Source organism: Leptinotarsa decemlineata, unplaced genomic scaffold (genome assembly GCF_025532065.1).
Source record: "Leptinotarsa decemlineata unplaced genomic scaffold, Ldec_3_MD MMD2_P_RNA_scaffold_2, whole genome shotgun sequence".
In the NCBI taxonomy this organism is placed as follows: Eukaryota; Metazoa; Arthropoda; class Insecta; order Coleoptera; family Chrysomelidae; genus Leptinotarsa; species Leptinotarsa decemlineata.
Window position 1 is genome coordinate 606,896 of NW_027412529.1, and position 1,064,256 is coordinate 1,671,151.

General features: G+C 35.8%; 45 protein-coding genes, 3 long non-coding RNA genes and 1 other non-coding gene across 81 annotated transcripts in view; 21 read left to right on the forward strand and 28 right to left on the reverse strand.

Annotated features, from left to right (window-relative positions):
* LOC111507785 (sodium-dependent serotonin transporter) overlaps positions 1-4,076 on the reverse strand; it is an 83,467-nt gene extending 79,391 nt beyond the window's left edge. The window contains exon 1 of the mRNA XM_023163140.2: positions 3,960-4,076. The gene's annotated coding sequence lies outside the window, so the exon portion shown is untranslated. The remainder of the gene's footprint in view (positions 1-3,959) is intronic.
* A 5,869-nt stretch (positions 4,077-9,945) lies between these two features.
* Positions 9,946-14,316, forward strand: LOC111509042 (uncharacterized). Its single transcript, XM_023164714.2, is given in 7 exon segments — positions 9,946-10,156; positions 10,209-10,334; positions 10,513-10,610; positions 10,667-11,233; positions 11,375-11,639; positions 11,642-11,681; positions 14,021-14,316. Coding segments are annotated over 7 exon segments (1,362 nt in total). The 5' UTR covers positions 9,946-10,092; the 3' UTR covers positions 14,223-14,316.
* Positions 14,317-14,671: 355 nt separating this feature from the next.
* Positions 14,672-38,075, reverse strand: LOC111509043 (arf-GAP with dual PH domain-containing protein 1). Of its 2 annotated transcripts, none has more exons than XM_023164715.2 (6): positions 37,894-38,075; positions 36,192-36,417; positions 32,398-32,655; positions 27,187-27,515; positions 22,540-22,731; positions 14,672-19,391 (listed from the first exon to the last, which is right to left on the reverse strand). In XM_023164715.2, the coding sequence occupies exons 1-6, from the start codon at positions 37,973-37,975 to the stop codon at positions 19,327-19,329; spliced, it is 1,152 nt and encodes a 383-aa protein (XP_023020483.1). In that variant the 5' UTR covers positions 37,976-38,075; the 3' UTR covers positions 14,672-19,326. The 2 variants fall into 2 exon arrangements, with proteins under 2 accessions (XP_023020483.1, XP_074036857.1); XM_074180756.1 differs by having other exon boundaries at positions 38,027-38,069.
* A 1,861-nt stretch (positions 38,076-39,936) lies between these two features.
* Positions 39,937-56,468, forward strand: HIPP1 (HP1 and insulator partner protein 1). Its single transcript, XM_023164711.2, is given in 13 exon segments — positions 39,937-40,399; positions 42,089-42,805; positions 43,322-44,080; positions 49,424-50,324; positions 50,511-50,732; positions 50,735-50,821; positions 50,824-50,896; positions 52,726-52,789; positions 52,792-53,019; positions 53,082-53,257; positions 53,361-53,571; positions 53,633-53,776; positions 55,688-56,468. Coding segments are annotated over 13 exon segments (3,861 nt in total). The 5' UTR covers positions 39,937-40,258; the 3' UTR covers positions 55,826-56,468.
* A 3,627-nt stretch (positions 56,469-60,095) lies between these two features.
* On the reverse strand, positions 60,096-62,690 carry Zw10 (Zeste-white 10 kinetochore protein). The gene has a single exon (XM_023164707.2). It carries the CDS (start codon positions 62,250-62,252, stop codon positions 60,150-60,152), a length of 2,103 nt encoding a protein of 700 aa, XP_023020475.2. The 5' UTR covers positions 62,253-62,690; the 3' UTR covers positions 60,096-60,149.
* A 1,844-nt stretch (positions 62,691-64,534) lies between these two features.
* On the reverse strand, positions 64,535-86,090 carry LOC111509037 (ubiquitin carboxyl-terminal hydrolase 10). Of its 2 annotated transcripts, none has more exons than XM_023164709.2 (9): positions 85,889-86,090; positions 85,608-85,740; positions 84,295-84,734; positions 76,021-76,487; positions 75,682-75,922; positions 72,255-72,341; positions 68,095-68,259; positions 67,757-67,985; positions 64,535-65,146 (listed from the first exon to the last, which is right to left on the reverse strand). In XM_023164709.2, the coding sequence occupies exons 1-9, from the start codon at positions 85,904-85,906 to the stop codon at positions 64,893-64,895; spliced, it is 2,034 nt and encodes a 677-aa protein (XP_023020477.2). In that variant the 5' UTR covers positions 85,907-86,090; the 3' UTR covers positions 64,535-64,892. The 2 variants fall into 2 exon arrangements, with proteins under 2 accessions (XP_023020477.2, XP_023020476.2); XM_023164708.2 differs by having other exon boundaries at positions 76,021-76,490; positions 85,889-86,089.
* On the forward strand, positions 73,959-76,112 carry LOC141484987 (uncharacterized). 2 transcript variants are annotated; one of them, XM_074180798.1, is made up of 3 exons: positions 73,965-74,445; positions 74,503-74,724; positions 74,782-76,112. In XM_074180798.1, the coding sequence occupies exons 1-3, from the start codon at positions 74,275-74,277 to the stop codon at positions 75,079-75,081; spliced, it is 693 nt and encodes a 230-aa protein (XP_074036899.1). In that variant the 5' UTR covers positions 73,965-74,274; the 3' UTR covers positions 75,082-76,112. The 2 variants fall into 2 exon arrangements, with proteins under 2 accessions (XP_074036893.1, XP_074036899.1); XM_074180792.1 differs by having other exon boundaries at positions 73,959-74,724.
* Positions 86,091-88,013: 1,923 nt separating the features above from the next.
* LOC111509041 (uncharacterized) lies at positions 88,014-108,579 on the forward strand. The gene is made up of 10 exons (XM_074180808.1): positions 88,014-88,173; positions 88,268-88,495; positions 88,783-89,198; positions 95,096-95,257; positions 95,735-95,918; positions 97,644-97,747; positions 99,671-99,796; positions 99,854-100,577; positions 102,639-103,044; positions 106,664-108,579. Exons 1-10 carry the CDS (start codon positions 88,170-88,172, stop codon positions 108,576-108,578), a joined length of 4,269 nt encoding a protein of 1,422 aa, XP_074036909.1. The 5' UTR covers positions 88,014-88,169; the 3' UTR covers position 108,579.
* Positions 108,580-113,438: 4,859 nt separating this feature from the next.
* Positions 113,439-150,535, reverse strand: LOC111509035 (putative ATP-dependent RNA helicase TDRD12). 2 transcript variants are annotated; one of them, XM_074180804.1, is made up of 17 exons: positions 150,394-150,535; positions 144,579-144,938; positions 138,714-138,755; positions 138,401-138,490; positions 135,454-135,762; positions 130,382-130,637; positions 130,048-130,275; positions 129,673-129,832; positions 127,386-127,755; positions 125,427-125,615; positions 125,220-125,374; positions 124,521-125,163; positions 124,273-124,468; positions 123,947-124,222; positions 122,227-122,926; positions 121,628-121,827; positions 113,439-118,244 (listed from the first exon to the last, which is right to left on the reverse strand). In XM_074180804.1, exons 2-17 carry the CDS (start codon positions 144,871-144,873, stop codon positions 117,902-117,904), a joined length of 4,452 nt encoding a protein of 1,483 aa, XP_074036905.1. In that variant the 5' UTR covers positions 144,874-144,938; positions 150,394-150,535; the 3' UTR covers positions 113,439-117,901. The 2 variants fall into 2 exon arrangements, with proteins under 2 accessions (XP_074036905.1, XP_074036907.1); XM_074180806.1 differs by lacking the exon at positions 138,714-138,755.
* Positions 150,536-154,977: 4,442 nt separating this feature from the next.
* On the forward strand, positions 154,978-187,048 carry LOC111513518 (ecto-NOX disulfide-thiol exchanger 1). The gene is given in 9 exon segments (XM_074180818.1): positions 154,978-155,111; positions 155,164-155,464; positions 163,744-163,912; positions 167,417-167,513; positions 167,516-167,607; positions 167,669-167,852; positions 172,489-172,595; positions 183,347-183,529; positions 186,419-187,048. Coding segments are annotated over 9 exon segments (1,749 nt in total). The 5' UTR covers positions 154,978-155,035; the 3' UTR covers positions 186,959-187,048.
* A 1,554-nt stretch (positions 187,049-188,602) lies between these two features.
* Dnai2 (dynein, axonemal, intermediate chain 2) lies at positions 188,603-200,970 on the reverse strand. The gene is made up of 8 exons (XM_023169737.2): positions 200,722-200,970; positions 200,359-200,572; positions 200,008-200,263; positions 197,299-197,560; positions 196,098-196,281; positions 192,766-192,971; positions 189,188-189,425; positions 188,603-189,078 (listed from the first exon to the last, which is right to left on the reverse strand). The coding sequence occupies exons 1-8, from the start codon at positions 200,850-200,852 to the stop codon at positions 188,671-188,673; spliced, it is 1,899 nt and encodes a 632-aa protein (XP_023025505.2). The 5' UTR covers positions 200,853-200,970; the 3' UTR covers positions 188,603-188,670.
* Positions 200,971-201,398: 428 nt separating this feature from the next.
* Positions 201,399-203,604, forward strand: Polr3H (RNA polymerase III subunit H). The gene is made up of 3 exons (XM_023169735.2): positions 201,399-201,602; positions 201,652-202,092; positions 203,490-203,604. The coding sequence occupies exons 1-3, from the start codon at positions 201,492-201,494 to the stop codon at positions 203,544-203,546; spliced, it is 609 nt and encodes a 202-aa protein (XP_023025503.1). The 5' UTR covers positions 201,399-201,491; the 3' UTR covers positions 203,547-203,604.
* Positions 203,605-204,956: 1,352 nt separating this feature from the next.
* LOC111513520 (uncharacterized) lies at positions 204,957-217,085 on the reverse strand. Its single transcript, XM_023169738.2, is given in 9 exon segments — positions 204,957-205,805; positions 206,063-206,211; positions 206,272-206,467; positions 206,677-206,968; positions 207,330-207,415; positions 207,418-207,509; positions 211,261-211,373; positions 214,317-214,507; positions 216,548-217,085. Coding segments are annotated over 9 exon segments (1,440 nt in total). The 5' UTR covers positions 216,720-217,085; the 3' UTR covers positions 204,957-205,656.
* Positions 217,086-218,879: 1,794 nt separating this feature from the next.
* Dph1 (Diphthamide biosynthesis 1) lies at positions 218,880-220,641 on the reverse strand. The gene is made up of 2 exons (XM_023159264.2): positions 219,960-220,641; positions 218,880-219,583 (listed from the first exon to the last, which is right to left on the reverse strand). Exons 1-2 carry the CDS (start codon positions 220,520-220,522, stop codon positions 218,935-218,937), a joined length of 1,212 nt encoding a protein of 403 aa, XP_023015032.1. The 5' UTR covers positions 220,523-220,641; the 3' UTR covers positions 218,880-218,934.
* A 557-nt stretch (positions 220,642-221,198) lies between these two features.
* On the forward strand, positions 221,199-228,037 carry LOC141485020 (uncharacterized). The gene is made up of 2 exons (XR_012466960.1): positions 221,199-221,509; positions 226,727-228,037. It is a non-coding gene; the product is annotated as an uncharacterized lncRNA (long non-coding RNA).
* Positions 221,595-229,225, reverse strand: Arpc1 (Actin-related protein 2/3 complex, subunit 1A). Its single transcript, XM_074180845.1, has 5 exons — positions 229,007-229,225; positions 228,876-228,948; positions 227,740-228,344; positions 224,597-224,860; positions 221,595-221,850 (listed from the first exon to the last, which is right to left on the reverse strand). Exons 2-5 carry the CDS (start codon positions 228,946-228,948, stop codon positions 221,665-221,667), a joined length of 1,128 nt encoding a protein of 375 aa, XP_074036946.1. The 5' UTR covers positions 229,007-229,225; the 3' UTR covers positions 221,595-221,664.
* A 3,206-nt stretch (positions 229,226-232,431) lies between these two features.
* On the forward strand, positions 232,432-232,513 carry TRNAS-UGA (transfer RNA serine (anticodon UGA)). The gene has a single exon. It is a non-coding gene; the product is annotated as a tRNA-Ser (tRNA).
* A 2,143-nt stretch (positions 232,514-234,656) lies between these two features.
* lqf (epsin homolog lqf) lies at positions 234,657-274,365 on the forward strand. 6 transcript variants are annotated; one of them, XM_023159260.2, is made up of 12 exons: positions 234,657-235,039; positions 243,188-243,238; positions 254,787-255,156; positions 262,488-262,703; positions 262,854-263,028; positions 263,090-263,201; positions 263,267-263,305; positions 264,576-264,863; positions 266,835-266,979; positions 267,033-267,328; positions 267,657-267,786; positions 272,343-274,365. In XM_023159260.2, exons 3-11 carry the CDS (start codon positions 254,787-254,789, stop codon positions 267,744-267,746), a joined length of 1,731 nt encoding a protein of 576 aa, XP_023015028.2. In that variant the 5' UTR covers positions 234,657-235,039; positions 243,188-243,238; the 3' UTR covers positions 267,747-267,786; positions 272,343-274,365. The 6 variants fall into 6 exon arrangements, with proteins under 6 accessions (XP_023015028.2, XP_023015029.2, XP_023015030.2 ...); XM_023159261.2 differs by having other exon boundaries at positions 243,191-243,238; XM_023159262.2 differs by lacking the exon at positions 243,188-243,238.
* A 3,422-nt stretch (positions 274,366-277,787) lies between these two features.
* LOC111504610 (solute carrier family 2, facilitated glucose transporter member 8) lies at positions 277,788-287,920 on the reverse strand. The gene is given in 4 exon segments (XM_023159254.2): positions 277,788-278,681; positions 278,683-278,891; positions 281,790-281,990; positions 287,615-287,920. Coding segments are annotated over 4 exon segments (1,434 nt in total). The 5' UTR covers positions 287,760-287,920; the 3' UTR covers positions 277,788-277,802.
* A 17,789-nt stretch (positions 287,921-305,709) lies between these two features.
* Gar1 (Gar1 ribonucleoprotein) lies at positions 305,710-309,746 on the forward strand. Its single transcript, XM_023159251.2, is given in 5 exon segments — positions 305,710-305,968; positions 306,073-306,451; positions 309,139-309,322; positions 309,325-309,449; positions 309,452-309,746. Coding segments are annotated over 4 exon segments (720 nt in total). The 5' UTR covers positions 305,710-305,968; positions 306,073-306,082; the 3' UTR covers positions 309,494-309,746.
* Positions 309,747-311,950: 2,204 nt separating this feature from the next.
* Larp7 (La related protein 7) lies at positions 311,951-318,752 on the reverse strand. Its single transcript, XM_023159247.2, is given in 6 exon segments — positions 311,951-312,196; positions 312,199-312,463; positions 314,026-314,281; positions 317,409-317,695; positions 317,957-318,525; positions 318,593-318,752. Coding segments are annotated over 6 exon segments (1,572 nt in total). The 3' UTR covers positions 311,951-312,161.
* A 502-nt stretch (positions 318,753-319,254) lies between these two features.
* Positions 319,255-335,050, reverse strand: LOC111504608 (zinc transporter ZIP1). 2 transcript variants are annotated; one of them, XM_023159250.2, is made up of 2 exons: positions 334,893-335,050; positions 319,255-321,182 (listed from the first exon to the last, which is right to left on the reverse strand). In XM_023159250.2, exon 2 carries the CDS (start codon positions 321,180-321,182, stop codon positions 320,160-320,162), a length of 1,023 nt encoding a protein of 340 aa, XP_023015018.2. In that variant the 5' UTR covers positions 334,893-335,050; the 3' UTR covers positions 319,255-320,159. The 2 variants fall into 2 exon arrangements, with proteins under 2 accessions (XP_023015018.2, XP_023015016.2); XM_023159248.2 differs by lacking the exon at positions 334,893-335,050 and adding an exon at positions 326,161-326,321.
* A 7,515-nt stretch (positions 335,051-342,565) lies between these two features.
* Positions 342,566-399,679, forward strand: LOC111504606 (zinc transporter ZIP1). Of its 2 annotated transcripts, none has more exons than XM_074180955.1 (4): positions 342,566-342,871; positions 363,668-364,601; positions 372,234-372,440; positions 399,251-399,679. In XM_074180955.1, the coding sequence occupies exons 2-4, from the start codon at positions 363,767-363,769 to the stop codon at positions 399,352-399,354; spliced, it is 1,146 nt and encodes a 381-aa protein (XP_074037056.1). In that variant the 5' UTR covers positions 342,566-342,871; positions 363,668-363,766; the 3' UTR covers positions 399,355-399,679. The 2 variants fall into 2 exon arrangements, with proteins under 2 accessions (XP_074037056.1, XP_074037062.1); XM_074180961.1 differs by lacking the exon at positions 342,566-342,871 and adding an exon at positions 346,043-346,137.
* A 746-nt stretch (positions 399,680-400,425) lies between these two features.
* Positions 400,426-404,184, reverse strand: LOC111504122 (uncharacterized). 2 transcript variants are annotated; one of them, XM_023158613.2, is made up of 3 exons: positions 404,045-404,184; positions 401,631-401,750; positions 400,426-400,677 (listed from the first exon to the last, which is right to left on the reverse strand). In XM_023158613.2, the coding sequence occupies exons 1-3, from the start codon at positions 404,182-404,184 to the stop codon at positions 400,449-400,451; spliced, it is 489 nt and encodes a 162-aa protein (XP_023014381.2). In that variant the 3' UTR covers positions 400,426-400,448. The 2 variants fall into 2 exon arrangements, with proteins under 2 accessions (XP_023014381.2, XP_023014384.2); XM_023158616.2 differs by lacking the exon at positions 404,045-404,184 and adding an exon at positions 402,355-402,540.
* Positions 404,185-404,239: 55 nt separating this feature from the next.
* On the reverse strand, positions 404,240-405,035 carry LOC111504123 (uncharacterized). Its single transcript, XM_023158617.2, has 3 exons — positions 404,738-405,035; positions 404,559-404,681; positions 404,240-404,511 (listed from the first exon to the last, which is right to left on the reverse strand). Exons 1-3 carry the CDS (start codon positions 404,893-404,895, stop codon positions 404,331-404,333), a joined length of 462 nt encoding a protein of 153 aa, XP_023014385.1. The 5' UTR covers positions 404,896-405,035; the 3' UTR covers positions 404,240-404,330.
* Positions 405,036-405,682: 647 nt separating this feature from the next.
* Positions 405,683-444,677, forward strand: LOC111504118 (DNA-dependent protein kinase catalytic subunit). Its single transcript, XM_023158610.2, has 27 exons — positions 405,683-405,941; positions 406,508-406,864; positions 407,577-407,876; positions 408,936-409,144; positions 409,969-410,404; positions 410,832-412,082; positions 412,352-412,554; positions 412,608-414,520; positions 414,793-415,919; positions 416,161-416,342; positions 416,455-416,932; positions 420,645-421,090; positions 422,910-423,210; positions 423,463-423,854; positions 427,045-427,406; positions 429,792-430,187; positions 430,934-431,331; positions 431,620-431,865; positions 432,253-432,531; positions 432,590-432,771; positions 436,726-436,937; positions 437,004-437,266; positions 437,319-437,545; positions 437,601-437,801; positions 439,029-439,279; positions 441,585-441,997; positions 444,275-444,677. The coding sequence occupies exons 1-27, from the start codon at positions 405,800-405,802 to the stop codon at positions 444,580-444,582; spliced, it is 11,475 nt and encodes a 3,824-aa protein (XP_023014378.2). The 5' UTR covers positions 405,683-405,799; the 3' UTR covers positions 444,583-444,677.
* Positions 444,678-448,356: 3,679 nt separating this feature from the next.
* LOC111504121 (uncharacterized) lies at positions 448,357-459,772 on the reverse strand. Its single transcript, XM_023158612.2, has 3 exons — positions 459,471-459,772; positions 458,888-459,181; positions 448,357-450,249 (listed from the first exon to the last, which is right to left on the reverse strand). Exons 1-3 carry the CDS (start codon positions 459,618-459,620, stop codon positions 449,392-449,394), a joined length of 1,302 nt encoding a protein of 433 aa, XP_023014380.2. The 5' UTR covers positions 459,621-459,772; the 3' UTR covers positions 448,357-449,391.
* A 4,292-nt stretch (positions 459,773-464,064) lies between these two features.
* LOC111504120 (uncharacterized) lies at positions 464,065-470,041 on the reverse strand. Of its 2 annotated transcripts, XM_023158611.2 has the most exons (3): positions 469,741-470,039; positions 469,158-469,415; positions 464,065-465,307 (listed from the first exon to the last, which is right to left on the reverse strand). In XM_023158611.2, the coding sequence occupies exons 1-3, from the start codon at positions 469,888-469,890 to the stop codon at positions 464,255-464,257; spliced, it is 1,461 nt and encodes a 486-aa protein (XP_023014379.2). In that variant the 5' UTR covers positions 469,891-470,039; the 3' UTR covers positions 464,065-464,254. The 2 variants fall into 2 exon arrangements, with proteins under 2 accessions (XP_023014379.2, XP_074037022.1); XM_074180921.1 differs by lacking the exon at positions 469,158-469,415 and having other exon boundaries at positions 469,741-470,041.
* Positions 470,042-470,697: 656 nt separating this feature from the next.
* On the reverse strand, positions 470,698-489,788 carry LOC111504117 (uncharacterized). 4 transcript variants are annotated; one of them, XM_023158609.2, is made up of 4 exons: positions 489,645-489,787; positions 489,433-489,587; positions 473,564-473,875; positions 473,114-473,507 (listed from the first exon to the last, which is right to left on the reverse strand). In XM_023158609.2, the coding sequence occupies exons 2-4, from the start codon at positions 489,574-489,576 to the stop codon at positions 473,115-473,117; spliced, it is 849 nt and encodes a 282-aa protein (XP_023014377.2). In that variant the 5' UTR covers positions 489,577-489,587; positions 489,645-489,787; the 3' UTR covers position 473,114. The 4 variants fall into 4 exon arrangements, with proteins under 4 accessions (XP_074037045.1, XP_023014377.2, XP_074037041.1 ...); XM_074180944.1 differs by lacking the exon at positions 489,645-489,787 and having other exon boundaries at positions 470,698-473,507; positions 489,433-489,638; XM_074180940.1 differs by lacking the exons at positions 473,114-473,507; positions 473,564-473,875 and adding an exon at positions 484,827-486,903 and having other exon boundaries at positions 489,645-489,788.
* Positions 489,789-492,632: 2,844 nt separating this feature from the next.
* Positions 492,633-496,123, reverse strand: LOC111504116 (uncharacterized). Its single transcript, XM_023158608.2, has 3 exons — positions 495,497-496,123; positions 494,412-494,723; positions 492,633-494,354 (listed from the first exon to the last, which is right to left on the reverse strand). Exons 1-3 carry the CDS (start codon positions 495,641-495,643, stop codon positions 493,053-493,055), a joined length of 1,761 nt encoding a protein of 586 aa, XP_023014376.2. The 5' UTR covers positions 495,644-496,123; the 3' UTR covers positions 492,633-493,052.
* A 1,599-nt stretch (positions 496,124-497,722) lies between these two features.
* LOC111504114 (uncharacterized) lies at positions 497,723-511,739 on the reverse strand. 2 transcript variants are annotated; one of them, XM_023158605.2, is made up of 5 exons: positions 511,457-511,739; positions 509,295-509,564; positions 499,140-502,126; positions 498,090-498,401; positions 497,723-498,032 (listed from the first exon to the last, which is right to left on the reverse strand). In XM_023158605.2, exons 1-3 carry the CDS (start codon positions 511,613-511,615, stop codon positions 501,122-501,124), a joined length of 1,434 nt encoding a protein of 477 aa, XP_023014373.2. In that variant the 5' UTR covers positions 511,616-511,739; the 3' UTR covers positions 497,723-498,032; positions 498,090-498,401; positions 499,140-501,121. The 2 variants fall into 2 exon arrangements, with proteins under 2 accessions (XP_023014373.2, XP_023014374.2); XM_023158606.2 differs by lacking the exon at positions 509,295-509,564.
* Positions 511,740-513,866: 2,127 nt separating this feature from the next.
* Positions 513,867-555,115, forward strand: LOC111504111 (NFX1-type zinc finger-containing protein 1). 2 transcript variants are annotated; one of them, XM_023158601.2, is made up of 20 exons: positions 513,867-514,311; positions 517,807-518,474; positions 520,363-520,592; positions 520,751-521,005; positions 521,821-522,434; positions 524,179-524,669; positions 529,873-530,160; positions 533,347-533,572; positions 536,124-536,348; positions 536,678-536,976; positions 539,316-539,591; positions 539,647-539,894; positions 541,178-541,490; positions 541,710-541,982; positions 545,560-545,791; positions 547,270-547,568; positions 550,542-550,820; positions 551,213-551,399; positions 552,448-552,821; positions 553,762-555,115. In XM_023158601.2, the coding sequence occupies exons 1-20, from the start codon at positions 514,239-514,241 to the stop codon at positions 554,134-554,136; spliced, it is 6,225 nt and encodes a 2,074-aa protein (XP_023014369.2). In that variant the 5' UTR covers positions 513,867-514,238; the 3' UTR covers positions 554,137-555,115. The 2 variants fall into 2 exon arrangements, with proteins under 2 accessions (XP_023014369.2, XP_074036986.1); XM_074180885.1 differs by having other exon boundaries at positions 552,451-552,821.
* A 1,094-nt stretch (positions 555,116-556,209) lies between these two features.
* On the reverse strand, positions 556,210-557,651 carry LOC111504112 (queuine tRNA-ribosyltransferase accessory subunit 2). Its single transcript, XM_023158603.2, has one exon. The coding sequence runs from the start codon at positions 557,552-557,554 to the stop codon at positions 556,295-556,297; it is 1,260 nt and encodes a 419-aa protein (XP_023014371.2). The 5' UTR covers positions 557,555-557,651; the 3' UTR covers positions 556,210-556,294.
* Positions 557,652-558,275: 624 nt separating this feature from the next.
* LOC111504113 (glutathione S-transferase) lies at positions 558,276-561,267 on the reverse strand. The gene is made up of 5 exons (XM_074181025.1): positions 561,110-561,267; positions 560,058-560,195; positions 559,156-559,323; positions 558,728-558,870; positions 558,276-558,588 (listed from the first exon to the last, which is right to left on the reverse strand). The coding sequence occupies exons 2-5, from the start codon at positions 560,191-560,193 to the stop codon at positions 558,421-558,423; spliced, it is 615 nt and encodes a 204-aa protein (XP_074037126.1). The 5' UTR covers positions 560,194-560,195; positions 561,110-561,267; the 3' UTR covers positions 558,276-558,420.
* Positions 561,268-562,290: 1,023 nt separating this feature from the next.
* On the forward strand, positions 562,291-624,642 carry LOC141485058 (NFX1-type zinc finger-containing protein 1-like). Its single transcript, XM_074180999.1, has 14 exons — positions 562,291-562,492; positions 566,925-567,701; positions 573,694-574,871; positions 579,536-579,600; positions 579,655-579,895; positions 585,323-585,508; positions 586,909-587,104; positions 596,338-596,732; positions 601,262-601,507; positions 609,100-609,344; positions 609,649-609,970; positions 612,731-613,003; positions 621,500-621,932; positions 624,434-624,642. The coding sequence occupies exons 1-13, from the start codon at positions 562,438-562,440 to the stop codon at positions 621,893-621,895; spliced, it is 4,575 nt and encodes a 1,524-aa protein (XP_074037100.1). The 5' UTR covers positions 562,291-562,437; the 3' UTR covers positions 621,896-621,932; positions 624,434-624,642.
* Positions 568,582-569,880, reverse strand: LOC141485071 (uncharacterized). Its single transcript, XM_074181030.1, has 3 exons — positions 569,139-569,880; positions 568,895-569,080; positions 568,582-568,825 (listed from the first exon to the last, which is right to left on the reverse strand). Exons 1-3 carry the CDS (start codon positions 569,320-569,322, stop codon positions 568,635-568,637), a joined length of 561 nt encoding a protein of 186 aa, XP_074037131.1. The 5' UTR covers positions 569,323-569,880; the 3' UTR covers positions 568,582-568,634.
* Positions 624,643-628,601: 3,959 nt separating the features above from the next.
* Positions 628,602-702,138, reverse strand: LOC111504110 (NFX1-type zinc finger-containing protein 1). The gene is given in 23 exon segments (XM_074180995.1): positions 628,602-630,126; positions 635,390-635,802; positions 639,389-639,575; positions 640,622-640,900; positions 642,828-643,126; positions 647,693-647,924; positions 653,980-654,252; positions 657,796-658,111; positions 663,982-664,229; positions 668,196-668,471; positions 672,589-672,887; positions 677,357-677,581; positions 678,440-678,665; positions 679,388-679,687; positions 685,763-685,981; positions 686,039-686,301; positions 688,777-688,880; positions 688,882-689,391; positions 692,605-692,711; positions 692,713-692,866; positions 696,887-697,116; positions 697,355-697,749; positions 701,768-702,138. Coding segments are annotated over 23 exon segments (6,009 nt in total). The 5' UTR covers positions 701,847-702,138; the 3' UTR covers positions 628,602-629,751.
* A 2,970-nt stretch (positions 702,139-705,108) lies between these two features.
* On the forward strand, positions 705,109-709,826 carry LOC141479887 (uncharacterized). Its single transcript, XM_074181037.1, has 2 exons — positions 705,109-705,225; positions 707,798-709,826. The coding sequence occupies exon 2, from the start codon at positions 708,182-708,184 to the stop codon at positions 708,920-708,922; it is 741 nt and encodes a 246-aa protein (XP_074037138.1). The 5' UTR covers positions 705,109-705,225; positions 707,798-708,181; the 3' UTR covers positions 708,923-709,826.
* A 3,857-nt stretch (positions 709,827-713,683) lies between these two features.
* LOC111504660 (uncharacterized) lies at positions 713,684-718,765 on the forward strand. Its single transcript, XM_074181043.1, has 3 exons — positions 713,684-713,976; positions 714,671-715,033; positions 716,317-718,765. Exons 1-3 carry the CDS (start codon positions 713,818-713,820, stop codon positions 717,529-717,531), a joined length of 1,737 nt encoding a protein of 578 aa, XP_074037144.1. The 5' UTR covers positions 713,684-713,817; the 3' UTR covers positions 717,532-718,765.
* Positions 718,766-720,482: 1,717 nt separating this feature from the next.
* LOC111504658 (uncharacterized) lies at positions 720,483-742,246 on the forward strand. 2 transcript variants are annotated; one of them, XM_023159322.2, is made up of 3 exons: positions 720,483-720,832; positions 723,017-723,316; positions 732,861-736,224. In XM_023159322.2, the coding sequence occupies exons 1-3, from the start codon at positions 720,674-720,676 to the stop codon at positions 734,337-734,339; spliced, it is 1,938 nt and encodes a 645-aa protein (XP_023015090.2). In that variant the 5' UTR covers positions 720,483-720,673; the 3' UTR covers positions 734,340-736,224. The 2 variants fall into 2 exon arrangements, with proteins under 2 accessions (XP_023015090.2, XP_023015093.2); XM_023159325.2 differs by lacking the exon at positions 732,861-736,224 and adding an exon at positions 741,260-742,246 and having other exon boundaries at positions 720,494-720,832.
* Positions 742,247-742,731: 485 nt separating this feature from the next.
* Positions 742,732-744,761, forward strand: LOC141485076 (uncharacterized). Its single transcript, XR_012467000.1, has 2 exons — positions 742,732-743,573; positions 743,637-744,761. It is a non-coding gene; the product is annotated as an uncharacterized lncRNA (long non-coding RNA).
* A 1,402-nt stretch (positions 744,762-746,163) lies between these two features.
* Positions 746,164-764,668, reverse strand: Agps (alkyldihydroxyacetonephosphate synthase). The gene is made up of 7 exons (XM_023159326.2): positions 764,364-764,668; positions 761,101-761,199; positions 759,093-759,279; positions 756,964-757,387; positions 749,238-749,500; positions 746,951-747,271; positions 746,164-746,701 (listed from the first exon to the last, which is right to left on the reverse strand). Exons 1-7 carry the CDS (start codon positions 764,420-764,422, stop codon positions 746,258-746,260), a joined length of 1,797 nt encoding a protein of 598 aa, XP_023015094.2. The 5' UTR covers positions 764,423-764,668; the 3' UTR covers positions 746,164-746,257.
* A 1,985-nt stretch (positions 764,669-766,653) lies between these two features.
* step (cytohesin steppke) lies at positions 766,654-864,161 on the forward strand. Of its 5 annotated transcripts, none has more exons than XM_074181077.1 (8): positions 766,654-766,847; positions 769,131-769,204; positions 822,992-823,081; positions 845,159-845,291; positions 845,648-845,846; positions 851,699-851,966; positions 856,474-856,801; positions 859,975-864,161. In XM_074181077.1, exons 1-8 carry the CDS (start codon positions 766,805-766,807, stop codon positions 860,136-860,138), a joined length of 1,299 nt encoding a protein of 432 aa, XP_074037178.1. In that variant the 5' UTR covers positions 766,654-766,804; the 3' UTR covers positions 860,139-864,161. The 5 variants fall into 5 exon arrangements, with proteins under 5 accessions (XP_074037178.1, XP_074037189.1, XP_074037186.1 ...); XM_074181085.1 differs by lacking the exon at positions 766,654-766,847 and adding an exon at positions 766,854-766,999; XM_074181088.1 differs by lacking the exon at positions 822,992-823,081 and having other exon boundaries at positions 766,656-766,847.
* A 1,622-nt stretch (positions 864,162-865,783) lies between these two features.
* LOC111504646 (mitochondrial ribosomal protein S28) lies at positions 865,784-872,579 on the forward strand. The gene is made up of 3 exons (XM_023159311.2): positions 865,784-866,092; positions 866,259-866,380; positions 872,380-872,579. The coding sequence occupies exons 1-3, from the start codon at positions 865,850-865,852 to the stop codon at positions 872,531-872,533; spliced, it is 519 nt and encodes a 172-aa protein (XP_023015079.2). The 5' UTR covers positions 865,784-865,849; the 3' UTR covers positions 872,534-872,579.
* Positions 872,524-929,537, reverse strand: LOC111504643 (uncharacterized). Of its 3 annotated transcripts, none has more exons than XM_023159306.2 (11): positions 929,250-929,537; positions 883,051-883,189; positions 882,741-882,943; positions 882,264-882,438; positions 882,086-882,122; positions 879,687-879,820; positions 878,940-879,510; positions 878,534-878,797; positions 874,789-875,224; positions 873,833-874,057; positions 872,524-873,662 (listed from the first exon to the last, which is right to left on the reverse strand). In XM_023159306.2, the coding sequence occupies exons 2-11, from the start codon at positions 883,160-883,162 to the stop codon at positions 873,528-873,530; spliced, it is 2,292 nt and encodes a 763-aa protein (XP_023015074.2). In that variant the 5' UTR covers positions 883,163-883,189; positions 929,250-929,537; the 3' UTR covers positions 872,524-873,527. The 3 variants fall into 3 exon arrangements, with proteins under 3 accessions (XP_023015074.2, XP_023015076.2, XP_023015075.2); XM_023159308.2 differs by lacking the exon at positions 929,250-929,537 and adding an exon at positions 885,797-885,904; XM_023159307.2 differs by lacking the exon at positions 929,250-929,537 and adding an exon at positions 885,711-885,867.
* LOC111504647 (uncharacterized) lies at positions 927,328-942,949 on the forward strand. Its single transcript, XR_012467012.1, has 3 exons — positions 927,328-927,575; positions 928,602-928,662; positions 942,507-942,949. It is a non-coding gene; the product is annotated as an uncharacterized lncRNA (long non-coding RNA).
* Positions 935,595-974,861, reverse strand: Proc-R (Proctolin receptor). Of its 2 annotated transcripts, none has more exons than XM_023159310.2 (8): positions 974,624-974,861; positions 960,414-960,497; positions 949,986-950,120; positions 943,442-943,617; positions 942,578-943,320; positions 940,536-940,689; positions 938,762-939,108; positions 935,595-936,883 (listed from the first exon to the last, which is right to left on the reverse strand). In XM_023159310.2, exons 3-7 carry the CDS (start codon positions 949,997-949,999, stop codon positions 938,792-938,794), a joined length of 1,404 nt encoding a protein of 467 aa, XP_023015078.2. In that variant the 5' UTR covers positions 950,000-950,120; positions 960,414-960,497; positions 974,624-974,861; the 3' UTR covers positions 935,595-936,883; positions 938,762-938,791. The 2 variants fall into 2 exon arrangements, with proteins under 2 accessions (XP_023015078.2, XP_023015077.2); XM_023159309.2 differs by having other exon boundaries at positions 938,858-939,108; positions 974,624-974,859.
* A 7,040-nt stretch (positions 974,862-981,901) lies between these two features.
* On the reverse strand, positions 981,902-995,743 carry LOC111504642 (uncharacterized). Its single transcript, XM_074186562.1, has 6 exons — positions 995,698-995,743; positions 994,193-995,203; positions 991,833-993,078; positions 991,253-991,616; positions 988,712-989,423; positions 981,902-983,436 (listed from the first exon to the last, which is right to left on the reverse strand). The coding sequence occupies exons 1-6, from the start codon at positions 995,741-995,743 to the stop codon at positions 983,135-983,137; spliced, it is 3,681 nt and encodes a 1,226-aa protein (XP_074042663.1). The 3' UTR covers positions 981,902-983,134.
* A 39,540-nt stretch (positions 995,744-1,035,283) lies between these two features.
* Dap160 (Dynamin associated protein 160) overlaps positions 1,035,284-1,064,256 on the reverse strand; it is a 66,157-nt gene continuing 37,184 nt past the window's right edge. For 4 of the 7 annotated variants that reach the window (XM_023159303.2, XM_074181146.1, XM_023159302.2 and 1 more), the window contains 7 exons: positions 1,055,631-1,055,896; positions 1,053,089-1,053,326; positions 1,052,700-1,053,031; positions 1,050,300-1,050,528; positions 1,042,467-1,042,565; positions 1,039,878-1,040,102; positions 1,035,284-1,037,326 (listed from right to left, as the gene is read on the reverse strand). In XM_023159303.2, coding sequence (XP_023015071.2) covers positions 1,037,175-1,037,326; positions 1,039,878-1,040,102; positions 1,042,467-1,042,565; positions 1,050,300-1,050,528; positions 1,052,700-1,053,031; positions 1,053,089-1,053,326; positions 1,055,631-1,055,896 — 1,541 coding nt within the window. In that variant the 3' untranslated portion in view covers positions 1,035,284-1,037,174. Of the gene's footprint in view, positions 1,037,327-1,039,877; positions 1,040,103-1,042,466; positions 1,042,566-1,042,599; positions 1,042,672-1,042,835; positions 1,042,878-1,050,299; positions 1,050,529-1,052,699; positions 1,053,032-1,053,088; positions 1,053,327-1,055,630; positions 1,055,897-1,064,256 lie in introns of those variants that run through there. The other 3 variants (XM_023159301.2, XM_074181158.1, XM_023159304.2) reach the window with 3 other exon arrangements.

Genomic DNA, 1,064,256 nt, shown 5'->3' on the forward strand with positions numbered 1-1,064,256 from the left:
TTTACAAAAGTTCACACATGCAGTTCGTGCTATTGGTAATATTAAATCCCTGTGAAGTTACTGACGATGACGAAGTAGTATTCAGTCCAACTGTAGAAAGTCCTTCATGACTAACCAATAATCCTCCTTAAAATAACGTGAGTTGGCGTATGTAGTTGTAACATATGCCTTGTAATCCAAAGATCGTGTGTTCAAATCCCATGGACCCTATAATTTTTTTTATTATCAGCAGTAACGTTATTCAAAAAAATTTGTATGATACATTTGTTAAAAGTGATTTTATTTTGCTCGTGAGTTTGCTCCACTTGCTGACGCTCGTTTTGCAATAATCCCCACTCACAAAATAAAATGCCACTTTCAACACTTATAGGTAAAACGTGAATAACTATTTTTCCACAAAAATGGCTTTATTAAGAAAACTTGACCATTTAGGTATAGGGATATGAATATCATCTTGAAGCATTTTTCACCATCTTTCAATTTATCGAATAATATACAGGGGGTTTCATTTGAAAAAATGAACTTTCGACTGCTTTCATGCACAATGGAAATAATAGTAATTTTAGCACGCCCTGTATGATATGGAGTCGATTTCTTGGTGTTATTTGAATATTTCGAGTTCGTCCAAACCATCATCAAAATATCAACTTTTCATGAATTGAGAGTACTGATGTACTTAATTTCAATTAAAGCTATGTTTTGGACCATATTTAGCACAATTTATTTTTTATCTCGAAAACAGATAGAGATAGGTATAGGACATTATTAACGGGGTGTTCCATTTGAAAAAAATAGGACTTTTTGATAGGTCAATTTGGTCTAAATCAGGTGGTTCAGTAGGCCACTCGATGAAACGTTTCTACCAATCACAATACCCAGATCGTGACAGATATTTTGTACATCCTGAACAGTTTTTAGTTTTCAGTGTACTAAAGAATATCTAGCAATACCTCCTGCATAATGTTCTGTTGAAAATATAAGAGTCCATGAAGGCATCATTGAAATTATTGACCATCATGAATTTATCATTGGAGCTCACCGTGTTTAACCCCCTGTAACGAATGGAAATCGAAACGTTTGACGATCTAATGAAGGTTTTAATTTTTCCAGCTTGATTAGTTACGCGAACAGGTAGATTAAACGTGTTCCAGCTTTTGCATATCACATCACAAATAAATATTTCCTGCAGAAGGTAATCCGGGGTTTTGAAAACCGAATCCGCGCGGATGATTTTAGGCTATATTTTTTACCGTTGAAAATTAAAGCAAGGGATGAACGTCTATGGAAATATTCAGGGTTATTTCAAATTACGCTCTATCTGCTTTCACAAAGAGCTTTCCATCCATTTGGGTATTGATAATATGGTTGCGATATTTATTTAGAAACCCCATGGTTTCTTTATTGGATTAAAGGCTTCTTGTCGAAGTTATTTCCGTAGAAGCAAGTACCGTGAAAGAGCAGAGGGTGGTTCAGTGAAATTGCGCACAGTGCGCACCGAATGATAAAAAATTACAAGAAAACCAGTAGAGCAAATTACAAACTTATTGATGAATATTTAGTAGAATATTTCAGAATGTAATTGAGGAAACCGTCCTTCATTCGAAATCAAATTTATCCGTATAGCCTTCAGTTACCGCTGCAGATCGCCAACCTCCATGTTTTTTTGATGTTAACTTTGATGTGATGTGAGACTTTCACATCGTAAAAATTATCGCTGTCTTGATCAATATCAGCGATTGATTCGTCAGCGGAATAATAACAGGAATAATAATACAGCGGAATAATAATACAAAGGATTTTCTTATCGAGAGGCCCTATTATAGTTTGCAAGAATTTTATAACGAAACCTTTTAACCATATTTTATACACTTTTGTTTCTATACATTATTTTTGTGTTTGTATGTGTGTGTGTGTGTGTCTATATGTGTATATAATATGTATATAAAGTGGATAATCTTAGCGACTGGAGAAATGTATGGTAAAATGGATCAACATGGTCTCTCAGTCAAAAAATAAAAAATCAAAATCTGCTTTACTTTGCCAAGCTTTCGATTCTAATGGGAAGCTTCTTCAGGGCCTATAATTTAATGATTTTTGAATATTTTCGCCTTTGAATAACATTACAAATCATAATTACAGTAAAAATGACTAAAAAACAATAAATTGAAGATATAAATTGACGTAAAAGTTAACATGTATACGATTTTTTTGTGGGTTTGACAAATGTCATACCTTCACATATAGCATAACCATTGAAAAATGAGATTTATGTCTTTTTTTTTAATCATAAATTCTATTGTTCTTTAAGGTTTTGAAAACACTTTTTTTTATTCTTTTTTTATTTAAAAAAAAATGTTGTTATAAACAAATTTTTTTTTATTTAATTTTTTTCAATACTTTGTTCTATAATAAAAGTAACTATGTGTTTTTTTTAATTTATTTATTTTCTATAAAATTTTTAATTTAATACTTATAAGTACTTTGATACTTATCTTTTTCATTCGCTTTTATAATTATAATAACTTTCAAACCACTGCAGTTATGATAAATATGCTTCAAGTCTTTTTTGTTCATTATGAATTTATTAACAATTTAAGCCTTCTACTAAAGTTGTAGTCCTATTATTTCTTCAATTATTGATCGTTATTTATTAAAAAAAGAAAAAATTTCAAATCTCTTCAAATTAAATTTCGTATCATGTAACAATAAATCATAAGGATTTTATAAAAAATAGAATAAATTAAAAAAAAACACATAGTTACTTTTATTATAGAACAAAGTATTGAAAAAAAAATATTTGTTCATAACAATTTTTTTTAAATAAACAATTAGAAAAAGAATCAAAAAAAGTTTTTTCAAAACCTTAAAGAACAATAGAATTTATGATTAAAAAAAAACGGTTCCTTAATTTTAATATTTAGTTGCAACAAACGACTGTTAATTAACAAACGCATTTTTTAGCAACAAAGAAATTTTTTAAGAAAATATCATGATTTTTTTCAATTAACATAATGCAAAAAAAAAATTTTCGAATTGCTAATAAACAATGTATTTGTTTAACAATAGCTGTAAAAAATTTAAAAAATATATTAATAATTAGTTTTTAGCCATGAGACATTGAAACAATAAAAAAATAGAAAAAAAAATGTTGTAATGTATTTTTTATAAAATTATAATTTTCAATTGTCAATAAAAAAATAGAAAATAAAAAAAATTTTATTTTCGCAACGGTAATCTATTTTTTGCCTATTAAGGATAACTTCACCAAAGGAAAAAAATGCCAGGGTTTCAGTTTAATAATTATAGGGATTTTTATATTAACTTTCAATTCAGAAAAAGTTATTAATTAACAAATTTATAATTAACGTTAAAATTGTGATAAAAATTTTTTGACTGCGGATTATTGTTTATTGATGTATCCCAACATCACATGAATTTTTTCATTCCTCAATATTTACATTTAATATGTTTAAATAATTTTTTTTGTTGATATGTCAGAGTGACGAAAGGCGCGCGGAAGCCAGACTACCCGCTTCTGGCCCTATTTTCAGGGCTCTGCACCAAAAAAGAGCTAAATCGAGTACATGTGAACCAGACTAAAATTGAATAATAAGGGACCGAGGTGTGACCCCTGAGGAACACCAGAGGTTACTTCGAATAACGCGAATAACGTGGAGTAGTGATAATTTGCTTTAATCATTTGAGTCCTATTCGTAAGGTAACTACTAATCCGCGGAATGAATCATTCCTCGCAACACTCTCGGAGAAATATCTAAAAACGAACCCGCCCCCCATTATATCCGAAACAAAGCCCTCTACTTCCCCAAATGGCAACCGATTAAATGCCGGGTGAATCCCCAAAACGGTCCGCTTCCTTCCCGATAACGTCATCGACGGCGGACAGCTTTGGCGATGCCCATCGGCCCGTGAAGATCCCCAATCTGTCTGATGATAAATACCTTTGAGAGTGGCCCCTATTCGGCGTCAGGTGGCATGCTCCTGCGGCCGGAAAATCTTCCTTGTCGGGCTGCTGCTGGATCTCGCTGTTCTCGTGGCAAACTTTTCAGAGGCGCGACAACTACTGCTGGAAGTTCTTCGGGAGTTGAGGACGCTCCGGAGGGCGGCATCTGCGCCAAAGTTGCCGGGCGACGCTATTGGTGGGTTGTTGTTTTTTCGGAGTAGGGGTGGTCACCGAGATGGGGATAATTTCAAGTATATTCTTACGGAAAGGGGAATATAATAACCGAAGGTTATAGTAGTTGTAGTATTTCTTTATTTCTCCAGGTTCATACAAATTAACTTAGAAATGCGTCAGATGTGTCACATAAAAATACGAATTACAAATAACATTGAAATAAATAACAATAAAAGAGAAAAAAAAGCGAATTGTTCACACATACAGATTGAAATACATATCAAAAACTACATTGGATATAATGAAAGTATGCTGTGGATATACAGTGTCACCATTAAAGTGCGCACCATATGGGAAACTTTTTTTTCGAAAAGTTTCAATGAAGTTCAACTTCGGCACTTGTTTGTGCTTTCAATCAAATCAAATCAAATCAAATCAAATCAAATCAAATCAAATCAAATCAAATCAAATCAAATCAAATCAAATCAAATCAAATCAAATCAAATCAAATCAAATCAAATCAAATCAAATCAAATCAAATCAAATCAAATCAAATCAAATCAAATCAAATCAAATCAAATATGCTTTATTGTCCAAAGTATAAATTAATTTTTTGAGCGAAAACCATGCGTCGGACAAAGAAAACCCAGCAATTCAAATGTGCTCAAAAATGTATGGAGATTTTAAAAATAATTTTTAATTCAAGATAAAGCAGTGGCGTAGTATTTTTTTCGTCAAAAATATACATTTCAAAACTCGTACGAACGCCACTGGCAGAGAAAATTAAGAAAATTGTACATCAGAAAATGCGCCTTGAGGCATGGAACATATGTACCAAATATGCCAAAGATGTCTACAAAATTATCTCAGTTATTATGAAAAAACTGATTATTTTTGAGAATGTTGCCACCCTGTATCTCAAAAGTTAAGGCGTTTAGGACATACGTCCATAGGACGTTTTTTCCTTAAAATGGGTCAAGAATTACCTCCTTAAATATTAGCATGTGTTTAAGGAACACCCTGTATACATTGGTTTAATGTATGTGTCATACTGACATATGGTTACGATTTTTAGTGCACAGCTAAAACAATTATAGATGAATAAATGAATATGCATATATAAACGCACATAAATACTACACACATACATTAAATTCAACTAAAAATGATGCGGCCAACTGCGACCCACTGACGTTCAGTGTTTGTCAAATTCAACTGTTTTTTTTTTAATGAAAAAGTGCATTTCTAGATCGAATTTAACAAAAAGTTACTTGAAAAAGTTGTGTCTACGGCAATTTTATATCCATATGCCAAATTTTATGCAACTGGGATAAAGTTAACGTTTTGATTATTTTTGACAGATATCCCCTTCATTTTAAAAAACAAGCTCGGTTAATTGTCATCAATTCATGTATACATAACAAACTCATCGTGGAGTTTAACTTTTCTGATACATTTTCACTCATACGGACATTTTTAGAGAGAAATTAGAAATTTGCTATACAAATTTTAACATGACTGGTGCAAAGTTTCAATCACTTGGCTATTTTCTTAAACAAACCTTTGATTTCGAAAAAGCAGAAGCAACTAAAAAAGATGCAAATAATTTCGATAGAACTATTATTATTATTATAAATTTTAAACAACAATAATATTATAGAAAATACAAATGGGTACAAAAAATTACTTATTGATCTAAATGAGGTTGTCAAACACTTATAGCCTACATTTCAGTATGTCGTCCTCCACGTTCAATACAAATTATGGTCCTTCTACTGACATCTGTAACTGCATTTTTAATAAATCGGGGATTTATATTTGCACAGCACTCGCGAATGGTATTTTCCAGATGTTGTATGTCAGTAAATGGTTTACTTCGGTACACTTTTTGTTTCAGGTAACCCCACAAGAAAAAGTCTAAATTCGTCAAGTCGGGTGATCTAGGTGGCCAATAATGTTCCCAGTTACGTCCAATAACTTTGCCTCTGAACATTTGTTGGAGGGACTGTTTTACAGCAACCGTGTGATGTATTGGTGCGCCATCAAGCTGATACCATAGGTCGTATTTAATATTTAAAGGCATATTATCTAAAACTTCACTAACCTCATTATTTAAAAGGTTGAGATAACCGACGGATGATAAATTTTCCCTAAAGAAAAATGGCCCAATTATTTGGTCGTTAAGTATCCCACACCATACATTAGTTTTAAAGCAATACTGATCACCACAGTCAACTGTGAAATTGTGATTTTCTTGGGCCCACCATCGGCAATTTTGAGAACTTACTATTCCATTTATCTGTCCATAAAATTTTATACGGAAACTTTACATTTTCTTCTCTCTCTCCTTAAAACCAGAATGAAAACCCCAAACGGACATCAAAATCTCGTTCTTTTAATGTGTTAATAAATTTTGGCTTGTAAGGCCAAAATTTATTCTTTAATAAAACAGTAGTATGTTGAACATTTTTTCCTGGATGCCGTTCATTAAAAATGTTAGCTACTTGCCGGTATGGTGTATTCTCACCACATATAAAAACTATTTCTAATAGTTACAACATTATTGCAACAATAACTGTTAAAAATTTGACAAGTAAATCAACAACTTGATACTACATAGCATGCATTTTGTTTGTCAAGACCTACTTAAAAATTTTATTCAACGTGATTAAGCATTCTTACCGCCCTAGTTAGTGTTTATAAATAATCTGTAAATACTGAATATTGAAATCTTAATGTAATTTCAAGTCTAGTGATTTTATTAATACTTATTGCAGTTTTTGAGTTGTGTCTGCTTTTTCAAAATTGAACGTACTGACGTTTGTTTAAGAAAATAGCCAAGTGATTGAAATTTTGCACCAGTCATGTTAAAATTTTTATAGCAAATTTTCAATTTCTCTCTAAAAATGTATCAGAAATGTTGAACTCCATGATGAGTTTGTTCTGTATACATGAATTGATGACAATTAACCGAATTTGTTTTTTTAAAATAAAGGGGTATTTGTCAAAAATAAGCAAAACGTTAACTTTCTCCTAGATGCATAAAATTTGGCATATGGATATAAAATTGCCGTAGACATAACTTTTTCAAGTAACTTTTTGTTAAATCCGATCTAGAAGTGCACTTTTTCAAAAAAAACGTTGAATTTTTTTTAAGCTTATTTTAGAAAAAATATTTTTCACTTTTCAGTTCGATGTTCTTTAAAAGCGTGTTTTTTAGTCTTTTTAAACAATATTTACTTTATCTAAGCTTTGGGATCAATCAGCCGTATATTGTTTAGAAAAATTACCATTGATAATTAACTACTAAGTCCAAGGCAGCAGCCGCGCAAAGAAGGGTTACAAATAAGGCGCGTGTTAATAAAAAAAATATTTTTTTCAAATGAAAAAATACATGTAAAGTGAGTTCGAATTATATCAAGGAGTTACGTACAGTGGCACTGCCCGCTAATAGATCAAGCAATAATGTCGATATATCAAGGCGTTACGTACAGCGCCATCTGCCCGCGACTAGATCGAGCAATAATGTCGATAATTCTGTCAAATCGAGATCTCGATATGAAATGGAAAAGAAAGTTACAAACAAACATACATACATACAGATGAAGCTAATATAAAGAGTGTAAAAAGCACCCTGACTCTCGCCTCAAAATATCAACTTTTTTCAAAACGTCGGTATGCTTTTTGTTCGTTGAATACTCCACTTTTTGAATTTGTAAAAAAAAATACATTACTACAGTAAATGATCTCAGAAAATGCAAAAAATCGAAAAAAGCTCGAATTCGATTTTTTTAATGTACAATTTTGAGCTATTTATTGAAACGTATAGTTTTATTACTCAAAAAACGTAAGACTCCATGTTATACTGATGAACAAAAAAATTGCAAATCCAAATATACAAACAAATAAGTTCATAAAGTTAATATTTAATAAGACATTTTCAAAATTTTGAGAAGGTTGTAGAATCTTTTTTTAATAATATTTGTAGATGCCTATTTATTGCTGTTTTAAAATAATTTATATAACTGAGTGACCTACTGAAAATTTTAGCCATTGTTGTGGGTCAAGATATTGGTCTTTTGGTCCTTTTAAATCAATTAAATTCAAATAATCATTACATTCATTTTCTCAAACCAGGTTCTGGAAATATAAAGAATCTATTTTTCACGTCTAATAATTTCAAACATGAATCCTTCAAAAATATTCTTGCATTTCTGCATTGTTTTTCCGGTTGCCATACAACATCTGGATTTGCCGAAAAAGGAAAGAAAAGTATAATCGTTCATATGTCCGCCATTTTCATCAAGTATCGGTCAGTTTAATCTGTTTAAAATGTGTTTTTCCGTTAACCAGCTGTCGCACCTCTACGAAAGACAACCCTCAAAAGTTGATCTTGTGTGAGCTAAGGATTAACGAGGTATTACCTTTTAACGTGTGATTCCTAACACGGGTTGGGCGACAGCAAGTGAAAATCGATCGTTCAGCCTGGGGCTTGAAGCACCGACCAACACAGCGGTCGATTTGAGTGAGTAAACAAAGCACCCACGTCGATCCGACCGACTACATTTTTGAATAATTTCATTACCATGGATCTCCATCATATTCAAACTAAACACTATTTTACTGTGAACTGAAATTATTTGAATCATATCTAATATCCTGAGAGAGATAAAACCTGCATCAGATGTAACAAATACCCACCTCGCTTCTGTGAAATTCTCAGCGCTAATTAGTTTTTAATCGCACGATCAAGCGTGAAAACAATCAGAGAAATCCAGAAAATCATGAGGATTTCCACAGTTTAAAGGAAAACTATGTTTCCTTCAACAGTAATTAGGAAAGAAAGTTTCACTAATGAAAAGTGAAGTGGTAAACACAGTAGCCGTAGAAATGGAGGTAGTTGTGCGTTGATATACAGAGTGATTCACAATATAATGGAATTGTGACTGATAGCTGCCCATATGCGGAAGATATTTGAGAAAAACTCTTAGGTATTTGGGTTTTTTTCAACGCAATAGAACCCAAAACAAGCTGGCTTTAAACGATACGGCATTCTAGAAGTTTCGAGAGCAGAAACAAGTGAGGTTAAGCGTGACCTTGATTAAGTCGCAGTCGATCGAAGTAAACCAGCATCTACTAACTAACTAACTAACTACTCCAAGTATAAATTTTACCTGATGACTTTATGCGTGGAAAATATAGGTAGTACCGAGGGGACTGACGTAAACTGGTCACAGTTCATTAAGGAAATAAAGGGCACGAACAACTGGAGAGTATTGTATTCCTCTAGGGATTCTAGGCGCGGATCCAAAACGTTTCAGTTTCAATTATTTATTCGAACATTTCTTATTGGTAGAATTCGTTCGAAATACATACATCAACCTATCATTTAACCAAGATACATATATTCACAGAATCGAATAATTTTTATTCACCTGTTCATGCAGGTAAAGTATGTAGGAGACTTTTAGACCATAAAAAAAAAGTTTGGCCAACAAAATTGTACCTAATCTTGAATTGAAGATTATAAACGTTTTTCATCGAAATAAAGTGAAAGTAAAATGATGTTTAAATACCTTTATTTCAAGACAAAGTACTATCAATTTTATATAATCTGATATCATTTCATTCCATACTATTAAGTAAGTATAATATGAGGAACTTTTTGGGAACTTTGATTGACCTTTCATCTATGCTATTGAAATATATTTGTGAAGAAAAGTCATTGACACTAAATCATCCTACTTTATTTTATTCATTCTGCTTTTATTGTTTCATGGCAATCTTCAACTATTGGCAACACTGTAGTAGCCTAAATGTCTTTCCTGTCACCTGTCAGTATATAACACATGTCAAAATGTTCAAACCCAAACAAATTAGGAGAAATTGTATTATTGAAACGTAAAGTTAACTAAACCCTCAGTTCATTTTGAATAATCAAACAATTCACGACCAAAATGGGAAGGCGATCCATCAATACCACGAAAAGTGGAAAATACATGAACCCCACGGATCAAGCACGTAAGTAGGAAATCGCACATCAAAAGGAAAATACAAAGTTTTGTTCTTACAGGAAAAGAGGCAAGAAAACAAGAGCTGAAGAAAAATAAAAAGCAGAGGCAAATGGTGAGGGCTGCTGTGCTGAAAGGAAAAGATCCGCAACAAATTCTGGAAGAAATGGAGAAAATTGATGAAATGGGTTAGTATCAATTTTTAGCGGCTAAAGTTTCGTTGTATCAATGCTACCTACTGTAACTTTTTAGAAAAAATGCCAGGAATTAGTTCAGATTCTTAAAGTTCCCCAAAAAACATTAAGTTTTTATTAACTTCAAAGAAAATGTGCCATAGCTACATACTCTGACATTATTTTTTTGCAGAGTACAATGTTAACCAGCCATCACCTTTAAACGAAAAAGTCCTCAAAGACAAACGAAAAAAGCTTCGGGATACTTTAGAAAGAGTACTCAGTATGTATGTAAGTCTGTAGCCTCCCTTACCTTTAATTTATATCTAATAACAAACAAATTCCAGTATAAAGACGACCCAGAAAAGTGGACAGACCTGAAACGGCGCCAGACCGATTACGAGCATAAACGCAATCAACTCGTCACCTTCTACGAGTCTGTCAAAAGTGCTCAGCAAGTAACAGTCGACGAAATCCCCTTACCGCAGCTTCCTCAGCAGGCCAACGCTCTACCGAATGCCCCCGCACAGATCCCTCTACCGACAACCGAAAGAAAGCAGGAGCACACAATATACTCTATCGCAACAGCTCTCAAACTCCAAGCTCTAGGCCAGCCGGTGAGGGAGCCTCCGGGCCCACCCCCTGGCCCAGCTCCGGACTTGAATGATGATGGTGAGGTAGAGGAGTTTGGAGCAAGGCCATCGGCGGAAGAAAAGGAGATAGAAGCTGACGAAGCAAACAGTGACAATGAGTCTTCGGCTGTGAAACCTACTTCGCTTCAACAGAAGATGGTAGCGCTATCGGGGCAGAACGTTGATGAGTTTATGAAGGAAATGGAGACAGTGCAGAAGAAGTTGGACATGAACCGTGAAGATGATGCCAGGGCCAAGATGTCTGTTCACATAGAGCCTCTGGTAAGTAGATTTCTTGTTCTTGTTTTAGTGTACTTGTACAGTTTTAATTTGTGGAAAATATAATTTCATTGGCACCATTCACGCTACTGTTTCCAGTTTTAGGTACTGAAAACTTTTCAACCAAATTTTTTTGATTTACAGGTACCACCCGGCACAGAACTACCCATTCTACCCACCCAAACTCCCGTTCCGCCTCCCCACCTATTCCCCAGCAGTATACGACTTCCTCCGGGCCCCCCGCCGGGTAGGCCGCTAATGCCGCCTGGCCCGCCTCCCGGATTGCCCCCGCGGTTACCACTCAGGTTGCCTCAGGTCGCACCTAGAATGATCAGGCTAACGGGTCCGCCACAGCTTGTGCAGCCTAATGTGCTCTCCGCTGCACCTCAGTTGATCAACAGATCAGAATCATCAAAACAGGGGCCACGATATCAGCCAAACCGCAGATCAGGTATGTTTGTTTGAGGGAACGAGTTGGTAAGGGTGATGGCTCAGAGATGGCGCCACTGCACGTAGTACATTTCTTTGTTTGTTTCATTTCGCTTTTGAGAGATGGCGCCACATGAATTTATTAATTTTGACATGTTCCAGGAACTACGGTTGAACATTGTACACTTCGGATGTCACACATCCCCTCAAAAACATCTAGAGGCGTCATATTTGTATTTTGTGTATCATTGACAAAATCAAATGAGGAGGAACCCCATCTTAAGCAAACTGGTGGGACAATTTTGGTTCCTTGGAATGATCTGCTAGATCACCGAGCATGATGCCCTTAGATTTTTTGGAAATCCGTGAAATCTAAAGTATATGTTACAAAACCGCAGTTTATTCCAGAGCTCATTGATAATACCTTTTGAATTAATTAATCATTATGAAAGGACGTTTCTATAAAAGAACAAATATAGCAAAAAATATTTGAATGTTAGTTACTAGAATGCCTCATGTCAATTTATAATGTTTTCTTACAGTTCAACCTTCAAATATTGGTGAAACAAATTGAATATCAGAGCCATCTGTTGAAAATATTCAACTATAGTAAAACCAATAATGATTGAGAGTAAAGCGCGTTGTCATATCTAAATTTTACGTTACTAGTTTATAGCAGAATCAAAATATAGTAAGCAGTAGAGTTGTAGGTTGTGGCAAATTATAGATAATACACAATACTAGTACGATTAAAAGGTATTATTTATGACAAAAATCAATAATGAGCTTGTAATGAGTAATACTTATACATTTCCTGATTACTGATCAGTTAAAATTCATTATTTTCTGTATAGTGTTAGATATTTATTACAACTAGTGGCAACGCTGTACGCAACGATATTTCTGTCTTTGTCACTTTACCGTAACTTCCATCTCATCGTTGCAGTCCTCACTAATGTTCTTGCAGCCATGAGCGTATCATTGGTTTGTGAATTATACGGCGTGAATTGTACGTTTTACAGTTAAGTTAGTCAGCAATCGACATGTTGTGATAACAATTGGTGAAAATAATAGTGCTAATAAGTGTTTAAGCGTTACATAATTATATTTCTACACCATTCTCAAACTACTCAAAAAATGGGAGACATGATCGGGCCTTCCACGTCGAAAAAGGTAAAACGGTCGGAGTCTCGGTCAGTAAGAGAAAAACAAATTGTACTGCGAGTATTTCACTGTCTTGAAAGAGATCATCAGCCACCAAAAGATGACTTTGTGCATATGTGCTGTAATTGTACGTGTGTACCTCCGAATAAACAACCGGGCATTTCTACATCATATATATATATATATATATATATATATATATATATATATATATATATATATATATATATAATTCTATTGGGTTCAATTCGCAATGGTATGGTGGTAACCTTAAAACAAAATTGAAATTTCCAAATTGAATATTCTCACATAGCACAGGTATTCTGTTTTATCCGTTATTATGTTTTATATATATATATATATATATATATATATATATATATATATATATATATATATATATATATATATATATATATATATATATATCTATATATATATATATATATATATTATATTTATTATGTCCTTTTTATATTACAGCCCTTGATAAAGCTAATAAACATTAGCGAAAGCTCGGGCAGCTAAAAAGAGTAAATATTTATTCTAATCAGACCGAATCCCCGAAAAACTACTATTCTATACATACATACGGTCGTTACACTATCAATTATATATATATATATATATATATATATATATATATATATATATATATATATATATATATATATTGTTTTTTATTAATATTGTTAATTTATTTGGTACCTACTATAATTACCACGATTATTACTCCGTTTTCATAGGTAAATTACGATATTGCAAAGTTTTAATGAAATAAATAAAAAATGTGTATGAATATTTTAACTAATTGTACTAAGAATTTTTCTTTCTTTCTTAACCCTCTCAAAAATTAATAAGCACGCCCCCGATTTGCTGTCAACTGGGCTTACTTCTACTCTCAATCATTATTGGTTTTAGTATAGTCAATCTGTTTTTCCATTGCAATCATAGATGGCGCCACTTGTTTTTCATTCTTCAGCGTTTTCAAAAAACTAGTGACTTTTTTGTTTAATACTGTTTATTCGCTTTATTAAACCATATAACCCCGTCTCTGGTTGCATTTCTCATAACTGTGCTTGTTTTTGGGAAGTATTTCCAAGATTTCGATATTACTTGAAGCGGAATTTCGAAATTGCTATTCACAAACATAGCACTGGAATCTTCGCTCGGTCCTTACGAGTTTTCTCATTCCAGGAATTTGAGCGCAGATGTAACGAGGTTCGTTCCGTCTGCTCTGAGGGTCAAGAGGGAGGACAAGAAGCCCATGAAGAACCCGAGCGCCTTCGCCAGAGAGATGAAGCAAAAGGAGTTCAACATGCACCAGAACGCCCTGGCAGGGCGTACCAAAGACGATGCTTACAAGCTTTTCATGCAGGAGATGGAGCAGTTGATGTGAGGATTCTGCCGACTATGATGAATTGTGTAACTGTAATTGTAGATTATGTTGAATATGGATTCGATTGTCAAAATACAGATTTTTTTATAGAGTTCTTTGGTAGCTTCAAGCCGATGAACTTGATGAAACTCTGACGGGGTTGATTCGGTCCTGATGTATATCCAGAAGCAGTTGTTATTCAAAACAAATATGTGATATGTGCCTAAAAGCTTCTTTTTAATAAATTCGACTTACAAAATGCCAATATATTAGATTGTTTTGTCCGTTTTTGTGAGTCTACTCAAAATTGTAATATCTCGGTGAATACTAATTCCGTTCAATCGAAATGAGCGGAAAAAATTCGACATCCAAACAAGATATTCTTTCTATATTCACGTAAAAGGGCGAAAAGAAACAATTGTTATCTGCTTTCTCCATTTAGATCAACAAATGACGAAATAAAACACCAATCCGATACAAAGTCTTTATTGCTGAGCAGAATTAATAACTATAAAATACATCAGGAATACCAATCAATGCTGCAAGGAAAAACGTTTGCCATAGGAAAAACATTTCATATACTATCCATATGAAAAAAACAGGCAAGCAAAACTTATAATTAGGAAATTCGCATCTAGTTTGTACCGGTTCGAAGATCCAGACATTTCATCTCATTTCAGTCTATCTGATATGCAAATACATCAAAATTTGAACACAAAAGTCGTCCCTTTGATAGCATTACATCCCTTCCTAGTTTCTTGACATGTGTTGTCAGATGTCAAACGTCATTGGCAAGACTAGAGGTTGCACAAAGATGGCGCTCTACCAAAGGTTCACAAACTTCAGTATACTAGTAAATAGGTATGGATACAGTTTTTTTGCTCGAACGGTTGGTCACAATTTCAGACAAATACAAACGCCACACTGAAGGAGATGTCGATCTCAGTCCTTCGGCATTCTCAGGCTGAAGTTATATAGAATAAGGGAAAATTATAGGAGACTTGTAATTTTGACTGCTTGACCTTCAAGTTCAAACTTCAATTTTTCTCATCGCTCATGAAAATTTGCCAAGATGCGAAGTTTTTTCTCATATCCTTTATTTTCTCTTAAAAGAAGAGGAGATAACCAAAAAAGAGTAGTCGAAAAATATTGAAAAACAACAGAACTATGAATTTTCACAAATTCGACTGTTTTTTTAACTTAAAAAAAAATTTGAGGCGTTCATTTGCAATATTAGGGGCTCAAAATTGGCACGGAGGATTCTTTTTTTATATACTATTATAAAAAAATCGGAGTTATGCATCAACGAAATGAGAAAAAATTTTCTATATTTTCAACTTTGAAAAATTTTTAGGAAACCATGTATATTTATATATTATCAAGTAATGGGGAATGTTCCTCCTGACGAAAATCAAGTAGTTTTCATAGAAGAGCTCTAAAATAACGCAATTTAAACTTATTATTTCAACCTTTTTCTTTAAAAAATTATTAAAATACTTGAAAAAGAGGAATGAAATAATACATTAAACATTTAAAGGGATTCGTTTCTATTTCACCATTTAGCAACATCGGTTATAGCTAATAAAGAACAATGAATCTGTTACCTGTATGAGACAAACAAAGATGACATATTTCAGTGGCGTGCTGTTCTGTTTACTTATGTTCCGAGTTCCGAGACATTCTGTGACATATGACATGTTGTGCACCTAACCTATCTTACTCTATATAAATGAATAACAAAACAACTGTTGTTTATGTGGCTTGTGGAGGTGATATTGAACTATAATTTATATTTTGCCTTAATTTTTGATTTATAAAGATAATTTTTCTTTTTTCAAGTAGAATATCTAGGTACGTATAAATTATTTCAACTTGATATGGGCGCTGTTGCCAAAATGTGAATTAGAAACAAATCCCTTTAAAAATTAAAACCCAACATTTGAAACATCAATTTGAATACTTTTCGAAGTGAATTTGAAAAACTCATTAATTAAACTCAACTTTATTTTGTTCAACTCACATTCGCTGTAATAACCCAAATTGAGGAACATTCCCCATTGAAGGTCAAAGGGTCAAATTCATGAGTCTTTCATAGTCTTCCCGTATTCTACATCATTTCAGCCAGAGAATGCCGTTGGACCGAGCTCGATTTCTTTTTTTGGGTAGAAAGATATTCCTCATTGATTTTTTTCATTTCAATCTCCCTTAGTGCGCCACCTAGCGACATATCGCACAAGCAAACTTTTATGACGGTAGCGAAATGGAAGATGCCAGCTCCCGCACCTAATACTATCATTTGTTTGTACTGAATAAACCATTTTGTTGTGGATATAGCGAAGCGATATCCAGTAAGAAATGAAAACTTTTCGTAGTAGCACTGATTTCTCTTAATAGCTAGCATCACCTCCTACATTATAAACAAGTAGAACAGTGTTACGATGCCAGTACTTACAATAGCGATACACATAAATAATATACAATATACACAAATATATAAATATTATAAAATAGGGTTCAGGGTTCAACAGGGTTCAATTGGCCAACTACCTTTCAGTAACAATTTTGTTTTGGCTAGTGTCGCGACGCGCATTGAAACAAATTTTAAGCAGGATCTGTTTCCTTAAGGTGGCCGTCAAATTAGGCGCCTGTCAAACTACAGGTAACTCCACTCTCAAACCATCTATTTTCTGTTATGAATTCATCTAAAAAATATCATCTAGCTACTGAGCATGTACTGTTACCTGTAAGCCGAAAATTCTTGTGAATATTTTTGGGGCGCAGACTCTGCCTGAATGAATTTATTAGAGGAATTATTATTTCAGGCTAATCAGCGATTGTTGTCTTAATTATTGACCGATATCAAGTGATTCATCTTACGACACAAATATATTATATTAGACCCTTTGCAAAGTAAGGCACAGGTAAGTATTTGTTATGCAGTAGATAGGCGAAAAAGTCCATCTGCTAACACATAGATGGCGCTATTAGTATCAACTCCATAAGATTTTTAGCTAGCCCTGACGTTCAGAAGACACGTGTCACAGCTGTAGGACTGTTAGTTTGTGGGATAGAACATTTTGAGTGGATGAAAAGGAATTTTATGTGTTGATAAAGCATTGCTTTTTGGCGGAAAAAAACTCTTGAAGCCAAGGCTTGGCTAGATAAGTATTATTCATACTCTGTACCAGAAAAAGCAACAGTTGAGAAGTGTGTTTGCAATGTTTAAACGAAGTGAAATGCATGCAGTGGACGCCCAAAAGAGGCTGTTACTGACAAAAACATCAAAAAAGTCCACAAAATACTTTTGGATGACTGTAAAGTGATGTTGATCGAGATAGCTGAAGCTCTGACGGTATCAAAGGAATGTCTTGAACATATTGTGCATGAATATTTCAGTATGCAAAAGCTCTGTTCGAAGTGGGTGTCGCGCAAACTCACAATTGACCGAAAACAACAACAAATTGAATATGAACAGTCTTTGAAACATATAAAAAATCGTATTTATGCGTCGATATGCGACAATGAATAAAACATGGCTCCATCACGATGGTCATCTGAGTGGACTGCACGTGCAAATACGCAACAGTCGGCTGGCAAGGGAAAAACCATCAACAGCGACTATTAAAAGAAAGGGCATCAATGAAATCGACGGCAAAAATACATGAATTGGGCTTCGAATTTATTCCGCGTCCACCATATTCTGCAGATCTGACCCCAGTGATTTTTTCCTGTTCTCAAACCTCAAGAGACTGCTCGCTAGAAATAAATTCAGCGCCAATGATGAGAATGCTAGTGAATAAGCATGACAAACTTCAGAGAGTGATTATGCATGAAAAATTAATAACAGTTTGCTATATGACTTGCTTCGTTTTCTGAGATACAGGGTGTTAAAGTTTGTCTCAAAAACTGACTGCTATGTTTAAAATATCTAGCCAAAATGTCGCTTCGATATATCTTCGAAAATACTTCAACTGTGATAAAAATCATTTCCCTACGAGCATATTTACGAATGGGATTAGACCATAAAAATACAACTACATACTAATGTCTAGAACGCGAAAAAATGCTCCAAGCATGTATGCTTTTATTTTCAATTAACTATTACACATTCAAGGTTCCCAAATCAAAGAAACATGTTCTACTGCTATGAGGAAGACACAAAGAAATGTGGCTGCCACATCCATTCGTACAAGTATATGCCCGTTCTAGTCATTAGAATATAATTTTATTTCTATAGATCAGTGTCGCCATCTTTTGGTGGGAAGCTAAACTAAATCATCGGTAAAAGAGAACAGCTGAACTCTGCTCGTCTTCTGAATTATTCTTCATGGCATTCTTGACGATATAGTAGACGAGCCTGAATGTTTTTCGAAAAAAAAAAAACTATACTGCATTACACGGCCACCTTAAATGTTTTTCCTCAATTTTTTTTGAGAAGCGTAAACACTTGGCACTCATTCTTTAGTAACCAAATACCAAGTTAACAACACACTCAAAGGTTGATTCGTGATCAGATAAGATTCTTGAATCTTTGATACGACTCTGATTATTGTCACATTCTAAATGACAATATCAATAAATAGTACCAGCAAGCAGAATGTCAGAATATTGAGATAGTTGTTAGCTCAGTGATCCAGAATAAGTAAAACTTATGGAGAGGTTATGAAAACGTTCCACAACTGGTGGTTTTTTGGCAGTTTTCTTCGAGTCTAATCCTCGAGAGAACTAAAACAATTGAACACTGTTACACTTTGACCCCGAATACGGTCCTGGCGGATTTGCAGGCAGTTTTTGAGTTGAGGCAATTCAAAATCGCGGACAAATAAACATTAAAGTGAAAGTTCCAAATAGTTCAAAAGTCCCCGTAGTTGCGAACTTTCTCGCTAGCCCTCATACAATTTTTCCATCCCCAGCGAAACGAACTGCAAGTCCTCCGAGGGATTTCACTCCCACTTGTCGTGGGTCCGTCTAGAACGGAAGCGAACCATCTATCGAATATAAAGGAGACACATTGTACCTGTACGTTGAGTATTTTTGAGCCGACTGCGTAATATGTGAATGACGAACGATTATTAAGACGAGACTAGGTCGAGAGACATACACGGAACGCTTTCATGCGACGCCACTACCTCTGGCTGAATATGTTCATCGAGTTGGTGTTCGTCCTTCTTCTCAGCAGCCTGCCGCAAACTGGAACAGAAAAAACGGTGTTTGATTATTCTTTTGCTGGAAATGAGTGATAAGACAGGTGGAGAGTTTACACCAGAGGTTCTCAAACTTATTTTGTCTACCGCCCACTTGGAGAATTAATTATTTTCTAGCGCCCCCCCGCAGTCACTTTGAACGACATAAAAATATCAAAAGAAGTTGATTTTCTTGGAACTATTTTAAATAAGAATCTCACCTGGAGAAGTCACATACAAAAAGTGTGCAGTAAACTCAATTCCGCTTATTATTCGATCAAACAGTTAAAACATTGTTTAGATAGGTTTGGTTTACTAAATGTTTACTTTGCGAATGCATACTCCCACATCAGTTTCAACATAATGGCTTGGGGATGTGCAAAGGAATTTTCTAGAGTTTTCATCTCTCAAAAACGACTGATAAGATTGATATTCAACCTGGGGTACCAAGAAAGTTGTAGACCCGTTTTCAAAAGAGAACGCTTGTTGACTGCACTGCAATGCGAGAAGTTTCGCATCGAAGCGGTAAGCTTCAATGCGAAACTTCTCGTTTCGCATTGAAGCTACCGCCATCTATTGTACAGTTTGACAAGTATCGGACAGGAAATAGTTACTGTCTAGTCCCCTAGATGGCGTTACACAAAGAAACGCACGTTGAGCGTAAAGGAGAGGTAAAGTTTGTGTTAAAAACAAAAAACATTTTTAAATTAGCCAACGCCCCCCTAAACCGCTTCAACGCCCCCCAATCTTCTCTGTGCCCTTTACTTAGCAAAAATATGGCTTGAATACGAGGTCTGTTAAAAAAATGAGGTGAATTTTCATTTTTTTCAATGTTTCAATATTTCAATATTTAAATTGAAGGGGTTATATTTTTAGGAGTGATTAATTTTTTGGGAAAGTTTCTGTCTTTTCTTATTCATTAACCTCTATTTTGTCTCCTTCAAAGTAGAATAACGCATTAGACCAGGGGTCTCCAAACTTTGAAGCCTTCGGGCCATAATGATTTTTTCACTTTGTTCCAAGGGCCAATTTCTGCCCTTAACTATATTTCTAGACTAGGATAGTCGCAAAGTGCGTGACCTAAGCAAACTTACGCTTTTTTGCATTTCAATTATTATTGTGTATTGTGACACTTAACGACATCTAGTGGCGAGTAGTGGTACCGTGTACTATCTTTTTCAGCTACCCGCTAGGTGGCATTAGGCGTAATTGAATATTTGGAATTACCGCGTTGATTCGAGAAAGTTCTAGTTCCAATCACCTCGGGATGGCAGTGATAATTGCATATAAAAAGGCTAGCGGCGCAACTACGAGTTAGTCTACGTAGGAAAGGCGAAGGAAGCGAAACTGTCTATTGTGAAATAAAGTAACACCCGTCAATAAAAGTATTTTGATTTGACTTATTGTTTTTATGTATGATTTGTTAGTATGGAGTAGAAGCGAAAAATCGACAGTGAATGCCGAACGTTTCAAGAAAACTGGAACTTTCAGTATTTTGTGATTGAGTCCAGTAATAAGGCGCTATGTTTAATTTGTAATGAAACCATAGCTGTTCTCAAAGACTATAACATTAAACGACACTATGAATCGAAACATCTTCAAAGTTACTCCAAGTATACAGGAAGTTTGCGGAAGGAAAAATTTGAAGCTTTGAAACGCGGACTAAAATCGCAACAATCTTTGTTTACCAAAGCGAATACTGAACAAGAGTTTGCAACTCGCGCCAGCTTTCGTGTGGCTCTTGAAATCGGAAAACGTGGCAAACCATTCACCGATGAAGAAATGTTAAAAGAATGCTTGATTGCAGTAGCCGAAGAAATATACCCCGAAAAGGTAAATTTATTTAAAAGTGTTAGTTTGTCAGCAAACATCGTGGCTCGGAGGGTGCAAGACATCGCAGAAAATATATCATCTCAACTGTCTGACAAAAATGGACATCATGAGTGGTTTTCTCTAGCATTGGATGAGTCAACAGATGTGTCAGATACTGCTCAGGTGTTGATTTTCATTCGCGGAGTAGATAAAAGCTATGAAGTGTAAGAAGAACTTCTTGATATTGATAGTATTCACGGCACGACAACTGGAGCAGATATTTTTATGGGAGTTGAAAGTGCCATTAATAAAAAGAACCTTAGATGGAGAAATTTGAAATCTATAACAACTGATGGAAGCAAAAATATGTATGGTAAAAATAAAAGAGTGGTTGCACTTGTGTCAAAGGCTGTAGAAAATGATGGTGGTTCAAAACCATTAGTCTTACATTGTATCATTCATCAACAGTCCTTGTGCGGAAAATGATTGGATATGTCTGAAGTTCTAAAACCAGTCATATCAGTTGTTAACTGCATACTCGTTTTTCAGATTTTGATGTCATTGTGAATGAAATTAAGCTTTTTCAAAATCCTTTTGATTCTGACATTGAAACCCTGGCTCCGGAAGTCCAAATGGAAATTATTGATTTACGGTGCAGTGATATGCTTAAGAACAAATATCAAAATTCATCTTTGTTGGAATTTTATAAGAGTTTTCCACTGGAACAATTTGATGATTTACATAAATTTGCTCGTGGGTTGTTTTCTGTTTTTGATACTACTTACTAGTGTAAGAAAACGTTTTCCAAGATGAAGTACACAAAGAATGTTTACAGATCTCAATTAACCGATGAGCATCTTAAATCTCTTTTGATAATTGGTACAAGTAAAATTGATCCACAACTACAAAGTATTGTCGGTGGAAAATCACAATTACATAAATCTCATTAGTGTTTTTGTTTTACTGTGATTCATTTCAATTATTTGTTAGTTATTAATATGCTTAAACTTAGATACTTAAGTTAAGTTTTCTTTGTCATCATTTCTGTCGTTAAGTTTTACCCTGCAAGTAAATAAAACCGAGTAATTATCATTCTGTGTTTTCTTCTTCAACTTATCACAGCAATAGTAACAACAATTAGTTAATCATTGGCGGACCAGATTGATGACAGTATATCATTGACTGTCGCGGGCCGGATTGATGACACTGGCTGGCCGGTTTTGGCCCGCGGGCCGTAGTTTGGAGACCCCTGCATTAGACCATTAAAATTGTTGTTCAGTTATTTGCCCAACTTTTCAATTTCAAGACCCCAACATATTTCTGTTCCAGCAATAAAAACTTACTTGCAGAATCTTGCGGTGTGAGAGGTCTCTCGAGCACCCTCTGTATCACGTCAATCCAGTGATCCCGGTCGTGCTCGCTCTGCGCAGACAGGTTATAAATCCTCTCCGGCGTAGTGAGAGAGAAAGAGAAACCCTGATCTTTCACGCCTACCGTTACTCCTATCCTCACAGAGTAACCGTCCAGCAAATGACCTGAAAAACATTACCATGATTAATAGAATAAAACACTAATTTAGAGATGAACAGGAAAACCCAAATCTGGTTTACAGAAACTTAGTTACTAGATTTTTATATTCCTGTCCATCGTTTTTCATTTTCCGAGGCATCCTTTTCTTACTTAGTACTTTACCTGCTACATAATATTCCCTACATAATATTGTCAACCAACAATCTGTTGCACTCTGCATTAAATTGATTTATGCAATTGGCAACGTGCACAAGTCTACATGCAGTCCATCTAGCCTCTCTCTCCAGATAAATGTGGAGAGGAGGTAGATCTAGAAGGATCAACATTACCGCTGAAGGTGTGGTACTGATGAAGCCACAGATGGCCAGATAAGCCAGTCTCTGTAAGCCAGAGAGCTTCGTTTGGGCCGTTTTCTATAAAGCCTTCGGCCACCAAGCAATTGCACCATAAGTGATCATTGGTCTGACAATCATCACATAAATCCAATTGATTTTTTTGGGACCTAAACCCTAAGTTTATCACAAATCATTCGAAATGTTCATAGAGAAAGTCTGGCTCTGTGTAAAACTTTCTCCAAGTGAGCTTTCCAGGTGAGTTTTCCTGAACGGGCAACTGAGTTCAATAAGTTTCAGCAAATTTCAAACCTGTCAGTTTGTTTGTAACATATTTTTTCACCTTTTAAAGGTACCTGATCCTTTTGAGTGTAATTCTTTTTTTTAATTTATTTATTGAATTAGGATACCCTAATATACAGGTTAGCTAAGTTAAAATATAATATAATCAACAAAATTTATATAAATATTACAGCTTTATGCAGCGTGACTCACGGTCGATGGTAGGTTAGACGTTTCTGGAAAACGCAAAGCATGATTTTTCTGAAAATTTCACCTCTCACATTTCCTTACCTGTTATATCGATCTAAAATATTTTCAGCATTGCGGCGTTGCCACTTCTATCAAAAAGTCCTAGCAACTTTATTTTTTTAAATGGGACACCCCGTATATTAATACATTTTTAGAATCGCTCTAGTATTTTAATACTTTTTTGTTAATAATGTCCTATACCTATCTCTATCTGTTTTCGAGATAAAAAATAAGTTGTGCTAAATATGGTCCAAAACAAAGTCTTATTTGAAATTAAGTACATCAGTACTCTCAATTCATGAAAAGTTTATATTTTGATGATAGTTTGGACATACTCGAAATATTCAAATAACACCAAGAAATCGACTCCATATCATACAGGGCTTGCTAAAATTACTATTATTTCCATTGTGCATAAAAGTAGTCAAAAGTTCATTTTTTCAAATGAAACCCCCTGTATATTACTCGGTAAATTGAAAGATGGTGAAAAATGCTTCAAGTCGCTTCTTCTAGAAACATTATTTTTTTTAGAATTTGGATTTAGGTAGCAGTGGAATTATCAAGCTTATAGCAGTTCGGTTACTTTTATAAGTAATTTACAAAGAGTTATCGACGGTGTTTCGAATCATCTTCCAAAATGAATGCAAATATCGATTATTCAAACGAAGTTCTTATGAAATTATTTATTATACACATGCACAAAGTGATCAAATCATTGTCAGAACGTGTAAAAAATTCAACCAAATGTATCCTGAATTATCACCAATGAACGAGAGGAAGTTTGTAAGGTTACAAAATAATTTCCTTAACTATGGCTCCATGTTAAAAACGCCTTCAACATTACCAAAACCTGTTACTTCAAATGAGGACAATACTGTTAACGTTTTGGCATATTTTTATGCATATCCAGAAGCTTCCATTCGCAGTGCAGAAAAAGATTTGCTTCAGTACAACGAATTTTGAAAAATCACGGAATGTATCCGTATAAATTTACCAAAGTTCAAGCTCTAAAAGCAGAAGACTTCGAACGTAGAAGCATTTTTGTGAATCCCTTTTGATTCATACACAGAAGATCGGGAATTTTTGTCAAAAATAATTTGGAGCGACGAATCAAAATTTACGAGGGATCGTATTTTCAATAGAAGGAATAAACATTTTTGGGCTGATCATAAACCTCATGTTACAAAAGAAATGGGTTTTCAAGAAAAATTTGACCTGAATGTTTCCTGTATTTTGAAGAACAATAAAATTAGCTTTTTTATTTATGAAGACACACTGAATGCAGAGAGATATCTCCAAATATTAAGGAATATAGGAATTCGTGGTTTCAACTGGAAGGAGCGCCAGCTCATTCCACCCAGGAAGTTTCCAGGAAACTTGACGAACTCTTCGACGATCGTTGGTTTAGGCGTTTAGGGCCGTGGGATTGGCCACCGAAATCACCCGATCTCACGCCACTTGACTTTTTTAATGGGGTGTTTTAAAAAAAAGGGTATACAGTACTCCAGTGCCTAAGAATTGCGACGGCGAATAGTGCGGAGTATTGAAGATCTGGATCCTCAGGAAATTGAAAAAGCAACCACAAGTCGTGTACAAAAAAACCTTTTAAAGTGTTTAGAATGTAATGGACAACATTTTCAGCATTTATTGTGAAAATGTGATATTTTGTTTACAATTTTGTTATTTTGAATCATCCTATTCTGCTATTGTCTGTACTTTAACATGTTTTAGCTCAAAAAATCTTACTTTTTACCTAGAAATGACTGATTTTTGGTACAGTTGTTCCCTGGAAACTTTGAGCCATAGTTAAGGAAATTATTTTGTAACCTTACAAACTTCCTCTCGTTCATTGGTGATAATTCAGGATACATTTGGTTGAATTTTTTACACGTTCCGACAATGATTTGATCACTTTCTTCATGTGTATAATAAATAATTTCATAAGAACTTCGTTTGAATAATCGATATTTGCATTCATTTTGGAAGATGATTCGAAACACCGTCGATAACTCTTTGTAAATTACTTATAAAAGTAACCGAACTACTATAAGCTTGATAATTCCACTGCTACCTAAATCCAAATTCTAAAAAAAAATGTTTCTAGAAGAAGCGACTTTATTGAGAAAACTTGACGATTTAGGTATAGGGACATGATATATCATCTTGAAGCATTTTTCACCATCTTTCAATTTACCGAGTAATATACAGGGGGTTTCATTTTAAAAATGAACTTTTGACTACTTTTATGCACAATGGAAATAATAGTAATTTGAGCACGCCCTGTATGATATGGAGTAGATTTCTTGGTGTTATTTGAATATTTCGAGTTTGTCCAAACTATCATCAAAATATCAACTTTTCATGAATTGAGAGTACCGATGTACTTAATTTCCATTAAGGCTATGTTTTGGACCATATTTAGCACAATTTATTTTTTATCTCGAGCACAGATAGAGATAGTTATAGGACATTATAACAAAAAAGTGTTGAAATGCCAGAGCGATTCTAAAAATGTATTAATATACGGGGTGTTCCATTTAAAAATATAAAGTTGCTAGGACTTTTTGATGGAAGTGGCAACGCCGCAATGCTGAAAATATTTTAGATCGATAGAACAGGTGAGGAAATGTGAGAGGTGAAATTTTCAGAAAAATCATGCTTTGCGTTTTCCAGAAACGTCTAACCTACCATCGACCGTGAGTCACGAGGTATACATTCATAATTTGAACTGATCAAAAAGGAATTTCTCAATATCCATCATGAATATATTTTAACAGTTCGCTCTTGAAATTTAATTGATTTAATTGAATCAGGCAAATCATTGAATTGGAGAAAACCTTTAAAAAATAAACTGCTCATACTATTTCTTATATTTGTTTTATTTATATGAATGAGTGTTTTGCCTAGTAGAATGGTGATGAATGTCCTTATTATTTTATTTTATAAATGAAAACCATGGAACAATAGAATAATCTTTTGGATACTGAGAGCCATTGTATAGCAGATAGCATGGTAGAAATTGGTGTATACCTATTACATTTTAAAATTATTCTCATTCCTCGATTTTGTATTTTTTGTATTTGTTGCACTTTGTTCAAATCAAAAGAGAATAAAATAGATGCACAGTAGTCAAAATGTGGTTGGATTATTGATTTATATACCGTAATTTTTGTATCTGTTGATAAGTTATTGGAGATTCTTGAGAAAAAATATAATTTTTTTGCAATCTTTTTTTCAATATATTTAAAGTGGTCGTCGAATGATGAGCAATTATCAAGTTGAAATCCCAAATACTTCACTGATGTTACTATTTCTATACGTTCATCTTCAATTTTTTTATTTATGTTGTTTGTATTTATTTGATTATATTTGAATTTAGTAGTAATTATCATTGCTTTTGTTTTTTTAACGTTTAGTTTTGATTTTATTGGTTTTCACACATTTTTCTACTTTCTCTAGAACTTTATTCATTCTGCCAACAGTTTCTTCTAAATTTACTCCAGTACAGGCCAATAAGGTATTATCTGCAAATGAGTTGATAAACTCACACTCTGTAAATAATTGAATTTCAAAACACAATAAATACATGATCATTACCTAAAAATATCTCGCCCTTGGGGTAGGCGTCCAACGGCTCGTCGTGATACATCAGCTTCCTGTTATCCAGCGTGAACCAGCGCTTCTTGAAGCCGTCGCTGAGCCGCGGACCCGTCTTCCAGAGCCACCCCTCCTTGGCGAAGTCCTCCGTCAGGAAGTTGACGAGGTCGCACTCGCTCGCTGATGGGTACGCCACCTGGAGGCGGTGCAGCTTAGCGCACCGCACCGCCATGTACCAGTTGGTGATGATCTCGCCCTCCTCGTGGTAGACGTAGATGTGGCGGGTGGTACCGTCCTTCAGGAACGTCAGCTGCAGCGAGTTCGGGTACCTGGATTCGTTACCGTAAGACAAATGAATATAGAATTCTGAATAGGTAGATAGATATGTTCATCTACTTCACAGAGTATTTGTAGTCCTATAATAATAATGATAATAATAGCCTTTATTAACCAACAGTTAAAAACCATTTAAAGGGTTAACTAAGTATGTTAAAAAAAGTAATATAGGTGCTTATAATTACAAAGTTACAATTTGAGAAAATGAATAACAAAATTATCTTATCTTCTTAATATATATATATATATATATATATAAATTACGTATCACGTTGTTTGTCCGCGATGGACTCCTAAACTACTCAACCGATTTTAATCAAATTTGCACACCGTATACAGTTTGATCCAACTTGAAAGATAGGATAGCTTACATCTTAATTTATAGTCGCAAACTATTGCAAATTATTTGTCTATTATTTGACATTGACGATTATCTGTTAACTCCAAACGATTTTAACAGATGGCAGTATCTGTTGACTGGATTGAGTAAGTAATCAATAGATGGCGCTGCTATGTTAAACCTACAAACGTGTCATACAAGCTACGATGTTGACGAAATTACCTTCCAGATACAACAGTTGTTACCAGGCGATCTGATGTCTTTTAAATCAATCGATACTGTTATTGATGAAAATGAAAGTGTAAATTTTCCAATTGAATTTTTAAATTCACTAGATGTACCTGGAATGCCACCACATAATCTTCGATTAAATATTGGTTCCCCTATTATTCTCCTACGTAATTTGAATCCACTTCAATCGAGATGACCGGAAATATTCTTGAAGCAACCATTTTAACTGGGAAGTTCAAAGGAAAAGTGGTCCTGTTGCCACGTGTTTCAATGATACCGTCAGATTCTACTATACCCTTCAGAAGGCTACAGTTGCCAATTCGTTTAGCTTTTGCCATGCCTATAAATAAGTCTCAAGGTCAAACAATGTCCATTTGTGGTTTAGATATGGAAAATACATGTTTTTCTCATGGGCAACTATATGTTGCATGTTCACGTGTAGGAAAACCGTCAATTGTGTTCTAAAGACAGGTTAACCAAAAATATTGTGCAACGATTAGTGCTAAATTAAATTGAAATTAAAAGTCTTTATAATTCAAAGTAATAAATATTATTGTTAAAGATTTAAGACTATATGCCCTACCAACCTCGTTCATAAGTTTAAGTGTCACATGTTATTTACTAACAACTTTGTTACATTTGTTACAAAATTGAATAAAAATAATAATAAATTTTAAAATCAATTCTTTTGTATTGATTTTTGCTTAATATCAACTGTACGAAAATTTAAATCAATCATGTTTAAAGTCCTTCCCCTTCATATTCCAATCCAGTGGATTTTTATACCAGCTTTAACGTTTCCGTCTTCGTTCGTAAATAATAATTTCATTGTACTAAGGGATAACGGTAGTAGAAAATCTGTCATGGAGGTCGCCATATTTTTTTTAAAAATGGCATCTAGTAAAAAAGCATGGTGATCCCCGTGACTGATGTTCTCCTACCGTTCCTCTTAAATAGTTTACTACAATGTAATATAACAAAAACCTTAGCCACAGCAACGCGTGGCCGGGTCTGCTAGTAATATAATAAAATAAAATTTAAAAAACTATAGAAGAAAATTAAAAATTCTCCATGAAATACTGGTATACAGTGTAAACAATATATTCTAGGGCAGGGGTCTCCAAACTTTGAAGCCTTCGGGCCATAATGATTTTTTCAGTTTGTTCCAAGGGTCAATTTCCGCCCTTAACTATATTTCTAGACTAGGATAGTCGCAAAGTGCGTGACGTAAGCAAACTTACGCTTTTTTTGCATTTAAATTATTATTGTGTATTGTGATACTTAACGACATCTAGTGGCGAGTAGTGGTACTATGTACTATCTTTTTCAGCTACCCGCTAGGTGGCATTAGGCGTAATTAAATATTTGGAATTACCGCGTTGGTTCGAGAAAGTTCTGGTTCTAGCTAGTGTATTCCGATCACCTCGAGATGGCAGCAATAATTGCATATAAAAAGGCTAGGGGCGCAACTGCGAGTTGGTCTGCGTAGGAAAGGCGAAGGAAGCGAAACTGTCTATTGTGAAATAAAGTAACACCCGTCAATAAAAGTATTTTGAAATGACTTATTGTTTTCATGTGTGATTTGTTAGTATGGAAAAGAAGCGAAAAATCGACAGTGAATGCAGAACGTTCCAAGAAAAATGGAACTTTCAGTATTTTGTGATTGAGTCCAGTAATAAGGCGCTATGTTTAATTTGTAATGAAACCATAGCAATCGAAACTTTGAGTGCTCTGAAGATAAATTTTGATACTCGTTTTTCAGATTTTGATGTCATTGCGAATGAAATTAAGCTTTTTCAAAATCCTTTTGATTCTGACATTGAAACCCTGGCTCCGGAAGTCCAAATGGAAATTATTGATTTACGGTGCAGTGATATGCTTAAGAACAAATATCAAAATTCATCTTTGTTGGAATTTTATACCAGTCTTTCACTGGAACAACTTAATAATTTGCATAAATTTGCTCGTGGGTTGTTTTCTGTTTTGTTACTACTTACTTGTGTGAGAAAACGTTTTCCAAGATGAAGTACACAAAGAATGTTTACAGATCTCAATTAACCGATGAGCATCTTAAATCTCTTTTGATAATTGGTACAAGTAAAATTGATCCACAACTACAAAGTATTGTCGGTGGAAAATCACAATTACATAAATCTCATTAGTGTTTTTGTTTTACTGTGATTCATTTCAATTACTTGTTAGTTATTAATATGCTTAAACTTAGATACTTAAGTTAAGTTTTATTTGTCATCATTTCTGTCGTTAAGTTTCACCTTGCAAGTAAATAAAACCGAGTAATTATCATTCTGTGTTTTCTTCTTCAACTTATCACAGCAATAGTAACAACAATTAGGTAATATTTGGCTGTCGCGGGCCGGATTGATGACACTGACGGGCCGGATTTGGCCCGCGGGCCGGATTTGGCCTGCAATGTATTACAGTTTTCGATAGTTTCGACAGGCAAATATATTTTTAAATGATCTGCAAAAAATACCTTATTACAATCGACATAACTACTGAGGTCATTAATAAATAATAAGAGTCGAAGAGGTCCAAGATTCGACCCCTGAGGTACTCCAGATGAAGGATTGTAATAAAAAGAATCATAGCCGTTATAAGATACAAACTGTTTGCGTTGAAGTAAGTAGCATTTAATGAAAAGTACTGCTAAATTGTGAAAACCAAATTGGTGGAGTTTTTGTAGAAGGATCATGTGATCAAGTCGATCAAATGCTTTAGCAAAATCAGTATAATATATCACATGTACTTAACCACTATTATCTAAGACATCACTAACATTTTGGGTCCTACATAATAATAATAATATAAGTTTATTCATATGACATTTTATAATATATACATAGGAAATAATAAACAAACTTTTGAATAAACTGAACTTTATAACTTTATAAATAAAATCTCAGTTATGTGAGATGTGTATGAACATATGTGAAGAAAAAAAAGAAATGAATACATACATTTAGAATATGTGCTTAATAACAATATATGAATTAAATAAAATTATTCAGAATTGTATTCAATGAAAAAATGTATATCATGAATTTATTGAATTGGAGATGACTTGTTTTTCGTGAAGTCCCTATTCTCCATCCTTTAATTTTATTTTTATATGAAAAAAAATATTGGAAATTTTTATATAATGAGGCAGCCTATCAAAATATATAAGGAATTATATATACGTAATTTTTATATACATGTAATTTTTTGAGATATCGTTTTCTTCACTCTGTTTATTTTAAGAATATGTTGATTTATTTCTAGTATAATTCTTATTATATTGAACGTTTGATATATTTTTATGAATATAAATCAAAAGATTATGATAATATAATTGACATATATCCATTTTTTACTAATTTTGAAGAGATGTTCACTTGAAAAATCATATTTTTTATCATAGAAAGTATCTTTGGATAAGTTAAAGTTTAGTCAAGAACAAAATAAATAAATTCAGATGGTATATACTCAAGATTTTTTTTTATATTTTAATTTTGGCACGGGGATCCTTACTTTTTTTCAGCAAATAATTGTTTTGATACATTTTGTTTTATAAGAGAGAGGATATTGTTAGATCAAGATCTTCAGGCTGATGTGGTGCTGCAGGTTTTTCGGGTTTTCCTGCAGCTGAAAAAGCAAATGCGCCACTGGAATCAATGAAGTCGCCCCGGAGCGCCAATTAATTTTTAATGTTGTTTTTATTTTATTTCGTTTAATATATTATTAATCAATAGATTGATTTGATTATCCCGTCTCAAATATTTGTCAATCATTATGATAAGTACTCAATGCAGTCAGCCTCAAAGATTTCGATACTCTCACTAATTTTGAGTGAACATAGTTTTGGTGAAAAATTTTGGCAACAACTGAAAGTCAAATATTTGGTTTTTTATAAAAATTTTCTTAAATAAAATACTATCAAACTATTTCTTGATAATTTTGAAGTCTGCTTCCACACTTACTTTTAAATTATACCAGCTATTAGCGGTATATGAAATCACCATATCATCTGTAAAAGTTTGAATGAATTTTCACTTCAGTTTGCATATAAAATAAAACATTGATGTAAATATTGAATAATATCGGACCCAAACCAGAACCTTGAGGAGTTCCACGAATGAATATTTTTTGTCACTGTATTCATCATTAATTTTAACTTGTTGATTTCTATTCTGCAAATAACTTTCCATTAAATTGAATGTAGTTCCACGAAATCCAATTGCTTGTAATTTTTCCAAAAGTGGCAGAGCCAAATTAATAAGACTGTTGAAAGGAAATCTACATACCCTATTTTCTCGGGGGCGAAAACGACATTCAGCTCAGATATCCGAAGGATGGCTTTGGGCTCCTTATTCTCTCTGACGAAATACTTAAGTGTATCTTCGGATTCGGAAAGAACAAACTTCCTCGCTTGGTATTTACTATCCTCCTTGCCTCTCTTCATCAGAAAACCTTGCATGTTTCCGCTCGTATAGACCTGCCGTTCCGGATGGCAGAACTCCTCTCTTTGGTATTTGGCGCGAATCCACTGTTCTATTAGAACCCTGCAAAAATCGTTTTTGATAGACGATGTAAGAAGATAATCAGAATAATTCATCATGGTGGAACTTGCCACCCTGGACATAGGCCCCGGATTGCCCTTGTACTGATGGATAAACCGCCATCTATTAACAAGCACATGCAACACCAGCATTCTCATTAACTAAAGCATTTGAACGAAAAAAATCAAAATCAAATCAGTCGATTTAGAGTACACATATTGCTTGCTAATTTTCTTTGTTTTCAATACTCCAAGGAACGATAACTAATTTTAAGTATATTTATGTCTGGATATTTTTAAACTTCATTCAATTGTTGTGAATAAAATCATATGTTCATATACAGGGTGTAACTGAATAAGTGTGAAACATTTAAGGAGGTGATTCCTCATCGAAAAAAATATAGGATCTTTCATATAAAGAAACTTCATTGGAGCATCCCTTGTTAAGATACAGCCCCTTAAAGGGGGTACATAAAATTTGTATAACAATTTTTTTCACAAGCACTGAAAAAGTTACAATATTGAAATTAACCTGACGTTTTATACTACCAAAAAGACACTTAGCCAGTAATTTATTTGGTTTACCCCATGGTTGTAAGGGGTGGAAAACGCAACCCCTAAAATTTATTTCCAATGTAACTTTTTGTCTTATTAGCTGTTTATCATTTAAACATTTATTTCCGATAGCCTGTTTCATTCTAAACAAAAAATGTCTCTTGGGTTTTTTGCCCAAAATAAACAAATTCGCAGCAAAAAATTATTTTACGAACAACTACAAAGATACATCGTCATAAATGCGAACTGGATTTATTGTTATTTTGTAGTTAGTACCTGCATTAAACGATTGAAGGGTAATAAACAAAACTAATTTATTAATAACAAAACACACAACATGTAGAAATTATAGTAAATGTTCAATATGTCTACCTTCAGACATTACGCATGCGTCTAGACGTCGGCGCATTGAGCCACGTATTCGCTCAAATATTCCTGGAGTCTCTCTGGTTACCCTGCACGTATCGATGATGCAGTTTTTCTTAAGTCCTCTACATCGCGAACAGGAGTATGATAAACCAAATGCTGTAAATGGCCCCAAATAGAGAAATCCAGAGGATTGAGATCCGGGGATCGAGCGGGCCAGTTCTGTGGTCCTCCTCGACCTATCCACTGATTTGCATATGTTTCAGTTGAATGCTGACGTGCTACTTGACTAAAATAGGCGGGAGCCCCATCATGCATAAAAAACATATTCCATCTGACGCCCAAAGGAACTTCTTCCAGCAGTACTGGATGCACTTCTCTTAAAAATTGAACGTATGCCTCACCATTTAATCGAGGAGGTAGAAAATGAGGCTCAATTAAATCATCCCCAATAACTCCGAGCCACACGTTAGGAGAAAACTCTTCTTGATGGTTAGTTTTGACAATAGCATGAGGGTTTTCATCAGCCCATATGTGGTAATTATGAAAATTAATAATATTGACCCGAGAAAAACTACATTCGTCTGTGAATTCTATCGTCTTCAGAAAGTCACAATTTCTTCTAATCATTTCCAGCATTCAATTGCAAGACGGTTCGGAAAGTCTCGCGGTAACAGTGCTTGTACTCGTTGCAGATGGTAAAGGTATAAGAGTTGTTCCTTTAAAATTCGAAATACCGTCATATGATCAACATTTAGCTGGAAAGCAATCTTTCTGGTACTGGTAGTAGTTTGTTCTTCAATCAAATTAAGTACTGCTTCCTCAAGCTGTGGTGTTCGTACTTTTTGATGGCGGCCACAATCCTGCGTTCTTTTGTCGAATGAACCGCATATTCTCGTAATCGTTGATGAAGTCGAGCAAATATTCTATGTGAAGGATGCTGCCGTTGAGGATACATTTCCGCATATCTTCTAGAAGCTTCTAACCCATTCCCCTGCGACAGACCGTAAACGTCATGCTTATCAGCCATTTCCTCATTTGTGTATGCCATTTTAATAACAAGTGAATTATTAAAGTAAAAAATTAAGAACAGAACAACAACACACAATTAGTATTATTTCAATTTCGAAAATTCACAAACTGACACACCAATTTAATTGTCACCATCGCTAACTGCGACCTACTAGATAGATTAGTTTCGTATTTTCGCATTTATGACGATGTATCTCTGTAGTTGTTCCTAAAATAATTTTTTGCTGCGAACTGGTTTATTTTGGGCAAAAAACCCAAGAGACATTTTTTGTTTAGAATGAAACAGGCTATCGGAAATAAATTTTTAAATGGTAAACAAATAATAAGACAAAAAGTTACATTGGAAATACATTTTAGGGGTTGCGTTTTCCACCCCTTACAACCATGGGATAAACCAAATAAATTACTGGCTAAGTGTCTGGTAGTACAAAACGTCAGGTTAATTTCAATATTGTAACTCTTTTAGTGCTTGTGAAAAAAATTGCTATACAAATTTTATGTACCCCCTTTAAGGGGCTGTATCTTAACAAGGGATGCTCCAATGAAATTTCTTTATATGAAAGATCCTATTTTTTTTTCGATGAGGAATCACCTCCTCAAATGTTTTACACTTATTTAGTTACACCCTGTATTTTAGACTATGATCAATAACCGTGATGCTCATTCAACTTATTTTCCTTATTTTGTTTCCATTTCCATATTTAGCTTTACTTACTACGTAGTACACTTAGTATTTCACGATTGGTTAATAAATATTATCTTATCTCAACTTATTACACCTAGATTTTTATCCATCTTGGATAGATTTACTAGATGAGCTGAAAAGTTCTTAGACTAACGCACAGATGGCGCTAATAGTATTGAATCCATATCATTTTCAGTTAACCTACAATATTTTGAGTGAAGCAACTTTTGTAGTTTGAAGAAAATGGATACAAGAAATTTAGTGGGTTATTAAAGCATTGTTTTTTGAAAAAAAATATTGTTGAAGCCGAGGGTCGGCTTGATAAACCTTATTCGGACTTTGCACCAGGAAAATCAACTATTGAGAACACCAAAAAAGTCCACAAAATAATTTTGGATGACTGCAGAGTGAAGTTGATTGAGATAGGTGAGGCTCTAAAGATATCAAAGGAACATGTTGAACATATCAACCAAAACCATTAACAGCGACTATTGAATAGTGTTATTCTATAGCATTTGAAGGCCGAAATCGTGGAGAAACTGCCCCATTTGAAGAAACAGAAAGTGCTGTTTTATCAAGACAATGTTGTCACAAATTAGTCAAAACATTGGCAAAATTGCACGAATTGAGTTTCGAATTGCTTCGGCATCCACCATATTCTCCAGATCTGTTCCCACCGACTTTTTCCTGTTTTCAGACCTCAAGAGAATGCTCGCTGGTAAGAAATTTAGCGCCGATGAGGCTGAAGACAAGTCGTACTATAGAAATGGTATCAAAAAATTCTATGACAGCTATAATCGCCCTCAAAGGCAACTACACTGAATATTAAAACGAAATTTCATCAAAAAAAAATTTCTGTTAGCCTACAAACTCTTCAGCTTAACTGTTATGTGCCAACTCACTGCGGATCGTGTTCCCTGGGCCTTCTGTAGCAAGGAGGTACTCTTTCTTCGTACTTCAGTTTGGCTTTGGTGTTTCCCACCTCCTTCATCCTCTTCACTTGAGAATCCTCCCATCTATCAAGTTTCAGGTGCTTGACTTTGCTGATGTGAACCCCCATGCTGCGGTGAACCCCTGAGCAGCGAGTGCATATAAAAATTCCAATGTTGTACGAGGCCCATTCTGGATCTGAGAATAAATATTTATTTTATTTTATTGAACGGTTACTTGGTAGCAATAGAATAATCGATTATTTGCTGTTACATTGTTTATTAGCCTGCATTGTTTATTGGTCTGCATTGGTCTCTAGGAGAAAGGAATCTATTTGTCAGGACTTCGATAAACTCCGATGTGTAAAATGGGGAGTACCTCAAGGAACAACCTTAGATCCCGTCCTTTTTCTTCTCTACATAAATGAACTTTTAGAGGAAATAAGATATCAAGGTCGGATATCCACCATTGGGATAGTGTTCCATGTATGTGAAATGTTTCCTGTTTCCTATACTATGTTGTGCTTTGTTTGGGAGTACAAACTGAATAGGGAAATGTGTTTTTTATATAATTTAATGTTCATAAAAGAGTTGTTGTGAGACACTGTTGACAATCATGCATATGGAACAGGATTCATAAGTTTTTTGAACCTGCTCAGACATAAATCAACAATCAGTAAGAGAAATTCACTAAACTTACAATTGTATAATCATCTTCACTCGTCTCTGAAGGCTTGCAAAATTTAAATCTAATGATGATAAGTGTCTTCTCCAACACTGTTTTTATAACATCGAGGAATATATTGATGGGTCAGGGTCTTTAACTTGTGAAAGACCTCATTAATTCCTCAGTTTATTGATTCTATATTATACTTTTAATTAACCTACACTCTTTACTTTTTTTTTAGTAGATAATTTTATCTTTGTAACTCGAACAAAAATTTCTGTATTCGTAACTTGCCATGAATATACTATGTGAAATGAAGAACTTTACTTAAGAAACTACTAAATCGTTTCACAGCTAAGTTAGAGAAACCAAATAGTATGTAAAATTATCAAATAAAGTACTCTGCTCTACTTAAGACTCTACTGAATCATTTTACAGCTTAGAGAAACCAAACCAGTTTGATCTTTCTTCACTTTCTATCCCACTTTCTGTACTATTAAGAAATAGAAACATTTCAGATGTTTTATATAAGTATCAAGATGGAATCGCATGATAGCGATTCCCAAAAATTAATCTCTCTTAAAAATACCCCCCTTTCAATTTACACATGATAGGGTCTCCAACAAGTAAAATCCAACCATTTTCACAACTCCTCTTATTTTTAAATTGAAAAAATATACCGTTTTTCTCCAACATTTACTAAATCAAGTTAAGGTTTCTAGAAAATATCAAAAACGTTTTCACTTCAGAATGATTTAAAAACCGTCCCCTGAAAATTACCAACGATTTCTAATAGTTTTTAAAACAAGGTAATATTACTAGAGGACATAGATCATTATACACCTAATCATTCATTTCTTTACTTTTATTCATTGATTTTCTAACTACAATTCATACACCAAATTTACAACTAAACTACAGCTTGTAGAGCGTAAGCATTTGTTTACTTCCTTTCCGTGGCATGGGAGTCATGCCTTGAATAGGTCGTAAAATGTAATCATTTCTTACTTTTGGCTCCACAATCAACGCAAACGCTGTTGCCGGGGTACTTCAATATTTCGTTTAAGAATTTTTCATTACGGTCTACCATTTTTTAACACAAAATTATATTTTATCTCATTTCACCACAACAAACACACACCATTCATTTGACGTTTCATGATTTATTATTTCATTAATCATCAAGGATCAACGGCATCAATAAGCGGTGTTGCCGGAATTCTGAATGAAATGTATTTAACTTCAAAGGCGTTTTTTTGTTCAATCGGAATCGGTAGAATAATCAGAACTACATGAACAAAAAACGCCTCAATAACATTCCAATTCTTTAACTATTCTAAAATTCTATAAATAAAGGCGGAATGAAAAGTGACAACGTATTAATTGAGAGTGGAAGACAAAATGGTTATTCCGGTATCGGCATTAAACAAAAAAAACTCTAAAGGTCAGTTTTATAAGTTTCGTTTAAACTGGCATTGGAGTTTCAACTGTTATGACTTTGACAGGCTTGAGGGTTTTATACGTTTCGATCAGGGTATATTTAAAGAACAACCTCTTACAATTGTTCATTGAAGTAAACGTCGTTGAACTAATCAAAGAATCGGATGTGACCAAAGCTTCAGCGATTAGAAAAGTGCTTTGTCCACAATACTAAGTACCTACAAACATTTCTGCCAAACTGGACTATTTGTCTAAGCAAGCGAAACGGAATTTATTGAGCGTTATTGAAAGTGGTAGGGCTTTTGATTCTTTGGGAATTTCCAGTCGTACACGAATCATGGGCAACAAGAAGGCAGATAAACTTACGGCACAGAAGAAATGTCACAGTTACTTGTCTACCTCAAGCGCGTTATGGTGAATTTTATCAGCGTCTCAAGCAGGAGCACTGGAATGGATGGACTGCCAAGAAAGAGACTGTACAAAGACACCAATTACTTTTTGACCTTGTATTAACCACTAAAAAGCCTTGGTGGTGAATGATCACCACATCATTAAGATGGCCATGATACCTATGCTGCTCAGTGAAAATGAAATTTTTATTTTGCATAACACTCTCTTTATCCGGTTTCATTGAATTATATCCTTTTTCATTATGACTACAAAACCTCAATGCCATAGCCTCGTTCCTATCATCCTCTAATCTTAATCCACAGAAGAAATAAATGATTCACTCTTCTGTGCTCAAGTTTTAATTGACAATAGCTCAACTTTAGTGCATGTTTTCTGAAAAATGGTGTAGTAATCCATTACATAGTGACTAGTTCCCTAATTGAAATTTATATAACAGACTGAATTTCTAATTTCTTTCGAGTAGGGTTGGAGTGTTGTCCAGATTCGGTTAACTGTGACCTCACTTGACTCCTGAACAAGCAGTGAACCTTTTGACCGGATAGACCCAGTAGCTCAAGCCACTGCCACTAATGTCATTAATAAAAAAAAAGGGAGAAGAAGATTCTGTTTTTTGAGTATTCTGTGATAGAAGACAAAGTATTGTATTCTGTGTAAAGTCACAGAATACTTTTATAGAAGAGACACTCAGCACGGTACAGGAACAATCAACTTTTTATCAGGTGATGATCGTCAATCTAGAAATTTCGTCAAGTTGTAGCTAGGATTATTTTTATGTCAGAACTGTAATAAGTGAGTTCAATTATCAATAATTTTTTATTGTTCATCCTGATTGAATATTGAAGTTATGTATATAAGTATATTCAATTATATCAAATTAACAATTATTTTTCTCACTTTGATATAATGAGAAAGTAATAATAATATTCTGTATTCCAGCAGCCAGTAGATTAAATCTTGGTCTTTTCTATTACAGTAGTAATGTTGTTGAGTATCACCTTATAAAATTAATGTTGCATTGGGATTTCAACAAATTTTTAAATTCAACAGAACTCGTGTGCTCAATTCGACACCGAGGCACCACTCCAATAGAGAACATTATTTGACATAGGTTGGCAGTAATGCGTTTTGACATTAGTCTGAGAATATAGGGCATATGCGTTGCGGAGACTGGCAATGTGTATTCTTTGCTAGAGATAGTTAACTGGTGACGTATTAGTTACTTCTAAGATGGCCGGCGATAAAAATAACTGCGGTATAAGCGTTGTTTGAGGAGTTTTTAGTGCCGCTATTTTAATTCGATCATTTCGAAAACTTACCAACTTGTGCATACCGAAATAGTGCTCTTGCGGGTATAAATACGGAGTTGCTCGGTTTTTTTCTGTGATAGTGAGAATTGTTTACACGAGATTCCGGTCGAGTTTAGACGCATTTATGCAACTATGCTATCAGCGTCTATTTCTTGATTCGTTTATCGTTTGATTTCAGTGCAATACAGTGTTCATACTTTATTTTTTGTGCGAAGATGGACCAAGGCATAGCCCATGGATACGAAAATGGTAATAGAGTAATTCACGACGTTCCTAAGCACACAGAAAACATGAACGTGGACAAAGAAGGTTTTCAGGACGATGAAAACCTCAACCTTAATCAAAACAAGCAAGGCGTAAGTACACAACCACTGCAAAAGTATTTAACTTGAGGTTTCTCAAGGATCCTTACTGAGACCTATACTTTTTATAGGATTAACGAATGACATTCACATTACATGTACTTCCGACAAATAAAATTCTTCTTTCCTCGGGTTATGCACACATATTAGCATCTTATCTATGGCCAGTTTTATAAGTTACGTTTAAACTGAGATTGGAGTTCAAACCACGGACAGTATTTTTAGAATCTGCTGATCTCGAGACTGAAGGCAAAACTTGACTCTATGATCTATCTTTGGAGATGTGGCCATTTGATAGTTGAAGCTGTTGAAAAAATCATATATTTCAGGAAACCATTTCTTGTAATAAACAGTCAGAACATGATACTTTCACATACTACAGACATTTGAACCTACTTTCAATGTTTCTTACACTTTAAATCAATTGTTGCAGAAATCTTTCTTTATTATGATTATAATGACCACAGAACACAGATTCGTGTTACACTGATTACTTTCGATTGGGAAGCAGCCGCCAATAACAATACAGTGTAATTTAAAGCATCTAATAGCTCGGTTCACTTCAGTACATGTACATCTTTATTTCAGCAAATAAATACAATTAGTTGTGCATACAAAAACGTACTTTCTAGAAAATAGTTACAGCTTTTGTAGTTGTCAATTATATGAGAATCGAAAAGATAGAAATTCTTTTTTTTTTGTAAATCAAAATGTATCTTTGGTAATTTGAAATAATTGTGCACTTCACAGATTTAACATATCAATATCTGCGCATACAAAAAGGTACATCTTTATTCATTCCCGCAGATGGATACATAACTTGTCAATTCAAATTTTAGATTATTGATAGTACATTTTCAGTTACAAAAAAAATTATGTTTCTTACTTGTTCGATACCCACATCAATTTGACAGCAACACATTCATTTTTTTATCATTTTGTAACACTGCCATAAACATGGTCGGATATGGCTGTGTTATTTTCATACATATACTCTTGGATAGTAGTTTTGAGTTGTATGATAGTTTTCATTGTTCTAAATATTGGTTTCTCTAAAAGTCTACCATTTGGTTCTGTAACGTTTTCATTTATTTTGGCGTTCTGTTTCCTGGATCGTATGGCACCTTGAGTTCCACTTCGCTGTACTCATTCCCTTTGAAGGCACATTTTAGGTGATTGAGTTCTTCAGGAAGTATCTCAAGTTCACATATACGTTGTGCTCTTTCAACCAACATTTTAATTACCTCTCTATTTTTTTTGTGGATGGTGGCTTTAACCACCTCATAATTATGATGTAGTTGGTTGGAAGAGAAGCAATTTTGAAGAAATTAGAAGTATTTTGGAAAAAAATGTAGTGGCAAGTGAATTTGAACGTTTTGATTTCAGATTCGTGCTCAACACTCTGTATTAAAATAAAAATTTGTTTTATTACTAATAACACTGTAACTATGCGTAAAAGAGAGATAGAGAAGTAACTTTATTGTCCTTAAAAGGCAAGTTCCTTTTGACAAACGGTTTTGAGCTTTGGTGAAACCACATATATTCGTGATAATTATTAAAGTTTCTCTGATAAAGAGCTTGAGGATACTTTTGAATTCCTTGAATAGTTTGTGGTAACTTATGTTTTGACTTTTCCGATAAGTTTTTTTTGTTCGTATGTATGAAATTCTTACTTGCTTACAGGCTGAAGTTACCGTAGATATGAATTCGTTCAAGACAGTCCAAGGCGAAGCCCCTGCCAAAGCAGAACCCAATCAAGATGAATTGGAGCCAAACCGTCCCAGCGGTAAGAAAAACGAGACCCTCGAAAATGTACCCGGTCAACCCTTTGACCCACAAGAAGAAGAAAAGTCGCAAATAAACCCCGAGGAGAACAACAGCGCTCACGTGTTGGAACAGCAGGCAGAAAACGAACATCATAATGCCGAAGAGGAGCACTCTTTCAGTGTCGTGGATGAGCCAATCAGCTGTCCCCAAGAAAAGGAAACTGTGGAAGAGCAAGTTTGCGAAAGCGCTTCAACGGAACAGTATGCGGAAAGCAACGATGGCAATTTTATTTCTCAGTACGAATCTGAGACTAATCAAGTGTCTGAAGACGCAAACGTGGAAGTGACTGAAGTCACAGAACAGCAGGAGGATACAAAAGTGGAATTGGGGCCTGCTGTCAACGAAGTCGAGACTGTGGTTGAAGAACAGCAGCTTGTAGAAGAAATAGTCACTGAGGTAGTGGACGGTGAGAGTTTGGTCATCGCCGAGGAAATTCCTGAACCGGTGGAGGAAGTTTCCAATGTTTCAGACGATAAGGAAATGGTGGAAAGTATAGTGGGCGTTCCTGACTCGCAGATGGAAGTAGTGGAAGAGACGATAGATGTGACTGGTCCTGACACGGCTGAGACTGAGGTAATTCAACTCTTATTCATATTTTGTAACCATTTATATATTGATAACATTTTCACAAATCTGAAAGATGGCTATATCACACATATTTTGTATAGTTTTTATTACACTCTTTATATTAACTTCACCTGTATTTATGTCTGTAACTCTCAAGCTCGGATCTGTATTTGACAGAATTACCGACATTATTGCTTGATCTTTTCGCGGGCAGATGGCGCTGTATGTAACTTCCTTGATATATCGACATTATTGCTTGATCTATTCGCAGGCAGATAGCGCTGTACGAATATATCAATGGTCATTTTTCTAAACAGTATACGGCTAATTGATCCCAAAGTTTAGATAAAATAAATATAGTTTAAAAATACTAAGAAACACGCTTTTATAGCATACGAAACTAAAAAATGAAAAATAAATATAGTTATCTATCTATCTGTGTAAAATAGTCAAATAAAGTACTCTACTCTACTCATTAATCTTTTCTTGAAGCATTATCTGAAATATATTATGTTGATGTAGGTCACAGAGGTTGAAACAGGAGTCCACGACGACTTCACGGTCATAGAAGCCCCCGAAACGGTTGATATCTCAATCACCGAGTCTGTTGAAGAGACCGCACCTACCGAGGAAGTCCTTGAAATTGAAACTCACTCGGAGGATATGGAAGTCGATGTGACAGAGGAAACAGCGGAAGAAACTCCTCAACAACCGGCTCCCAGAGGCAGAAAGACTCGGAGGAATGAAATCCCCATGCACCTCTTAGGAGTAGACATCTCCAAACCTGTTGATCAGGTTCCGAACGGGAGGCAGATGCCGAAACCCCGTCTGGGAGTCAAAGTGCCGTACCGCAACCTGACGAGTCAGATCATCTCGAAAGAGGAGCTGGAGAAGGAGATTATTGAGAGGTCTAGAGCGAAGGAAGAGGCTACTTCCAAAAGCGATCTCAGATTCGCCAGAAGCCTCACTCAGAGACTGGCCAGCAAAATTGCCCCGGCTCCGGAAAAGGGGAACCGGAAGGAAAAGCGAGCCGAGCCGCCTGCGGTTAAAGAAGTATCCGTGGTGAATGATGAAGTGGAAGCTGGTCTTGTCGAAGCTCAGAATATTAGTATCGAGGAGCAGATCATCGAGGTTGAAAAACAAGTGGAAAATGCGCAGGCCCAGGTTGAGGCTGCTGTGGATGACACGAAAATCCAGAACGATGACGATTTGCTGGCCATATTAGAGGGAGAAGGGGAAGAAATGCCTGTGCTGCCGAAAGAGGTTTCAGAGGTTAATGAGGTAATTTTTTGTATTTATTATTCCGACTGCTTCATAGTTTTTGAACTAGGTAATATTCAGAAGAAGTTAAATCGTAAACAGGCTAATAGTTAATCAGGCATACAGTCGTTAATCTGCATTATATTTTCATTCTTGGCCGATTCACTGAGCTTCGTTATGATTCATCAAGCACTTATCTGCAAAATGTGCTTGATAAAATATTATCTGAGTAGTGACATTTTCGAACACCTGTTGATTGTGAAGCAGACCAAACAAATTACGTCCAATAGTTTTACATTTGTTGATGGAGCGAAAGCTAGACAAACTGGAACTTTACAAGGAACTATAAAATTAGCCAAATTCTGGTTTGGTTTGGTAGATGTTGAAAATCTATTCAAAATGGAAAGAATTAACAAAACGGCAGTCTCTTTGAAAAAAAAATTGACCTAGTAAAAAGATTCTGAATAAAGGATTTCCTACTCAAAGGTATGAGTTTGTTGATCCTTATGTTTTAACTTACCTTTTTTCCTTTTATAAAAATAAAATTCAAAAATGGATACCAAGAATTTTGGCTACAAAAGCCCATCCCGTAATGGGGAATGTTCCTCAATTTGGGTTATTACAGCAAATGCAAGTTTGAACAAAATAAAGTTGTGTTTAATTCATGAGTTTTTCAAATTCACTTCGAAAAGTATTCAAATTGATGTTTCAAATGTTGGGTTTTAGTTTTAAAAGGGCAACAGCGCCTATATCTAGTTGAAATAATTTATACGTACCTAGATATTCTACTTTTAAAAAGGAAAATTATCTTTATAAATCAACAATTAAGGCAAAATATAAATTATAGTTCAATACCACCTCCACAAGCCACATAAACAACAGTTGTTTTGTTATTTATTTATATAGAGGAAGATAGGTTAGGTGCACAAAATGTCATATCTCACAGAATGTCTCGGAACATAAGTAAAAAGAACAGCACGCCTCTGAAGTATGTCATCTTTGTTTGTCTCATACAGGTAACAGATTCATTGTCCTTTATTAACTATAACCGGTGTTGCCAAATGGTGAAATAGAAACGAATCCCTTTAAATTTTGAATGCATCATTTCATTCCTCTTTTTTAAGTATTTAAATAATTTTTTAAAGAAAAAGGTTGAAATGATAAGTTTAAAATGCGTTGTTTTAGAGCTCTTTTATGAAAATGACTTGATTTTCGTCAGGAGGAACATTCCCCATTGGAATACCTAGATATGAAATGGTTCAAAAAATAACTTCTACTGGTTGCTTTTAATTTCAAAACATTTTGAAAAATTCAAAAGAATCAAGGCAAAGAATTGAGGTTTTAGAATTGTCTCATAAAAAGGTTATCTTGTGAAGGTACTCAAGAACAAAAGAGTCATACATTTCTGGATCTTCCACTATGCTATATATTTTCACTATAATAGTTTTCTTCAGAACTGGTGTTTACAAATTTTTGTGTGGATCATGACTGTAGTTTTACATAGGTCAGACTAGAAGAACATTTAAAACACACATTGAAGAACATAGAACCAGTTTCTCATTATGCCTTGTAATCTACAGTAATAACATGATCAATCGGTCAAAATATGCTTTTTTGTCCAATATAGAACCTTATTAACAAAGTTTGTTATATAAGATGAACAATTATTATTACAGTAAAATATAAATTTAATCATGCATAAATGAATATATAGAAGCATAACCGCATACATGTAAAGGTCGTAATGTATCTATGTTCTTTCAGATCAAAATAAGCCTTGTGTAGAAGTAATACTTCTAACGAATTTCTGAAAATTTTGAGATACTTGATTTCTCGCACGGAATTAGGTAATATGATTATATATTTTCTTGCTCCCATAAAATAGAGAATAATTTGCTGTTAGTAAAAAAATTTTCTTTGGCATTTCCTCATTTTTAAAGTACTCGACGAAGTATTGGCAATCAATGTATTTTTCACTCGTTCTTAAGGAAATTTTTCGCAGAAACTCTGATACCAACTATCATTCACACATCTGTATACTATTTGAGTTTTTTTTATAAAATATGATTTGTTTTTCATGTTAGTTAAGTTAGTCTTTGGTGTGGATTCGATAGGGTGATTTTGGGAGAAATAGTTTTTTGCTTTCGTACTTCTCCATCTTTTTAAAGGAAGAAGAAAGCCATCGAGTTCAGAATAATAACAAGTCGTTTGTATTATCTCCCAATATTGAGTTAATTAAAGTTTCATACAATAAAATTTTTACTGAAGGGAAATAAAAGGCGGAGTTCAGTTTGATTTCAACTAAGGGCAATAAAAATAAACTGTTCTTCCACTCAACCTCTGAACATGTTCCTTTCAGCATTCCCATTAGGTTAGAGTTCATTTCTTTTGTTGATGAGTTTATTTCAGTTCGAGTTTTTTCGTGTCCTTTGTTTCAGTTTTTATAAAATAGTAATCAAAGCTGCTTTTTCCATTTCAACAGTTTTTAACTGATATTCCAGTCTCTTCATCTCTGTTTTCAAGGTTCTTATTGTTTATTGGTGTTAGTGAAGGTGAAATTGGGTTCGAGTTTATGTGGTTAGTCTTCTGAAGATTTCCTGGTTGTAGTTTATCAATTGCTCACAAATTTTGAGCTATCACAGTCTGCTTTAGAATTTTCATTATAACATTCAGTACAAATCACTTTATATCCACTTATCATATGTTTATGTGATGGAATTTGCTGGAACTTCAAGAAAATCCATGATAATGTTTGAAATTAACACTTCGTTGTTAGATTTCTACTACAGTTTACAAAACTGCAACAGTGTTTCACAGCACAATAGGTTCTTCAGGCATGTTAATACTAATTAAATTCTGCCCACTCAATGCTTTATATAAATTGATAATTTGATTTATGAGACATTTTCTACCTATTTAATGTCTAGTAATTTCAACTGAGTTCACATATAAAATAATTACCAATAGCTAGTTTTAATGGATATGAGGAAAATTACCTGGGTTCACGTATAAACTAGTTATTTGGTTCAACATTGGAAAAATTAATTCAATAAAGATTCAACAAAGGGGATCTATCAAATTATATTTGGTCGTTCAGTAAAAGATCTGGAATTTTCAAGTCTTCTGATTTCCGAACATTCCAAAAGATTGAATTGCAATCATTTCTCTTCCAAATGTAACATGTCATAGTCGTGACTCACCTCATGCTTCTCTGTCAAAAAAGCTCTGCATTCACATAGCTTTACATTCAAGAAGCTACTTATGTTCTTTTATTCTTAGGGAAAAGGTTCTCCCGTTTGGCCAATATATAAGTTTTGGACAAGGACCGTAAGACAGCTTATATACTCCTGATCTATTTAAAAACAATTAGTGAAGCCTGATAGTCAACCACTGCACTATAATGAGGATATAATTTATTTAGATATTCAGAGTTTTATCGCACACAAAACAGATTTAAAGTAAAATCAAATCAAGTCCCATACTATGATAGTGAATTGAAAATCAAAGCAAAGGAAAGAGATTTAGCTTATAAGAAATTCAAACAAAGTACAAACTTAAGTAAACATATAAATTGGGAAATTATAAGAGAATGAGAAATGACTGAATATGCTGACAGATAGTATTCAATGTCGGTGATCAAATAGAAGGTTGTAGCACAGAAATTTATATTGCAAATGCATTCAATGAATATTTTGTCAATAGTATAGGTGAAATGTAAACATATAAATTCTGAGTCCGACTGGAGTTCAAACAGTTTCGACATAGTAAATTGTAAATTAAATTCTTTTAAACAGATAGACTTGCCGCAGTTGAAAAATATAATATTTTCAATAAATAAAATTAATAGATCTGAGATAATGAACAGTCTATTTCTAAAAGAGACATTCAACACCTTGGGGCAGGACATTTTCACATCCCAAGGACAAATTCACGAATCAGTATGAACTCGTTATTTCTCAAAGAATTGGACAGTTTCAATAAACTACCAAATAACATAAAAAACTCTTCTTCTCTCCGTCTATTCAAGAGGGACTTGGTAACATTCATAACGAAAAACTTGAATTGAAGCTAATTTATATTTAAAATATAATAATAACTAAGACTTTGTTTTGAATGAATATATAAGTAAATATGTAAACGTTTATCCTATATAGAATATGTGCGATATAGTTTTTTTTTCTTTTTTGTGATTTTCTGTTATTTACATAAAGTTCATTAATTATAAGAAAACTAATCAATAGAGTTTATTGTATGATTTTCACTATAAGGGTTTTACAAAAACCGCGACACATGTTTCGCTGTACAATAGCTTCTTCAAGCATAACTAAGAGTTACTTCTAAATTACACCTTTTATACCATGACCCAGTACCTATTCGTCTACCTAAGTAATAAATCTACCTGAAAAAATATACCTGGAAAAGTCAGGTATCAATACATTTTTCGAAAGTCTACCTGTAAATATACCTAACTATTATTACCTGCGTATGAACAGATTCAATAATGGCGAATTATTCAAGTCAGTTTGATCGTTCATAAGATGGTGAGTTTTTAAATTTGTTTATTTCCATACTCTCCAACAGGTTAAGTTTCAAACCTTTCTTCTGGAAATGGAGGGGTTCGTATTCATGGTTGAACTCATGTCCCTCTGAGATTAGATGACTGGCATATGTGGAATTTACTTTTCCGTTCTGAAAACTATATTTGTGTTCGTTTATGCGGGTTTTGAACGTTCTTCCATTTTGACCTATATAAAACATCGGACATGCCCCACATAATAATTTATACACTCCTGATTTTTCTGAAACTGAACTTTTATCTTTAAATTGAAAAATCATGTTTGTTGTTAACTTTTGCTATTGTCAAATCCAGAAAATGTATAGATTCGTCCTATTCCATCTCCACTGTAAATGTGATAGATGGGCGAAGAGAATTTATGAACTTCAAAAAGTTTGTCAACTGTCTGTTCGTTCCCGTGAAACGTACCATTATTCCCAACCAAGAAGCAATGTCCTTATGAAATAACCAATCGGCACAATGTCTGATAGTTTTAACAAAATGTGTAACTCTTGTGATTTATTCAGGGATAGCTTGAAGCAAATAAAGCATGTAATGGGAGACCTGTATTATTTTACTTGTTTTTTTTTCCACTGTACATGTTATCTATTTTTGTATATAGTAAGGTAGCATTCTGGTTTTTCTTCTTCAACTTTAGCTATTTCAGTATTGTTCTGTAAGGGATTTGTACGATCTGTTGGGCAATAAATGCTATTATTATTATCATTGCTCCAATACATTCATTGTCCACCAATTTCTGCAGAAGGTTTGTTATTATCATTAATAAAAGTGATGTTATATTCTTACAGAACGACGGCAGCAATCTAAAGATGCTTGAACGCGAGATCGCCCTGCAACAACTTCAGGAACTACCCCATCAGGTGCCCCGACAGAGGATCTTCAAGTCTCGCCAAGCCAAAATCCCTGCCGCGCCCCTCCCAACGACTCAGCCTCCGCCAAAACTGACGAAGGTGGAAAAACCGCGAGTCTTTTCCCCGCCGAAACAAACAAAAAGCGATAAACCTCCTGTATCACTCTTAAAACCGCACCAGTCCCCAGAGAAAACAAACCCTTCGTCGGTAAAACTCTACTCGTCACCTTCCCCGATGAAGGAAGTCGTCACGAACGAGAGTCCTGTCCCGAGGAGACAGCCCATCGAAGTAGAGCCTCAGGTCAAGGTCAACATGGTGCTGAAGACGTACTCGAGAAAGCGCAAAACGTCCGACGCGCCGGAATTCGATGTTCCCTCTCCAAAACGAACTATTCTTGATGACGCTGAGTTCAAACCGGACAAAACGGATCCCCTGGCCATGCCTGCGGATGTGTACGTCACAAAAAGCTCAAGGGTCATCAAGAAGAAGGTTATCTGGGATCCGGACGACGAGGTGCCTGCTAGGTCGCCCAAACCAACAGTCAGGCCTGCAGAGGTCAAGTCTAAAGCAGCCGATCTCGATGAGAGCACCGGTGAAAAATCCTCTGATAAAAAGTCTGTTACAAGCAGAGTTTCTGACAGGAAGTTGTCTAGCGACAGTAAAACATCTGATAAGAAGTCTTCAGTCGATAAGAATATTGGTAAAAAGACGGCGAGCGAGAAAGTAGCCGTGGGGAAATCCCCAGAACAGAAGGGTGTGAAAAAGGTGGAAAAGGGAAAACCCCAGGCTACCAGGAACGAAAGCCCCAAAACCAAGACGCCGGTCAAATCAAAAAGAGGTTAGTTTTTTATGTCAAGGTCGCGGCGCCCCACGTTGGGCGCCGTAATATTAATTAAAGAGTGAAGGCCCTAGGGCAGATCCCTGAGGTGCCCCACATTAACTTACTGTTTCTAATGTTCACCTTCTGAATATGGTTTGAATTGTATGAAGTTTATTTAGCAATATTTTGTGATTGATCTTCCAGGACTGTCGGAAGTGGACAGACTGCTCATGGATGAAGGAGCCGTCAAGATGCTGTACGAACTGAAATCGACCGAGGATTCGCCGGCTACGAAGAAGAAAAAAGACTTCATATCGATCGAGAAGGCTGAGAAGGAGATCATCAAGAAGGCGAATCAGTTGAAGAACGATCTCGTTCAGAACACCAGCGGCAGCAGTGAATCGCCGAAAACGCTACGGAAAAGGAAGGCCCCGCCACTGTTTCGCCACCCTTGAAACCTGCCGTCGCGATGGAGCGCAAGATGTCCAAGGACTCGACGCGCAGCTCCGTCCACACTCTCCAAGGTCCCCGAGTTTTCAGTTCTCGTCACACTCGCAGAGTTCCATGTTGATCAGGAGAAGGTCAAGCAGGTATGTTGCTGTAATTAAAAAACATTCATAACAAATTAATTGAAATGTGTCTACATTTATACATACATTGGGGTTAAGTTGGTTTTAAGGTGTTAATGTATTTGTATTTCTTTTTTTTTTTCGAGGGGATTACCCATACACATGAATAAATGGATGTAGTAAATGAACTAGACTAGTTCTGGACCAAAATCCTAGTATGATGATTAGGGACAGCAAAAATATCATTGTTCCTAGTTGAACGAACAGGAACTCAAATCTCACTTCATGTAATATTTCCTCGTTCGTTATCAGTTCTATGAGTTCTTCTTCCAACTGGGGTGATCCTGCTGTGTTGACATTTGAAAAAGGATCCAACGCCCAGTCCGGTATTTCCAATTTTGAAATGTTCTGGAATCGTTATGCGAAATGACTGTGAAGGTTCTCCAAATGTTGGCAGTAAACAAGCAAGTCGTCGTTGTTGAAGGATGCCACTGACAAATTAAGGAAATTGCGGAACTCACGTCTGCCGATATTATTCTTGTATAAGAGCAATTTGACTAAAAAAGCAGCAGACTTTTTTGTTTTAATCAAGTTCAAGTCTTCACCTTGAAGTTGGTGATTGACATCATTAAATAATTTATACAGGTCTGTCAATTACGCAGTATCATTCTTTGAAGTGATGAGGTTGTCGTGCAATTCTTTGTCTTTGTTTTCCAACAACTCTATTACGGAGTCAAATAGATTGTAAAATCGAGTGAGACAGTTACCTCTTGATAACCAACGCACTTCTGCGTGAAAAAGCAATCAGTTGGAATCTTCATCATTAGCATCACAAAGCTGATTAAATAATTTGTCATTTAAAGAGCTGTTTCGGATTTCATTGACTTCTTTGACGATATGATATGATGATACGCTATGAAGCCTTTGTGACGTCCTGTCATATCCGTAACAGCTGATATAATATTTTTTGGTGGAATTTCTTTCTCATCACATTTTTCCAGTGTATTATATACGGCTTCTCCTTTTGTATCCTTCTCTAAATTTCTAGCAAATAGTAGTTCATGATATAGTTTCTCATTTTTAATAAACCTCACGTAAGACAATAACAATGCTTCATTGGTTGGTAAAGTGGACTTATTTAACTGAATTGAGAATTTAGAAGTCTTCAGATGATTGCACAATGACTCTTCAATGTTTTCAGCCATCTCATCAATTCGTCTTTGCACGGAACTATTGCTCAAAGGGATTTTTCGCATATCTGCCCCTGGTTTATGGAGCACAGTGGTTATTACTTATTTTATTGTCGGTTACATTAAATCCTCCAATAGTGTGAGGTTTATCTGTTTGAGCAATTAGTAAGGAGATATTGTAGGAGTCCGTCGTCGTCTTGCTTAGAAGCGGACGGGCCTAGTACTTTCGAGAATGGAGACTAGAAACTTCTCGCTTCGTATTGAAGCTTACCGCCATCTATTGTACAGTTTGACAACTATCGGACAAGAAATAGTTACTGTCTAGTCCCCTAGATGGCGTTACACGAGGAAACGCGCGTTAAGCGTAAGGGAGCGATAAAGTTTGTGTTAAAAGAAAAATAAAAACATTTTTAAATTTGCCATCGCTCCCTAAACCGCTTCAACGCCTCCCAATCTTCTCTGTGCCCTTTACGCCCCCCTATAGGCCTCCATTGCCCACAAAGGGGCGTTATGCCCGCTTCGAGAAAGATTATTGTAGATGGAATGAGGTGTTTCCACCTTTCTTTTGAACGTTCAAAGTTCATTTCTTCAGATTTCTTTATTTTTTGTAAATATGTCATTCAATTATCTCACTATAGTCGATCATCTCATTTGTTGCAGCTCCATCTCGAGCGTGGAAGACGCAGATATGGATTTCGTACCAAATTCGGCAAGAAAAAGTCCGACGGTCCCAAATTGAAAAAGGCTAAGAAGGCAACCTCGGACAGTCCTAGACCAGGCAAGGAAGAAGACATTGCTTCTGAAACGGAAACACCCGAAAAAGAATCGCCCAACAAACCTGCTCACAAGATCACCAAGGCTAGCCCGTATAAATCCTTCACTGTGAGGAAATCCGGGAAACAGATTGTTATCGATTTGAACTACATCGACGAAAAGTGTTTCTTTGATGTCAAGGTTGGTTGGTCACAGTTTTGGTAGCGATTTAGCAGAGATTTACTTTCATTTGCATGTTTCAGGTTCTGGAAGAACTAACTGCTGCCCTCAAAAAATGTGGAAAAGATAAAGATTGTACGGTCGTTTTGATAACTTCGACGGGCAAAGCTTTCTGTTTGGGTCTCGATTACGGTTCTCTGGTAGCCAGCAAGGAGAACGAAAGGATAGAGAAATGTTCTGAACTGGCGGAAAGGGTTGGGTGAGTATTTGTTCATTAACGAGTAAATTGGTCCTTCGAGCCGGATATTGAGATATTCCAGAAGAAAACCGCTTGAGCAATTTTTGACTTTTTTTTTTTTCAGGGAATTTCTGTTGTGTCTGTTCAACTTCCCCAAGATTTTGATTGCCGGCGTGCAAGGAGACTGCGTCGGGTTGGGTGTGACAATGCTTCCCCTCTTTGACATGATCATTGCCAGTGACAAGGCTACTTTTAGCACCACCTACGCCAGGCTAGGGTGTCTGCCGGAAGCTGGATTCCTGCTGTCGTATCCGAATTTGTGCACTGCCGGACTGGTATGCAATTTTTTTTTTACTGCAAAAATGAGAGTTTGGTTTTGAACTTTGCTTTTTTTAGGCTACGGAATTGTTGTATGCGGGACAAACCTTGAACGCTGATGAAGCTTTGCGACGCGGCCTGATCTCCAAACTCTGCTGGCCAGAAAAGTACAAAGACACTCTGAATAATATCGTGACTTCTGTGTCTCATGGCTCTAAACAGGTAAGATAATGATAATAATTACACAACACTAACACAAGTGTTCTTACCTATATATCAGAGGTTCTCAAACTTATTTTGTCTACCGCCGACTTCGAGAATTAATTATTTTCTGGCGCCCCTCAAATTTTTTTTACTTTACTACATCTTGATAATTACAATCTCAGTCATTATTTTAATAATTAAATTATGTGTGTCATGTGAAAATAAGACGTTCCGATGAGGGTAATGTAAAACACCACTTTTATTCATGTTATCAAAAACAGCCGTAAGTCACCGCGATCGGTAATCTGCAACCGATTTCTCTTTTTAGTTAGCAACGTTGCCACAGCACTGAATCCACGTTCACACAAAAACGATGATGGTAATGCTATCAAAAATCGTTGAACGATGGACCAAGATCCAGGGTACAATGGGGAATGTTCCTCCTGACAATAATCAAGTAGTTTTCATAAAGGAGCTCTAAAACAACGCATTTTAAACTCATCATTTCAAACTTTTTCTTCAAAAAATTATTTAAATACTCAAAAAAGAGGAAAGAAATTATGCATTCAACATTTAAAGGGATTCATTTCTATTTCACCATTTGGCAACATCGGTTATAGCTAATAAAGGACAATGAAATCTGTTGCCTGTATGAGACAAACAAAGATGACATATTTCAGAGGCGTACTGTTCTGTTTATTTATGTTCCTAGTTCTGTGACATATGACATTTTGTGCACCTAACCTATCTTCCTATATATAAATAAATAACAAAACAACTGTTGTTTATGTGGCTTGTGGAGTTGGTATTGAACTATAATTTATATTTTGCCCTAATTGTTGATTTCTAAAGATAATTTTCCTTTTTTAAAGTAAAATATCTAGGTAACCTGAACTCCGATCTAACATTCTAGGCGCTGTTACCAATATGTGAATTAGAAACAAATCCCTTAAAAAATTAAAACCCAACATTTGAAACATCAATTTGAATACTTTTCGAAGTGAATTTGAAAAACGATGGATCCACTTACTTGATGATTTAAATTGACAAACATTGTTAATATTAAGTATGATATTAAGGTAAATATGACACTGATCAGATAATACTTCAGTTATTTGAGTGCATATAGTTTGATTTTCAAATTTGAACATGAAAGATTTAGTTTTTTTCTTATTCCGATTTTTTAAATGAGAATTGTATCATCAGTGATGTTCAGTATTTTTTTTTTTTTAGGTCTACGAAGACAAGTACCACATAATTACCTTAGTTATTATAATTATTCCGTATAAAATCAACCACTTTTCTAAAACTTTTCTTCAAAACCAACTGATTTGGGTCAAATCCGTATTGGTTTGAAATTTTCCCGATCTCAAGGTTTTTTTTTTTTTTTTTTTTTTTTTTCCGGCATCAACTGCTAGGTTATTAGCCGCGGACTTGTTGTTTGCTTTTCAAATTTCATCTATTATATTTGCGGCTTTCAAAAATGCCATCATGTTGCTCAACGTTCGTCTATCATCACATAGAATTTCTTTCATTTCCCCAGTTATATTAGGTTGTCTCCTGGTTTCTTCATATTTTGGACATTCTACAAGTATTTGTTGTACCGTTAGTACTGTTTGGCATGTAGTACATAGAGGTTGTTGTTCTCCTACGACCAAGTAAAGGTGTGTTATTTTTGTATGGCCGATTCGCAGACGCGTGAGAACAACCTATCGCTAAATATAGTCGAACTAATGCCCGGTTCAATATCCAGCGTGGTATTAGCGGTGAAGTAGTTCTTTCAAAATGATATAAATGATGCAAAGATATGCAAAAAAGAAATATTTCCAACCAAGCTACTTCACGTCATTTCCAATGTTGTCTTTGGGTGAAACATCAGTTTTGGTATTGAATGAATCATTGGAGTTTAATGAATATTTTAATTTTTAGTGTTTGGAGTCGACGAAGAGGCAGCTGAGGAGCCGCATGCTGAAAGACACGGAAGCGGCTATAAAATCTGAAAAGGACATTCTTGTAAGCCACTGGACGAGCGCTGAATGCCAAGAGAATTTTGCGAAAATGAATTGATAGAGAAATTCTCGGTGCGCCGTTTTGAAAGTTCGTGAGACAAGTGGTACAAATGGATTTTATAAATAGTGTTAAGTGCATATTGAGAGTTTCGCGAAACAAATTCACTCCTTATCATGTAATTTGGTAATTGAAAAAATATTTTTTTATATTTTCATAAAGTAGTAACGTCTAAGTGAGTATCGATCCTATTTTTAGGATTTTTAGTTGTTTCTAGGAGTCTAGTAGTACTAATTGATGTTTTAGTATAAACAAATTTGGAATTTCAGAAATTTCACTGACTGTTAGCACGATAGATTAAGAACGGTGTTCTCCCAAAGATCGGTGCAATTTTCAAATCTTATCTGTTTCTCCTGTACATTACGCGGATCCTCGTTCTGAGAAACTTTAGTGTGTTGGATGAGTTTCGTTTGGTTTGTAATGATATCGTTCGTTTGGAGATCTAGTTAAAGACTAGTTACTAATTTTCCTGGGCTATCATCATTTTTTTTATAATTTGACGGAATTTCAAGAAGGGTCAGTAAAAAGAGGTTTATTTATTTATCTCTAAAAATTTATATGAAGAGTGACTATATTCACATTATATGCTTGTTGAGTAATTGAGTTGTTATTTTATTGGTATCAATAAATAAAATTATACTTTTGTCATTGTTTTTTTTTTTGTTGTTTCCATTATTGTGCGGATATAATCAAAAATATGTAAATTTTGAAAATAAACCATATTCTTTCCATCATTGCTTGGATGAATTTGGTTTTTCGAATTATAACATCCGTGTTCCACAAATAGAAGAGAAAAATTATGGATTTTACATTGAAGGGGTGAAGAACAACTTGCATGCTGACATCTGTTATTGAAGGTCTAAACTTTCCACTTCCACGAGGTCAGAAATAAGATATCTATACACTAGTGGAAGCGGGAATACTCTTTTGTTTCAGAAAGCGAGTGGGGTAGTTCTGATGTTGCCGCAAGATGGTGTCAATAGTTGATATTTCTATCGATTACAGAAATGATGTTGCCAATATTATTATCTTTCCTCAAAAACAATAAGTTGATATTAACCAGTGCTGCCGTTAAGGTACTATTGTACCGCATTCGGTACTATTCCATGATTTTGATACGAAGATACTACCCGGAACAATATGTAGACTATTCGGTACTATTTACTATAATCCCAATTTTTTACATTTTCACGTTGACTCCCATCGAGTACAGTAAAAAATAACAACAATATGTGTGGCAACAATGCAATTCCGTGTTTCAAGTTCCAGATCAGCAAATACCGTACTTGTGTCAAAATTGCGAGCTATCATCATAACTCTGCATTATTTAATCCTGTGTTCTGTATTGTGCCTGTGAACTGTGGTTCTGTCATCTGTCAGTCAGTCAGCAGAACAGCAGTTTCAACTTCTAACCTCACACCTCACCTTGAGAAATTGGTTTTATTGTTTTGTCAAAATAAATAGGAATATGGACAGGTAAAAATAAATTCTCGAATCTAGCTACTTGAAAACGTCTTTAGTATTGTTCATTCTATTGTGACAGAAACCTAATTAAAACAAAACACATTTGCAATCGTGAAAGAGCAATTGAATAAGGAAGAAGACACCTTTTTATCAAATGTTCTGATTATGATCTTTCTCTTAAGGAACATTTCTTAGTTTCCAGCAAATTTTTTACTCCATATATTTTCCGAATTTAAATGGATAACATTATTACACGTTTGGCATTACTGGCATTTGGTCTGAAATGACTTATGCGCATGTGCCATGCCTAGTCTTGCGCAGTACATTTTGGGTACTATTTTCTTGTAAATTTCGGTACTTTTTGAATTGACCATGCGACAGCACTGATATTAACGGTATTTAGCTTTCTTTTGAAAAACGGCATAAGTTAATGGAATCGAGCAAGCCACATTCTACATGAATGAGTTGCTACCTCAAGTGGATAGGCATCTCAGTCAAAAGCAAATCGAATGACAAGTACATTCATTGGAATATTTTTAAAATGAAAATTAGTTGGGAACTGGCTTGTTCGACTTTTTTAAAAAAATAAAAAACTGAATCGTACAGTGGCATCTCTTAGTGAAGATACCAACTTATTGGTAAACGTGTTAATTAGACAATGGACGTGTGTTCAACAATCCTCGTCTAAGGATTTTAAATCCTTAGACAACGCAACAATTCAAGTGAAACTTGAATTGTTGAACCGATTTCTTCTTGAAAACTAATTTTTTCAGCTCAGAATCGAACCATATTGGGAAAGTAGAGGCTTTATATTTTTTTTAGTGGAATAAAGTACTCCAGAGCTGTATAAAGAATATTGTAAAAATTTGTAACTACAATATTTAAATCCTTATCCTTCAGTATTTCGGTATCCCAGTTGATACTTGCCAAAAAATCATTCATGTCCATATAATCTCCATTTACAAAGTCATAAAAGTATTTATCATATTTTAGATATTCCTTTGTATCATTTTTTAAATCAAAACATACCGAAGAATGATGTAATGTATTTTGAAAAATTGGGTCCAATGGATTTTGAACAAACATATTTATGAATGATGAAAAAATTAAATCTGAGTAAACTTTTCTTGAATTTGGAATAATATTGATTTGATATGAATTATGGAAACTAAATGAATGTAATAAAGCTAGTGCAGGTGAGTTTTCTGGACAATCAACATTCAGACCAAGCTTTCCATTAGACCAAAATGCGTCGGGTATATTATAGTCACCACAAAGGATAATCTTGCTAGTACAGTATTTTTCTAAAATATAATCAACGGTAGCAGTATGTTCCATATAAGTATTCACTACAGAAGAAGGAAGAATATATACACCACCGATAATGATTGTTGAAGCACCTATTGATAATTCAACATACAGATGTTCCATATTGTCAGGAGATATGTCGATTAACTCAGTTATTGAAGATCCTCTAATGGCTATTAGTATTCCTCCTCTTCTTTTTTTATCGCTATTTGTTTGGTCTCTAGCTAATCTATATATGTTAAAACCTTTTAAACCCAGTTCACTATCGGAAAAGTCTCTATTAAGCCATGTTTCTACTAAAATTATAATATCATAGTTTGAAGACATAACACTGTTGAAATTCTAATATTTTTGTTCTCATACCGCTGACATTTTGAAAATACACAGAAAACTGGGTTTTACTTTTTTGCAGCCGCTTCAGTGATTTGAGGTACTCCATTCTCCCCTCTGCTTTCTATCATCGATTTCTTTCTTCATATTTTGCCAGTTTTTTACTTGTAGTGGAGTTAGATCAGCATTAATGAAATTTTTTTTTCCTTGAGTACATCTCTTTTTTCTTTTGATTTAATTAACTTGTTTGCATCTTCTACACTGGTAAAAATAACTTTTAACGCACGGTTACCACTTTTATTCTTCTGTCCAACTCTGAATATCTGTTTAATATGTAAATACTCATGAGTTACTTCTTTAACTATTTCCTTAACAGTATTCAAGTCTGAGTCGTAAGAATCACCTTCTGCTAGATTGAATATCATAACATTGTTCATTCTTTTTTGGCTCTCGTATATTTCATTTATGACTGTTTCTTCAGAAAAAGATGTACATGTTTCTCTTTGAATTTATTATTTGTTCTTCAACCTCAGAAAGCAACTCATCAATCTTCTTGATTAAATTGGGTACTAATCTTACCCTGTGAGACAATCATCACAATAAAACTTCAACAGCCGTTTTCCTTTTAAAGCCATGACCTTTAATTCAGATGCACTTAGATTCGAACATTCTGCATGCATTTTGCGTTCACAACCACAACTCAAGGGCAAGTCACTTCCGGTAATTCTACATTTTCAACAATCCATGTTTCTAGATATTTACTGAGTCCTGACCTGTCACTTGTAGGGTGCTTTATTTCTATTTTATGGGCTGTTCAGGCACTTGAGATTCACTTCAGGTATTTTGCCTAATTGTAAACAGATGTGAAAGGGATTGTTAAGGATGGCTTAGTTCTAGTTTGACTATATGGATTTTAAATATTATTCAATTTTCATTAAACTCAAAACTTGAATTTGATGTTTCTCTTCATAAAGTTTTTCACGGTATTATCACTGTTGTTTTGATATTGAATTTGAAATTTTCGAAGGTAAAGAAACCACAAAATTTTCAAATGCTCAAACATAAGAGTGATTGCTCTATATATTCCTCATCTACTTTGTGAAGGAATAAAATTGAAAATATTCAATTATGATTATCATTTTTAGTTGGATGAGTGAAAAGTCACAAAAGTTTTTCTTGTATTTAATAGAAAACATGAAGAATTGAACTTAATACAAATATATTATAAAATTTTAGCCAGCACTGCTGATCTTCTGTCAGTATTCTGAAACAGAGCCCTAATAAGAGATTTCAACTCATTTGGCTTGAATTGAATAGCTAGAGGGCCTTTTCCATCAGCCCACCGATCGTTGATGTCCAGTAGACTAGCACTCAACACAAAGTTCAGTTCGTTCAGCTTATACCAGGAGGCGACATACAAACTGACCTCCTTAGGATCCGTGAATAGTTTTGAGCCACGATTCAATATTATTTTGATTATTTCCACCAACTGCTCAGCAGAACTCAGGGAAATGTCCTCGTATTTAATGATTGACGTTATGAAGTTAACACATAAACTGTTCAGTATTTCACCTAAAGTTTTGTTGTACAGAGGATACGGAAGGACGTTCTTCCACACTGTTTTCAACAATTCTTGTTGCCTGATGCATTGCCTCACGCTCTTCTCCGTTACGGGTTGAATTTCCTCGAGAGTACCTCCTTCTAAACCGCTTTCACTCATTATATCATTGATCTGTTTCAGCTGCCCCTTCACGTAATTACTGAAAGTCTCCGAAGCGATGAGCTCCAATTGATGAGCTTCTTCACTGAAACCAATATTGGCGATGTTCAGAGATGGCGCCATCTTTAAACAGTAAGTTTTATTCCAAGCTGTCAAAGTGTGTCCAATGTACAAACAGTTGTTGTGAAATAGTGCTACTTGTTGAGGAATGGTTTGCAAAAGTTTCTTATGGAATTCAGGAACAAATTTACCGTAAGTATAGAAAATGTTTTGCAATGTGCAGAACAAACGGCCAGCACAGACATCCGAAGCGGTCAGAGTCTGTTCCATTATTTTTTTGGCAAAGTCCAGCAATTCTATAACGCTCTTGGATACCGAGCACTGCAGGAATTGTTCGCTGCTACAAAATATGGGATTTTCTGGATCGTACGGCTCTCCAACTTCGGCTAGGTCATGCATATCTTTCTTCATTATTTCCTGGGATGTGGTTAAATATTCCTGACACTTTTTGTTGATGAACAGGATATCGATATTGTTGGCGTATTCAACGATGGATGTAGTATCATGCACAAAAATTTTACATTCTCTCAAGGTTTCCTCCAATTTTTCAGTGTTTTCAATAACGATTTTATACTGTTGTAAACCTTCCACGGTTGAGGGAATTGTGTCTTGCAAGCAGTGTTTTATCAGTAACTCTGACAAATTATCTCTAATATCTATACCGATGTATTCTAAGGTGGTGAGATCGTCATTCAACTTGAAGTTGAAATTATCTCTCAAAAATTCAAATATAGTTTTTAAACTGGCGAAAACATCCAAATAATTAGTACCCTTTTTACCTGTCGTTTGGATATAATGAAATTTATCGTTTTCACCTCTATCAACTTCCAGTTTATTGTCTATTGCAGGTACGAGAAAAAAGTCCCACAGAGATTTGGCAAAAGTATGCAGTGGATATGCTACGGATGTATTGTGAAAAAGAGCCAGAAGAGCTTCTTTCAAGTCTTCAGTGTTTTTCCTTATTTCCAAAGTAGTGGCTGGTTCCTTATTATTCATAATAATGTGTTTCTCGAAAACATTGTTCAGTTCATTCAGTAACATGGTTTTATTTCCCACTATGTTTGATATAAGAGTATGTATCACATCCACACGTTCATCGCTGGGTATTCCATTGATGGTCTCTTCTAATTCATATAGCAATTGTGCACATTTAACATATTCTTTAGCATCGAAAAAGGATTCAAATTCTGTTAATTTTCCATTGATTTCGCAAAGCTTTGAAACAACATGAATAGAGAACTCTGTATATTCTAAAGAATCAATGTGCTCCTCTAATTCCTTATTTGATTTTATTAGATCTTTTTTCGTGGCTGTGTCTGCTTTTTTCTTCAGCAACTTGATTTCTTCTTCTATCGTGTAAGCTTTTTGTAACAATTCTTTGTTTTGCTTTGGCCGAAAACTATATTTTACATACACGTTCTCAATATACTGAACTATTTCCATTTTCAAATCTTCAACAGTCAATTTCAACTCTGGAACTTTCTTATTTATTTCCTCTAATTCAACTTCTTCTGCTGAAGATAACACATTTGCCAGAAAACTCATTTTGTTCAACAAGAAAATTTTCTAATTTGAACTAGATTTTTGATAGGTACCTGAATACCTTCGAGTTGAGATATAATCAATACCTATGGATATTCTTGTTTTACGCAAAACTCCTTTTAAAATAATTATTTGTTTCACATGCCCTTCAGAGGTAGACAACCTTTAGATTTTTGCAGCAATTTCTATGCCTTGTTTTTCTCCATTGGAATGATTGTTTTTTTGTTATTCCCAAGACTTTGACAGAATCATTTGCAAGAAAACAGTCTTATTTACTCGCTATGATGAATTAGATCATTCTTTTGTATCAACGTCATCAAAAATCGAATCGCAAAAATATTTGGTTTTCAAAGTATGCCGTCATTCACACAACACATAAACGACAACATAACCTCTGGCTTTTTAATGCGCTCATCTCATCAAATTCATTCATTCTGGCGTTGAAATGATGACGTATTCATGATGATTCGAAACTTACGTGAGGAATTTGACGTTACATTACGTCAGTTGTCAGCTTCTGGTTCATGTTGATCATTATAGTTTATAAGAGCTAACAACTTTTTATCAAATACGTTGTAAGGATGTTCAAAATATGTATACACAAATTTGATTCCAATTGAGGTTAGAGAAAATTGAAAAGTTTGTTTTTATTATTGAATTTGACATCTGACACAAATTGAATCATTCTATTCTGGCGATTATTAACGACGTCACTACGAGTCATTTTTTAATACACGTTCAAATATGATTAAACGCTAGAAAACACCTCTAATGATAGTACACCCCTTCAACCACTCATTCTTTCGAAACATTTTTGAAATTATTTCGATATTTGACAGATATGACGTCATGAATGAAATAATTTCAATGAGAAAATAGTATGATTTCGAACAAAATAATTTGACGCCAAAATGTAGCTCAAATTTTGGTTATGTGATGTGTCCTGTCAGTTGTCATTATTATATAATTTATTATATAATATAAGCTAGCAGTCGCTGATAACAGTGACAACCAGTCGGCTGGATCATATCGAAGTCGGGACGTACGCCAAAATTAAATTAAAAAGCAGACTGGTTTGTCAGCGACTGCTACCCAATTCGTTGGTAATCACGTTAAATACTGACATCGTATTAGCATCACCTTCTGTTCAGTGATGCCAACTTGGGGTTTTCCCCCCTAAATTTAGGGGATATAATTTGAAAAAGGGGAATTTTTGGAAGGGGAAATTCTTTTAGGGAGGAAATGAATAACTGATATCGACACAAATGAAGAACAGGAAGGTGATGAGTTTTTCGGAATTATTAATGAATTGGGAAATAATATAGTATAAGTATTCATGTTCATATATGTGTCTGCATTTGATGTATTTATTTTTTCATTTATTAGTTGATGTTGTTTACTGACGTACTCACTTGAAGGCAATAAAAAAGTTACCATGTTTTAAAAATATTATGTAACATTTTTCAATAACCTTTTTATTTTCAACTTCGTTATAATAAGAATATGAAGGTAAATTAATCTAATAACTTTTTAATTGTTGAATGTTATAGCAACTTTGAATATTTCATTAGATTTTTTCATTTACTAAACAAATTTGGGGTATCTTGGTTTGAATTTAGGGGGTTTTGAAATAGGTTTAGGGGAAAAGATTTTGAGCAGTTGACATCACTGCTTCTGGTGGTTAGTGTAAGTACTAACAATTTTACAGTACACGAAAATGCCAGGTCTGAGCTTCTATGGGCTTTGTATGCTTTGAAACTATGTCGCCCTTCTTCCACTATTCAAAAAAAAATCTAGAAGCTTTTTATAGTCCGTTTATTAAGAACAGTTGAAATATATTTTGTTCTGATTAGCTCTTTCCAAAATATAAATGAAAACAAGTTGCATACTTCTGTCATCTCTCTGTGAAGATACTAACTGCCCATATAAGTGACAATGTAAGTTATAAGTTTCATAAAACTTCCATACTTCAAAAGAGGTGACTCTTATTTTGGGAATGTCTTAGTATATCTCTGAAAATTGTTTGATTCTCATTCATTCTTCAAAATCACAATAAACCACTAAAAGTAATTTGTTTCAAATTTTTGAAAAATTGCACATTACTGCCATCTCTTATGAAAGATGAGAACTACCCTTGACAGTATTTCACATCTTCGTATACTGTTTAGAAGAGGGCGCTTTCGAAAGTTCGCCAAAAGCCTCAAATTGAAAGATACCTTCGAACTAGTGAAAATGAGAGGCACTCAGGACTGCTTTCTACTGTTCTCAATTGAAACTTCACTATGTTCAATAATAAAAAATTTATTGGTCTCCTCCAGAATCATCATAATAACATGCACTTCGCATAACATTCTATCATAATAAATATTTACAGGTAAAAATGTCAAACTGTATAAAGTTCATTTATTAAAATAAGATACCTAATTAAACTTGTTTGGCAGAGCGACTGAAAACGTGCGACACGCGCTGCTGTTCGATCATCGCTGCAAGAATAAAAATCTACTAAAACCAACAAATCCGGTAAAAACTCGACAGAGGAATTCCGCACGTTCCCAGACGGCCCGTATTCGTGGGAAATGGCCCGGCCGCTTCCACTCCCTGGCCCCCACGTAACCGCAGCAACCTCATCCCCCTTGGGGGGCCTTATTTAAGTCGGATCGTATCGCTGCGCCTGTAGAACAGCAAATAGGGTACTCGCGTTCCCTGCGGCTTCAGCAGGTGCTCCTCCTGTATTGTCTTGACCGAGGAATCGTCGTACCTCAACCAGCAGTTATATCCGACATGGAAGGCGTCAGTTACGTAGTGCCCCTTGTTGGCCTCTTTGCCGTCGTGGTACACGACGGCGAACAGTTTGTACTGTTTCTCCTTTGGAGACTGTGTTTTCGAAGATACCAGTTCTGGAAAAGATGGTAATTGAAATCAGTCGCAACTTAAAAAAAAAAACCCAAATTGTTGATCTCAGAAGAAAGGAAACAAAGAGTGAGCAACACAAAGAGTGAGATCACAAAAACAAGATTGGAAAAGTTTCTTATATTATAAGAAGGAATTTTTTTTAAGTGCCAAATCAAATTGAAGATATTCCACTATACTCTGCAAAAGCAAAATCGTTCCCTGATGAATGAGGAGATCAATTTAACACAGACCTAATTCCCGAAAAAATCCCAGTGACTCATTTCAAAACTGGAAGGATTAAAAGCAGAGGTTGTCTTGCTTTAATATTTCTAAGTACATAGACCTAAAATCTCTCCCTTTCTCCCTACCTCTCACCGTCCCCTCTCTTTCTGCCTCATCCTCTCCTTCTCTCTCCTCCACTTCATTCTCCCTCTACCTCTCCCTATCTCAATTATCACTCTCCTCACTCGTACCATCTCCCTTCTCTCTCCCCCACCTTTCTCCTTCATCTCTGCCCCTCTCTCCCCCACTCAATCCTCCCTGATCCCCCAACCCCATCATTCTTGATGCCCTCCTTATCTCCCCCAATCTCCCTCTTACTCAAAAGCACGATCTTCTCTCCCTCAATAAAAATGTGCGAGAAGAAATTTAAAAGAGACGCCATTGTAATGTGAGGACGAGAAATAATAGCCACAAGACAAGAAAACCATGAGTTGATATGTAAAGAAGAAAAGTAAGTGTTATCTCATAGAAATTTACATCATTTTGTTTAAACAACCAAAATTCATCCTCCTTACCTCCACCATCGTTCTCCTTCGTTCTTTTATCTCCTTTCTCCCCCTCTCTTCCCTACCCCCTCTCAAAACTCTCTAATTCCCTCCCTCTATCTCCCTCACTACATCATCCCTAATGCATCCTCTCCATTCTCTACTTTCTCCTTTTTATCTCCCCCAATCGCCATCTTCTCTCTTTACCCCTCCCAAAATAGAACTCCTACCTCTTTCTCCCTCTCTCTCGTGAAACAGAACAAAGAAAAAACAAAAAATTCAAAAGGAAGACCAACATAATGTGAGAATGCTAAATAAATGTAAAAGTACAGCTTGTCAAATGTAGGAAGAGCTTTCTGAATTCCATTATGGCTCCGCCCACTAGATCTGCGTTCGTTAGAACAGAGTGAGAGAGAGAGAACGACTTCTCAAGTCTCTTCCTATAGTGAAACCAATAATGATTGAGAGTAAAGCGCGTTGTCATATCTAAATTTTACGTTACCAGTTTATAGCAGAATCAAAATATAGTAAGCAGTAGAGTTGTAGGTTGTGGCAAATTATAGATAATACACAATACTAGTACGATTAAAAGGTATTATTTATAACAAAAATCAGTAATGAGCTTGTAATGAGTAATACTTATACATTTCCTGATTACTGATCAGTTAAAATTCATTATTTTCTGTATAGTGTTAGATATTTATTACAACTAGTGGCAACGCTGTACGCAACGATATTTCTTTGTCACTTTACCGTAACTTCCATCTCATCGTTGCAGTCCTCACTAATGTACTTGCAGCCATGAGAGTATCATTCGTTTGTAAATTATACAGCGTGAATTGTACGTTTTACAGTTAAGTTAGTCAGAAAATCGACGTGTTGTGATAACAATTGGTGAAAATAATAGTGCTTATAAGTGTTTAAGCGTTACATAATTATATTTCTACACCGTTCTCAAACTACTCAAAAAATGGGAGACATGGTCGGGCCTTCCACGTCGAAAAAGGTAAAACAGTCGGAGTCTCGGTCAGTAAGAGAAAAACAAATTGTACTGCGGGTTCTGAGGGTTGTCGTTCGTAGGGGTGCGACAGCTGCTTAACGGAAAAACATATTTTAAACAGATTTTGTTTTAAACAGATTTTCCTTTATTTTCTGCCTAAGTTCAGCGCTATACCGATGGGGGAATTTATTATTGTACTTTATTTCTTTTTTTTGCAAGCATTCGTCAGAGATACCATAGAGTCTTTTGTAAAAAACATCAACCAACTCACCAGTAAGTATATGCGAGGAAAGGATAAGCATAGAATAAGGATAAGTGGAACTAAAAACAGATGAAAATTCAATGAAAATAAAAATGAAAATTTTGAGAGGATTGAGATATATGAAGAAATACAGAATTAGCCAAAGTTAAATTGAACATATGCTGTACTGGATACAAATGAGAATGAATCGATATCTATCATCAATTAATTAATAAAGATAGAGGAATAAATGAATAAAAAATGGTGATACAGAGGGAAACATAGAGTTAGAGGAGGGGGATAAAAAGGCTGAGAAGAGGAAGAGAGATTAGAGGAAAAAAATAATATGTATCATCTGATCGTTAGATAGAAAGGTTTTACCTTGTACACAGGGTGTACAAGAGAGAGGAATCAAAAGAAAAAAACGGAAGATAATATGACAGAAACTTGGACAAGGTACGGAAAATGGGAAGTGGGAGGAGTCGACAAGCAGAAATATAATGAAACGTAATTGGGAGAGATTGATGAAAAAATACAGAAAGACAGCAGTCACCTGACAGCTCTGGTAACGGCGGCCATAAATCAAAAAAGAAAAACAATCACTTACTTGAATCAATTTTCAAGTCGATTCCAAACTCCAAGGCCTTGATAATCTTCGTGCATCCGTTGTAGCTGTAATCGAAACACTTCAGATGCAATATGAGGATAACGGGAAGTTCGCATAGCATTACTTGCTCCCACGCTTCGACTTGCTCGTTAGTTTTCGACGAAGTCAGCCCCTCTAATCTGTTCTTGGTGACGAGTGCCTCGAGCGCCTCCCTGACAGTCTTTACATTCTAAGGGAAAAAAACAAGGTTACAATTATTCTTCTGAAACACAATTCATCATTTCAACAATACTTTCATATTTTACATTATCAATCATCATTATTATCGTTATACATACCTCGATGTTGAGAGGCAGCGTGAGGAAAGGCTGAATATTCTCGGTAATGTGGTCTCCGGCACGATGTATGCTTGACTTGAGTTGCCCCCCAAAAATGTCAATTATCGGTGTTCTGGCAAAGTGGGTTCTTCTGGTCACGCATCCTTTATTTTTTGATCCCATCACCTGGAACATGTGTATTATAAAATACTAGTCTCAAATTTTTTGAATATTCAATATTTCAACAGAGTTGACGAAAATTCAACTCGATTTCCAAAAATAATGAGGTTTCTTTTTTCATAAAACTGTTTTTCTAAAACTAATACGACAAATGACTATTTTAGAATTATTCAAAGACATCAAAAACATTCAGGAACATTCCCCACAATAAAAATAAAAACTGTGTTTACTGGAAATGCGGCTATAAACTGTTTACATTATGAAAAGAGAAATGAAAATTTCTCTTTGAATTATTATCTCCTACCACGTAGTAACGGCTACATCCATCAATTTATTGTTTACATTCTTGTCAAAAATTGTGAACTATTAACAAAATATCTATTTTCAAGCAATATTATTTGAAATTACAATTTATATTTTTCATAACTTGAATAACATTATTCAAACGGGTTTCAAATTTGAATAAAATCATTTGAGACAATTACAAAAATGTACTTGCTGAAATCAACTGTGACTGCAGTGCTTAAAACTGTGATCTGAGATTTACCTAAACCAAAACCTGTGACCCAACATTCTTATAAACTTAAAACTGTTATAAGCTTTTATAAGTCTATGAAATAGCATAATTTTTGAATGAAATCTACTGGAAAACCACTACTTCCTCAGTTAACTCCACGCTGGGCATTGGATAATATCCGTCAGCGTGCATGATACCTCATACAATGGTCTTGCACATGCTTCCAGATCATCCAGAAGCAATATCACCCTGAAACCAACACTATATTTTTGTGAAGTATCTTACATACATGTTTGTCAGATATAATTCAATGTCCAGCGTGGTATTAGCCAGGGAAGTAATTTTCCGGCATGCATTCACCCGAACCTACAGTGTAGATATGTTGGGAGAGATGAATTTCGAAATACAGGGTGTAACTGAGTAAGTGTAAAACATTTAAGAAGGTGATTCCTCATCGAAAAAAAGACAGGATCTTTCATATAAAGAACCTTCATTGGAGCATCCCTTGTTAAGATACCAAGCGGTAGCCAAGCGGTTCGGCGTAGGTGATTTGTTCACTCACTCGAATTGACTTGATGGAGCATATGAATATCCTTGTTGTTTTTTTCTTAACAGAAAACTAAAAAACCGCCAGATACACAAACAAAGTTCACAAATTGAACAGCAGAAACTGTCCAAAATCCTATACTGGCCAAGCCGGGCGTTACCTAAAAACACAGTTTCATAACGCATGGGAAAATCTTAAAACTCAATATCAAGAACCCCACAGTCCTCGTTGGTCATGAAAGAGAGCAATACTGCAAACTTCTACTTAATCATTTAATAATCGAAATAATTTCCTTTTTTTATTCTAATTTTTTCTTACAGCAATGAAAACTGGCATCACTCCATAAAAATCACAGACAAAGCTATTCATTTGTGTGTCATTGTGTTAGTCCTGAATATTTTATTTGCCACAGTGTTTTTTATTTCTTATAAGTAGGAGATTTGAGCCGGTTCTAAGCCTCCCCCCACCACTATGACGTATTAATTGCTTTTTTATTGGTTGTTGTTTGGTGAAGTCAAGGTGATGTGACCTTGAAGGGTGTGGTGTATGGATCGTTCAGAAATTTTTTCCCGGTTCTAATCCTCCCCCCACCAATATGACATGTTATTTGCTTTTTTTGTTGTGCAGTGAAGTCAAGGCGTTGTGACCTTGAAGTGTCTGGTGCATGAATCGTTCAGATTTTTTTTTCATATGAGATTTTGTGTGTGTATGTGTGTGTGTGAGAGAGAATGCACGGTACAGGGTTTCATCATGTGCTTGTTTGTCTATGTACAAACATACGTCTGCATACTTCGAAGATCCTCCAAGTAATGAATGCTCCATGGAGCCGTGTTGGGCGGTGGTTCAAGCCCTAGTCTGAACGATCGATCTTCACTTGCTATCGTCCAACCCGTGTTAGGAATCACACGTTAAAAGGTAAGACCTCATTAATCCTTAGCTCGCACAAGTTTCGACTTCTGAGGGTTGTCGTTCGTAGGGGTGCGACAGCTGGTTAACGGAAAAACAGATTTTTCTTTAAGCCTCTAAAAGGGGGTACATGAAATTTGTACAACAAATTTTCTCACAAGCACTGAAAAAGTTACAATATTGAAATTAACCTGACGTTCTCTACTACCAAAAAGACAGCCAGAAATTTATTTGGTTTACCCCATGGTTGTAAGGGGTTAGGTTAGGTGTCTTATTATTTGTTTGCCATTTAAAAATGTATTTCCGATAGCCTGTTTCATTCTAAACAAAAATCGTCTCTTGGGTTTTTTGCCCAAAATGAACCAGTTCTCAGCAAAAAATTATAAATACTAAACTAATCTATCTAGTAGGTCGCTGTAAGCGATAGTGACAATTAAATTGGTATGACGCTGTCAGTTTGTGAATTTTCGAAATTGAATTAATATTAATTGTGTGTTGTTGTTCTGATCTAAATTTGTTACTTTAATAATTCACTTGTTATTAAAATGGCATATACAAATGAGGAAATGGCTGATATGCATTACGTTTACGGTCTGTCGCAGGGGAATGGATTAGAAGCTTCTAGAAGATATGCTGAAATGTATCCTCAACGGCAGCATCCTTCACATAGAATATGTATTTGCTCGACTTCATCAACGATTACGAGAATATGGTTCATTTGGCAAAAGAACTTTCTGAAGACGATAGAATTCACAGACGAATGTAGTTTTTCTCGGGACAAGATTATTAATTTTCATAATTACCACATATAGGCTGATGAAAACCCTCACGCTATTGTTGAAACTAATCATCAAGAACAGTTTTCTCTTAAAGTGCGGCTCGAAGTTATTGGGGATGATTTAATTGGGCCTAATTTTCTACCTTCTCGAATAAATGGTGAGGCATACGTTCAATTCTTGAGAGAAGTGCTTCCAGTACTGCTGGAGGAAGTTCCTTTGGGCGTCAGAAGGGATACGTTTTTTATGCATGATGGGGCTCCCGCCCATTTTAGTCAAGTAGCACGTCAGCATTTAACTGAAACATATGCAAATCAGAGGATAGGTCGAGGAGGACCACAGAACTGGCCCGCTCGATCCCCGGATCTCAATCCTCTCGATTTCTCTATTTGGGGTCATTTACAGCATTTGGTTTATCGTACTTCTGTTCGCGATGTAGAGGACTCAAGAAACCGCATCATCGATGCGTGCAGGGTAATCAGAGAGACTCCAGGAATATTTGAGCGAATACGTGGCTCAATGCGCCGACGTCTAGACGCATGCGTAATGTTTGAAGGTAGACATATTGAACATTTACTATGATTTCTACATGTTGTGTTTTGTTATTAATAAATTAGTTTTGTTTATTACCCGTTAATCGTTTAATGCAGGTACTAACTACAAAATAACAATAAATCCAGTTCGCATTTATGACGATGTATCTCTGTAGGTTTTCCTAAAATAAATTTTTACTGCGAACTGGTTCATTTTGGGCAAAAAACTCAAGAGACATTTTTTGTTTAGAATGAAACAGGCTATCGTAAATAAATTTTTAAATGGTAAACAAATAATAAGACAAAAAGTTACATTGGAAATAAATTTTAGGGGTTGCTTTTTCCACCCCTTACAATCATGGGGTAAACCAAATAAATTACTGGCTAAGTGTTTTTTTAGTAGTACAAAACGTCAGATTAATTTCAATATTGTAACTTTTTCAGTGCTTGTGAGAAAAATTGTTATATAAATTTCATGTACTCCCTTTAAGGGGCTGTATCCTAACAAAGGATGCTTCAATGAAGTTTCTTTATATGAAAGATCCTATCTTTTTTTTGATGAGGAATCACCTCCTTAAATGTTTTACACTTATTCAGTTACACCCTGTATATATTTTTTCATATGCATATCTCCTTAATAGTCTTTAGACTTATTATAAAAAAACACAAAATTTCAAAAAAATATCACAACTTTTGGAAGAAATTAGCAATTTAGAGATTACCTTCCACTCATCACTTGAATCAGTTTCCACAGCAGAGTCAACGGTAGGTTTTTCATGTTCGGTGTAAGATTTAACCAACTCTATTGACTGAAACAAACAAAAAAACACAATTTACCTCAAAAATTTTCCAGTCAAAATAAATATTTTCATTTGTTGTATTATCATCAGTAATTTTTTTGTTTTTTAATGTGTTACACCATCCCCACTGTAAAATGTCATCTTCCTCAAGATAATCTTATTATTATAGCATCAAGCATCTAAAGGTCTCTAAATCTATACCAATTTTCAAAAACAAAGGATCTAGAGAGATAGTAGATAATTACCGAAATGTCTGCTTACAGAGCCAACTAGCCAAAATTTTTGATATGGCATATAATGAACGTCTCAATAAATTTTTGAATCAACATAACTTATTATTTTATTTTCAGAATGGATTTAGAAGGAACAAATCAAAAAATACCGCCATATCTGATCTCAATACTACCGTCTATATCTGCCTTAATAATAAACAAAATCCCCTTGCTTATTTTGACCTAAGTAGAGCGTTTGATACAGTTGATCACCAACTACTCTTGGAAAAATTACACCGAATTGGCATACGAGGAGTTACAAGTGATTGGATTGCTTCATATCTCCATGACAGACAACAAATAGTGGTGATAAACGTAAAAAATCTAAAGAAAATATTGTGAACACTGGTGTCCCTCAGGGGTCTATATTGGGGCCAGTTCTCTTCACAATTTTTATAAATGATATGGTTTATTCATGCTCTGAGCCAAAAAAAATCATTATGTATGCTGATGATACTAATATTCTGATTTCTGAGAATAAATTACAGGATACTGTAATCGAGGCAAATATTTGTGCTAATGATTTTCATGAGTGGTGTGTGTTCAACGGATTGCTAGTGAATTTGTCCAAGACATTTTTTATGGTGTTTACAACAAAAAATATAAATTATGATTTCAGTCCTCTAATAAGAGTTAATCATCAAACAATAGAACAGGTGAATTACATCAAATTTCTAGGTATCAAAGTAGATCAAAAAATGACATGGGATCCTCATATTAATGATCTAACAAATAAATTAAGCACAAGTTGCTTCATCATCAGGCAATTGAAAGGTACAATATCTCTGGAAACCCATAAACTGGCTTATTTTGGAATAGTGCAATCGACAATAAGTTATGGAATAATGTTTTGGGGTAACTCTGTACATATGAATAGAGTTTTTGTTATGCAAAAAAGAATTATCAGATGTATGGCAGGAGTGCACTCCAAAACATCATGTAGAAAATGGTTCAATCAACTAGGAATTCTCACAGTCCCCTCAGTTTATGTGCTGCAGATCATATAATACGTTAAAAAAGATGAAAATTATTTGAGGAAAAAAAAATATATACATAATTACTGTACAAGAAACAGTGAAAGATTATACCAGCCATACTCATGATTAGGAGATGGTCAAGACTCCCATGTATATCAAGGTATTAAATGTTATAACAAACTCATGGCTATTCATCCTGAGTTAAGTTTAATGAGTAGGAATGAACTAAAATGTTGGTTGAATGAATTTTTACTCTCTTCAAGAATTTTTAAATTGTTGATGCTCATTGTATATTTTAATATTTTACTTATCAAAAATGTATATGTATAATCTTGTAAATTTTATAGTTATTTATGTATCAAGGGAATTAGGAGGGCCTTAATTACTGATGGCAAAGTTTGCGTCCCGAGGGCCTCTGGCCCGAGGGACAGCAATTGCCTGAGGTTATTAAGGCTCATTAATTCCCGTGGTACATAGATAATTTTATTTCTGACCGATTTCAATAAAATTTTGTTCATTTTTGAAACGGAAAAATGTACCAATTCATTACTTTCCCGGTATATTTGAATCAGGTACCGTTGATTATAGTAGAGTTTTCTTGTTGCTAGGTTGTTGCTATGTTACTTGTTTATAAACAGAACTTTGTTATCAAGCTGTGTTTGCGGTGAAAACGTGTTTTCTACCCCAAATATAATGGAGGATATTTTGAAAAAAGCTGAACAAGCAAGAGAATCATTAATTCCATCGAAAAGTGAAGCCGTATACCAAAAAGAATACAAGATATATCTGGACTGGCTGACACGGAAAAATGTTATGCCAAAAGATGTCACTGAAACTGTATTTCTGGCATATTTTCAAGAACTGGTAAGGAATTTTCTGTTTTTTGGTAGATTTGGTAGTAATTGTGTTTATTCGTTTCAGTCAGAAACGTATAGTCCGAATTCTTTATGGACTAAATGGTCAATGCTAAAATCGATGGTGACTATACATGAGAAACGAGATATCACCAAGTTCAATGAACTACAGGCTTTTTTGAAACGGAAGAGTAAGAGTTATAAGCCGAAAAAGTCTGCTGTTTTATCTCCTAAAGATGTTATCAGATTCCTAAAGGACGCTCCTAATGATATTCATTTATTGCATAAGGTAATTTTTTTCTTATTTTCCTTTTTGTGTGTATTTATTTCCTTTTTTTTGTTATAGGTTGTTTTGATTATGGGTTATTTTGGAGGATGCAGAAGTCAGGAACTTTTGAATATGAAGATATCGGATATAGAGGACCGGGATTCCGTTATGGTAGTGAACGTACCGGAAAGTAAAACTGGTGTATCGAAGAAATTTACAGTTGTGGATGAAAAAGAGTTCTCCGCTTTGCCTTTATTAAGACTTTATATGTCTTTGCGTCCTAAAGGTATTGAACGATTTTTTTTGAGCTTCCGACAAAATAAATGTACATCTCAGCCAATTGGAAAAAACATGTTTGGGAAATCGCAATGTATTTAGGATTGCCAAACTCATCTTCCTATACGGGACATTGCCTTCGTCCCACTTCTGCTACTGCTCTAGCCAATGCAGGAGCAACTATGACTAACTTAAAAAGACACGGAGGTTGGAAAAGTTCCACGGTGGCGGAGGGGTATTTGGAGGATAGCATCGAATTGAGAAATAAAACGGCGCGTATGTTGTCTACTTTGTCATCAGAAGAGGCAGGTACCTCGACTGTAGTGAACAGAAGCTCCAGCCATACAAAAGAAGAAATTGTTTCCAGTGGCGGAAGTAATTTTCAGGGAACATTTCAAAATTGTACATTTATTATTTGTAATGACGTGAATAAATAAAATATGGTTCAGTTTTCATTTCTATTTATTTTTACTTGTGAAAGGTAGAGGGAATTATAAAATCTATAATGTCCCAAGGGAGTTATGACCCTCTTTATTGATAGCGTAACTATGACGATATAAGCTTATAATATCCCGGTCAGAAATAAATTACTTTTAAGCTCTCTTTGTGACTAGTCCAATAAGTTTCATGTATTTACACTTTTTTTATGTTGTACATGTGAACTTTAGTGATGAATAAACTTCTATTCTATTCTAAACTTACCTCCAGCATTTCATCGTTGAGCCCGTTCAACAGAAAACCTAGAAATTCTTCGGCGTCTTGCTGCCTACCCTCGATCCAGTCGGTTCGCATGCTATGCAGCATTTTATAAATCCACGTCGGACCGAACGGGATGCCCGTATTGACCATAACTGTTTGGTCGTTCTTGGCATTTTTGTCCACTCTCCTGTCTTTCGTCCTAATGTTGGCGGGCAAGAAGTCGAACTGCCTCACGAAACGGCACCTGAAACAAATCAAGGATTGTAGAAGAACGAGACTTCCCAAAGGCTCGGTGTTTGGACTCTCCTATACCACCACGTACAAAGAGAAGATCATACTTACATTCCATCTATAACTGGGGAGGATTTTCTTTTCTCGTTCGACGAGATGTTCTTGCTCAAGCTGTTCAACAAGTTGAAGAGTGGTGGGCAAGCGATCAGGGCTTGCAAAATAGAATTGACATAGCAGTAATTGCTTTCATTGAGCAAACCCCTTGGCATCAAACTCACTGCTCTGTTATCGATCGTATACGTAGTCAAAAACTCGCCCATCCTGTAACTGTCAGGATCCACAAACTGGTCGGCCCTTCTGGGGTGCTTGATGGGACACGTGAGTAGATTGGTTTCGTCTTTGACAGCATGGCCAGAAACGTCTTTGTTGACAGGTGCAGAAGTAACATTAGCGTTGCCGGATTTGAACAGACTTGCCCATGATTTCGCGGCAGGGGTGGGGTTCGTTACTTCAACTCCGTTGGGAATTACTTCTTTTGGGGACACTGCAACTCCGTTGGGAATTACTTCTTCAGGAAACTGCTGCAATATATACATCCTTAATTGAATACGTGTTTATAACCAGTCAGACAAGGATTGATTGGTATTTTTGAAAGGATAAGTCCCTACCAATAATTATAAAATGATATCGAAGAATAAGGTTAGGTCTTCTTTAGATATACTTAGAAATTTTTATCTGTGGAAATGCAATGCTCACATTATTTGATGCATGTGCCGAGTGTTTTAAATCATTATATTTTATTTTTCTTTCCTCTAGTTTTTTCCTAAAATTACTAGAGCTGTAGATAGGTATAAGAAAAAAAAATAAAGGACTCGGGGAATTCCAGATTCTTAGATGACCTTAACTAAAATCGAGATAAATAAGAGCAGATTTACAAAAACAACCCTGTGAAGTATTTCCCTGAATTCATAGTATTGAATTGAAAGATGTTGTTAGCCGTATTCAGTTTGTGTTTAATAATCAAAATGTAATTTTAATTAAGGAAATAGACATTGCTAATAATTTCAATTTATATTTCATATATAGTGTAAATGAAATAACTTCAGTTTTTCAAAATGCACAGCAATGGACCCATGACTACCCTGTTATATCAGCTAATTACACTGAATTCGCGCCTTTAACAATTAATGAACTAAGAAATATTATATTCTCGCTTGACAAAACTAAGAAAGCAGAAATTTTAAATGATAATTTCTTAAAAAAAAGGTTTGATGTAGCTGGGTACGCAATATTAAATTTAATTAACACATCGCACCCTTAGAATGAAAGTGACTTAATTCAAAAAATGCAGTTTGTGGTAAATGAGCAAGAAAGTTTTCAAAAAAGTATAGTATTGAATACATCTCAATATAACTCTTTTGTGTTCCGACGCATTAGATCGATTTTTAGCAGATTTATGGATTAGCCTTTTGAGTACACCGTGGCCAAGTAATTTTGTATTTATAATATTTTTAATATATATTTTGACATTAAATATAAAGTAGTTACAAATTGAGTCACTATTGCAAAATTATTTTTGAACTTTTTGAGATTTTTTATGAGTTAGGTCTGTTTATGACGCATATTGGAGAGCGTTCTGTTGACATAATAAATAATAAGTCATTGTTGTACTGAGAGTTCTGTGAATATAACGTAGTAAATTGAAATGCAAATTTTTTAAAATCAAATGTATCTATTTATTTCAAGTCTTTAACACAGTCTTAATAACTTTTCATTTAAGTCTTATCATTAATGAGGTTGTAGTAACTAATTGCCTCTTTTGACTAGCAAATAACACATTATTTTAGAAACATAGTCTTAGATTACCCGTAATTTACATTACGCTTACAAACTATAAAATCTTATGTTTAATCAGTTTAGCAAACAGTACCTAACTGAAAATCACATAAAAGAGTTACTTTTGCAAATTATATATTAAAATTCACATACTTTGATAACAAAACAAAATATATCTTTAAACTTATTAATGAAAAATAACATTCAAAGTCAAAACTCTTAATAACTGAGAATCACATGAAAGAGTTACTATTTCAAACAGAAAATAAAAATCACATCCTTATATAGCAGAATAAAAAATATCTTTTCAATTAGTCATTAATAACGACGAGTAAGATTTGTAGTAAAAACTTTGTTTTAATACGGTTTTTTTACTCATTGTTAAATAAAGATTGATAAAAAGCAGCGTAAACATTTGGTATCAAGTTTTTTTTAAGTAACTCACGGAGATCCTTTTTTTTGTTAGTACTTAACTCAATCCTTTCCGAATACAGTTTTCTAAGTTCCAATTGTTCTAGTGTCGGCATTTTCTTCCTTTTGTTTCTGACGTTAAGTATTTTAAAATCATCTTTGTAAGAAGTCTTGTAATAGATCAGAAATGGATCTTGTTTCGTAAACTTCAGCAATTTAATATTATTCCAGTTACACGTTTCTCTATCTTCATTTTCTGAGAAGTTGTAGCCCCATTGAACTTGTAGATCTTTTAAATCAAAAAAATAATGAAAATCAAGTTCGTGAACAAGAATTGGGGATCCATTCTTCTTAGCACTTCTCATCAAGGTGACGTATTGTTGAGGAATGTATATGGGACCAGACTTAAGACTCTTTTTCACTTCTTTCTCTATTAAGCTATGCACGCTGTCCCCTTCATTTTCTGTATGGCCTTGTATCAAAAATTTATGAGTTATGGAATGGATGTTTTCAAAATACACAACCGCAAATGAAAAGAAACTCGCTATAAATTTATTTTTATTCTGGCCACCACAGTTGTCAGAATATAAAATGACATCTATTTTTTTTCCTCCGGATCGTGCATCAATAGATTGAAGGTAGTTGAATAAGCAAGATCCTAATTCGTTTGAGCCTCTCTTACCTTGAGTTTCGTCCCAAAAATAGCAATTTACGCTTTTATAACAGCAATACTTAGAATCAGATTTTACTTCCTTCGGTTTATCCAACTCTACTATGGTAAAATTGAAACTGTTGAGCCTCGATTTATAGTAAAAGGCAGAAATATCGCCCGTTGGACATTGCATCACAGCCTGAAGATCAAAAATTGCGCAAACAGTCGTATCACTGACGTTTTCGCGATCTGTTCGCTTTTCCTCTCGGGATAAAATTTTCTCTTTCAAATGGGTGTCATATTTTCCTTGAATATTTAGTCTGTTAGCTTCTGGACATAGTAAGTATTGATTACATAAGTCGCATTGATCTTTTTTTGGCTTGAAAAAGCCAATATTGAACTCAGTAGTAAATATCTCGTAGAACTTGTTGAACTTTCCGTAGGTCTTATCATTTTGCTTTTGATTATCAACATAATCTCTGTATATTTCTGTGATCGTTCTTGAACCATCGATGTACTCTCGTGTTGTCTGTGCTCTTAAATAATGAGACTCTATCCGGGGAATAGAATTTATGTGGTCTCTCATATCTTGAATAATATTTGCGTCAACTTTAATATATCTGTAATGCTTACCTCTTAAGTCTTTCTGCACGAAACCTTCAGTGTCTCTCTTGCTTTTAACGGTGCGAATCATGCGATCAGAAATGTCTAAAGTTTTCAAAAAAAATGTTTTGCACACTCGCCGTTTCTCATTATTTAGAGTGAAATAGAATGCGTGGTTAAATTTTCTTGGATTTTCAGCATTAGAGTAACGATATTTTGGAGATATTTCGGCCATACTTGAATTGATAAAGGAGCGCTGTAGATCAATTTCATTCAAATCCCAGAATTTTTTGAAAAGACTTGATCTCTGCTCTTCGCTGATATTGTCTCGACATTTCAACCTACACCTTTGAGAACACGGTGGTTTTACGGAGCGTGCTTTGATTTGACGTTTTGATTTAGAGATAGAAGTGTATGCTTGCCCACTATTCCTTGCAATTTTAGCGGACGTCTGTTTCCATTTCGTGGTATCCCGTCTCCTTTTTCTGCTGTTGGAAAAATAATTGTTATCTTGATTGGTGTTTTTGTCGCATTGTGCACTACTGCTACTTGATGACGAACTGCTGCTAGATGAAGAACTGCTGCTAGATGAAGAACTGCTACTGGATGAACTTATAGAAGATGAACTACGACGGGAAGATTTTTTTTTTGACAACAAACTACGGGCAGGTGAATTGTTAGGAGGAGACGTCTGACTGTGAGATGAGCGGGAGTCAAAATTAGTTAAACTCTCACGACTTTTGGAACCCTTCTTCTCTGGCACAATTAATGTCGGATCGCTATCGCTTAGGTCCACATCGTTTTCGCCGGAGTGTAATGGTGACATCTTGTATGTATCCATTGGAGTCGATTTTCTTCTGAGGTGAGATCCAGATGAAATCTTCGATGATGATGATGATGACATGTTATTTATTTCAGGATCAATGATGGCTTTCTGTGACAGAGTTTTTTCCACGTTACCCTCGTAGCTGTCATTAATTACTTCACCTACATCACGATCTAGGTGGACGTGTGTATGTAAGTCCTCAATTTGAGACGGAAGTGTTGTGTGTAGTAATGAGCATTCATTATGATATACAGCATCAGAATTAGGTTGGTTTTCTTTATCGCAACTCCAGTCATTCGGAATAGGTGGATTGGTGATTGTTACACGATACTGATTTTCTACCCATTGAGCAACATCGCTATTGAGACACTCAACTAAAGGCTCCCTGTCTTGTTTTTCTTTTTCAACAGTCTGCAATTTTGGAGGTGTTAGTCCCATCAAACTAAACATCTCTTGAACTCGTCTTGATGTTGTCATTTCAACTAGTAAACTTGTGAAGTAAAGTCTGAAACAAAACAAATTTATTAAACTGTAATTCATCGTTTGGATTTAAACTCTCTCTCTATTATAGTCGATCCTTCATTACTAAAGATCGTGATCATCATTCTTATGCCCAAACAATCGGTTTGTTAAAATACTTAGTACTTAAATCGGTACATAACGTACAAAACTTTTATATTAAGGTGACGTATTCAAAAAAATAGCCAACTAATCCTTCTTATTTTTACTACTAAACAGGCTCAATATTCAGAATAACAAAAATAATAAGTATGATTTTAGTCAAAAATAGACCTATTCGTATAAGAGCCGTTTGTCTTTAATTATTATTTTTTACTAAATGGACCTAATCTGTTAATGGTCACTGAACACTATAACATATTTTGTTCTATACAGACCTATTTTATAAATGGTCACTTTATTACAAAAAAATTGTTGTTACCTACCTTCACAGTATTTGCAATAAACAGACACAATTCGAGATCCGCCGATGTTTTACACGTCCACTAGAAAACACTTCTGACTTAATACTAGTTCTGCCTCTTTCACACAACATGCATAAATGAATAGCGGGAACAGTAAAAGAGACCGAAACATGCGCTGTCCCTGTTATACTTAGAGATAGGTGACTTTTTCTTTACAGGGTTATAGAGTTTGCTTTATGAGGTCAGTTTATGGTAAAATCGAGTATTACAGGAATTTTGAGTTAAGTCACTTTCATTCTAAGGGTGCGACATCACTTAGAACCGGGTGGGTTTTCAGATCAATTTAAGATTTCCACTGTTGTTCTTGTACCGAAAATTAACTCAATTGAAGCTGAACATTTTAGACCATTGAATATACTACCAACTCTTGAAAAAGTGTTAGAAATGTCTGTATATAACCAATTAATTTAGTACTTTAATACCAATAAATTGTTTATAGGCAACCAATCAGGTTTTAGAGCTAGACACTCATGTGAAACGTCTCTACAATTTTTAATAACTGAATGGAAAAATACAATTGATAGAAATCAGTACATTGTTGCGACATTTCTCGACCTTAAAAGGGCATTTGAAACAATTGATCGAAATATTCTACTTGAAAAATTAAAGTTACTTATTCAACAGAAGACAAAAAACTAAATTTGGAAAAGAATTGTCAGATGAACTTATAATTGAAAGTGGCATACCCCAGGGTAGTGTGTTAGGTCCGTTGCTTTTTATTATTTACCTTAATGATATTAATCACATATCTGGATCACACTGTATGAATCTTTTTGCAGATGATACATTCGTTTATTGTATACATGAAGATTTGGATCAGGCAATTGTTGAAATGAATAGGTCTTTAAATAGCATTGAAACATATTTATTTAATAATAAACTGAAACTAAATGTCGGTAAAACAAAAAGTATGATTTTGACATCATCTTATAAGTATGATCAAATTGTTTGGGCAAATGCTGTTAAAAAAATTAATAATATTAGCATTGAAATTGTGACTGAAATAAAATATTTGGGTTTTATAATTGATAAAAATTTAAAACTAAATAGTCATGCTGATTTTATTTGTAAAAAAATATCTAAAAAACTTTTTTTTCTCTCTCATATATGTAAAAAAGTGTCTATGTATGCTAGGTTGACTCTTTTTAAAAGCCTAATACAACTCCATTTTGATTATTGTACAACATAACTTTTTCTACTTGGTAAAAATAAAATTGCGCTGCAAAAGCTTCAAAATCGGGGCATGCGATTAATATTGGGATGTAGCCGTTACTCAGCAATTAAATCGATGTTACAGTGTCTAAACTGGTTTTCAGTTGAAGAACGTATATTATATATGACTATGATCTTTATTTAAGCTGCATAAAGGATTGCTACCCAATTACTTTCAAAAATTCTTATTGAGATATAATGAAGTTCATGATTACAATACGAGAAGAAATAACAATTTTTACATTAATAAAACTAACACTAAATTTGTAATGAATAGTATATTTCATGAAGGCTTAAACGAATTTAATAAACTACCACAATTTGTAAAAGAATCTAATTCAATAAATCAATTTAAGTCATCATTAAAGAAGTATATTAGTGACAGCTCATTATGATATTTGTAATTTTTTATTTTTTAATGTGAACTAACCTAACAATCTATAGATATGTATGTATATTTGGTTTTCCTTGAAAGGTACTTTAAAATGTTATTATATTTACATAGTTAATGTCGTGAGATATTTATGAATTTGTAATTTTTCTTTTTTTTTGTATATAAGGCTTGCCTACTTAATAATAATAAATATAAAATAAATAATAATTATGATAATATAACAATAAAAAATTCAAATATAAAGAGTAACAGCAGCAAGCATTTTTCAGTTAGGTACTGTTTTTTCACAAGCTTTTATTCAGTTTCACCTGTCTTGGTGTTTGCCTGTAGTCAAATCTTGCAAGTTAATTATAACACACTTCTAGTCTTTTGATTGATTTGAAATTCAGTAGCCGTACATAATTGCGGTGACAATGCATTACGAAATTTTTGTTAGAGAAAAAAACAAAACGGCGGCTTCGATATGGTGGACAAGTTCTGTATTTATGAACCTATTCAATTTTGACAGCAGATTTATGATTCTGCTGTCAAAATTGAAAATTTCTAAAATTCAAGATGGCGGCTACAATATGGCGGACAAGTTTTGTGATTATGATCCGATTCTATTTAAAATTGGTACCCGAGATTATGATTTTTTTGTTAAAATTGAAAAATCCATGATGGCGGCTCCAATATGGCGGACGAGTTTTGTAATTATGATTCAATTTTATTTACAATTTTCATCTAAGGGTTTACCTGGTTGTAGATTATGATTATTTCGGTGTCTGCCTGAAATCAAATCTTGCAAGTTGAATATGACATACTTCTAGTCGTTTGATTGATATGAAATTCATAAGTGTACATAATTGCAGTGACAATGCATTACCAAATTTTTGTTAGAGATAAAAAAAACAAAACAGCGGCTTCAATATGGTGGATGAGTTTTGTATTTATGACCCGATTCAATTCAAAAATTATTACCTGGGAGTTTTTGGAGCCGAAGATTATGATTTTCTTGTCAAAACGGAAAAATCCAATATGGCGGCTCCAATATGGCGGACGAGTTTGTGTATGTCTGTATGTACATGTACACACATATACAGACACATATATACAGACACACATGTGTTTTCATAAATGTAGTAGTTCAGAAGAAAGCTGAATAGACAAGTTGTATTTGCTTGCAGGAGTAAACAAATATTCAACTTTTGAGTGGTTCTATAGTATGATCAATTTCACATTATTAATATCTCTCAAATCGCTAGGTGAGTGGTTAAAGTAATGATATTTGTACTGTATTGACTCGAATTGTATCAAAAGTTATAACCAAACCACACTAATTGCACCCGACATTCTTTTATGCTGCCAATGAAGTATTTATTGAATAATTCGGCAATGTCAAGCGGATTTTCAATTATTTCGCAATTCCGAACAAGTGATTCAGTCGAAATCAACTATATAGTGAATATTAGAAAATCAATGCACTCACCGACGGTTCAGCCGGAGGACTCACTTCAGCCTCATTTTGAATTACCTCCTCTTCCTCTTGACCATTTTGTTGCGGGTCTTCCGAAAAAACTTGACCATTCTGCTGCGAGTCTTCCACCACACTGCCCATCTTCGGTGCTTCCACCGTCTGCTGATAATCGAATCCACTGTTGTGAGGGTACCCATGAACGGCAGGATTCTGTTGCACAAAGACATGGGGATAGGGGGGCGACATCGGAGAGAGGGCGTTATAATAGATGACGCTCGATTGGGGATGCGGATAGGGCAGCATCGGCTGTACCATCACGGGCGGATGCTGGTGGTACATCGTCGGGGAGATCACAGTGTGCGGGTAGTAGTCGTAAGGCGAAGATACAGCTATGGGTTGTATCTCAGGAATACCTTCCTGGGTTTGGACGTTTTCCCTCTGCTGCTGTCTTCCTGTTCATGAAATGAATTTCTGATATAAACCAATTTGCAATGCGACGTTTCTTTCATTACATTTCATCATCAACTTTATTTTTTCAAATAAGGACTTTTCGGCAAGATCCTACTTGCCATATTCATGTTCTCTACTTAGTTGCTTTCAACTAATTAGATGCTTCAAAGAAATATAATTTATTTTATATAGTATCACAATGATTGGTGCTAACTTTTTCAAATTACGTCGAGCTGGATATTCCACGAAGAAGTTTCATACAGATCGCACTTTACCAATACCTAGTGAGGATAAAGACTTGTCAAAATTCTATTTCTGTTAAAGGATCAAGGTTTCCAATGATTATATTTCAGAAATTAATGATGCTGATTTAAAATATGTTAAAGAAGCATCTGATGAAAGGATGCAATTTCAGTTTTCGACTAAATAAAGGATTTGTTTATAATTTGATGAACAACTTCAATTTACAGACCTAGTTAACCATATTGTGGTAAAGGCGGCAGAATGCCTTGATTCATTATTCAACGTGGCTCTTTTCAAGTCTTAAGGATAGTTTACGTGGCTCTTGTAGTCTCAATATTAGATTATGGCTCGATAATATTGTCCTCATTTTATGATAATAAATAGATTGCCGTTGAGAGAGTACAAAACAAATTCTTGAGATTTTGTGGTTATGAAATGGATATACTTCCAATGTTACAGTGATTTGTATAAAATGGTGACCAAATAATCGAGCCATATTCAAAGCGGGAGACGATCAAGGCAAGATACATCATCCTTAATACTTTCGAAAGATGAATATTCAGTGGTCTTGACAATTTGATACCTGTTTAGTAAGTAATAATTGTATTGTCGAGCTGAACTTCTGTACTAACCTGAGCTCGACTTGGTTTTAGTTTTTTTCACCCAGGGCAGCTGAACACTGGCGTCATATTGCTGCAAAGACGTCCTAATCCTGTTCTGCTCGACGGAGTCAATGCCGCTCAAATCTATGAACTCTATAGAGCGCTGAAAAGTTAATGCAGTTATGTTAATACGTGATGATTATTCATGACACCCCGCCAATTAATTATGTAAGTAGAAAGGCGACCAAAACACGACAACATTTTTTGATTGCAAGAGGTTAGAGACCATTGGGGAGGTCGGCAGTACTTACTATATCACACATGTCCATCTTAGCGGAGTAACTTTTGAAATCGGCACTAGATAATCAAATATTCATAGCTCCTTAATGTAAACAAATTTCTAAACAATATTTTATAACCATAAGTACAATCGGAAGGTTAAGTTCCTCACATTACAATTCATCTCAAACACAAACCAGCTACTGGAATATCGGTCCTCGTTCCTATATTCTTATTTTAAAGAAAAATCCCCTAGATTATGTCAGATGTCATTGTTAAAATGCCTTTGGTGCACACCCAGTGTGTGCACCGAAATGTATAGTTTATTAATCTGTGTATATGTCCTTGGTATCAGCTGTCGTATATAGATGTGTTCGTAATTTCCATTTTTTTAATTCAATTTGCTATTTGAAAGTCGTTTAATTTTTTTTTATTATGGCGTTCACACCAATAAGGATTTTCTCAACACATTTTTTTTCTGAGTTGGCTACCTTGTTTATTTGTCAAATTTAATATATCGAATTTAAGAATCAGCTGGTCGGCAGAATATTCAAGATTACGACAACATAGAGAAGTATTATATCAGTCATCCTCGCTAAAAAAAACCTTGATATCATCAGTGTTACTATAATATAGGATTTTTCTCTGGAGATTTTAAAAATTTTTCTTCACAGCACATATTGGATTATTATATAATGGTACCAACTGTATATATTTTATGAAAATTTATATTTATCTTTACCGACACTCCAATTTGTATACAAAATAAAGGGAAAAATTGTGATTGAGAAGGGTACTTTTTACACTATGTTCTAACAAAGGCAGTATCTTCATTCATCGATAGAACTCTCATCAAGTATCAAATTGTAATAAAAACTTGGAAAGTATCTTTGGGTAAACAGCAGAACGGAAATGTATATTTCGATAAATGTATTATCACCTTCAGGGAAAAGCTACAAAATGTGAAGGTGACTGTGTCAAAAAAGATGTGAAATTTATAAAAATGATACATGTCAGTAAAACCAGTCACTAAGTTGAAATAGCTCACTAAAGCACAATGATTACATGAATATTCTTGATAAAACATCCGAATGTGTTTAAAATATAATTTACCGGTATAAAACCATAAACATGCTCGGTACCGACAAGAAACATGACATTGACATCTGTTATGGAATTTGATATATTTGTTCCTCAGAGTAACAATTATTAATCTGAGGTGTGTCCATGCTGAAACTATGGAACAGTTTCGGGGCACGAGTGATGAGAGACATCTGCTGTTAAACTATGTATACCAATGAGAAAACTCAATGCTAAATTTATCAAAAAACTTTAGAAAATTCGGAATTTAATTGTTAGAACTTCATTCTCACTTCTTTGTTATGTGGAAAGAAACTTGATTCTTTTATTAAGAAAAATATATGAAGTAGTAAATGAATGAATGATAGGAGTGAAAGTTATAATTTATTCCGGCAAAATTTCAGAATTATTACTACTTTGGAATTTGTGTATATTTTTCATCAATGTCTAGCAAAATAGCATATTTCAAAATCTATACCTCACGATTCAATCTCCACAAACTTTGTGGAGATCGAATCATGAGGTGTAGTTTTTAAAATTACTATGGATCTTCATCAAGTAATGGCCGAATCAATCAGAAAAAAAAAGCATATATTTTGCTGAGGTTTTCTTCTTCTTGTCTTATCTGAAAGTTATTTCTTTGTATGATCTACACATTTTTGTAACGAGTTTATTTTGGAATCAATTACTTTGTTCCTTTTTTTGAAAGATTTCCACATTTTTTTGTATAAAGATGGAAAAGTAGGAAGCTAAAACTTGTTTTCCAAAAATTGATCTCCGCCTTTCAATTTAAAACCATCTCAGAGTAACAATTATTATTACTCCGAGAAAATCTAATATTTTTGACCAATGACGTTATAATATGGATTGGCTTTTAAAGAGAGTGCATTGACTTCCAACGACTAAAAGAAAATAAAGAGTTTCACGTTTTAGCATTTAAGTCACTCTTGCCACAGTATTTCTGTATACAAAATACTGTGCTCTTGCACTAAATGTCAGATACAACGTCACGATATTACATATTTATTTGATAATTTTAGGATTTGATTTGTAACGGTGCTGTGACGCAGAGTCAATATTTCGTGTGACCTGCAGGTAGAATATATGTACACGTGACGTCATGGCCAGGTGCATATTATTTCATGTACGTCTTTGTAACACATAACCTATTCGCGTAGTCTAAACAAAACTTGTCCACTTTCTTAATTAAGGAAACAACTTGATAATAAAATCATGGGTGAGTTTTATTTGTGCATAAATACTATTTGAATTGAAGAAAACGTTTTTCTGCGTCTCAACAACTTTTTCCATTCTTCACCATTATTTTATAGAAAATGAACAGAAACTTTGCATTCCTAAAATCCCTTTCGGACACTCTGGTGATCCCAGCGATTTTACCTTATTCGGCAACAATATTGAGGATAGTATACTTGACAAAAATAGTTCAGCAGAAAAAGAATACACGCAAGTCTCTTCAATTTTCAAAGAGAACAGGGAGAGGAATACTGATGGGTTAGGGAAAAGACATTGCAATATTTCCTCATCAGAATATCTACAGGGTGAGTACACAATCTGAGCAAAAAATTTTGACTGAAATCATTCCACATTACCTTCCCATATCATAGGGCGGTTCGCTATATTGAATTTAGGGTGACGTCATGTTATTGTTCTTATTCTTTTCAGCAGAAAAGTTTCATTTGATCCAACCAATTATTGTTATCTGAAACAAAATTGTGAAGAGCGCAGAGACCCAAGACGAATCTTTGTTTTTTTCTGAATTTTTCCTAGTTCAGTTTCATTTTAAAAAATAATTAAAACTTTTATCTTTACATAACTACTTTTTCAGGGGAATCTTTTTCGGGGCTTAATAGATCTAGCCCCGTACCGGTTCCAAATACTGGTCCAAAAGATGGTGTCTCACAGATGAATCAAACTTTTAAAAAAATCTTGGAATTCAAGTCATGCAAGTTGTACCCTCCCAAACCTGGCGATACAAAATATTCCACTCGCACCAAACCGCCTGGATGTAAGACAGTATGTGCGAGAGGGTTACCGCGGTGTGTTTCCAAACACACAATGAGAGAGATATTTAAAGTGTATGGCAAAATCAAGGACCTGAAGATGGAGAAAGATTGCTGTTTCATACAGTTTGTAGAAGAATCGTCTGTGGATCCTGCTATGTCTTTATCGGGCTTTAGAATAGTTATGCAAGACCGTCTAGGTGGATTGATTTCTCGGTTGATATGCATGGATTATGCAAAGGTAAATATAATGAGAGAGAGAGAGAAATATTCTTTATTGTCTAAAGAACAAAAATTCTTATTGAAGCGTATCTTATGTCAGTAGTTGTGTAACGGAACGGTAATAGTAATAGTAGGGACTGTATACCGTTATGCTATTCAACAAAAATGGTAAAGAAATCCCTCAAAGACGACTTACCTTGAGTGGATTGCGGCTGTCTCTTCAGAGTCCTGAGATTGGTACTAGTTCTTGAAATCGAAGCTAATCAGTGTATCGAGAAGCACGGTATTATGCCTTGTGATAACACATTGATATTATCATCAAAATAGCGAATAATTTAACTGAGCAGTCAAAAATGGCAGACAATCCACCACACACCGAGAAGTATGCAACAATGTTCGTCCTTTTTCATTGCTCTAACACACCACAGAGGGCGCAATCATATTGAAGTCGTTTTGAGGGTACAGGGTGAGGCAAAATTAAGTAAATAAAAATAAATATGTTAGCCTTTCCGCAACAAGTTGAAAGAAATAGAGACATAACAAAACACAGGTCAAGATCTTCACATAATGAGGTGCTGCAGGTTTTTCTGGGTTTTCCTGCAGCTGAAAAAGCAAATGCTCCACAGGAATCAATGAAGTCGCCCTGAAGCGCTAATTAATTTTTGTTGTTTTATAAATAATTTAAAAATAAATTTTTATTAGATGAAACTAAATAATTCAAAACAAGAAATATAACAAAATTCAAATGTATTTATTCACAGATATACCAATAACAGTAATAAATTAGTAAAAAAATAATGAATAGATCATTTGACTACATCAGGGGTCTCCAAACTACTGCCCGCCAGTGTCATCAATCCGGCCCGCGACAGCCAATGATTTACTGTCATCAATCTGACCCGCGACAGCCAATAATTACCTAATTGTTGTCACTATTGCTGTGATAAGTTGAAGAAGAAAACACAGAATAATAGTTACTCGGTTTTATTTACTTGCAAGGTAAAACTTAACGACAGAAATGATAACAAAGATAACTTAAGTATCTAAGTTTAAGCATATTAATAACTAACAAATAATTGAAATGAATCACAGTAAAACAAAAACACTAATGAGATTTATGTAATTGTGATTTTCCACCGACAATACTTTGTAGTTGTGGATCAATTTTACTTGTACCAATTATCAAAAGAGATTTAAGATGCTCATCGGTTAATTGAGATCTGTAAACATTCTTTGTGTACTTCATCTTGGAAAATGTTTTTTCACACAAGTAAGTAGTACCAAAAACAGAAAACAACCCACGAGCAAATTTATGCAAATTATCAAATTGTTTCAGTGGAAGACTCTTATAAAATTCCAACAAAGATGAATTTTGATATTTGTTCTTAAGCATATCACTGCACCATAAATCAATAATTTCCATTTGGACTTCATGAGCCAGGGTTTCAATGTCAGAATCAAAAGGATTTTGAAAAATCTTAATTTCATTCGCAATGACATCAAAATCTGAGAAACGAGTATCAAAATTTATCTAGAAAGCACTCAAAGTTTCGATTGCCAAATTGACGGGAAATTCAGTCTCTGTAGTGTGGCTGAATATTTCACATGTTCCAAAATGTGTGAAACATTTTTTACGTAATTGCGATTGAAATAGTATTATTTTCTGCCTGAAGGATTTGATATTGGTGTATAAATCAGGGAGAAGCTGATTTTCTCCTTGCAATCTCAAATTCAGTTCGTTCATATGATTTGTCAAATTGACATAGAAGGCTAACTTCCACATTCATTCACTATTTTCTAAATCGGCAAAAGGGCGCTGCTTTTCATTTAAAAATTTTTCGATCTCTGCTCGAAGTTCAAAAAAGCGCTTAAGGACTTTTCCGCAACTAAGCCAGCGTACGTCAGTATGATATGGTAAATCATTTTCTCCAATCTGTTGAATAAACTCGCGGAATTGTCGGTGATTCAGCCCAGTGGATCTGATGAAGTTAACAAGTGATATGACTGGTTTTAGAACTTCAGACATATCCAAACATTTTCCACACAAGGACTGTTGATGAATGATACAATGTAAGACTAATGGTTTTGAACCACCATCATTTTCTACAGCCTTTGACACAAGTGCAACCACTCCTTTATTTTTACCATACATATTTTGGCCTCCATCAGTTGTTATAGATTTCAAATTTCTCCATCAAAGATTCTTTTTATCAATAGCATTTTCAACTCCCTTAAAAATATCTGCCTCAGTTGTGGTGCCGTGAATACTATCAATATCAAGAAGTTCTTCATACACTTCATAGCTTTTATCTACTCCATCGGTGAATGGTTTACCATGTTTTCCGATTTCAAGAGCCACACGAAAGCTGTCGCGAGTTGCAGACTCTTGTTCAGTATTCGCTTTGGTAAACAAAGATTGTTGCGATTTGAGTCCCCGTTTCAAAGCTTCAAATTTTTCCTTCCGCAAACTTCCTGTATACTTGGAGTAACTTTGAAGATGTTTCGATTCATAGTGTCGTTTAATGTTATAGTCTTTGAGAACAGCTATGGTTTCATTAAAAATTAAACATAGCACCTTATTACTGGACTCAATCACAAAATACTGAAAGTTCCATTTTTCTTGGAACGTTCTGCATTCACTGTCGATTTTTCGCTTTTTTTCCATACTAACAAATCACGCATAAAAACAATAAGTCAAATCAAAATACTTTTGTTGACGGGTGTTACTTCATTTCACAATAGACAGTTTCGCTTCCTTCGCCTTTCCTACGCAGACTAACTCGCAGTTGCGCCGCTAGCCTTTTTATATGCAATTATTACTGCCATCTCGAGGTGATCGGAACTACAACTTTCTCGAATCAACGCGGTAATTCCAAATATTCAATTACGCCTAATGCCACCTAGCGGGTAGCTGAAAAAGATAGTACATGGTACCACTACTCGCCACTGGATGTCGTTAAGTGTCACAATACACAATAATAATTGAAATGCAAAAAAAGCGTAAGTTTGCTTAGGTCACGCACTTTACGACTATCCTAGTCTAGAAATATAGTTAAGGGCAGAAATTGACCCTTGGAACAAACTGAAAACATCATTATGGCCCGAAGGCTTCAATGTTTGGAGACCCCTGGACTACATCATAGACAGCTGTATATTTATAGCATCAATAACAGTATGGTCGAGTATTAATATATAAAAATGGTAATACATTTGAAATATTTTGCATTTTAAAATCACTACATAGTATTAAACAAAGTCTTTGAAACTATGCAAGGCCGCTCATCGCCCTATAGTACTTTATGATTAGCAGCGATTGCATGTGTTTATATGTATATTTAGTATCAGCATTGCACCCGTGCGAGCCGGGGCGGATCGATTGTACTCGATAAAACTCAAACTTAATATCCAAGAGTATATAGACAGGCAATAGAAATTCAAAAACTCGGGGGGGATAATTTCAATGGAAAAAAAGAGTCAATGAACGTTGATAAAATCTGGCTGCCTACCCTGAGAGAAACCAAGCCACGTCCACTAATAATGTTATAAAACAGGGTTCCCAACCTTTTTGCACCTACGTACCACTTGACTTTTTGAGAAATATTGGCGTACCACCATACCTAAATATTTTAATTAACGTATAATATTTACTCTCCTAAAAGGGTTCAAAGGCTTTCTTAATTAAATTCATGAGAAAACTTCATATTTGATGGTTAGATATTTGTTTATTTATAACATGCTTATAATAAAGGAGGAATAAAAATATTGAAAATGGTATTAATTCACAGTTTTATTTATTACCCATAGGTCTATAAACATACAAATAAAAATTCAGCAAGAAATTAATCATCATACAAAATATACAATTATATTCTTTAGTGCGAAACTTGTTGTTAGCCTGTGATTAAAATATCAACATTAGAAGTAATGGAACTTAGTAGATGAACAATGCGGATTCTAGCGCAATATCCCATGTAAATTCTTATGGAGCTGAACTTTTTGCAATTTTTGGTTCAAACAGGAGTGGGGGGGACGTGTGACGTCATCGACGCAGGATGAAATGAGTATCGTGGCGATTCAAGCGTGGAACTCCGCCCCTCGGCCCCCTTAGTATACCGCCTCACCTGCCCTCGGCAGAGTACTAAGGGGGTTAATAGTTATTCGTGAAGACAGTTTTTTTCCTGATATGAGAAGAAGTCGATTATGGAAGATATTACAAGAGCTGATTTTCACTTTTGGAAAGCAAAATAGAAAGAGCATGTTAATAAAAAAATCAGAGATTGTAGAATGGAGAAGAAACTATTTAAGAGAAATAAAGAAAGCCAGAGCACTATGTAAATCTATTTTTTTTTGGATGAAACATGGGTCAATGAGAGTCATACCGTCTCGAAGGTTTGGCAAGATCAGAACATCAAAAGTGGAAGGCAAGCCTTTATGGAAGGTTGGTCCACTGGTTTGAAAATTCCAGTTGGAAAAGGTCGTCGTCTTATCATCACTCACAAAAGCAGCAGTGAAGGATTCGTGAAAGATGGATTGATGGTGTTTGAATCGAAGAAAAATGGGGATTATCATCAAGAAATGGATGCCACAGATTCGAAGAATGGTTTAAAAACATACTTGAAAAACTTCCGCAGGGATCTGTAATAGTAATGGATAATGCAAGTTACCACAGTAGACGAGTCGAGAAGCTGCCGACGTCGTGTTGAAAGAAAGCAGATATTACTGAGTGGTTACAAATGGAAGCTATTCCTTTTGAATCGACCATGTTAAAAGCGGAGTTCCTTAACATGGCTAAACATCATAAGTCAAAACACTTTCTACTAGTAGATACTTTCGGCTCGAAAAAGTTATCGTTTTCCTTGAGTTCCTTGATAATTCTAAAAGTTGTCCATCTTTTGACTCCGGTTATACTCGCGCATTTTTGCACTACTTCCTCCTTACTTTTTATTTCGGGCGGATATTGTATTCTTAAAGAATTATATACATTCATAACAATTGTTTTTTCGTTTATATTTAATGGTGACAATTCCGGACGCTTCACGATTCCCGAACAACTAGCTTCCATGTTGTATAGCTGTTTATTCAACGCGCTCTCGAAGTAAACTGAAGCATATCACGAATAACCCCGCTATAAAGCCAAGTCGGTCTTATTGATGGGTGCGATTTGTCTGTTGACAGTATAATTCAAAGGAATCTCTATTTATACCGCCTTCAAAAAAAACAATGTTTTTGTCAATCCTCTTCAACTAAATACCTATTTGTTGGAGAATGTCTTGGTTACTACTGGACATATTTCAACATTTGTTATAGTAAATTTGTTATTTTGTTTGTTGTGAATGATATTTTTCAAGAATAAATATTGTATGTTCGTCGTATAAATTCATTTATTCAATTCGTTGACAGTAAATAATTTGAATGCAGTACGCCTATGGCACTAAAATATATATTGATATATTGCTGTAGTCTCTCTCATTTCTGAACAGATTATAACAGCATGTTGCTCACATCACGCGTACCACCGGTTGGGAACCCCTGATTTAAAACAAAAGTCAAATACTAACATCGTAGTTACCGTGTTCGGGACGGGAATAATAACACAATGACCATTACCACATCGCCTTTGATAATGTCTCCCGCAGTAGTGGACGAAACGTCAGGCATAAAAACCTTCAGACCACGGCCAAAATCCCGGAAAATAGCTTTCACACAGTTATCTCTTTCTAAAAATCTTGCTGGTCGGATCCCGTTTAAATTTCTTATACGTTCCTGGAACACGGTGGTGGTTTTCTCTTAGACTTCCTGTGTATTTTCAGTACACTTATTTGTTGACCAGCAGGATGACTAGATCTTAAGCCCTTAAATTATTAAATGTCGCCATCAAGATGAGTTAATTATCAATCAAAAGGAGACAATTTGCAGGAAGAAGGTGGGCAAGGCTTATCACAAGTGTCAGATGATCTACAACCTACTGTAGATAAGGTCCAGCATCCTGAAGTACAAGCTGTCATCTGCACAGAAAGTGCCTTAACCAATGCCTTCGCAGTCATCAAACAAAGGGACAAATTTACTGACGCCGTACAGGTAAATGCACGACTCTGAATGAAAAATCGCAAGTAATATACATGCAAAAATTCCAGCTCAAAATCCGATGATTTTTCTTATGGCGCCTCATTCTGGCGATTTTACGAGCTCCGATCGTAACCTTGTGGAGCACCTACCAGTAGATGAACAAGGCTGGTTCTGGTTCACTTCAAGGTCGCGCGTCGTTGATAGGTGTTTCAAAGAGACTTTAGTGAGTGGAAGAGAGACACGTGTGGCGTAGTCGATGCAGAGAAGGATGGAGTGAGTATTGGAGAGATTCAAAGATAAGAGAGTGGATCAGTGAGTCAGAACCAGCCTTGTTCATCTACTGTGGGGTGTTCCGCAAGGTTCCGATCGGAGGTCGTAAAATCGCCAGAATGAAGCGCCACAAGAAAAAGCATGGGCTTTTGAGCTGGAACTCTTGCAGCTATATTACTAAAGCAATCTAAGGAAGTTCTTGACCACATAATTTTTCAGCTCTTGATATCTTGGTTGGAAAAAGGAGATTGCAATACGAAACGGTATCAAAAATTTTTTGAGATGATTGCAATAGCCAAGAATCACGTTGATAGACTGTTGGCTCTTAGAAAAAAATTATTAGATGATACGAATAAATCGACTTTTCAACGCAGAGAGGAAGCTGATGAGATTTCTTCACAAAGTAAGTTAGAGCTTATTTCAACTTTTACGGGCAGGACAACGTGACATCAAATATTTTCAAGGCGATTTTATTTTTTCTAATTATTGAATGATTTAAATAATAATGATAATGAGGTTCCTGACACAAGGTGCAGGGCACAATCATTCCAGCGCCGCTCTAACATTTCAATACCACTTTTGTAGAATGATTTATCTTTAGCCTCAAAATGAGCCTCAGTTTCAGTAAAAACCTTTTCAATCAAGCGAAATTTCTTACCGGTAAGAATTTTTTTGAAGTCTGTGAACAGCCAGTAGTCGCTGGGAGCCAATTCTGGCGAATACGGTGGATGTGGGGGCAATTCGAAGTTCAATTCATGTAGTTTTGCCATTGATTTGATTGACTTATGACTTGATGAAACCAAGTTTTTTCTTTGCCATATGCGGTCGTTTATTTGCAATTTCGGCCTTCAAACGCTCCAATTTACTGTTGATGGTATTTCCCTTCTCAAGATAATAGATGAATAGTACACCACGCACATCTCAAAATACCGAGGCCATAATCTTTCCACTCGATTGTTGTGCTTTCGGGTGCTTTGGACAAAGTTCATCAGTTACTCTCCACTCAGATGATAATCGTTTTGATTCCGGAGTGAAGGGATGAATCCATGTTTCATCCATTGTCACATATCGACGCAAAAATTGCGGTTTGTCATGTTTAAACATGACCAAACACTGCTCAGAATCATCAAGACTTCCTGGTTTTTGGTCAATTGTGAACTCGTGCGGCACCCATTTTGAACAGAGCTTTGTCATTGTCAAATGCTCATGCAATATAAAGCCAACACGCTCTTTTGATATCGTTACAATGTCAGGTAACTCACGAAACTTCACTCTTCGATCATTCAAAACAATTTTGTGGATTTTTTTCATGTTTTTGGTGTTACTGCTTCATTTAGACATCCACCGCTCATTTGGACGTCCACCGCGTTCTGCATCATCAGTGTGTAAACTATAATCGGGTCTACCACATAATAAATCTTCTACTGATTCCTGAAATTTACAGTTATCCTATAAACTTTAAATATGACCAGATAAATGACTAAAAATCTTGAAACCATTATGATATGAGGAGTCTGACTAGATGAGAGGCTGGTATGTATAATCTTAGGTCATTAGCTTGACGAAGGGCATAATTATTGAAGTAGCCGCTAAATATCAGAAATAGGCCAATTTAGCGGCAGACAAATCAAGTTCCTTATAAGTTATTCTCACTGCAAAACACCTTGAAACCACCTTTTTCTTGAGGGTTACAATTAATCGGCGAAAATAAGTATATTATCATTTATTATCCCCAAAAATTCAGAACTAGGTCTGTTTTCAATCATCTCGTCCGCGTCCTTTGTTGTTAAATGTATGACGTCAATAGAGTGGCAGAATGATAATAATATTGTTTTGGAAATATTAAATGACAGCAGATTGAAGTCGCACCGGTTTTTTAATTTAAGGTAAATGTTCCTTCTATATTGATAGATGTTAAATCGTATATGTATAACAAGAAAAGTATCGGTCCCAGTATTGAACCTTGTTGTATACAGTTTGTACACTTCTAAATTAGTGTACGTTTTTGTCAGTCAATTGGTAAAGACATGAACGTTTTTTTTCTTTAAAAAACTCGTTTCTCTTTCTGTTATCATTTACATTCGCAGTCGTATTTAAGCCAATACTGAATTTCCATCTGTTTATGTAGTCAGTCATATCGAGATGCTCTACACTACTATCTGCCAAAAGAAGGTAATGGACCGTTTCTCGGTTGCTCAAAGAAGAATACTACATCAGTGGACAACCAAGTTAGTAAGTACAGTGCTTCTAAGAAATAGTTGGTAATTTAAATATATCATGAGCTGAAAACAATTTTTACATTTAAACCAGTGTTCCTCCTTGTAAAGTTTAAAACATTTTTTCTGTTACCGGTTACCCTTAAAAATGGAAATTTGGTTGTATTAAGGACTGATGAGGTCTCACATATCAACCTGCGATTCCCAATAGTGCACCCATAAAGTAACACGTAAATTAATTATGAGTATATAAATATTATATATATATATATATATATATATATATATATATATATATATATATATATATATATATATATATATATATATATTTTTGATTGATGCAACTAATTTTCTTTTATTTTGAGTATTTCAATATTAAATTCTAAAAAAGGATTTGAAGCTTTATATCTTCTATTAATTATCTGCGAGCGCTTTCGGCGGTTGGTAGTACTGTCATCATCTGGCACTCCTCAAACTGAACTGGTCATCCTGTTGTCTGTCTCTTTATACGGCCAGAGCGTCTTAACTCAGATATTTCAGGTACTTTAGGTAAATTTGCCTGTATTTGTTCTGCATCAGGTACTCTTCTTCGTGTTAGATCTTCTCTAGGAATGTGTATGGTTTTGTTCAATATATTGAATGTGAGATCTTGTTGTGTTTTGATTTGTACTTGTTCTTCGATAAGTGATTTGTGACTGTTGAATTTATGGATGTTCAAGTTTTCCCAAAAGTCCATGCGGTTTCCCTTGTTGATTTGTTTTATTACTTTTATGTTCTCTGGTGGGGGGAAATTATGTTTGTTTTGTATGGCGTGTGTTGCAAGGTTTGATTTTTATACTGTTGGATTGATGTATGCCTTTTTGTGCTCATTGTACCTTTGGATCAGTTTTTTCTTGGTTTGGCCGATATAGAATTTGTTGCAGTCCGAACATCGTATAGTGTATATCCCATTTTGGTCTTTGTCTTCTTCTTTTTCATAGTTGTTTATTTTTTGTGTTATCTTCGTGTTCGGCTTGTATGTGATGTTGATGTTCAGTGGTTTGAAGATGTTTGTTAGTTTTTTGGTTTGGTGCCTCCCTAAATTGAATACACCACGGCTGTGCAGCCCCACGCTGGAAAACGTCGAAGCCATCATTTTCAATGGCAAGTTTCCAGTGTTGTCAACTGGATGAACTATAAAGTCGCTACACAGACTCGAGTACGATGACCGTATACCATTGTCCAAATTTCAAGTGTTTTCGAGCACTCAGTTATATTTTTTGAATAAAACTTGATGCACATTTTTTTATTCATTTTTTTTCGATAGAAAAAGATCGCCGAACACGCAAAACACTTTTAACTTGTATGCCCCTCACCAACAAATTAAACACGATAAATAGCTGAAACTGTGAACATATGTTCGAGACGGGTGTACCAACATTATATATAAAAAATCGCTAATTGAATATGCGTAGCCCGCGAAATTTGAATATTCGCCTTATTTTTTGAGCGGACCTCGTATATTGTACTTAAATAATTTATTATTTCTCATTTGCTTCTGAAAACTGCCAAAAATTATGTATTGTTAACGCTTCAAAGTAGTTATATTCACGTGAAATTCAAACAAAAATTATATTAAAACTGTTTTTTGAAAATCACAAGTCACTTCACTGAAGCTGTAGATGTCCACTGAGTGAAATATTTAATCCAAATAGTCAAAGTATATCACAAAAGGAATTCGAGAAACACTGGTTTACAGGTATAACTGAACGCATGCCTTTTGTACTCTCGGCATCATGACATTGTCATCTAAATTTTGACGAATACCATTTAGATTGCGAAACGCCCCTGATACATGGCAGCGGTTAATAGTATTGATTATCTATACATCATCATGCCTGAAATGTCTTCATATTTTGTGATAATTTTCATTATGTACGTTTGTCGACTTTTCCAGAAAAATCAAGAATTTAACGACAACGTTATGCTGGGCGAGACTAGTAAACTAACTATGGATGACTCGATCGTGAAATCAAAGAAAAATTTAATAGATGAAAGTGCCAATACACGGATTCAAAATGAGGTATGATGTTGAAAACAAAATTGATGATATCTGAACGCAGAGTCGTAACTTTTTTAGGCATCAGCCCTTGAAACCAAATACAGAACGGAGTTAGAATCTAAAAACGAGGAAATTCGAAACTTGAAAGCGGACTCAGCGAATGCAAAGTCGTTTCAGAATGAATCAAGCAAAAAGAACCATAAATACCCTGAAGGAATAGTGCTAGAATATTCTAGGACAGGAGCTGCATTGCCCAACTTGGAAACTCAACTCAAACAATACTGCGATGATCTTCGAGAAGAAAAGAAACATACCAGCATATTGCAGAAAGAGATTACGGAGCTGAAACGGATGATTTCCAATGAAGAATTCCTCAATAAAAAATTGAAAACTTGGATAGGAGATAAGGACAAGCAAATTAATCAGTATGAGGAAGAATTACGAAAACAAACAATTATCGCGAATAAACTAGAAGAAATGAAAACAACGGAACTGGAGAGGCTCACCCAGTTAAGGTTCGAAGACCAGGAAGAAATAAAAGAGCTTTGGAAAAAAGTTCATTGTTTGAAGGCCGAACTGTCAGATAAGAGATTCACCGAAAGAGACGCTAAATTTGTTTCGATAATAACGGCCTTTTTACTGATCCACCCGTTCGGAGTGGATTTTGATTGTATCGTAGAGTACGTCAAACGAATGGATGTCACTGCTGAAGCCGTGGAGGTCCAGTCCGTACTTGAAAGATGTTCCTCCGTCTTCATTAGCGAAGACAAAAAGTGGATGTTGAAGCCGCGTTCTAATCAAGGTGAGTTGGTTTTTGAACGGATAATACTGGTTCACCCACGAAAAAAACAATCTAAAACAGGTTTGACTTCTATTGTATCTCTATTCATTCATAAGATTTCTGTAAATCTTTGGTCATAATTTTTTATTTCTATTGCTTCATTTTAAGTAATATGAAGTCAATAGTTCACTTATTTTAATCACAATTATCATTCTGTGTCAAATAATAAGCTCTCTCTTGAGTCGAATACTTAAAAGTTCATAGACTAACATAGAAATGGAATTCTTCTTAAAATTTGATTTTATGATTCAATATAGTTGCCTTCGAGGTCGACGCAAAGATTATAGCGGTTATACAATTTTTCAATACCATTTTATAGTACGATTTTTCTTTAGCCTCAAAATAGGCTTCAGTTTCGACAATCACCTCTTCATCGGTGCTGAATGTCGTTTTAGTGAGCATTCTCTTGAAATCTGAGAATAGGAATAAGTCGCTGAATAGGAATAAGATCAGGAAATACGGTGGATGCGAAAGCAATTCGAAGCATAATTCATGCATTCTAACGCTATGTGATAGTCGCTGTTGGTTGTTTTTTCCCCTCTCAAGATAGTCGATGAATATTATACAATTCCAAAATACTGATACTTCACTTTGCGGTCGTCGAAAATGATTTCGAGGATTTGTTTGATGTTTTCGTCAATGATAACCTTTTTGGTGCAACCATTGCGTGCATCGTCGTCGGTGCTCATTTCACCTCGTTTAAACTTAGAAAACCACTTCTCAACGGTTGATTTTTCTGCTGCAAAGTCCGAATAATGTTTATCAAGCCAAGCCATGGCTTCAGTAGTATTTTTTTCACCAAAAAGCAATGCTTTATTAACACACTAAAAACTTTTTCATCCATTTTCTTCAAACTAACAAAAGTTGCTTCACTCATAATGTTCTATCTCACAAACTAATAGTCCGACAGCTGTGAAATTTGTACAAGTGTCTTTTGAAGGTTAGGGTTAACTAAAAATCATATGGATTCGTACTAGTAACGCCATCTGTGTTTTAACCTACAAACTTTTTAGCCCACCTAATTAAACATCTTCCTCTTATATTTTCTCGACTCTATAAATAAATCATTGGTCTTTTTGTCATGTTCACGAGTGGAAATTCTAGGAACATAATGTAGGTGAGTATACGAGATAGATCATAAGGGTGATTCGTTAATTGATTTTCCGAGTAACTTCAAATAACATGCTATAAAATCAAAGTTTATCTTATTAAAATTGTCTTGTTGAAGTAACTTTTGCCCGTAAGTCTGTCTAATAAAGATGCTCGTTTTAATTTTCAATAATTTTTTGACACAAAAAATGCCTGAATGTGGTTTATATAAGAGATAGATAAATAGTGTTGTGGATTTTTTTTAATGTACTGAAAACCAATAATTTTGTAGTAGATGGTACTTACATATAATTAACTATTACTCCAGCGGATGCAAATAAAGTAGTTCAATGTTTTTTCTTACGACTCGCTTTAGATAGATAGCCTCTAATCTTCCTCAATTATTTTTACAACTAAGTATTCATGCAAAATCGAATCTATTATCAGTTCCACACTGCATCGATTTTTTGTGGTACAACAACCGATTTTTTACGATTTTCACGGAATTCGTCGGCAGCCGAACTACGACTACGATTGAATTCACTATACCAGCGATATACTGTGGAATTTGATGATACTTTATCACCATGCAAAGAACTGAGTTCATCGACACATTCTTGTTGAGATAATCCTCGTCGAAAGTTGTGAAAACTATTCCAATGAACCCCTTCTCTTGAAATTCTCTTGGCCAAATTGATTTGATTAAAACGACGTTTATGCTAAAAAATGTCAAACTTTATTATGGTGTTGCCACATTTTACCTATTGAGATTAGTGTTGCCATTTCCCGAAATATGAATAGTCACGAGACATCAGAATAAATATTTATTGAGATATGGAGCTTCAAAAACACATGACATTTAAAAAAACAAAACATTTGAAACAACCTAATCTTACACTTGCGCACACATCTCAGAAAGTCAGTTTTTTTCAGACCAGAAAACACACTGGCTCAATTCTAAAACTGCCAATCACTCAGCTGAGCCACCTTCTCAAATGCAGCAAGACAAATCAAGTGTCGCCCCGTTGCACCCACTCACTCAAATACAGTCCCCCACAGATGGAACAAGCTCTATCTCAGGAGTCCCTCCCCCCATTTATCAAGCTCCAGTGTTACTGGGGAAAGAACCTGTCTCGCCTCAAATACAATCTTCGTGTGATCCAAACTCGCCTTGTGGAATATCATCCCCTGGTTACGAAATGGAGTTGAGGGATAACGGACTGTCTTCATTCGCAGAGGAACTTCGACTAGTGAATATCCTCCGCAAGTTTCCGGACAACACTCAGTGGTCGCCGCAGTTGAAGAGAAGGTGTCAGGAAATTGCGGTCTTCAGAAATGAGTAAGTTTAGAAGAAATCTCTCCAAATGTCGTTTTAGCAATAGTTTGCATCTAATTTATGTGAAATTGACCGTAAGTGGTCCAATCTTGATTTTTTGTGAAATTCTACAAATAATCGCAATGAACGAAACTTTTCGACCTTCAGGCACAATAGTGGAGGGAGAATGTTCCCGCTGTTTGTTGTTGGCTAGGTTTGTCAGGAGTAGGAGAGCATGTGGGTTCGCCTTCTCGACCCTCTCAGTGTCCAGGGCTGCTCCTGGCAGCGGATTGCTATACAGTTCAATATTTTTTCGTACATGCATACCACATTGACGAAAAGCATACATTTTGACTTCATTTGGTTTTGAATTGATTCGAACGAGGCCACGGTATATATTTACAAATTTCAATCACTTCGTCCTTTGATAGTCGAGTAATCTGTCTATTTCTGTCTCATTATGATAGGCGTGTCCGTCTGTCATAGAAGTCATAGATCACGATCACGTCGATCACAGAGCACAAAGCACTTACTTTTCAGATCTGTCAAATCTGTCGAAAACCGCTGACGCTAAAAGAAAAATAAATCCACAATGAGAAAAGAGAAATTACGAATTTTAAATAAATATTTATGAATGGTAGCTGGTTGTTCACCTCACCCCTCTTGATTTTTGTTTTAGGAGACTTTGTGTTGTCATTTGATTTGATACATAATATAAGCAAAAGCTAGATTAGTGAATGCAGAATTTTCAATTAACATCAATGCAGATAGTAATCAAATCAATATATTTTCAATAACCACTTCAAAATATTTACATTTCACATACGATGGACTGTCTGCGCATGCGCTAATCGCTTTATTCCATCTTTGCATCATGTGGGAAGCTGTCACTTGTCAATTATTCTGATGACAGTGTTGGCGACCATTGATGTTGTTATACAATTATAGCGAAAAGCATACATTTTCATCTGTCATTTTCGTTCAATTTTTTTTTGCCTTGGAGCAGCACTGTGTCCACCGTGAGGATGTCGGAGCAAGAGGTACATACGTCAATTGCGCAACGTGTTGTAATCAAGTTTCTCGCCGGCCGAAATCTTGAAGAGATTGGCTGCCCAGTTCGGGGAAGAGACACTGTCGCGAGCCCGAGTGTTTGCATGACATAAACAGTTCGTGGAGGGTCGTGATCGTGTTGAAAATGAGAGCCATGACCGCAGACCTCGCATCAGCATTACAGCGAACAATATCAGCAGTGTTCGACGGCTTATTGAAGATGACAGACGTCGTACCACTTCTGAAATTGCAAGTGAGGTCGGGATAAGTTATGGGAGCACTTACTCCATACTCACAGAGGAGCTAGGGTACCGTGAGGTACCCTAGCTCCACAGAGGAGCTAGGGTACCGTGAGGTACCCTAGCTCCTCTGTGAGTATGAGCCCCTAGCTCCTAGTGAGGTCTCACAGCTGACCAGAAATTGCATCGCCTTCAGGTGTGTGGGCGTCTTCTTGCACGATTTCAGAAACAAGAAGACCAATTTCTCACTCACATTATCACCTGTGATGAAAGATGGGTGCACCACTACACCCCAGAGTCTAAACAAGCGAGTATGGAGTGGAGAAAACAAGGAGAACCTGGACCAGTGAAAGTCAAGTCACGTTTGTCGGCTGGCAAGGTTTTGGCTACCGTTTTTTTTTTGACCAGCATGGATTGGTGTATCTCGATTTTTTGCACGAGCGCAGGACATTTAATGCGGCCTACTACTGCGACGTTTTGAGTGAGGTCGACTTGCATATTGCCGCTAAAGACGTGACTTATCGATCAGGGAAGTGGTGCTTCTCCATGACAATGCTCGCCCCCATACAGCAGCCTTGACTAGGGAAAAATTGGAGCAACTGGGAAACATCGAAACACCCTGACACCCTGTGACTTTCATGTGTTTGGCCTCTCAAGGAAACTTTAGGAGGCCAAAGATTCGATAGTGATGCTGAGGTTGAAACCTACGTGCGCAATTGGCTCCAGTGAGGTATATATTTCCTTGCAATATCGAGTAATTGAACTTTAAACAGATAATCGTCAAATGGTATTATTTTTTGAGACAGCTAGTTAATGATATCAGCTTTTCGCCAGGCAGTTGTTGGTGACTGCCCCAATTGTCTTCTGTGGTGGGAGGCATTGTCAATGAAGACGGTTTGGTAAAATTTTTAAAAACCAACTTTCGAACTTTGGCGCGTCCATTTCCTCGTAGTATTCGCTAGTTTTCTTGGACTCAAAGAGTAACAAGCCGTTTTCCAAAAAACCCGAATTGCTGCCTATAAGAGTTATTATGAGCCTCTGTCCAGCCAGCTGGCGCTTTTAATCCTGTTGAGAGGCCTTCAATAAAAGCTTTTCATTTCTAAATCTTGCCATGCCTTTGAGACAGTATCACATTTGGCCTCATTTTCTTTAAAGTTTTCAAGAATTCTGTCCACACTTCTCGTCAACACTTTAATTTAATCACTAAACAGATTAAATACGTTATTATGCAACATATTTTCATTCTTCTTCAGATAAATTCGGACGTCAGCGTTTGCTTTGACTGTTTTCACTTTCCATATTATTCACAGTTCACGGTACAAAATTGAACTGATTTTATAATGATATTTCCCTTGTTTTCTATTTACTGTTTATCCTTTTCCTAGAAATGTAGGTATCTAATATTGTGACGTCGACTACATTATAACTTATTAGGAATGTATTAAATCTATAGAAAGTCTATCATTCCTCTTTTATGTTTATCTAGGGTAGGCATTATACAAAAATATTGTTATATTATTTCCAAATTTAGAGGTTTTTATAACAGAAATTCCTAAAGTGTCATCAGTGTTGAAACAGACCCAAATTTTTATAACTAAATTATAATAACAGATCATAGAAAAAACATTAATATTTACTCTATGTATTATTCAACAGATGTTGAGCTCATACTCATATCTCTCTCTATCTTACGGCAAATTCAATCTGCTGTAGCCTTGAAGGTTTCATCGCTTCATATTTTGCTTCCGACATAATTTTGTCTTCAAAAATGCTGTAGTGAAGAATCGAATATTAAAAACTTGCTAATGACACCACTCACAGTATCCACCACTGCACGTACAGCACTTTACCTAGCTAGTCGCTAACTAAATTCATTTGTTTTCGTAATATCGTCGAATAACATACTGGCTGGATGGTGCGCGCTCTTTTATATGAGGCAGCGGGCGGGACTAGTACTTTCGAGAATGGAGACTAGAAACTTCTCGCTTCGCATTGAAGCTTACTGCCATCTATTCTACAGTTTGACAACTATCGGACAGGAAATAGTTACTGTCTAGTCCCCTAGATGGCGTTACACGGGGAAACGCGCGTTAAGCGTAAATGAGCGGAAAAGTTTGTGTTAAAAGAAAAAAAATAACATTTTCAAATTAGCCATCGACCCCCTAAACCGAATTTTAGTATGATGACATAAAAGGGAAGTCAAAATTCACAGCTTTCTATTATTTATGTGAAAGGAAAGCCTTCGAAACACCCAGAAATGATGACGATTTTCCTGATAAGGGCTGTTCCATCTTTTTCTTGAAATGTTTCCCTTTAATTATATAAAGTTATAATCAATCTTCACAATGTTGCAGGTTCGTCTTCTACCTCAGAGCTAGCCAAAGAAATACCGTGAAAGTTGTGGTTCCAACAGTAGCCCCTGATGAATTTGTTACATTGAGAAATGCGATCACCATCCCAGATAAGTATCCAGAAGAAGTCTACCTGGAAAACCTCATGGCCGACCAATTAGATACTACAAACTCGAGCTCACTCACTACGAACTCTTCTAACAGCCCGCAACGAACTTTGCAACCTGTAAACTCAATAGAAGAAGAATACCGATTCGCTAGAATAGGTCAGCACTTTCCAAACTATTGGAGCTGGTCCGCTCCGCTGAAAAAGCGAATGAGGTATTTCAGTCCGAAAAAATACCTCAATGCAAAAGCTTATCTCAGTCTCAGGTTGCCAAACGGTAATGGGGTTAATTTGTTCCTTCCTAAAATACATCAAAAAAAGATGGCCGCGCTGGAATCAGTTGAGATTCCAGAGAAATATCCGGAAGAGTACATTTTGGAAGAAAGGGAAGGAGAGTTGTTCGGGAGGGGCTGGTTCGAGGACAGAAGGGGTGTTCCAAGCCACCCGTATAGTCCAGTTCCTAACAATGTCCCAGAGACATTCGTGGGTCATTCCGAGAGTTACTCAGTTCCACGAGTTGCTTCCATGGAAACCACCCCTTTACACATGGAGAGTGTACATTCGCCAGGGGATGAAACTACCAAGGAATCGTCCAGGCCAACAACTTTCTCCCCCAGTTTGACAGAAGAAACCCCTGCAGTTCCTTCGATACCTCCAGAGCAAGACAACAAAACTGAGGAAGCGAAGAAGAATGAGGAGGAACAAGTTTTGCAACCGCAAATCCCCTACAGAAAACCACCTGTGCTCCACATAAACGAAGAGGAGTTTGTCCGTTCAGCGAAAAAACGTCGAATCCTCGTATCCCCTCAGGAAACGCCCAACAAGATTAGAAAAACCATCCTGAAAAAACCGAGCTCCCCGCTGAAGGTTTCCAAAGGATTATGGACTTCTTGGAAGTCTTCTGAACATACTCAGAAGCCTCCCAAGAGAAAACGCAATGCAGATCCCGTTACAAATGAGAAAGCAGGAAGTGATACCGTTTTTGGAAACCAAACGACTTCTGAGAGAATTTGGCAGGTTCAAAAATCCTCCAATAAGTTCCAGGAAGTTTCGAAAGTCGACGACAGCATCGTCGTGAGTGAAACCACTGGAAGAAGAAGTTTGGTTGAGACCTCTGCAAAAAAATCCGTGAACGAAACTGCAGAAAAAGCCTCAACAGAGGCGTCTGCAAAGAAAGATTTAGACGGGGCCGTTTCAAAGATAAACTCAGAAGAAACATCTGCAAAAAGGTTGTTGAATGTGACTTCTGCAAAGAAAGATGTACCCGAGACCTTTTCCAAAAGAGCATTAAAAGACAGTATTGCCAAAGGAAATATAGACGGGACTTTTAAAGGTGGCGAAAAAGAGACCTCTTCAAAGAACGACTTAGAAGAGTACTATGCACACAGAGCCTCAGAAGAGAACCCTTCAAAAAAAGACGTTGAGGTCACCTCTTCAAGAAAAATAGCTGTTGTGCAAGCAGCTGCAAACCAGACCTCTGTAGCAAACAAAGTCTTAGAGGAAACCACTACCGCTGCAAAAAAACCTTCAAAAGAGGCCTCTGCAAAAAAAGATGTAGACGGGACCGACTTAGAAGAGAACCCTTCAAAAAAAGACGTTGACGTCACTTCAAGAAAAATCGCTATTGCCCAAGCAGCTGCAAACCAGACCTCTGCAGCAAAAAAAGTCCTAGAGGAAACCACAACCGATGCAAAAAAACCTTCAAAAGAGGCCTCTGCAAAGAAAGGTGTAGGCGGGCCGATTCAAAGACAGGTTCAGAAGAAACATCTGCGAAGAGGTTGTTATACGAGATTTCTTCCAAAAGAGCATTAAAAGACACTTCTGCAAAGAGAAATATAGACGAGACATCTTCTAAAACTGGCGAAAAAGAGGCCTCTTCAAAAAACGACTTAGAAGTCAACTATGCAAAAACAGCCTTAGAAGACTTTGACGCCACCTCTTCAAAACAAACCACTGCTGCGCAAGCAGCTACAAACCAGATCTCTGCAAAAAAAGTCCTAGAAGAAACCACTTCTACTGCAAAAAAAACCTCAAAAGAAGCCTCTACAAAGAAAGATGTAGATGGGACCGTTTCAAAAACAGGCTCAGAAGAAATATCTGGGAAAAGGTTGTTGAAAGTGACTTCTTCCAAAAGAGCATTTAAAGACCCTCCTGTAAGAAGAAATATAGACGAAACTTCTTCTAAAAGTGGCGAAAAAGAGACCTCTTCTAATAACTACTTAGAAGAGAACCCTTTGAAAAAAGACGATGACGCCACATCTTCAAAAATAACCGCTGCTGCACGCCAGAGCTCGGCAAAAAAATTCCTAGGCGAAACCACTTCCAAAATAGGTGAAGAAGATATGTTTTCAAAAAAAGCAGTAGACGAGACTAGTGCAAAAGGAGCCACAGCCCAAATGTCTGCAAAAGTAACTAGAGAGTCAAGAAGATCCATAGAAGAGGTTTTCAGTTGTGGAAAAAGTGTTTCAAAGCCTGGTAGTGTTGATAAGGGCTCCAGAGGGGTGTACGATAAACGTTTAGTAAAGAATCCTCTAAATCTAGCAAAAGAAAAAATGCATTCTGCTAACAGTTCAAGTTCATCAAAAGAATACTCTTCCGATAAAAAGAGGAAGAGTTTCAGTACCGCTACAAAGCAAAACCAATCTCACCAAGATGTAGCAAAGATCGACGGTAAAACCAAAGTTGATAGCTCTCTGAACAACTCCTCAGTTTCCATCAAAACATCTCAGCTTGTGGAAAATCCTGCATCTAGGTCGAAAAAGAAGAAAAAGTCTGATGTAGAAAAAGATGAACGTAAAGATTCGGTTTCTAAGAAACGCGAAGAAAAATGCACAAAGCCTCCGAAAGAAATGAATAACGATACTCTCGTGGTAAATCCTTACAGAAGTAGCTCACAAAAAGAAACTGCAAATAACGCCGAGGATGTTCCGAATATTCATACCGATTCTGCTAAAGTTGAATCATGTGCTACTGAAAGAGCAAAGAAGAATGTTGATAAATCTATTTTGGATGAAGTTGCTATCAACAAACAGAGCACTAAAGACCTTCGATCGATGTCTAGTTTGCTTGCTCATATTAAAGAAAAATCAGAAGGGAAACTTTTCGAAAGGACAACTAGTGATAGGATTGGTACTTGTCATGCCAGTGGAAAGTCTGAGAAAGAGAAGGAAAACTTTGGTGGCAATGATTTGGATGAAAGAAGTCAGAAATCAGAGGCTAACATAGTCAACTCTCTAACAGATCCGGCTAAAAAAACCGATCGCCATCTAGATCAGAATAAGGGTCTCGTAGATCCTCCCAAGTTGACTGAGTCAGAGCCATCAACGGGTATAATGAAAGAAAATGTAGGGGATACTGATGCCAACATCAGAAAGAGGCAAAAGAGAGATAAATCACCGATGGAAGTATCAGAGCTATTCAGAAAGCTTTTTAGCAATTCGGACGAAATTGTCAATTCTGAAAGAGATGACTCCAATCGAGACGTTAACAACCTTGAAGAATCATCTGGGAGGGCTGCTGAGGAAGATACCAAAAAGAAAAATTCTCAAGACGAGAAGAAATCGGAAACAATGGCTGTTAAAAAGGATTTGCAAAGTTCTGCTTCTACTAGCAAAGATGCAAAGCAAAATAAACATAAGAGGGTGGCAGTGAAACAGAATGAAAGCAAGATAATGACTTTCGAAGAGTTTCTTGGCAACTTTGAAAGTGCTAGTGAAAAAAATACTAAGGAATCAAAAAATAAAGAGGCTGACGATGTAGGGCAATCATCCAAGAAGACGCGAACTTGTGAACTTGAGAAAAGTTCTACCTCTAAAACTGTGAATAGTGCTTCGAAAGCTGCCGATTCTATAAAGAGAAAAATGAAGCAGAACCCCTCTGAATCGGCAAAGTCTTCCAAATTGAGGGTCCTCAGCCCAGAAAAAATAAACGCTCTTCAAAAACCAGTCATTTGCCCTAAAGCTAAGAAAAACGCCCCAGTCTGCTTGAAAAAGTCGTCAAAAACACAACTATCTGAGAAGGAGGATACTAGTTGTGCTGAAGATATTTCTTTGAAAGGTGATTTTGAAACGCTAAAGGAAAATGTCTTGATGGAAACATTTGATAATTTGCAGCAAAGCATTGAGGTATATGACCTTACTACAGATGAAAACTGGGAAGAAATGGAGGAATCAGCTAATTCAGTTGGCAATGAAAATAAAAGTAGTGGCCTAGAAAGTTCGATGGAGAACACGAAAAAGAAAAACGAAGTTGTAGAGTCAAAATGTGGGACCCCACAAGACACCAACTGTGATGTCATTAAGACCAACACAGAGGAAGTTGTATCTCAAAAGGAACCTAGCAAAACTCCAGTTGAAGGAGACTTTCAAGAAAGTCTCGGCTTCAGAGCTTTCTCAACAGACGCGCAGCAACTTTGTAACCAGCTTCACGAGTTATTCGCAGATTCTCCAGATGATGATTTTTTCGCGGATAAGCAGGAGCGATCAAAAAAAATTGATGAAAATTCGACCTCGGAGGGTTCCGATGGCGAACAGTACTGTGATACTTACTTGTCATCTGCAGATATTCTGAAGATGGTAGAGCAAGGATGATTTATTTGGTATTAGTTATCTGTGAGTTTATCTAATATAAGGTTATTTAGCTAACGAAAAAAAAAGGGAAACATCAAAGAATGTAAACTTTCTCGGCCAGAGATAACTGTGCGAAAGCTACTTTCCAGATTTTTTGGCCGTGGTCTGAAGGTTTTTATGCCTGACGTTTCGTAAACTACTGCGGCAGACATCAAAGGCAATTTGATAACAGTCACAGTGCCTTTGTTGGAGCACGAGTTGTGAGTTAGTGGGCGAGGCTTCGTTGCTCTTGATTGTTTGTGCACCTGTAAGGACAGGTAGCCAGATTTAACTGATGTTCATTGCCTCTTCTATTTCTATTGAAATTATACCTGTGTTTTTTAATTTCTATCGCCTCTTTATATACTCTTGTATAGTAATTTTTAATTTTATCGAGTGTTACTGTATTGAGAGACGTAACCCATACTTCTCTTCGTGGTTCCAGTATAGACCGACTCATAGCTACAAGGAATTCGATATATCCCCGTGTTTCTAAAGGTTCTCGGGGTCTGGTCAGTTGAATGAGTTTCTCAGGAAGACTCTCAGGTTCACAAATGTATCGCGTGCGCTCCCAACCAACGTTTTAATTACCCCTCTCTTTCGTTGTGGCTGGTGGCCTGAACAAAAACTCTAACCAACAGCCACAACAAAAACTATCGGACAATGTCCGAGGTCTGCTAAGCAGCCCCCGGGATATACCGGATTCCTTGTAGTTGTGGGTCGGTCTATATCGGAACCACAAAAAGCTGTAGCCAAACATGCTCTCGACAAAAAAGGCACTCATATTAGCTGATTGGAAGATACATTAATACTCGATAAAACTCAAAATAACTATCCAAGAAGAATATATATAGAGCCGTTACCACATCGCCTTTGATGTCTACCGCAGTAGTAGACGAAACGTCAGGCATAATAAAAACCTTGAGACCACGACCGAAAAAACAGGAAAATAGATTTCGCACAAAAAACAGTTTTAGTAGTATCCGTTTTGATAATTTATTGTTTATATCTAGTCCCAAAATAAGGTTATTTTCGTTTGTAAGTGTATAAGGAAACAAACATCACCATTTTTTTTACTAACCACAAAAGCAGTTAATACATTTTTTTTACCGAATATCATTCGTTATTATTTATTTCTTATGGAAATCGATCACATGATAACAAAAAAAAATGCAATTTGAACTCGGAAATACTAAAAACGAAAACTATCTTCATAACAATAACCTAATATTTAATATGGTTCAGCCAGCAAGTTGTAGTAAATAAATATATTTTAAAAATTAAAAAACACGCTTTTAAAGAACATCTAACTTTGGGACTATTCACCCGTATATTGTCTTTAAGAAATATCAAGTAGATTACGTACAGCGCCATCTGCCCACAAATAGATCAAGCGATAGTTGCGTACAGCGCTATCTGCCGCAAGCAGGTCAATCAATAATTGATAGTTACCTGTAGCGCCATCTGCCCGCGAATAGATCAAGAAATAATGTCGAGGAGTTCCTTACAGCGCCATCTGCCCGCGAATAGGTCAAGCAATAATGTCGTTAATTCTGTAAAATACAGATCCCGGGCTTGAGAAAAAATAAAAGTTAAAATTCCCTGGTAGTAGTGGCGCCACTTCACAGAACAGATGTTTTTTTTTATGTTTCTCAAAGACCTGATAAGTAGCTCACAGGATTGCATCAGATGCTTTTTCATTGCGTCTGAATATCATTATCCAGACAATGTTATTAGTTGGTTAGTCTGTATACAAAGGTTTCACAGTAGACGCCGTCTAGTGGGCAGAAGCCGAAATTCTGAAATTACTTTTTGTCTGTAGGTTTTTCACCATTTACAATCAGACTTAGTAAAAGGATCTTTGATGGAATTGTGATAATTGTTGCAAAATAGACTCTGTACAATGAAGTTGTGTTTTAAAAATAGTTTACCACTAACAAAAAACAAAACACCAAGCTTTGCATTTTCAAAGAGCCCAGTAGCTCATGTTGGTCGAATGACTGCATTTTCTATTATCGACAGTGCAGGATGTGTCGTATTGTGGTTGAACTGAAGTAGACATACATATACAAAGATAATTTATTTTGATTGTTACAAAGTACTGAATATAAATTTAAAAACAAAGGCTTGTTTTTCTAAAAGGAAAGTATAACAAAAACAAAATATATATCACAAAACGCTAGTGGCGAATCGGAGATTAAAATAAGCTGTTTGTATTGTCAATAAATTTGGTAGCTATACATTAACGAGTATGAAAAAACCCAAAAAGTATTGAATAATGTCTAAGAAGAGTCAGAAAAGTTCTCATCTGGTCTCAACAACATAATAAATGTCTCTGATACAATTCTACAAGAAGATCCAAAACAGCAAAGAACTGGAAAATTAAACTCAGAACAGGTGAATTCATTAGCTGATTTATGTCTTTTTTCTTAGTGAACACTTCATCATAGACGATTTTACTTGTAATTTTATTTGTCAGATGCTCTAGCAAATATCTCATCATTTTTCCCCCGAGTTTTACGTTGACGCAAACGCCATCTTGCGGTAATGATCTACTAGAATAGACCTGTGGAGTGAGGATTATTGAGATCATTAAATTTGACTCAAGATTGAGATATACAGTTGAGATTACGAAAGAATGCACATAAGTCATCAATAAAATATGCGATAAAACATATTTTTATTTATCATCTTTTTTTTGTTACAAGTGGAAATAGACGACAGAATAATTAATGTTTGAGAGAAGAAATCTTTTGAATCAACTTTATAGTGAGATTTTCAATGGAAAGTTTACAAAACCGCAATTCAAGTGTTTCACTATGAATTAGCTTCCTAAGGCGTGTTCATAATCATCGTAATCATTTATTGTAGAATTATAACTTTGTGTTGTGAATATTAGGATTATTCCTATTCAATAAAGACTACTCTCTTACTTATACTGACTGATCTCTACTTAAATAGTGCTTTTTATAATAGAACGTATAATATGCCAAAAAAAGGTTTGCAACTGTGGAAACTATTTCAATGTTCTTTTATTCTTTGGGAAAAGGTTCTTCCCGTTTGACCAATATCAAGTTTTGGACAAGAATCACAAGTTAACTCATATACTCCAGATCTATCGGACACGGAAGTTTGGCTTTATTGTTTTTAAATAATTATTTGTTCTGTAAGCCATGTTCAAGTTTCTCTTTTTCAAATAGTAGTGCTTGTTTTGTCCTTAAATAAAAACAAGTGATGTGGCTTCACCAAAGTATGTCAATAACTTATGACGTTATTGAAAATCTACAATTCCACTAAAAAAATTGAAAGAAAAAAAAAAGAAAAACAATCAATTTATAAATCGTCATCATGTATCTGCCTTTTTCATAAATATCTGGAAAAGCGAGTTTATGAATTTTCATCAGTATCAAGCAATTTCATCGAAAGACTTGAAAAAAAAAGGGAGAGAAACAATTCATTTATGTATCAACCACTTTCACGAACAACCTCAAGAAGAATAGTGGAGAAGCAATCGATTTATTTATTTTTATAAAATATTGGTCAACTTTATAAAAAATCTCGAGAAGTGAATTTATAAATTTTCATCAGTATCACCAATTTAATCAAAAGACTTGAGGAGAAACATGTAAAAAAATAATGATTCATGTATGGGCCACTTTCATAAAAAATCTCAAGGAGAAAAGTAGGAAAGAAGTCGACTTATAATTTTTTATCAAGTATTGGCCAACTTCATAAAAAATTTCGAGAAGTGATTTTATAAATTTTCAACAGTATCACCAATTTCATCAATAGACTTGAGGAGAAAAATGTAGAGAAAAAATGATTCATGTATCGGCCACTTTCATAAACAATCTCAAGGAGAAAAGTGGAAAAGCAGTCAATTTATAATTTTTTTATCAAGTATTGGACTTCATAAAAAATCTCGAGAAGTGAATTAATCAAGTCAAAAGACTTGAGAAGAAAAATGTAGAAAAATAATGATTCATGTATCAGCCACTTTCATAAACAATCTCAAGGAGAAAAATGGAGATGCGGTAGATACATAATTTTTATCAATTATCGGTCAGTTTCATGAAAAATCTCGCGAAGTGAATTTATTAATTTTCATCAAATACCAACCAACTTTATGAAAAAATCCCAAAGTGAAAATTCAATAAGTATAAGTAAAAATTTCAAAGATGAAAGATTGGTTCATAAATTTTCATCAAATACCTCGCCAATTTCAAGAATTTATAGAATTACTGATCCGAGTGAAAATTTTGATTCATGTGCCATGTCCAAAATCTGGTGCAGGTGTTTAGAGATACATAAATGACCAACTTACACCAGTAACTGATGGTAACAGTTACGGGTGTAACTGAAGTAACAGTGTTCAAGAAACATTACGCTTTAAGATTTTCAATAAACAGTTTTACAAAAACGCATTCCATCACAAATGATGTAACAGTTACTGGTGCAACTGATTTAACAGTTACGAGTGTAACTGATGTAAGTGTTCAAGAAACGCTACATTTTAAGATTTTCAGTAAACAGTCTTACAAAAATGCATTCCATTACAAATGATGTAACAGTTACTGGTGCAACTGATTTAACAGTTACAGGTTTAACTGATGTAACAGTGTTCAAGAAACACTATATTGTGAGATTTTCACTTAACAGTTTTATAAAAACGCGTTCCTTCACAAATGATGTAACAATTACTGCTGCAACTGATTTAACAGTTACGGGTGTAACTGAAGTAACAGTGTTCAAGAAACAATATGTTTTAAGATTTTCAATAAACAGTTTTACAAAAACGCATTCCATCACAAATGATGTAACAGTTACTGGTGCAACTGATTTAACAGTTACAGGTTTAACTGATGTAACAGTGTTCATGAAACACTATATTGTATGATTTTCACTTAACAGTTTTATAAAAACGCGTTCCATCACAAATGATGTAACAATTACTGGTGCAACTGATTTAACAGTTACGTGTGTAACTGAAGTAACAGTGTTCAAGAAACAATACGTTTTAAGATTTTCAATAAACAGTTTTACAAAAACGCATTCCATCACAAATGATGTAACAGTTACTGGTGCAACTGATTTAACAGTTACGGGTGTAACTGATGTAAGTGTTCAAGAAACACTACATTTTAAGATTTTCACCAAACAGTTTTACAAAAACGCATTCCATCACAAATGATGTAACAGTTACTGGTGCAACTGATTTAACAGTTACGAGTGTAACTGATGTAAGTGTTCAAGAAACGCTACATTTTAAGATTTTCAGTAAACAGTCTTACAAAAATGCATTCCATTACAAATGATGTAACAGTTACTGGTGCAACTGATTTAACAGTTACAGGTTTAACTGATGTAACAGTGTTCAAGAAACACTATATTGTAAGATTTTCACTTAACAGTTTTATAAAAACGCGTTCCATCACAAATGATGTAACAGTTACTGGTGCAACTGATTTAAAAGTTACGGGTTTAACTGATGTAACCATGTTCAAGAAACACTATATTGTGAGATTTTCACTAAACAGTTTTACAAAAACGCATTCCATCACAAATGATATAACAGTAACTGTTATATCATTTGTTATAACAGTAACTGTTATATCAGTAACTGTTACTGATGTTACTGATGAAGCTACAGTGTAATGCAACATGTTCTAAATTAATTGTATTGTGACAATTATATATTTATTGTCATGGATAGTGAAACTACATTTAAAACTATACCAATATATGTTTACCGATATGTGTTATTAGCAGAAAGTGATAAGTAAAATTTGTTTTGTAGCCTTGTCATTATTGCCAAATCTCAAATGTTATAATCGAAACTTGAGGACGAATATAGAAAATATTAGGTACAATAAACATTCAAGATATTTTTGAAACTGTTTTTGATATTTTTGTATTATTTTTATTAATAATGACTTCAATTCCAAGAAAAATTTATGTTTATAGAGGGAATAAAAAATATTATGAAACAACAACAAAAAAAAAATAATAAACACAATGTACTACAATTATTATTAAGTTTTTCTTGTACTTGAATTGGAATTTCAATATTTTTTGAGTTGCAGTTTGTATTTCACATGACAAATTTATTCAATTGTTTTAAACGGTTAGTAATTTATTTGAAAATTATGAAACATTCAACTTTTATTATTTTATTTATGTTCGAGACAATCACGTTATTGGCTGAAATTTATAATTAGTTTTTGAGATTGCGATTCCTCCACAATTTTTGAAGCTTGTATTGTAGAACTTGTAATTGAATTATCTGAAAGTCTGCATTTACTGAAATTTTGATATTGAGAAATTATTTATTCTATAGTTTTTTCACTAACTCAGATTTTTGTATTGTTTATGCATACTTGGAATTCCCACAATGAACATACATTTTATAAAAATATGTGTATATGAATGACAAAGAGACTTTCGACTAAAACAGGTCTATACCTTCCACATTTCCGAAACTCTACCAAAATTTCAATCTCCGAAACGCGTGCACCCGAACCTCTAAACTCAATCAGAGTCTCTCTCGAGCTCCATATCTAAATCGCTGTCCAAATCCGATGCGAAGTGGTACATCACGTCGATGACATCGTCGTCATCGGATTCTTGTTCGTTCAACTCATCCGGCAACTGGAGAAACCTCTTTTTCTTCTCCTCCTCGACAGCGACCTTCGTCAGATCGTAGTGGATGTTCCTCTGCTTCTGCTTGGCGAGAATCAGCCGGGGCCAGTCGATCGGTTTGGTTTTCGATAGTGTTATTCTGATCTCTGGACCGGGAGAGGTGTGCTGCATGCTGTCGACGGTTTCGTAAAGGACGAGTTTCAGGCAGTAAGTCTTTTCGTTTTTGTCGGTTCTGAAATGTGATTGCATAGAAAATCAATTGAGTTCGATAGAGAATAAATATCGTTTGAAAAACTAAAAAACACGCTTTTAAAGAACATCGAACTAAAAAGTTAAAATATTTTTTAAAATAAACTTAAAACAATAACGAATGAAAAATACTAGTATTATTGTGACAAAAGCGTCGGCGCTTTGCGCCATATTTTTTGTATATCAAGCGCCCGCGAATAGATCCAGCAATAATGCCGATAATTCTATCAAATACAGATCCCGAGCTCGAGAGTTACAAGCAAACAAACATACATACGTACATACATACATACATACAGGTGAAGCTAATGAAAGCGTGTTGAAAAAAAATGGAAACCACAAGGATCTGCTTTCACGGCTGGTGTCAATGTTTTCTGTCGTATTTCACTAGTTCGGACTTCCATTGTCTACTATATAAAATGATTTGAAAGCCCTGAAACAAGTAAAAAAGAATAATTAAAAAAGAATAGTTGAAAATAACAATTATATTAAGCAACAATAAACCAGAAATGAAATGATAGTGAAATAACCTACAAGTAAAAATATAATAATTGAATAAATAAAAATTAAAGGAATGAAAAAAGAAAGTAATAAAAAATAAAAAAGTGTAGAGATTCCAAGTCACGTTAGTTCACGACGTTTCGATTGTTGGTATCTAGAATCGTCTTCGGGTGATGACTGGACTGATTCCTCCGAGAGATGACTATTTTATAGGTCGTTGAAATACTTTCACTTTCTCTTCTTTCCATTTTCCGCTTCACTGATTCCGTGAGAGATGACCGTTTTGGCGGGAGTTGGTCATTTTTCGTTTGGTGATGGGTTTCCATATGTTTCGTATATCTACGCTGGCCTGGCTGAATACGTTGTTGGACAACATGTATGCGGCTTCCTTAAATTTTCTCCTCAACCAATGTTCCTCTCTGTGCAAGATCTCAGCTTGGGACCACTCGATGTTGTGTTGATGGGTACAAACATGCTCTGCTATTCCTGATTTGCTGGTTTCCCCTCGCTGTGTGTGCTTCTTGTGCTCGGCAATGCGAACATTCAATGGCCTCTTAGTTTCACCAATATAGGATTTTCCGCACTCACAGGGTATCCGGTAAATGCAATTCTTGGAATCGCAGTCCGCGTTTGGGGGCCTGGTTTTCGTGAGACTGCTACGGATAGTGTTACCGGATCTGAAACAGGTTCTAATGTTGTACTTGGAGTCAATTCTTCTTATCCTCTCCGATAATCCTCTGATGTAGGGAAGTGCAAGCACTGGTTGTGATGGCTTCTCTTTCTTGCGAGGCTCCTGCTGTCATTTAGCCAAAGTCTTTTCTACCATCGCTTTGGAGTAGCCATTCCGTTGAAGATCATTTTTGATGATGTCTAGTTCCTTCTCGAGACCTTCCTTTGTATTACAGAGCCCAAAAGCACGGTCTAATAGAGTCTTGATGATTCCTCTTTTTGTCGATTGATGGTGGTTGGATTCGTGGTTCAGATACTGTCCCGTATGAGTGGGTTTTCGGTATACAGATGTTTCCCACTTAGTGTCAGTCCTCTTCACCAAAACGTCTAAGATTGGCAATTCGTTGTGGATTTCCTTCTCCATTGTGAAAGTGATGGAAGGTCTCACGCTGTTGATGTATTTCAGGAAGGCGTCTAGTTCAGTATTCCCATGGTTCCATATTATGAAGGTGTCGTCAACATATCTCAACCAGACTCGAGGTTTCTTGTGGGCTTCTTCAATGGCCAGAGTTTCAAACCACTCCATATATATGTTGGCTATGAGTGGTGAAAGTGGCGATCCCATTGGTGGTCCCTCATCTTGTGTAAAGAATTCGTCCTTCAGTTGGAAATAAAAGTTTCGTACACAGCATCCTAGTAATTCCAAAAATGATCTTCAGCGGAATGGATACTCCAAAGCGATGGTAGAAAAGACTTTGGCTAAAAGACAGCAGGAGCCTCGCAAGGAAGAGAAGCCGTCACAACCAGTGCTTGCACTTCCCTACATCAGAGGATTATCGGAGAGGATAAGAAGAATTGGTTCCAAGTACAACATCAGAACCTGTTTCAGATCCGGTAACACTATCCGTAGCAGCCTCACGAAAACCAGGCCCCTAAACGCGGGCTGCGATTCCAAGAATTGCATTTACCGGATACCCTGTGAGTGCGGAAAATCCTATATTGGTGAAACTAAGAGGCCATTGAATGTTCGCATTGCCGAGCACAAGAAGCACACACAGCGAGGGGAAACCAGCAAATCAGGAATAGCAGACCATGTTTGGACCCATCAACACAACATCGAGTGGTCCCAAGCTGAGATCTTGCACAGAGAGGAACATTGGTTCAGGAGAATATTTAAGGAAGCCGTTGTCCAACAACGTATTCAGCCAGGCCAGCGTAGATATACGAAACATATGGAAACCCATCATCAAACGAAAAATGACCAACTCCCGCCAAAACGGTCATCTCTCACGGAATCAGTAAAGCGGAAAATGGAAAGAAGAGAAAGTGAAAGTATTTCAACGACCTATAAAATAGTCATCTCTCGGAGGAATCAGTCCAGTCATCACCCGAAGACGATTGTAGATACCAACAATCGAAACGTCGTGAACTAACGTGACTTGGAATCTCTACACTTTTTTATTATTTTCTTTTTTCATTCCTTTAATTTTTATTTATTCAATTATTATATTTTTACTTGTAGGTTATTTCACTATCATTTCATTTCAGGTTTATTGTTGCTTAATATAATTGTTATTTTCAACTATTCTTTTTTAATTATTCTTTTTTACTTGTTTCAGGTATTTCAAATCATTTTATATAGTAGACAATGGAAATCCGAACTAGTGAAATTCATCACGAAACATTGTCAATCACCTTCAAACAAACGTTTTCTGTCGTGTTCGTCTTTGGTAATAATCTCCAAACATTTCGACTACAACTGCGGCAGTCATCTTGAGTGGCGTGGTCGAAGTGCTAATTAAGTGCTCACTAGATAAATAATAGTAAACCTATTTATTTTGATTGTCTATGTATTAGTTTACGAGTATCTCAAGACTTTATTGCATATTGTTAGTTTTTTTTCTCGGTGGTTTGAATTTCCCGCTGTATGAGCGGTAGCTTCTGATTGGCCTACTGAATGACAGTAAAAGTGGAAAAGTAGAGGTGGTCTTCAGTGGGGTTTTAAGGCTAAGGCTCAGTTTACACATAATGGACGCCCGGCACACACACAAGGCGCTGACCTTTGCCCCTTCCGTGTGAAGTGGGTCTGAGGTCCAAAAAACGCCAAAATTAAGCTTCATAAGAAAATACATGGGATTTTGGGCTGGAATTCCTGTTGCTAAATTACTGCCATTTTTGATTCACTCTTTACCTTACCTGAAATTCAAAATCCTCGATTTGGTCAGCTTCAATTTGTAATCGGAGACGTCGGTCAGTTTGATGATGAGTCTAACGACGTCATCGGTTTGAGACCAGTAAACGTCGGGTGTGAAGTAGTCCGTAGCCGGAGCAGCTTTTATGGGCGGCAACTCGCGTTGGATCGGAGTCTGCGATGGTTCGATTTGTCCTGTCATTATCTGAAAGTAAATCGCGAGCGCCGTCAAGATTCGGAAATGAATTCAACTGTGTGTATTTATCTGAAACTGTGTAAACTGTCAACGGTCGGAAACAATTGTGCGTCAAAACTGTCTTTCGAATTTGTTCCGTGATCTGCAGGGTTTTGGGTCAGACGTTTCGTCTACAACTGCGGAATACATGGATGGCGATGAGTCAACGGGCGTGGTGCTTAAGGTACATAGTTCGGGGTTTGGATCTCCGGTTTCATATGGATGCAATTGTAGACGAAACGCCAAGCATAAAAACCTGTAAACTACGACAAAAAAACCAGCAAAATAGTTCATTCACACTCATCGGTTTATCCAAAAACTTTTCCAACTAGAAGTATGTAATAGAAAAACAATCTGAACACTACTAACCTGTTTGAAAAATTTCTTTTCGGCATATTCATCTTCTTCATCAAAAAACAACTCAAACTCGTCCACATTGAGAACGGCTCGCTTTTTAACCTCATCAACCTCCTCTTTCGACACTACCACCTCCTCTACGTCAGAATCATCAGATTCGCCGTCTTGGGACGCGGGTATCTCGAAGTCTTCGACAAATTCACAACTGGGAACAGCAAAACCGCATTCAATTAACAACTGATTGATCAACTTTTTCTTTTCTCCAAACCCATCCTTGAGCAAAACTGAATACTTCTTCTGGCCGTGTATCGAAGGGGTTCCTTTTTCGAAAACTTTCACGTACAGCGACCTAAAAATATCAGTCTGCGGCTCCATCGCATAATCGTAAAGCATGTCGGTAACTTCGCTATCCCATTCCTTCGAAACTGGTTTGATTCCATGAAGATTGCATTGGATGCTTTGGAAGGGAAGTCTCGTGATATATTGATTCGACAAGAATTTAAGTTCTTTCTCCGGTACAACCGCTTCGTCGCCGAAATCGACGAAAAAGCACAATACTTTGTCTTCTTCCTTATTCAAAATCAAGACACGGCCGTACTCCAACCCTTCGGGATCTTTGGCGAGGTAGACGCCACCTATCTTCGCCAGGTTGAGTTTGGGATAGTGAGGTTTCAAAACTGCATTTTGTATGTCTTTCTGGAGGGTGTATAACCTGGAAGAATTGCACATTTATCGCAAAGATTCAAAGATGAATCCTACACCCCGCAACAGATTCAATATATTATCACACAACTGACACCAACAAATTAAACCCTACGTCTGAAATTATTGAAGTCGACACAAAATGGTGCAATGTTATATGCAATAAAAGTATTGCAGCTACTATTCTCATACAAGTTCAAGTCTTGCTCCATTTCATGATGTTATTAGCGTTGCTAAATATGCTCTTGGTGAGAATTCATTCTTTTTTTCAAGTTTTTCAATTTAATTTTTTCAGGTACTGCTTCGTGTGTTATTCTGTTGAAAATCTGTTGAAAAAATTTCAAAAATATTTTGAACTATAGATGATAGCAAAAGGTTTATAGATGGAAAAACAGAAGAGGGAGAGAGAAAATGCATTTAATGTCGAAACTTGGTTATGAAACGACCCCGTTGAGATCCCTGTAATTTTGGTGTTACAAGACTAAACAGAATAATTATTATACATGTTAAAAACAGACGAGTTCAAAAGTTGCCTCCATAGCACAGCCTAGTATCAGTGACCAGATCTAAACGTCTAATATTGGATCATAATGACACCACTTTCAAACTCATATTAAAAAATATCGTTGAATTCAAACTGCTGCAAAATTTTTGTTCAATACAACTTGTAGCTTTCTAATTCTATACTTCATCAATTATTAGATGAAAATGAATGTTTGTGAAGCTGAGCGAACTTTTTTTTCCATCATATATAATTGTTGAGAAATAATACGTTTGGCATTCCCATTTGACCACTCCCTGTCACAAAAGACAAATATAATTCCACCTTGAACACCAATTTCATGTAAGCCCATATCTGACAACAATATTGAGTAACCCAACACCTGAAAGCTCATAAAACACCACATCGACACCAAATTTAAACCCCACACCTGACACCAAATTCTAACCCCACACCTGACACCAAATTAGAACCCCACACCTGACACCATTACGGCAATGTCCAAATATGGGCACAATTCATACTTACAAATCGCTGTATTTATTCAACCTCACGTATATCTCGTCTGGCGAAACGGCCGCCAAGAAGACAACTTCTTCGGGACATTCGTTGTCGAGATATGCCCATTGGAGAACGATTTTTTCTTCAACGTCGTCGACAACAGCGACGCGTTTCCTTTCATAAGTAGGAAGAGTTATGCCAGCGTCTAAGCACAATTTGTACAGGTGGTGCAACTGGTCATTGCTGTGAACCGCGAGTTTTTTCAATAAAATCTCCCGGTTCAACTGGAAACCGGAAATGACCCTAAAAAGAGTGTAAGTAGAAAGTCTCACAGAAAAATCGTTAATAGTTACCTATCGGATAAGGTAACCTCTTCGTAGACGTTCTTTAACCACAGAGTGTTGGAGAGCTGGAGATGAACTTCCCCGGAAAAGATGACTTCTTTGTAATTGTGTTGTTCCAACAAATTTTTCACGTTATAATAAGACTTGGCAGAATAATTTTCATCCATAAATGGAGGAATACAGTTCGCTAAATACGCATCAATAACTAAAAGAAATATTATAGTAGAAATACTCTTAGAAATTCAACTTGTTCGTACCCGTTCTAGGTTTGTTTTCTTCATCAAACTCTCTCGGCAAGCGGAACAATCTGGCTACCGCCGTACTAATAACGGAACCTTTATCCAACAGTTTGATTTTAGCTTCGTCGTTATCGACGTCCAATAATTCGCATCTGTGATAGGTCCCTTCCCGATCTTCGAAGTCGTAAAAAGCGTACCTATGCCCTACGATCGGATTGTGAATTTTCTTCCTGGTGATCTTCAGAGTCGCCGTCAATTCTTCGGTGACGTCTACGAAGACGTCTTCGACTTTACTTCTGCCGTCTTCATGCTGCAGCAACGTAATTGAGAAGCACGAGACGTCTTGCACTTGGACGATTTTGAACTTGATCTGCCCGTTTTTCGGTAGGAAGTTCGAAACATCCAACGCCTCGTTGACGACGTGCCTCCTCAGACAACGATTTTCCAAGCACTTGCCGAACAACTTGAGATCGTTACACAGCCCGACGGCCTTGGTGACCTTCTCTTCTTCTTCTACGGCCTTCAAATCCGCCGAGTATTTCTGGAGTTTATCGGGCAGCTGGTGCTGTAACTCTGTCGAATTCATGTAGCTGAAAAACTTGTGCATCTCGTTTTCGCACGTTTCGTCACAGAGCACCACGCTGCGAGATACCGTTCTAACCTACACATTCAATTCACAAATAACTAGATAGAGTTGTTGCAACAAATGATACTCACCTCTTTGCCGTCCAGGGGGCTCTTACAGTTTTCAAGCAAGCAACCGAAACGCTTAACGAATTTGGTCCAGGAAGATGGAAGGGAGTAATGGATCAACTGAGACGCGCAAGTCACGGATAGCATGGTGTTGAGGATAAAATCCGAACATACTAAAACTGCGACAGAAAACGCCTTATTAAAATTTTCAGAATAGTCTTTCAAATCTACCTGAATACTGTCCCCCTTTGGCTTGCGTCCAAACTTCCTCCATGTAAAAAATGTCCTCCTTTGTCATGTCCTGCGATATCACCGTGTAATCGATACCTTTCAATATCATTATGGTCTCAACGTGTTGAAGTTCATCTTCTTTGCATACCACGATCGATCTGTATATTTTATGGGTCTCCTTCAGCAACGCTAAAATTTTAAAAAACCTTTCAAGTCGAACATTTTTCTGTAGAAACTTCAAGGTAAATGTTGGTTTACCCAGGGATAATAAAATGATAGAGAAATAAGCAACTATAATAGGGGAGTTCAAGCGGGGATTTCGGGATTTACTAAAGCGCGGCAGATTAATATACAGGGGGATACCTTGTACCCGGTTAAGTACCTCTACCAAATACGAGCCCCATATATAAGGCCGCCCGTGAAGGATAAAGGATCAGATTAGTAAAAAAATGGATCATCAGAAATTCTCGAGCGCGTCAGATTAAGGTAGGGCGAGTTAATTACCTGCTAAAAAGTGTATATTCCAGTAATCTGACAATTTGAGAGTGACGTAAAGAAAGGGGAGGGCAGCAAAGTTGTAAAAAAATGACGCCATTTCGACATTCTAGAGCGTAGCTATTTTTTTTTTATTTTGAAAGAAATACTTCAAGGATAACGAAAAATATATAATCTGACGATTTCCGCAAGCCGAAATAACAAAAATTCGTCGATAAAGTTTAATTTGTGCAGCTGTGTGATACCTATATTTCCCTCTCCGAGTTTCTATTCCTCTATTCTCTATTCACTTTTTGTCTATCTATTACTCTCTCACTCCGTCCCCACTCTGAATTATGTTGCCATGACGCCATCACAGCTGATCACAGAGACTCGTTCGTGATGAAGATGATGATTAAATAATCATTTAATTGATAGATGTAGTTTCATTTCTCTTTTCTTCATTAATAAATCAATTGATTATGAATTTTTTTCAGCATTTTTAAAAAATTATTTTCTTATAAATACAAGTATTTTACTTAAAAAACATACACTTATTTTCATGCCATTTCCTGAGCCTTTCAATTAAGTTCAATGAATTGAAAAAAAAAATAAAAAAAAATATTGTTTTTGTCATATTAAGCGAATCCCTCTAGATAATCGTCAGATTATGAGACAGCACGTCTAAAACATAAAGATGAACTATATATATCTTAATCTGACGCGCTTGAGTATTTCAAAATGACGAATTTTTTTTTTAACATTATAATAATGGCCGCGAGTTTGCGTCAGATCGAAATCGTCAAATTATTGAATGAGAGCTTTTTTTGTTGCACTTAACACCCCCTTAGAAAATCTGACGCGCTCGATTATTTCTTTACACTTTTAACCCTTACATACAACCACCCACATCATGTAAACGATCAGATTAACATACCAACATTTTTAAAAATACGTAGGACATTCATGCTATCAACTCTTATTTGAGTTATTGGATATCTTTGGCTATGTACTAGAATATTATATATATTCTGTAAAATTTCTCAATCAACAAGCAAATATCTCAGATGGAAGAAGTTAAATGGCTCAAGATCATTAAAGTTAAACCAGATAAAATTAATTAGAAGGACTATCTTGAAATTCACCTCGTATAATACTGAATAAAACTTGTATTTATTAGTACGATGAAGATGAGCCGTCTATCATATTTCTATTGGAAAAAATCACAAAAGATGAATGTAATAACAAATATTTGAGATTGCACTGGCTTTTATCCCACAAGATGTTAAAATTATTAAACCTAGATGTCGCTCACTTCGACGTCCTCCCGAACATGGCTGTACAGAATGTTCTTTACAACGAAAATATAAAAAGATAATTTAAAAAAAAGCTTACTCAAGACAGTAGTCAATAAAGCTGAATATATCAAACTACTGGCAAAAACATGAAAGCAAAAGAATGTGGCCTAACCTAATTCAATATTACCTTTCAATTCGGCTTCCTTGCACGCCGAGTTGATGAATTTCATGGAGAACTCCATCTTGCCGTAGAGAGCGGCTTCCAAAAAATTCCCTATGCAAACCATCGGAATCTGCTGCAGACTTTTGAGCAGATCGCAGATCCTGGAGGACCAGTGTTCTGCGCAAACTATCAGCTGGATTGTTTTCGAGTAGACGCGATTTGCCAGAACCGACTGCGTCAGAGCGAAAATCTTGCGCATCGTGACGAAGTGCCTGTTCAATAACCTGTCTCCGTCATCAAGAATCAAGTGGCAGAGGCGCTTGAAGTTAACGGCGTTCGATTTCAGCAGGTCGTCCAAGACCAGAGGGGTCGTCACCAAGAGGTCGATGTGGCTCTGTAGAAAAGTTATTCGTCGACTGAATTAACAGATATACACTATTTGCAACTACTATCATGACTGAAAATGAAGAGATCACCTTCCTCTAAACCAGAGGTTCTCAAACTTATTTTGTCTACCGCCCACTTCGAGAATTAATTATTTTCTAGCACCCCCCCAAATTTTTTTACTTTACTACATCTTAAGAATCACAATAGCAGTCATTATTTTAATAATTAAATTATGTGTGTCATGTGAAAATAAGACTTTCTGATGAGGGTGATGTAAAACACCCAGTCCTGTATTTCCAATTTTAAAATGTTCTGTACGCAATATTCAAGTACGCAATATTATTCTTTGAAGTGATGAGGTTGTCGTGCAATTCTTTGTCTTTGTTTTCCAAGAACTCTATTACAGAGTCAAATAGATTGTAAAATCGAGTCAGACAGTTACCTCTTGATAACCAACGCACTTCTGTGTGAAATAGCAATCAGTTAAAAGCTTCATCATTAGCAACACAAAGCTGATAAAATATTCTGTCATTTAAAGAGCTGTTTCAGATTTTATTGACTGCTTTGATTGCAGTGATTGAGAGAGGCGCTCACTCAAATTTTTCGCAGCCAAATGTTGCCTATGAATGACGCAATGTACAGAGGTCACATCTGTAGCAGCTGATATAATATTTTTCAGTGGAATTTCTTTTTCATCACAAAATTTTTCCAGTGTATTATATATGGTTTCTCCTTTTGTATCCGTCTCAAAATTTCTGGCAAATAGTAATTCTTAATATACTTTCTCATTTTTAATAAACCTCACGTATGACAACAAAAATGCTTCATTCGTTGGTAAAGTTGACTCATCTAACTGGCTCTTCAATGTTTTCAGCCTCATCAATTCTTCTTTGCACGGAACTATTGCTCAAAGGAATTTTTCAGATAATATTTGCCGCTGGTTTATGGGGCACAGTAGTTATTACTTCTTTCATTGCCGATAAAATTAAATCCTCTCCAATAGTGTGAGGTTCACCTGTTTGAGCAATTAACAAGGAGATATTGTAGGAAGCTTGGAGTCCGTCATCGTCTTGCTTAGTAGCCGTTGAAAAAAGTTTTGACACAGTTGGCTGAGCCGAGTGCTTGTTTTCAAGTTCTTGAAAATAAGTCACACTTTTGTCTTTTTTATCCGAATGCATTTTATTCAAATGATCTTCTAGCCTTGAGGGTTTCATCGCTTCATTGGAAAATGTTTTTTGACAAAGAAGGCACATTGGCGAAGATGGATTTGTGGGATTTTCAATAAATTCATATTTTCTATATTCCGCGCTATACTGCCGTTTCTTCTTTTTTGCTTCCGACATAATTTTGTCTTCAAAAATGCCAAAGTAAAGAATCGAGTATTAAAAACTTGTTGATGACACCACTTGCAGTATTCACCACCACACGAGGCAGTGAGCGGGCCTAGCACTTTCGAGAATGGAGACTAGAAACTTCTCGCTTCTCATTGAAGCTTACCGCCATCTATTGTACAGTTTGACAACTATTGGACAGGAAATAGTTACTGTCTAGTCCCCTAGATGGCGTTACACGAGGAAACGCGCGTTAAGCGTAAAGGAGCGGTAAAGTTTGTGTTAAAAGCAAAAAAACATTTTTAAATTAGCCATCGCTCCTCTAAACCGCTTCAACGCCCCCCAATCTTCTCTGTGTCCTTTACTGCCTCCCTATAGGCCTCCAGCATCCACAAGGGGGCATTATCGCCCACTTTGAGAAAGACTACTCTAAACTAAAATGTGGCTAAAAGTTCAAAAATCGGAACAAATTGGCATTAGGCTCGAATGTCTTTATTAGTGTGGACATTTCAAATTCCAGTCTCTGAACCTAGTACAAATTCTTAGTCTGTAACATCCTCAGTACGAATATTCCGAAAATAATGTATACTCACAGCGTTAACGTGCCCCAAAGGATAAGTGATTAAATGGACCTTCACCCTAGCCCTCCCCAGTAGAATTTTGGCGAGATCATAGACTTCTTCGCACTTTTTCGAACTGCTGCAAAGCACGACGACTATAGGACCTCCGGAAATGTTCAACAGCGATTCGTACCTACCAAAAAAAGTTGATCTGCATGGTGATGAAATTCACCAGTCATAATCTATTGAAAACATTTTCCTACGCCAGAATAAGACACTGTTCCCACAACTGAGTTAGAGCGTTTCATTTACTGCGTTAATATACAGTGGGTTAAGATTTGGTGTGGAAATAGTGTTTTCATCAGATTAGTCTGAAGCCAGAGGTTTCAATTCTATGTATCAGCTCACCTGTCGGATTTGTCGAGAATGAAGGAGCACATCACCGGCAAATAGGCCATAGTCTTGCCAGTTTGCGGCCCATGCACCATACAGACGTGCTGGTTGCGGAAAAGCGCAGCCCAAGCAAACGACTGGATTCGTTTCGCTTCCTTATAGTTCAAATGAACGAGACTGCGGTGGATGTCTCTGTGAAAGGACACTTTAGAGATGGCGCGGGCTGGATTCGGAATGCTCTCGCTGAGAAAACAACAATTAAAAGTTGGACGAGTGTAAACGGCGACGAAAAGGGGCCCCAGAATCGAACTCTGAGGCGCAACAAATCGCAGATGGAATTCCCACTTACCTGTGGACTAGTACTTTGGCCATGGATTGTTTGTCGATCTTCGACAGCGAGGAATAGTCGAAGGAAACGATGTTGACTTCGTTCTGCACATCCTCTTTCTCTCTGAAAAGGACCTGTTTGTCGCCTTCGACGATTTTGGCCACTTTTGGTTGGAAAGATGTGCCCTTCCAAAAGTTTTCTTCTTGTGTCCAGTGGTCGCATTGTTTGCAAGAGCAGTGCGGTTTGATCTTCATGGTGTTGACGTTATTTCCATTACCTGAGAAAAGTAATGGATAGAAATAGACAGGAGAGAGAGAGAGAGTGAAAGATGGAAAGAAACGGCAATGGTGAGGTCTAGGAAATTTGGTACACTGGAAAACAAGGCACACAAGATTACCAAGATGATTAGTGAAAGGAGTGCAGTCCTCTGAACTGTTCATAGATGTGTTAAGTTTCAAATCATCAGCAAACACTAATCTACTGCAGGTTAGTGAGTTGAATATATCTTAATAGATAATGAAGACGATAAGGGGTCAAGAATAGATCCTTGCGGGACCCCGCTAGTGGCTAAGTACATATTTGAAGAGAAGCTACGATAGTATACATATTGATTGTGTCCGCCAAGATTCCAATAATGATGGCGAATTTTATTGAAACCCATGCAAGAAAGTTTACCAATGAGTAACTTATGACTGATCCTATCGAATGCTTTAGAGAAGTCTGTGTACACCCCATCGACACAGTAGAATAATACAACCAGTAAGCTCTCTCACCACGTGATCCGTTCGAGTTGACGGGGATCTTCAACCGCTCTTAGGATGGGATTCTCATCCAACGCGTTCAGTGCTGTAGTATCGAAGGATTCGACGGTACCACGGGCATCGGATTAGTTATAATAGAAGGTCGGAAATTGATATTATGTTTACTTCACTCGCTGTTATTATTGTTTCAAGTTTTTGTAGTTGGTTATAAGTAACTTACCACAAAATCTTTTATAATATCCTTAAATTGTAGACATATAATCATTAATCAACAACATGGATTCAGTCGTGGTAGATCTACCAGCACAAATCTGCTCATTTGTCAATACTGTATAATAAATGCCTTCGAAAATAGACACCAGGTGGATTCTATTTACACAGATTTTTCAAAGGCATTTGACCGAGTAAACCACAATTTGTTGTTGCATAAACCAAACGTTTTGGGTATTCAAGAAAACATTCTGAAACGGATTGAAATGGACAATTTGTAAAATATGATAACTCAGTATCTTCCTCAATCACAGTTTCATCGGGTGTACCACAGGGTTCTCATTTAGGGCTATTGCTTTTCAACCTATTTGTAAATGACTTGAAGGATGTTATTCTTTATAGTGAATTTCTTTTGTTTGCTGATGACCTGAAGATGTTTAAAGTTATTCATAACTTAACTGATACAGAATTATTGCAGTATGATTTTTCTAACTTTGTTCGCTGATGTGATATAAATCTACTGCAATTAAATATAGACAACTGTCAAAAATTTACTTTTTTCCGAAAACAAAATCCCATTAACTGGCCATATAAAATCAATCAATCAGAACTGAAAACAACAAACACAATCAGAGATTTGGGAATCATTCTTGACCCAAAAATGTCATTTGAACGCCATATTGCAAATATTACTTCTAAAGCACTGAAAATGCTAGGTTTCATTAACAGATCTGCAAATGAATTATCTCTCACTTCAATAAAAATAATATATTGTTCAATTGTTAGATCAATGATCGAATACAATTCTACAATTTGGTGCCCTTCATATCATGTGGATATTGATATGCTTGAAAGTGTTCAAAATAAGTTTTTAAGGTACTCTGCATACAAACTGGGATATCACATTGGTGAATATGACGATAAAATTATATTGGACATTCTTAACTTGAATACTTTCGCTCGTAGAAGATTAGAAGCAGACTTTACACTAATTCATAAAATAATCAATGGTAGCATCAATTCCCCGGAACTTGTCGGACTTATAACTTTAAATATGAATCCAAGGAGGACAAGTAATTCGGAAATCTTCAAAATACCCTTTTGTCGCACCAACTATGGCCGGAATGAATCTGTAGGTAGAATTTTGAGACTTGCAAAACATACAATGTAGATTTAGAATTTTTAAATTCTTCTTTGGAAACATTTAGATAGACTGTGAAAAGACTGTAATTCATCAACTTATTTTTACGATTTTTTTTTTATTTAATTTTATATATTTTTTCCTCATACCTAGCTTAAATTACTGTTAAATACATATGTATGAACTTGTTAATTGATTTGTAAAAAATAGGAATCGCCGTAAATAAATAAATAAATTTCGTTTTTATACAGTGTGACCCATTTTTAATGGAAACACCCCCCTTCTTAGTCGATAATCGGGATTTTTTATTAGCGATTTTTTTATTGAAAAAATCACTACGCCACTGGATTCAGAGTGCCTCTGAATAGGTGTGACCAAAATTTCATGAAAAAATATTCATTATTAACAAAGTTATGACAACTCAAAAATTCGAAAACTCGCACAGCTAACAGTCACAATAATCATTTTTTTATGATTTCAACAATAAAGTGCCGCCAGATGAAAAAAAAAACAAATAGCGTAAATATTTTTAATGAAAATAACGGAATTACTTTCACACAATTCAACTAACAATGAAGCAAAAAATTTTAATGAACGTAACTAATAACTAATTATTGAAATGTTTCGATTCAGTGCAACAATTAATTCTAACTCATATTCTAGTTGCCTCTACTAATCCACCACGTATTTCGATACATGTGTCGTAGCGCTTACGAATGTTTCTGATTACGTTCCTTAGTTCTTGAGGGCTAATATCTGCACATACCTGTCTCATTCTTGCACAAAGTTCATTTCTATCTCTTGAGCGGTTTTTGTAAACCTTTTGTGTGAGAAGTCCCCAGAGAAAAAAGTCCAAAACTGTGAGGTCTGGATCTGGGTGGCCACTCTATAAACGGACTACCACGGCCTATCCATCGGTTTGGAAAATGTTCGTTAAGCCAATGCCTCACAGCTCTGGCATAATGAACTGAACACACATCTAACTGGACAATTAAATTTGATCGTTCATTGATTGGCAGCTCGTGAATAGCATCCCAAAACTCTATGTTTAAAAATTCTAGAAACCTCTGCGCATTAATGTTTTCCTCAAAAAAGAAAGGACCAATAATTCGTTCGTTCAATATCCCACAACAGACGTTGAATTTTTGGGAATACTGGCTTTTACAGTTTATTACCCAATTAGGATTATCCGCTGCCCAATAGCGACAATTCTGTGATGACACCACTCCATTTGTAGTGAAAGTGGCTTCGTCGGTATATAAAATATTTTTTAGGAAATTTCTATTGTTCAAATATTCCCCTTGGACCCATAAACAATATTCCAGGCGTCTTGTTTCGTCGCCTTCTTGAAGTCTGTGTAAAAATTTTGGCTTGAAAGGTTTAATATTCTTCGCCTTGAGACATCTCCGAATAGTTTCTCGTGGAATATTCAAATCTAAAGTGGCATTCCTTATACTGGCATTAGGATTATTTCCGAAATAATATAAAATGATTTGATCATTCCTGTCATTCCTGTTTCGTCTTTGTACAGGATTACTTTTTAACATCATTTTTGATACTGCACCAGTTTCATTGAATATTTTATTTATTTTATTTACCGTACCGCAGCTAATACGAGGACGATCTGGATGTCTCTCATTAAATACTCTACAAACCTCTCTAGCACTTCTAACGTCATCTCCCGAAAGGCGTACAATTTCAATTTTCTCTCTTACGCTCAATCTTGCAGCCATGACACAAAATAATTCGAAGAACTGTAAGGTGAATATTGTTGACAATAGTACACTTAAATCTTTCACAAGTGTCAAACTGTAATATCATTTCCATGGCAACTAAGAGTTAAATTGAAATATTAGGTCTTAGTTTTAGTTAATTTGCGTGAAAAATTGAATGTAATTCCGTTATTTTCATTAAAAATATTTACGCTATTTGTTTTTTTTTCATCTGGCGGCACTTTATTGTTAAAATCACAAAAAAAAATATTCTCTTTCTATATCTGTTGATATAGGGTGTTTTTTTGTGACTGTTAGCTGTGTGAGTTTTCGAATTTTTGAGTTGTCATAACTTTGTTATTAATGAATATTTTTTTCATGAAATTTAGGTCACACCTGTTTAGAGGCACTCTGAATCCAGTGGCGTAGTGATTTTTTCAATAAAAAAATCGCTAATAAAAAATCCCGATTTTCGACTAAGAAAAAATATCGTAGTATGCCCTGAAACTTTAATAAACATTTCAAATTTTGTCCCAAGGTAGACCTTTAAGTACTTGACATTTCAAAAAAAAAATTATATTAAAATCGGTTTACAACTTCAAATTTTAGGGGGGTGTATGAGCTGTATGAGCGCACGCCTATGGTAAAAGAAGGAAATTGGCTCCGCACTTCGTTTCGAGGTCACCGAGAACTTTGTGAATTTATGAGTGGAAGTAGTGGGAGTGTACTTACTGGTTGATTTTTACTACATCGACTTGCCCTCTACGGTCTAACGATTCGCACAAATATTGATCAAAAACAGCTACATTCGTAATTGTGAGTCTGGAATTCATTAAACCATGTAGATGTTCAGATATAAATGTCGAGAAGACTAATAAATACGGCTATACAAGATTGTTTCTAGAAGTTTGGCAAAGTTTTTGAGGATGGAAAAGATAGGTCTGTGATTACTGATTTCATTTCGATGTTGGGCTTTGTGTATCGGACTAACTTTGGTAGTTTTCCAGACTTCAGGAAAAACAGACGTTCTTAAAAAAAACGTTTAAAAATAATTTGTAGGGGATAAACTAACACTTTCAGACAGTCACTAGAAACGAAAGAATTTTATATGAACCTCAAATTATCTTCTTTTTTTAATTGACTAAACTGTAAAATTAAACTCACTACTATACAGTTCACCTCATAGCGCACTTTATAACAGAGAGGAGAACTTTTTTCCTGAGCTATCTTGCCTATTCATAAACTAAATATGAGACATATGTAACATACCTTCAGCAGCCTTACAATCAGTCGAAACTGATGATTTATTGTCGACTTCTGACACGCCGGAGGAATTTTCAGGAGAGACATCTTCGACAAGATTATCCGGCGCTTCACTAGATGGCCCTTCGGACAAGGCCGCTTCACTGGATGGCACTTCGGACAAGGGTGCTTCACTCAATGATTTTTTGGGATGCATCGTAGCGTTGCAAGTTATTTTTGATTGATGCGGCACAACTGATTTAGGTGATTGTCGCTTCTGGCGAACGTTTCTACAACTCGATGAATCTTCAGAGCTGTACTGGGTGCTAGAATTTTCTGTAAACATTCAAAATTAATATGCAGACGGGTAAAAATACAAATTCGATGAAAAATTAGAAGATGGCGGCCACTGAAGTTAACACTGAAAGTACAATGCAGATATACAGGGTGTAACTGAATAAGTATAAAACATTTAGGGAGGTGATTCTTCATCGAAAAAAAGATGGGATCTTTCATATAAAGAAACTTCATTGGAGTATCCCTTGTTAAGATACAGCCCCTTAAGTGGGGTACATAAAATTTGTATAACAATTTTTTTCACAAGCACTGAAAAAGTTACAATATTGAAAATAACCTGACGTTTTGTACTACCAAAAAGACACTTAGCCAGTAATTTATTTGGTTTACCCCATGGTAACGCAACCCCTAAAATTTATTTCCAATGTAACTTTTTGTCTTATTATTTGTTTTGTGTTGGATTTTCTCTAGGTTCACCGTTTCTAGGAATGTGTATTATATTGTGTAGTATATTGAATGTTAGGTCTTGTGTTTTAATTTGTATTTGTTCCTCGATAAGTGAATTATGACTTTTATTTTTATGGATGTTTTAGTTTTCCCAAAAAACTTAAACACTTCTAACTTTTTTGCCTATCACCAATAAACTAAACATGCTAAACAGCTGAAATTGTCAACATATGTTCGACATGAGTGTACCAACATAAAAAATTAAAAAAATCGCGAAATTTGGAACATTCACCTTATTTTTTTAACAAACCTCGTATGTCTACCTGAGATGTTATCACTCGTATATGTTTATCTATTCATTTTAGTTCAGTTAGTAGTCATTTTTTATCTGTACTAGAAGAATATTATTTATTATTATTATTTATTTATTAAGTAGGCAAGCCTAATATACAAAAAAAAAATACAAATTCATAAATATCTCACGACATTAACTATGTAAATATAATAACATTTTAAAGTACCTTTCAAGGAAAACCAAATATACATACATATCTATAGATTGTTAGGTTAGTTCACATTAAAAAATTACAAATATCATAATGAGCTGTCACTAATATACTTCTTTAATGATGACTTAAATTGGTTTATTGAATTAAATTCTTTCGTTTAAGCCTTTATGAAATATACTATTCATTCCAAATTTAGTGTTAGTTTTATTAATGTAAAAATTATTATTTCTTCTCGTATTGTAATCATGAACTTCATTATTTCTCAATAAGAATTTTTGAAAGTAATTGGGTAGCAATCCTTTATGCAGCTTAAATATAAAAATCATAGTCATATATAATATACGTTCTTCAACTGAAAACCAGTTTAGATACTGTAACATCGATTTAATTGCTGAGTAACGGCTACATCCCAATATTAATCGCATGCCCCGATTTTGAAGCTTTTGCAATTGCGCTACTTTATTTTTACCAAGTAGAAAAAGTAATGTTGTACAATAATCAAAATGAGGTTGTATTAGGCTTTTAAAAAGAGTCAACCTAGCATACATAGACACTTTTTTACATATACGAGAGAGAAAAAAAAGTTTTTTAGATATGACCATTTAGTTTTAAATTTTATCAATTATAAAACCCAAATATTTTATTTCAGTCACAATTTCAATGCTAACATTATTAATTTTTATAACAGCATTTGCCCAAACAATTTGATCATACTTATAAGATGATGTCAAAATCATACTTTTTGTTTTACTGACATTTAGTTTCAGTTTAATATTAAATAAATATGTTTCAATGCTATTTAAAGACCTATTCATTTCAACAATTGCCTGATCCAAATCTTCATGTATACAATAAACCAATGTATCATCTGCAAAAAGATTTATACAGTGTGATCCAGATATGTGATTAATATCATTTAGGTAAATAATAAAAAGCAACGGACCTAACACACTACCCTGGGGTATGCCACTCTCAATTATAAGTTCATCTGACAATTCTTTTCCAAATTTAGTTTTTTGTCTTCTGTTAAATAAGTAACTTTGAATCCAATCGAAAACAATCCCCGATATCCCATAATATTTTGATTTTTCAAGTAGAATATTTTGATCAATTGTTTCAAATGCCCTTTTAAGGTCGAGAAATGTCGCAACAATGTACTGATTTCTATCAATTGTAATTTTCCATTCAGTTATTAAAAATTGTAGAGACGTTTCACATGAGTGTCTAGCTCTAAAACCTGATTGGTTGCCTATAAACAATTTATTGGTATTAAAGTACTGAATTAATTGGTTATATACAGACATTTCTAACACTTTTTCAAGAGTTGGTAGTATATTTAATGGTCTAAAATGTTCAGCTTTAATTGAGTTAATTTTCGGTACAGGAAAAACAGTGGAAATCTTAAATTGATCTGGAAACACACCGGTTCTAAGTGATGTGTTAATTGAATTTAATATTGCGTACCCAGCTACATCAAAGCTTTTTTTTAAGAAATTATCATTTAAAATTTCTGCTTTCTTAGTTTTGTCAAGCGAGAATATAATATTTCTTAGTTCATTAATTGTTAAAGGCACGAATTCAGTGTAATTAGCTGATATAACAGAGTAGTCATGGGTCCATTGCTGTACATGTGTTACAGTATATGTACGCTGGATGGAAAAAACATTTAGTTTTTCATTTCGAAACCTATTATATATTTATATTTTCTTTAAAATGCTCACCATATGAATATCGATTCGTGTTTTTCTTAGCACCCACGTTGAAATATGATCTCTCTGAACCTCCTGGAACAAAATTGAATTTTCTGGCACCTAAAACACGAAAATTATTGATTATCCGACATCGTCATTCAATTAAAAAAAAAAAGGATTCAGATCTAACTGAACTAACTGATCTAACTACAAATGCTTGAAAATACTCCAAAATATTTCAACAGAACAAATGAACAATATAAACCAGAATGTGGAACAAAAAAATTGTGACAGAACAACAAACACTGGAAAAAAAAAAGAGGAAAAAATATGTTTATCTTACCTTCAGTCCCAGTAAAGTTGCTGGAAGTGACCGTAACTGTTGCTGCATTAAAAAAAAACAAAAAAACATGGTTATGCTGAAGATATGTGAAGTTAATCTGCAATTTTTTTTTCTGATTGATTCGGCCGTTACTTGATGAAGATCCATAGTTATTTCATAAACTACACCTCATGAATTGATCTCCACAAATTTGTATATATATATATATATATATATATATATATATGGTAAAATGGATTAACAGGGTCTCTCAGTCAAAAAATCAAAAATCAAACTCTGCTTTACTTTGCCAAGCTTTCGCTTCTAATGGGAAGCTTCTTCAGGGCCTATAATTTAATGATTTTTGAATATTTTCGCCTTTGAATAATATTACAAATCATACTTACAGTAAAAATGAGTGAAAAACAATAAATTGAAGATAGAATTGACATAAAAGTTAACATGTATACGATTTTTTTTTTTTTTTTGTGGGTTTGACAAATGTCATACCTTCACATAAATGTCATTTTTCAATGGGTATGATGATTTGATAATTTTTTACTGTAATGAAAGAGTTATTGATTGATACATCTTTCATTATTATTATGTTTTTGATGTAGTTCTAGTAAATTACTATATATACTGCTGAGATTATCAATGTCAGTTTTCTTATTCATACAATCAGAAAACTTATTAATTTCCACCATTTCAAGAAAAAGGCGTTTGGAAATATTTTTTTCTGTATGTAAAACTTTGATATTAGAGAAATTTGGTTTATGACCTGTTTCTATAGAGTGTTGTGCTAATGCACATGATTTTTTATTGAGCTTTATATCACTTTTATGTGAAGTTATTCTATCATTAAGAATTCTAGATGTTGTTCCAATATAATTCAAGTTACAATTATTACAAGGAATGTTATAAATCACATTCGACTTTTTTGTTGTATCAGTTTTATCTTTCAATTTAGTATTCAAATTCTTTATAGTTTTAATATTTTTTTGGCATACTTTGATATTTTGTTCATTATGAAAAAGTTTTATGATATTTGAAGATAAATTTCCAAGGTTAGGTATAGATTTATAAGAAATATTGATAGGTGAACTATCATTACATACATTTCTGTTAATTACATCAGAATTTGTATTACTGCCAGTATTGAAAATTATTTTATTAAGAAGTTTTCTGGGATAAGAATTATCGATCAGTATGTCTCTAAGAAGTCTGAGATTTTTTTGCTTGAGGGAAGGGTGTACTAATTTTTCTATTCTTTTTTTCAAACAGAGTATTAAATTAATTTTAACTGATTTTTTGTGAAAGGAATAGTAATTGATATATCTTCCTGAATTAGTAGGTTTGACATACCAATCTGTAATCAAGGAATTATCAGTTTTACGAATAACTCTTGTATCAAGAAAAGGAAGGGTCTGATTATTTTCTATTTCGATAGTGAATTGTAACTTCTTATCATATCTATTGACAACATCAAGAATTTCATTAGATTTGTCATAAGGTATTGCACAGATGACATCGTCAACATATTTCTTTAAAAAGGGAATTTCAAAACTCAATTTGGGAAGTATGTTTTCAAAAAGATCGTCCATTACGTATTGAGCTATAATAGGAGAAATAGTAGCTCCCATTGGTGTACCAAGAATTTGTTTATAGTATTTACCTTCGAAAGAGAAATAACTTGAGTTGAAGATGAAACCAATTATTTCAATAAATTTTTTTTGGTTTATTGAACATTTTTTATTTATATCATTCCATCTTTTGATAATACTTTTCTCCACTAGATTCATAGGTATATTGCTAAAAAGTGAAATCACATCAAGGCTGATCAGAATATAACCAGGGGGTAGTGATTTTTCATTTATGAAATTGGAAAAATCGAAAGAATCCTTAATATAGAATTCATTTTCATAATTATAAGCATCAGTGAGAATTTTAGTGATCATTTGAGCAATTTTGCTATTTGGAGCATCAAATAGCAAAATTGCTCAAATGATCACTAAAATTCTCACTGATGCTTATAATTATGAAAATGAATTCTATATTAAGGATTCTTTCGATTTTTCCAATTTCATAAATGAAAAATCACTACCCCCTGGTTATATTCTGATCAGCCTTGATGTGATTTCACTTTTTAGCAATATACCTATGAATCTAGTGGAGAAAAGTATTATCAAAAGATGGAATGATATAAATAAAAAATGTTCAATAAACCAAAAAAAATTTATTGAAATAATTGGTTTCATCTTCAACTCAAGTTATTTCTCTTTCGAAGGTAAATACTATAAACAAATTCTTGGTACACCAATGGGAGCTACTATTTCTCCTATTATAGCTCAATACGTAATGGACGATCTTTTTGAAAACATACTTCCCAAATTGAGTTTTGAAATTCCCTTTTTAAAGAAATATGCTGACGATGTCATCTGTGCAATACCTTATGACAAATCTAATGAAATTCTTGATGTTGTCAATAGATATGATAAGAAGTTACAATTCACTATCGAAATAGAAAATAATCAGACCCTTCCTTTTCTTGATACAAGAGTTATTCGTAAAACTGATAATTCCTTGATTACAGATTGGTATGTCAAACCTACTAATTCAGGAAGATATATCAATTACTATTCCTTTCACAAAAAATCAGTTAAAATTAATTTAATACTCTGTTTGAAAAAAAGAATAGAAAAATTAGTACACCCTTCCCTCAAGCAAAAAAATCTCAGACTTCTTAGAGACATACTGATCGATAATTCTTATCCCAGAAAACTTCTTAATAAAATAATTTTCAATACTGGCAGTAATACAAATTCTGATGTAATTAACAGAAATGTATGTAATGATAGTTCACCTATCAATATTTCTTATAAATCTATACCTAACCTTGGAAATTTATCTTCAAATATCATAAAACTTTTTCATAATGAACAAAATATCAAAGTATGCCAAAAAAATATTAAAACTATAAAGAATTTGAATACTAAATTGAAAGATAAAACTGATACAACAAAAAAGTCGAATGTGATTTATAACATTCCTTGTAATAATTGTAACTTGAATTATATTGGAACAACATCTAGAATTCTTAATGATAGAATAACTTCACATAAAAGTGATATAAAGCTCAATAAAAAATCATGTGCATTAGCACAACACTCTATAGAAACAGGTCATAAACCAAATTTCTCTAATATCAAAGTTTTACATACAGAAAAAAATATTTCCAAACGCCTTTTTCTTGAAATGGTGGAAATTAATAAGTTTTCTGATTGTATGAATAAGAAAACTGACATTGATAATCTCAGCAGTATATATAGTAATTTACTAGAACTACATCAAAAACATAATAATAATGAAAGATGTATCAATCAATAACTCTTTCATTACAGTAAAAAATTATCAAATCATCATACCCATTGAAAAATGACATTTATGTGAAGGTATGACATTTGTCAAACCCACAAAAAAAAAAAAAAAATCGTATACATGTTAACTTTTATGTCAATTCTATCTTCAATTTATTGTTTTTCACTCATTTTTACTGTAAGTATGATTTGTAATATTATTCAAAGGCGAAAATATTCAAAAATCATTAAATTATAGGCCCTGAAGAAGCTTCCCATTAGAAGCGAAAGCTTGGCAAAGTAAAGCAGAGTTTGATTTTTGATTTTTTGACTGAGAGACCCTGTTAATCCATTTTACCATACATTTCTCCAGTCGCTAACATTATCCAATTTATATATATATATATATATATATATATATATATATATATATATATATATATATATATATATATATATATATATATATATGTCGGAAATGGTAAGACATACATGGTCAGTTGATTGGATAAATGTTTCCTATTTTGAGAAACCAGAATAGCCTCTTTTCAGATCGAGGATATCGGTGTCTGTTTTTGAAATATTCGCCAAAAACTAGAGATGTCGAGTTTCGGTTTTTGACTCTATCCCTATTCTCAAAACTTTAACTGTAATATAAAAATGCACTGGGCATCACTAGAATTTCCCCAAAGTAGAATTCCATAAGAAATGTGAGACTGTATGAGTGAGAAAAACACTATATTCAACCTAGTGAAATTTGTGGCTTGACCAATTTAGCCTATTGTCCAGAGTAAAGATCAATAATTTGACACACTGGAATTCAGGTAATGGCGAAGCCATAGGAACAATCATGTTTTGTGATTTTTCCTTATTTATCATCAGTTTGTTGAAAAGATTGAAATCACACCACTATTTCACCTTCCTTATGTCTAGGATAGTGGTGCCGCCAACGAAACATGTGAACTACCACTTATGTTAACATGGACTAAGTCATTGACATAAATGAGAACAACACCGGCCCCAAAACGGAACCTTGTGGGACGTCACAGTCAATGAAACGTTACTCTGATGAAATTCCATTCAATAGAACATTCTGCCACCGATGAGAAAGGTACGTCTCAAATCAAAGTAAAGCAGGTTCTCTAAATCTGTAAACTTCTAGCTAGCGAAGAGTCGCAGGCCTTGGATAGGTCACAAAACATAGCCGCAGCAGATTCCCTTTCATTGAGATTGGTGTACAGGTTTTCCAGGAATGGAAATATAGCGCCTTGTGTACCTTTCGAAGACTGAAACCCAAACGGGAATAAATTTATTATATTGTTTTTCTCGAGGAAGAATATTACTTGGTTTTTTCCCGGTTTTTCTATAACTTTAGACAAGACAGGTAGCAAAGCAATTGGCCTAAAATTAGCTGGGTTGTCAAGACCACCAACTTCATGTAGCGGAATTATTGTGGTGACGTAGTCACCTCCCACGCTGACTACGTCACTTTCAAAGTTTTAATGTTTTATCACTATTATTATTATTCGACCCTCGTTCTTCAGTTCAATTTCATCTAACACAATCAATCGAGCGATATTTGATTCCTCCATTCTGATTGGCTGACCGACACCACTCTGTAACAGAAGTTAGGCTTAGTGTTCCACAAGGTTCCGTTCAGGAGTCTGAAAATTCGCAAAAAGAACCTTCATACGACTAAGCACAGACGTTGGTCACTTCCTGATGATGCGTACTTGGTTAGCGGAATGCGTTAAATGATAGATTACTGTCATATGGAAACACGAAAAACAATGTCTACCACGCGGACGTCCTGGGTTCTATTCTCATAACTATAAACTTTTTTTAATTAGGATCACGTGACTGGAACGTGACAAGGGGGCCGAGGGGTGAGGCGGAATCTCAAGGGGGGCCGATCGGTGATGTGGAGTACTAAGGGGGCCGAGTTCCACGCTTGAATAGCTACGATACTCATTCCATTCTGCGCCGATGACGTCACACGTTTCTCTCTGAAACACTTGACGCACGACCTTGAAGTGGGCTCGTTCCCGCCTTGCCCATCTACTTCTAAATGGAGGCAGTAGAGCCGAAAAACGAAATTCGACATCTCGAGTTTTTTGGCGAGTATTTCAGAAACAGACACCGATATTCCCGATCTGAAAGAGACTGTTCTCGTTCTGTTAAATATGATACTTTTCTCCAATTCAACCTACCGAGATAGAAATAGTTCGATCAGCCAAAAAACTGGACTGTACGTCTCAGAAACGAAATTATCATTAAATAAACGAAATTATCAAGTAAATAGATTTCTATGGATGGTAAAATAAACTATTGCAGACCAACTTTGAGTATCCTCAGTATGAAATCTGGATCAACTATAAAAACACATCAGCTAATAACAAGAACAACTTTTATTGCTTAATGAAAACGTATAATAACATGAATACTCTCATGGCTTATAAAAAACGTAGAAAAATAAATAATACCTCTGTCTAACAACTAAAATCCAAAACGAAAAATCAACAAAACATACCAGCTGACTTTGGCGTTTCCACTTCAGAGTCCTCTTTCTCTCTCTCTCTACCCTTCCTCTTCATCTGCTCCAGTATCTTTTTCCCTTTGGAGCTGATCGGGAGAGAAACTTTGACAGCTGGCGAATTCGCAACTTTTTCTTCGTCCCTCTCTGTAGCGTACGAAGTGCTAGAGGGGGTCACAGACTCGGTCTTCGCATTTCGGTATTGAAGCATTTTTTCCAGTAGGAGCTTTTTCTTTGAGACGACTGATTTCGGGGGCGTTTTAGGAGAGTCGCTCTCCGAAGTATTCGTCATGTCTAACAAGCTGTTTGTTTGCTGTGCCTGGATCTGTTTCGTTTCGAGAATGGGTACGGGGAAAACTGAAAGGTAACGAATCATGAAGGAAAAATCTAAAATCAATACAGATGATTTATTCATCATTGAAGTTTTTTACACAATAGTACGAAACTTATCAGACTAGTCAAAACATATAGTATTAAAACTCATAAAAACATTATAGAGCTCACAATAAAATATTAAAAACTCACAGACAATCTTTATACAGGGTGTTCCTTAAACACATGCTAATATTTAAGGAGGTAATTCTTAGACCCATTTTAAGGAAAAAACGTCCTATGGACGTATGTCCTAAACGCCTTAACTTTTGAGATAAAGGGTGGCAAAGTTTTCAAAAATAATCAGTTTTTTAATAATAACTGAGATAATTTTGTAGACATCTTTGGTATATTTGGTACAAATGTTCCATGCCTCAAGGCACATTTTCTGATGTACACAAATTTGTATTTTTTCAAACAGTGGCATCCCTACGGGTTTCGCATTGAATATTTTTGGGGAAAAAGTACTACGCCAATGCTTTCTTTTCAAAATAAAATCATTTTTAAAATCCTCATTTATTTTTGAGAAAATTTGATCTCCTGGTATTTCTTTGTCCGACGCATGATTTTCACTCAAAAAAATAAAAATCGACAGAAAGCAAATTGAGAAATTAGATCAATTCTAAAACGAATGAGAATCTGAAAATTGCTTCATAACGCATTACCAATTCCCTAATAATATTTGAAAACATAATCTGCAAAAAAATAAATTTTTCACAAAAACGAGTTTTATTTTATTTTGTGACAGTGAGTCTAAACGAATAGCACAAATTTGTTAATTAGTAATAATACCAAAACTGATTATAAAAATTGTTGGAAGTGGCCCCTGCACTTAGTATGCATGCTTTCCCCCTTCTACGCATGGAATTACGCACCCGTTCAAATATTCCCGGCGTATTTCGTATAGTTTCACACGAGGCAACTATTCGCTCTCTTAAATCTTCTAAAGTATTAACGGGAGTTTTATACACAAGAGTTTTAAAGTGACCCCATAAAAAAAATCTAAACTGTTGAGATCAGGGTATCTTGCTGGCCATTGCTGAGGTCCTCCGCGACCTATCTAACGATTAGGATAAACTGTATTTAAATGGTTTCGGACAATTACACTGAAATGAGCAGGGGCGCCATCGTGCATGTACCATAATCGATTCCTTAACGCAAGTGGCACATCTTCCAATAACCCAGGTTAGTCTTCTTCGAGAAAGTGTAAATAAGAACGACCATCAAGGCGTCCTGGTAGAAAAAATGGGCCTATTAGATGATCACCTATAATTCCTGCCCATACATTAACCGAAAATTGGTGTTGGAAATGGGTTTCGGTTATTGCATGGGGATTTTCTTCAGCCCACACATGACTGTTATGGAAATTTTGAATGGCATTCCGAGAAAAATTTGCTTCGTCTGTGAACAAAATTTGTGTCTCAAACTGCGGATTTAGTGCAATACTTTGTAGATACCACTGACTGAAGTTCACACGCTGTGGAAAATCTCTGGGGAGTAATGCCTGCACTCTTGAAATATGGTATGGGTATAACAAAAAATCAACCAAAATACGCCAAACAATTTGATGACAAATATCCAGAGTTCTAGCGATCTTCCTCGTACTCGTCTCAGGATGTTCCTCAATTTCTTGTAGCACCGCTTCCTCAATTTCAGGAGTTCTTACTCCACGAGGTCTACCTTCCGGAGTCCCTTTCTTGAAACTACCAGTTTCCCCAAGTCCACGATGAATATGGAGATTTTAAAAATAATTTTTAATTCAAGATAAAGCAGTGGCGTAGTATTTTTTTGGCAAAAAATATACATTTCAAAACTCGTACGTACGCCACTGGCAGAGAAAATTAAGAAAATTGTACATCAGAAAATGCGCCTTGAGGCATGAAACATATGTACCAAATATGCCAAAGATGTCTAGAAAATTATCTCAGTTATTATTAATTTAGGTTAGTTAGGAATATTTAATTATGGTAGTTTTAAGTTTATATTTGTTAAGTTTATATGATTATTTTTGAAAACTTTGCCACCCTGTATCTCAAAAGTTAAGGCGTTTAGGACATACGTTCATAGGACGTTTTTTTCCTTAAAATGGGTCTAAGAATTACCTCCTTAAATATTAGCATGTGTTTAAGGAACACCCTGTATACATGTATATACAAAGCATCAAACAGTGAGGTACTCCTCTATTGTATAAAAAGTATTTTCATTAAAGTAATTGAATAATGTTGTTTTGAAGGTACTACATTTTTTTATCTCACCAAAGATTCTATTGAAACGGTTATAACATAAAATTCCTTGGTATTTTGCAGAATTCTGTCCCACACTAAGCCTAGAGAATGGTAAGCGAATGTCATTTTTATTCAGTGTTTGGAGTTGGTGAATTTCACTACTTTTCATGTAGGTATCTTGCTCTTTTTTTAATATTCATAATTAGAAGATAAATATAAAGTGATGGTAAAGTTAGAATTGAATATTTATTTATCTTATTCAACGGTTATAAAAATAAGTTTGTAAAATCTTAAACTAAATTAAACATAATAAGTACATAATACAATATAAACGCAATACAATATCAATCAATCAAACATTTATTGAATCAGTTTTCCTTCACAATCACATTAGACAAAAAAAAAACATAACATCATAAAATACTGGCTAATTCAACATGTCAAACAAACATAAAAAAGTCGATATAAAATATAAAACATACATAAAAAAAGTTAATATCCGTGTTAGGAATCACACGTTAAAAGGTAAGACCTCGTTAATCCTTAGCTCGCATAAGTTTTGACTTTTGAGGGTTTTAAACAGATTTTTTTAAAGACATTGATATTTGAGGATTTAATGTCCTCACTAAGCTTATTATATAGCTTAACCCCAAAGCACATGGGGTGATTCTTTGATACTGTCAATCTACTATAAGGTTGGGTTGGTGTAGTTGAGGGTATTTCCGGTGAAATATTCATGGTTTTACTCATTTCTAGGAATAATTGAAATATTGTTTTTTAAATACACACATCGGAAAAGTTTAGGGATATTTTTAAAAATGGCAATATTTTTTTTTTAGATCGCTTTAGGGAAAAAAAGTTGACGGGTGATTATTAAACGAATGTAACTTACAACAAAATTTATTAAATGGTCAAAAATACTGAGTGCGCATTTAAGCAAAACTAAAAAAAAAATATGGCTCTTCTTTGGCACCCCGAAAAAAAATCATAATACGAAAAAAATTGGAATCAATAGAAAGTATGGCCTCCACGCTGGTTTATTACGGCCCTACATCTATCGTGCATCGACAAAATGAGACTGTCAATGTCTTGTTGAGGTACATTTGCCCATTCAGCGATTAAAAGCTCTCTCAATTGAAACATTGTGTGAATGTTCCCATTATGCGGAGTAATTCTTCGTTGGAGCATGTCCCACACATGCTCGATGGGATTCAGGTCCGGTGATTGTGCTGGCCATGGCAATACATCAACTCCTTCGTTGGTGAGCCAGTCAGTCACTAGACGCGCGACATGTGGACGAGCATTATCGTGCATTAGGTGGAAGTTTTCACCAACAGCACCAGCAAACGGACGGACGATAGGTAGAACAATGGTGTCGAGGTACTGTCGAGCTGTGAGGGAGCGATTTGGAAAAACGAGATCGGTTCTGCCGCCGTTCATGATTCCGCCCCATAGCATTACTGTACCACCTCTGTATGTGTGGACTTCCTGTACGTGTCTCAAACGTTCATTATTTCCAGGTCGTCTCCACAGTTTTACTCGACGAGAATCTGGATGAAATCCAAATCTGGATTCGTCTGTAAACAAAACTGTGGCCCAATCATTTGCATCCCAGTTTTTATGTTCTTGACACCACTCTAATCTTCTACCGCGATTGCCTCTCGACAAAGGTGGACATCTAAGTGGCCTTCTGTTGTGGAGATCTGCTTCATGCAGTCGATTTCTGACAGTATCACGACCAATGGTTACCTGGTGCGTCTGCTGCAACACGTTAACCAACTCAGGTGCTGTGATTGTCGGTTGTCTTCTTGCGGTTAAGACCAAAAAACGGTCTTGAACTGCAGTTGTAGCGCGTCCTCGCCCTGGATGTTGTTCGGCTGGACTTCCAGTTTCACGGAAACGCTGCCACAATCGACTGATAACACTTTGGGAGACCCCCAAACGAAGAGCTACATCATTTTGTCGCATGCCACCTTGAAGAAGCCCTACAGCTCTATTCATCTCAGCCAATGGTAAGTGATGGCGTTCCATGTTAAAGCACAATATTTCCAGTTTAATTGCTGAGCAAGAACTGCATAGAATGTACAAACTCGACACTTTCAGATTATTCATTTTAGCCGAAAACCTACAGTTTGTAAAAAACTTGATGAAAGATCAGTTACCGTTTTTGCAGGCTTTGTTCAACCTATAGAAATCTACAGGTGGTAGAGTGTACCAATTTAATCAAAATTAAACGACCTCATGCATTTATTTTTATGATATTTAGTATGTTATAAAAATATCCCTAGACTTTTCCGATGTGTGTATATGAGAGTTTGGTAGGTATACAAACTAGGCGTTGTTAATAAACTATAACGAATGAATAATGGCCTGCAGTGTTTTGTTCATAGCTCTAATTTTTTTTTGGAACGAAAAACCCCTAGTATGTGAGTTGAGGATCCCCAAACTATTATCCCATATTGCATAGCTGACTGTGCCAGTGCGTAATAAAGAATTCTCAGTGCATCAGCTGATACTGCATCCCTCAGATTCCTAATAATGTATGTGATTGTGCTGAGTTTTGAACATAAAGTGGTGATATGGTTTCCTATTGAGCATAGCACCTAAGAACTTCATACTCTCTTTGCTTTCTATCAATTTTCCATTGATTGTTAGGCAGAGATCATTATCAGGATTCATATTTTTGTATTTTTGGTAAGAATCAAATATGATAGGTCTTAGCGGTGTTTAGTGTTAGTCCATTTTTGCTACAATAGTCACTGATTTCCTTTGATGCCTTATTACCATTCTTTACTAGTTTTTCATTATTTGTTCTGGACATTGAAATATTCGTTTCACCTGCATAGAGAATGATTTGATCTGCAGCCACAGTATTCTTTATGTCACTCGTGAATATTATAAAGAAAAGAGGCCCAAAATAGAGCCTTGAGGTACACCTTTATGATAACTTTCTCTTGTCTTGGATGTTATGGAATATAATACTACAGTTTGTTTTTGATTGCCCGAATAAGAAGTTGCCCAGTCTAGAGCAACACCACGAACTCCTATAGCTTCTAGTTTGAGTCTTAATAAGTTATGGTCTATAGTATCAATTATTATTGTTTGATCCACATCAAATGATAAAAGAACCAGATGTTCAATATTGAAGTAGGTGATAAAGATGGCCATTGAAAGTGTACAAGCTGTGGAAAGCATTTAGATAACAAAAAACTCACCTCATCCTCATCAGTGCCCAAACCGTCATGAGAATCAAACTCATCCAAGTATTTCTGAACCAATTTGTTGCATTTCTCATCAAGGTCATCGCCTTCAGTCAGACTCCATAAAATTTCCTTGGTACTTTTGCATACCTTAGCTATTCTCTCGAGATTTCTCTCCTTATAGTCATTTATAGATTCTCTGATTGCTGAAAATGGAAAATGCAGTGTATAGCAAGTCGGTTTTGAAATGGGTTATCAGGAATACCTTTGAAAACTGTTTTGTTCTCCATCAGAATGCCCCTCTGTATTAAATCCTCTCTGAGAGACCTATCTTTATCATCTTTATCTCTATACAATATATCTCCGAAGATAATGCCATCCTCTTTGTTCTCAATTTTGAATTCAAGGGATTTGCTCTGCGATAGAAACTCCATCATAACTTGACGACTGTTCCCATGGGGAGTTCTAGTTGGTTCATTAACCATAATCGGTCCTCCGCTTTCATCATATTCGAGGTGCTGAAAATAATAGTGGTGAGTCTGTTTTATAGCCTATTTTCTTGAGCAGTGGAGTAATGAATCATTTCCAAGTGACTTAGGCTTGTCCTTCAAAGACAGTACAGTCCTTCTTTGCAAGATTGCTTCAACTGAAGAAGTTCTTTGCTAACAAAATTTCATCTTTGAACAATAAATTTACTATCTGTAATATTATTACTAAGGTAGAATTATACTTACTTGCTCAAAATAGGTAACGTTATTGAAGCTTGCTTGGAATGCTTGTGCAGAGGTCTTTCGTATGCTAGACGGCAGCTTGAAAATTACTTCAGTCTCTATGAGGAAACCATAATCAATCAACCAGCACAAGTAGCCGATCTTTTCTTTTTTTTTTGTTCGACAACAGCTCTACATAATCTTTTTTTCACACGGACCGCTACGATCTAGAAAATGGTATATCAAAAAAGAAATCTCTATGTTAGTCTATAAAGTTTCCAACACAAAATAGATAGGTATAACCACAATAAATTTTAAAGTGGGTCTGAAACTTTATTGTGGAAAGATACATATAACAAAATAAGTAATTCAAAATGAAATTTTGAAACATTCATCCCTTTCAATGCACCTACTCAGTGAGTTTTGGTAAAAAACTACTTCCCCGGCTAATACCACGATGTATACTCAATTATATCCGACACACGTTTCTCGTTCATCCAGCAACAGTTGTATTGAAAGTAACATTAACAATGAATTGATACTTCTAGTACTGAATGAAAGATAAATATGTAAACAACAAACCTCTCCGATTTCGAAATTTATTTTGGAGACATTGCTTTTGAATTTGCAGAACTCATTCATATTTTTTTCTAATTCTTCAAGAGTTTTTCTTCGGGCATCACTCGAACTTATTATCCAAAACAAATGGGGATTAATTACAGTACTTATTTCCAAATCTTGTAATGAATCCATTTTTGGTTCGAATATTTATTATTTTGAAATTTTCAACCGTCACCTCATTTTCTACTACTACTACTTAAATTCTGTACTTTTTGCAGGTTAGAATATTTAACTTATACTATTGGAAAACCAATGCATAATCACTATGTCTCTATTCTCTATTTCTTTATACATTAATAAAAGATAGAAACATACTTGTGTGCACCGGTTTTATCAATGAAAAACATGTTTTTTTTTTGAAAACTTTTGTTCATTTCTATCAAAGAGTACACCAGTGTACACTTTGATTTCTATTTTCAAAAACATTCATAGCAATATGCAACATGCGGCAAGTCGGAATGATCTTGAGATCCCAGAGTACTCACCAAGGACTCCAATAATTAAAACAACCATCTTGACAGAGTGGTCTGGATAGAGTGGTGGAGTTCGATATTTTATCCATTTTTCCTCCTCTTTTCGGATGATATTTATCTCACCAGGAGCTGGAAACTCCACTACAAATATCGTCCTGCTCCGATGGACGAGAAGAATTACAACATGCTCATTAGCTTGTATGAGCCTGGGGGTGGATAACGAATAGTTTCAATAAATTCAGCACTTCTCGTTCCCTACAACGGATTCAATATCCTTCGGACCGTAAGGCAGCTCGTTCAATGGCGAAAACTAAACCGAGTTCATTAGCCCCTTTGGCAGCTGCCCTAAAGATAAATGCTCCAAGTCTGGCTCTGCCATGGTCGCGAATCGTGCAGGGAAAGGAATCCGAACTCCTGATGATTTCACAGTCTCCATCCAGTACTATTATGTCATGTATACGCTCCAATCTCAATAGTAATAAAAACAAACTGAACCACAAAACACCGCAAATCCAAAATACACAAAAGGTCAGTGTCTGTCTGCACTGAGTTTCAAATGTGTCCATGATCTATGACGAATGACAATTGACGAGTGTCACAATATTTGACAGTAGTGAGAAGTAAATATTTTATTCCTTATTATTAATAAAAATAAATAGAAATAATGTTTCTACTCAGAATAGAAATTATGGAACTGCCAGACATCCAAGTCCAAAAAGTTTGAGGAAAAAAATCTCCGTTTCCTCGTTTCTCTGATATTCTTCACAAACCGGCTTTTGTTGTGGTAAAGTATATTCGAAGATGTACCGAATTAAGTAATTTTTCAAATGGGAAGACCAATTCAACATTTGCGAATCATCTTGTTAGGGGGGCACGCGTTCAATCCCGATTATGACGTACTGCGTTTGGAAGAGAAATGTTCAAAAATCAACCTTTAGGAATGTTTAGAAATCAATAGATTCAAAAACTCGGGATTATTACTCCATAATCAAATAGATTTGAATTGTTTCTTTTTATTGAATTTAGTTTGCAACGAGGAAATTGGTAAACTCTCAAGTGGAAATCTCCCATTGAAGTGTGTTTTTGAATACGTCATAAATTACCTGTTTTCTTAAAAATAATCTTGTATTGTACACTTGATCTCCTAACCATCCCTGTCTTCTACAGGACTAACACCTGCCATGTTCGGTGGGGCTCTGAACGATGCTCCCTTGGAATTCACCAAGAGGAACACCAAGTCTGCAGATGACAAGGACGACTCCAGCCAGAGTCCTTCAGACAAAAGGTTCAGAAGCACTGGAAAGAGCACAAGGGACAGGAGGGACACAGAAAAATCCTACGATTCCGATTCGAATATGTCCAGTTCTCAGGATGTCATTTCCATAGCTAGCGGGCCCAGTCTGGGGGGCCCTAATATGTGGGAGGGATGATGGGTACGTAGTTTCATTAATTTCTATGTTGAGCTTTGTTTGAGGATCGATCACTAAACACTGTAAGTGAAATTTTTTTCCAAGGTTCAAAAAAGTCTTTTGTTGAATTGTTACATCATTTTTTTGCTACAATAACCTTCATCAATTGAACACTATACAGACAATGGGGCTTATAAGTTTCCCCTGAGTAAAGAAAGGTACGATAATGAGAAAAATGTTTCAGTTAAATCATAATAATGATAAGAACAAACAATGACATATATTTCTTCAGAGAAGATGTTTGAAATGTATACCAGCTTCTCTAGGTGATTGTGTAAATCTTCAATCTCAATTAGAATTTCTTGTTGCCTGGTGCAGCAGTAATAAATTGAAACTCACTACGGAGAAATGTAAAGTAGTGAGTTATAGCCGAAAAAAAAAAAGGTTATACATTTCCGTATGTAATACAGGATTCAGATCTGCTGAGATGTAATTAGATCAAAGACCTACCAAATTAACATTTGGACCTACCAAATTAACATTTGGTAGACATATTTCACAAAAAGTTTCAGAATCTTTGAGAATTTATGCAGAGAAATTGCAGAAACTTTCATAATATTAAAGCTATGAAGCTGTTGTATTTCACATACGTACGTTTAAAGATAGAATATGTAAGTATCGTCTGGAGTCCATTCTATGGGATTCATAACCTAGCCATTGAAAGAGTTCAAAGAAAGTTTTGTAAATTTCTAATTTTCAGAATAGAGTGTTCTTACCCTGAGAGAGGTATCATTAATGATGTCATATGTGAACGTTTGGAACTTTTTAGTTTAGAGCATCGCAGAAAATGTGCGTCGCTCATATTTTTATTCAAATTAGTGAATGAAAGAGTTGACTGTCCTAAAATTCTGGAACAAATTAACTTCAAAGCTTCACGGCCAGCTTCACGATTTCAACCCATTTTTAGACCTCTCAGAGCAAGAACTAACTAACATCATGCTCAATTCTCCAATACTTATATGTTATGTGTATGAATTTCAATAGCATTTGTTCCTATTGTGATATATTCTTCATTAACCTTCATAACATTATTAGAATTGCAAACGTGTACTTGAAGTAGGTAATTAGAATTGTTTTTTCTTTTCTTTCATTTATTTTTCGTTGTTTATGGTTATGTATGTGAATATAATTTTATATTGTCTTGTAAATGAGTAACTGTTTTTTCAATAAAGCTATTATTATTATTATTATAACAACTTCAGGAAGTCTCAATATATTCAGAAATTAACTGAAAAACTCTTGCCCAGTGACACAGTGTTTTATTCATTATCAATTGAACTATTACTATTATTATATTAGGTTGCCTGCATTGTTTTTCAAGCCAAGCTTTCAATTGTTGTTTGACAACTGCCAAACAAATCGAATATGACAGTTACCTCACAACATGTCAGATAGAAGAAAGAAAATTTCCAACAGCTCAATGACTCTGCAAATATTTTACGACCCCATTTGGACAGACAGTAAAACAAAACCCGTTTTCAATGATACTCTAATCCACCAACTCCTTTCCAGGTATGGGCTATCCCATGGTGGGAATGAACATGCTGATGGACCCCAGCATGCTGCCAATGAACAACTACGGCATGATTCCCCCGATGCTAGCTCCTGACCCCAGTATGATCCCTGCCGATCCTGCTCTGATGATGAACCCGGTCAAGGAGATTATCCATTGCAAATCTTGCACGTTATTTCCTCCTAATCCTAATGCCCCCCTGCCAACGACGCGGGAGCGTCCCCCAGGTTGCAGGACCGTTTTCGTGGGGGGGCTGCCTGAGAATATGACGGAGGAGATTATAACTGAGATTTTCGAAAGGTGAGATAGGGTATAGCAATTTCTTGTGGTGTTTTTTTTGGGTTCATAACGTTCCACAATCAAAAAAATAAAGTTAAATCAGTAGAGATCTGCTGTTACTGCGTATTATTAACTACTACCAAGTCAAATTAGTCAGTACATGCTGTATGATTGAAAAATATTAATTAAAAAAATTTAAAATTAGCCGTAAGGAAATGAATATTTTCGTAATAAATTTCGAAATATTATTCTCTCCCAACTACCTATACAGTAGGGTGTGGGTGTGGTAAACGTCTGTCGAAAAACAACTACTTCCCCGGCTAATACCACGTCGGATTATCCAGCCCTACTGTGCTTATGTATGTGTGATTGAAATTGTTGAAAGGCGAGTCCAAGTATAACACGAGTCACTGAATACACTCGTTTTCTTAATATTTATTTTCATTTTACATTACAAAAATTCGAAAACAAGAAACAAAATAACAGATATATTTATAATCTCAGTTTTATTTGGAAAAAAAATATGATACTTTGAAGTAAATAGAGAGGGAAATTTCGAGAACATGTTATATTTCCATGAAACGCCTTTTAAGAGCTTTTCTTTTATAATTTTTCAGAGGACAGTCTCTTTTTAAAGACCAGCAGTAATCGGCCATCATGTCACAATCCCATCGACCCTGATATCTTTCTTCCATTACTTTTAGATCTTGGTGGAACCGCTCTCCCTGCTCCTCACTATAATTTCCTAAATTATCTGGAAATTTATCCAAATGGTTGCGAAGATAGTGTAACTTGATACTCATATTTGCTCCTAGAATCTGAAAGTTTATCAGCATATTTTGTACAATTTCTTCATAATTTAGTGCTTTATGGTTACCTAGGAAATTTTCGACTACCAACACAAAACTTTCCCAAGCTTTACTTCCGGAACAGTCATAACTTTAATAAAATCAGTGTCTTTCATCAATTGCCGTATTTTTGAGGACCATCAAATATTCCACCTTTCAACTTCTCCATACTAAGTTTTGGAAATTTTCTACAAATATATTCAAAACAATCTCCTTCCTTGTCCAAAGCTTTTACGAATTGCTTCATCATTCCTAACTCAATATGCAATGGTGGAAGTATAATTTTGTCTCTGCTCACCAACGGCTCTCTTATTACATTAGCTTTACCGACAGTTAAAGAATTTCTTTCAGGCCAAACATCTCGTTCCCAATGACGTTGCTTTGCTCTACTGTCCCACAATACAAATGAAGCAAGGGTATTTCTGTATCCACTTTATTGACCAAGTAAAAAATTAACCATTTTTAAATCCACACAGATCGACCATTGATGCTCCGAGTAATTGATTTTTTCTAAAACTAATTTGACATTTTCATATTCTTCTTTGAGTTTTGTAGAATGGGCAATTGGAATTGATGCAAATTCATTTCCATTATGCAGTAAGACGCATTTTAAACTTCTTTTACAGCTATCAATAAAAAGATGTCACTCAGTAGGTTTGTATTCTTTCAAACCCATGTCTAGAAGCAGCTTCGCAATATTATTACAGTATACCAATCCTTCATTTTCATCAAAAAATTGTAATAGCTCACTTTCTCGCGTTCTGTACGTTGTAATTGTAACTGTCGGTGCCAAAAACATTTTTTCTTTCAATCTTGAAGCTAACAGTTCTGATCCTTGTTTTGATAAATTTAGATCACGTATTAAATCACTGAGTTCGTTTTGAGAAACAACTTTAGCGCAGATGTTTCACCCTTCCATTCACTTCCACTGGTGGACTGATTCGATTTCTGTGAATTTGGCAACATCATTGTTTCTGAAGGCATGCGAATCACTTTTGAAACATAAATAGGCCGAGGGAGATTTTCACTGTGTAAAACAGGACATTTTGTAGACTGTAAGTCTGGATATCTCCACGTTTGATTTCGATTAAAACCTTTAGCATCTACTACTCAAAAGTAACAATCATCGAAATGTTAGGCTCCATCAGAGCATAGGAATACCAAAGTCTAATCCAGAACGTTCTCCTTTTTTCCACAACCGCAAAGACTCAACGCAAGACTCACAAACTTTATTAGGAACCCATGATTTATCTAATTTGTCCATTTTAAAACCGAAATATTCAGCATAAGTTTCCTTAACAAAGTCTGTGATATTTCATTTTTGTTTTTTTGATATATAAATACCACAAATATAACAGAATAAATCACTACTATATTTGCACTTCCTTCGTGACAAACTCATGTTTAAAAAGACAAGATAAATATATTAGAACGGACACTCAACAATTGAAACAAAATATTAACATATAACAACTTATCCAGATTTCCGTGTTAGTACTTCAATATTATCAAATAACTGAGTTCTCAGCTGTTTTGCAGAGCAAGGAGCCCGAGAAGTGGGGATCACGTGATGTTTGTACGCGCAAAAAAGTTGCGCAGAAGCCTAATCATGACTGAGAAAATAAATTTTGTTTACTAACAAGCCGATTATTATTAAAAATACAAGATACGAAAAAATCATAAAAAATAGAGCACATTCAGTACTTTCATGAATATATTCGTGATTTAGGCACTCGAAAACATAAAAATTTGCAAAAATATCCAGGGCAACACAAAAAAAAAATTTTTTGTAGAGCTGTGTAATAAAAGAAAAAATCCTGGTCTGCCCGAAAATAATATTGTATTTATTTATTAAGTAGGCAAGCCTAAGCAAGAAAAATTACAAATTCAAAAATATCTCACGACCTTTACTATGTAAATATAGTAACATTTTAAAGTACCTTTCAAGGAAAACCAAATATACATACATATCTATAGATTATTAGGTTATTAGGTTAGTTCACATTAAAAAATAAAAAAAAATTACAAATATCATAATGAGCTGTCACTAATATACTTCTTTAATGATGACTTAAATTGGTTTATTGAATTAGATTCTTTTACAAATTGTGGTAGTTTATTAAATTCGTTTAAGCCTTTATGAAATATACTATTCATTCCAAATTTAGTGTTAGTTTTATTAATGTAAAAATTGTTATTTCTTCTCGTATTGTAATCATGAACTTCATTATTTCTCAATAAGAATTTTTGAAAGTAATTGGGTAGCAATCCTTTATGCAGCTTAAATATAAAGATCATAGTCATATATAATATACGTTCTTCAACTGAAAACCAGTTTAGACACTGTAACATCGATTTAATTGCTGAGTAACGGCTACATCCCAATATTAATCGCATGCCCCGATTTTGAAGCTTTTGCAATTGCGCTATTTTATTTTTTACCAAGTAGAAAAAGTAACGTTGTACAATAATCAAAATGAGGTTGTATTAGGCTTTTAAAAGAGTCAACCTAGCATACATAGACACTTTTTTACATATACGAGAGAGAAAAAAAAGTGTCTTAGATATTTTTTTACAAATGAAATCAGCATGACTATTTAGTTTTAAATTTTTATCAATTATGAAACCCAAATATTTTATTTCAGTCACAATTTCAATGCTAACATTATTAATATTTATAACAGCATTTGCCCAAACAATTTGATCATACTTATAAGATGATGTCAAAATCATACTTTTTGTTTTATCGACATTTAGTTTCAGTTTATTAATAAATAAATATGTTTCAATGCTATATAAAGACCTATTCATTTCAACAATTGCCTGATCCAAATTATCATGTATACAATAAACCAATGTATCATCTGCAAAAAGATTTATACAGTGTGATCCAGATATGTGATTAATATCATTTAGGTAAATAATAAAAAGCAATGGACCTAACACACTACCCTGGGGTATGCCACTCTCAATTATAAGTTCATCTGACAATTCTTTTCCAAATTTAGTTTTTTGTCTTCTGTTGAATAAGTAACTTTGAATCCAATCGAAAACAATCCCTGATATCCCATAATATTTTAATTTTTCAAGTAGAATATTTCGATCAATTGTTTCAAATGTCGCAACAATGTACTGATTTCTATCAATTGTATTTTTCCATTCAGTTATTAAAAATTGTAGAGACGTTTCACATGAGTGTCTAGCTCTAAAACCTGATTGGTTGCCTATAAACAATTTATTGGTATTAAAGTACTGAATTAATTGGTTATATACAGACATTTCTAACACTTTTTCAAGAGTTGGTAGTATATTTAATGGTCTAAAATGTTCAGCTTTAATTGAGTTAATTTTCGGTACAGGAACAACAGTGGAAATCTTAAATTGATCTGGAAACACACCGGTTCTAAGTGATGTGTTAATTAAATTTAATATTGCGTACCCAGCCACATCAAAGCTTTTTTTTAAGAAATTATCATTTAAAATTTCTGCTTTGTTAGTTTTGTCAAGCGAGAATATAATATTTCTTAGTTCATTAATTGTTAAAGTGATCAGTATTTTGAAAATGGTAATGATATTGTAAATAATTTTACTATAGAATTTCAATCTATTTATAAACCTAATGAGCTGACTAATATACCAGAAATTAATTATGATAATACCTTCCACATAAGTAACTGCACTATTAGTCTGGGAACGATTCTAACCAAGCTAGGGGAATTAGTCAATAATAAAGGTCCTGGACCGGATGGAATACCAAATATTTTATTGAGAAACTGCCGATTTACACTTGCAAAACCATTATTAGCGCTTTTCTCTTCTTCTCTGAAATTTGGTATATTTCTTCTATACTGGAAATCAAGCTTCATAACTCCTATTCATAAATCTGGTGATGAAGCTAATATACAGAATTATCGCCCAATAAGTATTGTCAGTGCTACACCCAAAGTGCTTGAGTCCACAGTATGTGACGAAATCAAAGATTCAGTTAATCAAGTTCTTATAGATGAACAACATGGCTTTACCAGAGGCAGATCAACAACTTCCAACCTACTGTTATTTTCACAGTATGTGTTGAATGCTTTGGAGGAGAAACATCAAGTAGATGTCATTTATACTGACTTTTCCAAAGCATTTGACACAGTGAACCATTCAATTTTCTGTGAGAAATTGAAAGCATTTGGATTTTGTGGAAAACTCTTGGAATGGCTGATAAGCTATATTAGTAACAGATCTCAATATGTAAAAGTCAAGAAATTCATATCTCACGAAATTAATGTTTTATCAGGTGTACCACAAGGAAGCCATCTAGGGCCGTTTCTTTTCAACATTTTTATTAATGATATCAGAGTTAACTTAAAATATACTGACATCTTACTTTCTGCAGATGATTTAAAATGTTTAAGACAATTCAAACACCTGATGATTGCTTAGTATTACAGACAGATTTAAACAGATTTAGTGAATGGTGTTCACAAAATGATATGAATCTCAACGTGAATAAATATAAATGTATGACGTATTATAGAGTACTTACACCTGTAAACTATGATTACTACATATCAGGAGAACTTTTAACATGTGTCAAATTTGTAACTGATTTATCAGTAGTGATGGATAAAAAACTGGACTTTCACCTACATTATAATTATGAATTTGATACAAAAAAAAGGATGAGGGAATCTTCCAAAGAAAGAAAGGAAGTAATCAATTTGAAAATAAGTAATTCTATACATGGATGTGTAGATCATGCTAAGAAGTAACTTTCAGACACAAACTGAAAGAAAGTCCTCCTGAAACAGCTACTTCCATATAAACATTGAATTACACGAAAGAAAAATTTTTTTCGAAACAAATACTTCTATATGAACACTGAATTATACAGAAGATACTTTTCTCTACTCAGTTTGTATTTCAAACATTCGTTGTGGAATAAAAATCAGATATCATTCACATGAGTTCTACTTTGAATGAATGGTAATAAATTGTACTTACATGGAACACTGTCACCCTCACTGGTATACATCGATGTTTCGCCTTAAGGCACTTGCCCCAAGGCTCTTCAGTACCAAATTGGATAACATTATAGAAAATACACGCAAAGCAACAAAAATGCTAGGCTTCATTTGTCTAACTTCCAAGAACTTCTCTAATATTGAATGTATAAAAATGCTGTATTTCACTCTGGTAAGATAAGTCTCAGATTATTGCAGTTCCATTTGGTCAGCCACCTATGAAAGTTCTGCACTTAACATTGAACGGGTACAAAACAAATTTCTTTAATATTTGGCGTTCAAGTTAAAAATGCCCTTGAAGGACCTTTCATTAGATGATATTCGTAGGGTTGCAGATATAATGAAGCTAAGTAGTCGTAGAGTGGAAACTGACTTGAAACTCTTATTCCAATTATTGAATTCTCTTATTAACTGCCCTGCATTGCTAGCACAAATTGGCTTACATGTTTCTTCTAGAAGTACAAGGAATACAGAAACATTTGCAATAGATTTTCATCGTTGTAACTACGGTAAACATTCTCCCCTGTCTAGAGTTCCTATTGATGGTAATAAAGTCGATCTGGACTTGTTTTCATTGAACGAAACAAAATTTAAGTTTGCATTACGCTCGCTCAGAAATAAATTATAAATGGTAATTTATTTATTTATTTACTTTTACAAACACAATATTGAATTGTAATTAAAAGTAAGAGAGATAAAACTACAATAACAAAATAAGCTTAAGAACTACTAACTAAAATAAAACAAAACCGTAAATATAATAGGAAACAACAAAGAAATTAAATAAATTATCACAATTTTTAAAATGTATACAAGTACCTATAAATTAAGTTACCCAATACCTAGAAATTAATCCGGCTGTGAGAAAAAGTAGGCCCTTATCTCTTTGGCATTTGTTTTAGTAAAAAGATCCACGGTGCTATTTTCAGTTAAAATGTTGCAATGATTTAGCATACGGGTGATTGGCGAGTTATCAGAAAGGCCGATGAAGAATGTTCTCTTGTCCTGTCTACGCAGGTTTACCTTAGGCACCAACAATTTCACATAGTTGACCAGAGATGATCCCTTGTACTTTACATTATTAATTATATAGTATACAAAAAGAACATCCTGTAATGCACGCCTGCTCTGTAAAGTAACAATGTTAAATTCCTTGAGCATGCTTCTGTAAGACACCATAATGGGATAGCAGCCATAAATTTTGACATAAAGATATCTAAGAAATCTTTTTTGAACTTTTTCAATCAAATCTGCGTTGGTCTCTCCCTGTGGTGACCAAATAACAGAAGCATACTCAAGATGAGGTCTAACTAGAGCATTAAATAACTTTACAATACACCCAACATCTCTAAAGTTTTTTGTATTTCTAATAACAAAACCAAGAATCTTATAGGCTTTGTTGACAATATATTCATAGTGAGTGTTGAATTTGAGGTTACTTTGAAAATAAACTCCTAAGTCCTTACACTCAGACTTACGCATAAGTGGAACGTTTTCTACTTTGTAAGAAGCAGAAATATAGTTAATTTTCCTTGTGAATGTTATAACTGAGCACTTATCGATATTTAAGAACATTTTGTTACTTTCAAACCACCTGCAAACCGAATCAAGATCTTCCTGCAATTTCATGCAGTCTTCTAGGCACGTTATTAGCTTAAACAGCTTAAAATCATCTGCGAATATAAGGCAAAATGAGTGTAAAATGCAGTGAGCTAGGTCATTGATGAAAATTATGAAAAGAAGTGGGCCCAAGTTGCTACCCTGTGGCACCCCAGATGTTACAGAAAACCTGTCAGATAATGACTGCCCCACCCTGACTTGCTGATATCTGTCAAGCAAATAAGATTTTAAAAATTGCAGAGCTGCCTCAAAAAATCCAAAATCACCAAGTTTCTTTAATAGTATGTTATGATTAACTTTATCAAATGCCTTTGCACAATCAGTCATAATTGAATCAAGTTGCTCCTTTTTATTAATAGCTTCAGCAGCAGATTGAGTGAATAAAAAAAGGTTCGTAGCTGTAGATCGATCTGGAAGAAAACCGTGTTGTTGTTCTGCAAATTTAAATTTAAAATGAGTGTAGATGTCATCATAGATAATAAACATAAACATCCTCAATTATTGAATTTTCCATATCTTAATCATTCGTTTATTTAATTAATATTTCAATTCAGTAAATTTATTTTCTCACTGTTATTCTTTATTAATAAATTAGTAAGTTAGATGTAATTATTTGTTATATTCATATAATTTATTGTGAAATCTCTTAAACTTAATTGGGTGATACCCGTTAATGAATAAAAAAAAAATTAATTGTGGGGATACCATTCATTTGAAATCACAATTCTGTGATTCAGTAGCAGTCGTAGTTTTTCAGCAACTAGAAATTATTTTTTAAAAACGTTAAATATATGTGTTTGATGCCTGAAATTTTTAAAAGGTGTGGAGAGATTACAACGCTTCGTCTGAGCAAAAAGTATTTCTGCCACATGCGATTCCTCTACGAAGCATCCGTTGATGCGGCCATCTTTTTGTCTGGATACAGGGTCAGGATCGGTTCGAATGCTGATACTGCCAATACTGGCAGGCTTCATGTCGACTATGCCCAGGTAAGTTTTGATCATGGTAAAAATATCACTGCTTGATGTTATTTTGGTTTGGCCGCGTTGATGATAAATATGTGCGTATGTAATAACCTGACATTATTAAAAAAAAAATAGTAAACCTCTCTCCTGAATAGAAAAAAAAACCCTTCATTGTCCAAACAGGCGCTAGACGCAATTACAGAACAAAATATACAATTTTGGGATGAAAGTGTTAAAATATAGAAAATTAATACATATCGTAATGGGCTTGTTTCATGATTTTTGGTTTATAGTTCACTTGATAGAAATTTCAAATTGAGAAACAGTGCACTTTGTTTCAGCTCTGTAAGTACCGTAGTTTTGCCGTAATAAATGTGATAGGACGGTGACGTCACGGCCCTATTCCCGCTTCGTGTTCGATTGACCAATAGAAATAATCAATATTGCCAAAATTCGTAATATTTACGAAGCCTATAATTATCAATTCAATTATAGAAGTGTATATGAACCCGTTAACGTTTCAATTAATGACAAATTTTCCACATGGAATAAAACGTACCCGAAAAATCATGTTTGGAAATAAGTTCTATATCTAAAATCAGTACGCAAAGTCGAAAGATCAAAAAAGATTTACCTAAACTATGATTTTATTCATTATTTAATAATATACAGTTATGAAAATCAAAAAAATACAACAAAACAAACTGGATTAAAGAATCAATTCAAATATTCAATTTAATAATAATAATAATAATCTCTTTATTTACTCAGATTGATTTATATAACCACAGGAGCAGAAGTACAAATGAAAAAGAGGAAAACGTCAATGTACAATATTGAAAAGAAATAAAACTATACGAAATAGATGTCACAAAGTTATAAATTAAAAAATGTGTAAAAAAATAAAATAATTAAAAAATATATATACATACACACACACACACACACAATATATATATATATATATATAATATATATATATATATATATATATATATATATATATATAATATATATATATATATATATATATATTATTTTATTCTCACGTTAGTAAGTTCTCCATATTTATATATTTTTTACAAGATATATAATATTATTATTGTAGTTGTCCTGACGAAGGTGTGAAATATACCGAAAGCTTGACATATAACAAAGAGTTTTCTTTGTAACAGCCCAGCTATTGACTGCAACCTCACGAATTAAATCAATTTATAGTTAATCCAGTCACTAATTATTCTGTTATATATATATATTAATATATATTAATATAATATATATATATATAAATATATATATATATATATATAAATATACACACACATATATGCACACATACATATACATACAAACATATATTCACATATATAACATACATATATACAACATACACAGATGTATACCACATAAATATAATAATAGATAATTGTTTCCTATACACACATATAGTATTGGATTACAAATAAAAGTCATCAATACTGCAGCAGTTCTTTGACAGAAGAAGTTGCTTCAGCCTTGATTTAAAAATGTGTACATTTTCGGAATTTCTGATATTGTCGGGGAGTTTATTAAAAAGTTTGCAGCCTTGAAACTCAAAACTTTTTTGGAAAAGAGCAGTGCGATGTTTACTAGGTAATAATAAGTGGGCATTCCGAGTAGAGTGATTATGATAGGCTCTGTTAGCAGCTAAAGTGTTTCTATTTCGATAGATATATGTGCAAGCTTCCATTATATATACTCCTGCTAGCGTTAATATTTTCAAATTCTGAAAAGTTTCTCTACAAGAATCTCTATAGCCCAACTTAGCAATGATCCTAATAGCATACTTTTGTATACAAAACACACGAGACACGGGAGAGGATGTGCCCCAGTTAAGAATGCCATATCTAAGATGCGAATTGAATACAATCCTCCTCAATATGTATAACCTCAATATATATATTATAACACGGAGCGAAACCCGAGAAAACAGCTCATCATATATATATATATATATATATATATATATATATATATATATATATATATATATATATAATTTCAATATTAAATTTTACAAAAAGGATTTGAAGCTTTATATCTTCTATTAATTATCTGCGAGCGCTTTCGACAGTTAGTAGTACTGTCATCTTCTAGGCACACCTCAAACTGAACTTGCCATCTTGTCGTCTGCCTCTTTATACGGTCAGAGCGTCTTACTCAGGTTTTTCAGATACTTTAGGTAAATTTGCCTTTATTTGTACTGCATCAGGTACTCTTCTTTGTGTTAGATCTTCTCTAGGAATGTGTATGGTTTTGTTTAATATATTGAATGTGAGGTCTTGTTGTGTTTTGATTTGTACTTGTTCCTCGATAAGTGATTTTATGACTGTTAAATTTATGGATGTTCAAGTTTTCCCAAATGTCCATGCGGTTTCCCTTGTTGACTGTTTTTATGAGTTTTATGTTCTCTGGTAGGGGGAAATTATGTTTGTTTTGTATGGCGTGTGTTGCCATATATATATATATATATATATATATATATATATATATATATATATATATATATTACAAATGTAGGTTTTCACGGATGGTAGAATATGATGTGTTGTTCTTCCGGGTGTTCATCCGTTGTGTACTATTCGATAGTCGACGTTTCGCCATCATCTCAGATGGCATTATCAAGACGAGTTACTGCTTCGCTTCGAGAGGTGTAAATGGGTAGGTGGTATATTTAATAGGTCCCTTTTATTTATATGACATTCATTTCAGACTTTGTATTTTATCGAAGGATGGAAAGTTTTGATTTAATTTTTTATTTTAGCTCGACCAAGATAGTAATGGTAAAATTCAATCCAAAAATAACCTGAAAAATATTTTTCGGAATGTAAACTAATGACACGGAATATGCAGCAAAATAGGCACCTGCCAAGACCTACCTTTCACAAGAAAAACGTTCTTTAATTAGATAATTGTAAAAGTTGTTTTCACGCCGAGTTGACAACAATAATAACAAAAATGGCGTCTTTCAAATTGGATCATCAGATCTGTGATTGGAAATTAAAAATCAATACACTTGGCAACTCCGCTCTAGACACGATCAATTTTATTGGGACGACAGACACGCGGCCAATTTAAATTCTTGCTTTTCGAATTGTTCTTTTTTTGGCAAATATAAAGAGATCATGAGATCAGTTAGGCTTGATAAAATATAATATACCCCTAACTCGATCAGTCTATTAGCAAACCAGCATCATTTTCCATAGCATGAAACAAGCCCATTGTAATATATTTATGGAATGTATTACTATTATGTTGCTCAAGTTAGAGTGTTACGGCATTAGAGGTGTACCTTACAAACTATTATCATTCTATTTCTAACTAAGAGACAACTCTATTTCTGATCTTCGAACTACCGAATATGGAGTTCCCCAAGGCCCGGTACTTGGACCGTTATTGTTTATCATATATATAAATGATATCTGTCAGCATACTACCATTAATACTTCTCTTTGCTGACGATACCAATAAATACTTCACTTCATTTAGGCGAGAGATGATCAATACGAGTGGGAATGCAGACAGCGGCAGTTGCAAAGAGAGCAACGCCACCGTGAAAGGATGGAAGAAGAAAGGCTCAGACCCCCTCACCACCCCCAGTCGTCCACTACACGGACCACGAAGCCGCCGCCGTTTCGGAAAAGATAAAACAGGACGATTCGTTTGCCAAAGCGGTTCAGGTACGACACAGGGATCCCTCCCGAGCCCGTTCTCGATATAAACTCGCTCTTGACGTTTCAGACCGTCATTACATGGCTGGAGAGGGGCGACTGCAACAAACGAAACGCAAACAACTTCTACTCGATGATCCAGTCTACGAATTCGCATGTTCGGAGACTCCTCAACGAGAAGAGCCAGTACGAGGAGGAGCTGAGGAAGGCGAAGGATATTATGAGGGCCAGGATGCAGGGAATCCTGTTGCAATGTGAGTAGTTTTGTTGTTTTCTGGTCGGTCAAGCAGGTTGTAGTAGGGACGGCGATTGAACGAGCCATTCGGGTCCTAGGCTGTCGATAAGTATGCCTACAAGTCGCGGATCTGCTTGTGTCTGTCCACTCGATGAGTGTCTTAATGTTTTCGTCACCTTGTTAACAAGGTTCACTATACCTTAACAGGATATTATGACGATTCACCATATTTTTGACAAAAATTTTTTATTTATACTTATTCGCTTTTCTCTCCTTATATTATCAACTTCATTTTATTTACATTTTACCATGTGAAATGTTATATATTTTTTAGGCATAGATCTCCACATATATTTTTATCTTTACCTCTATTGCAACACACAGCCGAGTTACAAAAGTGTTTGTCAACAAGATTTTTCTGATCTCTCAAGACAATGAATGTCAATTAATCAAGGTTTTTTAAACAAAAACTGCATTATGTACACTAAAGATACTTTCATATTGATGTGGCGTTACCCTGCGGGAAGGTATGTGGTGTGTGTGTGATGTGATGTGTGTATGATGTGTGTGTGATGTGTGTGCGATGTGATGTCATGTGGTGTGCGATGTGATGTCATGTGGTGTGCGATGTGATGTCATGTGGTGTGTGATGTGATGTCATGTGGTGTGCGATGTGATGTCGTGTGGTGTGTGATGTGATGTGGTGTGTGATGTGATGTCATGTGTGGTGTGGTGTGTGATGTGATGTCATGTGTGGTGTGGTGTGTGATGTGATGTCATGTGGTGTGTGATGAGATGTCATGTGGTGGGCGATGTGATGTCATGTGGTGTGTGGTGTGATGTCATGTGGTGTGTGGTGTGATGTCATGTGTGTGGTGTGATGTCATGTGGTGGGCGATGTGGTGTATGATGTGATGTCATGTGGTGTGTGATGTGATGTCATGTGGTGTGTGGTGTGATATCATTGGTGTGATGTCATTGGTGTGATGTCATGTGGTGTGTGGTGTGATGTCATGTGTGTGGTGTGATGTCATGTGGTGGGCGATGTGATGCCATGTGGTGTATGATGTGATGTCATGTGGTGTGTGATGTGATGTCATGTGGTGTGTGGTGTGATGTCATGTGTGTGGTGTGATGTCATGTGGTGGGCGATGTGGTGTATGATGTGATGTCATGTGGTGTGTGATGTGATGTCATGTGGTGTGTGGTGTGATATCATTGGTGTGATGTCATTGGTGTGATGTCATGTGGTGTGTGGTGTGATGTCATGTGTGTGGTGTGATGTCATGTGGTGTGTGATGTGATGTCATGTGGTGTGTGATGTGATGTCATGTGGTCTGTGATGTGATATGTGTGTGTGTGTGTGTGATGTGATGTGTCTGTTATGTGATGTGTGACTGAGATGTGATGTGTGTGTGGTATGTATGTGGTGTATATGTGGTATGTATGTGATATGATGTCATGTGATGTGTGTGTATAATGTAATGTCATGTGATGTGTGTGTATAATGTAATGTAATGTATGTGTGGAATTTCTGGTTTGATGTGTTTGTGATGTGAGTGATATGCGTGTGGTGTGATGTGAGTGTGTGTGGTGTGGTGTGATGCGAGTGTGATGTGGTGTATGTATGTCCGCGTGCGTGATGTGGTGTGTGATGTGTGTGTTGTGTGATGTGATGTGTGTAGTGTAATGTGTGAGGTTTGTGATATAAACATGTTAATGATCTCTCATAATAGTAGTACAGCAGATCTGATCAAATTAAATTTTCAGAACTAACAAGTGATGAATTCAAAGTACTGATGACTAAGATAGATATTAGTGCAATGTTTTTAGGTTCACATTAATTTTCAACTGTTATAGCTCATATTGAACGAATATATTGTATTATATTGTTTGTCAAAGAGATACATATTTGTTGTAATTCAATAAATCTACTAATATATCATTCTTTCTATGAACAATAAGTTGTGTTTCGGTTCAACTGGAAATGTTATCCGGCATACGTCTTTTTCATCTTCTCATTATCATTTTGCACAAATTGACGAAGTATTTGAATTGCATGAGAATATCAACCACCCATTCTGTGATCACAGAATGGTAGAAAGGTTTAAGTTATTTTTCTATAGACATTTCTCAAAGTGAAGTGCGTCTCTTTTCAATGGGTGATTCCGAGGAATTACATCTTAGGTCATAGGTTGTGTAAGACACCTAACGCAAGGTGAGTAACTAAATTTTTTCAGGTTATGGGTTCAATAATGTATTTGTAGGCATACTTATCAGCCGGCAAAATATTCCAAAAGGTATTCACGATGAATAGTTTAATTCACTTTGTATATATTTCATTCTCAATAGTCATAGAAGAGCCATTTGGGAATCACAGACACAAAAATGAGTTTGTAACCTTTGTGACGTTTTCTTTGAGTCCCACGTTGGGCGCCGAATTCTGATTATAAATGTACAATTCGACATCAGTTCCGAATAGTTTCAAAGTTTGTAAAACCTAAATAAAAAAGGCTCTTTTATATCATTAATCATATGTAAGAGTGTGAGCTATTACAGAACACTTCGGCTTTCTAGTTTGATAATGGAATATATATTTGTATATTATCATATCTGTAGTATACATTCTTAAGATTGAAGGCTCCTCTCCAATCTACAGGGAGGTTGTGGATACCAAACTTTGGTCTACCATTTCAGGATTGAGTATACAAGGAAATTATGGTGCCAGGAAACGTTTTTTTGAGGGGATTCTTTTTACTCCCTCTGGTTTTTTCTAGAAACTGTTTTTCTGTTCTCTTATTAATGAAATTCACTAATATTTTCTATGAAGAAGCACCTTTGTTTGGTACCGTAATTTCTAATTACCCAGTATTCAGTATGTCTGGTATGAGAACGTATTCCTTCAAGGAGGTACTAAACGGGCTCAGTGGAAGTCGACAGTCCTAAATACACACATAGGAAAAGTATAGGGATATTTTTATAACATACTAAATATCATAAAAATAAATGCATGAGGTCGTTTAATTTCGATTAAATTGGTACACTCGACCACCCTGTAGATTTCTATGGGTTGAACAGAGCCTACAAAAACGGTAACTAATCTTTTATCAAGTTTTTTACAAACTGTAGGTTTTCGGCTAAAATGAATAATCTGAAAGTGTCCAGTTTGTACATTCTATGCAGTTCTTGCTCAGCAATTGAACTGGAAATATTGTGCTTTAACATGGAACGCCATCACTTACCATTGGCTGAGATGAATAGAGCTGTAGGGCTTCTTCAAGGTGGCATGCGACAAAGTGATGTAGCTCTTCGTTTTGGGGTCTCCCAAAGTGTTATCAGTCGATTGTGGCGGCGTTTCCGTGAAACTGGCAGTCCAGCCGAACAACATCCAGGGCGAGGACGCGCTACAACTGCAGTTCAAGACCGATTTTTGGTCTTAACCGCAAGAAGACAACCGACAATCACAGAACCTGAGTTGGTTAACGTGTTGCAGCAGACGCACCAGGTAACCATTGGTCGTGATACTGTCAGAAATCGACTGCATGAAGCAGATCTCCACAACAGAAGGCCACTTAGATGTCCACCTTTGTCGAGAGGCAATCGCGGTAGAAGATTAGAGTGGTGTCAAGAACATCAAAACTGGGATGCAAATGATTGGGCCACAGTTTTGTTTACAGATGAATCCAGATTTGGATTTTATCCAGATTCTCGTCGAGTAAGACTGTGGAGACGACCTGGAAATAATGAACGTTTGAGACACGTCCAGGAAGTCCACACATACAGATGTGGTACAGTAATGCTATGGGGCGGAATCATGATCGGCGGCAGAACCGATCTCGTTTTTCCAAATCGCTCCCTCACAGCTCGACAGTACCTCGACACCATTCTTCTACCTATCGTCCGTCCGTTTGCTGGTGCTGTAGGTGAAAACTTCCACCTAATGCACAATAATGCTCGTCCACATGTCGCGCGTCTGGTGACTGACTGGCTCACCAACGAAGGAGTTGATGTATTGCCATGGCAAGCACAATCACCGGACCTGAATCCCATCGAGCATGTGTGGGACATGCTTCAACGAAGAATTACTCCGCATATGGGGAACATTCACACAACGTTTCAATTGAGAGAGCTTTTAATCGCTGAATGGGCAAATGTACCTCAACAAGACATTGACAATCTCATTTTGTCGATGCACGATAGATGTAGGGTCGTAATAAACCAGCGTGGAGGCCATACTTTGTACTGATTCCAATTTTTTTTGTATTATGATTTTTTTTCGGGGTGCCAAAGAAGAGCCATATTTTTTTGTAGTTTTGCTTATATGCGCACTCAGTATTTTTGACCATTTAATAAATTTTGTTGTAAGTTACATTCGTTTAATAATCACCCGTCAACTTTTTTTCCCTAAAGCGATCTAAAAAAAAATTATAGCCATTTTTAAAAATATCCCTAGACTTTTCCGATGTGTGTAATACAGAGGGTTGTCAAAATGATATCAGAAGTTCGGATAGGACAATTTGGATAATGGAAAGTGTCGCTTGCAAATAAATTCTACTAAAACCTTGAAGGTATACGTCCATGTACCAGTTACTCTGTTTATATTCACGATGGTATATGAAATAGTTACTTAATGAACTCTTTGCGTGTGCTGTTAGTCGGTCAAATTGAGAGATTGTTCGGTGCGGCGTGTCACAAGAAGGTCTGGGATCATTTCACCAAGGCTCAGAGAAAGAACATAGAGACTTGGAAAAAGCAGTCATTGGTAGGTACCACCTTGGACGGTCAAAATTACGTGTAGTCTGTAGAGAATTTTTTCCGCGACGTTAATGTGTGACGTGAGGGATTTTCTAAGTGGTCGTTGCCGATTTGTGAGGGGCTTTCCAAAAACCTACCTTGAATGATTCCATTTTTCTAACGAAGTAAGTTTGAGGCAACAAAATAAACGAAGAATATTACAGCTGAAGTTTTCCGAATTTATAATAATTTAAAATCAATTTGATTGAAAATTAATGTTGAAGTACAAAAATTTGGAAGCCAATTCTGGACAACGCCATCTAGAAAATTTGTTGATACGAACTTGTTACTTTATTGATATTTAAAATTTATAAAACTCAGTGCCTGTAGAAAGAATCGAATATTATTTTTTTCAACGGCTTTATGTGTGTGGTTTCAGTCTCAAGTTACACAATGCGGTTACAGTTTGGTTGAGATCGAACTCAAATGGAAACAAACAATATTTTGGAGAATATACGGTGCATTTTTTTTAATGTCCCCCCCCTGTTGTTTTTTTAACGGGTCAACTCAAAAAATTGAAATTTGGGATAATGAAATTAATGCATGAATACTTTATTTTGAAGGACAATTGACAGATTAAACTTTCAAGATGGCGACTGGACGCCATCTGGGAAAAAAAATGGAAAGAGGGGTCTTGTGACAGATCTTTTTGAAGCTGTTGACAAATGCTTCACAACCCTAGAATATAATGTCAATATCTTCACCTACTGTTACGTTTCAATTTAGCACTAGATCAAACTGCTCTTATGTGACCTTTCAAAACACTACCTTACCTTTTAAGATCTTTATTCAAAGGATATTAACAATGTAATTAAGTTACAAGTAGATTTTATTCATTTAACATCATAGTAATGGGAATCTTCCGTTCCATAGAAAACCATACCTGAAATGTATAAGAATAAATGTATGCTCCCTGACTAACTGCTTTGACCAGTACTTACGCATTCTCCTATTGCCAATCGACGTTGGAGATCCGAAATTCCTCGCTAGGTTGAAATAGTTGTTATTGTTTGTTTCTCAGTTTTCTTCACCTATCATTTTTTTCAGCCGTTGCCTGCCTTATTCTCTATACCTTTCCGAGAATATTTCTTGCATAGATTGTTATTCATCACTTCCAGAAGGATTACTACATATTAGAGCCATATCGCCTGAAAAACAATATTAGTTAGCTCTGGGTTTCTGAATACTGTTTGATATTTTCGGTAAATATTCTGCATAATACGAATGCTCTAATATTTGTACTGAAAGGGAAGGATGTGGCGACTTACCTTGTATGTTTCTATTCCATCGCATGAATAAGGATTGGTAAATAGTTGAAAATAGGTTGGAACAATATATTTTGTGAATATTCGTAAACAAGGTTAAGAGACAGCTGTTGGTTGACATCTGCCGAACTTTCGTAGTATCGTTCCGTCGACTTACACCGAACTAGTTCTACAGTTGTTCACGGGTGGAGGATTTATCGGTTACTCAAGTTGTCAAGGGTTGTTTTAGGGTTGCATTGCTTTGAGAAGGAGTTTTGATGGGTCATGGACTTGTTGATGATGTATCAAGTGGCTGTGGAGGAATTGTTAGATTTATGATGTTGTGCACAGCGCCCCCTTGGTGCTTGTAGTGTAGATTGGATGCACTGTGGCAACAACTGGTTAGCTGTCAGATGTGGCAGTCGCTTAGTATTTGGAAGTTAACCTTCGGTGAGCTTGGTTCGGAGTTCAAAGGGTACCATCAGACTGATTGTAGGATATATTTGGTTGTATTTGCGCCATCCTTCACGGGGATTATTTCTACAAGTCAGGATTGTATAGTGGAAGACTGATTGGTCATTTTGGTGTGGATATTTGCAGTCTGAAACTTAAGCTCTTTTGAGGATTTGTGGTGGTTACCGAACTCGTGCCAGGTGGGAGGATTTCCGAAATTAGATTCATAAGAAACAGAAGGCCCTCAGTCACTCATCAAGTCCCAGTAGGACTTCCGTGCAGAGCACCGCACACGAAGAAACGTATAGAAAACCCCTTGGCCAGGGGTTTTTCTTCCTGCTTTTCTTCCTGCTTTTTTTGTCTTCGTCAAGGGTTCCTGTTTTCCTTTATTTTCTTTCTGGATCTTATTTGGTGATCCATTACTGGTCCAGCTTGTCGTGCCCTACAGGGTGATCTATCTTGGTGGTGCTACAGGGTGATCCATCTCCGCCGTACTACAGGGTGATCCACCGGTGCTACAGGGTGATCTATCTTGGTGGTGCTACAGGGTGATCCATCTCCGGTGCTACAGGGTGATCCATCTCCGCCATACTACAGGGTAGCCTAACACCATATACCGGGTGGCCCAAAAGGAGCACGCAAGTTATAATTGATTTATTTGAAAATTTGTGCTATACTGAGATATTTAAATAATTGTTTGCCCTTCTGTTTATTGATACCTGTTTGATATAGTGTTTGTTTATCGTTTATTGATTAAGAGTTTGTTTATTGATACCTGATTGACATAGATATTTGTGAAACGGAAATTGAGGTATATTCTTCCTTTCACGATTGCTGATTGACACCGATGCGCCTACGCCTGAGCTCACGCGACGCAAACGAGTTTGTCTTACCATCCGATACTAGTATTTACGATTTCACCTACTCAATTTTCGTGGTAGTTTTACTCGACGTATTGTAGTTTTTTTTGAGCGTCGTTACTACCGTAATTTATGGCTGATTGAATTCGTGGTTAGATACACCGCGCTCTTGTATGGACATTTGAACATCGCGTAGTAGTGTGAATATTGCATTGTTGTCTTAGAAGCGTTGTTGGTTAATCCATGTAAGTTAGGATTACTGAATAAATCATATTGGGGATCTTTATCTTTTATTTCCAATATTAATTGGTAAGTTATTGATATTGTGAGTTAGTTAGGGTATCTGGAGGATTAAATTTACCTGGCGCCCATTAAGATCTATTTGAAATTTGCTAAGTTGTTTAACCCACTCCCGTCTCCACTGTTTAGCTTAGCCGCGGATACCCATCTGTCTTATTTGTTACCGACAGATGATTTAGTCTCCTCTTGTGGTTTGTGAGGTGACATTTTTGGCGCCCAACGTGGTTTGTGAGGTGACACTACTACAAAATAATAATAATAATAATGTTTATTCAACAACAAGAAAATAACAAAAAGTAATTGAACATTACATAAATACCATGAAATAAACATAGTACTGGCGGAACATTAAATAATAATTTCCTGAAGACAAACACATTAATATCGATATTTCTAGAAATATTAATTTTTATCTGCCATATGGCAATTCTAACAACCCGATTAGGTTTGTTTAGTTATTTTTTGTTTATAAAAACGACAAAAATTTTCAGTACGACAATGAACTTCATTGTTCAACCATGGTTGGTTGAAAAAACCAGACATCACCAGAAGATGGCAAATGAGACTTTGCCGAAACGTTGTGAAAATGATCCTAATGGGGATAAAATACACATAACACGGAGCGAAACCCGAGAAAACAGCTCATCATACTTCATCCGTGAGAATCTTCGAATTAACAATGGGTATGATGATTTCATAATCTTTGACTTTGAGAAAGAGTTATTGATTGATACAATTTTCATTATTATCATGTTTTTGATGTAGTTCCAGTAAGTTACTGTATATATTGCTGGGATTATCAATGTCAGTTTTCTCATTCATACAAACAGAAATTAATAAGTCTTCTGTTTATATGTTCAATTTATTGTTTTTAACTCATAAGTTAAATGAGATAAACGACCGTGAATGCTCAAGTTCGTTATGTACAAATCAAGGTTCCTGTGCACAAAAATGACACATTTCATTATATAAATTGCGGGTGCAGTCAACAAGTGTTCTCTTTTGAAAACGGATCTACAACTTTCTTGGTACCCCAGGTTGAATATCAATCTTATCAGTCGTTTTTGAGAGATGAAAACTCTAGGAAGTTGCTTTGCACATCCCCAAGCCATTATGTTGAAACTAATGTGAGAGTATGCATTTGCAAAGTAAACATTTAGTAAACCAAACCTATCTAAACAATGTTTCAACGGTTTGATCGCATAATAAGCGGAATTGAGTTTACTGCACACTTTTTGTATGTGACTTCTCCAGGTGAGATTCTCATCTAAAATAGTTCCAAGAAAATCAACTTCTTTTGATATTTTTATGTCATTCAAAGTGACTAAATTACAACAGAAATCCCTCCTAACAAATGTTTTCATCAGCACTGACTTAGATTTATTTAAAATCAGTTTGTTACGTTGACGCCAACTACTGAATTCGTCAATAACTGAATTAATTTTCATCGATAATTCATTCTCATTTTTTCCAGAAACAGTGATTGAAGTAACGTCAGCGTACATATTTATGTGACAAACTCATATAAATTCAGGCAAGTCATTGATAGAAGTCAAGAATAACAATGGACTCAGAACAGACCCTTGTGAAACACCTAGTTTCACATCATAAGGAACTGATGTAATTCCATTACATTTAACCACCAAACTACGGTTTTCCCTGTACGATTCTATCCAACACAACACATTATTGGGAAAGCCCATTGCTAGTAATTTTTTCAATAGAAATTTGAAAGAAACAGTATCGAATGCTTTTGATAGGTCTAAAAAAGTGGAAAAACTAGGTTATTATTATCCACTTGTGCATAAATATAGTTCAATAGTTGATAAGATGCAGATTCAATTGATTTACTCTTTCTAAAACCATGTTGATTATTGCAGAATAGGTCATTTTGTTCAATATACATCAAAATTCTATTACCTATTATTTTCTCAAAGAGTTTTGAAAAGGAGGAAATCAACGAAATCTGCCTATAATTGTCAATTTCTGTTATATGTTATCTTTTCCCGGTCGTTAGATTGGCCGTCGAGGTCCTACAGAATGGCCAACCCGCTTGCCAGATTTGACACCTTTGGACTTTTTTTATGGGGCTATTTGAAGCAAAAAGTGTACGAAACTGGACCCGCTTCAATATTGGATATAACGGCAGAGAATGATAAATATTTGTAGAGATATTGACGTTACTGTGTTCGAAAATGTTCAGCGTGAAATATCGGAGAGGCTGTTCATATGTCAAGAAGTTCAAGGCAACCATTTCGAGCATCTTCTGAACTGACCTCAAGCTTATTACCTCATATTATGTAGTTAAATCTCAATTTATTCAGGCAATTATTAAAAGTTCCGCCATTTTGTAGTAGGTGAAGATATTGACTTCATGTTCTAGGGTTGTGAAGTATTCGTCAGGAGCTTCAAAATAATGTGTCACAAGGCCCCCTTTCCATTTAATTTTTTTCCTCGAATGGCGCCCAGTCGCCATCTTGAAAGTTTTGTCTGTCAATTTCACCTCAAAATAAAGTATTCATGCATTAATTTCATTATCCCAAATTTCAATTTTTTGTGTTGACCCCTTCAAAAAATAAAAGGGGGGGACATTAAAGAAATGCACTGTATGATGTAACGGTTATATTTACTCATCTAGCACTGTGTAGAAGTAAATAAATCTCTTACAAAATCGTACAGAGAAGGAAATGAGTAATACTGATTCCTGTATAAAAATCGACAGTTTTTCTCCCTATTCGAAACCAGAGCGCAAAATGAAAGCATTTGAGATCCAACACCATACAGCACTGTTTCGACCTGCCATAGATCTCATCAGTGGTGCTTGGCAGAACCATGAGGGCACGGTTGGACTCAAATGTCCTTGAAGCAAAAGCCTGAGTTCGTCCTCTGTCTTTACTTACATACAATAAACTGTGTAAGTAAGTTTTATTATGGATTTTCATCAAGTATTGGCCAGTTCTATTAAATTTGTGGACAACTTATGATAACAAAGAAGATGAGTGTTGGTGATTTTATTAATTACTTCCATCTTTTAAATGGAGTTCTGCAAGTTCATTCCAAAACCCGTTTTTACATCTTGTTTTCATGTAATTCGCATCGCTGGGGTCATACAACTTTTTGTATGCCCTCACAGCCTCAATTAACGCTTTCTCAACCAAGACTTTGAATTTAAAAATCAACAACAACAAAAAAAAAAACAATATAAAACCTTAAAACGCAATCATGTGCAAACAAAGTCTTTGGCGACACGCGAAAGAATTGGCACGAAAAACTGTGTCTCAACCACTGTGCCACGCTAGTCGCGCCATCTCTTGTCTGAACGCCAACTTCGCTGTTCTATTGGTTCTCATTATTTCATAGAATGGGGAATGTTCCTCCTGACGAAAATCAAGTAGTTTTCATAAAAGCTCTAAACGCATTTTAAACTCATCATTTAGATAAGGAAACAGTGAACCAAATGTCAAAGTAAAATACTAACCCATGATCTTGAGTTGAGAGCTCAGAATTGTTCACTATTCTGTGGTGAGAGTGACAACTGGCATATGACGTGTTTGGATTTGGAACATTCAAATAGGTACTTGACCAAAAGTTATCTCGATAACTTATATAATGGGGAATGTTTCTCCTGACGAAAATCAAGTAGTTTTCATAAAAGAGCTCTAAAACAACGCATTTTAAACTTATCATTTCAACGTTTTTCTTTAAAAAATTATTTGAATACTTAAAAAAGAGGAATGAAATAATGCATTCAACATTTAAAGGGATTCGTTTCTATTTCACCGTTTGGCAACATTGGTTATAGCTAATGAAGGACAATGAATCTGTTACCTGTATGAGACAAACAAAGATGACATATTTCAGAGGCGTGTTGTTCTGTTTATTTATGTTCCGAGTTCCGAGACATTCTGTGACATATGACATTTTGTGCACCTAACCTATCTTCCTCTATATAAATAAATAACAAAACAACCGTTGTTTATGTGTCTTGTGGAGGTGGTATTGAACTATAATTTATATTTTGCCTTAATTGTTGATTTATAAAGATTATTTTCCTTTTTTAAAGTAGAATATCTAGGTACGTATAAATTATTTCAACTTGATATAAGCGGTGTTGCCAATATGTGAATTAGAAACAAATCCCTTTAAAAATTAAAACCCAACATTTGAAAAATCAGTTTGAATACTTATCGAAGTGAATTTGAAAAACTCAACTTTATTTTGTTCAAACTTGCATTTGCTGTAATAACCCAAATTGAGGAACATTCCCCTTTGTGATTCAACCTTTCCTCTACAAGTCAAAAAATAGTGTGTACGTTTCCATTCGATTCTACCAACTTGCTATAACCGGACTGTATATGTTTTTGTTTAGGACGTTATCACAGCTGATGATTTGACAATTATAAAGAATGTTTTGAAAGTCCAAGGTTTTTTGCATGTTTTAGTTTTAGTTCTATAATAGACATAATGTTGAAATTTTCACACTCCTTAGTCTCACACTATATATAAAATAATACGGTTTTCAAAGGTAAGCCAAGGTAAGTTCAGAAAATCCGGTCAGTCAGCCTGAGACGATACTCGTGGATATCAACTTGATAAAACAAAGTGATCCTCAAAGAGGTTCGGCGTATTTCGAAACTCAACAATACCCAGGATAAAAAATTTTGTCCATCAGCTTCAGAAACCCTGCAAACAAATAGTTCATTCAAACAAACTTTCAGTTGAACATTCGAGTCGTTATCACAATAATAATAATAATGATAATAATAATAATCGCCCCTTGCAAACACATGCGTGTGAATGTACAGAGGGTGCCAAATTGGACACTTTTAAAAAGAAACTGTTTTTAAATTAGATAGATGAAAACTGATGACTGTGTCTGGGGTCAAATTTTATGATAAACTTAGTGGTGAAAACCGCATATCGATATCTATCATCGTTTCTTTCCAAAGATGTAATATACTTGTTGTTTTGAAATCCAGGTTTTTTCTTTGGAGGATGCAGCAATAAAACAGAATACCAATCCTCACTGGTATATCAGCTTTAGCTGTCAAATTTTGATTTAAGCAGTAAAGACGCTCTTCAATTAGTAGTTTTCATTCAATTTTCAAACACATTCGCAATGAAGTTTAACAATTATGAAAAATGGGATATGATACTCTGTTTTATATAAACCGGGGAAAATGCAATTTGTATCACGAGAGGTATCCAGAGAGAGAAGACAACCTTTTAGATAAATTGTCACACCTATTTGGTGGTGGTCAATTTGAAAAGAAAAGGTCAAACTTATATGAATCAAACCGGGAAAAGGAGTTGGAGGAAATAGTCTTTTTAGGAGCTGTTGAAAATAATCCCAAAACGTCAACGCGAAATTTGAAAATATCAACAGGCTGCTATAAGGAAAATAACAAGATTAAGGCATCCCAATAACCCCAAACACAACCCTCCAAACCCTATGTTGTACGAACTCACTGGTATTATCCCTATCGAGAAAAGACTGCCATCACTTATTCAGCAATTTGCTAGAAAAGACGACAATGTAGAAATCATTAGACAGTATGCTGTGACAAGAAACCCCCATGCAAGAGTACGATATCGACACCCAACAGAAACACTGTTAGAATAATTAACGCAACTTTATCAATGAAATTGTTTTGTTTGTTCATTTTTATATCCATATAATTTTTTTTATTTTGTAAAATAAGCTATGTTATTTCAAAGCATTTTGTTACACGGGCGGAAGGACTTCGGTCGATAGCCAGTTGAACCGATCGTGATGAAACTTGACACATATAAGTAATTTTTCATAGAGAAGGTTTTCAAGCTATCAATTTTTCTGTAACTCGCCACTAGATGGCGCTGTAGAATAATTTTTTGAAAGCACTGTTCTATAACGGTGCGCACGCCTAAGTTCGTTGATTCTGATTCTGTCAAAACATTGGAACAGCAGCGATACAGCAACATAGTACTAGTTTTTCATAGAGAAGGTTTTTAGGCTATAAATTTTTCTGTAACTCGCCACTAGATGATGCTGCAGAACAATTTTTTGAAAGCACTGTTCTATAACGGTGCGCACGCCTAAGTTCGTTGATTCTGATTCTGTCAAAACATTGGAACAGCAGCGATACAGCAACATAGTACTAGTTTTTCATAGAGAAGGTTTTTAGGTTATCAATTTTTCTGTAACTCGCCATTAGATGGCGCTGCAGAACAATTTTTTGAAAGCACTATTCTATAACGGTGCGCACGCCTAAGTTCGTTGATTCTGATTCTGTCAAAACATTGGAACAGCAGCGATACAGCAACATAGTACTAGTTTTTCATAGAGAAGGTTTTTAGGCTATCAATTTTTCTGTAACTCGCCACTAGATGGCACTGCAGAACAATTTTTTGAAAGCACTGTTCTATAACGGTGCGCACGCCGAAGTTCGTTGATTCTGATTCTGTCAAAACATTGGAACAGCAGCGATACAGCAATATAGTACTAGTTTTTCATAGAGAAGGTTTTTAGGCTATCAATTTTTCTGTAACTCGCCAGTAGATGGCGCTGCAGAACAATTTTTTTTGAAAGCACTGTTCTATAACGGTGCGCACGCCTAAGTTCGTTGATTCTGATTCTGTCAAAACATTGGAACAGCAGCGATACAGCAACATAGTACTAGTTTTTTATAGAGAAGGTTTTTAGGCTATCAATTTTTCTGTAACTCGCCACTAGATGGCGCTGCAGAACAATTTTTTGAAAGCACTGTTCTATAACGGTGCGCACGCCGAAGTTCGTTGATTCTGATTCTGTCAAAACATTGGAACAGCAGCGATACAGCAATATAGTACTAGTTTTTCATAGAGAAGGTTTTTAGGCTATCAATTTTTCTGTAACTCGCCAGTAGATGGCCCTGCAGAACAATTTTTTTTGAAAGCACTGTTCTATAACGGTGCGCACGCCAAAGTTCGTTGATTCTGATTCTGTCAAAACATTGGAACAGCAGCGATACAGCAACATAGTACTAGTTTTTCATAGAGAAGGTTTTTAGGCTATCAATTTTTCTGTAACTCGCCACTAGATGGCGCTACAGAACAATTTTTTTTGAAAGCACTGTTCTATAACGGTGCGCACGCCTAACTTCGTTGATTCTGATTCTGTCTAAACATTGGAACAGCAGCGATCAGTAACATAGTGCCACTATGTTATAAATTGTTATCAGTTTTATTGAAACTATGCGTTTTAATTACTGCTACTGCTGAAAAGCTTTCTCAACATTTGATAGCTACTATTGAACTTTTTTTTTATGTTTTATCGCCGCGTTGTCCAAAGATCAAAGTGTGCGTTTCAAGTCCACATGAAAAAACCTGAAAGATTTGGATTTCAGAAATGACTAATAAAACATCAATATTTTTGGAAAGGTAATTTTAAGCTCTATGGAAATATGCAGGAATATACAGGGTGTCTTGATCCTAAGACACAGCCATCAGTTTTCATCTATCTAGTTCCAAAACGGGAGTTTCCCTTTGAAAGTTTCCAATTCGGCCCATTCTTCTCAAGAGCAGGGATGATTTTTATTTTTCTTATTCTGACGACCAGGGAAACCAGGATAAACCACCCAAAATTATACCCGAAATTCCTCAGGTATGTATTTCGTTTGGCTCCCAATTTGATAATTGGCGAACTTTTTCGAAATCCTCGAAGGCTTTTTTCGTAAGTGACTCACTGGTGGACCAAATTTACTCGGACAATTTCACACACACCGTGTTGGTAAACGTGTTTTCCTCACACGTGGTTGTGTACTACTGCTACTGCTAGTTTTAAACGTACAGTAGTGTACGATTATAATGCGGGTGATATACTATCGAGGGTTTTGTATCTGCAGGAAATTAAAAACGTCCAGCTGGATGATTCTTCCAACGAGAAAGACGATGACGAAATGGACGTGTCTGATGATGACGAACCGTCGAGGAAGAAACATCGATCTGATTCCGCTAACGAAGAGAGACTGAATCTGAGAGAGGAGAATGACAGTTTGAAATGTCAGATAGAGGCTTATAAAAACGAGGTAGGTGGCATAGAGTACATTTTCAAAATTCAATACGATCTTGTTCATCAATGAATCAGTAAATGCCTACAGTATGATGAGAAATATTTTTGATTCACTGTCACTTTTAGTTGCAACGGAAGTTGACAGTGGGCTTGTTTCATGATTTTTGGTTTATAGAAATTTCAAATCGAAAAACAGTGCACTTTGTTTCAGCTCTCTAAGTACCGTAGTTTTCCCGTAATTAATTATTAAAAATCGAATGTGGTAGGGTGGTGACGTCACGGCCCTATTCCCGCTTCTTGTTCGATTGACCAATAGGAACAATAGAAATAAACCAATAAATTGTGATATTTGTACTCCATTTTCCTGAGAAAATGAACGATCATTTAAAATTTCCCGTAATTATTCATTCATTTTTGTTAGGAATGAAGGCAGCAAACAAATAAATATACAACGATAAGATCGCTCGAATCCACGAATTAAGCATAAAAATGGTCAATAATATATGCCTTGATAACTGATATAGTACAAGTTATATCTAAATATGATTCTAAATAGAATTTAACGAACTGTATTTTCAAATGGTTTTCGAATGTTCATGTACCCTATTAAAATAAATCAATTATGCATTCATGCCACCCACCAAAACTACACATAACTTCGTATTTTTGTTAAAATAATTGCCCCCAACCAGGGATACCATAGCCGACTGGTACGGGAGGCAATAGAAATTCACAAACACACGGAGAATTTCAACATAAAAGAAGAAGCGGTGAACCTCAACCGAATATGGAACCCCATTTTAAGGAATTCGAGAATAACGTGTTACGTTTCAATTTAGCACTAGATCAAAACTGCTCCTATGTGACCTTTCAAAACACTACCTTACCTTTTTAAAATCTTTTTTTAGAGAATGTTAACAATGTAATTCAGTTACAAGTTGATTTTATTCATTTAACATCATAGTAATGGGAATCTTCCGTTCCATAGAAAACCATACCTGAAATGTACAAGAATATATGTATGCCCCCTGACTAACTGCTTTGATCAGTACTTACCATTCACTTCGCATTCGACGTTGGAAATCCGAAATTCCTCGCTAGGGATTGATCGGTTACTCAAATTGTCGAGGGTTGTTTTAGGGTTGCATTGCTTTGAGAAGGAGTTTTGATGGGTCATGGACTTGTTGATGATGTCTCGAGTGGCTGTGGAGGAAATGATAGATTTATGATGTTGTGCACAGCGCCCCCTTGGTGCTTGTAGCGTAGATTTGACACACTGTGGCAACAACTGAATAGCTGTCAGATGTGGCAGTCTCTCGGATTTCGGTGTTGACCTTCGTTGAGCTTGGTTGAGAGTTCAAGTGTACCATCTGAGTGGCTTGTAGGATATATATGGTTGTATTTTTGCCATTCTTCTCGGGGATTATTTATACAAGTCAGGATTGTATAGTGGAAGACTGATTGGTCATTTTGGTGTGGATATTTGAGTATTTGTGGTGGTTACCGAACTCATTGTGCCAGGTGGAAGGATTTCCGAAATCAGATTCATAAGAAACAGAAGGCCCTTAGTCACTCATCAAGTCCCAGTAGGACTTCCGTGCAGAGCACCGCACACGAAGAAACGTATAGAAAACCACTTGGCCAGGGGTCTTTTTTTTCCTGGAGTGTAGAACACTCCTCGGACTTGGAGGTGTTCAGCTACCTTTGGGGTCCTATTTGGTGATTCGTTACTGGTCCATCTTGTGCCCTACAGGGTGATCTATCTTTGCGGTGCTACAGCGTGATCCATCTCCGCCGTACTACAGGGTGATCCACCTCCGTCGAACTACGGGGTAGCCTAACGCCATATACCGGGTGGCCCAAAAGGAGCATGCAAGTTATAATTGGGTTATTTGAATATTTGTGTAATACTGAGTTATTTAAATAATTGTTTGCCCTTTTGTTTATTGTTACCTGTTTAAATAATTGTTTTACCTTTTGTTTATTGTTACCTGTTTGATATAGTGATTGCCTTTCTGGCTGAATTCACCGCTACTTGGAAACGTGTTTGGTTTCATTTGTAAAACGCAAATTGAGGTGTTTTCTTCCTTTTACAATTGCTTGTTGACACCGATGCGCCTACGCCTGAGCTCACGCGACGCAAACGAGATTGTCTTACCTTCCAATACTAGTATTTACGATTTCGCCCTCACCTACTCAATTTTCGTGGTAGTTTTACTTGACGTATTGTAGTTTTCTTTTATGCGTCGTTACTACCATAATTTATAGCTGATTGAATTTGTGGTTATATACACCGCGCTCAATGACCTCTTGTATTGACATTTGAACATCGTGTAGTAGCGTGAATATCGCATTGTTGTCTTAGGAGCGTTGTCGGTTAATCCATGTAAGTTTAGTTTACTGAATAAATCATATTGGGGATCTTTATCTTTTATTTCCAATATTAATTGGTAAGTTATTGATATTGTAAGTTACTTAGGGTATCTGGAGGATTAAATTTACCTGGCGCCCATCAAGATCTATTTGAAATTTGCTAATTTGGTACCCACTCCCGTCTCCACTGTTTAGCTTAACCCATCTGTCTTATTTGTTACCGACAGATGATTTAGTCTCCTCTTGTGGTTTGTGAGGTGACAAACGAACAGAATGACAATAGGCTGCAAGATTGTTAATGAACGAAACGTCAGGAAGAAATTCCAATAATCCACGGCTTTCAAACTGGTAAAGCAGTGACCCTGAAAACCTCAGTCGCGAAAGTCTAAACCATTTTGTCAGTTTTTTTATTATAAGATCAAAATTTATGACCAACTCATGCACTTGCTCCGATTCTACAGTTGCCCCATCTCACCTTTTATTATACTTTTCTCTAACGTTCCTTGAATTAGTATCAGTCGGACTTTTACAGGTTGAGGTGCTCAAAATGGACCAAAAGAAAGACATGGAAGACAAAGACAAGCAATTGAAAATGCTCCAGCAGACTCTGCAGGGCATGCAGCAGCAGCTTCTCGAAGTAAAAAAAAAGCGAAGCGAAGAAGAAACCAAAGTCAAAGATCTGCAAGGGAAGCTCAGGTCGGAAAAGGGGCGGCCGCTCAGCGACAAAGAAGTCGTCGTGATAGACTCCAGTGACAACGAACAGTGCGACTCCGCGACGGAGAGCAGCGGCGAGAATCAACATTCGCCTTCGGTGCAGTTGACTGACAGGGATGCCAAGTTGATAGGAATCGTCTCGGCTTTTCTGAACGTCCACCCTTTCGGGGCGGGGCTGGACTATATTTGGTCATACGTTAGCAAGATAGAGGCGAATCTGAGGCCGGCGGAGATTGAGTCTGTCATGTCCAGGTTTCCGACCGTCTTCAAGCAGGAGTTGTTCGGTATCGGGGCGAATATCGAGAGGAGATGGATGTTCAATGCTTTCAGTTCCGTCGGAGTTGGAGATAAGAATTGAGGTTATGTTTTGTTGTTACTGTTGACGATTTAGAGTGTTAGTTTATTTCGTGTGAATGAATACGGTTAGTTAATAAATTGTTTTGATTTATCCAGTGTTGTTTACTTGCAATGCAAGGCAATAACCTTTTACTGAGGAAACGAAAGCAGTGAGGGTTTGAAAAAATAATGAAGATTTAATTATCCGTAATGTATTTTTGCAGAAAAAAAAAATCAAGTTATTTTGGATAATTAATGGTGGAATAGTTCAAAGATCATACTAACACAAATTCTCATCAGTTCAATAAAGTAATTTATTTATTCTATTTATGAATATACACAGGCAAGCCCAATTCAGATATAAGTAATCTTAGAGCGTGTAAATAATTTTTGAAAAAAGTCAAGTGTCGTTTGCAAAAATTAACTGCAAATTAACACAGTTAACTGAAAAAAAAGGGTTTGGTTTTTTTGCAAATATCTCAAAAATCATTTGACATTTTTCAAATTTGAAATGAGATTTAAAAAAGAAGGAGATTTATCAATAAAAAGTCATACTCCCGGAACTGTAAGACCAATATTTATGACTTCAGACATTTGAAGAAAAAATAATATTTCAACCTATTAAATATCAAAATTAAGAATTGAAAAGTCTCAGAATAGATTCCCGTTGGAAAAATAAAATAATTGTTATTTTTCAATTTGTTATTAATAATATACTTGGGTTAAAAATTAAAAAGCTTTATTATTCATTGAAGATATTTTTAGTTCGTATTGAATTAGGATTCCCTAATATACAGTTTAGTTAACTTAAAATATAGTATAATCGACTAAATTTATACAAATAATACAACTATATATACATACATATATTATTGGAACTGAAGAAAAAGGAATATTTAATTTCCATCCTGAATGTGTTTCAAAAGTTGGCTTTTGAAAATATTCAGTGATGGAGTAGATTCAATTGAATCAGGTAAATCATCGAATCGGATAAAACATTTGAAGAATAAACTGCTTATACTACTTCTTGTGGTGTAGTAAAAATTAAGCAAGTTTTATCAATAAATTGTACTCTCTACAGTTAATAGTCCTGATTTGTATATTTAATACAATGGTGTCAGGTGTGGGGTAACATTTTTTTCAGTTCTACCAATTTCAAGTCTAACCGCAAAATTTTTTGTTTTGAATGAACCTTCAAAAATGAATTGTGAAATGAATTTATTACAGGAACCGTTATCAATTCTCTCACAGCAATCAGACTTGTCCAATATCACAACCTTATTGCCTTCGTCTGCTTTGGATAGAAAACATTTTTCTCTTTCAATCATTTGATAATCTCACTTTGTCCACCCGAAATCATTGATGTATGTCCGAAAGTGGAGATATAAATAAAGGCCAATTTTGAATTGCGCGTTGAAATGAGTGTTACTGTTCTAGTGTTTGGGAACAGTGTTTGTTTTGAACATTCGCTACATTTCAAAAGAGTAATTTAATATATACAAGCACATATAAATTAATTTCAAAAACTACCCCTCACGATTTGATCTCCACAAACACATAAATTATTCCTCATGAAAGTCACTCCCCCTTCCCCGAACTTGAAAAATTACCCCCTTCGAAATTTCGATCTAAATCCGCCCTTGGGCCTCGGCTAAATATTCATGGCTGTAAATAAACATATTTATTCATTTTAAAAAGACAACAAGCATTTCAATAACGATAAAGTAGAACACTTCATTTCTTCTTGGGTTTCTTCGTACTCGTCGCTTTCTCCTTGCCCTTCTCCTCAACTTTTTCCTTTTCTTTCTCCTCTTCAACGGCTACCTTATCCTCAGACATGTCCTGATCCAAAATCATTTCAGAGCGGAAACCCCCTTTCCCTTCAAGTTCTTCGGCTTCTTCAGGTTCCTCTTGCTTGGGCTTGGAAGCCGCGACCTCTGCCTCGATCTTCTGATAGAAATCCGCCTCCGACTGCTTCACGAAGTTGTCAGCAAAAGTCGCCTCTGCTGCTTCCGTCACATCCCCTCTCGATGCGTCTTCATCCACGAATGCGGCAACTGATTGTTTCGTCTTCTGCTTCAAACGCATTTCCCTGTTTCGGGCCTCCAGGATTTTTTCCCGGCGGCTCTCCCTCTCGAACATCTACGCAAATCACGAAATTCGGTTTCAAAGTAGGATAAGGCACACTTTGGACTACCCCCACCACTACATGTTAAGTAGTGGGGATACGGCCAATTAACGAGGTACTTACGGCGGTTAATAGCATTTTGTCGTTCTTATTGGACACTGATAAGTTCTCGCTGAATTCCACCAAATAAATCTTTCCTTGTTGGTTGCCTACTGCCACAAGTCGCCCCATGTCGTGAGTTCTCAGGCATTTCAGTGGTTCGTCGCATACTTTAACGCCCAAACAGGCTTGTTTTTGTTGTTGCAGGACGTCCCAAACGTCCAGAGTGCCGTCGGATCTAGTTGTAAAGAACACTGATAATCTGTAATGGAAATTCAACATCGTTCCAGAGTTCGAACATTCCAAAGGAGTTTCCAGCACACTTATCAATGGTAATACCACAAGACATCAAAATTTCATCGATATATTTCCATTTTTTAACGAAAATTTTGTTGAAAATGAGAAATGAAACTTTTTGTTTTCTACCATTTTTATTTGTAACTAACGTTACTGCAGTTTCGTCCCGATAAGGACATTTTTGAACTTACTTCACCGGCTTGGCTTGAAAATTTTTAATTTTGAATTTTTCAATTAAATATTTTTAAATTTCATTAGTTCGGACTTCCGTTGCCTGATATTATACACACATCGGAGAAGTCTAGGGATATTTTTATAACATACTAAATATCATAAAAATAAATGCACGAGGTCGTTTAATTTCGATTAAATTGGTACACTCGACCACCCTGTAGATTTCTATGGGTTGAACAAAGCCTGCAAAAACGGCACCTAATCTTTTATCAAGTTTTTTACAAACTGTAGGTTTTCGGCTAAAATGAATAATCTGAAAGTGTCGAGTTTGTACATTCTATGCAGTTCTTGCTCAGCAATTAAACTGGAAATATTGTGCTTTAACATGGAACGCCATCACTTACCATTGGCTGAGATGAATAGAGCTGTAGGGCTTCTTCAAGGTGGTTTGCGACAAAATGATGTAGCTCTTCGTTTGGGGGTCTCCCAAAGTGTTATCAGTCGATTGTGGCGGCGTTTCCGTGAAACTGGCAGTCCAGCCGAACAACATCCAGGGCGAGGACGCGCTACAACTGCAGTTCAAGACCGATTTTTGGTCTTAACCGCAAGAAGACAACCGACAATCACAGCACCTGAGTTGGTTAACGTGTTGCAGCAGACGCACCAGGTAACCATTCGTCGTGAAACTGTCAGAAATCGACTGCATGAAGCAGATCTCCACAACAGAAGGCCACTTAGATGTCCACCTTTGTCGAGAGGCAATCGCGGTAGAAGATTAGAGTGGTGTCAAGAACATCGAAACTGGGATGCAAATGATTGGGCCACAGTTTTGTTTACAGACGAATCCAGATTTGGATTTCATCCAGATTCTCGTCGAGTAAGACTGTGGAGACGACCTGGAAATAATGAACGTTTGAGACACGTCCAGGAAGTCCACACATACAGAGGTGGTACAGTAATGCTATGGGGCGGAATCATGATCGGCGGCAGAACCGATCTCGTTTTTCCAAATCGCTCCCTCACAGCTCGACAGTACCTCGACACCATTCTTCTACCTATCGTCCCTCCGTTTGCTGGTGCTGTTGGTGAAAACTTCCACCTAATGCACGATAATGCTCGTCCACATGTCGCGCGTCTAGTGACTGACTGGCTCACCAACGAAGGAGTTGATGTATTGCCATGGCCAGCACACTCACCGGATCTGAATCCCATCGAGCATGTGTGGGACATGCTTCAACGAAGAATTACTCCGCATATGGGGAACATTCACACAACGTTTCAATTGAGAGAGCTTTTAATCGCTGAATGGGCAAATGTACCTCAACAAGACATTGACAATCTCATTTTGTCGATGCACGATATATGTAGGGCCGTAATAAACCAGCGTGGAGGCCATACTTTGTACTGATTCCAATTTTTTTTGTATTATGATTTTTTTTCGGGGTGCCAAAGAAGAGCCATATTTTTTTTTAGTTTTGCTTATATGCGCACTCAGTATTTTTGACCATTTAATAAATTTTGTTGTAAGTTACATTCGTTCAATAATCACCCGTCAACTTTTTTTTCCCTAAAGCGATCTAAAAAAAATTATTGCCATTTTTAAAAATATCCCTAGACTTTTCCGATGTGTGTATAAAATGATTTGAAATCCCTGAAAGAACTAATAAAAAAGAAGAATTAAAAATCTATAGCTGAAAATAACAATTATATTAAGCAAAAAAAACTGAAATGAAATAATAGTGAAATAAAATACAAGTAAAAATAGAACGACTGAACAAAAAATAAAAAGTTGAAAATAGATCAATTGAAATAAAAGTAAAAAGATAGGAGATTCCAAACCAAGTTACTTCACAGCGTTTCGATTGTGGATACTAACAACAAGTAACAAGTTGCGAAGTAATCCGAAAGAAATTCCTCAATACTATAATGAGCTTTATCTAGCAGACGTTTTTATTACCCTTTTTCGAAACTGCTTGTAGCAGGTTAATTTTCTGACTGAAAGGTGAGATGATTGAAATATTTTTTGCTATTATAAGGAATCGAGTTTTTATTTTGTGCTGTAAACGGGATAGGAAGAGGAATATTGAATGTGACACGAGTAACATAACTTTGAGTCGAGTTCGAGATGTTATCTTTGTGCATTAGGCAGACTGTTTCTAAAATAAAGAGGCAGTAGACTGTTAAGAATGATTAGTTAAAAAAAGGGGCATACAGGAATCTTAGACTCTAACTCAGGTAATGAATCTCGCTGCTCTTTTTTGAATTGTGAAAACTTGACTGAATAAGTTTTGACAGCTGCTCCCCCAGAAACAAGTTCCGTAAACCAAGTGGGATTCGAAAAGTGCAAAGTATGCTTTTCTAGCAGAGTGATAGTCCAAAGAGTTAGAGAAAGACCTTATCGCATAACAACTTGAGAATAATTTTTTGCATAGTATACTAATATGCCTTCCAAATTTTAATTTGTTGTCTATGTTGAGGCCTAAAAATTTGTTCTCAAGTTTATGATCAATGAGGTGTTCTTCAAGAATTATATGGTCCAGGTTACATTTAAAGGACATTATATTAGTCTTTGATATATTGAAAGATAATAAATTGGCTTCACACCATTGTTTAGCTTTGCCTATATCATGCCCTACCCTATTTTTAGTGCATCAGTGCTTCTTCCATGCCAAAGTATAGACGTGTCGTCAGCAAAACCTCTGAATTTGCCTTCAATAGATTCACATGTCAAATCATTTAGGTATATACAATAAAAACATCAAAGGGCCGAGGACAGATCCCTGAGGTACTCCGCATTTAATGCTCATTTTATCTGAAGATGACCTTTTAAAATTGGCTACTTGACCGCGATCTGATAGATATGATTCAAACCACAACAAGATGTTTCCTCTAAATCCGTAGATTTCAAGTTTTTGAAGCAATATTTTGTGATCAACACAGTCGAATGCTTTTGTCATATCACAAAATACTGCCACTGCAGCTTCACCAGGGTCTTCAAATCATTTTATATAATATCAAACAATGGATTTCCGAACTAATGAAATTCATCATGAAACATTGTCGATCACCTTCAAACAAACTAATGTTTTACTCCCGATACATGCTTTTCTGAAGAATATTCTGGTGCTCACCTTGTTGGACTCCAAGATCCATCTGTCAGCATTGCCTTGTGGAAACTTGTCCACATTATAGAGCTTTCTCTACAGTCCTCCGACCATATTTTCGCAGTCCAGTCTCCTATAGTCAAGAAATTCTTGACAAAACCCGGATTTCTCTGTAGAGCTAGAACTGGCCCCATGTGAGCGTTGAATCGGGTGGGCATCTTCTCCAAAGCAGTCTATAATATAACCAAGAACTTCTAAGAGGATGAAAGGGCCCAATGAAATTCGTATGCAAACTTACGATTCGAAATATACACAGAAATTAAATAAAGAGACGAGGGGGGGTCTGAAAAGTTACCGACCTAACAAAGACACAAGACATTTTCTTAGATTTTTAAAAAATTCATCAACATAGTCTTCTTTTAACTTTACACAATTCTCCCAGTGATCCTCCCATCTCTGTAACCCCTCCAAATAGTACTCGGCGTTTCTCTCCGTAAAATAATTGTTCACGAAGGTGATTTCCTCTTCATTTGACCAAAATCTCCGCCCTCCGAGCGCAGTTTTTAGATGAGGGAACAAAAAGTCGCTGGGGGCTAAATCTGGTGAGAAATGCGGATGGTCTAGCAATTCAAACCGTAATTCCTGGATTTTCACCATGGCAATCGCTGAGGTGTGAGACAGTGTGTTGTCTTGGTGAAACAGGATTTTCTTTTTCTGCAAATGTTGCTGTTTTTTCGCAAGTTCTGCCTTCAGCTTGTCAAGTAATGATGCGTCTCATGCTCCTCTGATGGTTTTTCCTTTTTGAAGATAATCGACGGAAATAACTCCATAACTATCCCAAAAAACAGTCGCCAACACTTTCCCAGCCGAAAAAATAGTTTTTCCTTTTTTTGGAGACGGTTCTCTCTTGGCAGTCCACTGTTTGGACAGTATTTTTGTTTCGGGCGTATAATGGTTTATCCAAGTTTCATCTACAGTATCTGTAGAGTAGGGAGGGTGAGTGTAAGCCCACATCATTTAGGCCACATGTGATCCATTGTACATCCTCCCGAAGAGTTGTCCTCCTAGGTCATCGTCCATCCTGCCCTTTCCAGGAAGGTGGACAGGTCACTGTGAGACATCTCCTTTATATTGGCAGGTGTAGGCCAAGACTCGCCGAACACACACTCTCTTATTGACGATAACTCCAGGCACTCGCATAGGACATGCCGGACAGTCTCATCTTCCTGTTTACACATCCTGCATAAAGGTGTGTCACTAGCCCCATATTATGGAGGTGTTTCCTTAGTTGACGGTGGCCAGTCAGAAATCCTACTGTTAAGTGTAGATTTTTCCTGGTCATCGCCAGATATTTCATAGGCGCCAGCTTCTCAGGGTTTTGTTATTTATTTATATAGAGGAAGATAGGTTAAGTGCAGAAAATGTCATATGTCACAGAATGTCTCGGAACATAAGTAAACAGAACAGCGTTCCTCTGAAATATGTCATCTTTGTTCGTCTCGTACAGGTAACAGATTCATTGTCCTTTATTAGCTATAACCGATGTTGCCAAATGGTGAAATAGAAACGAATCCCTTTAAATGTTGAATGCATTATTTCATTCCTCTTTTTTAAGTATTTAAATATTTTTTAAAGAAAAAGGTTGAAATGATAAGTTTAAAGTACGTTGTTTTAGATCTCTTTTATGAAAACTACTTGATTTTCGTCAGGAGGAACATTCCCCATTGCATCCCTGGTTGCCTGCAGCAGAGGTTGCGCAGTAAGCGCTTCTCGTTATAGGCTAAGCCTCTATTGATCCATTTCTACTTCGAGGTTTACACCAGCCGTGCGCAATCCATGGCCATTAACGCAGCCTCCTTAACGTACAGGTCCAGAGGGGTCCGACTCGTAATTAATTCCATTGCCGCGGTTGGTGTTGTTCTCATGGCTCCTGTGATGTTTAAACAATCCAATCATCTACAGTAATTAATCGGTGCCAAAACTCGGATCCATTGCGCCTAAACTGGGCCAACAGAGCTTTGGAAATGTTCATTCGAACAGGTTTTTGGTCTAAAGTGAGCAAACGCGGCATCCAAAGCTCGGACAGCTATCTCATGCCTGAATGTTGATTTAATATTACTGATACTGATGCTTTATTCTCAAGACACATTACATGTTTATGATATAGAATTATACATGTCAATTCCAACTGGAATTTTACAAATTATCTGGATTATAATGCTCCCACAAGTCTTCCACGATCTTTGTTGTAGTGACTCTCAAAACCATAGTATATTTCTCTCTCTCTCTCTCTAATTTTGTTGGACGTTGCCTCCCACTCGGGCGCATTTGTCCAGGCTCCTATCAAAGATGACAGAACCTTTGTCGTGGGGGGCGGGGGCAGCGGCCACGCGGAAGCAATGCTGCCGCCCCTTTTTTGTCGAACTTTTTTACGATGAAAGCAATTCAACTTTTTTATTGTTGCCTTCTGCTTGGAAGACCTTTTTATCTTTTCACATAGATTTTTTGAGTCGCCTCCTCTTCGGGAGACCTTCGGGTTTTTAAATTCACATACATGGCCCGATTTACGTGATTATCCGAACTACCCCGACTTGGATACCGGCGTAAATAAAGAGGGCCCTCACTTCACATTTTTGTCTAAACTCTCACATAAACTTTACTATATTGATGACTGCACAATAGACAATCACAACATAAATAGAATTCCCGCGATAGCACGTGGCATCCGCGTACCTTCTTTGTGTCCACTACCACGGTCACCACGAAACTCCTATTATATTTCGAGGTATCCATACATTGAATATGCATGGGTTCTGCTTTTGCACCGAAATTTAAAACGTCAAACTGAAATTCAACACGTCAAATACGTTCTTTTGGTATTTTCACAATATCTGCTTTCTCTCTCACTTTAATTCGGCGTAGACGACGAGTACGATCACCATTTGGTGATTTTTCGTCGGTAGTTATAGCTTTTTGGCGTCCTGAACGTTCAGTCTCTCAAGCTCTTACGGCCACATTTAAATTCAGCTGCCAAAAATTGTACTGTGATAAATGATGGTGCAGAGTCCCCATACACAGGATTCAACTCATATTTGAATCGCGTAGGCGTATTGCCTTTCAGAAACATATATTTACCCAAACGACTGTTACCAAACCACTTTGCGTCCAAAATGGGTGAAACTTTGGTGAGTAACTGTCAACAGATGAACCACGAAATTAACTTGCTTTCATGTGCTAGTGCTGCTATCTTCATGTTGAGGTCGGAAACTTTAAAGACCAACCTCGCCACGGAATAGATTTGAAGCATCAATGTCTCATTAACAATTCAACATTGCTTCTCCTATAATAATGAAACTTACTTTTCCTTTCCGATTACAGGAAATAACCACACCTTGTTCTGTTCCTACCATGAAACGTGTCGGGATAGTACTTTCATATTCTAAACAGGAGGCTCCCATGGCGTTTGCGAGACTTTGGTCTTCATCTTTGTTGTAATCTAATATAAGGGTTTCGGTTGGTTCTGATAACTTTCTGATATCCCACCTTGAAAAATATGACAGTAAATATATTGCTGTGAATTATAACTTGAAAAAAAATAACGCCGGCCGCCGCTAATCTTCGTCGGTCGACTGTGACTTGGTCGAGGTCGCGCTCAACTCGACTTGCGCTTCTCGATTGTTCTAGATGTCGCGTCGCTTCATGAGACTTCCCTATCGGCTTCCAGAGACTTCCATTACGATATATAAACACCACCAACAGGCAGATGGGGCAAATCTAGTGGAAAGTGCGGTACGAAGTGATCTAATGAGACAATAGACACTTGAGTAATAGTCTGAAGTTTCAGTTAAAGCTTTTGTGTTGTATTGTTAATGTAGCAGTGAAATGAAGTTGTGTAGTCAAGACATACCTACATTGTAAGGTTATAGGTATATTAATGACATTGACAAGGTTGATTATTAAACTCAAAAGTGTCAAAGATGTGAAGGTAATGTGGTGAATAACCGCTTGTGTTCTTCTATAGTTTGTAATGTGCAAATTCGCGTGTTTGCTCCTCTCGCTTCTCTAATACTAACTCACCACTACTCGCGTTAAACCAATATTGATAATCCGATTGTCAACCTGCTACTTTTATAGCGGTTCCGTATTTCTGGTATTTTCTGGAAACTTCGAATATCGGAAGCGGACTCATATACAGCGGAAGCAGATTCGAATACTGGGCAGGGCTGCTGTGTTGCCAGATTTCAAACAATTTCCTCAATTTAGGGGAAAAACAAATTTGGAATGTCGTGTTCATTAAATTTTTGTGAAACAAATCATAACTCAAAAATCTCACGTGTTGGGAAGTTTTTTGCATTTAGGGACCACAAATCAACAAAGGACTGCCTTCGACATTACAGTCGTAAATAGACTGTAAACTAGTGTTATTATTCGATTCACATAAACATATCGATGGATAATACTGAAATAGGGTTGCATTTTAAATTTACAGGTGAAGTGAATAAAGTAAAATAATATAAAAATAGTCTGCTCTAACCTAAGTAAAGTAAATTTAATGTTTACCATTTCACTTGTCCGTCGGTGGATGAACTGAAAAACTCCGTACCCGTTTTCGAGTGGATCCAGAGCACGTTGTGGACGGGGTCTCTGAAACTGTTCTCGATGACGCTGAGTTCAACAGGTTCGAAACCTTTTCTCGTATCCCACACGGCGACTTGGCCGTTCAATTGTCCGCTTACTAGAGAGTGCGGATCTTTTTGGTTGTATTCGAGGCAAACGATGGGATGTTCCGGTTTCAATGTTAGAAGCGGGAGATTGGGATTTTCTGTATGGAAAAGTAGAGGTAGAATGTGAAATTCAAGCGTATTTGAGGTTATAAACGGGGTAAACCAAACATCGACGAATTACGCCTTCGCGAAGCCCGGGGCTGAATTAAGCTGAGGATTTTAGGATAGACCGCCAAACATCTTTGTGATAACGAATAAACAACATATCCAATTTGAAGCTGATGATTATTGTGGTTTTTGAAGCTCAAAAATTCCTTTCGGAAAGTCGTTGCGATTAATTTCAGGTAGTTTACATATTAGGTGCGTTGAAAAGTTCCTAGGCTTACACAAAGATGGCGCTGCTACTATTAAATCCATGATTGTTAGTTAACCCTAAACTTCAAAAGAAACGTGTTCAAATTTCCCAGCTGTCGGACTATTAGTTTGTGGGATAGAACATTTGGAGTCAAGCAACTATATTACAAAGTACACAGAAAGTATAGTAAAGCATATGTTTCAAGTTTGAAGACGATACGTTGTTTATTCACCGAACGTTTTCGGCGAATTTGTGAAAATGGAGAGAATTGGTCATCGTTATGTGGAACAATACTTTTACTTGAAAGGCCTCAGCCAATTCAATATAAAAGCTGAACTGGATTCTACTATCTGGATGAGTCGGCTCCTTCGTTCACAACAGAAAAATATTGGGTAGCAAAGTTTAAATGAGGCCGTACGAGCTGCCAAGACGAGCTTCGCAGTGGTCGACCAAATGAGGTGACGACTCCAGAAACGGTGAAGAAAATCTACAAAGCGGTACTGAATTATCGTCGAACGAAAATGCGCGAGCTAGCAGACTTCGTAGCAATTTTAAAAAGTGCGGTACATCGAACTGAAAATTTGGACATGAGAAAGCTGCGTGATTGGTGCCGCGAAATGAAATATGGGTCCATCACTTTACACCCGAGACAAAAGAACAATCAAAACAGTAGATTTGAAGGGAGAACCTGCTCCAAAGAAGGCAAAGACCATTTCATCTGCAAGCAAGGTCATGGTATCGTTTTTTTGGGATGCGGATTGTACATCCTCCCGAGGAGTTGTTCTCCTAAGTCATCGTCCATCCTGTCCTTTCCAGGAAGGTAAACAGGTCACTAGGAGACATCTCCTCAGTATTGGCAGATGTAGGCCAATACTCGCCAAACACATACCCTCTTTGGCAACCTTGAGGTGTCTCACGGTAGCCTCCGCGAAGGTTTTGGAAGGTGCAGCGATATTACTATCGTAGCGCGGCTTCTTTAACCTTATTGGGGTTCCCTCCGTGGAGGTGCACACGTTAGGGAGCATTCCTGCCGGGGCAGCCGGTTCCTTGCCTTTATTCAAGGCGGAGCTCTTGGCGCCCGCCGCAGGAATTGCTCTTGGTGTTGGAGGTGATCTGCTATGTCCAGCCTCATTTCAAGCGGTAGATTGGGTGGGCATTTCTGTTCATCCCCAGCCACCGCCTGTTTCATTCATGTGTGTTCCCACGAGTAGCAAGGGAAGAGTTGGTCACTTCTGGCAGAGCCCCGCATTACCTGAGGTAGGCTGATTCAGTTTTCGCCCAGTTCCCCAAGGGGATCGTTCGTGACCGCATATCACCCTACGGCCATTCAGCTGTCGGCACGATTCCTTACACCTTAGCTTGGGTAGGCTGGTCCACGGTGGCATGTTTTGCAAAGGCTTTTGGGAGGTTTTAGTTCCCCTCACCCTACTCATTTCTGACAATGACCAGGAGTCCGGCGACCCCATCCGTAAGGCCACATTGGCTTCCCGGACAGGGCCTCCAGCCCTCTGGCTGTTCCCCTATCCGCCACCTGGGAACGCGCCCGATATGTAGCCCAACACACAGGACAATTAATGGCTATTTTAAGGGGCAAGACCATTCTTATTATAAAAACGGTATCGAACTTACTGAACGTCACTGGGAAAAGTGTATAGAACTGCAAGAAGATTATGTTGAGAAATAAATAAATTTTTCCCAATATTTTTCTGTTTTCTTTGTTGGGCTGTTTTATAGAAAAATGTTCTTCTTTTAGCCTACAAATTTCTCAGCCCAACTCTTATTTTTCACACACAAGCCTTTGCAGCTTGTCTTCCATGTATTTTATCCAGGTAGTGGTGATATGTTGGTGCGTAATGTGCAAATTATTTCAGCTTATTTATCGAAGATATCGCTGAATAAAGAACCAGCCACTGTCCTATCAACTGTGCTTCATTACTTTAACTGAGACCCTACCACGAAACAGCATCCTAAGATACTGTTCCGTAACATGCCTTTACTGTTGGATGTAACGCTAAAAACTCCCTTAGCTCCCTTTGGCAACGCCGAAATTAAGAAGTAAGTTAGATAAGTAAAAGAGAGGTTGAAATAGTCGTATAATGGAATTATAAATATAATAAGTCTCTTGTTATTAAATTATAGAAGTAAGAAAGTAGAATCAGTAGAATTACTCACAAAACAAAATTTACTTACCAACTTCCCAAATATATGAGAAGGCCGACTGAACCGGAAAGTGAAACACCATATTGCAATGAGAGACGGCCAGTTTTGTCTGGTTGTCCGGGGACCAAGATATGTGGGTTATCGGTCTCGTCGGCGTACATTGATCCTGATAGACGTTGACTGTTCTGGCAGAGCTTCTCTCAACTAGAGGGGTCGGTTCAACGTCGGAGAAGTATTGCTGGTAGATATTGATGGCGTTGTTCTGAAGGATGCAGTTTTCCATATTCTACGTGAAAGAAATATTACTAAAGCTTGAAATACCCATAAACGACAACCTCACAGGTTCACGAAACTAATTGCTACTTGAATTTCAAGTCTTACTTTGAACAATTGCATCATAGTATGGTTGAATCCTTCGTCTTTTTCTATTTTCCGCCTGTATCTTTTAGTTTGTTCTTCATCGGCAGTATTGACGTCTTTGGGCCATCCACCTTCCACGTGGTTCATGGAAGAATTTGTGTATTCCGCTCTCATAGTGTTTAGGAAATGTTCTGCTTGAATTGGGGCGCATTGCGTACTTCTTGATACCGGATCTCTGTAAAGGAAATTTTAAAAACTTCGGCAGTTTCAAAGCGAAGCCATATTTGTATGGAAAATGATAAATTAACGGTGAAATAATTCTTTCGAAGAAATAAATCGTATTGTGCACTTTCAGTCTGTCCTGTATGGAGAGAAATTACATACTTCAAAATATAGTCTTTGTATAATTTCCTGTCTGACGGAAAATTATCAATTAAATCGGGGCCTTTATCGGAAAACATGCACTGCCTTCCAAATTCGCTTCTCTTTTTTTGATATGCATATTGAATCTCCATATTCCAAAGGATATAATTATTATTTTGACAGTTTTTGTCTTGAAATAGAATATTTTATCGTCTCTTCTCCCAATGTTTATGGAAGTTTGATGTTTGTTCGATAATATCGTTGCTATGATTATTACTTGGTTACCAAGGCAATTTATATTTTCCGTATTGAAATTGAAAGAGGTATGTGGCTGTTACTTTTCTATTTTCATACAAAAAATAAAACAAAGAAGTGTAGGTCATGCATAGAAGTTTCTTTCACATTCAAAAATCCCACTCAAAATAACTTCTTTCATATAAAAATTTAATAATACGAAAGACGTACTGTCGAAGAAACTACTTCTATTACTTCTTATTTTCATAAATCACACCTATGTGTTTAGCTAATTGTCATGAACCCCCGAAAACACAGAACAATAAAGCAAAGAAGAATGAATTCAAAGACCAAAAAAACGGACGCAGGGTTGCATAATGCGAGAAGACTTGCGTCCCCGGACGAAGCTTATGTTTCATGAAGACATGGCCATGGCACAGAGTACTTAATCTGTGGCCATGGAAGAATAGAGAGAGAGAGAGAGAGAGAGATAAAGTAGCTTAACCTCAATTTAGTATTAACTTTATTTTCAAAATAAAAGCATAGAAGAATACAAAATGTTTATCTTAGCAGAGATGACAAACGTAACGAGAATTCCTCCTGGACTGTTCAACCTCAAATTAAACGATGCTATCGCTGGAGAATTAAACAAGAAACTGGCTAACAAGGTAAGATAACAAGAAAATCGTCTTTTCAAAAATAACACATTTCCCCCAGGTAGTTCTTGACGTAGGCCTTTGCATAGCCCTGTTCGACATAATCGAACTGCAAGAATCCTATATCCTCCCTGGTGACGGAGCTTCCCATACCAGAGTAAAATTCCGATTCATCGTCTTCAGGCCTTTCATGGAGGAAATTCTGATAGGAAAAATCAGGAGCTGTAGCCAGGTAGGAGTGCACGTTACCATGGGGTTCTTTGAGGATATCCTCATACCCCCTACGGCCTTACAGCATCCTTCCAGGTTTGACGAAAATGAGCAGGCTTGGGTTTGGGAGTACGATATGGGGGATGATAATAAGCACGACTTGTTCATGGACGCCGGGGCTTCGATTAGGTTCAGAGTGACCGCGGAAATGTTCAACGAAACTTGTCCTGCTGGCCCCCAAGTACAGGAATCGCAGGAGTCTTCCGAAAACAAGACCCCATATGCTTTGATGGTGAGTGTATCATCTATATTTTTCAATGTGTTGGGTGATCCAAAAACTCGTTCATTTGGAAACTAGTTTGAGATAGAATTAGTAAAAATTTGTGGAGAAATCTACTAGCTTGATGCTGACGTTTCGGACTTTAAGATGTCTGTCGTCGGGACTCTGTAATAAGCCTACAGCCCTAGTTGAATATGAAAGGGAAAATGTCACAGTTTCGATTTTTAATCCAATATGTCATGTTTAGTACGCTTGAAATTCTGCAAAATAAATGAGTAAACTAATATCTTCTACTGAAATTATAGAGAACTAGGAAAAAAGTATATAAAGCAAAAGGATTTCTTGATCAGTCTAATTCTCACACTAGGTTGTGAACATATACACATAGTCATGGGTGAAAAAATTCTTAGATATTAAAAAAACAAACATATAAAAATATAAATCAATAATAAATATAGCATAAACAATATCGTAAATCTACAACAAGAGTTCTATACCAGGATTATTAACAAACCAATTAACAACCAATTTAACGAGTTGTCTAGTTGGATTCCCAAAAGATTTACAGAACTTCCAGTTCGTATATTATTTTGACTGGAGACGATAATGGTTTGAGTTTTCAGTCTATTTAGTTTGAGCTTATTATAATTGTACCATATCTCAGCTTTGTCTTCAATTTGGTTGATAGTCGTATGGAGACTATCAATATTTTTTTGTGGTGAGAAATAGGCATATGACACCATATCATGAGGGTATATGTAAAAGAAAAGGTCATTAATATATATATGATGAATAAGAGTGGTCCTAAGACAGATCCCTGTGGGACACCATGTGTATTTGGCTTCATAAATAGAACTGCCTGCGATTTCATCAACATCACCGTTCGAAAGGTAAATTTCAATCCCCTTCAAAGTAGTCCCTCTCAGATATAATACATTGATTGCAAAAGCCGTGAATTGTTTTTCCACAAACATATTTCTTCTCGCCTGTGACAAGAACTTCTAATACACTACGCCAAGGTATTTAAAGAAAACAGTGAGCAAAACCTTGATATCTGATCGAACTCAGCATGTTTTTTTTGGTCTTGGTTCTCCTGGGCTCTTCCATTGGTATTATTGGACTTTGGTTTTGATGTCGTAACCATATACCCATGACAAATTTGAACATTCACCTTTTTTTTGACAGGCCTCGAAGCCTATATTTTAATAATCCTTTTCTATTATAGAGCTTTGAGGATGGACTTATCAGAGTTAGAAACGTGGGTAGTGAACGCTTAGATTTTTTCTGATCCTATCCCAAACTAGTTCCCAAATAAAAAAGATCAAATGGTGATAAGTATGAACTACTTGCAGATAGTTCATAAACTCAAATTTTGATCATTAAGTGAACACAAGTCTTTTTTATTTCAGGGGAGTATAAACGAAGATGGCCTAGGATTATTGTCCTGGTGGGATAATCAAACCTAAGATAATAAGACTCTGTTATTGTTGAATAATTTATAAAATTTATTTTTTTACCTTAGAATTTTTTTCATTTGGTATTCCTAAAAAAGCTCAAATATCAGTCTTCCCCGCTAAAAGTTTTGATTCGAAAGCAGCAAAATTTTGGTAATGTTATTTAATTTATCCTAAGTCCTCAAGTAGGATAGGTACAATAAATACTCATTTACTAGGTCTCTATATTGTAATAAGAGAGCCCAAGCGGGAACTTCAGGATTTACTCAAGCGCGGCAGATTAATATACAGGGGGATACCTTGTACCTCCACCAAATATGAGCCCCATATATAAGGTCGCCCGTGAAGGATAAAGGATCAGATTAGTAAAAAAAATTGATCATCAGAAATTCTCGAGCGCGTCAGATTAAGGTAGGGTGAGTTAATTACATGCTAAAAAGTGTATATTCCAGTAATCTGACAATTTGAGAGTGACGTAAAGAAAGAGGAGGGCAGCAAAGTTGTAAAAAAAAACGTCATCTTGGCATTCTCGAGCGAAGCAATTTTTTTTTTATTTTGAAGAAAATAATTCAAGGATATCGAAAAATATATAATCTGACGATTTCCGCAAGCCGAAATTGCAAAAATTCGTCGAGAAAGTTTAATCATGATACCACTCACAGTATTCACCAACGCACGTTCAACATTTTACCTAGCTAGTCGTTAACTAAATTCACTTGTTTTCGTTATATCGTCGAATGACATTACTGGTTGGATAGCGCGCCCGCTTTTATATGAAGCAGCGGATGGGTCTAGTACTCACGAGAATGGAGACTAAAAACTTCTCGCTTCGCATTGAACATACCGCCATCTATTGTAGAGTTTAACAACTATCGGACACGAAATAGTTACTGTCTAGTCCCCTAGATGGCGTTACACGAGGAAACGCGCGTTAAGCGTAAAAGAGCGGCAAAGTATGTTTTTTAAAAGCAAAAAAAAAACATTTTTAAATTAGCCATCGCCCCCCTAAACCGCTTCAACGCCCCCCAATCTTCTCTGTGCCCTTTACTGCCCCCCTATAGGCCTCCAGCGCCCACGCGTTATCTCCCACTTTGAGAAATACTGCTCTAAATTAACCCCTTTTGAGCTGTTCTTAGTTGCAATTTGTATTTCAGAACCTTATTTGATTTTGTTTTCCGGTAAGTATTTACAAGTACCTTCGGTGCAGGTAGTTGGGAAAGATGAATATTTTGGGATTTCATGTCGAAATACTTGTTCCAACTTTTTCTGTTGACCTGTACCGGCTGCTGCTGAGGCAATTTTTGGTACAAAGGATTTTATGAAATTTCATTCATTTATTTTAAGACTTCACATAGTATCGGGCCAAGTCGTTCAAAAATAACACTTTTCCAGTCTGTCTCAAATGAAACTATAACGCCGATTTCTTGCAAAATATCTATTTATATCAATGACATCACATAAACTCGGGATTTCAACATATAATAAAACATTTCAAACACATCACAAAGAAGATATATATCAAATGGTCCACAAAAATCATAAAGTTCGACTAGAAAAATTTCGATGATTGACCTGGATGGCTAAATCACAAAATGACAAGTCTTCCTAAATATCGGGAATTGAGTTTTCAATTAAACTAACCTAAATTTATATCTAACTTCGCTTTTCGGACACACTTCTTATTATGGTGTATTACACACCTATTACTTTGATTTCAATGATATTTTTTAGCGTTATTGCTATTTTATACCTTCATTATTGCCATTTGATATGACATATTCTGATTCTCTTCATGGACCATTCGAATGGAAATTGCATTGTGGATATTGGTTCAGGGACAGGCAATATGTCAACGCGACTATCATATCATAGAAATTGGAAACCCCACACCTGACACATAATTCAATTCGAAATCCCACACCTGACCCCAAAAGAGATCCCATATAACACTCAATATATCACAAAAACACCCGTAAGACCTGTCGAATCGTCTAACATCCACAAGTGCAATTACGAAGGCGAAAGAAATTTCTAGGAAAAGTATATGTAGAATCATAAGAATGAAGGATGTGGTATTATTGCACGGTCTAGTATCAAATGTAACAAGTGGACAATTGGTGGCTTATTCTATGATGAGGCAGCGTGGAAGATGTTCTCTTAGATAGTCAAACAGTTCTCGTGAAGCTCCGGGACAATTGGTTAGTTCTAGTTCTTTTAGGTGACGTAGCTGGATAACAGTCGACAGGCCACTGCATGTCAACAGAGGACATCCTGAAAATGGTTGAAAGTTAGTTCGTTTGTCATTTAAAAGTTCGTTCGTTTGTCATTTAAAAGTGTCTTGGAGAATAGGAATAATTCAAACTAAATTAAAGTGGGTAACAAATCAATAAAAAGTATTTATAAAAAAGACAAGAAATAACCAGTTTTCATAAGATTCGGCACTGATCATAAGATCAGAGCTTCAGATGTAGCTTCAACAAACTGGCCGTTATCAATTGTCAAAATTCGGAAATTAATACAGAAATTACCTGCTAGTGAAAGTATTTGCAGTTTCCGAATGGCTACTATATGTTGCATCGAGCCATCTCCTATTTGGGAGCACCATCGTAGATACAGGGAAGATAGAGACATCATAGTACAAAGAAAACTAATTCCGTTATCTGTTAAATTTATACACCTGGAATGTGACAAGATATAGTGAGACATACATTAACTTCGGAGTGTTTCGAAACTTTACCTATCGAGGATCAGTTCTTCTAATTGATTGAGATCGCACGCGATATTCTCCAAACCGTGGTCGGTGATTCTCGGACACCAAGACAGATCCAGAGACTTCAATCCTTTTAAAAATTCCGCAATTGCTTCTAGCGCTTCATCGTTTATTTTACTACACCCGGACAGACTCAGCACCGTCAAGTTTTTCATCGTGGTAGCTGAAACAATAAAAAATCAGATTCTTGTCTATTTGTGTTCGTTCAATTCGCGCAAACTCGATAGCAATAAGGGAAAATAACCCAATATGTTTCTTCTTGTAAGGCTTTGAAGTCTCAAGTTCAGCATGAAACTAGATTCGAGTCGGGTTACTTGACTGAATCGACTTGTTCTTAACAAAAACTCATGTTACAGTGTGTTGAATCCTTACCTATCGTGATGACTCCCTGCGAAGTGATTTCCCAGCAAGAGTGCAGCCTGAGCACGCCAATCGAGTACTGCTGCTTGGGGGAGAAGTAGGTGAGAGCGGCATCAGTCACGTGATAGGCCTGCAGCGAAAACTCGTAGAGGGCGGGCAGAAGTTGCGCGACTGCGCCCACCGCTTCGTCAGCCACGTTGATGCAGTCGGTGAGAGTGAGAGAGACGATGCGCGGGTTCAGACACGCCCACAGACCCGCCTCCGTGATCTCGTTGCAGCCGGCCAGTTCTAACTCGTACAGCGCCTGAAAAGGAAGATTTACTTTCTTGATTGATCTGGTTGAGTGAAGTACTGTACTTACAACTTTCCAATAATTCTGGTACAGAATATTCTATATTGATCTGGGGAAATGATAAATAATTCCAAATCGAAATTCGTTTATTTTTTGGTAACATGACATTAAAAAATCATGATGTCCGATGACTGTGTCGAGAAAAGACACATACATGCTGAGAAAATGAATATTCACCTTCCAGGTATTTCTGTAAGTTTCCTCAATGAATAAGTACTTGCTGATGCTTTTCATTCATCCAGCAGCGGAGTATTGCTCCCCACCAGTTCAGAACAGATCCAAATAAGAATGTCTACCAGTATTTTCAACTCACCTGAAGATGGTCTAATAGTGTTTCTAGTCCCCTATCCGTGATACTGGAACACCTCAGGCTGAGCGTGTGAATGTGTTCTGACGCGAGGGGAAGGTATTCACCAAGTCTAGGGCGTCTTCATCTGATGCTCCCATCAAACAAAGCGTGTAGAAGCCTTTAACTAGAAGAGATGCATATAACCTAGAAATGGTTAACGAAAGTGATTATTATTTATATCTACTTCATATGTTTGCATTAGTAAACAAGGTGGGGAAAAGTAAAGGACTCGCCCAAAGACGTCAAAAGCATTCAAGAGTCAATAAGGCAAGTGTTTTATTCCGAAACATCGATGAATAGGAAAGAGTGATGTTTGTATAATTTAATGTTAATACAAAAGTAGTTGTTTCGAAAGAACTTTTTCTTTCGTGAAATTCAGTGTTTATGTGAAAGTATAGTGGTTTCGACAGGTGTTTTTTGCGACGGAAGGCTTCAACCTCGGCAAAGGATACATCACCGGAGCGATTTTCTCAGACGTCTCCAAGGCGTTTGACAGAGTTTGGCATGGCGGACTTCCGGCCAAAATGAGAAACTTTGGCTACACGAAACCAATGGTAAGATTAATCGAGTCTTTTCTAGCTGACAGGCGATGCCGCTGCAGAGTAGGACAAGAACTCTCAACCATTGGTTTACAACTTTAACAAGTTGGCGTTCTACGTGGACGACACAGCTCTGCTGGCGAGATCAACAAGCCCAGCGCACGTCACCAGATACTTGGAGCAACAGCCAGATAGATTAGAGGAATGGGTTAAGCTGTGGAAGATCAGTATAAACCCTGACTAGAGTCAGGCAATACTGTTCACCAGGAGGATGGTACACCCGGAAGGAAATGTCATCTTCAACGGACGGGAGATTCCGTGGACCAACGAAGCTAGATACCTAGGGGTCAACCTAGACAAAAGATTAACGTCCATGTCTCACGTACGGCAGAGAATAGGAATGGCGGGATATGCCCGACAAAACCTATTACCAATAATAGGTCGAAGAAGCAACATGGGATTGAAAGTGAAGCTGGTGATAAAAACCGTAATATTACCGATAATCATGTATGCCTGCACTGCCTGGAGTCAGTGCGCAGCGACATACAGAAGACAGATCCATGAGAAAAGACGCAGAAGACACGTTTGACAGAATTCGAGCGCACGACAATCTAGCGGTAAGCGATCTACACAATGCACTGAACAGGGATGACTCCAGATTCCGAGAGAGGGACAAACACAGTAGGCCAACAAAGCAGAACCAGAGACCACCCCCGAGAGTCGCTATCAGGCGGCTCTCAGATTTGGAATTCATCTCATTTTCAGATTCACTGAGAAACAAAAATGTTCGCAACAAAAGACATTCGTCTCCGGTTAGTTTTTGGGGACTCCATGCAAAAATTCAGTTAGGAAAGCCATGATGAAAGCAAACAACAGATTAGAAAGCAAAAGCACCTAAAGGCTGACTTTCGACTAAAAGAGGTCATATATCAATCTTGTTGAAGTGCCCATCAGTAAGTTGAGGACCGCTCCGGAGGAGCGGGGGTGGATGGACGAGATGGGATGTTCTGCACATAGTAACCGTGTGGAGAAGAATTCAACTCAGGGCACTCACCCGGGGGTGGGCACGGGGGGGGCAGATCTATTTCTTCCAGTTTGTGTCCGAAAGTAACGTATGTGCTTGATCTACTCATATTTTTAGTGAATAGGTAATTTGGATAGCGGTCGCTGCAATAAGTATGTCTTTCCAATTTAACTTAATTCTGGCGTACATTCATACTTCTGATATAATCCGAACGACTGGTTGTCAGTGACTGCTACCCAATGAACCTTTTTCCCAGTCTTACCAACTAGTAGAACTATGAAGTCGCTACGCATGAATCAAAATTCCGCTACACTGCTTCATATTCCACTACACTCGTATATCTGACGCAATCAGTTGGCTCATGCGCCCTATCCAAAATTAAATACCACAGAACTTACAGTTTGTAGTTTATGTACCGTTCAGATACCACCAAACTGAACTGTCACCGATGTAAGTAATCAGGATCATGATAATTTTCAACCGCGCAACTCAGTAGATGGTACCTAATTTTCTAAGTTTACAGCAGTTAATTTTTGAAAGCTGTCGTCTCGACCAAATATTTCTTAGCTTGAAAAACTGATTTTGGAAAGTAAAAATGAAAATCAGTTTGTTCACATACGTTTAGTCACACTGGTCTCTTGAACGATAATTCGCGACAGGTCAAATCCATCCTTTCAAGTTGTAATCAGACAAACAATGTTTAGAAAAAGTTTGTTTTCGAGACTTTTTGTATTTTTTTGAACGTGTCCCATTCCCGTAAATTCCAACTGCGATGGCTATTTCACTCGAGTCATAATCAGATGAACTCTCTTCTATTTCTACTGTAATTTGTTTCATATAAGTTATAATACTCGAGACAGTTGAGACTTTTAGTTTCAAGATATTGGAGGTTATATGGTTAATGATATGAATGAAAATATTAAAAAATTATCGTCTTCTCATTCATCATGTAATGGCCTCACTACTAAGACTATAACGTATTATCTGTCAGCTTCGAGTGCTGTCTGCGGATAACCTTAGTTGCTGAGGCCATTGAATCGAAAAGAAGAAGGAGAGTGCTGTCCACTGCCTCTACTTCTTCCATATTTTTTTCAATATTGATAATTCCGCTACGCCGCTACCGTCGAATAAATTCCGCTATAGTAGCGGAATTCCGCTATAGTAACGGAATTCCGCTACGGATGGCAACTCTGATTTTTCCTGAAGTACGAAAAATCACTCACTAGCAGCGCTAGTAGTTCGGTAGGGACAAACACTGCCTAATCCTATATAAACATATAGTAAAGTACAATTAAAAAAGAATGTTTTTAACAGAAGAAAACTTTCCTAGAGAAAAACTAAAATTTGCAGCTGTAAAGAATAACAATTAAAACGTTGGCTTGCATGCCGTAATTTTAAAGTAACTGGAAAAAAAGTGAATTAATAGACAGTTAGTAATAAAAAAAATTTAAAATAATTATGAATTTCAGATTTATTTCCGAGTGAAATATGAATCAAATATAGATGGTAATGAAATAAATTTAATTAAATATAATAAATGAATATAATTTAATAAACGATTGAGGTTATATCTCATTATAATCAATGGTAATTAACTATGAAAAATTTACTATTCATTTCGTGTTTAGAGCATACATATGAATATTTATTTATTTTTTGCACTATTAAATCCACTCTCCTTGAAGCATGTATCCATTTCTTACATCTAACCTTATTAATATGAGGATTGATAAATGGTATAAAAAACACGTTTTCGTCCGAATATCGATTATCCGACGTACAATTCGCAAAACAGCAATGCTTTGTTGGCATAATACTAGCACAAAATAATTTGTTATATCAGATTAATATTTTTAAATAATAAATTAATATTACGTAAATAACACTGTTTTACATGAGAATAGTTTATGTTTGTCCCTACTACTAGTGCTGCCTCTCGTGACAAGTTCGCTGTACTATTCTCAGGAAAAAGGCTCTTTCTGTTGTTGGTAACCGCATTACATACTGACATTGTACTGCCATCACTCTCTGGTGGCTAAGGTAGGTACTATAAATTACAGGATACACTGAAATCGTATTTATGAGCTTCTGTTGGCTTTGTATTCTTTGCTAGTGTACGTCTTAGTTATAATCCGTTCTCCTCCGTCATCGAAAAAGAAGTTCAAGTATTCGGATGAATTTTTTCCGCCAATTAAAAGTTTGTATTGACACCGAGCAGATAACTTTCATATCGTTGGCGTAATTAATCCACCATTGTATTCGCAAGACATCGCCATGGATCATTTGCATACTGGAATAAACAAAACAAGATACCAATCAGTTGAATACATACCTTGCCCTTTCTATTTCCGTTGTTCCGCGCAGCTCACGGCATTGCAGAACTGGCACCAGGCCCGACCAGTATCTCGGGGAGCGATATAAAATGTCTCTCCAACGAGTGCAGACCTGTCAATGCATGGATAATGGATTGTTAAAGAGGCAGCCAAGAAAAATACTCGATATAACTATGGAAATTATCTAGAAAGCCAACAAAAGAGCAAAGCTGATATTTTTATTGCCAGATATTTTGCTGCCAGAAATGAAATTCATCTTTCTTCCAGACTATTTGTTAGAGATTTTTGACATGGTTTTGAATTGGAAATATTCGTGGATAAATTGTGCCGTATCTTTCTTTTCCAACGTGTCTTCAAATCGAATAACTATTTACCAATAATAAACGACAGAAAACATAATTATCAGCAAGTAGATCAAATTTTAGTTATAAATGTTTTGAGCAGAGTTTTGTTGATTCATTCAAGTTGCATGTAACTTATTTAGTATTTAATTTCCTAAAAATTTCAATTTTTACTGTTTGAATCAGTTTCAATACACGTACTTCAATATTTACTTGTTTACACTTCGACAGAAATTATTTTACTCCAAGTACATGATATATTCTGTAAATATGTATGCGTATTTCGAAATGTTTATTTATTGTAGATGACATAATAAGGAAGAAGAAGTTTAGGTTAAGAATGAACGAAATCTCGACTTTCAGAAAGGGCAAAAACCAAGAGTAATTCATATCAGTTCCATACCACCAATATACGAGGGACTTTGGAAAGATTTTCAAGGAACTAGGTATGAAGGTGGTTTTTAAAAGTAGTCATACACTACAGATCCTTTTAGGAAGTCCAAAAGACAAAGTCGAGAATTCGGAAAAGTTTGGAATTAACGAAATTGAATGTAATGACTGCGATGCAAAGGATTATGGACAGACAAAAAGATCTATTAAAGTAAGATATAAGGAACACATAACACACTTAAAATATGGAAGACCTGAAAAATCAGCAGTCGCCCATTATATTTTGCAACAAAACCATTCCATAGACTTCTGTTCATTAAGATTATTTAGACAAGTTAACAACAACACGCAACTAGATGCCTATGAGAGTGTAGAAATAAGTAAACATAATAATATTATGAATAACGATGTCGGACCTATACCAAAGAGCATACTATATAGCTTGTTAAAATAAAATAATATTGTTGGGTTTACTGATTACTACATAAGAACACATTGCAAAAATAAATTTTGATAGGCAATATTGTGAAATTAATTTTTATATAGCTGAAAATTGTTTTATATAAACATATATTGTAAAATAATAGATAAGGCAAATTTGTAAAATCAAATTTGTGTTGTTATACCTGTATGGGTGGTACACCTGGATGGTTTACCTGTATGGGATACCTATATAGCATAAATAGGGTTAGCTTCCCATTAGTTTCCAGTTTTAATCTTCCACTTTGAAGATGATAACTTGATGATCGAAACACGTGTCGAGGTGTTAAAAATAACGATATTCAAATGTTTATTCAGTTCGTCTTTGAAAGTGTATTATGACGATTGATTGTAGACATAAAACTGACCGGCCATTCTTCCTCTCAATTTGTTGGAGGTACCAGACTTTATCCCACTTGGTGATGAGTGGATTTCAACGAAAAACTTTGAAGGTCAACTTTAAAAACTGCTTCGGCTTTCAAATAGAGAATTCTTTTCGTTAATAATCCTTTCACGACAGGATTCCCAAGATACTTTTTTCAAACTAATAAATATAATATTTCCCAGAAATAACAATACAAAATGTCACTTGTGAGGTTGCATTGCCATCTTTCAAGAATGGTCCCTTAGAATTCGATTCTTTATAGGTATACTAATAAATCTGAGTTTTAATCGAATTTGGATGAATAGTTAACTTCTAAATTTATGTAAACGAAATTCAAGAAGGGGCTTAATGTGCCTGAATGGAAGCAAAAGTGAAAAACATAGAGAGAGAGAGAGAAATTCAAGAATAGCTTTGCCTAAAGGTGGCGCGGTAAAACTCTAGGAAAACAAAGAAAACGCCGGCAAGACATTATACATTTGGTTTTATGAATGACATATAACGTTTCTCATTCTAATATGATATTTGGAATATTATACCAGTCCAATAGTGAACTGAAGCTGTTTTCAAAATCCATCATGAGATATTTTTGTGGCTCAGGGAATTTGGAAAACATGTTTCTCTTTGTCGGCAGAGTTCTTCGTTGAAATCCTCTTCTCACGAAATGAGATGAACTCTGGTACTTTCAGTAAACTCTGTACTATCATAGTATACATTTCACTGTGTACTTCCAAAAAAAGATGTGGATAAATAATGTGTCTTACGTCAGTTTGATTGTTGAATCTTAGAATATAACTTTTGTTTTCACACTCCTAAATTTCTCACCTCTCTTGTATCTGAAATATGATACGTTAGATAATTGCTAAAACATGTGCAGTATTATATATTCTTGGAATGGAATTATTTTTGTCGAAGTATTTCCTGCAAATAAACAAAAAAAAATTGCTATTAGTATAAATTCTCAGTATAAATTTCTACCCCTTCGCTAGTTCTGAATGTTCAGAAAACTGATACTTCATTGATATTTATTGGCTCACTGAAAAATATCTTTTGGATTTACTCTTGTCGAAAGCCGACGTTTCTATTTTGATAATATTCAAATGTTCCTAACTTTGGTTCCAATGTTTTCCTTGAGTTTGACGTTCAAATCATTGAATCTTGTTATCGTCCACTCTTTGGGTCTTTCGAATAAAATAAATTTATCAAATAGTATTTGAAGTTAGTCAATATAATTGTCTTTTCTTGAGTTTGACTTTTGAATCATCAAATGTATATATGTCGTTGATTCCGCATTTCATAGAACTGTATTTCTTTGAACGATTCTCTTGGCCTCAGCTACTAAGGGCATTCAGACAATAGTGCTTTAAATAATTCAGAAATACAACAGGAGGTGCCGTAAAGCATTTTGAGTTTTGAAATAATGCTCGAGAGTTACATTTTCAATTGTTATCGTGTCACTCACCTGTGCTAAGGTACACCTGTCGTACGCATTGAAATACAAAAAGAACTTCGTCAGGAACCTCTCGTCCATCATCAGCTGATTCCACTCAAGGTATAGGTGTTGCGGCGGTTGTCGCAGCTTCCTTGACGTCAGGAAGTTCGATTTCAAGAGCCCCCTCGAGGGCAGAAGTCTCGACGGCTTTTCGGGGGCGCCTGTAATGATAGCGTTAATTGAATTACGGACTGCGATTCGGCTTTTAGCTGCACGCTATCGGGCCTCTTAGGACGGCGGTTAAATCTAGTTACCTCACGTTCGATGAGGTGCGAAAGTTCTTTCGAAGGAATTAGTTCGAGAGGGTGTTGTAGGAAGGTTGTTTTCACGACGGAGTTAATTGATTTAGTCGGGCGACAATCGGAAGAGGAAGGTCGTTACGAAAATCAAATTTCAATGTTGATTGTGCCGAGGAGGGGTATGAACGTACTAAGAAAATGAATATGTCCTTAAAAATTCGTTTCTATACAGTAGAAAATTGTTTGAAAAAATTGTGCATGGAATTAATTCAGGTCATATGCAAAATAAGATGATAGAACAACAAGGCTTTTTCACCTGTGGATCCATTGATACTAATTTAATATAGTTTACAGATTATGTGATTACATCAGGTGTACCACAGGGGAGTCACTTGGGACCATTGTTCTTTATAATTTATATCAACAATATTGTTGAAGGATTTGAACAACAACTTTTTACTATATGCGGACCATCAAAGGAATCCAAAACTATGGGAGATTGCAAAATGACCAGTGATTTTCAATACCAAATAGTAAATTATACAATTGAGTCAGTAAATGAAGTACTCGATTTAGGAGTAATAGACAAAACCATTAATATGTGTGATTGTTTATTGGGATTCATTATCAGAAATACAAGACATTTCATAAACGCAAAAACCCTGCTGAATCTGCATTACTCTGTTTGCAATATACGATTTACGAACAGAGAATTTGATAGTGTTCAAAATAAATTCGTCATACAATTAGCGCGTAGAACAGACATACCTATCATCAATGATCTTCTTCCAGTTTTCAAAAATATTCCGTTATCTCTTACAGATAGGAGAAAAATGTCGAATATATGTACATGTTGTACAAAAAATATTTAATAATCGTGTCGACTGTCTAAAATTTTATCGAATACGTCTTGTAGAAACTTGCGAAACCTTGATCTCTTCGCTACCCCATTGAGAAAAATCAATTCAGGTAAAACTATATGCAGAATTGTCAGATCTTGTAATAGTTACTGCAATGATATTGAAAAACTGAAGTTAGCTTCCCTTAGAATCAATAATTATGTGAAAGCTTTTTTCATTTATAACTGATAATACGTGTTATGTAACTATGTTATGTAAAACATACATCCCTGTTATGGCGAAATATCTTCCACATATACAACCTGATTTTTACGTAACATTAATGTCATTATTTTACATAAATTTCATATAATTTCAGTGAGTAAATATAAACAAATATAACACTCGCTCGCAGAAAAACTTGGAATCGTTAATTGGAATCAGCATCCTTCAAAAACCAAAACTTTCTGACCAAACTCTGCCTCCACCGTTTTTTTTGTAAAAAATACTCATCAACAAAAAAACAAATCTCAACGTATCACATGATAAGAATGTCCCAAAAACCTTAGCCTCTCCCACAGAACTTCACACAGACCAACATATAACTTGAAAACTCAGAGAGATTCTCATTTTTCCACAAACTACACCTCATGATTTGATCTCTACAAACAAGATTAATCACACCTAGATGTTAATTTCATGACTGTCAATATTGTCGCTGTTGTCAAGAAACGATTTATCGCTGTGGTAGGTTAGTCTTCAATTTTTTCAAAAATCGAGAGTAGAATAGCAAGACATTAAAATTTGATCAATAAATTTCCATTTTCTATTGCTAGTTGCTCGATTGGAATTGCTCGAAAATAACAAAGTTTGAGTTTAAAAAACGGACAATGAAGTGTATAAGAGTCAACTTAAACCAATTTCATTAATGACTCATAGATGTCAATTTCATGCACGTCAATTTTATCGCTGCGCTGTAAAACTCCGGTCTTAACTTCAACTTTTTCATAATTTTACAGCTTTCGAGGAAGTAAACAAAAAATAATAACCCGATATCGATTTAATTCCCTTAAACCGAACGCAAAAACAAAAACAAACGACTGAAACGTCGATATATACCCACCGAAGCTAGCGTTATTGCTGCCTCCGCCGCAGAAGACGTTGGTCACCCTCTCCATGACACTGCTGCCCTTGGAGACGTGGGGTTTTCCGCTCCTGAGGCCGAGCCCGTTGATGCGCTTCGTCAGCTCGGCCGAGGCCCTCTCGACAACCCCTTGGGCCGATATCGACGACATCTCGGTCACACTAAAAGCTAACCTCGGTCTCAGAGAGGCCACTCGAGTCACGACTTCATCGCGAGTCACGCTATTTTGGCCGGTATACCGGAACGCGGTTCAAACAGCGACGGACGTCGAGTGACGACTGTTTTTCTTCCACAGTCGATACCGACGAGGTTTACCCTCGACATTGCACCGATCAATACTCACCCTTGACGCATTGGCGGGGTCGTGAGGAGGATCGCGGTTTTGCGAGTAGGGGTAGCGACGTCGTCTATGGTACGGTTTCGGCGCCCCGAACAAACCAGTCTTGAGTTGTTAAATTATCCATCCATGTATGGTTCACTGATCTTTTGTGAAACTTGCTTGAGATATGACGTGCCAAGCCAGTACAAGTCGCTAATGCTGAATATTTATGACATTGACACATTTTATTGTCACCTTTAGGAGAATAATCTGAGAACGCCACTGTCTAGGAGATTTAGAGTCGACAAGCGCAATAGAGAGGAAAGATTACCTCGATTTTAAAGTTCGTCAATAGAACTTACTCAAACAAATTACAGGAAATCCCTGATTTATTGGAATACACTGATCAACTGTAGGTATTCAAAAGTAGCCCGGGTGATTTAATTGAAACATGGTAAGATATGTTGTTTCCCGCTTGATTTCCTCGGATAAAAGCGCAGAGTATGGAAATGTATACGTAGTTGGTGGTTGGCCAGTTTTTCTGATATTTCATGTAATAACAGCTTAGGATTAGAGTTCTCGATTGCTCGAAAAATCCATAACTATAATATGCGTTTTTATCGAACTTCTTTGGGTATTTTCATCTTCCACAGTCTGAAAAATGTGAAAATTATGATGGAGAACTTTATAGAAGTGTAGAAAATACAAACTTTCTGGTTTACCCCGATAAAACTTACTGCGTAAATTGATAGATTTTTTCGCAAAGAAAAATGTTCTGTTCATCAGTAACTCGTCGTATTCATCAAATGGAAAGCTAAGAAATTGTACGTTTCGGAGGCTAAAATCTGCATCTGTCTTCAGTCTTGGACAAAATCTAAGTCTATATGTAGCTTTTTTCACTGATTCATATGAAAAATTATGTACCTAATCTGAGATATGAATCAATAGTTTATAACTATGCAACACAAAATAGACATTTATTAACTATCCCAAAACATAAAACATCAACATTCAAGAAATCACTTGCATATAATGGCATAATATTATTCAATACGTTGCTTCAAGATATTAAAGATTTGCATATTATACCATTTAAAAAACAAATAAAGGAGCTATTAACTAATGAGGGATATCATAGCGTAGAAAATTTTTAGAATGGGATACACTGTTATCATTATTATTGCTTTCACTGCATTTCTTTCATCCTATCCTAGTTAAAGATACATTTACGTTTATATATATATATATATATATATATATATATATATATATATATATATATATATATATATATATATATATATTATTGTTTTATATTATTATTGTTTTATATATTTTTTTTATTTTTATTTATGACATGTCTTATATCATGTAAATGATCGAAAAGTCGAATAAAGTTATTATTATTAAACTGAAAAACCTGCCATTAAAGAACATCGAACTAAAAAGTCAATTTTTATTATTATTATCTTTTGTATATCAAGCGCCCGTCGCTATTTTCACAGTAGTACTAGTATTTTTCGTTCGTTATTGTCTTAAACTTAATAAAAAAATATATAGTTTCAACTTTTTAGTTCGATATTCTTTAAAAGCGTGTTTTATTATACCATATTCATTTTTTTTTCTAACAGACATCATACAACTCTAAAAAGTATTTTGAGTTTCCATTGAAAGTTCAAAATAAATACTATATTTTTCACTTTTCAACAGAGTCAATTACATACGGCTCTGGAACAGCTACTTGAAAATGACTCATTACTTTGCTGCTTGAAAAAATGGGCTCTAATGGAATGTAGTTTTTTCTTCTGATTAGTATGATCTACGTTTTTGTTGATAAATTAATTTTTTAAATATTTCTTTCGATGCCTCCCACTTTATATTAATAATGAAAAAAGTAGGAAGTCAAAAAGTTTTTCATATCAAAACCAAATTGAGCGAAATAATTCATTTGTGGCGAAGAAATGTCTCAATCCCCTCTGAAATAAACTACAGTTTAGAACAGTAACGTCAATTTATTATCATAAATAAATATAAAAAATTCAACTAACTATATACACTTCCCACAACATTTATCCATCCCATCCGCATCTGGCTTGTGGTTGGGAGTCCACGGCCCCAAACTGGCATTGGCATAGAAGTCCATTGGATAGTTGGAACTCTTCTCGTGCCATTTGGCATCACCCAACACAATCGCACCTTCGTAAGGAGTTATAAATGGTTTGGAAAAAGCATTTCCCCAATCGATCGACAGTCTCGGACAAGCAATCTGTACAAATGCATCAATTCCCGTGAACAAGTCCAGTTTGCTGGGAAATATCTCCGACAGCAAGATTACGGCAACCTTTCTCCCGCTTTCTTCCAGTCGCTTCCGTAAATGTTCGACAACGTTGGGGTTTCCCTGTCTCCCGAGGGTCCCCATCACGACCCCGAAAGTCCCGGCAGACTTGGCTTGTTCTATCTTCTCCTGCCTGATTCTCTCCATCTCCTCGTGGTCGTAGGACTCTTTCGTGAATTTCTTTGAGTAGGGATCGTACTTGTAGGCTTTCCTTCTAGGGTTCGCGATCATAGCTGCCTCGAGGTGGAACTGTCCGTCGCCCAGGTAGATGAGGACACCGTCGCATTTCAGCACGGGGGCCGTACACCCCAGAATCTCTCCGGGTGAGAGAGGTTTGAATTGCGGGACAGATATGTCGTACCTGTAAAGATACGGTATTAACCTGAGTTTTTCAAACTTGTTAATAATAATAAAGGTGAATTTTCTGTGTGTCATTTTTTCATGCATAGAAATAGACAGTACAGAAAGAGGAATAAATAAAATAACCTGTTGTGAATTCACCAAGCTCATAAAATAATATTATAGCTTGATTTCGAGGCCACTTGAGCATAGTGAAATGTTGACAGCTGTCCTTCATTAAGTGCTTGTCTCTGATGACAAAGCTTATGAGGGAATTCAACTGCTGATATCAAATAGCTAGTGTGTTTTTCAGCTCAAACAGTAATGACTCATTGATTTGAAAAAAATTATTTCCAACTACACTTTTTTTTAGAAATAATAATAAAATATAACAGTACCCCATTTCTCTCAGACTTGCAGCTGCGGCTTGGAGGGTTGTTACGAACTGTATGGTGCTCACCAGCGCTATTTTCTCGGAAGTGTTGAAATTTACCTTGACGGTGTCTATGAAATGCAAGGGATCGATTTTGATGTCGACGAACACGTACAGGACTTTGACACCACCAGTTTGGTCTGCAGGCACTAAGCAGCTGTGCCCGTAATGGACCAACAACTCCACCCCTAGCGCCTTTGCTGTTATATCATCGATGCAGCACGCCCCATATGTAACGTCTCCCATTATGACAGAATCAGCTCCCGAGAATTCTTTGATGATATCCGCTATCGTCGTGGAGAAAAGAAGCAAGCCTTCGGGCATTTGCAGCGCTACGGTCTTCGCCTTGAGTTCCTGGATACGCCATATCGTTTTGGGAATTTCGAAGTTGTAGTTTTTTGGCAAGGCAGAGATCGCTGCTTGAAGTTTGGTGTTGTTCAGCAAAGATTCCGGGATTTTCGTCACCTTCGTAGCTTTGAAGACTTTTCTCTGTGGCTTGGCTTTGATCACGACCGCTGAATCAGTCATTGCGTACACAAAAACGCCCCTACTTGGGGGCTAGTTCTAGATTGAGGTTGGAACTTTTACTTATGAGGTTAGAAAGCTTGCGAGTGTACGTGAGTAGTTCGTTAGTACCATGGCTACTGAGTAGTGCATATGTTCTACATTCCTGAGTAGTTCGTTTGTACCACGATTAAAGTTTGTTCGTTGGGCTATAGGTCTTTCTTTTCAGATCTTCAGTGTTATCATTTTCGTTTCGAGTAAATCTGCTGTATAAACTGTACTATTATGGATTGCAAAAAATATCTGTTTAAAGCTATAACAAAACAAAAAATTGTCAAAGTGACATTTTGTATTGAATTTTTTTCGAAATATGTTGTTTGATTCATCTTCATTCAAAAGGAATACACAGAAAATAAACATTGTAAGCTTGAACAATTAGTGAATACCCTCTGTAACAATTTACTGCACATGACTACAGACTAGACTTTAGTAGATTCAAGTGTATTTATTGTTTGCTATCCACATTTTATGTATTACTGTTATTGGTATATCCGTAAATAAATAATAACCATTTCAAAATATGTTTTAAGGTTAACATTGCAGTAGTAGGGGGTTTATAATAGATTAAATTAATAGTTGATGAAATAATCAAGGCTTAATATATTGAAATATAGGAGTACAGTAAAAAGGAGTAAGTAAATTACTGAAAAATATTTTGAATTCAAATTTTTACCAAATTAATAAAAAAAAACAATGAAGTACACTAAAAAATTCGTCAAAATGTAAGTAGGTACATATTTATAATGCATAGAACATAAAAATCCACTCAAGATTCTTAAACCACACAATTAATCACAATAACCACACAATTATTCAGAAGTTTGATTTTTTCTTTTAAAGATATCAGAAGTGGTGTGTTATTAGTCAACAAACATTGTCAATTCAAAGTCAATCAAAACGGTGGATAATCATGAATATTTCTTGTGAACTCCACATCGCAGATTCCTTGAGGTACTTTTTTTTAGAAAGCAACATTGATTTCTTCTTTGAAATCATCTAAGAGTTATCTCTTGGCTTATACTGAAAAGAAGCGTAGTTCATTTCTTAAGAGCTTTAATCAATTGAAATATATTTTTCATAAACGCAAATGTTACAAGACAAAAAAACTATTCGATTTTCATGTTCTGGATGGACCTCTCTAGAGAATTCAAATCCCATATGACCAGTTGACCGTCTGCTCCAGAAGTTGACAGTTTCAGCGCTTTTTCTTTGGTTCCAGAATAAATACACAAGCAAGTGATGGCGTTCTGATGAATGGAATCCAAACTAGTATCCGACGTTTCTGATCTTGCCTAAAAAAAATTCAAAGCAATACATTAGATTGGACAAATGTCCTCCACGACATTGGAGGGAAAAGATTTGTCAACTGTTAGTGCTCTGAAAGTTCCCGTACAGCTCGATTACTTGATAGATATATAGATAATTTATTGGTGTTTTATATATTCATCAGTGTTTACACAAGTCAAAACATACATATTTATGAAATTAGCCTATGCCGAGCATCATAGATTATTTTTTATCTATATTAAATTTCCCATGATGTAGAGAGAAGGAGAGGTTAGTATTTTCAATGTAAACAGTGAATTTTGACATTCATCTCTGTAGTCGATATTGTCTAAAATTCTAATGGATTTTCGTTGTTGTCGGAATATTCTATCACAGTCTGTGGTAAGTCCCCAGGCGACAATACTATAAAAAATAATGGATTCAAACAAGGAAAAACATGCTGTTTGAAGCGCTGCTTTTGAAACTTGTCTGGAGACGTTTCTTAGTGAAAATAGATTTCTCGTAAGTTATTTTGATATCCCATTTATGTAATGATCCCATTTTAATTCGCTGTCAATATTAACTTTCAGAAATTTCGCACTACTTTGTGAGTTTGAATAATTTTCCATATTTCTTAGGGTGGATACCATGTTTTGGGTTTTGTTTTTATTCAGATTTAATTCGTTGGCATTGAACCACCTTTCAGTTTGTGACTGTGCTTCAGAGGATAATGTAAGTACCTCTTCAAGAGTTTTAGCATTTGTTTGGATTGTAGTATCATCTACATATAAAATATATGATATCAGTTTCTCTCGTTATGGTAGATCATTAATGAAAATGATGAACAATAGAGGCCCCAAAATAGATCCTTGCGATAAACCAGTTGTGTTTTTTTCTCTTGTTGATAGACTATTACCCACTTTTACAGTCTGAAATCGATTTTTTGAGCATGCGTTTATTTATTTATTCACGGGTAACTCCCATTTAATATAAGTTATACAAATATCAGATTGTTAATACAAATCTTATCTAATTTAATTATAAGTAATAACAATTTAAACAGTTATAGTAGAGAATTGAAATGAAGCGAGAATAAAAGTAAATGACAGATACTAGCAATTTAAGAATAAGTATATCTTAACTTATTTCTAAGAATATTCTCGGAAATATGAAAGAGATCGAATTTTGTATTATTCTCGTTTGTGACTATTCTTGATAAAGGAGAATGCATTCCATAGTTACACCTATGGTAATCTATTGCAAAGGTTAGATTATTTCGTGTTTTTCTAGAGGGAACATGAAGATTTACTTGGGCAAGAAGAGTTGACCAATTAATTCTAAAATTAAGCAATTTATGAAGGAATATAATATCTATATGTTTTCTGCGTAAACTAAGTTTCGGTAAACCAGTTACAGACCGAATTTCTGAAAAAGAGTGATCACTGAGAGGTATAGACAACTTAAAGGCAATATATTTTATAAATTTGTTTTGTACTTTTTCTATAGTGTACTTATGAATTTCATAAGTTGGTGACCAAACACAGCTATAATATTCTGTAATCGATCTAACCAAAGCGAAATACAATAACATTCACGTCCATATCATTGTCTACACACCATTCAGTAAAAGATATAATGTCATTCTGAATATGTTCGTAGTCAACTGTGGACACAATGGTTTTGAATATTTTCAAGTCATCAGCAAACATTAATACTTCAGAATGACTAATTTTGGTTTTGATATCATTGACAAAGATATTAAATAGGAATGGCCCTAAATGGCTTCCTTGTGGAACTCCTGAGCTAACCGAGATTTGTTGAGATGTAAATCCTTTAATTTTTACAACTTGTGTTCTGTTACATAGATAATTTGTGAGCCATTTCAATAAATTCCCAAAGAAACCGATTGCCTCCAATTTTGCACCGAGAATCCTGTGATTAACTGTGTCAAATGCTTTGGAAAAATCTGTTTATATCACATCCACTTGCTGTTTTTTCTCCAAAGCATTTAATATATACTGAGAGTAGAGCAACAAATTAGTATTGGTCGATTTGCCCTGGCAAAAACCATGTTGCTCATCAATTATAACCTGATTCAGAGGGGTCTTTATATTATCGCATATGATGCTTTCCATCAATTTAGGTATAGCACTCAATATGCTAATGGGGCGAAAATTTTTTATGTTTGCTCTGTCTCCAGACTTATATATAGGCGTTATGTAACTCGATTTCCATACAAGAGGGACCTCACCTAGACTGAGTGAAGCTGTAAAAAGCAAAAATAGTGGTTTTGTCAGAGTAAATCTACAATTTTTCAATAACATTGTTGTAATACCGTCAGGTCCTGGACCTTTATATGGATCCAATTGATCCAGTTGATCAACTCTATAGAATGTAGAGAAAACCAAAGTACCAGGGGTTTAGGATTTTGTCCCAGCTCTATCTGATGGTGACCTAGGATATGACATCAACCATAACCTTGCAAATGATATGAACGTCAAGATCAGTTTATTGAATTTTAAATTTTTATGAGTAGGTTTGAAAAATAACCTTGACCTTTGAATAATTTGCAAGGTCATGATCATGGTCAAATCCGGGGTAAATCCATTGAACGATCCTCAGAGGCCAACTTATGTATCATTCAAGGTTATGTTCGGTCGTATTCAAATAATTAATATGCAAGTTCAAGGTCGTTTTAGGTTTCCGACCATAGAAGCCCGGTCACTGGTTTTCTTCCCCACATTCTGCAGTAATTGAGAGAACTCTGTATACCTGTTTGTCCAAAGAGTGGAACATCCGCATTGCCGACAATCCACCGGTTTCCTTCTTCTGGGAAGCGTCCAACTTAGCGACAAAAGCTAACTGTCCGTTTTCATTGTACTTGTACAAAATCGGGATGCAGCTGTGACCGGCAGCAACTACGGACTTGTTGCTTATCCAAGAACAGCTGAGGAACGGCAGAAATTCCGTCCTGAGCTTGAAAACTGCATTGCCCCTGGTCGCATCAGCAACATTCACCGACGAGTCGTGAGAAACCTATAATGAAAAACACGGACTGGTTAGCATTGTTTTTTTGAATCCAATAATGAATCAGAAATGCTTTTTTACCAAAACGAATAATTCATGTCTGCAAAGCGTACATAAACCTAGAAAAACAGATTGACGCGGTATCAAACAGTTATAAGGCATTATCACTATGCTTCTTACATTATTAGGGCCGAAAACATGCAGACAAAGTCCCTCAAACGATTGCCTATCAAAGTGGACAATATATTTAGCAGGGAACAGATTACCAGTTGATAGAGAAAATATTCGAATTTGAAAGCTTGGAGCTTTGAAGATGCTTAGCTAAGTCAAGACAGCCAATAAAATCATGACCCCATGAATGGAGTCATGACCTCATGAACGGGGTGATGATTTTATTGGCTGTCTTGACTTACTGAGAATTGCAAGGTACTGCAACTCGCAGGCAGAAACAATTCAACTTTTTATAATTCCGGACCAAGAACTAATGTCCATACAAAATCACCAATGAACACCACGTGTGATAGTTTTAACAAAATTTGTAACTCTTGTGATTTATTCTCGGATAGCTTGAAGCAAATTAAGCATGTAATGCGAAATCTGTAATATTTTACTTACTTTTCTTCCACTGTACTTTATTTTTTTATTTATTTATTCAGTAGGCAAGCCTCATATACAAAAAAATACAAATTCATAAATATTTTACATTATTAAACTATGTAAATATAATGAACATTTGAAAGTACAATGAAAGAAAAACAGAATATACATACATATCTATATATTGTTAGGTTAGATCACATTAAAGAAATACCAAAAAAAAAAACAAATATCATGATAAGCTGTCACTAAAATACTTGTTTGATGATGACCTAAATTGGTTAATTGAATTACATTCTTTTACAAATTGTGGTAGCTTATTAAATTCGTTCAAGTTTTTATGAAATATACTATTCATTCCAAATTTAGTGTTAGTTTTATTAATGCAAAAATTGTTATTTCTTCTCGTATTGTAATCATGAACATCATTATTTCTCAATAAGACTTTTTGAAAGTAATTGGGTAGCAATCCTTTATGCAGCTTAAATATAAAGATCATAGTCCCAAATAATATACGTTCTTCAACTGAAAATCAGTTTAGACACTGTAATATTAATAACACTTTTTTACATATACGAGACAAAAAAAGTTTTTTAGATATTTCTTCAATATTATATCGTCGTTTTTCCCGTCACAGAAAAAAATTATGTATTATACACGGGAAAAATATTAGATTTTAGCTCTCGGTTTTTTGTTAACACAACACAATGTCGAGCTAAAATCTAATACTTTTTTCCCTTGAATAATAAATAACTATTTTTTGACTATTGTCATGACTATTTAGTTTTGAATTTGTATCAATTATAAAACCCAAATGTTTTATTTCAGTCACAATTTTATAACAGCATTTGCCCAAAAAATTTAATCATACTTATAAGATGATGCCAAAATCATACCTTTTGTTTTACTGACATTTAGTTTAAGTTTATTATTAAATAAATATGTTTTAATGCTTTTAAAGACCTATTCATTTCAACAATTGCCTGATCCAAATTTTCATCTATACAATAAACCAATGTACCATCTGCAAAAAGATTTATACAGTGTGACCCAGAAATGTGGTTAATACCATTTAGATAAATAGTAATAAATATAGTTTAAAAAGACTAAAAAACACGATTTTAAAGAACATCGAACTAAAAATTTAACTTTTCAGTTCGATGTTCTTTAAAAGCGTGTTTTTTAGTCTTTTTAAACTATATTTATTTTATCTAAACTTTGGGATCAATCAGCCGTATATTGTTTAGAAAAATTACCATTGATATTTTCCGATTCCAGAGAAGGAGCCGGAAAATCAGCTACCAAGCCCAAGGCAGCGGGCGCGCAAAGGAGGGTTACAAATAAGGCAGCAGAAATGCATGTAAAGTGAGTTCGAGTTATATCAAGGAGATTACGTACAGCGCCATCTGCCCGCGAATAGATCAAGCAATAATGTTGATATATGAAGGAAGTTACATACAGCGCCATCTGCCCGCGAATAGATCAATCAATAATGTCCATCTGACAATTCTTTTCCAAATTTAGTTTTTTTTCTTCTTTGTTGAATAAGTAACTTTGAATCCAATCAAAAACAATCATTGATATCCCATAATATATATGATGGAATGAAAATCCATAACTAACGTATTCAAAAAATACTTTATGGTGAGAGTAAAGACACGCCCGAAAAAGCCATTGTATGGCGAAACACGTGTTGCGTTTTTGTAAAACTGTTTGGTGAAAATCTCAGAATAAACTGTTTTATGAATACGTATCCCAACTTTAATTTTTCAAGTGGAATATTTCGAACAATTGTTTCAAATACCCTTTTAAGGTCAAGAAATGTCGCAACAATGTACTAATTTCTATCATTTTTCCATTCAGTTATTAAAAATTGTAAATACGTTGTACATGAGTGTCTTTGAATATCAAACTCTTGAGGATGATCACTTGGTGATCGAAACACGTGTCGAGGTGTTAAAATAACGGTTTGGTGTTGGGAAAAAACTCCAGTAATATGAGTGTCTCTGCTTTAAAACCTGATTGGTTGCCTAGAAACAATTCATTGGTATTAAAGTACTGAATTAATTGGTTATATACAGACAGTTCTAACACTTTTTCAAGAGTTGGTAATATATTCAATGGTCTAAAATATTCAGCTGTTCAGCAAATTGTAGTAATTTATTTTTGTAGTTGCAATTCTTTTTCATTTCATTCAACTCTTGTTATTCTAATATTACTCAGTAAGAGGATTGTACAATCTGTTGAGCTAAAAATGCTATTATTATTATTATTAGAAGAAAAACTCTCACCCAACATATTTTATTTCCATCAGGAGAAAAACTGACGCTATGAACCCAGCCTCCACCAGAGCTGGAATTGACGAACTCGGCCATCAACTGCCCCAGAGGCATCTTCGTACCCCACGGCGTAGCTTCGGGGGTTTTCTCGATATCTTTAATGTAAGCGGAGAAAATCCTAACCTTGTAATCGGACGACCCGGCCCCAAGAAGAACATTGTTGTGGTGCCAATCGAGATGCGTAACCGTCGAGCGGATGGGCTTCTTGATGTGCTTCGACACCCACCAATCGTTTTCAGATTCAAAGTAACACACCGATATTAGCCTTGCTCCCGATCCGACAGCGAACTTGTTCTCGTTCGGGGACCACTTGACGCAGGTTGCAGCGCGGTTTATTCTCAACAAAACCAGAGTAGGTTTCCACTTGCCGTCTTTATCTTGCGACCAGACGTAGGCGTTACGGTCCGCTGCGCAAGTGACTATTCGGTTGGTGTTGGGGGCCCAGTCTATGCCCATCACTCGCAGGTCGTGCTGGTTGAGTGTGTCCACCAGCTTCCATTCCGATCCACTTCGTTGGTAGATGTGAACTTCGTGATTGTTAGGAGATAGAGCGATTTCTGAAAACCAAAAGGTTATCTTCAGTTTATTTCAACATCAATAACTCAACTGCTACAACATTAACTTTTGTGAGACTTGGCAAGTATTCCTCAGATTGTTTGCATACTCTCTGCTTGTGTTGTTGTATTGTGTCTAGTGTTACTTGCCTGTAAAAATTATATCAGTTCATTTTGTTTTCTTAAATACTTGTTATCCAATTCAAAATTGTATTATTCTTATAATTTACTTTAAATCCAATGTATTGCATCAAGTACTACATAGCACTGTACTACATAGCACTGTACTACTTATATCTGAATTGGGCTTGCCCATGTATATAAATAAATAAAAAGCAAAGGTTCAAGCATTGATCCTTGAGGGACTTCTTGTTCATATTCAACAGCACCCCTTGCACCGTTACTTTCTGTATCCTCTCCTGTCGGACTTCGTGAAATCCAAAGCTACCCCATGAAATAAATAATGTAAGCTGTGTATGATAAATTGAAAGCTCTAAAAAACTCAATGAATAGACCACATAGCTCATGACTTACGAGTCCTGTCCTTGTTCCAAGCGTGGCATGTTATGGGGCTCACGTTGGTCCCGAACCTGTGTTGTTCAGTCATCTAAAAGGTGATTCATGAAATTATTCCTGAGGAAGAATGAGCGATTTTGATGTTTTACCTTTGAAACCAATTCGTGGACTCTGGTCAGTCAACACGAATGAAATGTTAGTGCTCAAGTAATGCTCGAACCACAAGATATAATGCTAAAAGAACTTATACTTGTGCTCCAACTCCTAAAACGAGCTTCAAAAAGTAAAAAACACACCCTTTTTTTAATCTTTTTTCTCTTCTTCTTCTCTTACGTTAGATTTGTCCGCCTAACCTTGTGCCAACTAGTCGGATTTTCCTTCCCGAAACGTTTCTACCACAAAACAGCCACACATAGAAATGTAAGTTAAATGGCAACACTTGGTTATATGTTACGCGGCTGCCAAACCAGGGATGGCGACACTATCGGGGTTTTCTCCAGTTTTCTGTAATGAATCACGTGCCTTCTGCGCGCGCATGATTCAAATTACTGTTTACAGAAGAAGAATGAACTTAAATTAGGTAGGACGTCCGTTAGTTTTGTTGTGATAATAATGTATAAATATGGTTTGGGACTGTTTTCCTTTTCAAATTGTGTTTTTGCTTGTGTACTGTCAGTTTCATATTTTTTTTATCGTAATGAGTACTTCCGAACATAAACTATATCGAAAAAAGTGCTGCGTTCCTTCTTGTGAGGATAGGAAGAGTAGTCAACATCGGTTTCCCAAAGATGACCCCGCTGTTTTCGATGTTTGGCTCAAGAATATAAACAATAAAGAACTCTTCAATGTACCCCATGAGACAATTTATTGTAACTCACGAGTTTGTGAGAGACATTTCGCTGTTGAATATAAAATTACTAGCAGAAGAGGTTTAAAACGACATGCTGTACCTGTTTTATTTCTTCCTGGTAAGTAAGCATAATCCTTACTCCTTTCGATATCTTGCAATTCTAGTTTATATATCTAATTCATCATATTCTCATTATTAAACAACAATTAGATTAACCACTTATCGAGTGCACCATAAGTATTGCTATATGAATTTGCAGAAAAATAGAGATGTTATCATGTGGTTGAATAATAGTGTTCTACATGTTTTCAGAAACTATCGAAGAACCAAGAGGTATGGCAAGAATGAGTAGGTCTTCTGTGGAACTGTAGTTCCAAAATATATGTAGTTTATAGAAAAAAATCCATACAAATGCTGCAATTTCATTTTATAGGCCAAGAACAATATGAGGACATGTGTCGGCCCTCCACTTCCATACCTGAGCAAGAAATTTGTTTTGGTACACCTTCCAGAAATGAAATTATCAGTGTTACCCAAGGTATGAAAAGAAAAATCTTGGAATGTTCATCATACATACCAATTTGTTAATTTTACACAATATATGAAAGAAAGAAAGAGAAATTATATATTCATGTAATTTTTCAGGTCATGGAAGCTGTGATAATAGCTATATAAACCAGCCTTCAACTTCCACTTTTGAGCAAGTCATTTCCGGACACCAACAAGGAATAGAATAAGCGTTACACAAGGTATGTACAGAGACTATATGGCTACCAATTTGAAATGAAATCACTATTCGAAAACTAGGAAAAGTTTACTTTTGGACATCTTCTTTTGAACATTGAGAAATAGTTTTCTGGAAATGAAAAAGTCTATAATAAGAATGAAGCTAATTTTCCATAGGTGATACCTAACAGAAAACATCAACTTTCTCAGCTACGTCATGCTGGACACCTTCCAGAAATGAAATTCTCAGTGTTACCCAAGGTTTGAATAAAAAAATTTTGGAATGTTCATCATTAATACCATTTTTTAACTTTTTCCTTAGTAAGGGGCCCATTCACAATATCTATTGAACTTAATTGTTGAATGATATTAAAATTTATTTTTCAAATGTCTATATAATTTTTTATTATTTATTTCAGGATACAAAACCAAGAACAGTGTACTGAGAGATCTCAAAGTTGGTCGTCAGTCTCTCTTAACCCCCAGAGCCAAACATCTTTACGGTAGAGTGCTCTACATGTTACCACATCATTCAAAGCGCTTCTAGTGAATAACTTTATGTCTTCACATTCACCAGGAAGTAACTGTGAAGAAGATGCCAGTGAGGGAGCTTTAGACAATTTACGTTATTTTGTAACAGGATCATCAGAAAGTGTGGACCCTTCGCAAAGTGTGCAATCTTCGGAAAGTGACAGCCAGTATTAATCTGTATCAAAGAACTAAAATAGGGAGGTGTACCATTACTTACATATCTGGATATATCACCAAAAAAATCATGAAGTCCATTACATGCACGTTTTGTAAAAATAATATGCTGTTTAGGGATCATGATCAGGATCTTGATTTTGTTGAAGGAAGACAGTATCCAAAATCAAAATTGATAAAACCAGGAACAGTTTTAACCTTTTTAGTTTCCCAATCAGTAACTAGATTATTTTACTTGATACCACGTTTGTGTAATTTTAGAAATATTTCACAAATTTTGGTGAAAATTATACTGGAGCAACTATCCTTTAACCTAGTCAACTGTCCAGATCATTCTGACAATGATTCAAAACTGTGTCATCTGATTGTTAGATGCTGTTTGTATTTTTGGTGTAGAAAAGTCAATTTGGTTACTAGGGGAAAAGATAAAAAATTCATTAGGTTTTTGAACACCCAGACAAACAGCGATTTCATTGATCCAATTATATTGTCTGCTCATGAAAAATTTTTGAAGAAAAAGAATCGTTTATTGAAAAAACATTAGTGTAAGTTGAGGTTTACGTATTTCCAATAAATTTTGAACTGAGTTCATATAGTTTCATTACCATATTTACACAAATTTAACTGAAAATAAATATGGTTGATCATAATTTGAGGTAATTCAGTTCACATATTTATTGTTGCTTCACTTGTTGATATTTTTGATTGGTCAAGGTTTTTCCCAGATGATTTCTGTGGAATCAAAACCTGACCGGTAGTGAAGCAACAATAACAATAAATGATGAGATTGGAACCTGTGGTGTAACAGTTGAAACTTTTCCTAGAGATCAATTTCCCTAACACCAAACTGATATTTTTGCACTCGACATCTTCAGAAGAAGAAAATTGATACAGTATCAATTTCCTTCTCCTAAAGATGCTAACCTTGATAGCGAAACGCGCGTCAAGTGCAAAAATATCAGTTTGGTGTTAGGGTAATTGATCTCTAGGACAAGTTTCAACAAAAAAGTAAAATGCGAACAGCCACTATTTGAATTTCGCGCTATATATCTTAGGTTCGGCTGCCAAACACTGGAGGCGCTGAGAAAAGAGGTTCTGTCGTCAACATTGCCGTTACCGTTCTATGTGTGGCTGTTTTGTGGTTTCTACTGTATTTTTTGTTTTCAACCAATCCCACTACTTATTCAAAAAACCAGTTGAATTCTACTATAAATTATAATAAATATTACTTTTGTATGTGGAGTTATGTTTTCATGTCTATTCGAATACGTTAATCGCGACCCGTCTCTCACAGCTGCGGTGTCCGAGTGGTTAAGGAGATGGACTTGAAATCCATTGGGCTCTGCCCGCACAGGTTCGAATCCTGTCCGCAGCGATCTTTTTTTAATTTTTTTTACCAAGTAAAGCAAAATGTTAATTACAATTTTCTACAAAGTCTAGAATTATTTTGTTTTCTAGAATATATAACATATCCTAAACCTAATTTTATGAATAAACATTTTGTGAATGCTTTTTCCATCAAAATCTACCAGGCCAAATATTGTTCTTGACTATGATATCATTGAAAAATCTAAAATTTATTACTGAGCGTCCAATATTTATTCAACAGAATCCTTTATGGCTTTTATAACCCCATTATCAAGTATAAAACTGGACAGTTTTATACTTAATAATGGGGTTAAACCCGAAATCGGATCAGTAATTACACATCAAGTTACTCAAGATTAATAATTACTTCTAACGGTTATTATAATTATAATAGTAATAATAATATGTTTTATTGTCCAAAGAACATCAGGTCTTATTGATAAAGCTGTAAATTTTCTTCAGTTACCATCATCTATACTATATACATATATATACACACATATACATACATATAGAGTACAAATCATATTAAAATAGCTTAAATACAGCGAGAAGATATATCTGCACAAATATAGACATAGGTACATTAAATAATTGTATCCAAATACATACGGATATTGAAGACATATATTATATAATAAAGAAACAATACAGATATAAAAATTGAAGTTAACCGTACTTTGTATGTATATTAAAGGTATATCACATACATTTTTCACTCCTTAGAAAGGCATTCCATACATTGAACGGGAATCAATGAGTGAGAAATAAGCCGATTTAGCAGCAGATAGACTAAGTTCCCTATAAGTTATTCTCACTGCAAATCACCCTGAAGCTAGCTTTTTATTGAGGGTTACAATGTGATCAGCAAACTTAAGTTTATCGTCAATTATATTACTCCCAAAAATTTAGAACTAAGTCTGTTTCCTTTTTTATAAATGGTATGCTAGGAATAAAGCTGCGAAATGAAATTAAGTTTGTTTTGGAAATATTAAATGATAGCAGTCACACCAGTTTTAATTTTTTATATCTGAGCTTAAAATCTCGTGGAGATTACATAAAGTTTTATAACGCCATAATATTGTGGTATGCCTTAATATTGTGATATTGTCAATTGTGGCAAAAACGCCATCTATGGGACCTACAGGGAACTCAGTCCACGAATATCAAAGATAAAGGAGACTTTCCTACTATTTTAGTGCCTGAGGGATGGATGTGTGATTTCGGTTTGTTTTCGGCTTTGTTTTAGGCGTGGTTTTGGAATATACATTAGGTGTGAATGACATACCTCTTAATTTGAGTAGCTTTGATCACAAAAATCTTAATAATAAACACTTCCTTGCCAAATGGCAATAGTTTATTTCATCAATTCGATTTCGAAAGTTTATTTAAAAGTACAAAATTTGTAATAGATGTATTTTTCCTCTGCTGGCTATTTTGTTTATTTTTTATCGTTGAGTTGTCATGCTAATTGTTCACACCGTTACGTTATTTGAGTATTGAAACGACTAATCGAAAATAAATACAATGAAAACAGCAACTGAAACTCAAAAATGGACAATATGAACTTGAACTAGATATGTAACTGACAATAATAACATGTACAATAACAACTTTCGAACATCAAATGAAACTCAATAACACCATCTTTGGAAACTATGGAGAGTTTCCGTAAAAAGCAAAAGACTACCATAACCTCACCAAAGAGAAGAGGATATATGAATTATATGATTCTAGTAAATAAAATAATGATGAGTTGCCATGTTATTCAACATGCCAGAGTATAGAGAAAAAGCATGAACGATCATTGTTTGAAGTCAACATCAGCGTACACATCGATAAAAACTGTTTCCTATAGTTTGTAGCAGTTGTCACACATGTTTCTATAAGACAGAAATCAGGGTTACTATACGCTTATTCGGGTTAGTTATTCGAACGATTCTAAGACGTTTCCAAATAGTTATTCAACTGATTATTGAGAGTAGACAAGCGCAAAACTATTCAATTCTCAAGTGTACACATTTGACAGTTCGAAAACCGTTCAACTAGCGAATCCGAATAAAACCTATCCACAGAACTATAACTTAGAATTATAGTTCTGTGGGCCTATCTAATCTTGATCACAATCTAATTCTTATATTGGCAACACCGATTGTCTTTGACAATTGACATAAGGCAACCCTTCCAAATATTAGATTTTTATTTATTTATATATTTGTGATATTCATCTCAACATTTGTAATTCCAGTCAAACTAGTAAATCGAATGCAATAGTCAATTAACGTAGTTCAATTCAGGCACGTGAACGTCGATGTCACGCTGTGAACGTCATAATTAAAATAACTCCGCCATGTTGATTTCGTGCTCTCAAAATAAGAAGTGTAGTGTCATCACAATCAGCTAAAGCGATTAAATACTGGCAGAAAAGGTATTCCATTCAAAATTTCCGTTTTGCGTTTTGTCATTCCTCGCCCGAAATATATCTGGTGGACTATAGGTTGATGAACGTACGGCCGTTCCCAACTCTAAGTGGGTAAGTTAAATGCTAATTTCTATATCTGTATATATTTTGTCAACACTAGCTTTTGAATTTTGTGTTCGTGTTTTGCTTTGGAATTCCGCAGTCGCTTCAATACATGGACTCAATCAAATAGATCAAAAACAGTGTTTGTCAGGGCTGTCCCCTTTATTTATCTCTAGTTCCAAATATGTTCATTCCTTGTTACTGTGTCATCTTTGAACTCTTGAAGAGGGTGAAATTCCAACTAGGCTATGGCAATAATTGAAAAAATATGTAAATAAATTTTCTGTTCCCAAATTATTTTAGTCATGTGATAAACAAGAAAGGTCACTTGAAAATACAATTATGGGATTGATAGGTATGTTGTTGGAGTTTCTAAAACTAAAGTTTATAGATTAAGTACTAAATGTGGAAAGCCTGTTAATGATCCAAAAACCAATAGGTTGTTCCTGTGTTATTGATGTGCCTTTTAAGTGTTGCCATGACAAAATTCTCTAAAAACATGCATAAAAGCAAGACGTTGGAAATAATTTTGGTGCAATTAGTTATTCAATATTGCTTAGTGGACTTTCCATCTTCCACAATCTGAAAACATTAAAAATTGTAATAGAAAACTTTGTACAGGTGTAGAAAGAAAAAACTTCTAGTTCGCTCTGTTAAGAAACTCTAACTTTTGAAACAATTTGCTTAAATCGAGATAACAAAAATTCTACCAAATTTTTGGGAGTACAAATAGATTCCAACCTGAAATGGATAGACCATATACATAGCATGTGTAGTAAACTTAGCAAGACAGTTTTTGCTATCAGATGAATTAAAAATATAAATCAAAGTGCGGCACTTGCAACATATGATTCACCTTTTCATTCCGTCCTTAGGTATGGTATGATCAATTGGAATAATGCATCAAAGGCACATCTTAATAGAATATTTGTCATTCAAAAATCTGCAGTAAGAAGCATAATCTCTGCCAATTATGATGAAAAGTGTCGACCAATATTTGCAAAAGTAATGACCCTATACTCAGTTATTGTCTATGAAAATCTGCTTCTTGTTCAACAAAACTTGATGAATGAAGTTGCTCACAAGGATATTCACCGACATGATACAAGAAATAAATCAAACCTTGTTCCTACAGCTAATAGGTTGAAAAGAATAGATAATATAGGAATTAAGCTATACAATGCCTTATCTGTCGAATTTCGTAACTTGCCATTCAGAAGATTCAAAAACTTATTGAAGAAAATATTAACCAAACATCCTTTAAATGAAATTGATCAATTTTTCGAAGTTATTCAAGAAGAAAGAGACGCTTTTGTGTGGTCACATCCTGAACTTTTACTCAACTTTGAATAGATATATATGTTAGATATGTGATTTTTAATTTGTAAAGCTCATGGCTTTACATTTTAGTCAATTTTTATACAATTGGAATTTTATCTTGTTAACTTGTATTTTTTTGTAACTCTAATTCATCTACAAGCATTTTTTAGAAACTATATTGACGAATCTTATCCTCTCAAACCTATTTTAGAAAATTTATTGACGTGTTTAAAAACTGTGTGTTTCTTGAGACTAAAAAAATTATAATTATTATGATTATCACTGCATTTTTGATATATTTTTCACGAAGACAAATGTTGAATGAAAGTTATTTTCTGTATAGCAGTTTTTTATTGACCTTCTTTAGGTATTTTCACCTTCTTTTGACATCTGTCTGAGAAGTTGAGAAATAGAAATAATCAGGAGAGGAAGAGCTGCGTATAGACCTAAATTTTTCCATTTCTTTAGACGGAGGCGGATTTTGGCCTTCGAAATTTCAAGATAAGTGTTGTATAATTTCTTAGCCCTTTTTTCAGTAACGGAAATCATTAAATAAGACAAGTTAGGTCGGCAGAGCCGGCTTCCATTTATTCATTTGAAAAATTTACTGTATCTTGCAGTTTTCCATTTCGAAATTGTCTTATCTTCATCATTTGTCAGAGATTTCAAATTTTCATACTTCTCCGGCAGAAGTCGAAGCAGATACCTATGGAAGCGTATTTCGGCCTCTAAAACATTAATACGTCAATGAAAATCTCAACTCTTTTTGTTGTTGAGCAGAATGGTCAAATAACAGAAGTTACTGTTGAACAACGACAACTTACTGATTAAGAGAATCCTTCAGAGGTTTATATTTACATCAAGCGGTAACTTTTTGAGAAGTTTTCTGTTTGGTCTTCATCACTCTTGAGCAGATTCTCTGTTGATCTAGATTCATTTAATTTTCAGATTGTGGAAGGTCAAAAATCCAAAAGCATAGTCGCGATTTTAATATAACCTCAGTGTTTTTTTGATAACTTCTAATCACATTCTTAATGACAATACATATCTTAAATTGTAGACATCTAAATCTATCAATACCATAAGCCAGATGCTTTTGAATTGCACACTTGTGATTTTTAGTTAAAACACTTGAGGAAAATGAACCCGTCTCTCTATTACGAGGTCTGTTCAAAAAATAAGGTGACAATTTATTTTTCTCAAAAAATATTTATTTATTCGTCAATATGTATTTTGTTCCCTTCAAAGTAGTCCCCCTCAAATATAATACAGTTGTGTCAGCGTTTTTTCAATTTTCGATAGGAACAGAAAAAAGTCTGGTGAATACGGTGGCTGAGACATGCTTACGGTGTTGTTTTTGTCCGAAAAATCACAAACAAGCAATTACGTTGAGCAGGTGTATTATCGTGATGCAAAAGCCATGATTTATTTTTCCACAATGCCGGACGTTTTCTTTATATTGCTTCTGGCAAGCGGAACATAGCATCAAGATAATATTGCTTATTGTGGCGTACAACTATGCGGCATAAACTCCTGATGCACTACGCCATGGTAATATAAGAAAACCGTGAGCAAAACTTTGACATTTGATGGCATGGTTTTTTGTCTTGGCTGTACTGGTCTCTTCCATTGGGACGATTGAACTTTGGTTTCGACTTCATAATCATATACTTATGATTCGTCACCAGCTATGACCCTTTCGACTTACTAATGAACAACGCTTGCAAATTATTGAATTTTATTATCAAAATTCTTGCTCGGTGAAGAAAGTGCATCGTGCACTCCTTCCAATTTATGGGCAGTTTCGCCGGCCTACTGAGGTAGCTATTCGGAAGCTTGTGACTAAATTTCGAACCCAGTTTACATTATTGGACATTAAACCACCAACACGCATACTTAGAGTGAGGACCGAAGAGAATATATTGCGGCTGTATCCGCCATTGTTCGTGATGACCGTGAAATGTCGATTCGCCGCCGTTCGCAGCAATTTGGCCTCTGTTACTCCACTACGTGGATAATTTTGCGAAAGGATTTGGGTGTGAAACCTTATAAGATACAGCTGGTGCAAGAATTGAAGCCACACGACCTCCCACAACGTCTAACATTTCTTCAAAGACGACAATGCCCGAAACGTTACTGTGAATGGCGAGCGCTACCGTGTGAAGATTGACGACTTTTTGTTGCCCAAAATGGACATGCCTGACATGTGATTTCAACAAGACGATGCCACACGGCACGCGAAACAATGGCCCAATTAAGAGCAGTTTACCTCACGTTTGGGGCCCGTCAATTGGCCGCCTAGATCGTGTGATTTAACGCCTTTGGATTATTTCTTGTGGGGTCATGTTAAGGCTCATATCTACAGGGATAAACCAGCAACGACTGACGCTCTGGAAGTCAATATTGAAGCATTTATACCTGAAATACCGGTCGATATGTTAGAGAGAGTGTGCCAAAATGGGACCTTGCTAAAGCGGAGCCGCGGACATTTGCATGAAATCATCTTCAAACATTAAATTATATTGATCCTTCTATCGATTCTAGTAAAGATTTCATCAGTTTTTTCAAATTTTTTGTGTCGTTTTGAAAATCAAGTCTTATATCTCTTGAAAAATCACCTGTTACTATTTGTTAAAAAATTCCTGATTCAGAGTACTATCACGGTATACCACTGTCAACATTCCAAGTGTTTTTGAGCACGTCTTTCTGAAACACTTCTAACACAGATAACTACAGGAAAAATGTTTCATTATTCATATACATAACTGGACACCGTATTTTACGATTCCTTTTTAAAATCATAATTGCAGTTCTTTCAAATGGATTGATGAATCTTTGAATTGGGACGAGAACCAATGCGAACAGCGAATCAGTGACCAAATTGAGGCCATCGCTATCAACAGTTCGCAATTATTTCCAATATCCCACGTTGATGTCGAGGCTAACAGCAAGCATACTGCGCCGACGACCTGGGTGCAATTCCGTAACCGATAAATTTTTATTTAAATTTTCATGAAAAGTTCCATTGTTCCATTCAAATTGTTCTCACTGTTGAAGTGAGAACAATTTGAATTTCCCGCTATACGCGCGGTAACTTCTGATTGGTCGACAAGATGACGGCAAAAGTGGAGGAGTGGGGGTGGACTGGAGAGGCGCAACCCCTACTTTCGGTCAAATTTCAGTGATTTCGGAATGAATTTCGTCTCTACACTCTTCATGCTCAAAATTTTGATAAATATTATTCGGTAGCAGAAAATGTATGAACACGCAGAGCACTTGTAACTCAGTGCCTGTCACCAACAAAATGAACATGTTCAACAGCTGAAACTGTGTACAAAGTTCGTAGCCCTCGAAATGTGAACATTCACCAAATTTTTTAACAGACCTCGTATATTACTTATTCAAGTCACGTCAATTCAAAATCACACAATTTTTGTTCCTTAGAAATTGGGGTCATGGGTGAAATGAGGATATTGTGTCAGAGAATTATTGACCCAGACAAATTATCAATGATTGTCACCAGTAATATCTTTTTGACGAAAACATTGCATTTCAGAAAATAATTTGCTTTTTGATATACGACAGAAATTATCAGTTACAAAACACAATGTGAAGAAGTACATAGGAATTTGATAACTGTCGACGAATTGGAATATTTGCTTTGCTAGCTTCGGTAATTATTTGAAGAAATAATATTTAATTACTTATCTGTTATCCAACAATTGGAGGCAACAATCGAACGGTAAAATAAAACAGTTATTGTTTTATATTCCATTGCCTTATCAACTTTGGGTTTTTACAAAAAAGATTGGTATTTTTTTGGGTCTGAAACTGTAACAAACAAAAATTTTGACAGAGATAACTTTATACAAATGGAAGTATAGTTTATCCATTCCCAATTGGAAGGGCAATAAAAATAAGAGTACAGTCATAAACATTTCTTGCTTGTGGCCCCTAGTCGCACAGATAATTAGTAAACGTGCTATCAAATGTAGTTGAGGAATAAAGGCTCGGCTAGCTGGACTGGCTGAATACTAATTTTTTGTCCGTTTCACAATATTTCTTTATCAGTGCGGTGTATTCGTGGGGTTAGGTGAGGTAGTGAGTGGTTTTGCAAACCGATTTTTGAAAACTTTTTCTAGAGATCAATTACCCTAACACCAAACTGATATTTTTGCACTCGACGCGCGTTTCGCTAACAAGGTTAGCATCTTCAGGAGAAGCAAATTGATACTGAATCTAAAGACAGGGTTAGCTGTTTATATACCTAAAGTTTTTTGGTCCGATGTGGACTTTGTTGAATGATGATTATCCCAATTGATTTTTCGGTAATTAACTAGTGGAACCACTATCTGCAAATTAATTTGTCCGCTTTTTAATCTAGTTAATTACCGAAAAATCGATTAGGGTAATCATCATTTAACAAACAAAGTCCACATCGGACCAAACAACTTCAGGTATATAAACAGCTAACCCTTGTCTTTAGATTCAGTATCAATTTGCTACTCCTGAAGATGCTAACCTTGTTAGCGAAACGCGCGTCGAGTGCAAAAATATCAGTTTGGTGTTAGGGTAATTGATCTCTAGAAAAAGTTTTCAACTTTTACACCAAAGGTTCCAATCTCATCGGTTAAACCGATTTTTGTGAAAATCTCAGTGTTTTTGGGTACTTTCATCAATATATATATATATATATATATATATATATATATATATATATATATATATACATGGCTTTCTGGCTTTCTGGAGACCTTTTGAAACAAATGATAACATTATGTGTGAGGAATCTGTGTCAATCGACAGGGATCCGGAATTTGAAAATAAGGACTTACATGTTCAAGTTCAGCAGGTAATTTTAAATATTCATGAATGCTTGAAGAAGGAAAACTGTTACACTTCACAGAATGCTTTTGTGAATAGAATATGCGAGTTAACGAAACTATCTCGTTCGACAGTTCTTCGAGTCATTAAAATAGGGGATGTCATTGACCATGCATTGAAAAGAAAACAAAGGAATAAAAAATTCGCAAACGTTGATGGTGCTACAAAAGATGTGATTCGGCGAACAATTTATGGTATATACCAAAAAAATGAAGTATCAACCTTGGAAATGATTTGTTATAAATTACTCGACTATCCCGATTACAATTACAAATCTTTAGAAACTCTACGAGGTGTCTTATTGTCTTGTGGTTTCAAATATAAAAAATTGAACAATCGGAGGGTCATAATGGAATCGACACGCATTGTTCAACTCCAACAAGAATATTTGAGGCGAATGAAAAGCTACCGAGAATCCAGCAGACATATAATCTACCTCTAGGAAACTTGGTTTGACACCCATGATAATAATAATACAATTTATTACCATTCATTCAAAGTAGAAGTCATGTGAGTGATATCTGATTCTTATTCCTCAACAAATGTTTGATATACAAACTGAATAGAGAAAAGTATCTTCTGTATAATTCAGTGTTCATATAGAAGTATTTGTTTCGAAAGAATTATTTTCTTTCCTGTAATTCAATGTTTATATGAAAGTAGCTGTTTCAGGAGGACTTTCTTTCAGTTTGTGTCTGAAAGTTACTTCTTTGCATGATCTACACATCCATGTATAGCGTTACTTATTTTCAAATTGATTACTTCCTTCCTTTCTTTGGAAGATTCTCTCATCCATTTTTTTGTATCAAGGTGGAGTTGTAGAAAACCAAAAACTTTCCATCCCAAAAATTAATCACTCCTAAAAATATAACCCTTTCAATTCAAAGAACAAATATTATGTGCAAAGTTCCATAAATCTGATCGTTATTCAACCCGATGACGATTCCACCTCATCCGAATATAGAGAAGAAGAATTTTGATTTTTCTAGCAATTTTGTTGGCCTCTACTATTTTGTAAACATATGTTTGACGAGAATTCGGTGTGATTATTTGTGTTTTCATTGTATTTTAGACTTTTCGACTCTGAAATCAACTAGCTTAAATTTCGAAGTTTTTTCATAGTTACCCATGGTGGAAAAATTCAGTTGAGATAACTTTTTCATGGGGTGATCAATTGCTATGATTGTAAGAATAAGTAACTGAAAAACTAGCACTGAAAAATAATATGCCGACGCCTATGTCGAGGCGGGAATTCCTTCTTTGTGCTGTTCCAATTGGTATTGGAAATACTATACAGTAACCCAAAATAATGAATTTATTCCATTTGGCTTTCACACACTGTATAGTAATAAGCTGAAAAGAGGCAGAAAATTAAAATATAAAATTTGGAGAAAAAAATCATCAGCATCAATGTATAGAGCACATTTTCTATCGATTGGTATATACCAAGGCACAGTAAAATAAATATTTATTGAGATATAGAGCTGCAAAAACACATGAAATAAAAACGGACAAAATTTTCGAAACGAACTTATACCTTTTGCATTTCTTCAAAGGTGTAGTGTTGGCATATGGTATAAGTGAGGACAAACATTAAAAAGACTAGCACAGAGTGCTGGTACTCTTTAGATTACAGATGAGATTCTCATCAATGACATTGCCAAAATCACAAAATCCATCAACTTCCATGTAAATGAACAGTAACGAGATAGTTTTAGAAACGAAACAACATATCTACTAAACCCCTTTCGGGAGGTCCCCCCCCACACCTTCTCGTAAGATTTATGTGGTATTGATTTATCATTATCGGGATTATTACCTCGCCTAGGATATTAGAAGCCCTAAAAGCGTGTGCGACCGGCAATTTGCATGTTGTTTTAGTTTTGATAACTTTCCCTGTCTTCGATAATAGGCAGTTGCATGTCTCCTCTAACATTATTAATGTTTTCGCAGCAGCAAACTACTCGGATCTAACAGCATCAGCAGTGGCAAGCAAACCTCAAAGTAAGTTGAATCACTTGTGATTTATTTGGTGCACTTGATGATTGAGTGGCGTATACTGAGTGTTCACTATTCATGGTTTACACACATGTTATCTTTTAATTTTTTTTTTATTTGAACACCGAATGTGGCTGAATGTGGGTGTTGAACGTTTTGGCGTTTCTACTTATAGTTGTTGGCGACAAAACCATCAACTTTCAATTTTTTTTTCAAGTTGAATGTCCTGAATATCATTAAAGTTTTGGGAGCCTCATAATTTTCTGACAGAGCGGAGAAGGTCGACTATATTTCTGAATAATTTTATTTAATTCATATATTGTTATTAAGCACATATTTTAAATGTATATATTAATTTTTTTCCACATAATATGTATTCATTTGTTATTTTCTTTTTTTTTTTCACATATATTTATATACTTTTTATATGAATATATGTAAGATTGTTTTTATATAAATATGTATCTTCTCAGGGTTATTATTAGTTTATTCAGAAGTTTGTTTATTATTTCCGATGTGTATATTATAAAATGTCATGAATAAACTTATATTATTATTATTAGTTCGGACTTCCATTGTCTAATATGATATAAAATGATTTGAAATTCCTGAAAGAACCGATAAAATTGGAAATTAAAATTAATAGCTGAAAATAACAATTATGTTAAGCAAACAATCGTGAGATGAAATATCAGTGAGATAAAATACAAGCAAAAAATTGAAAATTGAACAATTGAACACAAAATTAAATGAATATTAAGAGATTTCCAGCCAAGTTATTTCAAGACGTTTCGATTGTTAGTATCCACAATCACATTTCACTATGACTTTTTTGCTTAATACAATTAATAATAATAATTCTTTATTCTCCATAAGGACAATACAAGTATTGTATAGGAGTAGTCGTTCATCTAAAATTAACAGAACATGATAACATAAAGGATTTACAAATACTTATTATAGTGCCTGATCGACTTTATAATAGCATCTTTCAATTAAAAAATGTTTAAGACTCTTTTTAAAACATGTTAAGGTTCGACTCTTTATTACATAGTATGTTGCAATTGTTGTTAACACACTTTCATTAGCTTCACCTGTATGTATGTATGTTTGTTTGCTTGTTTGTAACTCTCAAGCTTAGGATCTGTATTTGACAGAATTATCGACATTATTGTTTGATCCTTTCGCGGGCAGATATCGCTGTATGTAACCTCCTTAATATAATTCAGACTCACTTTACATGTATTTCTTCATTTGAAAAAACTATTTTTTTTTATTAACATGTGCGCCTGCTGCCTTATTTGTAACCCTTCTTTGCGAGGTTACTGCCTTGGGCTTGGTAGCTGATTTTCAGGCTTCCTCTCCGAAATCGGAAAATATTAACGGTCATTTTTCTGAACAATATACGGCTGATTGATCCCAAAGTTTTGATAAAATAAATATAGTTTAAAATGACTAAAAAAAAACCACCTTTTATAGCATAGCAAAGTAAAAAATGAAAGATAAATATAATTTAAAAAACTAAAAAAAAAACACTCTCTTAAAGAACATCGAACAAAAAAGTTAAAAATATTTTTTTTAAATATACTTATTTTTAACTTTTTAGTTCGATGTTCTTTAAAGGCGTGTATTTTAATTTTTTAAACTATATTTATTTTTCATTTTTTAGTTTCTTAAAAAAACATCTTTCTCCCCCTTTTTTTTAAACTCAATTTGTTATTGCAATCGTATATGTCTAACTTGGTTTCAGTTATGACCCGGTACGTCCTGTATTTTTCATGTTCTCAACGGTTACAAAGCAACCTGAACCTTTCTTTCCTTATCTATATCATTGTTTGTGCGATTTGTTTTTTATTTGTCGATCTGTTGAGTGAGATTACGCGTTGTTACTGTTTTGTTCAGTCTCCTTCGCAAACGTTATTGGGTTTCATACACGATTGCATTAAAAATCCAAAGTGTTTTGCCAGCGGTATGACGTCGAAAACTGATTTGCTGGTAAGCGTGTATTACAAATAAATATAGTTTAAAAACACTAAAAACACGCTTTCAAAGAACATCGAAGTAAAAAGTTATTTTTTTTTTAATAGGCTTAAAACAATAAATAACGAAAAATAATAGTATTATTGTGAAAAAAGCGACATGGCGCTTTGTGCCATATTTTTTGTATATCAAGCGCCTGTCGCTTTTTTTACAATAATACTATTATTTTTTGTTATTTATTGTTTTGAGCCTATTAAAAAAAATTAACTTTTTACTTCGATGTTCTTTGAAAGCGTGTTTTTGGTTGTTTAAACTATTTTCATTTTTTAGTTTTGTAAGCTATAAAAGCATGTGGGATCAATCAGCCTTATACTGTTTAGAAAAATGACCATTGATATTTTCCGATTCCGGAAAGGGAGCCTGAAAATCAGCTACCAAGCCCAAGGCAGCAGGCGCGCGTGTTAATAAAAAAAAATATATACTTTTTTCAAATGAAGAAATTTATGTAAAGTGAGTTCGAATTATATCAAGCAATAATGTCGATATATATATATATATATATATATATATATATATATATATATATATATATATATATATATATATATATATATATATATATTAGGGAAAAAAAGTTGACGGGTGATTATTAAACGAATGTAACTTACAACATATAAGCAAAACTAAAAAAAATATGGCTCTTTGGCACCCCGGAAAAAAATCATAATACAAAAAAAATTGGAATCAGTACAAAGTATGGCCTCCACGCTGATTTATTACGGCCCTACATCTATCGTGCATCGACAAAATGAGATTGTCAATGTCTTGTTGAGGTACATTTGCCCATTCAGCGATTAAAAGCTCTCTCAATTGAAACGTTGTGTGAATGTTCCCCATATGCGGAGTAATTCTTCGTTGAAGCATGTCCCACACATGCTCGATGGGATTCAGGTCCGGCGATTGTGCTGGCCATGGCAATACATCAACTCCTTCGTTGGTGAGCCAGTCAGTCACTAGACGCGCGACATGTAGACGAGCATTATCGTGCTTTAGGTGGAAGTTTTCACCAACAGCACCAGCAAACGGACGGACGATAGGTAGAAGAATGGTGTCGAGGTACTGTCGAGCTGTGAGGGGGCGATTTGGAAAAACGAGATCGGTTCTGCCGCGAATCATGATTCCGCCCCATAGCATTACTGTACCACCTCTGTATATGTGGACTTCCTGGACATGATTCAAACGTTCATTATTTCCAGGTCGTCTCCACAGTCTTACTCGACGAGAATCTGGATGAAATCCAAAGCTGGATTCGTCTGTAAACAAAACTGTGGCCCAATCATTTGCATCCCAGTTTTGATGTTCTTGACACCACTCTAATCTTCTACCGCGATTGCCTCTCGACAAAGGTGGACATCTAAGTGGCCTTCTGTTGTGGAGATCTGCTTCATGCAGTCGATTTCTGACAGTATCACGACCAATGGTTACCTGGTGCGTCTGCTGCAACACGTTAACCAACTCAGGTGCTGTGATTGTCGGTTGTCTTCTTGCGGTTAAGACCAAAATTCGGTCTTGAACTGCAGTTGTAGCGCGTCCTCGCCCTGGATGTTGTTCGGCTGGACTGCCAGTTTCACGGAAACGCCGCCACAATCGACTGATAACACTTTGGGAGACCCCAAACGAAGAGCTACATCATTTTGTCGCATGCCACTTCGAAGAAGCCTTACAGCTCTATTCATCTCAGCCAATGGTAAATGATGGCGTTCCATGTTAAAGCACAATATTTCCAGTTTAATTGCTGAGCAAGAACTGCATAGAATGTACAAACTCGACACTTTCAGATTATTTATTTTAGCCGAAAACCTACAGTTTGTAAAAAACTTGATAAAAGATTAGTTACCGTTTTTGCAGGCTTTGTTCAACCCATAGAAATCTACAGGGTGGTCGAGTGTACCAATTTAATCGAAATTAAACGACCTCATGCATTTATTTTTATGATATTTAGTATGTTATAAAAATATCCCTAGACTTTTCCGATGTGTGTAGTTGTATGGTGCTTTAACTTTTACTTATATCTTTAATGTTTGTATGTTGCTATAAGTTTTATCTGTCTAGACATGTTTGTATGTTGCTATTAGTGATTAGACATAAGTATATTTTTGATTATTCCTATACAATGTCAATTGTGATTGGAAAATAACGAATTGAATTGAGTGTCTATCTGAAAGTGCTAGGATTTTTCCCTATACATTCAAATTCTAATCCCTCATCAACATTTCTCATAATCGAACATCAGAAAAAGGTAATTTTTCTTAATTTTCAATATCATCATTCTCCTGCACCCTCGGGAGGCAGTGTTTTTGTTCTGCTGTGAGAAACGTGTTTTTGATAGATGAAAGATTAGAATATTGGATAGAATTCGTTAACTGCTGAAGTTTTTTCTGTTAAATATGAGGAAATAGATTCAATCATCTCATGGTGTCGCTAACTTGGTTGTTCGACGCATTGAAAAGTAAAAAATGATCAGGAAAAGTTGGAGAGGGTGGGTTATTATTTTTGATAAAATTTGAGAAGTGGTTAAGACCGTACCGTATATTATACACTTTTCTCCGCGATCGTTCTTACACGAATTACCGTAAATCAGTCTTCAGACGAAGCTAATTATTAAAATCTCTCGAACGCGACGTCACATGCTTTTCAAGTCTCTACTGTAAAGGTAATATTTTTCGAGAATGTCTGTCCCGTCTTTGACGTAGATACCGTTTCCTACAACAGGTTTATCGCTTCGAAAACACGGACCGGTATTGTTCGAGCTGATATCACGAAAAAACAATTAGCTTTTGAAATATTAACCAGCCATTAATAAGTATCTGATGGATATCTCTATATGGAAATAGGCAAACCTTCTGTATCTTTCAGAAAGTGTATCGGAATAGGTGATTGATGGAAAAGAAAAGTAGTCGTCGATGAAATAATTATTTCGTTTCATTTATTAGTGATGCATTTTTGCTCGTCCTTGTGAGTAACAGCAGTGATAATTAAGTGCTCGACAGGGATCTATACAGAGCGTTCCAACAAAAACTTGACCCCCCCCCACGTGAGTCAGAAACGGACGTGTAATCGGATATTTCAAAAAACACGTCAATTTTTATTTCTAGGGGGACTGATTCTACTCGACCCCCCATGCTATTGAAAAATATAGGGGTGGCAGTTGCTGACCGCAGGGGGTGAAGTTTCGGGTATGATTTCCATATCAGAATTAATCCTCCTAGAAATAAAAATTGACGTGTTCTTTGAAATTTTCGATTACACGTCCGTATCTGACGAGGGGGGTCAAGCTTTCGTTGGAACGCCCTATATATTGTCCGCAATAGACTCAGGCTTCTATTGTGAAAAGATATATTTTATGAAAATAATGTCAATACTAATAATAATATTTATTTCACTTGTTGAACCGTATGAAAGCATTACAATAAACATTTACATACCGTAACAAGGAAGACGTCCGTGTATAACTGAAAACAAATATAAGTATCACAAATATAAGTATCACATAGTGAATCTATATGGGGACCCCAATTCAGCTTAAGATCTAGAATTATACCTATCATTTTTGTTTCTGGTTTGGATGTCACCTCTAGTTGGCTATCTTCATATATTTTGAGAGTTTCGGTGGTGTTCTGCAGTGTGAATTTGACTAATGCTGTGTTGCTGATATTTAGTGCTAAATGATTTTTTCAGCCCATTCCATAATTTTCTCATATATGGATTCTGTTGATTCTGCAAGTGCCAATGTATCACAATCAGTGAACAGAACATTTGTATCGTCTGCATATGCAACTATATGTACCTTTGAAAGACTATTTAGGTATTGTATCAAGTCGTTCGCATAAATATGAAAAAGCAGTGGTCCGAGTATAGACCCCTGTGGAACTCCTCGCTTGCAGGCCAAGGACTGATTGTGAACACCTTGAATTCTCACTGTTTGTGACCTGTTTTCTAGATATGACCTCATCCAATCTTGGGCAACTCCACGAACTCTAGAAAAATCGATGAACGAACCACAAATTTGCAGTTTGTTATCCAAGGCTGTTACTACGTGTTCTATGAAATCATATAAAGCCGTTTCCGTGCTTTAGTTTGCATGAAACCATGCTGGTTTGTCGAAAGCAATTCATTTTTGAGGAGAAACGATAGCAACTGATTTTTAATATTCATTTCGTGTACCTTGTATATACTAGAGAGAAGACTTACCCCTCTATAGTTCTCATAGCTATTTGAGTCTCATTTTTTAAAGATCGGGGTAACGATTGCAACTTTTAATTTCTCAGGGAACATTCCCCGTTCCATGGAAAGGTTTATCAGATAGGTCAGGGGGTAGACTATTTCTTCCATGCATTTTTTCAGAAGATTGTTTGAGACCTGATCATTTCCCCTAGCATTAGAATTCTTTAATTCATTTATTAAATCAAAGACCTCAATGTTGCGGTTATAATTCGAACCCGCTAATATTACTCGGTATCAAGATAAAAACTTCAATCGAAAGGAAGTGTGCTGAGATAGGTATGTGGACGGTTGACATCAGGAAGGAAGTGTCTGTCGCCTCGGGTTTTTTAATCTCGCAAGCTTATTCTAGATTACCGACCTGGCATTACTCGAATGCCGAGTATATACTTCACTAATTTTCAATTTTAGAGATTTCGGATGGCACATCTAATTGAATAGCTCAAAGTTTTCTCAGAGGACTAATACGTATGTTTCACTGTATGTTTCACAGTATGTTTCACTGGTACAGATAGGCAATTAGGCAAGTTCATTGAATATGCCAATTCCATCCACCCGTCAATAAAATTCACCACAGAGAGGGAGGTAAATAATTCAATAAATTACCTGGACTTAACCATTACGAAAAATAACAATAAACATGAGTTTGCAATTTTCCACAAACCATCGTACACGGACATTATCATACATAATTCCTCCACACACCCGTACCAGCATAAAGTTGCTGCATTCAATAGTATGCTTCACAGATTATTGAATATTCCACTGTCTGATAGGGATTTCCAGAAAGAACTGAATTTGATTAAACAAATCGCGATTAATAACGGTTATAAGGTAGATATTGTAAACTCCATTCTTTCCAAAAAACGACAAAAGCAAGCCATGGATCTGGTCTACCCATATTCAAGATGCGATAACGTTAGTTATAAGACATTGACATATGTGGGGGAACCAAACAGGAATATTGCCCGTTTTTTGAAGAAAGAAGGCGTAAACGTAGCTTATAGAACGAATAATAACCTAAGTAAATTTATCAAAAACAATAAGGACAAAACTTTGGTGTCGGATAGATCAGGAGTATATAAGCTGACTTGTGGCTCTTGTCCAAAACTGTATATTGGCCAAACTGGAAGAACATTTTTCCAACGAATTAAAGAACATAGGAGTAGTTTTGTAAATAGAAAGACCAATTCCACATTTGCAAACCATCTTTTAGCAGAAGGACATGAGTTCAATCATGAGTACGAGGTGTTACATTTAGAAGAAAAGAGTTTGAAACTTAATCTTCTAGAATGTTTAGAAATCAATAGATTCAGGAATTCGGGTAATTTACTGAATGATCAATTAGAACTCAATAACTCTCCGTTACTGAATATATTTTTTCAAATGTGAAAATGGTACATAAGTGCAAGTAATTTAATTCGTTAGAAACTCAGGTAAAATATCAGCTACTTAAAATCCAGGTACTTCGTTTACAGGTACTTTGATTTCAGGTACTCCATAAACTATATATATATTTAGTATGGAATTGTAGAATTAGTTGAAAGACACGCCAGATGAAGCCATTGTATGGCGAAACACGTGTTGCGTTTTTGTAAAACAATTTAGTGAAAATCTCACAATAAAGTTTTTTTGGAATACGTTAAAACGAAAAACAACTACTCCCCCGGCTAATACTAAGATGGATATTGAATTATATCCGATAGGCAGATGTTTCTCGTTTACCCAGCAGCGGGACCATGTTGAAATTATTCCAGTAGATCAAGTAGATTCAATATCCAGCGTGGTATTAGCTGGGGAAGTGGTTGTTTTTCGACAGACGTTTACCACACCCTACTGTGTAGGTAATTGGGAGAGATTGATATTTCGAAATATTTATTTTCTTATACGTATGTATCTCTCCTCGATAGTTTTCACTTTTGATTTTTATTTCTGTAACTTTTTGAGAAAACAAATTATTGTGACTTGAATACAAGTTGTAACGATTATCGTTACCGTGAACTTGGTAATAGTTCTGTTTATTTGGGGGGCACCGAAAAACCTCTCCCACCACTGCGCCAAGTTACTATACCGATCCTAGCAAAAATAATTGAAAAACTAGTGAAAAAAAAGGCTCAATGAATTCCTTATTGCTCATAAAATCATCAAAGAAAATCAATTCGGATTTCAGGCTGAAAAGAACACCCAAGATGCAATTTTTTCCTTCCTGTATGAGGTATATTCAGATATAAATGCCAGAGATGTAGCTGCAGCAGTATTTTGTGACCTTAAAAAGGCTTTTGACTGTGTAGACCACAAAATACTTTTGCGGAAACTACATTGCTACGGCTGTGAGGGAGTTACTTCGGATTGTTTCGAATCCTACCTAACTGGGCGCAGTCAAGTCGTAAAAAGTTATATAACTTCAAAATATATTAATATAGATTACGGAGTACCACAAGGATCGTATTTGGGACCCACTCTTTTTCTTGTATATATCAATGATTTACTGTGTATAAATACTTCTGGAAAAATCACCTTATTTGCTGACGACACCACCATTTTATGGCATAGTAAAACTGTTGAAGATTTGAATAATAAGATAAGCAGAGATATTAATGTAATCAAGTCTTGGTGCGACTCGAATCTTCTCTCTTTTAATATAAAAAAAACAAATATATTAACTTTCAAATGTACTTTAGAAGATATGCCTCTAGAAAATGAGAAGATTGAAAATAAAGACTGCACAAAATTTTTGGGCCTATATATTGACAGTAAATTGAAGTTTGAAGCACACGTCAACTAATTGAAGAATAAAATCTCCTCAGGGTGCTATACAATGAGAATTATTTCAAGGGAACTTGGTACTGCCACGGCTATGAACGCATATTATGCATTAATTGAATCTCAACTGAGATATGCCATTCCTTTCTGGGGGGTATGTAAGTCTACTCTGCTAGATTCAGTACTCAAACTGCAAAAGAGAGCCATTAGATATGTGTTCAAACTAGGACCGCGCAACCCATGTAGGCAGTTATTTGCAGAAAAAAAATTATTGACAGTTGTGGCTCTCTTTGTAATGGAAACTGCGTGTCTTGTACACAAACATAGGTCAAAATTTGAATATATTTCTTCGTGTCATAGCACTCGTCTAAAATCTAAAAATAATTTTAAATTACCATTGTCTTCTTCATCCCTACTAAAGGACTCCATTTCTATAACGGTGTTAAAATGTATAATCACTTACCGTCTCATTTTAGAAATAGCTACGATAGTATTGCCAGCTTCAGAAAATACACAAAAAAACTTCTCGCGAGTAGACCCTATTATAGTTTGCAAGAATTTTACAATGACAACTACCAGTGAAATTGTAATTTATTGCGGGTACTGTATAGCATACTCAATTTGACTGTTAAATTATAAGTCGTAAAATTGACAAAATGTTCAAATAACATTTCATGATTGATATTTTATTTAATAATTGACACTTATTCTATTGAATAAAATGTATAATTGATAAATGTATATGTTTATATATTGCTTGTTTGTATAACAATTTTATTTTTATTTACGCAGTTAGGATTATCTAGTGCCCAATAGCGACAATTCTGTGATGACACTACTCCATTTGTAGTGAAAGTGGCTTCGTCGGTATATAAAATATTTTTTAGGAAATTTCTATTGTTTAAATATTCCCTTTGGGCCCAAAAACAATATTCCAGGCGTCTTGCTTCTTCGCCTTTTTGAAGTGTGTGTAAAAATTTTGACTTGAAAGGTTTAATATTCTTCGCCTTGAGACATCTCCGAATAGTTTCTTGTGGAATATTCAAATCTAAAGTGGCATTCCTTATATTGGCATTAGGATTATTTCCGAAATAATCTAAAATGATTTCATCATTCCTGTTATTCCTGTTTCGTCTTTGTTCATGATTACTTTTTAACATCATTTTTTTTTTGATACTGCACCAGTTTCATTGAATATTTTATTTATTTTATTTACTGTGCCGCAGCTAATACGAGGACGATCTGGATGTCTCTCATTAAATAATCTACAAACCTCTCTAGCACTTCTAATGTCATCTCCCGAAAGGCGTACAATTTCAATTTTCTCTCTTACGCTCAATCTTGCAGCCATGACACAAAATAATTCGAAGAACTGTAAGGTGAATATTGTTGACAATAGTACACTTAAATCTTTCACAAGTGTCAAACTGTAATATCATTTCCATGGCAACTAAGATTTAAATTGAAATATTAGGTCTTAGTTTTAGTTAATTTGCGTAAAAACTTGAATGTAATTCCGTTATTTTCATTAAAAATATTTACGCTATTTGTTTTTTTTCCATCTGGCGGCACTTTATCGTTGAAATCATAAAAAAAAATATTCTCATGGCTATATATGTTGATATAGGGTGTTTTTGTAACTGTTAGCTGTGTGAGTTTTCGAATTTTTGAGTTGTCATAACTTTGTTAATAATGAATATTTTTCCATGAAATTTTGGTCACACCTGTTTAGAGGCACTGTGAATCTAGTGGCGTAGTGATTTTTTTAATAAAAAAATCGATAATAAAAAATCCTGATTTTCGACTAAGAAAAAATATCGTTGTATGCCCTGAAACTTTATTAAACATTTAAAATTTTGTCCCAAGGTAGACCTTTTAGTACTTGACATTTCAAAAAAAAATTATTGAAATCGGTTTACAACTTCAAATTTTAGCGGGGTGTTTCCATTAAAAATGGGTTACACTGTATGAACACTGAATTATACAGAAGATACTTTTATCTACTCAGTTTTTTATTCCATAACTTTCGTTGTGGAATAAAAATCAGATATAATTTTTTTTGTATCAAGATGGAGTAGTAAAAAGCCAGAAACTTTCTTTCCCAAAAATAGTTTTTATATTCTTATACTTACATTTATGTGTAGCATGAGAATATCCATTATTATTATTATTTATTTCAATATGTAGCACATACATTTTTACTTTCTGACTAATTTTTCACCCTAAAATTCTGAAATCACTAAATGTTCAAATATTACTTTTAATTTGTATAACTTATATTCTTTAAAATAATAACACTTTGACAATAATATTTTATCTTCCACAATATCTTTTAAGTTGTGTATCCTACATTTCTTAGAATAGTAACACTTTGTCAATGAGATTTCATCTTCGACAATAAAGTACATTTTGTTTTCATTTGATTTGACTTTTTTGTCTCCAGTTTGTTCGACCGAGTTTTATATTTATCATGCGCAATAAAGTTAATGTTATCATTCAATAGAGCAATATTAAACAGTTTTGCTTACAGATGAGGCGGAACTCTCACGACATGCAAGTCAACGTGGCCGGTCTGCGCCGTAACCTGAAGAACTTCGCGCACAACTACTCGGATGCGCAGAAGAAGGTGCGCGAAGCCACATCGAACGATCCGTGGGGCCCGAGCAGCACGATCATGGCCGAGATCGCCGACCTCACGTATAACGTGGTCGCCTTCAGCGAGATCATGCAGATGGTGTGGAAGAGGCTGAACGACCACGGCAGGAACTGGAGGCACGTCTACAAGGCGCTCGTCCTGCTCGAGTACCTCATCAAGACCGGCTCGGAGAAGGTGGGGCAGCAGTGCAAGGAGAACATCTTCGCGATACAGACGCTCAAGGATTTTCAGTATCTGGAGGAAGGTGAGTGTAGAAAGACCACTTGTCCAGATGAGATTGCAGCTTTCATCCTGTGAGATTGTGCACTTGTGCTTGCTCGTTCTCTATCTATACTAATTAATATCTGCTTAAGATCGGCTACAATACCGAGGATCTGGAAATCATGAAAAGTCTGTCCCATTTTCAAGAAAGGAGATAGACGAGATATTTCAAATTATCCGCCTATCTATATTATTTGCAATAATCCAGTCATTTAAGCTTAAATTAGATAAGAATCTCGGAATTCGAGATACCCAGCTGTAAGTCTGTAAATACTTGTATATTGACACCCTAAAAGTTGTCTCAAAACCTACATATGGTAGGGTGTAAGCAACTATTAAATTTCAAGGTCAAAGGTCACAAAAATCGGTTTTTGCGCTTTTTTTGGAAATATATCATTTCCTATGGGTTTTTTGCTATTTGTATTTGTTATCAATATTGTAGAATACAAAATTCTCTACAAATTTTGTTTAAAAAATTTTTTTATACGTTTTCGAGATAGAGGGCGGAGAGCGCGCGGTCACAGCATCACTTCAGGTCAACCGGTGCCTCCGGTCGAAAACGCGCCATATATAGTTGATGAACTATCGATAAATCAATGATTATAAATATTTGCAAACTTATGAGAATTTCAGAAATGGATTTTTCACAGTGAAACGAACAGAAAAATATAATTCAGGTACATGGACAGATATGGTCATCGAACAAAGTCTCATGAAATCCATGAAAACCGAAGGAGGAGTATCTCGTGGTCGAAGTACGAAAGAAAGTGTTTTGTGTAAATGGGTATATGCTATGTACGCCACAAATACTATTTGTGAGGAAATTGAGAAGTTCTGTAATATCTCCTTGGAGTCGACCGAGCAACACGTAGATTCAGAGACTCAAGAGTGAAAAAAGACAATGCTGACGTAAATATACTATTTGATTGGTTCAAACTCCATGATCCTTTTCCAAATACTACGCAGTTAATATCGATAGCTTCTGGAATTGTTGGAAATGAGCACAGAGCTTACGAAATTGGATTAGAGTCTATGAAGAAGATCACCGACTTATCATTTAATGAAATAAAGTTTGAACGCTCCGAAAAAGTAATGCCGCTTTCCAGTGTTAACAAATCTGTAAAAATAAATGATTGTAAAGTTGCAGTGGATCCATTATTACTCTTGCAAAGAATTACTGTCAGCAAACAATTTGAAAGTAATCTTGAAGAATATCTTCAATATAAATTGAGTCCGTATCCAACAGCTCTATTTGATAATGATGGCATGAGAAAAACAACAAAATCGTCATTGTATGACAACATGAGCCCAATTGATTTTGTTCTCAATGAAAATAATGTGACGTTCATTATTGATGGCGGATTTCTTCTTCATCATGTTGTATGGAGCAGAGAAGATACTTTTTCTATTATTTTTGATAAATACATGAATTACTTACAAAGGCATTACAGTTCCAAAATAATTGTTGTATTTGACGGATATTCAGACTACAGTAAGAACGTAAAAGCTATGGAGCAGCAGAGAAGAACTGCTGCACTTTCAAAAACGTATGAAGTTTGTTTCGATGAAACAATGGTTGTACCAGTTACTCAAGAAAAACTCTTATCAAATCGAAATAACAAAGATAAGTTCATTAATATGTTAATTGAAAAATTACAAGCTGCAAATATTACTACTAAACAAGCCAGAGATGATGCGGATGTTCTTATTGTTGAAACTGCAATTGAAGAATCAAAGTCTAAAAAAACTGCAGTTATAATAGGACAAGATATTGATTTACTTGTCATTTTAATTGGGCGTACACTGTCTTACGAACAAGAAATTTTCTTTAAAAAAGTTGGGAAAGGTAATGTTAAAACGGAGATATACTCGACTAAAAGTTTTTATAATTATCCTCATTCTAAAAAACATATTTTATTTCTGCACGCATTAAGTGGCTGTGACACAACTACTGCGCTTTTTAAAAAGGGAAAAAAATCATTTTTAAAAGTTTTTGAGAAACTGACAAATTTGGATGAACTAGCTGCAGCATTTGAGGAAGAAAATTGTTCGGCCCAGAGATTATTAGAGGGTGGAACTCAAACCTTATTGGCAATCTATAATGCTCCGAAATCTGTGAAAAGTCTCGATCATCTTCATTATATGCATTACGTCAAGCCTACAAAACTTAATAAACCTGTGCAGCTTTCAAATATTCCACCAACAAGTGCAGCTGCTCATCAACATTTCAACCGTGTATATTATCAAGTTCAAACTTGGTTAGGACATGATTTGGAACCCCAGGTATGGGGTTGGGCAATGCGAAACGATTTTCTGGAGCCTATCATGACAATTTTACCACCTGCTCCAGAAGATTTGCTAAATACAATTTTCTGCAACTTCAAGAGTGGTTGTGGTTCGCGATGCGGATGCAAGAAAGCGGGCTTGCAATGCTCTTTAGCTTGTGGCCAATGTAATGGGCAAGCTTGTCTCAATGCTCTACCATATCAGAGCGACATTAACGAACATGGAACCTTTGACCCCGAAATCATGGAAGAACTTGAGACAAATGTCGTTGAAGACGATAATGAAGACCAGTTTGAAATTTACCAGCAGCCAGAAGACGACGATGAAGAGGAAGAAGATGATTAAAATTATAAATTGTAGTTTTTGTACCCTTTATTCCATTTCTTTACTTTCAATAAAAATAAATGTATTCAATGATATTTTTTAATAAAAAGATTAATTCATAATTTATTTGTTTTTTTTTTCATCATGTAAGAAGTTATAAATATTAATTAGGTTAAAATTCAAATATAATTCCTATATTTTCATTAACAATTCTGCAATTACATGGGCAGGTAAGTGTTGTTAAATAAATTAATACTGAATAAAAAGTGGATAAGTTAGGAAAAAATGATAAAATATAATATAATAGTTAATAAAAATTGACAAATATTTATAATAATTGATTTATCGATAGTTCATCAACTATATATGGCGTGTTTTCGACCGGAGGCACCGGTTGACCTGAAGTGATGCTGTGACCGCGTGCTCTCCGCCCTCTATCTCGAAAACGGTTCAACGTATAAAAAATTTTTTTGAACAAAATTTGTAGAGAATTTTGTATTCTACAATATTGATAATAAATACAAATAGCAAAAAACCCGTAGGAAATGAGATATTTCCAAAAAAAGCGCAAAAAACCGATTTTTGTGACCTTTGACCTTGAAATTTAATAGTTGCTTACACCCTACCATATGTAGGTTTTGAGACAACTTTTAGGGTGTCAATATACAAGTATTTACAGACTTACAGCTGGGTATCTCGAATTCCGAGGTGAACTTACTATAATGACTGGACTACAACTTCACAAAGGGTTTTGAGATTCTGCTGGAGCGAGTTATATATCGGCATGTTAGTTGCAATATAAGTATAAGTCAACGCGGTTTTATGAAAAATCGTTCAACGGTCACCAATCTTCTGACTGTAACCCAACATATTGCTGAATCTATTGACAATAGGGCCCAAACTAATGTTATTTACACAGACTTTTCAAGGCCTTCGACAGGCTTGACAATGGCATTCTACTGAACAAACTAGTAGCCTTTGGATTATCTCCATACTTAATCGCACTCTTTTAGTCCTATCTATGGGATCGAAAACAATATGTTCAGCTCAATGGTTTCAAATCTACCGAATATAGTGCTTCTTCCGGTGTTCCACAAGGTTTAAATCTGGGACCGTTACTCTTCAATATCTTCATTAATGATATTGCAGGTGTTATAGATGTGTATTTCCTTTTATATGCCGATGATCTAAAACTATACTGCTTCGTTGAGAACATAGATGATTGTGTGAACCTCTCAGCAAACTTAGGACGGGTTGTAGAATGGTGTTATCGAAATAACTTGTCGCTGAACCCGGATAAATGTAAGGTCATGTCCTACAGTTTGAAAACGAATATCTTGATCTTTGATTATTCAATAGAAAACGTTTCCCTGTTGAGACCAGAAACATTTACCGATCTTGGCGTCACATTTGACACTGCACTATCATTTAATAGGCATATCGACAATGTTGTACCTCCTCCTGTCGTTTGTACGGATTAATTGCTCGTAGCAGTAGGGATTTCAAAGAAACTTCGACCTTAAAAACTTTATTCTATGCTTTCATAAGATCAAAGTTAGAATACGCGTCAGTTGTGTGGAGCCCCTTTCATCAATATCACATTGATAGAATAGAAGCAGTTCAAGGCTGCTAAGCCTAAAAACCGATGGCATTTATCCTCCAATAGGAACAACCCACTCTGAATTGCTACAAAAGCATAACTTTTGCAGTCTCGAAAAAAGGCGTGAATATTATAGTGTTGCACTAACCTATAAAATTATCAAAAGCATAGTTGACTGCTCAACATTACTGAAAAAGTTTAATATTTGCATTCCTATAGTAAAACCAATAATGATTGAGAGTAAAGCGCGTTGTCATATCTAAATTTTACGTTACCAGTTTATAGCAGAATCAAAATATAGTAAGCAGTAGAGTTGTAGGTTATGGCAAATTATAGATAATACACAATACTAGTACGATTAAAAGGTATTATTTATGACAAAAATCAGTAATGAGCTTGTAATGAGTAATACTTATACATTTCCTGATTACTGATCAGTTAAAATTCATTATTTTCTGTATAGTGTTATATATTTATTACAACTAATGGCAACGCTGTACGCAACGATATTTCTGTCTTTGTCACTTTACCGTAACTTCCATCTCATCGTTGCAGTCCTCACTAATGTACTTGCAGCCATGAGGGTATCATTGGTTTGTGAATTATACAGCGTGAATTGTACGTTTTACAGTTAAGTTAGTTAGCAATCGACGTGTTGTGATAACAATTGGTGAAAATAATAGTGCTAATAAGTGTTTAAGCGTTACATAGATATATTTCTACACCGTTCTCAAACTACTCAAAAAATGGGAGACATGGTCGGGCCTTTCACGTCGAAAAAGGTAAAACGGTCGGAGTCTCGGTCAGTAAGAGAAAAACAAATTGTACTGCGAGTATTTCACTGTCTTGAAAGAGATCATCAGCCACCAAAATGACTTTGTGCATATGTGTACCTCCGAATAACCAACCGGGCATTTCTACATCATTAAGTTCCACAATTACAAAAGATAAAGTAGTTGATATATGCTCTGATTATACCGATGTACCAAAATCATCGATTTACAAAATACTAAGAGAAGCAGAAATTCATGGGGACGTACAAACGCCAAAAACTAGTAGCGGACGAAAAAAAATCACAGTTGATGAAGAAGCCAAAACCAGTATACGCAGAACTATTTACAGTTTCTTTTTCAGAAATGAGCTGCCCACACTACAAATAGTTCTGGAGGCACTTAGCGATCATGAATTGGTCCCAAAAATGGGTAAAGAAACTTTTAGGAAACTTGTACACGAAATGAAATTTACGTACGGAAAAGTTGACAGGAAAAGCATTCTCATTGAACGTCAAGAAATAATAGCATGGAGAAGAAACTATCTAAGAAAAATTGACGAATTTCGGAAGCTCAAAAAAAATTGTACTTCATGGGCGAGACATGGGTTAACCAAGGACATACGGTCAAAAAAGTATGGCAGGATGGTAATATAACAAGTGCACGACAAGCCTTCATTGAAGGTTTGTCAGTTGGGTTAAAACAGCCATCCTGGAAAAGGTAGTCATCTGATAGTTACGCATATAGGAAGCGACAGTGGATTTTTACCAAATGGTGAATTAATATTTAAATCTAAGAAAACAGGCGACTATCATGAAGAGATGAATGCGGAGGTGTTTGAAAAATGGTTTGAAGTCATCATTCAATTTGTGGAACCTAGGTCTGTCATCGTCATGGACAATGCCCCATACCATAGTTGACATTTAGAACCATTACCGAAACAATTATGGAAAAAAGCAGCAATTCAAGAATGGTTAATTAATAAGAACATCCAATATAACAAAGATAGTTTAAAGGCAGAACTACTTCAGCTAACAAAATTACACACAGACAAATATAAAAAATTCGCAGTGGATGAAATGGCGTTAAGTCGTGGAATTACAGTTTTAAGGTTACCACCATACCACTGCGAATTAAACCCAATAGAATTAATCTGGGCGCAAGTAAAAGGATATGTGGCACGAGAAAACAGAACATTTAAATTAGTGGACGTGCAACATCACCTACAAGAAGCTATTCGAACTGTTTCTACAGAAGACTGGAAAAAATGCATGCAGCATGTTTTAAAAGAGGAGCAAAAAATGTGGGACGTAGACAACCGAATTGAACACAATATTGAACCAATCATAATTCACTTTGATGATAGCGGTAGCAACAGTGACGAATCTGAGGTTGAAGATTAGACGAAAATTTGTACATTTACATTATATTCTATTATTAAAAATTTGTAATTTGTATTTTCTAGTACCTCTGACGATGAGTTTAAGTTACTCGAAAGCTTGAGAATAGTTATAAAGAGTTCACTTATCAATTGCTGCAACCCAATAGTAAAAAAAAGTTATATATATTGTGTTTTTTATTAATATTGTTAATTTATTTGGTACCTACTATAATTACCACGATTATTACTCCGTTTTCATAAGGCCCACCTAATAACTACAACGATTAGGTAAATTACGATATTGCAAAGTTTTAATGAAATAAATAAAAAATGTGTATGAATATTTTAACTAATTGTACTAAGAATTTTTCTTTCATTCTCAACCCTCTCAAAAATTAATAAGCACGCCCCCGATTTGCTGTCAACTGGGCTTACTTCTACTCTCAATCATTATTGGTTTTAGTATAGAATCTGTTCCAGACACCCGAGTACTTTCTATATAAAAACATCTCGAACAAATGTTCTGGAGAATTTTCCGATCCATACCATGTGTAAAGTGACAAATTCTGTTATAATAAATATAAAATGTGTAGTCTTTATAGTCACTTGTTTGTATTGTTTGTTGTGTTTATATGCTTTACAGTCACTTGTTTGTGATGTATGTTATTTCCTGCTCTGTAATTGGGCTATGTCCTGTAGAGTATTGTATTACAAATAAATAAAAATAGAAGAGGACCTAAAATCAAGCCTTGTGGAACACCGCGATTTATCTCCAATGGACTCGGAATTTTGTTGAATTCCGACTTCAAAGTCGGAATTTCACATTGCCTTGATTAAATTTTAATTATGTTTAGATTTTAAATCAAGAACTTCGCGGTATTTTCAAACCAAATGTCTATTGTTTATCAAAATATAATTTTTCGACTTGCTATACCACCAAGATTTTTTTTTAGGCAAAGATCAAGGACTGAACGTAAGGGAGAAAGCCAAGCAACTGGTCAATTTATTAAAAGATGACGAGAGACTGAAAAACGAGCGAGCGCGAGCCTTGAAGGCGAAAGAACGCTTCGCCCAGAGCGCCAGCGGTTTCGGAAGCGACGGAGGCCTGGACACCCCCAGCAGCCCGAAATTCCCCGCGCTGCGGGGCGACTGGAGCAGCAGAGATACAAGTAAGAACGATAACGATCTTGAAGCGACTGCTTGCTTGATAGGTACCTCGACGGAGATTGAATTACATATGGCAATATCCGTCGAGGTATTAGCCAGGTGATTTCCGAGTACTGTGCACGTTCCTAAGAGATTTTTCTCGTGATTTTCAGTAGATTTGCCGAGAGAAATAGAAATTGCTAGGCCTCAAACGGCGGGCGAGGAAGAACTACAACTTCAGCTCGCGCTAGCAATGTCTCGAGAAGAGGCGGAGCAGGAGGAGCAGAAGAGGAAATCCGACGACGTCCGCCTGCAGTTGGCATTGAGCCAAAGTCAGCAGGATTTCAAGTAGGTTTTTCCTGTTTGGTGTTTCAGAATTTTGTGAGATGATTTTTTTTCAACTGTTTAGGAGTACGCAGCAGGATAAGTCACAGAGCCACATGGTGGATTTGTTGGATGTGAATTTGGTAGATGCGTCGCGGGCTGATCCTTGGGGAATGCCTCAACCTCCGAGGCCCCAGGTGAGTTCTCATTGTGCTTCGATTATTCTTTGAGGTTTTCGATTAAATTTTCTTGTGTTTTCCAGTCTTTGGATCTGAATATATTCGGGTTCTACCCGTCTACGGTATGTTAGAAAAGTGGATAAATTTGTTTAGATTGCTAGAAAGGTGCTGAAGCTTAGCGTTGACTTTTTCATGTATAATATTGTTAGGCTTGGTTTGTTGTTTTTTATATTAATCTTCTGCTACCATAACTACTAAATTTGTTTTCAATATGTATCAGGTCAAAAATATGGAATCAACAGATACAGAACAATCTCTAAGTGCAACTTATAAAATGACAACTTTTGACCGAACTTTTTGTGTGAGAAATGAGTGATTTGTTGTTATACCTAAACTAAAACCGATTTTCATTTTTTTTTAATACTTTAACGAAGCTTCTTATTGTTAGCTAATTCAATTTTTATTAATCAAGTAAAGGCAATTTGCCCTAGATGCTGAGGCAATAAATTCAAGGAATAATGAGAAGAAGATTTCAGTAGCTAATTCCTCACGGTTCTTAACCTCGCCGTGATGTCGGGGATGTCCGAAAATTTGATGATAGCTGCTGTTCAAGGGGTTGTAGACTGAGCATACGTAAAGACAGATATATCTCTCACATTTGGACAAACGGACCACAATAAAATTTATAGCACTGTGCCTGCATTCAACCTTTATGCAAATTGGGAAAGTCGATGATAGTCCCTGATTTCTTCTTTAAGAATTGAATTTTGTTCCAAGATGTAACCAAGAATATGAAAAATAATGCATTAACTGATGATGAAATACAGACAAATTTGAATTTCGACCCTCTTTGTATATCATTTAGATCGAGCTTTGATTCTGTCACTTACTGTGTACCTATGTGTTGATTAGTCTGACTAGTATAAAATTACAAAAAACCCTCAATAGAAAATTTGTTTTTTCTGAAGCACGCGCAATGTTTTTTTTTTCTACGAAAGTGTGCTCGTTCTGGTCGACTTACCAGAGGCTGTCCTTATTGTCCATATTGATATTAATAGTATGAATCAACCAAGCTCATAATAATTTCATTCCTCCAATTTTATTTAAAAATTCAAGGCTGAATAGCCCTAGAAGCTGGGGGTAATATCGAATTGGAAAAATAAGAAGAAGAAGAAAAATAATTATGTATACATTTCTTCGTTTTCCCGGCTATTGGCCTTGTCTATCAGAGACATCCGACCAACTCAATAGCTACGCTATTGAGATTGTTCGGTAGGTGGACTTCTTTTTTTAAATTCATATCGAGCCAAATGGAAATAAGCAATTTGGATTATCTCAATTATTTCAACCCGAATTCAATAGTAAAATATAAATATTCTAATTTTTTGGCAGTCATCTCCTTGGCATCCGTCATCTGTACCCTCTCCCCCCGACGTTCCCACTCTAGCCGACCCGTGGGCCCCTCCTGGTGGTGGAGCCTCTTCGCAGAGGCCGGATCCTTGGGGGCCGCTTCCCGTAGCCGCCGCTTCCCCGGTGCCTCTCTCGGGGGCAACGCATTCGACGCCCGCCAAGCACGACCCCTGGTCTCCGACTAGCCAGAGCTCCACCGATTTGGATGAGTTCGATGTGATCACCAACAGGAACAGAACGGCTTCGCCGAAGACGAATGGGGCCAGTGAGGTGAGTACGAGCTTGGGGAATGGGGGAGTTCTGTATGAATAGCTAAGCTCAATTTATTTGTTCTGGATAGAGCGTGACTTATATATATGTAACAATAGTTTTTTCTACTTGCTGCAGAAGCCATGTGGCGTGTAGGTCAAAAAGTGTAATTTAACAAGCTTGTGATCATCCCCAACGAACTTTTTGACATAAATTTTGTTGAAATAACAAATAGAATATTTAGTGGGAATCTCGCTACAAACTTACTTTTTGTTAGTATATGAGCTATGCTGGTTCTGGATCAAAATCCCATGCTTTTTGTTATGGAGCTTCATTTTGCAAAATTTCAACCATTTCAAGGTCATTTGAACTGGCCGGCGGGGAATAGGGGTTTAATAGAAGTGATGATAATAATAATAATTTTAAAACATAAAATAAATGAACAGTAAGACCTGAAACGACTCCGAACGGAATCTTGTGTACATTCAATCCGATTTGTAATACAGATAAACGTCGGTCAGCCAGTCAGAATGGAAGGAAGAAATATCGGTTGGGTGGTTGTGTTAGATGAAATTGAACTCGAGAATGGGGTTGAATGACGATTATAACAATCAAAACGGCATTTCCTCATGGTGCTTGCTTAATTAACGAAACGGCTGTTATAATTCAATATAGTATTTCCAATACCAATTGGAACAGCACAGATAAGGAATTCCCGCCTCGACATAGGCGTCGGCATATTATTTTTCAGTGTTAGTTTTTCAGTTACTTATTCTTACAATCATAGCAATTGATCTCCCCATGAAAAAGTTATCTCAACTGAATTTTTCCACCATGGGTAATTGTGAAAAACTTCGAAATTTAAGGTAGTTGATTTCCGAGTTGAAAACTCTAAAATACAATGAAAACACAAATAATCACACCGAATTCTCGTCAAACATATATTTACAAAATAATAGAAGCCAACAAAATTGCTAGAAAAATCAAAATTCTTCTTCGCTATATTCGGATGAGGTGGAATCATCATCGGGTTGAATAACTATCGGAATTTGTCAACAATAGATTAAAAAGCGGACAAATTAATTTGCAGGCAGTGGTTCCACTAGTTTATTACCGAAAAATCAATTAGGATAATCATCATTTAACAAACAAAGTCCACATTGGACCAAAAAACTTTAGGTATATAAACAGCTAACCCTTCTCTTTAGATTCAGTATCAGTTTACTTCTCCTGAAGATGCTAACCTTGTTAGCGAAACGCGCGTCGAGTGCAAAAATATCAGTTTGGTGTTAGGGTAATTGATCTCTAGAAAAAGTTTTCAAAAATTGGTTTGCAAAACAACGAACGTTTACTAACTATCTGGGCGACTAGGGGCCACAGGCAAGAAATGTTTATGACTGTACTCTTATTTTTATTGCCGTTCCAATAGGGAATGGATAGACTCTTCCCTCGTATAATATTCTTCTCTGACAATAAATTCTGTATTCCTTTTCCTTAGAGCCTTTTTGACAAGCCAGCTTTCAGTATAAATACCTACTCCAAATCCCAATATACTCAAAGTCCCTCCCACGACAAATAATGATTTAATAGTCGTTTCAAGTCTTACTGTTGATTTTTTTCATGTTTTAGAATTGTTGTTATATTCATTTTTATTCGACCCTCATGTCCAAGTTCAATTTTATCTTATGCGACCGCCCAAACGATATTTATTCACTTCATTTTGATGGCCGAGTACTTTCCTCGCCGACCAATTTGAATGACCTTGAAATGGTTGAAATTTTGCAAAATGAAGCACCCTAAAAGAAAGCATAGGATTTTGAGCCAGAACCAGCATAGCTCATATACTTTTTTTTCATTGATTTTCGCACCGCCAGGCAATGGTCTTCAGTTTTCTGTGAGTTGGAATTTTGTAACAAAATCTGAATGTCACCTATTTCCCCCAAATAGGGGAGTCTGAACTAATTCTGACGTCAGTCTAAACAATCATTACAGGTACGAGTTTCTGATCCTTTCGAGTTGAATCTGTTAGGAGACGTATTGCCTCAGGACGACGGAGCGATGGCTGCCGCTAAGAAGACTCCTCTGAGTTTTCTAGGAGAAAACTCTGCCTTGGTCAATTTAGATAATTTAGTGACAAGTGAGTAAACCGAATAAATTATCCGCATTTTCGCTGAATAATCGCCTTTTCAGGTAAACCGGCAAACCCAACTCTGCTCGCTAACCCCTTCTCCGATCCCGCTGCTGCTGCAAGTCCTTCGAGGCCTGTCTTCAACACTCCGCCTCCGAAACCTTCCATCAACGAAATCAAGCAGCAGACGTTCGCCCCTTTCGTCGCCCCGTCAGCGACTACTGCGGGCTTCGTCCCTCCGCCGATAGGTTTGAATCCGACAGTACCGTCCTCTTTCGGGGGTTTCCCCCAACAACAGGTTGGCCAACCGTTCGGTGGTAGCAACGGCAGTGCCTTCGGAGCCGTAAATGTCACGCAGGTGAGATTCTAAAGTGTGATTTCCATTGCGTTATACTTACTCAGATGTACCCTTTTTTATTACTACATGCTCTGAACAGTGAGTTAATTGGCCTTATGCCTTGGGGACTGAGGTCATGCATGAAAAAGAAGAAGAGAAACGAATTGGCCTTTCCAAGCAACAACCGACTAGACCATATTTTTCAGTCTATCAAAGTTCTTCCTTGCTTTTATTCTGATTCTTCCTAATCTAGAAATAGTGATGAGAAAGTTTTGTTATTCTTTAGTGCAAAGTTAATTAGCATTATGCGAATAAAATAGTAATATATGCTTTCTGTATTCTTTCCCAGGATCCTTGGGCGCCTGTTCCTAGTATGAATGGTACCAATTCACCTTGGATGACGAAGCCTAGCGAACCTGCTAATCCTTTCTTGTCCTAACATAGCGCTGGGTGCAGATTGGTGTTCCAGTCGATAAGTGGTGAGTTGATAAGTGAATTATCACGAATTGTGAAAAAATGTTTTCTTTACTCGGGAAAAAGTTACTTAAATTGTCGCTCATTTATATGAGACTCCATGGGAGTGGTATATTTTAGGTGAAGTACGAAAAATAAAATTTGTAAATTATAATCTAGTTTTTTTTTTAACGTTGATACTGGAACATAACACTTTTTGTTCAAATATCATGTTCTTTCAGACATATTCATTGTGATTGTACAAAAATATTTAAATGGTTCCTGATATAGATGAGAAGAAAAGATTTGGATGGCCTCGACCATTTGGGTCATCAACCAAGTTGTTAATAACTTCAATCTTTGTAGTAGTGGATTTCTGTGATTTAGACAGAACATGATCAGACTTAGAAATATATACAGTGTGACCCATTTAAAATGGAACCACCCCCTGTAGAATGTGCATTTTTCAATCAATCTCAATTTTGTTTTCTATTGAAATATTAAGCATGAAAAACTGTATCTTGACACTAACTTTCACAATTTTAGTTTCATTTCCAAGGCACTCTATGGTATTTTTTGTTTGTCAAAAACGGCAAAAGTTTATTAGGCAATTTTTGTTTTCAAATTTGACTACACCACTGGATTCGTAGTCGTTATGAATCAAAACTGTCAAATTTTCATTAAAAAATATTTGTTAACAACGAAGTTACAACAACTTAAATTTTGGAAACAAAGTATTTGTTTGTAATTTTTATTCAGATTATAGACATATTTGAGATCTGACAACACTGTCATCACCAAGTAGAACACCAGTGAATTTGTACAGTGAAAATCCGAAGTCAACAGCTCAATGCGTTCTACAGTTATAACTCCTGAAAATATGGTAATGTGAGAGATTTGTGGTGCAAGCGTTTTGTAATAAAAATCTGACTACGCCACTGGATTTGTGGATAATATTCCCTTAAAATCATTCATTTGAGTGTAGGGTACGAGAAGTGAAAATTAAAATAAAAATTGAATAATTGAATAACAGAAAATTAAAAGTTCATTTTCAAGTTACGCAGTAGTAGACCAAGTTCAGAATCTCATGTCATGGGATCTCCCAATTGCGCTTTTACCAAATCTTGATAGAATCTTGAAGTATTAATGGTCATACTTGTAAGCTTTTTGGAAGTTTCCCAATAATAAATAATAGTACTTTTGTAACAGCGCACCTGGAAAATCACATTTTATGAGATTCTGAACTTACTCACCTTCTTCTATAGCTGATGAAAACAAAATGTATACAAACAAGTTTCAAAGTATTTATTCAACAATTAATTGCCATTAAGAAAAAACTGATACTAAAATAAACATTGATTTAAAACTAAACATTCAAATTTTTGTGGCTTCTACCAAACCTCCATTAAGTTCAATACATTTATCGTATCTCTTCCGAATATTGTTTACACTATTTCTTATTTGTTGAACTGTAATTTCGGCACAAGCTTGTCGTATCCTTTGCATGAGTTCAGCTCGATTCGTTGGTCTTGTTCTGTATACTTTTTGTGTCAGAATACCCCACAGAAAAAAGTCTAATATTGTTAGATCAGGCGATCTAGGTGGCCATTCAATTAAGTCACTACCTCGTCCTATCCAATGATTTGGAAACTGGTTATTTAGCCACTCTTTAACAATCCTCGAATTGTGCACGGAACAGCCGTCGAGCTGAAAATATAAATTTACTTGTTCCGCAAGAGGCATTTCATCTATTTCGTCCGATAATTAGTTATTTAGAAATTCCAAAAAATTTTGCCCGTTTATGTTTCCATCAAAAAAATATGGACCTATTATTCTATTTTGTACTATACCACACCAAACGTTAACTTTTTCGGAATATTGACTTTTACAATTTATGATCCAGTGCGGATTTTCCGTAGCCCAATACCGAGCATTTTGCGATGAAACTACCCCATTGGTGCTGAAAGAAGCTTCATCACTAAACATTATGCAGTTTAAAAAAATTTCTTGTATTCAGGTACTCGCCTTGTGCCCACAAACAAAATTCCATACGTTTCACTTCATCACCTGCCTTTAAAGAGTGAAGAAATTTAGGTTTAAATGCTCTCATTTTGTTTTGTTTAGGACATCGTCGAATAGTCTCTCTCGGTAAGTTTAAATCCAAACTGGCGACTCGTAAACTTCTGTTTGGGTGGTTTCTAAAATAATCTAAAACAGCACCTTCGTTTAAATTTCTTCTTCGGTGATTATTTTTTAAAATATGTTTGCTGACTGCACCGGTTTCTTTAAATGTTTTGTTAATTTTACTGACGGTGCTTCTGTCAATGGGAAGTCGATTTGGATGTCTGTGATTAAATATCCTAGCTGCTTCTCTTTCACTATGATAATTGTCCCCAGAAATTCTCACAATTTCAATTCTTTCTTCTAATGATAATTGCAAAGCCATTATTAAATGCACGTAACTAACAACTATTATTTTATTTATGATTAACTGTCAAAATCACAGCCTACTGTTGATTTATTATAAAACCTTTGCATAATGAGTTCAGCTTCCTCAAATTATTGATATCTCCTCTAAAAGATTGTTTTAGCTGAGTTATGAAGAATTTACAGGGAACAATTTTGTCCTGCTCTCTGTTTTATTATTGAATAAATGATTTCCATGCTTTAAATCAATTTGATTTTAGCGGCTATGCGAAAGAATGTACTAAGTACTGCATAACTTGAAAATGAATTTTTAATTTTCTGTTATTCTAGAATACACTTCTCGTAACCTACACTCGAATGATTTTAAGCAGTGATGTTTTTCGGGAACGAAAAATTGTGTCAATAGAAAAATGAAAATTGTACTAAATTACGTTTAATTGTACTGCACTATGTAATATCATGGAATATCATAATAATATAAGTGTTCTGTGAATTTATGATCATATTATGAATATATGAATCATAATACAGGGGTGGGTGGAATTTTCATATCAAAACATGTACATAACACTTTTTTCAAATCGTCCTTTTTCTTGCATAATTTATTTTTCACATGATCTGAAAATAAGGCATCCAGAACCAGTGCACAATCAAAAAATAAAATGGAGATATTGCACAAATTATGCCAGGCAAAAGTGAATGAAAGACAAAAACCCTCAACACTGTCAAGTTGACACTTAACACTGTTGACAGTGTCAACAAAACATCATTTTATTATGTTCATGGGTCATGGCCCATGGGGTCTGTTGTCGAGATCGTGCGTTTGACAAAGTATCGACAGAATGAAATACAGCGATATAAAATACGTATGCTGGACTGCGATACATCATCTTCATATTAATTCATAACTCGAGACTATTGTCTATCTGTCAAATGTCGAATAAAAATTTTATTTTTTAGAAAAAGAAAGCAAAATTGTACTAAAATGGCGAAAGAGGTACTGCCGTACTGCATTTAGTTCGATTGTACTAGATTCAGTACAATTGTACTGCACGTAACATCACTGATTTTAAGGGAATATTATCCACAAATCCAGTGGCGTAGTCAGATTTTTATTACAAAACGCTTGCACCACAAATCTCTCACATTGAGCTGTTGACTTCGGATTTTCACTGTACAAATTCACTGGTGTTCTACTTGGTGATGACAGTGTTGTCAGATCTCAAATATGTCTATAATCTGAATAAAAATTACAAACAAATACTTTGTTTCCAAAATTTAAGTTGTTGTAACTTCGTTGTTAACAAATATTTTTTAATGAAAATTTGACAGTTTTGATTTATAACGACTACGAATCCAGTGGTGTAGTCAAATTTGAAAACAAAAATTGCCTAATAAACTTTTGCCGTTTTTGACAAACAAAAAAAACATAGACTGCCTTGGAAATGAAACTAAAATTGTGAAAGTTAGTGTCAAGATACAGTTTTTCATGCTTAATATTTCAATAAAAAAAAATTGAGATTGATTGAAAAATGCACATTCTACAGGGGTGGTTCCATTTTAAATGGGTCACACTGTATGATAGTAAAATGTTCACTGTAAACACCAAATTTGCTAAACGATTGTTTTATTGTGATCTTAGAGAAACTGAAGAACAGTTTTCAAAACTACTAATATTCGTATGTTTATGACTACATTTTCTCATGACCTGATTCAGGTAAGCCCTGAATTTGTCATTTGAATTTTAAAATATAGATGTCGCCCACTGTGTGGTCCTCCTGATGGATTTGGATATCTTCTTCTTCTCTTTTTTTATGGTCTTTGCTTCCGTTCGGCATGGTAGACCATTCGTGTGGTTTTGTCTCTCAGAATTAGTAAACACAAACTAAGCATATTATTATTCTATAGAATAATTCGAAAGAAAGAGGGATTTAAGGCAATAACTCTTGTTTGAAGTTATGTTAAATTGCAATCTAGACTCCGACAAGAAGAAGTGGCATGTACTGTTAGGATTATTAACCATGAAATGAGGAAATTTGAAATAGTTGGAATTGATTCATATCTCTTACAGTCAATTACTTAAACAAATAGTTCATAGTATGGGCTATGAAATGTTTTTGCCAGTCTGTATTTTCAATGAGGTTTTTTTTTTCAGGATCTGGGATTAATTTCACCCTGATAAAAAGGATGAAGACGGCTGGTGCAAAATATAATAGTTGCTTTTTATGTTTGATAACACTTTTTACCGAGGATTTCTCATACAATTTGGATGTTTTTCAAATGCGACATATACATATATATTTTTATAATGGATGGAGTGCTTTGCTTGCGGAAGCGTCTCGTATGTTCGTTTTTTAATTGGATATTTGCTCATTTACCTTGTATTTTTTACGAGAGACTTCCTGCAGATATATATATTATACACATATCTATATTTATATTGAATTCGTTATTGGGAAATACATTTATTTTGATTGTTTGACGCTTGCTATCGGTGTTCAAATCACTGAACAGACTGAGCTTGCGCGGATATATTAAATGTTTGAGCACGCATTAAACGGCATGGGGTCGAAGCGAGATGTGAATCTGTGGGTGATGGCTAAAGCTAGGCTACGGTAGGTGTGGATCGATCTTTCAAATACTCTTTTCTATATAATTTACAAACCACAATTGTTTTTTTGTGATGGGCAGACTCAGGTTTATAATTTGTTTGAGACGTGTTTTATTCGAAAGTAATTTTTTGTCAGAGGGAAGTCTTATCTGCTTTCACATTTCATTCTCGAGGCATCGTTCACTCTCATTGTAGCTCTGAAGCTTAGACATCAACTTCACTCTCGGTCACTGCTCGTGTTTTGAGGAATTGTTATGAATTTTTGCGCTTGAAAAATATATTTTGAATGAAGAACTTTTACTGCGAAGTTGAGTACAGAAGATGTTTTCATGGGGTGTCGAAGGGATGGATGTTGGATTCAAAAAAAAATGAATAGTTGAATAACTTTTTCATTTCAATGGTATTATGGAAGTGTTCGATAATCCTTTGTAGTTTTGTGGAATGTTTTGCCAGCTCACATAATGGGGAATGTTCCTCCTGACGAAAATCAAGTAGTTTTGATGAAAGAACTCTAAAACAACGCATTTCAAACTTATCATTTCAACCTTTTTCTTTGAAAAATTATTTAAATACTTAAAAAAGAGGAATGAAATGATGCATTCAACATTTAAAGGGATTCGTTTCTATTTCACCATTTGGCAACATTGGTTATAGCTAAAAAAGGACAATGAATCTGTTACCTGAATGAGAGAAACAAAGATGACATATTTCAGAGGCGTGCTGTTCTCTTTACTTATGTTCCGAGTTCCGAGACGTTCTGTGACACATGCCATTTTGTGCATCTAACCTATCTTCCTCTATATAAATAAATAACAAAACAACTGTTGTTTATGTGGCTTGTGGCGGTTGTATCGAACTATAATTCATATTTTGCCTTAATTGTTGATTTATAAAGATAATTTTCCTTTTTTAAAGTAGAATATCTAGGTAACCTGAACTCCGATCTAACATTCTAGGCGCTGTTGCCAATATGTGAATTAGAAACAAATCCCTTTAAAAATTAAAGCCCAACATTTGAAATATCAATTTGAATACTTTTCGAAGTGAATTTGAAAAACTCATGAATTAAACTCGACTTTATTTTGTTCAAACTTGCATTTGATGTAATAACCCAAATTGAGGAACATTCCCCATTCATGAGGAGTAAAACGAATATCTATTTTCTCAAGTTTTTTTGGCGTGTTTTATTTTTTAGCATAAGGAACAATCATCTTATATTGTTAAGTTCTGGACAGTATTTAATTGTGAAATAGGTTTTTCTTGTACATTATGAAACATATGATTTAGCAGCTAGGTTATCTTGGAGTAATATATTGTTGTGTATTTTTAATTATCTTATTTTGTACATACCTCCTGGAGCTGATCAGGATTTCACTAATAAATCAATACCAGTTATCGATTTTTAACACTTAAGACAACTTGTATATAGCATGATTAAACAAGTAGATATTGAACTTTTGTATTATAAAAAAGGGATCCTCTTTGACAGGATGTTATTGGATTCATGGTATCGTGATAGCTATTTTCACTTACATTGATAAAACAAAATATAAAATTTTGAACAGTTCGAGTAGTTTTGGCTTTCATTACCTTTCCATTTGTTTGATAGACAAAAGAAATGTGAAATAGTGAAGAGGGTGATACTTCGATACAAATTGGGTGCCACCAAACTCAACTTTTCAATTAGAGCTTTTGTGTTCGATCCCCCCTCAAATCAAGACTTGAGAATGGTCTAACAAACCGAAACTGGTTAGGTTAGGTTAGGTCAAAAGTGAGTGGGTTTATTCGACCCACCACCGCAACCCGCAAAGGTTTATTGTGGCTCACAACTATTCACACTCGGCCAAACAAACCCAGCTTCTTAACGAAGCCGATTAGTTTGTGCTTTGCTGTTTCATCGTTGATGAGGTAGTCGGATAGTCAAGGTGCAAGATTCTCACCCTGATACCCGCGACAACCTTCCCATATGAGGGTTTTTGCACGTCAGCTACACCTGACGATGCCTTAGATTCACCGTTTGTTTGAAGGTGATTGACAATGTTTCATGATGAATTTCACTAGTTCGGACTTCCATTGTCTACTATATAAAATGATTTGAAATCCCTGATACAACTAAAAAAGAATAATTAAAAATGAATAGCTGAAAATAACAATTATATTAAGCAAAAATAAACCTGAATTGAAATAATAGTGAAATAACCTACAAGTAAAAATATAACAATTGAATAAATAAAAATGAAGGAATGAAAAAAGAAAATAAAAATAAAAAGTGGAGAGATTCCAAGTCACGTTAGTTCACGACGTTTCGATTGTTAGTATCTACAATCATCTTCGGGTGATGACTGGACTGATTCCTCCGAGAGATAACTATTTATAGGTCGTTCAAATACTTTCACTTATCCCTGCTTTCCATTTTCCGCTTCACTGGTTCCGTGGGGATGACCGTTTTGGCGGGAGTTGGCCATTTTTCGCTTGATTATGGGTTTTCATATGTTACGTATTTTTACGCTGGCCTGGACAACATGTATGCGGCTTCCTTGAATTTTCTCCTAAATCAATGTTCCTCTCTGTGCAAGATCTCAGCTTGGGACCACTCGATGTTGTGTTGATGGGTCCAAACATGGTCTGCTATTCCTGATTTGCTGGTTTCCCCTCGCTGTGTGTGCTTCTTGTGCTCGGCAATGCGAACATTCAATGGCCTCTTAGTTTCACCAATATAGGATTTTCCGCACTCACAGCGGTAAATGCAATTCTTGGAATCGCAGTCCGCGTTTGGGGGCCTGGTTTTCGTGAGGCTGCTACGGATAGTGTTTCCGGATCTGAAACAGGTTCTGATGTTGTACTTGGAACCAATTCTTCTTATCCTCTCCGATAATCCTCTGATGTAGGGAAGTGCAAGCACTGGTTGTGACGGCTTCTCTTCCTTGCGAGGCTCCTGCTGTCTTTCAGCCAAAGTCTTTTCTACCATCGCTTTGGAGTAGCCATTCCGTTGAAGATCATTTTTGATGATGTCTAGTTCCTTTTCGAGACCTTCCTTTGTATTACAGAGCTCAAAAGCATGGTCTAATAGAATCTTGATGATTCCTCTTTTTGTCGATTGATGGTGGTTGGATTCGTGGTTCAGATACTGTCCCGTATGAGTGGGTTTTCGGTATACAGATGTTTCCCACTTAGTGTCGGTCCTCTTCACCAAAACATCTAAGAATGGCAATTCGTTGTGGATTTCCTTCTCCATTGTGAAAGTGATGGAAGGTCTCACGCTGTTGATGTGTTTCAGGAAGGCGTCTAGTTCAGTATTCCCATGGTTCCATATTATGAAGGTGTCGTCAACATATCTCAACCAGACTCGAGGTTTCTTGTGAGCTTCTTCAATGGTCAGAGTTTCAAACCACTCCATATATATGTTGGCTATGACTGGTGGAAGTGGCGATTCCATTGGCAGTCCCTCATCTTGTGTAAAGAATTCGTCCTTCAGTTGGAAATAACAGCCAACATATATATGGAGTGGTTTGAAACTCTGGCTATTGAAGAAGCCCACAAGAAACCTCGAGTCTGGTTGAGATATGTTGACGACACCTTCATAATATGGAACCATGGGAATACTGAACTGGACGCCTTCCTGAAACACATCAACAGCGTGAGACCTTCCATCACTTTCACAATGGAGAAGGAAATCCACAACGAATTGCCATTCTTAGACGTTTTGGTGAAGAGGACCGACACTAAGTGGGAAACATCTGTATACCGAAAACCCACTCATACGGGACAGTATCTGAACCACGAATCCAACCACCATCAATCGACTAAAAGAGGAATCATCAAGACTCTATTAGACCATGCTTTTGGGCTCTGTAATACAAAAGAAGGTCTCGAGACGGAACTAGACATCATCAAAAATGATATTCAGCGGAATGGCTACTCCAAAGCGATGGTAGAAAAGACTTTGGCTAAAAGACACCAGGAGCCTTGCAAAGAAGAGAAGCCGTCACAACCAGTGCTTGCACTTAGCTACATCAGAGGATTATCGGAGAGGATAAGAAGAATTGGTTCCAAGTACAACATCAGAACCTGTTTCAGATCCGGTAACACTATCCGTAGCAGCCTCACGAAAACCAGGCCCCAAACGCGGACTGCGATTCCAAGAATTGCATTTACCGGATACCCTGTGAGTGCGGAAAATCCTATATTGGTGAAACTAAGAGGCCATTGAATGTTCGCATTGCCGAGCACAAGAAGCACACACAGCGAGGGGAAACCTGCAAATCAGGAATAGCAGACCATGTTTGGACCCATCAACACAACATCGAGTGGTCCCAAGCTGAGATCTTGCACAGAGAGGAACATTGGTTTAGGCGAAAATTCAAGGAAGCCGCATACATGTTGTCCAACAACGTATTCAGCCAAGCCAGCGTAGAAATACGCAACATATGGAAACCCATCATCAAACGAAAATTGGCCAACTCCCGCCAAAACGGTCATCTCCCACGGAACCAGTGAAGCGGAAAATGGAAAGCGGAGATAACCGAAAGTGCTCGAACGACCTATAAATAGTCATCTCTCGGAGGAATCAGCCCAGTCATCACCCGAATACGATTCTAGATACTAAAAATCGAAACGTCGTGAACTAACGTGACTTGGAAACTCTACACTTTTTATTATTTTCTTTTTCATTCATTCATTTTTATTTTTTCAATTATTATATTTTTACTTGTAGGTTATTTCACTATTATTTCATTTCAGGTTTATTTTTGCTTAATAGAATTGTTATTTTCAGCTATTCATTTTTAATTATTCTTTTTTACTTGTTTCAGGGATTTCAAATCATTTTATATAGTAGACAATGGAAGTCCGAACTAGTGAAATTCGCCTTAGATTCAACCGTGCAGGGCTTTTTCGCCTCTGGTTTTAGTGAATCATCACTAGAGCACAAACGTTTGCTGACCTGCTCGTGGGGGGACGTGCTCTTTCATTCAAAAATAAACAAACAGCAACAAAGTAATTATTTTATTTAAATTGGTCCTTACTTGCAACAAATATATTAATACTTTTCGTTTGTTCAGTCTTCTTAGGTAAAAAGAAATAAATAAAAATAAAAGCCACAACGCTCACGCCAAAAAACAGGCAAAAGCCGACTCCTACGTTGTACCGGCTGATCAGCACCTGAAAAACCTTGGTAACGATCAACGCCAGCATGGAATGGAACATGATGAAAAAGTGCGTAACTGCTATACGACACTCTTTCGGGAAGAGATCCCCGATAAGCGTAACGGGCAAACTGCCCAAACCGACAGTATGCGTAACTATATATACAAACATCACAGGAACGGAGCTGTAGCTCCAGTAAGTCTCGTTTAGCCGGAAGAAGATGACGCATACCTTCGCTGCCGTCAGAAAAATAACGCTGAGACTAGAAAGGAGTAATATTTTTCGCTTGTCGAACCTGGGCGCGAAATACAAGCCCAAACAGGTGGCGACGAAGAACGTTGCGGCGTAGGCAATAGCCAGGAACGGAGCGTGCAGGCAGCGCGAGCGATCGAACATGATCTGCGCGTAGGTCAAGGTAGCTGGCGCTCCACTCCACTGCTGACAAAAAACTAAGAACGCGAATATCAGGAACTGTCTACACAACGCTCCGTCGCGGATAATCTCCCACAAACCGAACTCCTTCTTCTTCTGCAGGCCCAAATCCCTGACGATCTTATTAACCCCCTCTGACGTGTTAGTGCTGGGTCTGAGGAAGGAGATTAGCTTTCCCGCCTGCTTGGCTTTCATCAGGTTCGCCGGAGTCGATGGTAGGAACATCAACAGGAAGAACACGACTATAGATGTCATCAGTGCGATGAAGGACGTCTGCCCGAAGTCGAGGAACGGACCGAAGGAGAAAAACGGCTACCACTGCCGCGCAGACGTACAGGTTTATCTGTTTCGTGAGCGTGGTCGCTAGGCCATCGTCGCAGAGCTCGCTGATGTAGATCTTCAGTTGTCCGACACCATAACCGTTTCCGAAGCCTACTAGAAGTCTGCTGCCGAGGAGCCAGTAAATGTCTCTCGCTTGCCACATCAGGAACCAGCCCAAGGTCATGAAGGTTATGCCTGCACAGGAAAAAATACGAGATTATTTTTACTGCTGTCGTTATAGAACCTTGTGATGGACGAATTACTAAGTCTTCTGGGCCATATACAGGGTGTTCCTTAAAAACATGCTAATATTCAAGGAGCTAATTCTCAGACCCATTTTAAGGAAAAAACGTCCTATGGACGTATGTCCTAATCGCCTTAACTTTTGAGATACAGGGTGGCAAAGTTTTCAAAAATAATCAGTTTTTTAATAATAACTGAGATAATTTTGTAGACATCTTTGGCATATTTGGTACATATGTTCCATGCCTCAAGGCGCATTTTCTAATGTACAATTTTCTTAATTTTCTCTGCCAGTGGCGTACGTACGAGTTTTGAAATGTCTATTTTTGGCGAAAAAAATACTACGCCACTGCTTTATCTTGAATTAAAAATTATTTTTAAAATCTCCATACATTTTTGAGCACATTTGATTTGCTGGGTTTTCTTTGTCCGACGCATGGTTTTCGCTCAAAAAATTAAAAATCGCTTTACTTAAGGATAAATTCCTTAAAAATCTGATGCGTTATCGTGCATCGACTGAAAGAAAACTAAGAGATCAGATTTGTTGCAAAATAATTGAGGATCTAAAAGGTATTTGTTTGTTGTCAGATGCACTGTTCTCAATTAAAATTACGTCATAACGCAGCATCGCTTAATAATTTTTGAAAACATAAATTTAGTTATCCTGGAATAAATGACGTGTAGCAGAATTTATTTACTGCACCTCTTGGAAATATGGAGTTTGTCGATATGTGATTTCTTTTAAAGATTAAAAGCAGAAAAAACAGCGTACCCACCATAGCAATAAAAAACGAATTCTCTGTATGTACAAACGTCAGTAGCTAATATTGATGTTGGTTTAAAATAACGTGTTGGTGTTAAAAACTGTCACAGCGCGTTCTGATTGATTTTGAAGTGTTATTGAAGTTATTTTGGTAGTCCGCTGTTTTTTTGAATATCAGTAAATATGGTAAATTATACGAATGCGGAAATGGCGCAAATGCATTACGTATATGGCCTTACCGATGGTAATGCAACAGAAGCCAGGCGCATTTATCAGGAAAGATATCCTAATCGTGCCTTACCAGATAGCCGAACCTTTTCAAATATTCATCGTCGACTTGGGGAAACTGGTAGTTTCAAGAAAGAGACTCCGGAAGGTAGACCTCGTGTAGTAAGAACTCCTGAAATTGAGGAAGCGGTGCTGCAAGAAATTGAGGAACATCCTGAGACGAGTACGAGGAAGATCGCTAGAACTCTGGATATTTGTCATCAAATTGTTTGGCGTATTTTGGTTGATTTTTTGTTATACCCATACCATATTTCAAGAGTGCAGGCATTACTCCCCAGAGATTTTCCACAGCGTGTGAACTTCAGTCAGTGGTATCTACAAAGTATTGCACTAAATCCGCAGTTTGAGACACAAACTTTGTTCACAGACGAAGCAAATTTTTCTCGGAATGCCATTCAAAATTTCCATAACAATCATGTGTGGGCTGAAGAAAATCCCCATGCAATAACCGAAACCCATTTCCAACACCAATTTCGGTTAATGTATGGGCAGGAATTATAGGTGATCATCTAATAGGCCCATTTTTTCTACCAGGACGCCTTGATGGTCGTTCTTATTTACACTTTCTCGAAGAAGACTTACCTGGGTTATTGGAAGATGTGCCACTTGCGTTAAGGAATCGAATATGGTACATGCACGATGGCGCCCCTGCTCATTTCAGTGTAATTTAACCATTTAAAAACAGTTTATCCTAATCGTTGGATAGGTCGCGGAGGACCTCAGCAATGGCCAGCAAGATCCCCCGATCTCAATAGTTTAGATTTTTTTATGGGGTCACCTTAAAACTCTTGTGTATAAAACTCCCGTTAATACTTTAGAAGATTTAAGAGAGCGAATAGTTGCCTCGTGTGAAACTATACGAAATACGCCGGGAATATTTGAACGGGTACGTAATTCCATGCGTAGAAGGGCGGAAGCATGCATACTAAGTGCAGGTGGCCACTTCCAACAATTTTTATAATCAGTTTTGGTATTATTACTAATTAACAAATTTGTGCTATTCGTTTAGACTTACTGTCACGAAATAAAATAAAACTCGTTTTTGTGAAAAATTTATTTTTTTGCAATTATGTTTTCAAATATTATTAGGGAATTGGTAATATGTTATGGAGCAATTTTCAGATTCTCATTAATTTTAGAATTGATCTAATTTCTTAATTTGCTTTCTGTCGATTTTTATTTTTTTGAGTGAAAATCATGCGTCGGACAAAAAAATACCAGGAGATCAAATTTTCTCAAAAATAAATGAGGATTTTAAAAATGATTTTATTTTGAAAAGAAATCATTGGCGTAGAACTTTTTCTCCAAAAATATTCAATGCGAAACCCGTAGGGATGACACTGTTTGAAAAAATACAAATTTGTGTACATCAGAAAATGCGCCTTGAGGCATGGAAAATATGTACCAAATATGCCAAAGATGTCTACAAAATTATCTCAGTTATTATTAAAAAACTGATTATTTTTGAAAATTTTGCCACCCTGTATCTCAAAAGTTAAGGCGTTTAGGACATACGTCTATTGGAAGTTTTTTTCTTAAAATGGGTCTAAGAATGACCTCCTTGAATATTAGCATGTGTTTAAGGAACACCCTGTATATTGCAGAAGAAGAACACCGAAAACGATAAATTATAACGATATAAGAAGAAGAATCAATTTCAAGGAGAACTAATGACAAATGACGTTGATTTTTTGATAACGAATCGTTGCAGTTTTATCCTTGATTTCATTAACGAATTTTCGAAATAAATTAAGGAAGATTGCGTTTTTCATTTCTTCTTTTTTTTTACTGAAACTTACCAAGAAGTAAGCCGTATTTCGATTCGATGAAACATTTCCTTGAAAGTGGGGTTCCCAGAGTGTTTCCTATCATCAGAAAACCTGCTATCATGGCACTTTGATCGATGGAAATCGGGATGACGGAATCTGGTTCCAGCAGGATAGGGTTCGTTGGGGAGGGCCATCCCAACATGAGTCCGAACGGCAGGCAAGACAAAAATGCTGAAAAAAAGGTTTCCATTTTAAGTATCCTCAAGAGGAAAATCCAGGATTGTGGGATCTGGAGATCTTGGGGGCCACTTCTATTTGTCAGGAAGTTCTGTGGTACTAAATATTACATCATGTTTCATATTTTTTTTCTACTTCTGACCAAACACCATTTGGAATATGTTTGCCATGTCAAGGTGGATATATACTTTTCCACAGAACATTAATCCAAGTAACATATTTCGCAGTTTGTTATAGACTCTCCAAAACTAAACTGCTACGATGTTTCTTCTGCTATTGGTATTGCAAAGATATCAAAACCGTCTTTCTGCGACCAGATTATTATTCAGTTGCAATACATTTTCTCCCGGAGAAAAATGACAAGCAGCATTTTACAGTTATATTAGGCTGAGTGAGATACTGTTGAATTTTCTAATGCGTTTGATTTCAAATTGGATGCATTTTTTTCAGAGTATAAATAACTTTAGGGCCATTTTAAATACACATATGTTTGGATTTTTGGGAGATCTCATGAACTTTGAAGAGTTTTTGACATTTTTCAAAATTCTTCTCTTATAATAATAATAATAATAATGTCTTTATTTCCAATGAAAAATAAAATGCATGATATTCATCTTGTTACACAAAAATCCCAAGGGGGAGTTCACCCGAGGGTGCTCTACCACTCAACCCTTGCTATTTTAAATAAGCATATTATAACTTGAAAACTAACCTAACTAATCCTAAAACCTAAGATTTTATTTCACAATTTTTTGGCATTTGACATTTGTCATTTGTTGGGTCACCTGAATAACCAAGTGGAAAAAAAAAGAAAGTTGTATGAGAGATAACGAAAAATGACTACTTGTGAAACACAGATTATAGAAAAAAAAGGGGGTATACGAAACGGAACTGCATCAGAATGTGTTAACTCGCAGGAAACTTTTAAGCTCTTTTTTGAATTTATATAAATTACTATGGTGTTTTAGCGAATCGGGAATAGAATTATAAAGATGAAAAATCGAATACGAAAAACTTCTCTGGAAAATTGCGGTCTTGTGTTGTGGACATGTGATTACATTTTTGTTTCTCAAATTTATGTTGTGTACGTCTGTCCTGAATGTTATTTTACGATATAAATAAGGCGGATTTCTGTATAATATAATTTTATGAAATAAACATAATGAATGAAATTTGAACCTATCTTTCATGTTAAACCAGTTCAGTTCCGCAAGCTTGTGGGACACATGTTCATACTTTCTAATTCCATATATATATATATATATATATATATATATATATATATATATATATATATATATATATATATATATAACGAATACAAGAGTTTTGAACACGTACTCTGGACCAGGTATCGTAGTCAAGACAAGGTCCATAGACCGGAAAACAATAATTGAATTGTGCTAAAACTAGAGACTCGCATAACATTTTCTTTATAGGTACATTGAGGTACATTTTGTGAGGATATAGTAATCGTAGTGCACCATAGGCTCTCTGAATATTTCGATTGATATGTTCTCTAAATCTTAAAGACTCATCTAAAATTAAACCAAGATTTTTTGCATTACTTTCAAATCTAATTACTTCATTATTCAGATACAGTTTCAAGTTATTTTCAACTGATGCCAGACGAGCATTGCTTCCAAATACTAGTGCTACTGATTTTTTTGGATTGAGCACAAGGGAATGCAGTTCGGCAACATTTGATATGGTTTCTAAGTCATTGTTCAACTTTCTAGCAGCGTTGTTCAAGTCATCAACTTCAAGAGGGAGGTATAGTTGTATGTCATCAGCATACATGTGTATTTTACAATGTTCAACATGTTTATGAAATTGGCTAGTATAAAGTGTGAAAAAAAGTGGTCCCAGAACTGAGCCCTGAGGTACTCCCAAGATGACATTTCTAGCTGCAGATAATTGATTTCCCAATTTGACGCTTTGTCTACGATTGTTGAGATATGATTGACAAAGCTGCAGTGATTCCGTACAGACTCCACTTGTTTTCAAGATCTTTAGTTTTAGATAAGCCCGTCAAGATGTTTATAGGCCTAAGGTCAGGTTCAACTTTGATTTCTTCGACTGTAGATTCAATGTTTGGAATACTAACTTTCAGAAAATATTCAGAATTACTTCTTTAAATACAAAAAAGATATAATGAAAAAATCAGGTATATATAGAATAGAGTGTGGCGAATGCTCTGCAGTATAAACAGTCCAAACCGGTAGAAATTTTGACATAAAGCTCCGTGAACACGTCTGTTTGAACAAAAAATCTTCAATGTATGAACATCTGCAAGAATCAAAACATAAGATAAGTAAAGATAATCTCAAAATCCCGCACACATGTAATAAAGGGAAGAAAATGAATTTGTTGGAAGCCATGGAAATTATTGAATCAATTAACAACCCAAAATATATACTCCTAAACGAGAAACTCGATTTATGTAGGTCTCCACTCTTGAATTTATAAGTTTGACAACTCCGGTAATTTCTATAATCTCCAGTGTTGAATTTTACAGTTGGCACTCTTGTTTTTTAACTACCTTCCCTTCCAGCTTGTGGACCTACTTTAAGGTTTGCGACAGAGTGTGTGTTCCATGGCTAGGCTGTTTTAGAACTGGCTTATGGAAGTCAAGATTTTTGAATAAAATAATGTCCTGAAGAATGCGTGTTTATTGTCAAATAAATGAAAATACACAGCACAACTTACCTACAAACTCCCTATAAAACCTCGTTTTCAGAAATCAAATGTATCAGTTAGTTTTATAGTTGATGGTGGGATAAAACCCGAAACCGACCGTAAAAATAAAATAACTAGTGGAAATTAGACAAAAGTGTTTTAATTCATTTCATTAAAGTGATCATAAATTTCCACAAAATAAGTGATCAATTTCACAGATGAAATAACAATAATCGTTTATTATTAGAGATGAACTGTCAAGAATTTTAAAACATTTGTGATTGGTTGAGTAAAAATAAAAGTTTCTGTCCATTTTGCGAGAGTAGTCGTTTTCTTATGGACTGCTTCTTCCAGGAGGGAACTTTTTACATCCGCACTGTATGTTTCCGAACGTGCTCACAGTTATCAATCAAGCTAATTTATGACATATTATTCATGTCGTGAGAGATAAAATACAATATTGACTTGGTATAAATACCAAACTGACACTGAAAAAAATTCTCATAGACATCCTTTGTTATATTTGATAAATAAATTTAAATGGATTTATTGAACCCTTCAAATTATATCAATGATATTCTACTGAACTTTAATCGGAAATGGTATGTCAAGCGAATGGAATTGTTTATACGAGTTGACGAATACAACGAAGTTGACGAACTACAAAATGACTATTTCTGATGCACGGAATAGAACATAATATAGCATACTAGAGAATAATACAATGAATAGCACGCGCTTTTTTGATCTTGGCTCATGCGACGGTTTTTTGGTTAAAATTCAGCAGTTTTTGAATGAACTTCGCTGCCACATGCTGCCTCTACTAGAGGCACATGAAAATTGTCTAACGATTTTTGATATAGTTATTCAACCTCATTTTGATTTCTGTGGAATTGTTTTTCATTTCCTTCATCAAATAAAATGTCATGTTTACAGAAATTTCAGAATCGAAGAATGTGTATAATCTTGAAATGTAGCCGGTAGACAAATATTACTTTATCTTAGACCCATTATAATGGTTATCAGTAGCTGGAAGATCATACTTGACAGGTATGCTTTGCATTTTCAAAGTTTCAATTTGCTGCTAAAATACTCATGGAAATATTGCAAATCCCATAATCATCAAACAAGAAATTCACCACAATAACATCTCCTATTGAAATACAATTCAACGGGATCGAAAGAATACAAATATCTACCTAGCCACAGTTTTTATCGCCCTTTTTTTGGTACTTTAACCTCGCACTCTGATTTCCTAGACAAAAATAACCTTCGTTCAATACCCAGTCAGATGAAAGATACAAACAGGATCAATAAACGCGAAACTATTCTGGATATTCTCAATAAGATCAGCCATTAATACTTCATCCATCATTATTATCTTGGGAAAGAAATGTTTGGCTTTCTACATCTCCATCGTTATACAAAAAAATGTGGGAAACTTCTAAAGTATGGAAGTAAGCAATTAATTTCAAAATAAACTCTTTAAATAGATGTACGGAAAAAACAATGATGAAAAGGTAATTTTCATATGTAAACGCACCCTTTTTATAACCAGGGGGCGCCCCAGTTCAAAAATCCTTTCCTATTGCACATCACCAACATAAAACGAACCTACATACAAAGTTTCAGCCTCCGAAAATATAGCGGTACAGACAAACAGTGATGAAAAGATAATTTTCATATGTAAACGCGCCCCTTTTATCTCCAGGGATGCTCTTCAGTTGGAATATTTGGAAATCATTTCTTATTGCACATCAACAACATAAAAGGAACCTACATACAAAATTTCAGCATCATAAATAGCATAAAATCAAAAGCATATGGCGTAGATGAAATCAATATAACTATTATAAAATAATAAGTCAAAGTTATTTTCCTGATGCATGGAAATGTATCAATCGAAACAAATCAGTAGCTATTGTTTTGGGAAGTGATAGCAACAGTGAAGAAGTAAAAAACTACAGCTTGAAAATGGGAAACTCTGAGATGCAATTTAGACCGTATTCAAAAAATTTGGGGTTGATTTTAGATCATAAACTAATATTTCATGAACATATAACCTACAAACTTAAAATTGCTGTACATTCCTGTACATAAAAAGGAACTAATCAAATGATCTTTTTCCTATAATATCTCCTCCACAATAAATTATCTCCATAAACGGGAAAACAATTGTTTTAACATGTCAGAAACTGTTTTTAAAAGTAGGTTTAAACTAGCATCTGTTCAGCATTCAGAATAACTAGATCCGCGGCGAGAATCCTGAAAAAGGTATTAGCTATTCATATTACCTTCTCTTTTCTTTCCTTTCTTTCTGCTTTTCTTTCCTTCAAGCCGTCATTTATTTATTTTTTTTTCGGCATCGGTGGAAGAGCAGATACGAATGCAAATTCGCGATCTGAACCAAAAGCCATTTGCAATCAAATACAAAGCGTTTTTACTTTTCTCTCTCTTGAATTTTGTTTTTCGTTATTATCTTGTTATTTTGATTGGCAATAAACTTATTATTATTATTATTAACTTATTATCATTGCACATCTACAACATGAAAAGAACCTACAACAAAATTTCAGCCTCCGAAAACAGCGGTACGGAAGAACAATGATGAAAAGGTAATTTTCATATATAAACGCGACCCTTTTATCCACAGAGAAGCACCCCAGTTGGAATTCAAATTTAATAATTTCACGTTAGCCAGAAAAACAACAAAAAACTAACTAGTATTCACAAAACCTGACTTCGAAGCAATAACCTTTATATTCGAATCATTATTTTTCAATTGTTTGATCTTTCATCTAGAATTATTAAAAAAAACAAATGTAAGTTTGTAACAGAAATCATACGAGGCTTGTGAAAAAGAGCATCAATCCGAAATCCAACCGAAAAAAACTAAATCCAACTCTAACTCGCGTAAAAAAAAAAACAAAAAATCTCACCGCACGCCACCGGCAGGACCTGCCAGAGCTTCGTCCTTAACCCTGAAGCCTCGCGGCCGAGCATCCTCTTCTCCTGATCGGAACCAAAAACATAAGTGACTGCCTCGATTTTGGCCCCCATCCCTATTTTATCATCCGCCTCCATCGTAAACTGATCAAATATTTAACTTCGGTGTCGAAATGTAGCCCACAACTGTCATCGAGGAAATTTTTGTTATCGGCAGGCGTTTGTCCTGCAAAAAGAAAATTCTGAAGTACGGGTAAGTTTTTGGTTTGTCTCTTCCCTGCCATCGTCGTTTTGTCGAATTTATTTGATTGTTCAAAACTCGTGATATCAATTAAATTGTTCGTCATGAATAGCGAGTTACAGAGTAGGGATTAGAGGATTTACCGAAATATATCATAAGCGCTCTGAGGCTCGAAGGATACTGTTTAAGACAAGCCCCATTATCTTCCTTCTTCAGAAGGCTATAAAAATGCTCTTTGAAGAAGAGCCAGTTATTACTTATTGAGGTACGCAGATGAAACTTTTCTAGTATAGGATCATGGAAAAACAGAGCTGGCTTCATTTTTGCCTCTCATGTTCATCAGAAACACATCAATCCAACCACCATGCGATTAAAACAAAATGAATTATTCATTCAGTATCTGCAACAGGAAAAACTTCAACGAAGAACTGAATTACATCAAGAAAGATATTCGGCAGATTGAGTACTTCAATAAGCTGCTAGATCAAACAATAATCAGGGATCTACACAGGACCAGAACCAGTGCTATCTCTTTCTTATGTAAAAGAGCTACCAACCTTGAGATGAGAAACATCAACAACTCCCCCAGATTCACCTACACAGTTCAAATGTAAACAGTCTCTCCAAGACTTACGTCCAAGAAGTCCTTGTGAACAGGACTAATTCTACATTGATTGTGGGTCCGGTTTTACAACATTATGAGGACCGAATTAAAAATCATCCATGGTGTCATGCTCATTGCTCTAACCAAAAGCCCGAAGAATAAGCCACACATAAACCCAACAGCAACACTACCAGTACCAGTCAATCTAGACGTATGGAAATCTTCAACATTCGAAAATCATTGTGGGTACTGACCATGTTGAAGTAACTACGTTTCAAACCTGTTGATTTAATTAGACAATGGTAAATTTTATGAAGCAATATCTTCGAGGGCTTGGTGTTTTTTAATGTTCTATATTTCATACTTCAATGGAATGCAATCATCTTCCTTACTTTGTGGAATCTGGAATGAATAATTAACGTTCCCTTTTGTGATTTATGCCGATTTTCGTTATCTTTTCTTTTGTTATGAGGTCTAGAATGGTATTTTTCAAGGAAAGGATATCTTCAGAACCTCAATTATTTCGATCGACTTCACTTCGAGAACATCCAAAATCGTTTTGTCGACTTTTAATGCTTTCGTCGGTAACCGCCACTTTTCAACGGTTGATTGGCTTCATCAGTATTTGTTTTCGCCAAAAAGCAACGCTTTATTAACAACCGACATTCCTTATCCATTTTTTTCAAAATAACAAAAGTTGATTCACACAAAATGTTCTATTTCACAAACTAATAATCCGATAACTGTGAAACTTGTACATGTGTTAGGTTAGGGTTAGGGTTAACTAAAAATCATATGGATTTGATACTAGTGGCGTCATCTGTGTGTTAGTCTACGAACTTTCCAACCCACATAATGTATAGAAACCCGGCATATTTGTTTTTTTATATGTCTTCATGCCAAGGCACTGTTGGGTTACGGACTGGCCCAAATGGTTTTAACTCAAGCCTTCTACAAGACAATGATGAAGAAAACAACGAAAATTTTAAAGCAACAACAGTTCCTACTAAGTAATTTTTCGGTGTGTTTGGATACATATCTAGAAGCATTTGAAATAATAATATATTCAATGAAGACATGCTGAAATTTGAATAACATTAATGTTTTTGCTTTTAGGTCGTTGGTCTGATAATTTTATCGAATCGTGTTTAGTCTAACAATCTCAGAACGACCCAAACCATTTTAATGGTGTCATTTTTCAAAGAAATCAATTCTGGCTTGATTTATGTGAAATCTTGTTGACACGAAATTCGAAAAATGATCATATTTTTGGAGTTATCATTATCGCTTCATTGTCTTTCAGCTTGTGTTTATTTTATTTCACCTCGAAGCTAGTATTTTTTGATGGAATAGAAAAAGAAAAAACACTCTCGACGTTCCGATTGAAGTTACCAGTTCATTGGAAATCGTAGTAAATAACAGAAGAATCGTAGAGTCCTGTCCTGGCGAAACTTTTGATCTTTGTATAATTAAACAGAGTGCAAACATTCAAATTGACTTAATTCGGTGTCAGTTTAAAACGAAATATTGAAGATATATTTGCACATACATTTGTAAAAGTAATAACAGCGACATTTGCACAGAACTGAGCTTCGAGTAGAAATAACACTAAAAAAATTTGTAAAATGATAAGATGAAAGTGAATGGTATGCGAATTGAACGTTTCATACACCATATCCGGTGCTATTTCTCAGAAAAGATTCACTCTGAATATTTTTATCAATTCAACGAAATTGCTTTAACGTCACAAAGATGATAAAACCGCTGGTTCCGCTGTCAAAAAACACTGATTAGTTTTTGTCTTATAGATTGGTGAGTAGTGAACAAGAAATTTAACGTAATAGGTAATTGAAAACTACACTTTTTTAAGACTACTTTTATACGGGGTATTTCTTGAGAAAATACAAACATTTAAAGGAAAATAAACTTTATTTGAGCATACCTCAAAACAGTATTAAACTTAATTTGGTGTGACAATAGAAATGAGTGTTTTTTATTCTTGCCAGTGGCGTCCGAGTGAGATTTGCCCTGAATCATTTTGGGGAGGAAATTGTTGCGCTGATTTGCCTCAAAGTAAAAATGAGCATTTGTGAACTCGATGTGAGATTTGCCCAAAGCTGGCCTTTTGGCCGAGTTTGGATAGGTTAGAGCCATAATAAACCCTTACGGCTTGCAGAGGTCAGTCTAATGACTGACAAATGAGATTTTGTCGAAACGTCGGTGAAATTAGAGATAATATCACATACACGGATCATATACCCGGAAAAACCAGTTCAGCATATTCCTATCCGTGAAAGCTTCAGATTTCATATTCGATACCTTAACGGGGAGATGAGGTCAACTAAGAAGAAGAAGAACTCAGGTAAAACTCAACAACATTTAAATAGTAGGTAGTAGAGGGTTTATGGACTACTCTACCTCTGAACACGTAACGAATACCATTTTACCATTATAGTAAGAAGTGAGTTGAGCAAGGTCAACAAAACTTCTGAACACGTAACAGCACACCTTGATAATGACAAATGAGATTTTGTCGAAACGTCGGTGAAATTAGAGATAATATCACATACACGGATCATATACCCGGAAAAACCAGTTCAGCATATTCCTATCCGTGAAAGCTTCAGATTTCATATTCGATACCTTAACGGGGAGATGAGGTCAACTAAGAAGAAGAAGAACTCAGGTAAAACTCAACAACATTTAAATAGTAGGTAGTAGAGGGTTTATGGACTACTCTACCTCTGAACACGTAACGAATACCATTTTACCATTATAGTAAGAAGTGAGTTGAGCAAGGTCAACAAAACTTCTGAACACGTAACAGCACACCTTGATAATGACAAATGAGATTTTGTCGAAACGTCGGTGAAATTAGAGATAATATCACATACACGGATCATATACCCGGAAAAACCAGTTCAGCATATTCCTATCCGTGAAAGCTTCAGATTTCATATTCGATACCTTAACGGGGAGATGAGGTCAACTAAGAAGAAGAACTCAGGTAAAACTCAACAACATTTAAATAGTAGGTAGTAGAGGGTTTATGGACTACTCTACCTCTGAACACGTAACGAATACCATTTTACCATTATAGTAAGAAGTGAGTTGAGCAAGGTCAACAAAACTTCTGAACACGTAACAGCACACCTTGATAATGACAAATGAGATTTTGTCGAAACGTCGGTGAAATTAGAGATAATATCACATACACGGATCATATACCCGGAAAAACCAGTTCAGCATATATATATATATATATATATATATATATATATATATACCTGTTGGAGATACAGCTTAGGTTAAATTAGGAAAAAGTTGTGTTTTTTAAAGCTTATTTACATGCCGTTTAGAAACTTGAAGAATTTTCATGGCCTGCTGAGATATTTGGGAAAAACGAGAATTTGACAATATCAATTTTATTTTTTTCTGACTTTATTTGAAAAGATATCAAAAAACGAATAACACTTTTTCATTGGCACTTTTAAGGTACTACACGATGGTATTTTTAGTTTTTATATCTGACGTTTCGTTTTCGAAAAACCATCATCAACTTTATTTTTTTAAATAGCCCGAAAAAAAAGTACACCCTGTATCTGATTCCATTTTTTATTACGAATTCAACGATGTAACACATGCCATTGTTTTCTTTTTAGTTTAAGGGAAAATTGCATTTTTTCTATTTTTAAAATGTATTTTTAAGTAGGTTAATAATGATTTTTTTAAAGTAATGAAAACAACAAAGATATTAACGCATTTTTTATTTAATTCAAAGGAGGTGTTCAAACAGGTTTCCGTTATTTTCCAAACATAAGTATGATCTTCTAACTGTAGAACTTAAAACATCACGTAACATCTCTGGTGTAATACTGTTAAATGCGACAGTTACACATTCTCGTAACTGCTGTTCAGTTTCAAAAGAATGTTGGTAAACCCGGTTTTTAACAAAACCCCATATGAAGAAGTCCAGAGGAGTTAAGTCAGGGGATCGCGCTGGCCAAGACACTTCACTAAAGGTTCCAATCCACCTTCCAGGAAATCGCTGCGAAAGATACTCTCGAACTTGTCTAGAATTATGTGCAGGAGCACCGTCTTGTTGAAACCAACAGTTATTGACCTGTGCCAGAGGTAAATTATCTAAACAGTCTTCTACATAGTTTTGCAATAAATGATGGTATCGTTCGGCAGTCAATGAATTATAGTAAAAAAACGGACCTAGTATTTTAGTTCCTAAAATTGCACACCACGTATTAAACCCAAAACGTTCTTGATGTCTTGATATTTTCTTAACACGCGGATTTTGCTGAGCCCAGTAATGCGTATTGCGGCGGTTGAAGATACCATTATTAGTGACCATACTTTCGTCGGACCATATTATTTTTGAAGGGAAATTATAATCTTTTTCACACGCGCGTGTATACCATTCGCAAAAATTTCGGCGCCGTTCGAAATCCCCTGGTTTAAGTCCTTGGCAAATCCTAAATTTATAGGGGTGATATCTATTTTTACGCAAAATAAATTGAGCTGTGGATTTGGCTACTCCTACATTATTTTCGATTTGCCTAGTTGATATTTCAGGGTTCTCAACAACTGCTTGTAAAACATTATTTTGGGCTTCTTCTGAAGATTCCTTTTTTCGAGATAAAACAGGCTTTTTACATGAACCATATTCTTTTAAATTTCGAGCCAGCTCTAAGAAAATGGACTTACATGGCTGCTTTCTTTCTGGATATGTATTAAAATACATTGCTGCTGTATTTACAGTATTTTTGTGGCACAAAATGTAGCACGTTAGCATGTCAAACTTTTCTTCATGGCTATAATGCTCACCCGGCATATTCGACAGTAATAACACAATATTATGTATTCAATAATAAACAATAATAACGACAACAGTAACAATAACTCTAAAAACAAAAACTCGACAAACAGGCTAACAACAACGACAATTACTATTTTATCGTGTAATTAAATAATATTTGACAGGCTCGGTGACAGGTATTTACGTCAAAGCATTTGTTTGCAACGCCTACTTGAAGATTTTTTTAAAATAGAAAAAATGTAATTTTACTTTAAACTAAAAAGAAAACAATGGCATGTGATACATCGTTGAATTCGTAATAAAAAATGGAATCAGACACAGGGTGTACTTTTGTTTCGGGTCATATAAAAAAATAAAGTTGATGATGGTTTCTTGAAAACGAAACGTCGGATATAAAATCTAAAAATACCATCGTGTAGTACCTCAAAAGTGCCAATGAAAAAGTGTTATTCGTTTTTTGATATCTTTTCAAATAAAGTCAGAAAAAAATAAAATTGATATTGTCAAATTCTCGTTTTTCCCAAATATCTCAGCAGGCCATGAAAATTCTTCAAGTTTCTAAACGGCATGTAAATAAGCTTTAAAGAACACAACTTTTTCTTAATTTAACCTGAGCTGTATCTCCAACAGGTACTGAGATTCCCATGCTTAGGATCCTTATCTTGGACACACTGTATATGTACTTTAATTATGAATGTTTTTATTGAATTTGATATACTCTTTAAAATATTCTGGTCATTCCGTTTCCAATTTTGTATACTACAGTCATTGTACCTACCCTGTATATCGACCGTCAAGACTTTCGTAAAACACCCTGTATTGTTGGGAATAAAATCAACTGTTCAGTAGATGAAGTAGAATTTGTATCATCCTGTATAAATGTATTGATTAGTAGCTATTAGCCTATCATTTCAATTTAACGGTTATATATTGAAGGGATTTATAATCGTTAAGCTCGTTTTGCTGCTGCAAATTACCATTCAGAAACGTTCGAGATTGTAAATTACCGATGAAGTAAAACCATTTTTCGTCTACTACTGTTCTAATATTTAAGTTATGGACGATAAATAATACGCAGAAATGGAATTTCTTTTTTGTAATAAATAAGACAGATTTGGGAAAACTCTTCTAGACGCATGCTTTGTCAATCAAATTTCCATCATCGGAGTGTTTATTAGAGCTCACTTTTTCGAGTAAAAAAAGTACACTTCCTCAACAAGGCTAGTGGTGATCGTTTTCGATCACCACTGTTCTGTGGATATACCTACTTGATAAAAATCCAATAAAAAAATCAATTCTCAACAAAATCTACAAGGGGATATTATAAATTATTCGAGGAAACTTCCCGCAGAGTAATTTATGGGAGTTGAGTATTTAGCATAATTGTTATCCATGTCAGTAACACTCGAGCTACGAATAAATATAATATTCTCTGTTCATTATTTACGATTTTTACTAATCCCGAGTTGGTAGCATTATATAAAGCTAATACGCTGAAGCTATTTTCAACACTTTATGAGTGATAAAAATACCGCAAATTGTTTTTGATTCTAATCGCATTGATGTGTTTCAGTCGTAACATGGTAGCTAATTACAAGTTTTGTTTGTCTTTAGGAACTGTCGCTCTGATTTCTGTGTCTATATATCTCTGTAAATTTTATTGCCAGTAGTCAAACACCCCTTCCTAGCGAAACTTCTGAACTAAGTACATGGTAAACATTTATTACTATGAATTTACCATATAATCAGTAGCGTATCAACGGGAGGGGTTTCTGAGATATCAAAAAATCCGAGGGCACGGTAGAGAAAAAAGGGGGATTAGAAATAGGAAGAGATGATGACAGATGAGACTATATACTTTTGATTTTTAGTGTATCCGAGGTTCTTGATTCATATTCTTTTTCTTGGTCTGGATATCGCTATTGCGGTGTTGCAATTTTTATAACACTGAGTTATGAGATTATGAGAAATATCAGGAATTTGTCCCAATTCTACTATGAAAATGATAATCAATGGTAAACATTTTTCACTATCAACTTGCCCTAAAATCAGTAGCGTACGAAGAGCGGGGGACCTTCTTAGACATCAAAAAATTCGAGGGCACGGTAGAAAAAAAGGAGGATAGAAAAAGGAGGAGAAAATGACAGATGACTAATCACTTTGATTTTTATTATATCCGAGGTTTTTTATTGATCTTCTTTTTCTTGGTCTGGATATCGCTATTGCGGTGTTGCCATTTTTATAGCACTGAGTGAAAACGGTGCAGATTATGAGAAATAACAGGATTTTATCTCACTTCTAATATGAAAATGATGATTGATGGTAAACATTTTTCACTATGAACTTGCCCAAAAATCAGTGGTGTACGAAGTGCGGGGGACCTTCTTAGACATCAAAAAATTCGAGGGCACGGTAGAAAAAAAAGGGGAGGGGGTAGAAAAAGGAGGAGAAAATGACAGATGAGACTTATCACTTTCATTTTTAGTATATCCGAGGTTCTTTATCGATCTTCTTTTTCTTGGTCTGGCTATCGCTATTGCGGTGTTGCCATTTTTATAGCACTGAGTTAAAACGGTGCAGATTATGAAAAATAACAAGATTTTATCTCAGTTCTAATATGGAAATGATGATTGATGGTAAACATTTTTAACTATGAACTTGCCCTACAATCAGTAGCGTAGGAAGAGAGGGGAGCCTTCTTAGACATAAAAGAATTCGAGGGCACGGTAGAAAAAAGGGGGGAATAGAAAAAGGAGGGGAAAATGAGACTAAATACTTTGATTTTTAGTATATCCGAGGTTCTGGATTGATCTTCTTTTTCTTGGTCTGTCTATCGCTATTGCGGTGTTGCCATTTTCAGCACTGAGTTGAAACGGTACAGATTATGGAAAATAACAGGACTTTATCTCAGTTCTAATATGAAAATGATGATTGATGGTAAACATTTTTAACTATGAACTTGCCCTACAATCAGTAGCGTAGGAAGAGAGGGGAGCCTTCTTAGACATAAAAGAATTCGAGGCACGGTAGAAAAAAAGGGGGGAATAGAAAAAGGAGGGGAAAATGAGAAATGAGACTAAATACTTTGATTTTTAGTATATCCGACGTTCCTTATTGATCTTCTTTTTCTTGGTCTGTCTATCGCTATTGCGGGGTTGCCATTTTCATAGCACTGAGTTAAAACGGTGCAGATTATTCTAATATGAAATAGATAATCGATGGTAAACATTTTTTACTATGAACTTGCCCTAAAACCACAGTAGCATACCTAGAGAGGGGGGGGCTTCTTAGACTTCAAAAAATCCGAGGGCACTGTAGAAAAAAAAAGGGGGAATAGAAAAAGGAGGAGAAAATGAGAAATGAGACTAAATACTTTGATTTTTAGTATATCCGAGGTTCCTGATTGATCTTTTTTTTCTTGGTCTGTCTATCTATTGCGGTGTTGCCATTTTCATAACACTGAGTTAAAACGGTGCTGATTATGAGAAATATCAGGAATTTGTCTCAATTCTACTATGAAAATGATAATCGATGGTAAACATTTTTCACTATGAACTTGCCCTATAATCAGTAGCGTACCAAGAGAGGGGGGCCTTCTTACACATCAAAAAATCCGAGGGCACGGTAGAAAAAAAGGGAAATAGAATATGGTTTTGTTATCTGTAAGTTGATTAAAATAATAATAAATTTTTCTTTTGCTTTCATTTATATTCCAAAAATAATAAATCCGCACCTGGAGAGCACTTTCTCCAGAAAACTAATTTTAACAAATTCTAAAATTGATCCTCCAGGTAAACGATATTGTGTTTTCCCAGATATACCGAAATAACACTTTGAACCTCAATAATATCACCAGCAGGTAATACATACTGGACATGTATTGAAGTTAATCATTTTACAACTTTCTGGAGTCATGAAAAAAACATAATTATCAAACATCACCTACATATCACTGGCAAATGTTTCAATAATTAACAAAAATTCATCAATGTAGAAGTGGACTAATGTGAATTAAAAACAACCGTAATAAAATACAAAAGGAGAGAGTTGTCTCTATAGCACTCCACTAGTGTCTGAGAATAGGTAGAAATTTTAATCGATACTTACAGTTACAATAATATTTCCAATATCACTCAGAGAAATGTATCTTCTTTGTTGAATGTTCGTCTACTACTTCCAGGTTTCTATAAAAATGATTATACCAAAGACTGTGAAATCAGCACTTATTGACGAAGTCACTGACCCAATTACGACCAATCCGTCTCAATACATTACCAGCGACTCATCAAGAAACGTCTCTTTATTACCTAACTCCCTGGAGACAATGTTCTTCTGCGGAAAGGTCAGGTAAGTGCAACGACTAATGCGAATCAAACCATCCCCCACCCTTTATTCTGTGTGGTGCCACTGTAGACTTGGATTTATATAACTGGTTACCAAATATGTTTGGAACCGTTAGGTAGAGAATTATATTCCAAACACAAAGACAACTCCGATTACCTCGTAGGTATGCTTGAGGACATTTTGTATTACCGAAGAATAATCTGAACATCCTGTTCCAAGAACATGAGTCAGAGTCAGAAATGCTCTATTGTCATAAAAGTTTAGGTTTTCTTGACAAAGCAGGCTTAAGAACTCAAATAATCCAATATTTAACAGTAAAATAAAGGTCAAGAATTAACACAAAATATAGATACAGTGCATTTTTTAATGTCTCTCCCTTTCATGTTTTGAACGGGCCAACTAAAAAAATTGTAATTTGGGATAATGAAATTAATGCATGAAGACTTTATTTTGAAGTGAAATTGACAGATGAATCTTTCAAGATGTCGACTGGGCGCCTGACGAATGTACATTTTTTTAAACGGAAATGTTGCAAAATTGCCGTTATTGGAGTGTCTCCAACGCTCACGTTTTCCTGGAAACACATATACCCAATATCCAGATAAAATTAACGTTTGGGCAGGAATATTGGGAAACCATACTGTAGGACTTCTATTTATTGATCAAAATTCAACGGGGGAACTGTGCTTCAATATGCTGGAAACTCTCATCACTGAAATCGTCGAAGCGAATCCTAATTAATTCGATATGGATATTGTATTCCAACAAGATGGAGCACCACCACATTAATCCAGACAATTAAGAAACTATTTGGATACTACTTTTCCCGGTCGTTGGATTGGCCGTCGAGGTCCTACAGAATGGCCAGCCCGCTCGCCAGATTTGATACCTTTGGACTTTTTTCATGGGGCTATTTGAGGCAAAAGGTGTACGAAACTGAACCTGCTTCAATATTGGATAAACAGCAGAGAATAATAAATCCAGTGTGTCTCACTTCTCATGGAAACACCCCCGTATCTTCCGTAATATTCGAGGTGGAACGATGAAACTCTCAGGATTGCTGGAAATGCTCAAAATGCACCTACCACCTGAATGGGGTTGGCCAAAGTGATATACACTGTCCGCCACTCGCGATGGAACACCCCATTTTTACGGTAAAACATATTAGGGGGCAAAATAGGCTCAAAATTCCTTCATATTCGTGATCATGACTACCAACTTATTACGGTTACACTTTTTTCCTGAAAAAATTTCAGTCCTGAAAAATCCGAATTTGTCTCACTTCTTATGGTCTGTGATAAAAAATTTTATTAGACGCGGAGTCGTCCGAAAGAAATTCCTTGTTTTATCTAGCAGAAGTTTTTTTTTTTATTATTTTTCGAAAACGTGCGTAGCAGGATAGAAAGAGGTTGTGAAGAATCTAGTTTTTAATTTGTGCTATTGACGGAAGATAGGAAGAGGAATATTGAATGTGAGACGAGTAGAATTTGAATTTATTTTAGTTATGTTATGAAATTGTTATATGGGGTCTGTTAAAAAAATTAGGTAAATTTTCATTTTTCCCTAAAAATATTTATTCATGAAGTAGTCCCCGTCAGATATACGATATAATACACTTCTGCCAGCGTTTTTACCAATCCTCGATGCTTTTATTCAATTTTAATCTCCTCATTCGTCACAAAACGCGTCCTTTCATGGGACTCTTCAATCTTGGGAACAGGAAAAAGCCGCAGAGGCAAATTTTTTGAGCACCTAATTCCATTTTTTACACAAAATTTCATTAGGAGAAGATGTTTTCCTTCTGAATTTTTCGATATGTTTATTCCATAACAATTTCTCATCAATGATTGAACTTGTAGTTGTTTACATATTATTTGATAGCATCACTACTAAACATTACCTAATTAATTGATGATTTGATAAGACAGAAAATCATCTTTAATTCATCGACAAGGACACAGTTGAAGGCTTTTCACTGTCAAAATTCTTGTAGGGACTCTACTGAGTAATTTTTTTTCACTTTCTAGCAACAATAAAGCTGAATCATCTTGACCGACTTACCATACAAAAAGTAATTTTTTCAAAGACGATTGTCAAGCCACCTTCGCATATCTTTCAGAGCAGCTTCTTTGGTTTTTACACACACTATCGCAAATACATGAAACATAACAATGTTGAGAATCGTTCAAGCAGTCATTAAAAACATTGGAATGATTATAACCTACGTGTTTTGGAATACGAATCATAACTGACAACCTTGAATTCCACGAAAATTGGACGTCGTTTTTCATATTCGTCAAAATACGTCATTTCGAAGTCCTCCAAAAACTGTATCTCCAACTAAAATCTGAATAATCAGTCAATATGATAAACTTTTATCGAATAATTATTCCATTTTTTTACTGGAAATGGACTTGTATACGATATAAGAGGTCTGTTCAAAAAATAAGGTGAATATTCAAATTTCGAGGGCATTGTTACTGTTTCAAAATCACTACCTCAATTTTTAGTAAACCCCCAGTAGACGTCTATAAAATTTCACATAGTTTATAGTATACCCATGATATAACAAAAACATTTCATTTCGTATTACGATTTATTATGACCCTGTATATGCCAGGAATATCTTCCTATCTTTGCTGAAATCGGCATATTCACAAAGTTTATTTATAAGATATCGTTTTTTTTCAAATAGCTCATCTATCTTTTATGACAGTTCATGTCATTCGACATTTCGTCTCTTCCTTCTTTTTTTCACGCTTTATATTAGCTTCACCTGTATGTATGTATGTATGTTTGTTTGTTTGTAACTCTCATGCTCGAGATCTGCATTTGACAGAATTATCGACATTATCGCTTGATCTATTCGCGGGCAGATGGCGTAACCTCCTCGATATTTCTTGATGTATTCGCGGGCATATGACACTGTACGAAACTTTCTTGATAAGTTGTTCAAAAGAAAATGAAAATAATAAATATAGTTTAAAAAACTAAAAAACACGCTTTTAAAGAACATCGAACTAAAAAATTAAAAAGATTTTTTTTAATAAGCTTAAAACAATAACGAACGAAAAATACTATTATTATTCTGAAAAAAGCGTGACCGCTTTGTGTCATAATTTTTGTATATCTAGCGCACACTCTTTTTTCACAATAATACTAGTTTTTTTAGATAGTTATTGTTTTGAGTTTATTTGAAAAAACATATTTTTTAACTTTTTAGTTCGATATTTTATCGATTACCATGGCGTAGTGCATCAGGAATTATTGTCACATGTTCGTACGGTTGATAAGGAGTATTATCTTGAAGTTATATACCTTTAACGTGAAACAATACGAAGAAAACGTCTGATATTGTGGAAAAATCATTCGTGGCCATCGTATTCATCAGATTTGGCCCCTTGCGACTTTAAACTGTTCCCAAGATTAAAGAGATCAAGAAAGAACGACGTTTTGACAGTTACCCTTTCAATTAATGATCCAATTCAATATGATATTCCACAATATTCTACCCTATATTACCAATTGTTCAATATATCTTTAACAAATACGAATTACTTCATGAATTCCCCTTTGTATCGCTGTCTGAAGAATTATAACTCTATTCCAAATATTATAGACATTGATATTCTTTATAATTTTCGAATAACTTTTGTGTTCAACCTAAAGAAACATGTTTTTTCCCAACTTAATTCGAACGCGTAAATTGTGGCGTACTTTTCCCAATGCTTGCAATATTTATTTTTGTTCTTTGTAATAATTCGTCAATTTCCATTTTCCCCCCTTCAAAGTAGTCCCCCTCAGATATAATACACTTGTGCCAAAGTTTTTTCCAATTCTCGAAGCAGTTCTGATATGCACTTTTTGGTATGTCAATGAGCTCTCTCCGTAATTCGGTTTTTATCTCCTTCGACACAAGCGTATACCACTTAGTGGAAGTGTACTGTTTGCCAGGTTGGCCTATACGTTTGCCACGTTGGCCTAAACGTTTGCCAGGTTGGCCTGTACGTTTGCCAGGTTGGTCCGTACTGTTTGCCAGGTTGGTCTGTATGTTTGCCGGGTTAGCATGTACCGCTTGCCAGGTTGGCCTGTACGTTTGCTAAGTTGGCCTGTGCATTTGACAAGTTGGTCCGTACTATTTGCCGGGTTGTCCTGTACCGCTTGCCAGGTTGGCCTACAAGTTTGCCAGGTTGGCTTATACATTTGCCAGGTTGGCCTACAAGTTTGCCAGGTTGGCCTATACATTTGCTAGGTTGGCCTATACGTTTGCTAGGTTGGCCTGTACGTTTGCCAGGTTGGTCCGTACGATTTGCCAGGTTGGGCGTACGTTTGCCAAGTTGGCCTGTACATTTGACAGGTTGGTCCGTACGATTTGCCGTGTTGGCCTGTACCGCTTGCCAGGTTGGCCTACAAGTTTGCCAGGTTGGCTTAGACATTTGCCAAGTTGGCCTATACGTTTGCTAGGTTGGCCTGTACGTTTGCCAGGTTGGTCCGTACGGTTTGCCAGAGTGGCCTGTACATTTGACAGGTTGGTTCGTGCTATTTGCCGGGTTGTCCTGTACCGCTTGCCAGGTTGGCCTACAAATTTGCCAGCTTGGCCTATACGTTTGCTAGGTTGGCCTGTACATTTGCCAGGTTGGTCCGTACGGTTTGCCAGGTTGGCCTGTACATTTGACAGGTTGGTCCGTACCATTTGCCGTTTTGGCCTGTACCGCTTGTCAGGTTGGCCTACAAGTTTGCCAGGTTGACCTGTACGATTGACAGATTGGTCCGCAATGTTTATCAGGTTGGCCTGTACCGCTTGCCAGGTTGTTTCACCTTCCGGTGTGCGTTTGGAGAATTCCTCGATAATTATTGGAGTTACACAGGGATCCATTCCGGGACCTGTATTTTTTTTAAATTTTTATCAACGAACAAAATATTTGGAAAGCGTCTCAGTGGCATTAAACTCGTATACCAGACGATACGGCAATATTAAATGTGATTCAAGATCGCTCAGATCTATCAATCAAAAGTGAACAAAGAATCTAGTAAATTTCTGGTCGGTTTGCTGTAAGTAATTGAAAAGTAAATAACAATAAAAAATCACTTGGTTTTTATAAATCAGGGCACAGCAGCATCTTGGACTACCACTTTGACATGAAACTCAATTGGAGAAAGCATATCAGTCATGTAGCATATGAATTGAATACAGTTGTATATCAAATTGGAAAACACTACTCAAAATGTGCCAAAAACTTTTTATTACAGTAATTTTTATTCTACTTTATCTCACGGTCCTTTACTCTGGGAAAGAAAATCCAAAATACAAAAGAATTTCTTCCGGATTTAGGGCAAGTGGCAAATCACTGCAAACTACCTTCAAATTCATCTTATCATTCATACAATACAGGAGGAACAAAAAAATCATTGACTATTCTGTATCACAAATTGAACAGAACTCAGTAACCAATCAGTCATCGATTGTAGCATAAAAACAAATTGATTCACGACAATTGATTTCGAAGAGCTTCACTGCAATTTTTTTATTCAGTTCTGTCCCCCGACATCTTGGCGTTGGTTGATGTGACACAAACCAAAAGTTTTTAGCCCTGTCACAGATTAAGTACTTAATCTGTGGCCCTGTATGTGGAAAAAAGAAGAAGAAATTGAAGAGGTACATACCTTCGTTGAAGTGTGAGTTTTTATTACTTAATTATCACTTTGTGGCAAGAAATTCCATAAATTTACTCCAAAAATTGATACTTTTGCAGTTTTCTTTATTTCGTGACGGCTATTAATGGATACAAATATAATAAATATCGAGGACCCAGTGTTCTACCTGGTGTGTGTACGTTTTTCCCGGGTATTCCCTCTGCAACCGGAAATACTTAGAACGTTTCTTAGAGAACGACGGACCAAATTTATTACGTTGTCCTTATCAAGTTTAGAAATGCTCTCAACGTTGATTGATATCAGTAGATGAATTATGCAAGAGAATTAACGTCACAATCTAACTATTTGAAAATGAATGTAATTAGACGCGGCTTAATTTTTTGCTTTTGACGTAGTTCAACATCCAGCTCAATTATGATGGATAACTGGTGTGAATTGTTGAAATGCAGTGAGAGATCATTATAAATGATGATTTTTTAATTGTCAATAGAATATGGTTTCATGGATAAGTTTGACAAAATGTATCGAGGCGTCCCAAACGCTAAGTAAGCAGCTGTTTTCAGCATTAAATATGAACGATATAGAGCACGCTTACCAATTCCCAGCTGTGTTTTATTTCACCTCATTAAAAACTTGAATATTCTCACACGCGAATATTACTAACTGTCCTCAAGTGAGAGAAACCCGTTTTTTAATCACTCTACTTTCATCTCGACTACGTATCACTCTTCGATGTAACTAGACGCATTGTACTTTTTTCTCGAGATAATACAGGGCGGTTTGCCAAAATTATTTGAGTTTTTGTCATCGTAGACAAAGCTTGACTGGGTTAACATTTAAAAGGAATTTCTTTACTGATTTTCCTCCTACAACATAAATAAGTCAGGAGCCAAATTAGTTTCAATTCAATGTCCACCCTAAATTCACAGAAATGGGGTAAATTGAAATGTAAAAAGTAATCTCAAAAGGTCTTCCTGAGAAATATTTTTTGTTAATTGACGGTTTTATTTCATTCTGAAACAATAGAAAAATATAAATACTATTTCTAAATATGTAAAATTATTGAACGTGCACTGCATATGTAAGGATATTCGATCCTTGGTATTTACCGTGACCCCACTCTCCAAAACATGAACTTTTAATTTATGATTTTTAACGTGTCAGTACCATCTCTTATTGAAAATTTGGATTTCATTTCGAATCAACGATTTGTTCCACAGGTTTCGCTAATGTCCAAATCTATTGTTTTAGTTCCACCTTTCACTGCAGTGCGTTAGTAACTTCACTTATTCTATCGTCAACGAGATGGCGCTACCTGGTTTTTATGGTTTGTGTTCGATTTAGGTTTGTTCGGATGTGGTAAGGTTTCAGATTTGACCACTGTGGTTCCTCAGAACACATCCGTGCTTTAAGTTATTTCCTAGGAATGTTTGTTTTTGAATTGCATGCACAAGTAACCGAAATACTATGAGTTTGTTAATTAGATTCAAATAAAAATATAATTCTGGGGCGAAATAGTAGTTTTCAATAAGGATGGGGGGTTCTGACACGGTCTGATATTTTCCACTAATTCAAACAGTCAGAAAACAGTCGTTCAACCGAACACTGAACATAGTATTCCATGAATCTTCTTACTCCATAACTGAGCAAATTATTATTGACTGTTTAAGTACAAGAAGGCATTTAGGAAATTTAGGAACTATTCGAGATTCCACTCAGAACTCTAGAAAGGAGTTTGCCTATTCCACAGCAGTGTACAGTGTACATTAATGATCTTCCCTCTCATATATCACAGGGTAGACTATTCATGTATGCTGATGACTGGAAAGTTTATCCAGATGCGACATCTACTGAACATATTGAAACTAAGCCAGATGGTAAAACAACAACCAAGTTTGTTGTGCTTCTTGAACATCGAAGTAATTTATTTCACCTATTCATTAGTTTCTTACGCCGATAATAAACGCACTAACAGACATTTTTGAAATCAAATAAGTCACAGAAAATGCGAATATTCGGATAAACATTCAGAGAAACATTACACAATTAGAGAGAAAAGCGACGGCTTTTTTCCAGAAAAGGGCCATAAGTGTAGAAGAGAATAAGGAACTCATAGACATTATTTTTATAACCACAATTTACGGAAAATTTAAATTTCAGAGTCCTGTAACAATTTTCCTTTACTTTCTTTTGTGTTTGTTCAATCCTTACTAATTCTCTAAACCCTCAATAGCTAGTTAGACGCTGATGAAAAACTAATAAAAGAAAAAATTGAAAAAGTTCAACAAATTTGGTGAAGAAGAGACTGAAGGGTTGACAATCTACCCATCAAACAAGAAGAGCAAAATACAAACATTTTTGTCGAAGCTGGGTAATGACCTAGAAGCTAAACTCAAAATCCAAGAAGAATAAGAAGTGTTCTGTGGTTATAAAGTTACTTCGATAACCTTAAAATTTTCTGCTAAAGTACCATGTGTCGGTATATTTGAGTATGTTTATAGTATATAAATGAATCAAAGTTGAATATTCATTCTAATGCAGTTCCCTTGAATCGTTCAACGATTCACTAAGAAGAATTTTGGGAAAAAATAACATCTTCCTCATTGTGTTCACAGTCGGAGTTTGGAATATTTTCTCACAATCAGCTATATAAAAAGGAACTTTTGTTGATAAAGGTACGTCTTGCCTAGAAATACAGATAAAATTACTGGTCCTTCTTCTGTGGGTACTAGTTTCGACAACAGATTTATAAACATTCAGGTTAGTGCAATCATAACAGTTCTTCCAGGATGTCTTTCCGAGGTGGAGGAGGTGGTAGAGGCTTCGGAGGAGGTGGCAGAGGCTTCGGAGGAGGCGGCAGAGGTCGTGGAGGTGGAGGTAGGGGAGGCCGAGGAGGCTTCGGTGGCGGAGGTAGAAATTTCGACCAAGGCCCCCCGGAGCGGGTTATTTCGTTGGGATACTACGAAAAGGCGGTGCAAGACGATCTGGTTTGTAAGGTTGAAATCGAGGATGTTCCCTACTTCAACGCCCCTATTTATCTAGAGAATAAGCAGCAGATTGGGAAGATCGATGAAATTTTCGGAAATATCAGGGACTATTCCGTAACGATAAGGTTGTCTGATGATGTTAAAGCTAGCAGTTTTCAGAAAAATCAGAAGGTGGGTCTTGAATACAATGTTTTTTATTTTTTGTCAGTTGGTAGGTCATTAAGATCAATGGAGCCTTTGAAAAATACTAAATTTGTTCTCCCTTTGAAATTTGTTCTGACAATATGAAAATTGCTATTACTGTGAGTTTGGTGTTCATAGATTTCGTAATTGACCATTTGCTTGAAATAGGAAGGAGACAAAATCATTTATTATCTTATTAATATCATTGTGCAGTACCGTAATCTTTGCAACACGGCAAACACTTTAGACAAACAGTTTTGCATGCATTAGCATGTCTCACACTTTATAAAAGTTCTCATGCCTCTATTTTGCAACTTCTGCTGGTGACTAATTTTATTCAAATCCCTTGAGTACATAATTAATGAACGATATTTCCAACAACACGGTTATTCAAAAGGTAAATCCATTTGTACCAACTTTACTCTTTACAAAAAATATTTAACTAAAAATCTTGAGAGGAGACTACAAGTTGACTCAGTCTATACTGACTTTTCCAAAGCCTTCGATAGAGTTAAGTACGGCCTACTATATCTAAAGTTCAAGCGCTTAGTATAGGCAGAAATGCTCTGCAAGTAATCACTAGCTTCTTAACTGGTAGAAATCTGTCTGTAAAATACGGAGATACAACATCTACGCCCATTTTGGTGCCATCTGGGGTTCCGCAGGGATCCCCTGCTGTTCAACTTGTTTGTATCGGACATAGAGTTTGTTTTCAAATATTCATAATTTCTTGTTTACTGATAATCTCAAACTTTATCGAGCAATTACTTGCCAGAAAGATGCTGAATTAGTTCAAAAAGATCTCTAAGCTTTTTCCATGTGGTGAAGAAATAATTTGTTAGAGGTAAACATTGATGAGTGTCAAATCATTACGTTTGCTAAAATTAGAAGTCCAATATTCTTTAAATATACATTGAATAATAAGCTCTTGAAAGAGAAACATTTATTCGCGATCTGGGAGTTGAATTTGATATCGAAATCAATTTCAATCCTCAAGTATTAGAAATTGTGGCAAAAAGTCTCAAAATGCTGGGTTTTGTGTTGAGAATTTCTACTGATTTTTCAATCAAAACAAAAAAGATTTTATATTGTTCTTTCGTAAGATCCATTCTTGAATATTGTTTGATTATATGGGAACCATACTATAATGTAAATATCGATTTGATTGAGAATGTTCAAAAAAAATTCTTAAAGAATTGTGTTTATATAATTTTTTTTTCGTACAAATTATGCTTTGAACAGTCTGATGCCTCATATTTTGAAGCTGGGAAATCAATATCATAATAACTTATATCTGTTTAATGTATCACTTCAGGTCTTTAAAAATCAATTGGAAAGGCTATAGCATTTTCGAAGCTTTTCTTTAACTTACCATTTTCTTTGTAAGTACCGGTTTTGTTACATCTTTTTTCTTGTAAGTACCAGAATTGTTTAATCTTTTAGTGATATAGTCACTAGACATAAGAATTTATTAATTTGAAATGAAGGGGTTATATTTTTAGGAGTGATTAATTTTTGGGAAAGAAAGTTTTTGGTTTTCTACTACTCCATCTTGATACAAAAAAAGGATGAGGGAATCTTCCAAAGAAAGGAAGGAAGTAATCAATTTGTAAATAAGTAACTCTATACATGGATGTGTAGATCATGCAAAGAAGTAACTTTCAGACACAAACTGAAAGAAAGTCCTCCTGAAACAGCTACTTTCAAATAAACATTGAATTACACGAAAGAAAAAAAAAACTTTCGAAACAAATACTTCTATATGAACACTGAATTAAACATAAAATACTTTTCTCTACTCAGTTTGTATTTCAAACATTCGTTGTGGAATAAAAATCAGATATCATTCACATGAGTTCTACTTTAAATGAATGGTAATTAATTGCACTTACATGGAACAATGTCATCCTCACTGGTATACATCGATGTTTCGCCCTAAGACACTTGCCCTAAGGCTCTTCAATACCAAATTGGATAAAATTATAGAAAATACACACACTTCATTCATGAATTACGATTTTTAATGTCACGGAATAAGCTTGATCTGCTTATGTCATCGATGACATCGTAATGACATTCATTCACCTATTTGATTTAATCCCAGCCAAGAGGAATCTTTGCTAAATGTTTTGTAAAATTGTAAATTGTAATTTAGACATCAGACATAAGCATTCAAAAATACTTTTTAGTTCCTCACACTTTGTTAAATATGTTTTTGTAAATCGGCTTTGCGGTTGAATAAATAAATGAACTGTAATTTTAGCAGCAGTTGGTGAATTGCATAGTTTTTTTATGGTAGAACAGCTTCAAACACGTCTCAGAATCATCAATTCGTTGTTTTTGGTCGATTGTGAGGTCCTACGGCGCCCACTTTGAACAAGGCTTTCGCATACGCAAATATTAGTGCAGGATATGTCCAACACGTTCCTTTGATATCTTTAGAGCCTCAGCTGTCTCCATCATCTTCACTTTGCGGTCATCCAAAATTATTTTGTGAAATTTGTTTTTGTTTGGGATGTCCTCATTTCACTTTACTCGATAAACGTAAATAAAGGCACAGCTTAACACCTAACAAAGTAGTTGTTTGAACTTAGTGAATAAATAAATCAAATTGAATAAGCAACATAATGATTGTTTGAATTTCCTATTGTATTTATTTAATTTTTTATTTTCAGTTGTTCATCGACCCGGCAAAACTTCTTCCCCTCCAAAGGTTCCTCCCGCAGCCTCCCGGTTCGATTCAGAAAAGAGGTGGCAGGGGCGGTCGCGGAGGAGGCGGCCGAGGCGGCGGCGGTAGAGGAGGTTTCGGTGGCAGGGGAGGACGAGGTGGAGGAGGCGGCGGCGGACGAGGAGGCTTCGGGGTGGCCGAGGAGGTGGTTTTGGAGGCGGCGGACGCGGAGGTGGTTTCGGTGGCGGCGGACGCGGAGGTGGCGGCGATAGGAGAAGCGGTGGAGGCGGAGGATTTAACAGAAATAGCGGCGGCGGAAGTTGGGGCGGGGTGGTGGAGGTGGGGGTAATAGGAACTGGTAGGGTTACGATTAGGGATAGTTTGAAAATTTCTTACATGCTTTAGCTGTATTGGAGTTTTTTACAAGTTTTAATAGGTACTCTTTGAGTTTGTAATTTGCGATACATTTTTTATTGCCTTTTGTTCAATGATTTGGATTTTTTCAAAATTGTTTTTTGGTATGTTTCATGCAAAATGTATCTGAATGATTTTCCTGTATATATTTCCCAATCGAAACCACTGTAACGATATACAAAATTAAACTATAGTTTTTTACACTGATTTTTCTCATTTAAAATTTCACTTATACAGCATTATAATAATAATAATAACGTCTTTATTATTTCCTTATTATTTGAATAAAAATAATCCTTCAAAATATATTTAAGAAAATAAAGGGCGAAGTTCAACTCGGCAGCGGAGAGTGCTACTCTGTTGTTCTTCAACTTAACCCTGAAAAATACCTATGTACCTGTTGAATGATACAAAAAAACAATGTATTCCCCATATATTCTCCACTTAGGCCTATTGAGTATTGTACAATGAATCGAACAGTCCACATCTCTGCTAATGTTTTGCGGATTAATTTTCTGCTTCGTCAGATATATAATAAATATATATTTTGTTTTATTTGTGTTTTCCTCGCCTACAGAAATGTATATGATGTAGTGTTTTAGTGAATATGAAATGCTTGTTGTCTGATGTTTCAATATTATTGTGGAAAAAAGGTTTTGGCTTTCTACTTATCCATCTTCATATAAAAAAAATGGGAATCTTCCAAAGAAAGGAAGTATGCAATCAATTTCAAAACAACATCTTTCGAAAGATGTGTAGATAATGCAAAGAAGTAACTTTTGAGTAACTTTGCATGATTTGATAGTGGTGAATATAAAGACAGTCTACATGTTTTTCTCCAACTACACATTTCATATATGTGGTGCCTTAAGAAGTTCGCTTCCATCAGTGTTCTCATTTGCCCCATCCGGAAGGTGTTCATTTTACAGGGTAGCTGAGAAACCCCACTGTAAAATGTGGTAGTGTACTGTTTACCAGGTTGGTGTATACATTTACCAGGTTGGCCTATACGTTTGCCAGGTTGGCCTATATGTTAACCAGGTTATCATGTACTGTTGGCCAGGTTGGCCTGTACATTTGACAGGTTGCCCTATACTTTTGACAGGTTGGCCCGTACTGTTTGCCAAGTTGGCCTGTACCGTTTGCCAGGTTGGCCTATACGTTTACCAGGTTAGCATGTACTGTTTGTCAGGTTGGCCTTTACCAGTTTGGCTTTTACAATTTGCCAGATTGGTCCGTAAGTTTGCTGGGTTGTCCTGTACCGTTTGCCAAGTTGGCCTATACGTTTACCAGTTTGGCTTTTACCGTTTGCCAGATCGGCCTGTACGTTTGACCCGAACTGTTTGCCAGATTGGCATGTATGTTTGACAGGTTGACCCGTACTGTTTGCCAGGTTGCTCTGTACCAATTGCCAAGTTGGCCTATACGTTTTTTAGGTTGGCCTATAAGTTTACCAGTTTGGCTTTTACCGTTTGCCAGATAGGCGTGTACGTTTGACAGGTTGACCCGAACTGTTTGCCAGGTTGGCCTGTACTGTTGCCAGGTTGACCTGTGTTTTTCTGATAGAAACATCGTTTTTTTTCATCATAAAAGATAATGTTTACAAATAAACATTCAGTTTTCAGAATAAATAATAATTATCAATTTGTTTCATTTTTCATTCATAGCTGTAGGTGTTGGAATAAAACTGCAGTAATATTCATTACTATACCAAAGGTTCCTAACAGTGCATCACAAGAACAAAAATAAGTTGAATCGGTTCAATTTAGGTAATTTGAGACCTTTCAGAATCGACTTCTTGAAATCATTTTGCTCAAAATCAAGAAATAAAACTTTCCTGGAACAAAGGGTTAAATCAAAATAATCTCTCTGGAATATTGTATTATCTATTTAAAAATCTGTTTTTTCCGTTTATCAGGTGTTAAACTAAAAAAATCTCTCTGGAATATTGTATTATCTATGTAAAAATCTGTTCTGCTCTGTTTCAATCTGTTTTTCCGTTTATTAGCTGTTATCACCTACGAATGACAACCATTAGAAGTAGAAACTTATGTGAGCTAATGTAAATAAATAGATAAAATAAGAGAAATAAAAGAAAACATGACTCGCATTTTATTTACACGTGAATTGACGAACAATCATGCGAAAATATATCTGATTGCACAATGATGCATCTGTGACGGAAGAGTATATGATTCTATTACAAATTTCAGTGTGTTGTTTCATTGAAAAATAGATCAATCTCAATGATATGCTTTCAAGACGTGAGTTTCGTCAACCAAGTTGGTTGCATCATGATCATAGTAATGGATTAGTAATACAGTTGAGGTGTGCAAATATTATTATCATAATTAGAAAACCGAAGAGAATTAAGGGTAGAGGCCATACTTCAGACAAACACAGCATTTGCAACAATTACATATAATGTATAGTTTTTTTCTAAAAAAAATCTTAAAATACCGACTAACTCTAGCCAGTAAACTTATTTGTACTTGCTTCGTAAGTTCATACAATGCAGGACCACGAGTAACTTCCTAGAAAATTACCCTTTTGAACGACCAACAGATTGAAAATAAACAGCTCAACCTCCTGGTGGGTACAAACTCCAAAACCCGTTCATTCCCCCTCTTCAAACTTGATATGCTGGGCCTATTCTTCTCGGCTTTTTTCAACAACTTGTTCCTCCCCCTCAGTTTCTTTGTGCTCTTTGCGAACTTGACGTTCCTGTCGTTCTGGATTTTTTCCCAATACACTTTCTCCTCGTCATTGTGCAATACTACTTTCTCCCCTGGAAAATCTTGGTCTGTAAATTCTCTGGCGCTGTCCGAGTTGGAGAACCTCACAAAAACTTCTTCGCTGCCAGCCGGTAAGGGAACGTCCACGTACTTGACCTCCGATGAGAAGGCTTTGATTTCGTTCTGGAAAAAAGTTCAAAGTGAATTGCTTTACTATATTGAAACTTGTTATAAAAATTGTCAATGGCACGGCGACAATGTTTGTGTGCGTGTTTTCCGTTTTATGTGTTTTACTTACTATCTTTGTGTGTTGTTTTGTCTGTGTTGTGTGGGAGTTTTATTGCTTGTTTCCTTTTTATTATTTTTTTCATTTTTGTGTCTTTTGTGAATTGTGTTTTGTTTTTGAGCTTTTTCGCGTTTTTTAGTTCTTGCCTTTCTGGCGTTTTTTGTGCTGTGTGTTGTTTTCTGTGTCTTGTGTTGACTGTTTTGAGTTTTTGGCTTTTTATGATTTTTTCGTAGTTTTTTTTGGGGGTTTTTTCGGTTTTGGTGATTTTTTAACGTTTTTTTTTGTGTTTTTAAAGTGTTCTCTCTGTGTTGTGGTGATGTAAATTTTGTGTTGTGTTTCGTGTTGTGTGTTATATGTGTTGTAGTGTCTGTTTTGTAAGTTTTTTTCGTTGTTTTCTGGCCATTTTTGCGTTTTTGTAATGTTTAATGTGCTGTGTAGCTTTTCTCAGTTTTTGTGTTGTCAATGTGTTGTTCTTGTGTTGTGTGATGTAAATTTTGTGTTGTGTGTGTTATGTGAAGTATGGTGTTTTGTATGAACTTTTTTTCGTTCTACTGAGTTTTTTGTGTGAGGTTTTTGTGTGTTTTCCGTTTCTTAGTTTTTTGGCATATTTTGCCTTTTTGGAATTTTTACATTTTGTTTATTTTCCCTCTTTTGCATTTTTTGTGTTTCTTATATGGAGTGTGTGTTGTTAGTTTTATGTTTTTGATCGTGTATGTGAGTATGTGTTGTCTTCCGTATCGAGTGTAGTGTGCTGTATGTTGTGTTGTCTGTTTTGTGTTTTTAATACTCTATCTTTTTTTGTTTTTTTTTCCTAGTTTTTTTGTTGTTCTTTTGCTATTTTTGCGTCTTTGTCATTTTTGTGCGATTTTTATGTTTTTTGTTTTAAATGTGTTCTCTGTGTATACTGTGCTGTGTGTGAGCACAGCACAGTATACTTCACTTAATGTGTTATGTGTTCTGTGAAGTATACTGTGCTGTGTGTGAGCTTTTTCCGGTTTGTTTTTTGTTTTATTTTTTGTAAGTTGCCGTTCTGTTTTTGTACCTTTTCGCTTCTCAGTCTCAAGAAATAAACTCAATATTCCTAGTCTTTTTTTGAAATAGAAATGTGCAGTTCTGCCTAGTGATACGTTTTCAATGATACACCCTGTATTTTCTGCTAATAATGACACCTTTCAATGTTTTGATGAGGATGATAGTGGATGCACCGTTTTATATTTCGTTGTTGGCAATAATGATTTGCCATAACCATCAATGTCATTTGTCAAAATAATTCATGACAACAATTGATCTACTAATTTTTGAATTATTTGATGTTCTCTGCACAATAAACGAAAGGTAAACAACCAAAAAGAATAGAAACATATTAGTTTGATTTTAAGTTTGAATTATCGTCACAAATGACAAGAGATTCATAAAAATTTGAATCCGACTGTATTAAAATGTAAAAAAACTCTCTCACCTTTAACTTTTTGGCATCCATGCAAGGTTCTGCCAACTTCAACTTGACTATAACACCGGGAACGTACTCCAACTTGACGGGTTCCTCCTCTTTCTGGGGCATCTCTTCCACCAACTGACCAGCTTCTTCTTTAAGAGCTTTCGTCCGTATGTGTCCTTTCGCAGAAAACTTCTGTCTGTTGAGGTACTGCTTGAACTCTCTCATCTTCTTCCTCTGCAAATCCAGATAGCGATTCCGCATTTTTTTCCATTCGAATCTACAAAGGGATTGAATTTTTCTCATCAGTAGCACATACATCGCGTTGAAACTGTACAGGTTTTTTTTTGTACAATTTTGTATGTCAATGTATAACCATTAACATTTATACTTTTAGATATTTCTAATGTTTCCCTAACCAGATTCAACCTTTTTTTATTTATGGTGTAATTGATTTCCTCTTTTATTTATTACCATATGTGATGGAATTGACTGATACTTGATGAAAATCCATAACGTGTACAAGAAACACTTTATTGTGGGATTTTTACGCCACAGTGAAACTTGTTTCGCTAAACAATAGCTTTCTCAAGCATTTTTAAGAACATATAGTAGATTTCTCAAGCATTTTCAAAAATAAACAATAGCTTTCTCAAGCATTTTCAAGAACATATAGCAAGAACATATAGCATTGTTTTTCAAGGGTTTTGATCGGTTCAACAAATTACCTAATGCAATTAACACATACCTTTTTTTTTATATCTACCATTCTAGTTGATTTGTATATTATTAGGATATCCTATTTAAATAAAGATCTATCTATCTATTTTTAAGAGTATACAATAGCTATATATGAGAAGTTTTTTAAAGGATAAAACACAAGCACTAAAGGAAAATTCTTAAGGTGTTCTCAGAGCGGTGCCTGTGCGAAAGTAGCGTTTCACGTTGGATTTGAATAGGTCGAGATTAAATTTATTTAGAAAACCGTTTTCAGGAAGTTTATTTCACATAAACGCTGTGAAAGAGTTCCCAAACAGTGAAGTGCGAGGTGTACTGAGTTGAACCTCAGAACGATGGACAGCCACATTGCGTCGCGTATTTCTAATATGTACCGCTCTTGGTGGAAACAATGTGCCAAGTCACTTGAACACCTCCCGTGTGATATGCTTCCTGAATATTTTGAAGACAAAATACAATTCTCAAGTAACAGCAATACAAGAAATTCAATAGATATCCATTTAAAGAGATATACTACAAGTTTTGAACAAAATTAATTATTTTATAAAGTTTTGCTGAATTAAAATGAATTAGTTGCCACTAGAAATAAAACATTGCGAAAATTTTGTAAAATTTAGAGAAATGTGTTTAATTTTTGTTCAATAATTTCAAATACGTCATAATAGATGAACAACATGGATTCTACAAAGGAAGGTCTACTGCCACCAATTTGGCTGTCTATCAAAACTTCATCACAAATAAGCTTGAGCAAGGGTTCCAAGTTGATGTTATCTACACGGACCTTGCTAAAGCCTTCGATTCAGTTTGTCATGAACTATTAATTTTAAAACTTAATAATCTTGGAATAACGGGCAGATACTTGAAATTTATTGAATCCTACCTTTCCGGTAGATCGCAGAATGTGAGGATAGCTGACAGTGTGTCAGAAACAATTCATGTAACTTCAGGGGTTCCGCAAGGTTCGCACATTGGTCCTATATTATTTCTACTCTTTATTAATGATGTTAAATCAGTGTTTAAACACTGTAATATCTCTCTGTATGCGGACGACCTTGAATTTTTCAAAACAGTGCAATCTACCAATGATATTGAATGTATACAGAATGACCTAGATAGCTTTTGTACCTACTGTAATACTAATTGTCTAAAAGTTAACATTAAGAAATGTAATGTGTTGAGATTTTATAGAATGAGACATCCTGTCATTGGAAACTACTCCATTAATGATGCAACTCTTCAAACTGTCAAAAGCTTATGCGATTTGGGAATCACTTTCGATAAAAAATTTCAATACATACTTTTCAGAACTTGATCTTTTTCATTTGTCATATTTAAAATTCAAAAAAATGGCAATTAGACGACTTCATCAAGAGATTGTTCATTAAACTTCTGAATAGTCGTTTATTATTTCTTTTAATAATCATAACTTATTCTAGTACTCGTACATGTCTTTTTTTTTAATTTAAACTTAATGCACTATTTGACAAATGAAAATGCATACCTTTATTTAATATGAAGTAATAACTTGACTCTAGGGTTTGTTTGCACATTGATGTAATATTTGTTACAATTCTGTAATGTACTTGACATAGTTACGTTTTAGTTTTATAATTAAATTATTCATTAGTGTTGAATGTCTTTAAGCTTATTTTTGTCTTTTTAATATTTTTTTTTATGTTCCATTTGGTATTTTATTAATAGTTTGTGGTGTATAGGACTGATAAAAAATAAATAGGTTTATTTATTTTTAAGCAATTATAATAGTTATATTATGGATTTTACTTGTTGGGTTCATAACTGAACTCTAATGCTTGACTGGTTTCAACAATTGAAACTTTCTTGACGTACCATTTGGGATTTTATAATAATTCTGTAGTGTACTTGACCGATAAATAAATAACATTGATTTCTGAGGACTTTTTAAAAATTTTTATTCATTATTCATATCGGCTTTATACAGAGTTTACTTGAAAATAATATAATTCAATAATTCATGTTATCAACCAATTATAATGATCATCTGTAGTGTTTTCTTACATTTGTATTTAGTAGCTTCATAGCCAAATAAACTCACTATTATTAATTAGTAAGAGTAATTCACCAAACTTACATTTATATAATCGTCTTCACTCATATGTGAAATCACAAAACATTCAAAAATTTAAATTACATGTTGAAAAGTTTCTTCTCCAACACAGTTTTTATAACGTCAGTATCTACAACTTCACATTGTCAATCACCTTCAAACAAATCTACAACTTGTGAAAGAGCTCATATTCTCTCAATATTCTTCATTAGAAAACCAATTTTATTGATTGCATATAGTTGTAAGAAACCTATACTCTTTTTTATCATTCTGTTAAATCTGTTTCAGTTGAAAATCTTTTTTTCCGTTAACCAGCTGTCGTACCCCTACAAACGACAACTCTAAAAAGTCAAAACTTGTGGGAGTCAAATACCAACAAGCTAAGTACCAACGTGTGATTCCCAACTGTAGTGGATAATTTCGTCTTTGTAACTCTAAGCAAGAATTTCTGTATTTGTGACTCGCCATAAATGTACTACGCTCTGCTCAAAATATTATTATATCAGAAGTGAGAGACCAAAGTTCAAAAAAACCTTAACGAACTAGGTAAAAAACATGTTGAGAGGGAATGAAACTAACTCACTTTGATAAAACCTGCAGCCCAAGCTCTTTGATGTAATTCTTCTTCTTGTCTTTCTTCTGCTTCTTACTCTTTCTTTTACTATCCGTGTCTCCCCCTTCAATTGTTTCATTCCGAGTTTCTGCCTTTGCGTCTTCTTCCTCAGCTTTCCTAATGTCTCCTTTGTTTTCATCGATTTGTCTTTCTTCATCGTCGTTTTGTTCTTTCTTTTCTGAATGCCCATTATTTTCCACTAATAGTTTAATTTTCTTTGATTTGGATCCACTCACCTTAGGAGCTTCTTTGGCAACCTAAAATTGAGCATATTTTTTTCCTTTGACGAGTTCAATAATACAAATGAAGTAATAGAAATTAGGCAAACTCACAATCATCAACGGAAAATTAACACCCTATTACGATCTACTGTGGTCTTTCAGGAGTATTTGAATACGTTAATGTTTATTTGTAAATAAACATTCCATATCAAGTTTACGTTAATTGCTCTGTCACTTTTGATAATTCTTTCTTACTATACGTTTTCATAAACACCAAGTCAACAAAAATCATATTACCTCATCTGCTTCTTCAGACAACTTTCTCTTCCTCGAACCACTATCTTTCTCATATGAGTCACTTTCTTCCGTCACACCAACATCGTCTCCATCCATCTCTTCAAACTTAGTTATTCTATTCACAGCCGGCTCCACACTATCTTGAGCTTCAAAAGTTTTTATACTTCTCAAGTCTTCCGGATTGGTTTCCGAGGGCATTTTACAACCAATGCTATCAAAGAAAGCGAGGGCGCTCTTAGCATCGGATTCTTTCTCAAATTCGATGAAAGCGAACCCTTTGTTACCCTTGTTGTTCATATACTTGGGTATCGAAACGTAATCAATTTTCCCAAAGTCTGAAAACAGCTGAGTGAGCCATTCGTGGTCGGCATCCAGTTTTATGTTTTCTACATAAATGGTGCATTCGTCAACATTTTCTTTAGTGACTAAGGGCGTGATACGGCGGATTTTTTCTTTATCTTCTGAGAGTTCTATTATTTTGGATTTGCTGATTGCCTTACGAATATCGTCTATGGTACAGTTGAGTTTTTTGATTTTGTTGAAATCCATGAAGATTTTTAGGTTAACATCTAGAAATTGAAATCTGTGAGAATTTGGAGAAGTTCTTAAAACGTTTTGAAGGAATTGTTAACTTACAAGGATCTTCCTTTAGGAGTTGAGACATAAATCTATCTTTGGTGAGATTAGAGTTGCTAAAATAAAATTCCATTTGCTGTAATATTCGGTTATAAAGCTGTTTCTTTCGCTGTCTGCCTTTTTTGGAAGTTCCGGCTAATTCATATTCTCCTTCACCCATATTTTGCAGTTAGAAATAGAAAATATTAGTAAATATAAGAATTCAGAAGAACGAAGGAGGTTATTTTCAAATTCACAAAATAACAAAATAAAACACAAAACACAACCACAGTATTTTGATACTGTGACAACTATTTGACACAGAATAGTTCATTCTGTGAGTCACAGAACCACTTATCACAGAGGAAGAAAAAATCCTTATAAACTCTCCCTGTAGATGTCCTTCCACTGAACTTTTATATATACAGTTCAGTGTGCCCTTCACATTTTAGGTAATAGTCGGTTAATGAACTTTGGATATTTTCTTCGATCTCAGATCTTAGTGCCAATCGAATTATTAAGAATACTCTATCTGAGTATCACAAGGCTTTATTCCAAGATCTCAGCTTTAAATAGTTTATGTTAATAATTTTGAAGGAAACTACGAAATTTTTTCGAACGACATTCCTTTACTATTTAATAATGGTAAAAATAATGTCTTTCAAAGAATAAATAGAAACATATTTTTCAACAAATTATTTTATTAATATGAAGCTTGAAATCAGTGTATCAAGTCACGTGTCACACGATAGTTCAGTTCAACGATACAAAATACCTGAATGAAGTAACACTTTTCTTGTCAACATTCTCATTCAAAGTACAAAATTAGTAAAGATGCATATATAATCTTACATATTACCTACACTAAAGTCAATCATATTACAATTGAAGGGAACACATTTTCAAAATATTGATTGTTAACGTGGTTTTCACAAAATATTGTGTTTCGTTTGTTTGTAAAAACAATAAATAGCGAACTTGTGACATTATTATCTATTCAAATATCTAGAGTAAATTTGAGGTTTCAATTGACCTTTCCATCAAAAATTAAGTTTCTTGAAACAAATCAAGATGGGAGTCAAAATCAAGGTGCATATCAAGTTTAATTTTCAACAAACAAACGAAACTAAATCCTAGACGCAAACGAACAAACGTATATGCAATGTCAATCATGAAACACAAAATTAGGAATGCCAATAATAGGTACATTTTTAGTTAGATGATGCCGAAAAAAACATAGGTACAGTTTGTTCTCGCTGATCTTATTCCAGATCGAATCATTCCTGGTAAAAGTTATTAGCTGTTTATGCTCGACATCATTTAAGCGTATAGAGAGCTAAAGTAACATATATGGAATAAGATTATGCGAACAAAATGCACCTATTTTTCAAACTGAAAGTTAACGCATTTGTATAACTTCAAAATAAAAGATTAGCGATGATAATTAATCTATGAGTATATCACTAGTTAAAATTATCAAAAGTATCAGATATCAATACTCTCTCATCAGTCGAGTGGTTACTTTTAGAACCTAGCTTACACAGTCTCAGGAATCATATATACAAAATCTTCAAAATTACGACAAGTTTCAACCTAATAAAGTGATGCCGAACATAACAATGAACCCAATCAAAATAGCAAAGTATTGCTTGAGCCCGCTTTTCTTATCGGCTTGCAGGATTTCAAAAAACACAACGTAAAGCAGCGTTCCTGAAGCGAGTCCCTGCAATATCACGGATACTACGTCAGTGGAACTTCCTTCGACATTACTTAAGACGATCCCGATTCCTATACCCATAGGACTTACCACAGCGAAGGTAAATACGTAAATGATGACAAGGTACGTTTTAATACCGGAAGTAACGAGTTCTACCCCAATACAGAACGCAATAACTAGTTTGTGCGCGCTCACGGCGCCAAACATGTACCAAACTGTTTTCGGAGATGGTTCTAGGCCAACCGCTAATCCTTCAAATAGCTCATGGATGGACAGAGCAAGCACAACTAACAAACCTCGTATAATGGCCACCGTTGACGTGGCTGAATAGTCCAGAACGACGTGCGAGTGGTCTGCATGATGGTTGTGCGCAGGATCGCCGTTCAGATTCTTCTCGAACTTCGACGGTTCTAAATGTGGTACGGCTTCGCCACGCCTGATTGACAGGCTCCTTCGTAGAACAGTCATGTTTTTCGGCTTCTCTTTCATGTGCAAGTAAACATGTACACATTCCTCTACTAAATACATGACGAAAAACCCGATGCACATCAGCAGCTCCGCGTAGGGGACCTCAAAGTCTGGTGTTAGATCGAGCCTTTCGAAATTCTCGCTAACTTCCGGAAGAAGGTGGATGAAGGTCGTGCAGAGTAGTACGCCACCTCCTAGACCCAGGAGAAACTTGACGTAGACGTTGTTTTTTGCGTCCGATTCCCATTTGAACCAGCGGCTGAGTTGGATGGGGAGGTTGCCGATAATGAACGAGGCCAGGAAAAGACCAACCATGGCCGTGGCTTTGGCTGCTGTAGGGTTGCCGTCGTTCCCATCATGGGGGTCGTCATCGTCGTCGGGATGATGGTGAACGTGGCGTGCAACTCTCTCTAGTAAAATCTGCATCTGAAACGAAAACACCGATTGAATGTAAATCAAACCGACTGCGCCAAACATCATAATGGCATTTACAGTTATAACTTTGGATGTATAGTTGCTAATTCTGAGTTATTACTGCTAATTAATTCATCAATTCATATAGTCACTCATATTTAGACAGCAAATAGTACGTATACATAATACTTATTTACAACTGTGACTTCACAGCTACGGCTTTAGTCAGTATGGAAACGCTTGAGGGAACTACTGTGTAGCGAAACACTTGTTCCATCAGATGAGTTGGCTCTTACGAAAGTGATTGCTTTCTGAATAAAAAATATCGCTCAAATGAAGAATATGAGGATCTGAATCCGAGATTGTAGAGAGGCAAGGCTATATTCAATTCAACAGAGTCAAAGATCATGGCAATAAACTCTTTGACATCTAATGTAATGTGCTGATCTTTATTGGGCCTAACGAATAAATGCAATCACGCATGCAAGGAGTCTGTTGTCTATAGATTATGAGTATGAATGTTTGAAAATAAATATGTCGATTTTTAAGGTCTACACTTTTCAGCAAAACATTTTTTTCATTCGATCCGTTCTAGTAATATATCCAAACATAATTTGCAGCTCCTTGACTTCATTTACCAAGTATAAAGAGCAACTAGACAATCCACTTACTTGGAAACATCTGTGGGAAGTTGGAAAACTTTTTTTCTTTTACAGATATTTCAATAAGTGCTATCTATTGCTATTATATTTTTTTGTACCTATACTCTGTAAATTGTTTTACCGAATACAAGTTAGCAAACCTAACAGTGTTTATCTCAAACTGTCATTTGTCACGCAACACATAACAATAGGGAAAACGCGTAAGTTTGAGTTTTAGAATAATCTGGCGATAACATGTACATTGGCTCTAAACAAAGTTGTGAAATTTGCTTGGAATTCAATTTAATTTATTCATAATTCCAAAATGAAAATTCTGACCTTTCGAGAAACGTACCTTTGGTGGTTTCTAATGCATGAGTATATCGTCGGTTATTATAATTGAAGTAGCTGATGCATTTCAGTTATATTTTTCTTACTGTCATTGTTCATCAGAAGACAGAAGTTGGAAGTAACTTTTCGATTATTATTGACCAATCATTACTGATAATCATTTATGAATTTAATAAAGTTCTTCTAAATGTTCATAAGACAACCACCAGTGGCGCTTGAGGAACATTATTACAATTCAAGGTCAACAATAGAGTTTAAACTATTTTCAAATATGAATGGATGAAACAATAAAAACGTTTTACTGTACGATATTTCAGTGGCCAATATCAACTACTCAAAAGAATAAAACATTACGTGTACCTTCCATATTGTCATGAAAGTAGCTAGAAGCATAGTACAATTCTAACTGTAACACCTACAGCATCAAGCATCACATCGTGAAATCAACACGAAACTATGTCTGATTTATAACTCGGTGTGCAGTATGCATATTTATTTATGAAGAAGAAAAACATCAATTACGTTTACGATATCAACAAATATACCAAGAAAGATAATATGACATGCCACTAATTGTTTTATTTTAGAAAAATGCAATGTTGTTGTGTAATGTGTTTACTGATTTCAAGTATTCCCATCAACTATTGCAAACGTGACCTCAATGAAGGACGAATATTTAAAAATTACCGTCATCGCTAATGAATTGGGTTTTCTCTAAATTCATTTACCGGACATAAACTATCCGGGTGTCTCAAAGTATCATATTTCACACTGCATTCATACAGGATAGTCTAAGGAATCTGGAACAGTGTTCTACAAACAAAACTCTTTTTGTATCGGACATTTTCAAACTTTGGAGTGATGGAATTGGCCGATGCTTGACGAAAATCCGCTATGCAATAGCATCTTCGTATTGTGACAACTGGAGATGCTATTGTTTAGCGAAACACATATCGCGGGGGTAACCTTTTCCCGTTTTTTTCGTAGAATTCAAAAATAATACCAACTATGAGAGATGACTGATTGTTAACCTCAGTAAGTACACGTCACTAATATCGTGAAATTTATTGACAGTAAGTAGGTGACAAGTAGAAGCATCAAATTGTTTTGGCGTGCAAACACGTTTGTATTAGTACATACTACATGGGCTGAAGAGGCTCCTGCCTGACACATAGATGGCGCTAGTGTAATTGCAGTCACCGCTTTTTCAGTTATAACTAACCTTCAAAAGAAAGCTTTGAAATTTCATGATATTCTACTCATACGTTTGTGAGTTATTGTGCTAAGAGTGATTTTCAAAACAGTGGATTAAAAAAAATTCGTGTTTCAATTTAACACTGCTTCTTGATGGGAAAAAATACCGTTCAACCGAAGCAATTTCGCACGAATGAAGATGTTATTGCCGAAACTGTGGCCAATTTTGAGGCAAAAGATCAAACGTTCTACAAAAGTGGTACTGAAGTGTTAGAGCGGCGCTGTGTGGCTCTTGACTGAGATAAGGTTGATGATTAAAGTCAGTTTTGTAAAAAAAAACGCGTTTTCCTAATCCCGAGACTTTTCAGCCCATGTTACTATCAAGTTAATATGGATTAGCATATGGAAATGCTGAAGAAGCCCGTCGACTCTATCGAGGTCGATGTCCTGCCAGAGATATTCCAGCAGAATGACACCACAATTAGAGAAAATCACTCGAAAATTAGCTGCACAGTTCAATGCCAATCATCGAAGTGTTTGGAAGGTTTTGCATACAAATTTATTGTATCCATACTACAAGCAACGGGTGCAGGCACTGTTACCGCGAAATTTTTCGAGAAAATTGGATTTTTGTCAGTGGTTTCTTCAAAGAATTGTACAAAATCTCAATTTCCCTTGTGGAGTTGATGATGCAAGTTTTTCAAGGGATGTCATCATGAACTTTCATTACAATAATTCTTGGACCTACCAGAATCCCCATGATAATGCAGAAAGTGGATCTGTATCTGTAGAGAAGGGATGGAGAGTGTAGGCCCACGGCCACATGTGACCCATTGTACATCCTCCCGAGGAGTTGTCCTCGTAGGTCATCGTCCATCCTGTCTTTACCAGGAAAGTGGCCAGGTCACTGGGAGACATCTCCTTTATATCGGCAGGTGTAGGGCAAGACTCGCCGAACACACACACACTCTTATTGACGATAACTCCGGACACTCGCATAGGACATGCCTGACAGTTTCATCTTCCTGTTCACACATCCTGCACAGAGGTGTGCCCACTAGCCCCGTATTATGGAGGCGTTTCCTTAGTTAACAGTGGCCAGTCAGAAATCCTTCTATTAGGCGTACATTTTTCCTGGTCATCGCCAGATATTTCTTCGGCGCCAGCTTCCCAGGATCGCCCAGGGTGATCCTGTCAAAACTGCATCCTTCGATTTCATCCCATCTCTTTAGGGATTGAGCATGGGTGTAAAGTTTGGCTAGTTCCGCAATTGTCGAAGTCATCAGTCCGTAGGTGTCACTAGCTCCTAAAATTCTTAGTCCAGCCGCTTCTGTCGCTGAAGAGTCGGCAAAGCAATTACTTTTACTCCTGTCGCGCCCTTTAACCCACCTCAGGATAATGTTATTATCTACCCAGGCTTTGGCTAAATCTTGGTGGCACTCTAGTACTAGCCCTGAGGTAACACATTGCCTGTTCAAGGCTAATAGGGATTGTCTGCTATCAGTGAAGATTGTTATGTTTTTGCCAGAAATTCCTTTCCTTGTTATTTCTTTTGTGACGATTGAGATACCAGCCAGTTCTGTTTGAACTACACTGGTATTTCCTGCACTGACGCCTGTCGGATATAATCCAACGCCCTTCGTGGTATTAGCCAGGGAGTAGTTGTTTTCTGATAGGTGTCAGTCCATTAAACCTACTGTGTAGGTATATAGAGACTGGCTGGAACGTTTGAAGTTCCATTTACTTTAGATTTGTTTACGGCCAGTCTTCAAGCATAGCCCACTGACTAATAAGACACTGGTATTTTTTCCGATTCCCCACTTAATTCTTAGGCTTAGTGATCTGAAGTACACTCCACATCCTGAACCTTCTTTTCTTTTTGAGCCATCTGTATAAATCCGTATTGCATTTGTAGCATCTGACTCTGTGTTCTGCTTAATTTGTATTTTGTAGGGTTCATCAAACACAAACCTGGGTTCAATTGCATCACTGGTTGCCTGCAGCAGAGGTTGCGCAATGAGTGCTTCTCGCCATAGGCTCAGCCTATGACCCATTCCTACTTCGAGGTTTACACCAGCCATGCGCAATCGTAACATGGCCATTAACTCAACCTTCTTAACGTACAGGTCCATAGGCAGTAGATTTCCGCAGGAATCGAACGTCAGCTACCCAGGCACTTTTCAAAGGCGAAAACCCACCAAAAAAGACCATGGTCCCTGTAAGGTGATCAGCGGCTGGAGTGGTTCACTATAACTTTCTGCAACCGGGCCAAACCATCATAACAGAGTCCTACCGTGAGGAAACCGACGAAATGTACCAAAAATTGCGTCAGCATTAGCTGGCACGTTCCACGAATCACCGTCCGAAAATTATACGTCAATCGACTACCATCTTCTCAAGCACTTCGATAACTTTATCACCGGTAGAACATTCGCCAATAAGGGCCAGACAAAAACGGCCTTCGTCTACTTTATCGAATCCCGAGCACACACTTTTAATGCTGATGGAGTTAATTGAATTGTGTTATGTTGGCAAAAGAACAGTGACTCTAATGACGCTCACTTCGAATAAATCGAATATGTATTCACTGAGATATTACAGTTCGTAGTAGACTCATAAAAACGACAAAACTTTTGAAACAACGAAATTTTGCGCACGAAATTTGAAACGATCAGAAATATTTTCATTCAAAAGTAAGATGCTGCTAGTTGAGAATAATGAACGAATAAATTCATGAATGAATGAAATCTCAATCAAATGTAATGAAGCTTAACTACACATCTAAATGAAAAACATTGTCTTACAACAGGTGCCATCGGAAAAGTCACTGTCAGCAGTCCCAAAACGTGGATTTCTGATGTCTACTCTTCAGTCAGTTCTCTAAATGCAGAACATATCGATTTTTTAGCAGTAGTAAACCATTGTTGCTCGGTTGAACGATTGAAAGATAATTTTGGAAGCGTATTTTATATATATATAATCAATCAAATAATCTTACAAGTAGACGCGTAAGTGCTGGTGGATATTTAAATCGATTTTGAAATTACTGTGAAGATAAAAGGATTATCTTCTAGAGAGATTTGTATATTGTTATTGTTCTCATTATCGGAATTGAAGTTTGCCATGGATTAGTGGGAAGGTTAGACTCGGTAGATTCGTTCATTTATCAGGGGGGAAAATTAAGTGAAAATAGCAGTTTTGCAAACTAAAAAAAGTACCAACGATGCAATTTTTAACTTTCTCTATAAGGTTTATAGTGATATAAAATCTGGTGCCTACACACCAGCCGCGTTAAGCGATTTTTCCAAGGCATTTGACCTTGTTGATCGTTGCGGAAGCTGAAACATTATTGATTTGGGCACATAAGCATTGGATGGTTTGAATAATAATTATTGCAATGAAAGCAATTTGTGAGACTTTCGTCCCGATGAAGTTCCCGTTATCGTAATTAAAAAGTGCGCCAATGAACTCGTACCAGTATTTTGCAGACTTTTCAACCTGTCTAACGTGGAAGGGCAAGAAAAATCATCCAAATTACTACAGACCAGTCGCTTGTTATCTGTGATATTAAAAATCATGGAGTCGTGAACCACCATATCCTTAAATATTTGAAAGGCTTTAACATCTTGAGTGATCAACGATATGGCTTTCGGAAACAAAGATCAACAGGCGACCTTTTATCGTATAACGCAATGAGGAATGTTCCTCCTGACGAAAATCAAGTAGTCTTCATAAAAGAGCTCTAAAACAACGCATTTTAAACTTATCATTTCAACATTTTTCTTTAAAAAAATATTTAAATACCTAAAAAAGAGGGATGAACATTTAAAGGGATTCGTTTCTATTTCACCATTTGGCAGCATCGGTTATAGCTAATAAAGGACAATGAATCTGTTACCTGTATGAGAGGAACAAAGATGACATATTTCAAGAGGCGTGCTGTTCTGTTTACGTATGTTCCGAGTTCCGAGACATTCTGTGACATGACATTTTGTGCACCTAACCTATCTTCCGCTATATAAATACATGACAAAACAACTGTTGTTTATGTGGCTTGTGGAGGAGGTATTGAACTATAATTTATATTTTGCCTTAATTGTTGATTTATAAAGATAATTTTCCTTCTTTGAAGTAGAATATCTAGGTACGTATAAATTATTTCAACTTGATATATTATATGCAAGGAAAAATATTTTTAGGAATGGCAGGTGAAGTTCTGGGGCGCTGTTGCCAATATGTGAATTAGAAATAAATCACTTCAAAAATTATAACCCAACATCAATTTGAATACTTTTCGAAGTATTTGAATACTAGGCCCGTGACGTCACGGGCCTAGTCCCGCTTCTTGTTCGATTGACCAATAGGAACAATACAAATAATCAACATTGCCAAATCGTAAAGTTCACGGACTGTATAAACAGTTTAGGATTCATTCGTGATTCAAAATAAAATCACAGTCACTTTCGACAACTAAATCTGAGAAACAAGTGCAAGAAATGCATTGGAAGAGAAAATTAATTATACATGAAATCAAAATAACACAAAACGCAATAAAAACGTTATTTTAAATATATTTCTGGCATTAGACATTTTCATATTGATATCACAGAAATTTAAGTAAGTGTTTATAAACCCGTTAACTTTCAAATTAATGAAAAAATTCTCTACATGAAATGTAGACCTAACCTACCTTTATAAAAGGAAATATTCTTTAATTAAAAAATTGTAACAAACAAATCCGATTATAACAGTTGAATTCACACCGAGTTGACAACAATAACAACAAAAATGGCGTCTGTCAAACGGGATCACTATAATTTTAGTTTTGTGATTAGGTATTAAAAACTCAGAATAATAATAAGACATAGAGCTGACATGCCTATACGGTGCAATACATGTATTTTGAAGCGCGTATCAGATTATCCTTTTCTGTACAACTTGTGGGCGGGTAACGAGAGGTTATGGGGAATATTATATATTTATAAAATAAATCATTTCAGGTGAAAATGTATTCTGTTCAAATAGTTCCCACAGGAAATCTGATTGATTATTAATGATTATGAAAATGAGGTCAGTTTTTCTACCACCTTCTAGATTTTTATTTATGTATGGCTTTATAATAAAGCGCGTGGTTTACTGGGTTAAAATTAAATTATTTCAAATGAACTGTTTCATAACAATGATAAATGTTAATTTCAAAATTAATAAACTTTGCTTCGTAAAATCAGATGAAGAAATTTGTGATTTATTCTCAGATTTGATTAACAAGCAGTACGGTTTGATATTATTAAGTGATATCATTCAAAATTGGTATCCAGGGATCTTTGTGGACCGACATTATGTTTTTTTCTCAATAATTCATGCTGACGAATTCTATAATTACGAAAAATCATTAATGTAAATGAAAAAACTGTATTCAAACATCGAAAATATGTTTTTCATATATGTGCTATAGGTCATATTCATTCTGTGATCAACAGACTAAAAAGGTTTCTGCTCAATGTTCAGTTTGTATACTAAATAGTTATTCTTGTGCAACCGGTGTTAAATCTGTTATTGCTCACTTAACAACTAACTTACGTCACACAAAGAATATGATTTTCGTTTTGGTTTTCTTTGCAAGAGGCTCTCAAGTTGCATATAGACAATATTCATAAAAAAATGACGGTTGTCATTTTTCTAACATTTTTTTTGGTAGTCAAATAATGAAATAATATAAACTTAGTTTCAAAAACTTTATTTATAAGAATAAGATCAAAAAAATGATCATGAAAAACATCAAAAATATGCCCTTTCATAATGTCGGTCCTCAAAAACCCCTAGAAACCAATTTTGAATGAATTGGCCTTATTCCCATAATCATCATAATCATACAGTGTCACCGATAAAGTCCGTATCAAATGGGAAACTTTTTTATTTATTGTTTTATGTGAAATTTGATTTTGGCAGGAGATTTTGCTTAAGAAATGATGTCAAATGGCGTCTACAAAATAGGTCACGTGATTTCCTTAACCTGTCAAAATTGACATTTAAAAAAAGAAACATCGAAAAATGACATTATTCTTCAAAATATCCAAAAATATCAAAGGATAAAAACATTTTCTTTTGTAATTTTATACCCACACACCAAGTTTCAAACCCATAATAAGTATTTTATATTTTCACTATTTTTCCGCATTCCTGCTTTTTCTACTTATCAAAATTTAAGCACACATTTATTTTAACTAAACTCGTCACCGAATTTTTTTTTTGTAATATAATAATATTTTAAGAGCCTCTTTGATGTTAAAAACAAATTTTAAAAAATAAAAGTTGTCAAACTTGATGCAAAGTTCATCTAGTTTCAACGGGGCTTTCAAAACTATACAGTACTTGAGTTTTTTAATGAGCAAATGGCCTCACAATATGAATTAGAACAAAACGGAACATTAGGAAACATCATTTCGTGATTCTTGAAGCCCATTCAATAAAAGAAAAAAACTCATAATATTTACATTTACCTACTCCGCTAAAAAATATGAAACTACATAATGTGTTTTAGAAAACGTCACTGTCACTGAATAAATTAATGCCCGTTAGTTCAATGTAATGTATGAAAATTAAAATAATATGTTACCTTTACAAGAAAAAATTGAAATTGTGCTAATTTGTGGTGAAAACACATTGCATCGACAAGTGGCTGATATTTTTAACGCAAGACATCCTGGTAGACATGTACAGCAATCCACTGTAAGTAGGATTTTAAAAAAATTTAAACTGACTGGTTCAGTTGAAAATACTTTTAAAAAACGTCATAATCCATCACGCAATAATGATGAGGTTCAGTTGGCTGTCTGCCTGGATGTTATCGAACAGGGAAAATCAAGTATTACCAATATTGTAGATAGAACTGGCGTTAAAAGAGAAAGCGTAAGAGCAATTTTACATAAAAATAAATTCAAACCCTACAAACCCAAATTTATAAATACCTTAAAGGAAAGAGATTTCGATGTTCGACTAGATTTCTCTTTCTGGTACCAAGGAGAAGTAGAATTAAACAGAAAATTTCCTTACAAAATCCTATGGACCGACGAAGCTACCTTCACATCGAACGGCGTAGTCAGTTCCCAGAATTGTAGGTGGTGGGCTCAGGAAAATCCTCATTTTGTGATAGAATGTCGGGACCAATATTCATTTAAAACAAATGTGTGGTGCGGTGTTTTAAATAATCAGGTAATGGGACCATTCTTTTTTAGACACAATTTAATTTCTCAGGATTATTTGCAATTTCTAAATACTGAGATCAGTGATATAATGGACAATATGCCGGTTGAAATAAGACACAGTCTGTGGTATCAATGTGACGGGGCTCCTATTCATAGTTCAAGACAAGTCAAAGAGAAACTATTAGAAATGTTTAGGGGCAAAGTTATTGGGCGAAATATGGAGCAAATATGGCCGCCTAGGTCGCCCGATTTAACCTCACTAGATTTTTTCTTGTGGGGTTACTTAAAACAAATCGTTTATAAACAAAGACCTTTTCGTGACGTGAATCACCTAGAAACTGTTATTAGAAACTCTATTTTAAACATAAACCCTGTGAGTATCAGCAACTCAATAAAAGATGTATCAAGAAGGACAATTATCTGCATAGAACGCGATGGAAGACATACAGAAATGTAGTGTATTTAATGTCGTGAGTCTTTTTTTCGTGTTTTTTTTGCTATTAGGTATAGGTACATGTTTATTTTCAGTTCCTTTTAATTAAGATTAAATTCCACTGTATTTTTTGTTAAAAAAACAATAAACACTCTAAGATATTGTTTCCTAATGTTCCGTTTTGTTCTAATTCATATTGTGAGGGCATTTGCTCATTAAAAAACTCAAGTACTGTATAGTTTGGAAAGCTCCGTTGAAACTAGATGAACTTTGCATCAAGTTTGACAACTTTTATTTTTCAAAATTTGTTTTTAACATCAAAGAGGCTCTCAAAATAATTTTATATTACAAAAAAAGAAATTCGGTGACGAGTTTAGTTAAAATAAATGATTTAGTACAGGTGTGCTTAAATTTTGATAAGTAGAAAAAGCAGGAATACGGAAAAATAGTGAAAATATAAATCAGATTTCCTGTAGGAACTATTTGAACAGAATTCATTTTCACCTGAAACGATTTATTTTATAACTATATACTATCCCTCCGATTATCAACTAAACTAACCGCTACTGTGTTATGGTCCAACTTACTTCCCGTAAATAAACGAAGTTATGCTGCCTTCAATAAAAGGATGGAAAATGCCTCTCGATTGTTTTTTGTTACTCTGAGTTTTAGTTCTGTGACTGGATATTCAAAACCAAAACACTCGGCAACACCGCTGTAGACAGGATGAATTTTATTGGTTGACAGACACGCGGCCAATTTGAACTCTTGCTACTCGAAGTGTTCTTTTTTCTGCAAATGTAAAGAGATCCTGGGACCAATTAAGCTTGATAAGTATAATATACTCCTAAATCGATCAGTCTATAGGCAAACCAGTATCGTTTTCAATAGCATGAAACAAGTCCATTGGCAACTAACCCTACTTTTCATCAGTCCATTGTGTTAATTACGGAAATGTGTGTCTTTAAAACAAAGTGATGAATAAAGGGCCCCCTTTATTCACGCCGGTATCCAGGCCGGGGTGGTTCGGATAACCACGTAAACAGGGCTGTTTATGTGAAAAAAAACCAAAAGGTCTCCCAAGCAGTAGGCGACTACATAAAAACCAAATTGTTTTTATTATTCAAAGAATTGTTTTTATAATGAAAAAAAAGTTAGATTAAAACGAATACTAAATTTCGATAATATCTCACACAGACTTTGTTTTATTCAAATTCAAAGATAGGAAGCCCTCAATGAAAGCCTAAGAAACATTTCATCAGCCGACCTTGTGATTGCAAAACATAATTTTCGATAATAAACTTGACTTGAATTTAATTGGTACAAAATTGTGCAGATACAATCTCAATTCGTTTCTTATCGTTATAATAGACAATCTGAAGTTTTCTAAAAATTATGTCGGACTGTAGTTCAATTATTGAGAGCTCATTAACACAGTCTATTGCATCATTTTCACTATAAAGGGTTTTACAAAAAAAGCGACACGTGTTTCGCTACACAATAACTTTCTCAAGCGAAAATAATAAGTTACTTCTAAACTACAACTATCTTATAGTCAGAAACGACCCCACACATTCATATCAGAAAGAAGTCAAGGAAACTTTGGAAAATATTCATTGTGTCATAGATGCAACAGAAAATTCAGATCGTTAGTCATAACGTAGATAAGTACCCGATTAGACCGGTAGTTTTTTTTGTCACAGCTCCTTCAGTTGAAATATCCGAAAAATTCATCGCAATTATTCAAAACCACACCAATTTCAAATCAAAATTCAGTTTGAAGAATTCATACTATTTGATCTATCAATAACACCCTCACAATATGACTGGCAATCTGCTAGTGCAGTAGTTGATAAGGACAAGATAGGATGAGCCATATCGGTCTTTTCCCCCTTCAAGTCACCAGGACCTGACGGTATAAGACCAGCTCTACTTCAATGGGGATTGGATATTCTTATGCCGCACCTGGTTGGAATATTCAGAGCCTCTCTAGCTCTGAGGTATATTCCTAGTAAGTGGAGAGAGGTATGAGTAGTATTTATACCCAAACCAGGTAGGATGGACTACATTACCAAAAGCATTCCGATCAATTAGTCTCACGTCGTTCTTTTTGAAAACTATGGAGAGCCTAGGTGAGCGGTGTATAAGAGATGAAGTACTAGTTACTAGTTCACAACCCACTTCATCCAAATCAGCATGCATATACTCCACAAAAGAAATAACCAGAAAAGAAATTTCTGGCAAAAACATAGCAATCTGCATTGATAGCAGACAAGCCCTATTAGCTTTGAACAGACAACGTGTTACCTCAGTACTATTACTAAAGTGCCACCAAGATTTAGCCAAAGCCTCGGTAAATAATAACATTATCCTAAGGTGGATTAAAGGGCACGACAGGAGTGAAGGTAATCGCATTGCCAAAGAAGCGGCTGGACTAAGAATTTTAGGACCCCATTTGATCAATGAAATTCTAGATATTACACTCCTAGATAATGCCAAACTGATATCATTCGATGTAAAGAATCTGTTTCCCAGTATTCCTCCGTATAAAACGATTACTCTCGTAGATAATCTATTGGACGAAAAATCTATCAATCCGGTAGTGGAAAAGGAAATTTTAGACTTGCTTGCGGTTTGTTTGTCACAAAATTACTTCCAATTCGATGATATTATTTACTCATCTTGCAAAGGTCTCATCATACTGGGAAACCCACTTAGTCCTATTCTGGCAATAGTAGTAACCCACTGGTAAAAAGTTTCGCGTATTGGTGTAGATATGTAGATGATATCCACCGTTCTATCACATTCACCATGGAGATGGAGAAGGACGACTCTAAAATTTTCTGGACTTGACAATAACGAAAGTTAACAATAAACATGATTTTTCAATTTATCGAAAATCAGTACATACAGATATTATCATTCATAATTCGTCCACCTACCCGTATCAGCACAAAGTAGTAGCTTTCAACAGTTTGATCCACAGACTGATAAATGTGCCCTTGTCAACAAAGAACTGAACATAATAAAACAAATAGCCGCCAACAATGATTACGATAGCAATTCAATACGTTCTCTATTATCAAAAAAGTTATACAGCCAAGCTAAGAGATGAGGATGAAATTTATAGAACCTCAACCTACTTAGGCCAACCCACTATCCACAACAACTTAGACATGCACATCAAGAATAACAAAGATAAAAGTTCAGTTTCAGAAAAATCAAGAGTGCATAAATTATCATGTGGGTCATGTCCGATGTTTCAAACTGAAAGAACGTTCAAAGAACGCATAAGGGAGCATAGAAATAGTTTCCAGAATGGAAATGTAAACTCCACATATGCCACTTATTAAACCACAGAGGGACATGAGTTCAACTATGAAGAGAGCCGGCTCTGCTCCACGACAACACCAAGGAATTAAGTGTCGAAGTTCTGCCCTGCCCAACATACTACCCAGACCTCTAGCCAACTGACTACCATCCTTTCAAGCACTTCGATAACTTTCCCATCGGTAGAACCTTTGCGAATCAGGCAAAAACGGCTTTCGTCGACTCCATCGAATTCCGAGCACATAGTTTTAACGATGACGGAATCAATCGACCGGTGCTACGTTTGGCAAAAGTGTACTGATTCAAATGGCGCTTATTTAGATCAACTTGATTAAGTATCCACTTAGATATTACAACCAATTCAAAACAACCATCATGTATTTCATGCATGTAATCTGTCACGATTTGCTACAAAGTATCTGAATTACGTAACACAGTCCAACAAAGATCTCTATTTATTTATAATCGAAACGAATAGTTTATCTGACGGTCGCCTATTTTAAGTTCCAAAAATGCTTTACCGCGACCTTGTCGTTCGCTGAGCAGTGTATATCGAAAACGATCTTACCTTCGCTGAAGGAAATCCGCCAACTCCTGCGATGTTTCTCACTTCACCACTGCCTAGTCAGAAACAAATCGCGGTGTTAAATGCCGGCTTTTAAATAGGTGTAATTCCCGATGTCGTTATAAAGATACGGCGAACAAGGTGCGCATAGATACAGATACCTGCAAAATACGTTGGCGATCACGCTGAGAATGTTAGCCAATAGAATTGTTTGTTCGTCCAGATTATACAGATATAGAGGTTTAATGTATCTACGTCTGAGTGTTTGCGAAACTGCCAAGGTCACTGTCTATGAGGTAGATAAATAGATTCCAGTAGATAAAATCGCGATGAAACATGTAATATCTGGTGAAGGTTCGTGGTTCAAACCGCCATTGTCCAGAAAATATTCAACAGTGTTAAAGGCGGATTTACACTAAACGGACTCGCTTGCGACTAGTTTCGTTTTCGAAGACAAACTCTGAACTCAAAAACAAGTCTGAGTCGCCTGTTTTGTTGTGAACTGCGTTCTGTCGTTTCCACTAAACGAACAGTTTTCATTAAGACAAAACATCCAAGTTCGAGAAATCAGGAGTATATAAATAAAAGTGTGGAATGCATTCTATGGTATATATTGGTCAAACTGGCAGACCATTTAGGAATCGAATCCAGGAACATCATATGAGCTATAATAAGAAAACAAGTTTGACATATTGAAAACATCTTTTAGAAGAAAATCATATCTTTACCAGAGAGTTCCAAATTTTAAACATAGAAAAGAAAGGTTTGAAACTGAATCATTTGGAAGCAATGGAAATTAATAAACTTAAAAATTCAAACATTCAAATGAATGACCAACTGGATTTGAATAGATCACCATTATTGAATTTGTTTTCTTTAAAAAAAACCAGGAAGTATTTTTATTGATGTAGAAGTGAGGTAATATGAGGTGAGGTAATCATAATTGAAGAGGCACCTCAGGTATACATATAAAAGTTGTAGGAGTTTAGGTACCTAATTTAATGAAGGTCGTCTCAATTGTAAGCAGGGGAGCCCACGATGCAAAATGGGGCTCGAGCTTCATTGAGACATATTAGGTTGCAAAGCTTAGATGATAAGAAGAAAAAATGTTATATAATATATACGTTTCCATCGGCGGGGAAGCGGCTATAGATTTTTAAATATGTAAAAAAATACTGTTGCATGGACATACTCAAGCGCGTCAGATATTGATAGCAACAATGTCCTACATTTTTTTAATAATGTTGGTATGTTAATCTGATCGTTTGCATGATGTGGGTGGTTGTACGTAAGTGTTAAAAGTGAAAAAAAAATTAATCGAGCGCGTCAGATTTTCTAAGGGGGTGTTAAGTGCAACAAAAAAAGCTCTCATTCAATAACCTGGCGATTTCGATCTGACGCAAACTCGCGGCCATTATTATAATGTACAAAAAAAAATTCGACATTTTGAAATACGCAAGCGCGTCAGATTAAGATATATATGGTTCATCTTTATGTTTTAGACGTGCTGTCTCATAATCTGACGATTATCTAGAAGGATTCACTTAATCTGACGAAAAGTGTATGTTTTTAAAGTAGAATACTTGTATTTATAAGAAAATAATTTTGAAAAAATGCTAAAAAAAAATTATTTTTTATAATCAATTGATTGATTAATGAAGAGAAGAGAAATGAAACTTTTTATGCTTTTATTTGTAACTAACGTTACTTCAGTTTCGTCCTATAAGGACATTTTGAAACTCATATATTGTATAAGTTTGAAAATGTCCTTATAGGACGAAACTGCAGTAACGTTACTTATAAATAAAAGTGGTAAAACATAGAAAGTTCAATTTCTCTTTTCTTCATTATGATTTCCTACCACGTAGTAACGGCTACATCCATCAATTGATTGATTAATTATACATCATCGTCATCTTCATCACGAACGAGTCTCTGTGATCAGCTGTGATGGCGTCATGGCAACAGAATTCGGAGTAGGGACGGAGTGAGAGAGAATAGATAGAGAAAAAGTGAATAGAGAATAGAGGAATAGAAACTCGCAGAGGGAAATATAAATATCACACAGCTGCACGCATTAAACTTTATCGACGAATTTTTTTATTTCGGCTTGCGGAAATCGTCAGATTATATATTTTTCGTTATCCTTGAATCATTTCCTTCAAAAAAAAATTTGCTACGCTCGAGAATGCCGAAATGACGTTATTTTTTTACAACTTTGCTGTCCTTCCCGTTCTTTACATCACTCTCAAATTTTCAGATTACTGGAATATACACTTTTTAGCGGGTAGTTAACTCACCCTACCTTAATCTGACGCGCTCGAGAATTTCTGATGATCAATTTTTTTTCACTAATCTGATCCTTTATCCCTCACAGACGGCCTTATATATGGGGCTCATATTTGGTGGAGGTACTTAACCGGGTACAAGGTATCCCCCTGTATATTAATCTGCCGCGCTTTATTAAATCCCGAAATCCCCGCTTGGGCTCCCCTATTATTACCTGTGGTAAATAAATATTAGCGTAAGAAGCAACTTATAGTATTCAAATCACTGTTGACGAAGCTACTGTGTTGACGAAACCTCTCGTGATATATTTCTCAAATAAAGTTTGTGGTAGTAGCTTATGAATTTTTTTCATCTAATTTTGTATCTTGTTGATTGCCATGCCAATTCATAGTATTTATGTCTTTCCTGGCAGTTTTCATTTTTGGTTTTCATGTTTCCTTATAAATTGTTCTTGATTCAAAATAGAGTAAGAAACTCATGAAGAATATATCTGCAAAATATCAGTATCAAAATTGGTTCGACTATTAAACAGTGACCATGAAACAAAGATATATGCGAGACAAACCTCTTAGTAAAACACATATAGGTAGAGTGTCTAATGTACAATGTGAAAAGCCAAAAATCTCAAGGACATCTTAGGGGAAAGCTGTTATTCACAACACTCATCTCATTCTTAACCGACTTAAAGATATTACATTAATTGTAAATACCTAACTTTTGTAAATTACTTTTTCAAACCGCTAATAACCTTGAAGATTGATACGGGTATTTTGTAGATAAAAAAAATCAAAGTCAATTCCACACCAGTTTTACTCATCTATTTACTTAGAAAACTAATTAAAACTTTAAAAATTTTAGGATGAATGATATCCACCAAATCTCATAATTCACAGTTTTGGTAACATATACTTTTTTAATAGGTACTTTGTCCTCGATACACAACAATTTTTCATTGACACCTGTAATTTCATTTCGTGAGTTTTGTTTTTTTCATGCTTTTATCTATAGTAATAATAATAATGGGCTTCGTGAAATATTTCCTTTTGTAGCTATAAACATTGTTTTATTACGCGATTTGAAGAAAAATCTTTATGGGTGGGTTTTTACATCAATTAAAATATGTTTTAACAAAACACGTTGATTGGAAATCAATTGTTCGTGAGTAATAGAGTAAAATTAAACATTTATAAATACCCGTATGGTAAAATTGAGCGGAAGGTAATGCATTACTGCAAAACAGCAGAATAAATTTAGAAGGGGAAGAGGAAACATAGAAGAATTGAGAAATTGGCGAGGATGTAAAAATTTCGATAAGACCATCAAAATATGAAGAAAACAGGGTCTTCCAACAGTGGCGTTCTAACTTTGACAATTGATAACAGCCATCTTGTTGAAGCTATATCAAATTAGTTGTCATTTCTTCAGTCTGGTTTGCCAAATCACCATGGACGGATATAGCATTCAACAACACGTGCAAATAATAAAATTGTTAAATCAAAATGGGTGTTCTGTTCGGGCAACGTACCGCGCGCTTCGCCCATTTTACGGTCGCCATAATCGAGAGGACTATTCGCAATGTGGTCAATAAATTCGTGTTCACTGGTTCAGTAAATGACCGGCCAACACCCGTACGTCAACGAAACGCAAGATCTGCCGAAAACATTGCCGCTGTCTGTGAGATTGTTCAGGAGCACAACTAAATGTAAACGACTATAGACACCGACGTGTGTTCGCTAAATGGGCTCTGGAGCAGTTGGCAACTGTCCATTATTTTCATCGAAAAATCATATTCATCGATGAAGCCCATTTCTGGGCCTCAAATATCTGATATTTGTAGAGTAGAACATGATATTTGTAGAACAGAGTTTTAATATTTACTCAAAATCAAATGTGATGTATTTGATTCCACCGATTTGATTAGGACAGTGACAGTTGTGATAATGATGTATAGATACGCATACCTAACTGCTAATTTCATGGCTGCCAGTTATATCGCTGTTGAGAAAAAGCGTTTCGTCGCCGTACAACCCTGTTTTGTCGGCCTTCAATTTTTCCTTCCTCTTATCGGTTTGAAGAAAATAACCAATAAAAAATGTGTTTCATAAATCGTACGCGTAAACAAATTGAGTCATCTCCCTGTGGGTTACGTAAATGGAGATTCTTGAGGGACAGAAAAATCGCGACGTAGGATGACAACCGCAATTGAGGAGTTTATTCAATTTGAACCGTCGCGTCGAGCAAGCCACGTAATTATCGTGGGAGTAGATATTATATTATTCAGAGAGTTTACAATTGTAGCGAGGCAGTACATCCGCGAATGTTAATTATATTTACGGGGAATTTCAATCACGATTCTGTTGCATTGTTCAACGCGATTTGGTCATTTGGAATGATAAGTAACAGAAGGTGGAGAGGTAATTCCCTAGGAGTATTGGAAACTACTGCTTCATTTATACAGGGTTGTTCACGTATTTGGTATATGAGAACTGCGACCTTTTATTTTTATGCGACCCCATGGTTGCCAACTGCGGTAAAATAATGACATTTGACAATTTCACATTTGCTAATAAATAAAGAGATTTCTAGTCGTCCTATATGGAGTTGGGGCTCCAAAATGAAGAATCAGCTATGAAGAAAAATAGGATTGTCTGTCCCAGTTATGTCTCAAAAATGAAAAGGCAGAAAGAACTCAGAAAGAAGGTTATTTATTCATTAGCAAATGTCAAATGTCATTATTTTACCGCAGTTGGCAACCATGGGGTCGCATCACTCAATAAGGTCAATTGGACCAGTATTTTGTCACAGCCTTGGTAATCTGAGTGGGACCACTACCGTAAGGTGGCGCAACAGACAACGCAAAACTAAGGGAAAAGAAATAAATGTGGTAAAGTCTATTATCTTCAGCAGCAAAAATGTAGTTTTTATTTCAAACATTAAAGGATATTGTATGCTTTGATATGACAACTCTCAAAAAAAATTTATAGTTGTATGTCTACGGCGAGTAATAAAAATATGGAACACTGGCATGAATAGGTAATCAAAAGATTTTTTTTGGTTGAATACCCAAAATATTTTTACTTTTGAATTTCCATTATAATTTAATACTTTCTATAAAGAGCACTTTTTAATGACTCGCATATATACCTGCATAGCTTACCTGATTAAATCGGGCATATCTGAGATACTTTAATTTTCACTGGAAAATAGGATGATGTAATGGTTGGATCCGATCTAATAGTGCTTTGATCAGGCATTTCATTACCTGAAGAAAATGAATTAATGAGAAGGCTCTTATGTCTCAGTTAGTGTTTTAATTAGTAAATTATGCTTAGTGTGTGAATTAAAATGGCTACTTCAGTTTTTCTCCCCAGTAAAACGAATAAGCGAATATGCTTTTTTTGTTAACGCAAAAATTGTTATTCTTAATGTATATCACGCTCTCATACACCAACATTTTTCGTATACTGTTGACACTCTGGTTGAATGATGGGTGTTTCAAAATTATCAATACATAAATTCGAGAATGAGAGAAAACATGAAGCTGTGTAATCGAGAAAACCATCTTCACGAAGAGAAATTGTATATGTTAACGAAAACTTGGATTTAAAACAATGCCTTCGAAATATAATGGTTTAAGTTAGGTTTTGTTGAGTTATGTTATGTTAGGTTAGTTTAGGTTCGGTTAGTTTAGGTTAGATTAGACAGAAAAATGAAATCTTTGAAAGAAGATCAAAGTATGTCTCCAATGAGAGGCAGAAGGAAATTGTGGAAAACTTTGAAGGAATCAAATTTCAGCTGGGAAGAACAAAATAGAAAATCGCTCTCATTTGAAAAATTATGAAATCATTTGCTGGAGAACATTACCAAGGCAAATAAGAGAGTTTCGACTTGCGAACAAAAATATTTATTACCTAGACAAAACTTGACTTAACGAAGGACTTACCGTATGGTACTTATAGCGAAACATGTGGTATTTTTGAAAATGAGGTTTGTGAAGATCAAATCGTTGGGTGTAGTTTATGAAATTATAGACTCCAGATTTTTCTATCTTGCCCACTTTATCTTTGGCATTTAAAAAGGAAATTATATAACCTAGCATATGGCCTGAATGACTTAGTCCACTTTCACATATTTATGAACAGCTTGGAGACCACTATAGTAAATTCCGACCTAAATAAAAAACACACTCATTTTTTATATAGATATATAGACGATATTCTTGCCTGTTTCAGAGGTACTACATGACAGCTGAACCAATTTATGACATTAATAAATAATCTAAATAGAAACATACAGTTCACATTCGAAACAAAGATAGAGAGACAGATTAATTTCTTAGAATTTATTATCACACATACTCACAATAAATTTGAGTTCAATGTGTTCAGAAAACCGAGATATACCTACACTATACACACAATCTCAAGTTTCCATAAATTAGCAGCCTAAAATTCAGTGTTACACAATGTTACCTTTGTCTGCTTACAATCTGGATAGGGAAATCAAAACAATAACGGTTTCGAAGCAAACACATTCCAGAAGTTAGTCAAGAAACAGGTAGGTACAGATTAATATATCCTCAGATCGAATAATCAGAAATCAAGAAATTTGTAACTTTTGGTAAAGAAACAGAGACAACTGCGGGATTTTTCAGAAAAATAAAACAATGTGGAAGTGGCATTCAGGCCGCATGTCAGGTTATCTAATTTCCTTTTAAATGTCAAAGATAAAGTGGACAAGATGTAGGTTATGAGCTTAAGTGTCCGGAGTGTAACAGTGTTTATGTGGGACAATGTGGTCGAAATTTCTGAAAACGGTATGCTGAAAATGAAAGCTCCTTCAATCATGGCAAAAATGATTCGACGTTTTCAAACCACTCCTTGGAATGCAACCATAAGTTCCCGAATCTAAACGATACGGAAATTTTGCACTATGCGGGCAAGAGTTGGAAACTAAATTGTTTGGAATCCTTGGAAATTCACAAACATAAGCATTGCGGATATAACCTACTAAATGACCCAATTGACCTGGTATATACGCCTCTTTTCAGAATAGCGTACCCACATCGAAGTCGAAATACAACACAAATAATAATAATAATCGCCTTTATTTCTGACATAAATTGTACACTTCATATTTTGACCATGAACTAAGGGCGGAGTTAATTTCATTTGGAGACAAGACCTCCACTGAAATGTTCTTCCACTCAACGACTTTCAAAGTACGAATTATCATGTAATTCACCCTTAAGAATGTCACTTTCACTCGTTAGAACGCCGTGATAATCACAAAGTAATTGGCAGCGTTGGCAACTCTGCAATCAAAAACAAAATACAAGCAAGAACCGCGCTGCCCGTAAATCTGCATAATCGCTTCTTCTCGAGTTAAGCCACTAGCATGACAGTAGAGAGTCTGCAGCCTTCAATCCGCTGCATTTCATACGCGTCCTTGACGGTCTACAACGAAAGCGGACATCGAAAATGTCGAAACGATCGCCGACCCTTCTGCTGTTCTTAACTCCGATCCGCTCAGTTCGCGCTGGATAGTGTGCTTCGGACGTACGTGCGTTCGAATATGTAATTATCGCAGTAGCGCTTCTTTTGTTTTGGTTTGTTTCCGCGAAGTGGTCGAGGGGATATTTTGAGGATTCTTGCCGTTCGTTTTGAGGTTATGCTTGCCGGTGTTGCTTAAAGGTAGGTGTCCCTTGGATATAACTGATTTTCGATTGGTCGTTGTGATAAAAATTTAATTAGGAAAGTTAGTGCAACTCTCTGATTTTGCGAAATAAGTTCAACATGGGTTCAATTTTAATTTTATTCGAAATTAATTGAAGTTCATGAGCTTAATATTCTTTATTCGAGTAAATATTTATTTCTCCGGCCCGCTCTAGTTTTTGAAAAATTTGCAAATATAGGGTTCACGAATCTAATGTCAAAACTTGGTGTTCCCGTCTTCTTTTGTAGATATCGTCATTTTCAGGAATTCGCTTGATGAATCAGTACATATTATAACGCAAAGTTCCTCGCCGCATCTGTCTCTCTGAACACGATAAACTCGAAAAGTAAAGAAAGGATTTTCATAAGTATTCCACCAACGGGCAGAAGAGGAGGGTTTTGGTATAATTCATTAACGTTTTGTTTGAAATGTGAGATATTATAAATCGAGTCAGTATAGTCGAAGTAACCTGTATTGTGAATACAGGTTGAGATGCTATCGGCATCTCAAAGGCCAAAAAAACAATTCAGAGAAAAAATGCCGCGGCCAACTAGTCCACGTGGACTTGAGAATTGGCGTTTCGTATTGGATAATTTTTACTAACCGAGTTTTATGATTGGCTGAAGAGTCATAAAATTAAATTAGAAGTCATGTTACGGTGACAAATAGAATGTGGGAATGAGTTAATGTTCAGTTCAGGAACTGATCGCGATTTGGGTGTTGAAATTCGATATTGGTGCAGTTATAATTACCTAAAATTTTTGTTTTCTGTTTAAAATGTGGCGTCCTTGGACGAGTACTAATAGTAATAACGAGTGTGATAACAACGCAGACTTTTTCCTGTGTAGTGATTCCAATAGCGATGGTGAACAATGCGAAAAAGAGATACTAGTGAATAGGATTCTGATGCATTTGAATATTGAAATACAGAGAGTTTGTTTCAATGTATATAAAAATCCACATCTCAAGTTTGGTTTCAAGGGAAACAAACTTACAAGCAACATCAGATTTGACCAAAATTTCTTTCTCAACGGTACGTAAAATAGTCAAAAACAAACCTAATGAACGCAAGACGCGATGTGATGCGGGATTACCAAAACCTTTGGATGTTCATGTAATAAAATCATTGAATAAAACAATATACGACTGTTACAAAAGCAATGAGATTCCTACAACTGAAATCATAAGGAAGAAAGTGATTGCTACCGGCCATAACGTGAGCTGCTGTGACAAAACTTTTCAGAATTGGATAAAGAAACTAGGATTTAGATTTGAAATAATGAACAAACGTCAAGCAGTTATGGAAAGCAGAAGAATAGTGGAATTGCGTAACAAGTACCTAGAACAAATAACTAAATATAGACAAGAACAACGGTAAATTTTCTATTTGGACGAAACTTGGTATGACACTCACGACACAGTCACGAAAGGCTGGGCTGATGGTTCGAGAATGTGTACGCCTAACATGCCTGCAAACAAGGGATCGCGACTAATCATTGTTCATTGAGGAGGAAGTAAAGGATGGGTTCCGAATTCTTTGAAATTATGTGGAAAAAAACTTGAGGAGTGCCTAGAAGATGACAGTACTACCAACTGTCGAAAGCGCTCGCAGATAATTAATACAAGATATAAAGCTTCAAATCCTTTTTGTAAAATTTAATATTGAAATACTGAAAATAAAGGAAAATTAGTTGCATCATTCAATATATATATATATATATATATATATATATATATATATATATATATATATATATATATATATATATATATATATATATATATATATGTATATATATATAATGTAGTTATTGTGATTCTTATATAATTAGAAATGATAATTGAATAAGAAAATTAGTTAGCTCTCTAAATATATTATTAAAGGGGAGCTGTTGGAAAGTAGGTTGCACTATATCGTTTACTTGAACTATACATGTTGTTATCATTATTAATTTTTTTTGTAGCACAAAATCGCCGAATACGCAAAAAACACTTTTATGCCTCTCACCATCAATATAAACAACTTAAACTGCGAAAACAGGTTCAAGACGAGTGAACCAACAAATAAAATTAAAAAATCGCGAATCGAAATAACGAAGCCCGCGAAATTTGAAAAGTCATCTTATTTTTGCAACAGCCCACGTATATAATTCATTTTCAGTAATAGGGATCGAAAAACAAAAAGAAAGAGAATGCCCTCCTTTAAGAACGTTAACACATCTTCTATAAACGAGAAGTACACTGATCGAGTAGTAAATATTGTTGTTTTCGATTCGAATCGAGTAATTTACAGTTTATTTTATTTTTATTGCGAGCTAATTGGTGTTTAATGAATGGCAAATTCAATATATCATGTGATATACAAAGTAGTTTGAAGTAAACATTTCTCACAATTCCAGTTACTTTGAAAGAAAAATCACTGTGGCGTGGGAAAAAATAATGATTAGGTGCGCGATAATGAAAATATCAGTTATCTTGGATGTGTCGCTTGAAGGTTTATGACAAAACACAAGCACTACAGGAACATCCTCGCTACTTTCGCACAGGCACCGCTTTTAGAGCGCTACCCTTCCTGACGTGGACCTTGCCAAGATGACAAGGTAATCTGCATGTATGGAGTTGATGTATCTCGAGTTCCAAGACATTGGTTTCTACCTTCTTGAGACTACACAAATATCGATGATGTTTTTTTCGGAGATAAACGTAGGGAAAAACGTGTATTGTAATACGTAGCTGAATTTGTCAACAATTGATACATAAATCGATGGAAAAAAACTCGAAATCCGTATTTAAAACATTTAAATTTGATGAAGAAATCTGATGAACAAAACGTCGCATTGCAAATTAGTTTATATCAGATTATAACAAATATGAAACAGTGTTGAAAGTATAGAAATTGATGAGTAAATGGATATATTTTGAGATAAATTAAAATTCACCTTATTTTTTGAACGTACCTCGTACATATTTCCAAAATAACTTTGAGCAAGACACGGAGTGGTACTTAGGCAATGCGGAATTCCTAATCGATTTCTTCTTCTAACAATATTCGACGATAATCAAGTACGAGGAACTCGGTTATCTGCTTACAAAATGGTTAGAAATAAAAAAAAAGTACCGATAATTTCATGTTCATAAATTCATCGATACTGACAACTCACTAGAAAAATAACGATATGAAATGTCGTCATGAAATAGTCGTCAGTAGTTGTGAGAAAACAGAGGATGATATTATTATTTTTTTGTAAGTAAATACGGAGATAAACTTATTCAAAATAAAATTTATAAGCATTCTGGTTAGACTCATCAACTGATACATTTTTATTTATAACGTTTTTAAAAAAACCGTGGATGTGAGATTTCCACATGAAATTTTACAAAACCACCACGTACACTTTCAAGTGTAATACTCACATTAAAGTGTGTTTTTTGAATTTGTTTAATATATTTTCATCGACTATCGGTCAGTTTTAATATATATTTATCCATAAATAAATCTTTCCTTTTGGGTCAAGAGAGTAATTAGTAACAATAACTCAATTTTTATCATTTCTCATTAATGGTTACGAGTCTGGAACATATCTAGCTACTTCGGGTGTTCCTCAGGGCTCCAACCTAGGTCCTCTTCTGTTTTTCCTGACTATTGATGATTCATGGGAAATTTCATGAGCTACACCTCACGTTTCGAGACGTTTTTCCTATTGATAAGTTGAATAATTAAAATCAAAATTATAGAGCTTTAACGTATTTTGGAGAAACAAACGAAGAGTGGTTTCATTCTTGAGGAAACGAGATATTAAAATTGCATATAGAACAAGTGATACGTTGGGAAAGTTAGTTAAAAATAATAAAGACAAAATATCCAGATTCGAGAAATCAGGAGTATATAAATTAAAGTGTAGAACGTGTTCTAATTTATACAGCGTGACTCACGGTCGATGGTAGGTTAGACGTTTCTGAAAAACGCAAAGCATGATTTTTCTGAAAATTTCACCTCTTACATTTCCTTACCTGTTCTATCGATCTAAAATATTTTCAGCATTGCGGCAATGCCACTTCAATGAAAAAGTCCTAGCAACTTTATTTTTCAAATGGAACACCCCGTATATTAATACATTTTTGAAATTGCTCTTGTATTTTAATACTTTTTTGTTAATAATGTCCTATACCTATCTCTATCTGTTTTCGAGATAAAAAATAAATTGTGCTAAATATGGTCCAAAACATAGCCTTAATTGAAATTAAGTACATCAGTACTCTCAATTCATGAAAAGTTGATATTTTGATGATAGTTTGGACAAACTCGAAATATCCAAATAACACCAAGAAATCGACTCCATATCATAAAGGGCGTGCTAAAATTACTATTATTTCCATTGTGCATAAAAGTAGTCGAAAGTTCATTTTTTCAAATGAAACCCCCTGTATATTACTCGGTAAATTGAAAGATGGTGAAAAATGCTCATCATGTCTTTATACCTAAATCGTCAAGTTTTCTCAATAATGTCGCTTCTTCTAGAAACATATTTTTTTTTTAGAATTTGGATTTAGGTAACAGTGGAATTATCAAGCTTATAGCAGTTCCGTTACTTTTATAAGTAATTTACAAAGAGTTACCGACGGTATTTCGAATCATCTTCCAAAATGAATACAAATATCGATTATTCAAACGAAGTTCTTATGAAATTATTTATTATACAGATGAAGAAAGTGATCAAATCATTGTCATAACGTGTAAAAAATTCAACCAAATGTATCCTGAATTAACACCAATGAACGAGAGGAAGCTTGTAAGGTTACAAAATAATTTCCTTAACTATGGCTCAAAGTTTCCAGAGAACAACTGTACCAAAAATCAGTCATTCCTAGGTAAAAAGTAAGATTTTGTGGGCTCAAACATGTGAAAGTACAGAATAGGATGATTCAAAATAACAAAATTGTAAACAAAATATCACATTTTCACAATAAATGCTGAAAATGTTGTCCATTACATTCTAAACACTTTAAAATGTTTTTTTGTACGCGACTTGTGGTTGCTTTTTCAATTTCCTGGGGATCCAGATCTTCAATACTCCGCACTATTCGCCGTCACAATTCTTCTTTGGTAGGCACTGGAGTACTGTATACCCTTTCTTTTAAAACACCCCATAAAAAAGTCAAGTGGCGTGATATCAGGTGATCTCGGTGACCAATCCCACGGCCCTAAACGCCTAAACCAACGATCGTCGAAGAATTCGTCAAGTTTCCTGGAAACTTCCTGGGTGGAATGAGCTGGCGCTCCGTCCAGTTGAAACCACGAATTCCTATATTCCTCTAAAGGCAAATTTTCAAGAAAATCGGTTACAGTCGTCCTTAATATTTGGAGATATCTCTCTGCATTCAGTGTGTCTTCATAAATAAAAAAGCTAATTTTATTGTTCTTCAGAATACAGAAAACATTCAGGTCAAATTTTTCTTGAAAACCCATTTCTTTTGTAACATGAGGATTATGATCAGCCCAAAAATGTTTATTCCTTCTATTGAAAATACCATCCCTCGTAAATTTTCGTCGCTCCAAATTATTTTTGACAAAAATTCCCGATCTTCCTGTGTATGAATCAAAAGGGAATCACAAAAATGCATTCTACGTTCGAAGTCTTCTGCTTTTAGAGCTTGAACTTTGGTAAATTTATACGGATGCATTCCGTGATTTTTCAAAATTCGTTGTACTGAAGCATGTGATACACCTGAATCTTTTTCTGCACTGCGAATGGAAGCTTCTGGATATGCATAAAAAATATGCCAAAACGTTAACAGTATTGTCCTCATTTGAAGTAACAGGTTTTGGTAATGTTGAAGGCGTTTTTAACATGGAGCCATAGTTAAGGAAATTATTTGGTAATCTTACAACTTCCTCTCGTTCATTGGTGTTAATTCAGGATACATTTGGTTGAATTCTCTACAAGTTTTGACAATTATTTGATCACACTGTCCGTGTATAATAAATAATTTCATAAGAACTTTGTTTGAGTAATCAATATTTGCATTCATTTTTGGCGATTTTTTGAAACACCGTCAATAACCATTTATCAATTACTTATAAAAGTCACCAAATCAAATTCTTTAAAAATTATTTTTTGTATAACTGTTATTGAAAATCTCTTTGATAGAAACGCTTCAATCAGAACACCTATCAAAAAATCACTTACAAAAGTTCACACATGCAGTTCGTGCTATTAGTAATATTAAATCCCTGTGAAGTTAGTGACGATGACGAAGTAGTATTCAGTCCAACTGTAGAAAGTCCTTCATGACTAACCAATAATCCTCCTTAAAATAACGTGAGTTGGCGTATGTAGTTGTAACATATTTCTGTAATCCAAAGATCGTGTGTTCAAATCCCATGGACCCTATAATTTTTTTTAATATCAGCAGTAACGTTATACAAAAAAAATTGTATGATACATTTGTTAAAAGTGATTTTATTTTGCTCGTGAGTTTGCTCCACTTGCTGACGCTCGTTTTGCAATAATCCCCACTCACAAAATAAAATGCCACTTTCAACACTTGTAGGTAAAACGTGAATAACTATTTTTCCACAAAAACGGCGTTATTAAGAAAACTTGACGATTTAGGTATAGGGACATGTATATCATCTTGAAGCATTTTTCACTATCTTTCAATTTATCGAGTAATATACAGGGGGTTTCATTTGAAAAAATGAACTTTTGACTACTTTTATGCACAATGGAAATAATAATAATTTTAGCACGCCCTGTATGATTTGGAGTCGATTTCTTGGTGTTATTTGAATAATTTGAGTTTGTCCAAACTATCATCAAAATATCAACTTTTCATGAATTGAGAGTACTGATGTACTTAATTTCAATGAAGGCTATGTTTTGGACCATATTTAGCACAATTTATTGTTTATCTCGAAAACAGATATAGATAGGTATAGGACATTACCAACAAAAAAGTAATAAAATACTAGAGCGATTCCAAAAATGTATTAATATACGGGGTGTTTCATTTAAAAAAATATAATTGCTAGGACTTTTTGATAGAAGTGGCAACGCCGCAATGCTGAAAATATTTTAGATCGATAGAACAGGTAAGGAAATGTCATAGGTGAAATTTTCAGAAAAATGATGCTTTGCGTTTTCCAGAAACGTCTAACCTACCATCGACCGTGAGTCACATTGGTCAAACTGGCAGACCATTTAGGAATCGAATCCAGGAACATCATATGAACTTAAAAATTAAAACATTCTAATAAATGACCAACTGGATTTGAATAGATCACCATTATTGAACTTGTTTTCCAAAAAAAAAACCGAGGAATTACCTATTTTTATTGATGTAGAAGTGAGGTAATATGCTACAGGTAATAATTATTGAAGAGGTACCTCAGGCATATAAAAGTTGTAGAGGTTTAGCTAATTTGATGGAGGTAGTCCCAATTGTAGTTACCTGTGGTATATAAATATTTGCGTAAGAAGAACCTACTGTGTTGCCGAAACATGTCGTGATAAATTTTTCAAATAAAGTTTGTGGAGATCAAGTTGTGTAGTGTAGTTTATGAAATTACTACTTCATCAAGAATTAGAAGTACCTATAGAGAATATCAAATATCAGGTGTTCGGGTTTTTACCACCTTTCTAATATCCCTGACGAACGATTTAATTACGATTTCAAGTAGCGAATGTAGACGACTAGACGTTTGGCAATTCTCACCATGTGAATGAAGAATATCAATTATTTCGCTAGAGGTGAATATCCGAATGAGAATGTTTGCAGTTGAAGTGTTTAGATATATTCTGGCATTCAGTAACTATGTGCTAAAGATTCAGTGTGTTTCTGTTCGGCAAAGAGAAAGAAAAACGTGACATTTCAGAAGTTTTTCAATATACAATAAACAATGGTAGATCATGTCATTTCACTATTTTTCACTATTTAACTAGCTGACCTGGCAAACATATGTTTTGCCACATAAATTTTTTCTATCAGAAAAATAACACAAATAATATTAATCCCTTAACGCTAAAGTGTGCACATCTGTACGTATAATAGGGTTTCGTGGTTTTAATATATTTTCACCTCGGAATTTGTCATTCAAAATGCTGACTTTGACAACGTTTTCCATCAAGTTTTTAATGACTAATAGCGTGCTGTTGCACAGCCGTGGTGGAGTCAAATTACGGAGCGATCCAACCTTCAGTTGTAAATTATGCGGTGGCAGGCCTGGCAAATTCAATGAGTTCAAAACTCTTTTGGATAATTTACAGCTTCGGTGACATCGCAAACTGTATCTACGCTCGATGGATAAACAAAAATAGTGGCCGAAAACGGTGTAGGGAGTGAGAGAAAGCTTATTGTGTGAGAGAGACAGTAGACCGGCTTCGTTCTCATACCTTCTCTGATACTAAACTGATCTATGATCGGGGTTGAAAAGGATAAAATGGCTATAAAAAGGCTATAAAAAATAGGGGTTGGTGATAGAAAGTTAAAAATTGAGGATTTTATGTATGTATGTATGTCACATCATAAAAAAATAAAAACGAAAAGTTTTTTCAAAAAAATATTTGGGATGGAACACTCTTATCATTTAGGGCAGTGGTCGCCAACCTGTCGATCGCGAGCTACCGGTAGCTCGCGGAGGCAATTCTGGTAGCTCTCACAACGATTTTAATTTAAAAAATACAAACTGCAAAAATCAGAGAAGCTTCCGAAAATTCCACAAAAAAATCTAATTGTCATAATATTAAACATAAACAGCGGCAACGTTGTGGTGTCCGATCTGCCGTTGACGCCATCAAGCTAGAATCGGCTAGAACCGACCAGCCGGACCAGCGCGTTAGTGTTCGAGAACGATCTGGATTGCTTTGAACGGAATAAATACGCACGGCGCGGCGACATTGCGCTTAGTTTAAAACTGAACGCGTAACCAACGTCCAGCGGTTGGGTTAGTAGAGAACAACAAAAATAATATTATGGCAAGCAGTTGTAAGAAGGTAAAGACATACCACTTTCATTCGGAATGGGAAGAACAATACTTGTTTACAGAAGTTAAAGATAAAAATGTGTGTTTGTTATGTAATACTTCGGTCTCCGTTGCTAAAAAAGGAAATATTGAGAGACATCATAAAACTGTACATTCTAATTTTGAAAAATCATTCCCACTACATTCTGCCGCCAGAAAGGAGAAACTGAAACAGTTAAAAAAGCAGTTAATTGGACAACAATCAATATTTTCAAGAACAGTCGACAAAAATAAGGCTGCAACTGAAGCATCGTACCGTGTGTCCCAGAAATTGCACAAAAAAAGAAACCTTATGAAGACGGGGAAATGATAAAACAGGCGTTTTTAGAAGCTGCTGATTCGTTATTTGCCAACTTTAGAAATAAAGACGAGATAGTGTCAGCTATAAAATCTATGCAACTTTCTGCTAATACAGTGATGAGACGTGTAGAAGTAATGAGCAATGATATTTTTTTACAGTTAAGAAATGACTTAGATAACTGTGTTTATTTTTCACTTCAACTGGATGAATCAACAGATGTCGTTGACACTGCCCAGATGGCCGTGTTCGTCAGGATGGTTTTTAGTGATTTTACGATTAAAGAAGATCTTTTGAAGTTCATTCCACTGAAAGGACACACTACTGGACATGAGTTGTTTTCTCATTTAAAAAATATTATGTCTTCCGAGAAAATTCCAATATCGAAAATGGTAGGCTTGACAACCGATGGCGCTCCAGCTATGGTGGGTTGTGATAAGGGTCTGGTGGCGTTATGTCGTAAAGATGAAACTTTTCCGCAATTTCTCTGTTACCACTGCATTATCCATCAGCAAGCATTATGTGGAAATTTCCTGAAACTAAACAACGTTAGGAAACTGGTGGTAAAAATTGTGAACAAGATTAGAGCTCAAGCGTTACAAAGAAGATTATTCAGAACCTTGGCCGATGAAGTTGACTGTCAATACGGGGACCTACTCCTTCACTCTGAAGTCCGATGGTTAAGTAGAGGACGGGTGCTGAAACGTTTTAATGATGTCCTATCTGGCATAGTTCAATTTTTCAAACAACGCGATGAACCGACTCCGGAACTAAAAAATTCAATCTGGCTTAGAGATTTTGGTTTTCTCGTGGACATTACAGAGAAATTAAACGAACTTAATTTGCAGCTTCAGGGGAGAGACAAAGAACTAGCGGAAATGATTTCTGATATAAAAGCATTTATCAAAAAGCTGGAGTTTTGGGAACAAAACCTAATTAACAGCGATGCCAAGCATTTTCCTATTCTTTCAAAAGAAATATCTCAAAATCCATTAGAACCCTATGACAACAAATATCATGTAGAAATAATTGCAACCCTGAAGAATAACTTCAAAAATCGTTTTGAGGATTTCAATGAAATGGCTTTAGTAGCGCAGTTTGTTGTTTCACCCTTTATGGAAATTGATATCCAACAGTTTGCAACTTGTGTTATGCAGAACTTTGGCGAAGACATCGCTGCAACAGAAATAGAAGTCATTGAGTTTCAAAATGATTTAGCCTTAAAATCGTTAGTCTCAAGTACTGAATGTATCTGGCCTATTGTAAGTAAAGACAAATATTCAGTTACATGCCATGTTGCCTTGAAAGTGAAAGCATTATTCAGTTCAACCTATTTGTGTGAATCTTCTTTTTCCAATATGAAGTGTATTAAGAACAAATAAGTATAATATTTCATTATTAACTCTCTGTCTGATTTATGCACCTCAACATGTCGAATTCGAAGGCACTGTCGAACTTGTGTACAGTTCAATGTCGAATATTTGGACAAAGACAAAATTTGCCTGTCGGAATTGCAGTCATATGTAGAACATTTTTTTAAATTGCATTATATGTTTATTTTCTTCAATATTTCCATATTTCTGGTGGAATTTCATCAGAAAGGACACCTATTTCTTGATTGTGTGTACTGTTGAAGCAGCTATGCCTACATCTTGAAGTAAATGACTCGAATGTACTACTATCTTCCTTAAAGTGTCTGATTTATGGACATTTACCTTATCGCAATCGACTTACAGATGAACATTTGGATAATTGTATTCGAATGGCTGCATCAAATTATACTGCAAACATTAAAAAAATTATCGATGAGTCTGAGTGTCAGCCTTCTCATTGAACGTGCTTTTTTATTTTTCAATGTTCATGTTCATGATAGTGCGTTACTTTTTTGTTGTTATTATTAACTATTTTTAAATCATACGTGACATGCCGTTGTGGCTGGATAAAAGTTTGCGTTTATTTTTCAAACACCTTCGTTTGATAGGTAGGAATGTAGCTATGAACAAGTACGTACTAGTAATATTGGTTATTTTGTTATTAGTTTATTATTAGTAACTATGTATTATGTATTATCAGTTAAATAGTAAAATAAATACATATAATGATAAATTAACTGTGGATTATTTCATTTACGTTGCGTTACGTGGCTTCCGTGTGGGTAGCTCGCTGTTTATTCCAAAATTAACAAAGTAGCTTAACACATTGAAGAGGTTGGCGACCACTGATATAGGGAATGAAGTTTGATTTTCCTGAATTTCATTAGTTCGGACTTTCATTGTATAATATTATATAAAATGATTTGAAAAATAAATTCAAAGCCAAGTTACTTCACGACACGACGTTTCGATTGTTAGTATCCACAATCGTCTGACTGGACTGGACTAATTCCTCTGAGAGATGACTATTCATGGGTCGTTCGAGTACTTTCACTTATCTTCTCTTTCCGCTTCACCGGTTTAGCGGGAGATGACCATTTGGCGAGAGCTGGCCATTTTCCGCTTGATTATGGGTTTCCATATGTTGCGTATCTCTACGCAGGCTTGGCTGAATACATTGTTGGACAACACGTATGCGGCTTCTTTGAATTTCCTCCTAAACCAGTGTTCCTCCCGGTGTATGATCTCAGCTCGGGACCACTCGATGTTATGATAATGGGTCCAAACATGCTCTGCTACTCCTGATTTGCTGGTTTCCCCTCGCTGTTTCACCGCCATAGGATTTTCCTCACTCACAGGGTATCTGGTAAATGCAATTCTTGGAATCGCAGTCTGCGTTTGGTGGCCTGGTTTTCGTGAGTCTGCTACGGATAGTAAAGCAGGTTCTGATTTAGGGAAGTACAAGCACTGGTTGTGACGGCTTCTCTTTCTTGCGAGGCTCTTTAGCCAAAGTCTGTTCCATCATGGCTTTGGAGTAGCCATTCCGTTGGAGATCATTTTTGATGTTGTCTAGTACCTTCTCGAGACCTTCCTTCGTATTACAAAGCCTGAAAGCACAGTCTAATAGAGTCTTGATGTTTCCTCTTTTAGTCGATTGCTGGTGGTTGGATTTCTGGTTCAGATACTGTCCCGTTTGCGTAGGTTTTCGGTATACAGATGTTTCCCACTTAGTGTCGATCCTTTTCAGCAATACGTCTAAGAATGGCAATTCGTTGTGGACTTCTTTCTCCATTGTGAAAGTTATGAAAGGTCTTACGCTGTTGATGTGTTTCAAGGTGTCTAGTTCAGTATTCTCATGGTTCTAGACAAGTTTTGGGTTGTCGAATCTCTGGAGCTGATGATCGGCCTGAGCGGAACATCCTTCTTGTAGATTTTGGGTAGTCCAAACAAGTGAGGGGGCTTACTGTGGTTTAATCTTCCTCTTGAAGATGATCACTTGGTGATCGAAACACGTGTAAGGTACTAAAATAACCATTATAAACGAATTGTGTCAACTATTTCATCAAAAATATTCTTATTTCCGTTGTGGAATTGGCCGCGGTGGTAGTGCGCCCGACTCACGATCGGAAGACCGTGGGTTCGATTCCTGCCTCGACTAGATATTTTTCTTGAGAGAACTCATCTGATTGAAGCTAGGATAATTCTGCAACCGTGTTAGGAATCACACGTTAAAAGGTAAGACCTCGTTAGTCCTTAGCTCGCACAAGTTACTCAACTTCCGAGAGTTGTCGTTCGTATGGGGGCGACAGCTGATTAACGGAAAAACAGAACGGAACAGATATTGAACAACATAATTTTGGGACACTCTGTGTTTCAAACCCCTTTTTTTATGAAGGCCACGGAAACAAACAAAACAGCAAACAATAATAGAACATGCAGATGTGTAGATCATGCAAAGAAGTAACAAACAGACACAAACTGGAAAAAAAAGTCCCTCTCGAAACAAAATTACATCTTGTAATGTTATCAAGATTGATGCTGAAAATACAAGAAGGCAAGTATCTTATTCCGAAACATCGAATGTCCACTATTGAGGATGACAGTGTAAGCGAAATTTTACCTCTTTCATATACTTTATTTTGTAGCAATCCTGTGATTGATATCTGTTTCAATTCCATAACGGATGTTTGGAATACAAACTGAATAGAAGTGTTTTTTGTATATTCTAGTGTTCCTATAAAAGTATTTTTCTTTCGTCTGATTCATTATTTATATGAAAGTAGCTGTTACAAGAGGGATTTTTCTTCTAGTTTGTGTCTGAAAGTTACCTGTTTGCAAGCAATAATTTTAAAATTAGTTATTTTTTTCCTCTCTTTTGAAAATTATTCCCACATTATTTTGAATGAAAATGAGAAGTTAAAAGCCAAAGCATTTCTTTGCCAGAAACAGAAAATTTGAACAATAAACACTTATTTGACATAGGAATTTAGAACACAACAACTGGAATTGAAATAAACATATCCAATAACTTTCTATGTTCCTCAATTAATTTACCAATAAAATGCTGGTAGTTTTCTTCGTTTGCTAAATCATTCACCTTTCTGTCGAATATAGTCGGTTCAACAACCGCTATTTCTGATATGTCCTAAGAGCAACGATAATATTATTGCCAACATGTAGAATAACACAACTTTCCACATTCACGAATACCGTGGCTGTCTGCGATTTCTAAAACTGGAATTAGATGTTAACTATAATATAAGTGGAGTGTCATTTGAAGGTAAAGCGCGATAATATAATCACCGGTATTTATTTATATTGCAGTGAAAATAATGTTGTTCAGAGAACAAAAGGCTACTGTACTGCGTAGATTATAACAAATCTATAAGCTTATTTTGAATTATAGTCATGTGAAAATTAGACCATTCGTCGACGCTTCAATGGATTCATCTTATTCCTAATATTTTTTTAGTGGGCATATCTATTTATTATTATGTAAATATTTTTCATGAAAATGTCATAACAATATTGATTATACAGGCTGACTCACTTTGAAAATTCAATGGAGAGCATATTAGGACATTGCTCCGGAACGTATTTCCGGAGCAAACACATTCGTTAATTCTGAAACTAAAGTGGTTAACATAGGAGTTCCACAAGGGTCTATATTGGGGCCAATTTTATTTTTATTGTATACCAATGATCTTGAGAAATACCTTACAGGGATCCCTGCTACCATGTACGCTGATGATACTTCTGTGATAATATCGGACAAGGATGAAATTGCAGCACAACAGAAATGCGAACAAGTTCTCAGTTCTATAAACGAGTGGTGTAGCCTAAATTCTTTATATCTGAATGCAACGAAAACCCAAATCGTCAAATTTCATAATTGGCAAAAAAATTGTCTTTCATTAAATGTTTGCGTTAGTGACACACTAATATGTAACATAAACGAAGTAAAATTTCTCGGACTAGTTGTCGATGAAAATATGAACTGGAAAAGTCACTGCACTTATTTGAATGAAAGATTGAATTCTTTATGCTATATGTTCAGAAGTCTCAAGCAGGTCCTGGAGGAGCCTCAACTACTATCCTTATATCACTCCCAAGTAGCATCTCGAATCAGGTATGGAATTTGTTTGTATGCCAACTCCACTTCAATAAATGACGTTTTTATCATGCAAAAAAGAGTTGTAAGAATTGTGGCCGGCGTTTCCTCCACGAACTCTGCTAGAGGACTGTTTGTTAAATATAACATATTGACATTATTTTCACTCTACATATATGAACTTTGTAATTATGTTCATGAAAATAAAACTAAATTCAACAGAAATGCAAACCTGCATGACGTTAACACTCGTCAAAAAAATCATTTTCACATTCCATTTTGCAAATATAAAATCACTTATAACTCACCTGATCATATGGGGCTGAGAATCTATAACAGACTACCCCACGATATAAAAAATGTCAATGAATGTAGGAAATTCAACAAGATACTGAAAAAATTTTTAATTGAAAAATGAATTTATTCATTGGATGAATATTTTAATATGTAATTGGTGATAAGCCTGTTACTGTCTAGCTTATCAATCTTTTTACTTTTTACTTTTTTACCTTTTGTTGTCCCGACTATTCCTATACATATTGTACTAAGTCTTTTGGAAATTAAATATTATTATTATTATTAACTGAAATATTTTAGAAAATGCGGTATTGCCACTTCCAGTAGAAAGTAGTAGAAACTTTGATTTTCAAATGAAACATCCTGTATATAATATCGTTTTTCGAATCTACAACAATTACCCGACAACTTTTATTGATGTTTCCCCTATACTATAACAATTTTCAATTGAAGGTGATTCATTAGTAACGTCCCACTTGAAGTGACCAACGGGTAATCCTCTGCAGAGTTGGTCTCTGCAGAGGCGTACCAAAATATAATAAAATTCAATCATATTATTCAGCTATTTGTCAGTTGTTTACTTACCTCAAAAACTATTTTAAAGTTGATGTATTATGAAAAACACTTTAGTGTGAGATTAACACTAGAACAGATTAACAAATCCGCAACACGTGTTTCGCTACACAGTAGCTTTTTCAAGCGTGTTCACTAACAAACTGAATTCTACATACATTGTGATTTATATATACTTTTTGAAATATTACCATCTACCTAGAAACTAATAATATTCTAGGAACTAATCAATGACCTGAGTTTAACGAACATTTATACCTGAGTTTAATGACTAGGTCAACTAATTATCTCACAGTGTGAATGTGATGAAAATCTATGATAATGTATTTTAAAAACAGGTATCGGCCAACTCTATCTTATATTTTAAAGTTAATAAATATAACAGTCTATTTAATAAATATAATAAAATATATTTAATAAATACAAAACAAAGTCACCTTCACAAGAAACAGAACACACTACGCCTATGCAGATAAGGACGCTTGAAAATGAAGAAACCGAATGACTAGTTATGTCATTTTAAGGACGCAAATATAACAGACCTGCGAAGTGTTGATCAGTTTATCGATGTTTCAAAGTATTTATCGAACTGATTTACCTATTCGTTCGCACATCCTAACGATATGCAGAAGCTATCTTGTTACGGGGGCAAATTTTATGGAATCATCTATAATCTGTTTCTTCGGAAATCGTTACTTCTAAAAATGCTGATATGTTTGGATTAAACGTAATCTCCGTTACTCAATACCAGGTGGTAAAAATACAGTTTTTCGTTTGTTCGAAAAATTTACTGAAAGTTGATTATTTCAAATGGAACTCCTTATGTATCATTTTCAAATTCAGAAAGCTGTTAAAATTTGATTTCTTTCTATGTATATCATGTATAGAATAGAATAGAACTTTATTTGTCACTGAATTTATTACAGAAAGGAGTACAGAATTCATAACTTATTGGACTCGTCACTCACATACCTCATGTATCTAACTAATGAGTGATTTTTTGCTGGAATCTTTTTGGCAACACTGTTTTTGACAGATTACGCGTGAATCGTGTTTTGTGTCATTGTCTAACTTGTTCAGTTTGGTCTATAATTTAACCATGAATCGACTTACGAATGAACAACGCTTGCAAATTATTGAATTTTATTATCAAAATTCATGCTCGGTGAAGAAAGTGCATCGTGCACTTCTTCCAATTTATGGGCACTTTTGTCGGCCTAGTGAGGAAGCTATTCGGAATCTTGTGACTAAATTTCAAACCCAGTTTACATTATTGGACATTAAACCACCAACACGCATACGTAGAGTGAGGACCGAAGAAAATATTGCGGCTGTATCCGCCAGTGTTCGTGATGACCGTGAAATGTCGATTCGCCGCCGTTCGCAGCAATGGGGCCTCTGTTACTCCACTACGTGGAAAATTTTGCGAAAGGATTTGGCTGAAAGGCTTTATAAGATACAGCTGGTGCAAGAATTGAAGCCACACGACTTCCCACAACGTCTAACATTTGGTGGATGAGCACTGGCAAAGTTGGAGGAAGATCCACGTTTTTATCGAAAAATTGTGTTTAGCGACGAGGCTCATTTCTTGTTGAATGGATACGTTAACAGGCAAAATTGCCGCATCTGGAGTAAAGACCAGCCACAAGCATTGCAAGAGCTACCGATGCATCCCGAAAAAGTTACTGTTTGATGTGAATTATGGGTCGGTGGTATCATCGGGCCGTACTTCTTCAAAGACGACAATGGCCGGAACGTTACTGTGAATGGCGAGTGCTAATACCGTGTGATGATTGACCACTTTTTGTTGCCCAAAATGGAAGGGTTTGGAAGGTGCAGCGACATTACTGTCGTTGCGCGGCTTCTTCAACCTGAGATTGCCATAGATTGAGGTGAGCACTTCTGTCCAGCCTCGGGATTGGTTTGAACTGGCAAAGCCCCGCATTACCAGAGGATGGCTGATTTATAATGAGGGGATCGTTCCTAACCGCATATCACCCTGCGGCCATTTAGTCCAGTCATTTCAGGAGTTTTGCCTAGGAAAGTGGACATACCCAGCTGTAAATTTATATAATCTTTGTATTTTGACATCATAAAAGTATTCTCAAAATTCACATATGATTCGACGGCCGCAACTTCAAAAATTGGGGGTCAAAAGTCAAAAAAACCGACTTTTTGCACGTTTTTAGCCAATATCTCGTTTCCAATGGATTTTATGCTAATTATATTCATTATCAATACTGTAGAGAATTAAATTCTCTACAACTTTTGTTTCAAACATTTTTTCATACGTTGAATCGTTTTTGAGATAGAGGGCAACGCAAGCGCAGATTAAATATTATTTGAAATCAACTGGTTGTCCCGATCGAAATCAGCTCATTTAAGGTTTATAAATTATTACTTAATAAATAATTATAAATAATTTAAATTTTTTATTAACAAATACATTATATTTAAATATTTTTTTCATTTATTATTTATTTTCAATTAAGTATCAATTTATTTAATAACACTTACCTGCCCGTGTAGTTATAAATTTGTAGAGGGAAAAATATCAATCAAATCAAATTAATCAAAACTTTAATCATTAATTCCATAATTGTCATTTTTACAATTGATGTTACAGATAATATAATAATATAATATATAATATAATATAATCCTGTACAGAAATTACCTAAGCATAAATGCTTGTAGTGCATATTTCTGTACGAGGATTTTTTTTTGTTTTAATGTTTTAATATATATTTCATTATAATTTAAATCTAATCTATAGTAATTATTCTTCAATAAATAAAAATGAATAGAAAAGAAATAAAATTTTAAATATTTTTTTAAAATCTCATTTTATACATTTGTGAATGTCAGAATTAAAAAAAAACAGATGAAATAATTAAAAAAGTAATGAGTTTTAATTTCAATTTTCTTCTTCTTCATCGTCGTCGTCTTCTCGCAGCTGTAAAAATTCAAGGGCGTCATCATCTTCATTGTCATCTTCACCTAGATTCGTTTCCAATTTTTCCATGATTTCTGGATCAAAGGACCTATCTTCGTTAACATCGGTCTCATATGGTACAGCATTGAGACAAACTTGCCCATAACACTGGCCACAAGCTAAAGAGCATTGCAACCCCGCTTTCCTGCATCCACATCTTGAACCACAACCACTTTTGCAGTTACAGAATATCGTATTGAGTAACTCATCTGGAGCAGGTGGTTAAATGGTCATGATAGGTTCTAGCAATCCGTTACGCATTGTCCAACCCCATTCCTGGGGTTCCAAATCATGCCCTTACCAAGTTTGAACTTGGAAATAAACACGATTAAAATGTTGGTGAGCTGTTCCACTTGTTGGTGGGATATTTGATAACTGCACAGATTTATTGAGCTTAGTTAGCTTGACATATTGTGCATAACGAAGATGATCGATAGTATCTTTAGACTTTGGAGCATTATAAATAGCTAATAATAATCTTTAAACCGGGTAGTTTTTTCTTCAAATGCTGCGGCAAGTTCATCCAAATTAGATAGCTTCTCGAATGTTCTGAAAAACGTTTTTTTTTCTTTTTTAAAGAGCGCAGAAGTCGTATCACAGCCGCTTAAAGCGTGAAGGTACAAAATGTGTTTTTTAGACTTGAATATTTGTCGAAACTCTTAGAGGAGTATATTTCCGTTTTCACATTTGCTTTGCCAACTTTTTTAAAGAAAATTTCTTGTTCAAGAGATAGTGTACGCCCAATTAAAATCACAAGTAAATCAATATCTTCACCGATTATAATTGCTGTTCTTTGACGTTTAGATTCTTCAATAGCTGTCTCAATAATGAGAACATCCGCATCATCTGTGGCCTGTTAAGTGTTGATGTCAACAGTTTCTAATTTTTCAATAAGAATAGTAATCAACTTTTCTTTATTTTTGCTACTTGATAGAAATTTTTGTTGGCTAATTGGTACAACCATGCTTTCGTCGAAACAAACTTCGTATGTTCTTGAAATTGCAGCCATTCTTCTGTGCTGCTCCATAGCTTTTATGTTTTACTGTAATCTGAGTATCCATCCAATACAACAATAATCTTTGATTTATAATGTGTTTGTAAATACTTGACGTATTTATCAAAAATAAAAGAAAAAGTATCTTCTTTACTCCATACAACTCGATGTAAAAGAAATCCGCCATCAATAATAAACATTGCATTATTTTCATCGATATTAAAGTTGATGGGTGACATATTGTCATACAGTGGCGATTTCGTGGTTTTCCTCATACCATCATTATCAAATAGCGATGTTGGATACGGACTTAATTCATATTGAAGATATTATAATTATTTATTAAGTGATAATTTATGAACCTTAAATGAGCTGATTTCGATCGGGACAATCAGTTGATTTCAAATAATATTTAATCTGCGCTTGCGCTGCCCTCTATCTCAAAAACGATTCAACGCATGAAAAAATGTTTGAAACAAAAGTTGTAGAGAATTTAATTCTCTACAATATTGATAATGAATACAATTAGCATTAAACCCATTGGAAACGAGATATTGGCTAAAAACGTGCAAAAAGTCGGTTTTTTGACTTTTGACCCCCAATTTTTGAAGTTGCGGCCGTCGAATCATATGTGAATTTTGAGAATACTTTTATGATGCCAAAATAGAACGTTTATGCAAATTTACAGCTGGGTATGTCAACTTTCCGAAATACAGGCCTAAATCGACCTAAAATGACTGGACAACTTCAGCTGTCTGCACAATTCCTTACACCTTAGCTTGGGTAGGCTGGTCCACGGTGGCACAGGAATAATTTCAACAGAAAAGAAGACGCAATGAACCATTAATAAGATCTAGCTATCTGTATTTGAAGGTTCCATTCCTGATATTATCAGTAACATCATTTAAGGAACACACTGTATTTTTGTATTTATTATCATTACATAAAACATTTGGACAACTACTGTAAACGATGCTTTTCTACAATCGTGGGTCAACATGAAACGCTACCAACATTTTTAACAATCGAAAATATGTGTACATTTGATTAGATATAAAGTTAACAACCGCTAAGCGCAGTTCAAATATTTATCTTCCTATTTATTTTTCAGACTTGCCCGCACTCGATGCGACCATGAATCAAGAGATCTCAGAATTGGAGTGAGGAATCGAATTGTTCATCAAAAACTGTGATAAAATAAACAGACATAATGGAAAGTGTAGTGACGAACTCGACGATCCAGGCGCCCCCTACCAACGACTTACTAGTGGCCAAAGTCGTCGCCATGACAGTTCTGGGAGCAACCTCGTTCCTTCTGGGTATGCTGCCCATTAAGCTTACGAAGATGATATCCATAAAATCGGTAGACGGCGATAAGAACCTGCTGATATCTCTTCTTCTTTGTTTCGGAGGAGGAGTGTTGCTGTTCACCACGTTCATCCACCTCCAGCCCGAAGTCAGGGAAGGTTTCGAAGCTCTCAAGCGCCAACACTTAGTGGCCGACATGCCAGGCGGGATCCCCCTCTCGGAGATCGTCTTCTGCCTGGGGTTCTTCTTCGTCTACCTGGTGGAGGAGCTAGCGCACATCTTCCTAGACAGAAAGCTGCACAGCGCTGGCCTCCACCGTTCGCTGTCCACCAGAAGATGCTCCTCCAAGAAGGAGCTGACCATACCAAGGGTGACACTGGCGAAGTTCGATGACGGCAACATCAGCTACATCAGCACGTCCAACAAAGACTTACTCAACTCGCAGACGACGGTGAATTTCGAGAAGCACTCCCATGACCACCACCATGTGGATGCCGCGATAAAGAACTCCTTTGGTGGGTTTCTGGTGGTGCTGGCTTTGAGTTTCCACGCCGTGTTTGAAGGGTTAGCCGTGGGGTTGGAAGCTAGCGTGGAGAAGGTGTGGTACTTGTTCGCAGCTATAGCTACTCATAAACTGGTGATCGCGTTTTGTGTTGGGGTGGAGTTGGTGACTTCCAAGACGAAGACGATGTTGGTAGTTTTGTATATTGGGACGTTTGCGCTCGTTACTCCTTTGGGTAAGAAAAAGTCCTGCTAGGTATATCTGGATGATATGGTGTAAAGTGTATCTATTGAAAATAATTGTCCCACACAAGAACAGAAATATTGTCTCCCGATACGCGTTTCGCTAACGAAATTAACGTCATCAAGAGATGAAATCAATGTATTTCGAAAATATTGAGTTTTAAACTTTCCTCTTCTAAATGTAGCAGGTCATAGTGATAAGAACTCATGTCCTTCTACTATTTTTTTTAAGGACAAACCACAAGCACAACAAAAACATTCCTCATAAACGCAGGTCTCCAAATGAAAGGGATTTTGAACAGTGAAGTTCGAAGTGTGAACTTCAAAACGACGAGCAGTCACAGTTCGTCGCGTATGTTTGACATGTACTGCTCTTGGTGGAATCAAATGTGTCAAGTCACTTGAATACCTCTCGTGAAAGTACCCATAAAAGAAAGACAAATTTCCAACCTTTTATTCGATGTTCCCAACTATCAAGGTTGCAAGTGATGTTGGCGTCTCCAATCAGGCCACTGGCTCTATTCTGGATTGAATCCATCAGCTTCAGGGTATACTTAGGGGCGGAGCTCCCTACATGAGAACAGTACTCCAAAGAAGGTCTGATCTGAGCTTTATGAAGCATCAAAAGTTGCTGAGGTGTTGCTGAACAGTGCTCCAAGCTTTTGCGAAGCAGCCTTTGCTATTCCAGCCACATGATTGTGCCAAGACATCTGTATCGGTAGAGTAGGGACGGCGAGTGTAGGCCCACAGCAGTAAGGCCACATGTGACCCATTGTACATCCTCCCGAGCAGTTGTCCTCCTAGGTCATCGTCCATGCTGTCCTTTCCAGGAAAGTGGACAGGTCACTGGGAGACATCTCCTTTATATCGGTAGGTGTAGGCCAAGACTCGCCGAACACACACTCTCTTTGGCAACCTTGAGGTGTCTCACGGCGGCCTCCGCGAAGGTTTTGGGAGGTGCAGCGACATTACTGTCGTTGCGCGACTTCTTCAACCTTCTTTGGGCTCCCTCCGTGGATGTGCTCAAGTGAGGGCGCTGTCCTGCACGGGCAGCCGGTTCCTTGCCTTTATTCAAGGTGGAGCTCTTGGCGCCCGCCACAGGAAGTGCCCTTGCTGTTGGAGGTGGAGTGGAAAAGGAGGAGAGTGCACTTATAGTTGCCACTCCTGCCTCTATCGCTCTCTTTCTTCCTTTGGCCTCGGCGCCGCAAATGAGCTTACGCTTTGACCTTTGTATTACATCACGAGGTGATCTGCCATGTCCAGCTTCATTCCGAGCGGTAGATTGAGGTGTTCATCCCCAGCCATCGCCATAGATTGAGGTGAGCACTTCTGTCCAGCCTCGGGATTGGTTTCTGTTGTTTGTTTATTTCATGTGTGTTCCCACGAGTAGCAAAGAAAGAGTTGGTCACTTTTGGCCTCGCATCACCAGAGGTAGGCTGATTACAATGAGGTTTTGCCCAGTTCCCCAAGGGAATCGTTCGTGACCGCATATCACCCTGCAGCCATTCAGCTGTCGGCACGATTTCTCACACCCTAGCTTGGGTAGGCTGGTCCACGGTGACATGTTTCGTAAAGGCTTTTGAGGAGTTTTAGTTCCCCTCACCCTACTTATTTCTGCCGCTGACCGGCGACCCCGTCTGTAAGGCCACATTGGTTTCCCGGACAGGACCCCCAGGCCCCTGGCCGTGTCCCTATCCGCCACCTGGGGACGCGCCCGATAGGTAGCCAACCCACAGGTGTGCCAAGACATATTAGTAACCTTCAACAAACTTATCGAAGCAGAAAGCGGAATTGCCTGGCCTGACATTATATGTGTTTTGGAGACATTTATCTATTTGAAAGAAATCAATGCCTGGGTTTTTGTGGCATTGAATTGAACCTAAAGCAAATTCAAATCCAAGATAGAGTGGATGTAAACATTGACATGCCCTGCGCATGTGATATTGAAAATCCCAAGAATTGGCCAGGGTCGTATTCAGAACCAACATCTTGTTGATCGCAAATGCTATATCACACTTAGGAAAACTTTCTTTATAATAACGAGTGAAATGCACAAGTTTTGCAGTTTAACTGGAAAAATGCAGATAATATGTGTAATATAAGAAGATTTTCATTGGATTTTTCACAGCGCACTCCAGCATTATATGAAAAGAGACGTTATTATTTCTTTATTGATATTTTTTATTTTATGTAAAATCAAAAGGAATATTAATCAAAATTATTCAACTGGATGAATTTGTCTCGTCATCAGTAGTGTCATCCTCACCAATCTGAATTATCAGTGGATCGATTTGTGCCTCTATTATGTTATCAAGCTTCCACATCTTTGTCTCGACTTCTTCACATCCGCCCATATTAACTCCTCGATGGGATTGAGCTCGCAGTGGTATGGAGGCAGGCGAAGGACAATTTTGTTTTGGCCTGCTGCCATATATTTTTGGTATTCAAGCTTGCGCTCCCTGACAATTTTTAGTAGCTGTACTCTTAGCATTGAGTCTTCAAAGCTAATATTCTTTGATCGCTGCCAATTTTGGATTTCAACCTTCTTTGAAGACGTTGTCGGAATCTTCTCTAACCGTTGGAAATGATAAGGTGCAATGTCCATTACAATCACAGCATTATCCTCCAGATGGGGTAGAACTTTGGAAAACCACTGTTCGAAAGATTCACCGTTCATTTCTTCGTGATAATCTCCAGTTTTCTTCGACTCGAAACACCACAGCAACAAACCCATTCTCATTGCCGATGTGACAAATTATAAGCCGTTTTCCTTCACCTGAAATTATGAAGAGGTATGTAAGTAAATAAAACAAATACGAGGGTTACTTTTTATATATTGAAATTGAGGCAGGTCTTAATATAAATATAAGTTCACCTGATGGATTTGTTAATCCGGTGGATAGTCCATCTAGAAAGGCCCTCCTAGATGAGGTCACAGTTTCATCGACCCATACTTTAGGGGTAGTATGACCAGCATTAACCCAGGTTTCATCCATATAATAAATTGTTCTCTGTTCTCAATGTCCTCTCTATCCAATAATAAACTATTGCGCCCTCGTTTTTTCCATACAAAATTCAAATGTTTCAATACTTTATGGAATGTTGACCGCCTGAAACTTGGCAATAAAACATCTTCATTTATTTCTGTGAGTACTTTGTCTATTGTGGGTATTTCATTTCTGAAAAAGTACTCATGCACTTTCCTCCTGATTGCATGTTTATCAGCGTCATCTATTGATTTTATAATGGTTTAACGATTCTGATTTGTATTCGATTTGGAAAATGTATGACTTTGATTATAGTCCCGTAATACATTGTAAATCGAAGCGCAACACACTCCAATTTTATCGGAAACTTTCGATACGACTTCGTCGACAGTCGATGTCTCAATTTCTTACATCTCTTTCTTGAACACATTTAAAACCACTTCTTTCATCTCAACACTCAAATGTCTTTTTTGGATCGTTTCCTGGCTGGACTCAGAGGATAGCTCACAGTGTCATCAGCAGTGTCTGTACTGGACATCTTGGAAAACAATTTCAAACAATATACTATAACGCACGCCACACAAACGACTGATTACAACCCTGTGCTGGTACCGAACTCGTACCAAGAAGGCGAATTCACCAATGAACGCTGCCCTTTCCATCTGACACAGGGGGATCACGTGAACATCACGCTTCGGTTTTGTTTTGTTTTACTCTATCTTGGATTTGGATAGACTTTAGTTACTTTCACCCCAATTCAAAATCACTTCTAGATCTTTATTGAGGTATGCAACCTCCTGCTGCTGGTGAAGATGTGCATCCGCAGCCAATGTCCTGGATTCTTGCTTTTTTCCAATGAGTCGTTGATATACAATAAAAAAGAGGGTTGGAGACAATATGGATCCCTGGAAAACACCATCGACGACCATCGAGCTGAAGAGCCATACAAAGAAATGATACGACAAGCAATAGCATCAAAGTTTGGCCAGCAAACACTCATGCCACACAAGGTCAAAGGCCTTAGAAATATCAAACGCAACAGTTCTTGACTCTCCATGCCTCTTTGTTTCCGAAAGCCATATTGATGATCGCTCATGATGTTAAAGCCCTACATACAGAGTGGTCCAACGAAAAGTATGCACCTTGCTTTTCTCCTTTTTTTGTAACTTAACGCAAAAATGCTCGGACAGGTCAATTTTGCTTTTGAGGGGGACACATTTTTTATGTATTTTTTTCTACCTGTGCCTTCAACCACCTAGCGAGGGTGAGTAACAACCCTAAAATTTTAAATGGAAAGTGGGATCGAGTGACATATCATTTGAAAGGGCACAAAATTATCTTTCCAATGATACCTAATTTGTTGTATTTCACTCAAACATGTAGGTATTATGAAGAAAAACAACTACAACACATTACTTTGAAATGTGTAATTGACTTAGTAGAATCCTACTTCAGCAAGTGCTGAAAATGTGATCCATTTGCTTCCATACAATAATACAGATTTTGTTCAAATCTATTCCTAACATTCTGTAGCATATCAGGTGTTATACTTCTGCACTCTGCTGTAATTCGTTGGCGAAGATCTTCTATGGACTGGGGCTGCGTAGCAAAACATTTATTTTTCAAGTGTCCCCAAAAGAAAAAGTCTAAAAGCGATAAATCAGGTGACCTGGCAGGCCATTCGATGGGGCCTCTCCTTCCAATCCACCGTCCAGGAAACCGGTCATCTAAAAACTCTCTTACCGGAGCAACATGTGAGGAGGTGCTGCTAATGAAGCCGATCATAATTATGATTTTGGTGATTTTCAATTATTTCTGTTATGAGAGGATCAATTGTATCTTCAAGCATGTTCAGGTAGACCTCACCAGTAAAATTTCCAGGAATAAAAAGTGGCCCTACGATATGAGTACCTAATATGCCACACCAGACATTGATTTTTTGAGGGTATGGACCTTTCGGAATAAGTGTGGGTTACTGTCATCCCAGTAACGGCAATTATGCCTATTCACAGCTCCATTCAAAAAAAATGTACTCTCATCGGAAAAGCACGTGTTGAATGATAGGTGCGGATCATCAATTAGTAGCTGGCTCAGTTGTTCACAAAATTGCAGCCTTCTATTAGGATCATCTTCATTGAGTTCCTGTACTAATTTAATTTTGTACGGATGAAATTTATAGGCTTTTAATATCCGTGTTATGGACGAACGGGAGACACCTGAGGCTGCAGCAAGCTGACGGGTACTTTGAGTATGATCCAATTCAACATGTCCCAAAACAGCGACTTCCACTGCTTCATTTCTGATCGGTTTCCGTGGCTGGTGTTTCACATTACAGACATATCCGGTATCGACAAACTTTTGGACTAACTTGGCAACGTACGAATCATTCACATTTTTTCCGGGATGACTGTTATTAAAGAGGCGAGCAGTAAGTCTAGCACAACTACACACATCGGAAAAGTCTGGGGATATTTTTAAAAATGGCAATAATTTTTTTTTTAGATCGCTTTAGGGAAAAAAAAGTTGACGGGTGATTATTAAACGAATGTAACTTGCAACAAAATTTATTAAATGGTCAAAAACACTAAGTGCGCATATAAGCAAAACTAAAAAAATATGGCTCTTCTTTGGCACCCCGAAAAAAAATCATAATGCAAAAAAAATTGGAATCAGTACAAAGTATGGCCTCCACGGTGGTTTATTACGGCCCTACATCTATCGTGCATCGACAAAATGAGATTGTCAATGTCTTGTTGAGGTACAATTGCCCATTCAGCGATTAAAAGCTCTCTCAATTGAAACGTTGTGTGAATGTTCCCCATATGCGGAGTAATTCTTCGTTGAAACATGTCCCACACATGCTCGATGGGATTCAGGTCCGGTGATTGTGCTGGCCATGGCAATACATCAACTCCTTCGTTGGTGAGCCAGTCAGTCACTAGACGCGCGACATGTGGACGAGCATTATCGTGCATTAGGTGGAAGTTTTCACCAACAGCACCAGCAAACGGACGGACGATAGGTAGAAGAATGGTGTCGAGGTACTGTCGAGCTGTGAGGGAGCGATTTGGAAAAACGAGATCGGTTCTGCCGCCGATCATGATTCCGCCCCATAGCATTACTGTACCACCTCTGTATGTGTGGACTTCCTGGACGTGTCTCAAACGTTCATTATTTCCAGGTAGTCTCCACAGTCTTACTCGACGAGAATCTGGATGAAATCCAAATCTGGATTCGTCTGTAAACAAAACTGTGGCCCAATCATTTGCATCCCTGTTTTGATGTTCTTGACACCACTCTAATCTTCTACCGCGATTGCCTCTCAACAAAGGTGGACATCTAAGTGGCCTTCTATTGTGGAGATCTGCTTCATGCAGTCGATTTCTGACATTATCACGACCAATGGTTACCTGGCGCGTCTGCTGCAACACGTTAACCAACTCAGGTGCTGTGATTGTCGGTTGTTTTCTTGCGGTTAAGACCAAAAATCGGTCTTGAACTGCAGTTGTAGCGCGTCCTCGCCCTGGATGTTGTTCGGCTGGACTGCCAGTTTCACGGAAATGCCGCCACAATCGACTGATAACACTTTGGGAGACCCCCAAACGAAGAGCTACATCATTTTGTCGCAAACCACCTTGAAGAAGCCCTACAGCTCTATTCATCTCAGCCAATGGTAAGTGATGGCGTTCCATGTTAAAGAACAATATTTTCAGTTTAATTGCTGAGCAACAACTGCATAGAATGTACAAATTCGACACTTTCAGATTATTCATTTTAGCCGAAAACCTACAGTTTGTAAAAAACTTGATAAAAGATTAGTTACCGTTTTTGCAGGCTTTGTTCAACCCATAGAAATCTACAGGGTGGTCGAGTGTACCAATTTAATCGAAATTAAACGACCTCATGCATTCATTTTTATGATATTTAGTATGTTATAAAAATATCTCTAGACTTTTCCGATGTGTGTATTTTGTTGATAATAAACTTTAACAATTCCAACTCGTTCAGGAATGGAATAAACCATTTTTACAGTAAAGTTGAAATAATTTCAAAAGCAACCGAACTGAATCAATGAAAGTTTGCCTAAATTCTTTTTGTACACTTATCAGCTGTTGTAATTTGAACCAAAAAATGCACGAGAGAAATTGAGGAATGTAGTAGTGATAAAAATGCCGTTTTTCCCGCATTTTCATCAACACCAAAAATATCGAGTAAATGTTCTGACCTGTCCGAGCATTTTTGCGTTAAGTTACAAAAAAGGGAGAAAAGCAAGGTGCATACTTTTCGTTGGACCACTCGATATATTCAAGGATATGGTGGTTTACGGCTTTCTCCATGATTTTTGATATCATTGATATCAAAGCGACTGTCTACTTGCATCACTTGCAACCTTGATAGCCTGGAACATCATAGAAAGGTTGGATATTTGTCTCTCTTCTATAGATACTTTCACGGGAAATGTTCAAGTGACTTGGCACATTTTATTCCACCAAGAGCGGTACATATAGAAATACGCAGCGGACTCAGTACACCTCGATCTTCACTATTGTATCTTCAACAAGATGGCCGTAATGTTGGAAGACCGTATATTAGGAAACAGAGTATATGAAGAGGTACTTTATACTTATTTTTCTTTAGGTATCGGCGCCGGTCTGATCCTGAGCGAAAAAAGTACCTCTGAAGACGTCACTTCCATCGTCCTTCAAGGAATGGCAGCTGGTACTCTCCTGTACGTTGTATTCTTCGAAGTCCTAGCCCGTGAAAGGAGTAATCGTCACAACGGATTCTGGCAACTTGTTGCAGTTACCGCAGGATTTATGTGCATGTTCCTGCTGCAAGTTATAAGTAAGTATTCGATGATTCCTGCTTGCCAGGATATTCATAGTTTAGTATTAGGTAATATTACTGGAGTTTTTTCCCAACACCAAATCGTTATTTTTAACACCTCGACACGTGCTTCGATTACCAAGTGATCATCTTCAAAGAGGAAGATTGAAACTAAGAACTAATGCGAGCTAATCCTATTTATGCTATAAAGGTAACCCATACAGGTTAACCATCCAGGCGTACCAACCATACAGGTATACCAACCTAAATTAATTTTACAATTTTGCCTCATCTATTATTTTACAATATATGTTTATATAAAACAATTCTCAGCTATATAAAAATTAATTTCACAATATTGCCTATCCAAATTTATTTTTGCAATGTGTCCTTATGTAGTAATCAGTAAACCCAACAACATTATTTTATTTTATTTTAACAAGCTATATAGTATGCTCTTTGGTATAGGTCCGTCATCGTTATTCATAATATTATTGTTGTTTTCTCATTTCTACACTCATAGGCATCTACTTGCCTGTTGTTGTTAACTTGTCTAACTAATCTTAATGATCAGAAGTCGATGGAATGGTTTTGTTGCAAAATATGATGGGCGACTGCTGATTTTTCAGATCTTCCATATTTTAAGTGTGCTATGTGTTCCTTATATCTTACTTTAATAGATCTTTTTGTCTGTCCATAATATTTTGCATCGCAGTCCTTACATCAATTTCGTGAATTCCAGAATTTTCCGAATTCTCGACTTTGTCTTTTAGACTTTCCAAAAGGCTCTGTAGTGTATGATTTGTTTTAAAATCCACCTTCATACCTAGTTCCTTGAAAATCTTTCCAAAGTTCCTCGTATATTGGTGGTATGGAACTGAGATGTATTTATTTTGGTTTTTGTCCTTTCTGAAAGTCGAGATTTCGTTCATTCTTAACCTAAACTTCTTCTTCCTTATTATGTCATCTACAATACCCCTCGAGAAACCGTTAGTGGCTGCTATTTCCTGTATTGTACGTCTTTCTTTTGTGAACCTGTCATGTGTTAGAGGGAAAGTCAAAAGACGATGCATTAAAAAATTCAACCCAGCACGTTTTTGCTGTCCACAGTGATGTGAACTGTCAGGAATATACCTGTACGTGCTTGTTTCGGTAAATTTTCGTTATGTGGACACCCGGCGATTTTGAAAAATTTTTTGACCGTACTTACGTATTTTGATGCGAAGGTTACGAATCTGAAAGAAAAAGCGGTGCTCTCCCTTATTTAAAAAGTTACGGCCCTTCAAAGTTCAGAAAAGGGCAACTTTTCAGCCTTCTTTTTCACTCAATAAACTATTTAAAAACACAAGCATTTATTCACTAGGTCGCCTTTACGCCTTATTCCTCCTTCTTTAACACTTTTCACTTCAATAATCAACATTTTTCTTATAAAAAACTTAATTTAAAAACGAATGCTTCTCCTGGTGACATTATTCTATTTTTAGGTTAGTTACTAGTGACATTTCAGAAAAAAGCGGTTGGTATTTGCCTACCATTTCAAATTCGTAATACACCACCAAAAACCAATTTACGATTTGAAGAATGAAGGTAAAAAACATTTGAATTACTTCAGGAATATGGACTGCATCAGTCGTACCAACCATATCATTAACCTTAAAAACGTAAAATACAGTGATATGTAACCAAAAAGCAGCTCCGTATATTTTTTAACATTTTTATAAGAAAAATGTTGATTATTGAAGTGAAAAGTGTTAAAGAAGGAGGAATAAGGTGTAAAGGTGACCTAGTGAATAAATGCTTGTGTTTTTAAATAGTTAATTTAATGAAAAAGAAGGCTGAAAAGTTGCCCTTTTCTGAACTTTGAAGGGCCGTAACTTTTTAAATAAGGGAGAGCGCCACTTTTTTCTTTCGGATTCGTAATCTACGCATCAAAATACGTAAGTAACGTCAAAAAGTTTTTCAAAATCGCCGGGTGTCCACATAACGAAAATTTACCAAATTGATGAATAAACAAATATTTTAGAGACAAATGAAAATTCACCTTATTTTTTGAACTGACCTCGTACTCTGAAAAAATATGAAACGTCTTTGTGCAAAAACGAAAGCTGAATCAGCGAAATCTCACCGGCAAATAGACAGCAGCCGGTATTCTCTATACGGACATTCGCACGCTTGATTGTCAGCAATCGATTGTTTCGTCGTAAAGCAATCGATTGTTTCGACGTAAACGTGCCATCTTGATTCATAGTGAAGGTACGCGAAACAATGCTTGCAGCCACATATATAGACTCTTGTTTTCTATCGATTCACCCAGTTCGAATGGGAAAGGAAATATCGGATTTTATGACTAGAAACTGCTTCAGGCGAGGAAAGGTGCCTGGTCAGGGTTCACTGTGCTTGGAGTAGTACACTGAGAAAAATTGTCCAAATGAGTTGTTCCTTCAACATAAACCTATTTATAAATGTTACTGTCATGTATTATACAGTTATTTGACACTTTTTTAGACCATTTAATTTGCCACCAGCTCCTAAAATTTTGTCCTAAATATTTACTCCATCTTCGTATACCGGGTGTCAACTCTATTAGACATGAATAACGCCTTTGCCTTGGATGTCCTAGCCCGTAGGCCTTACATCAGGCATCTTCCCATTATCTATCGCCACCACTGTCAAGGGAACCCCTACTCTTCCGAACTCACCCCCTCCCCGTACCACCGTTGCTAGGCTACGGCCATAAGAAGAGACAAATCAGCGGGGTAGAACACTCTCATTTTTTATTTCCCATAAAACAATTACATATAACATCAATCATAAACTTAAACACTAATCATACTTAAATAGCAAAAACAAAAATAAAATAAACTTAAAACATTATAGCTACTCCAGCATTAATCAGGCATAATAGCGGAAAAAATTCAACATAAATTTGTTTTTCTTTCCCAACCCCCTCTATCAGACATGTGATAACTTCAAACTATTAGGTGTATCAAAATTAAATTTGATTTAGGTAAATGGCATGTGAAAAGAAGTTTTCACATATTTTCCACTTCCCGGTCTTTTCCGGTTTCACCGGAAATGGATCCGGTTCTAAATTTATATATGGAACACCCTGTGTGTCACTTTTGAAATTGCATCTAAGTTTTAGTGACTAGTGTGTTAGGTATGAAGAAGACAAGTTGGCAAAATTACATTTTCGTGTCTATTATTTTTCAAATGGCGACCATTTTTTGACAAGCACTTTTCGAAAAAAGGATCTTTTGATGAATCTAACGTTACTAATTTACTTACGATAGTAAATTTTAAAAATGCATTTCACCTTGTTCAAGACACATTTCAGCTCTTTGAATTGTTTCTTCAACTTGTTTCGTAACATTTGAGGCGTTCTACTTCTAAACGCCTGTAGAATCCTTTCCTGTAAGATTTCGAGAATGGCTGGGGCTGTTGCATAGTAGACCCTTTCTTTAACATATCCCCAAACGAAGAAATCTAGCACAGTCAGATCCGGTGAGCAGGCAGGCCACCGTATTGGACCATTGGTTGCAATAACTTATTTAATAAAATGCTCCATCAAGTAAACAAGAACGTCTCTGGTATCTATATCTGTAGAGTAGGGAGGTGGGTCCAAATATTTCTTCGGCGCCAGCTTCCCAGTCTTGGTGGCCCTCTAGTACTAGCCCTGAGGTAACACGTTGTTTGTTCAAGACTAATAGGGCTTGTCTGCTGTCAGTGCAGAAACGTCTCTGGTATTATGAGGGGGTGCTCCATCTTATTGGAAGTAAATTTACTGTAAAACTACTATAGGTAGATAATTAAGATGATCCTCTATTTCATATTGAAGAAAACCTAAGCACCTAACCCCGGTTAACTGACCTAGGAACAATATTGGCCCAATCATTATTTGTCCAACGGTACCAGTCCAGACATTGAAGCTAAACCTTTCTTGAAAATTGCCGTAGTTTGGCCTAGTACCCAGAGTTTTGCTTATTAAACAAGCCTTTACTTGTAAATCGTGATTCGTCGGGAAATAGAATAACGTTGATAAAATTTGGGGTAGCTCATGATTTTTAAACAACCAATTACAAAACACAACTCGTCGCTACAAATGTTGACGTAACTGATATTTGAATGGTCGGTATCCTTGCTTTTTCACTATTTTTCTTGCTGTTTCGTGACCTTTGCAAAAACGTTAATCTCAGTCTCCTCATTTATGATAAACCTCTGATCTGCCTTTAGATTTTCCTCTCGCCTAAAACAACTCTCAACATACGGAAAATACTAATAGGATGCATGTTGCCGATTTATTTATGATTATTTAAATGATATTTTGTATTTACCAATACCAATTATCCTTTTTATACACCTTAATAGTCTAGAAGTTATGACTTGTCTAATAGATTCGTCGACACCCGGTATATGATAAGTATTTTAATAATATTGCACGTGTGATATTGTTTTAATGATTTCTAGTTCGTTTCAGAAATAAAGTCACGTAAACAATGTTGCATCTCTTATGAACACTCGTTTGTTTGCTTGTTGCTGGCTTGGCTGGCATCGATAATAAGTGATAATCTCTGGGGTACATGAATTATCAGCATTACGTAATTCTTAATGATGGGAGAGAAAGCCAAACACCGCAGTCGGGATTTTTTTACACCGTAATATTCTAAGATCGCGTTAATTAATTCTATATTTTGTCGCAATGACAGATACACGCCTAGTCCCATAGCCTGGAGCTATTTCATGAAAGGAAACTCGCTTCGAAGCTTTATTGAATTGTAAATTATTAACAGAACAGCAAAACAACGGTCCAAAGTGTAGAAGATTTGTGAAGCTTATTTCATGAAATCTAATTTCACGAAACCCTATTTTGATCCATTTTAACTAGTATTGACAACGTTGAACTTTTAATTTATTGGCATTTGTTGAACTATCGAACCTCCCCAGCTCCGCACGGGTGCAATGCTGCTAGTGAATATAAATTCGCCCACCGGGAGTTATAAGGGCATTGAGAAACAGTGATGAAAAGATAATTTTGTTTTATGGACGCGTCTTTTTCTTCCGCGGTGGCGCCTCTGTTGGAATATTCAGAAATCCTTTCTTATTGCACATCTACAACATAAAACTAACGCACATACCAAATTTCAGCCTCCGAAAATATACCCGTATGGAGAAACAGTGATAAAAAGGTAAGTTCATTTTATGAACGCACCTTTTCCCCCGCGGCTGGTGCCCCAGTTGGAATATTAAAAAACCCTTCCTTATTGCATATCTACAACATTAAACGAACCTAAATACAAAATTTCAGCCTCCGATAATATACCTGTATGGAGAAACAGTGATGACAAGGTAAGTTCATTGTATGAACGCACCTTTTCCCCCGCGGCTGGCGCCCTAGTCGGAATATTCAACAATCCTTTCTTATTGCACATCTACAGCCGCCCCAGTCGGAATATTCAACAATCCTTTCTTATTGCACATCTACAACATAAAGCGAACCTACATACAAAATTGCAGCCTTCAAAAATATACTCGTATGGAGAAACACTGATAAAAAGGTAAGTTCATTTTATGAACGCACCTTTTCCCCCGCGGCTGGCGCCCCAGTCGGAATATTCAACAATCCTTTCTTATTGGATATCTGCAACATAAAGCGAACCTACATACAAAATTTCAGCCTTCGAAAATATACCCGTATGGATAAACACTGATAAAAAGGTAAGTTCATTTTATGAACGCACCTTTTTCCCTGCAGCTGGCGCCCCAGTCGGAATATTTAACAATCCTTTCTTATTGGATATCTGCAACATAAAGCGAACCTACATACAAAATTTCAGCCTTCGAAAATATACCCGTAAGGAGAAACAGTGATAAAAAGGTAAGTTCATTTTATGAACGCACCTTTTCTCCCGCGACTGGCGCCCCAGTCGGAATATTCAACAATCCTTTGTTATAACACATCTACAACATGAAACGAACCTACATACAAAATTTCAGCCTTCGAAAATATACCCGTATGGATAAACACTGATAAAAAGGTAAGTTCATTTTATGAACGCACCTTTTTCCCTGCAGCTGGCGCCCCAGTCGGAATATCCAATAATCCTTTCTTATTGCACATCTACAATATGAAACGAACCTACATACAAAATTTCAGCCTTCGAAAATATACTCGTATGGAGAAACACTGATATCAGGTAAGTTCATTTTATGAACGCACCTTTTCCCCCGCGGCTGGCGCCCCAGTCGGAATATTCAACAATCCTTTCTTATTGCACATCTACAGCATAAAGCGAACCTACATACAAAATTGCAGCCTTCAAAAATATACTCGTATGGAGAAACACTGATAAAAAGGTAAGTTCATTTTATGAACGCACCTTTTCCCCCGCGGCTGGCGCCCCAGTCGGAATATTCAACAATCCTTTCTTATTGGATATCTGCAACATAAAGCGAACCTACATACAAAATTTCAGCCTTCGAAAATATACCCGTAAGGAGAAACAGTGATAAAAAGGTAAGTTCATTTTATGAACGCACCTTTTCCCCCGCGGCTGGCGCCCCAGTCGGAATATTCAACAATCCTTTCTTATTGCACATCTACAGCATAAAGCGAACCTACATACAAAATTGCAGCCTTCAAAAATTTACTCGTATGGAGAAACACTGATAAAAAGGTAAGTTCATTTTATGAACGCACCTTTTCCCCCGCGGCTGGCGCCCCAGTCGGAATATTCAACAATCCTTTCTTATTGGATATCTGCAACATAAAGCGAACCTACATACAAAATTTCAGCCTTCGAAAATATACCCGTAAGGAGAAACAGTGATAAAAAGGTAAGTTCATTTTATGAACGCACCTTTTCTCCCGCGACTGGCGCCCCAGTCGGAATATTCAACAATCCTTTGTTATAACACATCTACAACATGAAACGATCCTACATACAAAATTTCAGGCTTCGAAAATATACCCGTATGGAGGAACAGTGATAAACAGGTAAGTTCATTTTATGAACGCCCCCGTTCCCCCGCGTCTGGCGCCCCAGTCGGAATATTTAAAAATTCTTTCTCTCAGTCTCCGAAAATATAGAAGTACGAAAAAGCAGTGATGAAAAGGTAACTTTATTTTAAGTAAAGGTAAACATGGTAAACAGCTAAAACTGAAATATGTTTGAGACGAGTATAGCAGTAATGCAAAGTAAAAAATTGCTATTCAAATGTGTGTATCTCGCAAAATTTGAATATTCACCTTATAGATTTGTATCATACACTCAAAAATAATAAAAAAAAAAATATTTTTGTATCAATGTGAAACACTCTGTATATGAAGAGTAATCACGTTGAAGTAACAAATATTAACTTTTCGTCATTGTGAAATACTAACAAACAATATTATTTCAAAATACGTGATCCCGCACTTCCCTTGTTATTTATTTGAAAAAATCGCTCATTGACAATCGAAACTGTATCAAAACAATTACCAATCGGTATTCATTGTTTGTTGATAGCGAGAATAAGAGATCCCGTCGTCCTTGGAAAATTCTCGCGATCCGTGTACATAAAAGTATCTATAAAAGACCGTAAGGTCAAATAACCATATTGGAACGTTCGATAAAAATGTGAAACTGAAATACTTTCTATTCCTCATGAAAAAATTGTGGTTGGACTTTTGTGAAGCGAACCGTGGCAAGGTCACTGTCACATTTATAAATTCTCTAGGTGGCTTTCGTGACGACAGAACGGGATTTCATTTCAATCTGGAGGAGGAAATGATAAGATACTATTTCATGCTTGATTTTTTACACGCTTTATATTACCTTCACCTGTATGTATGTATGTTTGTTTGTTTGTAACTCTCAAGCTTGGGATTTGTATTGACAGAATTATCGGCATTATTGCTTGATCTATTCGCGGGCAGATGGCGCTGTACGCAACCTCATTGATATTTCTTGATCTTTTCGCGGGCAGATGGCGCTGTACGTAACTTCAATTATTGCTTGATCTGTTTGCGGGCAGATGGCGCTGTACGTAACTATCAATTATTGCTTGAGCTATTCGCGGGCAGATGCCGCTATACATAACATCCTTAATAGGTTGTTCAAAAGAAAATCAAAATAAAAAACATATTTTGAGAATTATAAGTGTTAGCGAAATTTTGTACTACAGATGAAATATTTAAATATTTACAATTACCCGTGATTCAGTACAGAAAAAAGTTTTGAACGAAATGGAACATACATTTTAAAATCTGATTCGATTATTTGAAAGCGAACCAGAATATGGATTTCAACAATGACATTGTACAGGTAAATTGTACGAAAAATTAGAATTATAACAAATAACTAAATGTAGACAAGAACAACAGCAAATTTTCTATTTGGACAAAACTTGGTATGACACTTACGTCACAGTTACGAAAGGGTGGACTGATGGTTCGAGAATGTGTACGCCTAACATGCCTGCAAACAAGGGATCGCGACTAATCATTGTTCATTGAGGAGGAAGTAAAGAATGGGTTCCGAATTCTTTGAAATTATGTGGAAAAAACTTGAGGGCTGCAGTGTTGACTATCATAAGAACACGGAAGCTAATATTTTCGAGGAATGGTTTCAAAACACGTTGATTCCGTGTAATAGTTCTTGACAACACTTTCTATCATTCGCGATAGCTCATCAAAGTACCAAATAAAAATTCGATGAAATACAAAGTTTTTTAATGGATATCAATTTGTATTTTGAAGATTACTATACCAAAAACCAATTACTTGAAGTTTTACAGACAAAAACATTTGAAAAAGTGTATGCCCTTGAGAGTATTGCTGAAAAGTATGGACACCCCATACTGAAACTTTACATCGGGTTGATTTGGGGAAATCATCAGGCGTAAAAACAATTTTCCAATATTTGATAAGGAGGTAATAGAGCTAATTAAAGAAGAAGTATCTAATATTACCGTGTAAATAATAAATATTATTGTGTAAATAAATTCATTATTGATTTAAATGACGACAGTGATGGTGAAACAGATAATATAAAAGAGGAATTATCAGAAGCTTTCGAAGAAATTTAGTGAAGGATTTTTGAAGCGATCGATTGTTTATACAGTGTGACCCATTTTTAATGGAAACACCCCCCTAAAATTTGAAGTTGTAAACCGATTTTAATAATTTTTTTTTGAAATGTTAAGTACTGAAAGGTCTACCTTGTGACATAATTTGAAATGTTTATTAAAGTTTCAGGGCATACTAAGATATTTTTTCTTAGTCGAAAATCGGGATTTTTTATTAGCGATTTTTTTATTAAAAAAATCACTACGCCACTGGATTCAGAGTGCCTCTAAACAGGTGTGACCAAAATTTCATGAAAAAATATTCATTATTAACAAAGTTATGACAACTCAAAAATTAGAAAACTCGCACAACTAACAGTTACAAAAAACACCCTATATCAACAGATATAGCCATGAGAATATTTTTTTATGATTTCAACAATAAAGTGCCGCCAGATGAAAAAAAAAAACAAATAGCGTGAATATTTTTAATGAAAATGACGGAATTACATTCAAGTTTTCACGCAAATTAACTAAAACTAACACCTAATATTTCAATTTAAATCTTAGTTGCCATGGAAATGATATTACCGTTTGACACTTGTGAAAGATTTAAGTGTACTATTGTCAACAATATTCACCTTACAGTTCTTCGAATTATTTTGTGTCATGGCTACAAGATTAAGCATAAGAGAGAAAATTGAAATTGTACGCCTTTCGGGAGATGACGTTAGAAGTGCTAGAGAGGTTTGTAGAGTATTTAATGAGAGACATCCAGATCGTCCTCGTATTAACTGCGGTACGGTTAATAAAATAAATAAAATATTCAATGAAACTGGTGCAGTATCAAAAATGATGTTAAAAAGTAATCCTGTACAAAGACGAAACAGGAATGACAGGAATGATCAAATCATTTTAGATTATTTCGGAAATAATTCTAATGCCAGTATAAGGAATGCCACTTTGGATTTGAATATTCCACGAGAAACTATTCGGAGATGTCTCAAGGCGAAGAATATCAAACCTTTCAAGCCAAAATTTTTACACACACTTCAAGAAGGCGACGAAGCAAGACGCCTGGAATATTGTTTATGGGCCCAAGGGGAATATTTAAACAATTGAAATTTACTAAAAAATATTTTATATACCGACGAAGCCACTTTCACTACAAATGGAGTAGTGTTATCACAGAATTGTCGTTATTGGGCAGCGGATAATCCTAACTGGGTAATAAACTGTAAAAGCCAGTATTCCAAAAAAAAACAACGTCTGGTGTGGGATATTGAACGAACGAATTATTGGTCCTTTCTTTTTTGAGGAAAACATTAATGCGCAGAGGTTTCTAGAATTTTTAAACACAGAGTTTTGGGATGTTATTCACGAGCTGCCAATCAATGAACGATCAAATTTAATTGTCCAGTTAGATGGGTGTTCAATTCATTATGCCATAGCTGTGAGGCAATGGCTCAACGAACATTTTCCAAACCGATGGATAGGCCGTGGTAGTCCATTTATAGAGTGGCCACCCAGATCTCCAGACCTCACAGTTTTGGACTTTTTTCTCTGGGGACTTCTCACACAAAAGGTTTACAAAAACCGCTCAAAAGATAGAAATGAACTTTGTGCAAGAATTCGACAGGTATGTGCAGATATTAGCCCTCAAGAACTAGGGAACGTAATCAGAAACATTCGTAAGCGCTACGACACATGTATCGAAATACGTGGTGGATTAGTAGAGGCTACTAGAATATGAGTTAGAATAAATTGTTGCACTGAATCGAAACATTTCAATAATTAGTTATTAGTTACGTTTATTAAAATTTTTTGCTTCATTGTTAGTTGAATTGTGTGAATGTAATTCCGTTATTTCCATTAAAAATATTTACGCTATTGGTTTTTTTTTCATCTGGCGGCACTTTATTGTTGAAATCATAAAAAAAAATGATTATTGTGACTGTTAGCTGAGTGAGTTTTCGAATTTTTGAGTTGTCATAACTTTGTTAATAATGAATATTTTTTCATGAAATTTTGGTCACACCTGTTTAGAGGCACTCTGAATCCAGTGGCGTAGTGATTTTTTCAATAAAAAAATCGCTAATGAAAAATCCCGATTTTCGACTAAGAAAAAATATCGTAGTATGCCCTGAAACTTCAATAAACATTTCAAATTTTGTCCCAAGGTAGACCTTTTAGTACTTGACATTCAAAAAAAAATTATTAAAATCGAATTACAACTTCAAATTTTAGGGGGGTGTTTCCATTAAAAATGGGTCACACTGTATATGTGAATATGAGTAGTATTCAGAAGTATTTTCAATTATCACCCTTTAATTGAATCCCTACTTTACCACTCACCTATATAAAATAAATATTTATTAAATTTGTTATTCTATATTACATTATATTATATTATATTATATTATATTATATTATATTATATTATATTATATTATATTATATTATATTATATTATATTATATCATATCATATCATATTATATTATATTACATAGTTAGGGGGTACCTAGTCTTCTATAATCATAAATAATTATTGAATAACGAAATTAGTTAGCTCCCTAACTATATAGGGGAGCTACTGGAAGACAGGTGGTATTATATCGTTTACTTGAACTATACCGTGAAATCCTTTGATACTACAGCACTAAAAGCGTTGGATGAGAATTCCATCCTAAGAATGATTGAAAATCTCCGAAAATTCGGGCGGATCACGTGATAAGATGGCCTATTGGTTGTATTCTACTGTGCTCCGGGGTTGGAGTTATAATAATAATTACATTCCGGAAAGGTGCATATGACATGCCCAATTTCAGGTGAAAAACACCTTACCCCTTGCTTCTCATATGAATCTACGACTTTGTAGGTACGTGTTGTTTTTCCATCGAGAGTCTGCCACAGATGCCCACAAAGTCGTAGGTACAGGGTCAACTTCGAAGTAGAGGCTAAGTATAAACTAGATCTAATTTTTTTTAACGGTGTTAATGATACGAAAAAAGTAATTAACTGGACTATTTGGGAAAACTTTTCTTGAGAATGTCTGTTGCGGACATTTGAACAATATTATACTCCACACATAATGGCATCAATAGGTCTTTCAAATGATGATATTTGACACACACTCTGTTTTATTTAAATTTAAAGAAAGGCAGCGCTTAGTGAAAGACCGTATGCAAGACAGGAAATACCGTCGCGAACGAAAATGTATTTTTATTAGTACATCAAAACTCAATTATTATTCGATTTCGATTCTAGGAAACACCTTTCTCATTAAAGAAAACAGGTAGTGCATAGATCCGGGAAGCGTGAATCACCTTGAAACGAAGTAGCGAAGAAAACTTTTACCAACAATCCTAGGAAGATTTCATTCTTGGTATTTTTTCGTGATGAGTTCATTCGACGAGGATGATGACACCGTTTTGAGTCATTGTTGTTGATGTCACTGTAAGTTCTTTTTCTGTTGCTAGATTGGTCTACAAAAACACGGGTATAGTGTTTTGACTCATCGATTTCTGTACTTGAAAAATGACTATAAAGACGGATTTCCACCAAAAGAACTCGCTTGGGACTAGTTTCGTTTTCAAAAACAGAAACAAAAAATTTATTTTAGTTTCTAAAACAGACTCGAAACTCGAATTCCACCAAACAGCCAAAAGTCTGAGCTGGGTGTTTTATTGTTCACTGTTTTCTATCGTTTGTTCTAAATTGCAGCATTCTTCACCTGTCCACTGCTTTTCAAACGGTTTTATTTAGCTTGTCCTGTTTGTTTATTTGTTTGGATTAAATGTAGTAATTGAAGTTTGACCCCCTTCCTGTTGACAGATTGATCTGAAATTTGTTATCTATATCTAGCTATCTTCTTGTAATGTCTATGTATATATATAATAATAATATCGTTTATACATCGTTTATACATAATACATTCATACATAAAAGGAAAGGGGTTAGCCAAAGGCTCCCAAAAATTATACAGTGAGTGTAAGAAAATAATTATAAAAATGCTTATTTACAGTCATAACAATGATAGAGAAGAGAACAAAATAATAGATCATATAGTTGCTGATAACTCTTAATATTCTTAACATTATTTTGGTCAATGTAACAATTTCTTTGCACTACCATACATTTTTTTAAATTAGCACTGAGCAGTAAGCATCTGTGATTTTATTTATTTATTTATTTATTTGACACTTTGGTACATTGAGTACATGTGCTAAGTCATAATTAAAAAACAAAAATAAAACTACAGAAGTTAAACAATACAAAAACAATAAATATGGTTCACGTCCACAAACTTTCACAACATAGAAGTATTATATAAAAAATCGGAGAAGCTCTAGCAAATACTCTCAAAATGTCATGAAATAGTGTCGTGCAAGAATTCCTCAAGACTGTAGTAACACTTCTGTAAGAGAAGTTTCTTCACCTCAATTTTAAAAAGTTTATCTGACTCGATTTTCCTAATAGATGCCGGCAAGTTATTATAACAGTTTGTTGCATTAAATAGTGGGGAGCATCTAAAGTGAGCCGTTTTGTGTGAGGGGGTTCTTAACAGTTTCCCATGATGGGTGTCTCTACCATGTATATCCGCATTTGTGACAAATTCAGTTATATTGTTACGGGCAAAAGTGACACACTTCAAGATAAATAAAGAAGGTGCCGTCAATAGGCCCTCTCTTAAGAAAATTGGTCTACAACTATCTTGAAAATCTATATTAAAAATTAGTCTCAGCAATCTTTTCTGAGCAACAAAAACTCGTGGAAATTCCCTTGCACATCCCCAAGAAATTATATTAAAGCTGATGTCAGAATAAGCCATAGAAAAATAGACATTCATGAATCCAAAATTATCTAGAGTGTTTTTCAATTGTTTGATTGAGTAATATGCGGAATTGAGTTTGTTGCAGACCTTTTGAATATGACCGCTCCAGGTCAAATTTTCGTCTAAAGACGTTCCTAAAAACAAGACTTCGCTGGAAGATCGAATACCATTTATTGTGGAAGAGTCACTGCTGAAATTTTTCCTAATAAATGATTTCATTGAAACAGATTTAGATTTATTCAGAATAAGTTTGTTGCGTTAACACCAAGCACTGAATTTATCTATTATTTTATTTATTTTGTCTGACAACTCAACTTCGTTTTTGTCGGCCACAGTAATTGCAGTGTCATCCGCAAACATGGTTATGTGACACTCAGAAAAGAATTAATTCAGACAGGTCATTTATGAAATTGAGGAACAACAATGGTCCCAGGACAGAACCTTGAGGCACTCCTAGTTTTACATCTTTGGGACTTGATAAAATTCCATTGCAGCTAACTATTAGACTACGGTTTTCCATATATGATTTCACCCAGTTCAATAGATTATTTGGGAAACCTAGGCCTGCAAGTTTAATTATAAGAAATTCGGAAGAAATGGTATCAAATGCTTTTGACAAATCGAAAAAAAGTGTTACAAGTAGTTTATTCGAGTAACCTGTGTATAAATGAAATTTAATAAATGGTATGAAGCTGATTCAATTGATTTGTTCTTCCTGAAGCCATATTGGTTATTACTGAAAAGATTATTTTGATCCATGTAATTCAGAATTCTGTTACTAACAACTTTCTCAAACAGTTTAGAGAGGGAACAAAGTAAAGATATCTGTCTGTAGTTGTCTACCTCAGTTTTGTCGCCTTTTTTATATAGAGGAAATATGAGAGCCGTTTTAAATACATTTGGAAAACAACCTACAAAAAATGACTGATTCATCAAAAACAATAGTGGCTCAATTATAAGGTCTTTCTTAAATTGATGAATATTATGATTTAAAAGGGGTAAAATTTCATTCAGATAAGAAGGGGCTATATAAGAAAAACATCCTTGAATTTTGAAAGTACGGTGCCTAGGTATGTTGAATGAGTTAATTCTCAAATTGACCATATGTATGTCAGAATGCCTGCCTAATAAACTATATAAATAACTAGGTGTTTTAATTTGAAGCAACTTGAACACAACATTTTTTATCGAATATTAGACTTTGTACCTCACATTCGGCTTCTTCATTTTTAAGGAAAATGGTGGGACATGTTCACCATATGGTGTACAGCATATGAATCGCCTTTTGTATACGTTGTAACTTCTGCTTGTTATATTGCGGCAAAAAATTGTAATACACCGAACAACAATACTCGATATGGCGGTAAATAAGAGTTTTAACTAACCTGAGTTTCATTTCTTCTGATAACTGATACTTGAATTTGTATAGCGATTTGAGTTTGAAGGATGATAATTTGAAAATGTTTGTCACATGTTCATGGATAGACATAGAGCTATCTATGGTTACGCCAAGATTTTCAGCACTGTCTACCCAGTGAATGTCTGCGTTATCGAGAGTGAGCCTAAAGTTACACTGAGTTTCTACTATTTGTCTTTGAGACCCTATGCATAAGGCCAAAGTTTTATTTGGATCGATTTTCAGTCCATGATTCTCCGAGTATAGGAATGTTTTGTGCAAATCTGTGTTTATATTGGCCACACAACTTTCTATATCGGTGTTATGAGAAGACAAATATAACTATATATAATCTGCGTATAGATGTACTTGACAATGTGATAAGAAAGTGGGGTAATCAAAAATAAACACTGAAAACATCAAGGGTCCTAAAATACTTCCCTGCGGTACACCTGAGATTGTTTCTTTTAGGGATAAACATGAGTTATCATCCAGCTCAACCCTCTGTTATCGGCCTGTGAGATAGCTGGTCATCCATTTAAGAGAAATGTGATCGAATCCTATTACCTTGAGCTTGCTGATGAGTAAATCGAAATTAACTAAATCGAAAGCTTTACTTTGATGAAGCAGTACTAAAATGGTGACTTATGATTGATCTCTGAATATTGTATATTATATAAACTATAATTCTATAAACTACTTAAGAACTTAAAACACTTTTGCCCATGCACAAGGAAAATCTTCTTTTTTGGCGCTTTGTATTATTTACCACCATTTACTATTAGCAATAGTTGTATTCAAACTATACTTGTATATTTGGTGAATAAATTGTATTTTATTAAATTGTAAATTGTATTGGTACACACATTGAGTTTTGATGACAATACAGTTTAATGAATTCTGTATCATTGTAAATCCAAGATGGCCGTGGCCATCTTGGATGGTGAAGAGGACAGACACTAAGTGGGAAACATCTGTATACCGAAAACCCACTTATACGGGACAGTATCTGAACCACGAATCCAACCACCATCAATCGACTAAAAGAGGAATGAATCATCAAGACTCTATTAGATTGTGCTTTCGGGCTCTGTAATACGAAGGAAGGTCTCGGGAAGGAACTAGACATCATCAAAAATGATCTTCAACGGAATGGCTACTCCAAAGTGATGGTGAAACAGACTTTGGCTAAAAAAACAGCAGGAGTCTCTCAAGGAAGAGAAGTACAACATCCAAGTACAATATGAGAGCCTGCTTCAGATCTGGAAACACTATCCGTAGCAGCCTCACAAAAACCAGACCACCAAACGCGGACTACGATTCCAAGAATTGAATTTACCGGATACCCTGTGAGTGCGGAAAATCCTATATTGGTGAAACTAAGAGGCCATTGAATGTTCGCATTGCCGAGTACAAGAAACACACCAGCAAATCAGGAATAGCAGAACATGTTTGGACCCATCAACATAACATCGAGTGGTCCCAAGCTGAGATCATACACAGGGAGAAACACTGGTTTAGGAGGAAATTCAAAGAAGCCGCATACATGTTGTCCAACAATGTATTCAGCCAAGCTAGCGTAGAGGTACGCAACATATGGAAACCCATAATCAAGCGAAACATGGCCAACTCCCGCAAAACGGTCATCTCCCACTAAACCGGTGAAGCGGGAAAAGGAAATAGGAGATAAGTGAAAGTACTCGAATGATCTATAAATAGTTATCTCTCGAAGGAATTAGTCCAGTTATCACCCGAAGACGATTGTAGATACTAACAATCGAAACGTCGTGAACTAACGTGGCTTGAAATTTCTTAACTTTTTATTTTTATTTTTTGTTCAATTGTTCTATTTTTACTTTGTATTTCATTTCACTATTATTTTATTTCAAGTTTTTTTACTCAATATAATTGTTATTTTCAGCTATTCATTTTTAATTCTAGTTTTTATTAGTTCTTTCAGGGATTTTAAGTCATTCTATATAATATCAGACTATGGAAGTCCGAACTGATGAAATTCAATGATGTGGATATTGTACTAAACGCTAAAAAATAATTTGGAAGATCCTAGGTAGCACTTATCACATCACTCACCTCAGCAATCTACGGTATTACATTGTATTCTACAGGGTTCTGCATCAGTGGCGCGGTGTTCCATATCTCAATTTAGGAAACAGATAGGAATCTAAATTTCTATAATATTATTGTACGAGCCTGACAAAATAAAAATATTGGCGGTCACACAGGGTGTTCAATTTTTTTCTGGGCGGATCCCAACTGTGTTTTTTTGAATGGCAACCTATATTTTTTATCGCTTTTTCGGTTTCTACATAGAAAATAAAAGACACTTTATGTAGATCTTCACTTCGAAAATTCTGTAATTATTGTAATTATTCAAGAACGTACATTTTACGGTGTAATTCATATCCAGCAACAGGTAATTTTAGGCATGGGGCGATATTTTAAGGAAAGGCTTGGACAAATGAAGAAATTGCACGATGTTCTATTCAGAGAATAAATGTGTTATAAACATTACAAATATCTCGATCACAGTCGTCACATATGGATTTCACAGTAAAAAAATCATTGAAATTATGGCCATACAATAGAGAGTTGTCATTAAAAAAAAATAATAAGAAAAACTATAGGACACGCTATCATGTACGAAATTGAAACGAAATATCTTCGTACATTCTTCAGCCGTCAAATGGATTTCGCTTTGAAAAAAGTCGAGTTTATGGCGTAGAAATAGGAAGAACGACCATTTTTCGAAAAAAAAATGCTTTTTTAAGAAAACTGTTGAACCTAGCCATAGGAAATACTCCATGAAATTTGTAGAGGTTTCGTTGGTGCTCCTTATGGATCAATAATATACAGGGTGTTCCATTCAAAATAAGGAAGATTCTGCAAATTTTTATTTACAATATGTGGCAAGCGGTTTTTCATACCCTGTATATCACAGGTAGATTTCAGATATATCGTTTGAGAGAGTTACCAATGTTGAATATTTGACCAAAAAAAAATTCAATTGGACTTGGCACAACTTTATAATTTCAAATATTCTGAGTGACGAATATTGGAAAAAAACCTGTCATGCTAGATATCTCGAAAACCGTCAATATTTTCGAATTAAAGATATACATAAAGTGTGTTTTACTTTCTATGTAGAAACCGAAAAAACGATAAAAAATATAGTTTGCCATTTGAAAAAACATAGTTGGGATCCGCTCACAAAAAATTGAACACCCTGTGTGACCGCCAATATTTTTATTTTGTCGAGCTCGAGTAATATGGTAGTATTATAGAAATTTAGATTCCTATCTGTTTCCTAAATAGAGATATGGAACACCGTGCCACTGTTGTAGGACCCTGTATTTCAATGTCGATAACTTTGTTTTTGTGTGTTATAAACAATGTTTTCATTACATGCTGAGTCTAATGTTTGAATATTGAGTCTGAAGTGTCATAATTTCACATTGTATTTGAAATGGTCTATGAATTTCTCCACTCTACTCATAAAAAATTAAGGTTATTCCCCATATTTGTTATTATTTTGATATTGTATTTCAAGTTCTCACGACGCGTCTTTTATCTTTCACCATGACCTCAAAGATTAATGAATATACCTATCAATATGCCCCGATATCATCGAGACATATCAAAAAGCCTCTTGAGATAAATAAGGTTCAAAAATGTGAAACGAAAACTCGGTCAAATAAAAGTAATTGACGGTTACAGAGGATAGTAAACAAAAATCACCTCGTGCTACCACTCAAAATTTCAGGAGATAAGTCACGAATTTCCCTAGGAAAGTGTGTTAGGCCTACTTCTGCTCATTATATTTTTCTTCCATCTTTTGTAGTCACACCATTATAACAATCTTGCACCCTGTTCTAGTTTGTGCCTTTGTGAATATATGTCATATTCTTCTGGACTTGATTTTAGTTGTCAATAATAATGATAATAACAATAAAAAAGCGCCTGACGTTCGCTTTCCTCAGGTCGAGTGGGCTGAAGTCGGAAACTGGGGGGTTCATCATGGCATGCCAGGATGGTGTCTTCAATACCTTAGTCTACCGCAGTCGCGTGATGGGTATAGAGTTTCCTGACACAAGGTGCAGGGCCTGCCGAGAGGCGTCCGAGACCCTAATGCTGTCAGTATGTCAGCTTATGCGGTTTCGGCCTATATCCATCGACATAACGCGACCTTAAGAGTACTTTATTACCATCTACGGCACTCTTGCGGTATTGACAAGACCGGTGACTTACGTTCCAAGGGATATTGCATCCGTTGTGGGGAACGAGAAGTGCCGAATTTATTGGATCTATTCATTCCCCACAATGTAATAAGCCTGATGTAGTCCTTCTCGACCACCAGAGCAAGACGATATTTGTCGTGGAGTTTTCAGCTCCTGGCGAGACGAATATCATCAGAAAAGAGGAGGAAAAACGGATAAAATATCAAGATTTTCTCTTCGAACTCCGCAGAGTCTATCCAGATCACTCTGTCAAAATGGTTATTCTGATTATTGGAGTCCTTGGTGGAATTATGCCCTTCCTACTCTGGAATCTTAAAATCATACGGGGTTGCCGCACTAAGGCAGAAATCTTAGCCGGACAAATGCAGAAGGCTGTCTTTCTCTGCCCACTGCGCTTGCTAAGGGCACATGATTCTGGAATCCAATGATCACTTTTACCACGGTGTGTGGAGTGGTCATTGGTTGATAATGCTGGCGCGCCCTTTCGAATCTATGGGGATATTAAAAAATAATAATAAATAATAAGAGAGGCCTTGAAGGTTCTAATAACTTTGCTGCTCCAGGCCCAGATGGGCTGAACACTTATCGATGGAAAAACTTGTCAGGGCCGTTCTTTTCTGAAAAAAAAACAGATTTGTCGATTCCTAAGAATTACAGGCCGATAACATGCTTGAATTCGTGTTATGAGTTGTTTATGAGCATCTTATACACACGAATACTCACCGCAGTTGACCGAGCGTTCGAACGGATATATAAGCAGAGAGGGTTTAAGAGAGGAGTCGCTGCTCATCGATAGATGTGTAACGCAGTACTCGATACAGTAAAAACGCAACCTCTCTATGGCCTGGATGTTACATTTTCATGTAACCATAACATCTGGTCAGGCTAGAGTCCAAACAGGGTGTATTTCAAGGCAGTTTTCTTAGTCTCCTTCTTTTTTGCATCACACCGTTGCCATTATCCGTTGCGCCCAGAAATACTCGAGGGTATAACTTGGCAACCTCGGAAACCGGAGGCACAAGGTCACCCATCTGTTTTATGTGGATGATCTTAAACTTCATGCCTCTGGAAAGAAGGATCTCCATCAGTCCTTGAGGGTGGTCGAAGAGTACACGCATTCTATTGGTATGAAATTCGGAATAGACAAATGTGCAATGGTCCATCTTAAAAGAGGACGATGCGGAGACTACGGAGAGGATGTGCAGCTCGTAGATGGAAGCATACTTCACCATCTGGATGCCGGAGAGACGTATACTTACCTCGGGGTGGAACAACGCCACTCACAAGAGGTAACAGCAGCTGTCGGGATAGAACAAAGTTGCTGCAAAGAATATGCTTGCCGTTCCAATCTTACTCTAGTCGTTTGGATTAGGGTAGTAGACTCGGGAGGAGCTGTATCAACTCGACGTAAATACCCGAAAAATGATGCACCTCTATAGGAGTTTGCAACCCAAATCGTCTGTTTCACGGTTGTACTTCCCCCGACAACAGGGAGGCTGCGGACTTTTGAGTTTGGAGTGTCTACATGACAGGATGGTACTGTAAAGTCACCAGGAGTTCGGATCTGCCTGGGGCATTTCTCTTTAGGGCAGCTCCTTGAGCAGCTGATGAACTCGGGTTAGTTTTTTTCGATTTTAGAAACCGCAGAGATCACTTCACTTCACTCCTGCGGCAACTAGTTTGTATGTGAAAGTAACCTCTATACATGAGTTTATTTTGAAATTATTTGCTTTCATCCTTCGTTTGGAGGATTTCCTCCCAAAAAAATTATATCTTCTACAATATACCCCTTTCAATTTACTATGAAATTTCTTTTCCATAAACAGTTAGTCAAGCAAAACCTCAAAACTTTGTTTTTCATGTAGAACGATATCTTCAGTTCAATTATTTTATAAGTACCAAAAAAGAGTAAAAAAAAATTCCAGACATACAAGTTTCTAAACTTTTGGATCCCGATTTCCTGGAGGTATGAGGGGCCCCTTTTTAGTACCCGGCCAAGGTCCCTCAGAGTAGCCAGCTAAGGTTTGTGACTTTTACCGTGAAGTTTATATCAAAAGATTATTCAGATGTTTCATGATCCGTGAAAGTATATATACTAGAAGTGTTTTGATAAAGATTCTTGACGTTTCTGCAGGGTATATCGTCTTATTTTCAATAATAGAGTGTACACAGTGAATATTTCTGAGAAAAGAATCGCAAACACGCAGGTACCATCTGCAAGCTGGACACCAACATGCTCAAGGCTGCTTCGTTGCTGGGATATCTGCGTATGTGCGATACCTTTTCTTATCAAGATAGCCACCCCACCACTTCTTACAGCATCAGGGCGGTCCTGTGATAAAATCTCGTAATTTCAGTTTGTGTTCCTGTCGCAGCTTGGTTTCGGATAGAAACATTATGTCGACGTCATGTGAATGAATGAAGTTCACAACAGGGGTATTTGTTGTAAATTTCATTCACATTCAACATGCATGCCTTTATAGGCATTTAGAATTTATATTTGCTTATATTGCCCGCGAACGTCGCGAAGGCGTTTCACTTTTCCAGTGGGCTAGTAGCTCCTGCCATGAGGTTGCAGAGATCATTCGTTGCACGAATGATCTCTGCAACGAATGATCTCTGCAAGGTTCACCATCTCGCTTAGCCTCTGGATGTTCTGTTGATCCCCTATCGTGGGTCTAAACGCCCGCTCTCTTTGCACCGGTGGTGTGTGAGGAAGAGGTAGAGACCCAGAGGCTTGCTGCATCCCGACTCTCTTCGTCCATGGGTTCACTTTAGGAGGTGGCGCAGGAACCAGTTTGGGGACTGGTGCTTGAACCTGCTTTTGAGATGGTGGTTGCCTATCTCTTTGTCTGGCTTCGACCTCCTCCGCCTTCTCCCGGTAGACTGAACAGTCTCTGGAATTGGTGAGGTGGTCTCCATCGCAGTTGGCACACTTTGCCGGCTCCGTCCTGGGCTTCTCGCGCTCATATGTTTGGTGCCCTTCAACACACTTTAGACACCTCGGGGCCCTGAAGCAGTTATTCATAGCATGTCCTCAAAGCTGGCACCTATGACATTGTACAAGCCTCCTGCTGTTATTTCGTAACTCCCATATGACCTAAGTGTAAAGGACACATGGGACGTTACGTTTCAGAAAATTGAGGGTGACGTCCTTGTCAGTTACAACCATATATAGGAGACGTATATCCGTCCTCAGCCTGTATTCGGTCGAAACGTTGATTTTGCATTCGTTTCGTAGGTCATCCTCAATTTCCTCTAACGATGGAGCGTAGTCCAACCCCCTGAGGACAAACGCATGAGTTTTGTCCTCCGGTAGTGTGTAGGTGTGGAATTCCGCCTGTGCGCCTCGAATCGTGTTAACGATTGAGTAATGATCTTTGCGCGTACGGGCGTATACAAGCGTGGATCTCCCGGTGTATTTTACCGAAATCTCGTCCTCCAGTTGTTTCTTCAAGTTCTGCATTATATTTTTGTTCATAGGTATCAAACCTTGAACAACAATAGGAGGAATAGTCCTCGTTTTCGATTTAGTCGGCCCCCTAGTTCTGGTCTCAGAAGACGCCGGGGGACCCGTCTCTACACCCGTGTCGCTCAAGGACTCATACCTGTTTTGAATTTTGATGTTGTCTTGTTGGATTGTAGTAGACGTTTTCCTTGCGACCCTCCTGGGGATCAAAAATTCATCTTTGTTTGTGGTGGTGTTAGGGGTAGGAATACGAAGGGAGGGAAAGTTTTCCTTCTTCTCGGGCGATTTCATTAAGGCAGCTAGCTCCTCCAGCTTCGAGATTTCCTTCTTGGCTTCTGGTAGGTACCGTTCCCTGTAATAGTTTCTCACTGCCTCCATTTGGCTTTCCCTCATCAATGTTAGTGGAAAATCTTTGAGTACAGGATCATATTCTATTTTCGTATTGCAATAGGTGTTTACCATGCTGTTAATTTTATCGAGAGTGTTCCTTTTAATTGCATTGATTTTCTCCTGAATCTCGTTGTACTTTTTGTAAGGATTTTCTTCTGCATTCATCATTGTTCTAGTGATAGGTGGGGTAGGTGGTGAGTTGGAAGGTCTCCTTGTCCTTCCTCTTTTCCTCTTTCTTGGAGTTTCATTTTCTCCTTCATCGCTTGAAGGTATATTAATTGTTTTTTATGTGGGTGTTCCTCAGAGATCCATGTCATCTTCCAAACTTTTTCTATTGTATTTGTTCGGTCTCAAAATCTTGCTATCGAAATTATTATGTTTTTCAAGTGAATTGTGAATATTAAATTTTTAGTATTTAGCCTAGATTTTCCAGCTCCAAAATTTCCACATGAAAGCAGATTGTTTTATGGCATTATTTTTATTTTAGATGTTTTAAATTTAATCTTGTTTGAGTTGTTTCATTTTCATTATTATCAAGGGTTTCCCAATCAGGGTTTTCCAGTTGGTCTTCTAATGTACGGGTATCTTGGGAATTACCTACTATGTAATGTACGGGTCTTTTCTAATCCACTTATACCCATAAAATTCAATATTCCCGAGTATTTTTTCTCAAGCAACCCGTATATTAAAGTCTTATTTCACGTAAATATTGTAAGCTACAGATAGCTAGATTTTCAATTCCCTAATTGTTTTGTGTATCCCTTATCTTGGGAATTACCTACTATGTAATGTACGGGTCTTTTCTAATCCACTTATACAAATAAAATTCAATATTCCCGAGTATTTTTTCTCAAGCAACCCGTATATTTAAGTGTGTTTCACGTAAATATTGTAAGCTACAGATATCTAGATTTTCAACTCCTTAATTGTTCTTTGTGTACCTTATCTTGGGAATTACCCGCTATTATGACCTTTCCTACCTACGTTAATCGAAACCTCTGTCTATCCCTGCAATGACGAATCTGACCCCCTTCTCTACCGATGTGAAACATTGCATTTTGTAACATCATTCATTACGTTTCAAACCTTGTGAGAGTATAGCTAGAATAAATCTAGCCAGTTATTTTTCACAAGAGTTAATGTAATTTTCATTTTTTCATTCATATACTCTCGATAAAATAATCGTGGGTCAAAACCTTATTTCTTGAAAAAAAAAATCACCTAACCTAACGTGTCTACGTTATAGTGGAATAAGTATATGGTGAATGTCAGCTCGAAAACAAGTATTTCGCTGCCTAATACCAAGACGGACATTGAATTATATCGGACAAATTTGTGCAAGTGAGAAAAACCGCGGTGTTTATTATTATCCATCGACTATTTTTCTATGAGAAACATGTATAATATTCATTTCATTGAAACAAAAGCCATCCTTCTACTCCACCAATGCGCGCCCGTATCAGCGTTAACTCTGCTCAATCAAGCTATCGGAATGCCGTCAGAACATTCACTTTTTGCCCCCGATATTACGAGACTCATTTGTTTTAATGAAACAATTGAAAAAGTACATATTTGATTTATGTAGGTATCCTTGGCAGCACGGCGATCGGTCTGCCAATTGGGAACGTTCACCTTGGGATCGTTTTCAACCTCGTAGCTGCCGATTTTGTATTTTCGAGGCACGTATTTTTCGAAAATGGGTTAACATTATAAATTATAAAGACTTTGGTGATCAAGCAGGTATGAAATTGTTCCCTTGAGTGGAGCTGGAAACATATTTTTCAAAAATCTAGGAGGTTTAGACACGGTTGTCCTGTGGGACATTTCATGAGTTCGTTTATACAGAGCGGACGTATATCAAAGTCAGGCAAGATTTACATGAAAAAGCAACGTTTCCAGTGTTTTTTAATGAAAAACGTTGAATTACATCATAAAAGTAATAGTAGCGTCGAATTCACGTTCACTTTCGATAGTAATTATAACTGAAAGTTAATTTATAGAAAATATGCTTTCCTGATGAGACCGTCATACACGTGATTACCATTCACGTCACTTGAGATCAATGCACCCGGTAAATGAGTTTTAATGACAAGAATGATCTAACAGGTCTAATCCCCTAAGATTAGAATAATAATAGGTATATCATCAACTATTTGTGTAATCTCTAGCAGCAGATTTTAAAATTTTTATATTTATTATTTTCCAATTCTGAACATCATACATTTTTCCTGGCATTTATGGATATACACTTTGCTAAAATAAAAAAAAATCGAACCAAATCAAATGTTAAATGTTGAATTTGAACAGAAATGTCAATGTATTTGTTTATGCGTTTTTTCAACACATTCCTATTATAAATAACATTCAGAAAACATCATAAATCTCAAACTGCGCTCTCATTACCGTTAAGGTGGCGCTGCAAAACTCAAGGAAACAAAAATTGTACAAAATGTAATTTTACAAAATAATACAGTAAAGGTAAAGCAAGAATACTTATAAATTTGGGCATCCGAAATAAGTAGAAAAACTAATGGAAATGAAACAACGTGGCTATTATTCCAAAGCGCAATAACAGACAAAATGTTTAATAATCAAGGTCCATTCGACAACGGCTTACTAGCCAGGATTTTGTTTTGTTTGATAGCGAGTCCAGTTAATACTTGGTCAAAATATAATTGACCTCAATATGAATCTGATACAATACACAGAAAAATTATGACAATAAAAAAAGCGAACCTTTCATTTAAATATCTATTCATTTACCTCTTGACGAAAGAAAAGTTTTGGTCAGTGTCTGATTGAATTGAAAACTCTGCAACAAGTGATGTATTTTTTCTGGTAACAGGTCAATGAATAATAAGTATTATGTAATTAACTAACACGAAAACAAGACTATAAATTGTTTATATAATGACCGATAGCGGGTTCAAACATGGCATAATCTATACTCGTTTTCAGAGTTTTATCTCTAATTGATTTCTAATAGATCTTTTAATTTATTCGAATCATTCGAGCCGAAATTTTGAAGTGACAGTGTAGTAGACTGCAAAAACTTGGTAAAAGGATAAAAAATTGAAAACTGAACATTTTTTGAGGCATTTATGAAAATCTGTTCAAAAAATGGCAAATTTGGCAGATTCGTAATAGCACACTAAACTAAATGTCAAATTTCAATCTAAACATCCCAAATAGTGCTTTAGCTTCAGTTGTCACTGTATTAGTCGGATGTTAATTTCGTTATGGTGCTCCTAATATTTTCAGTTTCAGTTCTGCGTCAGTTGTCAAACTGAAAAATCGCGTTCCGTGTTTTCGGTCTCAGTTAAATTCGAAATGCACACGGTCATACTGCCACTCATCTGCCAGAGTCTACCTAGGTCTTAAATTATCGAAACAAATAATCCTAAGTAATTTACATTTATATATTTTTTTTTTCTAGTTGGCCATGAACATAATCACGGAGGGGACCACGGAGGAGCAGACGAAGATCACCTCAACTCTGAAGAACACCCTAACAATCACCAAGATATGCATTTTATATAGGAAAAATTGGAAACTTGCTGTTTTGCTTGCCGATGGCCTAAAACGATGAGATTTGAAGTCGCCTGATTTTATCCGTTATTTATGAGATTATAGATATGAATCAGTAGTGCTCTGATTACCAAATTTTTCTTTATTGGAGATTGGTAGAATTTAAGCATGAATAAAAAAAACCGTTTTTTTGTATGTATAGTACACAGTTGTCAATCATATCATTTTAGGTAATAGAAATTTATCGCGGGAGGAAATGTGATATACATAGACATACCTTTATTTTCTTCTATGATATTTGGATATTTTTTAAATAAAATGTACAAAATTCGAAAAAGTTTCAATATTTATACTCTGACTGACTTTGAAACCAGAATCGAAGATTACTCTTTGCCAGAAATGTTTACAAAAATACCCATTTGCTTATGGTTTCTATACCTATATTTATGGGGAAAGATGTTACCTCTTTACCACAAAAAATTGAGAAATAGATTATCTTTACCATGAAAGATTGATGAGCAAAGCATGCTAAGGTTTTTGAGACTGAAGAAAAACAATCAAAAACTAGTGAGTCAAAATTGACCTCGACGTGGGCGGCTTCTAGACTTAATAAGCTGAACGTCAAACTAAAGGGAAACATCAATTATTGGAATGAAGAGTTCTATATACTCAAAACATTCATTTTGGTTGTGAATATTCATAATGACTATTTTTTATAGACCGGCTTTGAAACTGCTCGGACATTATTTACCTTCATCAATAATTGGACATACCAAAGATAATACCACTTTCATGTTGAGATGATATCAACGAAGAACTTAGTAGTGAAAGAACAAACACGTTATTCCCTGCCGAACTCTCATCTCAATCATTATCACATAATTCAATCTTGAAATAATTTCTCTTCGTATTCTTCCGCTACCTTTACTGTAATATTTTTCAAAATAGCATTTTATATCATTTGTTTTCCTTGAGTTTGCAGCACCATCTTGCGGCAATGACAGCTTCGTTCATTACATTCTACGCATCTTGTACGATATTTTTAAAGTTCTATACAAGTCACCTTTGAAAGAAAACACGAAAAAAATCCAAAAAGTATAATGTTGTCAGTAAACTGAATACATTCCTTCAAAGGCAACATCTCTGGTCACGTACAAATCGGGAATGTTAGTTCTGGTGTCTATATGGTAAAGAAACGCTAACAGATGGACCATCATAAGTCGGCCGCTCAAAAATCCCATGAAGGTTCGCATAAAAGGTCTGTCGGGAAAAACTGTACATAAGTATTTGAAACACACCATACTTGCATGGTTGAACATCAGCGACCCCAGCATGCTGAAAGTGATTTGAATTTTGAGGTTAACATGATTCAGAAGTGTCTACATCTAATACCATTATCGGGTTAAAAGTAGTTATCAAATCAAAATAATATCCCATCGTCATTCCCACGGTTATTCTTCCTATTCATACTTATATCTGAATTTGTTGATAACTTCCCTCCCGATTTCATTGAAATATCAATTGACCTTATCAAGGGATGCGACCCCATGGTTGCCAACTGCGGTAAAATAATAACATTTGACAATTTGACATTTGCTAATAAATAAATAACCTATCTTTCTGAGTTCCTTCTGCATATTCATTTTTGTTAAATCGCACTAGTATTTCTAAAGGGACACAACTCAAAAATCAATATGAAAAAAATCGATAAATATTTCTTTATCGATCATATAAACTGTATCAAGTTGATACAGTATCATCTGAACTATATCAAGTTTATACAGTTTGGATGTTAATACAACTTGATACAGTTAATACAACTTGATACAGAAATATTTACCAATTTTTTCATAGTCTCAACTCAAATATACCGATTTTTGAGTTGTGGCATTTTAGAAATACTAGTGCGAAATGAGAAACTGATTTTCATAATATGGCCGAAAAGAGATGTCCAGTCGTCCTATATGAAGTTGGGGCTCCATAATGAAGAATCAGCTATGAAGAAATGTAAGATAGTCTGTCCCAATTATGTCCCAAAAATGAAAATGCAGAAGGAACTCAGAAAGATAGGTTATTTATTCATTAGCAAATGTCATTATTTTACCGCAGTTGGCAACCATGGGATCGCATCACTCAATAAGGTCAATTTTCATTCAATCAAAGTTGATTACAAACGTAGGAATTAACCATTTTGTCAAAGGGGTGCAATATAAATATAATAAAAAGTAGGAAATCCGAATCAAAGTATAACGAGAGATGGGCGTAAAAAAGTGTTCATAATACAATACCCAAATGCAATCCTGTTTAACGGGAAGATTACTCTCATGGAAGGTCTCGAGAAGATCATAATAGCAACGCCGTAGAGCATGGTTGCCCAAAGATAGGGAAAGGGATCAATGCCAAGTATTCTAGAAAATAAATGTGAATGTATAATTATGACTATGTTATTGAAATAAAATTCATGAAATAACGGTAACAATTGTGAATTCAAGGTAAAATGCCTTTTTTACAATTGTAGCTGTAAGTTATACTCACTTGAACACTATTATACCTTGTAATACTACTCTGTGACTAATGTATTTTTGTAAGTTGTCAGCTCTGTATATTTATCATAAATGTCAGTTGCCATATATCATATGTATTTGATATTTGTATTGTCCATTTTTTAGTTTTATTTGCTGTTGTATTCATTTTCAATTTAGTTTCAATAAAATTTTGTTGAAGTGACGTCATGTGAACAATTGACACGACAACTGACACTAATAACACAAATTATATTCCACGTATCTGGTGGCCCTTCATGGATGTTGAGAGGTCAAGTTCTGTGACCTGTATCCTGTCTTAGAGGTGTTCAATGTCACTTTCAGCAGTAAATTCAAAGGACTTGAACTAGTCGAATTATACAATTGAAAAAAAATTACGATATCGTCTCAATGTGCAAATGAAGGCCTTTAAACTTCAGTATGTTTAATGAAATAAGACAGTTCTTGAAAAAAAAGAGATCTAACTTACTTCGGCATCCTATTCACAGGGGCACTAAGCGCACATCCATGTTTACATTTGGAAACAATTCATTTTTCATCTATCAACATGTACAAAGTTTGGAGAGAGATTTTGACAAAATGGCTTAATGCGCCTCAATAGAAGCAGAAGCCATTATCATAAAGGGAGAGATTTTGACAAAACAAAATCGAATCGGTTTAAACACCAATGTTTCTATGCATCTTTACTATAACTAAAAACCATAAACGTATTGATAGTTGGCACTGTATCAAGAAACAACATTCAACAGATTTCCTCAAAGTAATATTTGAAGATGTACAAATTACAATCACAGTAGTAGAGCTGTACTGAAGGAGTAGAATTGTAGCATCAACTTTTATCTTCACTTTCGAATATGAACTTACTAACTATTGACCTTCTGTAAAGGTTTTATGCACTAAAACCACAGAACATGCATGTATTGGATGGCAAATTTGTTTTTGTCCTGTGACAAAAGTGCATAATGCATAAATCCACTTGTGGTTATTACATATTTATTTTAAATTTTACGTCAAATATCAGTGTCGCCAATCATGTCACACCTGTAACTGACTGAACATGTATAACCATGTTTACGTGAATATTGTTAGTGGAATATTGTCGATCAAAGGTGACATACTTTGCGATTTCTGAGCGGCTCTTTCCACCGCGGTTTTTTATTTTTACGCCAACTCCTGCATGTAAATGGAACATGACAGAGTTTCCGATTTTTAACAGCGACTATTTCTTACTTACAGTCGACCGAGCGTCGGATTCCAAGCGACATTCGGAGGGCAAGGGCGACCAAGTAGAGGGAGAAACCAGGTAGACGAAAGGGACCCCAGAGTGTTAGCTATTTCCGAGCGGTTTTTCAGTCGCGATTCGAGCACGGAAGTGGAAACTTCAATTCATGGCATGGAAAATCACCCTTGTTTGTGTGACAAAAGCGACCGCGGTTTTGCCAACAAACTGGAAAGAGATAAAGCATAGTGGGTGATAGGGGCACCTTTCTTCCTGTTTCCTCTTTCGGTGCACGTTGTACCTCCTTGGGCGGCGTCTTCCAGCAAGAGAGCCTCCTGCTTCCAAAGAGCAAAGGAATACCACTATTCGATGGTGAAACATGTCAGCAGCAGCAGACTTCATAGTGGTTGCTTTGAAGGCGCTAACGACACTAGATGATGACAAGGAGATACTCCACCTCCAGCCAGAAATCCGGACTGCTAGGAAATCGCGGACACTGTCAGGTACTCACTGTAGCGATTTTTGCTCGGCAATTTCCGCTCGGAAACCGCGCTGGAAAAAACCGCTCGGAAATCGCAGTGTGTCACCGGCCTTAGTCTAAGACAACTGAACAAGAACCTTTCAAAATCTTAGCAAAAACGAGCCAACGGCGATTGAAATTTTTTTGTGATAGTTTCAATATTGCCAACAGAGATCGACAAACTCCAATAATATTTAAATTATTTACTGTTATGAAAGGAAGCCACTTGTACATCTAATGAATTCGATAAATATTGGGATAGCTGTGATAAATACTGTTTTTTAGAAAAATAAACCAATATTTTCATAACCTTCAACACAGTTCAAGTTGCAACATATTTCTGACGAGTAAAGTAAAAATTATGTGAATCAGACAAAAAAAAAACACCAAAACTAGTGTTCAACGACAGTACTTACTTACTGTGTGAGAACGCCTGGGTTGACTGCATGAATAGACATCAAAAAATAAGCAGCTCGACCCTGGAATGTCGCAGCTAAATAAAACATTTCCAAGAAGTGCTCCCATTGTTCCTCTTCAGTTAAATTCGCTTCTGTGGCCATTGCCACAAGTTCACATGAATTTAAAGCTTAAATCTACTCAAATGACACTGACAGATTGACAATTTTAAAAATGACTATTTATTATGAAATTACAGCTAACATAATTTACAGTTATTGTTGGTAGTTAAAAGTTGAAAATCAAATGATTAGATACTCTTTGGCGCAAGCGAGTCTACGTGTTGTACATAGCAGCGAGCGATTTTTATCATTGCTAACCCTGACCCAATGCCACAGGCTGAGCAGAGGGCTACGTTTTGCGGTACCAGACTCCGGATTATGGCCCATATGAGCACAGAGCCTAGTGAGAACGAGACGGCTCCAAAAGAACTGGAAAAACAATGTTATGAGAGATCATTAATATTGCGATGAATTACCTATATATCAGTCGTTCCCTAGTTGCTAGAGAGCTTAAGTGGGGCCTGTTGAACAAGTACAGCCCAGATCCAACCAATGTATTAAACAGCAGGATATTGGTTATGTCTCTTTTCGGGAAGATCCTACAAACATCAAAATTCATACCGATTTACTTTAGTTACAAAACATTTGCACTTGCCTCAGGACCAAGGAAGGATTCATCACGTTCACTGAAAGGGCTGTATAGCTTAGGACTCCCTGAACTGGTGCATAATAGAATAAAATGTTTCTTCCTGTTAGGGGTTTCAGCCCCAACTTCCCGGTGATTGAGACTCGGGCTTCTGATGCAGACGACATTTTGATTTTGTGTGGAGTAATGTGATGAAAAGTAGGGAAACTGGGAAAACGCACGACAAGATTTATTTAAAGATTACCAAAAATAGTTTACCGATTTTTTTGTGAATGATGGATGACAGCGATTTTGACGTAATGCACAGGGCATATTCCTATGGCCAGAACGACTTTTTCGACAACTGACTTTTTAAATAAAATCGTCTAGAGACAGCTGTTGCCCTGTGCGTTCATATTTTGGAAAGATCACATCATAGAAAACAGACAAAGTTGTTAGTTGAATCAAAAAGTCATAAACACTATTAGTAAATGTAAGATCAGATATGAATATTAGTTTAAAGAAACCATTGAAAAAATACTAGAAAGTCAACAACTCACTTTGCATGAGCTCTGATGAAATGACAAATATGTGAAAATAAATCAATCAATTGCTGATCATTAAGTGATTTGAAAATCATCGAAAATTATTCTACCTTTCAACGTATATAATCACTGTATCCATCAACGTTTTCCTTGATAAAACCAGAGCCAAAGGAATGTACATTTTATGTTCAGTTTCAAGCACCAGTGTTGTTAAAGAAAGAACTGGAACCTCTGGCGTAAAATAAATCCATATCAAACAGTCTTAATATTATCAGTGGTCACTGTTTAAGATATCTGAGAACTAATACATCAATTATTTGAAAGAATAAAAAAATTGTGTGTGTTCCCTATTTTATCTGTCAAACCAGTGTAAGGCAGTGCGACACTAGTATAACACTGATTAAACTAATGGAAAGCGCTAATATTTTGAATATTCGCAGATCGGCGCCAGCTGATTCATGTTTTTGATAACACATATATAGAGAGTAGTGTTATTAACAAATTTTATTACTGTTGTTTCATTTATTTTTCTGTTCTGAAATGTAAAATGGATATTGACCCTCAATACTTTTTTAAAGAGCTAAGTTCGTTTTTAAACGATGATGTAAACGGTCCTCGGCAAACTCATCGTCTTTTAGATACTTTGAACAGAAATTTAATAGAAGAGCAAATAGACTCTTCAGTTATTGGTAAGTGACCATGAAAAATGTTAATGCAACATATAGTTTTGAAATATATTTCAAAGAACAGTGGTGGCCACCAAAAATTATTTATATAGTATTGTCAAAGTAAGGTGAATTTATTCATTTATATATTCCATATATTACAAGTATTTGAAGAGAATTAATTGGTAATAACAATTGATAAAGAAATTTCTATACAATTTTAAGTTAAAGGGCATTATTTAATGTACTGTCATTGATGGTGTCGTAGAGATGGAAGTTTTATTCGCATGATCTGCAATTCCATTTTATTCTATCACTTCTCACATCAATAAAAACCCTTCACAAATATATGGAAATCGAGCACATGCATCATTTGGTTGGGGTGGCAAATATCTGGTAACGTTTGAAAAAAAAACCTATATGCTCAATATTGATACTTTTTTGTGTGTAAATTTTTCATTATTCGTTATCAATAATAATAAACGTTTTATGTAATAGCAAAAAAGTAGGAAACCAAAGGGTTTTTCCATCTAATTTTTCCTAAATATCTCTTTTCAATTCAACAGCGAAAACATCTTTATTTTTTACAGATATTTACTTGCTACACATATTCCACACTCACGATGGCCTGCTACAATTCATCGAGACAGCCGTTAAGAACAAAAACTTCAATAATGCCTCCAAAGTCGCTGTCGATATTTTATACACAATCGTTAACAACTTTCCCTCGAAGGTCCCCGATAAAGACATTCTGTCCATATTCACTCTCTGCACCAAAATCTTGAAATCGAACACAGACGGGTTCGTCAAAGTTAAACTGTTCCAGTTGCTGCTGGTTAGTTTGGAGAAAAGCGACAGCTGGGTCGATAGTAAAAATGCTGCTTCTGTTGTCGAAGACTTGTTGGGGGCCCTTCTCCATGCCGTTTCCCAGAAGCATAGTGATTCTGGTAAGTTAAAAAAAATCCGAGTAGATGGCACATCATTCACTATCATGATTATTCAACAAGATCCACATGTTTATTGAATAACACAAGTCATATGTTAGCAGTTAGTCAAAAAAACTCTAAATTTAAATTTATACAACTGTCTCCATCCCTCAGTTAAATCTTTGGATTTCAGAAATTTCAAAAATAATATCAAGAGATATCTTCTCAACCACTGTTCGAAGCACACAATCGAAGAATATGCTGCTGTAGCTGGTGAATTCATGGTTCTTGAAAAATGATTCATGTTGTGAAGCTGTGATAAAGCCTGTTCTTATGTTTGTTCACCTTTTTATATTATATTTATTACCGTTCATGTGACACTGTGATCATTTTAAGGAATTTTGATATGCCAGTTTTATTTATTTATAAAAATTATTACTTCAATCTACAGACGTTGTTTCTCATATTTTAAGTGTCTGACATAGTACCTATAGTATATATGACTCGCCATAAATGTAATTTTGTATATAAAGTGGTCAAATAAACTACTCTACTCTACTCTATCAATCTTCCTATTGCTTCAACATAACGCATCAGGGGTTTAATGTTTTATAATGAAAAAAACTATTAACCATCTTCCCCTCTCAATATACTGCAGAGGAAGTCTTCACTGTTTCTTATTTCATAGTGAACCCAGACTTTCTGTTCTGAAGACCTTTCCTTTTTTTTTCAGTTAAAAGCAAAGAACTAACGATCCTAGGATTTTTTGCGAAAAAGTATCCTTATTTCATTCAAGATTCCCGAGGAATCCAGCAGTCTTTCTGGAGAAACTTTGAAATTCACGTTGCGGTGCTTCCCTTTAAAAAAGTTACTCAAAATGTTATAGAAGGGTTCTTCGTTGGATTCAAGTATTTCCTCGAGAGTTTCCCTCTGAAGGTAGGAACGACCGAATATAAAAAAATAGTTGAAAATCTGTACAAGACCATCAAAATCCTTGTCGTTCCAAAGGAAAGGATAAGGTTGGGTAACAGGGGTGAGTACAACGATTTTTATATTTTCTAGTCGAAATTCGCACAGAAACTTTCCTTCAAGTTTTATTAGTTGAACATACAGGAGAAAACAACCACAGTTTTGACTTTGCAAACCAAATATTTTTGAAAAACACTTTATTGTGAGATTTTCACTAGAACCGATTAACAAATCCGCAACACGTGTTTTGCGACACATTAGCTTTTTCAAGCGTGTTTGCTAACAAACTGAATTCTACATACATTGTGATTTATATATACTTTTTGAAATATTACTATCTACCTAGAAACTAATACTATTCTAGGAACTAATTAATGACAGTTATACCTAAGGAACATTTATACCTGAGTTTAATGACTAGGTCAACTAATTATCTCACAATAAAGTGTGAATGTGATGAAAATCTATGATAATGTATTTTGAAAAACAAGTATCCTCCAACTCTATCTTATATTTTAAAGTTTATAAATATAATAGTCTATTTAATAAATATAATAAAATATATTTAATAAATACAAAACAAAGTCACCTTCACAAGAAACAGAACACACTACGCCTATGCAGATAACGACGCCTGATAATGAAGAAACCGAATGGCATTTTAAGGACGCAAATATAATAGACCTGCGAAGTGTTGATCGGTTTACCGATGTTTCAAAGTATATAACGAACTGGTTCACCTAGTCGCTCGTACATCCTATCGATATGCAGAAGCTATCTTGTTACGGGGGGCAAATTTTATGGAATCATCTTACTTTTCAATTATTGACAATGGCGATGCACAGACAATAAAAATTACCCCGGTAAAAATTCAGTGCTAACATTTAACATTGTTGCCGTTAGCTCTCAGTTCAATTTGTATATAAGTTACCTTCAATTGAAAATTGTTATACTATAGCAGAACTGCTTTGGAGATTGGAATAAACGCTGGCATCTGAGGGGGACCACTTTGAGGGAGACAAAATAGAAATTGATGAAATAAATATTTTTAAAAAAATTCACCTTATTTTTCAACAGACCACGTACATAAAGCAAGGCAAGTAAACCAAGTCAATTTTTCTAGCTGCCATGCTTTTTCTGGCCAACAACACTGCTCTATTCGAAGAGAACCTTCTGGCTGAGTATGAATTTTGGCACAGGAAACTCACAGATTGGTTAACGATGGGCTCGGACGATAGAAAAGCGGGAGTCGCTGTGGTGAGAGCTTTCTTACAAAACGTAGCTACCAGTCTCTGCCAGAAAGAGGGAGAGGAATGGAAAAAAATTGTGGTTGTAAGTGGCTTGAAATCAGTCTTAATTTAGCTTTATCGTTTTTTCCGGAGCTGTCTTTTCAGCTGCATTTTGTTGAGTTTAAATAAATAATTTCGCCTTCATCATTTTCTTCAATAAAAATAGGCACAGATTTGTTTTGGGCGATTCTGCTAGACAGCTAGACTATTCCCCACATTACTAAAAATAATTGATGAATTGATTTCAATTAGTTTTTATTATTATATTGTGACAAATTAAAGAATTAACTGTCCTAAACAAATTTATTTCCAACAATATTTCACTATCACATTTATTCACAACGCTTAATTTATTTCCACTATTTGAATTCCTTGTTTAACCGCTCGATTCACTTTTTGAACTCTTCTGCCCTCTTGGGACGAGAAGCCGACCTTAGTTTCTAGGATTATGTAATTTTTACAGAGTATTCACTACTTTTTCTACATAGTTTTACAAATTTTATACACATTTTTACATCTACACCTGTCTTGACGTACCTACACAATTATGAGATTGAATTTATCTCATAAACATTTTTGTAATTTTTAAAGGTCAATAAATGTCTTACCTTATATATCGGTAACGTTCATTCTAGAATTTTGTAGTCGTTTCGGTACTCAACTAGAGTTTAACCGGCGGTTTCCGACTGCATTCCTTTTGCAGTGATGTCATGTGTTTGTTCGCTGGCCGACATATTAGTCAGGGGCGGCTTCAGATTCATTACAATATGTTCCATCCAAAAACGGCTCAAGCCCCTGGGTCAGTTTTTTGGTAACAGTTCTGACTCATCAAAACGAACTTGAATCAAATTGTGCAACTGTTTCCAGCACTTCAACAATTACAGCAAGTCCATATTAGAGTCGAAAGAATCATCCAACTCCGAAAAACGTCTCGCAATCTTCTGTCTTCAACAATTCGCTCCCGCGTCTTACAAACACCTCCCTCCCGAAGAGGTCACAAGTCTGTTCCTGGCCATAATGCAGAACTTTGAAGAAACTTACATCCTCAACTACGACCCGCAGAGTGAACAGTGGGAGTACCTTCCGGACTACGTGCAGGCCGTCGCCAATTTTATGACGTTCAAGGAGTTCACGACGAGCGAGTTTTTTTGCCTGCAGCGAGCGACCATCAACATGATCAAGAGTTTTCATCAGTTACCGATTCTGCACTTCGAGCTGGTCGTCGATGCTCTTATCATGACGCTGTTTCATTTGAGGAAGACGAAGTTTTTTGATGTTTTTGTGGAGAACGTCGTTTATCAAGGTAACGATTTGTCTTTTGCCCAAAATTATGTTTTCTGGTGTTACTGCCTCATTTAGACGTCCACTGCATTCTGCATCATCAACATCTCTACGACTACGTTTGAAGTCAGCAAACCAACGTTTAATTGTTGTTTATGATGGAGCGGAGTCCACTTTTCAAGCCATTGCTTTGCTTGAACGGTATTCTTTTTTATAAAGAAGCAGAGAAATTGTCTTTGATCCATTGTTTTGAAAATAACCAAAATAGTGTCACTCTTAGTACTATAACTCACAAAGTTATCAGTAGAATATCATGAAATTTCAACAGCTTCCTTTTGAAGATTAGTTCTAACTGAAAAAGCGGTGAATGCAATTAGACTACCGCCATCTACGTGTTAGGCCCGAGACTTCCAAAGCACTCTGTATTTAATTTTCTGAGCTGTTCACAGGTGTGGTTTGGTCCTGCTCCCACCAACACATATCCAACGAAGCCTTTTCTGAAGAAACAACACAGAAGACAGTAACAGTCAAGAACTACTTTCCTCTGTGGACCGGCATCCTGAACCTAACCTCAAACCGTGTCTACGACAAACGAGGCTTCGGCTTAGAAGACCGCAAGTATGTCCTCGAAAGAACCGTTAACGAACTTGTGAAGACACTCATGATGCTTATTAATAAACTGAACGTATCTGTGAAACTCAAAGGTGATGATGTAGTTACTACAGACGTCAGTCAGGCTTACACTACCGAGGCTACTAACGACTACGCGATTTTCCTGAACTTGGTAGACTTTTACCAGGAGATTTTCGAGAAAGTCAAGCCGTCTATGTTCAGGAAGTGCATCTGCAAAATCGTGACGCATCTCGTCGATAAATGTTTGAAGTACCCGCTCACCAGCGGATTCTATAAGCTGTTGTCCTTCAGCTTGAAAATCGCTAGAAATCTAGAGCTGTTCTCAACTCATCCTGACCAAGATATTGGCTACAGTACCAGTGCTCGAGGCCCGGACGTTGATAACTGTCAAACTACGCTGTCAACTTTTTTGGCGCTCCTGCTAAATAAAATGCCGGAATTCAAGGATGAGCTACTGATATCATGTCTGCAGGTTTTGCTAGGAACTCCTGTCGTTGTTATTAAAGACGCGCTCCCGTCGTGCGTTGTGCCTTTGATTAACGTCTTCGAAGTGGGAAGGAGCTACCTCCCGCTCGCTCGCATGGGACTGCGGACTTTGGAGTACTGGCAGGAAAATATAGAACCGGAAGTGCTAGAACCGATCTTGATGAAAATCATCCCCAGTTTAGACAGTTTTTTGAGGAGTAAGTCTCTCAGGGGGTTAGGTCAGGGTATCGTCGAGAAGCGAAGGAAGACCCAGCAGGCTATCAAAAAAAGGAAGGTATTACTGGAGGTGGAACCAGAACTCGTGACGTTGCAGAGAGAGATTCTCTGTTTCATAGGGAGGCAGAGCTTGAGGAACTTGCAGGCTTTTATATTTTCGAACGACAATCACGTTCGTAACCTCATTTCCGGTAGGGATTCTCATCTGAGAGTTACGTTGCTCTACGAAGATTTGCAGTTGAATGTTCACTTGGATAGTTTTTTGCCGAGGATCATCGATTTGGCGCTACATTCCAGCGATAGGAAGACTCGGATAACGGCGTGTGAGTTGCTGCAGGCCTGCGTGATGGTTTTTTTGGGAAGAGGTGAGTTATACTGGTGTTTTATAATCTATCGATCGGATCTCAAGTCAAAACTTAACTTTGCGCTACTTCAATAACTCATTCGCGGTAATAAAAACTTCTAGAACTTCCATTTTACCTTTTTCGTACTCACAAAATTATATTTTTTGACTTCCGATTTGTAATTAGCGAAAAAAAATCTAAATCTAAAAAGTCTAATTGGAAATTTAAAAAAATTGTAGCGAGTCGTCCAAAAACCAAATATTTATCTTTTATTTCGCTGTTCATTATAGCTAAACCGATGAGTCAATCAGGTCTCTCAGAGATGAATAATACGCTAAAAACCCTCGCGATTCCTCTACTGCAGCTGGCCTGCGATATCGATCAAGTGGTAGAACAAATATTTCAACCGCTATTTCTGCAACTCGTTCATTGGTATACATCACCTACTCAATCAAGGGGCCCGCACACGGCAATCATCATAGATACATTGATGGTAAGAACTTTAGTTTCGTTCTCCAGTTGAGATGCACAGTGAAAATATTTCAGGAGGGCATTACGCATCCTACCAACTCCAGCCTGAGAGATTTTGCAGGGAAATGCGTGAAGGAGTTCGTCAAATGGACTATAAAGCAAGCAAACGAAAACAGCATAGCTAGAGATCCCATCAACATCAAAATTCTCGTGAATAACATGAGATTCTTCAGTTCTCACCCGGATTCTGCTAAAAAACTTGGCGCTGCCTTGATCTTCAACAACATCTACCGCGAACTGCGAGAGGAAGATGCCCTCGTGAGCATCTTCTGGCTCGAAATCTTGCACATATTCGTTCTCAGTCTCTCTACGGTCATGTCATTCGAAGAAACCACCACCGTCGTTCAGATCAAGCACGCTTTGCGACACGTTGAGAGAGTATTCGTAGAAAAGCGGTTTATTTTTCGAGAACACGACGAAAAACGACGAATTCCGAACGATTTTCGCTCAGGTTTGCTTCGTGACGTTGCCGTTTGGGTTCTCGAACGCTCCGGCAGCATGGCAAAGCACTGTCGCGACATGTGCATGGAACTTTTTTCGAATCTCGCGCCGTTGTCTAGCGACGGAAAGATGAGCGTGCAGAGTTTTGTAGCAAAAAACTTGGATCACAAACTCTCACACGTTTTTGACGGTTTGGTAAGCAGGTTTGGGGATTTAAAAGCTGACGGATGTCACGTGCTCTTGAAGTGGTTGCAGGGGCTTTTAAGCGCCTTGGATGGCTATCACTTTATAGTCAGAAACAATCTGGAGAGTCTCAGCTTCGACAACAACGCCCTCTTCGGGGAAATGGAGTATTTCTTGAAACACTTCCAGTCGATTGAGATAACGGAGGCCCTTAACTTGATTTCGCACCAGACTTGGATCTTTACAGCCATGGATAGGGATCAATATCGTATTTTAAAAGCTGCGTGCTGTTTATCAATCCTGAGGCTATACACCTCTCTCTTGCGTGACGAATCGCTCTGCCAACAGTCTGTAAGTTTATGGGGAGGCGATTTCTGGAAGCTGTTGCTCAACGTGTTGTTCCATCCCCAGTTCTTAGGACTAAACGATGTTTTACACCCTAACTATTCCGAATTGCTCGAGGTCTTGCTCAACACTCTCCCCAGAAAGCTGGCGGGATCTAAAGTAACCGAGTTGAAGGTTGCTATCACTACTCTTATCGACAGAGAGTTCGACGCCACTGTGGATTTAACAAAAAACGTGTCGCTAAAACAAAGAAACGTTTTGAGAGGGATTGCTACAATTGCTGCAACCAGTTTCAACCAAATAATCCAAGTAGAGAGCTACGCTACTGGCTTGATAGATAAATTAGCTATAGCTTTCCATAAGAATTCCAGTGATGACGGGGCGGTTCTTTTCATTAACGAGATCCAAGATACAACTCTCTCCTACGTCACTACCTTGCTGAAATTCTCTCTGAGACAGCGTAACGAGTTGGCAGCCTTGATCGACCGCTTGCACGAGAAACGCATTGTTCAGTGCATGGAGTTCACCAGAGAGACCAGCTTTGGCTTGTATTTTTTGAGTATTTTCTCGGAAGCGGTTTTGCCAGTTATCGCACGAGATTTCGACTCGTTTTTAACTCTCTCGCTGGCCAAGAACAACTTGGAGGTGAGTGTGGAACTGATTCGTTGTGCTCTGTCGTTGATGTTGAAGGAGAAGGCGTATAGGAGTTTTTACAAGGATATAGTGAACTGTTTGGTGAATCATTGGCAGCCATTTGCTGAATACTTCGAGGTTAATGAGAACAAAACGCGTGACGGTCTGGAATATGTCAAATTACTGGTGGAGATGAATAAGGCGAGTTGTAAGAAGATTTCCAGTTGGTTGGTGAAATGTTTGTTGGAAGGAAATGGAAGTAACGATCTGGAGACGTTTGATCTCTTAGTGTCAACTGCCTCAGATGATGCTACTGAGGAGCAAACGTAAGAACTCATATGTCAAAACTCTAATAATTTGTTCGCCAATAAATTATATTTTTATTGCAATATATCACAATAACGCCACTAGGGTTTTATTTTGGAAAGTGGCTCAGTTTTTTATCAACTCAAATTCAAATAATAATGATAATAAAGTATGATTCCAAATGACCACTTCAGTTTATAGTATTTCTATTGAAACCCGGCTACGTTCAACAAGCCTGAGTAAGAAAAGGCAATGACATCACTCCTCAATTTTATAAACTTTTTTGTTTCAGCAACGAACTGAAAACCGCTCTGACAGTCTTCAATGATCGCATACCTATTGTAACTGATTCATCCACCAAAACCGCCGCCGTTAACAAAATGTTAACATCCTTGCCATTCGTGCGATCTCTTCCGATATTCGAGTTTCTGATATCGCATTATCTCAGTTCTGAAATCAACGTAGAGAAATTCCATTTGCTATCAAGTCTAGCGAGAACCATCGACGAGAGTTTGCAACGGAAAATACTCGCCAAAGTTTATTCGATGTGCTGCGACCAAGATATCGCGTTCAGCAGTCGCTATAAGGTCGCAACGGAAGTATTGCCTCCGTTGTTCCAAAACAGCAGTTTGTCTGTTTTTGAAGCATTCTACGTGGAGAATATAGAAGCTATTTTAAGGAAACTGGAAGAGAGAGACCTGGAGTTGGCTACAATTCACTTCACGCTGGTCGAGGTTTTGTTTTTACGAATTCCGATAGGCACACCAGGTCGGGCGGCTTGTCCTATTTCCGTTTCGGCGAAGAAACCGAAGCTTCTGGCAGTTTTTGCTGGGATGGCGTTGAACGCCTTCAAGATACCAGCTAGAACGGAAACAGCAAGGAAATACAAGTGCCACGCGTACAACGCCCTTGCATCGATCGTCAGCAACTCTCTCAGGAAGCCCGACTTCTACGACAAGCTGTTCGTGAGACAGCTTGACGGCCAGGACGTCCTGTGGTGCGGCATAGTCAACACCGAAGTCGTATACGACTTCCCCGTACTTTTCGACTCCGTTCCTCACCAGAGAAAGGTCCTGGTGAGCATCAGGGACGAATTGCGAAGGAAACGCCTCGGAGATAACGCCCAGTTCAAGTCGTTGAGGTACATCGAGTCGCAGAGGCTTTTCAACAGTTCCCTAAGCGAGGACGTTACGAATTTCGACTTTACCAATTCCGTGTTGCGCCTCCAGGGAAAGGTCATCGAGAAGGCGGAAGACGTCGTTGGGGTTCAGAGTCTGATACATCTGGACGCGACGGAGATCAACGCGCATGAGTGCATGGGCACGATTTGCGGGTTGATTCGGCACATTTTCGATACCGGCGTCAGCGAACTGCCACTTGAAGGAGAGGAGGATATTGTGTTACCAAATTGGATGAATGGTAAGCAGAAACATTTTTATTTACAAAACTAGTTTTATCCCAATACCAAACCGTTATTTTCAACACCTCGACACGTGTTTCGATCACCAAGTGATCTTCTTCAAGAGAGAGTTGGGATGAAACTCCCGTAAAATTCCGGTTAATAAATGATGAATTTTCAGACAGCGAAATTTTCGTCTCTAGTTTCGCTTTTGTTCGAAGGATTGAAACGAATTTACATATTAGCTTCGATTTTTTCCAGGTATTAGAACAACACTTCTGAACGAAAAAACCCACAATAATGTGAAAATTTTTCTCGTCAAAGTCATCGATAACATGAAGGATATTTTCAGCAACTATTCCAAATGGTTTTTGGAACCTTTGATGCAATTTGTCGTAGACAAATGTGCCGGAAATGAAATAAACTATTTTGTAACAGATGTGGTGAGTTTCCTTCATTCAAAATATTCGATATCAAAATACTGAGTGAATTTGTCCCCGCGTTGGGCGCCGACAAACTCATTGTCATGATATCTTCTCTAACTGAATGTTTCAGCTGGTGATCCTATCCCAATGGGCATCTCGAGTAACAAATCTTTCCGAAAAGGAGAAACTCCTAGGAACAAAGATGCTGGACTTTCTAATCAAGAACTTAACCAAAGAAAGGCAAGACGTCTTCAAATACAACCTGGATATTCTCAAGATGATAGTGGAGTCATGGAAGGATTATCTTACCGTGCCGACTTCCTCACTTGTCGACCTCATCTCTTCTGAGGGCACTGCAGAAGTCGGTATTCACGTTTCGTCGGTACTACTGGTAAACGATCTCAAGCCTTGGGAAGAGGGCGAAGAGCGGGATTTCTTGAATCTGTTGTTGCGGAGGATGAAATCTCCCAGCAAGTCAACGTACAGGCCTTGCGCCGAAACTGTAGGGCTGATGCTGCGTATCTTGAATGACGATCAGTACAACGAGGTGGTGGATTCTAGTCTGAAGGCGATTTCGAATATGGAGCACTATGTTCTCTGTCTCGAAGGTGAGTTTTCCATAAGTTTTTTAAAGATTCAATTAGGGTATGAGCCTCTACTTATTTTTGATAATGCATTAATTATGGTGTTCTGCCAGCCACATCACCAAACTCTTTAAATATAACCATTACCTCCACGCTAGGCTTGTAGATGTCATCATCGTCCGCCTAACGTCATGTCTATGTAGATATGTCTTTCGAATTTTTTTTTCAATCAAAAGTCGATTAGAATTGTAAAGCGAATGTTGACGCCATACAACATGTCAAGAACTCTCAAAAAATCCTTCATATAAAAAAAATATTATTTACCGTTGCCATATGGGAAAATCATTACACAGCCCGATAGGCATTCTGTTGAGTTTCCATAGAGTTGAACCGCGTCTGGAGTTTTGTTGTTTCGTGTTCGACGTTTCGGCTCCGATTTTGGAGTAATTTTTAAGAAATTGATGTGACTTGACGCGGGGGGTCTCAATCTGCCTACTTCCCAGGTCACGTCAAGAGTTCTCTCTGAAGTCTCAATCTTCCTACTCCTTAGATTGAACTGAGGTATCGAAGGGTGTTCGGTGGTATTTATATCGGCAGGTGCTACTGAAGTGGAAATTTGGGGACGAGGTTTCGGGGTGATTACCGTCACCGGACGTCTTGGTGGGGGGGGGGGTGGACATCGGGAAATAAAGGGTTTCCAGGTAGTTGGAAGTCTGACCGTTGTCTGTCGCGTTTGTTCAGGCAGGAAGGTCGCTTCTCGATTTCGATGGCCTCGCGAATTATCAGAGCTTGTAGTGTTTTCGTTGTGGCGATTTAGTTAGTATTCGCAAAGTCTATATTGTGACCTGTCTCTTGATGATGTTTAGACAAGGCTGAGGATGGGTCTGACTTTCGGACAGCAAATTGACTGTAACTACTGACAAAATTGATCGAATTCTAAAACACAGGACATGAGATCAATATTCACAGCCAACAATTAAATTTCCACATTCCTCCGTTCCCCCAAGGACAAAATTGTCAATGAATCCCAGGATATAATGAGTGATTTTTTTGCTGGTATCTTTTTGGCAACACTGTTTTTGACAGATCACGCGTGAATCGTGTCTTGTGTCATTGTCAAACTTATTCAGTTTGGTCTATAATTTAACCATGAATCGACTTACGAATGAACAACGCTTGCAAATTATTGATTTTATTATCAAAATTCATGCTCGGTGAAGAAAGTGCATCGTGCAATTCTTCCAATTTATGGGCAGTTTCGTCGGCCTACTGAGGGAGCTATCCGAAAGCTTGTGACTAAATTTCCAACCCAGTTTACATTATTGGACATTAAACCACCAACACGCATACGTAGAGTGAGGACCGAAGAAAATATTGCGGATGTATCCGCCAGTGTTCGTGATGACCGTGAGATGTCGATTCGCCGCCGTTCACAGCAATTGGGCCTCTGTTACTCTATCTAACATTTTGAATGGGCGCTGGCAAACTTGGAGAAAGATCCACATTTTTATCGAAAAAATTGTGTTCAGCGACGAGACTCATTTCTGGTTGAATGGATACGTTAACAAGCAAAATTGCCGCATCTGGAGTGAAGACCAGCCACAAGCATTGCAAGAGCTACCGATGTATCCCGAAACAGTCTTTACTTACAATAGGCCAGATACATTCAGTACTTGCGACTAACGATTTTAAGGCTAAATCATTTTGAAACTTAATGACTTCCATTTCTGTTGCAGCGATGTCTTCGCCAAAGTTCTGCATAACACAAGTTGCAAACTGTTGGATATCAATTTCCATAAAGGGTGAAACAACAAACTGCGCTACTAAAGCCATTTCATTGAAATCCTTAAAACGATTTTTGAAGTTATTCTTCAGGGTAGAAATTATTTCTACATGATATTTGTTGTCATAGGGTTCTAATGGATTTTGAGATATTTTTTTTTGAAAGAATAGGAAAATGCTTGGCATCGTTGTTAATTAGGTTTTGTTCCCAAAACTCCAGCTTTTTGATAAATGCTTTTATATCAGAAATCATTTCCGCTAGTTGTTTGTCTCTCCCCTGAAGCTGCAAATTAAGTTCGTTCAATTTCTCTGTAATGTCCACGAGAAAACCAAAATCTCTAAGCCAGATTGAGTTTTCTAGTTCCGGAGTCAGTTCATCGCGTTGTTTGAAAAATTGAACTATGCCAGATAGGACATCATTAAAACGTTTCAGCACCCGTCCTCTACTTAACCATCGGACTTCAGAGTGAAGGAGTAGGTCCCCGTATTGACAGTCAACTTTATCGGCCAAGGTTCTAAATAATCTTCTTTGTAACGCTTGAGCTCTAATCTTGTTCACAATTTTTACCACCAGTTTCATAACGTTGTTAAGTTTTAGGAAATTTCCACATAATGCTTGCTGATGGATAATGCAGTGGTAACAGAGAAATTGCGGAAAAGTTTCATCTTTACGACATAACGCCACCAGACCCTTATCACAACCCACCATAGCTGGAGCGCCATCGGTTGTCAAGCCTACCATTTTCGATATTGGAATTTTCTCGGAAGAAATAATATTTTTTAAATGAGAAAACAACTCATGTCCAGTAGTGTGTCCTTTCAGTGGAATGAACTTCAAAAGATCTTCTTTAATTGTAAAATCACTAAAAACCATCCTGACGAACACGGCCATCTGGGCAGTGTCAACGACATCTGTTGATTCATTTCATTCAGTTGAAGTGAAAAATAAACACTGTTACCTAAGTCAGTTCTTAACTGTAAAAAATATCATTGCTCATTACTTCTACACTCATCACTGTATTAGCAGAAAGTTGCATAGATTTTATAGCTGAAACTATCTCGTCTTTATTTCTAAAGTTGGCAAATAACGAATCAGCAGCTTCTAAAAACGCCTGTTTTATCATTTCCCCGTCTTCATAAGGTTTCTTTTTTTGTGCAATTTCTGGGACACACGATACGATGCTTCAGTTGCAGCCTTATTTTTGTCGACTGTTCTTAAAAATATTGATTGTTGTCCAATTAACTGCTTTTTTAACTGTTTCAGTTTCTCCTTTCTGGCGGCAGAATGTAGTGAAAATGATTTTTCAAAATTAGAATGTACAGTTTTATGATGTCTCTCAATATTTCCTTTTTTAGCAACAGAGACCGAATTATTACATAACAAACACACATTTTTATTTTTAACTTCTGTAAAAAAGTATTGTTCTTTTAAACGAAGCGCAATGTCGCCGCGCCGTGCGTATTTATCCCGTTCAAAGCAATCCAGATCGTTCTCGAATACTAACGCGCTGGTCCGGCTGGTCGGTTCTAGCCGATTCTAACTTGATGGCGTCAGCGGCAGATCGCTCACCGCAACGTTACCGCTGTTTATGTTTAATATTATGACAATTAGATTTTTTTGTGGAATTTTCGGAAGCTTCTCTGATGTTTGCAGTTTGTATTTTTTAAATTAAAATCGTTGTGAGAGCTACCAGAATTGTCTCCGCGAGCTACCGGTAGCTCGCGATCGACAGGTTGGCGACCACTGCCATAGAGCATATGTAGGCCAGACCAACAGACGTGTAACAAGTAGACTATACGAACATCAGTATACATAAACTACCCTCGAGCAATACAATCGTTGCTTCATTGCTTTTGATATTGTCAACCGCACTAGTAGACAAAATCTCAGGCATAAAAACTTGCAGAACACAGCCAAAAAACAAATTCCAGTTCCACCATTTTTTTTTTGCAGGAATCGCAATACATTTCCCACAACTAGTTGACTCGTACCACATCGCTAAGCTAATCAGCCCCCTGAACCAAGTACCGGATGCTCAAAAAATAGTCCACCTAAAAATAATCTGCAAACGCGTAGCTATTTCGCTGGATATCCTCGCAGAAACTAACGATTTCAAAATCGTGAGCTGGGATCAGTTATTGGAACACGCCAATTTGGAGATTCAGATCGTAACGTTGGAGATCATGAAGAAGTGCTTAAACGTGTTTATCGACTATGACATTTGGCACTATGTGGTCAAGACTCTGAGTAGGAACGTATCGAATGTGAACGTTTTGTATCGAAGTTGCGTGTACGACATTGCCATGCAGGTTTATAACATGAAGAGGGATGATACGGGGTCGTGCAAGGAGATGCTGATATATGGGCTGAACGATTGTGATAGAGACAATAGGGAGAAGGTCAGTTCTACAAGCGTTCATTACTTGATCTAGAAATTGTTGTACATAAGAAGAATCCAGTATTTTCGGGGCACAAAATAGAAATTGAGCTATCAAAACTCGTTTTGAATAAATTAACTTTTTCTCTACTCCATGATGACGTCGTCACCTTCTTCCCCATATACACATACATATTGCATCGTATAACTCTTACAAACGTCACATCTACCTCAAGTTGGGTGTTCCACAAGGTTCCGCTATAAGGTCTGAAAATGACTAAAATTAAGCTCCATAAGAAAAACCATGGGATTTTGAGGCAAAAACGATGTTTTTTATTAAATAGCGTATTTTGAGACACCCTGTACATACTGAAGTCATGATTTTTTCTTAAATGTTGAAACACTCTGTATATCTCTAATTGATAACTTAATTGATATCAACTCCATCAATATTGAGATCTACGGCGAAACTATAGAAATTGTGAAAGAATTCAAATTCCTAGGCTTCATCGTTGATAACACTTTGAACTTAAAAAAAACACTTCCAGTATATGTGTAATGAAATTTCTAAAAAACTGTTTTTCTTTACTAGAATTAGTAGGCAATTAACATTCCAATCTAATTTGACTGTTTATAAAACAATAATCCTACCACACTTTGATTACTGTGCTACTTTGATATCATTACTAGACGGTAATTCTATCTCTACTCTACAAAAATTACAAAACAGAGGAATGCGCTTGTTATTAAAATGCCATAAATATACTCCTATATTATCAATGATTAATATTCTGAATTGGATGACAGTAAAAGATAGATTACAATATTTTTCTATGATATTCATATTTAAAATACTCACTGGAAAAGGACCACATTACTTCAATGAGTTCATTACATATAACCATCAGATACACAAATACGATACAAGAGGAAGAGATGACTCCCACGAACTAACCTTGCAAGAACAATGAATTCTATTTTTCACAGAGGACTCTTGAACTATAACAAGCTTCCTAATGAAATTAAACAAAGTAACACCCTTTAACTGTTCAAACGCTCCTTATCTCAATATCTACGGGCACAATACTATTCCAATTGAGTTGTTCATCATTCTTCTCTCTATTAATCTCTTCATCATCTACTACTGCTATGTTTTACCCAATATACTCCATTATATAGGGTCTTATATATTGCAGTTTTTTTGTAATCCTGTTTAATAACTGATATATTTGTATAATATTTATGTATATTAGGATATCTATTTCAAATAAATAAATCTAAATCTCTATGGCAGTCATGTTTTTTTTCTTTACCACTGGTAGCCATGTTTTTTTTTCTTTAATCCGATTTTTCATTCATTATTATGCCATTATTTTTATAATTCAACCGCGTTGCTATCACGCTCTTCCAACTTATCATGTTGAACGTGCTTGACTCTCGTTATCGACAATGCCGCAACTAACCGAACTCGCAATACCCATATCTACCAACTATTCACATTCATTTGAAATATCCCTCGCTAGCGACGAGATTATACTCAAAGGCTACCACACCAAACGTCTCGCGTTCAACTCCCCAAAAAAAAAAAAATATAACGTATTATGTTACCTATTATGTCTAGTCTGTCTGCCGTGACGTCAGGTCTGTCTTGCTCAACCGACGGATCTTCTACTCTACAATTTTTACCGTCATTATTTTTAACTTGAAATTTCTATCCTTTTCTAGGAAATATTTAATGTTGTTGATTATGACCTGTAAGCTAAAAAATAAATTTAACTAAATTATCAAATATTGAACTAGAAAAACTTCAGTAAATGTACATCTCAAATATCCATGCCAAGGTTACCAAATTTTGGGCCGAGAACCCGTCTTTGCCAACCACCATCATACAGAGGTTTCCTTTTCTCCTGTCGGAAATCTACAAATCGAAGATAGAGGACAAATTTTTGGGTTATGTAACTTATTTCCTGATCCATTTGCTGACTCAATACGAAGCCTACGAAGCCAAAGTTTTTGAACACCCTTTGGAAGATTGCGACTTCGAGGATTACAGGCTGCATACCAACTGGAGGCTGCAGCATCCTTCTGTTGTTCCCATGTTTGCAGAAACTCTACAGACCTACGATCCAAGCGACAATCAAGGTAAGAGTAAAGATTTCTCAATTACTCAGGATTCTCGGGGGTTCATAATAAAGATTGAAAACACATAAAAGGGAAATTTTTCTTTTGGGTGATTTTTAATGAGTTCTCTCAAACATTTTGAATCTATATCATTAGAGTGAGGAGGGACTCCCAAGGAGTTGTCCTCCTAGGTCCTCATTCTTTCAACAGACCTCGTATGTGTATGTGTTGAATGATTTATTTATCTCGAATGTTTGAAATGTTTTACACCAGACGAAGGAGATCCTTTCCAACTGAGACAGACGGTAACGACATTCGATTTCGTACCCACACAAAGCTTTCAGGAGCAACAGCTAATGAGCTACACGAGTTTGGAGACCTCTTTGTCCATCAGCAACAGTGCCATCAAAAACCCCAATTTCACCATCCTGTCTCAGAAATACCGAATCCCCAGGAGGCGTTTCTTGAGAGACAAAGCAAAAATATCCATCAGCCACGCTCACTTCGAGACGAAGAAGCAGGTCAAAAAGGCGCAGAAGAGAATAGATTCGGCAGTAGAAAGAGAGAGGAATGTGACTATTTACAGGAGTTACAGGAAGGGGGACTTTCCTGATATACAGATAGCGCTTTCGTCTGTTTTGAAGCCATTGCAGATGCTAGCGTTGGTGAGTACTGCCAAGTTGGCAACCTAGAGAAATACTACTTCTGTAATCAACTTGTACTATTCTTTTATTTATCCCAAGAAACAGAACCTGTGATATTAGGGATTGCAACAGAAAAGAAAAATATAATAGTTAATCAAAGAATGTAAACTTTTGCGACCGGAGATATCTGTGTGAAAGCTATTTTCCGGGTTTTTTTTGTCTTGGTCTGACATTTCGTCTACTACTACGGTATACATTATCAAAGACAATGTGCCCGAGTTGATGCTCCAGTTGTTGTTCCTGTCGTCCAGACCGCATTAACCGCGATGCTCTTATTTGACTCTGGTTTTATATTATTATTAGTGGACGTGTATTGGTTTCTCTTATTTCGATTACCCGACTTTGTGTACCTGTAAGGACAGGTAGCCAGATTTGTTTAATGTTCATTGCCTCTTCTTTTCCATTGCTGGAAAAATCCTCACTTGTTTACTTTGAAGTAAATGTTCTAGAGGTAGCAAAGACGTATGTGAACTTCTGCAACTTCAACTAGCGTTTCCTAAGATGACTAATCACCGGTCCGTGCATAGCTTATTGTTATATGTATGTAAGGTTAAGTTGAAAAGCAGCCTAGGCTGATACTTCACCTTTTCGTTGACACCAGTGGCGGCTCGTGCATTGAAGAACAGGGGAGGCTAAAGTCATAAAGACTATATACACACAGAAAAGCCCGCCGGAGGCGCGAAAATTTTTATGTTGTTGCACGCTTTCTTAATTCTAAAGTTAGGGCGTGGGCATGACAATGGGTAAAAAGTGCATGAGGAACTATGGACTTAGTTTGTAAACCATTTAAATTGCCGGCCATGACCGCAGCCCCATCATAGGTTTTTGGCAATTAATTTTTGCCTAAAATTATAGGTGTCACACGTACGAATTGAAAAATTAAACAAATCGTCAGCTGTGCGCCCAGATGAAACATCATGAAAACCCATAAAACGTTTGACATATCTAAAAACGATTGAAAGTTGTGATGTACAGGTAATATCGGTAGTTTCATCAATTTCCCATGCAAAAAAAGAAACACTTTCAATCTCCTTGCTTCTATTTTCCTTAATAATATATGCCACACTGTCTATAATAAGCTCATTTTGGATGGTTTTTGAGGTGTCCGAAAAAAACGCTACCGTTTAAAAAAGTGCCAAATTGGGAATCATATTTGCCCCATAACACGAGGTAATTTTTTTAAATCGGAGTATCCTATTTTAGACCACGTTTGGTATTCGGTTTGTACGGAAAATAAAACACAGGGCCAACAAAAAAGTTTTTCTCGTTTAATGGAGCCGGTTAATCAATCGCATTTATCGTACCAACTAATATTAAATCCTCGATTTTGTCGATTATCTGACGATTTAATTGAACTCAAACTTGGTTGAGGCCTTCCCAGAGTTTCAATAATGTAAAATTTTTTATCATAAGATAAAGACTTGAAATTATTTGTCAGCAACCAATCGAATATATCGTCAGATTTTTTAATTTCTTCAACTCATCCATAATAAATGAAAAAAAAAAACTTACCGAAAAGTGAAAACCTAAAAACACCTTTAAGTTAAAAGAAAACACTTTAAAACACAATAAAAATATTACCAAAAAGCACTGCTATATAATAATACTGCCTGTTTTATACACAAATGACAAATATTATCAAGAAACACTAAAACGATTTACCGGAATATTTTTTAGCCCCGGTCCGTCACGGTATCTCCCGTCCGAATAATTAAATAAAAAACAAACGCAGCCGTACACTAACGGCGACCAAGTGGAGGCTAGCCTCCTCTGACGCTATAATTTCTGCAACTGAAATTACAAATCGGGACGTATGTCGCTGGTTGGATCGGTCTCGTGCAGCCTGTGTTTTTTAAAGCGGTCGGAGGCTTGGTTCCATTGCAACGTATGCCATTTATTATTTCGGGTTGATAGTTTATTCGTTCATGGTTAGTGCGTTTGAGGATACAGGATACAGTGTGGTATGTACTACGCAGTGAGTGATAGTGTTTTTTTCGGGCATAATATGTATTTATATTAAAAATTAATGGTAAAGTAATGATACCCTAGCATTTTTAGAAAAAAATAATCATAATTATTTGTCAATATTTTTTAATTTATTGCGATGAATAGCCTCAAATGTTATGGGGAGGCTAAGCCTCCATTGCCTCCTCTGACGAGCCGCCGCTGGTTGACACTTGATTATTATTCTGAAATTTTGTATTTTATTTTCATTATGTTGATGAATAAAGACGATTATTATTATTTGGCTTAAGCAATAACTTTCTCGAACAATAATTTCAAATTATTCTTAGTTTTCTTTGGTGTAAGTTACGAAATTATCCTATTCCAAAAAGTGATAATATAATATTTATTCACCAGTCACGATTCATAACGTATATATGGTCACAAACGAGTAAAAGAATAGTTAATTGAAAACCGGTGACTTCACAATATTGTTTTTCCATCAAAAGTACTGAAAATGACGCCATTTTGTGTAAATTTTGTCCGACCTTGACAAGTTCAAAAGTTGAACTGGAGGGTTTTTTACGATTTTACCAGATAACAATGTAAAGAATTGAATAATAAATATAGTTTAAATAACTAAAGAAACACGCTTATTTGAAAAAAAAATTAACTTTTTAGTTCGATGTTCTTTAAAAGCGAGTTTTTTTAAACTATATTTATTTTATCTAAACTTTGGGATCAGACAGCCGTATATTGTTTAGAAAAATGGCCATTGATATTTTCCGATTCCGGAGAGGAACCCTGAAAATCAGCTACCAAGCCCAAGGCAGCAGGCGCGCAAAGGAGGGTTACAAATAAGGCAGCAGGCGTGTACAGCGCCATCTGCCCGCGAATAGATCAAGCAATAATGTCAATATATCAAGGATGTTACGTACAGCGCCATCTGCCCGCGAATAGATCAAGCAATAATGCCGATAATACTGTCAAATACATATCCCTAGCTCGAGGAGTTACAAACAAACATACATACATACAGGTGAAGCTAATAAAAGCGTGTTAATTAAAAATGGATAATGAAAAATAATCACTTAAGAGTTATTGAAAAAATTTTCATTTGTTGTAGTTTTTTTAAGTAACTAAAGAAAACCCTGTACGTGAAGGTAAATAACTGTCCAGTTAATACCGATATTACACTCTCTTTCAGCACGATAACGAGATATCCAAACTCCTCTTCCTGGAGATCTTCAAAGGAATCGCTTCGAAAGCCGAAGAAAACCAAGTTTTTCTAGAAACCGTTTCCAAGAGCATCAAAGAAATCTTCAACTCCTCGACACAGTTCAACCCTCATCTTTTTGCCGCATTGCTCGACATTCTGCTAAAAAACAAAAGCAAGATTTCGTTCGATCCACAGCTAGTTTGTTACGTGTCACAAGAGAGCGGTTTGGTATCGACGGGGGCGTTGCTGCTCGAGGAATACATCATTATGATGGACGAATTACCGACCAGCAGTAAGAGAGCTGTCGGAGAGGACACCAAGGAAGCTCTGTATTGGGTCAAATTAGCAGAGTGAGTATTACATGGATGAACCATATTTAGGTTATCAACTCTGTTTCTCTTTAAATAAGCTCGTAACAGACATCTTAAATATCGGAGAGATGTGAACAAGGAGTAAGTAAATAAGTGTTGAACATTTAGGGAGGTGATTCCTCATCGAAAAAAAATAGGATCTTTCATATAAACAAATTTCATTGGAGCATCCCTTGTCAAGATACAACCCCTTAAAGGGGGTACATAAAATTTGTATAACAATTTTTTTCACAAGCACTAAAAAAGTTACAATATTGAAATCAACCTGACGTTTTGTACTATCAGAAAGACACTTAGCCAGAAATTTATTTGGTTTACCCCATGGTTGTAAGGGGTGGAAAACGAAACCCTTAAAATTTATTTCCAATGTAGATTTTTGTCTTATTACTTGTTTACCATTTAAAAATTATTTTCGATAGCCTGTTTCATTCTAAACAAAAAATGTCTCTTGGGTTTTTTGCCCAAAATAAACCAGTTCGCAGCAAAAAATTATTTTAGGAACAACTACAGAGATACATCGTCATAAATGCGAAAATACGAAACTAATCTATCTAGTAGGTCGCTATTAGCGATAGTGACAATTAAATTGGTATGCCGCTGTCAGTTTGTGAATTTTCGAAATTGAATTAATACTAATTGTGTGTTGTTGTTCTGTTCTTAACTTGTTACTCTTATAATTCACTCGTTATTAAAATGGCATACACAAACGAGGAAATGGCTGATATGCATTACGTTTACGGTCTGTCGCAAGGAAATGGGTTAGAAACTTCTAGAAGATATACTGAAATGTATCCTCAACGGTAGCATCCTTCACATAGAATATTTGCTCGACTTCATCAACGATTACGAGAATATGATTCATTCGACAAAAGAACGCAGGATTGTGGTCGCCATCGAGAAGTACGAACACCACAGCTTGAAGAAGCAGTACTTAATTTGATTGAAGAACAAACTACTACCAGTACTAGGAAGATTGCTTTCCAGCTAAATGTTGATTATATGACGGTAGTTCAAATTTTAAAGGGACAACTCTTATACTTACCATCTGCAACGAGTACAGGCACTGTTACCGCGAGAATTTCCTAACCGTTTTGAATTTTGCAATTGGATGCTGGAAATGATTAGAAGAAATTGTGACTTTCTGATAACGATAGAATTCACAGACAAATGTAGTTTTTCTCGGGACAAGATTATTAATTTTCATAATGGGCTCATGAAAACCCTCACGCTATTGTCGAAACTAACCATCAAGAACAGTTTTCTCTTAACTTGTGGCTCAGAGTTATTGGGGATGATTTAATTGGGCGTCATTTTTTACCTCCTCGATTAAATGGTGAGGCATACGTTCAATTTTTAAGAGAAGTGCATCCAGTACTGCTGGAGAAAGTTCCTTTGGGCATCAGAAGGTATGTTTTTTATGCATGATGGGGCTCCTGCCCATTTTAGTCAAGTAGCACGTCAGCATTTAATTGAAACATATGCAAATCAGTGGATAGGTCGAGGAGGACCACAGAACTGGCCCGCTCGATCCCCGGATCTCAATCCTCTCGATTTCTCTATTTGGGGCCATTTACAGCATTTGGTTTATCGTACTCCTGTTCGCGATGTAGAGGACTTGAGAAAAACCGCATCATCGATGCGTGCAGGGTAATCAGAAAGACTCCAGGAATATTTGAGCGAATACGTGGCTCAATGCGCCGACGTTTAGACGCATGCGTAATATCTGAAAGTAGACATATTGAACATTTACTATGATTTCTACATGTTGTGTGTTTTGTTATCAATAAATTAGTTTTGTTTATTACCCTTTAATCGTTTAATGCAGGTACTAACTACAAAATAACAATAAATCCAGTTCGCATTTATGACGATGTATCTCTGTAGTTGTTTCTAAAATAATTTTTTGCTGCGAACTGGTTTATTTTGGGCAAAAAGCCCAAGAGGCATTTTTTGTTTAGAATGAAACAGGCTATCGGAAATAAATTTTTAAATGGTAAACAAATAATAAGACAAAAAGTTACATTGGAAATAAATTTTAGGGGTTGCGTTTTCCACCCCTTACAACCATGAGGTAAACCAAATAAATTACTGGCTAACTGTCTTTTTGGTAGTACAAAACGTCAGGTTAATTTCAATATTGTAACTTTTTCAGTGCTTGTGAAAAAAATTGTACAAATTTTATGTACCCCCTTCATGGGGCTGTATCTTCACAAAGGGATGCTCCAATGAAGTTTCTTTATATGAAAGATCCTGTTTCTTTTTCGTTCACCTCCTTAAATGTTTTACACTTATTCAGTTACACACTGTTTAGTCAGCATATCTTCAGCTTATCAATGGATGAAGCTGAAACTGTTGTGTCCGCAGACTCTACAAAGAATTGGGAGAATGGGACACAGTCCGCGCTATATTCCTGGAGAAAATGAACTGTCACGAAGCGGTCCACAAAGCCATTAAGTTCGAATCTGAATCGAACCATCGCAACGCTCAAGACCTCTACAAGCGTCTCATTGATATCGATCTGTCCCCTCACCGCAAAGACTTCTACTACGAGTCATACTTCAAGTGCTTTGCCGAGATGGGACAATGGGATGAGCTTCCGGAGTTCATCGGCTCCGTTGTGGAAGGGGGAAACACTTGGGACGCCCTTTGGGACAACGGGTGGAACCAGCAGAAGCTGCTTCCCTGGTACGTGAAGGCGAATGTGAAGAAGGACCTGAACACAGGAAGCTGGGATGGAGAATTCCTGAAGGATATCAACAGGTAAGGGCTTTTATGTTTCATTTGGATGTACTCACGTTATTCAAAAAGACACCAGTCTATATGATTTCAAGACATTGATGAGTTTTCAGGCACATTCGTACCTATTCTTTCAGAAGTGACATTGCTTTATGTGGGAATAATTTTTTGTTCAGCATAATTGTTTTCATAACCAACAGACAATATGGTCAGAAGGAAACGATAAAACAAAGCTCAAATATGTTTATTTTTATGACTATGCTTGTGGCGCCCAACGTGGGGCGCCAGCACATTTATGGTATGACTATTTTTTTGCCTTATAATAAAGGGACTTTCATTAAGCGCTTCATATATTGAAATTTGAGTAAAACAAAGTGTGTGCGAGGTATCATACCATGATTATCAAGTGTTGGGTTTTATATTTCAGGAAAAGAAATAACAAGGATTTATCCTCGACTCAACTCAAATAACTGAAGTTTATTTTGGTATTCTTTGAATGCTAATTTTGCTACGTTGTAGTTATACTATTCCATACAAACCTCTAGTGATGTTTTTCTTGTTAATGCATTCAATTTCTTATAGAAATAAATATATACTTATTGATAAGAGAAATAAATATAATTTTTTTTAATAATTTTTCCTGGTTATTTACTCACCAATCTGATTTTTTTTTCGTCTTTATTGAAATGTGAAACTCTTGTTGTGAGAAAACTTTTATCTTTTTATATTGACGAAGATATTTCTGTCTATTCTATTGTGTTTGTTGGCAGGTGTCTTTCGGACTCCGAAAAAAGCGAATACCTCCGAGCCAACTTTTCCGAAGAACTGTTCATAATGTGGCTGAGTAAAGGTGACATACCAGCGGCCAAACTGTATCTGAAAACTTGCGTCAGTCAATTCTTGGAAACCTGGCAGCTCACCAATACGATGTTCCAGTCGTTACGCTTCCAGAAACTTCTGAATCTTCGGAACGTCATCGAAGGAGCCGATTTCATCGCCACCTTGAAGCAACTGATGGAAGATCCGGAAGGGTTGTTGACGAACCTCGCCGATAGATGGCGAAAGTCTTCGGAGGATGTCTTTCCCACGGTACTGCTGAATGAAACGAGATTGCTGTACAGGAAGCAGTTCGTGAAGCTGCTGAACGACAAGATATCTGGAATGAAAGGTTAGTTAATGAATATTTGAGTTGTACATGGCAGGGCAAGGAATGAGTTGAGAATTTATTTTGTTATTTCATTTGGAACAATGTTTTCACGCATGTCTCCTTTAATCAAGTAGCATATATTCATTACTGCTTGAGTAATTTCTATTAGGAAACTTTCCACACGTGTATAGCAAATGTAATTCAATATATGTTGCGGCATTAGCTATAGAAATGTTTGTTTTGTGATAAATACTTTTAAAAATACTGTTTGAATGATGTAATAACTTCCAATTTCTTTATGATTGGAAGGTCTGGATTTGAAAGAACACATGAAGAAGTTGCGAATTGCGGAAGTCATGATGGATATCGATTTCATCAAGTTCGCTGCCAATTCAAACAACTATTATTTTGCCAGGAAATATTTCATGCCTTATCAAGGAAAACAGAATCTAAAACTGAATATAGCATATGGAAATATAGCTCTGGCGAAAACCAAACTGGCAGATAACGTGAAAGATGAAGTCAAGTGGACTATACCTGCCGTGGATACTTTTAGTGAGTACAGTTTCAATTTATAATCAATTCTTTATTGTCATGAAATCAATAAAAACTTGTTGGAAAAGTGTAAGCAGAAATCCATCAGTAGCAAACGATCTATGTACAAGTTTTTATACTTTTATGTACACTTTGTGTGAAGGTATTTCATTTTATGCATTGTTTTATTTTAACATGAAAAATTCTTTGATATATTATTGTTATTGTCATTAATTTCAAATCAGAGTTAGTATTTCCGTTGTTTCTAAAAATAAATGCATTTTTTCGTAACAGTTCAAGAATTTTTCTAAACACCAACTTTTTTAATAAGAGTAAAGTACAATTTCAATTTGAAACTTCGATTTGCTGCTCTCCAAACAGTTTCCTTTTTTTTTTTCTTTCAATTAGCATCCAGCATGAAAAATAGCCAGGATCAGATGATCAACCTGTTGTGCAGTTCGAAGCTGTTTGATATATATTCCAAACTATCATGTACTTTCGTGAAAAATCCCGAACTCTTCATCGAATATAAGGAACATCTCGCTGAGAAACTGCAAAATAAAATATCTTCTCCTAGCGATATCGAACTTTGTGCCCGTCAATTGCTGAGAAGGGCCATTGACGGCATTGATGAGGACATGGAATGCGACAACTCCAAGAACGAGGACAAACAGAAGGAAATATCAGGTAGATTGAAGGGATTTATTGTATTCTGTGAGTTATAAGAGATTTCTTTTCGTCTCAGGGGCTTACGTCAAGCTCGCGAATTTCATCCGCGATAGAGATGACGAGGCTCTACAAGGTGATTTTATTCTGTTCGTGTTGAGAGCCATGAGAATGAACTCTTCTGAAGGGCGACAGTTGTTTCCGTGCGTATTGATGCAGAGCAAGCTGGGAAGTGAGCACAAAGCTATGTTTCTGAAAGAGGTGAGTCGAGTTTATTGGTAGAATCAAACTTACAATAACAAAGAAATAGCGCAAAAAAAAAGTATGACACCCTTAACCTATTACAGAAGTATTTCAATATTCTTGTTTTGAAGTTCAGACTGAATTTTTGGTATGTAATGAGGGTCTTTCTTGTGTAACAACAAGAGTTTTTCATGTTGTGAAAGTTTAGGGGGCCTTTCTTGTGTGAAAACAAGAATTTTTCATTTTATGCGAGTTTATATTTGTTTGTGGTTGTGTTATACTTGTGTAAAATTTAAATTACATTATTAATTCAATCATTTTTGCTACAAAACAAGCAACTTCACAGAGAAATGAGCACATAATTACAAAAATTCCACCATCAACTTGATTGGTTTTCATATGAGAAGATATTTTTTATTCGTAGCTGATTAGCATTGGAAATGTATAAAATGCACTTGAGGGATTTTCTTGGGTAAAAAATTAGAACCTAGGAGTAGAATTTGTAAACCTTTCATACTTTTCCATTGATAATAAATAACCTATTAAAGAAGTATTTCAATATTCTTGTTTTGAAGTTCAGACTGAATTTTTGGTATGTGATGAGGGTCTTTCTTGTGTAACAACAAGAGTCATGTTATGAAAGTTTAGAGGGCCTCTCTTGTGTAAAAATAAGAATTTTTCATTTTATGCGAGTTTATATTTGTTTGTGGTCGTGTAATACTTGTGTAAAATTTAAATTACATTATTAATTCAATCATTTTTGCTACAAAACAAGCAACTTCACAGAGAAATGAGCACATAATTACAAAAATTCCACCATCAACTTGATTGGTTTTCATATGAGAAGATATTTTTTATTTCGTAGCTGATTAGCATTGGAAATGTATAAAATGCACTTGAGGGATTTTCTTGTGTGAAAAATTAGAATCTATAAGTAGGATTTGTAAACCTTTCATACTTTTCCATTGATAATAACCTATTACGAAAGTATTTCAATATTCTTGTTTGGAAGTTCAGACTGGATTTTTGGTATGTAATGAGGGTCTTTCTTGTGTAACAACAAGAGTTTTTCATGTTATGAAAGTTTAGAGGGCCTTTCTTGTGTAAAAATAAGAATTTTTCATTTTATGCGAGTTTATATTTGTTTATGGTTATGTAATAATTGTGTAAAATTTAAATTACATTATTTATTCAATCATTTTTGCTACAAAACACAAGCAACTTCACAGAGAAATGAGCACATAATTACAAAACTTCCATCATCAACTTGATTGGTTTTCATATGAGAAGATATTTTTTATTTCGTAGCTGATTAGCATTGGAAATGTATAAAATGCACTCGAGGGATTTTCATGTGTAAAAAATTAGAACCTAGAAGTAGGATCTGTAAACCTTTCATACTTTTCCATTGATAATAACCTATTGCAGAAGTATTTCAATATTTTTGTTTTGAAGTTGACTGAATTTTTGGTATGTAATGAGGGTCTTTCTTGTGTAACAACAAGAGTTTTTCATGTTATGAATGTTTAGAGGGCCTTTCTTGTGTAAAAACAAGAATTCTTCATTTTATGCGAGTTTATATTTGTTTGTGGTTGTGTAATACTTGTGTAAAATTTAAATTACATTATTTATTCAATCATTTTTGCTACAAAACACAAGCAACTTCACAGAGAAATGAGCACATAAATACAAAAATTCTACCATCAACTTGATTGGTTTTCATATGAGAAGATATTTTTTTATTTCGTAGCTGATTAGCATTGGAAATGTATAAAATGCACTTGAGGGATTTTCTTGTGTAAAAAATTAGAACCTAGAAGTAGAATTTGTAAGCCTTTCATACTTTTCCATTGATAATAACCTATTAAAGAAGTATTTCAATATTCTTGTTTTGAAGTTCAGACTGAATTTTTGGTATGTGATGAGGGTCTTTCTTGTGTAACAACAAGAGTTTCATGTTATGAAAGTTTAGAGGGCCTCTCTTGTGTAAAAATAAGAATTTTTCATTTTATGCGAGTTTATATTTGTTTGTGGTTGTGTAATACTTGTGTAAAATTTAAATTACATTATTTATTCAATCATTTTTGCTACAAAACACAAGCAACTTCACAGATAAATGAGTACATAATTACAAAAATTCCACCATCAACTTGATTGGTTTTCATATGAGAATATATTTTTTATTTCGTAGCTGATTAGCATTGGAAATGTATAAAATGCACTTGAGGGATTTTCTTGTGTAAAAAATTAGAACCTAGAAGTAGAATTTGTAAACGTTTCATACTTTTCCATTGATAATAACCTATTATAGAAGTATTTCAATATTCCTGTTCTGAAATTCAGACTGAATTTTAGGTATGAATTGAGGGTCTTTCTTGTGTAACAACGAGAGATGAATGTTTAGAGGGTCTTTCTTGTGTAAAAACAACTTGGTTGGTTTTCATATAAGAAGATACTTTTTAATTCGGAGCTAATTAGCATTGGAAATGTATAAAATGTACTTGAGGGATTTTCTTGTGTAAAAAATTAGAACCTAGAAGTAGAATTTGTAAACCTTTCATACTTTTCCATTGATAATAACCTATTAAAGAAGTATTTCAATATTCTTGTTTTGAAGTTCAGACTGAATTTTTGGTATGTGATGGGGGTCTTTCTTGTGTAACAACAAGAGTCATGTTATGAAAGTTTAGAGGGCCTTTCTTGTGTAAAAACAAGAATTTTTCATTTTATGCGAGTTTATATTTGTTTGTGGTTGTGTAATACTTGTGTAAAATTTAAATTACATTATTTATTCAATCATTTTTGCTACAAAATACAAGCAACTTTACAGAGAAATGAGCAGATAATTGCAAAAATTCCACCATCAACTTGATTGGTTTTCATATGAGAAGATATTTTTTATTTCGTAGCTAATTAGCATTGGAAATGTATAAAATGCACTTAAGGGATTTTCTTGTGTAAAAAATTAGAACCTAGGAGTAGAATTTGTAAACCTATCATACTCTTCCATTGATAATTAATTCACGCATATATTTATTTGTTTGAAGGTTGATTTATTTCGACCACCAAATATCTCCCAGAATGTATTTTATGAGTGAGCTTCCGAGATGAATGTATTCATGTGTATGGACTTTTCTGTCACATGAATATAAAACTAATCACTAATATTGTATGCCTAATAAACAACATTGGGTTGATATCTGATGTATTCAAATAGTTTGTGTTTAAACATTGTTACAGTCCTTGCATTTTTTATCATTTGTGGAAGTCTATTATAGGAATGTGAACCTTTGAAGCAATTTTCAGATTCGTTTTATTTATATGGAAATCTACTCTATTTCTAGTGGAATAATTGTAGATGTTATGATTCAAAATAACGAATTCATTAAAATACTCAGGTTGACCTCCCTGTGTTATCTCGAATATGAATGTCATAGTCATATCCATAAAGAATGATTTTCATGTGTAATCATCTTGTACAAAGTGCTTAGGAAGATATTGTGAAAGTTTCAATCTGGGACTTTCTCATGTCAGCGACATTCATAAATTAATCAGAGGATTTTGTTGTGTACAGCTGTATATCCTGTCACATGTTTATGTACTTTGTTTCGATAGTGAAATATGATTTATTCATCTGTTTTGTTAATGAGACTCTCTAAACAAAAATGGTGTGTTGATGAGATTTGGAATTGGGTTTTTCTTATAATTATATTTGGTGACTATTGAACCACTCCAATTAACTGTTAAACAGCTGAAAATATATGTGCAGGAGAAAAACCCCTTCGAAATCTAAAGAAAAATCTGTAGCCAAACAGTAAAAGTATTTGAGACTGAGGTGAATTTTTGGTGTACAAGGCTTTGTCAGTAATAACCTAGTTGATGTACATGAATTACATAAGGATTAAAAATGTTATACAATCATAAAAGAACAAATACAAGTATAGGAAGTTCTGTAAAAAAATATATTTTTAGAGTGAAAAAATTCCAACTTGGATGTTTTTGGGATGGATACCCCAATTATTAGCTAACGTGGACTCTCCAAAAATTTGTGCAATTTCAAAAATCATCGAGAGAATCGCAGAAACTTATCCCAAAGCCATCATGTATCCTTACAGGCTTAGCAAAGAGAACTATAAATTTAATGATGAAAACATCAAATCTGAAGTTCAAAAACTCACAGATAGGTATGTTATTTATTTCGTTTAATTGAAAAACTGGTATTTCCTTACAATTTATATATTATTTCACAGATTGGACGAACTTTTACTGAAAGACGAGGCGGTGAACAAATTTTTGAGGGCTTTGTCTTACGTTAGCTTACCTGTCGTAATCCTGAGATATTATGTTACTAAAATGATGAAAGCTGACAGTTTGGAAGAATTCAAAAGCATTCAGAATTCCGTGAGGGATGACTTTTTCGTAGAACTTTGTGGTTCCAAGAACCCCGAAAACATGCAAGGAAATATGTTCAAAGAAATTCAGACGTTCAAAAAGGAATTCTTGAAGCCTGCTGGTAAAATTCTGCAAAAATGAATTATTGCTTTGGTTTCGAAGTTTTTTTTTAGATACTCCTCTTGCGGTGGCGAAGAAAAACTGGGAGAAAACTAGGACTAAACTAAGGGACCCCTCAAGGATGAACAAACATTCCTCTCTCCTCAAAGACTACTGTCCATGGTTGGCTAATTTCTCAGCCAACAAACTCAATGTCGAGCTAGAAATACCGGGCCAATACGATGGGAAAAAGTTGCCGCTTCCTCAACACCACGTAAAAATTTCAGGATTTTGCCCTAACGTAGGTTCGCGACGTAACAGCTATGGTGATATTCATTGCTTTCTTGTTACTCTAGGTTAAGGTTATGGATTCGCTACGCAGACCGATCAAAATCACCATGCTCGGCATGGATACTAAAGAGTACCCTTTCTTGCTGAAGTTCGGGGAAGATATTCGTCAGGATCAGCGCATACAGCAACTTTTCGGTATGATGAACGACATTTTCAAAAGCGACACGGGTTGTGCCAATAATGGTTTAGAGGTATTGACATATGAGGTGAGTGAATACAATTCAAACGTAACAATACAACAATGTGAATGTACCAAATGTCACAACTAGTACTTGTACTTCCCTTCATCAGAGGTTTGTCGGGAAGGATAAGAAGAATTAGGTCCAAGTAAGTAAATAAGCAAGAAAGGCCTTCGGCCATCAGGATGAAGTGATTGAACATCGTATTAGATGAAATCGGACTCGGAGATAAACGTGAAAAAAATTAACACAACCTGAACGACTTGGGCGCGGGAGGAACTTATATTGAGATTTGGAGTAGATATTTATACTGAGCATCTTCGTTAATAATAGTTGAATCTCGTCGTGTAGCACATCAAATGAAGGGAAAAATAAATGTTGAATTCATTGACAAAGGAAAAATAATTTAAAAAGATTTCAAATGAGCTTACAGAAAGCAGTGCGGGCTTCATTTGTGGCTGGAACGTGTAGATGTGTGTAGGGGGCTCGGTGAATCTTGGTGTGTGCATCTATGAAAACTAGTTTGCATTATTATGAGCCGTGAAGGATTATGCTTCTTATATGCAATATATTCTTCATATGAAGGATATCTTCACCGTATATTCTTCATATGAAGGATATCTTCACCGTGCGTGTACTCTGTACAAGTTTGTACTTAGTACACATCTATTTTCAGCTATGCACCAGAAATATTTGTCAAGGTCACATGTATCAGACATATTTTTCAAGGTCGCATGCACCAGACATATTTTTCAAAGTCACACGAGTCTGTCTAGGCCACCCAATCACACCACTTGTCATTGATGACGTCATAGTGGTGGGAGGAGGCTTAGAACCGGCTCAAATCTTCTACTAACAGTTATATCTCGAAACTACAGCACTATTCAACCTCAAACTCAATCGTATTCCTCCAAAGATAGAATAAAAAACGTTCTTATGCAAGTCCCGCTAGGACTACCGAGGTATCCCGCAGGGTACCTCACCGAGCCCACTATTGGTCCCTACGTATGTCAAAGACTGTATTTGAGTAGTAAATACTTTGAAATCAGGCGAAATTATTCAATTGCTAAATGACTGGGGGACATAGTTGAAAGATCTGTAAGGGAAAGTTACCTAGGGAAACTGTGATATCGAGCAATGAAAATGCACAATATATTTGAATACATATTTGTATTTGATCAATACAGGCTATTAATTTCATTATAGTTATTACTTCAACATTTCTAATATAGAGTGTTTGTTTCGAATAATTAGGTTGTACCGCTGACCTCGAACCTTGGTATCATTCAGTGGATCGACAACACTCAACAGCTGAAGGACTTCTTGAGTAATTCGATGAAAAATCGAGGTACATTCGAAAAAGTGTTTGCCAAGTACGTAAACGCTCTGCCCAAGGGAAAAAGTTACTTTCAAGTGTATGGTAGCAACGCAGTTAGAACAAAGAAGGATAAAGCGATCGCGTTTTACACAAGTTTAGTTTATGAGATTCCCTGGGATTTACTTAGGTAAGTTGATAGTAAGGTGATTTCATACTCATCCAGTATATGAAATAACTGAACCCTTGGATTTTAAGAAAGATAATTATAAATCTGTTCTGTTTAAAATCTGTTTTTTCCGTTAACCAGCTGTCGCACTCCTACGAACGACAACCCTCAGAAGTCGAAACTTGTGCGAGCTAAGGATTAAAGAGGTCTTGCCTTTTAACGTGTGATTCCTAACACAGTTGACATAACATACGGTTTATTCTGTTTGAAATGTACCTATAAAGAAATTTGCAATACTATGTAGCGTAACTTACCTACCACTCGTAATTTACATAATATGAATGTTTTCGTTTGTCATCATTTATTTCTCCTGTACCATTTTTGTTTATATCTATCATTTAATATTTCATTCCCGTTTAAATGCTTGGGATCTGCATCGACAGAAGTTTCGACATTATTGTTTGATCTATTCGCGAGTAGATGGCGCTGTAAGTGACTTTCTTGGTATAATTCAAATTCACTTTCTATGTATTTCTTTATTTAAACAAGTATTGTGATAAAACGTTCAGCACTGTATGATACATCTGAAAATGGATTCGTCAAGGTCATCTAAACTGATTTGAAGGCTGAGATTGAACTTTTATACATTTTCATCAATCTTCAAAACAATGTATTCAATCGAAACACACTTTTTTCTAATCAGAAATCCATCAAAGGTATAAAAACGTACAATTCGCAAAACAGCAATGCTTTGTTGCCATTATACTAGCACAAAATACTTTTTTATATCAGATTCATATTTTTAAATAATGAAGTAATATTACGTAACACTATTTTACATGTGAATAGTTTATGTTTGTCCCTACTACTAGTGCTGCCTCTCGTGACACGTTCGCTGTACTATTCTCAGGAAAAAAGCTCATTAACAATTTACTTGAGGTTGAAGATTCATGTTGATTTCACGAAAACTGATTGTTTACTGAGGAATTTTTTGTATGTATAACCAACAAAACCAAAAACAGCTTTTATATGAGACAATTTGGTTATGTTGATTATGTTTTTGATTATATTGGTTTTGTTTTTGGTTATGTCGGTGAAGGTTTTGGTTATATCAGTTAGGTTTTTCAGTTATGTTGGTTAAATGTACAAAAAATTCGTCAGTAATCAATCAGTTTTCGTTAAAAGATGGATCTTTCATTCGAAGTAAATTGTTATCGGTTTATTTTTCAAGATAATGGATTTTTGATAGGAAAAAGGTCTGTTTCGATTGAAGATAATGTTTTGAAGATTGATAAAAATGTATAACCATCAGTTTGGATGACCTTGAATGTCGCAAAATTTGCAAAATGAACCTTCATAAGGAAAACCATTGAGTTTTGAGTCCGTTCTCTCATAGCCTATATACTATTATACGCTCTAGTTTCATTATTAGGCCGTGGTAAAGTCAGTAAATGATACCATAGCTACTTTTCCATGGTTCAATGCTTTAATTTGTGATATTAATGACTTATTTATTATTTTGTGGAAATTCATCTTCAATTGTTCAATGCTTTAGTAATCTCATCAACGAACTCGCACATTGCTGTGTCCCTGCCATTATTTTCAAAAACCAGTGTGAAAGTTGTCTTTATCCTTGAGAAATTTCACAGTTCCTCATTTACAATTCATTAAAATATCTTACTGAAGCTCGGAAACAAAGTAATATTTCTGTAATCAGATATTTGATCAGCACCATCTCTCTTGTGCAATTGAATAATATGCCGGTTTTAGTAGAATAAACATAAGAGCAGTAAACAAAACAAATCAAATAAAATTTATTTATTCCATATTAATATACAATTTGTTGTATGACATACATAATTAATAAATTTCAATTATCTTGAATGAGTAACTTTCACCTAGACATTGAAATGCCTGTATTGTGATCTGTTACTCACCAAGATAAGAGCTCCGTGAGTACATTTTATAAAATAATAAAAAAATATGATAATATTATAATAATCCATGGTAATATGATCAGTGAGAAAGAGAAAAAATAAAATAAACATTTTTTTTCAAACTCTAGGAAACAAAAACAAAAAAAATGCAATATACAAATGGTATAGGAACTGCTATTCAATGTGTAAAATTCTTTTTTTATTCTTTTTTTTTTTTAGTATATGTCAAATTTTTGAGGGTTTTCGATTATGAATTGTTTGAATTTATTAATTCCTTTGATAATTTTCAATTCTACTGGGAGTATGTTGTATAATTTCGGACCATAATAAAACACGAATCTTTGTGTGTGGCTCTTCTTGTAGACCTCTACACTTTCCATTTCATTCAGGACCTCCTTCTGGTCATTGAGCTCCAGCACCGAAAACTACATAGCGATGCGCGCCAACTTCATAAAAACCTACGCTGCCTTATGCGCGACTCACTGGCTACTGGGCATCGGCGATAGACACCTGGGCAATTCCCTGATCTGCCTGGGCAATGGCAAGGTTCTAGGCATCGACTTTGGCCACGCCTTTGGCACAGGTACTCAGATACAGGAAGTGCCGGAATTGGTGCCGTTCAGGCTGACGCCACACATCGTCTCTCTGATGGAGCCTCTTGGAGAGCGGGGCCTCTTTAGGCAGTGCTTGGTGCACTGCTTGAAGGCATTGCGGGTCAACGGGTCCTCTTTGTTGGCCACCATGAACGTTTTCATCGAGGAGCCCTCTTTGGATTGGTTGGAAAACGCGAAGATGTTTGAAGGTGAGTAGTTTGAGTCGGATATTCGTTTAGATTGGAGAAACCAACTTGAATATTCTCTATTATAGATATATAGATAACTTATTAGCACTTTTTCACGGTATAATGTATTTGATAGTCCCATTTAGGTGTCACGTTCAAGAATTTGCTATTATTGGTAATTTTGAGAGGGCCTAATTTAGGTAACGAGTTTTCATAGGAAGTGAACAAAAGATATTCGGTTTTATCAAAATTTATTGTAAAAAGTTATTTTTATACCCCCGTATAATATTTTTGAAATCATTCAGAATAATTGTTTCTAATTCAGTCCAAGTATCAACTGCATACAGGGTGGGCCATCGAAAACTTGACATGGAGGGTTTGGGTACTAATCTTGCAAATCCGAAAAAATGCTCAGACAGGTCGATTTTTATTGGGAGGGGGACAGTTTTTTCCCCATTTACAGCGTCGTCACTTCAACCCCGGAGCAGAGGAGTGAACAACCCAGATATGCCTTCGTTTATTTTTTAGTATTTACAATCTTGTCTTTTAGGGTGTCCTTAAAAAAGGACAATCGGCATGTAGGTAGAGTGTTATATAAGAAACCTAAATACTAGTTCTAAAGTAACTGATTAGCAAACTAATTTTCAGACCTATGATAGCTCACAAAACACTCCATATGCAAAGCCACGTCACATTTTTCACATCTTTTCTGAACTTTTTTGTGACATACACGACATCGAGTCTGTTTGGGTTGGGATACAAAAAAGTGATCTTGGTTATCTAATCTTGATTCAACGTTCTCCAACGCGTAAGATCTTCCCTTTTTTTCGCACATCGATTGGTTTCCAAGAGCGTCAAAGTAATTTGTCGTCTAGTCGATAAATTGTCAAGTGAACCCCCTTGTAGTCTATGGAGTTGCCATGCGTTCTGTTCGCAAATGTCTAGACCATACGCAATTAGACAAAATTAACCACTTTTTACCTCTTACTGACGTTCTGTAGAGGCTTACATTCTGGTCGCAATGGTATTGGTCGAAGATGCTTTTGTAGTTCGTTGTTTCAACCTGTAGATGTCACAGCAACGATTTGTCAAATTATGAGCATGCGTAGTTGACGACAATGCTGTCAGCTGGCAACGATTTTCAGCTCCCTCTATAACTTAGAATCGGAACTAAACAAATAAGCGGGAAACTTAAACGCAATCATTGAAACTTTTCCTAGAGATCAATTACCCTAACACCAAACTGATATTTTTTGCACTCGACGCGCGTTTCGCTAACAAGGTTAGCATCTTCAGAAGAAAATTGATACAGTATCAATTGATAGATACAAACTAACTTATCGGAGAACACTAATAAAAATAATACGTATCAAATTCCTTCCAAAGGAAAAATGTAAACAATCAACAATCGACATAACCTATAATATCTGCAGAGACCCCTATAGGACGAAACAATGAACTACAAAAGCGACTTTGACCTTGATCATCTGCGTGAAACGCAGAAACAGCATTTTTAACCATTTTTTAATTGTAATAGTCCTCTTTTCAGAGAAGAACTAAAAAATTAACATAAAAATAGGGTAAAAACAAATGAAACAGTTCCAAATATATTACAACTGAGCAGTGGCGTACAATTTGTTGCTATTAACAATATTGAAAAAGTTAATTATCGGAAAGAACTCTTTCAAATACGTCCAAATATAAAAAAATGTACACCATTGTTTAAAAAATTCCAAGATCTTTCAAACGATGTGCGACTCGCCCCTATTCCCTTTTAAGATTCCAAGGGTTGTTCACCCCTCTGCTCCGGGTTGAAGACGACGCTGTGAATGGGGAAAAACTGTCTCCCTCCTAATAAAAATCGACCTGTCTGAGCGTTTTTTCGGATTTGCAAGATTACTACCCAAAACCTCCATGTCAAGTTTTCAGTGGCCTACCCTGTATAAAATAACGGTATCATCAGCCAACGTATGGATTTTTCATCTGGTTTTGAGTGAAAGCAGATCACTTATAGAGATATTGAAATCAGTAAGGGTCCTGAAACGGTTCCTTGCGGAGCACCATATTCAAACAATGTTGAATCAAGGAAAACCTGTGAACTTGTTGAATTCCATCATTGAGATAGAGGACTCGTAAATAATTTTCATGTTATTCCTTGAAAACCAATATTTCATAATGTTTTCAAAAGTAATATTCTTTAATTTTTCTGAATCAGTCTTGTGCTAAATAAAGAATTATCATTTTTATTATTATTGTTGTCATCTAACACTCTCCAAAACGGCTGTATTTTACCGACAGGAGCAGATTCATCCGAGGAGCAACCGCGGTGGTACCCCAAAGTCAAAGTAGAGCAGGCCAAAAGGAAGCTGTACGGCGCTAGTTCAACGAAGATAATGGCCGAAGAGTTGATCGCCGGCACGAGGGTCGAGGAGTACACAGCGGCGTACGTGCGGCACGTCAAGGGGGACCTGGATCGAGATGTAAGAGCCAAGTTCGCCGACAGAGAAGATCTATCGCCTGAAGAGCAGGTTGACTGCTTGATCGATCATGCTACCGACTACAACCTGCTCGGAAGGATGTTCGTTGGGTGGGCGCCCTGGGTTTAGGTCTGGCGTGCGAGCTGGAGGGCTGTGATGTTTTTCGTATATCATCATTTACGTGATGATTTTGTGGATGTTTTTTATTAAATACTATTCTTCTAGTTGTTTTGTTTCACCAGATCATCTCCTCGTTGATGAGTATAATCTACTTATCCTTTTTTAATTAGATTTCTCCAAATCTTTTAAATACTGTAAGTGTAAACCATTATTCTCTGCAGACGATGTCAAGATGTATCTACGGATTAACACGCTCGAATATTGCCACAAGCTGCAGTCTGGGACTAGACACATTGTCAATTTATAACAATTTGGCGCAAATGACCCCCGATTCAATTTAACTACTCTATTGATGGTACCTATTCGAACAGAGTTAATAGAAAGAAAGAAAGAAATTTTATTGATTTCAAATTACTATTTGTTACAATCGAAAATATCTGCAATAACAAAATTTATTTAGGTACGTCCTACAGAAAATAGAAAATATACATTAGTACATAAGAAAAAATCTCGCACTACAACAGTTATGACTGACATATGGACATTAATAATATAAATACACATATATACACACACAGATATATACATATATATATATATATATACACACACATACATACATGTACATATATACAATATATATATATATATATATATATATATATATATATATATATATATATATATATATATATATATAAATAGATTAGTACTTTTTGATCATTCCCATATTGATTTCAATTTAAGAGCCACCGGTATAATCTATTTATCTTTTGATTTTCATGGAATTATTTTCCAGCAGCTTGACTGCATTAACCTTTCTCGATTATATATATACAGAGTGACCCATTTGAAAGCGGGCCACCTCTCTAAAACTGTTATTTATTATCCGATTCAGAAGTTTTTTTTTTCAATAGATAGAGCGTCAATAGTTCTATTAGAGTGCTGTGAAGTCGAAATATAAATAAAATTTTCAAGGCCTACTTCGAATTTTTTTCAAGGTCAAAAATCCAAAAAACATACTAGCGATTTTTTTATATGAAATTTGACGACGCCACTGGATTTGTGATGCTTTCAAATGGTTGTGACTGAAATTTCAAGATAAAATAATGTTTTTTAACAGAAATATGGCATAAGTAAAATATACCAATCACTGTCAAAATAATTCAAATAGTTGTATATTAAATAACAATTTTGTAAATAATATGGTTTGAAATACTTCTTCAGAACATAACAACTTTATGTGCGATATAGTTATCTTTATTAGCACACTGCAGTTTGTTGTCAAAGAATAGAAATACACATCTTTATATCATAATATAATTATCAATATTAAAACCATAAATGAACCACTACAAAAGAATGTATTAACATGACAATGCCCACACATTAAATTTTGGACTGTTCCACCAAATCTCCATTCAATTCGATACATTTATCATATCGTTTTCTAATGTTAACCAAAACATTCAATAATTGATTTGGGGTGATATCTCTGCAAGCCTGTCTTATTCTTTCACGCAGTTCCTCTTTGCTCGTTGGGCGAGTTTTGTATACTTTTTCCTTAACGGTGCCCCATAAAAAAAAATCAAGTGGAGTCAAGTCCGGGGATCTGGGGGGAAACTCAATCAGTGAACTATTTCGCCCTATCCACCGATTAGGAAAATTTTCTTCCAGCCAATCTCTAACAATCCTGCTATTGTGGATGGAACAGCCATCTAATTGAAATAGAATATGGGCCTCTTCTGCTAGTGGAAGTTCATCCATAGCGTTGGAAAACTCGTTTTTCAAAAAATTCAAAAAAATTTGACCATTCAAATTGTTTTCAAAAAAAAAGGGGCCAATTATTCTGGTATGTAATATTCCGCACCAAACATTTATTTTTTGGGAGTACTGTCTTCTGCAATTTATTATCCAATGTGGATTTTCTTCCGTCCAGTACCTTGAATTTTGAGAATTAACTGTTCCATTGGTTGTGAATGTTGCCTCGTCACTGAACAAAATTTTTTTCAGAAAATTCCTGTTATTTAGATATTCTCCTTGAGCCCATAAACTATACTCCATCCTCTTTTCATTATCGCCTTCTTCTAAGGTGTGAAGAAACTTTGGTTTAAAGGGCTTCATATTATTATATTTCCTAAGATTTCTCCTTATTGTTTCACGCGGTAAGTTGATGTCCAAACTTGCAATTCTCACACTTGTTTTCGGATTATTATTAAAATAATTTCGAATTCGTTCAGAATTATTTCGTCTCTGCCTTTGTACAGTATTAATATTCTTCAGGATATGTTTACTAACAGCTCCATACTGATTGAAAATTTTGTTTACTCTTCCAACTGTAGCTCTGCTAATATTTCGACGCTCCGGATGCATGTTATTGAAAATTCTACATACTTCCCTTTCGGATCTGTCGTTGTTACCACGAAGTTTTACTATTTCAATTTTCTCCTGCAAAGTCAAATTATCTGCCATACTTCTTTATTAGTGTAGGTACTTGAAGAGTTATAAACTTCACTATTAATACTGACAAATTTGTGTCTTTTCGTCTTTTATTTTAATGACTTGTCATCTCCACGGCAACTTAACTTTCAAAGCCTTCTAATAAAAATAATATTTTCGAAATGTGGCATCCCAAACATGTTTGAATGAAACCAAGATATGTAGATATTCGGAATAACTGACAACCACCAAAGAGGAACTGCGTGAAAGAATAAGACCAGGCTTGCATAAATGTTACCCCAAACCAATGATCGAATTTTGATCGAATCTTATGATTAGTTAGCATTAGAAAATGGTAGAATAAACGTATCGAATTAAATCGGAAATTAGTTACAAAGTACGGAAATTAATGTCTGGGCACTCTCATCTCAATCCATTTTTTTGTTGTAGTTCATTTATTTCATCAGTATTGGTTATTATTGATTATTGAATATTGATTACTATTTGATGTAAAGATGTATATTTCATTTCTCTGATGACAAAAAAACTGCAGTGTTTTGATGGACATAACTATCTTCTATACTTTATGGAGTTCTGTTTGAAAGAAACATAATTTGACACCATTTTGAATAACTGCTGTTTACAAGCTCGACTGCTAACGACGTGAAAGAGCATTTTAAACGATATTATTAATAATATTGTGATTTAATATGACGACAATTCGAAATATTTAGATAAAGTGATAAAAATTTTACTTATGCTATATTTCTGTTAAAAAAACATATTTCATCTTGAAATTTCAGTCACAACCATTTGAAAGCATCACAAATCCAGTGGCGTCGTCAAATTTCATATAAAAAAATCGCTAGTATGTTTTTTGGATTTTTGACCTTGAAAAAAATTCGAAGTAGGCCTTGAAAATTTTATTTATATTTCGACTTCACAGCACTCTAATAGAACTATTGACGCTCTATCTATTGAAAAAAAAAACTTCTGAATCGGATAATAAATAACAGTTTTAGAGAGGTGGCCCGCTTTCAAATGGGTCACTCTGTATATATATATATATATATATATATATATATATATATATATATATATATATATATATATATATATATATATGTATATATATATGTGTGCGTATATGTGCATATGCATATATATGTATATATGCATACGCACATATACATGCACATTCACATATATTATGACCATTGACAATTGAATACCTCATCTATCTTATAGAAAGCTTGGGTGACAAGTGAATTTTTTACTTTGAACTTTAATTCTTTTATCTGAGGGTCTTTCCTCCCATTAGATAAAGTGTTATATATTTTTATAAAAAAAACTCCCGTTTGTTTGGCCGTGTTTTGATAATACATCTTCGGTAGCCTGATGGTGTCCTTGTATTTGGTGTCATGATTGTGAATTATATTTATTTTTATGAACAAACAATATTGCTTCTAGAATATAAATGGAAGGTAATGTAAGTATGACCTATTTTATAAAGATTGGTTTAGCATGGGTTTTGGAATCAACTTTTTCTAAATCTCTCATCTTTTGGAGAATGAACAGTTCACTTGCATATGACGAAGCACCCCATATCAGTATTCCATAGTTTATGTGGAGGTGAGCCATACCAAAATATGCAACTCTCAGCACACCATTTGAAACTACACTCCTTAGTCCTCTCAATGCGTATCAACACTTTGAGAGCTTTTTACATAACGATGTCGTATATCCATACTATAGCAAAAAAATAAAGACACAGGAATATTAACCAGGGTTGTGTTATGTGATTTATCAAAAGCATTTGAGAGTGTATGCCATGACATGCTTCTAAATATGCTGGAAACATACAGAATACTAGGTTTACCATTGAAATTGTTGAAATATTTCCTAATTGGTAGAAGACAATTATTCATAACATATTCATATTAAAAAAATTCATCATGGAGTTCCCCAAGGATCCGTGTTAGGTCCTCTTCTATTTATTTTCGTATATAATTGAGTTGCCATTATATGTTGACATTGCATACACATTTCTTTATGCACATGATTTCTCATTTATAGTTACATCAATAATACGCAGTATATTAGAGGAAATAACAAAGCAAAATATATAATACTCTTCCGCAAGAATGAAAAAAACTTTTCAATTAAAAAAACTTGAACTTGAGGTGAAGCGGGCACTTGTAAGCCAAGCATTTTATAACATAAATGATATTTTTGATGTAGTTTGGACAATTTAATGAAATGGCACCTTTGTAGCTAGTTTTTCTTATATTTTAAATGTGACGTGTCTAAACATACATGTTTGTTGTCTTTTCACCTTATGTACTATTGTATCATGAACACCAATAAATTCTTATCTTATTATCTCATCATAGAACCGTTTTTCTTAGTGTGCCGTTTCATATGCCTTTGCAGTAGATAATTGAGAGTGAAACGCTTCTCGCACAAGTCACATCTAAACGGCTTCTCCTCGCTATGATTGAGCATGTGTCTTTTCATAGTCAGCTTGAAAGTAAAGCGCTTATCGCAGAACTCGCACTTGAACTGTTTTTGCTCGGAGTGGATGAACAAATGCCTGTTCAAATCGCTCTGGCCAATGAACCTCTTCTCACAAAGGTCACACTTCAGCGGTTTTTCACCGCCATGGATGAGTAAATGCCTCTGCAGGAGCACTTTCCCCGTGAATCTAGATTCACAGATGTTGCACTTGAATGGTTTCTTTGTCTCCCCCGTATGGGTCAGCAAATGCCCCTCGACATGATGCTTCAAGGCGAATCTCTTCTCGCAGAGATTGCACTGGTACGGCTTGTTGCCGATATGGGTCAGCAGATGCTGCTGCAAATACTTCTTGCGGGTGAAACATTTTTCGCAGGATTCACACTTGAATTGGTCCTTCACCGTCGGATTTTCTTCAGTGTCCTGTGAGCAGAATTCTGATCCAGAAGCTGATGGTTCGTAGTCGAGTTCTTCTTGTTTTATATCGATATCTGGGTTTTTGATTTCTCTCTCATCAAAAATACTTTCGTAGTTTATTTTACAAAACCTCGTGGAACCGTCATCATTCATATCTTTTTCGATTTTTATAGGCCTGTTAAGGACAAGGGCATCTTCCAGCTTCTTATTGTTGCTTAATGATGAACTGATGAAGACTGAAATCTCTTCTAATTTATCACTGCATGTCTTGCATATCGTCTGTTCAACATTGATTTTAGGTTTGACCTAAAAATAAAAGCTAATATATACACACATCGGAAAAGTCTAGGGATATTTTTAAAAATGGCAATAATTTTTTTTTAGATCGCTTGAGGGAAAAAAAGTTGACGGGTGATTATTAAACGAATGTAACTTACAACAAAATTTATTAAATGGTAAAAAATAATAAGTGCGCATATAAGCAAAACTAAAAAAAAAATTGGAATCAGTACAAAGTATGGCCTCCACGCTAGTTTATTACGGCCCTACATCTATCGTGCATCGACAAAATGAGATTGTCAATGTCTTGTTGAGGTACATTTGCCCATTCAGCGATTAAAACCTCTCTCAATTGAAACGTTGTGTGAATGTTCCCCATATGCTGAGTAATTCTTCGTTGAAGCATGTTCCACACATGCTCGATGGGATTCAGGTCCGGTGATTGTGCTGGCCATGGCAATACATCAACTCTTTCGTTGGTGAGCCAGTCAGACACTAGACGCGCGACATGTTGACGAGCATTTTCGTGCATTAGGTGGAAGTTTTCACCAACAGCACCAGCAAACGGACGGACGATAGGTAGAAGAATGGTGTCGAGGTACTGTCGAGCTGTGAGGGAGCGATTTGGTAAAACGAGATCGGTTCTGCCGCCGATCATGATTCCGCCCCATTGCATTACTGTACCACCTCTGTATGTGTGGACTTCCTGGACGTGTCTCAAACGTTCATTATTTCCAGGTCGTCTCCACAGTCTTACTCGACGAATCCAGATTCTGGATTCGTCTGTAAACAAAACTGTGGCCCAATCATTTGCATCCCAGTTTTGATGTTCTTGACACCACTCTAATCTTCTACCGCTATTGCCTCTCGACAAAGGTGGACATCTAAGTGGCCTTCTGTTGTGGAGATCTGCTTCATGCAGTCAATTTCTGACAGTATCACGACCAATGGTTACCTGGTGCGTCTGCTGCAACACGTTAACCAACTCAGGTGCTGTGATTGTCGGTTGTCTTCTTGCGGTTAAAACGAAAAATCGGTCTTGAACTGCAGTTGTAGCGCGTCCTCGCCCTGGATGTTGTTCGGCTGGACTGCCAGTTTCACGGAAAGCCGCCACAATCGACTGATAACACTTTGGGAGACCCCCAAACGAAGAGCTACATCATTTTGTCGCATGCCACCTTGAAGAAGCCCTACAGCTCTATTCATCTCAGCCAATGGTAAGTGATGGCGTTCCATGTTAAAGCACAATATTTCCAGTTTAATTGCTGAGCAAGAACTGCATAGAATGTACAAACTCGACACTTTCAGATTATTCATTTTAGCCAAAAACCTACAGTTTGTAAAAAACTTGATGAAAGATTAGTTACTGTTCGAGAAGAGCAATGGACTGTATTTGTTTAGGTACAAGTCGCTTCAAGAGGAAGAATTCCACTTACCTTTTTGGTATTGCTGTGGCACACATACGCGCGTTTTTTCTGGTTGGTTTCTACCGATCGGATTCTTGAATTGTACTGATCCCTTTTTGCTTGGAATCCTCGCGTTTCGTCGAATTGGCACCAAAATACAGTGGCGTTACGACCTCTTGGAGATTAGGGGAACGCGAGGGATTATATTAATAACAGCGGATGAGGTTGCTACTAGTGAGTTGTGTATACAATACGTAACATACCGACCACCAAAAAATGAATGTTTTTTATAGACTACTTGTGAAAAAGGAAAAGAAAAATTATTATATATTCATAAATATAGTGAGAAAAGTTTAATCAAAATTAAAAATTTACCAACAAAAAAAATAAAAATTGGCTGAGAAGGGTTTAAAACTTTGGTAAAGGACACACCTTGCTCACAGGTCTTTTCAGGATTGTCCCTTGAGAATTTCTTACTGATACTACTCTCGTAATACCGTCAGCACCCGGGTGCAATTGCGTAATGCGACCGCGAGTCCATTTCATGGGAGGATTATGATCCTCTTTCAAGAGAACTATTGTACCGAGTTCTATTGGGGTAGATGGCTCAAGCCATTTACTACGTTGCAGAAGAGTATGCAAATATTCCTTGTGCCATCTCTTCCAAAAATCTTGCTGAAGACGTTGCACCATTTGCCATCTTGAAAGACGCCCCAAATGAATATTACCAAGATTGGGTTCTGGTACTGAATTGAGAGGTGCTAATGTTAAAAAATGCCCTGGAGTAAGGACTGAATCATCGTTGGGATCAGAACTAAGACTGCAGAGGGGTCTCGAGTTCAACAAGGCTTCCACTTGCGTGACGACCGTAGACAACTCCTCAAACGTGAGAGTCTGATCTCCAATAATTCTGAAGAGGTGCGTTTTAAAGGATTTCACCCCAGCCTCCCATAGACCACCGAAATTGGGAGAGGAAGGGGGGTTGAAATGAAACCGTATTCCTTCTTGGCCGGAAACTTGTTGCATGATTTCAGATAATTGCCTTGCAGCTCCCTTAAAATTTGTTCCACAATCTGAGTAAATGTCCGAACAGAGTCCTCGCCGAGATACGAAACGTCGTAAAGCTCCGAGGAAGGCATCAGAGGAAAGATCTGAGGTAAGCTCTAAGTGAAGAGCCTTTGTTGACATGCAACAAAAAATGCAAATGTAAGATTTAGTTACCTTTGCACCACGCATCCTAGTAGAAGTAGTTCGAAACGGGCCACAGAAGTCTACTCCAACATGAGAAAAGGGTTTCAGTTCGGATATTCGGCATTTAGGAAGATTACCCATTGGTTGTTGAACCGGTTTCGGGTTGAGACGGAAGCATTTATAACATTTTGAGATAATTCTTCGAATAGTCTTGCGTGGGGATATAATCCAGTAGCGTTGAGACAAAATAAAATGCAAGGTCTGAAGGCCGGGATGGCAGTACTTAGAGTGCGTGTACTTTATCACTAAAGTTGTGAAAATATGAGTACTGGGTAAAAGAATAGGGTGTTTCTGCTCATGCGTTATATCTGAATATTTTAGGCGCCCACCTACTCTTAGAATTTCTTTATCATCAATAAAGGGACTGAGTTTTCGAAAGGGTTTCGGTAAAGGTCTTTTCCGGTGGATTAAGGCTAATTCGGAGGAGAATGCTTGTTGCTGAGTGACTTTTATTAGAAGCTGAAGAGCGAATTCCATTTCCAAAAAAGAGATATGAGATGAATTGAGGGCAGATAGGTCTGCAGCAAATCGAGTCTGTTTTGTTCGAAGGTAAATGAAACGTAATACATAGCAAATAATGCGCTGAATCTTGGTGAGCGAAGAAAAATGTGATATTAAACCGTTAATGACATTTTCGTCTACAACTGAGATCAAAACAGATTTTCGTTGTTCTTCACATATATTAGATAATTCACCAGGTTGGACTGAACTTTCGGGCCACTTGTGGCGAGGAAGTGAGAGCCAAGATGGCCCCGACCACCATAAGGAATTGGTAACCAGTTCCACGGGGGACAATCCTCTGGAACCGGGATCGGCAGGATTTTCCGTTGTAGACACGTGCGCCCAGAGAGAAGGGGGGACCTTTTCTTGTATTTGGGTAATTCTATTTGCGACAAAAGTTGTCCATTTGTGGGGAGAACTGCGTAACCATGCAAGGACAACCATAGAGTCAGTGTAAGCATTAATTGAGGAGATTTTAAATATTTCACCATATGTTTTTAAAGTGAAATCCAGCAATTGGGAGAGAAGCAAGGCTGCGCAAAGTTCTAAGCGTGGTATAGATATCACCTTGAGTGGAGCAACCCTAGATTTAGCAATGAGGAGTCGAGTTTCAAAGGTATCATTCGAGAAGGTTCTAAGGTAAACCACAGCACAATAAGCCTTTTGAGAACTATCGCAGAAACCTATGATTTCTTGAGACAATGAATTTTGGGGTAGTATTCTACGAGGTATTTGAATAGAAGAAATTTGTGAAAGTTCATCTTTAAATTGATTCCACTGTGCCACGATGGATTCAGGAAGGGGATCGTCCCAATCTACACCAGAAGCCCATAAGATTTGCAAAATAACTTTTATAGACAATGTGACAGGAGTGAGGAAACCTAAAGGGTCATAAACTCTGGCTAAGTTTGAAAGAATCGTTCTTTTTGAGCAAGGTTTGTCAAGGGGTTCAACTTGGTATGAAAAGGAATCAAGCGTGGGATTCCATTGCAGACCTAAGATCTTTAATGTTGTATCCTTTTTCAGATCTAAGTGTAGAGCATCAAATTTCAACAATTCTAGAGCTAAGTGGGAAAGCAACTGTGGTGAATTACTGGCCCACTTACGAATTTCAAACCCAGATTCACCTAATATGTGAATTAAATCAGCTTGTAGATTCAACGCTTCAGAGACAGATGAGCTGCCAGTGACGATATCGTCAACAAAGACATCCGTTTTTAGAACTTCACAGGCCTTTGGATATTTAGATTGATATTGATTGGCAATTTCGTGGATTGTGCGAATGGCTAGGAACGGTGAACTTGAAACGCCAAAATGACGGAATTGAGTCGGTAATCTTTAATATTTTCATCAGGAGAAAATCTCCACAAAATTCTTTGAAAATCTCTATGGGATTCTTTCATCAGAATTTGCAAAAACATGTGCTTGAGATCGGCTGTAAAGCAAACAGCATGAGTACGGAATCGTGACAAGAGGACACAAATGTCGGGCTGGAGCTTGGGTCCAGTTAATAACGTATCGTTTAAGGACAAGTTATTAGAGCAACGGGATGAGGCATCAAAGACAACTCGAAGTTTGGTGGTAGTGCTCTCAGGCTTCAGAACGCAGTGATGGGGTATGTAATAATGAGAAGGGGAAGGAGTGATATCGGAAATGAGTTCCATGTGATTGAGAGATAGATATTCGCGCATAAAATCGGAATATTGGGAATAAGTATTAGGGTCATTGCGTAGTCTACGTTCAAGTGAGAGAAAACGCTTCAACGCAATATCTCTGGAGTTAGGGAAAATTGGCTCTACAATTTTAAATGGAAGAGCAACGCAAAAGCGACCAGAACTATCACGAGATACCGAGGATTTATAGAGCACCTCTGCCTCCATATCTTCTTTTGTGAAAGAGGGTGCAGCAGGAACTTGTTCCAGTTCCCATAATGATTTAACCGAGTTTTCTAAGGAAGAGTCTATAAAGGTTGAAATTGAGATTACTGGGGAGGAAGAAGATACACCGAGCTTTCCCATAATAATCCATCCGAAAATGGTATCTAGGGCGACTGGTTTATCAGTATTTACGACGTGAGAAGAACCTTTCAGTATGTGAGCAAATATATCAGCTCCGAGCAACATATCTATAGGTTGTGAAACATTGAACGTTGGATCAGCTAATTCAAATTTAGATAAATCGAGAAAATCATTCCTATCAATGGTTTGTGAAGGAATATTAGAGCAGATTGAAGGTAACACAACAAAATTAAGATTAAATAAGGGTTGAGATTTATTACATGGTTTTATAGTACATGATACCCCTTGGGAAGCGTGAGTCGTTGTTCGTCCAACTCCTCGTATTTCTAGAGACAATTTGTGACGAGCTAGACCAAGTTTTGTGCTACATTTACTCGTAATAAAATGACTTTGGCTTGCGCTATCCAGAAGAACGCGAACCCTTTTATATTGACCTCGACTATCAGCTACATCTACGATGGCAGTGGACAAAAGAATGGTTCCTGGATTGCTAGTGGGTACGCTAGCCGTTAGAGTTTGAGAAGACCTTTCATTTGAGCTTCCAGTAGAGATATTTGAATTTTGAGCAGAGTCATTGGAGTTTGAGTTAGTTTGAGAAGTCGTACTAGCGGTTTGAGATTCTTGTTTACTAGGCAAATGGAGAAGAGTGTGGTGTCTCCTTGGAGACGGGCAGAGGCGGCAAAAACCTTTAGATGTACAATTAGGAGACGAGTGTTTAGAACCTAAGCAATTTGAGCACCATTTATTTGTTTTTATTAAATTGTAACGTTCCTCTGGCGTTTTAGAGAGAAATTGTTGACAATTGTAAATTAAATGATCTTGATGACACATCTGACAGTTTTGTTTTTTATTAGAATTCACAAAAAATGAAGAACTGGATCGTTGTTTTGGAAGAGAAAATTTATTAGAAGCTTTCAGTTTAGAAGATTCGGGAGCGGCGGAGTTGACTGTATCAATCGCTGAGCAAATTTTGTTCAAAAATGACTCGAGAGTTTGATAATAATGATTTGGTAATAAAGAAGAATTTTCCAACTCAAATTTTGTAGCGGTAGTGGAATCTAAACGATCAAGCATCATGTTAAAGAGGATAAAGTCCCAATGCTTAGTTGGAAAGTTCAAATTCTCCAAAACTGCAATATTTTCATTAAATGTATCAATGAGTTGTCGTAAAGAATGAGAGTCTTCTGGATTAGTAACCTTTTTTGTGTTCACTATGGCTCGCCAATGGGACGTTGCAATAATTCGAGGGTTTTGATATCTTTTTATAAGAGCATTATAAGCTACCATATAATTTTGAGCTGTCAGAGGTGTACATTTAACTAATGCCAGAGGAGCGCCATTGAGGCAATTAATGAGGTAAGTAAATTTTTCAACATTAGTTATGGTATCATTTGCGTGGACAACAGAATTAAACATATCAATGAATGTTTGCCAAGACCTGGCATCACCGTCAAACTTAGGTAATTCCATTTTGGGGAGCCTCACATTAGAATGGTGATTTATTAGAGATGGTACTGCTTGTTTATTCTCAAATAACTTCATGTATACCGCTTGTATGTGATAAAAATCGTTTTCAAATTCTGTTACGACACTGTTATGTGATTCAAAATCAGCATTATCTTGAGCTGAGACCAAATTGACTATTGCGAGATGAAGTTTATCGAAATTATCGCGGATTGCATCGATATGTCTAAAGCGACATTTGAAATTGTCGTGAAGGTCAGAATCGGTGAGAGCAGCGTCCGCAACCTTTTTAAGTTCGGTAATTTTGATCACCTCTGTGCTTCGTTGGGCGATATAATTTTTTAGTTTTGCAGCACTTGATGCCATTGTGTAGATGATTTAATGAAAACTATTAACAGCAGATAAATTTAGAGCGAGAAAATTTAGTGAGTGTAAGCGGTAAGCACGAAATTACTGGAAAAACACTTAAATTGTAAATAAACAATGATTTTTGAATCAGCTGTTGCCTGGATGAATGCAAACGCACAACAATGAATTCGTGCTGCGTGACCACAATGCGCGTACGGTTCTAACCGCCGAGGTGCGAGAGTAGTACCAATTTTACGAATTATTATTTCTTTTATTAGTACCTGAGAAAAACTTTAATTTTGGCGGAGTAAAAAATGAGGGAGAGAGAAGCAACTTCACTAGTTATCAAACTAATCCGTTGAGAAGGATCAAAAAATGTTCGAGAAGAGCAATGGACTGTATTTGTTTAGGTACAAGTCGCTTCAAGAGGAAGAATTCCACTTACCTTTTTGGTATTGCTGTGGCACACATACGCGCGTTTTTTCTGGTTGGTTTCTACCGATCGGATTCTTGAATTGTACTGATCCCTTTTTGCTTGGAATCCTCGCGTTTCGTCGAATTGGCACCAAAATACAGTGGCGTTACGACCTCTTGGAGATTAGGGGAACGCGAGGGATTATATTAATAACAGCGGATGAGGTTGCTACTAGTGAGTTGTGTATACAATATGTAACAGTTACCGTTTTTGCAGGCTTTGTTCAACCCATAGAAATCTACAGGGTGGTCGAGTGTACCAATTTAATCGAAATTAAACGACCTCATGCATTTATTTTTATGATATTTAGTATGTTATAAAAATATCCCTAGACTTTTCCGATGTGTGTAGTATTGCATATCAAGTTACTCAACAAACAAATATAAAATAGAAAGGAGCCATTTACTTGGTTTATTGTCAATCATAAAAACCTGCAAATCACAAATAAGATATTTTTATTATTCTGTAGCTTTGGGAAAATTAGTGTAGAAATAATCAACAATATTGTTTTTTATTTTTGTATTCCACACACTAGTATGTGATCATACTTGTAACGTTTGGTAAATATATGCTATAAAATGGAATTTATCCTCAAAGAAATATTTGACAGATGGTCCTAAAATCAATTTATCCCCTGCACGTAATATGATTACAGAAGTACCACAAGAATCGAGACTGGGTCCAAACTGTTTATATTGTACATTCATCATGTGGATAAGAAAATGTGTGTAGCTATTTCTAATATAAACAATACAATACTTCAAGATCGATGTAATATTCTCAAAAGATAGGCTTTGTAAATATTCTTTGAAAAACATTTTTGTGAAGGAGTCAAAGGAAATGAAGTTGTTTGAAATTGAGGCTTGTGGAAAGTTATTGTATAGTGAAACACTAGTTGCGGTTTCATGACTTGATTAGAGAACATCTCTCACAATGAAGTGTATGGAAAAAAATATATTCTGGTCAAATTTGGGTGGGTCCAGCTGCCTTAATGTTGAAATAATATCTCTATTCAATAAATAGTAACAATGAAATCATTAATAATAGGCTTATTCATCACGAAATACAAATAAAAAAGCCAATATAAAACGGAATAAATAGGAAAACAGGGTTACAACATCAATATAAAATTTTGATTGAAGATTAGTCTTGACAAGAATATACTCAGCACTAAAATTAAAAGTTATTTGGAGGACACTCACATCAATGTTTGTAATTCTCTGGAACACCTCCATGAGGTGTGTTATACCTTCAAAGGGCATCGAGTTACTTTGTGACAAACAGATTCGACAAACTTGAGATTCCTCATCATTCTTATTGCAAGTTTTTTCAGTTTTTACATCCTTTCCATATAATTTTGTTTCTTCATGGTTTTCGGGGTTTTTTCCCAGCATGCCATCACTACATTTTGAAAACTCGATAAACAACGAGATATCTTCTAACCTGCTTATGCATTCCTTGCATATATTTCTCGGAAAATGGACCGTTGAATGAACCTTTAAAAAAGTATTGGAATTCAAATAATTGTATGATAGAACTAACTGACTGACACTTGATGAAAATCCATTACAACGTATTTAAAAAAACTTTGATGTGAAATTTCCACTAGACAGTGTACAAAATCACACACAGTGTACAATACAGTGGCATCTTCAGGCTTCAAAATACTATACAGTATCGCGGTTTTGTAAACTGTCAAGTGAAAATTTTACATTGAAGTGATTTTTGAGCCTGTCTGACAGTGAAAGAAACACCTTCAAACTTCATAAACATTGAAACACTTACATCAATATTCGTAATGATTCGAAATAGATCCAATAGATAATCTTCGCCTTCGAATGATCTTAAATCTTCATTCTTCAGACAAATTCGGCAAATGTGGGGAAAATCCTCCAAATGTATCTCAGACTGGTCCTTTTCAGTTTTTTCCATCATCTTCTTTCCATCAACCTTTTTGTTGGGATTACCATTTATATTATGTATGGAAATAAAAAATTGAGAACAATAATAAACATTTACATTTCTTTTTTGAATTTCCAGATGCAAACAAGTCCATCTGTCAAATTACAAAACAAACCTATCGTTGACAACCTAGTGACAAGTGACTTCTGTTGTAGCAATCCTCAGAGTAACAAAATTCTTATTATTACTCTGAGTAGCGATCGAATAAACTATCAAGATTTATTCAAAACCCTCGAGGTTACAGGAAAGAGTTTCTATCAATGATGGCGCTACTCAAACAGCTGATCGGAATAACTAAATGTTATAATGTTATGTTTTGAAGTTTTTTGCCATTTGAGTTATTTAATTGAGAGAGTAATGTTTTTAGTGCGTTTATTATAGACAAGACTAACTAATGACTAGGTAAAATAAATTTCTTTCACTCATGGAAATCATAAGAAACGACAATATATGAAAACAGCTGACAGGACTTTGTTTTACCATCTGACTTAGTTTCAACATGACCGGTAGATGTCGTATCTATAGTAAGAGATATTTCTCCTGGTGTCAATGTTGTGAACTAGAGACAAATACGTTTGTTCAACTTAGTACTCATTAATGAGTATTTATCGTTTTCGGTGTTATATTAATTCTTGTAGTGAATTGGTGAAGATTTAGTCGATTAAAATTTCTTCTCAGTACATATATGAGCGATTCAGAATCAAATTGAAACTCTCAATACGATTCGTCCCGCAATGTGATCTGTCGGCAAAAATAGGTAAATGAACGGAAGCCCTAGAAAAATATGATGAAAATTAAGAAAATAGTCTCCGCTATTTCAGCCATTCATTATGATTGAGAAACCTTCAACAAACACGATTTTCCTCACACGAATTTGCTTTAATCTAAGCTTACTCATCTAAAACTCAATAACTTGCCAACGAAACAAGCAATTTTCTTCTTGGTGAATATTTCAGTATAGCTCGTGCAAATACTTGTTGATATGTCGTTTACCAACAAATCAATCTTGATGTTGGGTGAATATTTTTCGAATATTACCAAATAAAATTTGCTTTTTATGAAAACCAGCAAAGTTACTTATTCTGTTGATAAGTAAGAAACATGTCTATGATTAAAAAATTAGGACAAAAAATTTGAAAGTGAAGCACTGAATGCAGGGTATAGGTATTATTATATTAAATGTCAAATGTCACGTTATATATTATTAAATAAGCAAAATACATCTACAGCATACTTCAGAGCAATATCATTACTGACGATTGCGATTTCTTTATATATTCTTTATTAACAACTGCCAGATTATTACCCAGCAAACAAAGTTTCTCCCTATCGATACTTGAAGCTGGCAAATTGTTGCTACTCCGATAATATTTAATATCGGCGGAATGTTGGACGTGACCGTTAGACCGATTGTCCGCCGATAACGCTTTGTCATAGACGGCCGATGTTTTATAGCGTGTTAGCCGTCTTTCATTTGCCTATGTTGACACGCATAGTTATCAAGACTCTTCATCTTCTCTTTTTTTATGGTCTTTGCTTTCCTTAGGCGCAGTAGACCTGAGTTATCATGACCCAATATAGGCATTAATTTCATTGGTGGAAACATCCGGCAATGACATTTTTCTCAGCAGCTATGGTGTCTGTTGGAAAATTCAATCTGATAGAAAAATATAGGACTGCGTTCTCATTTCAGACTCATTACTATTGCCTCTGTAGAAGAAACAGTTGCACATTTTTTTTGGTACCAAAAGCTGCAGCAGCTATCACACTGTACAAACTCTTCATCCCGATTTTCAAATTACCATTTAGTACAATTCATTTTCACTATTTTTTTCTTTTATTATTAAAAATATAACAACAGTGTACAGTTCAACATAGTTAAGACACTATAAATATAAAATATGTCGTTATTCTTCCTAATCAGCAAAAATGCTGGTCTCTGGATTCACAAACATTCAACATGACACGTGAAACACAAAAACTAGTAAACCACTATAAAGCTCATAGTATCAACGTATCAGACATGTGCCTCGAGGCTCAGATGTTCTTTTAAACTATTGATGAATGAACTATAGCCCGGCAACTAACGTATATGGACAGGTAATTCATTGAAGACTTTTATAGCCTGTCTAACAATATTGTATAATCCTTTGTTCGTTCTTACCATGCTCAGGTGTGAGTCATTTCTACCCCTTGTATTATACTCATAAAACTGGTTGTTGACTAGTAGATCGTTGTTGCTTTTGATTCTTTTGTTTTTTATTCAGTATCACCCATTTTTAATGGAAACACCCCCATAAAATTTGAAGTTGTAAATCGATTTAAAATTTTTTTTTTTTAAATGTCAAGTACTAAAAGGTCTACCTTGGGACAAAATTTTAAATGTTTATTAAAGTTTCAGGGCATACTACGATATCTTTTCTGAGTCGAAAATCGGGATTTTTTATTAGCGATTTTTTTACTGAAAAAATCACTACGCCACTGGATTCAGAGTGCCTCTAAACAGGTGTGACCAAAATTTCATGAAAAAAATATTCATTATTAACAAAGTTATGACAACTCAAAAATTCGAAAACTCACACAGCTAACAGTCACAATATATAATTTTTTTATGATTTCAACAATAAAGTGCCGCCAGATGAAAAAAAAAACAAATAGCGTAAATATTTTTAATGAAAATAACGGAATTACATTCACACAATTCAACTAAAAATGAAGCAAAAATTTTTAATAAACGTAACTAATAACTAATTATTGAAATGTTTCGATCCAGTGCAACAATTAATTCTAACTCATATTCTAGTAGCCTCTACTAATCCACCACGTATTTCGATACATGTGTCGTAGCGCTTACGAATGTTTCTGATTACGTTCCTTAGTTCTTGAGGGCTAATTTCTACACATACCTGTCGAATTCCTGCACAAAGTTCATTTCTATATCTTGAGCGGTTTTTGTAAACCTTTTGTGTGAGAAGTCCCCAGAGAAAAAAATCCAAAACTGTGAGGTCTGGAGATCTGGGTGGCCACTCTATAAACTACCACGGCCTATCCAACAGTTTGGAAAATGTTCGTTAAGCCATTGCCTCACAGCTCTGGCATAATGAACTGAACACCCATCCAACTGGACAATTAAATTTGATCGTTCATGGATTGGCAGCTCGTGAATAGCCTACCAAAACTGTGTTTAAAAATTCTAGAAACCTCTGCGCATTAATGTTTTCCTCAAAAAAGAAAGGACCAATAATTCGTTCGTTCAATATCCCACACCAGACGTTGATTTTTTGGGAATACTGGCTTTTACAGTTTATTACCCAGTTAGGATTATGCGCTGCCCAATAGCGACAATTCTGTGATGACACTACTCCATTTGTAGTGAAAGTGGCTTCGTCGGTATATAATATATTTTTTAAGAAATTTCTATTGTTTAAATATTCCCCTTGGGCCCATAAACAATATTCCAGGCGTCTTGCTTCGTCGCCTTCTTTAAGTGTGTGTAAAAATTTTGGCTTGAAAGGTTAACATTCTTCGCCTTGAGACATCTCCGAATAGTTTCTCGTGGAATATTCAAATCTAAAGTGGCATTCCTTATACTGGCATTAGGATTATTTCCGAAATAATCCAAAATGATTTGATCATTCCTGTTTCGTCTTTGTACAGGATTACTTTATAACATCATTTTTGATACTGCACCAGTTTCATTGAATATTTTATTTGCCGTACCGCAGCTAATACGAGGACGATCTGTATAGGGTGTTTTTTGTAACTGTTAGCTGTGTGAGTTTTCGAATTTTTGAGCTGTCATAACCTTGTTAATAATGAATATTTTTTTCATGAAATTTTGGTCACACCGGTTTAAAAACACTCTGAATCCAGTGGCGTAGTGATTTTTTCAATAAAAAAATCGCTAATAAAAAATCCCGATTTTCGAATAAGAAAAAATATCGTAGTATGCCCTGAAACTTTAATAAATATTTCAAATTTTGTCCCAAGGTAGACCTTTCAGTTCTTGACATTTCAAAAAAAAAATATTAAAATCGGTTTACAACTTCAAATTTTAGGGGGGTGTTTCCATTAAAAATTGGCCACACTGTATATGTTCTTGCATTGCTCAAGTTTAAGTAGATATTTAATTGGGTGTAATGTCGAATTCAATTTGGTTTCTCAATTGAAAATTCATCGATATAAGAAATTTCACATATTTTTGTGTTGATCATCATGCGAATAATAAAATTTTGTGCGCCACTGTCGGTGGAGGTAAAGTCACAGTCTATCGCAGGTCTGCTCTTTCTCCGCCACCCGCGCGCCTTCGATACAATCTGTAGAAATGTATTCACTACTTTTCATATCCCAACCGTAACTTGTCTTTTTATTTAGGAAATATTTATTTCTAGCAAAATAAACGAAAAAAAAAAATGTGTCGTAGACATTAGTCTATCGAGTCCATTCATTTTTTACGTCCATGCCTAAGAATGTATCCCTAGCTGAATAATCTTCAGACTAATTATGACATCTTGTTATTAAAAAGTGAATATTGTGTTTCTGAAGATCAACGAATAATATCGTTATCATACATTTGACACTATCTGATAATACTGATTTCAGTTCACCTATACCTTCACCTTTTTCTGTGCCATGTTGGATGTGGTGTGGACGTTTTTCTTCGCATGAGTATTCATATGCCTTTGCAGCTGATAATTGAGAGTGAAACGCTTCTCGCACAAGTCGCATGCGAACGGCTTCTCCCCGCTATGAGTGAGCACGTGCCTTTTCATCGTCAGCTTGAAAGTGAAGCGCTTATCGCAGAACTCACACTTGAACGGTTTTTCTCCGGAGTGGGTGAACAAGTGCCTGTTCAAATCGTTCTGGCCGATGAACCTCCTCTCGCAAAGATCGCATTTCAGTGGCTTTTGCCCGCTGTGGGTGAGTAAATGCCTCTGCAGGAGCGCTTTGCCCGTAAATCTAGACTCACAGCTGTCACACTTGAATGGTTTCTTCGTCTCTCCCGTGTGGGTCAGCAAATGCCGCTCGACGTGATGCTTCAGGGCGAATCTCTTCTCGCAGAGATTGCACTGGAACGGCTTGTCGCCGATATGAGTCAGTAGATGTAGCTGCAGAGTTGTTTGGCGGCTCAAGCTCTTGTTGCAGATGTGGCATTGGAAAAGCCTCTCTCTTGTATGCGTCACGGAATGTCTTTCCAAATTATACTTCCAGTGAAATGTTTTGTCGCAGGAATCGCATTTGAATCTCTGACCCGGCTCGTGAGTTAGCAAATGCTGCTGCAAATACTTCTTGCGGGTGAAACATTTTTCGCAGGATTCGCACTTGAATTGGTCCTGAACTGTCGGATTTTCTTCAGTGTCTTGTGAGCAGAATTCTGATCCAGAAGCTGATGGTTCGTAGTCGAGTTCTTCTTGTTTTATATCGATATCTGGGTTTTTAATTACCCTCTCATCAAAAATACTTTCGTAGTTTATTTTACAAAACCTCGTGGAACCGTCATCATTCATTTCTTTTTCAATTTTTATAGGCCTGTTAAGGACAAGGACATCTTCCAGCTTCTTATTGTTGCTTAATGATGAACTGATGAAGATTGAAATCTCTTCTAATTTATCACTGCATGTCTTGCATATCGTCTGTTCAACATTGATTTTAGGTTTGACCTAAAATAAAAGAGATAATACAATATCACAATTCATTTATTGGTATTCAGGTCAAGTTATTGACAATGGACAAGTCAGATAATTACGTATACTTAGATGCTAGGGTGAGTCGAATTATAAAATAATATTAGTAACAAAATGTAATATAAATAATCAATAAATAACATTTATTTGGTACGTAGGATACATTCCTAATATGCAACAACAAAATTATAACTAACAAATAATTGATTAATATTCCAAAACTCATGACTTATGTTCTTATTAGTAATACTTTCAGTTACATTTGTTATAAATATGATGCAGTAGATCAGTTTTAAACCTTTTTAAAGTTGAAGCTGATTTTATTGAATGAGGCAATTTGTTTTATGTATCAAAACCTTTGACATATACTGAGTTCATGCTGATTTTGCTATTAGTTCTATGTATATGTATGTCAAGATTATGTCTAGTGTAATATTTGTGAATATCATAATTAAAACAAATAGATTTTTCAAGATATGTTCCAGTTAAATTATTAACAATTTTATGCACAAATATCATTGTCTGCTATAAAAGTATCTGGGATACCGAAAGCCAATTTAGGGTTGTTAACATTGTAATTATGGGAGTATATCGGTTTCCTATCAATATAATTCTCATTCCTCCATTTTGTAGCTGTGCCTGTTTGTTCAAATTGACAGATTGTTACAGTTGCGAATTCCAAATCTGACGTAACGTATGTCAGTGTTGGAGTGCCTCAAGGTTCCATGTTAGGCCCATTATTGTTTATTATATTTGTGAATGACATAAAGGAAGTATGTTTAACCTTAAATTCAATAGTGGCGTATGCTGATGATACTACATTTGGCATTAGTGGGAAAAACAGAGAATTCATAGATGTCGCTAATGAAAGTGTGGCCGAATTTCACCAGTACTGCGTGAGCAACGGACTTACTGTAAATCCTCATAAAAGTGTTTTTATGACTTTCTTACCGAAAAATATTCGTCACGATTATAGTAATCTGATAAGATTGAATGGACATTCCTTACATGAACTGAACTCAGTGAAATTCTTAGGAATAACACTGGATAGCAAGTTGACATGGGAGATACATATTAATAACATAGTAGGTAGGCTGAGCTCGGCATGTTTCTTAATTAGACAACTAAAGAATACGGTTTCGATCAGTGTCTTAAAATTGGCATATTTTGGGCTGGTTCAGTCAATATTATCTTATGGCATAATATTCTGGGGATCATCGGCACACTTAAACAATGCTTTCATTCTTCAAAAAAGGGTGATACTTTGCATGAAAGGAATACATCCCAGAGAATCGTGTAGGCCTTATTTTATTGAATTAGGCATCATGACACTACCATCTCTTTATATATATTTGTTAGTATTAGATATGGCAAATAAAAAATTGGTAAGAAATAATGAAATACATAGTTATAACACTAGGAATAGCAATCATCTTCATCAATCGTTCTCTAGACTGACAGTGGGTCAAAATTCTAATCATTATCAACAGATAAGATTCTATAATAAAGTTATAGACATTTTTGGTCATATAAGAAAGTTCAAAAAAATAAAATCTTTATTATCAGACTATTTGTTAAATATGGCATTTTACTCCACAGAAGAATTCTTAAATATGTAGAATTTATATGTTTAGTATGTATAATATTTGTATAGATGTATGTACTGGGCCTATGTTTAATTATTTAAAGTGTGTATACACATATATTATGTTCATAATTTTAATCTAATCCTATTTTCTGACAAGTCCAACAGACTCTATACATTGTTTTTCTTTTTTTTTTCTTGCAATTGTATTGGAGTTTACAGTGATGAATAAATTGATTTTGATTTGATTTGATTTATAAAATCGAAGCACAATAATCAAAGTGTGGTTGTATAATTGTTTCATAGACTAATATCTTTGTGTTTAAATACAGATGCTTTGAAATTCTAGAGTAAAAATATAGTTTTTTCGAAATTTTCTTATGTATGTATTGAAAATGTTCTTCAAATGTGAGATTGCAGTCCAGTTGAAACCCTAAGTATTTAACAGTGTTATTCACTTTTATATTTTTATCATTAATAGAAATATTTATCTGGTTTATATTGATTTTTTTATATTTGCATTTTGAAGTGGGAATCATGGCAGTAGTTTTACTCACATTCAATTTCAATTTATTAATTTTTATATATTTGTCAACTTTTTGCAAAATCACATTCATTTTCTGTACAGCAGCATCCAGGCTTATATCACTACAAGCTAATAGAGTATCGTCTGCAAACAGGTTGATAAATTCACAGTAAACATGTATATTAATATCATTCAAATATATAATGAATAGTAAGGGACCCAAAACACTTCCCTGGGGTACTCCATTATCGTTTAATATTTCATTTAAAATTGTACCATTGATTCTTACTCTTTGTTTTCTTTCTTTCTGCCTTCAAGATAGTTATTTCTCATTTCCATATATTTCTGTCGATTGTTTCGAAAGCTCTTCTCAAATCTCTCTCAAAAGCTCTCCTCAATGTACTATGTACATTGTATCGTAACTCTACCATTTTATTTTTGTACATTTTGAAATTATAAAAAGAACTGTCGTTCAGGAATTCCTTCAATACTTTTTTTGAAATTGTTGAGTAATTTAGCTTCCTTTGTGGGAGTATGCTTGTGGAGTTGTTTCCTTGCCCTCTCTGCAGGTGGCGCAGTGAACATCCCACTGAATCAACTGCAGAGAGATTCTATAACTAGCTGGAATCATTTTCATTTGGTCGTGAAACTCAGACGGTTCACACCGTTCTGAAGAAACCATGCCCGATACTGAAAATGGGGCAATCACCCCGAAACCGGTCTATCGGTTGGTCGGATCGAACAAACGAAATTAATTACTGCTTTTCATAGTGGGAAATAACTTACGACGAACCTTCCAAATCGAAGACGTTGCACAGGTGCCTGATTGTTTTTACTTCAACTCTCTGCGCTGCATTAGCTTGGTTAGTTGTTGTTTTTCCGTTGGGTATCTGCCATACGTACCTACAAAGTCGTAGGTCTGCATGAGAGGAAAGGGGTCCCCATGGTATCAAGTTACTTAACAAACAAAAAGCAAAGAATGTGAACTCTCAAGGCCAAATATAAACTGTATTGAAGCCATTTTCTTGGTTTGCATAAATTTTATGGCTGAACCTGTTACCTACTTGATTAGTTGCTCCTTGGAAGAGGGATTTTTCCTGAGTGCCTCAAAAGTATATGAAAAACATGTTTCAAACCTAATGATAACTTTTTTTAATAAATGGGATCTATTTAATGCGAACCGGTTTGGTTTTCGCAAAGGATTGTCCACAAGTCAAGCGATTACACAGTTCCTCAACAATGTGTACAGGAAGTTGGATGAAGGTAAAAAGACGCTAGGGCTTTTTATAGATTTAAGTAAGGCATTCGATCTGGTAGATCACAAAATACTCCTAACAAAGATTGAAATGTATAGAATCAGGGGAGTAACCCACAAAAAATGGTTTGAAAGTTACTTAGAGGGTAGATACTAATATGTAGAGGTTAGCTGAAATAAATCAGAATCAGAAATTGCTTCCTCGGGGTTTCTCAGGGTTCTATATTAAGTCCACTCTTATATATTATAATATATGTAAATGATTTTTATAGGGATCAGTTCGTTATGTATGCTGATGACACATCTTTATTGATAACTTTATTGGAACAACGAAATAAGCAATATTGAACAGAAAAAATAAGATGGGATTAAAAAATCAATATTTAACTGTGATTAAAAATTAAGTTTCGCTAGGAATATGCTCATTACTAAAATAAAAAGTTATTTGGAGGACACTCACATCACTGTTTGTAATGCTCTGGAACACCTCCATGAGATGTGTTGTAACTTCAAACGGCATCAAGTTACTTTGTGACAAACAGATCCAACAAACAGTTTTAACGTCTTTCCCACATTCTATTGCTTCTTCGTGGTTTTCAAGATTTTTTCTCAGCATACTATCACTACATTTTGAAAATTCGATAAACAACGATATATCTTCTAATCTGCTTATGCACTCTTTGCATATATTTCTTGGATAATGGACCGTTGAATGGACCTACAAGAAAGAATTTGCTGTTCAGATACTTCAGAAAAGAAGTATCATACCTACAGTTACTCTGTTTGACAGTATAATGATAAGTACTTCTGAAACAATGACCTTAAGATTTTTAAATTAAAGGAAAGAAAAATACTTTAAAAACAACTACTTTCACATGAACATTGAATTTCCGGAAAATCATTTTCCCGTTCAGACTGTACTCCAAATATCTGTTATGCAATTAAAACAGATAATATTGATAGGAATGCTACACAACACAAGTGAAACTTCATCATGTACATAACATTTAGTTTTGATAATATAAATATATTGAAGTACTTACATCAATGTTCGTAATGATTCGAAACTGATCCAATAGATAATCTTCGCCTTCGAATGATCTTAAGTCTCTATTCTTCAGACAAATTCGGCAGATGTTGGGAAAATCATCCAAATGTATGTCAGACTGATCATTTTCACTTTTTTCCATCATCTACCAGATCAGTTTTTCTGTTAGAATAACTATTTATATTATGAATAGAAAAGTTAGGAAATATGAAATTGAAGGCATTTATAAACATTTAAATCCCGTTTTGAAATTTCCTAATATAAACAAACCCATCTGTCAAAATACAAAGATGTTCGTTGGCAACTGTGACAAGTGATTTTCACTGTTCTAACAAACGAACAAACTATTGTTTGTTTGTTTGAAACCAGCGAGGTATACCGATCTGTCAAATCAGCTTTTCTCTAAGACGAAAAATCGGACACTGCTCTACTGAAAAGTTTTGATTTAGTACATCAGATGTCACGTCCAATATTAATGAATAAATGGAATATATGTTCAACACACTTCAGAGCAATTGCGGTTTTTATACATTCGTTACTAACGATTTTTATATAGATGAAAAAGAAGTGATAACTACCAGATTATCTAGCAAGTGGATTAAACAAATACAATGAGGGATGCCCCTCAATTTGGGTTATTACAGCAAATGCAAGTTTGAACAAAATAAAGTTGAGTTTAATTCATGTTGGGTTTTAATTTTTAAAGGGATTTGTTTCTAATTCACATATTGGCAACAGCGCCTATATCAAGTTGAAATAATTTATACGTACGTAGATATTCTACTTTAAAAAAAGGAAAATTATCTTTATAAATCAACAATTAAGGCAAAATATAAATTATAGTTCAATACCACCTCCACAAGCCACATAAACAACAGTTGTTTTGTTATTTATTTATATAGAGGAAGATAGGTTAGGTGCACAACATTCGTTGTGGAATAAAAATCAGATATCATTCACATGAGTTTTACTTTAAATGAATGGTAACAAATTGCACTTACATGGAACACTGTCACCCTCACTGGTATACACCGATGTTTCGCCTTAAGACACTTGCCCCAAAGCTCTTCAGTACCAAATTGGATAACATTATAGAAAATACACAAAATTCATTCATGAATTACGATTTTTTAATGTCACAGAATAACCTTGATCTGCTTTTGTCATCGATGACATCGTAATGACATTCACTCACCTATTTGATTTAATCCCAGCCAAGAGGAATCTTATTTGAATTGAATGGGTTATATTTTTAGGAGTGATTAATTTTTGGGAAAGAAAGTTTTTGGTTTTCCACTACTCCATGTTGATACAAAAAAAAGGAGAAAAAAAAAGGAAAAGAAAAAAAAAAGAGGAAAAAAAAAGGGGGAAAAGGAAAGAGAAAAAAGTGTTTGTTTCGAAAGAATTTTTTTCTTTCGTGTAATTCAATGTTTATATGAAAGTAGCTGTTTCAGGAGAATTTTCTTTCAGTTTGTGTCTGGAAGTTACTTCTTTGCATGATCGACACATCCATGTATAGAGTTACTTATTTTGAAATTGATTACTTCCTTCCTTTCTTTGGAAGATTCCCTCATCCCTTTTTTTTGTATCAAGATGGAGTAGTAGAAAGCCAAAAACTTTTTTTCCCAAAAATCACTCCTAAAAATATAACCCCTTCAATTCAAAAAGAAAGTTTCATTTCACATTTTTCATGATGATCTACCACGTTTTAACGGCTACATGCGTTAATTCAATGCTTTTATTATTAATTTTTATCAAATCCAACATCAGTGTGAATGAAAATGTGTAACTGTGTATGTCAAATGATTATTTCGAGTGAATTTTTTTAATACAATGCCATTCAAATGGCCTTTCTAGTGTGAGTGATTATGTGTCGCTTCAAAGCGCTTTTTGAACTAAGATGTTTTTTTACATAAATGACATTCAAATAGCTTTTCTCCAGTGTGCGTGAAAATATGTTGCTTCGGAGTATAATTTGTAGAGAAATATTTTTGACACAAGTGACATTCAAATCGCTTTCCTGTATGAGTTAACAAATGTTGCTTCAAATGATCATTTCGAGTGAATTTTTTTCACACAAATGACATTCAAATGACCTTTCTCTACTGTGAGTGATTATATGTTGCTTTAAAACGATATTTGTACTAAAATGTTTTTCACATGAATGACATTCAAAAGACTTTTAACAGTATGAGAAAACATATGCTGTTTTAAAAGGAAATAGTTACTATTTGTAGAGAAACGTCTTTAACATAAATGACATTCAAATGGCTTTTTTCCCAGTGTGAATGAGAATATGTCGCTTCAAAATGCCTTTTGTAGAGAAACGTTTTTTACATAAATGACATTCAAATGGCTTTTCTCCTGTGTGAATGGAAATATGACACTTCAAAATGCCTTTTGTAGAGAAACGTTTTTTACATAAATGACATTCAAATGGCTTTTCTCCTGTGTGAATGTAAATATGACACTTCAAAACGCCTTTTGTAGAGAAACGTTTTTTACATAAATGACATTCAAATGGCTTTTCTCCTGTGTGAATGGAAATATGACCCTTCAAAATGCCTTTTGTAGAGAAACTTGTTTTACATAAATTACATTTAAATTGCTTTTTTCCAGTGTCAATGGAAATATGTCGCTTCAAAGCCTTATTTGTAAAGAAACGTTTTTTACACAAATGACATTCGAATGGCTTTTCTCCCGTGTGCATGAGCAAATGATGCCTCAAATTACGATTTTCAATGAAACGTTTTTTACATAAATGACATTCAAATGGCTTTTTTCCAGTGTGAATGGAAATATGTTGCTTCAAAATTCTATTTGTAGAGAAACGTTTTGTACACAAATGACATTCGAATGGTTTTTCTCCAGTGTGACTGAACAAGTGTTGTTTCAAATGACCATTTTCAGTGAAATGTTTTTTACATAAATGACATTCAAATGGCTTTTTTCCAGAGTGAATGGAAATATGTCGCTTCAAAATTCCTTTTGTAGAAAAACGTTTTGTACACAATTGACATTCGAAACGTTTTTCTTCAGTATGACTGAACAAGTGTTGCTTCAAATGACCATTTTGAGTGAAACGTTTTTTACACAAATGACATTCGAACGACTTTCCTTCACTGTGAATGAGCAAATGTTTGATCAAATAACTCTTTGAAGAAAAACTATCTGAACACAAATGACATTGGAATGCCTTTTTTGCAGTGTGAGTAAACAGATGCCATTTCAGTGAATATTTTGAAGCATAACTTTTCTTGCACAGATGACATTCGAATGGTTTGTCTCCAGTATGAGAACGTAAATGATTTTCAAGAATGACTTTCCTACTAAAACTCTTTTTGCAAATATGACATTCGAATCGCTTTTTCATAAAGGGCCCTTGTTCATCCAAATTTTTTTTAAAATAGTATTTTCGAATAGTTTTTTCTCTGAGGAAAAGTGAGAATCAACTTCCAATTCGTTTTGGTAGGTTTGCTCGGTAGAAGTTGCAAGTTCACAATCAATAATTTCCTCCTTGATATCGATTATCTCAGATTTCATTTTGCTGTCATCAAAACATTTGTTTATTTCGAAAGTATCTTCATTCATTGTTCCAATACCACCAATTTCATTGCAGGATTTCGGTCTCTCAGATTCTGGTACTTCAGCACCAACAACACTTTCAAGTGTTTTATGATTATTCAGGGAAGAACAGATAAATCTTGATATACCTTCCAGATTGGCAATACATTTGTTGCATACGCTACTTTCCTTCGTCAACTGAAAATGGATTATATAACGTTTTTGAGTTGAACAAAAATCAGGTGTATACTCACGTCAACTTCTGTAATTTCTTGAAAAAGCTTCGCAAGCAGTTCCTTCTCTTTAAACAGTATCAAGCATTTTTTGGACAAACAAATTCGACAAACTTGAGATATCTGATTGTAAATATCACCTTCACAATCATCAGTGGTTTTCTGCGTTAAATTTTGTCTCTTCTCTTCATAGTCAATTTCCTTTTTTGGCATCCAGCTTTTATTTAGCATCGAGTCATTATACTTCGAAATATCAATGAACAACGACACATCTTCTAGTTTACTGACGCATTTATCGCACACATTTTTCGGATAATTGATTCTTGAGTAAACCTTCAAAAACATAATTTTGAGTCGAAAAAATTCGTCGAAGAAAACAGTATCTAAACAGCAAATCTTCTGAAATGCATTAGTGGTAACAACAGTAAGTCTTTCAGGAACGAAAGATGTAAATGAAAGTACGTCACTTCAAAGTACTATTTGTGTAATATTTTTTACACAAATGACATTCAAACGGCCTTTCTCCAAAATACGATTTTCAGTAAAACGATTTTTACCCAAGCGATAGATAGATCTTTATTTAAATAGGAATCCTAATATACAAATTCACTTGAAAACAATTTTAAGCATAAATAGAATACATATATAGTACAATTAAAAAGAAAATACATTACTGACATTAAAAAAGTAATTAAAGTGAGTATATTCACAAAACAAACAGATTTCAATCAATCAATCAATCAAAATATACTTTATTGTCGAAAAAACTCTTGTTTTGTTGACAAAGTAGAATATACACGTACAGAAAAAAAAATGTAGGCAAAATACACACAACTATGTAAAATATAAATAAAATAGAAAAAAAATAACATATACATTTATCAATTATACATTTTATTCAATAGAATAAGTGTCAATGAATAAATAAAATATCAATCATGAAATATTATTTGAACATTTTGTCAATTTTACGACTTATAATTTAACAACCTACTCGAGTATGCTATACAGTATCCACAATAAATTACAATTTCACTGGAAGTTGTCATTGTAAAATTCTTGCAAACTATGATAGGGTCTGCTCGCGAGACGTTTTTTTGTGTATTTTCTGAAGCTGTCAATACTATCGTAGCTATTTCTAAAATGAGACGGTAAGTGATTATACATTTTAACATCGTTATAGAAAATGGAGTCCTTTACTAGGGATGAAGAAGGCAATGGTAATTTAAAATTATTTTTAGATTTCAGGCGAGTGCTATGACATGAAGAAATATATTCAAATTTTGACCTATGTTTGTGTATAAGACACGCAGTTTCCTTTACAAAGAGAGCCACAACTGTCAATATATTTTTTTCTGCAAATAACTGCCTACATGAATTGCGCGGTCCTAGTTTGAACACATATCTAATGGTTCTCTTTTGCAGTCTAAGTACTGAATCTAGCAGAGTAGAGTTACATACCCCCCAGAAAGGAATGGCATATCTCAGTTGAGATTCAATTAATGCATAATATGCGTTCATAGCCGTGGCAGTACCAAGTTCCCTTGAAATAATTCTCATTGCATAGCACCCTAAGTAGATTTTATTCTTCAATTGGTTGACGTGTGCTTCAAACTTCAATTTACTGTCAATATATAGGCCCAAAAATTTTGTGCAGTCTTTATTTTCAATCTTCTCATTTTTTAGAGGCATATCTTCTAAAGTACATCTGAAAGTTAATACATTTGGTTTTTTTATATTAAAAGAGGGAAGATTCAAGTCGCACCAAGACTTGATTACATTAATATCTCTGCTTATCTTATTATTCAAATCTTCAACAGTTTTACTATGCCATAAAATGGTGGTGTCGTCAGCAAATAAGATGATTTTTCCAGAAGTATTTATACACAGTAAATCATTGATATATACAAGAAAAAGAGTGGGTCCCAAATACGATTCTTGTGGCACTCCATAATCTATATTAATATATTTTGAAGTTATATCACTTTTTACGACTTGACTGCGCCCAGTTAGGTAGGATTCAAACCAATCCAAAGTAACTCCCTCACAGCCGTAGCAATGTAGTTTCCGCAAAAGTATTTTGTGGTCTACACAGTCAAAAGCCTTTTTTAGGTCACAAAATACTGCTGCAGCTACATCTCCGGCATTTATATCTGAATATACCTCATACAGGAAAGAAAAAAATGCATCTTGGGTGTTCTTTTTAGCCTGAAATCCGAAATGATTTTCTGTGATGATTTTATGAGCAATAAGGAATTCATTGAGCCTTTTTTTCACTAGTTTTTCAATTATTTTTGCTAGGGTCGGTATAAGTGATATTGGACGATAGTTAGAAGGATCATCTAAGTTTCCGCCTTTGTGCAAGGGAATTATCACAGACTTTCTCAAGAATGAAGGAAATTTACCGTTGCGAAACGAAATTAATTCCAGGTGTTATCCAAGGTTTTTTACGCTTCATTTTAATTTTCTGTATAGGAAATGATGCACTGAAAAGTCCTGAAAGTTTGTTATGAAAAGCAACGAATGGTTCATTTAAAAGAATGGAGCATTCTATAGCTTCATGGTCAGATAGATCCGTGGAAATAGTTGTACATGAGACTTTTTCTATGCGAGCACACATGTACCAAGTATACATATTCCTAATGAATCGATTAGTAATTTTTTTCAAGTTAAAATTAACTAATGAAAATATTTGCACTAAAACATATTCCTACATGAATCGAGTAGTAATTTCGTAAGTTGATTGATTGATATTGAAAATAATTGCATCAAATATGTTGACCTAAGATTAATATCTTTACAACAAACTAAGAACAGTTTTTCAATGAACGAAGTAACAAAAAAGATTCACTGATTGATTATGAAGAAACATCTGAGATTTTTTTGAAGCTATAAAGGAAATAACTATTTTTCACTGAAGCAGGCAACTGGTTAAATTCATGAAATCCTTTGAAAAACAAAGATTTCATTGTGCTTTTACGATTTGTTCTTGTCGGAGTATTTATGTGTGGATCTGTGTCGACCACATTTTGTAACCTCATCATTATTTCCGTTTTCCAGTTAGTATGTCACTTGGTTGTATCTAACTCATGTCACATTTTGATTGTTGTGTTGCGTTCAAATAAATATCGAAGTTTTTTTTCTGATTGATTCGGCCGTTACTTGATGAAGATCCATAATGAATATTACTGGAGTTTTTTCCCAACACCAAATCGTTATTTTTAACACCTCGACACGTGTTTCGATCACCAAGTGATCATCTTCAAGAGAAAGGTTAAACAAATGATCATCTTCCCAAAGAGGAAGATTAAACAGTTTAATCTTCCCAGATGAGAAGATTAAACAGTTTAATCTTCCCCCTTATTGAACAGTATTGTTTTTAACACCTGGACACGTATTTCAAACACCAAGTGATTAAAACTAGAAACTAATGCGAGCTAACCTATTTATGCTATATAGGTATTCCATACAGGTAAACCATCCAGGCGTACCACCCATACAGGTATACCAACCTAAATTAATTTTACAATTTTGCCTTATCTATTATTTTACAATATATGTTTATATAAAACAATTTTCAGCTATATAAAAATTAATTTCACAATATTGTCTATTCAAATTTATTTTTGCAATGTGTCCTTATGTAGTAATCAGTTAACCCAACATTATTTTATTTTTAACAAGCTATACAGTATGGCTCTTTGGTATAGGTCCGTCATCGTTATTCATAATATTATTGTGTTTACTTATTTCTACACTCTCATAGGCATCTAGTTGCCTGTTGTTGTTAACTTGTCTAACTAATCTTAAAGAACTGAAGTCTATGGAATGGTTTTGTTGCAAAATATGATGGGCGACTGCTGATTTTTCAGGTCTTCCATATTTTAAGTGTGCTATGTGTTCCTTATATCTTACTTTAATAGATCTTTTTGTCTGTCCATAATATTTTGCATCGCAGTCCTTACATTCAATTTCGTAAATTCCAGGCCTTTCCGAATTCTCGACTTTGTCTTTTGGACTTCCCAAAAGGCTCTGTAGTGCATGACTTGTTTTAAAAAATGAGAGATATCAAAGTTATTCAATATTTTGAATCATGTTGACATCTCTTGTTAGGATGTACCTGGAGAATACAGATTGTGACAAAGAATTAGAAGAATATCAAACAGATTTTTCATATTCATTTTTGAACAACTGAACTGGTACAAAATTCATGGTGAATTCATTATATATCAGATAAATCGTGGCATTAGGACAAATCAGTGTGACTCAACAAGTGTTACTTCAAATGGCTAATTTGAGTGAAACGTTTTTTACACAAATGACATTCCGGATTTTCTCCAGAGTAAGAGATTATATGTCGCTCCAAAACGTTTTTTACACAAATGACATTCCGGCTTTTCTCCATAGTGAGAGATCATATGTCGCTCCAAAACGTTTTTTACACAAATGACATTCCGGCTTTTCTCCAGTGTTAGAGATCATATATCGCTCCAAAAGGATATTTGCACTAAAACGTTTTTTACACAAATGACATTCAAATGACTTTTCTCCAGTGTAACTCGACAAGTGTTGCTTCAAATAGCCATTTTGAGTGAAACGTTTTTTACACAAATGACATTCCGGCTTTTCTCCAGAGTGAGAGATCGTTTTTTTACACAAATGACATTCAAATGACTTTTCTCCAGTGTGACTCGACAAGTGTTGCTTCAAATAGCCATTTTGAGTGAAACGTTTTATACACAAATGACATTCCGGCTTTTCTCCAGAGTGAGAGATCGTTTTTTTACACAAATGACATTCAAATGACTTTTCTCCAGTGTGTCTCGACAAGTGTTGCTTCAAATAGCCATTTTGAATGAAACGTTTTTTACACAAATGACATTCCGGCTTTTCTCCAGAGTGAGAGATCGTTTTTTTACACAAATGACATTCAAATGACTTTTCTCCAGTGTGTCTCGACAAGTGTTGCTTCAAATAGCCATTTTGAGTGAAACGTTTTATACACAAATGACATTCCGGCTTTTCTCCAGAGTGAGAGATCGTTTTTTTACACAAATGACATTCAAATGACTTTTCTCCAGTGTGACTCGACAAGTGTTGCTTCAAATAGCCATTTTGAGTGAAACGTTTTTTACACAAATGACATTCCGGCTTTTCTCCAGAGTGAGAGATCGTTTTTTTACACAAATGACATTCAAATGACTTTTCTCCAGTGTGACTCGACAAGTGTTGCTTCAAATAGCCATTTTGAGTGAAACGTTTTTTACACAAATGACATTCCGGCTTTTCTCCAGAGTGAGAGATCGTTTTTTTACACAAATGACATTCAAATGACTTTTCTCCAGTGTGACTCGACAAGTGTTGCTTCAAATAGCCATTTTGAGTGAAACGTTTTATACACAAATGACATTCCGGCTTTTCTCCAGAGTGAGAGATCGTTTTTTTACACAAATGACATTCAAATGACTTTTCTCCAGTGTGTCTCGACAAGTGTTGCTTCAAATAGCCATTTTGAATGAAACGTTTTTTACACAAATGACATTCCGGCTTTTCTCCAGAGTGAGAGATCGTTTTTTTACACAAATGACATTCAAATGACTTTTCTCCAGTGTGTCTCGACAAGTGTTGCTTCAAATAGCCATTTTGAGTGAAACGTTTTATACACAAATGACATTCCGGCTTTTCTCCAGAGTGAGAGATCGTTTTTTTACACAAATGACATTCAAATGACTTTTCTCCAGTGTGACTCGACAAGTGTTGCTTCAAATAGCCATTTTGAGTGAAACGTTTTTTACACAAATGACATTCCGGCTTTTCTCCAGAGTGAGAGATCGTTTTTTTACACAAATGACATTCAAATGACTTTTCTCCAGTGTGACTCGACAAGTGTTGCTTCAAATAGCCATTTTGAGTGAAACGTTTTATACACAAATGACATTCCGGCTTTTCTCCAGAGTGAGAGATCGTTTTTTTACACAAATGACATTCAAATGACTTTTCTCCAGTGTGTCTCGACAAGTGTTGCTTCAAATAGCCATTTTGAATGAAACGTTTTTTACACAAATGACATTCCGGCTTTTCTCCAGAGTGAGAGATCGTTTTTTTACACAAATGACATTCAAATGACTTTTCTTCAGTGTGTCTCGACAAGTGTTGCTTCAAATAGCCATTTTGAGTGAAACGTTTTATACACAAATGACATTCCGGCTTTTCTCCAGAGTGAGAGATCGTTTTTTTACACAAATGACATTCAAATGACTTTTCTCCAGTGTAACTCGACAAGTGTTGCTTCAAATAGCCATTTTGAGTGAAACGTTTTATACACAAATGACATTCCGGCTTTTCTCCAGAGTGAGAGATCGTTTTTTTTACACAAATGACATTCAAATGACTTTTCTCCAGTGTGTCTCGACAAGTGTTGCTTCAAATAGCCATTTTGAATGAAACGTTTTTTACACAAATGACATTCCGGCTTTTCTCCAGAGTGAGAGATCGTTTTTTTTACACAAATGACATTCAAATGACTTTTCTCCAGTGTGTCTCGACAAGTGTTGCTTCAAATAGCCATTTTGAATGAAACGTTTTTTACACAAATGACATTCCGGCTTTTCTCCAGAGTGAGAGATCGTTTTTTTACACAAATGACATTCAAATGACTTTTCTTCAGTGTGTCTCGACAAGTGTTGCTTCAAATAGCCATTTTGAGTGAAACGTTTTATACACAAATGACATTCCGGCTTTTCTCCAGAGTGAGAGATCGTTTTTTTACACAAATGACATTCAAATGACTTTTCTCCAGTGTGACTCGACAAGTGTTGCTTCAAATAGCCATTTTGAGTGAAACGTTTTATACACAAATGACATTCCGGCTTTTCTCCAGAGTGAGAGATCGTTTTTTTACACAAATGACATTTCTCCAGTGTGTCTCGACAAGTGTTGCTTCAAATAGCCATTTTGAATGAAACGTTTTTTACACAAATGACATTCCGGCTTTTCTCCAGAGTGAGAGATCGTTTTTTTACACAAATGACATTCAAATGACTTTTCTCCAGTGTGACTCGACAAGTGTTGCTTCAAATAGCCATTTTGAATGAAACGTTTTTTACACAAATGACATTCCGGCTTTTCTCCAGAGTGAGAGATCGTTTTTTTACACAAATGACATTCAAATGACTTTTCTCCAGTGTGACTCGACAAGTGTTGCTTCAAATAGCCATTTTGAATGAAACGTTTTTTACACAAATGACATTCCGGCTTTTCTCCAGAGTGAGAGATCGTTTTTTTACACAAATGACATTCAAATGACTTTTCTCCAGTGTGTCTCGACAAGTGTTGCTTCAAATAGCCATTTTGAGTGAAACGTTTTATACACAAATGACATTCCGGCTTTTCTCCAGAGTGAGAGATCGTTTTTTTACACAAATGACATTCAAATGACTTTTCTCCAGTGTGACTCGACAAGTGTTGCTTCAAATAGCCATTTTGAGTGAAACGTTTTTTACACAAATGACATTCCGGCTTTTCTCCAGAGTGAGAGATCGTTTTTTTACACAAATGACATTCAAATGACTTTTCTCCAGTGTGACTCGACAAGTGTTGCTTCAAATAGCCATTTTGAGTGAAACGTTTTATACACAAATGACATTCCGGCTTTTCTCCAGAGTGAGAGATCGTTTTTTTACACAAATGACATTCAAATGACTTTTCTCCAGTGTGTCTCGACAAGTGTTGCTTCAAATAGCCATTTTGAGTGAAACGTTTTATACACAAATGACATTCCGGCTTTTCTCCAGAGTGAGAGATCGTTTTTTTACACAAATGACATTCAAATGACTTTTCTCCAGTGTGACTCGACAAGTGTTGCTTCAAATAGCCATTTTGAGTGAAACGTTTTTTACACAAATGACATTCCGGCTTTTCTCCAGAGTGAGAGATCGTTTTTTTACACAAATGACATTCAAATGACTTTTCTCCAGTGTGACTCGACAAGTGTTGCTTCAAATAGCCATTTTGAGTGAAACGTTTTATACACAAATGACATTCCGGCTTTTCTCCAGAGTGAGAGATCGTTTTTTTACACAAATGACATTCAAATGACTTTTCTCCAGTGTGTCTCGACAAGTGTTGCTTCAAATAGCCATTTTGAATGAAACGTTTTTTACACAAATGACATTCCGGCTTTTCTCCAGAGTGAGAGATCGTTTTTTTACACAAATGACATTCAAATGACTTTTCTTCAGTGTGTCTCGACAAGTGTTGCTTCAAATAGCCATTTTGAGTGAAACGTTTTATACACAAATGACATTCCGGCTTTTCTCCAGAGTGAGAGATCGTTTTTTTACACAAATGACATTCAAATGACTTTTCTCCAGTGTAACTCGACAAGTGTTGCTTCAAATAGCCATTTTGAGTGAAACGTTTTATACACAAATGACATTCCGGCTTTTCTCCAGAGTGAGAGATCGTTTTTTTACACAAATGACATTCAAATGACTTTTCTCCAGTGTGTCTCGACAAGTGTTGCTTCAAATAGCCATTTTGAGTGAAACGTTTTTTACACAAATGACATTCCGGCTTTTCTCCAGAGTGAGAGATCGTTTTTTTACACAAATGACATTCAAATGACTTTTCTCCAGTGTGACTCGACAAGTGTTGCTTCAAATAGCCATTTTGAGTGAAACGTTTTTTACACAAATGACATTCCGGCTTTTCTCCAGAGTGAGAGATCGTTTTTTTACACAAATGACATTCAAATGACTTTTCTCCAGTGTGTCTCGACAAGTGTTGCTTCAAATAGCCATTTTGAATGAAACGTTTTTTACACAAATGACATTCCGGCTTTTCTCCAGAGTGAGAGATCGTTTTTTTACACAAATGACATTCAAATGACTTTTCTCCAGTGTGTCTCGACAAGTGTTGCTTCAAATAGCCATTTTGAATGAAACGTTTTTTACACAAATGACATTCCGGCTTTTCTCCAGAGTGAGAGATCGTTTTTTTACACAAATGACATTCAAATGACTTTTCTCCAGTGTGTCTCGACAAGTGTTGCTTCAAATAGCCATTTTGAATGAAACGTTTTTTACACAAATGACATTCCGGCTTTTCTCCAGAGTGAGAGATCGTTTTTTTACACAAATGACATTCAAATGACTTTTCTCCAGTGTGTCTCGACAAGTGTTGCTTCAAATAGCCATTTTGAGTGAAACGTTTTTTACACAAATGACATTCCGGCTTTTCTCCAGAGTGAGAGATCGTTTTTTTTACACAAATGACATTCAAATGACTTTTCTCCAGTGTGACTCGACAAGTGTTGCTTCAAATAGCCATTTTGAGTGAAACGTTTTTTACACAAATGACATTCCGGCTTTTCTCCAGAGTGAGAGATCGTTTTTTTACACAAATGACATTCAAATGACTTTTCTCCAGTGTGTCTCGACAAGTGTTGCTTCAAATAGCCATTTTGAATGAAACGTTTTTTACACAAATGACATTCCGGCTTTTCTCCAGAGTGAGAGATCGTTTTTTTACACAAATGACATTCAAATGACTTTTCTCCAGTGTGTCTCGACAAGTGTTGCTTCAAATAGCCATTTTGAGTGAAACGTTTTATACACAAATGACATTCCGGCTTTTCTCCAGAGTGAGAGATCGTTTTTTTACACAAATGACATTCAAATGACTTTTCTCCAGTGTGACTCGACAAGTGTTGCTTCAAATAGCCATTTTGAGTGAAACGTTTTTTACACAAATGACATTCCGGCTTTTCTCCAGAGTGAGAGATCGTTTTTTTACACAAATGACATTCAAATGACTTTTCTCCAGTGTGTCTCGACAAGTGTTGCTTCAAATAGCCATTTTGAATGAAACGTTTTTTACACAAATGACATTCCGGCTTTTCTCCAGAGTGAGAGATCGTTTTTTTACACAAATGACATTCAAATGACTTTTCTTCAGTGTGTCTCGACAAGTGTTGCTTCAAATAGCCATTTTGAGTGAAACGTTTTATACACAAATGACATTCCGGCTTTTCTCCAGAGTGAGAGATCGTTTTTTTACACAAATGACATTCAAATGACTTTTCTCCAGTGTAACTCGACAAGTGTTGCTTCAAATAGCCATTTTGAGTGAAACGTTTTATACACAAATGACATTCCGGCTTTTCTCCAGAGTGAGAGATCGTTTTTTTACACAAATGACATTCAAATGACTTTTCTCCAGTGTGTCTCGACAAGTGTTGCTTCAAATAGCCATTTTGAGTGAAACGTTTTTTACACAAATGACATTCCGGCTTTTCTCCAGAGTGAGAGATCGTTTTTTTACACAAATGACATTCAAATGACTTTTCTCCAGTGTGACTCGACAAGTGTTGCTTCAAATAGCCATTTTGAGTGAAACGTTTTTTACACAAATGACATTCCGGCTTTTCTCCAGAGTGAGAGATCGTTTTTTTACACAAATGACATTCAAATGACTTTTCTCCAGTGTGACTCGACAAGTGTTGCTTCAAATAGCCATTTTGAGTGAAACGTTTTATACACAAATGACATTCCGGCTTTTCTCCAGAGTGAGAGATCGTTTTTTTACACAAATGACATTTCTCCAGTGTGTCTCGACAAGTGTTGCTTCAAATAGCCATTTTGAATGAAACGTTTTTTACACAAATGACATTCCGGCTTTTCTCCAGAGTGAGAGATCGTTTTTTTACACAAATGACATTCAAATGACTTTTCTTCAGTGTGTCTCGACAAGTGTTGCTTCAAATAGCCATTTTGAGTGAAACGTTTTATACACAAATGACATTCCGGCTTTTCTCCAGAGTGAGAGATCGTTTTTTTACACAAATGACATTCAAATGACTTTTCTCCAGTGTAACTCGACAAGTGTTGCTTCAAATAGCCATTTTGAGTGAAACGTTTTATACACAAATGACATTCCGGCTTTTCTCCAGAGTGAGAGATCGTTTTTTTACACAAATGACATTCAAATGACTTTTCTCCAGTGTGTCTCGACAAGTGTTGCTTCAAATAGCCATTTTGAGTGAAACGTTTTTTACACAAATGACATTCCGGCTTTTCTCCAGAGTGAGAGATCGTTTTTTTACACAAATGACATTCAAATGACTTTTCTCCAGTGTGTCTCGACAAGTGTTGCTTCAAATAGCCATTTTGAGTGAAACGTTTTTTACACAAATGACATTCCGGCTTTTCTCCAGAGTGAGAGATCGTTTTTTTACACAAATGACATTCAAATGACTTTTCTCCAGTGTGACTCGACATGTTGCTTCAAATAGCCATTTTGAGTGAAACGTTTTTTTACACAAATTACATTCCGGCTTTTCTCCAGAGTGAGAGATCATATGACGCTCCAAAAGGATATTTGCACTAAAACGTTTTTTACACAAATGACATTAGCACAGATTTTCTTCAGAGTGAGAGTACATATGGTGTTTCAAAGTGTTATTTCGTGTGAAGCGTTTTTTACACAAATGACATTCAAATGGCTTTTCTCCAGTGTGACTCAACAAGTGTTGCTTCAAATAGCCGTTTTGAGTGAAACGTTTTTTACACAGATGACATTCGAACGGCTTTTTTCCAGAGTGAGTGTTCATATGTCGCTCCAAAAGGATATTTGCACTGAAACGTTTCTTACACAAATGACATTCAAATAGCTTTTCTCCAGTATGAGTGAGCAAGTGTTGCGTCAAATAACTATTTCGAGTGAAACGTTTTTTACACAAATGACATTCGAATTGTTTTTCTCCAGTATGAGTGAGCAAGTGTTGCTTCAAATGACGATTTCGAGTGAAATGTTTTTTACAAAAATGACATTCAAATGACTTACTTTCAGTGTGAGTGATCATATGTCGCTTCAAAATGATATTTGCACTAAAATGTTTTTTACACAAATGACACTCTACTGAGTTTTCTCCAGTGTGACTGAACAAGTGTTGCGTCAAATGGCCATTCTGGGTGAAACGTTTTTTACACAAATGACATTCGAATGGCTTGTCTCCGGTGTGAGTGCGCACATGAACTTCCAAATCACTTTTTCTAAAACAACTATATTTGCACAAATGACATTTGAACGGCTTTTCATCAGTATGAGTGATCATATGTCGCTTCAAAATGATATTTGTACTAAAATGTTTTTTACACAAATGACATTCGAATGGTTTTTCTCCAGCGTGGGTGATCATATGTTGCTTCAAAATGCTATTAGTACAAAAATGTTTATTACATAAATGACATTCGAACGGCTTTTCTCCGGTATGTGAGTACATATGCTGTTTTAAAGAGAAATTGTGAGTAAAACGTTTTTTACACAAATGACATTCAAACGACTCTTCTACACTGTGAATACGCAAATGTTTGGTCAAATAGCTCTTTATAGCAAAACTGTTTGGACACAAATGACATTGGAATGCCTTTTTTGTAGTGTGAGTAAACAGATGCCATTTCAGTGAATATTTTGAAGCATAACTTTTCTTGCACAGATGACATTCGAATGGTTTGTCTCCAGTATGAGAACGTAAATGATTTTCAAGAATGACTTTCCTACTAAAACTCTTTTTGCAAATATGACATTCGAATTGCTTTTTCATAAAGGGCCCTTGTTCATCCAAATTTTTTTTAAAATAGTATTTTTGAATAGTTTTTTCTCTGAGGAAAAGTGAGAATCAACTTCCAATTCGTTTTGGTAGGTTTGCTCAGTAGAAGTTGCAAGTTCACAATCCATAATTTCCTCCTTGATATCGATCATCTCAGATTTCATTTTGCTGTCATCAAAACATTTGTTTATTTTGAAAGTATCTTCATTTATTGTTCCAATACCACCAATTTCATTGCAGGATTTCAGTCTCTCAGATTCTGGTACTTCAGCACCAACAACACTTTCAAGTTTTTTATGATTATTGAGTGAAGAACAGATAAATCTTGATATACCTTCCAGTTTGTCAATACATTTGTTGCATATTCTACTTTCCTTTGGGAACTGAAAATCGATTATATAACGTTTTTGAGTGAAACAAAAGTCAGATATAAACTCACGTCAACTTCTGTAATTTCTTGAAAAAGTTTCGCAAGCATTCCCTTCTCTTCAAACAGTGTTAAGCATTTTTTAGACAAACAAATTTGACAAACTTGAGAACTCTGATTAGAAATATCTCCCTCGGAATCATCAGTGGTTTTCTGCGTCAAATTGTTTCTGTTCTCTTCATAGTCATTTTCTTTTTTTGGCATCCAGATTTCCTTTAGCGTCGAGTCACTATTCTTCGAAATATCAATGAACAATGACATATCTCCTAGTTTACTGACGCATTCATCGCACACGTTTTTTGGATAATTGATTCTTGTGCAGACCTTCAAAAACATATTTTTGAGTCGATAAAATTTGTCGAAGAAAAAATTATCTGAACGGCAAATCTTCTGAAATGCGTTAGTGGTAACAACAATAAGTCTTTTGGGAAATAAGGGTTTTTGGCTTTCTACTTCTTCAGTTTTATAAAAAAAAATGTGGGAATCTTCAAAAGAAAGGAGAGGAGCAAACATGAAGATTACAATAGCGGTCTGCTAGATTGAAGTGTTCATATATTTCGAGTTTGGTGCATCAGTCAGACGTTGAGTCATGTTTGGAGATCATCAGTGTCATTATAAGATTGACTGGTGCCTCAGCTATACTTGTAATTTATATTTATTATTGTGTTAGGAATCACACGTTGAAAAGTAAGACCTCATTAATCCTTAGCTCGCACAAGTTTCGACTTCTGAGGGTTACCGTTCGTAGAGGTGCGACAGTTGGTTAACGGAAAATCAGATTTTAAACAGTGTTTACTTGAAGATACATCAGCTAGAATTCTGATTACCTTCTTCTGAAAAACAAAAACTTCATCAGCTTTAGCTGATAAGCCCCACTGTTAAAGACCATAGGAATATACTCAGTGAATTAAACTGTGGTATAAAAGCTTGAGAACATCTCCGTTCCGAAGAACAGGAATCTTAGACACATATACCCTTTCATCATACAAATTATGGCAAACATACACCCTTGTAAAGAACCCTAAAGTTAGTAGATGACAAAAACATCAGTATTTTTGGTGTCTCTTATGGTCGTTTTAAACAATCATTGAATAATTCAAGTTGGTAATTGTTTACATAAGATGATAACAAGTTTAATTTCAATTCTATATCCTACAGTATTTTATAATGTTATGTTATGTTATGTTGTGTACTGCAGAAACATTCTGTAGCGTATTAGTTTATATTTTACATTTTTATATTATACTTTTTTTTCTGTGAAATTTTTACACTGTAATGGGGTTTATCCCGTATAAATAAATAAATAAATAAACATCAAGAGGGACTGTTTGTTTTAACCAACGAAGTAAATATATACGTTTACTGAGCTCCAGTTTGACACTATCAACATGAAACTTCCAGGTGAGTTTAATACAATTAACTTGATGTAAAGTTTCATTATTTAATCTAACCAAATAGCTTTCATCAATTGTTGTATTTTTAGTAACAAAGTTGAGCATTTCAGATTCAGCAGAATTTACCAGCAGGCCATTTATAAAACACCACTCAGAAATTTGATCAGTTACTTCATTAGCTTTTGACAATTACTTCGGTCATAGTTCTCGCAGATACTAAGATGTTAGTATCGTCCGCAAAAATAACACTAATGGAAGCTTTTGAACAAAATTTCGGAAGATCATTTATGAAAACCAAAAATAGAAGGTGATGACTCACATCAGAGTTGACAACTACCTCAATATGGGTATCAAATGACGGGGCTTGACTTGTAGAAGATTATGGCACTCTGAGAAAGATGCAAATTCAAGATGGCCGGAGCTACAAAATGGCGGATTGCATATTACCTTGTAATACTGAGGCACTAAATGAACTAGACAGAATGAGAAGAATTGAGGAACAAAATTCGAAACTAATTAGGTCACGCTAAGCCCAGCGATTTTATTATTTTTCAATCTGATCAATACCGTAGATTACTGAGGAGAGTGGTGTGATGACTGTTACCAAGGACATTCCGAATTATTTTTTTAGTTTTCAGTACATTATCTACATCACTATCTTTTTTTATCTACTTTTTTTAGATTACGCAGTAACTTTTTGAGGTAAACTTTTCAGTTTCCCCCTTATTATACCTCAGCAGATTCTCTACTGATTCAGCTTAGTTAGTTTTTCAGATTGTGAAAGGTTATATACCCAAAAAACAGTAGGAAACACACATTACGTTCCTAATACAGTACAAAATACATCTATTTAGCAATACAGTGTCTAGAATTTATTTGTTTTTACAGGAATTGTATGATATTTGTAATATGTCGAGTCATTGGTAAGAATTACATTTTATTCGTTGGTCGTTATGTAATTCATGAGAAGGTTATTAACAAGAATATGTCAGGGAGGAATTCGAACAGATGGAGTGATCACGTGCACTTCGCTTATCTATAAAGTTGAAGTCCAGATTTACGTGACACCATAAAAATTGAACAGCCGAAGGCTTAAGCTTGTCTAGTGACAAGAATATACTATGAAAAGACTGGTGTAGCTGATAAAATGAGACTTGAAAAATATGATTAAAAGCAGCCCTAATGGATTTTACTATGTTTCTGAATGTTATAATGGTGAATTTTATGCCATTACTAGAGTACGTTTATGAATGAAGCTTTTAAAAATGGTTTAAAACTATTTTTGTCCTCGTTTAATAAGAGCAATGAAGGAAAAAGGGATCAATCCTCTATTCAAACCATTCAAAGCTGTCAAATAAAGGTAGTCGACTTTTATAGTAGGAAGGGTAAACCCCAGTTGCATATTTTTTGTTTGGAATAGAGAAGAATTTACTAGAATGATAAAATATACAACACTCACATCAATTTTCACGATTGCATGGAATAGATCAAACAAACAGTCTTCCTCTTCAAAAGGTCTCAAATCCTCTCGCCTCAAACAAATTCGACAAATAAACGGAAAATCTTCCAGAGTTATAATCGAGTCCTTATTGTCCTCTTCCATTTTTTCAAAATCTAATGGAACAATTAAGAATTATTTTACAACTTATGACAATATAAACAAAATGTAACCTATGAATATTGCAGATAACACATAATGTAGAATCAATGTTGGCAACCTACAGAATAAGAAAACTGTGCCAACATTGACATAGAATAATAAAAAATCAGAATTTCCTCTCCTCAGCGCGGGAAAGTGTAGGGATTTTCTCGCGCAGACAGGCGGCCATTTTTTATTGGTTAGGGCAGAAAAAACAGACATTACTGTCCTATGCCATAGAAGAGCCGAAGACAAATTTAATCAACTGTAAGATTGACCAAAAGAGAAGAGTATACTGACAAAATAAAAACTGATAATCTAGCAATGTATTTTACAGAAACTTTAGAAAAATTAACGATTATATTTATATCACGTTGTTACAAATTTGTTTGTCTGTTTTTGAGTCTACTTTAAACTAAAATATTTCAGGGAATACTTATTCAATTTAATCGAAATAAGGGGCATTTGAATCAGTGCTCATTGCTTGAGTTTTGAACTTGGTGACTGTGGTTTGTTATAAGAATGAAATAATTTCATATGGAACACATGCATAATATTTCAGGCTTTCAATAATGTATTTTGATAATAGAATATTCGAGATTTTTCACATTGAAAGCATAAAAATCCGAGTAACACTTCTCTATGCGTAACGCGATTTTATAAAGTGATCACTGTTATTTAAATACAATATCATAAATTTTCAAAAAACAGAAGCATGACGATCTGAAATGTAGATAAAAGGTGGAAAAAAATACAATTTTTATTCATTTAGAACTGAATATTAAAGAAAACTTTGGAAAATATTTTGATTGTTTTATTCGTTTATTTATTAACATCTCTAACGCCAAAGAATATATATACAATATTTGAAATTAAAGTGTAATCTAAACGGTAATACTATTTGAAGAAAAAGAGAGTCAGAAGCAGATCCTGAATCAATATTCGAAAATTTACAGTATTATGAGCCGAAAAAATATTTATATCATTTCAAATACTGATGGATTTGAATAAATTCAAAAATGCAGGGCATTGAACCAATAAATGAGCATGTGAATTCTGGGGAATTTATCCTTAGTCCAAACAGCTTCATGGAGGTTAAAATCTCCGGATATATACATAGAATTGTGAAAATGCAGGCAAGTGGAGAGATAAATCAAAGACTCTTGAAAACTCTGTAACTTTTTTATTCGTACTACTAATAGTATTCAACAGAAAAGAAAAAAAATATATTCACCTCTAGAACAATATACAACCCAATATATAAATGTTTATCAAACTTGTCCATGTATAAAGTGTCACGAGTGCTTTAATCGTTTGTTTGGAGAGCGATCAGCTGTTGCAGGCCTTTTACAGACTTGTAAGAACTACGAAGTCTTACCTACTAATGAGCGTTCCTAAACCTTATAAAGCTGAAAAGTGGACTGACACGTCAATAGGTTTTTCTTCAATAAATGTGGGACGATGTTTTCACTTCGATTCAATGACAAAACAACATTTGAACAAGAATCATTTTAATGATTTTCATATAGAGCGGAAGAACATATGCGATCTTAAATGACTTTTCTCGTGCTTCTTTGAACACAGCTATTTTTGCACAAAAGTTATTCAAATTATCAAAGAACAATTCGTTCAGGCCAGTCTCAACTCCCTACACAGTAGGTTTAATGGACTGACGCCTATCAGAAAACAACTACTCCCCTGGCTAATACCACGAAGGGCGTTGGATTATATCCGACCGGTGTCAGTGCAGGATTCTTCACAGAAGTTATTCCTGCATATGCTGTTGGCGATACAACTGCCGCAATAGATTTTCAATTATTGGAACACACTTGCACACCAGTTTCGGGCTGTTTGGCCACTCGTCAGTGCAAGGTAGTGTATATCACTACCGGAAATCATCAACTTTATAAAAGTTATTCAAATGGTTTTTCTCCAGTGTGAAAAAACGTATGTTGTTTCAAAAGATAATTTTGAGAAAAATGGTCTTAACAAATATTACATTCGAAGGACTTTCCTCTGATGTGAGGTGTGCACTTTTCTAGCCATCAAATCGAATGTCCAGGTAACCTGATGAGCTTTTAATACTTGAGTGACTAGCACTCTTATCAACGGCTTTTCTAAGCTTGGAGTTGACTTTCCCTGAATGAAACATTGTTTGTTTATGACGATGTGCTTACATTCAAAAGTTTAATAAATTTTGAAGCTCCTGGCGAATACTTCACAACCCTAGATGATGAAGTCAATATCTTCACCTACTGCAAAATGGCGGAACATTTAATAATTTCCTGAAAACAAACATATTAATATCGATATTTCTAGAAATATTCCTGCCAACAACTCGATAAGGTTTGTTAAGTTATTTTTTGTTTATAAAAACGACAAAAAATGTCAGTGCAATAATGAACATCATTGTTCCAGTTCGAATAATATTCTAATTTAGTTTTCGGTTTTACTAGTAGAAAGGTACCACATCAACAATCTCTGAAATGGTCAATTCTCGTCCATTGGAAGAAAAAAATTGAAGCGATTTTTATTTACGGTGCGACGCCTAACTTTCACGCGACCGAAAGGATTTTCAATGAACGTTTTCCGAATCGTCCTATTTGTAGACAATATTTGAAGGAACTTGTATCCAAATTCACAACTACTGGTAGTGTACATAACAAAAAGTCCCCAGGTCATCCGTCCATTCCGGAAGAACAGCAAATGCAAATAATTGATGAGATGGTAGTAAATCCTGAAGAATTGAATTTTGCGAAATCATGACGGAAACCATTGTAAGGCATCCTACCTATCTCCACAATATTTGTTTTAGTGACGGATGTACATTTTTTTAAACCGTCGAGGTCCTACAGAATGGCCAGCCCGCTCGCCAGATTTGACACCCTTGGACTTTCTTGTATGGGGCTATTTGAAGCAAAAGGTGTATGAAACTGAACCTGCTTCGATATTGGATATACAAGAATAATATTGGAGAATAATAAATATTTGTAGAGATATTGACGTTACTGTGTTGGCTTTTTCCGGCGTGTCTTTACTAGCTCTATTCTACTCAGGAAGATCTCATATAAAATTCTTGTCAATGTCTGCCAGATGTCATCCTGCGGTGTTCAGAGTTATTTCCATTCGGTTGTAAATCTGATTTGCCAAGACTTATTTGAAAAATGCGTTTCATCTTTGTAAAAAAGGAACCTGACCACAAAAAAGCCTCAATTTAGCAAAAAAAAAAAGCCACAAGTTAACTATGAAAACGGAAATCACAAGTAGATCAAAAGATTACAGAATGGACAGTATTCAAAAAGGAGATATGTTAGAGCTACCAAGTAATGTTTCAAGTTAAGAGTTATGATGTACATATGGGCCTTTCTCCAGCGTGAGTGTGCAAATGGATTTTCATATCGTGATTTGAACACAGCAACATTCATGACATGACATTCAAATCATTTGTCTCTAGCGTGAGAGAGGATATGTTCTTTTAAACGGCTCTTCACAGTGAAACGTTGTTTACATGAATGGCATTCAAAATGCCTTTCTTCAGTGTGTGCGCGCAAATGCCTTTTCAAATCGTTTTTACGGGCACCGCTATATTCACAGAAATGACATTTGAAGGGCTTTTCTGTAGAGTGAGTGACCAAATGCCTATTCACATCATTTTTTCGAACGCCACTATATTTGCATAAATGGCATTTGAATTTCTTTTCTACAGTATGACAGAGCTTATGTTCATTTAAATGGCTCTCTACAGTAAAACGTTTTTTACAAAAATTACATTCGAAAGGTCCTTCTCCAATGTGAGTGCGCAAATGCCTTTTTAAATCGCTTTTACGAACACCTCTATAATCACAAAACTGACATTTGAAGGGCTTTACCCCAGAGTGAGTGACCAAATGCCTATCGACATCACTTTTTCGGACACCACTATATTTGCATAAATGACATTTGAATTTCCTTTCTCCAGTATGACTGAGCTTATGTTCATTTAGATGGCTTTTAACAGTGAAACGTTTTTTACAAAAATCACATTCGAAAGGTCTTTCTCCAGTATGGGTACGTGAATGCCTTTCTAAATCGCTTTTACGAACACAGCTATATGTACACAAAGGACATTTGAAAGGCCTTTCGCCAGTGTGAATGCGCAAATGACTTTCCAAATTGCTTCTTCGAACACTGCTGAATTTGCACAAATGACATTTGAACGGCTTTTCTCCTGAATGAGTGAGCAGATGCCTTTCCACATCACTTTTTCGAACACCGCTATATTTGCACAAATGACATTTGAATGGGTTCTCTCCAGTGTGATGAAACATATGTTCTTTCAAATGACTATTTCGACTGAAACGTTTTTTACACAATTCACATTCAAAAGGCCTTTCTCCAGTGTGAGTGCGTAAATGCCTATCCAAATCACATTTTCGAACGCAGTTATATTTACACAAATGACATTCAAATGGCTTTTCTCCTGTGTGAGAGAACATATGTTGTTTCAAAACGAAATTTTGAGAAAAACGCTTTTCACAAAAATTACATTCAAACGGCTTTTCTTCAGATTTCAGTTCGCCATCGTCGTTCATCATTTCATTTTCATAAATCACTTCACAATAGTTTTGCACTTCCCATTCTGGTAATTCATTACCAACAGCACTCTCAAGTTTTTTGTCATTACATAATGAAAAACTGATGAAAGCTAATACGTCTTCTAACTTGTCAATACATTTGTTGCATAAGCAACTCTGCATCGAGACCTGGAAATGGATTACAAAACAATATTTTAAATGGAAAAAAATCATGTATGAACTCACATTGACTTCTGTTATATCCTGAAACATCTTCGCTAATATTTCCTTCTCTTTAAACTGTGTTAAGCATTTTTCAGACGAACAAATTTGGCAAACTTCAGATTCCTGATTATAAACATCCTCTTCACAATTTTCACTTGTTCCTTTCGTTGAATTTTCGTCCTTCTCTAGAAAGTCTGTGTCTTTTTTTGGCTTCCAGTTTTCCTTCAGCTTTACATCATTATCCTTTGAAATATGGATCAACAATGATATATTTTCTAGTTTATCGACACATTCATCGCATACATTTTCTGGATAGCCGACTCTTGAACAGGCCTTCAAAAACATTTATCCATATCAATAAATCCGTTGAGTAAATATTGTGCAAATTGGAAGGGTCAAAACAATAATCTCAAATGTAGGTTGCCAAGTCTAGTAATAACGAAATTTACAAAAATTTCCTCTTGCTAATACATTGAAAATGTATACCGCAGTAGTAGACGAAACGTCAGGCATAAAAATTTGCAGACCACGGCCAAAAAACCCCGGAAAATAGTTATCATTCAGTTATCTCTGGCCGTGAAAGTTTACATTCGACAATTAGACTGATTAGTTTTTTCAAAAATTTTAGAAAGATAATGTACAATAGACCTATGAAATTTGTAATAAGTCCTAAATATTTTATCTGATTTTCAACATGCATTTTGCATTGACGATCAACATATAGATAATAGAAAGCAATAATAACAATCTAATTGATAATGAAGTCCTTCAGACACACAAATCCACTAAGTTTCTGGGTGTGAGTCACTCTCATGGTCTGAGCATATTGAAAGTTTATCAAAAAAACTCTGCGAATCATACTTCGCCACCCACAAGTGATACAAATAAACACAGTTTTTTGGAATCTTTGCAGTCAATTAAATGCTTTTCAAATGATGAATTCCTTCTTATTTCCTTGCAGAAAGAATATACCTACTTGAAGAGGCTGTTTGGAAGCAGGGTTCGAGTTCGCTGTGATCATTTCTAAATGTTGTAGAATATTACGGAATTCAGGTTTTATGCTACTAGAGTATTCTAAAAGGTCAAATGAATTTGAAAGAACTTACATTAATTTTCGTAATGGTATGGAAGAGATCAAACAAACAGGCTTCCTCTTCAAAAGGTCTCAAATCATTTCGCCTCAAACAACAAATTCGACAAATGAATGGAAAATCTTCTATGGTAATACTCGACTCCTTGTTATCCTCTGCCATTTTTCAAAACTCAATGTAACATTTCTTCCATACAAATGAAAATTATTTTTCAAGTTATGAGTATTTTAACCACAAAATCAACAAAATATTGGATATGTGCAATGGGGTCATAATATAAACTGGACTTTGAAGAGAGAACTTCGACTCCAACAATTAAAAAAAGAAAAAGAGATTCTTGTCTTGGCATATACGTCACTCATACGCTAAATGTCAGATACGTCATGGTGTTTTATGTGTTGCATATTTACATTGTGAGATTTTTAGATTTGATTTGTCAAAAGGTGCTGTGACGGTAGGCGTGTTCTTTAATTCATCGGTGAATTCACCGATTGTTCTGATACATTCATTATTTATTTGTTTATTCGAAACGTTAGCGTATTTCTACTGGTGGAAGCAATCCAGTCAATCCGTCAGAGTTTTTCTTGCTCAAATAGGCTATCACCCGTCGAAGGACTGATTTCTCATTGGTTGAAGACTCTAAAGGCTCGTTCATACTATCCGTTTACCTTTTTCTGGGAGGAGAATCGCAATATGAGCATCGCATTGAGCGTTCATACTTGAGGCAGATTTAAGCTTCTAAAATGATAACCATCGAAATATCATGAAGTAACTTGGTTTGAAATATTTTCACGTTTATTTTTTTGTATGATTCCATCGTTCATCTTGATGCTGCATTTTACTAGTTTCAATACTGTATTTGTTTGGTTGTAGATAATTAATATTACAATTATTGTTTCAACCCATTCCGTGCTGGGAATCACACGTTCAAAGGTAAGACCTCAGCTCGCACAAGTTTCGACTTCTGAGGTTTGTCTTTCGTTGAGGGGGGCAGTTGGTTAACAGGAAAACAATAGATTACGAGTTCATTTTTATTTCAGGTTTAACAACACCATTTTAGCCGATGAAGCCTAATTAGTCAATAACTTTATTTATAATTTTTACCTATAAATAAACTAAATGAATTTTAAAAATAGGCCTTGTCCTTTTTCACAGCCGTGGTTTTAGAATTTAACTTGAGAACTGCTTCCCTATTGATCTATATTTATTCATTTTTCAGATTGTGGGAAGTGAAAAACCCAGATAGCCTAAAATAACCTAATCTTAATGCTTTTCATTCACGAGTGTTTTCCCTAACAACCGTTTTGCTTATAATTCGTTCCACAGTAGTAACGTTGATATCACTTTTCTATAGAATGAGTAGATAAATGTCGTTTAAAATTGCAATTCAGAGTAAAACTTTTTTTACAAAAATGACATTGGAATGGCTTTTCTCCTGTGTGAATGCGCAAATGTAGTTTCAAAGTGGATTTTTGAACTGAGCTATATTGGCACAATTGACATTTGAACGGCTTTTCTCCAGTGTGATGAAACATATGTTCTTTCAAATATCTCTTTACTGTAAAACGTTTTTTACACAAATTACATTCGAAAGGTTTTTCTCCCGTGTGAGTGCGCAAATGAATTTTCAACTCGCCTTTTCGAACACAGCTGTGTTTGCATAAATGACAGTTCAATAGGTTTTCACCAGTATGATAGGGCATATGTTCTTTTAAATGACAATTTCGAGTGAAACGTTTTTTACATAAATGGCATTCGAAAGGCTTTTCTCCAGTGTGGGACCGCAAATGCCTTTTCAAATTGCTTTTTAGAAAACAGCTATATTTGCACAAGTGACAGTTGAATATATTATCCCTAGTATGACAGATCATATTATGTTCCTTCAAATGACAATTTCGAGTGAAACGTTTTTTACACAAATGACATTCGAAAGGCCTTTCTCCAGAGTGAGAGAACATATGTTGATTCAAAATGTTATTTTGAGAAAATCGTTTTTTACACACTGCACATTCGAATGGCTTTTCTCCAGTGTGAGTGCGTATATGCTTTTCCAAATCTCTTTTCGAACACAGTCATATTTGCATAAATGGCATTTGAATAGCTTTTCTCTAGTATGAGAGAGGATGTGTTCTTTTAAATGACAATTTCGAGTGGAACGTTTTCCACAAAAGTTACACTCAAAAGGTCTTTCTCCGGTGTGAATGCCCAAATGCTTTTCCAAAGTATCTTTTTTAACACAGCTGGACAGATTATTTTGGTAGGTTTGCTCATCAGAAGTTTCAACAAAACTCTCAACTATTTCGTCCTTGATGTCAATTATCTCGGACTTCAGATCCCACTCAAGAGAACAATCTTTTTTTATGAAAATATCGTCAGTCAAAATTTCATTTTTATAAACTACTTCACAAGAGTTTTGCTCTTCAAATTTCGTTAATTCAGTACCAAGAGCAATTCCAAGTTTTCTGTCATTATACAGTGAAGAACTGATGAAAGATGATATGTCCTCCAGCTTGCCAACACATTTATGACATATGCTACTCCGCATCGAGAACTGAAAATAGATTATACAACATTTTTTTAATGGAATGAAAATCAGATACAAACTCACATCTTCTTCTGTGATATCTTGAAGCAGCTTCACCAAAACTTTCTTCTCTTCAAACGATGTTAAGCATTTTTCAGACAGACAAAGTCGACAAACTAGAGATGCCTGATTATGAATGTCCTCTTCATAATTTTCTTTAGTTCCCTCCTTTGAATTTTCATCCATTTCTAGATGATTCCTTTCTTTTTTTTGAATCCAAGTTTCCTTCAGCTTTGCAGCATTATACTTCGAAATATTTATCAATGATGATATATCTTCTAGTTTATTGGCACATTCATTGCACACGTTTTTTGGATATTCGACTTTTGAGCAGACCTTCAAAAATATTTTCCCAAATTGATAAATCAGTTGAGTAAATATTGTGTGAATTGATACAGCTTTTCAATAAACTGATGGGTATAGTCGTTACTATGTAGTGGATCATCATGAAAAATAAAACATCCTGTTTTTATAACACTTGTATTTGTAACTAACGTTACTGCAGTTTCATCCCATGAGGACATTACCCTTTATATATCTTTACATCACTGTAGGTAATAACAGAGGTCCTTTACTCAATTGAGTACCTGAATTTGTTTACCTGCGACAATGTGGGTATGCTAATCTAAAAACTGGTGTGAGTAGACAATATCGATTTGGTCATTTAGTACATCACCTACAGTGATGTATAGATATAAAAAGATTAACATTATCAATTATTTCAGTTTATTGTATTCCTTTGAAAATGTCCTCATAGGATGAAACTGCAGTAAAGTTAGATACAAATACAAGTTGTTGTTCAATTGATGACCTATTTATTTTGTAGAAATTCATTTTGAATATAGGATAAAGAAAATAACTCTGGTCTGATTTCTATTAAGTTTTTCATTTGTTACGACCGGTTTCGGTTTGTTAAACAATTTTCAAGTAAACCGAAATGTTAAACAAGAAATGGATTGAAACTATCTAAAAGAATCTCATGAATTATTCTAAAGTAAAAACTTCAGATTCCTCTATTTGTTTTGAACAAAGGCGAGTTTATCAGAATGATAAAAATAATCTGGAAGAACTTACATCAATTTTCGTGATGGTATGGAATAGATCAAACAAATGTTCTTCCTCTTCAAAAGATCTCAAATAATTTCCCTTCGAACAACACATTCGACAAATGAATGGAAAATCTTTTATAGTTATAGCCGATTCCTTGTTATCCTCCTCCATGTTTCAAAGCTTTTTCGATTGCTAAAATTCAATGATTTAACCACAAAATATAACCATTAGACGTAGTGGCTAAAACCTCCTTTTAATAATTAATGATTACATTCACAGAGCCGGTGCCGGAGGTTTCGACATTTGGAAAGTTCATGGTCCAGATACGACATCTAACGGGCTTGATGGTAAAACAAAGTCCGGTCAACTGTTTTTATTGTTGTGGTTTCTTGTGCTTCCCTTGGGTGAAAGTGATTTATTTTACCTATTCATCAGTTTCTCATGTCTATAATGAACGCACTGAAAACGTTACTGCCATAAACATAACATTCAGTTATTTTGATCAGTCGTTAGCTGTTTGAGTAGCGAGTAAACAAATTATTCTATTCTTAGTTTTCAGGCATCAAACCATCGACACAAAAGGGTAAACACTCAGAAATGTCAGTTTTGTCACTCCCAAGCGCGGGAATGTTTCTCTCGTTCAGACAGGTTGCCATCCCTCAGGACTAATTTCCATCGAATCACTTTTCTTTCACCAGAACCGAGTTGGAAAAAACAAAGCCAACTTAAAAATCGGTTATGTCTAAGAAATAAACAGTGTGGTTCGACTGTGCTAATTGAGAAAAGAAATCAGGACAAATTTACATTATCCATTTCCAAATATGTGAGCCACATCACTCGCGGCAGTTGGAACTTGCTCCCGTAGTTTAAGCACACTTTTATTGGTAAAACTAGCGTGCGACGAGTGTTTGCTATCCTTCAATAATGTAGAGGGCAGTGATATGCTGAATGTGTACAAGATATAGGGTGACGAACTAACAATTTTTTTGTATTACTATTGTAAATTTCATATCCAACAGTTTTTGTTTTATTTGTCGTTCACATTTTGACAGCTCATGTCAAACTTCCATTGACTGGTTAATATAGTCTAGGCCAAAGATTGTCTAGCCATAAACATGGGTTTTAGTTCTGCGAGTCTTCGCCTGTGAAAATTTAACCTTGATATGTAGAACATTCGCACGTACCAAAGTTACGAAGTCGTAAATTTATCTAAAATTTAGTGATAAAATAAAATATCGAGTTGCAACCCTGATTCCAGAGATAATCAATAGTTAGAGTGAATACTACAAATTTAAAGTTCAATATTCGAAATTCAGAAACCTCAATTTTTGCTTTGGCCTTCCTCTTTCTATTTCAAGGTGCAGCCCCCTCCCCTACTGAATCTAACACAAGAAATCGCCACTATCTTAGTTGATATAATGATACTCTATTTATGCATGGTTATTTTCATTTTCAAATTAGCACCTTTGTGGAATCAGTAGTGGCAATTTTTGCATTAGGTTTATTGTGAACAAATTCTCATTGAAATCTGAAAACAACGTATACTTTATTGTGATGACTAAACCATATATTTTTTGATCGATGCTGAAATGTATCACATTGTTAGTCTTTATGATATTATGAATATATGACTCTTCAGATTCTGGTATCTATGAAAGTATTTGAAAATACAAAATATGAATTTTGTGGTACATTATCAAAAAGTGAAATTTCTATACAACTTTAATTCACTGATAAAGTTCTTTAAAACAGCGGCATGATTCGAAAGCCATCTTATTCTTGCTACATATTGCTTGGCCTTCGTTTTTTAAAGGGGTATTTGGTCCTATCGTTTCCTCCCACTCCGGCCTGACAGCCGATGTGTAGTGTAATTTTATAGTTTCATTCCTATGCACCTGGAAATCTTACATTTCAGTATGGTGGTCTACTGGCATAAATGTAGTTAACGATGCAGAATTCCGAAATGTCTCTCTTTCAATCATGAGTGTTCACTTTAGCGTGTTCAGTCAAATATCAGAATACACCCTTTGGTTCAGTGGTCGACATTCCTGAAAATTCCAAACGTCTTCTTCTTTGTGATACTCCAAATGCTTTTCAAAACCCGACTTGGTGAAGCTTTCATCGCAACGTTCACATCTAAACAGCATTTCGCCAGTGTGTGTGAGTGAATGTCTGTTGAGAGCCGACTTCTGATAGAATCTTTTCCCGCAGTGATAGCATTCGAATATCCGTCCTTTAATATTGCTAGTGTGAGTAAGTAGATAATGCTCTTTCAAATGGTTATTTTGAGTAAAGTCCTTATAGCATTTGTCACACTTGAACGGCCTGGATTTATTGTGAGTGGTCAAATGCCGCTTCAAATAATCCATTTGAGCGTAGCATTTCCCGCATTGGTCGCACCGGAACGGCTTTCCTTCGACATGCGTTAGCAAATGCCGTTGCAGAATTTGCTTCCGCTTGTAAAACTTTCCGCACTCGTCGCATTTGAACGCGTTCCGCAAGGAATGGGTGACCATGTGCATTTTCAAGGATTTCTTATCGGCGTAAGTTTTTTTACAATTGAAACATTCGAATACTTTTTCTGTTTTGGGTTTGGGGTTTTCTTTTATACTCTGAGCCGACAAAGGAAAATCGTCAGTATCAACAGTGTTGATGTTATCAACGGAATGTTCATTGGTAATATCTTCGTAGGGACTTTCAGACTTGAGACCAGTTTGGTAATCTCTGCTAATGGTAGCTGCAAATTCGCTGTCGATAACTTCTTCTTTGATTTCGATATCGTGTTTCATATCAGAAATAAACTCCTCATTTCTGTTATCATCTCGTTCCAATTTCACTTCAATATCAGTCCCGTTCGACAGCGATTTCAGCGAATTGGGTATACCAATGATTTCCTCAAGTTTTTCATTATTGGACCGAGATGAGCTGATAAACGTTGATATGTCTTCTAGACTGTCGATGCACGTGCTGCATAAGCATATTTTCATCGCAATATCGGTTTTAAGTTGAACCTGAAAATATAGCAATAGTTAATAAATCATTTCGATTCGGAAGTTGTGCAAAACAAAATCTGTAGATGGGTTTGTACTCTTACTATATTAGGTGTTGAAACATAAGTCTCATTTCAATGGCGGACAACATGAGAGAGGAATGAATATGGTTAGGTAACTTGCAAACGAATTAGTCGGTAGTTGCTACGTGTAATATATTATTTTTCATAAATAACTAGCAAACCCGGCGAACTCCGTTTCGCCACCAGATGGCTTCGTTTTATGTAACATTTCGTTTGGTAATTAAAAGATGAAGAAACTTTTTTTTGTTTTATATTTGAAAAGTAAAAATTTTATTTCATTTCACAACCGTAATGAATTCATTTCGATTACAAAAATGAAGTGTTATTTAGTTGAACTTCTCTAAGTAAATGAAAGTGAATCCAAAGTAAATACTGAATCGAAGCGTTATACGTGTCCGCAAATTATCCGTTTCATATTGAAGTGCTCTTTGGTAAACCACATTTTGTTTTTTGGTCTGACATCAACACAAACAAAGCGGATGGTTTCCCAACTCGTGAACACGCAACGTATAACTGCCCATGTGAAAAACAATGATTTTCTAAATTTATCCCGCAAACACTAAGCGATTGGCCTTGCGACTTGTTAATTGTCATTGCGAACGCAAGGCGAACTGGAAATTGCAATCGTTTGAAGTCAAACGGAAGATCAGTCGGAATCATTGGTATTTGAGGAATACATACATTTTCACCTGCATACTTTCCGTTAATAATGGTTACCTCAATCAAATTCGGTATAAGTCTTTTTACCGCAAGTCGAGTACCGTTGCAAAGTCGCGGTGGATTCAAATTACGCAATATCATATTAACTGTACCAACTTTGAGTTGCAAGTTATGTGGTGGAAATCCTGGTAACTCCAGAGAGTTCAAAAACTCCGTTGGATAATTTACTACATCATCGGGATTTGTTATGGAATCAACGGATTTGTATGTCACCAAATCGCAAGCAATTTTTGATTGAATGGTGAAATTCAGTGCGTGTACATCATTATTCTTTGCGGCTATCCAGTTTGACTTTTCCACTTGCGCAGCACAATCCAGCCGTTTCTCTTTTGAACTTTAACGCATTGCAATATCGGCATACAGTCGTCATTGGTCCAATATCTAAATTTTCATCATCACTGTAGTTCGCAGTGGGATCATATTGGAATGCCAAGCGATTGTATGATGCCAATGATCTTCGTGTGCTCACGCGTTGTCTCAATCGGGCATTTTCTCTTATTATATTTTGTCTTTCTTCGCTTAAGTTCTGTGAATACACTTGTTGCTGATGTTCGGCCGATGTTCGCACGTCGTCCTCTAGGCATTTTGGACTATGGACAGAGTGGTGACTTTAACCTCAAATGCACGATCCACATAATTTACACAGTTCAACTTACCATCTTAAAGACAGATGCCTGCTGTTGAAATTGAATAAAAATTTGCACAATACACGTGATTGATTTGATGGTTTCCAATTGAAATGTTAGCAAACGAATAACTTAATTTTTTTACTTTTTTTTCACAATTTCACACTGAACACAATACCGGTTTGTCACATGAAATTAACTGAGCAGAGAACAATGAGTAGCTGTCAAACAATGTATCACGCACCGGCGCCATCTACTTAAAATATTGGTTTGTAGTACATGCTATGTATCAGAGATGGCGCTGTATGTGAAAAATGGTTTTCCCGCTTTTCTGTTGAATTTTTCCTGAATTTTCTTTGCTATAAACCTCACGGAGCCCGAAACCTTTCCAACGAATGCAAAACCGTGGAAATCGGTTCGTGCGTTCTGGAGTTATAGCGTCAGGAAGGAAAACCCGACTTATTTTTATATAGTAGAATATAAGGTTTGTTCTAGCAAGAAATTTCGGATGGTTTGAAGCTAGTGTTATGGACTGGCCAACTGCGCATGTATGCCGTGAGACTGGTTGCAAATAGTTTGGGATTCATGTCCTGCTAGAACGCTTATTTGTGTTGATAAATGTCAATTGTCAAATTGTCATTTAAACTGACTTATTAGTTGGAAATTTGAAATTTATATTTTGTGCAGCGAAAAGTGAAGGTGAAAACCGATAAAAATGAACATATTGAATTGGCTTGAATAGTCATCGGCTTGGTCAAAATGGAAAAATTCAAAATAGAAGAAATGTTAAAATTGGAAAAAGAAAAGTTATAAATAAGAAAGAAGAGAAATGAATTATTAGAAACAAGAAATAATTTGCTCAGACAAATGAGCAAAAATAAGAATTCAGATGTTGATAAATATTCTGAATTCAATGTTAGTATGAGGGATTTAGTTTGATATCTTATGTCATACATAGGGTTCCTGTTATGTGATATTATATAGAAAGAAGTTATTAGTTTATGTGTTAGGACGAGTACTTTACGACCTGATTAACAGCCCGTTAAAATAATCAGTGCTGGGGCTGTGCTGTCTCTCTAGCAAATGACAGGATGTGGTGTCATTCTCAGCACCGATTACTTTAATTGACTCTTAATCCGGTCGTAAAGTACCCACCCTTGAGCAAATTATATTTTTATACTGTTTTAAAAATCATTCTTATTTTACCTGAATGGATGTTTATTTAACTTATGCCAAACAATGAAATGAACATCAACAAACAGAAATATTACAATTTTATTGCTATCTTAAAACTTGTCAAGCTACAAAATTTCTGTGGTCTGCAGCATCTCTATTATTGTGATTATCTTCATCCTCTTCCTCATGGTGATGAAACAGCATTTCGACAAGTTCCTCATCATTGGATGATTCAGAATTATTTCCCCAATTTGATTCAGAGCTTGATGACTCTGATGACATTTCAGCTAATCCTACCTGTAATAATGGAGTTGAATAGTTGATGCTTGGTTGAAAATCACCAAATGCTTGCTTGATTTTCATTCAAAAACATAAAATCATTTTACTCACCTGAATTTCCAAACGCAAATATGAAAAGATTAACAGTTTTGAGGATTGCCGTTCTATAAAAAACAAGATTTTTAAACCAATTATTATCAGGCCACTAAATATTTCTATTTTGGTTTCTCATTTCTTTAGTACATAACATAACCAACAAATCCATATTCCAAAATCATAACAAACGTGATATCGGATCACTTGATCACTCCGAATATTTGCGAATGTCACAAACTGAAAATTCTTACGAATTCCTCTGGACTACTTCGACAGTTCACATACGGTTTGCAAACTGGATTTCGTCTTCGCTAGAACATGCGACTATTAGTTCGAATCCTGGATTTGCTTTGCTAGAACGCCTATATTCGTATGCGCATGCTTCGTACGATTCCGTATCGTTTGAAATCGCTGCTAGAACAAACCTATAGTATACTTTAAAATTCGACCAAGTCCTTGATGACGTGCGTAAGATTTTATGATCTAGTAGTTGTTACTTCGCCCGCGTAGAATTTGTTTTTTTTTTATTAAAATTGTTTATTGTCCCTTCAACTATTCAGGTTATGAGAAACTAGTTAACGAGAAAATGGCTAACTTTCTGTTGAATTTTAAGATTCTTACTGACTGCCAGCACGGTTTTCGTAAAGGCAAGTCCACACAGTCAGCTGCCTGTAGTTTTGCTGAAATCATCTATAACTCCCTAGACAATGGTATGCACGTGGCAGGAATATTGTTTGACCTCTCACGTGCATTTGACTGTCTATCTAATGACTTTATTGAAACCAAACTTTTTAATCTAGGACTTAGGGGTGTATTTTTGCAATGGCTCAAACATTTTCTTTCAGACCGTACAATGTTGGTAAAAATAAAAGATACACTATCTGATCCTCAACCATCAGTTCAGGAGTTCCTCAAGGCTCTGTCCTAGGACCGCTTATCTTTCTATTATTCGTCAATGATCTACCCAAATACTTCAACATCAACAACAATAGTCTCACTCTCTTTACTGACGATACCTCGTTAGCGGTGTCAGCACACAGCCTAGAGGAATTAAAGTCATCAACGGAAAGGTTTATAACACACTTCTTAGATTGGTGCAAGTTAAACAATCTGATTGTTAACTTGAATAAAACAAAATGTATCCATTTTAGTTCTTCCATCGGTCTTGATAAACATCCTACTGTCTTTGATATTAGAGGGGTGGAATTGGTATCAACGAATTTTACAAAATTTCTAGGAGTCTATGTGGATGATTGCTTAAGATGGTCTGAACACATTACAGTCACTTGTAAAAAAGTTAACCAAGCTTACTATGCTCTCTCCAGAATAAAACATTTATGCCCTTGCATGCCTTGCTGGACGTATATTATAGCTTGGTCTACAGCCATTTAAGCTATAATGTGGTTATTTGGGGATATGCCACCAACAAAGATAGGGTTTTTATTTCCCAAAAAAAATCAGGAAATTATTTGATATCCCATGGAGAGAATCGTGCAAACAGCACTTCATATCATATCAAATCCTGCCATTCCCTTGTATTTACATATTTAAATGCTTACTATACATCCACGATAATTTATCAAAATATAACACAAATTCTTCTTACCACAGTTACTCAACCAGAAATGGAAAAGTGTTAAGTATTCCTAGAGACAGATCCTCTAAATTTGAACAGTCACCCAAATATATGGGAATAAAATTATTCAATCACTTACCTGATCACTTTAAAACCATGAGTTTGATGTCATTTAAAAGATAAGTTAAAAATTTGCTCCTGTCTAAGGCTTATTACACTGTCAGTGAATTCCTTTTAGACGACTTTAGCTGATTGCGGTCCAGACTTTCATCCTGATTTTATTATTTATTATACATCCAATTTTTACTAATCTTGTTTTTTTTTCTTTATATTTTATACATTTTTATACTTTAAAACTACTGAGATATTTTATCTTTATGTATGTTTATTTTCTTTATACTATTTTAACGTGTTGTACTGACATGTCCTATACGTTGTTAACGTCTCAAAGGATAAATATTATTATTATTATTAGAGACGGCATATTACATGTCATAGTAAATATAAAAATGTGAATAAATAGATACAGTTAATCTAATATAATCTAAATTTCATTGACTAAACCAATATCAGTTAGGTAATCTATAAGCTGAGAGAGATTGCAACCTTCCTTCAGAAGTTCGGCGAGAGTTGAAGGAAATCCATGTAGTTTTCGATGTTGATTGTAAGTTTCACACTCGATGAAAATATGTTTCACTGTTAGGGGGCAGTGGCATATTTCGCAGGTTGGTTCTTGGGTTTTATCGATCTGGTGGGAGTGTGTGATGCTGGTGTGTCCAAGGCGTAATCTAGTGACTATGGCCAATTTCGATTTGAAAAGGTTCCATTCAGCTTACCATGCATTGATAATCATCTCTTTGAATATTTGTTTGAGGTCAGATTTGGCAGTTCTGGTTATTGTGTGAAGTTCGGCAATATCCGTTGCATCTCTAGCTAATCGATCGGCTATTTCGTTTCCCTTTATATCCATGTGTGATGGTACCCATACGAAGTGAGTCGTTTTATTCTGTTGTTGAAGATGATGGAGTTCTTGTTTGGTTTGTCGCATTAAGTTTCGTGACAAACCATTCTAAACAAATGCTACAGTATTTTTTATCAACCCAAAACTTTAGGTTCCCAGCTTAACTGAAGAAATTCAAAACAATCTTTAAACCCCTATTTTGTCCCTTGGGGTGGAAATTCCTGATTCCCTTTCTTGATGCTTATTTACGGTATACAAAGAACCTACCTGCATATTTGAAGATTCTAGGTTCAATAGCTTCTGCTGTACGTTAATATAAGAGTGCGACAAACCAAATTATACGCGGACAAAAGCTAGTAATTTATATCTTACTATAAATATACAGTTACTAAAAAAATTTGCCAACTGCAGTAAGTAATGTATAGCTTCGTGAATCAAATTGTGTTACATATAAATAAAATTGCAAAACTAACACAACCGTTAACGACGTCTGCCCTCACGCGTCTGCCCGCGTTCTCGGCTACGACGCTTCATTGCTTAGACCGTCCCTCTTCCCCCGTCGCCCTAAAGTAGACGCGACGCATGATGGCATACTGTGTCTATTAGTTTGTGAGCTAGAACATTTTGAAAGAGGCAACTTTTGTTAGTTTCATTAAAACGGATACAAAGGAATTTCGTGCGTTAATAAAGCATTGCTTTTTGGCGAAAAAAATACTGCTGAAGCCAAGGACTGACGTGATAAACATTATTCAGACTTTGCAGCAGGAAAATCAACCGTTGAGAAGTGGTTTGCTAAGTTTGAACGGGGTGAAATGAGCACCCAGAACAACGCCCGCAGTGGACGCCCCAAAGAGGCTGTTACCGACAAAATAATTTTGGATGACCGCAAAGTGGAGTTGATTGAGATAGCTGAGGCTCTAAAGAGATCCTCTGCTGTTTTATCAAGACAACGCACTGTGTCACAAATCAATGAAAATGATGACAAAATTGCATGAAGGGCATCAAATTGCTTCCGCATCGACCGTATGCTACAGACCTAGCCCCCAGCGACTTTTTCCTATTCTCAGACCTCAAGAGAATGCTCACCGGAAAGAAATTTAGCGCCGATGAAAGGGTAATCGTCGAAACTGAAGCCTACTTTGAGGCTAAAGACGAATCATACTGTAAGAAATTAAAAAAATTAACTGTCTTAAACAAATGTATTTCGAACAATATTTCACTAATCACAAACTAATTTATTTACTACAACAGTTAGCAACTAAAGCTTAATTTATTTCCACTATTTGAATTTCTTGTTTAGCCGCTCCATTCACTTTCTGAACTGCCCTCTTGGGTCGGGAAGGCGGGCTTATATCGGTAAAGGTCCTTTCTAGAATTCTGTAGCCGGTTCGGTACTAGAATTTTACCGGCGATTTCCGACTGCATTCTTTTGAGGTTAGGTCATGTGTTTGTTCGCGATGAGTCGGCTGGCCTAGGGTTCAGATTCAGATTCGTTACAATACTATAAAAATGCTATCGTAAAATTGTATCACCGCTATATAGTTGCCTTGAAGGGAACTATATTGAATAACAAAATCAAATTTTACCAAACAAAATCCGTGTTAGCCAACGATTCTTTCAGCACAATTGTTACTTTAGATTCTAGCTGGTTTTAGTTTACCAAAGTACTCACATCAATTTTCGTGATAGTGTGAAACAGCTGTACTAGAGGCTCGTCCTCCTCAAAAGGTACAAGACTACTTGCAGATGAACAGGCTCGGCATATTAGAGGTTCCCAGAAAGAAATCGTCCCATTCCCAAAAGTTTTTTGAGGATTTATTTTCTTTGATGTTCGTTGCAGTGAGTCATAATACTTCGAAACCTCAGTAAAGGTTGATATATCTTCTATTGCATTAATACAATGACTGCATACGTTTCTAGGAAAGTTTAGTGTAGACCCGACCTTAAAAAGAAACATAAGACTCATTAAAGCTTCACTGTCTTTGAAGGGTTGAAAAATTTTCAAAAAATATTCTAGATTGTGTCGGAACTCATCAAATAAATGTTCTTATACATCGAGAACAAGCTAAGGAGAGTAGTTCACTATTGAGTCATCAATAGTGGTGGCGCCACTACAAACGCCCCCCACTCCTCCACTATTGCTGTCCACGCATATAGCGGGAAATTCAAATCGGTGGATTAACAAGGCCGGTACGGCTCAAAATCCCATATATCTTCTTATGGCGCTAATTTTTTTGTCAATTTTCATGACACCCGATCGGAACCTTGTGGAACACCCAACGCGAGGTAGGTATGTCTGACGCCTGTCGGATATAATCCAACGCCCATCGTGGTATGGGCCAGGGGAGTAGTTGTTTTTTGATAGGCGTCAGTCCATTCAACCTACTGTGTAGGTATATCCGAGACTTATATTATTTACTTATTTTTTCTCTTATTGTTAAGGATTTTTATACTATATGTTGACTGACAAATTGTACCGTTTAGCATTAAGTGTTTCATTCATATAAATACTTTGTTCCCAAGAATTCCTTGTTCTTTATGACAATAAAGTATTGATTGATTGATTACGCTTTGGTCAAAGACGAAACGGACTGGTTTAAGTTTGTCGATAATCGTGTCACAAAGTGTTCTGGCGATGTATGGAATTTATTGGAGCCTCTGGAGACACCCTACATTTTGTTTTAAGAGAGAGGACACCAGCAGATCAAGATATTCAGATGATGTGGTGCTGCAGGTTTTTCCAGGTTTTCCTGCAGCTGAAAAAGCAAATGTGCCACTGGAACCAATGAAGTTGCCTTGGGGGGGGCCAATTAATTTTTATTGTTGCTTCAGAAATAAAGATATTTTCATTTCTTAAAAAAAAAGCTCACAGATACATTTAAATTCGTTATATAATTCAACTCCTATGTAGTCAGGCGAGATGTAGCAGATCTGTAATTGTGAGTAACTCTTGAACCTGTTTTCATTTTCTTCAATATAGGTGATTATTCGAAATATGTATAAGCTGGGCCAAGTTTTTATTTGAGATCTTTTAAATAGGTCTTTACATGTTGACAGTGGATGGACATTGAACATAACTCTTAATATTATTTCTGTGCTCTGAATATCTTATCAGCATGGGGCGAGGAATCCCAGAATACTAATCCATATTGTAGAACTGACTGAACGAGTCTCTGAGCTGCCTTATCATGTAACAACATGTGCTTAATTTCATGTAGTTTATGTTCATTGTGTTACATTCAAATAAAGCTCAATTGACACACTGTATTTTCTTAAATTCTCTTGAGAGAATTTATCTGGTCAAGGTGGTTATGAAAACTATTTCTTCGCAGGAATAAACAAACCTAATATTCCTCTGGGACAATCATGATTTTCATTCTTTGACTTCGTCTTTAAGTGACAGTGACAACAAACAGTAACAACTCCCACTGAGCGACGATATTATTTAGAGCATGGTTTCAAGAAAGATTAGTATGGTGAAATAGAAATATTTTATGCTATGAATACATTCAAAATGGGTGAATGAAGTTATTATTACTAGAAGCAAGTTTTTTGAAACAATCGATTTTTTCAATAGTTTTGACTTTTAATTGGGTCATATCTTCAAAAGTAGACCAAAGCGACGAGTTCTAACTTCATATTAGTGATCAGTGCACAAAAATAAAAATATTTATTAGATTGCCACCGAAATATGTAAATTCTGCATATCACATTCAAAAATGATATGCATTTACAACTGCTTAGAGCTAGTGGAACATTCGGTGGTTTTTATCTAATAGCAGTGACTCTTATACAATAGTTTCGAAAGAAATAAACGGGTTCAATATGACTTACATCAATTTTTGTAATGGTGTGGAAAAGTTTCGATAAATAGTCTTCCTCTTCGAACGGCCTCATATCGCTTCGCCTCATACAACATATTCGGCAAATAAACGGAAAATCTTTTACAGTTACAGTGCAGGCCTTAGACTCCTCCTTTTCCAACACATCCATATCGAACTGAATTTATTTTGTCATGAAATAGTTCAAAGTTAGAATGAATCTTGAGATGTGTTTCAAATTGTTTACTTTCGGTATACATTAGTACTGCATAACGAAATCGCAGAATTAACTTATTGACAATGACGTTTGACGTGAGACATTTAAGTTTCGAAACCGTTGTCATATTTCTAGTGTTGAAACTGATTTGAAATACACCTAGTTGAAACATCACAACTATAGTAAAAGTAGAACGTTTTCAAGATTTGCAGATCAGAAGGCTTGGGGTCACTGTTATGGTTTGTGAAAAAACAAGCTAGCGGTGCCCTCGTGTTTCACTGATACTACACGAATTCTGTCAAATTTCAGTATCGGTGAAGTCCCAACGGAATATAAATTAAAGCACATGTCACTCAACTTACTACTTACTATTAAATGAAAGATCGAGAAGGGAATACCTGAATACTATTATTATTTTTTCTTTTTACGAAGTGTAAGATTGACAATACTAAATGCAAAACTTTTATACACAAGATTAAGTTTTGCCACCTATTTATTGTCATGCATTGGAAGTTTTCATTTCTTGTAACGGGTATTTCAACTACCATTTCAATTCTGTCATTCTGTCATTGATTCGACATTTATATTTTCTCTTCACACTTCTTTGTTTTTGCTGAAAAATATGCACTGAGTGTAAATCTCATTAACCTGGTTTTCCGATGGAACATGTGAACTCACACTCGTTTTATCAATGAAAACGATATTTACTATCAATATAATATATGATTCAGAAATAACCGTTGAGAAATAACCACTTTATACTTTCTACCGTTCAAAACTTTGGACAGCAGTTGCGTAAATAATGTATTTTTGTTGGTAACATGAAACAGGACGGCTGTGTCAATTGTCATTATAAGTCAACTGCTTTATTATTTTCGATGTGGAAACTGAAAACTATACATTTTCCAATGAATTATTCTTAATGAAAAGAGAAATGAAAATTTCTATGTTTTTCACCACTTTTAATTGTAACTAACGTTACTGCAGTTTCGTCCTATATGGACATTCTCAAACAAATACAACTAATACAAGTTCATTGCATTAGTTTGAGAATGTCCATATTAATCTATATATGAATTAATCTTATAATATTCAAAGTGACTACTGAAGTTGGTCGTTCCTTTTCAAGAGTTACTTATGAGTTCTGATGAATTGTCAGAGGAAGATTAAAAACACAGGTCTCTTTTAATGGAAAATTTCATGAGCATAAAAATATCTTTACTATTCTTCACTCCAGCGTGTAATCATCCGCATTCAAGAAAACAAATGAATGGGCGATTGTAAAAAGTTGTTTGTTTTGAGATTGTAAGTTATCTAGAGTTTTGTGTTATTTTAAGATAGATGTAAAAAGAGCCTGAGTTCCTCTTTATAAGTGTGTATTTTCCATCTACTATATTTTCTGAACAGAAGGAAACTGGGTCCGTTGACATTCGACAAATGAAACTTCATCTGAAGAGGACGGAAAAACTGAATTTTGTGAACAAAAACAAGTCATCTTAATATTGTTAGTTTGGAAGTTTACGAAGTTTTTACTCGATTTACTAGGTTTCTATGTCTTTCTTGATACAAATGAGACAGTAATTGATAACCCGAACTGCTCAGGGTTAAAAAGTACCTGAGTCGATACAGATTTTAAATTCTTTAGAAAATATTAATGATGAAATGATAGGTATGTAAAGTATAATATAATTCGTTACTTTTCAATAAAAATCTATTTGGTTCAGAAAATTTCTCTCGAAATAACACGAAAGTAACCTAGGTACCTTTTGACAGTCACCTGTTCAAATTTTCCTAGTCCCAACTGCCAATTGTCATTCTTACCACAACAAATTCATCGGTTGTTCGTTACCAACTGGCCGGATAGCCTTAGTTGCTAAGGCCATTGAATCGAAATGAAGAAGAAGAAATTCATCGGTTAGTATTTTGACGTTTGGTTCACCAGTTTTTAGGAAACCGTGCTTCGTATCTAACCGATTTTTCCGTAGAATCACAATATCGCAGAAAAAATACAATGTCAAAGATTGTATTCCTGCAAATAAATACAATTTGTCGTCCCTATCTAGACCAGATATTTTTCCCGACCCACACAACATTCATAGTTGTTTTTGGAACATAACTTAAAAATGTATGGACGTTCTATTTCCCAAGTTCGTCACCAGGTGGCGCAAATATAAATGCATGTGAATCCCATCATTTTCCTGTTTTAATATCTCATTCTATATATATAAACATCAACTTTTCCATCTTTTTAAATTATTTATGTAGTAAAGTGTCGTTGAAGGTGTGAAAAAAAGAGTGTAGTTGAAGAAATAAATCATTTATAATATATTTATTGAATGTAAATCTTTGTTTTTGGAGTTTTCTGACAAGTTATTTTCCCAACTTGTCTTTGCCTCAAGATGTTTGGCAAAGTGATTTAACTTGGAATGAAGTATACATTGCAATGCAGAATCACAGATTAAGAAGTCACCAGATTTCAGTCGATCTTATACTTTCGGAAAATATTTCATAGTGAAAACAATTAGTTATTGTTAATGAGTACCAGTGGTTTATTTTAAATCCGTAAGTTTTCAACAATATGAATACCAACAGATTTTCTACTAAGAATTATAGCCGGCATATCAAGAATGAATCAAGGCGTGGTCAGGGAGGTAAGTTTTTCCAAAACTGTATAAATTATGTGTTATATGAATACCATTCCTACTTTTTATGAATGAAAAAAGCTTTTTTAAGCTTCAAAGTCAAAAAAAATCAATATAAGTGAACACTTCTGAAAAAATATTTTGGATAAGAATGGTTGTTGTATCTAAAATAATTATTTCTCTCCATGGTTTCTGAATAATTGTTCAGAAACAGCATTTCCATTTTTCTCAAATTTTACACTTTACAATCGTAACTCAAGCTGAAACATTAGGTTCAGTTCAAAATTGGTTATTTTTGAATGGGAAATAAAATACGTCCACGAGCGAGAGATTTGTGGAATAAAAGGCGGGGTTCTGCAAGGATCAATTCTTGAACCTGTTTTATTCCGTGTATATATTTATTATCTACCTACAGTAAGTTTGTTGGATAAAATACGAATGTTTGCTGATGGCACTGCCCTAATTTTTTAATGGAAGTATAGTGCACAAAAAATGTTAAAATTGATATTTTGAAGAAAACATTGATCAAATCATTATGGCTTCGGCATCATAAGTTGTCAACAACAATTTCTAGAAACCATACGTGTTTTATAACGAAAGAGTCTATACTCCACAACTGTGATGTGATGCAGATGAAAATGTATCTTGTTGATACAAAATATTCAAACAATGAAAAAGAAAACGGCTCCCATTATTAGAATTTTATTCAAAATAAATTTCGTACAGTTAACAATTTTGAATGATGCTTCCAAGGACTATAACTTCTATTATTGGATATTCGTGAATGTTAGAATAATTCCGTCAGCATAAAATATGCGTGCTCGGGTTTCGATTAAGTCGACGAAGGCCGTTTTTGTCTGACCTTAATTGGCGAAGGTTCTACCGACGAGAAAGGTATCGAAGTTCTTGAAAAGATGGTGGTCCTCAACTACTCTTCCTGGATTACTGTATATTGACCATTTCGGGGCTAATCTTCAAGGCTAAAATATCCGGAACGAAATTTCGCTAACCAACGTCGAACAGTGCGTCTACTAACACTATAACCCCTGGTTGATAAGGTATATACCACGACACAGTCGAATAAATATTTATTGAGGAGCCATGCCTTGGCTTCAACAGTATACATCTATAATAGGCGGGGGCCTCGTTCTCAATTTTTTTTGAAGTTATATAGTTATCCCAGAATTTATTAGGAAGAGAGCTATATTCTTTTGAGGAGAGGTAAGAGAAGCTTCGGAATGGATTTAATACTAGTAACGCTATCTGTATGTAACACCTGGATGGCAAGAATATTCACAATAAACCCTTGCGGGTTGCGGTGGTGGGTCGAACAGACCCACTCACTTTGACCTAACCTAACGTAGCCTACAAACTATAGTTTCAATAAACTTCAGTTTTACCCAAGCCTTTTTCTACAGATTAGAACAGCCCAGCTAGCCGATAATTATTTTCACATATTTTCAAATAAAAATAACAACTTTGAATTGCACAGAATCGTATACAGTGTGACCCATTTTTAATGGAAACACCCCCCTAAAATTTGAAGTTGTAAACCGATTTTAATAATTATTGTTTTGTCAAGTACTAAAAGGTCTACCTTGGGACAAAATTTGAAATGTATATTAAAGTTTCAGGGCAAACTACGATATTTTTTCTTAGTCGAAAATCGGGATTTTTTATTAGCGATTTTTTTATTGAAAAAATCACTACGCCACTGTATTCAGAGTGCCTCTAAACAGGTGTGACCAAAATTTCATGAAAAAATATTCATTATTAACAAAGTTATGACAACTCAAAAATTCGAAAACTCACACAGGTAACAGTTACAAAAAACACCCTATATCAAAACAGATATAGCCATGAGAATATTTTTTTATGATTTCAACAATAAAGTGCCGCCAGATGAAAGAAAAAAAACAAATAGCGTAAATATTTTTAATGAAAATAACGGAATTACATTCAAGTTTTCACGCAAATCAACTAAAACTGAGACCTAATATTTCAATTCAAATCTTAGTTGCCATGGAAATGATATTACAGTTTGACACTTGTGAAAGATTCAAGTGTACTATTGTCAACAATATTCACCTTACAGTTCTTCGAATTATTTTGTGTCATGGCTGCAAGATTGAGAGTAAGAGAGAAAGTTGAAATTGTACGCCTTTCGGGAGATGACGTTAGAAGTGCTAGAGAGGTTTGTAGAGTATAGATCGTCCTCGTATTAGCTGCGGTACGGTAAATGCAGTATCAACAATGATGTTAAAAAATAATCCAGTACAAAGACGAAACAGGAATGACAGGAATGATCAAATCATTTTAGATTATTTCGGAAATAATCCTAATGCCAGTATAAGGAATGCCACTTTAGATTTGAATATTCCACGAGAAACTATTCGGAGATGTCTCAAGGCGAAGAATATTAAACCTTTCAAGCCAAAATTTTTACATACACTTCAAGAAGGCGACGAAGCAAGACGCCTGGGCCCAAGGGGAATATTCAAACAATAGAAATTTCCTAAAAAATATTTTATGTACCGACGAAGCCACTTTCACTACAAATGGAGTAGTGTCATCACAGAATTGTCGCTTTTGGGCAGCGGATAATCCTAACTGGGTAATACACTGTAAAAGCCAGTATTCCCAAAAAATCAACGTCTGGTGTGGGATATTGAACGAACGAATTATTGGTCCTTTTTTTTGAGGAAAACATTAATGCGCAGAGGTTTCCAGAATTTTCAGAGTTTTGGGATGCTATTCACGAGCTGCCAATCATTGAACGATCAAATTTAATTGTCCAGTTAGATGGGTGTTCAGTTCATTATGCCAGAGATGTGAGGCAATGGCTTAATGAACATTTTCGAAACCGATGGATAGGCCGTGGTAGTCCGTTTATAGAATGTCCACCCAGATCTCCAGACCTCACAGTTTTGGACTTTTTTCTCTGGGGACTTGTCACACAAAAGGTTTACAAAAGATAGAAGAAAAGAGATAGAAATGAACTTTGTGCAAGAATTCGACAGGTATGTGCAGATATAAGCCCTCAAGAACTAAGGAACGTAATCAGAAACATTCGTAAGCTACGACACATGTATCGAAATACGTGGTAGATTGTGTGAATGTAATTCCGTTATTTTCATTAAAAATATTTACACTATTTGTTTTTTTTATCTGGCGGCACTTTATTGTTGAAATCATAAAAAAAAAATGATATTTTGTGACTGTTAGCTGTGTGAGTTTTCGAATTTTTGAGTTGTCATAACTTTGTTAATAATGAATATTTTTTATGAAATTTTGGTCACACCTATTTAGAGGCACTCTGAATCCAGTGGCGTAGTGATTTTTTCAATAAAAAAATCGCTAATAAAAAACCCCGAATTTCGACTAAGAAAAAATATCGTAGTATGCCCTGAAACTTCAATAAACATTTCAAATTTTGTCCCAAGGTAGACCTTTTAGTACTTGGTCACACTATATGTTCTTAAAGCCAATTCTTTCATTTCATAGACCACCCGAGGACTTTGTCACGTCCAAGAGATCGGAGTTCTCGTTCGCATAACGGCAGATCCGTCAGCCCTCCAAATGGACACCATAGCAGGAGCCGCAGTAGAGATCGAAGACCTCATTCTGTAAATGAACTCAACACCAGGAAAAGACCCTATGAAGATCTTAGACTCCTTCTCGATGGGCCTCACAACCCGAAAAGACCCAATAAAGATCTTGTCGATGACCCTCACAACCCGAAAAGACCCTATGAAGATCTTAGACTCCTTCTCGATAGGCCTCACAACCCGAAAAGACCCAATAAAGATCTTAGACTCAATGTCGATGACCCTCACAACCCGAAAAGACCCAATAAAGATCTTAGACTCTTTGTCAATGGCCCTCACAACCCAAAAAAGATGAGACAAATGGGGTTCAGATCGGTTCAGGATTTGCTGATGAAGGAAAACCTCGAGGACATTATTTTAGTTTTGAGTAACGATAAGAATGGTTTCAAGGAGGTCCTTGAGAACAGAGAAATGTCTAATGATATGCTAGTGTTGATCCTGCGACTTTTGTCAAAGATAAGCGAATGTTCTTTTCAGTCATCTAAGATAGAGCTTTTAGAATTTGCCCTGAGGAGCGCTTTTGCTGATAACGTCATCAAGTTCGTGTCTACTATTGCAATTCAGGTGGGTTTTTATTGTTTGAAACGTAGTTTAACATTAACTTGTATTGCAGATGTCTGCATTTCAGATTATTTATCTTGTTGAAAATGATGTGACCTCAAAAATTTCGAATTTTCAATTCTAAAAAGCTTTGAAAACTATGAATCAAACTCTAATTAACTTTAAATTCCCCGAATTCACACTATGAAATCTTACTTCATTGAACCCTCATTAACATTGAAGAAATTTTCTGAAAACTTGCAATAAACTCTATGAACCTTTTATAAACTTCTAGAAAAATTTCATTAAAAAAAAACTAACTGGAAACAAAGCTATTTTCTCTAGCACCCTCGTAAACGAAACCTATTGGAAAATCCATTTTATCGCATTTACTAGTCAAATTTCAAACTCAAAAACAAATTAAAATGTTGTCACAAAGGAATTCAATTTCTAAATTATCTGCCTGCCTATATAAGCATGGAAAATAACGTCAATGTTTTCAATAGAAAGCTCAAACAATTTCTATGTAATTAATGTTACTATGACATATCAGAATTTATGAGCAAAAAGATAACGTGAGTTATGGTTAGTGGAAAGAATGTTACATCCACAGTAGACCTGGCTCACAGGGAAATTTTATAAACCCAGGATTGGTTTTCTAGCAATAAATTAATCTGCAATGATAAAAAATCATCCTTCCTAAGATTTAGTTATGCCCCAAATGGTCATGATCACAATTTACTGTTAAAATTACAGCACGGTTTAATGAAACAGGTGAATTCAATAAAATTTCTAGGACTTACTCTCACTGAAGATTGTAAATGGAATCAACATATTAATGAAATATGTAAAAAAATAACGCCTATGTGTTACTGTATCTATCAACTCAGTAAAATTATAGATAAGTCGGTGGTACTCATGTACTATCATGCCCAATTACACTCAACAATCTCATATAGTATAGTAGCTTGGGGCCTATCACGTGAGGCACAAAGGGTATTTATTTTACAGAAGAGAGCTGTCAGAAACATTCAGAGTGTAAATAGACGTACTAGCTGCAGAGATCTATTCAAAGTTTTAATAATATTAACTCCCCCATGCATTTATATGTACCAGCTGTTGATTTTTGTAAAATCGGATCAGCGACCTTTTACCTTCTTAAACAAAAATAATTATGGCACAAGAAATTCAACATTGTTAGAAATACCAAATCATAGACTGGCTAGATCAGAATCAAGTCAAATTCTCATGGGTATCAGGCTATTTAACAAATTGCCGAATCATGTTGGAAAAATGTCACTAAGAAAATTTAAACCGTTCCTAAAAAACTTTCTGATTGATAAAGCCTACTATTCCATTGAAGAGTTTATAAATGACTTATCAATATAACTGAAGAATTGAGATTGTCATCTAGGGATGTTAATATATTATAATTTCACCTAGTTATAAGTTTTAATATATAATTTTACATAACTGTTCATATCCTATATATACATTTTTTTTATTTTATAAGTTTATTTATATCATATTACACTGACTTGTTCTATATCATTGAGTTATGATCCAGAAGAACCAATAAAATATTATTATTATTATGTGACTCGGATGCCCTGTTCCAATATTGTCCTTTTATCTGATTATATATATACAGTATGTGCTGTTTTTTACTTGCCTGTTCCAATATCATGTAATGAAAGACCGTATTCATGTCACTTCATAAAATCTTCCATAAACTCAATAAGCTTTTCGAAAAAATTGATAGTATGTGAGTCAGCAAAATATACAAATTGTATTCTTCAGGGATTTCAGATATGAGTCTAATATTATAGGAAGATAAACTTCATATGCGTTTGAGTTCAACCCAGCTGAAAATAAGATGTTTTTGATATCTACCCAAATCATTCAATTGCAGACGAGTCAAGAAAAAAATCGCAACACCGAATTTTGGAAAGATACCGATCAATTCTGGAACAACATGATACAGGTTACGCGCAACATGCAAGACATCATCCCAACTTCTTCCTGTGAGGTCACTTTGAAGCTCCTTAAGGCAGCTAAACTGAACATACCCAATATCGAAACTTCCCACAGCCTAAAAATATCGGACAGCATCAAAAAGGAAGTTGACCAGTTGTTCGACATGTAAGTCTCTATCTTCCATCACTGATTGGGGAAATATCCCACAGATGGCGTGATGGAAGATATGTTGCGGTAGATTAACAAAATAGTTTTGATTTCGGGGTCTTCTGTCACGCATGTTTGATATTTATGTGAGTTGTTTCTACGATTTTTTATTTCAGTGCCCAAAAACTGTCAATGGAAATCGAGCAGAAAACAAAAGTTTTTACGGTAGGGGCAAATATGTTGGAACCTCCGAATAACTTCAGGGAAATTAGTGTCTACCCCAGCGCAGTGGAAGTTACCCAACCTAAGGCTCCTTTTCTGAGACCCAATGTCATTGAAGGGCCCTATCGAGACGTGGAACACTATTTGGACGTTCAGTTTCGTTTATTAAGGGAGGATTTTGTTGCCCCATTGAGAGGGGCAATATGTAGGTGAGGCTTATAAGAAAAAACATGAATATTACTGAAGATCATTGAGAATAAATGTTATTATTATGAGGTACCGATGTGGAAACGGCTAGGAATTGTATAGTCACGGTGTGAAACAAAAACCGTTATTCCAATATTTCGATAAATTTTATTATCATCATCAGGGAAAAGATACAAACTGTTTGGATGAACTAATTAATAAGCACATGTTAGCAATAGTAATAAGTTTATTATTTAGGACAAACACACTTTACAACATGAGTATTCAGAATAGGAACAGGATGTAACAACCAGCTTGAGGTTATTAGTTACAAAGATGTTACCAACCTAACAGTTACCAACCTAACACAAACAGGTTTTAATGACATTAATATACGAATTTACGGAATAAAGTTAAGACTTATTGTTTTTGAGGTTGGCCGTGTCAAAAATTATGTGAAAGTTGTAAAAATGAAGCATTTCAGTAAAATTAGATGAGTCACAAAGTTAAAATAGCTTGGTTTCTCACTAAGGCATAATGATTACTCAATAATTTTTTAATAAATATTTAAAATATTGAAAATAAGAAAATACCGGCAGTGTTTCCAACTCTCAAAAATTTATCTTCCTAAAGCCCAAATCAAAAACCCCTACAATCCCCACAATTACTAGGAATCCCCCCTAAAAAGAGTTATTATTTATGAATCATTGATATAATTATGATTTATTGATATTAAGTGTGTTTGGTATTAAGGTATTTGGTAATGTCACTGAAACTCATCAATTGTCTCATGATTCTATTTTAAAGTATCACAAATTTCCAAAACGTCTCTTCTCAGGTACTTGAAGAACCCCAAAGCTAAGCTCGACGACGTGAGGATCTACAAAGGCGTCCAATTTCTGAACGCCGAGACCGTGACAGAGCAAAAATGCTTCCGAATTCAGTATGACTTCAGCACAAAAAAAAGAATATTCCAGTACGAAAATTCCAGAAGGTTCATGTTTGGAGCTCTGCTGTGCTTCACCAGCGATAACTTCAAGACAGTCCTCTTCGCCAAAGTGGCCAAACGCGACGTCAAGTATTTGTTAGAAAACGGCCAGTTGATCGTTGGTTTCAGTGAAGATGTTGACCTGCCTGAGAACATGTACGACCTGCGGTACATTATGGTCGAGAGTACCGTCTACTTCGAACCTTACTATCAAGTACTGAACGTACTCAAAACGATGAAACAGGAAAATTTTCCCATGGAACGCTACATCATCAGGGTAAAAACCAACATTCGGCCTCCTCACTATCTTCTGAGGAAAAGAGACGAGTTGTACATGATAGAAGACCAATCTTTTTGCCCGCTGGAATGGGGCGAAAGGAAGTTCTACGGTTTTAATGAGTCCCAAGATGCAGCTTTCCAAGCAGCTCTCACCAAGGATTTCTGTGTTATCCAAGGTCCACCAGGTGAGCTTGATACTGTTGGGTGTTATATGAAAAGCTGTCTTTGGCTATAGGCTGATCAATTTTTCTGTTTGTCTTTGTGGTACTTTATTCCATTCCCGATATATGGAGTGACCATCAGAAGCGTACCGCTCAATTTGGTCAGTAAATATTACACTCAAGTAACATCTCATTGTGAGATTTTCATTGAACAGTTCACAAAACTGCAACACATTGTATGAAAACGCTTAAGGAAGTTATTGTATAGCTAAACACGTGTTACCGCAACAAAGTAGCTTCCTCAAGCATTTTTATACATTCTATGAAACCGCCTATCTCATTGCATGGAAACGCCTATCTCATTGTATGGAAACGCTTAAGGAAGCTATTGTATGCTTACATGTGTTACCGCAACAAAGTAGCTTCCTCAAGCGTGTTTATACTTTTTATGAAACTGCATATCTCATTGCATGGAAACGCCTATCTCATTGTATGGAAACACTTAAGGAAGCTATTGTATAGCTAACACGTGTTACCGCAACAAAGTAGCTTCCTCAAGCGTGTTTATACGTTTTATGAAAACGCCTATCTCATTGCATGGAAACGCCTATCTCATTGTATGGAGACGCCTATATCATTGTATGAAAACACTTAAGGAAGCTATTGTATAACTAAACACGTGTTACCGTTTTGTTAACAGTTTACAAAACCTCAATAATGTAGCTTCCTCAAGCGTTTTTTTTACATTGTATGAAACCGCCTATCTCATTGCATGGAAACGCCCATCTCATTGTATGAAAACGCTTAAGGAAGCTATTGTATAGCTAAACACGTGTTACCGTTTCGTTAACAGTTTACAAAACCTCAATAAAGTAGCTTCCTCAAGCGTTTTTATACATTCTATGAAACCGCATATCTCATTGTATGGAAACGCCTATCTCATTGTATGAAAACGCTTAAGGAAGCTATTGTATAGCTAAACACGTGTTGTTAACAGTTTACAAAACCTCAATAAAGTAGCTTCCTCAAGCGTTTTTATACATTTTATGAAACCACCTATCTCATTGTATGGAAACGCCTATCTCATTGTATAAAAACGCTTAAGGAAGCTATTGTATAGCTAAACACGTGTTACCGTTTCGTTAACAGTTTACGAAACCGCAATAAAATATCTTCCTCAATCGTGTTTATACATTTTATGAAACATCCTATCTCATTGTATGAAAACGCAACACGTGTTTTACGCTATGAAGTAGCTTCCTCAAGCGGTTTTATACATTATATGAAATCGCCTATATCATTGTATGGAAATGCTTGAAGAAACTATTGTCAATTAATACAATGCCCATAGAAGCTCGGAAGTGACATTTTCGTGTCATGTGAAATTTTTAGTACTTACCCAAACCACTAGAGGGCGATGGCAATACGATCTCAGTTTTCGATGTGATTACTAACAGAGCTGGGTAGCAGTCGCTGACAAACCAGTAGAAGATGCATCATAATATTATTATGTTGCGGTTTTGTAAAGTGCCCAGTTGAAATCCCACAAATGTTGCTTGAGTATGTTATGGCTTTTCAACAAGTAACGGCCAAGTCCATCACATATTGCAGATGATGAAGATTTTTTGTTCTGCACCACCAGTCCTATTGTTATCTGCTCCTTTTTCAGCATCATTTTTTTATTTTCATTCTTTGAATTTTACCAAAATATGAATATCACGATTCCTATACTAACTTCTTGCAATCTTGACTTTTAAATATTCTCTAGGTACGGGCAAAACATTCCTAGGTCTGAAAATTGTCCACACGCTGCTGCGCAACATGCATATCTGGTTCAAAAACACCCCGATTCTCGTTATCTGTTTCACTAACCACGCCCTAGACCAGTTTCTCGAAGGGATACTTCCGGTCACCGAGAATATACTGAGGGTGGGGGGACAGTCAAAGAACGAAAAGCTGTACAACTACAATATTCGGAAAAAGAGAATCCATTTGAACTACAATTCTGTGGTTAGTCAAAAACGACACAGGGTGCAGTCTAGCATCAACGAGATATCGACTATTACCGAATATTTGAGCGAAATTGAAAAAAATACCAGTGTGGTCACATTCGAGGTATTTCGCGACATTGTTCCTGGCTACTACGGCAGTTGGTTTGATGCCGCAAGTGGAGATGATATCGTCAGGTGGTTGCTTAGTGGAGGAAAGTACAGTTATCGCAATGGTAGAAAAAAGCGTCAGAGGAATAGGAAACAACAGGTAAGAGAGGGAGGGGGAGAGATATGTATATCGTCCAAATATTATGAGGCCAATAGCCAGAAACACGTGTCAGCGGTTTGCTCCGACTTAGTAGTTGTAGGTACGTGTGGCAGACGCCCCACGAAAAAACAACGACTAACCCAGCTAATGCCGCGCAGAAAGCTGAAGTAAAACCATCAGGCACCTGTGCAACGTCTTCCATTTGGAAGATTCGTCACAAGTAGACCGGTTTCGGACTTGTTTCCGGACCTTGTCTGCAGGTGGCGCAGTGGAAGGTACATCCTTCCTAGTTGGAATTAATTTTGTTTGTTCGAAAACTGGTCGAAAATACCATAGCAAAGCTAAACGATAATTGTAAAGTTCATGTCGTTCTTTTAGACATCTCGAAGGCTTTCGACCGTGTATGGTACGAAGGTCATCTGCATAAATAATAATAATATTTCGGTAACTAATGAACATATGGTAAGTCGATAGAAGTACTATATAATATAAAAACAATTAAAATCGTTATTTGTCATATATAAATAAAAAAACTAAAACAAATATCACAACAGAATATGGGTACCACAGTTATAGAAGGTATAAATTAATAATAAGAATCTTAAAATTAGAATTTTTGTCCTAAATAATCCTGTATGCTATAGAAACACTTTTCTATTAAGAATTTTTTAGTGTTATTCTTAAATATTTCATACGATTTAGACTCCTTAATAGCATTTAAAAAAAAAATCTGTTTTTCCGTTAATTCCGTTTGGTAGTTTATTGTACAGTGTCATTGAGTTATATAGTGGAGAATTTTTAAATTTAGTTGTTTTGTGAGGGGGTATTCTCAACATATCACCATGACGTATACAATAGTTATGAGTAGCCGCATTCACTTCAAAAGATGCAAGGTGACTTCTTAAATATGTTACACATTTCATGCATGGAACTGATAACAAGTTTTCCCTTATGAGTATAGGTTTGCAGCTATCACGATAGTTCATATAAAAAATTAATCTTATAATACGTTTTTGGGCAACAAATATTTTATTAAAATCTCTACCACATCCCCATGACATAATATTTAGAGAAACATGTGGATATGCCATTGCAAAGTATATGCTTAGAAGGCTTTGTGAATCTACACACAATTTCATTTGTTTTATTGCAAAAAAAGCTGAATTTAGTTTCTTGCAGACACTATCAATATGCAGAGCCCAATTTAGAGATTCATCTAATATAGTTCCTAGAAATTTTACGTCACGTGACATCATTATTTCATCAGTAAGGTCAATTTCCCTTGGGATGTTATTTTTTCTGTTATAAAATTTCAGTGAGACAGATTTAGAGGTATTCAATATTAAATGATTACGTTGGCACCATGAAGTAAATCTATCAATAACATCTTTGTCCCTTGTTAGTATATCTTCTAATGTGGCTCCAGTATTTGTCATTGTGGTATCATCTGCAAACATAGTTATATAACAATTATCAATATCAATAACATCATTAACAAATATTACAAACAGTAAAGGTCCCAATACTGATCCCTGAGGAACTCCTAATGTTACGTCATGTTCCTTGGACACGAAATTATTATATTTGACGACCACTTATATAGGATTTTAACCAAGATTATGTGGACACAGTGTCAAATGCCTTTGACAGATCAAAAAATATACTTATTACAAAATTGTTAATATCAATTTCAGAGTATATGATATTAAGAAAGTTGTAGGTCGCTGTTTTTATAGAATGGTGTTTTCGAAATCCGTGTTGATTATTACATATCAGATTATTTGACTCTAGGTAATTCACTATTCTATAGTCCGTTCATAATTTGTCGATAGCACAAAATGAGGGCCCAAGTCATAAAACGGTCGTAAAACTCGTAAAATCATAGGCGGAGGTTCCTGAGGTGTTTATTCATTAAATATAAAGCTTCAGTTTATATTCGAAACTTGCCTTGAAAGGGTGAAGTTGTTACGAACGAAAATAATTTTTGGTTTAGTACATTTTTTAATCGCATTTAATTTACGGCTCGTTGGTGTTTCGGCGTCTAAGGCAGTAATTAACGTCTCTAATATTTATTTTGCGAATTTTGTGCAGTGCGTGAGTAACTTTTTTTCATATTCCTACAAACATATACGTACCTTTCGTTCCTGCTTGTTTTGTTTGATTGCTTGCGATGGCTTCGTCATCATCATCAACATCATCAAGTTTTACACCGGTACTGTTGCGTACAGTCAGTAAGTCTGTCTATTCACCAAGAGAGAAGACTATTGTTTTGAACGTTCACGATGCTCTGGTTTCTCAGAATCCCACAAACACTGTTCAGAACATAATCAAGAGTTGTGCCAACATGACGGGCGTAGGGGAGTCAACAATATATAGGTTCCTATCAGAAAGAAAAAAAAGGTATAGCTAACCCAAATACAAACGAATACTTAAAGAGGGGGAGAAAACCTATTGAAATTGATGAATTTGCCAAACATGGTATTCGAAGGAAAATTCACGAATTTTTTTACAAAAAAGAAATACCCAACTTAAACAAAATTTTACAAGAAGTTAGAGACGACCCGGATTTGCCTCATGTCGGACGAACCAAATTGTGGCAAGTTTTAAAAGAATTAAATTTCCGGTGGGAGAAATCAGACCGAAAATCACTTTTGATTGACCGGGAAGAGATAATATGTTGGAGAAGAAAGTATCTAAGATCTATACGAAAATTTCGGGCTGAAGGAAGGCCAATTTACTATCAGGACGAAACGTGGGTAAACGCAGGTCATACTCTCACAAAAATTTGGACAGATAAAAATATATCAAGCTCCAGGCAAGCCTTTATGGAAGGTTGGTCTACTGGTATTTTCCCACCCTCTGGTAAAGGCAGTAGATTAATAGTTTCTCACATTGGCAGTGAAAAAGGATTTGCTAAGCATGGTTTGTTGGAATTTGAATCCAAAAGCACAAAAGACTATCACGAGGAGATGACAGCTGATGTTTTCGAAGAGTATTTTGAGCAGATGATTGAACATATACCACCAAACTCAATTATAGTATTAGATAATGCACCTTATCATTCACGACTAGTTGAAAGACTTCCAACGACTGCGTGGAAGAAACAGGATATCATTGACTGGCTGCGGAATAAGTCCCTGCCTTACGAAGATGGAATGGTTAAAGCAGAACTTTTAAAAATTGCCCGGCAACACAAATCTAAGTTCAAGAAATACGTAGTTGACAAAATGGCGGAAAGACGAAACATCACAGTCCTTAGACTTCCACCCTACCACTGCGAATTAAATCCAATTGAACTCATTTGGGCACAAATGAAAAGCTATGTGGCTAGAAAAAATACGTCATATAAAATACAAGCTGTACGTGAATTGTTATATGAGTCTTTACAACATATTACAGAACAAAATTGGCGAGATGCAGTAAAACATGCAATAGAAGAAGAACAAAAAATGTGGGATCTTGACAATATAATTGATAATTGATGCGACTGTAGAGACACAACCGCTAATTATTAACCTGCAAGACGACTCGGATTCCGAAGATGATCCTGTTTATTTTGAATTTGAATAGTTTTGTAAGTAATCGTAGTTTATATCATTTAAAAATAGGTATTAATTAAATAAATGTATCTTTTACAAATTGCAAGTAACTTATTATTTTTGAATAAAATAAAGAAATTTTTTTAAAATAAAAATACAGTTTACAGTACCTACAGTTTAAGAATATTAATATATTTATTTATTTAAAGTAAATAATGTTTTAATCATATACTCTACGACACTAGTCACTCATTTCCACTCAAAATACCTACATAATCGGATTAAAAGTTTTATAGCTGTATTGTATTTCTTCAGATACAAGGTGGGTTAGTCGAAAACATCTTCTATTTTATTTTTATCTTCTTTTTTAAACAGAGGAATAACTATGGCTTTCTTAAACTCTTCTGGGAAGTAACCTTGTATGAATGACTGATTTATTAAATAAGTAAAAGGAATTGCAATAAGATCAATTATTTCTTTAACAACTATTATTGACATCATCTGATCCACTTGAGTTTTTATTTTTCATTAACCTCAATGCAGTGTGAATTTCCTGTTCAGTAATTGGTCCATTCTCAAACGGGTGTACTAAAATGATGTTTGTATTGACTGTACAAGGTAATGTTAACGTTAGATTTCGACCTAAGTGACGCGAGATTGCAGTCTCAGCAGAATTTGCAAAATGATGAGCGAATAGTTCGGCTATAACAGGAGAGTCATCAACAAGAATTGAATTATGATTGAGTGTAATATTTTCAGCACTAGATCTGTTTTTTTTTCCCATCTCGCTGTTTATTATATTCCAGGTTTCTTTAGTTTTGTTATTGGCATTGTAAATTTTTGTAGAAAAGTAACTTCTTATTCTGCTTAACGTTTTTTTTGTGTTCTTTTAGTCTAGTTTTGTATACAGCCATATTGCTAGGGTCGACTTGTTGACCTGCTACAATTAAATGGAGCATGTCTTTAAGATATTGTCTTTTCTGGGCTACATCATTAGAAATCCAGTATTTTTTTTGTCTTTATTGACAACAGTTTGTCTTTTAGGACGTGATACATCGAAGCACCAGGAGAGGAACTCTAGAAAATATGAGAAACCGTCATGAATTGTCACATTATATAATATTGGAAACCAAATTATAGTACCTACTGAGTCTAGTTTGTAATTCGTTAATGCTACTTGCATTGAGTTGTCTTTTTACCAGAACAGATTTAATTGAATTTTCCTTCTCATTACTCGTTACTCTTTGTTTTCTTAAAAGTTAATATATGGGATAAATGATCTGCAATATTAGGTTGGATTAGTTCACAATCATAAAGTTCTTTAGAGAAATTTGTAACTATTCATCAATACTGGTGCGGTTCTTTCTAGAAATCTGTAATCGGTTCAGTACTCGACTAGAGTTTTACCGGCGGTTTCCGACTGCATTCTTTCGCGGTGATGTCATGTGTTTGTACGTTGGCCGGTGGCCGGGATATCGGGTCAGGGGCGGCTTCAGTTTCGTTACAGAATGCTTTTGATTTCACGAATCCACACATAAAATCTAAGGGTGTCATATCAGGTGATCTAAAAGGCCATTCTCAGAGACCATATTTGCCTATTCACTGGTTTAGATAATTATCATATAGTCGTCTTTCGAAACCATAAACATCTGTTACTTTTCTAGAAAGTGGATCCAACTCCGCAGACGAATGAGCCGGCAGTCATCGATAAAGAAGAGAAAGATGTGAATGGAGACGTTAACGAGATTGTGGTCGATCAGATTTTCGAAAATATCAAAGTGGAGCCTTTTCGAAAACTTATCGATTTAGAATCGATGGTTGACAGACAAAAAAGCATGCTACGAGAAGTGCAGGTGTTGGAAAACGAACCACATCTAAAGAATCGAGACTGCGGAAGGGACATACTTACTTTCGAATTGTATAAAATCGAAAGTGAAATAGAATATTTGAAGGTTTGTAGTTTGTTTATGGGTGTTGAATTATACCTAAAAATATTTCGTTTATACTAACATTCTTGTATGAAAGCGGTCTGACCAATTTTTGAACTGCTAAATATATCAACTTGCTGAAGTTTATACAAGACTTCAATATGATGATGGTAATAATAATAATAATTTTCATTCACCATTTTTTATACACTTGGGCATATAAGATAAGTCAGTTGTACTACAAACTAGTAAAAATAAAAAGAGATTGAGCACAGATTTACATCTATATGTATATACACATATACACATACAGTGTGTCTCATTTCTCATAGAAACACCCCCGTATCTTCCGTAATATTCGAGGTGGAACGATGAAACTCTCAGGACTGATGGAAATGCTCAAACTGCACCCACCACCTGAATGGGGTTGGCCAAAGTGATATACACTGTCCGCCACTCGCGATGGAACACCCCATTTTTACGGTAAAACATATTAGGGGGCAAAATAGGCTCAACATTCCTTCAGATTCGTGATCAGGACTACCAACTTACTACGATTACACTTTTTTCCTGAAAAAATTTTAGTCCTGAAAAATCCGAATGTGTCTCACTTCTTATGGAAACACCCCGTATCTTCCGTAATATTCGAGATGGAACGATGAAACTCTCAGGACTGATGGAAAAGCTCAAAATGCACCTACCACCTGAATGGGGTTGATATACACTGATATACAATGAATATATAATTATCATCTCAGTTTACTCGCACCAGAAAAATTCACCCCCCTGTATATGGGATCGTTCAGCCAAAGGTATTTATTTTCTCAATTTAGTTTGGTAGCGTGAGAGGTGCTGCCACCTGATCAGGAAAAGTTTGAAATCCGTCCTGATCACACGGATTGAGAATTAGTAGGCAACTTGGTCAACAGCTGAATTTTTCCTACCTTCTAATCTTCGTGGAGAAATGGCTAGGTTATGTCACCGATTATATCCTCAGAGACTGGATTCGGCCACGGCTTAAATGCGTGGTCTTTTAGGGGTTTGAGGGAATGAAATAATATTAGCAGAGTTTTCACAAACCAACTTTATTGATGAGTAAAGTTGGCAGAATAATCGGATTAACAATAAAAAAAATATAAATGAACAAAAATTAATACTGAACGTTATTTACACTATATAAAAGAAAAAGAAATATATAATTATAACCATGAGCAAACTATGGGTAAACTACTAAAACAAAATGACAGGAGTATTCCTATGAAAATTTAAGTAACTTCACTCAGAGCATAGATATGCCTTGCCTGAATTCTACTAGCTATGCTATAAAACCAACTAAAATACAACTCTTAGAAACTATCAAGAGACCCACTTAATCGCTCCTCCCTGTATAACGTAGGAAATTACTATGACCTATAATAACCTAATAAAATGAAAAGGGAACCCGATTCGTAGCTATATTATTATGGTAAATGTTCACTAATACTCTACTCTACTCTAACATCTACACTATATATCAGAATTGTTTAAAATACGCTCACCAAAATTGTCGTAGACGGACTCCCCTGAAAACTCCAACAAAAACCACTATTTCCCCAAAAACCCTTACCAGGAACTCGAAAAAATCTCTAAATCACTAAATTGAATAAACCCGCGAATACTTCCTAAACCCAATTAGTATCACTTCTCTAAACCGTGACTTGAAATATCTCAATATTTCAATGCACTCAAAATTTCCTCTAGAATTTCCAGCTACTGTAGGAAATTCAACTGGATTCACCAAATCTCCGCGCACCACTGACTTTGCCTCAAATCAACTAAACCTCGATTATTTATCAATTCCAAAACACCTCGCAAAACGGTGACCTGAACTACCTCGTATTTCAGTACCTCCAGAAGTCACTCAGAATTTCGTAGAAAGTCCAACCGACCTACTTCTGAGTTCGTACGCTCCTGACTTTTTACCTCAAGTCAGCTAGCCAAATAAAACGCGAATAACTCCCAAATATCGAGATCACTTCTCGAAACCGTATTTCACTCTATTCGAGTATTTCCCGAAACTCTGGAGGAAATTCAACCGGCCTACTTCTGACTTCGTACGCTCCTGACATTTTACCTCAAGTCAGCTAGTCAAATAAACCGCGAATATTCATCGCACTACTGAAATCCCCTCGCGACCCTAGCTTTCCCAGCAACCTCCCCAAAGGGGCGAACTGCCCCGGGCAAGAGCCCCTAAACGACCCTGGGGTCCGCGCACGACTGACTTAATTCTCTCCCAAAAATTTCCACCTTAACTCTATTAGGATATGTAATTCAAATAATCTCATAAAAATTCCCACCAATCAGAAAGTCTGAAATTATTTCCGGAACTGGTACTCTACGTCCTCTACATGTCCAGCGGATAAGCCCGCAAGAATTACCGTCTAGTTCCCGACATTTCTAATGTCGTGAGTCTGCTACTTATATATAGATGTCACTGCAAGGGTCATTTTGATATTTTTGCTGTTTTGAATAGTGGTATGTAGACTATGTCAGACATTAATTTTATCATGTCGTTAAAATTAAGGCTGGCACTCTAACCCCTCGGAACATAAATTTTGATATTTATTATACGTTTAATTGCTTTTTGGACTTTTATTCTAAATGGGGTATACAGAATGGATAACATATTTTCGACCCTTAACGAAAGATAATGAAATGAATTATGAGGTTGAATGTTTCAAAATATCGAATTTCTTGGCATCAAACAGTTATTTTAACGACTTTTCCTTCAAATGGCTTGGCTCTGTTGGCCTTAAGGTTATTTCTGAAAGATGATAAGGTTCCCTTTTCATACGAAAACACATGTGTTTTGGTATCTAAAATTCAACGAAAAATATAATATATCCAACTTGTTACAGGAGAACTAGAAATCCATCCACGATTAAACTGAACGCGGCTAATAAACCCAGAAACATCGAAGAACCAATTACTTTTCTCAGGTTTTGTGAAAAACTTACAAGTGTATTTTGAAATCACTTGTAGTGTTTTTCAATTTTTGCTCTGGTTTCAAAAATATCTTTATATTTTTTCAGTTAGTCTCGATGAATATTTCATTTTCCAACTTCATTTTGGTTGTAAAGCAAATCCCATCACATATCAAAACATCTAAACTGTTAATAACTCTTATTGAAAAGCGGTTTTTGAAAGCTTTATTGGTGTACTTTTTTGCAGATGAGACTAGGCGAAAGAGTCAATAGTAATTCGCCTCCAGAGTTTGTCGATTTGGCGAATCCTCACAACATGTCGTCTAAAGATCGCTGGAAGCTCTATTACCAGTGGCTAGATATTTATGTCGCCAAATTGAGGGCACGCAAAGAAGAGGTCAACAGGAGTTTTCGGAAATTGTACTCAGTCTATTCCGAAATGCGGGATATGGAGGATGCAAAAATCATGAAGAGTATGGGTTTTTGATATGAAATATCAAGTAGAATTATTTATTTTTTCATTTACGGGCAAGCCCATTCAAAGTAGAAATTACAATGTTGAATTATAATTAAAATAAAATCAGATAATGTACTGAATTACAAATTGCAACTAAGAATAGCTTGAAAGGGGTACATTTAAAGTTTAAAAAGGGGGTAATTTTAGAGTATAAAACGACAAAAATAATGAGCTACGATAAAACATATACTACCGTAACCTATACACTGAAACATTAAAGCGCAGTATTCCCTAATTGAGTTTTAAAATGATGCAAGGAGATGTTAAACATCTCAAGATCAACGTAATTATTGGCTAATCATAAGATTCTTGGAATGCAACTATTGAATGTGTGGTTCAAACAAAAAAATAATACGTAAAATGTTTGTTGCTGTCGAGGGGAGCAGTTTTGAACATGTAGGTAGATGAACTGTTTCTAGGTGTTCAGCACAACTGAATTTATATTCTGTGTATCTGAGGAAGTAGTGTTGGACATTTTCGATGTTCTTAATATAAGTTACACAATGAGGAACGGACCAGTGAACAATAAAGGGCTTCAATAGCAGTTGGGCAAGTGAATTCGTGGGTTAGTCGTTTGATAAACCCCGGCATTTCCATGGCTTTATGGATAGCCGCAAGTATATGTAGAATGAAACTCAAGGTGGGATCAAGAACAACCCCAAGGTCTTTTATTTGATTGACAGAGTCCAAGACATGACCAGTTAAAGTGTAATCAAAAGTGGTAGAAGGTACATGGTATTGATAAAAGCGTATGACATGACACTTTGTGGCATTCAAGTCCATGCCATTCAAGGAGCACCAGTTTGATAGATTGTCAAGGTCAGACTGAAGCCTATGGGCATCCAATGAGGTTTTAATAATCAGGAAAAGTTTTAAATCACCTGCATAATAGTGCTTTAGCGTTCTGGCAGCAATGAATAATGCCGTTAATGAATAAATTGAATAATAAGGGACTGAGGTGTGGCCCCTGAGGAACACCGGAGGTTACTTCAAATAACGTGGAGTAGTGATAATTTGCTCTAACCAATTGAGTCCTATTAGTAAAATAACTACTAATACGTTCCAGTAATACCCCACCTACACCATATCTGTTGAGCTTTTGGAGTAATACAATATACACAAAATCAATCTGGCAGCCCTTCTCCAAAGATTCCGACAGGAAGTGGGAATAGGTAACTAGGTTCAATTCAGTCGATTTCTTAGTACAAAAACCATATTGTTGTTCAATTATGATGCCAGAGCAATCATAGGTAATGTTATCTGCCAGAAAGTTCTCGAATATCTTGGGAATTGTAGGTCAGTAATTATTAACGTCTGACTTAGTAACCGATTTGTATATTGGGGTGACATAAGATTGTTTCCAATAATCTGGAAACACGCCTGACTGGATAGATTTATTGAAAACATAGAAGAGAGGGCGATAGTTGATAGTTTTCATCTCTTCGAGCTCAGTATTGATGCGGTTGGTTTTGAACATTTTACTTGTATGAGTGTACCTGAAATTTAATGTGTCAGGGTGAAATAAAAAAAATACTAATCAGGAATTTTCATGGATCCTGAAGACAGATTTTTTGTTTATTTTGATCAAGCTGAACTACAAAAAAATGTGAAATACGAAGAGGTGCAAAAATAGCATTAATACGAAATATACAAGATTCTAATTCAGAATCCATCATTTTGAATTCATACAAACTAATCAATAACATGTTTCATATTTTTCTAAAGGCTTCTTGATTTGACTATTGGATGATTTTTAATATACTCTGCTGAATGACTGTACATTTTTATATCATTAAAATAGGTTAGGAATGAATAGGTTTTTCAAAGAGTTAGCTCATCGAAGAATTATGGAGATAAAGCTGTTGTATGATTGAGTCTGTGAAAACAATCATGAAAGGTTTGCACCTGCCTAGTTAACGACTAGGGACAAGTAGAGATAATTTTGAATACGTTCACCAGTTGTATAGGCAATCAATATCGTTTTGTAGAATCAACGTATCGGCCTCACATTTAATTATTTGAAAACATTTTGAACCGTCAGCAAATAGCAAAGCTTTACTTTCATGGAAGCAGCGAATTTGATCGTTAATGGAAAGGTTAAACAACAGTGGTCCCAAATGTGATCCCTGTGGAACACCCGCATAGCAATGATTAACCCTGAAAATTTGCGTTATTTCTTTAATAGATCTATTAAATCACCTTGTGAACCGCTCAAAAACTTCAGGGATTACGCTAAGAATAGAAATGTCAGATGTTCGGTCTAGTTTATATATTGGAGTAAAATATGAGGTTTTCCAGTTCTCCGGAAACTCGCCTGATGATAAAGAAATATTAAATATAGTTAACGTTTCGGAAAACTATCCGTTTCTGTTCTCGAAAGTCAAACTCGCTTGCCTCAATTAGAAATAGTTATATTTCCTTTAACAAACGTCAAATACGGCCCATTGAGGCATTCTTCCTTCCAAGTATGCAAATTTTCAAATTTTGAAGTTACAATGTTATTCTAGGCAGTCTAGTCGTCGGAATGACAACTACAGGTGCGGCTCGTCTTCAGTCTTCCTTGCAATCCCTCAAGAGTCCGATAGTGATCGTGGAGGAAGCCGCCGAGGTGCTGGAAGCTCACATCATAAGTTCTTTGACGCCTCACTGCAGACATTTAATTCTCATCGGCGATCATCAACAGCTGAAGCCAACCACCGCGAACTTCAAAATTGAAACCAAATATGGTCTAGGTATTGTAACTTCCATAATATTAATTGTAATGTATTGCATTGACTGTGAATACCATACACATAAAAGTCATACCATTCATATGAAAGTCATACCATACACATTAGTCATAACATACACATGACATCCATACCATACATATGAAAGTCACACCATACACATGAAAGTCATACCATACACATGAAAGTCATAACGAATCCACATTTACTGAATATTTGATTTCTATTGGGTACTTTCATGAGTATTTCACCAGAAAGGCTAAGTGAAAGCCCATATATGTACATATATTTGGTGGAATGTATAATTGCAAACATTTTCTGTCATTTTACAGGTATCAGTTTGTTCGAGAGGATGATCAATAACAAAATCCAGTGCCACACTTTGACCGTTCAACATCGAATGCGCCCGGAAATATCTTGTCTTATCAGACCTGCAATTTATCCAGTCTTAGAAGATCACATTTCTGTCAGTAATCGACCTCAGACTCTTGGAGTAGAAAAGTGTCTTTATTTCTTGGATCATCAAGAACAAGAAGACATTTGCAAGGATAATAGCAAGAGGAATGTGCACGAGTCGAAATTTTTAATAAGACTGGCAAGACATCTAGTACTAAATGGCTACAATCCTACGGTGAGATTTATACATTTGCTAGTACTATGTTGCTGTATCGCTGCTGTTTCAATGTTTTAACAGAATCAGAATCAACGAACTTAGGCGTGCGCAGCGTTATAGAACAGTGCTTTCAAAAAATTGTTCTACAGCCCCATCTAGTGGCGAGTTACAGAAAAATTGATCTATGAAGGTTTTTAGGCTATCATCACGATCAGTTGAGCGATGAAGAAGTTTATCAATTACCTACCAACCAACAAACATCCATTTTTATATAGTAGATTTTCTGAAATAAATAAGTATAACTGGTTTTTTTGTAACGGGATTCTTACTGTATATATAGAACAGAAACACCTGGAAATCCTGCATGCATGTGTCTAGATTTCAAAGGTTATTTGAAATATAACAAAGAAGCCCTTTGGTTTTATACTTTATTAAAACCTAGAGACAGGGACTTGCCAGGAATCGCACGTTGAGAGATAAGACCTCGACAATCCTTAGCTCGCACAAGTTGCGACGTTTGAGGGTGGTAGCTGGCTAACAGAAAAATACAATAAAATAATATGCTTTATTGTCAGAAAAACAAGTCTTAATGACAAAGTCATGGTAGAAATAATTTAAAACAAAATTGAAGAAGTATCACAGAATCAAATATACGTATAAACTCAACTACATTAAATGGATATGAACAGCAATATTCAGATACAAAAGGAATCCAGATCTTGAAATATTACTTCATAAAAGTACATAAAATGAATAGTCTAAAATGAGCTCCTTTAGGGTACTCCTAAATTTGGTATATTGTTACGTTTTTTCCCGTGGATTGACCAGTAATTGACTACACTGAACAATAATTCAATTTAACTTTATTTCACTTTAAATACAACAAACACTTCAACTATTACTCGAATTTAAGATGCACTGTTTGGAACCTTTGGTGTAGTAATGAATATTACTCGAATGTCTAGCGCCTTACTAGATCGCTTCGCGCACCGCACTGTAACTTCCACTTGACTGTGTCGATATGCTCGTGGCTAGCGTTTATATATCGTAATCGAAGGCGGTAGAAAATTTGCCGGAATTCCATCGAAGTCGGTAATATTATTCGCGCGCTCTTAGCTACTTCACAATTGATTTATAGCTACCAGTGGCGGGCGGCGTTATTTTCTTTAGGGCATAATTTACAACAATATACAAATAAGAAATAAACATTTGAACGAGGTATATTTTTAGGAAAAGTAAATTTTTTAGGAAAGAACGGTTTTGGCATTCTACTTCTTCATCTTGATACAAAAACATGTGAGAATCGAACAAAACTTTGGCGTGGTTTTTTATCATTGAGCTTTTGGTAATAGGTGAGGAGATCATGTGGCTGATATGCCTTGTATTATATCGGGAATTTAAATTGATTGCATGACAAAATTTTGTGTAAATCAAGCATACACTCTCCCAAATAAATATATACGTCAAATGTCAACATTCTGTGGTATTTAAACAGAGGTTTACAAGGGTATCTTGGCTCTGCTCTGCAGATATAAAGCAATGTTCTTTTTTTATGAGGAATACAGAGTTTAGTAAGAATTAAGAACTGTTGCCCCAAAAACAAATCCCATATTTCAAATGAGAGTCAATTAGAGCACAATATGCAGCTTTTGCTGGTAAGAAATTGAGTTCTCTTGCTAAAACCTTATATAGCTAATTTCTTGCACAAAGATGAAATATGAATAGAGAATGAAGGGTCATCAACATGTAGTCCAAGAAACTTGGTTACTGGTTCCATTGCTGTTGGTGAAGTGCCTAGAAAAACTTCACTAATCGTGCTTTTGAAGGTTAATGGTGCTTTTGAAGGTTAAGATGCATATGTCTCAGAGATAATTTAGTTGAATCACTCAATTTTCTAACATCTTCCATATCTGCTGAAACGAAATCATTCAGTTCATTAATATCTTTGCTATTCCATACTATTGTGGTGACATCAGCAAATAGAGTAAATTTTCCTTTGATTTCAATTGAGGCAATGTCATTTATATATAAGAAATATAACAGTGGTCCCAGCACCGAACCTTGGGGTACTCTACATGACATGACTCGACACTCAGACATCATACCCTGTAGTGAGACTTGTTTGGTACGCTCTGATAAATAAGAATGTAGCCATCTCAATGAGACTTCTCTTAAGCCATAAATTTCCAATTTTTCCATGAGTATACTGTGATCTTCACAGTCAAATGCTTTCATAAGATCACAAAACAGCTGGGTATATTTCTTTTAGATATGAACTACTTTGAATTGTGTTTAGCAGTTTGTCGTTATGTATGATTCTAGGTTGTTTTTGTAAGATTTGTGAATTTTTTTTTCAGAAAATTACCATTTTGGTTGCGTATTTGGGTCAAATGTTTGAGATGCAACGTGAAAAGAGACAGTACTCCAATTTGCTGCAAGGCATAAGAATTGCAGTCTTGGATAACTACCAGGGAGAAGAAAATGATATTATACTTTTGTCTTTAGTTCGGAACAACAGCGAGAATAAAATTGGATTCTTAAAAATTGAAAACAGAGTATGTGTGGCTTTATCGCGGGCTAGAAACGGTTTGTACATCATGGGAAATATGAATCTTCTTTGTAATAACAGTAAGGTAGAGAATTTTAGTACATTATCGAGCAGATTAAAGTTACTCTTATTTTTTTTAGATTTGGCCGAAAATAAGAGAAGCGCTGGAGAGCCAAAACGCAATTGGTCATAATCTAATGCTCCGTTGTCAGGTACACTATGACAAAATAACTCCTGTTAAAAAAGCAGATGATTTCAATAGTTTTCCGGAAGGAGGTTGTAGTCAAATATGTGGAGCGAAATTGGGATGCGGTCATTTCTGCAAAAGATTATGCCATGTTGAAGACAAAGAACACGTCCTTCATAAATGCAGGGAAAAATGTAGCAAGTTAGTATTTAGAAGAGTAACCCGAAAATTAACTGAAAACATGTACTTACTATTTTTTTTAATAGATAATCTGAGACAGTTTCTTATATTTTTAAATCACTATGCATATTTAAGGTTTTAAAATTAAAATTTTAAACAAATTCATTCGTGCTATGGGCTTTTTCACGATCATAATGAGATTGCTCTTGTTCAGACACTCGGACATTTCACATGTGTTCAGACATTTCACATGTGTGTTCGGACATTTCACGTGTACATACACGTGACCATTTCATGTGTGTGTTCGGACATTTCACGTAAATGTGTTCGAACAATTCATATATGTATTCAGACATTTCACGTGTGTGTTCGGACGTTTCACGTGTATGTATTCGGACATTTCACATGTGCTTGGACATTTTAGGTGTATGTTCGGACATATCACGTTTGTATGTTTGGACATTTCACTTGTGTGTGTGTATGTGTTCGGAAATTTCACAGCTTGGACATTTCAGGTGTATGTGTTCGTTCATTTCACGTGTGTTTGGACATTTCACGTCTGTTTGGACATTTCACGTGTGTTTGGACATTTCACGTGTGTTTGGACATTTCACGTGTGTTTGTTTGTTTGGACATTTCACGTGTGTTTGTTTGGACATTTCACGTGTGTTTGTTTGGACATTTCACGTGTGTTTGTTTGGACATTTCACGTGTGTTGTGTGTTTGGACATTTCACGTGTGTTGTGTGTTTGGACATTTCACGTGTGTTTGGACATTTCACGTGTGTTGTGTGTTTGGACATTTTACGTGTGTTGTGTGTTTGGACATTTCACGTGTGTTGTGTGTTTGGACATTTCACGTGTGTTTGGACATTTCACGTGTGTTGTATGTTTGGACATTTCACGTGTGTTGTGTGTTTGGACATTTCACGTGTGTTGTGTGTTTGGACATTTCACGTGTGTTGTGTGTTTGGACATTTCACGTGTGTTGCGTGTTTGGACATTTCACGTGTGTTTGGACATTTCACGTGTGTTTGTTTGTTTGGACATTTCACGTGTATTTGTTTGTGTTTGGACATTTCACGTGTGTTTGTGTTTGGACATTTCACGTGTGTTTGGACATTTCACGTGTGTTTGGACATTTCACGTGTGTTTGGACATTTCACGTGTGTTTGTGTTTGTACATTTCACGTGTGTTTGTACATTTCACTGGTGTGTGTGTGTGTGTAGGTTAGAAAATTTAATGTGTGTGTGTGATCGTACATTTCACGGATGTGAAGATACAACTCTGTTACTATTTTATAGCGTCTTATGCGAAGACCCAACTCACATATGTCGTGAGCTCTGCTTCAAAGAATGCGGCCCGTGTAAGTATCTTGTGAATCGCAAATTACAGTGCGGGCATCTCGTCGAAATCACCTGCCACTCAGATCCAACAGTGTACGAATGTAAAGAGGACGTTTACACGAAGTTACCCTGTGGACACGAAGCCAAAAAACCATGTCACATCAACCCGGAATTGTTTCGGTGTCCATATCCTTGCGATTCCAGAGTGGAACCCTGCGGGCACTCATGTACCAGGGGTTGTCATATCACCGATGATCCCGATCATTTAAAGGTTGGTCTTGAAATGTCATATGAATTATTTTTCATTTCGTTGAACTAATTGAATTATCCAAATATTAATTGACTCCATAATTATTTCACACAGTGTGAAAACGTTAATTTCATGAGGCACTGCAGGCCTCATAAAGACATTGTCTGTTTGAGGAAAATAACATTGTTCAGACTAATCCATCATATCCCCAAAAGTCACTAATGTAAAGTAATTCCACAGTACAAGTGCATGAAACCGTGCGATAGATATCTCAAAGGGTGCACTAATCAGACTGACGAGGCTCATCTTTGTCGAAGAATGTGCTGTGAAGAATGTCCAGAATGTGAAGTGGAAGTCCTGAAGAAGAAAAGAAAATGCAATCACTCTTTCAAAATTGCCTGTAAACAAGACGTCGATCTGATTCCGTGTCGTAAACCATGTCTGAAGAGCTTACCATGTGGTCACAAATGCACAAAGACCTGTGAAGCACCTTGCGGCAACTGCCGTAAAATGGTAAGTTTATTAGAAAATGTAATTGTTATTTGATTTGATGAATTGTTTTCTTGGTGTTGTATCTGCATGGCTAGTTTTTATGGAGGACAAAGTCTTTTCTTGTGTAATAAAGTATAAATTAGCTATATTAATTTTCCTCAAATAGTAAGTACCAAAACACGTGTTTTCGTTGAAGAAGGGAACCTTTATCAGCTTTCGGTAATAATCCTAAGATCAACCAGATCCAAGCCATTTAACAAAAAAGTCGTTAAAATAAACTGCTCGATGTTTAAGAAATTTGATATTTCAAAACATTCAACCTCATCATTCATTTCATTATCATGTTGAAAATATATTATCCAGTCAGTATACCCCATTGAGAATAACTGTCAAAAAACCTTGAAAGTATCGAAGTAATAAACTAGATTTATCTTCTGAGAGTTCAGAGTGCACAGACGAGACTAAACAGCGTTGATTTTAACGACGTGACAAAATTAATGACTAGTGACATCTAGATATCAGTAGCAGGCTCTCGACATTAGAAATATCGGGAAGCAATTGGTAATTCTTGCGAACTTGTTCTTCTGGCCATGAGAGGGCGATAAGAGTATTAGTCTTGGAAACAATTTCAGTCATTTTGATGGGGTGAGAATTTCCTGGGGGAATTTGAACTTCATCCCCTAACTGAATGAAGTTTGGAAGAGACAAAAAATAATTAAGGCAGTCGTGCGCAGAGTTCAGTTGAATTTCTTACAAAGGTTGGAAATTCTAGAGAAAGTTTTGAATGAATTGAAATATTGAGATATTTCAAATCTCTGTTTCGAGAAGTGATATTGGGTTTTGATAATTATTCGTGGTTTGATTCAGTTTAGTTGATTTAGAAAACATCGTCGAGTTTCTGATAAGAGTTTGGGGCAGTTTTTGGGAAAAAGTGGCTTTTGTTGGAGACTTCAGGAGAGTCCCTTCACGATTAGTTGGTGAACGTATCTTGAAAATTCTAATCTATATTGTATATGTTATTGCATTTATATCTGTTTTACATTTTCGAATTGGCACCTAGGGTATTGTTGAAAATTTATCATATAGCTACGAATTGGGTTCCCTTTTCCATTATTTAAATATTAGTAAGTTTTTGGTGCTTTTCCTACGTTATACAGGGGGAGCGATTGAGTGGGTCTCTTAATAGTTCCTCATAGTTGTGTTTCATAGCATAACCAAGTTCCCCCTACTCTGCGAAGATAGAAAGGTAAAAATTTCACCTGTTGGCCAAGTCACCCACTAATTCTCAATCCGTGTGATCAGAACGGAATTCAAACTTTTTGGTGGCAGGGTGTATTTTTATTGTGTGAAAATAATTAAGATAATTATTATATATTTAGGATCATATATCATTAGTAGTATATAGGGATTGCTAATAGTTTTAGAGGGAAAACCAAAATTGACAATAAAAGGAAGATTCATCTTGAAGCAAATGGTATCCGGATCAATGATGGAACAGAAGTTGCCAATAATTTTGCTTGCCACTTTGCCAGAGCAGCCTCGGTAGCTCTGTTAAGACATGTAGGTCAGAACATGTCACTACCACATACGGTATCGGAATTTAACGAAAACTCAATGTTTTTTGAAGAAGTGCTAGAACCTGAACTAGTTTCAACAATAACCGAACTAAAAAATGAAAAATCGAGTGGCCTAGACGATATAACAATAAAAGTTCTAAAATATGTCATTCCATCTATATCTGATATTCTATTGAATCTTATGAATCTTTCTATAATGGAAGGCGTGTTTCCGAGTGTCTTCAAAACAGCCAAAGTTATTGAAAGTTATTGAAAAAATAGTAGCAAATAGAATTATTGCGTTTCTCGAAAAATACAAGATTCTAACCGATCATCAACATGGTTTTAGAAAAGCTAGATCAGTTGAGACCGCTATTGCTAAAAAATTCGAGTTTATTTACAATGAAATCGATAAGCGGAAGTACGTAGTTTCAATATTATTTGACTTGGCTAAGGCGTTTGATTCAGTAAATAGTGACATAATGGTTAGTAAGTTATATAACATTGGCATTAGGGGGTTCCTTCTGGAATGGATAAAATCTTTTATGGAAGATAGGAAAATGGTAGTGACTGTGAATAATGCAGTATCTGATATTCAAGATATTATCCTTGGGGTACCACAGGGGTCCATTTTAGGCCCACTGTTTTTCTCCATCTATGTAAATGATCTTCCAAAGTATATAAAACAAGGTTTTATTATCCTATCTTGTGGAGGAGCTAGAAAACAACATTAATTCAGTCATGGATGACATGATTTCTTGATGTGATAGAAATCAACTAAAACTGAACAAAAGTAAAACAGTACATTTAAGCTTCGCGTTGAGTAAAACAGTGAAACTCAACAGCATCCAACTTTCGGAAACAGCCAAACTCCTTGGTATGTTTATAGATAAAACCTTGTCTGGGGAACCCCCTATCGATTATGTCTGCAAAAAATTGAATCAAGCGTTATTTGCAATACGACAGATCAAAGACGTGCTTAGTTTAGGTGGTATCAGGACTGTTTACTATTCATTGGCGTACTCACATATGGCTCAAAATGTATTAATGTGGGGTTCTTCTGTGGGGGGCAAAACGTGTTTTTATTGTTCAAAAAAGAATAATTAGAACTATCTTTAATATTGCACCCAGGGATAGCTGTAGACCTACTTTCTGCAAGAACAAGATGCTAACGTTACCTTGTATCTATATATATATAAAGCTCTGCTCCATGTGAAAAATAATGTACCCAATCTGAGAGATGAATCAATAGTTCATAACTATGCAACACGAAATAGACATTTATTAAGTATCCCAAAACATAAAACATCGACATTCAAGAAATCGCTTGCATATACTGGCATAACATTATTCAATACGTTGCCTCAAGATATTAAAGATTTGCATATTATACCATTTAAAAACAAATAAAGGAGCCATTAACAAATAAGGGATATTATAGCGTAGAACAATTCTTAGAACGGGATACACTGATATCATGATTATTGCTTTCACTGCATTTGTTTCATCCTAGTTAAAGATAAATTTACTTAATGTGTATTTATGTATATGTATACATATATGTGTGTATGTGTGTTTGTGTTATTTTTTATTTATGTATATAGTTGAGTACCTGTTTCAAGTGTCAGATCTATGTTATACTGTGGACCGTTATTATTGTTTTATATAATTTTCATATTTTTATTTATGACATGTCTTATATCATGTATATGATCGAAAAGACGAATAAAGTTATTATTATTATTATTAATACAGATTCAAAGGTCACTTATTATACTTGCAGTGTCTCTGACAGATGAATTTTGCGGTGTAGTATGACATACAAGTTTGACAATTCTAAAGCTCCTCCTCTTTGTTAGGGGATGTTTGGTTTAGGAAAAGAAACTTCAATGACCTATACACCAGAAAATTGTTAACCGCTACAAGATTCGGTAGTTTGACGCTCTGCTAGATTGATTATGAAGATTTTAAAAGTCGCCATATAGAGAGGACAAAAACTTTACTGTTCATTGAATGTGATTTTAAATCTTATTCTCTTGTAGGTGGAAAAAATCGTTTCCGACTGTAACCATACAATCAAAATCGAATGTTCTGTGGAACCCGAGAAGAAATTTTGTAAATCAAAATGTCCGCGCGTGTTGCCATGCGGCCACGAGTGCCCGAATAGATGCGACGAAGACTGTACCACGAACTGCAAAGTAATGATCGACTGCTCCATTCCTAGTCCGTGCGGTCATATAGTCAAAAGAATTGAATGTTTCCTGAAAGATTCGGGTAAGTTATTGAATTGATTTTGTCTAGTAAGGTTCTGATCATCGGTATAAGTATTTATATTGAAAGAATATTTTAGCTCTGACCAAAGTATTGAAAATAGAACATTGGAATAACATTATATCAAAATAAAAGTACAACAATTAACAAATATGTAAGAGATCTCCCTTTATGAAAACACCATCTGTAGCATCAACAATAGAAACCACAAATATTAATAGTATTAAAAACCTCCAATCCGGGTTTGTTTTGTGACTTTCTCTGCAACTTTCCCTGCAAGCTAACTAATTGAAACAGGGTCTCAAAATCAAAGCATTCGTGACTCAAAATCATCACCATAGTGTTGCTAGACTGAATCATGTTCATCGACGAACTCAACTGTTCTTAAAGTATAATACCGCGAGTATAAGCATACCCCTTCACGAAGATACTATCTATGGACATCTTCTTGAGTGGAGATGTCCTTTTGGTTGCTTTTACTCGGGCTTGTCCTTCAAGGACAGTTTACTTCCAACATTATCTCATAAATGTCATTATGCCCTCCATAATTGAGAAAGTGACAGTGATTCATGGGCGATATTGATATCACATTATCCCGAAGTACTTAATTCTTAATGATATCAACATTCAACCGAGACGATGTTACGAGACGATGTTGGGATATTTTAAAAATATTCTTACGTTTTCTCGTCTAAAAATGTGGACCTTCTTATTCATCCATTTATTTTCTTGTAATTAGTTGGACATGTTATTTTTCGTTAAATATTGACTACCAAAACAGATGGACTTTCGTAGAAAAATGGAATCTTTATGAGCTTTCAGTAATAGTTTTAAGTCAACTAGAGCCAAGCCATTCAAAGGAAAAGTCGCTTAAATCAACTGCCCGATGTTTAAGAAATCTGATATTTTAGAACATTCAACCTCATCATTCATTTCATTATCATGACGTTAAGGGTCGAAAACATATTATTCAGTCTGTGTACCCCGTTTAGAAAACAGTCAAAAAGTACTTTAACGTATAATAAATATCGAAATTTATTTTATGAGTTCAAAGGTTTAACGACATGATAAAAATTAAGGCATCTGTCTGGGATACCTCTTATTCGAGATAGAGAAAATATCAAAATAACCCGTGCAGTGACATCTATATATCAGTAGCAGGCTTACGACATTAGAAATATCGGAGACCAGCTTCTGCTGAACGATCCAATGTACAGGGGGGATGTATTTTTCTGGTCCGAGTATAACTGAGATAATTGTTATATATCAGTAGTATATAGGTATCGCCAATTCAGACCCGACGGTCATTTTTACATTCTCTCCGATTTAAAATCGGTCAACGCTTTTTTAGGCAATTGAACATTGTTGGGCACATTGAAAAACACGTTTTATTCTAATATTATTTCATGCAATTCAGGAATTGTGATATTACCTCTCGACCTCTACCTCACTGGAGAAATCGCTGCATTTGTTTTTTTCAGAGGACCAAAAGATTCGGGTAAACTTCTGCACGGAACCTTGTGGAGTCAAGCTGAAGTGCAACCACATCTGTCAAGGTACTTGCGGAGAGTGTTCTCAAGGTCGCATCCATGTAAAATGCAAAGAGAAATGCGGCGTCCCATTGGTTTGCAACCACGAGTGTCCCATACCCTGTCGGGAGGCTTGCAAACCATGTCGAAGACCCTGCGAGTACCGTTGCAAGCACAGCAAGTGTAAGAGGAACTGTGGAGACCCATGCACGGTCTGCAAAGAGAGCTGCCCAAGAAAGTGTGAGCATCAGGTGAGTAATAGTAGTACTGATAAATAACTAGTTAGTGAAATATAAATGATTTTCATAAGTTAGGACTCCATTTTCTAATATGATTCCACTATGATTTTTTATTTCCAATAATATAACCACTACAAGGAAAAACTTATCTTTTGTAAAGATATCAAGGCATTTTGTCCAATTACTAAAGGCAATCGAAGTCATAGCAACTGAGCAGTTTCAACATGGAAAGCCTTTACACCAACGTTCCTGTTGAAGAAGCACTTCAAATCATACACAGGAAGCTTTCTGAAGACGAGGATCTGGAAGATAGATTGAACTTACCCAGAGAAGTGATGATGGAATTACTGTGGTGTTTGGAACTTCTATTTCCAACTGAAGGACGAATTCTTTACACAAGATGAGGGACTGCCAATGGGATCCCCACTTTCACTAGTTATAGCCAACATAAACAGGTTGCCACAGAATACTGATTTGTACAGGTTGCTTTTATGAACAATAGGAAGAAACGGCCATGGGTAACCCCTTGTCCCCCTACCTGGCAGACCTGTTCATAAGCAGATTCGAAAGGGAAGCCAAAAAAGTCAAAAGTATTTTCCTAGGATTTGGCTAAGTATATGTATGATATTTTCGCGATATTCGATACCAAAAAATCGAATATTGAGGACTTTGTTTCCTTTTTAAATAATAGATGTCTATCAAAAAAATTCACGTATGAGTTAGAAAATAAGGGACAACCACCATTTCTTAACGTTTTGATAATGAGGAGCCAATATGGAGGGTTAGAATACGATATATTTAGAAAAGAAACAAGAAACAACGTACAGTTATATTCCTGACAGTTCATATCACTGTGGACAGCACAAACTTGCTGGGTTGAATTTTTTAGTGCTTCGTCTTTTGACTTTCCCTCTAACACATGATAGGTTCACAAAAGAAAGACCTACAATGCAGGAAATAGCAGCCACTAACGGTTTCTCGAGGGATATTGTAGATGACATAATAAGGAAGAAGAAGTTTAGGTTAAGAATGAACGATATCTTGACTTTTAGAAAGGACAAAAACCAAGATAAATACATCTCAGTTCCATACCACCAATATACGAGGAACTTTGGAAAGATTTTCAAGGAACTAGGTATGAAAGTGGTTTTTAAAACAAGCCATACACTACAGAGCGTTTTGGGAAGTCCTAAAGACAAAGTCGAGAATCAGGAAAAGTCTGGAATTTACTAAATTGAATGTAAGGACTGCGATGCAAAATATTATGGACAGACAAAAAGATCTATTAAAGTAAGATATAAGGAACACATAGCACACTTGAAATATGGAAGGCCTGAAAAATCAGGAGTCACCCATCATATTTTGCAACAAAACCATTCCATAGATTTCAGTTCATTAAGATTAGTTAGACAAATTAACAACAGCAGGCAACTAGATGCCTATGAGATTGGAGAAATAAGTAAAGATAATAATATGAATAATGATGACGGACCAATACCAAATAGCACACTATATAGCTTGTTGAAATAATATTATTTATTTACTGACCCTTACATAAGGACACAATGTAAAAATAAATTTAGGACAAGTAGATAGGCAATATTGTGAAATTGATTTGTATATAGCCGAAAATGGTTTTATATATAGCTATAACATTTATTTATTAGATTAGATTATATTACACATATTGTAAAATTAATAGATAAGGCATATTGTAAAATTAATTGAAGACACCAAAGGTGTGGTATGCCTGTATGTGTGATACACCTATATGGTATACCTGTATAGTATAAATAGTGTTAGCCTTGCAAGTTTTTCCAGTTTAATGTTTCTCTTGAAGATGATCATTTGGTGATCGAAACACGTGTCGAGGTGTTTAAAATAACGATTTGGTGTTGGGAAAAAAACTACAGTAATATTCATTACTACACCAAAGGTTCCAAACAGTGGTTCACAAGAACATATTTCATTGATGCAACTAGTTTTCCTTTATTTTCAATGTTTTGATATTAACACTTGTTCACAAAAAGGATTTGAAGCTTCAATAACTCCTTATTATTATATGCGAGCGCCTTAGATACCAGACTGTGCTATCTATCTATCTATCTTCATGACTCCACTCAAACTGAACGTTTTATCTTCTTGTTTGTTCTTTCATACGGTTAGATTGTCTTTGTGATTTTGTTATTGTTGTTGCTGGTTCATTAATTAGGCTTTGGGCAGATATTTGTCCTCTCTTTTCATCCAGATGTCTCTTTAAATTTGCCTGTACTTGGATTACATCAGGTAATATCTTTTGTGTTGGTGTTTTTCTAGGTTCATTGTTTCTAAGAATGTGTATTGTGTAGTATATTGAATGTTGTTGTGTTTTGATTTCTATTCCTCGATAAGGGAATTATGGTTTTTGAATTTATGGATGTTTAGATTTAGGGGAAACCGTGAAGTAACTTGTTTTTTCATAAATTTCGGATCATAGTGGATTCATATTAAAGAATGAAATTCACTATGAAACATTGTAAAACCACTTTCAAATAAAGATTTAAAGATGAGTCATTCTTTATTATCAAAGATAAAGATGATAGTACTAATTAACTAATAGTGTTTGAACATTTGGTAGATAAATAGAATAATATAATAGTAATAATAAAGAAATTAATTTAAAATCACCAGAAGCTAAGAGGCTAAAGTAATAACTATAAGAAATTAAAAAACTTAGATAATAGCAAAAATAATATAATAATATTGACATTAATTGTATGAGTACTTTAAGAGCTCTAGAGTTCATGAAAATTAAGGACATCTACTTTTTGCAGAACAGTTTCTCACTATGAATACTTTTGATGGACTCTGGAATGATCACTTCTGAATCCAGACTGCTGTTTCATTAGGAGTTTATTTTCATTATTATAGTCTGTGTGTCTACACAGACTATAATAATGAAAATAAACTCTTGTCTTACATTAACATTCGTACCTGTATTCCCAGAAATGCTCAAGAAAATGCGGATATATGTGCGACGTTCCCCCTTGCAACAAACCATGCAAGAAAAAATTGAAATGCGGCCACAGATGTATCGGCTTTTGCGGAGATCCCTGCCCCATTCTCTGCAAGGTTTGCGACCGAGATGAATTAACACACATCTTTCTCGGCAACGAAGACGAAGAAGACGCCATCTACGTCATGCTGGAGGATTGCAAACACATTTTCGAATCCGACGATATAGAAAACTGGTTGATGATGGGCGAGGACGAGATAAAGGCCAAGGTACGTTCAGAAATTATTAAGGTCAAATCAGACAACTCTTCATTCCCTGAACTATTTTCCACTACTTTCAGAAAAACTCTTTGTTGTATATTTCCCTCTTTTAACATTTTTGAACAATCACAGGTCACTGACACTATGCATAATGTCCATAATTTTGAATACTGAAGGACATATTATGGATGTCCATTTTCACATTGTCCATGTCCCTTTCCATGTCCATATCGATAGGGATCTGTCATGTGATAACTGTACTGAGTTTTAATTGGCTGAAGCATTCAAAAACAGGAGCGTTAGAGGCAAATTGACGTTTGCCACTTGAAATACTATTTTAGTTGTATATTTTAATTGAAAGGGGTGGATTTAATTTTAGAAAATAATCACTGAATAATTAGGTTTGCCCAAGATGCAAAACTACTATCAAAACCACAACCAGATACAGCAATTACATCAGGCGTACTCTGGAGGATATCACCATGGTGAAGACTAAGTTTTATGGTGATCCAGACGAGAACGAAGGCGTATCTTATGAACTGATTGCCGAATTGCAGAACCTATTAGAGAAAGTTTCATGGATAAAGAGTAAGCAGTTTTCGTTTTTTCACTTCTCAGCCTTGGTGTAACTAAGTTTTTTTTCAACTCCTATAATTGATTCAGCACACAATTTGTTCACTTGACTTTCTTTATTATTTTACATTTGTATGCACTTTTATATTTCAAAATGAAGGGGGGTTCAGTTGATGTCTCCTTGAGAAGGACAACCTTCTCAAGTTGAAATTTGCGAGTTGAAGATTAACGAGGGCTTATCTTTTGATGTGAACGGATCAGACTATACGCAATGAACACCCACCATCCCAGAATTGAGATCGTCCAAAGAAATTTGGTTCCCGATATCAACCGAATGGATTTTGGTTAATTCCATATGTTTTATTGATGAAATCAGTTATCTTGTTTTTTATATTTTGGTATCGGAGTACTGGTACCTCTGCTGTTTAGGTTTCAATGCACATCACCTCAGAAATTTGTTACATAAAAATATGATGTAGAGGAATCTATAGGCCGTACCAAAGAACAATATAAAACTAGCCTATACAGTTTGGGATCCTCTGCAAATTTCAAATGACGGCCGAAGTGTTTAACATCTGAGACATCGTTTACAAATAGAAAAAGAGTATTGAGCCATAAATGCGATCCTTGAGGAACTCTCCACAGCAATTTTTGGTGATATGAAACCATCTTATTTGATACAAACAGAATTTTATTCACTTAACGACTCCTTATCTATTTAAACATTGGTACCTAATGTTAGAAGTTCAGTCATGAGAAAGTCATGATTAACACTGTAGAAAGCTTTAGAGAGTTGGTATTCTGCATGGTTTTCATATGGAACATAGTTTTTTAGATATCAAACAATTCAGAAATTTTTAAATTTCATTTCCACGATTGAATCATCATATTCTCTAACAACTCGAAATATAAAAAAATATGTTATTATAATGTTTGAACTCTTCTGACGAATTATCATATTTAAATTCAATTATCAATTCATAGCAAGTAAACCAGTTGTACACCACCTGATTTCTTATTTTATTAGATCTTATGCTAGTGTATAAATTCCATTATTTTTTAGTAGAAAAAAAAGATTTGAGAGCCGCAATAAATCACTTGCTTCTGAGACTGGAAAGGACTAGGAATATGCGCTATCAACCCATTAACAAAATGGATCTGCAAGCCATCAAATCCAAATGGCAGATTTTTGAAGCCGTTGTCAAAATTTTTTATGATCTACAGCTAGAGTTCAAAGAAACTGTTTTTCACTCATGCGAAGAACAACTTTCATTCATTGTGGGCGCTGTGATGAGAGATGAGGATTCGATCACTGGCCAAGAGATAGAAGACATCACGCTTGAGATCAATCGACTAACGAGACGGTCTCAGTTTGAACAGATTAAGACGTCATCCACCTTCAGTACTTACGTTACCAAAGATGACGTCCAGCAGCAGGTTGGTATTTAGTTTTTATATCTCCAGTAGAAAATGTAATGAAAAAAAAAACACAGATTTCATTTAGTACATCCTAATGTACATATAGGGTCTTCCAACAGTGATTTTGATAATTCTAAAGAAATGAACTTCAAATGTTCAGACCAGTCTCGGATATACCTACACACTAGGTTGAATGGACTGACGCCTATCAGAAAACAACTACTCCCCTGGCTAAAACCACGAAGGGCGTTGGATTATATCCGACAGGCGTCGGCAGTGCAGGGATCTTCACAGAAAATTTCCTGCATATGCAATTGGCAATACAACTGAAAGAGTCTACCCTCAATTTTGGAACGGGCACACTTGCAGACCGGTTTCGGGCTCATTAGTCACTCATCAGTGTAAGATAGTGGCCATCATCGACCTAAAGTCAATGATATTCCATAATTGAAAATCGGAATTCTTTCAGAGTATTTCATTCCTCTTCCGAAGTTGAAGCAAACATCACAAAATGTCACTCCATCTAGTGGACAAGGTACTAACCAACTGCATATCCGAAATTTGCCCGATTCCTCTGAATAAGGAAGAAAAACTTTCTTATTAGTCAGTGTCACTATCTTGCACTGACGAGTGGCTAATGAGCCCGAAACCGGTCTGCAAGTGTGCCCGTACCAAAATTGAAGGTCGACTCTTCCAGTTGTATTGCCAATTGCATATGCAGGAATAACTTCTGTGAAGAATCCTGCACTGACGCCTGTCGGATATAATCCAACGCCCTTCGTGGTATTAGCCAGGGGAGTAGTTGTTTTATGATAGGCGACAGTCCATTCAACCTACTGTTAGGTATATCCGAGACTGGTTTGAACATTTAAAGTTAATTTCTTCAGATTTCATTCTTTTCGTCTGACCAACATACTTCCTACCGAACTCCTCATAAGGTGTACATTTTCGATTCCAGGTTACAAAGATCTCGGATCTGCTGAACTCCCTCCTCAGATACAGTTCTGACTTGGACGACACCCTGCAATCCGAACTGGAAAAGTTGAAGGAACTAACAGCCTCGCCGATACAGATTTCTGAAGCTGAGCGCATCGCAATCGTGAAAGCCATAGGCCTGAGCCCGGGCCACTGGTACAAGTGCCCCAACGGGCATCCTTACCTCATCACCGAATGCGGAGGCGCCATGCAGGTGTCCAAATGTAACGACTGCGGCGTTGACATTGGCGGAAGGAACCATCGATTGCTGCCGGGGCAAGAGGTCGCTACCGAAATGGATGGGGCTCTTCATGGTGCTTGGTCTGAGGCGGCGAATATGGAGAATTACGCGTTGTGAGATTTTACAGTTTGTTTTTAGTGGTTTATTTTATTGATGTTATGCTCTCTGGCAAAAATTGCTGTTTCCACACACCAGAATACTTTGAAGGGGCAGGTTTCGCTTTGCAAGCGACATCATCAGAGGGTGGATAAAAAGCTCCTTTATATTTAGGTAGAGAAACGCCAAAAACTTGCAAGGGCTAATTAGTTGTCATTTTTATCCGACATAACAAATGTACAAAGAAAAAGAAAAGTGGTAAACAAAAAAAAAAAGAATAATATAGTAGTAGCAAAATAATAGTGAAAAAAAATCTAAAAAATATCTTTTCTTATAAACCATTTCATTTGTTTGAGCGAATTAGTTAAATTTTCTTTTGTTCTTTTCCAAATTTGTCTTTTTTCTAGTATAAACATTGTCTTGGGGCAATAAATTATTATTATCATTATACTTTTGACTAGTGCAATATACCCCCATTATGGACAGATGAAGTATCTTTAGATGTTCTTGTTTGAATCCTAGTGAACCCTTTCATATGCACTACTAAGGACTGACTCATCTAACATAACTAAAACAGAATAGCATATGTTTTTTGAAATGCCTGCAGAGTTGTAAAATACTTGTGAGAAAAAGTCTTCTATGTCTATGTCAAACATCACACTCCACATATTCCAATGGCAAAACCAGAAAAGTATGGTGTTGAGAAAAACTCTTCATAGTTTAAGAAATGTGGTGTATTTTTATTATTATTATTATTTTTTTTAATCATTGAGGTCATTACTGTTCTGGACTCGATGCCGGAGATATCTAAATATATCGCGAAAAGTTGGGGGGTTCCAACTTTGTATGGTCTGCAATTCACAAGAGACCTATTATGTTTTTGACCACTTCACAATGTAGAATTTACATTTATTTTCAGTCTATTGAAATTCAACTAATGTTTGTTGATGGTAATGTTCGTTTTATAGTCATCATTATGATTCCCCAATTTCATTTCGTGGAATGAAGAATAATCCTTTAAGAGAAATAGAATAAAAAGCTAGATTAAACTTGTTTGTTTTAACTATATACTGTTGATGACTTGCATAGTGAAACTACCCAAAAAAAGTGGTTTGGTGTTTTTTTTTTCAGCAATATTGTTCTTTTAATTTAGATATTTAAAAAAATTGTTGAATGGTTTAAGTTTTATAGTAAGAGTTGAGTTTTTTTATTAGTCTAGTTTTTCTGAATAAATAAATACTTCTAATACTCAAAATATAGTTTAATCTGTTTTGATGAAATTCTCAAAATTATTATTTGGAAACAATTATTTTTGATTCTCTTTTATATATCGGATATTATACAAAAAGAAGAAGTAGAAGAGAACGTGTTATTCTTAACAACTAGAAATGACGTTGTTGTTAAAACCATAGATTTCTAATATTTAGCCAATAGTGATAGTACAGAAAATACAACTGTTTCCTTTGTTTAAACAAATAAATATCAAAGCCTTTTAGTTTTTAAAAGCATCTTTTTTTTCTGAAAAAAAAAAGCATTTAATCAGTTTACTGACAATGAATGTGAAATCCATTCAAAATAAACTCAATGAATACAAGATTGAAGAGAACAAAATCCAGGTTGCTGGGCTTTGGTCGACGGTAACTTGAATTAGCAAACATTTTGTATGCGACCGACATCAGCAGTGTGTGCATTGACTGCGACCTACAGTCTGTATATGAGTTAACTGCAAGGACGCTGATGTTTGCCACAATAGCAGACTAAGCTCAGTTAGGTGGACCAGTTTTCAAATTTGAGTGTTTCTTTTTTATATTTCATACTGTATCATATATAATTTATTTGCTATGTACTTGTATTTAAGAATTTTTTGTCATTCTATTTACATACATGCATATTTGTGTATATATATATATATATATATATATATATATATATATATATATATATATATATATATATATATTTTGAAGCCAAGCATCTGTCAAGCAAGTGGTATACTTGCTGTACAATATTATCTTCAGATGTACACCACGAGTACAAATTATTTCTGGTTCTGAAAATGCCAAAAAGTTAATGGAGAAATCCCAAAGAACAAGGGAGTGTGTGAGACTTTTATTTATATTATTAGATACTATTCTAGCCAAAAACTTATTCTTTAAAGTCAAGTTCGAAGTAGAAAATTTCAGACTTCTATATCACCAGCGTTGTTTCTGAAACCATGCAACACCTCATCATCTGCCTTTCTGCTGATAACCTTGTCTTGGTGACTCTTGTACTGCTCCGAAATCCTATATTCCAACTCGCTTAGGGTATCGTTAGCGATACACTCCCGAATTTTCTTAAAAAACCTTAAATAATGGTGAATATTGTGAATCATGAGTAGAACAGGAGCCAACAGCTCTTGAACAGTTAGCAGATGGTGAATATACCCCCTGGAATATTTCTTGCAAGCCAGGCACTCACACGTCGCAATGATAGGGTCAAAGTCTTCAGCGAACTTTGACTGACGCAAGTTCATTTCATAACTGTCACTTTCTTCATCCCCGTCAATAGAGAAAGTCAGCGCAGCAGAACGTTCTGTTAAAATACGACAATATGAGGTGTCAAATACGTCAACTCCCTCCTGCACGAGCTTCAATACGTTCAAAGGGTTCCAACAGCCTTGCACGGAGACCAGTTTTTCTGGAGGTAATTTATCTATCACATAGCTAACTACAGGTTTTAATTCGTTGAATGGTAAGAACTCGACTTCTGGACCGTTGTTGTGCAGGCCATCAATGAGGAACCCGTCCAGGACATCCTGGTCCTTCATTATAGCCTTGATGCACTTTTCCCTGGAGTTCAAGCAATATCCGCCTGCTATCGGGGCCATGACAAACATATCCTTCAGAATGTCCGACTTCCTATGCCGTTCCAAGCATTGCTTGCTAAAAGTTATTGTATTCTCCACAGCTTTCGACACTCTTTTTTGAGAACTGGTCATGTTCGTATCTCCATCAGACAGCAGGTAGTACATGTCGGGCTTGAAAGATTCCACGATATTCATGTACATCTCCGAATCGTAGAGTACCTTACCTTGTTTCGTCCAAATAGGGATTTTATCTTTTATATGGTGGCCCTGCTTCGTCAAATTGCTGGGATCCTGTAGTGTCAGACAAGTCAAACTGTTTTTACTACCGATGAACTCTGAAATCGTTCCATTGTAGTACTGCGAAGTCTCTTGAAAGCAATGCATGCTGACTAGGGGGATTTGTAGTATTTGCGGTTCCGTACTCACCAGTTTGAAAACTTCGTGAGTGACGTGCGGAATATGACCTCCTTGAGTGTGTAAAAGGACTAAAGGGGTTTCCATTTCTAAATCGGGTTTATTTTCAATTTTCAAAACCCCCAACCGAGGCGCTCGGTGACGAGGGGTTCGAATTGAGAATTTCATATTTTTCATTATTTCCAGGTGGTTAATAACAAAATATAACTATTTGATTTTTCTTTACAATTTTGAATTTGTCATTTTTAATAAGTTAACCTGATTATTTCTTCTTCTTATTTTCCTCAGACATACATACTGATGTTGCCAGTTTGCGAATTTATGAAAACCTCGTAATTATGGCAACAATCGACTAGGCCGTCAGAGGGCGGAAGGTTAAAAAGGCATTCAAACAACTATTTTAGTGGTTGAATTTTTTATACTACATCGATGGGAAGCAAAGACCATAAAAAAAGAGTTGAAGTGCTTGTGAGGTAGATTTTGGCTGTCTCAGAAATTTCGAGTTCGTTTCGCGAGGTTTTGGCATTTGAAATGTCATTAATAACTATTCGATTTGTGGCTTGCGCAGTGATACGAAACTTTCCTCTGGTATTTGAACTCAGCTTTGTAAACATTTATTGTTTTGAGAGAAAAGAATTACAAATTAGAAATTAATTTCATTTATTAAAGATGTCAGTTTGGTTGGTGAAACATGCGTCAAAAAAGCATTGCAGTTCTGTTGTTTAGGAAAAGTGCTTGTTTTGGATTTATTTTACGTTAAAGGTTCCAGTTTCACCTTTTATTAAACTTCTGAATGTAAAAAAACTTACATGTAGCCTAGAATAAGGGACACATTACAAAGTTTTCTGAAATTAGCGTAACACTTTGAAGGTTTCACTTTGCAAAATAAACACTTGACTACTCGTCAAAGATATCTTTATTCAAACAAGCAAAAATCTATCACACAGTATAGAAGCATTTCCAAATGAAAGAACTTGAAAAGTACAAAAATATAAACTGTCAACTATTTCCAGTTTTTTGTTGACAGATAGTTCATCTTCAACTTACACGGAAGTTTTCGGACGTTTTTCTACCCAAGCTTTGATGGCTGGCAAAGCAAGCACATGTTCGTTGACAGCTCTCAGATTGGGATAATCTCCAGTGATATCCTTTTTAGCCATATTGTTCAGGTATGGCAACATGGCGGCGAAAAAGAGATCAGCCCATGACAACTGAAATAATGATAAACCTTTCACAATAAATATATATATATATATATATATATATATATATATATATATTATATTATATATAATGAATATTCCATGAATAATTTATTTGAGAACCTACAAATGTAGACATATTACTCACACGACCACAGGCGAGAAAACCTTTATTTTTCTGAGCTTGTTCATCGAGCTTTTTGAGGAAATTTGGCAGCACTTCAGAGAACAAAGGTCCTTCCCTTTCGGCTTTAGCTGCAGCATTACTTTCGTAATGGTAAGCTCCCAATTCTAAAATTAAAAACTGAAGTAAAAAATCGTACACAATATATATATATATATATATATATATATATATATATATATATATATATATATATATATACACTCAATACTCAACTACACTGATTTACCCGACTGTATATAAACTGGCTAACACAGGTAGTTTGGCCAATACAGGTAGTGGTAGCAACCAAGGTAAATGTATATTTGTGTTTTTATTGTTATATTGCAATTTAGAAATGTAACATTTCCACTACTTTTATAGATAACTAGATTTAGGAGAAAGATACTTACTAGAACGCAAATCATTGACCGTATCGGCAGCCGCGTCTATTTCCAGGTCTTCCCAATCGTTTTGGCCGTTAAGTTTCACCTGTTTAGCCAAATATCTACAAATGGATGTGGACTGGTGAGCTACTTTGCCGTTGAACTCCAGAACAGGCATCTGACCAAAAGGCATAGCTGAAAATTTAATACATGTGTTGAATATAACTTTATTTCAACTTTCCCAAAAACCATTGGGTGTTTATAATACGGAAATTCAAACTCAAAATGTGCATGAAGAATATATACGAGGCCAGTTAAAAAATGAGGTGAATGTTCATATTTCGCGGAATACGTACATTCAATTAGTTGGTACACCATAACTGGTGACGAATTTCGGGTATATGGTTCATGGCTTTACATTTTAGTCAATTATTATACAATTGGAATGTTATCTTGTTAACTTGTACTTTTTTGTAACTCCAATTTATCTACAAGCATTTTTTTAGAAACTATATTGACGAATCTTATCCTCTCATACCTATTTTAGAAATTGTATTGACGTGTCTAAAAACTGTGTTTCTTGAGACTAATAAATTTATTATTATTATTATGGTTATGACATGGAAACCAAAATCCAATCGTCCAATATACTCCAGCGCTTGCTTGTTCGTAATTTCTTGGCCAAAAGCAATACCGTAATCACGCCCCACACGACTTTTTCTTGTTCCCAAGATTGAAAAGACCCATGTAAAGACGGAATTTTGCGACAAACGAAACAAAATAGAAATCGATGAATAAATAAATATTTTTTGAGAAAAATTAAAATACACCTTATTTTTTTAACAGAGCACAATCTTATCAAATTATGGAACAACTTTTTCACATGAAACACACTCTTTCAACTGATGAACAGACATTAGTTTACTTACTTGGTTTTAGTGCGGGCCATTGTTCAAACTCAACACGGACATCTTCGAAATCCAGTCCTCCGTAGCTTAGTAGGAATCTGATCGGTTCTCCAAGAGCGGTAACATTGAAGTAGGTGAGTTTGTACGCTGGAGCCATTTCTGAAAAATTAAGTAATCCAATTAACACGCCGTTCTGGAGATGAATAAAAGTCTTGCAACTTTTGAATATTTTGACAGCGACATAATTTTATTTTCAATTCATTTTTGATGGATGAAAGACAGACGTCATCGCGTTTGAAGAGTTTCAAGATCCAGAAATAATTACAACAGAGAGGACAGAATGACCATAAATAAAGTTTGGCTACCTGCACCAAATGGCACACCCAATAAGTCATTTATTCAACCAATAGGAATAATGCCACGACCACTAACAATGAAATAAAGCCACATACCCCAACCATTGATTTAGTATCTGCTGTGAGGACAATCAGAACATTTCCTAATTGAGTTACTTAATTTATAATTTTAAATACTTTTGAAAACAAAATTGACAGTTCAGTGGACGTGTCTGTTGAGATATAATATATTTTCCACATTGGCAATATATTTCAATTGTGGGCAGTTCTTGATTAGGTACCCCAAACGCTTATTAAAATTTTGAACATAGCTGTGTGTTAGGAGTAGATCGAAAAGATGTTGAGCCGAATTTTTCTTTCATTCTATTGAAAGTAAGATCATATGACCACATCTTATTGAAAGTGCACACGTCACTACAGAATTGTGTATTTTTTTGTATTTCAATTTGGCGCAATTATACTAGTCAGATTCTTCAGTAAAGAAACAAATATTTAGATATTCAGAAGTTAACTTGATTCCATTAAACTCGAATGAGTTCCATTTTTCGATAAACTACAGACCAGATCCACACCTAGAAGTGGAAAAATACCATACAATCGACCTTCAAATACCGGTTGCTAAGTGTTTTCAATATTATGTATTAGACAAATCAAATTATTCAACATTCAGAATGAATGCCCATGATTGTTAACTCTAATAACAAAAAAAACACTTACCCAATATTGTATTCTTTATTTCAGAAATAAAGAAAAAACTCTCTTTAGGTTATAAGTAGCAATAGCGACAATCTGAAGTCACTTACAGGAATGAGGAATAGCCGAATAGCTAATAGGTGCTAATAGATAGCTTAGATAATAATTTGGCTTTGACCTCGTTTCCCTATGAATGATTGGTCAGGTTTACTCCAACCAGAGCGAATTGTTGACAACTTCAAAAAATCCCAGATTACTGTCGTTGTAAAAGAGGAATTCGTTCGGGCATTTCCGGTGAAACGTAATTTTGAATCGAATATAATTTGAAAATAACGTCACTACAATTGGCTTAATGCGCCTCAATGAAAGCAAAAGCCATTAACATATAGAGAAAGAACATCACTACAAAAAAATATTTCAAATACATTAGGTTAATCAGATAATGTCCTTCAGATAAAAATCGAACCGAATATTATTTTTCTCAACGATTCTATGACTTAGCCGATAATAGTCTAAAAAATGTAGACAAACCGAATAATTACGTTAACCTGAAATGGATCTAGTAGAGCTCAATTGAAAAAACATTTATGTAAAATCTTCCAGTGTTCTTGGCAGCAATACTAATAATATTTAGTATTATAACGGGATTATGCATCAACATGTGCATAAACCAGACACTATTTTTAGGTATAGTCTCCGTTACCCACTGATTATTAGGTTCAGATCGGTTAATGAATCTTGTGTTCGCAAAAATACTACTAAAATTATCACGGAGGCAGTTACAGTCACCTTCATGACATGCGGGTCCAAGAAATCACGCAGATATGAAGAATATCGAGTGTCTCCATCTATTAACAGAAACCACAAATATGCGGCTGGCTTCTACTGATGACTCTGTGCATTTGTACTTCGTTTATAAAACAAGAATATCGAGTATCTTGATCTATTAACAGAAACCACAAATCTGCGCTATACTAATGATGGACCAAAGTCCAGAAATACGGGTCTATGGTTTTGCCCTTTCTTGAGTGCTAGGTCCAATAAAATTATGACTTGGATTTATATTCGCAAAATGTTTTCTAAATTAGGATACTCAAGTAGATGAAATCATAAAACAACTTAATTGTAATGTTCTGTGGATCGGTGATGTGTTTTGTTATTATTGGTGTTCTATGTCAGAAAGTGGATGGCGTATCTGATGAGATATTCAATTCGTTTCATTATACAGTCGGTGTGGTGGCGCCCGTGATATACAAGATCGGGGAATTACAGATTTGCAATTATTGGATTGTGCTGACTAGTTTATAAGCTGTTTAAATTGGGAGTGGCCGTCCATTCAAGTGAAATATAATATGAGCTTTCAGAGAGACAATTGGAGGAATCCAGCAAATAGAACATCCTCTAATGGTGAGTTGAGAATATAGTAAAAATGTATACACTGATAAGTTGTGCAGTGGAATAATAATCCATCGTATCTTTAAACTTTGTTGAATCCATCAACAGAGAAATACCATAACTCCATCTTGTAGGTATACTTATTTGATTTTCAGTGATTTTTATTTTGAATGTTCACCTCATTTCCACCCCTAGACTTTCTGGAAAACCAGGAAGAAAATTTAATCTTGCTCAATCGATCAACAGAAATAACATCTTCAGGTGTACAAAGTCAATTTTTCATGATATTTTAAAAATATTTCGAATATTCTTTGAAAGGATTTTTTTGTGGACGACTAAGTGTCTTAATGTTTTTTGGGCGTATCATGTGATGTAATTGACCGATACTTGATAAAAAAACCATAATACAGGGCGTAACAAAAGGTAGGTCATAAATTGATCCATATATTCTGAGGTCAAAAATAACTCAATCTGATTTAACTTACCATATTGCCATAATGTGCACAAAAAAAAAGTTACAGCTCTAGGCAATATTTCATGAACTGTTCAACATTTTATAATAAAAATAATCTTTATCATTCGATACCAAGAAATCTGTTCATACAAATTTTTTAGGGGCAAAACCCCCTAAAACTTATCTAGCCGTTACAACTAAATCAGTATTGTATAGAGATGCGGCAAAAATTTTGTGTAAAAAAACGTAAGTCATAGGTAATAACTGAGTATTCATGTTATTTGCAGCTACAAGAAATATGTACAAATGTGTGGTTTTTCCTAAAATGAATGTACAAAATGGCCTCCATTCTCCTGAATACACATCGGGCACCGTTTGAAGAAAGGAAACCGAATTTTTTGGAAGGCATCTGACGACACTGATTTGCACTTTCATTGATTCGATACCTCAGTTGTTATTCGCTGATTATTTCAACAGAATAAACGTCTCCTTTTATAAAATCCCAGAAGCGTAAGTCGATAGGGTTAAGATCTAGACTTCTGGCTGGCCAAACCTCTTCCAATTCACTTCCGAAAAGATATTCCCTAACTGGAGCTGGAACTCCATCTTGTAAAGACAACATATTTTGACGTATTCCTGAATTCACCTCCTCTAAGTATTCTGGCAATTTTTCTTTGCAAGAACTGTAAGTAATTTGCAGCGTTCAATTTATTTGAAAGGAATGCTGGTCCTACTGAATTATTATTCACAATGCCCGCCCAAATATTGACTCAAAAAGTATTTTGGTTTTCTTCTGCCCATATATGTGCATTAAGGTGATTCGTAATGCCATTTCTATTGAAGGTAGCTTCATCGGCAAATAAAATATAAATAAATGAACTGATGATGCAAAATGCATTTATGTGGAAATTTGTTTGTGCTATTTGCTAGGATGTTTTTTTATTTATTTGATTTGAATAATTGATGATTGCGGTTAGATAACATTTGAACTGACTACATAACAAAATGGATATGATCGTAGTTTCTCGTCTTAATTTCTTCATATATACGATAAGTGGCACAGTGGTCTCCTCAAAAGCGTTCTGGTTTAAACAAGTGTCCGAGATTATTTCGGACTGTTTGAGGTTTTTTGCTTGTACACATCATGTCTTGCGCTGTTTCCAAAGAGTTTCGGGTGTTAGAACCAGAACAAACCTATAAACTATTGTAACAGAAAGTTTGATTTTTCTCAACACTCTCAAAATGCACAATAATCGAAGCTTCATGAATAGTTTGTAGTAGATGAACAAGGCGGATTCTGGCCCACTTCAAGGTCGAGCGTCGTTGGTAAGTATTTCAGAGAGAAACTTTTGTGAGTGGAAGAGAGAAACGTGTGACGTCATCGACTCAGGATGGAACGAGTATCGTAGCGATTCAAGCATGGAACTCGGTCTCCTTGGGACTCCGCATCACCCCTCGGTTGAAACTGTTACTTTCAATATCTTACTTGGTGTAGAGGCTAAGGACAATGTCTACCGCGCGGACGATCCCGGTTCGAATCTCATAACTATCTTTTTTTAATTAAAATCACGTGACTGGAACGAGGGTATACAGTACATTTCTTTAATGTCCCCCCCCCTTTCATTTTTTCAACTCAACCCAAAAAATAGAAATTTGGGATAATTAAATTAATGCATGAATACTTTATTTTGGAGTGAAATTGACAGATGAAACTTTCTAGATAGCGACTGGGCGCCATCTGAAAAAAAAAATAGATGGAAAGGGGTGTCTTATGACACATCTTTTTGAAGCTCCTGACAAATGCTTCACAACCCTAAAATATAATGTCTATATCTTCAATTACTACAAAATGGCGGAACTTTTAATAATTGCCTGAATACATTGACATTTAATTACATAATATGAACTTCTTGACATATGAACACCCCCTCCGATATTTCACGCCTAACATTTTCGAACACAGTAACGTCAGTATATCTACAAATATTTATTATTCTCTGCCGTATATCCAATATTGAAGCAGGTTCAGTTTCGTACACCTTTTGCCGCAAATAGCCCCATAAAAAAGTCCAATGTTGTCAAATCTGGCGAGCGGGCTGGCCATTCTGTAGGACCTCGACGGCCAATCCAACGACCTGGAAAAGTAGTATCCAAATATTTTCTTACTTGTCTGGAGTAATGTGGTGGTGCTCCATCTTGGTGGAATACAATATCCATATCGAATTTATTAGGATTCGCTTCGACGATTTCATTGATGAGACGATCAACAGCATATTCAAATACAATTACCCTGTTGAATTTTGATCAATAAATAGATGTCCTACAATACGGTTTTCCAATATTTTTGTCCAAACGTTAATTTTTTCTGGATATTGGGTATGTGTTTCCCGGAAAACGTGAGGGTTGGTGTCACTCCAATAACGGCCATTTTGTCTGTGAACATTGCCGTTTAAAAAAATGTACATTCGTCACTAAAACAAATATTGTGGAGATAGGTAGGATGCCTTGCAATGGTTTCTGTCATGATTTCGCAGAATTCTGTTCTTCGATCAGGGTCATCTTCAGTTAATTGGTATACCATTTTAATTTTGTATAGATGATACATATTCCTCTTCAAAACTCTCCACACAGCAGAAGGAGACACCTCACAAACATTCGCGACGGAATAAGTAGACTGTTCAGGATTTACTACCATCTCACCAATTATTTGCAGTTGCTGTTCTTCCGGAATGGACGGATGACCTGGGGGCTTTTTGTTATGTACACTACCGGTAGTTGTGAATTTGGTTACAAGTTCCTTCAAATATTTTCTATAGATAGGACAATTCGGAAAACTTTCATTGAAAATCCTTTTGGTTTCGTGAAAGTTACGCGTCGCACCGTAAATAAAATCGCTTCAATTTTTTTTTCCAATGGACGAGAATTGACCATTTTAGAGATTGTTGACGTGGTACCCTTCTACTAGTAAAACCGAAAACTGAATGAGAATATTCTAACTGAACAATGATGTTCATTGTCGTACTTAAATTTTTTGTCGTTTTTATAAACAAGAAATAACTTAACAAACCTTATCGGGTTGTTGGAATTCAAATTGAATTCAAAAAGAAAAAGATAAACCATTCTAGCTTCTGCAGATCCGAGCTCAAATGCAGTTACTCGTATTGCATAACATCCAGAGGAGAGCTTCGATTTCAAAGTATCTACATGTTTGTTGAACTTTAAATTATTGTCAATGAACAAGCCAAGGGATTTAGAAGTTAGTATGTTGTCAGTTTGAATATTATTTAGATGTACGGCTGGGATCTGGCAAGCTCAAGAGATTTGAGTCAAACCAGTCTTTCACTTCCGTGATGTCATTCTCAAAAACTTCACACAACGTATGGTTATTAGGAGCATGCAATAAAATTGTAGTATCATCAGCAAATAAAGTAAATTTTCCTTGGATGTTGCTTTATTCACTCAGTTTAAGGCAGAACGCTCGATTTTCACTTCTTATCTCCAATCCGTTTTAGTAATCACACGGTAAAAAGTAATACCTCGTTAGTCTATAACTTGCCCAAGTTTCGACTTCTGAGGGTTGTCGTTCGTAGGGGTGTGATAGCTGGTTAACGGAAAAAACATATTTTTTTTTTTAGTTTTTTTAAACACTAATCATCTTGTCAGAATCGGGTTTATACAAAATTGTTTGCTCATCACTTATTATTTCATTGTTATATATTTGAACTGCAAACAGTTCAATGTACTGATAAGGTTGCAGTAATAAATAATTAGGACCGTTTCTATACGTAGAATTGTTGAAAAGACAATTGAAAATAACATGAATTTGGTAAACTATTTGAAATGTAAAATATGTGACTTAAATCTTTATTTCACAGGCATAAAACCAGCAGACCTCGGTCAAAAAAAACCAGAAAATAGCTTTCACACAGTTATCTCCATTACCTCATTATTTTTTACTCGAATTTAATTCTTTTCTTTGCTCTCTTTCAGCTTTCGGGGAATCTTTCACGGCCCGAAATAGTCGTAGAGCCAACTATGCCCGTCCCAGAGACAGCTTCAACAACGGAGAAACCAACAGACCGCCAACCAACGCTTACAAACCATGGCGAGAAACAGTTGACTTCTCTAGCCCGACTTTCTTGAGGAACACCCTTAAAAATAACGACTGTGAAGACATTCTAACTCTTATTACGAAACATACCCAAAAATATACGGACGCTTTGGAAAACCTCAATGACTCCAACACCCTCGTCCTTATCGTAGAACTGAACGCGAAGCTATGCGAATCCACCTTCGTGGCGAACAAATTCAAAATACTGAAGCTGACTCTGAGCGACAGCTTCATGAACGAGTTGAACGGATACGTGTCTACGTTGATATTGAAAGACGAAGCCGGCGACGACCTCTTCAACAGTTTCGAGCAGTTTTTGCACAACTTGCTCGCCATATTCAACGACGCCATAAACCTAATGCCTTCGGGATGTTGGAGGAGCTTGCAAAGTACGACGAAGCTGATCGAAATCAACGTTTTGTTGATCGAGAAAGAAAGAAAAGTACAATTCTCTGACGAACTGAAAGAGAAGTTGGTTAGGACCAAAGAGAGCCTTGAGAAGGCAGAGAAGAGATTTTCGAAACGATCGAAGACTACAAATGACGAGGAGGAGGAAGCTGAGCCTGAAGATGACTTCCGATTCATGGATTTGTATCCTTCCGTGCAGGAATTGGTGACGCCCGAACGTAACTTCGTCAGGAAAAATGTTGTATCTGGTTCGTCATTTTTTATTTATGTCGATCAATATTTGATAATTTACGTGAAACATACACTGGGCTATTCAAATTCGTTTCTGTATATGGAGATTTCGTAAACGATAAGAGATAGAGTGTCAGTTAAATTGTAGCAAAGTCGTGTATTTTAGAGACCTATTCAATGATGTAAAGTAATCGAATATAGCTCTTTTGGTTCTGGAGATATACGGGAAAAACCAAAAAATCCCAAATTATATTCTTTATTCGCAGACATATTGAAAATCTGTCCAAATTTTGCTTTTGGCGCTTGATGTGGGCTATCAGAATATGTCCATGAATCTTTTATACAGGGTGTCATCTGACTTGGGCCACCCCATCTTTGAATTTTTAAATACGGACCTGTATTTTTTGTTGTAGTTTTTGGATCGTAGACGTTCACTTCATACTGAGAAATAAAATTATATTTTATATTTCGGGATTTTTCGGTAATATTCCATTATAATTGTGTGAATGGGGATGATTTCGGAAAACCTCCGGCAGAGTGCGCTGAGTGTTTGTCACATTGGTCATTAGCTGTCAAAGTTTCCACCGTTATTTATCGATTTATTTGAAAGTTTCTTATTTAAATTGCTTGCAATTCAAGATGTATTCTACATAGCGTATTGCTCAGTTGAAGGAGGAGTTGCAGAGGAGACATGCAACCCTAGGAGGGAAGAAAGCTGATCTAGTGGAAAGGTTCATAATTTTGCATATTTGAACAACTCTCTCATTATAAAGACAGTTTTTTGCATCCAATTTGCTCCCAAGAAATATATTAATGAATAAAAACCACATATTTTGTGTTTTTTTCACTAATAATCAATGAACATTATTCTAACCTCAAAAAGTTTTAAGGTTCAATTTTGTTTTCAGATTAGAGGCTTATGGTAGACATTTCAATTTCGAGAATATCCCTCAAGAGAGACCTGTATAATAAAGAACAAATTTTTTGTTCATTAGAAATTCATCTTTGGAAAATAATCTGAATAAAGTTGGTGTTTGTGTGGACTGGCTGATTAGGTGGCTTTCCTTATCAGGATTATCTTCCTCGGGATGGAAAGTAACTTCTGAGGCAATTTCTTGTTGGAGGTCTAGATAATTTATATCTGAAAATCAAATGGAATATAGTGGTGGTTGAGCAGTCAATATAATAAATTCATTTATTGGATACTTACCATTTAGAGGAAGCTGGTTATCTTTATCTTGGAAAATTTCAGATGTTTCACTATTAGCTGGCTTCAAATCACGTTTAGCATTCCTCTTTTCTAATCTCAACAACCGTGGACTGATAGAATTCGAAGTACAGCGAAATATGGAAGGTACAGCTGATTTTTCAAAAAATTTTCTTTGGAGTGAAAATCCTATAAAATTTTATAAAATTAATATCACATATAAGTAAGTAGAATGAATGCTACTTACCAGTTGTCTTTGAAGTAGTCTCAAAATCAGAATCTTTGAAATGTTCACCACATAACCTAGAATGATCAGTACATTTGAACTTTACTATCCTCAAAGATTTTTCCCATTTTCTTCTCATAACAGTAACTTCAGGAAACTTATAAACTCCCATTTCTTTGCACCCGAAAGAAGCACAACGACCCATTTCTCTGACACAAATGTTCCCATATAACCAACGTATCTTTTGATGACAAACACTTAGCGCCCTCTATATACAACAAATTGACAGTTTGCTTCCCCATTATTCCCTTTAAAATTACGGCCCTGGAAATTGGTTGACTGAGTTGAATAAAAACATAATAGCAACTTTCACGTCTATCTATGTATCGTAGAGTTTTTCGAAAGTTTTTTTTATTTTTAGGTACCTATTCATAATTTTTCCATTGCTCTGAGCGTTTTCTACAATGAACTTAGAATAAGAAAACCTTTTATGATTATTTGAAACATATCTACATCAAAAATATATTATATGTTGAATTTCACTAGTTCAGACTTCCATTGTCTACTATATAAAATGATTTGAAATCCCTGGAACAACTAAAAAAGAAGAATTAAAAATGAATAGCTGAAAATAACAATTATATTAAGCAAAATAAACCTGAAATTAAATAATAGTGAAATAAAATACAAGTAAAAATAGAACAATTGAATAAATAAAAATAAAGAAATGAAAAAAGAAAATAAAAATAAAAAGTTGAGAGATTCCAAGTCACGTTAGTTCAGTTTCGATTGTTAGTATCTACAATCGTCTTGGGTGATGACTGAACTGATTCCTCCGAGAGATGACTATTTATAGGTCGTTGGAGTACTTTCACTTATCCCCGCTTTCCATTTTCCGCTTCACTGGTTCCGTGGGAGATGACCGTTTGGCGGGAGTTGGCCATTTTTCGCTTGATGATGGGTTTCCATATGTTGCGTATTTCTACGCTGGCTTGGTTGAATACGTTGTTGGACAACATGTATGCGGCTTCCTTGAATTTTCTCCTAAACCAATGTTCCTCTCTATGCAAGATCTCAGCTTGGGACCACTCGATGTTGTGTTGATGGGTCCAAGCATGGTCTGCTATTCCTGATTTGCTGGTTTCCCCTCGCTGTGTGTGTTTCTTGTGCTCGGCAATGCCAACATTCAATGGCCTTTTAGTTTCACCAATATAGGACTTTTCGCACTCACAGGGTATCCGGTAAATGCAATTCTTGGAATCGCAGTCCCCGTTTGGTGGCCTGGTTTTCGTGAGGCTACGAGGCTCCTGCTGTCTTTTAGCCAAAGTCTTTTCTACCATCGCTTTGGAGTAGCCATTCCGTTGAAGATCATTTTTGATGATGTCTAGTTCCTTTTCGAGACCTTTCTTCGTATTACAGAGCCCAAAAACACGGTCTAATAGAGTCTTGATGATTCCTCTTTTAGTCGATTGATGGTGGTTGGATTCGTGGTTCAGATACTGTCCCGTATGAGTGGGTTTTCGGTATACAGATGTTTCCCACTTAGTGTCCTGTTCACCAAAACGTCTAAGAATGGCAATTCGTTGTGGATTTCCTTCTTCATTGTGAAAGTGATGGAATGTCTCACGCTGTTGATGTGTTTCAGGAAGGCGTCTAGTTCAGTATTCCCATGGTTCCATATTATGAAGGTGTCATCAACATATCTCAACCAGACTCGAGGTTTCTTGTGGGCTTCTTCAATGGCCAAAGTTTCAAACCACTACATATATATGTTGGCTATGGCTGGTGAAAGTGGCGATCTCAAGTGGGAAACATCTGTATACCGAAAACCCACTCATACGGGACAGTATCTGAACCACGAATCCAACCACCATCAATCGACTAAAAGAGGAATCATCAAGACTCTATTAGACCGAGCTTTTGGGCTCTGTAATACGAAGGAAGGTCTCGAAAAGGAACTAGACATCATCAAAAATGATCTTCAACGGAATGGCTACTCCAAAGTTATGGTAGAAAAGACTTTGGCTAAAAGACAGCAGGAGCCTCGCAAGGAAGAGAAGCCGTCACAACCAGTGCTTGCACTTCCCTACATCAGAGGATTATCGAAGAGGATAAGAAGAATTGGTTCCAAGTACAACATCAGAACCTTCTTCAGATCTGGTAACACTATCCGTAGCAGCCTCACGAAAACCAGACCACCAAACGCGGATTGCGATTCCAAGAATTGCATTTACCGGATACCCTGTGAGTGCGGAAAATCCTATATTGGTGAAACTAAGAGGCCATTGAATGTTCGCATTGCCGAGCACAAGAAACACACACAGCGAGGGGAAACCAGCAAATCAGGAATAGCAGACCATGTTTGGACCCATCAACATAACATCGAGTGGTCCCAAGCTGAGATCTTGCACAAAGAGGAACATTGGTTTTGGGGAAAATTCAAGGAAGCCGCATACATGTTGTCCAACAACGAATTCAGCCAAGGCAAGCGTAGAAATACGCAACATATGGAAACCCATCATCAAGCGAAAAATGGCCAACTCCCGCCAAACGGTCATCTCCCACGGAACCAGTGAAGCGGAAAATGGAAAGCGGGGACAAGTGAAAGTACTCGAATGACCTATAAATAGTCATCTCTCGGAGAAATCAGTCCAGTCATCACCCGAAGGCGATTGTAGATACTAACAATCGAAACGTCGTGAACTAACGTGACTTGGAATCTCTCCACTTTTTATTTTTATTTTCTTTTTTCATTTCTTTATTTTTATTTATTCAATTGTTCTATTTTTACTTGTATTTTATTTCACTATTATTTCATTTCAGGTTTATTTTGCTTAATATAATTGTTATTTTCAGCTATTCATTTTTAATTATTCTTTTTTTAGTTGTTTCAGGGATTTCAAATCATTTTATATAGTAGACAATGGAAGTCCGAATTAGTGAAATTCATCATGAAACATTGTCAATCACCTTAAAACATAATGTTCTTCGTTTAGCAGAAGCATATGCGTATTAAAGATCGGTACAGCAGTAGCAGTGAAAAAAGTCTTTCATTGATTTGGGACATTTTTCAATGCTCAAAAAATAATCCTTTAACGGCTGGTTCATTTTCAAAACTCTCTCCAAAGCAGGCATCAGTGCTAGCCAGCGAGATTTGCTGTAGCCGAGCATTTCAGCTTCAGCGCAAAATTCCTTTAGAGATTCAACTCCAACCGTATAAATATAAAAAAATTAATATATTTTTACAATAATGCTTTCGTAATCTAAAAGTAGGCCGTCTACAGCAGATTTTATAGCATTGTGAATTATACGGGCTCGACATCTGATACCTATCAATGGTTTTCTTAAAGATGATTTTAGAAAACGGGACTATTTTACGTCCCAGATCATTATTTGGGGACAACGGGATAGATAGTCGGCTGTTGCTGACCGCGGGGTGAGTGGCGGGGGATCACTGTCTTTCTCTTATGGGTGTTTGACAGTCCCCCGGTGCAGACCACACGACACTCACCCAGTAAAGTTATCGGTCAACCACCCAATCCCGCGCCTGCGGGTAACAGGCGGTGGCCGGTTTCAAGCTAGATCTGTGGGAGAGGTGTCTCGCAAGAGCCCTCGACGGTTACTCATCCAACGCTGGAAAGGTAACTTTCCTAACATGAGTGCCCCTCGTGGTAACGTAAGGGTATGCGGTGCAGACCACACGGCGTACACCCAAAAGTTGTTGATGAACCGCCCTATCCCGCACCTACACGGGTAATGGGCGCGACATCTTCGACATATGATGTGTGGTAGAGGATGCTCGAAAGAGTCCTCGACGGTTACTCATCAAACGTTGGAAAGGGAACTTTCCTAACATGAGTTCTAGGGGGGAGGTGAGTGCCCGCTCGCGGCTGGAGGCTAGTGAGCCTCATCTCCAACTGGCGTTGGCCTCTTAGGGGCAGCGGCTCCACTAGCGGGTAAAGGGATACAGGGTTGCGGTAATCCATTCATGGGTGCATTGCAGCCCCATATCGAGGTACTGGACGGCTTATGCTATTCCGTGATCCTCGCCTGCTTCTGTACGGATCCGAGCGTTCGAGGTGTCGGGGCTCGCGGTCCTTCCGGGCTCTAGTATCCGAGTCTAGTCTTGGAGGGCACCAAGGCAGACGCTTGAGGTGTCGGACCCCGGTTGGACGGAGCTACTAGTATCCGAGCTTAGGACCCCGACCGGCCACTTCCGGGACCATATTCCCAACTGATTTGGCGGGGGCAGGTGTGCGACGCGAGCACTCTCTGGCGAAAGAAGAGCTTAGTTAACTTGTACGAACGTTCGGTCGAACGCTGCCGATGGTCCTGTCTCTTGGTTAGCCACACTAAGTAGATGTAAGGAGGCAGCTCCGGGTTCGGTGAGCGGGAGGAAGCCCCGCGAAATCCTGTTGGTGTGGGGTGAGGGGCAGTACCCGCAAGGATTTCCCGAAAATCCACCCCTCCACACCCGATCACATCCAACGACAGGGTGCGTCTGGGGGGTCTAACCGGCCCCCCAGGCCCCCCGGTGCGGTCGTAACTATGACTCTATATCGAATTTTATTTTCAGGTTCATATAAAAGCGTTGGCCAATACCTGGACGTCCAGTTTCGTCTCCTCAGGGAAGATTTTCTGAATCCAATTCGTGAAGATGTGTGTGACTTCTTGAATAACGTCAATCGCAGGTTATTCAACATCAAAATTTTCGAGGAGGTGGTATTCACAGGACAAGACTTCAACAGAGATGATATTTGCTATAATCTCGAAGTTACCGTCAACAAAAAGACGTTGGAAAGTTTGTCCAGGAATAATAACTCCAAAAGGCTCATTCCAGGAACCTTATTGATATTCTCTGACGATGATTTCAGGACAATATTTTGCGGAACAGTAGTGAAGTCTTTACGAGTAAAATCAAGAATGGCGCAAGATTTTCTCGTTCTAACTGCTAGTTTCAAAAACCACCTTCCCGCCACCCAGAAAAAGTACCGGATGATAGAGTGTGTCAGTTACTTCGAACCATATTACCAAGTACTCAGTGCCTTGCAAAAGTTACCCCATCATCACTTACCTATGAGTAAATACATTCTCGAAGTACAAACTTCCGTTAGTTTACCGCAATATCGCCGTAGACCAGATGACAGTTCCTTACTATTTCTTAATCAGTCACAAGCTGAAGCTTTGCGAGGAGCTCTCAACGAAGAATTCGTTGTCGTACAAGGTCCCCCGGGTACTGGTAAAACTTTCCTCGGATTGCAAATAGTACAGCAACTCCTCTTGAATTCATTTGATTGGAAACGATTGGGTCCCATATTGATTGTTTGCTTCACAAACCACGCCTTGGACCAGTTTCTAGAAGGGGTATCAAATTTTACTGATGAGATTGTGAGGTTAGGTTCGCAGTCTCAAAGCAGAACAATGTCTCAATACTCCATTTACGAGATGAGAAAACGGATGAGCCAGCAGAATGATTCAGAAGATGAATATTCTTTTTACGATGGGGCAATATTGTTCGAAGAAAAAAAAGGAGAGAAAAAAAAAAATAGTTTGATGAAACATTTACATTGGTCTCTAAGTAGTTTTGAGAAATCTATAAATAACTGCAAGGCAATGATTTCCAGTTGTCGAATGAAATGGGTGTTGCTACTTCCTGGTTTTCTAAGCAAGCATGCTCCAATGTTCAGAGAGACCTGTTTTCAGTATTTTGAGGACCACGAGTTCTTAGGCTGGTTATTTGAAGATTTGACCGTGGTAAGTTGAATACTTAATATACAGGGTCCTGCAGCGGTATTCCATATCTCAATTTAGGAAACAGATAGAAATCTGAATTTCTATAATATTACCTCATTGCACGAGCTCGACAAAATAAAAATATTGGCGGTCACACAGGGTGTTCAGTTTTTTCTGGGCGAATCCCAACTGAGTTTTTTCAAATAGCAACCTATATTTTTATTACTTTTTCAGTTTCTACATAGAAAAAAAAATTTAAGTATATCTTCTCTTCGAAAATATTGACTCGGGATTTAGGTGTATATTTTGACTTTAAAATGGCATTTGCCAATCACATAAACAAAAAAGTTTCCGAAGCCAATAAAATGCTAGGATTTATCACACGAAATTGTCAAAACTTCACAAACATAAACGCCTTGAAGATATTATATTTCTCATATGTCAGATCCAAACTTGAATAGTGCTCAATTATTTGGAGCCCCCACTATTTCTATCATGAGTACTCAATTGAAAAAGTTCAAAGAAAATTTTTGAAATTGTTGTACTTCAAAAACACTGAAATTTATCCAGCTAGTGGTTCTGACCACTATAGTCTTCTCAATCACTTTCAATTAATTTCTTTAGAAAAAAGGAAAAGATGTGCTTCAATAACCTTTTTGCATAAACTACTGCACAGCCAAGTAGACTGTCATTTGCTCCTGTCAGAACTGAACTTCTTAAACTGTTTTTTCTTTTTTGTGTTGTGAGAGAGGCAGTTATTATAATCACTCTTACCAAGTAGCGCAATGAATAGTTATGCCATCAGTTTTTTTCTTTTGTTTTAGTTTTCTTTCTTTGGTTTTCTATTCGATGTTATATATCATTGTCATGTTATATTCATATAGCATGTCAAGAATGAACATGATTTGTTAATTTATTTTATCTATTATCAGTACTGATGTATTTAATTATGTCCTGTAATTGGGTGTTACCTGTTAGGCAATAAATGATATTATTATTATATCTAGCAAGACAGGTTTTTTTCCAATAGTCGTCACTCAGAATATTTGAAATTATAAAGTTGTGCCAAGTCCAATTATATTTTTTTTTGGTCAAATATTCTACAGTGGAAACTCTCTCAAACGATATATCTGAAGTCGACCTGTGATATACAGGGTATGAAAAACCGCTTGCCACATATTGTAAATGAAAATTTGCAGAATCTTCCTCATTTTAAATGGATTCTACAAATTTCATTAAGTATTTCCTATGGCTAGGTGCAATATTTTTTCTTAAATAAGCATTTTTTTTTTCGAAAAATGGTCGTTCTTCCTATTTCTACGCCATAAACTCAATGTCCATTTGACCACTGATAAGAATAATACAAAAGATATCTTGTTTCAATTTGGTACATTATAGCGTGTCCAAACAAATATTTTTTTACGAAATAAATGTTTGTACCTATCACATTTTCCTAAATGGAAAATTATTTTTTTCATTGGATACAGAATTTTTCCCATAAATCGTGCAATATCAAACCAAACAAAATTAAATGAAAAAACATTATGAATATTACTAATTTTTTATTTTTATGTTATGGTGTTTATTCATGAATTCAGGGCTTAAATTCTAGATCTTTAAATTTGTCAACTGACAAACTACAAAACTAAAAAAGGAAGAGTTTAATGAAGCATTCGTTATTCTAAGTCGCATATTTTCGGAAGAGGCTGGTGGTTCGCTGGCTCGAAGTAAACCATATTTTTTATGTGTCCCTATAAGAAAAAATCCACTTTTGTTAAATCTGGTGATCTAGCGGGCCACCGTACAGGCCCATTCCGCCCAATACATTTGTTGGGAAATACTTCATTTAGATGTTCTCTCACTTCTGCCGAATAGTGAGCAGGTGCACATACATTTTTTGGACAAGGAAAGATCATCGCTAACACCGCACCACAGTAAACCCCCTCACTTGTATGGACTACCCAAAATCCACAAGAAGGACGTTCCGCTTAGACCGATCATCAGCTCCAGAGATTCGGCTACTCAAAAATTGTCTAGATTTTCACTTCCCTTAATACAACCATTACAAGGAAAAACATCGTCTTTTGTGAAGAATTCAAAGCATTTTGTCGATCTACTAGGGTCAATTGAGGTCACACAGGAAGATCAATTAATTAGTTTCGACGTGGAAAGCCTTTACACCAACGTTCCGGTCGAAGAAGCACTCTCCTAAAAGAGAGAACGAATCAACCTATAGAAGTAATTATAGAATTGAAAGGGTTATATTTTTGGGAGTGATTAATTTTTTGGAAAGAAAGTTATTGGCCTTCTACTGTATGTATCAGATGGAGTAGTAGGAAGCCAAAAACTTTCTTTCCAAAATAATTATAGAAATACTAGGATGTTGTGTACAAAACTGTTATTTCCAACTGAAGGACGAATTCTTTACACCAGATGAGGGACTGCCAATGGGATCGCCACTTTCACTAGTCATAGCCAACATCTATATGGAGTGGTTTTAAACTCTGGCCATTGAGGAAGCCCACAAGAAACCTCGAGTCTGGTTGAGATATGTTGACGACACCTTCATAATATGGAACCATGGGAATACTGAACTAGACACCTTCCTGAAACACATCAACAGCGTTAGACCTTCCATCAATTTCACAATGGAGAAGGAAATCCACAACGAATTGCCATTTTTAGATGTTTTGGTGAAGAGGATCGACACTAAGTGGGAAACATCTGTATACCGAAAATCCACTCATACGGGACAGTATCTGAACCACGAATCCAACCACCATTAATCGACTAAAAGAGGAATCATCAAGACTCTATTAGACCGTGCTTTTGGGCTCTGTAATACGAAGGAAGGTCTCGAGAAGGAACTAGACATCATCAAAAATGATCTTCAACGGAATGGCTACTCCAAAGCGAGGGTAGAAAAGACTTTGGCTAAAATACAGCAGGAGCCTCGCAAGGAAGAGAAGCTGTCACAACTAGTGCTTCCACTTTTCTACATCAGAGGATTATCGGAGAGGATAAGAAGAATTGGTTCCAAGTACAACATCAGAACCTGCTTCAGATCCGGTAACACTATCCGTAGCAGCCTCACGAAAACCAGGGGAAACCAGCAAATCAGGAATAGCAGACCATGTTTAGACCCATCAACACAACATCGAGTGGTCCCAAGCTGAGATCTTGTACTGAGAGGAACATTGATTTAGGAGAAATTTCAAGGAAGCCGCATACATGTTGTCCAACAACGTATTCAGCCAAGCCAGCGTAGAAATACGCAACATATGGAACCAGTGAAGCGGAAAATGGAAAGCGGGGATAAGTGAAAGTACTCGAACGACCTATAAATAGTCATCTCTCGGAGGAATCAGTCCAGTCATCACCCGAAGACGATTGTAGATACTAACAATCGAAACGTCGTGAACTAACGTGACTTGGAATCTCTCCACTTTTAATTTTTATTTTCTTTTTTCATTTCTTTATTTTCATTTATTCAATTGTTCTATTTTTACTTGTATTTTATTTCACTATTATTTAATTTCAGGTTTATTTTGCTTAATATAATTGTTATTTTCAACTATTCATTTTTAATTCTTCTTTTTTAGTTGGTTCAGGGATTTCAAATCATTTTATATAGTAGAAAATGGAAGTCCAAACTAGTGAAATTCAAAATAAAGAGTTGTCATTTTTAGAAAAAAAAAATAAGAAAAACTATAGAACACGCTATAATGTACAAAATTGAAACAAGATATCTTTCGTACATTCTTATCAGTCGTCAAAGGGATTACGCTTTGAAAAAAGTCTTTCATCGAGTTTATGGCGTAGAAATAAGAAGAACGACCCTTTTTCGAAAAAAACGCCTATTTAAGAAAAACTATTGAACCTAGCCATAGGGAATATTTAATGAAATTTGTAGAGGTTTCGTTGTCGCTCTTTATGGATCAATAATATACAGTTTTTTACATTTAAAATAAGGAAGATTCGGCAAGTTTTTATTTACAATATGTGGCAAGCGGTTTTTCATACCCTGTAGAATATTTGACAAAAAAAAATTCAATTGGATTCGGCACAACTTTATAATTTCAAATATTCTGAGCGACGAATATTGGAAAAAAAAACCTATCATGCTAGACATCTCGAGAACCGTCAATATTTTCGAAGTGAAGATATACATACAGTGTTTTTTATTTTCTATGTAGAAACCGAAAAGGCGATAAAAAATATAAGTTGCTTTTTAAAAAAAACATTGTTGGATCCCAACTGTGTTTTTTGCCCAGAATAAATTGAACAACCTGTGTGACCGCCAATATTTTTATTTTGTCGAGCTCGAGTAATGAGGTAATAGTATAGAAATTCAGATTCCTATCTGTTTCCTAAATAGAGATATGGAACACCGCGCCATTGTTGCAGGACCCTGTATATAGATGTGCCGCTTATAATATGTGACTATTAAGAATTGATATTTCGTATAATTTCTATGCCGTATACATTCTCGTGTATCCATATGTATATCATGTATTACTCTTATAAACATTTTTTGAATTGTTTCAATCTTAAGGATAATGTTTCATCTGCTCGTCTCAGATCCAAAAAGTTTAACTTCAGTGGAACATTTAAAATCCGTTCAACATCTAAAATATCCCCTACGGGCCAGGATTTCGACAATTATTCATTTAATATTCTTTCAGGAAAAGGCAGCAGATGGCAGAAGTGACTACGACAATTTCGTTGAATTCTACTTCAACTATTTGGAGTGAGTGTTCTAAATTGCTACATATATACAAGCTGCAGTAACTTCTATTTACAGTGATTTTGAAACCATTGTTCTCGATGAGTGTGTGGAATTTGATGTGTTCGAATCGGCCAGGAAACGCATCAAAAGAAACATAACCGCCAATAAAGAGTACAGAAGAACATGTGAACATTTACATGCGGTCGGGGATTTGCCTATAGAAGACCTACACTTGATCTTCGAGGAATGTGATGCGTACGCCAAAGATTTGGAAGAAGACCTCAAAATTGCCGATAGAAAAATTCGTATTGTCGAGGTACTATCCCAAGTAGTAGCACGCTAAAATTACGTTGCTGATACGAATTATTTTTCATCGGATGACTGAATGATATCTCCTGATGATCGTTAAAAGTTTAATTTTCAATATTTTCAAATACTTCTGAAAGTTTTCAATATTCTTCACTGACTCGAACTGATTTTAATATACATAATTTATACATCTTTACAATATTTTGAAATACATAATGAAAAGGTACAATTTGAAGATTTTCAGATCTTTGAAATATTTTTAACTATTCAAACGAAGTTCTTATGAATTTGTTTATTATTTTTGGACAGTGTGACAAAATTATCAGCAGAACATGTAGAAAGTTCAATGAAATGTATCCGAATCTACCGCCAATGAACCTCAAGAAATTTATACGAATTCAGAACAATTTCAATGCATTTGGATCAACTTTAAAAGCACCAAGAAACTTGCCTCGATCCGTAACTTTCGAAGACAACCAGATTAATGTCTTAGCATATTTTCACGCATTTCCCGAGTCATCGATAAGAAGTGCTGAAGAAGATTTGGGTATAAAATATTCATCGGTTCAAAGAATCTTGCGAAGACATAAAATGCATGATTATAAATTCACCAAAATTCAAGCAATGAAGCCTCAAGATCCTCAACAGAGAGTAGAATTTTGTGAAATGTTGTTGACACGCATTCAAGAAGATCCACTTTTTTTAAATAAAATTATTTGGACTGATGAATCGAAATTTTCGAGAGAAGGGATTTTCAATAGAAAAAATCGTCATTATTGGTCCAGTGAAAATCCTTACGTCACAAAAGAAGCCGGATTTCAAGAAAAATTTAGTTTTAATGTCTTCTGCATGTTGATGGACAACAAATTGAGGTACGTGATATACGAGGAGTCATTAACATCCAGAAGCTACCTGAATATTTTGGAGAATACTGTAGACAGTTTCGTGGATAATCTGCCACTCGAAGATTATCGAAACTGTTGGTACCAACTAGACGGAGCTCCTGCACATTGCACAAGAGAAGTGAGCGCAGAACTGGATAGACTATCTATTTGACGATCGGTGGATGAGGCGCTTGGGACCATGGAATTGGCCAGCGAGATCACCCGATCTTAATCCATTAGATTTTTATTTGTGGGGAATGTTTAAAGAAAAAAGTTTACAAAATACCCGTGCGTTCGAGAGATGAATTGTTAGAAAGGTATGCCCAAACATTTGAATATTTGCATCCCAATGAAATCAGATCTGCCACCACGAAAGCAGTCAACACCCGCATTTTAAAGTGCTTGGAAGTGAACGGCCAGCGATTCGAACATATTTTGAAATATTCCACATGATTGTTTTACTTTTTTATAATTATTCATATCAATATTTCCAATTTCAAGTTTCTTGGTGCTTTTTTAAAGTTTATCCAAACATATTGAAATTGTTCTGAATTCGTATAAATTTCTTGAGGTTCATTGGCGGTAGATTCGGATACATTTCATTGAACTTTCTACATGTTCTGCTGATAATTTTGTCACACTGTCACACTTCGTTTGAATAGTTTTGTTCCATCGTTTTGAAGGTATTTGCAACTTCTGAAGTGACGAAAATGTCGATATTATTAGGAGAATGTCACAACGCTACTGTCAAATAGTAATCATGGCCTGCTTACCAAATACCGAATGGAAATACCATTCTGAAGGGACATTTTCACAAATAAATGTTCATAAGTCCGAAACTTGACTAGTTAGGTATAGGTATGATATACATAGAAAAAAAACAAATTTCAGTACCTTTCCGAATTTTCAATATTATACAGGGTGTTCCATTTAAAATAATCAAATTTCAGCAACTTTTTCAAGCAAACGAAAATACTGTATTTTTTTACCACCCTGTATTGAAGTAACGGAGATTAGGCTGACGTGTGGGAAGTGTCCAAGTATCACCTAACTCCAAACCAAATTTCGATATCATAGTACTTCTTAACTAAAAGATATCGGCATTTTTAGAAGTCATGATTTTCGAAGAAAAAAATTGAAATTAATTTTTATTTCGAAAACGGTAACAGATAGGTATAGGGAAATATCAAGAAAAGTTGTCGGGCAATTGTTGGAGATTCCAAAAATAATATTATATACAGAGTGTTCCATTTGAAAAATCAAAGTTGCTACTGCTTTCTAATAGAAGCGGCAACACCGCATTGTCGAAAATATTTTAGTTGGCTAGAGCATGTCCGAATATGCCCTCCATTAAATTTTCAAAGTGATCCGTTGTCTGGTTCACCAGAAAAGTCTAATGTGCCATCCACCGTGAATCAGCCTGTATTTTTTATGAATTTTTGGGTCGATTTTCATGAAAATTTTGCACCATTTGTTTGAAGGTGATTGACAATGTTTCATGATGAATTTCACTAGTTCGGACTTCCATTGTCTACTATATAAAATGATTTGGAATCCCTGAAACCACCATAAAAGAAGAATTGAAAATGAATAGCTGAAAATAACAATTATATTAACCAAAATAAACCTGAAATGAAATAATAGTGAAATAAAATACAAGTAAAAATAGAACAAATAAATAAATAAAAATGAAGAAATGAAAAAAGAAAATAAAAATAATAAAAAGTGGAGAGATTTCAAGTCAAGTTAGTTCACGACGTTTCGATTGTTAGTATCTACTATTTTCAATTCTTCTTTTTTAGTGGTTTCAGGGAGTTTAAATCATTTTATATAGTAGACAATGGAAGTCCGAACTATTGAAATTCATCATGAAACATTGTCAATCACCTTCAAACAAACGTTGAATACCCGGTACGGACCCGGAGCCAGCGACTTATTCCGAGGATATGAGAAAACTATGGTCAAGCTTACAAAGGAAGAAACTCACCTCAGTTTTCTGTGCAGAGCGAGAGACAACAACATCATCCCCAAAGGTTTTCTGCTGAAATCGCCAATCCCAGGAGAGAGAGCTAAACGCATATTGGAACGCGCCAGTCGAGCACTGATGAGGTCTCAAATCAATTATCACCGTTGGAAGAGGTCAACTTTGTTGCAGGATGCCACGGAACGATTTGAAGAGATAAGAAGAGAGACATTGGAAGATGATCATGGACCAATCTTTGCCAAGATTGAAAGCACGTGCTTGAAGATCCGCCAAGACATGGAGAATACCCACAACAGAAAGTGGGGGAAGTTAGTGAGGAAACAATGCCCAAACACAGACCGAAAACAGGACAACTATGAAGCAGCCAACGACATCAACATGAGTTCCCGCCCGCTCGCGGGAATAGAGGAATCCTTGTTGAGAAAAGGCCTAAATTTCGCCATTACGCCATCATCTGTGCCCACTTTGGAGATAATTACTGCAGTGGAATCCACCAGTTCTCTTACTGACCAGACCGAGGCAGAAGAGTTCAGATGGAAATAGAGAACAGCTGGATCGAGAACCAGTTCTAACATGTAACATCAGCAATGAAGAACGTAAAGCTCTGAACGGCCTACGTATAGACAACACCATCAAGATCCTACCTGCAGATAAAGGAAACGCTACTGTGGTAATGAACAGAAGATCGAAGAGGTTCTTCAGAAGGGACGATACACAAAGATTGTACGGGATCCTACTGCATCAATCGAAAGGAAGTTGTACCAGATTTCGAAAAAACACCAAGTCTATTTTTCGGACAAGGAAAGATCATCGCTAACACCGCACCACAGTTAACCCCCTCACTTGTATGGACTACCCAAAATCCACAAGAAGGACGTTCCGCTTAGACAGATCATCAGCTCCAGAGATGCGGCTACTCAAAAATTGTCTAGATTTTCACTTCCCTTAATACAACCATTACAAGGAAAAACATCGTCTTTTGTGAAGAATTCAAAGCATTTTGTCGAACTACTAGGGTCAATTGAGGTCACACAGGAAGATCAATTAATTAGTTTCGACGTGGAAAGCGTTTACACCAACGTTCCGGTCGAAGAAGCACTCCAAATCATACAGAGAAAGCTATCCGAAGACTGGAACCTGGAAGAGAGAACAAATCTACCTATAGAAGTAATCATGGAATTACTAGGATGCTGTGTACGAAACTGTTATTTCCAACTGAAGGACGAATTCTTTACACAAGATGAGGGACTGCCAATGGGATCGCCACTTTCACCAGTCATTGCCAACATATATATGGAGTGGTTTGAAACTCTGGCCATTGAAGAAGCCCACAAGAAACCTCGAGTCTGGTTGAGATATGTTGACGACACCTTCATAATATGGAACCATGGGAGTACTGAACTAGACGCCTTCCTGAGACACATCAACAGCGTGAGACCTTCCATCAACTTCACAATGAAGAAGGAAATCCACAACGAATTGCCATTCTATACGTTTTGGTGAAGAAGACAGACACTAAGTGGGAAACATCTTTATATCGAAAACCCACTCATACGGGACAATATCTGAACCACGAATCCAACCACCATCAATCGACTAAAAGAAGAATCATCAAGACTCTATTAGACCGTGCTTTTGGGCTCTGTAATACGAAGGAAGGTCTCGAGAAGGAACTAGACATCATCAAAAATGATCTTCAACGGAATGGCTACTCCAAAGCGATGGTAGAAAAGACTTTGGCTAGAAGACAGCAGGAGCCTCGCAAGGAAAAGAAGCCGTCACAACCAGTGCTTGCACTTCCTTATATCAGAGGATTATCGGAGAGGATAAGAAGAATTGGTTCCAAGTACAACTTCAGATCCGGTAACACTATCCGTAGTAGCCTCACGAAAACCAGACCACCAAACGCGGACTGCGATGCCAAGAATTGCATTTACCGGATACCCTGTGAGTGCGGAAAATCCTATATTGGTGAAAATAAGAGGCCATTGATTGTTCGCAATGCCGAGCACAAGAAACACACACAGCGAGGGGAAACCAGCAAATCCATCAACACAACATCGAGTGGTCCCAAGCTGAGATCTTGCACAGAGAGGAACATTGGTTTAGGAGAAAATTCAAGGAAGCCGCATACATGTTGTCCAACAACGTATTCAGCCAAGCCAGCGTAGAAATACGCAACATATGGAAACCCATCATCAAGCGAAAAATGGCCAACTCCCGCCAAAACGGTCATCTCACACGGAACCAGTGAAGCGGAAAGTGGAAAGCGGGGATAAGTGAAAGTACTCGAACGACCTATAAATAGGCATATCTCGGAGGAATCAGTCCAGTCATCATCCGAAGACGATTGTAGATACTAAAAATCGAAACGTCGTGAACTAACGTGACTTGGAATCTCTCCACTTTTAATTTTTGTTTTCTTTTTTCATTTCTTTATTTTTATTTATTCTAACTAATCAAACTACCAAACTGAAATTCTTTGTTATTGTGCAACTTACCTATAGTATTATAACTGAATATATGATAAATCTCAATGAAAACTCGTCAATTACTCTTTTTTCAGGAATATTTATCAACCAAACAAGATCCTCCTCCGGAGAATATCAGTTACGATAAACCCTTCGATTTGCCTCCCAAAGTGAGGTGGCAGCTGTACAATTCTTGGGTGGGAGAAGTTATACACAGTTTTGAACAAATTATGAACAGACGTTTGGTTGACTATAGACTCACCTTCAAAGCCCTACAAGAGGTAAATACCTTTTTTGGTGTCAGGAGTGTGGTACGAAACATACGTATGTGATATAATCAATTTCACTGAAAAAATCATTTGTGGTAGAACGTCACGAAGTTTGAGAGCAATGAAAGATGTAAAATAGCGATATTTTTTCTGATGAAATATGAGACTCCTCTATTCATTAGGTTTGTTCCAACCTTGAGTCACAAACAGATTTCCAACTGTTTGTAAATCGTTGACAACGCGCATGTCTGGTAAATATTGGTTTCTGATTAATTTGAAATTTCTGATTGGAACAGCTGATAGTTCAACTGAAGTTTGGCATGGAATTTCAACATAACCTTTAAAAATAATTTGGGAAAGAAAGTTTTTGGCTTTCTACTACTCCATCTTAATGCAAAAAAAAGGGGATGAGGGAATCTTCCAAAGAAAGGAAGGATTAATCAATTTGAAAATAAGTAACTCTATACATTGGATGTGTAGATCATGCAAAGAAGTAACTTTCAGACACAAACTGAAAGAATGTCCTCCTGAAACAGCTACTTTCATATAAACATTGAATTACACGAAAGAAAAAAAAATATTTCGAAACAAATACTTCTATATGAACACTGAATTATACAGAAGATACTTTTCTCTACTCAGTTTGTATTTCAAACATTCCACAACGAATGTCACTCCTAAAAATATAACCCCTTCAATTCTTTAATAATAAATCTAATCAAGTGTATTTCTGGAGAGTAAAAGAAGGTTGCAGTATTTTATATCTCTATTCTTTTTACTTATCAACATGGAACTGGGAGGTCACCGCAATAATTAATTTGTGTATTTAAAGATGTTCATATTATAGGTTCACTTAAAGAATTCCCAATTTTTCCTGCGCCAGCAAATATATAATTTAGTTTATAACAATTTTTGCAGGTTATGTTGTTTGTAAGTTGCATGAACATAAAACAGAAACAGTAATACGGATTACGCATGCGTCAGATTGATGGTTAGAAGATAATCCTCAAACCATTCTGATAGATTTCGAACAGGTTTGAATCTTGGATGGAACAGAAAACTGATAGTTTACTAATGGTTGGAAACTCACGTTGGAACGCAATCACATTACTGCGCAGAATCCTGACTGTCAGAAACTGTTTCTGACGCTGGTTGGAACGAACCTATTATTACAATTTATATAAAACTGTCATGATCATTTAAATATTGAAAGTTATATGAGTATTTGATTTACATTGAACTCCCATAATTATATTTCAATGTGTTCAAAACAGTTTCAAAAGAGGGATACAATAATGACAATATACTAAATAAACAATCATAGGAATATGTTCTGTTATCATATCAATGATTTGATGCAATCTTTTTGAGACAATTGTAAGCCAAATACCATCAAAAAATTTGTTTTTTAGGCTAAGGAACCTGAGGATGTCGCGTTGTTGAAAAAAATGGACGTAGTTGGGATGACAACAACTTGCGCAGCACGGATGCATTCTGTTATAGAGAAACTGGGGAGCCCCATAGTTATTGTTGAGGAAGCAGCTGAAGTTTTAGAGGCACACATTGTCACCGTTTTGACCAAACATTGCAAACATCTGATATTATTGGGTAAATATAATTTGCTATTTTCAAACATTTTTGATGATGTTTTTTTGTACCTTGGGAGCTGTCTGACTTGTCCATTTAATCCAAGTCTTCAGTCTCGTTCCCTGTACTAGTTTGTACAGGTTCCGTGTTGGATGTTCTTCATATTCTTCTGGACGTAATTTCGTACGTCCATATATTGCCTGCCTCCTGTGATTCAGTGCATCAAATTCGCATAAAATGTGTAGAGCTGTTTCTATCCCTTCGTTGCATAATCTGTAGTTGAGGTCTCCGTTGTACAGCCCCATTTCATTCAGGTGTCTTCTGAGCGGACAATGACCGGTTAGTAACCCTGTAATTATTCTGAGCCGATCTCTACTATATTGAAGTATTTCAATTCTTTTCTCGGACGGTTCCCTAATGAAGGTTTGTGTTTGTTGCCAGCTACTTTTGTCAAGTACTCTGTATGCTTCTTATTGGCCCATGTCCTAATCTGGTTTCTTACCAATGATTTTGGTACCCTCAGAGCTCCTTCAGGACCTTTATATGAAGTTGATGATCCGCGTCTAGCGCATTGATCAGCTTTATCATTATCTGTGATTCCTGAATGCCCTGGCACCCTGTTTGCAAGTTCATTCAGTTCTTCATGGCATTCCCAGACCAGTTTTGATGCCACCTTCGGGTTTGTCAGAGCCCCTAGTGCGCTCTTGCTGTTGATCCGCTCATTTCTTTGAGGTCTCAATTTAATAAACCTTGCACACTGCAAGACAGCATACACTTCCGCCTGAAAGACGGAAGTGTATAGTCCTAGCGGATAGCTGTAGTTTAGATTTCTATCCGCTCGGTATATTCCACCTCCCGTTCCAGACATGTTTGGTCTTCGATCCATCTGTATACCAGGTGTTTTTTCCAAACATGTTTTCGGGATGACTAATGGTCGTCCACTCTTCACGGCTTATGATTTTGGCCGTGAAGTTTGTGTCAAAGGTGTACTTCGGAGTCATGTGGTCCGTGTACATATTCAATATGAGCTCCTCCACTTGTTCCGAAATTTATGTTCGGTCCGATCTTTTGTAGTTCGGTGAGTATTCCAGTCTGAATTGGCCCATCCTTGCCTCCCCCATTATCACAAAGTGTAAAGGAGGTAGATTCAGGAGTGTCTCCACTGCAGTTGTTGGGGTAGTTCTCATTGCTTTCGTCATCACCAAACATGCAAGTCTTTGCACCTCGCATACTTTGTTGATGGCGGTCGCCTGCTTCATCTTTGGCCACCAGACCAGAGATGCGTATGCTATAATGGGTTTAACCACCATTGTGTATAGCCAATATACCATGTCTGGTTTTAGCCCCTATGTTTTTCCATAGGTGCGTCTAGCGAGCATAAGTGCTACTTCCGCTTTCCTCTTTATCCTGTCCAAGTGTTGGTTCCAGGTCAGTTTGGAATCTAGGATTACTCCCAGATATTTAACCTCCCCCGACACTTGTATTTCTTCGCCTCGAAGTTTTGGAGGTCCGAGACATTCCGTTTTAGTCCTCTTGGTGAATGCTACTATGGTCGATTCGGATGTTAAGCCCTTCTTCTTCGGTTCATCTTGTTATAATGTTCAGGGCCTGCTACATGCATTCCTTCACTACATTATTGTATTTACCCTGGACTAAGATGACTAAGTCGTCTGCATAGCCCAGGGCTTTATACCCATTAAGATCCAAGAGACATAGTAGCTCGTCCATTACAAGGTTCCATAACAGAGGGGATAGAACCCCTCCCCGAGGACATCCCCTTGCTACCCATGCCACGACTGTTTCCCCCATAATGGTTGTATATACCATTCTTCCCCTAAGCATGCAGTCTATCCACCTACAGCTTGTCTTGTCGATCCCTCTTCTCCGACGCCTGGATGATTGATTCTAACGACGTATTATCAACTGCGCCCTCAATGTCCAAAAAAGCAGCTAAAAGTACTTCCTTGTTTTTGTAAGTGTTTTCTACTTTTTCTGTTACCCGACATAGAGCCGTTTCTGTTGACATACCTGGCCTGTATGCATATTGGTCTCGATGTAATGATCTGATAGCCAGTGATACGTCCCTGATATGCCTGTTAAGTAGTTTTTCTAGCGTTTTCAACGCAAATGACATGAGACTAATTGGTCTCAAAGCCTTCGCCGAGTCCTGTCCGATTTTCCCAGGTTTCGGAATGAAGGTGGCCCTGATGGTAAAATGTGACTGTTAGGAAGTTATCGAAGTGCTTGAATAGATGGTAGTCGATTGGCAAGAGGTCTGTGTAGTATGGTGGATGAAGCAGAATTTCGACGTTCAATTTGTTTAATTTTCAGGCTGTGACATAGATCGTTCAAATCGTGGAGCGTCTACTTTTTCGAGCTTCTTGACCTTTCCAATAAGTTTTTAACCATCAAAAACCGTATGGGAGCTAACAACCAGTTCTTCCGCCACCCCAGACGCACTAGGTTAGGTTAGGGTTAGGTCCAAATTGAGTGGATCTATTCGACCCCTCACCGCAACCCGCAAGGGTTTATTGTGGCTCGCACCTATTCACACTCGACCAAATAAACCCAGCTTCTTAACGAAGCCGATTAGTTTGTATGGTGAGTGGTCTTTCAGGTCAGACGGTGAGAGTACGGCTCTGCCGAACTCTAGAAACCTGATTCGGTCCCCAGCGGGGCAAACACAATGTATATGCTCTGCTGTTTCATCGTTAATGAGGTAGTCGGTTAGTCAAGGTGCAAGATTCCCACCTTGATACCTGCAACAACCTTCCCATAGGAGGGTTTTTGCACGTCGGCTACACCTGACGATGCCTTAGATTAGATTCAGCCGTGTAGGGCTTTTTCGCCTCTGGTTTTGGTGAATCATCACTTGAGCGGAAACGTTTGCTAACCTGCTCATGGGAGGTTTGTTCCTCCACCTGAGACAGATTCTGCGTACGCCGGTCAAGAATTTGGTGCAAGGCGGTTTCATTGGGTACCCCTACTCTTGAGGAGACGACTCAGTGGTTTCCTGGCTTTTTTTAAGGTTCAGTTATTGGATCCGGAGTTGGAGAGTTGAGAAGCTCTCGCTCCTGATCTGAATTTACAGGGAGGTCAGTTGGAGTCGTGAGCTCGACATCCATCTCCTCTGTAGACTCGCTCCTGAGCTAAATTTACAGGGAATTCAGTTGGAGTCGTAAGCTCGACACCTATTTCCTCTGTAGACTCAGCACCAGAAAGAATTTTTGAGTTTACTCTGTCCATTAAAGTCCCACGAGTAGGGGACGAGTAGCTAGGGAGAGGAGGTCAATCACGGCATTACCGTGACAAGGCGTTGCTACGACGAGAGGGCGCCCAAGGTTCCGTAGAGACAGCAGCTGATAGGCTCAGTGTCATTCATTCTCTAGGCACGGATACACACACCTTAGATTAAGCCATCGTTGGGATGCCATTCAGTTAGGGAATAACAGAACCACAAGTGATTCTGTCTTTCTCGTATCCAGCGGGGCTACGTGGAAGCAGGCATCCGATCGTGATGGCCGGTTTGCTCAACCCTCACATCCCATGTCAATGCATTCGCCGAAAACAGCATGCACAGTGGTTCAGGCAGTGAAAGATGAAAAAGGACAGCCAACCCGCCCGCACTAAGGCACCCGGACAAATAAAAAAAATTGTTTAATGTCTAAACAGGAATAAATCCCAATAACAAGACATATTAATATTATTAACAAGTATGTTACAGTTTATATCTGCCTATATATATATACACCCTGTATATATATTGAAACCCACAGCTTTGATCGGAAACAAGTAAATAAGAGTGGGAAATTCAAATATTAAGATTCTCACATCAAAACGCATCGAAATACGAAAAACTGATAACCGATATAGGTTAGAAAGAAATGTCAGATAAAATTAGATTAACATATGTGATGAAAAAACGAAAAAGGCATAATAAACTAATTGTTATTATTTAGGAATGATGTAAAATTCAAAATTTATTATTGTGAATCACTTCCTTGAAAACTGATATCAAGTGATGCTTTTGGAAAATATTTATATTTACATAAAAGTGAGGTTAACTGTTTTTGTACGAAACTATAAAATGAAAATGTATCTAAATTTAAGAGCTAATGTTAAATCAGTAGAATAGATAATTTTCCTGATAAAGAATTTGAAAGTTTGTATACACTGTCCGCCACTCGCGATGGAACACCCCATTTTTACTGTGGACGGACAGTGTATATCACTTTGGCCAACCCCATTCAGGTGGTAGGTGCATCTTGAGCATTTCCATCAGTCCTGAGAGTTTCATCGTTCCACCTCGAATATTACGGAAGATACGAGGGTGTTTCCATAAGAAGTGAGACAAATTCGGATTTTTCAGGACTGAAATTTTTTCAGGAAAAAAGTGTAATCGTAGTAAGTGGGTAGTCCTGATCACGAATCTGAAGGAATTTTGAGCCTATTTTGCCCCCTAATATGTTTTACCTTAAAAATGGGGTGTTCAATCGAGAGTGGCGGACATTGTATATCACTTTGGCCAAACCCATTCAGGTGGTAGGTGCATTTTGAGCATTTCCATCAGTCCAGAGAGTTTCATTGTTTTACTCCGAATATTACGGAAGATACGGGGGTGATTCCATGAGAAGTGAGATACACTGTATTTTGACAAGAGTGTAAAAGTTTCTCAACGTGGTTCTTAACTTGACCAATAGGTTCATAATAAATGTCGAGATTTTCACAGAGTTGATTGTAAAGTTTGCTCATTGCAACAACTGGTGACTTGAGTAATATGTTTGTTCTAGAATTTGGTAGATAAAAAGTCAGTTCATTTCTAGAATTGATTCGTGGAACATGAAAGTTGAAGTGGGAGAGTAGTTCGGGACAGTCAATCAGATTATTCACTAGTTTATAAATGAAAATTATAGAGTAGTAGGTTCTTCGGTTTTGAAGGGATAATAGATTAAATTTATTCAGTAGTATTCTGTTGTCGATGCCTTGTTCAGGGTAAACTCCTTCTTTCTTGTAAGTAATATATTTTATGAAGCCTCTTTGTATAGACTCGATCTTGTTTATGTGGACATTGTATATGGGAGGCATATTCCAGCCGAGATTTGACGTATGCATTGAAAAGAGTTAAAAAACTGTCTCTGCTACGAAAGCTCTTACAGTTACGATAAATGAGCCCTAGCATCCGTTTGGCTGAGCATGTTATTGTGTCATAGTGGATGGAGAAACTCAGTTTAGGGTCATATGTGACACCAAGATCCCTTTAATGAGTACTTATTTGAAGAGGTGTGTTATTTATGCAGTAATCATGAGAAATAACATTATGTTCAAGGGTGTATTTGGCTGTCATTCTTGGCGTGTTGCATTCGCTTATGGCACATGATTTTTGGAGCCAATGGAGCTGCGATATCCGCGAAATTCTGAATGAACTTCCTATAATAGTTCGCAAATGCTACAAACCGTTTAGTTTCATTCGAGTCTTTTGGAACCGGAAATTGCTGTATAACACGTATTTTTTCAAAATCTGGAGATATTCCTTCAGATGAAATCACGTGACCCAGATACAATATCTGTTTTTTCAAGAATTCGCATTTGTAAGGATTTAGTTTTAAATTGACCTGTCTCAATCGCTGCAAAGTTTTTACCAAATTCCGATTATGAACTTCCAAATTATTCCCGAAAACTATCAAATCGTCCAAATAAATGAAACATCTCTCATAATTTAACCCTGACATTGCTATGGTCATCGCTCGAGAGAAAGCACTTGGACTCAGTTTCAACCCCATCGGTAATCTCGTCATTTGATACTGACCTTTATCGGTTGTGAAACTTGTGTAAGCTCTAGATGTTGCATCCAATTCAACCTGATAATAGCCCTGAGATAAGTCAAGATGTGAGAAGTACATCGCTCCGGAGAGTGAGTCTAAAATTTCATCTATGCAAGGTAATGGAAATTTGTCATCCTCAATGCGTTTATTCAACAGACGGTAATCGATAACTATTCTCCATTGTTTATTACCCTTACTATCCTCTTTTTTCGGTACTATTAACAATGGTGCCGACCATTCGGACCTTGTTTCCTCTATAATTCCTTCTGACAGCATGTTGTCAATTTGTTTATTTATTTCCGCTTTCTGCGAATGCGGTAACCGGTATGGTTTTACGTATACCGGAATGGCATCCTTTTTTAAATGTATGGTCTGTTTACAGACATTTGTCACCGTCAGTGGGTCATTTTCAAAGCGAAATACGTCCGCATATTTTGCACAGATTTTATCAATAGCTATTTTTTCCTGCTTATTAAGACCTTTGGTATTTATGGAGTTGAGTAACTTATCTATACGCTCAACTGAAAAGTGTGTGTTTCCAAAAGTATGAACATCAAATTCTGAAATATTTTCAGTTTTGGGCCTAAAATTTTTCAAGTGTACCTCTTTATCCGTAATATTCAGAATTTTAACAGGTATAATGTGGTTGTGAGGCTTTGCGATAATTCCCGCAGTATAAACACCTTCTGAAATTTCTTCTGGTATGATAATACAATCATCTGAGTTATGTACTTGCAAATATTTAATAATTTCGCACCTTGGTGGAATCGTTATATAATTTTCATACTTGGATTGCAGTGGAATCGACAGTTTCCGATTGTTTATATATATAGAGAATGTGCATAATTCGTAGTTTAATATTGCAGAGTGCTTGACAAAGAAATCTGACCCAATAACACCATTCATATCACTACCAAAGTCATTCACCACATGAAATTCGTGACCTATCTTAACGTCAGATAGTTCTAATGTAATATTAGCCGAGCCTTGCGTGAAGACAAAACCCGCTATGCCGTTTATTTTGATTCTATTTGTCGTATCAACAAACTGATTTTTATTTATACATGATGTAAAAATTACGCTTACCGAAGCACCCGTATCCAATAAAAATTTCAACTCACTTTTTCCGTTTTTCATACATACATAATTAAGACCATTCATACTTAAAACCTTATAATCACCTACATTCTCACTGACTCGACCGAAAAAACTGATTAGCTTGCGGGGAAGGGTTGTTTAATTCAGCATCCTGAGCGTTTTCCATAAAAAACCCTCTTCGAGATGGACTGAAAGTTTGGTTGTTGTGATTATTCCAACGCCCTCTAAAATTTCCGCGAAAATGTCCCTGGTTTCGACCCCTAAAATTATTTTTACTATGCAAACTACTTCCTCTGATCTTATTCGATTGTGAGTTATTGAATTGTCCGGTACTGAAATTTGGTCTTCCCCTATTATTCTGCTGAAATCCTCGACTCGTACGGTTGAAATTATTAAGTTTTGAGTTCCCTCGCATGTGAAACACCTGCGAAGAAGAGGTTGCACCTCCCGTACATTCCTCATCTACAGCTCCCGTTATAGCATCTTTCAAAGCGCTATAGTTCCTAGCTTTTATGACAGTTCCCAGATCGTGACTTCGCAGTCCGTTCGCGAAAGCATGAATTGCCAGTTTTTCGTTCGCAACTTTAAGAATTTTCATTGCCTCGACATTTCCATCGGCTTGCGCTATTGTCAAATCGACCAGTAATTCCTCGATTGATTTACCAAATTCATTCACTGATTTATGTTTTTGTTTTGCGTTATGTAATTCAACTGATAAACTTGCGGCAGAATGCTTTGTCAACAAGTGTGTTTTGATGTCTTTAATTAAATCAGTATTAGACGGATATGACGACTCTAATCTCATCTTTGCACTTTGTGACAATCTAGTTTTAAGGACATAGTTTGTTAGTGTTATTTTTCCATTATCGTCTAAAAGACTATCGTATAATTCAATGGCATCTATTAACTGTTTTACAGATTCCTCCGAATTGTCGGTTATAGGCAATAAGCTTGACGCTATTCTGAGATCAAATTTTTCACCCATTATTGTAAAACTTCTAGTAATTTCTGTAATATTAGCTAATCTAGTCTCTAGGGTATTTCGAATATCGACTAATAATTTGTTTGAAGATTCAACATATAACTTAACTTTTTGAATTATATCTGCATCTTTAGGGCCCGCATTGAATTTATTTTTCACTTCATTTAACTCTGATTCAATCCTATTTAATTCTTCAAACTTGCGATTTATAGCTTTTAGATCGACTCGCCTCTCTTTGCTATCTTTATTTAAATTCCTATTAAAAACTTTGAGTTCTTCAAACGAGTATCTAAATAAGTCTATGATGCTCATTTGCTACGCTAAAGACGAAAATAAATCGATATATTGATACACAAACTTATACTAAATAAATACGACCTTAAAATGTCTTTCCATGTGTCATCCAATTTCCACTCTACTTGTTGTTGGTTTTCACTTTGGAATGCGTGAACCACCCATGAAATTCGTTTTCTTCTCACTCCTTACGCCTATACCAACTCCTGACTCCTCGTTATCTCTCTTCTTATCTTCTTTTCTAATGATTTCTGGCACCTCTTTATTAGAAATGCGCCGAGTGCCAAAATGAAACAGGCGAAAGCTACTATGCCTAGTACTTCGGAAACGGAGAACCCATTGCTAGCTGAAACTCCACCACTGTTCCCGGCTTGGCTTATGATTACTTCTTCTTTACTCTCTGTGGATCCCATGTTGGAAGATGTCAAATGCAACTCGTCTCTATTTCTCAGTATCTACCCGTTAATAACATACGTGGTAATCCTGGAATCATCCTGGCAGGATCGCCATGTAATAAACTCACTTCAGGTTCATTTATAAGGAACGGAATGAAACGACTTCGTAGAAAAACTTCCTCTATTCAGAATAACTCAAATTGATCTACGTTGTTTCAATTACATGATCCTCGTCGTAATCCTTCCCTATCTCAATGTTACATAATGTTTTAATAACATAAGATCGGCATACATCGAAAAGAGCTGTCCTGGCACGTATTAGGTGTTCTAATTAGAATATTGTTTATTTCTCAATTTGTTATTGTTCCACATTATTTGCTATACCAGTACAATCACTTCCCCCATGGTGTGTGAAGTGGTCATTGGCGCGCCATCTCGACTGTGAGAGTTTCGTGGACAAGGCAATATTATTTTTAGTGTTGTTGAATTTGGGTTCCACTTCAGTCTATCATTATCAACGTCACATCGAGTATTGTTTCAGATAAAGTTGAAATGAACATTCAAATTTCTTTGGATCAATAAAATCGATCGATTGCTTTACTTCCATTGGTGGAAATATGGCCAACAAAATAACCACGCCTAACACCCATTGACTTTTCCCAGGTGACCACCAACAACTGAAGCCCACCACGTCGGACTATTTTCTCGATAAACAGTACAACCTGGGCGTCAGCCTGTTCGAACGGATGGTCAACAACAAAATCCACTGCTACACGCTCAACGTCCAGCATCGAATGCGACCGGAAATATCCAGTTTGATAAGCCCAGTCATATATCCGGACCTGAAAAACCATGAGTCTGTGTACGAATACCCGGAAGTCTCCGGGCTGGAGCGCCCAGTTTACTTCGTGGACCACGAGGAACCGGAGGAGTCATTCGGGGACTCCAGCAAGCTGAATATGTTCGAAGCGAGGTTTATAGTGAATTTCACGAAATACCTGCTCAAGAATCGATACCATCCGGAAGAGATTACCATTCTAGCTGCATATATAGGACAGGTGAGTTGAGTACACTTGAGAAATTATTACACATGCGTTGTTAATGACTGATGAAATGAAGCACACATTAACGGTTGTTGCACCCTTCTCTTCTACAAGTAAAAAAGGAAGACATAACAGTTCTTTCTCTCTTCCTTTGTATGGCAGTTGCTACTCGGGCGCATTTGTGCAATTATCTCCTGTTAACTGTTGACAGGAGATTTCGTGCGGGAGCGCAGCGGTTTTACTGAAGGCAATGCTATCACTCCCGAGTTTTTTTACTCATTTGTTGTTCATTTGAATTTTTCAGCCTACAGAAGGCCTTTCGATTTTTGTTTCACATACATGGCCCCCTTTACGCGATTATCCAAACCATCCTGCCCTGGATACCGGCGTGAATAAAAGGGACTATCACTTCACATGTGTTACGTTCACACACATATAGGTTACTTTAATGATGGACATTCACTAAACAAAATGGAGACCCGCACATGGGATCCGCGTACCTTCTTTGTGGGCGGTCGTTATCGGCACGTCCGTCCACTACCACTGCCACCACAGAACTCCCACGAAACAGTAAATGTTCGTTATCCTTTTCCTATTTTTATCACAATAGTAAGCTAGGTATAGTCGAAGTAACCTATACAGGTCTTTTCATGATGAGCGTTAATTAGCCGTTTCTGACAAACTATTTAACGGATCAACCTGAAAATTTCACAGTATGCATAAATCAATATGACCTACACACCTAAAATATTTCAGAAGAAGCGGCGTTGTCGCTTCTACTATAAAGTAGCGGCTTCTTTGATTTTTCTAATGGAACACCCCGTATATAATATCATATTATGATTCATTATCACTTTGTCAACAAATTCATATACTATTTCCCTATACCTATATATTACCGTTTAGAATATATAAATTAATTTCGATATTTTTTTTACCAAACATGAACTTTTATAAATGCTGATAATCTTGAACTCTCTTGCACTAAAACGATCAAATTTGAAATGGAGTGGAGTGATACTATGAGGATCTTCACTCCGAGTCATATTTTCATTTGCCTCATACAGGGTCTTCAAAAAATGCAGATACTTTGATCTTATGAAAAAATGAGTGGAACTCAATTTTTTCAAATGGAACACCCTGTATATTTCAACATTTTTGAGCTCTGCATCCAATTTTAGATTAACTTTGTTCAGATAATACTATTTCTATTTTGAACCGTTTTCGAGATAAACTGTTTCAAACGGAAACTAACGTGGTTTTCTTGCTCGTTTTTTTGAATTCATCACTTATTTTGCATATTCTACATTTTTTTTATACTTAGTTATATTTTTTTTTGATCCAGTTTTTTTAACTGTCTCAGATCAGTCAATTCGAAATTGGTATGTACCTACCTTAGAAAAAGTTACAATTTGTATACATTGAGGTATTGGTCTCTAACGTAAAACAGTACACATTAATATTTTAAAACATTGTGCTTTGGAAAAATAAATAAACCAATTATTTAACGTCAGACTTTCGTTGGTGGTTTTGACTGATTGTGATAGCTACCAATTATAATAGAATAATGTCAAGATTAGGTTACAGTAATGAAGATTTCTTGAATTTATTAATAATTTATGGTGAGTGCAATAGAATTGCAAGTAGAACATGCCGAGTATTTCATGAAAGATATCCACAACTTCCGAAGCCGAATAATAATGTGATAAATCGACTACTAAAAAACTGTAGGTTGAATGGAACCTTCCGTCCAAAAATCATTCGTAAGAAGACTAAAGCGGATGATGATGACAATGGTATAACAGTTTTGGGATACTTTCATGCATTTCCAAATGCTTCTCTGCACGAGGCTGAAAGGGAGATAGGTATACCCTACGTGACAATTTGTTGAATTCTTAATAAGCATAAATGGCATCCCTATAAGTTCTACTGTGTTCAACATTTGAAAGAGACTGATTTACCTCGTAGAGTGCAATTCTTTGAATGGTTACTTGTCAAGATTCAAGAGTATGAACATTTCCTTGACAATATCATATGGACAGATGAGGCCAAGTTCACAAAAAAATGGAGTTTTCAATAGACACAACAGTCATTATTGGGCGCCAGAAAATCCCCATGTTGTCCGCCAAAGGGGTTTTCAAGAAAGATGACAATTCAATGTATTTTGTGCCATAAAGAATGAGTCAATTTTTTATATCGAGTTTTATGATGATAATTTGAATGCATCACAATATGAAGATTTACTGAGGAATGGAATTCAAATGATTTTGAATAATACACCAGGAAGAGAACGTGTATGGTACCAAATGGATGGTGCTCCACCCCATAATTCTCATTCAGTCAGCGAAGCTTTAACCGAAATCTTCGAAGACAGATGGATTGGTAATAAAGGACCTTTTCGTTGGCCTCCTAGAATACCAGATGACGATCCATTAGATTATTTCGTGTGGGATTTCATTAAAAATATGGTTTACTCTACTCCATATAACAACAATGGAAGATATGAAATCGAGAGTTACAACTGCTTTCAATAGTTTGACTCCAGACTTGATCAGAAGCACTACACATGACAATCTTTTGAAGATATTACATGTTTGTTTAAGTAGAGGTGGAGATGTGTTTGAATATATTCTGAAATACACTGACGATTAAATTAACTCATTAATTTATGGGTTTATTATTTTCAGTTCGTGTTTCAGCGTTAATAAAACTATTGTTTGAAGAGAAGTTTCATTCGATGGTTGAGGAGTATTTTAATAATTATCTTTTCATTGTATTATCTGTAACTAATTGAGAAACATCAAACGAAATCTGTTTTACAAAAATGAGTGATGAACAAGGAAACCATGTCAATTTCCGTTTAAAACAGTTTATCTCGAAAACGGTTCAAAATAGAAATAGTATTATCTGAACAAAGTTAATCTAAAATTGGATGTAGAGCTCAAAAATGTTGAAATATAGAGTGTTCCATTTGAAAAAATTGAGTTCCACTCATTTTTTCATGAGATCAAAGTATCTGCATTTTTTGAAGACCCTGTATGAGGCAAATGAAAATATGACTCGGAGTGAAGATCCTCATAGTATCACTCCACTCCATTTCAAATTTGATCGTTTTAGTGCAAGAGAGTTCAAGATTATCAGCATTTATAAAAGTTCATGTTTGGTAAAAAAAATATCGAAATTAATTTATATCTTCTAAACGGTAATAGATAGGTATAGGGAAATAGTATATGAATTTGTTGACAAAGTGATAATGAATCATAATATGATATTATATACGGGGTGTTCCAGTTGAAAAATAAAAAAAGCCGCTACTTTATAGTAGAAGCGACAACGCCGCTTCTTCTGAAATATTTTAGGCGTGTAGGTCATATTGACTTATGCATACTGTGGAATTTTCAGGTTGATTCGTTAAATAGTTTGCCAGAAACGGCTAATTAACGCTCATCATGAAAAGCCCTGTATGATCTAAAACTGAACTAATAGTTTCAGTTCAGTCGGTTTTAGTCATTGAATAATGGACAGTTCAGTGATCTGAACTGCATTACTTACCTTTTTTGTCATTACTTTCAGAAAATGTTGACATTGAATAAATTAAAATATCAAAAAAGCGATGCAACCAAAGGTGAAGAATGTAATAATTAAAATCGACCAGACTTCCGTACAGCCGACAGTAAAATGCAACAAGACGCGTTCCGTGGTTGGTGACTCTGATGGCGGGAAGTTTAAAATTGTCATTTTAAACGATCGCATGCAAATTGAGTTAGAAATGCGTTAATTATTGGCCAACCCTAATTCCAAGTTTCTTGGCAACTGAACCAACACAGTTCAGTAGTTCGTAAAATTGCATTATACAACCTGCTCCAAAAGTTATTAACTAAAGTCCAAAACTCCACAATTTGAAATCAGTCTTGCGCGTGCGCACATGTTACGCATGACTTCGTGTTTCATGTAACAATTTGGAAATTGAAAATCACGTAAACTCCATTCTCGAGATATCAATGTTTGAAATTGTTCTTTGATATGACCTATATGACCTTGATACCTATATATTGGATAACTTCACACACAGTTTTGGCATTACCTTCAAATGTTCCACTGCTTATTGATGATTTAATAATGTTATAACAACGTCTTGCTGAATGAGACGTTTTTTGTATAATAAACATATATAAACGCCGTCTTTTATAATCATTTCATTATAATATATCCTGATTTTTTAATGCTTTTCATGAAATAATACAATGCGAACGTGAATCCAATGGAATTATAATAAAGTACCTAGAATGGACGTTCTAGGGACATATATTTCTGGACGTCCTGAGGATTCACTAAACTGGACATACTTAAAACGTCCAGACTTGGTCCTGGACATTCAGACGATGAATGGACATGTAATGGACGTCTCTAAAACGTCCTGTGATATCTGGGAAACTGCTACTGGAATAAAAAAACTAAGTTTATGTGTACAATTTTGTCAGTTTTGTTATGAAAAACCCTTCAATGCCAACAATCGGTTAGTTTTTCATGTGTATTTGTTCAAGGTGGTAACTTTAAAAAATGAAAGGCTGAAATCCGAGCACAGGGGAGTCCAAGAAGTAGAGATAAAGGCCGTCGATAATTTTCAAGGAGAAGAAAACAAAATAATTCTACTCTCACTGGTTAGAAGCAACAACGAGAACAGCGTGGGATTTCTCAAAATCGAAAACCGGATTTGCGTCGCTCTATCTCGAGCTAAAGAAGGCCTTTTCATCTTTGGGAATATGAAACAGCTCTGCGCTTCCAGCAAGGTAAGGATATTGCTACTTCTGCGTGACTTAATAACATCATTTATTGGCAGAGCAGGTCTGTTTATAAAATAAATATAGTTTAAAAAACTGAAAAACAAGCTTTTAAAGAACATCGAACTAAGAAGTTAAAAATATATTTTTTTAAAATAAGCTTAAAACAATAACGAACGAAAAATTCTAGTATTATTGCGAAAAAATCGACGGGCGCTTGATATACAAAAAATATGGCACAAAGTGCCCCCGCTTTTTTCACAATAATACTAGAATTTTTCGTTCGTTATTGTTTTGAGCTTATTTAAAAAAAATATTTTTAACTTTTTAGTTCGATGTTCTTTAAGAGCGTGTCTTTTAGTTTTTCAAACAAAGCACTGAAACTAAAGATCTGGGCATTATATTCTGCAAAAAAATGCTTGGCCTTATCTTCAGGACGTGTAGAGACTTTCAAAACCAAGAATGTTTTATAACACTTTTTAATGGATATGTCCGATCTCGTGTGGAATATGGTTCCCTAATCTGATCACCTATTAGTCTGGTTCACATGTACTCGATTTAGCTCATTGTCATTCGATTCGTATTTTTGCCTAGAAAGTTTAAGGGAAGGTCCGAAAACGCGCCGATAAAAATTACAAAAGTTATAAACAATTAAGTGAAAAAAAATGGGGCTTAGTTTTTTCTTAATATCTCGGAAAATTTTCAAAATTTTGGAAATTTGAAAAAATATTTGAAAAGATCAATGAATTTGCGCAAATAAAGTCCCGACTCCCAAAAATAGAGCCAAAAGCTGGTAGTCTGGCTTCCACGCGCCTTTCGACACTCTGACATAAAAACAAAAAAAAAAAATTCAAACATATTAAATGTAAATATTAAGGAATGGAAAAATTCATGTAATTTTGGGATACATCAATAAACAATAATCCGTAGTCAAAAAATTTTTATCCCAATTTTAACGTTAATTATAAATTTGTTAATTAATAACTTTTTCTGAATTGAAAGTTAATGTAAAAATCCCTATAATTATTAAACTAAAACCGTGGCATTTTTTTCCTTTGGTGAAGTTATCCTTAATAGGCAAAAAAAAAGATTACCGTTGCCAAAATAAAAAATTGTTATTTTCTATTATAATGTTATAAAAAATACATTACAAATTTTTTTTTTCTAATTTTTTATTGTTTCAATGTCTCATGCCTAAAAACTAATTAATAATATTTTTTTAAATTTTTTACAGCTATTGTTAATAAATTTATTATAAACAAATACATTGTTTACAAGCAATTCTAAAATTTTTTTTTTGCATTATGTTAATTGAAAAAAATCATGATTTTTAGAAAAAAAATTGTTTCTTAAAAAAATTTATTTGTTGCTAAAAAATGCGTTTGTTAATTAACAATCGTTTTTTCCAACTAAATATTAAAATTAAGGAACCGTTTTTTTTTAATCATAAATTCTATTGTTCTTTAAGGTTGCTAAATAGATTTGCCCTCTTATCCTTAGAAAACAGAAGAACATATTATGCCTGTATCTTCATATATAAATTGATTCATAATCTGGTTGACTGCCCTGATTTGTTATCTCAACTAGATTTTCACGTACCGAGACGACGTGTTAATAAAATCTCCAGTTTATAACATCTGTAAAATTTATAATAGTTTCTATTCAGAATGTGATATTTTTGTTGTTCCATTTGGACGCTTCAAGTATATAATTCGCAACAAGCTATTTTCTATGCAAGTCGAACTAGAATCTAATTTCAACCCTCTGCACACTGTGTTTCAACTCTCTGCACACTGCCAATTCTATTAGAATTCTACAGTATATGTTTTTTTCTATTTTTTTTTTCCACCGTAGTGTGCGCTGGTCAGGCCCTATCCTCCGAAGCCACGATACATTCGGGAGGGCGCGCCAGCATAATCAACCAATGACCACTCCCCACACCGTGGGGTAAGTGATCATTGGGTCCGAGAATCATGTGCCCTGAGCAAACGCAGTGAGCCAAGAATGACAGCCTTCTGCATCTGTGCGGCTAAGATTTCTGCCTTAGTGCGGCAAGCCGGTATGATTTTGAGATTCAAGAGTAGAGAAGACATCATTCCACCAAGGACTCCAACAATCAGAACGACCATCTTGAGGGTGATCTGGATAGAGTCTGCGGAGTTCGAAGAGAAAATCTCGATATTTTATCCGTTTTTCCTCCTCTTTTCTGACGATATTCGTCTCGCCAGGAGCTGAAAACTCCACGACAAATATCGTTTTGGTCTGGTGGTCGAGAAGGACTACATCAGGCTTATTAGCTTGTATGAGCCTGAGGGTGGGGAACGAATAGTTCCAATAAATTCGGCACTTCTCGTTCCCCACAACGGATTCAACATCCCCCGGAGCGTAGGGCAACACCGGGGTCTCGTCAATACCGTAAGAGTGCCGTAGATGGTAATATAGCACTCTTAGGGCCGCGTTATGTCGATGGATATAGGCCGAGACCGCATATGCTGGGCATGCTGATAGCAAGTGCATTAGGGTCTCGGGCGCCTCGCGACAGGCCCTGCACCTTGTGTCAGGAACCTCTATACCCATCACGCGACTGCGGTAGACTAAGGTGTTGAAGACACCATCCTGGCAAGCCATGATGAACCCCTCAGTTTCCGACTTCAGCCCACTCGACCTGAGAAAAGCGAACGTCAGGCGCTTTGATAAGCCAAGGTCTTCAATATTATTGAAGAAGACCCCATGCGTTGGCTTATCCCTGTGTCTCCGCAGAAGTAAGGTGATCTCTGCGGCTTTTATCTGAGCTTTTTGCTGAACGGGTTCCAACTCGGTGACAGAGTTGTAGTCACCTCGTTCAGAGTCGAAAACTATACCGAGTTCATCAGCTGCCCTAAGGCAGACATATGAATGTATCACTGTTTGTATATTACTCTGCTGATTTTATAGGCTATTCGTTATATTCCATTGTACTCGTACTTAGTCATAGCTGTGAACTTAATTATATTTGTCTTGTAATTGGGATTACTCCTGTTGGACAATAATGTCGATAATTCTGTCAAATAAAGATCCTGAGCTTGAGAGTTAAGCCGGAATTATATTGTTGTGTCGTGACGCTCCACAAGTATATCGTATCCTTACATTTAGTACGTTTAGAATTATATTACTAAAGTGCAACGTGTCGGGACGCGATCTACGTGACGGCGATCGGTCGATTCCCGATTTGCGTCAGAACGATGGTGGGGTTATGACGCGTCAGAACTCTCTGTAACGGTTTACATTTCTGAATTCAGAAGAATCAGTAGAGCCGCCCTGTAGGTTCGTTATTTTATCAGCATATTGCTGGGATGGTGGGTTGTCTAGTAAGCAGGAGTATATAAAACCGGGGAGATTTTCACGGTCAAGATTTAAAAGCAAGGTTCTAGCAAGGGACTGTCCGAAACCTAAAAACATCTAAGGTCAGTCAAATTAATCAATTCAATATTTTCATTTCCTATTCTTGAAATATCGGTTGAGAATTCCATAACACATATTTTCTGGTTTTTTGGGCAAGAATAATAAGATCATCTATGAAAGATTCACGTCGAGCATTGTCAGACCTTTTATTCATTATTTTGGTGGAAAAAAAAAGCTTTCATGGCATATTTATCTGGTAATGGAAGAAATTCTTCGGAAAAGCTATAGTTGCAAGTAGCAAGTATATAGTATATAGTAGCAAGTATATAAGAAAAAATATCAAAAATGATGATACCTCGTGAGTAGTAGCCCTGATATTGTTGATATATTTTGGAGCGGTCTGAGTACTGAAATCTACAGTTCATTCCTAAAATTAGAGGATAGTTTTAAGCATTTTTTTTTCTGTGCACCTAAGACAGCTGTTGAAGGGGGTAATAATTATCGAGTTTGATTGAAGTTAATCGAAAAGTAGATTCTGGATAAATTATGATTCGGGAAGTTACTTTTAACTGCTCATTTGTTACCTCATTTTCGATTTACGTAAAGGTCTATCTCTGTCAGTTCAATACTCGAATCTTTTGATTCGATATGTTCCGAAGTAAGAGTTCTCCAGTAGTAATATCGTGATCAAAACGGCCTATAGCTTTACTGTGAACGTTTTTCAGTATTAAGTATTGGTTCTTTAAACTTAATGTATATATTGTAACGAATTAATGAATTAACTGCCCTAATCAAATTTATTTTTAACAATATTTCACTATCACAACTAATTTATATACAACACTTAGTAACTAACGCTTAATTTATCTTCACAATTAGATTCCTTTCCTTAAACGCACGATTCACTTTCTAAGTACAGACTACTCCTCGAGACGGAGAGCGACCTTTTTATATCGTCAACGAACGTTCCGGATTTCTCTGCGGATTTCGGGACCCATCCACACCTTTCCCGCTGTTTCGCGATCAGACATGCGTTTGCTAACTGGGACATCGGTCAGGGCCGGCTTCAGATTCATTACATTGCCCCCTTCTTAAAGACGTTTCGCCCCGAAATGTCATCCTTGGCGTGTGTCGATACCTGCAGAACTCTCCATATTTGCACTGTGAAGTTCGATGGAAGTAACACTCCACCGTCTTTATGCTCGGTCGTGGAAGATGGTTACCACACACCAAAATCTGGATGCCGCTGGATCGGAAGATCGTTTCCAACATGCTTCTCACAATCCTCCAGTCCAGCCTGTCGAGCCCAGAGGCTAATTTCGGGATTGCCAACTCCACGAGATTCTGGTCGAGCATCGTCTCCTTCAGTCTAGTAAGACTTCTCCAGACATCTTCATAGGACGGTTTGTCTCGAGAATGATTTTTGGTCATCAAGTAGAAGATGTTTCTCTGACCCTTCTTCAACTGTAGCACTCCTCCGACTTCTGGATTCTGTTCTCGTAATGTTTGAAGCTGACGGAATTTCTTGTTGAATACCACAGCGATACCCTTGGACATTTTGAGATCCTCTGCCACGCAGTGAGCTAGTGCGTAATCAACTGGAACCTTGAAAAGGTCTCGTGGCTCTTCTCGAGTTACCCCATGTACGACCTTCTGTCCGTTCGAGTATAAGGACATGAATTGCTGGAACGTCATTTCATCCTCTGGTCGTCCGAGGACGCGAACTTGGTCGTGATTTCCAGCATAAGGAGCCAGTCTATTAAAATGGACGACCCTAGGCTTTCCTCGAGGTGGCTTATGGATTCGGTAGACGAGGTCATTAATCTTTTTCATGATTTTGTACGGACCTTCCCACGAGTTTTTCAACTTCGGTGATAAACCACGGCGTCGCTTAGGGTTGTACAGCCAAACTAGGTCACCAGTTTCGAATTCTCCAGCATTCGCCTTGATGTCATAGGCCTCCTTCATCCCACTTCTGACACCAATTGTAACGAATTAAGGAATTAACTGTCTTAAACAAATTTATTTTCAACAATATTTCACTATCACAACTAATTTATATACAAACACTTAGTAACTAACGTTCACTTTATCTTCACAATTAGATTCCTTTCTTTAAACGCACGATTCACTTTCTAAGTACGAACTACTCCTCGGGACGGAGAGCGACCTTTTTATATCGTCAACGAACGTTCCGGATTTCTCTGCGGATTTCGGGACCCAGCCACACCTTTCCCGCTGTTTCGCGATCAGACATGCGTTTGCTGACTGGGACATCGGTCAGGGCCGGCTTCAGATTCATTACAATATATTTGCCTGTTTTTTTCATTAGTTCGTTGCAAATAACATATGAAAATCAATTTTTGAGTTATTACACAGTTGGTAGTTAAATTTGTAAATATTTTTTTCTATATATCAATTTGATATAAATTTCAAGCTTGCAGCTTCGTTGTTGACTTTTTGGTTATTTCTCCAACCCCTTCCCTGTTGAATCCGTTCAACTGGCGCCCCAGGGCTCACTTTTTTCCATCTATTTCGACTGTAAAAGAAAACATATTTTCCTTAACCACCTCCAGCCCCGACAATAATCGACTAGCCTGGGCCGAACTACTTTTTGGTAATTACATAAATAGCAAGATAGGTTAGGTTGTTAGTATGTTTCTAATCTGACGCGTTAACTAGTTAGAGAATAGTTGTTTGCATTTATTTGTCGGACAAACTTATTGAACTTGTTAGAAAATACGGGTTTGCATTTTTTTATATCATTTTCTATCATAGAATGTAATATCTCAAATTGATTTTTTGATATTCTGAAATATTGATGAAACCGTTTTTTCAGCACTGATATTCGCTTCGACTACTTCTCAGATCATTTACTGGTTGAACCCAATATTTTCTCTTTTCACACGCTTTATATTAGCTTCACTTGTATATATGTATGTATGTTTGTTTGTAACTCCCTTTTTCTTTTCTTTTAAGTAAACTTTACATTAGCAGACACGCAAGGTTTTCTTCATTATCACTATCCGAATCGGAGAAACACGTTGTAGATGCTCGCATGCGTTTACTCCATAGGCCACCGTTGTATTGACTCGAAATAACGTCAGAGCCGTCCCGACGCGACAGAATAGTCTGCACAGTCGTCGTCACGTCAGAGAGCATCACAACACACCACAACATAATAATGTAATTCCGGCTTTGCAAAAAAAAAACATACATACATGCACACATACATACATACACATACATAGTTACAGGTGAAGCTAATGAAAGCGTGTTAAAATTAATAAGGTGAATTCTCTTTTTTTTATTCATCAATTTCTATTTCGAGTAAAACCTTACCATTTGATTGAACTTGTGTTTTTTTGGTCTTGACTCTGCTGGGCTTTTCCATTGGGACAATTAGACTTTGGTTTCGATGTCATAACCATTTACCCATGATTCGTCACCAGTTATAACCCTTTTAAGCGAATCTGGATCGCCGTTGACGTCATTCAACAATTCCTAAGCGATGCTCATGCGACGGTTTTCTTAACACCCTTTTATTAGCTTCACCTGTATATATGTATATTTGTTTTTAACTCTCCTTTTCATAACGGGATCTGTATTTGACAAAATTATCGACATTATTGCTTGATCTATTCGCGGACAGATGGCGCTGTACGCAACTTCCTTGACATATCGACATTATTGCTTGATCTATTCGCGGCTAGGTGGCACTGTACGTAACCTCTTTGATATATCGATATTATTGCTTGATCTATTCGCGGGCAGATGGCGCTCTACGTAACCTCCTTGGTATATCGACATTATTGCTTTATCTCTTCGCGGGCAGGTGGCGCTGCACATAACCTTCTCGATATATAGATATTATTGCTTTATCTCTTCACGAGCAGACGGCGCTGTACGTAACCCATTTGATAAAATTCGAACTCACTTTACATGTGTTTCTTAATTTGAAAAAGTATTTTTTTTCATTAACAGTATTTTTGTTCGCCAAAAAGCAATGCTTTGTCAACACCCGAAATTATTTTTTATCCGCTTTCTTCAAACTGACAAAAGTTGCTTCACCCAAAATGTTCTATCCCACACACTAGTAGTCCGACAGCTGTGAAATTTGTACATGCGTCTTTGATACTAGTAGCACCATATGTGTGGTAGCCATCGAACTTTTCAACTCTATTAACACAAAGAAATACTGTGATGTATATTTTGTCTAGATTTGGCGGTCGATAAAAGAAACCCTGAAGACGCAAGAAGCAATCGGTAGGAGTCTGCCATTGAAATGTTACCAACACAACAAGCAGACACTGGTGGAATTTCCAGAAGATTTCGATAAAACACCCGACGGAGGTTGCGACGAGCCATGCAAAACAAAACTGGATTGTGGACACATGTGTACCAGGCACTGTCACAACGAAGACAAGGATCACTCTGACTTCAAGTGCTTCGAACCTTGTAATAAGTAAGATAACAATGAAGCAATAACATTTTTTGATATTGTCTCAACCACGTATTTATTTGCAAAAGTACGGATATTTCAAGCAAAGGTTTTACTGAAGTAAACTTATTTGAATATTGAAATCAGACTAAAAAGGTGATATGTCTAGTGAGTGAGCTAATATCATTAGTTTTGTTACATATCTCAATAAATATTTTATTATTATTATATAAAAGTGGTAAAAACATAGAAAGTTTTTTCATGATGGTTTCCTACAACGTAGTAACGGCTACATCCATCAATCTATTGATAATTATCAAATTTTCAGAAAAATATGCGACGCAGAAGGCCACGAACTTTGCACGAAAAGATGTTACGAACGTTGCGGAGAATGCGAACATGAAATCACAGAATTGCTTCCTTGCGGTCATTTGCAAGCGACCGTTTGCCACCTGAAAAACTCACTGGACGATATCAAATGCACCAAGGAAGTGTCCATCGATCTACCTTGCGGGCATGTAGCCAATAAGCTGTGTCACATTAAAGCAGAAGATTTCGTTTGTCCATTTGACTGTGACGTACCCCTGAAGAACTGCGAACACAAGTGCACATTGAAATGTCACAAAGACAAAGATCCGGAGCACGAAAAGGTAAGTCATCCGTTTTTGGAACTAGAAATTTGGGAGAAATTGAATGTTTCATTTAAAAAACTGGCGATAATGTCAATACTTGTAGGTTGATCATCTTGTAACGCATGGGCTGGAAAGTCCCGAGCCTGAGAAAGGAAACGCGTTTTTTTCATTGGCTTCATCAACATAATCTCCATCAAGAGCCACACAATATTCCAGCGTCGCTCTAAAATTTCAATACCACTTTGGCCTCAAAACAGACCTCAGTTTCAGCAATGACCGCTTCATTGGCGAGAAATTTCTTACCGGCGAGCATTTCTTTGAGGTCTGCAAACAGTTAGTCTGTGGGAGCCAAATCTGGCGAATATAGTATATTCGGAAGATATTTGAAGTCCATATGCGGTCCTTTCTTTGCAATTTCAGCCTTCAAACGCTTCAATAAAGCTATACAATATTCACTGAAGTATACATCAGAATTAACATTTAAAGACAGAAATTGTACATAATACATTGAGATTAGTAATTCAGTCAATTTATTATCCCAGAATTGAAGAACTAGATGATACTTGTGTACACATATTTTACATTTGGTAAAAATCCAGTGTCACTTCCTATATGCGTAACTATCAGACGACTACCTTTTCCAGATGGCTGTTTTAACCCAACTGACAAACCTTCAATAAAGGCTTGTCGTGCACTTGTTATATTACCATCCTGCCATACTTTTTTGACCGTATGTCCTTGGTTAACCCATGTCTCGTCCATGAAGTACAATTTTTTTTGAGCTTCCGAAATTCGTCAATTTTTCTTAGATAGTTTCTTCTTCATGCTATTATTTCTTGACGTTCAATGAGAATGCTTTTCCTGTCAACTTTTCCGTGCGTAAATTTCATTTCGTGTACAAGTTTCCTAAAAGTTTCTTTACCCATTTTTGGGACCAATTCATGATCGCTAAGTGCCTCCAGAACTATTTGTAGTGTGGGCAGCTCATTTCTGAAAAAGAAACTGTGAATAGTTCTGCGTATACTGGTTTTGGCTTCTTCATAAACTGTGATTTTTTTTCGTCCGCTACTAGTTTTTGGCGTTTGTACGTCCCCATGAATTTCTGCTTCTCTTATTATTTTGTAAATCGATGATTTTGGTACACCGATATAATCAGAGCACATATCAACTAATTTATCTTTTGTAATTGTGGAACTTAATGATGTAGAAATGCCCGGTTGGTTATTCGGAGGTACACACGTAGAATTACAGCACATATGCACAAAGTCATCTTTTGGTGGCTGATGATCTCTTTCAAGACAGTGAAATACTCGCAGTACAATTTGTTTTTCTCTTACTGACCGAGACTCCGACCGTTTTACCTTTTTCGACGTGGAAGGCCCGACCATGTCTCCCATTTTTTGAGTAGTTTGAGAACGGTGTAGAAATATAATTATGTAACGCTTAAACACTTATTAGCACTATTATTTTCACCAATTGTTATCACAACACGTCGATTGCTGACTAACTTAACTGTAAAACGTACAATTCACGCTGTATAATTCACAAACCAATGATACGCTCATGGCTGCAAGTACATTAGTGAGGACTGCAACGATAAGATGGAAGTTACGGTAAAGTGACAAAGACAGAAATATCGTTGCGTACAGCGTTGCCACTAGTTGTAATAAATATCTAACACTATACAGAAAATAATGAATTTTAACTGATCAGTAATCAGGAAATGTATAAGTATTACTCATTACTGATTTTTGTCATAAATAATACCTTTTAATCGTACTAGTATTGTGTATTATCTATAATTTGCCACAACCTACAACTCTACTGCTTACTATATTTTGATTCTGCTATAAACTGGTAACGTAAAATTTAGATATGACAATGCGCTTTACTCTTAATCATTATTGGTTTTACTATAGATAATTGTAACAGTTCAATTCACACAGAGTTGACAACAACAAAAATGGCATCTGTCAAATTGGATCATCTGATTTGTGATTGGATATTGAAAACCAATACACTTGGCAACTCCGCTCTAGACACGATCAATTTTATTGGTCAACAGACACGCGGCCAATTTAAATTCTTTCTTTTCGAATAATTTTTTTTTGCAAGAGATTTTGAGACCGATTAGGCTTGATAAGTATAATATACCCCTAACTCGATCAGTCTATAAGCAAATCAGTTTCATTTTCTATAGCATGAAACAAGCCCATCGTTGAGTACCCTGTCTGTTCGAAAAATATGGTGATTTACTAATCAATTTCTATTTTGTCCCCTTCGAAGTAGTCTTCCTCAGATATTATACACTTGTAAACATTTTTCTGATTCAGTGTACAACCACTGTCAACTTTTCAAGTGTTTTTGAGCACTTAAATCCAGTATTATTATATTGTCACCTGTAACATTATAACTTGTCTGAACACTGTATCGAGGTGAGATAGATACAAGAAAATAAATATTTCGAAATATTCATCTCTCCCAACTACTTCCCCAGCTAATACGGGCATGTATGAAGGTCTGTAGGTGGTCATTTCAGCATGATCCTGGCGCTGGATGAATGAAAAACATCTGCGAGACTAACCTCTGTGAGGAATCTTGCATAAATGTCTGTCGTATATAATTCAATATCCAGCGTGGTATTAGCCAGGAAATTAGTTATTTTTCAGCAGGAATTCATCTGAACCTACGGTGTCGGTAGTTGGAAAAGAAGAATAATTCGAGGTTTCATTTCGAAATATTAATTTTCTCAAAACAATACAATCTATGTTATTTCAGTATACTTGTAAAGTCATCTGCCAGAAGGAAAATATCGACTGTAGCAGATCTGTTGAGAAGCATACATCCCAAAGATTCTGCCACGAAGGAAGCGAACGCTGTTATCAGATGGTGATGAAATTCAGATCGGAATGTTCTCACATGTACAAAGAGGTGGAATGTTATGTCGACGTGAATCGAGAAATGTGTACAAGACCCTGCAAGAAAAATCTGCCATGCGGCCACAAGTGTGTCAACAAGTGTTATGAAGTCTGTCAACCATGTCAGAAGAAGGTAATAATAATAATAATAACGTATTCAAAAAGCACATTTTAATGTGAGATTTTCACTGGAAAGGGCAAAGTGTGGCACGATAACTATGAATAGTGTCAAAGGTCCAATTCCAAAGTCCTTTGATTATCTTCATATGAATCGTTCTGCTGAAAATTGGCGGAAACTTTTCGGCGAAATTCTACCCTAAATCATTGATGTGTGCCTGTTAGTACTTAGACTTACCGCCCGATGGCGCCACTATCGCAAGAAAAATTCGCTATCGTGTAATACATTCTCGTGGAATGTCAAAATTTCAGCCGAATCGGGCTCGTAGTTTTGTTTTGATCACGTGTAGAAGCGGGCGCTCGCTGATTTTATAAAAAGCAATGTCGGTCGGTGATTCGGTTCTTTGTTTTTTGGAAGAGACATCGCGCAGCGAAAACGGAGAGCGCTCGGATGCTGCTCATTCGATGACGACCGTCAAAAATTAGTTCAATAAGTTTCAACGGCTACCACGGAGGATAACGTGACAAAAATTCCACGATCTCTTATTGGCACACCGCCGATTGAAGGTACGCGAGATAGCTGAGATAGTAGCTGTCGGCGCGATGGGTGCCGCCTTTGCTCATTCCGGACAACAAGCGCAATCCGAAGTAGTTTCTGTGTCGTTTCGTGACTCTTGACGAAACATGGATTCACGAACACTGTCCTATCGGCCGGAAAGGTGATGGCCACCGTTTTCTGGGATTCACAAGATATGATATCTTACATCGATTACCCGGAGAAGGGCAAAACGGTAACCGGGCTTTGATATGCCGACTTATTGGGCCGATTCGACGCCTAATTGCAGAGAAAACGGTCCCATTTGGCAATGAAAAAAGTGCTATTCCACCTAGACAACGCAACGGCTCATATCTTCGCCGTCGGCACCGCCAAATTGGGCTACGAACTGCTGCCCCATCCACCGTATTCTTCAGATTTCGCCCCGTGCGAATTATTTTTGTTTCCAAACTTGAAAAAGTCACTCGCCGGGCAGCAAAATGAGTGGACCCAGATCCAAAATGACCCAGAAAACGTATTTTTCAGACGGGTTAAACAAGTTGGAGCATCGTTGGCTCAAGTGTATGTTGGCTATGTTGAGAAATGAATCGCCACTTTTCAAAAGTTTTCTTTTTTTTTTCAAGAACCACTCGGTTGGTGCAACGCCCGTCAAGTAGAGTATCGCAGTTCTGGTGTTTGGAGAAAGTGCGGGGATTCATTGTACTTCAGAGATACCAGCAATTGAATGGCAATTTGAAATATTTTTTCGTTCACTTCCTTTATAAATTGGTTTAGAAATGGTTCTTTTCAGGTAATCAGGAAAAATATCTTTTGCAATTCATTTATTGGTTACTTTTGATAGAGTATAATAACAACTGTTTCTTTTGAATTTTTGGGGTAATTTGGTCTTCAACAGGAGCTGCATTAATTTTTGAAGATATATGATTTTTATGGCTTCTTCTGAAGTAGAGTTTCATGAAGAAAACAATCACAAGATGGAAATTCGTTCAGTCGGTTTTCAAATTGTTCTGATGATTAGAAAAAGTATATATATATATATATATATATATATATATATATATATATATATATATATATATATATATATATATATATATATATATATATATATATATATATATATATATATATATATATATATATATATATTATATATATATATATATATATATATATATATATATTATATATATACAGGGTGTTTCAGAATTCGACGGACAAACTTATACCACGTCATTCCTCTTGCAAAATGATGAAAAATGAGGTAGGACATGTGTGTCCGGAAATGAGCCGTTTCAGAAATACAGGGCGTTGAAGTTGCAAAATAAAAAGACCCTTTTCGTCGTAGCTCCCGGACTAAAAAAAGGAATAAATTAATGAAACTCAGCAAATCGATTACGAGCTAGAATGTGCTTCCTCCAGTGGTATGTTTGCTTCAGTATCAGTAGCCAGTGGCGTTCCAGCGGGGTAATAGCTTATATTTCCCCCCTTATTTTTTACGCCACTGACTTTATATCCACAACCGTCTTTTTTTTTAATTCCTTGATCAATTTTACGTAAAAACCAAAAAACATTCACTATGAAAAAACCAGTAGTTTTCGAGAAAAATTGAGTTGAACTGATACGTGCATTCTTATATGGGAATAATCGATTAAAATAATCGAAATTCCAAAACCAAAATTATTTGAACTCTTTTAAGATTTTACCATTAATTTAGCGCTTGCAAGTGATGGTAATTATTGTGGGTTTTCTATCATCGTACCAATTTTTGTTATGTTCAGCATATTGTAATGACAAATCATAACTCTTGAGGCTTATTTTCGTGCTTGTCAATAGATTTCATTGTTGAAATGTTTTCATTGTTCTCAGATCTTCGAGTGACTTTGTGATCTGAAAAAAAGTGACCCCAAATAAAATTTGCGATTATTCGGAATCTCGACTGAGTTAGGCTCCAATAATCATAAAATAACACCATTATTCTGGATTTTGGGAAAATTATTTTTTGTTCACAATTATCCTGTCTTTCCCATTCGTGAAATCACACTTCTCTTTGTAGAATCGTAAATATCTTGAAGAATATTCATTAATAAGAAAATGAAAAACATTCTCAAAGTATACAGTGTTTTCAAATTTTCACAGATAAAGCCGAAAAACAAAAATTTTACTCTAATTATACGCCTGAAAAAAAGAAATGTATTTGGAAGAAGTCAATTTATTTGAATAACCATCTGATAAGATCTTCGCTAACTCTAGTCAGTAAATGAAGTTTTTTAAATAAATGAAGAAATGGAAGTTGTCTATTTACAGCTAATTACATAACTCTTAGTTGGATGTCGGTACTCATAATTCATCTTTGAGTAGAAATATCATGTTCAAAATATACCTTCTCTACACATATTTTAGATAATGTGATAAGAAACAATACTGTTGAAATTCTAGAACAGTGAGTCATAAACACGAATTTCTTTTTGAAATTTACATTGAAAATTCAAATGTGCCTTTGAATAATAATGAGAACATCTGATGAATAATCAATAGGGTAATTGTTCGAAATTTTTTCCGTCAACACTTACCTATACACGATCTGCAACGGCGCAACATAGAAAATCGCACTTTTTCAAATGATTCTAAATTTTCGGCAATCGTTATCGATGCAGCTTGAATGCGGGCGACTAATTCTTCTTGGCTTTTTGGTTCTGTTTCATAAACCAGTGACTTCATATGACCCCAAATAAAATAGTCAACAGGATTCAAATCTGGTGATCTGGCAGGCCATTTGTGGGGTCCACCTCGACCAATCCAATTGTCACCGAATTTCCGATTTAGGTACTCTCTAGCAGCTAACGAAAAATGAACAGAAGCACCGTCGTGCTGAAACCACATTCCATTCCGGATATTCAGAGGAACATCTTCTAACAATTCAGGCAATACTTCTCCCAAGAAAGTGCTATAATTGTCCCCATTCAAATTATCTGGTAAAAGATAAGGACCAACTAAACGGTTTTCTACTATTCCTGCCTAAACATTCAATGAAAATTTTGTTTGATGGCCATGAGGATGAATAGCAAAAGGATTTTCCTCGGCCCAAATATGGCTATTGCGAGAATTGAAAATACCTTCCCTTGTGAATTTTGCCTCATCAGTGTATAACACTTGCTTGATAAATTCCGGATTATTTCTCCACATACTTAAAAACCATCGAGAAAATTCAATTCGATCTGGATAGTCCTCTGGTTTCAGTGCCTGAACTTTTCTCAGTCGATATGGGTATAACTGCTGTTCATGCAAAGTCCTCCAAACAGATGATGAAGACACATGCAGCACTCTAGCTATAGATCTACTACTTTCAGACGGATGTTCAGCAGCATAGTTCAATATCTCCTCTTCTGTGATATAATTTCTTACAGTTCTCTGTATACCTGCATTCCTTCTGGTAATTAAAAAACTTCCTGTTTCCCTGAGTCTTCTGTCCACGTTTTCGAACGTTTTCCAATTAGGAATTCTATTTCTTCCAGGAAAATTTTCACGATACATTCTTTGTGCCAACCTTCCATTTCGTCCCGATTTTCCATAAATAAGGTGCATGTCCGCTAACTCTTCGAATGTAAAATTCATTTTTCTTATACGAAATACACAATCAAACACTTTCTGACAGCTACGTTAACTTGGAAGTGTCATACGAATCTCATTTCATTTCCACAGCCCCCTAACAAATTTATTGTTGTCAATGAATAAAGTAATCCTCATTGCTTAGGTGGATCAAAGATTGTTATAAGTCACGTGAATGTATTCTGAAACTATTCAACCAGTGGCTGAAGAACTCGAGAATATCGGTACAGTTATCTAACAAAACTATAATAGATATGCCCAGGAAACATTGTAGATGGCTAAGGTTGAAACAAGTAATGGTATTTTGGTTAATCGATAAAACTTGGATTTTTACCCAGTGAGAGAAGATAATTCGATAAAACATTCTGAGTTCAGTTTTGCCAACTATTCGTAATTGTCTTTGAAAATCGTTTGGATGGAACATTTTATTAAAAATGAATCTCGAGGTAAAGCCATTCAGTAGGTCTGCGGGCTCACAACATATCTGCAAAAAAAGTTGGTAAAATGGTAGAAAATCCGCAATATGTTGCCGAAGTGAATAATTTTTCAAGCACACAATGAATGGTAGAATGATGAAAGAGTTCAAATAATTTCGGTTTTGGAATTTCGATTATTTTACTCGATTATTAATATTCCCATATGAGAATGCACGTATCAGTTCAACTCAATTTTTCTCGAAAACTACTGGTTTTTTCATAGTGAATGTTTATTTGGTTTTTACGTAAAATTGATCAAGGAATTAAAAAAAAAAGACGGTTGTGGATATAAAGTCAGTGGCGTAAAAAATAAGAGGGGAAATATAAGCTATTACCCCGCTGGAACGCCACTGGCTACTGATACTGAAGCAAACATACCACTGGAGGAAGCACATTCTAGCTCGTAATCGATTTGCTGAGTTTCATTAATTTATTCCTTTTAGTCCGGGAGCTACGACGAAAAGGGTCTTTTTATTTTGCAACTTCAACGCCCTGTATTTCTGAAACGGCTCATTTCCGGACACACATGTCCTACCTCTTTTTCATCATTTTACAAGAGGAATGACGTGGTATAAGTTTGTCCGTCGAATTCTGAAACACCCTGTATATATACACATATGGGCAGGCCCAATTCAATTAAAGTATTGCTATATAGTAGTCGATGCAATGTTGTAGATTGAAAGTAAATTAAAAATAATAGTTACATTAAGATAACATACAGATCAATTATAAAAATTGTGAAAAGAAATATAAAATGTTTGCACCTGTCTATTTGAATGACTGGGGACAAGTAGAGATATTTTATAGAGAAACTTGGAGTCAATACTCAATCCGTTGATAATTTTAAATAGAAGAATTGTGTTATGTGTCCCTCGAGAGAAGGTATGTACAATATGCGTTCTAATGCAACATAGTCATAGCATACGCGTATCTTGAAGGCAATATACAGGGCCGTAGCGAAAAAAAACCAGGAGGGGAAGGGAATCCAAATTTTCCCAATCTTAACAACAAAATTTCCCAACTTTCTTACTTAGCTATCCAAAGATTGGCTGAATGCTTATGCCCGTTAGGGCATAATGAGAATTATTCTACTTATCCACCATATCCACCTTGTATAGGAATATTCAATACAAATTAAAGGAAACCACTTAAATAATATTGTGCTTATTGTTTTCTACTATTATTTTTTCTATCTTCACGGCCCGAAATTTCCCAACTTTTCCATGTCGAAAAAACAGCGAAAAGTTGGGAATTTAGTAAAATTGTCACTTAAAAATTTGTGGACTGTTCAGGAATGTTCTCTTACTTGGGAGAAACTAAACTTTTTTTAAGTTTTCAAACAACTCAGAATTTCAAAGTATGGAATCTCCAAGTTATGCATGTCGGGAAATCCCAACCTTCTTCTGGTTCTTTCCCTTTTCTTATTACCCCTTCCTTTCTTTTCTCTCATTTTTATTTTTTCAATTTTTATTCATTATTTTACTGTTCTTTTTTCAATCTTCACGGCCCAAAATTTCCCAACTTTTCCCAAGACGAGAAAGCAGGGAGGGAGGTTCTCTCTCCATTCCCCCCCCCATGGCGGCGGCCCTGACAATATATCTCAGGAAATTATGCTATACAACCTTAGTTTTACTTAAAAAAAAAAAAATGTAGTCCTACCTCTTTTTAAAAAAAAAAGACCCTCATATAATCGACAACTTTAGACCTATTTCAATAATACCTATACTTGAAAAAGTAATCGAGGTAATTGTCAAAAGCAGATTAATAGCATACTTAGAAGCTAATTCTCTTTTCTGCTCTGGACAATTTGCGTATAGAAAGGGTAAGTCCACAATCGATGCTCTTTTGAATATCATATCCAGTATAGAGATAGGTTTTGAGGAGGGCAGACATTCATTCATAACGTTGTGCGATCTATCGAAGGCATTTGATTGTGTTTCGCATAGTATTCTGCTTAAGAAACTTTTCTATTATGGTATCCGCGGACTGTCCCTTAAATTCTTTGAATCCTATTTGTACAATAGATCACAGTGTGTATCATTACATGGGATTAAATCGAATGTGAAATCTGTCAAACATGGTGTGCCCCAGGGTTCTGTACTGGGACCAATCTTGTTTATATTGTGTATAAATGACCTATATTACCACATACTTCCTAAAAAATTTTTTCTTTTTGCGGATGATACTACTTTGGTGGACTGTCACGGTAGTGTTAATGATTTGAGTGTTTTTGCCAACGCCACCATGAAGTCTGCAAGTAACTGGTTTGTTTCAAATAGACTTCTCCTTAATGAGGCTAAAAATCAAAATCTTATAATTTCCACAAATACGTATTTAACCTCGGGTAAAAGTGTTAAGCTACTGGGGGTCATGTCATGTTGACAAACTGGCCAAGAAATTATCAAGTGCAATATTTATGATTCGTAGAATGACAAGAATCCCCCCACATAGTGTTGTGGGGGGATTCTTGTCATTCCAAAAAAATTTGTATATTGCAAAAAAGAGTTATTTGTCTAATATCTAATGCCAACTTTAAAGATCATTGTCGCCCACTTTTTATTCATCTCAAAATAATGCCGCTTCCTACAGCTTTTGTATATGAAACATTGATTGAAATTCATAAAAATAAATCAAAATACATTTTACAATCGCAACAACATGAATATCCTACAAGATCAGGAAATCTGATAAGAACTGAGAGATTCAGACTGAGCACCTCGCAAATCAATTCATTGAATTTGAAATTCTATAATAAGTTACCATGTTACATAAAACAACTCAGTTTCTACTGTTTCAAGCAAAAACTCATATCATTTTTTTTGAATCACTGTTTTTATTCTACAGATGAATACATGTTATACAACATAGATAATTCATGTGACTTTGAGTGAGTAACAATTGTTCTCATTTTTAACATTAGTTGATTGATTGTTTTCATTATTATGTACACTGTTCTGTTATACAAGCATTGTGATGGTTTTATTTGTATATATGACGTCATATTTAGAAATTTTTGTGTTTTGACTTGCTACAAATATTTGTTCAAATGCATCACGTAGCCAATAAACTATTCTATTCTATTCTATGTGTCGAGATAAGATCATACCAGTGATTTTAGCAAAATCGCAGGTGGCCAAGCATCTTCATGGATTTCTGAATTACAGCTAAAATATGTGTTATAGCTAAGTGTGAAGTCTAGGATTACACCTAGATTTTTGGTTTTTGAAAGCAAAATGTAAGATCAGATTATTTATACAATATTCGAAAGTGATTGGTTGATGTGTTCTATAATAAAGAAGTGTGGATGAAGTGAAACACATACCATTTTGCGTACACCACTTAGATGGGCAATCTATCGTTTTGTAGAATCAATGTATAGGCCTCACTTTCAATTATTTTAAAACATTTCAAATCGTCGGCAAATAGAAAAACTTCACTTTGTGGAAATAGCGAATTAGTGGTCCCAAATGTGATCCTTGTGGAACACCCGATGCAACTGCAATGGTATAATAATTAATGATCAACCCCGAGAGTTTGCGTTCTTTCTGTAAGAATCAAAATGTTTAATTTCACCATTGTTTGTGTCTTTTTTCAGATGTTTGTAAATTCATTGAGCATTTTCTTTTAGTTTGAAATTTCATCAGATTTCCATTTTTAATTCTTTCTTGTTCTCTTTATTGAAAATGCACCTATTTTTCGATTCTTTTCTTTAATTATTCACATGACATTTAGCAACACCCTGAATACAAGAAAAGTGCAGTTTTTGTGTTCGTACCCCCTTTATTCATCTACTGGGGTATTTTTCATTTTCTATAGCCATCAATCACTACTTTCTTCAACAATAAACAAGATTTATCATCATTTGTTATAGGTGACATCTAAGTTTCCCGATTGTGGCCATTTGCGAGTTGTGGAATGTGGAAAAAACCCTCAGGAATTATCCTGTAGAAAAATCTGCTCCAAAAAATTGGCATGTGGCCACATTTGTAAAAACGAGTGCGGCAAAGCATGTCAAGTCATTTGCGAACTTGGATGTTCGAGACAGCAGCCCTGCGGTCATCCATGCCTGAACAAGTGTTTCGAGCCGTGCGCATGCGTCTACAAAGCCATACCGGAATGTCGTCATCGAGTTAAGGTTAGGTGCGACGAGGAACCAAAGCGGGAATCCTGTCAGAGACGGTGCAGGAAGTCTCTGGAATGTGGACATTTATGTGTGAAGAAATGCCAGGAACCGTGTGCATGTGATAAGAAATGCTGTCAAGGTTAGGCATTATGCAAAAAGCTCTTCAACACTGAAATTGCAGGTACAAACAATACTGATCATTTCACAGTTTTTTTTGTTTTTGATATGCCTTTTTCTAAAAGTATATTTTTTGTGTCATCAGCATCGACTGCATTGATTAGCTTCGTGCCCTGGGTAGGCAATGTTAATAACTCCCGAGCCACCTAGGGAGCATTATGGCTATTCACAGTCCGTCAGCCATTAAACGTTGCAGAATCATCCCAATTTCAAATAGATAAATTTTCTTGAGAAAAATATCTAATCGAGGTTGGGATCGAACTCACGACCTTCCGATCGTGAGTCGGGTGCGCTACCAAAATCTGAAGTAAGATCGAATTCAGTACAATGAAAATTTTCAATAATTTCTCAGGAAATACAAGGGTTTTGATTTTCTTACTCAAAAACGACATGCATAGGAAAAAAACTTGGCACTTTCTCAACACCACTGTTGAAGTTGAAATTTATTGTTTCATTCAAAAATATGAAGTGATTCCTTGAGCAGAAAAATATTGATGTTAGATCACAGTGGTCGGTTTTTGCTATTGAGAAGACTTGAATTGTAACTAGTCATTCGTTGAATAAATTTTACTAGCTCCAATCACATTTATAGGAATACATTTTTTGTTAGTATTCTTACTTGTTTCTTTGTATACAATGCATAATTTAAATTTTATTATGACGTCACTGTTTACCAAATGTCACTCAAATATTCCAGTGTTGAAGTTGAAATTTATTGTTTTATTCAAAGCTTTTATTTAAGTGCCCTAAAAAGATAAAAATAAAATTTTAAATCACATTACCACATTCATTTATGACTTTACAGAATTTAAAATATATTAAAAGCTTGTCGCAATGCCTAGAAGAAATCTCTACATATTCAGTCAGATGAAATTTAAATCAAGAAACATTCCAACAGATTAACTAGGTACTGCAATAAATTTCAAACCCGATGAATCCTATGTGTGCAAAAAAGTTATTCAAGGTTAAAGTTCCACATTTTAAGCAATAATGGCACTTTTATTTAATTACAAACATTATGAATTGTTAACAACTTCACTAGGTGCCTATCTAATTATAAAATTTCAATTATAAATTGAAATTTTATTAAAACAACGATAAAAATAAAATAAAAACAACAATAAAAAATTGGCGCTCCGGGCCGACCTCATTGATTCCAGTGGCGCATTTGCTTTTTCAGCTGCAGGAAAACCCGGAAAAACCTGCAGCACCACATCATCTGAAGATCTTGATCTAACAATGTCCTCTCTCTTATAAAACAAAATGTAGGGTGTCTCCAGAGGCTCCAATAAATTCAATGCATCGCCAGAACACTTCGTGACACGACTATCGTCAAACTTAAACCAGTCCGTTTCTTCTTTGACCAAGGCGTAATAATGACCAAATTCCAGAACCACAGTGAACAGTGACTGCATGAATATTATAATAGTGGTCTGCCAGGTTGAAATGTTCTATTTCGAACCTTCCAGAGTTTCTTGCTTCCGTTAGAGGTTGAGTCTTGTTTGAAAATCATCAGTGTTATTATTAGATTGACTGGTGCCTCAGCTATACTTGTTTCCTTATAACAGTCAGTTAGTTTGGCGCATGTTTGACAATACAGTCGATCATCACCTGTTGAAAATTCCATTTTCAGATGATTTAACAATAAGCTTTGCACGGACTGGTTATTAGTCATATTAGGAAAAGCTAGATGAAGTTCCGGAAATTCACATACGTTTTCGGTACTTCTTGAACATTTATCACAAAGTAAACAAGTGAGGATTTTTCCAGCAAAAGATTTACAAACACAAGACAAGATGGGCTGTACGGAATCATTCAGGGTTTGATTTTGGAGTTATCTTTCTCCCAGACAGATTGTACACCAATGCTAATGACGCTCACCTCACCAAATTCACAAGTCATGGTATACCTCTTGTGCCTGATGTGCCATATTGTGCTTGTGGAACCTCTTACTCTGGGAACTTAGAGGGTGGTAGATAATAATATTTTTTTACAATGCAAATAAATACGGGTTCTTACAAGATTTCGTGTCCCTGCTATTTACCGGTGAGGAGATCTCTCGTACGGAGCCGCTCCTGGCAGCAGCATCAGGTCACGTTTATGATTAACATGCATTGTCATCGGTTCTGGACCAGTATGCAAAATTTCAGGTCAATCTGATACCGAGAAGTGGGTCAAATTAAACTTGCAAGATTTGTTAACATACATACAAGTCAAGTTGAATAAAAGCTTTTAAAAATATGAACTTCGTTCAACTGTCACTGTTCACCTAATGTCACTGAAATATTCCACATGGTTTCAGAAATATTAAATAATTTTCATTTCTTTCTTAGAACTTTGACACCTCGAATTTTCATAACGGAACATTTCTGGAACATAGTTTATTTATATAGTAACTTATCATTGCTTTTTCTCGTAGATTCACACCCTTGAAAATTCGCATATCATTAAAGAACGCCCTGTATGAAAGTTATATTTTTTACTAATTGGAACGGATTTTTGCAGACATGCCGTCACCCAGGTGAAGAGCCATGCAAGTTTACTGTGATGGGAAGCTCCAGTCAGGTCAGTTATTTAAGTGGTGATTCAAGTTATCTCACTCTAATCTTGAAAAATTTAAATTATGTTTAGTGTAGTTGAGTTTTTGTCAGTTTCATTTGTAATCATTTATTTAGCAAAATGTGCCTTGCAATCATTATATGTTTCCATTATAACGGATTTATTTTACCTTTGTGAAGATGGATGTATGTTTGAGGACTTTGAATAATAGTAGTAAATATAATAGTATGATCAAAGAATGCAAACTTTCACGGCCCGAGATAACTGTGTGAAAGCTATTTTCAGAGGCTGTGGTCGTAGTCTTACAGGTTCTTATGTCTGACATTTCGTCTACTACTGCGGTAGACTTTATCAAAGGCGATATGATAACGGTAGCAGTGCCCGTGTTTGGTGTTCGAGCTGTTGCCGTCCCGAACGCGGTAACTACGGCGCTGGCTTTAAATTATTATTAGTGGGCGTAGCTTGGTTTCTCTTAATTGGTTTACCTGGCCTTGTTTTTTTAAGGTCAAAATACAAGCACTAGAGGAAAATCCTTAAGAAGCTCTTTGAGCGGTGCTTGTGCGAAAGAAGCGATTCACATTGGATTTCGGAATCCATAGATCAAATCAAATAAAAATATGCTTTATTACCCAAGATATAAACATCTTATTGGCAAAGTCTAGTAAAGTAAAACATGTATAAGGGACAATTAACCAATATAAACTATAAAATAATGCTTAAAAACCGGAGCAGAGTACATGGACAGAACAATATCAAGTCCAGCTGAACAGCTACAAATATAAGTACATGAATTTATGAATATTAAGTAAACGTAAATATATAATTCTACATAATGAACATTGATAGCCATTTCGTGTTGGTTTCAATAACTTGTTTACACAAAGCTACATGTCAATTATTCGATAGAGCCTTGGTAGAATTCGTCCACACTATAATAGATAGATAGATAGATATGTTTATTCATCACTGAAGTTTTACAAGATAAGCATATAAACTTGCCTCCCTAAAACTTATCGGACTAGTCAGACATACAACAAATACAATTAATATAAAAATAAAAGCATAAGCTACCCTATACCAATTTATATATACTATGAACAGAATGCTAAGAACTCGTCCATTGAATAAAAGGCATTTGAACATAAAAGATCAAACAATTTTGATTTAAATAATTTAAAGCTCTCAATTTCACCCATTAGTGTGACTGTGTGATTATAGCAAATAATTCCCTGATACATATAGGGCCTCCCAACAAGGAATTCTTTCACTTTCTTTCTGAATTTCTTTCCATTATATATTCGCCTTAAATTAATGGGAAGGTGGTTAAATAACTTCTTGCTATTGAAAATAATAGAATTTTGTGTAAGGGCTAGAGAAGGTGTGGGAAGGGAAACGGAGTAAGACTGACGTGTACTATAAGTTGCGGTGTTCCTAAATTGATTTTTATATTTTTTGAGGATAAGACACACTGTTTCCAAAATAAAAAGACATACTAAGGTCAGAATTTTTTGCTTCACAAATAACGGGCGGCACGAATCCCTGTAGCTAGCCTTGCATAAATATCTGATGGCTCTTTTTTGTAGAGAGAATACCATATTGAAACGAAATTTTGCACAATTTCCCCAGAAACAAATTCCATAACGTAAATAGGATTCAATTTGTGCAAAATAAACTGATCTTGTGATAGTAGTGTCTAACTCTCTTGCAACAACTGTCACTGCATGACATCCTGCTGCTAGTCTTTTACATAAGTAGTGGACATGGAAATCAAATTTTAGATTTTCATCAATGAAGAGCCCTAAAAATTTGTTTTTCTCCAAATTTTCAATTTTTACATTTTCCAAGTGTACTTCCCCTATGTTACATCTAAACGTGATCACCTTTGTTTTATCGATGTTCAATGATAAGAGATTGGAATCACACCACTCTTTAACCGTTCTTATGTCGACGATGATTTGATCAAGTAAAATGGAGGATGTATTGCTATGCCAGAGGATAGTGGTGTCGTCAGCGAAACATGTGAATTTACCACTTATGTTAACATGGACCAAGTCATTGACATAAATGAGAAACAACACCGGTCCCAAAACGGAACCTTGTGGAACCCCACTGTCAATGAAACGTTCTTCTGATGAAATTCCATCTAATAGAACATTCTGCCGCCGATGAGAAAGGTACGTCTCAAACCAAAGTAATGCCGATCCTCTAAATCCGTAAACTTCCAGCTTGCGAAGAAACAGCATGTGGTCTACACAATCGATGAAAGATGAAAACAATACTCCAAAGAAGGTCTGATCTGAGCTTTATATGCCATCAAAAGTTGCTAAGGTGTGTACAGTTTTATGGTTCGGAACATTGTTACAAGTTTTTGAGAAGCAGCCTTTGCAACTCCAGCGACGTGATTGTACTAACTCATATTGGTGTCTATTTTAACCCCCATCAAACTTATCGAAGAAGAAAGCGGAATTTTCTGACCTGACATTAAAATATCCGGTTTGGAGACATTTATCTTCGTGGAGAAAACCGATGCGTGGATTTTTGTGGCATTGAATTAATCCTGGTTACTTTTACCCCAATTCGAAATCACTTACAGATCCTCATTAAGATATGCAACCTCCTGCTGCTGGTGAAGATGTGCCTCTGTAGTCGTCAGCAAAGCAATATATTGGATTCTTGTTTTTTTCCAATAAGTCGTTGATATACAATTGAAAGAGGTTTGGAGACAATTTGGATCACTGGGGAACACCAGCGTTCATGGTGCCATACACAAAAATGATCCGACAAGCCATAGAATCAAAGTTTGTCCAGCAAAACCTCACGTACATGTTTGTGTACAATTAAGGACGGGTAGTCAGATTTTATTAATGTTCATTGAAATTATCCCTGTGTTGAATATCGCAAAATGCTGTTTTATAAGTTTCTACAAAAGAAATAAAAAAATTGATACTTCTTATGTAATTAATGGCCATGGATTATCTTATGTTTCGTCTGTGAAGGATCTGGGTGTTTTTTTTTTATGAACAACTTCAATTTTTAGACCACTTGAACTATATTGTGGTAAAGGCGGCAAAATGTCTTGGATTTATTCTACGACATAGTAAACATCTGTCCCTTCAAGTCTTAAGGATAGTTTACTTGTCTCTGGTAGTATCAATATTAGATTATGGCTCAATGATATGGTCTCCATTTTATGACAATCACAATCTTACCGTTGAAAGAGTTCAAAACAAATTCCTAAGATTTTGTGCTCATAGAATGAGTATACCTATTATTGACCATGATTATAGCAACATTTTAGATACCCTTAATCTCAATCTGTTGAGAAAAAGGAGGGAAAACTTTGATCTAAATTTCATATACAAGTTACTGAATGGCTTAATTGTTGCTCCTGAAATTCTAGAAAATATCAATTTCTAAAGTCCAGGGATTTGTTTCACTTACGGTTTCATTCTACAAATTATGGCTTACATAACCATCATCATCGTCATTTCGACTTATTAATGAAAGAAAATTGGCAGTAACTGGTAATATCTCTCAGCCAATTAAAAAACAATCTCTTAACTGCATGGTAGTATTATGATATGTATTTTATAATAACATAAGTTAATGTAATGTAGTATATTACTTTATTATATAATTGTTAATTTTATTCTCAAATGGGGGTGATCCTGTAAAATAAATAAATAAATTACTGTAAATTCGAAGGAGATAATGAAAAATGGAGACCCCAGCATCATGGAAAACTACCGACCCATAACAGTACCCACGGTATTGTGTAAGGTGTTTGAGAAATGCATGTATAATAAGATGTTTAATTTCCTGGACAAGTTCAACATAATAACCAGGTTTCAACACGGTTTTTGGCCGAGTAAGTCAACTGAAAGTGCTTTAAACGAGTTTTTGTGCTTGTGATGCACTGTTTGGAACTATTGGTATGAATATTACTGGAGGTTTTCCAACACCAAACCGTTATTTTAACACCTAGACACGTGTTTCGATCACCAAGTGATCATCTTCAAGAAGAAGATGAAACAGTTTGATCTTCCTCTTGAAGAAGATCACTTGGTGATCGAAACACGTGTCAAGGTGTTAAAATAACGGTTTGGTGTTGGAAAACCTCCAGTAATATTCATACCAATAGTTCCAAACAGTGCATCACAAGCACGAAGGTTATATCTCGAAGTCTCAGCAAGGACTGACTGCCGACCTACGTTTTTACTCGTATTTATACTTTCAGAGGGGGGGATAATGGGGATGGCTGCAGGGCCGACGGTGGGAAGGATGGAGGGGGCGATTACGGATTGTTCATGAATATACTCACTCCTGATTGGTCCAAACTGTTACTAGGTTGCTGTGATTGGTCCATGTTGTTCTTAGGTATGCTGCTGGTGGGATGTCGTGTATTCTACTTTTTACTTAATCTTTGTCAAATATCTGAATAGGAAGTGGTGTTTTTTCAACTTTAACAACCAAGTGTAGCCTTTATATTACAACGTCCACTTTTCTGGGTCAATGAAAAAGTGACAGTTTCAAAATTGCTTAACCACATTGCTCTATTTCGTTAAATTTAGACTGGCAGAGAAAAATGAAAGGCAAATGATTTTAGATATGAATGATAATAAATAATAAGTACTTGTATTGGTGAAACACTCATATTTTTCCTTGAAAATTAGGCAAACTATGTTTTTCAAGTCAAGTTGTTTGACAGTATTTTCATAGATGACGCCACATCGCCGCCATATTGAATTCAATGAAAATCGCTTCCATGCCGCCATTTTGAATAGAAATGTTGTTGAATAGAGAATTTTATTTCCCAAGAAAATATACAGAGGTCTATTCAAAATTCTTGACTAGGGTTGATTTCCAAATAAACCAGAATAGGTTTTCAACTAATTTATTCATTGAACTGTTTCTTCGCACCGAATTTCGATTTTATTACCCAAAAACAACTGAATGACGCTGTGTACAATGATTTCTTTGTGACCCAGTATATTGCACCCTATATTACAAAGGAAAAGTAAACTAAAATAATTCATACATGAACAACAAATGAAATAAACAATAAACGTCAATAATGAATTCATACTCAATGCATGACTTCATTCTGTTTCAAGTCAATGCTTCTAACGAATACCTCTACGATTATTTCATAAAAGCTATCTCACCTCATCGTTTCTTCATGTACAGGTTGTGTAATAAGATTCAGAAGAGAAATAAAATGTTACAATACCAAAATGATTGAAACCAAACTAGCAAGTATCAGCTCAAAGTACGTAATTCTCCATATTCGCCCCCTCAGACCAAGCAGCATGACGTGCGCCGTCCATTTCGGTTGCGACAGCTTGTCCCGGCAGCAACCGATGGTTCTCTCCGCCGATGTTCACGCCGCATTCGTTACATTTGGAGACCTGCATGGCGCCTCCGCATTCGGTGATGATGTAAGGATGCCCGTTGGGGCACTTGTACCAGTGGCCTAGACTCAAGCCTACGGCTCTAACGATGGCGACGCGCTGAGCTTCAGAAATCTGTATCGGCGAGGCTGTTAGTTTCCTCAACGTTTTCAGTTTGGATTTCAAGATCTCATCAAAGTTGGAACTGAATCTAGTCGGGGTGTTCAAAAGACCTTCAATCTCTGCAACCTGGAACAAGATTTTTATGGCATCTTAGAAATTAACAATTGAAAATGAATCTAAATAAATGAACTTCAAGCGTTCAAAGCTAGTCTCGATATACCTACACAGTAGGTTGAATGGACTGATGCCTATCAGAAAACAACTACTCTCCTGGCTAATATCACGAAGGGCGTTGGATTATATCCGACAGGCGTCAGTGCAGGCATCTTCTCAGAAAATTTCCTGCATATGCAATTGGCGATACAACTGAAAGAATCGACCTTCAATTTTGGAACGGTTTCGGGCTCATTAGCCACTCGTCGGTGCAAGATAGTAACCATCATCGACCTAAAGTCAATGATATTACACAATTGAAAATCGGAGTTCTTTCAGAGTATTTCATTCCTCTTCCGAAGTTGGAGTGAACATCACAAAATGTCACTCCATCTAGTGGACGAGGTACTAATCAACTGCATGTCCGTAATTTGCATAGCCCACTGACTAATAAGAAAAATTAAAAATGACAAGATGATTCTCACGCTTTGAAAAATTTCATTAAAAAAAAAAATCCGAATTAATTTGAAAAAATATTTGTTGTTTCAAAACTGTATGTGTGTATCTGGATTTCGCTCCGTGTTCTGTGTGTTTGATCCTCTCAAGGATTATTTTCACAACGTTTCGGAAAAGTCTCATTTTCCATCTTCTGGTGATGTCTGGAGTTTAGAACTAGACTGATTAACTTAAACTCTGTTCCTTGATTTATAGGAGTATTTGTACCGTTTGTTTGAAGGTGATTGACAATGTTTCATGATGAATTTCACTAGTTCGAACTTCCATTGATAGATAGATAGATAGATAGATACATTCATTTCAACAGAGTATTTTATAATCATTCACAGGAGTGGCAGAAAATTTTTGTCTGAGAAATACGTCAAAAGGAAAATTGTAAAGATATCAAATATGTGTACATATAAATCTAAAAATGAAGCATTCAAAATGAATAGCTTCAAGTTTCAAACACGATTACAAACATATTAAAATGTGCGTCATATTGCGCATGATTACTGAAAGTAGAGATACTTTCTATAAATACATTAGCGCAATTTTGAATAAAATTTGTTTCATAAATTTTCACAGGCCAGAAAATATTCATCAGTATTGTAGGGCTCTAGATTACATAAGAATTTTCTTACAGATTTCAGAAATCTGTTAGCAACGACAATATCTTTTATGTTTTTGGAAGATTATTATAAAATTTCATTCCAGCATAGATAGTGCTACGTTCATATAGGGATTTTGCATAGATGGGATATGAGAAGTCTTTTTTTTGTCTTGTCTCGTAAATATGCGTTTTGCGATGTATGTCAAAATGGCCTGGATGATTGATAATAAATTTTATTGATTCATATATATATATAGATTGCTGACACAGTAAGTAGTTTGTTGATCTTAAAGGCTCCTCTGCAGGAATCTCTTGTATTTATATTAAAGATTATTCTGATAATTTTTTTTTGACATAGGAAAACTCTATTAAACCCATGACATGAGCCTCAGATGATTATCCCTTGTCTCATAGCGGAGTAAAAATTCGCATAATATACTGTAACTAGTGCTTCAAGATCAACATTTTTTTTTAGAACTCTCATGGCGTATGTTACCGAGGATAGTTTATTGCAAAGGTTGTCTATCTGACTACTCCAACTTAAAGTGTCATCAATGTATATGCCTAGAAACTTCACTGAAGTATTACAAACTATTTTTGATTGTGCATAATTATGTTTTGTGGTGTTTCTATACTGTTATTGACTTTGAACATGTCGTTCAGAACTAACTTATTGACTACTACATAAAATGATTTGAAATCCCTGAAACAACTAAAAAAGACGAATTAAAAATGAATAACTGAAAATAACAATTATATTAAGCAAAAAACCTAAAATGAAATAGTAGTGAAATAAAATACAAGTAAAAATAGAACAAAAAATAAATAAAAATAATGAAATGAAAAAGAAAATAAAAAGTTGAGAGATTCCAAGTCACGTTAGTTCACGACGTTTCGATTGTTAGTATCTACAATCGTCTTCGGGTGATGACTGGACTGATTCCTCCGAGAGATGACTATTTATAGGTCGTTCGAGTACTTTCACTTATCCCCGCTTTCCATTTTCCGCTTAACTGGTTCCGTGGGAGATGACCGTTTGGCGGGAGTTGGTCATTCTTCGCTTGATGATGGGTTTCCATTTGTTGCGTATTTCTACGCTGGCTTGGCTGAATACGTTGTTGGACAACATGTATGCGGCTTCCTTGAATTTTCTCCTAAACCAATGTTCCTCTCTGTGCAAGATCTAAGCTTGGGACCACTCGATGTTGTGTTGATGGGTCCAAACATGGTCTGCTATTCCTGATTTGCTGGTTTCCCCTCGCTGTGTGTGTTTCTTGTGCTCGGCAATGCGAACATTCAATGGCCTCTTAGTTTCACCAATATAGGATTTTCCGCACTCACAGGGATTCCGTTAAATGCAATTCTTGGAATCGCAGTCCGCGTTTTTTAGTTGTTTCAGGGATTTCAAATCATTTTTATTTAGTATAAAATGGAAGTCCAAACTAGTGAAATTCAGTGTTTGTACCATTTACCTGCCTCCTACTGCCTGTGTTAGTCCGATTACCTGTATTGACCTGGTTACATGTGCTGTCCCGTCTGCCTCTGTCATTATACCCAAATTATCACTTGCAAAGTTTTGCTTTTGGGGTTGTGCGGTCTGTTTGATTTTGTGGAGTGAGTCAGGTATATACCTGACCCCCAAGTCTCGTCACTGACATTGTTCTTGCTTCGTACAGTTCCAAGTGAACCAAGTGTTCACTTGATTGATTGCTAGAGCTTCCTTGTAACATTCTGTCATGACATTTATATACTACGATATCCATATATTTGTCCACAAATTATATAATTACAATGCTAGACAGAAAGACCATCATTACTTTACCTTCAGACCTCAATTAACTCACTCCACACGATTCAAGACTTGTCTGTATTGTATCCCCTGAAAAAAATAAAGCCGGCCGCCGCTGGTCTTCGTCAATCGACTGTGACATGGCGCAGGTCGAGCTCAACTCGACTTGCGTTTCTCAATCGTTCTAGAGGTCGCGTCGCTTCGAGAATGATTCTATCAGCTTCCTAAGACTTCCATTAGCATATATAAGCACTACCAACAGGCAGATTGTGGAAGTCTAGTTGAAAGTGCGGTACGAAGTGAGCTAATAAGGCGACAGACATTTGAGTATTAGTCTGAAGTTCAGTTAAAGCTTTCGTGTAGTCAATTCCTATCAAACCTACAGAGAAAAATTAACAGTATGAACTCCTATGTGCGGGTGTGTGCAGTATGGTATCTCTCATTTTCAATGGATACATTCTATATACAGAGTGGTCCAACGAAAAGTATGCACCTTGCTTTTCTCCTTTTTTTGTAACTTAACGCAAAAATGCTCGGACAGGTCAATTTTGCTTTTGAGGGGGACACATTTCAGATGTATTTTTCTACCTGTGCCTTCAACCCCCTAGCGAGGGTGAGTAACAACCCTAAAATTTTAAATGGAAAGTGGGGTCGAGTGATATATCATTTGAAAGGGCATAAAATTATGTTTCCAATGCTACCTAATTTGTTGTATTTCACTCAAACATGTAGGTATTATGAAGAAAAACAACTACAACCCAGTACTTTGAAATGTGTAATTGACTTAGTAGAATCCTACTTCAGCAAGTGCTGAAAATGTGACCCATTTGCTTCCATACAATAATACAGATTTTGTTCAAATCTATGCCTAACATTCTGTAGCATATCAGGTGTTATACTTCTGCACTCTGCTGTAATTCGTAGGCGAAGATCTTCTATGGACTCGGGCTACGTAGCAAAACATTTATTTTTCAAGTGTTCCCAAAGGAAAAAGTCTAAAGGCGATAAATCAGGTGACCTGGCAGGCCATTCGATGGAGCCTCTCCTTCCAATCCACCGTCCAGGAAACCGGTCATCTAAAAACTCTCTTACCGGAGCAACATGTCAGGAAGTGCTCCATGTTGCTGGAAATGAAGCCGATCATCATTATGATTTTGGTCATTTTCAATTATTTCTGTTATGAGAGGATCAATTGTATCTTCAAGCATGTTCAGGTAGACCTCACCAGTTAAATTCCCAGGAATAAAATGTGGCCCTACGATATGACTACCTAATATGCCACACCAGACATTGATTTTTTGAGGGTACTGGGTATGGACCTCTCGGAATAAGTGTGGGTTACTGTCATTCCAGTAACGGCAATTATGCCTATTCACAGCTCCATTAAAAAAATGTACTCTTATCGGAAAAGCACGTGTTGAATGATAGGTGCGGATCATCAATTAGTAGCTGGCTGAGTTATTCACAAAATTGCAGCCTTCTATCAGGATCATCTTCATTGAGTTCCTGTACTAATGAAATTTATAGGCTTTTAATATCCGTATTATGGACGAACGGGAGACACCTGAGGCTGCAGCAAGCTGACGGGTACTTTGAGTATGATCCAATTCAACATGTCCCAAAAACAGCGACTTCCGCTGCTTCATTTCTGATCGTTTTCCGTGGCTGGTGTTTCACATTACAGACAGATCCGGTATCGACAAACTTTTGGACTAACCTGGCAACGTACGAATCATTCACATTTTTCCTGGGATGACTGTTATTAAAGAGGCGAGCAGTAAGTCTAGCACAACTATTATGTTGATAATAAAGTTCAGGAATGGAATAAACCATTTTTACAGTAAAGTTGAAATAATTTCAAAAGCAACTGAACTGAATCAATGAACGTTTGCCTAAATTCTTTTTGTACACTTATCTGCTGTTGTTATTTGAACCAAAAAACGCACAAGAGAAATTGAGGAATGTAGTAGTGATAAAAATGCCGTTTTTTTCGCATTTTCATTAACACCAAAAATATTGAGTAAATGTTCTTGCTTTTTTATACCTATTCAAGTAAATACAACAAATTAGGTATCATTGGAAAGAGAATGTTGTGCCCTTTCAAATGATATATCACTCGACCCCATTTTCCATTTTAAATTTTAGGGTTGTTACTCACCCTCGCTAGGGGGTTGAAGGCACAGGTAGAAAAATACATCTAAAATGTGTCCCCCTCAAAAGCAAAATTGACCTGTCCGAGCATTTTTGCGTTAAGTTACAAAAAAAGGAGAAAAGCAAGGTGCATACTTTTCGTTGGACCACTCGATATAATCCAATTATATAGCCAAAATGCTACTAACCTGCTGCTTGACTTCATCTCTGGTACTGTAAGAAATGGTGGAGGATATTTTGAGCTGTTCAAACTGAGACCACCTCATCAGCCGATTGATCTCCAGGGTGATGTCTTCTATCTCTTGGTCAGTAATCGAATCCTCGTCCCTCATCACAGCGGCTACTATAAATGAAACTTGTTGCTCGCAGTTCTTCAAAATGGTTCCTAATGAGACGGTTAGTTTGTGCGTGGTAAATTTAGACATGGTATTTTTGAGCTCTTCTTTTACATTCACAAAAATTTTGATGACGGCTTCGAAAATCTGTATTTTAGATTTGATAGCACTCAGATCCATTTTGTTGATAGCTTGGCGACGCCTTCCTTTGCTGATACTTAATCTCTGGGCCAAACGATGTAAAGCAGATAAAAAACATTCTGGAACTAATGAAATATTCATGATTAAATTTGGTTTGGTTTTGAAGCTCGCCTTCTACCAATAATAACTTTTGGATGGAACGAATATACATTATACAATCGAAATGAGTCGATTTTCAATTTGGATTTGATTTTTGAGATGATAATTGAAAATACAAAGGACGTTTTGAAAATTTGATTAGACAGTAATGCATAATCTACTATGATTTTTGCAAAATAATACATGAAGAATGAAAATAATAAAAAATTTATTGAAAAACATTATTTCTTGGATGGGTTTGGGTTTGTAACCTTTCACAATCTAAAAATAAATGAATAAACATAGATCAACAGGTGCACGAAACTTAACCTGCTTCAATATAACAAACAACTGTGAAAATCTCGACATTTATTATAAACCTATTGGTCAAGTTAAGAACCACGTTAGGAAGCTTTTACACTCTAGTCAAAATACATGAACCCAAATTGAAAGTTATTCTACCATATGAGCTTATTACTACTACTGTATTACTGCTGAATTATGTTTTTTTTGTAATACACCTAAACTATGTTTTTACTTGTTAGCTCTATAGCATTATATCTGACTTATGGTTTTTTCAATTACTCTCCTAGCTTGTTGCACAGAAGTGTTCCAGCTAATTTTTTGCTTAACTCTCCTAAATGTTTACTTTATTTTATTTTTTGTTTACTCGCTTCAGGTGTTTCTAGTTGATAAATTATTTGAACTGAAGGGGTTATATTTTTAGGAGTGATTAATTTTTGGGAAAGAAAGTTTTTGGCTTTCTACTACTCCATCTTGATACAAAAAAGGGAATCTTCCAAAAAAAGGAAGGAAGTAATCAATTTGAAAATAAGTAACTCTATACATGTATGTGTAGATCATGCAAAGAAGTAACTTTCAGACACAAACTGAAAGAAAGTCCTCCTGAAACAGCTACTTTCATATAAACATTGAATTATACGAAAGTAAAAAATTCTTTCGAAACAAATACTTCTATATGAACACTGAATTATACAGAAGATACTTTTCTCTACTCAGTTTGTATTTCAAACATTCGTTGTGGAATAAAAATCAGATATCATTCACATGAGTTCTACTTTAAATGAATGGTAACAAATTGCACTTACATGGAAAACTGTCATCCTATCTGGTATACATCGATGTTTCGCCTTAAGACACCTGCCCTAAGGCTCTTCAGTAACAAATTGGATAACATTATAGAAAATACACACATTCATTCAAAAAAAAATCGTAATTCATGAATGAAGTGTGTGTATTTTTTATAATGTTATCCAATTTGGTACTGAAGAAGTTTAGGGCAGGTGTCTTAAGGCGAAACATCGATGTATACCAGTGAGGATGACAGTGTTCCATGTAAGTGCAATTTGTTACCATTCATTTGAAGTGGAACATTTTTATTCCACAACGAATGTTTTAAATACAAATTGAGTAGAGGAAAGTATCTTCTGTATAATTCAGTGTTCACATAGAAGTATTTGTTTCGAAAGAATTATTTTCTTTTGTGTAATTCAAGTTACTTCTTTGCATGATCTACACATTCATGTATAGAGTTACTTATTTTCTAATTTATTACTTCCTTCCTTTCTTTGGAAGATTCCCTCATCCTTTTTTTTTGTATCAAGATGGAGTAGTAGAAAGCCAAAAACTCTCATTCCCAAAAATTGATAAATTAGTATTGTATTCATGTATAAGTGTATGTATGTATGTATATGTATGTGTATTGTGTGTATATAGGCAGATATAAACTGTAACATGCTTGGTAATAATATTAATATGTCTTGTTATTGGGATTTATTCCTGTTTAGACATCAAACATTTTTTTTTGATATTGGATATACGGCAGAGAATAATAAATATTTGTAGAGATATTGACGTTACTGTGTTCGAAAATGTTCGGCGTGAAATATCGGATAGGCTGTTCATATGTCAAGAAGTTCAAGGCAACCATTTCGAGCATCTTCTGAACTAACCTCAAGCTTATTACCTCATATTATGTAGTTAAATGTCAATGTTTTCAGGCAATTATTAAAAGTTCCACCATTTTGTAGTAGGTGAAGATATTGACTTCATATTCTAGGGTTGTGAAGCATTTGTCAGGAGCTTCAAAAAGATCTGTCACAAGACCCCCCCTTTCCATTAATTTTTTTCCCACATGGCGCCCGGTCGCCATCTTGAAAGTTTCATCTGTCAATTTCACTTCAAAATAAAGTATTCATGCATTAATTTCATTATCCCAAATTTCAATTTTTCGAATTAACCCGTTCAGAAAATAAAAGGGGGGGGGGGGGGGACATTAAAGAAATGCACTCTATATGTCAAAATGGAGGCGGTAAAGCTCAACAATTTTAGTTTTTGGCGAAAAACCAATGTATTCTCATATAAGAAAATGAATATTTCGAAATAAAATATTCATCTCTCATACACAGTTGGTTCTGGTAAATTCCTGCAGGAAAACAACTACTTCCCCGACTTATAACACGCTGGATATTGAATTATGAGGGCGGTCTGAAAAGCTTTCGTCCTACAAAGATACAAACCATTTTTTCACTTCTTTTAACTCTACACACTTCTTCCTGCGATGCTCTGATCTCTATAATCCGTCCAAATAGAACCTGGTGTTTTTTTCTGCAAAATCATTGTTAATGAAGGTGATTGCCTCTTCATGTGACAAAAATCTATTCCCTGAGCGCAATTTTCAAATGAGGAAACAAAAAGAAGTCGATTGGGTCTAGATCTGGTGAGTAAGGCGGATGGTCAAACAGTTCAAACCGTAATTCGTGGATTTTCGCCACGGCAACCGCTGTGGTGTGAGAACAGGTGAAACAGGATTTTCTTTTACTGCACTCACTCACTCAAACGACTGTTACATAACAACTCCGCATCCAAAACGGCTGAAACTTCGGTGAGTAACTGTCAGCAGATGAATATCGAAATTCACTAGCTTTTGATTACGAGTGCTCCTATCTTCATGTTGAGGTCGGAAACTTTTCAGACCACCCTCTTATATGCATAAATGTCTGTCGGATATCTCAATGTCCAGCGTGGTATTAGCCGGGGAAATAATTTTTTTCTGACAAGCATTTACCAGAACCTACAGTTTTAAGACACGTTTTGATCTCTGTTAGAGTATTGGTAAATGGGATGTTTGTTCCCAGCTTGAGGCTTTGTTCACTAGATGTAGCTCTCAGACAAAGATTTCATATATGCAGTCGAGTCGCTTATACAGAGTGACACATTCTTTATAATCGCCACTAACCACTAACTTGGCTAGTGAAACGCGTGTTCTGGTGTTTTTAATAGTGTTATCATCCGAAAAAAAAAATGCCCGCCGCCGCTGGTCTTTTTCAATCAATTGTGACTTGGCCAAGGTCGCGCTCAACACGACTTGCGCTTCGCGAACATTCTAGATATCGCGTCCCTATCGGATTCCAGAGACTTCCATTGCGATATATAAGCATTACCAACAGGCAGATCGGAAAAGTCTAGTAGAAAGTGCGGTACGAAGTGATATAATAAGGCGTTAGACATTTGAAAATTAGTCTGAAGAAGAAAAAATTTAAAAATGCTTACAGTTCAACACTGAAAGTAGGAGCTCTACTTCTGTCAAGTCTTCCCTTATGCTCAGTCTTTCCTTTTCGTTCTCTGCTTCAATTCCGTAGAACTGCGTCTTCACCTTTATGATGTCCATCAAAGTACGTCTGGTGTAATTGCTGTATCGAGTCGTGGTTTTGATAGTAGTTTTACATTTCGGGCACACCTTATGGAAACAAAAAGATAAAACACTGATGGATTATTCCGATATTAACGACAACATACATTTTTATTACAATGACCATGATATCAGCATGAATAAGCAATAAAATCCTATACAAGCCATCAGATGAACCAAGTATGAATCCACTTGGTTGGTGGTACACGCATCGATAAAAGTTCAATAGTTCTAGTGTGTGAGAATAGTGTTTATGTTGCTATAAGAGGCAACTAAAAAAGGGGTCTAATCCAGTGGTGTGATGAATCATGTGGTGAAAAATGGGCCTTATTGAGTATCACCAACAGAGTCTTTGCCAGGCGATCATGTAGGAGGCTCCATTAACTTTAGACAACTTTTAGACCACCATTAGACAACTTTTCCCACAGAATCGTGGATACTCAATAGACCACAAGAAGAATTAGGAAATGCTTCTTCCAGTGACTCTAGTGACTTTAAAATGAAAGTATTTCCAGCCAACCTACAGCAGAGTAAGAACTCTAGAGGAAATGTAATGAAATTGGCCCATACTTGATGAAAATCCAGTTTACAAAACTGCAACACATGTTTCGCTATTCAATAGCTTTCTCAAACTTTTTCATGCAAACTGAATTCTACCTAATTTGTGCTTTACATAATAACAATTTCAATCATATAACCTTCTACCAAATCGCTGTAAACAATGGTTACAAGGTAGATATTATCGACTCCATTCTTTCCAGAAAACTGCGAAAAAATCCATTTACCAAGTCGCTCCCTTATCAAGAAACAATAATAAGCGTCTTAGGACACTGACATACTCTGGTGAACCCAAACCTCGTTTTTTGAAAAGGATTCTTGAATTGACTTACAAAACAAATAATAATTTGAGCGAAAACAATAAAGACACAACTTCGTTGTCAAATAGATTAGGAGTATATGAGATGACTTGTGGTTCTTGCTCGAAGACTAAAGGAATATAAGAGTAGTTTGAGTAGGACTTGTGTAATAATCTGAAATGTCGTAACACCAATACAAAACTATTATAATTATTATTACATTCATTCACAGCTCACCTTAGCCTTAATTACGTTCTCGTCCATCTTCAGCCACCGTTCCATGTCACCAGATTCGAAAATATGCCCACAGTCCTCCAGCATGACGTAGATGGCATCTTCTTCGTCTTCGTTGCCAAGAAAAACTTCCGTCAGTTCCTCTTTGTCGCAGATCTTGCAGAGTACGGGGCAACGGTCCCCACAGAAGCCGACGCATCTGTGTCCGCATTTCAGCATCTTCATGCACGGCTTGGAGCAAGGAGGTACGTTGCATGGTTCTCCACATTTTTTAGTGCATTGCTGAAAATTAAGTTTTTATTACAGATTTGATTCCTTCAGCAGTAACTATTCTTAACCCACCCACTCCGTAATTTGAATACACTACGGCTGTGCAACAGCACGCGATTACTCATTATATGATCTATTAGCTCTAGCTAGCTCCTTTGATGTGTATAAAGTTATTGATGAATATACATGCATAACAAAAAAAAATTCAAAAAGTGGCATTGATAATATCTTTACAAATTATAGGGGTACTTCATGGATCAATAAGTCCCGAGACTAACAATGAAAACAACATTTTTTTTACAAAATTTTTTTTTATTCATCAACATAATCTCCTTTTAGGGTGATACAATGGTTCCAACGCTTTTCCAATTTTTCAATACCATGTTTATAAAAAAATGTATCTTTCGCTTCAAAATAAGTTTCAGTTTCAGCGATGACCTCCTCATTTGAGCCAAATCTTTTTCCCTGGAGCATTTTTTTAAGATCAGCAAAGAGCCAGTAGTCACTGGGGCTAAATCTGGTGAGTATGGGGGGTGGGGAAGCAGATCAAAGCCAATTCGTTTAATTTTGCCATTGTTTTCATCGACCTGTGGCAAGGTGCATTGTCTTGGTGAAAAAGGATTTTTTTTCTCTGCATGTGCGGTCGTTTTTTTGCGATTTCCTCCTTCAAACGTACCAGTAAGTCAATATAATAATCACTGTTGATCGATTTACCTTTTTCGAGGTAGTCAATGAAAATCACGCCATGCACATCCCAAAAAACTGACGCCATCACTTTGCCAGCTGACTGCTGCGTTTTCGGACGTTTCGGACGGCTTTCGCCAGCTGTGCGCCACTCAGATGACTGCCGCTTTGACTCTGGAGTGTAGTGATGTATCCATGTTTCGTCCATGGTCACGTAACGACGCAAGAAATCTTTTTTGTTGCGAGTAAATAGCGATAAACAGCTTTCTGAATCATCGACTCGTTGCTGTTTTTGTTCCATCGAAAGCAATCGCGGCACCCACTTAGAAAAAAACTTTTTCATGCTCAATTTTTCATGAAGGATAGTAAATACACTTCCATATGATATCTGTGTCATCTCAGCAATCTCACGGAGCTTCACTTTACGATTTTTCATTACAATTTTTGTCACTTCACTCACATTTTCCGGTCTAACAGCTTCCACAGGTCTACCCGAGCGTTCTGCGTCATTTGTGTCGGTACGACCACGTTTAAACTCGGCAAACCACCGACAAATCGTTGCTTTTGATGGACAAGAGTCCGGGTAACATTTTTCAATCCATTCTTTCGCTTGCACGGTGTTTTCACCCATTAAAAAAAATGTTTTATCAGAACACGAAACTCGGTTTTTTTCCATTTTTTAAACAAACTACAAAACGACTTTACTCTAACCTCGATAACTCAGCTGTTTCTGGTCCGATCGACTTAAAATTTCGACACGTTTCAAGCAAAGGTTAGTACTCTAGAAAGACGTGGTTACTGGTTTACTAAGAACGCCATCTCTGGGTTAGTCTCGGGACTTATTGATCCATGTAGTACATTACGAAAGCACTTGAGATACATGCTTCAGGTCATACAGCCCAAATGATTACATGTAAGCTCAATCTGCAAAACTCAATGAAAGGTACCCATAAAAGATGTTTCAGAGGAAAACATAAAAAATTTTGTCGAGAAACTAAATAATGAGGATTGGGAAGAGGTCTATGAAATACAACATGAACAAGTAAACAAACAATGGGTGATGTTCATCAATAACTTTATAAATATTTTCAACGAATGTTTTCCAAAATATTTGGTATTCCATCCGGACCAGGACCTTTCTTTGATTTTAGATTTTGTACAGATACAAAGGAAGCTTGAGAAATGAGAAACTCAATAATACAACACATACCTCAGTCTAAATCTAAAGCTAACGAAATATTGCAAAAATATTCACCTGGTGCTCGCACCTTCTTCCGCAAGGCTCCTTACAGAACGTGCAAGGGTCTCCACAGTTCCTCTTACACTTGCTGTGCTTGCAACGGTACTCGCAGGGCTTCAGACAAGGTTTGCACGCTTGCCGACACGGTATGGTACACTCGTGGTTGCACACCAACGGGACTCCACATTTCTCTCTGCACTTCACATGGATGCGACCTTGAGAACACTCGCCGCAAGTGCCCTGACAGATGTGGTTGCACTTCAGCTTGACTCCACATGGCTCTGAGCAGCGTTGCAACAGGATTTTAGAATCCTCTGGAAAAAAAGTAATAATTGTTCAAAATTGGATTCATTCATCAATGTAACCTGCATCAAGAGCCACACAATCATTTCAGCACCGCTTTAACATTTCAATACCACTTTTGTAAAACGATTTATCTTTTTCTTCAAAATAGGTCTCAGTTTCAGCAATAACCTCTTCATTCGAGCAAAATTTTTTACCAGTGAGCATTTTTTGAGGTTTGCGAACAGCCAGTAGTCCCTGGGAGCCAAATCTGGCGAATACTGTGGATGTGGGAGCAATTCTAAGTTTAATTCATGTATTTTTGCCAGTGTTTTGGTTGAGTTGTGAAACGGTGCGATGTCTTGATGAAACCAAGTTTTTTTTTTGGCATTAGGGTCGTTTCTTTGCAATTTCGGCCTTTGAACGCTTCAAAAACGCTATATAATATTAACTGATGATGGTATTTCCCTTCTCAAGATAATCAATGAATATTACACCACGCAAATGCTCTCCACTTAGATGACGATCGTTGTTGTTGATTCCGGAGTGAAATGATGGATTCATGTTTCATCCATTGGCAAAAAATCAGGTTTTTCATGTTTAAACATTGCCAAATACTGCTCAGAATCATCAAGACATCTCTGTTTTTGGTCAAAAGTGGGCTCGCGCAGAACAGAACTTCCTCATAGTCAAATGCTCATGCAATATAAAACCAACACGTTCTTTTGGTTTTGTTGTGAATCATCCCTGAAAGAAAATAACGCCGGGCACCACTGGTTGCCATAAACCAATAGTGACGCAGCTAAGAGCACGCGAATGTACGAAGATTCCCCGCCACTCTAGAATCAGCGAGAATAATGCTACCGATTTCGACAGAATTTCGGCGAAATTTTCTAGCACATTCGATTACGATATATCAGACACAGTAAAGTGGATGTTACAGTGCGGCACGCGAAGTGATTTAGTAAGGCGATAGACATTCAAATAATAGTTGAAATTTTAGTTGAAGTGTTTGTTGTATTTATAGTGAAATAAAGTTGAGTTTGATTATTCAGTGTAGTTAATTATTGATCAACCCACGGGGAAAAACGTAACATTTGGTGTCAGAAGTGGGATAATTGACTAAAAATTAACCAAAGAGACTGAAATAAATTGGTTCTTTCTGTTGGCATACAAGAGTTACCAACATGGCGCGACAGGTTATACACCATCCATGTTGCTAACTGGTAGGAAACTGAAGCTTCTGATAGATGTATTGTATGGCAATCCTTTCGATGAATCTCAAGAGGTACCTAATTTAGAGTATGTGAATGACCTGAAGGAGAGACTGGAAATTGTTCACGAATTTGCCTGGACCAAATCACAGCTTTCCAACGACAGGATGAAGATAAGATTTGACAAAAAGTCGTTGCCAGTGAGCTTCAAGAAGGGCGATGTAGTGTGGCTCTATCAACCCCAACGTCGGAAAGGTTTGTGTCCCAAGTTGCAGAAACCATGGCAAGGACCTTACTTGGTAACCAAAAAGATAAACGATCTGGTGAACAGAATCCAATTGTCACCCAGAAGCAAGCCTAAAGTTGTCCACATTGAGAAGCTGAGTCCTTACATGGGTCGCGATGTCCCCTCTTGGAATGTTGTTTGGGGCAAACAACCTCAGGAAAGGGGGTAGTGTTGTAAATCATGCCCGAAAGAAAATAACTCCGGCCACCACTGGTAGCCATAAACCAATAGTGACGTAGCTAAGAGCACGCGAATATACGATGATTCCCCGCCACTCTAGAATCAGCGAGAATAATGCTACCGATTTCGACAGAATTTCGGCGAAATTTTCTAGCGTATTCGATTACGATATAAAAACGCTAGCCAGGAGCGTATCGGACAAAGTAAAGTGGACGTTACAGTGCGGTACGCGAAGTGATTTAGTAAGGCGATAGACATTCAAATAATAGTTGAAATTTTAGTTGAAGTGTTTGTTGTATTTAAAGTGAAATAAAGTTAAGTTTAATTAGTCACTGTAGTCAATTATAACTACTCCAAGGGGGACAATATATGGAAGTCGGAGCTTCAATATTATTTTGAACTGGAATTTCAATAATTCGTTACTTTAGTATCTACTTCAATATTTACTATGTAGTTAGGACTGGATTCCAATCTCAAGTGTAGTCATCTCGTCGAAGATGTCGGGGAAAGTATCGAGGCATTAGAAGTTTCGGAATCGATTTATTATTGCTTCTCTTTGCTGAGATATTCGAAATAGTTCGGATATCATGAAATCTCAACAGCTTTCTTTTGAAGGTTAGCACTAACTGAAAAAGTAGTAAATGCAATAATACTAACGCCATCTATGTGTTAGGCCCGATATTTTTCAGCCCAGGTACTATCTTGGGAATATAATAATAATAATAATAAAGGTCTTTTATTAATTTTCAGTTATATTCATACATGTGAACTAAAAAAAATAAATGGGCGAGATTCAGTATGGCAATCGGCACCGGAAGGTACAGACTGACATCTGTTCTTCCACCTAACCCAAAACAGACTACTAAATGGCAAATCAGAACAAACACAAAAAAAAGAAAAAAACAGTGATTACTTTTGAATGCACTTACGTTACAAGGAATATAAACATTGCTAAATCAATAAATAAATCACAGTTCAAATTGAAGATAAAGATTAGTCAAAGAAACATACATAATATTTTTCAAACATTGTAAGTGGTATATTATTGATTCTCAGATCGAACTAATTAATAATTCTCAGATCGCACTGAAGATGAAGAGTAGGAAAAATGAACAGAATTTAAAAAACAAAAAATAGAACTTACTATCTATCGAGAAATCTGATGATACGAGTCCGGAAAGTCGATAACAAGAGTTCTTTCAACTCTGGTGGTATTTTATTCATACATTTGGTGATGTGATAGGAAAATGAACGTCTGTAGAATTCTGTGTGAAAGATTGGGGGAGAAAACAAACTTTTTCGTCTAATGTTAATATTATGTACATCTGAGCAAAATGTTATCTTATTGTACAAATAGGGGGAGGTTTCGGTATTTTAAAACTTTGTAAAAGAAGCAGGCAGAGTGAAGGAACCTTCGATCACTCATATTAAGCCATTTGTTTGTTTTCAATGTGTGTGAAATCCTATCGTATTTTTTGATGCCATAGATTAACCTCAAGCAACTATTTTGGAGATTTTGAATTCGTTTGGTGTCAATGGAGTTTATACTAGGAGCGTAAATAACATCGCAGTAATTTAACCTGGATAACACCAAAGAGTCACATAGTAAACTTTTAATTTTTTTATTAAATAACTGTCTATTTTGATAAATCAGTTTGAGATTACAGTATGCTTTTTGTAATTTCTTCAACTCTAGCTATTATTGTATAGTTACTTTATTTTACTTGTACAAATAATAAAAAAAAAAAAAAAAAAAAATAGATTTCACAATTTTAACTAATTTAAGCTACTTGCATATATTATCTGTCACTGTTCTTGCATATTTTTATTATGTCTACTTAACTTCTAATAACATGTATATATACACTAACTATAGATAAGCACAATTGCTTTATGTTCGGTTCTGACTAGTCTGATAAAGTTTTATACTGTATGTACCACATGTATAAAATCTTTTAATGATGAATAAATTTCTATTCTATTCTATTCTATTCTATACTTGTACTGATATGATAAGAAAATCTCATCTCTTCGTCAATCCACAAACCCCCCCCAATCTGAATGCTAGCAAAGTGGTTTGCAGTAAATTCTTTTCTAGCATTCTTTCTACCAAAAACGATTGCAACAGTTTCATTTGAATTCAGTTTTAGGCAATGATTATTAGAAAATTGCTCAAGATTATATAGATCAAAATCTATACATAAATATATACATAAATCCTTCAATTCCTTCAATTGGCAAAAAAATCGCTAATATCATGTAACATCAACATAACACTACAGTTGTTGGTCAACTATTTTAAAATGTGGAATCAGTATTAGCTCGAGCCTTCTACTTCTCCATCTTTGTACAAAAAATGCGTTTTTCCTCATAACGTTATCCATACTTGCTACTGAGGAGTCGATAATGCAAGTGTCTTACGGCGAAACCTCGGATGTCTAGCAGTAAAGATGTGTTCCATGTAAGTGAAATTATACATATAGTCAGTGAAATTTTCCTTCTTTCGTTATTTATATTGTGTAGGAATCCTGTGAATGATATCTGATTCAATTCCATTACAGATTTTTGAAACGAAACGGAATGGAAAAAAGTGTTTTTTCGTATAATTCAGCGTTCATATAAAAGTATTTGTTTCGAAAGAATTTTTTTGTCGTATAATTCAATGTTTATATGGAAGTAGCTGTTTCAGGAGGACTTTCTTCCAGTTTGTGTCTGAAAGTTAATTATTTGCGTGATCTACACCTCTTTGTATAGAGGTAATTTTTTAAAATTGATCCCTTCCTTTATTTGGAAGATTCCCACATTTTTTTGTATCAAGATGGAGTAGTATAAGGCCAAAAACTTTCTTTCCCAAAAATTAAACTCTCCTAAAAATACACCCTTTCAATTCAATAAACAATCAAATAATTCAAACTCACCATTATCCTTCAAGAAACATTTTATTTTTTTGATGACGTGACCACACGGACTAGGAATGGCGCAGTCGATTATTACTTTACATTTTTCGGTGCATTCTTCGTTACATTTGTTCAAGCACGGGTGACCGCAAGGCAGCAGACGTGGACATTTTCCTTTACAGTACTTCCTATCGGGTTCAATGTAACATTCAATGTTGATCTCATGTTCGCAAATGGGAACGATTTTTTTAACCTGTAAAAACAATAAGTTAATAAATATAAATGTTACTGGAGTTTTTTCCCAACACCAAATCGTTATTTTTACACCTCGACACTTGTTTCGATCACCAAGTGATCATCTTCAAGAGGAAGATAAAACTGTTTTTATCTGTAGTTTTATCTTCCTATATAGGTAGCGTGTTTAATATACTGTACTAAATATTAAGTCCATATATGGGAAAAAACATCTTCAATATTATAAATTGGACTTAGAAGAAGTGATTTTTTAAGTAGTATTTAAACTTTTTTGTAGTGAATATCTTCCAATCCACCGGTATAAGGTTATATAGTTAATTGGTAGATAGTCAATCTGCTTCATTGTTTTAGTGTTGTTCTCTCGAGGTAGTCTATAAAATTCTTTATTGCGGGTATTGTACTTATGAATTTCACTCCCCGTAGTGTTAGCATTTTTGTTTTGGTGTATCCACAAGATGGCTTCTGTGATATACAGTGTCACCATTAAAGTGCGCACCATATGGGAATTTTTTTTTCGAAAAGTTTCAATGAAGTTTAACTTCGGCACTTGTTTGTGCTTTAATCAAGAGTATCATAATATAAATATGCAATTAATATCTTGTAACTGGAACAATAACTCAGTTAATGTCGATAATATTTTACATGAATTAATTGATAATGTGTCAACAATTGTTAATGAAATTGTCCCTGAGAAAACAATATATATCAAAAGTAATTATGTACCCTACTTTGATGATGAACTTAAAGAAAAAAGACGTGAGCGTAATAATGCATATTACAATTTTGGGCATTGCGAGGGTGGTCTAAAAGAAGAACTTTGGAATGTCTATAAGATCATTAGAAATCAATATGTTGTTTTACTAAAGGAAAAATAAAGATTATATTTTGAACAAACTATAGACAAAAATAAAAATAATAGTATGGAAATGTGGAAGTGTCTTAAAAAACTTGTCAAGCCAAAACAAGATGTTGTTAGCCGTATTCAGTTTGAGATTAATAATCAAAATGTAATTTTGAATAAGGAAATAGACATTGCTAATAATTTCAATTCATATTTCATATATAGTGTAAATGAAATAACTTCTGTTTTTCAAAATGTACAGCAATGGACCCATGACTACCCTGTTATATCAGCTAATTTCACTGAATTCTCGCCTTTAACAATTAATGAACTAAGAAATATTATATTCTCGCTTGACAAAACTAACAAAGCAGAAATTTTAAAAGATAATTTCTTAAAAAAAAGCTTTGATGTGGCTGGGTACGCAATATTAAATTTAATTAACACATCACTTAGAACCGGTGTGTTTCCAGATCAATTTAAGATTTCCACTGTTGTTCCTGTACCGAAAATTAACTCAATTAAAGCTGAACATTTTATACCATTAAATATACTACCAACTCTTGAAAAAGTGTTAGAAATGTCTGTATATAACCAATTAATTCAGTACTTTAATACCAATAAATTGTTTATAGGCAACCAATCAGGTTTTAGAGCTAGACACTCATGTGAAACGTCTCTATAATTTTTAATAACTGAATGGAAAATTACAATTGATAGAAATCAGTACATTGTTGCGACATTTCTCGACCTTAAAAGGGCATTTGAAACAATTGACCGAAATATTCTACTTGAAAAATTAAAATATTATGGGATATCAGGGATTGTTTTCGATTGGATTCAAAGTTACTTATTCAACAGAAGACAAAAAACTAAATTTGGAAAAGAATTGTCAGATGAACTTATAATTGAGAGTGGCATACCCCAGGGTAGTGTGTTAGGTCCATTGCTTTTTATTATTTACCTAAATGATATTAATCACATATCTGGATCACACTGTATAAATCTTTTTGCAGATGATACATTGGTTTATTGTATACATGAAAATTTGGATCAGGCAATTGTTGAAATGAATAGGTCTTTAAATAGCATTGAAACATATTTATTTATTAATAAACTGAAACTTAATGTCAATAAAACAAAAAGTATGATTTTGACATCATCTTATAAGTATGATCAAATTGTTTGGGCAAATGCTGTTATAAAAATTAATAATGTTAGCATTGAAATTGTGACTGAAATAAAATATTTGGGTTTTATAATTGATAAAAATTTAAAACTAAATAGTCATGGTGTAAAAAAATATCTAAAAAACTTTTTTCTCTCTCTCGTATATGTAAAAAAGTGTCTATGTATGCTAGGTTGACCATTTTTAAAAGCCTAATACAACCTCATTTTGATTATTGTACAACATTACTTTTTCTACTTGGTAAAAATAAAATAGCGCAATTGCAATAGCTTCAAAATCGGGGCATGCGATTAATATTGGGGTGTAGCCGTTACTCAGCAATTAAATCGATGTTACGGTGTCTAAACTGGTTTTCAGTTGAAGAACGTATATTATATATGACTATGATCTTTATATTTAAGCTGCATAAAGGATTGCTACCCAATTACTTTCAAAAATTCTTATTGAGAAATAGAAGTTCATGATTACAATACGAGAAGAAATAACAATTTTTACATTAATAAAACTAACACTAAATTTGGAATGAATATTATATTTCATAAAGGCTTAAACAAATTTAATAAACTACCACAATTTGTAAAAGAATCTAATTCAATAAACCAATTCAAGTCATCATTAAAGAAGTATATTAGTGACAGCTCATTATGATATTTGTAATTTTTTTTTTAATGTGAACTAACCTAATAATCTAATAATCTATAGATATGTATGTATATTTGGTTTTCCTTGAAATGTACTTTAAAATGTTACTATATTTAAATAGTTAATGTCGTGAGATATTTATGAATTTGTAATTTTTCTTTTTTTTATATATTAGGCTTGCCTACTTAATAAATAAATACAATACAAAAAATTTAACTTAAAATGATGCGGCCAACTGCGTTCCACTGAGGTTAAGTGTTTGTCAAATTCAACTTTTTTTTTTAAATTGAAAAAGTGCATTTCTAGATCGAATTTAACAAAAAGTTACTTGAAAAAGTTGTGTCTACGGCAATTTTATATCCATATGCCAAATTTTATGCAACTAGGATAAAGTTAACGTTTTGCTTATTTTTGACAGATATCCCCTTTATTTTAAAAAACAAGTTCGGTTAATTGTCATCAATTCGTGTATACATAACAAACTCATCATGGAGTTTAACTCTTCTGATGAATTTCTACTTATACGGACATTTTTAGAGAGAAATTAAAAATGTGCTATAAAAATTTTAACATGACTGGTGCAAAGTTTCACTTGAGATACAAATTGGTTCTGGCCAGTCGGCTGTAAAAAGTTTTTGTACTTCTAGTTCTAAAATGAGGCACACAGAAATTTATAAAAGATAATACCTCCATAGCATCCACATTGTTGTGCAGTAATTTATACACAAAAATTATTCCAGGAAGTTTTCTGCGTAATTCAAGACCTACAATATTGAATGTTATGGTAAGAGATTCATTTGGAATAACTCTATCAGGATAGATACCATAAGATTTGAAGTAAATAAACTTCAGGAAACGACGTTGAACTTTTTCAATTAATGTATTATGGCAACTGTAGAATGGAGACCATAGAACAGAGCCATATTCTAATTTTGACCTTACGTAGGCTACATAATGAGTCAATAGAGCAGATACGTTTCAAAAAGATCTACAATTGCGAACTTTAAAGCCATAAACTCTCAATGCGTCACTTACTTTCGATCTAATGTGGTTGGAAAAAGACAAATTTTGATCAAAATATACACCAAGATCTTTAATTGAGTTACTTCGTGACAGTGAAATGGTATTTGAATTGAAGGGGTTTTATATATATATATATATATATATATATATATATATATATATATATATATATATATATATATATATATTTTTTTTGAAATGGTATCTACTCGATAATTGTACTTGATGACCGCCATTTTCCTACTATAAGACACTACTTTACATTTGGGAAAACCATATCACCACTTTTTGTTCAAAACTCAGCACAATCACATACATTATTAGGAATCTGAGGGATACAGTATCAGCTGATGTACTGAGAATTCTTTACTTCGGACTGGCACAGTCAGCTATGCAATATGGAATAATATTTTGGGGATCCTCAACTCACATACCAGGGGCTTTTCGTTCTCAGAAAAAAATCATCAGAGCTATGAATAAAACTCACCTTTCAGAATCTTGTAAGCCACTATTCCGAAATTCTAAAATACTAACGTTACCTTGTCTCTACATCTTGAACTTGATATTGTTTATAAAGGACAATGAAAATACGTTTCTGAAAAATGATCAAATACATGCACATGATACAAGGAATAAGGAAAATATTCATCTGCCCTTTTCCAGGCTTCTCATTGGTCAAAATTCCCCAAAATATGTTGGTGTAAAATGTTTCAATAAGATGAAAAATCTAATAGATATGAGCGGTAGCAAGTCAGCAGTTAGGACTAGAATATCAACATATCTCAGCGATAAAGCTTTTTATAGCGTAGAAGAGTTTCTGGGCTCCTGATTATATTTTAAAATTATAATTGCACAAACCTCAACTGAATTCGTTGTGTAATTGTTATAATTGTACATTCTTATTATACTCTTTTTTATATATTTATATCACTAAATAGTGTCCCGTTGATGCAGTTGTACCATATTCCCACTTTATAATCCCTTTGTCCATCCCTATTTTTTTATTTATATATATTAAACACTAGATATTCTATTGTCTAGATTTTATCAATTTTAGTCAATCTACTTTATATACAATTTTTTTTTACTAGTCCGATAAGTTACATATTCTGTAGTTTTCACCACACAATGTGTATTCTTTTGTGATGAATAAAATGATTCTGATGCATTGAGATATAGTTTGTTTACTTCACACCAAGTCTGTATATTTTCTAACTGTCGTTGCAATGTATTACAGTCTTGGATAGTTTCGACAGGTAAATATATTTTCAAATCATCTGCAAAAAATAACTTAATACAATCGACATAATTACTGAGGTCATTAGTAAATAATAAGAACAGAAGTGGTCCGAGATTCTACCCCTGAGATGAAGGATTGTAATAAAAAAAATCATAGCCGTTATAAGATACAAACTGTTTGCGTTGAAGTAAGTAGGATTTAATGAAAAGTACAGCTGAATTATGGAAACCAAATTGGTGGAGTTTTTGTAGAAGGATCATGTGATCAAGTCGATCAAATGCTTTAGTAAAATCAGTATATATCACATCAACTTGACCACGATTATCTGGGACATCATCAACATTTGGGTCAATACAATAAAATTTGTTATGGTGGATCTGTTTGACATAAATCCGATTCCATCATATAAATCCATGTTGTTGCGGAGATATGATATTACGAACTGCAGAATCACTAAATAAGTTTATCTCTTTTGCTGAGGCTAGTACTAGCTACAGTGCCAAACGCCAAAAGTCAGCAAGAAAACAAAAAGACATTCGTGACTTTTTAAAATTTTAGTAAAATATGTTTTACAGTACATGTACATACATTATATCAAATGCAAAATAAACTTTTTTGTATTTGCATACTGTATTTGATGTTTAATTATTAACCTAATTGTTCTTATAATTACGATTTATATATATAGTTAAAAAAACAAAGTACATACAGTTGTTTTACGGCAAAGCCTACACTAAACAGAAGGGGCAATTTTCCGGTAGTCCGGCACCGAGCCGGTCCCGAACGTGCCAGATTATCGGACTTCTACTGTTCTTTGATTCATTTTTTCGATAGCAGAAAATCGCTGAATACATAAAACACTTTCGACTTTCACGCCTCTCATCAACAAACTAAACATGCTTAACAGCTGAATTGTGAACATATGTTCCAGACTAGTGTATCAACATAAAAAAAATCACTATTCGAGTGTAAGTAGCCCGCAAAGTTTATTCACCTTATTTTTTCAACAGACCTCGTGTATGCATACCAGTAACTGTATATTCAACAACAAACAACTCCTGATTACCAAAATCAGTCGGTTTTACCCCCAATTACAATCAACTATTTTCAAAACTTACCTTTTCTTTGCAATTTTCGCAGGGTTCTTCGCACTTTCTCTTGCATTTGTGGCCACATGGTAGGAGTTTCTGACACGGTTTTTGACATTCTTTGAGGTCGGCATCCAGATTACAGGGAGTTTTGGACATGTGGTTGCACCTACTTCTTCTCTTCAGAACTTCTACTTCGCAATCGGGACATTCCTCGTGACACATTCTCGGGCACAAATGAGCCTCGTCGTTCTGGAGAGAACATCCTTTGCGATATCTGTCGCACGGTTTCGTGCATTTATACTGCCAACAAATATTCCTTATATATCACCCAACCAAACTACACACATCGGAAAAGTCTAGGGATATCTTTATAACATACTAAATATCATAAAAATAAATGCACGAAGTCGTTTAAATTCGATTAAATTGGTACACTCGACCACCCTGTAGATTTTTATGGGTTGAACAAAGCCTGCGAAAACGGTAACTAATCTTTTATCAAGTTTTTTACAAACTGTAGGTTTTCGGCTAAAATGAATAATCTGAAAGTGTCGAGTTTGTACATTCTATGCAGTTCTTGCTCAGCAATTAAACTGGAAATATTGTGCTTTAACATGAAACGCCATCACTTACCATTGGCTGAGATGAATAGAGCTGTAGGGCTTCTTCAAGGTGGCATGCGACAAAATGATGTAGCTCTCTGTTGGGGGTCTCCCAAAGTGTTATCAGTCGATTGTGGCGGCGTTTCCGTGAAACTGGCAGTCCAGTCGAACAACATCCAGGGCGAGGACGCGTTACAACTGCAGTTCAAGACCGATTTTTGGTCTTGACCGCAAGAAGACAACAGGCAATCACAGCACCTGAGTTGGTTTACGTGTTGCAGCAGACGCACCAGTTAACCATTGGTCGTGATACTGTCAGAAATCGACTGCATGAAGCAGATCTCCACAACAGAAAGCCACTTAGATCTCCATCTTTGTCGAGAGGCAATCGCGGTAGAAGATTAGAGTGGTGTCAAAAACATCAAAACTGGGATGCAAATGATTGGGCTACAGTTTTGTTTACAGACGAATCCAGATTTAGATTTCATCCAGATTATCGTCGAGTAAGACTATGGAGACGACCTGGAAATAACGAACGTTTGAGACACGTCCAGGAAGTCCACACATACAAAGGTGTTACAATAATGCTATGGGGCGGAATCATGATCGGCGGCAGAACCGATCTCGTTTTTCCAAATCGCTCCCTCACAGCTCGACAGTACCTCGACACCATTCTTCTACCTATCGTCCGTCCGTTTGCTGGTGATGTTGGTGAAAACTCCCACCTAATGCAGGATAATGCTCGTCCACATGTCGCGCGTCTAGTGACTGACTAGCTCACCAACGAAGGAGTTGATGTATTGCCATGGCCAGCACAATCACCGGACCTGAATCCCATCGAGCATGTGTGGGACATGCTTCAACGAAGAATTACTCCGCATATGGGGAACATTCACACAATGTTTCAATTGAGAGAGCTTTTAATTGCTGAATGGGCAAATGTACCTCAACAAGACATTGACAATCTCATTTTGTCGATGCACGATAGATGTAGGGCCGTAATAAACCAGCGTGGAGGCCATACTTTGTACTGATTCCAATTTTTTTTGTTTAATGATTTATTTTAGGGGTTCCAAAGAAGAGCCATTTTTTTAGTTTTGCTTATATGCGCACTCAGTATTTTTGACCATTTAATAAATTTTGTTGTAAGTTACATTCGTTTAATAATCACCCAACTTTTTTTTCCCCTAAAGCGATATAAAAAAAATTATTGTCATTTTTAAAAATATCCCTAGACTTTTCCGATGTGTGTATAATCCAAACTGTATTCAGTGTGAAAGAATTCAATTTTCTAAAATATCCCATGAATATTGTCAAATATGGAAAATAATCATGAAACAATTCATATTCATTTAAGCAAATACATGGATTAAAAGATTTTCCAACCTCAACTTCAATATTCTAAAACAAAAACACTCAGTATTCAGAATTCCATCTTTTAATATTCCAAGTTCATAGACATCAAAATTGATACGATCACAGGATATAGAAATATAAAACAACAGTCTCCAAATACGCAAACTTTGTACAGATTGCTACTGAGCATTTTACCTTAGTACAGCGACCGGATCAAAGTTGCAATGTCAGCGTATAAATCTTCATAAGTACTGAGAGAGGTCAAGATGAACAACAGACAGTAATGAGAAATTCATTCAGTATCTATTGATCTTCAGAAAAGATTCCAGCAATGCAGCACATCTCTTTTTCTTCGATCCTGCTGGGTGGCAGTATAATGTAAGTTTTTGGTGATTTATTGTATTTTTGATTAACATTTTAGTGTAACTTTATTCCCGAAGTATTTTCCTCGTTTCGTTACAATTAATATTTAATTAAGTTTTTCAAATGAGTTTTTTGATTATTTGGATGAATGATGAATGGGTGAAACAGTAAAAAGATTTATTATTATAATTTGGTAGATCCTATAATAGTTTAGACGAGTTTTATGAGGACAGTTGTCTCTATTTTATCTGTATTTTGGTATACTACATTTTTAATATTGCAAACTTTTCCTGTATTGTTTCTTTAATATATATAAATCCTTCATTCAGTCAAATACTAATAACACAGTTCAAAACTGAACATTCCCCTGAATCCTCTCGTTATAAGTCAAGCGAGTACTGAGTTGCGACAATATACAGCACAAGAAATTTAAAAAAGGTAACAACCCGTTCAAGGGCACCATTATAATCATAAATCTATTCCAAAAGTGTCACCTTTCATTATATGTGAAGGTAATACGGTGAATAAATATATGTTTTTCTACAGTTTGTAATGTGCAAAAAGGGACTTTGGAGGACTGTTACTCTAGAAATGAGAGCACCGATTTTTATTTTTGGATTCGTCAAAATACATAATGAGTACACCTAACATTTTTTTTTTAATCCAAGGGAGATCATTTTCAGTCATAATGATCTCCTGAGGACGCTAAGTTGGTTAGCGAAACACTCGTCGAGAGGTCGTATTTTGTTCTGGTGTTGAAAAAGTGTTTTCAATAGATACTTCTATGTTTTTGTTTGTCATCAACAATTTGAATAGTACTGGAGTTTTTCCCAACACCTAATCATTATTTTTAACACCTCGACACGTGTTTCGATCACCCAGTGATCATCTTCAAGAGGAAAATTAAACTGGAGACGTGGATGATAAACATATTTGACTAACTCTCTCTGTCAAGGTACTTGATGAATTGAATTATACGGTGCTGACACGTCCCCCAGTGAGAAACTGACCTAAATTGCTGGTAAACGAAATAAAAATTCCCAATTTGAATAAATTGTCAATCAGCGGAAATCTCACCTACGAAAGTAAGTAAGTGGTACGTATTTGGGCGTTTGGCATATGCCTGTGATTGTGCATATGAAGAAAACAATAATGTTGTAGATCATGCCCGAAAAAAAGTAACTCCGGCCGCCACTGGTAAACCAAACGTGACGTAGCTAAGAGCGCGGGAATGCCCAATGTTCCCTGCCGCTCGAGAAACAACAAGAAACATGCTAGCTATGTCGACGGAACTTCGACAAGAATTCTACGATGTTCGATTACGATATTTAAACGCTGGCTGCGAGCGTATCGACACAGTCAAGTGGACGTTACAGTGCGGTTCGCGAAGTGATCTAGTAAGGCGATAGACATTAAAATGATAGTTCAAGTGTTTGTTGTATTTAAAATGAAATTAAATTAAGTTTGATTCAGTGTAGTCAATTATTGATCAACCCATGGGTAAAAACGTAACAATACAAACCTCTAAATGATCAGGGTCGTTTCTGATGTGACAACTCAGCCGACAGGCATGTCCGCAGGGTTCCACTCGCGAGTCGCAAGGATGAGGACAACTGAAAGTTTCTGCATCCTCGTGACACGGTTTCTGTGCTTCATGTTCACATGGTAGTTTCGTGTCAACAAGTACAGTGCACTTGTGCGCCAACGGATCAACATGACAGGCGATCATGACTGAATGACCGCACTGCAAATCTCTTTTAACAGGATATGTGCACGGACCGCATTCCTCGTGGCACCGCTTCCGGCATACGTGGGTTGGGTCGTCGTCACATAACAAGCTGAAAAAAGAATAGATGACATGAGATTTGTACAATCCTCTTTTTATCACAAGGAGAAAAAAATGTTGCTGCCTTTTATATTTCGGGATAAGAGAACAAAAACATATATTAATAATCGAAAACCACTTTATTGTCTTTCAAAATTGTTGAATTAGATTTCATTAAGTGATTATGTTTTGTCCTTGTTTATTTATGTTCTATTGATTAAAAAAAAAAAGATGTATAGTTGCTATAAATAAAGTTAATGTTTTTGCTGTAGTTGAAATTCGCCCACAACTTTATCTTTCATATAAAAAGTACTCTGTGTTGCATTAGTTTCTACAACAAAAATATTCTCCATGAAGATCTACAGTGCGGTCCATATGTATGGAATAAATTCATTTTTAGCGTTATTATGTACTATGTGAAAAAAAACTGAAACAGGTCGATTTTTATTCTTAAATTGACAATTTACAGTATGAAAATATTATCCCCCTCCAGCACCTCTTCTGAATTATAAGCACCACCTCGAAAATTTTAAATAGCAAAGGGGGTCGTGTGGCAACTTGTTGGAAAGGGATTTTAGTCCTCTTTCAAGATACTAAAATATTGGACAAAAAGCCAAATAAACAATTGATATGAATCTAGTAGGCTGCTGTCATTTAGGTATTTGAAGTTACTAAAAGACGTCAGTATAATATTTGTGGGAGTATTAAATTTAATTATGGCTCATTTGTCCGAGACTCAAAGAATAGACACTTTAATTATGATTGGTTGTGGTAATAAAACAAGAACTCAAAAGGAGGTTTGTGAAATTTTCAATAATAAATACCCTGTCGCAGTCTACAGTTAGCAAAATTGAAAAAAAGTTTCGTGAAACTGGACATGTAAAAAATATTGGAAAACCAGGTAGAAATGTTCAATTTACTGATGAAAAAAAGTTAGATGTACTTCTACAGACTGAGGAAAATCCGCATAAGACAACTCGAGAACTTGCCGCCGACAATGATGTAAGTAAATCATCTATTTTGAGAGTTTTGCATAAAGAAAAATACCACCCTTCAGGAGGTTGAGGAGTTAAATGAAGATGAACCTGATAGAAGTCAAGAATTCTGTGAATTGATGATGGACAGAATGAACGCAGATTTGCAGTTCATAAACAAAATAGTGTTTTCTGATGAAGCGACGTTTCATTTAAACGGAACAGTTAACAGACAGAACTGTAGATATAGGAGCAAAGAAAATCCTCACAATAAAATTATTGGCCCTTATTTTTTTGAGGACACTGTTAATGGTGAGGTTTATCTAGATTTTTTAAATAACTTTCCAATTCATTTTTCTAATGTTAATCATCCAAATGAGATAGATCGAACTATTTACTACCAACAAGACGGAGCTCCACCGCATTTTGCACGTACAGTTAGAAATTATTTAAACGAGGTTTTTCCAAATAGGTGGATTGGAAGACGTGGAACTATCAAATGGCCGGCTAGATCCCCCGATTTGACTCCTCTCGATTACTTCTTATGGGGTTATTTGAAATCTAAAGTATGTTTTAATAAACCAAACGATATTGCTGATTTAAAAGTTAGGGTAACGGAAGAAATTAACAAAATAACCCCCGAGGTCATACAAAATGTTGTACGAGAATTCCAAAATCGCCTCGGTTATTGTCAAGAAGTTAATGGCGGTCATCTTGAACATTTAATTTAATTGTAAAGTACATTGAAAAATACATTCTAAATATTATGTGGCATTATTATCTTCATTCTACGTAAAGTTTTGTGATACCTAGAGACATTATCAAAATTTTACATCCTAAAAATAAATTTTCTCAGTTATGATTGCACCAAACTTAAAAAACTTTAAATTGCTGAACAGAGGACTGAAATCCCTTTCCAACAAGGTGCCACACGACCCCCTTTGCTATTTAAAATTTTCGAGGGGGTGCTTATAATTCAGAAGGGGTGCTGGAGGGGGATAATATTTTCATACTGTAAATTGTCAATTTAAGAATAAAAACCGACCTGTTTCAGGTTTTTTTCACATAGTACATAATAACGCTAAAAATGAATTTATTCCATAAATGTGGAACGCACTGTATACACTTTGCATGCGTTTGAACTAATTGTCGAAGCACTTCTGCCACTCTGATTGAGGCATCTCCAAAACGTCCATTCTGAATGCAGCAACCACTTCTTCAGGTGTCGAAAAACGTTGACCTCTCAGTTTTTTTTTACGTGCGGATATAAAAAGAAGTCATTCGATGCCAAGTCAGGACTATACGGCGGCTGACTCATCAAATCGATGTTTTGGGTGCTCAAAAATGCAGGTGTTTGAGCCGATGTGTGAGAGCTCGCATTGTCGTGGTGAATAGTGATCCGTCTTCGGCGGTTGGTTTTCCTGATTTCTTGGAAGACAACTGGCAAACAAATGGTTGTGTACCACTCAGAATTGAATGTTCCGCGTTGTTCTAGTGGTACGGCTGCGATATGTCCACTTTTTTCGAAAAAACAGGCGACCATTTGCTTGGAAGTGCTTCCTGCGCTGGATTTGACTCCTCTTTAAACACCCATACAGTCGACTGCTGTTTACTTTCGGGCTCATACGCGTAAATCCACGATTCATTACCTGCCACGATGTCATAGACGTGTTTCGAAGCACCGCGATTTTTGAGCATTGAGATTTTGGACGACCTTCACGAAATTTGTTTTGGAGTGAACTACGCCCACGATTGAATTCACCATACCATCGATAAACACTGGTCCTTGATGGAGCTTCATCGCTAAAAATTGAATTAAGTTCATCCATGCACTGTTGCTGAGTTAATCCACGTCAAAAGTTGTAAAAAATAATCGCACGAAAATGTTCACGATTTAATTCCATTTTTGGTCCGAGATGAATCTTTCAAGTTACTGTAAACAACACAAATAGCGCGCGTATGTCAAAATGTGTTGAGTACGTATAAGCTCAAAAATATCCAACTTTATGATAGAACAGTCAGTTGCCAGATTGCAACTCTAGGGTTGCCAAATCTCGAAACATATGTATTTTATTTTCTGGAAAAAAAGTTTCTTGGGACAGACTATTCGTAGCAAAGGAGAAGAAAAATCGTCACTGGCTTTATCTATTTAGGTGTTTTGAAGAAGAAGAGGACAGACAAATACAGTCCAGTTATAGATAAATATCTCATTGATTAACATAAAATAAATATTAGATAGCAAGTTTTCTCTAATGTCACTCAAACATTTCGTTACCGAATAGGGCCAAATTAAGAGTTTTGTCCGTTTGAATGTCATGTGGTCGACCTACAGTAATCTAGGACGAAGATTTGCGGACCCTGGTGGAGACTGACCCATCAGAAACGTTGCGTGGGATGGCTGAAGAACTGGACATCAGCTGGTGCTTTTTTCGATTAAATTGAATAATTATTCACCGAGATATTAGAGTTTAGACTCATAAAAACGGACAAATTTTCACAAACAACCAATAAATTGAAAATGGTGAACAGGTATAACGTCAGTCATTTTTAGAAAGACATTTTTCTGTCTAGACGTCGTGTCGCCTCGAGAGACTTCCAGGGACTTCGATATCGGCTTTCAGAGACTTTTTTCACGTATAGTCAGTGGGCATACTTGAAGACTGGCTATAAATCAAATCATCTAAAAGAACAATTCGTTCAGGCCAGTCTCAACACCCTATACAGAGTAGGTTAATGGACTGACACCTATCAGAAAACAACTACTCCCCTGGCTAATACCACGAAGGGCGTTGGATTATATCCGACAGGTGTCAGTGCAGGATTCTTCACTGAAGTTATTCCTGCATATGCTGTTGGCGATACAACTGCCGCAATAGATTTTCAATTAGTGGAACACACTTGCAGACCGGTTTTGTGCTGTTTGGCCACTCGTCAGTGCAACGTAGTGTATATCATCAACATAAAGTCGATGATTTCCGATAATTGAAAATCGAATTCCGTCAGAGTATCATTCCTCGAACTAAGCTGAAGACTACAACAAACAACAGGTTTGTCGTCGCCCCATCTGCCTGTGAAAAAAGTAACCAACTGCATATCCGAAATTTGCCCAATTCCTCGTATAAGGAAAGAAATCTTTCACGTATAGTCAGTGGGCATACTTGAAGACTGGCTATAAATCAAATCATCTAAAAGAACAATTCGTTCAGGACAGTCTCTTTCAGAGACTTCCATTACAATATACAAACACTACCAACAGGCAGATGGTGCAAGTCTAGTTGAAAGTACGGTTGGTTTATGAAGTGCCCTTGGTTTATGTAGAGAGGTAAGACATTGAATAGATGAAAACTGTTTGAATTTGTGGAGATTAGTAGATGAATCTAGAGTTCTGGATGCTTGTACTTTTTGCACTAATATTTTCGACAACTAAGTATACCATATTTTGTTGTAAATGGAAAAATAATTTGGCACTACTCAGAAATGAAATGTTTACTTGGGAATAAAAAACATTTGCTAAAACTGAAAAAGGGTTGTTTACTGCAAATAAACAAGATATTTATCTTAAACCGATATATGTTTACTTGTTACAGTCTCTGTGAAAAACTGTGAAATATTTTTGGTAGTTTGAAAACTGCAAAAATTAATACTGAATTTGAAAGAAAATCATTATACTATCATGGATTAACCATTTACAGCAGTTTACCCAATAAAATTAAATCAACTGGTTCCTTTACCAAATTCAAAAATAACACAGAAAAATATATATTAAACAACTGACTTTTTTATTATTTTCCTTTTTGTTAGTAATAACTTTTTGAATAATCCTCATCAAATTATAACATTCATTTGTCATTTTTGTTGATGTTCCTCTGTTCCGTCTCAAGTAATTATGCAGAATCATCAAACTTATAGCAATAATTCATTCATTTTCAACTCTGTATCACCACAATTTTGTACTGCCACTAATTCATTCCACTCTAAGTAGAAAAAAAAGACACAGCAAAAAAAAGGGGGCGAGGAAGAGATCGTTGCTTTTATATCATCATAAGTTATTGAAACTTCTCAAGATTAACTCATTTATTGCAAATCCATGCCGGTTCTGGTATAAATGTATCACTCAAGACACTGAAGGACTTGTAGTTCCTCGAGAAAACTCCAGAAAACATCCTGTCAACAAATGCCGAGAGTGGCTGGTCTTATGTGTTGAAAATTTCAATTCATTAATAATAAAATACAGTCCACTGCATTAACCTCGTTCAATCACCTATAAATATTGTATACTTCTTGGAAACCTTAATAAACAACAAACAAAATAGGGATACTTGGTAGCAACGAATATCTTTTCCCTTGTTAGGAAGCTGTGTAAAAATACTATAACAAATCTGAAGCTGGCCCTGACCGATATCTCAGCCAGCAAATAAACACATGACTCATCGCAAAAGGAATGAACTCGACAAGTCGCCGCGAAAAGTCTAGGCCACTACCGAAACAACTAGAGAAATCTAGCACGGTCGTTACCAATTTATAAGGCTCGCTTTTCGTCCCGAAATGGCAGTCTGTATCTAGAAAGCGAATCGTGCATTTAAATAAAGAATTCAAACAGTGAAGATAAATTAAGCGTTAGTTGATAAGTGTTGAGAAATCTAGCACGGTCGTTACCGATTTATAAGGCCCGCTTTTCGTCCCGAGATGGCAGTCTGTATCTAGAAAGCGAATCGTGCGTTTAAATAAAGAATTCGAACAGTGAAGATAAATTAAGCGTTACTTGCTAAGTGTTGAATATAAATTAGTTGTGATAGTGAAATATTGTTGAAAATAAATGTGTTTAAGACAGTTAATTCTTCAATTCGCTACAATACTTTTCCTAGTTCATTTCCCTCGCTTACTCCCCACTTCGAACAAGCTGACTTACTTGACGCAATCTTCCCTGCACTTATAAAAGACGTGTTCCATGTCTTCAACGTGACATAACCTCTTGCAGAAATGACCGCATCCTAATTTCGCCTCACACATGAGATCGCACCCTCCCTCAGGAAAACTATTGAAGTCTTCTGCTTTCTTAACGTGGGTGATTTTATGGCGATGCACTTGACAACGGAAAGTGAGATATGGGCCAATGGCGTCTTGATTTTTCAGGGAATCCCTTATTTTCGGCCATATCTAAAAAAAAAAAAACAATCTGTCTTTTTCACACCAGGACGATTATAGCTTATTGAGAAATGAGCACATTGTTTGAATATCTGGCAGCTAATACTGCAGTCCGCTGTATTAGTTGCCATAACCCCACTTCCAGCTTCATTTTTTATTCAAACAAAAAATGTAGAGTGTTCTTTCATTTGACTTTCGAGGTTCAGTTTATAATTCGATCGAAAATTATTTACTGAATAGGAAGCAATCTGTCTATATGTACTACATAATTAGTTTGAGAAAAATATAATATGTGGGGTACCGCAAGTATCCATCCTGGGACCTGTTTTGTTTCTTATATATTTCAATTCTTTGACTACAACAAATTTATTTGGTAAACGACAAATGTTTGCTGATGACACCGCTTTAATTCACAATGGAAATAGTTTATTAGAAATTAGAATTGTTATTTCAAAAAACCTTGATCAAATACTATTATGGCTTCACCATCTAAAATGTCAGTAAATTTTCAGTCATCTTCGAATATGTCTGTATCAAAAACTTATATGTCAATTTTATTAATAAGTTTAATAAAGATAAAAATAACAACAACAATAAAAATTAATTGGCGCTCCGGGGCGACTTCATTGATTCCAGTGGCGCATTTGCTTTTTCAGCTGCAGGAAAACCCGGAAAAACCTGCAGCACCACATCATCTGAGGATCTTGACCTGCCAATGTCCTCTCTCTCATAAAACAAAATGTAGGGTGTCTCCAGAGGCTCCAATAGATTAAATACATTGCCAGAACACTTTCAATAAAATTCCATAATGTAAATATCAAATATTCTTCTAGGGGGAGTCAGAATAATGAACATAATCCAGAGAGGTGCGTGCATATGAAATGCCTAAGTTCTGGTGAAAGTACCAAATCCTTGCCTCTCATACAAGACCTACGAATTTGTAGGTACATGTAACAGACATCCAACAACTAACCCAGCTAATGTCGCATAGAAAGCTGAAGTGAAAATATCAGGCACCCATGCAAAGTCTTCCATTTGGAAGATTTGTCGCAAGCAACTTCCTATATATGAAAAGCTGATTAATTTCATTTAGTTGGGACAACCATCGTAGTACTACAAACTGATTTTGAAAGTGAAAATTGAATAATTTAAATGCAAACATAAACTGTATTACTCTGACGACGATAAAGTATATTCTCTCCCCCTATCCTGAATAAACAAAATTCACTCCAACCAGTCACAAGCTCTACCTGCAGTTGATTCAGTAGGTTGTACCACTGCGCCACCTGCAGTGGTACAACCTACTCCACTACAAGCAACTCCACAAACACATACTCCGGGGTGTGGGTCAGAATGATAAATATATTCTGGAGAGGTGCATATGATATGCCCAAGTTCAAGTGAAAGTACCGAATCCTTGCCTCTCGTGTGAACCTACGACTTTGTAGGTAAGTGTGGCAGATACAGAAAAACAACAGCTAACTCTGCTAATGTCACCCAGAAAACTGAAGTAAAACCAACAGGCACCTGTACAATATCTTCCATTGCTTTCTATATATGAAAAGCTGAAAATAATTTTTAGGAATGAACAGTTTTGGCTTTCTACTTCCCCAAATATAGGAAGTTACTTGTGACGAATCTTCCAAATGGAAGGCGTTGCACAGATGCCTGATGGTTTCACGTCAGCTTTCTGTACACATACCTAAAAAATTGTAGGTTTCACACGAGAGGCAACGGTTCAGTACTTTACCCAGAACTTGGACATCTCATATGCACCTCTCATGAATGTGTTTATTATAGAGTGGTCCAACGAAAAGTATGCACCTTGCTTTTCTCCTTTTTCTGTAACTTAACGCAAAAATGCTCGGACAGGTCAATTTTGCTTTTGAGGGGGACACATTTTAGATGTATTTTTCTACCTGTGCCTTCAACCCCCTAGCGAGGGTGAGTAACAACCCTAAAATTTTAAATGGAAAGTGGGGTCGAGTGATATATCATTTGAAAGGGCACAAAATTATCTTTCCAATGATACCTAATTTGTTGTATTTCACTCAAACATGTAGGTATTATGAAGAAAAACAACTACAACCCAGTACTTTGAAATGTGTAATTGACTTGGTAGAATCCTACTTCAGCAAGTGCTGAAAATGTGACCCATTTGCTTCCATACAATAATACAGATTTTGTTCAAATCTATTCCTAACATTCTGTAGCATATCAGGTGTTATACTTCTGTACTCTGCTGTAATTCATTGGCGAAGATCTTCTATGGACTCGGGCTGCGGAGCAAAACATTTATTTTTCAAGTGTTCCCAAAGGAAAAAGTCTAAAGGCGATAAATCTGGTGACCTGGCAGGCCATTCGATGGGGCCTCTCCTTCCAATCCACCGTCCAGGAAACCGGTCATCTAAAAACTCTCTTGCCGGAGCAACATGTGAGGAGGTGCTCCATCTTGCTGCAAATGAAGCCGATCATCATTATGATTTTGGTCATTTTCAATTATTTCTGTTATGAGAGGATCAATTGTATCTTCAAGCATGTTCAGGTAGACCTCACCAGTTAAATTCCCAGGAATAAAACGTGGCCCTACGATATGACTACCGAATATGCCACACCAGACATTGATTTTTTGAGGTTACTGGGTATGGACCTCTCGAAATAAGTGTGGGTTACTGTCATCCCAGTAACGGCAATTATGCCTATTCACAGCTCCTTTGAAAAAAAATGTACTCTCATCGGAAAAGCAGGTGTTGAATGATAGGTGCGGATCATCAATTAGTAGCTTGCTCAGTTGTTCACAAAATTGCAGCCTTCTATCAGGATCATCTTCATTGAGCTCCTGTACTAACTTAATTTTGTACGGATGAAATTTATAGGATTTTAATATCCGTATTATGGACGAACGGGAGACACCTGAGGCTGCAGCAAGCTGACGGGTACTTTGAGTATGATCCAATTCAACATGTCCCAAAACAGCGACTTCCACTGATTCATTTCTGATCGGTTTCCGTGGCTGGTGTTTCACATTACAGACAGATCCGGTATCGACAAACTTTTGGACTAACTTGGCAATGTACGAATCATTCACATTTTTCCGGGATGTCTGTTATTAAAGAGGCGAGCAGTAAGTCTAGCACAACTATTATGTTGATAATAAAGTTTAACAATTTCAACTCGTTCAGGAATGGAATAAACCATTTTTACAGTAAAGTTAAAATAATTTCAAAAACAACCGAACTGAATCAATGAACGTTTACCTAAATTTTTTTGTACACTTATCTGCTGTTGTTATTCGAACCAAAAAGCGCACGAGAGAAATTGAGGAATGTAGTAGTGATAAAAATGTCGTTTTTTCCGCATTTTCATCAACACCAAAAATATCGAGTAAATGTTCTTGCTTTTTTTATAACTATTCCAGTAAATACAACAAATTAGGTATCATTGGAAAGATAATTTTGTGCCCTTTCAAATGATACATCACTCGACCCCACTATCCATTTAAAATTTTAGGGTTGTTACTCACCCTCGCTAGGGGGTTGAAGGCACAGGTAGAAAAATATATCTAAAATGTGTCCTCCTCAAAAGCAAAATTGACCTGTCCGAGCATTTTTGCGTTAAGTTACAAAAAAAAGGATAAAAGCAAGGTGCATACTTTTCGTTGGACCACTCGATATGTATTATATGTGTGTGTGTCTGTATGTGTATTTATGTATGTGAGTATAAATATATTCTCTGATATGTATAATTATGTCCACGACATTAATAATCATTTTTAAGACTCTCAAAGTATATTCAATTATCTGATATTTTTTTTTAGTTCCAGTTCCGATTCATCTTTTTTTGTTACTTTGTTCATATTTACTTTTGAATCATTGTTTTTCCTCTTCTACAAAAATGTATATTTCTTGTGAAAATAAATAGTTATTATTATCTGTATCGCAATATTAAAAGTAGGCATTCTTTTAGGAAAACACATACCTCACTATTATCACAAAGCAGCGACATGTTTCCCATCATGTAGAAACCGTTCCTGGCTCTTGACAAAGCCACACATACCCTGTTTTCTATCTTTAAGAATCCAATTTTATTATTGCTGTTGCTCCGAACTAGAGACAAAAGGATAATATTGCTTTCCTCTCCTTGGTAGTTATCTAAGACTGCAATTCTGACGTTTTGCAGCAAATTGGAGTAGAGCTTCTTCTCACGTTGCATCTCGAACATCTGACCTAGGTACGCAGCAAGAATTGTGATGTCCTGAAATATTATTCGTGATCAAGAAACTGTATTTTGATGATTTTTTGAGATGAAACTAAGTTTACCAGCTCAATGGTATTGAAAAAATATGAGACGCAGCTTTATCCTACATAAATTATAATGAATTCTTTTACCATTTCGAAATGTTTATGCAAGGTACTAGTGTGAATATTCAAATTTCAAATTTAAATTTTTTATTTGGTTCATAACAAAGCTACAGCTTTAGAACATGAAAATACAGCGTGACTCACGGTCGATGGTAGGTTAGACGTTTCTGGAAAACGCAAACCATGATTTTTCTGAAAATTTCACCTCTCACATTTCCTTACCTCTTCTATCGATCTAAAATATTTTCAGCATTGCGGCGTTGCCAATTCCATTAACAAGTTCTAGTAACTTTATTTTTTTAAATGGAACGCCCAGTATATTAATATATTTTTGGAATCGCTCTGGTATTTTAATATTTTACCTATCTCTATTTGTTTTCGAGATAAAAAATAAATTGTGCTAAATATGGTCCAAAACATAGTCTTAATTGAAATTTAGTACATCAGTACTCTCAATTCATGAAAAGTTGATATTTTGATGATAGTTTAGACAAACTCGAAATATTCAAATAATACCAAGAAATCGACTCCATATCATACAGGGCGTGCTAAAATTACTATTATTTCCTTTGTGCATAAAAGTAGTCAAAAGTTCATTTTTTCAAATGAAACCCCGGTATATCACTCGGTAAATTGAAAGATGGTGAAAAATGCTTCAAGATGATATATCATGTCCCTATACCTAAATCGTCAAGTTTTCTCAATAAAGTCGCTTCTTCTAGAAACATTTTATTTTTAGAATTTGGATTTAGGTAGCAGTGGAATTATCAAGCTTATAGAAGTTCGGTTACTTTTATAAGTAATATACAAAGAGTTATCGACGGTGTTTCGAATCATCTTCCAAAATGAATGCAAATATCGATTATTCAATCGAAGTTCTAATGAAATTATTTATTATACACATGAACAAAGTGATCAAATCATTGTCAGAACATGTAAAAAATTCAACCAAATGTATCCTGAATTAACACCAATGAACGAGAGGAAGTTTGTGAGGTTACAAAATAATTTCCTTAACTATGGCTTAAAGTTTCCAGGGAACAACTGTACCAAAAAGCAGTCATTTTTAGATAAAAAGTAAGATTTTGTGGGCTAAAACATGTGAAAGTACAGACAATAAATAGAATAGAATGATTCAAAATAACAAAATTGTAAACAAAATATCACATTTTCACAATAAATGCTGAAAATGTTGTCCATTACATTCTAAACACTTTAAAATGTTTTTTGTACGCGACTTGTGGTTGCTTTTTCAATTTCCTGGGGATCCAGATCTTCAATACTCCGCACTATTCGCCGTCGCAATTCTTCTTTGGTAGGCACTGGAGTACTGTATATCCTTTCTTTCAAAGCACCCCATAAAAAAAGTCAAGTGGCGTGAGATCGGGTGATCTCGGTGGCCAATCCCACGGCTCTAAACGCCTAAACCAACGATCATCGAAGAGTTCGTCAAGTTTCCTGGAAACTTACTGGGTGGAATGAGCTGGCGCTCCGTCCAGTTGAAACCACGAATTCCTATATTCCTCTAAAGGCAAATTTTCAAGAAAATCGGTTACAGTCGTTCTTAATATTTGGAGATATCTCTCTGCTTTCAGTGTGTCTTCGAATAAAAAAGCTAATTTTATTATTCTTCAGAATACAGAAAACATTCAGGTTAAATTTTTCTTGAAAACCATTTCTTTTGTAACATGAGGATTATGATCAGCCCAAAAATGTTTATTTCTTCTATTGAAAATACCATCCCTCATAAATTTTGATTCGTCGCTCCAAATTATTTCTGACAAAAATTCCCGATCTTCCTGTGTATGAATCAAAAGGGATTCACAAAAATACGTTCGAAGTCTTCTGCTTTTAGAGCTTGAACTTTGGTAAATTTATACGGATGCACTCCGTGATTTTTCAAAATTCGTTGTACTGAAGCATGTGATACACCTAAATCTTTTTCTGCACTGCGAATGGAAGCTTCTGGATATGCATAAAAATATGCCAAAACGTTAACAGTATTGTCCTCATTTGAAGTAACAGGTTTTGGTAATGTTGAAGGCGCTTTTAACATGGAGCCATAGTTAAGGAAATTATTTTGTAATCTTACAAACTTCCTCTCGTTCATTGGTGTTAATTCAGGATACATTTGGTTGAATTTTCTACAAGTTCTGGCAATGATTTGATCACACTGTCCGTGTATAATAAATAATTTCATAAGAACTTCGTTTGAATAATCAATATTTGCATTCATTTTTGGCCATTTTTTGAAACACCGTCAATAACCATTTATCGATTACTTATAAAAGTCACCAAACTGTCATAAGCTTGATATTTCCACGGCTACCTAGAAATCAAATTCTTTAAAAATTATTTTTTGTACAACTGTTATTGAAAATCTCTTTGATAGAAACACTTCAATCAGAACACCTACCAAAAAATCATTTAGAAAAGTTCACACATGCAGTTCGTGCTATTGGTAATATTAAATCCCTGTGAAGTTACTGACGATGACGAAGTAGTATTCAGTCCAACTGTAGAAAGTCCTTCATGACTAACCAATAATCCTCCTTAAAATAACGTGAGCTGGCGTATGTAGTTGTAACATATGCCTTGTAATCCAAAGACCGTGTGTTCAAATCCCATGGACCCTATAATTTTTTTTAACATCAGCAGTAACGTTATACAAAAAAATTTTAATGATACATTTGTTAAAAGTGATTTTATTTTGCTCGTGAGTTTGCTCCACTTGCTGACGCTCGTTTTGCAATAATCCCCACTCACAAAATAAAATGCCACTTTCAACACTTGTAGGTAAAACGTGAATAACTATTTTTCCACAAAAACGGCTCGATTTCTTGGTGTTATTTGAATATTTCGAGTTTGTCCAAACTGTCATCAAAATATCAACTTGTCAAGAATTGAGAGTACTGATGATGTACTTAATTTCAATTAAGGCTATGTTTTGGACCATATTTAGCACAATTTATTTTTTATCTCGAAAACAGATAGACATAGGTATAGGACATTATTGACAAAAACGTATTAAAATACTAGAGCGATTCCAAAAATGTATACGGTGTGTTCCATTTAAAAAAATGTAATTGCTAGGACTTTTTGATAGAAGTGGCAACGCCGCAATGCTGACTATATTTTAGATCGATAGAACAGGTAAGGAAATGTGAGAGGTGAAATTTTCAGAAAAATCATGCTTTGCGTTTTCCAGAAACGTCTAACCTACCATCGACCGTGAGTCACGCTGCATATAATTATAATTGCATTTATTGCTCAACATATTGTACAATCCCCTTAAAGAGCAATATGAGAATAGCGAGGGTTAAAGGAAAAGAAAAAGAATGCTACTACAAAAATAGATGCCGACAAGTACAGCGGAACTAAAACAATTCAATGAAAGTATTAACTTATGTAGGTTAGGTTAGGTCAAATGTGAGTGGGTAGTTCAACAACTGTTTGGTTTCAAGCTTCGAAGGGTGAATGAATGCCTTAAAGTGAGCCAATTCTGGAAGATTTTGCCAGAAGTCTATGAATTTAGCCATCCAGGTGTTCAATGTTTGTTTGGCAAAGCCTAAAGTGATGCCATTAACAGGTTCTGTTCGTGAAAGCCGCTTGCAGCACCCTCCTTTGCAAGGGAGTCAGCAGCCCCATTGCTGTAGCACCTACTCGAAATTTATATTATTTCAGTTGGATCAAACATTTGTGTGAATGTAACAGACATTGTTTATTAGCCAGTAGAATGTATGCTATTCAATATCCTAACTCAAGGTCTATACGACCAGAGTGTTGAAGAGGGTTAAAGGAAGATTTGAGGGAACAATGTCAAGCATAAGACATTACTAAGTAAAATTGAAACAAATGAAAAAATGAATTAAAGGGGGGAACTACATCAAGAACTCTCAAACAGTTCATGATACCAGAGTTATCAAGCTATCCAGTAGTTTAGGTAGGGAAGCCTGGTTATTCATAGCACGGTATTACTTATGACTGACAAACATATTAACTAGCTTTACCTCTGGTTTATAACCATTTAGGATCAGGTGACGAGCCAATCTGATCAGAAACTTAGCTTCATGCACATTCTTTTTACTGTTGTCCTTGCATATTTGTTCCTGCTCGTTATGGTCCAAAAAGTAAATGCAGTTTTCTATCCCCAGTATCTGGGGCCTATGGAAGACGGACTCGTGATCTTCTAACACTGGATAAATGGAAGGTCTGATAAGGCACGATATTTCAGGACGCATGCGATGCTGAACGGTCAAAGTGTGGCACTGGATTCTGTTTATGACCATTCTCTCGAACAAACTTATACCTGCCAAGAAAGAGAGATATATTTTGAGTTGTTTCATTATCTGAGCAATAATTTCCACATTTATTTTATCCACTGAGGAACCCCTACATTTTTATTGACATGAATTTTAAAAATTTCTGTAAATTCTACTGTTACAAATAAAGATATAAGCCATGTTACAAATGATCCTCTTGCATATTTAATGAACCAATCTTTCGTACAAGGGTACTTTCCAAATGAATTTTAGAAAACTTTGGTGGTTCCATTATACGAAAGAGGAGTATCTAACTGAATGGTAGCCACCAGAATCATGAATTATGAGGGTGAAAATCAAAATCAAATCAGTTTATTCATTCAAAGAACATGTCAGTATATGAGTACATGTATATAAATATACAGGGTGTAACTGAATAAGTGTAAAACATTTAGGAAGGTGATTCCTCATCGAAAAAAAGATAGGATCTTTCCTATAAAGAAACTTCATTGGAACATCCCTTATTAAGATACAGCCCCTTAAAGGGGGTACATGAAATTTATATAACAATTTTTTTCACAAGCACTGGGGTTTTTTGCCCAGTTCGCAGCAAAAAATTATTTTAATAAATTAGTTTTGTTTTTTACCCTTTAATCATTTAATGCAGGTACTAACTACAAAATAACAATAAATCCAGTTCGCATTTATGACGATGTATCTCTGTAGTTGTTCGTAAAATAATTTTTTGCTGTGAACTGGTTTATTTTGGGCAAAAAACCCAAGAATTTTTTGTTTAGAATGAAACAGGCTATCGGAAATAAATTTTTAAATGGTAAACAAATAATAAGACAAAAAGTTACATTGGAAATGAATTTTAGGGGTTGCGTTTTCCACCCCTTACAACCATGGGGTAAACCAAATAAATTTATGGCTGTGTCTTTTTGGTAGTACAAAACGTCAGGTTAATTTCAATATTGTAACTTTTTCAGTACCCGTGAAAACAATTGTTATACAAATTTTATGTACCCCCTTTAAGGGGCTGTATCTTAACAAGGGATGCTCCAATGAAATTTCTATATATGAAAGATCCTATCTGTTTTTCGATGAGGAATCACCTCCTTAAATGTTTTACACTTATTTAGTTACACCCTGTATATAGGTAGATTGACTTTATTGGCTATTTCACAGTGGTTTACAGCACATCACATAGTACAAACACTTTTTTTTTTTAATTACATTAAAAATAATTCGAGAATTCTTCTGCAATATAAAAACAATTTTTTAGGAGTAGACATTTCACTCCTAAAAACTTTGCCTGTATTTGTACTGCATCAGGTACAGGCAAATTCACCTAAAGTACCTGAAATACCTGAGTTGAGACGTTCTGACCGTATAAAGAGACAGACAACAGGATGACAAGTTCAGTTTGAGGAGTGCCTAGAAGATAACAGTACGACCAGCTGTCGAAAGCGCTCGCAGATAATTAATAGAAGATATAAAGTTTCAAATCCTTTTTTTAAAATTTAATATTGTTGTGTACTATTCGATAGTCGACGTTTCGCCATCATCTCAGATGGCATTATCAAGACGAGTCACTGCTTCGCTTCGAGAGGTGTAACTGATGTTAGGTTCTTCTTGTGGTGTTTTCATACGGTTTCGCTTGCGTAAGTTGTATGGATTTGTTACCTGTTTTTTCCACCTGAGGGTTGTTGATGGATTTTGGTAGTTCTCCTACCTGTTTTTCTACCTGAGGGTTGTTAATGGCTTCTGGCGGTTCTCCTACCTGCGATGGTTCATTATCAATTTGTGGTTGTCTTTGGGGGTTGTTTTTAATTATTGTTTTCCAAATTCTTGGGATGTTTAGTGAGTCATCCCTTTTATTGATGAGGCCTTGCTTTTCGATTTCGATAGCTTCCCTGATTTGTCGAATTCTTGGGTTTTGCACTTGTGCTATCTGTTTTGTGGACTCAAAATTAATCTTGTGACCTGTTTTTAGATGGTGTTGAAAGAGGGCAGAGGAGGTTTGTTTTGTTCTTATCGAGTTTTTGTGCTTCTGGGTTCTGGCAGATATACGTCTGTTGGTCTGACCGATATATTGATGTCCACAGTCCTCGCATGTGATGCTATATACTCCTTTGTTTTCTAGGGAAATTCTCTCTTTCGGTCTTGGCAGCCAACTGGATATCGTTTTGTGCGGTTTGTAGGTTGTCCGAATGTTTTTACGTCTTAGTATTCTCCCGATTTTGTCGGTCACACCTTTGATATAAGGTATAAGGTAGCCTAGACATAAAATCCCTCTACCCGAGTATACCCATAAACGAAGCCCTAGCCACCATTAGAACTGATCATAGCTTTCCGCAACATATCACGGATCTAGCAGAGCACTGCCTTAAAAACACCTATTTCATATTTGACAACCAGATCTATAAACAGGTAGAGGGAGCTCCGATGGATTCCTCCCTATCGCCCGTGATCGCAAACCTGTTCATGATGCACTTCGAGAAAGAAGCACTTAACAACGCCCGCCTCAAACCAACCCTGTGGAAAAGATATGTAGACGACATATTCATCATCTGGCCCCACGGAAAACAAGAACTAGACCGGTTTGTGACCTACCTGAACAACATCCATCCCCGCATCCAGTTCACTACCGAAAGAGAGGAGAACAGGCAGCTACCTTTCCTAGACCTACTCATAACACGAAAACCAACTGGCAACTTGGGTTATACAGTTTACCGAAAACCCACACACACCAACCGCTACCTACAAGCAGCATCACACCACCACCCTACCCAGCTACAATCCGTAGCCAACACGTTAATATCCCGCAGTTTCCGCCTAACAGAACCAATAAACAGGGCAACAGAATTGGGGGAGACAACAAAGGCTCTGCGACAAAATGGCTACGGACCAAAGATCATTCAAAAGGCCATCGACAGACAAAGAAGAACCAAAAAAACATCCACTAGATCGACAGAAGACTCTCCACACGACAGACAATCTGTGACACTACCTTATATCAAAGGTGTGACCGACAAAATCGGGAGAATACTAAGACGTAAAAACATTCGGACAACCTACAAACCGCACAAAACGATATCCAGTTGGCTGCCCAGACCAAAAGAGAGAATTTCCCTAGAAAACAAAGGAGTATATAGCATCACATGCGAGGACTGTGGACAACAATATATCGGTCAGACCAACAGACGTATATCTGCCAGAACCCAGGAGCACAAAAACTCGATAAGAACAAAACAAACCTCCTCTGCCCTCTTTCAACACCATCTAAAAACAGGTCACAAGATTAATTTTGAGTCCACAAAACAGATAGCACAAGTGCAAAACCCAAGAATTCGACAAATCAGGGAAGCTATCGAAATCGAAAAGCAAGGCCTCATCAATAAAAGGGATGATTCACTAAACATCCCAAGGATTTGGAAAACAATAATTAAAAACAACCCCCAAAGACAACCACAAATTGATAATGAACCATCGCAGGTAGGAGAACCGCCAGAAGCCATTAACAACCCTCAGGTAGGAGAACTACCAAAAGCCATCAACAACCCTCAGGTAGAAAAACAGGTAACAAATCCATACAACTTACGCAAGCGAAACCATATAAAAACACCACAAGAAGAACCTGACATCAGTTACACCTCTCGAAGCGAAGCAGTAACTCGTCTTGATAATGCCATCTGAGATGATGGCGAAACGTCGACTATCGAATAGTACACAACGGATGAACACCCGGAAAAACCACACATCATATTCTACCATCCGTGAAAACCTACATTGTAATATATATATATATATATATATATATATATATATATATATATATATATATATATATATATATATATATATATATATTGTGTTTACAAGTCTATTCTGTGTTGATGTTGAGACAAAATTTCAATGTTGAACTATAGTGTATGTTCTAACCATTGTAGGTGTTTTTATATTCACATTTTATATTTCCATCCTTAAATTTGTATGCATTTTTCACAAGCTTTGTCCACAAGATTTATTCTTAATAACAATTAAGTATATTATTATTATTATAATACAGCATTAATCCTCATCCAATTGAGTTCCTTATATACACTGTACATTTAATATAAATCGATATGGTCCTTCACAGCATGTGGTTTAAATGAATATTCTCGAAGATATTACAGATTTAAAATGCAGGGACATAGCGGTTGCGGAGGTACCGTCCGGGGGCTCGTGCCTATAAATAGCGCGTCGTAGGCAGCGCTTCGCCCTATAGTACTTCATGATTAGCAGTGATCGCACGTATTTATATTTATATTCAGTATCAGCATTGCACCCGTGCGGTAGGTCACTAGTTGTATTATAAAATGCAGCAATTATTGATGTTGTTGCTGAATGAACTCTTTAATACTTATTTTTTTGTTGCCAGTTGATATAACTATAAATATATAACCACTCAGCCCATTGAAAATATACAGGATGATGTTGAGAACCTAAGATACGTAACACTATACTGTACCTAGTCGATATTTGGTTTCAATTTTAAAATTGGCAGTGCTGGGCTTCAGCTGTTGGTGATCGCCGATTAGTATCAAATGTCTGCAGTGAGGCGTTAAAGAACTTATAATGTGAGCTTCGAGAACCTCCGCGGCTTCTTCCACAATCACTATCGGACTCTTGAGGGACTGCAAGACGGACTGAAGACGAGCAGCACCTGTAGTTGTCATTCCGACGACCAGAGAACCTAGATGAGAATAAAGAACTTGTAAATAATTGATCACATTTTTCACAGTTCACTTGAATAATAATAATAATGATAATAGCGTTTATTGATAAATATTCTGTACTATCTCCTTACAGAGCAATATCAGAATAACGGAAGTTGAAGGAAAAGAAAAAGAATGGTTCTGCAAAAATGGATAACTACAAGTACAGTGGAAAAAAAAACAAGTGAAATATAAAAGGTTTCACATTTGCTCCAAGCTCCCAGAATAAATCACAAAAGTTACAGGTTTTGTTTAAACTATTACACATTGTGTTGATTGATGATTTCATGAGGTCATTGGTTTTTGGTCGGGATTTATGGAAAATTAAATTGTTTTTGCCTGTGAATTGCGGTACCTTAAAATTTATTTGGCTTACTAGATCAGAACTAGTTTATGAAGGCATGAAATAGACACTGAGTATATTTTTAGACTTCGGGCTTCCAAAGTTGAATCTGTCCATCATCAACTGGTAGTAAGTTCCTTTCTGTGGATATACTTGAACTGTTGCAATGGATTATAAATGGCACTGAAACACTTCTTCAGAAGTTCTACACAAGATTCATCTGAACTACTTTTATTTTTCATAGAAAAAAAGAAGATTTGAACTCATTTTTCTGTGGCCACTAAACTTGGTAAATTGGTACTTACATCGAGTAACATTCGAATCTCAAAACTCACTGTTCTCAATTATTTTCTGGTTCAAACTCTGAAGCATATAAATTGAAAACTAACTGATGAAACCTTTTACTGGTTTTGTTGAGTCTAGGGAGCAATAGGAAATTGATCTTTCGACAATTAAGTATACTTATTATCATTATTGAAACATTGATTCTTACTTTTCATCACTTGTGCATCCTCAATGTCGCGCATCTCTGTGTACAGTGAATAGACCTTCCGAAACCCTATGCTGACAGCTTCCTTCCGCTCTCTCAGTTTGGCGACGTAGATTCCCAACCAATGAAAATACATCTGCCACCTGTCATCGTGTGACATGTAATGAGGGTTCATCAAATTGAGGAATTGCGGAGCAGCCGTGCTGTTTTTTCCTTCTGCTAGTCTCATCTGTGGAAAAAGGTACACTGCAGCAGACAATTAAGCCAACGCGTTTTATTTTTCGTTAGGGACATTGCGTCTTCAAAAATGTTTTGTTGGGATTAAGATCTCTGAAATGAAACTGCTGATAGTAAAGACCCTGAAGATATAAAAAGAAAAGTCGGGGATATACGGACTGCGACATATCGGTCAGACTAAACAAGCTATGGAAGCTTGTTTCAAAGAACACACAGCAAAGTTATTGTGCTTGAAAATGAAATTCGTCAACTATGGAATCACAAGATGTCAATAAGGAGTTATTGGAGCATCTGAAGAAACATAAAGGAATCTCTGATTGCTTCTGTTGTGGGCAGAAAAAAAGAAGATACAAAAAAAGTATGAAACCCAAGAACATGCTCAAAATTTCCGGAAAAATAGCATGGTATCAGCCAACCGATATGCCGACATCCTCAGCAACATCCCTACTAGTGATTCGACGATTCTCCATAACAATTTTCTTCACTTTCTCAACATCTTCATCTGTTGTTGATATGCTGGAGCGTCTAGGGCGAAAGTCGTCATTCACATCCTCTCGACTTTCTGTAAACATTTTTCTGACTCAAGAGTACAATTACCGTTTCTAATTTCCTGAAATTTACCCGGGATCGGCGGAAAAGGACAATTTCTTAAAGAAAAAGATATTAAAATATGTTCGAACCCAGATAACATAACCTATTTCTCAAATTACAAACCTGTAAGTATTCTAATTCGCCTTCCGTTCTGTAAATCTCGAAATTGAGGCAGTCTATATGGTGACGTTTATCCCAAAAGTGCATCTCATTGTCGTCACGTATTGATAACAACTCTCGTTTTAGAACGTCAATTTTGGTGCTCAAAGACTTTAGGCTTACGAGCTCTCTGAAGCCTGTCAATTTGATATTATCGAAAAGCACATCATCTTCAAACAGATTATCAGTGTTGTCTATATCTTCTTCTTCTTCTTTGGCGATTGCATCAGCTCCTTCATTCATCTGTGGACTAGGACCGGCAATCTAGAAAAATAACCAATATGGTTAGCGGAATATCAATAAAGAGAAAGAATAAAATAACATTTCATATGCGTTTTCATCTGATCGCAATAACCAAGATGAACAACATCTGCATGTGTTGTTTTTGGATATTTTTACAGCATTTAGGTACGCCTCAAGGATTTTATTGTAGTGCTTGTTTTGTCCTTAAAAAATGATCTTCATTAAAAAAAAATCTTATCAAATCTTAATGGATAAACAAAACAAAAACCAAATGGACGGGAAACCAAGTCTGGTGATTGTACTATTCAGATAGACACTGAGCTTAAATTGATTATTCCCCAACACACATCTTCATCTATCATCTTCATGGCTCTCCTCAAACTGAACGTTTTATCTTCTTGTTTGTTCTTTTATACGGTTAGAACACCTTAGTGCGGGTATTTGTCTTCTTCCTTTAGTCCGGATGTCTCTTTGAATTTGCCTGTACGTGGGTTACAACAGGTGAAATCCTTTGTGTTGGTGTTTCTCTAGGTTCACTGTTTTTAGGAATGTGTATTGTTTTGTGGAGTATACTGAACGTTAGGTCTTGTTGTGTTTTGATTTGTATTTGTTCCTCAATGAGTGAAATATGACTTTTGAATTTATGGAAGTTTAGGTTTTCCCAAATGTTCATATGTTCAATGAGGAAAACCGTAGTGCTTGTAGTGTTTCCGCCGTGGCGATGGTCTTAGTGTTGGCAAAGTCTATGTTGTGTCCTGTCTCTTGATGATTCTTGGAAGCACTTAGGATGGGTCCGACTTTCGGACAGCAAGTTGATGTTCATATAGTCTAATTGTCACACGTCTGTTGGTCTGGCCTACATATGTTCTATCGCAATTGGAGCATGGAATTTCATATATACCCAGGGATTTATTGACAATTTTGTCGTTGGAGGAAAGGAGGAATGTGAAAATTGTGAAACCCATGGATTTCAAGACACTTTTAAGATGTCAAAATACAAGTTTATATGAGTTCATAGCTAGGTATCTCAAATTAATAATAATATAATAATATTTTATTCACCATTCACGATACATAGTGTATATATGGTAAGTCAATCAATAATCAGAATTAATACTAGGTATAAATTTAAAAATGTTAATATTTATACAAGACGTCACTAAAAAGAAAAAAAAGAAATAAATTTATACATACATATAAACACATACACAATTGAAATATATAAAAACGTATACAGATCTAGTTCAGATTTTATTTTTCAGAAATTATCGTCTAAAAATTCTTGGAAACTATAGTAGCATTTCTCTAATAGCAAGTCTTTAACTTTCTTTTGAAATATGATGTTACTTCCAGTCCGTTTGAGATGTTCTGGTAGTTTATTGTAATATATGATTGCATTGTAATCCGGAGACCTCTCATAGAATGTCGTTCTATGTTTAGGAATTTTCAATAAGTTGCCGTGTCTGGTGTTATATATATTCATGTTTCTCAGAATTACACGAATAATTATCTATATTCTGTTTGGAAAAGATAATACATCGAAAAATGTACACAGCAGGCACCGTAAGAATTTTATTTTCTTTAAAGATAGATCGACAACTGTCTTGATAATTCAAGTTAAAAATCAGTCTTACTAAACGCTTTTGGGAAACAAACACTCTCAAGAATTCTCTTGCTCGACCCCATGCCAATATATTCATATTAATATGTGCATATGCCATAGCATAGTAAATGCTTAGCAAGCCTGCTATATTCATAGTTGATTTCATTTGTTTAATAGCGAAATAGGCTTTATTTAGTTTTGAACATACACTTTCAATGTGTGTACCCCAATTTATACTCTCATCTAAATGAGTGCCTAAAAATTTAGTTTCCATAGAGGGTTGGATGTCGTCAATTACAAAAAGTTCGTTGGGTAACAATTTTCGGTGAAAAAATTTGACTATTACCGATTTGGACGTGTTTAGAATTAACTTATTTCTCTGACACCAGGATGAACATTGATTTACAACCATTTCCAGTTTAACCGCAAGCTGTTCTGCATCCTGATCGGATATTGTTATCGTTGTGTCGTCGGCAAACATGGTGACATGAACGTTTTCTAAATATTGTGGAAGATCATTTACATAAAGAAGAAACAGCAGTGGCCCAAGAACTGAACCCTGTGGTACCCCAAGTTTCACAGCCTGACTGTGTGAAATTGAATTATTGCATCTCACTATCATGGTTCTATCTGTCATATATGATTGTATCCACTTTATTATACTGGCTGGAAGTCCTAGAGGCGCCAATTTATCTATTAAAGTTTCAATACACACTGTATCAAAGGCTTTTGACAGTCGAAAAATAATGATAGGACATATTTGTTGTTGTCAATCTCTTTATATATATAATTAAGCAAGTGACACGAGGCTGTTTCAATCCGAGGTAAACTTACTAACACTACCGTCTTCGGATAGCTTTCTCTGTATGATTTGGTGTGCTTCTTCGACCGGAACGTCGAAGACGGGAACCTGAGAGAGAGAACGAATCTACCTATAGAAGTAATCATGGAATTACTAGGATGCTGTGTACGAAACTGTTATTTCCAACTGAAGGACGAATTCTTTACACAAGATGAGGGACTGCCAATGGGATCGCCACTTTCACCAGTCATAGCCAACATATATATGGAGTGGTTTGAAACTCTGGTCATTGAAGAAGCCCACAAGAAACCTCGAGTCTGGTTGAGATATGTTGACGACACCTTCATAATATGGAACCATGGGAATACTGAACTAGACGCCTTTCTGAAACACATCAACAGCGTGAGACCTTCCATCAATTTCACAATGGAGAAGGAAGTCCACAACGAATTGCCATTCTTAGACGTTTTGGTGAAGAGGACCGACACTAAGTGGGAAACATCTGCATACCGAAAACCCACTCATACAGGACAGTATCTGAACCACGAATCCAACCACCATCAAAAAGAGGAATCATCAAGACTCTATTAGACCGTGCTTTTGAGCTCTGTAATACGAAAGAAGGTCTCGAAAAGGAACTAGACATCATCAAAAATGATCTTCAACGGAATGGCTACTCCAAAGCGATGGTAGAAAAGACTTTGGCTAGAAGACAGCAGGAGCCTCGCAAGGAAGAGAAGCCGTCACAACCAGTGCTTGCACTTCCCTACATCAGAGGATTATCGGAGAGGATAAGAAGAATTGGTTCCAACTACAACATCAGAACCTGCTTCAGATCCGGTAACACTATCCGTAGCAGTCTCACGAAAACCAGGCCACCAAACGCGGACTGCGATTCCAAGAATTGCATTTACCGGATACCCTGTGAGTGCGGAAAATCCTATATTGGTGAAACTAAGAGGCCATTGAATGTTCGCATTGCCGAGCACAAGAAACACACACAGCGAGGGGAAACCAGCAAATCAGGAATAGCAGACCATGTTTGGACTCATCAACACAACATCGAGTGGTCCCAAGCTGAGATCTTGCACAGAGAGGAACATGGGTTTAGGAGAAAATTCAAGGAAGCCGCATACATGTTGTCCAACAACGTATTCAGCCAAGCCAGCGTAGAAATATGCAACATATGGGAACCCATCATCAAGCGAAAAATGGCCAAGTCCCGCCAAAACGGTCATCTCCCACTGAATCAGTGAAGCGGAAAAATGGAAAGTGGGGATAAATGAAAGTACCCGAACGACCCTTAAATAGTCATCTCTCGGAGGAATCAGTCCAGTCATCACCCGAAGACGATTGTAGATACTAACAATCGAAACGTCGTGAACTAACGTGACTTGGAATCTCTTCACTTTTTATTTTCTTTCTTTTTTCATTTCTTTATTTTTATTTATTCAATTGTTCTATTTTCACTTGTATTTTATTTCACTATTATTTCATTTCAGGTTTATTTTGGTTAATATAATTGTTATTTTCAGCTATTCATTTTCAATTCTTCTTTTTTAGTTGTTTCAGGGATTTCAAATCATTTTATATAGTAGACAATGGAAGTCCGAACTAGTGAACCTCATCATGAAACATTGTCAATCACCTTCAAACAAACTTAGAATACACTTCCTCCATAAAAGATTTGGGGGTCATTTTTGACGAACAACTCAAATTTGTAAACCATATTAACCAAGAGAGTGTGAAATCATCCAAAACACTGGGTCTTATTTTACATCTTTGTTCAGGACTTTCCATTGAAGCATTAAAAAGGATTTATTTAGCTCTAGTGGTGTCTAAGTTAGAATATGCATGTATCATTTGGTCTCCATTTCACAATGTGCACGTTGTGTCTCTAGAAAGAGTGCAAAACAAATTTTTGAGATTTTGTTCTTTCAAGTTGGGTTCGAGTATATTACAAGAAATGGGGCTGAAACTATTGCAAACCAGAAGAATTCATGCAGTTCTCTGCTATGCATTCAAGCTGCTCAATGGACTTAATAACTTGTCCTGAATTACTTGAATCTGTCAAAATTCCAGTTACGAACAGGAATCTTAGACACAGCCATTTATTTCATATACCCTTCCATCATACAAATTATGGCAAACATACACCCTTGGAAAGAACCCTAAAGTTAGTAGATGATAAAAACATCAGTATTTTTTGTGTCTCTAATGGTCGTTTTAAACAATCATTGGTTGGTAATTGTTTACATAAGGTAGTAACAAGTTTAATTTTAATTCTATATCCTATAGTATTTTATAATGTTATATAGTTGTGTGCTGCAGAAACAGTCCGTAGCGTATTAGTTTATATTTTACATTTTTATATTGTACTTTTTTTCTGTGAAATTTTTACACTGTAATGGGGTTTATCCCGTACAAATAAATAAATAAAAGATGACTAGATTAGTAGGTTTTGAATGTATTTTGAAGATATTGTAATGGATATGAAGCCGGCCCAGACCGATGTCCCAGTCAGCAAACGCATGTCTGATCGCGAACCAGCGGGAAAGGTGTGGATGGGTCCCGAAATCCGCAGAGAAATCCGGAACGTTCGTTGACGGTATGAAAAGGTCGCTCTCCGTCCCGAGGAGTAGTCTGTACTTGGAAAGCGAATCGTGCGTTTAAGGAAAGGAATCTAATTGTGAAGATGAATTAAGCGTTAGTTACTAAGTGTTGTATATAAATTAGTTGTGATAGTGAAATATTGTTAAAAATAAATTTGATTAAGACAGTTAATTCCTTAATTCGTTACAATTGGTGTCAGAAGTGGGATTTTCAAAATAAATTTGTGAGCGCTTGGTGGACAATTTTTGTATCACAGTGAAATGACTATAAAACTTTCGCACTTTCGCGCAGATATACTGGTGATTCATTGTGTTTCGCAAAGCGGACAGTACCGGACGACGGAAATATAAACTGATAGACCTTTCTCGCGAAAAATAGACTTGTGAAAATAAATAAGTGTTTCGGACTCCATTAAATAAGTGAACATATTCAGTTTTGAGTAAAATAGACAGTAAGAGATAAAATGTGTTCAAGGAAAGTGCGCCTAGTGGACTTGAAAGTCGCCGAATTGAAGCAAGAATTGGAGGAAAGAGAACTAGATTCTTCCGGAAAGAAATCGGTACTCCAGAAGAGACTATGGGATAACTTGATTGAGTCAGGAGAAGATCCCGAAACATATTTATTCGAAGTTTCTGGGGGTGATATGAGTTCAATAATGAGCAAACTCGATGGACTTCAACAAAATTCGGTATGTGAAAAAAGTTAGGCAATGAAATCAAAGGCGAATTCGAGGCAGAAATCAGCAATATGAAAAAAAACAATTAGCAAGTTGCAAAACCAAATTGTTAATTCTGCCCACTCCACAAAAACAACAATTTTGTGCATTTAGAAACTTGAGTTTCTAACAAGCTGACCATACCACACAGTCCCCTTCGGCTCTGAGGAATGATTGATTTTCTACAGCCCCCTACGACTCTAAAGATTGTTTCTTCGCAGTCCCCTACGACTGTGAAGAATATATCTGGTAGACCAGAGCTTCGGAAAGGATACACCAAATATGTCCTGTGGGGTCCAATAAAATCATTGGATATAAACAACCAATTATTCATATTGAAAATATGCTAGTGGGAACACTTACCGCTTCTGCTTGGTCATCAATTCTGAGATTACGATAGTTAACTTCTCCTCCACTGAACAACCATCTCAAAATATCTTCACTTTTTGCGGTATCGAACCAGCTTCCCGCAAAGTTTGGAATCACGTTTCTGAATACGTCAAACTCCACTACGCTGATATTTTTCTCTATCTCGCTCAGGGAGTGGTCAATCGACGCGATTTCTTGAATAATAGACTGCACCTGTTGAATGGAGAACAAATTTATATTTGGATGTTGGCATTTTTTATTCAATATTACCTCGTGCCGTCTTTGAGCGATTGCAGGGCCACAGGCAACCTTGAATCTCTTATTCCGGATATTGTACTTGTCGAGTTTCTCGTTCTTGGACTGTCCGCCGACCCTCAATATGTCCTGAGTCACTGGAAGAAGTCCTTCGAGGAACTGATCCAGAGCGTGGTTGGTGTAGCAAATGACGAGAATGGGGGTGTTACTGTACCACACTGACTTATTGTGTAGCAGCGTACGGGCAATTTTCAGACCAAGAAAGGTTTTTCCGGTTCCTTTACAACATCAGAACATTAAAAGTGCAATCCATTCACCAAGCAAGTCCAGGGTATTAATGGTAGTGGTATGGTAACAATTAGGTTGTTTCAATAGTTTTGTACGTTTTAATGTCATGTGTTTTTGTAGCTCCATATCCCAAAAAATTGTAGTAGTAGTAGTATTTTATTTATTTAGGTTACCCTATTGTACAAACGTTCATTAAAAATATAATACATAAATTCACTATTGAAATAGAAACAGATAACTCAATCAATTTCTTGGACCTAACAATTAGTAGAATGAACAACAAACATGATTTTTCATATAATATTGAACTTTATAAATACTTCCTTGTACACGGGACTGTACAATTTCAAATTTCTCCATCGAAGGTTATTTTTATTATTGGCATTTTCAACTCCCTCAAAAATATCTGCCCCAGTTGTCGTGCCGTGAATACTATCAATATCAAGAAGTTCTTCATACACTTCATAGCTTTTATCTACTCCGCGAATAAAAATTAACACCTGAGCAGTATCTGACACATCCGTTGACTCATCCAATGCTAGAGAAAACCACTCATGATGTCCATTTTTGTCAGACAGTTGAGATGATATATTTTCTGCGATGTCTTGCACCCTCCGAGCCACGGTGTTTGCTGACAAACTGACACTTTTAAATAAATTTACCTTTTTGGGGTATATTTCTTCGGCTACTGCAATCAAGCATTCTTTTATCATTTCTCCATCGGTGAATGGTTTGCCACGTTTTCCGATTTCAAGAGCCACAAGAAAACTGGCGCGAGTTGCAGACTCTTGTTCAGTATTCGCTTTGGTAAACAAAGATTGCTGCGATTTGAGTCCGCGTTTCAAAGCTTCAAATTTTTTCTTCCGCAAACTTCCTGTATACTTGGAGTAACTTTGAAGATGTTTCGATTCATAGTGTCGTTTAATGTTATAGTCTTTGAGAACAGCAATGGTTTCATTACAAATTAAACACAGCGCCTTATTACTGGACTCAATCACAAAATACTGAAAGTTCCATTTTTCTTGGAACGTTCTGCATTCACTGTCGATTTTTCGCTTCTTTTCCATACTAACAAATCACACATAGAAACAATAAGTCAAATCAAAATACTTTTATTGACGGGTGTCACTTTATTTCACAATAGATAGTTTCGCTTCCTTCGCCTTTCCTACGCAGACTAACTCGCAGTTGCGCCGCTAGCCTTTTTATATGCAATTATTACTGCCATCTCGAGGTGATCGGAATACACTAGCTAGAACCAGAACTTTCTCGAACCAACGCGGTAATTCCAAATATTTAATTACGCCTAATGCCACCTAGCGGGTAGCTGAAAAAGATAGTACATAGTACCACTACTCGCAACTAGATGTCGTTAAGTGTCACAATACACAATAATAATTGAAATCCAAAAAAAGCGTAAGTTTGCTTAGGTCACGCACTTTGCGACTATCCTAGTCTAGAAATGTAGTTAAGGACAGAAATTGACCCTTGGAACAAACTGAAAAAATTGTTATGGCCCGAAGGCTTCAAAGTTTGGAGACCCCTGCCATAGATAAACACTTGTCCTTGATGAAGTTTTATCGCCAAAAATTGAAATAAGTTCATCCATGCACTGTTACTCAGTTAATCCACGTCGAAAGTTGTAAAAAATAATCGCACGAAAATGTTCACGATTCAATTCCATTTTTGGGCCGAGACGAATCTTTTAAGTTACTGTAAACAACACAAAAAGCGCGAGTATGTCAAAACGCTCTGAGTACGTATAAGCTCAAAAATGTCCAACTTTATGATAGAACAGTCAGTTGCCAGATTGCAACACTAGGGTTGCCAAATCCCGAAACATAAACCCTCGTTAGTGTCTGTCAGAACAATAATACAAATAATATAAATCCCTTAATGCTATAGTTTGTACAATTATCTTTGTTAGGCCATGTGTAGCTCTGTTGGTGTGCTCAAATCCAAGCCACAAACGGACATTGTTTGGCCTTGGGACTTATTATTGGTCATTGCAAATATCAATATAATTGGAAATTGCACATGTTTAAAATGAATTGGTACATCTGTAGGTATAATAGGGATTCGTGGTATTAATATATTTTCACCACGAACTTGCCATTCAAAATGCTGGCTTTGACAACGTTTTCCATTCATTTTCTAATGGCTAATCGCGTGCCGTTGCACAGCCGTGGTGGAGTCAAATTACGGAGCTATCCAACCTTCAGTTATAAATTATGCGGTGGCATGCCTGGCAAATCCAATCAGTTCAAAAACTCTGTTGGGTAATTCACAGCTTCGGTGCCATAGCAAACTGTATCTGGTTAAACAATAATAGTGTCCTAAAACTGTGTAGGTAGTGCTGTTTACTAAGCGAGCGCTACAAAAACACAGACAAAACTTTTAAAACAACCAAATATTATTATTATTGATATGAGTATTAGTTAACTTATGCTATTATTGTTAATTACCTGGTGGACCCTGGATAATTACGAACTCCCTCGTGAGTGCAGCCTTGAAAGCAGAATTCTGCGAGTCATTCAACCCGTAAAACTGTCTCTCGCCCCAATCAAGCGGAAAAAAACGTTTCATTCTCAATGTTGTAGAACTGGGGATCAATCTTCAGCAGGTAATTCGGCGGCTGAGTAGTAGTCTGGACGCTGATGATGTAGCGTTCCATTGGGAAGTTCTCTGGCTGCATCGTTTTTAGGACATTAAGCACCCGATAGTAAGGTTCAAAGTAGACAGTACTCTCCACCATAACGTACTGGAGGTCGTAGAGGTTCTCAGGGAGATCGACATCCTCACTGAACCCAACGATCAACTGGCCTTTCTCTAACAAATCCTTGACGTCGCGTTTGGCCACTTTGGCGAAGAGGACCGTCTTGAAGTTATCGCTGGTGAAGCACAGCAGAGCCCCAAACATGAACCTTCTGGAGTTTTCGTACACAAACGTTCTTTTTTTGGTGCTGAAGTCGTACTGGATGCGGAAGCATTTTTGTTCGGTGACGGTCTCCATGTTCAGGAACCGAATCGGGTTGTAAATTTTCACATCGTCCAACTTATCTTTGGGATTTTTCATGTATCTATGAGAAGGAAAAAATATCTTGCAATAACTAAGATAATATAAGCAAGGCAGACGAATTTGAGAAAAAAAAGTTTAAGGTGAGTTCACACTAGTCGCTGACGACACTACAATTTTATGGCATGATAAAAATCTCTCTGAACTGTGATTATTAGCAAGATAAAAAGATGGTGTGAGGCAAAACTTCTCAGTTTTAATACCTCTAAAATGAACGTATTTTGTTTCAAATGTACTGTCACGACCCCTATTGGGTCTTTTGGTAACCAGTTACCAATTTTCACTTATTGGGGGTTCCACTCTTGATAAAAAAAAAAATCTGTTTTTCCGTTAATCAGCTGTCGCACCCCTACGAACGACAACCCTCAGAAGTCGAAACTTGTGCGAGCTAAGGATTAACGAGGTCTTACCTTTTAACGTGTGATTCCTAACACGTTCCTTCAATTCATTTACATCATTAAAACATCCACTAATCCAGAGAGGGGTAAGTTTTCACTGCACTTTCCGTTATAATTTTTTTCCCTGCACTTTCCGAAAAATCTGCTTCCAAAGGGGCAGATGGTAAGTTTTCACTGAACTTTCCGTTTTTATTTTCCCCACTTACCGAAAATCTTTTATAAATGATTTTGGACTTTATTGTTTTTTCCCAATAATGAGACACAACCAGTAGCAATTCACAAGTTGATGTCTCTGTTGAGAATAAACCATCAAATGAATTTCTGGGACTATTTATTGACAGAGGGGACGGTTTTTCTTTTGTTCAGAGTTACCAGAAATATCTCCTCGAATGGAAATGTATCATCCAAAACACGAAATTACGTGAGGGGTTCCCTGGGGATCAATCTTAGGACCCAGACAATTTATTATTTATGTCAATGACATTATTCAATATTTTTCGTTGAAACATGTTGAGTATGCTGATGATATCACATTATTAGCTTCAATATAAAATCTATCAGTTTGAGAGAATCAGACACCTTCAAAAGTGCTTGGGATTATTCACATGGGGTGCTAGTTACTTATTCTGTCTATATACTGTCGATCATGACATACTGGCATTGCTTTCTTGGGGGGTTAATAACAACCACATGCAGACCATTCAACAAAAACGGGCAATGCGGTACATGTGTGAAGCAAAAAGTCGATATTCTTGTCAACCATTATTTATTAAGTAAAAAATTCTGATGGTATAACGAGGGTGCCTGAAAAGTTTCCGACCTCAACATGAAGATAGTAGCACTCGTAAATAAAAGCTATTGAATTTCGTTGTTCATCTGTCAACAGTTACTCACCAAAGTTTCAGCCATTTTGGACGCGCAGTGTTATGTAACAGTCGTTTGACTGAGTTGATATGAATGTTTTTGTGAAAATGGACAAAATCGAGTATCAAGCTGTCATTAAATATTTGTTTCTGAAAGGCAATTAATACGCCTAAGCAAATCAAAGAGAAGTTGGATTCTGTTGTATATGGGGATTCTGCAACATTATTAACCACAGTGAAATTTTAGGCTGCTCAATTAAAACGTGGCCGTAAGAGCTTGGGAGACGATTAACGTTCGGGTCGTCTAAAAACTGCAACTACCGACGAAAACATCGCCAAGTTCACCAAATGGTGCTAGACGACCACCGATTTGAAGTGAGAGATATAGCAGAGATTATGAACATGTCAAAAGAAGGTGTTGCCACATATTAAATCAACATTCAGGCATGAGAAAGCTGTCCGCGCGTTGGGTGCCGCGTTTGCTCACGTTAGACTAAAAGCGTGTTCAAATGAACATTTCCAGCGCTCTGTTGGCGCAGTTCATACGCAATAAATCCGAGTTTTAGCGCCGATTAATTACTGTAGAGTAAATGAAACTTGGATGAACCATTATAGGCCTGAAACAATAATACAGTGCAAAGAGTGGACTGCAAAGAGGGAGCTGGCTCAAAAAAAAGCAAAAACTGTTTTTTCCGTTGGGAAAGTGATGGCGATTGCTTTTTGGGACAGTCATGGAGTTATTTTAATCGATTATGTTTCAAAAAGGAAAAACTATAACATAACACAAAACCATTATCCATCATTACTTGACAAGCTGAAGGCAGAACTTGCGAAAAAACGAGACATGTTTAGTCCAAAATCATCATTAGGATACCGTTTCATACATTTGCAGACACATCTTGAAAATCGATTTTCTCTATTTGAAGTGATGGCTTTGACAAATTGAATAACTTGGCAGCTACATCTGTCCATTCTGCCGCTACATCGTTCCTAAGATCGGCCAGATTCAATAACTGAACAATGTCTTTCTAAGATATATGTTTATATTCAAGAACTGTCGGAAAATTAATGAATTTTTGTTTTGCAATATCGTTTTCGATGATATACATCAGCTTGCGACGAAAAGCAGACACTCTGTGTTTAGCGCATTGAAATATTTCAAAATATCTTTTAGGAAAGCCACAACCAGCATATTGCGCTTGTTTGTTATGAACTCAAAGTGATTTCTGCTTATCTAAGTTTTGCAAGAAGGAGGTAACTGGTTCTTTAATTAGCCAGGCTAGATTGGAAACTAATCATACCATATCAGTTGTAGGTACTTGTAAAACAGGTTAGCTAGGAAACTAAAAATAAAATAAGTACTAAGTTAAATTCTATGTGGCTTAAAAATATTTTTTTTTATTTAATTGAGGTATTGTATGCTTTATCTACATAATAATTTATACTTGGTATATTTGGTGGACCGAGGTCCGCCAGTTGCTGACCGTTGTGCTAGACCCTCCGCCTTACTCACCAGATCTAACCCCAAGCAACTTCTTTTTGTTCAATCATCTAAAAACTGCGCTTGGAGGAAGAGTGTGGAGTTAAAAGGAGACTATGTTGAAAAATAAAAAAAAAGACTGAAAAATTGTCTTGTATAAAGAATATTTGTCTCTCTCTGTCTCTCTCTATCATCAACTGCAATTGTCACAATTTCATCTGGAGAATTAATAGTGAAGTCGACATATTTCATCCTACCTGAGATACAGGCGGTTTTATTCTTAGAATGTACGTATAACCACGAGGATTAAGGATTAGATAATACAGATTCTTGTAAAGCACATGTGCAGCTTCGCTTGCTAATGTTGCTATTGAAGGGTATTCTCCTTGAATGGATCGAGTCCTTTACGTCTGACAGGAAGATGAAGGTGACTCTCAGGAATTTGATAACTGACTAGATACCCATCTCAAACTCACCTACATATTGCTTTTCTCAACGGAGCAACGAAATCCTCCCTCAACAGACGGAACTGGACATCCAAGTAGTGTCCCACGTCTCGATAAGGCCCCCTGGTGACGTTGGGCGCGAAGAAACGGCGATTCAGGATGAGTGACTTCCATAGCGTCTGGATAGACACTGATTCCTCTGAAATCGTCCGGGGGCTCCAGTTCCTCTTCGGCTGAGTGCGCAGGATGAATCTCCTTTTTTCGTTCCACCTCCTTAGCGCATTTTTCCACTCTGAAAAATATCCATTATTTCACGTTCGACGATATTAATAATGAATTTTTTGTTTTTCAAAAAACATACATGTTCATGACAGGAAAAAAAAAAACAGTTCAAAACAGTGATGCACTGTTTTGAACCTTTGGTGTAGTAATGTAGGTATGTTATTGGAGTTTTTTTCCAACACCAAACCGTTATTTTACGATGGTTGCCTTTTATATTTCAGGATTACAGAACAAAAACAGATATTAATCATCGGAAATTACTTTATTGTTTTTCAAAATATTCCCCATGAAGATCTATACACTTTTCCATGCGTTTGAACCAATTGTCGAAGCACTTCTGCCATTCTAATTGAGGCATCTCCAAAACATCTATTCTGAATGCAACAACCACTTCTTCAGGGGTCGAAAAACGTTGACCTCTCAGTTTGTTTTTTACGTGCGGGAATAAAAAGAAGTCATTCGGTGCCAAGTCAGGACTATACGGCGGATGACTCATCAAATCGAGGTTTTGGGTGCTCAAAAATGCAGTTGTTTGAGCCGATGTGTGAGAGCTCGCATTATCGTGGTGAAGAGTGATCCGTCTTTGGCGGTTGGTTTTCCTGATTTCTTGGAAGACAACTGGCAAACAAATGGTTGTGTACCACTCAGAATTGACTGTTCCGCGTTGTTCTAGTGGTACGGCTGCGATATGTCCAGTTTTTCCGAAAAAACAGGCGACCATTTGCTTGGAAGTGCTTCCCGCGCTGGATTTGACTCCTTTTTAAACACCCATACAGTCGACTGCTGTTTACTTTCGGGCTCATACGCATAAATCAACAATTCATCACCTGTCACGATGTCATAGACGTGTTTCGAAGCACCGCGATCGTATTTTTTGAGCATTTCCTTCGACCAATCGATACAAGACTTTTTTTGAGCGATTGACAAATTGTGTGGGATCCAACGCGAACAAATTTTTTTGACAGTCAAATATTTATGCAATATTGAATGTATGCTGGTCCCACTAATGCCTAAGGTTGTCTCAATCTCACGATAGGTCACATGACGATCTTGCAATATCATTTTGAGCACAGCATCAATGGCTTTTGGAACAACAACTGATTTTGGACGACCTTCACGAAATTCTTCTTGGAGTGAACTACGACCACGATTGAATTCACCATACCATTGATAAACACTGGTCCTTGATGGAGCTTCATCGCCAAAAATTGAATTAAATTTATCCATGCCAAATCCCGAAACATAAAAAGCAACCTATCGTAAGCCGTCGACATGTGTTTCGATCACCAAGTGATCATCTTCAAGAGGAAGAATAAACTAAATATAGGTATGTTATCCGTATTTATACCAAAGATACCTCTTCTAGGTATCAGCGTCTTAGGTATCTTAAATTAATTTCACAATATTGCCTTATCTACTAGTCTTAAATTAATTTTACAAAGTGTTCCTATGTAATAGTCACACTTTAGCACACTTAAAATATGGAAGGCCAGAAAAATCAGCAGTTGCGCATCATATTTCACAGCAAAACCATTCTATAGACTTTAGTTTATTAAGATTAGTTAGACAAGTTAACAACAGGCATCTAGACGCCGATGAGAGTGTAGAAATGAGTAAACATAATAATATTATGAATAACGATGGTGGATCAATACCTAATAGTATACTATATAGCTTGTTAAAGTAATATTTCAATTATTAGATTTACCTGACTATACATGACATAACCGCGAAAGGAATTATTTATTTATCAAGTAGGCAAGCCTAATATACAAAAAAAGAAAAATTACAAATTCATAAATATCTCACGACATTAACTATGCAAATATAATAACATTTTGAAGTACCTTTCAAGGAAAACCAAATATACATACATATCTATAGATTGTTAGGTTAGTTCACATTAAAAAATAAAAAATTACAAATATCATAATGAGCTGTCACTAATATACTTCTTTAATGATGACTTAAATTGGTTTATTGAATTAGATTCTTTTATAAATTGTGGTAGTTTATTAAATTCGTTTAAGCCTTTATGAAATATACTATTCATTCCAAATTTAGTGTTGATTTTATTAATGTAAAAATTGTTATTTCTTCTCGTATTGTAATCATGAACTTCATTATTTCTCAATAAGAATTTTTGAAAGTAATTGGGTAGCAAATACTTTATGCAGCTTAAATATAAAGATCATAGTCATATATAATATACGTTCTTCAACTGAAAATCAGTTTAGACACTGTAACATCGATTTAATTGCTGAGTAACGGCTACATCCCAATATTAATCGCATGCCCCGATTTTGAAGCTATTGCAATTGCGCTATTTTATTTTTACCAAGTAGAAAAAGTAATGTTCTACAATAATCAAAATGAGGTTGTATGAGGCTTTTAAAAAGAGTCAACCTAGCATACATAGACACTTTTTTACATATACGAGAGAGAAAAAAAAGTTTCTTAGATATTTTTTTACAAATAAAATCAGCATGACTATTTAGTTTTAAATTTTTATCAATTATAAAACCCAAATATTTTATTTCAGTCACAATTTCAATGCTAACATTATTAATTTTTATAACAGCATTTGCCCAAACAATTTGATCATACTTATAAGATGATGTCAAAATCATACTTTTTGTTTTACTGACATTTAGTTTCAGTTTATTATTAAATAAATATGTTTCAATGCTATTTAAAGACCTATTCATTTCAACAATTGCCTGATCCAAATCTTCATGTATACAATAAACCAATGTATCATATGCAAAAAGATTTATACAGTGTGATCCAGATATGTGATTATCATTTAGGTAAATAATAAAAAGCAATGGACCTAACACACTACCCTGGGGTATGCCACTTTCAATTATAAGTTCATCTGACAATTCTTTTCCAAATTTAGTTTTTTGTCTTCTGTTGAATAAGTAACTTTGAATCCAATCGAAAACAATCCCTGATATCCCATAATATTTTAATTTTTCAAGTAGAATATTTTGATCAATTGTTTCAAATGCCCTTTTAAGGTCGAGAAATGTCGCAACAATGTACTGATTTCTATCAATTGTATTTTTCCATTCAGTTATTAAAAATTGTAGAGACGTTTCACATGAGTGTCTAGCTCTAAAACCTGATTGGTTGCCTATAAACAATTTGTTGGTATTAAAGTACTGAATTAATTGGTTATATACAGACATTTCTAACACTTTTTCAAGAGTTCATAGTATATTTAATGGTCTAAAATGTTCAGCTTTAATTGAGTTAATTTTCGGTACAGGAACAACAGTGGAAATCTTAAATTGATCTGGAAACCCACCGGTTCTAAATGATGTGTTAATTAAATTTAATATTGCGTACCCAGCTACATCAAAGCTTTTTTTTAAGAAATTATCATTTAAAATTTCTGTTTTGTTAGTTTTGTCAAGCGAGGATATAATATTTCTTAGTTCATTAATTGTTAAAGGCGCGAATTCAGTGTAATTAGCTGATATAACAGGGTAGTCATGGGCCCATTGCTGTACATTTTGAAAAACTGAAGTTATTTCATTCAGTCGACAACCGCCGGTTAAATTCCAGTTGAGTACCGAAACAATTAGAGAAATCTAGAACGGTGTTACCGATATATAAGGCCCGCTTCTCGTCCAGAAATGGAATTGAATTCATGACGTGAATCGAGCGGTTAAACAAGGAATTCAAATAGCGGAAATAAATTAGGTGCTAGGTATTGTAAATAAATTAGTTTGCGATAGTGAAATATTGTTAGAAATAAATTTGTTTAAGATAGTTAATTCGTTAATTTGTTACAGTATAAATAAGGATAACACTGTTAAGGATATTTAGTGTAATTTTCCTATTGAAGATGATCACTTGGTGATCAAAACACGTGTCGAGGTGTTAAAATAACGGTTTGGTGTTGGGAAAAACTCCAGTGATATTCATAACTAAGAGAAAAAACAGCTGAATGCAATTATTTCAAAACGGAATCAATTTTTGTATTGATTAACGAATATGGAAAATAAAAATTGAAACTTACATAACAAATAGTTCCTCAATTTCATTCTTGATGGTGTCCGATATGTGTATGGAGTGGGTGGTTTCTATTATGGGTATGTACAATTTCACTGCCTTGAGGAGCTTCGACGTAACGTCACAAGAAGTGGTCGGTATGAGATCTTGCATGGTACGGGAAATCTGAATGATATTGTTCCAGAATTGGTCTGTATCTTTCCAAAATTCAGAGTTGAACCTCTTATCGTGATCGCTCTGCAATGAAAAAAATTAATCTTCATACAGTTGCTTACTAAGAAAGAAAGGCTTCAGAAAATGTGGCTACTTGTTGTTATAATCTATATGCACTTTTAAATCACAATGGGACTACTTACCTTTAAGATAACTGAGGGAAAATTTCTTTGTGCAATTATTATTAATTTTTTGTTAAGTTCTTACATGTACCTGTTTAGATATATTCATAAAAATGCATAGTGAAATGAGTAAATCTTACCTGAATGGCGATAGTAGAGACATAGCGGATGACGTTGTCAGAAAAAGCGCTTCGCAGAGCAGACTCAAACAGCCCGACCTTGGCCGACCGAAAAGAACACTCGCTTATCTTACAAAGCAGCCTCAGGATCAGCACTATCACATCGTTGGAGACCTGTCTGGTTTCGAGCAGTTCCTTAAACCCCTTTCTGTCGTTACTCAAAGACAAGACGACTGCCTCGAGGTCTTCCTTCATGAGCAACTCCTGGAGGAATTTGAACCCCATCTGTCTGATCTTCCTCGGGTTCTGCTGGTCATCGTTTCTATGAGGGGGCCTTCGGTCTCCATCTCTGCTCTGGTGTTTTCTGTTTTTGGGGCGACCGGCATTGCCATCCGTTGAACGATTCCTCCAATTTTCTGTAGCATAAAACACAGCGATTCAGTGAAAAAGTGATGATTCATTTATTGATTCCTCTGAATAACAGAAGATTTCAATTATTGGGAAAGGAAGTTTTTGGCTTTCTACTTGCTACACCATCTTGATACAAAAAAAGTGGGAATCTTCCAAAGAAAGGAAAGATTCCCGCTTTTTTTGTATCAAGATGGAGTAGTAGAAAGCCAAAAACTTTCTTTCCCAAAAATCAGTCACTCCTGAAAATATAACCCTTTCAATTCAAATTATTTTTAGAAAACTAAAAACTCAGGTATTCTCAAAGAAGAATTCCGATCTCTTCGTCGATCCATAAAAACAAAAATCAATTTAGCATACAGAGAATATGAAAATAAATAAGAAAGGTACATCAAAATTCCAAGTATTCTGTTCTGGGGCGATGTTGAATACAACATCAAATGGAAACTGTCAAAAATTTGCCCAATTTTCAAAGCTGGTGTCATAAACAATATCCAGAACTACCGACCTATAACCCTGTTATCCAACTTTGCAAAGGCTTTTCAGATGTGATTGTACAATAGAATATTTCCTGATGTTAAGAATTTAATTTCAAACAATCAACACGGTTTCTTTAGCAAAAGATCAACAATAACTAACTTAATGTGCTTCACACAATCAGTAAGTAATGCACTTAATAATAACCTACAAGTAGACACCGTCTACACAGATTTTTCGAAGGCGTTTGACAAGTTGGATCATAACATTCTTATCAATAAACTTCACCAATATGGATTCGACTCTCAACTCTTAAACCTTTCCCGCTCATACTTAACTGAACGTATCCTATTCGTAGATTGTAGGGGTCACAAGTCGTTCCAATTTATTGCTAGCAGTGGTGCCCCTCAAGGAAGCAATTTAGCACCTCTTTTATTCTCACTCTTCATTAACGACATAGGAAATAATCTCTATAACAATTTCTTACTCTTTGCAGATGATTTGAAAATTTTTCGGTCCATTACATCAGAAGAGGACTGCTTAATCTTACAAAAAGACCTTGATTTTTTGTACAATTGGTGTACCGAAAATAATCTTCCCCTCAATACAAACAAATGTAAATACTCAAAATACACCCTCAAACATCATGTTATTTCTCATGATTACTGCATAAATAACACACCTCTTCAAATAGGCACTCATCAAAGGGATCTTGGTGTCACATTTGACCCTAAACTGAGCTTCTCCATCCACTAAATACAAATATACATAAATACAAACCAACAAACAAACAAACAAACTATGACACAATAACATGCTCAGCCAAACGGATGCTAGGGCTCATTTATCGTAACTGTAAGAACTTTCGTAGCAGAGAAAGTTTTTTAACTCTTTTCAATGCATATGTCAAATCTCGGCTGGAATATGCCTCCCTTATATGGTCACCCATATACAATGTCCATATAAACAAAATCGAGTATATACAAAGAGGCTTCATGAAATATATTACTTACAAGCTAGAAGGAGTTTACCCTGAACAAGGCATCGACAACAGAATACTACTGAATAAATTCAATTTATCATCCTTCAAAACCGAAGAACCTACTACTCTATAATTTTCATTTATAAACTAGTGAATAATCTGACTGACTGTCCCGAAGTACTCTCCCACTTCAACTTTCATGTCCCACGAATCAATTCTAGAAATGAGCTGACTTTTTATCTGCCAAATTCTAGAACAAACATATTACTCAAGTCACTAGTTGTTGCAATGAAAAAACTAAACAATCAATCACTGTGAAAATCTCACATTTATTATGAACCTATTGGTCAAGTTAAGAACCATGCTAAGAAACTTTACACTCGAGTCAAAATACATGAGCCTAGCTTGAAAGTTACTCTACCATGTGAGCTTATTACTACTACTGTAATACAGTTAATTATGTTTTTTTGTAATACACTTGAACTATGTTTTTATTTGTTAGCTCTACATCTGACATGTTTTTTTTAAATTACTTTCCTAGCTTGCTGCACCCAAGTTTTTCACCTAATTTTTTACCTAACTCTCCTAAATGTTTCCTTTATTTTGTTTTTTTGTTAACTCTCTTCGGGTGTTTCTAGATAATGAATTAGTATTGTATTCATATATATGTATATATGTGTATATATAAATATGTATATATAGGCAGATATAAAACCGTAACATGCTTGCTAATGATATTAATATATCTTGTTATTGGGATTTATTCCTGTTTAGAAATTAAACAGTTTTTTTATTATTATATTTATACAAGCATGATGTTGATACAGCAAGATCCTAGAGGTAAAAGAATAGTCGTACAACGTTGTCATTCTGTAATTTTACCAAAAAATTCCACCAATAAATTTCAAGCCATGTTGAAAAACTCCATCAAACGAGCCACATCCTTCATCAGAACTGAACATAGACACTCAGGGCCGGATTTGGAAGTCTGAAGGCCCTGGGGCAACGATGGAGTGGGTGCCCCTAATTATTATTCATTTTCCGGATTTTTTTTAACTATTTTAGTTCTTTTCAACTCATGGGTACAAATTACACATTTAAAGAAAGTATTGCCCATGAAAAGCTTGATCAAATCAAAAACTGATAGTAAATGGAAACTTGCAACTAGGGCTTTCTGATATATCGAAAACAATATTATGTTTGTGCAAGTATTCTTAGTGAAAATGCAAACTGAAGTTTTTGGGAGGAAAAACGTGAAAGTTACTGGACCGCTTGCCCTCCCCTAAATCCGGCCCTGGATAAATTATATCTGACCCACATACCTACTCATTCATTAAACTTCATAAATAGTCCAGTCACCTTAGTCCACCTTAAAAATTGAGACACCCAGCTATAAACTCGTGTGAACTTGTATTTTGACCTTGTTAAAGTTGTGTCAAAACCTACATATGGTAGGTTGTACAAGACTATTAAAATCTAAGGTCAAAGGTAACAAAAATCGATTTTTTGCACATTTTTTGCAAATATCTCGTTTACTATGGGTTTTCCGCTATTTGTATTCATGATCATTATTATAGAGGATTAAGTTCCCTACACCTTATGTTTCAAACATTTTTTGAATCGTTATGGAGATAGAGGGCGGAAAGCGCGCGGTTAGAGCATAATTTGAGGTCAGCCGGTAGTTCCGGTCAAAAACACGCCACATAAAGTTAAAAAAGGGAAAAAAAACCTTTTTAAAAGCATTTGAGAAACTGCCGAATTTGTATCAACTTGCAGCATTTGAAGAAGAGAACTCTCCTGGAATGGAATTGTACAGGATGTAATGCAAGACTTTTATCAAGTCAAAAGTTACTCCCAAAGTCTATCACTATGTAGTTTCTCTAATATAACGTCCTGGAAAACTCTGACGTGAAGTTTATTTTGTCGAGTCGGTCATCAGGGATAACGTATCTCAATATTGTAGGTGTACACATTCTATTTTTGATTATATGGTTTTTAAAATGTTACACCCCATTTCCACCCTCTCCGACGGCCTGAAAAACTATGGAGTGAAATTTTTTATTGATACGGCGAATAACATCTCAGTTCGGCTTAAAAGTAAGGCTTGTTTTTCACTAAGTCAGTCAATAAGTATATCATACATTCGTTAATTGAAAAAAATAATTCAATTTTTTTCTCAGTGTACTTTGTGGATGTGTATACCTAGAAACAAATTGAAAACCTTAATTTTGAAAAAATGCCATGCCCTCCGGTCTTTCTCCCCGCAGTGAAAATTTTTATATGGACAACACCCCTGTGTCAGTTGTATGAAAACCGGGGATAACACTCCCTTGGGGCAGAAGCAAGCCCTATAACAGATTTAAATTGTCCCATTTGCAAGTTTATGCAACTAATGTCGACTTTGATTCTGGGCACTGACCGGCGGATCATTTGACACTCCATATAGATGCAATTAGCCACAGCCGGCATTCGGCTGTGAACTAGCCAAAATATTTGGTTATAAATTTAGAGGCTTACAAAACGGTGTCGAAAACAAGTTATATCAATAGTAATTTCAGAAAACTCACGTCTCTGGCCTCGCCCTCCTCGATTTCCAGAAGTATTCCTGCATCGATTTTCGCCGGAGGATTTTTTGGAATTCGACATACTGCAGCAGAAATTCACTATCCCGAAGGTTTTATTAGTCTGTTTGTTTTGATTGTAAAATGATTAACATTTCTTTGTCGACTTTTTTGCAAACTACGATTCCAAAAGTCAAGATACACGTCAGGACTCACAATTCACAATGCAGTTTGCATGAAATCTATTCAATGTTACTTAACAATTGCAAACATCTGCCATTGGTGGAAATACGTGAAAATTTTGCATTCGGAATCCTATAACAAACAATATTTCCTTCAAAACATTCCGGATAACGTTTGTGAACATTGCAAAAGATAACTAACATCCGATTCAAAGTATATATTCAACGCATTTTCGAGAATATAGAAAAGATCAACGTATATGGAATGAAGTATCCCAGTAAACTCGTTCTGGGGGGGATTCACAGAGAATAGAAATCGATCTAAAAACAGTTCACGTGATTCACAAAGAGAAATATGAGAGAAGTTACAATTTTATTCTAGAATTTTCGATATACGATGCGGTAACATTATTCGAGAAAGAGGAGAGTGTCGTTTGTTTTTATTTGAAGTAACCTTGAAACCATTGGCGTAGACAGCAAACAAATCACATAAAAACATAGGCTTTCACAGCGGGTGTCACGATTAAAGAGAGCAAAATCCAAGCTGATAGGTCGTGATCGAACGGTACTTGTAATAAAAAACGTTTCGTCTGCTACTGCGGCAGACATCATCAGTGGTATGTACGTTTACTGCGAGTGCGAAAGTTATATGTCGAAGTCGCAGCAACGAAATATTGCTACAGTTATAAGTGTAAATTACAGTTGTAAGTGTGAATTTGTTAGTTAACAGTTCTAGCTTTGAGTTCACAAGTAACTGTGAATTTACTGTTATAATTGTGATATGCGTGACATAATTCGGTTTTTCAGTAGTTCGTATTCCAATAGGATGCAATACTGCACATAAAAACAAGGTTAGCGAAACCTTGTTTTTATGCGGTCTGCGGTGTTATGACAAAAACAAAACACAGCCGGACTTGCAAGAGTTAAAGCTCGTGTAACTAGTAACGACATACGTGATTTGGACGGTCAACAACATACTATTTTAATCTGTGCTTTTACCAAGATGCATAGAACGTATACTATACATTTCACTGGCATTGAATAATAACCCGGTTGTGATAACTTGGAGGTCTTTCTCGAGATAAAGAAATAATAAAGAGATCCATTAAATTTCAGCTTTCCATTCACAGAAGTACTGAGTACACCTCAAACGACACTACTTGACAATGTCAAGTGTGACCTTTAATGTTTACATTTGGGAATTCATTGATATCGAGTGAAATCATTTTTTACATATGGCACGTAAATTAAAGATCCGAAAAAATACGCACTACAGATTTCGATTCTTGCACCATCTATCAACAATATCAACATGGATGCAAAGTAGGGCAATTTCTTGCGTCAAGAATTTTCGACCAAACCAAAGTAGATCTTTGAGAATACCAATGTTTCGATGTATCTTGCTGTTCGTCTCAGTCGTTAACACACCGTGACTCCTGTTCCAAACTGAATCTACATCCGAGTTGACTCCCGAACGACCGGTTCATGCTTCTTACGTCATCGAGATAACTGTTACACCTTCAAATAAGATTTTTTACTAGTATCTTACATCTTACCAGTTATGTTAAAAGACTCATCTGCCTAGTGGCAGTAGCTTTTTAAAACCTTATTCATATGGAGGGTAGAGGTAATTGGAAAAGCGTCCCTGTTTGTGAAAAAGTGTCCGTTAATATGTGCTAAATAAGGGTTGCGATCCAGTAACAACAGGGTAAATTTTAAAAAGGACGCTGAAAGTTACTAGAATAGGATAGAAAAATAAAAAAGGACGAAAGAACTTCCGTTTCGTTATGGCGTACTTTTCAAAATGGGAAATACATGTTTCAATTGGCGCGCACTGACTTTTCACTACGCAAATTTTGTCCTTTATTGCTTATCATTTATCACAATGTTTTATAAGTAAGTACTATAAAATCACAAAAAGTATTATTTAAAGCTGATGAGAAAATTCAGCCGATGTCTCCACGTTTATTTAATCTGTAGTTTTACCACAGCAAATGATTTTAGGTTATATTGACGAAATTAGTTTGGACTACGTAAACATGTGAGGTCTTGTATATTATACAGTCACTAATTACTCTAGTCATTGAATTTCTTAACTCAGTATACTTCGATCAGTTAACAACTGTTAAATTCATATCATACTCTCCTGTTCCTATGCTAGCGCCATTCTGGAGGGTTTTTGAACTGTTATTTACTGCTGAAAGTTGGACACTTTTTCAAGCTTTCTCTCATATGAGACGATCCTCCTTACCTCTACCTTCCATAGTCTAAATGCTCCTCTGTCTGAAATGTTCTTACGCATCCTATGGAGAGTAGATGTAAAGAGAACTTCATATATATAGACTATCGTATCTGTTTATGACGAAGTGTCCTTACAGTTTCATTAAATTAGGGAGGCGCCACTGTATCAAGAGTGTACATTACAAATGAAGCGCTAAAATTCAACGAAGAAGGAGAGCTAGATAAAACGGAAATAGAAACTTTCACTTTGAGAAGGAACTGTTTTAGAAAGACATTGATTCATTTAAGTTTTAACGTTATCTCACAGTGACTTCGTAAGGTTATATTTACCAAATATATTTCCTATAAGCAACTCGAATCTTAGAAAATATTAAACATTCGAACTCAGCATACTTTACATTCTCTATAATTGCCAAATTCATATCAAACCACTGTTGATATTAGCCCCATCTTGGTCGAATTTTGAACTATAACTTATCGTTTCACTTATCTTCCATAGCGCATCCTATCGTTTGAGGTGATTTCGGTTTTTAAAATCTTGAACCGAGCGAACAGAGAATAATTTGATACCGCGTGATTACTGAGTCAACGGAGCGAAATATATCCAACGAACGTTCAACTCTATCTGAATGACAAGTCGACATTTGTGGTATCATTTGTCATCACAAAATGTTCGACGAAGCTTTTCTTCTACAATGGCACTGTATTTTTTAAGTGGAAAATTTGTTCAGTTTGCGTTGGCAACACTGTAGACAATCGGAGGATTATGATTATTTCTCCTGTGATTATAAAAAGTTAGCGTTATTATTTCATTTACTGTTTATGTTTTTATTTCCATACGCCCTTTCCACCAAAAACAGATTGCCTTTTACATCGTATAAAGTTAAATCGGTTATAAAATGAATGCGATAAAGGAGGATTATAACCTTAGAAGATTTCCCACTCATTTGTCGAATTTGTTGTTTGAAGCGAAGCGATTTGAGACCCTTTGATGAGGAACACTACTTATTTGATCTATTTCGTGTCATTAGGAAAATTGCTGTAAGGATCTTATTAAGTATATAGATTTACATTTGCCAATTGGTCTAAAACTTTCAATGTGATATAATCGTATCAGGGAAACAAAGGCGTCATTTTAATCTTTATGCATCAATTCTACCCAAGAAATCAATTTCCAGTTGTTCTTTAGAACAATTTGTCCAATTGCAGATGTGAAATTTAGTGTGAAGCAGGGCTCCGTTTTACACACACAAAATAGTTTACAACATCGCATCATGTGTTTTACTGTACAATACAAACCAGTATTGTGTATGTGTGTGTGTGTGTGTGATGGATTTTTATCAGGTATCTGTAAATTCCATCACATATCTACATAAATGACAAGATCATTCTTCACAAGAGATTTTTTATGAGTCGTTAATACTATCCATGTTCAGTTACTTTGATGCCACATTTAACTAAACGGTATCAACACACCAGTTGAAACAGATTCTGTCAAGATTTGATGAAAGTCAGTCGAGTCTGGGACAAATTGCTGTCTCGCTTGAATCTGTCCTGTGCTGATAAGGGGAAATACTCCGAAACTGGTCTCTAGGTGATCACTTGTTAGTTAAAAAAAGCTACAAAAATTTTATGTGTGAGGAAACTTGCACAAATGTCTGTCAGATGTAATACGATGTCAAGGTATTAGAAAGGAAAGCAAATGTTTGCCAGCTCCCACAGTTTTTTATTCAAAATGTTATTTTTATTGACTTGTTTTATGTCATATTATATCAGTATGAATCATCTGATATTGATTGAAACGAACTTCTTAAGGCAAACTCCACAAATTCTACGACGAATTTCCCGGAAAACATATGCAATGAATGCGTCGTTAAACTAGAAGACATATCACTGTTCATTGATATCTCGAAGTCTAATAACCACAGCACAGGAATAAACTCTAAAACGGTGAAAAAGGAAAACGAACGCAAAGACGTGGTGGAACCAACTCAAGAGGATGAAGTGAGGCCTACTGATGAACACCAAGACGATATATCTCTTCCTGAAATTCCAGCTTGTCGAATTTGTTTGTCTCCGAATGGTGTGACTATTTTTCAAGAGAAACCTCAGATGATGCAACTGTTCAAAGATCTAACGGACATTGATGAAAGTAAAAAAAACACTTTGAATTTATTCAAATATAAACCGGGAGAAGGACGGTTGACACCGCTGAAATTGGGTACATGTTTCGTCCCGGACATTAAAAGATAAGAACTTGCACAAGTTTTGATTTCGGATGGTTTTTTTCATATGGATATTTTTGAGTTAGACATGACTCCACCTCCACCAACCCTCATAGTTTCACTCTGTCCATGGTTTTCAGGATACATAATTAAACAACTAATCTAGAATATTACCGGAGTTTTTTCCCTACACCAAATTGTTATTTTTAACACCTTGACACGTGTTTCGATCACCAAGTGATTATCTTCAAGAGGAAGATCAAACTGGAAAACTTGCGAAGCTAACCTTATTTATGCACAGGTATACCACACATTTAAAATTTTGGGAATCCTGGAAAAGGCAGCATTTCATATTCATCAGCGAATATTTGTAATGAGTTTATTGATGTAATGGGAAAACAGGTCCTAAAAAAATTATACATGAAGTTGAATTTTTGAATTTTTCCATTAGCGTTGACTGTACTTCCGATTTGTCACATGTTGCTATAATTCGATACGTAAAAGGCCGCCATCCAGTTGATAGGTTTCTGAAATTTAAACTTAATGTTACGTTTTTACTTGTGGGATGATCAATAATTGACTACACTGAATAATCAAACTTTATTTAAATTATTGAATACAACAAACACTTCAACTAAAAATTCAACTATTATTTGAATGTCTATCACCTTACTGGATCACTTCGCGTACCGCACTGTAACGTCCAATTGACTGTACTTGACTGTCTCGATATGCCCGCCGCTAGCGTTTAAATATCATTGTCGAACATCGTATAATTTTCGCCGAAGTTCTTTGCTGCTTCTCGAGCGACAGGGAACATTGGGCATTCCCGCGCTTTTAGCTACGTCACGTTTAGTTTATGGTTACCAGTTGCGGCGTTACTTTCTTTTGGGCATGATTCACTACAACACTATTGAAAAGTATAAATCTGAGTGTTTACCTGAAACTATTTTGATTTTTTCAGAGAGTCATGATATTAGGAATCACATGTTAAAAGGTAAGACCTCGTTATCACAAGTTTCTCAACTTCTGAGAGTTGTCGTTCGTATGGGGGCGACAGTTGATTAACGGAAAAACAGATTTTAAACAGAAACGGATTCCCATTGTAGAGGACAAAGCTACGACAATGCTTTAAATATGGCGGGTAGCCTTACAAACGTCTCTCGAAATTGGAGGGTTTTCAATTGGCATTTAGTGAAAAATTACATATCTTTTGAGAAAAACCAATCATAAAATTCCATTGCTATGCTCTGATTTTGACCACATTTCAACCAAATTGAGTGTCCGAAGTCACAATTTGAAACAATCCCGAAAATAGCTAGTAATTCATTAATGTGAGCGATTCATCAGTTACCTGTACTTTTTCTACTTCATTTTGATCTTTCTAGGTAACACACATCAATTCACAGAATGGTGACAGAATATGTGACACATGCTCTGATAAACTAGAAGAAATATCATCGTTCATTGATCTATTACTGTTCAATAATGGCCTACTAGAAAATATCCTTTGTGGAAATAATGCTGTGGAAACTGAAAGCTACTTAGACTCGAGTAATGTGGATTTACCAACTTGTAATGATGTGAAATATGACATAGTCTCTGATGAGATATATTTGAAATTGGAGAAAGAACATGAGATCATTGATATCAAAGAAGATATCAATAGAATCAAAGATGAAACTGCTTTTGGTCGGAATCATCTCAGTGAAACAGAAGTTGATGCTAGTGCAATTCTTCCAGAAGAGTCGTTCCAGTGCCATTACTGCGAAATGAAATTCGCTCATGAAAGTTATTTACAACGCCATTTGCGCACTCATACAACTGACAAACCATTCGAATGTGAAGTGTGCAGAAAAAGTTTCGATACAAAAAGGGTTATGAAAAGGCACATGTTAACTCACATGAAAAAAAAACCCTTTGAATGTCATTATTGTGAAAAAAGTTTTACAAGTAAAATTAATTTACAGGGCCATTTGCATATTCATACTGGAGATAAACCTTTTGAATGTAATGTTTGTCAAAAGAAATTTGGCCTGAACGAAATTTTGAAACGGCATTTGGTAGTTCATTCTGACAAAGGACAATTTCAGTGTCATTACTGTGATAAGAGATTCTTTTATGAACATAATTTGAGAAAACATACATTGACTCATACAGGTGAAAAACCGTTTGACTGTAATGTGTGCGGAATTAAATTTACACTGAAACAGAGTATGAAAACACATATGATGCTTCACAGGGGGGAAAAGCTATTTAAATGTCAACACTGCAAAAAAAGTTATTCAAGGAAATTTTCTTTACAGAGCCATTTGTATTCTCATATGGAAGATAAACCTTATGAATGCAATATATGTCAAAAGAAATTCGTCCTGAACAGTAGTTTGAAACGGCATTTGCTAATTCATTCTGACAAAGGACAATTTCAGTGTCATAACTGTGATAAGCAATTCTTTCAGAAAATAAATTTGAAAAGACATATATTGACTCGTACATGTGAAAAACCCGTTTGAATAGAATGTAATGTGTGCAAAGTTTTGCTCATAAACAATTACTAGATAAAGATGTCGATTAGAGAAATCGATTTTTAAACATCCTTCGATTGAGTATTTCTTGTATTGGCATAGATATTTGGATGACGTATTGGTATGTTTCACAGGTACTAAGAGAAAATTAGATGATATTTTTCATAGGGATATTAACAAAACTCATGAAAAATTAAATTCACTAATGAATTAGAAGCAGTAACAATTAGTAGAATGAATAACAAATATGATTTTTCAACTTGATAATAATAATAAGTTTCGCCAACTAAGTTAGCGTCTTTTCTGATTGATTTGGCCGTTACTTGATGAAGATCCATAGTAATTTCAAAAACTACACATAGAAAATGAAGGTTTGAAACTGAATCATTAAGGTAGAGGTTTAGATAATTTTTTTTGAGGTAGTTTCAATTATGGTTATCTGTAGTATATAAATATTAATGTAAGAACAACTTGAAGTTTAAATCACACAATACTCTGCTAGCGAAACATGTGATATATTTTTCAAAGTTTGTGAAGATCAAATCGTGAGGTGTAGTTTTTGAAATTAAGTAAGCGTCCTCAGGAGATCATTATGGCTAAATTTTACTGCTGTGTTGGTATTTTACTACTTCGACTAACTACTACCTGTATATTACTGGAGTTTTATCCCAACACCAAACTATTATTTTTGACACCTCAACACGTGTTTCGATCACCAAGTGATCATCTTCAAGACGAAGAATAAACTAAATTACATACAATATTGTCCTTATTCATACCATAGGTACCTCTACTAGGTACTCGCGTCTTAATTGTCTACAATTACAATATTTGCATTCAATACTTGTGCGATTATAGGTTATTTATAAGAAAATAAATATTTCGAAAGATTCATTTTTCTTTTCTCTCTGTTTATCCTCATCTCTCTATCCATTCTAACGATTTAAAACATATATAAGAACGGTTGAACATGTATAGAACAATAGTAAATACATTTTTATATATACCTACAGAAAAAGGCTATAAATACCTACCAATGGGGAATGTTCCTCAATTTGGATTATTACAGCAAATGCAAGTTTGAACAAAATAATGTAGAGTTTAATTCATGAGTTTTTCAAATTCATTTCGAAAAGTATTCAAATTGATGTTTCAAATGTTGGGTTTCAATTTTTAAAGGGATTTGTTTCTAATTCACATATTGGCAACAGCGCCTATATCAAGTTGAAATAATTTATGAGTACCTAGATATTCTACTTTAAAAAAAGGAAATTATCTTTATTAAGGCAAAATATAAATTATAGTTCAATACCACAAGCCACATAAACAACAGTTGTTTTGTTATTCATTTATATAGAGGAAGGTAGGTTAGGTGCACAAAATGTCATATGTCACATAATGTCTCGGAACATAAATTAGGAGCACTCATTCCCTCAATAAAGCGCATCTCCACAAAATTAAGATAGTTGATGACGATCGCTGCGAATGTGGGGAAATACAGACTCTCCTACACATATTCTTTGCCTGCCCTAATAATTCTCATAATATACAAATACTTCATGCCTCTCTTAGCATCCCTCCTTCAACCATTCAGCCTCTTACCTTCCACGATATATTTTTCAAACATATATCACCATCTAACATACAAACCATATCCAAATTCCTGATTGCATCCAATATAAAGCTGTAGTGATCAAGACAGAACTAATACTTGTGCGCATGCAGTGCTTCGCCAATCATGATCTGATCGTAGTGTCCATACACGTAACCGTAGTGCATCACCTCACATTATTGCTTACACTCTAGTGCAGGCGGACATTGCTTGTTAACTGACCTCAAGCTACAGTCGAACTTTGTTTTAGCGCAAAACCAGGTGGGGTTTGGGTCTAACTCATATCCACTTTAGTGTGGGCTTCACCTGTAGTAGCAACATGATCCTGGAACTCCTGGCTGGATAGCCCTGGCAGCTGAAGCCATTAATGGAAAAAGAAGAAGAAGAACTCGGAACATAAGTAAACAGAAGAGCACAACAGATTCATTGTCCTTTATTAGTTATAACCGATGTTGTCAAATCTTAATCTGTGGTTATTAGTTACAAAGATGTTACCAACCTAACACAATATACTAAATGAAAGGCAAAAATTCACTTACGTGGAACACTGTCTACCTCACTTATGACAATACATCAATGTCTACCAGTGAGGATGACAGTGTTTCATGTAAGTGAAATTTTTACCTTTCATTTAGTATATTGTGTCCCGTGGGTTGGGCTACCTATCGGGCGCGTCCCCAGGTGGCGGAAAGGGGACAGGGGACTGGGAGCCCTGTCCGGGAAGGCCTGTTCCCGGCCTTGCGGACGGGGTCGCCGGACTCCTGGTCAGTGGCAGAAATAAGTAGGGTGAGGGGAACTAAAACCCCACAAAAGCATTTGCGAAACATGCCACCGTGGACCAGCCTTCCCAAGCTAAGGTGTAAGGAGTCGTGTCGACAGCTAAATGGCCCCAGGGTGATATGCGGTTGGGGTAACGGGCGAAACTTCATTGTAATCAGCCTTCCTCTGGTAATGCGGGTCTCTGCCAGAGTGACCAACTGAATGAAACAAATACAAAAACAGACACTGAAAAAACCAATCCCGGGGCTGGACAGAAATGCTCACCCCAATCTATGGCGGTGGCTGGTGATGAACAGAAATGTCCACCCCAATCTACCGCTCAGAATGACGCTGGACATAGCAGATCACCTCGTGATGCAGCACAAAGGCGAAGGCGTAAGCGCATTTGCGGCGTCGAGGCCAAAAGGAGAAAGAGAACGATAGAGGTAGGAGTGGCAGCAACCATAAGTGCACCCTCCTCCTCCCGCAACGACAGTAATGTCGCTGCACCCCCCCAAAACCTTAACGAAGGTCGCCGTGAGACACCTCAAGGTTGCCAAAGAGAGTGTGTGTTCGGCGAGTATTCGCTTTCACCTGCCGATATAAAGGAGATGTCTCCTAGTGACCTGTCCGCCTTCCTGAAAAGGACAGAATGGACGATGACCTAGGAGGACAACTCCTAGGGAGGATGTACAATGGGTCACATGTGGCCAAAGTGCTGTGGGTTTACTCATCTTCCCTACACTACAGATACACATAGTATATTGTGTATAAGCCCTGTGAATTATATCTGATTTGATTCCATAACGAATGTTTGGAATACAAACTGAGTAGAGAAATGTATTTTTGTATAATTCAGTGTTCATATAAAAGTATTTGTTTCGAAAGAATTTTTTTCTTTCGTGTAATTCAATGTTTATATAAAGTAACTTGGTTCAGGAGAGCTTTTTTCCAGTTTGTGACTGAAAGTTACTTCTTTGCATAATCTACACATCTATGTATTGAGTTACTTCTTTTGAAATTGATTGTTTCCTTCCTTTCTTCGTAAGATTCCCACTTTTTTGTATCAACATGTAGAGCCAAAAACTTTCTTTCCCAAAAATTAGTCACTCCTAGAAATATAACCCTTTCAATTTCAATAATCCTTTTTCCTGAGAATAGTAAAGCGAACGTGTCACGAGAGGCAGTTACTAGTAGTAGGGACAAACATAAACCATTCAACGTTTGTTTGAAGGTGATTGACAATGTTTCATGATGAATTTCACTAGTTCGGACTTCCACTGTCTAATATATAAAATGATTTGAAATCCCCGAAACAACTGAAACAGAAGAAAAATAAAAAGCTGAAAATAACAATTATATTAAGCAAAAATAACCTGAAATAAAATACAAGTAAAATTAAACCGATTGAACAAAAATTGAAGAAATACAAATAAATATAAATAAAAAATAAGTTAAGAGATTCCAAGCCACGTTAATTCACGACGTTTCGATTGTTAGTATCTACAATCGTCTTCGGGTGATGACTGGACTGATTCCTCTGAGAGATGACTATTTAAGGGTCGTTCGGGTAGTTTCACTTATCCCCACTTTCCATTTTTCCGTTTACTGGTTCAGTGAGAGATGACCGTTTGGCGGGAGTTGGCCATTTTTCGCTTGATGATGGGTTTCCATATGTTGCGTATCTCTACGCTAGCTTGGCTGAATACGTTGTTGGACAGCATGTATGCGGCTTCCTTGATTTTCCTCCTAAACCAATGTTCCTCTCTGTGTATGATCTCAGCTTGGGACCACTCGATGTTGTGTCGATGGGTCCAAACATGGTCTGCTATTCCTGATTTGCTGGTTTCCCCTCGCTGGGTGTGTTTTTTGTGCTCGGCAATGCGAACATTTAATGGCCTCTTAGTTTCACCAACATAGGATTTCCCGCGCTCACAGGGTATTCGGTAAATGCAATTCTTGGAATCGTAGTCCGCGTTTGGTGGCCTGGTTTTCGTGAGGCTGCTACGGATAGTGTTACCAGATCTGAAGCAGGTTCTGATGTTGTACTTGGAACCAATTCTTCTTATCCTCTCCGATAATCCTGATGTAGGGAAGTGCAAACACTGGTTGTGACGGCATCTCTTCCATAATATCTGAAAACAGCTGACAGGACTTTGTTTTTGTTTTATCATCTGGCTTGGTTCTAATTTCCAATATGTCCAATAGACGTCGTATCTGGCCGATTAATATTCCAATGTGGAAGTGCCAGGATCTCAGAGGAACAGTTATTCCTCTGAGGAACATATGGTAACATATGGAAAATTTACTCAATTTGTGTTGGCAGCACTGTACACAATAGGAAGATTATGATTATTTCTCTTGTGTTGTGCCTTGTGCTAGTTGTTCTTGTGTATTATGAGAAGTTAGCGTTATTAGGTTAATATTATGACAAATTATTTCCATACGCGTTTACCACCAAAATCTGATTGCCTTTTATAAGGTAATGGTATAAAGTTAAATCGGTTTTAAAATGAATGGGTTGAAGGAAGAGGCCAAAGAAGAGACAATTATAACCTTAGAAGGTTTCCCACTCATTTGCCGAATTTGTTGTTTGAAGCGAAGCGATTTGAGACCCTTCGATGAGGAACACTACTTATTTGATCTATTCCGTGTCATTAGGAAAATTGCTGTAAGGATCTTTGAGTATATAGATTTACATTTGCCAATTGGTCTAAGACTTTCAACTTGATATAATCGTATCAGGGAAACAAAGGGGTGATTTTAACCCTATTTATCAATCCTACCCAAGAAATCTATTCCAAGTTGTTCTTTAAAATAGTTTGTCAAATTGCAAATGTGAAATTTACCTAAACTTAAATACGTTATGGATTTTTATTAGATATCGGTGAATTCCGTCACATATTTACATAAATGACAAAATCATTCTTCACAAGAGAAATTTTTGTGAGTCATTAATACTATCCATGTTCAGTTACTTTGATGCTATCTATAGGCCGCATTTAACTAAACGGTATCAGCACTCTAGTTGAAACCGATTCTGTCAAGCTTCGACGAAAGTCAGTCGAGTCTGGGACAAATTGCTGTCTCGGTTGAATCTGTCCTGTGCTGATAAGGGGAAATACTCCGAAACCGGTCTCTAGCTGATCACTTGTTCGTTAAAAAAAAGCTACTAAAATTTTCTGTGTGAGGAAACTTGCCCAAATGTCTGTCAGATGTAATACAATGTCAAGGTATTAGAAAGGAAAGCAAATGTTTGCCAGATCCTACAGTTTTTTATTCAAAATGTTATTTTTATTGACTTGTTTTATATCATATTATATCAGTATGAATCATCTGATATTGATTGAAACGAACTTCTTAAGGTGAACTCCACAAATTCTACGACGAATTTCCCGGAAAACATATGCAATGAATGCTTCGTGAAACTAGAAGACATATCACTGTTCGTTGATATCTCGAAGTATAATAACCACAGCACAGGAAAAAACTCTACAACGGTGAAAAAGGAAAACGAATGCTTTACAACCGTGAAAAAGGAAAACGAATGTAAAGACGTGGTGGAACCAACTCAAGAGGATGAAGTGAGGCCTACTGTTGAACACCAAGAGGATATATCTCTTCCTAAAATTGCAGCTTGCCGAATTTGTTTGTCTCCGAATGGTGTGACTATTTTTCAAAAGAAACCTCATATGGTGCAACTGTTCAAGGATCTAACGGACATTGATGTAAGTAAAAAAACACTTTGATTTCATTCAGATACAAACCGGAAGAAGGACGGTTGACTGTCACAAAGATACACAGTGACACTGTTGAAATTGGGTACATGTTTCGATTCGCACGTTAAAAGATAAGACCTTGTACAAGTTTTGATTTCGGGTGGTTTTTTTCAAATGTATATTTTTGAGTTAGACATGACTCCATCAACCTCTCCACCAACCCTCATATTTTCGCTGTGGTCAATTGTAGAATTATAGACCTATTCATTTCAACAATTAGCTGATCCAGTGTACCATTTGAAAAAAGATTTATACAGTGTGATCCAGAAATGTGTTTGCTATCATTCAGATAAATAATAGAAAGCAATGGACCTAACACACTACCCCAGGGTATGCCACTCTTAAACATAAGTTCATCTTACAATTACTTTCCAAATTTAGTTTTTTGTCTTCTGTTAAATGAGTAACTTTGAATTCAGTCAAAAACAATTCCAACAATGGAAATTATTTGGGATGTGTGGAGTTACTGAGTGAATTTGATTCATTTCTTGCTGCTCATTTAAAATTTTGGGAATCCTGGGAAAGGCAATATTTCATATTCATCAACGAATGTTTGTAATGAGTTTATTGATGTAACGGGAAAATAGGCCCTAAACAAATATACTTCAAGTTGAATTAGCATAACATTTTTCTTTTAGCGTTGACAGTACTTCCGATTTGTCACATGTTGTTATAATTCGATACATAAAAGGCCGCTATCCAGTTGATAGGTTTCTGAAATTTAAACCTGTCAAAAAGTATAAATCTGAGTGTTCACCTGAAACTATCTTGATTTTTTTTGAGAGTCATGATATTTCCATTCAAGATTGTAGAGGACAAAGCTACGACAATGCCTTGCAAGCAAAAGTCAAGGAGAAATTGGAATTTGCCACCTTTGTGGCAAATTCGATACTCAATGAAAATCCATAGCGTATTCAGTAACTATTCAAACACTCCCATTGCAAACTTTTGTTGCGGTTTTGTGAACTGTTCAGTGAAAATTTCACAATAAAGATCTTTAGTGTCTTTCGAAATTGGAGGGTTTCCAATTGGCATTTAGTGAAATATTACATATCTTTTGAGAAAAACCAATCATAAAATTCCATTGCTATGCTCTGATTTTGACCACATTTCAACCAAATTGAGTGTCCGAAGTCACAATTTGAAACAATCCCGAAAATAGCTAGTTATTCATTAATGTGAGCGATTCATCAGTTACCTGTACTTTTTCTACTTCATTTTGATCTTTCTAGGTAACACACATCAATTCACAGAATGGTGACAGAATATGTGACACATGCTCTGATAAACTAGAAGAAATATCATCGTTCATTGATCTATTACTGTTCAACAATGGCCTACTAGAAAATATCGTTTGTGAAAATAATGCTGTGGAAACTGAAAGCTACTTAGACTCGAGTAATGTGGATTTACCAACTTGTAATGATGTGAAATATGACATAGTCTCTGATGAGATATATTTGAAATTGGAGAAAGAACATAAGATCATTGATATCAAAGAAGATATCAATGGAATCAAAGATGAAGCTGCTTATGGTCGGAATCATCTCAGTAAAACAGAAGTTGATGCTGGTGCAATCCTTCCAGAAGAGTCGTTCCAGTGCCATTACTGCGAAATGAAATTTGCTCAAGAAAGTTATTTTCAACGCCATTTGCGCACTCATACAACTGACAAACCATTCGAATGTGAAGTGTGCAGAAAAAGTTTTGATACAGAACCGGTTATGAAAAGGCACATGTTAACTCACATGAAAAAAAAAACTTATGAATGTCATTATTGTGAAAAAAGTTTTACAAGAAAAAAGAATTTACAGGGCCATTTGCATATTCATACTGGAGATGGACCTTTTGAATGCAATGTTTGTCAAAAGAAATTCGGTCTGAAAGAAATTTTGAAACGGCATTTGGTACTTCATTCTGACAAAGGACAATTTCAGTGTCAACACTGTGATAAGAGATTCTTTTATGAAGATAATTTGAGAAAACATACATTGACTCACACAGGTGAAAAACCGTTTGAATGTAATGTGTGCGGAATTAAATTTAGACACAAACAGAGTATGAAAAACCATAAGTTGCTTCATACTCGTACAGGTGAAAAACCGTTTGAATGTAATGAGTGCGGAACTAAATTTACATTGAAACAGAGTATGAAATACCATATGTTGCTTCATACGGGGGAAAAGAAATTTAAATGTCAATACTGCCAAAAAAGTTTTTCAAGGCATTTTGCTTTAAAGACCCATTTGCATCGTCATACTGGAGATAAACCTTTTGAATGCAATGTTTGTCAAAAGAAATTCGGTATGAACGTATATTTGAAACGGCATTTGCTAATTCATTTTGATAAAAGACAATTTCAGTGTCATAACTGTGATAAGCGATTCTCTCAAAAAGTACATTTGAAAAGACATATATTGACTCGTACATGTGAAAAACCCGTTTGAATAGAATGTAATGTGTGCAAAGTTTTGCTCATAAACGATTACTAGATAAAGATTTCGATTAGAGAAATCGATTTTTAAACATCTTTTGATTGAGTATTTCTTGTATTGGCATAGATATTTGGATGACGTATTGGTATGTTTCACAGGTACTAAGAGACAATTACATGATATTTTTCATAGGGATATTAACAAAATTCATGAAAAATTAAATTCACTAATGAAGTAGAAGCAGTAACAATTAGTAGAATGAATAACAAATATGATTTTTCAACATGATAATAATAATAAGTTTCGCCAACTAAGTTAGCGTTTTTTTTTATTGATTTGGCCGTTACTTGATGAAGATCCGTAGTAATTCAAAAAACTACACCTCGCGATTTGATCTTCACAAACTTTATTTTGAAAAATATATCACATGTTTCGCTGGCACAGTAGCTTTTTCAAGTGATTTATACTTCAAGTTGTTCTTACATTAATATTTATTTACTACAGATAACCATAATTGAAACTACCTCAAAAAAAATTACCTAAACCTCTACCTAAGGTACCTTTTCAATTATGATTACCTGAAGCATTTTACCTCTCATCTAAATCAATAATAATAATAATAATTCTTTCTTGGTTTTTAAGAAAACAAGTTTAATAATGGTGATCTATTCAAATTCAGTTGGTCATTCATTAGAATGTTTGAATTTTCAAGTTTATTAATTTCCATTGCTTCCAAATGATTCAGTTTCAAACCTTTATTTTCTGTGTGCAAAGTTAGAATATGATTTTCTTCTAGAAGATAATTTGAATATGTTGAATTTGTTTTCTTATTCACATGGCTCGTATGATGTTTCTGGATCCGATTCCTAAATGTTCTGTCAGTTTGACCAATATATACCTTAGGGCACGTTCCACACTTTATATCACAGATTAGTCGATGTTCCTCTTTCAATAGAAAATTTCAATAAAGAACTTACTGGAGTTTTATCCCAACACCAAACCATTATTTTTCAACACCTCAACACGTCTTTTGATCACCAAATGATCATCTTCAAGACGAAGATTAAACTAAATTACATACAACATTGTCCTTATTTATACCATAGGTACCTCTACAAGGTACCCGCGTCTTAATTGCCTACAATTAAGTTAATTGTCTATAATTACAATATTTGCATTCAAAATACTTGTGTTCAATACTTGTGTGTTTATAAATTATTTATAAGAAAATAAATATTTCGAAAGATTCATTTTTCTTTTCTCTCTGTTTATCCTCATCTCTTTATCCATCCTAACGGTTTAAAACATATATAAGAACGGTTGAACATATATAGACCAATAGTAAATAAATATTTATATAGACAGAAAAAGGCTATAAATACCTACCAATGGGGAATGTTTATCGATTTGGGTCATTACAGCAAATGCAAGTTTGAACAAAATAAAGTTGAGTTTAATTCATGAGTTTTTCAAATTCATTTCGAAAAGAATTCAAATTGATGTTTTAAATGTTGGGTTTTAATTTTTAAAGGGATTTGTTTCTAACAATTCTAACAATGGTAGGAATACAAAACACTTTTAATTTTTTTTCGGATTCAATTAGTTTTCGAGATATAGCCTGTCAAAATTTGTATGCTGTCATATTTTACCTTTCTGAATAATGATGAAATACATTCTCATAATCAATAATACGTGGCCAAGTTTTTAGTTTTCACAATGGGGAATGTTCCTCCCGATGAAAATCAAGTAGTTTTCATAAAGGAGCTCTAAAACAACGCATTTTAAACTTATCATTTCAACCTTTTCCTTTAAAAAATTATTTGAATACTTAAAAAAGAGAAATGAAATAATGCATTCAACATTTAAAGGGATTCGTTTCTGTTTCACCATTTGGCAACATCGGTTATAGCTAATAAAGGACAATGAATCTGTTACCTGTATGAGACAAACAACAATGACATATTTCAGAGGCGTGCTGTTTACTTATGTTTCGAGACATTCTGTGACATATGCCATTTTGTGCACCTAACCTATCTTCCTCTATATAAACAAATAACAAAACAACTGTTGTTTATGTGGCTTGTGGAGGTGGTATTAAACTATAATTTATATTTTGCTTTAATTGTTGATTTATAACGATAATTTTCCTTTTTTAAAGTAGAATATCTAGGTACGTATAAATTATTTCAACTTGATATAGGCGCTGTTGCCAATATATGAATTAAAAACAAATCCCTTGAAAAATTAAAACCCAACATTTGAAACATCAATTTGAATAGTTTTCGAAGTGAATTTGAAAAACTCAACTTTATTTTGTTCAAACTTGCATTTGCTGTAATAACCCAAATTGAGGAACATTCCTCATTATAATTTTGTAAAGTCGCATGCCACTTTTCATCTGAACTAGATGTACTTGTTTCTGGAGCACTATTGCGACGCTTCTACAAATCTTCAATTGACGTATAAGACATTTTGATAACATTCAAACTCAATTTGTTTAATAATTGATATTTCTTTTTCAATATAAATTAAACTTATCGATAAGGTTTACGTTACCTCGTTGATGTTGGTATTGTTACAATTCTGCTATTGGTAGCATTCAAATATTTAACATTGCTAATAGTATAGTGACTGCTGTTAATGCGAAAGAAAAAGCACTTGTTTTATTTTTTTTTTATGTATCTGATTTTCAGTTGAGTTTAATCAAATAAAAACATAAAGAGTCTGTCTGGAAGCTTCATTTAAAATAAAGTAAAACAACAGTTGAAACTTCAACGTCAATTATTCAACCTCGCAATTTGTAATGTTTACGTGAACGCCCAAAACATTACATAACCCATTCCACTTGAGTTTACGACAGTAACGATCGCAAGCAAGTGGAACGGGAAAAACTGCGTTCGTGAGCGTGATCGTTGTGACCGCTTAGTGGAACGCACGGTTAATTGTGCGATTGTGCTCAATTTGCGTCGGCAACACTGTACATAAATGAAATTATGATTACTTTTTTGTGTTTGAGGAGCTAGCGTTTTATTTTTATTTACTGTTAATTTCTATGTTAGGTTAATTATATGACAAATTATTTCCACACGCGTTTAGTCCACAAAAAACAGATCGCCTTTCATATCGTATAAAATAAAGTTGAATCGGTTCCAAAATGAATGTGTTGGAGGAAGAGGACAAAAAAGAGACAATTATAACCTTAAAAGATTTCCCATTCATATGTCGAATTTGCTGTTTGAAGCAAAGCGATTTGAGACCCTTCGATGAGGAAGACTACTTATTTGATCTATTCCATGTCATTAGGAAAATCGATGTAAGTATCTTCAAGTATATAGATTTACATTTGCCAATTGTCCTAAGACTTGTCAGCTTTATTTCCTTTGACATAATCGTATCAGAGAAACAGAGGGATGATTTTGACCCTTAGGCATGAATCCTACCCGAAAAACAGATTTCAAGTTGTTTTTTATAACAGTTTGTCCAATTGCAGATGTAAAATTTGGTGTACAGCAGGGCTCCGTTTTGGAGGTCACTGCAGAAATCAAAAGTGAAAACTATCGGGAAGAGATATGTACGTATAAAAGAATGAGTATTTCGATATACAATTTTGAAGTATCAATCTCTCCCTACTACTTACACAGGCTTTAGTAAACACCTTTTTGAAGACAACTATTTCTTCGGCTAATACCACGCTTGATACTGAATTATATCTGACACACATTTATGCAAGATACTTCAGAGTTTAGTCTAGCAAATGTTCCTCGTTCTTCCAGCAGCAAGACCATACCGAAATTATTTGAATAGATCACATGCAGACATCTGTTTCGAGGTATTACTTCTCATCAGTACAGGAAAGATCTTATCCACTGTTATTCAAATAACACCCTCGTGAAATTTTCACAAAGTAGTTTACATAATCGCATCATGTGTTTTACTAGACAGTAGCTCAATAGAAACTAGTATTGTGTAATTTTGTAAAGTGTATAGGTAAATTTCACAATAAAATATTACTTGAATAATGAATGTTTTATTGGTTTTGAGAGACATTAGTACCATCTATGTTCAATTACTCTGATACTTTATATGGGCCGCATTTAACTAAGCGAAATCAAAAATTCTTAGAATTGAGGGTACCTGTATGTGGTTCATATATGGTATGAGAAAATATGACTGAAGAATGTATACCATTTTCACATTTGTATGCACTTATTAAAGTAATCACTAAACAGCCCAACAGGTATAACTGTATGCACAATACTACCACATCGTTCAAATTTGCGAACCAACGTTTTGCCTGAAAACAGAGTCATAAAGGGTTGGAAGGGTACCACTTAATATTCTTACCAGTTCTAGTCAAACCATGTATAGGCGTACTATTAATTACTTCTGTTAGTTTAGACAACTATTTTTCGGAAAATGCTCATCAAAAAATAATAAGTCAGTGTCCATCTTGACAGGAAAATTGATTTGTTTTTTCGATTACTCATATTGTTTACTGGAAGGAAGATATTGGGGTGAAAAGTTTTTAAATTAACACTCTGTATGAAGGGCACAAAATTGTGGAGTTGTATTCGATTATTGATATAACAATCGAGCATTATATGATTTTTAAGAGTGAAACCTAACAATTTTAGTCCTCCAGAAGTAACATTTGCAATATGTGACGTGAGTGACATTTTTGGATCAAGAGTGATTCCTAAATCTTTGATTGTATTTTTGTTTTCAGTTCCGATTGCCTGATTTCATATAGACTCAGTCACGATTAAGTTTCGACTCCAGATTATAAGCAAACAGAAGAAATTCACTATAGAGAATAACATCATTCAAATCATTTACAAACAGGTTGAAAAGTAATAGTCCTAAATGAGATCTCTGCGGTACACCAGATGGAACTGGACTCTGCATGCAAGAATTTTCAATCCGTTTCAGAATGTTTTCCTGATTTACTCGGAAGTTGAGTCTGGAAACGATTGAATTTCGCCTATTATTATCGTTAACTTTTATTTTATGATATATAAATTGTGATGATAATGATGACAATTATTATTGTTATTATTTTTTTATACTGGTCGGGCCCTATCCTCAGAAGCCCTGGTACATTTGGATACATTTTATCAACCAATGACCACTCCCCACACCGTGGGGTAAGTGATCATTGTGTTCGAGAATTATGTGCCCTGAGTAAGCGCAGTGAGAATGGCAGCTTTCTGCATTTGTCTGGCTGAGATTCCTGCCTTAGGTGATCACTTAATCGATTAAAAAAAAACTGCTGCAAAAATTTCCTGTATGGGGAAACTTGCACAAATGTCTGGCAGATGTAATACAATGTCAATGTATTAGAAAGGAAAGCAATTGTTTGCCAGATCCCACAGTTTAGGACAGCTGGCAGATAGAAATTCTTCGTATGTTCATTCAAAATAGTATTTTTATTCACTTGCTTTATGTTGTATTATATCAGTATGAGTCATCTGATATTGATTGAAATGAACTTCTCAAGGTAAACTCCACAAATTCTACGACGAATTTCCCGGAAAACATATGCAATGAATGCGTCATTAAACTAGAAGACATATCACTCTTCATCGATATCTCGAAGTATAATAACCACAGCAAAGGAAAAAACTCGATAACAGTGAAAATTGAAAATGAAGGCAAAGATGTGGTGGAACCAACTCATGAGGATTCATCTGTTTCTGTATCTTCAGCGTGTCGAATTTGTTTGTCTCCGAATGGCGCGACTCTTTTCCAAGAGAAACCTCAGATGGTGCAACTGTTCAAGGATCTAACGGACATTGATGTAAGTGAAAAAACACTTTGATTTTATTCAGATACAAACCGGGAGAAGGCTGGTCGACTTTTCCAAAGATTTTTTATTGATATACAGCAGGGGTCTCCAAACTTTGAAGCCTTCGGGCCATAATGATTTTTTCAGTTTGTTCCAAGGGCCAATTTCTGCCTTTAACTATATTTCTAGACTAGGATAGTCGCAAAGTGCGTGACCTAAGCAAACTTACGCTTTCTTTGCATTTTAATTATTATTGTGTATTGTGACACTTAACGACATCTAGTGGCGAGTAGTGGTACTATGTACTATCTTTTTCAGCTAACCGCTAGGTGGCATTAAATTTTGGAATTACCGCGTTGGTTCGAGAAAGTTCTGTTTCCAGCTAGTGTATTCTGATCACCTCGAGATGGCAGTAATAATTGCATATAAAACGGTTAGCGGCGCAACTGCGAGTTAGTCTGCGTAGGAAAGGCGAAGGAAGCGAAACTGTCTATTGTGAAATTAAGTAACACCCTTTGGAAAAATGGAACTTTCAGTATTTTGTGATTGAGTCCAGTAATAAGGCGCTATGTTTAATTTGTAATGAAACCATAGCTGTTCTCAAATACTATAACATTAAACGACACTATGAATCGAAACATCTTCAAAGTTACTCCAAGTATACAGGAAGTTTGCGGAAGGAAAAATTTGAAGCTTTGAAACGCTGACTCAAATAGCAGCAATCTTTGTTTACCAAAGCGAATACTGAACAAGAGTCTGCAACTCGCGCCAGCTTTCGTGTGGCTCTTGAAATCGGAAAACGTGGCAAACCATTCACCGATGGAGAAATGATAAAAGAATGCTTGATTGCAGTAGCGGAAGAAATATGCCCCGAAAAGGTAAATTTATTTAAAACTGTCAGTTTGTCAACAAACACCGTGGCTCGGAGGGTGCAAGACATCGCAGAAAATATATCATCTCAACTGTCTGACAAAAATGGACATCATGAGTGGTTTTCTCTAGCATTGGATGAGTCAACGGATGTGTCAGATACTGCTCAGGTGTTGATTTTTATTCGCGGAGTAGATAAAAGCTATGAAGTGTATGAAGAACTTCTTGATATTGATAGTATTCACGGCACGACAACTGGGGCAGATATTTTTAAGGGAGTTGAAAATACCATTAATAAAAAGAACCTTCGATGGAGAAATTTGAAATCTATAACAACTGATGGAAGCAAAAATATGTATGGTAAAAATAAAGGAGTAGTTGCACTTATGTCAAAAGCTGTAGAAAATGATGGTGGCTCAAAACCATTAGTCTTACATTGTATCATTCATCAACAGTCCTTGTGCGGAAAATGATTGGATATGTCTGACGTTCTAAAACCAGTCATATCAGTTGTTAACTTCATCAGATCCACTGGGCTGAATCACCAACAATTCCACGAGTTTATTCAACAGATTGGAGAAAATGATTTATCATATCATACTGCCGTACGCTGGCTTAGTTGCGGAAAAGTCTTTAAGCGCTTTTTTGAACTTCGAGCAGAGATCGAATTTTTTTTAAATGAGAAGCAGCGCCTTTTTGCCGATTTAGAAAATAGTGAATAGATGTGGAAGTCAGCCTTCTATGTCGATTCGACAAATCATATGAACGAACTGAATTTGAGATTGCAAGAAGAAAATCAGCTTCTCCCTGATTTATACACCAATATCAAATCCTTCAGGCAGAAAATAATACTATTTCAATCGCAATTACGTAAAAAATGTTTCACATATTTTGAAACATGTGAAATATTCAGCCACACTACAGAGACTGAATTTCCCGTCAATTTTGCAATCGAAACTTTGAGTGCTTTGAAGATAAATTTTGATACTCGTTTTTCAGATTTTGATGTCATTGCGAATGAAATTAAGCTTTTTCAAAATCCTTTTGTTTCTGACATTGAAACTCTGGCTCCGGAAGTCCAAATGGAAATTATTGATTTACTGTGCAGTGATATGCTTAAGAACAAATATCAAAATTCATCGTTGTTGGAATTTTATAAGAGTCTTCCACTGGAACAATTTGATAATTTGCATAAATTTGCTCGTGGGTTGTTTTCTGTTTTTGGTACTACTTACTTGTGTGAGAAAACGTTTTCCAAGATGACATACACAAAGAATGTTTACAGATCTCAATTAACCGATGAACATCTTAAATCTCGTTTGATAATTGGTACAAGTAAAACTGATCCACAACTACAAAGTATTGTCGGTGGAAAATCACAACTACATAAATCTCATTAGTGTTTATGTTTTACTGTGATTCATTTCAATTATTTGTTAGTTATTAATATGCTTAAACTTAAATACTTAAGTTAAGTTTTCTTTGTCTTCATTTCTGTCGTTAAGTTTCACCTTGCAAGTAAATAAAACCGAGTAATTATCATTCTATGTTTTCTTCTTCAATTTATCACAGCAATAGTAACAACAATTAGGTAATCATTGGCTGTCGCGGGCCGGATTGATGACAATGGCGGGCCGGATTTGGCCGGCGGGCCAGATTTGGCCCGCGGGCCGTAGTTTGGAGACCCCTGATATACAATGACACCATTGGTTTGCACGTTAGAAAGTAAGACCCCGCACAAGTTTCGACTTTAGACTGTTTTGATCAATTTTTACTTATGGATATTTTCAAAAGGCTAAGGTTTTTATTTTGAGTTAGTTACGACTCGGCATCAACCACTCTACCAACCCTTATAGTTTCGGTCTGGTCAATGCTAGAAAGTTATAATTTTCAGGATATATAAACGACTGTTTTATAAAATAAATATTTTGATAAATATTCATCTCTCCCATCTATGCAAGATATCACACAGAGGTTAGTCTCCAGTGTCACTTTATGTCAACTTTAATTTTCTTTTTTTAAATGTTATTTTACCTGGGTTCTTTCTTTCGGTTTGGTCTTTCTATCGTCTAGAGAAGTGAGATCAAAGATGGTCTGGAAAGTAAGTTATTAGAAATTTGAACATTCACCTTATTTTTTCAACAGACCTCGTATATGTAATTTGAATGATTTTGTCATCGAAAATTGTTATCCTGTATGTTTACATTCAACTGTAAAGACAAAGCAGAACCAAACTTTCAGACTGCACTTCTTGAAAACTACTCTTTCTGAAGTGAATACTTCCGAAAGAGAAGTTTTTTCTCGAAACATTAATTTCTCTCAAAATTACTTTTTGCTACACACTTTGATGTGAGTGAAAAATGACTGAATTTTTTTTGCTTCAATGAATTGCTAGCTATTTACGAGATCATTGCCTGGCATTTCTTGTTTATTGAATGGAAATTTCACTTATTTTTTTTCAGATTTGAAAAAGCATATATCGACTCACACAAAACCATTTCAATGTCAGTACTACAAGTACAATTCTTTAAAGGAACTGTTTTCAACCAATTCTAGAGAAAAATATTTTTAGCGCAACATTTGCCAACACAACCTCATTATAAATCCAATTTGAAACGGCATTTAGTCTTAAAAAATCATTCGAATTTAACGTGTGCGAAGAAACTTCTGATTGGAAACATGTTAGAAAAACACGTTTGAATTCATACTGTTCTGGTATCATTTAAATGGCTGTACCGCGAAAAGTCGTTTTCAGAGAAAATAAGGTTATGGACGAATTTGATCTCGTACTGGAAAAACTATATGAATGTAATATAATATAATGCTGAAACTAATAAAAAGTTGAAGTTCAACTCACATTGAAGAAAAACTGCGAAAAAAAGATTCGCAATGACAATAATTCTACCGAAGAAAAACCTTTTCAACACAGTATTTGCCAAAAGAGATTCCAGTGTCTGATCTGCAAAAAAAATTCAAGATAAAAATTATTTCGTGAACGTTTTTGCAACTATTCTGGAGGAAAAACTCTTGAATGCTAAATTTGTCAACAGATTTTCGTTCAGAAGTCTCATTAAAAACCACATTTAGTTGAACACGCAGGTGAGAAACCATTTGTATGTAATGAATGCGGGAAAAAAACTAGCTCGGAAAGAATCTTTAGCTTGAGATTCATTACTTTCAAGATGCGTGTATACTATGACTATGTTGCATTAAACGCATATTGAACATACCTTCTCTCGAGGCATGCAAAAAAACATACAAGACTCAATTTTTCTATTTAAAATTATCTTGATTTGTATTTGTTCCTCGATAAGTGATTTATGACTGTTAAATTTATGGATGTTTCCCTTATTGACTTGTTTTATGAGTTTTATGTTCTCTGGTGGGGGAAATTATGTTTGTTTTGTATGGCGTGTGTTGCAAGGTTTGATTTGTATATTATTGGGTTTATGTATGCCTTTTTGTGGTCGTCGTACCTTTGGATCAGTTTTTTCTTGCTACGACGAGCACAAAAAGGCATCATAAATGAAAGAGTTTTTAATAAGGGAATATTTTGAAATTGGTAAATTGAAGTTGTTTTTTTGGCGAAGCCGATTTTGATGTTTTACTAGAGACATATAGTTTCAATAATGAAAATCGATATTACAGTGAAGATTTTCTTTTTTCTTTAAACAGTGGTCTGCAAGAATCTCGTGGCTTTACTTTCACACTAAAATTGATTGGAATATTGTCACAGTACCCTCAGAAAGGGAATCCATATCGTAGGTGAGATTCTATGAGAGAGTAATATGCAAATTTGGCATCGGCAAATCCTACTTCATAAGATGTCAGCCTGACAGCGTAAGTCCCAGAGAACAACTTTGATTTGAGACCCCTGATATGGTCTTTAAATTTCAAATCACTGTCAATAATCAGTCCCAGAAATTCAGTTGATGGTTTATTCACAACAAAGATGTCTACATTGTAAATTGCTAACAAAATATTTCAAGCAAATTACCTTCGTTTTAGATATATTAAAACTGAGACGATTTGCGTCACACCATATTTTTATTTTGTTAAAATATTTTGTTTATATATTCTTTCAAGTTCAGAGGGATTTTGATCAAGCCATAAAATTGTAGTGTCGTCAGCGAAAAGGGTGAACTCACCTTTAATATCAATAGATGTCAGATCATTTATATATAGAAGGAATAATAGTCGACAAGGACTGAGCCTTGAGGAACCCCACAGTTTGTTTTTCTAAAAATTTGACTACGCTCAGATGAATAAGATTTGAATTACTTGAGACTAACACCTCTTATTCCATACTGTCACAAAACACAGCAGCTACAGTTTCTCCATCATATAATTTATTATATAGACTATACAGTAATGAAAAAATGGCATCACGTGTGTTTTTTTCTACTCTAGAATCCAAACTGACATTTGTTTAATGTCATTCCATTGCTATTGTCTGATTATAAGCACACTTGAACCAAATTGAAATGATTTTGACCCGAAAATAACAATGTTTCTTTGTCAATAATAGACGTTCAGATGACTTTTAAAATAGAGTTGAAATCAGCTAGAAAAAAAAAAGAGAGTTGAAAAAAATAAACAGACCGCTGGTATGTTGTGGAATTGACCGATACTTGATGAAAATCTGTAACGTATTCAAAAGTAGCTATTTGCTTCCTGAGGCTGAGGCTTCCTGAGGAAGCTATTGCTGTTCAGTAAGAATTTCTGCTCTTTTATCCGTTCGAATATTGAGTCAACTACGCAGAGTATTATATGTGTGTGCAAGATGTTGGTTAACAAATTATAACACGAATTCGAACATGTTTTTGGTGAGTTGTTGAAAACTCTGGCCGAAAAGAATGCACTGGAGTTTTTTTCCCATTGGGTTCTTCGAACCCACAGGGGCTCTTTGAACGTCATTCAAAGTTATTGATTACTGCGCTGGGAATGGAGTAGATAGATAGATAGATAGGTAGATATACAGGCTGATTCACGGTGGATGGCACATTAGACGTTTCTGGTGAACCAGACAACGGATCACTTTGAAAATTTAATGGAGGGCATATTCGGACATTCTCTAGCCAACTAAAATATTTTCGACAATGCGGTGTTGCCGTTTCTATTAGAAAGCAGTAGCAACTTTGATTTTTCAAATGAAACACTCTGTATATAATATTATTTTTGGAATCTCCAACAATTGCCCGACAACTTTTCTTGATATTTCCCTATACCTATCTGTTACCGTTTTCGAAATAAAAATTAATTTCAATTTTTTTCTTCGAAAATCATGACTTCTGAAAATGCCGATATCTTTTAGTTAAGAAGTACTATGATATCGAAATTTGGTTTGGAGTTAGGTGATACTTGGACACTTCCCACACGTCAGCCTAATCTCCGTTACTTCAATACAGGGTGGTAAAAAAATACAGTTTTTTCGTTTGCTTGAAAAAGTTGCTGAAATTTGATTATTTTAAATGGAACACCCTGTATATTATTGAAAATTCGGAAAGCTGCTGAAATTTGCTTTCTTTCTATGTATATCATACCTATACCTAACTAGTCAAGTTTCGGACTTATGAACATTTATATGTGAAAATGTCCCTTCAGAATGGTATTTCCATTCGGTATTTGGTAAGCAGGCCATGATTACTATTTGACAGTAGCGTTGTGACATTCTCCTAATAATATCGACATATTCGTCACTTCAGAAGTTGCGAATACCTTCAAAACGATGGAACAAAACTATTCAAACGAAGTTCTTATGAATTTGTTTATTATTTTTGGACAGTGTGACAAAATTATCAGCAGAACATGTAGAAAGTTCAATGAAATGTATCCGAATCTACCGCCAATGAACCTCAAGAAATTTATACGAATTCAGAACAATTTCAATGCATTTGGATCAACTTTAAAAGCACCAAGAAACTTGCCTCGACCCGTAACTTTCGAAGACAACCAGATTAATGTCTTAGCATACTTTCACGCATTTCCCGAGTCATCGATAAGAAGTGCTGAAGAAGATTTGGGTATAAAAAATTCATCGGTTCAAAGAATCCTGCGAAGACATAAAATGCATGATTATAAATTCACCAAAATTCAAGCAATGAAGCCTCAAGATCCTCAACAGAGAGTTGAATTTTGTGAAATGTTGTTGACACGCATTCAAGAAGATCCACTTTTTTTAAATAAAATTATTTGGACTGATGAATCGAAATTTTCGAGAGAAGGGATTTTCAATAGAAAAAATCGTCATTATTGGTCCAGTGAAAATCCTCACGTTACAAAAGAAGCCGGATTTCAAGAAAAATTTAGTTTTAATGTCTTCTGCATGTTGATGGACAACAAATTGAGGTACGTGATATACGAGGAGTCATTAACATCCAGAAGCTACCTGAATATTTTGGAGAATACTGTAGACAGTTTCGTGGATAATCTGCCACTCGAAGATTATCGAAACTGTTGGTACCAACTAGACGGAGCTCCTGCACATTGCACAAGAGAAGTGAGCGCAGAACTGGATAGACTATTTGACGATCGGTGGATGAGGCGCTTGGGACCATGGAATTGGCCAGCGAGATCACCCGATCTTAATCCATTAGATTTTTATTTGTGGGGAATGTTTAAAGAAAAAGTTTACAAAATACCCGTGCGTTCGAGAGATGAATTGTTAGAAAGGATTGCCCAAACATTTGAAAATTTGGATCCCAATGAAATCAGATCTGCCACCACGAAAGCAGTCAACACCCGCATTTTAAAGTGCTTGGAAGTGAACGGCCAGCGATTCGAACATATTTTGAAATATTCCACATGATTGTTTTACTTTTTTATAATTATTCATATCAATATTTCCAATTTCAAGTTTCTTGGTGCTTTTTTAAAGTTCATCCAAACATATTGAAATTGTTCTGAATTTGTATAAATTTCTTGAGGTTCATTGGCGGTAGATTCGGATACATTTCATTGAACTTTCTACATGTTCTGCTGATAATTTTGTCACACTGTCCAAAAATAATAAACAAATTCATAAGAACTTCGTTTGAATAGTTTTGTTCCATCGTTTTGAAGGTATTTGCAACTTCTGAAGTGACAAAAATGTCGATATTATTAGGAGAATGTCACAACGCTACTGTCAAATAGTAATCATGGCCTACTTACCAAATACCGAATGGAAATACCATTCTGAAGGGACATTTTCACAAATAAATGTTCATAAGTCCGAAACTTGACTAGTTAGGTTATGTATGATATACATAGAAAGAAAGCAAATTTCAGCAGCTTTACGAATTTTCAATAATATACAGGGTGTTCCATTTAAAATAATCAAATTTCAGCAACTTTTTCAAGCAAACGAAAAAACTGTATTTTTTTACCACCCTGTATTGAAGTAACGGAGATTAGGCTGACGTGTGGGAAGTGTCCAAGTATCACCTAACTCCAAACCAAATTTCGATATCATAGTACTTCTTAACTAAAAGATATCGGCATTTTTAGAAGTCATGATTTTCGAAGAAAAAAATTGAAATTAATTTTTATTTCGAAAACGGTAACAGATAGGTATAGGGAAATATCAAGAAAAGTTGTCGGGCAATTGTTGGAGATTCCAAAAATAATATTATATACAGAGTGTTCCATTTGAAAAATCGAAGTTGCTACTGCTTTCTAATAGAAGCGGCAACACCACATTGTCGAAAATATTTTAGTTGGCTAGAGAATGTTCGAATATGCCCTCCATTAAATTTTTAAAGTGATCCGTTGTCTGGTTCACCAGAAACGTCTAATGTGCCATCCACCGTGAATCAGCCTGTATATTTATTCAATCTCTTATGGTTGTTTTACAACATGAGATAAGTCACAGTACATAAAGAGGGAAAAATTCTCATTATATAAACATTAAGAAAAAAAACATCACGAACATTCTAGTCGTTACAAATTGATTAAGAATAATATGAATAAAATAAAATAAAAAATATTCAAATATAAACACATGTTAAAATACATTAAAACAAAACTGCCTAGTCGCTACGTTTTTTATATTCGTCTAATAAATAAAAGGCATGGCGGATGAGAAAATTTTTCAAAGATAGTTTGAAATGTTTCATATTGGTGATGAGTTTCAAGTCTTCAGGCAAAAAATTGAACAAATGTGCTCCAGAATATAGAGGGCTCTTTATATGTTGCTTTCTTTGCAAGTGGTGCAAATGGAAGTCATTCTTCTGTCTGGTATCATATTCATGGTAGTCACTGTTTCTATTCATATTTTTAGTATTTTGATGGGTATATATTAATAATTTGTAGAGATAGATAGATGTTGATGTTAGGATATTGTTTTCAATGAACGTGTTTCTGCACGTATCTTAGTTTGGTAGCTGCGAAGGTTCATTTTATTAACGGTTAATGGTTGTAAACTGTTCAGTCAAATATTCACAATTATATATCGTTAATGTCTCTCGAAATTGGAGGGTTTTCAATTGTCATTCATTGAAATTTTACATATCTTTTGGGAAAAACGAATCCCATCATTTCATTGCTATGCTCTGGTTTTAAGCACATTTAAACCAAACTGAAATGATTGTGACCTTGGACACTCCAGACGAAGTCTCAAAACAATCCCGAAAATAGCTAGTAATTTATTGATGTGAGCGATTCATCAGTTACCTTTACTTTTTCTACTTCATTTTGATCTTTGTAGGTAACAGACATCAATTCACAGAATGGTGATAGAATATGTGACACATGCTCTGATAAACTAGAAGAAATATCATCATTCATTAATCTATCACTGTTAAATGATGGCCTACTAGAAAATATCCTTTGTGGAAATAATGCTGTGAAAACTGAAAGCTGCTCAGACTTGAGCGATGTGGATTCACCAACGTGTAATGATGTGAAATATGACAGAGTATCTGATGACATATATTTGAAATTGGAGAAAGAACATGAGATCATTGATATCAAAGAACATATAATCAGAATCGAGGTTGAAGCTGGTTCTGGTCGGAATCATCTCAGTGGAACAGATGTTAATGCTAGTGCCACCCTTCCGGAGGACATGGGAAAAAAAACCTATGAATGTGATTACTGCAAAAAAAGTTTCTCACGTGAAATTAATTTACTGGGCCATTTGAGTATTCATGCTAAAGATAAACCTTTTGAATGTAATGTTTGTCACAAGAAATTCGGTTGGAACCAAAATCTGAAACGGCATTTGTTAACTCATTCTAACAAAGAAATGTTTCAGTGTCATCGCTGTGATGAGCGATTCTTTCATAAATATAATTTGGAACAACATATGTTGAGTCATACAAGTGAAAAACGGTTTGAATGTAATGTGTGCGGGGAAAAATTTACTTTGAAACCCAATATGAAAAGACATATGTTGATTCACATGGGAGTAAAGCCATTTAAATGTCAATACTGCAAAAAAAGTTTTTCAAGGCAATCATTTTTACAGGGGCATTTGAATTCTCATACTGGAGATAAACCTTTTGAATGCCATATTTGTCAAAAGAAATTCGTTCTGAACCAATATTTGAAACGGCATTCGCTTATTCATTCTTATATAGAAAAATTTCAGTGTCGTAACTGTGATAAGCGATTCTTTCATAGAGACGATTTGAGAAGACATATATGGAGTGATACATGTGAAAAACCGTTCATATGTAACGTTTGCGGAAAACAATTCACTCGGAAAAACGCTATGAAAAGTCATAAGCTGACACACATGAAAGAAAAGCCTTTTAAATGTCAATACTGCAAAAAAAGTTTTTTAAGGCAACTATCTTTACAGGGTCATTTGCATATTCATACTAGAGATGGACCTTTTAAATGCGATCTTTGTCAAAAGAAATTCGGTTGGAACCAACATTTGAAACGGCATTTGTTAACTCATTCTAACAAAGAAATATTTCAGTGTTATAACTGTGATAAGCGATTTCCTTATAAAGACGATTTGAGAAGGCATATATGGACTAATAAATGTAAAAAATCGTTTCAATGTAACGTTTGCGGTAAAAGTTTTCTCTTGAAACAAAATATGGAAAATCACAAGTTGATTCACTCCGAAGAAAAAGCCTTCCAATGCAATGTGTGCAAGAAAGGATTCGCTCAGAAACAATATTTGAAACAGCATTTAGTTATTCACTCACGTAAAAGAAATATGCGAACATAAAGTGTGCGGAATAAGTTTTTCTCTGGGTTATTACTAAAAAGAAAAGTTTGCATTGAGACTGGCGTACCTCAAGGCTCAAAGCTGGACCCGCTCTTCTTTTTGGTGCAGACAATGATTTGCCAAATGTCGAAATATCTTGACATTTTACACTGTAGGCCGATGGCTCCACCATAATGTAGCGTAGTTCGTATTTAGAATCATTGAAAAGACTAGTTCATAATGATGTAAACGTAATTAGAAGATGCTGTTATTCAAATAATCTTTCTTTCAATGTCTTAAAGACCAATGTTGTCACTTTCAGATGGTAGATTGAAAATATTTCACTAGGAGAAGAGTCATTGAGAACAAACATCATACAAAATTCCTGGGGTTACGCATTGATAGCAGACTGAATTTCGATAATCAGATTGAGGCTTTCAAAAGCAAACTAGCATCTGGATGTTGTGCAGTTCGTGGAATATCCATTGAACTCGCACTGTCCAACGCAAAGATGGTTTATCATTCATTGATGAAATTTCACCTGCGTTATGGCATTGCCTTCTGAGGTGTTAGTGATAACCACATGCAGGCTATTACAATTCAACTAAAATGGGCAATACGGTACATATGTAAAGCAAAAAATCGGGATTCTTGTCGACCATTATTCATTGAGTATAAAATTGTGACAGTAGTAGTATTATTCATATTGGAAACTGCATGCCCGATAAGAAAATACATAAAAAGCTCTTAAGGCATCCAAACGATTAATAGTACTCGGCAGGCAGAAAATGTTGTCAAATCTGGTCAAAGACTCTCTTATATATAATAATCTACCACTGAAGATAAGGAAAATTAAGAGCTCGACAATCTTTAAAGAAGCATTGAAAACTTTACTTGGTGAGAAACCATACTACTGCTTTTTTTACTTTTTTATGAAACATTTCAAATCAAATTCAATTGCATTACTAAAGCTATCTTTTGTTAGTGTAATTACCCTAGTTATGTTTTTAATTATTTAGTTTCATCTTCTGACTGATAGGTGTTTTGTTGTGTCAATTTTTCCAATTACTTACATATGATACGCTTTATCAATAAGAATTTTTGTTCTTCAGACAATAAAGAATATTTCTCTCTCAAGTTATGGAACTGTACATATTCACTCTCGTTTCAAAAATCCATTTCGTTGACGTTACTGCAAATATCTAAATAACTATTACTAACCCTACTAGGGTCACAGTCAACTCCATTAATAAAGCAAAAACCACATGGCAGTTGCTTAACCAAATAAAAGAGATACACAACCAAGTAACGGAAAAGTCCTTAAAAGGAACAGATGAGAATTATCCATTAGAGAAGTGGTCGAGAAATTCAATACACATTTTACACCCACTCCAGTAAAAGTCGGGCTTGATCTTGAAAGTTAAGTGACAGACTTGTATCTCTATGAACTTTGTATATATGTATACAAACATAAAAACAAATTTTTCAATAGAACAGATCATCAGTGTGCCAGTAGATCCAGAAATCTTCTTCTTCTTCTTGTGCCCAGATTGCATAGAACTAACCTCTACCAATGACTATCTAAAAACCTCCAAATATTGAAATTTTCAAATCTAGACTTGAAGCATGACTTATTGAGAAAAACTGTTATAGTATTGATGAACTTCTGTCATGATTCTATCTACGAGGGTATTCATTCAACTTGTTTGACAATCGATTTTTGTATTAACATTTATCATTTGTATTATGACACTTGTTATGTTTTTCAAACATGTTTTTGTTGTGTGTCTGCTTTCATTTAGTTTCGGTCATATATAAGAATTTTCATAATTCTATATTTTTATGCATTTTAGTTTGTTTCCTTTTATATTTGTAATTTACAATTATATCTATTATCTGGAAATTATTTTTTAAACTGATTTTTTTGTTGTTTACTGATTATGATGTTTTACTCAGTTGCTTGGATGTATTCATACATTCATGCTTTTTGACTGAAAAGTAAAGATTTATTATTGTTATTTATTATTATTGTATTAACCGGCCTATTCGAACGCAAATGCGAGCTGAACGAGATGTTATGCGGGATGTAATGCACTTACGAGTCTCAAATGAACTGCACATTTACACCTAAAACCTGGCCATAAATGAAATTTGTCAACTTCAATTGTCACACGTAATAATGGACACTAGGACAGGTAGATAAATGGGTCATCCTTTGTGACCATCGTTACCTGTGTATGTCCATTATTTGTGACATGAGAGCAGTGGAAACCTAGCATTTGTTCACTATGCATGTGTTTGTTTTGAATAACCTCTTAAATCTCATTTGTTTGCTCATTTATTAATTTATAATTTGTGTTATATTGGTGAAAAAAATTGCTATGGATATTATTGGTCAAGGTATTTACTACATTTTAAGATACAAAAGTTTAATTTAATAGGCTTCATTTTCGAATATAGAGTGTAAAATCATTTGTATAAAAAAACTTGTATTTTTCGTCATTCTTCAGCAATCGTAGATATTTTAAACATGTGAAACTAATTGCAAATGACACTTCAAAGTTTCTAGAATAAGTTCATGAAGCAAAATCGTTCACAAGTATTCACATTTCATAGAATTTTTCTTTAGAAATTTACGAAAAATTATAGTTTCAAGTGATATTTTATCAATTGTTACATATTGTGGACCTTCTGTTATATCTATGACAAGAAAAAAACTACACGAGCTTGTTAGAGCATGTTTGAGAATATCACAATAGGTCAATTTCTATCCATAACATTAAAAAAAAGTGAGAATTTATTTTTGGCCACGTTTTAGGTGCTTTTACCACTCTGTGGGACGGGGGCGTATTCTACAACGCCACCCCCCGTCGTCCACGCTTACCCTACTTCTTCGCCGTAATGGCCTCCCAGATCTGAGTCCCAGGGATTTCAGGACCCATTCCTGAAATAAGTTTTTAAATGGTAAACAAATAATAAGACAAAAAAATACATTGGAAATAAATTTTAGGGGTTGCGTTTTCCACCCCTCACAACCATGGGGTAAACCAAATAAATTACTGGCTAAGTGTATTGTTAAGATACAGCCCCTTTAAGGGGCTGTATCTTAGGCCACATGTGACCCATTGTACATCCTCCCAAGGAGTTGTCCTCCTAGGTCATCGTCCATCCTGTCCTTTCCAGGAAGGTAGACAGGCCACTAAGAAACATCTCCTTCATATTGGCAGGTGTAGGCCAAAACTCGTCAAACACACACTCTCTTTGGCAAGCTTGAGGTATCTCACGGCTGCCTCCGGGCAGGTTTTGGAAGATGCAGCGACATTACTGTCGCTACGCGTCTTTTTCAACCTTCCTGGGGTTCCCCTAGTGGAGATGTTCAAGTGAGGGCGCTTTCCTGCAAAGGCAGCCGGTTCCTTGCCTTTAATCAAGGCGGAGTTCTTGGCGCCCGCCGCAGGAAGTACCTTTACTGTTGGAGGTGGAGTGTGGGAGGAGGAGGGTGCACTTATAGTTGCTGCCACTCCTGCCTCTTTACCTCTCTTTCTCCTTTTGGCCACGGCGCCGCAAATATGCCGCCTTTGTATTACATCACGAGGTGATTTGCTACGTCCAGCCTCATTCCGAGCGGTAGATTGGGGTGGACATTTCTGTTCATCTCCAGTCATTGCCATAGATTGAGGTGAGCACTTCTGTCCAGCCTCGGGATTGGTTTTTATTGTGTCTGTTTGTTTCATATACAGGGTGTTCCTTAAACACATGCTAATATTTCAGGAAGTAATTCTTAGACCTACTTTATGAAAAAAACTTCCTATGGACGTATGTCCTAAACGCCTTAACTTTTGAGATACAGGGTGGCAAAGTTTTCAAAAATAATCAGTTTTTTAATAATAACTGAGATAATTTTGTAGACATCTTTGGCATATTTGGTACATATGTTCCATGCCTCAAGGCGCATTTTCTGATGTACACAAATTTGTATTTTTTCAAATAGTGGCATCCCTACGGGTTTCGCATTGAATATTTTTGGGGGAAAAGTACTACGCCAATGCTTTCTTTTCAAAATAAAATCATTTTTAAAATCCTCATTTATTTTTGAGAAAATTTGATCTCCTGAAATGTCTTTGTCCGACGCATGATTTTCACTCAAAAAAATAAAAATCGTCAGAAAGCAAATTAAGAAATTAGATCAATTCTAAAATGAATGAGAATCTGAAAATTGCTTCATAACGCATTACCAATTCCCTAATAATATTTGAAAACATAATCTGCAAAAAAATAAATTTTTCACAAAAACGAGTTTTATTTTATTTTGTGACAGTGAGTCTAAATGAATAGCACAAATTTGTTAATTAGTAATAATATCAAAATTGATTATAAAAATTGTTGGAAGTGGCCACCTGCACTTAGTATGCATGCTTCCGCCCTTCTACGCATGGAATTACGCACCCGTTCAAATATTCCCGGCGTATTTCGTATAGTTTCACACGAGGCAACTATTCGCTCTCTTAAATCTTCTAAAGTATTAACGGGAGTTTTATACACAAGAGTTTTAAGGTGACCCCATAAAAAAAAGTAAACTGTTGAGATCGGGGGATCTTGCTGGCCATTGCTGAGGTCCTCCGCGACCTATCCAACGATTAGGATAAACTGTATTTAAATGGTTTCGGACAATTACACTGAAATGAGCAGGGGCGCCATCGTTCATATACCATATTCGATTCCTTAACGCAATTGCACATCTTCCAATAACCCAGGTAAGTCTTCTTCGAGAAAATGTAAATAAGAACGACCATCAAGGCGTCCTGGTAGAAAAAATGGGCCTATTAGATGATCACCTATAATTCCTGCCCATACATTAACCGAAAATTGGTGTTGGAAATGGGTTTCGATTATTGCATGGGGATTTTCTTCAGCCCACACATGATTGTTATGGACATTTTGAATGGCAATCCGAGAAAAATTTGCTTCGTCTGTGAACAAAATTTGTGTCTCAAACTGCGGATTTAGTGCAATACTTTGTAGATACCACTGACTGAAGTTCACACGCTGTGGAAAATCTCTGGGGAGTAATGCCTGCACTCTTGAAATATGGTATGGGTATAACAAAAAATCAACCAAAATACGCCAAACAATTTGATGACAAATATCCAGAGTTCTAGCGATCTTCCTCGTACTCGTTTCAAGATGTTCCTCAATTTCTTGCAGCACCGCTTCCTCAATTTCAGGAGTTCTTACTACACTAGGTCTACCTTCCGGAGTCACTTTCTTGAAACTACCAGTTTCCCCAAGTCGACGATCAATATTTGAAAAGGTTCGGCTATCTGGTAAGGCACGATTAGGATATCTTTCCTGATAAATGCGCCTGTCTTCTGTTGCATTACCATCGGCAAGGCCATATACGTAATGCATTTGCGCCATTTCCGCATTCGTATAATTTACCATACTTACTGATATTCAGAAAAACAGCGGACTACCAAAATAACTTCAATAACACTTCAAAATCAGTTTGTGACAATTTTTAACACCAACACCTTACTTTAAACCAACATCAATATTAGCTATTGACGTTTGTACATACAGAGAATTCATTTTATATTGCTATGGTGGGTACGCTGTTTTTTCTGCTTTTAATCTTTAAAAGAAATCACATATCGACAAACTCCATATTTCCAAGAGGTGCAGTAAATAAATTCTGCTACACGTCATTTATTCCAGGATAACTAAATTTATGTTTTCAAAAATTATTAAGCGGTGCTGCGTTATGACGTAATTTTAATTGAGAACAGTGCATCTGACAACAAACAAATACCTTTTAGATCCTCAATTATTTTGCAACAAACCTGATCTCTTAGTTTGCTTTCAGTCGATGCACGAACCGCATCAGATTTTTAAGGAATTTATCCTTAAGTAAAGCGATTTTTAATTTTTTGAGCGAAAACCATGCGTCGGACAAAGAAATCCCAGCAAATCAAATGTGCTCAAAAATGTATGGAGATTTCAAAAATAATTTTTATTCAAGATAAAACAGTGGCGTAGTATTTTTTTTCACCAAAAATATACATTTCAAAACTCGTACGTACGCCACTGGCAGAGAAAATTAAGAAAATTGTACATCAGAAAATGCGCCTTGAGGCATGAAACATATGTACCAAATATGCCAAAGATATCTACAAAATTATCTCAGTTATTATTAAAAAACTGATTATTTTTGAAAACTTTGCCACCCTGTATCTCAAAAGTTAAGGCGTTTAGGACATACGTCCATAGGACGTTTTTTCCTTAAAATGAGTCTAAGAATTACCTCCTTAAATATTAGCATGTGTTTAAGGAACACTCTGTATGTGTGTTCTCACGAGTAGTAAGGGTCACTTCTGGTAGCATTACAATGAGGTTTCGCCCAGTTCCCCAAGGGCATCGTTCCTGACTGCATATCACCCTGCGGCTATTCAGCTGTCGGCACGACTCCTTACACCTTAACTTGAGTAGGCTGGTCCACGATGGCATGTTTCGCAAAGGCTTTTGGGTAGTTTTACTTCCCCTCACCCTACTGATTTCTGCCACCGGACAGGAGTCCGGCGATCCCGTCCGTAAGGCCACATATTGGATTATCGGACAGGCCCCCTAATAAAAGATCCAGTAGATCTTTACATATCTTTACTTCTTCGTTACCTCTTCGTTTTATTATTTTTTTTCTGGAAAGCAGTGGTTAAATATTGGTATGAGTAAGTTCTTTAGAGCTTCCCCCTTTCGGTTTATGTTCTCCTTTGGAATGAAAAAAACATTTTCCCCACTCTTCTTCTGCCACAATATTTTCAATTTTTTTCTTTATTTTGTGTTTGAAAAGTTCTGCTGTAAAAATAAGTTGTGAACTAGCTAGTAATTCATTGAAGTGATTGAGTTGTTCTTTGTCTTTCTTATTTTCTAATACATTTTGATCTTTGTAGGTAGCACACATCAATTCACAGAATGTTGACAGAATATGTGACACATGTTCTGAGAAACTAGAAGAAATATCATCATTCATCACTCAATCTTCTCGTAATGAAGGCATATTCGAAAATGTCCTTCATAGAAGCAACGCTGTGAAATCCGAAAGCTACCCACACCCGAGCAATTTCAATGTGAAAATCGAGGAGGAGCACGAAATAATTGATGTCAAAGGTGGTATCAGTTGCGAAGTTGAAACCGATGTTGGGAGGAACTGTCTCGGTGGGTCACAAAGTCGTTCAGCTCCAGTTCCCGCAGAAAAATCGGATCAGTTCCCTTACTGCCCGAAAAGATTCACTCCGAAATCACATTTATTCACTCACACAGAAGGCGATCTATTCGAATGTAATGCGTGCGACAAAAGTTTTATAGGAAAACCTGCTATAGTGAGACATTTGTCTGTTCATACTAGAGATAAACGTTTTGAATGCAGTATTTGCCTAAAGAAATTTACTAGGGGCAAGTATTTGAGACGACATCTACTAGCTCATTCTGGACAAACGTTTGATTGTCAATACTGCAAAAAAAGTTATATATCTAAGCCCTCTTTAAAGGCTCATATGTCCATCCACACTAGAGAAAAACTTTTCGAATGTAATGTTTGCCAAAGGGAATTCACCCGGAACCAATATTTGAAACGGCATTTAACAGTTCATTCCGGAAAAGACCATATGAATGTCAATACTGCCAAAAAGGTTATTGGCATAAACGCTCTTTATCAACCCATGTGTGTATTAATACAGGAGAAAAACTTTTTGAATGTAATATTTGCCAAAAGAAATTCGCCGGGGAGCAAAGTTTGAAAAGGCATTCATTTATTCACTGTGAAAAAAAGCCATTTGAGTGTAACGTATGCGAAAAAAGTTTTGCTCTGGAACAACTCCTGGAAAACCATATGTTAACTCACTCAGATACAAAACCGTTTCAGTGTCAGTGCTGCGAAAAAAGTTTCCTAAGAAAAAAATTTTTACTGGAACATATGCGCACTCATACCAAAGACACCCCCTTCGAATGTAAAATTTGCCAAAAGAAATTCACCCTGGACCGGAATTTGAAACGACATTTAGTCCTTCATTCTGAAGAAAAACCATTTCAATGCAATCACTGCGAGAAGAGCTTCTTTACACAAAGGGATTTGATACCCCATGTGATGACTCATACAGGTGAAAAACCGTTTGAATGTAAAATCTGCGGAAAAAGTTTTGTTCTAAGAAAAGTTCTGAGCGGGCATATGTTAACTCACTCCGACGCAAAGCCTTTCAAATGTCAACACTGCGAAAAATGTTTTTTGAGGAATAAGTCTTTGAGGGAACATTTGCGAACCCATACTGGAGAGAAACCTTTTGAATGCAATGTTTGTCTGAAGAAATTCGCCCTGCGTCAGAATTTGAAAAGACATTCTCTCGTTCATTCTGCAGAAAAACCTCAATGACTGTGAAAAGAACTTCTCTGGGAAAATGAATTTAATACCTCATGTGCTGATTTATACAGCTGAACAACCGCTTGATGGTAATATGAGCGGGGCACAAGTTATGGAAAGCAATAGTTAATTCACTGTATACTAAGAAATTTCAGCCCGTACTACGATAAACATTTTCAAAACACAATCTTCACGTGGTCATTTTCTTACTCATACTGGAGAGAAGCCTTTTAAATGTAATGTTTATCAAAAGAATTTGAAATGACATTCGTTTGTATATTTTGTAGAGATACAATACCTGTGAAAAGAATTTCTTCAGGAAAATGGATTTGATACGTGCTCACTCATACACCTGAAAAACCGCTTGATTGTAATGTACATATGGTCACTCATACAGCTGAGAAACCGCTTGAAATACGAGCAGGGCACAAGTTGTGGAAAGCAATAGTTGATTCACTGTATACTAAGACATTTCAGCCCCTTCTTCAAGAAACGTTTTTAAAACACAACCTTCAAGTGGTCATTTTCTCACTCTCACTGGAGAGAATCCTTTTAAATATAATGTTCATCAAAAGAAATTCGAAAATAATTTGAAATGACATTCGATTGTACATTTTGTAGAAACCCCTTAATACAATAACTATGAAAAGAATTTTTTCAGGAAAATGGATTTGATATCTCGTGTCGACTCATACAGGTGAAAAACCGCTTGATTGTAATATAAGCGGGACCCAAGTTACGGAAAGCAATAGTTAATTCACTGTATACTAATTTCAGCCCCTACTGCGAGAAACATTTTTAAAACACAACCTTCACCTTTCTTACTCATACTGGAGAGAAGCCTTTTAAATGTAATGTTTATCAAAAGAAATTCGAAAAGAATTTGAAATGACATTCGTTTGTATATTTTGTAGAAAAACCTCAATACAATACCTGTGAAGAATTTCTTCAGGAAAATGGATTTGATACGTGCTCACTCATACACCTGAAAAACCGCTTGATTGTAATGTACATATGGTCACTCATACAGCTGAGAAACCGCTTGGAATATGAGCAGGGCACAAGTTATGGAAAGCAATAGATGATTCACTGTATACTAAGACATTTCAGCCCCTTCTTCAAGAAACGTTTTTAAAACACAACCTTCAAGTGGTCATTTTCTCACTCTCACTGGAGAGAATCCTTTTAAATGTAATGTTCATCAAAAGAAATTCGAAAATAATTTGAAATGACATTCGCTTGTACATTTTGTAGAAAAACCTCAATACAATACCTGTGAAAAGAATTTCTTCAGGAAAATGGATTTGATACCTCATGTGCTGATTCATACAGGTGAAAAACCGCTAGAATGTAATATGAGCGGGACCAAGTTATGGAGAGCAATAGTCAATTCACCGTATACTAAGACATTCAGCCCCTACTGCGAGATACGTTTTCTAATGCACAATCTTCACGTGGTCATTTTCTTACTCATACTGGAGAGAGGCCTTTTAAATGTAATGTTCATCAAAAAATTTTGTAGAAAAACCTCAATGCAATAACTATGAATCGAATTTCTTCAGGAAAATGGATTTGATATCTCGTGTTGACTCATACAGGTGAAAAACCGCTTGAATGTAATATGAGCGGGGCACAAGTTACGGAAAGCAATAGTTAATTCACTGTATACCAAGACATTTCAGCCCGTACTACGATAACATTTTTTAAAACACAATCTTCACGTGGTCATTTTCTTACTCATACAGTAGAGAAGCCTTTTAAATGTAATGTTTATCAAAAGAAATTCGAAAAGAATTTGAAATGACATTCGCTTGTATATTTCGTAGAAAAACCTCAATACAGTACATGTGAAAAGAATTTCTTCAGGAAAATGGATTTGATACCTCATGTGCTGATGATTCATACAGGTGAAAAACCGCTAGAATGTAATATGAGCGGGGCCAAGTTATGGAAAGCAATAGTTATTTCACTGTATACTAAGACATTTCAGCTCGTACTATGAAAACATTTTTTAAAACACAATCTTCACGTGTTCATTTTCTTACTCATACAGTAGATAAGCCTTTTAAATGTAATGTTTATCAAAAGAAATTCGAAAAGAATTTGAAATGACATTCGCTTGTATATTTGTAGAAAAACCTCAATGCAATACCTGTGAAAAGAATTTCTTCAGGAAAATGGATTTGATATCTCTTGTCGACTCATACAGGTGAAAAACCACTTGTAATATGAGCGGGGCTAAGTTATGGAAAGCAATAGTTATTTCACTGTATACTAAGACATTTCAGCCCGTACTATGATAACATTTTTTAAAACACAATATTCACGTGGTCATTTTCTTATTCATACAGTAGAAGCCTTTTAAATGTAATGTTTATCAAAAGAAATTCGAAAAGAATTTGAAATGACATTCGCTTGTATATTTTGTAGAAAAACCTCAATACAATACCTGTGAAAAGAATGTCTTCAGTAAAATGGATTTGATACCTCATGTGCTGATTCATACAGGTGAAAATCCGTTAGAATGTAATATGAGCGGGCCCAAATTATGGAAAGCAATTTGTTCCACTGTATACTAAGACATTTCAGCCCCTACTGCGAGAAACATTTTTTAAAAAACAACCTTCACGGGGTCATTTTCTTACTCATACTGGAGAGAAGCATTTTAAATGTAATGTTCATCAAAAGAAATTTGAAATGTCATTCGCTTGTTCATTTTGTAGAAAAACCTCAATACAATAACTGTAAAAGAATTTCTTCTGGAAAATGGATTTGATACCTCATGTGGTGACTCATACAGGTGAAAAACCGCTTGATTGTAATATGAGTGAAAACAAAACTATATGATTGGTGACAAACTTTTTCCTATTAGGTACTTATCTCGCATGTTCACTGACGCATGTTCGTTTCAAGAAATGTAGTTTGAGAATTATTTGTATGTATAACTTGTAAAATATGATGAAAATCCATTATAACGTATTCAAAAACACTTTAATTTGTGATGTTTGTTTTGAATGTATTGCGAAATACATTCGGGAACTACGCTTGTGCTCGACTAGGTGGGTACCAATGCTTCTTTTCATCTGACTGATATAGACACACTTGTCGGTTTTAAAAATTGGTCAAACCACCAGTGCTGACATAAAAAGTTGTAAAGCAAACCTGGGTGTCGCACCAGTAGGTGGTTCCCCTTAAGTCTCGCTTGCCTTTACAGAGTGATTTTAATGAAGTACTTGTCTTGGTTTTTTCCAGTTTGTCCTAGTTAATGTATAGTGTATAGCGAAACACGTGTTGTATTTTTCTAGACTGTTGAGTGAGTGCCTTGGATTACTTCATTTCGTATTCTGAAACTCTTGCCACCCCTGCTAATTTAGCCTTCCACTTGAACTAGACTTCAATATATAGGGCGGTATAATTTCCAAGCATAAAAAAACGTTCAGATCTGGCAAAAAATTTATTGTTCCTAAAATAAAAAACAAGCATCCGATCTTAAAACTAACGGTAACTGTAGAACTAACGGTACAAAACGGCGAACCTACAACTTCGACTGCACGAGATTATTCGTAGCGAAAATGTTCTTGGGATCGAGCTCCCTTTTCGCGGCCAGATAGAGGCCCACCCCCACATCGGAGACGGAACGTTGGTACCACTTTTTCCTCAGCTTCCCAACGCCGTGGTGGTGGGAGATGCTGCCGCCGCATGCGAGGATTTCCTCCCTCGCCCTCGTCTCCAGCCTGCTGTGGATGACCACCGGGTCTTCTGCGATGCGACCGTGGTTGAACCCGAGGTAGAAGTAGATGACGCAGCCCGCGTCGTAGGTCTGCGTCACGCGGCAGTTGATCAGAAAATGCGTGATCCCGATGGCGCGGCATTCCTCTGAGACGACGTGCTTCACGTTCCGGACGAGAGAGGCCGCCCTGTCCCAGGGGACGGACGTTTCGAACGATTCCGCCACCACGTTGTATAGGAGCGCCAAATCCTGGAAAACAATTGTCTATAATCAAATTATTGTTGAAGGAAATGCCAAGTTGTAAGCGTACGATGATACATTATTTTATTTTTTTTGTTATGCTAAAGAAATTTACAGCATGACATTATATTGCTGACCTCTTGGTTGAATTATTGAAAACCTCAATAATTCAATGGTATTCAATTATTAAATACAAATTGCTAAACAACCCAACTCAATACCTAATGGTTGAGTCATTCGAATTCTAAAATACCTTACCCTGATGTAAGCGATGACAAAGGTCAGCATGTATCCTCTTTCTCCATTCTTTTCCCCAGCCGAGAATCCCCCAAACTCCTTCGCCAATCCATAAAGCTTCTTCTCGTTTGCACTGACGTCGCTGTCTTCGCCTTCAAACAACAACGTCATCACGCACATGTGGTCCGGTTCAAATCCTTTCAGCTTCGTGACGTAAAACTTTTTGAAGCCATCGACTAACGATTCGAAGCGGTTGGGTTTCGGTTTGAGGATCAGTCCGAATTTGAACTGGTCGTTGTCCATGAGACGTATCGATGCCGGTTGCCATTTTCGGCGGGCTACCTAGAAACAAATCGGTTTTTCAAACAACGAGAGGCGCCAGGAGAGAGGGTGCGATTTTTACCCGGCGCCCAACGTGGGGTTAATTTGAAATATTTTCTCCAGATCGTGGTAATAACATTTCAAGTGCAAATTCGTGTAGATAAGCCTGAGGCAACAGAGAATCTGGACAATATAAGAACGGAATCACGATTATAGACAACAAAATCCGGGCTGAAACGCCATCTTCGAATAAAATCTGATGAACCTAACCACCCTCTGAAATTATAAATACGAGTGAACAAGTAGCTCGCCAGTTAGTCTTTTTGAGACTCGCAGTCAACGCACATACCACTGATCATGTATGTCGCAGTAGCAGACAATCCGGATTTTGCAAGAATACATCTGATTCAATTGAAAAACCTAATGAAGAACTCCTGATAAGTTATGGTGTTATCCAACGTTTCAGTTGATGAAATTCTAAGAATTGTAAAAATTATACTAATATGGCACACAGAACCGAATTGGGCGTGGAAACTGTTTTTGAGTTGCCAAAGTTATGTACTGACATAACTACTTCAACGAGAATTTTTATCAGGAATTTGAAATGGTAAGTGTTACCTTCATAATCGATTCCGAGATACATTTTCATGAAATATTTTGAGGAAATATACATCGAAACTAATCAGAATAGTCCAATGATATGGTGAAGATTTGTTAACGATATATTCGACATCTGGGTGTAAAATTCAAATGATATAAACTCATTTTTGAATTACTCGAATACCAGAGAGTCCACGATGATTTCATATAAGAGGGAAAACAGAATCACCAACGTATTAATTAATTTTGATACTAATGTTTATTGAAAGAGAACTCATACTTAAGCATAAATCTGATCAGCATGGCAGTATCATTAAAAACACTACTGCCAATTGTTTTGTGATAGAGCTGACAGTTCACAATCAAATCAGTCAAATGTCAAAGACGAATGGACGATTCTAGTAAACCTATTCAGTGTTTCCACTCTAAAATCTTCGGGTCTAAATCGACTGACATTTCCTAGGCCTATTTTGGAATAATTCAAAGTTGGAACAGATATAATTTATGATTTTATAGATTTTTGCATGTTCCCGGATATATGAGTCGAAGTATTAAAGTTGATATAGACAAAAATAAAAAATCCTAGGAAATTTCAAGTTTGTACGTTGTTTAATAGTGGTAATTCTGTAATTTTACCGTCACATGTCATATAACATATGAAATTTTATTGTTTATTGTATTCAGTAGAACAGGATCGTTCTGATGGAAAAAGTCTAACCATCTTTGGAGTTCTGCAACTGAATGGTAATAATAATGGTATGGAAAAAGATATCATTCAACACCTACAGAATACACCATCAAAACGTAACTACTCGGCATAAACAAATTGAACACTGAAATGCTATGTTTGTGACAATAGGTAAACATATATAGGTGACAGGTTTCGAACAATTGAACAACCTAAAAAGTTAAATTCTCCAGGATTTTTTATTTTTGCTCATATCAACTTTAATACTTCGATTCTTATATCCGGGAACATCCAGGAAACTATCAAATTACAAATTCGATCTGTTTCGACTTTGAATTATTCCAAAAAAAGCCTAGAAAATGTCAGTCGATTTAGACCCGAAAATTTTATAGTGGCAACACTAAATAGGAGTACTGGAATCGTCCATTAGTTGCAGACATGATTTCAGAACTATGAGTACGTCTCTTTCCATATGGAGAAAACCTTCTTTCTAAAAATTGTAGAACAAAACGAAAACATTTGAGAATCAACTGGTGATGACGCAATGGAAACGAAACAAATCCAAAAAATATATCTTTCTTTGTTGCCATTGCTGAGGCGAGAGAATGGAGATGGCGCAACGTCCTGTGTTTGTATGTCTGCATATTTACTATCGACATTATTTTTGTTAGAAAATCACTGGATTTTTCAAGAACTAACCTCTCGCATGTACTTTATTCCCAGTTCAAAGGCGGGAAATACGATAGATCCGTACTTTTTACACTTAGGCAAGGGTCTGATCTTGATAACAACTTCGGTTATAACCCCCAGAGAGCCCTCCGAGCCCAATACGATGTGGTTGAAATCTGGTCCACAGCTCATGCGCGGTACTTGACAGTTTTTCTGAAGCACGCCTTTAGCTGTGACTATCTTCACTTGCACTAAGAGATCTTCGATGTTTCCGTACACATTCTTCTTCATTCCTAGAAGAAAATTTCAGTTAGGTCTCGAAAACTGTAGTTGTTAAATTTCAAGGGGAGGTTAGCATTATTAATTAGTTGGCAGTATATGAACAACTAGTTACATACTTTAATGAAAATAATTTATTCATCGAAAATCAGTCTGGTTTTCGTAAGAATCACTCATGCGAAACAGCATTACAACTAACAGCCACAGAGTGGAAAAAAAAGGATTGATAAGAAAGAATATATTGTTGCTATATTTCTAGATTTCAAGCGTGCCTTTGAAACAATTAATAGGAAAACTTTAATCAATAAACTGAAGCATTATGGTGTAACTGGAAGAGCTTTAAACTGGTTAGATAGTTATCTTGAGCAAAGAAGTCAAAGGACTAAAATTTGTGATGTAATGTCTGATCAAATTATATAAATGACATAGGTGTAACACAAGGTAGTGTTTTGGGACCACTGCTATTCATTATTTATATAAATGATATCAACTATGTACCTGGTTCACACTATATTAATTTATTTGCTGATGATACCCTTGTATATACGGAAAACTGTGATTTAAAAGAAGCTGTACAAAATATCAAAATATATCTTTAAAGAACATTGAATTATATCTACAAGTGAATATCAATAAATCTAAGGCAATGATTGTTACAACAAATTCGAATCAAAGAAAGATTGATACTAACGACGTTAATATCAGCATATTCAATAATCAACTAACAATTGTAAATGAAATTAAGTACCTAGGATTCATTATAGACCATCTATAAATTTGAATAAGCATCCCGAATATACCATTAGAAAGATATGTAAGAAAATGTATGTTTTCTCTAGAATTTCAAAATCTTTATCAACCTTTGCTAGACTAACATGTTACAACTGCATAATAAGGCCACGCTTTGACTACTGTGCCACACTGATGTATCTATTCAACCAAAATCAAATGAGACAATTGCAGAAACTACAAAATCGAGGTATGAGAATCATTTTGAGATGCAACCAGTACACCCCTCTTGAATTTATGTTGACTACTCTACAGTGGTAGCCGGTACATAAAAGACTGTATTATTTGAGCAGGATTTTTATTTTCAAAATTACCAGTGGGATACAACCAGCCTATCTGCCTATCAGCAGATATTTAGTTCGAAATAGTGACATTCATTCATATAACACAAGAACATGTAATACATTTTATAGATCCCAAACAAACTATAAGAGTGGAATGAATTCATTGTTCTTTAAAGGTCTAGATAGTTTCAATAAGTTACCTGATGAAATGAAACATGTAAATTCCTTAAAAGTATTCAAAAAGTTATTATTAGAATATATCAAATTGTAATACATGACGCACTGTAAAATTATATACGTATCTAAATTATTCATGTATGCATAACTATATGTATATTGTATATTAGGATTCCTAAAATAAAGTCTACTACTAGTTCAGAATTATTATTTGTCCTCTAATCTACTGCGCCTAACAAAGCCATACAAGTAATAAATAACACAACTCCACTTTTGCTTTCATTTGAAATCAGCTCATGAACAGATCGCTGTGAAGGCAGTTAGTGGGTTTTCTATAGGTTTTGTATTATGCAGATTTGCCCTAGCTGGATGTATTCTTTAGCTACTTCGTCATTAGGCTATATTGCTCATGAAAAGATACTTCAAGTGGTCATTATTACGCCTTGGTCAAAGAAGAAACGGACTGGTTTAAGTTTGACGATAGTCGTGTCACGAAGTGTTCTGGCGATGCATTGAATTTATTGGAGCCTCTGGAGACACCCTACATTTTGTTTTATGAGAGAGAGGACATTGTTAGATCAAGATCTTCAGATGATGTGGTGCTGCAGGTTTTTCCGGGTTTTCCTGCAGCTGAAAAAGCAAATGCGCCACTGGAATCAATGAAGTCGCCCCGGAGCGCCAATTAATTTTTATTGTTGTATTTATTATATTTTTAATGTCATAAATCATAAATTTATATTAAAATCTTGAAATATCTTCAAGTATTAGATGATTTTTTGTGTAGAAACACTTGGAAACAATGTAGATACATCAAAAAATACTGAGCTCTCTCCATTACGCTACCTTATTACGCTACATCACGTATGACAACAACAATGCTTCATTAGTTGGTAAAATGGACTAATCTAACTGAATTGAGAATTTAGAAGTCCTCAGATGATTGCACAATGATTCTTCAATGTTTTCAGCCATCTCATCAATTCGTGTTTGCTTGGAACTAGTGCTCAAAGGAATTTTTCGGATAATATCTGCCGCTGGTTTATGGAGCACATTAGTTATTACTTCTTTTATTGCCGGTAAAATTAAATCCTCTCCAATAATGTGAGGTTTATCTGTTCGAGCAATTAGCAAGGAGATATTGTAGGAAGCTCGGAGTCCGTCGTCGTCTTGCTTAGAAACTGCAGAAAAAAGTTTTGACACAGTTCTTTTCCGGTTTTTGAAAATTAGTCACACTTTTGTCTTTTTTATCTGAATGCATTTTATTCAAATGATCTTGTAGCCTTGAGGGTTTCATCGCTTCATTCGAATATGTTTATTTACAAAGAAGCCACATAGGCGAAAATAGATTTGTGAGATTTTCAATAAATCCATATTTTATATATTCCGCGCTATACTGCCGTTTCTTCGTTTTTGCTTCAGACATAATTTTGTCTTCAAAAATGCCGAAGTAAAGAACCGAATATTGAAAACTTGCTAATAACACCACTCACAGTATTCACCACCGCACGTACAACACTTTACCTAGCTAGTCGCTAACTGAGTTCACTTATTTTCGTAATATCGTCGTATGACATTACTGGCTGGATGGCGCGCGCGCTTTTATATGAGGCAGCGGGCGGGCCTAGTTGTTTCGAGAATGGAGACTAGAAACTTCCCGCTTCGCATTGAAGCTTACCGCCATCTATTGTACAGTTTGACAACTATCAGACAGGAAATAGTTACTGTCTAGTCCCCTAGATGGTGTTACACGAGAAAACGCGCGTTAAGCGTGAAGGAGCGGTAAAGTTTGTCTTGAAAGCAAAATAAACATTTTTAAATTAGCCATCACCCCCCCTAAACCGCTTCAACGCCCCCCAATCTTTCTTCCTACCTATTTTGTCTAGTTCACACAGACCCCTGGATTATCGTGTCTCCACTGTAGCTGCCCGGTGTAGAGGTACCTCGTGTCACTGAAAATTCACAAGGCTGGCGCCCGAGATAATAATAATAATAAATCGACTTTATTCATCAAAAATAAATTAGATGAACAGGCGGATTATCAGCATAAGCTGTTTTTCAAATCAACCTAACAAAAGTATACAATAAAAAACTATAATAATAACAAGTATAGAATAGAAGATAAATTAACCAATACAATAATAAACACAATAATAAAAGCTTGATTAAAATGAATAATAATAAGGGTTATGCTAAAATCGACATACAGAGCACCAATTACCAGGATTTAAGAAGAAGTTTCAAGCGTTTTTTAAATGTCATTATCGTGTAAAGTCTGAAGTCACTGGGCAACTTATTATACAGTTTAGCGGAAATATAGGAAAAACTACGATTAAAAAGTGCCGAGTTGTGTTTGGGAATGACCAAGACAGAGCCATTTCGAGTATAATGGTTGTTAGTCTGGGAAAAACTAACAAGTCTATGATATAAATCTCAAACAAGAGTTTTGAATTCTTTGGAGGCGAAGAGAGTCGTATTGAGTAAGTGCAGGTCCATATATGCAATCGCAATATGATAATTTAGAAAAAATTAAAGTTTCGCAAAGCACGAGACGTTATACAGTGAATTGAGATCTCTATTTATTAGTTCTTGTGTTTCCAGATTGCCTTCCGGAAAAGTAAATTTGAGTGTCATCAGCGTAGTGATGGATATTACAAAATTTAATACATTTGTAAAAATCTGAGATATAGATGTTAAATAAGAGAGGTCCAAGAATGGAACCTTGTGGAACTCCAAAGTTGGTGTTCAGAACTGCAGATTTTAAGTGATCAAGGCTGATACACTGAGTTCGGTGTTCCAAAAAGCTTTCAATAAGATCTACGGCACATTTATCCAAACCAAAGTGATTTAGTTCTGCGGTCTAAGGTATCAAAAGCTTTACTAAAATCTAATAAAACTAGACATGTAACATACTTTTTATCGGTTGCTTTGAAAATATCATCCGTTATGCAGAGGAGTGCGGAAGTCGTACTATGTTGAGAACGAAACCCAGACTGAACGCTAGTTATGATACCTATTGTACGAAGTGATGAATTCAATCAACTAATCTTTGAGAATCAGTTCAAGCGTTTTATAGTCTATTTCAAAAGAGTGTAGAGTAATAAAATCTCATTAAGTATTCAAAAGCGCTACAGGGTGATCCGTCAATAAATTCTGTCACTTCCCTAGTCCGCATTGCAAAATTATGTCGTTTCATAAAGAGCAGGTAGGTATCACCCTGTTTTAAGGGATTTGTCCATTGTTATCGACGGATAAATACTGAGCCAGAGGCGCGCTAGTGGGATAATTGCCAAAAGAATATGCATTCATAAAAATTATATTAAAGGAAATAAAAATTTAATACAGCAGAACAGTGTTATTAAAAAAATATAAAATGTAACAATAAAATATATACGAACCGAAATCGGGAAATACTCACAAACACACACGAACGAGCTTTACGTATTGAAACACTTGTGGGGACTTTAAATCAATTTATTCACAAAAACGACAAGAACTTTACTGGATACGTTATTACAATTTGACACTTGAACAATACTAAAACTGTGAACTTCCCTTAACGTTTAACAACACTCTATTTATACCCTAATTGAATGTTCTAGAGATTACTAGGTACAATTTTCGAGAACCTTCCGAGAAAATAATTATTCAGACTACCCTTAATTCTAAACCCTAACCTAAGCAAAAGTGTCACTGTCACTGATACACTGGTCTCTGTCCAGATTGCTTATCCCGCTACAGTATATTTACAATTCAATTAAATTATTCTACATCAGTATAGTCTTCATCCGAAGAACTGTCATCATCCCCTGGTGTTATAATTATAGGGTCAACCACCTGATCGACCAAGTTGTCCAGTTCCCACATTTTATCTTCCTCTTTTAAAACATGCTGGATTGCTTTTTGCCAGTTTTCTGATGTGATTTCCATAATGGCTTGATCAAACAATACCTTGACATCTTTCATTTTAAATGTGGTATTGTGCCTTGCAACATATCCTTTAACTTGTGCCCATATAAGTTCTATAGGATTTAATTCGCAATGATATGGCGGTAGGCGCAGCACAGTTACTTTATACTTTTCTGCTACATCTTCTACGGCATATTTCATGAAGCGAGATTTATGTTGTTTTACTATGGCTAGTAGTTCCTTCTTTACTGAATTCGTCTCAAACTGAATACCTTTATTTGACAGCCAGTTAATAATTTCTTGCTTTCTCCAAGCTGAAGTTGGTACCTTCTCTAAGCGCCTTGAATGGTAGCTTGCATTATCCATAACCACGACCGAATCAGCTGAAAGAAATTTTAACATTTCCCCGAAGTAGTCTTCGAAGACATCCGAATTCATGTCCTCATGATAATCTCCCGTCCGGCACGACTCAAAGCTTAACAAACCTTCTTTTAAAAATCCGTCTTCGCTTCCAATGTGAGCAATTATCAGCCTCTTCCCTTTTCCCGAAGGCACTTTAATACCCGTCGAAAGGCCTTCTATGAAAGCTTGGCGAGAACTTGTTATATTTTTATCTTGCCACATTTTTTTGACTATATAACCTTCGTTTATCCACGTCTCATCAAGATAAAAAATTTTCTTTTGCTCTCTGCGGTACTGCTTTATAGTTGTCAAATATTTTCGTCTCCAGCAAACAATTTCATCACTTTCCAGTAATAGTGCCTTTCGATTGTGCTTTTCCCAGGCAAAATTTATACTTTTTAAAGTTTTCCATAAAAGTTTTCTGGATATCAAAGGAATATCGTTATCTTGGCTTATCTCGATAAATATTTTTTCAAGAGTGGGTATTTCCTTTTTAAAATAAAACGAATGAACTTTTCTTCGAATGTCACATTTGGTGTCTTCATCTAAGATTTTTATTGGTCTTCCTGATTTTCTCTTGCATGGACTTACCTGGCCTGATATCTTTCTTTCTCGCAATAATTTAAAAATCGTGGACTGTCCAATTCCAGTCATTCGGGCACATCGCTCAACACTTTCTTGCACAGACAAACTAGGGTGATCGTGTTTTATGCAATCATATACATTTAAAATTATAACTTTTTCGCAAACAGATAGCGGAGAATTTTTTACACTTCTTTTCTTTGGAGTAAATGTCCCCATTTTATAACTTTTTCACTATTTCTATATCACAATATCACTGTACGTTTAATTGGTGTAGTAACAATTACTATTATAACTCGAATGTTTAAGACACCATTACAATATATTTAAACCCTTTTTCTTAATTACCTGGGTTTAATAGGTATTGCATGATTGGTGGGCAGGGTCAAAAAGGGATTATTATAATGACATGGCACCTCGGAACTAAGTGTTAACCCTTTTTTGAGAAATCATGCTCAAGTATATGAACCCAAATTGCATATTAAATAAGTTTACAAGAACCACTAAAATTAATCTTAATCTTTTTTTAAGAAATTTTACTTACCTAAATACATGTAGGTACTTAGTTTTAGACCAAATTACTTCCCAAAAATGGCCTTTTATTATTATCTATGTCTGTAATTTTTAATTTACTTTAATTATTAAGTTTAATAATCCTAAGATTTGCCTACGCCCATGGACGACAACGAAATTCAGGCAAATTTTATGACACTTCATGATTTATTACTCTACACTCTTTTGAAATAGACTATAGATAGGGAAGGTAAATACTAATGGGCCTAAGATCAGAGTAATGTGTCGGAGAATTACACTTGGCCAAGGGAATCACAAGTGCATGTTTCCAAAGGGAAGGAAAACACGAGGAAGTGATACACGAATTCAGTATGAAGGTGATGTATTCCAAGAGATGTGTTTCCACCAAACGAATCATTCGAAGTGAGATACTGTCCGAACCTACAGCGTTGCTTCTGATTTTATTCAAAAACTTCTGTACAGTATTTTCGTCAACGGGAGAGAACCTGAAAGAATCTGCAGTGTTCATAGTTCATTCATGTCGTCAAAGAGTATCGAATATTGAGTTGACACAACTAAAAGCGCGACAGTGGATATTTCTATTTATTCAAGTGGCTAACGGATCTATGACATAGGCTGTTGTCTTCAATAGAAAGGTTTTTCTCTTGATAAGAGATATTTCGAAATAACGCGACGTTTTGTTTTCTCTTGATGTTCGGGATTGAGAGGCTCGTTTCAATTTAGAAAACTGGTACCCAGTTCCATTCAGTTCAACATTCAAACCATCGAACCTCATGATTCTTCCGAATGAAAAAGGGACTAACCTGACGCTCTAGTAGCAACCCACCCGCCCAAACTAGAGAACTCGTAACTATCCGGCTCGTGTCCCGTCGTATACCCCAACTTCCCCAACTCTCTCTCCAAGTCCTGTCCGACGATCCCGCTCTCGCAGCACGCTACCAGGTTCTCCCTATCGATCCACAGAATCCTGTTCATCTGCGACGTGTCAAGGGCCACTATAGGGCGGGTTTCTTCGGCAGGGCATTCGACGGCTCCCGAAACCGCAGTTCCGCCCCCGAAAGGAATAACGACGATGTTTTCGAAATGCGCGAGCTCGACTATCCTCGTAACTTCTTCGTGACAGCTCGGCCATACCACGACGTCTGGTATCCTTTCGAGGTTAGAGTTCTGCAAGGAGTAGATCTCGTGGAGGCTCTGTCCGTGCGCTCGAATCACTCGGTCGAGGACCTGTGGAGAAATATCGACGTGAACAAAAATAAATGGGCTCAGCAAGACAATATCTACATCACAGATTGTGTTGAAGTCGCTGAATTAGAAAGCGCGCGGGTTGCGGCGAAAGAAACGCCAGAACCTGCCAGAATGAAAATGCAATGATATACTAAATCATGCAACAAAAAAGTACTAAATCCGGAGAAAAGGTACTAAAAAGAATAAATATCAATATGTACCAAAACGGACTAAAAAGCACCAACACCGAACACAAAAAGTACTAAATAAATGGCGGGAATTTTAAATTAATGATTTATTCATAATAACAAAGGGACAAAACTTCACATTGTTACTGTAGACCTACATAAATGAAAAATAATTATATACATTTATTGAAATGAAAATATCTTCTGAAATACATACAGATATAAATACTAAAAACAATGATAACAAACTTATTTGAACATATTATTGCATATATCACTTGTATAGCAACTAAAAAAAATTCGTAAATAGATAAAAATGTAACAAAAAAAACTTATTGACATGTCAACAAAACAAATGGATCTATACTATACCTCTTGTATAGAAACTAACTGTTCCATATCATCGTTGTTATGGTTAAAATCAGTGTCTGTAATCTCTAATTCTGCTTGGCTAATATCAGTTTCAATTTCTAAAACAATACTTTCATTTTCATTGACCGGTTCTAGTTCTGAAGCAACATGCTCTTTTTCTCGTATAACAAACCTTTATTAAAAATAAAATGTATTGATACATGATTGTTAATTATAATTTACAATTCACAACTTACTTGTTCATTTTTATAATCTATATTACCAAAATGGCAAACACTTTCTACCGTGGTTTACATTTGTTCACAATTCAAATATGGCAAATGACAGTAACAATTGACGATTTTGACAAGAGCTTCTCATTTGTACTAAAAATTGTACTAAATATAAATTATTTGCTAAAATGTACTAGATATATTAAATGTAACACTAACGTACTGAACATTGGCCGAAATCACTAGATCTATTACGAAAACACTGGTTCTGACAGCCCTGGAAAGAAATGACCCGCGATAGAATGTGACTTTCCCTCCACCGACAGTTCCGTACACAATTTTATTCAAATATCAATTACACAATATAAATAGGGACTTTCGAACTTTGACGATTGATAAAGGCCATCTTGTTGAGGCTACATCTGTCAAATTACCCACACGCAAATCGAGGAACTCTAGTTGACAGTGCGGTACGAAGTGATCTAATAAGTCGATAGACATTTGAGTATTAGTCTGAAGTGTCAGTTAAAGTATTCCTCGTGTTGTATTGTCAGTGTAGTTGTGAAATAAAGTTGAGTTTAATGTACAGTGTCGTTAATTATTGTCAAACCCACGGGGAAAACGTACCAATAGACAGAATTCAAACCTGTATTCAGTACAGCGGTGATTTTATGAGTTGAAAACACCAACGATCGACTGATATGATAGTGAATTTTATGAGTAAGTGAGGGGGGGTCTTTGTTTATTTAAACTTCTCTCGAATCGGGTGCTGTCAATGTCGTTATCTTAGAAGGAGGAAAATCAGATTGGGACAGCCCTAGTCGAAAAAATAATCATTTTGGGCACATTATATAGATGTTCGTTGCTTAGCCACAGGGTCTTCTTTTTCGTTTTGAGTGCTTATTCCACACGTGCTTATAAAAAATAACTAACCTTTATAGAATATGGTATTCCAAGACTAGAAATTTTGTACAATATCTCTGTAGTGATGTTTGGTTTCTGATATTGGTCCTCGGAAGGTATGCCCCTTGTTTCTTTTGGCTTCTTGGTTAGGTCAACGTCCAGGATGTCCTGTGCCCATTCTAAGAAATGAGGGAGACTCACCTCCCCTATTGGATACCTAAAAACGTAGAGAATAATAATATCTACCTAAATTTTTCTTATTTTTTAGAGTTCTATAAAAACATTGTTGTTATATGAAACAATTAATTATCGAGAAGGGCTGAATTCGTTTTTTTGTGCGATAGTTTTAATTTTGTGACAACTCCAAAGACATTTATTTGAATTGTATGATGTAAAGAGCAATTGTAATGAATATACGACTAAGATTAGGAAAGAATGGAGTTGATCAAATGAAAAGAAGTGTTATAAAAGGAAAGAAAAGCTGGCAGTGAGAGGGACGATGCTAATTGAATACTTAAACCACCTGAGTTAACTGTAGAGATTGGTGTGACACATCAAAGTTCGACTGCATCACGGGGTATATAATAATTTGAGGATTGCCAAACAGTATTTCAAGGGAAAATATTCTATATAGGAAGAAAGGCGATTGAGACGAGATGACAATAGAATTAGACTCTGTTTTCCGTGTGAGGCAATGTGATAAAGACACTGTAGAGAGGAGCCCCCAATAACGACCAGCCTGCTCTGGGGACTATTTTAATTTGTAGAGGAATTATTGTGAATGGATTTGTGAGCATCTAAAAAGGAGCAGAAATTTCACATTTTGTCGAAATTTAATTCAAGTCCAATCTCATCAGAGAGTTGACTAATTTTTTGAAATTCCTGGAGTACAAAATTACTACCAATAATAGGTGTAGTGTAGTGCCGGGTGTCTTGTGTCGTATCATGTCTTATGTCGTGTATCTTGCGTCTTATGTCGGGGCTTGTGTCGTGTCGTTTATTTTGAGTCGCGTCGTGTATCATGCCGTGTCTTGTGTGATGTAATTTCTTGTGTAGTGTCGTGTATCATGTCGTGTCTTGTGCCATGTCGTGTGTCTTGTGATGTGTCGTATGTCATATCTTATGTCGTTTCGTGTATCGTGACTTGTGTTGTAGTGCTGTGTGTACTGTGTTGTGTCATGTCTTGTGTTGAGTATCATGTCGTGTCTTATGTCTTTGCTTGTGTCGTGTATCTTGTGTCGTGTCATGTGTCGTATCGTGTGTGGAGTAGTCTTGTGTAGTGTCATTGTGTAGTATCCTGTGTCATTTCGTGTGTCGTATCTTTGTCGTGACTTGTGTCGTGTAATGCGTCGTGATTTGTGACATGTATTGCGTCGTGACTTGTCGTGTGTCGTATCTTTTTCGTGTCTTGTGTCGTGACTTGTGTCATGTATTGCGTCGTGGCTTTTTTGGTGTCACATATCATATCGTGTCGTGTCTTATGTCCTGAAAAGTATCGCGTGTCTCTTCTTGTGTTGTGCATTTGTCGTGTCTTGTATCGTGTAATATGTCGTGGCTTGTGTCGTCTATTGTGTCTTGTCCTCTGTCATATCTCGTGTCGTATATTGTATCTTGTGTGTAAAGTCTTGTCTTATGACATGACACGACACCGCACACGACTCACGACAATGCACGCATATGACACTACACAAGACACGACACAAGGCAAGACACACGACATAAGCAACGACACACGACACGAAAAACGACACAAGACGTATGTCGTGCCTGTGTAGGGCGGTGTCTTGTGGTGTGGTGTGTGTGGGGTTTTGTTGTTCAGAGCAGGGGCTTTGTAGTTTCGTTTTTATTACTTTGTTCCAGTTTGCGTACTCATATTGGAAGCACAAATTGATAACGTATGTGCGTCATCATCTACACAACTACATACATGTACGACAAAACAATTTATTCTCCCTCTCTATGAAATTTCCTGCTACTTATTCGTGGAAATTTGATGCTGTTAGTTGTAGATACAACAATAGAACATAAAATTATTCACCTTTTGCCACTGAAGTAGATTTCCGGACCGTCATCGGTTAGTTTAATTTCAAATTTGGAGTCCTTGTATCCCCATCCGTTCCACTTGAGGAGTTCCTCCCTGAAAAAAAAAATCATCAGAAAATTGTGATGTTTCCAAAGTTTCTTGTTCATGGATATTTTGGTAAAAATAAAAAACAAAACGTTAGGATTATGATATTTGAGTTAGTGTTTTCATTTTGTTTTGAAACATAATTTCCAAGCTAATGAAAGCAGTTTGTGTATTTTAGACCTCTTTCTCCTACAAATATATGGATGCCAATATTCAGCCGAAGAGTAGCCGGAAACAGTAGATTCATACAAAGTTTGTCCGAAAGTTCGAAAGTTAAGAGGTCAGAGAGTTAGTTCGTAAAATTTGTTGTTAAAGCGAAAAGTATACCGATTTTAACAAGGAAACGTTATCGAGAGAGACACTCATTAGGATGTACTCGTTACATTTTTAAAAATGTTAATCGTGAATTGTCGATTTATCTATAAACGCAGGTAAATGATAATAATGACCTTCGATAAAGTTCGCTTGAACAACTCTTAATTTTGATTACAAAAGAAGTTGATATATATGTCTACCGGAAAATAATACAAAACAACCCAAATTGAACAAAAATAATGTATAGTATTCTCACATTCCACAGTCTAAAAAAATGACAATTTCAATATAACTTTTCATTTTTTCAGATTGAGGAAAATGAAAATTCCCGGAGGTTTGTTTTTGAATATTTTACGTACAGTTGAGAAATGAATTTCGGTCAAGCCTGATGTTACTTGTAATAGTTTATGCCTTCCAGGTCAATATGGCCAGGAATCTAGGAAACACAATCTGTTAACTCTTCCTATCGAGGAGAGTCGTTTTTGGCAATTTGCTACCAATATAGGTTTAGAATAGTATTTCCAATGCCAATTGGAACAGCACAGAGAAGGAATTCCCGCCTCGACATAGGCGTCGGCATATTATTTTTCAGTGGTAGTTTTTCAGTTACTTATTCTTACAATCATATCAATTGATCACCACATGAAAAGGTTATCTCAACTAAATTATTCCACCATGGGTATATATAAAAAACTTCGAAATTTGAGGTAGTTGATTTCCGAGTTGAAAACTCTTAAATACAATGAACATATAGAGGCCAACAAAATTGCCAGAAAAATCAAAATTCTTCTTCGCTATATTCGGATGAGGTGGAACCATCATCGGGTTGAATAACGATCGGATTTATGGAACTTTGCACATAATATTTGTTCTCTTCTTTTACAACGTAGGCCACACAGTTCTTCCACACATCACAATTTCCTAGTTCGTTCACCACTCGCCTTATATTGTCAAGCACCACAGTATTCAAAGTCGGTGACTGATTACATTTCCGCAAGCTTTTTTTCATTGTGGCCCAAACCATTTCAATTGCATTGAACACACAATAGTATGGAGACAAACGTGAGAGAATATGACCACGTGTTTCACACATCGAATCCGCTTTTTAATCTATTGTTGACAAATTAATTTGCAGGTAGTGGTTCCACTAGTTGATTACCGAAAAATCAATTAGGATAATCATCATTTAACAAACAAAGTCCACATCGGACCAAAAAACTTTAAGTATATCAACAGCTAACCCTTGTCTTCAGATTCAGTATCAATTTGCTTCTCCTGAAGATGCTAACCTTGTTAGCGAAACGCGCGTCGAGTGCAAAAATATCAGTTTGGTGTTAGGGTAATTGATCTCTAGAAAAAGTTTAAAAAAATCGGTTTGCAAAACCACTCACTACCTCACCTAATCCCACGAACACACGACACTGATAAAGAAATATTGTGAAACGGACAAAAAATTAGTATTCAGCCAGTCCAGCTAGCAGAGCCTTTATTCCTCAACTACATTTGATAGCACGTCGTGCTATCATAGCACTAACTATCTGGGCGACTAGAGGCCACAGGCAAGAAATGTTTATGACTGTACCAGGGACGCTTTGAACGTAAAAGCACTGGTAGTATATACATTTCCCATTTGCCGGGCAGTGATTATGAACACCCCTCGTAGTGCTCTTATTTTTTTTGCCGTTCCAATTGGAAATGGATAGACTATAGGAGCCAAGAGCTTCCAACACCGCTTGACTGTCCGAGAATATCTTTATTGAGTTGTGTATGAGGTTAGATTATTCCAATTTCTCTGCACACAGTCGCATATATTCCCGGGCAGGTTGATATCTCTGTCCTTGGTCAAGTAAGAAAGCAACATATTATTTTCGCTTGGCAATGTTGGTATTTGGTTGCCGGGTGGAAAAAATCATCCAGAGTTTATTCATGGATATCATCGATTTACGATTCTGCGTTATTTTATTATATTAGTTTATTTCATGCGGTATTTGTGAACAACATTTAGCTTAGGTACGTCGGTTTTTACGATCATGGAGCAAACAACTAATAAATACCCACAAATCATCTACTACTCACACACATAAGATTCTATGTCGTTTCCTTCTTTTTGTGCGGCTCTTTTCATGTCTAAACAGTATAATTTAAATCTGAGGTAATAACTATGAATACGATAGATTTACTCGTTTGTTTGTTTGTAATAGGTACACTCAAAGACTAGTCAACTGATTTTAAAAATCCATTCACCTATATGCTTCAATATCTAGGAGTAACATGGGATAAGTTTTATATTTGAAAAAAATTTAGAGATTTTTACGCAAATTGCAATAATCTATTGTCCCGGTGTCTTTAGAACGGCGCCGCCGCCCGGTTCAATGTGAAGACGTCATCGAAGATGAATTAACATTAGAACAAACTCTGATCTTTCCCTTGAAGATGATCACTTGGTGATCGAAACACGTGTCGAAGTGTTAAAATAACGGTTTCGTGTTGGGAAAAAACTCCAGTAATATTCTGTACTATGTCAACCTGATTTTTCGAATGGCTCTTATTTAATCAACTATTTTTTAACAATATAAAGTGAATAATCAGCTGAGGAGTTTAATTTCGCTAACTCTCGCTAAACTAATCTTATTTTGGAATATAATCAATCAAAACTTTAGTATTTACAATAATTCAAAACTTCTAATAAATGCAAAAATAACTACACCCAAAGACCAACACCAAGAAATCGATATACAAACACCGAAAGGGCCTCGACGCAAATAACCCAAAGGGTTGAATCTAAAACGAAGGGGAAACAGTGCCAGGCATGCTATTCCCACAGCAAAATATCGATTACCAGCAAACCAGAAACTTACCGATTCTTTGGTATCGCGCTTTTGACAATAATCGGGTGTGCACGTTTTGGATCCGTCATGTTGATCGCTTTTTTCGGCTCTCTGTTCCAATTACGGCCGACCTTTTCCTGAAGCGTCGAACCTCGTTGAAATTCTGAACATTCCGAAAAACAGACACCAACTAAATCATTGAATGTTTACAGCACGGTGACATTCGTAACTCGCGCATTGTAGGAGGTAGGCGCGCTTATTAAACATTTATGCAATGACTAACTAAAATAGACCGGTGACTCAGAACAATCGGAAAGCGAAATAGGGATGCTGAAATTTAACGAATGCCGATCTGGATGTATGAGAGAGACGGAGGATTTTTAGTTAGATGCGCGGATGAAGCTTTGCGATGTTGCAATGTTAGGGAAATTCCCTCGACTGCCGGAAAGTGCTTTCCGCGTTTGCTGTACAATATTCAATCACCAGTGGCGTAAAAATAGGGTGACAGAAATGTCGCAAGCTTTCAGCTATGGGAGAGACCCCCGGTCGGAAAGTAAAATTTAGAACCTTTAACTAGAATTCAATAAAGTCGTTTTCCTTAAGTAACGGAGTGAACAGTAATTTTGCTATTGCTGTTCCATAGGCGTACATATTCGTAATTGAGTAGGTTAAAAAGTGAAAAATTTAGTTTTTTATTTCAAACATGCTATGTTTGGTTCAACATAACAAATCTCAAAAGACTTTATAAGTAGTTGTATGTATATGATGAGTAACAAAAATATGGAACACTCGCGTTAATAATCAATAGTTTTTTTATCGAACAACCAAAATATTGTTCTTACTTTTGAATTTCGATCGATATTTTCAACACTTTCTATAAAACGCAGTAAATTGATGGATGTAGCCGTTACTACGTGGTAGGAGATCATAATGAAAAGAGAAATGAAAATTTCTATGTTTTTACTATGGTTAAAAACATAGAAATTTTCATTTCTCTTTACATCTTATCTGATTAAATCTCCCATACCTACCCGAGATATTTTGAATTTTCGCTGGAATAAGAATGACGTCACGATTCGATCCGTTCTAATAGTGCTTCCAGAGATCCATGCATGAGAACAATAATCCAAAGAAGGTCTGATCTGAGCTTTACAAAGCACCAAAAGTTGCTGAGCTGTGTACAGTTTTCTGGTTCGGAACAGTTGCTTTCAAGAAGCAGCCTTTGCAATTCCAGCTACATGATATTATGTCAAGATATATTGGTGTTCATTTTAACCCCCAACAAACTTATCGAAGCAGAAAGCGGAATAATATTAACAGTATTGATATTTTTGATAAACACATCAATGAATAACCTTTGATTTCGCGTCCCCCTACGACCCCATTCCGAAGATTCCGTAGAAGATGAATTGATGAGCATAAAAACGATGGTAATGACCATTCCGGCATTGAAACCATAGCAAAAAACTCAGCAACGGGGTTGTTCAGTAATTTAGTGGTCCCGGCGCTTCACGTTTGGAACTCAGAGTTGTACCATGAATTAAGAGAACACTAGGCCATCTGCAATAATGGGTACCTCAAATTTTAAAATACATCAAATGGGTAACTAGAGTAACTATTCCAAAATATGTACATATTATATTGACACTGTGTATTAATGCTTAGTGCTGCCATCACTTAGACAATAGTCCATTCAGTGAAATGGATCTTGCTGTAGATCCCATTCCTAGATGTATTCAATTAAGTAACTGGCGTCATCTGTTGGAAAGAAAATTGACTCGTTAACAACCAATTTCAAACAAGGGACTTTTAATTTTTCCATTATAACTATTCATCGCTCAATGCGTTTACGTTGGACAATGCTTGTTATACAAATCGACTTCAGTAGGCTAATAAAAGCAAAACTATGGTGAAACAATGACAAAAACTGTGGTGAATGGTTTCAAACGTACTTCTTCCAAAAATTCCAATTTTTTCGATTAAGATCGGATTAGAAAGATGCAACATGAAAATGTATATGCCTTATAGTTATTTTACTCACTCCTGTTTTTTACCTTTTGGAATTCGACAGATAGATACGGTTCTCTTTCTCATTTTCACTGTTTAAGCAAGTGAAATATGAAATGAAAATGTCAAATGTCAATAATTTCAAAGTTATAGAAATATCTCATAAATGAACCAAATAATGGAAGTTTGATACAATTTAAATGAAGAAAGTAATTGAAATGTTACATTCTTCATTAAAAGATTACAAAATCTTGTCAATATCAATATAGTGGCTTATATTGGCCACACTGAAAACACTTTTCTGTTATTTCAATGCAGCCAAAACGGATCGTAGTGACGTTTCGAAAATGGCGATAAACTGTCAGTTAGTGTATTTATAACTTATTTTAAATGTTTTATTCGTAAATCAAAATGACTTTCGAATCTAGTTTAGTGCAAATTTTTCGCTATTGACCAATACTGCAATGGGCACAACTGGACACAACCTGGACACATTCAACGTAGCTGGTGGGTTATCACTGTCATCATTTCCATATCATATCTGCTGATTCTTAGTTATCGATAAACATAGATAAGCTTTAATGGTCCTCCAGATAAACGAAAATGTGTGTTTTGTGCAGATGTGTCGTATTTTATACCTTCCTTTGAAATGGGTGCAAGTAAGTTTTGATTGGATTGAACTTTGAAGCCTAATTATAACTGTAAATAACAACAAATTAAAATACTAGTAGCGAATGCTGCCTTCGTTATCAGGAAATGTGACTCATTAATCCGGGAACTGAAGGTTATGATTCCTCCTGCAGTTGTGTCATATCTAATCTACCACTAGTAATTGTGAGGTTTTGAGTTCGCTATAAGCCTGAAGGTTCCCTCCTATTAGTGAAGACTTCAAGAGGCAGTGCATCTCATAATCACGACTTAGCAGTATAATCACATCATCTACATAGTATCTTGTTCTGTGATATGGAAATTTCCCTCATTAATATTGTCCTGGTTATAACCAATGACACGACGGCTTTGACAAAAAGTATAGTATCAAGAGTCCTGAGTAGTTAATTTCTCTCGATATCTGTGACACGGTCTTATGAGAAAAGCTTGTATTGTTTCAAATGAGAAAACTCACAGTTATTTTAGATTTCTGAATGACAAAGAACTTCTATGTTCAAGCTAAAACTCATACCAAATTATATTTACAAATAATTTTGAATGGATTTTTGCAATCAATAATTATCAAGACAATCAACTCTCTTTCAATTTGATGATTTGAATCATGTGACCGACCTTCCACTAATATTTTCCCCTGAGTTTAGGTAAAAACTGTTCAAAAATTTGAACATTTTCAGAGAAAATTTTACCTACTCATTATAATATAAAAATCTGTTTAAAATCGGTTTTTCCGTTAACCAGCTGTTGCTGTAAAGTAGCACAGTAATCGAAATGTGGTTGAATGCTTGATTTGAAAACTGTAATGGAAGTCTGAAACGGTAAGCAACTGTTTATACGGCCAAAGAAAAATGGCTTTTTAGCAATTTTATTGCGGATATACCTAATTGAAGTGTTTTTCATATTCAGTATTTAATCCACGATGAACCCCATTTAATATTCAGTTAACTGCACTTTTAGAAAATCAAAATCTCTTACTCAGCTATGGAAATGGTTTCAGAAGTAATAAATCCGCAACTACAGTTCCTTCACTTTGACCTCAGTAGAGCATTTCAAACAATTGATCATTCACTCTTACTTAAAAAATTGTCCCGTATTGCTGCCAATAATTGGATTGTTTTGAATCAAAGCGAGCCACAACCAAGAACAATCAATATTGGTGTCCCACAAGGATCTATCTCAGGTCCAGTTCTGTTTATCATTTGGCACATTCCTGTCCTAACGCAAAATAAATATTTATATATGCTGATTTCACAAATATATTGGTCTCAGTAATTAACTCACAGGATGTAGCAGTAAGGGCGTGTGTCATCATGTATAAAATTCATTTACAGAAGCAAACGATTTTTTATTGGTCGATGTCAATGAAGAGATCAATCTCCCACGGTTGACATCAGTACAGAAGCATCAGGCTAATCCAAACAGTAACAGTATTACCGCATAACTGTTGCGATACCCCTATTGGAAGACTCAACTTCCCAGCTCAAAATAAGATTTACTGACCACGAGAAAGTGATTGCTGCTATGTACAATCTTATACCAATTGTCTGTCCCGAGAAGAAAACGCAATTCCCAAGAGAGGACCTAGTGATGTATGAGTACCTGGTGGAACTAAACGAGCACATGGCGAATTTCAACTATGAAAATTTGTGGCAGGGCAAAAGCCCTTAGGACCAACTTTGTTGCGCCATTGAGGCTGTCGGAGAGTTTAGCAGGCAATTGTCTCAATTGAACATCTTATCGACTCTTCCAGTAACCACTTGCACCCCAGAAAGGTCATTTTCCACACTTGACGCCTAAAAACCTACCTATGGAATTCTTTGGGCAAGAGAGGCTAACCGGGTTGGCCCTAATGGCAATTCACAGAGATGCCATCATCCCAAATGATGATGTTATAACAGAATTTGCCCATAAAAAGCCTAGAAGACTTGATTTTGTATTGTGGATTGACTGAACTGGAAATTTGAGGTTTCTGGTTCGATTAATTCCAGTTACTAAGATTTTCCCATATATTTGAAGCCTGAAACATAGAACAGTGGAGTGTTTTTCCCCTAATATGGAACAAATTTCTATTGCTTTATCATGAAAATTGTGAAAATGCCTTATAACAAATGATTCTTCTTTCAGATTTGACTCCCGAACAACAAAGAATTTTAATAGAAATAAGAAGACGAAAAACAGAACTACTACTAGAAATACAGGTAAGTTGACTCTTCCAAAACATCGTTGCCTGTATTGGATAAAAACTGTTCCCCAGGCTATTGCCACAGTTGACGGCTATTGATTGAGATTTTGTATAAAGAGCCCGGCTAAACATATAGATGCTTTTGATTTTTGAATAAAGAACAAAAATATAACTCGAAAGAAACCTGGAGAGATACATACCTTGAATCATATATGCCAGACATTTATGCAAGATTCCTCACAGAGGTTATTCTTACAAATATTTCTCATTCAACCAGCAGTAGGACCATGCCAAAATCAATGAACTGATGAGAGGTATTACCTCTCATTAATGTAGTGTAGTAATATAACTTTCTAAATTTTTAACTGATTATAGTAACTTATTTTAAAATGTGATGGCATTATTATGTGCAAACTTTTCATACATTTTTTTGAGATTCTCAGTAGGTTGTATTATTTGGTATGGTACAATATATACGAAGTCAATTCAAATGGCATAAAAGCTAAATAGTAACCGAACGTCGGCAGATTCTTTGTATGTCATGAGCGGCGTGGTATAATATAATAATATGATGTAATTTTATTTCTCATTAACCCACACAGATTTTTTTATTAGTAGTAAAGAGTAATGCCATTAGTCTATAATTCAGCTGTTCGGATTGACTTGGTATAGACTGTACCGAACGTCGGCAGTTCATTTGTATGGCATGAGCCGCGTGGTACAAAATAATTATGTGATGTAATTATCCTACACGGATTTTTTCATTATTAGTAAGGAGTAATGCCATTAGTCTTTTATTTAGCTGTTCAGATTGACTTCGTTTAGACCAGGGGTCTCCAAACTTTGAAGCCTTCGGGCCATAATGATTTTTTCAGTTTGTTCCAAGGGTCAATTTCTGCCCTTAACTATATTTCTAGACTAGGATAGACGCAAAGTGCGCTTTTTTTTGCATTTCAATTATTATTGTGTGTTGTGACACTTAACGACATCTAGTGGCGAGTAGTAGTACTATGTACTATCTTTTCAGCTACCCACTAGGTGGCATTAGGCGTAATTAAATATTTGGAATTATCGCGTTGGTTCGAGAAAGTTCTGGTTCTAGCTAGTGTATTCCGATCACCTCGAGATGGCAGTAATAATTGCACATAAAAAGGCTAGCGGCGCAACTGCGAGTTAGTCGGCGAAGGAAGCGAAACTGTCTATTGTGAAATAAAGTAACACCCGTCAATAAAAGTATTTTGATTTGACGTATTGTTTTTATGTGTGATTTGTTAGTATGGAAAAGAAGCGAAAAATCGACAGTGAATGCAGAACGTTCCAAGAAAAATGGAACTTTCAGTATTTTGTGATTGAGTCCACTAATAAGGCGCTATGTTTAATTTGTAATGAAACCATAGCTGTTCTCAAAGACTATAACATTAAACGACACTATGAATCGAAACATCTTCAAAGTTACTCCAAGTATACAGGAAGTTTTCGGAAGGAAAAATTTGAAGTTTTGAAACGCGGCTCAAATCGCAGCAAACTTTGTTTACCAAAGCGAATACTGAACAAGAGTCTGCAACTCGCGCTAGCTTTCGTGTGGCTCTTGAAATCGGAAAACGTTGAAATCTAAAAAATGTTTCACACATTTTGAAACATGTGAAATATTCAGCCACACTACAGAGACCGAATTTCCCGTCAATTTTGCAATCGAAACTTTGAGTGCTTTGAAGATAAATTTTGATACTCGTTTTTCAGATTTTTATGTCATTGCGAATGAAATTAAGCTTTTTCAAAATCCTATTGATTCTGACATTGAAACCCTGGCTCTGGAAGTCCAAATGGAAATTATTCATTTACGGTGAAGTGATATGCTTAAGAATAAATATCGAAATTCATCTTTGTTGTAATTTTATAAGAGTCTTCCACTGGAACAATTTGATAATTTGCATAAATTTGCTCGTGGGTTGTTCTCTGTTTTTGATACTACTTACTTGTGTGAGAAAACGTTTTCCAAGATGAAGTACACAAGGAATGTTTACAGATCTCAATTAACCGATGAGCATCTTAAATCTCTTTTGATAATTGGTACAAGTAAAATTGATCCACAACTACAAAGTATTGTCGGTGGAAAATCATAATTACATAAATCTCATTAGTGTTTTTGTTTTACTGTGATTAATTTCAATTATTTGTTAGTTATTAATATGCTTAAACTTAGATACTTGAGTTAAGTTTTCTTTGTCATCATTTCTGTCGTTAAATTTTACCTTGCAAGTAAATAAAACCGAGTAATTATCATTCTGTGTTTTCTTCTTCAACTTATCACAGCAATAGTAACAACAATTAGGTAATCATTGGCTGTCGCGGGCCGAATTGATGACACTGGCGGGCCGGATTTGGCCCGCGGGCCGTAGTTTGGAGACCCCTGGTTTAGACTATTATTTTATTTTATATACTTTATTGTCCAAAAAAAATCTTGTTAACAAAGTTAGTGAATAAATATAAAAGAATACATTAATGGCCTATGAATATAAAAATATAGATAAAATATAATGTATACTAAAGTATAAAAACACTGAATAAAAAACCACAAACAATGGTTGAAACATACTTACACATAAAACATGCTAAGTTGAAAATGATTGGTATAGAACTCAGTCAAACTGTAATAGGGTCTACTACTCAAGGTTTCTTTAATAATTTTTCTATAGTGATTGGTATCAATACACAAATTAAACACACTATCTCCAGAATAAAAAGAGCTACAACCGTCAAAATTTTTTTTCTCTATAAACAGTTGCTTGCATGAGTCACGAGGTTTAGCTTTGCACAAGTATCGTATAGCTCTCTTCTGTAATACACATACAGACTCCAGCAAATTAAGGTTACACTCACCCCTAAAAGGTATACCGTACCTTAAGTGAGACTCTATACACAAAGTCCAAATCCTGGCCTTGTCAAACAGAACTATTCATTACTTCTCACTACTTTGGTCCTTTCTATCCAGTCATCAAATTGCCTGAAAATTTTCGAGTGGACAGTTTTTATATTGAAAATAAGTTATACTTAGTCAATTACCTTCCTAAAAGGTAATTGAAATGTATAATAATAATAATAAATCGAGTTGTTCAACGAAAAGTATGCACCTTGCTTTTCTCCTTTTTTTGTAACTTAACGCAAAAATGCTCGGACAGGTCAATTTTGCTTTTGAGGGGGACACATTTTAGATGTATTTTTCTACCTGTGCCTTCAACCCCCTAGCGAGAGTGGGTAACAACCCTAAAATTTTAAATGGAAAATGGGGTCGAGTGATATATCATTTGAAAGGGCACAAAAATTCTCTTTCCAATGATACCTAATTTGTTGTATTTACTTGAATAGTTATAAAAAAAGCAAGAACATTTACTCGATATTTTTGGTGTTGATGAAAATGCGGAAAAAAACGGCATTTTTATCACTACTACATTCCTCAATTTCTCTCGTGCGTTTTTTGGTTCAAATAACAACAGCAGATAAGTGTACAAAAAGAATTTAGGCAAACGTTCATTGATTCAGTTCGGTTGCTTTCGAAATTATTTCAACTTTACTGTAAAAATGGTTTATTCCATTCCTGAACGAGTTGAAATTGTTAAACTTTATTATCAACATAATAGTTGTGCTAGACTTACTGCTCGCCTCTTTAATAACAGTCATCCCGGGAAAATGTGAATGATTCGTACGTTGCCAAGTTAGTCCAAAAGTTTGTCGATACCGGATTTGTCTGTAATGTGAAACACCAGCCACGGAAACCGATCAGAAATGAAGCAGTGGAAGTCGCTGTTTTTGGACATGTTGAAGTGGATCAAACTCAAAGTACCCGTCAGCTTGCTGCAGTCTCAGGTGTCTCCCGTTCGTCCATAATACGGATATTAAAAGCCTATAAATTTCATCCGTACAAAATTAAATTAGTACAGGAACTCAATGAAGATGATCCTGATAGAAGGCTGCAATTTTGTGAATAACTGAGCCAACTACTAATTGATGATCCGCACCTATCATTCAACACGTGCTTTTCCGATGAGAGTACATTTTTTTTGAATGAAGCTGTGAATAGGCATAATTGCCGTTACTGGGATGACAGTAACCCACACTTATTCCGAGAGGTCCATACCCAGTACCCTCAAAAAATCAATGTCTGGTGTGACATATTAGGTAGTCATATCGTAGGGCCACTTTTTATTCCTGGAAATTCAACTAGTGAGGTCTACCTGAACATGCTTGAAGATACAATTGATCATCTCATAACAGAAATAATTGAAAATGACCAAAATCATAATGATGATCGGCTTCATTTCCAGCAAGATGGAGTACCTCCTCACATGTTGCTTCAGTAAGAGAGTTTTTAGATGAACGGTTTCCTGGACGGTGGATTGGAAGGAGAGGCCCCATCGAATGGCTTGCCAGGTCACCTGATTTATCGCCTTTAGACTTTTTCCTTTGGGGACACTTGAAAAATGAATGTTTTGCTACGCAGCCCGAGTCCATAGAAGATCTTCGCCAACGAATTACAGCAGAGTGCAAAAGTATAACACCTGATATGCTACAGAATGTTAGGAATAGATTTGAACAAAATCTGTATTATTGTATGGAAGCAAATGGGTCACATTTTCAGCACTTGCTGAAGTAGGATTCTACTAAGTCAATTACACATTTCAAAGTACTGGGTTGTAGTTGTTTTTCTTCATAATACCTACATGTTTGAGTGAGATACAACAAATTAGGTATCATTGGAAAGATAATTTTGTGCCCTTTCAAATGATATATCACTCGACCCCACTTTCCATTTAAAATTTTAGGGTTGTTACTCACCCTCGTTAGGGGGTTGAAGGCACAGGTAGAAAAATACATCTAAAATGTGTCCCCTTCAGAAGCAAAATTGACCTGTCCGAGCATTTTTGCTCGGACAGGTCAAAAAAAGGAGACAAGCAAGGTGCATACTTTTCGTTGGACCACTCTGTATGTTTGTTGCCCAACAAAAAAACCAATTATATGAGAAGAATATACATTTGAAGAAATACATATGTCATAAGATTCCCAATTTTTTTTTAATTAATTCCTTTCGCATATAACAAAAATCAATTGTTATTAATAGTATATCCTGGTATTAAACTATTGTTACAACTTCATATCATGGATGCACTCAACGGACTGATTAATATATATCTCACAATATGTCCCTAATAGTATCGGCATCTCATTGAAGTATTTTGATAGCTCTGTTGTGGATGAGAGAAATATGTTTTCTATCATGTTTTTTTTGCGAGATAAATTCCGTTGTTCACAGTTCTTATCTGTGTCCTTTGGTTTTCCACTGGCAACAGCCAACATCAATGTACATTTCTAGATTAGCGTTCAGTAAGCTTCCGCTAGTTCTTGATATGATCTGTTTATTGTTCGCAGTTTTGTTGAATCCTGTGTGTGATTTTTGAAGCGGGCTGATTCACCAAAATTCTTTATTGTGATATTTTCTCTAAAAATTTAAACTATACGTTAGCTCCATAATTAGCACTACCTATTCAATTAATGATGATCAATTCTCGTTCAATGAAGATGTAATAAAATTATCCTGATCTTGCACTGTAATATTGCAAATCTCACTTGAGAAAAAAATCACTCGCCCAGCGCCAGGATGAAAAATTATCTTTTTAGTGATCAACAAATTTTATTTTGTACCAAGAGGCTGTCAGTTTTGTTCACCGGCATCAAAGTACCTCAGAATTAGGTTTAAAAGGAACAACGAAAGGGCGAACCAAAAGACCAAAAACTTTCGTCGCCAAACCTTGTTGAAAATGATTATTCCTCAGAAGGTAAACTAGTACCATCTGGTGGGAAATAACAAATGGTACTTTCATATGGTACTATTCTATAGTACAAATCTTACTTGGAATGTTGATTTGAACACTAATGTTCATTAGAAAACCATATTCACGTATAAAGTCACTTTTGTGAACTTCGAAAAAAAATACACTGAACTTCCACTTGTGAACTTCCAGTAGAAATAGTTCCACTTCAACACCCTTATATTTAATTAATATTTCAAACAGCAACTTACTAACGCACTACATTTAACGGACTGTACTGTATCGAGGAAAAAACATTAATGAATGATTGATCATTCCTATTTTCCTATCGTTACCATTAATACCTTACATAGCTCACAAATACTTAAACTATCAAAAGAAACAATGTCTCATCGAATTCCATCCGCAGCCATCATTTGCCTCCATCGTTGCCGTCGACAATGATGCCAGTTCATACGTTCATGAGTTTCGTGTTTGGCGACACTGATATTTGACACATGACATTAGGAAGTGGAAGACACGCAATTACTGCCATTATAATGGAGAATGTTCCTCAATTTGGGTAATTGCAGCAAATGTAAGTTTGAACAAAATTAAGTTGAGTTTAATTAATGAGTTTTTCAAGTTTACTTCGAAAAGTATTCAAATTGATGTTTCAAATGTTGGGTTTTAATTTTTAAAGGGATTTGTTTCTAATTCACATATTGGGAACAGTGCCTATATCAACTTGAAATAATTTATACGTACCTAGACATTCTACTTTAAAGAAGGAAAACTATCTTTATAAATCAACAATTGAGGCAAAATATAAATTATAGTTCAATACCACCTCCACAAGCCACATGAACAACAGTAGTTTTGTTATTTATTTATATAGAGGAAGATAGGTTAGGTGCACAAAATGTCATATGTCACAGAATGTCTCGGAACATAAGTAAATCGAACAGCACGCCTCTGAAATATGCCATCTTTGTTTGTCTCATCCAGGTAACAGATTCATTGTCCTTTATTAGCTATAACCGATGTTGCCAAATGATGAAATAGAAACGAATCCCTTTAAATGTTGACTGCATTATTTCATTCCTCTTTTTTAAGTATTCAAATAATTTTTTAAAGAAAAAGGTTGAAATGATAAGTTTAAAATACGTTGTTTTAGAGCTCTTTTATGAAAACTACTTGATTTTCGTCAGGAGGAACATTCCCCATTGAAAAACATTTCAATTTTATCGAGTCTACTTGAGGTTGATATTATTCATCCTATGATAATCGAAGTGTGTGAAATGTCAATTTCTTTGTGTTGTTACCTCCAGTAAAATACAGTAGAACCAATTGTTTTTAGTTGTCATTAGATGAAAGTCTCTTGCACTATTAGGTGAGCTGAAAAGTTCGTAAGCTAATGCATAGATGGCAGTAGATGAACAAGAGTTTTGGGGTGGAAGTGGCTCATCAGTGTTTTTTCATGGGTATGGTTCGAGAATCGGGCAAGCGGTGGCGTTATCGCTGTTTGAACGCTAACGAGTCGAGTGCGCTTGGAATGATATGAGAACAACAATAATTGTGTATACAGGGTGTTGTTTCAACACACCCTGTATACCCAATTATTATTGCTTGCACAAATTTCGACTTCTGAGGGTGGGTTGTCGTTCGTAGGGGTGCGATAGCTGATTAACGAAAAAAATCAAATTACAAACATATAATCAAATGCTATACAGGGTGTGCAGTGTTAAAGAAAAACCGTGGTTGCCAACGGCAAAGAAAAATATCTGGCGGCTGCTTGTCGAAAAATCATAAGGTATACAGGGTGTGCAGCGTTAAAGAAATAAAATATGGTTGCCAGCGTTAAAGAAAAAATATGGCTGCCATGGAGGCATACAGGGTGTGCAGCGTTGAAGAAAAGACATGACTGCTAACGTGAAAGAAAAAACAGCGGCTGCTTGTCCAAAAATCTAAAGGTATACAGGGTGTTGTTTCAAAACAAATCAATCAAATGCTATACAGGGTGTGTGTAGCGTTAAAGAAAAAAACATGGCTACTACTATTAAATCCATATGATTTTTAGTTAACCCCAAACTTTAAAAGACACGTGTACAAATTTCACAGCTGTCAGACTATTAGTTTGTGGGATAGAACATTTTCAGTGAAGCAACTTTTGTGAGTTTGAAGAAAATGGATAAAATGGAATTTCATATCGGAATCAAAACGATCGTCATCTGAGTGGATTGCACGTAGTGAACAGACTCCAAAACGTGCAAAATTGTGGTACCAGTATTCATGGTACGTGTGGTATATACATTGACTTTCTTGAAAAGGGATAAACCATCAACAGCGACTATTATATTACCTTATTGGAACGTTTTGAGGATGAAAACTCGGAAAAACAGCCCCATTTGTACAAAAAGAGAGTGCTGTGTTATCAAGACATTGTACCGTCTCACAAATCAACGAAAACGTTGGCAAAATTGCATGAAATGGGCTATGGATTGCTTCCGCATTCACCGTATTCTCCAGATCTGGCCCCCGGCGACTTTTTCCTGTTTTCAGACCTCAAGAGAATGCTCGTTGGAACAAGAACTCGGGTACAACAACTCGAGCACCGCGATCATTACCACATCGCCTTTGATATTGGCTACCGCAGTAGTAGACGAAAATTGATCAGTTTTCTTCTCCTGAGGATGCTAACTTTGTTGGCGAAACGCGCGTCGAGTGCAAAAATATCAGTTTGGTGTTAGGGCAATTGATCTCGAAAAAAGTTATTCAACTCTCACACCAAAGGTTCCAATCTCATCGTTATTTAGTTCGATGTTCTTCAAAAGCGTGTTTTTTAGTTCTTCAAACTATATTTATTTTTACACTAAAATGCCTGATTTATATGCGAAGAAAAATGCAAAGAGGGCGTTTGTTCTCGTAATTGCTCCCATTCTAGAAGCGTCTTTCAATAAAGTTCACGTAACACTCGAGTATTGGACTAATGAACCGCAATTACCTCGCTCAAAATATAAAATGGGCAAGTCATATGATAGATAGTTAGAATCTCCTTTTTATTCGCGGATGGATACGCTCAATTGAATAGCTTACGTAACGCACTCCATCATCTCGATTGATTTTTTAGCGATAATGAGCTATCTATCAAATGAAGGCATTATGATGTATCCGCGAATTAGATACTATGTTGTAATACACCTTCGGTACACAATAAACAAAACGTTTGTGCGGTGGTAAAGTTACGCAATTCGTGTTTGAAAAAGAGTTTTCCTATACGGAGTCCTTTGCTAAGATCAAATGTATTAGGGTTGAATAATTTTGATTTGTAGTGAAAAATTATTAATTTATTGAAATATTAAATAGCTGATCAATGTGAAACGGAAACGTTTCCTTCTCGTTCTGTCTTCACGAAATGAATTCAAATATATGGAGCATTTCAAACAAATTGTATTCAAAAAACTAATAGTGAGATTTTCACTAAACAGTTTTACAAAAGGGCAACATGTGTTTCGCCATACAATGGCTTCTTCGAGCGTGTCTTGAGTTTTTGTGAAACTGTTTCTTTACTGTTTCTTTACTCAGTAAAGACACTCCCGAAGAAGCCATTGTATGGCGGGCACCCGAGAAGCCATTGTATGGCGGGCACCCGAAGAAGCCGTTGTATGGCGGGCACTCGAAGAAGCCATTGTATGGCGGACGCCCGAAGAAGCCATTGTATGGTAGGCGCCTGAAGAAGCCATTGTATGGCGGGCGCCCAAAGAAGCCATTGTATGGCGAAACACGTGTTGATTTTTTGTAAAACTGTTTCTTTACTCAGTAAAGGCACGCCCGACGAAGCCATTGTATGGCGGGCGCCCGAAGAAGCCATTGTATGGTGAAACACGTGTTGCTTTTTTGTAAAACTGTTTCTCTACTGTTTCTTTACTCAGTAAAGGCACGCCCGACGAAGCCATTGTATGGCGGGCGCCCGAAGAAGCCATTGTATGGCGAAACACGTGTTGCTTTTTTTGTAAAACTGTTTATTCGTGAAGACACGCCCGAAGAAGCCATTGTATGGCGAAACACGTGTTGCTTTTTTGTAAAACTGTTTCTCTACTGTTTCTTTACTCAGTAAAGGAACGTTCGACGAAGCCATTGTATGGTGAAACACGTGATGCTTTTTTGTAAAATTGTTTCTTTACTCAGTAGAGACACGCCCGAAGAAGCCATTTTATGGCGAAACACGTGTTGGTTTTTTTTTTGTAAAACTGTTTCTTTACTCAGTATAGTCATGCCCGAAGAAACCATTATATGGTGAAACACGTGTTGCTTTTTTGTAATACTGTTTCTTTACTCAGTAAAGGCACGTTCGACGAAGCCATTGTATGGCGGGCGCCCAAAGAAGCCATTGTATGGTGAAACACGTGTTGCTTTTTTTGTAAAACTGTTTCTTTATTCGTAAAGACACGCCCGAAGAAGCCATTGTATGGCGAAACACGTGTTGCTTTTTTGTAAAACCGTTTCTTTACTCAGTATAGTCATGCCCGAAGAAACCATTATATGGTGAAACACGTGTTGCTTTTTTGTAATACTGTTTCTTTACTCAGTAAAGGCACGTTCGACGAAGCCATTGAATGGCGGGCGCCCAAAGAAGCCATTGTATGGTGAAACACGTGTTGCTTTTTTGTAAAACTGTTTCTCTACTGTTTCTTTACTCAGTAAAGGCACGCCCGACGAATCCATTGTATGGCGGGCGCCCGAAGAAGCCATTGTATGGCGAAACACGTGTTGCTTTTTTGTAAAACTGTTTCTTTATTCATAAAGACACGCCCGAAGAAGCCATTGTATGGCGAAACACGTGTTGCTTTTTTTGTAAAACTGTTTCTCCACTGTTTCTTTACTCAGTAAAGGCACGTTCGACGAAGCCATTGTATGGCGGGCGCCCAAAGAAGCCATTGTATGGTGAAACACGTGTTGCTTTTTTGTAAAACTGTTTCTTTACTCAGTAGAGACACGCCCGAAGGAGCCATTATATGGCGAAACACATGTTGCTTTTTTGTAAAACTGTTTCTTTATTCGTAAAGACACGCCCGAAGAAGCCATTGTATGGCGAAACACGTGTTGCTGTTTTGTAAAACTGTTTCTTTACTCAGTATAGTCATGCCCGAAGAAACCATTATATGGTGAAACACGTGTTGCTTTTTTGCAATAATGTTTATTTACTCAGTAAAGGCACGTTCGACGAAGCCATTGTATGGCGGGCGCCCAAAGAAGCCATTGTATGGTGAAACACGTGTTGCTTTTTTGTAAAACTGTTTCTTTACTCAGTAGAGACACGCCCGAAGAAGCCATTGTATGGCGAAACACGTGTTGTTTTTTTTGTAAAACTGTTTCTTTACTCAGTATAGTCATGCCCGAAGAAACCATTATATGGTGAAACACGTGTTGCTTTTTTGTAAAACTGTTTCTCTACTGTTTCTTTACTCAGTAAAGGCACGCCCGACGAAGCCATTGTATGACGGGCGTCCGAAGAACGCGAAATACGCGTTCAGTGAAAATCTCACAAAGTGTTTTTTAAATATGTCAGTTATGGATTTGACAGATGTCAAATTAGTTCATTAGTTCATTTGCTCATTCTTGGCAACCAGCAGTGAAATCCGTCGAGTCTCATTCGAAGGCTATAGCATTTAATTTGGATGCATCGAACGACAATGCGAAATGTCCTATATCGATACGTACAGCTTGACAGTTTGCCAAGCAGGAAGTGGATTATATTTTAGTTGTTTTCTTGTTGTAGCGATATTGCTGAAGTATCCGTGATGTGGTTTTATAACGCTTACAACTTGTGAAATCATTGTGCGATTCATAGGATTGAAAATGAATCACGATGTGAGTTCTGCCAATCAGAATTGAACCGATTTTTGTCGATTCAACTTTTAGGTTCGTGATGCATTGGTAGGTAAAGTTTAGTCATTGAAATTGAAGGGTTACAACTGAAGGGGTTTGTGATAAATTGGAAGGTGGAGTTCTGCCAATTAAAATAGAACATATTGATAGAGTTCTGCAATCAAATCTGAAGATGTTGGTAAATAATAGAGTTGTGCCAATTGAAATTCAAGGATTCGTAGAGTTTCATTGGTTATTACTGGGGACGTTCTTATTGGTTAGAGTTCTGCCAATTAAAATTGAAAGGATTTTCGTCAATTCAACTTTTAGGTTCGTGATGCATAGGTAGGTAGAGTTCAGTCATTGTAATTGAAGGGTTCCATAAAGTTAATCCACTTATCACTGAAGGGGTGCTAAATTGAGTTAGAGTTCTGCTAATTAAAATTGAAGAGATTGATGGAGTTCTACGAATCAAATCTGAAGGGGTTGGTAGGGTTTTGCCAATTGAATTTGAAGAGATTGATAGAGTTCTATTCATCAGATCTTGAGGGGTTGGCAAATAGAGTTCTGCCAATTGAAATTGAAGGGTTTGTAGAGTTGGTAGAGTTCTGCCAATTAAAATCGAAGAGATTGATAGAGTAGGTAGTAGGATTCTGCCAACTAAAGTTGAAGATATTATTGAAACTCTCCCATTAAAAAAAGGGGTTGGTAAATAGAGTTCTGTCAAATGAAATTGAAGAGGTTCTTATATTTTGGCCAATTAAAACTGAAGGAATTATTAGAATTCTGCCAATTAAAAAAAGGGGGTTGGTAAATGGAGTTCTGTCAAATGAAATTGAAGAGGTTCATACAGTTTTGGCAATTAAAACTGAAGGCATTATGGAATTCTGCCAATCAAAAAAATGGGGTTGATAAATAGAGTTCAGTCAAATGAAATTGAAGAGGTTCTTATATTTTGGCCAATTAAAACTGAAGGAATTATTAGAATTCTGCCAATTAAAAAAGGGGGTTGGTAAATAGAGTTCTGTCAAATGAAATCGAAGAGGTTCATATAGTTTTGGCAATTAAAACTGAAGGCATTATGGAATTCTGCCCAATCAAAAAAATGGGGTTGATAAATAGAGTTCAGTCAAATGAAATTGAAGAGGTTCTTATATTTTGGCCTATTAAAATTGAAGGAATTATTAGAATTCTGCCAATTAAAAAAAGGGGGTTGGTAAATAGAGTTCTGTCAAATGAAATTGAAGAGGTTCTTATATTTTGGCCAATTAAAACTGAAGGAATTATTAGAATTCTGCCAATTAAAAAAAGGGGGTTGGTAAATAGAGTTCTGTCAAATGAAATTGAAGAGGTTCTTATATTTTCGCCAATTAAAACTGAAGGAATTATTAGAATTCTGCCAATAAAAAAAAGGGGGTTGGTAAATAGAGTTCTGTCAAATGAAATTGAAGAGGTTCTTATATTTTCGCCAATCAAAACTGAAAAAATTATTAGAATTCTGCCAATTAAAAAAGGGGGTTGGTAAATAGTGTTCTGTCAAATGAAATTGAAGAGGTTCGTATAGTTTCGGCAATTAAAACTGAAGGGGTTAGTGCCGCATTAGTAGATAGACTTCTGTCAATTTAAATTGAAGTAATTCATTGAGTTAAACTAATTAAATATGCGGGTGCATTACGCATTGGTGGGTAGGCGGAAAATTGGTAGATAGGTAGAGTTTGACAATTGAAATTGAAGTCATTAATAAAAATTCTGCCAATAAAACCAAAAGGAAATCATGATGCCTTAGTAAAGAGTTTCGGTAATTGAAAGATTTCCCAAATCTTTCATGAAGTTCTTGCACTACGTTTTCTTCTGGCATTTCCAGAAAACAGAAGAACGAAAGAGGAACTTCAAATCAGTTTAAACAAAAAGCCATCAATACTTTACAACAAATTGATTGGAGTAATCATGCAAAAAAAAACAATTACATTACAAATTTCTAGAATCGAATTCTGCAGTGTGTTAATCACTCCCGCTTTTGCGAGCGCGGAAAAATCACGTTCGTTAGGAAAATAACTAATCGTGCGGTAGCCATTTCTGGCAAAAAGAAAAAAATTGAAATATTTTCATGGCGCGGGGTCAAACGTTCACATTCACTCGAGAGTCCGCGGTCATAAATCGCACGTTTTATTATGCATCGGCTAGTAGTTGGGACTTCGCAGTCGCAACAGTAGCCGACGCTGATAACAATCGACATTCGTCCGCATTTGCCGCCCGGCATCGTCCAGCCTTGCCAGATTGTTTTCGGAATTCTGAAGACAATCTGATGAATCATTTTTAAATTCGTGTGGATCCAAGAACGTCCAACTTTGCTTAGTCGAATTGAACTTTCTTTTGCAATTGGGTTTTCACAGAGACTGGTTACGAAATGACATTTCAAAGTATTAATCTTGGTGTTTGACTACATATTACAATTACATTAAGTGGGCTGAAAAGTTCGTAAGTTAATACACAGATGGCGCTGCTAGTATTAAATCCATATGGTTTTTAGTTAATCCTAACCTTCAAAGGATATGTGTACAAATTTCACAGCTGCCGGATTACTAGTTTGTGGGATAAACCATTTTGAGCGAAGCAACTTCTGTTGCTTTGTCACGGGCTTTTTCCTGGCTCAGAAGGAGTCTTTATATACTGTGTAAGAGTTTTATCAGTTCAATTAATGCAACCTTTTCTTTAGAGAGAGAGAGAGAGAACGTCTATATCACTTAACAAAACTCACTTTCTAATATAGTAATACCTAGCCCTGTACGTATTAGGGGTTGAAAAAAGTCTAATTTATTTATATAGTTAAACAAGTTAGTTTGAAAATAATTACAAATAATTTGGCTGGTGACGAAATTGGGTGTCAAAAGGAAAAGGCGATAATCAAAGAAATATTGGTGGTACTCATCCGATTCGTTAGCTTTTCTCCCTTTTTGGCTGCAACCTGGAAAGTTGAAACTGCACTCCCTTAACTTCCAGTAAGTAGTGGAACTGTCAGGCTTTCGAATTTCAGAAGTTTCTTTATCACGTTATCCAACGGCATAAAACGAAAAAGGCCTTTGATGAAGGGTGGCCTTAGAGTCTGATTTCAGCTTTGTATCCCCTTTAAAAGAGGTAATAACAACTAAGCTCATAACACTAGTTGTTAAAAAAATGGAACACGGCAATTCAGTCCCCAATCGTGGGTAATAGTAATGAAAAATAATCCAGAACTCGTATTTTCACATTCACTGAATAAACACACTGTGCTCCTGCCTGAAATCTTTTACTACTGATTCACATTTTAAAATGTTGGAAAGGGTCTAAGGTCCCGTTTACGAATCAAAATATTTAATATCATTGTTGAACTTCTTTGTCCCACTCATGAGAATATTTCACCTAATTTGGCAGCTAATTGTCGGTGATTGATGCGAAGCGATATTTAAAGTTGACGAGACATCGACAAACGAACCTAGTTGCGAACTTTGCAGAACAATGACCTTGATATAATTTATCGAATATGCGAAACAGACAGACAACCACTCTAAGAGAAATTATACTGTAACTCCTTGTCAGATGTAAAAAGCAAGTGATGCGTTGGTAGGTAGAGTTCAGTCATTGAAATTAAAGGGTCCATAAAGATAACCCATTTACCACTGAAGAGGTTTGTGCTAAATTGAGGTAGAGTTCTGCCAATTGAAATTCAAGAGATCGATGGAGTTATACTAATCAGATCTGAAGTGGTTGGCAAATAGAGTTGTGCCAATTGAAATTGAAGAGATGGATAGAGTTCTACGAATCACATCTGAAGGGGTTGGCAAATAGAGTTCTGCCAATTAAAATTTTGAAATTAAAGGAATGGATAGAGTTCTGAAAATCAAATCTGAAGGGGTTCGTGACACATTTGTAGATAGAGGTCCGTTATTTGAAGTTCAAGGGATTCACATAGTTGTACCATTTAAAATTTTAGGGGTTCGTTGCAAATCGATAGTAGGATTCTGTCAACTAAAATTGAAGATATTTTTGGAATTCTCCTATTAAAAAAAAGGGGTTTGTAAATAGAGTTCTGTCAAATGAAATTGAAGAGGTTCGTAGAGTTCTACTGCTCAATACCGAGGACGTTCCTATCGTATTGCTAGAGTTCCGCCAATTAAAACAGAAGGGATTACCTACTAAAATTCCGCCAATTAAAACTTGAGGGGTTTTTGACAAATTGGTAGGTAAAGCTTTTCCAATTAAAATGGAGGGATTCATAGAGTTCTGCAAATTCAGTTTGTGGCTCGTGACATATTGGTGGGTAGAGTTAAGTCATTAAAATTAGGGGATTCTTAGATTAAACTATTTACAACTGACGAATGGGTGAGAAATTATTTCTCACTTGAATGGCGGATATTTCTCACTGCGTGAGAAATCTTTCGTTTTGAACGTATGAAAGCGATGAGAGAAGTAGCAAATTGTATAGCATCCGTAGAAAAATATAGTTAGAATATGTAGCGAGTCAAAAGCTGAAGTAAAATCGAGTTTAATGCAGTTTTTCAACAATTTTTGAACTCCATAGAGTCATGTTTGAAATTGAACAGGGAGATTTCAAAAATAATTTTCATATTCAACATACCGGTATAAAAAATGTCATAGTTAGTGGTAGTCACTGTTGATTCGCAGAATTATTTTTGTATGGAAAATGTACAGCTTCTTCAAGTGTCACTGCCTAAGTAAGTCAAAAACCGAAGTTTCACCTTCACATTTTCATTAGATTTCTCATGATATGAAAAGAAAATCGTTACGAAAACATTCTTCAAATTTGAAGTTTTTTTTTTGCATCTGGCAACGTTGACGCGTTCGCCGCTTCTTCAAGTCGAGCTTGCGGTGCCGACGACAGTCAGTCGTTTCGAGCTGTTGCGTCGTTTAGGGCGCGAGCTCGTTTGTTCAAAAGGAAATGTTTACGCTTTGAGTGTCGTGATCGTAAGTTTCATCTCGATATCCGTCCGGTTTCCTAATTTTTTCTGTGATTATCGTGGTATTTGTTGTGCTCTGGGATTGAGGATGCGTCATAGTAATTCACCGAGTACTAGAATGTGATTGTGTGTTGTGGTGTGAAATATTCTTAAGAGTAAGTTGAATGGCATTTTCGATGTCGCGAGCATTTTTTTTCGAATCGGATTGCCGTGATCTTAGTCACTGCCGGTTGTTACGATTCGAGTTATTTATTTGGAATTCGGTAATGAGTTTCGCGTTTCGCCTGAGTTGTGTTTTCATGGGAATTTTCGCTTGGAAGGTTGAGATTTTTCCACTCGATTTGTCGCCTTTGTTCTGTTTGATGTACGAACGAGCTGAACTTTGCCTAGAACTAATTAACAGATTGAAAACTATTCGCTAAATGTTCTCGTTTTTATGCTTGCATAGATCATCAGGTTCACTGCAGATGACTTGAGAGTTGAAGTTGCCGTGAAAATTAAACTTTCGACGACACTTTAGTAATTGAAGGACAAATTGGCATTAGGAATTATTTACCAATCAGGTAATTTCTTGAGTTATTCGCAGTTTAAACTCTATAGACCTTGAACGTCTTTAGTTTTTTTTTGCGCAAGATAGTTTAAATTTTTAATCATCATACTATTGACTTTTATACTTTAGTTTTTATACAGTGTATCTCATGTAATATGTCTGTTCAAAAAATAAGGTGGTTTTCACCCCCTCAGATGGCCTGGAAAACTATGACGTGAAGTTTTTCTTGTCGAATATATCATAAAGAACAACATATCTCAATTTGATAGGTGTAAAAAGTCGATCGTTCATGTTATGATTTTTTCAAATATTTCCACCCTATTCTCACCCCTTCAGACAGTTTAATAAACTAGGACGGTTCTTTTTTTATTAAATCAGTCAATAAGCGTATCATATTGAAACATGGTAGGTGTGCTGAGTCGGTAAATGAAAAAATAATAATGCGATATTTTTTTCTCAGTGTACGTTGTGGATGTGGATAACTTCACACCCGTGAGAATTAGTTACAGTTATAGAAACTTCACAGTCACATTTTTAGTGAAGCCAAACATAACCTATAGTCAGCACCATACGCAGGCATAACTAAAAATGTAAATAATCAACATGCAACATGAGCAAATGAAAAAAAATCTTGCCAAAAGGCTCATGTACCCGTTAGCTTCATCTGCTCAGGTTGGCTACTGTCCTCTTTTCTTCTGTTTGCTGAGTACATCTTCAGGCAACGTTGGGTTTCAGGCAAAACGTATTCTTCAGAGGTTCAGTTCGGCAACAACCAAAATTCGCTCTTCTCGTATATTATTTTGATTGCTTAAAAAAACGCGATCCGATTCGAAAACTTCCGCTCAACTCCGCAAAAAATGCCGTTGTATCACAAGTTGTCAGCGACGTTTATCGTTTATTGTTTATCGTCTTTGGTTTTTGGCACGCTCTTGTCAATTGTACATTGTTAACTCCTCTTTATGTTATGATAGAAATGTCGGTCGATATGGAGTGGTTATCAATATGTTTTGTTGAGGACCACAAACTGTTATGGACAGAATGGAAATCCAAGGAGTTTATCTTTCAATGCATGTTGAAATATTTTAAAATTGATGGATGTATAAATTACTCCTTAAGAGATAACGTTGTGGAACAAACTACATTTCACATTTTTTTAAATCAAGCTACACGGTCTTTGTTCGTAGATTTTGATGAATTATATAATTTTTGAATTTCACTAATTCGGACTTCCATTGTCTACTATATAAAATGATTTGAAATCCCTGAAACAACTGAAAAAGAACAATTAAAAATGAATAGATGAAAATAACTATTATATTAAGCAAAAAAAAACCTGAAATGAAATAATAGTGAGATAAAATACAAGTAAAATAGAACAATTGAACAAATAAATAAATAAAAATGAAGAAATGAAAAAAGAAAATAAAAATAAAAAGTTGAGAGATTCCAAGTCACGTTAGTTCACGACGTTTCGATTCTTAGTATCTACAATCGTCTTCGGGTGATGACTGGACTGATTCCTGCACGTCGTCTTGATTTCAATCAGGTTGGAGCCTGGCTCCCTTACCCTTTGAACTGATGTTTGCCAGAGGGACAAACGGGACTGATTCCTCCGAGAGATGACTATTTATAGGTCGTTCGAGTACTTTCACTTATCCCCGCTTTCCATTTTCCGCTTAACTGGTTCCGTGGGAGATGACCGTTTGGCGGGAGTTGGCCATTTGTCGCTTGATGATGGATTTCCATATGTTGCGTATTTCTACGCTGGCTTGGCTAAATACGTTGTTGGACAACATGTAAGCGGCTTCCTTGAATTTTCTCCTAAACCAATGTTCCTCTCTGTGCAAGATCTCAGCTTGGGACCACTCGATGTTGTGTTGATGGGTCCAAACATGGTCTGCTATTCCTGATTTGCTGGTTTCCCCTCGCTGTGTGTGTTTCTTGTGTTCGGCAATGCGAACATTCAATAATGGCCTCTTAGTTTCACCAATATAGGATTTTCCGCACTCACAGGGTATCCGGTAAATGCAATTCTTGGAATCGCAGTCCGCGTTTGGTGGTCAAGGTCTTTTCTACCATCGCTTTGGAGTAGCCATTCCGTTGGTAGAAAAGACCTTGACTAAGAGACCGCAGGAGCCTCGCAAGGAGGAGAAGCCGTCACAACCAGTGCTTGCACTTCCCTACATCGGAGGATTATCGGAGAGGATAAGAAGAATTGGTTCCAAGTATAACATCAGAATCTGCTTCAGATCCGGTAACACTATCCGTAGCAGCCTCACGAAAACCAGGCCCCCAAACGCGGACTGCGATTCCAAGAATTGCATTTACCGGATACCCTGTGAGTGCGAAAAATCCTATATTGGTGAAACTAAGAGGCCATTGAATGTTCGCATTGTCAAGCACAAGAAACACACACAGCGAGGGGAAACCAGCAAATCAGGAATAGCAGACCATGTTTGGACTCATCAACACAACATCGAGTGGTCTCAAGCTGAGATCTTGCACAGAGATGAACTTTGGTTTAGGAGAAAATTCAAGGAAGCCGCATACATGTTGTCCAACAACGTATTCAGCCAAGCCAGTGTAGAAATACGCAACATATGGAAACCCATCATCAAGCGAAAAATGGCCAACTCCCGCCAAAACGGTCATCTCCCACGGAACCAGTGAAGCGGAAAATGGAAAGTGGGAATAAGTGAAAGCACTCGAACGACCTATTAATAGTCATCTCTCGGAGGAATCAGTCCAGTCATCACCCGAAGACGATTGTAGATACAAGCGTCTTCGGGTGATGATACAAAAATACAAAGATACAAAAATGTATTAATATACGGGGTGTTCCATTAAAAAAAAAGTTGCTAGGACTTTTTGATGGAAGTGGCAACGCCGCAATGCTGAAAATATTTTAGATCGATAGAACAGGTAAGGAAATGTGAGAGGTGAAATTTTCAGAAAAATCATGGTTTGCGTTTTCCAGAAACGTCTCAACCTACCATCGACCGTGAGTAACGCTGTATATGCCAGATCATTTATATATAATAAAAACAGCAAAGGCCCGAGGACAGATCCTTGAGGTACTCCGCATTTAATGCTCATTTTATCTGATGATGAACTTTGGAATTCACTACTTGAACACGATCTGATAGATATGACTCAAACCACAACAAGATGTTTCCTCTAAATCCGTAGATTTCAAGTTTTTGAAGTAATATTTTGTGATCAACACAGTCGAATGCTTTTGTTAGATCACAAAATACTGCCACTGCAGCCTCACCAACATTTAGTCGAAGGTAAAGTTCTTCCAAAAAAGCAAACATTGTATCATTTGTGCTCTTAGAAGCATGGATGTAATTGTTATTTTCAGATTTTCATTTTAATTTTCAATTTTATTGGTTCTTTCAGGGATCTCAAATAATTTTACATCATATTAGACAATGGAATTCCGAACTAATGAAATTCACCATGAAACATTGTCAACCACTTTTAAACAAACTCCTACCTGTTCCATCAGTAATTAATTACTACTAAGGCTAGTGACGTCAGCGACAGATATCTGCTAATAGTTCTGACATTGCAAACATTTATATTTATGATTATTTAATTACTTGATGCTCCGCGTGTCTGCTTATAGGTAATGCGTATTTATAGCGTCCATAAAAAATATATTCGATTCATGTTCTCGTGTTCCCTCGAAAAAATATATACAGCCAGTTTCACAGGTGATGGATGTTTATCCAAACTTATTGAGTTGGGTATATCTTTAGAGTTAATCACGGCATTTGTGAAGCAATACTAATCCACCTGGCAAAACACCTGTAAGTTCATTAGAAATAATTATTTATTTTTGAAAATCTAGCTGTTAGTTACTAAATGAAGAGTAATAGGAGAGTTGTAACGAACTATTGACTATTTTTAATTTGGCAGTATCCTCTAAATTTGAAAGTTTTGAATGCTGAGGGTACAAAAATGAATCGACTTGAACGGAGTACGTAAATGACTGAAGTCGTATTTGTAGTCTGGTTCACATGTACTTGATTTAGCTCTTTTTGGTGACATTTATCAGCCCTGTCCAAAAATTACGACCAAGGTGTCATTCGATTCGTATTTTTGCCTAGAAAGTTTAAGATGAGGCCCTAAAACGCGCCGATAAAAATTACAAACGTTATAAACAATTAAGTGAAAAAAAATTGGGCTTTATTTTTTCTTAATATCTCGGAAAATTTTCAAAATTTGAAAAAAAAAATTAAAAAGACCAGTGAATTTGCGTAAAAGAAGTCCCGACTCCCGAAACTGTATCTCGATTATTTATAATTTTTACAGAGCCCTGAAAATAGAGCCAAAAGCGGGTAGTCTGGCTTAAGCGCGCCTTTCGGCACTCTGACATGAAAAGAAAAAAAAATATTTAAACATATTAAATGTAAATATTAAGGAATGAAAAAAATCATGTAATGTTGGGATACATCAATAAACAATAATCCGCAGTCAAAAAATTTCTATCCCAATTTTAACGTTAATTATAAATTTGTCAATTAATAACTTTTTCTGAATTGAAAGTTAATATAAAAATCCCTATAATTATTACACTAAAACCGTGGCATTTTTTTCCTTTGGTGAAGTTATCCTTAATAGGCAAAAAAATAGATTACCGTTGCCAAAATAAAAAAAATTGTTATTTTCTATTTTTTTAATGACAATTGAAAATTATAATTTTATAAAAAATACATTACAAATTTTTTTTTTCAAATTTTTCATTGTTTCAATGCTTCATGGCTAAAAACTAATTAATAATTTTTTTTTAATTTTCTTCAGCTATTGTTAATAAATTTATTATAAACAAATACATTGTTTATGAGCAATTCGAAAATTTTTTTTGCATTATGTTAATTGAATAAAAATTGATTTTTAGAAAAAAAATGGTTTCTTAAAAAAATTTCTTTGTTGCTAAAAATGCGTTTGTTAATTAACAATCGTTTTTTGCAACTAAATATTAAAATTAAGGAACTGTTTTTTTTTTTAATCATAAATTATATTGTTCTTTATGGTTTTGAAAAAACTTTTTTTTATTATTTTTTCAATTGTTTATTTAAAAAAAATGTTATAAGTCTTTTTTGTTCATTATGAATTTATTAACCATTTAAGCCTTTTACTAAAGTTGTAGTTCTATTATTTATTTAATTATTGATCGAAAGAAAAAATTTTAAGGTTTTTCAAAACCTTAAAGAACAATAGAATTTATGATTAAAAAAAACGGTTCCTTAATTTTAATATTTAGTCGCAAAAAACGATTGTTAACTAACAAACGCATTTTTTAGCAACAAAGAAATTTTTTTAAGAAACCATTTTTTTCTAAAAATCATGATTTTTTTCAATTAACATAATATAATGCAAAAAAATGATCGAATTGCTTGTAAACAGTGTATTTGTTTATAATAAATTTATTAACAATAGCTGAAAAAAATTAAAAAAAATATTATTAATTAGTTTTTAGTTATGAGACATTGAAACAATTAAACATTCGAAAAAAAATGTTGTAATGTATTTTTTATAAAATTATAATTTTCAATTGTCATTAAAAAAATAGAAAATAACAATTTTTTATATTTTGGCAACGGTAATCTATTTTTTTGCCTATTAAGGATAACTTCACCAAAGGAAAAAAATGCCACGGTTTTAGTTTAATAATTATAGGGATTTTTATATTAACTTTCAATTCAGAAAAAGTTATTAATTATCAAATTTATAATCAACGTTAAAATTGGGATAAACATTTTTTGACTGCGGATTATTGTTTATTGGTGTATCCCAACATTACATGAATTTTTTCATTCCTTAATATTTACATTTAATATGTTTAAATAATTTTTTTTGTTTTCATGTCAGAGTGACGAAAGGCGCGCGGAAGCCAGACTACCCGCTTTTGGCTCTATTTTCAGGGCTCTGTAAAAATTATAAATAATCGAGATACAGTTTCGAGAGTCGGGACTTTTTTTACGCAAATTCATTGATCTTTTCAAATCTTTTTTCAAATTTCCAAAATTTTGAAAATTTTCCGAGATATTAAGAAAAAACTAAAGCCCCATTTTTTTCACTTAATTGTTTATAACTTTTGTAATTTTTATCGGCGCGTTTTCGAACCTTTCCTTAAACTTTCTAGGCAAAAATACGAATCGAATGACACCTTTGTCGTAATTTTTGGACAGGGCTGAAAAATGTTACAAAAAAAGTACATGTGAACTAGAACTATGTTCACAGATTCAATTTAATCAATTATCAACCTCAGGAACTATAAAAATATTGCAGACGACAAGAAAGTAGGCGTTCCATTTATTTACTCGTGCAAAAATTTCAAAGAACGATGGACAGATCAAGCATTCAGAAAATTGGGATATTTCCTAAACTTTTTTATTACTCCGCCTAATTTTTTTTTTGTATTCTTGGCGAACGCATTTCTTCTGTCCTACATCCGAATGGGGCGTTCTTGTTCTGGTCTCTTTCTAATGAATGATGCATTCGTTCTTAACGATCTTTATTAAATCCATTGTGATTCGTGATGTGCAGTTGAACGGCTTAATGAGTCCGTCTACGCCCACTGGTAGTGTTCAGTTATCGTTTAAGACCCGGATGAACGATCTTGGGAGTAACCGGCTTGTCCTGCTTGATATTTATTTAGGACGAAATGTTTTGTATATGGGACGGTCATTACACTAGCGACAAGATTATTAATTTTCATAATTACCACATATGGGCTGATGAAAACCCTCACGCTATTGTCGAAACTAACCATCAAGAACAGTTATCTCTTAACGTGTGGCTCGGAGTTATTGGGGATGATTTAATTGGGCCTCATTTTCTACCTCCTCGATTAAATGGTGAGGTATACGTTCAATTTTTAAGAGAAGTGCATCCAGTACTGCTGGAGGAAGTTCCTTTGGGCGTCAGAAGGGATATGTTTTTTATGCATAATGGGGCTCCCGCCCATTTTAGTCAAGTAGCATGTCAGCATTTAATTGAAACATATGCAAATCAGTGGTTCGAGGAGGACCACAGAACTGGCCCGCTCGATCCCCGGATCTCAATCCTCTCGATTTCTCTATTTGGGGCCATTTACAGCATTTGGTTTATCGTACTCATGTTCGCGATGTAGAGGACTTAAGAAACCGCATCATCGATGCGTGCAGGGTAATCAGAGAGACTCCAGGAATATTTGAGCGAATACGTGGCTCAATGCGCCGACGTCTAGACGCATGCGTAATATCTGAAGGTAGACATATTGAATATTTACTATGATTTCTACATGTTGTATGTTTTGTTATTAATAAATTAGTTTTGTTTATTACCCTTTGATCGTTTGATGCAGGTACTAACTAGAAAATAACAATAAATCCAGTTCGCATTTATGACGATGTATCTCTGTAGTTGTTCGTAAAATAATTTTTTGCTGCGAACTGGTTTATTTTGGGCAAAAAACCCAAGAGACATTTTTTGTTTAGAATTAAACAGGCTATCGGAAATAAATTTTTAAATGATAAACAAATAATAAGACAAAAAGTTACATTGGAAATAAATTTTAGAGGTTACGTGTTCCACCCCTCTCAACCATGGGGTAAACCAAATAAATTACTGGCTAAGTGTCTTTTTGATAGTACAAAACGTCAGGTTAATTTCAATATTGTAACTTTTTCAGTGCTTGTGAAAAAAATTGTTATACAAATTTTATGTACCCCTTTAAGGGGCTGTATCTTAACAAGAGATGCTCGAATGAAGTTTCTTTATATGAAAGAACCTATCTATTTTTCGATGAGGAATCACCTCCTCAAATGTTTTACACTTATTCAGTTACACCCTGTATAGCTCTAATTACTTCTAATTATTATATGCGAGTGCTTTCGATAGCTGGCTGTGCTATCATTTTCAGGGCTCAACTCAAACTGAACGTTTTATCTTCTTGTTTGTTCTTTTATATGGTTAGAACGCCTTGGTGCAGGTATTTGTCCTCTCCTGTCATCCGGATATCTCTCTGAGTACCTGCACTGAGGCGTTCTAACCGTATTAAAGAACAAACAAGAAGATAAAACGTTCAGTTTGAGTAGAGCCACGAAAATGATATTACAGCCTGCTATCGAAAGCGCTCGCATATAATAATTAGAAGTTATTAGAGCTTCAAATCCTTATTATGAACAAATGTTGCATCAATCAAACTATATAAGATGATAAGCTGTTTTCTCGGTTTTCGCTCTGTGTTCTGTGTATTTTATCCTCATAAGGATTATTCTCACACCGGCAACATGTCCAAAATTTCCAAGAACTTTGGATGGTATGAGCCAACCGATATGCCGACATCCTCAGCAACTTCTTTAATAGTGATTCGACAATTCTCCAAGATAATTTTCTTCACTTTCTGAACATTTCCGTCGGTTGTTTTGGATATTTAATTGAAAAAAGTCTATCGACTTATTGCGAGTGTTGCATATTTTTTTACTCATTATATGCATGAAACTATGCAACTATGAAAAGGTTCTTTGAGATTTGTTTTACCAAATCATTCAGCAACGTTGAATGTTTAAAATAAATACTACATTTTTAGCTTTTTATCCGACTCAGTTATGTACGTCAATGGACCCTTGAAAATAATTTATTACTCCGCCGCTGAATGAAATAGACTTGAGATTCATACTTTCCTATAACTTCTTCAATTTATTTCCCCGTCGATTTCGTACTTGATTAGTATTGAATTCTGTATTTCCTTATTACACAACGTACGATTTTAACGACTTCGTTGAATTTCAATGAATCACGCGATAAAGTTGTCGTTAATTGCCTTCATTGGATTTGAACAGTCGACTCGTTCTTATTTTCGACCGTCGAATCTGCAGGATCCGGAAAAGTTGTCCTTTTCCGATTGAGCCGTCTCTTGAACTGTCTGTCATTTCCTGTTATCGTTAAAGGTCGGCATTGATGAATGGAATTCTTTGAGTAATTATCTTTTATTAGAACGACACGATGTTTCTGTCATGTTTTCAGCGGGTCACGCAACTCTTGCTCCACAGCTGAGGTGCCCATTTTTTTTCTCTGAAATAACAATTGAAGTCGTATCAGAGAGAGAATCATTAGGTGGGAAATTCAGAAACTATGAATTATGAACACATCGCCTTTTGTGACTGTCAAATGGAATAATTATAGTTTAAAAAACTAAAAAACACGCTTTTTAAGAACATCGATCTAAAAAGTTAAAAATATATATTTATTATTAATAATAATAATAATAATGTCAGTACAACATGTCAGTACAACACTTTAAAATAGTATAAAGAAAATAAACATACATAAAGATAAAATATCTCAGTAGTTTTAAAGTATAAAATTGTATAAAATATAAAGAAAAAAAAACAAGATTAGTCAAAATTGGATGTATAATAAAATAATGAAATCTGGATGAAAGTCTGGACCGCAATAACCTAAAAAGGAATTCTCTGACTCTGTAATAAGCCTTAGACAGGAACAAATTTTTAACTTCTCTTTTAAATGACATCAAACTCATGGTTTTAAAGTGATCAGGTAGGTGATTGAATAATTTTATTCCCATATATTTGGGTGACTGTTCAAATTTAGAAGATCTGTGTCTAGGAATACTTAACAATTTTTCATTTCTGGTTGAGTAACTGTGGTAAGAAGAATTTGTGTTATATTTTGTTGAATTATCGTTGATGTATAGTAAGCATTTAAATATGTAAATACAAGGGAATGGCAGGATTTGATATGATATGAAGTGCTGTTTGCACGATTCTCTCCATGGGATATCAAATAATTTTCTGATAATTTTTTTTGGGGAAATAAAAACCCTATCTTTGTTGGTGGCATATCCCCAAAGAACCACATTGTAGCTTAAATGACTGTAGACCAAGCTATAATAAACGTCCAAGGCATGCAAGGGCAAAAAATGTTTTATTCTGGAGAGAGCATAGTACGCTTGGTTAACTTTTTACAAGTGACTGTAATGTGTTCAGACCATCTTAAGCAATCATCCACATAGACTCCTAGAAATTTTGTAAAATTCGTTGATACCAATTCCACCCCTCTAATATCAAAGACAGTAGGATGTTTATCAAGACCGATGGAAGAACTAAAATGGATACATTTTGTTTTATTCAAGTTAACAATCAGATTGTTTAACTTGCACCAATCTAAGAAGTGTGTTATAAACCTTTCCGTTCATGACTTTAATTCCTCTAGGCTCTGCTGAGTCCGCTAACGAGGTATCGTCAGCAAAGAGAGTGAGACTATTGTTGTTGATGTTGAAGTATTCGGGTAGATCATTGACGAATAATAGAAAGATAAGCGGTCCCAGGACAGAGCCTTGAGGAACACCTGAACTGATTGGTTGAGGATCAGATAGTGTATCTTTTATTTTTACCAACATTGTGTGGTCTGAAAGAAAATGTTGGAGCTATTGCAAAAATACACCCCTAAATCCTAGATAAGCTTGAAAAAAATAACAGGTGAAGCTAATAAAAACTTGTTAAAAATGCAAAAAAATTGGTTTGATTCAAAAGTCTTCTCCGTTTTACTGACGTGTGTTTTTGTAGGTTCATATCTCCATGAATATTTATTCTACTGTGTCGTATACAGTGAGTTTCAAAAAGTTTGCATCATATGGGAAACTTTTTTATTATCCATTTGTCAGAAAATTTTATTCTTGATAAAAATTGGTGCATTGCGGGAAACTTGGATTTGAGTTGTCAAAATTCTAAGTTCCCGAAAGGTGTACGGGGGAGAACAAAAATAGAAATTTTGATATTTTTTTGATATTTTCAGGGTTGGCAAAAACCAGTTTAAAAAACAGTTTTTTCTGTTTATATTAGGTTAATTTGGTTTAAACCAGGTGTATTTGATACAAAGTATTATATTATAAGTCTAAATACTTGAAATATTAATAATTTTTTTTATAAAATAATAGTAATGAACAATGAAAAAAATTATCTAGACAACTTATTTTTATTTATACACCCAAAAAATTAATGTAACAAAAAAAAAACATCTTTAAAAGTAATAATATTCAAAATAAAGTTCAAAAATAGAATTTATTTATCTTCATTTGCGGCAGATGTATTAAAAATATATCAAAATGAAGAAAAATTTAAATATTACTTGTATAAAATAACAGTTCTTTTAATTATTAGAATAAATTAAATTATATTAATTTATAAATATAAATATCGAGTTTCCATTGGTAGTTTATTGAGCTGTAGTTTTCATTATTAGAATAATATCAACAACATAGAGAGAAAACCTCAATTAAGAACCGGTTTTTTCTTAAAAAACCAATTGGTTCAAACCTCGATTTAAACCATGGTTTCAAGCCAACCCTGCTTATTTTCGAATTTGGAAAAGTTGTTTGAATTTGAAAACAATTTTCAAATTTGAAATTACAGCCACCTACGTAACGAAACAAAAAAAAAGGCAATTTTTTTCATGGTTCTAGCCTCATAAAGAGTACTAGTATCTCATTTACACCTTAGGCGCCTCCCTCATATTACTATAATAATATTTCAATGCGAAATTTAGTCCAAATCATTATTCTAACTAGTATATTGATGTTTGTTGAAAATGGTTTAAATTTATGCTAGTTTTTATTGTGCAAAATTGATATTTCACTCTGTATGTATGTCTATTTAATGACAAGAAATAATTGACTAAATTAATTAATGCTAAACAATTAAGTAATACAAAATCTGTAAGTAGTACTGGTACTCTTTATGAGGCTAGAACCATTAAAAAAATTGACTTTTTTGTTTTGTTACGTAGGTAGCTGTGATCCCAACCCTGTATATTATTTTCAAATTCAAACAACTTTCCTAAATAAACTTTTTTAATAATATCAAAAATAAGGGTATTTTACTTTTGATCAAAATTTTCTATTTTTTGTTCCACCCTGTACACCTTTCGGAAATTTAGAATTTTGACAACTCAAATCCAAGTTTTCCGCAATGCACCAATTTTCATCAAGAGTAAACTTTTCTGACAAATGGATAATAAAAAAGAGTTTCCCATATGGTGCAAACTTTTTGAAACTCACTGTATACTGATCGATAGAGTTTTCAACACTATACATCGACGCTGTTTTTTTTTGTTCAAATTTAATTTGACATTTTTCAGCTTATGACTATATAATATCGTCAGTCGGTTTTTTTTCTATTTTTCTCTTCGAATTCGAATTGAACCAGATCACTGCCGAAACAGTGTAGTTTGTTAGTAAAGAAAATCGACAATTCCATACAGTCGCACACATCATTGTTTGTATCTACTGAATTTTTAAGGCGCCCAACGTGGGGCATAGAAGTCTGACTTTGAATCTACTGAATTTTTTAAGATGCCCAACGAGGGGCGTAAAGCTCTGACGCCAAACGTCATGCTCTACGAATTGAGTTTAAGTCAATGTGTATTTATACAGTTTCATATAGTTTTGATGTATTTGGCGCAGTCGGTAGGATCACTTGAATCGACGATAATTTGGTCATTTGAAAAAAAAATTCAGAATACGAAAGAACTGACAAGTAACAAGTTGAGTTAGTAAGTCGTTTCGTCCTCTTCAGAATCGAAAATGACGTCGACTTTGCCGGATAAGCTCTTCTCTCTAGTCGTGGTTCTTTGTGATTCACATGCTACTTGATTTCTAATAGTTGACTATGAGTTTGAATTCCGAAAAAGTTGCAGTATATAACCATTCGTTACTTCATTTAAATTTTGAGTGAAATTGGAAAAGTGAAACGAGAGAAAAGGCTCGACTTCGCGAATTAACGAAATTACAATTTGAAACGTATCCCAAACACCATGAGAACTCTGCTTTCTAATCAATTGTAATCCCAACTCGCAGCGCATAAGTAACGTGATACCGAAACTGATATACATACGAAAGAAACTCGAGTTGTACTGCGAGTATTGAATTTTGCTTGGGAAAAAACGCAAATCACTCGCGAGAATCTCTATTCGCACTTTCACGGCAACAATGGTCTCGATTTGATTCATTTTTATAAGTTTCAACAGTCTCTTAATTATCGTAAATCTGCCGTGAACTTTAGTTGAAAGAATGGTCGAGTACAAAAATCTGTTTCGAACAAGAAAGTAGGCTGCGGTAGCTGGTGAGAATAATAAGCGATTAATTGTATGTAAAAGTTTAGGATAGCTACGGATTCGAGTAGGCGTTGTTTCGATTAATGACTAAGTGCTTGAGCTCTTTATTGACGTCTTGGTCCAGGGTTATAGGGCGTTTTAAACTCTAGTGAATGTCGTTCTCTTTTCTGCTAAGAGGTAGAGAAGTTCAGTTTTTTTAACACGCTTTTATTACTTCACCTGTATGTATGTTTGTTTGTTTGTAACTCTCAAGCTCGTGATCTGTATTTGACAGAATTATCGACATTATTGCTTGATCTTTTCGGGGGCAGATGGCGCCTGTACGTAACCGAAAATATCAAAGAAGAAAGTATTTTTTTTTATTAATACGCGCGCCCGCTGCCTTATTTGTAACCCTCCTTTGCGCGCCTGAGTTCTTGTGGTCGACGCGAAATCGCATGCCTCGGATTCTTCTGCACGTTCTCACAGACAGTGGCGATGTTTTCGGCAGATCTTGCGTTTCGTCGACTTACGGGTGTTGGGCTGAATAAATGACAACTAATTTGACAGATTTAGCTTCAACAAGATGGCTGTTATCAATTGTCAAAGTTCGAAGTCCCAATTGGAAAACCCTGTAGTAATAAAAACTTCTCAAACGACAATTTGTTTTCACGAATTTTTTCAAAATTGTATTTCTCCAACAAATCATTCATACTGTTACGAACATCTCTCTCTCTCTCTCTCTCTCTGCTTCCCACTCTGGTGCATTTGTCCAGGCTCTTCCTATCAAATTGATGTCACTTTGACAGAAGCTTCGTCGAGGGGGCGCTGCGGTCTTGCTCGAAGCAATGCTGCCACCCCTTTTTTGTCAAACTTTTTTTTTTATAAAAACAATATAACTTTTCATTGTCGCCTCCTGTTCAGGAGATCTTTTGAATTTTTCCACATATATATTTATTGGGTCGCCTTTTCTTCGGCAGACCTTTGCGTTTTTGAATTCACGTACATGGCCTCCTTTACGTGGTTATCCGAACCACCCCGGCCTGGATACCGGCGTGAATAAAGGAGGCCCTCACTAAACTTTGACTAAACTTTGACATAAACTTTTATATAGGTATTAATGCCTTTCACATAGACAATCACAACATATATAAAAGCCCCGCGATAGCACATGACATCTGCGTACCTTCTTTGTGGACGAACGTTATCGGCACGTCCGTCTACTACCACGACCACCAAGAAACTCATAAACTAAAGCTACTAATGTCAAGATACAGACATGGAATTATACATTTTGTGTTACGGACATAAATGTTTTTGAAACTAAATGACACATTGACGAGGAACCTTTTTGTTGACTCTGTTGGCAGTGTTGCAAAAGAATACTAGGAATTAATGCGACGTCAAATTCAAATGGCATTTGGAATGTGCTTTCAACAATTGATTCAATGTTTGTAGTTCGCATAGTACATCATGACCAGTGTCTGTAGACAGCAAATGTCTCTCATATACACTGTGCACTCTGTACAGTAGATGTCCGCATGTTTTTTCAAAGGACAAAGCACAAGCACTACAGGAACACCTTTAAGGCGCTCTAAGAGCGGTGCCTGTGCAAACGTAGCGATTTACGTCGGTTTTGATTCGCTGGAGATTGAATATTTTTGGTAGCATTTATGAAGCAAGATCTAACATGTAACCTAACCTAGCCAAAGCTAGATCCAACTAGAGCAACTAGAACTTGAAGGAAAATTACATTCTCAATGAATTGGCAGTAATGTATTTTTCAAATTCTAGTTGCTCTTCTTGAATCTAGCTTTGGTTAGGTTATGTTAAAGGTCGGTTTCATTAACATCTAGTTACTTGATGAAGTTTCAATAAATTTAATGTGCAGAGTTTTCTTATTATTCTTCATTACCATAATTTGGCAAAAGCGATTCTATATATCCTTTTCAGGTAGTTAATTCTAGCCTAGAATGGGGAATGTTCCTCCTGACGAAAATCAAGAAGTTTTCATAAAAGAACTCTAAAAACAACGCATTTTAAACTTGTCATTTCAACCTTTTTCTTTCAAAAATTATTCAAATACTTAAAAAAGAGGAATGAAATAATGCATTCAACATTTAAAGGGATTCGTTTCTATTTCACCATTTGGCAACATCGGTTATAGCTAATAAAGGACAATGAATCTGTTACCTGTATGAGACAAACAAAGATGACATATTTCAGAGGCGTGCTGTTCTGTTTACTTATGTTCCGAGTTCCGAGACATTCTGTGACATATGATATTTTGTGCACCTAACCTATCTTCCTCTATATAAATAAATAACAAAACAGCTGTTGTTTATGTGGCTTGTGGAGGTAGTATTGAACTATAATTTATATTTTGCCTCAATTGTTGATTTATAAAGATAATTTTCCTTTTTTTAAAGTAGAATATCTAGGTACGTATAAATTATTTCAACTTGATATAGGCGCTGTTGCCAATATGTGAATTAGAAACAAATCCCTTTAAAAATTAAAACCCAACATTTGAAACATTGATTTGAATACTTTTTGAAGTGAATTCGAGAAACTCATGAATTAAACTCAACTTTATTTTGTACAAACTTGCATTTGCAGTAATAACCCAAATTGAGGAACATTCCCCAAAATCTGACTGGACCTCAGCTTGTAGCTAAAGTTTTTAAAGTTCAAAAGGGTTCAAATTAGTAATCAAATATTGTCGTTGCATTTCAATTTTAAGAAATGCAGAGTGCTACAGTGAAGTTTCGTCTTCTTCGCAACAAGTAAGGTCAAAACTGCTTTTGCCATTTCCCACCAGTCTATCTCCCAACGGAAATGATGCACTTACTCTGAAGTACTTCAACTTATCAACTGAAACACATCGCTCTCAGTTGCTACGTCTACATTTCAAGCTCCTACATTGCCTTCTAAAGAAAAACACAACACCTGAAAACATTTCGATAGCATTAAGATAAAGTAGGGTTAAGTCTTCTTCTTCTTCTTGTTTTCTGGGTTTTACAATTAGTTGTTAGTCCGACCTCAACAAAGAGATCGTAGAGGCAACAATAAATCTCTCTGAGTGCAAGAGCCTGCATTTTCGCGCAATTGCACATTCTAACGTTGAAAAATGCATCAGGATATATGCGCTATGCACACGCAACTCGTGCATTTCGTTCGGCCAAGAAACGAGACGGTGAGGTCGACATAAATATTTTTAATAGAGTCGACTACCTTGCCCAAGGCCGGCTTTGCGGGAATGTTAGGTGCGAATGCAAATACGGTGATGTCATTTGTTTTCGTGTAACTGTTTAATTTTTTTTATCGAGAGGTGACCCAGGGAAAAACCGACAGCTAGTTGGTCAGAAACTGGTTGATTAATTCAAGAAACACGTTGTTGTGAGATTCTCACTAAGAATTTTTACGCACTACGTGTTTCGATATACAATAACTTCTTCAGGCGTGTAAAGGTCGCGTAGAGGTCGCTGAAATCATGCTAGAACAAGTCGATTCCCTGCATTCATAAAATGCATTTTAGGTGATGTGACATGAGCTTACGAATTTAGTATATCAACGATTCATCCTCACAGGTCCTCGAATGAGTCATTTGGAGTGCTATACGATTCGTTTTTATGTGTCCCCTCAAAAAATGTGGAGGAATTGAACCCTAACAACTGCAAATTGTTCCGAAGGAAGGAAGGAAACATATCTTCCAAATAACGCTTTATTTTTGCCAATAACACTTTTACAAAAATACAATTTTGAAAGAAAATAAAATTTAGATATTTTTTCTATTTTCCTTGAGTTTTGTATCGTCATTTTGTAGCAACGGTTGATCATTTTTCGAACATTCAAATCGATATTTACAGCGCTTTTTCTGGGCACCTGGTTTTCCCCCCTTCGGTGGTGTATATTCTTTATGTTTCTTCTTCTTATTTTCTATTTCATTGGCGTAAGTTTGTAAGACCAATCGTCCAACTTCTTTTTATGTTTCACCTTTTTCCATTTCCTTGGCCTACGTTGCCAAGACCATTCGCCAACGTTTTTGTTTGAATTTAGACATTTTTTCTATTTTCCTTGAGTTTTGTATTGTCATTTTGTAGCAAGGGTTGATAATTTTTCGAGCATTCAAATCGATATTTACAGCGCTTTTTCTGGGCACCTGGTTTTCTCCCCTTCGGTAGTGTATATTCTTTGTTTCTTCTTCTTATTTTCTATTTCATTGGCGTAAGTTTGTAAGACCAATCGTCCAACTTCTTTTTATGTTTCACCTTTTTCCATTTCATTGGCCTACGTTGCCAAGACCATTCGCCAACGTTTTTGTTGTACTTACTCACTACAGGGCCTAAATACTCCTTTATTTTTCAAATATTTTTCATGGTATACGAATAATTATTGGATACATGTTGATTCTCGGGTATTTCATCTGGAGTTATTCAGAAATGTCGCTAATAATACTGTCATAATCTGAGATGAAATCTGTTGGAATACAAGCTTCATCAAAATTCATTCTTCTTCTTATTTTGTTTCATTGGCCTAAGTCAACAGGGACATTCGCCAATGTTTCTACTTATGTTTTTCCCTTTCCTTGATCTCGGTTACTATTCATTAAATGTATTTACAATACTTTTTTTTCTACAAGTATAAATAAGAATCAGTTTCAAGTTGATTTTATCTGGCGTCATTCCTGTCGAACCCGCATTCGAGTTTGTCGAATATACGGTTGCGGCTAAGGGCCGAGAGGAATGTTGAACTCGCGTACGAGTGTTTCGCTTGTAGCGACAGCAGACCCGCGTCGCATACAAATCGAGCCAGGTGCCATTCCTGGCCGCCTCTCGTTTAGTGGCCGACGTGGAATTTTCTTCTCTTTCTCTTTGCGCACATCTTTTATTAGCGTTTTCTTCAGCGGTATCGTAAATTATGGCGCACGCAGTTGCTGCTCTCGGTGAATTATTTAATTGGCTCGAGCGTGCACCTGGTTGAGGCGTTTTCGCCCGCATTTTCGCGCTTTTTTTTCGCCTCTGGCGAACGACGACTTCGTCGGCAATTAGACGACTCGATTTCGATTTGCTTGGTTACTTTATTCGTTGATGGCTTTATCGCTATCAGCTTTTACAAGTCGGGAAATGACTAGAGTAAAATTAGACAAAATTTTGACAGTCGACTCAAAGAACAGTATGGACTCTAGTTTGTTTTCTTAAGCAGCAGAATAATAAATCATTTTCAAGTGGTTGTTTCATAGGCGTATACAATTTGAGGTTAGTTTAGTAAGTGAAAAATGTACTGTTTATTTCAAACATTCAAACATAACAAATATCTCAAAAGACGTTTTATAGTTGTAACGTGTTAGGAATCACATTTTAAAAGGTAAGACCTCGTTAATCCTTAGCTCGCACAAGTTTCGACTTCTTAGGGTTGTCGTTCGTAGGGGTGCGACAGCTGGTTGACGGAAAACATATTTTAAACAGAACAGAAACAGATGTATACAAAAATATGGAACATTCGAATTGATAAATGATAAATTTTTTTTTCAATTGAAACACCCAAAATTGTTTTTACTTTTGGATTTCGATTGCACAGCTTACCTGATAAAATCAAGCATACCTGGGAAATTTTCAATTTTCACTGATTCGTATGATTCTACAGGGTGTTCAATGAACATGCATCAAAAATTTAAGGAACTATTGCTTGGACTATTCTAAGCTTATTTTGTCCTTTGATGAATTTATTTTCACCATTAATATGGAAGTGTTAAATCTCCATATAGTAGTTTTCAACTAAAATTACTTTTTTAATCATTTTCTGTCAGTCTTCTTCGGTAATATTAGATACTTCTTCATTAATTAGCTCTATTACCTTATCATCAAATTTTGGAAAATCATTTTTACGCCAATTTTCTCCAAATCAACTCGATGGGATTTAGAACACAAAAATAGGGAGGAAGTCTCAGTATGGTGTGTCCATACTTTTCAGCAATATTCTCAAGGGCATACACTTTTTCAAATGTTTTTGTCTGTAAAACTTCAAGTAGTTGGTTTTTGGTATAGTAATCTTCAAAATACAAATTGTTATCCATTAAAAAACTTTGTATTTTATCTTTCCTTGAATTTTTTTTCGGTACTTTGATGAGCTGTCGCGAATGATAGGAAGCGTTGTCAAGAACTACTACACTATTCGCTTTCAAATTTGGGATCAATGTGTTTTCAAACCATTCCTCAAAAATATTAGCTTCCATGTTCTTATGATAGTCAACAATGCAGTTCTCAAGTTTTTTCCACATCATTTTAAAGAATTCGGAACTTCCTCCGCAATGCACAATGATTAGTCGCGATCCTTTGTTTGCAGGCATGTTAGGCGTACACATTCTCGAACCATCAGTCCACCCTTTCGTAACTGTGTCGTGAGTATCATACCAAGTTTCGTCCAAATAGAAAATTTGCCGTTGTTTTTGTCTATATTTAGTATTTGTTCTAAGTATTTGTTATGCAATTCCATATCTTCGCCAAAAATTCAATGACTTGTACAATAACAAACTGTCATTGAGTGTAACAAATTGAAAGTAAAATTCAGAAACATCAAAGTCAAAGCCTATTATGATAAGAATTACTTTTTTTTAATATCTCCAAATAGAATGATAACTTATGATACATCATTGAAAAAGTAAAATCTCGTTCTGTTCAAAACAGAAAGAATCCAATGTAGCGCCCATAAGAAAAAATAAAGTTGATGATGGTGGCCGGAAGACGAAACGTACGATAGCAAATCTGAAAACACTATTATGTAGTAGGAAAAAAGTGGCGACGTGGAAATGCAATTTTTTCTCGAATCCTTCGAAAACTAAAGCCAGAAAAAAATAAAACCATTTTCCGAAATTTCTGTTTTGCTTAAATATCTCCGGATATTTCAAAACTTTCTTCATATCTCTCATAGTTTCAGAGATCCCAATGGTGAGGTGAACACCCTGTATAAATAAGTTAATTAAGATGGATATTAGTTTTATCAAGTACTTTTATCAAATATCGAAACGCGCACGCCACTGCAGATAGAAGGCGACCTGAACGATCATAAAATCGTGTGTTTGCGACACAAAAATAGGGTGGCCCCGGTAATGTATTATAAACCCGCCTATATTATCTGTAGTAAATCATAACGAAATCACTAAGTTGTGTTTGAAGCAATCTGTTAGCGTTTTGCATTTATAATGAGCAATTATTACTTTTTACGTTTAGGAAACTGCCTAAAAAACGTATAATTTTTCCAGCGTGAGGTAAGTGTGTGTTTTTTCCAATTAGCGCTGTTTTTTCAAAATCGTTGAAACATTTTTAATGAGACTCACTTAGTCTCATTTCTTAATCGATACAGAGCAATATTCTATTATTTTTCAATGTGTGGCCCGATTTTTTCTAGGAAATAATAATCTTCAGGGTAAGAAACTCGTAAATCGCTTGGGAGGTATATCGACAAACGCCCATTGAGGGACCATTGCCTTGCACAATGTACAAGTCCATCTGGATTCAATCTTATGTGTCAGTATCTGAACCGTACCAGAAATCCCTATAGACTAGTTCACACGACGGATTTCGTATTCAACAGAGTTGAAGCTCCTGAAAATATGAGCGACAGCTCTTTGAGAACAGAATAAATATAGTTTAAATAATTAAATAACAATACTAATAATTTTATTAGTCTCACGACACACAGTTTTTAGACACGTCAGTACAATTTCTAAAATAGCTTTGAGAGGATAAGATTTGTCAATATAGTTTCTAAAAAATGCTTGTAGATAAATTAGAAATACAAGTTAACAAGATAAAATTCCAATCGTATAAAAATTGATTAAAATGTAAAGCCATGAGCTTCACAAATTATAAATCACATATCTAACATACAGTGTGTAACAACGAAACCTTAACTGAGCCGTTTTTGAATATAAAAAGTAAGATTTTTAAAAAAAGCTCGGACATGTCGATTTCTAATTAAAGGGGGACACCTTTCAAAATAATCAGATTTTTTGTAGTACGCACCCCCTTGGAGGGGTGCGTCCGACGACCCTAATTTAGATAGGGAAAGTAGGTCGAGTGGCACCTTGTTTTAAAGGTCTTTCGAATACCTTTACAACTCTGTTAAAAGAAAATTTTTGAAACGATTAGTTTTCGAGATAATTTGAAGTTAAAATTGCCATGTTAATAATACATTAGACAGACTATTCGGTAACTTGTATGCCTACATAAAAAAATTTTCGAGCAGTTCTTCTTATCAGTTTTTTGGTAAATAAAATCCCTTTTTTTAAATCAATACCCACTCCTCTTCTTCCAGTTTTCATTAGTACATCGTTCGATTGTTTTGTTTAAACGGGTCGTGTATTGTTATTTGTTTAAAAATGCCTTACACTACTGCTGAAAGGGTTTCAGTTATTGCTTTATTTTTTGGCAACGACCAAAATGCTAATAGAACATCAATTTTATTTAACGAGCAAAACCTTGGTAAACACCTAAGCAGAAATCACCTTCTGGATTTGGTCACAAAATTCAGGGAGACAGGTTCGGTTTTAAATAAGAAAAGAAATGTTCAGAGGAGGGTAGTGAATGACGATAATGCGATTGGAGTGATTGGTCAAGTCATCGCCAATCCCAGGTTAAGTACCAGAGGTTTATCAGCAATGGCCGGAATAAGCCATTTGAGCGCATGGAGAATCCTTATAAACCACAAATTCCATCCTTACAAAATTGAACTTGTTCATGAACTCAATGAGGATGATTTTGACCAAAGACAGGAGTTTTGTGAGGGCATGAGTGAGAGATTATTGCAAAATCCCGAGCTGCTTTATAACATCTGTTTTTCGGACGAAAGCTCATTTTATTTAAATGGTTGTGTGAACCGTCACAATTGGCGTTATTGGTCGGATGAAAACCCAAGACAATACGCAGAAATACATACCCAACATCCCCAAAAGTTGAATATCTGGGCCGGAATCAATCAATTGTGGCGGCGTTTCCGTGAAACTGGCAGTCCAGCCGAACAACATCCAGGGCGAGGACGCGCTACAACTGCAGTTCAAGACCGATTTTTGGTCTTAACCGCAAGAAGACAACCGACAATTACAGCACCTGAGTTGGTTAACGTGTTGCAGCAGACGCACCAGGTAACCATTGGTCGTGATACTGTCAGAAATCGACTGCCTGAAGCAGATCTCCACAACAGAAGGCCACTTAGATGTCCACCTTTGTCGAGAGGCAATCGCGGTAGAAGATTAGAGTGGTGTCAAGAACATCAAAACTGGGATGCAAATGATTGGGCCACAGTTTTGTTTTCAGACGAATCCAGATTTGGATTTCATCCAGATTCTCGTCGAGTAAGACTGTGGAGACGACCTGGAAATAATGAACGTTTGTGACACGTCCAGGAAGTCCACACATACAGAGGTGGTACAGTAATGCTATGGGGCGGAATCATGATCGGCGGCAGAACCGATCTCGTTTTTCCAAATCGCTCCCTCACAGCTCGACAGTACCTCGACACCATTCTTCTACCTATCATCCGTCCGTTTGCTGGTGCTGTTGGTGAAAACTTCCACCTAATGCACGATAATGCTCGTCCACATGTCGCGCGTCTAGTGACTGACTGGCTCACCAACGAAGGAGTTGATGTATTGCCATGGCCAGCACAATCACCGGACCTGAATCCCATCGAGCATGTGTGGGAAATGCTTCAACGAAGAATTACTCCGCATATGGAGAACATTCACACAACGTTTCAATTGAGAGAGCTTTTAATCGCTGAATGGGCAAATGTACCTCAACAAGACATTGACAATCTCATTTTGTCGATGCACGATAGATGTAGGGCCGTAATAAACCAGCGTGGAGGCCATACTTTGTAGTGATTCCAATTTTTTTTGTATTATGATTTTTTTTCGGGGTGCCAAAGAAGAGCCATTTTTTTTTAGTTTTGCTTATATGCGCACTCAGTATTTTTGACCATTTAATAAATTTTGTAAGTTACATTCGTTTAATAATCACCCGTCAACTTTTTTTCCCTAAAGCGATCTAAAAAAAAATTATTGCCATTTTTGAAAATATCCCTAGACTTTTCCGATGTGAGTATTTAGGAGCTTTACCTCTGTTGAACACACATTTCAACTTGAGAAGTGGACTATTAAAAGCCAGACCTAGCCACGAAAACTACTGAGCTGCTCTAATCGGCTGGCCGCCCATAGCAATAAAACATGCATCTGAGAGGTTCTTCAAATATTCAAGTACCCGCGTTTATTTTTAGTGGGTACATGAGTTCCTAGAAACACCGACTCCTTTCCTTCGAATAGCTTTGCTGCTACAAGTGGTTTTGAGTTACGAGTTTTGTAGATTGTTCACTGGATGTGTGTGCGATTTTTTAGTTTCCGTTCCGTCGAGATAAGCGTCCCTGCTTATGACTGGTGATGGGAATTTTGCAGTCAAGCTGTGATGGCAATGACTTGAGGGAGATAAGATTGCCGTCCGTTTATTTGTTAGAAAGTAATTATCTTCTACAAATGACAATGACAAATGGTACGTTTTTTGTATAACTGTCATTGAGAGTTAACATTTTTCAACGCTAGTTAAAGTTAAAAGTGTTTTTAACATATTTTTTTTCTACCGAATAAACAAAACATAACACAGGCCAACAAAGTTTTTGAAAACTTTGTTTACTTTAATAGCTGATTTTTATATAGGGCTATTCAAATTCGTTTCTAGACATGGGGATCTCGTAAACGATAAGAGATAGAGTGTCAGTTAACTTGTGGCAAAGTTGTGTATTTTAGAGACCTATTCAATGATGTGAAGAAATCGAATATAGCTCTTTTGGTTCGGGAGATATACAGGAAAAATAAAAAAATCCCAAATTATTTTTTTGCCTACATCTTCTTTATTCGCAGACATATTGAAAATCTGTCCACATTTTGCCATTGGCACTTGATGTGGACTCTCAGAATATATCCATGAATCTTTTATACAGGTGTCATCTGACTTGGGCCACCCCCATCTTTGAATTTTTAAATACGGACCTGTATTTTTTGTTGTAGTTTTTGGGTCGTAGACGTTCACTTCATACTGAGAAATTAAATTTCTCATCATCACGCATATAACAAAAACTGTCAGCAGAGTTCTTACAACCGCGATTAGACATTTTAATGAGGACATGTACTGGAAACCAGAAAGTAAGGTTAGGTTGACAGTAAACAAAACCTCAGCTGTGAACAGAATAATATAATTCCCCTTTTTCTGGACAGTGCTGCCAACTCTTCTACATCCATCACAAATTATTTTACTATTTTATTTGTAGTATATAAAAGCTGTTAAATTCTGTAATAAATCAAACAATTAGATATATTGATGTGGAAATGAGAAAAAATGGTAGCTGATACGGCTTAATGAGTATCATATTTGGAATTATCACCCTAAAAAACAGAATAATAAGGTGTTTTAAGTAAAAAAGTTTTTTATCGTTGGCCTGTGTAATTATTCAATTTTCAATGAAGTTTCATTTTGAACAATAGATATAGATACATTTAAATTCTGTTACAAATGTATTATATACATTGATTACATTATTATTATTATTTATGAACATTAATACGAAAAGTATAATTAGAAGTATAATAATAACTTGCGATGTTGAAGAGCCTTGTAATATATTTGAACTAGCTGAGTTGACAATTTCATGGACATTAACATTTAATTCTTGAAGATGACGATGCTGTAACGCTGGAACTAGCGTTCGTTCAGCAATAGCCGTTTCATAAGAAATACATTGATCGATGTAACCCTCAGCTACTGTTGTAGACTTCCATCCTCCGTGCTTCTCAATATCCGTTATATTTGCTCCTGATTCTGCTAGCAAAGAAGCAGAATACCTTCTGAAACAGTGACCTGTATATTCCTTTGGTTCTGGGAGTTCAGAAACTTCACCTTATTTTTGAACAGACCTCGTATGTATTGAAAATTTTACTTAAATTCACGGAAACTAGTAAGGTATTTATGTTGCCGTCTTAGCAATACAAATACATATTGCTATGAGGGTGACAAATTCTGCATACCAAATTTATATAGCACATTAAATAATATTTTAAGTAATGTAAGCATTGAGTTTATTTAAAAAGCAATTCTAATCACCCTACACATTTCAGATCAGTAAAAACTTCTCATCTATACAGAATGCATTATTATCCTACTTCAAAACATTATTTTCATTCATTATTTTTGTACAACTTGATTATTTTTCTATTCCGCCATAAAATTCAATAAAACACGCAATTGCCCCTTATCAGAATTTAGGCGAGCAGTTTCCATGACCTTACAAACCGAATCACTCTGTACCAGACGCGATAATGAAATTGTTTTGAATCGGCCTTCAACAACATCCTAATTGGATTCCTCGGAAACGACATGCGTTCAACTTGTGATACGACCGGCCAAAACCTAGCCTTTCCCCCCCGTAACAGTCGCTTATCTTTTGTTATCTAGATCTCTCCGCCAAGCTGTGATACCGTTCGGTGCCTTACTTTACGTAACATGACACGAGTTTTGTGCGATTAACCCGTCGACGCGCGAATTGGCCGATTGCCCCGATCGCCGAGGCCAATTATTCCGATCAGTGACATGTGACAAGGATGACCAGCACGCTAGGAAGAGGCAGATCCGGTTCGATCAGCGCGACGGGTCAAGTGTCGAACTGGTTCTCGTCGCTGAAGAGGACGAAGAAGACGAAACGTGACGCCGGGCAGTGCGGCCAGACGTCGAAGAGCGTTTGGGATCTATCCACGTTGTCGGAAGGGATAAAAAGAGTGGTATGATATTGTATTTATTTTATTATCTTTGAGGGGGTAAGGAAAGGATGTGTGAGGGTGAGAGAGGATGTAGCACTGGAATTTTGTTGAATTTGACTGTAATATTCAGGGTGATTTTTTGATACTACACAGGAAAATTGCAATACCCCAAGTGTTTTTAATGCAATTTAATTGCCATCTATGGGTAGACAGAACTAAAACCTCGGATATGAAAGATAAACGAGGCTCCCTAAGGCGGTCAGTGGTCAGTTGCAAAGCAGCGTTTGGGCACTTGTTTTAAACCGAAATATCAGGATTGAAGTTTTAATTTCGACATTCACAGGGGGTATCATGAACTCCTCAAAACAATTGAAGGATCACTTCTTTATGAGCTTGTAATTTTTTTAACAGTGAAAAACCTATTAAACGTTATATTATTTTGAAACGCATTGCAAAACATTCATTTATGGGAATCGAAAGTAAATAAAAAATTGTTTTTGTGTTACAATCAATGGTTCAGTGTGTTATGTTTCTTCCCTGAGACAGAAATCACATCTCAGATCCACCGGGGCTTCCTGAGGTTTTCTTGAGGCAAACGCCCCCACTCTTCTCGAAAAGCGATCTTCAGCTCCTCCAAAGTGGTGGGTTGGTTTTGACGGCTTCGGATTCTTCTTCCCAGTTGATCCAAGATGTGTTTGATGGGATTCAGGTCCGGTCTGCTAGCGGGCCACCCCAAAGTGGTCGGTAATGACTGACGCACGATCCTTGCAGCGTCAGCGTGGGGAAGGGCCCTATCGTGCATAAAAATTCCACCTCACATCATCATTGATTCACCTCCACTTCAAACCTCCACTAACATTTTAAAATAAGCAGCATGAAGTAAAATGTTCAATCCTTTTTCCGTATACTCTGAACCGACTATCATTACCAAAGAGAGTAAATTCCAAATGTCACATCATTGGAAAGTAGTGATCCTTTAATTATTTTGAGGATTGTACATTGATTTTTCACATCTATTGATCTATTCATACAGGGTGGAAGTGTGCAGAAGTATCACACTTTCTTTGATATTAAGGTATAACTGTGGTAAAACTGTGGCACCCCCGGAAACCAGAGGCACAAGGTAACCCATTTGTTTTATATGGATGATCTTAACCTTTATGCCTCTGGAGAGAAGGATCTCCATCAGTCCTTGAGGGTGGTGGAAGAGTACACGGATGTTATCGGTATGAAATTCGGGATAGACAAATGTGCAATGGTCCATCTCAAAAGAGGACGATGCGAGGACTACGGAGAGGATGTACAGCTCATAGATGGAAGCATCCTTAACCATTTGGATGCCGGAGAGACGTATACTTACCTCGGGGTGGAACAACGCCACTCACAAGAGGTAACAGCGGTGAAAAACCCTCTCCGTGTCAAGTATCAGCACTAACTTCGACAGTTCTGGTCATCGGATCGGTCGGGGAAGAACAAAGTTACTGCAACAAATATGCTTACCGTTCCAATCTTACTCTACTCGTATGGAGTAGTGAAGTAGCTCCGGAGGAGCTGTATGAACTCGACGTAAAGACCCGAAAAATGATACATCTCTATAGGAGTTTGCATCCCGAATCGTCCGTTCCACGGTTGTACTTCCCCCGACAACAGGGAGGCCGTGGACTTTTGAGTTTGGAGGGTCTACATGACAGAATGGTTCCTGTAAAGTCGTCAGGAGGTCGTATTCCCTTCCCTGCACGGTCCGTGACCATGACATAACAGGAATTGGAGCATTTCTCTTTTGGACAGCTGTCCGTAGCAGCTGATGAACTCGTTATAGTTTTCGACACTGGACGAGGTGACCACAACTCTGTCACCGAGTTGGAACCCGTTCAGCAAAAAGTTCGTATTAAACCAGCAGAGATAACCTCACTTCTGCGGAAACACAAGGATAAGCCAATGCATGGGGTCTTCTTCAATAACATTGGAGACCTTGGTTTATCAAAACGCCTGACTTTTGCTTTCCTCAGGTCGAGTGGGCTGAAGTCGGAAACTGAGGGGTTCATCATGGCTTGCCAGGATGGTGTCTTCAACACCTTAGTCTACCGCAGTCGCGTGATGGGTATACAGGTTCCTGAAACAAGGTACAGGGCCTGCCGCGAAGCGCCCGAGACCCTAATGCACTTGCTATCAGCATGTCCAGCATATGCGGTCTCGGCCTATATCCATCGACATAACGCGGCCCTTAGAGTGCTATATTACCATCTACGGCACTCTTACGGTATTGACGAGACACCGGTGTTGCCCTGATGTAGTCCTTCTCGACCACCAGAGCAGGACGATATTATTTGTCTTGGAGTTTTCAGCTCCTGGCGAGACTAATATCGTCCGAAAAGAGGAGGAGAAACGAATAAAATATCGAGATTTTCTTTTCGAACTCCGCAAACTCTATCCAGACCACTGTCAAGATGGTTGTTCTGATTATTGGAGTCCTTAGTGGAATGATGCCCTCTCTACTCTCGAATCTTAAAATCATACCGGCCTGCCGCACTAAGGCAGAAATCTTAGCCGGACAGATGCAGAAGGCTGTCATTCTTGGCTCACTGCGCTTGCTCCGGGCACATGATTCTCGGACCCAATGATCACTTATCCCACGGTGTGGGGAGTGGTCGTTGGTTGATAATTCTGGCGCGCCCTTCCGAATGTATCGGGGCTTCGGGGGATAGGGCCTGACCAGCGCATACTTCGGTAACAAAAAAATTATAATAAGTTAATTCATGGATGAATACAATAATTTTTTTAGTATATATACCTTATCATAAATAAACTAACATATATGGACCTTGCGAAGAGCACTTGTAATGTTAACTCGAAAATAAAAATCAGAACATTCTTTAATTTGTAAAAATAAAAAAAAATCCAACATAATATTGCATAAAAATTGTTATAATTTATCTGCCTTACTATCTGTCAGAAAACATATAGCGTGAGTCTCAAATTGTTTATTACAAATGGAAAACTTTTTTTATTATCAATTTGGGAGAAAATTTAATTCTACCTTCTTCGAAAGGAAGGTGGTAGAGCCAAAAAACGAAATTCGAGAATTCTAGTTTTTGGAGATTATTTCGAAAACAACCATTGCTATTTGCGATCTGAAAGGGGATTATTCTAGGTGAATGCTACAAAAATACAGCCTGTATAACTTTGTATTTGAATACTTTCGAAACGAAGTTTTCTTTTTCAATTTCGTCTTTTGAAATGATGATTTATACGTTTTAGCAACGGACAAGTAGCATAAAAATCAAAGGAAACTCTTTTCTTTTTGTTTTTCGACCCGTGATGATCATAAGTGTATACCACTCACTATAAAATTACAGTTACCTTACGTTTGAGTCAAGAATGTTCCCCAAATCCAATACACGTATCTGCCCTCGTTTGACCAACGTATTGTCATTCATCCAAATTTACCAAATAATGATTCGAATCGATCAGTAGCCTCACTCGTAGATGTAAAATACTAAACAATGAACACCCCCGCGATTTTCTGGTGTCAATTCCACCCCCTCGAAAGGTTCCAGGAAAAGTTTGCATAAACAATAACTCTGGTTTCCCCCATCCTAAACTCCCCCAGTTGTAGTTTCGCTGCCGTAAACAAACATAAGCGTGTTTAACGTAACGAACGTACACATGCCTGACTTTATCGGCGGGTTATATATTAATTTACCCCTTTGTCGGTGGTAGTTCCCGCATCCGAGTTAATTACAGTCTAGCAGGCGGCGTTTGGATAGACGAGCGATGTTTTGAATAACGTACGAACATTGTACGGGGAAGTGTGCGTGAAAGGCGATTATATATATTTACAACGTGGAAGTTTGTAGAAAAACGACTAGGAAGTTGCAGTTCTTATATCAGGTGATCTGAAAAGTTCGTATGCCAACACAGAGATGGCGCTACTAGTATAGAATCCATGTGATTTTCGGTTAACCCTAACCTTCAAAAGACGTGTACAAATTTCACAGCTGTCGGACTATTAGTTTGTGGGATAGGACTTCTGGGATAGAACAGACTGAAGAAAATGGGTAAAAAGGAATTTTATTGGTCGATGAAGCATTGCTTTTTGACGAAAAGAAATACTGTTGGAGCCAAGGCCTGGTTTGCTCACAATCGACCGAAAACAACAACGAATTGGGCAGTGTCTGAAGCTGTCCTACCACAAAAAACACGTTTATGCGTCGATATGTGACAATCTACTGTTTTGTGTTTTTCTAGTAATTCACATTGTGAACCAATATTGGGAGTTCAGTTGGGAATTTTGAAGTAATCTGACCTAGTCATATCCATTCTACCCACTGGTTGAATCAACGTAGTATTTTTCTAGGAAGTCTTCAGAAACATCTCTGATATTGACGATGGTTTGATGATATTGATGATGATTTTTGTTTTCTTTTATATCATCTGGATTATGAAACTTTTTGAGGATTATTTCAATTATTCAAACATCATGTAAGATATTATAATGAAAAATTCAGTTTTGCTTGGCCTTTTTTCGAAAAAATTCTTCGTATGTTAATTAATGTAACAACAGTACTAAGATATTCAAACGTTAAAGTTATGTAGCATTTTCAAAATATTATTCCTATAAACTTTCAAACCGACGCGTAGTGTTTAATAGACTTGACATCGATCAAAAGATATAAGACAAAAAAAACATAAGACTTAAGACGACAATAAGGCAATAAGAGACTCATAAATTGTTCAATAAATATCGATCAAAAGACATGAGACAAAAAGGCATATGACATTGGAAAATAAGACATTAACCATAAGGCTATAGGACATTATTCACAAGTAAATTACAGTAAGACATATGACAAAAAACAACCTGACTTGTGGCTCTTGCCCAAAACTATTGGCCAAACAAGGAGAACATTTTCCCAAAGAATTAGAGATCATAGAAGTAGTTTTGTAAATAGAAAGACCAATTCCACATTTGCGAACCACCTTTTAACAGAAGGATATGAGGTATATTAAGCATTGAATATGTATAATTAGTAAAGACACGCCTGAAAAAGCCATTGTATGGCAAAACACGTGTGGCGTTTTTGTAAAATCGTTTAGTGAAAATCTCATAATAAAGACAGCAAGACATAAGACGACAATAAGAGAACAATAAATTATTCACAATATGACAATGATACAAACCCAGCACACTGTGCGACCGAATTTTTTGTTTACAACACGTGAAAGAATGAAACTATCTAGTAATATTACGAAATTTCTAACTAGTTTCTTCAACAGACTTGTAAATTGTTTAATATAAACTTCGATCAAAAGTAATAAGACAAGAAACCTCAGACGTTGGACAATAAGACATTAGCCATAAGATATTAGGTAGTAAGTCATTAGTCATAAGACACTAGACAATAATACATGGGCCATATGAAATTAGACAGTAAGTCATAAGTCATAAGACATTATTTAATAAGTCATGAGCCATAAGACATAGACTATAATACTTTGGAGAATAAGTCATAAGACATCACATAATAAGACATGACACATTAGACATTAGATAATAATTCGTGGGTCATAAGATATTAGAAATAAGACATGAGTCATAAGACATTATTTAATAAGTCATGAGCCATAAGGCATATACTATAATACTTTGGAGAATAAGTCATAAAACTTTAGACAATAAGACACGGGTCATAAGACATCAGACAATAAGACATAGGCTATAAGACATTATAACAAATGATAAGACATTAGATGAAAAGTCATAAGCCATAAAACATTAGACAATAAGACGTGGGCCATAAGACATTAGATATAAGATATCAAGCAATAGGGCATGGCCCATTAGGCCATAAGACATTAGATAATAAGTGATAGGATATTAGATAATAAGTCATGAGCCATAATACATTAGACAATAAGACATGGCCCATTATACATCAGATAAGTCATGAGCTATAAGACATTAGACAGTAAGACATGAGACATAAGACATTAGATAATAAGACATCAGACAATAAGACATGGCCCATTATATATCAGATAAGTCATGAGCTATAAGACATTAGACAGTAAGACATGAACCATAAGACATTAGATAATAAGACATCAGACAATAAGACATGGCCCATTATACATCAGATAAGTCATGAGCTATAAGACATTAGACAATAAGACATGAGCCATAAGACATTAGATAATAAGTCATGAGCCATAAGACATTAGACGATAAGAAATGAGCCATAATACATAAGTTTGTGGAGATTAAATCGTGAGGTGTAGTTTATGAAACATGATACATAAGATAATAAGACATTACTCACAAGTGGAAGACAATAAAACATAATAAGACATAAAACAATAAGGCAATGAGATACTAATACATTATTTGCCATATGTTAATACAATGATACACACCCAGCACACTGTGTGTTTACCACACGTGTAAGAAGAAAACTATCTAGAATTTTAAAAATATTACGGAAATTCTAACGATTTCCTATAACCTTGCAGAGCGACGCGTAAATTGTTCGATAAACATTGATCGAACGCTTTGATTACATCGAATCCGCTATCGCCTCATTATTTACAACAAGATTCATAACACTCGTTGTTTTAGTCGATATTAACACATAAATCCGTCGATTACTCTTTTAATGGAAATTAGCGAAAAAATATTTTGCGTGTGTGTGTGTTTGTTTTTCGAAGGATATGAACTACTTTGACCTTTCGATCTGCGCGTTTGTTTATTCTCGTCATGGAATTGTACGAAGTCGACTCGTTTCTAGAAGGAATGCGAATCAGCATTCGAAAGTTTGAATATCGATTTTGCCGTGCGGAATGGAACTGGGATAATGCTAAATATAGGAAAACATTTCGCTTGATTCCGAAAACGTTTCGAGTTTCTCAATCCCTGGCTTACTTTTGATGAACTGGGATTTAGTTCACAGTCGATCCCATAGATGGCGTCGTCTTTGTGTGCGAAAAATCGTCATCACCACATTTATTCAGGACTACCGCACTATGGGCAGTAGAGAGAGTTCAAACGCTTCATCACGGCCCAGCCTGGTACCACTGGTGTGATCAATAGCTGCGGTGTGGTATTGATTATGAATGCGATGCTTTGGGGATTCGTTACATAAAAACTATTTTAGATTATTGATTATAAAAAAAGGATTGGCACAGAAAATCAATTGATGAAAACAGTTACAACGGGATGTAAATAAAGAGCAAAAACCTAATAATAATAATAATAATAAACTTTCCACAAAATAGACAAGTCGTCAATTAAAGAATGATAATAAACGTCTTTGTTTGAAGGTTATTGACAATGTTTCATGATGAATTTCACTAGTTCGGACTTCCATTGTCTACTATATAAAATGATTTGAAATTCCTGAAACAACTAAAAAAGAAGAATTGAAAATTAATAGCTGAAAATAACAATTACCTATAATAAGCAAAATAAACCTGAAATGAAATAATAGTGAAATAAAATACAAGTAAAAATAGAACAATTGAATAAATAAAAATGAAGAAATGAAAAAAAAAAAACAAATAAAAATAAAAAGTAGAGAGATTCCAAGTCACGTTAGTTCACGACGTTTCGATTGTTAGTATCTACAATCGTCTTCGGGTGATGACTGGACTGATTCCTCCGAGAGATGACTATTTATAGGTCGTTCGAGTACTTTCACTTATTCCCACTTTCCATTTTCCGCTTCACTGGTTCCGTGGGAGATGACCGTTTGGCGGGAGTTGGCCATTTTTCGCTTGATGATGGGTTTCCATATGTTGCGTATTTCTACGCTGGCTTGGCTGAATACGTTGTTGGACAACATGTATGCGGCTTCCTTGAATTTTCTCCAAAACCAATGTTCCTCTCTGTGCAAGATCTCAGCTTGGGACCACTCTATGTTGTGTTGATGGGTCCAAACATGGTCTGCTATTCCTGATTTGCTGGTTTCCCCTCGCTGTGTGTGTTTCTTGTGCTCGGCAATGCGAACATTCAATGGCCTCTTAGTTTCACCAATATAGGATTTTCCGCACTCACAGGGTATACGGTAAATGCAATTCTTGGAAGGACGCCTTCCTGAAACATATCAACAGCGTGAGACCTTCCATCAATTTCACAATGAAGAAGGAAATCCACAACGAATTGCCATCCTTAGACGTTTTGGTGAAGAGGACCGACACTAAGTGGGAAACATCTGTATACCGAAAACCCACTCATACGGGACAGTATCTGAACCACGAATCCAACCACCATCAATCGACTAAAAGAGGAATCATCAAGACTCTATTAGACCGTGCTTTTGGGCTCTGTAATACGAAGGAAGGTCTCGAGAAGGACCTAGACATCATCAAAAATGATCTTCAACGGAATGTCTACTCCAAAGCGATGGTAGAAAAGACTTTGGCTAGAAGACAGCAGGAGCCTCGCAAGGAAGAGAAGCAGTCACAACCAGTGCTTGCACTTCCCTACATCAGATGATTATCGGAGAGGATAAGAAGAATTGGTTCCAAGTACAACATCAGAACCTGCTTCAGATCCGGTAACACTATCCGTAGCAGCCTCACGAAAACCAGGCCACCAAACGCGGACTGCGATTCCAAGAATTGCATTTACCGGATACCCTGTGAGTGCGGAAAATCCTATATTGGTGAAACTAAGAGGCCATTGAATGTTCGCATTGTCAAGCACAAGAAACACACACAGCGAGGGGAAACCAGCAAATCAGGAATAGCAGACCATGTTTGGACCCATCAACACAACATCGAGTGGTCCCAAGCTGAGATTTTGCACAGAGAGGAACATTGGTTTAGGAGAAAATTCAAGGAAGCCGCATACATGTTGTCCAACAACGCATTCAGCCAAGCCAGCGTAGAAATACGCAACATATGGAAACCCATCATCAAGCGAAAAATGGCCAACTACCGCCAAAACGGTCATCTCCCACGGAACCAGTAAAGCGGAAAATGGAAAGCGGGGATAAGTGGTGGTGTGTCCATACTTTTCAGCAATACACTTTTTCAAACGTTTTTGTCTGTAAAACTTCGATTAGTTGGTTTTTGGTATAGTAATTTTCAAAATACAAATTGTTATCCATTAAAAAACGTTGTATTTCATCTTTCCTCGAATTTTTATTCGGTACTTTGATGAGCTGTCGCGAATGATGCGTTGTCAAGAACTATAACACTATTCTCATCCAAATTTGGGATCAATGTGTTTTCAAACCATTCCTCAAAAGTATTAGCTTCCATCTTCTTATGATAGTCAACATTGCAGTCGAAGTTTTTTCCACATTATTTTAAAGAATTCGAAACCCATCCTTTACTTCCTCCGCAATGCACAATGATTAGTCGCGATCCTTTGTTTACATGCATGTTAGGCGTACACATTCTCGAACCATCAGTCCACCCTTTCATAACTGTGCCGTGAGTGTCATGCCAAGTTACGCAATTCTACTATTCTTCTGCTTTCCATAACTGCTTGAAGTTTGTTTATTATTTTAAATCTAGTTTCTTTATTATTTTAAATCTAGTTTCTCTATTCAATTCTGAAGAGTTTTGTCACAGCAGCTCACGTTATGGCCGGAAGTATTCAATTTCTTTCTTATGATTTCAGTTGTAGGAATCTCATTGCTTTTATAGCAGTCGTATATTGCGTTCATAAGGTTTGTTTTTGACTATTTTACGTACAGTTGAGAAAGGAATTTCGGTCAAATCTGATGTTGCTTGTAATAGTTTGTTTCCCTCGAAACCAAACTTGAGATGTAGATTGAAACATAGTCTCTGTGTTTCAATATTCAAATGCATCCGAATCTTATTCACTGGTATATCTTTTTCGCATTGTTCACCATCGCTATTGGAATCACTACACTGGAAAAAGTCTGCGTTGTTATCACACTCGTTATTACTATTAGTACTTGTCCAAGTACGACACATTTTTGAACAGATAACAAAAAATTTAAGTAATTACAACTGCACCAATATTGAATTTCAACACTCAAATCGCGATCAGTTCCTAAACTGAACACGACGGCAATAACCATCCCCGCATTCCCGATTTCTGTTCTTCACCGTAATATGACTTTAAATTTAATTTCATGGCTCTTCAGCCAATCACAAAGCTCGGTTAGTAAAAATTATCTAATACGAACTGCCAAGTCTACCGTCCACGTGGACTAGTTCGCAGCCTGTTCATTTCCATGTATTGGTTTTTTTGAATTTTGAGAGTGCCGCAAACTTTAAAAGGGCACAATATCGTTTACTTCGACTATATATACCGAGTTGTAGTACTCGCCCCATGAATAAAATAATGCAGGCGGGCGTGCAATTCAACGCGCTGCAAATTGTAGGTTGAGATGGTCATTGTTGACACAATTAGACGATTGAACTTACCACTTTGCATCGCGTTGATTGTTTGCCCGTGTGCGTCGGGTCTCGATCACCTAAAAACTCGAGGCAGGTGTTCTCTTATTCCGACGTATATCTTTCCGCTGGCAATCAAAACAAAAAACCATAGAATACATGACCAATTCTTTTTATCATGTTCTTACATAATCCAATTGTGAGTAATGACGGCAGAGCGAATTCAGTTCAGTTGTTCGTTCCTTTTACGCGAATTTGGTTGTCGGTCTGTGTATATCATTTAACTGTGTGTGTTTGTGCCATACCTTTTCGAAATTTTAGCGTTTGTTTTTTTGTCTTTTCGTAGTTCCGCCTGTCCATGTGTTCGTGTGTACGCGTGTGTGCTTCTTTCATAGTTCACAATATCGTCCAGTCTTGTTGCCCTTGTTCTGACTCGGTAAGATTTGTGCACGGTTTTTTTTCGAAGTTTTCGTTTTTCTTGTTTTTCCAGCATTGCCATTTTAGAGCATGTAATGTTTGTAGTTTTTTTTGCTTGCTGGTTGTGCAAGCGGATTTTGCAAGAGTTTTTAGTGCTTTGCTCGAGTTTAGTTTCAAGCTTTTTGAGAAACTTTGTTTTTCCTCAAATCATAGTTTTGGCATTGTTTTTTTTTTCAATTAATTTTTGAAGCCATTTAATAAAACTATTTTTCAATTAAGTTAATCCATGCACTTCTGTCTTGATAATCCACGTTAAATTTTCTACAGTTGAGTCATTTTTTCGCAGCTTCATGACTTTAAGGTGACTCAAATTGCACTTGAAATATGTTAAGACGGATTTCCACCGAACGGACTCGCTTGCGACCAGTTTCGTTTTCGAAAACAAAAACAAACAACTTGTTTCAGTTTCGAAAACAAACTCGAAACTCGAATTCTACCAAACAGACAGAAACTAAGTATTTGCGTGTTTTGTTTTCACTACACGGACAGCAATTGAATTGGGTAAATTTTAGTTTTGAGGGCACCCGGCGATTTTGAAAAAATTTTTGAGTGTACTTACGTATTTTGATACGAAGATTACGAGTCCGAAAGAAAAAAGCGGCGCTCTCCCTTATTTACAAAGTTACGGCCCTTCAAAGTTCAGAAAAGGGCAACTTTTCAGCCGTCTTTTTCACAAAATAAACTATTTAAAAACACAAGCATCTCTAGATGCTTGTGTTACACCTTATTCCTCCTTCTTTGACACTTTTCACTTCAATAACATTTTTCTTATAAAAAACTTAATTTAAAAACGAATGTTTCTCCTGGTGACATTCTTCTATTTTTAGGTTAGTTACTAGTGTCATTTCAGAAAAAAGCGATTGGTATTTGCCGCCGCCTACTATTTCAAATTCGTAATACACTACCAAAAACCAATTTACGATCTAAAGAATGAAGGTAAAAAACATTTGAATTACTTTAGGAATATGAACTGCATCAGTCGTACCAACCATGCCATTAACCTTTAAAACGTAAAATACAGAGAAATGTAACCAAAAAGCAGCTCCGTACATTTTTCAACATTGTTATTGGAAAAATGTTCATTATTGAAGTGAAGTGTCAAAGAAGGAGAAATATGATGTAAAGGTGACCTAGTGAATAAATGCTTGTGTTTTTATATAGTTTATTTTGTGAAAAAGGAGGCTGAAAAGTTGTCCTTTTCTGAACTTTGAAGGGCCGTAACTTTTTAAATAAGGGAGAGCTCCGCTTTTTCTTTCGGATTCGTAATCTACGCATCAATATACGTAAGTACACTCAAAATTTTTTTCAAAATCGCCGGGTGCCCTCAAAAGGGTGTCTCATCATTTAAGAAAAAAACATGATGCCAATGTGTACAGTGTGTCAAAAAAAACGTCATTTAAGAAATAACATGACAGTTTAAAGGGGCTCTATTATTTCAACGTGCGATTCTTCAATGTGTACAGGGTGTCTTAAAATACGTCATTTAAGAAAAAACATGCCAGTATAACGGGGGCCTAACGTTTTAACGTACGATCCCAATGAGAAACGTTTGAGAATGGGGCAATAGGTGTATTCAGAGTATTCAGCAATGACATTTCAAAATACGTTACATGCGTTTTTCGTTTTCGTGTTAGGCGCAAAATGAGGGAGTGGGGGCAAAGAAAACACGCGGCATTGGGGGTAATATTATTTTTCTTGAAAGAATGTGAATGTCGTTGAACAGTTGAAATAATCGGTAATAAAAATGATGTCTGAAGAATACATACGGGAAGTTGAAGAGTTTTGTTAACGGGTTCAAGAATTGAAGAAAGACATTAAATTTTTCAAAGAAAAAAATATTCTCATTGGGATCGCACGTTAAAACGTTAGGCCCCCGTTAAACTGACATGTTTTTTCTCAAACGATGTATTTTGAGACACCCTGTATACATTGAAGAATCGCACATTAAAAAGATAGAGCCCCATTAAACGGTAATGTTTTATTGAATGACGTATTTTGAGACACCCTGTACACATTGATGTCACGTTTCTTTCAAATGATGAGACACTCTGTATATCCCAATGGCAGCCATGTTTTTTCTACTACGTTTATTCAACACTGGTAGCCATGTTTTTTCTTTAATCCGATTTTTCATTCATCATTACTATTATTCCGTTATTTTTATAATTCAGCCACGCCGTTATCTCTTAAATGAATCTATCCGATACTCGTTCCATCCTTCTATGCATCGGTTACGTTGCACACGTCTCTTTCCCACTCACTAACGTAATTACGTGCCCTAGGGAATATGCTCTGAAAGCCATGGATCTGATCTACTAACAGGTCTTCTTACATGTCACTGTTTGGAAAATGATGAAACAGGAGAGCACATACTTTGTTCCTGCCCCGCTGGGGACTAAATCAGGTTTTTAAAGTTCGGCAGAGCCGTACTCGTACCTTCTGACCTAAAAGACCACTCACCATACAAACTTATGGGTTTATTTGCTCGAGTGTGATTAGGTGCGAGCCACAATAAACCCTTGAGGGTTGCGGTGGAGCCTGAATAAGATTTTTAGAGTTCGGCAGAGCCGTACTTTTACCATCTGGCCTGAAAGACCACTCTCCATGCAAACTTTTTTATTTAGTCAAGTGTGAATAGGTAGGGATCACAATAATGCCTTGCGAGTTGCGGTGGAGGGTCAAACAGACCCACTCACTTTGGACCTACCTAACCTAATAATGTTGCCGACCGTTTTCACATCGCGAAGTCAGTTTACAAAAACGCACACACCGAAACCTCTTGATCTGTCCGCCTGCCGACGGGACATTTCATTGTTGACTAAAACTGTCGCCTGCGACACAAAGTCTTCAAAATGTTTCTTATTTTGGCAACTCAAGTTTTTGTTCTGTCGAAATCGACAAAGTTGCTGTTTTGCTGTAGTTTTGTCCGTTTGGTGGAAATCTGCCTTTAAATATTCTACTGGTAATTTCAGATTGTACCTATTCAAGTGAAACTTCATTGTGGAAGGTTATAAACCCAAAACAACAGTATGAAATATTGAGTCCTCCACAACACGTGTTTCGCTATACAATAGCTCAAGCGTGATCATACGTCATGAACTTATTGTACACGAAACACACGTTTCGCTTTACAATTTTCTTTACTTTTTTTATTTGTTGGATTTGTCTTGGCTCAGAATAGCAGAATAACTATATTAAAGCGTTTGAAAAATTGAACAAATGTGAGGTCTTTACAGTTGTCATAGTGCGACATTTGTAGTTTTTATGTCTAATCGTTCCCAATGAAGCAGCAATGCGATCAGACTGTGGAATATTACGAATCAATCCACTGCAGATGAAGAAGAAGAAGTCGCATGAGAGGAGTACCTTGTGCAGTGTTGCCAGGTCTACTGTTTTTGTCGTAGATCTTCTGCTTTGGCCTTTCGAGCGATTGTTTTAGTATTCTAGAATTGAAATCTACAGATGACTCAGTTTACTTGTATAACAAAACACGTGTTCAGTCGAAAAATTTCAATGGAAACGTCATAAAACGTGACTATTCTAAATCCAGAAATAATCGTTTTATTGAAATTAGTACTAAGTAGATGCTTTAGATGCTTCATCTGAAAGATCTTTTGCTCCTTTGCCACCTCTGTATTTTTTCCAAATACATCTCACTTGGGAAAGAACTGAAAATTTGCTTTAATTTTTTAAGAAAATTTCACAACAACCAACATTAATGGGGAGGTAATTATTGGATACACAGAGAATAATCCACAGTGACGAGTCCATTGTTTTTTGAAGGTTAAATCAATTTACTCATTCCGCAGAGTAAGTCGTGGTGTCTTTTTTCTTCTCTAGCATAGTGATGAATTTATATAGAGTAATAGATGAACACTCTTCATTTTACCCTACTAGTGGAGTTTATTTTTGAGTTTTTTGGCCTTCCCAATACGTATTGAATCATTAGAAACCGCATGTGAGGTGACGCCCAGTTCTTCCACCATCTCACGCACGATTTATGACAGATCAGTCTCCACCAGGGTCCTAAAATCCTCGTCCTGGATTACTGTAGGTCGACCACTTCGGGGCTCATCTTCGAGCTGTTTTGGCAGTGCTTTGGTTCAATTTGGATCCGTAGAGAAAAATTGTTCAAAAATTGCCTATCATCATCAGCTGAAAAGATGCAGAAAAATTAAATCGAAAAAAATTAACAGCATCAATGTATAGAGTACAAAATTATATATTAATCAGTACCACGACAAATTAGAATGAATATTAATTGAGATATGGAGCTACAAAAATACATGACATGGCAAAAACATGTTCATAATAACTCATCAGAAAATATTAATACCTCAGCTCTATGTAATAAAATTATTTTTCAATTAGGTAGTCATCAATAGTAATTCCTTAAAACTGAAATGTGTCATATTTTGCCAACTTGTATATACTGTTCATGTTTCAATATGTAACTTTTACACGTTATAAATTATTCTATAGTCTATATATATTCTATATCTATATTCAATATTTAATGAAAAAAGTAAACTAGACTCATCTGTAGGTTTTCACTTCCGAATACTAGAACAGTAGCTCGAAAGGCCAAAGCAGAAGATCTGCTGCAAAAACAGTAGACCTGGCAACACTCAACACGGCGCTCCTCTCCTGCGAGTTTTACTTCATCTGCAGTGGATTGATTCGCATTATTCCGCTTTCCAATTACATGTCGCACCATGAAAACTATAACTGAATGATTTGTTTAATTTTTGATTTTTCAAAGGCCGAGACAAATCCAACAAATAAAAAATTCATGAAAATCTATCCAGCCATTCTCAAATGGTATAATCGCTACTTTGTTTTGTATATTAGATTCAAACGCTTTACATCGTGGGAAAAGCAATTTTGCATATTATCGTGACAGATATTTGACAGCGCATTATTCACGTCAGCAAACGTGATATATTATTATTTCCAACACACATGCATGTTCATCATAACTATTACAGATACATGAAATTCGATACGATAAGATAAATACAATGATGTTGATTGATGACTACGAGGAAGCGGTCGCCAAAGATAAACCTTCTAGTTTTCTCCTTCCGGATATTACGGTGACATTGTCATGATTAACATATCGGAAACGAGTGTGATTTTTTGACTGTCAGATGCCGATTGCTCAGGATACTGAGTTAGTTATTGAGAGATAACAGAAGAGGCTTGCTAAAGTATGTGAAAATTGAATGAAATGAAAGTAGAAGGCAGTTTTTCTGACAAGTGTAACTTTATATACGAGATCTGTTTGAAAAATGAAGCGAGTTTTCATTTTTCTCGAAAAATATTAATTTTTCATTCCTCTTTATTTATAACGTTATTCATCCGTCAATTTCTATTTTGTCTCACATCCACCGTATTCGCCAGATTTGGCTCCCAGCGACTAATGGCTGTTCGCAGACCTGTTATCCATTAAAAAACTTTGTATTTCATCTTTCCTCGAATATTTATTCGGTACTTTGAAGAGCTGTCGCGAATGATAGGAAGCGTTGTCAAGCCCTATTACACTCTTCGCTTCCAAATTTGGGATCAATGTGTTTTCAAACCATTCCTCAAAAATATTAGCTTCCATGTGCTTATGATAGTCAACATTGCAGTCCTCAAGTTTTTATCGCGATCCTTTGCTTGCAGGCATGTTAGGCGTACACATTCTCGAACCATCAGTCCATCCTTTCGTATCTGTGTCGTGAGTGTCATACCAAGTTTCTTCCAAATAGAAAATTTGCCGTTGTTCTTATCTATATTTAGTTATTTGTTCTAAGTATTTGTTACGCAATTCCACTATTCTTCTGCTTTTCATAACTTCTTGACGTTTGTTTATTATTTTTAATCAAAATCCCAGTTTCTCTATCCAATTCTGGAGAATTTTGTCACGGCAGCTCACTTTATGGCCGGAAGTATTTAATTTCTTCCTTATGATTTCAGTTGTAGGAATCTCATTGCTTTTGTTAACAGTCGTATATTGTTTTATTTAATGATTTTATTACATGAACATCCAAAGGTTTTGGTAATCCCGTTTCACATCGCGTCTTGCGTTTGTTTTCGACTATTTTTCGTACAGTTGAGAAAGGAATTTCGGTCAAATCTGATGTTTCTTGTAATCATCTGTTTTCCTCGAAACCAAACTTGAGATGTAGATTCTCTTATACAGCGTGACTCGCGGTCGATGGTAGTTTAGACGTTTCTGGAAAACGCAAAGCATGTTTTTTCTGAAAATTTCACCTCTCACATTTCCTTACCTGTTCTATCGATCTAAAATATTTTCAGCATTGCGGCGTTGCCACTTCCATCAAAAAGTCCCAGCAACTTCAATTTTTTAAATGGAACACCCCGTATATTAATACATTTTTGGAATCGCTCTGGTATTTTAATACTTTTTTGTTAATAATGTCCTATACTTATCTCTATCTGTTTTCGAGATAAAAAATAAATTGTGCTAAATATGGTCCAAAACATAGCCTTAATTGAAATTAAGTACATCAGTACTCTCAAATCATGAAAAGTTGATATTTTGATGATAGTTTGGACAAACTCGAAATATTCAAATAACACCAAGAAATCGACTCCATATCATACAGGGCGTGCTAAAGTTACTATTATTTCCATTGTGCATAAAAGTAGTCAAAAGTTCATTTTTTCAAATGAAACCCCCTGTATATTACTCGGTAAATTGAAAGATGGTGAAAAATGCTTCAAGATGATATATCATGTCCCTATACCTAAATCGTCAAGTTTTCTCAATAAAGTCTCTACTTCTAGAAACATTATTTTTTTTAGAATTTAGATTTAGGTAGCAGTGGAATTATCAAGCTTATAGCAGTTCGGTTACTTTTATATGTAATTTACAAAGAGTTATCAACGGTTATTCGAATCATCTTCCAAAATGAATGCAAATATCGATTATTCAAACGAAGTTCTTCTTATGAAATTATTTATTATACACATGAACAAAGTGATCGAATCATTGTCAGAACGTGTAAAAAATTCAACCAAATGTATCCTGAATTAACACCAATGGCTATGGCTCAAAGTTTACAGGGAACAACTGTACCAAAAATCAGTCATTTCTAGGAAAAAAGTAAGATTTTGAGGGCTAAAACATGTGAAACTACAGACAATAACAGAATAGGATGATTCAAAATAACAAAATTGTAAACAAAATATCACATTTTCACAATAAATGCTGAAAATGTTGTCCATTACATTCTAAACACTTTAAAATGGTTAGTTACTCGGTTAGTGAAAATTATTCAATACGAAGCGCCAAATATTCAGTCCACGTGGACTAGTTAGCAGCGGCATTATTTCTCTGTATTGGTTTTTTTTTTCCTTTGAGATGCCGATAGCTTTAACTATTCACAGTACAGGTTACTTCGACTATATCAACATAAGAAAATATAAAAATCGCTAATCGAATATACGCAGCTTGCGAAATTTCAAGCTTTTAGTTACATTAACGGTCCAATTAGTATCTCCAATGTGATTCACAATCCAGTTGTCGTAAAATTTTTGTTTTCTGTAAATTAACTATGTAAATGAACACAGTTTCAAACGAGACGTTTTCCGGCCATTAGAACGAACAGATTCATATCAGAATGACAGAACTGAGCGAGTATAATATTAATATATACATCGCATCGTCTAGTCGAAAGCTCTAAAGCTCAAACGGATGATAAAAACACTAAGAGGAGTTTAATAATCCACTGGAAAACATTCATTAAAGTTCAGACAGTCCTTATTCGCGACGCCGGTCGCGTAGACGCTGTAACGGCGACTTTTTTATCGATGCATTATCAAGTAAAACATTTGTTGTTTCGCATTATGTTTGTCATCTCTAAAAGTATCAGATGTTTGTTATTCGAAGGACCATGTGCATACATGAAATAAGATTTCGGTTAACGTTTTTTTTTTTAATTCTCGAGATCATGGCAAACTTTGTTGAATTATACTGAAAAATGTCATCAAATTGGTCTGATATATGCGAGACTAAGAAATTATTCTCTGCCAGTACTAAAGTTACTTCCATACGAAGTATCTTGAAATGTATTATCTTGAATGGAAATCATAATGACTGCTCTCAAGATTTTATATCGTTATTGAATAACGATGGAGTAGTCAAGGTCGTATTTCAAACCATATTTCCAATATATCTATCTGATTGATTTAATCAGTTGAATAACAGAACACCTGTCTTATCTATTACTAAATTTTAATTGTAAATGAAAGATGATATGTCACGTCATCAAAATTTTGTAGACATTTTCAAAATATCACCACATATTTTTTCGTTGACCCTTTTTGTATTTTTTACCTTCCACAATCTGAAAAATATAAAAACTATAATGGAGAACTTTATACAAGTATAGAAAGGACCATCTTAACATTTTGCCTATCAAAAAATTGCTAAGAAATATACAATACTTATCTTTATGTACATAGGATCTACACAGTCTTCTAATAGATTTAAGTATGTGTCGCCATTGAGATTACCTTCAATGAAGGATGGTCCAACAATATGATTACCAAAAATGCCGGCCCAGACATTCAATTTTTGTGGAGTTTGTGAATGTGTTTTCATCACCAAATGAGAATTCACATCGCTCTAGTAACGACAATTATATCTATTCACTTCACCATTCAACATGAAAGCACTGTCCTCTGAAAAACATGTATTGTATAATAGGTTTGGGTTATTGGTCAATTTCTCGCTGAACACCTCACAAAACTGAAGTCGACGATCAGGATCGTCTTCGTTTAACTCCGGAACTAGCCTTATTTGGAAAGGATGGAATTAGTAGCTACTTGTCTGATAGATTGTCGATTATCCATTTGTACATGTCCTAAAACTACAACTTCCACTCCGTCATTTCCGACAGGACGGGATACTTCATGTTTTCTGTTGTGAACAAAACCTGAATTTCGAAACGTATCCATTAACAGTTTAACGCAGGGGTCTCCAAACTACGGCCCGCGGGCCAAATCCGGCCCGCCAGTGTCATCAATCCGGCCCGCGACAGCCAATGATTTACTGTCATCAATCTGGCCCGCGACAGCCAATGATTACCTAATTGTTGTTACTATTGCTGTGATAAGTTGAAGAAGAAAACACAGAATGATAATTACTCGGTTTTATTTACTTGCAAGGTAAAACTTAACGACAGAAATGATGACAAAGAAAACTTAACTTTAGTATCTAAGTTTAAGCATATTAATAACTAACAAATAATTGAAATGAATCACAGTAACACAAAAACACTAATGAGATTTATGTAGTTGTGATTTTCCACCGACAATACTTTGTAGTTGTGGATCAATTTTACTTGTACCAATTATCAAAAGAGATTTAAGATGCTCATCGGTTAATTGAGCTCTGTAAACATTCTTTGTGTACTTCATCTTGGAAAACGTTTTCTCACACAAGTAAGTAGTACCAAAAACAGAAAACAACCCACGAGCAAATTTATGCAAATTATCAAATTGTTCCAGTGGAAGACTCTTATAAAATTCCAACAAAGATGAATTTTGATATTTGTTCTTAAGCATATCACTTCACCAGGGTTTCAATGTCAGAAACAAAAGGATTTCGAAAAAGCTTAATTTCATTCGCAATGACATCAAAATCTGAATAACGAGTATCAAAATTTATCTTCAAAGCACTCAAAGTTTCGATTGCAAAATTGACGGGAAATTCAGTCTCTGTAGTGTGGCTGAATATTTCACATGTTTCAAAATGTGTGAAACATTTTTTACGTAATTGCGTAATTGTGTATTTGATATTGGTGTATAAATCAGGGAGAGGCTGATTTTCTCCTTGCAATCTCAAATTCAGTTCGTTCATATGATTTGTCAAATCGACATAGAAGGCTAACTTCCACATCCATTCACTATTTTCTAAATCGGCAAAAGGGCGCTGCTTCTCATTTAAAAAAAATTCGATCTCTGCTCGAATTTCAAAAAAGCGCTTAAGGACTTTTCCGTAACTAAGCCAGCGTACGGCAGTATGATATGGTAAATCATTTTCTCCAATCTGCTGAATAAACTCGCGGAATTGTCGGTGATTCAGCCCAGTGGATCTGATGAAATTAACAACTGATATGACTGGTTTTAGAACTTCAGACATATCCAAACATTTTTCCACACAAGGACTGTTGATGAATGATACAATGTAAGACTAATGGTTTTGAACCACCATTATTTTCTACAGCCTTTGACACAAGTGCAACCACTCCTTTATTTTTACCATACATATTTTTGCCTCCATCAGTTGTTATATATTTCAAATTTCTCCATCGAAGCATCTTTTTATTAATGGCATTTTCAACTCTCTCAAAAATATCTGCCCCAGTTATCGTGCCGTGAATACTATCAATATCAAGAAGTTCTTCATACACTTCTTAACTTTTATCTACTTCGCGAATAAAAATCAACACCTGAGCAGTATCTGACACATCCGTTGACTCATCCAATGCTAGAGAAAACCACTCATGGTGTCCATTTTTGTCAGACAGTTGAAATGATGTATTTTCTGCGATGTCTTGCACCCTCCGAGCCTCGGTGTTTGCTGACAAACTGACACTTTTAAATAAATTTACCTTTTCGGGGCATATTTCTTCGGCTACTGCAATCAAGCATTCTTTTATCTTTTCTACATCGGTGAATGGTTTGCCACGTTTTCCGATTTCAAGAGCCACACGAAAGCTGGCGCGAGTTGCAGACTCTTGTTCAGTATTCGCTTTGGTAAACAAAGATTACTGCGATTTGAGTCCGCGTTTCAAAGCTTCAAATTTTTCCTTCCGCAAACTTCCTGTATACTTGGAGTAACTTTGAAGATGTTTCGATTCATAGTGCCGTTTAATGTTTTAGTCTTTGAGAACAGCTATGGTTTCATTACAAATTAAACATAGCACCTAATTACTGGACTCAATCACAAAATACTGAAAGTTCCATTTTTCCAAAGGGTGTTACTTCATTTCACAATAGACAGTTTCGCTTCCTTCGCCTTTCCTACGCAGACTAACTCGCAGTTGCGCCGCTAGCCTTTTTATGTGCAATTATTACTGCCATCTCGAGGTGATCGGAATACACTAGCTAGAACCAGAACTTTCTCGAACCAACGCGGTAATTCCAAATATTTAATTACGCCTAATGCCACCTAGCATGTAGCCGAAAAAGATAGTACATAGTACCACTACTCGCCACTAGATGTCGTTAAGTGTCACAATACACAATAATAATTGAAATGCAAAAAAAGCGTAAGTTTGCTCAGGTCACGCACTTTGCGACTATCTTAGTCTAGAAATATAGTTAAGGGCAGAAATTGGCCCTTGGAACAAACTGAAAAAATCATTATGGCCCGAAGGCTTCAAAATTTGGAGACCCCTGTTTAACGTATTGATGGCTCACGTTGCGGTCTGGATGATTCGTATTATAAATTCTTGCAGCAGCTTTAGCACATTTATTATTTCGATAATAGGTTGCGACAATTTCTATTCTTCCTTCAGTAGAATACACCATGTTTGGAACACAGTGAACAAGGATGACTGAATAATAATTCGTGAAGAAGTGACGGTGGACAACTATCTACTTTTTGTTTTGCGACAACTAGATTCAACAAAAACTACCAGTACAGAAAAACTAACAGTGTCGTCAGTTTCAAAACGTTTACTGCTAATTAAAAAAATTCTACAAATCTAGAAGACCTGCGACAAAGAATTGTTCGGGAATGTCGATTTCTGACTTCGGACATCTTCAATAATGTAAGGAACGCTTTCAAAAGTGGACTGTATTATTTTATGGAATATTTTGAACACTATCCATTGATTGTGTTGCCAATGATATTAATTTTGTTGATTCCCTCAATAAAATGAGAAACAGCGAATTGTCTGTTTTTTTCTAAAAAAAAAAACGTTCAACATTTAATTTCTCATTAACGAATAAACCCATTTCGAAAAAAATCACGGAAAACTTCAATAGAAAATAAGAGACAATGAACATTATTAAAATCTGGCTACCTGTCCTAAAAGATACAGAAACAACCACGCCCACTAATAATAATATAAAACCAAAGTCTAAATTACCAGCACCGTAACAACGGGAACAACAACTCGATCATTGCGATCGTTACAACATCGCCTTTGATAATGTCTACCTCAGTAGTAGACGAAACGTCAGGTATAAAAACCTGTAGGCAATGGCCTGAAAATAGCTTTCACGTAGTTGAAAGGTAAGACCTCGTTAGTCCTTAGCTCGCACAAGTTAGACTTTTGAGAGTTATTATTTGTAGCCGGGAGGAGGAGCAGCTTGTTAATGGAAAAACACCTTTTTTCAATAGATCTCCGTCCGTGAAAGTTCACATTCTTTGATCAATCAATCATATTTTTCAATTCAACAAATTTACTTGGGCCTAACGTTTGGATTATTTCGGCATTAGTCGAATCTATCGAGAAAGGTCTCGATATTCTAAATTTTCATTTTCCTCTACCCTTGTGAAGAGGAGGAATCACCACAAACTTTTTTAGGGAAGATAACCAACTGTAATGTTTGTAATGTAACAATTTAAAGAATTACTGTCATAAGCAAATTTATTTATAACAATATTTCACTATCACATACTAATTTATTTACAACACTTAGCAGTTAATTTATTTCCACTATTTGAATTCTTTGTTTAACCGCTCGATTCACTTTATGAGCTAAACTGCCCTCTCTGAACGAGAGCCGGCCTTATGTATCGGTAAATTTGTAGATTTCTGTAGTCTGTTCGGTACTGGCCTAGAATTTTCCCGGCGGTTTCAGACTGCATTCTTTCGCGGTGAGTCATGTATTTATTCGATGAATCGGCTGGCGTATGGGTCAGGGCCGGCTTCAGATTCATTACAGGCACTTGCTCCTAACAGCTGCATTCAACACTCCCAAAAATCGACTTATACAATTCCCGAAATAAATGATGAAAACAAAGGAACTCTAATCAGATATTTAAAACCGCCGCCTCTGAAAGACGAAGCCAATTAGCGTCGTAAATTCCCGACCTTAACAAAAAGTTGACAAATTGAAACACCGACACCGTTTAGCCGGGCGAAATTTATTCGTCGTTCCCGATCGACTTTGATGTCTGTGACTCTTCAGCAGACACTTTTATTGTTCGGCATAAATAATAATAGTGGGCGGCTAAAAATAGGTGTCGCATCGAAAAAGTTGACTCTCTCGGCGAGTGCAAGGCACGGTGCGATCAGCCGACTTGGAAAGCTTGAAAGGTTTTCGAGTGTGCATCGGAGAGGCGGTAGGTTGGGAGGAACGTGATCGAAAACGTGGAAACTAATCGGATGATAGGGTGGAATGGACTTTGAGTTGGCAGAAGATGCGATTTTTTAAAATGAATACACGTCAATCGACTGTGGACAAGAAAATTGAGAAGGCACGAACTATTGTGAAAATAAATCCTGTTTTCCGTAGTTGAAATTTGATAAAATTTCGAGTTTGCGTTTAAAAATTTAACAAAAATCCTATTTCAAGTCGAAATATTGAGATTGAGTTGAAAAACAGCATTGGCTGATTCTCCGCCTATTCACCATATACTGGAAGTTTTTTTTCTGTTTTTGTTTTTGTTCCTATATACTGTTTTATTTTATTTTTGTCTATTCCATTTGTATTTTCATGGTGAATAAAGACGTATTTTTATTATTATTTATTACTATTATAAATATGAAAAAATTCTGAGTGTGAATTAGAATCTCAATGCAGTTTGGAATTTGAAGTCGGAATATTCAACAAAATTTCGAGATTGGAGTCGAAATTTAGTGCAATTTGGAGTTTGCAGTCGTACTTCAACAAAATTTTAAATTTAACAAAAATAGCCTAGTTTGAAGCCCATATTTATAGAAGTTCAGAATTTGCAGTAGAAATTCAAGAAAATCTCGATTCTGGATCTGGATTCAACAAAATTCCGAGTCGAAACGGAATTTAACAAAAATTTCGAGTTTGTTGCTGGTATTGACAAAATATTTCGATTTTGAAAATGAAATATTTCGGGTTTTAGATCTGAATTCGATAAAATTCCTAGCTTTAAGTTGGAATTTTGAGTTTGGAATTTGTTACAGTTTAGAGTACAAAGTAGAAATTTAACAGAAATCTTAGTTGAAAGTTGGAATTTGACAAAAACTCACAGTTCAGAGTTTGAAGCAGAAATTTAACAAAATTCCGATATTGGAAGTCGAAATTGAACTCGAAATTTGATGAAATTTCGAGTTTGAAGTCAGAATTTAAGAATAATTCAGACTTTGAAGCCAAGAATTCAATAAAATTCCGAGTTGAAATAATACGAAAGCTTCGAGTGTGAAGTCAAAATTAATAAATACCGGGTGTCAACGAATCTATTAGACAAGTCATAATTTCTAGACTATTAGGAGAATTGAAATGAGATTTGGTATAGTTGAATGGTATGTGGAGAGGAATGTTTTCACATATTTTTCACTTTCCGGTCACTTCCGGTTTCAGCGGAAATGGCTCCGGTTCTGAATTTTTAAATGGAACACCCTGTATATTGTAACATTTTTGGATTTCTGAGACAATTCTGGATCAGAAACTGACATTTCCGGAAGTTTTTCAGCTTACTTGATTTTTTCAGAGTCACTTTTAAAATTGCATCTAGGTGGCCATGATCGGACGTAAACTAATCTATGGACCTCAGGTGATATCAGAAAATTGCAATAGCGGAGTTTTAGTGACTAGTGTGTTGAATATGAATGAGACAAGTTTACAAAATAACATTTTCGTGTCTAACTATTATTTTTCAAATGGCGACCATTTTTTGACAAGCACTTTCCGAAAAAAGGATTTTTTGACAAATCTAACGATACTAATTTATTTGCGATTGGATTACAAATAAGAACATAAATTAAATATTACTGAGGAAAATACTCGATACAAATTCATTTACTTTTGTCAAGGGTGCCATGGATAGGAATGATGCATAATATTTTGCGGTTATTTCCATCAAGTCCACTTTGGAGAACAAAACGCTCACCTAGGTTATGACAGTGACATAAGCTTTATGAGCAGAAAGTAGAAGTTTCTCTTGATTTTCGTTAATTTTAGTTTAATTTTTCGTCGAAATAATGTATACTCAAAGTGAAAAAGTGGATATGTTGTTATTGTTTGGAGAATGCCACAGAAATTCAAGGAAAGCTACTGAGTTGTATGCTCAGAGATATCCCAATCGGCAACACCCATCTCATCAGTATTTTCCCTATGTTGAGAGTCGTTTTAGGCAAGAGGGAAATCGAGACGCAGAACAGAGGTTTGTCATAAATGAGGAGACTGAGATTAACGTTCTTGCTATGGTAGAAGTTGACAAAACGGTTTCTTTAAGAGAAATTAGTAGAGAAATGCAGATAAGTCACGAATCAGCAAGAAAAATACTGAAAAAGCACGGATATCGAGCATTTAAATATCAGTTACATCAACATTTGTATGCTGACGACGGCAATAGAAGAGTAGTATTTTGTGATTGGTTGCTTCAAAATCATAGAGTTAACCCAAATTTTATCAACTTCATTCTATTTTCCGACGAATCACGATTTACAAATAATGGCATGTTTAATAAGCAGAATTGTCGGTACTGGGCCCAACAAAATCAACATGCAATGAGAGAGGGCAATTTTCAAGAAAGGTTTGGCGTCAATGTCTGGGCTGGTATCGTTGGAAACAGAATAATTGGTCCAATATTGTTTCAAGGTCAGTTAACAGGGGTTAGATACTTGGGTTTTCTTCAAAATGAAATCGAGGATCACCTTAATGATATGCCTTTAGAAGTTTTACGGCAAATTTACTTCCAGCAAGATGGAGCACCACCCCATAATAGCAGAGACGTACTTGATTTTTTAATAGAGCATTTTAATAATAGAGTTATTGCAACCAACGGTCCAGTACGGTGGCCTGCCCGCTCACCGGATCTGACTGTGTTAGATTTCTTCATTTGGGGATATGTAAAAGAAAGGGTCTACTATGCAACAGCCCCAGCCACTCTCGAAATCTTAGAAGAAAGGATTCAACAGGCATTTAGAAGTATATCGCCTCAAATGTTACAAAACGTGTTGAGAGAAACAATTGAACGAGCTGAAATGTGTCTTGAACAAGGAGGGATGCACTTTGAAAATTTACTATAGTGGAATTTTCAAGAACTTAGGATATTGCAAAAAATCTAAGTGCATCGCTGAAATTATTAGTTAAATTTGTTAAATTTGTTGATCCAATCGCAAATAAATTAGTAACGTTAGATTCGTCAAAAAATCCTTTTTTCGGAAATTGCTTGTCAAAAAATGGTCGCCATTTGAAAAATAATAGTTAGACACGAAAATGTTATTTTGTAAACTTGTCTCATTCATATTCAACACACTAGTCACTAAAACTCCGCTATTGCAATTTTCTGATATCACCTGAGGTCCATAGATTAGTTTACGTCCGATCATGGCCACCTAGATGCAATTTTAAAAGTGACTCTGAAAAAATCAAGTAGGCTGAAAAACTTCCGGAAATGTCAGTTTCTGATCCAGAATTGTCTCAGAAATCCAAAAATGTTACAATATACAGGGTGTTCCATTTAAAAATTCAGAACCGGAGCCATTTCCGCTGAAACCGGAAGTGACCGGAAAGTGAAAAATATGTGAAAACATTCCTCTCCACATACCATTCAACTATACCAAATCTCATTTCAATTCTCCTAATAGTCTAGAAATTATGACTTGTCTAATAGATTCGTTGACACCCGGTATAGTTGAAAAAACTAAAAAACGCCCTTTTGAATAACATCGAACTAAAAAGTTGAAAATATGTTTTTTAATAAGTTTAAAACAATAACGAAAGAAATATACTAGTATTTTTGTGAAAAAAGCGACGGGTGCTTGATATACAAAAAAAATGGCACAAAGCGCCCTCGCTTTTTTTACAATAATAATAGTATTTTTCGTTCGTTATTGTTTTAAGCATATTTTAAAGAAAAATATTTTCAACTTTTTAGTTCGATGTTCTTTTAAAAGCGTGTTTTATAGTTTTTCAAACTATATTTGTTTTTAATTTTTTCAGTTTCGTATGCTATAATAGCTTTTTTTTAGATTTTTTAAACTATATTTATTTTATTTAAACTTTGGGATCAATCAGCCGTATATTGTTTATAAAAATGACCATTGATATTTTCCGATTCCGGAGAGGGAGCCTGAAAATCAGCTACCAAGCCCAAGGCAGCAGGCGCGCAAAGGGGGGTTACATATAAAGTAGCAGGCGCGCGTATTAATAAAAAAAATATTTTTTCAAAAAAAGAAGTACATGTAAAGTGAGTTCGAATTATATCAAGGAGGTTACGTAGAGCGCCATCTGCCCGCGAATAGATCAAACAATAATGCCAATAGTTACGTATAGCGTCATCTGCCCGCGAATAGATCAAACAATAATGTCGATAATTCTGTCAAATACAGATCCCGAGCTTGAGAGTTACAAACAAACATACATACCTACAGGTGAAGCTAATATAAAGCGTGTAGTAAAAAAGAATCCCAGTTCAAAGTTATAATTTAACAAAAATTCCAAGTTTGATTAAATGTCAAGGGTTTGCTCACTGTTTTATTCGATGGTCGTGGCTTTTACATCATGATAAGGCACTTGCTCACCCGTCATTGCCTGTTCGTGATTTTTTTGCCAAAAACGACACCGTAATCGTGCCTCAGCTACCGTATTCACCAGATTTGGTTCCCTGCGACTTTTTTCTGTTCCCAAGATTGAAGATACCCATGAAAAGGCCGCGTTTTGCGACGATTGATGAGATAAAAACATAATCGCTGAGAGCTCAAGGATATTCCAAAAAGCGCATATCAGACCTACTTCGAGGATTGGGAAAAACACTGTCACATATCTGATGATGAAAATTCTGTAGAGGACAAAATAGAAATTAAATAATAAATAAATATTTTTCGAGAAATGAAAATTCACGTTTTTTTAACAGACTTAGTGAACGAACGAACATAAATTGAATAAAATAAAAGTTCAACTGTGTTTCTACTCCTCTCAATCTGGGATGAACTGGCTAAATCCTATGGTGATGAATGTTTACAATTCAATTTAGAACATTTAGTTTCAAATTTCTCTGCGGTTCGATATCCAATGATGTCAGGTGAAACAAGCGGGCACACTACCAAAATTACGAACTTCCCAATAAAAAATCTGACTAGCCACAACCGGATGTCGATAATCATACCAAACTGGTATAAAAAGCGAAGAAAAAATACCTCTTCGAAGCTACTTCAGTGAATTATGTGAGTGAACCCGTCCATTACTCATTCTGAATACAATCTCAGGATGTTTATATTACGTATCTGTACTCATGATTGCTCACGCATATCAATTTGAATTCAGTTAAATGAATTTTGCCGTCGAAATTTGACGACGTGTAACATTTTTTACCTTTTGCGATGTGCAAATTATGGAATTCAAGAAACTAGTAACATTAATTCATATTTTCCATTAAAAATATCCACTTTTTTACAGACGGAAGATGTCTGTCTCTAGACGCTATTCTGAGTCAACCCACTCCTACTTGTTTTGAGGCATTCATTAATCAAAGAAACCTTCCATGAATAATAAAAAAGAAACAGAAAATATTAAGCAAAATCTCGATATTTAAATGCATTTTAATATACAGAGCGTTTCAAAGAAAACTTGACCTCCCCTGTGAGTCAAAAACGGACATATAATCAAAAAGTTCCAAGACCACGTCAATTTCTATTTCTAGGGGGACTAATTCTGATATAGAAATCGTACTCGAAACTTCACCCCCCTGCGGTGAGCAACTACCCCCCCTCATATTTTTTTAAATGACATGGGGGGTCGAGTGATACATCCTTTGAAAGGTATTTGTCCCTGTATTACTTCTGTAATTTTTTTCGGAATCGATTCATTCGTTATTGAGAGATTTAATGTTGAAAGTTTTATTCAGGTAAAAACAGACAATTCGCTGTCGCTCATTTTATTGCGGAATTCATCAAAAGTAATATCAATAGCAACACAATCAACGAATAAAGGGTTCAAAATTACCCCCATCTAGTTCCATACATAGGGGGGTAGTTGCTGACCGCAGCGGGTGATAGTTTTGGGTATGATTTTCATATCAGAATTAGTCCCCCTAGAAATAAAAATTGTCGTGTTATTAAATATTTTCGATTACATGTCCGTTTCTGACTTAAGGGGGGGGGGTCAAGTTTTCGTTGAAACACCCTGTATACCAATAGTATTGACAAGTAATACTAGTTTGAAGAGTACATGAAAAGATTCAACGAAAGTCATTTTTTGTGGAGGAAAAAAATTAGTTTTTTTTTCGACCTTTTTTGGGTAATTGTTACACAATCTGAAAAAAAATATAAAAATTATAATGGAGAACTTTATACAAGTGTAGAAGGGCAAACTTTTTAGTTTACCCCGATAAGTTACTGCGTAAAAATCAAAGTATTTTTCACAAAGAAAAATCTTCTATTTATCAGTAACTTGTCGTATTTAACAATTTTACCTATCAAAAAAATTATCAAGAAATAACAATTATCTTTTACGTTTTGGAGGCCAAAATCTGCCTCCGTCTTCAGAAATGGATAAAAAATAAAAATTCGAATATATACGCAGTTATTCCTTTTTTGATAGCTTATTTCTTTACTTCTTCGACAGATGTCAAAGAAGTTTTGAAATATGAAATTATGTCAATGTTGTTGATTGACAACTGAAACATTCGATGTAATACAAGGTACTCTCCGATATCAGTTTGTTGTCATTTCGCCACTATCCAAAGTTTTCTTCAAAATGGGTAGCCAAGTACGGTCTATTTCTAAGGAGCTATTCGAGATACAATTCTCTCCAGACATGAGAATATACGCCGATTCTTTTAGCTTACGTCTCTTAGAATGAGGCTCATTGGTAATCTTTCTTGTTCTATTCCATTCCACCCGATGTTCACCGTCTGATTTTAAAATGTGTTCTGATAATTTTGATCCTGTCAATTGTCTATTTTTTATATAATCTCGATGTTCATTCTCACGCACTTTCAATGGTCTTGAGGTTTCACCAATGTAACTTTTACCACAATAACAAGGTATTTTATAAATACAATTTTTTGTTTTTTCTTCAGTGTTGTTGGGTTTTGTGTGTGTGAGTATAGAGCTCAGTGTATTTTTTGTTTTGAAAGTAGTTCTAACATCATATCTATTTCCAATTCGTCTTATTTTTTCAGATAGATGTTGTTGAATTTGTGAAGCTGTTTGTATGTTCGTTTGGTTTTTATTTGACTATTTATTTTCTATTGAATTTATCGTTGAATTTTTGAAAGAATCTGGATAAGCGTTATCTTTCAAAACAGATTTAATTAATGATATTTCTTCATTGAGATTTTCAGTTGAATTGCATATCAAACACTCGCATGATGATTTGATGTATAGTGGAGATATCTATTTGTATGTGTTTTCTTCCGATAAACATTTGTATCAAATTGATTTGATGACTTCTCCAACATTACATCAAGGAAAGGGAGTCGAACATCTTGTTCAATCTCTATTGTGAATTTTATTGTCGGCTCCCGCTCGTTGATATAATTCAAAAAAGTGTTCAGGTCATCATTGTTTCTATTCCAAACAGCAAAAATATCGTTAACGTATCTCCACCAAACTTTGGGACCATTCTGATAAGTTTCAACAAAAGATTCTTCAAAATACTCCATATATATGTTACTTAAGATGGGAGATAAAGGGGAACCCATAGCCCATATTTTTTATCCATTTCTGGAGACGGAGGCAGATTTTGGCCTCCGAAACGTAAAAGATAAGTGTTATTTCTTAATAATTTTTTTGATAGGCAAAATATTTAAATACGACAAGTTACTGATAAATAGAAGATTTTTCTTTGTGAAAAATACTTTGATTTTTACACAGTAACTTATCGGGTAAACTAAAAAGTTTGCCCTTCTACACTTGTATAAAGTTCTCCATTATAATTTTTATATTTTTTTCAGATTGTGGAAGGTAACAATTACCCAAAAAAGGTCGATAAAAAAACATGAAAAGAGTAATGATATTTCTTATTATCAAAAAAAAATCATGAAGTGAATATTTTGGGTTTGTAGAACGAATGTCAACATTATGCAATTTTTATTGTAACTCGAAATACCTATAAATAAATATTTTTATATACTCGTACAAGGCAAACCGTCTCAAGAATAAAAAATTCGATTTTTTATCGAAGACGAAAAAACCGTTTAGAGAGAGACTTGCTTTCCTACAAAATCAAACTCGGGACTCGATTAATTTCAACGCGGTTTAACTACATGTAAGAAACTTCCAAGCGACAAAGAAACTTCCCATGTACCAATACTCTAACAGAGATCATACCGTGTCTGAGGACTTGGAGCTCTGTTCACGAGATAGAGCTGTTACTAGTTAAGGATCTTTCACTTTGGGCGAAGAGTTTATACATGCAGTTGAGCCGCGTTCAAATTAATCGGGACGGATCTTTCCTGCACTGATGGAGGTAATACTTCGAAACCTGTCTGTAGGTGATCTTCAGGCATTGTTTTGCTGCTAGGCTAACCTCTGGGGTATCTTGCATAAATGCATGTCGTATATAATGTCCAGCATGGTATTAGCCGGGAAGTAGTACCAGAACCTAAATTGGTAGCAAATTGACCAAAACGACTCTCCTCGATAGGAAGACTAGACAGATTGTCTCTGGTCTGGATTCCTGGCCATACTAGGGAAGACAATGAGGCTGCTGACCACCTTGCAAAGGAAGGTGCTGCAAACTTACACAAGAAAAGTGAAACAACCACTCACAGTGATATCATTAACATACAACAGAATCAGAATAGGGCCTAACATAGAACTCTGTGGCATACCACATTCAATTACCCTGCTCTCTAAGAGTTCTGTTATCTATGTTTAACTTCCGAACCGTTTTTGAAGTATTTTTCTGTTTGTTGCAGCAATTGAAAGATGATTTGTGCGAAGTCGTGTCTGAGATGGAGTCTCTTGACTCCGGAGAGGATGGTAAAAACAGCAACAAGACCAAAATGATGTCTATCGGTAGGAAGAAATTCAACATGGATCCAAAGAAAGGTGAGTTGAGTTATTTATCTTGTCAGTGGTTCCAAAACCGGCACCTCTCCCAAACACCAGGACTGCAACACCATTCTCGACGCGCGTTACGTCTTCAGGGGATGGAGTAAACTGTCAGTTGTGTTGGAAAAATAAAAATCAGTATTCGAAAGCTGAGAACGAAAGGGAGAAGAGTCCTTTTAAGATGCATCTAATGGTTCTTTCACGAAGAAGAAGTACAAAAAAACCATGAACTGATCTCTTTAAAAAAGTACTTCCCTTTTAAAATTCTACTGATCTCTATGACATAATCGCATTAATTGACAGTTTTATTGGGGTGTATTCGAAATGTTTTGACGAGATTTTATGCTTTGTAGGTATAGAGTACCTGATAGAGAAGGGGCTTCTACAGAACACGGCCGAAAGCGTAGCTCAATTCCTTCACAAGGGCGAAGGATTGAACAAGACAGCCATCGGGGATTATTTGGGAGAGAAGAACGACTTCAACGAGCAGGTGTTGCAAGCTTTCGTTGAACTGCACGACTTCACCGATCTGATACTGGTGCAGGCTTTAAGGTTAGTTCTCTTTTTTGGATAGTCGTATACGTTGGAATCATATCAGTTGAAGGGATAATAAGGTTAGCAAAGTGGGTTATTAATACCTTGTTCCGTTTCTTTCGCTTAGACCATGGGCCTTTTAGTACTATTCGATTTTAAATCTTCAACTTTCAAACGACCTTCAGAGATCACAAATTTGAGGTTACTCGAAGTCGTACCCTTCGGTAGATTCAAAGTGCCCCAAGAAGCTCCACGATATACATAGATTTTCCCTACCACTACCAAAATTAATGACTATACTTTATGATAAAAAAAATATATTATAAATTATGAAAATCTCAAGCAGGCTTCATTTAAAAGACTAATATTAACAAAAATACATAAAGTTTTGAAACACCAAACACCAATTTGAGAACTAAAGCTAATAGTAGTTTCGAAAGAAACTTTCTCAAATCAATGAATAATACCGATTTTGGCAAGACTATGGCGAATATTAGGCAATATAGAATAGTACAATTAAGTAGGAAATGGAATGGAAGATATGGTGCCAAAAACCGACCGACCGCTCTTTTGCGTCTAAAACAAAAACATGAATTTGCCTCTGAAACACCACTCTTGACCTTCAAATAATTTTCAAGGTTGCGGTCAAGGGCAAGTCCAAGATAGCCATTGAACCTTCGAACTTCGAAAGATCCTCAGAGGTCAAATTTAGAGTTACTCAAGGTCATACTCAGTCGTAGTTTTTTTCTCTTTTTGCATCCAAAGCAGACAATATGGTTTTCCTTTCAAAACACCACCTTTGACTTCCATCGAATAGTTAGGAAAAACCTTAAAAACTTTACGATTTCAAACCTTCGGAAGATATTTAGATATCAAATTTAGAGTTACCCAAGGTCATACCCTGTCACCCTTGACCTTCAAATAATTTTCAAGGTTGCAGCCAAGGGCGAGTCCAAGATAGTCATCGAATAATTTTCAGGACTTTACGGTTTTAAACCTTCGACCTTCAAAGATCAAATTTAGAGTTAGTCAATGTCATACTTAGTTGTATTTTATACTCTCTTTGCACCCAAGACAAAATTATAGATATTCAACTCTTGATCTTCCAATAAGTTTCAAAGTTGCAATTAAGAGCACGTCCAAAATAGCCATCGAATAGTTAGGAAAAAATCTTCAGTACTTTACGATTTGGACTTTCGAACACCTTCGGGAATCAAATTTGAAGTTACTCAAGGTCATACTCGGTCGTAATTTTTCTTGCTCTGCATTCAAGATAAAATGATGAATTTTCCTTCAAAACACTACCCTTGACCTTCAAATAATTTTCAATGTTGCGGTCAAGGACAAGTCCAAGATAGTCATCGAATTGCCAGCAAAATATCTTCAGTACTTTACGATTTTAAACCTTCGACCTTCAAAGATCAAATTTAGAGTTACTCAAGGTCTCACTTAGTTGTATTTTTTTGCCATTTTTGTATACGAGGCAAAAAATATTAGTTTTTTTTCAAAACATCACCTTTGACTTTCAATTTTAAGGTTGTGGCAAGGGCAAGCCCAAGGTAGCCATAGAATAATTACAAAAAAATATTCAGTAGTTTACCATTTTAAACCTTCGAAGATCAAATTTAGAGTTACTCCAGGTCATACTCGGCCGTAATTTTTTTTCTACTCTGCATCAAAGACAAAATATGAATTTCTGTTTAAATAGTGTCCTTGACCTTCCAATAATTTTCAAGGTTGTGGCCAAGGTCAAACTAGGAGAAAATCGTAAATCTCTGGTACCTCGGTTTTCTTTCATTCTGTATGTACTGTTCACTTTTTTCGCCGAAATTGGACAGTTATATTGGTTATCCCAGATGGTGATAACGTATCTGTTTATATAAACCTACACCCTCATTATAGTTTCTCTTTTTTCCATAACATTTCGAGTGGTAGAAAAAAATATAAGCAGAACACCATAAATAATATAATCTGTTGGATTGTTGTCCAAATTCAAAGCTATCGTCTGTCTTTTGTGTTTGCTTCAGTTAAGATTAGATAAATCTAACGTTGAATATGAATTAAATAATCGCCGAGAAAATTGCCATAATGTTCACGTGAACAAACAAATTGATAAATCTTACTTGCCAGTAGTCCAATAAATTAACGGTAATGTTCGTTTCTAGGTATTCATTCTCTAGATAAACTTCTTTATATAATGGTAATGAATTTATGAGCCGTGAGAATACTGAGAAAAAGAATAATAAATTGTCTTGTATATATGATACACACACACAGTTGACTTACAGGTTCAAAAACGGTAATTGAAGACTTTTAAAGAAACAACATTACTTGAACGTGGCTTTATAATTATAACATGATGAACGTGTAAAAAACATCAAATATTGCATTCTCAAAATTCACAGATTACTTTTATTTGCTGAAATGTCTTGCTGTAGATCGCACGTTAAAGAACAAACAAGAAGATAAAACGTTCAGTTTGAGTAGAGCCATAAACGTGATAGCACTGCTTGCTATCGAAAGCGCTCGCATATAATCACAACACAACAAAGTTTTTGTTTCGGGGTTGAAATTAGATGATTTTAATGTATTTCCACGTGTTAAAACCGAAAGTGACCATAAAAATTATATATTAGCTCTTGTTTTCAAGATATAGTATCATTATATTATATATATATATATATATATATATATATATATATATATATATATATATTGAGTTTTCAACAAATGAAATATTTCATCACCAACAGTTGGTACACATGTTTGTTTACATAAGACCCCTCTCATCAGCTGTTCTTAAGTAGTAAACATAACCTATGTGAGTTTGTCAATTGTACGCACGTGGTTGCTATTGAAATTATCGTGTGAAGTTGATTTTTAAATTAATTTAAGTGCTGATCTGAAATGCCTCTAAAGTGTGTGAATTCTGTCGATATCTTTTGCTATATATGTGGTGAAATAACATTTAAGGCTCAGAAACGTAAAATGACACCTATCGTTAAGACAGCCTATGAACATTATTTTGGTGTGAAAGTTGGGGACCAAGATAAATCATGGGCTCCTCATATATGTTGTAGTCCTTGTTCCGTCATATTGCGAGAGTGGCTGAAAAATAAAGACCTGGCAATGGCTTTTGCAGTACCTATGGTTTGGCGTGAGCCTACCAATCATACAGACGACTGTTATTTCTGCTTAACTCCTCCCATTAAGTAAGGTTTATCTATGAAGAAAAGAGGAACGGTTAAATACCCTAATCTCCCATCTGCTCTTCGGCCTGTACCACACTCAGACAATTTGCCAGTCCCTTCTCCACCCCAAAACTATGAAATTTTAGAGGAAGGTGATGAAGACTGTTTAGAAGGAGCAACCCATCCTTCTACATCCTATGACCCTGATTTTGAGGTAAGCGATAGGTCTAGTGATCCGCACAGAATTAGTCAAGCAGAGTTGAGTGACCTTATAAGAGATCTTCGCTTGTCTAAGGAAAAGGCTGAGCTGTTAGGATCAAGACTACAACAGTGGAATCTTCTAAAACATGATGTGAAAATATCTCAGTACAGACAGCGTCAAAAAGATTTGCTTCCTTTTTTTTGAGAAAAAAGAAAACCTCGTAGTTTGTTCTGATGTTAATGGTTTGATGGACTGCTTGAATTTGGATCACACTCCATCTGAATGGAGATTGTTTATAGACTCTTCAAAACTAAGCTTAAAAGCTGTATTTCTGCATAATGGAAATTAGCTACCCTCTATTCCTATAGGTCATGCAGTTCACATGAAGGAAACGTATATAAATATGAAAACACTTCTCCAATCAATCAAATATGAACAACACAAGTGGCACATCTGTGGTGATCTGAAAGGCATTGCTATACTCCTAGGAATGCAATTAGGGTTCACCAAATACTGTTGTTTTTTGTGTCTGTGGGACAGTCGGGATAGAAAATCTCACTATAAAAAAATGAACTGGCCTACACGAGACCTAAACCCTAATGAGAAAAATGTAGTTTACGAGCCTCTTGTAGATCCTAAGGATGTTCTCCTTCCCCCATTACATATCAAGTTGGGACTAATGAAAAACTTTGTGAAGGCCATGGACCAGGAAGGACGAGCTTTTAAGTACTTGAGAGCAAAGTTTCCCAGGTTGAGTGATGTAAAGTCAAGGAAGGCATCTTTATTGGGTCTCAAATCCGTGAAATCGTAAATGATCCTGCTTTTGACATGATTTTAACAGGAAATGAAAAAAGAGCCTGGGAAGCCTTTAAGGGGGTTGTACATGGGTTTTTAGGTAACAAAAGAGATGATAACTTCACAGCATTGGTTAAAGAGCTTCTTCAAGCTTACCACCAACTTGGATGCAACATGTCCTTAAAAATTCATTTTCTTCACTCTCATCTTAATTTCTTCCCACAAAACTGTGGAGCTGTGAATGACGAACATGGAGAAAGATTCCATCAAGACATTGCCTTAATGGAACAGAGATATCAGGGCCGTTGGAATGAAGCAATGCTTGCAGACTACTGCTGGTCTGTGTGTAGGGATGCTCCAGAAGTGTTTTATAAAAGACAAGCTAAACGACAGCGATCTTACAATGAATCGGATGGACTTAATTGAAATTTGGTGGTACAAACTTCTTTTATTTGTCAAAACACTAAGAATAATGTTTTTTTTATTAATTTTGTTAATACTTAAAATATTCTAAAAGAAACATAACAATATTGTTTTATGTACTTTCACTTTTCACGTATAGTATAACTACTCTTTAAGATTAAGTACTGTGTATCTCAAAAACCAGAGCTAATAAAAATTTTTCATTGTTATTTTCGTTTTTATCACCCCAAAATTAGTAGAAATTGACTAATTTAGTGTAGGAAACATTCAAAAAAAATTTTTTTGTTGTGTGGATTAGAAGTTATTAAAGCTTCAGATCTTTTTTGTGAACAAATGGTAATATTAATCATTGTGCTTTATATTATACACCTAAAACTATGAATTGAATTCAGAAATGACATCAGGTTTCTAGAATAATGAAAATCTATGTATTTAGGGATAAAACTGACCTATATATATTTTTTTAACACATTACTATTAAGTGGCCTGAAAAGTTCGTAGGATAACACACAGATGGCGCTACTAGTATTGAATCCATATAAGTTTTAGTTAACTCTAATCTTCAGAAGACACGTGTACAAATTTCACAGCTGTTGGACCATTAGTTTGTGAGACAGACATTTTGAGTGAAGCAACTTTTGTTAGTTCGAAGAAACTGTATAAAAAGGAATTTCGTGTGTAAATAAAGCATTGCTTTTTGTCAAAAAAAAAACCTGTTGAAGCCAAGGTTTGGTTTGATGAACATTTTACTGATTTAGCAGGAAAATCAACCATTTAGGAGTGGTTTGCTAAATTTGAACGAGGAATATGAACACCAAGGACGATGAGCGTAGTGGACGCCCCAAAGAGGTTGTTACCGACGAAAACATCCACAAAATAATTTTAGGTGACCGCAAAATGAAGTTGATCGAGATAGCTGAGGCCCAAACGAGGCAGAGTCCTATTGTGAAGAAATCGTGATGAAATGTACTGCTCCACGACAACGTCCATCTGCACGTTTCACAAATCACCGTCCGAAAATTAAACGAATTGAAATTACACCAGTAGTAATACGAATAATGATTGTTGGTGAAAACTTCTTTCCCGACTGATATCACGACGGGTATTGAAACACTTCTTATTGAAATAAATATAAACTATGACTACCAATTTAAACTATGGTACTGCTAAGGTGACGTACATAAATGTTTTTTTTCCTAGCCTTGAAAACAAATGTGTGCAACTCATTTCTGATAACTTTAAACGAATTTGTTTTCCAGGCAATTCCTGTGGAGTTTCCGACTGCCGGGCGAGGCTCAAAAGATCGACCGGATGATGGAATGCTTTGCGAAGCGTTACTGCGACTGCCAGGGCGACAACAACATCTTCGAAAACTCCGACACCTGTTACGTGCTCTCCTTCGCCATCATCATGCTCAACACGAGTCTGCATAATCCGAGCGTCAAAGAGAAGCCGACGATAGAGCAGTTCGTGAACATGAATCGCGGCATCAATCAGGGGCAGGATCTGCCGAGAGAGTTGCTCGTGGTAAGAGCTCTAGAGAGAGAGAGAGAGAGAAATACGTTTATTGTCCTAAGAAAGAGTTCTTGTTGACAAACGATTATGAACTATGTTAAAGTAGTATAAAAGTAATTCCTGAAAGCACATTTATATAAAATAGGGTGTCAAATACATTTTCATGAAACAAAATGAATGCTATACAATTTAAAATTAAAAAAAATTCTTTAAAAGAATATGCTATACTATAGTGACATACAGTAGTAAACTATAATTCATAAAAGCGTTGTCATTGTAAAATTCATCTAAACTATAATAGGCTTTTCAATCAGAATGTCGCTCATTTTTTTCCTGAAAATATCCAAAGAATAACTCTTCAGGTATATGGGAATTTTGTTGTACATCTTTATGGACAGCTCGCTTCTGTAAAACGAAAACAGTCTGCAGCATGCTTTTGCTGCATACTCCCCAGAAGGCAATACCATATCTTATATGTGCATCCACAAAGGCAAAGTACGCAGATCTTGCAAAGGTTCTATCCAGTTCCTTCGAAACTGACTTCACTACAAAGCCAGAAGCAAGTTTTTTATTCAACTTGATAATATGATCGTCAAATATAAGCTTATTATCAATGTGAAGTCCTAAGAATTTGGAGGACAATTTCATCTCGAGAATGTTATTCAAACTAAGAGGTGGGAGTTCACATTTGAAGATGAGGAGATGGGTTTTATCAAAGTTTAAAGAAAGCTTACTTGAGTAGCACCAGCTCTTAATTTCTTCCATATCAACAGTGGCATCTTGAGCTAGTTTTGTAGGATCTTTTCCCTGCCACGGCAACGTTGTGTCGTCTACAAATAATGTGATGCTAGCAGTTAGATCCAGTTGTGTTATATCATTAATATACAATAGAAACAAAATGGGTCCTAGGATGGAACCTTGAGGGACACCTGCTTTGATTTATCTTACATTTGAGTCGGTTGAGAGTCTTACAATTTGCTTTCGATGCAATAAGTACGATTCAAACCATCTAATGCTTCTGTGCTCAAAACAATAATGTTTCAGCTTCCGCAGTAAGATTCTGTGATCGAGGTCAAATAAATGCCTTGGAAAAGTCACAGAATACAGCTGCTGAATAGGCACCAGAATTCATATCACTATAAATCTCATGCAGAAAGTTAAAAATTGCATCACTTGTATTCTTGTTGTTTTGAAACCCATACAGCTGTGGACTCAATATGTTATTAATATAGAGCCGCCTTTTTATGATTTTTTCAATAATTTTGGATAAGGTCGGAACAAGTGATATTGGTCTGTAGTTTATTGGATCATCCCTGGCACCACCTTTGAAGAGCGGAATCACTACAGAAGTTTTAAAAAATTCAGGAAATGTGCCATTCACAAAGGAATCATTTATCAATGAGACAAGAACGTTCAAAACACAATATGGCAGTGTCCCAAAGATTCTGACAGACATATCATCAATACCTGATGTTCTTTTATTACTAATTTCTCGAATAGACATGTTATCCTTTGCTTTTGATTTACATCTAGATACAAGGGTTGTCTTTTATATTTCGGGAGTAGAGAACAAAAACAAATATTAATAATCGAAAATCACTTTGTTTTTCAAAATATTCCCCAAGCAGATCTATACACTTTGCATGCGAAGCACTTTTATAATAATAATAATATTTATTTTCCTTTTGACTTCTAGAATGTATAGGAATAGTCATTAATAAAATACAATAAAATAAAGTGGTTACAAAACGAAACAAAATACCACAAAAACTGGGTGTCACAGTAAAAGTGCATGAAAATACATTTTTTTTTTTTCAAAATACTCATCTAGTGAGTAAAAACATTTCTCCAATAGGAAGTCATTTAATACTTTTTTGAAGCAAAATAATGTCTTTGTTGCTTTCATAATTTCAGGAAGATTGTTGTATATCCTAGGTCCAATACAATTAGGAAAATTTGAAGTAATATTGAGTCTCGCATATGGTATGTGAATATCATTTTTTTGTCTTGTTTTTAATGTATGAAGGTTGGAATTTTTATAAAATTTGTCAATATTCATAAATATATAAACGCATACTTCAAGAATATATAAGCTTGCTAGAGGTGAAATTGTATAAGAAGGGAAAATATTTCTACATGAATGATCATAGGAAACTCCTGCCAATAGTCTTAGAATTTTTTTTGGCTAATGAAAACATCCCGTGCATGGATTGTATTACCCCACAGACACAACCCATACCTCAGTCGTGAAATTATTTGAGCATGATAGAAAGTTATCAACTGATTTTGTTCCAGTACCTCTTTTAAATTCCTCAAAAGAAATGTAATGCTATATCAACAGATATATGAGAATATTTTTTTTATGATTTTAATAATGAAGTGCCGCCAGATGAAAAAAAAAACAGTAGCGTAAATATTTTTAATGAAAATAATGGAATTACATTCAAGTTTTCACGCAAATTAACTAAAACTAAGACCTAATAATTCAATTTAAATCTTAGTTGCCATGGAAATGATATTACAGTTTGACACTTGTAAAAGATTTAAGTGTACTATTGTCAACAATATTCACCTTACAGTTCTTCGAATTATTTTGTGTCATGGCTGCAAGATTGAGCGTAAGAGAGAAAATTGAAATTGTACGCCTTTCGGGAGATGACGTTAGAAGTGCTAGAGAGGTTTGTAGAGGATTTAATGAGAGACATCCAGATCGTTCTCGTATTAGCTGCGGTACGATAAATAAAATAAATAAAATATTCAATGAAACTGGTGCAGTATCAAAAATGATGTTAAAAAGTAATCCTGTACAAAGACGAAACAGGAATGACGGGAATGACCAAATCATTTTAGATTATTTCGGAAATAATCCTAATGCCAGTATAAGGAATGCCACTTTAGATTTAAATATTCCACGAGAAACTATTTGGAAATGTCTCAAGGCGAAGAATATTAAACCTTTCAAGCCAAAATTTTTACACACACTTCAAGAAGGCGACGAAGCCAGACGCCTGGAATATTGTTTATTGGCCCAAGAGGAATATTTAAACAATAGAAATTTCCTAAAAAATATTTTATATGCCGACGAAGCCACTTTCACTACAAATGGAGTAGTGCCATCACAGAATTGTCGCTATTGGGTAGCGGATAATCCTAACTGGGTAATAAACTGTAAAAGCCAGTATTCCCAAAAAATCAACGTCTGGTGTGGGATATTGAATGAACGAATTATTGGTCTTTTCTTTTTTGAGGAAAACATTAATGCACAGAGGTTTCTAGAATTTTTAAACACAGAGTTTTGGGATGCTATTCACGAGCTGCCAATCAATGAACGATCAAATTTAATTGTCTAGTTAGATGGGTGTTCAGTTCATTATGCCAGAGCTGTGAGACAATGGCTTAACGAACATTTTCCAAACCGATGGATAGACTGTGGTAGTCCGTTTATAGAGTGGCCACTCAGATCTCCAGACCTCACAGTTTTGAACTTTTTTCTCTGGGGACTTCTCACACAAAAGGTTTGCAAAAACCGCTCAAGAGATAGAAATGAACTTTGTGCAAGAATTCGACACGTATGTGCAGATATTAGCCTTCAAGAACAAAGGAACGTAATCAGAAACATTCGTAAGCGCTACGACACATGTATCGAAATACGTGGTGGATTAGTAGGGGCTACTAGAATATGAGTTAGAATTAATTGTGGCACTGAATCGAAACATTTCAATAATTATTTATTAGTTACGTTTATTAAAATTTTTTGCTTCATTGTTAGTTGAATTGTGTGAATGTAATTCCGAACTTCAAATTTTAGGGGGATGTTTCCATTAAAAATGGGTCACACTGTATATTCGAAATGCTATTAATTTTGCAGAAAAGGGCAATAAGGTATATAGGAAACCTTAAACCAAGAGACTCCTGTAGAACCTTCTTCAAAAAACATAATATTCTAACGGTAACTGCATTATTTATACTGGAATCTGTGTGTTTAATAAATAAGCATATATTAAATTTTGCTGCATCCTCTTCCCATTACAATACCCGAAACAGCAGACACACTCTGAAACTCACTGTGCCAACTAAAAACATCACCAGAGACTCCATAAACTGTATAATCATTTGCCTATGGACATAAGATCTACCAATATAAATGACTTCCAATTCAGGAAGTCAGTCAAACAATTTCTATCTGGTAGACCCTATTATACTTTGGATGAATATTTTAACGATAGCTTTTGACTGACTTACGCATATTTTTTATCTTTACTTATTAAGGAGCTCCTAAGTTGTTACTTTTCATGTCTACTCTTTCATAATTTTGACTTTTACTCTTTTATATATACATATATTGCATTCTTTTTTAATATTTACTACCCAAACATAAAGCATATTATTATTATTATTGAAAGAAATTGTTTCTTGTGTTTTTCAATTAGTATTGCCTCAACTATACAATATTACCTGAAATCTCGCTTTGTATTTATACAAACTTAGATAATACAATGTTCTTCCTCTTCTTCCGTAGAGCCTGTACGACAGCATCAAAGCGGAGCCGTTCAAGATCCCCGAAGACGACGGCAATGACCTGATGCACACCTTCTTCAACCCCGACAAGGAGGGTTGGCTCTGGAAGCAAGGCGGTCGCTACAAGAACTGGAAACGTCGCTGGTTCATCCTCAACGACAACTGCCTTTACTATTTCGAATACACGACGGACAAGGAGCCACGCGGCATCATCCCGTTGGAGAATATATCGATTAGGGAGTGCTACGACAGGCACAAACAGCACTGCTTCGAGCTGTATGCCAGCGGAGGGACGGAGTTCATTAAGGCGTGCAAGACCGACTCTGAAGGTAAGGATTTGAAAGAAACGTTTGAGTTTTTGAACAAATCATTAGGAGTTTTCCATATGGCCAAATAATGATAATGACTGAGACAAGCAAACAAGTCCCAAATTTCAGTGAGCAGTCAATATTACCTTTCAACATCTGCCTCTCTTACGTCTAATAGAGAAGTAAGTTTGCAGACGATTTGAGCGATACCTAATCTCAAATAACACTGGTATCAGACTATACAGTGCCGACCTGAATAATCCACCCCCCCTCTTAACTTTTGAACACAACAAGATATCAATTTTGAACTAAATTTACGTAAAAAGTATCATTTTAGTGTTTTTCATGAGAAAGACAATTGTGTTGAATCACTCGTCGCCAGGGGGCGCTACCAACTTCTTTTTCAAACAGAAAGAGGGGTATTTGATAACTCCTTTGATAAGTATTTTAATTCTCTATTCAACTTTTTTTATCATTTTTTTGATCATTCGTTTCTAATTTATTGGTAGTTTATCATTATAGTAAAACCAATAATGATTGAGAGTAAAGCGCGTTGTCATATCTAAATTTTATGTTACCAGTTTATAGCAGAATCAAAATATAGTAAGCAGTAGAGTTGTAGGTTGTGGCAAATTATAGATAATACACAATACTAGTATGATCAAAAGGTATTATTTATGACAAAAATCAGTAATGAGCTTGTAATGAGTAATATTTATAAATTTCCTGATTACTGATCAGTTAAAATTCATTATTTTCTGTATAGTGATAGATATTTATTACAACTAGTGGCAACGCTGTACGCAACGATATTTCTTTCTTTGTCACTTTACCATAACTTCCATCTCATCGTTGCAGTCCTCACTAATGTACTTGCAGCCATAAGCATATCATTGATTTGTGAATTATACAGCGTGAATTGTACGTTTTACAGTTAAGTTAGTCAGCAATCGACTTGTTGTGATAACAATTGGTGAAAATAATAGTGCTAATAAGTGTTTAAGCTTTACATAATTATATTTCTACACCGTTCTCAAACTTCTCAAAAAATGGGAGACATGGTCGGGCCTTCCACGTCGAAAAAGGTAAAACGGTCGGAGTCTCGGTCAGTAAGAAAAAAACAAATTGTACTGCGAGTATTTCACTGTCTTGAAAGAGATCATCAGCCACCAAAAGATGACTTTGTGCATATGTGCTGTAATTCTACGTGTGTACCTCCGAATAACCAACCGGGCATTTCTTCATCATTAAGTTCCACAATTACAAAAGATAAATTAGTTGATATGTGCTCTGATTATACCGGTGTACCAAAATCATCGATTTACAAAATACTAAGAGAAGCAGAAATTCATGAGGACGTACAAACGCCAAAAACTAGTAGCGGACGAAAAAAAATCACAGTTGATGAAGAAGCCAAAACCAGTATACGCAGAACTATTCATAGTTCCTTTTCCAGAAATGAGCTGCCCACACTACAAACAGTTCTGGAGGCACTTAGCGATCACGAATTGGTCCCAAAAATGGGTAAAGAAACTTTTAGGAAACTTGTACACGAAATGAAGGTTTGTCAGTTGGGTTAAAACAGCCATCTGGAAAAGGTAGTCGTCTGATAGTTACGCATATAGGAAGCGACAGTGGATTTTCACCAAATGGTGAATCAATATTTAAATCTAAGAAAACAGGCGACTATCATGAAGAGATGAATGCGGAGGTGTTTGAAAAATGGTTTGAAGGCATCAGTCAACTTGTGGAACCTGGGTCTGTCATCGTCATGGACAATGCCCCATACCATAGTCGACATTTAGAACCATTACCGAAACAATCATGGAAAAAAGCAGCAATTCAAGAATGGTTAATTAATAAGAACATCCAATATAACAAAGATAGTTTAAAGGCAGAACTACTTCAGCTAACAAAATTACACACAGACAAATATAAAAAATTCGCAGTGGATGAAATGGCGTTAAGTCGTGGAATTACAGTTTTAAGGTTACCACCATACCACTGCGAATTAAACCCAATAGAATTAATCTGGGCGCAAGTAAAAGGATATGTGTCCCAGAAAACAGAACATTTAAATTAGTGGACGTGCAACATCACCTACAAGAAGCTATTCGAACTGTTTCTGCAGAAGACTGGAAGAAATGCATGCAGCATGTTTTAAAAGAAGAGCAAAAAATGTGGGACGTAGACAACCGTATTGAACAAAATATTGAACCAATCATAATTCACTTTGATGATAGCGGTAGCAACAGTGACGAATCTGAGGTTGAAGATTAGACGAAAATTTGTACATTTACATTTATATTATAATCTATTATCAAAAATTTGTAATTTGTATTTTCTAGTACCCTTGACGATGAGTTTAAGTCACTCGAAAGCTTGAGAATAGTTATAAAGAGTTCACTTATCAATTGCTGCAACCCAATAGTGAAAAAAAGTTATACATATATATATATATATATATATATATATATAGATATATATATATATATATATATATATATATATATATATATATATATATATATATATATATATATATATATATATTGTGTTTTTTATTAATATTGTTAATTTATTTGGTACCACGATTATTACTCCGTTTTCATAAGGTCCACCTAATGACTACAACGATTAGGTAAATTATGATATTGCAAAGTTTTAATGAAATAAATAAAAAATGTGTATGAATATTTTAACTAATTGTACTAAGAATTTTTCTTTCATTCTTAACCCTTTCAAAAATTAATAAGCACGCCCCCGATTTGCTGTCAACTGGGCTTACTTCTACTCTCAATCATTATTGGTTATTAGTATTTTTCGTTCTTTACTGTCTTAAGCTTACAAAAAAAAATATATTCTCAACTTTTTAATTCAATGTTCTTTAAAAGCGTGGTTTTTAGTTTTTTAAACTTTATTTATTTCAAATCAGCAGCTGGTTATAAAATTATGTAATATAAATAATATTTGTACCGGGGTGTATTTAGTTGTAATTAGTTTCATTTATTCGATTTTTTATATAAGTCTATAATCCAAAGTCGTACCGTTTTCAAAGACTATTATAATATTATTATTATTATTAACGTCCTTACTGTAGGGAGAAAGGTTAACGAGGACAAGGGACGGAAATATAATTTCGATATCGTTTTATGCGTGCCAGTTTCCTCAACAATGCCTTTTTTTTTTTTCAGGTAAAGTTGTTGAAGGCAAGCACACCGTCTATAGGATGTCTGCCAGCAGCGACGAAGAGAGGAGAGAGTGGATACAGAGACTTACGCAGAGTATTAGCCATAACCCCTTCTACGATATGCTCGCGAATCGTAAGCGAAAAGCTCAGCTCTACTCTAAGAATTGAATAGACGTGTTTCGTTATGTACATATAAAAATAATAATAATTCCGTCACGGCACAACGAATTTATCAACTGGATGAGTGGAGAGGAAAAATGAAGTGATTGAGAAGAACAAACTTTTTTTTAAATGATTTTCTCGTTTACGAATCATCACAGGATGATTTTTTATCGTGTACAGTTTGTTGTTGGAGATCTGTTATGTTTGGCACGAAGACGTATTTTTATGTAGTTCAAAATGGGAAAGAAAGTTTTTCCAAAATAATTTTTTCGAGCGTTCAGAATTTTTATGGATTTTTTCATAGTTGAAAGAAAACCAATACACTGAATTGTTCGGTGATGAAGTTAATATTGAGTTGGTATTAGGTAATTGTAAATAAATTATTCAAGCGAACGTGTTTCGGCATCACGTTCACCTTCGGTCTGTCACTGATTCGTTTCTTGGTTTTAAGATATTTTATTATTATGTTTTAAGAAAATAGGATGGATGTTAGGAGTTCAAGTTGACCCGGCAACATTTTTTCTTGTGGAATTTTCAACTCGAAATCGATGCCTCGATTTTCTTTGCCATTTACAATTCAAGTCTGGCGGCTTTGAGATACCGAACAAAATTTTTTGTTTATAAACCGATTTTAACCAATCAAATTCGTTATGGCTTCTGAGTTGCGTCAAAAGGTCCTTCTTCACTAAGAAAATAGTATATGGTATTTATATGTGCATTCATAACAATGTTCATGAAAAGAAGCATTCTTTCTGAGGGTTTTTTTGATCAGATACCATCCTCCTGACTATATCGCGACGAATATTGGTGGACTCGTCATTCAGTTGAAGTGGGTGGTTAAAAAGTATGGTTTTGGGCAGCTTTTTTTGTTGTCAGAACTGACCATATTTGACCATCGACTTGTTAGGTCGGTTTGTAATCTGAAAAACTCGAACCCGTTTTTCTTGAATTTTTTAACGAGAAGTAATTCAAATTGAATGAACTGGGTCGACTTGGACTCTGTATTGAATTATTTTCCGTTGAATCTTCATTGCAGTGGCACCAAAAACTCTCGTCAATCGTATTTCACGAATTGATTCAACAGGTGTCTCCCTCTCCGTTATTAAAGTTGCCAGATTGCAGTGAGAAATGATTCTATTTGCCCAGTGAGTTATTCTAGTTTTCTCCTCACATTAGATTTTTTTTTGTGATTTAGTTCTTTAAATATCAAACGTTGGCGATGCTTTTACGTAAATGCTGTCTTGGACGTGGACAAATTCCACTCAATACAAAAAAAGTTTCATTCGGCATTAATTAATAGTGTTTCGAGTATCTTGAACAGAAACTTGAGGGTTATTAAATCAGGCCAGCGTTTTTTCTTTAAATTTGTTTTCGATGACTTTCAAGCGCCTTCGTTCCCATTTTTTAATACAGTGTTCGCCCAAAAGCCTTGCCTAATAGAGGACTAATTTCTCAAAAATGCCTTCTTCATAAAACTTGTGAATTGTCTGAAAATCAAAGTGCAGGAGCTGAATTTCGTTTTTTTGTTGTATACAAGGGACGTCAAAAAATAGAAATTTTATCTGAGAGTATAGTATTTGTAAATACAAACCATGTTCAGGTTTGAAGTTGGAGAAACATCTTTTAGTTTGTTTCTTTGTAATAGATACCTCAGCTGTAACATTGCACTTTTTATTACACTTATTTCTAAATTGATTTATTACCTAACTTGAATTTATTGCAGAATTGTTAGTTTCGGAGTAAAATAAATGTAACATCGACGTTTCGGCTTCGACTTTGAAGCCATTTTGAAGAAGCTGTCGTTACACTGAGGTCTCAATCTGCCTACTCCTCAGGTAGTGACGTACTGCAAGGGTTTTGTGACTTGACGCTGTGGTCTCAATCTGCCTACTTCCAGATTGGGACCCTACAGAGACCTGGGGAGTAGGCATATTGAGGCCCCGGGGTCAAGTCACAAAACCCTTGCAGCGTGTCACTATCTGAGGAGTAGGGAGATTGAGACCTGAAAACACAAGACGCGGTTTAACCTGTATGTATGATTGTGTGTGTGTGCTCGGAAAGGTTTACCTGATAATCTGAAGTTCGGGATAAACTACATCTGGTGTTTTCAGTTGTTCCACGTTTTGGCTTTGACTTAGAAGTCATTCTTAAAAAAGTACTACACTGAGGTATCAATCTGCTTACTCTTCGGGTAGTAACACGCTGCAAGGGTTTTGTGACTCGACGCTGAGGTCTCAGTCTGCCAACCCCAACGCCTACATATATAGAAATATGAAGTGTTTAAGTTTGAAGGAAATGGAATGGAAAGATTGTTTCAACTGATGAGCATCAGTTTCTAACACAAACAGGAAGTTGAAAAACATTTTGTTTCAGTGTAGGTAGATTAAATTGCAAAATCCGACTATATATTGTATTTGAACAACATATTTTTGTGAAAATTTTCTTTATTTGGAGCACAAGGATACTTTTTACTTTCGAATAAAATATATATTTTTTGACGTCCCTCGATATGGTGAAAAACTATGAAATTGGACTGTTGCTTTTGGAAAATCCTTAAATATTTTGAGAAATTAGAAATTCAATTCAATAGGTTTCCATATGGTGCATTGGTGGGCCCTGTATGTTATAAAAGTTTAATGAAATTGGGACTAAGTATTTGTTATTTCTCATATTCGTGCCCTATTTTTTTAATGTGAAGTATTATTTTCTATAGGCATTTTCTCTAATTGAAATTCAGGAATGTTGTCTTTGCATTATGTGTACCTATACTGGATGTTTCGTTATTGGGTAGCAGAATTGAATCCAAAAACCTACTGAGTAAAAGTTGATATATCTGGAATTCATTTTTCTTTACCGCACTTTTTTCATTTTCTACCATTAGAAGGCCACAAAATTTTCTTGAAAGTGAAGTTCCCCAAATTCAGAGTTTCAATTCAGATTCAATGAAATTCTGAGTTCAAATTAAAAATCTTCAGTAAGTTCCGACTTTTAAACTCAGAAAATTCAGTGGTTTTTATCCAAAATCATTCAAGGCCCTCTTCCGCCCTTCTAATTTTCGTGTCATTTTTTTTGCGTCTTGAATCAATTATTGGAAGTACAATTAACAATTTTGACTCGACTTCACCCATTTTCGAAACAAAAGCGCATTAAAGTATTCAAAAAACACTTTACTGTGAGATTTCCACTAAATAGTTTTACAAAAACGCAATATGTGTTTCACTAACACGCCCGCAGAAGCCACGTGTTGCGTTTTTGTAAAACTGTCAAGTGAGAATCTCACAGTGTTTTTTGAATACGTTAATTATGGATTTTCATCAAGTATCGGCCAATTCCATCATATATAATGCGAATTAGTTGTATTTCATATAGAAACTCCAATATTTTTTTTGTGGAACGATTTGCCGACTCAGTTTGGAGTACTTGCGAAACATCCTGTAGAGTAAGAAATGATATTTGTTTCACAAGTGAGTTTCTTCGTTATTCAAAAAAATTACAACTGAATTATTAAATTTTGCTATAACATGCCAAAAAGACACTTCTTTCTCCGTCTTCCTGTCTTTCAACTTCTGAGTGTGTCTTGGATTTTTGCCCTCTTTGTTTGTATGTAAATTATGTTGTTTGTAAATATAGTGTCTTGTGTTCGATGAATTAATGTGTTTATTTATGCAGCCCGGCGGGGCTGAACATCGACAGACCCTGTGAGTTTGGTACTTTCGGCAGTTAATTTTATTTCCACACTGTACATAAGGAAAAAAATGTTAGGCTGATCGTATTACAAATATATTTATTTTTCATTTGAATATAGTGTAATTGAAGTAATTGTAAAATATCTGTAAATATATACATATATATATTGTTATTGTATGATGTAATGCCTTTACATACCAATATCAAGAATACCAAAATGATTGTAATTACATTAATTGTTGAGCGTACTATTGTAAAAGTTCTTATTTTAAGCAGACCCATCATTTTTGTACCTGCTAGATATATGTTTGTATGTAAAGTAAACTGGTTTATGATTTTGAATTGTTTTTTTTTCTCCAATCATATATTCCACATTTCGACTAAGAGAATTTTATAAAATCTGTCAGTAGTCCGAAGGAAACTGCTTTCATTAAATGAACTACTTTCCTACCTTATACCCTGACGGATTATCATATAGAAATCTACTCAGGAGTGCAAACGTATACTTATCTGTATTTATTTCGTTATCAATTTCAGTTATCAAGATTTCATCATTTCAAACATTTGTTTCCCTGAGAAGCAGTAATTTATTTCGGAGAAAAATTTGAAGGGGATAGTTGATTATATCGCCATCTATTTCACAGGTAGCAAAGTTACTTCACCCGTTTTTTCTACCACTCAACAGAAGGCAGTGTTAATGATTTGAATGCAAAAAAGTGCCTGGTAATTTTCTAGTATAACATTTAGACATTGTCAAAAGATTTATCCTTAGACAATAATTTGGGTTCAGCGTATTAAACAGGATCTGAAAACAAAATTTTATCAAATGGCAATTTCATTTATTGGTAATGAAATACAAGAAATCATATTAAACAGGTCACTGGTGTCTGACAGAAAAAAATGAATTTGTTTATCATCAATTAGTATAAAGTATTTCTCAATGAAAATCACTCGAGTGAAGAATTACAATCTGACGTTTTCAGTAACACTCGAAATTAATAGAAAAATTCTTTTTTTCAGGAGTACAAAAAATTGTTTTCTGGAGAATAAAAATTTAAATCATCTTTTGTGTTAGTATCGCCATCTGTCACGCAGTTGATGAATGAATACATCATGAAACTGGGATCTGTTGTAGTGACTCATTTTGAAAATATTTAGCTACTCGTCACGAGATGGCAGTGTGCATTCTGTAGGATGTTTAGGATCAAAGAAGGGTATTCTGTTGCTTTTAACAAACGTTACATTATTAGTTATTATTTTAAAGTCGTCACCATTTTCTGAAAATTCAAGAGCCCTCTCGAATTAATTAACCTTTCTATAGATATTCTCGACAGGGTCTTGAGGCACTGTTTAATGACCATGTATTGAATAAATGAAGACGGATTTGAATGGGGTTTCACGTTGTCTTCCTCTTACAAACTACAACCAACTGAAGTCTTCTGAAAACTCGTACAACCAAAAATAATTTACGATCCCAAAGCCATCAGACATATGTCTCTTTGGAAACGTTCATTTTTGACACTATGTGGTGAAAATACTCATATTTTTGCAATTTTTAATAATGTATTGAATGCCATCATAAGATTTTGATGCGAAAGTATAAAAATATACTTATGATGCACTGTTTGGAACCTTTGGTGTAGTAATGAATATTACTGGAGTATTTTCCCAACACCAAATCGTTATTTTTAACACCTCGACACGTGTTTGGTGTTGAGAAAACACTCCAGTAATATTGTATAAAAATATCTTGACTCTCTACGTCAAAAATGGTCCTGTTTATCCTCTTTCATTCTTAGAACAGTATTGATTATTATTAGATGTGATCTGCTATCGACAAAGTAATCAGGACACATATTTTTTTAATATACATTACACTATTGTTGAAATTTTAATAATAAGTGGTCAATGGCTGAAGTATCTTAGGCTAAATCTCTGAAAGGATCAGAAAAGAAGAAGATTAGTCAAAATTTTTAGGTTAACGTATGATTTAACCAATAAAGTATACTTCAAATTTTCAAATTACGCAAATGTCTCTTTTACGGACCTTATATAAAACTAAAAAAATTATTCATGAGGGAAGAAATGTAAACTATACTTACAAAAGGACGAGAGTATTATTTTCGAATGATGCCGGTTTAGAAACGCCTCAAAAAGTAGAACCTGGTGGTTATGCCAAGGCTTATGAGAAATTTGAAACCATGAAGGATGGTGAAAGTAAAATACCATCTCAGAATTTTGCAACGTTGTTGAGAAATTCTAAATTTATAGACGTAAGTTTGATTTTATACATATAATAATAATACCTGTACCAGACTTGCTTTTAGTGTTTTAGTGTTTAGACAATCAATTTTTTAGATACTATTATTCTGTTTTTGATGCAAATTTGGTGAATATTTGTTAGCTGCATTAGGTTTACCAACATGTTATTTATTACAGCTTGGCGATCCTGAGGGAAAAATTGTTACGGGGAAAATATTTCGAATCATTGATGATGACTTGTATATAGATTTCGGATGGAAGTTCCACTGTGTTTGTCCTAGACCAAAGAAAAATGGAAGGTTAGTGTGAAAAAAAAACTCATTCAGACATATATCACTTTTATGAAAATGATCGAGATATCTATTAAATGCAAACATTACCACAATGTAAACTCAACATATGCTTTAGATGTTCAAATCATATATGCCTCCAATTTGGTGATAACAACATCTACAAAGAATTTGAAATAGGTCACCAAATTACCTGACACATTGGGCCTTACTTCAACTTTTTCAATAGGAAGGTTGGTGAAATAACTCCATGCGTTTTCTAGTTCTTGCAATCCTCTTTCGTTCCCTATTCCATCGACAAAATTTTTCTGATCCTCAATGAAAGATACAATTTTTTCAATAGTTTTCCTTAGAACCTCTAATGCCTCATCCAAAAAACTCACTGTTTTTTCGTAGTCTTCTTTGGCTTCCCTTAGTTGCTCCGCTATGCTGATGACTTGCAGCGCATGGGTCTCCTCACATTCAGCTATTCTCTTGTCAATTTCAACCAATTTGAGGGCTTTTTGGGATTCCCCGCCATGTCGTAAACTTGAAGACCTCAACTTTTGTTTCTTCGCCTTCAAAACTTTCAGTTGTGTCGAATAGTCAGTGTTAATTTCATACATCTTGTGATCGAGTAAGTTCCAAGTCACCTCTTTTTGGTCAACGGTTCTCAGCTTGTTCTGCAACTTGTCTTCCAGTTCTTTCAAATCACTACAGATGAAGTTGTACAGGCTTTGAACTAGGCTGATGGTTCTGTCCATGTCATGTAATATTTCGCTTCTCAGTCTGACGGACATTCTTTTCTCTTTGTTTGTTTTCAATTTGAATTCGAGCTTTTTTTCCTCGATGGCTTCAATGAGGTCTTGCTTGACTTTGTTGATTATCTGGAAGTTTGCTTTTATGTGCCTCAACTCTTCGTTCAATTTTTTTATGTTTGATTTGTTATCTGAAAGATTCAATGCAATGGACATTTGGAATGGTTATGACTTGATTGTGAAAGGTGTCAGAAGCTTTGTATAAAACTTATTGTCAAATGTTGACATTTGGATTTTTTTTGCAATAATCAAGATTGTAACATTCAATCACTGAAGTATTTACATGGATCAAGCGTAACAACACACTCAACTAACTTTAAAATATACCTTTTGGTAGAAATATGAGAGTTTTCTGAAAAGTTTCCGACCTAACAAAGAAAGAAGACATATTTTCAGATTTTTTTTTGTTTTTCAACATAGTCTCCTTTCAACTCTGTGCAAAATAATTGTCCTCAAAGGTGATTGCCTCTCCATGCGATGAGAATCTATCCTTCGAGCGTAATTTACAGATGAGGAAACAAAAAGAAGTTGCTTGGGGCTAGATCTGGTGAGTAAGGCGGATGGTCTTGCAGTTCAAACTGTAATTGGTGGATTTTCACCATGGCAACCGCTGAGGTGTGAGACAGTGCATTGTCTTGGTGAAACAGAATTTTTTTTTCTGCAAATGTGGCCGTTTTTCTGCAAGTAATGATGCGTGGTATGCTCCTGAAATGGTTTGTGTTTATGATAATAATCGATTAAAATAACTCCATGACTATCCCAAAAAACAGTCGCTATCACTTTCCCAGCCGAAAAAAGAGTTTTTATGATGCACTGTTTGGAACTTTTGGTGTAGTAATGAATTCAGTTTTAATCTTCCTCTTTGAAGATGATCACTTGGTGATCGAAACACGTGTCGAGGTGTTGAAAATAACGATTTGGTGTTGGGAAAAAACTACAGTAATATTCAAAAGAGTTTTTGCTTTCTTTGGAGCCGGTTCCCCCTTTGCAGTTCACTGTTTGGACTGTATTCTTGTTTAAGTGCGTATAATGGATTTATTGTGCCAACAGAGCGTTGGAGACTTTCATTCGAACCGGTTTTTGGTCTGACGTGAGCAATCGCGGCATCCAACGCGCGGACAGCTTTCTCATGCCTAAATGTTGATTTAATATGTGACAAACACGTTCTTTTGACATGTTCATAACCTCTGTTATCTCTATCAATTGCGCGTCCAAAATGACTGAAACTTTGGCGAGTAACTGTCAACAGATGAATATTGAAATTCACTGGTTTTTATTTACGAGTGCTGCCATCTTCATGTCGAGGTCGTAAACTTTTCGACCACCCTCGTAGTTTCTGGAACCATACTATTTTGTGATTTGTATTAGTGCCGCAATATGTTTAATATGAAAATACAAGCCCTTGCAATTATTACTACAATTGAAAAAGAAAATGTCCATATTGATAAAAAACTCGTTTCAATATTCATCCATCCCCGAACAAAACATATGGGAAACTTCTGATGAAAGGAAGGAAGCCTTTTGAAACAAGAACTTATGTATGAGCTTTGAATTACATGAAAACCACTTTTCTTGCATAAGAAGGGACTTAATGTCATCAAAAGGGGCAATCTTGTTCTGATGTGCACATTTTTCGCAAAGAAATTGACTCTTTAAAATAATTTCTGTTGATGAACTATTTATAATTGTTGACTCAAGTCTTTATTCTCATCCTTCATCTTATCTGTATCCTTTAAACAAATAGTTCGAAGCTTAAACATTGCACCAAAATAATAATGATGAACAAATTGTATTTCATAGAATATCAGTTCTTCGAGGTGCTATTCTCGGTTTATTGTTATTCCTGACATACATATTCCTGACACACATAAAAGATGTGTTTCTAGTCAATGTTGAAGAAAATTCACTTTGTTTGCTAATAATATCACAACAATAGTTTTAGTCTCAAGAAATAATGAAAATAGTAATAGATAATGATTCGGATGCACATTGAATGCTACTTTTCTAGGTCATTCTGTAATCAGTTCTGAGTCAACAAATCCTTTTGCTTATGAGTTGATGATAATCATGTTTGTTAATTGTTACAGATTTTACAGTGTGACCCATTTTTAATGGAAACACCCCCCTAAAATTTGAAGTTGTGAATCGATTTTAATAATTTTTTTTTTAAATGTCAAGTACTAAAAGGTCTACCTTGGGACAAAATTTGAAATGTTTATTGAAGTTTCAGGGCATACTACGATATTTTTTCTTAGTCGAAAATCGGGATTTTTTTATTGAAAAAATCACTACGCCACTGGATTCAGAGTGCCTCTAAATAGGTGTGACCAAAATCATCAAAATCAAAAATATTCATTAATAACAAAGTTATGACAACTCAAAAATTCGAAAACTCGCACAGCTAACAGTCACAATATATAATTTTTTTATGATTTCAACAATAAAGTGCCGCCAGATGAAAAAAAAACAACTAGCGTAAATATTTTTCATGAAAATAACGGAATTACATTCACACAATTCAACTTGAAATGAAGCAAAAAAATTTTAATAAACGTAACTATAATAGCTAATTATTGAAATGTTTCGATTCAGTGCAACAATTAATTCTAACTCATATTCTAGTGGCCTCTACTAATCCACCACGTATTTCGATACATGTGTCGTAGCGCTTACGAATGTTTCTGATTACGTTCCTTAGTTCTTGAGGGCTAATATCTGCATATATCTGTCGAATTCTTGCACAAAGTTCATTTCTATCTCTTGAGCGGTTTTTGTAAACTTTTTGTGTGAGAAGTCCCCAGAGAAAAAATCCAAAACTGTGAGGTCTGGAGATATGGGTGGCCACTCTATAAACGGACTACCACGGCCTATCCAACGGTTTGGAAAATGTTCGTTAAGCCATTGCCTCACAGCTCTGGCATAATGAACTGAACACCCATCTAACTGGACAATTAAATTTGATCGTTCATTGATTGGCAGCTCGTGAATAGCATCCCAAAACTCTGTGTTTAAAATTCTAGAAACCTCTGCGCATTAATGTTTTCCTCAAAAAAGAAAGGACCAATAATTCGTTCGTTCAATATCCCACACCAGACGCTGATTTTTTGGGAATACTGGCTTTTACAGTTTATTACCCAATTAGGATTATCCGCTGCCCAATAGCGACAATTCTGTGATGACACTACTCCATTTGTAGTGAAAGTGGCTTCGTCAGTATATAAAATATTTTTTAGGAAATTTCTATTGTTTAAATATTCCCCTTGGGCCCATAAACAATATTCCAGACGTCTTGCTTCGTCGCCTTCTTGAAGTGTGTGTGAAAATTTTGGCTTGAAAGGTTTAATATTCTTCGCCTTAAGACATCTCCAAATAGTTTCTCGTGGAATATTCAAATCTAAAGTGGCATTCCTTATACTGGCATTAGGATTATTTCCGAAATAATGTAAAATGATTTGATCATTCCTGTCATTCCTGTTTCGTCTTTGTACAGGATTACTTTTTAACATCATTTTTGATACTGCACCAGTTTCATTGAATATTTCATTTATTTTATTTACCGTACTGCAGCTAATACGAGGACGATCTGGATGTCTCTCATTAAATACTCTACAAACCTCTCTAGCACTTCTAACGTCATCTCCCGAAAGGCGTACAATTTCAATTTTCTCTCTTACGCTCAATCTTGCAGCCATGACACAAAATAATTCGAAGAACTGTAAGGTGAATATTGTTGACAATAGTACACTTAAATCTTTCACAAGTGTCAAACTGTAATATCATTTCCATGGCAACTAAGATTTAAATTGAAATATTAGGTCTTAGTTTTAATTAATTTGCGTGAAAACCTGAATGTAATTCCGTTATTTTCATTAAAAATATTTATGCTATTTGTTTTTTTTTTCATCTGGCGGCACTTTATTGTTGAAATCATAAAAAAAAAATCTCAGGGCTATATCTGTTGATACAGGGTGTTTTTTGTAACTATTAGCTGTGTGAGTTTTCGAATTTTTGAGTTGTCATAACTTTGTTATTAATTAATATTTTTTCATGAAATTTTGCTCACACCTGTTTAGAGGCACTCTGAATCCAGTAGCGTAGTGATTTTTTCAATAAAAAAATCGCTAATAAAAAATCCCGATTTTCGACAAAGTAAAAATATGGTAGTATGCCCTGAAACTTTAATAAACATTTCAAATTTTGTCCCAAGGTAGACCTTTTAGTACTTGACATTTCAAAAAAAAAATTATTGAAATCGATTTACAACTTCAAATTTTAGGGGGGTGTTTCCATTAAAAATGGGTCACACTGTATGAATACGAGAATTTCTATTTTGTCCCCTTCAAAGTATCCCCCTCAGATCTAATACACTTGTGTTTCTCTTCAAGATATTACTCCCTATTGACCATATGACCATGAGGCAAGTACTCCCGATGATCAAACTTGACGAGTTTTTTTTGATCTTGGCTCTCCTAGGCTTTTCTATTGAGACGATTGGACTTTGGTTTCGATGTCCGCACCATGATTCGTCATCAGTTATAACCCTTTTTAGAAAATCTGGATCGCAGTTGACGTCATTCAAAAATTCCTGAGCGATGTTCATGCTACGGTTTTTTTGGTAAAAATTCAGCAATTTTGAAACTTACTTCGCTGCCACACGCTTCAAGCCCAAAGTTTTCGAAAAAATTGCATATTATGAGCCAGCCGATATGCTGACATCCTCAGCAACTTCTCTAATAGTGATTCGTTGATTCTCCATAACAATTTTCTTCACTTTCTCAACATTTTCATCGATTGTTGATGTGCTGGAGCGTCCAGGCCCAACGTCATCATTCACATCATCTCGACCTTCTTTTAAAAGTTTGTACCACTATCAACATTTGCCTCTCACCAACAAACTAAACAGCTGAAACTGAACATATGTTCAACACGCGTGTACTTAACATAAAAAAATGAAAACAAAATCAATATTAATGTATCTAATAATGCATAGCCCGCGAAATTCTTATTTTTCGAACAGACATATAAGTAGTATTTAGGCGTCACAACCCAATTCGCCAGGAGAGTATCTGAAAGTTCTCAACAGTTTTAAATAATCTCCTGATGCGCGTTTCGTTTGATTCATTCTAGATTAGAGATTCAGTTTCTGTTCTTTGGACAACAAACTTTGTTTTCTCTCACTATTGTGTACTAACCATATCTATTGCATTATAGCAGCTACATCAGGGGTGCCAGGGTCCGCCTCCTCGTCAAAGATTTGGAATTATCCTCGAAATTTCTCGGCTTCGAGAAAGATCTGACATTACTGGAAGCCGATTGCGTTTTATTGGGACTCCAAGACAGAAGTAAAACTCTACCTTCCAAATAGGCACTGTTTAATATTTATTTCGTATTAAAATACATGTTGAGTTAGACACAGGTGTTTTTGATGGTTAACAGGCAAGAGTGTTATAATTTTTAATAAACTTATTTATTATTTTATTACATTTTTATATTAAAAATAGTACATAGCTAAAATACATTTCTTAAAGCTCTGCATACCAAATAAACATTTTATGTACATTTCCAATTTATTACAATTTTTACAAAACAAGCGAGAATTTCAATACAAGAACTATGAAATTAGAAATTCTCGATAGTTGAAAATATTCGAGTCTGCAATCCATAAAATAGCATTCATAATGGTTCAACCAGTTGAAAATCAGTCAGCAATCAATGAGGAATTTGTAAGGACCTATTAAACATGAAATTTTTGCAACTTGCAAAAATATTTTTGGCGCCGAACGTGGGACCAAAATCAAAACTAAGAAAGTCCTATGTTGAAAAATGCTTCAGAAGAAAAATAATTAATGGAACAGCAATATTTATTTGTGACTGACCGTTCAAACATGTTTGACGTCACTAGAGTTGTAACTCTTTAGTTTCCTCTTCACAAATCTTGGAGATGATTTTTTGAAGATGTTCAGACAGGTTTTTCTGATGTAAAAAGTACTTTTTATAATCGGAGGAGTAAGTGATTGAATGACTGGATTTTCTGAATATTCTGCTTTAAATGATAAAAGAGAGCTTACTTGTAGATGTTTCTAACCGCCCAGAAAAAACCTTCGAGAGTCGTTCCACCTGAAACTTCAAATTATTGAAGATTCCCTGGAATGTTGAAACAAACACTTTGTTGTTGAACCATTTGTATCCCTAACCAATAAATAAAATAGCATTTTAAATGAGGTTCATCGACATAATATATCCCACTTCTGAAACTTGGTGCGAGTATGATTACTTACATCGACAAATTAAATAAGGCACTTGAGAATTCTTAGTATATTATGAATATGAAATTTGAGCTGAGATAAATATGTAATTGCTTATAATAGTACGCAAGGCAATCCGCAGCACAGTGGCAGGCAAACTGGAACAACGGTGGCTCCGCTACTGCTTTTCGATTTGCTTCTGCTTTCGGCTTCGTATTGGTACTTCCCAGAGGCTCTCGCGTATCCACCCTGTAAAATATCGCGAGTTGAATGTTAAGTTGGATGAAAGACCTAGATATTCGGCAATTTTTGTTGCATTACAAGTGATTTCAATATTCACAATGTCGGGACAAAATGTATGTGTGTTCACGTGTATATATTTTGAAGAAATATCCAACAAAAATGGGATTTCGACTCACTTGTGCTCGCCAGGCAGCTTCACTTTCTTCCTTCTTTGCGAACATTTCGTGACCGGGGGGATAATATACAGGGGGGCCGGAAACGTTCTTAGTTTTCACTGCTGGTTCTTTCTTCTGCGTATCGTCCACTTCTGCGGCTTGCCTCTTCAGGGTGTCAATTTTTTTCTGTTGGGCTTTCTCCTGCTCGTGGGCTGTGAATCCTGCGTTGAGGGGACTGTTCGGCGGCTGAGATGTTGGAAAATATATCGATTATGAACGAAATACTTTATATGCAAATACACAAATAAGTCGATGTTCTTTAGGCCTGTAACGACAGATGAGGTGAGAATAATCATAACTGAGTTGAAAAATAAAAAAAAAACTGAAGATATAAACGGTGTGAATGTTTTAGTCATAAAGAGTGCCATTGAATGTAAAACTCGACCGTTAACAGATATTATCAATATGTGTCTAAGTGAAGGCTACTTCTTTCAGCAATTAAAAATTGTGTCACATCAATAGGTGGTTCCACTTATGTTTCGCTTGCGTTTATGCAGCTATTTTTATCAAGTACTTTCTTGGTTTTTTCTCATTTTCTCTTCAATCGAGGACCGCCTGCCCGGTACTGACGAAGCCCAATAGGCTGAAACAGCTGTCTACCGGTGGCTCTTAAATTGAAATCAATATGGGAGTGATCAAAAAGTACTTATCTATTTATTTTTTGATTTTCATGGAATTATTTTCCACAGCTTGACTGCATTAATCTTTCTAGATTATATATAGTGAAACATCAGAAAGAAATTCCAGAAATCGACGGCCTTCAAACCCAAATAAAAATAGTGACATTGAATTATATTATCGATATTTCCACTTTTCAGTTACTTGAGGGGGCGTGAATTGAAACCTAAAGAGGTGGGGTTCTGAAAAGTGCCGGAAGTGTACCTTAGATTGTCCATCGTTTTCAAAACTATACCCACCTCGTTTCCTATTGTAGCCATGAGCTCGTCCAGCCTCTTCGGTGGTCCATCAGGCCCATCGTCTGTTGGGAACTTCTGCGGCAACAAATGCTGGCTCTCCTCATTCGGCGGATACCCCCCTTTGTAGCTATTTTGCGTCGTATTCGTGGATTTGTACGAGTAATGGATGTTAATGGGCTCCTTGGGCTTGGGCTTGAACCCATATCCCGATGGAGGATTGTTCGGGTCGAACGTCACCACCTCGTTGGGAGTTTTGGGCCTGTTGGGACCTCCGGGGCCGTAAGAGTTGTTGGTTGTGTGCGTTTCGTGTTGGTATATTATTGTTTTCGGGGGTTCGTTCGGGGGGTAACCGTTTTGGTAAGGGGAACCCGTGCGGTTCGTGGTCGTGTTGTGGGTTTCTTTGATGATGTATGTCGTGCTAGGGGGGTTTCCTCTGCTGGAAATAAAAATTGTAAATTTGAGAGAGTTTTCTGCAAAAGGTGTTTTTAACTGCATAGAATAATCACAGGAGAATAATACAACCAGTAGGCTCTTTTACCACGTGACCCGCCCGAGTTGCCGGGAACCTACAACCGCTCTTAGGATGAGAATCTCATCCAACACGTTCAGTGCTGTAGTATCGAAGGATTCGACGGTACCACGGGCATCGGATTAGTTATAATAAACGGTCGGAAGTTGATATTGTCTTTAGTTTATTCCCTGTTGTTATTATTATTTTTAGTTGTAGCTGGTTATAAGTAATTTACCACAAAATATTCTATAATAACCTTAAATTTCGTTTTTATATGAGCGCACGCCCATGGTAAAAGAACGAAATTGGCCCCGCACTTCGTTTCGAGGTCACCGCGAGAACTTTGTGAATTTATGAATGAACGTAGTGGTAGCGAACTTACTGGTTGATTTTTACTGTGGGATAATAATAAATATGATAAAAAAATTTATTCTCGAAACCCTAACGCATTCAATACATGTTTAAATCGAAGAAAACACAGACAGTGCTGTCGTTCTGTATTGAAAATACTAGCATTGATATAGTTTTGAAATAAAATAATACAAAACATTTAAAAAACTTTAATTGAAGCTGAAGCTATTTCCAAGTGTATTGAAACGAATAAAAAACGATTTACTCATAGAAGAAAATTATTGATAGTAAAAAAATAAAAAATGTTTGTCTACCTAAAGAATATAATGTTTATGTTTATTCTCTGAAACATTAAATACATACAGCGAGCGGCTAAATTATGAAACAAATTCGTTATTTCGCAAGCAATATGTTAGGTTGTTTCAAAGTTTTGCCCATCTTTATGAGTCTACATTAAACTGTAATATCTCAGCTAAAACTAATTCAATTGAACGGGATTCGATGAAATCGACGAATTCCGTTTCTGTCGATCGTTCAAATCATGGGGCACCCACTATCCGAGCTTTTTGACCTTTCCAATACGTTTCAAACTATCAAAACCGCATGAGAAGTTACTCTCCCATAACCTCTTCATTTCTGCTAATCTTTATCACAAGGACTTTTTTGGCGCTGGTATTCTGACCGGAAAAATGGCCTCATTAGGTGAGTTGGGCGCCATATTGAAGGCAAAATGGTGGCATATAGTTGATGAAGATGATAGTTACAGGTGATCAAATGAGTGTTGAAATCCTATCTCAAAAATCAGTCTTATAGCATGAAATTGCAAAATAATTAGGTCTTATTTGGTGAAAAATAGAGCAGGGAGTGTCGCAAGGATAAGTTCTTGGCCCTGTGCTTTTAATTATCTATGTGAACGATATCTTGTGTAGTGTATCTAATGTTAGTTACTCTGTTTCCTAATTGGTTGCACTGACGACGTATCTATGATATGATGTGACCGGAACAACAAAACATTATGAAAACAAAAATATTTTCAGACATATATATGTTTATGTTTTATTTTAATTTACTTTGGACTTCAATGTTTCTTTATTTGCAAAATGTCACACATCTAACTACTAGCGATTATAAGTGATTCAAATACTATAATTGTTACACGAATCCCTATCGCCAATTGATTCAACGTATATATAGTCGAAGTAATCGATATAGTAATTCTTAAAGCTATCGGCGAAGTCAAAGGCCAAAAAAAAATACAAAGAAATAATGCCACTACGAATTAGTCCACGTGGACTGAAGAATTGGCGTTTCGTATTGGATAATTTTTACTAACCGAGTTTTATGACTGGCTGAAGAGTCATTGAACCACAGAGAGTATGTTTCAATGTATATAAGAATCTACATGTCAAGTTTCGTTTCGAGGGAAACAAACTATTACAAGCAACATCGGATTTGACCGAAATTCCTTTCTCAACTGTACGTAAAATAGTCAAAAATTAACCTTATGAACACAAGACGCGATTTGATGCGGGATTACCAAAACCTTTAGATGTTCATCTAATAAAATTATTTAAAAAACAATAAACGACTGTTACAAACGCAATGAGATTCCTACAATTTAAATCATAAGAAAGAAATTGAATACTTCCGGCTATAACGTGAGCTGCTGTGACAAAACTCTTCAGAATTGGATAAAGAAACTAGGATTTATATTTAAAATAATAAACAAACGCCAAGTAGTTATGGAAAGCAGAAGAATAGTGTGCATTGCTGAGGAAGTAAAGGATGGGTTCCGAATTCTTTGAAATTATGTGGAGAAAAACTTGAGGACTGCAATGTTCACTATCATAAGGACATGGAAGCTAATATTTTTGAGGAATCTATTTCTCTATATAAACAAAATATTTATATGTATATTTCAATATTAAATTTTACAAAAAGGATTTGAAGCTTTATCTCTTCTATTAATTATCTGCGAGCGCTTTCGACAGTTGGTAGTACTGTCATCTTTTAGGCACTCCTCAAACTCAGTTTGAGGCTGACTCACAACATTTAAGTGAAATATATTCCTATTTACTTTTTATTGACAAACATTGGAATTCCTTCAAAGACAACTCATTTGACATTAATCAAATTCATTTATCAACTTATCAACAAAAATTACATAACAAAACTTTTTCTTCTGAAAGCAACTCTAACTCTTTGATTAATTGCACCAGCGGCAAATGCCAAGTCTACTTCTTCTTGAAAATTTTAATAAATTGACAAGTGATGTGTTTCTAACCTAAGATCACCACGTTTATTCTCCAAGAAAATTTTATGATTATTTCTTATTTAACGCATATATATTGTAGCTTTCATTTTAATTCATATGTCTTGTATATGTATAATTGTTATTTGTTTTTATCACGATTACAACGTTTATAATTTAATTTTAACTCTAACTCAATTGCGACCAATCTCACTAACATTGTAAGTATTCAATTATTAACTTAAGTTCTGTATTAATTCAAAGTCTATCATCTCAGCTCCCTGATGACAATAACCATTGTCGAAATATTGGAAATATAATGTTATAAGAGTACACTTGCGCTTCGCTGCTATCCCAAATAACTCCAACGATTTGTTCTAGTCAGCAAAGACTACCTCTCTCCCTCTCTCTCTCTTCTATATATATATATATATATATATATATATATATATATATATATATATATATATATATATATATATATATATATATATATAATTTAGTTATTGTGACTCTTATATAATCAGAAATGATTATTGAATAACAAAATTAGTTAGCTCCCTAACTATTTTATCAAAGGGTAACTGCTGGAAGGTAGGAGGCACTATATCGTTTACTTGAACTATACCAACCTGTTATCTGGTGGATTGTAAACGGGATATCCTCTTTCAGAAAATGGCGGTTCGGTCCTATTTACTGTGTTGTGGGTTTCTTTGTATATGTATGTTTTTCTGCCAGGGGGATTATTCTCATCCGGCGATGGATAGCCGTCATTCTTGGGAGGATATCCGTCATTCTTGGGAGGATATCCGTCATGAGGTTGGGAATGTCCACGAGGATGATCGGTCTTGTTGATATTCGTGGTGGTATGCTCTTTCACGATGTAGGTGTCCTTTCTGGAAAGAGGTTGAATCAAAATAATATCAACTTCAATAATAATATCACTAATTATTTCAATTGATTCGTGACTGAAGTCAAGAGACAGCTTGAAGTTGGTATCGACTAGCCCAAAATCAAATGAAAGTAAAATCAAGTTACCTTGGCATTGGAGGCGGCTGAGGATGACCATTGTGGGTAATATTCTTCGTGGTATTCGTTTCGTTGTAGACATAAGTCTGGTTAGTGGGAGGGTTCAGCTCCGGCCTGTAACCCGGTTGGTAGTTCCTCGTGGTCACTGTCTCCTTAACCACAACTCCCCCTGGTGGACTGGGCTTTTGGTACGGCGGGTAATTGTAAGGGTCCTGCTCATAGACGACATTTTCCTTATTCTCCATCTTGTTGTAAACGAAACTCTTGCTGGGTGTGCTGATCGACTGATTTGGGGAGTAGACGTACTTCTCGTCGCTGGCTGCAGGGAAGTCCCCCGAGCCAGGTATCTCGTAGGTGTATGTTTTGATAGTGGTCGTGACTTTGGTGTTGCCCGGGGGACGGAGATTCGGGTCCAAGTGAGCCAGGACTTCGGGGTCGATGTCCGGCACGACCGTTTCGGATACTTCCATCGGGTACTCGTGGACGTTTTTGACTTTCGTTTGCTTGGTCAGCGTGGACGTTTTTGAAGTCGGTGAAGGCGAGAGGGTGCGGAGAGGGCGGGTGTCGGGGTAAGCAGTACCTGAAAAATAATGATATGGTTCATGATCAGTGAGAAATATTGACGGCAAAAATGAAAACGAATAAAATGTAAAACAACAAATTGCAAAGAGGAGCGAAGAAAATGAAGAAAATCAATAACGTCTTCAATCCAAATGGCAGTTGCTTCAGAAACACAGAGCTAAATACAATTTTTACCTTCACTTGTATACTGTAATTCACGTTTGAGTGACCCCTCCCGTTCCGATCTTTCAAAAGTGTGGCTTCTTGAACTAGGCCTAGGGGTGTCTCCATAGTGTAATTCCCTGTTTACATTTTTGTTGGAAGTAGTACTGAAAGAGATAAAAAAGTACGTATAGCTTCAAAAATTCATATAACCTAGCAAGTACGTCGGGTTGAAGTTTCTAATTTTTTTTGACATTATTTCAATTATTTTTTGAAACATACTTGTTTATTAATTTTTTTTCTACTTTTACAAATGCTATTGAAAACACAACAGAAACTACAGTATGATTTCATTAGGTGCTCGTCAGTGACGGCTCGTGCATTGGAGAACAGGGGAGGCTTGAGTCATATAGACTATATACATACAGAAAAGCCCGCCGGAGGCGGTAAAATTTTTTATGTTGTTGCACGCTTTGCTTAATACTAAAGTTAGGGCATGGGCATGACAATGCGTAAAAAGTGAATGAGGAGCTATGGACTTTATTTTAGTTTGTAAACCATTTAAATGGCCGGCCATGACCGCAGCCACATCATAGGTTTGCGCAATTAACTTTTGCCTAAAATTATAGGTGTCACAAGTACGAATTGAAAAATTAAACAAATCGTCAGCTGTGCGCCCAGATGAAACATCAAAAAAAACCCATAAAACATTCTACCACATTACCATCTTTGACATATCTAAAAACGATTGAACGTTGTGATGTACAGGTAATATCGGTAGTTTCATCAATTTCCCATGCAAAAAAAGAAACACTTTCAATCTCCTTGCTTATATTTTCCTTAATAATATATGCCACACTGTCTATAAGCTCATTTTGGATGGTTTTTGAGGTGCCCGAAAAACGCTACCGTTTAAAAAAGTGCCAAATTGTGAATCATATTTGCCTCATAACATTAAAAGTTCCTCGTAATTGCCGCGATTAATCGAATCTTCGGTTCCATCGTGTCTGCGAAAAGCTAATTCTTGGGAACCTAAATAAATCGTAATATCGATGAGTCTTTTTAAATTCGACCGATTTTCCCTAACCTGATTATTAAAAGAAATTATGGCCTCTTTTTGAGTTGTATCTAAAGCTGTTGCTATATTTTGTTTGCTAAACAATTTGAATTTACAAGACGAAAATATATGCTCCTTAGATTTAAAATGTCTTTCTGTAGAACGAGGTGAATTTTTTAAATCGGAGTATCCTATTTTAGACCACGTTTGGTATTCGGTTTGTACGGAAAATAAAACACAGGGCTAACATAAAAGTTTTTTTCGTTTAATGGAACCGGTTAACCAATCGCATTTATCGTACCAACTAATATTAAATCCTCGATTTTGTCGATTATCTGAGGCTTTAATTGAAATCAATTTTGTTTGAGGCCTTCCCAGAGTTTTAATAATGTGAAATTTATTATCATAAGATAAAAACTTGATATTATTTGTCAGCAACCAATCGACTATATCGTCAGATTTTTTTAATTTCGTCCAACTTATCCATAATAAATGAAAAAAAAAACTTACCGAAAAGTGAAAACCTGAAAATGCCTTGAAATTGAAAGAGAACAATTCAAAAAAATTACCAAAAAGCACTGCTATAATACAATACTGCCTGTTTTATACACAAATAACAAATATTATCAAGAAACACTAAAACGATTTACCGAAATATTTTTCAGTCCCGGTCCGTCACGGCATCCGGTCCGAATAATTGAATAAAAAACAAACGCAGTCGTACACTAACGGTGACCAACTGGAGGCTAGCCTCCTCTAACGCTATAATTTCTGCAACTAAATTTACAAATCGGGACGTATGTCTCAGGTTAGATCGGTCTCGCGGAGCTTGTGTTTTTTAAAGAGGTCGGAGGCTTGGCTCCCTTGTAACGTATGAAATTTATTATTTCGGGTTGATGGTTTATTCGTTATTCATTCATGGGGGGTGCGTTTGAGTTTTGTTGAAGCAGGATACAGTGTGGTACGTACTACGTAGTGAGTGATAGTGTTTTTCGGGCATTCTGAGTATTTATATTAAAAAATAATGGCAAAGTAATGATACCCAAGCATTTTTAGAAAAAAATTATCATAATTATTTGTCAATATCTTTTAATTTATTGCGATGAATAGCTTCAAATTTTATGAGGAGGCTAAGCCTCCCTTGCCTCCTCTGACGAGCCGCCGCTAGTGCTCGTGAAGTTTTTGCACTCATATCACGTTAATGGAGATGATAATCTCCTGGATATTTAATTATTCAGGTTCAGATTTCGCTGACTCCAATATGAATACAGTTAAGCGTTTGAAAATATCCTTGGGCTCATATTATTTGTGTCTTTAGTTTTTGGCAAGTTATTGACATGAAGTTTCATATACATAATCGTCGTTGGATACTTACTGAAAGGCTGGATCGGCGCCAGGACTATTATAGGATTCTGTAAGACAAATGATATATAAATAGTGAATGATTCAAGCAAGTTGACAAATAAATGCTATTCAACCAGCACGATTTCATTGAAGGCATGGAAAACAACTCGTGAATAGTAGGTAATTCTGACTATAAAAAAATAGATTACCTTTTTCTGAGAAAGATGATTTTTTGACTTGCTGCAAATCATCCAAGAGAGTATCTAGTTGATTGATGCTGTTCTGCATTCTTGTCTTTTCGGGCAAAATATCACCATTAGTAGTGGTTGAATACAAGTATTTCTCTTTTTTGTACCCGCTGATTTGCTGTCTTCCATCGGGACTCTGTAAATTAATCGGATTCAATTAGTTGTGCCCCACGTTGGGCGCCACAAATAGTTAATTGTGCATTCACGGGTATTAAATTAATAATTTAATAAATTTCTGAAATTCCACAGGAATTTTGTGCTACTTTTTTCAGTTCAACTCACATTCCAGTAACTGTATACAGGGAATAGTTCAATAGCTCATAGTTTATTTGACGGTATGATTAAAAATGTTTCAACGCCCATAGTTTATTTGACGGTATGATTAAAAATGTTTCAACGCCCATTGGAAGAGGTCAGAATTCCTTCCTCTGCACCTACCTTGTAGTTGTAAGCGTCGTCAGAGGAATATTCGGTAACGGGATTGCTGGATTTCGTATTGACCATCCTGCTCAGCGAGTTACTCCTGTTCGACTCCAAGGCATTGCCTGACCTTGAGGATTCCCTGTATGTATTCGAGCTGTGTTGACCCAGGGAACTTCCAGGGCGCGAAACGGAATTTTGCAAGTCTTCCAATAAGTAATCTGAAGAAGAGAACGATTTTAATAATACTCAGGGTGTTAGAAATATGGAGGAGTTGTAAATGGAACAACCAGATCTTGAGTTCAGTACATTTCAATAACCTACTTACCTAGATTGCTATCGAACTGCGACAAATTTTGATTCGAGCTGTAGTTACGGACAGGAGAAACTGTTCTCATTATCTTCGTTTCCTGATACTCCTTTCTCTCTAACGTTGACATATTGATTGAGTCCTACGTGGCGATAATCTGAAATGAAAAAAAAATTAATAATAACTTGCTCAATCCTGGGTGATATCCAATAGATATATATATATATATATATATATATATATATATATATATATATATATATATATATATATATATATATATATATATATATATATATATAACAGAATAATTAGTGACTGGATTAACTATAAATCGGTTCAATTCGTGAGGTTGCAGTCAATAGCTGGGCTGTTACAAAGAAAACTCTTTGTTATATGTCAAGCTTTCGGTATATTTCACATCTTCGTCAGGACAACTACAATAATAAAATTATATTATATATCTTGTAGAAAATATATAAATATGGAGAACTTACTAACGTGAGAATAAAAATTAAAATGTATCTAGGCACCCTCCTAGAAGATGACAGTACTACCAACTGTCGAAAGCGCTCGCAGATAATTAATAGAAGATATTAAGCTTCAAATCCTTTTTGTAGAATTTAATATTGAAATACTCAAAATAAAGGAACATTTATTTGAAATTCAACCTGATTAATTGGCGCTCCGGGGCGACTTCATTGATTCCAGTGGCGCATTTGCTTTTTCAGCTGCAGGAAAACCCGGAAAAACCTGCAGCACCACATCATCTGAAGATCTTGATCCAACAATGTCCTCTCTCTCATAAAACAAAATGTAGGGTGTCTCCAGAGGCTCCAATAAATTCAATGCATCGCCAGAACACTTCGTGACACGACTATCGTCAAACTTAAACCAGTCCGTTTCTTCTTTGACCAAGGCGTAATAATGACCAAATTCAACGCCAGAACCACAGTGAACAATGACTGCCCGAATATTATAACAGTGGTCTGCTAGGTTGAAATGTTCATCTATTTCGAACCTTCCAAAGAGTTTCTTGCTTCCGTTAGAGGTTGAGTCTTGTTTGAAAATCATCAGTGTTATTATTACATTGACTGCGCCAAACTAACTGACTGTTATAAGGAAACAAGTATAGCTGAGGCACCAGTCAAGGAAAATTAGTTGCATCAATCAATATATATATATATATATATATATATATATATATATATATATATATATATATATATATATATATATTTTTTTTTTTTTCATTTTTCCGTTTCCATGGATTACTGAGGCTATTTCGTTTGTTATAATTCACAAAGAGCACTCATATTTTTTAATTAAAAACGAGGGCATTCAATGCAAACACGAATAAAAAGGATGCAACGAGTTTTAAATTTACTTTATCATATGCAGTAAACATCTGATGCACGGAAGGCCCTACGAGATATTTTTTCTAGGTTGAATGATTTTCAAAGGCAAAAAATCGAAGTGAGATTAACATTGCTGGAATCACGCCCAGGTAAAATCAACTAATACGAACTTTAGTATATTGCAGAGACGTATGTCGCCAGTATTGAATCACCGATGACGTCACAAATTCACAACCTCCTGACACCGAGAGAAAGTGTCGCAAAAAACAGAATGATTCACGGCTACGTGCATACTTGCCAAGTAAAACGAACAAAGCGAGGATATCAAAACATCGCCGAGCGCCAAGTTTACCACGATTCACAGAATGGCAGATGTGACGTCATTTTTATGTAAAAAACTTTGTAGTTGTAGTTATCGATATTCCCATATTGGAGTTTTTAATTTTTGTCCAAATACCACCGATGAATTTCTAATAATACCTTTGGATAATATGTGTAGTTGAGTGTCTTCCATTCAGGATGAATCCCGCATCTTTTTTCGTATTCCCATTCGCATCGAACTGTTCCAGATATTTTTATTATTAGCCGAGATAATTCGGATGAAAATCTTTTTGGAATGTTGTATCTCAGCATATAAACCCAGCTTGGATTTATCCAATCTCTCCGCACACAGTTCAATAGCGTATTCCGCTTGAAATACAGTCGTATACGTTCCTAAGCAGGTAGATATCTCTGTCCTGGGTCTGCGACTAAAAACACCTGCACCAGAACAAGAAGGTGTTTTTGATTCATCTGTGAACCAACAACTATCTGCTCTTAATATTTCCTTCTCCCGGAGGATCCAGTCCTCTCCACTTGGGAATAATACTTTATAAGGCAGTTCGTAATTGACAGTTGGAGGCATAAAGTCAGATGTCAATTCCAGAATGCTGTGACTTCCAGTGTCAGCCAACAGTCTGTTGCACTCTGCATTTAATTGATTTGTTCAATTGGCAATGTGCACAAGTATGTATACAGTCCATCTAGCCTCTCTCTCTAGAAAAATGTGAAGAGGAGGTAGATCTAGAAGGATTTCCATGTCCGCTGACGGTGTGACCAAGTGAATATGATTTTGAGTTTAAACATTCTATAGTACACTATTTTTGTACAAGTACGTTTTTCTGGTGCAAATTATATGAATTATACTACTAATACTGATAGAATGATTAGTTTTATGGTCATGATAAAACAGTTGACTATTACACTCAAACTACTAGAAATTACTTTAAATCATTCTAGCTGTCCACAAAATTATACATATAACTTCAAACACGAAATTACCTAAAACATTTGAAAACACAAAACACCAACAGACAGTAACGGACACAACCAATTATTCTTGACAGATATCTCGAATAGTTTATCACCTGGGAAGAATATATTCTACTTCAGCCGGAAATACGATTACATCTTCGTCCGGAGGCAGTCGGGCTTTTTTCACGGAACAACGGAAACTGAGTCGCGCACAAAACAAATATCGGAGGTGTTCGGTGGATAGCGCCACCTTTGCGAAAACAGCGTTGATAAACAAGGAGTTATTTTGGGATTGGCACTAACGTCTGAGACTTGAGACAATCGAACGGAAAATAATCGAATAAGAAAATGAAACTATCTACATCGACTAAATAATCTGATTTGAATTAATAAGGAGTGAAATCATAGACGGTATTCTGTCAATAAGGAAGTGTTGATCAAAGTAGATAATATCAAAAGTATTTATTGATGTTGAAGAGTGCTGTAGTTTATGTGAGACAAAATAATAATAATTCGAATACGATATTTTTCCAATTGAAATTCAAATTAACTCCTTCAGAGGAGAATAAAATTGCTTCACAAATGAAGAAATAATGTCAATTTTGATCAACACAATTATGAAAATTTTTATGTGGGGCATATACAATGTTATTATGTTCTGATAAACAGATTCGAAAGAATCATTATCTTTTTTATGTCGACAATTCCCAATGGCATTCTTCTCTGATCAAATCAATCAAATTGAGAGGCTTAACATCATTTTACAAATGGTTGAAATATTCTATGTGGCCAAAAGAATTGAATGCAGTTTTTTGTGTTGGTTTTTCAATTAATCTTAAGTGAATTGTACGAAGACAAATACTTTTGAAAAAACACAAAATTTCGAATTCAAAGTCGGAATTCGAGAAAATTCAGATTTTGAACTCTTGAACTACTGGATAATGGTGACTGTTTTCCATAATTGCATCTATGAAAATCATTTGCAAACGGCTGATTGTTTCGAGTTACTCTGGCTGGAATATGTGGACCAATTATGGACAAGTGCTATGGAACATCAACGTGATAGTTCAAAGTCTAATGTAGAAATCTGATGTCTGTATAAACTCTACACGTACTCAGTTTCACTATTTCTGTTATAGTGCGAACTTCTGTTTTCTGTTAAAGGTATTTTCAATTTATAAGCAAGATATCTTAGAAATTTGTTCTGTGTTGTTTCCAATTTGTTTATATGGATTTCATATGTTGACGACCACACACATAAGCAATACTCCAATATTGATTTAACCAAAGAATAATACAGGGTTCCGATGGAATAAACATTAATGGATTCTCCTGTGGTCCTGCACACAAAGGCCAGCCTTTTCGTCGCCTTATTCACAACCTGATCATAGTGGAGATGGAAATCAACCTTGTTGTCAAAAAAAATAGTGTTTCCCCTAGTGAGAAGTTTGCCATCAATATTATAACCAAATTCACTATTCCACGTTATCGATATAATGACATAGCATTGCATTTATTTACATTCAGCTTCATGTAGTTTTTGGAGCACCATTTGACAATGGGGAATGTTTCTCAATTTGGGTTATTACAGCAAATGCAAGTTTACAAGCCCACATAAACAACAGTTGTTTTGTTATTTATTTATATAGAAGAAGATAGGTTAGGTGCACAAAATGTCATATGTCACAGAATGTCTCGGATCTCGGAACATAAGTAAACAGAACAGCACACCTCTGAAATATGTCATCTTCGTTTGTCTCATACAGGTAACAGATGCATTGTCCTTTATTAGTTATAACCGATGTTGCCAATTGGTGCAATAGAAACGAATCCCTTTAAATGTTGAATGCATTATTTCATTCCTCTTCTTTAAGTATTTAAATGATTTTTTAAAGAAAAAGGTTGAAATGATAAGTTTAAAATGCGTTGTTTAGAGCTCTTTCATGAAAACTACTTGATTTTCGTCAGGAGGAACGTTCCCCATTGAGGTGAGGTACCTTTGAACGTTCTCACATTGTTGCTTGTTCTTGACAGAGCTAAATATTTTAAGATCACCTGCAAACAGCAGAAATTTTGAATGTTTGATTATCCCTTCAGTATCATTGATGAATATATTGAACAAGAAGGGGACTAAGAGGCTTCCTTGTGGCACTCCTGACGTAAATCTCCTCAGATATGAGATTCTTGACTTTAACATATTGATTTCTGGCACCGAAGTGGTGAATGCAATGAGATTAGCGCCATCTATGTGTTAGGCACAGGTATTATGATAGGACGAATTCCCAAGTTTATGTGATGATCTAATTTGATCGTGCTATACGAAGAAAAGTTGCAGACACTTGTAGGCCAAGGTCGTATCGGACGCGGCATTGTCTTCGAAAAAATTGTGAGACATTGGCGCCACCCGTCCAGTTGCGGTCTCGAGAAAAAATCAGCCTTGACCGTCTTTACGTAGAAACTTAATCATCTCCCAGTTGACAGCGGCGTAGAAGAAAATCAAATTACCGAATTGACACGAAAAGTGCCGGTAGCTTTATAGCTTTTCAATGGTCGAAATCACTTCGAATTGTGTCTCGTGAGTATCAATTGTGGTTTCATTTTTTTTATACGAACGTCTTCAGCATCACTAGCGTTTCTGCCATAGATAATTTTCGTAGCAACGTTAGTTTAAAACGCCTTGTCAATTTGATTTATATGTTACAACATTTTAATTTAAGCTTAAAGTTCGTTAACTTCAAGTCTGACAAATGGTTAGATTGAAGGAAACGCATAAAATAACAGTTTTACAAATAATTGGTTACGGAGATAAAACCCGAACACAACAGAAAGTAGCTCGCCTATTTCATGAGAAATTTCCTAATTTACCGCCCATATCACACGTAACAAATTCGTAGCGGCATTAAATCTTTGTATTGGTTTTTTTGGCCTTTGAGTTCGCTGATAGCTTTAAGATTACTATATCGGTTACTTTGACTATACCAACGTAAAAAAATCGCCAATCTAATGTATGTAGCCCGCGAAATTTGAACATTCACCTTATTTTTTGAACAGTTTACTATTACTATTTATATTTTATTGCAGTCAAAACAGAACATGTAATCTCTTTCAAAATAGATATTATATCAGTGATATTTTGTCAAAAAAATTTTCGCGAAATTACAGTTTTCGCTCTGTTTAAAGAGACAGTATATATCATTCTTTCTTCGAAACTTGCATTGTGGTTTGATGCGTTGATGGTTTGATTACTATTTGTATGTCATGTGGTCTCTGCTTCACGGAAACACTCAATCCGAAACCTTCTCTCAGCTCCAAAATATTTGGTTTTTATAAAGAAACGCGGTTGTAACACTCCACTATCAAATATACGTCGCCCTATTTTTTCTTAGCGGAAACTTTCCAACAACCAATTTCTGCATTTCAAACAAAACCTACCGAGCATTTTAGATCTCTTGATTGGGTAATTGTCATGATTTTAAGAATCCCGTGTCCCGCATTTTATAGAGACTCAGACAATAATGCTATTTTAGTTCTGCTGACCCAGTTATACAGTGTGACCCATTTTTAATGGAAACACCCTCCTAAAATTTGAAGTTGTAAACCGATTTTAATAATTTTTTTTTTGAAATGACAAGTACTAAAAGGTCTACCTTGGGACAAAATTTGAAATGTTTGTTAAAGTTTCAGGGCATACTACGATATTTTTTCTTAGTCGAAAATCGGGATTTTTTATTAGCGATTTTTTTATTGAAAAAATCACTACGCCACTGGATTCAGAGTACCTCTAAACAGGTGTGACCGAAATTTAATGAAAAAATATTCATTATTAACAAAGTTATGACAACTCAAAAATTCGAAAACTCACACAGCTAACAGTGACAACAATAAAGTGCCGCCAGATGAAAAAAAAAACAAATAGCGTAAATATTTTTAGTGAAAATAACGGAATTACATTCAAGTTTTCACGTAAATTAACTGAAACTAAGACCTAATATTTCAATTTAAATCTTATTTGCCATGGAAATGATATTACAGTTTGACACTTGTGAGAGATTTAAGTGTACTATTGTCAACAATATTCACCTTACAGTTCTTCGAATTATTTTGTGTCATGGCTGCAAGATTGAGCGTAAGAGAGAAAATTGAAATTGTACGCCTTTCGGGAGATGACGTTAGAAGTGCTAGAGAGGTTTGTAGAGTATTTAATGAGAGACATCCAGATCGTCCTCGTATTAGCTGCGGTACGGTAAATAAAATAAATAAAATATTCAATGGAACTGGTGCAGTATCAAAAATGATGTTGAAAAGTAATCCTGTACAAAGACAAAACAGGAATGACAGGAATGATCAAATCATTTTAGGTTATTTCGGAAATAATCCTAATGCCAGTATAAGGAATGCCACTTTAGATTTGAATATTCCACGAGAAACTATTCGGAGATGTCTCAAGGCGAAGAATATTAAACCTTTCGAGCCAAAATTTTTACACACACTTCAAGAAGGCGACGAAGCAAGACGCCTGGAATATTGTTTATGGGCCCAAGGGGAATATTTAAACAATAGAAATTTCCTAAAAAATATTGCATATACCGACGAAGCCACTTTCACTACAAATGGAGGAGTGTCTTCACAGAATTGTCGCTATTGGGCAGCGGATAATCCTAACTGGGTAATAAACTATAAAAGCCAGTATTCCCAAAAAATCAACGTCTGGTGTGGGATATTGAACGAACGAATTATTGGTCCTTTCTTTTTTGAGGAAAACAATGCGTAGAGGTTTCTATAATTTTTAAACACAGAGTTTTGGGATGCTATTCACGAGCTGCCAATCAATGAACGATCAAATTTAATTGTCATGTTAGATGGGTGTTCAGTTCATTATGCCAGAGCTGTAAGGCAATGGCTTAACGAACATTTTCTAAACCGATGGATAGGCCGTGGTAGTCCGTTTATAGAGTGGTCACCCAGATCTCCAGACCTCACAGTTTTGGAGTTTTTTCTCTGAGGACTTCTCACGCAAAAGGTTTATAAAAACCGGTCAAGAGATAGAAATGAACTTCGTGCAAGAATTCGACAGGTATGTGCGGATATTAGCTCTCAAGAACAAAGGAACGTAATCAGAAACATTCGTAAGCGCTACGACACATGTATCGAAATACGTGGTGGATTAGAAGAGGCTACTAGAATATGAGTTAGAATTAATTGTTACATTAAATCGAAACATTTCAATAATTAGTTATTAGTTACATTTTTTTAAAATTTTTGCTTCATTTTTAGTTGAATTGTGTGAATGTAATTCCATTATATTCATTAAAAATATTTACGCTATTTGTTTTTCTTTCATCTGGCGGCACTTTATTGTTGAAATCATAAAAAAAATGATATATTGTGACTGTTAGCTGTGTGAGTTTTGGAATTTTTGAGTTGTCATAACTTTGTTAATAATGAGTATTTTTTCATGAAATTTTGGTCACACCTATTTAGAGGCACTCTGAATCCAGTGGCGTAGTGATTTTTTCAATAAAAAAATCACTAATAAAAAATCCCGATTTTCGACTAATAAAAAATATCGTAGTTTGCCCTGAAACTTTAATAAACATTTCAAATTTTGTCCCAAAGTTGACCTTTTAGTACTTGACATTTAAAAAAAATTATTAAAATCGATTTACAACTTCAAATTTTAGGGGGGTGTTTCCATTAAAAATGGGCCACACTGTATTTGGACAAAATAAAACTGAATATGATTCGCGTTCAAAAAGGGATAGTCTAATGATTTTGGTAAATAAAAAAGCAACCAGCTCTCTGTTCACACCATATTCATCAAAATACCAGACTAATTAAAAACTGAATGAATTTCATTAGTTAGGATTTCCATTGTCTAATGTTATATATTATATATTTTATATAATATTAGATAATGAAAGTTCGTACTGATGAAATTCATCAAACCGTTATTTCAACACCTCAAACTATGGGCTATGGGTAACCTCTAGTCGCTTTTGATTATTTTAAAACATTTTGAATCGTCGGCAAATAGCAAAGCTTCGCTTTTATGGAAACAGCTGATTAGATCGTTGATAAAAAGGTTAAACAACAGTGGTCCCAAATGTGAACCTTGTGGAACACCCGATGTAACTGCGATGGTATGAGAATAGTAATGATTAACTCACTGCAATATTTGTCCATCAACAACATATAAACAGAGTTTATGGATCAATAGCTCATGATTAACATTGTTGGAAGCTTTGGAGAAATCAGTGTACACAGAGTCAACTTGTAAACCCTTAGACAGAGCATCAGACAAATCACAAAACTATGTGGTAACATAGTTAGCCAGGATTAACACACACCTACATCATTCAATTCTAAAAAGGCTGGTACAATAAAATACGCCTTGTTCTCTCACAACAATGCAACTATCAATTTTTCAGAAGGATTTACTGATTTAGAAGACAATTGTTTTATTATGTCACTTTTTCTCGACTAATAAGGTTGAGCTGAATAAAATATTTGAGATGGGCATTTTGAATGAATGTTATCTTTTTATTCTCGGGGATTAAAAATGTCGTATTTGCTTGAAAAAATGTTTTTCAATATTGTAGTTCCTGTTTTACACCAACGCTCCATTTTTCGTCATCAAGCTTATAGTTGGAACAATGAAAGATTACACATGCAATTTGTGTATTCGAAAAAACGAACTATGAACCTTGTATAATAAAAATAACTGAAACAGACATCGTGTCATCTTGATAGATATCAAATGACCATAAAATGTAATGATTACCAGTAAATCCCCGCGACTCTGTCACTTGCTTCCGACAACTATCAATTATCCTAGTAATTGTCCTGTTTAATAATCTCTTGACGATAAGAACGCAATCGTCTTTGATTTTTAGGAGCCTTGATCGCGACTCAGCCAAGAGACAATTAACAGCGACTATTTTATTACCCAACAACAGTTTCTATGTATGGATTTTTACCGACACGCCTGATAAAATGATGGAATTTTGTTCTGTTATGGAAATCTTTATCAATATTATTATGGCGTCGAATCAGTGACCTCTCTTCTCATTGAGGGAAATACTCAAAATCTTCTATTGAAGGAAAAGTTTATTTTCAGAAGGCCTCTTTGAGAATATTGTTACGAAAGAACATCTCATTCAGACATGCCAATAAAAATATTATTGGCAATACAGGGCTTTTCATGATGAACGTTAATTAGCCTTTTCTGACAAACTATTTAACGGATCAACCTGAAAATTTCACAGTATGCGACGAAGTGGCGTTGCCGCTTCAACTATAAAGTAGCGGCTTCTTTGATTTTTCAAATGGAACATCCCGTATATAATATTATATTATGATTCATTATCACTTTGTCAACAAATTCATATACAATTTCCTTATACCTATCTATTACCGTTTAGAAGATATAAATAAATTTCGATATTTTTTTTACCAAACATGAACTTTTTATAAATGCTGATAATCTTGAACTCTCTTGCACCAAAACGATCAAATTTAAAATGGAGTGGAGTGATACTATGATGATCTTCACTCCGAGTCATATTTTCATTTGCCTCATACAGGGTCTTCCAAAAATGCAGATACTTTGATCTCATGAAAAAATGAGTGGAACTCAATTTTTTCAAATGGAACACCTTGTATATTTCAACATTTTTGAGCTCTACATCCAATTTTAGATTAACTTTGTTCAGATAATATTATTTCTATTTTAAACCGTTTTCGAGATAAACTGTTTCAAACGGAAACTGACGTGGTTTTCTTGCTCGTTTTTTTGAATTCATCACTTATTTTGGATATTCAACATTTTTTTTTATACTTAGTAATATTTCTTTTTGATCCAGTTTTTTAACTGACTCAGATCAGTCAATTCGAAATTGGTATGTACCTACCTTAGAAAAAGTTACAATTTGTATACATTGAGGTATTGGTCGCTAACATACAACAGTACACATTAATATTTTTTGATAGTGTGCTTTGGAAAAATAAATAAACCAATTATTTAACGTCAGACTTTCGTTGGTGGTTTTGACTGATTGTGATAGCTACCCATTATAATAGAATAATGTCAAGATTAGGTTACAGTAATGAAGATTTCTTGAATTTATTAATAATTTATGGTGAGTGCAACAGAATTGCAAGTAGAACATGCCGAGTATTTCATGAAAGATATTCACAACTTCCGAAGCCGAATAATAATGTGATAAATCGACTACTAAAAAACTGTAGGTTGAATGGAACCTTCCGTCCAAAAATCATTCGTAAGAAGACTGAAGTGGATGATGATGACAATGGTATAACAGTTTTGGGATACTTTCATGCATTTCCAAATGCTTCTCTGCACGAGGCTGAAAGGGAGATAGGTATACCCTACGTGACAATTTGTCGAATTCTTAATAAGTATAAATGGCATCCCTATAGTTCTACTGTGTCCAACATTTGAAAGAGATTGATTTACCTCGTAGAGTGGAATTCTTTGAATGGTTACTTGTCAAGACTCAAGAGGATGAACATTTCCTTGACAATATCATATGGACAGATGAGGCCAAGTTCACAAAAAATGGAGTTTTCAATAGACACAACAGTCATTATTGGGCGCCAGAAAATCCCCATGTTGTCCGCCAAAGGGGTTTTCAAGAAAGATGGCAATTCAATGTATTTTGTGCCATAAAGAATGAGTCAATTTTTTATATCGAGTTTTATGATGATAATTTGAATGCATCAAAATATGAAGATTTACTGAGGAATGGAATTCAAATGATTTTAAATAATAGACCAGGAAGAGAACGTGTATGGTACCAGATAGATGGTGCTCCACCCCATAATTCTCTTTCAGTCAGCGAAGCTTTAACCGAAATCTTCGAAGACAGATGGATTGGTAATAATGGACCTTTTCGTTGGCCTCCTAGAACACCAGATGGCAATCCATTAGATTATTTCGTGTGGGGTATCATTAAAAATATGGTTTACTTTACTCCAATAACAACAATGGAAGATATGAAATTGAGAGTTACAACTGCTTTCAATAGTTTGACTCCAGACTTGATCAGAAGCGCTACACATGACAATCTTTTGAAGAGATTACATGTTTGTTTAAGTAGAGGCGGAGATGTGTTTGAACATATTCTGAAATACACTGACGATTAAATTAACTCATTAATTTATGGGTTTATTATTTTCAGTTCGTGTTTCAGCGTTAATAAAACTATTGTTTGAAGAGAAGTTTCATTCTATGGTTGATGAGTATTTCAATAATTATCTTTTCATTGTATTATCTGTCACTAATTGAGAAACATCAAATGAAATCTGTTTTACAAAAATGAGTGATGAACAAGGAAACCATGTCAATTTCCGTTTGAAACAGTTTATCTCGAAAACGGTTCAAAATAGAAATAGTATTATCTGAACAAAGTTAATCTAAAATTGGATGTAGAGCTCAAAAATGTTGAAATATACAGGATGTTCCATTTGAAAAAATCGAGTTCCACTCATTTTTTCATGAGATCAAAGTATCTGCATTTTTTGTAGACCCTGTATGAGGCAAATGAAAATATGACTCGGAGTGAAGATCCTCATAGTATCACTCCACTCCATTTCAAATTTGATCGTTTTAGTGCAAGAGAGTTCAAGATTATCAGCATTTGTAAAAGTTCATGTTTGGTAAAAAAAATATCGAAATTAATTTATATCTTCTAAACGGTAATAGATAGGTATAGGGAAATGGTATGAATTTATTGACAAAGTGATAATGAATCATAATATGATATTATATACGGGGTGTTCCATTTGAAAAATCAAAGAAGCCGCTACTTTATAGTAGAAGCGACAACGCCGCTTCGTCTGAAATATTTTAGGCGTGTAGGTCATATTGACTTATGCATACTGTGAACATTTCAGGTTGATCCGTTGAATAGTTTGTCAGAAACGACTAATTAACGCTCATCATGAAAAGCCCTGTATAAACTCTTGTCCCTACTGATGCAGAGTTACTTACTCTGCACTTCTTCTTGATTGGTTCTTCCAGTGGTGGTGGTGACTTTGTACCATTGAATCCAAGTGCAGACAATCTGAGGAGAGAATGTAAAATATCCCGCATATTTATTTATTTATTTATTTACCAATATAGGGGTTACGAACAGATTAACAAATTCAATAGAGAACCCAGTTTATAATTTTAGTTCAAGTGGGCTTTGAGAAAAAAGAATGTAAACTTTATTTTTTTGTAAATTAAATTGGACAATCGAAGAATAACATAATTCTTATAAGAGTGACAGAGACTACAGAAATGATCACAACTTATCAATGAATTTTTTTTCATCCTGCGTTTGAAACAGTCTAAAGAGATTTCAAAATATTGAATATCATTGCAAATTTCGTCAAAGGTTTTGAGCATTCTATAAAGTGGTGAATTTTGAGCAGCATTTGCCTCAACGTTCTACCTGAACATTGAACTCGATTTTGGAATAAATCTCTGGGTAGTGGACTAACCCTTTCATCAACTTGAAAATCATGATAATATCCGTAACAGTTCTTCTATCCTTCATGAGCATAATATTGTATTGGCGCATAATGGGACTGTAATCGCTATTCGTAATTGGAAAATTTAATTTGTGACTATTGTAGCGAAGAAATTTGTTTTGGACTCTGTCAATACGATCTATGTTTATGTGGTACTGAAGAGTCCAAACAACCGATGCAAAGCAGAGCCTACTATGTACATATGCATAATATAAATTGAGTAGAGGTTTTGCCGTTCTGAAGTTTTGACAGTTCCTTTTGAGGAATCCAATAATACTATTACATTTATTGACGGTTTTTTCTATATGTGAATTAAATGACAACTTCGAGACCATAATTATTCCCAAGTCTTTAACTTCTGAAACTGATTTCAGTTCGTGATTTTCAAAGTAATAATTATTTCTGATTATATTTTTGTTTCTGGAGAATGAGATTGACACGCAATTTTTTTGGATTGAGAAACAAATCATTATCATCACAGAATTTTTTGAGCCGCTTCAAATCCTCCTGAATTTCTCCGCTGTCATATGAATTCTTTACTGTATGATAGATTTTCAAGTCATCGGCATACAGTAAAAATTTACACTTATTAAAGCAACTAGAGATTTCGTTGATGTATATAATGAAGAATAAAGGACCCAAATGGCTGTCTTGAGGAACTTTGGCGGATATCGTGAAGGGGAGTGACGTAAATCCATTTATGGCCACCATTTGTGACCTGTTATTCACATAGGATCATATCCATCTCAATAAAAAGTCATTCACACCAACTTCAGCAAGTCTCTTTAATGAAGTTTTGTGACTAATCTTATCAAAGGCCTTACTGAAGTCGGAGTATACACCATCGACGTGAACCTGTTTATCCATCGAGTTTAACAAAAAACACAACACAACAAAAAAATATTTTTTGAATGTTTCCTACACTAAATTAGTCCATTTCTACTAATTTTGGGGTGATAAAAACGAAAATAACAATGAAAAATTTTTATTAGCTCTGGTTTTTGACATACACAGTACTTAATCTTAAAGAGTAGTTATACTATACGTGAAAATTGAAAGTACATAAAACATTATTGTTATGTTTCTTTTAGAATATTTTGAGTACAAAATTAATAAAAAAAACATTATTCTTAGTGTTTTGACAAACAAAAGAAGTTTGTACCACCAAATTTCAATTAAGTCCATCCGATTCATTCTAAGATCGCTGTCGTTTAGCTTGTCTTTTATAAAACACTTCTGGAGCATCCCTACATACAGACCAGCAGTAGTCTGCAAGCATTGCTTCATTCCAACGGCCCTGATATCTCTGTTCCATTAAGGCAATGTCTTGATGGAATCTTTCTCCATGTTCGTCACTCACAGCTCCACAGTTTTGTGGGAAGAAATTAAGATGAGAGTGAAAATGAATTTTTAAGGACATGTTGCATCCAAGTTGGTGGTAAGCTTGAAGAAGCTCTTTAACCAATGCTGTGAAGTTATCATCTCTTTTGTTACCTAAAAACCCATGTACAACCCCCTTAAAGGCTTCCCAGGCTCTTTTTTCATTTCCTGTTAAAATCATGTCAAAAGCAGGATCATTTACGATTTCACGGATTTGAGGCCCAATAAAGATGCCTTCCTTGACTTTAGCATCACTCAACCTGGGAAACTTAAGTTTTCCAGGTACTTAAAAGCTTGTCCTTCCTGGTCCATGGCCTTCACAAAGTTTTTCATTAGTCCCAAGTTAATATGTAATGGGGAAAGGAGAACATCCTTAGGATCTACAAGAGGCTCGTAAACTACATTTTTCTCATTAGGGTTTAGGTCTCGTGTAGGCCAGTTCATTTTTTTATAGTTAGATTTTCTATCCCGACTGTCCCACAGACACAAAAAACAACAGTACTTGGTGAACCCTAATTGCATTCCTAGGAGTATAGCAATGACTTTCAGATCACCACAGATGTGCCACTTGTGTTGTTCATATTTGATTGATTGGAGAAGTGTTTTCATATTTATATACGTTTCCTTCATGTGAACTGCATGACCTATAGGAATAGAGGGTAGCTGATTTCCATTATGCAGAAGTACAGCTTTTAAGCTTAGTTTTGAAGAGTCTATAAACAGTCTCCATTCAGATGGAGTGTGATCCTAATTCAAGCAGTCCATCAAACCATTAACATCAGAACAAACTACGAGGTTTTCTTTTTTCTCAAAAAAAGGAAGCAAATCTTTTTGACGCTGTCTGTACTGAGATATTTTCACATCATGTTTTAGAAGATTCCACTGTTGTAGTCTTGACCCTAACAGCTCAGCCTTTTCCTTAGACAAGCGAAGATCTCTTATAAGGTCACTCAACTCTGCTTGACCAATTCTGTGCGGATCACTAGACCTATCGCTTACCTCAAAATCAGGGTCATAGGATGTAGAAGGATGGGTTGCTCCTTCTAAACAGTCTTCATCACCTTCCTCTAAAATTTCATAGTTTTGGGGTGGAGAAGGGACTGGCAAATTGTCTGAGTGTGGTACAGGCCGAAGAGCAGATGGGAGATTAGGGTATTTAACCGTTCCTCTTTTCTTCATAGATAAACCTTGCTTAATGGGAGGAGTTAAGCAGAAATAACAGTCGTCTGTATGATTGGTAGGCTCACGCCAAACCATAGGTACTGCAAAAGCCATTGCCCGGTTTTTATTTTTCAGCCACTCTCGCAATATGACGGAACAAGAATTACAACATATATGAGGAGCCCATGATTTATCTTGGTCCCCAACTTTCACACCAAAATAATGTTCATAGGCTGTCTTAACGATAGGTGTCATTTTACGTTTCTGAGCCTTAAATGTTATTTCACCACATATATAGCAAAAGCTATCGACAGAATTCACACACTTTCGAAGCATTTCAGATCAGCACTTAAATTAATTTAAAAATCAACTTCACACGATAATTTCAATAGCAACCACGTGCGTACAATTGACAAACTCACATAGGTTATGTTTACTACTTAAGAACAGCTGATGAGAGGGGTGTTATGTAAACAAACATGTGTACCAACTGTTGGTGATGAAATATTTCATTTGTTGAAAACTCAATATACATATATATAATATAATGATACTATATCTTGAAAACAAGAGCTAATATATAATTTTTATGGTCACTTTCGGTTTTAACACGTGGAAATACATTAAAATCATCTAATTTCAACCCCGAAACAAAAACTTTGTTGTGTTGTGAAATCGGCGAATCCTATTAAATTACTTTCTATCGACTTATGGGGGAAGAAACCATGCTGTTCACTGATTATGATGCCCTTGACCGTATCAAGGATGTTATTATATATTATTTTTTCAAAAAGTTTGCCAAATACACATAATTTACTGATCGGCCTTTACATTGTGTCTGTCGCCGCTCTTGTAGATTGGTGCGGTATGCGAAATTTTCCATTTGGCAGGAAAAATATTATCAGATTCTTTTTGGAATCGCTAGACCAAAGAGTACCTACCTACCTTATCAAGGCGAAGTACATAGAGAAATGATAATAAATCAATAGCATTAAATGACATCGTCATATTGGTTGATGATCAAGCCCCTATAGATATTGTGACATATTAAGGAATTAACTGTCTTAAACAAATTTATTTCTAACGATATTTCACTACCACAAACTAATTTATACTCAAAACTTAGCAACTAACGCTTAATTTATTTCCACTATTTGAATTCCTTGTTTAACCGCTCGATTGACTTTCTGAATTCAGCTGCCCTCTCTGGACGAGAGCCGGCCTTATATATCGGTAGAGGTCCATCCGTAGAATTCTGTAGTCTGTTCGGTACTCGCCAAGAATTTTCCCGGCGGTTTCAGACTGCATTCTTTCGCGGTGAGTCATGTATTTATTCGATGAATCGGCTGGCGTACGGGTCAGGGCCGGCTTCAGATTCGTTACAATATCTTTGGAAGTTGTGCAGACTAACCGGCATATATCCTGGACCTGATGGGAGAATCCGGGTAATTGATGTTAAAACGTCCACCTCGGAATTCAAGCGACCAGTAACGAAGATATGTAAATTGGAGCTAGAGAACAACTGAATACTCTAACAGGAGGGAGGATGTGAATATTTACTCATTAAAATTGGACTAAAATTGGATTTATTGGCTTGAGTTGATCAATTCTTCTGAAAGAATAATAGGAAGCGACTTACTAGCCAGGGGAGTAGTTGTTTTATGATGGGTGTCAGTCCTTTATCCTATAGTGTAGGCAAGTTCAGACTGGCCTGAATAAATTGTTCATTTAGATAATTTGGTTTATCAAGTTGTTTTTTTTTATTGGTCTAGAGTTCTCTATTTAATGAAGCTCGGTACTTCCATTAGTATTCATTTGTATTTCAAAAATGGAGTTCATTGAAGAAGTGACGCAAAAGGGGGGTAAAAAGTAACTTTCCATAAAGAGTTTACTTCAAACTTATTCTGTTTAGGAAACATCACTTTGTTTGTCAACTCTTGCAACATGATGCAGAGCTGACACATACTAGATAAATATTTCTTTAAATTTGTTGTATAACTCTCGAAAATATAGTCATAATATATATCCACAACATCACAATTGTTTTGAAACCATATTCTTTGGTTAAAAGTCCAAATGATATTGATATAAATAACATTGACATACATTTTTGTGAAACTTGTTTACATTGCCATTTGGGAAGAGAATTGGAACTCACATTGGGCGTATGAATGAATTAGTTTCATGACGATACTTTAAAATGATGTTATTGAGTTTATGAATCTACCCACGGCAATATTTTTGTGACGTTGTTTACCAGTCACGATGAGATCAATTATATTCACGATTTGATCGTGTTTTATTTTTTGGACAAATTATTTCGTCTTTTTCATTCAATTATAAGGTACATTGCATATTCTAGTGAAGTTATTAATAGTAATGATAAAAATAAGTATACAGGGCGTTCCAACAGAAATTTGTAAGTCACGAACGGCCATGTAATCGAAAATTTCAAAGAACACGTTAATTTTTATTTCTAGGGGGACTATTTCTGATATGAAAATCATACCCTAAACTTCACCCCCCCCCCGGTCAGCAACTACCCCCCCTATTCACTTCCCATTTCAGGTGTTTATCGCTTAAATTACAATAATAATAATAATCGCTCTCGCTCCTGGCGAGACGAATAACGTCAGAGAAGAGGAGGAAAAACGAATAAAATATCGAGATTTTCTCTTCGAACTCCGCAGATTCTATCCAGATCACTCTGTCAAGATGGTTGTTCTGATAATTGGAGTCCTTGGTGAAATGCCGCACTCAGGCAGAAATCTTAGCCGCACAGATGCAGAAGGCTGTCATTCTTGGCTCACTGCGCTTGCTCAGGGCACATGATTCCGGACCCAATGATCACTTACCCCACGATGTGGGGAGTGGTCATTGGTTGATAATGCTGGAGCGCCCTCCCGAATGAATCGAGGCTTCGGGGGATAGGGCCTGACCAGTGCACACTACGGTGAAAAAAAAATAATAATATTCCCAGAATGATACAATAAATAAATGTGAACATTTACTGAAATGGGAAAGGCTGAAGATCAGTTGGTTGCATCAAAAGATGCAACCTCTGTTTTTCATCTTAGGCAAAAAAAAAACTATATATACATATATACACAATACATATTCACATATATGTATACATATACACACATACACATATATAATGCAAAAAAAACGGTAAAAATCGGAGGAAAAAATAACAGAGAAATATATTCAAAACTAATTACAAATTGTTGAGTGAAAGTACTAAATATATAATTGACTCAATAGTATATTAGACATAATTATAAACGGTTAGAAAAAAAGAAGGTAGTGATGTTACGAACCACCATTCTTGTTGACAATGGGTGTACATTAGATTTCGATCAAATATTTCCGTTTCAATGCTCTTTTGAATTCATCAGAGATTGAGTTGTACACTCGTGCGATCTGGTATGAAAAAGATATTTTAAATAATTCTGTACGGTGTATAGGGGGCGTTAGTCGTATATATATATATATATATATATATATATATATATATATATATATATATATATATATATATATATATATATATACATATATATATATCCATATATATATATATATATATATATATATATATATATATATATATATATATATATATATATATTTTTTTATTTTTTTTTGACGATGGACTGTACATATCACAAAACAATGGAATAAGAATAGAACAAATAAAAAAAGAAATTAACGAAATAAATCAAAAACTATGTTTCAGCATTGAGGAAGAACACAACTCGAAACTTAACTACTTGGACATAACCATAGGATATAACCACAACAAAACACAATTTCAAATGGCAATATACAGGAAACCTACACAAACAAGCTCCACCATAGCCGCAAGTTCAAACCATCCACCATCATACAAAATGGCTGCCTATAACGCATTCATATATAGAATGTTAAGGATACCACTCAGCAATGAAGCCCGAAACAAAGAACGGAATGTCATATACCAAATACCGAACGAAAACGGATACACCCAAAAGACAATAGATAAACTAGAAAACAAAATCAAACAAAAAATACAGAACAAGGATCAAGCCACCCCAACAGACAAAACAACACAACGATGGACAGCATTTACGTACGTAGGACACCAAACCAAAAAACTAACAAACATCTTCAAACCACTGAACATCAACATCACATAATAGCCGAACACGAAGATAACACAAAAAATAAAAAACTATGAAAAAGAAGAAGACAAAGACCAAAACGGGATATACAGTATACAATGCTCGGACTGCAACAAATTCTATATCGGCCAAACCAAGAAAAAACTGATTCAAGGGTACAATGACCACAAAAAGGCATACATAAATCCAATAGTATATAAATCAAAACTCGCAACACACGCCATACAAAACAAACATAATTTCCCCCCACCAGAGAACATAAAACTCATAAAACAAGTCAACAAGGGAAACCGCATGGACATTTGGGAAAACTTGAAAATCCATAAATTTAACAGTAACAAATCACTTATCGAGGAACAAGTACAAATCAAAACACAACAAGACCTCACACTCAATATATTAAACAAAACCATACACATTCCTAGAGCAGATCTAACACAAAGAAGAGTACCTGATGCAGTACAAATACAGGCAAATTTACCTAAAGTACCTGAAATACCTGAGTTAAGACGCTCTGACCATATAAAGAGGCAGACGACAGGATGACAAGTTCAGTTTGAGGAGTGCCTAGAAGATGACAGTACTACCAACTGTCGAAAGCGCTCGCAGATAATTAATAGACGATATAAAGTTTCAAATCCTTTTTGTAAAATTCAATATTTATATATATATATATATATATATATATATATATATATATATATATATGCAGCTTGACTGCATTAACTTTTCTAGATTTCATATCATTTCTAAAAACATGTGGATTCGTTTTCCGATGGCATTTCAGGTTAGCTTCCCAAATTTCTGCTACCGCAGTTGTCGGTTGATTGGTCAAACCACCAACACTGACATAAAAACTTGGCAAGTTGACTTGGGTGTCACACCAATAGGTGGTTCCACTTATGTTTCGCTTGCGTTTACGCAGCTATTTTTATCAAGTACTTTCTTGGTTATTTCTCATTTTGTCTTCAATCGAGGACCGCCTGCCCGGTACTGACGATGCCCAATAGGCTGAAACAGCTGTCTACCGGTGGTTCTTGAATTGGAAATCAATGTGGGAGTGATCAAAAAGTACTTATCTATTTATTTTATATATATATATATATATATATATATATATATATATATATATATATATATATATATATATATATATATATATATATATATATATATATATAGGTGAGTATCTCGAATTCCAAGATGCTTATCTAATTTTGACTGAGATGACTGGACCATTACCCGAAATAAGCCTTACATCAGCGCCTTCCCTATTTCTTCGGCGAAACGCTGAATCTGTCCAAACGACAGAGCGTGCAAAACGTCTGTTAATTAAAAACAATAGACGGGAGCGGGATATGAACTTCGACACCTCTAGATCGGAGGATGAATTCAAAATTAGTCACGACGAAATGACGAGTTGGTTCGAACCGCGACATGTGGCTAACAAATTTCATTTCATGAACGGTACACAGGCACGTGCCCCGTGAACAGAATAAAGACGCAATTGGATATACAGGAAGTATCTTTCGACGAACAGAAACGGCGGATAGTTCACGGATGATCGTAACGAGATGGAATAGATATAATTACGATGCGAGATACGAGATATGCCTTACTGAAAACTTGACATTATACGGGGCCGATAAAAAGTCGGTATGCTCGAGTATATTATAATGAGTAATTTTTTTCCTGGTATCTTTTTGGCAACACTGTTTTTGACAGATCACGAGTGAATCGTTTCTTGTGTCATTGTCAAACTTGTTCAGTTTGGTTTATAATTCAACCATGAATCGACTTGCGGATGAACAATGCTTGCAAATTATTGAATTTTATTATCAAAATTCATGCTCGGTGAAGAAAGTGCATCCTGCACTTCTTCCAATTTATGGGCAGTTTCGTCGGCCTACTGAGGGAGCTATTCGGAAGCTTGTGACTAAATTTCGAACCCAGTTTACATTATTGGACATTAAACCACCAACACGCATACGTAGAGTGATGACCGAAGAAATTATTGCGGCTGTATCCGCCAGTGTTCGTGATGACCGTGAAATGTCGATTCGCCGCCGTTCTCAGCAATTGGGCCTCTGTTACTCCACTACGTGGAAAATTTTGCGAAGGGTTTGGGTGTGAAACCTTATAAGATACAGCTGGTACAAGAATTGGAGCCACACGACCTCCCACAACGTCTAACATTTGATGAATGGACGCTGGCAAAGTTGGAGGAAGATCCACATTTTTATCGAAAAATTGTGTTCAGCGACAAGGCTCATTTCTGGTTGAATGAATATGTTGACAAGCAAAATTGCCGCATTTGGAGTGAAAGCCAGTAACAAGCATTGCAAGAGATACCGATGCATCCCGAAAAAGTCACTGTTTGGTGTGGATTATGGGTCGGTGGCATCATCGGGCCGCACTTCTTCAAAGACGACAATGGCCGGAACGTTATTATTGTGAATGGCGAGCGCTACCGTGTGACGATTGACGACTTTTTGTTGCCCAAAATGGAAGAATTGGACATGCCTGACATGTGGTTCCAACGAGACGGTGCCACACAGCACGCAAAACAATGGTCCAATTAAGAGCCGCTTTCGGTGAACAGTTTATCTCACGTTTGGGGCCCGTTAATTGGCCGCCTAGATCGTGTGATTTAACGCTTTTGGATTATTTTTTGTGGGGTCCACTCACCATCAGTTATGACCCGTTTGTCCTTCTGACAAACATCAGTCCAAAGGGTAAGGGAGCCAGGCTCCAACCTGTTTGAAATCAAGACGACGTGCAGGTCTTGTGGGGTCATGTTAAGCCTCATGTCTACATGGATAAATCAGCAACGACTAACGCTCTGAAAGCCAATATTGAAGCATTTATACGTGAAATACCGGTCGATATGTTAAAGGGAGTGTGCCAAAATTAAACCTTGCGCATGGGCCATCTAAAGCGGAGCCGCTGGCAACATTTGCATGAAATCATCTTCATACATTAAATTATATTGATGGTTCTATCGATTCCATAAAGATTTTATCAATTTTTCTTTTATTTTTTGTGTTGTTTTGAAAATCAAATCCTATACCTCCTAAAAAATCACTCTACTAGCGAGCCGCCCCGGCTCCACACGTGTGCAATACTGATACTAAAGATACTACAGAATGTGTTCCCAATCAGGCGGATGGCTCTTTTGTGGATGTAATCTAGCAGCTTCAGGGTACCTTGGCACATGATTGTGCCAAGACATATTGATGTCCATTTAAACCCCCAACAAACTTATTGAAATAGAAAGTGAAATTGTCTGTAATATTACAGAGAAAAACGATGTCTGAATTTTTGTGCTCAAGATGTTGAAGCTTTCCAAATATTTAAGGATATGGTGGTTTAAAACTTTCTTTCTCCATGATTTTTAATATCACTGATAACGAAGCGACTGGTCTATAATTATTTTCTTGCCCTTTTTGGGAATAAACTGAACAGGAGCGATCTTCCAACGAGAATATAAACATCCTTCCTTGTAAGATAGGTTATATTGTAGTTTAAAACTTTTGTTTCCTTCTATTCTCACAAACCTAGTTTTTTTCTGAGCAGTCTACTGCAGTAGTCCTACAAATAAATCGTCAAAATCACCATAAAAACGTATATGCATAAAAAGCATACGAGCACAAAAATATAATATCATTAAAACAAGTGAATGTATAAACCAGGAATGAACTGAATCAATTGGACACAATGTGGGGATCGTCTTAGACGGGTCTAGCTGCCCTGCACTTTAAAACATGGGTCTGAGGTGGCTACTGCTAGATACTGCCGAAATCCCGGATCTCAAGAATCAGAAGAGTCTGTGTAAAACAACAGCCTTACATTTCCTTGATGGTTTTTCGAAAGAGGATTTCGAAAAGAAATTATAAGGTTCAGTACACTAGACATCATTGGAAATAGTAGGCACAGAACCTTAACACTCTGATTTCTGTTGTTGGAAAGGAATTCTTCTTCTTCTTCTTCTTTTAATTTTGGTCTCAGCCTCCAGGTTTGGCGCTATTATGACCAGTACTCTTTTTATTACAGTGTTGACTGTAACAAAAACTTTGTCCGGGGAGTACAAAAGTCTTGTATTACACAACATTGTACTCCATATTTTTTCCTTGGATATGTATTGTCTCTATTTTTCCATCTCCTTTTCTTTGATTTCTTCTGTGTGCTGGACCGTTATTAATAGTAGGTTTAGACTCTTCTCGCTTCAGGGCAGCAGTGAAGCATTAACACAAACCGAAATGCTGCCTCAGATAGAAAGCACCCAGGATGTAAAAAGTTAAAGATGGGATCCTACATAATAGAAAATAGTATATATATATACATATATTTTTAATTTTCCTTATTCTTGTATACTGTTTTTTTTTCCAACCAATTTTCTTTTCTTTTTGTATCTATATTTTTTTTCTTTTTTTTTCCTCTTTAGTTCTATTTTATTATATGGTAAAAAATTATCAATTAATTTAAATATTTTTGCTGTTATATTTCTTAAAAATGTTATGAAGTTCAGGGGGGGAACCACTCCGTTTTCAATAAACGTCCGATACATATCGACATTTGGTATAATGTTGATTGGACATTCGAAAAAAATATGTTCCAACGTTTCGTCTTGCCCACATTCATAGTATGGACTGTCTTTTACTTTAATTCTGTGTAAATGCTTGTTTGTTAAACAATGATCTGTAGGATGCAGGTATGAAAATACCGTCCCTATGAGTTATACTGTACCTATTTCTCAGTTTTAGTTCTTTAATAAATTTTGTTTGTAAGTTTCATAAATAAATTATTTTTTGGTAGTTTCATAAATAAATTATTTAAAAATTTGAGGGAGGCGGAAAAATCATATGTATAACATGGGGGTAAAGTGAGTTTTCCTCCCTTGAATGATTACTTCATTCTCGGGAGGAAAAGTAACACTTTCCTCCATTGTTATACAAATAGCTATTTATTAGCTGGATCATGCTTTTTAATCTTGAAGTCCAATATTTTTGGTTCACTTAGATATACTTCAAAATCGTCAAAATCGAAACATGGAATTATTTGGTTTTGTGAATATACTTTTCAAAATTTTTAACTTCACTGTATGCGTCAATTAGATATGGTGTTTTTTTATTTTTTCAATAATTTAATTTTTTTTCTATCATATGTGTTGAGGTACTAATCAAGTACATTAAATGGGAATCCTGATCTATTTTATTAGTTATAAACTTACATGCTAACCATTTTCTTCCATAATCTAAATTCATCTCCCCAGTTTCAGCCATTAAGGCATTAATTGGAGTTGACTTCATGCATCTTGTTATAATCCTCATACCTTGATTTTGAATATTATTAAATTTGTTAAAGTTTTTTTGTGAGTTATGTGTAATAAATATATACCCATAATCTAAATGAGATTTAACAAGTCCATTAAATGCCATTTTTAATATTTTAGGATTTGCCCCCTACCAAGTTTTATAGAAACATTTCAAAACATTTAACCCCTTGCTAGCTTTGCTTACTATCTCATTGGTATGTTTATTGAATTATTGGTTTCTGTGACGAATGAACTGGTGTTGAATAATTTGAAAACTGTTTCTCTTTCTATTCAAGTAAGTTTTTAAGTTCAATCTCTGATAATATATTCAAAAAAGGTTTGTTGTGTTGCATAACTGTAGTTTACTTGAAGAGTGACGCTCGTATATAAAAATGTTCAGTTGTCTCTCTCTAGCAGTTTAGTTTTCATTCAGGCACATGATGCCGACCACTTGAAACATTTAGAGGACCACCCAAAGAAACTTCCCAAAATATATTTCAATCAGCGTTATCCTGGTCAGCTTTTAGATGTTCACTAGTACTGCTTTTTCATAACGCACTTCGCAATGAATCTGGGACAAACGCTAATAAAAAGGAATTTTTGCGAGAAATACCACTGCTCGACTGTCACAGTCTATTTTAGGAATGTCACGAAACAATTGCGTAAACACCATAATGAATATGAGGGGCATTTAAACGAATTGACGACTGTTTCGTGGTCAGTGCAAGCATATCTTCGAATCGCCGGCGGTACCGCTTCTACGGGGTCTTGGGGGAGTACCGGACGACCTTGGTAGCGTCTTCAGAGGATTATGTTACAGCGGCGTGGGCATTTTTTTTTTAGCGACCCAAACAAAAATTATATCAAGGTAGTTTGTTCACGCTAGTTTTGAGTATTCGCTGAATTAAACAGCTTACAATCCCTCTCTAAAATAGACACTTAATCCTTAGGCTTAGTGATCTGGAGTACACTCCATATCCTGAACTTTCTTTGGTTTTTGAGCCCTCTGTATATAAACGTATTGCTTGTTTTATGATAACATGACTTTAGATATTTCTGTAAAACAAAAATCTGTTTACAATCTGTTTTTCCTTCAATCAGCTGTCGCCCCCATGTGAACGACAACTCTCAGAAGTTGAGAAGCTTGTGTGAGCTACGGACTAACGAGATCTTACCTTTTAACGTGTGATTCCTAACACGAAGGCATTATTTCGCTTCAAAAGTGACTTTATATTGGGAAAATGTTTTCACTCACTAGATGAGTATTTTGAAGGAAAATTTTGAACTTAATTTGTTCTTGCTGAATGTATTTTCATATACTTTTATAGTGACATCTTGTTTTTGTGGCATTTTTGTTTTGTATGTCCTTTATTTCATTTCTGATTGACTATTTCCATACATTTTATGTCAAAAGAAAAATAGATATTATTATATTATAATTATTATTGAAAGGTATTTTCTGTTGTATAACATACTTTTTTATTCTTGCCAGTGGCGTTCGTGCGACATTTCATTGTTGAAATTGGAAGATTTCTTAGAGTGAGTGGAAATTTATTGCATATGTTTATAACGCTATATTTGACATTACTCTGTATGTATGTATAGCTGCATTTCTCATTTCTAAGATCATTATTTGTTCTTTTTTTTTGGCATTTTTGTTTTGTATGCCTTTTATTTCATTTCTGATTGACTATTTCCATACATTTTATGTCAAAAGAAAAATAGATATTATTATATTATAATTATTATTGAAAGGTATTTTCTGTTGTATAACATACTTTTTTATTCTTGCCAGTGGCGTTCGTACGACATTTCATTGTTGAAATTGGAAGGTTTCTTAGAGTGAGTGGAAATTTATTGTATATGTTTATAACGCTATATTTGACATTTCTCTGTGTATATGTATAGTTGCATTTCTTATTTCTAAGATCATTCTTTGTTCTTGTGTTGTATATGTGATCTTTTTTACAGTTAATGAAAAGTTCTGATTTATTTTCTGTTAGAAATACTACTGCTTCATATATGTAAAGATTTATCAAAGTTAAAATGTTGCTCCTAATAAAAGCTGCAGACTGCACCTATCGTTGTTTTCATCTTATAGATATACTCGATACATTTTTTGTAGTATGAGAATCCTAGAGATATCAACAAAGTTTCCCCAGAATATTAGTCCATATTCTATCCTAGATTGAATATAAACATGGTATACAAAGAGGGCAGCTTCGGTTGAGACATGTTCCGATAATATTCTCAATGCATAGCAATATTTTTCAGTCTCCTATTGAGTGGAACTCAATTTTTTCAAATAGAACACCCTGTATATTTCAACATTTTTGAGCTCTACATCCAATTTTAGATTAACTTTGTTCAGATAATACTATTTCTATTTTGAACTGTTTTCGAGATAAACTGTTTCAAACGGAAATTGACATGGTTTCCTTGTTCATCACTCATTTTTGTGAAACAGATTTCGTTTGATGTTTCTCAATTAGTCACAGATAATACAATGAAAAGATAATTATTAAAATACTCCTCAACCATCGAATGAAACTTCTCTTCAAACAATAGTTTTATTAACGCTGAAACACGAACTGAAAATAAACCCATAAATTAATGACTGAATGAGAATTATGGGGTGTAGCACCATCCATTTGGTACCATACACGTTCTCTTCCTGGTCTATTATTTGAAATCATTTGAATTCCATTCCTCAGTAAATCTTCATATTTTGATGCATTCAAATTATCATCATAAAACTCGATATAAAAAATTGACTCATTCTTTATGGCACAAAATACATTGAATTGCCATCTTTCTTGAAAACCCCTTTGGCGGACAACATGGGGATTTTCTGGCACCCAATAACGACTGTTGTGTCTATTGAAAACTCCATTTTTTTGTGAACTTGGCCTCATCTGTCCATATGATATTGTCAAGGAAATGTTCATCCTCTTGAGTCTTGACAAGTAACCATTCAAAGAATTCCACTCGACGAGGTAAATCAGTCTCTTTCAAATGTTGGACACAGTAGAACTTATAGGGATGCCATTTATGCTTATTAAGAATTCGAGAAATTGTCACGTAGGGTATAACTATCTCCCTTTCAGCCTCGTGTAGAGAAGCATTTGGAAATGCATGAAAGTATCCCAAAACTGTTATACCATTGTCATCATCATCCACTTTAGTCTTCTTACGAATGATTTTTGGACGGAAGGTTCCATTCAACCTACAGTTTTTTAGTAGTCGATTTATCACATTATTATTCGGCTTCGGAAGTTGTGGATATCTTTCATGGAATACTCGGCATGTTCTACTTGCAATTCTATTGCACTCACCATAAATTATTAATAAATTCAAGAAATCTTCATTACTGTAACCTAATCTTGACATTATTTTATTATAATTGGTAGCTATCACAATCATTCAAAACCACCAACGAAAGTCTGACGTTAAATAATTGGTTTATTTATTTTTCCAAAGCACACTATTAAAAAATATTAATGTGTACTGTTGTACGTTAGAGACCAATACCTCAATGTATACAAATTGTAACTTTTTCTAAGGTAGGTACATACCAATTTCGAATTGACTGATCTGAGACAGTTAAAAAACTGGATCAAAAAGAAATATTACTAAGTATAAAAAAATGTTGAATATCCAAAATAAGTGATGAATTCAAAAAAACGAGCAAGAAAACCACGTCAGTTTCCGTTTGAAACAGTTTATCTCGAAAACGGTTCAAAATAGAAATAGTATTATCTGAACAAAGTTAATCTAAAATTGGATGTAGAGCACAAAAATGTTGAAATATACAGGGTGTTCCATTTGAAAAAATTGAGTTACACTCATTTTTTCATGAGATCAAAGTATCTGCATTTTTTGAAGACTCTGTATGAGGCAAATGAAAATCTGACTCGGAGTGAAGATTCTCATAGTATCACTCCACTCCATTTTAAATTTGATCGTTTTAGTGCAAGAGAGTTCAAGATTATCAGCATTTATAAAAGTTCATGTTTGGTAAAAAAAATATCGAAATTAATTTATATCTTCTAAACGGTAATAGATAGTTATAGGGAAATAGTATATGAATTTGTTGACAAAGTGATAATGAATCATAATATGATATTATATACGGGGTGTTCCATTTGAAAAATCAAAGAGGCCGCTACTTTATAGTAGAAGCGACAACGCCGCTTCGTCTGAAATATTTTAGGCGTGTAGGTCATATTGATTTATGCACACTGTGAAATTTTCAGGTTGATCCGTTGAATAGTTTGTCAGAAACGGCTAATTAACGCTCATCATGAAAAGCCCTGTATTCAAAGGTATTCAATTGTGGCAAGGATCTATTAGCGAAATGAATTATTTGAGTTTTGTCAATATTAAGTAGTAGGTCATTTGCTGTGAGGATATTGTTTAATACATCTAGCACATTTGTTGTTATCATTTTTTATCAAAATTAAGAGTTTTAAGTTGAATCTCCAGAAAATCAATGAGGTTGTTCCGAAATATCTATTTCATTTTCATGTTTTGTGATTTGATATTGTTGAATATTAAGTTCTTATTACAATACTGTATAATTTTGAATAATTTTCGGTGTTAACAAAAAATAAAAATAACTTTGCACCAAAAACTTCGAAAATTAATTTACTTTTCAAAACAATTGACCGTGGTTAACACCATAGTTGTGTAATATATAATATTACAGGCTTCTGAAATGAACAGTCGTATACAGGACGCTGTCTATTTATCGTTTTACCATTTTTTTTTCGTAGTCCCCATTTCAAAAAAATTGTAAAAAATAAAACTGCACTTAGATGGCCATGATTTCATATCTAGATATATTTTTCAATGCAAAACAACTTTTCCAAATAACATTTCACGTATTTTTCAAAATTAGAGTACTTTACTCTTGTCACAAAATCAAATATTTGAAGGTTCCTCGTATATTACGTGTATTGTACTGTATTTTGTTGGTGCATGTTCAGTTTTAGGGATGCACAAAGTTTCATCAAGAATAACTTTTTGTCGAAAAACCCTTAATAAATAAGTTTCCCATATGGTGCATACTTTGGGAATGACGACACTGTATTATTGAAGCACTAATTAGGACATACAATAAATATGGACTAACCCTCGTATCATCGTTGCCGGTGAAGCCAGCAATAATGGCCATTCTCGAAGTGGATCGTAAATCTCTTTTCAATGTGATTTAGCCGTGTATTAATCTAACGAGGTATAAAAATAGCCAGTCGCCGTACTTGATTGGCTAGCTTCTACGTTTTTAAGCAATATCGATTCGATCTTGATCTAATAAACTAATTGGATGAGATTAAGATTGATTGCGTTGCCCCTCGCGTGTTTTTATCGAATCCAGTGACACGGCCAAAATTAAAAGTTGGGATAAGAGTGGTTCCTATAAATCACGCTTCAAAAGTCATTCTGATGTTTGTAAAGAGAAAAGAGACATGTTTAGAATAATTTCTAAGAGTTATTTATGGCGATGTCCAGCCATGAAAGTGAGGTTCTGAAAGAATTCATGTATCCCCTGAAAAATTTCAATGTATACAGGGTACTGTAGTTTTTTATAAGTATCTCGTGATTCAAGCAGTCGAATGCCTTTGACAGATCTAAGGACATACCAAGTGCTAAATATTTTCTTTCCATTGTGTTTGTTATATTTTGAGTAAATTGAAATAGTGCACTGTGAGTTGATCTCTCTCGTAAGCATCCTAGTTCAGTCATTTTAGGGGGTTTGCCTAGGAAAGTGGACATACCCAGCTGTAAATTTGCATAAACTTTGTATTTTGGGATCATAAAAGTATTCTCAAAATTGACATATGATTCGATGGCCTCAACTTCCAAAATTGGGGGTCAAAAGTAAAAAAAAATACTTTTTGCACGTTTTTTGCCAATATCTCGTTTCCAATGGGTTTTATGCTAATTGTATTCATCATCAATATCGTAGAGAATTAAATTCTCTACAACTTTTGTTTCGAACATTTTTTCATAGGTTGAATCGTTTTTGAGATAGAGGGCAGCGCGAGCGCAGATTAAATATTATTTGAAATCAACTGGTTGTCCGATCGAAATCAGCTCATTTAAGGTTTATAAATTATTACTTAATGAATGATTATAAATAATTTCAATTTTTTATTAATGAATACATTATATCTGAATATTTTTTTCATCAATTATTTATTTTCAATCAAGTATCAATTTATTTAATAACACTTACCTGCTCGTTTAGTTATAAATTTGTAGAGGGAAAATATATATTACATTATAATTTAAATTTAATCTATAGTAATTATTCTTTAATAAATAAAAATGAATAAAAAAGAAATAAAATTTTAAATATTTTCATTAAAAAATCTATTTGATACATTTGTGAATGTCAAAATTAAAAAAACTGATAAAATAATTAAGAGAATAATGAGTTTTGATTTCAATTTTCTTCTTCTTCATCGTCTTAGTCGTCTTCTCGCAGCTGTAAAAATTCAAGGGCGTTATCATCTTCATTGTCATCTTCACCCAGATTCGTTTCCAATTCTTCCGTGATTTCTGGATCAAAGGGCCTATCTTCGTTAATATCGGTCTCATATGGTACAGCATTGAGACAAGCTTGCCCATTACACTGCCCACAAGCTAAAGAGCATTGCAACCCAGCTTTCCTGCATCCACATCTTAAACCACAACCACTTTTGCAGTTACAGAATATCGTATTGAGTAACTCATCTGGAGCAGGTGGTAAAATGGTCATGATAGTTCTAGCAATCCGTTACGCATTGTCCAACCCCATTCCTGGGATTCCAAATTATGTCCTAACCAAGTTTGAACTTGGTAATAAACACGATTAAAATGTTGGTGAGCTGCTCCACTTGTTGGTGGGATATTTGATAAGTGTACAGGTTTATTGAGCTTTTTTAGCTTGACATATTGTGCATAACGAAGATGATCGATAGTATCTACATACTTTGGAGCATTATAAACAGCTAATAAAGTTTGCAATCCACTATCAAATAATCTTTGAACCGGGCAATTACCGTAAAAGAGAATTCAATTAAAATGTAATTAAAGTATATCCCTTAATGACTTTTGAAATACAGGAAAAAATTGCATTATTGAATTCATAGATCGGTTCAATAATGAAAAAAATATTTAAATATAATGTATTTGTTGATAAAAAATGAAAATTATTTATAATTATTTATTGAGTAATGATTTATAAACCTTAAATGAGCTGATTTCGATCGAGACAACCAGTTGATTTCAAATAATATTTAATCTGCGCTCGCGCTGCCCTCTATCTCAAAAACGATTCAACGTATGAAAAAATGTTTGAAACAAAAGTTGTAGAGAATTCAATTCTCTACAATATTGATGATGAATACAATTAGCATAAAACCCATTGGAAACGAGATATTGGTAAAAAAAGTGCAAAAAGTCGTTTTTTGGCTTTTGGCCCCCAATTTTTGAAGTTGCAGCCATCGAATCATAACTATGTGGATTTTGATAATACTTTTATGATGCCAAAATACAAAGTTTATACAAATTTACAGCTGGGTATGTCAACTTTCCGAAATACAGGCCTAAATCGACCTAAAATGACTGGACAATCCGTGTTTGTTATTGCTAATTATATTGCATTTATACAGCTGAAATGTAAAGACAAAAGTAAATCACAGCAAATGCTCAAAATGCTGGCCTTGTTCATGATAACCCAACTGTGCCCTTCTTCGAATATTATTCACTGCACGATTAATTTCTCTCCTCCTCAATCTTACGAACTCTCTTACAATGTTGCGTTGAAGGTCCTCAATATTTTGATATTCCCTCTGACCATATACTCTATTTTTTAGTGTACCCCATAAGAATGTATCCATAACACTGAGGTCTGGAGACCTTGCTGGCCACCTCACCGCTGGCCACCTCACCGGCTCATTATTCCCTATCCATTTATCACCAAACCTTTCAGTCAGGTAATTAGATACTCGTCTGGTAGTTTGCGATGGAACACCATCTTTTTAAAACCAGATGTTGTTATAGTTAGCCAAAGGTAGATCATCCAAATAGTCTTCGAAAATCGACATTGAAAACTGGTGATAGGTTTCTCCATTCAGAACTCCGTCAAATGAATAGGAACCCAAAATTCTATCTTTTTAAATTCCTGCCCACACGTTAATACTAAATTGCACTATTATACTAAGAATTAATTTTTTTCAATATCTGCAATTTTTCGAAAAAGAATGATAACTTACGATACATCATTGAAAAGGTAAAATCTGGTTCTATTCAAAACAGAAAGAATCCAATGTTGATGATGGTGGCCGGAAGACGAAACGTCGGATAGTAAATCTGAAAACACCATTATGTAGCAGGGAAAAAGTGGCAATGTGGAAGTGCAATTCATTTTCGAAGCCTTCGAAAAATAAAGCCAGAAAGAAATGAAAACCATTTTTCGAAATTTCCGTTTTTTCCGGATATCTCCAGATATACTCTGAATGTCAGAACTTTCTCAACGGCATATTGTTACTTATGATGTACTGTTTGGAACCTTTGGTGTAGTAATGAATATTACTGGAGTTTTTTCCCAACACCAAATCGTTATTTTAACACCTCGACACGTGTTTCGATCACCAAGTGATCATCTTCAAGAGGAAGATAAAACTAGAAACTTCTCAAAACTAAAGCTATTTATGCTATTCAGGTACATCATACAGGTAGGTAATCAGTAATACCACCCATACAAGTGTACCACCCTAAATTAATTTTACAATTGGCCTTTCTATTATTTTACAATATGTCCTTATGTATGTTTAAAGGTTACAGCTATATATAGAACAATTTTCAGCTATATAAAGTTAGTTTCACAATATTGCCTATCTAAATATATTTACAATGTGTTTTTTTGTAGTAATCAGTAAACCCAACAATATTATTTCAACAAGCTATATAGTATGCTATTTGGTATTGGTCCGTTATCGTTATTCATAATATTATTATGTTTACTTATTTCTACACTCTCATAGGCATCTAGTTGCCTGTTGTTGTTAACTTGTCTAACTAATCTTAAAGAACCGAAGCCTATGGAATGGTTTTGCTGCAAAATATGCAGCAAAACCATACCAACTATATATAGTTGTATGGGTGGTATTACTGATTACCTACCTGGATGACTTACCTGAATAGTATAAATAGCTTTAGTTTTGAGAAGTTTCTAGTTTTATCTTCCTCTTGAAGATAATCACTTGGTGATCGAAACACGTGTCGAGGTGTAAAAATAACGATTTGGTGTTGGGAAAAAACTCCAATAATAGGCATATTGTTAGTCGGGTAAATGCGCAACTTTGCCTCAATTTAACCATCTCCGTATCTCTCATAGTTTCCGAGATCCCAATGGTGAGGATCGAATTTGAAACACCCTGTATAAAAACTAAATCGCTGAGATATACCAAAAAATAATATCGGCTGGTACAAGTGTATTCAATTTGAGAGGGACCACTTTGAAGGGGACAAAATATGTTTTGAGAAAAATGAAAATTCGCCTTATTTTTTGAAGAGGCAGCGTATATACTGATCTATTATTAATAAGAATAAACTTTTAATTATAATTTTTTTAAACATAACCCACGATGAAAACTAACTTTGGAAAAGTGAACAGGTGAAACAAAAAATTGCCTGGACAACTACAAGGTCCAAACAAAGGTCATCTGCTCAATTTCAACTTCCATAGTGTACATAACTCCGAGCAACCCATTAATCATCAAGTCCCTTATCAAATTTATCAAAATATTTGATGAAGCTTGTATTATAAAAAAATATGAGATCAGTGTTGGTCGATTGTAATCTATTTCGTGCCATAAATCGAGGTTCACAGAATCCAACAGATAAACACGTAGAAGTTGTTTACTCTACGAAGTAAAAATAACGATGCAAATTTCGATAACCTTGATTCTCACTCAAGCTATTTAAATCAATGAACAAATCGCTTTTAAAGAACGAGATTTTCAATGGAACGAGGCCGCTGGATTTTTATGGCGTTTTATCGGAATAAACAGAGAGGCAAGGAGACAAGATAGCCTCTTACCTTGTTTGAGAAAGCTGCCGTGGAATTTGAGAATATATATATGAATCACCAACAAGAATGTTGAAACACTTTAACACAATTAAAACAATAATTTTATCTTTTTTTGTGGTACAGGGTGTTCTGGAATTGATAGGATAAAGAAAATACTTCTGTCTAATTTCTATTATTTGTTACGACCGAAATCGGTCGTAACAAATGAACTTATGAAAAAAACAATTTTCAATTGAAGGTGATTCATTAGAAACGCCGCACTTGAAGTGACCAATGAATAATCCTCTTACCAACTCTGCAGAGTTTAATGACTAGGTCAACTAATTATCTCACAAGAAAGCGAATGTGATGAGTCTCTATCTTATATTTTAGAGTTAATAAATATAACAGTCTATTTAATAAATATAATAAAATATATTTAATAAATACAATACAAAGTCACCTTCACAAGAAACAGAACACACTACGCCTATGCAGATAAGGACGCTTGATAATGAAGAAACCGAATGACTAGCTATGGCATTTTAAGGACGCAAATATAATAGACCTACGAAGTGTTGATCAGTTTACCGATGTTTCAAAGTATTCAACGAACTGGTTCACCTATTCGCTCGTACATCCTATCGATATGCAGAAGCTATCTTGTTACGGTGGGCAAATTTTATGGATTCATCTTACTTTTCAATTATTTACAATGGCGATGCATAGACAATAAAGATTAATTTAGTTCTAACATTTAACATCGTTGCCGTTAGCTCTCAGTTCAATTTGTATATGAATTACCTTCAATTGAAAATTGTTATACTTTTTTTTTGTAGTAGTTGCGGTGGAGGTTGGAATAGACCCACTCATTCTAGACCTAACCTAATCAATCCTAGTAGAAATTAGACAAAATTATTTTCTTAATTCTATATCCAATAGAATGTTAGGAATCACACATTAAAAGGTAAGACCTCGTTAATCCTTAGCTCGCACAAGTTTCGGCTTCTGAGGGTTATTGTTCTTAGGAGTGCGACAGCTGGTTAACGGAAAAACATATTTTGAACAGAACAGACAGAAACAGAATTTGAAAATCAGATTTTAATTTTTGAGGTTATTTTTGACTAAATTAATGAAAGTACATAATTTGAATTGCTATAAGGAGGAGACAAATCCAATAATTTTTTAGTTTATACAAGTTCTTTGTAGGGCCCTTGTAGTTTAACTTGAATATACACTTTATAGTTTTAATTTAAAGTTTTTTAATTGGTTTCGATAAGGAATTCGTTTCTATTCCTCACCCTGGAAAATATATATGGAATTTTTAAATGAGATGTAGATTCTTATATGCGTTGAAACATACTCTGTGTGTTTCAATATCACACTCTTTATTACTATTAGTACTCGTCCAAGGATGCCACATTTTATACAAATAACGAAAATTTTAAGTAATTATAACCGCACTAATATCGAATTTCAACACTCAAATCGCGATCAGTTCCTGAACTAAACATTGATGACACGACGGCGATAACCATCCCCGCATTCCCCGATTTTTTTTCGTCACTGTAACATGACTCAAAATTTAATGTTATGACTCTTGGCCAATCATAAAACTCGTTTAGTGAAAATTATCCAATACGAACCGCTAATTCTACAGTCTACGTGGACTAGTTCGCCGCCGGTTCATTTCTATGTATTGGTTTTTTTTGGCCTTTGAGGGTGCCGCCAACTTTAGGAGTGCACACTAACGTTTACTTCGACTTTACCTACGAATAAACAAAGTCATCTTTGTTGGGGTCTAATTTCTTCGATTGATGACTCATTCATTTTGTAGAAACTCATTTTGAATATTGAATAAAGAAAATAACTTTTGTTTGATTTCTACTGAGGTTTTCATTTGTTACGACTTCGGTTTCGGTTTGTTATACCATTTTCAGGTTTACTTGAAAAGTATGCGCTGGACTCCTAAAAATGTCACTTTGAGATTTGTTTCAAGGTTGTTTGGGCTTATCTCCAACAATTCTACAATCAGTTGAATTTCATCTTGGTTTGTTATTCTGTCATATCACTCTTGTAGCTATTACTATTATTTAACATTCGTGGATAAATGTGCTCCTTCTCACAGACTATATTTTGTCCACTCCACGCATGCTCATGTCCATGGCTTTCCATATTTGGCAAGAACATTTTGCAACAACTCAGACTCTGACCATATGCTGCACATTTCATGCGCCTTTCTTAATTAACTAAGGAGTTTTCGCTGGAAACATCGCGATAGCATACATAAGTAATTCGAGCAAGAATCTGTCATAATCATCTCGATAAAAGTCAAACTAGATTTCGGTACCCCACCGGAGAATCTAGTAGGCTATGATGGCATCAGTTGTCACGGAGGAATGTCACACATTACATGCACGGCTGATGTGATAATGAGAGTGGGTTGACTTGGTTGTCGAGTGTTTCTTATTTCGAAATTTTAATGGACTAGGCCAAGCGTAGTAGTAGGTAATTGATTTCGTCTTTTCAGATAAGTAATTTTAGATGTTTCCACGCTTCATGGTTGGTCATGCCGGGTTGAGAAAGAATTTATTACTCGCTCACATCTATAGAAAGATCTGCATATGATAAAGGAGGAAGTTGTTCACCAGGGTCCATGCTGAGACCGCTGGTTTTCAGTAGTCTTTGTTGCAACACTCACATGTGTATTAGCCTTTATTGGTGATGAAAATTATCAACAACAGTATGAAACGAGAAGACAAAGGATTTCGCTTAGGGAAGTCAACTAAAATCGATCTGCTTGTCTATGTAGCTTATCTCTGGAACATCTTAGACGTAGGCGGTGAAGTACATTCCATTTACACAGATTTTTCCAAGGTTTGATAAAGTCAACCATACTCGTTTATTATAGAAAACTTGAACACATGGGAATTTGCGGCAACCTCTTATCTTGAATACAAAGTTATCTCACTAATCGGATACAGATAACTCGGGTTAACGGATTTGAATCTTCTGAAAGTTTAGTATCATCCAGAGTTCCCCAAGGATCCCATTTGGGACCATTGCTGTTTAATGTTTTCATGGGCGATATTCAGTACTGCTTTTCTAATGCAGAATTTCTAAGTTTCGCAGATTATTTGGAAGTTCACAAGAAAATCTATTCACCCGACGACTGTATAGAACTCCTGAACAAGCTGAACCAACTATTCAGTTGGTGTTATGGAACTTAATGCACGTGAATGTCATTATATAATGTTTAGCCGTAAACGTATCCCCTTAACGTTCTCTTACACTATAAATCAAGTTCCACTCAGTAATGTTACAGAAATAAAAGACAGGTTTACTCCTGGACAGCTCACTTTCACGAATAGTACTTCAGTTAACAGTAAATTACCATTCCATGATATATACTTTCTGAGATATATTGCATTGTCCATGCATATGTTAATATGCGAAAATAACTCTCTAAAATATTAGTTATATTTTTAAATTTTATCTCAAGTGTTTGTTTCTCTTGTATTTTCTAAGTAGGTTTCTTACAGCGCATTCTGCCCGAGAATAGATAAAGCAATAATGCCGATAATTCTATCAATACAGATCCCGAGCTTGAGAGTTACAAACAAACATACATACAAACAAGCATACATTTTGGGTGTCACACCAATAGGTGGTTCCACTTATGTCTCGCTTGCGTTTACGCAGTTATTTCTATTAAGTACTTTTCTTGGTTTTTCACATTTTGTCTTCAATCGAGGATCGCCTGCCCGGTACTGACGATGGCCAATAGGCTGAAACAGCTGTCTCCCGGTGGCTCCTAAATTGAAATCAATATGGGAATGATCAGAATTGTGCTTATTTATTTATCTTTTGATTTTCATATATTGTTATAAACAGACTCGAATACAACAGTGTATGGGGATTTTCAAGACATCACGGAGGAATTCGGATACAGCAATACAGCGAGGACACCCTGTACATGTATTGAAACCCACAGCCTTGACAGGAAACAAGTACAAAAGAGTGGGAAATTCAAATATCAACATTTGTACATCAAAATTGATTGAAATTCGAAAAACAGATAACCGATATAGGTCAGAAAGAAATGTCAGATGAAATTAAATTAATATCTGTGATGAAAAATCGAAAAAGGCATAATAAACTAATTGTTATTACTTAGGAATGATGAAAAATTCAAAAATTATTGTTGTGAACCATTTCCTTAGAAACGGACATCAAGTGATGCTTTTGGAAAATATTTATATTTACATATAAGCGAGGTTAACTATTTTTGTACAAAATTCTAAAATGAAAATGTATCTAAATTTAAGAGCCGATGTTAAATTCGTAGAATAGATGATTTTCCTGATGAAGAAGTTGAAAATTTGTATATATGAAAATTGATAGGTGGTAATTAGGGGAAGAAATAGATTTTCAACTATTTTGTCAACAAACGGGATTCTTCTTGAGGCGACGAAGGGAAAAGTCACGCCAAATTGTTCTCTCCACAAATTTTAAAAATATTGTATGCAAACATAATAATTGAATATAAATGTATTATATACCGATTATTAAAAGTAAATTCAGTGAAAAACCTACCTGTCCAGCCACTTCTAGTGAGATATCCACAAGTTCCAGCTCCGTAGGAAAGTCACACCACACACACCAGCGTTGGAGAAAAATAAGGTATTTACCTATTCCATTTCACAACAATATATGCATATATTAATGAAATTATCCAAGAAAATAATAGGAAAATCACATTAAAGTCTGAATAAAAAACTCGAGTCTGCAAGAATTGAAATGACCTTGAATAATAAACTGACATTTGCAGAGTGCGTTCATATTCGTTGTAGATTTAGGACATTTTTAGATTTAAGGAATTTTCTCTTTTGGCAATTGATATATTTTTGAATCCAACATATTTTTACTTTCATAATTAAAACTGTTCTACATTTTCTAAGATCAATAAATTGTGTCTTTTTCCAAATTTCTTCACAGGAACATCTACAATAAAAATCAGATTTGGGTAAGAAATTGTTGTGTTTGTGCCTAAATCCACCTGGGAGGTTGAGAAAAATCTCTATACACTGAGGAATAGGAGTTAAACTCAGCACAAGAGTCGAGCCGAGTAAAATTTTCATCTCAAATAACAATAATAATGATAATAATTAAAAATTTCAATTTTCTAAACCCACATCAACTTTAACATCATTCAACATCTTATAATATATATATATAATATATATATATATATATATATATATATATATATATATATATATATATATATATTTCAAGCTTTAATAACTTCAAATTATTATATGCGAGCGCTTGCGATAACAGGCTGTGCTGTCATCTTCATAGCTCTACTCAAACTGAACGTTTTATCTTCTTGTTTGTTCTTTTATACGGTTAGAACGCCTTAGTGCAGGTAGAAAGGAGAGGACTGGTTCTATAATAGTTCATAAAGTACAGTATTTAATTTGATATTTGTATGGAAACTCTAAGAGAGCAAGGAATACCACTGGATATCAAGCGAAATCACTGCCTCGGATTCTCCTGCACACTCTCACAGACAGCGGCAATGTTTTCGGTAGATCTTGCGTTTCGACGACGTACGGGTGATGAAGAGTGATTTCAATCAAATTTGAGTACGATATTGCTTATAAATCTTTTTCAGACGAAAAAAATATGTTTCACTTTGCTTTATCGTGCTTTTTTGCTGAATCACCTTGATACCCCTGTTTCCAAATCAAAACACATCTCTCTCGTGAAATCAGTTTATCATCGTTGATAACTTCTGATCCTTTTGTATTTATAAATGATTTGCGAGAACAAATTGGTGTCAGGATCATCTCGTGTGGTAAACTGAATGATGAAATTCTAATTTTAGTCTTTTTCAAATAAATATGCGCCATATTTTTATGGAAAATAGGCAGACTGCCAGATCCAAAATTAACGTTGATGGAGTAATTAAGTTTTCAAATTTTCAAGTGTTTTCGGTTGGTCAGCAAACATTTTAAAAGGAATTGCGAATTATTTTATAAGTGGTCTTGGAGAAATATTAGCGTTTGTTAGTCGAGTTGATGTTTATGACGGCAAACAATTAAAAATATCAGTGAATAGTCGACATGAAAATCATACTGGGTGAGTGATTGAGACAAGCTCTTTTCACGTCTTTCGGTTTATTGTGAAAGATATCCTAGAAAGAATAGTGAAGGATTGTTGAAAGCATCATAAGATATTATACAAGTATTAAGTCTCATCTACAAGATTCATCTTCAACAAGAACTGGAGGAACACAGCGTGTCTTTACTGAGGACACGCCTGAAGAAGCCATTGTATAGCGAAACATGTGTCGCGTTTTTGTGAAACTGTTTAGTGAAAATCTCATAATGAAGTGTTTCTTGAATATTCGTTTCATTTGCAGAAAATTAAATGCCTACTACTCTGTAGGTAGAACATCGTTGCCAAACGCTTCATGTCCAAAATTTCCTAAAAAATTGCATGGTATGAGCCAATCGATATGCCAACCATCCTCAGCAACTTCTCTAACAGTGAATCGACAATTCTTCATAACTATTTTCTTCACTTCCTCAAGATTTTCATCAGATGTTGATGTGCTGGGGCGTTCAGGGCAAGCATCATTCACATCTTCACGATCTTCTGTGTAAAGCTTGTATTAGTCGAAGTAAACGACATTGTGCACACTTGAAGTTAGCGGCACTCTCAAAGGTCAAAAAAACCAATACTTGGAATATGGAAATGAACCGAGTTTCATGATTGGCTGAAGAGTCATAAAATAAAATTTGAAGTCATGTTACGGTGACGAATAGAAATCGGGGAATGTGGGGATGATTATCGTCGTCGTGTCATCAATGTTTAGTTCAGGAACTGATCGCACTTGGAGTGTTGAAATTCGATATTGCTATTGGCGTTCTTGGACAAGGTGCTTTTAGTAATAAAGCACCTTGTATATAACAATGTGTATAACAATGCGAAAAAGAGATACCAGTGAATAAAATTCGGGTACATTTGAATATTAAAACACAGAAAGTATGTTTCAATGTATGTAAGAATCTCAAGTTTGGTTCCGAGGGAAACAAACTATGACAAGCAACATCAGATTTGACCGAAATTCCTTTCTCAACTGTACGTAAAATAATCAAAAACAAACCTTATCAACGCAAGACGCGATGTGATAGGGGATTACCAAAATCTTTAGATGTTCATCTGATAAAATCATTCAAAAAACAATGTACGACTGTTACAAAAGCAATGAGATTCCTACAACTGAAATCATAAGGAAGAAATTGAATACTTCAGGCCATAACGTGAGCTGCTGTGACAAAACTCTTCAGAATTAGATAAAGAAACTAGGGTTTATATTAAAAGTAATGAACAAACGTCAAGCAGTTATAGAAAGCAGAAGAATAGTGGAATTGCGTAACAAATAATTAGAACAAATAACTAAATATAGACAATAACAACGACAAATTTTCTATTTGGACGAATCTTGGTATGACACTCACAACACAGTTACGAAAGGGTGGACTGAGGGTTCGAGAATATGTACGCCTAACCTGCCTGCAAACAAAGGATCGCGACTAATAATTGTGCATTGCGGAGGAAATAAAGAATGGGTTCCGAATTCTTTAAACTTATGTGGAAAAAAAAACTTAAGGACTGCAATCTTGACTATCATAAGAACATGGAAGCTAATATTTTCTAGAAATGGTTTGAAAACACATCGATCCCAAATTTGGAAGCGAATAGTGTAATAGTTCTTGACAACGCTTCCTATCATTCGCGTCAGCTTATCAAAGTACCGAATAAATATTCGAGGAAAGATTGAATACAAAGTTTTTTAATGGATAACAATTTGTATTTTGAAAATTACTATACCAAAAACCAACTGCTTGAAGTTTTACAGACAAAAACATTTGAAAAAGTGTATGCCCTTGAGAGTATTGCTGAAAACTATGGACACACCACACTGAGACTTCCCCCCTATTTTTGTGTTTTCAATCCTATCGAGTTGGTTTGGGGAAAATTGAAACAAAGCATCAGGCGTAAAACTAATTTTCCAAAATTCGATAAGAAGGTAGGTAATAGAGCTAATTAAAGAAGAACTCTAATATTATCGAAGAAGACTGACAGAAAAGGATTGAAAAAGTAATTTTAGTTGAAAAAGACTATATGGGGATTGGACCCTTCCATATTAATGATGATACTATATTATTATAGGGGAGCTCTTGGAAGGTAGGTTGCACTATATCGTTTACTTGAACTATACCACTTGTAACATTTCTCTGACTCAGAGTACAATCACCGTATGCCACTGTCAACATTTCAAGTGTTTCTGAGCACTCTCCATTTTTCACACAAAATTTTATGGAAATTCTTTGTGATCAATTTTTTGATAGCAGAAAATCGGTGAACACGAAAAACACTTTCAACTTGTAATTCCTTTCACCAACAAACTTGATTAACAACTGGAAATGTGAACATATGTTCGAGACGTGTGTACCAACAAAAAGAATCGTTAATCGAATGTCCGTAGCCCGCGAAATTTAAACAGCCACGTATTATTCACCTGTCACCTGTTTTAATATTTTTTTTTTTGGAAACCTGACTGACTTCTTATTTTTAATGATGATGTGAACCTATTTCATTATGCTAATGAAATGATGTCTTCAATAGGTAGGTACGCAAGGTACTATTAACTTTTATCTTCCAATATTTGTTTATTTTTTGTTTATCATTATACGGAAATTAAAGATTCTGTCTCTAACGTTTTGAATACATCAGTAGAAATAGGTACAGACTTTTCATTGATTGAAAAGATACGCATTTTCATCAGCTCGAAGAAAGTCATGGTGTAGAAATATATTCATGATGTTTTAAGTTTTTCCAAATATTTCAAGCATGAAATAATCTAAATATAACCTCCCGGAACAAACGTCTGTCAGATGACGGTCATGAATACATAATTTGAATGTTGTTTCATGAAGAATCAAAATAGTAGGTCTTTTTGCATTCTTGAAATGCTGTCTTCATCAATGTAACTACCGTAAAATGGGGTTAATAGTTTTATGTCACATTTCAGGGGGTAAAAGTAGTGGTAAAGGGGTAAATTTCTTGTTGCAAGTTGATAACACTCTAAATTTGAAGGGAAAAATACGTTTATGTGGTTGGCAGCATTGAGAGTCAGATTCATTGCAAGAATAACCCGTTTTGTTTTAAGCAGATATTTCGTCATCTTCTAAACTTTACATGTAAGTATTATATGCTATCATGTTATGTTCTTGATTTGTACTATTTCTTTAGCGGTATATACCTATAAAAAGGATTACATACTTTAAAAATGAATAAATAACACACTTTTCAATTTTCAGAATGTTATTTGAGGTTATGTCACATATTTTAAGACGTGTGGAGTGACTAGAAACACAGTAGACAGCTGTTTCTATTCACATCAGAGAACATAATTGTTAGTTTTAGAATAGGTGGTATTGTGCCTCTTTGTCGCAATCAAGCACTAAAGATGTTACCATCTTTAGATGATTCAGGAGCCACAACTCCTGTCGCTGCTATTGACGACACTTAACATGTGAAAGTTTCCATTGAGCCTGGAAAAAGTGTTTCTGTGGCAGATTTTCCAGCATTGACAATGGGAGTTCTAGTACGTCTAAAAATAAAATAACAAGCAGGTCAAAAAACAAATATGGAAAAGTAAGAAAACATAAAAATGTTAATTCCCCAGCTGAAGAAGAGTCAGAGTACTCTCTGCAAGATAGTGATGCAAAACTTATTCTATCTGACTCTATCTAGCAAAATCTCTCGCCTTGAAGAGAATGATTATGTTGGAATTTTTTACAACAAATTAATTTCTAATAACACATTTTTACTAACTGATGAAGAGTTCTTTTTCCTGAAGGACGATGTAATAAAGAAACTCATGCTGCCAATTGAAGCACTGAAGTGTTCCTCTCGTATGAAAGCAAGCATTAGTTTCCTTGATGATCTCAGTAACTTTACCATCTATTAATTATATTAACTTGACTAGCAATGATTCATTTTGTCATTTGTAATTTGATATTTGGTCATTTATAATTTGATATTTACATAACATAATTTTTTTTATCAAAAACAAGTGTTTCTTTTCACCCCATGACAGTGCTGACTGTTTCTATAAGCCCCACAGGTTCTGCAGTTGAATTATAGGACTTGGAAAACAGTGTCTGTTGAGTGGGCGGAACAGAAACAGCATGTTTTAATTTTTTTAATGTTTTTCCTTGTAGGTACTTGAAAGAAAAAACAATGATGTAGGTTTGTAGATGACTGCAAGGCCCATAAACAAAGGTAAGTTTCAATTCCTTACATCTCATAATACTCTAACGATATTTATGTACAAAGTTGAAAACTGTTTCTATTCATCCCATTTTACGGTACTCTTTTTGGGGTAGTTTCAACTTTCCTCATTGGTAGAAATAATAACATATCAAGAGAGATAATATTATGAAGTTTGATCAAAACACTCTGTTAGTCAGCAAAATATTATGAAAAAACACAAGAGAAATCTACTCTTCGAAAGGGCATCAGCATACAGTGAAAAATAAACATGTTCGGATTGTATGTCCTCGATAAGGTCATATTTGGGCGATCCTTTTTTAGTCGGCAAATTATCCACACACACATACTTTAAAATAAAATCGTTATGAGTCTTTCTTTTCCTGCTATTACAATTGAAAAAACTCAATAACTTTAATATTCGGCTCGTGCAATCAAGGACACCCACAAATACAGAGTTATTGACAGCAAACCGACACAGTACAAAGCCAAAAATAGACGGGTTCAACGCGGGTCGCCCGCAAATCCACAAACAATTCACAGATGCTTGAACATAAAAACTCCTTACCGGGCGAAAATCCGCCTAGACCTAGACTTACCCGATTCCGCAAAGTCAGCCAAACCGGCTTGCTATTCCTGTACCACACAAAACAGTAGAAACTCGCGTCGCGGCACACTAGAATTCGTTCGGACGGCGACCAGTTCTTCTGTTACGAGAGCAACTTGGCTGTGGATCGGCCGCTGTTCAAATGTCGGCGCGTAGGCTACTCAGCGCGTTGCGCGTGCGCACGCCTCCGTTGCGTGGGCGTTTTTAACACAACAATTAGATATGCGAACCGCCGAAACAGGTATTAATCTGTGCAGGTGAGACGGGTTCTTTTGAAAGCCGTTCTCGGAATACGCCGGTGGGCGGCCGCAGGAATTTGTAGGTAGCAGGAATATTGTTATTGCGGGAATCGAGCGCGGAGGTGGATCGGGTCGATTTTCTTCGGTCGAATTCGCTCGGAACAGCAAGTTTTAGCGATTTGAAGTTTGTTCTAAGCTACAGTACATGCAATGGCAAGCGATCGCGCAGGTATAGAGTCTCCCAACTAAATTACTATTGGATTACGATAAGCACCTTGCCGGCCAGTGTCGTACCTATAATTAGTTGTGATTTAGTTTCATATTTTATTTAGTATTCTAGGTAGTAGTAGAGTTCATTGAAATGTTATATAATGATACACTTATCCATAAATGAACTTCAATCAGTCACTATCTGAATACAAATGGTATTCATCTTCACTGCTGCTTGTGCTGCTATCTTCATTTAAATTTATAATCACTGCATTTACTAGTCCGGTCCGGTCCCGGTATCTACAAAAAATGTATCAGTACTTTTTTCCTGCGAGCCACCGTTTTTGAGATAAAACGATTCAAAAAGTTGTAAAAGTTATAATCGTCATAATATGCACACGTTTCCACGCCACCTATGAGGTAGTTTAGCGCGTTTTTTTAATGTGGTTTCCCCAGTAGGCCTATTCCACGGGTCAGTTGTGATCATGTTTAATTTGAAACTATTGCAAAATAATGGATATTATCAGAGATTGAAAAAAAAATAGCAATTTAAGTTAAAAAAGTAGTGAAATTTAATCGTCCGGGTCGTAACTTTCAAATTCTTCTTCTTCTTGTTCTTCTTCTTCTTCTTCTTCTTTTTCTTGTTCTTCTTCTTCTTGTTCTTCTTCTTCTTCTTGTTCTTGTTCTTCTTCATCTTCATCTTGAGTACATGTAAATTGCATGTCGCCTCGTTGGAATCAAACGGATCCTGCACTGTTGGTGATTCAATATTAGAGCACGACCGACCTTGACAATGTGTACATGCGAGAGAACAAAACAGTCAGGCTTTTTTGAGATCACATTTAGGACTGCACCCCTTTTTGCACTTGCGAAAAATGGTGTTCAGCAGTTTTTCCGGCGCAGGTGGAAGTAAAGTTTAGACTGGTTCTAATGAATTGTTGACCAACTTCCAACCCTAGTCTGTAGGGTCTAGCTGATAACCAAGCCACACTTAAACTTGGTAATATACCCGAAAAAGACATTGATGAACAGCAACTGAGGTTGGAGGAAGACAATGTAATTGTACTTGTTTTTTACTTTTGGTATTTTTAACGAAATCTATACTTACCTAAGCAGGTAGTTTGCTTGTCGAGTTGAATTACTATTTTTTAAAACTTCAGCACATTGAACTAAATTTTGTTTTTCAAACATTTTGAAAACTGTTATTTTACCCCTCCTATAAAATGCAGATGTCGTATCACAGCCAGTTATTGCGTATGAAAATGGTACATGATTTTGACAGTTTGCAGAAGTAGATAACTTTTTGATGAATATATTTCCGATTGATGTTGAGGTTTTCCTGGTTTTAAGAAGAAAATAATTTTTTCAGTTGGAGTTTGAGCAGTGAGTAATACTATTAAGTCTACATCTTCACCAACAACAATAGTTGTAATTGTCAAATTGAATTGCTCTTTTGCTGTTTCAATTATCAATACATCAGCATCATTATTAGCTTGTTTTACCAATATATTTTCAGCAGTAAATTTTTCTTGTTGTGAGTATTTGTGAGAAATTTTTGTTGACTGGTTAGAAATGTCATATTTTCATCAAACAAAATATCAATTGATATAGATCAGTGGTCGCCAACCTCTTCAATGTGTTGAGCTACTTTGTTAATTTTGGAATAAACAGCGAGCTACCCACACGGAAGCCACGTAACGCAACGTAAATGAAATAATCCACAGTTAATTTATCATTATATGTATTTATTTTACTATTTAACTGGTAATACATAATACATAGGTACTAATAATAAACTAATAACCAAATAACTAATATTACTAGTACGTACTTGTTCAGAGCTACATTCCTACCTATCAAACGAAGGTGTTCGAAAAATAAACACAAACTTTTATCCAGCCACAACGGCATGTCACGTATGATTTAAAAATAGTTACCTAATAATAACAACAAAAAAGTAACGCACTATCATGAACATAAACATTGAAAAATAAAAAAGCACGTTCAATGAGAAGGCTGACACTCAGACTCATCGATAATTTTTTTAATGTTTGCAGTATAATTTGATGCAGCCATTCGAATACAATTATCCAAATGTTCATTAAATGGGAAAACCAGTCATGTCCAGTAGTGTGTCCTTTCAGTGGAACGAACTTCAAAAGATCTTTAATCGTAAAATCACTAAAAACAATCCTGACGAACACGGCCTTCTGGGCAGTGTCAACGACATCTGTTGATTCATCCAGTTGAAGTGAAAAATAAACACAGTTATCTAAGTCAGTTCTTAACTGTAAAAAAATATCATTGCTCATTACTTCTACACGTTTCATCACTGTATTAGCAGAAAGTTGCATAGATTTTATAGCCGAAACTATCTCGTTTTTATTTCTAAAGTTGGCAAACAACGAATCAGCAGCTTCTAAAAACGCCTGTTTTATCATTTCCCCGTCTTCATAAGGTTTCTTTTTTTGTGCAATTATCTGGGACACACGGTACGATGCTTCAGTTGCAGCCTTATTTTTGTCGACTGTTCTTAAAAATATTGATTTTTGTCCAATTAACTGCTTTTTCAACTGTTTCAGTTTCTCCTTTCTGGCGGCAGAATGTAGTGGGAATGATTTTTCAAAATTAGAATGTACAGTTTTATGATGTCTCTCAATATTTCCTTTTTTAGCAACGGAGACCGAAGTATTACATAACAAACACACATTTTTATCTTTAACTTCTGTAAAAAAGTATTGTTCTTCCCATTCCGAATGAAAGTGGTATGTCTTTACCTTCTTACAACTGCAATCCATAATATTATTTTTGTTGTTCTCTACTAACCCAACCGCTGGACGTTGGTCACGCGTTCATTTTTAAACTAAGCGCAATATCGCCGCGCCGCGCGTATTTATCCCGTTCAATGCAATCCAGATCGTTCTCGAACACTAACGCGCTGGTCCGGCTGGTCGGTTCTAGCCGATTTTAGCTTGATGGCGCCAGCGGCAGATCGCACACCGCAACGTTGCCGCTGTTTATGTTTAATATTATGACAATTAGATTTTTTTGTGGAATTTTCGGAAGCTTCTCTGATATTTGCAGTTTGTATTTTTTAAATTAAAATCGTTGTGAGAGCTACCAGAATTGCCTCTGCGAGCTACCGGTAGCTCGCGATCGACAGGTTGGCGACCACTGATATAGATGTTGCTAAAGTTCGACGACGTTGTTCTGCAGCTTTGGTATTTCTCGTGCAATCATTATAGCCATCAAATACGACATCAACTCTGGAACCAAAATTTCGACGTACATACTGTACGTTTACAATTTTTGTCTGAAGTATTTTTATGCTAAAATTTACCGTTTTGCTGAAAATCGTGAAAAACTATTTTTTTTGACCTTCAATAATTTTTTTTTTCATTAAGGGGAGAGAGGGGGAACTTTCAAATTTTATTTTTAATCATATTTCAAACAATCCTCCTGATTTTCAGCTTGGTGGGAATTTAGGTATCTTTACTCTTATTTTTGGTCTAATTTGACCGGACTATTACCTCTTTTTGAACGTCTGTGAATGTTTCATTTTCCCAATATGTCCGCTCTATATCTGCTACATGTCGGCAACGCTTTTGCTACTCCTTGGAAGTGATTTGATCAAACTCGTGCTCCGCCAGTTTCCTCAAATATTCCAACTTAAAAGTTACATTCTTTTGGGACACGTTGTTTTTGACAGTAGCCCAAATGAGTTCAATGGGATTCAAATCCGGATGGTGTGGTGGAAGTCGCAAAACGTTATATCCGTGTTATTCAAGCAGAACCTCATCAAATTTCTATCTAATATGATGCTTTTTATTTACCTTGATCAACTCGGGTTTGAGCATGTAAGGGGTGAACATAGTGCTTTTTTCGTGCAGCCACTTCACCATGTCAGCCTTCCTAGAATTTGTGTTGGGGGCTGGATTAATTTGAATATTATGGTACAGAGCATTATCGGTCACGACTACCGAATTCACTGGTAAATTTGGGATGAACTTTTCCTGTAACCGTTTACCATCATTTTCAGAATTTATTTCTGAATGATACTCCCTTGATGTTGTGCCTAATTCAAATATAAGCCGACAATTAGGTGTAAAGCCCATGTCAACTCCTGCATGGACAATAATGAGTCTTGGCCCCTTCTCAATAAGTTTAAATAACCTTTTGGTTGATTCATCTGTCCAGTTCTTGGAAGATATATGTCCACTATGAAGGTATGTTTTATTAAGAAACACAATTGGTCCCTGTTGGCTACGAAAATTATTGATTTTTTGTAAATACTTGATCCTCAAAGCTCTAATGTCCAATTTTTCTATTAAAAATTTTCTATTTTTGTCAGTCTTTCTCCATTTGAAACCGATTTTCTTTAAAATTCTACGAAGATATTTTTTGGAAGCCACAATTCCCAAAACTGCATTAATTTTTTACCGTAATAGGACACTCTTCCGTCTTATGAAAGTCGTAAATGATCCATCTAATATTGGAATACTCGTACTCAAGATTATCAGTAGCTGATGCTCTTCTAGGCCACTTCTTTCTTGGGGTGGAAAATATTACTTCTCCGTTATTTGCAGAAATTAATTGCCCCCTTCTTCAACCACTCTTAAAGTGGTTTTTATTGAAATAATTAACACAAAATAGTTATTTATTAAATTCATTTAATGTTACCAGTAGCGAGAGATGTTTTATTTTTCATTTAACACTTTGAAAATAATTGAATACTTTAAAAATTTATTCGAGTGCCTGACTCTTGATGACTAGTTTTTTGTTAGGCGATGCAGTAGAATGAATATTTATTAAGATATTGAGCTACAAAATTATATTACATTGAAATATTGGCTTCAATAAACTACTTACCTTTGTCCCAAATTTTTTATTTTTTTTATCACAGAAATAATAGGATGGTGTCGTCCATGTATAATGATTTCGTTTTCACCGATTATGCATTCTTCCTTATAGAATAACCTCAATCACTTCAGAAGTCCATGTTGACAGAAAAAAAAGCTGCTTAAGTGGCGTATTCAGGATGAGTTCTTTCAAGATGACAAACACCAGAATCTCGATATTGAAAGTACAATTCATATGCTTTACATGAAATAAAAACACCCTGGAAGTGCCTCATTCGATGCCAGATGAACTCTATACATCTAAAACCACGGCTTACATTACGGTTTTTATTATATGTAGGGACATTTTATCCCTTTCTCCTTCCCCCTAGCCAATATAATATACAATCATTGTATATAGACTAACCTCTATATACAAAGCTACAATGATTTAATAAAATATCCTTCATAGACATTAAAGAACATCAGATATAGATAGCTCTGCCATCTAGTTTTCATCACAAAAAACTATATTATTCATTGTGGCTTACGACATTTCTTTTCAGACGTTCGACAATTTTCATGTGTAGCTTGCGTCATCAGTTCAGAGATGGCAGTAGTGCCTCTTCAAAATTTCATCTGACATTTATTATGTTTCGACAAGGGGCCCTTTAAAAATTTTGTATTCGAAAACTACTTTTACCAGAATTGTAGTAATAGTGTGTTCTAGATATTACGTTTTGATGGGTTTCAGGCCTATTACGCCCTTCGCTTTTGATACTACATATATTTTATGATTCATCATCTGCAACATGCCGTGTTACAACTTAAAATTCCAATACTTGGTTCATTTTCAAATTCTTCGATGATGATTAACAACACTGTTTTTCTATAAAAACAATAAACAATTCTACGGAGATTATGAAAACATTGTTTTCCCGAAATATTGGAGTGCGCAGAAGGCACAGAAGAGCATTGCTACGCCTTTGAATATCTGCTCAAAACTCATCGATATATCTACATTTTTCAAAAAAAAAGAAACACAACAAGAAACATTTAATATATCGATAAATTTATTGAAAAGTTCAGTCACTACAAAATTAATCCTAGATTAAGTACATCAAACAGATAATCCTCGAAAAGAATATCGAATAAAATTATTAAAAATGAGGGTAATCACGAAAATTCTTGCCCGGAGAGGGCGCTGAGGGGCGTAAAGTCAGTTCTCGTGGTTCTTTATTTACATATGGATTGAATGACTGTATTTGAATTATGCTACAAGGAGTTAAGAAATATGTGAAGAAGGAAGTTTAAAGACAAGCGATACTAATGCAGAAGGTGTAATGTGACAAGTATTGTAGCCTAGTCAGAGTTTACATAAATGGTTGTGAATGCTATGGTTGTTACCATTTTTCAAATCTCTGAGAACAACATGAAAAATGTGTGATTAAAAGATTAAAAACACCACAACCAAAATATTCTGATGAGCTACTTTGAAAAGGAAACATAAAAAAATGTGTTGAGAATTAATATGTAAACAATAAAAGTCAAGATAAAATAATGAAGATGAATGATGAAAAAAATGCGATGACATTTCCATTGTAAGTACATATACACAATCGCCTTCGGTTGATAACTGGTTCACCTTTATTTTTATTGTTCACATATTATTCACCTAAAGTTATTATTCGATTCATTTACTCGTTCCTTTTATTTCAGTTCATGATAATTTGTTTCCTCTACCATTGTTTCTATATTTTTCAAATTCCATATTCATTGTTGATTTATTATTTCTTTATGTGAATCATTGAGTTAACATATTATTTACATCCAGTTTATATGCCAAAACTTCACAAAACTAGCTCAGAAGTCCTTAAATAAGCCAAAGTCAAACATCCATCTCTCAAGCAGTTGTAGCTGTTTGAATGTTGAACTGTCGTCTCAGTCTCGCCCTCCAGCGCCCTCTGACGGCTTCGTCGATAGTGGCCCTCATCACAGCAAGGTTATATTTTCATGTCTGAACTAAGAACATATTTCAAGCCTCTCGCTATTGCAATATATTATATACATTTTTTATTCTAAACAAAATATACAAAGTTTAATGAAAAATGACGGGGTCGTTTCTATGAAAATACAGTATTATCAGGAATATTCAATTTGTACCCCGCTTGGCTGATCTATCTCGAGGCTATGATTCACGATTGGTTTGACACAGACAAGATATAAACGATAAAACGGTAAACTAACATAGTTCAAACATTCAAATCACTGGATTTCGCTTTGCCCACAGAACGTGTTATCAGCGATTTTGACCTGGGTATGCTCGTCAAACTTTGAGTCTGAAACAATAGTAAAAACCAAATCTAAGCGTAGCAGATACCTAAGCATTTCAATTCATTAGTAATGAAATAGCTTGTTAGTGACATTTTTTGAGTGGAACAAAACCTTATCTGTAACCTAACCTCGTCGATAATAAATTATTAGACCCACGGGTCTGGAGTTTGAAGTCAACTTAGACCAGATAGTTTTCTCGTGAAAATTTATCAAACTTAAGATGGGTTCATTTTGTTACGTTACATTATTGACGGGACTGCGAATAGGCATATATGGCTCTAGGGTTATTGACATAACCCACTTAGGTCACAAGGCAAATAACCACAGTAGCAGTCGTGGACACCAAAGAAAATCAATTAAATGCATTGAAATCAACAAAACTGTAAATATACTATTCAGATAGGTCATTAAAAAAAGTAATATGATTTCAAATATGGGAACTATCCTACTATCCTCAAGCTTGCGATGATATGATATTAGAAGATTTTTGTGAGGTTGTTTTCTCCAGACAGTTCTTTCACGAACAACTTGAAATGTATCGATTTTTATTGACGTTTACAGACAGTGTTGAAAAGTCTTCACTATCTAACACACAGTCAAAGCCACTGTTATAGTAATTGAAGTTTGACAGACTTCTTTAGGACTCTTTGAATTTTTGCGAAAAATTTCGTTTCTGATATGGTGATGGACGCACGTGCCTACAACGACCGTCCACAAAGAAGGTACGCGGACGCAATTTTTGGAGATGAAACTCAGTTTTGTGTTGTGACTGTCTGCCGTTATAGAACGTGCCACCAATAAAATTAACATTCTTTGTGAAAAGTCTTATAAGTGTTGAAGAGAAACAGCACTCACATTCACGCCGGTTGGAGTCCGGGTGGACCGGATATCCACGTTAAATGTTTTAATGAAAAAAACGTTTTGATAAAAAAACGGTGGCAGCATTGCTTCGAGCAAGACCGCTGAGCACCCCCGACAAAGTTTTTATTATAGTAATCATTATAATAAAAAGAGCACTGGTTATAAATGTGCCAAATCTGAAAGCTGGGACCAAAATTAAGAAGAAGAAGAAGAATTTTCACGAAACTTTCTTCGAGAGATTTGAGAAAGGCATTCCAAAAGAAGACGAGAAGAAAAAGAAACTTTTACTTCGGCAGTGTATACAAAAATAGCTAGATAACTAGTGCAAAAAGGATGAATGATGCCTCTTCCATGAACTGAAAATAACGCCAAGGGTGACAATCAGAATAGATAAATTAAATTCAACTCCGGTAGGCAAGGTGAGTTAATGTGTTCTCAACGTGACAATTTTTATGTACGTAGGTGCTGGTCCTTCTTGCTTTGTATTGAGTATCATCAGTGAGAACATTTTGTTTGGTATTGAAACACAAATACTTTTGTTTTGGAGTTCTACTTTCGACTAGTTGCTTTACAGTGAACTTTCTTCATCAAGAAAGAGTTCAGCAATGCTTTCATGGCTATACCCAGCACCTCTGATGATACCTATGGCGCGTCGAAACAGTTCCGCTTGTGGATCACGAATGCTTCATTTTTGGGCTATGGTGTTGACCAATTGCCTTTAAGTGAGAGCTGCAAAAAAGTACAGTAGGTGAATCCCATTCGGCATTCGATGACGGAACTTGACGTTGCAAGCAACGGAACGCCTTTGGGAATATTGTTCATCATTGATAATCAAAGATTGAGTTTTCTATTGATTCCATAGATAGCATTGTCAATTCTTCTTTGTTTTGTGTCCCTCACAGTTAAGTTTCTGAAACGCCTTCTGTTATGGTTATTCAGCTCATACACATTTCAAAAAAGGTTATTCACAACAAAGCGTATGGTTATGGAAACACCACTCAGTAAGTAACGAAAAAAATTACCGATGAACACCCCACTTGTCGCGTAGAGCCTCAAACTTTGACGCACACATTGTACGTGTTCACGTACTTGCCCTTATTAAACATATAGATATTTACCTCCAAGTTTCTTGGAGTGCGGTACTCGGAGGCGTTTCTCTTCACCAGGCCGTGTGTGAGCGGATTGAATCTGTCTTTGCTCTTGGTTGACGACAGCAGAATCGTTTCAGCTTCGAAATGACTGCCCGTGTTTCGGCGCTCCCAGAAGATCTTGCGGAACGTGCTTCGGAACTTCTTCGAAAGGAGACAGTAGATCAGGAAGTTACACGGGGCGTTCAGCATTACCAGCAGGTTGAAGAAGTTGCCGAGAACTAGTTAAAAAAAAAGAGAATTGATTCTGAAATGTCAAATATTTAGCTTCATACTCATTCGAAGGGGCTATTGCCGCAGGATGGCGCTACAAAACTCGAGGAAAATTACAAAATATCTCTTTTTTTTTAATTTCCTTCGGCCATTGCAACTTCGTAGCTCTGGTATCGGAAATTTAAAATTTAATAGCAGTTAATTATAATAATGATGATTCTTCATTGGCGCTATAACACGTTTGTGCTTACAGAAGACAACATAAACATTTACAAACCGAAATTTGAATCTCAGATTTCATTGAAATCATTGAAAGCATTTTTAAGTGACAGAGAAAGAGGAAGTGCGTTGATGAATCTAAGGAAGTTCTTTGATATTCTTTATATATAAAAAGCCCCTTGTATGATAGTTCCTCATAAATGAATATTAATTATTCATTATAAAGATAGGTTGTAGATACTAAAGGAACCTGCTTATCATCATCTTTATCATCTTTATTATTCATTAGAGATACCAGAGTTAATCTCACTTCGTGAGGAGAGAATTTCATCAAAAAACTCTGTGGATAACGGGTTATTTCGACCAACAATACTTTTACAAAGTGAATTCTGAGAGATTTTGTAGAAATTTCAATATAAAATATCAGCCTGACATTATCTTTGTTTTCCTTGAATTTCATATCGCTGTCTTGCGGCAATATACACAAGCTTTAGATTTATTAGACACTCTCTTTTATAAATACTTGTAAAATATAATCTAAATAACGTTAAACTGTTGAAGTATCTCATCAATATCCAAATAAATGATTGAGATCAATTTGTTTTCGAAACTGTTCCTTTTTTGTACCAATGCCAAAAGTAATTACATTTAACGACTCTACCCTCGCCTTATGATTCTAATGATTTTAAAATGTATGCAAACTGTTGAATTATATTTACATGAAAATACATTTGGACAATGTGCGATACAAAAACATATTTACGGCTTCTAGTTGGCTACCACAGAAGCCTCTGTACAGTGTACTTGGTAAATTCTACAAAGACTATTTTAAAATTGGAGAATGTATACCTTAACAACGAAATGCTACGTGACATATTCAAATGGATCAACACCATAACCTAATTTAACTTAGTTTCTATTGTTTCTATTCATTTGTTTATATATGTGTTTTTGTTTGTATATGTGCGCATTTATGTGTATGTGTATATATGTATATAGATAATACTCTCCTATATAATTTATAATTTCAAACCCAAATTGGCGCATGGAAAATCACACAACAAACATCCATATGCTTAGGTGAACTCTGTGCATCCAGTGACAGGATGTATCACTATTATAAATATATAATATATTGTTCTGAATAATGTGAAATATATATGAATATGTGGAAAAAAATAGAAAAAAAAATCATCCGCAAAATATATGTACTCACTCAGCATTATGTTTTCCTCCACTTTGGTCTTTGGCCTATGAAAGTGACTGTAGATCAAGTGACAGGCTGTGGGAGCATTACAAAAGAGGAAAATGAAAACCACTCCAATCAGCATGATCGTTATTCTTTTTTCGTTCGTAAATGAGACACTATCCTGAAACAGAATTTTGTAGTGTCACGTTTCATATTTATTGTGGAAAAAATCAGAACCCCCCATTCATCTTTTTGGAAATTTTCACCTTCCCCGATCTGAAAAAACATGGAATTGTAATGGAGAACTTCGGATCACCGCGAAAATTAGATAACGGGTGATTTTTTAAGAGGTATAGGATTTGATTTTCAAAACAACACAAAAAATTTGAAAAAATCGATGAAATCTTTATTGGAATCTATAGAACGATCAATATAATTTAATGTTTGAAGATGATTTCATGCAAATGTTGTCCGCGGCTCCGCTTTAGATGGCCCATGCGCAAGGTCTAATTTTGACACAGTCTCTCTAACATATCGACCGGTATTTCACGTATAAATGCTTCAATATTGGCCTCCAGAGTGGCAGTCGTTGCTGGTTTATCTCTGTAGACATAAGCCTTAACATGACTCCACAAGAAATAATCCAAAGGCATTAAATCACAAGATCTAGGCGGCTAATTGACGGGCCCTAAACGTGAGATAAACTGTTCACCGAAGGCGGCTCTTAATTGGGCCATTGTTTCGCGTGCCGTGTGGAATGTGGCACCGTTGAAACCACATGACAGGCATGTCAAATTCTTCCATTTTAGGCAACAAAAAGTCGTCATCACACGGTAGCTCTCGCCATTCACCGTAACGTCCCGGCCATTGTCGTCTTTGAAGAAATACGGCCCGATGATGCCACCGACCCAAAATCCACACCAAACAGTGACTTTTTCAGGATGCATCGGTATCTCTTGCAATGCTTGTTACTGGCTTTCACTTCAGATGCGGCAATTTTGCTTGACAACATATCCATTCAACCAGAAATGAGCCTCGTCGCTGAACACAATTTTTCGATAAAAATGTGGATCTTCCTCCAACTTTGCCAGCGTCCATTCACCAAATGTTAGACGTTGTGGGAGGTCGTGTGGCTTCAATTCTTGCACCAGCTGTATCTTATAAGATTTTACACCCAAATCCTTTCGCAAAATTTTCCACGAAGTGGAGTAACAGAGGCCCAATTGCTGCGAACGGCGGCGAATCGACATTTCACGGTCATCACGAACACTGGCGGATACAGCCGCAATATTTTCTTCGGTCCTCACTCTACGTATGCGTGTTGGTGGTTTAATGTCCAATAACGTAAACTGGGTTCGAAATTTAGCCACAAGCCTCCGAATAGCTCCCTCAGTAGGCCGACGAAACTGCCCATAAATCGAAAGAAGTGCACGATGCATTTTCTTCACCGACCATGAATTTTGATAATGAAATTCAATAATTTGCAAGCGTTGTTCATTCGTAAGTTGATTCATTGTTGAATTATAGACCAGACTGAACAAGTTTGACAATGACACAAGACTCGATTCACGCGTGATCTGTCAAAAACAGTGTTGCCAATAAGATACCAGCAAAAAATCACTCTTTCTGATGTTATTTGTTAGACTGAATATCGATTTCATGTTGTTTTTCTTTGGAATTTTTTCAATCTGGTCCGTAAAATTCTTCACATAGGGTAGGAAGATTATTTTCTTTGAAGACATTACTCAGATGATCGAGGGGAAGATTCTCTTTTTTGCCGATTGTTGGATTTTTTTATTCAGATATCTGTCTGTCTGCCACCAAAGTTTACTGTACACTCTGTCACTCAATATCAGGCACAAAAACCTACAGACCACGGCCAACAAACTTAAAAATAACTTTGACACAGGTATTAATAGTCGCAAAAGTTTACAAGCCTATCACGGCGGGGAAGAATCTACCTACAAATGTATAATTACAATTACAATTTTTTTCCAGGTCGTGGAAGGTTGAAATTTAGAAAGAAGCCATCAAAAAAGTTTTGAAAATTCGTCATTTTTCACGCTAACCTGAGAATTCGTCATCACCCTCCTCATTTTCTGCGACAAGTAAACAGCTCTGACCAAGAAACAATTGAACGTAGCTATCAGCGCCAAGGGAATTATACCAAAAACCAACGCGCTGTACCAGTAGATGAAGTCGGTATAGGTTTTGCTTTTGCCCAACTCCGTCGGTTCTACGTACACAGTCAAATTTTCAACACAGCAAGTCCTATTTTCCACTGAACTTTCATTATTATAACCATCCTGTTCTTCTATATTCGTGCCGTTTTGCTCCGGATCTGTTGAGAGATCGTCGAAAACGTTCTGCCCCGCACGAATATTATCCAAGAGTGCTCTTTTCGGTAATCTAGACTCGGGAAGGTTTACGGGATGCGGAAATGCAGGCAAAAGAATTATATGGGGGTGCGTGGTACAGTTCGCAAGAATATGCTTCAGCTGGTTTTTGAAATACTCTTTATAGGGGTAGGCATAATTGGGCTCCGTGATTTGTAGATTCTGCACGGGAGTGTCGTTGCCAGGTTGTTGGTGCTGTGCTGAAGCCAAAGGGCATCTCTCGATACAGTCTTCGTTGAAGTCAAGTTGATATTCAAAAGCTGTAGTAGCAGTTGTCAACAAGCAGAAGATGTACACTATAACGATGAGGCTCTTGGCACGTCGTTCCGTGCAGAAAATTCTGCCTTTCATAGGGTGACAGACTGCTATGTATCTCTCCACGGTGAAAGAAACTGCCAGCCAAGCCGAAGTACCACCTGGAAAATTTGAGATACATCAGCAGTTGAAGGGGAAACATTTAATGGAAGTAGTGGTTGGAGAAGAGAAAACCGGCTGAGCAATTAATAGAAGGCAAAAAATCTTATGGTTGATACTCACTTGCAGCATCGCAAAGCCAATGTGTGAGTCCGTAAAATCTCCAATATAGTTCGTATTTTTTGTCGTGGATGTTGTTGTAGTGTTCGAACGAAAGAAGAAATCCAAAAATTAGTTGTATGATGTCAGCTATAGCCAAGGCTGATAAATAGGTGTTTGTTGAACTTCTCATCCTCCTTCTGAAAAAAAGGTATTGGTTATGTGTGTGAGAGATATATTTTTTGTATATTGATGAATGAAAAAAATATTGATTTGGATATATAGTTGAAAATATATGATTTGTTGATATCAAGTGTAGGTACTCGCAACTCATTTGCTTTTCGGTTGTTGTACTGAATATAGAATAAAGAAAATAACTTTTATCTAATTTCTACTAAGTGTATTATTTGTTACGACCGATTTCGGTTTATTAGACAATTTTCAATATATACACTCGTATATACAATCGTTCAACTCGTATCTTCCGTCCAGTCTCAGTGGAACCACCCTGTATTTTTTCGAAGAAAGAGAATACTTGGGAGAACATCCTGGCGCCGGCTCCACTCCTCGTCGAATATGGCTCAAGCCAAGTTTATTTTTGCCGAGGAATATACGTAGTTCTGTTTTGTTATTAGCACCTAACACATTCCCGAAAATAAACACCCGTTTATTTTGATCTTTCGAAAATAAATGAATTTGTCATAAAGCGCTCCAACTTGAGCGAGATTTACTGCATCGCTAATGAGCGAAAGGCGTTTTTTCGCGATTTATCACTCCAGAACTTATTCTTCTGGTACATCATTTTAGTTACCACTAGCGAGTGCTTGCCAAACGTTCCACGGTTTATAACGTTAAAAATTGGTAGAATTGGTCATTGATCTAATAATAATATGAGTCTAATATTTTTTACGAACTGCAACCATAAATTATTTTTCCAATATGATAAATTTTGCTACTGAACTTTCTAATATACATTTGGATTTAGGTTGAATTGGAATATCTGGTAGATAATATTCTTTTCAAAGCCTCTTTTCGTCCTTATTTTCCACGCGTACCGCTAAACCTTTTGTTTTTGCTCAAGAACTAAATTTGTCAAACATAACCTGAAATAAAGAGACCACTGCAACTCGGCAATTTGATGGAAGGTAAAAGTTCATTCCGCTTCTACCGTCGATGGACGTATTGCTGCTTTTCTCGTCGACAGGGAAGCTGATATTCCATTTTGTACACGTTTTCATATGAATGGCAATATTTTCGTTATCCACCGATTGATCTCATACACGTGATGAAATGAATAAAAACAGTTTTGTCTAATTTCCACTAGTTATTTTATTTTCACGACCTGTTTCGGGTTTTATCCTATTATCAAGTACAAAAACTAGTTCCACAGGAAAATTGATGATTGGATCACCGAAAACTGACAATTTGCTCGAGATAGCAGAGCCACAATCAAAATAGCAAGCCAGCAACTGTTTTTGTTGAACAAGACAAACGGCGTTTCAGCTATCTTGCTATTTTTATTTGTACTAGCCACACAGGGTAGATTTTATATGTCACCCCGTGTAGATTTCTAATCAAAATGGAAAACCTCCTGTTTACTCTGCTACGGGCAATGATTCAAGTGATTAGTGGAAGGTTATAGGATCAAAAAATAATAGATTTGTAAACCAAAGGGCCAACCTTGCCAGTACATCGATAAGCGACATCTTTGGGGCCTAAGTCGAGCATATATCGTGCAAGAGACACATTACCGAGAATATCCAGCTTTTCCTCTCGCTGCAACCCAACATTGAGAAAGTTGAGACTATCAGGAAAGCACTTGAGGCATCCCTATCCAAAATCAGATTTGAGGGGCTGACTTTGTCGAAAACTAATGACCAGGTGAAGTTTTTTGACTACAACCCCGACGGCTTTGGAGTTTGAATTCTACTTGAAAATTGATTTGATATGGTATCGTTGAAAACAGTATCCAGAAGAGAAGCAGTACGAGCTATTCGCTGTGTTGTACCACGACGGCAAAGAGCACACCACGGAACCGATGTCTTCCACGCCGGCAAAACTGTTGGTTGAGGTACGACGAATCCTCGATCAAGACCGTGCAGGAAAAATACGTGCTGAAGCTCCAGGTAACTTGAGTTCCTTATTTGTTGTTCTACAGACGTAGCGATACGAGCTGACCTCAATAACGTCCCCTATAGGGATATGAGCTTTCAATGGATTTATGATTTCTTTATTCTGCTGTGATGTAACTTCTATTTCATTTTCCTGCTCAATATAAGGAAACTAAGGAAAGAGACAGTTCGAAATACTTCTCAAAATCCGGATCTACAATTATCGTCCCACCTATGTGACCGGATATGCTTTATGGTCCAAATTCGTCTCGACACTCAAATTATTCATTGAATGTTCTTCATTTCTATAGAATACTGAGTTCATGGAGTAATACCTAAGAACTAGTAAAAAGGAGTATTTTCAAAGTGGTAAGCCTTCACACCAACGTTCCGGTCGAAGAAGCACTTCAAATCATACAGAGGAAGCTATCCAAAGACGAGGACCTGGAAGAAAGAACGAACGTATCTATATAAGTAACCATGGAATTACTAGAATGCTGTGTACGGAACTGCTATTTCCAACCGAAAGACGAATTCTTTACGCAAGATTAGGGACTGCCAATGGGATCGTCACTTTCATCAGTTATAGTTAACATATATATGGAGTGGAGTGAAACTCTGGCCATTGAAGAAGCCCACAAGAAGCCCTGAATCTGGTTGAGATACGTTGACGACACTTCCATAGAATGGAACCATGGGAGTACAGAATTAAACACCTTTCTGTCTGAAGCACATCAAAAGGTTGAAACCTTCCATCACTTTCATAGTGGAGAAGGACGTCCACAACGAATGGTTATTTTTGGACGTATTGGTGAAGAGGACCGACACTAAGTGAGAAACATCTGTGTACCAAAATCCCAGTCACACGTGACAGTACTTAAATCACGAATCCAACCACCATCAATCTACCAAAAGAGGAATCATGAAGACTCTAGTAGACCCTACTTTTGAGCTCTGTAATACGAAGGAAGGTCTTGAGAAGGAACTAGGCATCATCCGAAAAGATCTTCAACGGAATGGTTAATGATACAAAGTGACGGTGAAACAGTCTTTGGCTAAAAAACAGCAAGAGCTTCGTAAGGAAGAGAGGCCGTCACAACCAGTGCTTGCACTTCCTACCTCAGAGGATTATCGGAAAAGATAAGAAGAATTGGGTCCAAGTACAACATCAAAACCTGCTTCAGTTCCGGAAACACCATCCGTATCAGCCTCACCAGAATCAGGCCACCAAACGAGGACTGAGATTCCAAGAATTGCATTTAGCGTATATTTTGTTAGTGCAGCAAATCTTATATCGGTGAAACAAAGAGGCCATTGAAAGTTCGCATTGCGGAGCACAAGAGAAACACAGCGAGGTGAAACCAGCAAACCAGAAATAACAGAGAATGTTTGGACTCATCAACATAACATCAAGTGGTCCCAAGTTGAGATCATCCACAGGAAGGGACACTGGTTTAAGAGGAAGTTCAAAGAAGCGGCATATATGTTGTCCAACGACGTATTCAGAGTAGAGATACACAACATATGAAAACCTGTAGTCAAGCGGGAAAACGGTCAATTCCTGCTAAACCGATGAAGCGGAGAGAGGAAAGAGAGAATAAGTGAAAGCGCTCGAATGACCTATAAATAGTCATCTCTTGGAGGAATTGTGTTAGTTAGGAAAGCTATAGACGACCCTTCCCGATATAGAAGACCTCGACACTCTGTCGAATGAGTCCCTCATGTCCCCTGTTAACAGATTAACAATCTTTCTCTCATCCCAGCCAGGTAGGGGTGTACACCGTGATGTCTGAGGACTTTCATACCGCCACCATCATTCAGTCATGACCTGCCAGTCGTATGGGTTAGAGCGCCCGTACACGAGCCACATTTTGTGGTTGGATCGACCACACAATTGCAGTCGCGTTCCAGCGAACTCAAGCCGCCCATAAGAAATACTGTACTACACGTAAACGGGCGTTCACAAAAGTCAAAACGGACGTCTGCAGTCAACTTGCTGCTGATTTCCGCCGAGATGTCATCGCGACATCCGCCGTACATTAACCACAAACTTGCAGTCGTACCCAACCGCGTACACCGTGGTGTACTTCTTCTCATATTGGTCTCACAGCATTCAATTTTTGCCTCAACTGCAAGTGCGGTTTCTATGACCGCAAGTCGACCACAAAAATGTGGTTGGATCAACCGCGAAGTGAAGTCAACGTGACCACAATGTTGTGGTTGCCTCAACTGCAAATATATGGTCCGTGTGTGACCGGACTAAGGGAGCTAGGCTCAAACTTGTTCTAAAACAAGATGGCTGTCGAATAGTCCAGTCATCACCCGTAGACGATTGTGGATACTAGGTTAGTTCCACCGATTGGAAATTGTGGATACTAACAATCGAAACGTCGTGAAATCAGTGTTGCCACAAGTTATCTTTTCATCAAGGTACATTTCTGAAAGGAAACGGGGTTGAATCGGTGTGGATCCACATTCACTTGATGATATCAATCACAGTGATGCATTGACGTATACCTATGATTGACGTTCTTTGTTCTATGATCAATTTGCGAACTTGACGTATACCTATGATTGTCGTTCTTTGTTTTATGATCAATTTGACGATCGTAATCAAAAACATAAGTCACATGTCATCGAATCCAAATTTGGGATCAATGTGTTTCCAAACCATTCCTCGAAAATATTAGCTTCCATGGTCTTATGATAGTCAAAATTCCTCAAGTTTTTTCCATATCACTTCAAAGAATTCGGACCCATCCTTTACTTCCTCCGCAATGAACAATAATTAGTCGCGATCCTTTGTTTGCAGGCTTGTTAGGTGTACACATTCTCGAACCATCAGTCCACCCTTTTGTAACTGTGTCGTGAGTGTCATATCAAGTTTCGTCCAACAAGATAATTGGCAGTTGTTCTTTTCTATATTTAGTTATTTGTTCTGAGTATTTGTTACGCAATTCCACTATTCTTCTGCTTTCCATAACTGTTTGACGTTTGTTTATTATTTTAAATCTAAATCCTAGTTTCTTTATCCAATTCTGAAGAGTTTTGTCACAGCACCTCATGTTATGGCCGGAAGTATTCTATTTCTTCCTTATGATTTCTGTTGTAGGAATCTCATTGCTTTTGTAACAGTCGTATATTGTTTTTTTCAATGATTTTATTAGATGAACATCTAAAGGTTTTAGTAATCCTGTATCACATCGCGTCTTGCATTCATTAGGTTTGTTTTTGACTGTTTTACGTACAGTTGAGAAAGGAATTTCCGTCAAATCTGATGTTACTTGTAAAAGTTTCTTTCCCTCGAAACCAAAAATGAGATGTATATTCTTATATACATTGAAACATACTCTCTGTAATTCAATACTCAAATGCATCTGAATCTTATTCACTGGTATCTCTTTTTCGCATTGTTCACCATCGCTATTGGAATCACTACGCTGGAAAAAGTCTACGTTGTTATCACACTCGTTATTACTATTAGTACTCGTCCAAGGACGCCACATTTTGAACAGATAAAAATTTTAAGTAATTATAACTGCACCAACATCGAATTTCCACACTCAAATCGCGATCAGTTCCTGAACTGAACACGACGGCGATAACCAGAGGCCGCATTCCCAGATTTCTATTCGTCAGCGTAACATATGACTTCTAATTCAATTTTATGACTCTTCAGCCAATCACAAAACTCGGTTAGTAAAAATTATCCAATACGAACCGCCAAGTCTCTACAGTCCACGTGGACTAGTTTGCTGCCGGTTCATTTCTATGTGTTGGTTTTTTTGGCCTTCGAGAGTGCCGACAACTTTAAGAGTGCACAATATCGGTTACTTCGACTATACATATCCCTATATTTATATCACAGACTGAGATTGCACATAATATAAACATTTCCATATTTACATTCTCAACTTTAACTAAAAATGTCGCATGCCATGTCACAAACATCAAATAACATTTCACACGCACAGAGCATGATCACGGCACTCGGTATCATTGGAAGAGCAGAAGAGCACCCAAGGAACCACCACCAGCGGTGCCAGACACTCAGTCTACGCCAACTTTGCCAAGGGTGGCTTGTGTAACGCGGTAGATTCAAAATCAAACCTCAAATACTTGTTAATTTTTTCAATTTCCATTTTACATTCTTTTGCTTCATATCTGAGCGGGGTAGACTTACTTGAGGGGAGCGAGAGGGTGAAATTAAGTTCAAGAGGGGTAGAACTACCCCGTACGGGGTAGTTGTGGCAACAGTGCGTGAAATAACTTGGTGTGAAATATTTTTTTGATTTACTTTTAATTTTTGCTGATTTCATTTCATTTTATTCGTTGTATTGTATTTTCATTTCAGGTTTTATTGCCTAATATAATTGGTATTTAAGCTATTCATTCTAATTATATTTGCTCTTTCATATATTTCGAATCATACTCATTACTGTCAGTATTATTATTACCTCGTTAATACCATTACAGTAACTGTGTTGCCGGCTAGACCCAGACATAGCAAGATCGGTACAAATACTCTCTGGACGTAAAATCTGGACCACAACAAAATTGCTTGGAATTGGCCTCGGCTTCATCCATTTCACCTGAAAAAAAAAACATTTCTTCCATAAAATGTTGAGTAATCTAAATTTCTACACCGTAACAACAAACAAATAATATGGAATCGACTTTTCACTGATGATGATCTCAATTCGAAAATCATTTTTATGATCTGACATTCAAATTGAAGTTAACACTGCAATTTTTGTTTTGATGCCCTTGATAATGTCAAATATTTAAGCGAATACATGAATTGAAAAATGCTCCAACCTCAACTTCAATATTCCGAAACAAAAACACTCAGTATCCAGAATTCCATCTTTTAATATTCCAAGTTCATAGACATCAAAATTGATACGATCACAGGATATAGAAATATAAAACAATCTTCAAATACGCAAACTTTGCACAGATTGCATGTTGAGCATTTCACCTTAGTACGGTGACCGTTTCAAAGTTGCAATGTCTGCATATAAATCTTCATAAATATTGAGAGAGGTCAAGTTCATCAAACAGACAGTATTGAGAAATTCATTCAGTATTTGAATTGAAGGGGTTATATATATATATATATATATATATATATATATATATATATATATATATATATATATATATATATATATATATATATATATATATATATGTATATATATATATATATATATATATATATATATATATTTTATTTTATTTGTTTCGAAAGAATTTTTTCTTTCCTGCTGGGTGGTAGTATAATGTAAGTTTTTGGTGATTTATTGTGTTTTTGAATAACATTTAAGTGTAAGTTTATTCCTGAAGTATTTTCTCCGTTTCTTTACAATAAATATTTAATTAAGTTTTCAAATGAGTTCTTTCATTATTTGGATGAATGATGAATGGGTGCAACAGAGAATAAAATTATCTCGTTAATAAGCCAAGCGAGTACTGAGTTGCGACCATAACTACACACATCGGAAAAGTCTAGGGATATTTTTAAAAATGGCAATATTTTTTTTTTAGATCGCTTTAGGGAAAAAAAGTTGACGGGTGATTATTAAACGAATGTAACTTACAACAAAATTTATTAAATGGTCAAAAATACTGAGTGCGCATATAAGCAAAACTAAAAAAAAATATGGCTCTTCTTTGGCACCACAAAAAAAATCATCAATCAGAATCAGTACAAAGTATGGCCTCCACGCTGGTTTATTACGGCCCTACATCTATCGTGCATCGACAAAATGAGATTGTCAATGTCTTGTTGAGGTACATTTGCCCATTCAGCGATTAAAAGCTCTCTCAATTGAAACGTTGTGTGAATGTTCCCCATATGCGGAGTAATTCTTCGTTGGAGCATGTCCCACACATGCTCGATGGGATTCAGGTCCGGTGATTGTGCTGGCCATGGCAATACATCAACTCCTTCGTTGGTGAACCAGTCAGTCACTAGACGCGCGACATGTGGACGAGCATTATCGTGCATTAGGTGGAAGTTTTCACCAACAGCACCAGCAAACGGACGGACGATAGGTAGAAGAATGGTGTCGAGGTACTGTCGAGCTGTGAGGGAGCGATTTGGAAAAACGAGATCGGTTCTGCCGCCGATCATGATTCCGCCCCATAGACTTCCTGGACATGTCTCAAACGTCCATTATTTCCAGGTCGTCTCCACAGTCTTACTCGACGAGAATCTGGATGAAATCCAAATCTGGATTCGTCTGTAAACAAAACTGACGCCCAATCATTTGCATCCCAGTTTTGATGTTCTTGACACCACTCTAATCTTCTACCGCGATTGCCTCTCGACAAAGGTGGACATCTAAGTGGCCTTCTGTTGTGGAGATCTGCTTCATGCAGTCGATTTCTGACAGTATCACGACCAATGGTTACCTGGTGCGTCTGCTGCAACACGTTAACCAACTCAGGTGCTGTGATTGTCGGTTGTCTTCTTGCGGTTAAGACCAAAAATCGGTCTTGAACTTCAGTTGTAGCGCGTCCTCGCCCTGTTGTTGTTGTTGTTCGGCTGGACTGCCAGTTTCACGGAAACGCCGCCACAATCGACTGATAACACTTTGGGAGACCCCCCAAACGAAGAGCTACATCATTTTGTCGCATGCCACCTTGAAGAAGCCCTACAGCTCTATTCATCTCAGCCAATGGTAAGTGATGGCGTTCCATGTTAAAGCACAATATTTCCAGTTTAATTGCTGAGCAAGAACTGCATAGAATGTACAAACTCGACACTTTCAGATTATTCATTTTAGCCGAAAACCTACAGTTTGTAAAAAACTTGATAAAAGATTAGTTACCGTTTTTGCAGGCTTTGTTCAACCCATAGGAATCTACAGGGTGGTCGAGTGTACCAATTTAATCGAAATTAAACGACCTCATGCATTTATTTTTATGATATTTAGTATGTTATGAAAATATCCCTAGACTTTTTCGATGTGTGTAATATTGATTCCAAATTTTCTCATAAAACACGTAATACGAGTATATCTGACGAATCCATCATCTGGCAAACATTCCTTGGAAATCCAATCATCAACGTGTGCACTGATCTACCATTGAACCATTGCCAAAAAGGTATCCCAAAAGAACGTAAGATAACACTCGAACTTCAAACACCTCACCGGCCATCTGTTCAAATTGCGTTCGTAGTAAAAATACGCGTTTCATAAAAATCTGTAGGCGGCAGATTGTTTTTTTTCCATTTATCGTCTCCGAGGAACTGGAGTGGAACTTCTTGCAATAACTCATTTTGCACATCACAGTTTTATTATTCAATATAGTAGTCTCATCAATAAGTTCAAAAACATGAAAAATAGAGATAAAGGTCCTGAAAATATGAGCGATGGCTCATTCGATTCGGAATCACCTCTAGAAAAATGTTTTTGTTAATTGTTATTAACAAAATAAGATAAAAAAAATGGTTTTTCATTAATAACTCAAAAAATATTAATATTTATTTATTTATTATAATATAATTTTTGTATGGCATTTTTTTATATATAGCTGTTTTTATATTTTTTTTTTGCTTCAGAAACAAAATATAACGTTGGTCAATATTTGTTAATAACAAATTGTTAAACTAATAAACAATTAAATAATAAACAAAACATTTCTTTTTCCAAACTATTTAAAAGTGTAAATTATGATTTTTAAAAGCAAAATTATTTCTTAACTAATTATTTAAACAATCGAAATATAAAAAAATCGATTTTAAACAATTAAAAATTGAAACTAAGAAAAAAAATGGTTTTTAAAATCATAATTATCTCTAGACAACAAAATAGCCAAAAAAATTTAAAAATATTGAATTTCTCTATTTGTTAAAAACAATTTGATAATCAAATTACGTAAAAAATTCATATCCTATGTTAATGACTGCCATTGTTTAATGTGAAAACAGACATAGCTGAATAACAATTGGAAAAAAAATTTTTCAACATTTTTTAGATATTTAATTTTGGAATAGTTATAAAAAATCATAATTAACAAATTAATAAATTTTTATGAACTTTTATCGCAGGATCGTATGAAGTACATATATCAAAAGGACTCCACAAAGTTTAAAATGTATAGGCCAATTATTTATACATTTTATCCCATTATTCATGCCAACGGAGATTGGGAAAAATTTGTTAGTTAACAATTGAATAACTTTTTAAAAAATGGTGATGAAACTTTTTTTTCTACGGGACTCGATTCATTCAAGTGTTAAGAAGATACTAGATTTTTTCAAATTTTTAAAATGACATTTCATGTTATAAAAAAAATATTTCTTTTGATAAACTCTCTTTAGCGGCAGCGCGCGCATGCCTATTTTCAACGTCAAATTAAAATTATAAATAATGGAGATAGAGTTTCGGGTGTCAGGACTTTTTCATCGGAAATTTCCTCCTCTTCAACGAGCTTTTTTCGAAATTGCTTAAATGTTAATATTTTTTGAGTTAATTACGAAAAACTAAATACCATTTTTTTCAAATCTAATTTTGTTAATAACAATTGCAATTTTTTACCTGCACCAAAATCGTTCAAAAACATTTTTCTAGAGGTGATTCTGAATCGAATGAGCTATCGCTAATTTTTTTAGGACCTTTATCTCTATTTTTGATGTTTTTGAACTTGTTGATTAGATTATGAACTGTATCATGGAAATAGACGTTGTGCTGCGAGAGACGCTGAACTGTTCAATGAACAACATGGGAAGAATGTGTCGCGACAGTATGTTTTCGATTTATTTGCAAAATTTCGCGCAACTGGATCTGTAGCAAAAAAAAAAGGTAAATCAAAGCATCAGTAACAAATGAGGCCATGTTGAACTTGACCATACTTAAAGCACAAGAAATTTAGCATTTGTTTCCGGGGTGTCACGAACTAGCATTCGGCGTATTTTAAAAACCCACAAAATGCATCCTTACAAGATTAAATTAACGCAAGAACTGAATGAAGATAATTTCGATCGACGCTTGCAATTTTGCGAGTTGGTTAGTGAATGAGCGGTGGAAAATCCACATTTTGTTTTTAACATTTTCTTCAGTGATGAATGTTCTTTTTTTCTAAATAGCACAGCCATGATTGTCGCTATTGGGCTGATTCAAATCCTCACATTTTTCATGAAGTGCATACTCAACGTCCACAAAAATTAAATGTGTGGTCTGGAGCTTCTGGAAGATACTATTAATCCCCTTCTCACTGATATTATTGAAAATGACCACAATTATCGGGAGGATCTGTTAATATTTCAACAAGATGGGGCTCCTTCGCACTATGCTCTGTATGTTCGGTAGTATTAAGATCAGACTTTTCCTGATCACTGGATTGCGAGGAGGGACACTATCAAATGGCCACCACGATCACCAGACCTTTCGCCGTTAGATTTCTTTCTATGGGGTCATTTGAAAAGCAGATTTTCTGTACTCCTCCTGCATTCCTCGAAGATTTACGGCAACGAATCACAAATGAATGTCGCTAATCACTCCAGAAATGCTCCACAATGTTCGAGAACGTTTTCATCACAATCTCTAATATTGCATGGAAGCTGGAGGTGCCCATTTTGAGCATATGCTAAAATGAGAATAAGGTAAGTAACTTCAACTCTAAATTTAATATGGTTCGTCCAAATTAAAAAAATATACACCATTGTTTAGAGAATTCCAAGGTCTATCAAACGATGTGCGACTCGCCTCCAGTTCCCTATTAAAATCACAAGGGTTGTTCACCCCTCTGCTCCGGGGTTGAAGTGACAACACTGTAAATAGGGAGAAAAAGTTCCCCTCCTAATGAAAATCTACCTGTCTGAGCGTTTTTTGGGATTTGCAAAATTAGTTCCCAAAACCTCCATGTCAAGTTTTCGATGGTCCACCCTGTATATGTTTTGACATTCGTATAAATATCCCGTGTTAGGAGTCACACGTTAAATGGTAAGACCTCGTCAGTCCCTAACTCGCAGAAGTTTCGACTTCTGAGGGTTGTCGTTCGTAGGGGTAACGGAAAAAACATATTTTAACATATTTCAACATCAAATTCCAAGTCCTTAATCGCTTATAAATGAGTGAAGCAATTCCTGACAAACACCGTGCTAACTACACAACGCACAATAATTTTTGAAAGTAAAAAAAGTTTTTGCAAGTGCATTCAGATCAATATCGTCTAGGATAAATTGTGACTATTTTTGACAGAGAAAGTTTGGTCTAAATAGGATTCGTTAATTTCTTCAGTGCTAGTCGAATAAATACAAATGCTCTAAAATTATTATTATTATTATTATTTATTATTATTATTATTTATTAACTTCAGGTACAATATAAAATATAGAATATAGACAATATATCCTTATTTACACTTACATTAGCTAAAATACATATATATATACAGGGTGTCCCTGGACTTCCTCTTTTCCTCTAGGGAATGTATAGATGGGGTCAAAATATCACCAGTACTTCATATAACTTTTTTTCCTAAAAGTCTTCGTAACCAAGTTACGGGCCCTCGAAGTTACAAAATGAAAAATGTTTTTCTTTTATAACTTTTCAAGTGAATATTCAAAATCATCCAAATTTTGGTAATTGACTAAACAAATGAATTCCGTCGATGAGCTTTCATGCAGGAGTCAGTTGTTTTGCTACAAGGTCAGGAACGGACTACCCCCGATGGTCCACACCCCAAAACTTTGAAATGACAGATATTTTTCAATATTTTTCAACAAAATAAGGTTACTTGGACAATTTTATGAATAAAAGTACTCGTGTGGAAAGTCGATCGGAGCAACGAGTCTTGATAAAAATGTAGTTCTACTCGACGACATCAAACCCGCTCGTCCACCATTATTTGAAATGAATAATTATCAAAGCAGAAATAATAATGATAACGTTAATTCAACAACATTTATAACAGGAATAATACAAAGTATGCTAAAATGAAGTCGTAAACAAAAAGTACAGTACCTATATGGAAGTTTAAGTCACAATTGTGATAGCAGATATTTTTTCAAAAGAAATATCAAGTTCTGTAGATTCGTGGTGTTTTTAAACTAACAAGCTACTCTACTATGAAATATCGAATTCATTCCATATTTTGTATGTACATAATACGTGTGGAATAATCACGTTTCGTGTTGATCAGTTATCTGAATCTCATGAAACTCAACATTCGAATGTTTCAAATTCTTCTTCACAGCTAAACTGTTGAGGAGTTTCAATGATAATTATAATTTTATGGGAGAAATTCTTTAACACGAATCTAAATTTAGCTGAAAAAACGCACATCGGAAAAAATATTTACTATACTAATAAAAAGCAAACGAATGAACTACAAAAACAGCTGCACATGATCAGGTGAAAAATATCCAGGTAATAATTATGTTCCATTTCTTTCACAGATGTTGACAAAAAAACCTTTTAGAAAGTTTTGATAAAAAATGAGAAACTGGAATGCGATTTTGTTTTGTTGAGTGGTGCGTTGTCATATGACTATCATTGTATTGTCAATATTCTATAGGATATTTTGAATTTTTTTGATATGGCCGAACAGTTTACATTCAATGAATATGCAGATATGCATGTATTTTATGGACGAGCATTTTGTAATGCTGCAGAAGCTCGTCGTCTGTATTCCGAGCATTTTCCCAATCGAACGGTACCGTCAAGAGAAACATTCGAGCGTGTCGATCGCAGCTTGAGGGAGACAGGTATGTAATAATTGATAATTAATTTGAGCACGTTGTTTTATTTCGATATTATTGTAGGTACAGTTTTGCCAAAACGAGGTGGTGAGTGCGCTCCTAGGACTGTACGTACCGTTGTATTGGAGGAAAATATTTTGGAAGCCGTCGCTGATGATCCTTCAATGAGCATCAGAAATCTATCAGAACAGTTCCATACATCCAAGTTCACTATTCATAGAATAATTAGGGAACAACTGCTCCACCCATTTCACATCCAGAAGGTACATGCCATGACACCTCAAGATTTTCCAGCACGACTGGAATATGCCAATTGGTTCATGGATAGGCAAAGAGAGGATATGACTTTTATTAATCGAGTTTTATTCACTGATGAAGCAGGTTTCAGTAGAGATGGAGTTATCAACTCTCATAATCTCCACATATGGGCCGAAGAAAATCCCCATGGGATATTGCAAACCAAACACCAACGGAAATTCAACGTGAATGTTTGGGCTGGTATCATAGGAAACCATCTTATAGGACCATTCGTTCTACAGGACCGATTGAATGGAGAACGTTATTTGGAGTTCATTCAGAACGATTTGAATGGACTTTTGGAACATGTTCCATTGCAAACGCGAAGAGATATGTGGTTTATGCATGATGGCGCTCCTCCTCATTTTAGTTTGATTGTGCGTGACCATCTGAACCATATTTTCCACAATAGATGGATTGGTAGAGGTGGGCCATATTCATGGCCATCGCGGTCTCCGGATTTAAATCCATTGGATTTCTTTCTGTGGGGGCATCTAAAAAGCCTTGTTTACGCTACACCTATTCACACAAGAGATGCATTGTTGAATAGAATAACATTACATTGTGAAGCCATACGAAACGACCCTGGAATGATATTTCAAGTACAGAGAGGGTGTCTTCGCAGACTAAGAAAATGTATAGAGAGAGAAGGTGGTCATATCGAGCAGTTTCTGTAACGGATTTTTCATTTCTGTTTGCTCTTAAGGCTCTTGCGTTTCGTTAGTTAAACGTGTTTGCATTATAAAAATTCGTTATGAACATTTTACCTATCATTTCCATTTTCCTTAAAAACTAATATTTTCGAATAATGGTAGACATCTCAGGATAAATGTTGTTGAATTAACGTTATCATTATTATTTCTGCTCTGATAATTATTCATTTCAAATAATGGTGGACGAGCGGGTTTGATGTCGTCGAGTGAAACTACATTTTTATCAAGACTCGTTGCTCCGATCGACTTTCCACACGAGTACTTTTATTCATAAAATTGTCCAAGTAACCTTAATTTGTTGAAAAATATTGAAAAATATCTGTCATTTCAAAGTTTTGGGGTGTGGACCATCGGGGGTAGTCCGTTCCTGACTTTGTAGCAAAACAACTGACTCCTGCATGAAAGCTCATCGAAGGAATTCATTTGTTTAGTCAATTACCAAAATTTGGATGATTTTGAATATTCACTTGAAAAGTTATCAAAGAAAAACATTTTTCATTTTGCAACTTCGAGGGCCCGTTACTTGGTAACGAAGGATTTTAGGAAAAAAAGTTATATGAAGTACTGGTGATATTTTGACCCCATCTATACATTCCCGAGAGGAAAAGAGGAAGTCCAGGGACACCCTGTACTATATATATATATATACATATATACACATATACACACACATACACACATATACACATATATACATACATACACATATACACATACATATGGTCAGTTTGTTTTTCGATTTAAAGATATATTTATATAATAACGGAACACTATTTGAGGTTAATAACTATATATGTATAGACACAGAAATATTATCAATACACTATTTTATGTATCTCTGTACGTGGCAAACTGGTAATGTAGTCATTTAATCGTTTTTAAATTCATTTTAGTTTTTTGAACTTTTTATTTGATTGGGTAGCGAATTTAAAAATTTGAGGCTGAGGTAGCTGTAGCTTTTTTGTCCTACAACTTTGTTCATAAACGGCATTTTGAAGTTAAGTTGTTTTCATAAACATGTTTCAAGAACTGGTTATATCAACATAAACGAGCAAATTTGATATTTCTCAACAGAAACTATTTCAGGTACATCAGTTTGTTTTGTTTACCAAGTAACTATTATAAAACTCGGAAAACATATATTTTTTCATCATAAGGATATCAACTGTCAGAGGGGAAAGTTACTAACTCACGCTGAGAATATATAGTTGTTTTCCTGAGAGAGAAACAGTACATAAAGCAGACACATAATTACTTACATGCAGTCACTCAAAAAAATGTATATACATTGTCCTTCTTCCAGAGGATTGTTGGTGGGATTATTCTAACAAAATGTCATTCAAAAAGTGATCAGGTGTAACTGCATTAAAGTTATCAAGAAATCGATAAAAAGATATACCCTATCTCGACTCAAACGTAAACACAAACAAATCGTATGGACAGTTCGAAAACAGATGCTATTTTCTGAATGGAAAAAAAGTGTCTGCTGTGTGTATTTGTTGGAGAAAAATACTGTCAAACTTGTAACTGAAATTCTTGACGCAACTGCAAAAAAATGAAAAAAGACACATAGAAAACTTTGGAATACTTTTGACAGTGGGTGTTGCAATTCATTTATTTCCACCATTTTGTAGTAGTTGAAGATATTGACATTATATTCTAGGGTTGTGAAGCATTTGTCAGGAGCTTCAAAAAGATTCCAAATGGAAAGTTTCATCTGTCAATTTTACTTCAAAATAACGTATTCGTGTATTAATTTAATTATCCAAAATTTCAATTTTTTGTGTTGACCCGTTCAAAAAATAAAAGGGGGGGCATTAAAGAAATGCACTGCATATTGCCCTGTAAATGGATTCATCTGTTGGTCAATAACTTTTGTATTTCAAGGACATACCAAAAAATGCATATCAAAACTGATTCAAGGATTGGAATCAACGCTGGCACAAGCTTATTATATCTGAGGGGGGCTACTTTGAAGGAGACAAAAGAAAAATTGATGAAAAAATTAATATTTTCTGATAAAAGTCAAATCCACCTCACTGCAAGATTTGGCCCGAAGTGATATCCATGCATATAAGACAAGTTGAATGAAAGCTTGTAAAAATAACTCTCGTATATAAATATCAGGCATTCAAAATGGCGAAAGAACTAGGACTCACGTTCTAGATGATTTTCATTCTTCTTGTAGCAACGTTCTTGAATCCGAACAACTTCAGTTCGTTTCACTTGGACAGCAAACACATCTGTAACAAATGATACACAGTTCAAAAAGTTTTGAATAAAATTGGTTTCGAAATTTTCCAACCCTAGTCTAATCCACAAGTTTAAAAACAGAAAAATAGAGATAAAGGTCCTAAAAGTATGAGTGATAGCTCATTCGATTCGGAATCACTTCTAGAAAAATGTTTTGAAGGATTTTGGTGCAGGTAAAAAATTGCAATTGTTATTAACAAAATAAGATTTAAAAAAAAGGGATTTAGTTTTTCGTTAATAACTCAAAAAATATTAATATTTAAGCAATTTTGAAAAGAGCTCGTTAAAGAGGAGGAAATTTCTCGACTCCCGAAACTCTATCTCCATTATTTATAATTTTAATTCGACGTTGAAAATACGGTTCCGCGCGGCTGTTACGGCATACACGCGCTGTAGCTAAAGAGAGTTTATCAAAAAAATAATTTTTTTATAACATAAAATGTCATTTTAAAAATTTGAAAAAAATCTAGTATCTTCTCAACACTTGAATGAATCGAGTCCCGTAGAAAAAAAAGTGTTATCAGCATTTTTCAAAAAGTTATTCAATTGTTCACTAACAAATTTTTTTCCTATTTCCGTTGGCATTTATAATGGGATAAAAGGTATAAATAATTGGCCTATAAATTTTAAACTACGTGGAGCCCTTTTGATATATATATATATATATATATATATATATATATATATATATATATATAATATATATATATATATATATATATATATATAAATATATATATATATATATATATATATATATATATATATATATATATATATATATACTTCATACGATCCTGCGATAAAAGTTCATAACAATTTATTAATTTGTTGATTATGATTTTTTATAACTATTGCAAAATGAAATATCTAAAAATTGTTGATAAATTTGTTTTTTTCAATTGATATTTAGCTATGTCTGTTTTCACAATAAACAATGGCAATTATTAACATAGGATATGAATTTTTTACGTAATTTGTTTATTAAATTGTTTTAAACAAATAGAGAAATTCAATATTTTTGAAAATTTTTTTTTCCATTTTGTTGTCTAAAGATAATTATGATTGAAAATTTTGTTCCCTTTTTTTTAATTTTTAATTGTTTAAAATCGATTTTTTTTATATTTTGATTGTTTAAATGATAAGTAGAGAAATAATTTTGCTTTTAAAAATCATAATTTACACTTTCAAATAGTTTGGCAGATTTTTTGAAATTTATTATTCAATTGTTTACTAGTTTAACAAATTCTTATAAACAAACATTGACCAACGTCATATTTTTTTCTGAAGCAGAAAGAAATTTAAAAAAAATGACATAAAAAAGTATTATAATAAATGAAAAAAATTTATGGCACTTTTTTATATATAGCTGTTTCTATATTTTTTTTCTGCTTCAGAAAAAATGATAACTTTGGTCAATATTTGTTTATAACAAATTGTTAAACCAAAGAACGATTGATTATTATATGAAAAAAAATTATGGCACTTTTTTATATATAGCTGTTTTTATAATTTTTTTATGCTTCAGAAAAAAAATATAACGTTGGTCAATATTAGTTTATAACAAATTGTTAAACTAATAAACAATTGAATAATAAAAAAAATATTTTTTTTACCAAACTATTCAAAAGTGTAAATCATGATTTTCAAAAGCAAAATTATTTTTTAACTAATTAATTAAACAATCGAAATATAAAAAAATCCATTTCAAACAATTAAAAATTAAAATTAAGAAAAAAAAGTGTTTTAATCATAATTATCTCTAGACAATGAAATAGCAAAAAAAATTTCAAAAATATTGAATTTCTCTATTTGTTTCAAACAATTTAATAAACAAATTACGTAAAAAATTCATATCCTATTTTAATAACTGCCATTGTTTATTGTGAAAACAGACATAGCTAAATATCAATTGAAAAAAACAAATTTATCAACAATTTTTAGATATTTCATTTTGCAATAGTTATAAAAAATCAAAATTAACAAATTAATAAATTGTTATGAACTTTTATCGCAGGATCGATATTTCTAAATCGATATTGCTTACAGCGACTAGTAACAAGGGTAGCTTATTTACGTAGGTATGATAGAGGAATCAATTTTTTAACTGAAAAATGTGCTAGAAGTACGCCCAAAAAAGTTATGAATCTTTAAAAAAGAAAAAGATGTGTACCTACGTGGCGCCCCCTACGAGTAAGAGCAATAAGAACATCAGGTTCGAATTCGACATCTCAAAAACCTCCTATTACCAAGTTTCGTTTAATTAAGTTCATCATTCCAAAAGTTGTTTGAAAAAAACGAAAATAAGAATAAAACTTCAACATCCTGTATCTTGGAAACGAAGCGTTTCCGGACATTTATTTATTTGGACAATTCATATTACAATATTGTGAGGAATCACCTCCTGAAGTTTGTCAAAGTACGTTTGAATCACCCTGTATAGGGGGAATTCCACAGTTGTATTCTGTAATTCTATTATAAATGTTCATCAAGCGAACACGTACATTATCGCAAAAATTGGCACTTCAAACTATTGATTGATTACTTGAAAACAATCATCATCAAATACGAATTAAAATAGTGAATCCATTTAAATTACATATTCCAAGACGCTAATTCAATAAATCAAAATTTATATTTACTAATGATAGTAATGAGTATGCAGGGCATACGCAAAATCTAAATTTGAATCCACTTATTGATAGCCACCCATTTTCTTCAGGATGTAAACAGGCGTGTCGAGTTTCATAACATTCATATGAAAAATTTTCAATATATTGATGCGTAGATGAAAGCATCTTTTACGAACTGGGCAATAAACAATGTGTTCTTAGGAAAGTTTATAGAAATCTGTCCCATAAATCCGAAATTCCAAGAGTTTATGTCTGTTTATCTGATGAAATGTTTTATATCGCATGGTTATCAACATTGCAGAATGAATAGTCAATCTGCACTGATTCTGAATGGCACTATAATTAGATCAGCTATGTTAATATACTCAATACCTCAGCTTCCAAGAAATATTCCAAACCATTTTTGGGTAGTACGAGTATTGACCAAGATAGTGGCTGAAATTCAAATTACTATCAACACCATATTTTCCAGCTCTCATCCAATGTCTGGTTTTCTACCCATTTGTTTTTCAGGTGTTTCCTCCAAACATGTTCTCGTAACGACTCTTCATCCACTTATAATGGTTTGTCGATTCGACTGTGAAACATGTATTTAAGTAATACCCACTTAATGATTATTACTGGAGTTTTTTCCAACACCAAATCGTTATTTTTAACACCTCGACACGTGTTTCGATCACCAAGTGATCATCTTCAAAGAGGAAGATTAAAACTAGGAACTATAGTAAAACCAATAATGATTGAGAGTAAAGCGCGTTGTCATATCTAAATTTTACGTTACCAGTTTATAGCAGAATCAAAATATAGTAAGCAGTAGAGTTGTGGGTTGTGGCAAATTATAGATAATACACAATACTAGTACGATTAAAAGGTATTATTTATGACAAAAATCAGTAATGAGCTTGTAATGAGTAATATTTATACATTTCTTGATTACTGATCAGTTAAAATTCATTATTTTCTGTATAGTGTTAGATATTTATTACAACTAGTGGCAACGCTGTACGCAACGATATTTCTGTCTTTGTCACTTTACCGTAACTTCCATCTCATCGTTACAGTCCTCACTAATGTACTTGCAGCCATGAGCGTATCATTGGTTTGTGAATTATACAGCGTGAATTGTACGTTTTACAGTTAAGTTAGTCAGCAATCGACGTGTTGTGATAACAATTGGTGAAAATAATAGTGCTAATAAGTGTTTAAGCGTTACATAATTATATTTCTACACCGTTCTCAAACTACTCAAAAAATGGGAGACATGGTCGGGCCTTCCACGTCGAAAAAGGTAAAACCGTCGGAGTCTCGGTCAGTAAGAGAAAAACAAATTGTACTGGGAGTATTTCACTGTCTTGAAAGAGATCATCAGCCACCAAAAGATGACTTTGTGCATATGTGCTATAATTATACGTGTGTACCTCCGAATAACCAACCGGGCATTTCTACATCATTAAGTTCCACAATTACAAAAGATAAATTAGTTGATATGTGCTCTGATTATACCGGTGTACCAAAATCATCGATTTACAAAATACTAAGAGAAGCAGAAATTCATGGGGACGTACAAACGCCAAAAACTAGTAGCGGACGAAAAAAAATCACAGTTGATGAAGAAGCCAAAACCAGTATACGCAGAACTATTCACAGTTTCTTTTTCAGAAATGAGCTGCCCACATTACAAACAGTTCTGGAGGCACTTAGCGATCATGAATTGGTCCCAAAAATGGGTAAAGAAACTTTTAGGAAACTTGTATACGAAATGAAATTTACGTACGGAAAAGTTGACAAGAAAAGCATTCTCTTTGAACGTGAAGAAATAATAGCATGGAGAAGAAACTATCTATCAAAAATTGACGAATTTCGGCTCAGAAAAAAATTGTACTTCATGGACGAGACATGGGTTAACCAAGGACATACGGTCAAAAAAGTATGGCAGGATGGTAATATAACAAGTGCATGACAAGCCTTTATTGAAGGTTTGTCAGTTGAGTTAAAACAGCCATCTGGAAAAGGTAGTCGTCTGATAGTTACGCATATAGGAAGCGACAGTGGATTTTTACCAAATGGTGAATTAATATTTAAATCTAAGAAAACAGGCGACCATCATGAAGAGATGAATGCGGAGGTGTTTGAAAAATGGTTTGAAGGCATCATTCAACTTGTGGAACCTGGGTCTGTCATCGTCAGCATGGACAATGCCCCATACCATAGTCGACATTTAGAACCATTACCGAAACAATCATGGAAAACCGCAGCAATTCAAGAATGGTTAATTAATAAGAACATCCAATATAACAAAGATGGTTTAAAGGCAGAACTACTTCAGCTAACAAAATTACACACAGACAAATATAAAAAATTCGCAGTGGAAGAAATGGCGTTAAGTCGTGGAATTACAGTTTTAAGGTTACCACCATACCACTGCGAATTAAACCCAATAGAATTAATCTGGGCGCAAGTAAAAGGATATGTGGCACGAGAAAACAGAACATTTAAATTAGTGGACGTGCAACATCACCTACAAGAAGCTATTCGAACTGTTTCTGCAGAAGACTGGAAGAAATGCATGCAGCATGTTTTAAAAGAGGAGCAAAAAATGTGGGACGTAGACAACCGTATTGAACACAATATTGAATCAATCATAATAACTATAGCTATTGATGATAGCGGTAGCAACAGTGACGAATCTGAGGTTGAAGATTAGACGAAAATTTGTACATTTACATTTATATTATATTCTATTATCAAAAATTTGTAATTTGTATTTTCTAGTACCCCTGACGATGAGTTTAAGTTACTCGAAAGCTTGAGAATAGTTATAAAGAGTTCACTTATCAATTGCTGCAACCCAATAGTGAAAAAAAGTTATATATATGTATATATATATATATATATATATATAAATATATATATATATATATATATATATATATATATATATATATATATATATATATATATATATATATATATATATGTTAACTCGAAGATTCTCACGGATAAAGTATGATGAGCTGTTTTCTCGGGTTTCGCTCCGTGTTCTGTGTATTTTCTCCCCATAAGGATTATTTTCACAACGTTTCGGCAAAGTCTCATTTGCCATCTTCTGGTGATGTCTGGTTTTTTCAACTAGACAGTCTAGTTGAAAAAACCAGACATCACCAGAAGATGGCAAATGAGACTTTGCCGAAACGTTGTGAAAATAATCCTTATGGGGAGAAAATACACAGAACACGGAGCGAAACCCGAGAAAACAGCTCATCATATATATATATATATATATATATATATATATATATATATATATATATATATATATATATATATATATTGTGTTTTTTATTAATATTGTTAATTTATTTGGTACCTACTATAATTACCACGATTATTACTCCGTTTTCATAAGGCCCACCTAATAACTACAACGATTAGGTAAATTACGATATTGCAAAGTTTTAATGAAATAAATAAAAGATGTGTATGAATATTTTAACTAATTGTACTAAGAATTTTTCTTTCATTCTTAACCCTCTCAAAAATTAATAAGCACGCCCCCGATTTGCTGTCAACTGGGCTTACTTCTACTCTCAATCATTATTGGTTTTAGTATAGTGCGAACTAATCCTATTTATGTTATGAAGGTAACCCATCCAGGTAAATCATCCAGGCGTACCAACCATACAGGTATACCAACCTAAACTAATTTTGCCTTATCTATTATTTTACAGTATATGTTTATATAAAACAATTTTCAGCTATATAAAAATAATTTCACAATATTGCCTATTCAAATTTATTTTTGCAATGTGTCCTTATGTAGTAATCAGTAAACCCAACAACATTATTTTATTTTTCATTTTAACAAGCTATATAGTATGCTCTTTGGTATAGGTTTATCATCGTTATTCATAAAATTATTGTGTTTACTTATTTCTACACTCTCATAGGCATCTAGTTGCCTGTTGTTGTTAACTTGTCTAACTAATCTTAATGAACTGAAGTCTATGGAATGGTTTTGTTGCAAAATATGATGGGCGACTGCTAATTTTGCAGGTCTTCCATATTTTAAGTGTGCTACGTGTTCCTTATATCTTACTTTAATAGATCTTTTGGTCTGTCCATAATATTCTGCATCGCAGTCCTTACATTCAATTCCGTAAATTCCAGACTTTTCCGAATTCTCGACTTTGTCTTTTGGACTTCCCAAAAGGCTCTGCAGTGTATGACTTGTTTTAAAAACCACCTTCATACCTAGTTCCTTGAAAATATTTCCAAAGTTCCTCGTATATTGGTGGTATGGAACTGAGATGTATTTATCTTGGTTTTTGTCCTTTCTGAAAGTCGAGATTTCGTTCATTCTTAACCTAAACTTCTTTTTCCTTATTATGTCATCCACAATACCCCTCGAGAAACCGTTAGTGGCTGCTATTTCCTGTATTGTACGTCTTTCTTCTTTGAACCTATCATGTGTTAGAGGGAAAGTCAAAAGACGATGCACTAAAAAATTCAACCCTGCTCGTTTGTGCTGTCCACAGTGATGTGAACTATCAGGAATATACCTGTACTTGCTTGTTTCTTTTCTAAATATATCGTATTCTAACCCTCTATATTGGCTCCTTATTACCAAAACGTCAAGAAATGGTAGTTGTCCCTTATTTTCTAACTCATACGTGAATTTTATTGATGGACATCTATTATTTAAAATGATCCTCAATATTTGATTTTTTGGTATCGAATATCGCGAAAATATCATCCACATACCTTATATCAAAACCTAGGAAAATAATTCAACTTTTCTTTGGTTTCCATTTCGAATCTGCTCATGAACAGGTCTGCCAGGTGGGGGACAAGGGGTTTCCCATGGCCGTTCCTTACTGTTGTTCATAAAAGCAACCTTCTACCTGGAACCGATTTTGTTTCATACACAAATTAGTAAGAGAAACGAATTCATCGATTTCGTTATTATTGAAATTATTTTTCTCTAGTAATTCCCTGAGGTATTCCAAGGTCTGTGGAATTGGGACGCTAGGAAATAAGGAACTAACATCAAAAGAAACCAAAATCTCACCTTCTTGCAGAACCACGTTTTTTGTATGTTGTATGAGCTCTAAAGAGTTTTTTACACTAAAACTTGGTTCCGCAATAGACAAGGTTTCAAATTCTTTAGTGAGCCACTTTGCTATTTCGTAGGTAGGAGCTCCAATAGCTGACACGTTGGGGCGCATTGATTTTCCCGGTTTGTGGATTTTTGGGAGGCAATATAGTTTCGACACCGTTGGGTTGGAAACTTGTAACTTCCGTTTCAGTTGAGGGGTAAGTATGTTGTCGCATTTCTTTTGGACGTCTTTTACTTCTGCAATCATTTTTGGTAACGGGTTCCTGGACAATTTCGCATACGGTCCGTTAGTAATGAGAGTATTGACCCTTTCGTAGTAGTTCGATTTATCCAGAATTACTATTTTGTTACCTTTGTCGGCTTCCAAATAAAAAACGTCCTTTTCTCTCAATCGTCTGATAACTTTCTTTTGGTTTTTAATGTTGTTCATTGAATGCTTCCGTTTATCTGTTATTTTGTTCTTGGAGATTTGATTCCTGACCTTTTCTCGAACTAGTCCCTTCGAGGAAGCGGGCATATATTGAATCGAACTTTCAACACTAGCAACGATATCCTCAAGAACTTTCGAAGACGGGATGCCAAATTTCAAACCGTTGTTCAAAAGGCTGATCTCTTCCTTATCAAACGATTGTGATGAATGATTTTCAACAATATTTATGACTTTCGGAGTGGTTTCTTTCGGTTTATGCTTAGATATGAGGGTTTTGAGTGTCTTATTGAGCGTACACATTTTTCTGAATTATTTTGATTCAATTATCCGAAACATTCCTCTCTGAAAGTCATTCCATTGTACGTAATCATGTTCGTCTAATCCTAATCTATTTGTTAGTTTTTTATATAGACTATAACTATCTTATTCTAAGAGATTACGATTAGTGTACAGATGATCGATTTCTAAATCAAGCCATTTTTCTTTGGCGAATTTTTGGACTTTATCAGCAAGTGTAGACTTAATAGGAATATTTACGGTAATAACATTTGGAAAAATTGAATACCAAATACCAACACCAAATCGTGATGATTGTTGGGGAGCTGGCCCATGGCCTGATTCACTGCGACCTTCTCAGATCTATTGTGATGCTCCTTGCTTGTTAGAGCTCATTATCTAGCTTATTATCTAGCCTTGACACTGATCCCTTCATATAGCTGACAGCCACTGGTATATCTTCCCCGCATCTTGTGTGTCTCAGCCTTGCTATGGCTTCGCATTCACAGAGCACATGTAGTGCGGTTTCTTCCTCTTTTTGACAGAACCTGCATTGGGTTTCTTCTGTCATAACCACGTTGCTCAATGTTTCCTGAGTCGGCTATGCCCCATTAGTAGATCTACCACTACCTTTACAAGCTTACGGTTGTGGGTTAGCAAGTCTTCCGTGAATCTGGGCGATGGTTTCTTTATGAACTCTTTCGCCTGCCTCATTCCTGGAAGCTGCCCTTTCTACCAATCTATCGATTCGGCTTGCATCCATGAATTTATGGATGCCTTTATACATGCTTTCGCTACTCCGCAGGAGGGTTCTGGGCCGATCATAGCCTTGGATGCGCCTTCACGGGCTGGAACATCGGCCTCCTCATTGCTCTTGTGACCCTCATGTCCGGATACCCAAGCTAGAATGACCCTATTTTGGATACTTAGCTCCTTGAGTCTCGAGTAGACTTGAAATGAGCTGAGCGCCTTGTTTGCCGCCTGTGGCAATGGTTTTATTTGTGACCTTCTGCCTGTTCATTTCCCCTATGTTCCATTACTTAGATGAAGTTTGAATTAGAAGTATGGCTTCGGAGCCATATGACCATGTTTTAGGTTTCTTCCTGCTTATGCATACCGTCGAGTATCTACCACACGTACCTACAAAATCGTAGGTCCACATGAGAGGCAAGGGGTAAGGTTTTTTTTTCACCTGAACCAGGAGTATGTCATATGCACCTCTCCGAAATATCATCATTATTCTGACTCCAACCGCGCAGCATGTGTTCGTGGAGTTGTTTCCTGGCTTTGTCTGCAGATGGCGCAGTGGACATCCTACTGAATCAACTGGAGATAGAGTTTATGACTAGCTGGAATTAATTTTGTTTGGTCGTGTTCGCTCTACACCAGCGACCTACCTACCTAGGTCCGAACGAGTGAAGATATCCCTGTACGCCGATGACGCGGCTATTCTCTCATCTTTCATGGGACGAGAGCTCGGCGTCGTCTACATGCAACGAGCATTGGACGACCTCGAGCGCTGGTACCTTGATTGGAAGATCCGAGTAAACCCGGAAAAGACTCAGGCGATAACCATGGGAAGATTACTATCTTCTCCGGCCAGAAAAGTGAGAATCTCTGGAAGGGAGATTGACTGGCAAGCGCGGGTAAAGTACCTCGGCCTTTTAATAGACCGTAGGCTCACTTGGAACCCGCACATTATGTACGTTAAATCTAAGATCGAGGGTCGGATAGCCAGTCTGTACCCTCTGATCAATAGAAAATCCAAAATGAGTTTAAAAAACAAAATTACGATCTACAACACGATGTTCAAGCCTGTCATCATGTACGCTTCAGGCGTCTGGGGACAAGCGGCTCCGTCCAACATTACCATTTTGGAAAGGTTGCAAAATAAGTTAATCAGGATGATTGTGCATGCTCCTTGGTTCGTGCGGAATGAAGCCATCCGCAGAGATTTGCAGCTGCCTTCCATTCGGCAGTCCATTCAGTCGAGGAATGAGAGAGTTTTCGAAAAAACGGAAACTCATGAAAACCCGTTAGTTAGGGAAGCCACAGATTATGCTGTAGACGACCCCTCCCGATATAGAAGGCCCTGACACTCTGTCGAATGAGGCCCTCATGTCCCCCGTTAACGGACGAATAACTTTTTCATCCACCCCACCCCAGCCAGGTAGGGATATCCCGTGAAGGGCGGCACTGATGTCTTAGGACTTCATGCCGTCATCTATCAGTTGTGTACCCATTTGTCCCTCTCAAGGCCAATGATCAGCCAAAAGGGTAGGGGAGCTGGTCTCCAAACCTGGAAGAAGTGACGATGATGGCATTCTGTTTGGTCGTGATATTCATACGGTTCACTCCGTCTGAAGTGACCTGATTGGAACTGACGATGGAGCAATATTCCGAAACCGGTCTATCGGTTGGTCGTACCGACCAAGTGAAATTAATTTCTGCTTTTCATATGCAGGAAGTAACTTGCGACGAATCTTCCAAATGGAAGACGTTGCACAGGTGCCTGATAGTTTTACTTTAGCTTTCTGCGCGACATTAGCTGGGTTAGTTGTTGTCTTTCCGTCATGTGTCTACCACACCTACCTACAAATTCGTAGGTCCACATGGAAAACAAGGTGATTTTCACCTGAACTTTGGGCATGTAATGCACCTCTCCGGAACAAGGCCGTAGCCGGAGGGGGATCAAGAGGGATTGATCCCTTCCCCGAAAGTTCTACAAGCAACGGCCATCCAAAAATTATATCATATACAACGACTGACTTGTTTAAATATCACAGGAGCCATGAGAATGACACCAACCGCGGCAATGGAATTAATCACTGGTCTGTCCCCTCTGGCGAGAAGCGCTCACTGCGCAACCTCTGCTGCAGGCAACCAGTGATGCAATTGTACCCAGGTTTGTGTTTAATACACCCTACAAAATACAAATAAAACAGAACACAGAGTCAGATGCTACCAATGCAATACACATAAAGTGTGACCCATTTTTAATGGAAAAACCCCCCTAAAATTTGAAGTTGTAAACCGATTTTAATATTTTTTTTTTAATGTCAAGTACTAAAAGGTCTCCTTGGAAGAAAATTTGAAATGTTTATTAAAGTTTCAGAGCAACTACGATATTTTTTCTTAGTCGAAAATCGGGAATTTTTATTAGCGATTTTTTTATTGAAAAAATCACTACCCCACTGGATTCAGAGTGCCTCTAAACAGGTGTGATCAATATTTCATTAAAATATATTCATTATTAACAAAGTTATGACAACTCAAAAATTCGAAAACTCACACAGCTAACAGTTACAAAAAACACCCTATATCAACAGATATAGCCATGAGAATATTTTTTTTATGATTTCAACAATAAAGTGCCGCCAGATGAAAAAAAAAAAAACAAATAGCGTAAATATTTTTAATGAAAATAACGGAATTACATTCAATTTTTCACGCAAATTAACTAAAACTAAGACCTAATATTTCAATTTAAATCTTAGTTGCCATGGAAATGATATTACAGTTTGACACTTGTGAAAGATTTAAGTGTACTATTGTCAACAATATTCACCTTACAGTTCTTCGAATTATTTTGTGTCATTGCTGAAAGATTGAGCGTAAGAGAGAAAATTGAAATTGTACGCCTTTCGGGAGATGACGTTAGAAGTGCTAGAGAGGTTTGTAGAGTATTTAATGAGAGACATACAGATCGTCCGCGTATTAGCTGCGGTACGGTAAATAAAATAAATAAAATATTCAATGAAACTGGTGCAGTATCAAAAATGATGTTAAAAAGTAATCCTGTACAAAGACGAAACAGGAATGACAGGAATGATCAAATCATTTTAGATTATTTCGGAAATAATCCTAATGCCAGTATAAGGAATGCCACTTTAGATTTGGATATTCCACGAGAAACTATTCGGAGATGTCTCAAGGCGAAGAATATTGAACCTTTCAAGCCAAAATTTTTGCACACACTTCAAGAAGGCGACGAAGCATGACGCCTGGAATATTGTTTATGGGCCCAAGGGGAATATTTAAACAATAGAAATTTCCTAAAAAATATTTTATATACCGACGAAGCCACTTTCACTACAAATGGAGTAGTGTCATCACAGAATAATCCTAACTGGGTAATAAATTGTGAAAGCCAGTATTCCCAAAAAATCAACGTCTGGTGTGGGATATTGAACGATCGAATTTTTGGTCCTTTCTTTTTTGAGAAAAACATTAATGCGCAGAGGTTTCTAGAATTTTTAAACACAGAGTTTTGGGATGCTATTCACGAGCTGCCAATCAATGGACGATCAAATTCAATTGTTCAGTTAGATGGGTGTTCAGTTCATTATGCCAGAGCTGTGAGGCAATGGCTTAACGAACATTTTCCAAATCGATGGATAGGCCGTGGTAGTCCGTTTATAGAGTGTCCACCCAGATCTCCAGACCTCACAGTTTTGGACTTTTTTCTCTGGGGACTTCTCACACAAAAGGTTTACAAAAACCGCTCAAGAGAAATGAACTTTGTGCAAGAATTTGACAGGTATCGTAGTATGTCCTGAAACTTTAATAAACATTTCAAATTTTGTCCCAAGGTAGACCTTTTAGTACTTGACATTTCAAAACAAAATTAATAAAATCGATTTACAACTTCAAATTTTAGGGGGGTGTTTCCATTAAAAATAGGTCACACTGTATATATAGACGGATCAAAAACCAAAGAAGGCTCAGGATGTGGAGTGTACTCCAGATCACTAAGCCTAAGGATTAAGTGGGGAATGGGAAGAAATACCAGCGTGGTCCAAACAGAACTGGCTGGTATCTCAATTGCCACAAAAGAATTAACCAGAAAAGGAATTTCTGGTAAAAAAATAACAATCTGCACTGACAGCAGACAAGCCCTATTAGCCTAGAACAGACAACGTGTTACCTCAGGGCTAGTACTGGAGTGCCACCAAGATTTAGCCAAAGCCTCGGTAGATAATAACATTATCGTGAGGTGGATTAAAGGGCACGACAGGAGTAAAGGTAATCGCATTGGCGACTCTTTAGCCAAGTTACCCAAAATGTTGTAACAATATTTATTGTGAATAAATATAGAAACATAGTTGTTAGTTACAATAAATCCTTTTAATGAATATCAAAACGCACGCCACTGCAGGTGGAAGACGACCACAACGCTCATAAAATCTCTTTTTTACAACACAAATATATGGTGGACCAGGTTAAGTATCAGAAACCCGCCTATATCAGCTGTGGCACAAATCATAACATAATCACAAATTTTTGTTTGTCTATTTGCGTTTTGCATTTGCAAAGAGCATCATTACTTAGCTATTAGAAAACCGAGTACCTACAGTTGATTTTTGAATCGGAATCAGTCAACAATTTCTCAATCTCCCCCAAATTACGTTTATATTATTATCGAATAACTATTCAGTTTGTTATGAATGAAATAGTGCAAGATCATCTACAAACTAGAAGTTACCACCCAATAAACCTAACTGAATCAAGTCACAAGAAGTTACAACCAGATTCGATTAAACAAACTGAGCTTGTCAAAGATGAGTCAAAAATATCCATCAACTAACACATCTACAATAAGCGTACGCGAATCTTTTGACATAGCCCCGCGAAAATACGATGATTTATTTTCGTACTCACCACTCAAAGATTGACGCGTCACTTTTCTTCAACTCACAAAAAACGCTGAGCTCGTCCGCTAGCAATTCATCAATGAAACAGCATATCTTCATCAAAACTGCAGTTTTCTCACCCACAATCAGAGCGGCTGACGAATGATAACAATAACATGCGTCAATCGCTGAACGGAACGCGGGAAGTGTCAGCCGAGTTTTAGAAAGTGCCTCGCGAAACTAACCAAAGCCTACTGCAGCAATGTTTGGGCAGAGCAGATATTTTAATTTTAGACTTCGCTGAAGCGATTTGCTCTGAGGAAGTTGGCAGTCCGTTTATTAAAAGACAATCACACTTGTTTGTGGACAGTCTTATGTCACGTCTAATTATTGTTGTTTTACGTGTGCGGTGCATCTACAGTGGGCATCGCAAATAAATATAGGATGGAGAAAATAAATTTTGTCACTACCGGTTTCGGTTCACTGAACCATTCTCAGTTTGGTAAATTTTCGTTATGTGGACACCCGGCGATTTTGAAAAAATGTTTGACTGTACTTACGTATTTTGATGCGTAGATTACGAATCCGAAAGAAAAAAGCGGCGCTCTCCTTTATTTAAAAAGTTACGGCCCTTCAAAGTTCAGAAAAGGGCAACTTTTCAGCCTTCTTTTTCACCAAATAAACTATTTAAAAACACAAGCATTTATTCACTAGGTCACCTTTACACCTTATTCCTCCTTCTTTAACACTTTTCACTTCAATAATCAACATTTTTCTTATAAAAATGTTAAAAAATGTTCGGAGCTGCTTTTTGGTTACATATCACTGTATTTTACGTTTTTAAGGTTAATGATATGGTTGGTACGACTGATGCAGTCCATATTCCTGAAGTAATTCAAATGTTTTTTTACCTTCATTCTTTAGATCGTAAATTGGTTTTTGGTGGTGTATTACGAATTTGAAATAGTAGGCGACGGCAAATACCAACCGCTTTTTTCTGAAATGTCACTAGTAATTAACCTAAAAATAGAATAATGCCACCAGGAGAAGCATTCGTTTTTAAATTAAGTTTTTTATAAGAAAAATGTTGATTATTGAAGTGAAAAGTGTTAAAGAAGGAGGAATAAGGTGTAAAGGTGACCTAGTGAATAAATGCTTGTGTTTTTAAATAGTTTATTTAGTGAAAAAGAAGGCTGAAAAGTTGCCCTTTTCTGAACTTTGAAGGGCCGTAACTTTTTAAATAAGGGAGAGCGCCGCTTTTTTCTTTCGGATTCGTAATCTACGCATCAAAATACGTAAGTCCAGTCAAAAATTTTTTCAAAATCGCCGGGTGTCCACATAACGAAAATTTACCTTCAGTTTAATTGAGTTTGACTTTGTTTTTAACCATACTTTCATCAAATGGTATGTTTTTTTGTCGAAGGCACTCGGCGATATACGTAGTGGCAATTCTAAAACTTAAGGGCAGGGGGCACACCATAATTAGGCGCCAAGATTCAGTAAAAAGGCACAGGTATTTGAAATAAAACTGTATTTCCCATTAAGAAAAGAAATAATATGACAAAACTCTAATAAAAGAAATATTTCAATAATAAACAATGCGCACTATCAAAAAGCCAACATACAAAACAAAACATTGTATTACCTTTTGGAGAGTAAACTAATAATTTACGTACGCTGCGCTGTCCAAAAGTCGTTTTTTTAATTTGAACCAAGAAACGTGAAATTTTCTGAAATTGGAAACTGGAAAGTCTTGGAAGTCATCTGATAACCCAGGTTGGCAAGGTCCTTTTAGAATTTGACGCACTATTTCAGGGATCAAAATAGTATTTTTGAATAAAAATGGGTCGACGCCAAAATTGAATATCAATTATAAAATGATCCATGTAAAAACAAAATGTTTTTCCCGCCTTCAGAACTGCAACTACGACTCTTCAAGGCGAGGCTATCAGGTTCAAGGTCACCAGGGGCTGCTCTCGAAGTGGGGTACTATGTCCCCTTCTGTGGTCGCTCCTGGTGGATAGTCTGCTTAATGCCCTCGACAGAAGAAAAGTTGATCTGCAAGCTTATGCAGATGACCTCGTCATCCTGGCAAGGTCCACGTCCTCCAAAGCGCGTTGGACGTTGTTCACAGTTGGTACCTGAGGGAGCAGATGTCTGTCAAGCCCAGCAAAACTGTGTTAATCCTCTTCACCAAGAGAAGGAAACTGGACGATCTACCGCCACTTTCCCTCAATGGTGTGGTCATTCCATTTGGAACGGAGGTGAAATATCTTGGCATTGTCCTTGATAAAAGACTCACCTGGAACGCTCACTTGGAAACAGTTTTACACAAAGCCAGACTGTCTCTATGGACATGTCGAAGGATTTGTGGTAAAACTTCGGGTTTAGGTCCCAAACAAATCCATTGGATTTATGTGATGATTGTCAGACCAATGATCACGTATGGTGTAATTGCTTGGTAGCCGAAGGCTTTACAGAAAACGGCACAAGCGAAGCTCTCTGGCTTACAGAGACAGCCTTGTCTGGCTATCAGTGGTGCAGAGTGCATACAGACTTGTGCACATTGCCAATTGAACAAATCAATCAAATGCAGAGTGCAACAGACGGTTGGTTGACACTTCAAGTCACAGCATCTGACTTTATGCTTCCAAATATCAACTACGAACTGCCTTATAAAGTACCATTCCCAAGTAGAGAGGACTGGATCCCTGGGAGAAGGAAATATTAAGAGCAGATAATTGTTGGTTCACAGATGGATATCAAAAACACCTTCTGATTCTGGTGCAGGTGTTTTTAGTCGCAGACCCAGGACAGAGATAGCTACCTGCCTAGGAACTTATGCGACTGTATTTCAAGCGGAAATTTACGATATTTAATTGTGTGCGGAGAGATTGGATAAATCCAACCTCACACACAAGCCAATAAAAATATTCTCTTGGCTTCTACCGAGCAACGTCTAAATCAGTAGCAAATTGGCAGAAACGACTCTCCTTGATAGGAAGACTTAACAGATTGTGTTTGGTCTGGATTCCTGGCCAAACAACGAAGCTGCTGACTCTCTTGCAAAGGAGGGTGATACAAGCGGCTTCATTGGACCAGAACCTGTCATTGCCATCGCTTTAGGCTTTGCCAAACAAACTTTCAACACCTGGATGGCAAGAAGATTTATGGACTTCTGGCAGAATCTTCCAGGATTGGCTCACTCCAAGACGTTTATTCACCCTTCGAAGCTTGATACCAAACAGATGTTGGACTACAGTAGGGATGAACTACGATGTCTAACAGGCCTTCTTACAGCTCACTGTCATTTGAATCATTATATGTAGAGACTTGGACTGTAAAACAGTGTGTGTCGCCTCTGTTTGGAAAATGATGAAACAGCAGAGCATATACTTTGTGCCTGCCCCGCTGGGGACCGAATCAGGTTCTTAATGTTCGGCAGAGCCGTACTCTTATCATCTGACCTAAAAGACCACTCACCATACAAACTAATCGGCTTAGTTAAGAAGCCTGGTTTATTTGGTCGAGTATGAATAGGTGTGAGATAAAATAAACCCTTGTGGGTTGCGGTGGAGGGTCGAATAGCCCCACCCACTTTAGACCTACTTACCTACCTACCTCCCGCCTTCATTTCCAGCAGACATCTTATCAGAATGGTCTCGTTCTTGAGTACTAATCACTATCCAAATCCGAATTAGAATCTACTTCAGTGAATATAAAATCAGGAAAACCTAATGAAAAATCGGAATTTGTTCTTACTTTATAGGTTGATGTAGATGGAACATCAAGAAATGTTGACTCCGTACTGACCGTACTCTCCGCAGTGTCATGTTTATTTCGAACCAATTCCTCTACACAACTTTGAGTTTGAATTATTTGTTCTTTTGTGTCTCTGTAAATGTATAAGTTTCTATAATGAATACGATTTCGGATCTTCAACTGAAAATTACGAACTTACGAATTGAAAGTTTTACAAAAATTTCATTTCGTTTGAGAATGTGATGAAGCAGTATATTTTAACTTCTTCTTTTCGCGTAACTTTCGATAATCTGCTCGACAAACTGTTTATTCGTCAAAGTAACAATAACAAACTAGACTAATACTGCTACTGCTACAAGTGCCACGCCTACATACAATAAATTTCCAATCTCTAAGAAAATGATCACATTCGTATTAGACAGCGAGATATGCGATTCACAACTGATCGAGGTCGAGGTATTAAACGCGAATTTTGCTACGTTTATTGGTTTTCCGTGTTATATACCTAACAATAGATTTGTGAAATATTTAAAATCGAAAGGGCGCCGCTAAAAACAACATTTTTCAAAGGGCGGCCCCCCTTACCCCCCTTTCCCGTGGCGCCACCTCTGGCGCCATGATGATTTCCCTGTAGTGCTTGTGTTCTCTTCTTCTCTGTATCTGTAGAGTAGGGAGGGTGACTGTAAGCCCACAGTACTTAGGCCACATGTGACCCATTGTACATCCTCCCGAGGAGTTGTCCTCCTAGGTCATCGTACATCCTGTCCTTTCCAGGAAGGTGGACAGGTCGCTGGGAGACATCTCCTTTATATCGGCAGGTGTAGGCCAAGACTCGCCGAACAGACACTCTCTTGTTGACAATAACTCCGGGCACTCGCACAGGACATGCCTGACAGTCTCATCTTCCTGTTTACACATCTTGCATAGAGGTGTGTCCTACAGCCCCATATTATGGAGGTGTTTTCTTAATTGACAGTGGTCAGTCAGTAATCCTACTGTGTGTGTTGTCAGTAGTACGTTAAGGTCATCACATTTTCCTGAAAGTCCCTGTATGTTGAAATGAACCATATTGAATGCATCATCACAATTCAGTGGTGGTTGGGGGTATGATGATCTTGTTGTTGTATTTCTAAAAGAAACCTAAAATGATATATTTATTTTATGACAAATATATTTCATTTGTAGACATGTTTTTTGCATACGTTGTTAAGAAACATTATTAATCAATAACTTCAAGCTTTCACAACCGATAATGTTGAACACGAGTATGCTGAATTTTACGATGATGAAGAAATTTCAGAAAGTGTCATTGACGAAGAAAGACTTGATTGTGGTGACTCAGCCAAACTCAACCTCAATCTCAACTGAAACTCTAGAATCTGAAGATCTACTATAATATTAAATTCTCCCGTGGGTTGGGTAATCTATCGGACGCGTCCCCAGGTGGCGGATAGGGAAACCGTTAGGGGACTGGGGGCCCTGTCCGGAAGCCAATGTGGCCTTACGGACGGGATCGCCGGACTCCTGGTCAGTGATAGAAATAAGTGGGGTGAGGGGAACTAAAACTACTCAAAAGCCACTGCGAAAAATGCCACCGTGGACCAGCCTACAAAAGCTAAGGTGTAAGGAATCGTGGCGGCAGCTGAATGGCCGTAGGGTCATATGCGATTACGAATGATCCCCTTGGGGAACCGGGCGAAACCTCATTGTAACCTCTGGTAATGCGGGGATCTGCCGGAGGTGGCCCACTCTTCTGTTGCTACTCGTAGGAACACACATGGACCCAATAAATCCTACTGTTCCTGGTCATTGCCAGATATTTCTTCGGCGCCAGCTTCCCAGGGTCACCCAAGGTGATCCTGGCAAGATTACATCCTTTGGTTTCGTCCCATCTCTTCAAGGATTGAGCATGGGTGTAACATTTGACTAGTTCCGCAATTGTCGAAGTCATCAGGCCGTATGTACCAATGGGTCCTAAAATTCTTAGTCCAGCCGCTTCCTTGGCTAAAGAGTCGGCAATGCGATTACCTCTACTCCTGTCGTGCCCTTTAACCCACCTCAGGATAATGTTATTATCTACCGAGGCTTTGGCTAAATCTTGGTGACACTCTAGTACTAGCCCTGAGGTTATACGTTGTCTGTTCAAGGCTAATAGGGCTTGTCTGCTATCAGTGCAGATTGTTATGTTTTTGCCAGAAATTCCTTTCTTAGTTAATTCTTTAGTGGCGATTGAGATACCAGCCACTTCTGTTTGGACCACGCTGGTATTTCTTCCAATTCCCCATTTAATACTTAGGCTTAGTGACCTGGAGTACACTCCACACCCTGAGCCTTCTTTGGATTTTGAGGTTAGGTTAGGTTAGGTTAGGTTAAAGACCCCATGCGCGTCCCACTGTCCTCCAACATTGCTCATAAGCTACGTATGTTCTTTTTGCCTTACTCTGTAGATGAGAGTTCCATGTTAGCTTCCTGTCGAGGATATTACCAAGGTATTTTACCTCTTCAGAGGAGTTTAGTTTGCTTTTGAAGATTTCGGGAGGTTTTAGGCCGTTAAACTTCTTATCCTGGTGAAAAGGACCATCTCAGTCTTACAGTGAGTGTTCCTTACACCATGTTTCTATTAATTTGAGCCCATCCTGTGCTCTATCGCACAGTGTGTTTACAAATTTGCCGGTCTGCAAGATAACTGTCATCTGCGTATGCAATTGTGTAGAATCCATTTTTGTTAAGGTGATTAATCAGGGTATCCAGAACTATGTTCCAGAGAAGGGGTGATAAGTCCCCTCCTTGTGGACATCCCCTCATGACCTCTCCTTTCACTGTGATGTCTTCTACATTAATACTTATTGCTCTAATAGAGAGCATCTTGAGTATTCATTCTCCTACTACCAAGGGTAGTGTTCTGCCCTTAAAAAAATCATTTTGGATCGAGAGCGATTTTTTGGTGTTTCCAGCAGAGATTTAATTCCTATGAAATTTTCCGCAATTTCTTTCTGCCTATCATTGGAGACATATTTCAGTATTTTTTCAAGGCTCTTAATATTTTGTCGAGGGTTGGTATTTCTTCCTAGAAATATAATGAATGCACTGTTTTGTAGTTCTGATCAACTAGCGCAGTTTTTCTTCCTGAAGATGGTTTTGGTGATTCCGCAGCTTCATTTCTTCTTTCATTCTTAAATTTGTATATCATTTTTTTGGAATTTCCCGCCATTTGCGAATACATTCCCATCAAAGTATCACCAGTAAACGGAGGATTTTGATGTATAAGAGCACATACATTAATTGTGATAATTTTTTCATCAACAGAAAGAGCACATTTACTCATTCATTTTACTGGAGAGAAAACTGAAGTAGCTATTTTAAATCACACACTAAGGGCTTTATCACTATCATTATTTTTTTCATGTAGATTCACATCCTTGAATATTTGCATATCATTGAGAAACACCTTGTGTAATCTAGTGAATGGATTTACAACTTCGAAATTTCGAATGAAAGTTGAAGTTCATTTTTTTTCGATTAGATGGAAAATGACAATGTGAAACTTACAAAAAATAAATTGTTTTATTCAAAATTTGAATTTTAAGTTATAATCCTTACAATACAATAAATTATAATAAATTAATAAAAAACAAATAGATCAAAGAAATTGGTTCACTACACAATATCAGACTTAATTCTACAACTTCACAACATCTTATATGAACACTACCCCAATAATCTATCCGTTTTTATAATTCTGAAGTACACCACCTAAAGTCCGTCTCTTTCAAGTGTACCTCAGGATTATATTCCACGCAGTAGCAGCATTTTCGCTCATTCAAAACTTTCAGAAATAGGTCTGGTTTCAAATACACACATCTCATTGAATCAGTATTATTATTGAATAAAGTAGTCCATTCCAAATTTGAAACTGGGAACTAACTCAATGCTGACTTAAATTTTTTTTCCATCACATTCACATAATGTACCTCTAAGACAAACAACAGTACTTTCAAATATTCTTCTTATTATTCTCGGTGGTGGCCTAAGCTGCTAGGGCAGGAGTCCAATTCAAAAATTTAACCTGTCCCTTAATACATGTTTGGTACCTCGCTTTGATTTTAATTTGTTTAATCAACAATACTTGTAGTACAATTTTTTGTATAGTGTTTCATTCTAAAAATGGCCTCTTATATTTCTCAAGTTTTCCATTTCCTGTATATAAAAGGAGAAGTAGAAAGCTACAGTTTATCCAGTGCATGACACCCTAGCAAAATACAAGCAAACAATAGGCCAAATTATGAAGAAGAAGAAAATTTGACGAAAGTTGCAGCATTAGTCTATTTAGAGTTAATTAGTCAACTCAATAAATTACCAAAATACTGTTGTCGCTGATCATCTCCACTTCAGAATTCAAAGTAACGTCCGATTCTAGATGAGAAACACGTGGAATATAAAGCAGCTCCTATTGAAATTTTTAAAATTAGTTTATATTTCCTTGAATTTAATTATGAATGTTCATAGGAGATAAACCGAAGGAGATCCATCCTAGGTTCATGAGGAATATACATTTTGCTTCTAACTGTATTCCAACATGAATTGGGAAAAATTACATATTCCACCTTCATAAACTAGGATTTGTGAGGAATCTAGAGAGCATGAAAAAAAATTTAACCTTTTTTTAAATCTTCTTTAACGTGTTCTTGAAAGACGTTCAAAAGAGTCGAAAATGCCACTAACCCCTTCCTAACACCTCATAGTTTTCGAATGCTCTAAATTCACTAATTTAAACTCATCATTCTTCCCGTTCTTTCACTTCGACGTCGGGCGACGTCTTATCATCCACTGGGAAGCTGTAAATCGGCTTGAACCCTCCTTCCAACTGCGGCTTGAAATTTTCGATGTCAAACTCGCTAGTGGTCGCGTAGGGCATGGTGGTGACCTCGAGCGCCTCTGTAGTTCTATTTTTATCCTTCACCACGACAGCCCAACCTTGGTACTGGGGCACGGCGCTGTCGGCGTTCACGCTGGCTTGGAACGGCGCCTGGAAGTCTTGCTGGGGATGCTTTCGGACGTCAGTGTCCACCCGGTGGTTCCCTGAAAAAATCGTTCAACAATAAACGATAGCAAGAAACTTCTGGTGAAATTCTGATTGCAGAACAGAATTGAGGATTTCAAGACAACTAATCCTAATCCTAAGATTACGCTTGATGTCAACCTGACAAGAAACTCACTTGGAGCCTTTATATTGACACTTCAAGTGATGAACTTGGGGAAATTGTTAATTCTTCTCCTAGCGCTAGAGGAATACCAGCATTACCTCAATACCCAATAGAACTGCCCTTCACCATCTAAAGCATAAACATTTCAACAAGCTACAACAGACATATAAGCTTTCATCAGCCTGAAGGTGAGGAATGGAAAGTTTCAATAAATTCGACTCTGCTAATTCTCTCCACAACAGGTTCAACATTCCCAAATAGGCCAAGATGAACCCCTCACTTTCCCACTTCAACCTTCTCGATCCGTCGAAATGAAAATTAGGATGTTTTGATAAGCAGAGGTTTTTAGTGCTGTTGAAGAAAAATCATGCATTTCCTGGTCGTGGACTATGCAGAGAGGGGGTCAAAACTTCTAATAATTTCAGAGGCTTTATCCAATACTATTTTGTCACTGCCACCCTGTTGTACAATCGTGGAACGGAGAATTTGGGATAAAAACTCCTTTGGAGTTGCATCATTTTTTTGTCTTACGTCGAGATGATACAGCTACTGCCCCTCCCTAGTCCACTTCACTGTATCAAAAGAATTGGGTATACAGGGTGTCCCTGGACTTCCTCTTTTCCTCTCGGGAATGTATAGATGGGGTCAAAATATCACCAGTACTTCATATAACTTTTTTTCCTAAAATCCTTCGTTACCAAGTAACGGGCCCTCGAAGTTACAAAATGAAAAATGTTTTTCTTTGATAACTTTTCAAGTGAATATTCAAAATCATCCAAATTCTGGTAATTGACTAAACAAATGAATTCCTTCGATGAGCTTTCATGCAGGAGTCAGTTGTTTTGCTACAAAGTCAGGAACGGACTAACCCCGATGGTCCACACCCCAAAACTTTGAAATGACAGATATTTTTCAATATTTTTCAACAAATTAAGGTTACTTGGACAATTTTATGAATAAAAGTACTCGTGTAGAAAGTCGATCGGAGCAACGAGTCTTGATAAAAATGTAGTGTCACTCGACGACATCAAACCCGCTCGTCCACCATTATTTGAAATGAATAATTATCAAAGCAGAAATAATAATGATAACGTTAATTCAACAACATTTATCCTGAGATGTCTACCATTATTCGAAAATATTAGTTTTTAAGGAAAATGGAAATGATAGGTAAAATGTTCATAACGAATTTTTATAATGCAAACACGTTTAACTAACGAAACTCAAGAGCCTCAAGAGCAAACAGAAATGAAAAATCCGCTACAGAAACTGCTCGATATGACCACCTTCTCTCTCTATACATTTTCTTAGTCTGCGAAGACACCCACTCTGTACTTGAAATAGCATTCCAGGGTCGTTTCGTATGGCTTCACAATGTAATGTTATTCTATTCAACAATGCATCTCTTGTGTGAATAGGTGTAGCGTAAACAAGGCTTTTTAGATGCCCCCACAGAAATAAATCCAATGGATTTAAATCCGGAGACCGCGATGGCCATGAATATGGCCCACCTCTACCAATCCATCTATTGTGGAAAATATCGTTCAGATGGTCACGCACAATCAAACTAAAATGAGGAGGAGCGCCATCATGCATAAACCACATATCTCTTCGGGTTTGCAATGGAACATGTTCCAAAAGTCCATTCAAATCGTTCTGAATGAACTCCAAATAACGTTCTCCATTCAATCGGTCCTGTTGAACGAATGGTCCTATAAGATGGTTTCCTATGATACCAGCCCAAACATTCACGTTGAATTTCCGTTGGTGTTTGGTTTGCAATATCCCATGGGGATTTTCTTCGGCCCATATATGGAGATTATGAGAGTTGATAACTCCATCTCTACTGAAACCTGCTTCATCAGTGAATAAAACTCGATTAATAAAAGTCATATCCTCTCTTTGCCTATCCATGAACCAATTGGCATATTCCAGTCGTGCTGGAAAATCCTGAGGTGTCATGGCATGTACCTTCTGGATGTGAAATGGGTGGAGCAGTTGTTCCCTAATTATTCTATGAATAGTGGACTTGGATGTATGGAACTGTTCTGATAGATTTCTGATGCTCATTGAAGGATCATCAGCGACGGCTTCCAAAATATTTTCCTCCAATACAACGGTACGTACAGTCCTAGGAGCGCCCTCACCACCTCGTTTTGGCAAAACTGTACCTACAATAATATCGAAATAAAACAACGTGCTCAAATTAATTATCAATTATTACATACATGTCTCCCTCAAGCTGCGATCGACACGCTCGAATGTTTCTCTTGACGGTACCGTTCGATTGGGAAAATGCTCGGAATACAGACGACGAGCTTCTGCAGCATTACAAAATGCTCGTCCATAAAATACATGCATATCTGCATATTCATTGAATGTAAACTGTTCGGCCATATCAAAAAAATTCAAAATATCCTATAGAATATTGACAATACAATGATAGTCATATGACAACGCACCACTCAACAAAACAAAATCGCATTCCAGTTTCTCATTTTTTATCAAAACTTTCTAAAAGGTTTTTTTGTCAACATCTGTGGAAGAAATGGAACATAATTATTCCCTGGATATTTTTCACCTGATCATGTGCAGCCGTTTTTGTAGTTCATTCGTTTGCTTTTTAATAGTATAGTAAATATTTTTTCCGATGTGCGTTTTTTTCAGCTAAATTTAGATTCGTGTTAAAGAATGTCTCCCATAAAATTATAATTATCAGTGAAACTCCTCAACAGTTTAGCTGTGAAGAAGAATTTGAAACATTCGAATGTTGAGTTTCATGAGATTCAGATAACTGATCAACACGAAACGTGATTATTCCACACGTATTATGTACATACAAAATATGGAATGAATTTGATATTTCATAGTAGAGTAGCTTGTTAGTTTAAAAACACCACGAATCTACAAAACTTGATATTTCTTTTGAAAAAATATCTGCTATCATAATTGTGACTTAAACTTCCATATAGGTACTGTACTTTTTGTTTACGACTTCATTTCAGCATACTTTGTATTATTCCTGTTATAAATGTTGTTGAATTAACGTTATCATTATTATTTCTGCTTTGATAATTATTCATTTCAAATAATGGTGGACGAGCGGGTTTGATGTCGTCGAGTAGAACTACATTTTCATCAAGACTCGTTGCTCCGATCGACTTTCTACACGAGTACTTTCATTCATAAAATTGTCCAAGTAACCTTATTTTGTTGAAAAATATTGAAAAATATCTGTCATTTCAAAGTTTTGGGGTGTGGACCATCGGGGGTAGTCCGTTCCTGACTTTGTATCAAAACAACTGACTCCTGCATGAAAGCTCATCGACGGAATTCATTTGTTTAGTCAATTACCAAAATTTGGATGATTTTGAATATTAACTTGAAAAGTTATCAAAGAAAAACATTTTTCATTTTGTAACTTCGAGGGCCCGTAACTTGGTTACGAAGACTTTTAGGAAAAAAAGTTATATGAAGTACTGGTGATATTTTGACCCCATCTATACATTCCCGAGAGGAAAAGAGGAAGTCCAGGGACACCCTGTATATCTCCCTGGTATCCAGGTGCAGGATGTCGCCGTCTACGAGCTGCATATCCTCTCCATTGATATAAACCATTACACTTTTGTATATCCCGAATTCTACACCGACATCATGCATGTACTCTTCCACCACACTTGAGGATGACAAAGATCTCTCATAAAGTTTAAGGTCATATATATAAAACAAAAGGGTTATCTCATGCCTCCGGGTTTCTGGGGAACAGTTAAACACTCAAGGTTTTCTGAGGGCAGCGACAAAAATGCAATAGTGATATGCAGTAAAAACGGGGGTGAGTTGAGAGAATCGCTTTGAATTACCCCCCTTCTGAAAGTGACCCTCTCTGTTTGGACTCTTACTTGACCAGATGTTATGGTGAAGAGAGTCCTCCACAGTGGTATCAGTTGTTCAAAATATTTGGTACTGCAAGTGCTCCAATAATCAGAACAACTATCTTGACACAGTGGTCTGGATAGAGTCGGCGGAGTTCGAGGAAAGAATATCGATAATTTATCTGTTTTTCCTCTTCATTTCAGACGATATTCGTCTCGCCAGAAGATGAAAACTCCCCGATAAATATCGTCTTGCTCTGGGGGTCGTGAAGGCTTATTAGCTTGCCTGAGCCTAAGGGTTGTTTCAATAAATTTTGCTCTTCTCGTTCCCCACAACGGATTCAATATCCTCCGGAGCATAAGGCAACACCAGTGTCCCGTCAATACCGTACCGTAGGTGGATATAGGCTGATACCGTAAGTATTGCACATGCTAACAGCAAGTGCATTAGAGTATCAGACGCCTCGCGGCAGACCCCTTAACCTTGTTACAGGAGCCTCTATATTCATCACGCGGCGACCAGGATAGCTCGAGATGTTGAAGACACCATTTCGACAGGCCATGATATATCCCTTAGTTTCAGACTTCAGCCCACTCGATCTGAGTTAAGCGAAGGTCAAGCACTTCGATGAGCCTAGGTCTTCAATGTTGTTGAAGAAGACCCCATGCATTGGCTTATCCTTGTATTGCCGCAGGAGTGAAGTGATCTCTGCGGCTTTCATATGGGCATCTTGCTGAAAGGGTTCCAACTCGGCGACAGAGTTGAGATCGCCTCGTTCAGTGTCAAGAACTGAGCCAAGTTCAGCAGCCACTCAGGCAGCTGCCCTAAAGATGAATGCTCCAATTCCCGCTCTCTCATGGTCGTAGACTATTCAGAGAAGGGGGTCCGACCTGTCATGTAGTCCACGTTCCATGTAGAGAAGGGGGTCCTGCCACGTTCCATGCAGAGAAGGGGGACCTGTCATGTAGCCACTCCAAACTCATAAGTCCACGGCTCCCTGTCGGAGGAATTACAACTGTGAATCGAACGATTTGGGATTTACACTAATATGAAGATGAATAATTTTTCGGGTTTCTACGTCGACTGGATGCAGTTTCTCCCGAGTTCATTTCACGGCTCCAAACGAGTGGAATAAGATTGGAACTGCAAGCATATTCGTTGCAGCAACTTTGTTCTTCCCGACAGTTCCGATGACCAGATCTGTCGGAGTTTATGCTCATACTTGCCGCGGAGAGAGTTCTTTACATAATTATCATTATAATAATTATTATAATTACCGTCGTCCAGTCGATGAACGCTATCCACGCTCCCCACTGATCCTTGCTGTGCATGCGTATGCATGCTAGCGCTGACGGTGAAGACTTTGTTGCCGCTGCCCGTCGGGTGTTCCGCCCCCAAACGTATTTCTGGAATCACTGGGCTGCCATAGTTGGGCATTGAATACTTGTCCGCGTTGAGGTTGGGCTCCGTCGGAGTGTGAGCCACCGCGATCGGCTTCTCCGTGTACGTCTTCAATGTCGCCGATATGTGGTTTGGGGCATGCACCTTTTGCCCCGTCACAATCCTCGACTCTACGTCCCCGATGGTGTTCCACTGGTTGTTGGAGAAATAATCCGGCTCCTCCAGGTCATTCCCATTCTTCGAGGGCGTTTCAGGAATCGCCGGGTGGTTCACACCTGGATCAGGACGTTCCAGGGGGTAGGGAAAGTCGGATCTGACCGGAAAGTTCTGCGGTCTGGGGTGGGGCTTCAGAATCGGAGCGTCGTGCCTGTCCTTGGGATCAAACAGTGGGTTCTGGTCATACTTGAAGTCGGTGTTTATTTTTGATGGGGGTAGGGGAGGTTCAGCTCTCGTACCAATCACCACGCTCTCCTTCTTGTTGTTTTCGATGACGTCCATTTTGATGGGAGGGGTATTGACGGGGTACACCTTGTAAATGGTCTTCTCGGTATTTCCAACCAGGGTATCTTCTGAGGGGATGTTGACAACCTGTTGAAAAAGATAACCTGTGAGAATTCTTGTTTGATATGAATAGTTTGAATTTAAAATCTAAAAGAGAAGGGGAGGAACATATTGTTTGCACACTGGATTTTACCGAAACAAGAGGAAGATCAAAACCGATCTTCCTCTTGGTGATTGAAACACATGTCGAGGTGTTAAAATAACGGTTTGGTGTTGGGAAAAACTTCAGTAATATTGAAGACTTTATATTTGGAATTTTGTTGAAGAGATATTGGATCACGTAGTTGTGATTGAATAATTGTGACGAATATTCATTCCCTTACTTTTTCTTGCTTAACAGAAATATACATTTGGGAATCTGGTTTGAAGGGATAGTGACGTCACAGTCATGTTTCAAACTTCCATTTTCCTTCGAAATTTAAAAACTTAGATGTCACTTTCTGATGAATGAAACATATAATAATTGAGCTCAGGCTTCGACAGCCTGAGCTCAATGAACTGCGCAACCCGATTACCCCGGATGACATTCGAAGAGCCCTTGTGGGTTCCAAGAACTTTGCTGCTCCAGGGTCAGATGGGCTAAACACTCATTCGTGGAAAAAACTACCAAGCACACACCGCCATCTGGCCAGAGTTTTCAACTCATGGCTGGACGGAGAGCAGCCGATTCCGGATTGGATTGTCGAGGGGCGGACCGTTCTTATCCTCAAAAGCGGAGATTTGCCGATTCCTAAGAATTACAGACCGATAACATGCTTGAATTCGTGTTATAATTTGTTTACAAGCATCTTATACACACGAATAGTCACCGCAGTTGACCGAGTTTTCGAACGGATATATGAGCAGAGAGGGTCGAAGAGAGGAGTTGCCGGATGTAAAGAGAACCTGATCATCGATACATGTGTAACGCAGGACTCTATACAATATAAGCGCAACCTCTCTATGGCCTGGATCGATTACCGTAAAGGATGCATTGAACAACTGATACCACTTTGGTGAACTCGCTTCACCATTACATCCGGTCAAGTCAGAGTCCAAACTGGCTGGCTCACTTTCAGAAGGGGTGTATTTCAGGGCGATTCCCTCAGTCCCCTTCTCTTCTGCATCTCACTATTGCCATTATCCGTTCCGCTCAGAAAAACTCAAGGGAATAACTGTGGCACCCCCGGAAACCGGAGGCACAAGGTCACCCATTTGTTTCATATGGATGATCTTAAACTGTATACCTCTAGAGAGAAGGATCTCCATCAGTCCTTGAGGGTGGTGGAAGAGTACACGCATGCTATCGGTATGAAATTCGGGATAGACAAATGTGCAAAGGTCCATCTCAAAAGAGTACGATGCGGGGACTACGGAGAGGATGTGCAGCTCGTAAATGGAAGCATCCTACACCACTTACCCTACGGTGTGGGGAGTGGTCATTGGTTGATAATGCTGGCGCGCCCTCCCGAATGTATCAGGGCTTCGGGGGATAGGGCCTGACCAGCGCACACTATGATGATAGAGCCTTAGAACCCCGCAGACTCTATCCGGACTGGACTGGACGAAATGGTTGTTCTGATTATTGACGTCCTTGGTGAAATGAAGCCCTCTCCACTCTCGAATCTCAAAATCATGCCGGCTTGCATCAATAAGGCAGAAATCTTAGCCGGACGAAGGCAAAGGCTGTCATTTTTGGCTTACAGCGCTTACTCAGGGTACATGTTTCTCGGACCCAATGATCACTCACCACACGGTATCATAATGCATCGGTGCTTTGAAGACTAGGAGCTGACCAGCGCAAACTTAGGACAATAATAAAAATGTATAACGGTTCACTCGAAACCTCTGAATTGATTAATAAGAACTTGTACTACCTGCGTCACCAATCCGCTATCTTCCGGCTTCTCAACTTTTTTCGACTGGATCATCTGCAGAGTTTCCACCTCCACGTCGTCATCCCCATTTCTTCTGTTCGCGATCCTCACCTGGGGTGGCCCTTTGTAAAACCCGAAAGGATCTTGCCCCGAGATCGGTTTTCTAGGCCCCTCGTTCATAATTCTGTCTTCTGCTATCGGAACGTCGTCCAAACTCTGTCTTGGCGGTAACACGTTTTTCCTCAAGCCATGAGGGTTCTTGTGGGTCAGAAATAATGGTGGAGGTGGTGGAGGAGGCTGCATCTTTTCGAAAAACCCGATGGGTCTGTTGGAAGGTCTCTCCAGCAACGGCTGTCTGTTCAATCTACGAAACAATATAATGAAGAATCAACAAAAAATTCACAGAATATTACTTTATATGCAGTCAATTGTCCACAGTAGAGTCTGAAAAGCTAACAAAAACCAAAATGTTCGTCTAAGAAATATGTTGATCCATTTCCCAACAAAACATAACATTTGATCAATTAGTTGGATCACCAAACCTTTCACTCAATTAAAATCTTATTGTAATTCAACAAACCTTTTGTCGTAGAACATTCCAGGCGGCTTATTCATGTTCGGCCTGAACTGCGGCAAGATATTTGGCAAATTGTCGATCCTTTTGTAGGCTATATCAGCTGGAGGTCGTGGTGGACGGTTGTACTCTGGCTTGCCGCTGTAGAAGTGCCCCGGTCTCGGGTCCCACGGAGGTCTCACAGGTCTCAACTCAGGCCTAGGTACAGGAGCTATCTCCGTCTCACGCGGCGGAGTTAAGTCGCTCGGCAGCTGGTGATACATAGGCTTCGAACTGAGCTGCAACACCTCACGGTTCGGATCTGCAGGAGGAGGTACCAGATCCGGAAACTCGGGCTGCTTCTCGTCGGGGAAAACAATTTTATTTCCTGTGCTGCTTTGGGGGAACTCGACCGGGTTGTTAGTCTCCAGTTTCTCGTCGACAACCTGGCCGGGTACTTGGCTAACTGGAACTCCGATTGCCAGGGAAGCCTCGGAGTGTTTTAAGGGCTGGATGGTCACAGCGCTGCCTACGATTTCGGGGCGAGTCTTCACTGGGTTGATGAGCTGGAAACTAGCCTCAGGTTCGACTTCGATCTTATCGTTGTAGATGGCTGGCTGACCGTACAGTGGGCGGAAGGGGTTCCTATCGTACGCACTCTCCTTCTGGGGACTGCTACTTTCGTACTGGCCTCCATCGACGTTCTGCTGGTTCCCGACTACGAACGACACGATGTCCTGGTCGTGGGCTATGTGGACATTGGTAGTACTGGGAGGTGTAGGTGCTTTTTCAAAGGGCCTTGGCTGTACCCTCTCGCTGTTGAGTTTTTCCCTGAGGTTCTGTGTAGCAACGATGATGGGGTCTCGGTGGAAGTGTTCGTGGACGAGATTCGTAACATGGTTCCGGCTGGGCGTTGTCAAGTGGTTGTCACCCAGAGGTAGAGAAGTCACCCTCACCGTAGCAAAAGTGCTAGAGGTCTGGCTGGGAGGGGTGGTAATCGAGATCGGAGTCGTAATTGATATCGGGGTCGTAATTGTGATTGGAGTGGTTGGTTTCTCTTCAGACTGGTCGTGGAGGTTTGTGTTTTTATCCGAAGTTGAAGTTTCAGAACTAGTGTTTGTGAGAGATTCAGAAATGTTGGTTTGTAAAGGTTCTATACTCAAGTCGTCATCGACACTAACGAGAGGGTTCGTTTGGACGGCTACATTGTCTTCGTACTTTTCGATGTCATAATCTTCATACTCGTAGTTCGATTCTATTCCCATGCTGGTACCTGATAAATAAGAGAATCGTTAATGTATACAGAATGCATTTTGACAAGTTTCAACAGTACATTCTTAGACGCTCGATCAATATTATAAGAAATTTGTTTGCCTATTTTTGCCTTTTGGATAAAGCATATACGTAGGTAAAATCTGAGTATATTAAAACATGATCACAGTAATCGATGACGTTGACACCCAATTAAAAAGTTGTTTCATAATAATTGGTGGTTTATGACGTTTCTAAAATAATGTCTTCAAAATGAATCCGTGAAACTTTGGATTGCTAATTATTCTGTAATAAATACACAACGCATTTCAACTATGTCAGAGCAATATTCCATTCCCCAGCAACTTCTAATGATCAATGCAGCTATTCCATGAAGTAGTATGATAACCTACTGAGAGATCACTACAGACACTTTTCAAAAAAACAGATCTATCCAAATGTTGATCTGCAAGCTTATGCAGATGACCTTGTCAACCTGGCAAGGTCCACGTCGGAAAGGGTAGCTTGTAATATCCTCCAAAGCGCGTTGGACGTTGTTCACAGTTGATGCCTGAAGGAGCAGATGTCTGTCAACCCCAGCAAAACTGTGTTGATCCCCTTCACCAAGAGGAGAAAATTGGACGATCTAACGCCACTTTCCTCAATGGTGAGGTCATTCCATTTGGAACGGAGGTGAAATATCTTGGCATTGTCCTTGATAAAAAACTCACCTGGAACGCCCATTTGTAAAAAGTTTTACATGTCTCTATAGACATGTAGAAGAATTTGTGGTGAAACTTGGGGTTTAGGTCCCAAACAAATCCACTGGATTTAAGTATGTGATGATCATTAGACCAATGATCACTTATGGTGCAATCGCCTGATGGCCGAAAGCTTTATAAAAAACGGCCCAAGCGAAGCTCTCTGGCTTACAGAGACAGGCTTGTCTTGCTATCAGTACCACACCGTCAGCGGCCATGGAGATCCTCCTGGATCTACCTCCTCTCCACATTTTTCTGGAGAGAGAGGCTAGATGGACTGCATACAGCATACAGTCGAATAGACCCACTTACTTTAGTCCCAACCTAACCTAACCTATCTATCCAAATGACTGAATAGAGGTTCATAATAATTACCTGAGAGGACGTTTGGGCCACCATGAGAGTTGTGGAACTGGTTACTCAGTGTGGTTGTCGTTCTAGTACTAGTTGTCGCTCTAGTACTTGTTGTCGCAGTGGTTGTTGTAGTACTCGCCACCGGTTTCTCTGTCTTAGGGTACTTATTGTACTTATTAGAAGGTAAGTTTCCGAACAAAGAAGGCGTTATCGAGGTAGTAGACTTCACGGGAGCCACTGTTTCGTCATACTCCCCAAAGAGCTGCTCGAACAAGCTCATGGCCTTCTTCGTTGTCGTAGTCGGAGCTGTTTTGGTCGTCAAATAAACCTGGTTAACGTTTTCGGTAGTCAAATACACCTCGCTCGAGCTGGGTTTCTTTCCAGCCTCAGCAGGCACGTCGTAGTAATCCTCAAAGTCCTCCATGAAGTTCGGATGCCCCATTCCGCTGTTCAAGAGATTAGTCGCTTCGCTCGTCGGGTAGATCTTCGTCGTAGGCTTAGGAGTTGTAGTCGTGGTGGTAGTTGTGCCCCTGGTGGTCGTTTGCACGGGGCTGAAGTACTGGCTGGTGGTGTAGTAAGTGGGACTCATAATCGGCTTCTTGGTCGTGGTTTTCGAGTTGTAGTCTTTGTGGTTGTGGAACTTGCTAACGCTTCCTTGGATTTTAGTGCTAGCGTACGAGTTGGATACCAACGGGTAGACGTACTTGGCGGAGTTGTACTTCACCGGTAGGTTGAGGAAGTCGTGGAAGTTCGTAGTCAACTGGTTGACGTCACTCGGTCGGTGGCTGCCCAGGCTTCCGTCTTTTCTGTCGATGTTTGCTTTGTCATAGATGTTCTCGCTGGGTTCTTCGTCTATGTAGTCGTACAGGTCGTCGTCCAGTTTAGGTGAGGGGGATTTTTGGCTGAAGTCTATTTTGCCGGTGAGCGGATCTTTCTCTACGTAGAAAGGTTTGCCGTGGTTAAATATGTTTTCAGGTAAGTTGTATCCGGGAGGACTAGTGGCGAGGGGTCCGGTATTTCCTCGGACTTGGACTTAGGCGGGTCACGTTCCTGGAAAATGACATTCTGGTGAGCGATGCGATTTAATAAGGATAGCGACTTTTCAGGAATTGAATGAAAGTTTTTGATAGAGTAACTGACCCAGTAATGGACACTGTACCAGTAATGGACACTTTTTTCATGAAACTTGCAAAAATAAGAAATATACCACATATATTACAACTCTGTTCTTGGCTGGATGTTCCATAGGACTTTGGCCAATATCCACTTCCAAATTATGTGACCAACTTCACGCGTCTGCCAAATATCAGAAAATATTGTTGAATGGTGGATGATAAACAGCTGGCTGATTTGTGTTTCTTTACCTGTTACTCTGTGCTACTTTTCAGTTCCAAGAGAATTCAACTATATCTTTTCAAGCCAGGTGAGTTCCAAATGTAAGAAAATATAGATAGGTTATGTAAATATGAAAATATTTGTATTTAAAACATGTTTTGAGTTTTGGAAAGGGGGTGACCACTACTAACACACATTATAACTTGGAGAGTCAGTTTTGATCATAGGGGTGACCATTTCTAATCCACTATATTTTAGTATTGGTCACCTTTGATGGTCACCTACTTATTGAAAGTCACTAATATAGTTCAAGATTTTCACTATAAAACTGGGGAAAGTTTATGGTAAAAACCTTACATTGAACTGTATTGGTAATTTTGAGCTGCTTCTCTATTTCTTTAAACGTAACTGAAATGGCTCAAGACCTATAACTAGGACGTAACTAGACTCCTTCATTTGTAACTTTTGGATTGAGTTTGAGAATAGAGTGATGAGGATTGGGTTCTTGGTATAGTCTTGAGCTGTAGAACCCCCCTGTTATTACAGTGTTATTAGGTAGTCAACAATAGAAAACACATTAACATTTCCTTTTGGGGAGTCTATAATTCACTTAACTAGTGAATGAACAATAATAAGTTATTGAATTACTCGTTATAATGAGTGATTTTTGCTGGTATCTTTTTGGCAACACTGTTGTTGACAGATCACGCGTGAATCGTGTCTTGCGTCATTGTCAAACTTGTTCAGTTTGGTCTATAATTTAACCATGAATCGACTTACGAATGAACAACGCTTGCAAATTATTGAATTTTTTTATCAAAATTCATGCTCGGTGAAGAAAATGCATCGTGCACTTCTCCCTATTTATGGGCAGTTTCGTCGGTCTACTGAGAGAGCTATTCGGAAGCTTGTGACTAAATTTCGAACCCAGTTTACATTATTGGGCATTAAACCACCAACACGCACACGTAGAGTGAGGACCGAAGAAAATATTGCGGCTGTATCCGCCAGTGTTCGTGATGACCGTGAAATGTCGATTCGCCGCCGTTCGCAGCAGTTGGGCCTCTGTTACTCCACTACGTGGAAAATTTTGCGAAAGGATTTGGGTGTAAAACCTTATAAGATACAGCTGGTGCAAGAATTGAAGCCACACGACCTCCCACAACGTCTAACATTTGATGAATGGGCGCTGGCAAAGTTGGAGGAAGATCCACATTTTTATCGAAAAATTGTGTTCAGCGACAAGGCTCATTTCTGGTTGAATGGATACGTTAACAAGCAAAATTGCCGCAGCTGGAGTGAAGACCAGCCACAAGCATTGCAAGAGCTACCGAAGCATCCCGAAAAAGTCACTGTTTGGTGTGGATTAATTTATGGGTCGGTAGCATCATCGGGCCGTACTTCTTCAAAGACGACAATGACCGATCGATATGTTAGAGAGAGTGTGCCAAAATTGGACTTTGCGAATGAGCCGTCTATAGCGGAGCAGCGGACATTTGCATGAAATCATCTTCAAACATTAAATAATATTGATCGTTCTATCGATTTCAATAAAGATTTCATCATTTTTTTTCAAATTTTTGGTGTTGTTTTGAGAATCAAATCCTATACCTTTTAAAAAATCACCCACTAGTATTCAGATGGTGTTGAAATAAAATAAAACAAAACAGTTAAAAAACTTTAGTTGAAGCCGAAGCTATTACTGAGTGTACTGAAACGAATAAAAAACAACGAATTACTCATAGAAGAAAATTAATGATAGTAAAAAATAAAAAATGTTTTCTACCTAAAGAATATAATGTTTATGTTTATTATTCTCAGAAACAAGACGTTTATATACAGCGAGTGGCTAAATTAGGAATAAATTCGTTATTTCGCAAGCAATGTGTTAGGCTGTTTCAAAGTTTTGCCCGTTTTTATGAGTCTACATTAAACTGTAATATCTCAGTCAATACTAATTCAATTGAATTGACCGCCATCAGTGCACGTTTGCCTCTATACCTCTTAAAAAAATCACCCGTTAGTTTTCGAATCAACGATTGAGCGAGCCTTTTCAACTTACGTGATCTTCAAGTTCCTGGCTGTCCAAAAACTCGTAGTCATAATAGGGTTCCGTAGCATTCGACGTATTCCTAGCGGATGGTTCTCCTAAAAGAGCCGCTCCATTCGTTGCCGATATTGCCACACAATCATGAAATAAGGTGTGGATATTACAATTTTGAGCAGCGTCATCAAAGCGAACTTCAGTTCCATGGTTTCTGAAAGAAAAAACCATAAGAAACAGTTATACTATGCCTCGACCAAATCACCATCATCTCCTGATGATAGTGATTTAACTTAAGTCTTACAGCAAAAACAAAGATATAGGAATCTTGGTTGATTAGAAAACTATGAACGGGATGTATTCTTCAAACCCTTATATTATAGTATTGGACAAACAGGAAGAACCTTTCTCGAAAGAATAAAAGAACATAGAAGTACAGTGCTTGGAAATCAGTAGCTTTGATAATTCTGCAAATTTACTGAATAACCAAATAGAATGTTTTTACGTGGATATTACTGATTAGTTTACACGTCAACTCAGGTAATTTTCATTTATTATATGTGTTTGAAAGATATCTGTCCTAATGTTAAAATTTTTGGTTAGTTCCGTGAAAATTTCACAATAACGTATGGGTTAAATTCAAATCCTTAGGTCTGACTGTCGATATCGAGCAGAACTAATCGCATATTGAATAAGTGAATTACAATATTTTGTAGGTATCTTTTCTGGTTTCAAAATTTTCAAATTTTTTTTTCAAGTGCCAACACCTCAAAAAGTGTCAGTTGAAGTTGAATGAATCCACATGTTTCTAGAAATGATATGAAATCGAAAAACGTTAATGCAGTCAAGCTACTGGAAAATAATCCCATGAAAAGCAGAAGATAAATAGATATTGATTTTTGTATGTATAATGGTTGTTTTGAAATATATTGAATTGAATTGAACTATTTTGATCATTCCCATATTGGTTTAAATCTAAGAGGAAGATCAAACTGTTTGTTCTTCCTCTTGAAGATGATCACTTGGTGATCGAAACACGTGTCGAGGTGTTGAAAATAACGATTTGGTGTTCGGAAAAACCTCCAGTGATAGTCATTACTACACCAAAGTTTCCAAACAGTGCAGCACAAGTACTTGTGGAATCAGTACAAAGTATGGCCTCCACGCTGGTTTATTACGGCCCTACATCTATCGTGCATCGACAAAATGAGATTGTCAATGTCTTGTTGAGGTACATTTGCCCATTCAGCGATTAAAAGCTCTCTCGATTGAAACGTTGTATGAATGTTCCCCATATGCGGAGTAATTCTTCGTTGAAGCATGTCCCACACATGCTCGATGGGATTCAGGTCCGGTGATTGTGCTGGCCATGGTAATACATCAACTCCTTCGTTGGTGAGCCAGTCAGTCACTAGACGCGCGACATGTGGACGAGCATTATTGTGCATTAGGTGGAAGTTTTCACCAACAGCACCTGCAAACGGACGAACGATAGGTAGAAGAATGGTGTCGAGGTACTGTCGAGCTGTAAGGGAGCGATTTGGAAAAACGAGATCGGTTCTGCCGCCGATCATGATTCTGCCCCATAGCATTACTGTACCACCTCTGTATGTGTGGACTTCCTGGACTTGTCTCAAACGTTCATTATTTCCAGGTCGTCTCCACAGTCTTACTCGACGAGAATCTGGATGAAATCCAAATCTGGATTCGTCTGTAAACAAAACTGTGGTCCAATCATTTGCATCCCAGTTTTGATGTTCTTGACACCACTCTAATCTTATACCGCGATTGCCTCTCGACAAAGGTGGACATCTAAGTGGCCTTCTGTTGTGGAGATCTGCTTTATGCAGTCGATTTCTGACAGTATCACGACCAATGGTTACCTGGTGCGTCTGCTGCAACACGTTAACCAACTCAGGTGCTGTGATTGTCGGTTGTCTTCTTGCGGTTAAGACCAAAAATCGGTCTTGAACTGCAGTTGTAGCGCGTCCTCGCCCTGTTGTTGTTGTTGTTCGGCTGGACTGCCAGTTTCACGGAAACGCCGCCACAATCGACTGATAACACTTTGGGAGACCCCCAAACGAAGAGCTACACCATTTTGTCGCATGCCACCTTGAAGAAGTCCTACAGCTCTATTCATCTCAGCCAATGGTAAGTGATGGCGTTCCATGTTAAAGCACAATATTTCCAGTTTAATTGCTGAGCAAGAACTGCATAGAATGTACAAACTCGACACTTTCAGATTATTCATTTTAGCCGAAACCCTACAGTTTGTAAAAAACTTGATAAAAGATTAGTTACCGTTTTTGCAGGCTTTGTTCAACCCATAGAAATCTACAGGGTGGTCGACTGTACCAATTTAATCGAAATTAAACGACCTCATGCATTAATTTTTATGATATTTAGTATGTTATAAAATATCCCTAGACTTTTCCGATGTGTGTATTTTAGCATTGCCGCTGTGATTTTGTCGTTTCCAGGGGCTTTAACTTTTCTAAATTTTTTTATTGTTCTAGTTTGTATCAGATCCTCTGTATTTTCTTGTGTCACTGTTTGTATATCTGTGTTTCTGTCTATTTCGGATTTAGTTTTAAACATTCCTTGAAAATTATCTTTTCGTCTATTGAGTACGTCTTTGTTTTCTGTAACTCCCCAGTCTTACTCTTGATAACTAATTCTGTTGATATTTTCTCTGTACTCAAGGATTTCAGTGTTGAATAAAATAGTGTTTTGTTGCTTTTGTTCCATCTTTTCTCCATGTCCCTTTTTTGGATTCCATGCAATAGAAAACAGAAATATCATACTTTGTTTCGGGAAATTATTTCGGTTCCCCTGAAATTTACAAGTAACGGAATTTTCAACACCGAGACCTTTGCATACACTGTGCTAGCCATCGTCAGTACTTCCTGACGAACCCACCAAGTAGGTCATCAGACTAAGGCAAGGTCATTTATTTCAACCTTGACCCAGCTTTATTACTCACGAAGATCATCAACTCTCTGGCCCGTTATAATTCACACCTACACCGCGGCATTCTGGGTCTCGATTCATAATACAGGATGATGCCAAAGGCATAAAAAGACAATCAATCAATTTCAATTAAACGTGAAAGTAAACCCTTGAATAGGTTGTTTCAAAAGCTCAATTCGTTTTTATGAATGTACTTCAAATTGTAATATCTCAGAGAATACTTATTGAATTTAAACGAAATGGGCGCCATTTGATTCAGTGCAGTTTTGCCAACGCAATAAAAGTCGAATAATTCCGATGCTCGGGATTCGATGTAGTCGACGAAGGCCGTTTTTGCCTGGTCCTGATTAGCAAAGGTTTTACGTGTGAGAAACTTATCGAAGTGCTTGAATTTATAGTAGTCGGTTGGTTAGAGGTTTGGGGAGTGAGGTGGTTGAGGCAGAACTGCCATGGATATGGATTTCAACAATTATGGATGGATGGATGGATGGATGGATGGATGGATGGATGGATGGATGGATGGATGGATGGATGGATGGATGGATGGATGGATGGATGGATGGATGGATGGATGGATGGATGGATGGATGGATGGATGGATGGATGGATGGATGGATGGATGGATGGATGGATGGATGGATGGATGGATGGATGGATGGATGGATGGATGGATGGATGGATGGATGGATGGATGGATGGATGGATGGATGGATGGATGGATGGATGGATGGATGGATGGATGGATGGATGGATGGATGGATGGATGGATGGATGGATGGATGGATGGATGGATGGATGGATGGATGGATGGATGGATGGATGGATGGATGGATGGATGGATGGATGGATGGATGGATGGATGGATGGATGGATGGATGGATGGATGGATGGATGGATGGATGGATGGATGGATGGATGGATGGATGGATGGATGGATGGATGGATGGATGGATGGATGGATGGATGGATGGATGGATGGATGGATGGATGGATGGATGGATGGATGGATGGATGGATGGATGGATGGATGGATGGATGGATGGATGGATGGATGATGGATGGATGGATGGATGGATGGATGGATGGATGGATGGATGGATGGATGGATGGATGGATGGATGGATGGATGGATGGATGGATGGATGGATGGATGGATGGATGGATGGATGGATGGATGGATGGATGGATGGATGGATGGATGGATGGATGGATGGATGGATGGATGGATGGATGGATGGATGGATGGATGGATGGATGGATGGATGGATGGATGGATGGATGGATGGATGGATGGATGGATGGATGGATGGATGGATGGATGGATGGATGGATGGATGGATGGATGGATGGATGGATGGATGGATGGATGGATGGATGGATGGATGGATGGATGGATGGATGGATGGATGGATGGATGGATGGATGGATGGATGGATGGATGGATGGATGGATGGATGGATGGATGGATGGATGGATGGATGGATGGATGGATGGATGGATGGATGGATGGATGGATGGATGGATGGATGGATGGATGGATGGATGGATGGATGGATGATGGATGGATGGATGGATGGATGGATGGATGGATGGATGGATGGATGGATGGATGGATGGATGGATGGATGGATGGATGGATGGATGGATGGATGGATGGATGGATGGATGGATGGATGGATGGATGGATGGATGATGGATGGATGGATGGATGGATGGATGGATGGATGGATGGATGGATGGATGGATGGATGGATGGATGGATGGATGGATGGATGGATGGATGGATGGATGGATGGATGGATGGATGGATGGATGGATGGATGGATGGATGGATGGATGGATGGATGGATGGATGGATGGATGGATGGATGGATGGATGGATGGATGGATGGATGGATGGATGATTACTTAAAAAAAATTGACAAAAATCGGACTAAAAGGTGAAAAATGAATAGTTTAAAAAAACTAAGAAACGTGCTTTTATAGCATATGAAACCAGAAGGTGAAAAATAAATATCGTTTTAAAAAACTAAAAAACACGCTTTTAACTTTTTAGTTCAATGTTCTTTAAAAGCGTGTTTTTTAGTTTTTTAAAATTATATTTATATAACAATAATAACAGTATTTTTCGTTCGTTATTATTTTCAGCTTGTTTTTTTAAAAACTATTTTTAACTTTTCAGTTCGATGTTCTTTAAAAGAGTGTTCTTTAGTTTTTCAAACTATATTTATTTTTAAACCTCAAATCAATATGGAAACTGAATAATTCGGCCGAATATCCGATTCAGTTACAGCACTAAATGAGAGCTTCAGTTTCAGTTGATACGTCAAGAAAAGTACTTCTACCACGCCACTGAAGATGACTGCCGCAGTTGCAGTTGAAACGTTTGGATATTGTAATCAAAGGAGGCCACTGAAAAATCCGGAATTCAACCAAATCATCAAACCGAATAGTATTCGGTAAAACCACTGTTTGGCGCATCTTAAAAACTAATCATGAAAGAGGTTTGAAGGCTTTTTTTGCAATGGAATGCTTCTGATATCACTGTTTATAACGTTACTTGACTTCATTTCGAATATTATATTTTGGAGTAGATTACCTCTGATAATGAAATTCGTGTGAAAGTTGTGAATGCGCGCCTCGCCAATTAGCAAGACTCAACTTTGACCGAGACTAGTGACCTATATTTGCTCCGAATAATGTTGCATTCCAAAGAAACAACTGCTATTCTACTTGTACGATATTTGACAAACGAGTACCACGCATCTTAGCGGTACCGCTGCCCAAACAACTCGGTGAACCGTGTCCAAGGCAAGTCATGCATGGTCAAGGCGTTTCAGATCATTCTCCTGGTTGAGCTCGACGGAATATCGACAAATATTCATAATTAATTTTATCGGTTCGGACTTCCATTGTCTAATAATATATAAAACTAGCTTACAATTAGTTTCCAAAATTTAAAATATGCTTTATTGATTTGCAACAACTAATGTTAAAATATATTTGACTGTAACAAAAATAACCGAACCTAACCTAACCTAACCTAACCCAACCCAACCTAACCTAACCTAACTTAACCTAAAAATAAAAATGACAGAAGAAAATAACAATAGATATAGAAAAATTCCAAACAGCTATAACTATAGTCAATTTTCGACGTACAATTTTTTATCTTACTTACAAAATATTTTTCTAATAAAAAGTATCCTATGTTACTTCTAATACCTCCAAGAACATGTGTACAAAATTTCATGATGATCGATTGAAAAGTTTTCACGTGAAACCGTAACAAACAAACTTACATTCGCATTTAGGGCAGTAGGGGTGATCTGAAATCCTTGAAAGAACCTATAAAATTGAAAATTGAAATGAAAAGCTAAAAATAACAATTATTTTAAGCAGAAAACCCCTTGAATGATATTAAAATTGAATAAAATACAAGAAAAAATTTAATATTGAACAGCAGAGCATTCGACTGTGTAGATCATCAAATTCTAAAAGATAAACTGTACAAGTATGGAATACGTGGTCTTCCGCTGTCTTGGTTATCGGATTACCTCTCTCATAGAAAACAGTTTGTAGAAGTTAATAAAATGAGATCTGATATAATTTCTACGGACCTTGGGGTGCCACAAGGATCCATATTGTGCCCAATACTGTTTCTGTTTTATATAAATGATTTGGCAAACTCAATAACGGAAGAAACAGTAATAATGTACGCTGATGACACTTTTATTATAGTCTCGGATAGGTCTGATTCTGACCTGGAAGAGAAATGTGCTGAAGTTTTTCGAACTTAAATTCATGGTTTGCGGCAAATAAGTTATTCATGAATGTTGATAAAACTGTTCTGATCCGTTTCCATAACAGACAGAAATATTATACACCAATCAGTTTCAAGATTAATGAGAGGGGAGATTCTGTAACGACAGGCACCGAAAGTACCAAATTCCTGGGACTACATATCGACCAATGTTTAGGCTGGCATAATCATTGTGAATTTTTAATGAAGAAGTTGAATTCGATAACATTCCAGCTCAGAAATTTAAGACAAGTTTTAAATATTAGTCAGTTGCTGACGCTGTATTATGCTTAAGTTGAGTCCAGACTCAAATATGGCCTATGTTTCTGGGGATTATCGTCACGTTGGAATGAGGTATTCCTAGTGCAAAAAATAATACTGAGAACCATAACTGGATTGTCAACTAGGAATTCCTGCAAAAATGTGTTCGTTAATTTTAATATTCTAACATTGCCTTGTTTGTTTATATTTGAACTGTGTTTACATGTTTTTCGAAATGACAATGAAATCTTTCTGATGAATAGATGTATCCGCAATGTGAATACTCGTCAAAATAATAATTTGTTTGTACCATATGCCAGAACAAAGCTGGCTTATAACTCACCAAATCTGATGGCTCCCCGAATATTCAACCATTTGCCAATGAATATAAGGGTCTCAAGCCGAATTCAAATATCGCTTGATATATTTTTTATGTTCTCATACGTTTTATACTATTGAAGAGTACATGTCCCATTAGTTTGTAAGTAGTACCTAAGAGTTTATCACTGACGACTCCTACACAATGTATATTTGTCAACAGGAAAAAAAAACTAAAAAGACTACCCAGAATCCACAAGAAGGTTGTTCCGCTCAGACCGATCATTAGCTCCAGATGCAGCTACTCAAAACTTGTCGAGATTTTTTACTTCCAATAATACAACCATTACAAAGACCATTACGAGGAAAAACTAGGAGCAATCGAAGTCACAGAGCAAGATTAATTAATCAGTTTCGACGTGAAAAACTTTTTCACCAACGTTCCTGTCGAAGAAGCACTTCAAATCGTACAAAGGAAGCTATCCGAAGACGACCTGGAAGATAGAATGAACTTTTCTATAAAAGTAATCATGGATTGACTAGGATGCTGTGTACAGAACTGCTACTTCCAACAGAAGAACGAATCCTTTACGCAATTGAAGCCACCAATAACCAACATATATATGGAGTGGTTTGAAGCTCTGGTCATTGAAGAAGCCCACAAGAAGGCCCGAGTCTGGTTGAGATACGCTGACGACACCTTCATAATATGGAACCATGGGAGTACAGAACTAGACACCTTCCTGAGGCACATCAGCAACGTAAGACCTTTAATCACTTTCACAATGGAGAAGGAAGTCCACAACGGATTGCCATTCTTAGACGTATTGGTGAAGAGGACCGACACTAAGTGGGAAACATCTGTATACCGAAAACCCACTCACACGGAACAGTATCTGAACCACGAGTCGAACCATCATCAATAGACTGAAATAGAAACCATCAAGACTCTAGTAGACCGTGCTTTCAGGCTCCGTAATACGAAGAAAGGTCTCGAAAAGGTACCAGACATCATCAAAAATGATCTTCAACGGAATGGCTACTCCAAGGCGATGGTGGAACAGACTTTGACTAAAAGACAGCAGAAGCTTCGCAAGGAAGAGAAGCTGTCACAACCAGTGCTTGCACTTCCCTACATCAGAGAATTGTCGGATAAGACGAGGCTCAGGCTCTGTAATACGAAGGAAGGTCTCGAGAAGGAACTAGGCATCATCAAAAATGATCTTCAATGGAATGCTTACTCCAAAGGGATGGTGGAACAGACTTTGACTAAAAGACAGCTGGAGCTTCGCAAGGAAGAGAAGCCGTCACAACCAGTGCTTGCACTTCCCTACATCAGAGAATTGTCGGATAAGATGAGGCTCAGGCTCTGTAATACGAAGGAAGGTCTCGAGAAGGAACTAGACAAAAATGATCTTCATATCATCATGATATCATACACAGGGAGGAACATTGGGTTAGGAGGAAATTCAAAGAAGCCACATACATGTTGTCCAAAAATGTATTCAGCCAAGCGGAGAGAGGGAAGAGGGCATAGGTGAAAGCACTCGAACGACCTATAAATTGTCAGATCTAGGAGGAATAAGCCCAATTATCACCCGAAACGTCGTGAAGTAACTTGGCTTGGAATCTCTTTTAATTTTTGATGTTTGTTCAATTGTTCTATTCTTACTTGTATTTTATTTCACTGTTATTTCATTTCAGGTTTTTTTTTCGCTCAATATAATTGTTATTTTCAGCTATTCTTTTTTAATTCTTCTTTTTTTATTATTAGTTCTTTAAGGGATTTCAAATCATTTTATATAATATCATCATCATCATAATAATGATAATCATCATGAAACACTGTCAATCAGTTTTTCTCACTGTTTTCTTCAATTACAGTGGCGTAGTGCATCAGTTCCTGCCGCATGGTCGTACGGTCCATACCTTGAATTTGTGCGCCGCTTCTGAGTAATGTCCGGTATTGTAAAAAAACAATTCTTGGCTTTTGCTTCACGATAATGCACTTGCTCACTCGTTATTCTTCGTAATTTTTGGCCAAAAACAACACCGTAATCGTGCCCCAGCCACCATATTCACCAGATTTGCCTCCCAAATCCCAAGATTGAAGAGACCCATGAAAAGGCGGCGTTTTGCGACGGTTGAGGAGATGAAAACTTTTTTGCCATCCTCCAGGAGAAATATACGTATATACGTCGACAAGACTATTGTAATTCTGGTGATTGGGAATAGTGCTTGTTTCTTGTTTTGGACAAAATCTTTCCTCAAGAACGAATAGAGAATTTTAATCCTGTGTCTACCGGAAATCTGAAGAACGAAGAGTTCAATATCATTATTCCGGCACCTTCTATATTTTCTGTGGTGTAGAGTATAGCGATTAATAACCGTCTCAAGAAAAAAGTTACACCCAGAAAGGTTTACTGTTTATAATTAAGTAATGTCACGTTATGATATACTTCAAATATAGCATGCAACGTGTTTGTTCTGAAATTCACGTTTTTAACAGTTATATTGAAATGTATGTCAGTTGAAAACCTATTAACATCAATCGGAGTTTAATGAAATTTGTGATTGCCAATAATTATATTCCGTGATAGCTACGATTTTTTTCATCGGTCACGTACTACGAATCTAAATTGAAAATATTTCAATTTTTTTTCTATAAACTTTCTATGAAGGAGGAAATCGAGAGCCTGTTTTCACTACCGCTCAGTCTATTGCCATGACAAATACTGAGTTGAATCCCTCAGACATTTGTACAAGTTCTCAGCAGAGAAAATTCTTGTAGATTCTCAAATCCTTTTTTGAGTGATCCCCTGTTCATGTCTGCTACATATAAAATTTGAAGTTATTTTTTAAACGAATAGTATAAGTTTATTCATATGATCCTTCAAACATGTTAAAATTGAAACGTATTTTTTAGACTTTCTAGAATTTTCATATAATGTAATGTCAACTCCGAATCATCCGAATAAAAAATAACTAAGCAAGAAATGTAGCGAGAAAAATTAAATAAATATATTTTAGGACTTCTCACTTTCCAAAATATTAAAATACATCAAAAAGCTAGACTAGATCTTTCATCGTTCCAAATGGCAACCCTATTCTTAGTTAGTTGATGACTCAAAATATTATGTTTTTAAAGATTTACTTTGAATACGCAAAATTCGTCAAAAATTGAAAAACAAAATGTGACTGGCCCGAAAATCCATATAAAGTTTTAATTAACAGTAAACTGTAAACATTACAGTAAACTGTGAACTTTGCGGTTTGCAGTATACACTTAACTTCACAGTAAAGTGTATACTGCAAACTTCACAAACTTCACAACTTACACATTAAGTTATACTTAAACAATAAACTGTAAACTTCACAGTAAATTGTAAACTTCACAGTAAACTGTGAACTTTGCAGTAAACTATAAACTTTACGGTTTACAGTAAACTGTACATTTTACTTTACAGTAAACTGTAAACTCTACAACTTACAGTTCACTGTAAACTGCATTAGAACGTGAGAAAATAATTACAACTGGAAATAATTCCGTTATCAATTTGTTATTGAATTTGAAAAGTTTGTAAATTCTGTGCTAGGAATGGCACGTTGAAAAGGAAAACCTCGTTAATCAATAGCTCGCGCCACTTTTGTGAGGGAGGGGGGTTGTGGTTTGTATAGGAACGACAGTTGGTTAACAACAATGAGTTTTTGGTATATTTTTATAAATACGAAATTCCCAGAAATGTTGATAACGGGGAGTGAACAATAAAAATTTGAAAAAGGAAGATTTGGATATCTACTTCAATTTCCAAAGGAAAGAAGGAGGCGATCAATTTAAAAATAAACTCTTCACAAAGCTGTGTTGATCTTGCATAGAATTTACTTTCTTTCTCAAAAGTTGATCTCTTTCAAAAATATAACCCTCTCAATTTGAAAATTTTGAAGATACTAGATACTCAAATAAATGGAAAGTGTTACATTTCAGGACATATGTCTAGAAATGTAACACTTTCGATTCAAAGCTGTTGATTCAAATCGTAGTTCAGTTAGACAAACATACTGGGTATTCTATTGTCTCATTGTTTCAAACAGAATAGCCAAAGTTGAAAAAGAATTCATAATGGATTCATCGGTTTTCGTGGGCTTTCCTGAACTATAAACTTCATTAGAAAATGCATAACTTTTTTTTCGGAGGGTATAAAAGGTGAATTGGTGATTTTTTATATTTCCGTTGCTTTCAGAATATTATCGAAAACACTTGATATTTTCTTTTTTTCCTAAATATTTCCTGGACTATTGAGTTTATGAGAATAATATTTGGAAATTTTGAAGGTTAACAAATTTGAGTTGAGTAACTAATAGAGAATACAGACTATTTTTTGTATAATTTTTCGAGATAAATAAAACTGATTCTAGAGCAATTTTCTAAATTTTTGACGCAAATTATGAAAAAATAATCAATTTGTACTTTTTACATATTTTAGTATTGTTCCATTTGTAATAACATTGAAGGAGAAACTCAATGACAATAATTCTGTTGAATTTCGAATTCAATTTCCATTTTTTTTAATCTTTCTTTGAACTCAAAAAATTTCAAATTTCTACTTCGAACTCGGATTTTTATGAAACTTTTGAAGACCTGCTCCAAACATGAAATCAGGTGGATTTTATTTAAAAAATATGTGGATCTTCTACGTCTTTTTTCATCTTTTTTGAAGGTGTACCAATTTAATAATTTATTCACTACATTTATCTTCCTGGAAGAGATCCAATTTATTTTGAATCATACACCGACTAAATATATTAATAAATGTTGTTTTTTCGTATTTGATTTTTTCATTGTAAACATTTTTATTATAAAGTTTTACAAAAAAAAAATGTGAAAACATCAATTCCTGATTCAATAGTTGATGAAACACCAAGAAAATCTACGACAAATACATTTCTCAAATCTCGCTCACACTTAAAATGATAATAATTCTATTTAATTTCGAATTCATTTCCATTTTTTTTAATTCTTTCTTCTAACTCAAAAAATTTCAAATAACTCGGATTTCAATTAAATTCCAACTTCAATTTGGGAATTTTTTGAAGTCCAGCTTCAAACATGAAATTTAGTGGATTTTATTAAAAAAATATGTGGATCTTCCATATCTTTTTTAATTTTTTAAAAAAGGAACAAGTCTAATAATTTATTCATTACTTTCATCTTCCTGAAAGAGATTCAATTTATTTTTAATCATATACCGAGTTAATAAATTAATAAATGTTGTTTTTTCTGTATTCTTCAATTTTTTCATTATAAACATTTTCAATATAAAGTTTCACAAAAAAATTGTGAAAACATTAATTCCTGATTCAATAGTTGATGAAACACCAAGAAAATATAAAATACATTTCTCAAATCTCGCTCACACTTAAAATGATAATAATTCTGTTTAATTTCGAATTCAATCTCAGTATTTTTTTAAAATTCTTTCTTCAAACTCAAAAAATATGAAACTTCTACTTTGAACTCGCATTTTTATTAAATAACAACTTCAATTTGGGAATTTTTTGAAGTCCGGCTTTAAAGATGAAATTTAGTGGATTTTATTAGAAAAATATGTGGACCCTTTACATCTTTTTTTCATCATTTCAAAAGAGGTACAAATCTAATAATTCATTCATTACTTTCATCTTTCTGAAAGAGATTCAATTTATTTTGAATCATATACCGAGTAAATAAATAAATAAATGTTGTTTTTTCCGTATTCTTTGATTTTTTCATTGTAAACATTTCTATTATAAAGTTGTATGAAAAAAACTGTGAAAACATTAGTTCCTATTTTGTAGGGGATGGGAGACCAAGAAAATCTACGACAAATACATTTCTCAAATCTTGCTCACACTTAAATTGATAATAATTCTGTTGAATTTCGAATTCAATCTCAGATTTTTTTTTAATTCTTTCTGCAAACTCAAATTACTACTTCGAACTAGGATTTTTATTAGATTTGGGAATTTTTTGAAGTCCGGCTTCAAACATGAAATTCAGTGGATTTTATTTAAAAAATATGTGGATCTTCCACATATTTTTTCATCTTTTTGAAAGAGGTACAAGTTCAAGTATTCATTCATTACTTTTATCTTCCTGAAAGAGATTCCATTTATTTTGGATTATATACCGAGGAGATAAATAAATGTTGTTTTTTCCGTATTCTTTGATTTTTTCATTGTAAACATTTCTACTATGAAGTTGTATGAAAAAAACTGTGAAAACATTAGTCCCTATTTTGTAGGGGATAAAAAACCAAGAAAATCTACGACAAATACATTTCTCAAATCTCGCTCACACTTAAATTGATAATAATTCTGTTGAATTTCGAATTCAATCTCAGATTTTTTTTTAATTCTTTCTGCAAACTCATATTACTACTTCGAACTAGGATTTTTATTAAATTTGGGAATTTTTTGAAGTCCGGCTTCAAACATGAAATTCAGTGGATTTTATTTAAAAAATATGTGGATCTTCCACATATTTTTTCATCTTTTTGAAAGAGGTACAAGTTCAATTATTCATTCATTACTTTTATCTTCCTGAAACAGATTAAATTTATTTTGGATTATATACCGAGGAGATAAATAAATAAATGTTGTTTTTTCCGTATTCTTTGATTTTTTCATTGTAAACATTTCTATTATAAAGTTGTATGAAAAAAACTGTGAAAACATTAGTTCCTATTTTGTAGGGGATAAAAAACCAAGAAAATCTACGACAAATACATTTCTCAAATGTCACTCACACTTAAATTGATAATAATTCTGTTGAATTTCGAATTCAATCTCAGATTTTTTTTAATTCTTTCTGCAAACTCAAATTTCTACTTCGAACTAGGATTTTTATTAAATTTGGGAATCTTTTGAAGTCCGGCTTCAAACATGAAATTCAGTGGATTTTATTTAAAAAATATGTGGATCTTCCACATATTTTTTCATCTTTTTGAAAGAGGTACAAGTTCAATTATTCATTCATTGAAAGAGAGTTGTATAAAAAAATTGTGAAAACATCAATTCCTGATTCTATAGTTGACGAAACACCAAGAAAGTCTACGACAAATGAATTTCTCGAATCTCGCTCACACTTAAAATAAATAAACAAAAACGTAAACTGAAAATCCCAACTTACCTTCCTTCAATCGACAAATTTATAACAGTTTCAGAAGCAGGACCACTCTTCACACCATTCTTCAAATTTCACAAATTTCACAGCAAGTCGCCAGAAAAATAAAAAAAACACCCCGTTGAAAGTTTTCGGTTTCGAACACGTATATCTTCTCGCAATATCTTCACGTATCGTCGTTGACGTTCACTTTAGCGATCTTCGCTGATGAACTGAAAGAAATTGTGACCTCAGCGAGATAGCGGCGAGGAAGTAGTCGACTGACGTTCACTAAGTGCTTCAAAGAGAATGAAAACTCTTCGAAAGAGCTACTTTTTTACTCATCGACGTTCGGCTTAAGATTCGACAGGGCCGGACAAGACATAGGTCTTTAACGAGGGCGGGTTATTGAAAAAAAAGGACCCACGACTTGATTGTGATTCACTATTATTATTTTCTTACTTACAGGTACTTCCCTTTAATATCTTTTTTATGAAAAAATATGTCGATGACATTATCATCTCCCTTCCTCAAGATGGAATATCTGAGATTGTGGACATCTACAATAGTTATGGCCGTTACATATAGTTCACCATTGAAACTTAAAACAATGAACAATGGGTTCCTTTTCTTACGACTAAGGTAATCAGAACACCAGACAATACTCATAGATTGGTATCGTAAGCCTATCAGTTCCGGTAGGTTCCTGAACTATTGGTCATACCATAAGCAATCAACGAAAATTAACTTGGTCAAGCAAATAAAGAACCGCATTCTCCAGATTTCCGATCCTTTTTTTCACTTAAAATATTTAAATATTTATTTAAATTATTTACCAATAACTCCCACCCATATCCTCTACCTAAGAAGATCTTATTTAGTACGTCAACCATTGACGTTAAATCAACAATAGTAACCAGTTGGATAGAACTCCTTTACTGCCTGACAATATCTCAATCGGGGCTAATCCACATCCAGTTCCCATACTCTTCTCTTCTTTACCATACATCAGTGATATGACACCTAATTTATGCAGAATTTTCAAAAATTTAAATGTAAAAATAGCTTTCAGAACCATATTAACCATTAATAAATTATTTTCAAAACTTAAGGATAAAACTCCTCTAAACTTCCAATCTCAATTAATTTATTCCATTTCATGTTTAAATTGTAGTACAGTGAATATATTGGTCAAACGTCAGGGCTACTCAAGGATAGAATCAGTTCACATAAAAGTGATAGTAGTAGATTACATCCTGAGAGATGTGCTCTTAGTTATCATGTTTTCAAAGAATGTCATTAAAAGGACTATAATTCAACTAAAATATTATCAATTGAAAGAAAAACATCTAAAATATTGTTTTTGGAAATGTAATTTATGTCAAATGTCAAATAATTGCCTTAATAGAAGATCAGTCATTGATCACCTCTGTGAAATCTATGTCTTTCTACTAGATATTGATAAAAATTTATATGATTTCCAAACCAGAAATAATTCTGGATTTTCATTAATATTGTTCATAACATTTTGAATATTTTTGAACAAAGTTCCAACCTCCATATGGCAGGGTTTTACTTTCATTTAACAACACTTCTTCACTTGTTTTCCTCAAAACTAATAAGGGTGTTGTCGATTAATTAATTTTAAATTGATCATATTTGATATTGGGTTTTCTCGTTGATTTATTTATATAACAGCAGACGTCTCTGATCACACTTGCACCATAACAGTTCTCGTTTGTTCCACAGTTTTATCATAGACAAACAAACATACCTTTTTAAACTGAATCACATGACAGCTGTCATTGTCAATTGTTTATTGTCTCTCTCTTTGTTTCTCAACCACATGGCTTTTAAAGGGAATCCATAATTTTAAAACAAATAACGATTTTTAGTAAATTGATTCTGAATCTTCTTTATATCAGTGAGGAGTCAACTTATTTGAGAGAGACATAAGTGGAACCACCTGTTGGTGTGACACTCAAGTCAACTTTCCAAGTTTTTACGTCAGTGTTGGTGATTTGACCAATCAACCGACAACTGTGGTAGCAGAAATTTGGGGAGCTAACTTGAAATACACATGTTTCTAGGAATGATATGAAATCGAGAAAGGTTGATGCAGTCAAGCTGCTGGAAAATAATTCCATGATAATCATAAGATTTCATATCATTTCTAGAAACATGAGGATTTGTTTTCCGATAGCAATCCAGGTTAGGATTGTGGTTTGATTCAGAATTTTGCTTCACTAAACATGTCAACTATCTGAACCAAACTGATAATAACTTTCTCGGACAGCTGTTTCCAAAATCGTGATTTGTTCAAGACAAATTCAAAACTAAGACGATGCGAGTAAAAAATAAGACAGTATTCTCGTTTTTTATCCAGAAATATGACCCGTATCCTCAGCAATGGAAGAAACAGGATGGTAAAAAGTTGAGAAACTTAGGAGGCTGCATCTACTCACCAACACACATAAAGTTTTGATATCTCGTCAACCAGATTACTCTCTGAAGAAGCTTAGAACATTCCAAACAATAAATAGTTTCACCAGACGGAACAGTTCAGTTTTGGTCATCCCCAAACACAAATCTTCGATCTTCACCTGCTGTTTCTCGTATAATGCACCCAAACATTATAATCGACTACTGTAAGTTTCAATCTTTTACAATTGAAAACTTCAAAAAAAGACTGAAGGCTTACTCAACTGTCTAGTCTCTTGTCCGTCCCCGACCTTGGCAATACAAAAAGAAATTTCCTTAAGCGGTTGCCATAGCCAATTTCCTGGTCTTGTCATCACAGTATCATTGTTAACTCGATTTATTTGGCAGAAACTCCGCCTATTAACCTCTATACTGAAAGTTTTTTCCCTTCTTCCTGTTTTGTTTGTGCTCCTGTGTACAAAGATGTATATGTATGTGTATTATTATTATTATTTTAAATTAATTCAAACAACTTGGCTGTAATAGATAATTTCAAGACAGTTCCATAATATGAACAGAGTAAACTTAAAAATTGTTTCCAACGCTGAGTCTACAGAGGAGATGGATGTCGAGTTTACGACTCCAACTGACCTCCCTGTAAATTTAGATCAGGGGCGAGGGCTTCTCAACTCTCCACCTCCCGATCCAATAACTGAACCAAAAAAAAAGGTTTGGTGGTGCAGCCATGACTGAGTGGTCTCAGTCCTGGCTGCACCACCTTGTGAAACCGCCTTGCACCAAATTCTTGAGCGGCGTACGCAGAATCTGTCTCAGATGGAGGAACAAACCCCCCATGAGCAGGTTAGCACTCAAGTAATGATTCACCAAAACCAGAGGCGAAAAAGCCCTGCATGGTTAAATCTAAGGCATCGTCAGGTGTAGCTTGACTATCCGACTACCTCATTAACGATGAAACAGCAGAGCATATACTTTGTGCCTGCCCCGCTGGGGACCGAATCAGGTTTTTAGAACTCGGCAGAGCCGACCTCTAACCTAACCTAACCTAACCTAATATGAACTACTCGTAAGTAAATGACCAATTGACTTTCTTAAATATTCATTAACCGTTCTATTCCTATATTCCTCATATTTTTTTTGTTTATATTCAACGCCTACACGTTCATATAATAAGGTTTGTTCTGGTTCTAGCATCCCAAAACGTTTGGAAACTGCGAAAGACATGGTGCGTACAAACAAAAAATCTCAAAAAGTCCGAAATAGTCTCGGACACTTGTTTAAGGAAACCGCTGTGCCACCTATCGTATATATAAAGAGATGCAGACGAGAAAATACTATTAATCATGTCCATTTTGTTATGTAGCGTATCCCCCTATAGTCAGCTCAAATGTTATCTACCCTCAATCATCAATTTTTCAAATCAAATAAATAAAAAAAACATCCTAGCAAATAGCCCAAACAAATTTCCACATAAATGCGCATGAGCAAAGGGAACAGTTCTCAACAGCCCAGCCTCGAGAGCAAGAACGATTCGGGACGGTTCAAAACAGTTTAGGATCATTTCGCAGTCAAAACCAGAACAGAAGATTCATCAGTCTGAAATTAGGTTTGTTTTGGTTCTGTATTTCGAACTGTTATTGAACCGTCCCGTATCGACGTTGAATCAATGCGCAGAACATTACAGTCACAGAACAGTTCTGGAACGGTCCCAACAAGTAAAAAACCAAAACATATAAAAAAATTATTCTGACAAGTGTATAAACAAAGATTTGAGGTTAGGTACCTCTAATCAGTTCAAAGACGACGACCAAGACGACGTGCAGGTAGGTACCTCTACTCTGGTATAACGATCATTGGACTTTTGAGTTAAGTTTAAAGACAAGAGTGAAAAAGTTAAGCAAATATATAAGTGAAGTGTGGTGATGTTTTTCCATCCATCCAAAATCAAATTGAAAATATATTGTCCTCTCTTTGTAATCTTATACTAATGAGTTTGACAAAAACATGCCAAGAATACATTTTTGGAATTGTAAAAGATGTGATAATAATAATGATTATTATTATTATTATTGCTACATACATTCACGACTATCTGCTATGGTATAAGAATAATGTTGATATATAATTTTGTCTTATTTACAGGTCGCAATGAACTCTCCGAGTTTCTTTGTTTTACCGGAGACTAACAGTATTGTAGATAAAATACCAAATGAAACACTAACTAAACCAACTAAAATACGGATAAAAATGAGATTAACAAAACGTTACTACCAAAATACACAACGCAAATGAAAAATTTTATTAGTGCGTAAGAGCAAATTCGAAGTTCTAAACGGTCCCTATTCAAACGAACTAATAATTCTGTTCTGGAATAGTTCCGAATCGGTTTGGAGAAATCCAAAACACTTTAGGTTCGTTCCAACCAGCGTCAGAAACAGTTTCTGACAGTCAGGATTCTGCGCAGTAATGTGATTGCGTTCCAACGTGAGTTTCCAACCATTAGTAAACTATCAGTTTTCTGTTCCATCCAAGATTCAAACCTGTTCGAAATCTATCAGAATGGTTTGAGGATTATCTTCTAACCATCAATCTGACGCATGCGTATTCCGTATTACTGTTTCTGTTTTATGTTCATGCAACGTACAAACAACATAACCTGCAAAAATTGTTATAAAATAAATTATGTATTTGCTGGCGCAGGAAAAATTGGGAATTCTTTAAGTGAACCTATAATATGAACGTCTTTAATTACACAAATTAATTATTGCGGTGACCTCCCAGTTCCATGTTGATAAGTAAATAGAATAGAGATATAAAATAATGTAACCTTCTTTTACTCTCGAGAAATACACTTGAATAGATTTATTTTTAAAGAATTGAAGGGGTTATATTTTTAGGAGTGACATTCGTTGTGGAATGTTTGAAATACAAACTGAGTAGAAAAAAGCATCTTCTGTATAATTCAGTGTTCATATAGAAGTATTTGTTTCGAAAGAATTTTTTTTTCTTTCGTGTAATTCAATGTTTATATGAAAGTAGCTGTTTCAGGAGGACATTCTTTCAGTTTGTGTCTGAAAGTTACTTCTTTGCATGATCTACACATCCATGTATAGAGTTACTTATTTTCAAATTGATTACTTCCTTCCTTTCTTTGGAAGATTCCCTCATCCCCTTTTTTTGTATTAAGATGGAGTAGTAGAAAGCCAAAAACTTTCTTTCCCAAATTATTTTTAAAGGTTATGTTGAAATTCCATGCCAAACTTCAGTTGAACTATCAGCTGTTCCAATCAGAAATTTCAAATTAATCAGAAACCAATATTTACCAGACAGTTGGAAATCTGTTTGTGACTCAAGGTTGGAACGAACCTTTTGTGAACGATACTAGAACGGTTCTAACTGAACCAAAACACATTTTAATACCTGCGCATGATCGAACTGTACAGAATTGTGAACCAAAACAAACCTATTTTATCCACTGCGCATGATCCTGACGTCCTAGAACCTGAATTTCGCAGAACCAGAACAAACCTATAGACTCAGCCTCTCGGGGTGGTATAATGCAATAGGCCGATACTCGGTGAAAATCCATAACTTTTTCAAGTAACACTTTATTAAAGTCGGTCCTGGGAAAATTAAAGAGGAGAAGCTTCATGAATATACCAGAATGAAATTCTCAGAAATCGGAAGAAAGTTCGGTCGGTCGCCGCAGATACATGTACGTGTGAATCATTGAGAGATTCACGTGGTATTCCTCGACCTCTTGTGGGTTCATTCTTACAATGACCATTAGCCGGAAAAGTGAAAATGTTACAAAACGGCTACGTCAATGGGGCATTCTTGCCGGATTGTTTCCCAGCTCATTACAAGAGAAAGTATTTTGATTGTTTCTAACTTTTCACCGGATACGTTTATAACCCGGAGATTTATTTTTCCAAGAATAGTCAATGGTCAAATATAATAGACAAGATTTTATTTCGAAAAATACATCAACTCCTGCAAATATTTCAAACTAGCAAGTCGACCTGGCTTCGTACGAGCAGAAAAACAAATAATATTGATCCTTGATGAAATTCTCTCACTGAGCGCTTCGTATCTTTGAATTCAAATTAAACAAAATGTATGTGAGATATCATAGAAATTTTTTTTTCGCTTAAAAGACCTATTGATGCCATTATGATGGCATTTCACATGACTCTGGCGCGTAAACCAGGCTGAATTTGACCGATGAGGACTTTGAGGGCCGCTGTAGTTTGTGGCTTACTCGTATACACCTGTGACCTGACCCCTCAAGAAAAAGTCTAACGGGGTCAAATCGAACGATCTCGGTGGCCAATTTAGAAAACTATTTTTTTTTTAACTGAGTGGATTCTCAAGACGGAACGTAATATTCTCAGGGGAAGCCTCGTATCGGGAACCAGCAGAACGTCGATGGAGGCCAGTACGAAAGTAGCAGTCCCCAGAAGGAGAGTGCGTACGATAGGAACACCTTCCGCCCACTGTACGGTCAGCCAGCTATCTACAACGATAAGATCGAAGTCGAACCTGAGGCTAGTTTCCAGCTCATCAACCCAGTGAAGACTCGCCCCGAAATCGTAGGCAGCGCTGTGACCATCCAGCCCTTAAAACACTCCGAGGCTTCCCTGGCAATCGGAGTTCCAGTTAGCCAAGTACCCAGCCAGGTTGTCGACGAGAAACTGGAGATTAACAACCCGGTCGAGTTCCCCCAAAGCAGCACCGGAAATAAAATAGTTTTCCCCGACGAGAAGCAGTCCGAGTTTCCGGATCTGGTGCCTCCTCCTGCAGATCCGAACCGTGAGGTGTTGCAGCTCAGTTCGAAGCCTATGTATCACCAGCTGCCGAGCGACTTAACTCCGCCACGTGAGACGGAGATAGTTCCTGTACCTAGGCCCGAGTTGAGACCTGTGAGACCTCCGTGGGACCCGAGGCCGGGGCATTTCTACAGCGGCAAGCCAGAGTACAACCGTCCACCACGACCTCCAGCTGATATAGCCTACAAGAGAAATCGACAATTTGACAAATATCTTGCCGCAGTTCAGGCCGAACATGAATAAGCCGCCTGGAATGTTCTACGACAAAAGGTTTGTTGAATTACAATAATATTTTAATTGAGTGAAAGGTTTGGTTATCCAATGAATTGATCAAATGTTATTTTTTGTTGGGAAATGGATCAACATATTTCTTAGACGAACATTTTGGTTTTTGTTAGCTTTTCAGACTCTACTACGGTGGTAAAGTTCAGATTTGGACAATTGACTGCATATAAAGTAATATTTTGTGGATTTTTTCTTGATTCTTCATTTTGTTTCATAGATTGAACAGACAGCCGTTGCTGAAGGGACCTTCCAACAGACCCATCGGGTTTTTCGAAAAGATGCAGCCTCCTCCACCACCTCCACCATTATTTCTGACCCACAAGAACTCTCATGGGTTGAGGAAAAACGTGCTACCACCAAGACAAAGTTTGGACGACGTTCCGATAGCAGAAGACAGAATTATGAACGAGGGGCCTAGAAAACCGATTTTGGGGCAAGATCCTTTCGGGTTTTACAAAAGGCCACCTCAAGTGAGGATCGCGAACAGAATAAATGGGGATGATGACGTGGAGGTGGAAACTCTGCAGATGATCCAGTAAAAAAAGTTGAGAAGCCGGAAGATGGCGGATTGGTGACGCAGGTAGTACAAGTTCTTATTAATCAATTCAGAGATTTCGAATGAACCGTTACACTTTTTTATTATTGTCCTAAGTTTGCGCTGGTCAGCCCCTAGCCTCCAAAGCACCGATACATTATGACACCGTGTGTTAAGTGATCATTGGGTCTAAGAAATATGTATCCTGAGTAAGCGCTGTAAGCCAAAAATGACAGCCTTTGTCTTCGTCCGGCTAAGATTTCTGCCTTATTGATGCAAGCCGGCATGATTTTGAGATTCGACAGTGGAGAGGGCTTCATTCGACCAAGGACTTCAATAATCAGAACAACCATCTCGATAGAGTAGTCTGGATAGAGTCTGCGGGGTTCAAAGAGAAAATCTCGATATTTTATCCATTTTTTTTCCTCTTTTCTGACGATATTCGTCTCGCCAGGAGCTGAAAACTCCACGACAAATATCGTTTTGGTCTGGTGGTCGAGAAGAACTACATCAGGCTTATTAGCTTGTATGAGCCTGAGGGTGGGGAACGAATAATTCCAATAAATTCGGCACTTCTCGTTCCCCACAACGGATTCAATATCCCCCGAAACGTAGGGCAACACCGGTGTCTCGTCAATACCGTAGCACTCTTAGGGCCGCGTTATGTCGATGGATATAGGCCGAGACCGCATATGCTGGACATGCTGATAGCAAGTGCATTAGGGTCTCGGGCGCCTCGTGGCAGGCCCTGCACCTTGTGTCAGGAACCTCTATATCCATCACGCGACTGCGGTAGACTAAGGTGTTGAAGACACCATCCTGGCAAGCCATGATGAACCCCTCAGTTTCCGACTTCAGCCCACTCGACCTGAGAAAAGCGAACGTCAGGCGCTTTGATAAGCCAAGGTCTCCAATGTTATTGAAGAAGACCCCATGCATTGGCTTATCCTTGTGTTTCCGCAGAAGTAAGGTGATCTCTGCGGCTTTTATCTGAGCTTTTTGCTGAACGGGTTTCAACTCGGTGACAGAGTTGTAGTCACCTCGTTCAGAGTCGAAAACTATACCGAGTTCATCAGCTGCTCGGGCAGCTGCCCTAAGGAGAAATGATCCAATTCCTGCTCTCTCATGGTCACGGACCATGCAGAGAAGGGGATCCGAATTCCTGACGACTTTACAGGCTGTATCCAGCACCATTCTGTCATGTAGACACTCCAAACTCAAAAGTCCACGGCCTCCCTGTTGTCGGGGGAAGTACAACCGTGGAACGAACGATTTGGGATGCAAACTTGTTGATACAGCTCCTCCCGAGTCCACTTCACTACTCCAAACGAGTAGAGTAAGATTGGAACGGTAAGCATATTTGTTGCAGCAACTTTGTTTTCCCCCGACAGTTCCGATGACCAGATCTGTCGAAGTTTGTGCTGATACTTGCCGCGGAGAGAGATTTTCACTGCACTTACCTCTTGTGAGTGGCGTTGTTCCACCCCGAGGTAGGTATACGTCTCTCCGGCATCCAGATCGTGAAGGATGCTTCCATCTACGAGCTGCACATCCTCTCCGTAGTCCCCGCATCGTCCTCTTTTGAGATGAACCATTGCACATTTGTCTATCCCGAATTTCATACCGATAGCATGCGTGTACTCTCCCACCACCCTCAAGGACTGATGGAGATCCTTCTCTCCAGAGGCATAAAGTTTAAGATCATCCATATAAAAGAGATGGGTGACCTTGTGCCTCCGGTTTCCGGGGGTGCCACAGTTATACCCTCGAGTATTTCTGAGCACAACTAATAATGGCAATAGTGAGATGCAGAATAGAAGGAGGCTGAGGGAATCACCCTGAAATATTATAATTATTATTATTATTTAATCCTGTCAATTTGTTCTATCATATGTTTCAACCTGTTTTTGGCCTTGGTTAATGTCATGTTAATAAATGTGTAATTTTGTATTTTATGACAAAATAAATAGGCACTTGTCCAATAATCGTAACAACTGAAGGCGACCGATTTTATTAAATTCGTTTCCTTGACTGTGACCTCAGTCACGTTATTTGTAATGATTACCTCGATGCAAGAACGATACAATGCAAGAAAGGATATAATAACTTCCATGGAAATGGCATCCGTAATGGCAGGCTGGATTATAGTTAGCTATGATAACGACTCGCGATGTGAATGAAACCGAATGATTAGTGAAATGTGTACAACTGTAGTTTGATTGCGACAGTGAATGGCGTCAGACAACATGGAATTGCTAGGCCCAGTTTACATCCTTTCTTCAGTTAAGTGTGTTTTTAGAATGAAGGAAACAGTCTCCATTTTGATAAATTTGGATTTTCACTTGTACATCACCTCTCTCTAAGAGTTGCGAAACTTGCCTGGAATTTCAAATAAAATTTTGTTCTTAGTAACACGAAATTCAAAAAGATGAACTAGATAATACTTAAAGTATTATTTAGCAACATGTTCCTAATCACATGAGCACATTTTGATGTAATTGCTATGATTGTGAGTAAATCTGTGTCACTATTTTTCGGGTTTGAAGATTGTGGATTTTTGGAATTTCTTCCTGACGTTTCGCTGGCAGCTTCCTCACAGGTTAATACATCCATTACGGCTGCTTAACACGTATTTATGTTGATTCTTCGGGTAGTTTGGTGTTCTATTACCTGTATCTGGTTTAGGTTTTTTAAGGACAAAACACAAGCACTACAGGAAAATCCTTAAGGCGTTCTGAGTTGAACCTCAAAACGATGAGCAGTCCGTCGCGTATTTCTGATATGTGCCGCTCTTGATGAAATCAAATGTGCCGAGTCACTGGAACACCCGTGAAATAGAGACAAATCTCCAACCTTTCTTTGATGTTCCAGACTATCAAGGGAATTCAGCAGCTTCAGGATATGCTTAGGGGCAGAACTCCATATACGTGAACAATATTTCAAAGAAGGTATGATCTGAGTTTTATAAACCATCAACCTCTGCAGATGTGCCAATTTAAAAACCGGTGAGTAAACTAAATCGATTTGATCATTTAACAGGTTGCACCCGCAATGTTTATGCTTGTGAATATCCAAGGATTATAAATAATTGAATTCGTAACCCTTTGCATAGTGCAAAATGTCCGTATCGTTTAGATTGGGGAACTTGTGGTTGTATGCCAAGTAATTGTTTGAAACAGGAGAGAATATCGTCTAGATATCTGTACCAAAAATGAATATGTTTTTTACTCAAGTCGGAGTTTACTATAGTGGTCTCCAAGCTGTTCATAAATATGTCTGCTAAAAGTAGATTAAGGGGTGAGTCCATTGGTAAACCTGAATCTTGTTTATAACATTTGTTGTTGAACTGTAGGTAGCTTTAAAAACAAGGTTTTAAAACAAGTCATACACTACAGAGCCTTTTGGAAGTCCAAAAGACAAAGTCGAGAATTCGGAAAAGTCTGGAACTCACGAAATTGAATGTAAGGAATGCGATGCAAAATATTATGGACAGACAAAAAGATTTATCAAAGTAAGATATAAGGAACACATAGCACACTTAAAATATGGAAGACCTGAAAAATCAGCAGTCGCCCATCATATTTTGCAACAAAATCATTCCATAGACTTCAGTTCATTAAGATTAGTTAGACAAGTTAACAACAACAGGCAACTAGATCCCTATGAGAGTGTAGAAATAAGTAAACACAATAATATTATGAATAACGATGACGGACCTATACCAAAGAGCATACTATATAGCTTGTTAAAATAAAATAAAATAATGTTGTTGGGTTTACTGATTACTACATAAGGACACAGTGCAAAAATAAATTTGGATAGGCAATATTGTGAAATTAATTTTTATATAGCTGAATATTGTTTTTTATAAACATATATTGTAAAATATGGAAAAATTGTAAAATTAATTTAGGTTGGTATACCTGTATGGGTGGTACGCCCGGATGGTTTCCCTGAATGGGATACCCATATAGCATAAATAGGGTTAGCTTGCATTAGTTTCTTCCTCTTTGAAGATGATCACTTGGTGATCGAAACACGTGTCGAGGTGTTAAAAATAACGATTTGGTGTTGGGAAAAAACTTCAGTAATATTCATTACTACACCAAAGGTTCCAAACAGTGCATCTTAAGTATATGCAAGGAAGGGTTACAAACTCAATTATTTAGAATCCTTGGAAATTCACAATCTTAAACATTGCGGGTGCAATCTGTTAAATGATCAAATCGATTTCATTTATTCACCGGTTTTTAAATTGGCACATCCGCATTGTAAACTGTAAATTCAGGTACTCAATCAAGCCAAGTACCTCTATTAGTACCTACAGGGGTACTAATAGGGTAACAATAATTAGAGGGGTACCACAAGGATCAATTCTAGGTCCATTGCTGTACAATGTACAACAACTTAAACACTATACAATTTGCTGATGACACAACCGTTATCCTTGAAGAACAAAATGGAGATGACTTGGAAAGAAATGTGTTCGATGCTTTAAGTACCCTGGAAGCTTGGTTTGCACAAAATCACCTAAAGCTGAACCCTAATAAAACACAGGCAATCAAATTCTCACAGTCAGCTGAAAATGATTATACTTTTTCGGATGGTAAATCAACAATAACAACTAGTAAAAGTTCAAAATTCCTGGGAATTGAGCTAGATTTTAGACTGGATTGGAAATCTCATCTGGATACTTTGTCAGAAAATGTTGCAAGGCATTGCTATGCCCTAAGAGTCATCACTAAAACAATAAATGTTCAAGCGTCAATGTCTGTCTATTATGCACAAGTCCACTAAAGACTTGAATACGGCTTAATTTTTTGGGGTGCATCTGTGAAAGTTAAAAAAATGTTTTCACTTCAAAAACGTTGCCTTAGAGTTATTTATAAATCCAAACAAACTGATAGCTGTAAACCTTTATTCATAGAAAAGAAAGTACTGGCCCTATACAGTCCGTATATTCTTGACAGCATAATGTTTATTAAAAGCAATCCAAAGCTTTTTAACGACTTTGATAAAGCACACATCTACCCAACAAGAAATAAAGCAGATTTGGTTACTAATATTCCTAATTTTACTTATATTCAGAAAAATATACCGTATACTCTAATAAAAATCTATAACAAACTTCCAAATGCACTAAAAAGCCTCTCTAAAACAACACTCAAAAATAAACTTAAAAACTTTCTTCTAAATAGAGCATACTACTCAACTGATGAATATTTTAAAGATACCATCCCTTCAAATTTTACCTGCTAAAATGTCTCACATTTAATTGATTTCAATTTTTAAATGTTTTTAACTGTATATTTATTACACTGACATGTTCTACGCTCATCTGGGCATTTTACTTCATTGTAATTGAACAAATAATAAATAATATATAAGGGTTAATGTAATGAACCATTGTTAGTTTGATGTATTAGTTTGAAAATGTCCTTATAGGATGAAACTGCAGTAACGTTAGTTACAAATAAAAGTGGTAAAAAACATAGAAAGTTTCAATTCTCTTTTCTTCATCATGATTTCCTACCACGTAGTAACGGCTACCTCCATCAATTTATATTCTGTTTATCTGTCTACTTTACTCTCTTAAGAATAAAGTATAAACATTTTTGTGAATAAACACAAAAGGAGTCGTTTTGACAGTGTATTCGTCACTGACACCATCCTCAGGTATTTTTCTGGTCTGGCGTCAGCGATTCCACTAACTGGATTCGATAATAATACACTCGATCAAAGCCAGCTTCTGCATAACATAACAGTACTAACCACTGCAAGTGGTACCGTTTACGAGCACAGGCGTACCACAAGGAGGAACACACTGATACGCTCGGGTGTAGAGATTTCTAGTGCGTCCTTATGAAATATTCTCGTTCACCAACTTCAATTCTAAGTATTATTCTGATCAATGAGTACCTTGAAGCCACACCTTAAGCCAGTAGATTCGTGTTCTCATTCCAACACTAACCTGAAGACTTATCGAAGAGGGATACATACGTACTGGAAAATGAATCTAGAAATATTCATCGCTCCCAACTACTTACTCCGTAGGTTCTGGTAAATACCCGCCGGAAAACGACTTATTCCCCGGCTAATACTCCGCCGGATATTGAATCATATCAAAAATACATTTATGCAAGATACCTGATAGAGGTTAGTCTCGCAGGTGTTTTTTGTTCATTCAGCAGAAGAACCATACTGAAATTATTCTAGTAGATCACCCGCAAACGGGTTTCGAAGTATTACCTCTCATCAGTGCAGGAAAGATCCGACTCAAACGGCAAAGTGCCTGGGGCTTGATTAATTTCAACGCGGCTCAACTGCCTGTATGAAACCTGCAAAACTGCGTCTAAGATAAAGATCGTTATCTAGTAACGGCTCTATCTCGTGAACGGAAACTGGTTTTGGAAGTTTTCAAATCTATCTTTACTAATATTTTTCACTACAAATGATTGTTTTTAACTTTTCCTAATCAGCAATAGCTTCATATTTCCAAACATAAAACATCACACAGCACTGAATACTTCCTATTCCGGGTCTGAAATAAAAAACACTGACTTGAAGAATGACATGAAACAACTATGAACCGACCATTACCAAAATTACAATTCCTTTCATTGTGTCTCTCCAATCCGTTTTAAATCATCATCAGTGAAAGGTCTCTTAGCTCCATGCCCTGGTCATGCACATCTTCACCGGCAGCAGGAGGTTGAAGTGAGGATCTAGAAGTGATTTCCAGTTGGGGTGGAAGTAACCGGGTTCAATCCAATGCGACAAAAACCCAGGCATCAATTTTCTCCAAGAGGATAAATGTTCCCGAACCGGATATCAGCCATTCTTGGCTCACTGCGCTTGCTTAGGGCACATGATTCTCGGACCCAATGATCACTTACCCCACGGTGTGGGGAGTGGTCATTGGTTGATAATGCTGGCGCGAAATAATAATATTCTATTATTATTATTATTCTGCATCTCACTATTGCCATTATCCGTTGCGCTCAGAAATACTCGAGGGTATAACTGTGGCACCCCCGGAAACCGGAGGCACAAGGTCACCCATCTGTTTTATATGGATGATCTTAAACTTTATGACTCTGGAGAGAAGGATCTCCATCAGTCCTTGAGGGTGGTGGAAGAGTACACGCATGCTATCGGTATGAAATTCGGGATAGACAAATGTGCAATGGTTCATCTCAAAAGAGGACGATGCGGGGACTACGGAGAGGATGTGCAGCTCGTAGATGGAAGCATCCTTCACCATCTGGATGCCGGAGAGACGTATACTTACCTCGGGGTGGAACAACGCCACTCACAAGAGGTAACTGCAGTGAAAAACTCTCTCCGCGGCAAGTATCAGCACAAACTTCGGCAGATCTGGCCATCGGAACTGTCGGGGAAGAACAAAGTTGCTGCAACAAATATGCTTGCCGTTCCAATCTTACTCTACTCGTTTGGAGTAGTGAAGTGGACTCGGGAGGAGCTGTATCAACTCAACGTAAAGACCCGAAAAATGATGCATCTCTATAGGAGTTTGCATCCCAAATCGTCCGTTCCACGGTCGTACTTCCCTCGACAACAGGGAGGCCGTGGACTTTTGAGTTTGGAGTGTCTACATGACAGAATGGTGCTGGATACAGCCTGTAAAGTCGTCAGGAGTTCGGATCCCCTTCTCTGCATGGTCCGTGACCATGAGAGAGCAGGAATTCGAGCATTTCTCTTTAGAGCAGCTGCCCGAGCAGCTGATGAACTCGGTATAGTTTTCGACTCTGAACGAGGTGACTACAACTCTGTCACCGAGTTGGAACCCGTTCAGCAAAAAGCTCAGATAAAAGCCGCAGAGATCGCCTTACTTCTGCGGAAGCACAAGGATAAGCCAATGCATGAGGTCTTCTTCAATAACATTGGAGACCTTGGCTTATCAAAGCTCCTGACGCTTTTCTCAGGTCGAGTGGGCTGAAGTCGGAAACCGAGGGGATCATCATGGCTTGCCAGGATGGTGTCTTCAACACCTTAGTCTACCGCAGTCGCGTGATGGGTATAGAGGTTCCTGACACAAGGTGCAGGGCCTGCCGCGAGGCGCCCGAGACCCTAATGCACTTGCTATCAGCATGTCCAGCATATGCGGTCTCGGACTATATCCATCGACATAACGCGGCCCTAAGAGTGCTATATTACCATCTACGGCACTCTTACGGTATTGACGAGACACCGGTGTTGCCCTACGCTCCGGGGGATATTGAATTCGTTGTGGGGAACGAGAAGTGCCGAATTTATTGAAACTATTCGTTCCCCACCCTCAGGCTCATACAAGCTAATAAGCCTGATGTAGTCCTTCTCGACCACCAGACCAAAACGATATTTGTCGTGGAGTTTTCAGCTCCTGGCGAGACGAATATCGTCAGAAAAGAGGAGGAAAAACGGATAAAATATCGAGATTTTCTCTTCAAACTCCGCAGACTCTATCCAGATCACTCTGTCAAGATGGTCGTTCTGATTGTTGGAGTCCTTGGTGGAATGATGTCTTCTCTACTCTCGAATCTCAAAATCATACCGGCTTGCCGCACTAAGGCAGAAATCTTAGCCGCACAGATGCAGAAGGCTGTCATTCTTGGCTCACTGCGTTTGCTCACTTACCCCACGGTGTGGGGAGTGGTCATTGGTTGATTATGCTGGCGCGCCCTCCCGAATGTATCGGGGCTTCGGGGGATAGGGCCTGACCAGCGCACACTACGGTGAAAATAATAATAATAATAATAATAATCCCAGAATGATACAATAGATAAATGTGAACATTTACTGAAATGGGAAAGGCTGAAGATCAGTTGGTTGCATCAAAAGATGCAACCTCTGTTTTTCATTTCAGGCAAAAAAAACTATATATACATATGTACACATGTATACACAATACATATACACATATATGTATACGGTAAAAATCGGAGGAATAGGGCCTGACCAGCGCACTCTACGGTGAAGAAAATAATAATAATAATAATAATAATAATAACGTCTTTAACATTTCCTCTTTTAATACATTTAAATAAAAATAATCCTTCAAAATATATTTAAGGAAATAAAGGGCGAAGTTCAATTCGGCAGCGGAGAGTGCTACTCTGTTGTTCTTCAACTTAACGCTTTGTTGGCGCAGTTTAGGCGCATAAATGCAAGTTTTGGCGCCGAATAATTACTGTAGATGAAACTTGGATACACCTTTATAAGCCTGAATAGAAAATACAGTTCAAACAGTGGACTGCAAAGGGGGAACCGGCTCCAGAAGAAGCAAAAACTGTTTTTTCGGCTGGTAAAGTGATGGCAACTATATTTTGGGATAGTCATTGAGTTACTTATCTTCAAAAAAACCATTACATAAGCATACTACGCATCATTACTTGACAAGCTGAAGGCTGAACTTGACAGAAAAATCCTGTTTCACCAAGACAACGCACCGGTTCACACCTCAGTGGTTGCCATGAAAAAAATTCACGAGTTACAGATTGAACTGCTTCACCATCCGCCTTACTCACCTGATCTAGCCCCAAGCGACTTCTTTTTGTTCCCTCATCAAAAAATTTTGCTCGGAGGAAATAGATTTTCGTCAAATGAAGAGGCAGTCACCTTCGTGGACAATTATTTTGCAGAGAAAAGGCCGAGGACTATTTGGACGGGTTACAGAGATGAAAAATCTTCCTTCCCAAAGTTACAAGCTTTTTGGTTATGTTTTATTTTCATTTTAGTGTTTTCTTGCTTTCATAAAACTATCATATTAACCATAAAAATGTAACACCCCGCAGGAGGATCAGTTTAAAATTCATACACTATTCCGGTCCTCTACAAATTTCCAATTATGCGAATGCTAGTCACAAAGAGTGCGGCGTTGAATCTTCTTATAGACTAGAATCTTGCGGAACAAGCGACCTTATTCAAATCGGAGGTATTTCTTATTTCGTTGTATAAGGAAGAGCAGCGGCTTGGTCTGAATAAGTTTCATTGTTCAGTGGTTTTGTAGGCCACCGCGCTTGCCATACTTATTAAACTATCTGCCTACCAAACAAACCCATCGGAACTCACGGTATAAATAATTACCGGGTTAAGTGGATCGGTGCAGAAACAGCTGATGAACGTAGGCATGAGATGAGAAAATTTATCGTTGGATAATTATTGTGTATGAGGTACAATTAAGGCTGCCGTTCATGAATGCGAAATAAATATTCGTTAATATAAATCGCTTATGACAAAAAAACAGGAAATGGAGTAGAAAATATTTTTACATTTTTTAATAATTAAAAAAGTCTAAGATATGTTCAAAATCTGTTTAAAATCTATTTTTCCGTTAAACAGCTGTCGCACCCCTACGAACGACAACCCTCAGAAGTCGAAACTTGTGCGAGCTAAGGACTAACGAGATCTTACCTTTTAACGTGATTCTTAAGACGGGTTGGACGATAGCAGTGACGGCTCGTGCATTGGAGAACAGGGGAGGCTAAAGACTATATACATACCGAGAAGTCCGCCGGAGGCGCGAAAATTTTTTGAGGTACCGCACCTATTTAAAACAAAATACGTAATATTTGCATGAATGCAAACAAAAATTGTGTATTGCCGAAAATTATACGTATAAAACCGACCATTAAAAAAACAAAAACAAGGAAAAAGGGATATCTTTGAGTTATTTAATATAAATGAACTCTTCTCAGTCAATAAATAATACTTTTCTGATATAATAGTTTTGTTAGAAGTTGCTACAAATATTTTATAAGCACAAGTACTTAATTATGCTTATAAAAGCAGGTCTAAAAGTAAATTTTATTGTCCAGCAAGAACCAACGGGGAAGTGAGAGTTGTGTCTTGCCAGGAAAGGTAAGGAAGGATGGCGTAGGAACGAAGGTTAAATCTGGTTTGTATAAGTGAATTCACAAGGCACCCGCAAACTACTTTTAATCGGCGGTCATTCAAGTTCAATATAGTCTGCGAGGGTCCCGCATTTCGAAAGGTGAATTGAAAGGTGTATTTTGTAATTTTGGATAGGAAGGAAAAAATAAACTAAAAGTAAACATAACATTCGTTCTCAACCAAGACGATATAGCTGTTGCTATATTTTGTTTGCTAAACAATTTTAATTTACAAGACGAAAATATATGCTCCTTAGATTTTACATGTCTTTCTGTAGAACGAGGTGATTTTTTAAATAAATATTTTTCAGTCTCGATCCGTCATGGCATCCCGTCCGAATAATTAAATTAAAACAAACGCAGTCGTACACTAACGGAGCCTATTCTAACGCTATAATTTCTGCAATTAAAATTACAAATCGGGACGTATGTCGCTGGTTGGATCCGTCTCGCGGAGCTTGTGTTTTTTTAAACGGTCGGAGGCTTGGCTCCCTTGCAACGTATGGCATTTATTATTTTGGGTTGATGGTTTATTCGTTCATGGGCGGTGCGTTTAGGTTTGTTGATGCAGAATACAGTGTGGCACGTACTACGTAGTGAGTGATAGTGTTTTTTCGGGCATATTATGTATTTATATTAAAAATCAATGGTAAAGTAATGATACCCAAGCATTTTTTGAAAAAAATAATCATAATTATTTGTCAATATCTTTTAGTTTATTGCGATGAATAGCCTCAAATTTTATGGGGAGGCTAAGCCTCCCTTGCCTCCTCTGACGAGCCGCCGCTGGACGATAGTGAAAATCGCTCGTTCAACCTGAGGCTTGAACCACCGACCAACACGGTGGTCGATTCGAGTGAGTGAACAAACCACCCACATCGAACCGACCGGCTGCCGACCGACCGATAAACCCAAATTGTCAGACATCACAAGATCTCTGGATTTTTTTCAGAAAATTGTGTAATGATGAAAAAAAATGTTACTTTTGGAGACACTAAATGATATAATAGCAAAACCAATGACTCATTTAAAATATGTAAAGGAATATATCGTGTTTTTGTCTTTCAGTTTCTTTCTTGATGAAGACGAAAGGAAGATTATTCAACTCTGCAGCCTGTTTCAACCACTCAAGATCAACTACTATCCCCAGACAATCGTCTCTCCGGATTTTACCTGGTCATGAGGATTGGGAAGGTTGTCCATCTCAAGAACCTGTCAAAACTATTCAGGCCATGTATGCTTCATTTACTCCCCTAGTTGTCTTTCCTTCTATTATTTGGTTACGACGTACCTGAATGGAGTGGATGGTAGAACCTTTGGCTCCAACCAACTTCGTGGGACATTAGACTACTGCCTAGTCTTTACAGGATAGTAAAGGTACATAAATCAATCTCTACATTTTTCATGTTTTACCTTCAAGTTTTTCATTTACATCATAATGGGGAATGTTCCCCAATTTGGATTATTACAGCAAATGCAAGTTTGAACATAATAAAGTTGAGTTCAATTCATGAGTTTTTCAAATTACTTCGAAAAGTATTCAAATTGATGATTCAAATGTTGGGTTTTGATTTTTGAAGGAATTTGTTTCTAATTCACATATTGGCAACAGCGCCTATATCAAGTTAAAATAATTTATACGTACCTAGATATTCTACTTTAAAAAAGGAAAATTATCTTTATTAATCAACAATTAAGGCAAAATATAAATTATAGTTCAATACCACCTCCACAAGCCACATAAACAACAGTTGTTTTGTTATTTATTTATATAGAGGAAGAGTGGTTAGGTGTACAAAATGTCATATGTCACAGAATGTCTCGGAACTCGGAACATAAGTAAACAGAACAGCACGCCTCTGAAATATGTCATCTTTGTTAGTCTCATACACATAACAGATTCATTGTCCAATTATTCTAAATAATTTAATGGTTTGGCAGTGATTTGTCAACAACAAATTCTAAAACATCAAATATCTTTTGAAAACTTCTTCAGAAAAAACATTACCTTACTTCGGCCCTCTCAAAATTACCAATTACAGGACGAGGTCTGTTAAAAAATAAGGTGAATGTTCAAATTTCGCGGATGACATACATTTAATTAGCGATTTTTTATGTTGGTATACTCTTCTCGAATATATGTTCACAGTTTCAGCTGTTTAGCATGTTTAATTTGTTAGTGAGAGGCATAAAAGTTAGAAGTGTTTTGCCTGTTATCCAAAAAAATGAATCGAAGAATTTGCATCAAATTTTCAGCAAAAATTGCTGAATTTTGACCAAAAAAAACGTCGAATAACGTTGAATGACGTCAATGTCGATCCAGATTTGCTTAAAAGGGTCATAACTGGTGACGAATCATGGGTATATGATCATGACATCGAAACCAAACTCCAATAGTCCCAATGGAAGAGCCCAGGAGAGCGAAGACAAAAACCACGCCAAGTTCGTTCAAATTTCGAAGTTCTGCTCACTGTTTTCTCCGATTACCGTGGCGTAATGCATTAGGAGTTCTTACCACATGGTCGTACGGTCACTAAGAAGTATTATCTTGATGTTATGCGCCGCTTGCGAGTAGCAATACGAAGAAAACTATCGGTATTCTGGAAAACAATACGTGGCTTTTGCATGCATTGGTTTTTGATCAAAAAGAACACCTTAATCATGCCTCTGCCACTGTATTTGCCTGATTCAGCTCCCTGTGACTTTTCCGTTCCCAAGATTAAAGATACCCATGAAATAATGGCGTTTTGCGATGATTGAGGAGATAAAAAACGAATCAGAGATCGCAAGGACATATTTTTTGAAATAACAATTGATAGTAATCAATTAATAATTGACTATTAAATATGAATCCTTGAAAAAGTAATATTTCATGTTTATTTTGTGAATTATTTTGGTAGTGAAAAAAGTTTACGCAATTTACGCAATTACGCAATTTACGCAACAATAGAGACGCAGTTGTATAAAAAATATTTTTTGAAGAAACATGAAAATACATCAGAAATTATACAAAGACAATTTTTACATTTATACATCAAGCCTTACAATTATGCAACACATCTTGCAGATAAAAAGCATTCTCATCTATTGTTGACAACACTGGAGGAAGCTAATATTGAAGTATGGTGACGCGGAAAAAATAATTAGATACGTGGATGATGATTGCTGTTGAGTGTATAAACAAAGCAAATTTGTTTACGGCGAATACCTACTTTTATCTGAAATAACACATCTACTATATTATTAATAAATATTCTTAGGGATGTAACGAACTATCAATGTTTGTTTTGAGAAAAATTGTCCACAATAATACAACCTTTATCGTATTTGGTAAATGTATCATGTAGCACAGGTTATTTTCCAAACAAATAGGAAACAGGCTAGTTATTCATATTTTCGACTTAAAGTTAATAAAACATTGCGAATATTCAAAATCTTCCACTTCTGATCTTCAAAACGCGTCAGACATCTTGGCACCCAACATGGGGCTATAGGAACCATGTTGAAATGGCTTTACACCACACCCTGGATTTATAAGTGAAAATGAACCCAGAATGTAGGTTATTATCGCCTCTATTATAGTTCAAGTTAACGAACCCTTGACAACAAAACTGCTTCAGTTTGGTTTTGCGACTCAAGGTCATATCAATTATCTAGTTGTTACCATCAGACTCGAGGAAGAGAAAATCGTCTCAGAATACATTTTGAATATACAAACCTAGATTTCAAATGAAGGACTCGAAGTCAATCTCAGCTAAACAGTATCTGGATCAACCGTAGAACATAGTCGATGGAAGATTCGTTTTACTCATCCAATCAACCGCTATTTTGGTTCAATCACAACTGTAGGACGATCTCATCATATTTATATTGAAATATTTGGAAAAAAGAAGTGGTGACACATGATAAAGCACCTGCTCACTTGTTATTGCTTGTTCGTAATTTTTTGGTCAAAAACAACAGCGTAATCATACCTCAGCCACCGTATTCACCAGATTTGGTCCATGAAAGGACGGTGCTTTGCGACGATTGATGAGATAAAAACCGAATCGATAAGAGAGCTCAAGGACATACCAAAAAGTGACTGAAGGGGACGAAATTGATAAACAAATCAAGATTTTTCGAGTAAAATGAAAATTCAGCTAATTTTTTGAACAGATATGTTTGGTCTGGTGATATTCTAAGAAATTTATTTTTGTTGGCTTCTATAGCTCCCATATAGAATGTTTGGGCTTCGATCATATTTATTAAAACAAAACTATTTGTTGTATAATTTATTGTAAATATGTTAGGTACAGTGTATGTTTTTCTCCAAGCATTCTTAATACATAACAATCTCAATTATAATAAAGCTGCGCCAACTTTTGGAGGTATGATAATGTTAAGTAGTAGTGTCATTAGAAAAAAAAAAGGTTAATACTTCAACGTACAAAAATTGTAAAGTATTTAGCTAGTAAAGTGAAGGTAGAAATAAAGTTAGTTCATGAATATATAGGAATGTCGACCAGTTAAAGAAATAGAGTTAATACTGAAAATCTCAAATAATTTCGACTACATCGAGACAGAATTGAATCCTATTACAATACATCTCAAGAAGAATGTGATATGTAAATAATGATAATGAACAACGTGCAGCTGCAAGCTTTATCAACTCTTCAAAAACTTAATAACTGAATGAGTTCAAATGATGTCACATTCCACTTCTATTCTACTCAAATTGAAAAATCATGAGTGACTGCTCTTAAGGAATATAGACAAAATATTCTCCCAAGAAATGGATTAACAAACTTCGAAACTCATCCAGTATATAAATATGTGCTTGTCCAAAAGTAATGCACCCCACGAAAAAAAAGATGCTTTATTGAAAACAAATATACAGACCATCGTGGTCATTTCTTTTGAAATATACATCATGTGAAGAATTACAAAATATCTACATGTCACATATAACTGAATTGTCATATTGTCTACATACTCATTAGGATAAGTCAACCATTTATTGTCATGCTCAAATGCTACATAACCTAGAAACTTCAAATTCCCCTGTGAATAAGTATTGAATTTCATCACAAATTTTCTAGGCTAAATAATATGTCAAAAAAAAGTTGAAAGAAAGTATGAACACATCTCACAATGTCACTTGTCAGTAATTGTTTTTGTTTCACTGACGTCATGTCGTTATTGTCATTAATGTCTAGGGATTAATACTGATACGTCATCACTTCGAGCAGCAAGTGTTGCCAACACCAACAAAAAAAACTGTAGAAAACATTTCAAGTTGAAAAACTGCGAGACTAAAAAAACTTTAATAAATGCATATTCTAAATAACTGCCCAAGGATGATTCTAACTATAGAATAATGATAATAATGAAATGAGGCAAGCAAACGTTTCCCGAATTTAAATGAGCAGTCCACATTACTTTTTAAAATCTGCCCTTTTTATGTCTAAAAGAGTCCAATATTGATATTTTGTGGCGTTCAAAAATTAAGGGGGAGGGAAAGAATTATTTACATCTGCATTGTATGTATATCTTCACTAGAAATTCAAATTCTTCAGCTGTTTAGGGTTTGTAAATGTATGATTTCATGACATAAAGAATAATACGTTTTTCAAGATGGTACTATTTGTAATACCAAGTAATAGTTCTGTGGAGGTGAGTCGGCTTTGTTCTCATATGATATACTCATAGAAATCCTTAATTTCGGCATATGGATAAAAAAACTACAATGAAAAGCACAGTGTAACAGAAACAGATGAAGTGAGTGAAACTTCAGCAAAAAACCTGTAAAAATATAATGAGAAATGAAAGTTAGTGTCGTTATAACTGAAATAATATAGAAAATTGTAAAAGCACAAGCTGCTTCTCGTCATCAACTTGAAAAAAATCTCAAATACCTACTATGCAAACTTTTCCATTGAGATGCACCTTCAGACAAGCCCATTCCACTTGGAAACTGCCAAAGATCAAGGTATATATTTCAAATATAACGATATAAAAAATTGTATACCCACAACAACAACGAAATCTGTAAACGCGCATAGAAATAGACCTAGAGAGCAAATCCGCCAACTCGCATAACTTTAATCCTACGGGTGCACATAACGAACAGCCTACACAGTCTATCGCGGGAATTACAGCGAAAATTTGATTTAGTAATTATTAAACAGATGCAAATCGAGTTTCACGACCAGTTCTCCTGATTCGACTTGGTGCAGGATAAGTTTCTTCGTGATTGGACCGTTGTGGTTCTGAGACTCCTTCAGTATGTCTCGTATTCTCAGTTCGGCTCGACCCAGGAACTCTGTAAAAACACAATTGTACTGTTTCACAAATGAAATGTTTCGGTACATTTTCAATGATAGAAATCACACCATCATTTTTTGTAAATACATCCGAGATAATAATTATACAATTGTAACTAAACCCACCCTGAAAAAACTCTATCAAACTCAAAAAAAGCAACATAAAACTATGGCAAGGAAAAATAAAAGTCTATATTATTAAAGAAAAATTTACTCTTCAGGTAATGTAAATAAGAACACGTGGACTGTTGTTAACGAGTTATCAGGAAAAACCTCAAAGAAAAGTAATATAACTGTATACTGTAATAATGGTCTTGTAGAAAATCCACTCGATATCGCTAATATTTTTAATAACTTTTTCGAGAAAACTCCACATGATATTGTTGACAAAATAAACAAAACTACAAATAACCCCTTGATAACTAATTTGATACAGAATATTGGAAATAGTATGCTCATTACTTATGTCAGTGAAGATGATATACTGAAGGTTATCAGGGACAAAATCAAAAACAAACATTCACATCATAGCGCCTCTAAGTCGCATTATAAATATATTCCTTCAGCAAGGACAGTTTCCTTTGCGACTGAAACATTCTATAGTTTCTCCAATCCTAAAAAAAGGAAACTCAAAATTTGGAAAATTATCGTCGTATTGCTGTTTCCTCAGCACTCTCAAAAGTATTCGAATACATAATGTTGGAATTTCTACATAACTTTCTGAATTCAAATGATATTCTAACTCCGAACCAAGATGGATTTCGATCGAATTATTATACTACAACGGCAATGGGGAATGTTCCTCAATTTGGGTTATTACAGCAAATGCAAGTTTGAACAAAATAAAGTAGAGTTTAATTCAATACCACCTCCACAAGCCACATAAACAACAGTTGTTTTGTTATTTATTTGTATAGAGGAAGATAGGTTATGTTCATAAAATGTCATATATCACAGAATGTCTCGGAACTCGGAACATAAGTAAACAGAACAGCACGCCTCTAAAATATGTCATCTTTGTTTGTCTCATACAGGTAACATATTCATTGTTCTTTATTAGCTATAACCGATGTTGCCAAATGGTGAAATAGAAACGAATCCCTTTAAATATTGAATGCATTATTTAATTCCTCTTTTTTTAAGTATTTGAATAATTTTTTAAAGAAAAAGGTTGAAATGATGCGTTGTTTTAGAGCTCTTTTATGAAAACTACTTGATTTTCGTCAGGAGGATGATCACTTGGTGATAGATACACGTGTCGAGGTGTTAAAAATAACGATTTGGTGTTGGGAAAAAAACTCCAGTACTATTCATTACTACACCAAAGGTTCCAAACAGTGCATCATAAAAGCAGTTACACGTTCATTAGTACAGACCTCTAGCCAAAAAACTACCATCTTTTCAAGCACTTCGATAACTTTATCACCGCTAGAAACTTCGACAATCACGACGAAACAAAAACGGCCTTCGTTGACTTTATCGAATTCCGAGCACACAATTTGCATGCTGATAGAATTAATCGACGGCACGTTGGCAACAGTGCACTGATTCGAATGGTGCCTATTTAGAATCAATTGAATAAGTATTCAAAGATATTACAGTAAAACATACTCATGCATATGGACAAAACTTTTTTAGAACAACCCCTTAAAAAGCTATGCATAGTTCTGAATTATTATACAACTCACTAAACGATACCATTTGAATTTACTAGGGATTGTGAAGGACAAACTTTCACAATGGGGAATGTTCCTCAATTTGGGTTATTACAGTAAATGCAAGTTTGAACAAAATAAGGTTGAGTTTAATTCATGAGTTTTTCAAATTCACTTCAGAAAGTATTCAAATTGATGTTTCAAATGTTGGGTTTTAATTTTTAAAGGGATTTTTTTCTAATTCACATATTGGCAACAGGGCTTATATCAAGTTGAAATAATTTATACGTACCTAGATATTCTACTTTGAAAAAGGAAAATTATCTTTATAAATCAACAATTAAGGCACCATATAAATTATAGTTCAATACCACCTCCACAAGCCACATAAACAACAGTTGTTTTGTTATTTATTTATATAGAGGAAGATAGGTTAGGTGCACAAAATGTCATATGTCATCTTTGTTTGTCTCATACAGGTAACATATTCATTGTTCTTTATTATCTATAACCGATGTTGCGGAGCCACGTGTTGAAATTGATCGAGTCCCAGACACTTTCCTGTCTGGGTAGGATCATTCCTGTACTGACGAGAGGTGATACCTCGGAACCGCGGTCTGCAGACGATCTACTTGAATAATGTCAGCATTGTCCTGCTGCTGAATGAACAAGAAACATCTCCGAGGCTAGCCTCTGTGAGCAATCTTGCATAAATGTCTGTCGGATATAATTCAATATCCAGCGTGGCATTAGCCGGAAAAGTAGTTGTTTTCCGACAGACGTTTACCAGACCGTACTGGGTATGTAGTTGGGAGAGATTATTAAATCGAAATATATATTCTTTCTTATATGATGTACCTATTTCTCTTTCTCTTTCACTTGAGACAACTCTTACCGTCTGGGGTGAACTCATTGCGTTCGCACACGATGAAGGCGAGTACCTCCTGGTTGATGTTCCTCAACTGGAACTGCATGCTGTAGTTCCACACGAGACTGGGAATGGGCGGGGCGCTATTATGGACTGTATTTCCGTTGGTGGGATGTTCCTTAGCGACATCTGTATCTTGCTCTTGCGTCCCTAGCATCACCTTGCAGTATATATTCTCATAATGGGATTTTCCTGAAAAAGGTTTGCCAACTGTTGACGAAGTTTTATTTTACATTTTTATGTGAGGGCCGGTTTACGAAATACTTCAAAACTTAAGTGACGTCAACGAATATATAAGATGATTTATTTAAATGTTTGTTTTACTATATAATTTGAAATCAGAAATATTCTTTGGGGGGATATATTTTTTGTGCAGGACTCAATATTTCATACTGTTTTTTTGGATATACATTTAACCTTCCACGATATGGAAAATTAGCAGAGTTAAATCAATAGAAAGTGTTCAAGAGACTTGGCACATTTGATTCCACCAAGAGCGGTACTTATCAGAAATACGCGATGAACTGTGTCTGTCATCGTTTTGAGGTTCAGATCAGTACACCTAGAACTTCACTGTTTGAGAATTCTTTATTTTTTTATTTTCATTGGAATACAAAACGGGACAAACCCAGGAAGAGAGCCCCAGTCATCACCCGAAGACGATTGTAGATACTAACAATCGAAACGTCGTGAACTAACGTGACTTGGAATCTCTACACTTTTCATTTTTATTTTCTTTTTTCATTCCTCTATTTTTATTTTGTTTTTATTTATTCAATTGTTATATGTTTACTTGAAGTTTATTTATTTCACTATTTTTTCATTTCAGGTTTATTTTGCTTAATATAATTGTTAGCTATTCATTTTCAATTATTCTTTTTCAGTTGTTTCAGGGATTTCAAATCATTTTATATAGTAGACAATGGAAGTCCGAACTAGTGAAATTCACCAAAAAGAGTATTTACAAATGATGAGGTGAAAATAACAATAAATGATTTGATTGTTATAAATAATATGCAATATCGTGTTATGAACAGTAGTTCAAATAACAATAGTTAGATATGAAAATGCAAAATTTTTATTTAGAATTGGCCAGTTCCAAAAATTATGTTAATCAAGATTGTCTTTTACGAGAAATTGCCTACGAAATGAGATTTCTGTAAAATCCACGAGAACTATTTTGAAAAAGAACAAATATAAATGCTACAGAATTCGCAGAATTCATCACCTCAATGAAAGTTATTACGGAAGGAGAGTATGATTTTCGAAGTGGTTAAGACGTAGAAATAGAGAAGTTGAAAATATTTGTAAAAAAATAATATGGACGGACGAATCAAAATTCACCAACAATGGTTGGTTTAACAGAAATATCCATTATAGGTGGAATAATACAAATGAACATTTATATAGGGAAACCAATTTCCAAGAAAAGTTCGGAATAAATGTTTGGTTGGGAATTATGGGAACAAACATCCTTGGCCGTTTCCTTTACAATGATCATTGGAAAAGTGAAATGTATCTTCATTTTCTATTCAATGAATTCGATGGCTACTTGCCACTGAATATCAGCCATGAAATACAATATTTTCAACAGGACGGCGCTCCTCCCCATAATGCAGTAATAGTAATGGAACATTCAGATGCAATATTCCCAAGAAAATGGATTGAAAACAATGGACCAATTAACTGGCCAGCTGAATCCCCAGATCTCACTCCATTAGATTTATTTGTCTGGGGATACATGAAGGATAAAGTTTTTCAACACCAAGTTCAGATATCGACCATCTCAAACAAAAAAGAAGAGATGCATGTATTAGTATTACACCTATTATGCTAGAAAATTGACACAGAAATTGTCTGGACCGACAACTTATGTGCTTTCAACAAAGAAATCGTCAATTCAAGCATTTAATGTAAATTTGATTTTCCGTATTGGTTTCATTTTTCCCAAAAGTTCATGATAAAATAAATTGTTTTTCTTTTGACTGTTGTCACTGATATTGGTGGTTATTTCAAATGAAACGCTGTAAAAATATCAAATGTGATATACCCTTGGATTGTTAATTTATCACTTTATCAATATTTGTGATGAAAAAGACAGGTCCGTATTAAAAAAAAAACTTGACGGTGGCCATGTTGACACGAAACGTTTTATCGAATATTCAATATTACATCGCCATATTATACTTCGAATAACGATAACATTTACTTTTCCATTTTTTGATATTCTCCAAAATAACAATTTTATTCGAAAAAAACGAAAAACAACATTTTTGGCGAGAGTCTGTAAATTTTCCCGATGACAGTTACCTTTTTCCCATTTAATCGTCTTCGTATCTCGATTTAGTTTAGAATATAGCAATGTTACCACATGATAAAAGAAACTGCCTGTATACCACGACACAGTTGAATAAATATTTAATGAGATATGAAGCTACAAAAACACACGACATTGCAAAGGACGAAACTTTTGAAACAACCTAATATTATTATCATTATGAAAAGAAACTCCGCAATAAAGGAACTGAAAAAAAAGTTAATACTGAATTGATATACCTTTCTTCCTTCTACAACTACAATTCCGACGATTGCAAACTTTAATAATCTCTCTCCCCTCAACAAGAGTCACGTGCAACCATTTTCGAAAGTAAGGAACTGAAACGAAATATAAAAAAATTACAATTCTTACCCGATGATATAAAGCGTTTCCCCTTTTGGACAAGCACAAGTAGACGCCCACATGTTGGCCCTAGGTGGAGTTCTGCACAGACAAACAAGGAACGTTTTCAAATGAATAGGACACCAACACATCTACTAGACATGACGAACCAACTACAAAAAGGTACCAAACAACACGGCAAAAATTCCAATAAAACATTCCAAGTGAACGGGGCAATATAAAATCTAAGAAAAATAAATACATACCATGTTATTTCAACTCGAGTTTCTCTGTGGGGATCTCGGAAACTGTAACAGATAGGGAGTTGGCATTTAAATTGGGCCTAACGGCAAAAATGAAAGCTCTATGTCAGTCATAACACCGTAGATTCCGGGGATTTTTAAGTAAGAATACTGAGCTCTCTCGTATATCGCTTATAGTAGAAGATCCGAACCTAAATCGACCTTCACCGAGCTGATAATAGAATGAAATATATTTTATGATGAATTTAGTATATTAAAAAATATGTTAAAAATGGGTTCGCTGAAAAAATCCTGGACAGACTATTTTTAATTATTTTTTGAAAAATGATTTTTAATTAATTTTTGCAACATCAAGATAAATTTTTGTCCTTACTTGAAGTATAAAACGTATAGAATGTGCAGCCGTTGGATTGTCTATTATTTACCTGGGCGAACTACTGGTTTGTTATACCTGTTATACCTGTCAGGTATAAACAGGTATATCCATGCCAGTTACTTTCACTGATTAGGTAATAAAAAAAAATGTATATCATCATAAGCGCTGTTTCATTGCGAACACGTTGATATAGGGTTGTCTCCAGAAAATTCGGTCCTATTAGGGGTTTGCGAACTTTACAGATTTGAATTTCAATGCGCGTGGAAATGTGTGACAGAGAGATCCGAGGTAAGTATACTGTGTAATAATAAAGGACCCAACATCGTAGTCGCCTCGAATGGGACCGTGAATATAAGAAATTGCGCATGCTCGGTATGTAAACTATAGAGGGTAGAGGTACCTCTACCACCCTCCAAACAGTAAACAGTGCGCGTGATTTTGGAGCAACTGACATTTGAGTTGCAAAAAAAATAATCAATTAATTACATAATAATCAAATATATTTAATATAATGCTAAAATATAAAACAATATAGCATTAATTAAATAAATAAATAAATATACAGGGTGTCCCTGGACTTCCTCTTTTCCTCTCGGGAATGTATAGATGGGGTCAAAATATCACCAGTACTTCATATAACTTTTTTTCCTAAAATCCTTCGTTACCAAATAACGGGCCCTCGAAGTTACAAAATGAAAAACGTTTTTCTTTGATAACTTTTCAAGTGAATATTCAAAATCATCCAAATTTTGGTAATTGACTAAACAAATGAATTCCTTCGATGAGCTTTCATGCAGGAGTCAGTTGTTTTGCTACAAAGTCAGGAACGGACTACCCCCGATGGTCCACACCCCAAAACTTTGAAATGACAGATATTTTTCAATATTTTTCAACAAATTAAGGTTACTTGGACAATTTTATGAATAAAAGTACTCGTGTGGAAAGTCGATCGGAGCAACGAGTCTTGATAAAAATGTAGTTTCACTCGACGACATCAAACCCGCTCGTCCACCATTATTTGAAATGAATAATTATCAAAGCAGAAATAATAATGATAACGTTAACAAGAGTTGATAACTCCATCTCTACTGAAACCTGCTTCATCAGTGAATAAAACTCGATTAATAAAAGTCATATCCTCTCTTTGCCTATCCATGAACCAATTGGCATATTCCAGTCGTGCTGGAAAATCTTGAGGTGTCATGGCATGTACCTTCTGGATGTGAAATGGGTGGAGCAGTTGTTCCCTAATTATTCTATGAATAGTGGACTTGGATGTATGGAACTGTTCTGATAGATTTCTGATGCTCATTGAAGGATCATCAGCGACGGCTTCCAAAATATTTTCCTCCAATACAACGGTACGTACAGTCCTAGGAGCGCCCTCACCACCTCGTTTTGGCAAAACTGTACCTACAATAATATCGAAATAAAACAACGTGCTCAAATTAATTATCAATTATTACATACCTGTCTCCCTCAAGCTGCGATCGACACGCTCGAATGTTTCTCTTGACGGTACCGTTCGATTGGGAAAATGCTCGGAATACAGACGACGAGCTTCTGCAGCATTACAAAATGCTCGTCCATAAAATACATGCATATCTGCATATTCATTGAATGTAAACTGTTCGGCCATATCAAATAAATTCAAAATATCCTATAGAATATTGACAATACAATGATAGTCATATGACAACGCACCACTCAACAAAACAAAATCGCATTCCAGTTTCTCATTTTTTATCAAAACTTTCTAAAAGGTTTTTTTGTCAACATCTGTGAAAGAAATGGAACATAATTATTCCCTGGATATTTTTCACCTGATCATGTGCAGCCTTTTTTGTAGTTCATTCGTTTGCTTTTTATTAGTATAGTAAATATTTTTTCCGATGTGCGTTTTTTCAGCTAAATTTAGATTCGTGTTAAAGAATTTCTCCCATAAAATTATAATTATCAGTGAAACTCCTCAACAGTTTAGCTGTGAAGAAGAATTTGAAACATTCGAATGTTGAGTTTCATGAGATTCAGATAACTGATCAACACGAAACGTGATTATTCCACACGTATTATGTACATACAAAATATGGAATGAATTCGATGTTTCATAGTAGAGTAGCTTGTTAGTTTAAAAACACCACGAATCTACAGAACTTGATATTTCTTTTGAAAAAATATCTGCTATCACAATTGTGACTTAAACTTCCATATAGGTACTGTACTTTTTGTTTACGACTTCATTTTAGCATACTTTGTATTATTCCTGTTATAAATGTTGTTGAATTAACGTTATCATTATTATTTCTGCTTTGATAATTATTCATTTCAAATAATGGTGGACGAGCGGGTTTGATGTCGTCGAGTAGAACTACATTTTTATCAAGACTCGTTGCTCCGATCGACTTTCCACACGAGTACTTTTATTCATAAAATTGTCCAAGTAACCTTATTTTGTTGAAAAATATTGAAAAATATCTGTCATTTCAAAGTTTTGGGGTGTGGACCATCGGGGGTAGTCCGTTCCTGACTTTGTAGCAAAACAACTGACTCCTGCATGAAAGCTCATCGACGGAATTCATTTGTTCAGTCAATTACCAAAATTTGGATGATTTTGAATATTCACTTGAAAAGTTATCAAAGAAAAACATTTTTCATTTTGTAACTTCGAGGGCCCGTAACTTGGTTACGAAGACTTTTAGGAAAAAAAGTTATATGAAGTACTGGTGATATTTTGACCCCATCTATACATTCCCGAGAGGAAAAGAGGAAGTCCAGGGACACCCTGTATATATATATATATATATTTGCGTCTTTATTTGTAATTTTCTGTTTTTATTACTATTATTATTGTTGGCATGGAGCGACTTCTAAGGGCGCATGCTCAAAACTCAATTGAAGTATGCTTATCTATCTAAACCATATGAATAGAAACCTACCTACGATCTCATGCTAAGTACGCTACGTGAATCGCTATTATTTTTGCTAATTACTTATTTCACCGTGTGTGCTCTAGACTCTGTGTCATCTTCGACTGTTTGGTAACTCATTTTAACTTCCCGTTTTGTTGTACAATCCAGTGAAGCTGAAGAAAGAACACTCCAAGAAAGGGCCCTTTCAGAAGCAGGGATTTGTGCTAGGAATTCGATGAGTTCAAAGTTCGCAAACCCCTAATAGGACCGAATTTTCTGGAGACAACCCTATATCAACGTGTTCGCAATGAAACAGCGCTTATGATGATATACATTTTTTTTATTATCTAATCAGTGAAAGTAACTGGCATCGATATAGGTACCTGTTTATACCTGACAAACCAGTGGTTCTCCCAGGTAAATAATAGACAACCCAACGGCTGCACATTCTATACGTTTCATACTTCAAGTAAGGACAAAAATTTTCTTGTTATCTTGATGTTGCAAAATTTAATTAAAAATCATTTTTCAAAAAATAATTAAAAATAGTCTGTCCAGGATTTTTTTAGCGAACCCATTATCAACATATTTTCTACTATACTAAATTCATTATAAAATATATTTCATTCTATTATCAGCTCGGTGAAGGTTAATTAAGGTTTGGATCTTAGACTATTAGTAAACTGTAGAAATACGGTGTTACCACTGATTTTTCGAAGTCAACTCTCTATATCTTAAGGTTTCTGAGATCCCTTAGTCCAATGATCATTCTGAAAGAAAGCGGTTGTATTTTTTCGTTGAAAATTCCACTCCAAAATCTTCCGTAGTCTGTGGTAGATATTCCATTTTGATTTTCATTTGTGCGGGGTTATCAACAATCGGAAAAGTTGTGTCAATAGAGCATGTGGAGGAGAATATGTGAGACAAATACAACGTAAACGGATTTTCCATTTTTTTTAATATTCAACTTCTTCTTTTTTTACACTGCTGTTTCCACCTGCTATATTTCGATGATGATTTCAACTGTATTGAAATAAGAATGTAACTTTACGGCAATGTAGACATACCACCAGTAGCATACCAGCAGAACTAGATTCAATCACAACAACCTAGTAACAGTGAGCATTTGCATGGACACTCCGTCATCAACCCCACTACCATCCTCTCCACCCCATAGAATTATAAATACGAGTGAACACGCAACTCATCAGTCAGTCATTGCTGAGACTTCTAGACAAAACTTTCCTCCTCGCAGTCAACGCATTTACCACTGATGATGTCTGCCGCAGTAGCCGGATTTTCTTATCTTCAATTTCGGTAATTTTCATCATCTCAATCTATCAATCCTAAATAACACTATATGTTCTTTATTTTTAGGAAATCTGGGCGGGTTGGCTGTCCTTGTTCATCTTTCACTGCCTGAACCACTATGCATGCTGTTTTTGGCGAGTGCATTGGCTTGAGATGTGGGGGTTGAGCAAACCGGCAATCGGATGCCTGCTTCCACGTAGCCCCGCTGGATACGGGAATAACAGAATCACTTGTGGTTCTGTTATTCCCTAACTGAATGGCATATCTACGGAACCTGCGAGATACCGGGCGCCCTCTTGTCGTAGCATCGCTTTGTCACGCTAATGCTGGGCTCTGCCGTGATTTACCTTCTTTCCCTAGCTACTCGTGGGACTTTTGGAAGGAGTGAACTTAAAAATTCTTTTTGAGTCTACAGAGGAGATGGATGTCAAGCTTACGACTCCAACTGACCTCCCTATAAATTTAGATCAGAAGCGAGTCTACAGAGGAGATGGATGTCGAGGTTCCGACTCCAACTGACCTCCCTGAAAATTTAGATCAGCAGCGAGAGCTTCTCAACTCTCTCAACTGGCCTGGTTTTCGTGAGGCTGCTACGGATAGTGTTGTCGGATCTGAAGCAGGTTCTGATGTTGTACTTGGAACCAATTCTTCTTATCCTCTCCGATAATCCTCTATGTAGGGAAGTGCAAGCACTGGTTGTGACGGCTTCTCTTCCTTGCGAGGCTCCTGCAGTCTTTTAGTCAAGGTCTTTTCTACCAACGGAATGGCTACTCCAAAGCGATGGTAAAAAAGACCTTGACCACCAAACGCGGACTGCGATTCCAAGAATTGCATTTACCGGATACCCTGTGAGTGCGGAAAATCCTATATTGGTGAAACTACGAGGCCATTGAATGTTCGCATTGCCGAACACAAGAAACACACACACAGCGAGGGGAAACCAGCAAATCAGGAATTGCAGACCATGTTTGGACCCATCAACACAACATCGAGTGGTCCCAAGCTTAGATCTTGCACAGAGAGGAACATTGGTTTAGGAGAAAATTCAAGGAAGCCGCTTACATGTTGTCCAACAACGTATTCAGCCAAGCCAGCGTAGAAATACGCAACATATGGAAACCCATCATCAAGCGAAAAATGGCCAACTTCCGCCAAACGGTCATCTCCCACGGAACCAGTGAAGCGGAAAATGAAAAGCGGGGATAAGTGAAAGTACTCGAACGACCACTAAATAGTCATCTCGGAGGAATCAGTCCCGTTTGTCCTTCTGGCAAACATCAGTTCAAAGGGTAAGGGAGCCAGGCTCCAACCTGATTGAAATCAAGACGACGTGCAGGAATCAGTCCACTCATCACCCGAAGACGATTGTAGGTACTAACAATCGAAACGTCGTGAACTAACGTGACTTGGAATCTCTCAACTTTTTATTTTTATTTTCTTTTTTCATTTCTTTATTTTTATTTATTTTTGTTCTATTGTTCTATTTTACTTGTATTTTATTTCACTATTATTTCATTTCAGGTTTGTTTTGCTTAATATAATTGTTATTTTCGGCTATTCATTTTTATTTCTTCTTTTTTAGTTGTTTCAGGGATTTCGAATCATTTTATATAGTAGACAATGGAAGTCCGAACTAGTGAAATTCGCTAGGGAATCTGTGTTGACAAATTCTAAGCGGTAAATGCAAAATGGAGACACAACTTTTCCTGCCACTTTCTTTATCTATTGATGACGTTATATTCCGCACGTTCCAAACATGGTCAGGAGTATTATTCTAATCAGCTCTAGTTTCTTGTCATAGTTACTATGTGATATCATAGTACTTGGGGTTTAACTCAGTGCTACAGTGGTTACCGAAAGTACACATCACAACATAGAAAAACAGACTCAACAGTTACCCTTTCAAACAATTAGAATTTCACAAGCGACGCTTCAATCACAGTTATATCAAGTGAAATATGTGAAAACAAGCTGTGCGGACCAACTTTCAAAAAGTGCCGTAATATAAGTAAGTAATTCAAAAATTGAAATATTCTGGTTTTAGCAAAACCCATAAACATTTATTTAATTGACCAGACCAACACAGAACCAAAACCAGGATATTTTCTATCTCTTACGTGAGCTGCTGTAGTGTGGTGTTTGGTCATGCTGTATTATTGGTAATACTGTATTTGACATTGACTTGTAATAACAGATTCATGTAAAACAAGTATTCTGAGTGCCTGAATTGACTCTTCAAAAAACATTCACCCTTCAATTTATCTTTGTTTTTCAAGAACAGATAACATAAAGTAACACTCCCCTAAAGAAAGTGAATATTTCCTAACCTATAACATAACATTTTTTTAATACTTTTCAAGTGTAATGCCTAAATAGGTATGAAATCTGCGCATATGCGCATGTCAAAAACATATCTAGTTAAAGTCTTCACCAGCCCGGGAAAAACTGTTAAAAAGCATGGTCAGTTTTGTGAAACAGATACATGTAAAACAAATATTCTGCGTGCAATGGTAAAAAGAATTCACCGTCCAATTTTCATTTGCTTTTCAAGATCAGATAACAAAAAGTAATACTTCTGTCATGAAAGTAAATATTTCCTAACCTAAAAGACATCTTCCAATTCCGGGAACCCATCAGATGAGTACATGAAGGTTTTAAAGAGTATAACTTGAGTGAAAGGCAAAACATAATTATTTAAGAAACGTTTCAACTGTAATACCTAAATAGGTATGAAATTTAGGTGTATAGTCATGTGAAAAACATATCAAGTTAAGTCTCCAACAGCTCAGGTAAGAGTTAAAAAGCGAAAAACGATGTACACACCAAGAAAAGTCATCAAATTGCTTCCACAGTGAAAAATTTTAAACTCACGTGTTTTCCTCTTGTTTTGGTGGCTTAAAGTGAAAGCTTTCGAACAAGCTTCTTTCGCGTTTTCAATCCTCCTCATCCATAAGCTGCATTCGTTCACCGTATGAACAAGTAGGGCTATTTTGTAGGCGCTCTTCTCGTCGTGAATCGTAAGAACTCTGTTTGAGTCAGTTCCGGAATCCACGTTGTCTGTACTTTCTCTACTTATCGACAAGTTCTGAATTAAAATCGGCTGAAAATAGTACAATTTGTCAAGCAGGTGTAATAGGTTGTGATGACAACAAGTAAGGTGAATTGAAGTGTTTGAATTGAAATACTTCATTTGAAACGAATAAAAATTGTTCAAGATGATATAATTTAGTTTGAAAAAAATCGAAGTTTAATTCTGAGAGAACTTATAGAACATCCCGAATCCCACACCCAAAGATAGATCCATCCATCTTCAGCAAACCCGTACCCCACGACTAGCTGAACAGACGGACCACCCGAAAGCTTTTCTTCCGTATATTCATGGAGTTGCCGACAAAATGAGCCGAATTCCGAAGAGGCACGATATAAGAACACCTAAAAGACAAAATACCCAATGAGGGCATATACGAAATGCAATGTTCCACCTGCTCCAGAACTTACATCGGCCAGACCAACAGAAGAATCTCCAACAGAGTCAATGAACATGAGCTTGCTGTTCGTAAATCAGCACCAGCCTCATCCCTCTTCAAACATCATCTTGAATCAGGCCGCACTATAAGCTTCGAAAACACCAAAACCATTGCCACACAACGGCACAGTTCTGCTGGCGAGATCAACAAGCCAAGCGCATGTCACTAGATACTTGCAACAACAGGCAGACAGATTAGAGGAATGGCCCAACCTGTGGAAGATCAGTATAAATCCTGACAAGAGTCAGGCAATATCATTCACCCGGAGGATGGTACACCCGGAAAGAAACGTCACCTTCAACGGACAAGAGATTCCGTGGACCAACGAAGCTAGATACCTGGGAGCCAACCTAGACAAAAGATTAACGTTCAGGTCTCACGTAAGGCAGAGAATAGGAATGGCAGGATCTGCCCGACAAAACCTATTACCAATAATAGGTCGAAGAAGCAACATGGGATTGAAAGTGAAGCTGCTGATGATAAAGACTGTAATATTACCGATAATCCTGTAGGCCTGCACAGCCTGGGGCCAGTGCGCAGCGACATACAGAAGACAGATCCAGTAGTTTATGAACGCGTGCGTAAGGGCCACCGTAAACGCTCCAAGATATGTACGGAATAGGTACATATTCCGGGATCTAGACCTGAACATACACTACGTGGACACATGCATGAGGAAACACACACAGGACACGTTCGAAAGAATTCGAGCGCACGACAACCCAGCGCTAAGCGACGTACATAACACAGCAAGCATGGATGACCCCAGATTCTGAGAGAGGGACAAACACAGGAGGCCAACGAAGCAGAACCAAAGACCACCCCCGAGAGTCACTGTCAAGCGGCTGCGGTAAGTATAATTTTCTAATAGATAACTATAGTATAACAATTTTCAATTGAAGGTAACTCATATACAAATTGAAGTGAGAGCTAATGGCAACAATGTTAAATGTTAGAACTAAATTCTTACCGGGGTCATTTTTATTTATTGTCTATGCATCGCCATTGTAAATAATTGAAAAGTAAGATGATTCCATAAAATTTTTTCCCCGTAACAAGATAGCTTCTGCATATCGATAGGATGTACGAGCGAATAGGTGAACCAGTTCGTTAAATACTTTGAAACATCGGTACACTGATCAACACTTCGCAGGTCTATTATATTTGCGTCCTTAAAATGCCATAACTAGTCATTCGGTGTCTTCATTATCAAGCGTCCTCATCTGCATAGGCGTAGTGTGTTCTGTTTCTTGTGAAGGTGACTTTGTTTTGTATTTATTAAATATAATTTATATATATTTAATAAATACAAAAGCTTTACTCAGGTCCAGAAAAACACCACAAGCCATAGAGTCTTGTTCTAGTGAAGAATGAATTTCATCTATGAAATCAAACAATGCTGTTTCTGTATTTTTTCCTTTGAGAAAACCGTGTTGGAAATCATTGAACAAATTATAGGCATTGAAGAAATTAATAATTCTAGTAGATATGATCACTTCGAATAACTGTCAACTGTCAGCTGTCAACAAACTGATTGGCCTATAATTACCCATAATTACCCTTTTTATAAAGTGGTAAAACTATTGCCAGCTTCATTTGATCTGGTAATATTCCTGTCTCTAAACAAATATTAAAAATATATTAAATATTAATATAGATCACTATTTATCGAACAAATTTCCTCTGTAAACTACAGTTGTTCTTCGAAAATAAAAGACTGAGTCATTAAAGATTATCAACCCACCTGTTTGTACATCTTATATGTTACATTTCCATTTCTCTGGAATGAGAACTGATACCCGACGCTCTTGCTAGGCTGCACCAACATGAAGAAATCGTTGAACAGAAATCCAATCAGTTCTTTGTTGGTCTTGAGTTTCGAGAAGATACCGAAGTGAAGCAGCTGCCTCGGTCCCAGTTTGTTTGTGTCGCTGTTGAATACGAGATTCAGGTCATTTTGAACGGATTGCTGCAGCCATTCCATGCGGTCTTGGTTTTGCTTCAAGCGAACGTTTTCATTGATGCAGTTCAGAAATTTTTCCGCCTGGCGTAGAGCTTCTTCCAGATATTGGAAATCTGAAAAAACAACTGTCAGTATCATCTTGATCTATCAATGTTTGATTAAATTATCACCTGGGTGGCTTGGAGAAGTATTCTCTAAAATTTTGGTGATCAGCAAGGGGTATTTGGTGATTCTCTGCATCGGTTTTATCAGAAACGACGACAGAGGCATTCCTTTGGTGGCGACATTATTTTGGCACTTCTTCACCATTTCTCTGAAGGCAGTGGAACTTTCTGTTAATTTCTGTAACAACGCAGCGCTGTCTAGCTGCTTGCCACAAAAAGTGATGTAGGCTGTCATTCTTGGGAGCTAAAATTTTGAATGATCAATAATCTTCTAATACTAGTATCGATAGACTGAAAAGTTCGTAAGCTAACACACAGATGGCGCTACTAGTATTGAATCCATATGATTTTCAGTTAACCCTAACCTTCAAATTACACGTTCAATCTTCGACCTTAACCTCAAAATTACAACTTCATACCCGAAATTTAGACTGGAACAACTCGAAATTTCGACTTCAATTTCAAACTCTAGACTTTAAACTCAAAATCTCGACTTGAATATCGAGTTTTTGACATTAAACTTGAAATTACTATTTTAAACTCAAAATAACGAGTTTAATCTCATAATTTCTACTTTAAACTCGAAATTATTACTTCAAACTCAAATTCTCCCCTTTAATTTCATAATTTCGATTTTCAACTCGAAATTTACTACTTTAAAGTCAAAATCTCGACTTGAATCTCGAGTTTTCGACATTAAAAACGAAATTACTATTTCAAACTCAAAATATCGATTTCAATCTCATAATTTCAACTAAATTTCGACGTTAAACTCGAAATTACTACTTTAAACTCAAAACTTCGACTTTAATCTCATAATTTCGACTTTAATCGCATAATTTCGACTTCAAACTCGAAATTTCAACTTCAAACTCAAAATTTCAACCTCAACCTCAAAATTACGACTCCACACCCGAAAATTAGACTTCAACGCTTCAGACTTCAAACTAGAATTTACTACTTTAAACTCAAAATCTCGACTTGAATCTCGAGTTTTCGACATTAAACTTGAAATTACTATTTTAAACTTAAAATAACGACTTTAATTCCATAATTTCGACTTTTAAACTCGAAATTACTACATTAAACTTAAAATCTCGACTTTAATTTCGACTTTTAACTCGAAATATCCAATTTAATCTCATCATTTCGACTTTAAACTCAAAATTTCGACTTCAAACTTGATATTACTACTTCAAACTCAAAATCTCGACTTATATCTGGAAATTACTACTTTAAACTCAAAATTTCAACCTCAATCTCAAAATAACGACTTCATACCCGAAATTTAGACTTTAACAACTCGAAATTTCGACTTTAATCTCAAACTTCAGACTTCAAACTAGAATTTACTACTTCAAACTCAAAATCTCGACTTGAATCTCGAGTTTTCGACATTAAACTTGAAATTACTATTTCAAACTGAAAATATCGACTTCAATCTCACAATTTCAACTCTAAATTTCGACGTTGAACTCGAAATTACTACTTTGAACTCAAAATCTCGAATTCAATCACATGATTTTGACTTTCAACTCGAAATTTTGACTTTAAACTCGAAATTTTGACTTTAAACTCGAAATTTTGACTTTAAACTCTAAAGTTTGACTTTAAACTCGAAATTACTACTTTAAACTCAAAACATCCACTTTAATCTCATCATTTCGACTTTAAACTCGAAATTTCGACTTTAAACTCAAAATTTCAACCTTAATCTCAAAATTTCGACTCCACACCCGAAAATTAGACTTTAACAACTTAAAATTTCGACTTTAATCTCAAACTTTAGACTTCAAACTAGAATTTACTACTTTAAACTCAAAATCTCGACTCGAACCTCGAGCTTTCGACATTAAACTTGAAATTACTATTTTAAACTTAAAATAACGACTTTTAAACTCGAAAGTACTACATTAAACTCAAAATCTCGACTTTTAACTCAAAATACTGACTTCAATCTCATATTTCAACTCTAAATTTCGACGTTGAACTCGAAATTACTACTTTGAACTCAAAATCTAGAATTTAATCACATGATTTTGACTTTCAACTCGAAATTTTGACTTTAAACTCGAAATTTTGACTTTAAACTCGAAATTTTGACTTTAAACTCGAAATTTTGACTTTAAACTCGAAATTACTACTTTATACTTTAATCTCATCATTTCGACTTTAAACTCGAAATTATTACTTTCAACTCCAAATTTAGACCATAACCTAGAAATTACGACTTCATTTGCGAAATTTAAACTTTAAAAACTCAAATTTTCGACTTTAACCTCGAAATTTCGAGTTCAAAATCGTATGGATCTCCTGCGCTACTGTAAAAAAGTTTTTAATGAACCATATCACAAGTTTATTGATGACGTAACTTTGAGAGGCACTCTTTGATTATGCATTTAAAGAATCTGTAAATGTTCATATCATTTGTACGTTGATGAAATCATAAACACGAACGAAATATTTGAAAAATAAAAAAAGTCTTTGCTAAGCTTGAAAATCTACCCGATGTTTATAAATAAACTATCTTCTTAATAACTATACTTACATGCCGGCATATGATTTCTCCTACCATATCACTACCAGAATTATTGGCGTTCAATAAATCCTTCAGGAAGTTCTTGTTGCACTGAGTGATCTCCTGCCAGTTGACGAAAATTTCGTCGGCATCCTTGGTCGAGATAAGCTTGCTCTTCCTCAGAGGTTGCTCGAAGACTTCGTATACAATTGACATGTCACTCACATAACTTCGCTCCGTATGTATGAACTCCTTGATGCTTTCATGCCGTTTTCTGTCGAAGGGGGTTTGCGGCACTGAAGGAAGGTTCGAGTTAGAGAGAACGAATATAGCATTCAAATTATAACGATGGTGAATTTTTATTGACTCTCTCACAAAAATGACAGCTCATTGATGAATAGTTTTTTTTTGTTTTAGATAAAAACTAAGGAAATGTGTATACTTATTAATATGTAAATATCACAGCTAAAAATTCGGAGGACGGTGGGACACGCTGGGGTATTTCACCCCGTGTAGTCACCTGGATCTACACTGCAATAATAAGACCTATGTTAACGTACGGAGCCATTGCATGGGGACCGAAAGTTCTACAAGCAACGGCCATCCAAAATTATATCAAATACAGCGACTGGCTTGTTTAAACATCACAGGAGCTATGAGAACACCAACCGCAGCAATGGAATGAATTACAGGTCTGGCCCCTCTGGACCTGTACATTAAGGAGGTTGCGTTAATGGTCATGGTACGATTACGCACGGCTGGTGTAAACCTCGAAGTAGGAATGGGTCAATTGAGGCTGGGCCTATGGCGGGAAGCGCTTACTGCGCAACCTCTGTTGCAGGCAACAAGTGATGCAATTGAATCCGGGTGTGTGTTTAATAAACTCTACAAAATACAAATAAAACAGAAGACAGTCAGATGCTACAAATGCAATACGCATATACAGGCTGATTCACGGTGGATGGCACATTAGACGTTTCTGGTGAACCAGACAACGGATCACTTTGAAAATTTAATGGAGGGCATATTCGGACATTCTCTAGCCAACTAAAATATTTTCGGCAATGCGGTGTTGCCGCTTCTATTAGAAAGCAGTAGCAACTTTGATTTTTCAAATGGAACATTCTGTATATAATATTATTTTTGGAATCTCCAACAATTGCCCGACAACTTTTCTTGATATTTCCCTATACCTATCTGTTACCGTTTTCGAAATAAAAATTAATTTCAATTATTTTCTTCGAAAATCATGACTTCTAAAAATGCCGATATCTTTTAGTTAAGAAGTACTATGATATCGAAATTTGGTTTGGAGTTAGGTGATACTTGGACACTTCCCACACGTCAGCCTAATCTCCGTTACTTCAATACAGGGTGGTAAAAAAATACAGTTTTTTCGTTTGCTTGAAAAAGTTGCTGAAATTTGAATATTTTAAATGGAACACCTTGTATATTATTGGAAATTCGGAAAGCTGCTGAAATTTGCTTTCTTTCTATGTATATCATACCTATACCTAACTAGTCAAGTTTCGGACTTATGAACATTTATTTGTGAAAATGTCCCTTCAGAATGGTATTTCCATTCGGTATTTGGTAAGCAGGCCATGATTACTATTTGACAGTAGCGTTGTGACATTCTCCTAATAATATCGACATTTTCGTCACTTCAGAAGTTGCAAATACCTTCAAAACGATGGAACAAAACTATTCAAACGAAGTTCTTATGAATTTGTTCATTATTTTTGGACAGTGTGACAAAATTATCAGCAGAACATGTAGAAAGTTCAATGAAATGTATCCGAATCTACCGCCAATGAACCTCAAGAAATTTATACGAATTCAGAACAATTTCAATATGTTTGGATAAACTTTAAAAAAGCACCAAGAAACTTGAAATTGGAAATATTGATATGAATAATTATAAAAAAGTAAAACAATCATGTGGAATATTTCAAAATATGTTCGAATCGCTGGCCGTTCACTTCCAAGCACTTTAAAATGCGGGTGTTGACTGCTTTCGTGGTGGCAGATCTGATTTCATTGGGATCCAAATCTTCAAATGTTTGGGCAATCCTTTCTAACAATTAATCTCTCGAACGCACGGGTATTTTGTAAACTTTTTCTTTAAACATTCCCCACAAATAAAAATCTAATGGATTAAGATCGGGTGATCTCGCTGGCCAATTCCATGGTCCCAAGCGCCTCATCCACCGATCGTCAAATAGTCTATCCAATTCTGCGCTCACTTCTCTTGTGCAATGTGCAGGAGCTCCGTCTAGTTGGTACCAACAGTTTCGATAATCTTCGAGTGGCAGATTATCCACGAAACTGTCTACAGTATTCTCCAAAATATTCAAGTAGCTTCTGGATGTTAATGACTCCTCGTATATCACGTACCTCAATTTGTTGTCCATCAACATGCAGAAGACATTAAAACTAAATTTTTCTTGAAATCCGGCTTCTTTTGTGACATGAGGATTTTCACTGGACCAATAATGACGATTTTTTCTATTGAAAATCCCTTCTCTCGAAAATTTCGATTCATCAGTCCAAATAATTTTATTTAAAAAAAGTGGATCTTCTTGAATGCGTGTCAACAACATTTCACAAAATTCTACTCTCTGTTGAGGATCTTGAGGCTTCATTGCTTGAATTTTGGTGAATTTATAATCATGCATTTTATGTCTTCGCAAGATTCTTTGAACCGATGAATATTTTATACCCAAATCTTCTTCAGCACTTCTTATCGATGACTCGGGAAATGCGTGAAAATATGCCAAGACATTAATCTGGTTGTCTTCGATAGTTACGGGTCGAGGCAAGTTTCTTGGTGCTTTTAAAGTTGATCCAAATGCATTGAAATTGTTCTGAATTTCGTATAAATTTCTTGAGGTTCATTGGCGGTGGATTCGGATACATTTCATTGAACTTTCTACATGTTCTGCTGATAATTTTGTCACACTGTCCAAAAATAATAAACAAATTCATAAGAACTTCGTTTGAATAGTTTTGTTCCATCGTTTTGAAGGTATTTGCAACTTCTGAAGTGACGAAAATGTCGATATTATTAGGAGAATGTCACAACGCTACTGTCAAATAGTAATCATGGCCTGCTTACCAAATACCGAATGGAAATACCATTCTGAAGGGACATTTTCACAAATAAATGTTCATAAGTCCGAAACTTGACTAGTTAGGTATAGGTATGATATACATAGAAAGAAAGCAAATTTCAGCAGCTTTCCGAATTTTCAATAATATACAGGGTGTTCCATTTAAAATAATCAAATTTCAGCAACTTTTTCAAGCAAACGAAAAAACTGTATTTTTTTACCACCCTGTATTGAAGTAACGGAGATTAGGCTGACGTGTGGGAAGTGTCCAAGTATCACCTAACTCCAAACCAAATTTCGATATCATAGTACTTCTTAACTAAAAGATATCGGCATTTTTAGAAGTCATGATTTTCGAAGAAAAAAATTGAAATTAATTTTTATTTCGAAAACGGTAACAGATAGGTATAGGGAAATATCAAGAAAAGTTGTCGGGCAATTGTTGGAGATTCCAAAAATAATATTATATACAGAGTGTTCCATTTGAAAAATCAAAGTTGCTACTGCTTTCTAATAGAAGCGGCAACACCGCATTGCCGAAAATATTTTAGTTGGCTAGAGAATGTCCGAATATGCCCTCCATTAAATTTTCAAAGTGATCCGTTGTCTGGTTCACCAGAAACGTCTAATGTGCCATCCACCGTGAATCAGCCTGTATACAGACGGCTCAAAAACCAAAGAAGGCTCAGGATGTGGAGTTTACTCCAGATCACTAAGCCTAAGGATTAAGTGGGGAATGGGAAAAATACCAGCGTGGTCCAAACAGAACTGGCTGGTATCTCAATAGCCACAAAAGAAATAACCAGGAAAGGAATTTCTGGCAAAAACATAACAATCTGCACTGACAGCAGACAAGCCTTATTAGCCTTGAACAGACAACGTATAACCTCAGGGCTAGTACTAGAGTGTCACCAAGATTTAGCCAAAGTCTCTGTAGATAATAACAGGGTTAAAGGGTTAAAGGGTACGACAGGAGTAAAGGTAATCGCATTGGCGACTCTTTAGCCAAGGAAGCGGCTGGACTAAGAAGCTGGCGCCGAAGAAATATCTGGCGATGACCAGGAAAAATCTACGCTTAACAGTAGGATTTCTGACTGGCTACCGTCAACTAAGGAAACACCTCCATAATATGAGGCTAGTGGACACACCTCTATGCAGGATGTGTGAACAGGAAGATGAAACTGTCAGGCATGTCCTATGCGAGTGCCCGGAGTTATCGTCAATAAGAGAGTGTGTGTTCGGCGAGTCTTGGTCTACACCTGCCGATATAAATAATAGGGGAGCCCAAGCGAGGATTTCGGATTCACTAAAGCGCGGCAGATAGTAGAGGGGATACAAGAGAACTGGGGCGTATTCCCTAGGGGACGTAATTATGGTAGTGAGTGGAAAAGAGAGGTGTGCGACGTGATCGACGCATAGAAGGATGGAATGAGCATCGAGTAGATTCATTTGATAGATAAGAGCGCGGTGGAGTTACAAAAATAACGCTATATTATTAATAATGAACGAAAAACCGGATTAAAGAAAAAACATGGCCACTGGCGTTAAAGAAAAAAACATGTCTGCCAACATAATAGAAAAAAACATGGCTGTCATACAGGTGTCTCATCGTTTAAGAAAAAACATGTACGGGGTGTCTCAAATACGTCAGCGTGGAAAATAATAGTATAATAATAATAATGAATGTAAAATCGTTTTAAAGGAAGAAAAACATGGCCACGGGCGTTAAAGAAAACAACATGGTTGTCAACATAATAGAAAAAAAATGGCTGCCATACAGGGTGTCTCATCGTTTAGGAAAAAAACATGTACAACGTCTCAAAATACGTTGGCGTGAAAAAATAATGGTATAATAATAATGAAGGAAAAATCGGATTCAAGAAAAAGACATGACGTCAATGTGTACAGGGTGTCTCAAAATACGTCATTTAAAAGACATGACAGTTTAACGAGACTCTATCGTTTTGTCATATGATTCCTCAATGTGTACAGGATGTCTCATCGTTTGAGACATCCTCGTACATGGTTTTTCTCAAACGATAAGACACCCTGTATGACAGCCATTTTTTTTCTTTAACGCCCGTGGCCATGTTTTATTTCTTCAATCCGATTTTCCGTTCATTATTATTATTATATCATTATTTTCCACGCTGACGTATTTGAGACACCCCGTACATGTTTTTTCCTAAACGATGAGACGCCCTATATGGCAGCGATGTTTCTTTTCTTTAATCCCGATTTTTCATTCATTATTATTATTATATCATTATTTTCCACGCTGACGTATTTGATACACCCCGTACATGTTTTTTCTTAAACGATGAGACACCCTGTATGACAGCCATGTTTTTTTCTATTACGTTGGCAGACATGTTTTTTTCTTTAACGCCAGTGGCCATGTTTTTTTCTTTAATCCGATTTTTCGATCATTATTAATATTATAGCGTTATTTTTGTAATTCCACCGCGCTCTTATCTATCAAATGAATCTACTCGATGCTCATTCCATCCTTCTATGCGTCGATCACGTCGCACACCTCTCTTTCCCACTCACTACCGTAATTACGCCCCAGTTCTCTTGTATCCCCTCTACTGCAGATTAATATTTAGGGGGATACCTTGTACCCGGTTAAGTACCTCCACCAAATATGAGCCACATATATAAGGCCGCATGTGAGGGATAAAGGATCAGATTAGTAAAAAAATTGATCATCAGAAATTCTCGAGCGCGTCAGATTAAGGTAGGATAAGTTAATTACCTGCTAAAAAGTGTATATTCCAGTAATCTGACAATTTGAGAGTGACGTAAAGAAAGGGGGGTGCAGCAAAGTTGTAAAAAAATAACGTCATTTCGACATTCTCGAGCGTAGCTATTTATTTTTTTTTAAGGAAATAATTCACGTTTAACGAAACATATATAATCTGACGATTTCCGCAAGCCGAAATAACAAAAATTCGTCGATAAAGTTTAATGCGAGCAGCTGTGGGATACCTATATTTTCCTCTCCGAGTTTCTATTTCTCTATTCTCTATTCACTTTTTCTCTATCTATTACTCTCTCACTCCGTCCCCACTCTGAATTCTGTTGCCATGACGCCATCATAGCTGATCACAAAGACTCGTTCGTGATGAAGATGATGATTAATCAATCAATTAATTGATGGATGTAGCCGTTACTACGTGGTAGGAAATCATAATGAAGAAAAGAGAAATTGAACTTTCTATGTTTTTACCATTTTTATTTGTAACTAACGTTTCGTCCTATAAGGACATTTTCAAACTTATACAATATATAAGGACATTTTCAAAGTTATGCAATATATAAGTTTGAAAATGTCCTTATAGGACGAAACTGCAGTAACGTTAGTTACAAATAAAAGTGGTAAAAAACATAGAAAGTTTCATTTATCTTTTCTTCAATAATTAATCAAATGATTATGAAAAATTAAATTTTTTTGAGCATTTAAAAAAAAATATTTTCTTATAAATACAAGTATTGTACTTAAAAAACACACACTTATTTATTTGCATGCTATTTCCTGAGCTTTTCAATTAATTGAGTTCAATGAATTTAAAAAAAAATTTAAAAATATTGTTTTTGTCAGATTAAGCGAATCCCTCTAGATAATCGTCAGATTATGAGACAGCACGTCTAAAACGTAAACATGAACCATATATATCTTAATCTGACGCGCTTGAGTATTTCAAAATGGCGATTTTTTTTTGCACATTATAATAATGGCCGCGACTTAGCGTCAGATCGAAATCGTCAGATCGAAATCGTCAGATTATTGAATGAGAGCTTTTTTTGTTGCACTTAACACCCCCTTTTCACTTTTATCCCTTACGTACAACCACCCACATCATGCAAACGATCAGATTAACATACCAACATTATTAAAAATACGTAGGACATTGATGCTATCAATATTTGACGCGCTCGAGTATGTCCATGCAACAGTATTTTTTTACATATTTAAAAATCTATAGCCGCTTCCCAAACCGATTATATATTTTTCTTCTTATCATCTAAGCTTTGCAACCTAATATGTCTCAATGACGCTCGAGTAAATCCACATTTTGCATCGTAGGCTCCCCTGCTAAAAGGAGATGTCTCTCAGTGACCTGTCCACCTTCATGGAAAGAACAGGATGGACGATGACCTAGGAGGACAACTCCTCGGGAGGATGTACAATGGGTCACATGTGGCCTAAGTGCTGAGTAGGGAGGGTAAGTTACAGTCACCCTCACTACTCTACAGATCACAGCTATCATTATAGTTTGTGTCCGCTGGTTTTATGCCAGACGTTTCGTCTATTATTATTATTATTATTATAAATGCGGTAGACTCAATCAAAGACAATGAGGCAACAGTCGCCTTTGATAATGGAACAGCTGTAGACAAAAAACCAGGAATGAAAACCTGTGAACCACGACCGCCATACTTCATAACAGCATAACTTTGTTATCTCTGGTCCTAGAAGTCTAGATTCCTTGACCGATACGAAAATACAGAGAATTATATAACTTGCCGATATTCTTGAGCTCGAATGCTTTCTTTGAGGTTTTAAGAAAATATATTGACACTTTCAATATCAGTTTTTTTCTATAAAATCTATTGCCATTTGCTAAACAGTTTCGAATCAAGATAGAAAACAGATGTTTCTTTGGAATCGTAATTTATAAATATTGCCGCCCAACGTGGGGCAAACCAGTTTTTGAATTATGTCAATTGACAGAATAATTGACAAACTTAAATTCATCGATCACATTGTAACCCTCAATAAAAACCTATCTTCAGGGTGTTAATTCCAGTTGTTTCACATATTTTTCGTTGACTTGTGTGAGGGTGTTCAATTAAAGATAACATCACTAAATATTCATTTTCCTCATTTCCAGTAACCGGTTTTTGCCGTTCTTGCATATTATAAGATACACTGCCTGTTTCTCGGAAAAGCTGTAACAACTTTTCCAATGAACGCTTGTTAGGATAACTCCTGTTAGGTCAAATACTTTTTGTTCCATAATAATAATAATTAATGTCATTCAGGCCAGAGCCTACTATTATTAAAAAAATAGTAGAATAGGTTTTATAGGAAATCGTAAATGTATGTTTCTATTGACCCCATGTTGTAATTTTGGTATATATTTCACTATGAAGTCTAATATATTGCTAAGAAACAAGCCAATTTAACATATTTTACCTCAATAATAATTAAGACACATGCATCTTCTTATTTTGAAGAATGATTTTTAATATTTCAGAAATGGCAATAAATTTGAGTTTTTACATTTGCCTGCATTTTATTTTAGATACACCTTATTTTCAAAATTTTAAACTTGTGCTTTTAGCAAATCTACGTATTCTTTAAAAAAAAGGTTTTCAAAACGCTTTTTAAGCTTTTCATTACAAGACAGCTTGTTTCATTTTAAAGATGAAAAATTACTCATAAGTAAAATATAAAAACGCCTTTTGTGTAAAAAGCAGAAGAGATAGCTATAGTTAACCCTAATATAGTTTTGAAGGGAATCTACTTCTTACTA

What these genes read in the sequence shown, in the direction of transcription:
- LOC111509043 (XM_023164715.2), bottom strand. Translation starts at nt 37,975, where the DNA reads ATGGTAGACCGTAATGAAAAATTCTTAAACGAAATATTGAAGTACCCC. An exon ending in TTCGCCCCCGAGAAAATAGG is followed by an intron (nt 27,516 to 32,397) that starts GTATGTAGATTT and finishes TAACGAATCCAG; the next exon opens with GTACCCGAACTCGCTGCAGC. An exon ending in CAAGGGCGAGATATTTTTAG is followed by an intron (nt 22,732 to 27,186) that starts GTAATGATCATG and finishes AATGTTTTTCAG; the next exon opens with GTCATTTGCTGGACGGTTAC.
- Zw10 (XM_023164707.2), bottom strand. Translation starts at nt 62,252, where the DNA reads ATGAGTTTTCTGGCAAATGTGTTATCTTCAGCAGAAGAAGTTGAATTA.
- LOC141484987 (XM_074180792.1), top strand. Translation starts at nt 74,275, where the DNA reads ATGGAGGATATTTTGAAAAAAGCTGAACAAGCAAGAGAATCATTAATT. An exon ending in ATATTCATTTATTGCATAAG is followed by an intron (nt 74,725 to 74,781) that starts GTAATTTTTTTC and finishes TTTTTGTTATAG; the next exon opens with GTTGTTTTGATTATGGGTTA.
- LOC111509037 (XM_023164708.2), bottom strand. An exon ending in TCAACGATGAAATGCTGGAG is followed by an intron (nt 72,342 to 75,681) that starts GTAAGTTTAGAA and finishes TGTTTGTTTCAG; the next exon opens with TCAATAGAGTTGGTTAAATC. An exon ending in ATTCAAGTGATGAGTGGAAG is followed by an intron (nt 68,260 to 72,254) that starts GTAATCTCTAAA and finishes CACATGTTCCAG; the next exon opens with GTGATGGGATCAAAAAATAA.
- LOC111509041 (XM_074180808.1), top strand. An exon ending in ATCAGTGGACAACCAAGTTA is followed by an intron (nt 97,748 to 99,670) that starts GTAAGTACAGTG and finishes CGACTTTTCCAG; the next exon opens with AAAAATCAAGAATTTAACGA. An exon ending in ATACACGGATTCAAAATGAG is followed by an intron (nt 99,797 to 99,853) that starts GTATGATGTTGA and finishes TAACTTTTTTAG; the next exon opens with GCATCAGCCCTTGAAACCAA.
- LOC111509035 (XM_074180804.1), bottom strand. Translation starts at nt 144,873, where the DNA reads ATGACGAATACTTCGGAGAGCGACTCTCCTAAAACGCCCCCGAAATCA. An exon ending in TGATTGTAAGGCTGCTGAAG is followed by an intron (nt 130,638 to 135,453) that starts GTATGTTACATA and finishes TACTTTTCTCAG; the next exon opens with GTAATGGAAATAACGTCAAC. An exon ending in CAAAGGGGGACAGTATTCAG is followed by an intron (nt 125,375 to 125,426) that starts GTAGATTTGAAA and finishes TTTCTGTCGCAG; the next exon opens with TTTTAGTATGTTCGGATTTT.
- Dnai2 (XM_023169737.2), bottom strand. Translation starts at nt 200,852, where the DNA reads ATGGAGATTCAATATGCATATCAAAAAAAGAGAAGCGAATTTGGAAGG. An exon ending in TACAAAGACTATATTTTGAA is followed by an intron (nt 200,573 to 200,721) that starts GTATGTAATTTC and finishes TTTCCTTTACAG; the next exon opens with AGATCCGGTATCAAGAAGTA. An exon ending in CTATGATGCAATTGTTCAAA is followed by an intron (nt 200,264 to 200,358) that starts GTAAGACTTGAA and finishes TCTTTCACGTAG; the next exon opens with AATATGGAAAACTGCATCCT.
- Polr3H (XM_023169735.2), top strand. Translation starts at nt 201,492, where the DNA reads ATGTTTATCTTAGCAGAGATGACAAACGTAACGAGAATTCCTCCTGGA. An exon ending in ACAAGAAACTGGCTAACAAG is followed by an intron (nt 201,603 to 201,651) that starts GTAAGATAACAA and finishes CATTTCCCCCAG; the next exon opens with GTAGTTCTTGACGTAGGCCT. An exon ending in AGACCCCATATGCTTTGATG is followed by an intron (nt 202,093 to 203,489) that starts GTGAGTGTATCA and finishes TTTTTATTTCAG; the next exon opens with GGGAGTATAAACGAAGATGG.
- Dph1 (XM_023159264.2), bottom strand. Translation starts at nt 220,522, where the DNA reads ATGACTGATTCAGCGGTCGTGATCAAAGCCAAGCCACAGAGAAAAGTC. An exon ending in GCAAGTCTGAGAGAAATGGG is followed by an intron (nt 219,584 to 219,959) that starts GTACTGTTATAT and finishes GTATCTTTACAG; the next exon opens with GTACGACATATCTGTCCCGC.
- Arpc1 (XM_074180845.1), bottom strand. Translation starts at nt 228,948, where the DNA reads ATGACTGAACAACACAGGTTCGGGACCAACGTGAGCCCCATAACATGC. An exon ending in TTGGAACAAGGACAGGACTC is followed by an intron (nt 228,345 to 228,875) that starts GTAAGTCATGAG and finishes TTTGGTTTTCAG; the next exon opens with AAATCGCTCTATCTCCTAAC. An exon ending in TCCACTCTTTGGACAAACAG is followed by an intron (nt 221,851 to 224,596) that starts GTATACAGAGTT and finishes AATTTTTTTTAG; the next exon opens with GCAAGATCAGAAACGTCGGA.
- lqf (XM_023159258.2), top strand. Translation starts at nt 245,204, where the DNA reads ATGACGTCGAAAACTGATTTGCTG. An exon ending in TCGGGTTCTACCCGTCTACG is followed by an intron (nt 263,306 to 264,575) that starts GTATGTTAGAAA and finishes ATTTTTTGGCAG; the next exon opens with TCATCTCCTTGGCATCCGTC. An exon ending in AGACGAATGGGGCCAGTGAG is followed by an intron (nt 264,864 to 266,834) that starts GTGAGTACGAGC and finishes CAATCATTACAG; the next exon opens with GTACGAGTTTCTGATCCTTT.
- LOC111504606 (XM_074180955.1), top strand. Translation starts at nt 363,767, where the DNA reads ATGGAAAGTGTAGTGACGAACTCGACGATCCAGGCGCCCCCTACCAAC. An exon ending in TGCGCTCGTTACTCCTTTGG is followed by an intron (nt 364,602 to 372,233) that starts GTAAGAAAAAGT and finishes ATTTTTCTTTAG; the next exon opens with GTATCGGCGCCGGTCTGATC. An exon ending in GTTCCTGCTGCAAGTTATAA is followed by an intron (nt 372,441 to 399,250) that starts GTAAGTATTCGA and finishes TTTTTTTTCTAG; the next exon opens with TTGGCCATGAACATAATCAC.
- LOC111504122 (XM_023158613.2), bottom strand. Translation starts at nt 404,184, where the DNA reads ATGGCCACAGAAGCGAATTTAACTGAAGAGGAACAATGGGAGCACTTC. An exon ending in AACCCAGGCGTTCTCACACA is followed by an intron (nt 401,751 to 404,044) that starts GTAAGTAAGTAC and finishes TTTATTTTCTAG; the next exon opens with AATACTTGGCATTGATCCCT. An exon ending in TTAAACAGGATTGCATTTGG is followed by an intron (nt 400,678 to 401,630) that starts GTATTGTATTAT and finishes AATCACTTTCAG; the next exon opens with CATGCTGGGGTCGCTGATGT.
- LOC111504123 (XM_023158617.2), bottom strand. Translation starts at nt 404,895, where the DNA reads ATGTCGTCTGCATCAGAAGCCCGAGTCTCAATCACCGGGAAGTTGGGG. An exon ending in AATCCTTCCTTGGTCCTGAG is followed by an intron (nt 404,682 to 404,737) that starts GCAAGTGCAAAT and finishes TGATGTTTGTAG; the next exon opens with GATCTTCCCGAAAAGAGACA. An exon ending in AGGGAACGACTGATATATAG is followed by an intron (nt 404,512 to 404,558) that starts GTAATTCATCGC and finishes TTGTTTTTCCAG; the next exon opens with TTCTTTTGGAGCCGTCTCGT.
- LOC111504118 (XM_023158610.2), top strand. Translation starts at nt 405,800, where the DNA reads ATGGATATTGACCCTCAATACTTTTTTAAAGAGCTAAGTTCGTTTTTA. An exon ending in GATAAGGTTGGGTAACAGGG is followed by an intron (nt 407,877 to 408,935) that starts GTGAGTACAACG and finishes CAATTTTTCTAG; the next exon opens with CTGCCATGCTTTTTCTGGCC. An exon ending in GGAGAACGTCGTTTATCAAG is followed by an intron (nt 410,405 to 410,831) that starts GTAACGATTTGT and finishes AGCTGTTCACAG; the next exon opens with GTGTGGTTTGGTCCTGCTCC.
- LOC111504121 (XM_023158612.2), bottom strand. Translation starts at nt 459,620, where the DNA reads ATGATGGAAAAAACTGAAAAGGACCAGTCTGAGATACATTTGGAGGAT. An exon ending in GAATCATTACGAATATTGAT is followed by an intron (nt 459,182 to 459,470) that starts GTAAGTGTTTCA and finishes ACTTTTTTAAAG; the next exon opens with GTTCATTCAACGGTCCATTT. An exon ending in AGAGAATTACAAACATTGAT is followed by an intron (nt 450,250 to 458,887) that starts GTGAGTGTCCTC and finishes TTTTATTTTTAG; the next exon opens with GTCAAACCTAAAATCAATGT.
- LOC111504120 (XM_023158611.2), bottom strand. Translation starts at nt 469,890, where the DNA reads ATGATGGAAAAAAGTGAAAATGATCAGTCTGACATACATTTGGATGAT. An exon ending in GAATCATTACGAACATTGAT is followed by an intron (nt 469,416 to 469,740) that starts GTAAGTACTTCA and finishes TCTTTCTTGTAG; the next exon opens with GTCCATTCAACGGTCCATTA. An exon ending in AGAGCATTACAAACAGTGAT is followed by an intron (nt 465,308 to 469,157) that starts GTGAGTGTCCTC and finishes CTTTTATTTTAG; the next exon opens with GTCAAACCTAAAATCAATGT.
- LOC111504117 (XM_074180940.1), bottom strand. Translation starts at nt 486,146, where the DNA reads ATGAAAAAGCAATTCGAATGTCATATTTGCAAAAAGAGTTTTAGTAGG.
- LOC111504116 (XM_023158608.2), bottom strand. Translation starts at nt 495,643, where the DNA reads ATGGCAGAGGATAACAAGGAGTCGAGTATTACCATAGAAGATTTTCCA. An exon ending in ATACCATTACGAAAATTAAT is followed by an intron (nt 494,724 to 495,496) that starts GTAAGTTCTTTC and finishes ATGTTTTTGAAG; the next exon opens with GCCTGTTCAAGAGTCGGCTA. An exon ending in AGGATATAACAGAAGTCAAT is followed by an intron (nt 494,355 to 494,411) that starts GTGAGTTCATAC and finishes ATCCATTTCCAG; the next exon opens with GTCTCGATGCAGAGTTGCTT.
- LOC111504114 (XM_023158605.2), bottom strand. Translation starts at nt 511,615, where the DNA reads ATGGATGTGTTGGAAAAGGAGGAGTCTAAGGCCTGCACTGTAACTGTA. An exon ending in ACACCATTACAAAAATTGAT is followed by an intron (nt 509,565 to 511,456) that starts GTAAGTCATATT and finishes TTTCTTTTTAAG; the next exon opens with GTCGGGTCTACACTAAACTT. An exon ending in ACACTATCACGAAAATTGAT is followed by an intron (nt 502,127 to 509,294) that starts GTGAGTACTTTG and finishes CTATATTTTCAG; the next exon opens with GTTCAACTTAAAACCGATAT.
- LOC111504111 (XM_023158601.2), top strand. Translation starts at nt 514,239, where the DNA reads ATGAATACCAACAGATTTTCTACTAAGAATTATAGCCGGCATATCAAG. An exon ending in TGAAACCAAATATGGTCTAG is followed by an intron (nt 536,349 to 536,677) that starts GTATTGTAACTT and finishes GTCATTTTACAG; the next exon opens with GTATCAGTTTGTTCGAGAGG. An exon ending in ATGTTTCCTGAAAGATTCGG is followed by an intron (nt 545,792 to 547,269) that starts GTAAGTTATTGA and finishes TGTTTTTTTCAG; the next exon opens with AGGACCAAAAGATTCGGGTA.
- LOC111504112 (XM_023158603.2), bottom strand. Translation starts at nt 557,554, where the DNA reads ATGAAAAATATGAAATTCTCAATTCGAACCCCTCGTCACCGAGCGCCT.
- LOC111504113 (XM_074181025.1), bottom strand. Translation starts at nt 560,193, where the DNA reads ATGGCTCCAGCGTACAAACTCACCTACTTCAATGTTACCGCTCTTGGA. An exon ending in GGTCAATGATTTGCGTTCTA is followed by an intron (nt 558,871 to 559,155) that starts GTAAGTATCTTT and finishes TTTTAATTTTAG; the next exon opens with AATTGGGAGCTTACCATTAC. An exon ending in GTTTTCTCGCCTGTGGTCGT is followed by an intron (nt 558,589 to 558,727) that starts GTGAGTAATATG and finishes TCATTATTTCAG; the next exon opens with TTGTCATGGGCTGATCTCTT.
- LOC141485058 (XM_074180999.1), top strand. Translation starts at nt 562,438, where the DNA reads ATGAGCTTTCAGAGAGACAATTGGAGGAATCCAGCAAATAGAACATCC. An exon ending in TATTTGAAGATTTGACCGTG is followed by an intron (nt 574,872 to 579,535) that starts GTAAGTTGAATA and finishes ATATTCTTTCAG; the next exon opens with GAAAAGGCAGCAGATGGCAG. An exon ending in AGCTCTGCGCTTCCAGCAAG is followed by an intron (nt 601,508 to 609,099) that starts GTAAGGATATTG and finishes TATTTTGTCTAG; the next exon opens with ATTTGGCGGTCGATAAAAGA.
- LOC141485071 (XM_074181030.1), bottom strand. Translation starts at nt 569,322, where the DNA reads ATGGGTCGTTGTGCTTCTTTCGGGTGCAAAGAAATGGGAGTTTATAAG. An exon ending in GACTACTTCAAAGACAACTG is followed by an intron (nt 569,081 to 569,138) that starts GTAAGTAGCATT and finishes AAAATTTTATAG; the next exon opens with GATTTTCACTCCAAAGAAAA. An exon ending in TAACCAGCTTCCTCTAAATG is followed by an intron (nt 568,826 to 568,894) that starts GTAAGTATCCAA and finishes TTTGATTTTCAG; the next exon opens with ATATAAATTATCTAGACCTC.
- LOC141479887 (XM_074181037.1), top strand. Translation starts at nt 708,182, where the DNA reads ATGAAATTCGCTCATGAAAGTTATTTACAACGCCATTTGCGCACTCAT.
- LOC111504660 (XM_074181043.1), top strand. Translation starts at nt 713,818, where the DNA reads ATGAATGGGTTGAAGGAAGAGGCCAAAGAAGAGACAATTATAACCTTA. An exon ending in GTGTCATTAGGAAAATTGCT is followed by an intron (nt 713,977 to 714,670) that starts GTAAGGATCTTT and finishes GAACTTCTTAAG; the next exon opens with GTGAACTCCACAAATTCTAC. An exon ending in AGGATCTAACGGACATTGAT is followed by an intron (nt 715,034 to 716,316) that starts GTAAGTAAAAAA and finishes TGATCTTTCTAG; the next exon opens with GTAACACACATCAATTCACA.
- LOC111504658 (XM_023159322.2), top strand. Translation starts at nt 720,674, where the DNA reads ATGAATGTGTTGGAGGAAGAGGACAAAAAAGAGACAATTATAACCTTA. An exon ending in ATGTCATTAGGAAAATCGAT is followed by an intron (nt 720,833 to 723,016) that starts GTAAGTATCTTC and finishes GAACTTCTCAAG; the next exon opens with GTAAACTCCACAAATTCTAC. An exon ending in AGGATCTAACGGACATTGAT is followed by an intron (nt 723,317 to 732,860) that starts GTAAGTGAAAAA and finishes TGATCTTTGTAG; the next exon opens with GTAACAGACATCAATTCACA.
- Agps (XM_023159326.2), bottom strand. Translation starts at nt 764,422, where the DNA reads ATGACGGATCCAAAACGTGCACACCCGATTATTGTCAAAAGCGCGATA. An exon ending in GAATACCATATTCTATAAAG is followed by an intron (nt 757,388 to 759,092) that starts GTTAGTTATTTT and finishes ATTTCTCCACAG; the next exon opens with GTCCTCGACCGAGTGATTCG. An exon ending in GAATAAAGTACATGCGAGAG is followed by an intron (nt 747,272 to 749,237) that starts GTTAGTTCTTGA and finishes ATTTGTTTCTAG; the next exon opens with GTAGCCCGCCGAAAATGGCA.
- step (XM_074181077.1), top strand. Translation starts at nt 766,805, where the DNA reads ATGGGCACAACTGGACACAACCTGGACACATTCAACGTAGCTG. An exon ending in AACTACTACTAGAAATACAG is followed by an intron (nt 769,205 to 822,991) that starts GTAAGTTGACTC and finishes GTCTTTTCGTAG; the next exon opens with TTCCGCCTGTCCATGTGTTC. An exon ending in GTGCAAGACCGACTCTGAAG is followed by an intron (nt 856,802 to 859,974) that starts GTAAGGATTTGA and finishes TTTTTTTTTCAG; the next exon opens with GTAAAGTTGTTGAAGGCAAG.
- LOC111504646 (XM_023159311.2), top strand. Translation starts at nt 865,850, where the DNA reads ATGTCTCTTTTACGGACCTTATATAAAACTAAAAAAATTATTCATGAG. An exon ending in GAAATTCTAAATTTATAGAC is followed by an intron (nt 866,093 to 866,258) that starts GTAAGTTTGATT and finishes TATTTATTACAG; the next exon opens with CTTGGCGATCCTGAGGGAAA. An exon ending in AGACCAAAGAAAAATGGAAG is followed by an intron (nt 866,381 to 872,379) that starts GTTAGTGTGAAA and finishes ATTGCATTATAG; the next exon opens with CAGCTACATCAGGGGTGCCA.
- LOC111504643 (XM_023159306.2), bottom strand. Translation starts at nt 883,162, where the DNA reads ATGTCAACGTTAGAGAGAAAGGAGTATCAGGAAACGAAGATAATGAGA. An exon ending in GGCGCCGATCCAGCCTTTCA is followed by an intron (nt 879,821 to 882,085) that starts GTAAGTATCCAA and finishes TATCTCTTTCAG; the next exon opens with TACTACTTCCAACAAAAATG. An exon ending in ATTACAGTATACAAGTGAAG is followed by an intron (nt 879,511 to 879,686) that starts GTAAAAATTGTA and finishes ATTATTTTTCAG; the next exon opens with GTACTGCTTACCCCGACACC.
- Proc-R (XM_023159309.2), bottom strand. An exon ending in TTGGCTTTGCGATGCTGCAA is followed by an intron (nt 943,321 to 943,441) that starts GTGAGTATCAAC and finishes CAAATTTTCCAG; the next exon opens with GTGGTACTTCGGCTTGGCTG. An exon ending in GGGTGATGACGAATTCTCAG is followed by an intron (nt 940,690 to 942,577) that starts GTTAGCGTGAAA and finishes ATTCTGTTTCAG; the next exon opens with GATAGTGTCTCATTTACGAA.
- LOC111504642 (XM_074186562.1), bottom strand. Translation starts at nt 995,743, where the DNA reads ATGGTCACCCCTATGATCAAAACTGACTCTCCAAGTTATAATGTGT. An exon ending in GGAATGTTCTACGACAAAAG is followed by an intron (nt 991,617 to 991,832) that starts GTTTGTTGAATT and finishes ATTGTTTCGTAG; the next exon opens with ATTGAACAGACAGCCGTTGC. An exon ending in ATAGCGGATTGGTGACGCAG is followed by an intron (nt 989,424 to 991,252) that starts GTAGTACAAGTT and finishes CTTTTTCAACAG; the next exon opens with GTTGTCAACATCCCCTCAGA.